Below are 1,153,433 nucleotides of genomic sequence, written 5' to 3'. Positions count from 1 at the left end.
CCTGGGAATGGGTCAGCAAAGAGGCAGAGAGAGGCTAGGAATGTTACACCCTGCCCCTCCAAATGAAAGGACACATTAGGAATAGGGAAGAAATGTCATTCCTCAATAATGCTGTAAGCCAGACAGGCATTAGGTTTAGGGGTGGGGTAGGTTGCAAATTCATATCCCCATTACCCAATATAACCTTTAAACAGGTATTAGAAAAATGTTTTATGTAAATTACTACCGTCTCACAATTCATAAGGATTAGATGTCTCACAACGTAACAGTCAACTCCCAGAGACATATAACACAGGGCATTTATGTTTGATCAGAACTTTATAACTATTTTAGCAACCACCCTTATAGTCAGAAGGGAAAGAAGGAGACGCAGGTCCAATTTCAGAGAAAAGGATAGTATTAGTGTGATCTATTGTGATTTAAAAGTTCTTAGGAAAGTCTACTAAAATTACTTTCTTTTTCCTCTATGATCCACATGAATTGTGAGAAAGTTTACCTAAACTACACCCAAATCAAGCTGAGAATTATTCATGTTGGCAATCTGGGTAGGCAACTATTCCCATGTCTAGTGATGTTGCTTTAAAATCACATTTTCCCATCCTGTTAGCTCTCTAAAAACCGCTCCTCTCACACTGGGTAAATTTCTCTATTTTTAAATCATTTAGACTTAAATTAGTCACACACAACCCTTCTCACCTGTAAAAATAGTGACAAAACTGAACTATAGACTTTACCCAGAATAAGATTATATGGAATCTCTAGCCAAGAGCATTCTCAGTATTATGAAAGGTGCTATTAAAAAAAAAATGGAAACAAATTTTGTTTTTGACTGTCATTCCAGTATTTCAGATTTGTTTTTGGTTGTCAAAGATGTTGAAAGGAATTACTAAGTTCTTATTGTTTGAGATCCTTTAATGGATTTAATAAGAAATAGAATCATGATCTGATAAAGAATTTTTTTAAATCCCCAACAATATGCACACTTGTAACAATGATAAATGCAATTTTGGAAACCTCTATTGAGTTATGGCAACTCAATAGTTTATGCTTTTTGCAAAGCAAATTCATATTTATCTACTTCTCTTTGCTGTCAGTGACTATGGAGGGAGGAAGAATAGACGAGGTGAAGGTTGACAAGGACTGGTATGTTAGGGTAGTTCTTTTATAAACTTTTATGGGGTCATTCCAATCTCAAAGTTACTTGGGTTCATAATGATTTAATAGGCTTGGTCTTCTCTTGTACTCCATGAAAGAATCCTGTTTTTTTAACTTTATTTACTTATTTTGAGACAGACAGAAACAGTGTGAGTGGGGGAGGGGTAGAGAGAATGGGAGAGAGAGAGAGAGGCCCAATCAGGTTTCGCATCATGAGCACAGAGTACCTTAGGGGCTTGAACTCACAAAACTGAGATCATGACCTGAGCTGAAACTGAGAGTCGGACGCTTAACCAACTGAGCCACCCAAGCACCCCTAAAATGTGTGCTTTCTTCTAATACTCCAACTGAGCCTAGACAAGATTCAGTGCATGTGATAGTCTCACCTCTTCCCCCTCAATATAACTCAAAGGTAGAAAGAAAGCCATAATATTGCTGATGACAGCAAGGCATCTTGCCCCACCTCCTTGACTATAATCCCACAAATAATCCTAGAACATCAAAGATGTAATGGCAGTGATTACATGGACCCCTCATCTGAAAGCAGTGAAAACTGGGGATCTCAGATGGGAGTTGTCCTGCCTGGAGTCACATCTGGTGAAAGGAAGAGGCAGAGCTAGAAACAAGAGTTCCTCACCCAAGTCCCATGGCCCTCCATTTATTAAACCTGCGGCAAGAACAGAGGTCTAAATACCATTAGTAGAATAAGAAAAAAAACAGTTAAGTTGTCCTAAAATCCTACTACAAGAAGAGCTTTTCCAGAAAGAGTCCTTTACCAAGGATTTAAGACTTACCTTTGGATGGTGTTTATTAGGTATCTGAAAGTGTCTATTATATGATTCCATTTTTCCAGCCTCACGAAGACAGATCTATACTTAAGTCTTTTAGAGCAAAATTTTGCCTCTGCTACAAAGCTATCAATGATCAAATGTGGGAAACGGGGGCCAAGGGATAGGAATAGTAGGTGAAAGGGCTGCATTCCAACTACTTGTTATTCGTGTTTTTGGTACATTTTGAAGAAATTCCAGTTCATTTTATTGATAGGATTTATGGGATGACTTAGTTTCATCAGAAAGTAACATTTTCTTCACGAATGTGTATTAATCCAAATAAGGTAACTCTGTCTTCATTTACAACCATCTGTTGAAAATGAATTTTTATGAGTTGTCTTCTCAGGACAGAGAGAAAACAGATGTACATTTAACCCCAAACCCCAGGATTGCTCAGCCTATTCTAAAGCTTGATAAGATGTCTAGGATGCCATATATACACATTAAAAATAAATCTGTTTACCTTGTGCTTTTATAGTTTAATATTTCATGCAGAACCCAAGTCTATAAATAAAACTGTTTAACTTTCAAACCCAATACAGCCCAAGTCACCCTGCTTTCTGCAAACTCACATCATCACTGAGCCTTTATTTTTAACACTTTAAAAGAATTAAAATTGATTCAGGCTTACTAAAAGTGTCAGATTATTGTCCTGAGCAGACAATGAACACAAGGGTCCACAGAAGATGAATAAAACTGGCAGAAGTGGAGATTCACAGACCTTCCTACGGGACAACTTAGATCATAATGCAGGCGTGGTACAACTTGCATTCTGAAGTGTACACCACCTCAGTTGCAGAAGGAGACATTAAGTTGTTTCCTACTCATCAACACTGGACTTTCTACAAGGGCGGATAGAAAAGTCTTGTTTCCCGAATGTTAACAGAATCAAGAGAACTATCCTTCTGAAATGGTCTGTTCTGTTTTCCAAAACAGTGTGTACGTATTCCTTTAGAACAGTACCAGATTTGAGGGTGATTTGCTTCCACTGTGCCCAGCAAATGCTTGGAGCCCATGAAATGCTTGTCAATGGTGAGGAGGATTATGACCAAATGTCATCTTAAAAGTTCCTCCCAAAACACTGAGCAGAGAGTCAGAGGACCTGCTTTCAAGGATTCATTTAACTGTTGTATTATCCATGTGGACATCTCCTTCCTGAGTTTGTTTTCTCACCTTTAGAATTGATTCTCCCCATTTGTGATGTATACAAATTATCAAAATCCCATGAAATGTAGGGGAAAGAGACAGAAAAGAGATCTATTAAGAAGCAGTCCTACAGCAAGTTCATCTAGAAATCTCTATTATCTCTTGGACATGAAAACCCCAAGGCTATAGTCATGTTATTTTATCCTTATCAGAGCCTAACCTACACTTGCTTCAATTGAGGCTCCAGATGCATCTTTAATATCTCTGTATATGAATTTATAATTGATCCCATATATACCAGTTTATTCAATGAAATGTCTTTATATGGGCACACGGCTACAAATCATATTCACAGCCCAGAGCAGCCAGAGATGCGATAGAGGGAAAGCACTACAGACAGCACTGGTTTCTGAGTTCAAAGATGTTGGATTTTAGGGCTGCTTTTTACCTTTGGGAATTAATCTCTGAGGCTCACATTCCTCATCCTTTAAGTATATCTTCAAGTGATGTCAGAATGACTAAAATTAGCAACTCAGGAAAAAACAGATGTTGGTGAGGATGTGGAGAAAAGGGAACACTTTTGCACTTCTGGTGGGAATGCAAACTGGTGCAGCCACCCTGGAAAACAGTATGGAGTTTTCTCAAAAAAAAAATAAATAAATAAATAAAAATAGAACTACCCTATGATCCAGCAATTGCACTACTAGGTATTTATCCAAAGGATACAAACATGCTGATTCAAAGAGGCACATGCATCCCAATGCTTATAGCAGCACTATCAACAATAGCCAAATTATGGAAAGAGCCCAAATGTCCATTGACTGTAGAATGGTTAAAGAAGATGTGATATACAAACACACAAATGGAATATTACTCAACGATCAAAAAGAATGAAATTTTGCCATTTGCAACAACATGGATAGAACTAGAATGTATTATGCTAAGCAAAATAAGTCAGTCAGAGAAAGACAAATATCATATGATTTCACTCATATATGGAATTTAAGAAACACAATAGATGAACATAGGGGAATGGAAGGCAACATAAGATAAAAACAGAGAAGGAGGCAAACCATAAGAGACTCTGAAATACAGAGAACAAATAGAGGGTTGGGGGAGGGGTGGGGGGATGGGCTAAATTGGTGATGGGCATTAAGGAGGGCACTTGTTGGAATGAGCATTGGGTATTATATGTAAGTGACGAATCACTAAAGCGTACTCGTGAAATAATTATTACACTATATGTTAACTAATTTGGATTTAAATAAAAATAAATGAATAGAATAGAATAGGATAAAGTATCTTCAAGGGGATGGGATCATCCCTGTCCACTCCCAGAATTGGGCTAAGGTCATTAACATGAGGTAGTATGTGTGAACATGTATTACAATACTGTAATAAAAAGAGATTAGCAAAACTAAAAGGCAAGCAAAAGAATGGGAGACGATATTTGCAAATGACATATCAGATAAAGGGTTAGTATCCAAAATCTATAAAGAACTTATCAAACTCAACACCCAAAAACCAAATAATCCAGTGAAGAAATGGGCAAAACATATGAATAGACACTTCTCCAAAGAAGACATCCAGATGGCCAACTGACACATGAAAAAATGCTCAACATCACTCATCATCAGGGAAATGCAAATCAAAACCACAATGAGATATCACCTCACACCTGTCAGAATGGCTAACATTAACAACTCAGGCAACAACAAATGTTGGCTAGGATGTGGAGAAAAAGGATCTCTTTTGCATTGTTGGTGGCAATGCAAGCTGGTGCAGCCACTCTGGAAAACAGTATGGAGGTTCCTCAAAAAGCTAAAAATAGAACTACCCTATGACCCAGCAATTGCACTACTAGGCATTTATCCACGGGATACAGATGTGCTCTTTCGAAGGAACGTATGCACCCCCATGTTTATAGCAGCACTATCAACAATAGCCAAAGTATGGGAAGAACCCAAATGTCCATTGATGGATGAATGGATAAAGAAGAGGTGATAGATGGGGCGCCTGGGTGGCTCAGTCGGTTAAGTGGCCGACCACAGCTCAGGTCATGATCTCGCGGTCCGTGAGTTCAAGCCCCGCGTCGGGCTCTGTGCTGACAGCTCAGAGCCTGGAGCCTGTTTCAGATTCTGTGTCTCCCTCTCTCTGACCCTCCCCTGTTCATGCTCTGTCTCTCTCTGTCTCAAAAATAAATAAACGTTAAAAAAAATTTAAAAAAAAAAGAAGAGTTGATAGATATATATACAATGGAGTATTACTTGGCAATCAAAAAGAATGAAATCTTGCCATTTGCAACTACGTGGATGGAACTGGAGGGTATTATGCTAAGTGAAATTAGTCAGTCAGAGAAAGACAAAAATCATATGACTTCACTCATATGAGGACTTTAAGAGACAAAACAGATGAACATAAGGGAAGGGAAACAAAAATAATACAAAAACAGGGAGGGGGACAAAACAGAAGAGACTCATAAATATGGAGAACAAACTGAAGGTTACTGGAGGGGTTGTGGGAGGGGGGATGGGCTAAATGGGTAAGGGACCCTAAGGAATCTACTCCTGACATCACTGTTGCACTATATGCTAACTAATTTGGATGTAAATTTTAAAAAAATAACAAATAAAATTTTTTGAAAAGTGATTGAAAGAAAAATGGAACAAATACCTTCATTATCTTCTAAAGTTTTTAAATGTTTTATTTTGCTTTGTTAAATGGGCATAGTTTAAGTGATTGTAATCTTTGAGATGAGAAGACACATGAAAGTTAGAAAAGTAATTGTCATGGGGCACCTCAGTGGCTCAGTTAGTTAAATATCTGACTTTGGCTTAGGTCATGATCTCCCGGAAGTTCATGGATTAGAGCCCCATGTTGGGCTCTGTGCTGACAGCTCAGAGCCTAAAGCCTGCTTCAGATTCTGTGTCTCTCTCTCTCTCTGCCCCTTCCCTGCTCATGCTCTCTCAATCTCAATCTCTCTCTCTCTCAAAATATAAATAAACATTAAGAAAACTTAAAAAAAAAGAAAAGTAATTGTCATAAAAAAACACAAATTGGCCACCATGTTCACAGCACTACACTCCCTCCCCAACTGCAATGCACAAAGCATGTAATTCAGGGTTTGTTACAAAGTAACCACCACATGAAAAACTACTTGTTCCTTATGGATTTATTGTATTCTATTTACTACAAAAGTACCAAAACCTACTTATGAGCCACCTGTGAGACAGTATGCTTCCTTTTAGTAATGGTATGTGTTGTAGAGAGTGTTTAACCTATTAACAGTTACCACTTACTTATCTATATTTGGATTGCTCACTTTGTGGATTTTCCCTGGCAAACTTTAAATCCCAAAATGGCTTTCCTTTGTCATTCCCCTACAATGTGGGGAGCTAGTTCTCTCCACCCACACACATTCTTGGGTGTGTATTTTAGAAATGAAAACCTATTTATTATCCTAAGCAAAATTAAGTTATGATGGTAAATTGGCTGCCAAAACATGGTCAGGACATCTTCCAAAGGCAAATATAAAATGATTTGAGGTCATCCGTTTTTACTCTTCTGTTCCTCTTTGGGGAAATAGTCTACTTTACTCTTGGTTCAGATGTCTTTTCCTTTAGTTTACTGTCTGTTGTGCTCCTTGAAATCAGCATTGTTTGGTCAAATTGTGCAATGATGACCTTGAATTTGAAGTGAATTAATAAGAGTCACCACACAAACAGGTTTTAAAAATAGAATCTCAGTCTTTCTCCCAGATAGGCTAATCACTGGGAATATACATTTTAAGGAACACATTTTGACACATTTGGAAAACTACCTACCTCATGCAGATCGGGACAGACCCACACTGGAGTCCCTATATCCCCTCACTCACCTGGGTCATTGTCTCAGCCCTCTGAGAGCTTTTAGTGTCTGCATCTTGACAGTAAAAACTTTTGTCTTAGGGCATCTCAAGCAATTCAGCTGCACTTTATTTTGGACCTTATTTTAGTCTTGGATATAAATATTGCAAGGCCACCGAGTTGTCCAGATTAAGATACACAGACACACAAAGAGGACTTCTAAATGTGACCTACTTAAAGTTAGCAGGGTCTTTATTTTTGAAACCTATTTACCTACTTCAGCTTCTCTTTTCAAAAACTGTGTTGCCTAGAAAACTCAGCTGGGGCAATTTACTTCTCTAAGTATTCAATCAGATTTTCATACCAATTAGGATAATTATCAGCACAATTTAAACAGATTTCTTAATTATAGCTACAAATATCTCTCTCAGAGAAAACAAGTCCCAGAGCTTTTAACAAAAAGAGTTTCCTATAAGTAGGAGGTGAGCACTAATTTCCATGCCTCAATCGGTGGAAACAAATATTCCTTCTAGCATTCATTTGCAGGTCATCAAGAAATCATTTATCCTCACTCATAATACTGTATACTCAGGCCTACATCTCTTGGTGTCTGATATTTGGGTACACATCACACTGACACTGGCTAGAAAACAACACCTAACCACCTCATTCATTAATAAGTAAGTGTTAAGGTGTCTTAGATTCCCTTTCGTGCTTAGCCTGGAGGGTCTCATTTTTATTCCTTGTTAAGGAAACACTTGCCTAAGATGCAAACAAGTCTTATGTTCACTGTGCTGGCACTTAGCTTCTCTCCGCTTCTGCAGAGAGAGTCATGGCATAAAGCACACTACTCAATCATGTCAGACACAGATTCATATTGAGAGAGAGTGTGCTGGACCAAATGCTTCAAGGAGGAGTTTAGACAGGTTAAGTTCAGTGAAAGGCCAGAATCCCCTTGAGCACAGGCCAAATGATCCATGTTCTAAAGATATGCCAACTACACAGGGAGAAAATGATGCATAATTCATCACCATTTTTTTTTAAGCCAAAATATATGTTGCCATGAACTTTCCCCTTTCATTTAGAAATCTAAGTATATGTCAAGGGAAATGTAACCACACAGCTCAACTCTGTGAAATGTAGTCTTTGGGGAAGTTATTTGAATAATAGTATTCACTTTAATTAGCACTTCTGAATATCCATGGGGGCCCCTGAACACATCAAACAGGTGTTCATAACACAGAAAAGACACTGCCCTATGAACAAATGTCAGGTCAACAGAGACTTGTCAGTTCTATATATGCCAAGATTAGTAACTGAAATTAATACATCAAGAAAACATTAAAAAAAATTTTAATTGTAGGATAGTAAGAGCTAGAAGGAATGTTAGGTATCAGCACACATCATTCCTACTTTGTAGAGGAGAAGTATGGCCCCAAATGGTAAAATGATCAGAAAATACATCTGAAAAAGTGGTAAGAGTACCCAAGCATTCTAACTTCTATATGAGTTTCATCCCTTCATACTGCTCCTAACCAAAAAGAAGCTCCTATGAGAAAATTATATCATTCTCTTTCTTTCAAAGCCTTACATATTTCTATCTATACATAGTTAAATATGGAAACGTATCAGACTTTGACTAAAGTCAAACATGGCTGGGTTGGATTACAGGTAGTTTTAGGTAGTTACTATTGGATCATCACTAGCTCAAATTACGTAGACACTGTAGATACCGTATAAATCTAAGTCTCAAACTCCAATATGTAAAGAGTCTAAGCACGTACTACAAACGACTGAAGCAAGACCAGAGGAGACCATGGTGAACCAGGGCACGCGCACGTTTCCATCATTTGTTGTCATGAGGGTGTATGAACACAGGGCTGCCAGATTGTTCTAATTTTCACCAGAATCACAGGTATAAAATTTTGATGAAATCTCACTTTTCAATAGTAACAACTAATTCAAAATGTTAAAAACATCGTGAGAGCCAAATAAAATACATATGCAGCTTAGACTATTGGGAGCTGCTAGTTTGTAGTGTTTAAGTGGAGCAGGTCTGGGCAAAGACAACATGAGGAATGAGGCCAGATCAGAAACATTTAAATTTTTAAAGGGAAAAACTGTTACTTGCATTTAACAGAAGAGTCATGTTAATTCAAATTCACAGTTCAAAATGTAAAAGCCTAAATTAATACAAAATTAGTACTGCTTCAACTCACATTGATGCACTAATAGTAAAGTTGTACAAGGCATTGTGCTAAAGGTTGTAGAGGATATAAAAAGAAGTACATTATCCTTGCTCTTCAGAAGCTTATTCTTTAGTACAGAGGATAGGAAATTCACAGAAATTGTGAGAATAGAGAGAAAAATGTGAGGTCATTAGAGAGTGAGCATAAGGTCTGAAGGAAGGGAGAACTTATATTTGGATTGGAAATCCAAAATGTTTTCTCAAAGAGTAAGTGAACCGGCAGGCAGTGGAGACCAGGTTGTTCAGTCCATCAGCAGATGGCAAATACCTATTGAGCACCTTTCAGACACAGTCTGGGTATATGGGCGACAGCAATGAACAAGGCACTACACATCTGCCCTCAAGGAACTTATATTTTAGTGTGGAGTGATAAATAATAAAGAACACAAACCAAGAAAAGATTATTCAAATACCACTGATAAGTATTGAGAAGAAAATCATCAAGGATCCGTAGTAGACCTCTTCATCTATTTACGAGGGTAACTTCATTCACTCTGCACATCCAAACGGGAACTCAGGGTCCCTGAAAAGCCAAACCTACATCTGATAACAATTTGTACTCTCTCCTCAAAATTCCCTGTCATCTCTAAGAAATATCTACCTCCTCAAACTATCCGTTACGGTCTTTCCATCACACATACAATAATGAGAGAGAGTACTGGGGCCTATATAGGGTAGACAGGCAAAGTGTCTACCATAAGTAGTTCTGAAGAGTGTTCTGTGTGGGAGGAACAGCAGGAACTAAGCCCAAGAAGATGAAGAGCTTAACTTACCTCAAGAACACAGAGACGACCAGTTTAGCTACAACAGTGAACAAAATGTAGTATAGGAAGTTTCGGGTCCGTGAGGTACTCAATGGCAAGTATTGCAGTCTTTTAAGCCATGTGAGGAGTTTCATTTCTTCTGGGTGCAGAGCAAAGTCCCTCAAGGAGTTTAAAGAGGAAAATAACATGATGTAATTTAGGCCTTTAAAAGGTCGGTCTAGGGGCCTCTGGGTGGCTCAGTCGGTTAAGCGTCTGACTTCAGCTCAGGTCAGGATCTCTCAGTTTGTGAGTTTGAGCCCCGCTTTGGGCTCTGTGCTCACAGAGCCTGGAGCCTGCTTCGGATTCTGTGTCTCCCTCTCTCTCTGCCCCTCCCCCACTTGTACTCTGTCTCTGTCTCTCTCTCTCTCTCCTTCTCTCTCAACATTAAAAAAAAAAAAGTCAGTCTAACTGGTCTTTCAAAAGTGACAATGAGGAACGAGGAACAAATATGGAGGCCAGGCACCAGCTAGAAAGCTACTTAGCACTTTCCACCCTGAACTGTGTTTCGGTAAGCATGCCGTCCCTCCTGCCAACAGGCTATGCCTCTTACCTGTCGATATAATAGGTGTTAGCCAGCAACACACCTCATCACATGACTAAGTTAGTTCTAGGATCCCTCTGATAGACATTGCCATGACAGTATTGGCAAAAATACATTTTCGTATTTTAATGTTTCTTTTTGAGAGAGGGAGAGACAAAGCTCAACCATTGAAAGGGCAGAGAGAGAGGAAGGCATAGAATCCGAAGCAGTGTCCAGGCTCTAGCTGTCAGCACAGAGCCCAACGTAGGGCTTGAACTCACGGACCATGAGATCATGACCTGAGCCAAAGTCAGACGCTCAGCTGATGGAGCTACCCAAGTGCCACTACGTGTTCATATTGATTAGCATCTGTTGGCATGCCTGTGAAGGGTTTATGGTATACCATGTGACATGGCATGACAACTGATAAACACAAAGTTAGACTTAAGTTAACTTGAAGACTTAACTAGAAGATAAATTAGCCAATTTGGGCAACAGTTCTAAGAACAAACCAGATTGAGAGGGTATTATATGCCATCCCAACACTTACTATGAACTTTAAGTATTAAATACTATTAATATTTAAAAACACTAATTTAAATAATATGCCTAAAATGCATAACAAATCACAGCCTACCACAGGCAAATTTTCATTATGTTCTTTTTCTAATGGTGATAATATTTTCCTCCAAGGAAATGTCAACATTTAATTTTTAAACTGAAAATTGGAGAACTCCAACATAGCAAATGTCCCTTTCCCAATGGATAACAATTATTCAATAACTGAACTTAAGATATAACCACTAAAATAGTTAAAGATACTTCTGATTTAAAAAAAATAAGACACAATAAAAATTAAAGTCAATCTGAAGTCAAGAAGGAATGAATGATTTTTTTCTGAAGTTAGATGTAATCTATATCCAACTGTATATCTGAAGACATAGAACTGATCCAAGATGAAATGGTTATCTAAGTAGACCAATAACTATTGAGGACATTGATAGAATATTCAGAAGTCTACTTTTAAACTGAACAGAACACCTTTACAGTTTAAACTTCTAAGTAGTAGATAATCTCTATCATATATAAACTCTTCCTGAAGAAAAATTATACAGCTTACATTATAAATCAGGTATAATCTTGATAAGATAACTAGAAGAAAACAGAAGAAAAAATGGGAAATGAACTGTATAAAAAAATGTTATAAAATTGGAATCAAAAGTAATTTTTAAAATAAAAATGCATCATTACCACAGGGAATTTATCATGAGAATGACAGGATATTTTCACATTAGGATATTTATCAACATACTTTACTACAGTAATGGATGAAAGGAGAAAAAAGCATATGGTTTATTTCAACAGATGCTAAACAAGAAAAAAGCATTTGAAGAATTTAACCCCTGTTATATAATTAGGAAACTAGGAAAAGAATGGCATTTCCTAAACTTAATAAAGATTATCTGCTAAAGCCATATAATAAACATCTTACAAATGGTGGTACTTTAGATATATTCCCATTAAAGTCAGGAAAAGACTGGCCTCACAGCTGAAACACTGTGCTAAAGGGCCTAGCCAAAACCAGAAGCAAGACAAGGGGGAAGGGATATAAGGATTGAAAAGAATAGGTTCTGTTTCAAACAGAAAACCCGAAGGGCCAAGAAAGTAGTTTGGTTTTTTATTTTTTTCTCCCCTCCTATAAATAAACTTTAGGGACCTGGACAGATAATAGACTTGACAAGTAATAGGGATTCACAACCTACTTTCTCTTGTGGATTTGCCATCTTCAACATGCAGTTTGCACTTCCTGGCCCAAGATGAATGCTCCAGCACCAGCCATCATGTCTGCATTTCATACAAGGAAAGGAGTGGTGGGAGATTATACACGTCCCTTCAAATACACGTCCCTTCAAATACACCACCATAATGAAAACTTAATCATAAGGCCACACCTAACTATAGGAACACCAGGGGAATTTAGACTTTATCCTGTATAACCTATGCCCAGGTAAATGCAGTCTTCAAGAGGAAAAAGGATATTGGAGGGAAAAAACTGTTCTCTGTCACAGAAAGACTTTAAATATTGTCATTATTTGGGTTCATTCTCCAAAGAAACCCAAAAAGAAAAAAAAATATGAAAACCCAGGTAGTTTAGTAACATTTCTCAAAACAGGATCAACATTCAAAATTAATCTTTTTTTTTTTAATGCCAGTAAAAGCTGCTTTGGAAAAAGAAAAAGAAAAAAGAACTAATTCACAGTAGCAGTTTTAGTATATGAAAAATCCTAACCAAAAATGTATGAGACCATTTTGGATAAAATGATGAAACTCTTTTTAAGTCATAACATAAGCGTAATAAAAGGCCTTCTCCCAAAACTGACCTAAAATTGAATGCAACTCCAAAAAAAATTATGATAACATTTTCATGGAACTTAAGCTAGTTCTGAACTTCATATGTTAAGTAAAACAAAATAGCTAAAACAAATTTTAATGAAGAAAAGAAGGTTCTTGCCTATAGTAATTAAAATGGTATGGTGTTGATACCGCAATTGTCAAATAAATCAATGGAATAGAAGAGAAAGCCCAGAAACTGACCCATAAATAAAGAACAGGGTACATAATGTATGTATGAATCAGTGAGAAAAATACAGAGTTTATAATAAATTATGTTAACAAAAGTGACTCTCCTGGGGTGGCCCAGTCAGCTAAGCATCTGACTTCAGCTCAGGTCATGATCTCACAATTCACGAGTTTGAGCCCCACATAGGGCTCCGTGCTGACAGCTCAGAGCCTGGAGCCTGCTTTGGTTCTGTGTCTCCCTCGCTCTCTGCCCCTCCCCTGCTCATGCTCTGTTTCTGTCTCTCTCTCTCAAAAATTAACAAACATCAAAAAAAAATTTTTTTTTAAAACGTGACTATCCTAAAGAAAATCTGATTTACTATTATACAACATAAACAAAAATTAGGCCCTGATACGTTAACTATCTGAATGTAAGACAGAAGCCTCTAAAATATTGGAAAATATATTTATAATATAATTAATTATAAATAAGACCCATCAAAACACTGAGTTTTAAGTAAACCTTTTTTATTTTAGTTATAAAGTTAAAATAGAGATGGAAGTTTTTTGCCATGTATTATGCAAAGCAAGAATATCCTAAATACATGAAGAACTTCAACTAATCAATGAGAAAAAGACAAATCATGATGATAAAAATGTGCAGAATAGAAAAAACATTTCCAAAACAGTAACTCAAAATACAGATATGAAAATATGCTAATTCTCTCTTGTTATCAGGGAAATACAGATTAAAATAACAGTGATATTTTTCTATCATGCTTGCAAAATGTTTTAATCTAATAAACCATTGGCAAGAATTTAGGGGAAATGATATGCACACTTTGCAAAAAAGAATGAGAATTGTTATAGCTACCTTGGGATGTAATCAGCAGTATCTAAGAGAAATGCAAATATACCCCTATCCTATACCTCAGTGACAATGGTCCTGAAGGTGTGGTGTCCAGAAACTCTCACAGAAGTGCACACACAAAAAATTTTTGAGCTATACTTATAATCAAAAAAGACTACAAAGCCCATGTCCAAAAGTGATGCATAAATACACAAGATAGAATGTTACACAGCCAGTAAGAAAAATGAACCAAATCTAGTATATATCTATATAGATTAGTAAAAACCAAAAATACAGAAAGTATGATGCTATCAATGGATATATATGGATATATAAGCATTTATGTGTGCATATATATGTTTATGTAAATGTATAGATATTATGGACATATCTATGGAAAAGTGTAAAATGGAACAGTATTAAGTTCCTGATAATGATTACCTCTGAGACTGGAAAGAGAGAAGGAGATTGAGGGTAGGGTTAAGGTAAACTTTATCTCCAACTTGATGGAGATATGTATATGTATGTATATGTGTATACACACATACATACACATGCAGAAAATAGGACAAGATATTTATAGTTGTAAGTGAAAATATATTTTTGTGAGCCTTCTTCATTTTTTTATTATCTTAAAAGATAATGACAAATGGCAAGTAGGTCAATTTTGAAGAATTATGTGAAACGTAATCAGTTGTTAAATTTCACAAATCCTCTTCATTGCTGAACCCAAACTCTTTGAGACTAAAAAAAACAGAATGCACTACATTACATTTGAGATAATAGAAGGTGAAGGGAATAGTTTCTCAAACATGCCCCCCCCCAAAAAAAATCCCTTCTCCAGCAATAAAACCATGACAGATGATAAACAACCTGTGAGCACTCTAACATTCCCTGGGCATGGTCAGCCTTGAAGGTTCCTTTCTACTTCTGCCGAGCCCATAAAAAGAGTAATCTCAGATCCAATGTTTGCAAACACAGTGTGTTTTCCAATGGGCAAGTCCACTGACATTCTTTTCACTGACAAGACAATAGCCTAGTAGAAACTAGGGAGACTTGAGAATGTGTGAGCATGCAATTAAATAATGCTGCTCTCTGCCCACTAAAATAATTCAACAAAATTCACACAAACGAGAAATAAAGCAATTATGTCTCTGGAGTGATTTTTCCAAGGTAATCCACGTATCACCATGATTAGAAAGAACATTTTCAGAAAAACACTAGTCTTAAAAGATGCACCATGGGGGGGAAATTGTTGCAGTCAAGTTAGGGAAGTACCAATTCTACATCTGCTTCTTGGATATTTACAATAAATGTTTTAGCATTTGAAGGTTCTAGGAAGTGTTACTACTGAGGAAACCATACTTTGTTCAACCCATGAATCTTCACATTTACTTACACAGTTACTTGTTTTTGGAGGCACCAAGTGACTAGCACTGCCATGCGTAACAACTATATTGTAGACCACAGTGTGGATGATGCTGATTTATCTGGATGCATAGAATTTAGAATATATTCAATAAGTAATACCTGTTAAACAACGCTGCCACCCATAGTGCCTAGCACTTGGCAGTCCGTCAGGGTTGGGCAGACAGATAAAGGACAGGGTCAGAATGATACAAATCAATTTCTCTGCTCCTCACAGTGCCTTCGCGGCAAGAGCACAAGCTTATCTCAAATTCTTCCTAATGTGATTCTCAGGACATGTCTCCTCTGTGCTTCATGAACCAGTCCCTTTAGCTGCTGCCTAGTAACTGAATTTTCCTTCTTCCTCTTCAGCTCCTGCTCACTGCAGCATTGCTTCCTGTAACTGCTGAAACCCAAACCCATTATTATACTGCCACCGCTAAACTGGGAATGGCCTCTGTTGGTGACACCCAGGACTGCCATATTGACTGCTGAGGGCACCATGGGCCCCAAGGGTATGGTCACCAGGCACTGCCAATCTGAAGCCTCTGCCCATCACTGGCATCCGACACTCCACTGGACACTTGCAAAACTACAGTCAAGCTTTCTCTCCTCACCCTATGCGTGAGTGCTTGGGCAGGGCCTGAGGACAATCTGCAGGACAAGGGGCTGGCATCAGAACTGGTATTGCACGTCCTGTTCCTCTTCCTTGGAATGCATCTCCAGTCTTTGAAGCATATCCTAAACCTAAGACAGGACAAAGCTTACCCATATTGTTCATTAGCTCCTTTTGGAAGGAAAGCTGTGAAACGATCCTACAATCCTAAGTGAAAATGTTCTTACAACTTTGGGTTCTTTCATTATTATAAAAACTTAATTTCCCCCCTGCTTCTATGACAACAGATGACCACAGAAGTAATAGAAAAACTTGGCATTTTCTGGGTGTGAAGGTGTGAATGCTTTCAAGGGTCTTATTTGAACTAGGTAAATTGGTTGAGATTCAGATCAATCCCACACAAACCTGATCCGCGCAGCTCTGCCTCCTCCACACCCATACCTCTCAGCTCTCAAAGGTCTCCCCAGTCTGGCCTCACTCTACAGCCCCAGCCTCACAGCTTTCTGCTACACAGCAGCTGTGCATTTAAACAATGAACAATACTTATTGATCAGCCACTCTATGGTAGCCAGGCACTAGACTGAGTCCTGCAGTAAAAACAACACCGTTGCTGTTCTCTAAAGAGCTTTTACAAATAGTTCTCTTCTGCCAAGTGAATTTCCTTGGAGTTTCATAAGCACAGCATATTCAACTGTCCTTCTGTGCATTTGTTCGTTCTTCTCCCTGGGCATGCAATGGCCTTCATCATTTTAAACACGGTTTATATATGATGTAGCTAGGGTTGCCAAATAAAATGCAGAACACCTAGATAAAAGTATCAGATAAATGATGAAAAATGTATGTCCAGATTATTGCATTTTGTTTGCAATGTTACATGATACATATTTATACTAAAAGAATAGGTATATACGAGGGAGTTAATGTCAAAAAGATATGTTATCTTTCACTCTAGATATTTGTTATATAAGGGAATCACACAAATTAATGGAAAAAGGTATTTGGAGAAATAAAATAACCTGGATTCATGTGTGTTTCTTCATAGGAGTTCTATTTTTTGTAAACAAGTCACATCACTTTGTTATGTTTCAGTTTTCTTTTCCCTTTTTTAAAGTTTATTGATTTTTGAGAGGGAGGGAAAGAGAGACAGAGAGAGAGAGAGAGAGAGAGAATCCCAAGCAGGCTCCACACTGTCAGCACAGAGCCCAACATGGGGCTGGATCTTGCAGTGTCAGTGCAATGCCCAATGGTGAAATCATGACCTGAGCTTAAATCAAGAGTTAGATACTTAACCAATTGAGCCACCCATGTGCCCCTCAGTTTCCTTATCTTAAGAAGCCATACAAGGTGTCCTGGAGCCAGCACCTTTTTTCTACTCCATGTTCAGTAGCAAAGAGCCTTGACAGCTTAAATTAAGTCATGGTTACAGTATTTACCCCACGGAAATAGGCAGATGCTAAAAATCAGGGTTTTATTTTTCTCCAAAAACCCATTGTTATTCTCATGGGTAATCAAAATGCTTCTTTATATGTCTTAATAAGTTGTTGACAGAAATAATATGTACACATATGTACACATATATAGACATTTGTGTTATATACTTTACATAAGTTATATGTATATATATATTTATAAAGAGAATAATTCCTTGTTTCTTCCAGAACAATTTTCCCCAAGTACAACTGTTTAAAAGTCCCCAAATTGACACAAAAGGCTTCTCTACACAGCAGTAAGTAGAAATTCATTTTCACAGACAGCTGACAGAATGTTGTAATTACATCTGCTATTGTTCCTGGTTTGATAAGAAGGGAATGCTTTCCTAGTTGTCATTCATTGTAGCTCCTGTGGACAAAAGCCAGAGCAATTCATGGCATATGCTCATTAGCTAGGAAATCCATATGCCAGCTTCTGCCATATTTTGTATAGCCTGGAGAATTTGTTTTTGGGTTTTTTTTCTGTTGTTGTTGTTTTGGTTTTGTTTTTTAGATAAAGCTCCCCTTCTTTTCAGGTTCATCAAACTTTGATTTCAAGCATCCCTAGGCTGTAAGGACATAACTTTAAGAACCCACCTGATCCTTTTAGAGAATTTATTAACAATTTTCTACTTATTGTTTACATTATGAAATGAGAAAGTACGTGTACTTCTTCTAGAGCTTGTACTAAATGACAGTCAGAGAAGAATTACAACCTGGAAACTCTCTTCCCTCAGTCTCTCATTTCATACAAAAGTAGCCATTAGGTGACAAAATCGAGTTTTCTCAACTTCTAGTCATAATTACCAAGATGTCTTCTATACTACTTTCTACTCTCCTCAGAAATAGCATGACACTCAACTACAACTGAAGTCACTTCCACAATTTGACTCTGGACTGGCTGCATACTATGTGGGAAAGTATTGAGTGTTTGATTTTTTCAAAATTGTGTCCCCTGCATAATATACTATAAAAATGGTAAGAGGAAAAAGAAAAATAATGGATATTATGCCTACTCTACAAGAACTTATAATTTAGACAATGTATAAAATAAGCAAAGACCACCACTACTCTACATGAAGATATTCAGCTATTAACATTTCTCTTTTAAACATAATTATCTTGATTATTATAACATTTTAATCAAACTTTCTAAAATGTATTCTGTATTGTTCTGTTTTTATAAACAGTGTACAATACCAAATCAACATTTTTCTTAACTCAGGTTTATCAATATTATACATTTGATAATGTCACTAGAACACATTTGAGCTATATGTAGCTCAAGCTGCTACACGGCCCAAAGTATAAGACTTGAGAATTTTTACCTCTTTTGGTCATATTTCAATCTATTCTTTTATTGTCAAAATGTCACAGAACACTAAAGCAAATAAACAAGACAAAAAAAAAAAAAAGACCAGGAATCCACGACCAGCTTGGTGAATGATCAGCAATGGAATTTCAAATTCATCATTTGAGAACTAACAGAAACTCATTTTTATAAATGAAAGAGTTAAAAAAAAGATGCTTTCCAAGTTTTCTTCCATCTCTAAGAGCCTATCTCAAAGACTACTGGGAAAAATATAAATGCTTGTAAATTGCTACAAAAATTCTGGAAAAATCTTTATCAAGTAGAAGAATCATACATACTCTATGATTCTGGAAATCTACTCCAGCTAATTTCACCTTGAGAAATGCAGGAATGGTTGAAACATCCAAATATTAATCAACAAGATAATGGATAAATTATTGCATATATAGTCTGTAGAATACAGCAATGAAAAGGAATCAATTATAGCCATACACAATGATGTGGATGAATATCAAAACTAAGAAGTTTAAAAGAGAAACCTGGCTGGCTCAGTTGATAGAACATTCAACTCTTGATCTCAGGGTCATGAGTTCAGTCCCCGTTGGGCATGGAGTCTACTTTAAAAAGTAGGCTTTGTTTTTAAGTCAGAAAAAATACATACACTACATGGTTTCATTTTTATAAAGTTTTCAAAATTCAAAACTAATATAGGAATGTGTATTTAGGTCATTAAAGTATAAAGATAAGGCAGGAAAAGTTACTATAAACACATGATAGTAATTTTAGAGGAGGGTTTGCAATTAATAGCACAGGTATTTGCATTATTGAAATTCATTAAGCTGCAAGCCAAGCAGCTATTGAACTAAGTTGGCCTTTGAGTATAAAGACCACATATTGTTATGAATAAGAAAGAGTTCAGGGTACACTGTTTCTAAGAGCCCTCCATGAAGAAGTTTTAGAAAACAAACTTCAGAAAAGTCAAAATGTGCAAACATTGACATAAAGACTAGTGGTAAGCATTAAACATATTTAAATAACTAAGAACTAAAATTAAATGATGGTTTTAAAGGAGACTGTATGTTAAGTAGTGGCTATATAGTCTGGCAATATATATAGAGAGTGTAACTAACAAAATTTAGGAAAGAACGGGGGAATTTTACAGAAAGTAGAATAAACTCATTGATTATCTGACAGAAATTAGCTTGGAATAAAATTTGTGTACAACTAGTTGTTCAAACCTTTATATACAACCAAAAATACAAAAGAAAGGGAGAGAGATCTACCACTACCAAAGAAAAAATATATACCATGTCATGGAATATTTTATTCATGTGTGTGTAAAATATGGAATTTAAACAGATCTCAGATAACCTAAAATTGAAAAACAACACTTTGCTTTATATAAGAAACATATCTAAAATTTTAAATGGGAGAGACTCAGAAAGGTTAAAAATAAAAGGATGAATAATGTATACCAGAAAAAAGCAAATAAATGCAGCGGTCACAATGTTCATATTTGAACAGTAAGAAATCAGAACAAAAAATATTAAAAGGAGAAAGATAGTAATTATTAAAATTTCTTTTCCCAGTAACACACACTATAGAATATTCAAAGAGAATAGAGAAAAACATTTCAAATATATTTAACATACCTCCTAAAGGAACTACAGAAACAATAAGGAAAGCCCAAAGTTAACAGAAGGAAGGAAATAAAAAAGATCAGAATGGAAATAAATGAAATAGATACTTAAAAAATAGAAAAGATAAATGAGACTCAGAGCTAATTCTTTGAAAAGATAAACTGATAAAACATTAGCCAGACTCATCAAGAAAAAAAGTACCTAAATAAAATCAGAAATGAAAGAGAAGTTACCACTGACACCATAGTAAAAAAAAAAAAAAAAAAAATCTTAAGAGATTACTATTGAAATTATATGCCAATATTGAGGAGGGCACTTGTTGTGATGAGCACTGGGTATTGCGTGGAAGCAAATTTGACAATAAATTATATTAAAATTAATTAATTTAAAAATAAAGAAATTATATGTCAATAAATTGAACAACCTAGAAGAAATTGATAAATGTCTAGGAATGTATCATCTTCTAAGACTGAATCAGGAATAGAAAATGTGAACAGATTCCTAGCCTAAAATCCATCAATAATCAAAAAATCCCAACAAATAAAAGTCTAGGACCAGATGGTTTTACAGGTGAATTTTACCAAACATTTAAAGAGTAGTAATACCTATCTTGATCAAACTATTTCAAGGAGGAGGAGAAGGAAGAGGAGGAGAATTTTTCCAAATTAATTTTATGTAGCTAGGATTACCCTATTACCAAAACTAGACAAAGACACTACAAAAAAAAAAAAAAAAAGAAAAGAAAATTACCAATATCCCTGATGTACATAGATGCAAAAATCCTCAAAGTATTAGCAAACTAAATCCAACAACACATTAAAAGGGCCATTCACCACAATCAAGATTTATTCCAGGGATACAAGAATGGTTCAATATATGCAACTCAACGTGATATGCATTAACAAAATAAGAGGTAAAAATCACATGATCATCTCAATAGATGCAAGAGAAGCATTTGACAATATCTATTCATGATAAAAACTATCAACAAAGTGGGTATGGACTAAGGAACAGACCTCAACATAATAAAGGCCATACATAACAAACCCACAGCTAACATCATACTCCATAGGAAAAAGCTTTCAGTGTTTTTTAAAAAAGATCAGGAACAAGATAAGGACATCCACTCTCACTTTTATTCAACATAGAACTTGAAGTCCTAGACATAGCAATCAAGAAATAAAAGGCATCCAAATTGGTAAGACGTGGGGCACCTGTGGCTCAGCTGGTTAAGCGTCCAACTTTAGCTCAGGTCATGATCTTGCAGTTAATGGGTTTGGGCTCCCCATTGGGCTCTGTGCTGACAGCTCAGAGCCTGGAGTCTCCTTCGGATTAGGTCTCCCTCTCTGCCCCTCCCCCACTTGCACTCTGTCAATCTCTCTTTCAAAAATAAACATTTTTTTAAAAAATTGGTAAGAAGTAAAACAGTCACTATATGCAGATGACCTGATACTATACATAGAAAACCCTAAAAACTCCACAAAAAACTATTAGAATTAATAAATGAATTCAGTAAAGTTGCAGGATACAATATACAGAAAACTGTTGCATTTCAATACAGTACTAACAAAAGAGCAGAAAAGGAAATTAAGAATATAATCCCATTTATATTTGCATCAAAAAGAATATCTAGGAATAAGTTTAACAAAAGAAGTGAAAGATCTATAAACTGAAAACTGTAAGACACTGATGAAAGAAACTGAAGATGACACAAGTCAATGGAAAGATACGCCATGCTCAGGGATTGGAAGAATATTGTTAAAATGTCAATATTGCCCAAAGCAATATACAAATTCAATAAAATCCCTATCAAAACATTAGTAGTATTTCAAAGACCTAGATCTCAAATATCCTCAAAATTGTATGGAACCACAAAAAAAAAAAAAAAATTAAATAAATAAATAAATAAATAAATAACAGCCAAACAAAAAAAACCCCAAAAAACCCACACAAATAGCCAAAGCCATCTTGAGAAAGAACAAAGCTGGAGGTATTGCAAGCCCAGCTTTCAAACTATATTACAAAGCTGTAGTAATCAATATAGTATGGTAATGGCACCCAAACAGACATGGACCAATGGAACAGAATAGAAAGTCCAGAAATAAGCTCATGCTTATTTGGTTAATTAATCTAAGACAAAGAAGGAAAAATATACAATGGGGAAAAGACCATCTCTTCAATAAATGTTGTTGGGAGACTAGACAGCTACAGGCAGAAGAATGAAATTGGACCACTTTCATACACCATACACAAATTCAAAATGGATTAAAGACCTAAATGTAAGATCTGAAACTATAAAACTCCTAAACAACAAAACCCAAACCATAGACAGTAATCTCTTAGACATTAAACTTAGCAAAATTTTTTCTGGATAGGTCTCTCTAGGCCAGAAAAAAAAAAATTGGGACTGCATGAAACTAAAAAAGCTTCTGCACAGTGAAGGAAACAATCAGCAAAATGAAAAAGCAACCTACTGAATGGGAGATATTTGCAAATGATCTGTCCAATAAGGGGGTAATATCCAAAATATATAAAAGAACCAACCCACACAAGTCAACACCAAAAACAAACACCACCACAAAACCCAAATAATCCAATTTAAAAATGGGCAGAGAAGCTGAATAGATATTTTTCCAAAGAGGCATACTAACGACAACAGACACATGTAAAGATGCTCAACATCACTCATTATCAGAGAAATGTGAAATCAAAATCACAATAAAATATCACCTCACATTAGTCAGAATGGCTAGTATCAAACAGACAATAACAAGTATTGGCATCATGTGGAGAAAAGGAGCACTGGTGCACTGTTGGTGGGAATGTAAATTGGTGTAGCCACAGTAGAAAACAGTGTGGAGGTTCCTCAACAAAAAACAAAGAGTAGAACTACCATATGATCCAGCAATTCTACTTCTGGATAGTTATCTGGAGAAAATGAAAACATTAATTTAAAAAGATCTATGCAACCCATGTTCATTTCAGCATTATTTACAAGAGCCAAAGCATGTAAACCACCTATATATGTCCACCGATAAATGAAGACAATGAGATCTCTCTCTCTCTCTCTCTCTCTCTCTCTGTCTCTCTCTCTCTCTCTCTCTCTCTCACACACACACACACACACACACACACAGAAATATTACTCAACCATAAAAAAAGATGAAACCTTGCTATTTGTTATGCACAGATTCACAGAGGGGGTAATGGGCTAAGTGACATAAATTAGACAAAGAAAGACAAATACCATAGATTTCACTTATGTGTGAATCTAAAAAACAAAACCCAAAGACAAAAAGAAACTGACTCCTAGAAAACAAACTAGTAGTTGCCAGAGGGACTAGGGTGAGGGAAAATAGATCAAGAAGTACAAACTTCCAGTTACAAAGTCATGGTAATGAAAAATATAGGGAATATAATCAATAATACAGTAATAATAAAGGAAAACAACTTAACATACCTCTCAATCTAAGACCGAGTAGACAAAAAAATGTGTAGGAATACAGAAAACCTAAACAACAAGACCACATAGATGTGTATCAAACTGCAAACCCCAATAATAGAGAACACATCTTCAAGGGCGAACATAACATTTATGAAAATTTCCATTTAATACCCAAATTTGGAAACTGTCAATTAATGCTCAAATTAGAAATACAGCATTCGCAGAGCGCCTGGGTGGCTCACTCAGTTGGGCGTCCAACTTCAGCTCAAGTCAGGATCTCACAGTCCGCAAGTTCAAGCCCCATATTGGGCTCTGTGCTGACAGCTGGGAGCCTGGTGCCTGCTTTGGATTCTGTGTCTCCCTCTCTCTCTGCCCCTCCCCTGCTCATGTTCGGTCTCTCGCTGTCTCAAAAATAAATTAAAAACAAAAAGAAATACAGCATTCGATGACCAAAATGTTAATGAAAACAAAGGAGCTTTCTCTCTGAAAATTAAAAGCATTCTATAATGAGCTATTAAACAACTCAAATGAAAAGAGAAGTATAACACCAAATTACAGAATTTTATGTTAATAACAATGAATATACAACATCTGAAACCATAAGATTGGGCTAAAGCAATTCTAAGAAGAAAATTTATAACATAAATACATATCCATAAAACTGAAAATATCTAATTTAAAAAGCTACCAAGAACAAATGAATTATCACCCCCTACCCCTCCAAAAAAAGCAGTAAGATAAAAACTGAAATCTCAGGGAAATAAGAAATGAATATAAAAGCTAGTTCTTTATGGGTAGTCTGGTGGCTCAGTTCCTTAAGTCTTCTGCTCAGGTCATGGTCTCAGGGCTCCTAGGGCTTTGTGCTAAGGGTGCAGAGCCTGCTTGGGATTGTCTCTCTCCCTCTGCACGCCCCCCTCTTGTGCATGTTCTCTCTCTCAAAAGAAATAAATAAACTTTTTTTTTAAAAAAAGGCTAATTCTTTAAAAAACAAAAACAAAACAACAACAACGAAAAAAACCCAAAGGAAACCTAATTCAAAAAAAGGGGAGGGAGGAAAAAGAAAATCAAAATAAACAATGACAATGGGAAATGACCAGATGGAACACTACTATGCAAACACCTTTGCACATAACTTTGTAAACCTAGGTTAAACTGATATTTTCCAGAAAATGCAGTTTACCATACATATTAACAAGGTCTTTTATTTTCTGCATTCTGATGCTTCAACAGCTGGGCCTTGCTGTCCCTGGAGGGACTGTCCTTCCCAGAGTCAGCCAATTCTTAGATGAGGCAAACAACTTGCCCCAGAGCACAGTAGGCCTTTTAAATGCAAACCTTCCAATCCAGAAGCCACACCCTCAACCACCACCTCGGTAAAGCTCTCACCCTCAGGACCACAACCAACTGCTTTAGTCACCCCAAGGTCAGGTACCAGACACAAGGGACAGCCCCTCTCCCCCAGACACTGTGAAATGATTCTATTTTGCAATCCTAAACCTGCTAACCCTGTGTTGCCTCTTTCTGTCCCTGTAAACCAGGATAAAGGCTCTCACCAGAGCTTCCCCTCTCCCTCTCCCTCCCCACCATTCCTGGGGCTTCCCTTCATAGCAGCAGGGCACAGCATGCTGTATCCTCTTAGTCTGGGAGTGTAACCAACTTTTCCAATGGTGGTCATCTCCTCATCTATTGGCCTTGCCATATCTAAATAATAATAATAAAACCTGTATTTTAAAACACTATATTGGCCCCAGGAGAGAAACAAAGTCAGAAAGGTCTAATCTCCATACAGGAAATAGAGGTAATGATTGCAGAGCACCTCCTTCACACTTCACCAAAACAAAACCCAGGAGATTCAGATGGCTTCACTGGAGATTTCTACCAAAACTTTAAAGATCAGATAATACCAATTAGATGATTCTAGAACATAGTAAAAGAAAGAAACTTCCAAGTGCTATAAAGTGAATCTAACATGGATTCAAAACCATGAAGATTGCACCAAAAAAGAAAATTATAGATCAGTCTCACCTTGGCTATCAATGCAAAAATACTAAACATATGTTATTTTTATGTGATATTATAATCTTGACTAACATATCTAAATGAGTTGATTCTAAGATAGTAGGGGATCTATTAATGAAATCTATTATATTAATTGAGCTAAGGAGAAAAGATCATAGACAACTCCATAGGTTCAGAAAAATCATTTAACAAACTAACACCTGTTCATTATACTAATACTTAAAAAAATACAAATTGATGGGCGCTTCCTTAACATAAGGCAACATTTTATTTAAAGAAGAAACACAAGAGGCTTTCCTACTGAAATTAGAAACAAGTAAAAAAAATCTTCTCTTCATAATTATTTAATACTTGTTGGAGATATAAATTAATACAAGGAAACAGAAGAAAGCTATTAGAGGTATAAGAACCAAGAAAGAAGTAACACCTATTTACAGATGATATGATCATACATCTGGCAAAACCCCAAAATTACTGGAAAATTACTGCAAACATAAGAAAATTTAGAAAATAACATGTTTTGAAAACCAACAGACAAAAATCAATAACATTATTTACACACTTTAAACTTAAAAGAGTTTATTTTCAAAAGTGAGAGAGAGGAGAAAGAACATACCTAGGCACAAACTTAGCAAGAACGGTCTGAATCTATGAAAAATACTATAAAACATTTCCAAAAAACATAAAACTAGACTTGAACAAATGATACACATATAACATCCTTGGAAAAGAAGACCCAAAGTCATAAAGATGAAAGTTCTCCTTAATTTCTAAATAAAACATAAATCCAATAAAAATACCATTTTTCCCCTGGAGCTAGATAGCTATTTTTAAAGTACATTAGAAGAAATAAAAACAGGGGCGCCTGGGTGGCTCAGTCGATTAAGCATCCAAATCTTGATTTTGGCTCAAGTTATGACCTTGTGGTTTGTGAGTTTGAGCCCCACCTTGGGGCTGTCAGCACAGAGCCTGCTTGGGATTCTTTCACTCCCTCTTTCTCTGTCCCTCCCCACTGGTGCGCTCTCTCTCTCTCTAAATAAAATAAACTTAAAAAAAAAAAGAAATAAAAGCAAGCAAGTTGGAATAACTTAAAAAGAACAATGAAAGGAGACCTTCACAACCAGCTATTAGAACATATCATAAAGCCTCAAGACTTTCATTGGTGTGCTCTATGTTTGAACAGACATACAAACCAGTGAAGTAGAACACAAAATCCAGACATAAATTTAATTGCTTATGGCATTTTAGAGGATAAGAAGTGGCCGAGAAATCAGTAGTTTAAAGTATATTGTGATAATTAGAGCTTTAAGTACAAAATTTGATCCATTTCTCAACTATACAACAGCATGAATCCCATCAGAGATCTGAAATGTAAAAAGTTGTATCATAAAAGTATTCAAGAAGAATATTCAAAAAGAATTCAAGAAGAAGCACATATGAAGAGCTTTATTACCTAAAGTAGGGAAATTTTCCCTAAATGGGCCTAAAATCCAGTAATGTAATTAAAAGACTGATAAACTTCGTGATAATGTTCTTATGGCACAAAATATTCAGCAACCTAAACCAGGTAAGAAGACAAATGACATACTGGGAAAATACATTTGCAAATTATATTACAAAAGTTTAGCCTCCTAAATGTAGAGGGGAAAAAAACCTAAAGGGAAAAAAAATGTCTGGAGATATGGAAAGAATTCACCCAAGGAGGAATTCACATGGTTCTTACTCATTTGAAAACATGATAAATTTCTCTCATAGTAAGAACATAGTAATATAAGAGTAAAGAAGATACAATTTTAGCAAAAAAATTTTTTAAAAATCCAAAACTGGGCACATACACTGTCGGTGAGGCTATGGGGAAACAGGCATTTTCACATATTGTTAATAGGAATGCAAAATATATCAATCCCTCTGAAGAGGAATTTGACACTATTAATCAAAAATATATTTAACCTTTGACCCAGCACCCCTTTTCCAGGAATCTATCCCCAAGATGCCCTGACAAAAATACAAAAGGACTTTTTATAAGGTTGCCTATGGCAGCACAGTTTGTAATAGCAAATAAAGTGGAAACCTCCATCAATAACAGACTGATTGCATACCCTGTGGAATAGTCATACAGTGGAATGCTATGCAGCTATGAAAAGAAGGAATCCCTCCTCATATCCACGCAGGGACTCCCAGTCTACACTAGACTATAAAAAAGCAAGGTAGAGACAAGTATTTAAGTTATTCTATTTATCTAAGTAAAAGGTCAAAAATACATACACACACTAAAAATAGAAGGATTAAAAAGTAGAAAGATAAACCACAAACATGTTTGCAGTTACTTATAAGGGAAGGAGAAAAATGGTGAAAGACACAGGAATCTAGAAGCTAGATTTTCCTGAATAGATCTTATTTTTATACAGTTGACTTTGGAACCATGTAAATATTATATGTAAAACTAAGTCAGCTTTATACAAAAGACAATTCTTCAAAAATGTGAAATAAACAAACCTTAATTTTTGAGTTAATAGTATAACTACACAGAAAGCAATTATTTGGTTGTACAGTCCTAGAGATATTTGCTTTCAGAACTGTTTTTTTTAAGAAACCCTTAAATTGTTTCTTATAATCATAGCATATGTGGCAGTGTTGATATTATTCTGTTTTTGTGAACTGTAAAGAAAATAAGTGTGCAAGTGTTTTACAGAATGATGTTTTTTACACAAGAAAAGAGACACAGATTTAAAAAAATACATGTCCTAACTTGACTATCTGAAGAAGCCTACACACAATGACCAGCCCTGTAGTTATTAACACCACACCACCCAGACCATAATATCTTAATATTTTATACCAAAACAAACAAACCAGAGCTTTTTGAAGACAAGTCTGATTTCATGTCTTGGCAAGAAAATATTGATGACTAAAATGACTTAGGAACTAACTTGATGAAGCTCCCATTGGCCAAAGAGGAAAATTTGAGCATAGGTAAGAATAGTATGTATAGCACACTGAAACAAGTGTTTAAACTTGAAAGTTGATAATGATTCTCAGAAAAAGATCTTGTTAGTCACCTTCAAAAGATGTTAGAAAGGGGATTCTTGCTATTTTGAATTATTTTGAAAAATAATTATTTTGAAAATTTTTGAAAAATTGTAGTAGGTTGAAAGATTGCATTCTTTACTTCAGAGTAGATAAGTGTATTTTGGAGTAGCCTATAGTTAATGCAGTGCTATTCCTTTTTACAGAAGTATCCCAGCAAATAAAGAAGAAATGGTTAAGTAGAATACCACCAGTTTATAATCCCTAACGAGTAAGTGGATTTAGTCAATGTGTACCAACGGCTGCTAACATCATAAAAGAAGCAAAAATTTCAATAAAGTATTTAATACTATTTACAACAATTCTAGATAAAATATTTGAACCTGAATCTGATTAAGTTTCTAGATGCAATCACCAATTTGCAATAACAAGGTAAAGGATGCACTATGGGATAAAATTAGCAAAGTTCATACTATGAGACTCCAAAGTCATAGGACTCAGTTTTTTTTTTTTTTAAATTAAATTGGAGGGATGGAGGGAGAGAAGGAAGCAATTTACGGATTAAAAGATTTAAACAACATGCTAGCCAGTTACACTGCACTAATCCTATTTAGATCCTATAGCAAACTAACCTTAAATTATACACAACTGGGGAAACTCAATCATTAACTAGATAATATTAAAGAACTGTTAAATTTTTGGACTATAATGCAATTACTTTGTTTTTAAAACAAGTCTTCATCTTTGTAAGAGACATAATGAAATAGTCACAGAAACTGGTAGGAGGTCTATAATTTTCTTAATCTAGAAAGGGTGGGGTTTAGATGAAACAAAATTGACCACAAGTTGATAAGAGTGAAGTTTAATGGCAGATTATGAGTGATCATTTTATTATTCTTTCTACATTTGAGTGTTTTATATTTTGCATATTAACAAGCTAAAGAAGAAAAATCTACACAGCTTTCACTGGTTTTATTTTGAAGATTTATTCGTTTTCTCTGCTATACCATTAACTTCCAGCTGGTTTGTAGAATATTAAAAATAATTAACATTATTTTTATTCTTTGTTAATTTCATTGTACTGAAACTGAAAATATACATATTAAACATCTATTTTTCCTCAGAACAATGTGTTAAATGCAATGGAAACCACAAAACAGGAAGAGCCACTAATCCTTTCCTTGAGAATGTTGAAATTTATTAGGAAGAAAATATGTATAAACATCTTAGGAAACTGATCCATGACCTTATTAAATAAGACCTCATTTTGCACAGCACATTAAATTGCAAATGTGTGACCTGATTATGATTTATATCATTAGGAGTACTGTGAATTAAGTGAGAATGTGTACAAAGCACTCAGGTTCATGCAACGCATATAATACATGCTCAATAAATGGTGGCTATAAAACCACCAATCCTTAGTCCTCGGATCTCATTACTAAAATGTTCTACCATATTAAAATGAAATTTTAGGGGTGCCTGGGTGGCTCAGCCAGTTAAGTGCCTGACCCTTGATTTCAGCTCAGGTCATGATCTTACAGTCATAGGTTTGAGCCCCACATCAGGCTCTGCACTGACAGTGCAAAGCCTGCTTGGGATTCTCTCTCTCCCTCTCTCTCTGCCCCTCCCCCACTCATTCTCTCTCCCTCTCTCTCTCTCTCTCTCTGTCTCTCTCTCAAAATACATAAACATTTAAAAAAATGAAAATGTAGGAAATGGAAAGATGAACAATAGAAGAAGATAGAGAAAACAGTCATCCTTTTTAAACAGTAGAGTCCCTGGAAGTGAATTCTAAACTGGGGATTTATGTGAAGGGTATGGACTGCAGGAGAAGGCATCTTTGACCAGGCATATTGCAAAAACCAAGGTACAGAGACCATCTGTAGCAAGCCATATATAATATAGTTATAAGCTGAAGTGAAGAAGAGGTAAAACTGGAGACAGGTGGCCTGGGGTGGGGTGGGGGAGTGGGGTGGGGATAAAAGGGAAGGAGGACATGCCTTGCAGGTCACATTCAGGATATGAAGATTAATATTTTAGGGAGAAGGGTTCCTTCCCTACTTCTCAGTTATTCTTCAATGTGAATCACAGGCCTACATTTGAACCTTGGTTTCTTTTAACTCATTTCTTCTTTTTGGAAGAAGACTGGCTTGTTTGGTCCAGAAGTTTAAGAATGGAAAATGCCCTATACAGCGCCCCCCATCATGTCCCCCCCTCTTGGTAAGCTACCTGTAGAGTCACATACAATTGTGTTCCTCGCAGAGGGTTCTGTTGTGGTCCTACACTTCTTAGGAGAAGAGAGGGCCCATTTGGCATTCACACAAAGCACGCCTCTAAAATTAGCCTTTAGCAGTGAGGACAATGAGGTTTGGCCTTCATCTACCTTCCCTTTGTCTTATTTAACATTTTGTTCAGGACTTGGGTTAAGAGGAGGATGCTAATTATTGAACCAACTCAAAGACTTCATTAATAATATAAGCAATAGAAATATACTAACGGTCCTTCAATAGAGGAGATAAAAAAGCTTTAAGTAAATTATCTCAGCCATTTTGTGTGGAAGGAGCAGAGATAAGAGCTAATTAATTTAGTTATAGGAAACAAGGATTGGAACTACACGTTTCTAAGACAGAGGCTGGCAAATTTTCTGTAAAAGGCCAGATACAAATTCTGTAGACCTTCTGGACTACATCTGGGTTTTGTTGTATTTTAATTTTAACCCTTTAAAAGTATAAAAGCTATTCTTAGCTTCTAGGCTTACAGAAAAAAAAGGCTGTAGACTATATAAAAAAACTGACGGTGAGCCACATTTGGCCTGTGAGCCCTGGTTTAACTTCATTTAGGGAATAATTCCTTGGAATAAGGGATTATGTCCTTGCAAAATTTATTAACTGAATTCCAATAAATAAAGATAGCCAAGTTCTCTCAGTCAATGAAATTGACTAGTTAAAACCACTCTGGGGCTCTGGCCCCTGCTTAGTAATAGAATCAGGCTTTCAGATGTTGCTTGTAAGGCCCCTATACATAATAAACACACCACAACACACACACACACACACACACACACACACACACACACACACACACACACCTTCATACAACCACATTGGTTATTGATTTTGGAGGCTGCATGCATGGATTGCTCTACTAGGAAGGCTTCACTATTCTCATTGACTAACACTAACCATCACCTCATGTGGTTATTATGTTACCCGGGAATCTAAGTGGATCTGGTGGTTCAAATTAAAGAGACAATAAATGCCATATTAGAAATGGGGACACAGAAAAGCATAAACTTTATAGGACTAATTATTTTCTCCTTCCAACAATGTCCTTAGTACAGATAAAACTATTTCATTTCACATCAATCTGAATATGACACATTCAATTCCTTCTATTTGCATTCACATAAATTTTAGAAGTAGTCTCTGTTCCTGCACAACTATGGTTATTGCATCAGTAAGAAGCTTGAGATATTAACGTGTCCCAGAGGGAGGAATTTTTTTAACTGTAGTCCTTCTAAGAGACTTGCATTCTAGAAAACTGGATGTTTAACTGCAGTTATTTATGATTTATGAGTGTTAAAATACCTATGGGCTAAATACAAAAAAATAATATCAGTGTTTTTATTCTTAGTCTCATAACTCATATTTGAAGAAATTGAATTTCACAACCCTTTAAGATTTACCCTTGAGCTAAGACCAAGATTAGAGCCATTTCAGACTGAAGACAGCAAGGTATTGAGAAGGTAGAGAGGAATGAACAAAGGAGGTTTCTAACGTAAAGCTTGTGTAATCATAATAGAAATGCAGGTGTGTAGTTTCCTTAGGCGATGCAAAGCTCATTGCTGAGGAAAGCCCCTTAGAACTTCTAGTGACGCCATATGTATTATAGGGCACAAGGTACACCTTTTGTTTTTTTTAATTAATAGACCATTTTCTAGCAATTTTAAGTTTGTAGAAAAATTACAGAGAATTCTCATATACCTCCTCTCCTACCCTAAAACAGTTTCCTCTATTATCAACATCTTGCAAGAATGTGGGACGTTTGTTACAACTGATGAACCTTAATCATTATTAACCAAAATCCACAGTTTACATTAGCACTCACTCTGTGTTGCATAGTTATGGGCTTTGAAAAATGCATATTGTCCACCATTACCATGTAATACAGAATAGTTTCGCTGCCCTAAAAATGCCTTGTGTTACACCTTCACCTCTCCTCCACGTCCTCCCCATGGATCCCTGACAACCACCAACCTTTTTATGGTCTCTCGAGTTTTGCATTTTCCAGAATGCTGTATAGTTGGAATCATAGAAAGTAGCCTTTTCAGACAGGTTTCTTTCACGTAGCAATATGCATTTAAGTTTCCTCCATGTCTCTTTGCGATTGATAGCTCATTTCTTTCTATCATCAGCCTGTTTTTAAGACAGAAAAAATAATTCTCAAAAAATTTAAGATCTCACCAAAAGGCATTTGTTGAAGAATGTTAAATAATTCTGAGTGAGGGGTGGCTGGATGGCTCAGTCAGTTGAGCATCCAACGCCTGATTTTGACTCAAGTCATGATCCTGGGGCTGTGGGAAAGAAATATTCTTTCTCTCTCTGCCTCTGCCCCTCTCCCTCTCTCATGCTTTCCAAAAAAATTCTTAAATTATATATGTATATAATTCTGAGTGACTAGGTGAGCTTACCAGTAGGATAAACATTTTTCTGCCAAAAGTTGTTTTCACAGGTTCTTCATATAAGACATTGCTACAAAATTTTGTTAGACAGAATTTCCAAATACAATGGCATCCAAAAAATTAAAAAATGGCAAGAAAATATTTAATATACATTGTCTCTCACTCCAGGTAAACATCAAAGTCAGGTGCCACCAGAATAGAGGGACATAAAGGCGATAAACGTACAAGCCTATCTTCAGAATGGTATCCATTTGCAAATAGGTACAAATAGACTCAGGAAATGGGGAAATAATCCATTAATCCATTTTTCAATTAAGTCTGTGCCATTGTAGGACACCCATCTTATACAAGAGCTCCACTTTGAATAGCTTGTATCTCAGCAAATAATGATGGAACTAGCACAGGACACTAGTCCCTGTTCTGAACCTTCCTCGTTCTGATTTCAGCAAATCACTTTTCTTCTGTAAGCTTCCAGACCTTCATTTGTAGCATGGAGAAAATTGTGCTGCCCTCCTGACTGTAAGCTATTGTGAGGATCAAAGGAGACTGAGATGAATACAGGAGATAAAGATGATGCATGGAGAAACACTGCCAAGCCTCTGAAAGGTTTACTCTGTTGCCATGGTAATAATAATGTTAATGATGTTTTTATTTGATCACCTTCCCATCCCAACTCCTTTACCACCCCCTCTTCCATCCACTGACATTCATCCCAGATAAGATGTTGTCTGGGAGGACATCATAAAAGAACCTGCTTAAGTAGGAAAACAAAAGACCCTGTAAAACAATAAGTAAGTGTCATGAGAAAAGACAAAGAGTTATGCCTCAAAAAAGGAAGTGTCAAAACCTTTCTACAAGGAAAAGTGTTGTGATTGCAATGTATAAACTAGGGGTGAATCACTAGGCTTCCAAAGTAGCAGGCCAGTCTGAAAGGCAGAACACAGCTGGTGGCTAAAAAGCAAAGAGGAGGCACAACCTAAAGGTCTCAGGACACTCTTTCACTGCAGCAAGAGAAAGGGGGCATCCTGGCAGAACACAAAAGTGTGATTAAACCTGATTTCTTCCCGTTGCTCCAGTTGCACAATTGCACTGCCCTGAATGGCTGAACAGAGACAACTATTTAAAAGCACAACTCTCCTTAAGTGAAACTGACTCACCTAATCCAAGATGGTCACAGACAAACCAACACCTTACATTCAAGAGAAAGCCCAATAGGCACCAACCCACCCGAACGAAGTAGTGCACCTAATCGTGGTATATGCTGGCACCAAAATCTATAACTCGACTTTCAAATGCATATGTATCGAAACCAAACACTGAATGTAAACATGGGCAGTCTACAAGTGGCTGCAAAAACAAAGGTAAGAGTTCTAGTCAAAATGGTAGGAGTTCACACCTGAATAAACCATCTGCATTCCAAACATGGAAATGATAGAGTATTAAAGAGGCAACAATTCATATATATAAAACCTAGATAAACATCTCTTTCTAGTGGAAATTGAACAAACACACAAAGCAGTGAAGAGAATGGAGGCCTTGAACCTACTGAGTGCTGGCAGGCGGTTAGGGCTAGAAGCTCAGCCCCCATCATTTGAGAGTTAAAAGCACCCCCTGTGAAAAGGGGAGCGGCAGCCTGGCTGGTTGTTTGAAGTGAGGCGTCAGAGGTGCCCTAGAAACCCAGTCCTCAGAAAGGTAGCTAAATGAAACTAGTATCAACTACCACCTGTGTCTACAGTTTCAAACAAGCTGTGGGACAAGGAAGGCAGAGGGCACAGACAGAATCTAAAGATCAAGAAATGAATCAAGCCACCCACTGGTTCTGTGACTAGATCTGAAACCTCTTATCACAGGACAAGAGCCTCAAAGAAACAATACAAATCTGATTCCAGGCTGCGGACCCAGGGGAAAAGGAAAAGTGAGAAGGGGTAAACAAAACTGCCCAAAGTAAAAATATATATGACATTAAAACAAAGGAACACAAACTCACTACACAATTTACAAAATAGTCTGAAAAAGGCTTTAAATTAAGTATCCTTGGAATGTTGAAAAAGATAAAGAAAAAAAACCCTCCCATTTAGAAAATAGAAATTGTAATAAAATAGGGGCAAACACAGCAAACACAGAAGAAAAAAATGTATTTTTGAAAAGAGAAATATGGCCAGTGGAAAATATTAACAGAGATGATAAAATGAAGGAGGGCCAGTGATAGATGAAACACATCTAGAGAGCTGCAAGACAGGAGGGAGTAATTTACCAGAATGCAGCATCAAAGTGCACTCAAGAGATATCAAGCAAGGCTCCGAATGGACATTTCAGGAAAAGAGAAAGGAAACTCATGGTGGAGGAGCATTATCCGAAGAGATAGTAAAGGAGAAATTACCCGAATCAAAGAGAATTCCATGCAAAACTGCATTTCAAGAACCTAACAGGAGAAAAGTAAAATGGCATCTACGCACACCACCATGGAATCACAGAATACCAAGGAAAAAGATAAAAGCTTACAAAAACATAGTTTACCTAAAAGGAAAGCACACATAACAAACTATTATAAATTATATAAAATAGTGAAACTACCCTCCAACCCTAGAACCCCAAAGATTAGCCTTACACTAATGGCAATGGGGAGCTGGATCTAAGACTATCCCATTAATTCAGAAATAGGTGAAGGGGACTACATGACGTAGTCAGAGATTGGTTGTGCCCCCTGCAGCCCAGCGGAAAGGACATACATACACATCCTCTCATCAGGAAAGCATTCTCAAGTTAGACCCCAGGAGGCTCACAGGTTAATTTCAAATAAACATGAACTCACACTTAGAGTTTATCAAACCCACAAGAATACAAATCACGTGGTAAAGTGTCAGCAAAAACAAGAAACAATCCCCAAATACTTTAAGTATTTATATTATCAGAACAAAAATTATAAAACATATATGAGGTATTTACAAGATAAAAGATGTCTTCACAAAAATAAGTTATCAGTGTTGTCAAAAGTGACCAGGAAGATGTGAAAAAGAACCCGGCAAAATTTTTAAGAAATTAATTTTACTTTATTTTTTAAACCAAAAACATAATGAATGATGTCAACAGCAGAATTCATGAACTAGATGATAACTTTGAAGAAATTACCCATATGTGGCTTGGAGATAAAAGTAGATGGGAAATACAGAAGAAAAGTTAAGAAATAAGCAGGATAGGATAAGAAGTTTTAATTCAAGTTCAGAAGGACATTCAATACCTTTACTCATATAGGACCAGAGATCTGTATTATCTGATTCACTTGTGAACCTTTGAGCCATTTTCTACTGAGCCCTTCAATAAACAGCTTAAATTTCTTGACTGTGAAGTTTTGATTTCCCACCCATGTCCTCTGTCTCTCTTTTAAAGTAATTATCCAGAGCCACTAATTACATTATTTGTTTCACATTCTCTACTCTTCTGTTATCTCTTAGAGAGTTGGTCCAAGAATATGTCATAAATTCATCTTGTGGGGAAATATTACAGCTGAAGAGTTCTCTCATTATATAAGTTCCACTAGGTAGAAAGGAAAAATAAGGGGGAAGAGAGTTAAGTGGGGGAGGATGATCACTCATAACAAAGGACAGGGAACAATGTCTTAAACAGATGAAATAAAAACATCGGCCTCTTTTTTTTTTCTTTTTTCAAATTCTTATTTGAATTCTAGTTAGTTAACATACAGTACAATATTGGTTTCAGAAGTAGAATTCAGGGATTCATCACTTACATACAATACCCAGTGCTCATCACAGCAAGTGCCCTCCTTAAAGCCCATCACCTGTTTTCCCCTCCCTCCCCCACCATCAACACTCAGTTTGTTCTCTGTATTTAAGAGTCTCTTATGGTTTCTCTCCCTTTCTGTTTGAAACTATTTTTTCCCTTTCCTTCCCCCATGGTCCTTCTGTTAAGTCAGTCAGAGAATGACAGATATTGTATGTATTCACTCATATGTGGATTGTGAGAAATTTATTTCACTTAGCATAATCCCCTCCAGTTCCATCCACATTGTTGCAAATGGCAAGATTTCATTCTTTTTCATTGTCGAGTAATATTCCATTGTGTATATATACATATATATATATATATGTGTACATATACACATATATATATGTGTATGTACACATATCACATCTTTATCCATTCATCAATTGATGGACATTTGGACTCTTTCCATAATTTGGCTATTGTTGATAACATGATAGTACTGCTATAAACACTGGGGTACATGTGCCCCTATGCATCAGCACTCCTGTATCTTTTGGATAAATTCCTAGTAGTGCTATTGGTGGGTCATAGGGCAATTCTATTTTTAATATTTTGAGGACCTTCCAAATTGTTTTCCAGAGTGGCTGTGCCAGTTTGAATTCCCACCAACAGTGCAAGAGGGTTCCCCTTTCTCCACATACTTGCCAACATCCGTTGTTTCCTGAGTTATTAATTTTAGCCACTCTGACCAATTTAAGGTGATATCTCAATGTGGTTTTGATTTGTATTTCCCTGATGATGAGCAATGTTGAGCATCTTTTCAGGTGTCTATTAGCTATCTGGATGTCTTCTTTGGAAAAGTGTCTGTTCATGTCTTCTGCCCATTTCTTCTCTGGATTATTTGTTTCTTGGGTGTTGAGTTTGGTAAGTTCTTTATAGATTTTAGATACTAACCCTTTATCTGATATGTCATTTGCAAACATCTTCTCCCATTCTGTTGGTTGCCTTTTAGTTTTGTTAATTGTTTCCTTTGCTGTGCAGAAGCTTTTTATTTTGATGAGGTCCCAAGAATTCATTTTTGCTTTTATATCCCTTGTCTTTGGAGATGAGTCAAGTAAGAAGTTGCTGTGGCTGAGGTCAAAGATGCTGTTGCCTGTCTTTGCTTCTAAGATTTTGATGGTTTTCTGTCTCAAATTTAGGTTTTTCATTCATTTTGCATTTATTTTTGTGTATGGTGTAAGAAAGTGGTCCAGTTTCATTCTTCTGCATGTTGCCGTCCAGTTCTCCCAGCACCATTTGCTAAAGAGACTGTCTTTTTTCCATTGGATACTCTTTCCTGCTTTGTCAAAGATTAGTTGGCTATACATTTGTGGGTCCAATTCTGGGTTCTCTATTCTTTATATTTATTTATTTATTGATTGATTGATTGATTGATTGATTTTATGTTTATTTTATTTATTTATTTATTTATTTATTTATTTGAGAGGGAGAGACAGAGTGGGACCAGGGGAGGGACAGAGAGAGAAGGAGAAACAGATTCTGAAACAGTCTCTAGGCTCTGAGCTGTCAGTACAGAGCCCAGTGCAGGGCTGGAACTCACAAACCATGAGGTAATGACCTGAACCGAAGTTGGATGCTTAACCGACTAAGCTACCCAGGTGCTCTATCTGGGTTCTCTACTCTATTCCATTGGTGTATGTGTCTGTTTTTGTGCCATTACCACTGTCTTAATGATTACAGCTTTATAGTACAGGCTAAAGTCTGGGATTGTGATGACTCTAGCTTTGGTTTTCCTTTTTACATTACTTTGGCTATTTGGGCGTCTTTTGATGTTCCATATAAATTGTAGGCTTGTTCGTTCTATCTCTGAGAAGAATGCTGGTGCTATTTTGATTGGATTTGTACTGAATGTGTAGATTGCTTTGGCTAGAATCGACATTTTAACAATAATTGTTCTTCCAATTCATGAGCATGGAATATTTATCCATTTATTTGTGTCTACTTCAATTTCGTTCATAAGTTTTCTATAGTTTTCAGTGTACAGATCTTTTACCTCTTTAGTTAAGTTTATTCCTAGGTATTTTATGGTTCTTGGTGCAATTGTAAATAGGATCAATTCCTTGATACCTCTTTCTGTTGCTTCATTATTGGTGTATAGAAATGCAACCAATTTCTCTACATTGATTTTATATTCTGTGACTTTGCTGTATTCTTGAATCAGTTGTTGCAATTTTTTAGTGGAGTCTTTTGGGTTTTCCATGTAGAGTATCATGTCCTCTGCAAAAAGTGAAAGTTTGACAATTAATCACAAACATAAGCAAACTTATTGATAATAATACAGTAATTGTAGGTGACTTTAATATTCCACTTACAATAATGGACAGATCGTCTAGGCAGCAAATCAATAAAGAAAAAATGTCCTTGAATGATACACTGGAACAGATGGACTTGACAGATATATTCTGATGTTTTTCATCCAAAAACATCAGAATATACATTTTTCTTGAGTCCACATGGAACATTCTCCAAAATAGATCACATACTGGGTCACAAAACAGCCCTCAACAAATATAAAAGGATTCAGATCATACCATGCACAACATGTGATTTCAGATCACAATGCTATGAAATTTGAAATCAACGACAAGAAAAAATTTAGAAAGCTTCCAAATGCATGCTACTACAGAATTAATGGGTCAACCAGGAAATTAAAGAAGAAATTTAAAAATATATGGAATCAAATGAAAATGAAAACATGGCAGTCCAAACCCTTTGGGATGCAGCAAAGACAGTCCTAAGAGGAAAATACATTGTAATGCAAGCCTATCTCAAGAAGCAAGAAAAATTCCAAATACAGAACCTAACTTCCACATAAAGGAACTAGAAACAGGTAGCAAAGAAACCCCAAAGCAGCAGCAGAAGAGAAATAATAAAGATAAGAGAAGAAATAAACAATATAGAATCCCCCCCCCCAAAGAAAGTAGAAAAGATCAATGAATCTAAGAGCTGGCCTTTAGAAAGAATAAACAAAACTGATAAACCCTTAGTCAGACTTCTCAAAAAGAAAAGACAGAGAACCCAAATAGATAAAATCATGAATGAAAGAGGAGAGATCACAACCAACACCACAGAAATACAAACAATTATTAGAGAATAGTATAAAAAATTATATGCCAACAAACTGGACAATCTGGAAGATATGGACAAATTCCTAGACACCCACACACTACCAAACTCAAATGGGGAGAAATAGAAAGTTTGAACAGATCCATAACTAGCAAAGAAACTGAATCGGTTATCAAAAATCTCCCAACAAATAAGAGTCCTGGGTGAGATGGCTTCCCAGGGCAATAATACCAGACACTTAAAGCAGAGTTAATACCTATTATTCTCAAGCTGTCCCAAAAAATAGAAATGGAAGGAAAGCTTCCGGACTCACTCTATGAAGCCAGCATTGTCTTGATTGCAAAACTAGACAAAGACCCCCACTAAAAAGGAGAATTACAGGCCAATGTCCCTGATGAATGTGGATGCAAAAATTCTCAACAAGATACTAGCAAATCTAATTCAACAGAATATTAAAAGAATTATTCACCATGATCAAGTGGGATTCATTCTTGTGCTGCAGGACTGGTTCAATATTCGCAAATCAATGTGATACATCACATTAATAGAAGAAAGGAGGGGCATCTGGGTGGCTCAGTCAGTTGAACATCTGACTTTGGCTCAGGTTATAATATCAAGGTTCGTGAGTTCGAGCCCTGCATCAGGCTCTGTGCTGACAGCTTAGAGCCTGAAGCCTGCTTTGGATTCTGTGTCTTCCTCTTTCTCTACCCCTCTCCCACTCTCTTTCTCTCTCTCACACACACTCTCTCTCTCTCTCTCAAAAATAAAAACAAACATTAACTTTAAAAAAAAAATAGAAGAAAGGATAAGAACCATATGATCCTGTCAATAGATGCAGAAAAAGCATTTGACAAAATATAGCATCCTTTCTTAATAAAAGCCCTCAAGAAAGCCAGGATAGAAGGAACATACCTTAACATCATAAAAGCCATATATGAAAGGCCCACAGCTAATATCATCCCCAATGCGGAAAAACTGAGAGATTTTCCCCCGAAGATGAGGAACACAACGGGGATATCTACTCTGACCACTGTTGTTCAACATAGTGTTGGAAGTCCTAGCCTCAGCAATCAGACAACAAAATGAAATAAAAGGCATCCAAATTGGCAAAGAAGAAGTCAAACTTTGACTTCCATAGGCCTCTTATAAGTAACTTACTAAAAGATCCAGAAAGGAAAAAAAAGAAAGAAATCAGAGGAGAAGACTACAGAATATGGGTTTTTAATAGATGGGGTGGGGGGAAAGGGGGCGGTAAAAACTCTTACAATATAAAAATATAACAGCTAAGTGTAATTGACTCTGCAGAAAATAAAATTAGAGACCTGTTAGTCTAAATTGAAAACCTCTCTGACAAGTGCAAGAAAAGATTTTTAAAAACACCCAGACCATAGAAATACAATATAACAACTACAGGAAGGGGCATTAAAGATGGGAACAGAGGAACATCCAAAGAAAGCTTTCTTGTTTGTAAAACAAGAAAAAAGAAAAAAAAGAAAAGAAATCAAGTAAAAGTAAAAGTAAAAGAAATCAAGAAAAGTAAAAGGACTCACCACTTTTCAGGCAAAATCAATCTGGGTCTCACTGGACTAAATTAAGGTGTCGGCAGGCTGTGTTCCTTTCTGGAGCTCCCGGGGAGAATCTGTTTCCTTGGCTCTTTCAGCTTCTAGAGACCACCTGCATTCCTTGGCTTTTGCTCCTTGCCATCCTTCCTCCATCTTCAAAGCCATGGGGACAAATTAAATTCTCCCTTCTCAGCACATCTCTGACTCTTCTACCTCTGCCTTCCTTTAATATCCCTATTGTAAGGTCACATAATTAGCAACCTTCTGTCTGCAACATTAATTGTACTTGGCCATACAAGGGTGCATACTCCCAGGTTCCAGGGATTAGAAAGAGGACATCTTGGGGATGGGGGAATTATTTTGCCTAACTAATGAGCCTCCTAAAAGAGTTTGCTTAATTGTGTTTCAGAACCTGTAAGCATGCCATACCTGATCTAATTTAGCTGATGCTCTCCTAAACACCTGAGCCATTCTCTACTTAATCCTTAAACATCCAGCATAAAATTCTCCACAATGAAACCTTTCTGCTACCTCCACAGTCCTATCTCCCCTTAAACTCATGATTTAGACCAAATATTCACAGAATTTTTTGAACAATAATTCTTTAATTTACTATGTTACTCTCATAATTCTGTTTCCTGTGTATTTTTACCCCACCAAAAACTTTCGTCTGTATGGGAAAAAATATTGTTTACAAAGCACTTATAATAATATAAGTAAATTATTATCAAATGATCTAAGGTTTAAGAAAACAGAAAGCAAAACTGAAAATGCAGTTCATCTAATCATTGAAAGAAATGTAGAGAAAAAGATGGGAATATTGAAATGACCACATAGTAATGTAATTAAGAGGTTTATCTCCTTTTGTAAAGCTTGTTTTCTCCTGTGTTCTGCACTGTGGCAAACATGGCCTTTATCTTTTCTGCCCACCCCTGAGTTCACCTGCAGCTGCAGAGGACAATTCCCAGACTGAAGGCAGATCCCAACCTCAAGACCTGTGTCTCTCAAATTCTCTTCCCATGAGTCTTTCTCCATCTTCTTTGGAGCTCGTTTAATCTACACACAAACTGCCTGGAAAGGCCAAGGAATCAGTGATAGGCAACACACAAGAAATGAGGGATAATAGCTGGTGATAAATACGTCAGCTTCCCTGTCCCATAGCATATGTAAGGTACAATTTACACAATTACCAAGAGGGTCCCCACTGGGATTAGTCACAGTCACCCACAATGGCAACCCATCCATCCATGTATGCTTCATTGGTTTTTCTCTTTTCCCCATTTCCCTTTCCCCATTTCATTACTTTTGCTTCCTTGGATCACCTTCTTTCTTCTTCTTCTTCTTTTTTTTAATGTTTGTTTATTTTTGAGAGAAAGAGACAGAGCACAAGACGGGGAGACTCAGAGAGAGGGAGACACAGAATCCAAAGCAGGCTCCAGGCTCTGAGCTGTTAGCACAGAGCCCCACGCAGAGCTTGAACTCACAAATGGTGAGATTGTGACCCAAGCTGAAGTTGGACGCTTAACCAATTGAGCCACCCAGGTGCCCCCCCTTTCTTTAAGTTTATTTATTTATGTTTGGGAGAGAGAGAAAAAGCATGAGTAGGGGAGGGGAAGAGAAAGGGAGAGAGAGAATCCCAACTAGTTTCCTTGCTGTCAGGACAGAGCCTGTTGCGGGGCTCAATCACAAAACCACAAAATCATGACCTGAGCTGAAAACAAGAGTTGAATGCTTAATCAACTGAGCCACCCAGCTACCCCAGGGGTCACTTTCTAGATAAGCCACATCCTGTAGGAAAACTGCTCAGCTATACAATACCTGGTACCTGGCAATATCACAGGTATCTACATAGTCACAGGCTTAAACCACAACTTAACCAGAGTCTTGGTAAAACACTTCATATTCTATCTGAAACATGAGAAGAGATCTGTCATCTGACTCGCCTCCCCATTGACCATCATAGAATGACTTCTCACCACCTCCTAGATTCTGATGTGAAGGACCTTCTACCTTGGCATCATCAGACTAGAAATGGAGAATATGAAATCACTAGCGCAGTAGTCTAGACTTCATCTAAACTGCTGCAATCTTCTGGGTCCTTTTCTTTCCATGTGTGTGACAAGGGTCAAGGATGGCTGACCCCTCAGGCTTGTGCTTCATTTTGCTGTAAGTAATCAATTGTATAACCTAAAAGTGGTTCAGTTTATCTTTACCATCTGAATTGTCATACCTTGCCTTTGCCCTCTTTTCTATGTGTGAGCTGGACATCCACATCCAAGTCTCAGGGTCTGCATGTGGGGGAACTGAAACTAAGATAGACATATATCACTTTTATAACTGGTCACTATAGGATTTTTTTTAAAAATCTAGATATAAACATATCATACTATATGAATTTGAATTTGAATTTATAAATAATGTATAAATGTAAAAGCAAATAAGACAAAAAAAACCCAAAATGTAAATAATAATTATATATCTAGGAACAGGGATATTTATTATGGCTTTTATTTTCATCTCTACTTTTTACAGTTTCTAAACTCTACATTAATTCTTTTATAATGTTTTAAAAACATGTTTTTAAAAAATGGAAAGAATATCTGAAATATACATGGCAAGTGCTTTTATTCTTTACATATAAATGTTATAAATGTCAACGTGTAAAATGTAGACATCCTAAAATAAAAGTGAACAAAGGACATGAACAAGCTAATCACAAAAGAAATATAGATGTTAATGAACAAGTGCAAGGCAGTTCAACCTTAAAGCATCGTTAATCAAATAGACAAAAATTATAATGAGAAGCCATTGTTTGCTATTAAGTGGGAAAATTAAATGGTAATATTCAATGTTAGCAGGGGTGCAATGGAATAGACATTCGTATATACCATGTTAGAAGTATAAACTGATCCAAATTCCTGGAGACATTTTACAAAGCTTTACAAATGTTCAATTTCTTAACATGGGTGATACCCTGCAAAAGAATTTTCCTCTGGGAAAAGCAGAGATATTCACAGAAAGTTCTGCACAAAAGAGTTATTTCTAACTGATGGGATTTTTATGCATGATTTTCATTTTCATACTTTTCTGTAGTTTTCAAATATTTCCACTAAACATGGAGAGACACTAATAAGCAGAAAAATGAAGTAAAAAAGACTTTTTATTTTAAAATATAAAGCATAAACCAACAATTGTATTTCACAAAAGGACCACACCCTTTTGCTTTTTCTATTTCCACCCCATTAAAGCGTACAAGGATGATACAAGTGAACTAATTTGCCACAGCAGGCCACGTGCAGAGAGAAAATAGACTTCCCTGTCATCTCTGCCTTGACATAGAATCAACATGGTTTTTCTCTAAAATCTAAAATCTAAAAGATAGAATGACTTGGCAGCATAAGTGAACTGAAGGCAATTTTCTATCTCTCTGGATCTTAATACTCAGTTACGTTTCGGATGTCACCTACAGGTATTTTCTGCATTAACAACCCCTTATTTACCACAGCTAAAACACATAATGGATATAGCCAATTACTCCGAGAAATAGATTAGCACATGCTTCATTCTTCATACAATGAATGTTAACATGGAAGCTATGATGAGGAGAAAAATAATGATGTTTTCTTCTCAGAACATGATAGCTTTGACTTGAAGAGCTGGAACATTTTAATGTCAACTCCCTTCACTTGACAGATCAGGCCTTTCTTGTTCTTATGAACACATACTGAGATATTCTGAATTAATGTTAAGATACTCACTTCCTGGAACGTGAAGGGATTTTCTCGTATTTGCCAATAAGAAAAAATAATCTAACCACGTCTTAATCAAGTCAGCAATTTCTTATACTCATAAATTTTGTCAAATCTAAGATGCCATAACTTAAGATACATCATTATCTTAGGAACTATAGAAATACACTACAAACTATGAGAAAGTACACACCTCAATTATAAGATGCATACCAATTTCAGAGATGCTCAATGAGGGGGAGTATGCAATTTAGACGTTTCAGCCTTAGACTGGGGGCAATTCTTGTTCATTTGATTCATCTTCTGCATTCTGATGTATGAAAGGAACTGACAAGATTAGAAACATATTCAAACTTAACCACTCAAAGACTAGCAGTAGAAAGTGAGATCCAATCTCCATACCATGGTACATTGCCTATGAGCAGTGATGTGTTACAGCCAGCCTCAAACCAGGATAAACAAGCAGGTTGTCAAGTTGTCAAGACTCGTGTGGTTTGGTTGTTACAGCAACTAGTAAAAATTAAATTATATTCCCTTGAATTAAATATATTCTATTAAAAACAAGGGTAATAAATACTCAAAAAGCATCACCTCCTAATTATTTTACTACATCTTGCTATTATGTATGCTCTCAAGATTATGTCTAATGTGTCTGGAGAGTTGAAATCCTACCTACTGGTGATCTACAGCACATCTCTTTCCAGTTGTGCATTCAGTGGTGTCACAGTGATAGCTTGAGATCAGCCAAAGGTGGGAGTATTCATACCATGGAAATCAGCAAATGTTACCAATTGGCTCCTTTTCCCTCCCTAGAAAGCCCATTATTAAACATTCGCCAGCACACCACTGTGTACAATAACAGAAAAGTCAGGTTCTAAGATTGGTAGTCTAGCTACATGTTATACATATTACACATAAATTTACATTATACATATTACACATAGAATAGGAGGGAGGGATACTACAAAGAAAAAGCAAAATTTTAACACTGACCTCAAAACAAATTGAGAAGGTTTTATACACACATACACACACACACACATATCTTTATACACATATGTATATATCTTTATATACATATATATAAAATATATGTATGTAAGTACATGTGTATATATACACATATATAGTGTATATATGTGTGTGTGTATATATATATATACACACACATACACACACACACACACGAAAGATTTATTTTATTTGAATTATTCAGTGGGGGGAGAAAAGGTTACTTGAATTTTCAGCATTCAACTGTCTGAATGACCTTCTTACCTTGACTGCTTAATAAAATGAAGAATGCTACACATTGCAATTTTTTACCATATGGAACCTCTAATTTGAGTGGGAATACAATTTATCCATAGTTTCCCACTAAATGAGAGACAATATTACTATCATTTTTCAATGACAACAACCTGGCATGGATTTGACTACATAATGTTGCCCTCGGAATGACCCTCCTCATCTACAGACCAGTGACATCCAAATAGGTCAAATAAAATTTGTATGCTGAACATGGATTACTGAAGCAACAATCTTTTACAATTTTCTATCATTTCGTGAAGAGTTATATTAAATGATTTCTGTATAAAATAGTAAAAAGAAAACAAAACAACAAAAAAACATGATCTCATAAGATGTCAAAGACTGCAGTTCACTGTCCTTTGCCTCCTATCTGAGGACTCGGGTAACCTGAGGAGGTTTATTTATGAGAATTCATGTAAATTCCATTAGGCTCTTCTTAATACCCACTGGTACTTTAGAGATAATATATTTTATTTTATTTGCATTTACATAATACAATTTGATAGTCTCATATTGTATAATTTCATTTCACTCAGTTCATTTTTTAAGGGAAACGAATTTCTTGCAGCTTTTCTACAAAAGAGACCCTATTGAACTATACCCAAATAACTCACAGAGAACTGGTTGCCATGGCTATTCAGAAAAAAATAAGACACCATTGCTAATAGAAATGTTGAAGAGCCTGATTTCCAACCTGGATTTATAACACTAGGTTTTTGATCATATGAATTAATGAAGCCAATGCAGCACCCACTTGTATTCAAGGAACTGAAGACAAATCCTCCCTTTCATAGTTTTTCTTAAATAATGTGTAAACACTTAGAACTAAACTATTAAAAAATTAGAGTTATCCCTATCACCTGTGTTGACTCTGTTTTTGCTTCCTAATGCAACGTTACTTTCTCCTCTTTAATGTAACTCAAGTTTTCACTAGGGATTACTTCTGACCCCAGAGTCATTAAACACAGTTTGTCAGTGTGAACAAAGAGAAATAAAAGTGTGACAGAGTATGGCCTCTTCAGGAAATGTCACCAATCCCTTCATTACTGGGACAAAGGTTCCCAGCAAGGTTGGAGGAGAGAATGACAAGAGATAAACCTAGAAAGCTACACTGGGAAAGACTGTGAAGGGTCATGTGTATGTGGTGATAAGAAGTCTGGCATTCTCTTGTAATGCAGCCAAGTGTCACCAAATGTAATTTTTTAAATAGAGTACAATTTTTAAAAACACTTTATAAGCTTCGACTTGGCGACTGAGCGAAATGTGTTAGAAAAGTTGCTTGAATAAAAAATACCAACATCTTAAGACACTGCATAGACACTCCTGTTTCCCATTTTAAAAATCCAGTCATACTACTGATGATACAAGAGCTTTGTAGCTTTACTGAGGCTTAAAGACTTACAGGTTTCTATTTCACTACCTCCCCACTTTATGCTCCTCTAGAAGCTTCTCCCTACCCACACACACAGCTGCAGGATGAAATGCTGATGCTCCCATTCTCCATCTTAAGTATTCATTTCTTGGTAAGCAACCCAGTCAAGCCAGTCTGCCCTTTCTAGTCCCTGGAATTCTGGAGAGGAACATTTTCTCCATCTTATAACACATATACCTGGATTCTCCTCTCTGGGTATAATTAGTAAAAGCCAGTTTTGAACCTTTTCTTTAGTTTCTGGCAAATTTTGTAGACTTAAAATAGTATACATTGTTTTTAAATACATACCTCTCTTGCATATATACACATACACACACACACACACACACACACACACACACTATAATATATATATAAATATATAAAATAATTTAATAAAAGTATTTGTCTTCACCTAGCAGTTGGGGGGAGGGCATGCAGGGGGATCCCATTTTAGAGAAATTTTTCAGATTTATTTTTTGAAGAGTTTTCTAAAGAACTATATCTGAGATAATAAGGAAATACTGTTTCAAGGGAAAAGAAATAGTGTTTTTATAAGAATAGATCAGACTTCCTTCTGACTCTTCATTGGGACTATATATTGGAGTTAGAGAGAAAGGGAATTAATGCATAACAATCAAAATCTTATTGGACTAGGTGACCTTTTTAAATTTTCATTTATTTTTGAGACAGAGAGAGCACACAAGCATGAGTGGGGAAGGGGCACAGAGAGAGAATCCCAAGCAGGTTCCACACTGTCAGCACACATCCCAACATGGGGCTTGAACCCACGAACTGTGAGATCATGACCTGACTCAAAATCAAGAGTTGGATGCTTAACCGATTGAGCCACCCAGGTGCCCCAAGAGTAGGTAAACTTTAGAGGGAATGGTTTTCAATCTTGTTTACATCCCCATCATATCAAAGCAATACCCAATCCTATCATCAGCAGTAAAAATAGCTCATTATAGCAGTACTTACTGGGGCGGGGGCGGGGGGCGGGGAAGGGTGATCTACCTCTGCTTGGGGTGGTTCATATCCCAGCCTAGGGGCAGGAGGGGAAATTAATGGATGTGTGCATTTTTACAAAGCTTCCACGTGAAGCTGACATCTTTCAACCAGCACCTGCCATCTCTCCCATCTCCACCCCTACCAGAAATAGTCTCCCCATCCCTTGCTTTGAGTTAGTGTCTGCTTTAAGCCTGGTCCACAAGAAGGGGATCTGAGACCTGAGGCTCCTACCAGGATTAAATTGAGTTTTGGTTGGAGTAGTCAGATCTGTATTCATATTCTCACTGTGCTCCTCTGACATGAACTAAACTCTGTTTCTTGATTTAAAGCAAACTCCTAGACAAAAGCTGAATTCAGTTACAGAAGCTTTTTCAGGCCAACACAGTGATTTTTTTTTTTAATGTGTTTGGTTGTCTTTAGATAGAGCATAGATTTTCTAGTTCTCTGTAATCATCTCTACTCTCTCACATACCAGGTTTTATTCATTTGTTTGTTTTCTATGTGGTACCTAAGAGGGATTTTAAAAAAAATTTTAAATGTTTTTTTTAATGTTTATTTTGAGGTGGGGGGTGGGGAGGGACAGAGAGAAGGAGACAGAATTTGAAGTGGTTCCAGGCTTCCAGCTCTCAGCACAGAGGCTGATGTGGGGCCTGAACCCACAAACCATGAGATCATGACCTGAGCCAAAGCTGGATGCTTAACCAACTGAGCTACCCAGGGCCCCCCTAGAGTGATTTTAGTTGTGACTTCCTGGTTAGGACAAGATATTTTATAAAGATGTAACACATGGGTTGCCTGAGTGGCTCAGTTGGTTGAGCGGCCGACTTTGGCTCAGGTCATGATCTCATGTTCATGAGTTTGAGCCCCACATTGGGCTCTGTGCTGACAGTTCAGATCCTGGAGCCTGCTTCAGATTCTGTGTCTCCCTCTGTCTCTGCCCCTTCCCTGTTCACACTCTCTCTCTCTCTCTCTCTCAAAAATAAATAAACATTAAAAAAATTATAAAGATGTAACGCACTTTACTTAAATAACAAAGGTTTCCTAACCAAAAGTATGTCATAAGGAATATAGGGACAGAATTGAGTTTTCTCAGGAAAGTATAATTATTCTATTTCATTGTCTTTTCATCAAAGATCTTGCTCCTTCCAGGTCTATCGTGAGACTTAAGAGTCGTAGAGTAAGTTTGAGTCATCTGAGTCTTGTAAAAAACAAAAGGCCTTTGTCCTGTATCTCAAGAGCTGCCTGAAGGTTTCAAATGAAACCTTGCCATCTGTCTATGTCTCTGACACTTTCTTGCCATTACAAATTAGGTCACACTGTTCCCATTGGTGTGTTAACATGACAATCTTCCTTGACTCGTAAAGGCTATAGTTTTGGTTGCCCCCAAATTATATGTTAAATCCTATGCTCAATATGATGGTATTTAGAGGTGGGGTCTTTGGGCGATGATTAAGTCATTAGGGTGGAGTCCTCATGAATGACATTAGTGTTCTTATAAAAGAAACTTCAGAGAGCTCCCTTTCTCCTGACATGTGAGGAGGACACAGAAGAAAGATGGCCAGGCAACAGGTTCTCACCTGACACTAAATCTGTTTGTACCTTGATCTTGGACTTCACAGCCTCCAGAACTGTTAGAAATAAATTTCTGTTGTTTATATGCCACCCCATCTACAGTATTTTTGTTTTAGCAGCCTAAAGGAACTAAGACAAAAATCAAGAATTTTCTTACCACTTGTCTTATTGTCCTTTATCAATATTTCTAGGTCCTTAAGAAACTTGTTTTGGGCTTACTATGATTTTTTTTTAATTATAGACCAACAAGATAAAATGATTTAATGTTATAGAATGCAACAATCTAATATAGTTGACAGAATTTGACTCAGTTTCTGCCAAGGGATTATTATCATTAAGAGTGACATTCAAGAATGTCATAAAGATAAGAAAAGAATGCAAATATGTTAAGGGAAAAGACTGATTAACATGAGATAGAACTCTATAGTACAGGTGAATCTATTCAAGGCCCTTACTTGAACACCGCCAAAATGTTCCATCACTAATCTTACCTTCAACAGGCATAAGAAAAAAATATATCCCTCTGATTTGAAATAATTTTAAAACATTGCCCACTCTTTCCTGGAGAAACGCTCATCACTCTGTGACAGCTTTGAGTTGGAAAAGTTGATGTTCCAAGGAGGTTATTGACAACCACATGTTTTCCCTGCAATTCAGGAAGCTACCATTAGGTGGGTAGTATTACACCAATTTTGCTAAATAGTCCAAAAAGTTTATGACCAGTTTATGGAAATCAAGATAATAGCATTTTTTTGCCCTCACTTTTGATTTTCAAATGTACTTCTTTATTAGGCATAAGCACTGAATATTATAGTGGTTGCAAATTTTTCTTTCATATACCTAGGTATGCATAAAATTTGACTCTATAACTTTAATTAATCTCATTTGGCCCCAATCTCAGTCAGTCTGGAAGTCTCCGCTCTCCTTTGTTTATGTCCTGTGGGTGGGGAGGAGTTAGAAATCATCTACTGGCATACACTAAAGAAAGGTTAAAACGTATAGTTTGAAAAACAACTACATCAATTTAGTAGATCACACCAAATGCATTTAAATGAAAGAATAGACTAGAATGAAAAGAAAACATAAGCCAGCATCATAAATATTGTTTTATGAACATTTTATGTATCCTGGAAAACAATGTAAAATGTCTTATTGTAGACAAAAATTGGCCATGGGCCAAAACTGTCAAAGAAAAACTATAATGGGGCATAATGGGGCACGTGGGTAGGTCAGTCTGTTAAGTGTCCAACTTCGGTTCAGGTCATAATCTCATGAGTTCGTGAGTTCAAGCCCCCACATCAGGCTCTCTGTTCTGTCAGCTCAGAATTCACTTCAGATCCTCTGCCCCCTCTCTCTCTGCAGTTCCTCCATGCTCGCTCTCTCTCTCTCTCTCTCTCTCAATAAATAACTAAATAAATAATAATAAACAACATTAAAAAAATTCTGCATAAGACATTGAACTACTGTGTCTCCAGACATGAGGTCCAAACACTGCCTACATCTTCCATAAACTATCATCCATAAACTATCATCTCTGCAGTGCCAGATTTTTCTCACTTTCAGGCCTCATACTGGGATGCACAGAAACATGTGGCCACTCTCCCATCCTACTTGAGAACAGCAGAGGGCTTTCTGAGGCTCTGTGAAGTCCTCTCTGCCTAGACATGCCAACATAGATATTTCTATTCTACATGCCTTGACTTCTCAGGAATTCAGGAGTGCTTTCCTTAATAACTTGCTGTCTCCCTGGGCTTCAGTCCTGAAGTTAAGGTTTCTGTTGCCACTTATCCTGAATACCCAAACTTACCCAAGGGTTTTAATTTCTGCCCCCTCCCTTCTAACCCCAGGGAGGGGGGTACAGACCCACTTATCAGGCAGACACACTTAGATCTCATATTCTGCCTTCAGATTCTCAGACTCTTTTTGTCTCCCAGTCCTTGAGATTTTTATCTAGTCTGGGAGAAGAAAAACTGTCTTTGGTGGTATTTTTTCATAGCTCTTGTTCATAGTGTAATTGCATGGCCCAAAGTGCCTCAATACTCTGGCTTTTTAAGCCAATACAAATGCCCAGATTCTTCAAACTCAAAAACATTTTTCTTTCAAAACTACTGTTTCTCCCCCACATTTATAAGCCTATTTTTAAAACTAAAAGCTAAAAATTGACAGGTTTTTCTTTTCTTCTTCTGTAACAACCTTTCCCCAAGGCAACGGATACCTGAGTCATATGTTTTAGCTTCACTAGGAAACAGGTTGTGGGTAAAGAGGAATTGCCGGACATGAATTACATTTCTAGTATTTCAACACTATTTCTAATGATCAAATTTATTTTTGTTTTTTTTTTTAATTTTTTTTTCAACGTTTATTTATTTTTGGGACAGAGAGAGATAGAGCATGAACGGGGGAGGGGCAGAGAGAGAGGGAGACACAGAATCGGAAACAGTCAAATTTATTTTTGGGACAGAGAGAGACAGAGCATGAACGGGGGAGGGTCAGAGAGAGGGAGACACAGAATCTGAAGGAGGCTCCAGGCTCTGAACTGTCAGCACAGAGCCTGACAAGGGGCTCGAATTCACAGACTGTGAGATCATGATCTGAGCTGAAGTCGGATGCTTAACCAACTGAGCCACCCAGGTGCCCCACTAATGATCAAATTTAAAAGGATAATAGTTAAGGAAAAATTCAAAGATGTGTGTGTATGTGTATGGTACCCTCACACTGGTGTTGCAGTTACAAAATATGGTTTAATCAAATTCTATTTTTATCCAAAGATTGAATGGAAAAATTCTTTTAAACTTTCCTTGAAAAATTACATAATAATTTTTCCCCAAACCTCTGATTACATCTATCCCCGTTGATTAGTAAAGCATTAAAATTTTCTGCAGTGACTTGGGCTTTCATTCAATGTTAAACTATGCAAATTTGCTATGATGCAAAGTAAGATGATACTGAATTGTTGCCTCCTGTATAACATTTAGAAAAAGAATTGTTTAAACCTCCCCAATTTGTAAAAGCTTACCAAAAATCTTATAGTTTGAGAGGTGGCAAACCAACTTGACTGTTAACTAAGTGGGTACTGTTGCCAAATAGATAACCCTTTCATGTAAACTATGAATACCTACCCAGTCTTTCTTCTGTAGCACCTTTGTTTACTTGCATCAGAATATACAAGAAATTTTTTTGAAATTATTTTCTTTTTTTTCTTTTTTTATATTAGAGGGAGAGATAGAGTGTGTGAGCAGGAAAGAGGGGCAGAGGGACAGAGAGAGAGAGAGAGAGAGAGTCTTAAGCATGCTGATGCGGGGCTGGATCCCATGACCCTGGGATCATGACCTGAGCTGAATTCGACACTCAACTGACTGAGCTACCCAGGTGCCCCATGCCATTTTCATTCACTATTATCATACTGACTTTTTTCCTAATATGTAAGATATGGTGTATATTATTATTCAAGTGGTGGGGCTGGTGTTAGTGCAGGAATATATCAAAATCAATAATTTTGGAAAGAAGATGTGGTAGAAGACCATGAAGAATACCAATCAATTTCCAAGACACCTTTTACTGATAAAAGAAATTGTAGATTAATTCAGGCTTATGGAAAATTTAGTCTTGAATTATATGAGTTTTGAATTATAGGTGGCCTTCAGAGAAACATCCTTTGCATAAAATGCAAATGCCTAGCACTTGAGCTACTTATAACCGTGGCAATAAGTACTTCAAAGTTGTGAATTATTCTGATGACTGTTATTTTCCTCAAACTAGTATCAGAGTGATTCAAATCACCACATCTTTGGATCCATCCTTTTCAAATTCGTTCCTGCCAACATGAATTATCAGAAGTTGGGAAAGTGATTGCAGCTATTTAATGTGCCTATATATTGTTTCTGAGATGCCTGTGACTGTTTTTTTGTATGTGTGCCATTTAGAAGGATGATGCATAACAGCTTTGTAAAGTTGCTTTTCCCACTTGAAAATGTGTTAAGCACCTATCAGTCACTGTTCTGTTTTCTTGATATATACTTACAGAGTTCTATCACAACTTTACAAGTCAGACATTTATGTCAGTCAAGTTCCAACCAAGAAAACAGAAACTTTTCAAAGAAATTAAAACAAAGATAACTTCAATACAAGGATGAGGATGGGGAGAGGGATCAGAAAGGCAGCTAGTAGTTAGAAACAGCAGAAATTGTGACTGGCTGAGAGATAGAGGGGGAGAGGGAGAGGAATGGATTACTGAAATCTAGAGTTTTAGCTATTCTGGCAGAAGTTGGACTGATGATTGGGCTGTCCAGGCATCATGGAGTCAGAGAAGAAACAAATGGTGTCAGAAATGACAGCAAGGTAGAAAAGAGGGGGAGAGCCCAATCTGCCAGTCCTTCCATTTGGTATAACCCAGGACAGAAATCCAGGGAAAGCATCCTGCAGAAGTTAGCTCCCCCACCAAAGAGAGAGAGCCAAGCTGGTGAAGGAAGGGTCAGGAAGGAATCTTAGAGCAAACACCAGCACAGCATTACCTCCCCCTTCTCTTTATATGGGGAAACCATGCCACTTCTAGTCAATAGCTTAGCTATGTGTGTGTGAAACAAACTTTGCATTCAGTTCCTTCTATGACAATAATTACATATAACCCCAGAAGACAGTTTTCTGGAAGAGTGTGGAGCCACAAATCTCACCTATACCAGAATACAATCTTAAAAATAAACATAAATAGGACTTCAAATCTTTTTTATGTATATAAGACACACACACACACACACACACACACACACACACACAATTTATTCTAAAAGACTCAGACCTAAAATGTTCTAAAATGTAGTTTAAGATACCTAGTGCGGCAATGTAATAAATTCAGCATAATTGCTTCATTTTGAATATAACCATCTACCACTTGGTATTAAACTCCAGCAGGGACAATGAGCATAATAAATCTTAATTACATTAACCTTTTTAATCAGTTATATATAGGTGACTCCAGTCTCAAAATTTCTGGATTGATTTTTATATGGCTTATAAATATAATTCTTAAAATGCATAAGGTAATATAAATTCAGATCCTGCTTTTAAATTATCGATATTCTAATTATACATATATTTTCTGAGTTTTCCTGTGCCATTAACATGACTAAACCTGTTGGAATTCGAGGGGCATGTAAGTGACTTTTCTTGGTTAATTGACAATCTCAGCCACTGTACAAATCAATTTCACTAATCTTCAGCAAACTATAAATTAAGAAGGGAGGCTACAGCCAGCTTATTGATTCCTTGCCAACAATTTTCTCTAATATGCTGCTTCTATTCCATAAATTAAAATGTTTCCACTGTGTCCTCAAAAACTCATACTTAATTATTGACAAACTTCCCCATGACATCAACTTCTTTTCTAAATGTTGCCTTGTCTCCTAAGAGAAAACTAGCTCTCACTAGAGAACTCCACTACCCCTGTTGATCTTTCAAAGGAAAGCATTCATTCTCCATCGTGACATCCATTTTGGGATGTGATTCAGGGTCCTTCTTGCTCCTCACTGCTGCTCATATACAACTTCCACAGTCTCTTTTGCAAGCCTATCCTCCTTTAAGGTTCACTCATGTCGTTGGCTGTATTATACTACATTTCCACTTTACCAACGGTGACTACCAAGCTCATAGCTAGTACACACCTAGCTCACTGCCATCACCTTAACTTCTTCTACCAATCTGGCTATCTTCAATATCCATGGGGAGAACATTTTCTGAAATCCTAGTACCCTGGATCCTCCTCTCCAATGACCTTCTCCTTCACTCCACGTCAGCCATCTACTCCCATGACCACCCAGAAATCCATCATCGTTTGGAACTGCTCTATTCTTGACATCATAAACTTAGACTTTCTGTTCTCTAACTAAAATATCTTACTTTTCTGTATTGTTCATTCATTTGGCCCCAATATACTAGTGCTCTCAATTCATTAAGATCTGTAGTTCTCAACTTTTTGTTTGGATCTTTCTTTTCTCTCTCTCTGTCTCTCTCTCCTCTCTCTCTCTCTCTATATATGTGTGTGTGTATATATGTGTGTGTGTGTGTGTGTGTGTGTGTGTATATATATATATAGAGAGAGAGAGAGAGAGAGAGAGAGAGATCCCAACATTTCAATGACCCCTTTTTCTCCCTTACCTCACTATTTTTCTATAATTCTAGCCCAGGAGAACACCAACCCTAGGTGAACCCTAATGTCTTGCCTTCTCTGCACATGTACTTGGGCAATGGAGATATGCTATATAAAAATCACAAAACTGGTAGATTTGTAGCACTATAAATTTAAGACCACCAACTTCATCTGGAAGTTCAGCATTTTCCCAAAATACCATTATGTATCCTTAATCAAGTCTCTGCCCTGTTTAACATTATCACTATTTTAAACATCCACTGTCCTCAGACAGGTTGCTTTGTTGTTCCCCACTTCCTCTGTTGTTCCCCACTTCCTCTCAATGGATGACCTTTCCTTCAACTTCATGAAAATAAGAAAAGCAAAATAGAGTGCAGCTCCTTCAGTGCCCAGCCTGTGGCTCCCTATTTATCTTTTCTTCTTCCCTTCCTCCTCCCTCCTCTTGTTAGTGTATGTTCTAGGCCAGTGGTTCTCAAAGTTTAGTTCCCAAATAAGCAGCATCAGGGAACTAGATAGAAATGCAAATTCTCAGGCTCCACTTCAGGCCTGCTGAATCACAAATTCTCAGAAGAGACACAATTATTTCATGGTTTCACAGGCCCTCCAGGTGATTCGGAGGCTTGCTCAAGTTTGATAACAACTACCTTATACTAGTTCTTCTCTCTGTGCTCAGGATCCCACCCAATATCACATTCTTGAGTTTGGAGAAATAGCACCAACCCTTCCCTCCACTGCCACCACCTCATCCAACACCTGGCTATTTCAGTGAACTCTTAACTCACCTCTATACTTCAGTCTTTTTTCCCAGCAACCAATTCTTCATCCTGCAACCAGTGTGATCCTTTGGGGGCATAAATTTGCTGGTGTCATTCTATTTCTTAAAAACTGTCAAATTTTTCACTTCATCATAGCATACTATCTAATCTTTCAGGCTGTCTTATAGGTCTTTCAAGTTCTGGGGTCTGTCTCCCCAGCTTCATCTTATATCATCCATCTTCTTGAATTTTAATACTCTAGGCATCCTGAAATTCTTTTTGTGCCTTTCATTCCATATCTTTCCTGGCCTTTTGTCCTTCATGGATGTTGATTTCCCATCTTGGGACATTCTTCCTGCACACTGTTTCTTTTGGCTAGATATAGTTGTTCTTCATGTCCCAAGTCAGATCGTACTTCATTGAGGAGTCCTAGCCTGGCCTTCAAACTAGAATGAAGTCCTATATGCTTTCTTAACTCCATGTTCACCTCCAATCATGATTTTTGCTATTTTCTAATGCCTGTTATCTATGCTAGACTAAAACCTATTTGAGGCCAGAAACTACGTTCACCTAATTCACACTAGGTTTTGAACCCAGAAAAATACCTATGTCTGGCATAAGGCAGGTGCTCAATAAATAGCTTTTGAATGAATAAATAAACAAATTCCAAAATGTATGTTGTGTTTCAGGTCTTCATTTTCTCTTCCCTTTAAAATATCCTTCACTGCTAAATGCCCTTTCTTTTTTTTCCTCCCTAATTCCTTCCATTATGCTTTTAAAGTCCTAGATCTATGGTCATCATTCTGTGTGCCAAGGTACCCCAGAATGCCTTTGCAAACTTACAGGGTGTCATGATATATTTTCAACAGAAGCACAGCAACATCTATCAGACACTGTGCAAAGTACTAGCCAGAGGGAGTTTGGAGCTTCAACATTAGATAACCACATTTCTTCAAAAAAAAGTCATATCTTTGTAAAGCTGGGTTTTCGGCAGTGCCTGTGATAAAAAGGAAGTATCACATGGAAATATGTACAGAAACTATGGTAGAGGTGTCCAATTTAATTCAAACTTTGAGAAGATGTGCAGCACCCAATAGACATTAAGTTATTAGGACATAAATACTCTTTAAGTTGTTTGGACCTAATTATTTAATTAACAAACCTGTTAGGTATTTCCTTGGGCCCAGAAGTATATGAAAAACTTATCAGGACACTAAAGGAGCTGGGAAGGTTTGGGAGCCTCTGTCCTTGTCAACTGTTAATTTTCCTTTATGTGGTTTCCCCTTGCCGTCCCGTTCTATTTTTGTTTATATTCCAATCCCAGTTGTTACGTATTATGATTTCTTTCAGTTTGTTCTTTTTAGTAATCATGATATACCTGTTTGCTGTCATTGGTTTTGATTCTTTTTTCATGATTTCTATCATAATTTCTTTCTCTTCTCCTCTGTAATGATTTCTAAATCCTCCTATTATTATCTGTTTATTGCACTAAAATATTACATTGTAAAGAAAAGAAAATTGGCTTTGCGAAGCTCTGTGTGCATACACATAAATATCTGCTTCATATGCTTGGTGTGTGTGTGTGTGTGTGTGTGTGTGTGTGTGTGTGTGTGTAAAGCCCATTATGTACCTCAACCTTTTCCTAAAAGGGAGATGTCACAATGATTTGACCTCACACGACTATGGGGCTGGCTGAAGAGTCTCTGTAAGGCTGTTATCTTTGCATCTGATGCTGGAGTTTGAAGTTCCCAGGCAGACCATCAGGAAGGGAAGATGGATGTATAGTAGGGGAGAGCAAGGTAACACTGGAACTCACAAGCATACAAGGAGTCTAAACCTATGTCAGTTCTCTTGCCTCCGACATTAATGGTATGCGTGTCCTGCAAATCTGGGCCCCTTCATCATGGAATTACATACACATGCATACACCTGAAGAAAGGTCAGGGGACAGTGAATGGTTACAGGCCCAGTGACCTCCTCATAGCAGCAGGGGGAGGCAACAGATCAGCAACAGCCTATGTGTGCTACAAAATGGCTGCTGCTTCACTGTTGCCCTGAAAGTCTCACACAGGTGCCTCTCTTGGGGCTTATCCTAACTGGGTACATCCAGGAAAGGTGGTTCTGGGAGATGGAGTTCAGCCTAGCAAAGTAGGTACCAAAGCCACCAAAGGCATAATACTTCATACCTTTACCAAAGTAGCTTATAGTATAGTTACAGGCAAAATATGTGTTCATTAAAAGATAATCAGAAATCCAATATATGATAAATATTAAATGAATGGTTTCAGAGGAAGTTGAGAGAAGTGTAGGCCTTGGTTAAAAGGATTGGCATCTACTTTCAAGTAGATGGTGAAGAAGTAGTGTTCCAGTGAGGGAAAATGGCAAAGCCCCAGGGGCAGGAATAACCAGGGATTCCAAGACAACTGCAGATCAATCTAACCAGAGCAAAGGATTTGCAAAGCAAGGAGTGGGTGAATGAGTCTGGAAAGGAAGATTGGGACTGTGGTCTGGCTCCAGATGCCAAACCTATTTCTGGCTTTGTTTTGCAGACACATGAGAAATTCTTATGATTTATCCAAGTCACTGTGGTTCGTTCTGATTTTTTTGCCAGGTTTCCTCTATTTTTCTCCACTCTACTCTCTGAAGTGATCCTTTCCCCTTGTACTAACATCATGTGTTGGATGTAATGAAACATTATATTGTATAGAAAAAGAAATTTGGTTCAAACTTGGTATAAGGCAAATGGGGTATGTGATATAAATAGGACTTTAAGATTGTGACCTTGCTGACAGTGTGCAAGGTCAAGGGGAAACTAAAGACATAAACTTGTCTCCCAGAAACGCCTCACAAACTAAAACTGGAGGGCAGACTACAATTTAGAGCCTTTGGCTATTACTCAATCTTCTTCCCATACTTTGTAGGATTCCAGTCTGTCCAATATCCCGATAAACCTTTGTTACCCTTTCTATCCAGAAGATGGCTAAATAACTTCCATCCTCATTTTAAGGCCCAATGATGAGAAAGGCTGACCCCAGTAAGATTCGTGCTGGGTTTGATGGTAATGGCATAATGGCATCCAAATAAGTTTTCCTTAGCTCTGTGAACTCTCCTGAGAAGCTTCTGGTACTAGGACAGCCAGCTCCTTCTGTAGGCCATGGCATCCTCACAGCATCCTTCCTGGGATGAAGCATCTCCAGGAACCCATGTCTACTAATTGTTCCTGCAGGCTGCAATCAACAACTAACAGTCTTTCATTGGACAGAAACCCACTCTATCCCCACAGTCTTGTGCTCCAGTGGCTCCAGAAAGAGAGCTGCAGCAGGGCCCCCTGCTAAGCTTATTTTAGTGGAAAGCGCCCTGGGCCTGGGCTGAGATCCAGCAGGGCCGGATCGCAATTCCTGTACTACAGCTCATTAGCTGTACAACCAAGATATAGCCTCTGTGGACTTTGTAAAGTGAGTTGGTTAAATTAGATACTCTCTAGGTTTTCTTACAGGTTTAATTTTTTTTTCAAGATATGCCAATTAAAATTAAATCCAAATTTTACTTATCAACAGGCAAAAGTGAAAAGAATGTTACTGTTCACTGTTGGCATTGTCTCTTACACTGCAGATGAGAAATCAAATTAGTAAGAAAAAAGAAGGTAAACATTGCCATTATATAGAAAAGCTATTTAAAATACACATTTTCTCAGGAATTCCCAGCCCTAGAATAACTGATTTCAGGGACATATCCTGCATACATGCAATGACATAGCTATGTTGATATATATCACAACATCACTTATAATGATAGAAACTTAGAAATAATAAAATATGCACTAAGTCACTGGTTAAAGAAATTACAGTAAATCCATGAAATGATATAGCATAAAGCAATTTAAAATAAAAACATTAGAGGAAAACACTGAATAAAAATGGAAAAGTTATCTATATTTATAAAATGGAGTGATTTACTTAATATTTCATTAAGTCATCCAGTATGATCTCAATTTATATATGTAAATGTAAATATACAACAATACTTTCTCAGAGCAGAGATGCCTATGACTGCTAAATAAAACCACACCATCTTCAACTGCCAGTTGACAACATGTGAGCTGCTATTCTTCAGAAATCCATTCTTCTGCCAGGGTCCCCAATCAGGAATGTCTAGGACTTTCAAAGGAATCTTACTTCCTCCAACACCCACTGCTGGTCCACAATGCTAAAAGTGGGTCTATGCCTCAATATAACTGACTTGTAATTCTTCTCTCCTCTTCCAATACCATTAGCTTCAAGTGGAAAATCTATAGAAATTTGAAAGAGTAATCTTTTCAAAACCCAAACCTGATCATCCCCTCTCTTTTCCTTCTTAATATTATGGTTTGCCATTACTCTAAGGGTAAATTTAAAATGTCTTAAGAAGCCTACAAAATCCTATAGTCTTGCCCAGTATGTCTTCTATGTGCCTCCCCAGCCTCAACATATCACTCCCTGTCTTTCCATTTCAGCCACTTTGGGTCTTCTCTCAGTCTCTCATATTTCTTCATGCACTTACTTATTTAATTCCCTTCTTACAAAGTTCTTGTCCTGCTGTTTCATTTAGTTAATTCTTTCCCATGCTTTTGTCTTCAGTTTGTCATTTTCTCAGAGAAAATAGCTACCAGACTTGGCAAATTATCCATACCACACATTTGCACAGCATCATGAAGCTTTCTGTTATGCACTTGATCACAGTTGCACATTTACATTTTAATCATATGAGTTGATTAATAAAGAGACGCTGTGTCTGTTTTCTCCTTCTTCTCCTCCCTCTTCTCCTTCCCATCACCCACCCCCCCTCCATATTCTTCTTCTTCCCCTTCTTGATCATCATTCACACCTATCCCCTTGGCTTTCCTTGATTTTTTGGTGTAGCTTGCTCTCGTTTGAGCCAGATGCACAACAAATAATACAAAGCTTTGTAAGAGCCTGGAAATTATAGGGTTGATGACACAGGAGCTGTGTCTCACTGAAGATGAAATACGGTTACTTCAATAAGCAAATCAAAGCACACCTACTTAAAGATCTAAACACACCACCACTGCAAGCAAGGAGGAGCTCTGCAGAGGACTGACCAGTGGAAAAGAGCAAACAAAACTCAACAGAAGAGTGCACACAGCAAACACCAGAAACACTGCCTGAAGTGCCAGGCCCTGGACAGTGTATAACCCCTTTTTAATATAGCAGTACTCTCAGATGCAGGAAACATAACAAGTTTTTAAAACACACAAAAGACAGAAACTTAGCCAAAATGACAAGATGGAGGAATTCTCCCCAAAAGGAAGGTCAAGAAGAAATCACAGCCACGGATGTGCTCAAAACAGATATAAGCTATATATCCGAACAAGAATAGAGAATAACAGTCATAAGACTACTAGCTGGTCTTGAAAAGAGCATAGAAGACACAAGAGAAGCCCTTGCTGCAGAGATAAAAGACCTAAGAACTAGTCAGGGTGAAATTTAAAAATACTATAACTGAGATGTGAAACAGGATACAGTAACAGTGAGGACTAAAGAAGCAGAGGAGAGAATAGGTGATATAGAAGATAAAATTATGGAAAATAATGAAGCTGAAAAAAAGAGAGTAAGGAAATTATCAGATCACGAGGGGACACTTAGAGGGCTAAGTGATTCCATGAAACAAAACAATATCCATATCATAGGAGTCCCAGAAGAAGAAGAGTGGGGAAAGGGGGCAGAAGGTTTATTTGAACAAATTATAGCTGAGAACTTCTCTAATCTGGGGAAGAAAACAGGCATTCAATTCCAAGAGGCAGAGAATTCCTTCAAAATCAACAAAAACAGGTAAACACAATATATCATAGTGAAACTTGCAAAATACAGAGATAAAGAGGGAATTCTGAAAGCAGTTAGGGACAAAAGTTTCTTGACCTACAAAGGTAGACACATAAGGTTAGTAGCAGACTGTTCACTGAAACTCGCAGGCCAGAAGGGAGTGGCAAAAAAATATTCAAAGTGCTGAATGGGAAAAATATGCAGCCAAGAATGCTTTATCCAGAAAGGCTATCATTCAAAATAGAAGGAGAGAGAGTTTTCCAGACAAATCAAAACTAAAGGAGTTCGTGACCACTGAACAAGCCCTGCAAGACTCTGAATGTAAATGGACTAAATGCTCCAATCAAAAGATATAGGGTATCAGAATGGATTAAAAAAAAAGAGGTCCATCCATATGCTGCCTATAAGAGACTCATTTTAGACCTAATGACGCCTGCAGCTTGAAAGTGAGGGGATGGAGAACCATCGATCATGCTGATGGACACCAAAAGAAAGCCAGAGTAGCCATACTTATAACAGACAAACTACATTTTAAAACAAAGACCATAACAAGAGATGAAGAAGGCTTTTATATCATAATTAAGGGGATCTATCAAGAAGATCTAACAATTATAAATATTTATGCATCCAACTTGGAGGCACACAAATACATAAATCAATTAATAACAAACATAAAGAAACTCATTGATAATAATACCATAATAGTAAAATACTTTAATACCCTGCCTACAACAATGGATGGATCATCTAAGCAGAAACTCAACAAGGAAACAATAGCTTTGAATGGCACACTGGACCAGATGGACTTAACAGATATCTTCAGAATATATCATCTTAAAGCAGCAGAATACATATTCTTCACAAGTGCACATGGAACATTCCCCAGAATAGATCACATACTGCATCACAAATCAGCCCTCAACAGGTACAAAAAGATTGAGATCATACCATGCATATTTTCAGATTACAATGCTATGAAACTTGAAATAAACCACAAGAAAAATTTGTAAAGTCCTCAAAAACATGGAGGTTAAAAAACATCCTACTAAGGAATGAATGGAAATTAAAAAATAATTTTTTTAAAAATATATGGAAGCAAATGAAAATGAAAACATGACAGTCAAAACCCTTTGGGATGCAGCAAAGGCAGTCCTAAGAGGAAAGTACATTGCAATTCAGGCCTATTTCAAGAAGCAAGAAAGTTCCCAAATAAACATTTCATTCACACCTAGCACAGTGCTTGGTACATGTTTTTTAAATTACTAACTACAGTCTATTTCAGGCTTCCTTCTAGTAGAGGTGGAGGGTCAGACTGGCTCCCACAATTGAGAACATCCACCCATCTCCACACTCTGAGCCCAGGATCCCAACTTTCCTTTCATCCCTTAAAAAACAAAATCAGGCCAGCTTGGTAAAGATGTCCAGTTGTTTTGGGAAAAACTCTTTCTTTTATACACAAATTGTGGCTTGAATTCCAAGTTTCATTGTACTCCATTACAATATTTCACAGCCCCTTCTCAAAGCACAGAGGATTAAGGCCTAAATATTATTCTAAATTAAATAGCACTAATCCAGACCCAACTCATTGCATAATCTTCCCTCCGGGGTTCGTAAAGACTCCGGATCTCCTACAATAAGATTCCCTGAGAAAAAAACAATATTTTTAGCCATAGGGCAGCAATGCAAATGTAGGAAAAACAAATTATCTAATTCTAGAGCACCCTAATTCTGCTAATGATAATCTGAATTAATATTACTAAATAGATTATTTAACATCTCAGATTCAAGCATCAGCATTTGGACCACTTCCTTAACCTTACTTGAGAAATTAATATCTACATGTAAAAGATAGACCAAATTCATAAAAAGGGAGTTTTCCATGGATACAAAACACAATTTTTATCATCGATGAGAGAAACTGCTTATAACCCTCCAAAATGACACTTTTCCGACCTCCCTAATTCAAGCTTCATTCACCCAAGACATCTGTCTACACACACAAAGACAGGCACAGGTACATATTCAAAGAGGATTGTTCCAGGGCTGGCTTTTCCTCAGGATGAGTGGTTCCTTGGCTCTATCTTGATCATGGTCCAAGACACTAAACAGAGTGATGGTGAGGTGGGGCTAGGAGTGATCCTTGACTGGGATTCCCCAGTTCGAAGAGGTCAGTCTAGGGTAATCTCTTTTCAGTTTTGCCACACAACTGAGTGAGTTGCCCAAACCCTAGAAGAAAGGAAAGGACTGAAGCAACTGTTTCTCTGGAACATTCTAACAGACTGACTGAATAACAGAATGTTTCCAATTCGCTTGGATATCGCCAATCCATTAGAACAAAAACCACCTTAGTAAAAGTTTAGTGCCAGAAATTAGTGTATTTGTACATATTTAAAGATTTTTAGGCAAAAGAAAAACAGAGGGGAATCAGGTAGCCCAAGGAGCTGAAGTATGGGTATGAATTTTAACTTTGACAGTTAGGCAATGGTTAGCAAAATGTTGAAAGAGTGAGTGTTGTTTTTTTTTTTTTTTTAAAGAAAAATCTTGAATAAAAAAATCTTTAGATCTGTGCAAGAAGTTTGTAGTTTAATAAAAACTTAGCATTATATTTAAAATGTTGAGGGGTGCCTGGGTGGCTCAGTTGGTTAAGCATCCGACTTTGGCTCAGGTAATGATCTCACAGTTGGTGGGTTCGAGCCCCACGTCAGGCTCTGTGCTGACAGCTCAGAGCCTGAAGCCTACTTCAGATTCTGTGTCTCCCTCTCTCTGCTCCTCTCCTGCTCATGCTCTCTCTCACTCTCTCTTTCTATCTCAAAAATGGATAAATATTAAAAAAAAATAAAATAAAATGTTGATAATACCATGTACTGCATTTAAGGATTTAGTGAAAAAGTAGACACAATTATAAGACTACATAGACAGTCCAGTGTTGGAGAGTAGGTCTCCTCTTCCCAAGTCCAAAACCTGCATTTTTCCACTATAAGATGATTAAGGTGCTTAACATCTTTCTAGAAAAGCATGTACTTACAAGATGTGCTATGACAGCATGGCCCTTACATGGCAGTCTATCTAGAAATGTAGCAAATACTCCTCTACACATACACTTCAATATATTACTTACTTCTACAGTGATTTGAGGGTTTGTATAAACTTTAAACCTCTACCTTCAGAACATAACTACTTTTTTATATGCAGAATTGTTTCCAATTTTAATGGAAATCATCTTAATTTCCCCCAAGAATATGTGTTTCTTTCTAAACAGTGAGAATAACAAAATTCAAACAGTAAATTGCCTAATGCAAATATAACTAAGAGAGACATTGCATAGGAAATGAATTTTTGCTAACAAAAACTAATAGAGATTCACTAAGAAAATAAGCCTGAAGAAAATTAATTCTTACATGAACTTTAAAACACAGACAACTGAATGCCTCTTAGTGAAAATGTCCATCAGTACTAAAAAATACACTGCCAGTTTTAGCATTAATCTATGAAATATATCCCTATAGAAACACAGAATTCAACTCGTCTTTTGTAAACTATATATAAACATACCCTCCTCCATTAAAAACATAGGCAGCTGCTTGAAACAAACTATCTTCTTCCAAAACTTTGGCAGAAATAAAATTCTATAGTAGCATAGTTTTTAAAAACATCTTAGAAATTTCACACAGTAGCAATCATTTAGTACTGAGACATATGGGTGTCAAATGTATATATAGCTTCTACTATCCCCACACCCACAGAATGTTTTCCTTTGCCATGTGGCATAAACAGTCAAAAATATTCCTGGTATCCTCTGGTTGTCAGGTGGTCAAAGTAGCGACTAGTAGTTTATAGTAGTGATTCCATATATGTCCACTTGGAAATAATTTTGAGCACTACACTTTGCTAAGAGCATTGGGGAATAGGCTATAAACAAAACCGAGCCAAGGTCATCCTTTTAATAAATTTAAAACTCTAATAAAGAAAAGATGTGGAACTATAGTTCTGTAGTTCTATAGTATCAGAAACAAAGGAAAAATAGGGAAGGACAAATTCATTCCATGGCAAGTGGGAAGGAAAGAGTAGGTCAGGGCAAATGCCTAAAGAAGTGACCTTTTAAGTCAGATTTGGTGGGATAGGTAGACTTTATACAGAGAAAAAGGGGAGCTTTAGCAGAGGAGAATGGCTAAAAGAGAATTGCCATCCTTCTAGGCTGATTTTAGGAGTTTGGCATTTTTAGATTCCACATATAAGTGACATACAATATTTGTCCTTCTCTGTCTGACTTATCTCACTTAGCATAATGCCCTCAAAGTCCATATCCATGCTGTCATGAACAGCAGGATTTCCTTCTTTCTTAAGACTGAATAACATTCCACTGAATGTATATATCACATACCAGGGGCTGGGGAATGAGAGAATTGAGGAGATGTTGTTTAAGGGAACAAACTTGCAACTGATGGATGAATAACTCCTGGAGAGCTAATGTACAGCATTACAGACAACAACGCTGTATTATAAACTTCAAGTTGCTACAACACTAGATCTTAATTGTTTCCACCACAAAAAAGAAATAATAATTATGTGAGGTGATAGAAGCATTAGCTAACACTATAGTGATAATCATATTGGAATACATAAATATATCAAATCAAGATGTTTTATACCTTAAATTTATACATTATATGCCAATTATATTTCAATAAAAATAGATAATAAGCAAGCAAGTAAATAAATAAGATTTCCCCGAGGAGAATAAAAAAGAGAACTGCTCTTTAAAACCTCAAATTGGAGTCTCAACCCTTGCTTTATTTGAGGTAGGATTTCTAGTTTCACATCAAGAATTGGTTGTCATCTGAAACATAATTCTACCTACATTCTAAGTTCACTCTTGGCAACACCATTGTTCACAATGTGTCATAAAATATAAACAGAATATTTATCTTCTGTGCATCTGTAATGAAGAAAGTACAACTAGAGGAAGTAGAAGAGAGGAAAGAAAATCAATGATGAAAACCACGTCAGAAGCGCTTACTGGTAAATGTCAGATTTCATACGTCTTGATATCATAGCTCATGTTGTCAAACAGAAAATAATTACTTTTCACAAAACTACCTGAAAAAAATGGAAGCTGCATCATCAACCTTCACAAATTCAGACTAACCATGCTTAAGACTGGTCTAAACCAGATAAAAATCAGGAGAATAAGTTTATACTATAATCAAAATTGAAAGAAATTCAAAACATAAAATTGTTAGATGATAAATTCAGTTTGTTTCTACCAAAGCTCATTGGGAAAATAAATCCCAAATAAAAGAATGATATTGTGGGAATGATATGGTCAGTGCTTAAAGGATGTTTAGAATTAGGTTAGACCTCTGGAAGACCATCTTCTTAAAAACAGGAATTTGGCCCCTCACAGTCTCATTAACACTGTCCTTTAACGTTTTGCCTTAATATTAAGATTTTTGCTTTTATCAAGGATCATTAAAAAATATAGATGTAGATGGCCAACTAATCTTTGACAAAGAAGAAAAGAACATCTAATGGAATAAAGACAGTCTCTTCAGCAAATGGTGCTGGGAAAACTGGACAGTGACATGCAAAACATGAACCTGGACCACTTTCTTACACCATACACAAAAATAAACTCAAAATGGTTGAAAGGCCTAAACAAAAGACAGGAAGTCATCAAAATCCTCGAGGAGAAAGCAGGCAAAAACCTCTTTGACCTCAGCCACAGCAACTTCTTGCTCAACACATCTCCGGAGGCAAGGGAAATAAAAGCAAAAATGAACTATTGGGACCTCACCAAAATAAAAAGCTTCTACACAGAAAAGGAAACAATCAGCAAACCTAAAAGGCAACCGACAGAATGGGAGAAGATATTTGCACATGAAATATCAGATAAAGGGTTAGTATCCAAAATCTACAAAGAACTTATCAAACACAACACCCAAAAAACAAATAGTCCAGTGAAGAAACGCGCAAAAGACATGAAGAGACACTTCTCCAAAGAAGACATCCAGATGGCCAACCGACACATAAAAAATGCTCAACATCACTCATCATCAGGGAAATACAAATCAAAACTGCAATGAGATATCACCTCACACCTGTCAGAATGGCTGACATTAACAACTCAGGTAAAAACAGATGTTTGTGAGGATGCAGAGAAAGGGGATCTCTTTTGCACTACTGGTGGGAATGCACACTGGTGCAGCCACTCTGGAAAACAGTATGGAGGCTCCTCAAAACATTAAAAATAGAACTACCCTACAACCCAGCAATTGCACTACTAGGTATTTATCCAAGGGATACAGGTGTGCTGTTTTGAAGGGACACATGCACCCAATGTTTATAGCAGCACTATCAACAATAGCCAAAGTATGGAAAGAGCCCAAATGTCCATGACGGATGAATGGATAAAGATGTGGTGTGTGTGTGCGCGCGCGCACACACACACAATGGAGTATTACTTGGCAATCAAAAAGAATGAAATCTTGCCATTTGATACAATGTGGATGGAACTAGAGTGTATTCTGCTAAATGAAATAAGTCAGTCAGAGAAAGACAAATATCATATGACTTCACTTATATGAGGAATTTAAGATACAAAACAGATGAACATAAGGGAAGGGAAGCAAAAAATAATATAAAAGCAGGGAGGGGGACAAAACATAAGAGACTCTTAAATATAGAGAACAAACAGAGGGTTGCTGGAGGGGTTCTGGGAGGGGAGATGGGCTAAATGGGTAAGGGGCATTAAGGAATCTACTGAAATCATTGTTGCGCTATATGCTAACTTGGATGTAAGTTTAAAAATAAATTAATTAAATATATATAGAGAGAAAGAGATGTAGAATTTGCCTTCAAATTCAGTGGAAAAATATTACTGAGGTCATTCATTACCCATTATATTACTCAATATCAGCTGTTTTCTTTTTTATTTCTCGGTATTACACGGTGTTGCCCAATTTACTGCACACAGAAGGCACAAAATATATATGCTCTGAAATATTTGAAAACAATATATACTCTTGTATAGAATAACTATACATGTTGCAATCTTGTTCATACCACTAATCTGCTTACTTGAGTGTAAGAAAGTTAAATGTCAACAAAACCCCATATGGATTATAAAAGTTTCTAAATTTGTATTTCTCTAGATACTGCTGTATTGCATGTGCATCAACAAATTAGTAGGCAGATGCTCTCCTTTGAGCTATCAAAGTTATAAATTAAAAGAATTGGTATATTCTTTTCATGAGCAGTTGCTATAAAATATAAATTAAATTACACATAAACAAAGAAAAATAGAATAAATTAAAACTATCGAAAAAAAGATAAAACCAAAATGGGTTCTGTGGCAACATATAAAGGTTTCACATAATTGTACTCTGAAACATACATTTAGTTAAGTCTAATAAATACTTCAAAGTAAAAGATGATTCTGATTTATATCCACCAGTGGCTTTTGGAGCATCTAATTAGTATTATCCATTCACTGCACATCTTGTATTCCTGTAGAAGAGTTGAATGTCCAATATTCACCCTCACTTTGGAATCAGCTATCCTAAAGGGCAGCTTAGACCTCAGGCAGTAATCCCTTTAAGCAGGGAGTTAACACTGGTAACTACTGAAATCAGAAATTTTCTGCATTTCTTAACAGATAGATGTTACTAGAGCTAATAAGAACTGGCACTGACTAAATATTCACTGAGCTCCAAGGCATACGCCAAGAGATTTGCATGCATTATACTATTGAATTCTCACAGTAGTCTTCATAAGGTCCGTACTCATTATTTCCATTTTAAGTGAGGCTCTGGATCACAGAGTTTAAGTGACCTACCTAAGGCGCAAAACTAGGAATTGGCAAAATAGTTTCCAAACCCAGAATTTTTGGCTCCCAAATCCCCAGTCTTAGCGCTACACCAAATCAGTATTAGCAGAAATTATTTCCCCATTTTTTTCAAAAAAGCAGGGCAAGGAGAGGATAGGTAAAGAAAACAAGTTTACCTGAAATCTTCTAAAGAACAGCCAAATAAAATAAGAACTAAAATATATTTAATCATTTTATCTTAAAATTTAACTCATGTTTGAGGATTTAGATAAAAATAATTTGGATGAGTTAGAAAATGTTAATTATGGGAAAGTATTTTTTAATTTAATTAAAATTTAGTCTTCACAGTTCATTCCTGTGGCAATTCCTGTTGCCTAGTTACCAGGAGGCAGAGATAACTAACCACACAAGAATTATCACAACTATACTAAAAATAATGAACATTTCTTATCTCCCTGTTGTACTGTTAAATACTGAATTATAAAATAGACAAAATAAAGTTATATTATATGCCTAACAATAGCCACTTAATGTATAAACTAATGATTTTTTCATTCTTCGTTGAGTCTTCTAATCTCCTAGGTATATAACTGACAAATACATCTTTAGTTTCAATGACAAAAATTCCTTATAGCATCAGACCAGTGAGTCATCCAAATTGCTCTGTTATTGACAGTACTTTTTGATAAGCCCTACGGAGATGAGAAATGAATAACATACAGTCAAGATAAGGAATATATAAAGCTAACATCTTTGTTAGCAGTTGTTTTGCTGTCTGAAGACTCTCACACCTTTTTCTAGTAACAAAACCCCTTTTACCTGGGAGAACTCAGTCCTTACAGTTCAAGCAGAGTTGAACTTAACATATTCCAAACCACAGAGGTGGACACAGGACCCCTAATTAAACAAAGCTCTCCGTCTCCTTGGACACAGCAATTGGGCATATTATCCAAGAAGTCTAATCATATTTTTCAGTGAAGATACTATATTTACAGTAAAAGAGTGCTTTGGGGTCTGTCCTCTGGATTGTGATCTGTAAGGACACAGGCTTGTGGTTACTGGCAGCTCACATTTCCAACCATTCAGGGAAATCCTGTCTGAAAATAAAATCAATAAACAGAAGAAGAAAAGCTGAGTGACAGAACAGCGTCATTTGGAGCCAACTCTTCCTTTGCCCTTTACAGTTACATGAACCAACATACTTCCTTTTTGCATAAGCGAATTTGATCTGAATTTCAACTGCAAGTTAAAAAACCTGACAGATAAAATTGTCTAAACCATGAGTTCCTTAATTCTCTCTTGACTATCCTGGGACTTGAAGATGATAACCACCAGCTGTATAAAATCATCTTTCATTTTTGTTTGTCTTTAAAACATATCGAGTGTTGAATAGTGGTAACAAATTGGAAATGTGTCAGCTAAACAGACTATGTCTATACACTAGGTCTACTGTAGTCACCAATAGTTGGGGAGAATGCTTATGAAAAAAAATCTTTCAAATAATACTTTACTTCAGTATCATGAGACCTTAAATTCTATCATCAGAGGTTTATTTCCTTTGTTAAGCCCTGCCATTTTCCTACAGTTCTCTTCTGAGGAATAAATGACATTGAGGCACTTACATCTTGATGTAAATTACTCGTACCATCTTTCTCCATGACAGAAGAAGAGTAGGTGCCAAAAGTTTTAGAAAGAAAGTAAAAGGTAAAAGGATCAAGAGAATAAGAAAAGTCATAAATCAAGAGAAATATTTACAAAAGATATCTCTGATCAAGAACTATTATCCAAAATACACAAAGAACTTTTAAAACTTAATTTTAGAAACCTGATTAAAATATGGGCAAAAGATCTGAACAGACATCTTACCAAAGAAGATATATAAATATCAAATAAGCATATGAAAAGATGTTCAATGACACATGATTGGGGAATTGCAAAATAAATGAGAAACCACTACACATCTATTAGAATGGCCCAAATCCAAAATACCAGCAATGCCAAATGCTGGCAACAATATGATAACAGGCACTCTCATTCACTGCTAGTGGGTATTCAAAATGGTACAGCCACTTTGAAAGACAGCTTCTTACAAAATTAAACACACTCTTCCCATACAATCCAGCAATTGCACTCCTTGATATCCAAATGAGCTGGAAACTTATGCCCACAGCAAAACCTGCACATGAATGTTTATAGCAGCCCTATTCATAATTGCCAAAATTTGGGAGCAGCCAAGATGTCTTTTAACAGGTGAATAAACTGTCATACATCCATACAATGGAATATTATTCATTGCTAAAAATAAATGAGCTTTCAATCCACAAAAAGACATAAAGGAACCATGAGTGCACTCTGCTAAGTGAACGAAACCAATCTGAAGAGGCTGGATACTGTATAATTCCAGTTATATGACATACTAGAAAAGGCAAAATTATGAGGACAGTATAAAGATCAATGGTTGACAAGGGTGTCAGGGGAGGAAGAGACAAATAGGTGGTACATAAAGGACATTTAGGGCAGTGAGACTATCCTATAATGTATTATAATGGTGGATACATGTCATCATACATTTGTCAAACAAAACTCATCGATGTACAGCACAAACAGTGAACCCTAACGTTAACTGTGGACTTTGATAACGATGTGTTCCTATTGGTCCATCAGTTACAACAAATGACAGCACTGGTGCATTGATGTGAGATGTTGATGGTGGGGGAAGCTTGTGCATGTGTAGAGAGAAGATATGTGGAAATTCACTGTATTTTCTGCTCAGTTTTGTTTGAAGCTAAAACTGCTTTTAAAAATAAAGTCTATTGGGGCGCCTGGGTGGCGCAGTCGGATAAGCGTCTGACTTCAGCCAGGTCACGATCTCACGGTCCGTGAGTTCGAGCCCCGTGTCAGGCTCTGGGCTGATGGCTCAGAGCCTGGAGCCTGTTTCCGATTCTGTGTCTCCCTCTCTCTCTGCCCCTCCCCCCGTTCATGCTCTGTCTCTCTCTGTCCCAAAAATAAATAAACGTTGGAAAAAAAATTTAAAAAAAATAAAGTCTATTAACTTTTCTAGAAAAAGTAAAAGCAATGAAACAGATGATGACCAAGAGTTGCAACAAATGGCACACATCACAGTTTCCCCATCCCTACTACTCTTCCATGGAAAGAACCCTGGATTTGGGGCCTTCTATTCACATAACAAATATTTATTGAAAACCTACAATGTGTTTAGTACTCTGCTAGGTGCTTTGGAAATAGAACAGAAATAATCATTTCCCATATGCAGCTTACAATCTAGTAGAGAGAGGAGTAAGAGAATAAACAAATAATATATAATTACAGATTATGGTAAGTGCTATAACGGAAACATATAGGGATCCAAGAGAAAATGATTCTGGGGACAATTTTATCAGTAAAGGGAAGAAGAAAAATAGGCCAGTAGATGTAGAGAGATGTAAGATCCAAGAAGCATGTTTGTAACATCAGAGCACTAGATAATATTTGAATATTGGTGAGACTGGTCCAATAGAGAAAAAGAAATCAAAATGCAGGAGAGAGAAGTAATAAATTATGAAACAAGGACTTCAAGATGGCATGAAGAGATGGAATTCAGAATATATGTAGAAGATTTGCTCTTTGATAGGACAGAATTCCTCCATTTTAGCAAGAAAAGAGGAATATATAGAGAAGAGTATTTGCATGCATACTAATGGGAAGGCATAGGTCTTCCCATCATGTAAACAGAAATCTTTGGAGTGTGTGTGGTGGATGGCAAAGGCAGAAAGAGCTGAAATAATTTTTTATGAAATCTAATCAAAACAGGAACCACATTCTTGGCCGGCAAAGGAAAGAGTTTTTACTGTGGTGGTCTTGTTAATGTTAATCAGGTCCCGAGGACAGTCATGACAGTTTATGGTTTGCATGCTAAGAGGAGAAATGTCTCTGTTCATATTAATTAGATGCATTTTCTCTGAATTACTTAAAAGCTTGCCATGGTAAGGTACACTTGTTTCTTAAGTAAACAATGAGAAAGTCAGCCACTGTAGTTAGTGGGAAGACTAACCTGGAACTGGAGTACCCACACCGATCTGCACTCAAGGGACACCCTCCATCACCTGAGTCAGACTAGGAAGTTCATTAGCATCCAACCAAAACCTGAAACATTCTTGTCTTAGAGGGCAAGGTGGATGTCAAAGGGAGGTGCCATGGCCTCCTCTCAGGATCGGAAGTGAAGGTTTCCAGAGCAGAGTGTGTTGACCTGAATGCGATGTGAGAGAGAGGGCTCTAGAGAATAGAAAAATAAGGGGTAATGGGAATTTAGGAGAGAGAGAGACCTGGAGAGAGAGAACATCTACTTGAAACATTTCCTCTTAGAAGGTCTCAGTGTGGAAAGCCCTTCACTAAGTTGGGAGAAAATGATTTGTTTCTCCAATATGATGTGGCTGTTCTGAGATCTTCCTAGTGCATATTTTTCCTGGAGGAACAGGAGAGAGAGGAAGTATTTAGAGGAGTGACTAGCACTGGATCACCCTAGTGGATTATTCTCACTCTGACATGAGTTACCTAGACTGGAGGGAAAGAGTGACAGGTGCTGAGGTCCGAAAATGAGGATGGCTGAGAGAATACTTGTCACAAGTGGGTCACAGAAATACGAAGCAAGATCTTCAGTGAGAGTTTTAAAGAAAGAAGATATGAATAGTTTTTTGTGACAAGTGGGAGAATGATGCTTCAGTACAACACGGGTTGCTGGGAAGAGTTAAGAGCCCATTTAAGACAGAACATTTTGTGACTGAGCCTTGCCTCTATCATTTAGTAGCTGTGTGATGCTTTTAAAATATACTTAACCCCTCTGAACCTGAATTCCCTTGCTGGTAAAATGGGAATAGTAACACCTATAATATAAAGCTGTAGAGAAGATTAAATGAGATTAGGTATATAAAGCTCTTTATACATATTAGAGTCTTAAAAAACTATTTGCTTCTTCTCTGCTTCCATAGCTTTCAGGATTCATAAGCTCTGCTAAGCTGTAGGGTCTTTTATTTTTAGGTCAATACTCACTTAAGGGTGTCTTCCTGGATAAAGTGTTAACAGTAAGCAGGATACAAAATTAAAACACAAAAATAAGTAGTGTTTCTATATATCAACCACAAGTTATCTAAAAAAGAAATAAAGAATATGATCCCTTTAAAAGAGCTTCAAAAACAATAAATACTTAAGAATAAATTTAACTAAAGAGATAAAAGACCTCAACACTGAAAACTATAAAAGACTGATGAAAGAAATTTAAAAAGACACAAATAAATACAAATCCCATGTCTATGAATTGGAAGAATTGATATTGTTCAAATATCCATACTACCCAAAGCCATCTATATATTCAATGCAATCCCTTTCAAGAATCCAGCGACAGTTTTTACATAAGTATAAAAAAAATCCTAAAATAAATATGGAACCATAAATGATCCCAAAACAACTCTAAGAAGAAAGAAAGCAGGAGGTATCACATTTCCTGATTTCTAGCTCTATTAGAAAGCTATAGTCATCAAAACAGTATGGCACTGGCACAAGAACAAATAGACAATGGAACAGAATCAAGAGTCCAGAAACAAACCCAAGAACATATACTCAACTAATATTTGACAAGACAGTCACAATGCTCAATGGAGAAAAGACAGTCTTATCAATAAATGGTGCTGGGAAAATTGGATATTTCCATGTAAAAGAATGAAACTAGACACCTATGTCACACCACTCACAAAAATTAACTTAAAATGGATTAAAGACTTAAATGTAAGACATGAAACCATAAAATTTCTAAAAGAAAATATAGGAAAAAAGCCCCTTGACATGCATCTTGGTCACAACATTTTGGATATAACACCCAAAACACAACAACAAAATAGAAAATAAACAAGTAGGAGTCCATCAAACTAAAAAGCTTCTGCCCAGTGAAGAAATGGGCAAAAGACATGAAGAGACACTTCTCCAAAGAAGACATCCAAATGGCCAACCAACATATGGAAAAATGCTCAACATCACTCATCATCAGGGAAATACAAGTCAAAACCACAATGAGATACCACCTTGCACCTCTCAGAATGGCTAACATTAACAACTCAGGCAACAACAGATGTTGGTGAGGATGCAGAGAAAGAGGATCTCTTGTACTACTGGTGGGAATGCACACTGGTGCAGCCACTCTGGAAAACAGTATGGAGGCTCCTCAAAACATTAAAAATAGAACTACCCTACAACCCAGCAATTGCACTACTAGGTATTTATCCAAGGAATACAGGTGTACTGTTTCGAAGGGGCACATGCACCTCCAAGTTTATAGCAGCACTATCAACAATAGCCAAAGTATGGAAAGAGCCCAAATGTCCATCGATGGATGAATTGATAAAGAAGATGTGGTGTATATATATATATATATACAATGAAGTATTACTCGGCAACCAAAAAGAATGAAGTCTTGCCATTTGCAACTACGTGGATGGAACCAGAGGGTATTATGCTAAGCGAAATTAGAGAAAGACAAATATCATATGAGTTCACTCATATGAGGACTTTAAGATATAAAACAAATGAACATAAGGGAAGGGAAGCAAAAATAATTTAAAAAAACAGGGAGGGGGACAAAACATAAGAGACTCTTAAATATAGAGAACAAACAGAGGGTTGCTGGAGGGGTTCTGGGAGGGGAGATGGGCTAAATGGGTAAGGGGCATTAAGGAATCTACTCCTGAAATCACTGTTGCACTATATGCTAACTAACTTACATGTAAATTTAAAAAATAAATTAAATAAAAATTTAAAAAAAATTTTTTTAAACTAAAGAGAAGAAAAAAAAGAAGTGGAGTGTACTTGTTGTGATGAGCACCAAGTGTTGTATGGAAGTGCTGAGTTAGTAGATTATACACTTGAAACTAATATTACACTATAGGCCAACTGGAATTAAAATAAAAACTTTTTTAAAAAGTGAAAAAAAAATTGGAAAAAAATTAAAAACTTAAAAAATGAAAAGCTTCTGCACAGCAAAGCAAATGATCAACAAAATAAAAACTTACTAGATGGGATAAAATATTTGTAAATCTGTTAAGATGTTAATATCCAAAATACATGAAAAACTCCTACAACTTAATAGGAAAAACACCCCAATAATCTAATTAAAAATGTGCAAAGGAACTGAACATTTTTCCAAAGAAGATATACAAATGGACCACAGACACATGGAAATATGCTCAAGATCAGTAATCATCAGGGAAATGCACATCAAAACCACAATGAGATATCACCTCACACCTATTAGAATGGCTAATATTCAAAAAAGAGAGAGAGCGAGCTAACAAATGTTGGCATGGATGTGGAAAAAAGAAAGCACTTGTGCACTGTTTGGTAGGATTACAAATTGGTACAGCCATTATGGAAAACAGTATGAAGGTTCATCAAAATATTTAAAATAGATCCACCATATGATCTAGTGATTCTACCTCTGGAGATATATCAAAAGAAAACAAAATCACTATGTCCAAGAGATATCTGTATCCTGATGTTCATAATAGCATTGTTTACAATAGCCAAGAAATACAAACAACCTAAGTGTTCATCAGCAGATGAATGCATAAAGAAAATGAAGTATGTATATATAGTGGAATAGTACTGAGCCATAAAAAAGGTAAATCCTGCCATGTGTGACAATGTGAATGAACCTTGAGGGCATTATGCCAAGTGAAATAAGTCAGAGAAAGACAACGACTGCATGATGTCACGTATATGAGGAATCTAAAAAAAAAAAAAAAAAAAGATTAAAAAAAAACTCAGAAAAAGAGATCAGATTTGTGGTTATCAGAGAGAGGGTATAAGGGATAAGAAGCTAGAGGAAGGTGGTCAAAAGATGCAAAATTTGAGCTATAAGATAAGTAAATACTAGAAAGGTAATATACACCATGATGACTACAGTCAACACTGCTGTATGGTATGTTTGAAATGTGGTAAGAGAGTAAATCCTAAAAGTTCTCATAACAAGGAATAAAACATTTTTTTCTTTCTGTATTTGTATGATACAATGGGTATTAAATAAACTTATTAACTAATGGGTATTAACTAAACTTATTGTGGTAATCATTTCACTATATAAGTCAAGTTATTATGCTGTACACCTTAAACATACAGTGCTGTATATCAATTATATCTTGATAAATTAAAAGAAAACAAAAGAACTAGAAAAAAAGTGTTAACAATAGAAATAATAATTCCTAAATCCTTTAAGGCATTTTGAGCATTGAAAATTGTTCAGGGTATGACAGGGATGTCCACTCTCAACACTGTTGTTTAACATAGTGTTGAAAGTTCTAGCATCAGCAAACAAACAAAAGGAAACCAAAGGCATCAAAATTGGCAATGATGAAGTCAAGCTTTCACTTTTTGCAGATGACATGATATTATACATAGAAAACCCAATGGACTCCATGAAAAGTCTGCTAGAACTGATACATGGATTCAGCAAAGTCCCAGGATACAAAATTAAAACAGAAATCAGCTGCATTCTTATACACTAATAATGAAGCAACAGAAAGACAAATAAAGAATCTGATCCCATTCACAATTACACCAAGAAGCATAAAAAACCTAGGAATAAACCTAACCAAAGATGTAAAAGGTCCGTATGCTGAAAACTATAGAAAGCTTATGAAGGAAATTGAAGAAGATATAAGGAAATGGAAAGACATTCCGTGCTCATGGACTGGAAGAATAAATATTGTTAAAATGTCAATACTACCCAAAGCTATCTACACATTCAATGCAATCCCAATCAAAATTACACCAGCATTCTTCTCGAAGCTAGAACAAGCAATCCTAAAATCTGTATAGAACCACAAAAGACCCCGAATAGCCAAAATAATATTGAAGAAGACCAAAGCAGGAGGCATCACAATTCCAGACTTTAGCCTCTACTATAAAGCTGTAATCATCAAGACAGCATGGTATTGGCACAAAAACAGACACACAGACCAATGGAATAGAATAGAGACTCCAGAATTAGACCCACAAAAGTATGGCCAACTAATCTTTGACAAAGCAGGGAAGAATATCCAATGGAAAAAAAGAAGTCTCTTTAACAAATGCTGCTGGGAGAACTAGACAGCAACATGCAGAAGAATGAAACTAGACCACTTTCTTATACCACTCACAAAAATAAACTCAAAATGGATAAAGGACCTGAATGTGAGACAGGAAACCATCAAAACCCTAGAGGAGAAAGCAGGAAAAAAACCTCTCTGACCTCAGCCACAGCAATTTCTTACTTGACACATCTCCAAAGGCAAGGGACTTAAAAGCAAAAATGAACTATGGGGCCTCATGAAGATAAAAAGCTTCTGCACGGCAAAGGAAACTATCAACAAAACTAAAAGGCAACCAACGGAATGGGAAAAGATATTTGCAAATGACATATCAGACAAAGGGCTAGCATCCAAAATCTATAAAGAACTCACCAAACTCCACACCCGAAAAACAAATAATCCAGTGAAGAAATGGGCAAAAAACATGAATAGACACTTCTCTAAAGAAGACATCTGGATGGCCAACAGGCACATGAAAAGATGCTCAATGTCACTCCTCATCAGGGAAATACAAATCAAAACCACACTGAAATACCACCTCATGCCAGTCAGAGTGGCTAAAATGAACAAATCAGGAGACTATAGATGCTGGAGAGGATGTGGAGAAACGGGAACCCTCTTGCACTGTTGGTGGGAATGCAAATTGGTGCAGCCACTTTGGAAAACAGTGTGGAGGTTCCTCAAAAAATTAAAAAGAGATCTACCCTATGACCCAGCAATAGCACTGCTAGGAATTTACTCAAGGGATACAGGAGTGATGATGCGTAGGGGCACTTGTACCCCAATGTTTATAGCAGCACTCTCAACAATAGCCAAATTATGGAAAGAGCCTAAATGTCCAAGAACTGATGAATGGATAAAGAAACTGTGGTTTATATACACAATGGAATACTACTTGGCAATGAGAAAGAATGAAATATGGCCTTTTGTAGCAATGTGGATGGAACTGGAGAATGTTATGCTAAGTGAAATAAGTCATACAGAGAAAGACAGACACCATATGTTTTCACTCTTATGTGGAACCTGAGAAGCTTAACAGAAGACCATGGGGGAGGAGAAGGAAAAAAAGAAAAGTTAGAGGGGAGGGAGCCAAAGCTTTAGACACTCTTAAAAATGAGAGTGGGGCGCCTGGGTGGCTCAGTCGGTTAAGCGGCCAACTTCGGCTGGGGTCATGATCTCGCAGTCCGTGAGGTCGAGCCCTGAATTGGGCTCTGTGCTGACAGCTCAGAGCCTGGAGCCTGTTTCGGATTCTGTGTCTCCCTCTCTCTGACCCTCCCCCATTCATGCTCTGTCTCTCTCTGTCTCAAAAATAAATAAACGTTAAAAAAAAACCTGAGAATAAACTGAGGGTTGATGGGGGGTGGGAAGGAGGGGAAAGTGGGGATGGGCATTGAGGAGGGCACCTGTTGGGATGAGCACTGGGTGTTGTATAGAAACCAATTTGACAATAAATTTCATTAAAACAAATAGTAAATAAGTAAATAAAAGTTTATATAAATAAAAAAAGAAAATTGTTCAGGGTATATATTGCTGAGTCAGATTATGTTTTTATTCAAATCAGTCTTAGGACCTATAAAAATATAAAGTATCAAACCAATTTCATTGAGATTTATTTCTATCTAGAAGACAGTGCTTCCAGAATGAAAAGAAAATGTCCTTTATTAATAACATAAGGATTTTAATACGTCATCGGTAGACTAACTATGAGAATCCAATTTGATGAAACTTTCATTTAAAACAGAATAAAGAAATTTGGGTGTTTTGCTTTCCGGAGGGGGGGGGTGGGTTGTATTTTCTTGTGTTCTGGGTTATTTGAAATTCTACCATGGTGCCCCAGATTCTCATACTTTAATGAACATCAGAATCACCTCAGGTGAAGTTTAATATTCAAGTTCTTAGCCCTTAACCCCAGAGCATCTGATTCTTTAGGTCTGAGTGAAACGAAATAATATGCATTTTTCACCAACATTCCAGATAACATTAATGTAGGTAATCCTTAACACTCATTTTGAGGAACACTTGTAGCCTAAACAAAATGCACATTCACTTTAGCAAAATTACCTGTTTTTATCATGTGGATAATCTAAAGAAACTCATATTTATTTTCATGTATAGACCATGACTGTTTCACTTCTGAAAAGAAAAATCTTCCCTTAATTTGAATTTTTGTTCACTTTGAGTGTCACACCTTATGAATACATGTATCTTACAGAGCTTGGAATATTAGTTTGACATAGTTTTCATGACAAACGTCCATATGATTTATATATTTGTTTCATTAGAGGCTTTGACAGCTGTTTAAATGATCACTTGATAGTACAATAGCTTTTTCATTTTCCTTTGTCTATGAAAATGTTTACTTTGAAACCCCAGGAATTACCAAACCTCTCCTATTTTTAGGATCTTCATGTGAAAAAAGAAGGATTTCCTTGGGAATTTTCCCAAGGATATTTACTAACTGTATCTTGTCTATTCCTTTCCATAATTCCTATAAAAAGTCATATTTCTTTACACACAGTAACAGAGAACACTACAAACACAAACTTGCAAGATTATGTAGCATTCAAGCCAGATAAAACTTGGAAAACAACTATATGTCTTTCAGAGAATTGCCTTTCAGCAGCATTGAAAATATATAGTTCAGATACCAAATAGCAGATAAATGCAATGCTTTCCAAGATGGAACATAAGGTCTCAGTCTATTTTAAGAGGAAGAAGAGATTGGAAAATATCCCAGAAATGTCATTGTGGGAGCAGGTTGAACAACCCACTAGTATAAAAAGAATTTAAAAAAAAAAGCAATCACATCACACATTTATTAAATTTAGGGAAGACAGTAGAATAAAAAGGGTTAGATTTCCTTAGGGAAAATATTCAAGTGAAACTTAGTTCTGGACTATAATTGAATATTACAGTTTTGTAGATGTTACTCAGAATCATAGGAACAGAAGGGACCACAGATACTCATCTGGTCATTTTCCTCCTTTAGTAGAGACCTACCACTAAATCACCTAAGATTACTAAATAATCTATCTCAGTTTTAATGCTTGCAGAAGAATAAATCTTATAAGTCCCACATTCATCTGATCAATAACCAATGCATGGGTTGAATCTATTTCATTCCTTCTTTTATTTAATCCAAAAATTACTGATTAAGGCCCTTCTATGTTTTGGTTTGCAACCTGGCCCTCATCCATGGCAGACAAGGTAAGACTGAAAAAAGAGGCAAGCCACTCCAGACTGGTAGGTAGAAGGTTGAATAAGTAAGGGAACTTATTCATGAGGCTTATCTTGGGTGGCTGCAAGACAGGTAGATCTTGGCACCTGCTTGCTAGATTCTTAAAAGTTTATATAGAGGTCTATGGGGTTTAGTCACATATACCACCCAGATCATCTGAACAACACATTGCTCTCTCAAGGCTGTGTCCTTGAAAATGGTTCCCATCATGGGAACAGTGGATAGAGTGTACATTCTAAGCATGAGAGAGGGTAGCAGAAGGCTCTGATTGTCCAAGTCCAGCTCGCTGGTCAACCAGCAGTCACATCTTGTCAATTACCTCCTCTAACACTGTGTACAAGATGCATTATGGCCAAAACCTCCAAATAAAAACTAGGAAACTTAGTCAATCACTAAGGCATCTTAGATACATACATCAAATGGCAGATTTATTTCAGTGAGGTAGACCCTATACAAAACTATGAACTTTAACTGTTTGCTTCCATTATTTTTCCTGTTTCAATATCTGCCATCTCTACCCCCAAATCACAGTATAAAGATTGATGGGAACTTAAAATGTCCAGCTCAAGAATCCTTAAATACTTGCTTCATCTGCAGTCTCTGAACATTTAATTTGTTGATTGTTTTATTTTGTTTTTTTGGCGGGGGTTGTTTTGTTTTTGTTTTTAGTTATGCCTTTATTTTTTATTAAGTTGTAGAAACTATTATTAAAGGTGTTAACTATTTGCATGCCATGTGTTTTATGTTTTTGTTTTATTTAAATTCAAGTTAGTTAACATACGATGTAGTATTTTCAGGGGTAGAATCCAGTGATTCATCACTTCCATAGAACACCCAGTGCTCATCCCAACAAGTGTCCCCCTTAATGCCCATCACCCATTTAGCCCATACCGTCACCCATCTCCCCTCCAGCAACCCTGTTTGTTCTCTGTATTTAAGAGTCTCTTATGGCTTGCCTCCCTCTCTGCTTTTATTCTTATTTTTCCTTCCCTTCCCCAATGTTCATCAGTTTTGTTTCTTAAATTCCACATACGAGTGAAATCATATATTTGTCTTTCTCTGACTGACTTATTTCATTTTGCAGAATACACTCTAGTTCTATCCACATTGTAACAAATGGCAAGATTTCATTCTTTTTGACTGCTATGTAATATTCCATTGTACATACAAACCACATAATTTGTTGGTATTTGATAAGCCAATGATATTCACAAATCCATAACCTGTAGGTTCTATTGGTATGAATTTATATTCAATCAGAAATAACACATATACTGTTATAAGAGAGGAAAACATTCAAGTTACTGTTGTCCTCTCCAACACCTTATTCAAATGGGACAGAATAATAGGCCAAAGATGGAGTATAAAGTGAATACTGACTATCTCTACTTACCAGAAGATCCAGAGGCAATTTTTTTCAAGAGGTAAAGTTTTGCTAGAAAGGAGGGAGGAAGTATTGACTACTCTACCATCGTTGAGCTAAACATTTATAAGGGGAATATGTGTCCCCTCTAAACTAATGTATTCCAATATTACAAGTTCATGCATGATTGATGGGCATTTGGAGCCTCTCCTCTGCTTATCAGCAGAATCCAGTCTCATAAATTCCTTCAACCCTGTCTTCTCTAATCTGATTCTGGAATAAAAGGATTAGGTTCTCCAAATATATAATATGCTTATTCTATGCTCTCATTCTATTACATGCTTTCAAATGATTTGTCTTTGTCATGTTTCCCAGGGCCAGAATGATCCATTGTATATATTTTTCATCCAGAATCTTGTCTGAAGTATTCAAAGTAAAAAGTAGTTCGATTTGATCTTTAATTAATGATAATGTTGTTAAGAAAATTGACTCACTTCACCAGACCAGGGTTTTTGTTTCTGTTTCTGTTTTTATTTGCTCCTATGCATTCCTACGGACTCTCTTTTTTCCACCTGTCTCTTAATTCAAGCTACCACCGCAGGAAATTCTTCCTGGGGTCTGACTAAGTTCACACAGGACCTCCATCCCACCCTACATGCCTGTTTTCTCCAGTTCCAAGCTTTACTGTGGATATATTTTAAAACTTTTTGAAAGAAATAAAACAGACCTAAGTAAATGGGCAGATATGTCATATCCAATAGCAACAAAGGTTCTCATGGACCTTGACAAGCAGACACTAAAAGTTAAATGGAAAAACACAAGGCCAAGAATAGCCAAAATATTTTTGAAGATCAAGATGAATGCCTAGTCCTACATTATAAAACTAGAAAAATTAAAACAGTGTGGTATTCATGTAGAGAAAGACAAATAGACCAATGGACAGAAAAGAGAACTCAGAAACTGGGTCCTCTGTACTTTGAAGTACATGGGATATGACAGAGGAAGCATTTCAAGACACTAGGTAAATGGCAGAATACTCAGTAAATGACACTGGAGAAATATGCTCTCCATATGAATAAAAATAAAATTAGATCCTTACTTACACCACATGAAAAAAATTTTCTAAGTGGACTAAAGAACTAAATGTCAAAAATAAACTTCAAACTTTTTGAAATAAGCATAGGTGATCTTTTTAATGAATTCATTGTTTGGGATAATTTCCTAAACAAGACACATAAGCACTAATTGTGAAAAAAGATGGATACAGTTCACTAATTTAAAATTAAGTACTTCTGCCAAATAAAAGACTTGTCTTTTCAATGATAATGCAAGCTAGTCTGGGCAAGGATATACATAAAAATATATAAAAATTATACAGTATGCAAAGTATAGATTATAAAATTGATATTAAAATATATTATTATTGTAGTATATAAATATATAACAAAGGATTACTATTGAGAATCCAGAGAGAACTCCTATAGATCGATTTAAATGACACAATTGCAATAAAATATTAAAATGGCAAAGGATATAAATAATTTACAGACTGAGATATACACATGGTTATTAACAAGTATATGAATGCTCCCTGTCTACCTACCTAACTACCAATTAGGGAAATAAAAATGTAAAGAAATTGACCTTTCATGTCAATCAAATTTGCTAAACTTGGAGTTCAAGTTATAATAATTGTAAGAAAACAGGAATTCTTACTACAGTACCTGTGAAAGTACAAATCTGTGAAATTTGTCAACATCTAGGCAATTAAATGTGCTTAGCCTACCATCAAGCAATTCCTCCTCCCAAGAATACATAATAAACTATAGAATTCTAGGGGAATTCCTCGGGAAACTGTCTTACATATACACAAGAAAACATGCAAGAATGTTTATTGTAACAAAAGATTGAAAACAATTTCAAATCAGATAAATTGTGGAATTATATATAATACTATGTAACAGTAAAAATGAATGAGTTACAGCTCTTTAATTGCATTGTTTAGATATCTCAAAAAACTAATGGTGAATTAAAGAAGCAAGTTAGAGAGTATTAAATATATTACAACACTGCCTAGGTAAAGTTTAAAAACTTTAAACATTAAATGGCATAAACTGCATGCAAACTTAGGATGAATTTGGCCAACAGACAAGCTGGAAAACTAGTTTTCCAATTACTGATTTATTTAGGGTAAATGTAATTTCTAGTTCATGAAGAGTAAGAGGGTGTTGGATTTATTACTGATTTATTGCTGATTTTTATTTTATTTCTGTTTCATAGAGAGTACATAAAGTTTAAAAAAAGAAACACTTCAGAAGATTTCATATCAAATCCTTACAGATTAAACAAATGAATCATTAAAAAGCACATTATTTTTAAAGATGACTAAATTTAGGGGTGCCTGGGTGGCTCAGTTGGTTAAGTGACTGATCTTGGTTTCAGCTCAGGTCACGTTCTCAGTTTTGTGAGTTTATGCCGCATGTCAGGCTCTTCACTGATGGTGTGGAGCTTGCTTGGGATTCTCTCCCTCTCTCTCTACCCCCCACCTACTCACACTGTCTCTGTCTCTCTCAAAATAAATAAATACAACTTAAAAAATAAAGATGACTGAAGTTTAGTGAACCCCAAATTTGATATTGATTATCACCTAACTTATCCTTAATAACTTTGAAAATGTTCCAGATATTTATAACATCCCAAACTGAAGTAAGGTTGCTGACTCATCTAATCATTTCTATATTTCACATAACTCCAAGTCAACTATATGAATAAAAATGATTTGCAATTTTAACATGGTGATAACACAACTTTTTTAATGTTTATTTATTTTTGAGATACAGAGATCACGCCTGAGTTGGGGAGAGGCAGAGAAAGCGGGGTACAGAGGATCTGAAGTAGGGACTGCATTGACAGCAGAGAGCCCCAGACAGGGCTCAACTCACGAACCATGAGATCATGACCTGAGCTAAAGTTGGACACTTAAACAACTGAACCACCCAGGCACACTTATGATAGCATAACTTTGATAAAAACAAATATCCTTAATAAGTTTTATTATTTATCTTATGCATAAACATACTAACATTTACATTGGACTGAGAAAAATTCTCTTTACTTCTAAATCCATGAGTAAATCCAAAGGCAAGAGCTAATTGATGAGAAAATGGCATTCCACAACTTTTTTTTAAACAGTCTGGGATGTAAGTTTCACTAATTTGTAACTTCCTTGGAAGCACAGAAGTCTATATTAAATCTTGTCACATTTTAATCTACATTTAATTATCATAGATCAGTCTTCAAATGCCTACTGATGAGAAAGAAAATCACATGGCATACAATAACCAAGGAGCACAGAAAAATTTGCAAGGCATCTCTTCCTTTGCTTCTGTGGTAAAACTAATCAATATTCTCTTGCAGTCTTCCAAAATTGATAAACTCTAAATACAATAAAACCAACCTTTCAGTATAGATCACTATAGGAGAACTTTCAACAGTTGCTGACACTACAGGTTGCATGAAAGCTTTTGCTTTCTTTGGGTTATCACATTCCAGCAGCAAGGCTCTTGGGATGTTTATATTGCTATGTGGGAGTTTCCTGAGAATACTGCCTCCCCTAACCAACAGAATGATGGCTCAGCTCCTCCTTACAAACCATGAGAATACCAGATACATCTATCATCTGGCCTACCACTCCTTCCAAGGAAAACCTGCTGATGAAATATGCCAATGCTTCTGTTTGTGCCGGAAACACTGTACTCCGTATCACATAACCCACCACCTCCATTGCCCTTGCATTGCACCTGATTGGGAAATGGATGGTATCTGACTCAAGGTGAGGCCGTCTTTTAGCTGTTCAGTGGCCCGTAAGGTAGCTCATTGTGAAAAGCTTACCGGAATTCATTAAAATCTCACTCTGGGAACTGGAAACATTGTAAAAATCTGTGTCAGTGTAGGACCTAAAAATACAAGAATGCTCACATAGAAGCCATGAGGCCAAAGAGAGACCATGAGGCCAGATTAAGGAAGGAAGAAAGAAATGGGGGTGGGTGGAGGATGCTAAGGAAAACCATAGTAAAGGCAGCAGGTTTTAGTTGAAAGACCACTCACTAGCGACAGGGAGAAGCTGGGTGTTACTGGCGGAGGGGCACCGCCCACCTTGCTGAGAAAGCCTTACCTGACCAAAATTGTCCATCTTGCACTTAGTCTCCATTTTTGTTACAGATATCCTTAAAATAACACCCTCTTACTTGAACTAGATGGGTGATTTAGGATTGGAAATAATCGCTGTTTTTACTACATTTTAGAGAATGACAAACAGTGCAAAGTTGATGGAACCACATTACAATCTCAGTCTCTAGGCTCTCTTATTCTGCTTACAGGATTTCTTTTGTACCTTTATGATTAATTTTGATATTTACTACTACTTTTGGATAAACAACTCAAACCAAATGGGGAATACAGAAGTAACCAAGAAATTTGAGAAGTGAGTATAGTATTTATGATATTCTTATCCACTCATACATGACTTGGACTTTTATGCTGGCAGACCATTACAAGGAGAAGCAGATAATGGAGAATAAGATACAACCCCTTAATTCTGTTGATTATCAGACAATTGAGCTATGTCAATTATACAAAAGAGAAAGAGAACTCAGGTCCCATTTTTGAACTCAAATATTTTCCATTTCTCACATCTGAACTGTTCCTGAGTTTTACATAACAATGCCAAATAGGAAAAAAACCTCAGAAATATTTTGGAGTGTAGCTTCACTTACAAAAAGAATAATAATAAAAGGAAAAGGCAATTGAACAAAATATTTCCCACAAGTGATCCCACATTCCCCAAGGAAGTTATTTATAGTTGGTTCCAGAGTCACATATTTGATTTTTATGGCTTAAAAAAACTGCCATCAGAGTTTTCACAAAGAACTTCTGTTTTTCATGCTGCAGATATCAGAGAGTCAATGACCTTGAATGTGAGGGGGGGAAAAAAGATTCTCTTTTTCTGAGATACACATAATTATTTCTAAGTCTGTAGTGCCTCACATGTTTTAAACTTTTAAAGCATTCTTCTTATGATTTTGCAGTCTTTATGGCCATCCACAAAACTATTAATTGGTTCTAGATTACGAATGCAATTTTTCACAGAACTATGTTTCTTTCCCTCTTTTCCTTTTCTTTTTTTTAATTTTTAAATGTTTATTTATTTTTGAGAGACAGGGAGAAACAGAGCACAAGCAGGGGAGGGGCAGGGAGAGAGGAAGACACAGAATCAAAGCAGGTTCCAGGCTCTGTCAGCACAGAGCCCATTGTGGGGCTCAAACTCACGAACCACGAGATCATGACCTGAGCTGAGGTTGGATGCTTAACCGACTGAGCCACCCAGGGGCCTGCTTTCCCTCTTTTACAAATACAAAACTTGAAGAATTCTTCATAAATTTCTATTAACTCACAACATTCTTCTAAGCAATGATTACAACTAATAAATCATTTGTAATTGTAAAAACATAGTAAATTAAACTAAAATAGCAACAGGATAAAGTCATTTTAAAATAAGCTTGTTCAACTGTTACTCAAACTTGTGTATACTTTATATTCTTGACATTTAGCTTTTCCTTATTAAGTATAAATCCAGATCAAAACTATACTTAAAAGTGTCACTTTTTCTGCCAAAGTATAAAAAAGAAATGGATAGCAGTATTAAAATTTTTTTATATCACTACCAATTGCGAATACTTTTATCCCAAGAATTAACATTTAGTATTCAATTTTCATGTTAGCCTCATTGACTCACAATGACGCAGCTATCCAACCATATCAAAAATTAAAGTCTTTAAGTAATCATGCTTGAGAAAAAAAGGTAGCTAGCAAATTAGATCAACAATCTGTATTAACCTTAGTTAAGTGGCATAACTCATAAAGACATTGTCTTTGAAACGTAGATAGCAAATTAGATCAACAATCTGTATTAACCTTAAGTGGCATAACTCATAAAGACACTGTCTTTGTTGTCTAACTGCAGAACCCAACATGTTATACACCCAAAAGTCCTAACAAGTTGCTCCAAAGCATTCACAATGTTCCAAAAAATTACTTTATAAACTCCAATAGAAATTTATTATTTTAAAACATGCTGCTAAGTATTGGTATTAAAGTAAAACTTAAACGTGATAAAACAAATAAACACCAAAGTTATTGGAGAAAATTTTAGATATACACCCATCAAATTCTGGAAAAAGGCAAGGATATCCACTATTACTGCTATTTGTTATTCAGTATAGTACAGGACATCTTGGTAAATAATTAGTTTATTAAAATAAAATGTACAGGGGCGCTTGGGTGGCTCAGTCGGTTAAGCGGCCGACTTCGGCTCAGGTCATGATCTCACGGTCCGTGAGTTTGAGCCTCGCGCGTCGGGCTCTGTGCTGACGGCTCGGAGCCTGGAGCCTGTTTCGGATTCTGTGTCTCCCTTTCTCTGACCCTCCCCTGTTCATGCTCTTTCTCTCTCTGTCTCAAAAATAAATAAACCTTAAAAAAAATTTAAAAAAATAAAATAAAATAAAATGTATATAAGAATTTAAAAGAAAAATGAATTTGACTTAGCAGTTAACAACTATCTAAATAAAATCAACAAGCTATTAAACTGCTAAAATTAGTAAGTAAAGTAAATTTACTGCATTTGAAATGCAACTTCATTTTTCCCCTTTGCTCATTTGCTTTGTTTCTTAAATTCCACATAGGAGTGAAATTGCATGGTATTTGTCTTTCACTGACTGACGTATTTCACTTAACATGATACTCTCTAGTTCCATCCATGATGACAAACCATTTTAAAGATGTCAATTTTCTCCCAACTTAATGTATATATTCAGTAAAATTCCTATTAAAATCCCAGAAATAATAATTTTGGAATATGACATAGTGAATTATAAATATACATAGAAAAATAAATATCTGTGAATAGCTGTGAAATTTTTTTAAAAGAACACATCTAGAGATCCCTTTCCAGATCTTAAGACATACTTTAAAACCATGAAACCAGTATCAGTACAGGAAACAGATGAGGAAACCAATGAAATTCAATAGCAAGCCTAGAAATACCCAGCATAAATGCAAGGTTAGTATATGAATGTAATGGGATCACAAATCAGTGGGAAATGGACTAATAATTTAGTAGATAGTACTGAGAGCACTGGCTTATTACACAGAGAAAAATATATTTGGATACCTTCCTATACCATATATGTAGATGAACTCCAAATTGATAAAGAACCTAAAATTAAAGTAAATATAAAAAGCCATGTAGAAGCATAAGGCCTCTACTACACAAATCATGAGAAAAAAATTAATGGATATATATTCTACACAAAAGTTAAAGACTTCATTTGAAAAAGACACCAAAGTTGGCAGAATGGTTCCAGACTAGAAGAAAGTAGTTGAAATATTTAAGTCTGACAAAGGATTAATTGCAATAGAATACAATAAAGTATTATAAATTATTTTATTTTATAAACAAAAATTATTAAACACAAAAGAAAAATGGTCTAAGAACATGAAAAGGAAATTCATTAATGGGGAAGCCCAAATGATTAATAAGAATATGAAGAGATGTTCAACCTCCCTAAGGATCAGAGAGAAAGCAAATGAAAACTAATATGAAATACTGTTACACAGTGATCAGAATGGTAAAAATTGGAACATGAATAATAGCAAGGGCTAGCAAGGATATAAGAAAATTGTAACATCCATTGTTAGTGGAAATGTAAACTGGAACAGACATTCTGGAAAACATAAAATTATGTACCATGACCAATCTTGAATACAAACTACAGAGAAACTCAGACAAAATGTTCATCACTGCGTGACTTTTCGTAGCAAGTATTCGGAGACATACTAGACATGCATCACTGGAGAAAGTATAAGTACAAAAACTCCCATACAGAGTAGCATTAACTAGATGCTTATTTTAAAAAAAGAGGAGGTGCATGCGCCCCAGTGTTTACAGCAGCATTATTAACAATAGCCAATTTATGGAAAGAGCCCGATGTCCATTGATTGATGAATGCATAAGGAAGATGTGGTACACACATACACACACACACACACACACACACACACACACACAGAGGAATATTACTCAGCCGTCAAAAGAAATGAAATCTTGCCATTTGCAAGACAGATGGAGCTAGAGTGTATTATGTTAATTAAGTAAAGGAAGTCAGTCAGAGAAAGATAAACACCAAATAATTTCACTCAAAGGTAGGATTTAAGAAACAAAACAGACAAACATAGGGGAAAGGAAAAAAAGAAAGGGAAACAAATCATATGAGACTCAACCATAGAGAACAAACTGAGGGTTGATGGAGGTGAGGTGGGTGGGGGATGGGCTAAGTGGGTGATGAGTATTGAGGAGGGCACTTGCTGTGTTGAGCACTGGGTGTTATATGTAAGTGATGAATCAGTAAATTCTACTCCCAAAACCATTATTACTCTACATGTTAACTAACTAGAATGTAAGTAAAAGTTGGAAAAAAAAATAAAATTAAATTAAAAAATTAAAAGGAGAAGAGAAAGTAATGTTCGTGCCAATAGCACGGGTCTCCTTTAGCTACACAAATGTGCTTTGTTATAACAATATAAAAGCAAAGCAGAATACTCTTCAGTAATCAAAAGAGAAACTGGAGATTTAAAAAAAAATCTCCTCAGCATCTCGATCATTTTGGATCTTTAGCACTTCGTACAGCGTACATAGCATGTATGTCACAAATATTAATATGAATGAATGATGCTACTGGCTCCTATTAATGTTCACTGTAATAGGGTTTCTTCTCTCCTGTTTTCCAGTTTTGCTAGGCAGAATAATGATTCTATAATGTAGTTTCCTTTACTAAGTTGTTGGCATTCCACATTTTCAATTCATATTTCTCCTTTAGCCAAAGTTCATATAAAGACACTTTTCTTGTGTTGTGCAAAAGTAATCATCTTTGTCAAGTCTTCCAATGAGCTAACATTCCATGATAAATTTAATTCACTGTACTATTTTAATCACTAAATTGTACTTTACGTTCATATCTTGTGAGTGTCAATAGATCACTGGTTTAATAGAGTGTAATAAATGGGTTCTTAATTGATTATTGTTCTCATTAATCACTGCACTTCCACAAAGAAGATCTGTGAAATACACAGACATAATGTGATGCCCCAGAGCACAGAGTAAAGAATGGATGTGAAGCTTAGGAATATAATTTTGAAAACTCAGGAAAAATAAACCCTAGAGTATCACGTATTAGAATCATATTGAGAGTGGAATTTTTTTGACCCAGTCTGCAACCACAAAGTATAATTTGGCTTTAAGAAATATCTATAATAAAGAATAGTTCCTCAAGGTGTAATTTCCTGATGAAAACGGGTTTTTGCCCCCACACAGCAATATGTTTCAAGATATCCCAGGTGTTTTCACTGATAGCCATTGATATTTCAAACTGTGGCTATGCACTGCACTGGTATTTCTGCAAGAGATAGTGATGGTTATTTGGTATAATGCAGACTTAAAGCACTCCATAATATAAAGGAATAGTTTTCGAAAACAGCTTTAAGTTCCGCTATCACTACTAAATAACCAATGACAAAGAGATATTTACCTACCCTTTTAAAATGTATTTTATTTAAAACATCCTTGCAGGGGAGGAAAAAGTCCTTTTATTCCAAGCAGTTGACAAGAACACTGGAAACATTGAGAAAATTGTACTCATTTCTTCTGAATAGTAAATCAATTGCTTCATCTTATCTTTTTCTGTCTTTGTAACACTCACAATGCTATAATGGGCAACCATTTTTAAAAGATCTTCATTAATCTGCTATATAACTGGGGAAACCAAAGGTTAGGAAGTTATAATTTAACAAGATTCAAAAGGGTAGAACAAGGCAAAAATAGGACTTAAATCCTGATGTTTTGACTCTAATTAAATGCTCTTGACATTACAGCCTAGCATTTTCTTTACTATGGGTACAAAGTACCCTATAATGTTATCCTCCTCTCTCAAAACTATATCTTTCTCTTTATTCTAAAAGCCTGAAGCCTTTAAAGTGTGTTTGTATTTGGAAAGAGCTCAAGGCTGAGGGTATGGGAAATCATTACAATTCCTTTTTTTGAGCACTTTCTTCAAAGACCTTTAGAAAATGCATGCTATAATACTTTGTTCTTATTTCATATAAATTGTTTAATAATGGCATATCATAAAGGTCCACATGTCATACAACGTGGCAGGTGAACAATGCACTCATACTATGTTGGTGGTCAAGTCCCAGTTTGTCCCCTGTGAGTGCTTTGTTGCTCTGGGACTAGGCACTTCGATTCCTAAAAAGCTGTCAAGAGGATCTAGCTACCAGTGAGTCAGGCTTCACTTATCTAGAATACCTCAATGATAACAAATGAAGTCATTTACGTCTCAGATCTTTGCCCTGTCAAATAAAATCCCCAATGAAGTAACACTACTCATAAAGCAATGGCAGAATAGAGTCATGTGTCTCTCCTTTTTCTGTTCCTTATTCCCCATCACTCTGGCCCCCCATCTCTAGTTACAGAAGTAGGAAATAAAGGCAAAAATAAAGTGAATATCCTTTAAAGTGTCATTACAAATATGAAATAAAATCTAGTTAAAAAATAGGCTCTTAAAATGAATCCAATACATTGCTCATTAGTCTTCTGGCTAAATGACTTTTAATGACTTGATCCGGAAGTTCCTGCTCTCAAAGCACATTAGTGCACCCCACCTTGGAGGCATGCATATATATATCGCAGGCTTGGACAGTCGGTATCCCATTCAGCTACATCCAAGATATATACCAGATACAAATCTTCACTCTGTGAACATTTTTAGAGCTGTGGGAAGATTTTTAGAGCTATCCCTCTTCCCTTTGTATATTAAGCTATAAGAACCATGTAAGCCTGGGGCGCCTGGGTGGCGCAGTCGGTTAAGCGTCCGACTTCAGCCAGGTCACGATCTCGCGGTCCGTGAGTTCGAGCCTCGCGTCCGGCTCTGGGCTGATGGCTCAGAGCCTGGAGCCTGTTTCCGATTCTGTGTCTCCCTCTCTCTCTGCCCCTCCCCCGTTCATGCTCTGTCTCTCTCTGTCCCAAAAATAAATAAACGTTGAAAAAAAAATTAAAAAAAAAAAAAAAAGAACCATGTAAGCCTAGAATTGTCAGTGGCCACCTTGCCATGTTGTAGAATGAGACTCAGATGCAGAAGAAATCAGAGACAAGGTATGGACAGAAATGAAATCCTGACCATATAGTTGAAAACACATAAGAAGCTATTCTTGAAGACTGATGCCTCTCGACTTTTCAGCAATGTGAGGCAATACATTCTCTTTTTGAGATTAAGCTCTATTGAGTCAAGTTTCTACCACTTGCAACCAAGAGTAGACTAAAGGATTATGACAAACACCGAGAAAATTTTAAAGTGGTCTACAAATGTAAGGAATTTCTATTGTTGCCAAATAAAGGCAAGAAGTTTCTCCCAAATACTCAGTTTGATCTGATTCAAGTGACTCTGTCATTCTTTAATATAATTTCCAACTCAATTCTCACTATCTTTATACTGGATAAGCCAGTATGACTATTATATGAGGTTGAAATAAAATTTAAATAAAATCAACATAGAATTACCCAAACTTAACTGCAAAGGCCATGGAAGAAATTTAAAAGTGTCATGAATGCAGTGTACTTGTGACATGGAGAAACACTATTCTGACTGCCAAATAGAAATGCATTCAATTCATTATAAAAATTATTCAGTTATTGTGATTAATAAGTACTGCTGTATATGTCCATGAATAGAGTTGAATTTCAGGGACTTCATTCATCAGCATACAAATTCAAGGATGACTAGTCTTCAATAACAACAAATACTTTTACCTCAAAGAATAAGTAGTGTTACCCAATAGCTCTTCTTCCAAAAATGATTGCATTCATATCCTCCACAAAACTATTCTTTCACCTCTAACTCATCAAGCAGGAACCATGCCATCATCCCAAATCGTATTAAAAGATTATTTCATAGGAAAGCTCAAGATCATGAATTTCAGTCCTTTGAATAATCTTTTTATATGCCAACTCTACCTTAAAAACTTTTATTTGTAAGAAAATTATTTTCAGGTTATGTTCATTTCATTTAGTATGAATGACAGTATTTATTTCAGTTCTTCATTGTGTATTCAGATCTCTATTAGACGGGGAAATATTCTCTTTTTGCTCAGATCAATTTCTCTGGTCCTACCATTAAGAGGCTTATTTACACGAGAGAAAGCAATTTCTAAACATCATAAATGTTGAATCTGATTTTCCTCCCTCCCCCACCATTAGCAGAGATACCAGGCTGGCAAAGCTGCAGAGACAGAGATGCTGCTGGCCACAGATCCCCATGAAGAGAAAGAGTGCAGTTCTAGAAAAAAAATCTCAGCAGAGTTCCCCGTGCTGAACACAAACATACACAGAGTGTGATGTGTGGAGTCATCTGGCTAAAACTCTTCTAATGTGTGATGAGAATACAAAATACGGTCTCCCTCCAAAACATACTAGCATCCCAGATCTGAAAACCTGGCTAGAAAACCAGCTCCTCAAAACCCGTTACTTAATCCTTTAGAATTTCAACAAAGAAACTCAGGCTAAATATGGACTAGAGGGGGAAAAAAAGAGGCAAGAAGACCAGGGAAATTTGTATCAAAGGAAAGTAATGTTTTTCCCAAACCCCAAACCACCAATTAATTGCCCTTCTGGGGGTAAGACTCAGACTCAAAGAGTGAGTTTGTAGGAGGTCTTAGGAATTGCAACTATGGCTCAGTTTTAACTAAGTTTCCTTCCTAGAATGTACTTACTTACCTGTGTGTATTCAAATCCTACCCATTTTACCTAGCCCAGCTCCGATCCTACTTCCTCCAGTGAGATTCCTCTCATTTCCCCAGCTCCATGTCAACTGTTCTTTTCTGAAATATAACAGTTCTTAACCTGTTACCTCTCTCCCCAGATTCCTCTTTTACTCAACTCTGTGTTATTGATGTTTGTGTTCATGTCCTATATTCCCTGATAAATTATGAACTCCTTTAAAGAAGGTTCCCTGGCTGGGGCACCTGGGTGGCTCAGTAAGCTAGGTGTCTGACTCTTGGTTTCAGCTCAGGTCCTGATCTCATGGTTTCATGGGTTTGAACGCCACCTGAGGCTCTGTGCTGGCAGCATGAGCCTGCTTGGGATTCTTTGTCTCTCTCTCTCTCTCTCTCTCTCTCTCTCTCTCTCTCTCTCTCTCTACCCCTCCCCCATTCACCCTGTATCTGTCTCAAAAATAAACTTAAAAAAAAAAAAGAAGGTTCCCTGCCTAATTCAAGTTTTTATCTTAGCCAAGTACCTTGCATAATTTAAGGCACTGAATAAATACTTGTTGAATTGATGCTATAGAGGAATGCATGGAGGAAATGTTTAAGACCAAACAAAGATTAGCAAACTTTTGCTAAAAGAGCCACACAGTAAATATCTTAGATTCTGTATGCCCAGAGACAACATTGAGAATATTATATAGGTACTTATATAACCATTTAGTGTATAACCATTGTAAAAAGTAAAAACCATCTTAGGTTTCAGGCTGTAGAAAAAGAAGCAGCAGAAGAGATTTGGCCCACAGGGAATAATTTACCAGCCCCTGATTTATACCATTAAAAATTTAAGTATCCTCATTAAGAAGGCTTATTTTTGGGGCGCCTGGGTGGCTCAGTCGGTTGGGCATCCGACTTCAGCTCAGGTCACGATCTCGCGGTCCGTGAGTTCGAGCCCCGCGTTGGGCTCTGGGCTGATGGCTCAGAGCCTGGAGCCTGCTTCCGATTCTGTGTCTCCCTCTCTCTCTGCCCCTCCCCCATTCATGCTCTGTCTCTCTCTGTCTCAAAAGTAAATAAACGTTAAAAAAAAATTAAAAAAAAAAGAAGGCCTATTTTCAATAGATCACTTTTAACTACTTTTTTTTTTAAACCCTTGAAATGGTGTGTGACATAACTGGGACATATAATGAATAAGTATTTTTGGCTACCAAGAACCAAACCCCGTTGCTCTACTCTTGTGTTTTTTAGACCCATTTAAAACATCTTCAGCCTTCAGCTCCAAGCTTCTCTCTACACTTGCCTTATTTGACGTTGTATCACAGTCTTTTAAAAGGTTCCATTTATCAGACACTTAAAGACAAAAACTGTGTCATGTGAGTATCTCCAAAAGTAGAGGGAAAATTTTGTTCACAGGTGGAGAGGGTGGCAAAGGAAGTAGATTCAGGAAACAGCAAGTAATCAAGTTATTACCAGCACATGGGAAGTGGTGTAGTTTTCAATAAGGCTAATCAGCATGGAGGGCCAGGATGTGTACTTGGATGTGTTCGCTGTCGGAGACATCTGTACTTACAGTATAATTACAAAGGGACAATCATAGACTTCCACCTCGGGCCTTGATGGAGTAACTGGTAGCAGACTTGTTCTCCGGCAATAACTACAAATCTTGTCAAATATATGAAGTAACTATTTTCAGGGTTTGGACAGTAAGCAAGGGAGGGATATGCTTCCTAGAGGAAGTGGTACAAACAAGGTGGGCCCCATGATCACTCCACTTTCTGGCTGGGAAATTAAGGCCTGTAGTACAGAGAGGAAAAACCCAGGAGAGGACAGGAGTATAGCTATATTAAGGAAAGGGAGATCAGGGTTCAGGGAAGCTAAGGTAGCTGAAATGTGTGTGACAGAAACTAGAGGGGCTATAAAAAGAACTTCAGAATATAACACTGTATGTTAACTACACTGGAATTTATTTTTATAAATAAATAAAAAATAAAATTTAAAAATAATAAAAACTTTTTAAATAAAAATAAATAAATAAATAATAAAAAGAACTCCAAAAATCTGCATGGGAGTTCCCTTGAATCTTTTGCTAAATACCAAGGGGCACATGCATAGGGTAAAAACTCCATTAAGCTAGACAAACAACAACTAAGTTGCTGTAAACTGAACAATTCCCAGAGCTTCTATAGGGCTGGGAGATGTTTAATTTTTTTTAATGTTTATTTATTTTTTGAGAGAGAGAGAGAGAGAGAGAATCCCAAGCAGACTCCATACTGTCAGCACAGAGCCCAATGCTGGGCTGAAACCCAAGAACCATGAGATAATGACCTGAGTCAAAATCAAGAGTCAGACACTTAACTGGCTGAGCCACCCAGGAGTCCCTGGGAGATGGTTAAAATATAAATAGCCGGAGTGGAGAGACCTTGATGAACAGAGTAGAGAGCTCAGAGACTGACCCAATAATACCAGAGCTAAACTAACCTGGAGTAAAAGCTACTCCAGATATGCACTATTGAAACTTAAAAATAAGCTTCTGGGAATGCAAGCTGGTGCAGCCACTCTGGAAAACAGTATGGAGGTTCCTCAAAAAACTAAAAATAGAACTACCCTATGACCCAGCAATTGCACTAGTAGGCATTTATCCAAGGGATACAGGTGTGCTGTTTTGAAGGGACACATGTACCCCCATGTTTATAGCAGCACTATCAACAATAGCTGAAGTATGGAAAGAGCCCAAATGTCCATCGATGGATAATGGATAAAGAAGATGTAGATGTGGATAAAGATAATGCATTTAGCTGATACGCTCCTTATGTTTCTTTTAGTTTTTATAATTTATTTGTTGAGGATACCAGGTCATTTGTCTTGCAATGGAGCATTACTCGGCAATTAGAGTGAAATCTTGCCATTTGGAACTACGTGGATGGAACTGGAGGGTATTATGTTAAGTGAAATTAGTCTGACAAAGACAAAAATCATATGACTTCACTCATATGAGGACTTTAAGGACAAAACAGATGAACATAAGGGAAGGGAAGCAAAAATAACATAAAAACATGGAGGGGACAAAACAGAAGAGACTGTTAAATATGAGTCAGAATAAACTGAGGGTTATGGGAGGGGTTGTGGGAGGAGGGATGGGCTAAATGGGTAAGGGGCACTAAGGAATCTACTCCTGAAATCATTGTTGCACTATATGATAACTAATTTGGAAGTAAATTTTAAAAAATAAAAAAATAAAACAAGTTAATAAAAAAAATAAAAGAAAAAAAGTGAACTACAACAGAAGACATTGATTTTTTAAAAGATGCCGGTTTGAATGCTCAATATGTTGAGCTATGTGTGTGTTCTTGATAGTATGATATTCTTAGATATTCACAGAGCCTCTTGTACATATGTAGGATCATTCTTCAACTAATTATGAGAGGGGAAAGATGTTTGATATTTGTTGTGTTTTAGCCAGAAAGTTATATCACTTAATCAGTTCTATTAAACTGTACATGATGCCTTAAGAAGGTACAGTCTTCAAAATGCGTTGGTATAGGGGAAATGATGGCAACTGATAATAAAACACCATTGTCAAACTCACTCCTTCCAGTGTTCAGTTTCATCTGGGCTATATTTAGAAGCTCTAATTTGGAAAGGATAGTTTCCATGACAAATGTGTTATATGAGTATATTCGTTGAATTTAAAAATTTCGTTGAGTTGTAGCAACACACACAAGGGCTTGAAATAAGAATTTTTACACATTAATTCAGAGCAACTTAAAGTAGCTTTCAGTGCATGGTTCAAAATACATAATCCTGGACACACAGTTTTATTTGAGCATATAGTTCTTTCTTTCAAATGCTACACCTTTGGAATATTATGGCTTTTTTAATTAAAAAAATGTTTTTTAATGTTATTCATTTTTGAGAGAGATAGAGAGAGACAGAGTGCAAGTGGGGGAAGGGCAGAGAGCAAGGGAGACACAGAATCTGAAGCAGGTTCCAGGCTCTGGGCTGTCAGCTCGAACCCATTAACTGTGAGATCATGGCCTGAGCCAAAGTTGGATGCTTAACCGCCTCAGCCACTCAGGCACCCCTGGAATATTATGTTTTATCAAAAAAAAATAATAATAATAAGCTTCAACATCATCAAGCTGATCTTCATGTTACTTAACTGCCTGCCATAAAACAAGAGTCATAAATTTATAAAAAAGAAAACAAATCCAGATCCTCAGTCATATAGTATTTATATTATCTAGCGTCTAATAAAAATTACTAGATATTTGAAGAAGCAGAAAAACATGTCCCATACCAAAGAGAAAAATACAATCGATAGTGAGGGATGAACCATACACAGCAGAGCAAAATAAGAGCAAGGTTCTGAGGGCAAACATGATCAAGACTAGTACAAATTGCCAGATGAACTTGGTGGTAAAGAAGCTAAGATCAACTGTGCTTCTCTCTTCCACAAGTGCCAAAAAAGCAGTAAGCCTTCACGAGCCTCCTGGCATGACACCTGATACAGATACAGAAGGGGTAAGACGGCTACCAGTGGTAGGTAGACAGCCTAAGGAAGGCTCACTGAGCGTTCCCTACAGCTCCAAGATCCAAGAGGGCAGTCAGATGATTTCCTGTGACCGAAGGCTGGAACAGGGATTTGAATATAGATAGGAGAGCAGGCACTGAAGAAGCTTAAGGACCAAAAAATACACCAGAATGAGTGTACCTATGAGGATGCTCTGAGGCCAGTGATACCATGAACCAGGTTCACCATCTGTCCCCATACATGTCTTGGTATCTCACTATCCCCGGAAACAGAAATCTGAGGAAGATAAGAAACCGATTTGAGAGAATAATAAATTGACCAAGATTTAGTTTTTAAGTTGTAATTAAGGGAAGTTATAGGAGAAAAAAAGACATTTATTGCCAATCTGTGTTTCACTGTAGTATTGTTGTTTTGTTGTATTTACTACAATAGAGATAATGGTATCACCTACTTAAAAAAAACTTGTACCTCACTTAGCCTTGGACTCTTCTTACTCTCAATTTTCATATTTTACTTCATCCCTCTCACTGATGCATTTCAGCTTTTGGGTCCCCTTCCAGCCCCCTCCATACAAGTGCCTGTGCTCGGCATCTTTCTTCCTGATTGAAATATGCCTCTCTTCTTTTCCCTGGGGATCCTGCTCTCTGCTTCTAAATATTTTAATTCTGCCAAATAAATCTATAGAAAGGGGTGTGTGGCTGCCAGTACATTAATATTCTATCTCTCAAAGGTAAGCTATTTTCATTAGAATAAATGTCTACTTGGCAAAATGTTCTAGAAGAAGAGTAGAAACTTCATTTCTGTTGAGAACCACTGACCCACATGAGTCAGCCCGCCAGAGTATAACATAGAGAAAAGCAAAGCCTTGGAACAGGTTCAGATACATGATAGCATTAAGTAACTACATTTTAAAGAACATGAATGACAGCTGACAGTTGCAACATTTTAGAAAAATATAATCTAACACAATTTTAAGAGGGACAAGAATGCTATTAATAATTTCTCTGGGACAAGAGTCCTAAATCATGACTGTTCTAGCCAAACCTGGGTGTATGATCAACTACATATAAAACAATCTACTACTGAAATCAATAAAGATAAAATACAAAGTTGTCCAAAATACACTGACTATTCCTTTATGGCATAAGATGCCTAGTGAATGAAGGGTAATCCAAAAGTGAAAAAAATAAGTTAGAAGTGATGGAGGACAAAGAAGAGAAAGCAAAGGGAGGAAAAGAACTAAGAGGAATCTAAACTGTGCAAAGACATAGAAGTAAAAGGGGGAGACTGGCTGATGGAGAAGAGAATTTTAAAGAGACATCTTCTGATTATATCCCCTTCATCATCCTCCCACTTTTCAGCTCTCTGAAAATGAGCCCTGGTACAAAATGATATTTTCTACAGATGTATGCATTGCTGATTTCCCACCTTGAGTTTAGTATCTTAAAGATCATCACAGCCTCAGTTCCTTGGAATTCATGCATGACCCAATTCTTTTTCTTCACTTAACTATATTTTTAAAATGTCATATTATATATTTTTCACACATACCCATCCACCTAAATCATCGCCTCAATTTGATTATTTGGAAAAAATCTCACACATCATATCATTTCTTATGTAATTACTTGAGTTTGAATCTCTAACATATAATCTCTGAAGTATAAATCATCTGAAGCATAAAGATAATCTCTCTTTAATAATATAACAACAACATTATGCCACATAAAAATGGCAACATTTAAGAATACCTTCATGTTATCAAATATACAAATTATAGTAAAAAAATTCCCCATACAATGTTTTTGGGCTTATCTTACTATTCTTGGTGTTTGTCTATTTATCTCTATAGTTGCTTTATTCAAATAAGTTCCTGATAATGCATTTAGCTGATATACTCCTTACATTTCTTTTAGTATTTATAATTTATTTGTTGAGGAAACCCGGTTATTTGACTTGCAAATTTTCCCACTTTCTGAGTTGCACTGGTTGTACCCTCATATAATAATCTAGCCTATTTCCCTGGTTAGATTCATATTCCTTTTTTATTTAAATTTTATTTACTTAATAAATTAAAAGATAATGAGAAGGCATCTTTTATGTACATTCACATAAGGACCAATACATTCCCACCCCAACATTCTCTTTGCCATTTCTCCAGCTTCTTCATAGAAATAAGTTTTTTTTTGTTTTTTTTTTTTTGGTATATTTTGTTTTTTAACATAAGTAACAGACACATGCACACACACATACATAAACACACATGTTCATATTTTCTCCATCTTAGGTAAAAGGCATTTTGCTAAATGATGTTCAAATTGTTACCTTTCTTTATTTAACTGTTCCTATGAGGTTCATCCCACATGGATAATTCATTGGTTTTTACAGCTTTCCAGCATTTTACCATGTGGACATACCACAGAATATAGGCTTGTTTCCAGTCTTAAAAATGCTACAATGAGGGGTGCCTGGGTGGCTCAGTCAGTTGAACATCTGATTTCAGTTCAGGTTATGACCGCATGGTTCCTGAGTTCAAGCCCCACGTGGGGCTCACTGCTGTCAGCTTTGGATACTCTATACCCCTCTCTCTCTCTCTGTCCTTCCTCCACTCATGTGCGCTCTCTCTCTTCTCAAAAAATCAATAAACATTTAAAAAACATTTTTTAATGCTACAATGAATAGAATTGGGATTGCTTTTTGCTACCATTGTTAATTTGTCTCTAATGGCCTCCCTAACTCAATAGCCAACTAAACTTTTCTCAGATAACCAAAACAAAATACTTGACATATCTGACATTCCTTCTATGCCTCTCAGCCCTTTGAATACCCTCATCTTGTTTAATACAGCAACATGACTACCATAAACACGCCCTCCTCTAATAGGACTATTATTCTAGAACTTAATCCTAAAAGGAACTGTAGAGATTATCTAGTTCAATTCCTTTATTTTCTAGATGAAAAAACTACAAAGAGATTACATAATTACCACCAGGTCACATAGTATCAGTGGGTCACCCAAGACTAGGAGATTTATCAAGTTAAGGAAGCTCAAGCTTCTACCTCATTTGCATGGACCACTTCCAAGGCCCAAGGACAACTCCTAGCAATGTTTATATTATTACATACTCTTGCAAACTTTTTAGAAATAAATAGCTGAAATCAGTTAAGACCACTTTAATTTCCACTCTAATTTCTCTGTATCATGGATGTGTAGGTACCATTGGAGTAGCAATGAGTATTTTGGGGATCTGGCTAAGAGAATATTGGGTAAGGAATGTACCACTTCTAATGTGGATGGATATGAAGCTGCCTTCTTTTTTTTTTAATGTTTATTTATTTTTGAGAGAGAGAGAGCGCACGCGCACGAGCAGGGAAGGGGCAGAGAGAGACAGAAACACAGAATTCAAAGCAGGACCCAGGCTCTGAGATGTCAGCACAGAGCCCATTGAGGGGTTTCAAAGTCACGAGCTCTGAGATCATGACCTGAGTTGAAGTCAGATGCTTAACCGACTGAGCCAACCAGGTGTGCCTGAAGCTGTCTTCTCTTGTCATAATTAGGTTTATTAGTTAAATAAATGAGTTAAATTTAATTTAAATTATAAATTAAAAGAATATGAAATAAAAGTGATACAAATGAGTGATTAAATCAATAGAAATTACTTGGTAATAAAGAAGGGAATTATAACAACATTTTTTCCAGTTTTTTTTTTGTTTTTGTTTTTTTTTAATTTAGAGACATAGAGAACATGAGCTGGAGAGAAGGTCACAGGGAGAGAGAGAATCTTAAGCAGATTCCACACTGAGCACAGAGCCTGAGGCAAGGCTCAATCCCACGACCCTGGAATCATGACCTGAGCTGAAATCAAGATTCAATCAACTGAGCCATCCAGGTGCCCCCAAATTTTTTCACATTCTACCAAAATTTTCAATAGGTAGGGGTGAAAGGGCATTCCAAATAGAGATAATAGGATGACAACAAAAATGGAAACAAAAATTGTAGATTGTATCAAAGAACAGTAATTCTTTGCTGTATGGCTAGGCTACGAGCTGTGCACTGAAAAGACTTTTTAGAGAAAGAATAGAAGAATAGTCAGCACTAGATGGAACATCAGCATTTGAACTTTGTCATTTCTGGGGCGCCTGGGTGGCTCAGTGGGTTGAGCATCCGACTTCGGCTCAGGTCATGATCTCGCGGTCCGTGAGTTCGAGCCCCGCGTCGGGCTCTGTGCTGACCGCTCAGAGCCTGGAGCCTGTTTCAGATTCTGTGTCTCCCTCTCTCTCTGACCCTCCCCAGTTCATGCTCTGTCTCTCTGTCTCAAAAATAAATAAACGTTAAAAAAAAAAAAAAAGAACTTTGTCATTTCTGTGAGCAGAAAACTACATGGCGTGATAGTGCCTAAGACATATGATTGAGGATGCAGCATGGAAGATGGAATTTGGAAGAAAGAGATTCATGGCAGCAAGAAAAGATAGAAGACCTTTAGAATGGTCCAGACCAGGGCTGATGGAATTTAACCTGTAGTTGTGGATGAAAGCAGAAATAAAAGTGTACATTTGTGATGCACTGTGAGATAGAAACCAATAGAACTTGAACATGAATTGGATATTGGAAATGTGGAAGAGTAAAATGCCAAGAGTTTCCATCTGGAAACAGATTGTCAGGGTAGAGAATAAAAAGTTCAGGCATTCCCTGTGACCCTTTTCTCCTTTACAGTAATATAACAGCAAATTGCATGATTCTTCCCCTATCTTTTCAAAATTCTACTATTCGTTACCTGTCTTCTCTCAAGAAAACATAATATTTGAAGGAAAATGAAGGGCTTCCTAAAACGGATTACATCAGAAAGCTACTGAATAGAACATAATCTCATTTGTTGATTTTCATAGAAATTTTGTGCTCCATCTCATCCTAAACCTCTTGAGCTGCAACTTCAGTCTTTTTTCGATCCTTACGCCCTTGTTTTGCAAAGCATTTATTAAATCACTTGATTGCAAGAACTGATTACAGTGGCACACAGTTGCATGCACATCTAAAAACTTCCAGAGCCCCCAGTCATACTCGATTTCCCTGAAGTAGGAGACCAAATACTATTTTAAAACAGCCAAGATAACTCATGGGACAAGGTCATAGGACAAGAGGGATGGCAATATTCAGATGATAATAGCAATGATTTAGATAATGTGCAAATCATACCTGATTCAATCAATTAATTAATCAGTATACTACTAGGCCAGACCTCATAAGGAATACAAGAGAAGTTTGAAAAATACTTGCTACCTTCCCGGAACTTTCTGTTTGCTTTGGAATGAGAAGAGACAGAATCTTACTGTTTCAGGTAAGCATGTGATTAAATACCACAGTAAGTTGTTCACATTAATCAAATGCAGTTACACATTTTAAAAAGAAATCATGCTCACTGGCTGGAATAAAAGAAAGCTTTATGTAGAAGAAACGACTTCATTCATCCGTAAAAGATTGGTCATTTTAGGATCATCAGAGAAGACAGAGAAGAGAACAAGAGAACAGTGGTGTGGAGGAAAGCTAACTTACAGCATTGGCATGAGCCTCCTTCATATGTGAAACCGAAAAGATTTGGGTGAAAGAGGGTAAATGTTAAAGAAAAGAAGAACAAGAGATTAACGAGGATGGGAGAACCTTACAGTGGAAAGCTTGTTAGCCACAATTCTATAGGCAAAGGAAGCTACTAAAATGCATGACGAGAGAGTAAGATAATCAAATTGGAACGTTTAGAAAGATGATTGACATTGATAGATGTGTCATGATCACGTGGATACTAGATACTAGAGAGATGAGAGACAGGAAGACCAATTAGGATGCTACTAAGAGGTAGGATCAACAAAATTATCATGTTAAATATGAAACGCAAATGAGAAGAAAGCAAAATCAAGTCCTCCAAAAGAGATTCTATAACTTTATGAGCTGTTAGGATTGTTATGAATGTCAGAAAGTAGATGAGAAAAAAAACTGTTTTTTAAGGCCAAAGCTTTCTATGCAGCTAAATGTTAAAGAAAAATAGGTTATTTTCATCACCCTTAAAGTACAGTTTGTATCTATTTGGTTTGACCATACCTTCTTGGTTAATCAGTCCAAAAAAGAGATACTAAGCGCCAAGATGAAAAGAAAAGTTTCAGGGGGAAAAGAAGGAAAAAAGGTTTCCAGGTTTTTTTGGAGGCAGAAAGTGATTGCCTTTAAGTTAATAAAATGGGACTATGAGGAGAGAAATCATGATAAATTGAAAGCTTCTCTAAAAGAGAATAGAAAGAAAATACTTTCTGAGCACCTGCTTTAGATACTTCATCTCATTTAATCCTTCCTACAACCCAAGAGAGTGGTTTTCCAGACTTATATCAAATATAGGGGAGAGAAGGTTAGAAACTAAACCCAGAAACTGCTGTGGCCTTCCTGCTATGGAATACTACCTAATCAGCCTAAATCCTCCTTGAAATGCTCCCAGAAAAGTGTTAGTTTCCCTTCCTGCTAGCAGCCCGCTACTTGTGAACTCTGACCAACATGAGACTTTATGGTGTTAATAGGAATTTGGGGAGTGGGGCAGAGCCCTGTGTTCAGGTTCTTAGAGAGGTGCTAAGTCAAACCTTTAATAGGTTAATAGGCAGAAACTGTCCAAAACAGTGATATTATATACAACATGTTCCCAAATTTTGTATACCAGAACTTTTCTCTCCTGGGTGCATCTTGTGGGATTAGTATTCCTAATTAGGCTGGACTATATGATCTGATATTTCTGAAAAAAAAAAAAAAACAAAAACAAAAAAAAACCTTAAAGGATGGAAAGAGAAAGACTATTGGTACACATTCACTTCATACATCCCACTGAATCTTACTACAGAAGAATTCAAATGGCATACATAGGAATCACTGTGAGAGGGGACTTTCAAGCTTGCACAGCCTCAGATTTGGGTGCAGGAAGCCCATTTGGGTTTCTAATAAGCAAACCCTTCCCATGACACCATGACAGAGACTTCGCCAAACACAGCCTCTGGTTCAACATACCACTTCTTGTTTCATATGACTTTATCTTTGACAAAATGTGAAAGGAAGTGGTCAGCATTTGGAAATACGCAAATGAAAACACAACAGTGGGTCAAAGAGGACAAGGGCACATAAAATTATAAAGGATCTTCCTTCAATTAGTTGAACTTCAAACTTTCATGATAAATACGGAACCAAATGGTTTCCTAAAAGAGTGGTATTTAATTATTTTACTTTCACTTTTCTCTTTACATATTTTAATTATAAAATCAACATATGATCTTTTTAAAAGAAATCTATATACAGGTATTATATCATTGTATCCACAGAGCTAGAAAAAAAAATGTCAAAAGCTTTGAAGAGTAAGAAAAGGAGTGCGGATAAAAAAGGGAGTATTTTATTTCATTATCCTTCACATTTCTGTACTGAAAAAATATTTTATACCAGGTATGTATTGAGGTTTTTATCTTTAAAGAAAAAGTTACTGAATGTCTTTATTCAAAAGTATACAATCCTCATCTCATCATGAAGTTATGAATATTCCCTTTTTTCTAACAGAAATGCGATTATTCTTTTCCGAAACTTGATTTTTTTTCACTTAAAACATACCAATTGTTTTTCTATGCCTACGTGCATGAGTACACTCCACTATTCTTATTAGCTGTAAAATGGCAGAATGTAACTATACAATAACTTATTTGACTATTATGTTGTGAACCTATGAGCTGTTTTCAGTGTTACAAACAAGCACTTCAGTGAACATCACGGTTCATGTATCAGGCACTCTTGTGTGTATCTGTGACATAAATTCCTGAACGTACAGTTGCTAAGTGAAGGCGCACATAATGGTTTATTAGATAAGCTAAACTCAACGAAGAATGAGCAAAAAAACTTCATTCAGTCCAACATTTGTCTTCTGTCCCTGCCCTGCAAGCAAACTGCTTAATTTCCCAGTCATTTTTACTTTCAGATATTAGAAATCTACGCTAGCCTAAAACCAAAACTTCATGCTCACATCCAATTTAAATCTCCCTTCTCCCAGCTCAGATCGGACCGTGTTTCACTCTTCTCCAATGGGGAAGGAAACCAGGACTGTTCTTTCAGTATTTCTCCCCTCCTGCTCGAAGCATCTGTGGAAGTTTTCCTTACCTGGCTTGAGTTTTCCTTACTTTCCTGACTCATTTGGTTTCCCAAATAACTAACTTGTGACTTATCAATTACAGTTTGTTTTCTGTTTTCTAAGGGGAGGGAGGAGAACCTGTCTCAGTCTCTTTCCCTATAGCTCTTGCCATTTGGGTGAGACTAAAGTTTAAGAAGCAGTTGGGGTACACACTTTTTGTAATTTTCTCATAGATCATGCAAAATTATCACCTATTATTAGTTTCACTTTGATATATTCTGAGATATATCAAAGAACACTAACTTCTTTCTCCTCACCCAAATTTTGAACTTTTGTCATTCTGATGGTGGAAAAATGTGTATCTAACTTTTGCTGCTTTGCATTTCTTTTTTTTCCCCCACGAAATTTTTTTAACATTTAGGCAGTTTTGAGAGAGAGAGAGAGAGAGAGAGAAAGAGAGGATGAGTGGGGGAGGGGCAGAGAGAGGGAGACCCATAATCCAAGGCAGGCTCCAGGCTCTGAGCTGTCAGCACAGAGCCTGATGCGGAGCTCAAACTCACTGACTGGAGGATCATGACCTGAACCAAAGTCAGATGCTTAACCAACTGAGCCACCCAGGTGCCCCTACTTTGCATTTCTGTATCAGACCACACACTTTTCATTTATTTACTGACTAATATGTGTTTCCTGGCACCTGTCAGCACAAAGTCTTCTCCAGTTTCTACTGAGTTTTCTTATTCTTGTTGGTTTTTATATCTTATATATATTAAGGAAATTAGTCCTTATGCATCTTCAATACATATTCGAAGTAGACATAGACAAGATATAGGTAGATAAAAAGAGAGAATATAGAAATGTATTTTGCTGGTGTTTAGTGTGGCCTTTTACTTTGTTTATGGTATTGTTGGTTTTGTACATATGTTTTTAATATTAAAATAATCAAACTTATCAATCTTTCATTCTGGGAACTGGATCATTGTTTAATACTGTGTATTCATTTTCTATTGCTTTTGAACCAGTTTTGGTCATTTTCATTTTTTCTAGAAAGTCACTAATTTCTTTCTGATTTCTCCTTAATGTTTGTTCTATGACATCATATAATAATTTACTTTTCTCTTTGCTTATTATTTTCCTGTTTGTATTTTGATGTTTAGATTTGAGCATTTATTGCTCCCTCTTTCTTTTGCTTGTTTAGGCTGACTCATTTGGTTTCCCAAATAACTAACTTGTGACTTATCAATTACAGTTTGTTTTCTGTTTTCTAATTTATTAATTTATACATACTATAAGGTTCAATCACTTTTTTGGTTTTCTCAGGTATATTTTATCTTTTCCTAACTTCTTGGGTTAGGAAATATTGACTTTTAATATATTTATTTTTGTTTTATACTGTGTTTAAAAGTTACTGTTAAACAGTTACTGTAACTGTTCCTCCCAGTATCACATTAGCCTATATGGAAATATAATTTAATTTCTAGATAGTCTAAAATTTTAAATTTCCTTTTTCTATAAGAGTTATTTAAGAATGAAGTCAAGGATTGCCACATTACCCAAGTAAAACTGCTACTTAATTGTATTCTATTTTGGTGTCACTCTCTATAACTTGGGCTCAATGTGAATGGTGCCCCCAGAATTGCATGACACAATGGCCCTGAAATGTTTGTTTTTATCTTAGGTTCTTAATTATGAAAGTCTCTGCTGTTAATTCCTAGTTCAGTTGCATTGTGGTCAGAGAATGTAGTCTGCAGTGTTTCTAATTTTGAATATATTAAGAATTCTTTAGGCTTTTAATGGCAAATTTTTATAAAAGGCTATCTTATAGAATTAGCATATAAACTATTAGAATATCCATATTAATCACATCATTCTGAATTTAGAGTTACTTATTTTTCATCTAGTTAATCTGTCATAGGCTAAAGGATAGGACTTAAAAATCTTTTACTAATATTTAATTGTCAACCACTATTTCTATACAGTATGTTATTTGGTGTACAAAGTTTTTTGATGGCTATATATTTATTGTGGATTTTACCCACCAGCATTGAACAGAAAACTGCCATGCCCCCCAAACATTGTCTAATCTCCTCCCCCTAGTTGTCTAGAATCTATATAATTTAGGTTGAACTGAGTCACCATCCAATTCCATGAATGATGCCTAATTAATCTAAACAGAACTGAGAAAATTTTAAATGTTTATTAATTCATTTTTTTTAAATAGCAACACAATAAAACTATTATATGTTACTACAATTATCATCTTTTTATGGAAAATAACTATATTTACCAAACTAAAACAAATTTACTGGAGAGGAGAGAAATTGTTTTTCATTTTTGTAAATCTCTTAACATCTTAATAAAAGTTAGTTAAAATCTAATATCTGCTTTGCATTCAATTTATGTTGATTGAATTATAAGCAGAAAATCCAGACATACATAGATATGTAGTTGGAAAAGAGAAGAATATTTTAAATGCTTTTTCAGATAATTATGGATATTCTCTTCTGATTCTTCACTATATCAACAACTGGTAAGTATCTTAAATATTAATTGCAATACAGAACCTAAAACCATATACAGAAACGTTTTGTATTCTTTAAGCATTTTGTTATATTAAAATTTATTGGTCCATTTTGTAATGTGATTGGATCTAAGTTATGTGAATCTTCTAAACGCTGACATATTTCATTATATAATGTCAAAAAATCACATTTGGTAGTATCATCATCAACATAATCAGAAAAGTCTTTTAACATCAGGGTGCTATTGAGCTCATGGTGGCAGACACAAGTTTTCCAAAATTCAGATTTTTGCCTCAAAGCTTGAATTTTATCTTTGGAAAAAAAAAAACAAAAAACTATCAGTGGTTCCCTTGAAGTGACAGATTCAGTTCATTTGTTTTAAATAATAAAATGTCTGTCAAATATTCAAGTCTGAATAGCAATAGTTTGTCTGCCACTGCTTCTTTGAAATAAAATGGTGTTACATGGGAAAATAGCAGCTAATTCAATTGCAACTCAAATAATCTCAAAATGCTTTCCTTGAGACAACCAGAAACACTCATTGTACTTCAAAATATTAAATGAGTGCTTCATGCTTACTTTTAATTTCATCACACAAAATATTAAAAAGACGTGCATTTACCTTTTGGGATGAGCACTGGGTGTTGTATGGAAACCAATTTGACAATAAACTTCATATATTGGGGAAAAAAAAAAAGAAGTACATATTCTACTCAATCTAGTAGCAGTTTACCAGAATAAAATATGAGAAAGATGGCAGAAGAACATAAATAAATAAATAAATAAATAAATAAATAAATAAATAAATAAATATAAAATAAAAAGACGTGCATTTGAAGGCCAAGGTTTAATAAAATTAACAGTTTTTACAGCTTTGTCAATGACATTAATAAGTTAAACTGGCATTTTGGCTACAAGTGACTGTCAGGGAAAACTACAAAGATCACCATGCAGTTCGGCACTCTTGTCTTGAATCATGCTGAGGCACCAACACTTTTATCTATCAGCTTTTGAATCACCCTGGCAAATGTCAGTACAGTGAAAAGGGTAAAGCATCTTCTGGTTTTATTATAAAAATAGTTTTAACCTTGCAGTTCTCTTGAAAGAGCCTTTGGAACCCCTGGAGATCTATGGTTTACACTTTGAGAACTCTGATCTAAAAAATTAACCAGTAGGTGACCCTGCCTGCATTTCCACTGTAATTGGTTTAGAGTGGTTGCGATTTTGCAGGGGAGAGGGTGGAATAAGGAGGAGAGGAAAGACTGGATGAGGAATCACATTTCCACAGTTATGATGGACAGCCTTCTTACGACTATGAGGCAAACTTGAGAACAAGCCACAAAAGCAGGGTACACACCAGGGACCTTCACAGAAAAACAAGACTACAGACCCTATGGCATTCACTATTCCACTGAATTTTTGGTTACATGTGTTAAAAACTAGACAACAGACCCAAATAGTCACTTATGCCAAGCTCCATCATGAAACCAAGATTTTAACTTAATTCTAGTTTCAGCTCTCCCAGAAATGGAATCTTAAACCAGTCAATCAGGAATCACCTCATCTGCACTAGTTAGGTAATCAGCCATAGAGACCCCAGCCATCTTCCAAAGGAAAGTAACCTTGAAATAACCAATCCACTTTTTTTTTTTTACCTAGTATAACTTCCTTGTCCTATGTCCAGCTTAGAAAAGTCTTTCGTTTTGTACAGCTCCTCAGAGCTTCTTTGTATCTCTAGATTAGATTCTGCTTGATTCATGAATTGTTGAATAAAACTAGTAAGATCTTTAAAATTTACTGTTAAGTTTTTTTTTTTTTTACATCAAAGCCAAATAGTCCCTTCATTTTCAAGCTAGTTTGACTTCATCTCTGTTCCATGGACTAAAGATATGACAGTGAATGATACAGACAAAAATCCCTGTTCTCATGGAAACTAATCTGAGACTCTCTTGTTAAAGGTACTTTATCTCATTTACCTTAATTTTTTTAAACAAATATGCTTTGTTCTTATTCTTGATATTTTACTTATATTTTCTGATTTCAATACTTTATTTCTATCTTTTACAAAGTTGCTTCTGGCCTCCTTTGTCCTTTTAAAGAAAAGTTTAAATGATATACTTAAACCATATTTCTTGAAATATCCACTTTAGAATATATTTTCTGACTCCTTGCTAAAAAAGTACAGTTACATTTTCTTCTACCTCACACTTTTTTCTCCCATCTCCCATTATTTTGCTTTTGAGATTATTTTTACATTATCTACATTTGTAACACTTATCTGTTGCCCTATCATCACAATGTCCATAATTGTTGAGCCTTAATATAAATTCTAATACAAGCATATTAATATTCACTGCAGTCTCATAACACTCGTGTACCTACTTCTGAAACCTTTATTATGACCCCCTGATTTTCATCAGGTAATTTTTTTCCTCAAGGCTGAATTTTGCTCTATTTTTTATACATTTGACAACATCTGTCTTTAATATTTTATCTTTAATAGATTTTTAAAAATCATTGAGTCACATTTTTCCTCTTAGATATCACATGTTGCCATATGATACTCTATCATTGAAAGTCACTGCATCTGATGTAGTCTAAGTGGGTTAACATTTTTCTTTTGCCCTAAGCATAATTTCTAGATCCTGAAATTCATTATCTTCTCTAGGATATAGCTTGATATTGGTCCTACTCTACCATCTTTTCCATAGCATACCCTGTACCCTTCAACCTGCAGGTTCTTTTATCTCAAGACAGATTTCTTCTGTCCTGTCTTTGAGTGCCATTTACCTGATTCATCTACCCTGTTCTCTTCAATAGCACTGACTAGAAGCTAGTGGGTAACAATAGGAATGTTTCCTTTTGTCTGGAATTAAGACCAAGACCCCAAGCTGAGAATGAAAGATGCTGTACATCCACATTCTAAGTTCTAATAACCAATAGCAGGTGGTACATCTCCCTGCAGAGCTTTTCGAGAGAACTTTTAGCAGGACCAGCTCTCCGAGCATCACCTAGTCAATTTAAAAGCCAGACTAGAGAGAGAAGACATTACTATTAGGAGAGTCTAGTGTTCAGAAAAAAACACTATCTCTACTTCTGTTCCTCCTCATGGTCAGGAAAGAGGGACACTTTGCTTACCAGAAGCTTTTAAATCTCCCGAGTGGGATGGAGCTGCATTTCCAGGACATCTAGGAGGGTACATATTTCTAATAAGATATTGATTGCAATCCAAGTTCCTGAGTTACATAGGTATAGCATACTATATAGATATGGCACATATATAAAACAGCTTGATTCTATTCCTTTATTTTTTTTTCCAGTTTTTAAAAATTATACTCTATGGTATTTGTTGTTATTGTCTACCCAGTATCTAAACTTCCTTCCTAACTTAGGGGAGAACTCCATGTGTGATTTGGCAGGAAGCAAGTTCCCATCCACTCACTATGGCATCTAAGGGGAAGCAGATGGGTCAGCTCCCCACTCCTGCAGCCAGGGCACAAGCAGGTGGCCCAAGCTAGCCATCTGGCTCTCTGCCCAGGACTTTGAATCTGGAGCAAGCGAGGCAAAGAAAAGGGAATGGCTAGAATAATTTGTGGTGGCATTGTCCGTCAGCATGGAGTCCAATACGAATCTCAAGCAGGACTGCCTTTTTTATTATTAAAAAGAAACAAACAAACAAACTAGAGTCAATTTCTATTAATTGCAGTCAAGACCCTGACTGCTCCACATAATTAGGATGGCTAACGCGCTTTTAATATACAGTTATCAGGTTAACTAAACAGTATATATTATATTAAGATCAAAATACAATTAACAAAAAGCTGTAAACCATTCCGCATACCTTGCTTTTTTTTCTCATACACTCCTCTTTTCTTGGCATCTCCCCAAAAGAAGAAACATTTTTGTTCTTATAACTGCTGCCAGGTAAACTGGGGAGATCCCAGTCCTGGGGCCTGACCCACCCTGTCCCAAAGGTACCACCAAAGGTTCTCGACCTCAGCACGAAAAAGAATTCAAGGACAGACACACACAACATAGCCCACAAGCAACATAAGCAGGAAATTTTGTTACAGTGAAAATACACTCTAACGATGGGGAGTGGGAGGCTGGGAGAGTGCAAGAGCACCTGTGATGAGTCCTCAGGGTTCAGGTTTCTATCTTTTATTGACAATTGTTAACTAAGGGGTAGAATAGTCATTACTTGGGGCAGGGATTTCTTGGAAGCAGGGTTTCCAGCCTTTTCTTCTTTATGTGGTCAGAGGTTTCCTGTCATGGCACCCACCATCTTGGGCTTGTCTGGTTTGAGCCAACTTCTTGTGGTGTGCTGCCAGGACAGGTTTCTGACTTCTGCAGTAGCTGGCCATGACCTCCTCTATGCTGGCCTCCAGGCATGCTCTTAGAACCTAACTAACTGCCTTCTCTAACTTAACTAATGGATGCATGGTAGAAACCAAAATAGCATAAGTCCTTCTTCTGAACAATTTAAATTGGGTAATGTATAAATGAGATTATGTGTTCCCAAATTAGATTTTCCTAGATTTGTTTTATTAATAACTTTCGACTTAGCACCTGAGTGGAGTTGGTTCCAGAATTCAAATAGAGAAGACAGGTGAAATGATTATATGGATATACCCTTCATACTGCTACGACCCATTCCGTCAAATCTCTTCACATACCATTTTTCCTCCAAACATAAGTCAGTGAAATCTATTGCCATTGTATCTTTTTTGAAGGGAAAAAGTCTTTGCCAGCTCCTCATGTTCTTACTCTCAAAAGTTCTGCCGCATTATTATGGGGATATTAAATGCCAAGCTCTTGTTTGAAAATACAGGTGACTTTCAATAAAGCAACTGAACTGCCGAGCAATTGATTCTCTGCCTTCAATGAGATTTAGGCACTTTTGCTTCATTAAAAGTCTGTTATTAAGCCATCTCCCTTTCTGAAGTATTTCTTGGTGCTATTTTCTTTTAATGATTCCCATTCTCATTTTATAAAACCTACTTGAATCCTGTTACCTTGACAACAAGATAACATAGTTCAGGCAGACTAAAGACAGCAGAGTTGAATCCAGTCTTTTTCAAATTTTTTCATCATTTAAGGGATCATATATGGAGGATTTGTGGTATAGTGATAAAACAATATTTGCCTACAGCTTTAAGAAGACTTAAAACTATTGCTTCATTGACATTTTTCAGAAACATCAAAGTATTTTTTTAACAATATGTAGAGGGTTAATGTGTGTCAGATAGTGTTATAAATCTATAAAATCTAAATCTAAATGTCCTTAGCCTTCTGAGTTATGTACTCTTATTATCCTCACTTTACAGATGAGGAAACTAAGGCATAGAACATTTAACTTGCTCAAGGTCACAGGGCTAGTAAAGGTCAAAGGCTGTTACAACTCCCATTTCAACTCCTAGTAGCTTGGGTCCTCTGTTACTGAGTTACATGGTGTTTGCATATGAATGAAGATTATTTAACGTTGAACTTGAAATTTGAATCAAATTTAATGTTTGGTGGCAAAAAGTAAAAAATACTGCTTCCACATCACAAAGAGAATTGTCACACCTTAGGCAAGGCAAACACCCTCACCTGTGTTATTCACTCCCAACTGGTTTGGTCTTCATGCTTCACTCAATGTTAAAGAAAGCAAAACAGGAGAAGGAAAATAGCTAACATTTCTTGAAAGAAATATGTTCTTGCGGCCCTTTATACACGTGGTCTCATGTAGTACCTATAACAGGATAGGCGTTTTGTAATCTCTGTTTGATGATTAGGAACCAAGACCCAGAGAAGTTAAGCAACCTAAAACCATTCACAAAGCAAATACAACCTTGGTTCTTTCTGCCTTACGTGGCCACAGTTTCTACCAAATTGGGTACTACTGAAAACGGTAAAGCCCAAACCGAAGTGGGGACTCTCACCTGGCCCATATAATTAGCTCCCTCTGAATAAAAATATCATTTCCTTTACTCTTTGGTTCAGACGTTGTATTAATTAAGTCTTTAGTCTGTTGCCATCATTGGAGGAAAAAAGTTTTCCTCAACTCTTTCAGGATCCCAGACTGGGTCTGAAAATTAAACTGACAAAGACCAAAAGGAGGAAAAATATACAAAGTTATTTAATACAAGTTTCACCTGACACAGAAGTCTTCGTAAGGAAACAAAGACTGTGGGAATAGTTAAATCTGAGTATCTTCATGGTTGGTTTAATAAAGAGTCATGAAGAAATATGATAGATCAAGGAGTGTGAGGTAAGTGTAGTTAATTGGGGGAAACTGAGCAAGGCTTGTTTGTTAGGATGCTTCTCTGTATCCTCTTGTCTTTAGAGATAAGGATGCTCCTTGCTTCCAGTATAGGGAGGGTACCTCTCACGGGAGAGTTTTATAACCAATTGTGACCTTCCTGCTTCTGCTGTTTTTTCAAACTCCTTCAGCTTAAAATATTCAATATGTCAGAGTGCCCTATTTTGAGGTAGCACGTTCTGAAGTCCATCACCATCTCACTACGGACCAGGCAATATACTCACACTCTGGAATCTATTTGATTCCAAAGGTTGTATTGGGGTTTTTTGTTTGTTTGTTTCTAAAATATCTTTAATGTTAATAGTATTTGCATTATTTCAACACTATTAGAATCTACAAAGGTGAATTCGAGGTTTAAGAAAATAAAACCCATTATGGTCCTTAAAACACATTTTAAACTTATTTCCAAAACAGCTCTACCAAACTACATTGCCACCACAAATTTATTAATGTAATATATTGCATCTTTATTGCATCTTTGCAAAACTGAGCATTTTACAATTTTAAAAATGTTTCACTAATACAGCAAAATAAAAGCATCATAGAATCATTTTCTATTCATTAATGTCCATTCTAAGCAACTTCAACCTAGAAAGGAGATACCTCCATTTTAGACAAATACATAAAATAATAAAGTATTTCCTTAATAAGATAGTAGTTTCTAGCAGAAATTTCTCACAAATCCCTACTAAAATATCTATAATACAGAGACAAAAATGAAAACTCACAACTGATCTCAGATTTTCTGGGAGCACAGTTAGTGGCCATGCGTACATTCCTAACCCTCCATTATTATTTCATTCCCAGCTTTGACTTTTATTTGTCAAAGGGACCTTGAGAAAGTTACCAGCCTCCTTCTGCCTTAGTGGTCCCATCCATACAGTGGGAAAGAAAGTGAACCTATTTCAGAGCTTGTTTTGAGACCTGAATAAGTTTGTATACACAGCGCTCTTAAAAGGATGCCTGGCAAAGAGTAAATTCTCAATACATCTTTAGCTAGCATCAGCTTCAATTATTGTAGTTTATCCAGTGTTTCTGACAGTGCATGATAAGTATCACTGCAGATATACAAGATTAGAGTTGATACTCAGATTATTGTAGGAGGTACTCAGAGGTATCATTAAATGGCATGAATCATATGTAATGAGAAAATGGTGCTCTCCTTTTCCAATTCTCACTTAATCTTTTCGATTAAAACAAGATTAAAGTTTCATTTTTGATGCCAAGCATGTCTTTATCATCTCTCTAACAACTTAAAACCTCCTTTACTACTTAAGATAGCAGTTTTCAGACTGGCAGGGAATAATATGCAGATAGGATTTAATAAATAACAAGTTCATGTTAAGCATATTTGCCTTCATAAATATCTTCCATTTATATTGCTTTGCTAATGTTTTTGTTTAAGTAACAAAGCTTTTTTATAAACTAACTAAAAAAGAATGAATACTTTTAAAGAAAATATTAAGCAGATAACAGATGATAAGCAGATGTGACAAAAAAAGCAGATGTACCAATATGTACATGAAAGATTTAGTTTGGAAAAGACTATAATCCTAATACTGTAAACCAGAAGTCAGTGAACTCGTTCTGTAAACAGCCAAGTAGTTAGTATTTTAGGCTTTGCAGAACATACACTCTCTGTCACAAACAACTCAACTCTGCAATAGATAACATGTAAATAATTGAACACAGCTGTGCTCCAATAGAACTTCTACCTATAAAAATGGCTGGCAGCTGGGTTTGGCCTATAAGCCATAGTTTGCTGAACTCTGCTCTAAGCTAAGAGACATAGTAGTATCCTGAAAGAAGTATTTGATTATAGTCAAAATATTATTTACAAGATTTTACTACTGAAACAGAAAAATAATAAAATAGTTCATTTGAGGTTAGGAGAATTTTAAAATAGTGGTTCCCTATTAATTTCTTAAAAGACTATGGCAGAGAGAACTCGAATAGCCAAAGTAATGTTGAAAAAGAAAATCAAAGCTGGAGGCATCACAATTCCAGACTTCGAGTTATATTACAAAGCAGTAGTCATCAAAACAGTATGGTACTGGCACAAAAATAGACCTATAGATCAATAGAACATAACAGAAAATCCAGAAAAAACACACAATTGTATGGTCAATTAATCTTTGACAAACCAGGAAAGATGATCCAGTGGGTAAAACACTGTCTCTTCAACAAATGGTTTTGGGAAAACTGGACACCAATATGCAAAAGAATAAAACTGGAACACTTTCTTATACCATACACAAAAATAAATTCAAAATGGATTAAATTCCTAAATGTGAGACAAGAAACCATCAAGATCCTAGAAGAGCACAGGCAGTAATTTCTTTGACATTGGCTATAGCAACTTTTTTCTAGATAGGTCCCTGAGGCAAAAAACAAAAGCAAAAATAAACTATTGGGACTACATCAAAATAAAAAGCTTCTGCACAGTGAAGGAAATAATCAACAAAACAAAAAGGCAATCTATGGAATGGAAGAAGATACTTGCAAATGACATATTCAATAAAGGGTTAGTGTCCAAAATATATAATAAACTTACACAATTCAATACCCCCAAAACAAAGAATCCAATTAAAAATGGGCAGAAGACCTGAACAGACATTTCTTCAAAGAAAACATACACATGGCCAACAGACACATGAAAAGATGCTCATCACTCAGCATTAAGGAAATACAAATCAAAACCACAATGAGATATCACCTGACACCTGTCAGAATGGCCAAAAATCAACAACACAAGAAACAATAGGTGTGGGCAAGAATGTGCAGAAAAGGGAACTCTCTTGCACTGCTGATGGGAATACAAACTGGTATAGCCACTCTGGAAAACAGTATGGAGTTTCCGCAAGTAGTTAAAAATAAAACTACCCTATAACTTAGCAATCGTACTACTGGGTTTTTACCCAAAGAATACAAAAACACTAATCCAAAGGGATACATGCAACCCTCTATTTATAGCAGTATTATTTATAATAGACAAGATATGGAAGGAGCCCAAGTGTCTATTGATTGATGAGTGTATATAAAAGATATGGTGTGTATAAAAGATATGTGTGTATTCACACACACACACACACACACATATATATGGAATGGATTATTATATAAGAATGAAATCTTGCCATTTGCAACATAGATGGAGTTAGAGAGTATGATGCTAAGTGAAATAGTCAGACAGAGAAAGACAAATACCATATGATTTCACTTATATGTGGAATTTAAGAAACAAAACAAAAAAGCAAAGGGGAGAGAGACAGAGAGAGACAAACCAAGAAACATACGCTTAAGTATAAGAGAACAAACTGATGGTTACCACAGGGGATGGGTGAAATAGGTGAAGGTGATTAAAGAGTGCACTTGTCATGATGAGCACTGGGTGATTAGAATAAAAATGTACATAAATGAATATATATAGAAAATATATTTTTTTTAAACTGAGGCAGAGATTTTAGATTAAAAAACAGCTTCACAAACTTTAAGAGGAAGGAGGATGGATAAACAGGACCCAAGCATCTGTTTCTAATTCATATTTTAAAAATATATTTATAATAAACATGTGAGATGATAGATGTGATGATTAACTAGATGGGGGGAATCTTTTCACAGTTTATATGAAATCATCATAATGTACATGTTTATAATGTTATTTATCAATTATACCTCAATATAGCTGGAAAAAAACCCACAGTGTAATTTTTAGTTTCTTAAAAGTGCATACTAAAGTCACCCAGCTAAATTATCTCTCTTGTAATATTACTGTGTATGTATATGCGTATTTTTAAAGACCCAGCAATAGCTTTGCCTTTAATGATAAAAGATAACCTGAAAATGGTTTCATAGATGTTTAACTTTGTGCAACTTCACCTTCACTATAAATGACATAATTACATTTATTTATAAGATTTTAAAATGAAAATGTTTAATTACAAAAATAAAGAATGCATGTGTAGCATTCACCAGGCATCAGGCACTATTCTAGCAGTTTACCTGTCTTAACTCACTCCCCCTAAAAATTCTCCGACACTGGTAGTACCATATCTCCACTTACAGCTAAGGAAAGGGAGGCACATACAATACCTCCTAAGAGGCAAAGCTGGGATTGGAGTGTAACAGGTAGGCTGAGAGCCCATGTCCTTACTCTGCTGCTACTGCTGCCACTTGGCTCAGGACACAGTGGTTGCTTATGTTTTCCTGAAATCTCTAGCTCAGTGGAAAATCTGCTCAGGATGGCAGGGATTTTCCTCTGCTGCAAATGAGAGAAGCTCAAGGTCTCGATCAAGGAGGAATACTCCTTGAGCCGGAATCAGAGCAACTGAGAACGATTGCAGGTCACAGCTCATGAAAACTTGGTGGGCCTGAAGTAACTAGCTTCACAGTAAAGTTCTAACATCCCTATCCTCAGACAGCTCTGCCCAAGGAGAATCTGGCAAGCTGTTGTATAGCTTGTACAAAGGCAGAAGCCCGGTGGAGGTTTCATGCTAAGTGTTTGTTAGGCTGGAAGGACATCTTATTCCAATTAAATTAAATGTTGATTTTAAAATTTAGAATAATACTTTCCTTCCAAGCTCAGACACTTTTTTTTTTTAATCTGGCTACAAATCGGTCTTACTGTTATATTATCAACATCAGTGATAGTTGACCTTCATGAATTTTGATGTTTTTATGCTTATGTTTTTTAGACACACTTTAAGAACGTGTGAAAGTTATTTTGGATGCCTCCATACATGTCCCATGTGGATGTAAGCATGGAGGACAACAATACCTGATAGTGATTATGGAAGTCAGAAATGACAGAATCATAGCCTAAAACAATCAGCATGAAGAAAGGCATGCCTTACACACTTCCTTGACTCCCACTATGGCAAGTATGACATGAGGTGACAACAGTGTAACTACAGAAACAGCTTCCAAGAGTATTATTACAAATTATTCTGAAAATCTAAAATATATTTTCATTTAAAATTAAAACTTCAGGGGTGCCTGGGTGGCTCAGTCGGTTGAGCGTCCGATTTCAGCTCAGGTCATGATCTCGCAATCTGTGAGTTCGAGCCCCGCGTCAGGCTCTGTGCTGACGGCTCAGAGCCTGGAGCCTTCTTCGGATTCTGTGTGTGTCTGTCTCTCTGACCCTCTCCCATTCATGCTCTGTCTCTCTCTGTCTCAAAATAAACATTAAAAAATTTTTTTCTTAATTAAAAAAAATAAAAAATAAAAAAAATAAAATTAAAACTTCAGGGCGCCTGGGTGGCTCAGTCAGTTAAGCATCCAACTTCGGCTCAGGTCATGACCTCACGGCTCATGAGTTGGAGCCCCACGTCAGGCTCTGTGCTGCCAGCTCTGAACCTGGAACCTGCTTCAGATTCTGTGTCTCCATCTTTCTCTGCCCTTCCCCACTCGCGCTTTGTCTCTCTCTGTCCCTCAAAAATAAACAGTAAAAATATTTAAAACAATTTAAAATTAAAACTTCAATGGTTTTTGCCATTTGAAATGAACAAAGTGATATCAAGTAACCAATCTGGGCCCAATGAAGCTTTCTTGTTTTGTATGTTTCATTTGATTTTAGCAATCATGTGAATAGTGAAGAAAACTGAGGAAATTCGGGGCTATTAACCCACCACCCACTGATTGCTGTCTAATTGTGCCTAAAGCAGCTGCCAGAGTGGCATCTGGACACATTCTGCAAGCACCGAGAGGGGCTTCGACTGTCCTGGTCCTCCACACCCTTCCCTCTCTGCTTTCTGACTCCCCTTTTAAACGATTCCTCTTCTTTCCACAAACAGTGTTCTTCTTTTCAAAGTTTATTTATTTATTTGGAGAGACAGAAAGAATGCAAGCAGGTGGGGCAGAGAGAGGGAGAGAGAGAGAGGATCCCAAGCAGCCTCTGCACTGTCAGCACAGAGCCCAATGCGGGGCTGGAACTCACAAAGCATGAGATCATGACCTGAGCTGAAACCAAGAGTCGAATGTTTAAATGACTGAGCCAACCGAGCACCCATAGTGTTCTTTTTTTTTTTTTTCTCTCTTTCCACACCCTCAGAACCCTTATATTTCCATAGGGCTGAATACAGTTCTCTTTCGTGGGACATTTACAAGACAGCAAGAAGAAGAAAAATTAGGAATTTCTATCCCATTGCCAAATCCCTCTCCTTTTTCTCACCTATTCACAAAGTTAACCCTGTTGCCAGAGCTTCTCTGTTATCCTCTTAATGAATGGAGCTTTAGAAAACAAGGAAAACTTATCTAATGAGTATGAAAGATAAACAGTCTTTAAAACTGACATTTTTTATAACTACATTTTCCCAGAAACTATTTAAGAAAGCTTCCAGATATATTCAAATTAACATTATTAAATTAAAAGAAATAGGTGGCATTTTAGGACTGAGGATAATAATAAGCAGGAAAAAAAGATTAAAATGAAGTGACTTCACACGTAAACAGATCTTCTGAGGCTGCATTTTTTACAGATGGGTTACAAATTCAGATTTGTGAAGTCAATTAAAAAAGAGAACACAATTTGCTACATTATTTGTGGTAAATACAAGAAGAAATTACAACAGCTTCTCAGGAAAAGCCCAAGTATTTCTAGAGACCATGGATAGAAAGCAATGTCCCCAGCATTGTTACAGGAAACACAGTAAAAGGTGCCGTAATATACATCCAATCCTATTCCCCAAATCAAAAGTCATAACAAGCTATTCAACAAAGAAGTTCAAAAGTACATGTTGAGCAAAATAAGGGGATTCAAGTGGAGAAACACACCAAAAAAAGGTAGAAATTACATAGGAGCTACTGTTTAGAAACACTGTAATTATCTTTGTAAATGCTTCTTATAATGAACTCTTCTTATACTGGCAGAAATTAGCTTTACCTAGACTCAGAGGACCTTTGTGTTATCCCTGCCCTGACAAGAAAAGATAGATCCTAAATGCAGGATCCTTGACCATCTACTCTCCAAAGTGTATCTTCTGCACACAAAACACTTTGGAGAGATGATGTTTCACTATTCACTGTGGGTTCAGCCTCAGATCCCTATATGCTTTCCTATCCAGTGCATCAGGCTAACCACCTACGAGCCCTCCCATTTAAAAATGTGAAAAACAAAAGGATACTTGCTTTCTAAATTGATTTCTTCTAATGTATCAATATGTTATCACTTAGCAGATATGAAAGTAGAGTGTCACCATTGTAATAAATCTGTTTTATTCATTATACCTTTAAAGTAGCCTTTATAAATATCTGACACATCACAGCACTAAAAATTAATCACCACTATGAACAAGCACTGAGCCAATTAAACACAGAATCACAATTTGCTTTGATAAAGAAAAAATCCCAACTAAGAAGAGGATCCTAGCACTGGAGCCATAATGAGGTAACTCAGGTTGAGGACAAAGGCTCATTAAACCTCCTGGAATTCTGCTATTTGTAATGACAGTGACAACAATTCCCTTCCAGTATGACATATTAACCAAGTGCTTACCACAAAAAGTTTGTACACTAATAAAATTATATTTGGATATTTAAATACTACTTGAAGATCAATAATGTGCTCACTCTTTCTTTCTGTCTCTCTGTCTCTCTGTCTCTCTCTCTCTCACACACACACACACACACACACACACACACACACACACACACACACAGAAATGTGTGTGATAGAGAGTGTGAGAGTATTCTCCAAGTCAAGATTGCTCTAGCAAAGCTTACAACAAAGCCAGTTTCTAGACAAAGTGTGACTTTGATACATACCAAAGAAGTTGGGTCCAAAATTAGTGAAACAATGTCATAACATATGTAAGTCAAATCATTATGCTCTACACTTTAAACTTATACAGGGCTCTATGTCAATTATACCTCAATAAAACTGGGGCAGGGGGAATAGTGAAAGGAATAAATACAAAACGGCAGGTAAAAAATCAGTATGCAACAAGATAAGCTGAATATATGGAGTGTCCTAGTTCAGGCATGAAAATAAGCGCATTAAATGCATTTCATCAACTTTACCTCAAATTCATTCTACCATTCAATCTATAGCATAAGATCAGGCCAGAATTCATAAGGAGTAAGTGAAAAAAAATTCTTTTGTAATTCCGTATATAACTCCAATCCCTGGTATTTTCTTTTAGGATACAAAAGTATCTGGAAAAGAGACAGATTCTCTCTGCTGCTTTTAGTGTCATGCAAGTTTGACTGAAATTAGATGATTCCTTTTTTCACTTTCTTTAGAGTTTTGTTAATTAGTGCTGAGCATTAACAGACCATACAGATAAGCTGACAAATGACCAAAAACATGTTAATAGAGAATTGTTCAAAATTCCCTTGCCACCAGTCAGAAATAATTGGTACCTTCCTTCAAGCTTTCCTAGGAGAATGACAAATCAAGAGGAAATGCCTTTATTTCAAAGGATTTTTATCAGTTCTGGATCATAAAGCATGGCAATTTCTTTCCCCTTTTTTATTATAAAGGAAATATAACAACAGCATTTTTAAAGGAATACTGATCAAAGTTAAGGAGTTTAACATCTGTCAAAGTACAAATCCCTCAGCATCTAGAGAATCTGAGGACACAAAGCTGTTGTGTCTTGTCCTGGATCCTTCACAGAAATTACATTATTTAAGTAAACGACACTTTTTGGTAGGAAGATGCAGATGTACTCCACATTGATAAATGAAACAGAATAATCTACTGTCACTCAGAAGTAAGTGTATAGTTTCCTTAAGTACTGGAATGGAGACAAAGAGAAAAGATAGACTTATTTTAAAAGCAATTAAAATGAAGAAATAACCTACCTCTGGTTGTTGTCCAAGATAAAGACATAATAAGCTTGCACGAAACTCAGACAAGACTACCCAAAACAGAGGGCTGGGTTGGCAAAATCTGGCGATTCTGTGTGTTAACAACAGGAGAAACAAAACTTTTAGGATGGGCAACAACTAAAACTTTACTTCTCCCAAGTGGTTTTAAACTATTCTTCTATGCACAACATAATATTACCAGACGTGTTTGCCATTACCTTATTATGTATAATATAAAGTGAAATTTTTACTATACTTTGTGCTGTACAGATTTAATCTTGTGAGGTCTGAGTCTAAGGCATCTGTGATCCACCTTTAAGTGAGATTCTCCATATGCTCTATTAAAATGCATATGCTGCTTGGAGAATTAAATTATCTCCTGATGCAGATATGGATATTTGAAAATAAGGCTCCATTCCCACTTTATATGTGTGATTTTTTAAATGAAAATTCACTGTATTTTGTAGCTTACTGGAAGTTGAAATGTTTGAAATGGTTCCATTTGAACTTCCAATGGGGTACAAAATATGGTTACTTTTAATGTTAAAAATCACAAAATTAGTAGAAAAAGTAAAAATGGGGGCTTATTTCTGAACATACCTATCTAATTCAAGAGATAGTTGGGTCTATTTGAGCATAATTGTGTCTCTTTTATGGACAGGAAATTACTGGAAACTGAAAGTTAGCTACTGTTGCTTAGGGTGTCTCTACTGAATAGCAGGGTATTTGTTTCAAAAGCATCCAAAATCTTCTTATAGAAATAAGCATATCAGTTTCCTACACAGCTAAAGTGAACATATCTGATCTTTGTTTTAAATTTCACCAAATTATTTCTGATTTCTGAAAAAGCTTATGCCTTGAAGTCTGTTTATTGCTTTTAGAAACTACATTTTCCACCAAAGAGTGAAAGAATTTGTTTCCTTTTGGTTTCCACAAATAAGGGATAAAACTCCATCTAAGCAGCTTACACATGCAATTTTTTATCGCAATGTCTGATCTTGTCTGCATTTAATGAGATTTCATCAGTTGTAGGTTTTCTTAATTCATCTTCACATATACACAGATTATTTGTGAACATTGGTTAGAATCCATGCAAATTTGCAACTAGACAATCAATAAGGAGTCTACCAAGCTTTGGGCCAGTTGGAATATATACAAAAGAGCAGGTAAAAGGAATATATACAAAGAGGTAAAAGGAATATATACAGTTGGCAGGGGGGGAGAGTGGCTGTAACTCTTACTTTAAAAGAACTTGGTTAAAAAGTATCCAAGTTTATAAAATAAGTAGTCTGGAGAATGATTATTCAATTATTCAGGCTCACTGAAAGATTTTTCCAGTTTCTCTCAGTAGCAAATTCCCTAAGGACTTTGATATCAGTGATTCAACCAGCATTTGTTGATTCCCTAGTATGCACCCACTGTTTTAATGAGCAAGAGGGGTCAAGGTGAGAAAAATCCCAACATCTGCCCTCCAGAAGCTCAAGTTTGACAGTCGAGACAAGTCCACATAATAATAATGTTACAACATTTTGTATATTTAGACTCTTATCTTGTCCAAAAATGAATTTAGGTAACTAAGTTACAATAATTGTGTGATTAAGTTCAACATTGAGACTACAAACAAAGGTGCCCAGGTGGCTCAGTCAGTTAAGTATCTGACTCTTGATTTGGGCTCAGGTCATGATCTCACATTTCATGAGTTTGAGCCCTGCATCAGACTCTGTGATGACAGAAAGGAGCCAGCTTGGGATTCTCTCTCTCCCTCTCTCTCTGCTCCTCCCCACTTGCTCTCACTCACTCTCTCAAAATAAATAAATAAACTTAAAAATATTTTTAAAAAGTATAAAACACAGAAAGGAAATTACAAATATGATTCGATTTCTAGTCAAATATAGAAGGGCTTTGATGAGGAATGAAAGAGTGGTGTCCCTACTATGTTGTCCACCTGAAACTAATGTAACATTGTGTGCCAACTATATTTCAATAAAGATATAAATATTTTAAAAAATTAATAATAATAAAGTACAAAAAAGAAATGAGTGGGATTCCCATAAAGAACCAATAGATTGGAATCTGGCAGAATTCCAAATCACAACTTATGTATCTAAATCCTATAAGTGAGTTAATATCTATCAATAATTGGCAGATAAGTAGGCTGTACTATTTTGCCATTTCTATTCTCATTCTAAAGAGTTCTTTTAGATGGCCATACATGGCCAAAATGCCTGTTTAAAACAGCATATCAAAACCCTGTTTTGGGGGAGAGCTCAGAAAAAAAAATGATAAATTTGCTTGTGTCTTCTTCTCTGTTTCCTCATCTAATTGTTGGAAATTTAAATTCTTTGGGTAATATTAGATTTCTAAATTAATAGCAAAAGAAAGCATTAGACCTGCAAAGATTTATTGATATGGTTATAATTTGAAAACATTAGTTCCACGATTCAATCTATCTGTAAGACTGGGGTGGGGTGGGGGGGTAGGTATGCTTCTTATTTCATTTATAGTTTCTAGAAAGTAGCTACAAGCTATCTGTTACATAATAAGAACTTACAGTGGACATGATGAGCTTTTGGATGACTAGAATCAAAATCTTCACGGAAGCACCCCTGCTGTTCTTGTCTCCTAATAGCTCTTGGAGTGAGCATGTAATTTAGTTCTGGCCACAGTAATGGATCAGGAATGGCCATGTGATCCAAGTCAGGCCAATCAAGGTCACTGGAAAGACTTTGGAGCTGCAAGGAAAGAGGTGCTAGCTGTACAAATAATATATGTCTAGAGTTGCTAGTTGCCATCTTCACCTCTACATTGAAGACCCCACTTAGAATTAAGCTGATCCAGAGGAAAGCAGAGTCAAGAGATAGAGTGACTCAGATTCCTGATGGCATCAGTTATACTTCTATATAGAGCATGTGTAAAGCTAGATTCTCCTCTTGAATTCATTAACTCAATAAATTTCTCCCTGTCTCTCATTCTCCCCTGCCCCCCATATATGTACATGTATATACAAATATACAGGAGTTCTGGTGGCTGCAATTAATGAGTCCTGATTACTGCAGGGCTTAACAACTGTGAGTTTCTGTCCCCTCTCTTCCTTCCCTTATTTCTTTATGTATTACTTGAGAGACTGCCAAAATGCATAGACTATAGAATATATAACTATAGACTATTAGACTATGTAACAAACTATTTTGTATGAGGTGGACAGAACATTTTTTGAAAGGAATAAATATCGTTGCATGTTAGATATTTTTACATTACTAATTTTTGGTCTGATCTGTCATTTACGGATGGAAAAAAATCACTGTGCATCTGTAGTTTCTCTCCAAATAAAAGATAAAATAAGTATCACAAATTTGGAAAATTCATTGTAGTACAAGAGCACAGATACACGCTTTCATGTTTCACAAGTCTAATTCTGGAAACTCACAGAAAACTTTAGAAAGCACAGACTACATTGTGTTATGTCAGCATTAATAAAAGCTCTACTCTTTGCTCAAAGACATAAATCTAAGATGTAGCCATTCTTTGTGGCTTGAAAAGTAAATATGCCGTATCTCACCCTATGCTTCAGGAATGCAGAAGAAAATCTTAATGATTTTTCCTTGCTAAACTTCATAGTGCATTAGCCAGACCATATACAAAATAAGAGAAGCCAGAGAGAAAAAAAAATGGTTCTGGTTGTCACAGAATATTCTAAGAAAAAAATATAAAACCATTTGTGCTTCCTATTGAAGTTTCTTGGGTTGAAAGGCAGTGGGTGAAAATTAGGGAGCAGGCTAAGTTGTTGAGAAATAAGATCTTCAGGTTGTCAACACCTTCTAGGAAGAGAAATCAAAGGGAGCTTGCTTCCTTTCTGGCCCAGCTAGGATTTGAAGAGTATTATTTAGCAGAAAGCAAATTACTCTCTTTTTCAAAACCCACTCCTTTCTGTGAGGTTCTCCTTGTAACAAAGTTGGGTGCTTTTCCAAGAACATGCAACATACATTTGTATATACTCAAATCATTTCGTTTGGTCTCATTCCCATTCCTGGTGCAGTCACCATTTCTTGTATACTCACCTACGTGAAAGGAAGAGATGCTTTCGCAGCCCTAGTATTTGGCATAAGCAATCTAAGCTTTCAATGATGGAATCGGTATTCCCATAAGAAGCAAGATATGTTTGCAAACACTGTTATATAAGTAAACAGATACATGAGCAATACCACCTCCTTTTTTTCAGCTAATTTTTGACCTCTCTTTCAGGGCATTTGCTCAATATGTTTTCTCCTTTTTTTGTTTTGTTTTGTTTTGTTTTGTTTAATTGCTACATTAACCACCAGCAGCAGAAAAGACCATGTGCAACCAATCTGCTGCCCAAGTTAAGGCTCTGTTCAATATTTCAGGGTTTCCATAAACGATGTGCCACTTGTTTTGGCTCTGCCTATAATCTTGTTCTCAATTTCTGTCTGCCCTGGGCATCTTACTCCTGCCACATAGCTATATGAGCCTAACTACACCACATGCAGCGCCAGATGCTAGAAATGCCATGATACCCAAGCATGTGACATCAGGATGATCTGCTCTTTCCCTTATAATTAAATGAGAAAACTGCGGGTATATTGTCTCCCGCTTGGCCCCATCACAAGTGCAGCCAACAGATGCCACTGCACGTGATTTATCTAAGTACAAAGGAAAGATGTAAACATGCCTCTTAAAAAATTATTTTTCCTCTAGGGCTGAAGCCCCATGAGTTTGGTTACCTTGTGAAGAAAAGCAGGTGTTAAGGTTAAAGACAGCACACGGCAATACCCAAAGTAACCAGCAGCACTCTGGGGCCTCTGTCCAAAACCATATCACACGCTTGTCTCATGCTTTAACATACCTGTCATTTCCTATTGCGAGCTGCCCGGGCACTGGGTAGGCAGAATGCCAAGATTAAACCCACTGGCAACTATTCACTGCCATCAACATGTGCTCTGAAAATCTCTCAGACCCTCCAACTTGCCAGCAGCGGCCAATGTTTCCTTTGATAGCTGCTACCTCCCAGTAAACTGCATTCAGAACAGACAGTCCATCTGAGGGCACTTGCTTTCATCTCGGCTCTCCAATACCACTAACAAGCTTCCCTCTAGTAACCATATAATGATCGCACATTGAAAGGCAGCTTATAAAAAAAAAAAAAAAAAAGCAAGTAGTGCAAACAAGGGTTTGCAGTATAAATTATAAACGTGAGGACACTGTGGATAAATTACCAGTGATGCTGGGTACAAAGTGTAACAGTTTGGCTTAAGAAGATTAAGTACAGCAAGAAATCATGAATTTTTACAACTTTACCCCAAATTCAGTCTGTGGTTAGGCCTCTGCCTTGATTCTATTGATTTATCTTTAATATTAGGGTCTAACACTTTCCAAAATTATCTTTCTCCTACAATTGTTGTAAATACCAAATGATTATCACTTAATGCTGCATTATTCTTCAAACATTTCAGTGTTAATGGCTCAGCATTAGATCCTGAAAAATAATCAGGAGAAATTGTGCAGCTACTAATAATTTTCCCAGAGGTATACATTCCTCACAAAAGAAGGTTTCAAATTTTGGGGTGTGAATTCACATTTTCAGGCAATCCATGTGGCATTTAATATCTCAAGTAATAATATAATGGCATCACAATTAGCCAGATCTATCTCCCCTCACAAATGTGTATCTACTTCTCTAAAAATTTCCTATCATCTGCTCTGGATTCTGTGGGGTTTTCAGCTTTCTATCTTCTACTAAACAATCTCAAAGGAAGAAATTAAAAGAAAGAATGAATCAGAACTATCCTGTACTCCTTGCGATGCACGGCATTTTCACTTCAGCCCCTAGCCTTGCCTTACCCTCAGCTGTTAGCACTTACATTGATGACCACCTGGCACGTGGACCTCACTTGCCTGTATTTCTCCTTAGCTTCAGTGGCCTCCTGCCCAAAGCCAGCCGCAAACATTTCACATCAACCTCTTCATAAAGCTCTAGTCCCACTAAACTATAAGGTGCATGAGAGCAGAAGCTAATGCTCGCTCATCTTTGCAGCTCCCACAGCATCTGGCAAAAATGACTAGCATATACTACACCACTGAAGCTTGAAAATCTTTCTGATCTGAATGCAGTACATCTGAAATCCTTACCTCAGCCCTCTCTCTCCTCTCGCTGATCACAATCCTCCCATCTGTTTTCTCTCCGTCTCCAATCACATCTGCACCTCATTCTTACAAAAACATTTAATAACCAAGTCTTTTGCACTTCTTCCAACCCATCATGCTCTTTCCACTGGCAGTATAATCCGTACTTAGTCCTGGACTGCTGTTGAGTCACTCCCCTGCCAGCACCATCACCAACATCAAAAGCCTCGCCCTATGATCTACTGGCAAGCTTAACACCAAATTAGTTTCCCACATATGTACGCCCTTCCAGTCTATTCCTAGGCTGATTTGGGATGTCTAGAGAAAAGGGAAGAAATGGTCCAGTACAGTCACATATTGGGGAACCCTAAAAAGACTTATTTGCTATCTCTCATCAACTCTTAGCTTACTCCTAGTGATTTACCAGTACTTTCCTCTCATTAAAGCCCCCAACTGTTCACACTTTAAGCACGTCAGATTTGCTAATGTTCTATTTCAAAAGGCTGATGTCATATGCAAGTTAAATAAAATGGACGCTACATCAAGGAAATACATTCCATGCAGTTAAAATGGGAAAGAAGATTTGAATTTCTCAATGCTTTTTAATGTGATAGCCCAGTGAAATCTATTTTTGGTGGGGGGGGGGGGGGTTCAGTCATGTGGCCAATACTTTACCGAAAAAAAAAAAGTGCTGACATATACTGTCATCTATCAAAGTATAAGACCACCATTCAAACTTTGAAACAAAAATCAAAGCTGCAAAGCTTGACTTATCGCTCACCTAGGTAGGGGAGAGCTATGCTGATTAGGCACAGTCTCACTGAATTAAGCAAACTGCTGATGTTAGGGGATTTTTAGAAAGGGGGGGGTGGAGAGCAGGGGACTGTGTTAGCTACAGAGGCAATAATAGTGTCAAAGGTGATAAAGAAGCATGCTTACATTGGCTACAGAAACAGGAATTAGTTGATGCCAGCTTCAGATCCACAGTCACTGGAGTGAGTCCACTGCCTATTGGCTGACTTTCAAAGGATGAGGCTGTTACTGATTGGCTGGTTTTCAGAGGCGGGTTCACAGAAGCAAATTGTCATTGATCATTAGGTTTAAAAGCAGTTCTGGTGCATACCGCTTGTTGTGTGAGCTTTATCCTGGGGGTGTGAAGAGTTTTTTAAATTCTCATACTTAAAAAATATACTAGCTATAGTAAATTTTGGTATTGGCAGTATTTTTAAATTCTATCTAGCATAATATACAATTCCCTTAACTAAAACAGAAGACCTAAGTTGGCACAGGGGCTTCACCTGATTTGCCAAAGTCTACAATCCGTTGGTAGTGACAGCCTAGAGTGGCATATTGAGAGGATCCGGAAATTCCATCCAAGCCCAGCAAGTTAGAGTACCATCATTTATGAGCCATGTTTGTTATGGAGAGAAGAAATGAATGGCAGCATCATGCCATATCTTTTCTGATTCTGCCCTAGATCCAAAAGCCACATTTGACTAGGCGGGACTCCATGAATGGTTATAGCTGAGATTAATTTTAACAAAAATAAATTGAACTGGCTGAATTGTAAGCAGTTGGCATTTTTTAAAAATGACAATGACCTGGGCAAAATAAAGGGTATGTGTGCTAAAGCAATGAGGACGATATCAAAATTCAGTGAAATCTTGTAAATTGAAACAGAGTGCAAGAACACACATTTGTATTCAAAGAGGTATGAAAGAACAAACATTTATATCTAAAAGGAAGAAAATTTTAATTGGAATACATGTCATTTTGGGGGTGCCTGAGTGGCCTAGTCAGTTAAGCGTCAGATTTTGGCTCAGGTTATGATCTTGAAGTTCATGGGTTCGAGCCCCACGTTGGGCTCTGTGCTAACAGCTCAGAGCCTGGAGCCTGCTTCAGATTCTGTCTCCCTCTCTCTCTGCCCCTCCCCCAATCACGCAGGAGCAAGCATGCTCGCTCACTCTCTCTCTCAAAAATAAATAAACATTTAAAATTTTTTTGAAAAAAAGGAATATATGTCATTTTTAAATAACTTTATCTAAAGAAAAATTCTAAATTTAACTATAAAATTTAGTAAAAAAGAATAAAATACTCCCTAAGATTATTATGGTTTTTAATTTCATATCCAAACTAAAATATTTTATTTAAAAAATTTTTGAGGTAAGATATCTTTTGTCAGTCTGACAAAGAGGTCTTACTCCAATAAAAAATATCAATCCCAGGGGCACCTGGGTGGCTCAGTCGGTTAAACGTCCAACTTCGTCTCAGGTCATGATCTTACAGTTCACAGGTTCAAGCCCTGCGTCAGGCTCTGTGCTGACAACTCGGAGCCTGGAACCTGCTTCAGATTCTGCATCTCCCTCTCTCTCTGTTCCTCCCCTGCTCATGCTCTGTCTCTGTCTCTCTCAAAAATAAATAAAGATTAAAAATTTTTTTTAAAAATCACTCCCAAAAAACTATTGTTGCCTACAGGAGTCATCACTTTTCTCTCAGGATTTCGTATGTGTGTTTTCCACTATTTTGAAAGCAAGTCTCATGATCTCAGCCTATAAGAATTTCTGAATTGAGTGAAACACAAATTTGAATTGGACACTTGGTTAGAGTATAAGAATATGTCACTTTGGGGGCTCCTGGGTGGCCAAGTGGGTTAAGTGTCCAACTCTTGATTTCAGCTCAGGTCATGATCTCACAGTGGTGAGACTGAGCCCCAGGTCAGGCTCAATGCTGGGCATGGAGCCTGTTTGGAAATTCTCTCTCTCCTTCTCCCTTCGCCCCTCCCTCCCTCTCTTTCTCTCTCTCTGAAGTAATAGTTATAATAATAAAGTATATGTCACTTTTTCGTAAGGGAGTCTAGAAAACCTTCCAATATCCATATCCCAGCTTATTTTTGCCATCCTTAGCCCATCACTACATAAACAATAATTCCAGAAAGTAATTTCTATAGCTTTGATTTTTATTTTTTATGGTCCCCAAAAGGAAAATGATTACTGCTTATAATGAAAATAGACAATGGGGGTTCGAAGGGACTAATGAGATTCATGAATTTAGAGAACTATTTAGGTCTCCAGAAATATTCCTCATGATTGTCAAAGGGCTGCTCAATTTTACTTTCCCCTCAAGTGTCCAGGGCTTAAAACTGAACACATCTGGTGTTTCCTTTTTGACAAAATATCTTTTTAATCATCAAGATATGAGGAAGAGCTGAGCTCTTGATTATTTTCTTTATACTCCAAATAGTTATGGACAGTAGTAAGCACTTATATCTATAAAGTTTTCTACTAGACAAAATGAAGGAAGAATAATGGACTATATGAAGACTGCATAAAAATTACAGATGAGCAATAACAAAAAATGGGATTTAATATCAATACATACTGCATATTGCAAATGCAAAAGTTAAAAGAAAAAGGCAATGCCATTCATTAATGGTATGACTAAGCAAATTTCTTAGGTTCTCTGAACTTTATTCTCCATATTTCTAAAATGGTGACCTCTCTCTCATTGTGTTTTTTATTATTAAATGTGATAATTAGTTAGAGTGCTTATTCAGTACTTGACACATGACAAGTATTAATAAATAATGAGTAAAGGCATAGTGACACTGGGTGTGGAAACCAGGGATGGCTTTCTCAAGATGGTGAAATCTGAGCCAGCTCCCAAAGTAAAATTCAGAGAAAAACCAAATCTATTACAGGTAGAGGGATGAGCAGAGAAATGGAAATGGAAATTATCAAGAAAAGTATTTAACTGCATTCATCTTAGAAATTATGTGCTATTCTACATAAAACCATATTAACTTTCTTTTTAATAGCATAGAGACTGAATTCAAAGAGATCTTGAAAAGACACTCAAACTATTACTTTGGCTTCACACAGTCAGGATCATTTTTAGGCTACTTACTTGTTTACTTGAGATGACAAAAAAAGAAAAATCAAAGCAATTTTCAAAAACTAAAACCCTATATTTGCTGGCCAAGCCTACTTTTCACTTTAAGGCTAAAATAACACTTTCTAGAAGTAGCTGCCACTGGACATACTCTACAAGTGCACCAGTCCTTTCCTAGATCTCCTTCCTTTCCCTAATCTGTCAGTCATCATGAATGTTTCTGACAGTCTGCTTCAACCAGGGCATCTGCTGAGGTGGAAGGTGTTTCTCCTGAGTGTCCAATTTATGGATAGACGACAATATTCCACATGAAAAGTTCAATCAAGCAAATGCCCAAAGAAAGATCACCTGCCACAAATAACTTCTATTTGTCCATCTTGGTAGATGGAGATACTAAGTGTTTATTAAAGTGCATACATTGTAAGAAGGGACAGTGTTGCTTGTGAAAAAGAAATTGTCTTAAACAATAAACTTTAAAAAAAATAACCCTCAATAAAGTGGATTATGAAGACCCCCATAGACTTAGTAGGTTTTTAAAAAAAGTTTTGTTTTCAGGAGAATTAATATACCAAAGATAGATGTGGACATTTTATTTAAAACCATACTGGTTTTCATAAACCAACACTCCCACCAAAAGTAACTTGAAAAGCTGTATAAAACAGTTTTAAAATATTTTTGTAGGCATTCAAGAACTTTGGGGGCATGCAGGAACTGAGAGACCAAGATCTCAGAAAGAACAGAAATTCTTCAAAGTGAGCCCAGTATTCTGCATGCAACTTTTCCCCTTGGTGCATTTGCTAAGTCTTGAGCAAGAGAAGAGACGGTGATGGCACAGCCTAAAAATGTTTGCAGAATGCAAATCCTAAAAGACAAAGAATCCAGTTAGCTTTCTCATAAAGTTAAGAAGGGGAAAAAAATGTATTTTGGGCCTGTTAATGCATCCAGAGGGGCCCAGAGAGGCATTGGGATCACTGACAGAAGGGAGGCACAGAGAAATAAGCCCAAACTCACATATATGTTCTCTTCATAGCCTTTGACAACTCTTAAACTGCTGATTATGAGAAGTATGACTAAATTCAAAGACACAGAGATTTTGGAAAGTAAAAATGAAAAAAATGATAAAATATGCAAAAAAAATTTTTTAAAGATTTTATCTTTAAGTAATCTCTACACCTAACATGGGGCTCAAACTCACAACCCAGAGATCAAGGGTCACATACTTTACCAACTAAGCCAGGCAGGCACCCCTGCAAAAACTAATTTTTTAAAAAGCTACTGTGTTAGGTTGCCTGGGTGGCTCAGTCAGTTAAGTGTCTGACTCTTGATTTTGGCTCAGGTCATGATTTCACAGTTCGTGAGATCAAGTCCTACACTGGGCTCTGCACTGACAGCATGGAGTCTGCTTGGAATTCTCTCTCTCTCCCTCTCTCTCTACCCCTCTCCTGCTCACACTCTCAAATTAAATAAATAAACCTTAAAAAATGGTCAAAATAATTAATGAATAAAGAAAAAGCTTCTGGGGTCACACTAATAACCATAAAAACATACTTTAAGGAAAGAAACAGTACAAAAGGTAAAAAAAAGATTCTCATAATGGTAAAAGAAAAATTATAACAATTTTAAACTTGTATCTCCCTAATAGTATATAGGTTTAAGTATATACAATGCAAAATTTAAAGAACCAAAGAGAGAAATGGATATATTCTCCATCATAATGGGAAATTTTAAGACATCTCTCTGAGAAGGTGATAGACTAAGCAATAATAAATCTAAACAATGCAGTTAACTGGCTTTACCCTATTTTCATTAATTCTTAAAGCAAGACAGATGAATAATTTTTTTCAAGTGCAAAAAAAATGTATCAAAATTGACCCATTATAAAGCAAGTCTCAACTAATTTCAAAGGACTGAAATCATTCAAGAAAATTAATGTAAAAACCAGAAAAGGAAAAATTATTAGAAAATCACCAATTATTTGGAAACTAAGCAACTTATGGGTCAAAAAAGTAATCATAATAGATATTAGAAAATGTTTTTAAATTAATGATTATTAAAATGCCATATACTTAATCTTGTGAAATTCAGCTAAAACTATAATTATAAGGGAAATTTTAGTCTTTAAGGCAAGAAACAGTACAAAGGGTAAAAAAAGATTCTCATAATGATGAAAGAAAAAAGCAGACTAAAAACCAATGATGTAAATATCTATTTTATGAAACTAAAAATAATAGCAAATTAAATCCAAATAGAAGTAATACAGTACAGAAAATCAACAAAGCTAAAATTTGATTCTTAAAAAAAAAACTAATAACATTAAAAACTCTTATCAAGAAAGATCAAGAAAAAAGAGGGAAGGTACACATGACCAATATAAGTGATAAAAATAGAACATCACTACAGACACTATGGACATGAAAAAGAAAATTACAAGGTATTATAAATGTTTGTCAATAAATTTGAAAATGCATATAAAATATACTCCTAGATAAATACAACTTACAAAAATTAACACAAAACTTTGAAAATTAGAATATTACCATACTAGAAAAGAAATAAAATATCTAATAAAAAACTAGCCACCACAAAACATTCTCCAGATTCAGATGGTTTCACCAGTGAACTCCTCTACAGATTTAAGAAAAATGTGGTACAAATCTTATATGAATTCACCCAGAGAATAGAAAAAGAGGAAATACTTCTTAACTCATTTTATAAAGCCAGCATAATACTTATATCAAAACCTGACAAATACAATTCAAGAAGGAAATTTATAGATAATGAACATAAACATAAATATATGAAACAAAATAAGTAAATCAAATCCAGTAGTACATAGAAAGAAATAACAAATTGGGGTTTATTCAATTAATACAAAGTTGGTTTAATAACCCAAATTTATTCAGTATATTTACCACCTTCACAAAGTAAAGAGAAAAAACATATAATCATAGAAATATATATAAGAAACATTGTTTGATAAAATTTACATCCAGAAAACTCTTGTCAGCTTCCTTAATCCAATAAAGAATAAGAAACCTAATGAGAAACTCATGCTGAAATTTTTCAAATTTCCCCACCCCGACTCTGGAGATCATGAATAAAATGAGAACACTCTGCATCAATGCTTCTAATCAACATTATAAATCTTGCAATTAAAAATTAGAAGATATTATATATATATATCACATTCATGTATACACACATACACATATTTATAATTTTAATATAATATATATGTTGTAAATACTGAAAAAGAAAGAAAAATTATCATTATTCACAGATAATAAGACTTTATCAATAGAAAATCTAAAAGGATGTTCAGACATTTATTAGAATTAATAGAATTTACCAAGGAATCAGTATAAGATAAATATGCAAATATAAATCCATCTCTATATACTAACAACAGGTATCAAAAAATATTTTAAAGATGTCGTTTCTCAAACCATCTAATACCTAGGTATAAATCCAATAATAGAGGGGCACATGTGTGGCTCAGTAGGTTGAGCGTCCGGCTTTGGCTCAGGTATGATCTCACCGGTTGTGAGTTCAAGCCCCATGTCGGGCTCTGTGTTGACAGCTCAGAGCCTGGAACTTGCTTCGGATTCTGTGTCCCCCTCTCTCTCCACCCCACCCCTGCTTGTGCTCTGTCTCTCTCTGTCTTTCAAAAATGAATAAACATTTAAAAAAATTTAATCCAATAATAGATACTCAGAACTTAAGCATAGAAACATGAAGAGATAATTTAAAAGCTCTATATAAGAGAAATAGCATGTTATCACACTTGAAGACTCAATATTGTTAAAATGTTGGTTTTCTCAATATTGATATATATGTGAAATGCAACCTCAGTCAAAATCGCAGAAGGCTTTAAGGAGGAGGTAGGAACAGGCTGATTCTGAAGTGTTTTATGGAAATTCAAAGAGCCAAGTTCATTCAAAAGACTGAATATGGAATAAAATAGAACTGGAGAACTTACCCCACTGTTATCAGGATTCAAGTTACAAAGCTCTAGTAATTAAGATACTATACTTGGAACATAGATAGACCAATAGAACAGAAGAGTCCAGAAACACATCTATTCTTTATGATGAAGGAGATACTGTGGTGAAGGAAGAAGAAACATTTTTTCAGTAAATGATACTCTGTTAATTAGATACTACATAAAAATTAAATACAGCCATTGATACAAATATAAATTTTAAATAGACTATAGATCTAAATGTGAAACATCAGGCAATAAAACTTCTAGAAGATGAATAAGGAAAATACCTGTATGTCGTATGGTAAGCAAAAATTTCTTAAATATGACAGAAAAGTCACTAAACATAAAGCAAAAGATTAGACTACATTAAAATAGTGAAGTTCTGTGCATCCAAAGATACTGTTATAAGAATAGAAATTTACAATTATATATCTATCAAACTATTCATATGAAGAATTTTAAAAGAACTACAAATCAATAAAAAAGCAACCTACTAGGATAGTTGACATTGCATAAAGAGATTCTGCAAATGGCCAATAAATATATAAAAGTTGTTTGATTAGTCTTCAAGAAAATGTAAATTAAAACCATAATGATATTTTACTGTACATCACCAAAATGGCTAACAGAATGAAACTGGACCACTTTCTTACACCATACACAAAAATAAATTCAAAATGGATAAAAGGCTTAATAAATGTAAGAAAGGAAATCATCAAAATCCTAGAGGAGAACACAGGCAGCACTCTCTTTGACTTAGCTGCAGCAACTTCTTCCTAGATATGTCTCCAGAGGCAAGGGAAACAAAAGCAAAAATGAACTATTGGACTTCATCAAGATAAAAAGCTTCTGTACAATGAAGGAGGCAATCAACAAAACTAAAAGGCAACCAATGGAATGGGACAAGATATTTGCAAATGACATATCTAATAAAGGGTTAGTGTCCAAAATCTATAAAGAAGTTATCAAACTAAACACCCAAAAAACAAATAATCCAGTGAAGAAATGGGCAGAAGGAATAAACAAACATTTTTCCAAAAAAGACATCCAGATGGCTAATAGACACATGAAAAGATGCTCAACATTATTCATCATCAGGGAAATACTTATCAAGAAAGATCACACCACACTTATCAAGAAAGATCACCACAATGATGTACAACCTCACACCTGTCAGAATGGCTAAAATTAACAACTCAGGAAACAACATATGTTGGTGAGGATGCAGAGAAAGGGGAACCTTTTACACTGCTGGTGGGAATGGAAACTGGTGCAGCCACTCGGAGAACAGTATGGGGTTTCCTCCAAAATTAAAAATAGCACTATCCTACGACCCAGCAATTGTACTACTAGGTATTTATCCAAAGGATACAAAAATGCTGATTTGAAGGGCACATACACCCCAATGTTTATAGCAGCACTACTGACAATAGCCAAATTATGGAAAGAGCCCAGATGTCCATCAACTGATGAACGGTTAAAGAAGATGTGAGATACACACACACACACACACACACACACACACACACACACACACACACACACTGGAATATCACTCGGAGATCAAAAAGAATGAAATCTTGCTGTTTGCAACAACATGGATGGAACTAGAGTGTATTATGCTAAGAGAAATAAGTCAGTCAGAGAAAGACAATTATCATATGATTTCACTCATATATGGAATTTAAGCACAACAGATGAATATAGGGAAAGGGAAGGAAACATAAGATAAAAACAGAGGACGAGGCAAACCATAAAAGACTCTTAAATACGGAGAACAAACTGAGGGTTGCTGGAGGGGTGCTGGGTGGGAATTTGGGCTAAATGGATGATGGTCATTAAGGAGAGCACTTGTTGGGATGAGCATTGGGTGTTATATAAGTCATAAATCACTAAATTCTACTCCTGAAGTCATTGTTACACTATATGTTAGCTAACTTGGATTTAAATAAATTAATTAAAAATAAAAATAAATGATTAAGAATACCAAGTGTTGATAAGGCTGAGAAGCAATCAGAACTCTCATACACTAACAGAGATGGAATAAATTGTACAACCATTTTGGACAACCATTCAGTGGTAGCTGCAACAAATGTACACGTGCATTTCCTATGGCTTAGCAATTCCATCTCTAGATAGATATGTGTGTGATTAATATATTCAACAAAAGATAGACAAGATGCCTTACATGAACCCATGTGAATAGAAGCACTATTTGTTATATAAGTCAAAAATTGGAAACCACCCATGTGTTCATGATAAATAAACAAGATAAACTAACTGTATTATATTCATACAATTGAATATTAAACAGCAATGAAAATGAATAAATTATTGCCACAACAACAGCATGGGAGAATTTTACAAACATAACTTTGAGTGAAAGGAGCCAGAGAGCACATATTGTATGATTTCTTTCATATAAAGTTTAAAACTGATAGCCTTTATAGATGATGGTAGACATCAAGACATTACTTACCTTTGGGAAGAGGGACAATGACTGGGTAATTTACCTTGAATAAAGACAGGTCTGAAGTGCTGGCAATTGTCTATTTTTTGATCTGGGCAGTAGTTATACAAGTGGATTCACCTCATGAAAATTTATCAAGCTTCGGATTTATGCATTTTCCATGTGTCTTATACTTCAATAAACAGTTTTTTAAAAAAAAATGAGAGTGACTACATGAAGTTGAACACTGAAGAAAGATTGACTCTTTTTAGCAATGGACATTAAGAACAGGCCTACACAATGAGAGAGAATGAAATCTTGCCATTTTGCAGCAACGTGGGTGGAACTGGAGGGGATTATGCTAAGTGAAATAAGTCAGTCAGAGAAAAACAGATATCATATGTTTTCACTCATATGTGGAATTTGAGAAACCTAACAGAAGACCATGGGGAAAGGGGAAAAAAATAGTTTCAAATAGAGAGGGAGGCAAACCATAAGCGACTCTTAAATACAGAGAACAAACTGAGGGTTGATGCGGGGAGTGCGGGGCGAGGGAAAAATGAGTGATGGGCATTGAGGAGGGCACTTGTTGGGATGAGCACTGGGTGTTGTATGTAAGTGATGAATCATGGGAATTTACTTCGGAAGCTAAGAGCACTGTATACACTGCATGTTAGCTAACTTGACAATAAATTATGTTAAAAAAAAAAAAAAGAACAGGCCTACAATGTAATTGAGCACTCACAGAGAACAGCTATTTCAGGCACAGAAAAGGCATTCTGTTATAGTCAAGGGGACTAGAACACCTTTCTAAAGATTAATGGAAATATACCAGAATATTGCATTTAGATTAGAATATAATAATACTTCAAAATGGAGTGCAAAGAAAAATTTTTTCAAGTTCAGAGGAAATAAGTTTTTGATACAGAAAATAAAAGCATCAAAGTCATTTTTTTCTATTGAGGGAAAATTATGCCAAGGGCAGAAATAAAACAATTTCATTACAGATAAGAAAAACATGGCTTTATAACCATGATCCTTCCTCCTCTTTTCCCTGCTTTCTCTGCATCCTATACCCTGTCTCCCAACAACAATATCAGCAACATTATTCATCACTGCTGTGTTGCCTCAATTTCCCCCAAATAGCTACTGTTTGAGAAGAGAGAAAACAAAAGTTTTAAATGAACACAAGATTTCTTGGTCACCACTGCTCAAAATGGTCCTTCTTATCTAGACTATGGTTATCAACCAAGTTCTTCAGAAACTGGTTAGAGAAAAAAATACATGCACAAAAGTATACATTCTTTTCCACTAAAATTAACTTATCTCCACATCTTAAAAGCAAATGAAAGTGGTTTGCAAGTCTAAGCATGCAATGCTCCAGGATAAAAAAAAACAAGTGTTGGTCTCTGAGAGGTCAATTGTTGCAGGAAAACAAGGACAAAAGCTCTCCATGCATGTCAGAGTCTATATTCAGGCTTAATGTTGAGTATATGTGCTGTGGCAAGATTATTCCTATTTGTGAACAGAGGCTAAAATGAAAAGCTGTTAGCCTTGGATCATGAGAAAGAACAAAGGCTTTCAGGAATGGATGTACAATAACTCCAAAGCCAATATAAGATATCATTTTGAACTGGTAACTCCAAGAATCTGAAAGGAAGCAACTGCCAAATCACCAACTACAAGGATTGTGTCAGAGGAGACAAGTAAAACTCTCACTTAACATGTGCTTGAAAGTAAAAAAAAAAAAAAAAAAATTCTTACTACTCCTTGTCTTACTGCCTATCATTAAAAGAGACAATTTGAAGTTGACCACAAAAAGAAAGATCAGACATAATACAAATAGAAAGGCTATGTTTGGTCGAAGTATGAACAGTGAGATTAGGAACTCAGGTTGCAGAGAGAGACAGACCTGGGTTTAAAATCCAAGTTCACCATTTAATAGCTGTGTGAGTTTGAACAAGTTACTTATTCTCTCTAGATCTTGATTTCCTCATCTGTAACAAATGGAGACAATGATAGTACCACCTTCCTGTGAGGATGAAATTAAATGATGCATGTAAATCATTTAGCAAGCCCAAGTTCTCAGAAGGTGTTCAATAAATGTTAGCTTCTATTATTTTCATTATCCAGTATTTGCTGGGTATCTCTTGGGTAGCTTTCTTTCAGAACACTAGAATTCACTGACTGGCTCAGGGCAAGGAAGCTCTATCACAGAAATGAATTCAAACAAACTGAGAAGCCTTTAGAATTGTTCTGAGAATGACCACCATTCAATTCTCATAATTGTTTTTGTAATTGATGTCAATTGTAATCAACAGTATCTTACAGAGCTTGCAGTTTATCAACTCCTTGTATCTCTGCCCATTTATGGCCCAGAGGAAATGTTTGTCATCATACTGCACTGGATATGGCTTTTCTTTTAAGAAGACATTGATTCACAGATACAACTTTAAAAAGTAAGGCATCTGATTATTTGGTCCATGCAACCTTATTTCTATTTTGACTCTCTTTCCACTCTGGGATTCCTTGTTAATTAAATTAAAAAGTTAAACTGTAAAAGACAAAAATCCCATTCCACATTTCACCTAAAGATTCCTAAAATAAACTCTTCATATTTAACAAATGTAAATGGTTAGTGAGATGTGTACTCTTTCTTTACTCGCCACCTGATCAGTGAGCCCAGGGTGCATGCCCGGAAACTATGCCAGAGAGAACAGTAGAACCATTTTTCAATATCAAATCTTTGTTTCCAAATTACGCAAAACCTAGACTTTGATTTTCCTCATTTACTTCAAATTATATATTTCAGGCCATTCACCCAACGGCACATTATACGGGAGTAAAACCAAATAAACAAAGCAATAAACAGCAATATGGGTAAATCCTAACAATAAGTTAAACAGTAAATTCCAAAGATTACATACCACATATTACCCATTTCTGTAAAGCTAAAACAACCATAATTACAATTTATCATTTTTTAGGGTTAGGGACACATATAAACATAATAAAACTACATAAGTAGGAGAGAAGGGAAGTGACAAACAATGGACCAAAGCCATGGATTACCATTTGTGGGAAGAAACTGGAAGATGGGATAGAGACACATGGCTAGATTAGATTTTACACCATTAGATAAAGGTTATTATCAAGGACCTAGCTTTGTTCTTAATTACTGCATTATTAAAAATAACTGTTATCAATCTGTGTATCAGCCAAGATGCATTCAGGAAAACAGAAACCACACCAATTATTTTAACAGACAATTTAGTATCAGAAAGCAGTTAAATAAGTATCTGAGGAATTAAAAAGCCAAAGACACAATGAAAGGAGCATAGCTATAGTAACTGCATCAATCAGCTACTATCCTTAGGACTGGAAGAATAAAAGAAAAAGATCAGGATTATAAGAATCAAGAAACTCAGAGGAGGGGCCTTGTGGAGTCTGAGGAGGGGGCCCTACCAGACTTGGGCTAGCCTCTCTGTGGAGGTACAATAAAATTGGTTTTGAAAATGCTAGAAGCTAAAAACTGGAATCAACTGATTTTGTCAGGGTGAGAAACCATTGTTGAAGCAATACTGACAGGAACAACAAGCAAAACAGAAAAGTCCCTTTACCATCCTCCTACTCTCTGTTTTCTCTCTGCAGTCACCTATTGGTGGAACATAACAGGGAGCCAGCTGGTCAAGGAAGAATATGATTAGCAAAATCCTAGCCCCAGAAAAATGGTAGACAATGGTATGTTTGGCACTGAGAAACAAAAGCTTACTAACTGGCATGGACAGGTAGGCTAGGTTATACTGTTCCGATGAGTCAAATTCTCTAAGACAATGAAAGTATATGTCCTGTCCATTCTCCATATCCAGTGCAGATCAGTAGGGAGAATCCATTCATCAGAGCACTCAAAGACCTGGGTTAGAAAGTTTCCACAATCACCACAGGAGTGGGAAAGTTGTATGGATCATACACTTGCTTTTAATGCTTCTGCTCAGAAATATTTCATATCATATCTGGTCATGTATTGTTAGTCAAAGCAAGTCCATAACCATGCCAAAATTCAGAGGGTATGGGGAAGTACAGTCTATGCCCAAAAGGCCAAGAAATGAATAAAAATGGCCCATTCATGGACAAATAATGAGCATGGGTCATAAACCAAGAATTACAATTAATCCAATTCCAGGAACCTGAAGTAAACACTCATACACACACACACACACACACACACACACACACACATGCATGCGTGCACATGCTTCATAAATATACTCCAACTTCAGGGTGCCTGGGTGGCTCAGTCAGTTAAGCGTTCAACTTCAGCTCAGGTCATGATCTCACAGTTTGTAGGTTCGAGTCCTGCATCTGGGCTCTGTGCTGACAGCTCAAAGCCGGGAGCCTGCTTCAGATTCTGCGTCTTCCTCTCTCTCTGCCCCTCCCCCACTCATGCTCTGTCTCTGTCTCAAAAATAAATAAACATTTAAAAATTTTTTAATAAAACAAACATACATCAACTTTAAATTAAAACCTTGTCATGTTACAATAAGTAACATGTGTCACAAGTTACAATAAGTTTCATGTGTCTGTTGACCATCTGGATGTTGTCTTTGGAAAAGTGTAGGAGACAAAATTCTTTTAAAAAGTTTATTTATTTTAAGAGAGAGAGGGAGGAAGAGAGTGGGAGCAGAGGAGGGACAGAGAGAGAGAGGGAATCCCACGCAGGCTCCATGCTGTGAGTGCAGAGCCTGATGCAGGACTTGAACTGACGAACCATGAGACCATGACCTGAACAGAAATCAAGAGTTGGATGCTTAATCAACTGAGTCATGTGCCCTTACAGGTCAAAAATTTAGAGATAATGTTGCAGGTATGCAATCTGTGATTAAACTATCTTGGAGACTAGGTATATCTCACTGTGGCTCCTATGGCTTAAGTCAGCCTGTATCCTAAGTTTAGCCTGTATCCTTGAGGCAGTCAGGTACACAGAATGGAAGACAGCACATACCTGTCAATTTCACACTTCTAAAAATAAGTCTCTTGGAAGAAACAGAAAAATGTGGAAAGGCTTTCATTTTCCAGTTTTGAGAACTACTGTCCCACCCTCTTCTACTTTTTAGCCAGAATATAGACAATAAGACAATCCAGATGAGCCAAGGTATAGCTCAGGCAAGTGTGTTTGTGAGCACAGGATCTGCTAATGAGCAGTCAGACAGCTATGGTGTGGTAAAAAAATCTTAAAAATGGCCTTCTCCCAAACTCACAGTGTTGACCCCCTAAATCCTATCCTGAGCTTATATGTAGACTTGAAATAGAGGGGAATTTATGCAAGAAGGGAGGGGTTCTAATGACCAGAGACCCCAGTACTTCCTGGCATCCCCCAGTCTTGTCCCTAATAAGACAAGATCGTTTTAGTTCTCAGGTTCTTCTCAGAATACCTATTTTACAGGCATTAGTCCATGGCATCATTTCTTTTCAGCTGATCATCTTCCTAACACAGCACCAGCAGGTATAGCTTAGGTGCCATGTTTTGCCGGACTTTTCAGGTGGCAGAAACCCAGTTCAAACTGCTTAGGCAGGAAAAGTCCATTTTGACTCAAACCTGAAAATGTGTCTGGCATGACTAGGTTCAAAGAGTCAATAATGTAGTCAGGAATCTGGCTCTGCTCCTCTTTGATCTGCTATCTTCTTCTTGGCTTCATTCTCAGGCAGGCTCTTCCAGTATTGTGGCAAAGGTGAGCACCAGCAGCTCCAGTTCCACTCTGCCAGGTTAGGAGTCCCAGAAGAAGAGAGCATACCTCTTTCCCAAGAGCTCCAACAAAAGTCAGGGCAATGTGGCTCTCATGACCAAATCCTGAGCCATATAAGGAACCAGGGTCATGGTCAGCTTTGCCCATACCACTTGGGCTATGAGTGATGAATGGTAAGTGTACAAAGAACAATCATGAAATGGATATACAAGCAAAAACAAAAACAAAAAACAAACAAAATCAATATATGCCCAGTACCAGGACAGATGATTTAGGGATGCAGCTGAACTAAAAGTGCTCAGGCAATGTCCAAACAGTCCCCAAGGCCCATTCAATAACACAAAAATGCAGCAAAAAAAAAAAAAAAAATTAAGATGTAGTAAAAGGTAAATAAAACAGTAGACTGCTTTATTTTTAATAGCATGGAAAGAAAAAAGGGATAGAGGGAGGAAAGAAGAGATGGAGAAAGGGAGGGAGGAAAAGAGGGAGAGAGGGACCAAACTAGATTCAAAGCTTAAAAAAAAAAGTAGACTCTATGCTCCATGGCTGAAATTTTCAGAAGCCCTGAACCTGCCCCAGGATTACTATGAATTCCTGGGATGTTTGTGTTCTCAAGGTGAAGTCATGAGATGACTGTGCTTCCTTTTGCATTCTGTACAATCCTTGTTACACCTTGACTTCTACCCCCAGCATCTTTCTTTGCACCAACAAAGGCAAACAGTTTAAGGCAGCCTTCCCAGATCTCATGGCCTGTGGGTATTGGCTGTGACACTCCAACTGTTCAGGGCCAAGGAATCTGTCCTTTGGATTTCCCAAATCTGCAGCATTGACCCAGGAATCTCTGGTGTCTCAGTGCACACTCCTGCCCCCATAAAAGCAGTGATGGGGGCATCTCCGTTCCCTCTAGAACATAGCCCTCCATCTCCCACCTATAGCCCCTCTCTCCACAGGGTTTAAACTCAAGTCCCTAAACTAGCAGGAGAACCAAAGCTGAGGCAAGTGTCACACTGTCCTCCCCGCCTACCCCTAGTCCTTCAGGAAAAATTTCTCCTTCCTTCATCAAGCAAAATTCTTGCAGCAAGTTTGTTCAAACAGGTCCACCTTCCATTCTCTTACCAGGTGAATAAACTTTCCCAGACACTATTGAATACCAGCTTGGTCCCAAGCCAGAATTTCTGATAAGCACTGACAAATATCAGACTGTCTCCCTAGCTGTATATGAAAAGTTTCTTTTGGAGTTGTATTTTGACATAGGATCTTCCTAGATTTATTCCCTTATGTCATTATGAAACACTTAACAGCTCTGACTTCTTTCTCAAGTATCTCATCCATTAACTAACTATATGAGGAATCCTTAATTTACCACCAGAAATGCCAGATTGCATTTTGCCCAAATAAGGTCTTTTCTTATCATTGTTTTGCCTTCCTTTTTTATCATTTATAATCTTCAGTATGTTTTGCTTCCATCGGGGTCCACAGTCCCAGCCCAGATTATCATTTGTTTTGCTCTATCTCTGCATCTCCCTCTCCTTGCCCAACTTTTGAAGTCGTTACACTTAGAACATAGCACCAAAGTGGACGTCACCAATTCCTTCAGTGCAGCTGCATCAGCAAATACCTTTGAATGTTTTGGTCCAAAAGCTCATCAAGCAAATAAAATTAAGGTTCAGACTCATAGTACAAGGGGATCTTAGAACAGCCTACTTAACCTACCTAGAATGGATCAAGTCATCCTAGAATGGACCAAGGAAGGTATAGGGCTGTAGCTCACCCGTGAGTCATATGGGCTGAGTAGAAAGGCTGGCAGCACAGCACTAAATAAGGAGCAATGATAAAAGGAACTTCAAAGCAGTCCAGGTTTCCAGACACTGTGCAGAACACAGAAGCACAACTTTTGTTCCACGCATATTAAAGTAAACAAACAATAAAAACTAGAGAAGCTGTTACCTATAAAACCTAAAAGGCACATTGTCCTTTTGAAGAAAATGACAGACAAGGAGGAGAAATTAGAGAACTACTTACTTTCTTTCTCCTCCGATGTCCTGAAGTAAGCTAGAAACAGCTTCCTAGAGCTCTCATTCTCTACTTTACAATGTTCTAATGAAATGTCATGCTACCAAGTTACTTAATGTCCCAGCTCCAGTGCCTCATCAGCATTCACCAGGGAGACTTTGGCAAGCAAAAATCGAGCAGCAAATCTTTGGAGACTGAGAAAAACCATATTTATTGTGATTAGAAATAGAGATTCTATAAAAAGAAAAATTAAAGACCAAGAACTTTAATCAGAACTAAATCAGATGTTTGATAGGGCTAATCATAGAACCCAGATTTTAGCTCTGTAGAGATTAACCGGGACTTCAGAATGACCTATGGTTCAGAGTCTTCCCAGAGAGCACCAGAAAGATCTGTATGTAGATAGAAATCTATGATGGAGTCATGAAAAGTTCAGATTCCACTCCCTGTGGAAGACATGGGAGAAAGCAACCAGAGATGGTCTCCTCACCTGGTTTCTTGAGTAAATTTCTTGCCTGCTTTGTTCTTCATTGTCCCTGCACATCTTCCCCTTGTTAAACAACAAAAAAATTTTTTTAAATAAAAGAATGAAACCTACACTTTGTGGGTGCCTTGAATATGTATTTAACAAATAGCTATTGGTTGGAAAAAAGAAAAAAGGGAAGGAGAGATGGAGGAAAGGAGAAAAGGAGGGAAGGAGCAAAAGAAAGAGAAAAGGAAAAAGGGAGGGGAGAAGAAAAAGTAATAAACTCAATATTCTTCATGTTTCATGTAAAAAACATTACCACTTTTACTTTCTAAAGGAAAAAAAACATGACTAGTAATATATTTTATCCTGACTTATTAATTTATGGCCATTTAAAATGTATAAAGATAAATATTAGATCATTTTTCTTAACACTTAACACAACACATTTATTAAGAAGGACAAAATTAAACAAGAACAGAACTGTTCTAGGAAGTTTCGATGTATAGTCTTAGAGCCCAAGGAAGCAGAAATGTCTAAGTATTCCATGAGAGAATGGCTGTGAAGTGATTTTGCAGAGCCTTTTCCTAAAGATTATGAGAATTTTTGTTCATAATTTATGCTCAGCTTTCTAGTCTAACCTAAAACAGGCACCATAAAGTGCTCACAAAAACTTGATCACCTCTACATCCTACACTCTTCTTTCTTTCAAAGGTTACCTTGCTTTAAGGAGCAAAGTAAAGTGCTTTCTCAAGTATTTATTAGAGGTAATCCAACTATGTTTCAAAGTTAGAGGAAAATATTATTTCCTGAGTTTCTGAAAAGCAAAGCCATGGGCAAGAAATGTAAGTTTCAGACTTTGGAAATACAAGTAGCAAAGGCAAACATTCTGATCAGTTCATTTTCTGAATTTGGCTTTAAAAGTTCAGACTTGAGGTTTGTCAGCCCTTTGCATTCCTCTTATCACAAGTAGATAATATTTATTCTAAAGGAGGCCCAAGTCACTTAAAGTTTTATTGGTTAGGTTTAACATTGTGAAAAATGTAGAAATAAACTTCAGGGAAAGCTGTGAATTACAAGACATATGTATAAATTCATTCACAACTCCACATCAATTATTCTATGGCAGCAATGGAAACTTAAGAGGAGTTGAAATCAGGGATTACACAGGCCTTAAAAAAATGAACAATAAGAAAAACAAAAACAGCTCCAGTTGGGCATGGAAGGAACTTAGAGGTTGCCATTTCATCCTAACAATAAGTAAAAGCTGAACACACTGAAAAGTCAACAAGTCTTCTTAGATCCATCAGAGAAGTGATTGACAAGGCAAACCACTGCCCTGAAAATTGGAAAGACTAATGGAGAATCACAACCTACTGCAGCAGAAACCACCATGGGAGTCAGAGCCAGGAAACCCTGAACTATAATTGATGGATTGCTGGAGGTTCAGCGTGGATCGGTCAGAGTTAAAAACTCCAGGGGGGATCAGCAAGGGGGTTCCCACACGTTTGTGAGTTTTACCTCCAGGAGCTCTACCAGAGCCTCACAGTGAATACCAGAGAAAAATTCCCTCATGCTTCTAGCAAGGAGGAGGGAATGGGAATCAATTTGAAAAACACAGAATATTCTGTTTTTCTTAGCAAGGTCTGCCCTCAGGATAAACAGTTTTACCAGAAAAATCGAAAAACATTTTACAATTTTAACCTGCTGAGGATTTATCGGAGCCTAACCTACCTGGGAGAAGGGAAATATCCACTTCAGCAGGGCTCTAGCCTCCTGAGGGAAGGATGATACCCAATTCTAGCCCCTTCCAGCCACCCTGTCCCAATTAAGGGTTTGGGGAGGGACTGAAAAGCACAGGTAAAGTTCACAGTCCACTGGCAAAGCTCACCAGAAGACTGAGACCTAATCATAGGACTATAGAACACTTCCCCTCCCCCACAGCTCACCACTACATTATTAAAGATTTATGCAACACAGTTCATTTTACCAAGTACACGTCCACCTTTCAACAAAAAAATTATAAGGCATAACAAAAGGCAACACACAGTTTGATGAGACTGAACAAGCACCAGAATTAGAATCAGATATAGCAGGAATGTTGAAATTATCACACTAGTAATTTTTTTTAACTATGATTAATATGCTAAGGATTTTAGTGGGGAAAGTAGATAACATAAAGAAGAGATGCATAATGTAAGTAGAAAGATAAGAATTCTAAAAAGGAATTGAAAATGCTAAATATCAAATACACTCTGACAGAAATGAAGATGCCTTTGATGAGCTCAACAGTGGACTAAACATGCTGAGACAGAGTCTCTGACCTTGAGAATATGACAAGAGAAACTTCCCTACCGAAAAGCAAAGAGAAAAGGGACTTAAAAAGCAAGGAACAGAATATCAAAGAGGTGTTAAGATAACAATAAAAAGTGTAACACACACATTAGGGACATACCTGAAAGAGAAAAAACAGAGAAAGAAACAGAAGGAATATTTAAAGCAATAATGATTGATCATTTCCCTAAATTAATATCAGGCACAAAAACACATATCCAGGTATCTTAGAGAACATCAAGCAGAATAAATCCAAAAAAAATTGCACATAGGCATATCATATTCAAAGCTCTGAAAATCAAAGGTTAATGAAAATATTCAAAGAAAAGAAAAGGAAAAATATCTTACCTATAGAGGAGCAAAATAAAAATTACATGCAACTTCTCTTCAGAAATCAAACAAGCAAGAAGGTAAAGTGAAATATTTAAAGTATTGAGAGAACAAAACCTTCAACCTAGAATTCTGTAACCCAGGAAATTAACCTTCAAAAGTGAAAATGAGGAGTGCCTGGGTGGCTCATTTGGTTGAGTGACCGACTTTGGCTCAAGTCATGATCTCCCAGTCCGTGGGTTTGAGCCCCATGTCCTGCTCTGTGTCCAACAGCTCAGAGATTGGAGGCTGCTTCAGATTCTGTGTCTGTCTCTCTCTACCCCTCTCTCACTCACAGTCTGTCTCCCTCTCTCTTTCTCAAAAATAAACATCAAAAAAAAAGTGAAAAAGACATAAAGATTTTCTGAGACAAACAAAAATTGAGAGAATTTGTTGCCAGTAGACTACCTTACAAGAAATGTTAAAAGAAGTTCTTCAGAGAGAAGGAAAATGCCAGAAAATTTGGAACTACATAAAGAAAGGAAAAATATGAGAAAATGAATAAGCAAAAGTAAAATAAAACTTATATTTGTCTTAGTCTTAAAGGATCTAACAGATAACAGTGTGATCAAAATAATAATAGTAAAAGATGTATTAGATTATATACAGATAGATACATATATATTAGATTATATATATACATAATATAGATACGTATATATTATGTACGTATAATCTATGATCACGTATAAGTGAAATGAATGACAACAATGATATAAGAGATGGGAGGGAAGAATTTGACAGATTTTTTCATTATAAGGTACTGGCAACTACCCATGAAACACTATAGTGTTATTTGAAAGTGGACTTGGATTAGTTGTAAATGCATATCGCAAACCCTAGGACAACACCTAAAATAAAGTAAAAAGAGAAGTACAACTGATGTTCTAAGAAAGAAGAGAAAGTGGAATCATATAAAACGATCAATAAAAATCACAAAAAAACAGAAAAAGAGTGGAAGACAAAACTAAGAACAAAGAACAAGGACCAGACACAGAAAACAGTAACATGTGGTAGATACTAATCCAGCTATAACAACAATCATTTTAAATATCAATGGCCTAAATACACCAATTGAAAGAAATTATTGCAGTGGATCAAAACACAAGACCCAGCTATATGCTATCTACAAGAAACCCACTTTAAATATAAAGGCACATATAGATTAAAAGTAAAGGGATAGAAAAATATATACTATGGTAATGCTAATCAAAAGAAAGCAGGAAGGGGTGCCTCGGTAGCTCAGTCAGTTAAGCATCTGACTCAGCTCAAGTCATGATCTCAAGGCTCATGAGTTCAAGCCCCATGTCAGGCTCTGTGCTGACAGCTCAGAGCCTGGAGCCTCCTTCAGATTTTGTATCTCTATCTCTCTCTGCCCCTCCCCAGCTCATGCTCTGTCTCTGTCTCTCTCTCTCTCTCTCTCTCTCTCTTTCTCTCAAAAATAAGTAAACATTAAAAAAAATTTTTTTATTTAAAAAAAGGGGGGGAATAGCTATATTAATGTCAGAGCTGACTTCAGAGCAAGAAAAATTATCTGGAAAATACACTATTGTTATGTAATAATAAAGAAGTCACTTTTCCAAGAAGACATAGCAATCTTTAATTTGTATGTGCCTAACAACAGAGCATCCAAATACGTGAAACAAAAGCTGATAGAACTGCAAGGAGAAATAGATGGATCCTATTATAGTTAGACACTTTAACACCCACCTATCAGAAATGGACAAAACGAACAGGCAGAAAATCAGTAAAGACACACTTGAATTCAAAAGCATCATCGATCACTGGATATAATGGACATCTATACACTACTTCATCCGACAGCCCAATACACCTTCTTCTCAAGCTCACATGGAACATTCACTAACATGTATCACATTCTGAGCCATAAAACACAGCTTTATTAATTTAAAATAACAATATTTATACAATGTCTGCTCTCAAACCACAATAGAATTAAACTAGAAATTAATAACAGAAAGATAACTAGGAAATCATAGAAAATATGGAGAATAAACACTATACCTCTAAATGACACCTGAGTCAAAGAAGAAATCTCAAGGGAATTTTAAAAATATGTTTAACCAAATGAAAATAAAAATACAACTTGTCAAAATTTGTGGAATTCAGCAAAAGCAGTGGATCATAAGCCTAAAAAATTACAAAACTAGAAGATAACTAAGGATAAAATCTAGATGATCTTGGGTGTGGCAATATTTTAGAGTCAACAAAAAAGGCATGATCCAAGAAAGAAACAGTTAATAAGCTGGACTTCATTAAAATGAAAAACTTCCGCCCTATAAAAGGCACCATCAAGAGAATGAGAAGACAAGCCACAAACAATGAAAATATTTGCAAAAGCTACATCCGATAAAGAGCTATTATCCAAAATATACACAGAACTCTTAAAACTCAGCAATAAGAAAACAAGCAACTCAATTGAAAAATGGGTTAAAGACCTGAACAGACCTCTCATCAAAGGAGATATACAGATAACAAGGAAGGAAATGAAAAGATGTTCAAAATCATATATCATCAAGGGAAAGCAAATTAAAACAACAGTAAGATATCACAACAATAAGATACCTATTAGAATGGCGCAAATATAAAACAATGACAACACCAAATGCTGGTTAGGATGTAAAGCAACATTGTTGATGGGAGTGCAAAATGGTCCATCCACTTTGGAGGACAGTCTGACAGTTTCTTACTAAACTACACATACTCTTAACATATGATCTAGCAACTACACTCCTTGATAATTACTCAAAGGAGTTGAAAACTTATATCCACAAAAATTCGCACACAGATGTTTCATAATTGCCAAAACTTGGAAGCAAGCAAGGTGTCCTCTGTTAGGTAAATGGATAAATAAACTGTGGTACACTTAGACAATGGAATATTATTCAGTGCTAAAAAGAAATGAGCTATCAAACCACGAAGAGACATGGAGGAAACTTAAATACATTATTAAGTGAAATAAACCAATCAGAAAAGGCAACATACTATATGATTCCAACTGGATGACACTCTGGAAAAAGCAAACTTTAAAGACAGTAGTGACAAGGAGCTATGGATAAATTTATAGGCCACAGAAAATTTTTAGGGCAGTAAAACTATCCTGTGAAATAGCACAATGGTGCACTTGAACACTGTCCAAGTTACTAGGAGAATAAAATAAATGAAACCCAGATCCTACCTAGTGGGGTGGGCATATAATTACATAATTATACTATACTGTGAGAAGTGTTATAATAAAGATATGTACAAGTATTTGTAACAGAACCTAAGGAGATATATAGTAGAGTTTCAACATTTAACTTATCTGCTGAACTATGGAAACTACCATCTGTAATGATGAGGTATTATTACATCAAATGAATACGTTAATTTTCATAAAATTTATAACTTAATAGTAATACAAAAAGGAAAAAAAACCTAAAGATAAATTAGTGCTATAGAATTCTTCACCTAGCCACTGTTCCACTGCTAGAGATTAGAAAGTTATCTTGAAAACAAATGTTTTTAATATCCAGACATCTGCATTTAGGCTGTCCTGGTATTTTTCCTTTATTCTAACTCAATAGTTCTCAATCTCTAGGAACTATAGGAATTAGTATGTTAGGGTTATAGACACACAAAATTTTATATATATACTATAATTTGTAGGCTAGCTACAAAATTTTTAAAAATTATTTTGACCACATAAATTTGCTGGCTTCATATGATGTTCTCTTAGCACTCTATTTCGTTTTAGGTATTCTCCCAGAGGATGTGTCAGTAGAGCAGAATCCAACAAGATAAAGCAAATTGTTTTAATTTAAATTTAAAATAAGCTCATTCTATAGCAAACCCAGAAATGGACTCACAAACGTATGGCCAACTAATCTTTGATAAAGCAGGAAAGAATATCCAATGGAATAAATACAGTCTCTTCAGCAAATGGTGCTGGGAAAACTGGACAGTGACATGCAGAAAAATGAACCTGGACCACTTTCTTACACCATACACAAAATAAACTCAAAATGGATGAAAGACCTCACTGCAAGACAGGAAGCCATCAAAATCCTCAAGGAGAAAGCAGGCAAAAACCTCTTTGATCTTGCCCACAGCAACTTCTTACTCAACACATCTCTGGAGGCAAGGGAAACAAAAGCAAAAATGAACTACTGGGACCTCATCAAAATAAAAAGCTTCTGCACAGTGAAGGAAACAATCAGCAAAACTAAAAGGCAACCGACAGAATGGGAGAAGATATTTGCAAATGACCTATCAGATAAAGGGTTAGTATCCAAAATCTATAAAGAACTTACCAAACTCAACACCCAAAAAATAAATAATCCAGTGAAGAAATGAGCAAAAGACATGAAGAGACACTTCTCCAAAGAAGACATCCAGATGGCTAACTGACACATGAAAAAATCTCAACATCATTCATCATCAGGGAAATACAAATCAAAACCACAATGAGATACCAACTCACACTTGTCAGAAGGGCTAACATTAACAACTCAGGCAACAACAGATGTTGGCGAGGATGCAGAGAGAGAGGATCTCTATTTCACTGCTAGGGGGAATGCAAACTGGTGCAGCCACTCTGGAAAACAGTATGGAGGTTCCTCAAAAAATGAAAAATAGAACTACCCGATGACCCAGCAATTGCACTACTAGGCATTTATCCAAGGGATACAGGTGTGCTGTTTCGAAGGGGCACATGCACGCCAATGTTTAGAGCAGCACTATCGACAATAGCCAAAGTATGGAAAGAGCCCAATGTCCATTGATGGATGAATGGATAAAGAAGATGTGGTATATATACACAATGAAGTATTACTTGGCAATCAAAAAGAATGAAATCTTGCCATTTGAAACTACATGGATGGAACTGGAAGGTATCATGCTAAGTGAAATTAGTCAATCAGAGAAAGACAAAAATCATATGCCTTCACTCATATGAGGACTTTAAGAGACAAAACAGATGAACATAAGGGAAGGGAAGCAAAAATAATATAAAAACAGGGAGGGGGACAAAACAGAAGAGACTCATAAATATGGAGAACAGAGGGTTACTGGAGGGGTTGTGGGAGGGGGAATGGGCTAAATGGTTAAGGGCCATTAAGGAATCGACCCCTGAAATCATTGCTGCACTATATGCAACTAACTTGGATGTAAATTTTAAAAATTAAATTAAATTTAAAAAAATAATAAAAATAAAATAAAATCATAAAATCATAAAAAATAAGCTCATTCTGGTTACAATCAAAAAGATAAGAAATAACAAGTATGGTTGAAGATGTGTAGAAAAGGAAACCCTCATACACTGTTGATAGGAATGTAAGTTGGTGCAGTCACTGTGGAAAACAGTGTTGAGGTTCCTCAATTAATTAAAAATAGAGCTACCATATGATACAGTAATCCCACTACTGAGTATTTACCAAAAGAAAGCAAAAAGTCTAATTCAAAAAGATATATGTACCCTTGTGTTTATAGCAGCACTATTTACAATAGCTAAGATATACTCTGGTTTCTCTTCAGATAGCATAATCTTTCACCTTTTACGATAGCCAAGACATGGAAGAAACTCAAGTGCTCATCAAAGATGATGGATAAAATAGATGTGGTACAGATATACAATGGAATATTACTCAGCCATAAAAAAGAATGAGATTTGCCATTTGTGACAACAGAGATGATCTAGAGGGTATTATGATAAGTGAAATAAATCAGAGAAAGGCAAATGCCATATGATTTCACTTATATATGTAATCTAAAAAACAATTCAAACAAACAAACAAACAAATAAACCAGAAAACAAGACTCTTAAATACAGAGAACAAACTGGCAGATGCCAGAGTGGAGATGAGAAGCCTTGAAATAGATAAAGGGCATTAAAAGGCACAAACTTTCAGTTATAAAATAAATAAGGGGCACCTGGGTGGCTCAGTTGGCTAAATGTCTGACTCAATTTCAGCTCAGGTCATGATCTCATGGTTCATGAGTTCAAGCCCTGCATCAAGCTATGTGCTGACAGCATGGAGCCTCCTTGGGATTCTCGGTCTCCCTCTCTTTCTGCCCCTCCCCTGCTCATTCTCTTTCTCTCTCTCTCTCTCTCTCTCTCTCTCTCTCTCTCTCTCTCTGTCTCTCTCTGTCTCTCTCTCCCTCTCTCTCTCTCAAAACTACATAAACTCTCCCCCTCAAAACTATATAAATAAATATTTAAAAAATAAAATAAGTCATGGAGATGAAAAAGTCCAGAATAAGGAATATAATCAATAACATTGTAAAAGGTTGTATGGTGACAGATGGTGACTATGCTTATGGTGGTCAGCACTGAATAATATGTAGAATTGTTAGATCAATATGCTGTATGCCTGAAACTAATGTAACATTGTATGTTAATTATAATTCCATAAAATAAGCTCATTCTTAGATCTTTTAAAAGAGGTGATTTCATGCTTAGACTGGGATTCAAGTACGCTATCCCATATAATTTGACTGAAAAGTGTATATAATGTGACATGTTACTCCCAGGAATTCTCATCACTGAGTGTGCCATTGATTAAAATATTTACACATAAAATTGAAACTAGTAAATAAGTAATTTAAAGGATTTTTGCATGAACACAAATAACACAAATATTAACTTACTGTTGACAGAAATGGAAAAGTAGAAAATTACATACAAGCTACCATTTCCCAAACACTATAATCTTGAATACAAAACTGGTGAATTTCACCTATGTTGTGGCAACCCTTTCCCCTAAATCTCTGTACAGCCAGACTTAGTCATAACCACGCCTTCTTAAAATGGCATTTGGCTGACACTACTCACTTTGCATATTATGAAATTCCTCACAGACATGGTTGGTTTCATGGATATTTAGATGACAACATGTTGAAGGTAGGATATCAGTATATAGCCATGTTTCTGCTTGTTCTTAAGGACAGAGAAGGAAAGAATGAACACAAAGATGGTTTATTTACTTCCAAGTCATACAAAACATATTAGAATTTTCCAAAATGTGTTTTTAGAATACCAGGCTCAAGAGATATTCCATGAAGAGTTCCATGGACAAATGACTTTGGCAAATGACATACAGCATATTCCCTTCCTAGAAATTTACAAGGTGCATTAAAATATTAGAAAACTCTTAGAAGTCTAATAGTAGGGTAATATGGTTCATTCTGTTTAGCCAGCATTCCCAGACTTACTTGATTATGGAACTGAAGCATGGCAGAATATGTTACCCCAAAATATGTCATTTGTATATAAGAATTATTTTGAGCTAAAGGCACCCAAAGAACAGTAGAAAATGCTGCACCAGAGAAAACTATAGGGGCTATTGTTGAAAGTGTTTCTCCCATTTTAAGCAGAAATTCTTACTTTATAAAATGGATAGATGATGGGGCTGTTATTCAATTGTCATCAATATTCACCATAGCATTATCTTATTAAACTTCCCTTATACATTTAAAATGAACTAACTTTAGGGGCGCCTGGGTGGCTCAGTCAGTTGACCGTCCGACTTCAGCTCAGGTCACCATCTTGCGGTCCGTGAGTTCGACCCCTGCATCAGGCTCTGGGATGGCCTGGAGCCTGCTTCTGATTCTGTGTCTCCCTCTCTCTCTGCCCCTCCCCCGTTCATGCTCTGTCTCTCTCTGTCTCAAAAATAAATAAATGTTAAAAAAAATTTTTTTTAAATGAACTAACTTTTAATTTTCTTTTATTAGTTAACTTATAAGCAAGTCTTTCAGAAAAATAGTAATTGAAGTGGTGTTCTTAAAACCACTGAATGTCAAAATAGTTCTTCCCACCCAAACACGATATGATTATAAAAAGTAAAGACCCAGAATTCAGTAACACAGTAACTAATGAGGTCTTCTATTAAACATATTTATTAAAATAATTTGCACAAAGTAGGGACTTAATAAATTCTACTTGAATTGAATTGAATTGAACTGAACTGAATTGAAACACAGTATGCTTAATGGGGGGGAAGCCTAAAAAAAATGAGCTACAGTCTTCTGCCAACAATGTGTTTCTACAGATCAATCAGTTCACAAGTAGAGGAATTCTGCCAGTTAGAATGCAAAACTTGTTTTGGTTGATGTGTTGTTGTTGTTGTTGTTGTTGTTGTTGTTGCTGTTGTTGTTTTTCCAGGTAAAAACAGTGGAGGAAGAGGATTCCTCTTTAGCAGGAAAGGAGAACAGTCTCATCTGGTAGCTGTAAAGATAGGAGCCTTTTTATTCTATATTATTTCAAATGAGTGTCTTCTCTCTTCTCCAAAGAGGTGCACCCCAGCCTTGAAATGCTCTTCTTTCTTTCCTCTGAGCTCCAGTTCCAGTTGCACTGTCTCCATGTTGGCCAGCCAGCATTTTCATTCTATTTTGCTTGAGAATTTGTAATATCCCCTGAGGCAGCTCCCAGCTGTTTAGTCTTCAGACACCATTCCTGTTTTTGTTTAAGTTCTGGTTCCAAAGCTGCATAGGTTTTAAGTGGTCTGCCCCAATTCTAATTCCCCATAAGCCTTGTTATTTTTAGAACCCAATTTTTCAGAATTGGAGGCTTTTTGAGGAACATAAATTTCATGTTCTATTAAAAACTCCTGCAGTTATAAATAAATTACTCTCTTAAAAGAATGAATGAGTAGTATGTTTTGATGATCTAGGCCGTTAGGTTATTTCTCAACCCCAAAGGGTGCTGGGGGAGGGGAGGAGTTGGGATTTAATCAATTAGCTCTGTTATGGTTTGGATAACTTCGATATCCTCCCAAACCTTCCATTTGCTCTCATCTAGCCTTTTTTTCTGTTTCTAGAAAACATCATGTCAAACTCAGGGCTTTTGTAGATATTATTTCAATTCATTCAAGTCTCCACTCAAATGTCACCTTCTCAGAGAAATCTTTCCTGACCACCTTACCTAAAGCTGTACATCCCTGAACTTCTGTTCTAGCCTATTTCTCTTTTTCATTGTCTTTGTAACAACTTAATATTTCCCAACTTTTGTGGTTTGTGAGACCATGAAAGCTTGGACCATATCTGCCTTTTTGACTAGAGATAAAGCCAAAGACAAAGGCGCTCACAGCTGGAGGGATATACACAGTGAAAAGACACCCCCATCTCTACTCCACCATCCACCTACCTATGCTTCTAGTCCTACCTATACTGCTTTCCCTAATCACTTCTCATCACAGCCCTAGCCATTATTGAAAATTTAGGAGGAGCAATGAGTCTCCTAGCTTGGTCTCAGGTCATACCCTATCCTTGCCAATTCATTGATAAATCCTCAGTTTCTAGAAGACACTGGCTTCTGGGAGGCACTACAAAAATATTTCTTGATTGTATGGCATAATTAAAAGAAAAAATACTAATTGACAAATTAAGAGATTTTTCTCTGGCCATTTAAAATGATCTTTAATTAGCTGAATTTTGTCAATTTGTTTTTTTCTCCCCTGTGCTTCTCTGCTATCTGATTGTCTCTCAATGCATTTAGATGGATAGACTTACCATACTTTCAGGTTATTTTTGTTTTCTGTGTCTTCTTATGGATCACTCTTCAGCTCTTTTCCCTGTTAGCTTTAATGTTTTTTAAAGAGCTGTATCATCTAAAGACAATGTTATAAAAACAAGCAGAGTTGAATGAATGGATGCCTTAGTGACTCAAACAATCTGAGTACGGTATGTTCTAGTAGAAAACCTTGCTTCAGAATAGATAATACACAACAGATTGGAGGATCTTAATGTCCATATTCAAAAAAAGTGTCAAGTCCATAAAGCCTTATGCTTTTTATCGCCATAAAATAAGCAAAAGTAAACAGTCTGTAGGACTATTCTTTTAAATATACATAAAATGTATTATTTTTTCCCCTTCTCCTAACCCAAGCTCCAATTTCAAAGAATGATTTCCCAAGGAAGAGAATTACCTCTATTCTTGATGTGTAAAATCAAAACTATGCTGTAGTGGGAATTTACATTTAGATAGATTTTCCATAATAATAAATTTACTAATTAAGACATAAAAATTTAAGCCAAACAAATAGGCATTTTGGTCTATAAGGAACCATATGATATGAATATATATTTTGATTTTTGATTAATTATTATTTAGGTTAGTGCCATACAGCTACAATTGCAGTGATAATTACGGGCACTAGTTATGGTTGGTATCTTTCTTCATTCACCTGACATCACTGAATAATTTGAGTCATGATTATAATGTTCAAATTTAACACCAATGAATTTTTCTGTGTAATTCATATACAAAAGCTCAGGCACATGGCACTTTGTTCTAACATAACAGGATCTTTAGGCCTCACCAGCTCCCACAGCTGTGTTACTGTCACATTCTAATGGGGCTACAAAGCCATTACTCTGTACACTGCCTTGCAACTAGAAAGAGCCCCTGTTTCTCTGAATAGTAATTTCAAATGTAAACAATACCTGTAAAACAAACTATTGGAAAACTCCAAGTCTAATGCAGCTGCAAATAAAAAAGGACCAGAAAATTGAATGTTCCCACTGCAATAACAAATGAATTCACTGTAGATGAAGCAGTTTCTATTAACTGGTGCCATGGGGGCTAGGTGGCTTAACTGTCAAGAAATTTCCCATGGGGTTGCTACTCACAAATCAGTCCAACACTAATGAATCTCATCCTATTTACCTCACTTCTAAAACCATTATATAAATTGGTTCAATTGCATGGAGGATAAACACAGTTAGCAGGCTAGAGGATAAAAAAGGACAGGGAGAGAGAGCTTAGCATTAACACACACTGGAAATCCCACATGAAGAAATTTTCACCAGATCCACTACCTAAATATAAGCTAATAAATAGTAGTAGGAGTAGCAGTAGTAGTTAGTATTATTATTTGATGATGATGATAAGTAACATTTATTAAACTGCTAAGATGTATCAGGATTTGTTCTACCAAGTGCCAAATGCTATGCATGTCAACTCCCTACTTCTATAAACTCCCCTGGAGAGATAAAGGTAGGACTTAGGGAAGTTAAGTAACTAGTCAGGGATCATATAACCAGTAAAAAGCAAACCCTAAATTCCTTGCTACAACTCCAGAGTCTGTCCTCCTGTCATACTACTGCATAGAACAGATAAACATAAAAATATAATAGGAATGAAAAGTTTTAGTTTCCTTCTGGTGATGTCAGGACATGTGATTTCCTCTCTTCAGTGAATTAAATATGAACAAGTACAATAAAGAGATCTCAGACTAATATCACCTTCCATTGTATGTTATTCCTGCTTTCAGAAACATGAGATTAAGATGATTTCCAAAGTCCTTTCCAGTTCTCCAGTTCTGACTTTCTTCCTGAGTATGTTTTGCTATGACCAAGTCCAATTTCTTCAACGAGATACAGATCATCAGGTACAGAGAGCCATTGTCCTGCTCCATGCAGGCTTCATCATCTGTTGAAACAATGGACTGCTGTTGTGAAAATTGGGTCTCCCTAACTAATATTTTCTAAAATTCCATGAATATTTTAATCTTCCTGTGCTTTCTAAAGTGGAGCCTTATCTCCTTATGTATTTCCAAAGTCCACAGGTCTAATCGTAAGGAAAGTGAAATCCGACCATTGATAGATCCCATGAAAGGACATCTAGGAAGGCCTAGAGAAAGACTACAAAAGACCATAGGGCCCAAGAGAGTAAACCAAGAGACAGAGAGGTGGTCAAGGTCATAGGCCTGTGACTACTGATTCATGGATGTAACAAATTCAAAGAGTTGTTTACAGAATACTTTCAAAGCCTCTGTGGCTCTGTAAATCAAATTTATCTTTAATAACTACTTTAAATCCAATAAACATTCAATTATTACAGTTGTTACCTCCTAACTGAAAATCAATTGCTTAGCTTAGTGAGGCTTTATCGTTTTGGTCTGACCTACCTGGAAACATGCAGGGCCAGCAAAGTCATGGTCAAGGAGGTAAGCCCTGACAATCTCTTCTTTTTGTCTCCTTTGTAGACAAAAAAGGCTAAAAAGAAATCGCTAATGCTGGGAAACAAGCCATTTTTTTAATTGAAGTATAATGTATTGGAAAGTGTATACATCTAATATAGACAGCTCAATGAATCTTTACATATTTATAACCCCCTTTTAACCACTACTCATATAATCGCACTGGAGTCTGGGAATCCCTAGCATCACAGATGGTTCACTTGTACCCTCTCCAGGGTACTACCTCCACTATTCACTTTCATGGATCCATTTTACCTGTCTGAACTTTTTAAAAAATGGAACCATGAAGATACAGTACGTATTCTTTTCTATCTGGCTTACTTTGCTCAGCATTGTTTTTAAAATGCATCCATGTTTTGCTTGGATCAATAATTCATTCTTTTTTATTGTTATGCAAGTAATCTATTCTATAGAAGGATATTTAAGTTGTTTCTGGTTTGGGGCTTTTCTGACTAATGGCCATATGAACATCCTCATACAAGTAATTTCTGTTGGGTAATGCCCAGGACTAAAATTGCTAGACCATAGCGTAGGTATACATTTGCCTTTAGTAGACACTGCCAAGCAGTTTCCCAAGGTAATTGTATCAATTTGACCCCTACAGCAGCGTATGAGAGTTCCAACTATTTCACATACTGACTGGTATATTGATTTTAAAACTAGCTGACAGCAAAGACTTTTTCAAACTTGCCCATGACCTCCAAATTTCTAGTCATTCCACAAATCCAATTACTATCTTAATTTCCCAGAATTAAAGCAACCAGAAATGTTTGCTCAGACAGTTAATATGAACATCATAAGGGGTGCCTGGGTGACTCACTCGGTTAAGCATCTGATTTCGGCTCGGGTCATGACCTCACGGTTCGTGGGTTCAAGCCCTGTGTCAGGCTCTGTGCTGACAGCTCAGAGCCTGAAGCCTGCTTCAGATTCTGTGTCTCCCTCTCTCTGCGCCTCCCCTATTTATGCTCTGTCTCTCAACAATAAATAAATGTTTAAAAAAAAAACATGAACACCATGAATTAAAAAGAACTCTATGGATCAAATACAAAGATTTTCTGATAACAGCAAATATCCAATGGAGAAAACATTTTCCAACATTTCTGTTGGATATGTATGCAAGAGTTTTAACCTTGCTTCATGAACAAAAGTCTGTATTTTGAGCAGGGTGGCTAACAACAGCTTTAACAGGAATTAAGCAATTAGATGATTCAATTTTTATCCTGTACAAACAAATTTGCCTTTAGCCAACACAATGGGGAATGAAAGGTCCTCCTCCACAAAGTGCAATCCCTACTTTATCCCATCCGTCTTCATTAGCTGGCACAAGAGCTAATATAAGAGAGTTCCACTTTCAGCAATTTATTCTTGAACCAATTTGATTATGAAGTTTATGCACAAAAGGCCCATTTGTCAAAAATATAGAATGTACATGGTTGGGAGATAGGTTTTGAGGAAGTGAAAGATAAATAAAACAGTCACAGAAATTAACACAGAAATATCCATGCCTTTGCACATTAGAGTAAACAGACAATGTGTTTCTCTAAAATCCTTACAAAATAGTTTTCTTTCTTTTGGCATATGTCATATGCAAAACAATTATGTATATCAATCCTACTCAGTTTCAACTACTTTTTATTCTTTGTTAAAAGTTTGTTCATGACCCTACTTCCTCAAAGTCTGACTCAGGCGTACATGCAGACATTCTTCCCTATGCAGCACTTTTTGTCATAAAGAAGATGTCCAAGACCATTCTCCTAAATGATCAAGCAAGACAGTACCTCAGATGTTTGATGTCTCTTCTTCCTCCACTGCCGTTTTTGAAGGAACTGTTTGCTTCTGTAAGTAAACACAACCTAAGAGTTTACTCTTCCATCTTTTCTCCTACATAAGCCCACATCCATGAACTTCGTAAAAGCACCTACTATAAAAACGCAGTCACAGAAATTCCCTTTCTTTAGTCCAAAGCACTTTTATCTTCTAAAAGAGGATGTACCAAAATGCCATGATGGGCTTATCTTGGCTCCTCATGCTATAATCCCTAATTTTTCATTTTTTAATTCCAGGATATTCTTAGGGAACTCTGCTCTAATTTGTCTTCACTTACTTCTCCTTAGTTAACTTTCCTCTAGTTACTACATCTCTAGTATCTTCTCCACACTTTCTGCTTTCTACCAACTCCTTATGCTCATTTAAATATGCTAATAAACCCCATTTTTCAAAACAAAACAAATGATCTACTCTCATCCTTTTCTTCAGTCCCTATTCTATCTCATCCTTCCATAATCAAATTTCTTGAAAGGATTGCCAGGATTCTATTTGCTCACATCCTAATCAACCCTCAATCTGCTCAGATCTTCCTTCTGTCTCCACCAATCTCTAGAAATTTCCACTTTATTGTATACCATTAACATTCTTTTTGTTAAATCTAATTCACAATTTTGGGACATTCCATTACTTTACTGTGGAACCTTCCTGAAGTACTTGGTCTGCCTAGATTCATGTCACCACTGTCTCCTGCTTTTCCTTCTGGTTACACATACCCTTCTCCTCTACACTTCCTGTTCCTCTATGTGCCCCTTAGAAGTTGGTGTTCCCAGGGTTCTTCTATACTCATGCCACTCCCCAGACAGTGTCATCCACTCATGTGGATTAAATTAGTAACCAGGGGAGCCTGGGTGGCTCAGTCAGATAAACATCTGACTTCGGCTCAGGTCATGATCTGTCATGATCTCATGGCTTGTAGGTTAGGGCCCTGCGTTGGGCTCTGTGCTGACAGCTCAGAGCCTGAAGCCTGCTTGGGATTCTGTGCCTCCCTCCGTCTCTCTCTGTCTCTTCCTTGCTCACATTCGATCTCTCTCTGTCTCTTAAAAATAAATAAACATTTAAAAAAATTTTAATTAGTAAACAGAGTACACCACTTTCCATAGATTAGTGGGGTCAAATGCAACATGAACTGTGGAATAATAGGAATATGAGGAAATAGAATCCTGCCATTGTTTTAAGAAATAGTTTTATGTAGGTAACTTTCAAATCCCTCTACTGAATTCTAGACCCATAAATGCAAATTCTACACCTCCATGCAAATTTATCTTTTCCACCCTCTTCAACATCTGCTTCCAAATTTCAGTGAATGGCACCATTATCCACTGGGTAAGGAAACCATATTTGGATAACATCATTGTCTCCTCCTCCTCCCTCATCATTCCCAGTTACTCAAACTGTCTGATTCTAAAATAACAAGTAATTCTTTATTGAGTGCTTCCTATATACCAAGCACTGTGCAAGGAGCTTTTACATGCATTATCTAATTTAATCCTTTAAAGTAAGAATTACTATTACCCCATTTTTAAGGATGAGGAAACTAAAGCTTAGAGATGTTAGGTAAGTTGCCAAGGTGTTCAGCTAGAAAATATGAAGTTAGAATCCAGAGAGCCAGAGCCAGACTTGTTCAGAGCTAGTCTATTGTACAGCTTCCTAAACATTTTTCAAGTCTGCACAGCCATCTCCCTATGTTAAGCCATCATCACCAGTCATTCATTCATATTCTCTCTATTTTATTTTATCTCTCTCTCCACTTTGCCTGGATTCCTAAAACAGACTTTTAATGTATCTCCTTAAATTCATTCTACCTCTATCTTCCACGCCAAAGGAAAACTCTCAACACATAAATCTGATCAAGTTGTTCCCTGTTTTAAAATATTTCAATGGCTTATTGTTGTCTTTCAGGGAAAAGTTCAAACTCTTTACCACAATTTACAAAAGCTTCTGTAATTAGACCTCTTCAGTGTGTCTCTTGTCTTTCTCCTTACCCTACACACCAGCACTAACAAACTTGTTTCATGTGCCAGGTGCATTCTAACTATAAGACCACTACTTACTATTTTCTCTGTATAAAATAATATGCCACACCCCATCCATTGCCTGTGGCTAGATCCCACAGGTTCTTCAGATTGTCACTTCCTCCATCCCCAACAGACAGGTCAGACTCTCCAGCTGTGTGTCCTCACTGCCCTATGTACTTCCTCTATCACTCTTTATTTTAATTGTTTATAATACTGCTTTCTCTATTTCATTTTAAACTCTTGAGGACAATAGTTTTCCATTTTCTATCACATTTCAGTACCCAGCACAGTACCCGACACAGGGTATCTAACCAATAAATATGTATTATATGGATTAAAATTCACTAATTAATGTTTAAGACAATTACAATTGTTCCTACATTTTCCCTCCAGAAGCAAGTTATCTTCCCCCAGAGCAATTTGTTTGCCTCCATTTGCAACCCCTAATACTTAATTTGCCAAATATTCTTGTCCCATGCAAGACACTGCAAGAGGTACAAGATGAATGAATTAGAGCTGCTACTGACAGTGAGCCGTAGACAGGCAATGAGACAAAGTCCCAATTAGCTGAAGAAAAGGAGAATATATGATTAATTCCCCCAGCATTATGGGAAGATGTAATTTGAAATAAAGCTTTGAAATGGTTAGACTTTCAGTACATGGAGATGGAGGTAAGGGTCCCAACAGTAGACAGACTCTTAGGAAGAGAACAAAGCTGGAAAATGAATACTATGAAAGCTTCAATGGCAAGAGGTGTGAGGAATACGGATAGTCTAGTTTGTCTACAGCTTAAGGAATGACATTAGGAGTAGATAAACCAAGAAGATATTTTGGAATCATTCATCCTTGGAGTCACTGAGGGCCTTGATACCAAGGGAAGAACTGTATACATATTCAGTAATCAGAGTGGAGCCAACAATTAGTTTGAGCAAAAGAGTGACATGGTTGGAGCTGAATTTCAAGACTTTTCCCCCCGCGTGGTATGTAGAATGATTAAGGCACAAAGACACTTGAGGTGGGGAAATTCCCATACTTCATCAAATCAAGTTCAAAAAAACAATAGCACAAAGCACGATTGTTTGATTTTGCATTGAAAAAGAAAAATAAATATCCAAGATTGAGAGTCAATTAGGATACTGAAGGAAGGCAATGTGGTCTCTGCCCTTGAGGAGCTTCAATTGTACTAGCAGAACCAGGAAGAGTAATAAATATTTTTTAAAAAGTATGATGGGGAAATACAGAATGAAAAAAACAAGAGTCCAAAACTTGGCACAGGTCTAGGAAGGAAAAAAGTCTTCCCCATAAAACTGAACTACAATGCAATTTTTATATAAATTGGTGGTCTGAATCACATTATCAGTGTGATCCAAAAAATGTCAGACAGAGAATTTAAGAGAAAGGACAGAAGAGACATTATAGAACTGGAATTTATACAACTGGCAAACAATTTGATGTGGTGGAGTATAAAGGAGAGGGAGAGGTCAAAGACATGAAGGGTTTGATCCACAAGGACAGGGATTATAGTATACCTGCGGCAGACATAGAAGTCAGGATTAGGTGTTGTTGGGGAAGGGACATGAGTGTGGTTTTGTACAGGCTGCATTTTAACTTTCTGTTCTGCATTTTTCCAGATGATTATTTGTAACAAGAAAACCAAAATGCAGACTAGGAGTTTAAGATTACGTTTTTTTAAAAAAAGCAAATCCTGTATGTTGTTTGTTGTTGGATACAAATACAAAGGAAAAGCTGTGTAAGAACACATGCCCCACCCCCTACGCCCAAGAGAAATAGCACATGTTACAAGACTAAATGTTGGGGATGAGAGATACTTTCGTGTTTTACTCTCTAGATATTTATATTATTTGAATTTTTATAATGAACATGAGGTTAAGTATTATGTAATTTTTCAAGTTTGGCTTAAAGCATTTGGCACTAGAAACATAGGTTGAGATATCATTGGTAAGAAGATGCTAGCAAAAGATGCAGGAGAAGATTTAGTCGGATAAAGACACAAATATAAAAAGATAAAGTAAGTCATCTAAAGATTAAGCCTGGAAACACACTCTCAGAGAATGGATAGGAGACAAGACCAAGGAAAAAGGAAAATATCAGTCCAAAAGGTAAATGGAAAACCCATAATATGCAACATCACATAAAATTTAAAAAGAAGCTGGGGGTAGGAAACAGACACAAATTACTACATGTCAGACATTGTGTTAGGACATAACAGAGTGCCATTTATTGAAGATTCATTATACATCAGAAACATGCTAGTAATTTTATAGTAATAATTTAATTTTGTCACCCTAAGAAGCCAAAAGGTATACATAAAAGTCCTCATTTGAAGATAGGGAAACTTATACTCAGAAAACTTAAGATTTAAGATTTTATAGGTAGTTTGGGGCACTTGGCTCGCTCAGTCGGTGGAGCATGTGACTCTTGATCTAGAGGTTGTTAGTTCAAGCCCCATGTTGGGTAGAGATTACTTAAAAATAAAACACAAGATTTTATAACTAGTTTAGTTGGAGAACCCAAGTTCAAACCAGTTCCAAATTCAGAGACCTTGCTCAGAGTTCTGGCCATTTGCTTTTCTTGGAAAGAAGGAACAAAGTGTCAAATGCTACACTGATGTAGTGAAGATGATAACTAACAAAAGGGAATTAGATTGAGTATTTAAAAAAGTATCTACCAATTTTTTGAGAGCAGCACTTCCGTGAGTGAAGGGAGTGAAAGCCAAAAGCAAGAAATTAAAATGTAAATAAAGCCTTGGCAGTTTAAGAGTAATTTTCTAACATGGCATTAAAGAGAGGATTATTTATGACTGAAGAAGCAAGAGAAGGAACACAATTAATGTAGTGATATCCTGGAAGAGACGGGGCCATGACCACAGAGGGAAGTCCTAAACTTGGAAGATATTAGATCCTGAAAGAAAGGAATAAAAAAGAGAGAGAGAGAGAATCTCCGTGGAATGAATTGAAAGAGTTTCTACTGAGTGGTTTCCAACAAGAGTGGCTGGAATAGGATTTGAGGCTTGGAGAATGTAAAGAAGATTTTGAACAATCACTGTGAGAAATACTACAGAAAGCCACAACATGTGATCAAAGTTGGTGGGTAGCTGAAAGGGTCTGATTAAGAAAATAGCATGGACTGTATAAATCCACCTACCCAGATTTTTAACTTTATGTGGCAATATACAATATTCTAATATTCTAGAGGGTAGTCTATAGGAGTTAAAAATTCATCACTCCAGGGACACCTTGGTAGCTCAGTCGGTTAAGCAGGCTGACTCTTGACTTTGGCTCAGGTCATGATCTCCCAGTTCATGGGTTTGAGCCCTGCATCGCTCTGCACTGACAGTACAGAATCTGCCTGGGATTCTCCTTCTCTCCCTTTCTCTCTTCCCCTCAAAATAACTAAATAAACTTAAAAATAAATTCATCATTACACAATGGGTGGTGAAGCCAGAAATCATGTAGGGACCTGGAATTTATCAGGCCTTATCTAGCAGGCTCTATAACCTGCTCCCTCTATAGCCTTGGGAATTTTACTTCATCTCTAAGCCTCAAAATTTTAATCTGTAGAATCAAGATAATAATATAGTGCCTGTTCCCATAATTTATTGAGAAATAAATGTTTGCATAACACAGTATTTCCTCAATACATAACCAATACTAAGTAATGGGAGAATTTAGAGAAGTCTATCAAAGGACTGAAAGTAAAGATGAGGACAAGGTGCAAGTCAAGGATGAGGGATGGAACAGAAGCAGAAAATGACAAGAGGTTGTGGTCAGAGAAGGAAATTTCAGAATTTGGGCACTTGCAGGCAAAGCAGTTTTGACTGATGAGGTGCAAGGCCAAACCAGGCAATTAAATAATTTTCAAAAATGGAAGCCACTGGAACTGAAGCATCTGAGAATTTGGGGAGGAAATATAAAGATAGTCCCAAGGGAAGTCCCAAGCCTCAGGATGGGTAATGAGGAAAACAGAGAGGGAGATAGGTGACCCAGGAAATCATTAGTGGCAGGAGAACATCTATATGTTGTTTATAGGTGACTGAGACAAGAAATGAAAGAAAAATGGTATAAAGGAACTTCAAAATAAGAAATTACTAATAGAGGGTAAAGAAGATATAAAACTCTCTGAGAATAGAATGTAAGAATATCATTATCAAGAATTTTGAAGGTTCTGAGATTTAACCCTACTTGCAAGTAGCAGATTAGTTTGCTATAGCTTCATGGGTGTTAGTAGAAGACACAGGCCATATATAGCCAGAGTTCTAGCATTTTCTGTGTCATTTTGGGAAACCAGTTCGCTCATGGAGTTAGGAAAAGGGCAATACCTGTATACTCAGTGGGTTGAACATAGGGAGAGGAACCCCGAGCTTTGGGAAGCTGAAACTTGGAGTAAATATGGCCACACTTATTCTGAAGGGAGACACAGTATCTTCCACAGCTGTTTTCTGTACAAATATCCTTGAAAAGATAGTCTAGAACAAAGGCAGCCAGTGCCTCTACTCACAAGACATGCAGAAATGCAAGAGACCCACAAAGAGTTGTTGCCTAACAAGTATCTTCTTCTATTAGAAAAAGGTGGAGGGGTGCCTGGGTGGCTCAGTTGGTTAAGTGGCAGACTTCGGCTCAGGTCATGATCTCGCGGTCCATGAGTTCGAGCCCCACATCGGGCTCTGTGCTGATAGCTCGGAGCCTGGAGCCTGCTTCCAATTCTGTGTCTCCCTCACTCTCTGCCCTTCCCCATTCGTGCTCTGTCTCTCTCTGCCTTTCAAAAATGAATAAATGTTAAACAAACAAAAATAATTTAAAAAAAGAAAAAGGTGGAAAGGAAATATTATCAGAGAAAAAACAGGTTCAATTACTGTAAGGAGATAAAAATAGAGTCACTGTATTTACATAAGTTTAACCTAATTTCAATGACAATTCCTTCTCCGAGGGACTGTTTTCCTCCAGGCTAGCATCTTAGAATTTGGGGCTTATCCAGGTTTTTAGAGACTGTGCCCTCCTTGGCTTCCCCACTCATCCTCACCTAGAAGACTCAGCATGTCTCAGGTTCCCTGCTTATTCACTGCTGATCATCAAAAAGCATGCTGGTTCTAACTGTAAAAAAGTTATTTGCTATTTACAGAACCGAGGCATTGTTATATGACTTCCTCCTGTATCTGTTCATTATTATATTAAATCACCCCAAGGTCTTAGCCTCTTACAAAAAGCACATTTCTTGAGAACTTCCAAAACTGACATGAAAATTCTGTTTCTCTGAGAGTCAAGATAAAGGACTAGAACTGAGATGCGTATGTTTCTTGATGCCATGAAGGACAAGGGCAGTGGAAATTCAGAAACAAAAAGTGTTACTATAAATTTGAAAAATCACATATTAAAAGCAACCTATCAGCATCTTCTTTGATCATATAAAACAGCAGAAATGATTCCACAGCCAGTGAACTTACTTATAAATAATTTTAGCCATGTGATACCAGAGCTGTGAAAAACACATCATTTTCAAATGCATAATACCAGAAAATTTCCTGAAAAAGTGAAGGTTTAGTCACAAATCCATCTTTAATCTGCTTTGTGAAAAACATCTTGGTTTTTGTGATCATCCGCTCTAAGCACTGAATGGGTCCAATGTCTAAAAGAGTGACAGTGTTTTACTTTTCATCTGGAATACACTATCATCCCCTATTATCTTTCTTACCCTCCTAGAAAGAGGCTAGGACTGAAAATTAAACTTTACTCCCCCCTTCAGAAAGAGCAGTTTCCTTTTCATACAGGAAATAATAATAATTTATTATTACCACCCTGTCAAAGAAATAGCAGAGCCTGGCAATATTTAAAGCAGTAAAAACAGATTTTTATTCAGGACTATTCCAAAAGGAAGAAAGAGATCTCCCTAAAGAACTGGGCTCAATTCCCAATACAATAGGGAAAAAGTGGGAATGTAAAGCCAAGGAGAAGAGTGAAAGGGATACCTAACAGGATGTTTGCTGTCGGCAGTCCAGGGCAACAGGGCATCACCTGGAGATGGTGAGGGATGAGGAATTTGATCAGATATCAAGAATGATCAGATATGAAGGGTGGGGTAATCTAGCTAAACCGACTGAGCAGAATTCTTGATAAAACTAGACTCTACAAGCACGGAGACTGAAGCCCAAGAATAAGGTTTAGTCAAGCAGAGGGCTCAGAAGAGCCCTACTCAAAGTTGCTCAGGAAGAGAATCTTTGCCAAATGCATTCTTCTGAGCATGTCACATCCATTCACTCATTTAGCCCTCACAACAATCCCTTGATGCATATTCTGTTATATCCCCATTTTAAAGATTTGGAAAATGAGGCACAGAGAGGTTAAATAATTTGTCCAAAGTCCATGGCTAGTAGGGGGTAAAGCCAAGATTTGAATCCAGACAGTCTAGTTCTAGACTTCATGTGCCTTGCAAGGACAGTACTACTGATAGTGACATTTACTGAGCAATGTTCCAGTCACAGGGCTAATTGTTTTACATGAAGCATGAAAATAACCCTCTGTATTTGGCTTCATTATTTTTCTTACATTCCAGATGAGAAAACTGAGGTTTTAAGAGGCCAAGATAGATCATATAGCTAGTAAGTGGCACTGGTCATATGACTAGTATTAGCAAAAATGGGACTTAAGCACAAGGTTTTTTTTACTCCAAAGCCCATTTTCCTAACTTCCTTTCCCTGATCATTTCTTTTAATCAATAAATATTTATAAAGCTTCTACTGGGTGCTGTGCAAGGCACTAGAGCTACAATAACAGAAAAGATCAAACTGCCCCACTTTCACAGAGCATAGTCTATGGCAAAGACATTCAACCTATGGCAATTTCAACCTAGTAGCAGATGCTAAAGAGGACTAGGTACAGGGTGCTGTGAGAGCAGACAGGAGGCACCTAACCCTGGTTCAGGGGACTATGGAAGGCTCCTCAGAAGTCACAGAAGGCTCTGTAGAGGAACCAACATCCAAGCCCAGGTCTACATCCCCAGAAAAACCCATGGCATGAGCAGGAGTTAGCCAGGAGGCCAAAAGGTGACAGAAATGTGTTTGAGCTGAAAAAAAGTGTGTGCAAAGGCTCCTAGGGCAGAGCTAGTGGTTCAGTACAGGCAGAGCACAGGGCAGGGAGGAACACATGGTGATGTGCTGGAGAGGTAAGTGAGGACAGGTTCATGAAGGGTCCTGTCGGCCAAATGAAGAAATTCACACTTAATTCTAAGAGCAGCAGGGACCTCAGCCGCAGCAATTTCTTACTTGACACATCTCCAAAGGTAAGGGAATTAAAAGCAGAAATGAACTATTGGGACTTCATGAAGATAAAAAGCTTCTGCATTGCAAAGGAAACAATCAACAAAACTAAAAGGCAACCGACGGAATGGGAAAAGATATTTGCAACTGACATATCGGATAAAGAGCTAGTATTCAAAACCTATAAAGAACTCACCAAACTCCACACCCAAAGAAAACATATAATCCAGTGAAGAAATGGGCAGAAGGCATGAATAGACACTTTTCTAAAGAGGACATCCAGATGGCCAACAGGCACATGAAAAGATGCTCAATGTCAGTCCTCATCAGGGAAATACAAATCAAAACCACATTGTGATACCACCTCATGCCAGAGTGTCTAAAATGAACAAATCAGCAGTAGCACTGCTAGGAATTTATCCAAGGGATACAGGAGTGCTGATGCATAGGGGCACTTGTACCTCAATGTTTATAGCAGCACTTTCAACAATAGCCAAATTATGGAAAGAGCCTAAATGTCCATCATGTCCATCAACTGATGAACGGATAAAGATGTGGTTTATATATACAATGGAATACTAGTTGGCAATGAGAAAGAATGAAATCTGGCCATTTGTAGCCAGATCCTGGGAAACTTAACAGAGAACTATGGGGGAGGGGAAGGGGGGAAAATTACAGAGAGGGAGGGATGCAAACCATAAGAGACTTAAATACTGAGAACAAACTGAGGGTTGACGGGGGGGGGGGGGCAGATGGGAAAGTGGGTGATGGGCATTGAGGAGGACATCTGTTGGGATGAGCACTGGGTGTTGTATGGAAACCAATTTGATAATAAATTATATATATACATATATATGTATATATATATATATGTATATATATAAAACAGCAGCAGGGAACCACTGAAGATTTCACTGAAGCAGGAAGATAATGAGGTTCCATTTGTATACCAGGAATCCACTCAGGATGCATCATGAGGACTAGTCACTGGAAGAGAAACCAGGTTTTTGGAAGAAAGCCAACTGTGAGATGGTTGCAGGAATACAGGTGAGCATCAAGCAGGCAAGTGGCAGTTTTGGAGACTGAGAAGTAGTGGATTTGAAAGTGATCCCTGAAGTAATGTGAAATTTCCAGGACTCTGTCATTGGTATGCCTGTCAGAGGAGAAATAAGATGACACACAGATTTCTAGCTTGGAAATCTACTATTCCACAGAAGGAAATATAAGAGAAACAGTAGGCTTAAGAAGTAAAATAATTATTTCTGTTTGAGAAGTGCTGAGCTGTATGTGTTCTACACACAAATGGACACCCAGGTGGATAAGTTGCTTAAGTGGTTGGCAAGACTGGTTCTCCAGCAGTTCTGGAAATAAAGATGTGGGAACCATCTTCATGCAAATAGTATTACAGCACTAGGGTTAAGAGGTCACCCAGAGAGTGGGTAGAGTGAGAAGAAAAGTGAGTCTGGAAAAGACCAGTCTTTAAAAGTCAGAAAGAAAGTTTCAAAAGAGACTGAGAAAGACTGGCCTCAGAGGTGGGAGAAAAGCCAGTTGTGATGCCCTGAGATTTCAGGAAGGAAAGAGTGACCACCGTGTCAATGCTGCTGACAAGAAAGTAAAAGGACTGAGGCTATGTCCAGTGACCTTACCAACAAGAATTGATTTTTTCAGAGCAAACAATGCTGCTACAAGACAGCTGCTCCTCCTGTCTCTTGTAAAACAGGGGAGATGGGTTGGAGGAGGGCCTCTGGGAGCAACAAGAGGAGAAAGAAAGAGCTTCCTGATTCAAAAAGAGTTTGGAGGTCAAAGGTTGGGGTGAGGGCACAGGCATTGCCTTGAAGCAAAGTATGTGGTGTGGGGACTGATCAGGGAGACTGTCTAGGTTTGAGTCACCTATAGGTGGCGCGACCTTGGGCACGCCACCCAACTTGTCTGTACCTCAGTTTGCTCATCAGTGAAGTAGGTCATTGTGAGGTTTAAATGAGCTAATTGATGTAACGTGTTTACACAATGCCTGACATACAATAAGCATTTTGTGTTAGCTCCTCTTAACACTCTTTGAGGATTGTATCCACCTTCGGAATTCTGATTAAATCTTTGAGAAAAGGGGTCTCCAATACCAACTGAGATTTAATTCTCTTCAATCTGACAAAAAAAGAGTGTTTAGAGATAGACTTATTTTGATCTAAATGGAAGAAGAAGGAGGGGTGTGGGGAGGACTGGCTTTATCACTACAGCAGAAGCAGCAGAGTCTTTGAAAATAGATCAGGGGTTGCAAACTACTGTCCACAGCCTGTTTGCAATAGAACAGCCACGCCCATTCCATTACATAGACTCTACTGCTGCCTTCATGCTGCCGCTGCAGTGTTGAATAGTTGCAGCAAAGACTGTACTGTCTCCAAAGCCTAAAGTATTTACTGTCTGACCCTTCACCAAAAAAGTTGCTAACCTTGGATATAATCAATATTTTCAAAATATTATGAAAGCACCTAAAGAAAAATATCAAAGTCCTTGGGACTTTAACTGATTGTGGATTTGACATGAATTAGTTGTATGATGTGGCTGCCCCAAATTTTGTGCAAATGAACCACAGTTGGGCTGTTAGAAATACAGAATCCAGAATGATGGCGGAGATCGCTCATCAAGCTAGAAACATGTTGAGTTTGGAGCAGTGCTATTACAATCTACAGTGGAATTGTCTAAAAGAACTTGCTGTGATGATGGAAATGTTCTAAATCTGCACTGCTCAATACAGTAACCATTAGCCATATATGAATATTGTTTGACTGAAGAAATGAATTTTAATTGTATTTAACTTTAATTATTTTAAATATAACTAGCCATATGTGGGTAGTGGCTACCAGACTGGATAGTGGAGATGTAAAGTATTCAGCATGATGGAAGTAGTTGTATAATAAAAAGAAAAATATCTTATTCAGTGAATGTTTTTAGATTTATCTTGGGGATACAAAAGTAACATTCACTTAAAACCTAGTAGGTAGAGGGGGTGCCTGGGTGGCTCAGTCGGTTCAGAGTCCTACTTTGGCTCAGGTCATGATCTCGCCGTTCCCCATTTTGAGTCCCGCGTAGGGCTCTGTGCTGACAGCTCAGAGCCTGGAGCCTGCTTTGGATTCTGTGTCTCCCTCTCTGTCTCTGCCCCCCCTCCCCTGCTTGCACCCTGTGTGTGTGTCTCTCTCAAAAATAAATAAACATTTTTTTAAAATTATTTTTAAAAAAAGACCTAGCAGGTAGACAGATGCCTACAAAACTAAAATACAAGGATATAAATGCCATGATGATAGACAAAAATAGAGTGCTTACCACATGCCAGGCTTCGGGCAAAGCTCTCAACACTATTTTATTTAACCCTTCAAGAACTCAGTAGAATAAATATCATTCTAAATTTCATATTAAAACAAACCAAAATAAAACACTGAGCCCTGTTTTTGGAGGGTCAGACTTCTAGAGTAGGGAAGGCCAAGGACAGCTAGGAAGGATAAGTGCTATTTGAGCTGAATCTTGAAGGAGAAGGAGTTCTCCATAAAGATAAGAGGGAGAGACCATTCCAGGTAGGAGGGCACAACATGAGGAAAGGCTGTGGGTAGAGTTGTGGGTAGAGCATGAAATCAAGACCTTCAGTGGATTGTTAGTTGCTTCCTTCTACATGCTACCTACTGCTATGCTGTATATACACACATTATCCTGAGTACTGTGGAAGGTAAGATAAAATAAATGGTCGAGGCACTATCCCTGATCTTCACATACAATCTAACAGAGAAGACTAACACATATATAACCAGTCTGGTTGAAGTAACAGAGTTACAAATTACCCTGAGCAACAGGGATTGAACCTCTCAGTCATTAGGGAATGTGATAAAACCTCTAAATAGGCGAGATTCAGGTTTGTCTCAAGTATACAACATTAATAAGCATAGTAGAAAAACCAACCAGAATAGTCAGTGGAATGCTAACAGAAGGAATTTGTGAGGAATCTAGAGATGTTTAGCCTGAAAAGTTAAGGTCAGGAGTGTTTGTCTTCTGTCTTTTCACATATAAAAGAATATTGCAGAGCAAAGAAATTATTCTTGCTTTGGGTGAGCATAGACAGCAGAATTCAGAATGATGGAGGAAAACTCCAGAAGGTAGATTTTGGTTCTGCATAATGAAATTTTTGCTAACAGATGACAAGATTCTGTCCTTGATCAAACTTCGGTCAGGCTCCTCTAAAGCTCTTTCCTGACTAGACCCAACCTTGGCCCATTTAGCCAATTTTACCAAAAATACTGCTGGGTCAATTTAGTGAAAATTCCCCATGCATGATAGCTAATCAAATTCCTGGTCCAACACCCTCAACATCTCATCACCCTAGCCTGCCTTCAGCAAGAATTCTATCAAGTCAGTTTAGCCAGAATCCCCCTATCCTTGATGTTTCCTCTTAGTAAGTTTATATCCACTGACCCCTATCCTGCTCCTTGGCTATCGTACCCATTTGTCCTGGTCATGTTAGAAATAGAGCACCATTGTATACTGCAGTCTCTCTTTCCTATTGCAATAGTTCCTAAATAAAATTGCCCTTCACCGCTTTAACTTTTGTCTGGCTCTGGTTTTGACACAGAGCAGTCTGTAAATGGCATACATTGCCTCAGGAATACATCCATCTATAGAATAGTTCAAGGAGAGGCTGGGAAATGGAGATAATCATACAGGTTGAAGCTGATCTCCTGACCCTGATATTCTGGGATTCTATATACAGTTAATATCAACATTCTATTAGTTTTTTCTTGTAGCTCAACTGCAATCACTTTTCTGATAAGTTCTTAAAACTAAATTAGAGCTTGTGTATATTTATTTGCAATAACTTAGATGTGCAATTAATTGTTCAGGAAGAAATTCATTTTATTTTCCAAGTTTATTATCCTGGTGAATCTCATTTTGATACTAAAGAGAGCTTCCTTAACTTGAGTGATACTGTCTTTGATTATATACTGCAGGAAGCAGCACCCTTCAAATCCAAGTTCTTTAAACAAAATGTCTAATACGGTACACACTGTGAAATAATAAATTAGCATTTCTTCCTAAGTATTGTATAGTTCAGATTTTTCACTAGTCTATAATGCTAGCCTCCTCTCACATTCCCACACCCCCTATGCTGACTTATTTGCCTGTCTCTAAGATCCGTTTGGCACCCTTCCTCTGCTCTACATCATAGGAGGCTGATCTGTGCAACTGAACTTCCCAGACTCCCTCGAAAACTGTTTGTTAGGTTTGGCCATCAGGAGACACTGCTTGAATACCAGAAAACTAAAGATTGGAAGGTGGAAGGAGGAAAGAAAACTGGCTCACTCTCTCTTCCCAACCCCTCTTTGATTTGGATGGCATTTACAGCAGCAGCTGATCTCTTCTGAGGTCCTAGCTCCTGCCAGTCTGCCCTTCCCATGGTTACTGCTCCTACCAACTGCCAGGCCCCTGGGGAGTCCTATACCTGTACCTTCCCCTTTTGCCACATGCCCCAAGTCCTGTTTTTGCTAATCTCTAGATTTCCTCTCTGTCCCCTTCACTGTGTGTGTGTGTGTGTGTGTATCTGTAAAATATGTAGAACATCATGTCCCCTTTATTTTTTAATTTTTTAATTTTTAATGTATTTATTTATTTTTGCTTTTCTGATACTCTGGCAACTATTTCACTTATATTGAATTCTGTTAAATTTACCTTTGTGGTTCTATTTTCTTCATTGGACCTGCTATGACCCCATTCTCTAATTTAACAAAGGTTTTCTATAATTCTAAAGTGTGGGTTTAAAAAGTAAGTTGAAATCATCAGAAGAAGCTGTATTAATTTAAAAAAAACTGTTTCTTCACTTGGTCTAAGTCTTAAGTGATGGCTCTTCCTCACCATCTAGTTTAAAGTCCCTCTCCTCAATACAAAAGTAGCCATTGCGTCGTCTTGTACTTGAACACTGATTATACCTTCAAGTGTCAGAGATTTCATTTTGGATTCTTATTAGACTTTAAATCCAATTGAATTAATATAAATCCTTCAATAACAAAATCTATTTGGAAAATCACTCACAGGAATACCTTTATCTCTTTTATTTTATTTTCTACTCTTATTTTTTTCTTCCTGTCTATTGCCTTTTTCTCTTTTCCCCCATGGAAATAAAAGACATGATCAGAGCAATATTTAACCAGCCCACCAACATGACCTCTATCTTCCTTTGTGTCATAAGAGGGAGATGTTGCCATGGCAACTCTGGAGGAGACATTCTTGACTTCCTAGATTGCAATCTCCAAAAAGAACTGTCTTTCAGATCTTATCCATCCTCGGGTGGGAGGCCTGGTATTGTTTTATATAGAATTTCTTTCTTTAATGTGAGACCCATATTTGAAGGGCAATGATTAGGGATTGTCCCCAGACCAGAGGCACTTATCAGATGAGCACTATTCACCTGCAAACCATTTTGTGCTCAACTGCTTCTCATTCTGCTAATACCAGGACCATTTTGAAAATCATCGATTACTAATCCTTTAATATGTAAAGTGCTGAGAGTGGCCACTCCAAAGCCTTCCTCCTGAAATAAATGTTATTATCTTACCATTTCCTTATCTCTTGACCATTGGTCCTTTCTGCTTTCTATTTTCCACTTTATATTTTAATACTAGCCTCCTGTACCCATCAACTCACTTTCTGACCTGAAGTATATAGTCCATCAGCTCCTGTGTCAAGCACGACTGTATGCAGTAGAGAGGACTGGATATCGCTGAAGTCAAAGGTCACCAACTTTGGGAGTGGAGAAATCAAGAAGAGGGGACAGTCCATGTCACGGCAGACAAATTATAGCAACTTCTGTTTTGGACATACCTGACCCTTCCTTTCAGATTGCTACTATTTCAGGAGCCAGAAAGAAATAAGGAGGGAAGGACAGAAACTTCCTTAATGCAACACTGTCTTGCGGTTGGCCTCCCTGGCAAGTTGTAAATCCTACATATAGTATGCAATGGCCTCATATCCCATCCCCTGTTCGGTTCCTGCCCTCTTGTCTCTTTCTTCCTTTTGCTTTAAATGGGGCACTGAGAGCTGATAGCATTATGTACAGCACCATTCTGAGTCCTTTGCATTCATTTTCTCCTCTCACCTTCATCAAAACCAACCATATTACTGATGAGGGCAAGTAACTTGCCCAACGTCTTTCAAGTAAAAAGTTGTAGAAGGAGGATTTGAACCCCAGACAGTCTGATCCAAAGATTCTTTCATATATAACACATTGAATCCCCAAAGGAGACAATCTGAAACACAGTATGAAGAGTCTGTTTATGCATCTAATTTCAAACTGGCCTATGAGCATTGTGAGTAGAAGGGATAACTCATATTCATTTCTGTAGCTCCCATGCCTGGCACATCTTATATACTCAGTAAGCATTTGTTGAAAGATAAATGAATTTATTGATTAATACCCACCTCTCTCCTTTATCCTGAATGCAAATTACTGCCAAAACCTTTAACATGGACTTTTTACCTCTATTCTTGATCACCCCTAACTGAGCTTCCACATTAAATATGAGTACTTTGACACTATTGCTTTAAAATTGCTAAATAGCCCCCATCAGAAGGATGAAGTGCCAATTTCTCTTCCTTTGTCTATCCTCAAGTTTTATCTTTTCCTCCTCTATCACATGCCAGACAAACTACCCTTCACCCATTTGCTGAATTCTTATGGGAGTCTGACTTGTTGGCAGCTTCCCTATAATTCGAATGTTGCAACTCTATCTCCTACCCAAAGTGATGGTATAAGGAAGTGAGGCTTTGATGAAATATTTAGGACTGGAGGAGGTCATGATAATTAGGACTGGAGCCCTTGTAAGTGGGATTAGTACCCTTGTAAGAGTCACAGGAGAGCTTTTTTCCTCTGCTCTCCATCACAGACAGGTTAGCAGTCTGCAACCCAGAACAGAACCTTCACTGGAACTTAACCATGCTGACACCTAAATCTCAGACTCCAGGCTCCAGAACTGTGAGAAATAAATGTACATGGTTTATAAGCCATCCAGTCTGTGATACTTTATTATAGCAGCCAAACTGATTTAGATAACTTCCTCTAAGAATTAGCTCAAGCAACACCTCCTTGGGATTAACCAATTTCCTGAAGATCCATGATTTCTGCACCTTACACAGATAGCCACTATAGAAATTGTATTTTGTTTTCACTATCTACTTCCTCACTGTTTGTGAATTTGCTAAAGGCTAACCATGCCTTTTCATCTCCATATCTCCAGGACTTAGTATAGTGTCTGCTACTGTGAGCCTAAAGAAATCAATATTTGTCCAAAATAAGGAGGAAAGAAGGGGAGGGGAGGGATAACCCTTAATTTGGTTGAGAAGAGGAACCTATGGGAACAGTCATGCAGTGAAGGCATTTTGGTCTTTGAGGCAAGGTGGGCAAGAAAGTTGTGAGGCCTGGAACACAGTCTGACATAACCAACCCAAGGACTATGTGATAATAACAATGGTTAGGAAGGTAGAAAATCAGGGAAAACAAGAGTCAGCAAGATACATTTCTAATATCTAACTTTATCTCTAACTGTCCCTGTCTGGAAGATTCATCACCAAATCCAATAGTGTGGCAATGCATCTTAAATCATTAAATTTATTGTGTGTTTCTCTTCAAGTCAAAATATTTTGAGATACAAGATCATGCCTGTTTCAAAGAGTGTGATATTATCTTGTCAATTGGTTTTTCCTACTGCCACTAATCAAAAAACTCATGTACATATTTCTTAGGACATAAAGCATAGAATATATTAGATTTAAAGAAAATCGGAATATTTTAATTTTTTTAAATTTATTTTTGAGACAGAATGCTAGTGGGGGGGGGGGGGCAGACAGAGGATCTGAAGCAGGTTCTGCACAGACAGTAGAGAGCCCAATGCAGACCTTGAACTCACAAACTGTGAGATCATGCACAACCGGAGTGGAAGTTGGATGCTGAACCAACTAAGCCACTCAGACACCCCAAGAAAATCAGAAATTAAAATACTTAAGGGAACAGGAATTGTATTTTACCAATTGTAAAAGCCCTGACTCATGTTATTGTCTCTCATTTGTTTAACGTTAAGATAAAATATAGATTACATTAGCAAAAATCTGGTTATATTTAGTAAATAAAAGAAAACAAACTTGTAATGGTGTAGTAAAAGCAGCTTATCAGGTGAAATCCAGGCTCTGAGATATTTTTTAAGACTGACATTTTTTGAGATCAATAATAAAGGCTAGAAGCAAGGAGAAAAAAGTCCCTAACATACAAGGGAAGACAGATCAGGTTTGCAGCAGACCCATGCACAGAGACTTGGCAGGCCAGAAAGGAGTGGCAGGATGTATTCAGTGTGCTGAGTCAGAAAAATATGCAGCCAAGAATTCTTTATCGGGCAAGGCTGTCATTCAAAACAGAAGGAGAGAGAAAAAAGTTTCCCAGACAAACAACAATTAAAGGAGTTTGTGACCACTAAACCAGCCTGCAAGAAATTTTAAGGGGGACTTTCTGAGGGGAGAAAACATGAATATATATATATATATATATATATATATATATGTGTGTGTGTGTGTGTGTGTGTGTGTGTATATATGTGTATATATATATATATGTATGTATATGTATATATATATGAATACATATATGGATATATATATATATGGATCTATATACATATGAATACACACACACACACACACACACACACACACATATACCGGTGTGTGTATATATATATATATATATATATATATATATATACCAAAAGCAACAAAAGATTAGAAAGGACCAGAGAACACCACCAGAAACTCCACTCTACAAGCATCATAATGGCAATAAATTCATATCTTTCAGTACTCACTCTAAATGTCAATGGACTCAATGCTCCAATCAAAAGACATAGGTAACAGAATGGATAAGAAAATAAGATCCATCTATATGCTGTTTACAAGAGACCCACTTTAGACCTAAAGACACCTTCAGATTGAAAGTAAGGGGATGGAGAACCATCTATCATGCTAATGGTCAACAAAAGAAAGCCGGAATAGCCGTACTTATATCAGACAATCTAGACTTTAAAATAAAGACTGTATCAAGAGATGCAGAAGGGCATTATATCATAATGAAGGGGTCTATAGACCAAGAAGACCTAACAATGGTAAACATTTATGTGCCAAATGTGGAACCACCCAAATATATAAATCAATTAATCACAAACATAAAGAAACTCATTGATAGTAATACCATAATAGTGGGAGACTTAAACACCCCACTCACAACAATGGACAGATCATCTGATCAGAAAATCAACAAGGAAACAATGCCTGTGAAGTTCACACTGGACCAGATGGACTTAACAGATATATTCAGAACATTCCATCCTAAAGCAGCAGAATATACATTCTTCTCCAGTGCACATGGAACATTCTCCACAATAGACCATATACTGGGACACAAATCAGCCTTAAGTAAGTACAAAAAGATCGAGATCATACCGTGCATATTTTCAGACCGCAACACCATGAAACTCGAAATCAACCACAAGAAAAAATTTGGAAAGGTAACAAATACTTGGAGACTGAAGAACATCCTACTAAAGAATGAATGGGCTAACCAAGAAGTTAAAGAGGAAATTAAAAAGTATATGGAAGCCAATGAAAATGATAACACCACAACCCAAAACCTCTGGGATGCAGCAAAGTCAGTCATAAGAGGAAAGTATATAGCAATCCAGGCCTTCCTAAAGAAGGAAGAAAGATCTCAGATACACAACCTAACCTTACGCCTTAAGGATCTGGAAAAAGAACAGAAAATAAAACCCAAAACCAGCAGAAGACAAGAAAAAATAAAGAGTAGAGCAGAAATTAATGCTATCAAAACCAAAAAAAACAAACAAACAAACAAACAAACTGTAGAACAGATCAATGAAACCAGAAGCTGGTTCTTTGAAAGAATTAACAAAATTGGTAAACCACTAGCCAGTTTGATCAAAAAGAAAAAGGAAAGGACCCAAGTAAATAAAATCAAGAATGAAAGAGAAGAGATCACAACCAACACAACAGAAATACAAATAATAATAAGAGAATATTATGAGCAATTATATGCCAATAAAATGGGTAATCTGGAAGAAATGGACAAATTCTTAGAAACATATACACTACCAAAATGGAAACAGAAAAAAATAGAAAATTTGAACAGACCCATAACCAGTGAGGAAATCGAATTAGTAATCAAAAATCTACCAAAACACAAGAGTCCAGGGCCAGATGGCTTTCCAGGAGAATTCTACCAAACATTTAAGGAAGAGTTAACACCTATGCTCTTGAAACTGTTCCAAAAAATAGAAGTGGAAAGAAAATTTCCAAACTCTTTATATGAAGCCAGCATTACCTTGATTCCAAAACCAGACAGACACCACACTAAAAAGGAGAACTATCAACAAATTTCCCTGATGAATATGGATGCAAAAAACCTTAACAAGATATTAGCCAACCGGATCCAACAATACATTAAAAAAATTCACCACAACCAAGTGGGATTTATACTGGGGATGCAGGGCTGATTCAATATCTGCAAAACAATTAACATGATTCATCACATCAATGAAAGAAAGGACAAGAACCATATGATCCTCTCATTAGATGCAGAGAAAGCATTTGACAAAATACAGCATCCTTTCTTGATAAAAACCCTCAAGAAAGTAGGGATAGAAGGAGCATAACTCGAGATCATAAAAGCCATATATGAACAACCCAACACTAATATCATCCTCAATGGGGAAAAACTGAGAGGTTTCCCCTTAAAGTCAGGAACAAGACAGGGATGTCCACTCTTGCCAGTTATTCAACATAGTATTGGAAGCCTTAGCCTCAGAAATCAGACAACACAAAGAAATAAAAGGCATCCAAATCAGCCAGGAGGAGGTCAAACTTTCACTCTTCGCAGATGACATGATACTGTATATGGAAAACCCAAAAGATTCCACCAAAAACTGCTAGAATTGATTCATGAATTCAGCAAAGTGGCAGGATATAAAATCAATGCACAGAAATCGGTTGCATTCCTATATACCAACAATGCAGCAACAGAAAGACAAATCAAGGAATCAATCCCATTTACAGTTGCACCAAAAACCATAAAATACCTAGGAATAAATCTAACCAAAGAGGTGAAAAATCTATACACTGAAAACTATAGAAAGCTTATGAAAGAAATTGAAGAAGACACAAAAAAATGGAAAAAGATTCCATGCTCCTGGATAGGAAGAACAAATATTGTTAAAATGTCGATACTACCCAAAGCAATCTACATATTCATTGCAATCCCTATCAAAATAACACCAGCATTCTTCACAGAGCTAGAACAAATAATCCTAAAATTTGTATGGAACCAGAAAAGACCCTGAATAGCCAAAGTAATCTTGAAAAAGAAAACCAAAGCAGGAGGCATCACAGACCAGACTTCAAGCCATACTACAAAGCTGTCATCAAGACAGTATGGTACTGGCACAAGACCAGACATTCAGATCAATGGAACAGAATACAGAACCCAGAAATGGACCCACAAACATATGGCCAAATAATCTTTGACAAAGCAGGAAAGAATATCCAATGGAATAAAGACAGTCTCTTCAGCAAGTGGTGCTGGGAAAACAGGACAGCAACATGCAGAAGAATGGACCTGGACCACCTTCTTACACCATACACAAAAATAAACTCAAAATGGAAGAAAAACTTCAATGTAAGACAGGAGCCATCAAAATCCTCAAGGAGAAAGCAGACAAAAATCTCTTTGATCTTGCCCACAGCAACTTCTTACTCAACACGTCTTCAGAGGCAAGGGAAACAAAAGCAAAAATGAACTACTGGGACCTCATCAAAATAAAAAGCTTCTGCACAGCGAAGGAAACAATCAGAAAAACTAAAAGGCAGCCAACAGAATAGGAGAAGATATTTGCAAATGACATATCAGATAAAGGGTTAGTATCCAAAATCTATAAAGAATTTACCAAACTCAACACCCCAAAAACAAATAATCCAGTGAAAAAATGGACTAAAGACATGAATAGACACTTCTCCAAAGAAGACATCCAGATGGCCAACAGACACATGAAAAAATGCTCAACATCACTCATCATCAAATACAAATCAAAACCACAATGAGATACCACCTTACTACCTGTCAGAATGACTAACATTAACAACTCAGGCAACAATAGATGTTGGCGAGGATGCAGAGAAAGACGATCTTTTTTGCATTGTTGGTGGGAATGCAAGCTGGTGCAGCCACTCTGGAAAACAGTATGGAGGTTCCTCAAAAAACTAAAAATAGAACTACCCTATGACCCAGCAATTGCACTACTAGGCATTTATCCAAGGGATACAGGTGTGCTGTTTTGAAGGGACACATGTACCCCCATGTTTATAGCAGCACTATCAACAATAGCCAAAGTATGGAAAGAGCCCAAATGTCCATCAATGGATGAATGGATAAAGAAGATGTGGTATATTTATACAATGGAGTATTAGTTGGCAATCAAAAAGAATGAAATCTTGCCATTTGCAACTACATGGATGGAACTAGAGGGTATTATGCTAAGTGAAATTAGTCAGAGAAAGACAAAAATCATATGAGGACTTTGAGAGACAAAACAGATGAATATAAGGGAAGGGAAACAAAAATCATATAAAATCAGGAAGGGGGACAAAACAGAAGAGACTCATAAATATGGAGAACAAACTGAGGGTTGCTGGAAGGGTTGTGGGAGGAGGGATGGGTTACATGGGTAAGGGGCACTAAGGAATCTACTCCTGAAATCATTGTTGCACTATATGCTAACTAATTTGGATGTAAATTTTAAAAAATAAAAAATAAAATTAAAAAAATAATAAAAGCTAGAAAATGTCATAAATATGCATTCCTCAACTCAAAAGAAAGTATAAAGAATATTCAATATCATGAAGAGTTTATTACTACAAATTGGATAATAAATGTCCTTTGGTCTTTATCAATATTATAATTTTGACATTTTTATATGGATAATATTTACATTGGAGGTGTTAACACCAGGCTTTCCTTCCTCTTGGTGTTCTGGTTTTTTGCTTATTTGTTTGTTTGGGGTATTAATTAGAGCAGTTAGTATAGTATAGTTAGTATAGCAGAAGTTACAGTTGTTGGTTAAATGATGATTATAATCATGTATTAAGAGTCCACCACTCTTTCCAAAGTAGACTTTGGAAAGTCTACTATTTTCCAAAAACTGCCTCTGATCTTCATAACAGTTCTTACAGGGAATTATTGTTACTGCCTCTTTATTATAGATGAAAAAATCAAGGATTCAAATAGACTAAGTAATTTGCCCACGGTTTCAGAGCAATGTGGAGGTATTTTGAAGTAAATAGCAGACATCATAACAAGTAACATAACCAAATATCTAAAAGGAAACCAGGTTTTCCCTAAACTATTGTGCCATTCTGGTGTCTTGCGGGTTGTAACACCCAACACTAGCCAGCAAGCTGGCATGATTGACCAAGCCTGTCTATACCTAATTATTTCTTGAAAAAGAGGAAAATCCTACTTCTAGACCTTGATAAGCTGAGATAAGCAAGGATGACACAAGTCTCTTCCTCTGAACAAGTTCAGATTGTCATTTTGATGGAGTTTTTCTTATTAAAACTTTGTGAAAAATTAAACTTGCACTCTTTGAGAGAATCCCTTAAAATAATAACTTTCATATGAGAAAACATAAACCACTGAAAAATCATTAAATTAAATACATTTCACAATTCTTAGAGAAACACATATTTTTAGGTTATTCAAAATATACGGTTAGTGTGACCACCTTCACCATCAGAAATATGAATATCTAGAGAAAAGACAAGAAGTATAGCACGTCTTTTTTGATCCTGAATGCAACAATGATATAGAAAAAGGAGTGCCAAGTGGATACCCTACATTTTCCATCAAATGCCTAATTTCTTATCTTTGAAAAAGCAAACCTCCACAGTTGAAGACAGGGGTTATTCATCAGGCAGAGCGCACAGAATGGGTTTCATTTGGCCAAATGTCTATGAAGCATAATGTTAAATCATGAGCTTGGGCACCAAGGAGTAAGGCTTGGTTCTCCTCCACACTTCGCTCTCTTTTTACCTGCTCATCAAGCATATAATGGGAACCAATTTGCTGATGAAATTCTACAGGGAGAATGGTACAGACCTTGCTGGTCCTTACTTCCACAAGGCTCAAGAAGACAGTACGCACAATATAAAAAGGTCCTTAAAAATATATACATGAAAAGGTCCTTGAAGATCTGTTTGCCAATTCATTTAATTGACATTTATTGAGCACCTTCTATTTGGCAAAGTCGGGACTAATAGGTAGGAGCTCAAGCAGGTGGAAGACTAATTTTAGCTACCCTCAAGGATTTCACAGTCAATTGGGGAAGATAAACACAAAATGGCATTAAACCAAATGAATAAGCACATTAGATAAACATGCACAGAGGATGTGTTAGTGAAGATGAGGCAAAATAGTGATGGAAAAATGATACTTCCTATCCTAGGTTGAAGAATATGGTCCAAGGAACATGGATCTGAGTTCCCACAACCTGTGAAAAATCTGCATTTGTCACTTTTTATCTCTCATACCCAGCACCAAAGCCCTAAGGCAACCTCTCTAGGACTGCCAAAGTATTAACCCATCACATGTCTCTAATGCATCAAAACCTCCATGACCTTAGGGAAAATAACATCAATTAATTAGAACAAATCTTCTTAGACGAATTCTAAGGACTAAATTAGTAATATGGTAGTGGTTAGAAAGTATTAAAACAGAAACATTTTAAAACTCAATGGGAATACAATCATAATTTAGGAAATACTGGTTACCACACAGGCTGATAATTTAAAACAAAATATATATTGAATATCTATAATTCATTCTTTCGCAAACTGTGATACACATCTCTCTTGATGTACCCCAGATGGTGTGTGAAATTATTTCAGATGTCAAATGGAAAACACTCTTATTTTAATAGTTATATGTATGTGTATTTGTTTCTGCAGTTACTTATATGTAATTATGTTGGAAGTATAAGTAACATATCATGATACTAGCCTACATACATATGAACACATTTTAATGATACCAACTTTGTATTTTTTAAGGACATAAAACTGAGAGACTGAGGGAGTGAGGGAACAAAAAAAACAACAACACTGAGAGACTGACTATACAAATGGAAACCATATAGAAAAATAAAACTCTAACCCACAGTCTATAGCAACCAGCCCAGGAAGCCAAACCATTATCTATGGTAACTAGTCCAAGGACCCAACATACTGTCTACAAGTTGATTGTTATCTCTGTCAATCAGTCCAGAAAGCCAAACAATAACCCTGTAAACAATGGGCTCAAAGTGGTCAGAACTGTATTATTAACTGAGAGCTTCCCTAGTGTTTGCCCCCATTTCCAACTTAGGACCAACCAAAGAAAGTTAAATATGCATCCCTAGTCAACCACATAGGATGCCCTGCTTCCATTAGCCCACCAACAGATTCCCTGTGCAACTAGCCTCCAGGCAAGGTCTACCTGAAGCTTTCCATTTCTTCCACTTTCCCACTGTACTTCCTGCCTTTGGGTCTCTGCCAAACACAAGTGTTGGTGGCTGACTCCCTTGCTGTAGTGAGCTCAGAGTAGTCTGCTTGTTCTCATTTGGGTGGTCTTCATTTATTTCCACAAAACAAAAGTCTCCTTCTAAAATAAATGTACTTAAATGTGAAAAAGGCATTAAATAAAATCTAATTAAATAATAGTACAGATGAATGAATATTACAAAAATTATCATAGTGGTATACAAATGAAGTAAGTTTAAAAACTGCATTCTGTGCAAAGCTTATGTTACGTGTTAAGCTAAGCACAACACCCTAGCATTGTTATGGCAAGAATATTGGGCATGCTCCCACCTCAGCCCTTTGCACCGTTTGTTTCCTGTGCTTGGCATGATTTCTCACGCAGCCACAAGATATGCCCCTCTCCTCTTTGGGTCACTGTTCAAATGTCTTCCTTGTGAGTGCTTCTCTTGACTATTTTGCTTTTATTAGCAAAACCCTCTATCCTATCTTTCCCTCCTACACACCCACTCCCACAGTCCTCACCATCTTTCGTGTTTTATTTTAACCACAGCACCTATCATCATCCAATATGCTATGTATTGTATTTCTTTGTTACAGTTTATACTCCGTACTAAAAAGTAATTCCCTAAGGGCAAGGATTTTTCTCCCCTTCTTTTTCTTTTCCCCTCAATGCTGAATCCTCAATACATAAAACAGTGCTTGTCACTAAGAATGTCTTCAATTAATATTTATTAATTGAATGAAAGGAGGAAGGAACATCATCAGCTTTGGAATCAGCAGAACTCAAGCTCAGTTTCAACTGGGTCACTAACCAGCTGGTAGACATAGAGATGTGCCACCCAGCTTCCCTTCCAGGGGTCACCTGTCAGCTCCTTTAGGGTTTGGATAAGCTGCAGAGAATCATCTTACTCAAGGACATACCCTGAAGATAGCCAACACCCTGATTGACTTTAAAGATTCAGCAATTTCAGGGGCCCTTGGGTGGCTCAGTTGGGTAAATGACCGACTTCAGTTCAGGTCATGATCTCATGGTTCATAGGTTCAAACCCTGTGTCAGACTCTGTGCTTACCACTCAGAGCCTGGAGCCTGCTTTGGATTCTGTGTCTCTTTCTTTTTCTGCCCCACCTCACTCTCACTTTGTCTCTCTCTGTCTTAAAAATAAATAAAACATTTAAAAAATAATTTTTTAATAAAACTTAAAAAGAAAAAAAAAGGTTCAGCAATTTCAGCCCAACAGGCGATACTGATGCGTGGGATGTGCTCCAGGGCGCCCCCTGGTGTCGGCCATAGCTTAGTCAAGCCTGTATCACACATCAACTTCTACCTCTGCCCAATCTTGCTTCTTTCCAACTTGCCTCCCTTCCAAGGGCCTTAATCCTAAATAAATACCTTGCACACCAAATTCCATCCCAGCATCTGCTTCCTGAGAACCAACCTGCAACATTAGCTAGGTATGCAGGAGTTTAACCAGTGACATCAACTAAGATTCCAACTTTCCTCAGCTTCCTTCTTCTCTAAATCCCTCAAGGAGGCTCTGAATAGTGTGACACGTTGTCAGCAGCCAACCCAGAAGTAGCTTGTCCCTCTCAAGGCATCTACGTACTTCTGCAGATCTATGTGAGCAGGACCTAGGAATCATTCAGTGTAGCACAGACTCCAGAGATAAAGTCTGAGCAGACCCCAAGGATCCTGCCATGCAGGGCTCTAATCAAAACTTTCCTTCTACACAGTGAAATAAAGGGTCTTTGCCTTGCTGGTATTTATCTTCCTTCCCAGCTGCTACACTCAAGATGAAAATATTTGTTTTTACTCACAATGTCTGTCTTCAGGTTACAATACCCACAGGTTAGCTCATGATTTTGCAGCTAATAGCTCAGATCCTGACTTAGGACTCTCTAAATAAACAATAGAGTACTGATAACAATAATTACAGCAACTAATCCTTGGCTCTCTAGTGGATCCCATCCATTAATAATGCCATAAGCACCAGGCTATTACACTGTAGTTGCATGTTTCCTATACATTGTTAGCTATATTGGCCTGGGAAGCAAATTACTGATTAACAATTGGATGAGTGCAATATATATACTCAGTACAGATTTCTGCCAGGTTCAATCCAATGACCAGGAGAAAGAGACTCAAAACCCTATGAATCCCCTAATATACAAAAATATCACTAAAAACATAATTTTCTCTGTTAAAGGAGATGATTAGATTTTTAAATATTTCAGTGGCTGTTAAGCTAAATAGAAAAAGGAAAGTTCAGAGAGCATTTTTTAATTAAAATCAAATTATATGGGTGATGACTTTACAGATAAATTGATTATGTGGCATATTACAGCTGTTATTTTTTTCACTGAGTTGAGAAAGAATCTAAATGAATCATAACAGTCCAAAAAAATAAATCTCACAATGGAAATAAAAAGGAAAGGAAAGGAAAGAAAAGGAAAGGAAAGGAAATCAAAGGAAAGGAAAGAAAGGAAAAGAAAAGAAAAGAAAAGAACAGAAAAGAACAGAAAAGAAAAAGAGGCAAAATTACTTGTGAAAAAACCACTGTGCCTTATCAGTCCTCTTCTCTTTTGTGCTCTGTATATATTTGGAGAGCCTCATAAGGTTAACCACAGTGTTAAATATTCTATGAGTAAGTAACAGGAAACAGTTATTCCACAATTTATAGGGGCAGACAGCCTCAATGCCCAACTCAGGGACACCCCAATAGCAATTAACTCATTGACATGAATGGGAAGAATGCCCTTGACATTGTCATCACTTCTTCATTTGAAAGCCACTATCATCCATTCATCCCTAAGTCAGAGAACCTCCTCAGGTACAATCCAGATGGCAGCAGCTGCCTGCCCAATGCAGTCCTCGAGTGACACATAGTCACACAGCATCAGCAGGGTAATTGTTTCCATGAGGATGATGTGACTTGAAGGAAGTGGCTCAAAAGAAGTATTACCCCAATCCATGAAGGATTCGTCATGGCATCCTGAGACAAGTGGCTTTTCCATCTTGGAAGCTGTGAGACAGGCCAACTGGCATAAAACAACAAAGGGACAAAGGCATAAGGAGTCCACAGTGAAACCAAAACAAATACATCTGAAGAGCCACTTACCACCGAGAGGCATGGAAGACCAAGGTGTGTAATCAAAATGTAATTTTGGAAAAAGCACAGACTCTTTGTCAAGGAAGTCATAATAACCTTCTAAATGCTTAGGTAAGGCAGAGACAGATTGTAAAGAAGAGAGACTGAGCTTAATGGGATAGAAGAAATACTAGATTTTCTATCCAGCTCCCTTTTCCCACTTGGGAGCAACAATATTCATTTTGTAAAAGGAGAATTATAGTGTTTTTGCAATTTAATGCATTTAATTTCAGATCCTCAGAATCTGTGATTTTCAATAGGATAGGATAGGATAGAAAATATCAGAATGCATCACACTTAGGTATCATTTTGGAACACTGTTTCAGTTATAAGTATGCAGGGATGTATGCTATCTGCAAGTACATAAAGTGTGTGTCTGTGTATTGGGGAATGATATAAAATGTATTTATTACCCTGGGTCTTGGGGGAAAAAAATGAAAGCCACTATTCTAACATATAAGGGCCTGGGTTTCATTTTCACAGCCTTCATATACAGCCCATCAAAAAGCTGACTGAAAGCCCATTGTAGACTGCACATCTTACAAGGCACAGTGCAAGAAAAGCCTGTGACCTAGTCATTAAAAGACATGATTCCCGATACTTTAGGCATTTTCACTAGAAGAAGGAGGGGGTTCTCCTGAAGGAGGGAAGGCAATGGTTGAGAGGAAGGAGAAGGGGGGAAAAGGAGGAAGAGAAGGGAGAACAATTTCTATGGGCAACAAACACTCCCCATGACACACCTGATACTTCAGATACAATCAGTTAGTTGGATATCTAACATCCATTTTAACACCCAGTGGCCTTGTACAAACACTTGCTTCTATTTAAAATGCTTAATAGCACATTTGAAACTGAGGGAATGTCAGGACTTCTAAAATTCATCTGAATTTTGGCCATGTATCTATATGAAGGAGAAAAAAAACTCTACATATGTACTTTGAGCAAAGCAGAGGTCTTTAACCCCTTAAGAATTGAGGTAAATGAACTGGATGGGGGAAAAATTATATCTTTATTGGCACAAATATTTGATTGGTTATTTAGCATGTACTTCCATTATGAATGTAGTCAACAAACCAAGCAAACGAAAAATATCAGTGACTTTGTCGACAATAGAAATCATGGATATTTTCATAGTATATTATAGTTATTGCAGATATCCAAAAACATTGTTTATATTTATTGCTACTACAAAACTAGGGTAGTTATTAAATTTTCTGCTATATTTTGTTATTTAATGTGTTACTAAAGAAGAATAAAAACTGCAATCTTTAAAATTGGTAACTGTATTTCAATGTAATTTGTTTCCTTTAGAACCATAGGTATTTTATTTCGTATATTTTATGGCATTATTCTATAGGCTTCTCCCGACTACCAAAAGGGTCCATGGCATAAAAATGGTTATATGACTAAAGAGGCTAAAGAGCAATGCAGAAAGAAACGTAATTATAATCCAGAACAATCAGTCACAGAGGCTGAATTGGAGGAAGTTATTGGAGCTATTTACACTATCAACACTTGAACTACCTAGAAGTTCTTAAGAACACCTCCCAATTCTCTTCACTGCTAAGGCTAATGGAAGACCATGAAGAAGAAACCAACATTTAGAGTAATCTTGGCTACCACAGACAGAGCTCCTGGAACTCAGGCCCTAGGAACAGGGACAAATTAGTTCTGGGGAACAAGCTTGCATCCTGGTTGGCACCCATGACCACTAATTGACCTCTGCAGAGCAAAGCCTCCAATGACAGTAGCTATGACCAACCTGTAAACTGCCCCCTGGATATCTAGCAAACTACAGTCTGTATGGCAGATCTGGGGTCTGCCAAGAATTCAGACTTTGGAGATACCCTCAGCCATGTAACCAGCACTGTGCTTCACATATTATCATTTAATCCTCTAAGGTTATCCTATAAAGAAGATTCTATAATTGTAACTTCCATTTTATATCTTGAAGAAACTGAGGATTAGAGGTTACTTAGTTGCCCAGAATCATAAAGCTATCCAGAGGAAGAGTCAGACACCAATCCCTGCCACCTAGTCCAGACCTTTTTTTTTAATTGAAGTATAGTTGATACACAATATTACATTAGTTTCAAGTGTACAACATAGTGATTTGACAACTCTATACATTATGCTATAAGTAGCATCACAAGTATAGCTACCATCCATTACCATACAACCCTATTATAATACCACTGGCGACATTCCCTATGCTGTAACTTTCATCCCCATGACTTATTCATTCCATAACTGAAAGCCTGTACCTTCCAAGCCCCTTCATCCATTTTTTCCATCCCCCCCCAAACTCCTCCTCTTTGGCAACCACCAGTTTGTTCTCTGTATTTATGGGTCCATGTCTGCTTTTGTTTGTTTGTTTGTTTCTTCATTTGTTTTGTTATTCAGATTCCACTTAGAAGTGAAATCGTATGGCATTTGTCTTTCTTTGACTTATTTCACTTAGCTTTATATCCTCTGGATCCATTCATGTTGTCACAAGTAGCAAAATCTCACTCTTTTTATGGTTGAGTAATATTCCATTGTGTATATATACCACACCTTTATACATTCATCTATCAGTGGACACATAGGTTGCTTCCATACCTTGACTACTGTAAATAATGCTGCAATAAACACAGAAGTGCATATCTATTTTTGAATTCATGTTTTCATTTTCTTTGGGTAAATACACAGTAGTGAAATTACTGAGTCATATGGTATTTCTAATTTTAATACGTTGAGGAGCCTCCATACTGTTTTCCATAGTGGCTACACCAATTTGAATTCCTACCAACAGCGCATGAGGGTTCCTTTTTCCCCACATCCTTGTCAACACTTGTTCTTTCTTGCCATTTTCAGTGGTGTGAGGTGATACCTCCTTGTGGTTTTGACATGCATTTTTCTGAGGCTTATGAGTTATACAAGTCCTTCACATATTTTTGGAATTAACCCCTTGTCAGATATATCACTTGCAAATATATTCTCCCATTCAGTAGGTTGTCTTTTTCTTTTGCTGGTTTCCTACATTGTGCAAAAGTTCTTTATTTTGGTGTACTCTCAACACTTTATTTTTGCCTTTGTTTCCCTTGCCTGAGGAGACAGATCTAAAAAACTGTTACTAAGGCTGATCAGATCCTGCACTTTCCAACAGTCTGCTAAAGCATCCACTCCCCAACTTCAGCAGAGAAGGGATTCAGAGAAGTAAGACTGTCTCTCTATTTAATATAGCTGTAGACACTACAAACTATAGTCACACTGGAAATTCAGGGTATTAGTTGGCTTGGGCTCCAATGAAATGCCATGGAAACTTTTCCTCAAAGGAGACAGAGATCTTAGAGAGAGAGAATCAAGGGGAAAGACCATCTACCCAAGAATATTCTCTCCAGTGTGTATTGGGGGTGGGGGTGGAGACATAGAAATATAGGAACAGGCTCTAATGAGTGCAAAGAGAGGCCCCAGCACTTTTCCCTCTAATTGTTTCAGTGGTCTTTCCTGGGTCTCAGATAGTTTCCTCATATATAGACGCTGAGCAGTACCCTGTGGACCTCTGCATGACTATTTTCTGGTACCTCTTCTTGGGAACTCTCACTGCCTTTATCTCTCTGGATTTTCAGCCCCATTTCATCACCTTGGAGTGCCTTCCAGGCTCCATCTGGATTCACCCTCTCTGCCACAGCCTAGAAACTCTCAACACAGCAAGCTGGGACAATCATAGGGCTCACCTTATTTGTTTTTCATCTCTCACAAACTACTTTTTTTCATTGCCTAATGACCAATACCTTAAAAATCATTGTTTCATATATCTTGTCTAACTTATTTCAGGTCAGAGGATTGATCTTATTTCAAATTATTTCGTCAAAATATCCTATTGGATACCACTGAAAATTGTTTTCTATGATTTTATTATAATCTTTACTAAAGATGAATTTTTTTAAAACTGAGGTTAAAAATACTTTATTTCCTTATCCCAACATTAAAACTCCATTATCTAGGATGACCTAAGAGAATGTCCAACATGGTAGGAATTAAGAAACTGTAGCAGCAGGCTGATGGGGAATATACACAGCAGGTAATTTTTGCATCCTTGGATCAATCATAACATAGGTTAAAGTAGGATGGAAAAGGAAGGGAGAGAGGGAGGGAGGGAGAAAGGAAGGAAGGAAGGAAGGAAGGAAGGAAGGAAGGAAGGGGGAAGGAAGGAGGGAGGAGGGAAGGAAGGAAGAGGGAGAGAGGAAGGAAGAAGGAAGGAAGGAAGGAAGGAAGGAAGGAAGGAAGGAAGGAAGGAAGGAAGGAAGAAGGAGGGAAGGAAGAAGGAGGGAAGGAAGGAAGAGGGAGGGAGGAAGGAAGAAGGAAGGAAGGAAGGAAGGAAGGAAGGAAGGAAGGAAGGGGGGAGGGAAACTGATTCCAGAAGGAATACACAGTCCCTAACCACTAGCATGTGTGCTGAGTCATGCGGCCCCTCTTTCCCTTTCAAGTCACTGAGGTCCCATCAGTAGACTGATATAATTACTTATTTACCAGGGATGCTGAGAAGATACTCTGGGTCAATTAATCCAGTGGTCTCAAAACGTATTATATTCTTACCACTTTATGAAAATTACCCAGAAACCACACTAATGATGTACTGTTGAGTTCAGAAAATGAGAATGTCAACAAAAAACATAAAAATGAAAGATACTGCTATACAAAATGTATCGCCTGCACTTATTCTGCCAGGCAAAGTTGAGTTCCTCTCATTTAGGACAGACTGCTTTGTGGCATACCAGCCACAGTATATATTTTATGTGTAGCAATAAAGTCTTATTAGTATGAAATCTCATTACAGCTAATGATGCTCAAATCTCTCTTTCGAAGTAGGTGAGGTTGTCTTGCTTTGGCAGGAGTTGGCAGGTCGATGACTGATAAAGTGAGAAGAATTTAAAAAGATAAACCATGTCATCAGGCCCTGCCTGGTTCCCAGTCTCAGCAGCCCACTCTCCTCACCACTGCGGCCACTTGGCCTCAGATCTGATCTCACTACAACCTCAAGGTCAAAGGTTCTCACAAAGTGTGGCTCCACTCAGGAGGCTCAGCAGCATCGAGGAATTTGTTAGAAATGCAAATTCTCAAGCCCAGGCCCCAGACCTGGGGAATCAGAATATTCTGGCAATGGGCTCAGCAATCTGCATTTTGCAACGCCTCCAGGGGGTCCTGATGCACACCAAGGTTTGAGTGCCACTGCCCTGCCACGTCATCTTGCACTTGGTTACAGTTATAGAAAACCAGCTCTCTTGTCCCTTGGTTTGTTTGCTTGTTTATTGTCTGTCTCAGTCTGTTCAGGCTGCTATAACACAGTACCACAGACTGAGTACTTCATAAACAACAGAAATTTATTTCTCATAGTTCTGGAGGCTGAAAGTCCAAGATCGGAGTGCCAGCATGGTCAGAGTCTGGTGAGAGCTCTCTTCTGGGTTGCAGGATGCTGACTTCTCAGTGTGTCCTCACATGGTAGAAGGGGTAAGAGAGCACTCTTAAACCTCTTTTATAAGCACTTTATTACTCATTGCATTAATGAGAGTGCCCCTCATGACCTATTTGCCTCCCAAAGTCCCTACTTTGTCACCTTGGGGGTTAGGTTTCAACACATGAATTGGGGGGGGGGGGGGTACACTCAAGCCATAGACTAATCTTTCTTCCACCCTGGCTATATACTAGAAATACCTGTGGTGCCATTTAACGCCCTGTACCCAGAATGAGACCAAATAAATACAAACTGGGGGAAGGAGACAGGCATTTGTATATTTACAACTTTCCCAGGCAGATCCTGGGAGCAGCTATGCTGTAGAACCATGTCTGGACAAGGCCTGACCTCCAGCAGGATGTAGTTAAGTGGTTCTGCCCGGCACTCTCATGGGCTTTTGACATCCCAGTTCTGATAGGTGGACTCCTGCCTCCTTCCTCCATGCAGGCCCCAGTTTTGTTCACCTGTTGTGGTAAATGGGCTTCTACTAATATGTCTGTCTTGCTCATCCGACCAGAGCTGTAGTCCCATGGGAAGAGGTGTACTGTGTGAGACAGTGTGCGGACTTTGGGGCCAAATACAGTTGGTCAAACACACTGAATCCTGGCTCTTTCACTTACCACCTGTGTCACATTTGCAAAAATACTGAGAGTAAAATCACCTGAAATTCAACACCTTGAGATAATCATGAAATATTTTATCACCTGCCTTAATATCAATGACCAACATTTCTTTATGCATGTGTATACAAAGGTACACATACACACATATGAAATTCTACATAAATGAAATTCTGTAACACATGTTGTTTTTATTAGTGTGGGAATCTTCCCTAGTCCCTTTTTTTTCTCCTCCATCTTTTACATTCTACTTCTTCATTCTTCCTCCACCAGGAAATGATTTTTCACAACCTAGTGTGATCTTAATTCCTTGTCCATGTTCACATAAGCGTATGCAATTTAATATATTTATTATATATTATATATATAAGTATAAATATATAAGTATCTATGGTAAATATACATTATATATATGTATGTGTGTGTGTATATATATATATCTATATATATATATATCTATATATATATATATATCTTCCATTTCCTACTTAAAAATACATAATGCAACTCCCTTCAAGCAACTAGTACAAATAACTAACATATTATTTTTATTGTTTACATACTATTCTATCCTATGAATTGGGTATCTATATTCATGTGTATGTTCCATATGTATATTCACATACATATTTATAAGCATAGTCATATGTATATTCATATGACTACACTAACTTACTTCCAGAAAAATGTTGCAATAAACACTCAGAAGGGCAGGTTGTACACACATATATCCTTACACACTGGAGCTCTATCTTACACACTGGAGTAGGATTAGCGAGTAAAATTATATGTGTATTTTTACTAATTATAGATACTACCAGATTGTTTTCCAAAAAGGGTGTAACAACCCACATTCCCAGGAGAAATACATGAGAGTGCTCTTCCTCACATTCTTGCCAGCAGTGGGTCTTTTTAATTTTTACCAATTCAATCAATGGTTGGCAAATGAGAACTCATTGGTTAATTTGCATTTCCCTGATTATCACTAAGATTTAAAAACTCTTAAATCAGGTCCCAGTCAGTTAAGCATCCAACTCTTGATTTTGGCTCAAGTCATGATTTCACAGTTCATGGGATCTCGCTGCTGCTGTATATTTACAGAGCCTGCTTGAGATTCTCTGTCTGCCTTTCTATCTGCCCCACCCTACTCACGTGCACACTTTCTCTTTATCAAGAAAAATAAATAAAACATTTTAAAAATAAAAATAAATTCATAAGAAAACCTCTTTCATATGCTTATTAGTCATTTTGGATTTGCTCTTCTGTGAACTACTTATTCACAACTTTTAAAAATTCTTCCATTGGAGTGTTTGTCATTTGTTATAAGAGTTCTTTAGCAATTATAGATATTTATCTTTTGTCCATCTTATAGAAGGCATATTTTCACAGTGCCCCATTTGCCTTTTAATTTCATATATGAAATTTTTGTGCTACAACTTTATAATGTAATCATATGTCTACTTTTCTTTTTTTTTAATTTATTTATTTTTAAGAGAGAGAGGGAGACAGAGCATGAGCAGGGGAGGTGCAGAGAGAGGGACACACCAAATCCAAAGCAAGTTCCAAGCTCTGAGCTGTCAGCGCAGAGCCCAACGCAGGGCTCAAACCCACGAACCCTGAGATGATGACCTGAGCTGAAGTCAGAAGCTTAACCAGCTGAGCCACCCAGGCGCCCATGTCTACCTTTTTAAACTGCATTTTGACTTCGATTTCATGGTTAAAATATCTCCCTAAAATGGATTTTACTAATTTTCATATAAGGTTCTTATTTTTTTTTTTAAATCAGTAGGGGTGACAGGTGGCTCAGTCAGTCAAGCAATCGACTCTTGATTTCAACTCCAGTCATGATCCCAGGGTCATGGGACGGAGGCCCATGTCGAGTTCCATGATGAGCGTGGAGTCTGCTTAAGATTCTCTCTCTCTCTCTCTCTCTCTCTGCCCTTCTATCCTCCTTGTTATCTCTCTCTCTCTAAAATAAAAAATTGTAAACAATCAGTATTTAATGCAGCTGGTATTTATTTTTATGTATTATATAAAGTAAGAGATGTTAAGCAAATCTGTTAGTACATCCTCCTCCCCTCCATATCTTTAGAAACTTTCCATGTGCCCTGGCAGATTTCTAGCTGGCAGAATCTAAAACCCTACACTTAGAAGCTTTTTATAAGACATACAAAATGCCATTAGAGGGGCGCCTGGGTGGCTCAGTCAGTTGGGCATCCGACTTTGGCTCAAGTCATGATCTCACACTCCGTGAGTTTGAGCCCTGCGTCAGGGTCTGTGCTGACAACTCAGAGCCTGGAGCTTGCTTCAGATTTTGTGTCTCCCTCTCTCTGCCTTTCCCCTGCTCATGCTCTGTCTGTCTCTCTCTCCCCTCAAAAATAAATAAACATTAAAATAAAAAGAACATTGGATTGTTTTCCTTTAGGTTTTTTCCTGCCATTAGTGAAATATAATTGACATAACATTGTATAAGTTTAAGATGTACACATGATGATTTGATACACATATACATTGAGAAATGATTACTATAGTAAGCTTAGTTAACACATCCATCACATCACATAGTTGCAATTTTTTGTGTATGTGGTGTATACAATTTTCACTCGTTAATTATACCTCAATAAAGCTGAGAGGACAAAAGCAGTAGAAGGGGGACAAGCAACATGGAGAAGCAAAGAAAAGAGTGACATGGACTTCATCAGAAAATATGCAAGAAATAAGATAATGTAATGACAAATTTAAAGTGATGAAAAAACAAAAATGAACAAAACCCTGTCAACATGCATTCTATATACAATGAGAATATCCTTCAAAAATAAAGGAAAACATTTCATTTTCATGCAAATAAAAGCAGAAGAGGGGCTCCTGGGTGGTTCAGTCGGTTAAGCATCCGACTTCGGCTCAGGTCATTATCTCAGGTTATGCTTTGTGGGTTCAAGCCCCACGTCAGGCTCTGTACTAACAGCTCAGAGCCTGGAGCCTGCTTCAGATTCTGTGTCTTCCTCTCTCTCTCTGCCCCTCCCCTGCTCATGCTCTCTCTCTGTCTCTCAAAGAATAAATAAACATTAAAAAAAATTTTTTTTAAAGCAGAAGAAAATATCAAGTCAGCATCTGTACTACAAAAAGGGTTTGGGTAGTAGGGGAATAATACCATGTGGAAACATGATATACAAAAAGCAATAAAGAGTGCTGAAAATGATAAATATGTGATCAAAAATAAAATTTATATTTCTCATTTTAATTGAGATACAATTGATATATAACATTATATAAACTTAAACTATACAATATATTGATCTGATACATTATCATATTGCAATATATTTTTCTCAGTTTTTAGTTTATAAAAGATTACTGATTTTAGTAGAAATAATTATAACAAATACTATAACAATACTAAAAAAAATTACTGTGTAGTTTATAATACATGTAGAAGAGAAATGTAACAAAACAATAACACAAAAGAGTGGAAGAGGGGAAGTTAAATTATACCTTTGTGAGATTCTTACATAATACGTGACATGGTATATTATTGAAGGTAAAGTGTGATAAGTTCAAAATATCACAAATCTTAGGTACATACTATTACTATAAGTAACTACCAAAAAAACAAAGTAGAACAAAGAGGTACAGCTAATAAGCCAATAGTGCAGATAAAATGGAATGTTAAAAAATATTCAATTAATCCAAAAGAAGTTAGGAAAAGAAGATACAAGAAACAAAATGTAGAATGGGTAAATATAGAATGGTAATAAGATCAAAGACTTATATCCAACCACATTGATATATATAATAAATGTAAATGGGTAAATATTCCATTAAAAGGCAGAGATTGCCCAGCAGGTTTTTAAAAAGCAATATTCAAATTTACATTATCCATAATAAGCTCATTTTAAATATAAAGATACATGTTAAAAGTAAAAGGATCATAAACAATATACTATTTTACCCTAATCATGAGAAAATTAGAGTGATTCCATTAGCATCAGCAAATTGGGCTTTAAGACACAAAATTAAAGATAAAGAAGGTTGCTCCATAATGATTAAAGAGGTAATTTATCAAGAAGGCACAATGACTCTAAATGTGCCTGCACATAATTATAGACCTTCAAAATACATAGAGCAAAACTGACAGAAATGACAGGAGGAATAGATAAATCTATAATTATAGTTGAAAATCTCAACACTCCTGTCTCATAGTTGATAAAACAAGTATAAAGAAAGTTAGCAATACAAAAAATTTGAACAAGACTATTAAGCAATTTGGTTTAATTGACAGCTGAAGAACACTACTCCCAACAATTGCAGAGCAGACATTCTTTTAAAATACCCATGATAGGGACATCTGACTGGTTCAGTTGGAAGAGCGTGTGACTCTTAATCTTGGAGTCATGAGTTCAAGACCCACATTGGGTGTAGAGATTACTAAAAAAAATAAATAAACTTAAAAAAATAATAAAATAAAGTACACATGACAGATCACCAAAATGGCCATAGGTCATGAAAGAAACCTCAATAAACTTGGAAGGTAGTAAAGGTATATTTTCCAATTATAGAATTAAATTAAAAAAAAATTACATAAAGCACTCAACAAATTAAGAATAGAAGGAAACTCCCTTAACACAATGGCATTTATGAAAAAAACTATAGCTAACATTATACTTACTGATGAAAGACTAAAATATTTCCCCTCTAAGATCAGGAAAAGACAGGGCTCCCAATTTGCCAATTCTATTCAACATCATACTGGAAGTATTAATTGAGTGATTTTTTCCTCCAAAAAGAAATAAAAGGCATCCAGTTTGGAAATTAATAAGTAAAGTTATCTCTATGGACACATGATATAATTTCATATATAAAACATCTTAAAGAATTCACAAAAAAACTATGAGAGCTAATAAACAAATTCATCATAGTTGCAGGATACAGATCAACATGCAAATATCAGTTGTATTTCTATACAATAAACAATCCAAAAAGGAAATTAAGAAAATTCCATTTATAGTAGTATCAAAAATATCAATGCTTTAGAATAAATTTCATCAAGAAGTTATAAGACTTGTACACTAGAAACTACATACTGAAAGAAATTAAAGGAAATTTAAATAAATGGAAAGACATCCATGTTCATGGGTTGGAAGACTTAATATTATTAAGATGATAATACCTAAAGCTATCTGCAGATCCAAAGCAATTCTTATTGAAATCCCAATGGTCTTTTGGGGGCAAAAATGAAAAGCAAATCCTGCCTATCTCTACAGTAATAAAAACATAGTAATGCTTGCATAACAACAGTCATATACACCAATGACATAGAATTCAGACTCCAGAAATAAACCCATATACCTGTGGCCAATTGATTTTCAACTGAGGTTCTAAGACCATACAATGGGGAAAAAACATCTTTTCAACAAGAACATATAGTAAATCTTAATAACTACAGATTTGACAACAGAATATTTCATATGACACCAAAAGCACAAGCAACAAAAGAAAATAAAAACCAGATAAGTTGAACTTAAACAAAATTAAAAGCTTTTGTGCATCCAAAGACATTATCAATAAAGTGAGAAAAAAAACAATCCATAGAATTGGAGAAAATATTTACGAATCATATATCTCATAAGGGTTTAGTATCAAAAATATATAAAAGACTCTTACAACTCAACAACAGACAACCGCAATTTTAAAATGAGCAAAAGACTTAAATAAACATTTTTTTTCCCCAGGAAGATACTAAATGGCCAACAGATACACGAAAAGATGTCTGATATCATTAGTCATTAGGGAAATACAAACCAAAACCATAATGAGATATCAATTCACATCTACTTAGATGGCTATAATCAAAAAATAGAAGATAGGTGTTGACAAGCATGGAAAAAAAAAATGGAACCCTGTACATTGCTGGTTAAAATGTAAATGGTGCAGCCATTGTGGAAAACAGCTTTGTAGTCCTCAAAAAGTTAAACATAGAATTACCATATGGCCTAGGAGTGGTCCTAGATATATGCCCCAAAGAACTGAAAACAGGTATTCAAATAAAAAAACTTGTACACACTGTTTATAGCAGCATTGTTCACAATAGCTAAAAGTTGGAAGCAACCAAATGTCCTTCAACTGATGAATGAATAAACAAAATGTGGTATATTCATAAGTGGAATATTATTCAGCCATAGAAAGAAAAAAAGTACTAATACATGCTACAGCATGGCTGAATTATGAAAATACGCTAAGTGAAAAAAGCCAGACTTAAAGGTTTCATATTATATGATTCAATTTTCATATAAAATATTCAAAACAGGCAAATCCATAGAGATATAAAGACATTAGTGATTGTAGGTGCCAGGAAGAGGAGGGAATGGGGAGTGATTACTTAAAGGGTACACAGTTACTTTATGAGTGATGAAAATGTTTTGGAACTAGAGAGAAGTGATGGCTGTACAACATTCTCAATGTACTAAGTGAATTTTACACTTAAAAATGATTTTCTTCTAAACAACCAATGGATCAAAGAAGAAATTAAAGGGGAAATAAAACAGTTCTTGAGACAAATGAAAATGGAAACCCAACATACTAGAACTTATGGGATGCAGCAAAAGCAGTTCTAAGAGGGAAGGTCTTAGCAAAAAATGCCTACATTAAGAAGCAAGAAAGATCCGAAGTAAATAACCCAACTCTATGCCTTATGGATGTAGAAAAAGAAGAATAAACTGACCCCAAAGTTAGCAGAAGAAAGCAAATAATAAAGATTACAGCAAAAATAAATGAAATAGGGAACAGAAAAGCAACAGAAAATATTAACCAAATGAAAACCTGGTTCTTTGAAAAGACCAACAGAATTCACAAACCTTTAGCTAGACTAACCAAGGAAGAGAGAGAAAGGATCCAAATCAACAAAACTATAAATGAAAAAGAGGACATTATAACTGATACTATAGAAATTCAAAGGATTATAAGAGGGTACTATGAACAGCTATATGTTAACAAACTGGACAAACTAGGAAAAATGAAAAAAATTCCTAGACACATACAATTTACCAAAACTGAATCAGAAAGAAACAAAATCTACACAGATCAATTACTAGAAAGGAGATTGAATCTGTAATCAAAAACCTCTCAATGTAGAAAAGCCCAGGATTTCATGGCTTCACTGATGAATTTTACCAAACATTTAAAGAAGAACTAGTGACAATCCTTCTCAAACTCTTCTGAAAAATTTAAGAAGAGGGAACACTCCTAAACTCATGTTAAAGGCCAACATTATCCAGGTAGAAAAACTAGAAAAGAATACTACTAGAAAACTATCAGCAAATATTTCTGATAAATATAGATGCAAAAAATTCTCAAATATTAGTAGACTAAATTCAGCAGCACATTAAAAGGATCATACACCATTATCAAGTGGGATTTATCCTTGGAATGCAAGAATGGTTCAACACATGCGAATCAATCAATGTGATACATCACATTAATAGGAAAAAAAAGAATCAGATGATCATCTCAATAAACAAAGAAAAGGCATTTGACAAAATTCAACATCATTTGTAATTAAAATCCCTTAACAAATTAAGGCATAGAAGAAACTTCCAACATAAGAAAAGCCATATATTACAAGCCCACAACTAACATCATACCCAGTGGTAAAAGGTTGAAAGTTTTTCCTCTCAGGTCAGGAATAAGACAATGGTGCCAACTCATCACTCTTACTTAACATAGTACTAATAGTCCTACCTAGAGCAATCAGGCAAGAAAAAGAAATAAAAGATATCAGAATCAAAAAGAAAGAAATAAAACTGTCTCTGTTTGCCAATGACATAATTTTACATATAGAAAATCCTAAAGACCCAACCAAAAAACTCACGAATGAATTCAATAAAATTGAATTAACTTAAAAAAATCAGTAGCATTTCTAAATACAGTGAGTTTTCTGAAAATGAAATAAATCAACCACATTTAAAATAGCAACAAAAACAATAAAATACTTTGGAATAAATTTAACTAAGGAGGTGAAAGATCTCTACTCTGAAAACTACAAGAAACTGATGAAAGAAAGTGAAAAAGACAAAAATAAATGGAAAGATAGCCAGTGTTCGTGTACTGAAAGAATTAACACTGATAAAATGTCAACACTACCAAAAGACATCTATAGATTCAATGCAATCTCTACCAAAATTCCAATTGCATTTTTTACAAAGGAAGAAATAAACTCCTAAAATTTATATAGAACCATAAAAGAACCCAAATAGCCAAAGAAATTCTGAGAAAGAAGAACAAAGCAGGAAGCATCGTATTTCCTGATTTCAAGTTTTACTATAAAGCTATAGTCATCAAAACAGTATAGTACTGACATAAAAATAAATAGGTCAATGAAACAGAATCAAGAGACCAGAAATAAAACCAGGCATATACAGTCCACTAATATTTGAATAAAGTCAAGAATACTCAATGGAGAAAAGACAGTCTTTTTAATAAATGGTGATGGGATAATCAGATATTCACAAGTAAAAGAATAAAACTGGAGTCATAACTTACACTACTCAAAACAAACAAACAAACAAAAAACAGAAATAGGGGCTCCTGGGAGGCTCAGTTGGTTAAGCAGCCAACTTCAGCTCAGATCATGATCTCATGGTTCACGGGTTCAACCCTGCATCAGGCCCTGTGCTGACAGCTCTGTCTCTCAAAGGTGAATAAATGTCACACACACACACACACACACACACACACACACACAAATTTAAAAAAAAACTAACAAGAAATAAGTTGAAAATTTAAATGTAATACCTGAAACCCTGAAATTTCTAGAAGAAAGTATAAAACTAAAGCTCTATGGCAATGATTTTTTGGATATAGTAATAAAGCGCAAGTAACAAAATAAAAAATAAAGTAAGACTACATCAAACTAAAAAGCTTCTGCACAGCAAAAGAAACCATCAACAAAGTGAAAAACAACCAACAGAATAGGAAAAAATATTTGCAACCATACATTGGATATGAAATTAATACCTAAAATATATAAAGAATTCCTACAACTCAATTGCAAAAAGCCAAATAAACCAATTAAAAATGAGCAAAGGACATGAATAGACATTTCTGCAAAGAAGATATACAAAAGGCCAACAGGTACATTAAAAGACTAAATATTACTAGTCATTAGGGAAATGCAAATTAAAACCAAATTGAGACATCACCTCATTCCTCCTAGAATGGCCATCACCAAAAAGACAAACAACAACAACAACAACAACAACAACAACAACAATTCTGATGTGGATGTGGAGAAAAGGGAACCTTTGTGCATTGTTGGTGGGGTTGTGAACTGGTGCAGCTGCTATGGAAAGCAGTATGGAGAATCCTGAAAAACTTAAAAATAGAACTACCATATGATCCAGCAATTCTACACTGAGAATATATCCAAAGGAAATAAAAACACTAAACTCAAAAAGACATCTGTTATCCCCATTTCATAGCAGCATTATTTACAATAGCCTAGACATAGAAACAACCTAAATGTACATCAATGGATGAGTAAATAAAGAAATTGTGGCACATATATTCAACAGAATATTATTCAACCTTAAAAAGGAGGAAATCATATTATTTTTTACAACATGGATAGACCTTGAAATCATTATGGTAAGTGATATACGTCAGACAGAGAAAAACAAATACTTTATGATCTCACTTATGTGTTCGGGGTGGGGGGAGGAACTCTCAGATAAAGAGGTCAGACTTAAAAAAAAAAAAGAGGTCAGACTTGTGTTATCAGAGGCAGAGGGTGGGGAAAAAGGAATTTGGAGGAAGGTAGCAAAATATGCCAACTTCCAGTTATAAGGTAAATAATTAGCAGGGATAGAATGTACAGCATGGTAACCATAGCGAACATCGCTGCACAGGAAAGTTGTTAGGAGAGTAAATCCTATCAGTTCTCATCACAATGAGAATGTTTTCCCCTTTCTTCTTTTTTTCTTTCTTTTCTTTGTATTCTGTCAATATGAGAAGATGGATGTTAGCTGAACCTATTGTGGTCATCATTTCACAGTATGTGGAAATAGAACCATCATTCTGTATGCCTTAAACCTATACAGTGATGCATGCCAATTATTTCTCAATAAAACTGCAAAGAAAAATTATAATCCAGCGAAAAACTGGTTTCTTCTGCTTAGTTTAGACGAAGCATCTTTAAACATCAAGTAACATGATTCTAGGCATTAATTAAACCCTGTGTAAATGAATTTTTTCTATAAATCATTAAGGATATATTTCTTAAATTTGCCTATTTTTAAGTCTTTATTACACTATAATTTATCAACTGCTACAAAAAGGGAAAATATTTGAAATATCATTAGGTCCATATGAAGAATTTTATTGTAGAATTTATTTTTCTATAACCAATAAGTACTATTTTTTCCATTTATTCAGTTTTTGGCTTTGATGTTTTATAGTGTGCTTATAAAGATCAGGTCTCAGACCCTAAAAATAGTTAATTTTATATTATATGAATTTTTCCTAAATAATAAAACTAATCAATAGTAAAAAAATATATAAAATTCTCAATTATTTGGATATTCAACAAAATATCTGTAATTTGAGTCAAAGAAGATCTCAATGGGAAATACTACATTTTAACTGAATGATAATAAAAACAGAGCATATCAGAACTTATGAGATGCATTTATATAAGTGCAAAGGATAATATTTATACACTTAAATACTTATATTAAAAAAAGAATAGGGGTGCCTCACCGGCTCAGTCAGTAGGGAATGTGACTCTTGATCTCAGGGTCGTAAGTTCAAGCCCCACACTGGGTGTGAAGCCTACTTAAAAAAAAAAAATCTAAATTTCTAGCTTAATAAGCAAAAATAAGAGGAATATATAAATATCTAGAGTAAGAATTTTTTTAAAAATTATAAAGATAAAAATGCAAATCCATAAAATAAAAAGAGACCTTCACTGAGATCATAAGCTGGTTCTTTGAAAAACAGAATAAATTTTATAAAGCTCTTGGGGCGCCTGGGTGGCGCAGTCAGTTAAGCGTCCGACTTCAGCCAGGTCACGATCTCGCGGTCCGTGAGTTCGAGCCCCGCATCAGGCTCTGGGCTGATGGCTCAGAGCCTGGAGCCTGTTTCCCATTCTGTGTCTCCCTCTCTCTCTGCCCCTCCCCCGTTCATGCTCTGTCTCTCTCTGTCCCAAAAATAAATAAACGTTGAAAAAAAATAATAAAATAAAATTTTATAAAGCTCTAACTAGTCTAATCATGAAAAAAAAAAAGAAGACACAAATTATCCATTAGAATGAAAGAAGGGACAATAATAGAGATCCTCCTCCTAATATTATAAAACTACTAAGAGGTTATCATGAACACCTTCGTGCTAGTAAATTTAACTATTTTGATGATATGGACTTTTTGAAAAGATATTAGCAGATTGTATTTTATAAAATTGGTACAACAATTCTTACTCCATATGCTCTTTCAGAACCTACCTCTCCCCCATCAAGAGATGGAGTCTACAACTCATACCCGTGAGCTTCAGCAGGGCTTTACAAGGGCTTCTACTAACAGAATACAACAGAGATGGCATTAGATAACTTCAGAAGCTAGGTCATAAAAGTGAATACAGGTTCAGCCTAACACCATCCAAATCCAAAAGTTGTGTTCTTCAAAATAACATTAATAGGGGCACCTGGGTGGCTCAGTCGGTTAAGCATCTGACTTCAGCTCAGGTCATGATCACATAGTTCACGAGTTTCAGCCCCACGTAGAGCTCTGTGCTGACAGTTCAGAGCCTGGAGCCTGCTTCACATTCTGTGTCTCCCTCTCTCTCTGCCCCGCCCCCACTCATTCTCTCTCTCACTCTCTCAAAAATAAATATTTAATTTTTTTAAAAAAAACACAAATAGCACTAATAAAATAAAAAGACAAGATGCAAACTGAGAAAAAATATTTGCAATACATATAGCTGACAAAGGATTTGTATCCAGAATATTTAGAGAACTCTTGTAACTCATTAAGAAGACAACTCAAAAAATGGGCAAAAGATTAGAATAGACGCTACATAAAATAAGATATACAAATGACCACCAATAAGCATACAAAGCCATGCTTAGAAAAGGATAGTGTATTATTCCATTTGTATGAAATTCTAGTACAGGCAAAACTAATCCATAATTTCAGAAAGCAGTCAAGTAGTTGACTAGGGGCAAGAGTTGCAAAGGCAACTGACTGCAGAGTGGCATGAGTAAACTTTTTCAGAGGATGAATATTTTCTTTATTTTGAATGCAAATAATTGTGCACTTGAAAGTGGTGCTCCACACTGTTCTATTGTTCTGATAAATTTCTTAATATTTGTTGAATATTTACATCATTGAAGTAGTTTAAAAGATAAATTTAGGGATTTGGTGTTTATTATAATGTCAACATATAGCATTTCCTACATATAAATCAAGTTTCAGAATATCTAAGGTCACTTTTAGTGCAAAATCTATATTTTCCCATAAAATAAAATAAAAAAATTCTCTACAAAGAAATCAAACACTTTAACTTTGTTCTCATATATCCCTGATTTTTCCTTCCTGATTCTTCATGACCTAAATAAGGAGCTGAAGAGAAAGAATAACTTTCTACACTGAGCCACGGAACATGTTTGGTGTCTCCCCCTGACATTGCAGTACTTCAGCTCCCAGAATAATTGAAGGAATGAGACCCAGGGTGGTTTTTCATTAGGTTCATGCATCACAAACTACAAATGCTGCTTAAAATCTACTCTTTTTCCTCTTCTCCTACTTTCTTAGAATTTTCCTAGTGGTGCTGATTATGAAACAGTCAGGCCTTACATCAAACTCAGAAGTTAGAGGGAAAGGTGCAATGACTTAAGAACAGCAGTTTCCGAATAGGTGATTATTTAAGTTATTAAATGGAAGGACGCCAAAAAAAAAATGGATATCATTAAACATGTTTCTGAGTATTGAAAAATCACTGTATTACTTTATTGTCATAATAATAATAATAGCCAACTATGATAACAGTATTTATTATGAGGAAGGTATTATTCTAAGTAATTTCCATATACTAACTCACGTTAATTCCCACAATAACCATGGAAGGCATTTCGTATCCCTATATACAGACAAGCAAACTGAGGCAAGAGAAATTAAGTAGTTTGCCCAAGGTTGTATAGCTAATAAACGGCATAGTTGGAATTTAAACCCAAATAGTGTGGTCCAGAGTCTGAGCCTTTATTCTGTCACCTCTCAATGTTTATTGTACCAGCATCTGACTGCTATTAAAAGCAAGGGTCTAGACTCTCACTTGTGTGATTCTGCAATAAGAGTTCTAGATTACTTTCCTGGCTCATTTCATATATTTAGTATGTATGAACAAATACATCTTAATCTAGATCTATACACACACATTTGGAAAATATATATATGCACATAAATACATATGTATACATCATATAAGTGACCTGAAAATATAGGAAGAAAGCAAAATAAAAGGTTATTGATGATAGACAATAACCACACAGTTTACTCAAGAGTTCATGCTACACATCCTAAAAGATCTCTTCCTTCTCTCGTCTTTTATTGCACTTTCTTTCTACCATAATCATGATACATCCCATATACTATACTCAGTACCATTGTTATTTGTGTATTTTTCTCAATGCCTTAACTCCAGTATAAACTGAGGCCATGTCTAAGACATGTAACCTAGTTCATTGACTTTCATATAACAGCTGCTAATAAATGTTTGTTGATTTGTTTCCTCTGATATTCATAGGCCTGGTGCAGCAGAAGTCTATCTAAAAACAAAACTCACTGCCAACAGAAGTCAGTACAGGAAGGCAAGTAGATGAGTTCGAGTCTGAGGATGCTGTCCTCACTCTAGTTATGATCATACAGTCGTAGAAAGAGCAGAAATAGACCATAATTTGCTCCTGCCTCTGCCATAAACTGTGTGATCTTGGTAGAGTTACGTATCCTCTCTTAATGAGAATCTCAGTATTCTCATTTAGGAAATGTACTTTGACAATTTTAAATAAAATAAGGAGTATATAAGTCTTAGCATGGTACCAAGCATAAAATAAGGACATGATAAATTTATCCCTCTCACATCTCATCTCTTTATCTCTCCAGGTTAGGCCTCACAAATTAAATGTAGGTAAACATAAAATAATATGAGTATAAAAGACAGTATGAATGCCACGTAGGAATAAAGATCAAATGTTGCCACATCTTCCCATAATGGATGTGAAATAGAAATCTGGAGTTTTATGTGGAATTTTTCCACAGTTACATGTTGATAGGGATGTCAAAATTATTGAACCACTGTATTGCCAATATTGTGAGGTCAAACAAAACTTGTCTACTGTCCTTTCACATCCAAAGGCCGTAGGCTTGCTGCCCTTACTCATCTAAAAAGGCAAACAACACTGCCATCTGCAACACAACCTGAATTTAAGTAGGCATAGACAAATATATCTCTGTATCTATGTGCACACCACACATTTTGTGATGTACACATGGCTTTGGGGACATATTGTCAGAAACCATCTGCCTTACTTTATTTCTTTTCAAACTGATTATTTCCCAACATGATGACATGAATTTAGCTAATCCCAGCAGGGGAAATTATTATATTAAGTCTCTCCTCTATTTAGTCAGACAACAATTCTTGAACACAAGGTCAGAGTCATTCTGCCTTAACCATTCTCCTGTGTTTTTAACAACTGCCTTTGTGCCCAGATGCTCTGAGTCACAGCCTTCTTCAATACACATGTGCTTTTGCCATTTCCTCTGGATCCTTTCTTAAGAGTGGAAGTCACAAGATAAGTGACAATTTTTTAAAGGCTAATTAAGAGCCTTTCTGCATACGTCCTACTTAATTAGCTTCTGTCAACCTTGATTATACTCAAATTTTAAAAATTGCACTTTACTTATATTTATTCTGCTTGTATGAATCATGTGAAATAACAGAAGGCAGCTATTGTTCTGTGCTTTCCCTGTGAATGACTACTATATTGTAATAAAGGAATTATCAAAATAATATAAATGCTAACCCAGAGACTCTTTAATGTGAATATATTTCATACTGATGAACTCCTATAATTGCTGCGAATGTTTAAGGACAGAAAGGTAATTTTTCCTTGGCATAATAGCTCCTGGCAACTGCTTTAGAATTGCTTAATATGAAGGTGACCAGTGGGGAGGGCCATTTCTCTGCTCTGTACTAATGCTCTTCAAATTCTGGTAGGTTACCACTTTTCTGTAGAGCTTGTAAACTACTCAGATTCCCTGTCCCCACCTGAACTTGTATGACCCTTATCTTGTGTGTCCCTTCTCCTCTCTGATCTTCAGTATTCTCTTGTCTAAAATGGGAATTGCATCTACATTGTATTTAAGAGTTTAAAATATAATAATGAGCAAAAGTCTTAGCACAGTGCCAAATTCAGAGTACCAACACAGTCCTGATTCAGTGAGCACCCTCCCCCTGGTAATCCTGCTGCAGGTGGTCTGGAACTAAGCGTATTTTGAAAAAGTCTTCCCTTGTCTCTAGACTATGATTCTCAGCCCTGGTAATTCACAGAATTACCTGTGCCACTTTTCAAACTATTAGTCCTTGAATTTCACTCCCAGAAATTCTAACACTACATGTCTAGCAAGGAGCCCAAACATTCTGAAATTTTGAAAAAAGTGATTCTAACAGTAGCCAGAGGAGATTATCATTCATAGCAGTGGTCTCCAAATATCTTTATCCATGTACACTGGGGAAAAAATTCAGCATGTATCTATAGATAGATGATAGATAGATAGATAGATAGATAGATATTATTGAAATGTAAGCCAGTTTTACTATACTATGTATTATATGCTTAGAAAATATGCAAAGATTGGGGCACCTGGGTGGCTCAGTCGGTTAAGCATCCGACTTCCACTCAGGTCATGACCTCACAGTTCATGGGTTCAAGCCCTGCATCAGGCTCTGTGCTGACAGCTCAGAGTCTGGAGCTTGCTTCAGATTCTGTGTCTCCCTGTCTCTCTGTCCATCCGCTGCTCACATTCTGTCTCTGTCTCTCTCTCAAAAATGGGTCAACCTTAAAAAAAAAATTTGAAAATATTCAAAGACAGACAATTTTTAAATAAAATAAAACAAAAAATTTTAATTATGTTTTATTTATTAATGGCATCAAAGCTCTTTTGCCAGCACTTAAAAAGTTATTTCTAGTGAAATTCCAGAAACTTAGTTCTTAAATGTTTGCTGACATCATGCCACTAGCTACAATTTCACAGCATAATATACACTGTTTACATCTCAGAATAGCTCAAAGCACAATGCAAGTCAATATGTAACCGTGTATCTGAAAGCATACATCATTAGTGATGGTGGATATAAATTCCTATTTCAAAGAGTCTTCTTGATAATCCCAATCTTTTTTGCTGACTGCTTGCTAGATCTGATTAGACTGCCAATGTTTTACCTTGCAATGTGGCTGATGGAGAGCTTGTATAAGGAGTCAGAGTATTAACACATTCATTTTCTTCTTGTTTGCCTGTGTTTGTATTATTAGCATGGTTCTCATCAGCAGAGTTTTTTTGGCAGGAATCTTTTTTTTAAGTTTACTTATTTATGTTGATTGGTGGGGAGGGGCTGGGAGAGAGGGAGAGAGAGTCCCAAGCAGGCTCTGCGCTGTCAGCCCAGAGGCCCATGCAGGGCTCCATCTCATGAACTGTGAGATCATGACCTGAGCTGAAATCAAGAGTCAGGCATTTAACCAACTGAGCCAGCCAGGTGGCCCTCTACAAGAATCTTCTGAGGCCTTTGCAGTGTTTACTAGGGGGGGTCTTCTTAAGGCTCTACTAAATATTCATATTCTTGGACTATCACAGGTCACACTTGGCCTCAGATTCATTCAAAAGGACGTAGGATAGGAGTTACAGCTTGCCAGAGAACAGAGTTAAGCAGAGCTAAGCATTCTTCTTCTGTCAGAGTCCTTGAGCAGTTCTTGCTGCACTCCAAAGGGTGGCCTCTGACCTCCCTATGTGACAGCTCAGATTCAGGACTAGGAAATCCTCCACATTGGGTTGTTTCAGAATCTGTCCTGATAGCCAGCGTCTCTCGCAGCAACTCCGTAACCATAGATCTGGGGTTCCCACAGGGACATACTGTGGATCCAAGATCACCACTTAGCCAAAGGCTATAGTGCCTCCATTAGGAATATATAGCTCCCCCAGTCTAGTTGCAGCCTTTCACTCAGTCATTTTTGCCAATAAGCAATGTTGCCAAGCAACCTGCGTGACATATCTTTATAAAAACTCTAAGGGAAGTACTGGAAAGTTAATAAAAGGGCAAGTTCTTCTTCAGAAGGAGAAAGGGTTTCCTAACCCTGTATTTACACCATTGTGGATGTCCAACTTCGTGGTAGTTAGTTAAGTAAAAACTGAGGATGTAATTTTTACATTCACTTAACTGAGCACACAGCACACATCATACCACATTTTTCTAAAAGCCAGCAAACATGTGAGGGTGTCTCTGTTACCTCTGCCTTGGGGAAGCTTACATCCAAATATCTCATGTACTTATACACAACTAGGAAACATTTGATGCATGGACAGGACTGAGGAAGAAGTGCTATCATATTCTCGTATTTTCTCATTTTTAATAGATCTTTTAGAGAAGTGTTAGGTTCATACCTTGAGAGGAAGCTATAGAGATTTCCCATGTACTCTCTGCCCCATGTATGGATAGCCTCCTTCATTATCAACATCCCTCACCACAGTGGTACCTTGTTATAATTGATGAACCGACACTGACACATCAAAATCACCCAAAGTTCATAGTTTACATTAGGGTTCACTCTTGGTATTGTACATGCTATGAGTTTGGACAAATGTATAACGACATGCATCCACCATTATAATAAAATATAAGGGCCATGAAGAACACTCGGGATGCTTTGTTGTGGGAGGCTTTGGCACACGTTACAGGACATGAAGCTTCTTTAGCTCTAACTCACCAAAACCAGTAGCATTCTCCCTCTATGGAACAATCAAAAAAACATGGTGGATACATTTTCTCATCATTTTGGATTAAAAAATAGATGAAAGCTAGATAAATGATAGATACATACATACATACATACATACACAGCTACATAGATACATAGATAGAAACACTAATATTTTGTTTCTGAACTCCAATGAGCTGCTTCTTCACACTTATTGAGGAGCATCTCTCCTCTTTGGAGACACTGTTCTTCACCCTACATCATCTGAGCTCTGCTTACTCCACCAGCCTCATCCAGTCATATTTCTCCTTATTCTCTGTGCACTGTCCTCAGTGCACTCTTCTTTTAGCTCTTCTAGCCAGTGCTTGTCAAACTGTAACATACATATGAATCACCTGGAGATTTTGTTTTGCAGATTCTGATGGAGACTGAGGGAAGGACCAACAAGTTCCTGGTGGTGCTGATACCACAGCACAAAGACCTCATTTTGAGTAGAAAGTCTCTGGGTCCACATCAGAATCACCTGGGGAGCTTGTGAACCAGCTGACACCTGGGTTCTGCCTCCAGCAAGGCCATCCTATTTCTCCTCTGAAAACTGCCTCATATACTCTACCTTCTTCTCTAAGGTACTTCACACAACAACTCCCACCAGACTGCTTCAAATCACAGCTGAAATGTCACTGCTTGCATAAGACCCCTGTCTTAGGCTGTTTGGGATGCTTTAACAAAAATACCAGTGACTACACTAGATGGCTTAAAAACATCAGAAATTTATTTCTCATACTTCTAAATGCTGGGAAGTCTAAGATTCAGGTGCCAGCAGATTTGGTATCTGGTGAGAGCTCACTTCACAATAACTTCACATAGTGGAGCGGGCAAGGGAGCTCTCTGGGGTCTCTTTCATAGAGCATTAACCCCATTCATGAGGGTCAAGCTCAAAGGCCCCGCCTCCAAATACTATCACATTGGGCATCATTAAGCTTCAACATATAAATGTGGGTGACAAATTTGGTCTATAGCAGCCCCCTGTCAGTCTCTTTTACCACCCTAATCTGTACCTCATAATGCTCCCAGCATTACAATTAAATAATGAAATGCATGTATCTGTTTACTTTCTGTCAAAATTCCTTTAAGCAGGGATCATGCCTGCCTGCTTCATTCATTGTTATATCCCCAGTGCCTAGCATTGTGCCCCACACATGCTAAGACCTGTCTTAATATTTATTAAGTAAATGAATCAATCTTTTAAAATACATATCTTCGTGTAATACCAAGCAAACTAAAGAAATATTAACCCTACACTTCTAAACTCTATGAAAAATATATATTCTTATTATTTAATCTCAAAAATGACACTCTTAACAATACTACCACGTTAGTCAAAACTCATATATTAAGCATCTATTTTGTCAGTCAATAGATGAGGGGGGAACCTGGCTGGCTCAGTGAGTAGAGCATACAACTCTTGATCTCAGTGTTGTAAGTTCAAGCCCCATGTTGGGGAGATTACTTAAAAATAAAATCTTAAAAAAATGTATAATAGTAAAGAAGACAGATAAAACCCCAGACCTAACAAAGCTGTAAGGTATACAGATATATTCAAGGATTTGGGGTTCCGACAAATCTGAAGAGACTAAGGTCAAGCATCTCTCTCTTCTCCATAGTGGGAATGAGGCTGAAAATGACAGGTGCTGCACACCGATCTAAGACAATTTGTATACATAATTACATGCATTAAATTAAATAATTTCAAGTGGATTAAATGAGGTGTTATGAAGCATATATTGAGGGTCCTGAAGCTAATCCAGGGAAAGTGGGAAGCTTCCCTGGGGAAATACATTTAGATTGAGACCTAAACAATAGTTTAGACAGGCAAAGTGTGAGAAGTATGGAGATTTCCAAGAGAAGGAACAGTATGTTCAAATGGCAGGATCCTAAGGAAAAAGACCTGAGTGAACAGAGTCCAACAAGGCTGGAGCAGATGTGTGAGGTGAGGCTGGAGAAAGAAGCAGGAAACAGGTCATGCAGGAACTTGTAGAAAATTTTCAACTTTATTCTGAGTTCAGTGCTAAGTACCCAAGGAGTTTTAAGCAGAGAAATAATGTGTTTTGGTGGCAGCACTGGAAGATGTTCCTGGCTCCAGCAACTCCAGATAAGCCTCGGCTTCTCCTAATGATTATTATTTCATTCTTATTTATTTATTCTTCTGCAGTTTTCTGAACCATAAAATATCTCTGTCCTTTGTAAATTACTTGGTGATTCATCCTGAGCCTTATAAAGCTTAGCTGAAGGCATTCTGATGCTTATAGTCTACATATTTTCCCAGAATCTAATCAAAAAGCCATAATTCAATCTTTGATTGTTCTCAATAGGGCATACTACCTTAAAATATTATTTTACCCATTTTGGTAGCAATATTTTAATCAGGTATTAAAGTTGCAGGAATTAAAACTATACATAAAATTATACTTCTATTTTAAAAGGTATAAAAAAGGTATCTTAGTGTCTGGAAAGCAATACAAATGACTACTAAGTTTGAGGAGAGAAAATGTACTTATTAATATTTACAATAGAAATTTTATAATATTTGAATTGTTTTAGGTGATCAATGCTGCATACACCCTCCTCTCCATAAACAGAGCATGTAGTTTGATTTAATCTAGAGTTAGATGTAACAAAATGAAGAAAGTCAGTTTCTTAGCAGCACGATTTTTTCCAAGGAAGATTTTTTTTAGATTGAGATAATATTTATTTAATGATTTGAATGCATAGAGATGGGGATAGTAAATGTGAGACCCTCTGCCCAAGAAGTATTCTTGTAGACAATAAGTAATTCCTCCCTTGCTACATCTGTTTTGCATGAAACCAGTGGTTTTAAATTCTATTAAGCTCCACTGGCCCCTTCTTATGATAAATATTGGATAAGTTCTCCAGAAATTAAATTATTGGATATTTCCTATCTATGAACATTTGCAATTTGATAAAATGCCTTAAAAGTACTATAAGTAGGGTTGCTAGGTAGAGGGGCAATACTTAGGACACACTTATACTAAAAAATCATTATTTATACGAAATTTAAATTTAACTGGTCTTCCCATATTTTTATTTGCTAAACCTGACAACCATAATTATAGAAGGAACAATAACATAAGAGTTATTTGAATATATAACTGCTCAGCCTTGACTACACTAGGACACATAATGAGGTAGTCAGATGCTTGCACCTATCATGGAATTACTGCAATTGGAATAGCTACAAATGCACTGATATTGGTAGGTCACTGGCCATTCAAATAACTGTATTACAGCCATTAATGGTGTGATTTTATGAAATGACAAACACCCTCTAAGACAAAACAAGCCACCAACTTCTTTTGATTTCCACAGTGGTTGCATTCCTGAAAAATCTGGCATATATTAAAACCACGCAGGGGTGCCTGGGTGGCTCAGTTGGTTAGGCGACCGACTTCAGCTCAGGTCACGATCTCACAATTCGTGAGTTCGAGCCCCGCGTTGGGCTCTGTGCTGCAGCTCAGAGCCTGGAGCCTGCTTCGGATTCTGTGTCTCCCCCTTTCTCTCTGCCCCCTCCCCTGCTCACACTCTGTGTCTCGCTGTCTCTCAATAATAAATAAACGTTAAAAAAATTATAAAAAAACAAACAAACCATGCCAAACACACATGCACACACACTGTAGGTGAGCTCTAGGTTCAGATAATGACAGGATTTCTCACTTATGTGAATATCCAGCAGGACATTCAAGGGTCATGGAAGACATGGTACAATTTGTTGTGTTGGACTTTGCTACACATTGAAGAACATGTAGCTTCTTTGGCTCCAGCTCATCACAGCCAGTAGTGTTCTCCCTCCATAGTAACAGTGGAAAAACACTCCCACAGATATCCCCTAATGGATAATAGCAGTCTCATTGAAATTAGTAATTAAAACCATACGTAAAGGAAGAGTGAGGGGAGACTTCTTCTAGGGCAAATGAAGGAAGAATTAGAGGAAAGAACATAGATGAATAATTTAAATTTGATCAACTTTCTTCTCTTCATACATCATAAAACTGCTGGTTGGCCTACAAAACCATTGGCAAAATACCCATTTCTTTGCTTCTGAGAGCTTGGAGTCGGGAGGAAAAAAATAGGCTCTGAACCTATGTTCCCTCTCCCTCTTCTAGGACCCATCACCCATAGTGGGGGAGGAAGGTTAAGGAGGCAGAGGTCATGGGAGACTACTTGTCAGTATTAGGAAGGGGTTTCCCACTTTGCTCTTGTTCTGCTGGGTAGTGCTGAAGACCTTAGCTTATGTGGTAGTTGCTGCATAAAGACTACATGTGTTTTTTTCTTGAAATAGTGTAAAACTTCACTCTGGCCCCCTCCATAATGGGTAAATCCCTTCTCTACCCACCCAGAGCTCCTACCCCTCCTGTAATTTCTGGGTCATTCATTGAAGTCCTCTTTCCACACCCTCCAAGGACTAAGGACTGGATGTCTGGGTTAGTGCCTCCCCTCTGCTTCTTAGACGTACTATAGCACAATTACTTCTGGAACCATATGTTACTCCATTGGTCTCCCTTTGTCAGAAATCTCCAGGCCTCACTGGGCACTAGTCTCTAGGTTCTTACATATCTCAAATCTCTGAGGACTGATGTCAAGAATTTCCAGTTTTCCACAGTGAAGAAGAGGCTGAAAATGGCAAGTTTTTCATACTGGTCTAAACCAATTTGAATCTTCCTGGAAGATATCTATAGTTCTGCAGTTAGAGATAGGTAAGAACTGTGTAGGTCCTTCCCCTCAACCTTGCTACCACATGGTATGCTACAATAAATTTGCTACCCGTACTGGCAAGCATGTAAAGGGCAACAAAATAGTCCTACAATATGTACTGGAGGTTTAATAAAATCCTCAGTTTCTGTCCAACCATGCATGAAAGTTCTCTTGAAGCAGGTACAATGGTATTCATTTAGCCTTCTGGTCAGAGTCAGGTAACAAAATCTTCCAATAGGAAACTGAAAACAGTCTCCCAATTTCTTTGCAATCCTACACCAAGGGGGTTGTTCCAAATAGTGTAGGCTCTTGAATTCCCTGGGCACTTATATTCTCTTTATACAAGGGGGAAATGGCTGTACAATATTACTGGTCTATTCACACATCTTGAGCATCACTGATTTCACTAATGAAAATTTTCTAATATTCATTTGCTAATTAACAAAGATAACTGAAGTCAGTGTGCCTTAAGAGATTGGATCTCTGATTCATCCATCATTCAAATGCTAACTACTTTCAAAGTGTGCATGTCCAATTAAGAGAACTTCAAATATTAACTAACCACCCATAGGATTAGTAGATTAAAACTAATTAATATGCATATATTATACTCTCTGTAATGATACAATAAGCAGACATCCTGGTTGACCTGGGGAGTCTTATTTTACATCTGTTGTCCAGAGATTATAAATAATGTCCCCTTTCACTTTCAAAAGTGTCCCAGTTTGGGCAAAAATTTCATAATCACTATATAATACAAGGGAATTCCTAGTTCCACAGGACACTCTTCAAGAACTTTCTCTCCATAACAACTCTGAAAACATTCAAGTTGTGCTTGCAGGGTCTACAGCTCATTAAGCATTCTGTGGATAACGAAATGCCAGACTTCCTGCTTGGAGGATACCCCTGGCAAACATGGGTGACTCTTGAGGAGATCCCATCCCTTGGCTTTGAAGAGGAGAGATCATTGCCCCCACAAGAAGGAAGGGAAAATAGGGGCTCAGTCATTTAAGCGTCTGACTTTTGATTTCGGTTCAGGTCATGATCTCATGGTTGTGAGATCGAGCCCCATGTTGGGCTCTGTGCTGACAGTGTGGAGCCTGCTTGGGATTCTCTCTCTCCCTCTCTCTCTGTCCCTTCCCTGTTCTCTCTCAAAATAAATGAACTTAAAAAAAAAAAGGAAGGGAAAATAAACCACTCTTATTGAATGTCCTAAAAGGACATGCCCTGCCCCATCTCTCCCATCCTCTTTTTTACGTTGGGTTGGGAGATGTGGGGAAGGTAGATGGATAGTGGTGCTATTGATTCTACACTGTCCCCTGGTTGTGAGCCTGGCAGGCAGGAGACTGGCCCTAACTGTTGGCAGCTCATTGTAGAATATGCTGTATTTCCTATCTTTGGTCATCGACCCTAGACATCCTAGTTTTTAGCCAGCAGCTCCACAGCTCCTGCTCTTTCTCTAAATTCTGGGCTCAGTCACACCTTTTTGATACCCTCCAAAAATGCTGGAAAACAAAACTTGGATGCAGAAGAATCTAAGAAAGAGAGAAAAACCCCACTCAGCATCCTGTTACACTTGCACAGACACGTAGCCCAAAATTAACGTGAAGACATTCCAATTTGGTAGACTCATGCTCATTCCATTGCCAGGTTTCTGATAGCTGTGCACATAGAGGGAGACACCCTGGGACAACTGAGATGTCATGTCTCTCAAAACCGCTGTTCAGAAAGTGGATTTGAATCCACTCTTGGTCTCACCAGTCGACTGAGTCCCCCTCCCCAACCCCACCCCTGCCCAGCTGTCTCCCTTTGAATATCTTTACTGTGGGAGAGTGGTGGCAGGGGGATGGGGGAACAGATTCACATAGGTGGCTGCAGTTTGGGCTTTAATCCCATAGTTGAAGGTAACTGAGCACCTCACATAGGGAGTCACTGACCTAATAATTTTCCTCACACAGCCTGCATTTTTTGTAGTTAGCCATCTTCAGTATTGTACTTCTTCATTTGTTTTGTTGTTTTGACCACTTCAGACCTGATTTTCACCCTGGGCACCCAATTCCTTTACAGCTGCCCCAAGAGTGAAACACTTGATGCCATCATTTTAGTGACAAAAGGGACCATTATATGTTCAATTCCTTCACGTGAGAACCACTGTGATAGAAAGACAAAAGAATCAGGAGCTAATATTAGAGAACTTATGTTCAAATCTATTGATTAACTGTGTGATCATGGACAATGCACTAATCTGTCTCAGTTTCTCTTTTTAACAATGGACAAAATTGTTTAAAGAATTGTTAAGAGATAAAAACACATCACAAAATTATGAAAATAAATATAATTATAAAATTATAATAATAAAACATAAATGTATTGGGGGGATATTTAAATATCAACACAAACAATTATAGCTGGTCCTCACCCTCACCCAAACCATAGGTCCAAACCCTATGGTTTAATTTAATGATTTTTCAACTTTACAGTGGTGTGAAAATGGCATGTCTTTGATAGATAGAAAATGTACTTTAAATTTTGATCTCTTCCCAACCAGCACTAATATGCAGTATAGTACTGTCTCCTGGTGCTGGGCAGCAGAGTGAGCCATGGCTCCCAGTCAGCCATGTGATCACGAGGGTGAATAATTGATACACTTACAACCATTCTGCACCCAGTTAGCCATTCTGCTTTTCACTTCTAGTACTATACTAGTATTTAATAACTTACATGAGATATTCAATGCTTAATTATAAAATAGGCTTTGTGCTGAATGATTTTGCCAAACTGTAGGCTAAGGTAAGGATTCAAAGCACATTTAAGGTAAGTCAGTCTAAGCTATGATTCAGTTTGTTAAGTGTATTCAATGAATTTTCTTATGATATTTATGATAGCTTATGATATTTTCAACTTATGATGGGCTTATTGGGACATAACCCCATCGTAAGTTGAGGAAGATCTGTATGTAAGTTGTCCAACGCTACTTAGGACAAAAATCCAAGTCTTTTAACTCAGTAATAATAACTGACATTGTTTGATTACTGACTGTTTTAGGTATTGTGCTAAGCCCTTGATATGCACATTTATTCTCATTTATTATTAATATTGTTATTAATGTATAAGACCAATTTAAAATGGTTAGTACACTTGTCAATGCCACATATATAGTAAGCAGCAAAAACATAGTCAAATCAAAGTTTGTGTAACTAGAGAAGCTGAGCTCTTGTAGCCAAGTTAGCAGATCTTAAATTTACGTATCAGGAATCAAATTAAAAATACTAAATTACATGATTCATCTTTAAAGTTTGAGAGACCATTGTTAGGGGCAATCAGTCTCAGTTAATGTACAAAAACACCTGGCACAGTGCCTGGAACAAAATAGCTCTTTCTTACTTCTTTCCTGTTAGTGTGGCTTACCAGGAGAATTGCTCTGGTGCCCCAGCACCTGCAGCATCTGGGGTGAGAGTAAGAATGAGCACCTGCAGTCAGGTGGGGACCTGGAAAATGGTGAAAATGCAATGACGTAAAAGTGGTAGAAACACAGAGAATGCAGTGACTTATCTTACGGAGGGAGTGGGTAGTTCACAAATATACAAGCAACCCAAAACTCCATTAGAACAAAACTAACCTTCCCAATGGTCATGCTTGTGTAAATATAATAGCCCAGACCAATCCAGAAACTTACTACTTTTTTCTCTTAAGGCTGCCCTGGATTTTAATGTTAACTTAATTGCCTTTGTATCAACAGAGTCAGGGGTTCCAAGAAAACTATCATTCTCCATACTTGCCTCATAGTATCCCACGTTGGCCTTCATAATTTCATAATTTATATACAGTCAACTTTAAATTAAAAACATTTCTAGGTTTCTTGCTTCACAGTAAGGAGTGTGAGAAAAGGAATAAATCCTTTTTCCAATACCAGTGAAGAATGCAAGTAAAAGGACCTGTGGTCTTAAAATGGATTAAATTAGTTGAAATAGCTTACCCTGGAAATGACTCATTTTTCCATTCCAACTAATATCATGAAAGACTGCTGGGATACCGTCCCCAAACACTTCTTCGTCTAAGTCGGTACCACTGTTTTCCTCCTTGTGAGCTTCAATTAGGCACACTCCTTCCTGAAATGATGGAATAAATGGCTTACTGGTTAAAAATCTTTCTTTACATCATTGACACTTAGAGAGGTACATATTTCTTCTGGAGAAGCAAATCATCAATCTCGGAAAAAGCATCCTGGTTAACGCAACCCTCCTCAAGTGCACAAGGGACTGTGTGTCTTCAAGGCACCTAGCCAGCTGTCAGAGACCAAGATGCCTGTGGCTTCCCCAGCTTTCCTACCACCTAGACAAAGTTTTGTTAAAGTGACTTTGAGCAGTTGACTAAAGAAGGAAAGAGTCATAGTAGAACTTGAGAGGGTTATGAATACTCTATCACTTAAAAGGTCATCAGACACCAGATTTTAAGTGGGAGTTCTTCCAAACACGTAATCATGAAAACTTTATACCATATATACAGGGCATAGGAAAGATGGAAAGAGTCTTAACCCATTCTCAAGGTTAGCATCATCCTCTAGGTTCATGACAGCCATGAACATATGTATAAAAGACCAAAAGATTTGTTAACAAATCTGGCATAGTATTTTACTAAAAAGAATGATACACTCTGATTAAGTAAAGTGTTTCCAAACAATGGAAGGCCGATTCACCAATATCAAATCTGTTAGTGTAAGATTTCACTACACTAAATTCACTATATGAACAGAATAAATTAATATATACATATCAGTATATGCTAAACAAAAGATTTTCTTTTTAAAAATTTAATAAAGGGGCACCTGGGTGGCTCAGTTGGTTAAGTGTCTGACTCGATCTCATGATCTCATGGTTTGTGAGATCGAGTCCCATATCAGGCCCTGCAGTGATATTGTGTACCCTGCTTGGGATTCTCTCTCTCTCTACCCTTCCCCCACTTGTGCGTTCTCTCTCTCTCAAAATAAATAAACACTTAAAAAATAATAATAATAAAAATAAAAATTTAATAGAGAAATTATGAGCAATTATAAGCATCTTATTTAAGATGGAAACATTAGAAATAATCTTACTAAAATTAAGAATAAGCATGGAAACCTGACCTCCCCAGCACTCCTCAATATTATGCTTCAGGTCCTCACCAATACAGCAAAATAAGAAAAAGGATCAAGAAGCATAAATATAAGAAAGTGAGCCAATTCTAGGCCTACCTGTGTTCAAAACTGAGAGGCCACTGGTGGGAGACTGGGCCAGGGCAGGGTGGGGCTGGGAGGGAGGAGAGGACAAGGTATTTCTCCCACTTCCTCTTGACCTCCTACAGCTTCTCTGGCAGCAGCTATGTCTCCTGCATGACTGACTCCTGCTCCCACCAGACAGGTGCACCATGCTTCCAGTGTCTTTGGGGTTACCCTGGTCCCCAAGGTCTACTAACACTGCCTCTTCCCTTTATCTCTTCAGTCTAGTGGTTGTGGCTTCCTGCTGTTATTGACCCCTGGGTTATCTCTGTGTTCCTGGTATGGTTTTTCATGGGCCCCCTTCACCTCTGTAACCACTTGCCTGTTTTAAAATCTTTTTGTAGTAAATATTCTTATTCTTCCGGTAAGACTGGCTATATGGAAAACTGTTGGTTTTTGTAAATTCCACAATTTTTTCTTAGAACACCCAAATGAATCAAATGAAAAATTATTAAAACCAATGTGAAAATTTAGTAAGCCAAGCAATACAAATTCAACAACAAAAATAAAGTTTATATATCAGAAATATTAGATCAGAAATTGTAATTGAAACGTTCATTCTAATAGCAACTAACTCATAAATACCTGGGAATAATACTAAAAAGAAATATGTAAGGAGGAAACATTTGCAAAGCATATATCTGACAAGAGATTAATATCTAAAATGAAGAACTCACAAAACTCAATAGCAAAAAAAAAAAATCTGATTAAAAAATGGGCAGAGGAACTGAATAGAAATTTTTCTAAAGAAAACATGCAGATGGCCAAGAGATACATGAAAATGTACTTAAAGTCACTAATTAAGGAAATGCAAAGTAAACCACAAGAAGATATCACCTCACATCTGTTAGAATGGCCATCAGCAAAAGAACAAGAGATAACAAGCACTGGCAAAGACATGGAAAGAAAACCATTGTCCACTGTTAATGAGAATGTAAATTGGGGCAGTCCCTATGATAAACAGTATGGGGGTTATTTAAACAATTAGAAATAGAACTACCACATTATCCAACAGTCCCACCTCTGGGTAAGTATCCAAAGGAAATGAAAACAGGACATTGAAAGGATATCTGCAGCCCCATGTTCATTGCAGTAGTATTTACAATACTGTCCCTCAACTGTCCCTCAACTGATGAATGGATAAAGAAAATGTGGTATACATATATAATAGAATATTATTCAGCCATGAGAAAAAAGTAAATCCCACCATTTGTGACAACACGATGGGCATGATGCTAAGTAAAATAAGCCAGAGACAAACACTGCACAGTATCGCTTACGTGTGGCATCTTTAAAAAAAAAAAAAAAAAAGTCAAACTCAAAGGAACAGAGTAGATAAATGATTGCCGGGGACTTGGGGGATGTGGAAATAGTGAGAATTTGGTAAAAGGATACAAACTCTCAGCTATAAGATGAATAAGTTCTGAGGATCTAATGTAAAACATGGTGACTATAACTGTGACACTACTGTATAATTAAAATTTGCTAAAAGACTAGAACTTAAATGTTTCCACCAAAAAGAATAAATAAACAAATATGCGAGGTGATGGGTATGTAAATGAACTAATGAGGAAAACTCTTTCACAATGTATACATATATCAAATTACCACCATGCACACTTTAAATATCTTTCAATTTCATCTGATAATTATACCTCAGTAAAGCTGAGGGGTGCCTGGGTGGCTCAGTCGGGTAAGCACCGACTTTGGCTCAGGTCATGATCTCATGGTTTGTAAGTTTGAGCCTTGCATCGGACTCTGTGCTGACAGCTCAGAGCCTAGACCTGCTTCAGATTCTGTCTCCCTCCCTGCTTGCCCCTTCTCACCTCATGCTGTCTCTCTCTCTCTCAAAAATAAACATTAAAAAAATTAAAAAATTAATAAGAAGACAAAAAAATTTAAAAAGTGAAGCTGAATTAGTCTTAAAAATGAAATATGTAAAAGTGACATAAAGCAAACTATAAAACTGCACTGCAGGACAGAAAAGTAAACCTAAATAAATAAAAGACAGATCATGTGCCTGAATGTGAAAAATTCAACAGTATAAAGAAGTGAATTCTTCTCCAATTCATCAATATAATTGGGGCAATCCCAATAGAATAGTTTGTAGGACTTCAAAATCAAATTCCAAAGTTGTCGATTCATACAAGTGTAGCCAAAAAGATTTTGAAACAGAAGAATGAAGACAGGGATTGGTCCTAACGGCTATAAAGGCATGCAATGAAGCCATAGTTATTAAAACAGTGTAGCAATGCCAACAGAATACTATAATTACAAAAAAAAAAAAAAAAAACCTGTCTAGAAAATCATGTGTGTATAACTATAGCAGAATTTGCAAATCAAAAACTGAAATGGGTGGGGAGGGCTGACTGGGTGGCTCAGTTGGTTAAGCTTCCAAATTTGGCGCAGGTCATGATCTCGCAGTTGGTGATTTGGAGCCCCACATCGGGCTCTATGCTCACAGCTCAGAGCCTGGAGCCTGCCTTAGATTCTTTCTTTCTCTCTCTGCCCCTCCCCCACTCGCACTCTGTCTCTCTCTCTCAAAAATAAATAAACATTAAACCAAACAAACAGAACTGGAAGATGGCAGCATAGGAGAATACTAGGCTCACCTCATCCCACTGATACCTTAGATTCCACCCACATCTGCCTAAATAACCCAGAAAACCACCAGAAGACTAGCAGAACAGACTCTCCGGAGCCAAGCATAGACAAGAGGCCCACGGAAGAGGGCAGGAAGGGCAGAGAGGTGGTGCATGCCACACGGACTGGCGGGAGGGAGCCAGGGCTGTGGAAGGCAGCCCACCCGGCAAGGCAGAGCCCCCGAGTCTGGCTTGCAAAAGCGGAGGGGCCAGACTGCATGAGTTCTGACAGCCAGCGGGACTTAACATCTGGAATATTATAAGTCAACAGCTCTGCTCAAAGAGCGGAAGGGTGAGAGGACCCCGGGAGGGACAGTTGTTGAGCCCTGTAAGACAGAGCTCAGCTCAGCAGGGGAACAAAGGCACTGGCAAGCCCATCTCCCTCTCCCACCCTCCAGCTGAAATCCCAAAGGGAACCAGTTCCCATCACCAAATTTACTTGCACCACGCAAACACCCAACACTGTGCTTCTGTGGATCCATCCCTCTGACGGGTCGGCCTCCCTCCCGGTGCTGCAGCCCCCCCCCCCCCCACCGAAGCGGACCACCGAAGACAAAGAGAGCTGAGTCTGCCCCTCACAGCCCTGTGCACCTGGTGGATCCACCCCGGCTAATATGCCAGATCCCATAGAAGCAGCACCCCAAGCCTGACAGTGTGCAAGTAGCCCATACAGGGGCCACACCACTCCACAGTGAGTCCTGCCCCTGGGAGAGGGGAAGATAAGGTATACACCAGTCTGACTGTGGCCCCAGCGGTGGGCTAAGGCAGACATCAGGCCTGACTGTGGACCCGCCCACCAACGCAGGTTACTCTAGACAGCACAGAGGAAGAGCCCTGCAGTTCCCTGCCACTCCAGGGACTATCCAAAATGATGAAATGGAAGAATTCTCCTCAAAAGAAACTCCAGGAAGTAGTGACAGCTAATGAACTGATCAAAAATGATTTAAGCAATATAACGGAACAAGAATTTAGAATAATAGTCATAAAATTAATCACTGGGCTTGAAAAAAGCATAGAGGACAGCAGGGAATCTATTGCTACAGAGATCAAGGGACTAAGAAATAGGCATGAGGAGCTAAAGAATGAGGTGCAAAATAAAATAGAGGCAGCCATAGCACTGACTGAAGAGGCAGAGGAGAGAAAAGGTGAATTAGAAGATAAAATTATGGAAAAAGGGGAAGCTGAGAAAAAGAGAGAAAAAAAAAAAATCCAGGAGTATGAGGGGAGAATTAGAGAACTAAGTGTTGCAATTAAACACAACAATATCCAAATCATAGGAATTCCAGAAGAGGAAGAATGAGAGAAAGGGGCTGAAGGGGTACTTGAACAAATCATAGCTGAGAACTTCCCTGATCTGGGGAAGGAAAAAGGCATTGAAATCTAAGAGGCACAAGTGCAAGTAGCCCAGACAGGGGCCACTTGAATTGATCTTCTGCACAACACTTCATAGTGAAACTGGCAAAATACAAGGATAAAGAGAAAATTCTGAAAGCAGCTAGGGATAAACAGGCTCTAACTTACAAAGGGAGACCCATAAGACTGGGGGCAGACCTATCTACTGAAACTTGATAGGCCAGAAAGGAATGGCAGGAAATCTTCAATGTGATGAACAGAAAAAATATGCAGCCAAGAATCCTTTATCCAGCACGTCTGTCATTCAGAATAGAAGGAGAGATAAAGGTCTTCCCAAACAAACAAAAACTGAAGGAATTCGTCACCACTAAACCAGCCCTACAAGAGATCCTAAGGGGGATTCTGTGAGTGAAATGTTGCAAGGACCACAAAGTACCAGAGGCATCACTACAAGCATGAAACCTACAGACATCACAGTGACTCTAAACCCATATCTTTCTATAATAACACTGAATGTAAATGGACTAAATGCGCCAACCAAAAGACATAGGGTATCAGAACGGATAAAAAAACAAGACCCATCTATTTGCTGTCTACAAGAAACTCATTTTAGACCTTCAGATTGAAAGTGAGGAGATGGAGATCTATCATGCTACTGGAACTCAAAAGAAAGCTGGAGTAGCCATACTTATATCAGACAAACTAGACTTTAAATTAAAGGCTGTAACAAGAGATGAAGAAGGGCATTATGCAATAATTACAGGGTCTATCCATTAGGAAGAGCTAACACTTATGAATGTCTATGTGCCGAATACAGGAGCCCCCAAATATATAAAACAATTAATCACAAACATAAGCAACCTTATTGATAAGAATGTGCTAATTGCAGGGGACTTTAATACTCCACTTACAACAATGGATAGATCATCTAGACACAGGATCAATAAAGAAACAAGGGCCCTGAATGATACATTGGATCAGATGGACTTGACAGATATATTTAGAACTCTGCATCCCAAAGCAACAGAATATACTTTCTTCTTGAGTGCACATGGAACATTCTCCAAGATAGATCACACCCTGGGTCACAAAACAGCCCTTCATAAGTATACAAGAATTGAGATCATACCATGCACACTTTCAGGCCACAATGCTATGAAACATGAAATCAACCACAGGAAAAAGTCTGAAAAACCTCCAAAAGCATGGAGGTTAAAGAACACCCTACTAAAGAATGAATGGGTTAACCAGGCAATTAGAGAAGAAATTAAAAAATATATGGAAACAAATGAAGATGAAAATACAACACTACAAATGCTTTGGGATGAAGCAAAGGCAGTCCTGAGAGGAAAATACATTGCAATCCAGGCCTATCTCAAGAAACAAGAAAAATCCCAAATACAAAATCTAACAGCACACCTAAAGGAAATAGAAGCAGAACAGCAAAGACAGCCTAAATCCAGCAGAAGAAGAGAAATAATAAAGATCAGAGCAGAAATAAACAATATAGAATCTAAAAAATTGTAGAGCAGATCAATGAAACCAAGAGTTGGTTTTTTGAAAAAATAAAATTGATAAACCTCTAGACAGGCTTCTCAAAAAGAAAAGGAAGATGACCTAAATAGATAAATTCATGAATGAAAATGGAATTATTACAACCAATCCCTCAGAAGTACAAGCAATTATCAGCAAACTGGACAACCTGGAAGAAATGGACAAATTCCTAAACACCCACATGCTTCCAAAACTCAATTAGGAGGAAATAGAAAGCTTGAACAGACCCATAATCAGAGAAGAAATTGAATCAGTTATCAAAAATATTCCCAACAGATAAGAGTCCAGGACCAGATGGCTTCCCAGGGGAATTCTACCAGACGTTTAAAGCAGAAATAATACCTATCCTTCTCAAGCTGTTCCAAAAAATAGAAAGGGAAGGAAAACTTCTACACTCATTCTATGAAGCCAGCATTATTTTGATTCCTAAACCAGAGACCCAGCAAAAAAAAAGAGAACTATAGGACAATATCCCTGATGAATATGGATGCAAAAATTCTCAATAAAATACTAGCAAATAGAATTCAACAGCATATAAAAAGAATTACACACTATGATCAAGTGGGATTCATTCCTGGGCTGCAGGGCTGGTTCAACATTAGCAAATCAATCAATGTGATGCATCACATTAATCAAAGAAAAGATAAGAACCATATGATCCTGTCAATCAATGCAGAAAAAGCATTTGATAAAATTCAGCATCCTTTCTTAATAAAAACCCTCAAGAAAGTCAGGATAGAAGGAACATACTTAAACATCATAAAAGCCATTTATGGAAAGTCCACAGCTAATATCATCCTCAATGGGGAAAAACTGAGAGCTTTCTCCCTGAGATCAGGAACATGACAGGGATGTCCACTCTCAACGCTGTGTTGGAAGTTCTAGCATCAGCAGTCAGACAAAAAAAGGAAACCAAAGCCATCAAAATTGGCAAAGATGAAGTCAAGCTTTCACTTTTTGCAGATGACATGATATTGTACATGGAACACCTGACAGACTCTACCAAAAGTCTACTAGAACTGATACATGAATTCAGCAACGTTGCAGGATACAAAATCAATGTTCAAAAATCAGTTGCATTCTTATACACTAATAATGAACCAACAGAAAGACAAATAAAGAAACTGATCCCATTCACAATTGCACCAAGAAGCATAAAATACCTAGGAATAAACCTAACCAAAGATGTAAAAGATCTGTATATACTATAGCTTTCTATACACTATAGAAAGCTTACAACGGAAACTGAAGAAGATATAAAGAAATGGAAAAACATTCCGTGCTCATGGATTGGAAGAATAAATATTGTTAAAAGTCAATACTACCCAAAGCTATCTACACATCTAATACAATCCCAATCAAAATTGCACCAGCATTCTTCTCGAAGCTAGAACAAGCAATCCTAAAATTTGTATGGAACCACAAAAGACCCCGAATAGCCAAAGTAATTTTGAAGAAGAAGACCAAAGCAGGAGGCATCACAATCCGAGACTTTAGCCTCTGCTACAAAGCTGTCATCATCAAGACAGCATGGTATTGACACAAAAACAGACACACAGACCAATGGAATAGAATAGAGATTCCAGAATTGGGTTCACAAAAGTATGGCCCACTAATCTTTGACAAAGCAGGAAAGAATATCCAATGGAAAAAAGTCTCTTTAACAAATGGTGATGGGAGAACTGGACAGCAACATGCAGAAGAATGAAACTAGACCACTTTCTTACACCACTCACAAAAATAAACTCCAAATGGATGAAGGACCTGAATGTGAGACAGGAAACCATCAAAACCCTAGAGGAGAAAGCAGGCAAAAACCTCTCTGACCTCAGCTGCAGCAATTTCTTACTTGACACATCTCCAAAGGCAAGGGACTTAAAAGCAAAAATGAACTATGGGGCCTCATGAAGATAAAAAGCTTCTGCACAGCAAAGGAAACAATCAACAAAACTAAAAGGCAACCAATGGAATGGGAAAGAAATATTTGCAAATAACATATCAGACAAAGGGCTAGCATCCAAAATCTATAAATAACTCACCAAACTCCACACCCAAAAAACAAATAATCCAGTGAAGAAATGGGCAGAAAACATGAATAGACACTTCTCTAAAGAAGACATCCAGATGGCCAAGAGGCACATGAGAAGATGCTCAACGTCGCTCCTCATCAGGGAAATACAAATCAAAACCACACTCAGATATCACCTCACGCCAGTCAGAGTGGCTAAAATCAGGAGACTATAGATGCTGGAGAGGATGTGGAGAAACGGGAACCCTCTTGCACTGTTGGTGGGAATGCAAACTGGTGCAGCCTCTCTGGAAAATAGTGTGGAGGTTCCTCAAAAATTAAAAATAGATCTACCCTATGACCCAGCAATAGCACTGCTAGGAATTTTCCCAAGAGATGCAGGAGTGCTGATGCATAGGGGCACTTGTACCCCAATGTTTATAGCAGCACTCTCAACAATAGCCAAATTATGGAAAGAGCCTAAATGTCCATCAACTGATGAATGGATAAAGAAATCGTGGGGGCGCCTGAGTGGCTCAGTCGGTTAAGCGGCCAACTTTGGCTCAGGTCATGATCTCGCGGTCCGTGAGTTCGAGCCCTGCGTTGGGCTCTGTGCTGACAGCTCAGAGCCTGGAGCCTGTTTCAGATTCTGTGTCTCCTTCTCTCTGACCCTCCCCCATTCATGCTCTGTCTCTCTCTGTCTCAAAAATAAAAAAGAAAAAAAGAAATTGTGGTTTATATACACAATGGAATACTATGTGGCAATGAGAAAGAATGAGATATGACCTTTTGTAGCAATGTGGATGGAACTGGATAGTGTTATGCTAAGTGAAATAAGTCATACAGAGAAAGACAGATACCATATGTTTTCACTGTTATGTGGATCCTGAGAAACTTAATAGAAGACCATGGGGGAGGGGAAGGAGGAAAAAAAATGTTAGAGAGGGAGGAAGCCAAACCATAAGAGACTCTTAAAAACTGAGAACAAACTGAGGGTTGATGGAGGGGTGGGAGGGTGGGGAGGGTGGGTAATGGGTATTGAGGAGGGCACCTGTTGGGATGAGCACTGGGTGTTGTATGGAAACCAATTTGACAATAAATTTCATATTAAAAAAACAGGCAAACGAACAAAAGGAAACAAACAAAAAAACTGGAATTAGAACAATTGACTACTCCTTTAGGAAAAGATAAAATTAGATCATTGCCTCAGATCCTATGTAAAAATTCCACTTATAATCACAAAAATGGACACTCAGATCAATGGAACAGAATAGAGAACCCAGAAATGGACCCACAAACATATGGCCAACTAATCTTTGACAAAGCAGGAAAGAATATCCAATGGAATAAAGACAGTCTCTTCAGCAAGTGGTGCTGGGAAAACTGGACAGCAATATGCAGAAAAATGAACCTGGACCACTTTCTTATACCACACACAAAAATAAACTCAAAATGGATGAAAGACCTAAATGTATGACAGGAAGCCATCAAAATCCTCAAGGAGAAAGCAGGCAAAAACCTCTTTGATCTTGGCTGCAGCAACTTCTTATTCAACACATTTCCAGAGGCAAGGGAAGCAAAAGCAAAAATGAACTATGGGGGCCACACCAAAATAAAAATCTTCTGCACAGCAAAGAAAATAATCAGCAAAACTAAAAGGCAACTGACAGAATGGGAGAAGATATTTGCAAATGACATATCAGATAAAGGGTTAGTATCCAAAATCTATAAAGAACTTATCAAACTCAACACACAAAAAACAAATAATCCAGTGAAGAAATTGGCAAAACAAATGAATAGACACTTCTCCAAAGAAGACATCCAAATGGCTAACCAACACATGAAAAAATCTCAACATCGCTCATCATCAGGGAAATACAAATCAAAACCAAATGAGACACCAACTCACACTAGTCAGAAGGGCTAACATTAACAACTCAGGCAACAACAGATGTTGGCGAGGATGCGGAGAGAGAGGATCTCTATTTCACTGTTAGTGGGAATGCAAACTGGTGCAGCCACTCTGGAAAACAGTATGGAGGTTCCTCAAAAAATGAAAAATAGAACTACCCGATGACCCAGCAATTGCACTACTAATTATTTATCCATGGGATACAGGTGTACTGTTTCGAAGGGGCACATGCACCCCAATGTTTAGAGCAGCACTATCAACAATAGCCAAAGTATGGAAAGAGCCCAAATGTCCATTGATGGATGAATGGATAAAGAAGATGTGGTATATATATACAATGGAGTATTACATGGCAATCAAAAAGAATGAAATCTTGCCATTTGAAACTACGTGGATGGAACTGGAAGGTATTATGCTAAGTGAAATTAGTCAGTCAGAGAAAGACAAAAATCATATGCCTTCACTCATATGAGGACTTTAAGAGACAAAACAGATGAACATAAGGGAAGGGAAACAAAAATAATATAAAAACAGGGAGGGGGACAAAACAGAGGAGACTCATAAATATGGAGAACAAACAGAGGGTTACTGGAGGGATTGTGGGAGGGGCTAAATGGGTGAGGGGCACTTAAAAATACAAAATAAAATTAAAAATAGAAAAAAAAATTTTAAAAACAACAACAAAAAAAACACACACAGAGGATTAATTTTATTTGGATGGGTAAGATTCCTAATTGACATACAAAATCCAGAAGCCACAAAAGAAAAGACTGACCAAACTGAATTTGTAAAATTTTAAATTCTATATTAGTAAAAGATACCATATATAATATTAAAGAGGAGAAAGAGACAGAAAATACTCTCAACATATACAACAAATGATTGCCTTTACAATATTTAAAGTGCTCCTACAGTCAATAAGAAAAATATCAGGGCATCTGGGTGGCTCAATGGTTAAGCATCTGACTTCAGCTCAGGTCATGATCTTAGGGTTCACATGTTGGAGCCCTACATCAGGGCTCTCTGCTGTCAGCACAGAATTTACTTTGGATCTTCTGTCTCCCTTTCTCTCTGCCCCTTCCTTCAGCGTGCTCTCACTGTGTCTCCAAAATAAACATTAAAAAAATATATCAACAATCCAACAGAAAAATTGGCAAAATATATGAACAATCAGTTCACAAAAATAATGTACAAATATTCAATAAACATAAAAAATATTTTGTTTCATTAGTGATCAGGGAAATACATACCAAAGCAGCCATAGAAATTGTATTTATTTTCTTTAGATTAATAAACATTTAAAACATTGATAACAGGAATTGTGGAGAGGATACAAAGAAATATGCATTATTATATACTATTCATAGAGGTAAAAATTGGTGAAGCACTTTTGAAAGGTAATTATTAACATCTACAAAACTTTGTAAATGAACACACCCTTAGACCCAACAATTTCACTTCTAAGTTTCTAATCTAAATAAATCTTCTCATGTGCACTAAAAAAATGTTCACTACAGCACTGTTTGTAAAAACAATTTTTTGTGAGAAATAAACTAAATGTTCATAGGGAGTGATGAAAACTTTATGTCACAGTCATAAAATGGACTATATCTACATGTATCAACATGAGTAAATGTCTGACACATATACTTAAGTGAAAATAAAGTAAAAAATAGACAATATGTTGCATGAAGAATGACTTCTTTCTTTTAAGATATAGATGTGTATATACACATATGCATACATACATATACATGTGTGTAAAGGTAGAGAAGGAAGATGGGAAGTATAAACAATGAATTGTTACCAGTGAGCCCCCTGAAGTGGGGTAGAATCTGGCAGGACTGAGAGCAAGGGGAAAAGAGAGGGGCTTTGACATTACATCCTAAATGTTTCTTTATTGTTTGACACTTTCACAATGAGGAAAATTAATAAAATGTAAGACATACTAGTTAAAATCACATAAGTGATTTTTAGTTCTTACAGAATCTCTTTCTCCTGCTGCATCAGAACTGAGGTATAATAGTGAAAGACTTTGGACTTGGAGCCAGTCGTAGGTGGGAGCTGTGTAAGAGCAGAGACAACCCTGGCCTTGGTCACACAGTAGATGCTCAATCAACACCTGGATTAGGGGCTCCTGGGTGGCTCAGTCCATTAAGCTTCTGACACTTGATTTCAGCTCAGGTCATGATCTCACAGTTCCTGGGATCAAGGCCTGCATCAGGCTCTGAGCTGACAGTGTGGAACCTGCTTGGGATTCTCTCTCTCCCTCTTGCTGCCCCTCCCCACCTCCTTCTCTCTCTCAAAATAAATAAGTTGTTTCTTTTTTTAAACAGCTGGGTTAGGATTCCACCTGCATCAGGGGAGCCACAGCTGTCAAGTGCTTGTTACGTGCCAGACAGTATTCTAAGTGCTTTACACAACTCAGTGTCACACCCATGCCGCCATTGAAGAAAACAAGGTCCAGAAGCGATGTCAACAAGTAGTAGTAGCAAAGAGCCAAGTAGGCAGGTCTGGTTCCAGAGTCTAGGCTCAACAAATACTATATACTGCCTGTCTCCTGAGGAGCTTACACTCACACATGCTTTATTGATACCATGCCTAGATTTCATCCTAACTCTAGACTGGGCAGGAGTCACAAGACAGGCAACTTTACAATTTCTTGGGTAATCTGCTCCTTCTGAGAAGTGATGTATTGCTAGGCCCTGAAAGAGATCAAGGCTAAGCGCAGTGGATAGGAGCAAATGGCTTCAGTTGGCTTAGGACTTTAAGCAGAGGAGAGTTCTACATGCTGGGTGGACTTCTACAATAATTCTTCTGGGTTTACAGAAAAGCCTTCACTTCCCTGTAGGGACAAAGCAGCACCCAGGCCCAGAGATTACAGAAAAAAAACAGTTATTTTTACCTACTTCAAATGCACTACCTTATTACCAATTAAATTAATTGCACTTGAAGGAAAACTAATGATAGCTAACATTTTGGAAAGTTTACTGTGTGGACAGTATTATTTTAAAAGCTTATAACTATAATCAAATTATATCCTATGAAATGGTTATTATCATTATCCTACTTTTACACTGAAAAAATTGAATACCAAAAAATTAATACCAATACCAACTTAAATCCATAATTAAAACAATGTATTCATATCTATCAAATCTACTAATTCCACCCCAACCCCAGGCTCCCAAATATCACCCAGTAGGTACCCGCATACTAGTCCTCAGGGCATTTTCCAGTATTGTCCTCAGAGAAACCTCTTTGACCTTTGCTGGCAGTATGGCTTCAAGCAGGTCACACAGTCCTTCTAGGCTTCCATTCCCTTTCTGTGAATAGGTATAAATAATCCTGATAGGTTGGTGTTAGGGTTAAATGAGACATATTTGGACACTGCTCTAGCTCATTTGCCTTGGGACCAATGCATAAAATGAATTTATTAGTTTGTTCATTCAAGATAACCAACAATAGCCCTCTTCAGTAGTAACAACTTTCTCACTCCTTATCCTGGGTTAGAGTTTAATTGACAGCCTGTGACTTCCCAATACCTAGTTCAGTGCCTGGAATGTAGTAGGGGCCTTATAGTCATAATGTACTAGAATAATAATAGCTATATTATTGTCTATCATGTACCTGCCATTGTAATAGGCACTATATATTTACAAACTCTCTCTCTCACACACACACACACACACACACACATGAAATCCTTCTTGTCACCCTATAGAAGGGTATTAGTGATAGCCCTTATATTGTTCACTAGGTCTTATAGCTCTCCAACGTAGGATCTCCGTTCCTGACCCCCTTGTGATTAGATGGTAGTGACTGTTTCTGGCCAATGAATTATGAGCAGAACTGTTTCCAAGCCACAGCACTGCTGCCAACAACCCTCCAAAGCTCTTTTTCCCTCTCCCATAGTGATGGAAAATGTTCCTGATATTGGCTCCTCTGTCATTTGGAGGACAAGAGATATGGTGTAGAGAATCCAGTCAGCGAGAATAGACATGAGCAAACAACAAACTTTTGTTCTTTCAGGCTACTGCGATTTGGGGGGAGGGGGGTGTATCTTAATATAATACATACTGACAGTGTTATTATTCCAAATATACACAGATGAGGAAACTGAGGTTTAAAAAAATATCAAACAAAAACATTAAAGAAGTTTTTCCAGGTCACATAATTAGTTAATAATAGAATCCTAATTGGAACTCACCTATATTTCTGACTCCCAAGCCCTTGGCCTCAACCCTTACTTTACACAGGTTGTCAATGACTGCTGAATGAATATCTGATTGAATAAATGAATAACAGTGAGACTGATTTCATAAACTTGACTACACATATTATTTTAGTATTACATTCTGGATATACTTCTGCATGTCTGATTTCAATTTGGAAAAGTCAGGTACACTATTGATGGCATAGGCAAAGTGCCCTCTCTACCTAGGGCTGATTCTTCTTGTTCTTCTTCTTTTTTTTTTTTAATGTTTATTTATTCTGAGAGAGAGAGAGAGAGAGAGAGAGAGCAGAAAATAGACAAAGAGAGAGGGAGAGAATACCCTCAGGTTTCATGCTGTCAGCACAGAGCCCCACATGGGGCTTGATCTCATGAACCATGAGATCATGACCCAAGTGGAAATCAAGAGTCAGAAGCTTAACCAATTGAGCCACCCATGCGCCCCCATAGGGCTGATTCTAAACACAGCTATTTTCAAGAATGGAGACTATCCCTTCCCTATCCCACTTAACCTAGGGAAGGAAGGAGATGGAAGGAGAAAAGAAGAAAACACAGAAGCTGTACCCAACATCTTGCCTTCTGACCTCACTCAAGTGTACCCAGAGCAGGCCTTGACTTTAATATCTAGCAGCCAGGTGTGGTCGTTGCTGCTCCGGTGATAATGACACAATTCTTCTCATGGGCATACTCTATATGGCACAGTAAGTGCCTAGCTGTGGGGCAATCCAGTGCTCTTCACTGGGCCACGAGTAGGGGAGAGACAGAAAGGAGGAGAAAGAATCCCAAGCAGGTTCCATGCTGTCAGCACAGAGCTCATTTCAGGGCTCAATCTCACAAACCATGCGATCATGACCTGAGCAGAAACCAAAAGCCAGTTGCTGAGCCAACTGAGCCACGCAGGCACCCCTCAGGTTATCTTTTAATACGAGCAAACCACCAGAAGCTAAGAGAGGCATGGATCAGATTCTCCTTCATAACCATTGGGAAAAACCAAACCTGCCAACACCTTATCTCATACTTCAACTTCCAAAACTGTGAGGCAATAAATTTTTGCTATTTTAAGTCACCAGGTTGGGGTACTTTGTAATGGCAGCCTGCATTACAAGAAAGCAATACAGATATTACATAAAATTTTATATGGTTGTTAGTTTCTTATCATGACTAAGAAAGAAAAGGGACAGAATTTTATAGTCCTAACACTGAAAAGATAAAACATTTATTAGAGTCTATCATCTTGAAAATACCATGTACACTTCAAGGACAGCTCTGTACACATCAATTGCAAACATTCTTTAATTTACTCAAATTGCCTGCCTTTACCACAAGGAAAACACAGCTGGCACCCTTAGAAACTGTGATAGAGCAAAAGTAATTGGGTAAAGAGTTCTAAGTAATGGATTCTATTTTTTTCACACTCTTTTTAAAATAGAAATTGCATCTTAGTTAAGAATTCTATACTTACTAAGCACGTCTTTAAATTAGACACAAAATTCTAAGGAAAAAGGAAAAGGAAAGGTGTTATTTTTACCTTCAAGACTGGAGATGTGGGAAATAAAGAGAAATAATTTGTGTACAAATTGCCTTACTTTTATGTCTTTTTGTGTTCAATGTGTGTGTGTGTGTGAGAGAGAGAGAGAGAGAGAGAGAGTTGCATAGGAGTAAAGTATAAGCATGCTCAAGTTTGAGAAGAAAAAAAATCTATCATATTTTAATTTATCAGGTTTATCTGTTTTCCTAGAAACTTCACTTTTGCAGCATATGAGTGAAACAACACACACACACACACACACACACACACACAGAGTATCCAGTTTAAGTTAGAAAACCCAAATGAAAGACCCTTACATGTGTCTAGAAAACAGATGATAATACAGAAAATTGGAGGAAAGTGGCTTCTGTCCTGCTGCTGCAGGCAGGAATGTGTCTGGCCCTTTATTCCACCTATCAATGTTTTATCACACTGCATGCTAGAGACTGCTTTCTGGTATTTCATTACTGTAAGTGCTGAAATTACATTTAATGTAACATTTTGCCACTTCCCAGGAGAAGACCAAGATTGAAGGTCCCTGGTTCTTAAATATAGTTTTAAGTCATGGGGGTTTTTTTTGTTTTTTTGTTTTTGTTTTTGTTTTTGTTTTTACTTTTGAATGATCACAGACCCCTTGGAGAGACTGATAAAAATTATGGACCCACTCGTGAGAAAATTACACAAGTGCAAATATGCCCAATTTGAGAAACAAATTCAGGGATTTCCTTAAGTTAAAGCATGGATCCCAGGCTAAAAACTCTTGTTTACAATGTTAAACCCCCACCCCTGACACAAATTTCTAATTTCAGATCATCCTTCAATACCAGTGTAAGTACTACCTCTTCCAAGAAGCCCTCCCTTACTTAATACTCCAGTGCATGCTGATTACTTATTTCTCTGAACTTCTACTTCCTTGTTAATGTTCACCAATTTAGCCTTTTATTGATTCCTATTTTCTTGTTCTTTAATTTCCTCTTGCCAATTGGATGGAAAAGTTGGAGAAAAGTGTGTCATTTATATATTATAGCATTTTGCGGAGACCTCAGCATAAACTAGGTGCTTAACAAATGCATCCTGCACGAAGACTTATTTGCTTGACTAATACACACCACATTTTTTCCCATCATTCAGGAAAGAAAACTCTAATTTTGTGATATCATAAGAAATACATATTTGGTCTTGTACCTCCTGGTCAGAGCTCACAAAATCCTTGTCATTTCCTAAGTGATGAACTAAAGGAGAATCTTTTGTTATAATATTAGGTCTTTGTTCCATTCTTGATATAGCTCCAGGTGATAAAGGTGAAAGGAGAGTCTTTTGTTATTCATAACAAGCCCCCTCTCAACCACATCTGAGTTTTTGTTTAATGAAGTAACTTTGGAAAGCCCTAAGAATGGGGGGGGGGGGGCGGGGGGACTGGTTGCCAGGGGAGCCATCCAGGTGTTAGAGGGTTGGAATTTTCAGCCCTTCCCCTGATCGTTGGGAAGGGGAGAGGGCCAGAGACTGAATCAACCACACCTATGTGATGGACCCTCCATAGAAACCCTAAGCAAAGGGATTCAGAGAACTTCCAAGTTGTTGAATACATCAAGATGCTAGGAGCGTCCTGTGCTCACAGAGAGCGTGGACACTCCACACCCCTTCCCCCTCTGCATCCCTTCTACTTGATTGTTCTCAAGTTGTATCTTTTATAAGTGGTAAATAAACTGCTTTCCTGAGTTCTGTGAGCCACTCTAGCAAATTATCGAATCTGAGGAAGGAGCTGTGGCAACCTTCAATTTATAGCAAGTCACCAGGAGCACAGGTGACAACCTGGACTTATGATTGGTGTCTGATGTAGAAGGAAGCAGTTTCATGGAACTGAGTCCTTCACCTGTGGGATCTGCATTACCTCCAGGCAGTTACTGTCAGAACTGAGTTAAAGTGAGGAGATACCCAATTGATGTCCACAGAGAATTGGAGAATTGGTTGGTGTGGGTAAAACCCCCACAGATATTTGGTGTCAGAAGTATGAGAGTAGATAAAACAAAGGAGGTTTGTGGTCTCACAGTTAGCAGCTATGAGATTACCAGGAGTCTCAGTCACATATTTCACAGAATAGCATCAGCCCGATAAAAAAGGAAAAACAGTCACAGTGTAGAATCGTTAGGATGCTGTTACAGAGATTACCCTTGGGTAAACCCTACCTCCCTGCATCCTCCACAGAGCAGATAATCAGACTGAAAATGATTGATTAGTGAGAAACTAATTAGAGCAGAAATTTCTTTAACACACTCACTAAGCAGAGAATATGTTTAATTAGTGTGGGAAGATACAGCATGCCACTGAGATAGATGTTCTGGTCACTCATTTCAACTAATTGGATGTAGAAAGATGCTTGTTTCCTAAGGAATGTTAAAGGACAAGCTTGGTGTTTTCTTTTGTTGTTGTTGTTAGGTGTTTTTTTGTTTTGTTTTGTTTTTTGGGTTTTTTGATAAGTAAAATTGTAATTTTCATACAGATATAAAAATAAACACATATTAAAGCTTTTCTTTAACCCATGAATGGAGGAATGGGTAAGATGCTATAATCACTTCAAAGGAGAATTCAAAAAACAGACACATTTCTAGACAAGGAATGTGAAATAAGTGTGCAAACAGATGCAAACCTAGTTTAAATCCTCAGAGAGGGAAGGAAATTCAATGGAACCTCTATAGAAGAAAGGTTGTATGTCTATAGACAAAAATTATTTCACATTGCTATTAGTTATCTCCAAGTTTCAGAGCTGTGAAATAGCTCCCATAGAATCTGTAGCAGGTAACCCGGAAGGATGTGCTCCAGACAATGTAGAGTAGGGAACTATATAGTTCCCTATATTGCTTATTTCTTATAGCTATAGTAAGGAAGCACAATTTCCCCCTACTATCTCAATATTTGAAGACCTGCTTAAAGATTTAGAAAGTATATACAAAGCATGTCGATTCATTGCTTTTAAAACACTTCAGCACTGTTTGAACAACAGAATTGCCAACAGTTAAAATTCTCAACAATTAGGAGAATCATCCAACCTAAGGCAATAATAACCTGTATCACTGGTGGCAGTCATGTGGTCTTCACATCGGAGAGCCACATAGAGGTGAGAGCTCAGTGATCTCTCCCCTTTCATAATTATCTCTTGATAATAACTCTCGAATATTTATTTTGAAGTGTTTTATTGTACCCATCTTAAATATTGAAAATTATATCACTTGATGAGTTATCTTTATAAATATTTTCTTAATTTAATTTTATGATCTATTTTATAGTGTTCAGTATATTAAACAAGGATGCCACTAGACTGAAGTGGCTCTAATGTTCCGGTGGCCTATGTAAGCAAACCAAAACTTAAGCCCACAAATGCCTCAAGGTTACAAAAGTCCAAACCTAAGGACAACCAGTCACAAATAGCCAACCAGGCTTTGAGCTATAGCCAATCAAATCATTTCCTTTCTTTGTTTCTGTACCTTTTCTGTATAGGTCTTTTCCCTGTCTCCTGTCAGGGGAGCACTCCGAACCATTTCCTTTCTGACACTGCCCAATTTAAATAAACTTGTGCCCAAATAAACTCTTAATAATTTTAATATGCTTTAATATGCTTCAGTTTATCTTTTAACAAGCATTATACTTTTTCTGCATTTTATATTTTACTTACATTCGTTTCAAACTGAGTTCACACAAAACATAAGTATCTAAATTATAAACTTTATCTTCTTTGCTTCGTTACCTCTCTAAATATTTTGAATTTAATGTGAAATCCTCCCAAAGGTAAGTATATCTGCTTGCTTATTTTAAACAACTTTCCCATGTCACTTTTTACTCAATTTTTATTCCTTTGTTCTTAGGCCTGTGTTAATATTGTTTTGTTACTGTGTAATCACATTTTTAAAATATATTTATTTTATTACCCACACAGGTGCTTATCATTTTTTTCTAAAATGATAGAAATGATTGACTATTGGTCAATTGCAATTTCTTGAATTTAACTCTGCTCACAAACTATTTTAGATTAAAGGCCTTCATTGGGACACACTGAATGGTGATGAAATTTAGGCACTGTAATTTTATACTTCCTTATGATATCATCTATCTCCAATCAGATCTTCTGTTTAATTGATTGACTCTGGGTACTAGCTAAGTTTAAAGATAGAGAAATTTGCACTTGGAGAAAAAGAGGAAAATCTTGTTTAATAGCAGAATTGCTCCTCTTTCCTCCCCCACCCTCACCCACACACCTTTTTGAGTATAAATACTTTGCTTCCTGGGGTACTGACTAAAACTTCAAGGACAAACTTGAGTAACCACAGATAGTCCCTAACCTGAATTGATTTCTTAGGGGCAAAAGCCCGGTTAGCCAATATGCTTTGTCTCGCAAAGTGAGGTGTGGACAGAGCTGAAGGACTCCAGAAAACAGGTTTTGGGGGCCATGGAGAGATTAGGGTGTGGACCTGAAAATACTGTCAGCCAGAAAGAGCCTTTGGGAACAGATCAGATGTAATATAGAGATCTTACTAAGTATTACTGTGGTATGTACATAACCCAGACTCTCTGGAACAATCCCCATTAAATATTCAGTAAAAATTGACATCGTTCTGTGGAGCAGGCCTATTTTTTGCAATGTGACATCTTGCTAAAAAGAACAATTAGATAGGCATGGATAATAGCTGCCCATGAGTCTTACCAGGGTTTTATACCAGGAATAAGCTACACTGGCAGGAGACACACAGGAGGAGTGCTACTCTGCAGACTTTTCTGAAATACTGCCAAGCCTGATAGTGCACATTGATGAGCACATCATGCCTTTTCGGGGCTTCTGATCAAGTCCTTTGTCATAACCATCTTAATTACTTAAGGAGATTTACAAGAGATTAATCTTACTATCCAATAACTCTACACTCTGTTGAACAATCACAGTGCTGCTTCATCTCAAAAAGTACTTTATAAATATTAATCCTCATATCATTCCCATAAATTGCACTTTTTTAAAATATAATTTGTTAAGTTCATAAATTCCACTTTTTAAATGAAAGAGAAAAGACAGCTCCTCCTCATTAATTATCATATCAGGAAATTGATTGGACATTTTCTGAAAAGCTTGATGATGTAAGGGAGGAAAAATAATTTTCCCTCTACCCTTCTGAGGTCTTATCAAGACCCCTGTAAAAAAAAAGACAGATTAGGGTCCTGGGTGGCTCAGTCAGTTAAGTGTCCAACTTCAGCTCAGGTCATGATCTCACAGTTCGTGAGTTCAAGGCCCACATTGGGCTCTCTGCTGTCAGTACAGAGCCCACTTCAGATCCTCTGTTCCCCTCTCCCTGTCCCTCCCCCCACTTTTAAAAATAAATAAAAACATTTAAAAAAAGATTAACAAGAGAAAAACAAGTTTATTAACATGTATACTCATGTAAACACAGGAGACACCCGGAGAGAAAGAAGTTACTCCTGTTGAAATAACTGTAGGCCCAAAATGGAGGGGCTCCTGACCAAGGTGGCAGGTCCTCAAACCAAAATTTAGGAAACTTCTGTGTCCCTGTAAATGCTCTTCTTGACCAGATACAGCATATTCAGACAGCCAAGTCCCCAAATGCCAAGCCAGCTATGCACCATCTTACCCCAAACAAGGTTTACTACATGGCTCCAGCTGATCAGATATTTTCTGTTTGCTCTTCCTTGTTATTTTTTATCTGATAAAGGTTTTCTGCCTTCCACCCAATCCTACACTTTCTGAAAGGATGCCGTCGGCTTCATGAAGTGTTAAATAAGTTTCTTTGTATCTAAATTGTCTTCCTTCATCATTTGTCTAACACAAATTAAACCTTATTTGCTTCTCTTGTACAATTTTTAGTGGAGTTCACATAATAAACTGATATTCTGTGCATGTTTATTTTACTATGCTTAAAAAAAATATTTAAAGTATCAGTATTGAATGTATAGGCCCTATCGATTTCATCTGAAGGTACCCACTCCTGGAAGATAATTTCTTTATTGCAGATAAATATATAATAAAAGTCCATGAGATGACTACAGGAAATGAGTTTCATAGGGCATACATCATTTGTTTTTAAAAGTAGAAACAGGAAAAGAAATTGCATTTTAAAAACCATGATTGGGTCTGAGCAGTTGATGCATAGTAACCAAATTCCTGAGAAGCCAGAAGAGATTACAAAAGTCTATTTGTCAGAAAAGCCAGCAGTCATATTCACAAGACCTAAATTCACTAAGCAAAACACATGGTTTTCATGATCAGAAACCAATTTATTGATGGAGAGTCCAGAATTAAAGACAAGAGAACTGAATGACGAAAAGGGGCATTTTAAGCAACGTACAACAATCTGTTTAATGAACTGCTTTGCAGGCACAAGGAATACTTCTTTTTCCAGAAATAGGACTCCTCATCAGATCTCTCTTCTCCCAGAACTGTAGCAGACACATGAGAATGTGACTCTCAGGGTAGTGGAAATGAATTCACTGTGATCAGTAAAAGCTATGTTTGAATCCTGACTTGGCTACTTCCTAGCTTTGTGGACAAATAGCCACTCTGTCACCTCTGTTTTTTTTATGCATCAGATGGAGAAGGTATAGAGGCCACTTTATAGGCATGAATGAGACAATAAATGTACTGCTTAGCAAGTACAAGATATATCTATCAGTTGCTATCAACTTACTGCACTACCATTATGACATATCCTTTGTCATATTAAATCAATTGTTTCATAGCCTTTATACTATTATTTATACTTTGCTCTTCTTGGTAGATTTCTGAAGACTACCTAGTTCCTTGGTAAGCATTCAACAGCATTAAGTGGAATATTTAAAGTTCATCTCAATCAGGTAACTTCAAAGAGATGAATAATCTTGTCCATGTTACTTCTTTTTTTATTATTATGAGCATCATTCTCTTTAAAATTTTAATCATATGCATTACCATGTCACTTTTTCAGAATGATCCTTCCTGATCACTCTTTCTGTTATTCTCAAATATTTTGGATCCAGGAAAGGAAAGCCATAATTTTCTTGTTGCCACTCACCTCTAGGACTTGACATACTGTCAGGCACATAGTAGATATTCAATGTATTTTTTCACATGAAAATATGTATGTCTCTTCCCTGATTATACTAATAGCCATCCTCTAAGTCACATGTTGAATTTTTTATCTCAAAATCATGTTTTCCTATTTCTAGGAAGTCTAATTTGTGTTTTACTTGAAACCTTAAGGGTTCTAATTATTGTTTTGTTCAAGTTGTTCTCGAGATTATCTAGCATCTCTATGTCATTACAGGCCTATTCTGATTGTTCCATTCGTTTATCCCTTTCTATTATTAGGCCTGCTTAGATGTGCTGTATTTTCTTCATTTGCTCATTGGGACTCTGGTGTGATTGATACCTTAAGTGAGGCTGGCAGTGTGGCAACAGAAGTCACCAGTCTTCTTTCAAATCATCAGGATGAAATTCCTCTGCTTTCTGTTCTCCACTCTTCCAGCTCAAGGTGAAAAAGAACCAGCCCACCATTGTTTCTCCTGTTCCCTGGACCATCACCAGTTGACTCTCCCCTTGAAAGTCAAGGGTCCTTCAGGCAGCTCTCTACAGGATCTCAGCATGGAGTGTGCCATGTTAGTCTTAGAGCTCTCACTGGACTCAGAGAAGATAAAGCCCTGTAACAATTTCTAGGTGGCATATTCTGGACCCCCACGTGTGCTGTTCCAGTAGCAGTTGGGCTCTGGAGAATTTGGTAAGACAGAGTTAGAGACCAATTTCAGTTTCACAGAAAGACATTTTATGGTCTCTCAACCAAATTCTTTTTTTTTTTTCTAATGCTTATTTATTTTGAAAGAGAAAGAGAGAGACTGCGAGCATGAGTAGAGGAGAGGCAGAGACAAAGAGACAGAGACAGAGACAGAGAGAATCACAAGCAGGCTCCATGCTGCCAGCACAGAGCCTGATGCGGGGCTTGATTTCATGAACCATGAGATCATGACCTGAGCTGAAATCAAAAGTCTGACGGTTAACTGACTGAGCCACCCAGGCACCCCTCTTAACCATATTCTGAATATTAATCATATTTTTCAGTTTAATGTGATGCAAACTTGTTAAAACGTAATTATTCTCACTTATTTGTTTATCTAGAAGACAAGGGAAAGGAAATTGTGTAAACTGGAATAAGAGTACAAGAGGGAATCCTTGAAAATTGTCTTTTTATTTTCTCTCACTAGAAATAATGAATAATAATAAATGATTGGTCCAGAACAACTAGCTATTGGTACTCTGCAGGGCAGGGGCTTGTCTTCGTAGTCTATGTTCGTATTCAGCATATATATGTGCTCAAAAAACATTTCTTGAATAAATTAAATAAATGTATGAATGAATGAATGATAGTGCAATGGAGAATTAAGAAGACTGATCACATTTATTCATCAACTGATGGGTGGTTTTCAAAATTTGTTTTTAGCCAGGGGTGTCTGGATGGCTCAGTGGGTAGAGCATGTGACTATCTTGGGGTTGTGAGTTCAACCCCACATTGGGCCTAGAGCTTACTTAAAAAAATTGTTGGTTTTTAGCCAGAAAGCTTTTGTTCCAACAACACCTAATGGGGAATGTCACTAAGCAAGAGAGATGAACTATTCTGGCTGAAATGAGCATAGAGTAGCCAATATCATACTAGTTTGGGTGTCTCAGACAACTAAGAGGGCTCCCCATAAACTCTTATTCTAGGGGTCACAACACTGCAGTAGACAAACAAGGTTCTTGAATGATTGTCAGACTTATTTCAACTACATTTGCTTTCAATATCAATCACACCAGCTGAACCACTGGGTTCAATGAACTGCATTAATTATTGAGATGAATTAAGCAAATGAATGGGTCATTACTTTTATGAGCAGCCTAAGCTAGTCATTAAGATCAAATGATAAAAAGTCAAAGGACCTTGTGTAAAACTGGGCAACAATTTCAAAAGAAATTTAATCACTTATTATATGATTAATGCATAATTTTTAAAAAGAAATTTAATCAATCATTAGAACTTAACTAGCCAGAATCCTTGATAAACTCAATTTTTTCCTACATTCATTCATTAGGAAAGATGTAGATGGTAAGATATATGCCAAAATTAGTCAAAAGTGTTTACATGATATATTGATCTGTCCAATACAATTCCTAGTACTACAAAGGATACAAAGATGTATAAAACATGGTCCTTAGAATTAGGTTGCTTACAATTTAGCTGGGAAGACAAAACTCACATGTATGAAATCATCTGGAAGCAATAGTGTTAAATTCTATGTAATTAATTTTTGAACTGGCTAATTTAATTATTTTAGGGCTATTCATTATAATCTTAACACCATTAAAGAAATACATTTTCAGTGCAAGTTCTTAGAATATATTCTAGAGTCAGCTAAGACTGAGTTCAATGTCTTCTGGTTTTATAGTAATATAACTGTACCATGAAATGTAAATTTTAGGGTAATAACTTTAAGATATTATTGAATCCACGAATATCAAAGTTCATAGCAATCAAGAGTTTTAGGCAAAAGTGATAGAGTAAAGGCAAATCATAGGCACCATCTCTGGAGGCTTTTACAATTAACTGTTACCAAATCTTCAAGGAAAGAACAACTCCTGTAAACAAACTCATGGAATAAAAAAAGAAAGAAGTGTTCCCTGATTAATTATATGAGACTAGAATGATAGTAATACCAAAACCATTCATAGGTAACAGAGGAAACATTTTAGGAGAACTTTACTTATGAAATGAGGTAAAAATATACCAGGTTAAATATTATTTAACCAATCATGCAATATCATGACAAACAGAGATTATCCCAGGAATGTAAGATAGCTCATCCTTACAAATCCTATCAATGGCTTCTAGGTAAATATGCTAGATTAAACAAATGCATTTACTTTTGTTGTCTCCCAAATTCCCACTAAAATGACAGTAAAGAAGTTTTTGAATTTGTTTGCTTAGTTGTTGGTTTTTTGTTTTGTTTTGTTTTGTTTCGTTGTTAATGTATTTACCCAGACAAGAACAGAAGGGGATATGCAGCAACAAAATGATGGAAATAGGGAAGCAGATGGACCAGAAGTAATTAACTTAGCATACTGGAGAAAGGTGAGTTTAAGCAAACAGGAGAAAGCTCAGAGGCAACAAGATTGATATAATAGAACCATCAAAAGCTTCAGAACTGGGAACACTAGGAACCTGTGCAGGTAGGGTAAAAGTGGAAGTAAAAACCAAAAAGTTATTTAAGACTCTATCTAAGAAATCTCTCCCATCACACAATCAGATTACCTCCCACCCACCACCCTCCATAAACTTGGCAGGAGACTGAAATCTTATTGTCTGGAGAGAGCTTAAAGAGGTTTCTAGACTCAGGGACACCAGGCAGAGTTGGGGCAGGGTTTTAGTGAAGAAAAGGGATGATTAACTGAAGGTTTATATATTCAATGTTGAGATTTGTAGCCATTTTCTCTCATTTGAACCTACAATGCTAGCAAACAAGCCTATATCCTTCAGGCAGGAGATGGGAGAATTATCTTCAGAATTTGACTAGCCCAAGAGGAAAGACCTAAAAATACTGATTTTGGAGGTTCCTTAATGAAATGACCCAGCCAGATCACTATACAGTGAACCTATATTTGACAAACCACACACACACTCATAACTTCTAGGCAGTTTTTTAAAAAACAATGTATAATTCAGTAGTTTTTACTATATTCACAACTTGTGCCACCATCACTATTTGCAGAATATTTTCCTCACCCCCAAAGGAAATCTTGTACCCATTAGCGTCTCTTCCCATTGCTCTCTCTCCTGCAATGCTGGCAACCACTAATCTGCTTTCTGTCATCATGGATTTGCCTGTTCTGATCATTGTATATAAATGGAATCATACAAATTAAAAAATATATATAGATATGATCTTTTGTATCTGGCTTATTTAACTTAGCATACTGTTTTCAAAGTCCATACATATTATAGCACATGTCAGTACTTCTTTTGTTTCTATGGCTGAATAATATTCCATTTTATGGGTAAAGCACATTTGCTCACCCACTCATCAGGTGTGGTTTTGGCTATTATGAAGAATGCTATTCCACTTTTTGCCTATTATAAACTTTTGTGTACAAACTGTATATGGGCATATGTTTTCAAATCTCTCGGGTATATAACCAAGGTAGCTTTTTACTACCTTACTCCTCAATATGAAGAGAAAGCCAAGGATTACCTAGCAGCTGGAGAGCTTCCATAAAAAAGAAAGAAGACAACAAGCAAAGGAAAAAAGCAACTTAGAAGAAATAGAGACTACGTATGCTGAAGAAAAGGAAAAAAAAAAAGGTTATAAAGAACTTAAGAGGAAAGAGAAAATAACATCACATACATATAATAAAAATAGAATGCTAATTTAAAAAGGGAACATTCAAATAATTTTTAAACTTGAAAATTAAAAATATGATAGATGAAATTTTTTTAAACTTAACTGTACTTTTGGGGAAAAAAAAAGGAGAAAACCTTCCAAAAAATAGAGCCAAAAGACAAAGAGATGGTAAACAGAAAATATAAGATAACTAGAGGACTACAGCAGGAGAATCAATGTCCAAATAATAAGGATTCTAGAAAGGAAGACCAGAGAAAGCAGAAGGAAGAAAATAACAATGAACTTATTCAGGAAGACTTTTCATAACTGAAGGATGTGAGTGTCCAGACTGAAAGTCTCCATTCAGCACGCAGCAAAGTAGAAAAGAAAAAAAAAAAGTTTAATATGAAACACACAGTATCAAGAAATTTCAGAGCACGGCTACAAGAGGAAACTCAAATGTTTCTAGAATGGAGAGTGAGGCACAGATAAAATACAAAGGCTCAGGAGTTTTCCATATCAACACTAGAATCCACAAAATAATGGAACAAAACCTTCGAAGTTCTGAGAAGAAAAAGATTTTCAACCTTTGGTCAGGTATCAGTTGGTGTAAGGAGGATGTAGACATTTTTAGACCTGTATGTTCTAAAATATCAGTTACTTCCCAAGCATCCTTCCTCAGGAAGTTACTGGAAAATGTGCTCTACCAAAGTGAGGAATAAAACAAGAAAAGGGAACGTGCGGCAAAATAAATAAGATATCCAACTTAAAGGGAAAAGCAGAGTAAATCCCTACAATGATTATGATGAGAGAGTCCAAGGTGACAACTGTATCCCAGGCAGAGATTGGAACAAGTCCAAAGGTTCAGGAGACATTCTTTTGACAAACAGAATGTCTGTGTATCAGAATATATTGAGAAGAGATTAAGGTTGAATTAGTGAGAAATACATAGAAACTAACAAAACAAAACAAGGTAATTATGCACTCTAGAGAATAAATAGCTGTTTCTCTGGTGGAACTCTGACTGATACAGATTTTGGTATCTGAAGTACTTATAGAGGAACAAAACTTAAGGATGAGTTTTCTGATTTGGTTCAGGGTTTTCTTGAACTGAGTCTAAAATCAGAGTAGATTTTAATACGAAGGTTATTCGTAATAAAGAGGGTATTTGTAGTCTATAGTGTGATGTGCCAATATCAATGCAAAATATCACCATTGGCTACTCCCAATGAAATATTTATGTAAGTTGAAGTTTTCAGCAACCATGTATTTGATACCTTAGAACATTTAGTCAAACTGAAGAGTATAATAATATTTGCTGGTTGTTCCCAGTTGCATTGGAGAAAGTGGGCAGGAAAAGGATAAGCTTAGGGCTTCAAACTCCTGACTCAACCTCTGCATAAATGACCTGAAAGTCGCTACCTTTGATCCGAAAGAAAACCTCATCTCCAATAGCTGCAAGGCTGAGATTTCTGAAAAACAAACCAGAGTTTTATCCTGCCAGTGGATGAATTAGAATGCAAATTGAATGTTCAACCTTGCCCAGAGTCTTCTGTGAAAGTGAATGCATTGATTGCAAAGGAATAGGATCCTGATAATTGGAATGGAGACATGTGGGAAGATCCCCATGAAGTTGGGGACATAGAACCCTTAAATTCTGCTAGTAGAAGCAACCCTTCCACCCTGTCTGTGGAGGTTAACCTTGTTTTGCCTGAAGAACCTATGATAGCCTCTTCTGAGATAGCTGTCTTACAAGACACTGTTGATTCTCCTCAGGATCTACCACTGTCACTCTCTTTGCTTCTACACCTAAAAGTAGGCTCAAATCCCCCAAAGCCCTAAAGGATAAGATTTAAGTGTAACACAAGAATAGTTTCTCTATACAACAAAAGAAGTACATGACATTTCTAATTTATAAAGACAGAAATCTGGAGAGTGGATATTAGGGTGTGGAAAAACGTTGGAGAGAATATAAAGTTGGATCATACCAAATTGACTGCTATGGGCCCCTTAAGCAGAGTTTCTGGACTCAATGATTTAGCTTGAGGGGTTAGATAGGACTCTGTTTGTTTGGTTGACTGAAACGTGGACCAAAATGTGTGCTACACTATGCTACACTAAATAAAGTTAAAATGCCAGAATTGCCTTGGTATACTATAGAGGAAGGAATGAAAGGCTTAGGGACATTGGGATGTTAGGTGGATTTGTCAAATAAGACCTGCTTTCCCACACTGGCAGAGTCCAGAAGAAAAAAATTTTAATAACCCATTGAATAGGGTGACCCATTCTGTGCCTACCAGTCATTCTCTTTCCTCAGCCAGTACTGTCATTGCCCAATGGGCTCATGAATAAAGTAGCCATTTTGGCAGGAATGGAATGGAGGTTATGCACAGACTCAAGCCACATGGACTGCCATTCACCAAGCCTTGACCTGGCTACAGCCACTGCTGAGTCCCCAATCTGCCAGCAGCAGAAACCAACACCAAGTCTTTAATACGGCACCATTCCCTAGAGTGATCAGCCAGTTAACTAGTGGAAAGTTGACATGTCCATCAGTAAATAGGCAGCATTTTGTTCTTACTGGAACAGACACTTACTCTGGATACAAATTTACATTCCCTGCATACTATCGTTTTCCAAAACTACTGTCCATGCACTTTCAGAATGCCTTTATCCATCATCCACACAGCACTGTTTCTAATCAATATATTCACTTCACAGCAAATAAAGTGTAGCAGTGGGCACATACTCATGGAATTTATTGGTCTTGCCATCATCCTGAAGCAGCTGGCTTCATAAGAGGGTGAAAAGAACTTTTGAAGACTCAGTTACAGTGCCATCTAGGTGGCAATACCATGCAGGACAGGAGCAAAGGTTCCCTAGAAGGCTACACATGCTTTGATTAGCATTCAATATAAGGTGCTGTTTCTCCCCTATCTAAATGTCATGGGTCCAGGAATCAAAGGGTGGAAATGGGAGAGCACTACTCACTATTACTCTAGTAATCCACTGGCAAAATGTTTGTTTCTTGCTCCTGTGACCTCATGTTCTTCTGGTTTTAAGGTCTTAATCTCAATGGTAAGGATGCTTCTGTCCAATAATGATTTTGTTGAACTATAAGTTAAGACTGCCACCCAGCCACTTTAGCTCCCCATACTTCTGAATCAACAGGAAAAGAGGGTTGCTACCATATTGGCTGGAGTGATTGATCCTGATTACCAAAGGGATATTAGGCTGCTACCACAAAGTGGAGGTAAAATTAGGCGTAAAATGCAAGAGATTCCTTAGGGTGTCTCTTAGTACAACTGTGTGTGGTGTTTAATGTCAATGGAAAACTACAACAATGTAACTCAGGCAGGACTTCTAATGGACGGCCCATCATCTTCAAGAATAAACATTTGGGTCATCCAACTAGGCAAAAAACCCACAATTATCTGAGTGCTTACTGAGGACAAAGGGATATGGAATGGATAGTGCAAGAAGGTAATTATAAATATCATACAACCACTCCTGGAAGGATTGTAATAGTTAGGAGTATTTCTTACATATATATATATAGGAAACAAGAACATATTATTTTATCCCTTTCTTATTCTTTTATCATTTAACATAATATTTGTTAATATTTGTTAACTTTATATTGTAATATTTAAGTTACAGAATATCAAGGAGAACAGTGAAGTTCATTGTAAGACTGCATCCTCATTTAGGGAAAAGGTTAGTGCATTTTAACTTGTATGCAGGATTGTTCAGTCACGTTAGAGAGAAGTATGACTTTGTTATTGTCTTTATTTGGAGATTAAGTATCATTTACGGGGATGTGTACAGGTGCCAAATTGACAAAGGGTGGACCATGATGTCAAATTAATGTGTCAACTTGCCTAGGCTATAGAACCCAGTTATTCAATCAAACACTAACCTAGGTATTGCTGTAAGGATATTTTGTAGATATGACTGACATCTAGTAAATGTCCTTTACTTTAAGTAAAGGAGATTATCCTTGACATTCTGGGTGGGCCTAATCCAATCAGTTGAAAGGCTTGAAGAGCCAGACTGAGTTTTCCCTTACGAAGAAGAAATTCTGTTAACAGACTGTAGTGTCATTTCCTTCTCAAGAGTTTCCAGCCCTCTCTAAAGATTTGAACTTGTCCAGTCAGCCTTCACAATGGCATAAACCAATTACTTGTCATAAATCTCTATGTGTGTGTGCATATACTTCATATAGATACAGATATAGATATAGATATATAGATATAGATATGCATATATATATATAAAGTACACATCTGTATATGTTATATGACAAATTATAATAATATATATAAAAAGACTGCAAAGAATAGGCTTATATATGAGATATATATATCTTCCACTGGTTCTATTTCTCTGTCGGAATCGTGATAAGGTGTCTGTTAAAAAGATGTTTGCTGTCTTTGAGTTCAATTTGCAACAAGTGACCTGAGAGAAATGCTTGTTCTTTGATTGCTACAAATTTGTTTCATATGTTTGTATTGTAAAGAAAATAACAATTTTTTTTTACAGGGCAGGTCATTGTTTCAAAACAAAGCAGGCTACCAGGAAAGGATAAGGGCTATTAAATTATACTTTTTCCAGTTTCTTTTATTACTGGGAAGCCAGGAAAACACCTCTGATTTATTGGCAAAATCCTTTTAAAACATCTTAAAATTATGCCCCAATTCCCTGAAGAAATAGACTTCTTCTTTCTTATGGATACCTTCTTAATTTCAAAAACACCAGAAAACTCCATGTCTATAGTCACTTAAAATGGTACTATTTTTTTTTTAAAGTTGCATAAAAGTATGAAAGACTCCTTCTGCTTGCTTCAATCACTCACTACTAACCACTGTTTTCTATGAATTCTTTTAAAACTTTAATACGCTGGGGTGCCTCGGTGGCTCACTCAGTTGGGTGTCCGACTTTGGCTCAGGTCATGATCTTGCAGTCCGTGAGTTCGAGCCCAGCATCAGGCTCTGGGCTGACAGCTCAGAGCCTAGAGTCTGCTTTGGATTCTGTGTCTCCCTCTCTCTCTGCCCCTCCCCACCTCGTGCTCTGTCTAGATGTCTCTCTCTTAAAAATAAACATTTAAAAAAAATAAGAAAAATAAAATTTTAATATGCTTACACACACACACTTTTAAATAAAATCCTTAAATAAATAAACTACAAACACCTAACATCATTATCATGAATAACTTTGAACATATGTCAGTATGTATCTGATTCTTTCAAAGTTAATCACATCCATTGTAAGAATACTACACAAATTAGTTAACTACTTCCACTTTAATAGACTCAACCTCTTCTATTCATCTTTATATCACTGATCCCAACCCCAGTACCCACCACATAGCAAGCCCACAATAAATACCTGTTTTACTAAATTCAGAGCAACAGACATGTTTCCTGAAAGCAGTGATTTTGTGCTGGGTAGGATAAAAACTGAACAAACAAGTTGCATCTAAAACTGCCCAATGTTGTTGGAAAACTACTTCAACTCAACTCTTCTACCATGAGTATGGCCCCAACTTCACAAAAGCATTATAGAAATCAACTAACTCTGTCTCAAAGGATTAAAAAAAAAAATTCTTTTTTTCATTATTATTGAAACATAACTTCCCCTTGAACCCAAAACAGTAGTAAATAATAATTTAGCATGGTAAGAAAACAAGAATTGAGTTATGAATACTTTGCATGGCAAATTCTGGAATGACAGTGAGGAAAATTTGTTTGAACTTACTTTTATGTGTTGCCTTTTTTGCATAAAACTAATGTCCTTTATTTCTACCTCAAAAAGCAAGTTAAGAACAGTTAGATGTTTCTTTGAAAAGAAAGTGTTTCTACTAATTTAGCCTGTTTCTTCGTTTCCCTGGGCTAAGATCCTTTGAAGCAGTGCTTCTAACCTCCTCTGCCCATTGGACCACCTGAAGGGTCTTAAAACATATTTATGTCTGGCTCCACACCCAGAGATTCTGATTTACTTGAGCCAGGGCATGCTCTGAGCATTGGGCACTTTTGAAGGTCCGTAGATGGCTCCATGTACAGCCAAGGTTAAGAAGCACTGCTTTCCAAAAGGAGAGTCCGCAGTGGTGCTACCACCCTTGCATGACTGCCTACTGTATCACTGCGGTGGATGGAGGTTCAGAGTGAGAGGACACACAGAGAGAGCATGAGGGAGCGGAAAACTAAATCTGCATCACACGCTGGGGAGCAGGTTGAAGCAAGCAGGGACACTCAAGACACTGCTTCCTAGCAAACCTGGCCTCTGGCTCTCAAATCCATGAAACTGACTGAAACTGAGGAAAATCCTCTCCCTCCCCCCTCATTCCTCCCTCCCTCTCCCTCTCTCTCTTTAATGAAAATGAGGAATTACTTTTGTCTTAGTTTGAGCTGCTATATAACAAGATACCATAGACTGGGTGGCTTAAAGAACAAAATTTCTCACAATTCTGGAGTCTAGGAAGTGTGAGATCAAGGTGACAGCAGATTCAGTGTCTAGTGAGGGCCCTCTTCCTTGTTTGCCGAGAGCCACCTTCTCATTCTATCCTCACATGACTGAGGGGGTCTGGTTTCTTTCTTATAAAAAAGAAAGACTGGGGAGCCTGGGTGGCTCAGTCGATTAAGCATCTGACTTCAGCTCAGGTCATGATCTCGCTGTCCATGAGTTCAAGCCCCAAGCTCTGTCTCTCTCTCTCTCCTTCAAAAATAAATAAACATTAAATTTTTTAAATTAATTTTTATTTTTGAGAGACAGAGCATGAGTGGGGGCGGGGCAGAGAGAGAGAGAGAGAGAGAGAGAGAGAGGGAGACACAGAATCCGAAGCAGGTTCTGGGCTCTGAGCCACCAGCACAGAGCCCAAAGTGGGGCTCAAACCCACAAACCATGAGATCATGACCTGAGCCAAAGTTGGAAGCTCAACCAACTGAGCCACCCAGAAGCCTCAACGTTAAAATTTTTTTTTAATTAAAATAAAAATGACACACCAATCTCATCATGAAGGCCCCACCCTCAAGACCTTACCCAAACCTAACTACCTTCCAAAGAGCCTACCTCCTAATACCATCATTACATTGAGGGTTAGAGCTTCAACACAGGAATTTGGGGGAAAGGAAGACACGAACATGCAGTCCATACCAGTCATAATCTACGAATTAGAGATATGGGTATTGTGACAATTCTAGAGGTATGCCATTCAGATCTTCCTTCAAGATAGAACTTGTAAGAGTTGTCGTTACCTGATTCCCACCAGTTAACTTTGGGATCTAAAACACTGGTCATGCTGAGACTACACTCTTCCGGGACTGCCTACAGCTGATGACGCAGTAGGGTGCTGAAGCCAGCCCGCAGCAGGACTCTTCTAATGGGTAACCTTTGTTCTGGGACTCTCTGGGATTTTGTCAGAGCTGCACTAAAGTCTAAGGATTACTAACTAAACCTCCTTCCTCTCCCCTCTTCCTCTCAGACAGTATCATTTTCTCTGCTTACTCCTAGGAGCTCCCTCACCCCTTTACCTTTCACAGGCATTTACCCTAATAAATTTCTTGCACTCGTAATTCTTTCTTGACATTGATTCTCAGAGGACCCAAACTGATATGAAACAGGACCTCAAAGATCATGTAGGCTTATATCAATTACTTCTTAGCTCAGAAATCTGATATTCAAATGATTTGCTGAATGCCACATAGCTCCAGAACAAGCGATGGGTTTCACAATCCACTAATGCTTTTCCTACCAAAATAGGAAAGATTCACGATAAAGGTGACTTCATCAGAAAATTAAAAATTAAAAATAATAAAAGCAGAACTGCAACAATTTATACTGGATAAGAACACTGATCCTCGTCAATCCTTGTTTTCTGTGTCATTAATTTTAGCCATTCTGACAGGTGTGAAGTGGTATCTGATCGTGGTTTTTTATTTGTATATTTCCCTGATGATGAGTGATGTTGAGTAGATACTTTAATCTTAATAAATTGCTGGTGTCTTGTACTACTAAAGGTAAAGATATCTAGATTATGTTGATTTAAATGTTAAAATCTTAAATACAGATGGGCACTTGAGTCAGAGTGTTTCTGATTTTTAGAGAGATTTTTATCAGAGATTCTGTCATGTCACCTGTATACCTCCTTGAGACTATTATATCAGACCTATAAAATATAAGAATTTTTTCCTGATCTTGTCTTTGATAAAGTGAGGATTATACACTAATTCTGTTTTGCAGTTAACTTTCACTTAAAGCTGTATCATGGACATCTTCATTTTTAATGCCTACATATCTCATTTTTAATGACTGCCTAGTATTCCTTTGTATAAATGAACAAAATATATTTAATCAATCTTCTGTTGTGATCATTTAGGTTGTTTCCTGCTATTCACTATTAAAACAATTCTTCAATTAATATCCCTAAAAATGTGTATAATTAGAGTGACAGGATTTGATTCCATGTAGCATGCAAGAATTTTTGTTACTGTCCCCTGTCAATGATACAAGCAACCCTGACTGCTAGACAGGGAACCTACCCCTTCTCTTATTTATGTTTAGAAGGCAATACTTAGCATATCCTAGAGAATTTCACATTTAGTCTCTTATTTAATCCTCACAAAAACTATACATAGCTAACTACTCTTCTTATTTTTTAAAGTCTTATATTTTCTAATTATGAAATTATATACATTTATTGAAACTTTACAAAAGGTAGAAATCCATAAACATGAACACCTATAATTTCACTGCTCAGAGAAAATTTGACAGTATTTCAATTAATCTCCTTCATATCTTCTTTTTGTGCAGTTATTTTACATAGTTGAAACTCAGTTTTATACAACTGTGTCCTGCTTTTTAAAATTATAACAATACTTCCTGTTGCTCCTCTTAATATCCATCTTTTAATACTGTGCAATATTCCACTGTTTCTGTACTATATGTTATTGATCTTTTAGTTTGCTTCCATTATTTCCTACAACTTATTTGCTATGAAGGATATCTTTGATGTACAGAGATTTCTCTATTTTATATTACTTATTTAGGGGGAAACCCTAGAAGTGAAACTGGGGGATCAAAGCTTTTAATATATTGCCAAACTGAAGGTTTTATTAGTCACTCATTGAATTGTTCCAACCAAGCCTTCAGATATTCAACCAGGAAGGAGCATGTCTTAAACTACAGTTTTAGCACTCCTATACCCCTCTAGCTTCATGGTGTTAACATCAGCCATTTACTACATATTTTTTCTTCTTTTTATCAGAAAAATATGCCTTAATATAGGAATATATGAATAAACATAGTACATTATAATATGAGCTTTGCTATAACAGCTTTGCTATAACAATTTAAATTTTATTTATTTGAGAGAGAGCCCACATGCATGCATGCACATGCAAGCAGGGAAGGGGCAGAGAGGACAGAGAGAATCCCAAGAAGGCTCTGCACTGTTAGTACAGCCCCAACACAGAGCTCGATCTCATGAGCCATGAGATCATGACCTGCACCGAAATCAAGTGTTGGAGCTTAATTGACTGAGCCACCCAGGTACCCACCCCCTTTAAAGTTTATTTATTTTGAGAGAGAGAGAGAGAGAGAGAGAGAGGGAATGAACGGGAGAGAAACAAATACAGGGAGAGAGAATCCCAAGCAGGCTCCGCACTCTTGGTTCAGAGCCCAACGTAGCCCTTGATCCCATAACTGGGAGATCATGACCTAAGAAGAAAGCAAGAGTCAGACACTTAACCGACTGAGCCACCTAGGCACCCCACTAGTGGCTTATTAAATCATAAAGAAATAGAATTTAAATGGATGTGTGCAAATTCCCAATATATAAAAAATCATAAAGGATCCTTAGAACTCAGATGTGATAGTTTTTGAGGGAAAAAATTCCTTTGTGTATTGCAAACTTCTAGAGTTTCTACCTATAGATAGTATGGGCTAAAAATCTAGATAGCTTTGGTAAAGATTTATAAGACCATGAATGAGTACTGCAGTTTTCAAAGTAGAATGCCTCAGAGATATATACAATTAATCTTGTGGGTAAAAATTCTGGAGAGTAACCAAGAGTTGTTTTGTGGTACCACTGTGAAAGAGCAGTGAATGAGATGGAAATTGCTGACATGTATCCTGGCAGCCTTTTCTTTCCAACAAAATTTAATAATACTGTTGCCTTGACACCTCTTCCAGCACCATACTCCCAGTTTCTCCCTCTGTTCCCAGAAATCAACATTTGTTTTACACTTGCTTACACAGAATTAACTGCTGAGATTGGGCCCATCTTAGACTCCCTGAAATCATATTTTCTTTGTCTTTAGAGAAGACTGCAAGGCCAACCACTTAGTGGCTTTGGGTCGGCCTCAGAATCGATCTGGATAATCAGTTTGGTATAACATGTCAGGGAAGATATGAATTCCTAAGAACCGTTCAAAATTAAAAACAAAAATCCTCACACACACACCCCCACACACATAAAACTTTTGTAGGTGTTGGCTTTACTACTGAAAAGCTTAGCCTTTTTTTTTTTTAAACTACCATTTTAAATTCTGTCAGCACAATTTATGTATCAAAAAGATAGGACTTTATATATCTGTATTTTAGCTAGATACTGAGAAAGTAATTACTACTTCTAGGCAAGTTATAATCATTTATAATTCTTAGTGCTGTACAAATCTGCCTAAGGTGAAAGTCAGTATGCTGAATCTGAAAGTGTAATGAGAGTATAATTTTCCATTTTACATCAAATACAACTAATGCTTACACTGTTGGGGGCTGCAAGTTCATAGTGATATAAAATATAGAGTGCACGACATTTATTTTATCAGTTTGAGCACCTTCAGAGTGAGCAAATTTCCATTTGTGTTCAGGTTTGGAGAAACAATTAAAATGAGAATCATACTTTTAAGTGTCATATAGGCATCCAATAAGAAATATTTCATAAAACTGATATAATAGTTTTAAATCGAAGGACCTACTAGAGTGAATCTCAGAAAAATTCTTAAAAACCTTTCTTGAAGTGCTTGGGTGGATCAGGCAGTTGAGCATTCGACTCTTGATTTCAGCTCAGGTCATGATCCTATGGTCTGGGACCAAACCCCACATTGGGCTCTATGCTGATGATGCTTGGGAGTCTCTCTCTCTACCTCTCTCTCTGCCCCTCCCCCGCTAGAGCTCATGCTCTCTCTCAAAGTTAAAAAAACAAAAACAAATTTTTATACTTCACCTCATGGCAAGTAGAAGTCTACAGACACAAAAAAGAATCATGGACGTATATTTTATAAATAAAAACCATTAGTAGTTCCTATTTGTTCCCCAATAAGAACTAAATTTCTACTTTGTAGAAGAGTCTCAGAAATAAAATCAGTAGAAAAACAAACAAACAAAAAACACCTTAGTTTTTCCTAGAAAAAAATCTTAGATAAGAAATTTAAATAATTTTAGTAGTTTATTGCTATGCAAAACAGGCAGATACTCCCCCAATCTAACAATTAAAATCTTAAACAATTAGAAATTTCTTGGTATTTATGGGGCGCCTGGGTGGCGCAGTCGGTTGGGCGTCCGACTTCAGCAAGGTCACGATCTCGCGGTCCGTGAGTTCGAGCCCCGCGTCGGGCTCTGGGCTTGATGGCTTAGAGCCTGGAGCCTGGAGCCTGTTTCCGATTCTGTGTCTCCCTCTCTCTCTGCCCCTCCCCTGTTCATGCTCTGTCTCTCTCTGTCCCAAAAATAAATAGAAAAAAAAAAAAAAGAAATTTCTTGGTATTTAAAACATAAATCTTAAGGATATAGGTAATGCAAAAAATGTAACAAACCACCCTCCATGGTATATGAACAGTGAAACCAAAAGATAAGTTTGTAAAGTATATTATAGCAGGGCACCTGGGTGTCTCAATCAGTTAAGCTTCCAACTCTTGATTTTGGCTCAAGTCATCTCACAGTTGTGGGATCAAGCCCCACATCAGGCTCTGTACTGACAGAGTGGAACCTGCTTCACTCTCTCCCACTCTGTCTCTCCCCAACTCATGTGCATGCGCAGTCTCAAAAAAAAACTTTAGAAAATAGAAATAGAAAAATAAAATACTTGTGAGTACCCCCCCGCCCCCCCCCCCCCAACACTCTTTTAAGCTTAAAAATTTCAAACTGAGGACTTCTTATACTCAATTTGGGTCCAATTTTTCAGCATGGATTTGAAACATTTCTGACTTTTTCTTGAGTAGCAGAGGTCAGAACTTTAACTCAAAGTATGTATTTCAATTTGTTTGTAACACTTTTCCTAGCGGTCCCTTACATACACATTTGCACTTTTTCCCCATAATGTTGTCAAGTTGTCCACTATCAACTGTCATTGTTCTGCCCTTTTGTATGTCTTCCTGGGATATTCTTACAGTTTCTTCTAAATTTCAGTATATATGAGAGTTTAGTGTCATTTTGAATTTGGAAGTTTTGTTGAACACAACTTCTTCAGATTGTAAGTAAAAATTACCATCCTAAGCTCTGATGTTTGACAAACCATCTTCCATTGTTGGATACTTCTTTACTCAGAGCAATGACTTATAGTTTTGTATAACTTAGGTCTTTATCCCAGTAATTCTATACGTAAGACCACTTTACTATGGAGGCTGGTTCTGATATATTAATTTATGAAAATCTAAATAAATTACATTTAGATTGTCCTTTATTTGTACCACTTATCTGCTAAATCCAATGGCACTGCAAATGGTCAGATCTAAAAGAAATCCAAGAATAGGTTTTATTTTAAAAGTCACAATTATACATTCCTTTTACCTTTATATTTCTGAAAAATTTCAGTATTTTACAAAACGGTATTTGTACAAGTGTAGGAAACACATGTTTATAGGAAGTTTTCTTAGTGTCTATATAAGATACACAAGATCTGAGGTTACTTCTTCCAAAATTATTTTTCATTTTTCCTTACACAAATTTGTAATTCGATGCAGATTAAATGTTCAACAAATGTCACAATTACTGAGCACCTGTTGTAAGCTTCAGCCTAAGTATTGTGTACATTAAAAAACAGTCTAAAAGAGTCTTTAGGAAGATGAGTCATTACAAAATAGAAAGGCTGGATAGTATATGATAGTTTTTAAAATTAGTAGTAAAAGCAATGAGTCCAGGTGGCAGAAATCATGGTAGGACAAAGTTTTTCAAAGAAGTTTTGTGGACATGTAGTGGTGAAAAGTTGATATGCAATGAATTCTTAGTTGTTTTTTTTTTTTAAGTTTGCTTAATTATTTTGAGAGAGAGAGAGTGTGCGTGTGAGCAGGGGAGGGACAGAGAGAGGAGAGAGAGAATCCCAAGCAGGCTCCATGCTGTCAGCACAGAGGCCTACGTGGGGCTCCAACTCACAAACCGCGAGATCATGACCTGAGCCAAAATCAAGAGTCCAACGCTTAACCAACTGAGCCACCCAGGCATCGTGAATTCTTAGTTCTTGATCTTAAACATCAGAATCTAATTTTAGCTAGATAAGAAAGTAATTTTATTCTAAGATTAGGGAGTATCTTACAGAATTGAGAGAAAGGCCAAAAGCTAGGATCATAAAACGACAGAAATCAAGGAAAGCGTGGTAGCAGAGATTATAGCTAAGAGAAGCTTCAAAACAGCCTAGTTAGAATTCTATTAGTGGCCCAATCACGGCTGAACACCCTAGAAACCACTGCCAATGCCAAAGAATGGTACAACAGCGAATACATTCTAAGCTTTCTGTTACTGTGTCATTCATTCACAACTCAAAACTCTGCCAGGAGCATACAAGTGGTGGCACCAAGGTTTGGGAGAAGTGGTGGCACTAAGCAATCAGTTTGGGAGAAAGAAAATATCTAATCTCTTAGCCTTCTCTAATGTAATGCAGTCTTCCCTCCCACAAACACCTAACAAGGAATTCCGAACACCTAATCCCATACACAATTTCCCATGATTATACTTCTTCAAAACATCATCCCACTTAACAAAATAGTCATCTCTCATTCAACTAAGAATGCACTCTTCCTCACAGAAAGACAATCAAGTCTCAGGTTACTATATTCAGTTCCATATCCAGGACCTCAGGAACGTCCATTCCTCCCCAGTTCTATATTAATCCCATCACAATATTCTGCAATCTATGCACATTAGATCAGCCAATGTCAAAAATCCTATATATAACAATGGAAGAAACAAAAAAGTAAAGCTAAATTTGGTTTAAAAACACACATGCCATAGAAAGGAATATAGGTAGAGGCTATATAGCTCTGTCTTTGAAACTGGTCATGAGACCCTAGATAGTATTCATGACTTAGTTTATCCAATCCCATTCCATGTTCCCTTGACTTTCAGCCAGAATTCTTAATGGGTGTAGGTTTTTTATCCAGTGGGGTGACTAAAACCTTATTCCTGAGGAATTTAAGCCCCTGTGTTAAGACTATTTAAAATATTCTAACTTGATTTCCCCTTGGTGGATTATCAACCACTACACTCAGTACCTTACCACCCATTTTGACAGTACGCAGGGCTTTAAGGTACTTGAAATGGCCAAATGTGGTCTGGTTTCAGTTTACAATTCAACAACAGCGTTGTTGTATATAACCTTTGTGGAAGCATTTTTTTTTTTAAGTGAACTGAATTGTTTGACCAGAAGTAGTAGTATGTGAGAAACGTTAATAATATACAAGGTCACTGTAGTTAATGACTAGTGTCTGTGACAGACCTTGCCAGCCAGAGGTCCAAATGGGTACTGGCACAGAGACAAGTCCTCTCAGGCTAGTAACTCTCTCATCTTGAGAAACAGCATATTCTATCTGGTCTTTTGGAGAATGAACACCTGATCTTGGAACTCCAGGTAACCTTGATCCTGGCTGTCCATTCTAAACAGGATATTATCTAGACATAATAAATATAAATCAGGGATTCTCAACCTTGGCACTATTGATATTTGGGCCCAAATTACTTTCTATTGTGGGGAGGTGCCCTGAGTATTATAGATGTTTAGCTGCATCTCTGGTTTATCAACTAGTCGCCAGTAGCACTCCACAATTGTGACAATCAAAAATGTCTCTAAATATTTCATTAAATTGTTGTATTTTACCCCTGAGAAGCAAAATTGCCTTCAGATGAGAATCACTGACCTAAGTGAATCCTTTGAGTTCTATCATCCAGAAAAGTGTCCTGAGCCAGTCCTAAAGGCATAAGTAAGTTGTGATCACATTCCCAGTATGCTCTTCTGCCATGCTGCCTCTTTTCATTCAATTCACAACTATCACCTCACAAGAACTCCGTATAGATAACTTGATGTTGGAAAAAAATTCAAGCTTGACTTATAGGTGGTTCTGTGTATTATGTTACTACCAGCCACAAAGGAGGTGGTGGGGAGCATTAAATCCCCTGTTCATCGTTGGCAGCAAAGGAGAGGATAGTCAGTCCTCCTAGGGACTTGAGCAGTTCATTTTGTCTCCTTGGCCTGAAGGGATATGGTATGAAATAAGATTATGAATATTCATGGAAAGTGAACTTGGGGTTTGGCTGGATTCTTGGGTGCTTGGAAAAGGATTGGTGCCAACTTAAGAAAGGTTGGAAGGGGTATATAGGTGGATTTCTTAAAATGGACCCAGAATGTGAGCAAGTTTCTGAGCTATGTTAACGCTCACAGCAAAGCCCTCACTGTGAGAGAGGCCCTGAATAATTAGGTAACAAGATAACCTTTTCTGTAAATGTTAATTTCTTGTCAAGCCAGTGCTAAATGGGAGTATTAACAAAGTGCCAAGATAGCAAGGATGGTGTACAAACAGAGCTGCACTTTCAGAGGCTTTTCTGGCAACTGCCTCCTCCCCTCCCTCACCTTCTCTACTTTCCCCACTTCGCTTTTGCCTAGAGCACTTCTACTGGTAACATATCTTGGGAGTCAGCCAGCTCCCTGGTAACCAACTCATTTCATTAGAAGAGGTAATGTTTTAGTTTTGTCCTCATTGATACACAATATGGGTTTTTTGCTTTTTTTGCCCTTGACATTTCTGGCAGCACCACCATTTATGGATTTACTAAATAATTGTACATTATCATGAATTCCCACACATTGTTCTGGCCAAGGAACTTATTACACAGGAGACGTAAGATAAAGTGCTTGAAGACTTAGTTATGAAGCCAGCTAAAAGACAACACTCCCAATGCAGTGTGTGTTTATATTCAACAACTGATTTTTAATGCTACTTCTCCCATTCCTGTATTAGAAGGAATAACTCCTGTTAGAAGAACTAAGAAGCTTCTATTTCACCCAATTATCCTCTAATAAAACATCTGCTTTTTGTTCCTCTGACTCCATACTCTACTGTTTTTATAGATTTTAGTACTTAGGAGTTAGTTGAAAGAAATTAGTTGAAAGTAACTGGAAGTTCACACAGCCACATGGTAATTTTGGATTCTTTATGTCACCAGGTAATCTTGCAAAAAAAAAAAAAAAAAAAAAAAAAGAGGGTTGCCATGTTAGTTGGGGTTTTAACCTTATGATACAGTTGCTTCACAAATAAGAGCAGGGAAGAGTATGGAAGGAAAACTGAAGATTCTCTGAGGGGTATTCTTACGTTGCCAAATATAGTGATAAAAGAAACAAGAGCTTAGACCTGTCTAAATTTGGTCAGTCTCTCAGGGAAGAAACATAGTTGGTCAAGGCAGTAGCCAAAACAAAAATAAAAGAATAGATGCAGAAGAAGTAAAGTCTAAGGCAGTTAAATAAGACAATAACTTCCACCTGTATTTCCTTGCTGTTATATGTAACATGTATTTGAACAAATTTCCCATCTCTTTCTGTTGTCTGTGTTAGTACTAAAATGACTGTTTAATTAGCATGATTTGCATAACATCAATGAGAATGTAGCAAAACTTGAAAAATGAACATAATCCAAAGGCCTTGGCCATGAATACAGTAAACAATAGCTGCACTGTTGGGTATGAGTATTTTTGGAAATTGAAGTATAAAAGGAATGGAATGTGTGTGGAAACTGAATAGCCAAGAGTGAACTGTAGTGAACATTTGTCTTTTTTGATGATTACACATTCAGCCATCCCAGAAGAGTTCCAGATGTTACCTTCAATTACAGAAGCCAAAAGAATAGGCACATGACCCAATCTTGGCCAACTGGGCACTCTCTCCAAGGAGACTCTGAACCCTGAGCTAATCTTGCAAGGAATAAGAAAAATGACAGGAAGGATTCATTATATCATCCTGACCAGGCTGCTCCCACTCTCAAGCAGACTCTTTGCTTCCTCTTCCTGTACTTTCCACCACTAGTATGTCCTGGTTCCTGCCCACCAGTTCTGAGAGCCACTGGATATCCTTCCAATAAACTCCCTTTTTCTCAAGGTAGTCAGATGGTTTCTGCTGTTAGCAATATAAGGTCCTGATACAATCAGGAACATGAACAGAAATGGGAAAATGAATACAGAAAACCTCTTAAAATGTTTTTACTAGAAACCTATCTTTCAAAGAACCTACTTTTGATACTGGATATTTTTACGGGCTGCAGGTTTGTCCCCTCCCTAAATTCATTTGTTGAAACTCTAATCCTCCAAAAAACAGCATTTCTAAATTACCTATGGGAGGTAATTAGGTCATTAGGGTGGAGGCCCCATGATGAAATTAGTGTAAGAGGAAGAGAGCTAGCCCTCTCTCTACCATGTGAGGATACAATGAGAAGACATCCTCTATAAACCAGGAAGAGGGTTTTTCATTGAAATCCAACCTTGCTGGCACGCTTGTTGTGATCACAGAGGCCAAGAGAGATGAAAAACTAGGACTGTCCCAGCTTTGGTTATGTACCTATCCTTAGCCAATCACTCTGCTATGGAAGAAGGATGATTTATATTTGGACCTTATGATGGACTGGAGACAGGAACTTCCCAAGAAAAAGAAGTGCTAGGCCAGCAGAAATAGCGCTCCAAAAGAAATATCTTATAGACATATATCTATATGTATTTATATTATATATAAATGTAGTATCTTAAAGATACCTACATATAGAAGATGTACTGTAATATTTTTCCTAGTCATATGACACAAAGATCTGGAAGGACTATCCAAATTTGAGGGAGAGGGCTTTGAAGGGTGGAGAAAAGAAAAACTAATTTTGTTACAACTTAGGAAGAACTGGGAGGGTATGAGGAGAAAGGCAGGGAGTGAAAAGAAATTCATTTCAACAACCACTTTAGAAGAAATACTTTAAGCCATGGGATTTGTATATGTATGTAAGTGTACACACACACACACACACACACACACCCCTCCCCCCATATTAATGTAAACACTTCAGATAAATTGAGGCACAATTTGTTATTTCCAATGAAACGTTTTTGAGTAGTAAAAAAGTGTTAAGACTTTTAGAAATATCAAATCATTTACTCAGTAACAACACTTAGCAGATAACAGGAACATACTGCACATATTCATTTCCCATTTAGCCTGAATAAAGTAGTTTTGCTACACAATGCTTTCCTAAGATAAGTTGTTCCATGGCCAGAGAAAATAGCATTTTAAATGGTCTATCTTTCTAAAAATTGAAGCGACTTTCTAAACAGGTATTTAGAAAGGAAGTGGGAACAATTAAGCTTAATTGCTATGAAAACAAAAACTGATACCACAATTATAGAACATTTAAATAGGAAAATTATGAAACTATATATAAAAAACTTATACATATATACATTGTATCAAAATACCTTCTTTCTATTTTGGTAACTAGAATTTTGAGATTAAAAACAAAGTAGTTCAAGCATTTCTAAATATAAAAATTTCAGATTTATATTTATTAAAAACAAAATAATATCAGTTCTGTTGGAGTAACCATATATACACCAAGACAAATATCGCAACTGGAAACAGAAATAGTGAACAATTCAAATTTCTTAATATTTTAATGGCTTAAGTAACTTACTTTTTTTTCAGTCCTTTTTTGCTAAAATAGGTTTATTTAATTTTAAACTCAGATCAGTGCAGTTTGTCTTTTTTGGTGGGTTTTGTTTTTTTTTTTGTTTGTTTTGCTTTTTTTAAAAGACAAAATACTCATTTAAAATTGTAGGTATTAGGTTTGCACCAACTAAAAAATAACATTTACATTTGTCTAATGTAACAATTTTAAAAACATACAAATTCAGTATGTAGTAGAAAATATGTAAAAAAAAAAAAACCCAAAAACCGCGTAAGGAACTATACCCCATTAAAAAATATAAATGCACCCTTCTACTGATTATATGACTACTGAAAACTAAATATTCTGATTTAAAAGTAGCTTCTATAAAATGTCAAAGTAGTAGGCATTGTTTGCTTTCCTCATTTAATGAATAAATAAGAAGTATTTCCATTTCCGTTAAACAGTACTACTAGTACTTCTTAGCAAAAATGTAGTATTATAGATAGCAAGGTAAGCATTGCCCTGTATTCAAGTTTTTATGTTTGATCTCCATTAAAATGTTTTCTATAATATATAAGGACAACACATACAAAAGTAAAAAGATGAGGTAAACATCTTACACTTTTAAGAAATTACTTGAAACTTAATACTCAGATATTCTCAATGCCTAAGCTCTAGAATGATGGTTATGAAGGTCCTCCTTTAAAAAACAATAAAAGATGGTCCTCCATAATGTCGATGATATGATACATATCTGAACCACATAACGAACAGCAGGTTTCTTGGTCTTCTGAGTAGGCAAATGATGTTCTTCCCTGTGATTACAAAGCAATCATGACTAGGTTTTGCCAAAAATATTGCTTCGGTGTAGGTTTACATGAGGCACCATGCTACAGTAAAAGCAGCTACAATGCCATTCAAAATTGCCATGCTATAGCCCATGTGGAAAGAGTGTCCAGTCAGTTTCCTAGGGGGGAAAAAAACGAAAAAAGGAAAATGTAATTTGGAATAACAGAAACACCATCAGTTTTCACTGAAAATGCTTACAATGTAAAAATGTTTCCCTAATATTTTATACATTAATACATGTTAAAAAATAATATTAGACATTTGTAGGATTAATAAATAGAGTGACCTTAAGTTCTCTGCCAAAACTGTCCTATTTATCAAATACAGTTTTTCAGTGTCATTACTTACAGCAAAATGTTTTTAATCCCTTATACTTCTTTACTGTGCCTCATAGTCACTGAGTGTATCATAACCTAATTCTAGGTTTAAATCTCATTACATTATAAACATGCTCTTTCATTAATTAGCACTGTTTCCTTGTTCTCTTGTTTAGAACTAAAAATACATATTATTTCAGGTATCTGTCCTGTTTGTTCCATCTTTGGATTATGTGAAGAAACTCTACTCTTTATAAGCACTAAAAACAGTACTTTCCATATGTGAGTCACAAATCATATTATGTCTTTTATAGACATTTCAGTTCTCAATAGGTTTCTTAATTGAAGTGGCCTTCAATGAGTTCCTAAGTATCAGGAAAGGCACGTCTCATGTTTTACAACTACTCAGTGCCAGCTTGCTTATGTGCACAGATTTCCCCTGACATTTGATTCCTCTATTTTACAGTAATTTTACATTTTCTTTAAGATTTCTTCCATTAACTATTGCAATAATACTCTTTGCTTATCCTCATAAAGATGAGACATGATAAAAAGAATAGAAGCTAATGTCCAATTAGTGTCAGAGGCAGAAGATCTTTTCCTCAGTGGAGCAATCCAAATCGAGGACATATAGGGAGGTGCACTAGCAGGAATAAGAGCCCAAAATCATTAGTAGTAGGAGCTCTGGACTGAGGGTCACCATGTCTATTTCCTCACCTCCTTTCCTAAGAACAGGTCAAAGACAGAGAGGTACTTGGATCTGAAGTAACATTTGAAGGATTCTAGTCTTACAAGATCTGTGGTAGGGAGCAAAGAAGATACGCTCTTCAAAGAACATCACCTTTGCATTCATCTAAGACTACTGAAGGCCCTGATACTTCCTGATAGCTGTTGTTATTATCATTACACTTTCCAGTCAACTTACTCACCTTGGAACTAGTTTAAGATACTTCTCATGGACATTAAGGGTTAATCTACTCAGCTGCACCAACCTACTACATGGTAAAATGAAATAGATATTCTAGATGCTTTACTTCTAAAAAATATTCCTTCAAATACATAGTGATTAGTGAACAGAAAGCTAATCATAAAATTAAACTATCAGCATTGTCATTCATTATTTAAAGAATATTAATGACCCATGAACATTTAAATTCATACTAACAAAATGAAGTTAATTATGGAACAGAATTTCAGGAGTTAATTGTTCTCTTTCACTAGTTTTTGACCCTGCACTCCCATAAAAATAGGAAAACCTCTGAAGTAGTTTACCAAACTTTAGGAAATTATAAAAACTTACAATGTTGGTATAAATGAATTTTACTGAGCTATACATGCTTGAATGTTCAGTGACCTTTACAGAACAGGCAAAGCAAGGAATTTTAATGGCAATGAAGAAATGCTCCAGAGCAGATTCTCAGTCTTTCTACCATCTCAAACGCACCATATCCCTCCCCACTAGAAACATAGTAGCAATTGTCACGCATGTACTGCTAGGCAATAGACTTAAAATCTTTGAGTAATCACTTGCTTTAAAACTCCTTTTCAAAATACTCACCATGATTTTCTTCTCTCCGGAAAGAAAGACAACCCCTGCCCGCAGGTTTCCTCTCCTATGACTTACTTGTGAAGTCCTGTAAAAAACTGACGGTATCTTGGTTGCCCTTTGTCAACATCCTTCATCTCTTGTAAAGGGCAAGTTTTGAATTGAAAAATTGGGCCTAAGTATGGTGCCTATTTTATTCAATCTCTATATATGCATGTTACTTTTAAAATTAAAGTATACACACACACAGTGAAGTGCAAATGCCTGACATGCATACAGATCAATGAATCTTTATCATGTTACACCTTCATGTACCAACCACCCAGATCAAATACAAAACGTTTCCAGTACCACAGAAAGCTTCTTTGTTCCTCTTCCTTCCCCCAAATCCTGAGATAACCGCTATAACCATTTGTTACCACGATGCCTGGTTTCACCTGTTCATCTTACATGCCCTCAAATAGTATGTCTTCTTCTGTGTCTGGATTCTTTCCCTCAATATTGTGTCTGTGAGATTCATCCATGTTGTTTTATGTAGCATTAGCATGTGTTCTTTTGTACTGCAGTTTAGTACCCCGCTGTATAAAAATAACAAAATGTATCCGTTCTACTACAGAACATTTGGATTGTTTCCAATATGAGGCTTCTATACATATGGATACTATGAACATGATGCTACACATCTCTGGTGGGTGTGAGACATCTGCACTCATTTCTCATGGGTGTATATCCTAGGAATGGAATTGCTAGGTTATAAGGGAGATGTAAATTTGGCTTTAGTAAAAACATCAAACATTTTCTCAAAGTAGATGACTACTCTACACTTCTACCAGCAATATCTGAGAGTTTCAGTAGCTCCATGCTGCCACCAACATTTAGCATCATCAGTGTTTTACACTTTAGTGGGTCTACAGATTATGTTGTTGAGGTTTGAATATTTATTTTTCTGATGACAAACATACTTACTGCTCATTCAAATATCCTCTTTTTTGAAGTTCCTGTTTATCTTTTTGCCCATTTTTCTATTGGTTTATAGAGTCCTTTGTCAACAATATGTGTCATAAATATCTTCTCCTGTTTATGGCTTGTCCTTTCACTCTTTAATAAGATCTACTGATGAACAAGTTCTTAATTTAAATACAGTCCTTTTTTTTTTTTTTTAAATGACTAGTATTTTTTGTGGCCTTTTCGATAAATCTTTGACTACGGTTATGAAAATAATCCATTTTTTAGGGAAGTTGTATTGTTCTCCTTTGACATTTTGGTCTATAATTCAACTCAAATTAATTTTTTATGTGGTATAAGGTAGTGGCGAATGCTCATGTTATACCTTTTGGAAGTCCAATTGTTTCAGCACAATTTATTGAAAAGACCATCTTTTCCCCCCTCATTAAATTCCCATGGTACCTTTGTCCTAAGTCACATAAGCATCTATGTGTGGGTGTTTTTAAGCTTTCTATTCTATTCTTTGGGTCTGTTTGTTTATCCCTGATGAAATCAACAACTTTCCTATATAGCAGGATTAGTGAACTAAAAAAAAAATATGCTATACACCTAAAACTAATATAACACTGTATGTTAAACTAACTGGAATTAAAATAAAAGCTTACAAAGCCAAAAAAATATTTAATGCTAAAATATCCTTATATTGAAGACTACAAAAACTCAGAAGCACAACTAACAATAATGTGTAAGACTCATATGAAGATAAAAATAAAACTTTACTTAAGAAGATCTAAATAAATAAAAGATATCCCGTGTTCATGGAATTGAAAACAACATTTTGAAAATGGCAATACTCCCTAAATTGATCTTTAAGGTCAATGCAATTCCTCAATTTTCCTTTCCAACTGCCTTTTTCTGCAGATACGGAACAAGTTGATCCCAAAATTTGTATGGCAATAAGAGACTCCAAATTGTCAAAACAATACTGAAAAAGAACAATGCTGGAGAACTCACACTTCCCAATTTCAAAACTTGTTACAGTAATCAAATGGCATGATACTGGCATAAGGATAAACATATAGACAAATGGAATAGAATTAACAGTCCAGAAATAAACCATAGATCTAAAGACAGTTAAATTTCAACAAGGGTATCAAGACCACTTAAGAGGGAAAGAATAGTCTTTTCAGCAAATGGTGCTGGGACAAATGGATGCAAAAGAATGAATTTGATCCTTTAACTCATACATTATACAAAAATTACCTCAAAATGGACCAGATCTACATGAAATAATTAAAACTCTTAAGAGGAAGGAAAGGTATAAATTTTTTCAACCTTGAATTATGCAATGATTACTTAGATAAGAAACTCAAGAAAAAATAAACTGAACTTCATCATATTAAAACCTTCTCTGCTTCAAAGGACACTATCAAGAAAGTGAAAAGACAATCCAAGGAAAAGAAGAAAATATTTGCAAATCATGTTTTGTTTTTTGAGAGAAAGAGAGCAAGCAAGCAGGGGAGGGGCTGAAGGGAGGGAGAGGGAAAGGGAGAGGGAATCTCAGGCAGGTTCCATTCCCAGCGTGGAGCCCAATGTGAGGCTCAATCTCATGACCATGAGATCGTGACCTGAGCCAAAATCAAGAGTCGGATGCTTAACCAACTAATCCACCCAGGTGCCCCTTGCAAATCATATGCCTACTAAGGATCTACTATCTAAGATGTAAATAAATTCTTAGGACTCAAAAAAAAGGGCAAATACTCCAATTTTAAAAAGGGCAAAGCATTTGAATAGACAGTTCTGCAAAGAAGATATACATTGGCCAACATGCACATGAAAGGATGCTAGACATCATTACTCACTATAGAAATGCAAATCAAAACCACAATGAGTGAATACTTCATACCCACAAAGATGGTTATAACACAAAAAAAGAAAAGAAAGAAAACAACAAGTATTGGTGAGGATGGAGAAGTCAGAAATTTGACTCATTGCTGGTACAAACATAAAATGATATAGCTACTATACAAGAGTTTGACAGTTCTTCAAAGAGTTGAGTTACTACATGATCCAGCAATTCCATTCCAGGTGTATACTCAAGAACTGAAAACATGTTTTTACACAAAAACCTGCACCTGAAAGTTCACAGAAGCATTATTCATAAGAGCTAAAAAGTAGAAGCTAAGCAAATGTCCATCAACTGATAAACAAAATGTGGCATATTCATACAATGGAATATAATACAGCCATAAAAAGGAAAGTACTGATACATGCTATAGCATGGATGAACTTTAAAACCAGTATGCTAAGTAAAAGAAGTCAGACATTAAAGACCACATTCTAGGACTTGTATGATTCTATTCACATGAAATGCCCAGATAGACAAATCTACAAACAAAAACTAGCCTAGGAGTTTCCAGGGTCTGGAGGAGGGGATAATAGAAGAGTAACTGATCATAAGTATGGGGTTTTCATTTTGGAGTGACGGAAATATTCTGGAATTGGAGAGTGATAATGATTGTATAAGATAGAGAATACACTAAACATCACTGAGTTACACACTTTAAAATGGTGAGTTTTATGTTATGTGAATCACACTGCAATTAAAACTAAAACTTTATGGGGCGCTTGGGTGGCTCAGTTGGTTAAGCATCCGACTTCTGCTCAGGTCATGATCTCACAGTTCGTGAGTTCAAGCCCCATGTCAGTCTCTGTGCTGACAGCTCAGAGCCTGGAGCATGCTTTGGATTCTGTGTCTCCCTCTCTTTCTCTACAGCACCCCCCCCCCCTCCTTGCTCATGCTCTCTCTCTGTCTTTCAAAAATAAATAAACATTAAAAAAATTTTAAAAAAATAAAACTTTATTCAAAGACATTAAAAGAGTATCTGAGTGAAGAGAAATATCTACCATAATCTAGGAATACTCAATACTGTAAAGATATCAATTACTTTGAAAAGAAACCATGAATTCAATGCAATCTCAGTAGTAGCTCAACGAAATTACTTTGGTGGGAAACTGACACTTTGATACTAAGCTCACCTGACACAGTAAAGGTGCAAAAGAAGCAAAGAAAAATTCCGAGAAATCAGAAAAGTTGTAACATAAAAACAAAGTAGTTTAAAAAAAGAAGGAAACAGAATCAGAAATAAAAAGACACCGGAAAAGACTTCAGCATCCCAAACCAGATCTGTTTGTAAGAGTAAGTATACAGGGGCTGGGGGAAGAGGTGACTAAATATATGCATGGAGATTTTACATTTTACCAATAGGCATTTTTAAGAACTTAGATGGAACAAAACTGACAATTATTTCAAGTTCCTTCTTGCTTATTCCTAATCATGGATTTTCATTTACCAGTGTAGAGAAATCAAGACTCAGTTTATTATCACTTTAAAAGAGCTGTCATTATATTTACATTTACATGGAATAAAAAGAATTGGTTATTTTAGGCAGTTTCCTTTCAGTTCTTTGGTTTTATTGTGTAATTCCCACAAGTTTTCTGAATATTAAGAAAAAAATAATAAGACTAATGTCATGTTTTTCGATTAAAAGGGGGAAATGCCTGCAATTCCAGTGTTTATAGGTTCTCGATAGGCTCACTCTCAGTGTGAGGCTCAAGCAGTACTTGAAGTCTATGACAAATTCTTAATTTTAATTTGCCTGGATATGTAAGACAAGGCACTTACTGGTCTTGGGCAGAATAAAAATAAAAACCCTACTGGTCCAAAGCATCTATTATGTGCTGTTTCATTCAGTTTTATCATGAAGTCTACTAAGGATCCCAAAATGTTTTTTACTGTTCTAAGTCATTCATGACCTTTTATTTTCATAATCTGAAGCAATCACATACTGGTAGGCAAATAGTAATAAAACATAGGGGTGGGGGCGGAGGCCTTGAGAAGGTTGGGTAGAGTATATACAATTTTTGCTCATTAGTTCTTCTATGATTTCATGAAGAGAAAGGTAAGGAAAAGAAAAAGATCACATTTCAAAAGAATGATAAGCCTGATGAAGGGTAGCACTTTCCGGGGGCACCTAGCTGACCCAGTAGCTGGAATAGGTGACTCTTGATCTCAGGGATGTGAGTTCGAGCCCCACACTGGGTGTAGAGATTACTTAAAAATTAAAAAAAATTTTTAGGAAGGGGTAGCCCTTTCCTCTATTGTGTATTTTAGAACAATAAGGCATAATAACTATGGTTTTAAAATCCTATATAATAAAGTATATTATGGGAAACTTGATCAGATATAAAATAAAAAAGTTTCTATCCAGAATAAGTAAAACGTCAGCATTAATTAATATTAATACTGTCAAACCCATAAAAGTGGGTGTCAAGCTGATTTGATTTTGTCATGCCATATGGATTTCTAATTTGGATGATACTACTGAATAGGTGGAAAACACACATACACCCACACTACACACACAGAAAACAAATCCTATCGTCTCACAGTATGATATAATGGAAATGTCTAACTCTGAAAACCTTCCATTTTATTTCAGTATTCACAAGGTCTCTGTAATAGGCTGAAAGAACTTTTGAAAACGACAGGACTGCTTTTTAGAGATCTGCTACAATTATTATTTCAATTATGAATGTGAAAATGAATTCAAGGTGAAATTCCTTCCAAGCTACTCATATTCTCTCCATATACCTAAACATACTATACCAGATTAATTTTCCTAAAATACCCTCTTGTTCAAAATGCTTTTGTGTCAACTGTATATAAAATATTTGGGTAGAGCAAACAATACAGTTAACAAGGTCAAGTTTTCTTAACAATGTAAATTTTGACCCAAGCTTTTAGTGTGGCAATGGACCAACAGACAAAAGAGGTACCACTGTAAAGGACAAAGGACAGAACCAGGAGAAGTGAACTCACACTTAAGATTTCCTATTTATCAGGTGAAGGGCTGGACCAGATTAACTTAAGGTCCCTTCCAGTTCTAAATTTCTGTAACTATTAAAAGTAGCAGGGACAAGGTAAAAATACTTGGAAGAGATTACATAGGTTTTTTTTCTACCTATTAAAATAGGTTAGTGATCAACATTACCTGTACTTCAACTAAAACAATGATGTAGGGAGTAGAACTACATAAATATTTTAATTCCAAAGAGTCAATCAAGGAGACCCAAAATATAATGAAAATTAACAGATGACATCTCTAACATAAGAATTCAAAATAATTTTAAAATTTAAAAATAAGTAGAAAATAGAACTTATTGACAAAACCAGAATGTTTCTTATAGGAAATGTTAGAATTACTACATGTGCTAAAAGGCAACCAACAGAATGAGAGAAGATATTTGCAAACAACATATCCATAAAGGGTTAGTATCCAAAATCTATAAAGAACTTATCAAACTCAACATCCCAAAAACAAATAATCCAGTGAAGAAATGGGAAAAACATATGAATAAACACTTCTCCAAAGAAGACATCCAGATGGCCAACTGAAACATGAAAAAATACCCAACCTCACTCATCGTCAGAGAAATACAAATCATAACCACACTGAAATACCACCTCACACCTTTGAGAATGACTAATATTAACAACTCAGGCAACAACAGATGTTGGCGAGAATGCGGAGAAAGAGGATCTCTTTTGCATTCTTGGTGGGAATGCAAGCTGGTGCAGCCACTCTGGAAAACAGTATGGAGGTTCCTCAAAAAACTAAAAATAGAACTACCCTACGACCCATCAATTGCACTACTAGGTATTTATCCAAGGGATTCAGGTGTGCTGTTTCGAAGGGGCACATGCACCCCAATGTTTATAGCAGCACTATCAACAATAGCCAAAGCATGGAAAGAGCCCAAATGTCTATCAACGGATGAATGGATAAAGAAGATGTGGTACACACACACACACACACACACACACACACACACACACACAAAATGGAATATTACTCGACAACCAAAAAAGAATGAAATCTTCCATTTGCAACTACGTGGATGGAACTAGAGGGTATTATGCTAAGTGAAATTAGTCAGAGAAAGACCAAAATCATATGACTTCATTCATATGAGGACACAGAACAGATGAACACAAGGGAAGGGAAGAAAAAATAATATAAAAATAGGGAGGGAGACAAAATATAAGAGACTCTTAAATATGGAGAACAAATAGAGGGTCACTGGAGGGGTTGTGGGAGTGGGGATGGGCTAAATGGGTAAAGGGCATTAAAGAATCTACTCCTGAAATCACTGTTGCACTATATGCTAACTAACTTGGATGTAAATTAAAAAAAAAAAAAAAAAGAGTTACTAAATGTGTATTATGTTGGGATAAAGTTCTACTGCAACAAATTTCTAAAATCAAAATGGAAATGAGAAATATTATTCAGTAATAATAAAAGATATTAGAAAAATATGGTTATAAAGGTAAGTTCATTATAATGGAACTATTTCCATATCCTAAAAGATTAACTATAAAAAAGATACTATTTGGTTCTGGTTCTAAAGAATTCCTCTCCAATAATAAAGAATCCTGCAACAACGTACTTACTTGGTTCCTATTAGTGTTTAAGCATTGGAGCTCTGTACTTAGATGCATTTGAATGCCAGCTGGGTCATTTAAAAGGGGTATGAAGGTAGAAAAATTGACCTAACACTCAATTCTCCAAAATGGAAACAAAAATAGAATCTTTCCTTATACAGCTAAGAATCAGTAGTCTGGCACATAGCAAATAATCAATAAATGTTAGCCACTATAGAGTAGAGAAAAGAAAGCTAGCTGCAGATGAGATTTTAAAAAATTCTTTACATTCCATTTCATTCTCTCTTCTTTTAAGCAAAATACCTACAACTAGACCCATCCCAAAGCCAAAACAAAGAAACAAAAAGTAAGATTATACAAACAGACCCAGGAGGTAGATAAGAAAGAAACTGAAGAATTATGGGCTTGTATATGTATATGTGCATTTCTGCTTGGTATTATCCTCTTCCTACAAATTCATAATCACTTTCCTTTATAATTCACTAGAGAACTTAGACTTCCAATATTTATATCCAGATTTTGTAGTCTGGAAATGTACTTTCTAGCAGTATATTTATATTGGCATTTAATAGTAACTTATAAAATGAATAAAGTATAGAAGAATTATATTTTAATTATTTACATTTTATAGGAATGGAATACATATAAAACTTAAGATTCAAATGAACTCAATGATTCTAGCAATTAAAGGAAACCACAAATTCAGGTACTGAATAAGCCATTGCCAAAATTTCAAATAAATTGCCTTTGTTCATTTAAGAGACCAACAGATTCAAAGTAGGTCTATTTTATTTTTTAATTTTTATTTATTTATTTATTTTTGAGAGAGCGAGCGAGCCAGCTGGATAGGGGTAGAGAAAGAGGGAGACACAGAATCTGAAGCAGGCTCCAGGCTGCAAGCTGTCAGCACAGAGCTTGACCCGGGGCTCAAACTCACGAACCGTGAGATCGTTGGACACTTGACCAACTGAGCCACCCAGGTGCTCCAAGCAGGTCTTTTTTCTTGTTTTATGTTGTTGATTGTTTTTACTCCAGTGTTGGTTGACTCTGAACTAAATCTCTATACTACACACCAGACTACTCTCTCTTGAAGTCTTCACGCCTATATCATATCACATCCTATATCATAAATTCCAATATTTATTTTCCCTCATATATATTTCCACATTTAAGAAACACTTCTACGGGGGCGCCTGGGTGACTCAGTCGGTTAAGTATTCAACTTCAGCTCTGGTCATGAACTCACAGTTAGTGAGTTCAAACCCTGCCTCAGGCTCTGTGCTGACAGCTCAAAACTTGGAGCCTGCTTCAGATTCTGTGTCTCCCTCTCTCTCTGTTCCTCCCCCACTTGCACTCTTTCTCTCTCTCAAAAATAAAGATCAAAAAAAATTTTTTTAAAGACACACTTTTATGACACAACTCCTCCCATATGAAACAGTAACTTCATTGCTGACTGATTTTGATCTAAGCAGAAAGCTCTCTGTGCTTGCCAGAATACGAAGTTATATCAAGGGCCTACAATAAGAACCAACTGAGGGCATGTGAGCGGCTCAGTCGGATAAGTGCCCAACACCTAATTTTGGCTCAGGTCATGATCTCTTGATTTGTGAGTTCAAGCTTCAGTGTCGGGTTCCATACTGACAGTGGAGAGATCGCTTGGGATTCTCCTTCTCTCTCAAAATAAATAAATAAACTGAGAAAAAAAAAAAAAAGAACCAACTGGCTATTTGTTTCTGTGTCTGGCTCAGTTGGAGACAGGATGAGCTAGTTGGTACTAATCTATTCCCCTTTCACATATCTGAGCCTTTTATTTTTCATTCTATTCCTAGAAAAGAAATCTCCAATTCCCGAAGAATTTTAAGCTATGTGAGCTTTGGTTGGAATAACTGTCAGTTCTTTATCTGGAATCAAAAGTTCTTAGCCAAACCCAAAATCTGAAAGAAACTAAGCAACCAACATTTCAATTACTTGCAAAGCATTTCCTTTTATGTTTCTTTCAGAAACACAAAATGATACAACTTCTTTTGTACTCTTTGTCCTAAGAATTACTTATTAGAAATTGCTGGAGAATAAAACTGTGTGTATTCCAACTAACTTTACCAATGGTATTTAGGACATAAGTGTTAGAATTTCAAAAAGACCGCTTCCTTCCCTTAGCAAATGCTCTCATTAAGGAAAACACAACATACATTCACCCCTTACTTTATACTCTAAAGTTCTTTATTTTATAATTTTCTCAATTCTCTATTCTTTTACTTCAACAAAAATTACATAATGAATTATGTGTATCAGGTGTTACATATGGGAGATAGAGAAACTAGCAAGAATCAGTACTTCCCTCAGTATTGCCCTCAAACGCCAGAGCCTAATGACACAGTGTCCTCAGTGTTAAAAGTTTTACAGACATTACTGAACAGAAAGGAACCATCAGCTTGTAGCAGGGGAGAGATTTTCAAGAAGGGTTAATGCCTGATCTAAAACTGAGTATGAGGAAATTAAGAGTTCTTTTTTAAAAAAAAGGTTTATTTATTTTGAGAGAGAGAAAGAGTGCATGCATGAGCTGGGAGGAGAGGCAGAGGAGAGAGAAAATCAAGCAAGCTCTGAGCTGTCAGTGTAGAGCCCAATGCACAGGGCTCGATCCCACAAACTATGAGATCATGACCTGAGCTGAAATCAAGAATCGGATGCATAACCCACTGAGCCACCCAGGCACCCAAGGAGGTTAAGAAGTCTAAAGAAATAGCAACATATATCGAAACAAGAGACAATGGACAGTGCAGGAGATGGTTAATGGTTTGGTATGGTTAGGCTGAAGGACCTGGAAAGTCAACTCTCTTTCAAGTGGAATTTAACCATGGCTCTACTACTTTATAAAACTACTTTAACCTACCTGAAAATCTAATTCTTCATCTTGAAAATGAGAATAACAGTTCCTCTCCTTAGTGTTTCTGTGAAGACTGAGATACTATTAATAATACTTGTTGCAGTGCCTAGCATGTATTGAGCACACACACAATAAATGCCAGCCTTTATTTTGTGCCCTTGACTGGTGGGAGTTACTAAGAGAAGGAAGAGCTGAAGGCAATGCCAGGTTTCTCACTTGAGTTACTGGCTAGATAAAATATTCACCATGATATGGAACCCAAGAAAAGAAACAGGATGGTGGGCAGTGGAAAATAATGAAGGCAATTTTAGATATACTGTAGTGAAAACACCTGCAGGACACTGAGGTAAAAATTCCCAGCAAGCAATAGGAAATACAAATAAAAACCAAAGGGGAGGTTTCCCAGGAAAAGAGGCTCAAGATGGGCCAGATAGACTAGGAAGTCTTCAGCCAATTAGTAGTAGCTGAAAAAAAAGTGATTCCACAAGTGAGTAGCAGTGATCAGAAAGCTGGAAAGAAAAATAGGAGGTAGTGGTGTCACAGAAATTAACAAAGAAAAGCATTCTGAAGAGCAATCATAAGCCATTTCAAATAATGCATTGAAAAATGAACATTAAAGTTTATAATCAGGAGGACTGCAGTCAATTCAAGGAGAAAAAAATTTAGGATAGGGGTGCCTACAAGACACCTGTGGTAGCAACTGCAGTCACTGCGGATATAGGGCTTACCTCTTCTCTAGTTTCCCAAGACGCCTAGATGTGGAGAAGAAAACTGGACATGAGGATTTTTTTTTTCTCTAACATAGGAGAAACCTGAATGTTTTAGAAATACTCTAAGAAGATTAGATACAAGAGAAAGGCTGAAGTATATGAAAAATGGACATGCAGGGGTGGACAGGGCATGAGATCTAGAGCAAAGGAAGTAAAATTAAGTTTGGGCAGGAGGAAGAACACTCCATTTGCTGAGAATGGGTGGGATAATAGTAATGTATGTAAATTAAGTTTGTAATCATGAGAGGGGAATGAAAGAAGCAGGAAGCTCACTCATAATGAACTTTTGGTGACTTGACATGGAATCACTGAAGAGTGTGATGTGATACAGATTTGGAATAACCACGGCAGGGGTGGGGGGTAGAAAATGGATGTATGGATGGATGGATAGATAGTGCTAGCTGAGACTCTAGTTCAGACTATGAGGGCTGTTAACTCTAGTTACTCAGATCTTAGTTTGGATGACTCAACTATGCCTCATTATCCTCTTCATATGGAACACCACAGGCCTTGGCCTATTTTAGAATGAATTTGAGGTCTTCTGCTATTTTAACATTTCACTAGCTTTGCTCCGGGCTCTCTCTCCTACTTGAGCTTTCTTTTGACCTCTAGAACTTTGCAATTTTATAGAACAGGCACTTCAAACTTTTTCCTTTACACATGACCTGGTAAAAGGAAGCTAGTTTTTCCTACAGTTCATAACAACTGAAAATACAAAATCTTATTTATTTACTTTGGGGTTCCTATTTTAAAGTTTGAATTAAAATTATTTTCCTTCCCACTAAATTATGTCTCCTACTCCATTCTTAACCCCGAAACACATTTCCCAGCCTTGGCAAGGAAGTCACTTTGGATTCACGATATAAAAGGAGAAGTGAAATAAACACAATGGGCTTTACAGTCATTTTATTTTTTTTTAATAATTTTAAATAACCTCATGGTAAACTTTCCTGCTTATTCAAATAGGTAGCCTTTAGTTGAACTTTCATTGCTACTTTAGTGTCATTATTCATTCATTAAAACTCAGATATACAGTAAGAGTTAATAAGTTTATCAATTAGGTATGAAGTAGTTGTGTTCCAAAACTGAGATCTAATTTTTAGAAATGGGTGTCATATCCTTAAGGCTATTAAACTAAGCAATTAGAATGGAACTATGTGAATAGACAAGCCTACCCCACCTAATATATATATTTTTTATGCCCAAATTAAAAATCTTTTGTAAGCACTACCTAATTTCAGACCATATGATCCACAAAGCTAAAAATGGTCCCTGACAGAAAAAGTGCGCTGACTTGTCTTAAAAGTCTAGTCCATATTCAAAGTGTAGTTCACAGACCAGCAATATATAAGCAATGCCTGTGAATTTCTTAGAAACTCAGAATTTCAGATCCCACCCCAGACATAATGAATCAAAATCTCGATTTTCAGCGAGATCTTCTGGTGATTCTAAAAGCTTCAAAGTAAATACTGATGGTCTCTATTTGGAAATCTATAAATTAGCAAGGAGATTTCTAACCAGACCATCACTTCAGAAGTCTATCCCGATTACTTTCTATACCAAAAGTTCAAATTTATTGTAATTTTAAAGAAATAAGTTGAACGAATAATTATAAAACTTGTTTATGGTATCATGTTCTAAATAGATTTTATGACTTCTTTAAATTATTATATGACAGGGAACTCAAGAAATCAAGCAAAAGACTACATGGGAAGAAAAATTTCTCTTATTTCTCTCTTCCTATTATATATTTACCTTGCTAGCATAGTGGCTACACACTGGGTGTATACGTGTGTACACAATACATACATTCAAAATAACCTATTAGTATAAAAAGATGGCAAAATATTTTTGGAATGAAGCATCAAAGAATAAAATTAAAACTTTTTTAAAAAATATAATTTATTGTCAAATTGGTTTCCATAACAACACCCAAGTGCTCATCCCAACAAATTAAAACTATCTTATTAGTTAGTTTACCAGATTTTAAAGAATAGTTATATCTGGGTAGAGTGATATATTTCAAATGCATACACAAATATAAACCATATACACACATATTCACATTCGTATATAGTCACAAAATTTTACTAATACAGAAATAATTATAAAAATAACATGTGCTAGGGGCGCCTGGGTGGCTCAGTCGGTTAAGTGTCCGACTTCAGCTCAGGTCATGATCTCTCACTCCATGAGTTTGAGCCCCGCATCGAGCTCTGTGCTGCCAGTTCAGAGTCTGGAGCCTGCTTCAGATTCTGTGTCTCCCTCTCTCTCTGCCCCTCCCCCACTCACGCTGTCTCTATCAAAAAATGAATAAACGTGGGGCGCCTGGGTGGCTCAGTTGGTTAAGCGTCCGACGTCAGCTCAGGTCACGATCTCGCGGTCCGTGAGTTCGAGCCCCATGTCGGGCTCTGGGCTGATGGCTCAGAGCCTGGAGACTGCTTCTGATTCTGTGCCTCCCTCTCTCTCTGCCCCTCCCCCATTCACGCTCTGTCTCTCTCTGTCTCAAAAATAAATAAACTTAAAAAAGCAAAACAAAAAAACAAAAAGCTGCTGAGGATTCAACTCAGTTTAAAAAAAAAAATGAATAAACGTTAAAAAAATTAAACAAAAACAATAACATGTGCTGTATGATTATGGTTTTGTAAAAAAAGAAAATATTTGCATGTGTATAGATTTTTTTTTTTTAAATATGGAGGTAAACTAGCCTGTTAACACTAGTTATATTTCAGGGTTATTTAAAATCAGACTCTGAAAGCCTTTTACCTTCAAAATTATATAATTCTGTGTTTTATGATGAGGTTTTAAGAATTCTATAATCACAATAAAAAATCAGTAAGGAGAAATTTTAAGATACAATCACTGTCCCAATAATTTTCTAAATTACTGAAAAATACAAAATGCTTTTAAAATATAAAGTCATTAGGGAGACCTGGGTGGCTCAGTCTGTTAAGCATCCAACTCTCAATTTCAGCTCAGGTCATGATATCATGGTTCACGATATTGAGCCCCACATCAGGCTCTGCTCTGATGCTGAGCCTGCTTGGGATTCTCTCTCTCCCTCAAAATAAATAAATAAACATTAAAAAAAATAATAAAATAAAATATAAAGTCATTAGAAACATAACTGTGTATGTACTTCAAGATTTCATGATAATTCTAAGGTAACAATTATCTGGATAAACACTTAAAAGATGTTAAAAAATGAGGAAATACTTAATGTTGAACTGTAACGTATCATTCTTAAAAATACACAGGAGCTGATGGTGCACATTTTGAGCATTTGCTCCATTGCCCCATTACCCTTGTAATTAATCTAATGTTTTGCATTATAAATATCAGTTAATAAAATATCTACCATCTTAAAGGAAAAATTTGCTCATTTATCAATCTACACATTAGTAAACTATGTTATAAGAGAATTTAGAATTTCAACTTTAAGGGTTTCCTCATTTTTTTTTAATTTTTAAATATTTTTTTTCATGTTTATTTATTTTTGAGAGACAGAGAGAGAACGTGGGGAAGGGGCAGAGAGAGGGAGATACAGAATCCAAAGCAGTCTCCAGGCTCTGAGCTGTCAGGACAGAGCCCGATGCAGGGCTTGAACACATAAACCATGAGATCACGACCTAAGCCAAAGTCAGATGCTTAACAGACTGAGCCACCCAGGTGCCCCTAGGGTTTCTTCATTTTTAAAAAGACTTTATTCTCCTTAGCATTTTAGTTTCCTAGCCATACTGCCAACTTCTATGGTCCTACTTCCACTTCTATAGCATAAGGATGGTGTGCATGAGGTCTTTAATCCCTTCCGGATCTCCATTCTGCAGTAAGTATGCCTCCATATATACAGTAAAGTCTTTTATCTAGAATTTTACCAACTGGAAATTTTAGTTGAGTCCCAATCCTATGCTTTGCCAGTGCAATAATAACTAATGTAATGACCTATGAGCACTGAAAGATCCTAAAGATGAGAAAAGTTCTTTAAAATGAAATTTCATATATATACATTTTAAAATCTCTAATTGTACTACAATTCCTTGAAAATCAGTCTAAGGGAAATACAAGTATTATCTGGTTGGATGAAGTACATATTAAGCGACAGTTTATTTTACTTATATACACATATAGCAGTCTACTTGGCTGCAAATTGAATGTCAGACATTTTAACTTTATTTACCAGTGTGTTGAGGTAGAAAAATGCCCTCAAACATCCATCTGTGCTAAGCACTATCTTGATTAAACAAAGTCCATATTCCATAAAAAGCTGGGAAAATAGTGCAAAAGATAAAGAATAACGGGATTCCCAAGCTTTTAGACTTCATGAGTCAGTTTCAAAAATTTTTTTTGAAAAAAGGAAGTAAATGACACCATGTTTTGCCAATTTATTTTGCCAAGAACTGTGTCTGAAAACCATTACCATCTAGGGCCACCTGGGTGGCTCAGTTGGTTGAGAGTCCGACTTTGGCTCAGGTCATGATCTCACAGTTTGTGAGTTTGAGCCCCACATCAGGCTTTCTGCTGTCAGAAAAGAGCCCAGTTCAGATCTTCTGTCCCCCTCACTCTCTGCCCTTCTCCCGCTCTGTACACGTGCTCTCTCTCTCAAAAATAAACATAAGGAAAAAAAAGAAAACCATTACCATCTAATATCAGCATTATTTCATGAAAGAAAGAGTACCTATATCAAAAGAATAAAAAGGGAAGAAAAGAATGGAAGGCATAAAATCTCAAAATAAATAAAAATTACCAAAAACAATATAATTGGCAGCCAGTAGCAGGCCAAGTCCACATTCAGCTTGAAGGATCTCAATTAAGAAAAGAAATATTCTGGCACCATGACTGCTTTTTCACCTAATGTATTTGTTGCTTTAATCAGTAAACTTACATTCATTGCCTATGAGGACAGATATGATTGTATTTATCTCATTTTAGAGAGGAGGAAATTAAGGCTTAGAGACACTGACTGACTTGCTCAAAAGTTCTTCTGCCAGTAAGCCCTTTCATATACCAGGCTGCCTCTTATAATTTACAAAGACTGTTGACACATAAAAAGTTCCAAGAACAAAACTGGCAAGTATTAGGTAATTCTCATCAGTGATGTTCTATGCATATGGATACTTGCCTTTTCAGTAGCCCATACATAAAACATTGTAAATTACCATAAGCAAAACCCATAGCAAACATGTACAAAGCAAATACTCATTGCTATATTACAAGGAAACCAAGAATAGTTAATATGATTTCTTATGGACTTTGTTACGTCTATTTAAGTATCCATTCAAAACAGTAATGGAATATATTTTATAAGACACGCATGACTTTAACTCTTCACCTCAAGAAGCCACAGTGCAGGACCATCAATATATTCATTAATAGTGATCATAGGGATGACTCCAAACAGTGCCTAGATAATGAAACTTAATAATATTCAAATATCAAGGCCAAGTTCTTGATCTATCTCTTTTGTCACTAGCTTTTCTCTCCTATTGCAATTAGCCATCTGACATGTTTCATTAGTCCAAGGCAATAAAGAATCTGACTCAACAAAGAAGCAAGCTCTCCAAAATCTGTATGAAAGAAGAGTAGAGTCAACTTACTGTACTCAATTAAGTGTGGTTGGAAAAGGAACTTCTAATTTAAATACTAAATCACCCACTTTTCTTTACCTCTAAGACTTCTACTACTGCCCAAGACTCATAATCTCATTTCTATTATGATTTTTACTGTTCTATTTGTCCATATCTTAACCCCCAAGAATTAAAGCCCCCAAGGACAAGAAGAACAAGAAGTTAGAGAAAACTCTTTAATAACAGAAAAATAAATCTAGTTTTGAATAGAGAAAGAATATTATAATACAGCAATGTCAATCCTGGAGGAATATTTTACTCATTGTCTGCTTCACATCTACAACAACACATACTCATATACAAACATAATGAAAATTTAAGTATTTCAGCATCTAGTTATATCCAGGACACCATACATAGAAAATAAGTAACAGATCATGTGTTCTTTTGGTAAAACAATGACCAAAAACAGTTTATCAGAAAGCAATTCAAACAAAAACCAACAGTTCCTTTTTTTTTTTCTTACTTCTAATTTACTTTGCAGATTCCAAGTAGCACTGTAAGTTAATATACTTTAAAAAAAAAAGAAGACTTTGTAGAAATAAATTAATTAAAACATTTTTTTAATGTTTATTTTTGAGAGAGAGAAGAAGACATAGAGTGTGAGCAGAGGAGGGGCGGGAAGAGAGGGAGACACAGAATCCAAAGCAGGCTCCAGGCTCTCAGCTGTCAGCAGAGTCTGATGCGGGGCTCGAACCCACCAACCATGAGATCATGACCTGAGCCGAAGTCAGATGCTTAACAGACTGAGCCACTCAGGTGCCCCAAATAAGTTAATTTTTAATTAAATTAAAAGCATGTGATTTTTCAAACTATCTTGATATTTACCAAATATCATTTGTGATGGGAAAATGATGTAACAAGGTGGATAACTTACAGTCATCTTGACAAAAACGACTAACAGTTCCGGAAGGTAACATATAGTCCCTGGTTTGTATATTAACTATGAAATAATGCCAAATTCCAAAGATGATATTTAAAGCAGCTTTAGTGAAAAGACACAACTCTTTTTGCTGGCACATTCTTAGAAATCATTACATAATACCAATAATTCAAAGTGTCCCTACTTTTTGACCATGAACCCCACATCAAATAAGCCATAATTACAACCAATTCATTCTATCCTCACAAAGACTCATCTTCACTTACAAGATTCAAGATGATATAGATTTATGAAGAACTGATACTTTCTCCAAAATCTACAATATTGTGAATGCATAAAATGTTATTTACACAATATTTCTCAACAAGAAGAAAAATTATTTAAAAGCAGGTTCTCAACAAGAGATTCAATAATCCAGACTTTGGACTCAGCTAGCCAATTCACCAGAAATCTTCATACTACCTTTGACCATCATGAGATTAGAAATTTCCAGTAATATTTGATTTCTATAACACAGTTAGCCCATCCTTAATAACTTTACACATACGTATTGATTTTTTTTCTCCTTGAAAATAAGTCTCTGTGGGTATTTCTACCACAAAATAATAATCCTATCCCTACAAAGTTTAACTTGTTGGCTTGTAAGTTACAGTCACATGCTGTTAAATTTTAATTTTTATCTGTGCATTTTTTCATGCCAACAATAAGAGTTTTGTTAATTAACATTATTGACTGCAATGAAATAACACTTTTAACTTAAGAATGTTGGCCCATTCCATGCTGACAGTGCAGGGCTTGCTTGGGATTCTCTCTCTTCCTCTTTCTCTGCCCCTCCCCTGCTTACACAACAGGTGCTCACTCTCAAAATAAATAAATACACGTTGAAAAAAAAAAAAAAGAATGTTGGCCTTTCAGTGGTACCTGGGTGGTTCAGATGGTTAAACATCTGATTCTTGGTTTTGGCTCAGGTCATGATCTTGCAGTTCATGGGTTCAAGCCACACACTGGGCTTCATGCTGATAGTGCATAGCTGGCTTGGAATTCTCTCTCCCTCTCTCTCTCTGCCCCTCCCCCACTAGCACTCAGGCTCTCTTAAAATAAATAAAGTTAAAAAAAAAAAGAATGTTGGCCCTTGACCCCTGACTCTTAACTAAATTACTGTAGGACAAATTTAATGACTTTTTTCACTATTTTTCATATTACTGTTATTAAATATTTTATTTCATAATTACAAAACCAATGAGCTTTCTACACTGTGTTGTTTGTTAAATCCATCACTTACATTATCATTTTTCCTCTAAATTTATTTCTAGACTATATAGTAACATTTCTATCCTAGGTGGGACATTTTAATAATTAAATGTTGTATTTTTTTTTTTAATGTTTATTTATTTTTGAGAGAGACAGACACACACACACACACACACACACACACACACACACACACACGGGGCGTGACCTGGAAAGGGGCAGAGAGAAAGGGAGACATAGAATCTGATGCAGGCTCCATGCTCTGAGCTGTCATCCCAGAGCCCAATGTGAGGCTCAAACTCTCATGAACCACGAGATTATGACTTGAGCCAAAGTCTGATGCTCAACTGAGCTACCCAGGTGCCCCAACAATTAATTAAATGGTTTTTATATTTAGCATGCTGAATAACTATAAACCAATGATGCAGCTACATCATTGCACCACTAGATGGGGCACAGGTAATGTGAAATGTGCAGAGTAGTCTAAAGTGGAGAACACTGGTCACTCAAGAAAAAACAATGGAGAACAAAGACAGTGAGCAGTTAAGAACAGGTTTTGATTGGATTTGGCTGTATCACATGGGCAAAACTGCCACAAAGCAAAAGCTCCAATGAGTGCTTCAACTGCCAATAAGATGAAGCTGTTTCAATTAGTGAACTACCTCCTTTTGATTCATTTCATAATTCAAAGTAGGTGGGCTTAGCTAGTATGGCAAAGAACACTAAACATAGAGTCAGGCGTTAGCTATGTTACATGCAAATTATTTGACTTTGTGCAACTTGCTTAAATTCCCCAGGCCTCAATTTCTTCATCTGTTAAAAAATGAAGTGCCTGAACTAATGATAATACCTAAGGGTGGCTTAGCAGGGACTTGGTTCCCTCATAATCTTTATTATTTCCCTAGCAATCCTAGAACATTCATTCACTGTTAGGAAAATTGCAGCTTTAAGGCACATCTATCCATATCTAACTTCCTTTCCAACCAGGAGAACTCAAATAAATGCAGTATCTTTGCATGGGTAGGTCACATACCTAGATGCATTAACGCCTACAAACTGTAATTAAATTGGATAATCACATATGAAATACTGTTTACATACACACTGTCATATTGCCTGGTTGGAAACCACTGAGCAAACTGAATGAATGAATGATGAAAACTAATGTGAAGTGAACTGGAGATGTCGATTAAGTAGCATAGAACAGTAAAAATTAATTATAAAGTAGCAAGAAGTGGGGAAAGCCTATATAGATACTTCAAAGAATCTAAACTTACTGCCTCAGGGGGCGCCTGGGTGGCGCAGTCGGTTAAGCGTCCGACTTCAGCCAGGTCACGATCTCGCGGTCCGGGAGTTTGAACCCCGCGTCGGGCTCTGGGCTGATGGCTCAGAGCCTGGAGCCTGTTTCCGATTCTGTGTCTCCCTCTCTCTCTGCCCCTCCCCCATTCATGCTCTGTCTCTCTCTGTCCCAAAAATAAATAAACGTTGAAAAACAGAAAAAACAAAAAAAAATTAAAAAAAAAATAAAAAAATAAACTTACTGCCTCATTATTTAACATAGTAACATATTTTCAGAAGAAAATAATTTAAAAGTATAATTGATCCAAATACACAAAGAAAATGATTGTTTTCTAATAAACAACTCTGTGTGTAACATTGCAGTATACCTTTTAACTCAGCAAAGTTTGCAAAGTCAGTATAACAATCTTTCTTCAAAATATGCCTTCAAAATAAATTTTTTTTTAACATTTATTCATTTTTGAGAGACAGAGAGAGCGAGCATGAGTGGGGGAGAGGCAGAGGGAGAGCGAGACACAGCATCCAAAGCAGGCTCCAGGCTCTGAGCTGTCAGCACAGAGCCTGACGCGGGGCTTGAACCCACGAACCGTGAGATCATGACCTGAGCTGAAGTTGGGTGCTCAACGGACTGAGCCACCCAGGCACCCCTCAAAATATGCCTTTTGAGTGACGCCTGGGTGGCTCAGTCAGTTAAGCATCCAATTCTTGATTTTGGCTTAGGTCATGATCTCACAGTTCATGGGATTGAGCCTCGCATCAGGCTCTGCACTCACGGCTCGGAGCCTGCTTGGGATTCTCTCTCCCCCTCTCTCTCTGAAAATAAACTTAAAAAAATAAATAAAGGCATTATTTTAAAATATGCCTTTTGAAGTCTATTAAATACCTGTCTAAAAATATCCCTTGCAAAATTCTTTATCTTTTATTTCCTAAAGTCTTGTGCTTATGTAAAAGTGAAAATTTCTAAATTATATGTGCTATGGACTATGTTTGTATCCCCATCCACATTCTCTTCTCCATTTATGTTACAAACTTTAGCCCCCAATGTGATGGAATTAGGAGGCGGGGCCTCTGGGGGGCCTTTGTCTTTGAATTTTCAACTAAGGACTTGTACTTTCATATAATCAGGAAAAATATTTATATTAACATCATTGCTTAAGTTATAAAGGAATACAGAGCCTGTTACAAAGATATTTGTACAAAAGTGTGATATTGCAAATTAATGAAATACATTAATCTGATTTCTAAGAAAATAGAGTCTGAAGATTTAAACTTTCTCAAAGGAGAAAAGTTGTTTCCCTGTACAAGTTCTCACTCTACTGGTGACACAGAGAATAAACTTATTCTGACATTTCTGAAGCACAGTAATTGCGTTATTTTCCACAAGCACTAGAGGGCAGGGTTTTCACTATAAAACCCCGTTTCACCAATTATCATTGAATTATATGCGTTTTTTGGTATGTGGTTTCTGTTAATATGCAATCCCCTATCACTAAATTTATTATATGCCTTATCTGTATCAACACATGATAATATTAAATTACATTTTCAGTCATGGTCTTGATATATTTAATAGCTGATTTAGCATATATAAAATTACCTAACATACATGAGGAAAGGAATTTAAATATATACATATGTACATACAATGTATATTTCAAAACTGTGGTTTTTAGGACTGTGTTAACAAACATACCATCTAAGTCTCTAATCTGGCACTATCTCATATTAAAATTGAATGACTAATAACACTGAAAACTGAGGTCCATTGTTACTGGTTCTAGTTTAATAAAAAAAGCAAAGATACTTTTTAAGAAACTAAATGCTCTGAGCATTCCAGGTATTTCAGAGAACATTGAAATGCTTTTCTGTAACTCCAAAAGCTTCTATCATCTATGAGGCCTGTGAATTCTTGTATGGGTAAAAGAGAATCTGTGAGGGAAAATAGTTATTTCAGGAAGAGAAAACACTAAGAGTAAAGTCATGACATCTCAAAAGTACAGTTTATTCAGGGAATGCCAGGGTAATCTGATATATGGCTATAGAAAAGGGTGCACTGGAGAAATAGCTGAAGATAAAGTTGGAAAAGTAAGGAAGGATCATTTGAGGACAGACTGTTATGCTGTACTTGGGAGTTGGACATCATTTTGAAAGCAATGGGAAAGTCACTGAAGACTTTTAAGCAAGGGAAGAGCTGCAACAGAGATCTGTTTTTACAGAGGTAACAAAATACAGGACGAATATGAAGAGTGAAAGCTTGGAGTAGAGGAGACCAAGGAGTGAAGTGCACAGGCTAAGGCCTTAAAAAGGGCAAAAACACTGAGGGTGCAAAGACAAAGTATTCCAGTAACATTCCAAAAAACAGGAATGGCTAGACTTGGCAAAGGATAAATACAGTGAATACGGGTTTCAAGCCTTGATAACTGGATGGAGAGTGATGTCTTTAAGACAAGCTAGAGTGTAAGTAATTTTAAGTGCAAGGTGTTTTCTGATATCCAGGCTACAAGATCTACTAAATAGCTACAAATGTAAGGCTGAAAATCCAGAGGGAAGTGTGATATAAAGAAATAAAAGGCAAAAATAAGATGTTTTTTTGGTGGCTTATAAAAGGAGTCTCATTATATTATTGACATTAGATGCATACCTCTTATTACCAAGTAATTAATGTCATCAAGCATCAAGAATATGAATTTGAATTGAACACAGTATCACACAGGAAAATAAACTTTGCAAATGAATGGTAGTCACGTAAACTATGGGATGGCATTGCACTATTAGGAACAGCTTATTCAATTTAATTATTACTCATTATCCACTTTGAACACACACATACAAAATGTATTGCCAAGTATGATTTATGTTTCATGTACAGATAGGGATTTATTAAGACATTTAAGATACACAAACAAATTTCATCTGAAGTAAAGCCACAAGTTTTAAAGACAGATTTATAAGACAGAAAAATATGAGCTTACTAATAAAGAAAGCTGGTAATAACAATTACTAATAAATATCATTAGTAAGGGCAGGAAGCTTAGTCAGTTAAGCATCTGACTTCAGCTCAGGTCATGATCTTATGGTGTGTGAGTCTGAGCCCCATGCTGGGCTGTGTGCTCTCAGCACAGAGCTTGGATCCTCTGTCCCCTTCTCTCTCTGTCCCTCCCCCACTCACGTTCTCTCAGTCTCTCTCTCTAAAATAAGCATTTAATAAATAAATATCATTAGTATAAAACTTCCTATTTACAGAGTCTCTCAAATACATTTTATTTGATCTCTACAAACTGTCCATAAAGTAAACTGGTGCTGGTAGTTATAATAGCAACAATAACAACCATAATACTATGATAACACATGAATTTTAAACCAGAGTTTATTTTCTACTCTTCACCTTTTCCCCAACCCCTCAGTTTGTAGAATACACTAGACGTCTTAGAAACTCATATTTGGAAATTTATAGTATTTAATACCCGAGCTTTCTTGACATAAATCAACTAGATTAAAACTAGGTTAGAACTGAATTTTGTGAAAGTCTTTGAACTATAGAAAACACAGACCAAAGAAATCTAATATTGTTCCACTATAAATGCACTTAATCTGATCTAGACATTTAAATTGGGTGCCATAAATGCTTGGTAATTATTACAGAAAACTGAAATCTGGGGAAAAGTCCAATCCAACTTAAGTTGATATAAATCTGACCATTTATAGATGCATCTAGTAAAACTCTCACTATGCTGATATAAATTTAGCTTTCATAAACTGTTTAAATGAAATTCTAGCCCGAGAGGACAAACATCCATCAAAATTTCTTACTTCATAGATCAACTCTTGAATTTCATTTTTTAAAAAACCACTGCATTATCTAGGTAAGGAGTTTAAAAGAGTCTCCATTTATCTAAAGGCTGAGCCAATCTGGAAACTTTAAAGTCATTTATATTTTATAGAGACTGGGAACTCAACATGTTATCTTACAAATAAGCAGCCTCTTGCTTCTATATATTTTAGCATTTCAACAGGGTTGGAATGGGTTAAAAAAGAAACAGGAATACTTACTTGAACCTGGCAGGTGAAAGAGGAGTAGGAGGAAACATTCCTGGTTCAAAAGAGTCAAAATAAGTCACTGTCCAAGAAAAGCTACAACAGGAGAATCCGGCAGATAGAGAGATTATAAGTAGAGTCCAGAATCCTTAATGGGAAAAGAGGAAGAAAACTTTAATTATTAACAGCAAAGCAATTTAAATTAAACCAGTATCTTCATGTTCAGAAGATCATGTGTATTTCTGAACTTCTGAATTGCGTGTAGGTGATACAAGAGATTTGAGCTTAGTACAAGCTAAACCATGTAAAGTGTAAAATACTAAAGCACAATTAGAAGTCATATCATTCAATATTTAAATTATAATTGAATAAAATATAAAATTAAAAATGTAAATAATTTAATAGTTTGGTATTTCAATTACCATTTAATATGTGGAAAAGAGTACAAATTCAACTTAATATATCTCCAGTTTTGCAAAATTGGACTATAGAAATAGTTAAAATACTTCACTGTTAAAATGTCTTGACATTTTTCATTTAACTCTATGAATCACAGCTTGCTATCTTTTATTACCTACAATAAGTGTTTCTTTTCTTTCCATACTATGCATTTTTGACGTAAGAATTTTACAGTGTATACTCTTTATACCTTTCCTACAAACATTATTAACCTAAGCTGATTCAATTTTCTCAGTATATGGACAAAAGTTAACTCACAATTTACAAATGAGTTGGGATCCTAAATTTTATTTTCAGAGGGGAAGACTGGAAGATTTTCTCAAAGAATTCTTAAGTCAAAAGCATGGTATTATCTTCAACTCAAGGAAGGGGGAAAAGGTTGAGAAATGGAAGAATGGGGGGAATGAACAAAGCAACAGTAGAGGGAATAAATTAATTTGAAGGTTTTTAGACACATACTCAAACTGCCTCCTTAAGAGAGTTTATTAAGCTACCACTACTGATTGTGTGTGCCGGGCTGTACCTACTGAGGTAGTATAGGGAGGGAGGAAAGGCTGTGAAGACTATGGTTGAGAATGATATATGAACTACCAATTTCCTGGCTGCACAAAATGCACAACTAAGATGCCTTCTGGCAAGAAGTGGTTAAGAAATACGTGCGCTGGACTGTTTATAAACCATACGAAGTCCGGTAACAGTCCGATAAAACTGCTAAAAGACAAACTCAGAGAAATGAAGTATTAAATACTGTGGCAAAGTATTTTTGAAAGATTAACCTTAATCTTTTCTCACTAGTTCCCTTTCCTTTACCCCCCTTTTAAGGAGATAAGGAACTGTGTGTTCACTGCCACAGAAAGATGTGACAAAGAGAAACAGCCTCAGTGTCTCTTTGGTTTTTATGTTGCAAAATGATTCAGGGAACTAGGAGGATAAATATAAGCAAGAGGGTAGACAAACACAAAATGTCTGGAATAGACAGCAAAGATGAGTTGATCGGGTATAGACAAAACCTTTGTGTAGAACAGGGAGAGAGAGAGGGCTTTATGCACAGGTGAGGAAGACTCTCCTGGTTTGAAGAAAGTGGTGTGTGTGCGTGTACGGACAGGAGATAGTACTGCTGGCACTTCCTGGCAGAGCCAGGAGAGGAGGCCACACACCACCACAGAGGGATTGTAGCTATATACAGCAGCTTGGCAGATGGATCCAGAGCCAAGCCTGCAGATGTCTCTCTCCTAAGTGGGGCACAGAAACAGCAGATGGTCATGTGGCTACAAAAGTGCTACATCTGAGGAGCACCTGGGTGGCTCAGTTGGTTAACTGTCCGACTTCGGCTCAGGTCATGAACTGGAGGTTTCCAAGTTAGAGCCCGGTGTTGGGCTCTGTGCTGACAGAACACAGCCTGGAGCCTGCTTCAGATTCTGTGTCTCCCTCTCTCTCTGTTCCTCCTCCGCTCACACTCACTCTCTCTCTCAAAAATAAATAAAAAAATTAAAAAAAAAAAAAAAGTGCTACATCTGAAAGGCCATCCTGACCAGAAAGTAAGATGCTTCTGCAGTAACTCATTTGAGCAAATGCTTTGAGGACTAGATTGCATCCCACCCCAACGTCCTGGCACAGTGTCAGACTTTAGAACCTTAACTGAACCTAGGACTGGGTAGACAGAACCTTAGCAAAGACTGAGGTATAATCTTCCTGCCAACCCAGTGAGATAGAAGACCAAAATAAAAATTATAAGATTACTTATAGCTGTACACACAGCTACAACTTAAGGATGGTTATTCTGCCAAATAGCTACTACTTGTTATTATTTAGATGAATACTGCTAAGGGGGATAAAACAACTGACAGGTTTACACTAAGTTTAACATCTTACAATACATAAAGTCTGCAGAACAAAGACAGTAATTATGAAAATTCAACTATCTGGGGACTGTTGTAGAATAATGGAAACTTCTAAATATCTAAAAAATGTGAGAAGGACACAAAATAACAGGTAAAAAAGTAATAAAATGTGAGGCTCTCTAAAGCCCATCAAGCCTTTTCACTCAAGTGAAATAGAACACTCGTCAAAATTAATATAAGAATATTCTTCAGTTTTCAAAACTGACCACTATTCTACAACCTAAGTGCTTACCTCACCTTGCGTAGTTTTACTTTATACTCACTTTGAACGAATCAAGAGTTACATCACTGACAAAAGCCAATTCATAATGATATGCCTAAAAAAGTACATTGCAATATTATGGTCTACAAGTGCTTATACTTCAGAAAATGACTCAATTTGTTTATGAACAAGCAGAAAATCCACACAAGTTGGTAACTACACAACTAAATCTGCACCAAGTCCCTTCCTCCAGAACCCCTCATGCTAAAAACTTGACAACTGATGTTACGTAAACCCATTTTACCAAAAGTTAACATAATTTTTAAAAAGTACAAAAGCATATAAAAACTAAGTTAGAGTCTTCCTACCTCAATTCACCAATTCCACTCCTAAAAGCAATCAGCTAGGTTGTGCATCTTTTCTAAGTTATAGTTTTCTACGTAATGTAAATATATATATATGGAGCTAGTTATGTACAATATACAATACATGTAGATTCCATTTTCCACAAATAGGATTCTCACCAGAAAAGCTGTCCTGCACTTTGCTTTTCTCACATAACAATGTTGGAGACCTTTCATATCAGTACACATAGCTACAGTTCTATTACATATTTTTATTATTCCACTATTAAAAACTATGTTGCAAGTAATATCCTTAAACTATACAGTTATACAAGGATATCTCTAACAAATTTCCAAAGAACTGGTGTATCAAAGGATACAGGCCTTTAAATAAATACATACATCCTTTGTTCTTATCTATAGTTCAATTTTCATCAGTTGATGGAAATTCATCTTTCCACCAATTGAAACGTCTGGGCTTCAATGTTTTTACCTAAAGCAAAGATGGGGGTAGGTGGAAAATTCCTATCCCCATCTTTTTGCTGGAGTTTTATATTCACTTATCTCATGGTATATTTTGTTTTGGCTCACTTTTTAAAATAAATGATTTTGGCGTCAAAGTGCAGTTACTACTCTAAAAATATGCTGGCAGTTCTGTATTTCTATAAAAGCTGCCAACAAAGAAAGATTATTGTATGTTTTAAATATTTTATTTAGCACTTTCAGGCTTACAGGGATGAGGTGACTTTCAGAAGCTTTATGAAATCAGATATGTGAAGGCAATAGTTTGCACATTATAATGTAAACAGAAACAACTAGAAAAACAAACAAACAAAACACCTCCCGTGATCCGATATTGGGAAAAATTTATTAAAACACTGTTATGCAAATACATTATTCATAAAAACTTATTTGTGCCATAAGCAAACAATGAATGAGTAAACGTCACAGCATGCTGATAATGTCCAAGTCCTATTTCAGAGCTTCCGACAATTTGAAAATTTTAGATAAAATTGTATACTATGAAATACTACGGTGCAGTAACAAAAAAGAATGAGGTAGAACTATATATAAAGATACAGATTAATCTCCAAGACATTTTAATAAAGCTGCATGATTGCAATTATGTTCTTTCTATGACAATGACAAAATCACATTTTGAATGATCCCATACATATAAATGAATAGAAAAAGATCTGAAAAAATTTACAAGTACATTAGTGGGAATCTTTGCTTTAATTGTTGGAATTTCTTTCCAAGTGAGACTATATTATTTCTATAACTTATGAAATTAAAAATTAAAATTAGTATTTAGGTAATTTTAAAAATTGTAAAAACTATAGCCGGTTACTAAAACCTTAGATGTACTCATGCCTAAAATTAATCAACTATTTTTAAATGTTAAGCAAAGTTTTGCAACTTTATCAGATTCTATAGTTTTCTAACTTAGGAGGGCGAAAACATTTTAAATAATTTAGTATTTTCTCTAAAATTCAACACAGTCTACCGATAGCTCAAGTCTTCAAATCCCTTAACCAACGTGTGTCTCTGCATGTTAAGACAGAAAGCTAGATAGCCTTTGATCTTCAAACTTATTATTTCCAAATACAGGAGCAGATGAAAGCATTCTTTCCTCCCCTTCCAGTGCCACCTGATAAAGGTCTCTACCCAACTGCCTGTTCACCTGCAGCTCAGCATGTAGCAATTTCACTCCCATTCCTGCTGAAAAAGGCAAGGAAAGTAGAAGGAAACATTCTGAAGGATGAAGTGACAAAAACTTGAAAAATAAGTAATATCTGTAGTTTCTAACCATGTTAAATCATCCAACTCACATGGGAAACTTTTAGAAAACTTCTTTATCATGGACAATTTCAAACATACACAAAAGTAGAGGGAAAAGTACAATGCAACCCCACGGATTGACCACTCATCTTTATATAACTAACTCGTCATATCTTGTTAAGCCTATATTACTCTTGGAGGCATATAATCTTTAGTATAATAGGCAAAATAGTTATTACTATCATCTAAGGTCCAAAATACCCTTTCCCTTATCTTTTTTTTCTTTCTTTCCTTATTTTAAGTCATTTGATGAACAATTTACAGATGACTAAAAAGACCATGAAAAATCTTTGTTAGAAATTTTAATAAAATATAAATACAACAAATCCAAAGTTTCATTCTGAATTTCCTTGGTTTTAAAAATATACACCCTAGAAATGGCCATATACTCTTAAGTGCAAGTAACTGATTACTAATTTCATGCATGAATCTGGAATATAATTATCTTATAAATACTGATTCCAGACTTCAGATACACCTTTAAGTGGTTTCAGCTTATCATTAGTTTTGCTTTTTCTTTTTGCACGTGCATCACCAAAACACAAAACACATGGCAAAGAGAGGCCACCCATCTACTTTGCTCCATAATTTGCAAAACATTTCCATTTTTAGAATTATAAACAATTTGAATCATCAACCCAGTGAATTTTTAAAATTTCTTTCCAATCACCTTTTTATACATAGCTGCCTTCAGCATTTGTCCATTTACAAACACTATGAAATAAGGGCAGACAAATATCACAAAATACGAAAAATAAAATACATCACTTAGCAAAGAGGACAGTTTGTATTTTTGCCTGAAGCCCTTTCTGTTGAATGACTAACTGAATGAGAATACTATATTTTTTTGAAAAGGGTCAGAATAGTATCTTGAGTTTTACTTGCTGTAAGGTCTGTTACAACTACTAAACTCTGCTATTGTAACATGAAAACAGCCACAGACAATATATAAAGGAAAGGACAAAACTAGGCTATAACAAAATTAATTTACAAAAAACAGGTAGGTTAGATTGGTCTGCAGGCCACTGTTTGTTCTAGAGGATTCCATCATAATTTATTTTTAGCAAAGTTAAAAAGTAACTGGTAAGTACTATTAAGATTATTCCTAATATAATGAAAGAGCAAAATTGAGATATAGAAAAGATCACAAAAATTTCATAATGTACCTTAGATTAATAAAAGGATCCAAAAGACCAATATGGTAACTTCAAGGTTAAATAACCTTTATTCTATCAAAAAATTTAACTCAATTTTCCCTTTAGTCTCTGAAGATGCCCCAAGAAAGAATTAAAGTCACAAAATATCAATCTTTACAAATAGAACTGCTCATGAAACTGGAAAAATGGGGCCGTGATGTTATATTAAACATTAAAGTATGCAGCCAATTAAGTGACTTTAACTTTGAGTAGATAAGGATCTTGTAAATTTAAAAAATCTGCAGATTTTGAAATCTTTTAAGTTCAAAAAAAGAAAATCTGCAGGGTTTTGTTGTTAAGTCTGGTTTGGGAAACATTAAACCAGTGGCTCTCGTGAACCAGCAGCATAAATATCACCTAGAAACTTATTAAAAATGCAACTTCGGGGTGCCTGGGTGGCTCAGTTAAGTGTCTGACTTTGGCTCAGAGCATGATCCCACAGTTTTTGAGTTCATGCCCCCACATCAAGCTCTGTGCTGGAGCCTGCTTGGGATTCTGTCTCTGTCCCTTCTCCATTCTCTCTTTCAAAATAAATAAAAATGAACTTAAAAAAAATGCAAATTCGTGAGCTCCATTCCCACACCTACCAAATCAGAAACTCTAGAACAGGTAAAGCCCAATAAATGCGTTTTAACAAGTCTTTCAGCTGATTCTGATGCCAGCTAAAGTTTGACTTCATTAGCCTAAGAAACATCCCCCCAGATCAATTTCTTGAGATTTAGAAGTCCCAGTGTCTCCTTGTCATTACTGCTTCTAGGTATTAGGGAGACCTGTAAAGATTTTTATGACTAATAAGTTAGCTGCACAATGATAATTCCCCCTAATAATTCATACTGTTCCTGCCTTGCTATTGTGCCTACACTATCTCATAACATAAAAATTCTAATATACACTGTCGTGAATTTTGGTTGAGAAGATATTTATATTGATGAATGCAGGACAGTCGGTAATACTAGGTGAAATAACACATCTAAAAAATTAAAGTTTTGGCATGCTGTAAAAGTTCAATAGTATTTTTATTAATGCTCAATGTGTTATTTCCTAAACTTAAATTTGTGCTTTCCTTAAACACAGTTTTTCTTATTGAGAGTTACAGTCATTCATTACTGTATAGAGAAAGAAAGAAAGAAAGAAAGAAAGAAAGAAAGAAAGAAAGAAAGAAAGAAAGAAAGAAAATAGAACCTATAATTCCAAAACCCGGGTAAATTATCTAAAATTTTGGTTGTATCCTTCTAGTCATTTTGGGCTTTCATTTTTCTCTCTTTTGTTACCTTAGTGATCATTCTTTAGTTAATATAAGTAAGCAACACACACAATTTTACAAAAACTGCCACAGAAGAGGATAACATTATTTGTGAATTTGCCCCACACAGTTGTAGATAGCAATATATCATATCCTTAATACACAGTGGCCTCAAATTACAAGGTTCATACATTCACTAAAAAAAAGTTCAAGTTCACAGTTTCAATCATTTTTCACTGTAAGGAAGAAACTGAGTGAGTTGTTTTCAATTTGTGCCTTTCTAAGAGAATGGGTCACCCAACACACCATTTCCCTTAGAAATTGTTACCATTTTCTAATGTTCTGTATCATGAAATTATGATGGCAGAGTCTCACTTCATCACTCTGCAGAATGAATGATACTCTTCAAATGAATTGGCTTCATCCTTGATTGAATTTATTATGTCTGTCATCTCCGGAAATGTTCAGAAGCTAGAAACATCTCAATCATAAAACAGAACTAAATGAGCGGCTCAAAAACAAGAATAGCCCTTGATACTCAATATGCTAGGAATTTGGTCTTAGCCACAAGAGGGACTTAATGTTAACTATTAAACAGATGTCAAAGAATGACAGGCACAAAAGATCAGAAGCTTTTCAAACTGAAGGAACTCAATGAAGTTGATTATAATTCCTGTACAGAGCTACTTACAGCATGTATATTAAAGGTACTAGTCCTAAAAAAAAAAAAAAAAAAAAAAAAGTACTAGTCTGGGGCTTCCAGGTGGCTCAGTTAAGCATCTGAATCTTGATTTCAGCTCAGGTCATGATCTCACATTTTGTGAGTTCAAGCCCCATGCTGGGCTCCGCACTGCTTCTTCTCATCTCTCTCTCTCCCAAAATAAACAAATGTAAAAAAAAAAAAAAAAAGATTAAGCATTTTCTGGTAAAGGCAAATCCTTCTGTTTTACTTATGTACTTACTTCAGATTTGCCTCAAATAAAAGGTCCTTTTATAACACCCTACAGTAAGACTATGAAAAAAAATGCAAAAATTGGAAATAGAACTAAGTGTGTGAAGAGTGATAAAACTTGGAAAATGTGAGCTACAAAAGCCAATGTACAAAAATGAAACAACTCGTATGTTGTATATTAGTGCAATCAATTTGGCCTGAGAATAACCTTCAGGAGGAAGGACTAGAATGTGATTTAACTAAGTAAACTTAAGTTTTATTAATCTCCCTGAAAAACAGGCTTATAGTAGGAGATGGTGTAAAGGACAATTATACAAAAGGAAAGCCCTTCGAATGCCACCTAGGGAAGATCAGGGAGATGAGTTCTAAAACCAGGTGATATTGGCAATCATACCTCCCTGGCTGGAATACCTCACAAATAAAGACAAACAATGATACCCTCCCTAATCCTACTAGCTGTTAGGATAAATTAACCCCCCAAATGCCCAGACATCATGCTCATCATGAACCTTTTTATATTTAAATTATAAACAGGGTTTCCCATGAAGATTTCTTTCAGACAAAGATGGCAAGAGAATGGCAGTGTCTTAGATTCATTCAAAGTCAGGTTTCTTAAGAGGCGTGTGTGCATATGTATTATTTATTACTGTCACTAGACAACTTGCAAGGACTTTTAACCCTTTTAACTGCTCTTAAGTACACTTTTAGAGGCACCTGGCTGGTTCAGCTGGTAAAGCATGCGACTCTTGATCTTGGGGTGGTAAGTCTGGGCCCATATTGAGTACAGAGATTACTTAAAAATACAATCTTTAAAAAAAAAACAAAAACAAAAAAACCACAATTTAAAAAAGTGAGATTCTCGCCCTGCAAAAGTATTTCTCTAATGGTTGGTACAGCAAAATCACCTGTTAAAAACGAAGCTTCTCAGCCTCCACCTGGAGCTGAAACAAAATCTAGAGGCACTTTTTAAAACAAAGTCTAGGTGATCATTACACATACTAACAGGAGAACTGCTGCTAAATCTGCTCTTAATGAGCAGGTCTAGGCCAATCTATGCCAATCTCAGACTAGGCCTAAACTGAAATAAAAAAAAATTTGCAGGAGCGCCTGGTGGCTCAGTGGGTTAAACGTCTGACTTCCACTCAGGTAATGATCTCACGTTTCCTGAGTTCAAGCCCCGCTTTAGGCTCTGTGCTGACACAGCCTGGAGCCTGCTTCAGATTCTGTCTCCTTCTCTCTCTGCCCCTCCTCCACTCGTGCCCGTCTCTCTCTCGCTCGCTCTCTCTCTCTCAAAAATAAACAAACATTAAAAAAAAGGAAAAAGATACAGCAGTTTCTCCCCTCATTCCTGAGATTGTTCCTGAATCTCCAAAGTGTATTCATGGCATTAGCAAAGACTTAATGATCTTCATATATGCTGTCACAATTATTATAGATCTATCAAGCACATCTAAAAGCAATACCAGACTAACTGGAAGTGGAAAAGTAGGGCAATGACAAAGCCCTATTATATCCTTTTGATACTGAACAAGCCGTTCCTTCAGATGACAAGTGCCACCTATGCTTTTCATAAATGTGAATGAAATCTTGTCAACTTAAAAATTTTTTTTCATTTATTTTGAGAGACGGAGCACAAGTGGGGGGAGGGGCAGAGAGAAAGACACAGAATCCGAAGCAGGCTCCAGGCTCTGAGCACTCAGCACAGTGCCCAAAGCGGGGCTCAAACTCATGAACTGTAAGATCATGCCCTGAACTGAAGTCGGACGCTTAACTGACTGAGTCACCCAGTTAACCCATGAAATCTTGTCAATTGTTAAACTGAGAATTTAAACAACTGAGATTCTATGTATTGAGTTGATAGATCAATAAATGCTACAAAAATCCTTATAATCTTGGCTGTTTTTAGACATGAAACAGTGTAACAACATACATTGATAAAGTGAATCATCAGAAAGTACATTTTCTCATGCAAGAAGTTGAAAAGACCATAGACAAGTTTTCATGGGACATCTAGCAACTAATTTGTTTCTATAATTTGAAGATAAAGGTTTCCCCTTCTGCAAAATCAGGCAGACTCTATTTTGTATCCTTGTGAGGGCATTAGTCTTGAAGACACATTAAATAGTTTAGCTAAAATTGGGAGGGAGGTAACATGCAGGATAAGATCTCAACCACTTTTTTGGTCCAATTCAGAGTGATCAAATAAATTACAGCAAACAGGAGAAAAATACACTAAAAAGTTAAAGTTCTGAACATTTCAAAATCGTTTTGGCATAAAGAAATAAATACAAGATAAATAACCCTCAAAACTTTCATTAGTAATCTGTATCCTATAGCATTCTACTGACATTACACAGAAACTCAAGTCTCTTCGTCATCACTAACTTGTACACATATGCCCAATGCTTTCTACGTTTTTTTAAAAAACAAGTTGCTTATAATGGAGATTTGAATTTAACTTTCTCCTGAGGTCTGCTTACGGTGTCATTTTTGCTTAGTTTATAAGTTTGTTTTTAATTCCTGGGAAGAGGTATATAGGGAGACTCTTCCAGAAGGGAATTAGAAAATGTTAGTCTCTGGATCTTCATCACATAGTTATGTTCAAATTGTATTCCTAGTGTGGGTAGTGTATACACACACCAAACATACATAAAAAGAAAATCTAACAAAATCTGCCACACACAAACGCAAATAAAAAATTAACACTGAACCACACAAGGGAATACATCAAGCATTTTATCTAAAATTTTGTATAAACACGATCTGAAAAAATAAAAATGAAGTCAAAAGCAAATTAAGTGACAGTTAAGTCTATACCTAGTAGCCCAGTGTCTACGTCTTCAGTCTTCAAATTTTCAGCATGTAACTCTGTAAAATACAAAAAAAGGGGCTTGCATAAAAAAGATGATTTTATTATTTGAACAATAGCTCAAAGGCTGGAAAGATATTGTGGAGTTGTGGCAAATGCTCTGGAGTCATAATCAACTGGGCCTAAGTTCTGATTTCATTTACTAGCTACTTTACCTTCAGTCAGCAAATAAGATATTTGAGTCAACTTTAGTGTTACTGTGAAAATATATGTATTTTTTTAAAGTTTACATATTTAAGTAATCTCTACACCCAATGTGGGCTTGAACTCACAACCTCGAGGTCATGCTCTTCCAAATGAGCCAGCCAGATGCCCCTGAAAATATTCTATGTAATACAAATTACATGCATTATCAGGTTCCTTTCTTCCAGTCTCAAAAATAAGCACAACTCAATGTCTTCCACAATGGACTCAACTTACCAAGTTTTGCGACTTTATATAACATAAAGGGAAGCTCTCACAGCATAAGAGAAATAACGTACAGAACTCTGCGAGTTACAGTAAAAAAAAGAGAGGAGTGAAAGAGGAATGAAACACTGGCAGCCACATATTTAATGTTGACAGTTTACACCCAATACCATTGTACAGAGGTTCGTGTTAACTTGCCCATCTGTCTTGTGTATGAAAATCAAGCATAAGTTGTTAGATGCCACCTGCAGCCCAATAAGGGCTTGGAAGCAATGACGAAAAATTACAACTGGAGTTAAGCCGATATAGTTCTGTTGAGTGAAGTAAAACTAATACTTGAGTGACACCGTGTTGGGTGCTTCTCGGAACTAAAGTTCTCAGAGAACTAAAGTGTTTTTGTTTTAACTAACTTTTCTGTGTCAATACCTTGGCCAAAGTCACACACAGTGAGAACTGAGATTTAAACTTTGGTCTGATTCTTTCCACTGTAATATAAAATATTCCAGCCATATAATACAACTGTATAAATTTTGAAAAATCTTTCATGGCACATCTTTCTATTACGATCAGCCCTGTATTTAAACTTCAGACAAAGGAAAATAAAACTTAATAACCAGAAAAATAATAAATTATCTAGCTCCTATAAGAACTTTACACTCGATTGAAGACCTAACACAAAATCAAGAGAGCTAATTATCTACAAAGGTAGAACGTTAGGCTGTGGGATGGAAATCCTGGTCTTTCAGGAATTCGGTGAGTGTACAAAAGAATCAGTGTTTAGCACACCTTGAACCATTTGTCGATTAAACCAAGTCTTTGAACATATTTAGCCTATTTTAGTCTCACACTTCTTACCGTCTTTTAAGGATTACCGTCCTACATACTGCTTAATTTTGCCAACATTTCACCCCAAGTGTTCACTGACTCCACTGTTTATTCCAGAGTACCCATTTAATCAAGGCCCCTCCTTATAACGGGTCTCCTAAGCTTGGACCAAGGTCCTCCACCCTTAAGAAAAAAACAGAGGAAGAGCAAAGAAAGGTGCCAATGAGGACTCTGGATGAAAGCCGGTACCCGACCGCTAGCCTCTGATGGGGAGGAGAGAGATGGAAGGCAAGAGCCACAGACAGGCTCAACTTCACTCTGGAGAGACTTTCAAGGCCGAGCTTCAGTACCTTTTACGATCAAGTAGGCGATGGCGAGGAGGAAGGCGAGGAGGATGGCGAACAGCAGCGAACAGAGAATTGAGAGGATCTGGACAGGCCACCGCCGGGCCTGGGCTCGTCCGCCCGCAACCGTTGAGAAAATGCCATTGCGCTTATCGGGCAGAACCGGCGACCCGTCCCTGTCCCGCTGGAGTAGCGAGCCCTTTCTAGGCTCCGACGACGCCCCGGCTGAAAACTCCGCCCGCAGGTCGCGGGCCACTTGGTCGCATCCGTCCTCCTCGTCCCCTTCACCTTCACCCCAACTGTCCCCCTGAGTGAAGGCGGTAAAAGCCGGCCGAGCAAACGGAACAGGGGTGCCGAGGCGTCGGCGCAGAGGAGCGGAGCGCCGCCCGCTCTCCACAAACGACATGGCGGGAAAGACGAGGGGACCAGCGGACGTCGAGAGACTACCACCCGCCCCGCCCCGCGCTCGCAGCAGCCAATCAGCGGCCAGGCCCCCCCACAGCCTCCACCACCTGGCACTGACGCGCAGGGGTGTCCGGGAGTGCGCAACGGGACGGAGAAGGTGCTGTGGAGCCTAAGGAAAGGGTGGGTGCCCCCGGGCCAGAGCACGATCCCCGGCTAGTAGGAAGGAAGGGAAGCGGGGAAGCGCACAGGGAGAGGCGACCCGAGGCTGAGGGCAGCCAAGTCTCCTCTCCCTGCAGTGCTTCGTCCCGGCCAGAGACCTCCGCCACCGTCGCGTCACCTCTAGGCAACCGCGCGCCCCGGCAGCCCCCAAAGCTGCATCTTCTCGACGCTCGGTCCTAGCGCCCTCCCATACCTTCCTGATTCACATTTCCGAACCGATTTGCTTTCTCCCTTCTTCCGCCGTAAGCACCTACTCTTCTCTGGCTTCCCTCTTTAACGACAGCTCACCGCCCAAACGCTCTCCCCTCGTCCAGACTGCCCTTCCCTCTTTTTCTTTGGCATTGTTCTCCCCGCCCCTATCACAACTTCCCTCCACGCTGCTCGACACGCCTCCCTCCCGCCCCCTCCACCCCGGAGTGGGCTCAGCTGCTGGTGCGTACGGAGTTTTAACCCTCTTCTAAGAAGCCCCCCCTCCTCTACTCTTCCCGCCCCCTCCCCTCCGCCTCGAGCACCGCGCGCGCCCCCGCGCGCGTCCGGCCCCGGCCACCGCTAACGCTAGAAGCTGCTTACCCCACCCCCACCCCACCCCACCCCACCGCGGGCAGCCTCAGGTTTGTGGGGCGTACGTAACTCGGGCGGAGTGGGTGAAGGTGGCAGGCCCCCACTGCCCCACCCCCTACGGGGTGAGGCGGTCTAAGCTCGGGAAGCCGGGACAAGGTTGTCTTCTCTTCCCCGGGGAAAGTTGGTGGAGTTTTCCCGGAGGAGGCGCAGAAACTTCCTCCGTCCCCCTCCCCCCCCTCCATGCAGGCGACGCCAAGTGAGGCTGAGGCTGGGGGCGAATCGCCGAAGAGCTGCGTGTCGACAGCGCACTCTGATTGGACAGCGGGGAAGCCTGTCAGCTTATTGGCCCCGCTGATCCCGCCCCGTAGCGCAGGGCAGCCTTTAACCTTTGGCCCCAGCGGGCGCCAGCCACTCAGATCGCTTCTTGTTGGTATGTGTAGCGGCAGTGGCCGCCGGCGGAGCAGTCTGAGCCCGACGATGAGGCCGGGGACGGGAGCTGAGCGTGGAGGCCTCATGGTGAGTGAAATGGAGAACCATCCTCCTTCGCGGGGTCCCGGGGACGGGGAGCGGAGATTGTCCGGCTCAAGCCTCTGCTCCAGCTCTTGGGTCTCTGCTGACGGCTTCCTGAGGAGACGGCCCTCGGTAAGGGATCGGTGGAGCAGGGGTAAAGCGGCACAATGAAAAACGGAGTCAGAGAGGCAGGAAGCTTTTTTTCCAGAAGGAGAAGAAGATAAGAGCGGACGGAGGAAGAGCTCGAGATGGTGGGATATGTAACGAGGAAGAGAATTGGAGAGCGGGGATGCACAAAGGGAAGGATGTGGGTCCCTGGAAGTTCCCATTGGGCTTGGCCTAGACAGATGTGCGGTGGAGGTGCTGGGCCTTGGGCGCGGTGAGCCTCTTGGAGAGGTAGGCCGGCTGTAGCAGGAAGGGGGAGGCGGAGACTTGATGTTGTAGATTTTAAAAGCGGCTGGTAAAATCTGCTTTCACCAATAGTAGTGGTGTCTGCAGGGGGTACAGCTGCGAAAATTGGCAGGGGATAACTACCTGTTTTTAAGACCCGGAACAATGGGCACACAGGTAAAGAAATAGTTGTCTTTTAAAAGCGAATTAAAATGGATGTATTGGTTGGTTGTCTTTAGGGTCTGAATGACTGACCTTGGTCTTTGGAAAAAAAATTTTTTTTGGCAGAAGTAATTCTACTTGTGTTAAAGATTCTGTTAGGAAATAATATGTTTATATGTTAGGAGTTAAGTGCCCGTGGGTACACGTAATGTGTTCTTTTTTGGTAAGACCAGCTCTTACCTTAGTTAATTTGGTAGATTCTCATTTCAGAATTTAAGATCAACTTAAAAATAAATTTAAGGATAATTAGTGTTCTGACATAAGTTAGCTATCTTCTGTCTGTGTGAACTAGAACAAAGTTGTGGTTTTTCACCCGTAACAGTTTTTAAATTGGCTTTCACATGCGTGTTCCCTGAGTTTAGCAAGCCAGCTAGTAAGCAGTGTGCTTTTAAAAAAAAAAAAAAAAAAAAAGGAAAGAAAGAAAGAAAAGAGAAAACCTATGCTTTAGCTGTCCGGTATTTATTTTAATTCTTTCCATTTTGTTCTGTAATTTGTTTAGTTTCAAGTTCTTTATAAGTACTGGTATGTATAGTGCATTTTGTTTGTTTAAGAAAGTGTAAGTTAACCCAGTAATTGAATTACACATTGGCCTAATATGCCGCTGCACATAACCAATTTGTTGAAATCAGATTTTTGAGAAGCATTTATTGTTACTTGCTAATTTTTAAATTGTCCCTATTTTTCAGATGGGGCACCCTGGCATGCATTATGCCCCAATGGGAATGCACCCTATGGGTCAGAGAGCCAATATGCCTCCTGTACCTCATGGAATGATGCCGCAAATGATGCCCCCTATGGGAGGGCCGCCAATGGGACAAGTAAGAATGTTTTTGTTTTATTTTGTATTTATTTGTTTATTTTTGCCTGTGGTATCATTGTGTCAAGATTTCAAAATCCGGGTGAATACTTGCAGCTGTTTAAGGATTAGCTTATGCCAAAATAATGTCAAATAAGTCAAATGTTGAGTGGTGACACTAATCAAATTTTGAACGTAAGGAGAAGCCTTCTGTATAAAAGATTTATTTTCTACCAATAACAGAATTCAGTTCTTTTATTAAGTAGTTGTATATGTAGTCTTATTAATTTAATAACTTTCTTTTTCCTATTATGTCAATTGAAGTTAATGCTTGAGTAGTGAATATTATAGGTCAACATAATTTATGTCCGTGGACCATGTAAATGCATAGAGTCTAAAAAAACAGAATTGTTTAGGTCTTGGCTTAGAATAAAGTTGATTCCTGAAATAGCATTCTCTTCTGTGTGTGTGTGTGTGCGTGCGCGCGCCCGTGTTGGGAATAGAATAGGAATGTTCTACTCTAATTTAATTCTTCATTAGGACAGTGCCAAATAGGTGGTTCATTTTCCACTTACACTGTTTTGTTTTGTTTTGTTTTAAATGCTTATTGCTTCTGCACTCCTGCTTTTGAGCTGTCCCTTTCATTTCCAGTATAAATTGTAAATGGCTATTTTGTGGGAATGATTTGGATCAAAAGGTTTTAATGCTGACTCAGTGAATTCAGTAGAACTGAGTTCCTAGAGAAGCATCCAAGAAAGGTAACAGGTTCAGTTACCATGAATAATTTTATGCCCCCTGTCAGGTTCTGTGATACATATATTCTGTGTTGGTTGAGTTCTTTCCATTTTAGTATCTATAAATCATCAAAAATTTAGGTTGATAAAATATTTTGGAAAGCCAATTAGGTATGGTCTTTCTGCTAATTAATACTGTTTATGCTGATAATCACTTGAGCCTTGATATTTTAATTTATTGTTGAAATTGTAGTGGAGAAAGGAGTTTGCTCTGTGTCTTTCTCTTTTTAACTTAACCTTAGGAGTAGAAGGGCTTAATGTCAAGTGGCTTTCTTCTTTATTTGGAATATAGCCCTTAAGTTTGTATAAAAATTTTTACTCAAAGACACCAGGCCCCCAAAATTCTGCTGGGAGGATTTTTGTTTGTTTGTTTTTTTAATAAAAGAACCATTTATTCTGTGATTCTAGAATAACACAAGATTTAAAACTCCCTTAGGTGATGGAGAAACAATTCTGATTCCTCTTCTGTTTCTCTCCATCTGTAAGCAGCAAGGAGCTCTTCTGGTTTTCTTAGTAGAGCTGCTCTAACTAGATAATGAGCTTTAAAAAATATTTATTCTTTAAATGCTCTGGTTCTTATTTAAAATTAGTTTCTTTCCACAGAAAGATAAAATAAAACAATTTGCTACTGCCAGATGCTTCTCTCTTTTCTGGGGCCTTCTGTTTCCATTGGGCCAATCAAGGTAAGTTTTGCAAGGGATTGATCTGCTTACCCTTGCTGTAATGGTGCTATTGCACTACCAGACCAAGACACCAGCTAGTCATTTCTAGTAAAATGCAGATTTTATTTATTTTTTTAAGTACTTTTGTGTATCTCATTGACATAAGCTGGTCACAGTTTGCTTTATGGCCCTTTCTCTTTAGCTGTATCAGTGACCATCTTCCTAGTAAGGTTACTTGCTATCTGGTACACGTCTGTTCAAATCCTTTGAATTTTACCTTGTGGTTTTCTTTTTCCCTAGACCAGTGTATGCTATGTATCTGTAAGTGTACCTGACTATTTAGAAGTTTAAAAGTCTGTCTCCCTCTTGGCTCTTGTTAGGATCATGAATGAATGGATGACTTAAGAGTCCAGCTCTGAGGGTCCCAAAAGAAACTCCATTGTTTTTCCTTAAAATTAGATTGTTTCTTTTTTTCTTCTTAATATCTAACTTATATGGGACCCAAATTAGTAAAACTAATTCTTATTTGAGCTTTGGTAACAGACTAGGAGGGCATGGATAATTTAAATTCTCAAGTAATCTAGAAATCTAATTTAAAGCCCTGTAAGCAACTACCTTAAAGATAAAAGTTGCTAATTAGCAAAATTGATCTTTTTTCTGCATATCATCTCTTCTGTCTTCCCACTTAGAGATATTAATGGTCAGAAGATAATGAGAAACAGTAGGGTGCCTATGTAGTTCAGTGTGGTGACACAAAGTTGGTAGGGTTCTGCCATTCAATTTTAAAGAGTCAATTTACAGATTTAGACTTTGGGACTGAAGGTTATGGAACCTTCATGTATATTGCCTAGTTCACATTAAGCCCTCATTCTGGGACCAGCTGAAGATGAAAATTGGTGCCAGTCTTACTTGCTAAATGATTCTGGTCTTTGGAATGTTAGTGAACATGACGTGAAATTTTAAAACTTGTTTGTAAAATAGTATGCTGACTGGACAGAATACCCACGTATGGAGCCAGAAGTCGTAATTTTTTTGATGCATCAAGTTACAGGTTAAAGGAGTATTATGGTTTTCTTAAAGAGTTTTTTTATTTGTTTTTATTCAGGAGATAACCTACAGTGCCCCTTTTAGAATTTAGGCTGAATCTATTAGTGCTAAAAAGTGCATTTCTTTCAAGTTTATATCAGTTATCTGTTGTATAGGTTAAATTTGCCTCTTACTGTATGTTAACTTCATGTGGGAAAGTTGTTCTTCTGCTTTTACAGGATTATAGAATCTTAACAGCTGGAAGGGACCTTGAAAGTTGTGTAACCTTTAAATAATATGGAAATTAAATAATGGTTTATCACTGGTTAAAAAAACCATTATAAATAATTTCCCTGCTTGCTGGCAGTACTCAAAAATTTGCAGTAGAGATTTGCCTTAAGATGTGATTATATGTGAGGCCATCTTCTACTTATATAGTAAGTAATGTTTTGCTTTTAAAATGTTTTCACATCTAATTTTTGTTGTTCTTTGTACACAAAGGACATGCAAGTCCTTCCTTTATCACAGGTGATTTTGCCTTCACTGAAAGTCCTTCTAGCTGGCTCTTTTTTTCTTTTTTAAATTTTTTATCTTTCTTTTAATGAGAAAAGTAGAGTAAAAGACTAAACTTTTTCAGCTCTAACAACCTATGGTTCAATTCAGATCATTTGATAAGAAGAGTAGGTGATATGTATGAGATATTATGGGTTGATGTAGAAGTAACAATACTTTTATTAGTGCCTCCCTAATTCTAATTATTCATTACTTTTTGGGCTCTATTCAATAAATTGATAAATGAATTATTGCTTTTTACAAATGGGTTTGATTTTCTTGTCCTTAAATTGAGTAAGACAAGCTTTAACAGATCTTGAGTCTATTCCTGCTGCCATCTGGACCCAAGCAGTTACACTCTCATGCCCAAGATGCTTTTAACTTTTAGGGTTTTTTTGTTTTTGTTGTTGCTTTTTTGTTTTGTTTTCTGTTTGTTTTTGCTTTAAGCTGCCCCCTCAAATTCTTTTACATTTCAGCATGTTGTCTCCTTACCCAAGAACCTCCAGTGTTTTTCTGTACCTGTATAATGTCTAAATTTCACAATTTAACTTCCAAGACTCTCCCATAGTACAGTTCAGTGCATGATTCTGAGCTGCATGTCTTCACACTCCCTAATTTGAAACCAGGCTGGTCTTTTTATATCTTGGGTGATTGAATCAGTTCATGACTGAGCTCATGGTGTTCATGCCCTCCTGCCCACAGCTCACTACCACCATGAACTTTTCTTACCTAAGTTCTACCATTTCAAGTTCTGCTTTCTCTCAAAGATCCTCAGCAATAACTTTGTCCAGCATACACCTCCCCTTCAAACTATTAAAATAAAATCCTATGAAATCTGCCCACAACTCTTACTATTTTGGTTATTTGGGGATTTAGTTTTGATTTGTTTTGTTTAATGGTTTAATTGCTCTGTCTTTCCAGCAAGTAATAGACTGTAAGCTCTTAGAGGGCAGGACCTGTGTTTTCTACTTTTTAAGAAGTCCACAGGTGCTGAGCACAGTTCTTGGCACAGCATGGGTGCTCAGTAAAATACTTGTTGAATGAATGAAACAAAAACATACTCTTTCCTACATTATAGGCCTTGAAGATAGTAGTTGTTACATGTGACTATTTTCATTGGTTACTTGTGACTTTACATTGTTACCACTTCTTAGTGTATGCCTCTCTACAGTTGCTTTTTCATTTGATAAAAATGGAAGATAAAAGGAAGTAAATTTTTGTTTGGTGAATAAAGCAAAAATATTTATTTCCTTTTATTTTAAATTATAAGCAAATATATTTCTATCAGTATAATTTATTGATCGTTTTTTTAAGACGTTAATTTTTCCATACCCTAAGGGAAAATGATTTGGAATATAGGCCTTCCAGAGAAATCCAAAGTGTTGGGTGTCTTAGGTTTTTCTGGCTGATTTGACCAATTGATTTGTTCCTATTGGTTTTGAATTACCTTTACTTTTGGGTATTTAGAGAATCCATGCCATTGAATTGAATGTTAGTAAGTGACCTTTTTTTTTTTTTTTAAGTTATTTGCTCATGATTGTTGAATCTCAGTAACTTTCTATATGCATTTACGTTATCCAGGCAAGTAATTTTTTTAAAAAATAGATTGAGCTAGAACTAATGTGTTTGTATAACTTCTTGGCTGTGTGTATGTGGTTAGATTTTGATGAATTTACTAACGATACTATTTTCTTTAGATAGTATTTCAGTTAAATATGAACTTGCCTATTCAAAACCCTTAGCTAGAGTAGTGTTTGTAAATATGGAGAATATTTGGAGAGCTCTAAGAAGACTATAAGTGTGGAAAAATGAACTGTACCCCTCTTCTGCCTTTGACATTCAAGGGCAGAGTATTCTAAAGATGTTGAGAAGTCTAGCAGAAGCCTTCTGAAACCATTTTTCTCAGTGTTTCTTGGTTTTATTTTACCAACTTCTGCTCCCCCACCTCCCCAGCCTTCTTTACCTCCCTGTTATGTGTTTATTTTGCTTTGTCTAGCACATTGCATGGAATTAATGTTGCATGGAATTAGCATTTTGTGAGAAATGCTATTATTGGGGCTGTTTATTCATTTAGTCTGGTCTTTAGGAGGAAAAGGCAACATCCAAATTAGTATTAACAGACATGAATGAAGCATTGGAGTGCAACGAATGTATTCATTGAGTAACAGGATTAAAAAGGAAAGAGAACAAATCTCAACAGGTTAACAGGTTGACTTTTAATTGGGTTTGTTAGAAAGGTCTGTGATATGACTTAGAATCATGAAATTGTATATCAATAGCTAGGTAAAGATTTGGTAGCTGTGTGTATATGTCCTATAACTCTGTACTAGGATGTTTGGTTTTTATGTAGAGAAATAATAGAGCTAAGTTGAAGGTTTATGAAAGTAAGAATGAGTAGATGACTGTCTCATATGGAAGTTGTTAGTCTTTCATTCTTTCTTTCTTTTACCATACCTTCATATTACTTTTAGTCAATAAGCATTTAAGTCTTCTGGCTGTGATGTTAAAATGAATCTATATATCCTGTACTGAATACTTACAGCATTCCTCACATGCTTGATTTTCTCATCTTCTAACTGATGGCTGTCGTGTTACTCCAGACATTTGGAAGTTTTGTGGAGATGAATCTTTTATATTTGTTTTCTTTCTCTGGTCAAGTAATCATACATTTCTTTTGCTTATTAAAGAAAAATAAATTGTGGTTAGTGGTTACTAAAGATAATGATGTTTTGCATGATGGGTTTGAAAGAAAACCTGCTTCTAATTGCTTCTTTTTTACTTGGTGTACAGTACACCGAAAGTGGAAACCTGAATCTTCTCCAAATCTGGGTGATGCTGCTATGTCTGTTAAAAGAGTAAACCTGCCAGCAAGTGAGGACTGTTTTGAGTTGACAGATAGTTTGCTTTATCTTCAGCTTTGATCCCCCCCCCCCCCCGCTTAAAACTCATTTATCTTAGACTTAAAAAAAATGTTCTCATTACAATACAAACATAATTTTTTACTTGTTAGGTCCTCATCTTCTGTTGAGGTTAAGATTTTTTTAAATTATCTTTTGATTCATGAATGAATATTAAGTTTCTGTTCAGAAACATAGACTTGGTATAGTTTCTTTGGCCATGTGATACAAGAAAATAGTTAATTCTCTGAAAGGTGATTTTTTTTTTCCAGTAATTTTGAGGTCATTATGTATTTGTTAGCATATATTTGTTAAATACAATGGAAAATTTCTCTCTCCTATACAGAAATAAGAATTGGTCATAAAGTTGACTAATACAGGTTGAGTTTCTGCTGTGTCTGTGTACCTGTCCTCTGCACCAATAATATGTACACAAATGAGATGTGCTCTGTGTTGTAAAGATGCCCACAATTGAGAGAAAACTAAAAAATAAAGTTTCATATAAACAATCTGTAATAATTTAACTAGTTACAAAACTGAATCTAGTTTAAAGGACTCTAGGTTAAATCTACTTTAAAGGACTAATTTAACTAGTTACAAAACTGAATCTAGTTTAAAGGGGTAGGAGATAGTAACAGTTGTATGTCCCTCTATACTTGAATACCAGATGGTTTATGTTTGAAAGAAGGCTTGGGTGACTTTTTAAAGGAAGTTTTAAAATATAATTCTGTATGATTTGAGACATCACAGTTTGTTTGTATCCCTAGTCTGTGTTTAGAGCTTTTTAAAAATTAAAATTAGTTTATTTTCATTCAACTCTGTTTTTAAGTTTTTGTGTCATATATCCATACCCAGTAGTTTTCTTTATATTTTCTTTGCCCTCATTTAAGTGTGGAGTTTAGTAAGAGATAGTGGGCTAAGTATCAGTTAACAATGTAAACTATTTACTTGCCCTTTTGCACATAATTTTCTTTTAAGGTTTTAGGAAATACGGTGGTGATGCCTAATCTGTATTAGGATTGTAATTCTAGCACCATCTTTGTATATAACTTTGAGAGATTTGATCCTTTTGACTCTGAAAAGTGAGTTGGCTACAGGATGAATGTCTGATTTATAGATGGCAGTAGTAAGGCTCTGTGAATGAAGTGATTTGTCCAGTGACATTGCAGAGCCAGCACTAAATTTGATGCTCAAAATGGATTGCCTTATTACACATGTTGATTCCTAGCAAAGATGATGATTTTACATTATTTACTAGGTATCTTTAAAGAACCGAGGTGCCGATCTAATAGTTAGGGAATAGATGAGAGACTGGGCAATATAAGAGAAACTTTGATGATCTTACTTGAAGGAGAGCAGTTGTAATAAAACAGCTGTATTTATAGAGCACTGTTCTGTGCACCTTCCATGCATTGTTCCATTTGATCCCTATAGCAGTCTTAATAGATGAGTGCTATTTTCCCCCAGGTTATAAGGAGAAAATTGAGGCCCAGATAGGTTATGTAAATTAGCCCAAGATCACACAGCTGGTAAATGGCCATACTGGTATAGGAATTCTGGTAGTCTCACTCTAGACTATACTTCATAGCTATTCTAGACTGCTTCCTTGTATAGCAGTAGGAGATTATGTCATTAAGCTAACCTCCTTAGATTCTGAAGGAATAGTGTATACTTCAGCAATTCTAAACTATCCAGGTTGATAGAATTTAGCAACCTAAATCCTGGCAATTAAATTATTAGACTTTTAATGGTTTCATACTGATGGTGCTGCCAAGTGACTGGCCTAAGTTGACACAAATCATCTCAAAAAAATTCAGATGGGTTGAAACATACATATCTATATTATGTGTATCCTAAAATTAATGAAACGTCATGAATGGTAAGGTTCTATTCCAGTTTGTGCAAATGTAGTCTATTTTTTGTTTATCTAAATGTAATCTCAGAAAATGACAAATGTCTTGAATTTATATATAATTGTAGATGAAGAGGACTTAAGTTAAAAAAATTTCCCAAAATGCAGCTACTTATTATTTTGGGTTGTTAAGGGTATACTTTTTAAACAGAAGTATTTCTATTTATTTCTAATCAAATGAATATCTGCTTATATTCAGAGATGTAGTTTTTACAGTTTTTCACTGATTAATTTTTTGCATTCATTCATAAGGTAAGTTAGTGGTATAAAGGATCATGGTTTTTAAGTATAAGACTTAATACCCTCTGTGTACTTATTTGTGGAATTTGACTTTAACACCACATTTAAGAGGAACCAAATAAAAAGGCAATCTAATTTTTTATGGGGTGCTTGAGTGGCTCAGTCGGTTAGACGCCCGACTTCAGCTCAGGTCATGATCTCACGGCTTGTGAGTTTGAGATCCGCGTCGAGCTCTGTGCTGACAGCTCAGAGCCGGGAGCCTGCTTCGGATTCTATGTCTCCCTCTCTCTCTGCTCCTGCCCCGCTTGCACTCTGTCTCTCTCTCTCTCAAAAATGAATAAACATTAAAGTATACTTTTTAAAAAGAGCAATCTAACTTTTTAGATAATCAATTTACAACTTCAGGTTTGCAGAAAGAATGGTTTTGAATAATCAACAAGATTTAAAAAGTTAATTTTTAGACAAAAATTGCTTAGGTTGTGTGATTTCTTTCCAGCAGGAAAAACTTCAGGAAATAATAATGAAGAAAAGAACTTTTGAAGTGCCCACGTGAAGATCTTCACTTTGTTTTGATACCATAAAACAACTGGGCTAATTTAGTTTACATTTTGAGCAACTAATGTGTTGTAGCGTCGATGGAATTGCCTTTATTACTTTACCTTTAATTTTAAAAATATCTGGTAAAGAATGAAACAGCCTTGATTTTATCTAACATTAGGAACTTCCCAAATTGGGATGCTAAGAATGAGCAGATTGTGCAGTGCTCCCCAGTTTCTACTTGGTTTTTTTTTTTTCACACTGGTATTTCTTCTGAGGACATTGTGATAAATGATTAAACTTGTTATTAAAAGAATAGAAATACGCATAGAAAAATTTTTATGTAGTATATATACACAAATGGTTGGCCATTTATGAATAAAGTATGCCAAGTAGAATATCTGAATTAATTATGGTTTTAAGAAGTGTCAAGGTGTCCATAAAATTCAGATATTTAATATTTTAGACAATTTAACTTATGGCTCACATGTATGTGTTCTACCATTCCATTTTCTTCTGTTTCCTAATAACTAAAATTTTGTAATTATAATAATATATTCTCAAAAGTAGCTTAAATTGAAATTTGTGAAGCTCTACATGACTGTGATTTTCTAGTGTACTTTTCATTAAGCTTATATGAACTACTGCTTTGTAGCTTCAAGAGTGATCTGGCTGATGGAATTCATAGTGGCATCCTTGTAGCAACTGTGTTAAGAATTTTTCCTTCAACTATTTTGAGTCAACATCCTATTTTCATTGAACTTAAGATGCTATTAGTGGTAAGATACTCCATTATATGATGTGCCCTTAGAAAAAAAACCTAATGAGAAGTCTAAAATACTCTTCAGATAAAGCTGGGAGACCAAGGGGCTGTTTAGTCCCTTCATGTGAAGCAAGAAGTAAACCTGCAGAGGGACAACAAAGTAACTTCTGAATGCCTCAACTTTGGTTATTGGGCCGAGGGAGGGAAAAGTCACTTCTGAGGGTTTGAACCAGAAGTCTCATAAGCTTGCAACCTGGATCAGTTTGTATAAAACAAAATATTGATAACTTAGATATTTTAAATGGTATCATGTTGATGGTGCTGCCAATGACTGGCCTAAGTTAACACAAATCCTCTGGAAGAATCCAGATGAGTTGAAACATATATCCCCATATTATGTGTATCCTAAAATTAATGTTTAAAAAAGGAAATCGTAACATTTCCACAAAGTAGATTCTTTAGGCTTCGGGGAACAGGCTTTTTGTGATGCTCAGGTGTCTGGAAGAGTTTTTATTTTGTCTAATACTTAAAATAGCTTTTCATAAGAATGTAGTATATTTCGTATTTATGTTTTTGTTCTTTAGCTTCATATTTAAAATATCACAGTTTTTGTCTAAAATTACATTAATAATCTATTTACTTTCAGATGCTCAGTTGTACGTAATTTAAGAATCTTTCCAGTGTTTGTCCAGTTGAACAAGCCTAACTAGTTGCTGCCCCTCAGAATTAACAGAGATGTTGAGGGAGAATTTAGCTTTTTATTTAAGACTAAATCTCTTAATCCAATTCCATGAGTTTTAGTCTAAACGCAAATTTTCTAGCTGTTTTAAGATTTGAAGTGTGGGAAGAAAAACAATTGAGAACTCTGTCAGACTGTTCAATGGTTTTCAAATATTGTTTGCTTTAAGTGTCACTGGCCTGTTCTAGTCAACTTTTGTTATATGTAAGGATTTTTGTCCCTTGGTTTTTAAATGGGATTTGATCACTGTCTTCTGAAGTCAAGAGTATTTCAAATTGAAATTAGATTCATTTGTACTGCTACCATGTGGAAGTGTTCTGTTACATGATGGAGATTTTACCCCACTTAATGTCTTTAGTTGTTATGAGAAAATACTTCTTTCCCAAGTTTTCAAAGTTCAGCTTTTCAATTTAGCTTAGAATTCTAATTTTTCGATATGTTGACAGCTTTGGATTTTATATATAGACCATTTTAAGTACCAGGCTGTTTCTCTCTGTTGCCCAGTATGCTTCCTCTCATAATCAGTTATTTAGTACTTTAAGAATGCAAAACTACATTGCTATTAGCCTAAAGTAAAATTAGGTGTGAGTATATATTGTTGAGGGTAGGGCAAGGAGGGAACAAGCCTAGTTCTCATTTGATTGCTCTGTTTTTTTCTCTTAATATATAATTATTTCTCTAATTCTTTTAGCCTGGGTAGTGGAAGCTTGTACTTTTGTTTTCAAATTCTGAACCTTTTTTTTTTTTTTCCAACTGTTAATTTCACCATATATTCCAAGTACTGGTCACATGTTTTCTGTCAGGTTCTTGTTTCATGATGTTTAAGCAATTTATCGGGTATTTTAAGGAATAGAAAACCTTTTTGTTTGTTTTTTAATCCATTAATACAGTGATACTTCATTTTAATGGTACTTTAGCCTCGTTTTGCTCTGAGTTGATTTTCTCAAATAATAAAATTCAGTATACAAGTGTTCTTATTACCTTTAGTAGACTTTATATGTTCCTGTTGATCAATATACTTGTTTGTATTTCCTATTTCTCCCAATTTTCATTTAATTTGAAACTAAATACCTACTTACTGTGTTCCAGTACCTATGATTATTATATACGATTTTTATCCCCCTCCATGTTTTTCTTAGATTTTTTCCTATTACAATCAAAGTTATAATGTGGGATTATACTAATATGGATGACTGTTGGGTCAAAATCCCTTGGAAATTTATGTTAATCCACATGTTTTTCTAATTCATTTTTGGTAGTAAAGATTCATTCATAGTTTTGGATGGCAGACATTGGTAGGCTAGATTAACCTCCAAAACTAGTATTTTCTTTCTTCAGATATTCATTTATGTGCTTTATTAAGTTTTTCTTTTCAAGAGAAGGCATAGGTGATTTATGTCTGAAGTTTGGGGTTTTTTACATATTTTTTAGTCATTGAATTTTAAGTACCTTTGATCTAGAATTTTTTAAAGAGCCAGATTACTGTAAAATTTATTTACTACAGATATTAAAAGTCAAAGGTGAGAAATAGAAAAAATTATTGTCTCCAAAGAAGGGAGAAAAACATGAGTGAGGAGTTAAAATTAAAAGGACATTAATATTCTCAAATTTACATTGGAAATAAAAGTGCAAACTTTTAAGTTTATTTGTTAAAATAATTTTAACTATACATATAAATTATTGCAAATATTAAAATAGCTCATTGATAAAATACTTCATTCATTCAACAAGCACTTACTAAGCATACTATTCATGTAATAATAGTGTTAATTGGGTTTAAATCTTGAGGTGTACATATTAACTTTGATAACCAGATAGATTCTTAAAGTCCTGTTAAATGCTTTGGTTTTATATAGTAACCTTTTTTTACTTTTATTCTAGATGCCTGGAATGATGTCTTCAGTAATGCCTGGAATGATGATGTCTCATATGTCTCAAGCTTCCATGCAGCCTGCCTTACCGGTAATCCAGTAAAAGTGATTATTTTCTGTGATGTTTTGACTGCTTTACCACTTTTATATATGATGTAACATGCTATATATAATTTTTTATAGGCTGTCATGTTAGCTTTTTAAGTATGTCTTGAGTACTGTAACACAAAATGGGAATTACAGTGGGCTTTTATTTTTTTAGGTTCTTCAGTGATATACATTCACATTTTTTCCTGTACCTGTGTGTAATCTTTAGTTTTTAATCTATGTTAAACAAGAGTAGAATAACTAAGAAGTATAACCTATCCAGTAGAAGCATTTTATTGGTTTGGTTGCATTTTGGGGGGCCGAGGGGGGGACAGGAGAGAGAGAGCGCACATGCATGCAAGCAGTTGTGCCCAAAAAGGGCAGGGGCAGACAAGGAGAGAGAACATCTTAAGCAGGCTCCCTGCCCAGACCAGAGCCCAACATGGGGCTTGATCTGACAACTATGAGATCATGAACTAAGCCAAAAATCAAGAGTCAGATACTTAGTCCACTGAGCCACCCTGCCCCTGGTCTGGTAGCATTTTAATCTTAAAGAGTAGACATTTGCTTTATGGAGTGTTAATTAAAAATTGATGTAGTGGGATTTAGTACTCGATCCTAGATTTAGAAATCAGAAGGTTTTATTCGAAATTTATCTTACATGAGACTTCAGTGATGGCACATTACTTAGAAAATGCTTGACAGCCTTTTCACCCTTACTGAATTGTATAGCAATATGTATATCATTATATTCATATGAGCATAACTTATTTATTACCTGGTAGCCTAGTGGTTGTAATGAGTAGATGTGGCATACTCCACTGGGGTGGTAAATTTGCAAAGGTCTTATCCAAAACCCTTGGGCCAAATATATTCTTAAGTTGTTTAATATTGTAAAATTGTACTTTGTGTACTCTATATATCATATAAAGGTTTCCCTCAGGGTGTTTGGACAGTGCCTTATAATTTCGAACACAATATTTCTGTAGCAGTATCTTAGGGATATTCTGTTTGGAGTGGGATAAATAAAGACAAAGAGCTCGTGTCATTCAGGGCAGATTTTGCCACTGTAATGAGTGTTGATTTGAAACTTGAAAAAACTTGGTTTTTAGAGCTTTTTCTGTTTCAGAATTGTGGGTAAAGGGTTGTGGAACTATATGTAACTGATGATCACATAAATAAAACACTTAGATTGAAGTGCTTCAGTAGCCCCAAGTTATTGGTGCTTTTACAGTTTATAGCAAGCTCAGGGAACTAATACCACTGAAACTTAGAAACTTTGAATCAGTGGCTTGAGAATTATACATAAAGGGGACTGATTGTGCTTTATGAGGAACATATATAAAATATAGTTTAAACAGGTGAATATTACTAATTTCATTTTTTTTCTTACAGCCAGGAGTAAATAATATGGATGTAGCAGCTGGTATGTATGCCATTTATGGTTTAAATATTAAACTTCATTTGAACAGTAGCTATCGTTTTATTATAATAAGTAATAAAAGCAGTGTCTCTTGGGGCTTTATGATTAACTCCTGATTATTTTTTCTTTTTTTTTTTAAGCCGTGGGAAACGGGTGGCATTCATAATTTAATCCATAAAAAATTACTAGATCTGGAGTCCTGGGACCAGATTTGGTCTACAGTTACTCTTTACCCAAATGTTTTTAAGTTTTATAATTAGTTGACAACATTTAAAGTCTGTGGGCCCTATGTAAGAATTAAATGTATCTTTTTACACAAAGATTTGAATTTATCTTGAAAAATGGGATTATCTGAATATTCATTGTTGACAGTGGTCCTTATGAACACAGTAGGTAATGAGAGAATATTTGAATGAGAAATTCTGGTTGAGCCCATACTTGTACTCCGCAAACATTGTGGAATGAGGTAGTAACTCCTTCCTTTAGGTATGAAGGCCAACTCTCATTGGCCTTCTGGACTACTTCGTCCTTGTAGCCATTGGAGTTTGTAAACCTTGTGGTAAACCAGCCAGTTATCAATAACTTTTTGTTTCACCTAGTGTACTTTCCATATATAATAGTAGTGCCTCAATTATCCATGAATAAATAATGTTCCAGGTAAATTGGTTTTACAGATGCTGAGCCTTATTCCATGATTATGCCAAAACATTTCTTGTTTTAAACATGGTTTGAAACATTTAAAATGCACTATGTTGTGCTTTTCTGCAGGTTTATATGGGGCATAATTGGTCTTTTTAAGATACTTCACAAATTTATTTAAGCTGAAATGATGTTCTGAAATACATAGTATAGTATTTTGCCTATTTAGATATCTAGAGCTGATTACTGTTACTATTAGCCTAAATAGTCCTGGAAAATCACCTTAAAAAAATTTTTTTTTAACTGAAGTATAAGTGATATACAATATTCTATTAGTTTTAGTTGTAGAACATTTTGATTCGATATTTTAATACGTTACAAAATGATCCCCATAGTAAGTCTAGTTACAATTTGTCACCATCCAGAGTTATTATAATATTATTGACTATACTTCCTGTGCTGTTCATTCCATTGCCTTATTTTACAACTGGAAGTTTGTATCTCTTAATCCTGTTTGCCTATTTTGCCCTCCCCTCTTTGGTAACCAACAATTTGTTTCCTGTGTCTGTAAGTCAGAAACAGACTCATAAAATTTCTTCTTAATTACTTTTTAAATGCCTTAGCTCTACCAGTGATATCCATAGTAGCTTCCTTTGATTGTTCTCAGTATATATATGTGTGTGTGTGTTTACTTTGTTTTATTCTCTTTTTACATATACTTTCTTTTTTTACACGTAGTTTTAAATTACTAGTTTCTAAAGTTAAAGCTTATTCATTTGAACTTGGTGACTAATGGGGATTTCCCCTTATGTCTAAAGGGGTTTTGATAATAATATAGGATAGTACCATCTAATAGACCTTTCTGCAGTGATGGAAATGTTCTGTAATATGTACTGTTGAATACAGTAGTCAATAGCCACATGTGATTACTGAGTCCATGAAATTGGCTAGTGCAAAAGAACTGAATTTTTTTATTTTATTTAATGTTTATTAAAAATTTTAACCTAAGCAGACGTGTGGTAGCTACTGGATACTGTATTGTACACCACAAGTATGGAATTTATATAGTGGAAGTTGCCAGAAATCTAAAGCATAGAATCTGAAGTCTGACGTATTATATTTCAGTACTGTAGTAGAGAAAGGAATTAGTCAAGATAAACACCTATAACAGCAAGACGAGAAACAAAAGGCAGAGGTTGTGAATACTTCTCAAACTGGATCCAAGTGAGTTTTCATTTTGCAGGTTCAAAGTGCCACTTTATTCTGAAAATGCTTTAGGCTGTAGTATTTGTTTTGTGGAAAAGAGAGCATGCACATAGGTCACATGGAACAGCCTTATATTTAGTGTGCTAGGATAAGGCAGAAGAAATAGTATGAACAAATACTTTAAAACTGTTCACTCAACAAGAGTATGATTTATCACATTGTAAATATTCTTTTTTTTTTTTTTTTTAAGGTACAGCGTCTGGTGCAGTAAGTACCTCTGGAATATATTTATTTCATTATACTTCTTTAGCCTACATTGATCCTTATTTCTGTTTTAAAGTTTATCTACTAAAGTTGAATCTTTTTTTCTTTCTTTTCTATGGCAAAGGTTGAAAAATTGTTTGAGGGGCACCTGGATAGCTCAGTTAAGTGTTTGACCCTTGATCTCAGCTCAGGTCTTAATCCTAAGGGTGTGAGTTCAGACCCCATGTTGGGCATGAAGCCTACTTAAAAAAAAAAAATTGAATGATTTACCTTAAAATCTAATTTTGATGGGACTTAATGAGAAAAAAAGGAATCAGCTACGTACCAGATTTTACAAAGATTTTAATTTCCCTGGTACGATTAGAAGGGAAACAGAACTAGTAGGAACACAGTAATTAACCAATAATTTTCACATAAGGTTTATATTAGAACGTGCTTTCGTATACAAACATTTGTGTGCCCTTGTTTATTACTATAAGTCTTACATAAACTTTTCCTAATACACAGAATTTTAAAATACTTTTTTGCTTGTACCTTCCCTAATTGTGTCAGAAAGACCAATACGATATTCAGAATTGCTTGACTTTTCCCTCCCTTAGGGAAGGAGAGAATGATACCTCTATGCTGCATTTCTTTTTCTCCATACTTGATTTTAAGATAGTAGTTACAGTTATTTTTGTTAATATTTCGGTATGTGGTGTTCTGTTACATATTTTTATGATGTTTGGGAAAATAAGCTTGAAAGCCTTACTTAAAGATTCCTATTTTATCCTTCTTGATAAAAGCCATAGCTTTTGGCCTCAAGGTTTTCTTTGATTTTTGTGTTTTTTAATTCCTTAAAGATCAATGGAAAGAAGACTTCATATGTATGATCTCATTTAATCAAAATAGTCCTGAGAGGTAGCTGTTATCCTCATATTATGGTTGAGGAAATACAGAAAGCTGTGACTTGATTATAAATGTGTTAATATTTTAAATATGGGGGGAAGACTTTTAATTGTGAACTGTATTTAAATGTTTTAAAGTTTCTTGTATCTTCTGTTTTTTAAAGTTGAATGGTTTTTAAATGTCCATGTCGTATTCTTCCATTGTAAGTGCCTTTTTGTATTTTTGACTAGTGATTGCTGCATGTTTTTCCTATTGATTTAAATAATGCAGGCTCACTTGAGGGATTAAGAAGCAAACATAAGTTAGAAGAAAGTAAATTTCACCCTAAATGTTTCCACCTTGAGGGGACCACCACCATTAATGTTTTGGTTGTGTCCATTGTCTGTGAAACCCCTTTTTCCCTCAGTTGGAAGAATCTTTTCTATCATATATTAAATTTGTACATACTCTGACATCTGTTTCTGAGTTTTCTTCTGCATTGGCTGTATGTATTTGTTTTTCATCCAATTTCTCATGTTTTCCAGTTAAAATAACTTTAATATTTAGTAAGGCAAGTCTTCATGGTTTCTCTTTTCATTATTTCCTTAAATGGTTTTGGATGTTAGTACATGAATTCTTGTATCCCCCTCCAAAAATAATCTGTAAGTATATGCATACCCACACACACTCAAAAGACAAAATTGTGTTTTTATCTGGGATTATATTTAATTCATTTCAGTTTTGGGAGAATTGACATTTTCTACTTTTCTATTAAATTTTCCCATCTAAAAATACTGTATATTTGAAAACTTCTTTTTGCTTTAATTCTTATTAGATTTCAGGTACACAAATTTGAGTTACTTGAATTCTTCAGATGATAGTCAGTGTCATTGATCCTGAGAGGATTCCTCACATTTTTTCACTTTATTCTTCATCTTCACTCCCATCTACCCTCCTGAATAGGTGATCACTTGGATACATGTGCTCAGAAATGCATGTATTGGGAAAAGTTCAGGAAATTTTTTGTGTAGATTTTTTGGGTGTTTTTTCTTGTTCTTACTTCTTTATATTCTTTATCTTTATTTTTTTACAACATAATAATTTGATATTTGTATCCATTTTGAAATGATCACAATACATCTAGTTAACATCTGTCTTTATACCTGGTTACAGATCTTTTGTTCTTGTGATGAGGACTTTTAAGATGTACTCTCTTAATCTTCAAATATACAACACAGTATTAATAGTAATTACCATGTTGTGCATTACATCTCCATAACCTACTTATTTTAAAATAAGTGGAGATTTGTACCTGTTTACCCCCTCCACCGATTTTGAACCTCCACACGTAATCTGTTTTCTGTATCTGAGTTTGGGTTTTTTAGATTCTGCATGTAAGATCTTAAGGTATTTGTTTTTCTCCCTCTGACTTCTCTTACTTAGCATAATGCCTTCAAGGCCCGTCTGTGTTGTTGCAAATGGCAAGATTTCATCCTTTTTATAGCTGAATAGTATTTTTGTGCGTGTACCACATCTTTATCCATTCATCCATCTAGGGACATTTAGGTTATTTCCATATCTTGGCTGTTGTAAATAATAATGCTGCAATGAACCAAGGGGTACATAAATCTTTTCAAGTTAATGATTTTGTGTTCTTTGAATAAATGCCCAGAAGTGGAACAGCTGAATAGTATGGTGGTTCTACTTTTAATTTTTTGAAGAGCCTTCATACTGTTTTCTGTAGGGGCTACAGCATTTACATTCCCACCAGTGGTGCATGAGGATTTCCTTTTCCCCACAACATGGCTAACATTTATTATCTCTTTTTGAGAATAAGCATTCTAACAACTGTAAGGTGATACCACATTGTAGTTTTGATTTGCATTTCCCTGATAGTGATGTTGAGCATCTTTTCATAAGTCTTTTGGTCATCTGTATATCTGCTCTGGAAAAATGTCTATTCAGATCCTCTGCCTGTTTTTTAATCAGATTTTTAGGGTTTTTTTGTTTTGGTTTTTTTGCTGTTAAGTTGTATGAGGTCTTTATAGGTTTTGGATGTTAGCCCTTTATCATATGCATGTTTTGCAAATATTTTTCTCTCATTCAGTAGGTTGCTTTTTCATTTTGTTGATTTCCTTTGTTGTGCCAGAGGTTTTTAGTTTGATGTAGTCCACTTGTATATTTTGCTTTTGTTATGTTTGCTGTGGAATCAGATCAAGGAGCGTTGCCGCCTTTTTTCTAGGAGTTTTAGGGCTTCAGGTCTTACATTCGAGCCTAAATCCATTTTGGGTTGAATTTTATGCATGATGGAAAATACTAATCTAACTAGTTAGTTTTATTTTGCATGCAGCTGTCCTTTTCTTGTATATTTTTGCCTCCTTTGTCGTAAATCAACCATACATAAGTTTATTTCTGAGATCTTGATTCTGTTATACTATCTAGATATCTGTGTTTATGCCAGTACTATATACTATTTTGATTACAATACCTTGGTAATACAGTTTGAGAGCAGGGAGCATGATGCCTCCAGCTTTGTTCTTCGGATTACTTTTTAGCTATTCAGTCTTTTTGTGGTTCCATCCAAATTTTAGGACAGTGTGTTCTATTTTTTTTTAAAGTGTCATTGGTATTTTGATAGGGATTACATTGATTCTATAGATTGCTTTATGTAGTATGGACATTTGAACAATATCAGTTTTCAATCCATGAGCATATGGAACATCTTTTCCATTTATTTAGTCTTCAGTTATTTTCATCAGTATCCAGTTTTCAGCGTACAGGTCTTTCACCTCCTTGCTTACATTTTTTCCTAGACATTCTACTATTTTTGGTGCATTCATAAATGGAATTTTTTTTTCTTAATTTTTCTTAACTTTGTTCGTGTTTAGAAATGCAACAGATTTTTGTACCCTGCAATGTTACTGAATTTCTTTCTAACAGGTTTTTTGGTGAAGTCTTTAGGTTTTTTATATATAATTTTTTTTCTATAAATGACATTATACTATCTAAATTTTTTAATCAGTTTGTCAGGTTGTCCAAAAAGATAATTTTGGTATTTTGATTGGCGTTGCATTGAATTTATAGATTGTGGGGCGTATTTACAATATTAAGTCATATCAGTGAACATGGTAGTCAGTTTTTTTGTCTGTTTTGTAATACGGCTTTAAGTTTTTCCTATTGAAGGCTTGTCTATCCCTCATTCTGTTAATTTATAGATGTTTTATAAGATTTGGTGCTATTTTGAATCTTTCTCCTATACTTTATCCAGGAGGTTTGCTGAACTCCTGTTGCTTTTTGGGTTTTCTGTGTGTGTTACACTATCTTCCTCAAATAACGAGTTTTTCTAATCATCATATCTAATATTTCAACTTTTATTGTGTCAGCCAGAACCTCTAGTACTATGGTGAGTAGTAGCAGTGATAAACTGTCATCTTTATCTTGTTTTCTCTCTCAAAGCAAATATGTATTGAATTTCTCTGTTTAATATGTTTACTGCAGCTTTTTGATGTATGACCCTTATTAAGTTGATGCTTTCTTTTCCTGGTTTGCTGAGAGAGAGGTCATTATGAACTGGATTTTAAAACTCATAGTTGAGATGGTCATGGTATTTCTTCTGTAGTCTGTTAAAGTGCAAGTGTACAGATGTATTTTCTGATATCTCATCTTAGCATTACTAAAGTGAATCCTAGTTATTCATTAAGGGTGTTAAGAATATATATACGTGAACCTGTGTATTTATTCCTTCTGAATTCAATTCGCTAATATCTTACTTAGGTTGTTTCTATCTGGGTAGTAACCCTTTTCTTTCTGATCCTTAGAACAACTTATATAAACGATGCGTAACTTATTTCTTAACAGCTTCATAGAACACAACTAAAAACTAACTGGGCCTAATATTTTTTGAGGATAGAGATTTTGGATTACCATTTCAATTTCTCTGGTGGTGGTTGAGCTATTTCACTTTTAATTTTCTTCTAATTTATGTTTTTACAGATACCTACTTTGTTGAGATTTAATTATTTAGCATAGAGTTAGAAATCCTATCATTGCTTTTACTTTGTATTTTGGAGGGGACAACCATTCAGCTTATTCTGAGGTCATCTTTATTTCCTTCTTGGTTACTTTGTTGCCTTTTTTCTAGTTTCTTGAGTACTTAACTCATGGTTGTTACACATTCTTATTTTTTATAGTGCTATAGCTGTGTTGCTTAAGATTTGACATAGTTTTCATTTCACTCAGCTCCCAGTATCTTTTCTTTTTCCTTCATTTGACTTCTTTGTTAAAAGGGTATTAAGTGGTATGTTTTTCTTGGTTTCTAGGTTTAGGATTGTTTTAAATAGACTGTTTTGTAGAGCGATTATAGGTTCTTAGCAAAATTGAACACAAAGTAGAGAGTTTAATACCCCCCCCTTACTTGCATACAGATGCATATCAGCATCTCCCACCAGAGTGTTAAATTTGTTACAATTAATGATCCTACATTGACACATCTTTATTACCCACAGTCCAATTTACATTAGAGTTTAGTCTCAGTGTTCTGCATTCTATGAGTTGTATCTGTCACGACAGTGCATACAGAGTAGTTTCACTACCTTAAAAATTTCCACCCCTTACCCCTGGCAACGACTGATCTCTTTATTGCCTATATAGTTTTACTTTTTCTGAGTATCCTATGGTTAGAATCATACAGTATATACCCTCTTCACTGGCTTCATTCACTTAAATGCATTTAATATGCTTTTTTTTTTCATGGCTTAATACCTTTTTTCTTTTGGGGACTGAATAATACAATAGTAATAATAATAATAGTGAATGATATTTCATTGTTTGGACTTGCTTGCCACAAGTTTATTCATTCACCTACTGAAAGACATCTTAGTTTCGCTTCCATGTTTTGGCAACCATTAAAACTATTACAAACATTAATTAGTAGGCCTTTGTGTGGACATAAGTTTTCAGCCATTTGGATAAATAACCAAGGAGCATACTTGCTTGATCATATGGTAAAAATGTATTTGGTTTTTGGGGCACCTGGGTGGCTCTGTCAGCTGAGTGTTCGACTTCGACTCAGGTCGTGATCTCATGGTTTGTGAGTTAGAGCCCCACATCACAGAGCCCACTTTGGATCTTCTGTCCCCCTCTCTTGTGTGCACTTGCTCACTATCTTTCTCAAAAATAAACATTAAAAAAAAATTTTTAATGTATTTAGTTTTTTAGGAAACTCCCAAACTCTCTTCCAAAGTGGCTATGCTGTTTTGAAGTCTCACCAGTAATAAATGGGAGTTAATTTTAATTTGTAATAATGTACAGTGTTAAGAATCTTGTCATAGGCTTCTTTATCCCCTGAATGTCTTTTTTGGTGAGGTATCTGTTCAGATCTTTGACCATTTCTTGATTGGGTTGTTTGTATTCTTAATGCTAAGTTTTAAGGGGTCTCTGTGTATTCTGGGGTGCCTGGGTGGCTCAGTCAGTGAAGTGTCTGACTCTTGGTTTTGGCTCAGGTCATGATCTCACAGATTTGTGAATTCAAGCCCTACATCAGGCTCTGGGCAGGCAGCATGGAGCCTGCTTGGGATCTCTCCCTCCCTGCACCTCCCCCATTCGTGCTCTCTCTGTCTCTCTCAAAATAAACTTTAAAAAACAAAAAGCGGGGGTTGGGGGAGAGGGTTGTATATTCTGGTTAACAGGTGTTTTTTTTGTTTTTTGTTTTTTTTTAATTTTTATCACCTGTGCCCTTTGCAGATGTTTTCTCCCAGGTTTTGGCTTGTCTTTTCATTCTCTTTACTGTGACTTTGGCAGAACAGAAATTTTTAATGAAGTCTCCGACAGTTACTTCTTTTCTTTCATGGATCATGTCTTTGGGTGACATTTTTTTTCCTTTTTTTTTAATGAAGTATACTTTTTTGCATATAATCTTTAGAAAGCAGTCTATGAGCTGTTGTTTGCATTGTACTAAACCTTCATTTGTGTTCGTTTTAAGATTAGATTTTTGGAATATTTTGTGTGCTTTTAATTTAAGGTCAATTTGTGATTCTTTTGTCTTGGCGTATCTTTCATCTGTTTGATCTACCTAAGGGGGGGGAGTGTCTTAAAATCTTTAACTTGAAAAGATCTCTTATTTTTCTCCCTGTATTTTTTTATTGTTGCTGTGATTTCAAGACTAAATTGGTAAATGCATGCTAAGTTTGGTGTGTTGCTTTTTACCCATACAGAAGTCCCTCTGGTTTCATTTTGGTTTTTGCTTTAAATTCTGTTTAGGTGGGATAAACTGCTATCATAGCTATTTTTATTTATTTTACCTTCTAAAAATTTGTTATATTGTGAATAGGATATTTTTGTGTTTTTATTTCAAGCTAGTTATTATTAGTTCAAAGATTTTTATATATTTACCTTATAGCCAAGTGGAATATTGGAATACTTTTTTATTTTCCTAGAAAATTAGAATACTTTTTTTTTCATTTTAACTAGATTTTATTTGAATCTTTAGCAGTAAAGATAAGAGAATATATCTCTTTCCCAAATATTTATACCAATTATTTATTTCATTTTATTGCCATAATGTATTTGTTGAAACACAGTGATTGCAGACTCGCATTTTGTTCATGATTTTAATGGAAGTGGCTTTACAGTAATTTTTATTGGTTTTTGATAAGTTGGCCTTTATCATTCAGGTGTTTTTGTTAAGTGTGTTTGTTTTTTTTAATACTTCTGAATGGTCATAATTTTCAAGATGTGATTTGACCAAGTCTGTTGGTGTGCTCATGTGGTGTTTTCTTTTTTCAATTTGTTAACAGAAATAATTTCTTCTTTATAGATTTCCCAATATCAAACCACCTGGCACTTCTACAATAAATTCTACTTTGTCCGAATATATACAATGCAGGATTCTTTTGGCTAATGGGTTAATGTTATTTTTAAATTTTTACATTTAAAAATAACATTCATAAGTAACATTACCTGCTTTTCTTTTTTGATACCTTTCTCTTGAGTTTTGTTATTAGTAAGGAACTTTTCATCTTTTCTGATTATCTGAAGTATATTGTATGTCTCTTTTTTTTAAAGTTTATGATGTGGTGTTTTATGAAATTGTCTAGTTGGGTTCTTTTATGGTAATTGGAATATTCATGTATGATGTGTTTTCTTCTAGGGTAAATTGTAGTCGTTTGTGAGGAAATAATTTCCTTTAGATTTGGGGAATTGATTGTAAATCATCTGTTTGTGGTTATGTTGTTCCTTAATTCTGATCTTATATTTTGGGTTTTTCTCCTTTTCCTTATTTAGAGTAGTTGAGAGGACTTTCCTGTCTATTTAATGTTAGATTTAGTCACTTGCTTTTGGTTTTGTTCAGTTGGGCTTAATAGTTTACAGCAGTATCTATGTATGTATAAATGCATATCTCATGTGCATATAATTATTTATATGTTTATTGAATTTATTCAGAACCTAATTGTTGACTAGCTTTTTGGAATCTTTTAGCTCTCTTGATAATTATGTATGTGCATTTTTTCCCTTTACCCAGTCTTCCTTTTAAATATTTTCTGTGTATGTTTTGCTGATATATCACAACGTCTTACTCTGTTTCACACTGTATCTTCGACATTTTCTAAACAGATCTCCATAAGTCCACGGTATGATGGACCCTAATTGAACTCTTTTCCTATGAGTGTGGATACTGAATAATCTCAAATTTTTTGACATTACAAGTAATCCTGTAGAGGACATTCTTGTACATCTTTGCAAGTATATAAATGGGATTTTGTGAATAAAATATCAGCATTAAGAGATTGCTTGCATTTTGAATTTTGATGAGAACTAGCAAATTGCCATTCAGAAAAACAATACTAATTCCATTCCCAACACTAGCATGACAGTGCACTTTTCTTCACACCCTTTAACATTGTATACTAAGTCTGTGATTTATCTGATGAACAGAAAGTTTTCACGTAATGTATGCTTCCTTGATTTACTAATGAAGTTGAATATCTACTTATCTGCATTGAGTTTTGTTAATGGCGATGTTTATTTTTCCATTAGATCATCTTAATGATTGTAGTAGATATTTGTATATTAAGAATGATAGTTTTTTAATTTCTTCTTCATATTTATCCTTCTAGTTTATCATTTGTAAAAATGTCAACTTTTGGTTGATTCCCCAGACCTGCCATTTGTCTTGACAGTTTTTTAATAATACAGTAACTGTCAGTAATAAAATAATTTTGGGAAGGCTGTCATCTGTGACAAAAGTGCAGAATAAAGCTCCAATGCAAGGATTATCTTAGTATCTCTTAAAAGCCCTCAAAGCAGCTAACCTTAAGGTTAAAATAATGTCCTGGTTTGGGGCCATTCAGAATACTACACATCTACATGTTTATTAGGTTTTCTCCAATTATGCAAAGGCAGTCTAAATATTTGATAGGCATCATTGGTGTATTGGTCTGGAGAGGTCTTTCTTTTAAAAAAAAATGGTGATTTTTAGGAAAATGTTTTTTGAATAGACTGTACTCAGTACTTAACAACTATTTGCAGAAGTCATGTTTTATCCTATGAAGAAAGTTGTTATCTATATACCCATTGATATTTTATGCCATTCTTCATCTTATATTCAACATTCAGGATACATTTGTTTTTAAATTTTTCTTTTAAAATATTAGTCCTAGTTTTGGCCAGAGGCGAGATACAGTTTTACTTCAAGTTGCAGATTAGATGCATTTAAGGAAAAGGAGCAAAAGCTTATCAGATAAATCATTTTCCTTACTCCAGAATTGACTTCTATAAGTGGATTTGGTATATTAGTTAAGGCATTGGTATAGATTGTTTCTGTTGATGCAAAGTGTTAGAGACTTGTTTCATAGGACCTCAGTATGTGGGCCCAGTGTTCTAATGAACTCACTAGCTAGCTGTGTTACCTTGAGCATATTCTTGTATTTTATTGTGTTCTGTTTTCTCTTCTATAAAGTGGAAATAATAAATTGTATCTACCTTGGCAAGGTTATTAAAAGAATTAACTGAAAATTGATACAGCGCTTCTTACTCATTAGGAGATCAGGAATTTATCTGTCCTTATTGACAGACTGTTCTGAATATAATATCCCTGACAAAACATTTCAGCGTGAGTAGATGTGGTCTTTAGAAGCAAATATGACTGAATTGTTCTAGTTTTATTATTTACTAACTGAATCACTATGAACAAGTTATATTAACCCTCCTAAGTCTTGGTTTTCTTCTTTGAAAAATGAGGATAGTGTTCATATTGCTTGTAGTGTAGCTGTAAGACTTGAATAAAGCAGTAGCTAATGAATACTAAATTGTTTACTGTTTGTTTTAGTGGTTTGTATATCTCCTGTTTTTCCCTATTATTTGGCACCCTTTTTCATTCCATTTTTTCATAAATTTGTTTCTGGTGAACTTCTTTTCCTTGATGCTCTTTAGCAGATGTGACTTGGGAAGCTTAAATATAATTTTGGAACTTAGGTCAATTTCCCTTTAGTGCAGTCTTGTTTGCTCCAGAGAGATTGTATTTGTCATACTCTGCATGAAGTGCTAGAACAAGTTAAAGAATTTAATATACCTTTTGAACTATCTTAACTATCCTACACCGTACAGAAAGCCATTTTGCAGTCATGTCAGATGACTTAACGAATTTATATAGAAAAGGCCAAACATTTCGTTACCAAACAGCTCAAATTTTATCAGTTTTTTTCTTTGGATTCTAATGACTGTTTATAATCCCTTCACATTAACTCTAGTTCCTCAGAAGCTCCAGAAAATAATCATCTTCCCTCATCTACTTGTGTTCTAAATGACACTAATTTCTCTCCTTGAGTCATCTTTTCTTGTTCTCCATTCCCACATTTTGCAAATGTTTCTTAAATCACTTAGCATATTTGCTTTGACCATTGAACATGTCTGTAATTAAGATGCGTCCTATAATCTACATAGTGTCCTATGATCTCCATTCTCCAGGCAGCAATTATGGCTTTGTTGTGCATGACTGAACAACAAAAGTGCCAACATCAGAAGAATAAGTGTCAGTGGTTTGAAAGAAAATTCTAGAAATAATGGCACAGCACTCTTATCAGCTAGGAATAAAATGATTATGGTGAGAGAGCAGAAAAAGCAATGAAATAATGTATGTTGAGCCACATTCCCAAAGCCGAAATCAAAAGTAGGTGTATTCTATTTCTCAATACAGTTGATAAGGAAAAAAGAAAGGTAGGTCAGCTTTAAATAAGTTCAGAAGATCATTAAGAACTAGTACTGGTGACTTAGTTTTTTGTTTTTGTTTTAATAAATGCTCCATTACCAATATTTTTTTATAGCATAGAGGGTGATACAGTGTGAAATTTAATGGACATCAGCAGCTCTTGTACAAAAAAATGGTTTCAATGTGAAGTTTGAGGAATAGCTTAACTATTTTATTTGCCTATTTTTCTTTTCAAAAAATGGAATTGTTATAAAATCAGTGTCTGAATAAGAATACATCTTTCAAAAGGTTAACAAAATCTCAGGGTTAAAAAGCATGGAATAGTTTGAAGATGATTTTACTTCTTTCTTAGAGGTATGTACAGTAATGTTTTGTCTTAGATTCGAAGAAATGTGATATAGGACATCTCTAATCTTCTTTCAATCATACTTCAGTTCATTACTATCTAAATGATCTGGTACCTGGAACTGGACTTAGTACCTTTGATCTCATCCAGTAATTCCTTAATGATTCCTTGTAAAATTACTTTTAAACCCTCTTTATTATGATATGATTGACATATCAAACTATGTATTTAACGTGTACAACTAGATGATTTGAGGAATACATACACCTGAGAAACTATCACCACCAAGACCGCAGACACCAGTCACCTCTCAAAGTTTCTTCCTGCCCCTTTTGTGATTATTTTAAATGCATACTTATGGGAACCCTGTAAAACTCTTAACCAGCCTTAATTTGAGGCATCATGTCTATTGATGGCTGAGGTTTTACTAGCAACTTTTAATATGCTCTTAGTAGTTCTTTTGGACCCAAGAATGAAGTTCTATTCTGTATCAAACTAGTATCACATAAAATTTTCTCACCTCTATTGTGTTGAGGCATTTGGATTCACATTTTATCCCTGTTAAATTTCACCTTGATTGTTAAATTCTGATTGTCATCTAAAACCTATCCTTTCTAATTTTGACAGCTGTCTTTATGGCATGTCAGTTTAGAACTTTGTCCAGCTTGATGCAAATAAAGTTATTGAGCTCATGATCAATCCACCTATATACTACATTAGCATCTACTTCATATATTTTATCTACAAGGCATAGGTTGTATTGCTGAAAGATTTATGTGCTATATACGTTACAACAGTTACAAAGTTACTGTTTCTAGGTGAAACAGTCATATCCTTATACTTCTGAGAGACTGGGTAGAATCTAGAGATTCTAAAACCTCAATAGAGCCATACTATTTTTGAAGTACTTTAAAATGGTCTATTTTGCAGTTAACTCCCCACTTGCAATGATGTGTTATTCTAAGTGATTTAAACTGTCAAAAATATGTCCATTTTGTACTTTTAATTTCTTTGTATATTATCAATGAAACTAATGAAAACTAATATTCACTGTCATAGCACTGTTAAAAAATTTGAATCTTTTTGTAATTTTTTTCTTTAGAAATCAATGTGGACCGAACATAAATCACCTGATGGAAGGACTTACTACTACAATACTGAAACAAAACAGTCTACTTGGGAGAAACCGGATGATCTCAAAACACCTGCTGAGGTACAAGTTTGAGGCTTGGAGATTAGGGATTGTTAAATAGATTAGGTCCTTTTTTTACTGATTTTGGCCCCTGCTCAGGAATGCTTATTGGTTGGGTGGCATCCGATTGGGAAAGATTGATTTAAAGAATAAATTGGAAGAGCAATAAGACTCTCTCTCTGCTTGCCCTTTACTCTTTAAATTCACATTTTAAATTGTTTTCCTCTTTATAGCAAACTTAGGTGATCGCAGATGTCTTGCAATGAATTTTTTAAAATTTCCAGTGAAGTTGGGGGTAATGGAGATGGAATTACAAATAGAAGTGCTTCCTTCTCTTAGAGCTGAAAATTATCTGTCTCTGTGGAGAAAGCCCCTGAAAAGCATGTAAATTTCATTTTATGTTGAAAGTTTTGTTCAGAATGTATAGGTGTGGAAGGTACATTGAAGGAATAAACTAAGTAAGCATTATAGCATGTGGTTTAATTAGGAACTAATTAAGAGTCCTAAGTAAGAATTGACTTGGCATTTCAAGCCATACTTAAGAGATTTTTCCTAGTTGGCAGCATATATTTTTTTCTCCCTCTAAATTGAGGAATTTGAGCAGATAAAAATATTTTCCAGGCCACCACACTAATATGCAGTGTGTAGCAACACTTGGGATGGAAGGTTGGCAGATACTATAATTATTTTTTTAATCCCAATACTAATGTAGACAATTATTTCATCATTAAATATTACTAAGACACTGTCTAAAGTTAAGTTTTTAATAGCATTCTCATGCCGCCCTAACCAGTTGTCTATATTAGATTTTAAGTATATCATACTTTGTTTCCTTACATAAGAGTTCATATAGGTTTAATAAATTATTAGCCATAAAACTGACATGTAAGCAGGCTAAACCAGATTTTGCTTTTTTGCTAGCATTTATGTTTTTCCTACTTTAATTTGTATTTGAGAAGTCTCTGAAATATGTATGATAATTTTTACCTATGGTGGGGTATAAATGGCAAGAGCAAATACGATCTGAAATTTATATAGACCTGGTTTTGAATCTTGCCTCTGCCCCTTAATTAGGTGTATTATCTTAAGTGAGTTTCCTTAAGTAACAGCATAAATCTGAAATAATATGAATGTTGCAGTATTATTGTAAAGATAAACATTTCAAATAACATCACCTGGTAAGTATTCTACATTTGGTAGCTTATCATCTCACAAGCGTTTGATTTGTACAGATTGATAATATTTAGTGAAACAGTGATGTGAATGATGAGTAATGCTAAATATATTACTGTTAACTGAAGATTTTTATTTTCCTTCAGCAACTTTTATCTAAATGTCCCTGGAAGGAATACAAATCTGACTCTGGAAAGCCTTACTATTATAATTCTCAAACAAAAGAATCCCGCTGGGCCAAACCTAAAGAACTTGAGGATCTTGAAGGTAACACAGGAAAATATAACTTTTAATGTTAATTTTTTACATATTGTCATTCACAGTGAAGCAATCCTTCATAAATAGTATTGTTCAAACACAGGTCTTATTTTTAAAAATTAAATGATTAGAACGTTTTAAATGGTATAACAGTTTTATGGGCTCTTATTTTCTTGTTGCTCTAGATATCAGTTCTATAGATTTTAAATAGATTTTTATTTGATTTGATTCCACTGAAACTAGGATACCAGAATACCATTGTTGCTGGAAGTCTTATTACAAAATCAAACCTGCATGGTGAGCTGCTTTGATAATTCATTTTCTGTCATTATTTAACATTTTTAGAGTATGTTACTAATGTTCACTAACCGTGATTGGAAAAATCTGCAGTGAGAAATCTCTAATTCAAAGAATTCATTTAAGGGTTATATTATAAATGAGCTTGGAGCTTTTAAAATACTTTTATTTTTAAAGCCATTAATATACTATTGGAAAATTGAATAAGGACATCATGTACAGTATTTCTAAATACAGCTGTGAGTGTTGGTACATACGATAGGTGGCTTAACTCATGTAGCAGATAGCAAAGAACCTTGAGTCTTAATCAGTTTAAATCTTTTTAATGTATTGTCAGACTATACATTTAATGCTGATTTTATTTTGGCACATTTTAAAATAGCCTTTATATGGGGCACCTGGGTGGCTCAGTCAGTTGGGCGTCTGACTTCGGCTCAGGTCATGATCTCGCAGTTTGTGGGTTGGAGTCTCGCATCGGGCTCTGTTCTGGCAGCTCAGAGCCTGGAGCCTGCTTCGGATTCTGTGTCTCCCTCTCTCTGCCCCTCCCCTGCTCATGCTCTGTTTCTCTGCCTCTCAAAAATAAACAGTAAAAAAAAAAAAAAAAATTTAAAATAGCCTTTATGTGTGTTAATGGGAGAATTAAACAAAATGCCATGCTTTACTTGCAAAGGGAGAGTTTTTCATTATCCTCAGCTATTCAGAATACCCCTGAAAGTCTGGAAATACTACCTAATATAAAACCTAGTTCTTCAAATAGCAGAGATTAGAGTAAGAATTGAAAATTTAATTCTTTTACTCTCACTTCTAATAGAATCTGGTGTCATAAACTATCAACTTAGAAGCAATAGATTTTAGAAATGGGGCTAATAATTAGTCTACAATGTAGAATACAGTGTAGAATAAAGATGTCTACAGAATGACATCTAAAAGTAAAGACAATAAAATTTTTTTAAAGGCACTGTGGTCTTAAGTCTATTTACATTTTTCCTGTGTCACATAATTGGTTTAGATCATCATTGTATCCAAAAAACATTAATATTAGCGGTGATGACTCCTTTAGTATGTTTTGTCAGCCATCCTAAACGTATTTTCAGAAATCATTTTCATTAAAGGGAAATAAATTTTTAAAATACCTTAATTAAGTTCAGCTTTGTTATCATTTATGTGGAGGGCCTCATTTTCTACTGAAGCTGAATATTTTTGTTACCCATAAAGAAAAAATTAATTGGAATAAAAGCTAAAATATTGAATGCAAATCTTTAAAGCCCAATTTAAACTTATACACTAGCATTGGCTAATAATAATAATAATAATACTGTAGATAGGTAGAATCCCATTTTGTTCATGTAAGAAATACCAAGCTCATTTTTGATATAACCCTACTACAAATAGTTGGTGTGCATAACTATTTATCTACCTGTCAGTGCTAGTATATATGTGCTGGAATTTCATAACATGAATTTGGTCTCGTTTTGAATATAGTATCTTTGAAAAAAAAAAAAACATAGTTTTATCTCTGAGAAAAATACTGTTTTATTCCAGAATTATACAGATATTTTCAGGGAGTTTTTACAGTAGCCAGTAGCCTTTGGGAAAGTAGCAGTGTGCAGAGAAACTTTCCTAAAAACTGCTGTCGTTTAAATTTGTCTTCATTCTTTAATTGCTACCCTGGAACTTTGGAGCAAGCATTTGCTCTGAAAAAGTTGATGTATTTGTGGATGGTAAATTAAATCTTATTGTATGAAACTTCTCCTTATCTCCCTTTAAAGTTTGTTTTCAGTGACTGTATTTAAAAACCATGTCATGTAACTTTCTTTTTTCTCTTTAATAGCAATGATCAAAGCTGAAGAAACCAGGTAAGCAATTTTTGGATATCAGTACAATTTACAAATTTGGTATCTCCTATAACATTCTTATTTTAATTCTTTGCTTTATACAATAAATAGTATTTAATATGTTAGGTCTGGTGGTTGGATGTCTTTGGAGGATTTGGGGGAAGGGGAAGGATACTTAATGAAGACACACAAATGACACTTTCCTTAGACAGTGATTGTTTGAATTTGGACTGCATTCTTTATGAATTAAGGAGACTGTGTTATAGAAAAGTCCAGGATTTGGTTTGATTTATCAATTTGGTAATGGATAAAGTATTATATGTCTCTTCCTTTTTTTAGTATGTAAAATGGATAAAATTTAAAGTTCTTATAGAAATTTATGATATAGGCCAAATTTTATGTTGTAATGCAGTCTGATAGTAGGGTGTTTTATAAATGAAAACAGTTACTGGACTTCTGGAAATTCAGTGTTCATGAGTCCCTGTCATAAATTATCCCGAATGTTTGCTCAGAGTAATCCAGTTTCATTCTTTGGTTTCAGTCTTTTTAGATAGCTTAATAGTTTGGCATACAGCCTTTTTTCCCTTTTATGGTTTCTCTTATTCATTTGATTTTATGATAAAAATTAGTGTTGTTTGGCTTTCTGATGTATGACTTAATGAGATGACCAATTTTGTTTTTGTTTTTTTTAACATATAGTAAGCAAGAAGAGTGCACCACAACATCAACAGCCCCAGTTCCTACAACCGAAATTCCGACCACAATGAGCACCATGGCTGCCGCAGAAGCTGCAGCCGCTGTTGTTGCAGCCGCAGCGGCAGCTGCTGCCGCTGCTGCTGCAGCCAATGCCAGTGCTTCCACCTCTGCTTCTAATACTGTGGGTGGAACTGTTCCAGTTGTTCCTGAGCCTGAGGTTACTTCGATTGTTGCTACTGTTGTAGATAACGAAAATACAGTAACAATTTCAACAGAAGAACAAGCACAACTTACTAGTACTCCTGCTGTTCAGGATCAGAGTATGGAAGTATCCAGTAATACTGGAGAAGAAACAGCTAAGCAGGAAGCAGTAGCTGAGTAAGTTTAGTGACTTCTTTTTTGCAAATCAGTACCAGACTTCATTAGTACTAGAAATTGCCAGTTTACTTGGTGGCCATTAAGTGTTGAGAAGGTTGTTGAGCATCAAAATATGAGCTTTTAGATAATGAATCCTTTTCATGGCTGAATTTTGTGGGGTCATGCTCTTAATCTGTTGGAAAACTAATCCTCATAAGTTTTAGGAAGCAGAATTTATAGATATAGGGTGCGACACAAATTTAAAGGGAGTTCTTAATTACCAGGCACCTTAGTAATCACAATATATCAATAATGGTGCAGTAATCTTTAATTTTAGATCAGAATTAATGCCAAAAGTCCATATTAATAAAATAAAATTTTAAAGACAGGATTAGTATTATTGATTTTCTCTCTTTATTTTTTTAATGTTCATTTTTGAGAGACAGAGTGAGAGCAGGGGAGGGGCATAGAGAGAGGGAGATACAGAATTTGAAGCAGGCTCCAGGCTCTGGGCTGTCAGTACACAGCCCGAGATGGTGCTCGAACCCACGAACTGTGAGATCATGACCTGAGCCGAAATTGGACACTTAACCAGTTGAGCCACCCAGGCGCCCCTGATTTTCCATATTGACTATCAGTCAAATATGGATTAGCACAGCCCTGCAAGGAAGTGCTATGGTTTGGTGTACAAACAGAAGCAAAAATTAAGCAAAAATAAAGATTCAGTAGGATATTAGAAAACTGTTTTTGTAATTAAATCGGTACAACTTTTTAATAAGGCAAAACAGCTGCATCTGTCAATTTATAGTTTACATGTACTTGTGTTCGCTATAATCTGGTAAAATTTCATATGGCTGTGCTTTATACAGATACAAAAAGTACTATGCTTCTTGACTTTAATGATGTCCTCATAAGATAATGTTAACCATGATGTCAAGTTCCAAACATGATCATCCATCTTAATATTTAAATACATTGATTTCATCTCCCAACTGTACATATCATGAATATTTACAAGAACATTTCCCAAAGTGAAAATAACTTTATAATTTTTTCTGATGTTTAGAAGTTGAAAAAGGACTCTGTAAGGTATATTTAAGGCATAAAAGAGTAATTAACATTTTATTTATATTCTTTTCCCTTTTTTTTTTCATCTTTGTCTGTTAAATTTTATTTTTTTAATACTCTCTACAGCCAACATGGGGCTCCAATTCACAACCCCGAGATCAAGAGTTGCATGCTCTTCCGACTGAGCCAGCCAGGTGCCCCTCCTGCCCATTTTCTGTGCATTTAAAAATGTGGGCATTATCTATTTTATTCACCTATCTAATGTCTTCTACATTGTAAAGACATATACTCCATCATGTTGGATGATGGCATATTATATTTACATAAATATAATTTTCAGTGTTCTGATAGATATTTAGGTTTTGGGGTATTATTTTTTGTTTTAATATTTTATTAATATTTGAGAGAGCAAGCACAAGTGGGGGATGAGCAGTGGGAGATAAACTCTTAAGCAGGTTACACACTCAGCACAGAGCCTGATGTGGGGCTCGATCCCAGAACAATGAGATCCAAATCTGATCCAAAATCAAGACGAAATCCAAAACCTGATCCAAAATCAAGAGTCGGACGCCCAGCCAACTGAGCCACCCAGGTGCCCCGGGATTGATATTTTTTATATCTCTTATACTTTATTTTTCCATAATTTATTTTTTCATAATTTTAGGGACTGTTATTTCCTGCTTATTTTCTTTCTAGTATTTTCTTATAGTTCCTAAGTCAGTATAATCTAATTACTGCAGTATAGACCATTTAATGTTTGAGCTCTTTATACTGTTTCTGACAGTTTTAAATGAACTTTCCAAAGTAAGGTTACTTGACTGAGAGAGTGTGAATATATTTTTTGTTGTTGTTAGTATTTGTTCTAGTATCTTCCCGTATGCATTCTACTTAGTTGTTTTTGTTTTTTCTGCATTTTTTCCCTTTATATGGAAGAACACGTTAGAATTATATGGCTTTTGCATTTCATAAAGATCCCCATACTAGTACAATTGGTAATTCTTGGGCACGTTAATTCTTTTTGTTTGAGGTCATTGTTTGGCATATTTTTTCATAACTTATCCAAGAGTAAATACTTCTGGTTTTGTGGATCATAAAGTCTGTCACAGTGATGCAGTTCTGCTGTGGTAGCACACAATAAGCCATAAACACTATACAAGCTCGTGAGTAAAGCTATATATTTACAGAAACAGGAAGTGGTCTAGATTTGGCACATAAGGCGTAGTTTGCCCTCTGATTTTATTGATCCTCGACATGTTTTTTTATATTTGTACACAGCCAAATATTTAGTTATTAAGACACTGATATGAAGGCACTGGATAAGTTTTTTTTTGTTTTTGTGTGTGTGTTTTTTTAATGTTCATTAATTTTTGAGTGTGTGAGCAGGGGAGAGGCAGAGAGAGGGGGGAGAAAGGATCCAGAGCAGGCTCGGCACTGACATCAGAGAGCCTGACACAGGGCCCAAACTCACGAACCATGACATCATGACCTGAGCTGAAGTTGGACGCTTAACCAAATTTATTGTTCTAATATATTATTTCTAAAATTGTAAACTTTAATCTCAATACAGACGCTTAAATAATTACAACATTGTTTTTCTTAGTGAAGCAAATGTATATTTAAATTATAAGTACCATGTTTAAATTTCGCTCTAGTTTTACTCCCAAAAAAGAAGAGGAGGAAAGCCAACCAGCAAAAAAGACCTATACTTGGAATACAAAGGAGGAGGCAAAGCAAGCATTTAAAGAATTATTAAAAGAAAAGGTATTAAACATTTTTATGTGACATATAATTATTGTCTAATAATTTAATCTTTTTTGAAGAATATTTTTGTGGAACTGATCTTCACCAAAAAAAACTATCATGTACAGTGTAATACACAGCACATTCCACCTCCATATTTGATATAATGTTTTTTATTTACAAAAATTGCTTACCTTTTAATCAATAGTCTTAAAAATTATTCATGCTCTGTTTAAATATCAGTTTTAAGTTTTCTTTTTAGTCTGTATAATACCAAGGTTTGTCTTGGTTCAATATGAAGTTATTAGACCTCTTTTAAACTTGTGCAAAGGGAAGTGCTTGATGTTTGCAGTGAGTATTGTGTTTTATTTCCTGTTGTATGACTTTTATTATATTCGTGCAAAGTTCTAATTTTGTCATTAAATGGTTTTCAGCGAGTACCATCTAATGCTTCATGGGAACAAGCTATGAAAATGATCATTAATGATCCACGATACAGGTAACACTTGAAGTTTCTTATTTACTTTTCCAACCCTAGCAAATTCAAAATTGTGTAAAATAGTATAACTTTTCACTTTCATAGTCTTCTGTGATTTTGGATATCAAGAACAATTGTTCTATGTCAGATATGAACCAAAAAAAGCCAAAAAAACTTGTCATACATTTTTGAGCACCCTGCCACAGAGAAAACTAGAATCTTTTTAAAGTAGAAATTATTTTCTATAATCATTTCTTAATTTTTAATATCTTACTGAAATTTTCTTAATTTATGAATGAATTTATTTTCCCAAAGCATTGACATTTGATCATCCTGCCTTCATTTACTCTTATATGGTATTTTTCTATTCAGTGCTTTAGCAAAGTTGAGTGAAAAAAAGCAGGCCTTTAATGCTTACAAAGTCCAGACAGAGAAAGAAGAAAAAGAAGAAGCAAGATCGAAATACAAAGAAGCTAAGGAATCCTTTCAGCGTTTTCTTGAAAATCATGAGAAAATGACTTCCACAACCAGATACAAGTAAGATTTTTAGAAATGCATAATGTATGTTTACTGCATTGTTACTGTGTCAGATGTTCTGCCAAATGCCATAACTAATCCCAAGCAGATGCTCATTAAATAAAGCTAAATGACTGAATGTGGCAATTTCATAAGATACAAGATAAATCAGTAATTAAATGTAGAATTTAACTTCATACTGAGTTATTAATTAGGCACTAAAAAGGGGAGGTAGACTGAATATAATAATTAAAGCTTCACTTCTTTCTACTTATTATAAAAATTGAGATTTAACATATTTGCAGTAAGTTGTTCAGTTCATTTTCCATATATGCTTCCTTATTTTCCTCTGTCTTCAAGAAAGTTGTTAGTGAGGAACTCTTCATTTTTTTAAATAGTCCTCTATCTCATGTATTAACTAAACTTCTGGCAACTCTTTGATGTCTATAATTTAGTTCCATGGACAGTTAGTGTCCATGTAGCCACCCTAAGCTACCCATGTAGCTACCCTAAGAAATACAGTTTTGACTACAAAACATGGCTCAGTTAGAATTATCCACTTCATTTCTAGGGAGGAATGGAGGCCTCTTTTGTTTTTTTTTTTTTTGTTAATTATCCAGAAGCTTTCCTGTGTATAATATACTCATGAAGTTAGAGTGTAAAAGAATGCTCATCGGGTGGTTTTAAACTTACCATAAAATTGGCCTCAAATTAATTTTTATTGAGCAATATAGAGTAACATCTATTTTTTTTTTTTTTTTTACTAGAAAAGCAGAGCAAATGTTTGGAGAGATGGAAGTCTGGAATGCAATATCAGAACGTGATCGTCTTGAAATCTATGAAGATGTTTTATTCTTTCTTTCAAAAAAAGAAAAGGTATTATTCACTCCTTGCTATGCATATTTCTAGATAAAACAAGTTGTTTCTTCATTCTGATTAGGAGTTACTTTATAACCTATCCATTTTTTTGTTCAATTTATGTGGTGTTGCAGATCTCTTTATTAGAAGTTAGGTTTAAAAATGGAGAGCTCCTGGGATGCCTGGGTGCTCATTTGGTTGGGCATCCGACTCTTGATTTTGGTTCAGGTCATGATCTCACAGTTCATGGGATTAAGTCTTGAGTCAGGCCTGTGCTGACTGCTCGGCTCAGTTAGAGCTCTCTGCCCCTACCCCACTCATGCACACGCTCATGCTCTTTCAAAAATAAATAAGCTTAAAAAAAAAAAAAATAGTTCCTATAATAGTAGTTACTGATGTGGACATAGTAGGTAGAGGTTTATCCAACTATTACTTGAACTATTATGAATTGGCTGTCTTATGCCCACTTTGAAAGATACCTTTTTTTTAAAATTCATTAAGTTTTTAAAATACTCAGTAATTTTGTTTATAATCTATATGTTTCTTTTATAGGAACAGCAGTGATATATAATTGTTACCGCTAAAATGTGCTTATAGGATAGTGTTTTAAAGCACTTCGTATCTATTTTATTATGCATTGTTGTATATTATTCACTCTTAAGAAATTTATAGAAATGTAATTATTAACAAGAATTTGAACATAACTGAAGGTAAAGACTGTAATATTTACCTACTGTGTGTCTTGTCCAGAGTAACTTTAGTTTTAGACTTTGTCTATAATGCATAGTTATAGGAAGAGAGATTTATAGAGTTGTTGGGGAGATACAGTTTCCAGATTCCAGCTTCTTAGAAGAGAGGCAAAAAAAACCCCAAAAAACAAATAGAAGGCAAGCAATTACCAAGCTAAGCATTTTGACAAGGGCACTTGAAAGGTAGTGTTGATATTTAAAATAAATGGGTAACATGAAATTGGGACATCAGATTGTAATAAATAAGCCCTCAATGATTGTACTTCAGATACCATACTTTGTTTGAACCTCAAAATATGTATTCATACTTTTGATTTAGGAGCAAGCAAAGCAGTTACGAAAGAGAAATTGGGAAGCCTTAAAAAACATACTTGACAACATGGCTAATGTAACATACTCTACTACGTGGTCTGAAGCACAGCAGTATCTGATGGATAATCCAACCTTTGCAGAAGATGAGGAATTGCAGAGTAAGAATAATGATGGGAGAAAGTTTTTTAAAAGTCCCAACAGCAAAGAATTCTCACTTTTATTAGAGATCACTAACTGAACAGATGTTTATCCATTCCTGATATAGTGTTTGTTGGTTTCCAAATAGAGTCTAGTTGAGTTTCATTATTTAGGAAGAAAATATTAGCTTTATTAGATAATCCTTGAAATATATATGTCCTAGATCAAACCTGAAATTATTTTTTACCTTTTCTATGTGACTTAGTAAGAACCAGATTAATTACTGCAATTTCACTCACACTGTCTCCTTGAGGTAATGGCTTTAGAGATTTGCAAACAGCAAAAAATGTGTTAGCAATATCCTATACTAAGCTTCCCCACATTCTATCTTTTTGTGACTACATAGTTGCTTTTTAAATTACACCTTTCTGGATTACCCTTCGAATAACCTGCTTCAGTAGGTTTGAGGTAAGGCCTAAAAGCTCTTTGGGTAATTCTAATGTTGCTGACAAATTTTACAGTAACCATTTTATTTTCCTTAATTATGTCATGTGCATGGTCTTCATTTCACCCTCAACTTCAAGGTATCTTTTAGTGAGGGTGTTTAGGAATTTTTTCTAAACATTTCCTATTTAGATGACAAGTCATATTCAAGTTTTAAGTACAGTGTTTTGGAAAGGCGAATTTGGGATTTGTAAGAAGTTAATGTAAATTGTGTATCTTACTGATATTGGACATTGTAATTTCTTTTTAACTCAAAAAACTCTAGACATGGATAAAGAAGATGCATTAATTTGCTTTGAAGAACACATCCGAGCTTTAGAAAAGGAAGAAGAAGAAGAAAAACAAAAGAGTTTGCTGAGGGAAAGGAGACGACAGCGTAAAAATAGAGAATCTTTTCAGGTAATTCACAAAATTCTCTTTTCTAGCTTAATTTCATAATATGGTTAGTGAGCTTGAACAATGATAGAAACAAATTTGAGACCTCCTGATCCCAGATCATTAACTTAGGCTTTTGACTTAGGCTTTGTTGAGGATTGGTACACATTTATCTCAGGTGCTACAATTAGTTTTGAATCCACCTAAGGAAAGCAGCCATTTTAGGCCAGGAGAACATAAAAGCCTGTAGCAGATTTGTTGTTTAAGGTGAGCACTGATAAACTGATTAAGATTTCACTTGGGAAAGAGGAGTAGCATGAGAGAAGACTGAAAACAAAATAGGTGTGATGACTCATTAGTGTTAGTTGATTTTTAGTGTCTAGAGAACAGTAGGGAAGGAATGCAGTGGGGCATACAGTTTGAGGATGGGCCATAATTCTGTGCATAGAAACTGAAATTGTATAGCCTTTATATAGACTAGTGGCTCATTTTCACCTCCAAATACCACTTTTATCCTCTCATTAATAGGGAATAAGATGGAGTAATGAGTTTTTGCGTTCCATATTTCACCAGATTACCTATTTCAATAATTATCTTTAAAAAATTTTTTTTAATCTTTATTTTTGAGAGAGAGACACAAACGGAGGAGGGGTGGGGCAGAGAGAGAGGGAGATGCAGAATCCAAAGCAGGCTCCTGGCTCTGAGCCAACAGCACCAGAGCCTGATGCAGGGCTCAAACTCAAACTTGTGAACCTCAAGATCATGACCTGAGCTGAAGTTGGACGCTTAACCGATTGAGCCACTGAGGCGCTCCTCAGTAATTGTCTTAATAGCAGTTAGCATTAATTGATTGCTTACTGATATGCCTTTTAAATTGATAATCACTTAAATTTCTTAAAATTTTTTGTAGTGTTTACTTATTTTTGAGAGAGCATGAGCCGGGGAGGGGCAGAGAGAGAGGGAGACATAGAATCCGAAGCAGGCTCCAGGCTCTGAGCTGCGTGTCTTGAACCCATGAACCATGGATCATGACCTGAGCTGAAGGCAGATGCTCAACTGACTGAACCACCCAGAAACCCCAGTCACTTAAATTTTTATAACAGTCTTATAAGAGTAGGTACTGTCCATTTATATAGTTAAGGAAATGAATTCATAGAGGTGAAGGAACTTACCCAAATTCGACAACTGAACAATGGAGCCAGAATTTGAATCTTTGCAGTCTTAACTATAGGATCTCTTCTATTAAATGCTGTATTAAGATAATGCTAAGTTACAGTGGCTTAAATAAGTGTATTTCTTCTTTAATAATAGTGTGGTGTAGCATAGGGTACATTGCTGTTCCCTAAGGCAGTAGTTCTAACAACTTAGTGTGCGTCTGAATCACCCAAAGGCCTTTTTTTTTTTCTTTTTTTTTTTTAAGTAATCTCTGTGCTCAGTGTGGGGCTCCATGTCAAAACCACAAGATTAAGAATCACATGCTCTACTGAGACAGCCAGGCACCCCACCTAGAGGGCTTTTAAATAAACTCTTACTGTCATGCCAAAGCTTATCAGCCATCTTAAATGCCATGGCCAATAGCATTATTTTAGTCCTCATTCCATAAAAACTTAACATTTATTCCTCTTAGTGGGTTCCTTTATTGTAGTGGTTTCCTATAGGACTCTTAAAACCACAGATTTGTTGAGTCTCACCCCTGGAATTTGAGTCAGTAGGCCTTGGGTGGATTCTGAGGGTTTACAGTTCTAACAGGTTTCCACGTGATAGCCCCATGCTTTGAGAATTGCTCTAGCCCATTAGCCTTATTTGCATGATTAGGACTATATTGTCCAGTTTATCACATTTCAGCTTGGAAGAAGTTGCAAGGGCAATTGTTTTTTGGGTTTTGTGTGTGTTTTTTGTTTGTTGTAGTTGTTTTTTTAAAGCCGATGATGTAGAAGTTCTACTCTTCTTCATATTCAGCTTCTAAGAATTTAGTCACATGGCTGCAACTAGATACAAATAATACTGGGAAAACCTGCATTTTCAGTGAGCAGCCTTGTGCCTGGGAAGAAGGGAAGAACATATTTTTAAGTCTTTTAATATTCTTCTGCAACCATTGAACTTTTAATGCCTCTTATGAAGGGTTTGCAGTAGTTTAAAAAAAATCTGTATGATAAAATAATAATACAATAAAAATAAGGAAATCTGGGTCATAGAAAATAGAATGTACTATGTCAGTACTAGGACTGGAGAATATAAAAGGGAAATCCTGATGTAAAGTCCAGGTGGGTCTTTTAGTCAAGCCTAAAATATGGCTATGGTTTCTGATTACTGTTTCTATAAGTGGTGTCAGCATGTTACATTGGTTTTGCATCCATTCCTGTTTGATGAAAAATGTAATTGATGAGGTGTCTGGTTTTCCTCAGGGCATTGGTGGCCAGTAAAAATTTGTATGACTCATATATGATTTTTGTATTATTTTTTAATTTCAGTAATCTTTAATATATCCAAAATATTAGCATGGAATCAGTATTTTTAAAAATTGATATTTTTTGGTAATCTTCAAAATCGTTGTCAGTTATATACTGATGGCATATCTCTATTGAGAGTAGCCATATCTCAAGTATTTAGAAGCTACATTTGACCTGGGTCTACTGTATTGAACAGTGTAGGTGTAGGAATTTCAGGAGCAGAATTTTGGGCCATAGTTGTTTTTTTATTTGTTTTGTAGGGGGGTGGGGCATAGTTCTTTGGAGACATTTGTTTATAAACTCCATATGGATTTGGGGAATCAGGAAATGTGGAAATTGCTGAGTACAAAATTTTCAATATGTTGCCCTGAAAATAAAAAAAAAAAAATAAACAATAATGAACAAATTGGAATAAGCATATATTTAATTTTGAGATATAAAATTGACATGGAAGAGAAGAAATAGGTTTTGAAATCAAATATGGGATATGGGGTTGAATTTTGGTTCTTCAGACTACTGTATGTATCACTTTAGTAATACACATCCTTTTAGAGGCAGGCCCACATTTGTTAATTAAAAAAACAAAACACCTAGGATACACTGGGCACTGTGTCTAAAAACAAAAAGTGTATTTTACAGGCAACATGCATACACATTCTTTAGCCACATCATTAGATACAAATAATAATGTTTCAAGTCAACTTTTATATATATATTTTAAACTGAAATGTCCATCTTAAAGGACAATAAACTGAACCTTGGAAAAATAATGTAGCCTTTCAAAGACCCTTTTCTTTGAAGTGCGAAAGAGTTTTTTGCCTAAAAGCAGATTTTACTTCCATGAGAGAGCAAGTATTCTTTGTACCTAAACATATTTGGGATACATTGGTACAAGAGTTTCAAATATTGTTTTTAAAGTGCTTTCGGGGCACCTGGATGGCTCAATCAGTTAAGTGTCTACTTCTGCTCAAGTGATGATCTCAAGTCTATGAGTTCGAGCCCCACGTCGGGCTCTGCTGACAGCTCAGAGCCTGAAGCCTTCACATTCTGGGTCTTCCTCTCTCTCTGCCCTACCCTCGCTCGTTCTCTCTCTCTCTCTCTCTCTCAAAAATAAATAAACATTAAAAAAAATTTTTTTTAATAAAAAAAATCTTTTCATGTTACATTAATATTTCTAAGGTCCTTGAAGATGATTTTTCAGTATAATGGGTTTTTGTTGTTGGGTTTTCCCTCCCCAGATATTTTTAGATGAACTGCACGAACATGGACAACTGCATTCTATGTCATCTTGGATGGAATTGTATCCAACAATTAGTTCCGACATCAGATTCACTAATATGCTTGGTCAGCCGGGTGAGATTGTTTTCTTTCCCTATTTATGGTTATGACAGTAGTTGGAATGGGCCAGAGAAGCAAGTGGTTGTGTTGGGGAATGGAGGGGTGCTTTATTTTGTTTTATAAACAAAAAAGTAATTGCAGCTCTTTGGTTAGAGCTAGCTTTTGACTTCTTTAGTTTTTTCATTAGGATCAACTGCACTTGACCTTTTCAAGTTTTATGTTGAGGATCTTAAAGCACGTTATCATGATGAGAAGAAGATCATAAAAGACATCTTAAAGGTAAACAGTACACTTACTATTTATTGTCAATATGCAGTATATTTTAAAAATTGATACTGTGTTCCTTTGATTTATATGTATTATTAGTGTTAACAAGATTTCTCTTTCTTAGGATAAAGGATTTGTAGTTGAAGTGAATACTACTTTTGAAGACTTCGTGGCCATAATCAGTTCAACTAAAAGATCAACCACATTAGATGCCGGAAATATTAAGTTGGCTTTCAATAGTGTAAGTTTTCAACTTTTCTACGAAAAACAACTAGCTTTACTTGTGTTCTAAACCATTACTTCAGTACAGTTTTTAATACATTCAGCCAGAAGTACTTAAGCTGTAGGCTACTGAAATAAGGGAGCATGAGTAGGATTTCACTGACTAGTAGTCTTTCAGAGTAAAGTAAAAGAAAATAGATAAAGATGAAGTTTCCTTTACTCAAATTAATTGGTATTATAAATTGGCCCATAACTTATATATAATGGGAGAATGCTTAAATTAATAATGAATTATTTCAGCTGTACTATTGTAACTGATTAAATATGATTTTCTAAAAGTTACTAGAAAAAGCAGAAGCCCGTGAACGTGAACGAGAAAAAGAGGAGGCTCGGAAGATGAAACGAAAAGAATCTGCGTTTAAGAGTATGTTGAAACAAGCTACTCCTCCAATAGAATTGGATGCTGTCTGGGAAGATGTATGTATAATTGTAAAATTTTTCTCATGATTCATTTCCTTTACAATTGAAGATAAAAATATTTTTAATTCCCTTCTCATTTTATAGCCACAAAAAAGTTATTTATAGAATATAAATTAAATATATTCAGAATGTTTTCAAAGTATAAAGTCAGCTCAGACCCTGCGTTTAGGAATATTTATTAAAAATGGCTTGGACTTCAGAAGAAAAGAAATCTAATAGATTTTGAGGGGATGAGGCTGTCACAGTTACCACTTGATGTTGTGATTCTTTTTAGTCTTGTTGGTATACTTTTCTTGTTATTTATGTATTCATTTTATATGAATTTTTCAGATCCGGGAGAGATTTGTAAAAGAGCCAGCATTTGAGGATATAACTCTAGAGTCTGAAAGAAAACGAATATTTAAAGATTTTATGCATGTGCTTGAGGTAATTTTAGTATTCTCATAATTGAATCAATTATTACAAAATACATAAAATTATAAACAAAAAGATTAAAGTATGTTTCTTAAATTATACTGCCTCTACATAAATGTCTATATAAATGTTAGGTAATGCTAAGATGGTTAAGGATTGATTTTTCCATAGAAACTGCCTTTAAGCCAAAGGAGCTAAGCTTTCATGTCATTATAAAGATTTGTTTTAGAGACAGTTTATATTTGTTTCATATTTTCTGTGTGGCAACAATTTAGCAGCCTACTAGAATGAGCGGTAAACCTAAAGAAAACTTAAACAGCTTTTTAAGCACACATTTTAATATTACACTATGTTAGATGTGTTGAATGTTCAGGGAAGTCTGGAAAATTATGGAATAAGTAGTAAGTTACTCCATTAGCTGAATAAGAGTATTTTGATGAAGATTTCAGGTAGGTATGTATATATAGTAAATATGCTAAATTGGCCAGTAATGCTGAATAATCATATTCGGTGCCTATGTGGGTCCAGGCATTGTTCTAATGGTTTTGCAAATACTACATACATGAACTTAGTCCTCACAACAACCCTTTGAAGTTATAGATGAGCAAACTGAGGTAAAGAGAAGTAATTTGCAGGGAACGGATTCTAGCCCAGACTCTTTGACTCTAGGGTCAGTGCTTTTAACAGCCCTATCCTGGCAGTTATGTAAAGTGATCCTTTATAACATGCTGAAAGCTGGAATTTATTTAACATTAGAGTGTTGAATGGTGTGGTCATTGGGCACTGCAGGTCACTTAATTGTTCACTGTTTCTTTGGATTTCTTGTTCTTGATGAATTTCAATGTTGACAGCAGTGCACCCTTCTTATTTCTCACCTGCCTTTCGATCTAGGCCTAGAGGCCTCTAGATCTTTTCTGTTCAAAGTGTGTTTCAGAGCAGCAGTATCTGCATTACCTGGGAGCTTGTAAGAAATTCAGAATGTCAGAATTTCTGGCATCGGAGTCATTCAAACAAGATTCTCAAGTGCTACAATAGAATTGATTGTGAGAAGTTCTACTGTAGCTAGTGTCTTAGCATTGTCCCCCAGTTCCTAATCATGAACAGGATTCTTTGGTGATGTATGCTGGGTAGTAAAGTGGTGAGGTCTCAAATGGAGCTGAAGATGATTGCATAGGGAGGAGCCAGTCACTTTGGAATAAGTTTTGGGACCCCAGTGACCTGAGCCTTTGAGTTGGAAAAGGAGGAAGAATTAGCATTCAGTGACCAAAGTAAAAGGAGCTTCCCTTTTGAGCTAAATCTTTTATTTTACTTACTTGTAAACTGAAGCATAATTATTTTCAAAGCCATAGGTAAGTTTGGAGGCAAGGAGCTTTTACTGCAGCATTAATAAGTGAGTTAAAATCCACAAAGACAAGATTTCCTTTTCTGATTTCATGTGGTGTTTGAGTTAGATTGCCTTTGGAGGGTCTTGAGTTTGACTAGAAGGGAATGCTCTTTGGGTGCAGAGAAAAAGGAATAGATTTTGCTTTATTCTGAGACTAACCTCATTCATGTTAGGTCAAGGATGGCTCTGAGGTAGTTCTTTTTCATGGTGCCAAACCTAGCTTGCTGAACAAAGCCAGATTCATCAGAAAAACTATCTAAATGCTGTTTTATTTCATCCTTGTTGAAAGCAGGTGGACTGCTCTGCAGATTATTTTATTTTTAATATTTTTTTAATGTTTATTATTGAGAGAGAGACAGAGCATAAGCATGGGAGGGGCAGAGAGAGGGGGAGACACAGAATCTGAAGCAGGCTCCAGGCTCTGAGCTGTCAGCACAGAGCCCGACGCAGGGCTTGAACTCATGAACTGTGAGATCATGACCTGAGCCAAAGTCGGTCGGTCGTTTAACCAACTGAGCCACCCAGGCGCCCCAAGGACACTTTCTTTATTAATACTTTGCCGTGTTTAGATGGTGAAACGAGTGGGCACAGGAAGGATGATTGAGATCAAACAGAACATTGCTAATTCTTCACAGTTGCAAGGAAGTATGTCCTAAATTTGTTCAAAACAAATGAGGTTTTTACTCTAATAATTACTTGTATAGCATTTCAAAATTCTTTATGATCTGCTGTCTAAAGTAAATGTAAACTTTTGAAATTCTTCCTACGCTTGTAGCATGAATGTCAACATCATCATTCAAAGAACAAGAAACATTCTAAAAAATCTAAAAAACATCACAGGAAACGTTCCCGCTCTAGATCGGTAAGGAAGTTAATATTATGGCACCCTAAGTGTATTGAACTTTTTGTTAGCAACATTATGAATGAAATTATGTGTATTAATTATGTAGGGGTCAGATTCAGATGATGATGACAGCCACTCAAAGAAAAAAAGACAGCGATCAGAGTCTCGGTCTGCTTCAGAACATTCTTCTAGTGCTGAATCTGGTAAGTGTATCTTTTAACTTGATTAGAATCATTGGCACTGGGATGTATGTCCTCATATTCTGACATTTTTTTTTCTTTTCATGTTGCTTAGAGAGAAGTTATAAGAAGTCAAAAAAACATAAGAAGAAAAGCAAGAAGAGGAGACATAAATCTGTAAGCAAGTTTTTAATTTTTTATACTACACCTAGGCATTAGCCCTTAACTTGTTCAGTGGCGACAGAACTCTTCTGTCTGGTCCTGTGCAGTCCAGCACAGTTCAGGTGGACACCTGACTCAGGAATTTTATAGTTTGTCTTCACCTTAATCTTTATCTTAGAAATCTTCTAGCAATCTTTAAACACACATACACACACAACAGTGTTAAGATTCCCACTCTGGCTTTTTAAAGTAATCTTAGAGAAAGTCCCAAGTGTGTATGTATGTGATGCAGCTATGGTGAGAATCACAGATTTAAATGTTTGGCTGCTTCCTCTGCTCCTCATTCTTAATTTTACATATGCATCAAGATATACCTAAGGAGCTATTTTTCTTCATGCTGCTCACTTAAATTTGCACATATCTAATTAAGGACCACTTATTTAGGTGGTGACGGTATACTTTAAATACTACTTGTCAGTTGCAGTTTTGAGGAGAGAATTTTATATTACAGTCATCCTAATAGATGATTAAACTAATCACAGCATCTTGTGTACATATCTGAACATTTTACTGGATTGGTAAAAAATGTCATGTTTGTCTGCATTTATATAATAATAGATAAAATCCCATTTTGTGTGCCTTCTGTTCTGATTTAGTAAAGCTCTTTCATGATGTTACTTTATTAGAATGTCATCCTTCCCAAAGAAAAGGCCCTCCAAATTTCACCATAGTAAGAACACATGCCCTATAATACATGGATGTTCTTATATGTTACCTATATGGGGGATATTTTAAAAATGATTGGTATCTTCATCAAAATGTTAACTTTATTTTTCATTTACACAGGACTCTCCAGAGTCTGATGCTGAGCGAGACAAGGATAAAAAAGAAAAAGACCGAGAAAGTGAAAAAGACAGAACTAGACAAAGATCAGAATCAAAACACAAATCACCTAAGAAAAAGACTGGAAAGGATTCTGTAAGCATTCAGAATTATTTCATACTTGTGTTTTCAAAATATAAAAATGGATATTCCTCAGAAAATCTTCTATGATTATTATTTTAACACACTAAGAAAGGATACGGTCTTCTTTGTAATTCTAAGAAGTACCACTGTACGTTTTCTGTCAGATTTTTTAAGGAATATATGAGACTCAGTTCTGGGGTTCTCCCTCCAGGTGTGCACAGTTGTTTCTGTCAAATCCAGTTTCAAAAGGTAGTATTCCAGTAACTTTTAGGATTAATCATTGTGAGGGAAGAGGTGAGGGCAAAGGCTAACTTAACATTTTAATATCAAATTACATAAATAGTTGCTCAGTTTCCCATATATATGTGTGTGCGTATACATATATGACAGCACAATAACATAAGCCTTCTTAGCCTTGCCATTCTTTCCACAAATACTATGGACTTAGCAGGAATAATGTCTCTGAATCCACCTGTGGAGAATTTAAACTGTGTAGATAAATACCCTGCTCCTCCCTCTGGATATTCTGATTCAGTTGATAACAGAAGTTCTTTTTAAAAGCTGCCCTGGTGGGGCATCTGGATGGCTCAGTCAGTTAAGCGTCTAACTTTGGCTCAGGTCATGATCTTATGGCTCGTGGGTTTGAGTCACATTGGGCTCTCTGCTGTCTGCACAAAGCCCATTTTAGATCCTTTGTCCCCCCTCGCTCTGCCCTTCCCTCACTTGCATGCTGTCTCAAAAATAAACATTAAAAAATTTTAAAAAGCTGCCCTGGTGAGTCTAATGCACATCCTTGGTGAAGTTTCTTCTTTGTAGTAAGGTCAATGAAATCTCTGAAGGGAAGGAGAATAGGTAAATTATCCACTTTCTAAAGGTTTTCACAAATACTAATTTTTAGTCTTTTTAACCTAGTATTGTCCTGTTCATAAATCTTAAATGTTTATCTGAGGATAGTATCCTGAAAGCATAATACTTTTCTGTAATATAAAACACCTTATAAGGCGACCTAGAATCTGCAAAATTAGCAAGGAATATAGTGCCTTAGGTAATGAACCCCCCCCCCCCCCATTAAATGGAAACAAGATGTTTCATATTCAGTGGTGTAACAGGAAGGAAAAGTAACCAGTGTTAAAAGTTTGTTCTGTCTCCCCTAATAAACCAAGGAGTAGTGAGCAGCTCATTGGTAGACTTTTGGGAAAAGAGGTCAGTCCTTAAACTGGTGTGATGGGTTTGTTGCTATGGAAAAGAATCCGTATAAATTTTGGATTTTTGTTTTAAAAGGTTTAATACTACTTAATATTTTGAGCACTGGCATTAAATGTAATTGTATACAATGTCTTTCAGGGGAATTGGGATACTTCTGGCAGTGAGCTGAGTGAAGGGGAATTGGAAAAGCGCAGAAGGACCCTTCTGGAGCAACTGGATGATGATCAATAAATTATACCAAATATATGTTTACAGTATGATTTAAAGTCTAATTCAGACCAGGGATTCTATTTTAAAGTTCAATTGAAATAACACTGGGTTTTAATTATATCACAGGAAAAAAAAAAGTGCATTTAAGTATTGTTATTGTGGACTTTATAAAAGCAAAGGAAATTGAAAATAACTTTTGATTCTGTATCAAGAATCATATTTTCATACGGTCATAACTGTCTTTCTGAGACCCTTTCATAGGGCACTGCAGGATGGATTAAAGGTGGCAATTTACTGATAACTGCAGATGTCTCTACTTTGTTCTGAAGTCTAAGTCATGAGGCGATTTGATTTACTTTATAGAAGTTGGATTTTGAAGATATAATGAAAAATTTTTTGATATTTAGTAGTACAAAAAAAGCACCAGCAACTGACAAAACTGCTTTTTTGTGCACTACCCAACTGGTTAAAGCTGATACGATCTTTTATGGTGAACTCAGAAATAGGTGTTCATAATGGAAACCTGGTAGACCCTTAACTATAGTGGTGCTAATGAGCACCTACTATAATAAAGCCACCATTATTTTTTATGAAACATCGGAGTACATTTTAAAAAGGCTGTCGTGAGGGCATTATTTTGAGGTGATGTTTAAAAAGATAACATCAAATCAAATTGTAAATTAGTTTAAATATATTTGCCTTAAGGACCTACTAAAGAATGTGCCACCAAACTTTAAGTGATAGTTGCAATATCCTTGTCTGAAACAAAAATCAATGTTGACTTAAACATTTTCTTTAACAGTTGTCTTTTTTTTTTTTTAAATCCAATCTTTTCTCTTGCTTTTTTTCATTGAGGAAGTCTTTTATCTTCCCTACTCACTGAGAAGTATTGACTTCGTGGTACACATTCTAAAGCATTTCTGATTTGAATATTTTTGTACATTTTTATCAATTATTAAACCTTCTCTTCTAGCGTGTACTAGTATTTATTTCTACTTAAACTACTCAGCTCTAAGAAAATTGTATTATCATTTCAAGATACTAAATCCTTGAAATTTTGCTTCATCTTACCCATATAGCTAGGTTACTTTACCTTTTTAATATTTAAGAATATTATAAATCCGTACATTTGAAGCCCCTATAATTTGTTTTTGATCTACAGATTTCCTATAGAAAACTTTAGAGAGGCAGTGGTTTGAAGCTAGAATACTCTTTACATGCTAACTTTTGCAAGTTGGTAATGTAATTTATACTATTTTCCTTCAGTGCAGGAGATTTTTTTAATAAGTAAATATTAGCACATAGTCTTTGGCATTATGTATTTTTTTATTTTGGACACTTGGAGCAATCCTATTTCAATTGGCATTTAGAAGAACAAAAAGTTCATCTTATTTTTCCTTCACCATTCTAATGAAATGACCAGGACTACTCTCCCATCCCTGCCCACTGTTTCAAGCCTCAAGAAAAAGGGGGTGGGAAAGTTGTTTCTACTCTGCCAAGTCATTTTTCTGCTGTGAAAACTGACAGGACTGTGGAAAATGAGAACATCCTTAGAATATGTGAAGTAATGAAGTTGCTTTCTTGAGGGTTGGTCTCTTATTGTATATTAGAACCAAAACATATAACAACCTTGGCAATAGGGAGTTGCCTAGATTTAATTTTCAAACGTCTCATAATGATAGTTAATATCACTAATCATGTCAAACACTTGACATGGAAGTCAGTGGTAAAATCTTTAAAGTGCATATCATATTGGCAGAAGTACTAGTGGTGTTTCACAAGAGAATTTAGAATCTGTAAAATTTTAATTCCATGAATGATGGTTTTTTTTAAGTTTTAATTTTTCTATTTAAATAAAAACCTATTGATATGTTTTAGCATGTCCTCAAAATAGATTTCTGTATTTCTTAGAGGTACTGTCTTACCACCTCACGTTCCTTTAATACAAATTCAAGTTTCTCTGTAGTTCATCCATGAAAATTATTTGACCTAAAAACAAAACTACTGAAATTGCAATTCAAAATAGAATATCCTTATTATAAGAGATATAACTGAAGTGACTATAATCCTTGCTTACTTTAACAAACCCATCAAATGGAATTTAGTTACCAAAAAGATACTGTATAACCCTGAAGGCACAGGTGATGGAAACTTTTGTTATAGCAAGAGTTCTTTGTGAATATTTTTAATTTACTAGATTAGGTTTCTAAATTTTCAGTCTGCTACAACCTGAAATGTCTTAGAATATTGGTTCTGTTAAACAGATTTGTTCAAACTCCTTATGGAACGTGTGTTCAAACAGGGAAGTATGTTTATTTGCAGATGAGGGGAATTTATACTTTTCAGTTAAGCATCAGACTCTTAGGTAAATGAGGGTTTTTCTTCCCTCTGTAACATCAATATTAATGAATTATTGGATTACATTTACTAATATATTTAATAACATAATAGTCTAAGAATCTCAAATATTTGATGTTTTCTTTTTCTTGCAGTCTAGTAATTCCTATATGGGAAAATTGAATTTGTATGAAGTGAATTTAGTCAGTATGATGAATTCTTTACACTTTCCCAAATTTATTTAAATAATGCTTTTAAATAAAAGCAATGGTCCTTTTTTTTAACACAGCAAGAGTATTTCATTAATACCCATATGAGCTTCAGCATATAGATCAGTCATGTTTTTCAACAATAAAAACTTCACTTTTTATGGCTCCCAGTAAATTCGAAAATGATCAAAATGTCACAGCTTGACTTTTGCTAATTGGGCCTCAATTCATACAACTATAAAATAAAAATGGCCTAGAGTAAGGCCTAAATTCATTGGTGGAGTAAAGAAAATGTAAAAGCTGAAATGTCTCTACGTTTATCTGGAAACACGGTCCATAATTATCATTTTTCAAAGGGCCTTTGTCCTGTGTTACCAAGCATTTGTCTAGATGATCCTGGTTTTCTCCCAGTGTTAATGGTCAACTCAGTGCTGACTAGGCAGCCACTTTTCTCTGCATCCAGAAAGGGGTAGCCTTATAAAGATTTTTCTTTTTTTATAGTTTAGATGCTATTTGAGAGAGAGAACGGTTTCTAATCAAATAGTGCCCAGGGAGGAGTGACGAATGCTTTATAGAATATTTAAGAGTATTATGTAATTTAAATGTAAAGTACAAAACTAAGGAACCAAATAAACATTTCTAAAAGCAACATAAGGCAAAGCACATTAATTCCTTGTATCTTAAATCAGGCTGCTGCTTTTCCCCTTGGGGATGTATCTCAGTACCAGGTACAATTTTAATTCTTTCATATTTTCTAGGAAAAACTGTACTCTACGTAAAGGAAAAGCAAAATGTCATGAGTAGTTTTTCACAGAACTGTGTTCTAAATAGGCTTAATAGCATATTTCAGTCTAATGATTCTTACCTTTATTAAATCTTACCTTGGTCTTAAGTTTTTCAGTTGTTTGGACTTAAATGATAGGTTCCTTGGAGACAGGGATTTGTGTTTCATTAACTGCTATATCCTGTGGATTAAGACAGTGCCTGGCAAACAGTAGGCATACATTGAATGGATGTAAAATTTTAGTTGACAGACTTACCCAATATCCATGGTACCCAGCCTCTGCATTATAGGAGATGCTTGAAAAAGCATCATGCAATAATCTATACTAAACCACAACTAAAGCCACATACATAATCGAAATGCACTGAGGACAAGTTCTAGTGATTGTACCTTGTCACTTTTACTACAGAAATTTCCAAAAGCTTGTTAGAACATGTTACTTCCATGTGGTTTTGAGTAGGAAAGGAAATCCTTTGTGATTTAAAACATAGTTTTCATATTCATAAGTTATAGTAGTTCAAAAGTAGTAATTTAGCTAGATCAGAATTAGTCTTTAAAGGCCATGCTGGAAACAAAAAAATTCCTAAATTCTAAACTGAGAACTAATTATTTCAGGCTGTTTCCAACAAAGCGTGAGGTATGGGAAGTGAAAAAATGGGGCTCCAATTACACACACCATTCTCCATTTTATTTAGCTTGTCTCCTTGGCCTAAGTTCCTTAAGTTTAAGTAGATTTTCTCTGCTTTTCAGACTTGCTACATAAAAACTGCTTTTGTGACTCCATAGGATCTATGCTTCAAGGCCATCTTGTTATTGTTAATGACTGGTAATTGCCCCAGGTATAATGGCCTATTGCTGTTTGCAATTTAGGAGAACTAACAACTCCCCACCCCAGTTTTCATTGATAGTCTGAAACAGAGTGGCTGCCTAATCAGAATCCAAAAGCCATTTCTTAATGCCCTTTTATGCTGTTCCTTGGGGTATCGAAAATGTGCTATTTATAAATACTCTTTTATTTTGACCCTGCCTAAAACTTTGGTAGGTTTGGTCTCTTGCCTACCTCTCTACAACTAAACTGAAGATTTGTTCTGAAAGGTGAGTAATAATAGGGTGAACAGGTTTCTATTTTCTGTGTTTGTAATTACCAGATTTTCTCTTCTGTTTATATATTGTTCTGATGTAAAGAACCTTAATAGTTATATAAAATTAGACTTTTGTAAATAAATATAATTTATTAGAAAAAATGACATCTTTTTACTAAGTAAATTGGATTTGTGTCAACTTTTCATTTAAGCACCCCTCATATGCAGCAGTTTTGTGCTGTGAGAGGCTAGATGCCCACATTGTTTCCTCAGTGTCATACTTGATTTTCTCTATAAAAATTAGACCAAAGAAAGTCTGTCAACAACTTGATGCACTTTTTCAAGTTTCAGATTTTTTCTTGAAAATAGAGCAGGTATTAGTTTTAAGAGAAAAATTAATCCTTTCATATACCGGCCCAATCGTTTTTGCAGACACTTCTGATAAAATTTTTTTAAATATCTTAGGGCTAAGAGCAGTTTTATCACATTAATTGGTATGTGAATTGTGAAGCTATTATAAAAGCATATCTTCCAATGTAAAAGATAATTTCACAAAATCCAGTATGTTGAACCACAGTGATGTATCAAGTCCCGTTCTGGGCTGAGCATTGTTGAGTCAGCAGGGCCCTTTGGACATTCATTGCAGTGAATTTTAGTGGATTAGAATTTAGACTTTTAGAGGACTGGGAGTGGGGAATCAGGAGACTTAATTCTGAGTCCTGGGCAAGCATCTTTAAATGTGGTTAGGGGCACCTGGGTGGCTCAGTCTGTTGAGCGACCGACTTCGGCTCAGGTCGTGATCTCACAGCTCATGAGTTCGAGCCCTGAGTCTGTGCTGAGAGCCTGGAGCCTGCTGGGATTCTGTGTTGCCCTCTCTCTCTCTGCCCCTCCCCCACTTGTGCTCCCTCTCAAAGATGAATAAACATTAAAACTTAAATGTTACTAATGGTATAAAATGGCCTACACCTAACCATATCTACCTCATTTGAACTTACTGCTGTGGTTTGGGTTTGAAAATGTTCTAAATTTGTATAATATTAAATATCTTATTTCTGGGGCACCTGGGTGGCTCAGTGGGTTAAGTATCCAACTCTTGATCTCAGCTCAGGTCCTGATCTCAGGGTCATGAATACAAGCCTCACACTGGGCTCTATGCTGGGCGTGAAGCCTACTTTACAAAAAAGATCTTGGGGTACATGGGTGGCTCAGTCGGTTGAGCATCCAACTTCAGCTCAGGTCATAATCTCAGAGTTTGTGGGTTCGCACCCCGCGTTGGGCTGTACGCTGACAGCTCAGGGCCTGGAGCCTGCTTCAGATTCTGTCTCCCTCTCTGTCCCTCCCTGGCTCACTCCCTCAAACATTAAAAAAAAATTTTTTTTAATGAAAAAATCTTATTTCTAATACCATGAAGGCACAAACTAGAGAATTTTACTAAGTGAAATTTAACTTTTTCTTCTCTATAAAAATAAAGCTTCAACTACATTGTATAACTGTGGTGCCGTGAGAAGACCACTGAATTGATAACAAAAACCTAATACAACAACTAAATAACTCATGCCCCTGTAAGAAAATTGTTTTAAAGCCACTCGGACAGTTTTCTAAAATATCAAATTTCAGGGGCGCCTGGCTTGCTCAGTCAGTTGAGCATCCTACTTCAGCTCAGGTCATGATCTCGCAGTTTGTGAGTTCGGCCCGTGTCAGGCTGTGTGCTCAGAGCCAGGAACCTGCTTCAGATTCTCTTTCTCTCTGCCCCTCTCCCACTCACACTCACTCTCAAACATTAAAAAATATATATCAAATTTCCTTGCTTCCCTAAAAAGTTATACTGAATGTTGCACGTAAGTTTTTGTGAGGACTTGGAATTATCACTACAAATAACAGTATGTTTGGGCAATGGAGGCCAAAAGGCTTGTACATACCTGGCCAACCATTTGATGTGGTTGTCAGTTGCAAGGTTACCTGGTTACCTCTGTAGTCCACACATAACCTGTCTGTATACACACAACATCCTCATTGAACAAATCTGGGGGAGGCAATATCTTCACCAAACAAAAGTGCTTCTCTGGAAGCAACAGAATCATTAATGGTTGGGAGATGTATCCCTCACTATGAAAATGTGGTTCCTATGTTCCATATAGCAAGTGATCAAGAGTTTGTATCTTGAGTTTGAGCCATGGAACTAGTAACCCCCCCTGCCAAAGTATGCCCCTGAAAGATCACAACATATTACAGGATAGTAGTGTAAATAGTTTATTTGCTCATATGCCATGAAAAGACCAGAAAAGTAACATGAACTGCTTTTTTATAAAACATTTCTAATATTGCTAAGAAGCAGGCCCATTAATAAACAAAAGAACATGCCAACATTATTGTCTATCTGTAGATTAATAAATAGGTAATTATCTTAATATATGCTCATTAGCACTGAGCTTTGGAAAACAGCTGCTTGTGATAAAGGGCCGACTACTTGTGTTGTAGCTCATGGTCAAATTGCTTTTTTCACCAAAATGAATGTTGAGTCAACAGACAAAATCTCAGCATGTTCTTTTTAAAGTACACATTTATGAAAATGTGCTAGCAGGTGGCAGTTTTAAAAGTAATTTTTTGTAAATAGGTATGCTAAAGTGAAATGTGGTAACTGATCCCTAAACTGTCCTTGTAGTTAAATATATATATTAAAAAAAAAAAAACCTATAAGTTAAAATAACATTCAGATTGTATAGCACAGGCTGATGCATTTTTAAACAATATTTACAATATTACCCAGAGGCTTAGGTGGGAATTAAAGTGTAAAAACCATAAAAAACTGCACCAATTTTATAGCAAAATATCTGTACATTTAAAAAGAGATCATATAACTACACATTATCCAAGGAAAATGGGACCTTCACCAAGGAGCTCACATAAGCACAACATAAAATAAGATTCAGTGGTTAAATACTATACAATAAACTTTACAATTAATATATTGATGTAATGTACCAAGGTAAGCCAGAAGCAGAATGTATATTATGGAAAGTACAAATTAGCTTTAGTCCAGTTTCTGACTTTGGAATGGATCAAGTGCCCTGCCAGAGAGGAAGGAAAAATAACAGTGGCTTAGTTGGCCATTGATTTAGTCCCATTACCTATCATGTAAGCTTAATCCCAATGTGAATATTTCAAGCAATTTAATTGCAATTTCCCATAAATTAATGTGGGAAATACAAGAATTTAGCTTTGATATGTAACGCAAAATATATCCAATTTATAAAAGGAAGAAGAAGGGGGAAAAAAACTTGCGATTGTCAGAATAAGGCTGGGTTAACTAACACTACTAGCTAGCAGAAGTAATGTTGAATGCTTGTTGATAAAGCTAGTGAGCTTCTCCCTGGCTAGCAAGGCACCAATTTCTATTCTCAGGATTGGCCCATAATAGTCCTCAGAAATCCTAATACTGATTACTGAGATGTTAATTTTAGTGCTAATTAATAAATACATTTGCATTATTTTTTTTTAAAAGCTGCCTCTAGCTGAAGAACACAGTACTGCAAATAAATCTTACACAAATCTGTATGCCACTATATCCTTGCATTCATACCGGTGAACTTTTCTCACAGGGCATCATAACCCTAGCACAGAAGTAGAATGTGTAACGAGATAAGAGTTGAGGGACTTATCCTGTGCCACTGCAATACATCCTGTTTGTACTTCGCTGGGGCTTGCTTATGGACAGCAGTCTGTCATGTGACCTTTTCCTTCTTCCATGTTGCAAGCCCTTTAAAATACAAAGTTGATGGGTATGGCTAAAACACAAAATTCCTTAAGACATCTCAGCAAAGGAAACCCAGAGCAGATTACATCCACGTTATTTACAACTTATCAGGAAACCAGGGTGTGCCATCATGGGACAATCACAATGGCAGATAATGAATGTAATACGAAATTTACATTTTGGTTAAAAAATTGGATAATATACTGGTGTAAAAAGATACCTAATCAAATCAAACCCTATTGCTTTGATTAATCTGAGCAGGTACTTCCACTTTTAGGCACTTGTTAACAAAGGTTGAAAGGAGAGCCCGTCATTTTTAAATTCCTATGTGTTTGCTAAATCTGAGCCCTTAGAATATTTTATCAATGTTCAAGGTTGCAGTTAAAGGGTAGCGCATAAAGTTCATGTGGAGAGTTTCATTCACGCACTCTCTACTCATACAGGCAGGTCTCAGGTTCACATGGTTATTTCGGCACCATTAACAGAACGCAAGTTCTGATCATCAAAGCGCCGCCTGACACTTCTCCTCACCGCATCGGCTCGTCTGTATGGTTGGTTTCTAAGATCTGTAAAGAGAAGATTACCAATAAGAGAACTGCAACCTTTCGTATCATGTGTCTAAGCAAGACAAAAGTCAGCTGGCAGCCAATCAAAGCAGCTTGTGTGGAAGAGTCAGCTAACAGGCCCTTCAAAATGCATTGAGTATTTGAGCCAAGGACATGTACTTTGCCCTCAATATTTAAACAAAGCAGGATGTAATACTGGTGTGATTCTGGAACTTTTAGAAAAATACAGAAGAGAGGCAACTGCTCCTGTCACTGGCCAGAGAGTCTAGCTGGAGTCTTATTTTGAAGTGTTTCTTCAATTGGAAAAAGCTGTGGCTTAGTTTTCTTTGTTTTTGTTTTTTTCTGGAAACTGAGTGTCAACAATAATTAAAATGAATCTTAAACTGCAAAACTAATAAGCCCTGTCCTATCTTACCTGAAATTTTAATCCAGGAAGGACACTATGCTTATTTTGCAGAGGTTCCATAATTTTTATTCAATATTAGCTGAAGTCCATTTTTTATTTCGTGAATTAGACACATAATGCCCAATTAACCACTAAAGAAGATAATCACTAAATCAAAATAATTCTCTATTTCTGTATGTTCTGTCCTGCCATAGGTAGTTCCTGTTTTTCATTGGAGGGAAGAAGTTGAACAGGCCCTCCTCAATTTTCCAGTTTGTTTAAAATGTTTAAAGAGAATGTTTAAAATGCCTAACATTAAAACAACAACAACAACAACAAAGCTTTGTTGAATAAGTGAACCAATCACTGCATATTGGCTCAAGAAGCCATTGTTCTAATGGGATAAAGTGGCATGAACAAGGGATTTTATCCTATGTAAGTATTCTTTAATATGAAAACATGCTTTGCCTAGCACGCAGGTAAGCTGCTTTTGATAGGGCAGGGCAGGCTTTGTACTTTTTCCCACTGTTTCATTTAATTAGTATATATTTCCCTTTCATTAACTTAATATTATTGACTTCTGTTAGGAAACATTCTATATCTTGAAGAGGAAACATAAACAACAGAATTAAAGCAGATCAAATCTTTGTTTATCCCTTTACCTACTAAGTAGCTTGAAAATGGAGCCAGTGGGCCATATCTGGCCTACAGAATGTTTGGCCTCCAACTTGTATTTTTAAATACAGTTTCCTGATCTTTAAATAATTAATATAAAAAACAAGATTTCTGATTTCCCTTGGAAAACTGGAGGGCCTGGCAACACTGAGCCCAAATTTTCACATGGCAAAAACAGACTGGAGCTGAGTCAGTGCTGAGACCTAAGCTCCTGACTCCTTGGAATTTGGTACCCTGCCCTTCTAAATTCAAGGGAAGAATAGTTTTGTATGCCTTAATCCACTCAAGCTTCTGCTTCTTGGCCCAGAGTGGTAAGGGAAGTTCAGAATTCCACTTCTGGCTAAGTGACTTGTAGCTCTGTGATGCCTGAGTCTTCTGAACAACTGGCTCTAAAGATCATCATCTTCAAAGGCCATAAAGATCATGTTCCCCGGCCAGGAAGTGCTCTCAACTTCCTCAGATCAAAAGAGGTTAACTGCTTAACTCGAAGGCCAAGAAAAGGGTCGGAGAAGGACAGCCTAGCACCCAAAGCAGGTACAATCATCAGCAAATACCCTTGCCCAAGCCATCACACTTAACAACATGGAAGCAGGCCAGAAAGAGTCCAACAGAGAGGCTCTGCCTCACATCACTGAAATGCGAGGTTACAAAGACTTCTCCCTGGTCAGACTCTCACCAGTATCACCCTCAGCCATAGACTGAAACCACTGATCTGCATACAGAGAGAGGAGGAAGCTAAGTAAAAAGTGATGCTTGCCAGCTCTGTGTATCCTCCACCACCGGTGTGCTAGAAGAAATCCTTACCCTCGAGTGAACATTTGGAAATTTAGTGATATTATTCTTCTTTAAGGCTAAACAGAAAAAAAAACAAAAACACAAAATGATGGTTAAGTAAAAATGGGATGAAAATGGAAAGCAATTCAACTTAGTGCTTAACATACCCGGCATGTTAGCCAACAGAGGAAGAGAGTGGGAGGCCATTAATACAAGAGGTGTTAGATAAAACAAGGGAGAAAGGAGAGGATCTTCCCACCCATCCCCTCTGACCACCCAAATCCAAGCTGCTTTGAAATATGGCTCCAGAATGATAGTCCAGCAGCAAAGCTGACAGGAACATTAGCTGAGTAGATGACAGTGTCTAGCCTTGTTAATAAGCACTGGTGGGTAAGTACACTGCAGGGTGGGCAACCACACACCACATCCTTTGAGATCCTCAGTGACAGAGGCACATACATAACAAGCGCAATTCACAGACAAGCTAATGCCACAATGAAAACAGGTACCCCGTTCCATGTCAATCTCAGCACAGGAAGCTAATGGTCATTTCCAATTAGAATATGTGCTTCTCTTATCCATTTTCTAATCAACTGGGCCCTGCAGAGAAGTTTGTCTCTTATCTAGCCATCAGGAACCGAGGGCAGGCTGTTACTTCTTGAAAATCTGGGGTTTTGTTTTGTTTTGATTCTAAGAACAGTGGCATTCTCCAAGAATAGGTTTTTGCTATTAGTGTTTCTAGTTGCCACCATCCTGACCAAAGATGCAGGTCCAGATATGATCTCATCACAAGAGAAATGCCCTGGATTTGACACGGAACCGAGAGACAGTGAAGAAGCACAAATGAGGAAAGACTATGGAGAGCTCCTAAAGCCTTTGTTTTCACTTTCTGCCTCACAGCCTTGTTCCAACGTGATATCTGAATGTGGGCATGACACTCAGGAGAAGACGTGGAATATACAGCTATGGATTGCCTATATCAACTTATACAGATTTCTAGGTCCAAAGGGCTACTTGCTTATACCATGAGCTCCACCATGCTGTGGGTGATGGCTACAGATGGTATAAGAGAGTTAAGAAAGACCCAATTTACAACTGTGTGTAGTTCACACTTTTTTCTGCAAATCATTTTTCAACTTTAGAGCACTCTGCATTCCTGAGCACTTGCACACAGCTCATTTCATCAAAGCATGTTAAGTGAGTACAGAAAAGAGGCTGGTTTAATATCTGTACATTCATGACAAAATACCAAGTGCTCAATAAATGTTAGGTATGGTAGTTACTGTTATTAATGACTATCATTTTGTGTTCAAAGACACTAGCCCAAAAGACTTGTAACAGCCTACTTGGTCCGAATACTAATTCTCAAAGTACTGCTCTTTATATATATATAAATATAGTGTTTTTCTAAAAATTTCTGCAAGCAATTCTATTAATCCAAATCCCTCAGACTCAGACCACCATAGCCGTGTGGATTCCTAGACATACTGAAAGTGGCAGTGAGTAAGCAGTAATGACTGAAATGCAAAACCATGCAGTGTGAAGGCAACATAAAATATAACATGGTGGAGACAGCAATTCCATGCTAGCATATTGGGTGGCCCTAACAGACAGACAGAGGGGCATAAGAGGTCAAAAAATCTGTAGCAACCTTTTAAGAGCATCAGGTGAGAAAGAATAATAGTTTAGTAATGGTATTCCTCAGTGAGAACAGGTTCGCAGAAAAATCGAGAGCCACGCTTGGCGGTGCGAGCAGTAAAGGGCACAGTCTTCAGCACTGCATTGAAAATGATAGCCAAATAAGACAAACAGCAGAGAGTAAGAGCCAAGATCTATCATATTAGTACATGGTTAGTGCTTTGTTAATCATACCTGGGGAAGGCGAGGGGGGGAAGGGGGGAGGGAGGTGGCCAGGGAAGGAGGGAAAGGCAATATATACCCAAGTGAGTTCATAAAGTCTAAAAGAGTTAGTCAGTCTGGGGCTTGGTGGGTGGAAAGTATTTTAATGAGAATAAAACCTGCTCTGTAAGCCGATACTCATTCACCTCCAATGGTGGCTGAACGATTAGGTCAGGCAAACAGAAACTGGACATTTCACTCAGTTTACAAGCCAGGTGTCACTGACATGGAGAACAGACTGATGGAAAAGGAACTCTAAGTTCTTAATATGCGAGGCTCGATGCTCGTCTCCCTGCAGTTAATCTTATTACGGCACAGAGGCTAGCAGGTGCTTACCCAAAAAGATCTGTTCCTGGTCTTGCTCAGAGCAGAGCTTCTCCCTCAGTGTGGGGGAAACAACAGGGGGGCTAAACAATGGGGACTTTCCCTAGGGGCCATCTGCAAGTCACTGCAGAGTGAACAATGAGACACTGGCAGACATGCGTGTCCAGATTACGTGTGCGCCATACCGAGGCACTTCACTGGCCACTTACCTATCCACTGACGACTGAGACGGCTTTACTCTTGGCCAGACACTCTTTATTGACTTCCTGTTAGTGATTTATTTACCTATTTTATTTCCTTGGGTTTGAGCTTGTGGGAAAAAAAATTGTGATTTTGGTGGTTTGGGATCGATCCCTATTTACGATGCTGACTGAGCTATTAACAAAAAATGAGAAGTCAAAAATCTGAAAGTTACATTTCTTAAAAATTAGGACAATGGAGGAAATGTGACTAATGACTGCACATTTGATATTAAAAAGTTGTTAGTTTTGGAGGTGTGTGATAATGGTACTATGGCTGTATTTGTTTGCTTTATTAAATAGTCCTTATCTTTTGAAGACGCCAACAGAAATATAACCAGATGAAACTGTATGTCTTAGATTTGCTTCAAAATAATCCTACAGGTTGGTAAATGGGGAGCAGGCAGAAGCAGACAAGTAACAAGACTGGCCATGAGTTGAAAATTATTAATAGGTGATGAGCATATGGGAACTCATCATACTATTCTCTACAGTTTTGCATGGCATATTTTCTAAATTTCCTACAGCAAAAAAAAAGTTTGAAGTCTCTTGGAAGCTAATAAACAGTATTCATATGCAACAGACAAGAAAGGAAAGTCACTAGTAGCCACAGTCATAAGGTAGTGGCTCAAATTACTTTCCCCATCTGTAAGAGAATGCAGTATCTCTACAGAACGGATTCAAGCAGCAAGCATTAGGCTACAACTTAATCAGACAAGGACCAGGCTGGGTTAGGCACTACTCACTGAAAACCGTGGGCTAGCAGCCTGCTGGCCCATTAGAATGAAAGCACCGGCTCCTTATTTCCTACTGTCCTCAGTTACGTTGAAGGAGTAAAAAAGCTCGTAAAGAGCATGCTGGAACAATGTGCATTGACTCCGGTTAGTACACAACCCTGCATGGGCTTTATCCATAGTATTTATTTTAACCAGGCACTTGGGTAGGAGTGGCCACATAGAAAATGGAGCAGGCTAACAAATCAAAGACAATGGAAAACCATCAGAAGGCGGGGCCTGGTGAAATCTGCAACATTCCAATGATAATGAGAAACAGATTTTTCAGAGAGTGCTGGGTCTCCTTGACAGGCAGTATACAGCCACTATAAATATGCTTCTAACACTAGCATGGAGTTCCCCTTTATTCTCGACCTGAATAAAGTCACCTGAAGAACTTGTAAACCCTGGATAAAAGCAGCAGCACAATGGGTGAGTAGCTCACTAGGGGTAAGATCAGTGGGGTCTCTATGGGCCACAACGAGAAAATATCTTTTACCTGTGATAATGTCTTCAATGGCGCCATCTTTCCCTTCATATACATGTCTGTTATCTTTAACTTGTCGCCTTCTTAATTCTGCAATTAATTCTTGCTGCTGCCTCTTTGATTTGTGGGAAGGAGACTGAGCAGAAAAAAAAATGGCAGAGATTAGTGGGACCAGCACCACTGGTCCAAATGTGCGTGATCATTGAATAAGCAGCCTCAGACAAAAACACAAATGGCACCATTCCAACATTCTGCCCACAGAAAATCTCAGAAAGCTTCTGGGGCGAAAACAAACTTTCTCTGAAGCACACACAAAACTCCAGCTGGCAGCAGTGGGAAGGCTGGATCCTGCAGCCACAAGAGACAGCTGGTATTAACCATGGACTTCTTAAACTTTGGTGCAGAGGACCATGATGAAGAACACTCTGATTTGCCAGCCTTTGTGGTCTTTACCTAGGCTGCTTCCCTCCAGGGAATGCTCCTCCCCATGACTTGTAGCGAAGCCCTCCAGCTCTCATGGTCAGCACCAACGGCAACCCCATGAAGCCTTCCCTGGACACTAAGCAGTTACTCATCAGGTTATCTGGTGTGACCTCACTGTATATCCACCTGAGATTTAAGTGCCTGATCTCCGTAAACTTGGAAATGCTACACAAACATGCTCTTCACCTCATTCCACTGTATGCTGAACAAAGTAGTGAGTAACAAATCCATGTGCCACGTCTGCAAGCCCTAGAAGGAAGCTGTAAGGCTCCTGTGCAAATCCGGCTTTTTGCCCCTCTTTCCTGCTGGCTTCGAGGAACCACGAGGGCCTCCCCTCCCAGGAGGACAGTCTCAGGGGTCAGGCACTTCTCACCTTTGGGTCCTGCTGCTCCATCAGGGCTTCTTGCTCCAGGAGTTTTTCCATGAGTGCTTGTTCCTGCTTTTTCCTCAGCTCATTTTCCTCTTCGGCTTGCTGGGTCAAATCAAAAGAACCCAAAGACTACATCAGTGGGAATGATGGCAATCAAGATTCTTTTAAAGTCACTCTTAGACAATCTTGATGAGCCAGGAATCAGAGTGAACAGAAAGCTTACAAGATCTACCACTTAAGTCTATGCAGGGCTCTGATCCGGGCTTTCACTGTTGGTCTATAGGACATCTCCTAGCAATTCCAATTCTGGTCCAGAAATCCCTTCCTGATGACCCCCTTCTCCACTCACAATGCTCCTCCGTCTCAGTCCCACAGATGTGGGACTTGTGGCAGCTCTGCTCCGTGATTGTCACATAAGTTTATTTTGCTTCCAGAATCTGTCCACCTACCTACAGTTTCTCTGAAAGCAGGAGTTCAGATTCCTCTCCTTGTGCCCGCGGTTAGGGGGAAATCGCCATTCATTCGCCTCTTATTTCCTTCAAGGGTCTCACCTGAGTGACACTCTCAGGTCTCTCCCCACAGCTCACTCCTCCCCAAGAGCAGCAGAGTGACTAGTCTGATAAATTTGGGACATGGAATCAAACAGGCTCAGCTCAGCCCTCTTGGGCATTCTCTCTTTTGAAGCCAGCCTCCCTTAAATGTGGTCCCAGCACATCACAAGAATCACTTTGAGTGATCTCTGCAGCACACTAGCATCACCAGCCCAGTGAACCCAGGGTACCACAGTCAGCAGCAGCTGGTGACCGGTGACATTCTCATCTCTCACAGCTCCCAGTGATTTTTTGCCGTGTTTGGGTTCATCCCCACTTTTCCTTTTGCCAACAGCTTGTGATTATCACGGCTACACAAAGCCATGCTGAGAGAAGATGGCTAAATAACGTAACCTTCCGAATTTCAGTAAAAGGCCAAGGGATAGTTCTGGAGCTAGAGAAGTGACCCACTATATCCAACAGGATGTTTCTCAAAAATGATGACCCTGCCACCTTCTTCCTCCTCCTCCGATCACACTCTTCCTTCTTCCACCAAGGTTATAGGGTAGACAACCCTGGAGTGTAATGTCTGCAATATCTCCTAAGTATAAATACGTCCCTTAACGCCCCCCCACCCCACCTCCCGGTCCTTCTTTCTCAGGAACAAATTCTTCCAACACATACCTCTTTGGGTCACATGATTTTTCAAAACCATAGCCCTGGATTGGGTCAAATATCCTATTTAAAGGAAGGGCCATGGGGCGCCTGGGTGGCGCAGTTGGTTGAGCGTCCGACTTCAGCCAGGTCACGATCTCGCGGTCCGTGAGTTCGAGCCCCGCGTCAGGCTCTGGGCTGATGGCTCAGAGCCTGGAGCCTGTTTCCGATTCTGTGTCTCCCTCTTTCTCTGCCCCTCCCCCATTCATGCTCTGTCTCTCTCTGTCCCAAAAATAAATAAACGTTGAAAAAAAAATAAAGGAAGGGCCACTGAGTGCCTGGGTAGCTCAGTCAGTTAAGCATCCGATTCTTGATTTTGGCTCAGGTCATGATTTCACAGTTTGTGAGTTTGAGCCCTGCATCAGGCTCTGCGCTGATAGTGTGGAGCCTGCTTGGGATTCTCTCTCTCTCTCCCCCCCTCGCTCTCTGCCCCTAACCCATACCCCCTCATGCTCTCTCTCTCAAAAGAAACAAACTTTAAAAAAATAAATAAATAAAGGAAGGGTTATTATTGGTCCAGATGGGGAAACAGACAGTAACTATCCTTCCTGGTGCCATCTTTCAGTCCACACTAGAGAAAGGTCTGGATGACCTAAAGGCCTGGGCAGGACACACCCAAGCAGGCTGTCTCTGACCTCAGCTACAGAGCCCTTGCCGGAGGCCTGAGTCCGCTCCCTTGACTTGTCCCACAACTGCACGGGAGGCCTGGAGTTTCTAAGTCCTTCACTCTGCACACAGGAGTGAACGGTCAGGAAGGAAGTGATGGTCCTGGAGTGTCTCACTTGCCCCAAAGGGCAGCCAAGAGCTTTTGCCTTCAGGCTGAGCCCCAGTCCTGGCTGGGTGGAGAAAGGAAGCCTCACAGGTGAGGACCTCCACAGAACTGGAGACCGAGGCCTCACGCTGACCTCCCAGGTCAGCTGCCTAAAGGACAGGGAAGGCCTCTGCACAGCCGCAGAGACTCCGGCACAGCTCTGGGGGGACACCCATTTGAGAAATAATGCCAAGGAAGACTTTAAAGGACCCCATGCTCCTATTTACCTTATAGGCTTTCACAAACCGGACAAAGACGGGAAAGAAGACAGAGGGTGGCGTCGTCTTGGGGTTTTCTCCAAAATACTTCACCACATCATCAAAAGCATCCTGTAAAGAAACAAACTTCTCTTGAGTTTCGTAAAGTCGAGCATCTGAACTTGACTCTGTGGGGGAAGAGCAGCAGCAAAGCAGCAGGGAGGATCCAGCCGCCACTACAGCTCGTCTGTCCCTCTCATTTCCCCATGACTCTCTAGGGACTCCTGTTTCCTCCGAAAGCCCAGGCAAAGGTGACCAGAAGAAGGTGATAGTGCCACACAGGAATTCATCTCTGGGACCCCCTGCAGCACTTGTGCACACCTTCATACAAACAAGAAGCTACCCCTTTTGAGAGCTTCCTAAGGCCAATGGTTTAGAAGGGATCTTAGAAGTCACTCAGACTCCAATCCCACCTCGCGGCTTCAACGCTCCTTATGGTGTTCCCACCTTAGGGACGCTCCAGTCTCCACTTAAACTGTTTCCCGGCACAAGACAGCCTCGTTTGGGAGCCATTGCACCACGTCTGCTTTCTGAGTTCCCACAAAGCTCCGCCTTCCCTCCTATGATGGCATGCACAGTCCGTTTTGGCTGTTTTTCAAATGTATACACTTAACCCCCAGTGTAGTATAAGATTTCAAGGTCAAGGCCTACAGAAACCCAACACCCTGGGCAGGAACAGGGTTTTGCTAAGCACAGGAATGACACATGTTGACTAAAATGAATACAGGACTCACACAGAGGGAGCCTCGGAATGGCAGGGGAGGGCAAGGGGAGAGGGATGGGCCTCTAGAGAAGAGGTGAAGACTACAAATTAGAAGAGGACAATGAGCAGAACAGGGCACTTCCAGGTCCAATAGTCATCGGTTCCATAAGAAAATCTACCCTCGGTAGACAGAGGGCAATCTTCCCCCAAAGCCAGGACTGGCACCCAGGTGGGCTTAAGGGACCCAGTCACTTCCTCATGAGTGTCCAGGGAACAAGTACTTACCTGTGCAATCTTGGCATCATCCTGCAGCTTCTTCAGCTTCCCCTCATTGTTGAGGATGAACTCCTTCAGCAGCGTGTTGTGGTCGTGCATGGTGTACTCCCTCTTGGTTAAGTCCATGCCTCTCTGGAGCTCTTTGACGTCCAGCAAAACATTCTCGAGGGAGACTGAAGCAGAGATAGCAGTGTCCCCATGAATGTCAAAACCACAGTGTGTGTGGCTGGTAAGCCCAGTTTTCAGTGGATTCCTAGGGTTACTCAAGGGCCGTAGCTCTGATTTCCAGCTTTCAGAGCAGAGATCTTACAATATGAATAATTTACTAGCGCTCACTTCTGGGCACTGCATTAATTTCTATATATGCACTAATTCATTTGCACTATTAGCCCAATTTGCCAGCAACAAAAAAGGCAGCATAAATAGGTTATGTGGCCCTAGATTGTGCAGCTAGGAGGTGGCAGAGGTGGGGCTCAGATAACCATGGACCCCAAATCCTGGGATTATACCCAACTATTCCATTTCTCTTATAGGTGATGATAAGCTGTTGGTTGGTCTGTAGACTCAGAGGTTCCGTAACTGTGCCAGGCCCAAGATTTGGACCTCTTTTACATTTCTGTGGCTCTCCAGCAGGGGGTAGCATTTAAATGCTGAACTTCAGTTGTGACTGATCCCTAGAAACCAAGCAACCTTGGACAGCTTCTTCTGGTCCATCAACCCTACTCTGTTCCTGAAGGGTTCATGTTAATGTAATGAACCTTTCTTCCATCTGCAGTGTGGCCACGCTCCCAGAGCAGGTACCTTCCTGCAGCCTCCTGCAGAAGACCAGGCCCCACCTCTGGCTCCCTACTGCCCGATTCCGCTCTGCACATGGATGAATTACAGAACAGGCCAGTTAGGTTTTTCCCTTGCTAGACTCACACGGTCTTATTCAACTTTGACTCCTCAATGCTTAGGACAGGGCCACGTCCACAGCAGGGACTCAAAGGTCCACTGGATAAGCAAAGGAGCAAAGGTATAAAGAATCTCTGTCAGCTCACCTGGCCACCAGAGAGAGGACACAGAAAACAAGCCAGCCAGAGATCCTCAATCTCTCCACTTTCTGACTTTTTTTCAAATGACACTTTTGGGGAATCTCACTTGAGCCAAACAAATCGGCCAAAACAAAAATTTTTATAAAACGTTTTTCTTAGTTACAAATGTGATGCTAAACAATCCCTAATTTAGGTGGAGAAACCTGAAAAAAGGAAAATCACTCCACCAGAAGTCCCAGTAACTGCGTCAGTGAGCCCTGTGCCCTCAGTGGGTCTGCTATGGCCCACACTGCACAGCCCTTCACAAAGGACCATTCCCACCTCCCTCTCAGTCTCCACTAGAGCGTCCTCGGTACCTACCCCAGCTAACAGTACATCATCTCATTCATTCGTTCGCTCATTTACTTACTCCCCCCATCAATGTGCTAGCGGCTAAGGGAATTATAAAGATACATAAAAATAAAGATACTACCCATAAGTCCACAGGTTGAAACAGACATGTAAATTGTCATAGTAAAATCTGACCCATCGTGTATGAAATAGTATGGAATGCTCTATTATAAGAACACAAAAGGAGCAGCCATTTTACTTTGAGGAAGTCAAAAAAAATCTTGCCCTTAAAGATTCAATTCACCAAGTCTGAAGCAGACCTCAGGAATATGAATTTATAAAAAACTCCTTGGCTGCTCAGGGTTCAAGATCCTAAAATGAGAATCAGAGTATGTAACCAACACTGAGGTTAATCTGCATCTTGTTCCTTTTTCTAGCGTAACAGCCTTTGGAGAAGACATTGCACATTAGACAGTACACTATATAAGACACAGGTTCTAGTCCTGTCTGGCTCATGTTCTACCCCGGTGACCTTGGGCAAGACAGTTGTTAACCTCTAAAAATGTCAGTTTTCTCATGTATACATGGGGATACCATTACATACCTATCATAGCCTGGCTGGCTCAGAATCACTGATGATTTAAATAAGAAAAATGCATAAACTGCCGTAGCAAAAATAACAGCCAAAAGTACTGATAATTTAGCTCCCACTCAGGCTAACGGCACAATGCTTGAGCTACCACACCTGAGCAACTGGGACAGCACAAAATCAAACTGGCAGAGGCAGGGGGTGATTTCTTGATTTTCATTCTCATATTTCAAGTGACGGCAAGAGACTAAGAAGGTCAACAAATGGAAGACAGAAGCTGCCCAGGGTCTAGAGACCGGACTCTTTAGACAGGACACAGAAGGGTCTCCCTTATGTCCCTGTTCATTATGGCTCCCAGGAGCGGGAAACACCCTGGCCCAGGTACCCCAGCAAAGAGCTTCGGATGTTTTCATCACCTTGCCTTTCCAGAGGAGTTCCGAACAGTGGTTTAGCAGGGAATGGTTCCCCCATGATCCATGATTAAAGGCATTCGATACCCAAGAGTAACATGAATAGCTGAAATCAAGTACCTGCAGCAGCTTTCTCCACATAATGAAGCTCATTATAAAACAGGGACACTTGGTGATATTTTTCTTTTACAACATTTGAAATATAGTGCAACAGTGTTTGCTTTCGGTCGGTTGACTTTGTATCTAAGAGCTGAAAACAAAAGGAACAGGGGTTAGGGTAGAAGAGGATGAGAAACTTGTCCATCAGGTGAAGTCCTCCCACTCAGAGTAATGGAGGACGGTACCCCAAAGTGGACCACAGGAGGGCCAAACCTGGACGTGTTCTCCCCTAAACCAACTGACTTGTAAGTGACCGCAGGACTTCTCCGCCAGGGGGTATGCTCAACGCCAGCAGGACTCCAACACCAAAAACTGTTCACACATCTCTACCCACACAAAACTGTCCCACCCCACATCTGCCATACGACTTTCCCTGACTTAAAAGTGGGAAGCCCCCATTCCGAGTGCTTTCCAAAGAGAAGGAGCAGAGAAGTGAGTGTGGTGCTGGTGGTACACGGGTACTCCCTACGTGGCAGGACTCCCACAGTGCAGTCTACCCATTTTCAGTTCAGCTCTCTCATTCCCCAGCCTCCGTGACCCAAAACAGCTGGGCTGGCCACACATGACCGTCTTGGGGCCAGGAGTGGGACCAACTAGACACTCGCTACCAAACAGCCATGTCTCCCCAGGGCTCAGGACTCTGCCTGAGCAGAGCTCAACCTTCTCATGTGGAAGCCACATTAGCCCCAGCCGTGGGGGAGGTTATCACTGCCCACATAAGTTAGATAACTCTGAAAAACAGCATACTCTTTTCCATCCAGAGGGGAATTTTTTTTTAATGTTTATTTATTTTTGAGAAAGAGAGAGAAAGAGAGACAAAGCATGAGTGAGGGAGGGGCAAAGAGACACAATCTGAAGCAGGGCTCCAAGCGCCGAGCTGTCAACCCGACGCAGGGCTCGAACCCATGAACCACGAGATCATGACCTGAATGGAAGTTGGATGCTCAACTGACTGAGACACCCAGAAGCACCCCCTCCCCCGCTTCTTTTTTTATTTAGAAAACACAGAAAAGTAAAAGGAAGCACTTTGAAACAAAAACCCTAATTCTATCCAACCTCTCTGTTGATATCTTTACCTACTTCCATTCAGTTTTTTTCCTGCATTTTTTGCGTGGGTGAAATCAAACTGTACATGAAATTTATACCCTCCTTTCTTTTCTAGACACATTTTTTTAAAACAATTTTTAATGTTTACTTTATGTTTATTTTCATTTTTGAGAGAGAGAGAGAGAGAGAGAGAGAGAGAGAGCGCGCGCGTGCGCACAAACGGGGGAAGGGCAGAAAGAGAGAGAGACACACACAGAATGTGAAGCAGGCTCCAGGCTCTGAGCTGTCAGCACAGAGACTGACATGGGGCGTGAACTCACAGACCATGAGATCATGACCTGAGTGAAAGTTGGATGTTTAAGCAACTAAGCCACCCGGGCACCCCTATTGATTTTTGAGAGAGAGAGAGACAGACAGACAGAGAGATAGAGAGAACACAAGTTGGGGAGGGGCAGAGAGAGAGGAAGACCCAGAATCTGAAGCAGGCTCCAGACTCTGAGCTGTCAGCACGAAGCCGGACACAGGGCTCGAACTCACAAGCCTCGAGATCAAGACCTGGGCTGAAGTCAGACACTTAACCGAGTCACCCAGGCGCCCCACAAAATTATTTCTTTGAAAATTCTTCACAAACATTCTAAGAGTTAAAGAAGAGTTCATCATATTAACTACTGTTATATTTAATAATTTTCCAAAATGATGGATCTTTACATTGTTGCTATTTGCAATTATAAACTAAATATAGCATCCATAATTCAGATTCTTGAGGAAAGAGTCCCAGAAATGGAAACACTGGGTCATAGGGCTTGAGTATTTTTAAAGTTCTAAGCGCCTGCTACCCAGTGACGTGCCAGAAAATGTGTACCCATTCATCCTCCACTTATAGCAATCTTCATCAAAACATCCTACCCCACTTCCAAGAGCAGACTCCACTCTGGGACTTAATCTCTGCCGGTTGTTTTGTCCCTTATATAGCTCTTATAGTTCTTTCAGTCCACTCACCAGATCTAAACTCTGAAGTTTAAATCCATAAACTGCTCCTCGCTTACTGCTATTCATATAGTTTCCAAGGGCCAAGATAATCTGCAAAAGAAAAAAAAAAAAGAGAGAGAGAGAGAGAGAGAGAGAGAAAAGAGAAGCCCATCAGAACAGCATCCCAGGTATTCCCAGGCCAACGAATGTGGCTGGAGTCAGCTCTTCCCTACATGTATACAAGGAAAACTTTACTTGCCTCCAGAATTTTCTTGAGTTTTTGGGATGATTTTATAGAGACAGATGCTGCTATAATTGAGTGCAGTTGCTAGATTCCATTCAAAGGAAGGAAGGGGGTGAAAAAAAGAGACATGTTAAAAATAAGAAACTCTAATTGGAAACTAAAAATTTAACACAGAAGAAAACAGACCTGCATTTAGACCTTAAATATGCTGAGATTCTATTTTTCTTCAACATAACAAATTTAACTTGTCCTGCTAGGTCTTAGGTAACCATATCATTACATGCAAGCTCTAAGTATATGAAATAAGAAGAAATGTCAGAACTTATCACAAATCTGTAACCAATGGGACTCAGAGCACAGAATCCACAGCATCTTCTAGTAGAACTCAATTCCCTGCCCACCTCCTCACATCATGTAAGACAATATGTTTTTAAATGAATGGAGCTGTCCAAGAATGAAAACAAAACACCAAAGGAATATAATCAACCTCCAGAAGTTCTCAGAACATGTGTTGAACAGACATGCTACTATAGTCGGTAATTAACAAGTTTATTTAGAAACAGAACTGGGAAAGAACTATTTATGATATTTATGTTTATAATATTAATAAGTCTCTACCAGATTAACACAAAGGGACAAGAGATGGTTGGCTCTTATTTCTGCATCACCACAGTGTACTATAACAAATCTCCAAGGAAAAAGACTCCTGTGGTAAATTTACAATGCTTCCAATTAAAGCTATGTACTGAGGTGGAAACCCAGAGGACATCCATAGACAGAGAAAATGGCATTCTATGGAGGAGAATAGCAATACGGAATATGGAAATCCACTATTTTCACATTGCTTGGCATAAACAATGTAAAAAAAAATTGCCAAAATAAAAGTACAATCTAGAAAGTTCTGGGAAGGAGTCTTTAGAGCCCATGATGCTATGTGCAAATTCTGGAAGAGACTTAAAAGAAAAAAATGATTCTATATCTCTCTGGACGCTCTCCCCTGCCAGAGTTGGTCCACTCACAGGAGTCAGCATCTGAATGCTTTCCGCAAAGTTCCCAATGAAGGCCATGATGGTCATCTTCTGCATGAGTCTCTCAATTTTACTGAACTGCATCATGAACCGGTCTTCATCTGACAAGTTCTCCAGGGGCTTCCTTTCCCGCTCATAGAGCCGGAACACTTTCACCTCATTCTCAGTTGGCAAGAACCTCATCAAACATTCTACAAAGTCTACAGGCAATGTCTTCAAGTCAAATCTGAAGACAGATGTGGACATGTCAGTGTTAGAGTGAACACCTCCTACCCTTTCAACCACACCACCATTTAGTCCTATCCATAAACCACCAATGCAATGAGTTGACGATGCCTATAGCTGAACTGTGAAGATGCCAATCGGTGCTGGTTCCTGACTGCCCAACAAATAGCTGCTTTCTGAGAACCCACACCTTATCACAATAGCCATGCTCAGTTTTTAGCCTACTACTATAGCTTTAAGTCTCTAGAAATCAACAGTAAATGACAGCAGGAAGAGCAAGAAGGCAGGCTAAAACATCTGATGGTTAAGTGGTTCAAGGACACGTAAGTGGTTTTTAAGGCATATGAAGTATTGCTAATTAGGGAAATTAATATTACACAATTACAATATATCAGGTAAACTCTAATATATTTCAATTAAACCAACAGTCTGGGGTATTTTTTTCTTCTTTAGAAAAAAATGTATCCAAATGCCTGTACAAAATGGATGCTGTGGCTTAAATGCATATATCCCTTGAAGGTAAACCAGATCTTTTTAGATATATGCTCAATTTGAACAAACCAAGTATTTGCTACAACCTCTAATTTCTTCCCTGGACAATCTTTGTCTGGCAAAATAATATAATTACATCTAACTATCATGACAAATAAGGTATATGCAGGTTAAAAACCAGAATGCATATGACGTTTCAACATCAAAAATCAGAACAGAGTATAAGATACACTAGATTACTGGATTACAATCCAGACTGAGGACATGAAATTGGAACAAATGATTTCTGAGGGTCATATACTCCTCCATGAATCTCTCACCGAAATTTATGAAATACAAATTTACGGGGCGCCTGGGTGGCTCAGTCGGTTAAGAGGCCGACTTCGGCTCAGGTCATGATCTCACAGTCCGTGAGTTCGAGCCTCGCATCGGGCTCTGTGCTGACTGCTCAGAGCCTGGAGCCTGTTTCAGATTCTGTGTCTCCCTCTCTCTCTGACCCTCCCCTGTTCATGCTCTGTCTCTCTCTGTCTCAAAAATAAACATTAAAAAAAAAAAAGAAATACAAATTTACAATGAACTCATTCCTAACACATCTAAAACATTTGTTCTTTATCATAGTTGAACATCCTCATGACCACAAGAAGGGCCAAAAGATTCCTCTAATAGAAAGCAAATAAAACGAATGCCTTCTCTGCAGTTCAAGGATAAAAAAAAGAACTGAACTTTGTTTAAAATTTCCTGAAAGTTGCTAAAAGAAACAGGAATCACATTCCTATTGTTATGAATTAAAAGATGCATCTGTATCCCATTTGCATTTGGCACTGAAATGTATCATTCCACAAATGCCATCAAATGTGTATTCAACACATCTAGAGAGAATTCAGATGCTCCAGAGAAGAGTGACAGTCTCTCCCTTTCCTTAGCTCGGGTAATTCTCCATCCTTTGTATGTAAGCATTGCTCTAGGCATATAGGATACCAGACCAAGTAGATGAGTGATGCCACAATCCACTTGTCATTCTTCTCAAATAAATTTCACTCTAAGACAGCACTCCCAAGGGGTATTTCTGGCCCACCCCTTTGGTGGCAGCATTTCATTCAACTCTGATGTCACACGTACGTAACAAAGGGAATCTCTGGTATGTGGATATCAAGAACTGCCCCACCTTTTATCTTTGATCTTGCCCCGCTACTGAAATATTTGTTACCTACCAATTCATCACTTGCTTATTTTCAGTTTTATCCTACAAATTTATCAGAATCTAACTTTCCAGAATGCCCTGAACTTACACATGGATAGCTTTACATATCTCGTCAGCAGTCTTTCCAGCTTTCCTCAAAGTTATGGCTAGATTTTTGGCCCTATTTGCTTCCAGTAACGTCACTTTGTTTGATCCCTTCTGTGTTATCTTCTGTTTGCTTGAAGAAAGATCAATGGCAGGACCTTGAGCTTTTGTCTTAAATATTTCCTCAAATTCATCCACATTTAAATCCTGGAGTAAAAAGGGATGAAACAGGCAAATTGGATTATACTTAAAAATTAACTCAGGTAACCATTTTGACAGTTTCTTAAGCATCAAAGAACTTACTTTTTCTACTCAGTATTTGCCTTTGATCAAGGCTTGGTCTATCTTCCTGTTTGTGCTATGGCATGACTTAGGCCACACAGACAGCCATGAAGGTCTAAAGAAGAGAGCTGATTCCATCTGGCCAATTCAGCTGCCTTTCACTAATTACCTTGCAGAGCTGGCCACCACAGACTAAAGGATCCATCAAACAGCCAGTGAGTGTAATTATTGAGTTCTTATTCACTTGTAGTTCAATAAAGGGTTTTTATGCCCTTTTATAAATTAAGGGCAGGGTTTGTGTCAGATACATATTTTGTGGCGTCTACTGAAGATCATCAAAACCACTCCATAGTAACATAACTTTTAAACACAGTTTTGAAACAATCTTGCAAAATACTGTCCTATTCTCTAATATTAGAGAATTTTCTTTTCTTCTTTCCATCAAGGCACTTAAAATACTAGCATTTTATTGCTGAAACTTCCAGGTTAGCAGAGCACCCATTTGAACTTTGCCACACAGAGAGCCAGCCCCTGGTTTCTAACCAACAAGAAAAATACCTCCAGAATCCGCTCATCATCAATTTCATTGAAGACTGTGCCATTGATCTGATTTGGCTTCAGGGCAACCCAGTTAAAAACTGGCATTCTGAATTTCGTCTTGATTGGCTTCTTAATTTTCACAGCTACAGAAGTCAGAGAGGATCAAATTAAGATTCCACCCAAACCCCATGACTCTCAAGAACAATCAGAGTAGTCCTTGCAGATGCCACTTAAACACTGCAGGAACACTGGCAAGAGGTGCCCGAGTGTTTTTAAACACAGAAAACATCACACATGGCTTTGGCAAGAGTAATCTGAGGTTTATCATTTGGTTGACTGATGCAACACTGTAGGAAAGTTTTCTAAGAGCCAGGGTTTTGGTTTTTTTTTTTTGTTTTTAATGCAGGCAAATGGATTGCTGCATTACAATCACAATGTTAGGACAATGTGTAGGACAAAGTACCGGGGAGCAAAAATTATTAATGATGTTAGTAGACAGCAGAGAGGACAAATACTCAGTGACACTGGTGAATGTGAGTCAAATTTTGAAATCTTAAATTCTCAGTTCTAGAACATACATTTCCAAACCAATCTTAAAAGATGATCAGGGACTGCAGGGAGTGGCTGTCTATACCACCAGGAATGTGACATCAAGAAGACTGACTTTCTGTAACATCAAGCAGCAACACATTCTTGTGAACAATTTTGACAATGGGGATTATATTCAGGCTGAGTTATTCCAACCACACCAAGGGCCATGAACAGCCCCAAACAGAAAATATTTAAGATGATAGAAGGGATGCTTAGAAATTAGGATTAGTACTGCTTTTTGAGACTGGCCACAGTCCCTTCCCCCTTTTTTAAGGAGCAAGTGCTCCCCAGGAGTCAGCGAGATGCAGCTAGAAGGTATCAATGAACCCATTAAAAAACACAGAAAACCTCTTAACAGAGAGGAAGGGATCTATCTTCTAGGAGTCAGGTAAGGAACTGCCGACGCCTCTCACTGTGGGGAAATGAGCTAAAAAAAGGAAACCCATTAAAAACTCCATCAATTAAGGACACATCATAAAGCAGTCTTCCAGACCCATCTAGCTAGACGCAGGTACCCTCTTAAGTCTATCCCGGGACGCCCGCCACACTCTTTGGGAGCTTCACTATCTGCCATCATCAGCACAGGAGAGAACTGCAGTGCACAGCAAAAGAAACCCAACGTACGCTGGGCTTTTACCTGGCTGCCTGCCATTCCTCCAGAGTTACGAAAGCCATATAAACAGCAGGAATGTCATCTGATCAATCCACAGAAAAGCATGCAGGAATACAGCAACACTGCCTTTGTATACCAGGCCTTTCTACCACCACGTGACACCTTAGTCCCCACCCCCAGAAGTGTTGGATTGCTCGCTGCCCTTCATTTAGGTCTACACTGCCCAGGAAAACCCATGTCCTCCACAGGACAAAGAAAGAGACCTTCCTCTAATCTGGCCTTTGAACAACATGGAGGGAGAAAAAGCAAGAGTAGAGGAAAAGCTGTACAGGGATCTTTCCACAGTCTGAGCTGGCGGGTTGGTGCCATTTGACTCCACCATCCATCCACGGATACCACAGGCCTCAGGACACTGGCTAAAAGTCATTCCATCTGCAGCCACGCTACTTCTAACTCCTCAGCAAGATTAAAAATAAGCCTGAGATCAGAACACGGGCAAAAATAGGTCATCTTCAGAAAGGTGATCCTAACTCCCAATGGGGAATGGGGGGGTGGGTTGGAGAAGGAGAGGCCTACAGGTGACCATGACAGACACAGTGCTCGCAGGGTTCAGGCTGAAGGCAGTGGCTCCACGTGGTGGTAGGTGTTCCATGGAGAGAGCTGGAGATCAGTGGGAAAGATCTGGAAACACAGCACCTAGCAGCCTGTCCTTGTCCTGTGGAGCAACTACCCTTTCTCCCCCAGATTAAATCTAAAATCCTCCTAGAATTGATGCCTTGGATCCAACTATGACAATTAAACTAAAAGGGAAAAACAAAACAGAACAAAACAACAACAACAACAACAAAAAAAAAACCCACTCCTTTTCTCTTAGGGGGAAAGGAATATGGCATATAAAATCCAGGCTGTCTGCTCGCCGAGCCACGATCTATTCTACTAAAATGCACGAGCAAACCTGGAACAACAGTCAGCCAACAGCGAGACTTCCCACAGACACAGGGTCAAAATGCAATGGTTCAATGTAAGATGGAGTGAAAACATGTCAAGGCACAGTGTGACCAACAGGAACACATGGCAAACACTCAAAACACTCAGTGAGGAGCAACCTACAGAAAAGCTTGATTGGCCCATCTTTTGTGGAAGCAGAGAGAACAAAGAAAATATAAAAAAAAAAAAAATTAGATATGGTTAGAGTCAAGCCACTCAGCAATTCACGCACTTTTAGCAGAGAATTTCATGCTTCTTGGACACATTTCACAAGGCAGCACAGAGCCAAAAATTCATTTCCATTCGGACCTGCCTTGAAGACTCCCTTATTATTTTGTTTTAAAAAGTAATCCTTTTTAGAAAAGGGGAAAAAATGATTTCATTATAGTGGTCCCAAACAGCCATACTGAATTGTGCTAGGTCTTGCAGAAGAAATGAGAAATGTTTTAATGAAAAATAATCAGCCAAGTATAAATTCTCATCGTGAACTTCCAAAGCACATTCTCCCAAAGAGACAGCACAGCAGTCTGTTACAGATGACCGAAGCAGGAAATGGGAGCCAGACTGCTCCATCAAAGATTTGAGGAAGAAGCCTTACCCTTCAAATATACATTCCACACTATGTTCTCTCTCTAAAATGCCAAGAAAACTAGATAAAATTAGAGGACCTCGTTCAGGTCCCGTCTTAGCCACCAAGCACACACCTGCTCATTGCCTTGTTGAAGAGATAGGCCATCCTGTTGCCCATGGATCCCAGGGCCTAGCAATGTCACAGGCTTCTGGGCTCCAGGAGCCCTTGGTATATCATCCCAGCTCTGTCTCTTGGCCTTACTGGGACATCCTGACTCTGTCTGGCCTCTTGATTCCAGGGAGAAAGTTACCCAACACACTGGCAACACACCTCACAAAATGTGCTCCATAATGATCTCATAATCCTTAAATCTTATAAAACAGAACATCTTGTAGTCCATCAATGGACACTTACGGCACTTAGAGAAGTTTCGTAAATCCCACACACGGTCCTCTAAAAATGGTGTAAGACACATAAGGGACAACTTCCAACTGCAGAACCCTGAAGGTAGCAGTGGTCATCAGCTGAACAGAGAGTTCCACACTCTAAAGATGAGGCAATTGAGAGAGCCTGCAAATTTTTAAAGTTAAGTAGCGAGAAGAACCCAGGCAAAAAAATTAACCAGAGAGGACAAGCGTTCTACCGGAGGGAGCCCTGGACCTGTGCATTGTAGCCTCATGGCCCTTTCGCTTCGCTAAAGCAGTTGTGAGTTCTAGAGAAGAGCTCGAGCGAATGGGAGTGGAGGCTCTGCCACACGGAGTTTTTGCCAAGGACAAAGGAAGTAGTAGCAAAGGAGACACCCCATAGCAGCCGTGTCTCCGGGCGCTACAAGGAAAGCCTCATCAGTGAGCCAGGTGCAGATGCCAGTTCCAGGTTTTCACACTCAGTCACTGAGAGCAGCCTGTTGATGGAATGGATTCCTGGGGCTTCTCAAGAGGTTTTGATTTGCTTACATTCCAAAACCCAACAGTTCCATGAAGATACACCTTCAACTTTTGTACTTCAGAAGCAATAGAAGTTCTAGAAGAAAGCACTAAATGGGGGAGACCTTGAAAGGTAGAACTAAATCACTGGCTTACTGTGAACATTACTTTCAACAAGCATCTTATTTCTTTCTCTGACAATTTTGTGGAGGTTGGGGTGGAAGTAAACACCACAGCTTCGACGTGAATTAAGGAGGTTGCTCTGGGTCACTCAGATGAATGTGCCCTAATGGCTAGCCAGTACAGCTGCTGCTGGGACACTCTTGAGGGATGGAGTGGGCAGCCTGGAAATCTCTTACAGCTAAGATGGTCATGTAGACATTGGACAAAATGCTCTGGGAACTACCACTCGTGTAAGAGTGGTAGTTCTGCATCAGAAATAAGAGACCTCACCAAGAGACAGACGTGGAGGACGAAGCAGAATTATCTGCTGTCACGCAGACACGACATGGCAAAGCTCAGAGCAATTCAAAATGCCAGGGAAATGCTCCATGACTGAGAAAATCGCTGTGGTATTTTAGAAAATAGTAAAAAGTCACTTCCAACAGACAGAAATCAGAACTTCTATTTCAAGGCATTAGAACGACTCTCTTCTTCTCGCCCCCCACACACCCTATTTCTGGTGAGGGGTGCCGCATTCTACCCTGGCTAGCAGGAGGGCAGCATGTGCTATGCGGAAGCATTTCAAGGCACACATACTGCTTTTGGCAACATCTTCCCTTGAAGCTTCAGCTCCACTATAGTGAATTCTATCTTCAAATGCACAGGAGAAATGCCTGGAAACCTACATCAGGCAATCACACAGAAAGGCATTTTCTTCTTTTGTAAACAACATTGCAAACACCTTCCAAAAACAGAGCTCTGACCACTACAGATGTCCACAGGTGTTTGATGAACCCATGAAAATGCACTTATCCCTAAGAAGGTAACTAGTTTTCCTTCCCTTTCCTAGTGGGGAGAGTGGAAGGTGGGAAGACTGGAAAATAAGAACTCCCTGCTAGAGAGAGCGTAACAACAGCTACTCAAAGAAAAATGCCTCCGGTCAAGAACTTCCCCTTTACTGGCTACATTAGCAGGAATGATATTAAGAGGAGATACATGGGACTGCACGAGACTTGGACTTCCAAAGAACGGCTTTAAGGCCTCCAGGGATAACACAAATGAGTATTTCTTGCACAAGTACCTGGGACTCCATTCCAAGCTCTTACCTGCTAGTCCTGAGTTGAAAACCACTGTGGGTGAGGACGTCCCAGGCAGCGGGGGTGCAGAGGGAGGAGGTGGGGGAGGTAAAGGAGGAGCTGGCACAGTCTCAGCTGCAGGACCTGGGAGAGGAGGGGGAGGAGGAGGGGGGGGAGGCGGTGGGGGAGGAGGAGGGGGTGGAGGCGGTGGTGGCATAGGTGGCGTTACTGGGCCATTTTGCACTAGCAAAAAAAAGAAGACATAAATTGCCTTTGAAAATAGGAGAACGGTTTCACCTGTTGGATGTCACATGCACATAAAAGACTCCAAAATCAAAATCATGAAAAGGACACAGGATTTTTTTTCAGTGACTCGAAACTCTACTCAGTGAGGAATAAAGACTATACTGCAGCATATGTAAAATGAAGTTTTATAACCTAAATCTCAAAATGTAAAAAGTTTTTAAAATCAGTGAGTAAAAGAAAATGCCAAGAAAAGCAAAGTGCACAAATGGACAGCGGATAAAAGAAGAAACACAAATATCCCAAATACTACCCTCAATTCTCCTACCAGGCTCCTCACCTGCTTCAGGTATGTCTGACGATGGAGGTAGTGGTGGGGGAGGAGGGGGCAGGGGGCCCGAGGAGGCAACCCCCATTGCTGGTCCCACAAAGTTACCCACTGCCACCTCTGACCCTGTGGACAATGTGCCAGAAGCCACAACTGGCAGAATGGCAATGTCCCCATCCCCTTTCTTCTGAATTTTAATGGTCCCTTGTTTCTCCAGTTCATGAATCTTTTTTTCCAGGGTAGACTGTCTTTGAATGGCTTCTTCTTTTTCTTTGACCATTTTCCTTAATGTGTGAACCTGGGTATTTGCATCTTTGTAGATTTCCTGCAAAAGAGTTCGCAGTCACCAGTCTATCTTCATGCAACATCCATACCTCTTACCATCAGATTGGCAAATTGAGGATCAAAAAAATAACCAAACAAGGGGCATCTGGGTGGCTCAGTTGGTTGAGCACCCAACTTTGGCTCAGGTCATGATCTCACAGTTCGAGAGTTCGAGCCCCACACTGGGCTCTGCGCCTACAGCTCGGAGCTCAGAGCCTGAAGCCTGCTTCTGGTTCTGTGTCTCCCTCTCTCTCTGCCCCTCCCCTGCTCACACTCTATCTTTTCCTCAAAATTAAACAAACATTAAAAAAGTTTTTTTAAGAAAATAACCAAAAAAATTAAAAAGAAGGATACTGATATACACATAAGAATTCTATAGAACTCAGCCTCCTATAAAAGTCCTATACATTCTCAATTGTTCACTGGTAATGCATGCAATATACTCTAGCAATTGTTATCACCAATATAGTTCTTTCCATTAATAAGTACAGCTAACTCAATTTTCCCTGCAGGTGGAGACAAGCAAGGCAGAGATGACCCAAAAATAATTTTATAGCTGACTTTGGAATATCCCGAGGATATTCTGGTGGGGCAGAATGTTTTCCTTTTTACTTGTTTTAAAATTCATTTGTAACTCCTAGACACATATCGGCTAACAGTAGACAAAAGTCCCTAAGTCAGATTTGGATAGAAGTCAGATTGGGATTAAAAATCTGCAAAGCATAGAAGAATCTACTCATGAATGCCCAGGGGCTGACTGTTCTTGAATGTGTTTCTCTGGCCTTCACAATGCCCTCCTACAAGCTTAGGACAGCAATCACTGTAACCTTTTCCTTTTGGTTTGCAGTTAACAGAACAGGCCAATGCTTCTCTTTACTAATTACTTTTTTCTGTCTAGGTTTTTAGCAGAAAACAAAAAAGTTACGATTTTCAACTTAAAGGCTGTCCTCGTTCCTTTCATAAGGGGCTCACGCAGGTTCCAGGGAAAGGATTTTCTGGAACTTACTTGCTGGGTCTTGCACATGTGATCTCTCACCACAAACCTCCAGCAGGCAGGGAAACATTCTTCACACCCTGTCTATTATTAATAATCTGAGAGTCTGACTTGAATTGAGTCCATATGCTACAACTCTGTCTCGATGGCGTGCCAAAAAATAAATTTCCTAGAGTTAACTGTAGGACATGTCAAAATATCAAGCAACACACACAGACATGATAAGCATCGCGTAAAATGTGCCATTTCATCAACGATGGCGTAGAGGCAAGCCATTTGCCTGAAAGCCCTCCAGGCATTTTGGTGACTTTATGTTCTGCACAATTCCTAACACACGGATGGCACTCCATAAAAACCTGACATGTAAGGTAAAACAATGCTAAGGCCAAATAAAATAGCTGGGATCATCTGATAATAAAATGGATTGGTTTTGCTTTGCCTTTTCTCTTTTTTTTTTTAATTCTTTTGGTGAATGACATTAGATCTTGCCTGTGTTGTGATTTCACCGTTTCCATGGCAACCACCAAATCTGGTTCCAAGTAGAAGCAAAGCAAAAAAATACAAAGAAGTCCAAGTCCTAGTAAAAATAAATAAGTGGCATGAATTAAATCCGTGCTGTGTTTTTATTTCCAAGCAAATGGGTGATCCACTGAATCAAGTCAGACTTGTCCAGATGGGAAAATATTGTTGCTCTCGAAAACTGTGATAAGGAAGTACTGAACCCCCAACATTTGATTGCAAACACATGTGTATCCATCCCTAACTATGTGTACTTTTCATCTGAGTATCGCCTCTGAAATGATTCCAATAAATACGTTGCATCAATGCATTCCTCTGACATGAATGTAGTCCACATTCTACTAAAGCTGGGGCACCTTCCCTGCAATGCCCATCTGGGGCAGCTGCCGTCAGCACACTCACTCGAACAACATCTAGCTCCTTGTTCCTCTGCATCAGCTGCTTTTCTAGTTCCACGATCTTGGACATGGCTTCATTCTCTGTGTCTTGCAGCTTTTCAGACAACTATAAAGGTATAAAAGAGAAGCTGTGTCACAACACACGACCATTTTCATCAGGTCCTCGGTTCTCAGAAAGTAGAGCTCTATTGGGGCCCAGAGTCCTGCATGTGTTCTACAAGCTGTTTTTCTGGAAACATTAATATTTATAATACAATTCTGAATACCTATTTGTTTCTAATAGGAATTAATAATTTATACATGATCCTTAGTAAAACCCATATGTCAATTCCTTAGTGTTTCAACATACACAGTGTACCTCCCTCAATTTCCTCAGGGGCTGGCAGAAGGGGCTCACCAACGTGAGCCTGCAAGGGTGGGAAACAGGAGGTGAGGCAAGAGGGGAAGTTCACCTTTCCTTCACTAAGAAAAGGCCATTAGGCACAAGCTTTTGAAATTTATCAGTCCAGAAAACTTGGTTCTGTTATTACAGAACACCAGCTTAAAAAATAGTACTGCTTGTTTTGACCCAAACTAACCCAAGTAATAAAAGTTATTTGGAGGGACAGTTCAAATAAACAGGCAGCCTACTTCAAAAGTGGGTTATGTGAGGCTCAGTCGGTTAAGTGTCCGACTTCGGCTCAGGTCATGATCTCATGGTTTGTGGCTTCGAGCCCCCACCCTGTCAGGCTCTGTGCTGACGAAGCAGCCTGGAGCCTGCTTCGGATTCTGTGTCTCCCTCTCTCTCTGCCCCTCCCCTGCTCATGCTCTGTCTCTGTCTCAAAAATAAATAAAACATTAAAAAAAAAAAGTGGGTTATGTGAGTATGGTTATGGACAGCTGGCTGAGGCTTCAAGAGGAAGACAGTGTGAGCCACGTGTTAATTAATTACTTTTCCCACAAGCCTCTGAAAGTGAGCTACTTCTGATTTCCCACATCTCACTGAAAACAATCACAAGTAAAGAACACCAGAGAGGCAAGGTGAGGAGGAAGGGTGGAGGTTAAAATGCTGATCAGTTTCAGAATAGGATACGAATCTTTCAGGGCAAGGCCGATAAATGCCCTTCCTAAGCAGGTTCCAAGCAGGTCACTACCACACTTAACAAGCGGGGGGGGGGGGGGAGCGGCGGGAATGGCTGGCTCACCAACTTGGATTAACCACAGCCATGAAGATGCCCATTTTCAGAGTGAGGGACAAAGGTGAAGGACGCCACACACATACAATACTCTCAACTAAGAAAGTGTAGAGGGAAATAATCGGACCATTCAAATGGGAAAATAATATTGCTCTAAAAAGAGACAATTCAATTACAGCCAAGGACACTGTCAAGCAGAATTTAACAAACAAATCTGGTTCTCACAATGCTTAGGTCTTTAAGAAGCACCATTTTTCTGTTCATTCTCACAATATTCAAATATTTGCTTAATGGATGAATAAATGGACAACCTCTGAAGGCCTTTAGACTTATATTCAACTTAGTCTGTGGTGAAATAAATCCCTCAAATCAAAATAAGTCCCTGCCCTGAGACAGAGTTAATGTAACACTGATAGGACACTCCCAAAGACGAATAGATTTAAGGGAATGCTCACTAATTTCCTTGAAAATGCCTGTAGCTGAAATGAATTTTTACTGCACGTGATTAACCATAAGGCAGGACTAGAAGACTGGCCATCAAGAAGAAACAAGACCATCCTGTCCACGGGCCTGTATGGACACATTCAGCAGAACCTGACTTATATTCAGAAGACCAGGAGTGAAATAGAACTTACTGATACGTCACACCAAACTTCCAGGGGCACCTGGGTGGCTCAGTCAGTTAAGCGTCTGACTTCACCTCAGGTCATGATCTCACGTTTCATGAGTTCAAGCCCCACGTCGGGCTCTGTACTGTCAGTGCGGAGCCTGCTTTGGATCCTCTGTCTCCCCTTTGTCTCTGCTCCTTTCTACTTGTTTTTTTTCCTCTCTCTTTCTAAACAAACAAACAAACTTTAAAGAAAAAATAAATCCAAACTTCCAAAGAGACTGAAATGTGTAGCAATGGCAGTTCCATCGAGGGACTGGGTTGGGTGGGAGGTGAGGAAGACACTGATAATGGTCCATTCGATCTAGGGCTTATTTTAGCACAAAGCGCCAGAACCCATCCTCCATGGGCCCGTGTGAACGCATGTGGTAGAAGATGACTTGTATTCAGAGAATAGGAGTAGAAAGGTCTTCACATCAGCCCAAATTCACATATTCAAGTTTCATTTCCCCTCTACATGGCGCCAATCACCTCACCCTCTGGGGTAAGTAAGACGGCCAGGAAATCTGGGCTCAGCAGAAACTGAGCAGGTGAGCTAAGGCAAGGCAATGGATTCCCTTTAGTTTTAAGTAACAAACATGCCTTCTTTGAAAGAACCCCGGGTGGCTTTTGACAGCTCTCGATCTCAAGCTGCAGTTCATCCCTATACTCCAAATCCTTTCATTTTCTGCGGTAACAGCCAACACTCATTCTGCTTGGCACCCAGTTACACAAAGACAGTTTTTCCTTTCCCAAGATGTAGTTACATGAGAAATGTTCTCCTCCAGCTCTTCCACCCTCTCCAAGGCTGCATTCTTGGTTTCAGCATCTTCCAGCAGAGCTCCCACGTCAAATACGTTGTCCAGGTAAGCCTGAATCTGCACCTGCAGCTTATCACTCTCAGTGTGCTTCAGTTTCTAAAAATCAAAACACAAGAGAAGGTGGTGTCAGCACAGGTGTGGACACAGAGCATAATGATACAACAGCCTATGTGGTTTTTGTTTGTTCCAAACAGTCCAATCTGTGCCAAGAGAGGGTTTGATGTAGCATCCTCCTCACGACAATTACAGAGTGTTCTTCTAAGAAGGTATAATCACATTACTTTCCGATGAACACCCTCTTCCAAATATATACAAGTTTCCTTCCTAATCCTTCCCAAAGATATAGCCCCCATGTAGGCATATTCCAAACTAATACATCTTGACACAGGTGAAATCGGACTACAGAAAAATTAAGAGCAGCTGCAGAAGGAGCAACAGTCCCATGTAACAAATTTGAGAGGCATCTGTGTGCAAGAGGTGGTTACAGCAGCAGCAATTTGCCTGGGCAGAGATGGTAATTCCAATGAGGATTAGGTTGGATGGGAGGTGGAGAAGACATGGGTAGAGAGTGAAGTAGCCAGGGGGCTTATTTCAGCATAAGTTGCTAGAATCTGCCTTCCATCATAACTTCCTTAAGATACTGCCCCAGCATAAGGAGTTCTGGGCTTCCCAAAGCACAGATCAGGAAGCCACTCAATGCATTACAGACCCAGGCATCCAAAGGAAGTCAACCAGCTTTAAGGTGAAATTAGAGGTCAAGGTAACCTATGAATCTTCCTTACAAGTAACACAAGTCCTGACTTCCCCTGGGGGAACAGATGAGTGGCTAGGATCATACTGGCATACAGATGACACCAATAAATATTTACTGATCAATGGCCACTAACAAGGCTGGGTTTCTGTAAACGAATGAAGTATTTATTACGTGCTTATAATATTAATCTTCTAACCACCTCTATGAGGGTCCAGAACCAACACACCACAAAAATTAAAGAAATACAGAGTTTGGGGAAAATCTCCAACTTTTCAGAGGACTTAGGCTCAACATAAATTCTAAGAGGGATTTGCTCCTAGGTCTAATCTGGAATTCTTCAACTTCGTGTGCCCTAAAGAGAGTCTGTCCCATCTTAGTTTAAGAGTACAAACTGAAAAAGACAACTCAATAAGGACGAAGCCTAGAAAGGGAAATGAGGAAGCAGCTCAGAAGGCTTTTTCACAAAGTACACAATGAGTAACAGGCACTGCCTAATGTGTTACGATTCGCCATCGCAGCCTTGACCTGAAGGAGCTCAGCACGACCATCACAAAATGGAACCCAGAATGCCATTAGCAACCTATACACCCCATTTTTGCTCAAATACTGCCACTCCCAGGGTATGTAGGGAAAGAGGATAGAGAAACCTTGACCTCAGAGCAGGAAAAACCTCTCAATACCATATTCTGTCAAAGATATTAGTGATTACTTAGATAAGAAAACAATTCAAACCACTCTTTGATGAAAATCCATCAGACTCTCCCTGAGTACAGTCCTTAGACAACGTTAGGCCAGTATACCCTAGGGCAGCCTGGCTGGTCTGATAAGCCAGCTGATGAGCTCAGAGAGTAACCAATGCTATGATTCTGCCTCACAGTAAACTGTAATTCCCTGGCTTCAGTCCTGACGAAGATGGGCAGCTGAAATCCAGAGATGTCCAAGGGAAGTGCTTATATCTCTTCTTCAGGGCTAGAAACAGATTTGAAATTGAGCTCAACAATTCTTGCCCTCTCACTAGTAGCCTTTCAAATTCAAGGGGACCACTGGTGTACAGAAGGGAAAACAGAACTGCTCAAGAGTGAAAGGACATGAGGGCATCCTGTGCACACACAGCTATTCAAGTCCATTTATGATTTTCACATAAACTTGCTGTTTCTTAGGTGAAGGAAGAACTATAGGGAACTGGCTGAGCACTTCCACAGGGGAGGCAGAGAAAGAGAAACTTTAGATCTCTTCACGAACCGAGAACTTCAAAGTGGAACTTCTAAAGCCACAAATGCATTAAACAGAATTTAACAGCTACAGGAGGAAGTCTCTAGTGTCCATTTCCTCATGACTTTTTTATACTCTAAGCATTTATTCATCACTCTTTAACAGTCTTGGTTTGACCTCCCCTGCCCAGATAGGGTCGCCAGAGTAACCAAGAACGTGGATTGCCCAATAGCCCAGATGAAGGGTGCAATGAGACTTGGTCCAGACAGAGTTCAAGAGCAGAGGTGAGCTACAGTGAGAAGCTACAAGAGGTTGTCTGACTCCAACACTAAAAGGCTGCTGGCAGAAGACAGACTGAGCTCCCAGGAGGTCTTCAAGAATCCAGTTTCCCTGGAAAATTGCATCACTCAGGTTCCCTTTAACTAGTGCTACGATACTTGACTGTACAGAGCTTGAAGTGTTCTTTAGTCACGGCGGAAGTGTATCTTGAAGGTAGGCAATAAATCAAGTCTTACATTGGAGCCAAAGGTCACAGTTATACTTACATCCAAGTATTCATCCAGGCCTAACTTGGTAAATTCATACTGGAGGTGAACTCTGAAATTCATGTCTTCTACTGAATGGACTACAATATTAATAAACTGCATAGAGGCCACCTGCAATGAAATTGCCAGTGGGTCAGATGGCTGAAAACTTGTTTTCTCAGTTTAAACATAGGCATATGCTTTCAATTACACAAATCTAAACTCACTCACCGACCTCCTCTTCCTTCGTTTCATTGGGTCTTTAAAAATATTTTGTAATTTTTCAAATTCAAAAGTCGTAGAGATACCACAGTAAAATACCCCTCGTCATCCACTAGGGTGACCATGATCAAAATGGAAAACCATACCGAGAGCTGCAAGGAGGTGGAAAAAGTGGAACCCTCATCCACTGCTGCCAGAGATGTAGACCAAGTGCAGCCACTTTGAAAAGTTTGACCATTCCACAAAATATTAATGACAGAGTTACCACAGGATCCAGCAACTCTGTCCTGGGTATATACCCACGAGAAATGAAAATACATGTCCCTCCAGAAACTTATACACAAATGTTCATAATGGCATTATTCACTATTATTTATATTAGTATAACTAATATATATTCTATATATCGTATTATTTTATATTATTCATTATTTCCCAGAAAGTGGTGGTGGTGGGGGTAGAGAACGCAATGTCCATCAAGTGATGGGTTAAAAAATATAACGTATCAACACAACGGAATATTAGGTGACAATAAAAAGGCAATGAAGTACTGATGCATCTTACAATGTGGATGAACTTGAAAACATTATGCTAAATGAAACCAGTCTGTCATAAAAGACCATATAAGTTATGATTCCATCCATATGAAGTATCCAGAACAGGCAAGTCTGTGGAGATAGAAAGTAGATTAGCAGCTGCCTAGGTCTGGGGATAGGAAATGGGCAGTAACTACTGACGGGGTCTTTCTGGGATGACAATGTGTTCTAAATTAGACTGCAGTGACGGCCACACAACCCTGCAAGTATGCAAAAGATGTGTTGAATTGTCCACTTTCAATGGGTAGGTTAGATGTTATGTTAACCACCTGTCAGTAAAACTTTTTAAGAAGTCTTATGGGTGGGTATATAGAACAAACTGTGTAAGTTATTACAGGCATGTTATAGAAAATGTGAAAATTACTATAAAAAAGAACATTTTAAAAAATCACCTATAATCGTACCACAGGATAATCACTTCTAAAATTTCACTATGGGCCTGACCATACCAACAAGATCGTAATAGGATCTTTGACCCATCTTTCTGTTTCAAACAATCAACCGGCTTCCATTCCATAAAACCCCTCGATTTACTAGCTCCCCACAACTGCATCAATGGCCCTGAGACCTGCCACAGAGAAGATCAGTCCTTGGTTTGGTAAAGAACAAAACAAAGTTGAACAGATCTATTCTTTTTTCCTTTTTTTTTTACGGTTTTATTTTTAAGAAATATCTGTCCCCAAAGTAGGGCTCAAACTTACAACCCCAAGATCAACAGTCACATGCTCTACCAACTGAGCCAACCAGGAGTCCCTATCTTGCTTTTAATGCTGACAGTTTAGGGCCACCTGGGTGGCTCAATCAGTTAAGCATCTGACTCTAGATTTTGGCTCAGGTCATGCTCTCATGGTTCATGAGCCTGAGTCCCACATCGGGCCCCAAGTTGACAACATGAAGCCTATTTGGGCTATTCTCTCTGTGTCTCTCTCTCTCTCTCTCTGGCCCTTCCCTGCTCTCTCCCTCTCTCACAGTAAATATATAAAACTTTAAAAAAAAAATAGTGACAGTTTATTTATGGTGAAAATACCTAACTAATACTTCCCCTCAATGGGTAAATGCAGTCTGTACAAGGAGGCAAAATGATAAAAAAAAAAAAAAAAAAATAGTGACAGTTTATTTATGGTAAAAATATCTTACTAATCCTTTCCCTCTATGGGTAAACACAGCCTGCACAAAAAGGTAAAGTGAGTGAGGGATCCAGATTCACATTTACTCTGAAAACTGCCTTCTTCCTCTCTCCTCCAAACCCAGTTTCTTTTATCTTTTTTCAAATTGTTTCTATCGAGTTAGACTCTTCTTTGAGTATATGTTATACACTGGCTATCTTTGGAAGATATGTCAACTCTCTTGGTTCAAGGAGATTCTTTTGCAATTTAACTGAAAAAATGACTTCAAGTTCTATGGTTAAATGAGCTAAAGAAAGATTGTCAGGGTTTTTTTCCTTCTTCCTTCTGCTGCATTAGAAAAATTTATATTGTATTTTATGAGGAATATGTTGTTAAGGAGGTTGTGCAACTTAACTGCATTCCCAAGGACAGTTTAAGAAAAGCCTCATTTTCTGGAGGAAAATATGGTTGGATTTTTCCATTTCTCTTCTGAATAGTTGTTGAGTTTTATGATATGCCTGAGAAGCAACTATTTTGCTAGGTGACAGATGAATTGATCATTGTACCTGTATATTAGCAGTTTCTAAATTAGGTTCCTTGATGCATATACATATAAGTAAATGGCAAGAAATATATTCTCATTTCTAAGAAGTGCAGGCATTTTAAAGGGCTTAATTATACATAATTTCAGCACAAACTCAAATGGCAGAGGGATCCGCAAGGTATGATAATGAGTGAAATATACCACGTGTAATACAGTAAGAAATGGTGTGGACCACGGCAAACTAGAAGGAGGATCTTTAGACTTAAAAATGGGCGGGGTGGGGGGGAGCAGCGCTTGGGCAGCTCAGTGGGTTAAGCATCCGACTTCGGCTCAGGTCATGATCTCAGGGACGGTGAGTTCAAGCCCTGCATCGGGCTCTGTGCTGACAGCTCAGAACCTGGAGCCTGCTTTTGATTCTATGTCTCCCTCTCTTTCTGCCCCTCCCCTGCTCCACCTCCCTCTCTCTCTCCCCCCAAAATAAGGAAACACTGAATGAAGAAAGAAAGCAAGCAAGTAAGAAAGCAAGAAAGGCAGACAGACTACTTCGCTCCAGCACTTGATACTCTGCAAAAACGGGGCCTCGTGTTGGCAGAAATTTTTAACTGAAAAGATTAGAAATCTACATTTGTATGCACAACTTTCAAATTTTTAATGGAAGGACATCACTGTCAGACTAAACTCACAAGCCTATAGGCTGGCTCAGCCTGGGAGCCTCCAGTTTGCAACCTCAGCTTTCAGGAACAAATAAGTTGCCCGTATAAAGGCAGAGGAAAGAAACTGCTACAGTGAGCCAGGGCACGACTTCTTCACATATTTATCACTAGTGCAAACATGGGCCTTAAACACTCCCCAAAATCCTAACAGCAAAATTAAAAAGCCAATGCATAGGGTGCCTGGGTGGCTCGGTCAGTCATGATCTCACTGTTTGTGGGTTCGAGCCTGCATCAGGCTCTGTGCTGACTACTCAGAGCCCGGAGCCTGCTTCGGATTCTCTGCCTCCCCTCTCTCACTGCCCCTTCCCTGTTTGAACTTTGCGTCTCTCTCTCTGAAAAATAAATTAAAAAAAAATTTTTTTTTTAAATTAAAAAGCCAATGTAACAGCACTCCTTGTGTCACATTTTTTGCCTTTTTAAACAGCAAATAACATGCTTTATGGAACAGCAAGACTTCTCTATAAACAATTTCATCATTCTCACTACTTTCAGAAGGGCCTGAGGGCTACGATGCATATAAAATGTAAAGACCCAGAAAAAAAATTCACATAACAGGGTTAGAAATCTCCAAAATTATGTTTCATGTTTTACAGCCACTAAAGCAATTCAAATGAAAAGTGTGCCTGGCACCCTAAGCATAAGTTTCAGAAGACTCACAATGTTAAAGACTGGCTGGTATACCTGCTCCGAGCTAGAAGTGACCTGAGGTACAAAGCCCAGGTGAGACCTCCCCAGAGCAGGAGCTGTGTATGTCAACTGGATTACGTCAAAGAAAGCCTGCAGATCTGGATCCACCCACGGGAAGTCTGTCTCAGAAACCGTCTATCTTCAGTCCAAGATTAAGGTTTAAGTGTATGAATTCGGAAGTTCTCAAACTCCTACTGCTGTCCAAACCTGAAGAGGATAGTCCTACCGCTGAACCACACGTCCTTACATGTGAACTATCCCACTAAGGAGAACTGCAGTCTAACTCTGCCCTCACCGAGTTACCAGGGCAGGAATCACCCCTGCAGAGTAAGTTGGGGGAAATGTACAGTCAATTCTGCAAACCAAAGCACTCTAGTCTTTGAGAATATAGTCTGGAGAAAGCCACTGGCTGAGGTATACAAAAAGCAAAATGGGCAAGATTCTTGTTTTCTGGGGTTTTTTGTTTGTTTGTTTTCCCCCCATGTTCATTTTGAGAGAGAGAGACGGGGTGGGGAGGGGGGAGGAAGGGGGAGGGGGAGAGAGGGGGAGAGAGAGAGAGAGTGTGTGTGTGTGTGTGTGTGTAAGACAGAGACGGGAGAGGGTCAGAGAGAGAGAGAGAGAGAGAGAGAGAGAGAGAGAGAGAATATCCCAAGCAGGCTCCATGCTGTCAGCGCAGAGCCTGACACGGGACTCAATCCCATGAACCATGAGATCATGACCTGAGCAGAAATCAAGAGTTGGATGCTTAACTGACTGAGCCACCCAAGCATCCCAGATTCTTGACTTCTATCTTCAGGATCCTGATGCAGCTTTACTGACAGCTAAAGCTGGCAACCGCAGGTATATGTCCCAGCAGTTAACATCCTTTTCCCAAATGCATGCTTTCATCCTTTATTTGCTATAAATAATTAGTACTTTGGGTCTTTAGTGCAGTATGTGCACGAGGAATAAAACTGGAAATAAACACTGTAAGGGAAAAATACAGATTGTGAGGAACACTCTAGATCGAATCTATAGCAGACTACACTCAATTTTCTGTCCTTTGTAACATTTATATGCGCATACACACACATATGTATCATATATAAACATAAATGGGTTTAGGAAAAAAGTGCAGAAACTGAGCTTGCCTTATTGATTGTAATGTGGTCCTGGAATAACTCACCATAAAATCTATGTTATTGTCTTCATTCCTGAAATGTTCCATCAACTTCTCAAAGCGCTGTTTTTCTCCGCAAACCTGAAATACACATTTTCATCACGCATATGAAATTCCAAACATAAGCATTCTAAAATTAGAGGCAGGAATTTTAGCATTAATAATTATTTCCAGAATATCTTTTTATTGCCTCTCTCACACACTGTTTCCTTCTCTTCTAAGCTGGTTAACTCACAAACAGCAACATGAGCCAGGCCCTAAAGCTAAGCCTCAGTTTCTCTTAAATGTTCCCCGATATATTGAAATCTATGTCAAACGTGTTTTCCTTTCATTGGTTATTTTTGCAGTCCAACAATTTTTTAGCCTGCATGCAGAATCCCAAAATGTTATGGTTTAAAAGAGGAAAACTGTAACAACGCCCCCCGCCCACCCACCCCCCCATTTTCCTTTTTACAAAAGCATTTTTAAAACAGGTACGCTAAAAGATTTGGACAATTCAGTATTTAAGTTCCTTGAAAAGCAGATTGACAATGTTCCTATTACATCTAAATCAAGTGATTTTAACATAAACTACAACACAGAAGTAGACACCACAGCAGTAAAGTATCTAGTACTACAGTAGACACTTGGGAAGTTCTACTAACCCATTTAAGGCAAGTACAGAAATTTGCAGGAACTTATAAATTAGCAGCCCAGAGGCCTGAAACATTCAGCTCAAATTAATGTTTTCACCGAACAGGTAAAAGGGCAAGATAAATTACTATGAACTCAAGTGCTCCAAAGGATCTGGGTCTACATTGAGTCAAAAATACAGAGTCAAGGAAAGATTCGTAACAAGTAAGAACTTTCTGGAGACTTATTCCCAAAATTAAAGGATAAACTTCAATTCTGCCAGTGGCCTTAGCAACCTTTATTTGGAGCCCACTGGCTTATTCTTTCTGCCTTCAGAAAGTATGTACCTGAACACCCTTGAGCTACATGTAGTATTAGTAAGACAGTCCCTAGTCTTAACATTTTGAATTTAATCCGGGTTTCACATGCTTAGCTCAGTTTTTTGGTTCTATTTGTGATATTAGAAATATATGTAGGATGATCCTGAAAAATTCCCCCAAAATGGTGTTTCATAATGTTATAATGCAGCCACTTAATTCCATCATGTTAAATCCCACATAAGTATTTATTTCAGTGAAGAGGAAGATTCAAGAAGACAGCAGTTTTGTCTGTTTGGTTCACTACACTACCTTCAGCATCTAAAACAATGCTTACCATGTTGGAAGCTCTCAATAATATTTGTTGAATTACACTGAAAAAAGGACAAGTGACTAATTATGTTAAGATACACTTAATGAAAGGATGATCACGTTGATGAAAAAAGAACCATCAGCCCATAGTAGACAGGTGCTACGGGTAAATCTTTAGTGGTAATTCATGTCCAAACCATGTGATGGGAACATTAAGCCTTCAGCCTCTGAGGGCCTTCTAAGTCTCAAGGCAACTTAATTTTCTCAATAGATGCACACCACACTTTACCGTATTCAGACAACAACTCTCCACGTATTTATACCTGCCTTAACAAAAAATAATTACAGAAGAAACAGTGCATGAACCCAGTCCGGAGGAAGACAACAAGGCTCCAGAGGGAGCACTGGAAGTCAAGCCTTTAAAAGCACGAATCCAATCCCACCGACAGAGCCTGATTCCATAGGACCGGGGGGTGCTGGGTGACACGCACGTGCACAATTTTAAAAACACTACAGATCATTTTGATGCAACTCCACAAAGGCAGAGACATTTAAAGGGATACTTTGTTCTGCCACTCATCTCAGCCAGCCCCTCTGGAGAATATGAGGCAAATTCCTGGAAGCAAAAGGTTTGTTAAGAGGCGGGGGATTGAGGCATTACAAGCACAGCTCCCTAGACTATGACATCAGCCACATCTTGTGCCCAAAGGGACAAAACTCCCTAGCCTGCAAAAAGGACCCAGTGGGTGAAAACTGCCAAGGCTGGATATGGAAAGGATCAGAATTACAACCTGAATTTTCTTTAAGACAAACCCCAACATAAGAACTTGTTTCCCAGGGGAATGGTTTACTTCAATCTGTTTTGGGGAGGTTGGTAGTGGCAGGAGAAAGGAAGAGAAGTTGTCTTGAATCTGCGAACAGCTACCAGCTACCAGAAGCTGTGACTAATGGTCTGTTGAGCAGCTAGCACTCAATAAACTAGAAGAAGCAACAGCTAACAATGAACAGTGATGATGAATACAATTCCTTCCACGCAAAACCATTCAAATCAAAGAACGTCAGGAATCTGGAAAGTAGCTGGTGCCCTCTATTTATGAATGAGACTGATACCTAGACAGATCATACATCTATAATTTGATGAAAAGTCAATGCAGAAGCTAGAACCAGGTCCCCAAGTGCCAGCCTGACTGATGTTCTTTCTCCAACACAGCCTAGAATGTGCAGATAAACATATATTACTTAATCCTGGAATGCTTTAAACTATCTTCGTATCTGAGACAACAACAGATGAAAAATGTTCTTGTTAGAAAACCACAATCATGACACTGGGCATATACTTGATGTGCCTGCACCACAGTCTTCCATGGAACTTCTAAAAATGGTGGATTCCTGGATCTAAATCAAGACCTACTGAATGAAAATCTCCACAATGGAACTAGGAATCTGTGCTTCTAACAACTATTCGTGGCTATTGAACCAGTAGCTTATATAATATAGACCAGCAAATTAAAGCCTGACTACCAATTGTAAACCAGGTAACTAGATCATTAATTCTCCAACTCATTCAATCTCTGACTTAACAATAAGGAGATACAGTTACCATAACTGGGTATCATGGGAATGAAGCAGGAATTTACCCACTGCCCCTGCATAGGTACAATGAATAATAAGGTAACTCCCAAATCAGAGACTGTGTGCAAGGCATTAGAAAAAAGGGATTTTATATGGCTGAGGAAAGCACATATGGGCAGCAAGAAAATGATTCACAGCCTGTTAACAAAATTTTTTTTAAAAAAGGCATCAAAACTAGGACAAGCAATATTAGATTAATTTCGTGCTGGGTAAAGATCCCAAAAACCATGTAGTACCCTGGTAGACAGGACTGAAACAGACATTAAGAGCTTTGAATAGGGGCGCCTGGGTGGCTCAGTCGGTAGAGCGTCCGACTTCGGCTCAGGTCATGATCTCATGGTTTGTGGGTTTGAGCCCCGTGTTGGGCTCTGTGCTGACAGCTCAGAGCCTGGAGCCTGCTTTGGATTCTGTGTCTCCCTCTCTCTCTGTCCCTCCCCTGCTCATGCTCTGTCTCTGTCTCAAAAATAAATAAATAAAAAAATTAAAAAAAAAAAGAGCTTTGAATATAAGCATTTCTTTTGAGAGCATCCTGTCAACAGATAAATCCATGCTAAGAACATATGTGTTAGGAAACAGAAATACCTTTGTCAAAAACAACAGACTTAATATCTTCCAATTTATAGCTGTTGTAAGCTTGGTGAAAAGAATCCCAATGCACAAAAATGACATATGGCCAGCAGAGATGCCAGCTTCAGGGAACTTTGGAAGAATGATCTGATGGACCACTCTCCTCACTCACTGGGAGACCCAGAAGGGCCTCTCCTGTCAGCTTCACCAAGCCCCTCTCTGGAGAGGTTTAGGCAGACAGTTCTGCTGCCAATCTCGACTAATGAATTCAGGGTGGTATTTTCTGACACTGTTCCATGGGAACAGCAGGGATTCCAGAGGCCCCCTTTATTTCTACTGAAGGAAAGGAAGCATGCAAACCAGATTCACATTTGTTCCTACAATACTTCAGCAATCATTAAACAAGTGTATACCGTAATCCCACAGGAAATGGGAAGATATGTTTGGGGGAGGTTGGTAAAGCTGTGTTCGGCATCAAAGGAAAGCCGTCCCAGCTCATACCACTCACATCTGGACCACCCCCACACACTTGGTTCAAATGGGACAACCATGGCTGAATGTGTCTCTTCTTTCCTTTGACACTGGTTTTAGAAAACGGAGAGGATAAAAGAAACAAGATGCCAATTCTCAGTTGCATTCAGAATCCACACATCGATTGGCCTTCATGGGGATGCACGCAAGGACTTCACCAAAGTGTACATAAGAGCCAGGAATGTATCCGCACATATGTATTACTGAACGTTATATATTGCTGCAGAGATCTGCCATGTGCCAACAAACGCCAGACAACGTATGATCTGAGAACTTTCAAGTAAAAAAAACTGTACTGTAGCAACTGAAATCTGTCATTTCTTGACTTTCATATAATCAAAGGTATTTCTCATTCCCCCGCTAGCTTTAACACCAACTTACTGTATCGGTGATAAGAAGCCACTGAAGTAGGTGGGGGAATGAGCAAATTGAAGAAATTGCAGCCACAGATAGGCCCCGAAGAGGAGACTGCAGAGAATACTCCATCGGGAATTAGGCTTCCACTACTAGCAGCCAGGGCTACCAAAAATTAAGTCCGACAGCAGGAAGATAAAAGTATATGCCCTGGAAACACATTACTCTGCTGTAAACTGAACAGGCACCTTCATTTATAAATCAGTCTCATGTGAATCAATACCCTGGCCCTGATTAACACCACAGAAAGCAAAAACCCTCAGGCTCAGGTCGTGGACCACAGACTTCAGTTTACTAAACATCCACCCATCCCTGAGGTCCTGCCTAACATCCACTCCTCTTTGCACCTTGAAGCTCTAACACTGATGGGGTCAGGGAATATGAGGGCAGATATAGGACTAAGCAGGGGACCCTAAAACCTGGGTCATAAGTCACAGCTCTGCCACCACTCTGCTGTGAGCTTGGACAACTTGGTGAACCTCTCTAGACTTCCATTTTCACATTCATTAATTCAAGAGCCTTAGGTTATATTTCTTGTTTTCAAGGCTGCTTTTAGAAAGCCTTAAGGGTGACAGAGGAATACTTGGGGGGCTCCCAAAGGGGGAGCTTGGCAGGCAAAGGAAAAACACAAGTAAGAAAAGTTCTTGGGACTGCCGTCCTGGTTTATCCAGCTCTGCTTTATTGCACTGAGTTGCCTGATAAGATTTCATTGAAAAAAGTTTCATTGAAGGTTTTCATTGCTAATAAAAGTTTGAAGAAAAAAAAAACACCCAAAAACCTCACTTGCTATCTTGAAGCTCTAAAATTCTAATCTAGGCATGGCCATATAACATGATATTCCCAAACTGACCAGCCTGGAAGCTCCACACAAACCAAATTTAGAGGGAGGCACTCAGCTACACAGGTCCTGTGTACCATACATAAGGGCCAGGGCACTATCTCACAGCATCTCGCTCACTGGTTCGTGTAGAGCAGATAAATCCTGCCCTGCCCAGATAAAATGGGCCACACCCAGGACAAACAACATACATTTTCACTTCAAGGAGAACTGAAGCAAAAGCACAACTCGTGCCAAAAAACGACTCAACTCTGCTCTCCATCTGTGAAAGACATTTCTGAACACTGTCCCAAACCGTTTGGATAAATCTGGGGCTCTGGATGCAAAAGAGGCAGTGCTTTAAAGCGTCTCTAAGGGTGAACAGGGGTTAGGGGAGGATTTCCCTTAAGGCTAATAGCGAAGAAAAGATGGTTTTACAAAAGCCTGTAATAAAGAGTATTCTCGCCAGCCAGATGCTGAAATGAACAACAGACTGCCGGCCTTCAGCCACCTCTCCGTCCCCCTTCAAGGTCAATGACTGTCTTTGGCTTCCCCAGCAACAGCTCCCAGGGCACCACACAAAGTCTGCAGCCAGACTGAGGCCTGACTCTTATGAGGTGGTTATAAAACATGCTTCTGGGTTAGTTACATAAAAATTAAAGGCCCCTTGCTTAAGCGTTTCCTTCTTGCCCTGCTTGCCTGGTGCCTGCTTCAATACTTTCTTTTTCTCCCTCACAATAGGCCCCTGTGATCCACACGGCTCCCCGCAGGAAGGCACCTCTTAGGAGGCACGGTCTATTATGACTGATTACGCTACCCTTCCCAGGGCCTGCCCAGAAACAAAAGTTCCGTTTTCTTCTCAGGGCCGCATGAAGTCAACAGTCGTTTCATAGTTTGCCCTAGGTGAAGAGCATCTTTTACCTTCCACTGAGAGTGCCCCCCCTCTGAGGATTACTTGACCCCATGACGGCCTGACAGAAGACCACTCTGCTGGGGTGTTCTGTGCTTGCAGGGGTCTACAACCTCTCTCCCCTCAGGTACCTGGACGTTTCACACACTGACACCACTCAGCTGCTGGGTCAGAAGCACACCACTTGGACCTACTGCTGGCTCTCATGTCTCCCGGGACTTAAAGGCAGAAATATTCATCAGATTGAAACATTCTGCAACTAAAACACCTTATTCCACTCCGCAGAAAACTATGGAAAGCTGCACAATGGAATGCACTCTACAGTCTATTCAACCCTCCTCCCCCATAAATTAATACAACATTTCTGTCAATGTTGAACCGGTAAATATCTGATTAGGAGCCAGAGGTTTCATCCACGTAATGCTAATCACCCTTGTGGAAACTTCAGCCACTTTTCCAGATGTTTCAAACATCCAGATGTTTTGGCATGAGCCACACAAAACATCCAGATGACCCTCTACTTTTCATATATGTGTTTTGCTGTACCCAAAGAGTCCTGACACAGATGGAAGGGCTAGTAAAGTCCCCAAAGAATAACTCGTTGAAACACCACATCTTAAATGAGAAATGCCTTTTTACCGCTTCCCTGAACAAAAATGACCTTCACTACATTCTAGAGAGTAAGGCTGCACAATACAGTTCTTCATAAATGACATCTTCCAGAAATATTCCTAATGTCTGACTTCACTCTTTCTGGCTTCAATATAAGACATATCTCTTGGTCATCAGTAAGAACATATGGAGATTCTTTCAAGGCTTCTATTCCTACAGGAAGACCAGAATACACTGCAGCTCAAGACAGACTGGTATTTAACTAGCTACCTGAGGACTAAATGACAAGCAAAGGCCTTCGGTCTTCTCTGGGATGACTGATCCGTCAGACTCCTCTAAAGTAGGAGAAGGCCTAACACTATCCTTTTTTTTTTTTTCCATTCATTTCTCCTCACAGATTCCTCCTTTGAGCATACCCAATTTGGCCCAGCAAGGCAAGGGAGAGGACACAATGACACTTTCTAGCGGTCATCGAATGTTCACTGAATTGTACCAACAGCACAGGAGAGGAGTTGTTTAAATCCTGTGGCATTGTCACCACATATCTCGGGGCCTGCTTGGGAGGCAGATGTCAACCCATGCTCTCTTCACTCCGAATCACAAGTCGAACTAAATCTAACAAAGATGTGCAATGACTTCAGAGCCCTTAAAGACAAGGACTCTTTGTTTGCTAGATCAAAGACCTCGGTGCACAAACAGGCAAATGCCTGAGGTTTGTCCACTGCTCCCTCCTCTCATTCCACATCTCCTCCAGTTTCTTCTGTGCTCTGCCCTAATCCTGGATGTCTATCAGGAGGACCCTACTCTCATCTAAATGGAATCACTTCCACCTGGCCCAACAAGAGAGCAGACAGTGTACTTGGGAAACAGTTCTTAAAGTAATGGTTCTGGGTCCAAGGGTTTCTGAAGCCCTTTCACAGAGTCTGTGAGGTCAGAACTATTATTACAATGACACTAAGGTGTTAGTGCCTTTTTCACAGAGTAGGCAGAAGTGGTGCAGAAGCAATTGGTGGGTGAATAAAACCACTGCTGCCTGGGCACAACTCAAGGCATTGGCACTAAGTATTACAGTAATCACTGCATTCATCAGTGTCCATTTAAAACAAAGAGCCAGGGTCACTTAAGAATACCCTTGATAAAAGGACATATCTGATAAAGGGTTAGTATTCAAAACACCTAAAGCACTGATACAATTCAACACTCAAAAAAACAAAAAACTGAATTAAAGATGGGCAGAAGACAGGAACAGATATTCCTCCAAAGAAGACTTACAGATGACCAACAGACACAGGAAAAGATGATCATCATTTACCATCAGGGAAATACAAATCAAAACCGCAATGATACACCACCTCACCCCTGTCAGAATGGCTAAAATCAACAATACAAGAAACAACAAGTGTTGGCGAGGATGTGGAGAAAAAGGAACCCTCTCACACTGCGGGTGGCAATACAAACTGGTGCAGCCACTGTGGAAAACAGTATGGCGGTTCCTCAAAAAGTTAAAAATGGAATGAACACATGATCCAGTAATCGCACTACTTGGTATTTACCCAAAGAATACAAAAACATTAATTCAAAGGGATACATGCACCCCGGTGTTCATCGCAGCATCATTTACAATTGCCAAATTGTGGAAGCAGCCCAAGTGTCTATCAATAGATGAATGGATAAAGAAGATGTGGGGCGTGTGTGTGTATGTGTAATGGAGTATTATTCAGCCATAACAAGAACGAAATCTTGTCATTTGCAACAACGTGGATGGAGCTAAAAACTATAATGCTAAGCAAAATAAGTCAGAGAAATGTTTTCACTCATAATGTGGAATTTAAGAACAAAACAAACAAAGGAAAAAACCAGAGAAACCAAGAAACAGATTCTTAACTACAGAGAATAAACAAATGGCTACCAGAGGGGGGGGTGGGGGTGGGGGGAGGGGTGAAATAGGTGAAGGGGATTAAGAGTACATTTATCATAGAGAGCACTGAATAATGTATAGAACTGCTGAATCAATATATTGTACACCTGAAACTATTCTAATGCTGCATGTTAACTATCCTGGAATTAAAATTAAAAGCTTAAATAAAAAATACCCTTGATGATGCAATAAAAAATATTAATTTTATTCCATCTTGACCAGTGAATACATACCTCTTTAGTATTCTATAGGACAAAATGGGAAGCCTGCCTAAAGCACTTCTGCTATTTACTAAAATACGGGTGTCTTGAGTAAAAGGGCTTCTGTGATTATTCTAGTTGCAAGACGATCTAGCCATCTTTTCATTATTTAAAAGAATAACTAACATACTACAGTTATTCAGACTTAAAAATGTGGCAGGAAATTTTCTTGAAAATGGATGAAGGAAATGGACAATATTTCTTCCCAGTGACAAAACTTGAGCTTTCAAGCAAAACTGAGAATTGTGGAGAACTTCTATTCCTCGTAAGTTTGGCAACTTTTCCGATATTTACAGATTTTTCTGATGAATTTGGTGGTGATAATAATGTGATTTTTTTTAAATATTGCATGATGAAATCTGTCAGTATTTAGAAGATGTGAATAATTCAGTGAATTGGTATTTCCCAACTAACTACTGCATATTGTTACAAAACTACAATCATTCAAGGTACAAGACAAGCAAATAAATTTTAAAGTTAACAAGAGTACAAGAATTTCATTAATACAGTTTCAGATTCTACTTTAAGAAGCTACTACCTGTCCAGTGTTTGTATAGTATAGTTTCAAAACATAAATATCCACTGTTAACTATAAATTCTATTAAAATACTTCCTTTTCAATCTGTACATTTGTGTGAGGCTGAATTTTCTTCAACTACTTCCACCAAAACACCACAACTGAATGCAGGGGCAGACGGGGCATGAATATTAAGCTAGACTTTAGAAGAGGTATAAAAATACAGGGGCGCCTGGGTGGCTCAGTCAGTTGAGCATCCGACTTCAGCTCAGGTCATGATCTCACAATCTGTGGGTTTGAGCCCTGGATTGGGCTCTGGGCTGACAGTTCAGATCCTGGAGCTGCTCTGGATACTGTGTATCCCTCTGTCTCTACCCCTTCCCCTGCTCGCTCACTCTCTCTCTCAAAAATAAACATTTAAAAAAAATTTTTTAAAAAGATGTATAAAAATTTAAAGTAATGGCACTATTATGGACTGGACTGTGCTAAACTGTGTCTCCACAAAAGTCATGTATCAAAGTCCTACCCTCAATTCAACTGTATTTGGAAATAGGGCTTTTAGCAGGTAAGGTTAAATGAGGTCATAAGGGTGAGTCCCTAGTCCAATGACATTGATGGCCTTAGGAGAAAAGAAAGAGACCTGTGTACACACGTACACACACACACACACCTAGGGAAGACCATATGAGGATACAGCAAGAAAGCAGCCATCTGTAAGCCAGACAAGGACCCCCCAGAATCCAACCATGTTGGCATGAGGACTTTCAATCTCCCTAACTGTGAGGAAATGCATTTCTGTTGTTTAAGTCATTCAGTGTATGATATTTTGTTATGGGAGCCCAAGATGACTAAAACAGCCACTACTGACATGGATTTAAAAAAAATTTTTTTTAATGTAGACACAGAGACAGAGCAGAAGTTGGGGAGGGGCAGAGAGCAAGGGAGACACAGAATCCGAAGCAGGCTCCAGGCAACGAGCTGTCAGCACGCAGTCCAACGCAGGGCTCGAAATCACAAACTGCAAGATCATGACCTGAGCCAGTCAGACATTTAACTGATTGAGCCATCCAGGTGCCCCTGTCATTGATATTTTTTTTTTAATTTTGAAAAACAGATTTTTTTTAATAACATTAACATGTAATAAGTCTATTATGTTATTTTTTCTTGTTTTTATTTATTTATTTGGAGAGACAGAGATAGATAGAGAGGGAGAGAGAGAGAGCATGAGCAGGGAAAGGGCAAAGGGAGGGAGAGACAGAGAATCCCAAACAGGTACCACTCTGTCAGTACAGAGCCCCATGTGGGGCTCAAACTCACAAACTGAGATCATGATCTGAGCAAAAATCAAGAGTCAGATGCTTAATCAACTGAGCCACCCAGGTGCCCCTCTATCATGTCCTTTTTAATGAATAAGTATCAAAATTTTTCTTTCCTTTCTAATGGGGTAAATACCAATAAATAACCTGCATAAAGAAAAAATTGGGGGATCCTTCATAATTTTTAAGAATGTTGGGATGCCTAGCTGGTTCAGTTAGAAGAGCATGTGATCCTTGATCCCAGAATTGTGAGTTCAAGCCCCACATTGAACTGAATATAGAGATTGCTCAAACTTTAAAAAAGAACTTTGGAGGGGGTGGGCGCCTGGGTGGCTCAGTTGGTTAAGTGTCCGACTTCGGCTCAGGTCATGATCTCACAGTTCATGGGTTCGAGCCCCACGTTAGGCTCTGTGCTGACTGCTCAGAGCCTGGAGCCTGCTTTGGATTCTGTGTCTCCCTCTCTCCGCCCTTCCCTGCTTGCTTTCTCTCTCAAAAATTAAAAAAAACATAAAAAAATTTTTTAATGTAAAAAGGGGTCACAGAGGCCAAAAGTTTAAGTACTAAATTATACTACTAGAGAATAGCTTCTTTATTTCTACAAAGATGATGAATTCTCAAAACCCAAAACCTGCAGAAGCAAATGAATGGGTTTCTAATAGTAAAATGTCTTACAAGATTGTCGGGGAGTCCATCACACCATACAAAGGACTAGGACATCTGCCATCTCTCCACAAAGATGAAGTCACATCTTTCAGACAGGGCAGATTTCCCTAGACAGCAAGAAACGTTCCACCAGTTTACAAGGTAGAAAAAGATCAAAAAAAGAAGAAGTCTTTAGTTCTTATGTTACACAAGGACAAGTACAATCCCTGGCATTAGACAGGTTAGAGAGCAGTGGATCCCGACCATTCTCCGTTGTCTCTGGGATGTGCCTACCTCTGTAGCATGGAGGCTCATTACGAAGCTAGATATTCTTCTCCCAAAGCCAAGTGAGCGCTGAATTCTGAGCAAGAATCTGAGAGAGATGAAAGCGTTCTCTCCCACATGGTCTGTAGGGCATGCATTCCCCAAAGTTCTGGGACAATCAAACTCAGTGAACCCAAGTAAACAGATTTGCCCTAGAACGCATGATACACTAAAATATCAAACAACAAAGGACAAATACGCAAGCAACAAAAAGATGATTATCTTTTAACAATGCACTAAACGTGCCCTTGGTAACTACTGCACAGAAAACACTACTTCCTAGTTTTACACCTAATTCCTGGAAAATACTTCAAAATGGCAAATTCGGTGCTGTTCTTAGCGGTATACCAGTAAACCCGGGATACCACACGTGTTGCTGGTACACTTGTGGGGAAGGAGCCCTCATTTTCCACGGCCAAAACCATACTGCTGGAACAAAACAGGGCTATAGCTCATGTTACTGTAATTGGCCATTTCCACTCTCCAGTGACGCAGAGCTGGGGGGAAAATTCCGTCAGAGAGCTCAACTTCATGATGAAGGGTGACTGACAGTGATTGTTGGACCACAGTCAGGAACCACGGAGCCATTTTCTTCTGCGTTGTGTTTGAGACAATTGTTGTGAATGAAAACTAAGCAGGACTATACATCCTTGGCAGATTGATACAAAGAATGAAAGAACTAGGCAGGAGCCACATGCGCCACTAAGGTGGAGGAATGGCTGCAGGACTACAGTGAGCAGAACAGAGTCTGGGTGTGAGGGAGGAGCCAGTAAATGAAAAGTCTGAATCATGGCTCAAAAGCTCAGTCTTCCAAACACTGCCCAAGAAAGCGATGCTTTCACAGACAGGCCCTTATGAGCGGCAGGTACCATGTACCTCTAGTACATCCAGTTCACTTTCTGGATAGGGAAGCAGCAAGTTTCTCTGACACACTGCAGATTTTTTTTAATGACACTTGGGTGTAGAAACCGATGCAGCCCTTTCCGGCCATTTCCAAGGGACTAACAATCCAATATAGTCTAAAATAACAGTGCTCTATTTTTATTTTAAGCTTGTTTCAGTCCTACCAACCGCCCTTAGACCTGTTACATCTGTTCTTGCTTGTAAATTTTTGTACCAAACATTTCATTATCTGGGTACTTTGTTTTCGTATCTGTAATACAAGAAGCACTTAACCTTTCTCAGATGGAACCGTTTGAACATATATGCATAATACATACTACACACATAGGCATGTGCAAACCAGATTTTATATAGAAATATGAAACTGTAGAATTAGAAGGGACATAGAGACCATCTGAAGCAGGAACTTGCACCACAAGATACCAGACCCACCAGGTATATTCTAACTCTCCTGACTGTCTTTTGTGCCCTGTGCCGGTCTCTTCTGAGCATCCTTCCAGTCCATTCTAGCCTGGCCTCCTTACTCCTCTAGGTTGAGGCCCCAGGGAATTCATCTCCTTAGTTACAATCCTTGTCTCTATTTAGATTACACACACACACACACACACACACACACACACACACACACACACACAAAATCCCCAATATCTCTGTTTAAACCTGTTCTCTCACTCCTCATCTTTAGTTCATAACCAAGAATCTGACATTGGACATTTTACCATCACTAAGAGAATGAATTTAATAAAAAACAAAGCCTATTTTCTTCTCCGAAAAAAAAAAAAATCCCAGATATCTGTTTATTGTGGCTGTGCTACTTTGTTCTTAATTAAATGTATATAATTTGAATAGATGTTTATTCTCCTCTTATGTCTGTCCCCAAATTCAATGGATTATCCCGTCCTGATTTTGTGGCTTCACATCCATTGTCATGGCCACAAACTTGATCCAGGGCCCAGTCCCTTAATACCTGAACTACTTACCTTCCAAACTCCAGCCTCTCCCCTCTCACACACTTCATACAGAGCATCAGTACTCTAAGATTTATCAGAATTACCTAAAATGCCCTTCTCAGATTTCCACAGAATCAAGGAGAACAGATATAAAGACACTATAAACAGTAAAGTGCTTTATAACTATTAGTTGCTTCTCTTTCCCTTTTTCTATTCCTTCCTACTTTATCTTCCAGTCGAGATTCTATCACAGGTTTCAAATCTCTCTCTGCTCTTCCCTCCTCAGAAGCTGAATCACGCCTGCGTCCTGCCACGCTTTATTCTGTATCATGGACCCTGGTCAGACGTGGTTCCTTGCCATGCAGCACAGTTATCCTGACCTACGCCACTCCAGGACAGACCGAAGCTGTTTTCCCCTTCTGTTCCCAGAATTCCCTCCACCCACCAAACACATCTCTTCCTTCCTTTATAATGCTGCTCAAGACCAATCCTCTCTTTTCGGGCCCCATACAGATAGCCCAGTTAGTTGTGAATTTTACTAATAACTAAAAACCCTCCAATAAGCTGCTCAATCTATAACTGTTCCAGTTAGGTTTGTTTTGTAGTAGAAAATTGAGGGTGTTGTATAAACATGTGTATGGTAGATGACAACATGTTATGTAAGATTGACTGTGCCTTGTAGGTCAATGGATCTGATAAAAACCCCAAAGTTGCCATTTACTAAAGTATATCAGTAGGTCTATTTACTCTAAACCTCTTGTTCTTTATTCCTACTTCATAGGGTGAACCCTATTAAAGTAATATATCGTAGCCTGTTGGTATTCAGCAAACAATAAATGGGAGTCTTCCTATTTCTATATGTGTATATGCCTTTTTTGTACACCTGACAATCTTTTGGCTAATGTTTACAACATGGAATAAAATGGAATTGATTCACGAACTCTGCTTGTGTTTTCTTTCTGAAGATGACTGTTGATTAGTTTAAAAGAAACCAACCAAATAAAACCCTTATGTATTAACTATGGAGCGCAAATAAATTTAAAAAGGTGCTCAAGTTTTACAAGTATTTAAATTTCAAATGAAATCTGAGCTTGACTCACACAGGAAGTCAAGCTCAATAAGCATACTCATGGCAGTAACTTACAACTAGTTTAAATTATAATAGGGGAAAAAAACTGTATGCACAATTCAGAACTTTAAGAATTTTAGAAAATTAAAGAAACACTACTAGAAGGAAAAATCTACCGTACACAATAGGGACACTTAGCCACATGAGGCAGGTTACTTCCCAAATACTACAAGCAACAGGACACACACACACACACACAGAAAATCAAGGCTACTCCAAACCCCTTCATTTGTTTCCCTTTAGGACCTGTTACTTTACATAAATACATCTTTATGCTGTTACTCATAATACACACATGCATATATACATACATAAGACATATATATATATATGATTTATCCTTTTCCTGGTTGGCATATCTAGCATAGCACTTTCATAATTATTTTAACAGTTCTATGTAAACCTAGCAGCCTAGTTAATAAGAAGGTTAATATAGCCCTGGGTCGAAGGCTTAGCCACTGCTTAGCACTGAACTTAAGGACCGCTAAAAATAACCTATAATCCAGATTTGACATTTTAAAACAATTCTATGTTCACTTAATATAAACGTGCTTTTAAAAGCACCTAGGACAAATAGAGAGTATGCAAGCACACTTAAATACCAAGATAAAGACAAAAAACTCCTTTTTATACAAGTCAGGGTGGAGTGAGGGAGAAAAAGAATAGGGAGGTGTTCTTTCACACAGGAAAAAGCAACCAAGGGGTCCCTAAAATAGATTCAAACATTATTCTGCAGAAGTAAATACCAGAATGGCAACCAAATCCTGACCGGGAACTAAAAGCTCCCCATTCTAATGGTTTGAGGAGTTGCGGATGATGCTGTCAGAGCTGTAAGACTTCTCATTCCAACTCTCTCATCAACTCGCAGCAGAGTACTTCTTATCATCCATACCTGCCTTACAACCATAACAACCTTGAAATGTCAAAGAAACACTTCTCAAGTGAAAGTGCTGTGTTTAGGGACCTGTGCCAGCCCCTGGTGCAGATTCTATGAGGTCTTAAAGTAACACGCAGCTCTCACTGGCTTTTTCCTGAGGTCTTTCATTGTTATCTTCCGAGAATATCCAAGGGGACATATAGGTCTACAATTTTACAGCCGGCAAAGGGCCCAGATTTTGGAAACAGCATTTTTACATGAATAAAGACAAAAAGGAGGCAATATCGTGTTTTTGTTTTGTTTTGTTTTTTAAGGTGGCTGCAATGAATGAAATAGAACATGAGGCTCCCTATTGGGTACATTGCACTGAGCTTGTGGAGAGAAGGGAGGGTCTAATTAAAAAAGTTGAAAAGCAAAGCATTTCTACAAATGCTCCCAGATACCACGATAATCTCTCTGTCCCCAGGTGCCACTACCTTCTTGTACTTTTGTTCTTTTGTTCCTGGCCCACACCAAAGGAAAGTCTTGTAGATATTAGGAGTAAATGAATACAACAGAGATCCAAGGAATGAGAAATAGGAATGGCAAAATCTCTAAAACCAATTTCAAACCCTAACCACACCCTGCTCTGTCAAAGTGACCTCATGCTAAGCCCACTGCCAATGGACTCGTGCAGCAAAGAATAACTCTTTTTTTTTTTTTTTTTTTTTTTTTTTACTGAAAGAGTAGATCTAAACAGCAAATGTTTGGAGAACACATTTCCTACCACTGTTTCTTGCTTCCTTAGGCTACAGGGCAATATGAAGGCTCTGGAATAAGCAATGGAGTCTTTCCTGATCTGCTCTTAACTTCATATCCCACCTTTTGTCTTCCCCACACCCTGCTCCTTTTAAGAATGGAAAGTACAGCAAACTACAGCAACTATAGTCTTTGAAGCTTTGTTAGGATGCTACCTTCTCTGTATAAAAAGACAACTTTACCTGGCATGGTAGGCTGAATAATGTCCTCCACAAAGATGTCCATGTCCTAATCCCTGGTACTTGTAAATATTTACCTTACATATACAAGGGACTCTGCAGGTATGATTAAGATAAGGATCTTGAGATGGAGAGATTATCCTGGATTATCTGAGTGGACCCAATATAATCACAATGGTCACTAAAGGAAGGAGGCCAGAGGATCAGAGTCAGAAAAGGCCACAAGGCAAGGAACACATGCAGCTTCTAGAAACGCAAAGGGTAAGGAAATGGATTACCCAAAAGAACCTCACTCTATAGACTCGCTTTACACATCTGACCAACAGAACTGTAGGATAATATGCATTGTTATAAGCCAGTATGTTTGTGGCAATTTATTACAGCAGTGATAAGAAACTAATATACCTAGTTCACTCTTATCCTAAATTCAGCTCAGGGACCCTTTCCAATAGGAAGCCTCCTCTGGGAATTCCCACCTCATCTGCCGTCCTTCCTTCACCTCCTCTTGGTTAGCTGTTATTCCTCTTACAAAGCATCTGACATTTACCTTCATAAAGTCTAGTAGTTTAACTGTCAAAAATATTTATTCTGTTTTGTTAACTGGACTGGGATGCTTCCCCTCAACGCCTTAAGTGTAGGGCCCATGTCTTACTCATTTTCTTATTGCCAGTGTTTATCAATGTATCTGACATAAAGGGGCACTCAAATATTCATGAAAAAATTTTCCAGTAAGTTAGCATGACTCATCCCTTAATGATCAACAGGAGACCAGCCTTCACTTCCTTAGGAGATGATAAAGACATAGATGATAAAGAAATAACTAGTTCATTACCAGGGACTCAGAAATCCTCTGTAAATGGCTCCTTTCTCCTCTAGAAAGGTTCTCAAAATATGATTTGCCCATAGTAAACTCGCTTGAAAGAAGCAATAACCACCCTTTCTAACTCCAGTGAAAAAGTTTATAAAGCTTTCGGTCTTGAGGAGAAACCGAGTATTGGGTTGAGAGGAGGAGAAAGAGAAAACACAAGAACAACTATAGATACATTGGTAATTCTTAAGAAGTTACTGAGGTGAACTGTATTTTCCAAAGATGACCACAGCAGGCTCTCCCACCCCACATGTTCTCCCGCACTGTGACCCTCACAATCCACCATCAAGAGGTAAAATCATTGATTCCCCTTTGCATTTGCGTTGGCCTTAGTGACTCACTTATCGTCAACAGAATGCAGTGGAAATGACACTGATGGCTCTGACACTAGCTCAGAAGACATATTGCAACTTCTTTCTCTTTGAATACCTGATCTCTAGATGTTCCTTCCTGGACAGTTCCTCTTGGAAGCCAGCTCTCATGCTCTAAGAACCTCCAGCCACATGGAGTTCTACATGGAGAACTCATGACAGGCTCTACTGAGTTCAGTCTTTGAGTCATCAGAGCCCAGAAGCTAGATACTTGATGAAGAAGCCTCCAAATGAATTCCTACCCCTAATCATTGGGATCTTCCCTGATGAGGCCCTGGGCATGATAGAGCTGGGACAATCATCCCTGCCCGGCTTCCTGATCCACAGAATCCATGAACATAATAAGACTATGTTTGGGGTAATTTATTATACACAAGCAATAACTGTAACAGTTAATAAGTAGTTCAAAAGAATAATTGCTGTGACTCTGCTTCCTGATCCCTGGAAGATGGACCGGCCAGAGAAGACTTTCAGTGAATCAGATTAGTGTAATTCTTGTCTCATACAGTGAAATACATGCATGCTTTAGAAATGTAGCTCCCCGTTTGAGATCTGAGAAAATACATTGCTTATAGTTCACTGAGAGGCAGAACAAAGTACCCTTCCCTCCGAGTTGAAAATTTTTACCAGTGAAGGAATTATCCGGATGGTCTTGTGCTGAATTTATAATCCTATACCCTCAAATGTTCAAGAGGTTAGATTAGACGGGATTAAACTCAGAAGGATGCTGGAAGCACACCAAAATGTCTGCTCTCCTTCCTGCCCAATTTGGCCCATTGTAAATAAAACTTGACAGGCTTTCTTAAATCAACTTAATAATGTGTAGCATGAGTGCTTTCCAGTGCCCGGTAGCTAAACCACATCAGCTTTCTTAAGAAGCCTTCTAGAAAAAGGCCAAAAAAATAATGGCTACTGCCAAGAGTGTTGTGCACTGGAGCACTGGTGGCCTTGAGTGACTCACTTCACAAGGCTCCACCTCTCTATACTAGAAGGGCAGAAGTGGGAAGGAGTTAGGCCTTTAATAACCCAACTCAGGCCTCAGGCTTATTTGTTAAAGCCAGATGCTGTCATTTTGGAAGCAGATGAGAACACAGTTATAATCATTCTGGAATCCTGATGAATTCCAGGTGCACCTCCCAGCAGCCTGGGGGAGCTGGTAGCTCAAAGCCCTCCAAGAGTTTTATTACTAGTATCATAGCAGGCTATTCCTTTACAGAATCTGTGAGCCTTAGCATCTTTCCCTCTAATTTCAAATGGGAGCATTTTTGCCAGACTTTTGGAGACACTTTCTTAAAAGCAGTTTGTCAAACTTATCAAAGAATAGAATGCAAAAAAGTAGGAAGACTAAGAAAAGTTGGAAAGAGTAAGGTCTAGGTAGAAGACTTCAAGGTTCCTAAGGGAAACTGGATCAAATAGTGCTTATAACTCTAAAGTTGGGGCTAGTTCATGTCCTGCCCATAAGCATACTTTTATGGCCTAGTGGATCACTAGCTATGGTCCATGGTATTTGGGAGAGAAGAAAAAGCATGATGAGAAACTCAAGAAGTGTTTATGGTGGCTAGGCTTCAAGGGCACACAGCCTGAGTCTAGCCACATTTTAGAAACGCTTGCCCATTTTCCAGGGCTGTTTCTCTAGGCTCCATGTCAACCCTGTGCCTTTCTCAACATCCTTCCAATCAACCCTTTCTTCTGTACATTAGAGTCAGTTTCTGGTTCGTGCAAACAAGACTCTGCACTAATGCAAACACCAACAGAACGACCTTTGCTTCAAAACGTTTTATTTTTTCTCCCTGTCGGGTAGGCCAACTGTTCAAAAACATACATTGCAATGCAACTAAGAAAGTATCGATTCAGACAAGATGGTAATACATCCCTCCACATGGCTAAATTAGCCAGTAAGTGAAAAAGAGATGACTCCTTGTTCTCACCCTGGTCTTCAACTCAGGACCATAAATTTTCATGAGGAGATGTTTCAACACCAAAACCAGATGTATTAATTCCTTTTATTTAGGGGAAATTTTTTTAAGAGAAAAGAATTCAAGGAGTACATGGTTGACTGAATGGTTTAGTCTTTACGTACACCTTACACTCATTTTCAGGGATGTCATAAACCAGGCTTGGAATAAGAATTCAATTATCATCAAATACATTGAGGTGATATACGTGCTTACTCACGGGACCTCCACTCCCATGAAAAGCAAGGCCTTGGGTTAATATTCTTCCTGCCATCAGCAATCATTAAATTGGAAGCACCTCCTCTTTTCCTAAAGTACGTACTTCAGACATGTGGCGAAATTCTTGGCAAAAACACAGAAAAACAAACTTGCTGAGATTGTGAATTTAAATTGAAATGTGAGAAATTTAAGGAATCACACATAAAAGTCGATCAAAAGCTAAAAGATACCTTCCTTTAATTTACATTTGAATTAATTTGTGGTGGTCAAATAAGACAGAATGGATTTGTTGGCTCAAGAAGTAGAGAGGGAAAACATCCTGCTACATTCTTAAGACACATGGTCTTTAAATTTCCCTTTAGAATCTGGTACCATATTGCAGCAGTATGCTTGGCTGTGCCTTAACAATGATCAAAGCCCAAAGGGACTGGCTTCTCTATTGCACATTACTTTATCTGCAAAACAAGATACTGATGTCTGATGTGGAACCCCACGACTACTTTCCATCAGTCCTCCTGGTGAAAACAGGGAAAATCCCTTCATTTTTCTTTAGGAAGTGAATGGAATCCCAACTTACTAAAAGGGATAAAAAAGCTTTAAAAACAATCTTCTTGAAGGTAAAGACTTTTTGTTGGCCCTACTCCCTAGTATCCTACCTAGTACCTGCTATGGTACTCTCTCTCTGCCATGATCAGCTCAATACAGATTACTCTCACCCAAACCCTATCTGCACAAGCATCTGAAATCCTAAGTACAACTTTTCCTGATCAGGAACAGCTGCCTCCCACATCTCCCTAAACCCAGAAGATTCCACTGACATTTTTGCCAAAATGATTAAAGAATACACTATTAACTGTGATGTATGAGAAAATAAATTCCCTCACATAAAATAGGAGAAAAGAGAAAAGGAAGAAATTTAAAAGACTCTGGGCTGACAATGGCATTACATTGAAAACAAACAAAAAAGGATCAATACAAATATGCTTTTCACCCTAAGACTGAACAGATAAATGGGTTGATGCTCTTTTGACATGGACACCTCCTTAAGGTGAATGCATGCCAAGAGGACACAGAGAACATGGCTCTTGTCCCTTTTCTTCCCTCATGGCATTGTTTCTCTAACATGCAAATGCCTGTCCAAGAAGAATCAATCTTAAACACCATCACTTATATAAGTAATTACAGAAATGAGGCAGATTCTGGTCAAAGCTTTTAAAATTCTAAGTCAAAACAGGGGTGTCTGGGTGGCTCAGTCGGTTAAGCGTCCAACTTTGGCTCAGGTCATGATCTCGCGGTCCATGAGTTTGAGCCCCGCGTCAGGCTCTGTGCTGACAGCTCAGAGCCTGGAGCCTGTTACAGATTCTGTGTCTCCCTCTCTTTCTGACCCTCCCCTGTTCATGCTCTGTCTCTCTCTGTCTCAAAAATAAATAAACGTTAAAAAAAAATTATAAAATAATAAAATAAAATAATAAATAAAATAAAATTAAATAAAATAAAATAAAATAAAATAAAATAAAATAAAATAAAATAGTTCAGAATCAGGAGCACCAAATCATGGTCCTGGCTCTGCCACTCATCTAGCTATGTGACCACGGATAAACAAAATGTATTTGGAATTTCAGTTTAGTCTTCTAGAACATGAATACTTGTCTCATATATTCTCACAGAACCACGTGATTACATGTGTGCACCTAGGCATAGCACCTGCCATAGAGTAGGTCTTCAATAAATATTAGCAGGGTTTTATTCCAGAGGTTCCCAGGAAAAGATGAGCAAGAGTCTATAAGTCCCTCTTAAATCTGATTCTAATCCAGGAGCATCTGGAATCAAATGGGACTGCCAGGTTAAGCCACAATTTGGCTGACAGTCTTACTGAAGCCTGAGCTCCAAGTGCCTTTACTTATTTTTGTAATATCCCACCTCAAAGTAGCCTCAGATGTTAGGCACATACAAGGGGAGCCAACAGGCACTCTTTGGGGCTATGTAACCCTGCACTCTTACCACCCAGTGATTATTTCAGTCATGATGTCTTGATACCGTGGGCCACAATCCTTGGTATCATATTATCTGTGTGCAACTGTTTCTTCTGTAGCCCTTTTAGTTTCCATTTTCAACCATGCAAGTCCTAGGGTTTACCATTTGCCTAGCAAAGGATCACCTGGTTAAGATTACAAACTGCTAAAATCAGTGTGTGTATTTATTTGAGAGGTTTCTGGTGGCATTCAGCATGGCAATGATAATGTATGTGATTTGGGGAAAATAGCTACAATTGAAGAGTTCATAAAATGTACACGGTGGGTGCTCAAGTATCAACCATAATGAAAACCACAGAGGTTTAACAAAACATGTTTGCAAACTGTTTGCAAACTGGCAATTCCATGTTCTCCAAATGGAAATAGATCCTGCAAATAGTTTTTAACTTTTCTTGGAAATGAGACATCAAAGAAAATTTAATGCATCTCTTTAAGATATTTACACTAAGTTCACTACTTCTCCCTCAGTGACGTTTTAGAAAATTAACTAGTCTACCCCGTAGGCCCCAAAATAAATAAAAAGGTAAACCATGGTGATCACCACTTATTGTGGTGATCAATTCACAACATATACAAATATTGTACACCTGAAACTAATATATGCAATTATATCTCATAATAAAACATACACACAGAACATGTAAATCATTCTGTTCAAAGATGTCCAAATATGTTTGTGTGAGCGAACTCCAAAGTATCCTACCTCCTTAAAGTTGTCAAATGCTGATAAAATGATTTCATGCCCGCCTCTGACAAGACAAACAGCTGCCAACAGTTCTAGGACAAGGGCTTTTGTTCTGTCGAAACAAGAAGAAACAAGCAAAAAAATAAAAAATAAAAAAATCAGTGAAGTAACATGATGAATCAACTCTCCTTTCCTTCCAAAATGGCTATGATAATAAAATAATTTGTTCATGTATGTTTCTTAAACTTTTACTAAGGTATATTTATATTAAAGTACATTTTTAAACTTTTACTAACTTCTATGTATGTGATTTATCTGAGGTACCAAAGTTGGAAGGAATGTTTCCCACTCCCAACATTCGAATTAAAATGACTCAATAATGAAAATTAATTCTGGGAAGATTAGTCTTTCACTTCTATCAGTGGGTGACTCAGTATGATATGTTTGAAAAAGTTTTATTGATAAGCTAAAGACAATTGGGAACTTGAGAATATTCAGAAAAACAACCCATTGGTTAAATACCTTCTCTGGTTTTAGAGTCAGAGAAGTAACATTTGCCCCCCAAATTCAAAATGTACTGAAATTAATGTCCTATTATTTCAAATCTGCTAATTGACAGATGGCGCCATAAAGATCCCCTGTGACAATGCAAGTTTTTGTCACCACTTCTTTATATGTAGGAGATCTGAAAGGAGCTGGATTACAGCGGTGCTAATACAAGAACATTTTCTCTGACTAAAGAAAAAAAATAAAATGCTATCTGAAGTATTTTTAGAAAGAAACCCTTGGCAATACAGTCTAAGTTGTCAAATACAACATCAAGAAGAGCATTGTTTTTTTCATTAGATCACTTCTGTATTTTTTTTTTTTTTCCTGGAAAAAAGCTATTGCCAACCACTAAATAAAGACCGGCCTGATACCCACAATGTCAATTACTTTAAGAAAAATGAATAACAGCTTCCCTGTAATAGTTGGCAGGGACAAAGAAGCAAGAAAACCCAGATTTCCTAATAAACTTAGGAAGCAATTGTAAATTTGCAAAAACTATTAATTAGGGGAAGTATGAAATAATAGTCAACATTTAAATAGGACTTTACAGTTTGCAATTCATTCCATGTCAGAAAGGATCTCATTTGAAATCAGAATTTTTGGTGGCATTTACCAGTGTTTCAATATATGGTCCATGCAGAGGTATCTGGTGAAGGGAGTAAGACTTGTGAAATGTGGAATCCCTCACCAAAATGGAAAACACATTATAGTAACTAAAATAAACTGATGAAAACAGGCTTCTAGGGATAATATGGGATGTGAATAATATGGCACTGGCTTTTAGAGGCAAGGGAGTAGAAGAAGCAATCCACGTGCATAGTTATTTTTGTTTTGTGTTTCTTTTTTTGTCTGGTAATAAAAACTACATATGTAAAGGCTGCCAAGTAAAGTGTAGACAAGGAAGAGTGATTGCAGTTAGCTTTCAGCAGTAAGTGGTGTAGCTAAGTCTGTATGGAGGCTCTCCTGGCCCTAGTTCTAACAACCAGGCAAACTCATGCTCTCTACCAGATCTGGCGAAATTTGCAAGGATGCTAAAAACCAGGCCTAGAAAGAAGTGAAAGCTTGAAGAGAACAGTGAAGGGGTAATGTCTCCAGGTGCTCAACTCCACCACATGTACAACTGTAACTTCGCTGAGAAGAAAATTCTACACAGCCAAGGAGTGTACTGGCAATCTTAATCCAAAGAGGTACATTTGAAAGTTTCCAAACTCTAACCTGGCTAGATGTTGACCAGCCCTCTGCTTCCGTTAGGTAGATTTATACTTGAACAATTACAAAGTAAGCTTACCTTGGATTCTTGTTGTTCAAGCTCAGTGCGATCTCATTGACAGCATGTGGATGAGACATGACCATGTTGAAACCATACTGAAATTAAGGTGAAATAGAGCATTAGAGAGAGTCAGCTTAGGGGGAACTGTCCATAGTGATTTTAAAAAAATAAGGAGAACTTGAAAATTCTACCTAAGGTAATTTATAGCATCACAAATGCATTTATGTTTCTAGCACAACAGCGCCTGAATGTATTTCTCTATGAAAAATTTTAGGAATCATGCTATTATCAAGAGACCATATTCTCATTCTTTATGACTGAACTATGTGTTTCCCTTTATTAAAATGCTGAAAAGGCTCCAGTCCAGTGATTCTCAATCTGGCTGCTCATCAAGATCATGTGGAAGAGGAAGAGTAAAAAACAAAACAAAACAAAACAAAACAAAACAAAACAAAGCAAAAAAACATAACACTGATTTTCCAGGATACACCTCAGGTCAATATACTTTGGCAGGCAAGAATTTTACCACTGAACCACCAATGCAATATACTTTGAATCTCAAGGATCTGAACATTTTTTAAGCTGACTTCTCTATGCAGTCAGGATTGACAACCACTGCTTCTCATCCCTTCTCTGGGCAATGGCTATCAGGACCAAAGCCTAGGAAGACCTGTCTTATCCTGAGGCATGTTAATTAAAGGAAGTAACAAGTTCAACAACAGGCTCCAGAATCACTCTTGGTTCTGCTGATTTGAGGAATCATTCCTTCTCCTCCAAGCTCCCTCTCAGTTCGTGACTTTATTTCTCATTACCCAGAGAAAATATAAGGCATCAGAAAAAAAAAAATCTTCTAAAAGCTCCCAACCCAATATCCATCCACCCACAGATCCACCACTTGCCCCCTCACCTGTTCCTGAAGAGGAAGCCTCCTGGGCTCCAATCCAAGGCCACTCCCTCCAGGTAAGTCTTTGATACCCTTCCCAAGAAGAGCCTAGGCTCCAGCAATTCTCCCAGCCCTCGTCATTATTTCTCCCTGATTCCTTAGCATAAAAACTCACCTTAAACGGTAACAACAACAGCAAAATCCCTCTTGACCCTACAACCTGTGTCTACCTGCTGCCTTGTTTCTCTGCTAACATGACGGCATAACTCCAAGCACTCATGGTCTCCTCCTACTGACGTCTCTTGCAATCACTTTAAGTTTTTATGTATTTATTTTGAGAGAGAGAGAGAGAGAGAGTGGGAGGGGCAGAGAGAGAGGGAGGGAGAGAGAATCCCGAGCAAGCTCCGCACTGTCAGCGTGGAGCTCGATGTGGGGTTGGAACCCACAAATCACAAGATCATAACCTAAACCTAAGTCGGACACTTACCAACTGAGGCACCCAGGCACCCTGCAATCACTTTAATCAGGCATATCATCCCCACCTCTCCAATGAAACTGTTCATCCCAGAAATGCCAATGACCCACACTTTGCCAAGCCCATGGCCAATTCTCAGGGCTCATCTTGACACAGTAGCAGCATTAGTCACAGCTGAGCACTCTTTTCTCCTTCAGACTTCCTCTACTTGGCTCCTACCTCCCTGTCTACTCCTCAGTCTCTCTAGTTTTTCCTCATGTCTCTGACATTTAAACAGAATGCCTCAGGGTTCATATTTTGGATCTCTTTGCTTCTCTGTCTACCCCCGTTGATCTCATGCACTCCCCTGGCTTTAAACACCATCAATTAAATCCCAAATTTTTAACTCCAGCTCAGATTTCTGCCTTGAATTCCAGATTGACATATCCAACCACTTACTTAAGATCTCTATGTGGATGACTACAGACATTTTTATTATTATTATTGTTTATTTACTTTTGAGAGATAGCGAGACAGAGCATGAGTTGGGGAGGAACAGAGAGAGAGGGAGACACAGAATCTGAAGTGGGATCCAGGCTCTGAGCTGTCAACACAGAGCCTGACAAGAGGCTTGAACTCAAGAACCACAAGATCATGACCTGAGCCAAAGTTGGACACTTAACCGACTGAGCCACCCAAGTGCCCCGACTACAGACATCTTAAAGGTAACATCCCTGAAACTTCGTTCTTAATCTAGTCTCCCAAATCCTGTAGCCTCCCCCATCTTAGTAAGGGCCCAAGACAAACACTTCAAGGCCACCCTCCACTCCTTACCACATATCCAAGTTGCCTTTACCATGAAAAGAAAACCAGAATCCGGCCACCTGTCATCATCTTTGCTGCTATAATCCTGGCCCATACCACCATCAACACTCACCTAAAACTAATGCAGCAACCTTCTAAATGGTCTACCTCCTTTCGTCTTTGGCCCCCAAGGTCAATCCTAAACACAGAAGCTAGAATGCCATGCTAAAATCAAGTATCAGATCATGTCACATTTTCCCTTAGAACTGTTCAATAGCTTTCCACTCACAGTAAAGACTGTATCCTTTCACTGGCTTATAAAGCCCTCCACAGTCAGGACCCCATGTTAACTTCAGATTTCATCTACCTCTATTCTCCTTCTTACTTACTCTGATGCAGCCAATCTGGCCTCCTTCTTGGGCTTCGATATTCAGATGCAGCCAACCTGGCCTCCTTCTTGGGCTTCGAGCACATCAGGCTTATTCCTGCCCCATGGCCTTTGCAGTCATCCTTTTTGCTACCTAGAATCTTCTTTCCCTAAAATCTCTCACCTTGTTTCCTTCTTCAAACTGTTACTGTGAAAAATTGCTACTTCTCCAGGACACTTTCCCAGTCGGCCTCATTAAAACTGAACACACACTTTCATCACTTTCCATTCTTATTTCCTGACTAGTTTTTTCACAGTATTAGTAACATTGCTCTGGAGCCCGTCTCCCTGGATTTAAATCTGATTCTACCACTTGCTGGCTAATTAAGTAAAACTTAATTTCTCTGTGTCTCAGTTTCCTTATCAGCAAAATGGGGATAGTAGTATTACTACTGTCATAGGACTGTTATAAGCTTTAGATTAAGTACCAGGCTTAAAAGCACTGGTCCTCTTAGGAAACACTCTAAGTGTGAGCTTTTGTTTCATCTCATCATCATTACTATTATTTCCAACACTGCGTGTTTTACCATTTATCACCTGTCACCCCTTTCATTAGAAAGTAAGTTCCCTGGGGCATTTATTCCCTCTGCCCAGAAGAGGGTCTCTCTGGCAATGCTCAAAAAATATTGACTGACAGAAAAAATAAAATGCACGTTCTCCCTCCTCAATTCAGCACCCTTATGTTGGGCTTGAATTCTGATACCTTCGACCTACATGTTTACCTTCCACTTCTGCTTAGACCCACCTTTAGCATCCCTACCCATGGATATCAAATCCTATTTTTATATTTGAATTACGTTTCTCTGATTCTTACTCCTGGTTCCACTTACCTAACTTAAACCCTATCGGGCGCCAACTTCTACTTTGTTAAAGTTAATCCAATTCACACGTTAAGCTGTCTCTCTCCCTGTTATGTTGGGGATAACTTGCATCACCATCACCTGGAGGAAGATCTGCCCTTTCAACAAGAATCCTCCAGGCACTTCTTCTAAAGATTAAGAACCACTAAGCCCAACAGACAGTAACTGCAACTTCTCACCTTTTTACCATATAACCCTTTGAGGACCACTGACCAATGTTAAGAGTCTATTCACTCCTAATGTTTTTTTTTTAATTTTTTATGTTTATTTATTTATTTGGAGAGAAAGAGACAGAGAGAGAGTACATGCACACACAAGCAGAGGAAGGGAAGAGGGAGAGGGAGAGAGAACCCCAAGCAGGCTCTGCACTGTCAGCGCAGAGCCTTATGTGGGGCTCAAACCCACAAACCATGATTTCGTGACCTGAGCCAAAATCAAGAGTTGGATGCTCAACTGACTGAGCCACCCAAGCATCCCTCACTCCTAACATTCTAAAGTTGGTCCATTATTGCCCACAATCAGCGGCTTATTCTGTCATAAGTGGTCACAAACATTCACCAACTCATCTAAACAAGTTTATGACCGTAGGAGTACATACCCTCCAAGTACATCATAAAGGATAAATGCTAACTAAAATATAAAGGCAGTGAGTTAAATCTTGAGCATTAAAATGAACCAGACCTTTTTTTAAGTTGAATTGCATTAAATCCTGACATTTATTTCAAAGAGAAATACAAAGAAACCAGAGAGGACAAGATCTGAATCTGACAGATTTTTCAGATTTTTTAAAGAATCAGAACACAAACATACCTGGTAATTCATGATGGCACGTAAACACATGATACAGACATGCACGTCGTCTTTCTTACTCACTAATCTTGAATTTTTCAGGGTTCTTCTGCTTGGCAAAGTATTATATCTACAAATAAAAAGGGAAACTTCCATGAAACTACAGGTTACCTTCTTAGCACAGACACAGCCACTTAAAAAATGGAAAGCGTTCTCTACCTTTATCTGCACCTAAGTGAGGATTACAGGCTGAAACCACCACCACAAATCCATCACCACAAAGCTATTTCCGGGGACTGCAAAGCCTACACTTTTCTGTGTACTGGTCACCATCGCATCAAGCCAGATACCATGGACAATGAAACTCAACTTCACTCACAGCATATAGCACATCAGATTGCACAGGAGATCCACCAACAACCCCAGGCTCCTAATCAGGAAGCCAAGCTAGATTCGCAGAGGTGATCTCAAACAGCATGCATGCAGACTGCATTTGCAAACAAGCGAAGGGGTGAAGCCTTAGCTTATACCACCTAGACTGCCAGTCATCTGCCCCCAGTTTAACTGCACCTTCCCATTACTGCTCTCAGGAGTCCCTGTTACAGGAGTTTAAGGCTAGGCAAGGTCACACATTACCAGCTTTGATATCAGCTTGTGATGTTAGACTTTAACTGTACCCAAGACCTTAACAGTATACAAATGCCTCGACAGCCTGATCCCTCACCCAAAGCCCAGTATGGAAGCTGAAGCTTACATGGAAATGTGTTGGCATGTCACACGGTGAAGAGGTTTCAATGTTAAAACTCATTCTAGAGATCCTACATTGCTAAGCCTCAGTTCCCCTGTCTAGAGATTCAGCAGAGGCTGCAGGTAGTAAAGAAGTGGCAAGGTAAACACAGTGCTAGCAGACAAGTTAACAACGCCAAGAGCGTCAATGTGAGCTTTTAGTCAGTGCCCCCAAATACAGCTTTCTCTGCAACTCCAAGACCAACATAAAAGCCAATTTCAAAAATTGTCAACTACTCTCCCATAGAGTCAATGACAGAAATGATCTATAAAACATCAGCCCGAGGCCTTCCTTCTTCCTGAACTAATTAAAACATTTAAAGGAAGTTATGATTAACGTTAACTGCTTTCAAAAGTCCCACAGGTGCAGGCTATGAGTTGAACACTGAACCGGCAGGTCTGTCTGAAGCTATCCAGCTGAGCAGCCCTTTTAAGTCACTTTCTATTCAAAAACTATCAAACAGAGGATGATTTTTTTTTCACATAAGCCTACTAATGAGCCAAATAAATTGGTGAAAAGCACTTCAATACGTCAACTTGCCTCCGTATACCTGAATGGATAAAATAGGTTGCTGATGGAAGTCTTAAGAAGAATGCTTTACTCAAGGGCTTTCCTGCTTTATTCACACTTAGAAATAAAAATGCAGCATGGAAGTTGGCCTAACAATTCACTTCTGAATGCAAAAACAAAGCTAAGGAAACAAATTCAGACTCGCGTGATAGTAAGGACACTTTCAACCTCTAAAATACACTTGCAAAATGTGTCCCTTCACCATAGCCCCAGCCTGAGCATGTCTGCTAACACACTTTATGGAGGTCTCACAGACATTGGTGTCTCTTTAAATAACAGCCATGCAGCCAACCTGACCCAAATGTCTGTGGTCTTCCTGGTCTCTTTCAGAAATTCTTTCCCCTCCTCTTTCTGAATTTATTTTAACCTGTTTTGCATTTCTTTATTGGTGTCACCTGTCAAGTATATCATAGCTGATGAGAGAGACGGTTGGCATTTTTAATTGAATTCAGTGGCTACCAGAGCACAATGAAGTTATCTGTGATTAAGTTGGAAAAAGAAAAAAGGTGACTTTCAAGGGAATCAAACATCCTTTACTAAATTATATTTACGTGCAGCAACGACTACAGGAGATTCACTGGCCAAAGCAAGGGACTCTTTAAGGATGATGGACAGGTCAGTGTGTGTTTCTGTATCACTTCCATATACATTTTAATGGTTCTGCCAAGTAGACCAAACATACACCTATAATGGTGTTTCCTAAGAGATGTAAAGCAACATAGCAAGTTCCTTCCTTTTACTTATTGATCCAGTTCTTCAGCTTCAGGATTGTAATAGAACTCTAACGATTGAATATGTCTTTGTCATTACTTGTATTGGTAGAAACTAGCAAAAACAGATTAATTATAATATTCTAATTACAAAGTTAACACAAAAGGCTTCTATTCATTGTAGTAGGTAGGTAATCTCAAATACACATTCTGGATCAATATTTAAAACGTATTTAATGTAAACAGTACATAAATACTTATCAATACTTAAGGAGCTTAAAAACATGTCAATAAGTAAAAACGTGTATCTGATTTGTTGATATTCTGTGTTTAAAAAATAGAGATTAGCTCTTTTCTAAAATATATGGCACTTGATCTACAATTTATTTTTCTCCCGTTTTGGGTTTATAGAAAACTAAAGAATTAAAGGCAACATTTGAACCTGTTGTGTTTAAAATCACTGCATCACTGTGTTTTTTAAAAATCACCAGTACAACCACTAACCAAAACAATCAGCACTGAAAGCTGAGAGAGATCCGTGCTATCATTTATTCCAATCTTCCCTGATACAGCTAAGAAAACTCAAGCCCAAAGAAACTACAACCACACAGCAAGTAAAAATCAAGAGACGAGACTTTAAGTGTCCTCACAGAGATGCAGGGCAGTGTCATTTTACAAGTTACAACTCATGGACAATCTGTCGGGTTATCATATGAAAAAGCTACTGCCTACAGCCATCTGTGCTGGCAAGTTCTTTGTCAAACGTTCATATCAGTCATCCTGACAGCACTGGGTCCATACAGGCATCATCTACCCCACTCCCAGTAATTATTTCTCCAGGCAGGACTAAGGTTCAGTTTGCTAAGAACAGCAGCATCTAGGCATCTTTTTCAGAACACACGGGTCCACGCACTTGGTAAGCAGTTTTCTTTTTAAATCTTTATCCTCTATCACATATCAGAAAAGTGAAGATTTGTTTTAATAGGAAATCTTGCTCTATTTATTTTGGAATTGTTATTCTGAAAGAATTTTCTCCCATTAAGTAAATGCACCCCGATAAACGTCACAACTCTTTACCTCTGTAAATACAAAATATTTGTAAGTAATTTAGGATCACATTGAATCTCTAAGGCTTGGTGTTAGGGGCTGTGCCATGGGTTCGCATGTACGTTAACCTACTCTCCAACATGCACTTTTTGTGGTATTTGACTACCTATTTAGGTAGATATTTGGCTCATTTGCCTTAAATATCAACTGAGTTACTTTTTTTCTTTTTGGACAGTCTGAAATTCAGCTCCAATGTACAATATTGATAGAATACCCAAAAAAAACTGTCCCTGTGTAGCTGGTTTTAACAGATCTGTTTAACCGGTTGATGCTAAAATACCAAAAGAGTTAAAAATAACAATTTCTTGGATCCACTTAACCACAACAAGGACACCGGGACAAGGTAAGCAATCTGAAAGTACTGGCCTTGGGGTACTGGGGTGGTTCAGTCAGTTAAGCATCTGACTCTTGATTTCAGCTCAGGTCATGATCTCATGGTTTGTGGGTTTGAGCCCCATGTTGGGCTCTGCGCTGACAGTGCAGAGCCTGCTTGAGATTCTGTCCCTCTCTCTCTGCCCTTCCCCCACTTAGTCTCTCTCTCTCTCTCTTTCAAAACACTTTTTAAAAATTTATGAAAGTACTGGGGTGTCTGGATGGCTCAGTTGGCTGAGTGTCTGACTTTGGCTCAGGTCATGATCTCACGGTTTGTGGGTTCAGGCCCACATCGGACTCTGTGCTGACAACTTAGAGCCTGGAGCCTGTTTCCAGTTCTGTGTCTTCCTCTGCCTCTCCCCCGCTCACACTCTGTCTGTCTGTGTCTCTCTCGCTCAAAAATAAACTTTAAAAAAAATTTTTTTTCATTTATAAATGTACTGGGGTGCCTGCATGGCTCAGTCAGTTGAGTGTCCAACTTTGGTTCGGGTCATGATCTCATGGTTCATGGGTTCAGGCCCTGCATCCGGCTCTGTGCTAACAACTCAGAGCCTAGAGCCTGCTCCTGATTTTATGTCTCCTTCTGCCCCTCCCCCGCTCACACTCTGGTGCGCGCTCTCTCTCTCCCTCTCTCTCTCTCTCTCTCAAACATAAACATTAAAAAATTTGTTTTTAAAATTTATAAAAGTACTGGCCTCGATGAAGTAGTACATTTGTTGTGATGAGCACTGGGTATTGTATAGAAATGGTGAATCACGATACTGTACACCTGAAACTAACATTACACTGTATGTTAACTGAAATTTAAACAAAAACTTACAAATAAAATAAGAGTACTGGCCTCTGATGTTCTCCACCAGCCACAGGAAACCAAACCAAATCTCTTGTTTGAGCTCCAAAGCTGGTTTTATTAAGCATCTCCTGTTTATGCTAAACTCTACTAAGTGTTAAGGGAAAATGAAAGACAATGAAAGATGCTGCTTTTGCCTTTGAGGGCTCATCACTTAGTTTAGGATGCAACAGATGAGTATATTGTCAGCCCCTGTATGAAGTGCTCCACCCCCAGCCCACCATTCTGTCACATGCACACCACAATGCATAAAATAGACTCAGCAGTACACACACCTGCGCAGCCCAAGATGGTAGAGTGACGACAGTCCCATCATAAAGGAGAACATTTTTTTCTGCAAAGTATCATACTTAAAATCCCCACAGAGTCAACCTTTTCTCAATCAAGCCCAATTTGACTGAGTTAATACAGACCTATTCCTGGTAACAGTCTTTAGGCAGATCAGAGGTTTTTTTCAACAGGGCTCTAATTCAAGAAGTAAATCTAAAAGGAATGGACAAATTGTAGGGAAAGCCTCATAAAGGTGACATGACAGTGAACCCAACTGAACAAGAACTATTAACAGTGCAGATGTAAAACATACCCACCTTGTGATCCTTGGATTCATTATTTTTGTTCGTATTTTAAGGCTGCATGTTACTTTCCATATAAAGAAGGGGGGAGGGGGAAGCTGCACAAAAGCAAGTACTATGGATGGTCTAGGTTTAGATCCCCATAAACACAGAGGGCTAACTAAGGATGTGATCATAATGCCTCTTCCACTTCAATCACCCCACAGAATGTTTCCCAAAAGGTCTCTTAGGTGGAGAGCTGGTCCTGCTCTACCCTCAAAAAGCAAAGTGTAACATTTCTGTGAAAAGCCCAAATTCCGCCACAACACATGTAACAAAACAAGTATCATCAGGGGTGCCTGGGTGGCTCAGTTGGTTAAGCATCCGACTTCAGCTCACGTCATGACCTCATGGTCCATGGGTTTGAGCCATGTGCTGACAGCTTGGAGCCTGGAGCCTGCTTTGGATTCTATGTCTCCCTCTCTCTCTGCCCCTTCCCCACTCATCCTCTGTCTCTCTTTCTCTCTCAAAAATAAACATAAAAAAATTTTTTAATAAAAAAAAAAAAGTATCATCAGAAAAACTGGGCTTTGAAAAAAATCTTGTTCCCTGGTGCCAAATGTCCACCTGGATGCCAATAAGGCTGAATACAATGATTAACAGTTTCCACAGAAAAAACGATGAAGGGAACTGATTAGTGCCATGCAAAACTCCACCAAATGTATGAGTTACACCGATTCCCTTAGGCTGAGTTGGAAAATCCCAGCAATAATCAGTTACCAATTAAAAACTCAGGCAGCTTGAAACTAGTCACCACAACCAAACGCTGTATGCACAGGTGCTGGTGCATAATCACGTTGACACACGTCAATAAGATTCCATATACCACAGTTGAAAGAACAGCAGATAAGGGAGCCTGCATCCGGTTCATGCCGAGGGCCTTCGGGCTAAGCCATGTTCACCTTACACAAGCACTGATCACATCTTAGTTTAGCTCTTTGAAAAAACTTTCCACAAAGATCTGAGCTTTACAAGGATTAAATGGATGAGTCAGCAGGAGATGTAGGTGCTTCTGTGGTAATCTAACAGACTTGGTACATGTACCATTATAGAATTCTACACAGTGAAACCAATTACTACAATATTTCCTTCCTCAAGTTATTACGAAACTTCATATAAAACAGACTCAACAGAGCCAACTGAAGACTATCCCTCTGGTTCACTGTGGTTATATTTAAAAGGCCCCAGTGAGAGGCAGCACTAGTTTTCTCCTGGTTTCCTCCTATGAGCCTTACTCCTGTCTCTAATGATCCCAAATTCTGTCAAGAACGAATGGTATAAGTTCCCTTAACAGAGGCTTAAAATCGGCATCTTCCCTAGTTCTCAAATCTCACAGTAAATACATCAGAGCTTAATCTAGGACAAGGAGGAAGAGGCTTGGAAGGAAGTTCATTTCCATTCTTCCCCCCTGCTGGCTGCCAGGCTGATGGTTTTCCCTGTGATTATGGAGCTCCTGGTTTTCAAGGCTACTGTGGAACTGGGGAGGGGGCCGGGGGGCTTGGTCAGGGTAAGTGAAATGCCACAAAGCCAGCTGCTCCTACCAAGATTGAGTCATTTTTCCTAAATACATGCTCCCCAGATTGCTGCAGGACTAGCTAATTCCTGGAATTCTGGGGGAAAAAAATGGTTTCTGGCATATTTAGCCAGTTTCCTCATTGTTTTTATGGATGACTGCATTGAAAGAGTCCTGACTCCCTCATTTTCACTGACATCCATATCAGACATTTAGAGATCATTTTCTGCCCAATGAAGTCATTCTGACTATGTGTCACTATTCCTTCAAGTTAATGGGAGCAGGTCTAATGAGGTCCTAAAACAATCAGGTCTCTCTGGTGACTCTGGACAGCTTCCCGGAGACGTAAGAGTTAGAGAGAACTCCTTCAGATTCCAGAGGAAAAAACAAGGGAATAAACTATTTAATGGAGGGACTGTGAACCAATGCCTGCACCACTGGAGCGCAGTACCTAAATGTAGGCTGTCCTGAGAACCTTTCTTCCCCACTTCAGGCAAGCAGTGCTCTGGGGCTCTGGATGCCTGGATACAAAAGATGATTTCCCAGAGGCAGAAAACAGCTCCCCGTCCAATTTTTGGAGTTCCTACCATTTATAGAACAAAGAAAATGGGAGATGAATATTTAGACATTTTTTTTCGAGGTCTCAAGAATTTTAAGGAAATCCTGTCTTCTGAGAAGTCATTTTGACCAAAACCTTGTAGCAAACTAACACCACCAAATTTCTCAGACCCTTTTCATCAGCTTTGAGAACTGTCTGCTATTCTGTCAAGCACTGAACTCAAACCTAAATGTTACCCTAGCATTTGAAGAAGACACACTGTCTTGGAAAAACTGCCAATTGGAATTCACAAAATTCTGTGAATATGGACAGAAACAGATTACAAAACCGACTTAAGACCAAAACCCAAGAGAACTGACTCTAACCATTTATATTAATTATATGCACCAGTAGTTATATATATGTATACAAAATAAGAAGGTACAAGTCAAAGCTAGTATGAGTAATAAGCATTAAAAAACCAAGCAATTTCTAGATATGTTTTAAGAAACCTATACAAAACATTTCCTGTTTAATACTACGGTGACAACTGCCATCTGAACCACCTACTTCATGCGCAGCAATGAATGTGCTGAGAGGCAGGTGGTAAGCATGTCAACCTGCAGAGAAGTGACAGCAGGTCCCATGGGGAAAGAGGGTATTTGGTTCATTCTATTTATTTTTAAGAAACAGATTTTTTTTTTAAGTTTGTATTTGAGAGACAGTGTGCATGCACAAGTAGGGTAGGGGCGAAAAGACAGAATCCCAAGCAGGCTCCACATGGTCAACACAGAGCCCCCTGTGAGGCTCAAATTCGTGAACCATGAGATCATGACCTGAGCCAAAACCAAGAGTTGGACACTTAACCTACTGAACCACCCAGGCACGCCTCCGTGGGGCACATGACTCTTGATCTCAAGGTCTTGAGGTCAAGCCCCACCAACTGAACCATGCAGGTACCCCAAGAAAGTACTTACTTCAAAAGCCCTTCAGAATGACTGATGAGTGAGCTCCAATCCATTGACTGATACTGTTAAGAATGACCAGGCAAGTAAAACCTGAATTTTTGACTCCAAAAAAAGAATGGCAAGGCCAGCAAAGAAAACCTAGGAAAGTAAGGATCTTGGAATCTGCGTGGCTGCAAGTTAGACACACAGGAATTTTTCTTGCCAGACACATGTTAGTAGCCTGAATTACATGTTAATGCTTCTTAGACTTCTGGTTGGAGTCATGTTTTGCCACCCTTAAACGACTAGTCATTGTAAGAGTTTAAAAAGGAAGCTATATTAAGTGTGAACTAGTGTCTCATGTTTAAGAATCTAACAAACAAGTTGGACTACATCAAACTAAAAAGCTTCTGCACAGAAAGGAAACAGAGTTAAAAGGTAACCTACAAAATGGAAGAAAATAGTTACAAACCATTAATGCCTAAAACATACAAAGAACTCCACTACTCAATAGCAAAAAACAAAAACAAAAACAAAAACAAAACCCCAAAAACCAATAACCCAATTAAAGAATGGGCAAAGGACTTGAACAGACATTTCTCCAAAGAAGACATACACATGACTGACAGTTATCTAAAAAGATGCTCAACATCACCAGTCATCAGGAAAATACAAATCAAAACTACAATGAGATCTCAGTTAACCTCTGTCAGGATAGCTACTATCAAAAAACAAACAAACAAAAAAACAAGAGATAACATGTGCTGGCAGTGATGTGGAGAAATTAAAGTCTTTATGCACTGTTTGTGGGAATATAAGTTATACAGACACCAAGAAGAACAGTATGGAGTTCTCAAAAAGTTAAAAATAGAACTACCATAAGATCCAGCAACCTCACTTCTGGGTATTTATCCAAGAGAATGGAAATCAAAATCTGCAAGAGATATCTGCACACCTGTATTCATTGCAGCATTATTTATAATAGCCAAGATGTAAAAACAATCTTAATGTCCCTCAACAGATGAATACATGAAGAAAAGAAATAGGAATTATGTGACATGATAGAGGTGTCAGCAAATGCTACTGTGGCAATCATATTGCAATATACAAATTTTTCAAATAGTGTTGTACATTTGAAACTTACACATAAAATTTTATCTCAATAAAAAAATATTTCTCTCTCTCTCTCTCTCACACACACACACACACACACACACACACACACACACACATTAAGCCGTGACACACAAAGGATGAGGAACTGTTCCAAGTTAAAGGAAACTACAAAGACACAAGTACTAAGCACAATAAATGATCCTCACATTGGATCCTGGACAGGGTTTGGGGGAAAAAAAATGTTACGAAAGACAGTAGGGTAATAGCTGAAACTAACAGATTGGACTAAGAAACAGTGTCCATATTAAAACATTCTTACTTTGAGAATTGTACCATGGTTATGTAAGAGAATCCTTGTCTTAGGAAATCTACACTAAAATATTTAGGTGTAAAAGGGCACAATTCTGTAACATGCTTTCAAATGGTTAAAGGTGTGTATGTTTACAAAACAAGTGTGCAAGGAATAAATGGACAAATGTTAATTCTTGAATCCGTATAAAGAGCATAAGACAGATCACTGTACTATTATTACTTTTTTAAACTATATCAAAATAAAAAGTAAAAAAGAAATGTAAGATGTAAGCACATACAATGGAATATTATTTAGTCTTTAAAAAAAAAAAAAGGGAAATCCTGCAATGGGCAACAATATGGATGAACCTTGAGGATATCCTGCTAAGTGAAATAAGCCAGTCCCATTAGGAAAGACGCCATATGAGCCTATTTAAATGAGGTATCTAAGACAGTCATGCTCTTAGAAGCAGAGAACAGAATGGTGGCTGCCCGGGGTTGGGTGGAGGGGTGTACTGGGAATTGTTAATCAATGACAATGAAGTTTCAGTTACACAAGATAAGTTCTAGAGAGCTACTATACATTGTGCCCATAGTTAACAATACTGCATTGTACACTTAAAAATGTTAAGGGGCTAAGGTCTCATGTTAAGTGTTCTTAACAAAATAAAAAAAAATAATAAAAGTGGTATGTTAAAAAAAAAAAGAGGTGATAAGCTTAAGAATGAAGGACACACAGCATGTCTGATAATTCTGGAAGTACAGGGGAAAGAACACTACTTCTGAACAAAAGCTGGATGTGATCAATGCTAGATATGTTCAGAGATCTATCTGCAAAGCACCAAGTACTCAGTCAAGACAAGCTACTGCTCACCCAGTGATACCTTGAAGTAAGTCGGATCAGAATTTACTGTTTTAACATATACTTACTTCTAGACATGGAGACATATTCTTGTATGTGGGTTGGTGTACATGTCTGTCTCTCCCTGTGACCTTGTATTATCCACAGACAATATATTACTGTGGAACCTTGAATGAGTGTTTCCTGAACTGACCTAAACCAGACTTTCCCAGAGTCTGGCAAAAAAATGTTTTTCGAAAGTCTGTAGACCTTTCTTGCCAACATGTGTGAAGTCTGTAATATCGAAGTCCTAATGGCAACAGGAAAAAGAAAAGTATATTCTCTCACAAAAAGTATTTTCACACAGTCTAACTATTCAGATACCAAACTAATATCTACCTATAAATAAAGAACAGTAATTAGAACTTCCTTGGAAGCTATGGTAAGGTTTCAACCCAATAGGGCTGCAATGCCAACCGGGTATGTCACACGATTTGACCTAATTTTACTAGTCTTTTATGGTTCCAAGGTCTGGGCTTAATATAACTTTACCAAGATTTGGGGTTTTAGGTTTCCTCACTTACTCTTCAGACATGACATCACTTGGGCATATTTCTTCTATCAATTAACCTCATAAAATATATGATGCTGAAAAAAGTGAAACAAGCACTTTCTGACGGTCTCCACAGCCAAAAGAAACAGAGTGCAAACAGTTGAATCCAGATAGTTCAGAGTGGAGGTGAAGAGAGAAGAGGAAACAGAGGGGAGGGCAGAGGGAGTCAGAAATACCCAAATCTCCTAATGGACCTTTTTAATTAGTTTTTGAAATTTTCTGTTTGCCTAGATTTCCTACAGGACCAGCTGACAAGACAGAACCTATGAATCAAAAGATCTCCATACATGCTTTCCGAACAGAATAAGTGGGCAAACAGCCTGCCAACCCACTATATGAATGGAGAGCCTTATTTGTCTGAATCTTCTAAGCTTTCATTACATTCTCTCTGACAAAGGTATTTGCCATTGAGTTACTAATTAATTCATATATATCCCTACATGAAAAGTGTTCAAGGAAACCATCTATCTCCTGTGACCTTTAAATAGAAATATTTCTATGTTTGTTCCAAATCACCCCTGCTTTTCATAAACCTTCAATAGATCATTGCCAATGAGCTAAAATGATAATTCCATACCCTGGCCTTCAAAATATTACATAAACTGCTTCTAAACTGCTTCCAGCCAGACTCATCTATTCATTGTTTCCTAAACAAACCATGTGGTCTTACCACTGAACCACTGCCCATACCACTCTCCCTCCTTCTCCCCTTTCAGAGTCCCTCCTCCAAGTCTTACTCACTGCTCTTTCACATCCAGACCACATCATGAATCTTTCCTAGGTTTTACTGTTCACTCTGGCCTCCATACACTGGTGTTGTATACTCATATGACACTTAACATAGGTCAGTGTGCAGGAGCACACACATACACATGTTTTCTCAATCAAATCATAAAGACATCTGACACAGAAGTCAGAAGACTGATTATAAACCCTGGCTCTGTCACTTACTAGGTATGGATAACTTCTCTGAGTCCCAGCTTCCTCATCTGTAAAATCAGGCTAATAGTCCTTGAATACCCGCCCCCCAAAATTCATGAAGATTTAATGATGTAAGCATGAAAATGTCCTTTAGTAACCATGAATCTTATACAAATAGTTTATGTATCTTTCTGTATTCTCAGCACTTTGGCAAAGCACCATTCACCTGTTAAGTATGTGGTTAAGTCTTGCTGATGAAGGTCCTGGACCACAGCTGTAGGAAGTTCCTGCGTCATCTTCAAATTTTCCCCTCAACCCTATATGGTTAACATGGACTGTCCACTCACTATGGAGCCAAGTTCTTTACTATCATAACATGTGAGGGAGGTCCCAGACCCTATCATATGTAACAGAGTACCTGTGAGACAGATCCCCAACAATGCATTGGTCAGATGGCTTCCAGATCATAATCTCTTTCAATTGGTCTTCCATTGGAGAAAAGACCCAATGAAGAGGTGGAACAAGTGAGATAAATGTTTCTCATAGTGGAAAACACTTGACAAATCTGCTTGTATGGTGCACCACAAGCTATAGAGCTATCATCAATTTCACTAGCAGGGCCATTAATATCAGCTCCTAGCTGAAAAGCTGAAATGTACATTCTTAATCCAAGTATGTTTTTCTTTATTTACAACTTCAAATAAACAAAGCAATACAAAAACCTGAAACACAGTAACCCAACACCTTCAGTTGTTTCTCTTACAAATTGTGTTGAAAAGTAAAATTGGAAGTCTGTAGTTGCAGATTATTTTTATAAAGTCTGAAAATTTAGAAAGTATTTTATAGATAGTTATATAGATACTGCATTCTGGAACCTTAGATCTTCAGAACAAAAGTCTATCAGGTTAAGGAGTATCTTGAACATTTCTCTTCCCTCAGAAATAACATTCGAGTATTGCCTTTAATGAACATCTCATTTTTTTTCTCCTCCTCCTTTACTCTTTCTTTTTTGCCTTTTTTATCTTACCCTTTTACTTTTATTCTTTACTTTCCTCTCTTTCTCTCCTTCTAAATTCAGTGTTAATGAAAATTTCAAACAGTATCCACTATCTGATGAACAGAGAGAACTCAGGCTTTGAGAACATTTTTTTTAACCTATTTTTATTTGTAATTTTCCCCCCTTTAAGTTGGACTCTATGGAAATAGATTAGATTTTCCAGTATCTTTCCATATGGAAAGTTTTAATAAATGCAGTCAAGGAGAAGAACTACTTTTAGAACAAAATACAGATTACAACTCTCAATAATGAAGACCATAAAATACTATAAAAAAATCTGAGTTGATTTTGTGTAACTTGAGGGCAGAAGAGGAAAGAGAAAAGACAATAACTATCATTTTAGAAATTACATCCCTAATTTATATAAACTAGAAAATGAACAGAACACTGTTCTTCTTGTTCTGAATCAAGGTAAAAACTGCTTTAGCTTGTAATTATACAATTAAGAGATCTTTTTTTTTAATCTAATACTATAATGGTTTAAGAGGTTACATGATTTTCTTCCCCCAACAATTAAAATTGAAGGTAAAGCTCTACTATTGAAATAAAAGAACTTGTAAGAGCTTCAAAGCTTCTTCCAGAACACCTCTTACTTTTCACGCAAACTGATACAGAGTTGGTGTTCCCATATATTTAAATAACATCAGGAATACTGCTGTGGACACAAGTATTTACTGCAACAAAGACGAATCAACTACATGGGCCATTGGTCCATGCGTGGAAATAGGTCTGCAGGAACTAGGTAACTCCTTGGACAATAAGGTCTTAGCTCAGTGCCTCATCAACAAAAAGTGTTCAAATAACCACATATGAGATCTCTTCCAGATTCCAACTTTGCTGTTTCTACTAATGATTCTATTTCTCTTCTAATCATACACAAAATTTTCTCTTTACCACTTTGACCACCAAGTCAATTCTGGAACATCTTCATACTTGGCCTTTGCTCTATGTTCTAAGTTCTCAGGTACCTCCTTTAGAGGTCCAAGCATCAGCCATCTGTTCCTCCAATCAACACCCAGTGCATTCACCAGACCCTACGCGCTCAAAAAGTTCAACTACCTCATGTGTTTTCCCATTCTGCTGCCTACCAGATAAAACCCAAACTCCAAAATTCAAGGTTCTTTGTTAGGTGGCGTCTGATTCATAGGTATATACTACATGTATTTTACATCAGTTCCAAAACATCGTACAAACAAAAATCTGAAAAAAGCTTACTCATAATCTCGCCTTTGGTGAAAAACAGTCACTATTTTCATTTGATAAACTCTTTTTCAATGCCTTCCCATCTGCACGTAGGCGAAAATGAAATCATATAAATGCAGAACTTTTTGTCTGACTCTTGTCCTTTATTTAGAAGTTACTTTTTCATGTTTCTATGTAACTTGTTTGTAATAGCTAAGCTATACTGATCATTTATGTTGACAGCATATTGATGAGGGTCTCCAGTAGCTCCTCTGGCATCTTTGCATGAAGTAGAAAAAGGCACATTTTCTGAGAAGGATCAGCAAAAGCCCTTCCTGCAGGGTACAACTGACATAAAGACAGGTGGACACCCTGATATAACAGAGACTATTTACTGAGGGAGAAAAAAATCATCCTGTGAATAAATAGGCAGGATAACATGGTTTAAAAGTTGGAGTCAGGCCAGCTCACTTCACATCCCGCCTCCTATACTCACTGTTTGATCTCAGGAAAGTTGCTTAACCACTAGAGACCTCAGCTTCTTTGCAGGGATAAGAGTCATCACTATCCCATAAAGCCATGGTGAACAGTAAATCACTGAAGGGCCTTAGAACAGTGCCTGGCACACGGTAGACACTCAATATGTTTTCCCCCCAATAAAAATCCTATCAATGTCATCTATTACCTTTGTGCCTATTGTTAAATATTTTTAAAAATTACTGACATGGAAAACACTGCCAGGAATGGGGTAACTGTGCTAAAGTGTTTATCAACAACGATCTAAATTTGAACTCTTCGGCTCTTCATGTAAATCCACTAAGGATAATAGATGGTAAATACTCAGTTGATGACTACTCAGGAAATGTCATTCCTTTTGATAATAATCTCAGGAAAAAATGTGAAATTTGTTCTGGGGGATCTTAGGAAGAAATACTTATGGAAGTTAACATCTTAGAGGAAATGTGGATCTTGGTTCCCTTACCACAATGGGAAGGGTCAGTCGGGGTTACCTACAAGGCAGTTGCTAACAAACCCTTTCCAGCTTTGTTTGTCTATGACCCAATGTCTCCATTAAATAGCCCTCTACCTCCATCACAAAGGACACGTTCTTCCCTCTTTCCCAAACATGCCGGATCTCAGATATACACTTTTGCTCATCTCATGCCTCTTCACTTTACTTCTACCTGAAGCACTCTCCTCACCCTGAAGATCAACTCTGGCCATCACCCAAAGTCCCAGTTAAAATCTGGCCCCTTCTTCCAAGCTCTTAGACTTCTACCCATTTCTTTTAAAACTCAAACAGAGGGGCGCCTGGGTGGCTCAGTCAGTTAAGTGTCTAACTTTGGCTCAAGCCATGATCTCACAGTTTGTGAGTTTGAGCCCCGCGTCAGGCTCTGGGCTGACAGCTCAGAGCCTGGAGCCTGCTTCGGATTCTGTTTCTCCCTCTCTCTCTCTGCCCTTTCCCTGCTCATGCTGTCTCTCTCAAAAATAAACATTAAAAATCCAAACAGCTATTTACTATGTCACTGCTTATTTAGTCTAATGACACTAAGTAACTGTTCTTAAAAATTAAAAATGACTTTCTCTTACATCTGAATTAATACAACCTTTGTCTTCAAAAATCAAACATGTACTCATGTGCATATATAGCATCATTTAATTTAGCCAGACCTATGGCCACATTAACAGAAATCTTAACTGAAGGAAAACTAGGCCCTAAGCTTACAATCCCAGGTTTCCACCACATCAATATCAGTGTTTTTACCACTGGCCAAGTTGACAAATTGATAAGATAAAACCTAACAGTTAATATAACTCAAGGTGAATGTCATATCCTAAAATTTTTAATCTTCCATTTTAAATAGTTAAAAACTGAATACAAAGAGGAGAGTGTCCATCAACATTAAAATTTTGTGTAAAAACAGTGTTTTTCCTTTTTTCTTTCATCAAGCCCCATTTATAAAATGTTGTCAATTTTGTGAAATCCCCTTTCTTCTTCCAAGTTGAACCCCTTTTGCCAAGTGATATAGGGTCAGATTTCTATTCAATCAATGTTCTTATCTGGAGATTAAGATGAGGGAACTAAAATCTGCATTTGGATACAGAAGACACTCTTATCAAACAAAGCTACCAGAATAAGCTACAGTACATGAACTCATATCCTTCTACTCTTTTCAAAAAACCTGTAACATTAACACAATATACCTTAAAGGGTCAGATTCTTAAATTGAGGAATCATAATATGCTAACAGAGTGCACCAAAGTTTAAAAAGCAGTGGACTTTGTTCCAGCACAGGGTGATGGTAGTAAGCCATGAGGTTATCATATTATAACCTGGGGATGGGTCGCAATACCCTGCCACCATGCGCTACGAGCTCTCATGGGTGTCGTGTCCACCCGTGACTTACGAGATTTTCCGGTTTGAAGCCTCATCATCAGTGTGTAAACTGAAGCTGCTCCAGAGGCAACAGGGAGAGGAGCAGCTCTGGTGGCATTTGAACTGAAGATACTCAGGCAGAGAAACCAATCTGGTGGTGGTGTAAGACATGAATGGAACCGGAGGGAGAGGAGACAGGAGGATGAGAAAGGACAAAGCAGAGGATGAGAAGACAATCAGAAATGAGATGGAAGAATGAAAAAGAAGGGCAACGAAAAGAAAGCCAAAAAGTGAAGGAAGTGTGGGGAGCAGAGAAGAAAGGGGAGAGAAGGAGGAGGAGGAAAAGAAAAAAAATGTAAACAATCTTTGGGTATATGAAAAGCAACATGTACCATATGCCCGTACTTCTGATTGCTGTTTTGTTTTGTTTTTTAAGTCACAGATGCTATCAAATGACCAAATACAGAATTAGAATCCAGGCACAAATCCATGAACCACAAGAGTATCATTGATATACATTGTTCAAAAACAAAAGTCTAAAATAAAAATAAACGTTAAAAAAAAAAAAAGTCTAAGCTTCAGGTCAATAAGCAGCATAAAAGTTACTGCCACCTTGATTTTCGGGAGTTACTAGAACCCGCGAAGGAAGAGTCAAAGGAAATCCAAATGTTCCGTTCCTCAGTTTGAAACTGTTCAAACACAAGACAGAAGAATGTGATATTGGTTTCTTAATTGGTCGTCTTCTAGCACATCTGCCAACCATCCATGTCATACACTTGCTGACTTTCCCAGAACAGCATTTCCATCATGTCTATCTATACTTTTGGTCCATTTTTTTCCAATTTAAAATGAATTCTAACAGGATCTACCTTGAGCCAACTGTCAAACAATGCCTTCCAGGGTCCAGGACTACCATTCTCCTTATACCTAAAATATTCCCATATTTTCCTGATTCTTCCACTCTTCTAGAAACAATGTATTCTCAATGAACAGTCTTTAATAATTCAAAATTAGGCATAATGAATTATTAATCAGAAAAATGAATCCTGTGAAGGTGGTACCTAGCCAATATATGATACATTCCAAGTAGGAAATGATAAAAAAGTGAATTAAAATGTACTTTTGTCAATTAAATTCCTTACATATAATTATATCTACACTAATGGTAAGAATTTCCATTCCAGTACGAAGGTCATTAGGGAATTCCTCAGGCATGACTGGCCTTTCTTCAACTTCCAAATCAGCCTTGTCCACATGTAAAGTTGACGTAGACTAGCAAGTTATATAGCTCTTGGCCTATTGCAAATACCACGAGACGAACTGAAACACTGCTCTTCATTATTATTGAACCATTCAAAACCCATTATTATTTTTGGCATCTTCAAACGTGGAAAATCTGAATGGCTGATTGGAAGCATCTCATTCAAACGTCAAATCCTTCTGCAAAACTGAACTTTATTATTGAGATATTAACTTTCTATGACCAAAACCTAAGTCAAAGGGACAAAAGGTAAATAAAAGGCTACCAGCTACAAAAAGTCTGAAAGCCACATTTTCACTGATTTACAACTTGACACATGGGACCCCACCACCAATGACCCAATATCCATGGGGATCTTAAACATGGACAGGAACAACATCCACTTGCCAGATCAAGTCTGAAATAAGTGACATAAATTTTTCAAGCTGCAAAGAATAAGCAACATTTGGGAATGAGGCATTTATTAATAAAAATTTTTTATTAAACTTCTGCAAAACAGCAACCTTTAAGAACTTGCACTAGATGTCATCTCCATCTTGACAGACAGGGTTCTGATTTATCCATCCGTGTACCTTAACTCTAACTACAGTGCCTGGCAAATTATAGAAGCTCAAAAATATTTTTCAGTGAATGAATGTGGAAATGAGTGAATAATCAATCGCAGTGACATTCCAGCTGTTAGCAGTAGAGATGATCAGCACCCATCCTTCCTTAGTATGGTGGTATTTCAACCATGAAAGACTAGAGAACAAATTCTTAGGAGGAAACAGAAGATTGACAACTGAGCACACCTAACCAAAGAAGCACTGCTTAAAGGCATTTCATTAATAAAAAGGATCACTACAGCATTGTGCACCTAGGACTAAGAACACATCCCAGAGAGCACACACCTGAGCTACCAATGGAAGAAGGGAGGGGAGAAGAGTATGAAGAGCCAACAAGGAATTCTTGAGAACCCCAAATCTCAAGAGGTGCTGCCTCTACCCAGAACACACAGCCTAAATCACAAAGTCAGCATCTCCCTGGTTTCGAAAACTTAAGCTGCCGATGGAGTCTACTGCATTCCATCATTTGGCAGAACTTTCTGTGCTGAGTGCAGGTGTGGTGTTCCCAGAAATCTATTTAAAGCTACAGAATATTGTCCCACTGATGCTCCCATAAACTCCTGAAGAAACTTTCCTTTGCATCAATAGAAATCCAAGGGTTGCATGAGAAGTTACAGCAATCTGTAGCCCAGGACCATCACCAGAAGCCAGGAACTCTGCTGTCCCCACATATCCTATCACAATGCCTCCCTCCTGATTAAAGGAACTCACCGCAGTGCAGAATGCCTTCCTGAGCGGGATACACTGTTGCCCACCGGGGAGGGCAGGTTGCTTCCTCTGTGTAGATCCTCGATGGACCTACTCCAGGGCTTTGATTTGTCCACCGAGCTCTCCACAGTGCTTTCCACGCTTTCAAAATCAAAACTAAAACAAAAGAGAAATGCCACTGAAGCCTTAAGAGTTCACAGTCACACAAATGCAGGGATGTGCATAACATGCTCCTTCCTAGTATATACATTTGCACCTTACAATGGGTAGTCTTTGCAAACAAAGAAAACTGAAAAAGAAACATAAAAGAATTTTCACGGACTCAGTGTTCACTTGCAGAATACAAAATGACAAATACTGGGCAAGGCAAAAAAAATAGTTGAACAACAGCGCAGAAATAAATAGTAATGTGTTATCTGTATTTTACTACAAGGCTTACTAATTTACCAACTGCTAACACTGCTATGGGGGAAGGGGAAGGAAAGATCTTACAGCTGTCTTCATTTTGCTTTAACAAGTCAATATGTAGGCTTAGACTAATTTATTCCTACCCATCAATTTTCACTGAGCATTTTCTCCTAGTGTGTTGGCAAGTGTACTTTTCCAACCATATGTGATACATTACTCGCAAAGTTATGGATTTGCTTTGATTTTGGAATCTCTTCCCAATGTGGTGCTCTTTAAAGTAGGACTGTTGTTTCTCTCTGACATTTTTTGAGGTTATTACTCATGTTAACCATGTTAGAATAAATGGAGAGTTAAGTTGCTCATTTTTGCATAATTTTAGGAACAAAATTTTTAAACAGCCAGGCCTTTGTGTTGTATGCATTTTCTCCTCCCAAAGTTAGTAGCTCTCCTTTGTCGACAAAATACTTCATCAAGTGTTTCTACCCATAGTTCCACACGGCAACACCTGATCAGAGAATAAACAGAAGGCAGCTATACTTAATATCACATGGAAGATTCGAGAGGCTATTGCAGAAGAGACAGTAACAATACATATCGGAAAAAACCAGTAGGACTTTTTGTCAAAAAGTTTGACTTTTTATAAAAGTACGATGGCCAAAATAAAGTTATTCTGTTAGAATTCCGTCAGAATTGTCATCTGCAAACTCGGATGAGCCACTGATGTATCATTAGTGAATGGATCTGGCCATTTTGTCATGCTTTTGGATGCAGGAAGCAGAGCTGAACAGAAAAGAGGTGGGATTGAGTAATCAAATCCTTAAGAACTAAAAATAGAAGTCTACAACGGATACTGGAGAAGGTAAGCTGAGGGGGGCACCCCAAGATCACCCGTGTCACTGTTACTCTCGCCAAGTCACTCTGCAACCCCCAAGTCACTGGTCAGCTGTTCCATAGCTTCCCACTCCTCTCAGCTCACCCTTCCCACCCCCCTTACAGAGCAGAATTAGGAAACACACACCTTAGTTAAGCATCCTATTTAGGGATGGAACATGAACCTGTTGGTTCACGTTACCTGGGCTAGGAAACTGTCACAAGCCAAGGAACAGTAAGGAACTTTTCAGCCCATTAGTTTCAAGAAAGAACGTAAGTTATGTATTTATATAAAACTTATCTAAACAAGGCAAAAGCAAACCAAACCTAGCAAGCAGAGAATGTAAAGGCAACGCCAAAAAAATGAGATTAGGAAACCACAGCTCTGAGTTCTGATCTTTTGCTGGGTTTGATCTTATGCTACAACTAGGATCCCCTCGTGGTAGCACCTCCTTTTTCTGCTGGTCCTAAGTGAGGGTACATTTGGGAAAACTGGTTCACAGGCTCTATCGTTATATAGGTAAAGGGTTAATCACAGCAAACATTTCATACATAGCGTGCCATCCTTTTCAATTGAAATTTCCACTGAAATTTCTTAGCTTTTCCTCGATTCCATAACCATTCCTTCAGATTTTAAACAATGCAGCAGGGTAGTATTATCGTGTTTGTCACAGAATATAAAGTGAAAAAGAGGTTAGCAGTTTTTGACATGATGGACATAGACAAGAAACCCCCTTTGGAAGAATAGGCTATAAAAAGTGGGGTTATACCTCAGAGGACAATTTCTTAAAAAACTAAGAACTTGTCCATCGGTGTCTCTTACTCTACTTCACATCATACACCAGAATTATCAAACCTGAAACTGATTAAGCTAGTCTCCGTTAATACTGTCATTTCTGCATCCGTTAGGTAGGAGTAATTACAGCTTTCTCCTCACGCATGCTCAAGGAAGTGCTGAGGGTTCTAAGATAACAGCTGGTTCAGTCTTAGGACTTCTTTGGAATGATGCGATATAAAAAAACAAGTTACTGCTTTTAAAGGCAGCATGGAGAGAGGGGAAAACACTATCACCCAAGTCAAAATGTCTTCCAAACAAATTGTAAATATAATTATTAAGTATTACTTCCTCAATCTGTGTGTGTGAGAGAGTCTATCGGTGGATACTGCAATCTTTTTGCTTTTTTTTGACTAAAGGAGGGAATGTGGAGAAGAAAACGTCTCATCCAAATGTACATTTCTCATTCCTGTTGTAAATCCTTCCAGAAGCCTCGCAAATGGGAAAATTTTATGAATTAACAAAAAACAAGGTTAAATACGTTGATTTTTTTTTTCCTGCTCTGCCCCAATTTTCTCCTCCCTCACCTTAGGAAGGTGAAGTCAAAACAACACAAATATACCCATCAAGTAAAAAAGCAAAGCCTCTGTTTACTCCTCCCCTCAGTCCCACTAGATTTGGTATCCCCATCTGCAATTATTTTCTCTGCATTTGCTAGCACGTACAAATGTATATATTTTTGTTTTGTTTTCTAATAAAAAGAAAGTCACTCTTCTGTGTCATGTGTTATTCACTCAACAGTATATCACATACCTCTTTCAGTATCTGCTAGGGTATTCTACCATATGGACGTAATGTAACTTGAGCACTGAAGAAAGTTACCTCTTTTAAAAATAAGGACTCCTCCAAGGTTGATTTTTATTCCCCCGTTTTACTTCTGCCTTGAAAGCATTTCTAATAACAATTACGTGATTTGCTTTTAGCTACTTGAGTAGAAACAAACCTCCTTAAACCTTACCACATCTGCTGCTGGATTTCTCCCCCTCAATGCGGTATGTAATTTTACCACTCTCTTGCATCTTCTGTGACCACATGAAATTCAAAAGCCAAAAGCCAAGTTTTACTTACGTGACCGCGTACTGCGCAAATGATAGATATTCCACTAGAACATCAAGACCCCTGTTTTCTTCATTCAGAAACTCTCTGACCCATCTGTTAAAAATAAAAACAATTATCACAGAGGTTCATCACATGCTCTGCCATGAGAAAGCCCAGTGAACACAGTTACTGTTCCACCAGAAACTTTCACTTCAAGGAAATAACGGAGGCAGACCTAGACTCCATCACACGAAGTAGGTACTTTTCAATATGGTAACCACATATAAAACCACATATAAAAACCACAGCATTTCAACGTGCAAGAAAAGGGGGCAAAAGGTATACATGTGCCTCCCTTGCATTTTACTGCTTAGGAGACTTGAGGTGACCTGTAGGAAGTGTTCTAAAAAAGGAACCTGCTAAGTGTATTTTTTCTACCACAACTGACCCACAGCCTGCTTGTTAAAGGAGCCAAGACTACACAGGGAATGCGGCAAGCTAGGAACGTGACGACATAAGCAGTGAAGTTCAGGCATGATTCCAAATCCACATTCAAGTCCTTCTTGGCACGCTAGGCCACAGAAAACACTGAACTAGCCAATGAGAAACCAGTATTTAGGGGCTTCTGGAAATTCAATAGGGTTAATTATTTGCTTAATTTTTTCCATGAATGTTAAAACCTCTTAAAAACTTGCAGGCGCCGCATACCATCATCAAAGCCAAGACATGACAGATCATGTTTTTCTTTAATTCATTTTAAATAGTATCACCTTGCATTTAAATGGTGGGTTCGAATGCAGTTCAGTGAGAATTTTTACTGATTTTTATTTGCACTTCACCATAACTCCTAGAGATGAAGCAGAGTGGTCAAACAGAACCTTCAGGCACTGAGGATAAACACTTGCTACCACGGATTTCCTCCAGGGCATTCATCTTCAAAGAATGCATGATACCTGATTAATAAACCTTCAATAGGTACTGACAAGTAAGTAAAAAAGTCTGCTACTATCACAGAAATGGGACTTGAGGTACATCACCCACATGCGTTCCAAAACTGGTTTCCTTCCTCCAAAAACACCAAGCAAAAAACAGGCCCACCAGCTCTGGACACGATTGCTACTCTAGAAGCTAGTTTCGCAAGCTGTTATAACAACAGGACGACAATCGTACGTGTATTGTTAAGGATGAAAAATCCCTTAAAATCTTCGTCTTGACTGAAGAAAAAAAAAAATCTGATGGACTCAGGATGCCTGTTTTTAAATTCTGTTTGGGGCCTTTTTTCCTTTATCCTCAAGCTCATTCTTTGTTGTATTCCTCTCATCTCCATGATGCAAACTCAGGTCTGCAGGTAGCCCCCGGAGGCAGCAAGGTAGGAAAAGCAGGCAGCTTATCTCGTATTTTCCCCCAAGTGTCTCAGGCAGGCTATCACAAAATGTATGCACCTCACACAGCCACATATAAGCAAATAATATCAAAAAGATACCTAGAGAGGAAAGTAAAGGAACACCACCCGTTGGGTCTCTTAAGAGCTGACAAGGGGCGCTTGCGTGGCTCAGTCGGTTAAGCGTCCGACTTCAGCTCAGGTCACGATCTCGCGGTCCGTGAGTTCGAGCCCCGCATCGGGCTCTGGGCTGATGGCTCAGAGCCTGGAGCCTGCTTCCGATTCTGTGTCTCCCTCTCTCTCTGCCCCGCCCCCGTTCATGCTCTGTCTCTGTCTCAAAAATAAATAAACGTTTAAAAAAAAAAAAGAGCTGACAAAAACTAAAAGAGCTGGCCACCCATCAGGCTTCAAAACCACCACATACAGCGTCTCCTGGCTTCTGCCTCTGGATACTTTGTTGATTTATTTTAATTATTCTCCCTTTACAGCTAGATCTCAGGAGGCACGGTACATTTTTAAGTGCAAATAATTAGAAGCCTAGAAATAGTAAATAAATTTTCTTTTTATAAATGGTAGGACACTAAAGCAAGGCTGGCAGTCACTATGGAAATCCGATGACTAGCTGCTCTGGAAACTCAAGCCTCTTAGCTTCTCCGAGGCCTCTCCAGTGGCCTGGCCTGTGAGCTCTGGCTGGGTGATTGAAACTGGCCCTCAATGGCAGGCATGCAGCAGGAATCCTGGGGGCTGGGCACGGAGGTCTTCATTTTAGAATGAAGAGTCACCATACACTCCAGATGATACAGAGCAATCTCAATTCTACACTTTCTATCTCAGTGGCTCATAAAAACACTCCAGTGTAGGAGATGAGAACAACTATTGTAGTTCCTTCTGGTTGATTTTCTAGACATAGCCTCTAAAGAGCAGAGATGGTCCAGGACACCCTGTGGACCTATCACTGCCTTAACCACCAGCACTTCCAACTCAGGGATTTTAGCCACAAACTAAATGGGAGGCAAATCACTCACAGATAAGAAAATGTTTAAATAAAATAGAGGGAGGGAGGGAGGGAGGGAGGAGGGAGGGAGCCACGCACGTCAGGAGCCACAATTCTCTTGACTCAAAGTACTAATATGAACACATTTTCATGCAGGGATAAAGACTATTTAGCTAGCTTCTTTTTCTTGAATCCAATGCTATTATGGATGCCTCCAGCCCCAGTTGCTGATTTTGAGTATAAGTGCCTTAAAAACAATTTTCACAGTGAAAGGCAGGAACAAACTGCACATTTCCTAACAAGTTGGCTAGAGTGTAACAATTCCTGCCTCTGAGAGGTTTAATTTCATGAGGTTAATCTCTTTTTCTAAACCCTGAGATCTTCCCTGGGTCTTTGATCTGGCCCAGACACCCCTAGGTGATTTAGGGAAGAGTAAGATAAAAATCTATCACAGTGGGGGGACCCGGGTGGCACAGTTGGTTAAGCATCTGACTTGATCTTGGCTCAGGTCATGATCCCACAGTTCATGAGTTCAAGCCCTGCATCAGGTTCTGCGATGATGATGTGGAACCTGCTTGGGATTCTGTCTCTCCTTCTCTCTGCCCCTCCCCCTGCTTGTACGTATACACACACACACACACACACACACACACACACACACACACACACACGTTCTCTCTCAAAATAAATAAACTTAATAATTAAAAAAAACCTTTTTAAATCCACCATGGTTGACCTCCTTATCCTCTTTGCCAAACGATCCAAGGTTAGCCAAGTCATTTCAGCAAAAAGGCTATGCATTTACGGGAAAAAAAAACAAAACAGTCTTCACTTTTCCCCCTCTCTTATCAATTCCTAGCCCCTCTACACTTGGGATATACTGTGGAGGAGAGAACAGAGGTGAGAGTGAACTTCTGAGGAGAGGAAACAGTATACAAACAAAATGGGTAAAGATGAAAACTGGGCAAATTTCAAAGCAGTATCTTTAACTTAAAGGCATAAAAAAAATGGAAGCCCTACTGTGCAGATTCACATACATGATCCTGCAATGACATATCATAAATTTAGGGTTCCTCTAAAAAATTATTTCCATTTTTCACTTCTGTGCATATTATATAGTTTTTTTGTTTTGTTTTACATGTTGCCAACATGCACACCGTTTCAAATTGGATGATTATAGGTTCTGGAAACAAGAATTATTTCTGACTCTGATAGCATACATCACTGAGTACCCCCACAGATTCAGTGTAATTACCGTATGTTGTAAATTTGAATTAGGCAAATTCTAAATCAGCTGCTCAGGAGCTGGAAGAGACCATGATAAGGAAAAAGAGCTCTGAAAAAAACTCTTACTCAAGGAAGGAATCTATGTGCAGATGTCAACAGTTACTGTTTTATCATAGACAGGTTCAAGTTGTTTCAGAGTTGCTCGTTTCTCTCTGCTTCCACTCTCCTCACCCTACCCCTGAACCCCGCCAACTTTAGAAACTCATTGTTCTGATCTAGAAAGTGAAGTCTCAAGGGACCTTTTTGGCTCCAAATTTCTAAGATTAAACAAAGCAGACCCAAGATCACAAGATAAGGGACAGTGGTGAATTCCCTTTGCCAGTCTCCTTTTGAAGGTGCTCCTAATACATGGCGGAAACTGCAGTTGAGGAAAAATCATGCAAAAAACTCACAAGCAGCAAGAGAAAGAAGGTAAGCATCACTCAGATAAACCATCAGCTGCCAAATCTATTCTTCAAGACAGTGTCACAAACGGTTCTTAGTGCAGCCCACACATCACTAGGGGTCCCTGAGACCCTCTGAGGGGTTTGGGAAGTTAAAACTGTTTTCACAAAAATATTAAGATAGTAATTGCTTTCCACAGTGCTGACACCCACACTGATGGTACAAAATAAATGGTGGAGAAAACTGCGACTGGCAGAAAATACACCTATTTGGTGTTCTTCACCCAGAGCACTTGGGAGAGAAAAAAAGTCAGCTTCACTTTAAACTGTCCTTAAGGAAGCAATAAAAAAAAATACTGATTTTAGTAAAGCTTGTGCCACGAGTTTGTATCTTTTTAATTTTCTATCTAACAAAATGGAAAGCCCACATAAACCTCTCTCCCCTACTTTCCCCAAGTGCCACGGCTGACTCCAGGAAAAGCACTTGTGCAGTTTTTTGAGACACCAACTGAACAAGTTGCTGTTGGGTTTTTTTTTGTTGTTCTTTATTTTTTATTTATGTATTTTTTTTACATGAAACATAAAATGACTAACAAATACAGTTACTCTGTCTTGGGTATTTGGCAGACATTTTCTCAAAAGTGAATGAAGTGAGCGTATCATTTCAAGGAAAACAACTGAGAGGATTTGTTGTCCATTATAAAATATGAGGTTTCAAACAAAAAACTAAAAATTCTGGAACACTTGTATTCCCCACCACGAACTTGACAACTGCCCAATCCTTAAAGTATATTCAGATTACACTGATAATTATTAATGAATGTGAATGTTTTCATATTGTAGAATAAAATGTCTCAATCTTTGAGAGATCAGAAAAACTCAGTGAAACCATATTTTCCAAATAACCAATTCATGATGTTACCCTAATTATGCCTGGGTGGAACGACCCATTCAATTTTCAAGATAGAACAGTGGGGTCACCTGGGTGGCTGAGTCGGTTGACGGTCTGACTTTGGCTCTGGTCATGATCTCACAGTTCCTGAGTTCAAGACCCACATCAGACTCACTGCTGTCGGTGCAAAGCCCACTTCAGATCCTTCTCCCTCTCTCTCCACCCCTCCCCAGCTCGTGCTATCTCTTTCAGAGTAAACATTAAAAAAAAAAAAAAAAAAAAAACCCACAGTGAATTTTAGTTTAACCAAGTACAAAAGCCCATTGATATTCTTTCAGATTCTACAAAGAAATTACCACTCATTGAAGGATGGTGTACTATGAAAGAAGAATATCCACAATTATCTGCAGGTTATTTAAAACTCCTTTTTTCAAGTGCATATGTGTGTGAAAGGCCGGTTTTTCTTCATGTACATCTTCACATACATATACAACATATTACCACAAATCAAATGCAGACAAAGAAGTCAGAATCCAGCTGCCTTCTATTAATCAGACATTAAAGAAATTTATAAAAATGTAAATCAATGCCATTCCTGTTACTATTTTTTTCTTGTTGCTTTGGAAAATAGATATTTCTCACAAAATATCTTGTTTGTGCTATGTTTATTATTTTGTATTTACAACTTTGTATCTATTAAATATTTACTTTAAAATAAAAATTAAATTTTATTAAATAAGCAAAGTGAAAATTCATCAGTTAAATTTCCAATATGGTAAACATTAAGAGATAAAACCCACACAAACAAAAGCGTATTAAGGTTCAAAATAATTTAAGAGCAAAGGAATCCTGAAATCAAAAAAATTTAAAAACTGCTGGTTCAGATAATGGACTTTATGTTTGGACATATCAAGGTTCAAATCTCAGTGCTTCTCAATTGTGTGGACTGAAGCAAGACAATTAGTAACTGACTCTAACTTTCCTCATCTATAAACAGGGGCTCAGAGGTAAAGGGCAATAATAAAAAGATTTTTGTAAGAAATAACACAATGATGGGGTGCCTGGGTGGCTCAGTCGGTTAAGCATCCAACTTCGGCTTAGGTCATGATCTCACAGTTCGTGGGTTCCAGCCCCGCATCGGGCTCTGGGCTGACAACTCAGAGCCTGAAGCCTGCCTCAGATTCTGTGTCTCCTTCTCTCTCTGCCCCTCCCCCGCTTGTGCTCTGCCACTCTCTCTCAAAAATAAACATACACACAAAAAAAAAAAAAAAAGAAAGAAAAGAAAAGAAATAACACAATGGACATATTTAATAAATGACAAGATCATAATCTTTAGGATTTCTAAGAATCAACACTTAAAAATGAATTAATCATAGCACAGTTTGATATATACACACACCCCAAATCAACTGTACACCTGTTAAAAGCCTTAGTTATTCTTCTCTCTCTTTTCACTGGCCTGGCCCAGCCAGACCCTGTTTACCAAGATTCTGGGAATTGCAGGAGAAAAGACCTTCACTGAGCAGTTTGGGGCTCCTTCCCCTTTCCACAAATCTTCTCCCTGCCAACTGACACATTCCTCCCACGACTGCATGCCCATTCTTGCAGCTCCAATGAGATAAAGTGAAATGAGCATCTTTCAGAACATCTATGTTCTTGCACTCAGGATGAAAAGCAATTTTCTCTCTTAATGGAGAGTTTCGTTACAATAAAGTACCTCCAAAGAGACAGAACCTATACCTCAGTGCCAGGAATAAAGCCCATAAACCTACCCAGCTCACCACCACGACCACCACCTGAATCTTATCGCCCTGACATCCAAAATACCACCACAGATATCTCTGCCTACTCACACTGCATAGCCAAAGTGTTCTCACAGTACTTGGCTCCTTTCAAGGGTATTTCAAGTTATTTCAAGGGCTTGGATAAGTCATAATCCAATTTTTCTCTATTATTATAGTTCCTAAGAGTAAGTGAATAAGATTACTTCTAGTCCAATTCTTACTTCAATTTGGCTCAAAGAAAATTAATTTTCTTTCTCAGAAGATTGCTTCCATTTATACAGTTTTAGGCTTATATCACAACTCAGAACAAACCCTTTGCTGGACAAAGCTGTACCTTGGAATGTTATCTCAGCAAAGTCTCAGAGTTTAGGCTTAAAATACAAGCATGTGCCAAGAATAACCTTTACAAGACAAGTAGATTTTAAATGTAATTCTTCCTTTTAATTTCTGGGAATCACAATTTCCTAGGTGTCAGGATCATTTTAGACAGAGAAAGTAACAATCTCTGCATGGAATTCCTTAGAGGTAAAATAATATTATTGAATTATTATTAAACATTATTTTCAATAAGCCTAACAATAATAGCTATCATATTTTGAGTAACTATTATGTATTAGAGCCTATATTAGGTCTTTCATAAGTTATCTCATTTAACCTTACAACATTCATATTGGTAAATAATATCCTCATTTTATAGATAAGAAGTTAACTTAAGTCACAGAGTAAGTACAAAGAGCTTATGCAACTTATCTAAATAACTTATTTAATAACTAATCAAGAGCACACAAAAATCTGAACCAAGATCTCTTTTTCCATAAGACAATGGACACCCAATTATTCTTCTATTATGGTACCTCAATAAAGGGCAATAAAATCTATGAATACCTTATATAGCACATTGCGTTCCAAGAATTCCTCACTGTAATAATTGGTGATTTTCACATTACTGAGTAATTCTTCAAAAGACTTTCCAATCAAATGAGGTCAAGCCAGTTAGTTTCCATAATGAAGAGTCCAGTTCAAGTTTGGATTTTCAGGACAGTCAAGATAGGTCAAAGCCCTGGTGCGTGGCTTCATTCCATATAAGGAGAAGCCAAAAAATGGTTGTATGCAACCAGAAAATGAGCCGCCATGAATTTTTATGCTGCTCGAGCCAAAGCTTTCACAAAGTCTCACACAATAGGTGGTAGACAAAGGGAAACTTCAGATGCTAAAGATGAAAGAAATGTAAGAATCTTTCAACATGCCTATAGTATCCTAAACAGCAAACTACTCGGATTGCTTGCAGATTTGCACTGGCTCCAGCCCAACCCAGGCTCTTCTCTTCAGCCAACTTTGTATCAGAAAGGATTGTCTTGCTTTGATATTTGATGGTCAATTTCACATTATTTCAGCAATGCTCTTTGACAATTTGTAGAAACCCTGGCTGCAGCTCATTCTACCATTGTCAGTCAAGAAGAAGTGCCAACAGTCCAGGGTTGGACCTTACCAAATGGAATCTAGTTCCTGATCTGTAAATATTGGAAAGTATTTGAGTTTCCTAAGCTTGGATGCCCAACTGTATTAAATCACCACCACTTTCACCCCCAAAAGACAAGCCTCATTGCTTTGATCCCAGGGCCCTGATTACCTTACTTCCTTTCGGGGAAAGAGCTGTCAGATTAGACTATGTAAGAAAAAGAACACGGCATTTTGAACCACAGCACCTGGCTGTACAGCCATAGACTTTATAGGAGTTACTCACCTTCTCTGGTCTTGAATGTTTTTCATCTGTAAATGAAGAACTAGGTAATCCTTAACTTCTCTTCCAGTTCTAATACCATGATTCTATGACCCACTGCTTGACAGTCCATTTTCTTGGACAAAGTGATTATCAACTTTAGAAATCAGTTCATTTTCCAAATACTTCATTCTCAAGGTGACAAATGTGCAGTTATCCTTTAGGAAATGAACATTCTCACCCAAGCTTCATCACTGATAAATCAACCTTGCATTATCTGCAATTTAAAAAAGCTTATTCTGGGGCGCCTGGGTGGCTCAGTCAGTTAAGTATCTGACTTCGGCTCAGGTCATGATCTCGCAGTACGTGAGTTTGAGCCCTGTGCCCGGCTCTGTGCTGACAGCTCAGAGCCTGGCTCCTGCTTTGGATTCTGAGTTTCCCTCTCTCTCTGCCCCTCCCCCTCTCACGCTGTATCTCAAAAATAAATAAAAACATAAAAAAATTTTTTTTTAAAAGCTTATTCTGAAATAACTGTGGAAATGAACCATTTGAATGGCTTATACCAAAGCACAGCCTGAAGTAGAAGTAAACTATGATTGCTGGAGTGTATTTGTTTTACATAATAATCTGCAAAATTGTAATGTAACATACATGCAAAACTTCATTTCCAATAGACTTGCAAAGAATGTCGCAGGAAAAAATTCTGAAAGATCTAAAGTCTATAATCTTCTCTCTGTTAAATTCAAAGAATCAAAACACAGAGGGGCTAAATAACTGGCTGGGTGTTAAACAGGTATGTCCGAAGAACTAAAGCTGCAAAAGAGCATATCTGATATCATTCTGCCTTGGAGATGAATCCTCTTATTCTAAGGTACTGTACAATTATGCCATTCTAGGAGTAAGGGAGAATGCAATACAGTTGTACTCGCTAAAGGCAAGTCACATGCAAAACTCCCAGAAATGCTTAGCGTTGAGATTCTCCCAACTTTATTTTCTGGAGTGGATTTACACTCCTGGTCCTGAAGTCTAGGGATGCAGGACAGAGACACTCAGAACACCTAAGTGCAATGAGGGGCGTCAGGTGACATCATTCCAGTTTCTTGTCCCTTCTGGAGCTGAAGAAAGCACAATGAAGCAGCTTCAACTAACCAGGTGCAAGACTTCCCTGAGAGATCCTCCAGGATCCCAGGATACATTACTTGTTTGCGAGTTCCTGATTTGTCAGGAATTGTTACACACACAAGAGACCAAGCACTATCACTGCATCCAAGCAAAGAATTTTAGGACTGTTATTAATATCCGAATCAAAGACCGTCTGTCCTGCTTCTACTGATAGCAGCTCAAGTACTAACAAAGGCTCCGCCCATCTAAACCTCAGTCTCTTAATCTGTAATGATCAACAAGGAAGCTGAATTCTTTGGATATGATTCAGCCTTTTGGTAAAGTGTCCAAAAGCCTTAAAGCTAAAATGTAAATGGGCTCACTTACCCAATATGGTTGGTTCTTAAAGAAATTTCCAGTTCTCTTAGCACTTGTGTGGATTCTTGAACACGCCGCCTGAATTTCTGTAATTCAAGAACACATAATCTCACAAAAAAGATTTCATCAACTGCTATAACTGCCGCTTGTTTAACACAATATGAAAACATCTCTGCTCTTAAAGTGGGCTTCTCTTGCATTTCCTTTTGCAAAGCACACAAATTATTCTCATCATGAAAATTAGCTTGTGCAAAAGGACTGAAAAATTACTTACATCATATACTAGGTGTTTTTGAGTAAGTACATTATTTTTCCCTACCCTACAATATTCACCAAAATACCTAAGTGTTGGGGTTCCCTTACCCACCCACCCCCAGTTTCAATGATTTCCTAAGACTCCCTCCTAGAACTCAGCATACAGTTGTCCTTATGGCTAAGATTTATTGCACACTAAGCAAAAGGAAAGGTGCACGGGGTCAAGTCCAGAAGAAAATAGATACAAGCTTCCAACAGTCTTCTCCCAGAGGAGTCACAAATGATAGTATTTGTGAAATGCCGTCCACCAGAAAAGCTGTCCGCCAGCGTTTTTATTGAGAGCTGGTCACTTAGGCATTCTCTGCCTAGCACATACCACAAGTCCAGACTCCCAGGAAGAAAAAAGAAGGCAGTCAGCATAAGCTGTATTGTTGGCATGAACAGTTTAGGCACAGCGAATCCTTCTTATCAGGGAAAGTTATGAACTCCCCTGAAATGCAAGTTCCCAAGTGCCAACTAAGAGCCACCCTTGCAAGGTGGTCTTTCTAAGGCAGCCATCTCAGGACTGTTAGGTTATTTTCTATAGAGCGTAACATTTCCCAAAAGTCAGCATTCAGAGTTACCTCTACCTATGAGCCCTCATTTGGAAGGTCCCTCCTACTTTTGGAATGTCCTTCCTCATTCCCTGGCCAATAAAAACCCTACCAATCCTTCTAGAACCCCCTCAGGTCTTTCTTTCTTCAATGAATCACCCTCTGCTAGTAAATATATGCTTCTTTATCCTCTTAACTCTAAATAATCCCGTGTATCACTGAGTTGCAATGCACATCCGTTGTCAGGAACACGATTTCCTACTGAAACATTTATTTAGAGTAACCAAAGTCTTAGGCCACTCTGGAAGTAGGACATTTGACACACCATGCCTTTTAAGAAGAGTTCTATGCTCTCTGTGCTACAAATCCAAACCACCTGCATGTTACACAGTTTTCAAGAAAAGGCTGTGAGAATTCTAGCTCAGGATATTAGGGACCCTTCTCCTCTGTTACCACAACTGTGGTGGAAATAGGCTCATCCAGTTCCAAAGACGAAGGCATCCAAGGACAGGAAGGAATGGAGGAAGGCTGGAAAGGGAGGATGTGCGGTGGACAGATCCAAGCCCTGCCATGCCACAGGAAGGACCTGGTATCCCGGTGAAGACTGGAAGCCTGCTCAGCAAGGGTGGACTTCTGTTACCTTCTCCTTTCCCCCACCTGCTTCTCACCAGGGCCCCAAGGAAGCCAACAATCTGACGGTTTCCTCTGACTGCCATTCTTAAAGAACTCCAAAGACCTTCTTGGTTTTTAGAATCTGGGTATATTGAGATAGATGAAATTAAAACATCCCCAAAACAACGAAAAAAGAGCCACTCCCCACTTTTGTCAAGAAAGGCCTAAGAAATGACAGAAGAGTTATGTATCAGTTGGAGGGACATCCAAACCCGGTGTCTCCTGAAGAGCTTTCCAGCAAGGAGGACCGCTGATGAGGCACAGTCTACAGCCACACAGCTGAGGAACCCATTCCCAGGCCTGCTGGCTGCTCTGGAGAGGCCATTCCCATGTCAGAGTCACAAGTCTCAGACCATCTGCATATGTGGCCTTTTAGAAAGCAACTCAGCGTTCCCAGCTTTGCTTTGTGCACAGTTCTGACTCATTCCCCGTGGCCTTTGCTGGTCCTCAGGGAAAGCTCATCATCAGCCACAATGGCACCCTGTGTAGCACCGAGGACACAATAGGGTATAAAGAGGATCCACCGAAAGGGCTAAGAGGCATACATCAAAATAGAGCAACTCCATCAAAACACCAGGAGATACCAGGAACGACAACAGTAGCAGATAACATTTCTCAGGCATTTACTATGGCAGGCACTACAGTTTTACAACTGCATGGTAACAGAGAAAACCAAACTGACTTTGTCCCTGTATTATATTCTCTCGAGGGCTGTGTAACTGTCAGCGGAACTCAGGACCATGGAGAAACCTTGACATCCACCTCTCTAACACATAGGAAATGACTGTTAGCACTCTGCGCCACGACAATGTATTGAGAATGCTTCAAAACACCACACACAAAAACCATGTGCTTGTGGGGAGCAGCAACAAGGAGCCAGGTACCATCAGTGAGTAGTGTGGAACATTCCCCCTGTCCCTCTCCATTATAGGCAGGCCCAGGGATGAGCGCACAGAGGAGCCCTGGAAATCCACGCAATACGTCTCATTTCACAACTGCACAGCCTGCAGAGAACCACACACCTTTCTTCATGGTCTTTTCCCATGCGACGTATGAATGCACCTCCCCAAATCACACACCAGCACCACCTGGTATTCAATGAGGAGGCTATTTTGCAGAGTCCTGGTCACAGAGATATAGAATTTAGGCTCTTCCTCCCCTGCCCTCCAGGATTTCACTTAAAACTATTTAGCAGAAAATCTAAACAGAATATGCTTAAGAAATGTTCTTACAAGACAGCAAATTAAGTATCTTCTATTCAATGTGAACAAAAGATAAATGAGTTAAAGTATTTAAGCTCTCCAGACACAGGTTAGGGAAGACAACTCAGTCTAGACTGTTTGGCTAAAATTGAAAATCCCGATTTGAAATCTTCCCTTTTCCTCACTGTAGTACAGCTGAGAATCTCAAACCTGTTCTAACTGCAAGCCGTGCCTTATTCCAAGCAAAATTTCCTCTTTCCAGGCTTTAAGCATGAGAATTAAGTTGAGTGGAAAAGATCATTTCCTACTGCCAGCTCCTGACAGAAAGTGCAAGGGTGGTTGATTCAACATCCATTTTATCTTTTTCTCAGCAGAATGACTGATCTTGAAAGGCAAGGCACAGACCAAAGCAGGCCACTCAGGTGAACACATGGTCCGGCATCTGGTCAGGAGTGAAGGTCAGCCCACACAGATATCCTCATCTTTGTCCTTTATGAAGTTATTTGCAATGGAGCAAAACACTCTCTAAACAGCTTATTTGTTTTACATTCTTCGCTTAGCTCAGGAATAATGGTTCCAGAAGAGAACTGGGCCTTTTCCAGGAGAAAGCCACCTTTTCTCTCCAAACATCTCCTTCTTACAGAACTTGAGGATGGACTCAGAGAAGCGTTCTCGAGGAGTGTTCTTATCCTCTCCTTTTTCCTAAGAATCTGAGAAATGTTGAGGTAATTGGGAATGGAACTTGCTGTAAATGAGAGGAGCACTCAGTCTACGCATAAACACCAACATTTCTGCCTCACTTAGCAACATGAGGGTTCCTAATCCTAGGGTCTGAGCCACCGCCTGAAGGTTTATAAATTAGGGAATTTATTTTTTTTTAATTTAACATTTAATTTTTGAGAGACAGAGATAGAGTGTAAGTGGGGGAGAGGCAGAGAGGGAGACACAGAATCCAAAGCAGGCTCCAGGCTCCAAACTGTCAGCACAGAGCTCGAGGCGGGGCTCGAACTCACGAACCATGAAGTCATGACCTGAGCCAAAGTCAGACGCTTAACTGACTGAGCCACCCAGGCATCCCGAAGTTGGGGAATTTCTGAAATTATTTCTAAAACAGAATCTTAGGGCACCTCAGTGGCTCAGTCAGTTGAGAGTCTGACTCTTGATTTCGGTTCAAGTCATGATCCCAGGGTCGTGACATCGAGCCCTGTGTTGGGCTCTGCACTAGGCATGGAGCCTGCTTGAGACTCTCTCCCTCCCTCTCTCTCTGCCCCTCCGCCACTAGCATGGGCACACACACTTTCTAAAAAAAAATAATAATAAAATTAAAAATAATAAAACACAATCTTGCTGCCCCTATAAAAAGAAACAGCCAAAAAATTCTCCTGGTTTTTTTTTGGGTTGTGTTGGGGAAGAGGGGTGGTGCCTTCATCTAACCCTCTGTAATCTGATGAAACTGAAGGCTGCTATATCCTTGGAAAAGGAGACAAGAAAGAGGGGACAGACTCATTCAGGGGGACTGACAGAGGCTCTTTTAAGAAAAGAACCATGCGTGAGCCATATTTGTGGGGTGGGGATATTATGATACTTTGACAGGTACATTCTTAGAAGAGGAGTCTGCACCACAGTCAAGTCACATATGGCATCTAGCTGACAGTCAAGGTCTACAGTCCATCACCCCTAGATTGTATTTCTTCTGCTTGTCTCATATTAACCACAGGACAAAAGGTCAGGAAACTTCCAAAAGGAAGTAAAAGCTGTTCTCATTTGCTCGATTTTCTTGGATGGGGGTGGTGGAGATGTTTAGAGTGGAAGCAGAAGATAAAAAGATTTGAAAAGAATTACAAGAGCCCTAGAAACAGTGGGCAACTAGGAAAAGTGTGCCTTTCTTCTCTCATGAGTCACACACTGAAACAGAGGGAATTCAGCTCAAGTTATTGTTGCTGCAGCCTTGAAAGCAGGAGTTGTGGAAGGTCAACCAAAAAACCAGTGCTATCTGGTGAAGAGTGCCTGTACCCATCTTGAGTGAGGACAGCTCTGCCCTGAGACATCCCAGGACCGATCCCAGCCCGCGGGGCTGTGCCAGGCTACATGCTTTACCACAAGGCATCAGTTTAAACCAATTGTGTGGCTGCACAAAGCACAGCTTGTTTGTAAAAGGAGAGAGTCAGCTGAGAACGGAATCAGCTATTCTCTCTCTACCTTCTTGGGGCCAGGGGCAGGGTTAGGCCCGGGGGAAGCTGCTAATAGCATCAACACAGGATATGAGCACACAGCTGGGATGACAAAGCCACAGTGATTTTTCAACGCCTCTGGAAATGCACCAAAGCATGAAAGACAAGTATTCCCTTTGCTAAGCCTGCTTTTTGAGGGGCCTTAACACCTCTGGACTCGCAGCCCTGTGTGATTGGAAATGGCAGTGACTCAATAACCATCCGAGGTACATGACTCCCATCTCAGGAAAGCACTTTTTAACACCTCCTTACATGAGAAGGATGGCTTTCTTCTTTGTTTCCTCATGGTGGCTGTCTTGCTGGAGGCTCAAGCAGAGGCTATAATGCAGAGGAAGGAAAGTCCCCTCCAGTGCAGGAGGTGCCCGCTCACCAATGAGGAAGGGACAGCAAAGAGTGCAAACAAATCCATCCTACCTTCCTGGTTACAGCTGGATCCAGATAGCCTTTGAGCTTTTGAATGTATGTATGGGGAGGATTCTTCACCTGGAATCGTTCCTGCAGGAAGCACAAAAGTAAAAAGCATGAGGGCTACGAAGGTGTGACCACCCACCCCACTCAGATTAATACTGCTGATCCACGGCTGACATGCATTCACAGTTACTAGTGTGACCCTGCAGATGATCTTGATGTACTGATGGTTTTGAATCTTTAGAGTAAATGTTATTATCCTCCCTTTGCAAAGAAGAAAACCGAAGCTTAGAGAAACTCAGTCGACACAACTAGTCAGTGTTAGCAGTGGATTTGAGCCCACGTCTGCCCTATTGTGGAGTCAGTACACTATGTCTTCAGTGCTCCGCTGCTCTCATTCTAGAATGATGCTTCACGCAACGTGTATTCACGTCCTCTTTGGGCAGGTCTTCCGTCTACTGCATATTTTTTGGACTATCTTCAATGTTGGCAAATAGTTCTTTTGAACGTTACTTTTCAAACATACCAAAAACTTGACTCAAACTGGATGAAACTACTTTGTTTCAAAGATGAGGAATGGGTCAATTGCTAAGAGACTCAATGAGTGTATCTTTGTATGAGTACATAGGCATGTATATAATCATTAATGGGTTCCCGAAGCAGTTCCAAATTAGAAAACCTGGAAATATTTGTAGCAAAAGCACGGTCACTAAAATAAGCATATAATATATATAATATATATTCCAAGGTAGTATTTGAATGCAGATCGGGGATGGGTCCTGAGAATCTGCATTACTAACAAATGGTATACAGATGCTATGGATGGAAGCACACTTTGAGAAACTCATGCCCATGTGTTATCAGGTACTACAGACCGTAAATGTCCAAAGCAGAATAAGCAGCAGTAAAAAACTGGGTAAAACCCAAATGCCCACAAACTATAAAATGGATGAATGCTTGTATTATGTTCATATAATCGTACATTATATTCCAATGAAAATGAACAAACTGTACCATATTCTCCTATATGGATGGATCTTATAAACCTGATGTTGAGCCAAAAAGAATGTGACTTCACTTCTATGGATTTACACAACAGGCAAAATTAAATTTTAATAGGGACATATACATAGGTGATTTTATTTATTGATACATACCTATACATCTAGGGGATGGAGGAAGAGATGATTAGCATAAAAATGACAGGGGATCAAAGTGGGGGAAGGGAAATTCCAAGTGACCGAAGAGGCCACAAGGTTCTCTCTCTTGACCCAAGTAGTAGTCATACAGGTGCTGACTTTATCCTACTTATTGTGTTGTTCTTAGGTTTCACAACTTTCTCTGGACGTATGCTACCCTTCCCACACAAAAAAGTTTAAATGAATCAGCACTAAAAGGAAAAACTAAGATTTATCATGAAATCAAAACAATTCTTATCAGGGCCTCCTCCAACGACAACCTGAAAAGATGCTTTTCTAGTAATTCTTTTTAACCTGATTATTGCTTATGCCACAATGGAGTTTTAGTATTTCACAACACTGACAACTGGCCACCATGTTCAAGCACGTGTATTTCCAAGACAGGGAACCACAACATCCTTCCTGGTCCACTCAAGTCTTCTTCCTTATAGATATAGAAAAGCTTTTCTAAACATCATCTCATTATTATCAAAAAGATCATCTCATTAGTGAAAACATACATTTTATTGTTATTTAAAATGCTTTAAAATAGATGGAAGGGACTTGTAGTGAGACAACTGTCCATATTTCCCCTTTATTTAAAAATGATCAGGGGCACACCTTAGTGGCTCAGTCAATTAAGCATCCAACTCTTGATTTTGGCTCAGGTCATCATTTCATGGTTCATGAGATCAAGCCCCACTTCAGGCTCCTGGGATTCTCTTTCTCAACATAAATAAACATTTAAGAAGATGATCAGGAGACGTTTTAGAGTAGATGAACTGATTCTCAACATAGCTGTTAACAAAAAAGATCAGCATGTTTGTAATTATTCCCCCTCCCCCATTTTCCAATCTGCGAGCAACTTCTAAATAACAATTCACAGGTATTTGACATCTCTAGTGTCAATAGTCTATGTATAAAGTCCTTTTTCTTTTTCTGTTTTTTTTTTGTTTGTTTGTTTGTTTTTAAATCACCATCACTTCACTAAGGGGCCAGATAGGATCCAACTGCCACAGGGCTTTAACAATAGCCCAGCTGAAGACTAAAATAATCACAAAAAAACTCCAAAAAATGAACTGATAAACCATCTAGAAGCCAGTTACTACATCCAACCTTATGTATGACAATAGATAATGCCAGAGATATATCAGGATATCAGAAAAACTTACTTTTTAATAATACAATCCAATTATCCAAATTTAAAATTCCTATGGCCAGTAACAACTCAAACTGTGTTCCGTTGTGCTATAGCAAATACCTCCTACCTCTAAATATAAGGTCCCGAACACAGGAAACTCAACATTAAGTTTACTCTGACCAATGTGGTATTTACCTGAGGACCGACATTTAAATCTATGGACAGTTGCTGAGAGATGTCTAATGACTGTTCTTGTACATAATATCTTCACAACAGAGGAGCTGTATTTTTTCCTTTAAAACAACAAGATCTGGTTGACTAGCACATGTAACATATTGTCATCCACTCAATTAGTGAATCCCATTTTTGACAATCGATAAATGCACCTTTCTCCATTTTCTGCTCAAGACTGTCGTGATCCAGAGGGGCTTTATCAAATATGCATTTATTGATCCTATAAGTATTTCCTTTTAATTATTCCCCTGAAATTATAGAAGTCTGTAATTAATACATACTTTTTCCAATGCGCTTACAAAAATTTGCTGTTGTTACACAGTTTTCATTTGTTTGAATAATTTACTAATCTATTTCCAAAACAAAACAAAAAAACCACAACAGAACATAAAGAAGCCTGACGCTTCACAACATAGGAGGTCTACATTGTATCTACTACTCAGAAAATTCAAGCCTCCATCCAGGGATTTAAATAAAACTGGTATGGAGAAAGAATACAAAGAAAGCCCCAGTCATTTTCCTAAAACCTGGAGTTGTCTGTCTAATCTCAAAAGGGGCTACTATTTGATTTACACATCCAGCATCTGGCTCACCAAACCTCCTCCCCCCGCCCCCGCCTGCCCCGTGTCTTCAATATGGCCGTTTGCACAATAAAAACATTTGGGTAACTACTCTGGAGAATATCAGCACCTCGCCAAAACACATTTACTTTGAAGGACATTGGAAGGATTACTGGCATTGTATTTATTTAAATTAACAGTTTTTTCCCCTATATATTAGAATTTGGGGTTTTGCACTGAAAGCCAAAAACGCCTTGGCTGGCAGTTTTCCATCATCCTCACCTCCAGGTCTGCTTATCCCATGAGCGATTTTCAATAACTAGTTACGTCCTTGCCCAACATCACACTGACACGAGTAGCTTAATGACTTGAGTCCCATTATACAGAAATATTCTTCTTGGGGATAAAAGTATTCTTTAATCATGGTGATTTGTCAATATGAACTGATGTCATTTGGAAGAGCTTTTAAAATACTAATTTCGGGGGTGCCTGGGTGGCTCAATCAGTTGAGCATCTCACTCTTGACTTCAGCCCAAGTCATGATCTGAGGGTCATGGGATCAAGCCCCGCAGTGGGCTCTGCACGGAGCATGGAGCCTGTTTAAGAGTCTCTTCTCTCTTTCTCCCAGTGCCCCTCTCCCCTACTCATGCTCTCTAAAACAAAAAATATATATAATTAAAAAAATCCAAATTTCCTTCAAAATGTCCACTTATATAACATGACCACCATCTTGACCTCCTGCCATTTATCTCTTTGTGTGATCAAACTTTCTTCATGAAACGTTTCTGGATGGGAAATAACAATTGCTCTGGGGCTTTTTAACCATTCCCCAGAAGCATTCAAAGCAAAGAGTGCACAGTTACCTCTTAACATTCAGGACACCAGGCCACAAAATGCACTGGGAGGGAACAAACCTTAGGACCAGAGAATCTTTTTCCCCCAAGGAAAGGCAGACTGCCATGTGCAGTGCCTCATTTGGATGTGTCTGGAGTCTTGCAAGCTTGACACCCTACGTTCTACTCCAAATGGACTTTGAGCGCTTGTTTGGAGGCTGTAGCAAGGGAATGCAGCTACTTATACACTTCTGACTGAAGAAAGGCACTCCTCTATCAAGGATGGTGCTCTTCTTAGACCAAGAGCACAACTTAGGGAGGGACACACAAGGAGTGGTGAAGGATTAATGGGATGACAGATGTCACAGCCAGGTCACCTTCACATCCAAGAATCACAGAATCCTCATTAAGCTGCCATGTCAATTGCAAGTATTTTAATAAATTAGAGACCTAGGAGTTAAATTTCTCCAGTAATGATCTCAAAATTTCTTCTCCCTGCTAAAAACGACTTTATTAATGCAAACCCAAGAAGACAATTACCTTTCCATCTGGGGCAGTGCTTTTTGTTTCTAAAAGATTGTTGACTTATCTTTCAGTAACACTTTACAGTTTATCATATTCTTTAAACCTCTTATCACACTCAAGCCTCCCTATGTGGTAAGTAGATATTAACTCCATTTCATAGATGGGGGAAGTGAAGTTCAGAGATAAATTATCTGCCTTAAATCAGACACACACACACACACACACACACATCAGATCAAAGATTCAAACTCAAGCTTTCTGACTCTCTGATCCTTGTTCTACTATACCATAGTAAATGTGCTCATCTAGCTTTTGATAGAATAAAAGCTTTTAAAAGGGTAGAAACATGTTCTATTTGAGTTCCAGTACAAAGAAGAATACTTGGCACATAGACTTAATAATGTTCAAAAAATTAAACTTATTCTAAAAATCGTATACAAGTCACGTCTCTCATAAATTAGGGGTAAGTTTTTAAAGTTTAAAAGCATGTAAACAGATTGTCAACACTCTGTACAGGGCACATACCCAGTGGGTTCTGTGCTAGATATAAATTAGCTCAAACTAATGTCACAGCTAAAGGACATTTGTGGATAAACCTCTATGGTATCTCTCCTGGTGTATCTCCTAATGACTTCCATAATTACACATTTCTCACTAATTCAATCTACTAATGCTTATGCTAGCTAGCCTCCTGCCTCCCCTCACTGGCCACCAGGAAGGTTACCTTGCCTATGCAGAGGCCTGCTCTGCAGAAAAGGAAAAGGCAAAGCATTTATTGGATTCCACTTAATAACTAAGGTTCAAGACTAAGGCAACCCAAACCAGAAAACCAGGCCATTCTCAAAGGAACTCAGTGAAGGGGCTGGGCAGGGATATACATACTGGGTTAATTAAGGAAGTCACAGTCAACGGAACTCATCAGCTAGGCTACAACATGGCCTTTTCTCATTAGACACAGACAGGCAGCCTTAGGTTCTAACCAGCTGAACTGTTTCTTTGGAACCTTCCTCCATGCCCTCCTTTCTTCATCTAAACCTAATAAAGTTTGTCATTGAAAGCCTTTCTACATAAGAGTCTGGAATTGGGCACTCCACTCATCTAGCAAAACATTTCTGGTCCTTTGCATCCTCTCTATCCATGTGTATAATTACATGAGAAATTACTTAATTGAGGTTAATTTGGTGTCAGCTGGACTTACAACAAGCATGTCAGAAGCATTTCCACTCCATAAATTGGATAAGCAGCTCCAAAATCAAACAGAATTTCATTCAAGTTTACCTTACACCTTAATATTCTGAAGTTAAAGGAAAGACATTATAGCAAGACATCTGAAACTCGAGGCAATCTCTGGGAAATGAATGGCTCGTGGGGGGACACACTTACTGCCGAGTTTGTCCCCACGTCTGAGACCGTCACAGGGTCATTGGCTCTATTTCGGTAGTCTATTAGCAGAGCTACATAAACTGCTTAAACACTCTTAGGGATGAATCAGAGGTCACCATCATTATGCCGTTATTAATGTTTTATTATTCTGCTCCTACAGTAATTTTTAGATAGTGAAAATTTAAAGGACTTTGCTTTTATGCACATAAGCTCACTACGCTTGAATGATTTTTCTTCCTAGAAGCTGAAAATAGTTGGGCTCCCTTTCCCAAGGCTGAGTCAGCAAACTGTGGTCTCTAAATGAGCCATAATTACAATCACTATCATTGCCATTAGTGTGTACTAATTTGCAGCATTTAGCTTGGTGCTAAGTGCTCTTCAGAGCTCTGTTGACAGGAATAATCCAAGTCCTCAAGGGGTTTACCCTCTAAAAGGGATAATGCTAACATGAGTTCACAGGGAGAAAAAAAGACAATAAAATACCATATTCATATTGTATATAGGGGCATCTGGATAGCTTGGGCAGTTAAGTGTCCGAATTCGGCTCAGGTTATGATCTCATGGTTTGTGAGTTCAAGTCCCGCGCCGGGCTCTGTGCTGACAGCTCAGAGCCTGGAGTCTGCTTCGAATTTTGTGTCTCCCTCTCTCTCTGCCTATTCCCCTGCTCACACTGTCTCTCTCGGTCTCTCAAGAATAAACAAACATTTAAAAAAAATTTTTTTAATATTGTTTATAGACAGAGATGAGTTACAAAGTACAGCAGAGGCCAAGAAATAGCACACGTGTGTATGTGTGTGTGATGGTGTGGGTGTGGGGGGTTGCAGAGGGGTGCCAAGATCTGAATCAAGGCTCCTAAGCAGGAAGGACTAAGGTAACTCATAACACCTCAGCTCTCACAGGGCCAACCATTTATACGACTAAAAACAACGTCTACACAAAGAGATCTAGCATCCCCCCAAGAAATCAAGAGTACCAGAGTCCCCAAGGAAATGCATATTCCATTTTCCCCCAAAAAGACAGAAACAAATTCTGGAACTTCAGACAGGCTATCAGACTCTCGCACCTACAGAAAGTACGGGTATGAAGAAAGAGGAGAATTTAGAGAAAATAAGGAAAAACTATTAAGACTCTAGCTACTCACAATTATAGACGATTAAGAAGGCAAGTTGAGACTCTAATTTTGTGTAACCACTACCAGAGGCAATGAGTGTCAGCTGCGCTCCTACTTAGAAGGGTCCCTGTGGTTATCACTGGAAGAAAAGTTTTTGCTAAGGAAGCCCCTGCCTCTGAACACCTTAAATCTTGCTATCACAAGCAGGTCTCTCTTTCCTGACACTAACATGAAAAATACCAAGTTTAAAAAATTTTTGATCCTTTTATTATTTCATTCATCCAAAACACATTATGCAAGACACTGTGTAAAAAGCACAAAATGAGGGGCCCCTGGGTGGCTTAGTTGGTTAAGCGTCCCTCCTCAGCTCAGGTCATGATCTCATGGTTCACGAGTTCGAGCCCCGCGTCGGGCTCTGTGCTGACAGCTCAGATCCTGTGTCTCCTTCTCTGTCCCTCCCCTGCTCATCCTCTGTCTCTGTCTCTCTCGGTTTCTCTCAAAAATAAATAAACATTTAAAAAAATTTTTTAAAGCACAAAATGAAACAAATTCCATTCCAAAGCATTAAATCTGATCTGTGAGACACAACAGACATTGCTGTAATACAATCCTGAATACGGTAAGAGCCATATGTGATCCTCTGGAAGTTCAAAGAAAGGTATGGCTTCTTCCAACGGAGAAGATCAAAGGAACTTCGCTGGAAAAAGTGGTTTTTGAATTGAGTTTTAAAGGGCAGGCAGCATATAGATACCCTGGGTCAGTGTGAAAGGCAGGAGACAGAGGAGTTTTCCAGATGGGGGTACAAGGAAACAAAAGTAGAGAAGCATGGGAAATGTGCTGGTAACATCATGGGTTTAGCTGGGTTCCAGTAATACAATTTATGAAAGATAATGGCACAAGAACCTAAATGTAACTTGGAACAGAAAATGGTGGATGTCAAATAATCATCTCATACGAGACAACAAGAGACCTATGAGAGACATAGGAGAGACAACAGGAAGTTAATAAGGGGTTTTAAATAGTGTAGCAACATACAGTTAATACTGTACAACTCTTCTTTCTCCATCTGCCAACTTTAAAAGCTGGCCATTTCTGCACTAAACTAAACTTGAAAAATAAGCATGTCAGATTCATTCCACAGCCATAGTTTCTTGGAGAGCCCCGAAGCATTCTTCAGCTCTGAATATGAAATCATTTTCCTGGTTGGAGAGGAGAGGACAACTTTCCAAGTGTTCCATTACAACCCTCAGACTGAAAATAACTTTTAATGAGACTTTTCCAAATAATTTCCTTTATTTAGACTAGCAAAAGTTTCTTCTAGTTCAACAGGTCTTTCCTAAACAAAACATCCTACAATTCATTCCTTAATAGATAATATTAATTCAACTTATTTAATCCTTTTCATAGTTCATCATTTTTCCCCCACTTTAAAAATTGTTTTAATTAAATTTGATAGTCAGGTCATACTTCTAATAAAGTTTATTATCTCATGTTGTCCTAAGCAAAGATTGAACCCTGACTGCACTGGACATGTAGCGGTGTTAAGTAGTTGTAAGTTGAGGATGTAAGAACTGGACAGAGTGATGGAAGGTTAGATTTATACTGGAAAACCTTAGAAATAATCTTCACATCTTCATTCTCTCCCCTCATGGGCCAAAGCTTTCCCTTCTTTTAGACTGGCATTTCTTAAAATATTTACTACCAAAAACTAGCATTTAAAACAATCGAGGATGCTTGTTAAATTGCAAACATTCTCCTGACACAATCCACCAGATACTCAAAAATCCACAGTCTTAAATTCCCCAAGTGGCTCCTCTGTACAGTAAAGCTTATTAATTGCTTTAGATTGTAGTTCCTCCTTTGGATACTCAAATCCCTCTCTTTACTCGGTCTACAAACAGAATGTGCATATTCCTGTTAGGCAAAGACTTTGGAATGTTTTCAGTTATGTTTAAAGACACAGACTTACATTATAAGACTATAGTTACAACCTATGATTTCATGAAACTTTTACAAAATCCCTGGAGAGTACTCTTCCTCTAAAAACTGCAGGGGAGTATAAACAAGCCTCATTGTTTCTTCATCTGAAAAATGAGAAGAATAAAACCTTTCTCTTCCACATACTACATATTCCAGAAACCTTACTTAAGGATGCTTTCTCAAACAGTATTCAATATTGAAGCACTTTTAAAAGTGTCCAGGGCTAACCATTTATCATACAAATAAAACATGGGGAGGAAAAGAAAAGTAACAAACTTTTGGTCCTGAAGCAGGGGGGAGGGGGAAAGCAACAGCAGCCTTTAATTTCTTGCAGAAATGATTAAAGATTTAGATAAAAGTACTAATATTTCTCAATCACTCAAGAATTTGAAAGAATGGCAAATTATTTTTAATTTTTTTAAGTTTGCTAAGTTTTTATTTAATTTCCACTTAGTTAACATACAGTGTAACGCTAGTTTGGGGAGAATTCAGTGATAGAACTTGCATAGAACACCCAGTGCTCATCACAACTGCCCTCCTTAATCCTTGTCACCTATTCCTCCCATCTCCCACCCACCTCTCCTCCAGTTTGTTCTCTATAGTTAAGAGTCTGTTTCTTGGTTTGCCTACCTTCTTTCCCCACCTTTGCTCATCTGTTTTGTTTCTTGAATTCCACGAGTGAAACCACATGGTATTTGTCTTTCTCTGACTTCTTTTGCTCAGCATAACACTCTCTAGCTCTATCCAGGTTATTGCAAATGGCAGGATTTCATTCTTTTTTATGGCTGAATAATATTCCATTTGTGTGTGTGTGTGTGTGTGTGTGTGTGTGTGTGTGTACACATCTCACTTCTTTATCCAAGAATGGCAAACTCTTATGTTAAGGATTTCTGCCTACAGGTTATACTAACTGGATTCTCTGAAGTTTCATTTGCCCCAATTTAAAGTGTACAGCCACATTGTTACACAGTTACATGGTTCTGAGAATCTCAAGAGGTGTGTGCTGCACTGAGTGAATTGTAATATTTGTAAAGGGTATCATTTATAAAAGGGAACCCTCAGAGTAGATGGCGTGGAAAGACCAGGAGAAGGAAGCTGCCTTCCGCTGAAGTCAACAAGCGTCTGACCCATGCAAGGAAAGCATCCTTATGAACAGAACATTAAGGACAGAAAATTGGAAGCCAAGTCATTAGGTCTTAATCATGCCCTTACCACCTGCCTCCATTTACTTTAGGACTAGACTTAAGAACCAAGCTCAGAATAGTAAACTTCAACATTTACCCAAGGCTGCTGTTTACAGTACAGAAGCCGTGAAGATAGTTTTCAAGTACAGGACATCATTTTGAAAATGCAATGACGTACCATAAACCACCTTTCTCTGCATGGGTATCAATGAAGCAGTAAGAGGTTGTTCAAAAATAGTATTTCTCTAAGAAAAAGACTGTTGTAAATTATTTTCTTTAATTTATCACTTACAAGAGCACTAAAAATCATGATATACTTAGGGATAAATATAACAAAATACATGCAAGACCTGACTTCAAACCATTTCTGTGAGATACTGAAGACTTAAATAAATAGCAATGCCATGTTCATCATTCAGAAGAATCAATACTGTTATGATGTCAGTTCTCTTGAAATTCATCTACAGAGTCAATGCAACCTCAGTCAAAATCCTGGAGGGTTTTTCTTAGAAATGTACAAGCTAATAGTCAACTTTATATAAAAATGCAAAGGAATTAGAATAGCCAAAATAATTCTACAGAAGAGCCAAGTTGGAGAATTCACACTACCTGATTTTAAAGACAGTAATCGAAACTGCCATATTGACAAAGGATAGAAACAAAGATCCGTGGAACAGAACAGAGAGCACAGAAAGAGGAACCACAAACATATGGTCAATTGGTCTTACAAAGATACCACGGTAGTTGATGAAAAAAGAACAGTCTTTTCCACAAATGGTACTTAAACAGCTGGATATACATGGGGGGGGGGGGGCACAAAAAGTGAATCTCCAGCCTTACCTCATCCTATGTACCAAAATTAACTCAAAATCGATCACAGACCCAAACATAAAAACAAAACCTTAAAATTTCTAGAAGAAAACATAGAAGAGATCACCTTTGTGACCTGAGTTTGGGCAAAGATTCCTTAGACAAGCCACAAAATACTTGAACCGCTTAAATAAAAGATAACTAAATTCGGCTTCATCAGAAAACCTTTTAGTCCTTGAAAAACACTTTAGGACTATGAAAATTGGCAAGACATAAACTAGGAGAATATACTTCGAAGATATATGTCCGATAAAGATTTGTATCCAGAACATATATTTTTTTTAAACCTACAGTTCAATAATAAAACAATCCAATATTTAAAAATATGCAAAAGATCTGAACAGATCCTTCAGCAAAGGCACACAAATAACAAACAAGCATGTAAAAAAATGCTCAACATCATCAGGGAAATGCAAATTAAAACCAAAGTGAGGTATCACTAAAACCAAAGTGACGTGTTACTATATATATATACACCCATAAAAATGAGTGGAATTAATAAGACTGACAACATCCAAGGGATGGTAAAGGATTTGGAACTGGAACTCTATTACAGCATTGGATGGAATGTAAAATGGTACAGCCACTTTGGAAAACACAACTGGTGAACTTTACTATATGTAAATTATACCTCAGTAAAGATGATCTCTCAGTAAAGATGATCAAAAAACAGTATTTCAAAGTAATTGCTTTAGATTCATTTATTTACTTCATTACCGAGCACAGCTTTCCTTTTAAAAAGTTTTCCTTGGTATTTTGTTTTTTTTACTTGCTCCAACTAGAAAGAAAACCACAAGCAAACATGCCATCAACTTCATCAGTTAACACTTTTGCAAGAAATAAAGCACTCTGAGGGGGTCCTATAAACCTCTTAGTTTTTCAAAACATTTACATCATAAATCACTCAAAGAATTTAAAATTCTAGAATTTGTGTCACAGTTTTTTTCACCTAGGTCTCAATTACCTCCACACCTCCAACTATTACTGTATTTTCACTGTCATTTCATGAAATTTAATCCACCATCTCCATCCAACCCTCCCCACCCTCCCCACACCCCCCACATATCCCAGTTTCCTAGATACAGGATTTACCTTCTAAGATAAAAAACAAAAAACAAAACAAAACAAAACAAACAATGTGTGCTAACAACCTGAAAACTGAATCTTAAAAGTCAAGTTTCCCTTAGATATTTTATGGTTTGTCCTTAGATCTTCCATAACTTCAAATTTAACACTACAAACCCAGCCTCATGTCTCTATAATCAGCCTCAGGTCTTTCTTGGCATCCTCAGATCACAAGATTAAAGCCAACAATAGTTTCAACCTGTGATCATATGGTCAAAATGAATCTTTTTTTTTTTTTTTCAAGTCATTAGGTCAAGTTCTCAGACAATGCTTGAACAGCCTGGGCTGAGTGGAAGCTAGAAGCAGTTCCTCTGAAACCGGTCACTGTTGAGGACACTTGCTGAATGTGATAGATATAGAACATAGTCCTCAATTTACTACAAGTGTTCAGTCCACTGGGTTTTAGATGGGACTTGGAAAGTTATACCTGAAAATATAAGCCAAGTAGTTGTGTCAAGGCTCTTGTGAAGATAACTAGTGGTGGCCTTAAGGGTAACCAGCATCTCCCTAATGATGGTATTTCTAGAACCCGAAGATGCTACTGCAAGGCATCGTCTGGTCCACCAAGTGGACGTACAATATACGCAGTCTCCACCCCCTTAATACAGCTCTCCATTCCTTACAAAACCTGAACCATATTTCTTTAACATTTATTTATTTTTGAGAGACAGAGACAGAGCACAAGCAGGGGAGGGGCAGAGACAGAGGGAGACACAGAATCTGAAGCAGGCTCCAGACTCGGTCAGCACAGAGCCCGATGCAGGACTCGAGCCCATGAACTGTGAGATCATGACCTGAGCCAAAGTTGGACACCCAACCGACCGAGCCACCCAGGTACCCCAACCTGAGCCTTATTTCTAATTTACTTTCTTCCTATCTCCCTGCACCCAAGTCTAATTAGAAATCAAAACCAATTTATATTTCTGTATTTCAGTGAAATCATCAATATGCTGTTTTACTACTCTAACAGAGATAAACACCCACAGACACCTCAATTCCCCCATGACTTCAAAAAATAACTTCTTTTAAAACATGTAAGGGGCACCTGGGTGTCTCAGTCGGTTAAGCACCCAACTCTTGATTTTGGCTTGGGTCATGATCTTAGTTCATGAGTTCTAGCCCCACATCAGGCTCTGTGTTGATGGTGTGGAGCCTGCTTGGGATTCTCCGTCTCCCTCTCTCTCTCTGACCCTCTCCCACTATCAAAAATAAACAAATATTGAAAAATAAATAAAACACTTAGTTAAAAGTTCATCAAGATCTGCATGAATGACACACAGGAGTAGGAGAGAGCATATGGGCTGAAAGTTCTGTTACATATCTAGTCATTCCAGAATTTACTTTTAAGATGATATCTTACCTTTTTCAATCCCCTCCCCCCCCTTTTTTTTTAAAGATTTAGCACTTAATTTTCTGAAGCACTATGGTTATAGCATCTAGCACATCCTTCTTCTCAGTACATACTCAATGAATCTTTTAATTAACAAATGGATTGATAAAAAGAGCCACAATCACACTGTGATCAAGGTCATCCACTGGCACTGAAAAAAAAACAAAACAAAACAAAACAAAAAAAAAACAACTTTTCCAAACCATTATGGTACTTTTTAGTATACAGAAATTTTGGTTTTTTTCTTTCTTTCTTTTTTTTTTTTAAGGGTCAGCTCAACTACTTGCTAGGTCACACTTTTCTTTTCTTGTGAAAGTTGAACACACACATATTTCCATAGCAGACATTATGAGTTACCGTTCAGGTGTTAGAACAATGCAGTGTTTACGTTATCTAGTAGAAATTCTTGGCTAATGCACCTTAAATAATAAGTCACTTAAATTATTTTCTAAAAGATGGTGTCAAAGGTCAACCTCAGCCTACCCATATGCGTTATTTAATTGCCTGTATGACTCTTCAGTTCCTAGAATGGCATTTCCAAGTTTACAAAAGATGTTGACACAACAAAGTTCACTTCAAACAACATAAGGAGTTGTCTAAGACAACTCGGGCACCTACGTCATTTTAAGGGGTGTTGGGAGGAGGATTCACAATTCCTTTTTATTACCAGGCAGGAAGGAAGGTAATACGATGTTCATTCTGGCAGAAGATAACCTAAAAGCTTGAAATCAGACGGAACACCCTGGGTTTCTTATTTTGGCTGTTGATGTTGAACAGCACTTCTAACCAAGCATTTATAACAAGCTGCCAAAAAGGATTAGTTTCAAAAGGAGTAACTCACCCCTTCTACCTTCTATTTTCTGCCCCCCTTCTTAATCCCATGAAATAAGCCAGCATCTTTTTTCCCCACTACAAAAAGCCTAGGATAAAGAGAACCTCTGGTAGCAGAAAAGATGTAAACTCCCTTCTAGGTTCAGATGCAATTTTCCACAACTCTGGAGACGCTACATGTGAGGCCGCTCAACAGAGAACTGGCATCTGCTCCCCTGACTGCTTCACCAGTGGTTTAGAATCAGACACCCAGAGTCGATCTCAATGGAGGAGAAACTTTGCTTTCAGGAAGTAAACCGAAAGAAACTTGCTTTCTGCTTCTTCTTTTTTTAATTTGGGGGTGGGGGGAGGGAGAGGAAGAGGAAGAGGAAGAGGAAGAGGGAGGGAGAGAAGGAGAGAGGGAAAGAGGGAAACTTAGTTAAGCAAGCTCCATGCTCAGTGCAGAGCCTGCCACAGGGCTGGAACCCGACAGGAGCTCGATCCCACGACCCTGGAATCACGACCTGAGCCAAAATCAAGAGTCAGGCACTCAACTGGCTGAGTTGCTCAGGCGTCCTAAAACTTGCATTCTTTTTAACAGTGGCTAACTCAGTACCTTTCTTCAGATTTGGAGACTTCACAATAAGGAACACAGTCCCTTTAAAATCTCAAGCAGAAGACTGCCCGAAGATAAAATTTGTTGGTTTGTTCATTTGTTTGTTTTAAATCTGACAAAAAGACATGTCCCATAGCCAGTTCATGTCCGGCACACTGCTGGAACTCAGAACCAATTTATTTTGATACCAGAAACCATTTGACACAAATGATTTTCCAGACTGAAAGTATTACATGAGGCACCTGTTTTGGGAAAACTCAGATCCATACTCTCGCGGTTTTCTCTCTTCATTCCCTTCTCTTTATCATTAAATACGTATTCAGTGAATAAGTTACTGAATACATCAATAAAAGCAAGTTTTAATACTAAACATAGCCTAAGACAAGTGAAACTATCAGACTATCAAAATTGATAACCACGGCAGAGACCTGCTTTTACTAAGCATTTTTCTCTTGGTGTGCATATATTTAGCCAGCCTACAGTCCTCATTCTCCTTTGCAGGTCTGGCCAATGAAGTAAAACTGCACATGACTCAGGCTACTTCCAAGCCTGGTTTGGGAAACCTCCCAGGTATGCACCTGCTTGTTTGTTCTTCCTTTGATTGGAGACAACCTCAAGGCAAAGCTGAAGCTCTATGTTGAAAACACCTTCACCTGGGTCCGTGATTAACTGTGTAGAATGTAACCCCTGAAGGTCAACAGCACCAACTTGGATTGTTATATGAAAGACAAGATTATGCAAATCATCACACATCGTGGTATATGTAGCTGTTTGAATTGTGGCCTGCAGAAAGATAGGTCTAGGCCCTAAGCCCAAACAAGTGAATGCAACTGTATTTGGAAAAAGGGTCTTTGCAGATGTAATAAAGTTAAGGCCCTTGAAATGTGAGCATCCTAGCCTACCCAGGTGGGCCTTCAATCCAATAATAAATGTCCCTCTAAGACACAGAAGAGAAGTAAATAAGGGGAGAAAAGAAGGAAGGCCATGTAAAGATGGAGGCAGAGACTGGAGACATTCAGCCACATGCCAAGGAATGCCTAAGAGCCACTGGAAGCTGGGAGAGGCAAGGAAGGATTCTCCCCTAGAGCTTTGGTGGGAACATGATCCAGCTGACATCTTGAGTTTGGACTTCTGTCCTCTCTAGAACTGCAACAGAATACTTTTCTGCTTCTTTAAGCCACAAAGTTTGTAGTGATGTGTTATGGCAGCCACAGAAAACTAACACAGCATCTTTTTGTCACTTTAACTGGAAGTTAATAACAGAGAAGGTATCTCTATCAAGTCACTTAAATCAGAGTACTTCCTGCATCTTTGATAGGATACATTGTAGGGACACAAAACTGCAAAAAAAAAAAAAAAAAAAAAAAAAAAGTATCCACTCAGTAATTTTAGTAACTAATATTTTGGTTAGTAATGATATTGGTATGTTATTTTAAAACATTTTTTACATTACAGAAAAGACAAATTTATGTTATGATTCCAACAATGCAATATAAAAGTGATAATTATAAAATCAAAGAAATTAAGTAAATTAATATTTCAAATTGACTTGGAAATATCAATATGAACTCATAATTATTACATATATTTTGAAGGTCTAGGCTCTCATGTTTTTCCCTCTAATACCACCCCACACTAAAAAAAATAGGGCTCCTTAGGGAAACATCTTATTCTAGGTCCAGGACAAGGAAGGTACAAGTTAAGCCTAAGAGATGGGTTTTGTACTTGTAAAGTACAAAGCTTGTAAAACAAGCTCTCAAGACTTAACAGAGTCACATCAAAAGGGTACAGGAACCAGCATGAAAGTGTCCTCATACATCAAAGTACTGATAACATGAGCTTCAAAATAATATTGTATTGGCTGAAGTACATGGACTATGAAAATCCAAGTTCACAAGGATACTCTTAACAGAAAGCCAGAGGGAACTCATTTGCCACCTTTTGAGGTATCTTTTAAACTAAATCTTTACTTTGAAAAGTGGCAAAGGGAAGGAAAGAATTCTAGGCATAATTATATTCCAGGGTAAACCAAAACCCAGCTGAAGGCTCTAGTTGCCGGCTTACCACAGGAGGGAAATGAAATTATAAAATCATCTTTGTGCAATTCCTCCAGAAAGTGATGCAGCATAAGGTATCAGTTGGTTTTACACCCACCTGGCACAAGGCTGGTAGGTATCCAGACACATATACCGTGTGAAAGCAACATACCACAGATTCCTTTAGGCTCAAGGGAAAAAAGAAAATTATAGGACAGACCAGTACTATCTAATGATGAGACATCATTTGTCTCCTATGATGTTCTAGAAAAAGATGTTCAGCATCAACCTATCATGCCTTTACATCTAACTTCTGGTTAACAGAAAATTCAAGAGTTCAGGCATCTCTAAGAAACAGTTGGGTAAGTGCGGGAAACAAAACACTCTACAAGACAGCTTGCCTCGTTTCTTCACTATAGGGCATCACGTTCTAGATTCAAGGAGATTTCAAGAATAGCCAGATGGAACGTGTGATCGATGCAGAACTAGATCCTCATTTGAACAAACCATATGAAGAGAACATTACAGAAAATTGGGAAATATGAACTGGGCAATACAGAGTCTTAAGGAATTATTCATTTTATTTGTGACGTTATTGGCTATAAGAGAAAATTCTCATTTTTATAAGATGCACACTGTATTTTCTAACAAGATAAAACTACAAAACAAAATACCAAACAAAAAATCCACTACTGCAGAGCCAAAACAAAGATCACATCGAGGAGGAAGGCCACATATCAAAATGACAACAGACAACTAAGGGCTTGAAAGAGAATTTTAAAAGGATTGCACAGATTGCAAAAACCTAGTCATGATTTAAAATTAGATAGCATTTCAACATTCCAGTTAGGGAAATATGGTAAAAATTCAAACAATTTTAACGTCAAACAATATTAAATATAGTAAAAACATCAGCTAGGCAGATGACTGAATTAGGAGCAGCGGGTGGAGAAATGGCTGTCTGCTAAACCCAACAGCTGGTAAAGCCACAATGAAGTTAGTGTGGCTAAATGTAGTATCAAAGCCTGGAACTTGGGGATAGGGGCTGAGGGCAGATGAAGTCTGGAGTCTGGGAGCAAGGAGCAGGGACAGTAGAGCAAGAAGGCTACTGCTACATCATTATCTTTCCCTTCCTTTCTCCACTGTCTATACACCATCCACAGGCTTGCTCAAAGGACTACCATGGCAGCCATCAACACTCAAATGGGCTATAACCTGTTCCTACCAATGTTACTATTCATTTATCACCCCTCACTCCAAGGACAAGCCCTTATCACCTAGAATCTGATGGTCCACAGTAATTAACTTATCCATATTTAGTAATATTTGCTTACCTGGCAGACAAGAGCTCTAGCTAGCTTACAACAACATGAACGTTAAAAAAAAAAAAAAAATCAGCAATATATTGCTCTCTACTTTTTTAGTAAATCATATTCTAGCAGCAAATTTGCTTAACTACCAATACAAGTTATCCAATGAGTAACTTTCTTGTCTTCTGAAAGAAACAGTATTAGGAAATACAAATGGAAGGTTTAAAAACAATTGTATTCTTCATGACTAAATATATTCAAATGACATGGGTCAGCTGTGCTGAAAAAAGACAAAAAAGCAACTCTTGCTGTAGTGGATATCTCAGTGCCACTGGCCTGACTCCGCTCTGCTCCGGCTGAGTGGCAGCAGGGCTTTCCCCCTTTCCTGATCAGGCTGCCTGCCAAGCCCTGAGGGCTGAAATCCAACCTCCCTGAAGTGCTTAACACAGGAAGCTGACTCTAAGTGGGTATAATTTCCTGCCACCTCTTCACTCTCACCTTTGTTTTTGTTGGTTTTAACCTCCTTCTCTCATATCATCCCATACAAGTGAAGGAAGGGGGAGACCCCCATCTCTCACTAAGGCTACCACGCAAAACAAGCGCCAGCCATTAGGGGGCAAGGTCGAGCCATGCCAAACCACCCCCATAACTCACACATCATGCCACTGACACCGGCAAAGCCACAGGGCAAGTTTCTAACCAAGCCCAGGTGTGGCACCGCTAACATTTCAGGACTGCATTACACATTCATGGAATCTACACCCATCAGCATTAGTCATCTGCAACGTCCTGAATTCTTGACTAACCACTTCCACTTAATCACTAAGCAGAGGCACATTTAGGAACTAAGCCCCACTCCTCCAAGAAAATCCCCTGACAAGTCACAGGAGCTACTTACCTAAGTGCAAGTTTCACTTCCATGAACCGTGTCTGGGTCCCTAGTGTAAAAGGGACTAATTCAAAGGACTCATAGCTGGAGTTTGGAAATCGGTGTTCTCATGTCACTAATGAGCCCAGGGGGGCCTTGGGGTTGGCCTTGTCCTTAATGCTCTTAAACCTCAGTTTCATCACTGATTCGAGAACAGGTGGGAAAAGCAAAGGTCTTTTCACTTTACTTCATATGCTCCAATACAGATACTTTTGTTTGGACAAGTGTATGCTAACTTTTCCAGTAGGAAAAAAAAAAAAAATGGCCCTTCTACCAACTCTTCCAGACACAATGACCTGAAAGTCTTGGGTTCATCTGAGATCCTAAAGTTCCTGAAATGCAGCCTTTACTCTAAGCTTTGGAAAGTAGCCAGGACCCCAAGTCCCAAACAGTACAGTCAGGGTCTGCATTGAGGGAGCATTGAAAACTGAGGCAGGAGCGAGAGCAAAGGGATTCCTCTCCTCGTAGGTGTAGAGCCCACTGAAAGAGCTCCCTCACTGCTACGCAGCTTCTGGGTTTTCATCTGCAGTTGTCAGAGCAACCTAACATTTCCGGCTTTTTATTCTCACATGGTCACCTCAAGCTATCAAAAACGTGCCCCAGTGTCCCCAAATTGAAGCCCTCATGGGAACCCTGCCCACTTACTCCAACAGAGAAATACGTTCTCTGGAATGCGCTTCACACTACCCAAAATCCAGCAAGGAAGTCTCTCTTCCTTCGGCTTCCATAGCCCCACCGGGACCAGAGTTAGACAGTTCTCTTAAGCTACTTTAACCGCTGAGACCCGCTAGAAGTTCAGGTCAACTTTATATTTATGGAGTCACCTAGGAAAGGACTATGGGACACCACCAGAACACTGTTACCACACACAGCTTTTGGGATTTAAAAATGTTTATTTTGAAAAATGTTTACTTTGGTGGCACCTGGGTGGCTCAGTCAGTTAAGCCAACTTCAGCTCAGGTCATGATGTCACAGTTCCTGAGTTCGAGCCCTGAGTCAGGCTCTGCATGCTGACAGCATACAGCCTGCTTTGAATCCTGTCTCCCTGTCTCTCTGCCCCTCCCCTGCTTGTGTACATGCATGAACATTCTCTCTCTCTCTCAAAAATAAACGAATACACATTTTTTTAAATGTTTATTTTGCTCCTAGAATTAGGCAAAGAACTGGACTTCCAGCTGACCATGGGTAGGTGGAGACAGAGTGTCCTTGCAGAAATGCCCATACAGACTCCTTCAGATCTACAGCAGGCACCCTTCCCACTTCTAAGGAGCTCTGAGAATTGGGCAGTGATGTTTAGTTTCATTTATCACAAGCAGATTACACCAACAGGGAGAGGAAGGTGCAAAGGGTAAAAAGAAACAGCAAACCATTACTTCTAGGCCACCTCTCCCACCAACCTTCTCTCTTCCGCCTCCTCTTTCTTCTCCACTGTCTCTCAAACATATCATTTAGCTATTCTTTCTTTCACTCAGCATACTTTCAGTAAGCAGTGATTATGCTTCAGGCACTAAGCGCGGTACTAGAGATACACAAATAAATGATGCAAGGCCCATGCCCTTGAGTAACTCATTCTTGGTTGGGGGCGGGGTGGGGGGGCATATTTCAACACAGAAAACAAAGTGACAGACTAACACAACTAGGAAAGTATAAAAAGGTTGATGAATTATATCCAATTTGATGGTCTTTCCTAGGCCAAATCATGATAAAGTATTTTATCTGGACCCTTCCTATTTGCTTCTTCAGAGAAAAACATTATATTCAATGCACCAATTTGTTCAATGTCCACAGCATGTAGAAACTTTGCAATCAACAGCAATATAACTTTTGCTCACCAGTAATCCCATATTTTACATTCATCTTATTCAAAAAGATAACTTATGAAAGTTTAGGCCTCCTTAAAAGGTTGTTTTTAAGGGAAGAAATCAATGTGGAGGGATAATGTGGCCAGAAAACATTAGATGAAGCCATGCATGAGGCTGGTGAACAAAAAGCTTAACACTAAGGTAAGTGTACTTGGTAAGGGCAGGACACAAATTTGGCTCTGAGCAATCCAGCAGCAAAGGAAAGAAAAAAAAAAAAAAAAAAAGGAGAAACATGACCAGTTCCATGACTCATATGGTCCACATGACAATTTTTCGTGGAACTGAAACGTGAAATAACTTCTCCATTAGCCCTCCAATATTCTTGGTCACATACTTCTTTTGGAATAAAATGTCTGTAATACTCCCATTTCACTTTGTGCACCCTGCACACTTTGCCTATAACAGGTATCTTACGATAATAATGTATCTGTACTATTTGCTCACAAAGAAATAAAATTTGTATTTGGATTCCATATAGTGTTTGGGGACAAAGTATATGTGCCAGATATCAATGACAACACACCTCAGCCATTGTTTTAAGACTTCACAAATAAGACACAAGGTATGCTGTGGTATTTTCCTGGACTGAAAATCTATAGCTATGGCTTTTGCTGATAGCACCAAACAACATGCATGCAAACCATCAAGCATATTTAGGTAATATAGGATGATAGATTTGATACAGTAAATTTCCTTGAATCTTTTGAAGACAAGTTGATTACAAAAAATAATAATGGTACCAACATTTAATATCTGGGCCCCTCAGAAGCAGCAGAAGCAGCAACACCATTCATGAAGCACCTACAGTGTGGCAAATGTTAGCCCATATATGTACATATTTTACATATATTGCCTCCAATCTTCAAAATAATTTCAAAATATTAGTTGTGGGACTCAATGTGGGGCTTGAACTCAGGACCCTGAAATTAAGAGTCTCATGCTCTTATTGACTGAGACAGCCAGGTGTCCCCCCTTTTTTTCCCCAATTTTTTTAAATTTATTTTTACTTTTGAGAGAGAGAGAGGAAGAGCAAGCATGCACATAGGAGAGGGACAGAGGAAGAGAATCCCAAGCAGGCTCCACACTCAGCACAGAGCCCAATTCAGGGCTCGATCTCACAACCTGAGCTGAAATCAAGAATCAGATGCCTAACTGAATGAGCTGCCTCCTTTAAAATGTTAGCATTAACTACATTTTACAACTGAGGAAAAAATGAAGATTATGTAAACAAATACTTTACTTTTTAATTTTATGTTGTAAATTTTCAAATATACACACAAGTTGAGAGTTTAATAGACCCCAACATATCCCAATACCATGAGTGAACAATCATCAAGAATTTCCCACATTTCCTTATTTTAATCCTTTTTTGTTTTCCTTTGCTGAAGTATTTCATATCCATATTCCAGTCATATTCCATTCCTACATCAGGACACATTTCTATAAAAATAAAGATAGATTCTTTATACAACCACAATGCCAAAATCAAACCTAACCAAGTCAACAATTTCTTAGAATCATCTGCTAATTTCTTTGGAGAAACTCTCCAATTTTCTTTAAAAAAGTCTTTTTATAGTTAGTTTGTTCTTATCAAGACCCAAAAAGATCCACACACACATTGTTATTTCTCTTAAATTCTCCTCCCCTCTTTTTAGCCTATCTTTGATTGTTGCAAAAGCAAATATATTTTTATTTGAGATATAACTCATACACCATAAAATGCACACTCTTAAAGAGGTGTACAATTTTACTCTATTTGCAAGGCAATGCAACTATCACAATATAATTCCCGCCACCAAGTAACTTGGTGTCATTTCCATCACACCCAAACAAAACAAAAACAGAAAACACAGAAACAATTGCACACCCATGAATAGCCACTCCCTTCTCCCTTCCAGTTCATGGCAATCAGTAGTCTATTTTCTCTATGGATTTTTCTATTCAGGACATTTCATACAAATGGAATTTTTTTTTTTACATTTTATTTTTAAGTAATCTCTACACCCAACATGGGACTTGAACTCATAACCCTGAGATCAAGAGTTGCATGCTCTACTGACCAAGCCAGCCTGGCACCCCACCATATAAATGGAATTTTAAAAGCAAATACATTTTGAGAGGCCACGAGGTTAGGTGCCATAGATAGATATAGGTTAGGTACCAAATATAAATATCTGACATGGTCCATGTAGATAACAAGACAAACATTCCACCAATAAACATCGATATCTGACATTTACCATATGAATGCTTTAAGCTCATAGTTTTTACCTTTCTCCTCACAAATATAAACAGGAGAAATGATGTTTAGGTGTGTGACACACCAATGAGTTACCCATATGTGACTAAAAGCTTTCTGCTGCTACAATTTTCTAAATTACTGATGGTTAATCTAACATAGCAGTTCACCATAGTGATAATGTGGGCAGGCAAGGCTTGGTACCTAAGTTACAACCACCTGCCTTCCTTCCTCTCTCTCTCTCTCTCTCTCTCTCCCCCCCCCCACCGCCACCCCCCTCTCTCAGGAAAGCCTATCAAACTGCAAGCCAGAGAAACAGATACAACCTGTAGTTTTTATTTATTGCTCAGTAGCTCATTCATATCCTTGAGCACTTTGTGAGGAAGGGAGCAAAGAGCAGTGGGTAAGCATACAACTCCCTGAATCTGCAGGTTTTCCAGAATCAGACCACCTAGGCCATTTTACCATTAAACAGCTAGGTCACCTTCAGCAATGATTTTTTTTTTCCTCTGTTTTCCCCATCTGTCAAATAGGGATATGAATGCATACGACTCCTTTGAAAATTAAATACAAAGCTCTTATGAAGAAAATCTACTGGGGCGCCTGAGTGGCTAAGTTGGTTATACATCCAACTTCAGCTCATGTCATCATCTCAAGGTTTGTGAGCTGGAGCCCCGCTTTGGGTGAGCACAAACCCCACTTCCAGCTCTACCCTAACAGAGTGGAGCCTGCATGGGATTCTCCCTCCCTCCCTCCCTCTCTCTCAAAAATAATAAAAATAAATAAGGAAAGGAAAAAGGAAAAAGAAAAAGAGGAAGAAAAAGGAAAAGAAAGGCACCTAGCTTTACCTTTGGTCATAAGAAATATGAAGGCAACGAGTCACAAAACAGAAATCCATGCATATCATAGAAACAGTCTATCGTATTTAGAGAGGAAATTGATTTTTCTTCTTTTATTGTTTCTTGATAAAAGCATCACTGTGTCTTACCTGATCACAAATCAGCTCCCACTTTTTCTCATTATCGTACTGCCGCAGTAACCTGGCTTTGTCAGGGGGTAGGTTCATAGCATTCTGTAAAAAGAAAAGGAAAGAGATAGGTCACATTCCACAGCAGGCTGCTAATGGGTGGCTAACTCACAGGCAGACCAAAGAATACAATAGTGGGTCTTTCAAGACTTCTATACAATTCCTAGCATCTAATTAAACCAAAACACCTACAGAAGTCATTTAAACATCGAATAAGTTTAATGGACTAGAGAATCCCTGAAGTCCTACGCTAGATCTGAGGTGGTCTGCTTTCAACTATCAGACTTGCATTTCACCAAAAATAATACATTATGTCTTCATTTAATAGTATGCTCCCACTCTACTCAGTCATTGAGAACATATGACCCCAATTTCCTTTTAAAGCGCCGCAGCCCCACCCGACACACAACAGAAAACACCAAAAAAAAAAAAAAGCAAAAACAAAAAAACCAACTCAATGACCAGAACCATTGACAGACAACACCAATGTTTACTTTCATAGATTATTTTAAGTAAAAGAGCACGTGAAGGAAGGAAGGAAGGAAGGAAGGAAGGAAGGAAGGAAGGAAGGAAGGAAGGAAAGAAAGAAAGAAAGAAAGAAAGAAAGAAAGAAAGAAAGAAAGAAAGAAAGAACTGAAAACAGTTCAAGTGGCTTTTGTTACCTCTGGGAGATGAATGTACTCCTTCAGGACGTGTGTTAACATTAGCAACCATGATTCTCGGGTTAGCTATATTGGTTATGAAGCTGGGTTTGCAGTGAGACACTGACCACGAGCTCAAGGAGATGTCTAGACATCGGAACTCATACAGACCTCCTTCTGTCAATACAGCACACCTCTTGCAGTGTTGGTCATGGATTTGCGCCCACATTCACATGTTTTTAGTCCAATATCCCAAATGACCAATTACAAACTTTTTCAAGATACTTGGCTTGGGTCTGAGGTGAGATCTTTGGCCACAGAACAGGGCAGAGTGAGAGAGCTCCAGAAGGAATTCATATCCGCTCCTTTGGCCTCCCTAAAGTTTCCATGCTCTAAATTGAGCTAAGTAGTCAATTAATGTTTTACGTCTTAACTGTCTATGTATCCCCTCATAACAATGCTCTAAATCATACGTATCCCTAAATTAACAATGCAGATCCTTGCCTGGGTCAGTATTTGAGTAGACACATCCAAAGGTCTTCAACTTTTAATGCTAGAGCCCCTAGCTCTCTGAAAAATATGGCCTATAGAGAAGCAATTCAACGTGCCACAGTTACTGTCTCATATCATTCAGTGGAATACATTTAATAGAGGCAAGGATGGGTGAGTTACTCTGACTTAATAATAGAGAATTAACTTTTATAATTTTGAAGATATAAGTCAAGCATTTTCCTTTAAGCTCAATTTGGCATCCAGAGTGGGATGCCTAAGGAAACGGTAGATGTAGACCACCTACTGAGTCCAATCCAACAGAATACTACTATTTTCAATTGCCCCCAAAGCTGATAACATATACAGAAGAGTTTTGGACTTCAAAGTTTGCAATGGTATTGCCAAGGCTTCTCCACAGAAATATCTAAAATGGGGAAATGTTTTCCTATCACCTATCTCCATAGAATATCTCCTTGAACTAGAAAGAAAAATAACTACTTGTATTTATGCGTAATTACAGCTTTACTAGGTTAAAGAACCACCCTTGGGACAAGACAAAGAAGAATTCCATGTCTACCTTTCTGAGGGGAACCAATGTTATTGACCATTAAATAACCAGTCCATCATTGCTTATTTGTACCCTAGAGATGGATTATTTCCTCCTAAACTGATTTTGACCCCCACATTAATACTCTTGGGTGTAATTATGCATTAAATAAGAACAGTAAGATTATGAGGTAAGTTAAATGAGTTTTTCTGAGTCCTTATTAATCTCTTGAGATATAAAGGGGATAAGAAAAAGAAGGCCTGAACTCCTCCAAGGTGTCAGGCACTGTATGAAGCACTTCACATAAGCTCATACAAATCTTTGCAACAAGCTCATGAGATATAAATTTCCCCAATTTATGTATGGGAAAGTAGACCTCAGAGAACTTGGTTAACTTGCTCCTAGTTGTACAGCTTTACATGAGCACCACAAAACCTAAATTGAGTCTGTCAGGCTCCCAAAAATAAACACTAAAAATGCACCTTTTCTTTTCAGCAAGGCAACACGGTAATAACTGACTTTCTGTTAGTACTCTACCAGACACTCAAGTAGAATCAATTTGCAAACACTGCTACGGGAGTTAGATGGAGTCCCTGTTATTGCCTTTCTATCTAAATCAACTTTTGTTTTAATGGAACAGTCTTTCATTCAACAAATGTTTCTGAAGCATCAGCCTTATGCAAGCTCTGTACTGCATGGTGCACTGGGGAACCAAACAGATATGGTCCCCACCAAGCATCATAGCATGGTGGGGGAGATACAAATGAAATGAACTCATCTTCTTAAACTCTGTTAAGTCTTGACAGAGATTATCATAAGGCACTTTAGAATGGTCCATCTGAAAAGACCCCTCAGGAAAAAGTAACAATTAATTTAACAAAAAATGAGAAGGACTGAGCCAGGTCAAGAGTGGACAACAGCATACTGGGGAGAGGAAATGGGGAAAAGACACTAAGTCAGGAAGCAGCTTGGCACATCAAAAAGCCAAAAGACAGTCATTGTGAGTGGAGACAGAGTAAGAGAGGGAATGAGGGGAAGATAAAGCTGGAGAGCCAAGTTAAGGGTGTATCATGCCCAGCCACATAGGCCAGGATAAATACCTTTTATTTTATCGACAGTACAACAGCAAACCATTGAAGACTCATAAGCATAAGACGATATAAGCAAGTTACGTTTCACAGTGACGATCCTATGTGTATGTGGAGAACTGATTAGAAACAGCCAAAGTGGAAGCAGAGGCCAACAGTTCAAAGGTATGATTGTGGCTTGGACAAGGCCAATGACTCAAATGAAGGAAGGTGGATAGATGTCAAAAATATTAACTGCAATTGTTTGATTAGATATAAAGGCTAAGGGAAGATGTCACAAATTAATATTATGCTTCTACCCTGAGTCACCAGATGAATGGTCTGTCCATTTAATGAAAGGAACATACCATAAAAGGCAGCACAGGTCTAGAGGAAGTGGTGAAGAAGAAGACTTCTAAGTGACCCCTTTTAGGTCTGAGATAGCTCTGACACATCCTGAAGAACAGTCAGGCAACAAGTAAACACATGATTCTGAAGGTCGAGAAAAAGGTCTACATCTTTCTGAATGAGAAGAGTCATGATAAGTGTTTTTGAGCTTGCTGACTAGTTATTATCTGGAAAAGATGCTCAGCGTCAACACATCAAAACCAGTACTGCACTTGGTAATCATTCGCCATGCATCTGAAATAACCTCTCCCATGGGTCAGTCCTCAGAACTGCTGAGGCATACAGTGCACATCTTAATAATTCTACAGGGACCAAGTAGCAGCAGCTCTATTCAAAAGCAGACACTCCACGGAGGCCTGGCTAGAGTCCAAGGATGTTGTGATTAGCTGGTAATAACTGCCCTTAAAACTTTTTTAGAACGATCTCATTACTTTTGCCTTGCACAAGGCAGGACTCTATACTTCAAGCTAAATGTTTGGACAACTCTACCTCATCCATACTTGTGTTATCTGTGACATACTCTCTTCTCCTTCCTTTCATCCATCTAACCATCCAGTATTTACTGGGCTTTGACCATGGGCCAGAATATTTGCACTCTAGGAATAGAAGAGATTTTAATCATGAAGTTGCTGCACTCAAGTACACGCCAAGCATCCACTGAAGACATATGATATTTGAGTTGAAAAGTTTAGTGGCTGTTAATTATTTCTCAATCATACAAGTTCCTAGCTAAAATAAATTAGAGCATCCAAGAACATTTTTCTGTACGGACATGTCGCTTTCCTTCCTTTCAACCATGCAAACGTTTAAGAATCAGCTCAAATACCATGTATCATCAGAACCTTCCCCCAACAATTCCAAGACGACATACCTGGTCCAACAGCCTGGTACACATGTCTCCATTACAGCAATTCGCACACTATAATAATCTGTTTGCCCACCTCAATTCCCCACTGGACTAAGTGCTTCAAGGACAATTTCTCCCATTAATCCCCAGTGTCTAGCACAAAATATAGCAAATAGTAAGCACTAGGCAGGTTGCTAAATAAATGAAATGCAACCTAACTCAGTAATACCGTTCAGTCTGAAAATATCTTCACTGACAGAGGATTTATGCTTCAGCTATTAAAGTCTATACACTAAAGAGTGCTTCTGTTCATTATAAAACCTCAGTGATAATGTCTATTACTCATTAGTAATTATCCTACAAACAAGAATCCATGGGGAAAAAAATCTTCAAGGTCAACTCTGGTGACAATTCCCTAAAAAGAAAAATCATGTTGTAGGCATTCTGCCACACATAATAAATCATGGGACCGGAACTTCATTTTGTTTTGTTTTTATTGCCAGTAAATTCAGATCAACATCTACTGTAACAATTTATCTACCGCAAGTTGTAGTTACATTTATCATCTATATTCTGGTTTTCTGCTTAACTCTGCTATTTTATATTATTTTTAAGTGGGCTTTACATCTTAAAACCTTTTGAGAAATCAAAGGAAAATAACGATGGAGACATTAATTATGGTTAAAAAGAGTCTATGACAGTCTATACATCTGAAGTCATACTTACAGACAGAATGAAGGTACCCAAATTATTCTGAACCTAATAAACCCATGTCCTAGGAATATAACTTTCTGACATCAGCTCTTATCTTAGGTTCATGGGAACACTGAAAAACTTGCACAACATCCTTCTTTTTCCCTGATATCCTTGAGGCTCATGTTGAGAAACCCACAGTGATATGCAGACACACAGTAGTGAAAGTGAGCCCTATCAAATACATCTTATGTAACCATAATACACCTTTGTTCTCATAATCTCTAAATTAAAACTTCCAAGTATTAAGTCACCAGATTCAAAAACAGAAGCTCTTTTATTCCATAGCCACCTGCATAGAGAAAAACAAAGGAACATGGACTTCACAAGCCGTGTCTCCTATGGAAGCAAGGAAAAGCATGTCACAGGAGAAACAGCTCAGGCGTTCTTAAGCAATAAAAGGTACAGAAGTTTCAGGGGAACTGAAAAGAAGAAACAATTATTTTTTTTTTAATTTTCAGTAAAAACATACATACACCTAATATAAAATTTGCCCTTCCAACCACATTCCAACCACAGTTCAGAGGTATGAACTATATTTAGTGCTGATCTCTAGAACTCTTTCATCTTACAAAAACTGAAGCTCTATATGCAAATAACTCCTCATTTCCCCCTCCCCAGAACCATTACCTTTTCCTACAAAAAAAACAGGCAGGAATTGGGATGGATTGCCATAAATGACTGGGCAGCACAGGCTGGACTGGGATCGAAGGAGACAGTATGGGGCAGGGATTTATTAGTTGGGCTCTGGAGTTGTACTGGCTCGATTATAACTGTGACTCTACCACTTATTATTGGTGATCATAGGCCACACAATTTGAATCAAAAGCAAATGAAAATGAAAGTCACGAATTGAAGAAGCCAGTAAATGTCATTTAAAATAAAAGGTCAGAATCAAAGTTGAGGGTTAAAAACAACAAGATGTACCATTTACTGATGGTCTCTCAGGCACTCTGGCTCTCTGCATGCATTAGCCAATTTAATCTGCTTTATAATCCTGACAAGTAGGTATTATCTTCTCCACTTAACACAGAAGAAAACTGAAGGACAATGAGATTAAGTAACTCTTCCCTGCAGGAGATAAGTGACAAAGCCAGGACTCAGAAGAGTATGTCTGTATGATCACCCCATTCCCATGACACTTAAGTGTTTCTATATCATGACCTGTCTCAACGAAACAATCCAAGAATTCTACTTGAATATCCAGAGACTTGATCATAAACATATAAAGTTAAGATGAAAATGCACATTATTTAAGCTATTAATATTTTCGAGCATATACTAGGATTTTTTTAAGTTTATTTATTTTGAGAGAGAGAGTGCAAGTCAGGGAGGGGCAGAGAGAGGGGAGAGATAAGAGAATCCCAAGCAGGCTCCACACTGTCAGTGCAGAGCCTGATGTGGGGCTTGAACGCACAAACTGTGAGATCATGACCTCAAGTCAGACACTTAACTGACTGAGCCACCCAGACATTCCAAAATATTGGTATTTTAACATGTCTTCAATATCTTTAAAAAATATGAGCTAGAATCCCCCAAAAGGGTTAGTTGGTCAAATCTACAGGTAGCCAGGTACTCTAGCAACTCAGGAAACACTTAATAAGCCCCAATAAAAACCAAACAAAGGTCGAGATACAAATATGAGGTAAACTCGGGCTTCAGAGAAGCACAAGGCAAGATGAGTACACTAATACAAAACAGAACTGGTTACATAATATAATCAAACCTTTTTTATTTGATTTGATACTTTTTGTCGTTTTGTTAAAGGAAAATGACTGGGCTTAGATGTGTGAGGAGGGCAGTAAAGAAGGGCATTTTATGGCATAATATGGTTTTTAATATTTGGCCTCTGGAGATGGGCCACCTGGGTCTTCATCTTAACTGCACTACTCATTAATACTGTAATCTTGGGTACATTAGTTAAACTGAACCTCAATTCCCTGAAAATTAGTGGTGATCACCACAAGAAGCCATGGTGACAACGGTAATAATGAACTACCTGCCTCATAGAGTCTGAGAAAAATTAAGTTGGATAACACATATAGCACAAAGTGTACATGGAAGACACTAAATAGGTTAGATCATATTATTCTCACTACTTTAGGTGAAGGGAGAGAGTGAACAGACATACGAATGTAGGAAAAGGCAGAGGACTGTGCACTATACAGAATAAACCAGAGGGTAAGGAGGGGATAGTGTGAGTTAGAAAGGCCAGGTCCTCGACATGAGAGCATAGAATTTCAACTTTACTTGACAGGCAGTGAGAATCCATCAGCCCAAGAAATATCTAGGAAAAGCAAGCCTTTGGGGTCCTCAAGATAAAGGGTTTCTCTGTGCATCACTAAGTAATGTACCAATTCTCCCATGAGTTCACATTAAAACTGCAACATCTTAGGGCAGCAGAGGGAGGCTGCAAATTCAATACATGGCCGGCACCTCTATTCAGCCAACCTCCAAACCATTTCCTTCCAGTTCCAAGCAACTACCTGACACCGTAAATTTCAGTATCCTCCTAGCCTAGAGGATGTTGCTAAAATACATTCAGCATCTTTCCTGGCACAGGACTCAGGCAGTCAGCCCAACAGTCTCCACAAGGAATCATCAGTCAGACATCTTTCACTGCCACTTTATTTGTATTTAATCACTGAGGGTATTAATATCATTTGCTGCAGCCAGAAAAGCCTACAACAGGAGAAATCAGCCTGCTCCCTCATCTAGTTTCATCTTCAAAATAAAATATGACTAGAAAGCAGTCCTTTCTGGGGAACTGGAACAATGAGACCTACCTCTAACCTCCCATTCATGATTTCAGTTACACCTGTTTTCTTGGAAGGCTTTCTTCTAAGGACTGAACTAAATACAAATAACTCTTCCACAGCATTTTTATAATAAGTATGGGGCTAGAAGGGAAGCTTGTAATATTTTAGTCCTATTCTGTCTCTTATAGGTAACCACACACTCTCAAAAAACTAAAGGCAAGGTCCACATTCATGAAAGTGGTTATTATCAGTATTAGAACCTGGAATCCAGGCCAATAGGACTATTACTGTTTTTTAATTTTAGAGAGAGTGAGAGTGTGTGTGTACATGTGGGAGAGGGGCAGAGGGAGAGAGAGAATCTCAAGCAGGCTCCATACTCATCGCAGAGCCCAACTGGGGGCTCGATCCCATGACTACGCAATCATGACCTGAGCTAAAATCAAGACTCGGATGCTTGACCTACTGAGCCACCTCCCAGGTGCTCTGTGACTGCTTCTCTTTTTCCATTATCATGAAAGGAGGCCCACTTACATCTACTGTGTGTGTGTGTGTGTGTGTGTGTGTGTGTACACATACGTGTATATTCTAGAAAAGTAAATCACATAATGCAGGTCAAGTATTTAGCAAAAAATCCTGTACATGCTAAGTACTCAATATATATTAGATAGTGTTACTCTTATTATCATCAGCAGTTTAAGGAATATGACTACAATGCTTGAATAACTATTCTGCTTTAGTAAGCCTCTGTCATATCCCAACTACACAGGTGTTCTTCTATCATAATAAGTACCAGCACTTGCTATTGTCTCCATCGTTCCTCCTTGACTCAGGGCTTTGTATTCATAGAACAACTCATTTTATTTGCAAAATTACGAATCTCTAGAAAATTATGTTTTTACCAGTAAACACTAACACAAAAAACTTCCCAAATCCTCATGTAAATTGTCTACTGCTTTAAATTAGTCACACTTTCACTGCCCTTTGCAAATGGGAATAAACAAGTATTGCTATACACACACACACACGTATATATATTTATAGTGTTTCTATTTAACTGCAAGGCCATTATCATCAACATGGGTAGAGCTAGGTGGGAAAGCCCATCTTACCTACAGAATAGAAAGGCAGAACTATAGTAGTCTAAGCCAAGTTTTCCTATAGGCCACCTCTCTACTACTACTTTGCAGCTTAAGTGATTCAATACCCAACAGATACCAACAAAATCACACATCCCTCCTCTCTGGCCTTCATGCCAACTCCTGAAATACAGATTCTAGTCATATTCAAATTTGAAGGGAATAATGGAAAGCAATACTCAACTTCTTTCACACATCATATCTGTCATTAGAAGCCTGAGGCCTGATAGGTCCCAGACATATTTTCGAATTCAAACAGTTCTTTACCAATTGTCCGCCAACTACTGTGCCAAGAGCTATGTCTACCTGCACAAACTTGCATACTGGGATGGGGGAGTCACACAAGAGGCCACACTTAAGATGCTAAAAAATTACTTCATGGGCAACCACTTGACAACATAAGGGCAAATGTGTTCAAGTGCTGGGATTTCTGGCACAGACCAAAGTGGATCAAAATCCAGAGAAAGGGTGCATATTCCACTGATCAGTTGTTAACTTTCTATGACATCTGATTCTTCAGAGTAAAAACATTTTGAGAATTACAGACACCAAGCTCTAATTATAACACATTAGATAGCCAGATTCCACTACAATCAAGCCCTAAGAATGTGATCTCTATCACCTGCTGACATGAAACAAGCTTATTTTTTCATCCTGTCCAATTCCTCTGATGCCCTGGCCTCATTCTCTCCCAACACTTTCCCAGCAACATGCCTTAATTTCCCTTCATAGATCATTAGGGTCACTGTTAGTCTCCTTCTCCCCTTCCCAATTACTCTGGAAAAGACTACTGAACCTGGTTCCATATTCATGGTTAGCCCAACTTACTGGCTCAAATTCTTCAATCTTAGGATGAGTATCATCAAAGGAAGAAAATAATTCAAGTTTACGTTCCACTAACATCACACCTTCTGAGACAGCATGTGAAAAATTATGCTGTTGACTTAAAAATGAAGATTTCTACCACAACCAGGACCAAAAACTACAGCCTGAAATCTATAGCTCCTCATTTGTACACAGCTGTGACTTCTAGGACAGACTTGCTGTCATAGGCAGAATAATGGCTCCCAAAGATGTCCTCAAGCTAATCCCAAGAACCTATGAATGTTTCCTTACACATAAAGAGGATACCTTAGACGTGACTAAGTTAAGAATGTTGAGATGGGGCGGGGCGGGGGGGTGAGGGCACCTGGGTGGCTCAGTTAGTGAAGCGTCTCAGTTAAGCTCAGGTCACAATCTCACAGGTTGTGAGTTCAGGTCCTGCATCGGGCTCTGTGCTGACAGCTCAGAGCCTAGAGCTAGCTTCTGATTCTGTGTCTTCCTCTCTCTCCCTCTGCCCCTCCACTGCTCATGCTCTGTCTCTCTCTCTCTCAAAAATAAATGAACATTTTTAAAAAATTGTTTTTTTAAGTGTTGAGATGGGCGGGGCAACGCCTGGATGGCTCAGTTTGTTCAGCGACCGACTCTTGACTTTAGCTCAGGTCATGATCTCACAATTTGTGATCTTAATCCCTACATCAGGCTCCGTGGTGCCAGTGCAGCGCCTGCTTGGGATTCTTGCTCTCTGCCCTTCCCCCACTTGCATGCACAACACACTCTCTCAAAAATCAGATAAATTTAAAAAAAAAAAAAAAAAAAAAGGATGTTGAGATTGGGAGATTATCCTATACCACCTAAACCAACCAATGTAATCACAAGTCTTTACAGTAGAAAAAGAATTTTTAAAATGGAAAATATTTGTTGATGATGTAAAGAAATTTGAATCTTTGTACATCACTGTTGGAAATGTAAAATAGTGCAGCCACCATGAAAACATTGTGGTAATTCTCAAAAAATTTAAACAGAATTAACGGCTGATCCCACAATTTCACTCCTAGTTATATACTCAAAAGAATAAAAAACAGACTAACCAGATACCTGTACACCAGGATTTATGACAGCGTAATTTACAAAAACTGAAATTAGAGACAATACAAATGTCCATCAAAATGTGAATGGATAAACAATATTTGTTATATACATGCAACAATATTATTCAGCCATAAAAACAAATGAAGTTCTGATACACACTAAACATGATTGAACCTTGAAAACATGCTTGGGTGAAAGAGGCCAGTGACTTAAGGGCAAATATTATCTGACTCTACCCATATGAAATATCTAGAAAAGGCTAAACCATAAAGACAAAAAATAGATTAGAAGTTACATGGCTGGGGAAAATGCAGAATGGGGAATATTGCCTAATAGGCACAGATATATGAGGTGATAAAGAATTTTGGAAAAAGGTAGTGGTTATCATATGACATTGTGAATTTTCTTATTGCTACTGGAATTATACATTTAAAAATGGTTAAAATGAGGGGCATGTGCGTGGCTCGGTCGGTTAAACATCCGACTCTTGGTTTTGGCTCAGGTGATGATCTCATGGTTCGTGGGATCAATCCCCATGTCAGGCCTCGTGCTGATAGTGCAGAGCCTGCTTGGGATTCTCTCCCTCTCCCTCTCTCTCTGCTCCTTGCCTGCTCTCTCTGTCCCTCTAAGTAAATGAATAAATATTTTTAAAAATGATTAAAATGATAAGCTTCATGTTATGGATATTTTAGCACAATAAGAAAAAATAGTTTAAAGAAAAAAAAAACAGATGAATAAGGCAAGAGAGAGTCAGAGGGAAGAAATCAGAGTGACACAATGTGAGAAGAATTTCACCAGCCAAGGCTGGCTTTGAAGATGGAAGAAAGAGGCCACAAACCAAGGAGAGCAGGCAGCCTCTAGAAGCTGATAGAGGCAAAGAAATGGATTCTCCCCTAGACCTTCTAGAAGTGGAACCCTGCTGAAGGACTAGGTTTTCACTAACACCCTTGTCAGACTTCTAACCTTCACAACCATAATATAAACTGAGTTGTTTTAAGTGACTAAATTCATAGTAATTTGTTACAGAAACAACAGAAAACTAATACTTTGGCTGACAATGCTTTCGCTCCCCCAATGTATGGCTTCCCTCTTTCCACAACAAATTCCAAAATTTTCATATCTGCTTCCCACTGCCAATGGTCAGGAAGGGCATGATTTCCATTTCATATGCTGTGTTTCAAATTGATAAAAGCCAGAACTTAATTATAGTAGGAAATAGAAAACCTTGGGGAACGAGGCAATATCCTAAGATTAAATTACTGAAAAATCTAAAAATAAACCTACTAGTTCATATGAAGACACGGTATGAAATAAAACTCTACACTACCCATACTAACACACTGACAATGGCAAACCCTAGCTTTCACTGCACATACGCTTATCGATCTTGATGGACTTTGTTCCAGGAGACCCACAGCATCTACAGACAGGCCCAGTCAAGCCAGGCAGGAAGATAGAGTCCTTGGATGGCAGCCTTCTGACACACAACATGTCCTCATGGTTCTGCTCCTGGTTTTCTCTCCAATTAGTCTACTACTTAGCCTTTTGTCTACACAGTTGTGGGGAAAAACATCAAGTCAATTTCTGTCTCTATGTATATAACATCCTGGTATAAAAAAGCACCAAATGAGGTACCTCTTACTATCAGTTTTAAAAACCTGTAAAAAACAAAACAAAACAACAAAAACAAGCCTATTAAGTTGAAAAAGAACATAAAACCTTGAAGACTTTAATACATAATTAAAATAATGTGTGCAAAAATACCCTTTATTTTATTGTTTTGCATTATTATTTGAATGCCCTTATTGCTAAAATATTTTTCTGATTTTAAATTAAGAAAAAAATGCTATTTTGAGCCTCTGGTATTTTTGTGGTAACAAACAACCTCAAGTTAGTTCACACATGGGGTTTAATGTGACACTTTTATATTTAATTTTTTTAAAGCACTTAACTGCTTAAGATGTTACAAAAACTGAAAAATTCCCAAAATAACTGACATTGAGAATAAAATTATTCAACAACCAAAAAAAAGAATTATTGAACAACCTCAAACTCTTGAGGGACCACTGGTCTTATTCTCTTTTACTGATTTATCTTTCTGTCCTTACCACACTGCAGAGTCCCCAGAGGGAAGTCCTCTTTATAGCCCCTCGTAAGGGGCCCAACATTCAGGTGGTGCACAATAATTATGTGCTGAATCAGCTCAACCACACAAGCTATATTTTGATAAAGATATACCCCCCACTATGTCTTTTGTATTCTTTTTTATTAGTTTGCTGTTTTTCCTTTTTTTTATTTAAATTTTAGTTAACATACAGTGCGATCCTGGTTTCAGGAATAGAATTCAGTGATTCATCATGTATATACATCAACCAATGCTCATCAAAATAAGCACCCTCCTTAGTATCCATCACTCATCTAGCCCATCTCTCACCCACCTCCCTCCGTGGTTTGTTCTCTATCATTAAGGGTCTCTTGTGGTTTGTTACCATCTCTTCTCCTGTCCCCTCCCCACTTTCCCTTTCTTTCTCCGATTGATTTATTTCACTTAGCATAATAAAGTCTAGTTTCATCCATGTCATTGCAAATGGCAAGATTTCATTCTTTTTGATGGCTGAGTAATATTACCTTTTACACACACACACACACACACACACACACACACACACACACAGACACACACCCCACATCTTCTTTATCCATTCATCAGTCAATGGACATTTGGGCTCTCTCCATAGTTTGGCTATTGTTGGTAATGCTGCCATAAACATTGGGGTGCAAGTACCCCTGCGAATCCGTATTTTTATTTCCTTTGGGTAAATACCTAATAGTGCAATTGCTGGATCTGTATTCTTTTAAACAAATCATTAGGGTCACAAGAGCCCTAATATAGCCAACATATATTTTCAGGTAGTTATTAAATATTATTAACAATGCCTATTTCAATCATCTAAAATTTAAAAAAAGCATTTAGGGGTGCCTGGGTGGCTCAGTCAGTTAGGCATCTGACTTTGGCTCAGGTCATGATCTCATGGTCCGTGGGTTCGAGCCCCGCATCAGGCTCTGTGCTGACAGCTCACAGCCTAGAGCCTGCTTCAGATTCTGTGTCTTCCCTCTCTCTTTGCCCCTCCCCTGCTCATGCTCTGTTTTGCACTGTCTCTCAAAAATAAATAAATGTTAAAAAAATTTTAATAAATAATTAGGTACATTTAAAAGGTTCAGAATGACATTCCCTCATCCTCCAGCTCATACCATATTTGCCCCTCCTATTATCCCCCTCCATCTTTCTCCACCAAAATCTACAACTCCATCTAGAGCCTGGGTCTTCCACATATGATGCTTAGAGTTGCCTTTGTTATAAATCATCTCCCAAAGCACTTGTGTTAGGGACCAAATGATCATGTGTGTTGCCCCACCATTTTACATGTGTAGGCTGTTTCGCTCACGTGAGGGAAAGCTCCCTGACATACTGTGATCTCTTCCACAATATTTACAACATGTACAGACAGGTAAGACACTTAATACACATTCCTGGTTTAAGTAAATACCAATACAATACCAGCAAAATGAAACCTTCTGGTGTTTGATATGTGGTAACTAAGATTTTTTTTTTTTTACATGCAATACAAAACAATGACATTAAATAACATGATTTACTAAACAACTGAACTAAATCGTGTAGTAGAAACACGAACCCTCGGACACCTTGGTAAGAGATATCCCTTTTTCAGGGCAGAGGTTTTTGATCTTTGTTGTTTCTCTCTAGGAGAATATTAAGGTTCATATTCCACATCATGTGAATTATTCCTGGTTTTACAGTCTCACACGACAGCGATGTGTTCTAGGTATAAGGTGTCCCCTAAGCATACGATCTGGTCTCAGTCTAAAATGAGGATGAATGGTCTGCAAATATACCAAGCAAAGCAAAAACAACAAAGCACCTTGAAGGGAAAGCAAACACCTCCGTTTACAAACAACAAATTTCTGGGAAGCAGGCCCCAGGGTGTGTACTACATTCAATCTTAAGTGTTAGACATAGCTGTATACAGGAAAAAGGAGCAACAAAGCAGGCAAACAAGAGCAAGATGGACAAATGGCTGGGAGAAGGGGATATGGAATCTAACTATATGGATTCCCTGTGCTTCCCAGCTGACTAAACCACAACAGTAGGCCTGGGGGACATGACCCTGGGCTACTGAACTCAGTACACCCACTCAGTATGTTCTGGATGTAAACACTTTTCTGTTTCCTACAAAGCACTGTTATGCTTCTCCAAGAGAGCTCTAAGTGTTGGGGAAAACGCCAAAACACAAAAAGTGTCCATTTAATCTCTGTATCCTTAAACAACTCCACTCTCCTCACTCAAGAAATACACCAAACCCAACTCACATGAATCCATTTATCCTACTGCATATGAAACCTCAAGTTCAAGTCCTAAGGACCTGAGGGATTATGCAATACAATTTATCCAGTAACCTCCATCCAAAGAGTTTGCCAGCTTCAAGTGTGCCCCTGATTTGGAACCGTCTTGTTCTAGAGAGTAATTCAACTCCACATATAAATGAACCACTGTTGGATATTAAAGTTTTCTCCTTAAACTACCTAGTACTTACTATCTAGTACTTACTCTACTTCTTTTTTTTTTTAATTTTTTTTTTAACGTTTATTTATTTTTGAGACAGAGAGAGACAGAGCATGAACGGGGGAGGGTCAGAGAGAGGGAGACACAGAATCCAAAACAGGCTCCAGGCTCCGAGCTATCAGCACAGAGCCGGACGCGGGGCTCGAACTCACGGACGGCGAGATCATGACCTGAGCCGAAGTCGGCCGCTCAACCGACTGGGCCACCCAGGTGCCCCAGTATTTACTCTACTTCTTAAATGAATCTTTAAAACCTGATCCTGAAATCCAGTCCCCCACACTTCCCTATCTTGGGGGTCTTGGCTTAGAACTGCGGCAATGTTCCATGTGTGGCAGCTGGTCTGCTGACAAACAGGCCCATTCATTCCCCCCTTCTCTCTTCTATACATATATTTATAAATGGTAAGCACAATATATTCTCTGTTATTACACATGATTGGGCAATGGAGACACTGTTTAATAAAGAGGTGCCACACATACCATGCATGATTTTCAAATGAATGGGATTTATCAAAATACATTAACACAAAAGCTATATTATCATAACAATCTTTTTTACATGACTCTCAAAGAACGCCAGGATTTTACAAGGTCTTCTGGTCATCCCTATAAACTACAATGATAAGCTCTGTGGTTGGAATCACCGAGGCCTGGGCTCAAATTCCAGTTACTAGCCGTTCATTTTGGCAAGTAACTAAATTTCTCTGAGTCTCATTACCTTCACCTGAAAATGAGGACAAAAGGAACCTCCTTGAAAGGTAAAGTAGGGTCACCGTGAAACACGTACCTCTTTTACGGGAGACACAAAGATGGTGGTGTGGGGTCTCCAGCAAAGTCAGTGGCTGGGGACCAAAATTCTAGTCTTCAGAGTAGAAACAACAACTTGAGTTTATATCACAGAACTACAACTACTTGCTGTATGTAGGTTCACTAGCAAGTCACTTAACTTTTTGAACTTCATGTTCCTCACCTAAAAGGAGGCCACAAGCTACTCCAGGAGGATTTCCAGACGAGCCTGATAAAAGAGGCTTTATACAGTAAGGCCACTAAAAATAAGGGAGTGAACACTGCAATGTCCTGCATTGAGCTCGTGACATAATAAGGCTTCAATAAACTTTAGCTACTGAGTACCAGAATCCAATACAACCACCTCAAGAAGGGGAAGGGGTGAAAGGAGCATCTCAACTTCTACAACATAGTTCCTTTGAGACTCTCAAACACATACTTACCTAAGATTTTCTGTCCTATAAATACAACGCATATTTAGCAATAGGCCAAAGGATGAACTTAACAAACATCTACGTTTGTGGTTCCCAAACAGAGTGCCAAGGCATCCCAACACACTACAGTGAACTCACAGGTAAAGTGTAGAATTACTTTACATTTCTGAAGGAAACAACAGAAACTCTAAGTCTACTGATACCACCCAAACCCCTACCCTGAAGGACTTCACTGTTTTTACACTAAGTCACATTACATTCCTTTCCAGGAAAGCTTACTTTTGCAAAGGTGATTTTTCAGCAGTTGCTACGGTAGAGTAAGAGGAGAAAATGAAAATCAAACAGGAAATGAGGCTGGGGGTATTCCATCTGAATGCAAAGTCTGAGAACGTATGCAGTGCCCAACAGGTGCACACATATTTACATATAATTGTGATTTCTTTTAAAGAATACAATGGAAGTACTGTTCTTTCAATTTACATGTAGTGTTTTTCTCAAATAGCCACCAAGTTATTAGGATGTAAATACTTAAGTTGTTTGCGCATGAAAATTTAACTAGAGCAGTTAGATATTCCTTTTGGCCTCAGGCCACCGTGTAAAACTACTGAGATTCTAAGGGCACTACCAAGGGAGAAAAGTATGGAAACCTCTCAGCTAGATTATATGTGCACCTTGCCCACCCATCACCCCTGATCCTACTGGTTTCTGGACGTGTTCTAAAACAAAAGGACCTTTACAAATCATTTTAACCTTTCATCTTCAGCCATATATGAGTAATTAAAGAATTAGAGGAGGCTGTTTGAGAAAAACAGGTGTATTTTTCAAGTAGACAAATGAAATTTTATCCTTAAAAAAAAAGAAACAAGGAAAGATTTCCCTGGAGGTTCCATGTATAAACCAAGTGTCACATAATGGCTAGCATCCTAGCCACCTTGATGAATAAACTTCAGTCTAAATAAATCTTTTGCCTTGTAATTTCTAAAGAAAGCTTTCAGGCTAACTACAGAGTTTCAAAACCATTGGACAGACCTTGGTGATTTAGGATAGAGTTATTATTCTAAATGCCTGATGTCCTGGCATCATTATGAAAAGCATCTTCTTTCATTCTCAAAAGTACTCCAATTAGGATAATTATACAGCCACCCTCACTTAAAGGGCAACTACATGCCGAACAAATTAAGGTTTGAATGTCTATTTGGAGCTAAGCAAGAAATAAAAATTTTAATACTTGATTTCTGTTTTTGAAAACCTTAATAGCAGGAACTCAAAGACCAGGCTGGGACCAGTTAATGCCAAATATTCTCTTAATCCTGCAGGCCTGTGACTCTGTAATCAATGATGCAGTGAATCAGCAGGTCTAGCAGCCAAAACGACTGATGAGTTAGCTCTGTACCTTGCATACTACATGCATGTTTTGTTAATAATTATAATAGTAAGCTAATAACTAGGCTTCTCTTAGAAGAAAACATCACAAAAAATATCAATTCATGAACTCTAAATTCTCATTTGTTCAAAAGTTTCTCATATGTCATATTTCATTTAAAAATAGCTACAATTGGATCTTTTCACTAATTCTACCATTTTTTTCTTATAGTCTTCCAACTTGCCTTAAGGCAAATCCTTAAAAAAAAAAAAAAAAAACCTTCTATACCAACACTATATTTTCTTCCCAAGAAGCTCATACAAAACAAAAACGAAAACCCCCTACTTATATACCAGCACTGTATTTTTTTCCCCAAGAATCTCAGTGACTGGATAGTTTTCACACTGTCTCCTGTTCATTAAAAATCAAAATTGCAAAGTTTTCTCCCCCCCCCCCCCGCCAAAAAACCTCCCATGCGTTAAGGTTTAAAAAAAAAAAAAAAAAACTTTTGGCTTAGTAAAACACAGACTGCTAAAGAATGAGCATATTCATCACTGACTTCCCACAACATCCAAGACAGAAATAATACAAATAATTTCAGCTAAATAAAGGGAAATACCACGTGATATGTTCACTCAATTTCCAAACAACTGTGCTTCAAATACAATAGCGTTTCCAGACAAATTAATTCAGTGGTTTCGCCCTTGCTTTCAGACACTTGAGTACTTCCTACACGTAGGACTGAAGATGAAGGTGAAAGAGAATGACAGCAACATTTCTCCAAGAGTCGCTGGAGAATTAATATCCAGTATGCCTATTCCTAGGCTCCAGCCCCGTGGTACTGTCTCAGGGACTGTGGGATTCCAGCCCAGGAATCCATATCTCTCAAAATCTCTGGAGGAATCCTTATATACATAATGCTTGAGATCAACCGATAAAAAGGTGCCTTAGCGCATAAGAGAGAGGCTTACAATTCAGTAAATAGCCCATTGACTTGTTTCTCATGATTCTGAGCACGAGTGTGTACTTGGGGAAAAAAAAAACATAAAATGAGAAACATATGGGGAGACAGACTGGACAGATTTTTAATAAGTCATTCTGCAGAGGGTAGGAGGAGCCAGTGGGGAGCGAACTACAAATCACACATGCACAAATCATTCCTCACAGTGAAAAGTGTGCCAGCGGGTCACCTGTCAGAAGCAAGGGTAAACACTCCGTGGCAAGGAAACATCTTGGCTCCTATTTTAATGATTTTTCCTTCTGCGCTACACCACCTTCCCCAAATAGGTCTGATCCTTAGTAAAGAACTCCCATCAGTTCATTCCTATCTGCAGTTCCCTCCTTTTGCAACCTACAATCTATGGCCCCAGTAAGTAATGTCCTTGGCAACCCACTGATGTCTCTTGCCCCACTCACCAGCTCTCTTTTCCGGGCAGCCATTTGACAAACCCCAAGCCTAGACAAACTCTGGGTCATCAGCTCCGCCCATCCCGGGGTCAGCAGGTGAGCACAGAGTATACCAGCAGGCTCATTTCCTCTCTTTGGTTGACCAATCTCCAATGTCCCTTGACACCGCTCAGACAACCTTCTCCATTTCTCAAGTCAACTCATGCTGCTCACAGGTTACATCAACCCTTTTCCAATCTCTTCAAACCTCCAATGTCCATCCTGTCTCTTCACCCTTGCTTCAATGGAGCCCCTTTACCTCACAAAGGAAATGAACACCCTTCAACCAGACTCTCTCCACTTCCTGCTACGAAACTGACGAGCCTACCACACACATCTGTGCCTCCTTTTCCACTCTCCTCAGGGTAAAATAAAGGAAGTTGTCTCCTCCTGTCTTTGGAGACCATCATCTCCTTTATCTCTACTCATAGGGCCATTATGAAAAATAACTGTTATAATCTGTGAATCACAAAGCATAGTGTGTGGCCCATTAAAAAATATTCAATAAATAATAACTGTTTTCACTACTAAGGTTTCCAGTAGAGCTGTGTCCAAGTGGGCGCTCCAAGGATAAAACAATCCATCCCATTTTGGAGTACAGAATGAGAATCAGATAAGCATATGCGACAAACAAAATTCTCACTACTGCCACATTCCCCCAAACCTGGGAAACAATTCAAATATTCACCTTCATAGGAAAACATTACCTCATAGTCTAGTATGGGGCAAAAAGGGGTAAAAAGTTAAGGCACCAATATTTTCTTGCCTTTGCTGATTTTACAGTTCCTCGGGTCTACTGTTCCTAATTTTTTTTTTTTTTAACATTTATTCATTTTTGAGAGACAGAGCATGAGTGAGGGAGGGGCAGAGAGAGAGGGAGACACAGAATCCAAAGCAGGCTCCAGGCTCTGAGCTGTCAGCACAGAGCCCAACGCAGGGCTCAAACTCACAGATGGCAGGATCATGACCTGAGCTGAAGTTGGACGCTTAACCAACAGAGCCACCCAGGCACCCCTCCTCAGGTCTACTTTTAAATGGTGGGGTGCAATAGGGAAAACTATTACTAGACGTATGTTTCTTTCCATACTTGTTACCACACACTCGGTTACCAGTTTCTCTTTCAGGAAACTACGTTACATTACAAAATTTAAATGAACTAGAAAAACATTTGGATGACATTCAAAGTGTATGCCATACTTTGTTGTCATTATCTAAATTCCAGGGTGCATAGGACTCCATCAGAGAAACAGTACAGGATGCACATTCACGAGACCCATACAGAAGTCATCCTTCCGGATGAAGGAGTCTTGCCAATTAGTTTCTCAAAAAGGAGAAGGGTGGAGGGCACTACACAAATTTCTGCGGAGTGAAAATGAATATCTGACTTGTTAAATCCAGGAACACCATCAGGCCCTTTGCCCATTTCTGCGTAAATAAGTCCTTAAACCTTCTCACTCAAAACCCTGGACAGTCTAAGGAATCTCACTTCTCAGGCACCAGGCAAGCTGGCTGTTTGGGTTGCGGCCTCTGTGCTGGCTGCTCATTCAAGGTAATTCTTAAATGAATGGAGCCCTCATTACATTTCCATCGACCCACCTGGAGCACTCGATATCGGCTCACAAGAAATCATGCTTTTAACTTTTAAGACATGTCTTTTAGAAATACTGGGGATCTAGTTTCTCACTTATCTTTTAGGAAGGTCACCCTTCAAGTTCAACTGAATATGGCAAAAGCCACCTTCCTCCTCACCACCCTGCTCCCTAACAGGTTATTTCATAACAGCAAATACATTCTTACACCAATAATAGAGTAAGGACAAAAATCTCCTAGTAAAAAGGTAACCCCTAAGCTAAATCCATGTAACGTTAGGAAAGCGTATTATCGCATCATGCACCTCTGTTTAGAAAGTACTGACCTACATGGTTTGATTCGAGGGGCACCAAGCGCCTAAGGAGTCATGTATACTGTCCACAAAATTCTTAAAACTGTGAGATGTCACCAAAGACACGGAAGATTTTATGTAACCATCCAAACTGCCATCTTCTGAAAAACTGGCAGTCCTTGCAACATCGGCCTGCCTCACCACTGTAGGCTAAATCTGAGTAGTGTCTGCCCGCTGACCAACGCATCCAAATTTGATCTCTGTTTTGCAGCCCTTGCTAAGGCCCTGGGTATGGTGGAAGGCAGGGGATCTAGTTGAAGTAGTTAACAGGTGTTTATCTGTTAGTCAAACAAGTCTGGGGTAGTTTCTGAGGGAAGGTTTTGGGGAGACAGTGGAGAGCATTTAATAAATCAGGTGCTGGGGGCCTAAGCAGAAATAAGGAGGGTAACAGAAGAATAATACATTTACCCCCCAGTCAAGGGCCAGTCTTGTTTTTCATTTTGATAAAAGTCATATTGTGGAATGAAAATCAGACAGATTTCTCAATCTAAGTTTATTTGAGAGGACAATTTACTTCTCACTCTCATTTCCTGGTGGGACAGAAATATCCCATGATCTTTATCATGGTTTGTCCATTTCCCTCTGGGTGTTGCCCATAACATGTTATCTTCAGAGATTCCCCCACCCAAGTTGTCCTGCTCCCACTAAGTCAGCACTGTCTGAATCATGGCTCTGCTTTTATTAACACCAGGTTAGCTCCAATAAAGTAAACCCAGCATTGCTTCAGAGGTCAACATTCTGTCTCCCGACTGTGCAAAAGAGAAAGCAGACAGACTTCCTCCAGGCTGGACAGAACATGAGAGAGAAAATTCAGATGAGTTATTTAGTGAATCCAGAGTCAGATTTGGGGCAACACAGCACAATTTAATCCTCCAGAAACCATTACCAGGGGAACCAAAAGTGCCAGATAATCAAAATAACAAAAACAAGAACTTATAACTCAGAATGAAGGTAGCTAATATACACACACAAGTATGTTTTTGTGGATCACACATTTTCTAGGCTTGTGCCCACAGAAGACAGTTTTGTTAGAATCACAAGCCTGGAAGGCTGATGGCTATGTCTGTCAACCATCTGTTGGTTATAAACCTATTCGCACCCAAATTTTCTCATAGATTAGAACCCAGTCAGGCTTAAAAGACATACACACTGAGAAAGCCCATACCAGATCCCTCTCCATTCTAGTGATTTTAGATTTTTTTTTTTTTAAAGTTTATTTATTTTGAGAGAGAGTGAATGAGCTCACGAGCAGGAGAGGGGCAGAAAGAGGAGAGAGAATCCCAAGCAGGCTGTGCACTGTCAGTGTGGAGCCCGACTCAGGGCTCAAACTCACAAACTATGAGATCATGACCTGAGCCGAAACCAAGATCCGACACTTAACCGACTGAGCCTCTCAGGCACCCCTAGTGATTTCTTTTAGATTTGAGAAAGCCTTGGTTATTAATTAAGTCACAGTTCTGGAAAGTTCTAGAGCTGTGTTACATAAAGTCCTAGACATTAGGAAACCCAACAACCTAAACCCTCCACTAACCTTTAAAACAACAAGGTAAAGGTTGGCAGAGGGAGGGTGAACTATCAGGATTCCAGACTATCATTAGGGAAATACATCAATATAAATTTTGATTGATTTATTCATTTCATTTTTCTGGAGCTTCAACAGCTTTTTAGCCGTGAATTCCAACGAGCTGAAGAGATATCCTGATATTGATCCTCTAGGATCCGCATCTCCTCACTAACACTGTTCCAAAAGGCAGAGTCTCACTCCCCAATCGGCCTTAAGAGGAAATGCAGCTTGCCAAACTCCCAGGTGTGAAAAGCTGTTGATGGACTCGGTTTTCCTATTTAAAGAATGCCATTGGTTCTTCCCACCCTGCTCAGGTTGTAAGTAACTAAGGGGCCATTTTCCTTAATGCTTACTGTCTCTCAGAAAGCCATATATTCATCATTTAGGCCTTTTATGTTTGTGAAGATGTCAAACCCATTCACTAATTAGGTTAAATAAGAACAAATTCTCATTCAGAAGTAGAGACCATTTTCCATGCTTCCAATGATACACATGAATGGTAAGGTGTCTAATCAGGTAGATTTGTCTGTCTTCAATTCTTTTTTCTTTGATGATTCCAAGAACTCAGTATCCCAGTGATTTTAAAGAAAAAGAAGTGGAGGGGCAGGGAAGGAAACAATACTGCTGTAAGAAAGCAGTAACATGTTTCCCCAGAATGAAGCAAAACATAAGTCCCATAAGAAAAAATAAGTCCCATAAAAACCACGCCATCAGTAAAATTTGACAAAAAAATGAAATGCAAATCTAGAAGACTAATGTAATAATGTTATATGTTGTGACAACATAAAAATATAACTTAGAAAAGGTAAGAAGGGAAAGTGAAAGACAAACAAATAAAACTCATTGGTTGTTGTATAGGAAATATGTGAGAGTTAAAGAATATCCTGGAAAACCAGATAATATAAGGATAAATAAGCCAGTGACTGAGGGCATTTTTTAAAAAGATTAAGTACAAAGCTAACTGCTAGAACAGAAATTCAAACTTTCCTATCAAAAAATATTCTTTAAGGGGTGCCTGGGTGGCTCAGTCAGTTAAGCATCTGACTTTGGTCCAGGTTCAAGACCCGCACTGGGCTCCGGAATGACAGTGCAGAGCCTACCTAGGATTCTCTCTCTCCCCCTCTCTCTGTGCCCCTCCCTCACTCACTCTACCTCTCTCACTCAAAATCAACTTTAAAAATATTTCTTTAAAAAAATTTTTTTAATGCTTATTTACTTTTGAGAGAGACAGAGACAGAATGCGAGTGGGTCAGGGGCAGAGAGAGAGGAAGACACAAATCTAAAGCAGGCTCCAGGCTCTGAGCTGTCAGCACACAGCCAGATGTGGGGCTTGAACTCATGAGCTATGAGATCATGACCTGAGCTGAAGTCGGCCGCTCAACTGAGTGAGCCACCCAGGCACCCCTCTTTTAATTTTTTTAATGTTTGTTTTTGAGAAAGAGTGAGAGACACAGTGTGAGAGGAGGAGGGGTAGAGACAGAGAGAGGGAGAGGGAGGGAGAGGGAGAGAGAGAGAGAGGGAGGGAGAGAGAGAGAGGGAGGGAGAGAGAGAGAGGGAGGAGAGAGAGAGAGGAGAGAGAGGGAGAGAGAGAGAGAGAGAGAGAGGGAGAGAGAGAGAGAGAGAGAGAGAGAGGGAGAGAGAGAGAGAGACAGACAGACAGACAGACAGACAGACGGACGGACACAGAATCCAAATCAGCTCCAGGCTCTAAGCTGTCAGCACAGAGCCTAAGGCGAGGCCTGAATTCACAGACCGTGACATCATGACGGGAACGGAAGCTGGACGCTCAACCTACTGAGCCACCCAGATGCCCCTAAAAAAATAGATTTTAAATAAAAGAATGAAGACTACATATTCCAAAGGGAAGCACAGCAAATTCAACAGTTCTTTTTTTCATAATGTCTCATTCTAACGTGTAAAATGAAAAACAGTACCTGTAGTATGCTACCTGATAAAACAGAATTGTAAGATAGCCCCCGAGATTCCTGCTCTGGTGCACATGCCCTATATAATCTCCTCCTCAGGAACATGGCAGGAGTTATGAATATGATAGAATTTCACTCCTGTGATTAAGTTACATTATATAGCAAAGGTGAAGGGAGATCATTCTGGCTGAGTCTGATCTACTCAAGTAAGCCCTTTAAAGAGAGTCTAGAGTCAGAGGAAAAAAGAGCAATTCAAAGCAGCAGAGACACTCTCCTATTAGTCTTGAAAAGGCAAGCTGCACACTGTAGAGAGCTCCACATGGCACGAAATGATAGGCACCTTCTAGGAGATGAGGGCTTCAGCTCCCCAAATTGCAGGGAACAAAATTCTGCCAACAACCAGTCAACTTGGAAGAGGACCCCAAATCTCAGATGAGATCGCAGCCCTAGACAACACCCTGATTTCAGCTTACTGAGACCCAGAAGACCCAGCTAAGCTAGTCCCTACATCTCTACCCACGGAAACTGAGATACTAAGATACTAAATTATGTTGTTTTAGTTCAGGTGCTAAGTTTGTGGTAATTTTTGTGCAGCAACAGAAAATACACCACCTTTCATATAATAAAGAGTTAAGAAAATACATGTTCTTATGGACTTGTGCAAAAAAATAAACACAGGAAGGACAAACTAAGAACTAATGGGAATATTCACTGACAAGAGAGAGTGGGAATAAAGTGGAAACAATGGAAGAATGAAAAGGATGTAAGAGGGTTGAGGGGGAAAGGACACCTTGTGAGTATACTTTTCATATAATCACAACTTTTAGAACTATGGCAATATTTCACATAGCCGAAAAATAAAGAAATAAAATCAACCAGGATGTGGCAGGTATCAATCTAATTGTATTACAAATAAGTGACAAAAGCCCACCAAATTGGGTAGAGAAGAACTGAAAAGCACTACTGCAACTATATATTCTACTGCTAAAGCTAAAAGAATTGGACACAAATATTCTAGTTAGTAAAGACGTTTCTCACAGGGTTATGTGTTAGCATTCTGAAACTACCTTATGTGTAGTTTAGGATTGCATAAATGAGTAAATATATTGTGGCTAATGAGCCAGGTTTCCTACTTTCAGAGAAAGGAGTTACAAACAAGGGGAAAGCCAGAATAAATCCTGTGGCTTTCCATATAGAAATACATATGTGCACGCATGTATACAAATATGCATTTCCATCTCTGCTCACATGGCCTTGACGTCTCGGTAGCAATAAGCACACCTAGTGCCCAGACTTTGGTTTCTATATACCTTTCTCCAGTACAAGGGATCAGAGCTTCTTGAAGAAATGGTTGATTCTCATTCTGGAACAAGAAAATTCAAGATGAGCCTGGAACATCTATCTTATGGTGTCAAAAGGTAAGAAATTGCTCTAAAAACTAATAGAACATGTCAAAAGGCCCCAAGAGCTAAACTCCTTTAAGGGATTCTCAATGGCCAAATCTGGAACAATTTGAGCCACACAAAAAATGATAGTAACATATTATAACTCATAGAGAAAAATATCCATTTAGCCCAAATAGAAATAATTTAATAAATAATAAAGGAAGAAGGCACAGCTCTTCCTTACAGAATTCCAACTAATAAATGAAGGGAGGATGATGGGAAGAGAGAAATCACTACATGGCAAATGACATGGCAATAATTATTTCAGGCAGGGAATCAAAGGATGCTAAAATTAATGAGCCAAAGTAGTATAAGAAGCAAGATACTTGCAGAGTGGCAAAGGATCTTCCCACAAGATATTTATTAGTTTCAAAAGGAAAAATGGGAGCTTTACAGCAAGGAAACCTGGAAGACACCACCTTAACTGATTAAGTTAGCAAAGTAGAAAGACATGTGGATGTCATGTACATCTTGAGATAATACGCTCATAGGCGCACATCATCACTGCTGTGGTATTCTTGCCAAAAATGCATCACCTGAACCCAATCCACACACACCCAAATTGAGCAATATTCTACAAAACAACTGGCCAATCCTCTCCAACATGATCTACATTATCAAAAACAAAGACAGACTAAGGAACTGTCCCAGATTAGAAGAAACTGAGGGGCCATGACAGCTAAATGCAAAGTGGGAACCTGAACTAGATCCTGGAACAGGAACAGTGCATTAGTGGGACAAGTATTAATAGCATCGTATCACTGTTACTATCCTTTTTTTGATCACTGCACTATGGTTATGTAAAATGTTAACACATGGGAAAGCTGAATAAAGGTTACAGGGGTATTCTTAGTACTAGTTTCCAACTTGTAAGTCTGAAATTCTTTCAAAACGAAAAGTTAAAAAAAATTTTTTTTCTTAACCTGAAGTCATCTACAAAAAAACAAGCTGATGGAAGACACACACAGTGGGTTTGGCATATCTTTAAGCCACAAGCTTGACTCCAGGGTAAATATGAGGAATTATTATTACCCACTGAAAGGTGAAAACAGCTAGCATTAGAGTCTAAGAAATGCTAACATTGCTTCAGAATAGCTATCCTTGTCACTCTCTAGTTTAAAACACTAAATAAGGCATCCCAGTCCATTGCCATGCACTACATGCTGCCTGCAGTTAGCTTATGTGTATGTACCTGCACGTGCATGTGTCCTGTGACCTCGACTGGAAATTAAAGGCCTTTAGGGCACCAACATCTTCTCTACATGCCATTCCCACATCTGGTAATGTGATCTACACAGAACACAAACACAGTAACACTAAAAGATGTTTATGTGCCTACAGCATCGAAGAAATCATCTGAGACTACGGGGGAACTCAAAGGATTCTTTAACCCTGAATGGCTCTCTTGTTGCCTCTTGGTATTGTTTTAAATCAAAGCTGTTCCTAAAAGAACTCTGAACTTCCCTTTACGTGTCCAGGCTTTGTAAGGTACAGAGTAATAGGAGCATAGCCAAATAGGGTGTTCCAAGACAGAATTTCCAGGTGTTAGATGTATTCCTGAAACCAACCTTCCTCCTCCTCTTCATTCAGTTGAGGAAAGGCACAAAAGCTGACCTTGCAGGAGGGCTCCCGTGTGCTGACTCAACAGTTCCATTTGCTTCCATGTGGACTCTATTTGCTTTCCACACACAGTCTTTAGCACATATTAAGCACACACTAAGTTTCTGCCCAATGAATAAAATCCACATGGTCGTGATGTTGTGCTTTCACAGCCAAGAGTCCCAAAGCATACCAGGTCATTTTCTAATGCCTGATATCCTAGGGCTTTCTTTGACAATAGCCAAGGGGCATTGGAATGAGCTGTCACACACAACTTTCCATTTTGAGTCAAATATAAAAAGCCATCTGAAATCATCATGTGACAATTTGGGCAAAAAACTACCCACCGTCACGACTGTAACAACCTTCAAACAATTGTTAATTACAACCAAAATGACAATTCCTAGATCAAATACATACGCATGCTCTTTGGAAGGAGAAAGACTAGCGGCAACTTAATAAATTCTATTTTAGCTCTATGTGATTTTTAAAGCCAAAGTTAAACACTACTGCAACATGAAAAAAAAAACAAGTACACATCAGCTCTGAAAACACTGCAGATGGCGATGATGACGATGGTAGTAGCTGCCCCACGAATTTTGCTCCCACCTCACTTTGGGCAGTTTATAATCCTTGTTTTACAATCGAGCTCCTTCTGAATGTGATTGCTCTTTGTCAGCTTCGTCTCTAGTTATTTGGGGTCAGATCCTAGGGTTAAACAAGAAGGACAAGAACATAGAGGTCAAACGCCTTTTATAATTTGGGGCGAGCCAAACAATTCACCCCACAAAAGGAAAAGCTCAGAGCTTCCTGAAGATGGTCCCTTCCTCGTGCCTCACACTTGGCTGACCCTTGTTTATCATCCAGTGTTGCAGAGGCCTCAGTCTGACTTCCAGGGCTGCATACATTCCTGGGGCAGATGGGTAAAAGGATCCACTAGGAAATGCTGTTGGCTTTCTTTTCTTATAAATCATCAATGCGTATTTTCTTTTGTTTTTAATCAAGTGTGTGTCCTTATCAAGCAAATAACATATATAAGCCAAATGGTTTGGTACTATCTGAATTGAATTTTTCTGGGAAAGAAGACAAAGACAGACAGAAGAAAACTGCAGGACCCTAGAGGCTGTCTACTCTACAAGCCCAAATTAAAAGTGACAGACACCACTCATTTCATCAACACCTTCGTTTCTTTCTATCCACAGTACCGTGTTCTTACAGAAAGTTAGGACAGCTGAGTTTTAAGACTCTGGTATCTTCCCTTAGGAATCTCGAGGCATTTTGCAAAGGGGAAGAAGATACTGAATTGGAAGCCCATCAACCACCAAATTTAAAATGACGACAAGCTTGGTGAGAAAATGGTTTGAACGCTCAACTCGTTTCCCCTCCTCAAGAACATTTTCCATATTTGCTCAAGAGTCTCTCATTTCTTTAAACGCCCATTGCTCTTGCAGGCTAAACCATACCATCTAGGACTTCTCCCAACACAGCTCACACTCATCATTAACTGCTTCATAACGTCCCTCCTGTTGAACTCAGGACTAGAGAGGAGACATTCTGTAAAGCTAGGAAAGACACATCTCCTATTTCCACCCACGATTATGGCTGGTGTAATGGGCAGTTTTAGATATATGATCTTTGTCGCCAATGTCTGCAGGAAAACTGTGGGAGAGGTAATGAAATCATCTTGCACAACAAAGTGAGGTGGAAGAAAAACAGAACAATTACTAATACATCAGCTATTTTCTTTTTATCAGCAACCCATAAGAACTGTTTCTTGGTGAAAACAAATTTCAGTTAGGAAGTTCCAATAGAAAGAAAGGAAAGGAACAATATCTGATTTGCCTAGGTCCTGAGAAAAATTTGTCAAATTTGTCAAAAGGAACCAAAAAATATATATACTAAGAGGATCTTTTAAAATGCTAGCTTCCTCTCTGGATCAAAGCTAATTAATTCAACACAAATATGGAAAATGATGAACGATAAGGAAAAACAAGTTCTCCTGATTCCACAAGGCACTTGAGCGTCCCACTTACAAAGCATTAGATACAAATGGAAGAAAAAATTAGCAATTTCAAAGCACTTGAACTAAAATCATCCTCTAGTTGATAAAAGCAAAAACTGTAACAACAGAATGGATCTATTATTGAGATGACAAATCTATTACTGGGATGACAAAACCAAAAACACTGAACTAATTTCCGCACTAAAAAGCATTACTGAAATACTTCTGATACTATGCTATTTTAGAAAGTGATCTTACAAAAATCTATCTTAAAATGAAGTTCTTGTTTTTACAGGCTGACCGTGAACCTTGACTTAATCTATCCCAGTTGCTTTTGACGGTAGAAATTACTCCAACAAGAAATTACATAAAGCAAGGAAAATGTTCAAGGCAGGGGCTGGGAGACAGAACGAAGAGATGTCATTATACAATGACCATGAATTTAATAGACAGGAACATACCTGAACTAGGATTTACCAAATGTCCACAAAACCCCTTCAGGAACAATGTTCAAAAAAATTTTTAATCAATTTATTTCTTTCCAAAGTCTATCGGTGATTAGGTAGAAATATATACCTTAGACCAGTATCATTTCATTGTATCACAGAGTTCGTTTTTAAGACCACCTTTAATAGTCATTATGAAGATAAATTAAAAATACATCTTACAAAGTTAAAGGAAAGGAGTTAAACAGGCAAAATTTGGGGGGTTAGTAGGTGGGATTTAAGAGGCTGAATTTTCTTGTAGCCAATTTAGCTTAACTCCAGTCAGTGATCAAAAGGACAAGCGCTCCCAGCCAACAATCACACCCACTGTCCTTCCACAAAACTGAATCAGGATAGAAAACAACAGCATCCTGGCAGGCCAGCAAGCCACTCAGCTGATGCAAAATGTTTTTCCGGCCCAGGCAGCAACCCCAGCACTGAGACTCACCCCGCCCCACCCGGCCCCTTGAATAACAGCAGAAAATTCTCTCCCCAGCTAGTCTCCAACCTATACTTGAACAGAAACGGGAGATCGTAAATCCAGGGAACTTCCTCCTGAAATGAGGATGGTTTTCTTTGCCAGATGTTCACTTTTATAGGCTTTTTTCACATAACAATAAGGGGTGGGGGGTGGGGAGGACATGAAAACACATTCTCTGTACTACTGATTTTCAAACAGCACCAGCAAGAGCAAGCAGGAGGCAAGCACAAACAGCACCAAGCCTCCCTGGGCTCCCCTACAAACAGCACAATGGAGTAACACAGCGGGCTCGGGAAACAGCAGCATTGAGGCAAATGGTAAGCAAGATGAAATGAAAACAAAAAATTTAACTCATTTAAGAGTATTTTTTTTCCATTTTTTGACACAGCCAAATACTACTTGGCCAGCTACATAACATATTTGCCTTTCCATCTCCACCCATCTATAATTTCTTTTTTAAGTCAGATGTTCTGTTCACACGCTAGTCCATAAACAACTTGCTTGGAGCCTGATGGCTTTCCTTTTTGTTATTTATTTTCACCTCCATCGACCGTCTCCTGAAACTATAATTATACCCGTGTGTTAGGTGAGGCCAAATGAGATTCTCACATTTAGGCTGTAGCTCATCACCATGGCATGAAGTCAACAAGTCTTTTAAGTTTATCAAACACACACAGACGTACAACTTGGACCACAAAAGCTAAAGAAGCATCTGTAGCCTTCGCATGCAACACAGCTGTTCAACTCTTGCCTCACACACAACAGGGAACAAGTTAGCTCAAAGGCCAAGGACTTCCAGGAAAGTTGATGTTCGGGTACCTCCACTGGGGCAACGAACTCAAGTCCTCACAGAACCTGCCCAAGCATGGGGGTGTAAGTTTTTGATTTTCAAAGAAAAAAATATGAATACTATACCTGCATTTTATTCTCCCTCACCTTCTCAAACCCAACCTCCACCATTATGTCACCCTTCATTTTACACTCATTCCCCACTGAGGGATTATGTGTACCTCTAGGGCACCTATTTCTCTCTCCCCACTTCCCTCTTCTGCAAGTTCCCTCATCACTTCTGCCATGACAAAAATCAGACTTTAAAACATCTTCAGTGCAATTTTTAAATCTCCCCAGAAACAGACAAAACTAGGGATCTCATTACCTGTTCTCCTAAATTAGGGAGAACTAAAAGGGCCCGTTACACATTTTCTTTGCTAATTTGTAAGCAGCCACACGATGCTCATTAGAACACGTTCTATTCTTGGTGGTTTGTCATGAAACATACAGGGCATGTTTTTTGTATTCCCTAGTGGCAACACTTTCAGTTAATAGTACTAAAACTCTCACTCTATTCTGACTGACAGATTGTTTTTGTCACAGGCACGCAAACTTTTCTGACAATGGAATCTTTGCCAGGCTGTCTTCATGGCACCATCTCCTATGCTCAAGATGCAAACTACCCATTTTTTAAAAACTTGAAGTTTTTCAAAGTTCAAAGTGCTCACTCTAATCGATGAAGTAACATCAACACGCAGGGGTGAGAAGCTGAGATCCCACTTCGAATTTCTATCTCTCCAAATGAAATACTGTGAACCATGGAAGCTCACGTCCTTCCCCAAGCCCTTTGCTCTGCCCTTCCAAGCATTATGTCCTATGCTTGTAAGCACAGTAAGCACAGGGAACGCGTAGCTATGCCGTTTGCTATGGGGTCAGCTGCTCTGTCCATCTTGGCCCTTCTTTCCTACGGTTCATTTTCCTTAAACGTCACAGCCCCTATTGGTATAGGTAGCGGATGAGGGCTACCCTCCCCCAGTTAAGGCATTTCTACATCTGGCTCATCTCTGAAAGATAAAGCATCAAACACACTCTTCTCAAGTAGAGTTCAGAGGGCATGAAGAGAAGGGGGGTGAAGGAGGGACAGAACTGCCAAATAAGAAAGGCCTTACTCCAGGTGTAATATTACCTCCCTTTGGGGTGCTGCCTTTCCCTTTCTTTTTCCCTTTCCATCTGCCCTGACAGCCAGAAATTTTTTCCAGTGTTGTTTTGCCTTCCCCCGCAATTTCCGTTGTTCCTTTCTATGGGGCAAACCCCTGCTATTCCTTCTCCCCACTGCCAAAGCTCCTTCTGGGTAGAGAGCTCTTCTCATGGTTTTAGCCCAGTCACAACTATCAACCAACCACCCCAGGTACCGGGTGGGGAGGAGGGTGCCACCTGACTCTGTCATTCCACAGACATCCTTTACAGTCTCCAACCCAGTGCATGGCCATACATACTCCCTGTCCAGTGGACTCTGAACTCAGACACTGTCTGGGGTTCCAACAAGGAGCTACTTCTCACGTCTCCAATGGCCTCATCTTCTCTTTATGGGAAGCTATATCATAAGAGCATTTTTCTGACCCCAGTTGCTATCTATTTTCCAGAAACTCCTCAGTATTTCTTACCCTCTAAGGATTCCTTTCTGATTTCCTATGGGTCTATTCCTTTTCTGTCATTCCATGGGAAGGAAAAGAGATAAACCCACGTTAAGTGTATGCACTGTAAATAGGTTTGCCCTATACGTAGTTCCACAATAGCCACTCTCCCTCATCTCTTTCTCCAAAGGACACAAAAACCATGGGCTAGGAGTGTGCAGGATGTCTCAAGCCAACCTAACTTAACCTACAGGCATTAATATGTGGCTACTGGTTTTAGAGACAAACTACATAAATTACAAAGAAGTACTGTGATTCAGGATATATAGGCATGATATGTGTCTATGTGTGTACATGGATCCAACGTACATCTACAGTAAGTAAAATCATTTATGGCTATCTCAGGATCATTTTATGACCAGCATACAAGAAAAAATAGCACGTTTGTGAGTGTTGCTGGTGTGACCAAGGCTTCAGCGCCAATAAAACTAGGCTTAAGCAGCTAAAAAGTGTATTTGCTGACTTGTTAGTTCTAAGAGTTCCACCAACAGCCTGACCTCTCTCTTGCCCTCAATTGTCAAGTAATAAGATGACACTTGCTCTTATCACCCACAGGCAAGCTCTTCAAAAAGACCTGATAGAGGCAGATAGCTTCATCTTCAAAGAGTCAAATTTACTTTAACATCTATAAATCACAAACCCCAACAAGCCCCAGCATAGGGTCCGTTCATCTCACAGTACTCAAATGAAATGCTTTTGCAGATACAAAGAAAAGAATTATAAAAGAAATGATTCATCTCAAAGTATTTTTAGTATATTTCAAACACACAAGTATGGAGAATATAATGCATCCCCCCCCCCCCGACCCACCTCTTACCAAAACTTAACCTTTGCTATATTTTCTGCAGATAGGGGTAGGAGGGGTGGGAGTGGTATGTTTTCAAGTTTATTTTTTGATAGTCATTGCATGGCTACAACCAAGGTGAGAAACCACTGGAAAGTGGTTCCATTTTTATTAAAGCCAAAATTGGAATATAAGCTATTATTTTTGCCTTATTTCCTAATTTAGCTCTCATTGTTATCATTTACAGATGAGGATGTAAACTTGATCTTTACTTGGAGACACCCAACTCTTAACATCACATTTGAAAATCAAGATTTGAATTTGGATGAAATTAAAGGAGTCCTTTCACCTAAGCTCTCTACCTACATTCAGGCAAGTTCTCTGTGCCCTTAAATATCTATAATGTATGATTTATGAAAATTACAGTATTTTAACATTTAGAATAAAATCTCTTTTAAGTACTGAGTGCAAAAGAAAAAAGCTGGAAAGCTTAACAATATTTCAAACGCTAATTTCAAACAAGGAAATCATAACTGCTATTGCCACAAAGTCCGTCAGGGACAAGTTTCCCTTACTTTGAGAAGGTTAAGATTTATGCAAAGGCTGTCAGAAGGTGGTAGGTACATTTATGCTGTGACATCATGACTGACATTGAAGCTGCCTAATGTATATCAAGAGCACAGAGCAGATGTTCAATAAATATTTGTTAGATGCACATATTGTCAAGATTATGCAAAACAGTTAACTCAACAGCCTATTAAAGCAAATACAACTTGATTTTAATTCACACTGAAGAAAAATCAGTATCATAAGCCATTTACAGACAACTCATTCCACTTATTATATTTTGCTAGAATATCTGTAAGCCCTGAAATAAGAGGATTATATCACTAACTAGGCCTACTGATACTGGCGTGGGGAGGTTCCTTTTTCATTCTCAATCTCAGAAAGATGGAAGAAAACCAAGTAACAGAAAAGATACAACTTACATGGGAACCTGGGAGGCTCAGTCGGTTAAACGTCTGACTCTGGATTTTGGCTCAGGTCATGATCTCACGGCTCGGGTTTGTGAGTTCGAGCCCTGCATCGGGCTCTGTCTGAGCAGCCAAGTGCAGAGCCTGCTTGGAGTCTTCTCTCTCCCTTTCTCTCTGCCCCTCCCTTGCTCACTCGCTCTCTCTCAAAATAAACGGGAAAAAAAAAAAAAAAAAAAAAAAAACCCTTACAGAACTCAGCAGCCATTCCCTGAGCTTCTTAAATCCCTATAGAATGTAAAGCCTGAATAACAAAATTCATAACTCCTAAGGATGTTTCAAAGCACTTTTACAATGGACTAATGCAAAGAAATATCAACTTATTTTCACAGTCCTGACATCTGAATTCCAAAAGCCAAAGAAAGTTATTAAGGATTGAGAAAAGGTTACATGTTTAACCTTCAATTTGAGAAAATTCAATTAACCAGAAACTGCCCTTCCTCAGAGTAATCCTAGTTAACCGAGGTTTTATTGTACAGGGCAGTTCATAATCACCCCAAAAGTTTATTTCTGAGTTATAATGCTTAGAACCTAGTCCCCATTTCTCTATTAACCTGCCCCAACTATGTAAAGAGCTCTGGAAAGAATCTAATAATTGCTAAGACTATAAAAAGCTCTTCCTTAATAGAGCTGTCCATTAATAGAGGGTAACAGAGGGTAACCAGAAGCTTGAGTCTTGTGATTAAACACAAGCATCCAGTGTGACAGAGGAACATCCTGCAAATTCGAGTAATTTTATAGCAATTTCTTTTGCTGATTCAAGGAGAGTAAATACTAAAGAGCTGAAAGGTGACACAGGCAGATCCTGACACAAATGCATTCAGGACAGCAATCCACTTAAGCTGGGCTCCTGGTAACCATGGGGACCAGCATGATCTGTTGCTGCCTATTTATCACAGGCCTCAAGATAGCCGTGTTTGGCCCTTTCCATGAAATCAAGCAACTTCCCAAAGATGAGACGTTTGCCAATTATACGATAAAATCCTATCTCTAAATATGTTTTCAAAAATTGCATGCTCCCCCCATGTCCCTGGCACAGACCAGGATGGAGTGTGACAAATAAATAGATATTTTTTAAAGTTTTCCTTTGGCAATGAATCCACTAAGCTTGCTCTCGAATTATTCCTTCCCCATAGGATAGGGGCGGGAGGGATGGGGAGTCTCTCTTCTGCTATAATTGCTAGGAAAAAGGGACCCCGCCCCCAACCAGAGAACAATATCCTTATTCAGAGAGTCACTGTATTTCCCCTTCATGAGGTACTCTTACCACATTTATGTTAAACATGCTTAGTTTTTAATTTATAACATTATTGTATAAAGGAACTATTTTCAGTTTTCAAACAACCATCACATAAATTTGCAAAAACACACGCACTATCATTTTCAAGTTGAAAACTGCCCATTATCAGACTATTTTAAGTTCTAGAATCAGTTTATTTAAAAAATAAAAACTAGGGCACTGGGGCACAAAAGCACCTGGCCCCAGGTGGCCCAACCAGACCAGGTTCAGCCATTTGCTGCTTGACAAAATCTGAAGGCAGAGAGACGGGTCATAGTAAAACTAGAAAAGAATTTATTTCAGTGATGCCATTCCAGGAAGGCTGTGGACTGACTTCTCAAAGATGGTCTCCAAAGTACTGCAATCTAGGTTTATATAAAGAAAATGTGGGACAAAGGTCAGTAGGTACACACAGGTGGGCAGTAAAGGTCAGGTGGATCCTTTTCTTGGGGTCAATCAGTGAGGTCTTGCTAGCTCAGGGCTGCTGTTATTGTTTGAGAGGGTAGTTTTCAATGCTTTGCCCCAGTGTCTTCTGCCTGAATTAAAAAGATAAGCTAGAAAGAACTTAATCAGCAAATACAGAGTAAAGTCAAAATGAAGGTACTTAAAATCCTCTTTGAAAACAACAAGTAACAAATGTGAAATACCACCTGTGTTACCATGTGAGCCATCTTAAAAATGACCACATCTCATACCTAGAAGCTGTTACAAAACCACATCCAGCTTTTTCTCAAGACATGAAGCACTAATGCATCAGAGACTCCCCACTCCCCTAGAGCATCTTGTTTTCCTTCAGAAAATCTCTTCTGCATCACTGCTTACAGCCCAAATCCTAAACCATTGAGCGCTCTCTCTTTCCAATTAGGCTTGCTCATTGAGAAAATGGCAACACAGACTTTCAAAATTAAGTAAACAAGAAAAAAGGTGCTGGGTGCCAAGACCCTGGACTGAGGCAAATATTTAAAGTCATTTTGTAAATGTTAGGTATCTGATGGAAAAACTGAGAAACTCTGGAGCTGCACACCAATGGCACTGTTATAATTCAGCATGTGAAGGGGAAAGAGGCCAAAATAAACCACATGTGAAGTGATCGGAGCCATTGCCATTAGAAATTGCTTACTTGGGAGCTTCTGGCAACAATTTGGTTCAAGACAACTGACCAATCTAGAGGGTTCATTATCTGGCCCCATCTCTGCAGATACACTAAGCACCAGTGACTACCACCTGCAGCCTGTACAAATACCATTTAAGAGTCTTGCTCATACAAACTGCATCTTCCTTACAGAAAAACAGGAGCCACGATGGTGGGTCGTTTTTTCCCCTCTCCATGGAAACCGTCTGTGCATGCATTTCTCAAGAGACATCAAATGCTAGCTATTAGCTACAAATAAATAGCTTCAAGAGATGAACAATTCATATAGTAGTCTAGAAACACATGTACAGTTACAGTGCTCGAGTCTTGGCAAGCACTCTGCTACTAAAGGAGAGCTGGAGAGCATGGTCACAGTAATGAGCTATTAAACGCAAATAACGTCAATGCTGAATCCTTCCCTGGGGCTCAGCATCAGGGAGGGAGGGCACAACTGAGACAGAAGAGGACAGAGGCATGCCATGCCATTTGCTGTTCCGCTCCCGATGACAATTCTGAAGAGCCTGTCCCTGGGAAGAGTTCTGAGCTTCCATCACTGGCTTTAGGAAGTCAGCCATGCATGTCATGTGCCAAATTCACGGACAGAATCCAATTGGAGTTAGTTGAACTGGACTGAAAACCTCTTGAACTCACAAGCACAAACTGGTAGAGCTCTGTCACTTTTTTAAAAAAAACATGTCTATAGTTCTGGTTATGAAAATAGTTGATTCTAATTTTAACCAACACCTACTACTGTTTCAGCACATTCCTCTGGTTAAAGGAAACGATGACTTTCCAGTCAGTGACTACAGTGACACAGACATGAACTTGGAGAAGGAAGCTTCCAGTTTTCAGCCACTCCAAGATGTTTTAGGTTTTGGGGCTTTTTGTGGGTTTTGTTTTGTTGAGTCAATTGTATCATGAACATTGTCCAATTTTTATGGAGTTCCTATGGCTATAGGATTATACTATACGATTCATATTAACAGCCTCATGTACTCAATATAGCTGACATACAAAACTGTGCATGCCTGAGATGGGGGTGGGGACTGCTTGTTTTTAAAGTAGAACAAAAGAGACTCTTGTCCTAAAATCAGCTTTAGGGAGGCTCTTAGAGGGAGATGAGCTTCCGACTTATGAAACAGAAGACCACAGGAAAGAACTCACAAGAGGGGCCTAGAGAAGAATACTTGATTCTTTTTCTCTAATTCACCAATGACCTCAGTTTACCTGATGCTATATTATATGGTAACAGAGGACTAACTGGGGCAGGACCAGGAAAAGCAGTAGGAACTATGCTAGTTTTAACAGTGGTGGGTTGTAGCATCACTAAACTGTTAGAGAATGCCAGAAACTGCTTGAAACACCTCATATAACCATCAATACCACCTTATAAGATAGTAACCATGATCATTCCCATTTTGCAGGTGAAGAAAATAAGGCTTCAAGGAAGTGCAGGGGGGAGGGGGAGGTGCCTAAATCACTCAGCTATGAAGTGGAAAAGCCAGAATTCACATCCAAAAAGCCCAAGTCCAGAATCTGTACTCTTAATCACATCCCCTCACACATCAAAGTTAGCCTTAACAAAAGGATCATAAACTCTCCCACAAGCTGGTGAGAGTCCTCATGGAAGGTTCTCAGCATCACCATCGCACTAATTCTCACTAGTATGTGTCCTGCTGATTTGTGTAACAAATACACAGCTTCAGCTATGAAGGGAAAGAAATTCATATACATGCAGTTAGGCTACAGCCAAACGATCAGTATCAATTGGAGGAAAAAGAAAATCCTATCTTCTTCTGAAAAGATTTATAAGGTAGAAGAAAATATGGTTTTAGTTCTGTGGATTTAATAATTTTTCTAAAACAGGCACACATGCTAAGGCTTTGTGTTTCTTCTTTTTAAAGCTTAGTATTCACTTATGCATTTGAAACTTTTATAGCAACCTGTCATTGACTATTTACATAGGCATCTGGCAGAGAAAGGTAAGATACTGCCTCCTGAGTCCTTAACAAGGCTCTACTGTGCTGGTGTAACCAGTGTAACTGAGGTCACCTAAGCAAATCCACAAGGCTCCTCCCCACAGTGAAGGAAAGCTCACCACAAGTGAAATCAGTTTCAGTAAGATCGACTGAGGCAGTGTGATTTAAGAGACAACTTTGAGAATTACCCAAACGGCCAAATGGAGTCATAAAGAAAGGCAGTGATCCCCTGGCTAGCATTAAGGAATTTTTATGCAGCTAATTTTCCTCCTTTAGCCTACCAAGAATGCTCCAAAGCAGACTGAAAACAGGAAATAAAGCTGCTTCAATATGATGCTAATTTCCTAGAAAGATCTGACATTATCAGGTTGATGTGAACAATGAAGATGACCTAACTGGACAACAGTACATGTAAAACAAATTTCTAACCTGAATTTCTTAGTTTACATAATTCAATGTGCAGGAAAGCTGTATTTCTATCAGTGGCTGTCACCTCTGACTGCAAGTCAGAATCACCTGGGAAGATTTAAAAAAATACCAGTTCCTGTGCCCTATCACAGACTAATTAAATCAAAATCTCTGGGGAAGGAAACGGGCCACTTTTTTTTTTTTTAAGTACTTTCTTTTTTTTTTTAATGTTTATTTTTGAGACAGAGTGAGACAGAGCATGAGCAGGGGAGGGACAGAGAGAGAGGGAGACACAGAATCAGAGGCAGGCTCCAGCTCTGAGCTGTCAGCACAGAGCCCAATGCGGGGCTCGAAATGGGTGATTATGAATGGAGGGGCGTTAAAATTTGGCCAATTAAATGTATTTTAGGAAGACATACCACAAACTGGCTATTTTCAATTAAATTATCTACTGGAGGGGGGCACCTAGTGGTTGACAGTTAAGCGTCTGTCTGACTTCGCTTCATGTCATGATCTCACAGTTTGTGGGTTTGAGCCCTGTGGCTCTGTGCTGACAACTCAGAGCCTAGGCCTGCTTTGGATTCTGGTCTCCCTCTCTCTCTGCTACCCCCACCTCACTCATGCTCTGTCTCTCAAAAATAAATAATGTTAAAAATTTTTTTTTTCATTTCCTACTTGGGGATCTTAATTTCTTCAGTAAACTGGGTAGGCCACAGATAAATGCAGACAAAACTAGAGATATTTTATCTCAAATTCTTCTGAGGACGTTTTAAAAATATACATCAATTTTTTGTACAGGTAGTGTTTACTTTTCTTTAGAGAGCGATAGAAAAGTACAGGCAATAAATGTATCTACACAGCCACACAGGCAAATCAGCTATGCACAAACATATATATAGGCTTAAAACCTACAAATATGGGAGGTATTCATATATATGCATATATATGTATATATGTACATATATATGCATAGTTCAATGCAAATGTATTGAGAGGCTTTGAAACTGTGCCTAACACAAGAGCCAAAATTTTGTTCCTACTATACTCAAAAATGAGTCATCTAAGAGGAAAACACCAGACTTCTATTCATAGACCCTTTGGAGGTCTCACTGGAAAAATGAACAGTGCACTCAAGTCTGGCAATATTTTTACTGCATACATCTGGTTTCAGTATATGGTGTATTCTTGAAAATGCCTACAGTCAAGAATCCTAGGTTACTGCATAAACCATTCAGCCCTTAGTAGTCATCATCCCCAAAGTTACTTTTGATATGGAATTTACCAAACTAGATTTTCTTCAGTGAAACTTCTAACTCCGCTAATTGAGACATAAGTAACAAGACTAGTATTAGACTTGTGAATTATAGTAGCCAAATTAGATCTGATAGGCCAACAAGTAGCTGTAGTCTGATACATCCTAAAGATTTGAGTCTGTCTGGTCAGAGTCTGGATCAGGTCAGCCATACCCCTGATGCACTATGGGGTCTAGGCTGCTGAGTGGGGGCCTTTTTTCCTCATGACAATCTTAGGAACACAACAGCCCCATTACATTTAAGGCACTCCATTTAAGGCAACTGCTTGCTTCACTTTTATTTATATTCTTTTGGCCAAATAGGTTACAAGGCCAAGCCCAGTATCAGTGGAGTAGGAAATACACTCTCATGCAACATCAGTCACCTAGCAGAGGAGGGGATTAAGACATGAAAAGAATCTACAACAACCATGATCCATTAATCTGCCAGTTCTAAAACAAAAACCCAACATGCTAGCTTTTTCTTCTTTCCAAATAATTAGTTTTTGGCACCATAAAGGTAATTTAAATTTTGAAAACATTGAAGTTAGGGGATTAACACAAACGTAACATCATCTAGACTCTAAAAATGCTGTATTTTAAAACATTAGGTGGAAATGAAGAGGATGGGCTCTAGAACTATAAGAGGAGGTGAAATGTGGTTCCAGGGATGGAGCAGCTGATGCTGAAGCACAGGTAAAGAGTTTAAATAAAACTGGTCTGGGACGCCCGGGTGGTTCAGTCAGTTAAGTGTCTGACTCTCCATCTCAACTCAGGTCATGATCTCACAGATTCATGAGTTTGAATCCCCGCACTGGGCTCTGTGCTGATGGCATGGAGCCTGCTTGGGATTCTGTTTCTCCTTCTCTTTGCCCCTCCCTCACTTGTACATGTGCGTGCTCTCTCTCAAAATAAACTTTTTAGAAATAAAACAGGTCCATGAAAACAGTGGAAAGTGCAGATTTTATATAACATGCAACTATTAATATACTTTCTATTACTTTCTCTATATTCCAAGAAGTTTGTATATTCAAAACTTTGGTCTTGGATCTTCCTCTTGAGAAAATAGGATACGGTCTTATTTTGGGGTTGCCTTATATTCAGGCTTATACAATATGTATTCAATATATTGTTCTGAAATTCACCAGGCTGTCAAATTTTAATCTCTTCTTTCTACTTAACTTGGCCAATATAAACTTTTTACTAAAGCTCATCTTTGTCTCCATCATACTTTTTTCAGCAAATATAAGGCAATAAACTGTACTGAAATTCAGCTCTCATGCTCCATCACTCATGCTAGGATGGATATTTGCTCTAACTGCTCAACATTAAACATAAAGGATTTTCAATGAAGAGAACTCCTGCGGTACAAAACACAAAACCACTTCACCACTACGATATGTGAATGGTGTTTTATAATTTTGTTATTCAGTCTATCTTACCTCCTTGTGTTGATAACTGAGAGCTATTTCAATCAGTTTCAGACAATATAACCCCAAGTCCCAAAGTTCCCCTGCAGGCCCCAAAGGAGCCCAGAAAAATAGAACTGTTTTGCTTTTAGCTGTTTTATATACTGTGGCTCTGTGTACGTTTTAATTTAGGAAACCAAGGTTCTGCTCTTTTAATTTTTTTTTTTTAACCACCAATTGTGAATTATCAATAGTGTTTAGAATAGGTTAAGCAAGAGCTCAAGTCTTGCCGAGGTTTGGTTTAGCAGACACGCTGTCTCAATAAAAATCACATGTGGCGTAAAACAACATTGGAACATTATATTTAGAACCTTCTATGTTTACATGTATATAGTTTGTGTGTATATATACACCATGCATCACTTCATTTAACCAAAGACACCTTAACTGGAACCATGTCAGACCATAATTATAAAGAATCCAAAGCCATTTTTATATTGTTATTGTCCAACCTATACTCAAATGTCCATCTTCTACTTTCCTGTTTTTTTAAATTTGTCAGTGTCAAATTATGTAAGAATCTCACCTATTTGGGTTGGCTACAACCTGAGAGGCTCCAAATAGGTCAAAACCTAAATAATAAATCTTCAACAGATGATCTGCTCAGGACTCCAGTCATGTTTAATGCTTTTCCTGAGATACTGACTTGTCATGATCTCTGATCTATAGCAAGCAAGACTGAAAGGAGTCAAAGAACGAAAACACAAGTCTGGGTCAGGGGGTAGCACAGCACCAGAACCTAAACACCATGGTTTGGTTTTTTCCTGTAAGATTTTTCAAGGGTCATCTAATCCCAGCCCCCTCCATTTTACAGATGGCTAAGAGATTTTCTCAGTTGGTATGGGTAACCCTGTAGCTCTTACCCATCCCTGAATTTACTAAGGAAAATTTTAGTTCCAAAAGTGAAGGCTAATGATAAGTAGCCTCTTCTCTAATAAGCGTTTGTGAAGTCAAGAAGCTAGTTACATGCATCTGGGTGGCTCAGTCAGTTGAGTATCCAACTCTTGATTTTGGTTCAGGTCATGACCCCAGTGTTGTGGGATCAAGCCCCACATCAGGCTCCACATTGAGCATGGAGCCTGCTTGAGACTGATTCATTCATTCATTCATTCATTCATTCATTCATTCTCTCTCTCTCTCTCTCTCTCCCTCCCTCTCCCTGCTTGCGCACTCTCAAATTAAAAAAATTTTTTTTTTTTTAAAGAAGCAGCTAGCTATCTGACATGGCTAAATGAACTAATATTCCTGTTAACCAACAAAACTATTTTCCTGACTGTGTACCAAATTCATACGATTAATACGACAAGCTTTTAAACAGGGAGTTTTTTAAGCTATCTGACCTGTCTTTTCAGAAAAGCATTTCCATATTTTTTGTTTCTAACCAAAGGCATTTTATGTTTTGAGAACTAAATGGTGTTTATAATCCTGTGTTGAAGACTGAGAAGGTAAACAGGATGTTACACAGTCTAACTTCCTAGATAGGAAATTCTGCCTCCAAATCAGTCAGACAACGGACTCACCTCTCCAACCAGAACTCTTCCAGTGAGATTCTATTTTGTAGAGGTGAGGACTACATGGTCAGCATAATTCTTAGTTTTTTAAAACCCCAAAAACATTTATCAGACAGGGTGTTCAGCCTACACTGGTGAGTTCTTGTAGAATCTTGCTATTTAGTAACTGCATGACTGTGTGCAAATCAAACTCCATCTCTCTACAAAAGATTGGTGATACTTTTTTTCTCTATAGGAGAATAAAATGAAAACACACACAAATGGCTAATAAAAATATATCATCAAATAGTAAATACAGCTGGTCTTTTAAGTACAGCCATTCCTAGAATGGTGCAAGCTTGGGGCCTTTCAACCAGCTGCTGCCTAAGACTCTGAAAGGGGGCCACATGGTTGACATCACTCACAGGCTCCTTAAAATACCATTTAATGCAGAAATTTCTAAATGAATTGTCACTGTGTTTACAAAAGAGAAGGTAGAGTGCATCATGGGACTACCACCCCGCCCCTCCCCCCCCCCGAAACAATGGCAAATGCCCTATCCTTACTAGAAATGTACAATCACCCAAAGTGCTAAATCCAGAATTAAGTCTTATTTTTGGTGCAAAGATCTCAGTCTAAGAGGTGGGACAGCTATTCTCATCCTCTCGAAATTCACATCTAAAAACTTCAGAAAGCAATAAAACTCACAGCCTTCAAAGTCATTCAGAGACAAACATCCCAGAATTAACTGCTACAAAGCAATCTATTACCTGTATTTGATAGGTACAAAGATAAATCAGATACAGATCCTATCTCAAAAATTTTCCAGTATTCTATCAACTGAATAGCAGTTACCAGTTTTCAAAATGATTTCACATATTTCACTCATTTTCACACAATTATTCAAAGTGAGCTGGGCACATGCAGTTTGCTTGTTTTATAGATAAGCAAATAGGTTTCAAGAGATTAAATGACTTGTTCACAGTCACTTAGAACTTAAGATAGTAAGCTGTAGGGGTGAAGCTCCAAGTTGTTACTTCACCCTCTATGTTATAAAGCCTCTAAAAAAGACAAAAATCCCTGTAATCAATTTAGTAACCTCAAAAAGACAAAGACACCCTTTCACAAATGGCTATGTGATACTGTATTCCTCTACTTCCCAGCCATCAGATCAAGAACTACCAAGAAAAAGCTCCATGGTTCCACAGGTGCATTCAGAGCCATCTAATGATCATTAATCATTGTCAACAAAGGTCAGTCTAAACATGTATATGAAATCAGTTCTGATTTAATTAAGTACATTAACTATGTAATTAATGACCCTTAGTTACAAAAAATTACTTGAGCTCATTTTCCATTTAATTAAAATTCTTTACATTTAGAGATAGAACTTCTCTTGGGTCAATAAACAAAAAATCATCATGAATCACAAAAGCCAATAGCTTTTCCTGAAGTGACAGCACAGTGGCACGGGGACAAGACCACTGGATAACACCATGGCTGGGAAAGCAAGATAGGACAAGAGCAAAGACAATTCCTTGGTTTGGTTTTAAGTAAATTTGGCCTATGATTAAACACAAACTCCTGAGGAGCAGAAAAGTTCCAAGTGCAATAAAATACACAAATATTTCATGGTCCAAGAAATTCAGTATGTGCCTTTCTTACACTGAGACTTTCCTAACAGAAGAGTATTGTCAATATTTTCTATGGAGACCTTTCAATACAGGGTCTGCATATGCAATATGAAATCATGAGTGAAAGCAACGTTCAGATGGTCGAAAAAATGCAATCTTTGGCTTTGATTTTTTGGATACTATAAGCAAAAAGAACTTTGACTCCTATCCTCCCCATAGTTTTCTCAATTCTCTGATTCACCATGTATTATAAGTGGATAGGACCATCGTGGTACATTAACACTGAGCAGACCACAAACTATAATTTGGAGACACCTCAATCCCATTTGCTACTCCCTCAATGCAAGGATCATGACTCAGGACACACACATACAAATGTACATGTACAAAAAAATCACATGCAAAGCTTTACTTTAGGCAACACACAAATTCTTTTTATTACTATACTTCTTTCCTACATAGTCACAAGATCAGAAATGACAACATAGATTCCAAGACCCAATGCTTGACCCACAGCTTGGCGGGGGTGGGGGGGGGACATTTCATTGTGTATCATTATAATACATCGTGAACCTGCACCTGGAAAGAACCCGTATTTGAGGCTTTGCCATGTGCCATTATAGTTCCCAAAGGAAAAACCTGTGATATTCACAACTTCCTTAAACTTCTATTTTTAAAACACCATGTACACTATTCTTTTTAATCCTCACATGAGCTCTTAAAGTAGATAATATAACTTGTGTCACCTTACAGATGCAAAACAAAGGCTCAGAAAGGTTAAGTAACTTGCTAAGGTTACACAGTTTATCAGTAGCAGAGCCATAATGAACAGGCAAACTGTGTAATTGCAAAGGGGATTCTAGACTTGGCACAATGATGACACAGCACAGATCCACAATCCCTTATGTGAATCTCTTGGAGCCAAATACAGTTCAGAATTCACAACTGTTTCTTCAGAATTTAGAAAGGTAATCAACATAGTGCCAAGTCTTGTTTGACATTTGTAGTGGTGCCTGGGGGCGGCATCCCATAGTCTAAACAGCAGCAAAGCATAAAAGCTCACATTAAGTGGGATAAATCAAGATTGTACAGTAGCTTTCACTTTCACTGGGGTCAGATTGACTGCCAGGTAAGCTTGTGCCCAGCTCTGCCAACCAAATGAGTTATTTTAAAAGAAAAATTCTTACCCAAAAAGCAAATAATCCAGTGAAGAAATGGGCAAAAGACATGAATAGACACTTTTCCAAAGGAGACATCCAGAGGGCTGACACATGAAAAAGTGGTCAATATCACTCATCATCAGGGAAACACAAATCAAAACCACAATGAGATACCACCTCACACCAATCAGGATGGCTAAAATTAACAACGCAGGAAACAAAAGATGTTGGCGAGGATGTGGAGAAAAGAGGAACCCTTTTGCACTGCTGGTGGGAATGCAGACTGGTGCAGCTACTCTGGAAAACAATATGGGGGTTCCTCAAAAAATTAATAATAGAACTACCCTATGACCCAGCAATTGCACTACTAGGTATTTATCCAAGGGATACAGGTATGTTGTTTCGAAGGGGCACATGCACCCCAATGTTTACAGCAGCGCTATCAACAATAGCCAAAGTATGGAAACAGGCCAAATGTCCATCAACAGATGACTGGATAAAGAAGATGTGGTATGTATGTATGTATGTATGTATGTATGTATGTATGTATACACACACATACGCACAAACATACAATGGAGTATTATTCAGCAATCAAAAAGAATGAAGGGGCGCCTGGGTGGCTCAGTCAGTTAAGCATCTGACTTCAGCTCAGGTCATGATCTTACGGTTCAGGAGTTTGAGCCCCACGTCAGGCTCTGTGCTGATAGCTCAGAGTCTGGAGGCTGCTTCAGATTCTGTGTCTCCCTCTCTCTCTGCCCCTCCCACACTCACACTCTCTAAGATAAATAAACGTTGAAAAAAAATTTTTTTTAATTTTTTTTTTCAACGTTTATTTATTTTTGGGATAGAGAGAGACAGAGCATGAACGGGGGAGGGTCAGAGAGAGGGAGACACAGAATCGGAAACAGGCTCCAGGCTCTGAGCCATCAGCCCAGAGCCCGACGCGGGGCTCGAACTCACGGACCGTGAGATCGTGACCTGGCTGAAGTCGGACGCTTAACCGACTGCGCCACCCAGTCGCCCCGAAAAAAAATTTTTAAAAAAAGAATGAAATCTTGCCATTTGCAACAACGTGGATGGAACTAGAGTATATTATGCTAAGAGAAATTAGTCAGAGAAACACAAATACCATATGACTTCATTCATATGCGGAATTTAAGATACAAAACAGATGAACATAAGAGAAGGAAATCAAAAATAATATAAAACCAGGGAGGAAGACAAAACATAAAAGACTCTTAAATATAGAGAACAAACTGAGGGTTGCTGGAGGGGGTTGTGGGTGGGGGGGATGGGCTAAAGGGAGGACACTTGTTGGGAAAAGCTGCACTATATGCTAATTTGGATGTAAATTTTAATTAACTGGTAAGAAAAATTCTTTTTTGAAGCTTTTTAATCAGAATTACAAATGCAGAGTTTTGGACCTGTACAGAAAAGTACAAATTGAGACATGGGTGTCCGAAGTGGTTTCACATACACCAACTGGACATTTAGAAGGTGTTGATCTTTTATCACCAGTAATTAGAAAGTACTTCCCTGAAGGTGCCTGAAGACATTTCAAAATGCCACTGGGAAGTTTCTATTTCAATAAAGGAAGATTATGATGTGTCTGAGTCATAAAGCCTCAGCTACTATAATGTTAAAAACGCCAATTAATCAAAGCAATGAAATCACTCCGCTTGACCATAGTATGGTAAGAACATTACCTTATACCATCACATTGTATTTGAAAGGAAGCGTATCATTTCTTCTTGTGGGTAGTGCACAAGCCAATCTTTAGAGCAGATCTGATCACCTATTCTCAGTGCTTTGAAATCCCCTGGGAGACTTTAAGAAACACACCTGGGTCCCTCTCCCGAGATTGTGATTCAGTCAGTACGGGCTCAGTACAGGGTACAGCCTGCTGTTGAGAGCTTTCAAAGGCTCCCCAGAGGCTTCTACTGTGCAGCCACATTTGAGAACGATGGGGTTAAAATACCCACCAAGGTGGGCTCCCTGTTTCAAACATCCTGGCAACATTGCGAGCAAAGAGCACTACTCCCCAAAATATCATCATCCTTCAGAACTATTAACAGGCCTCCAAGTGATCCAGCATGAGAAAAGGTTCCTATTTATAAATTTCAGGGAGTGCAAGAAGGCAGGGTTAAAAGTTTCTAAATCTAACCACAAGGAAACAAATGTTGGCTCCAGCTCCGAGTGGGGCTGCTGCAGAACCATACAGAGGCGCCGACCCCCCACCCCCACAAGGATTGTACTGAGAGCTCATTCTTTTGCTTATTTTTGGTCCCTTGCTTTTTTAAGGCACCCTGCAGTCAAGTGCTAGGTACAGGAAACTAAAGAGCTTTCTGCTAAATAATTTGGCTTTCTTTGTCAAGAAGAATAAATATATCTTACTTGCTCAATGTAAACAGTCTCTCACTCCTCAGAGGATCAAAATAAGGGGCTGAACGGCCTCACTTTGTTTTGTAAAAAACGTAACTTGTAACTACATTCGCCAAAAGACAGAATATGGTCCCAAATTGCCAAGGGAGTTAAACTGATATTCCCTGGCTGTTCAGATGGTCAGTCCAAAGGGCAAAGATGCAAGGCCAAATCAACTCAGATAAAACTAAGAAACCAACAGCCTACAGGACTTTTCTGCTATGGCACAGCTTTGAAAATTAAATCTTCCAAGCAACTGAAAATTACATTCCTTGCCTCTTTAGACATGAAAGGGAGGTCTCTTATGTGAAGCCAAACATTCTCTAACACTTCCACAGAACAGTTTGGTCATACCATGAGAAATCAAGATCAAGGCCAGTTAACTGTTAGTGGGAAGCCAATCCTTCGTTTTGTAAAAAAAAAAAAAAAAAAAAAAAAAAAACAGTTAAATTAACAGCCTTCATTAAAAGAACACACAGCTCTCAAGCTCCGGTTATGCTCCCATTCTCAAATGAGAATTGTCCTCTCTCCTTTAGATACAGTTTTCTCTAACTCGATGTCAAATTAGCTAACTGAATTCTTGGGTCTCCCATCCATGTAATAACTAGAACATAGGATTCATTCCTTACTGGAAATGTTTCTGACCATTATAATCATTGATTCCATAGTGCAATGCAGATCCTGTGTACAGTCTGGAATTCAACCTGCAAAGGAAATCTAAAAATATGAGAAGACTACATTCTAAACCTCTGTTGGCAGGACTATGTTTTAATTATGGCCATTAAGGGGAAACAGATTGAGTGGGCAATTTTTCTCTTATAGAATATTATCTACAGTTTCTCGCCTAGAAGAAGAAATCTTCTATCCCCATTATGGATAATATTTTCATTTTTACCAACTTCTCTTTAAGACCTACGTACATTGTGTTTGTTGTCAACCATGGGTGACACTTCATAAATAGCAAGCTTTCAAATACTTTCATCCAAATTTTCAAGTGACATTCTAAGAAAATGGCCAATAATATTTACTGAGCAACTGCTGCATAACATGCCAAGCTCTAAGGGAGATACAGACCATCTTAGGCTAAGGAACATCCTCAACTCACACCATGACGGGATAGGCAGAAATGAAACTAGAACCCAGACCTCTCCACTTTCTAAATATATGCCCTTAACATGGCACCATTCTGCCTCCAATATCACCTGCCTCTTCAACATTCATCCTCTACAAGAGGGAAGAAGCAAAAGACTATCTGTAAAGGTAAGAGCTATTCAAATCTGTTTGAGACTTTTAAATAATACAGACAACAAAACAGGAGGTGAGGGCAGAAAAGAGAAAGGAAAGAGACCAATAAGACATCCAATTTCAAAGAGCTTTAATGGGGATAAACTCTCATTGGTAAAACCAGTGTCTCAGTTTAATGTACTGTTTCAAAGCCGAGGCAGGTAGCTAATCCGAAATTCAGCACGAAGCCAAATGTAGTTGCAGTCACTGAGTTTCTTTCCAGTGCTGTATATAATGCTCCTTTGTGAAATGCTCACGTTTTACAATGGAGGAAACAAAGAACCAAGACATTAACGGTACTAAAAAAAAAAAAAATGAGGCTGACTAGGAAAAAAAGCAGAAAAAAACATCAGAACATGAATTTTGACTTTTAACTGCATGATCAACTAAGCACAGACTTGTAAATGGATGCCCTCCCCCGACCCAACGCCAAGAAGGGTGCAAGGACTCATGAGGTTTAGCGCTGCCACCCATCTGATGAGCCACTGGGAACCGCAGTCCCAAGAGCCTGGGAAACTCAGCAAGGGTGGAGAATACAGGAGAAATGAGAGGAGGAAGGAGGGTCGAGCCCAGCAGTACACCAACAGGGGCATGGAGAAAAAGAACCGTTAAACAGGAGGCCAGAACAGAGGAGTCGGAGGCAGATGGCCAGCGGGAGGGTGGTGGTACAACATCTCTGTGTCCCTACGCAGGGTGCGCTGCTTCCCAGGGCAACACGGACCCTTCACTGTGATTCGAGGGACACTGCCTGCCTCCTGGGTGTCACGCAGGATCCCGAGGAGGCCAAAAGCGGCTTGTATGTGCAGGGATTCTCCGATCATGAGAGAAACGGTGAGCAGCAGGGGAGAAGACAGAAGCTGGGAGGAGGCCGCTCACGAGGGCTTCATACACTTCACTGCCAAATCCCAGCGAAGGGAAGGAAAAACAAGTCAAGGGCCACAGTGTAATTCAGCTCACAGCAGAAACAGGAAACTCCTCTTGACCAAGAGAATAATGGACTCATGCTAATTTTCTCTACCTTCATTTTATCACATGATATGTAAAGTGGTAATTTATTCAAAAGGTCATAAAACATTATGTATGTTATGCCTAGCATATTATGCATCATTATTACTTCAGTTATATCCTGAAAATAAGATACCAATTCCAACAAAAGCAATGAGCTTCCTCCATTAGCCCTCCCCACTGAATCTGTTCTTCTAGGCAGCTCTATCAACAAATCACCCATTCACTAATTATCTTTTGAGCACCTGCTTTAGCAAAATATTATCCTATAGGGGGGCATTCACATCTAGGCTCGAGAAGAGCATCGTCAAATAGAACTACAATGTGAGCCACATATGGGATTAATTTTTCTAGTAGCTGCATTAAAAATTAAAATGAAGTGAAAATGATTTCAATGATACTATTTCAGGTTTGTTGGTTTAAGTAAGGTATATCATCACGTAGACAGTATGTTATTAATGAGATAATATCCAAAAAAGAATGCAAAATTAGTTTTTAATATCCTGAGAGTATTTTAAACATAAAACACATCCCAATTCAGATGCTAAATTTCCATCCAATATACTTGATTCATGTTTAGATTTCACAAAACATACAGTTGAAAAAGTACATTCTCATACAAGGTGTTCCAAACATACGGAACACTTAGTTTTCCATTAACTGAAGTGAGTAACCATCTTTAATTTTAAATTAATTAAAATGAGATAAAATGAAAATGTTTGCCACCAGTTATACCAACCACAGTTCAACACATCATAGTCACATGAGGTAAGTGGCTCCCGTATCGGACAATACGGATTCTGGATTCCTGCACACTCCCTCTTGAGGAAACCAGGCAGGAATCTCATTATGTATGAGGGAAAGTTGTTTCTAATTATAGGCCTCAAGGGAGGTAATGAAGTCAGAATTGTTCAGAATCTCTCAAATAAAGATATCACTGTTAAATCAAAACCATGACTAGTCTATGCTTTCTCATTCAGGGGTTAAGTGAGTTCCTCAAATGGTAACTTGGTATAGCAATTTAGATCTGAGTGAGAACATGGGCTCTGGGGCCCAACTGATTGGGTTGAAAATCCAGACCACTAGCCACAGGACCTTGGACAAGTAGCTTACCCTCTCTGTGTCTTGGGTTCCACATTGGGAAAATGGGATGATGATGACGACAATGACGACGACAGCCATACCTACACCAAATGAGGTTATTTTGAGATCAAATGTGCACAAATGCAGACAGCTGAGCACAGTGCCTCGTCCACATTAAGAACTTGGTAAGACAATGCTACTGGCTTGCACAACCTCTCACCAGACCTGCTCTAAGTCAAGCACCACATGGCAAGAACCCATCATGTGCACAAGCACATGCCAGGCACACACTGGAAAAACCCCGCAGCTAGCTCACTATGCAGATGCCAAGCAGAATCAATCCTATACTGTTAGCATCCTCCACAAACAATATACAGACTGCTCTTTTAACAGTGTATATATGCTATCCAACAGGGTTCGTGAGATCCAAAATAGATGCAGCGTAACTACACAGGCGTGAGCTGTTGGAAAAGATCTGTCAGCCTTCCATCTGCAGAAAATTGGGGGGTGGGTGAGTAGGGAAGAGGCAGGAGCACAAGAGAGGTACCACTCACCAAACAGGACAAAGTGAATTCCAAGTATAAGCACATATGGTATTTATTAAGTTGGAGGAGTCTGGTTACTTCTATTTTGAGATTTTTGTGTTTTATTTCAGCTTGCCAAAAGGAAGGACAATCCATCAAGAATTACTGATGAACAGGTTCAGCACATACAGAAATGTGTTGGCACTTCCAGGAAAAAGGAGTGGGGTGGTAGGGCACACAGGGAACCAGCAAAGGCCCAGGACTCCAGTTCTCGTTGGGGATAAAAGAGCCAAATTAACCATCAAGGAAGGAGAACAGAGATTCTGCCTGGGCACTGGGCTTACTCAGGGGTTAAGGTAAGGCGGTGTCAGTCCAGGCAAGAAATAAAAGCAGGCAAGTCCAAGAACACTGTGGCTTCCCTCACGGCCAGAGCAGCTCTGCCTCCCTCAGCCCCTGAGGCTACAAGTAAGGCTTCCCAGGCTGGAAGAGGAGGGAAGAAGACAGACGGAATAATCCTCCACACCATCAAAATTTTGAGGGACCCAACCCCTGCAGCCTGATCCTCAGGAAGAAAAGCCACGGGCTCAACAGCACAACCAAACTCCATAGAAAGATCTGACGATTACTGCTGGCCTCTGGTTTATAACAAACACTTCAGGAGAACGCAGATGTTGTCTTTCTTTGGATCAGGTTGAGAAAGCAAGACTTGCTCTATAAAGTACAAAGGAGGAAATGTGTAAGAATTATAATGCTTTAGAGGTAATTAGTTCAGGAATACCACAGCTAGAGGGCTGTCCACACCACCACCTTCTCTTCCCCGCCCCTCAATACTAAAACCCCAGGGGCCTTATGAGAGCGAAGGACAACCGGAGGCCACATGTTAACAGAATGGCCTTGTGCCATTTTTCTTTCATGAGGTGACTTCGGCTCAACACTTCTTGAAACCAAATTACTGGCCAGACTCCCATTTTGATGACTCAAATATAAAGTGGCCCAGATTTAGACGTGCCATTAATTAGAAATTCTGAAGGGGTGACTGGAGATACATAGGCTATAAAGGGCGAAGGGAGAACGAAAATTCCACACATTTCTTTGAAATCATCTCAGTTTAAGAAAACCGTAGAGAGAAAATAAACTCAAGACATGAGGTTTTACAGGTAATGAAAATGCTGTCTTCAAAGTGAAGGTGGTCTGTGGAACTACAGGGAGTCCCCTGGAGGCTGGTCCAGGCCCGGCCCACCAGGACTACCTTCTCCCACAGGGCAGGCAAGAAGACGGGAAGCAGAGGCCAGGTGGAGGTGCCAAATGACAGGATTCAGGCAGAGCTCACAACCTGGAAGGTGCTATGTGGTTGACTAGGCTTGTGTATTGCTCTTTTGCTTCTTCCAACATTATTTTCTTCGTTTGCCCATTAGGAAACGAAGGCTTGCAGAGACCAGGGTCCTCAGACTAGTTAGGTTAGAAGCAGGATGGGACCCCAAATCCTTGTCCCATGCTTTTTCCACAACACATCAAGTTGTTTCTTGAAAATAAACCCGGGGCACCTGGGTGGCTCAGTCGGTTGGGTGTCCGACTTCAGCTCAGGTCATGATCTCACAGTCCATGAGTTCAAGGCCCACGTCAGCCTCTGTGCTGACAGCTCAGAGCCTGGAGCCTGCTTTGGTTCTGTGTCTCCCTCTCTCTCTGCCCCTCCCCTGCTCATGCTCTCTCTCTCAAAAATAAATAAAAACGTTTAAAACAATTAAAAAAAAAGAAACCCTAATTCCCCATTTAGCAACCTTTACCAGCAATCATTCTGATTTCTATCACAAACTCTCATCTCCACCATAAACGGACACCTTTTCAAAGATATTGTATCATGCCTGTACATTGCCAATGCAGAAAGGAAATTCTAAAGAACCCAATTCCTTTGCTCCAGGTACACAACACCACTGATGTCTAGGGGCCAAGGGCACTAAGATTAGTGTGCTGACATCATTTTCCCACTGAGGCCTCTTTAAAGAAAATTATTTCTCATCAACAGTGCTGAGTCTTTGTTCCCTACTCATGCAAACTGTTCGGTTTGGGTAGCAGGGAGGATAGATCCATTGTCATCATCTGGAATAATTAGTGGGGTTTGAGTAACATATGTCTTTTTTAAAAAAATAGGAGCTAAAGCAATGCAAAGAGAGCACTGCACTGAGACTAATATCCAAAACCTCATTCAGGGCAGTAAAGAAGCCATGTCTCTCTTTCCCTCCATGATTCCTGCCCATCCTGGGCCTTTATCCCCCTTTAACCATTTTGCCCGTGTAGCCCACCAATCTGGAACATCCCAGGAATGTATTTCCAAGTCTGGGTAATACAGCTCTCCTACCCTGGGGCTCCATTGTACTGCCTCCCACACACAAAATAGTACTTAAGGTTCTCCTCTACACCTGTGGTAATTCACCAACACACCAGGCTGTTTCACACCTCAGTACCTTTGCACATGGTATTCTTGTCTCCAAAAACACTCTATCCCAGTAGTCTGAGGAAAAACCATTTCAAAAGTCTGCTCAACTCCACCTCTCTGCCATGTCTCCCTGATTCCCTTGGCAAGTTCATCACTCACTCTGGGCTGTGAGCCCTCACTTTCTTATTCATGCTTCTATCGCAGTACTGATCACACCATTACAAGCCACGGATGAGTTCTCCACTAAGCTGTAAATCAAAAGAGAAGCATTTTCAAATCTTCGGAAATCTTGTGTCTAGCAGAGAGGAGCTAGATGCATGTCTAACAGATAAGGTCCCCACCCCCAACCTCAATTCTGTAAGCTTCCTGAGGCCAGACATAAGAGAAACTTTTTGTATTCCCCGCAGAACTGAGCACAAATATCAAAGTCATCAACAGCAACCGCATGAGCTCAGTAACTTATTTCTCTAAGAAACAGGACAGGCATTCCCAGCGAGGCTCTGAGGGAAATGCTTTCAATTCATCCAACTAGAGGATTTCGTGCGTGAGACCCCTCCTCATGGACTGATCCTGTTTCCACTCCACTTGTGCTAACTCAACTTACACTCAATCAAGCCTACACGAAGATCCAAGGTTAGCCTCTAGGGGCAAAGACAGTAAAATGCCAATTATAAAAGCTCATCAACAAATGCCAGAAGAAACCTTCTAGGTGTATCCTGCTCCCTGTTCTCCCAAACAATTTCAGTGGAGTAGATGAAGTTCAGTTCATCAAGATGCATTTCCCAAGGAGCTACAGAAACTTTGAGAATTGTCACAGCTGGTGAATGGGAAACAAACAAAAAAAGTCCTCATCAAGCTTGTAGGAAAGTGATAAAACTAAAAGAACATGTTTTACACTAGCCAAACGAGATAAGGATAACAACAGGGTCCATTCTATTTGTTGCCAAACAGAAAAGCAAAAGAACGGGGGAAAGACATATATGAACTTTAAGCATGAAATAAGGCAAATATCTATTCTAGGTTTCAAATACTTTTCTCCGAGGAACCTGGGTGACTCAGTTAGTTAAGTGTCCAACTTTGTCTCAGGTCATGATCTCACCATCCATGAGTTCGAGCCCCACATCAGGCTGTCTGCTGTCAGCACAGAGCCCACTTTGGATACTCTCTCTCCTCTCTCTGCCCCATCCCTGCTTGTGCGCTCTCTCTTGCTCTCTCGCTCGCTCTCTCTCAAAAATATATAAACATTGAAATAATAAAAAATAAAAATACTTTTCTCCAAGGGGGAGGAGCCAGGAAGAAGAGAAAACAACATTCCATTAGTTATTAACTATTTCAATTCGAATTAAATTCTGGCTGAATAGTACGAGTTTCTCCAGAATCCGTATTAGAAAAGGCTGCCTTTGCATAGAGCAAGCTAACTGCTCTTAAAGTTTAAACCATGTAAATAGCAATATCTCCTAAAGATGCTTTTATTCACATTTTATGTGAGACTGAGGAAACCGCCACCAACTATTTTAAGTCTGATTGGGAGAACTTCAAAGTCACTAATCAATCCTGCCCCCTCTTGCTACCACAGAACAAGGTCAACATCCTACTGAGGGCAAATTGTACTCAGGCCGTAAGGGGTAGTAGGACTTAGTTCTCTGGAGTAGGTATTACAAAGGCTTTGGAACAAAACCAGGTTGGTTCTAATGTCAGCTCTGCCTCTCCTAAGATGTGTGACTTTGGGCAAGTCACTGAACCCTCAACTTCTCTATCAGTCAGAGGGGAAATAAGCCCAATCTCTGGAGGAGGCCGGTGTTTAAGGGTTGAGCTAATTCAAGTCTGGCATACAAATAGTGCTCTTTATTATTTAAACACAGTCAAGGAAAACAAAAACAAAAATAAAAACAAACATTTTACTTCCATAAGTATTCCAAGTACCATCTGAAGAAGGATAAACGATCTTTTCTCTAGGGCAGTTGACATTTTTTTCACAGCAATCCTTTAAAAGTTATGGTACAGGTGGATTTGAGAACTCCTGTTCTAACAACTAGAAATCTGATGTACTTACTAAAGGGCTAACCAGGCCGGCTCAAGGTCACCAAGCTCATGTGCTGCACCCGGAAAAGAGCAGAGATCTCCCAACACCCCAGCACAGTGCTCTTTAGAGGATCATGAATCTGTTGAACTACAAATATCCAATTGTTAATGAGATTTTTTTTCCTAAATATCAAAAGAAACATTCTTTATAAAATCTAAGCACAAGGACTCTATTATGAAGAGAGAAAACAAGCCACGAATTAGAGGAGGCTAGATACTCTATACTGCTCTGCGCATGTGGTGACAGAAACACAAGATCCAGGTTCAAAACATGACTCCAGGACACCCCATGGATGTGACCTTCAGCCAACTAACCTTTAAGTCTCTGTCATTTTATCAGCCAAATGGGAATCAGTCTTGTTCCATCCAATACACAGGCCTTTGTATGATCAAATAAGGGTATATGTCAGACAGTCTTAGGAACGTAGAAAATACCAGGCATTCATTTGGTTTCTTCTTTATTTGCGTTTCTTCCTAGCAAACTTATGTATGATATGAATAGGGAGGAATTACATTTGTGGAGAATGTATAATACTAGCACAGATCTGTCTCCAAATTTGCTGTACATAACAATCACTTGGGGAGCTTTAAAAACTCTTATGGACTAGGTCACCCACACCAATTAAATCAGCATATTTGGATGTGGCAGAGAAGTACAGGTCTTTTGTAAAGATCTCCCTGTAATTCCAACATGCAGCAATATTTGGGAACCACTGGTGCATGTTATTTCCCCACTCGGTAATGTCTTACCCTCTGCTCACCGCCTACACTAATTCACACTGTAGCTACTCCATTAGATTCTTCTTCGGCACTAATACCCTGGCCACTAGCCCCATGTGACTATCTGAATTTGAATTAAATGTCACATGTAGTTCCTACATTGAACTTGCTAGTTGAACTTGCTGTCTTTCAAGTGTTCAAAAGCATGGGCTAGCGGTTACCTTACCAAGCTGGGCCAGTGTACAATATTTTCATCCAAGAAAGTTATATTGGACAGAACTGCTCTAGTCCATACTTCTCTTCATTATCCTATACAAATGGATAGGAATGCATTTTGTATTTACATACCATCTTCAATTATTTAAGTACTGAAGGTACAAAATGTCATCTCAACATCTCAATCTGTACAGTCCAATACAGCCACATGTGGCTGTTGGCAGTTGAAATGCGGTTAGAGTGACTGAGGAACTAAATTCTTACTATTATTAATTTTCAATTCAAATTTAAAAACAGATGTTCAGTTCAGTTACTGGACAACATTTAGGTATGTTTAGGACAAATTCAACATGTGAATCTACTTTTTCAACTCTACATTTTATAACCTAAGATCTAGTATTTACAATGAAAAAAAATTTTTTTTAATTAAGTAAACTCTACCCCCAACATGGGGCTCAAACTCACTACCCTGAGATCAAGAGTCACATGGCTCTACCGTCTGAGCCAGCCAGGGAACCGTCCAATGAAAATTTAGCAACCGAACTGAGATGTGCTTTAATAAACCACGCACCAGGGGTGGCTGGGTGGCTCAGTCGGTTGGGCGCCGGACTTCGGCTCAGGTCATGATCTCATGGTTTGTGAGTTCGAGCTCCACGTCGGGCTCTGTGCTGACAGTTTGGAGCCTGGAGCCTGCTTCGGATTCTGTGTCTCCCCCTCTCTCTGCCCCTCCCCTGCTCATGCTCTCTCTCTCAATAATGAATAAATGTTAAAAAAAAAAAAAAAATTAAAAATAAATACACCACACACCAGATTTTGAAGACTGATTTTTAAAAGAATGTAAAGCATCTCATTAGTAAGTTTTATATTGATTGCATGTTGAAATATTTTTGATATTTCAGTCTAAGTGTTTTTATGTTAATAAAAAATAAAAGCCTAAAAATCTAGGATTTAAAATATATGATTAAAAAGAACTTCACCTGTCCTTTTTGTCTTTTAATGTGGCGACTGGGAAATTTAAATAAGATATGTGGTTCTCATGATATTTCTATTGTACAGGTCTGTTCTAGATTACCAATTCTCTGAAGGCAAAGTGTGTATGTATGCACATAATTACTCTGTTCTTATTCTCTACAGAGAGAGGCATTTTGGGCAGGAAAGATACTCAACAAATACTGACTCAATGTAATTCAATACCAGGGCCAAAATACTTTGATTGCTCCTAAGTTTGGTTACACTGGAACAAACTTTAACTGAGTTTTGTAACAAACTGTAGATTTCCACACAGAAGAAATAATGTATGTAGAGACAAATAGTAACTTCCTCCAACTTTTTAATTTATTTTACCTGGTAGGACATTGTATATATAATGGCTGCTGAAGAAAGAAAGAAAAGAAAGAAAGAAAGACCAAGCATTCACAACCAAATAATTAAATTACCAATATTTTAGGGGTGCCTGGGTGGCTCAGTCGGTTAAGCGTCAGACGTCAGTTCAGGTCATGATCTCTCAGTTGGTGAGTTCGGGCCCACATCAGGCCCTGTGCTGACAGCTCAGATCCTGGAGCCTGCTTCAGATTCTGTGTCTCCCTCTCCCTCTCTGCCCCTCCCCCACTCGTGCTCTGTCTCTCAAAAATAAATAAATGTTAAAAAATATTTTAATTACCAATATTTTAATTTAGCTTTACATGCACAGAGCATGGTATTTCGGTCCCACTTAATTCAATCAGAATCTAAGATTGCCATAGAACTTTACCAATCAACTGAAAATGAAATGACCCAGTATGCAAATAAGCTCACTAAAAAAAAAGAACTTTCACAATTTACTGAATTTACAGAATTATTTTTATTTAACAGGCACACACAGAACTGGCTTAAATTGATCAAAGCCTGGTTATTAAAGTGCCTAGCACACTTCATCTTATAATAGCTCTTCTCCTTTCAACAACAGCAAAAAAGCAATATTTTTAAAAACAATATGTTTTGTTTGGTGACTAGGAAACCAAAAGGAAATTTTGGTGCTTTCCAATTCAATTGTATCACCTCTGCGACAGCTTCTAGCTCACAGAAACATGTGTTAATTTGAGTACCCTCCTCTTCTGGCCCAGATTAATTTCCTTTAATGTTTTACAATAGATAGAACCTATTACAGGAACTGTAAAATAGCTAATTATTTAAGGTTCTTCTTTTAACAAAAATCAATGTCTTCTCTTTCTGCCATAAGGTGGACAGAAAAATTAATGAAAAGTAGAAAATTGAAACAAAAGACTATTTTGCTTAATGAGCCTTGTAATAGTTTCATTGAATGTAATAAGATCCCCCCCCAAATGTGAAAAGGCAAAATCAACTTCATATAATAAATAAATACAATAAATCATTTGGACCCAAGCCCTCTAAGGGGTCTAGGAAATAATGTAAAATAACAAAGACTCCATTCCAATTTTAACAAAAGCAGAAATCAAAATCATGGCGTAGTCATGAAAGACCTCATTCCAAAAATGCTTGATTCAGTGGGAATTCAGATTTTTTGGGTAGTCTTTGCATTCCAATCGTCAAGAAGAACTTGTTATGAGAATGCACTAAAAGTACAGAATTCCCTCTGCATGTTCCCAAGAATTAGCCATCTTCCCTCTTTCAGATCTTTTCCACAACAGAATTTCTGCTTTTGATATTTCACATCAGGCCCCTGAAACAAAGCAAAGTTCAATAAAAAAGTAAACCTGAAGGCATGGCAATTTTGCCATCCTAAACAGGTCATCCCCGAATCTCAACTGCACTATTTGTCTTATCCACTTCTGCTGGAGTGCACAGACTAGCTATTCTTCTGCATTTCAACTTTTCCAACTCAACACTAGCTCCAAAAAGATGGTCCACAGTTTGGTGCCCTTAACTCTATCTAATTCACACTTCCCACAAGACACTCTCTTTCTAGATTTAATACTCATCTGCAGAAAACAGGCATTCGTTTCTCAAAAACATAATAATCTCCCCCTACAAGGACAGCATGATGTCTATCACTATGTCCAGATAAATCATTCATTTCCCACTCCAGGAGTTTCCAGCACATGTTGCCTGTAGGCTGCCTGTTTCAGCATCGCCCACAGAGTCTGTTAAAAAGCCAAACTCCTGGGCCCCATCCCAGACCATTCAATCAATCTCTCTGAGGGTGAATCCAGGACTCTGCTTTTTAACCACCTTAGGATGGCTAGTCTAGAGGGAAAGATCAAATGCATTCATAAAGAAGTTAAATAATAGCACTAGCTAATTATGATCAACTGCAGATGTGGAGTAAAGATGGCCAAAGTCTCAGATTTTATAGAAAGGATGGGCAGAAATAAGGGAAGAGAGTGTTTCGGTCCGGCAGACACAACTACTCAGGAAAAGACATGGAGTCAGGAACATGCAGAACTGAACAGGGGACAGAGGGCAATGGCAAGTCAACACACCCAACCAGAACACATAGTTCTCGCTCAAGACCAGGATGAGAAGCAATGACGAAGGACCCTCCTTTGCATGCCTTGCCAAGGAGTATTTCTGAGTCAAGGAATGACATGTCAAAAAGAGCTGCCTGGCAATTATGGCAGTGGTGTAAACATTTGCAAGAAAATCTGGAGGCCCATTTTGCTGGGTTAGAGAACCAAAGACACGGTGGTAAGAACCCAGTCCTTTTCTGGCAGACAAAAATGTCCGCACCCTAATCCCCAGAACACGGAAACATACTACCATCCATGGCAAAGGGGATTTCACAGAGACGGTGAGAGTTAAGGACCCTGAGATAGGGAAATTACCCTGAGGTTATCCGGGTGGGCTCAACCTTTCAAGGCCATGGCCAGAAAACCAGAGAGATGACAGCATGAGAAGGTCTTGGCCTGACACTACTTGGCTTCAAAATGGAGCAACGGAGCCATGAGGCAAGGAATATGGACAAGAAAAGGCAAGGAAACCAGTTCCTCCCCAGAGCCTCCAGAAGGATCGCAGGCCTGCCAACACCGCAATTTTAGTCCAGTGAGTGAACTCGTCAGGCTTCTGACCTACACAACTTGAAGATAATAAATCTGTATTGTTTTAAACCGCTAAGTTTGTGGCAATTTGTTACTGCAGCAATAGAAAACTGATACATCTTCTGTTCCTTTTTCCTTACCAAGGCCTTCTGCACTATACACTGCTCCCAGACCTATGTCCACCCACGACAAGTAGTACACAGACACCCCCCCCCCAACTCTGTGTCACTCGCTTCAGAGATTTAAAGTCACAAGGGTGAAAAGGGGGCAGTTAGGCACTAGCAGAATTAGTGTGCCTTCATCCTACATCAGTCATCTTTATATACCTCTCCCCCAAGGTCATTCATCTCCAGAAACAATGCAAAGTCTTCTTGAGGCCGACCCAGGTCACTACGATCATGGTAAGGTTTAAAAGCATCTGTTTATGTTTGTCACCCCATTCTCGAATAATCACCATGAAGCTATATTCAGCTTTATTTTACTAGATCTGAGCACAGTGTCTAACCTATAGTAAGTGCTCAATAAAGGGACAGACAAGTCTTACTCTCAAAGATTCTTTCTTACCCTTATCCAACTTTGATCCAACGCTTTCCCATCACTTGCCTATTTTAGATATTTACTTGATATTTCAGTATTTTTTACTAGTCCCAAATGAATAGCCAACTCCATTCTTCTGGCCCTGAAGGCTGTCCATGATCATAACCCAATCGCCACAGCAAGCATCCATTATCACTCAAAAATATCCCAGTAATGAAACTACCATCAACTAGCAAATGCCTTCAAAACAGACCACTTCTTCCTAATTTCTTTGTAACAAGAATAAACTAATGGGCCTACGATAAATGGTCTTGGCTGAAATCAACATACCACTGTGTCTACAACCTAGTTTACAGACAATGCACCATTCTGTACTCTTTGCTTCTGATTCACAGCACAGGTGAGCAAAGAGATCGAGGCACCCATTTCCTTTATTGTACCTCTTCAAACTTTGCATCCCAAATCTATGGTTCTAGTAAATGAGGCTAACAAAGTCTTCCTCCTACTATTTACAGGACGGTTGCAAAGAAAATCTGATTAAAATAGGAGTGTGTCAAAGAAACACAAATAAAGGAGAACAAAACTGGTCCCTCTTCTCACAACTTTCCCTTCATAACATGGATTTAAGGTTCCACCTTTACATTTAAATGTATTAATATGTAGAATTTTCCAGGCATCATCAATGAAGAAAAGCATGACATGATATATAAGCTTCCATGACCCCCAGCTCAAAGATGTCCCAGCCTCCAACCTCCTTAAGAGCACTAGCCTCGCTTTCAAATCTGAGCTTCCCTCTCTCCTTCACACTTGCTGGGACTTTCCTCCAGTAGACTTATTTGTTTTGTTAGCACCATCTTTTCCTTAAAAGGACTTCATCTGATTTGATTCAATTTCCTTATTTGTTTGCTTTCCCTCCCGGAGGCCCTCCCCCTTTTCAATGGCCACCCCCCACTCGCATCCCTTTGAAGTGCACTTTCCCCATCTGTTTCATTTTTCTCTCTTCTGTCTGCCTTCTGGCGCATGGTTTCCCCTCGCCCTCCTTCCCTGACCTCCCTTCTGGCCATCGATACAAAAGGGGTGTGCCTTCCATTGCAGGGATCCTCCTCTGAAGAGACAACCTTTGAGGTGGGCTTTGAATATCACCAGGCCTTCCCTTGAGCAACAGCTTCCACCCCAGGCCCTGGTAGGTCTAGGGGACTCCCCAAAAAAGCCTGAAGACCCTCTATCAGCTCTCTACTCCAAAGGAAGGTATCAGGACAGGGTTTTCCCTGCCCTGAGGCTGCATCAGATGTAGAGTTCCTCCAGGGACACTGCTTTTTATGTCACGGGAGAAAAAGCTACAAGTGGTGAGTGCTTTGTGGGAGTGAAGGGGAGGGGGACTCATCACCACCCCTTCCCCCTTCTTTGTGGTCCTTTTTCTGATTAATTCAATGGTATTAACAGCTACCCTAGGTCCCTCCTTCATGCATGTTGATTAAAGTTCCAATCATTCAGTGGCCCTTGAAGACAGGGAGCCTGAGCTTAATGAGCAGCTCCTGGGATCCCCTTAATGCCACATTCTTTCACAGCAAGCCAGCACTGAGCAAATATGGACGGACGGCAGCAGGAATAACACAGTTTGTAACCAGCCATAGGCTCAGAGAACGCCTTAAGTCAAAAGCACGGATTTGCTGTGCCTTTTGCACTCTATTTGTCACCTGTGATCCCACAGGATTTTAACAGTTCCTTTCAAGTGAAATATTACACCCGCCCAAAGAGAGATATTTTCAGCTAGATGTGTGAGGATTTTCACCTACGTGTCTCCAAGAACTAGTGATAAGTCTTACAGTCTTAAATTTAATACAAGACAAAAACAGGATTAAGAAAATACTGAAAATTAGCTGTCTTTATCAGTCTATTGCATATCTTTTCCCAACTGCAGAGACAAACTCAATCCGAATACGAACTTGTTCATGTCCTGCCATCCAGTATCTCAGCTATTGGAGCTTTCTAAAGGATTCCTCACTTGCGTAGTCCTCCGTTTTCATGTTTTTGAAACCATGTTCTTGGCTACATGGGAGCACATTTTGGGCATGCATACTTTACAATCAGGCTCTAACGCCTTGTCCTTTTGTTACAAAGAATCTCCCCTTTCACTTTCAGCTTGTTATGGCTGTACACGCAAAGAGACACTTGCAAGGGACAGAGGGCAGGCAGTCTAAACTAATCGATAACCCGAACGGATAATTTAGAGATAATTTAGATCATTACCTTCCGCACTCCCAACCCACCCCAAATAACCTTTACTGAAAGGTGCTAAGCCAGAAGTAAGACTAGAAGTTGCATTTTAAAATCCTTTTGTTTGTTTCTTTCTCTAACAAAGAGGCTAATAAGCAGTAAAACAGCCAGAAGGCAGGGTAGCAGGGGAGGAAAAAGAACAAAAACAAGCATCCTGGCAATCCACAAACTGGACTGTCCCTTCCTCTGAGGACAAGGGCCCTCCCCACCAAGTGTTAATAATGTCCAATAATTCACATGTCAGGCACGATGCAGAAAGCTCCCTTTAAATACACATCTATGTGGGTTATGTCTTAGCAGAATTCTGCTCCTAGCTGAGGTGTCTGTTCACAATCGCACAGGGTCAGCCAGGCCCCAGAATCCACTCCTGACCTTTCATTCCGCCGTATTTTCTTTCTAATCCTGCACCACACTGAGGCTAAACTCTGGTTTACACTTGGACAGAGAAGCTGAGAACCTAGCCCTGCGGCTTCCAGAAGTGAGATTAGCCACTAACTGCACGTCACCTGGCATAGCACCCCTCCAGCCTGGCCCTGGACAAAGTGTGCAAAGGAAGCCCTGGGCCCAAAGCAGGCCGGCCATCCTCTCCAGCTCAAAGAGTTCTCAGTTACTTCCCCCACATATTTAAACTGCCCCCTCACCTCCAAAAGAGAGACAGAGAGAGAGAGAGAACATATTCTGAAGCAGCCATGTGGGAACGATCTGAGCAGTCACATTTGTACCATTACAAAAGCATTTTTTAAAAGACCTTTTTTTTTCCTGCACAAATTCCTATCAACCCACATTTATTTGTCTTTGTAAAGAAGTTTTTGCTCCATCAACCCACTACGTAGTGGCTTGTGCCCACAAAAAATAAGGTGGCAGCCCTGCCTAGCCCCCCCAGTGATGATTCCAGGGAGCAAAACTTTGTGTGTGAGAAAAGACACAGACAAGCTTTTGTTGTTTTGAAATGCTACCCAAGGCAGGAGGCGGGGGCCTCAGGCATAGAGGCCACCTTCTGTCCAGCATTTCTGCTGTTGCTTTTGAGACTTTAAATGAGCCACACTCCTGAAAACCTCATCGCAGCGATTCAGAGATTTTTCTTCAGAATCCATCCACAAGCCCCCAGCCGTCTCTCAGGATGGTGAGAGGACAGAAGATTCTAACACCTCCAGTGACCAAAACGGCAAAAAACAACTTACACACTTAGGAGTAAACAGTTTAGAGGACAGGGGAACCATACAGTTGGGGCAGAGGGACCGCAGGTATTGTGTTGACATCAGCAATTACATGCACGTACAAGTGAATGGTCCCAGAGACTTCAAAACAAGGTCAAGAACCTACTGACCAGAGCCTTTTGGGCTGGGGGCACTGGTCTGATGCGTCTCTTTTCTCTGCTTCGTGGTCCATTTCCCCTGCTCCTATTGTACCCACTCTCCAAGGGCCCCAGCCAGCCTGGGCTTAACAGTAACGTAAGGGCCTACTGAGCACCAAATTCAAAGTGTCTGATGGCTGTGCTTCTTCCAATCAAGTCTTTAAAAGCCTCCTCATTATGTTCATGCACCGAGTTTGCTCTACAAGACTAGTGTCCAAGAGTGTGGGTTCTCTGGAGAAAGTCACTGAGGTCAGAATCCTGGCTCTGCCACTTACTAACTGTATAACCTTGAGCAAGACAGTTAACCTCTGTGCCTCAGTCTCCTCACCCCTAAAATGGTGCTAAATAACAGCATCTTTATCAATCAGGTACAGATTAAATAAATGAATACACCTAAAAACCTTAGTCACAAAAGCACTCAATAAACACAAACCCATGAACTGGAGAACTGAGAGATTTGAACATAAACACATGTATCCTGGAACAATATAAAAACTTCTTTAAAAAAAAAAATGGGCACCTGGGTGGCTCAGTCATTTAAGCATCCAACTTTTGATTTCGACTCAGGTCATGATCTTATGGTTCATGGGATCAAGTCTCACATCGGGCTCTGTGCTGCCAGCAAAGAGCCTACTTGGGTGGGTGGGTGGGTGTGTCTGCCCCTCCCTTGCTCATGCTGTCTCTCTCTCAAAATTTTTTTAAAAAACTTTAAAAAAATGCAATATTAAAAAAGAAAAAAAAACATGCTAAAAAGTCAAAATTAGCATCTCCAGCAGAACATGGAGGAAGACAAAAGCACTTTAGCAGTTATCTGATCCCATGGTTTTCAAACTTTTCTTTTTGTAATCCTGAAACATTTTGTTCAACAGAATCTTACCCAAGTTAAAAGGCAAAACAAAAGTGTAGCTATTCCAGCTGAGGCTGGGGGTAGGGGGGATACTACCTGGAGGTCCAATGACCCTGCCACATCTGAGAAACACCTTTGAAAACCATCACCCCAGGCAACGAACACACAGAGCAGGGACCCAATCTCATGATCTTGTTCTGGGTATGTTTTTGTCTTTTGAGAGGACAACAGCCAATGACTTGAATGGATGGAGTGCAGACCTAAGAGTCTGGGTAGGAGACTCTGTGAGAGCTCAGGCAGGAGACAGTGAAACGGCGGATGGGAATGAGACAGGAGTTGGGCAACACAGGAGATAGGAGGCTGACTTAGAAGGTGGGAGAGGGGAGGTGGGAGAGAAGAGCTAAAGAGGACTCTGCTTTCTGACCTCTAACTGTAGAGATTTTTATATGTGTGTGATACAGTGTGTTATAAATAATGAAGACTAACCATTTTTTAACAAACTGTAGAAGAATTTTGAGTAATCAATCTAGTTAAAGGCATAAAAGATATTTTGTTTTCATCCTTATATATAATGCAGAAAGGTATTAATCGAGTTTCCAGCTGTAATGACAACACATGAAAAGCGTGTAGTACCTTAAGGGGCTGTTACATCAATTCTCACTGTAGATACTATTACAGAAGTAAAAATTAAAGCTGATCATGCCTCCACTTCATTATATTACTCAAAAGTAAGCTTGTGTTTTGTTAATTCTTTCCTTTTAGCTCTTCTTGTGTCTTAACACAAAGCAGAGAAAAATATCTGATGTAACTACAAGTTCTGATTGATACAGGTTTTTTTGTGTTGGGTTCTGAAATGTGTATCATTATCTATAGTATATTTATGTCATTGTTTTGACAGCGCAAATATTAAAATTGGTTTTAATTCCCTGGGCATGCAGTGATTGAAACTGCTCTTGGGCTCTTTTCATGAATTAAATTATTTCTCTGTGGGTACCTGAGAAAGACCTAGAGCTACAGAGGCTCTAAATTTGGAGGAAAGGGGAAATAAGCAGCACTTGGGACGTCTGGAATGGGATGGGGCTCACCCTTGAAATCTGTTTGAATAAGCTGAAGTTTATATCTGGGGTGGAACGTATGAAGATGGTCGCACTCTGGGAAAATGTAGAACTTGTGACCACATTAATGTTTTAGCAAATAGTTTTGACACCATATTAGGGTAGCTTCTTCTAAAAGCAAATTTCATTTTAAAGCCTCTGGATTTTTTAATGACTGCCTTTAGTTTTAAAAGCCACAACGCTTACATATATCCATTTGCACTACATTACTAAGCAATGAAAACAAGACCTAAGTAAGACCATTTATGCTGTACAACCCCGAAGTCCATCCCTCTCAAATGGAATGGATCTAAAATGAATGGTTTTCCCTCCTGTCTAGAAGCTAACAGCAGGTAATTTTAAATGTCTGAAAGAGGCATTTACCTTGAAAAGAGTTGATTGGTCTTTCCTTATAAGGGTGAAAGCCCCAAAGTCCTGCCTTAAAATGACAAGTTATTTGGGAGGGGAGAAATCAAGAAAAAACTGAGAAATATTACACTATTAGTTAATTTTGCAGAAATCCATCGCATGGTAGGAAAATCCTAGAAAAGGATCTTTTATCCCAAGACCTATGAGTGGAGTCAAACACAGTCTGTTGTCTGCATATGAACACAAATTAACCTTGAAGGTCACACTTCTAAGGGGCCTCATGCAATAAAAATCCAAGAGGAAAATTCAAGAGAGGGAAACCAGAGAGTGGAAACAGGCAGAAAGACAGACGAAACAAAAATGGAAAGAAATAAGTGTTCTCAAAATAGACATGTACTACTCCTTTCTAGCAAGTAAGAGGCACAAAGGTATTTACAAAAAGAGAAACACTCAATACCCCCCTCCCCCCACCCCCTTGGCTGGTGCTTGATGAGTTCAGTGTTGACCTTGACTACTCAGCACCACCTTACCCAATTACAGGCTTCAACATTACCTTTGTCAGGCACAAGTCTTTCAGTTTTGTTTTGTTTCCACAAAGCTGAAGTGCAAGGCTTAAAAGCACCAAATAATTCTGTATTCTAAGGACTCTTCAAGGGACAAGAGCATGAGAGATATAGAAGATTCAGGCACATGCATTTATTTCATCAGTTATAGGAGGCAAACACAGACTTACCAAAGCAGCATTCCCCAAGGATTTTCTTTTTTTTCAAAAATTTTTTTCTTAGCCCTAAAGTGGTCACTGACCCACTTTTAAATTCATTACTACAAAAGGTGCAGGGCTTCAAGAGAATCACAGAACCTAATGCACAGGTGTTCAACAAATGCTTTGATGAATGCATCCTGGCTCAGAGAGCATTCTCAGGAAGTTATAAAAGGTTTCCATTTATACCATACTAAAATTATGAAAGGAAGGAAGGAAAAGAAAAAAGAGAGAGAGGAAGGAAGGAAGGAAGGAAGGAAGGAAGGAAGGAAGGAAGGAAGGAAGGAAGGAAGGAGATAAATAAATATGGGGGGTGGGGGAGAGAAAAAAAAAAACCTCTAAAAATGACACTCCATGTTTGGCCTGTTCTTCCAAGGTCAGTCAAGGAAAAAGTTTTATGAGCAAGCCCCTCAGCGTTATTGGTTTCACTGAGGAGCAGCCCAGGCTTGTCCTGACAACAGTTCATGTCCCCAGAGGACTCTTTTATGTCACTCTTGTACAAATATTACTAAAACTCCATTCAAGAGTCAAAGGTACCATGTCCTTTAAAACACACACACACACACACTCGCTCTCTCTGTCTCTCTCACTCACATGTAAAGCCCAAACAGGTAGAAACACTTGCCGGCTAATGCTCTGCACACAGTCTTAGAAACAGCTCTATTAAAGGAGCTTAAAACAAATCCTATTATCCAAAAATTTAAAAATAAAAGCAATAAATAAACACCAAGGGCTGCAGAAAGAATCAAGTACAGAACAGGCTTTTTGTCATTCCTTTTTCTCAAGTGCCAAATGCTAGGTGCAAAAATCTATGCTGCCAAATATTTATTTTAAGCAACTCCCTCACAGGTGCAGCCAGGTATGTTTCAGTGAATTCAATGGATGTAGGAAAAAACATGTCTGGAAACACATCTACAACCATTAGTACAACCAACAGGCTTGGGGGCAATGTATCATCACACTGATGAAGATACCCCCTTTGCAAAATTTATTCCCTATAAAATTACAGGTAAGTAATAAAACTAAATGAAGACTGGGGGCCTTGTTAACACTGCACAAGTATCCTTTTTTAATGTTTGTTTATTTTTGAGAGAGAGAGAGAGAGAACAAGAGCAAGCGGGGAAGGGGCAGAGAGAGAGGGAAACACAGAATCTGAAGCAGGCTCCAAGCTCTGAGCTGTCTGCACAGAGCCTGACATGGAACTTGAACTGTTGAGATCTGAGCTGAAGTCAGACACTGAATTGACTGAGCCACCCAGGTGCCCCTATTAAGAACAGCCTTTAGGGGCGCCTGGGTGGCTCAGTTGGTTAAGCGTCCGACTTCGGCTCAGGTCATGATCTCTCAGCCCGTGGGTTCGAGCCCCGCATCGGGCTCTGTGCTGACAGCTCAGAGCCTGGAGCCTGTTTCAGATTCTGTGTCTCCCTCTTTCTCTGACCCTCCCCAGTTCATGCGCTCTCTCTCTGTCTCAAAAATAAATAAATGTTAAAAAAAAAAAAATTTTTTTTTTAAAAGAACAGCCAAGTCTAAAAAAAATCTTAACATTCTGTATCAGAGTAAACATCATCACTATACTGGAAAACTCTCAACATAGCCATCCACCAGGGCTTAGCTGCCTACAGAATCGTACAATGTGATTCATCATGACCTTTTCCTTCTCCAGAACTCCCCCCTTTTTCTTTTTGTCATTTTTTTAATGTTTATTTTTAGGAATGGGGGGCAGAGAGAGAGGAAGACAGGGGATCTGAAGCGGGCTCTGTACTGTCAGCCAAAGTCAGACGCTTAACCGACTGTGCCACCCAGGTGCCGTAGACCCTCTTCTTTTTTAAACTTCGCCTTCTCCAAATCACAGAAAACTACAAAGTGAGCATGAGCTGTGTTGGGGATGTATGTTTGTAAGAGGAGAGATCTGTAACAGTATGTAGGAACATTAGCAAGGGAGTGTGTGCCCCTACTTAAATACCACAACACACATGAAGTACCACACTCATCTGCAGACTGTTCACTAAGGACGGCTGGTAATCCGTTACATTTAAACAACTGCAATTCTCTTCCATTTACTTCAGATCATCCTTTGAATGAAAATCTTTGTTCATCTGAATTCCCCAGAGCAAAACCACCAAACTACTTTGCATTTTCAACTCTTCACCTGGTACTTCAGAGAGATGCTCCATTTCGATTCTCTAAAAGGATCCATGTTTAACTTATGTAAAATCCAAAGAATCAAAAAAGCAGAAAGAGTAGTATACCACACCTCCAGGTACCTACCAGAATCATCAATGTTTTACAATCCAAGTACTTTAAAGAGAACCTCAAAGAGCATTTCATCTGTAAATACCTCGACATGCATTCTGACAACGACCTTGTTACAAGCAATCACCCACAAGATAATGCTTTATTATTCAAGAAACTTTTTATTAGATAGCCTGGGTATTAAAAACGGACTATCCTTTGCTTAAAATAAAAACCTCCTGGGGCACCTGGGTGGCTCAGTCAGTTAAACGTCCGACTCCGGCTCAGGTCATGATCTCACAGTCCGTGAGTTCGAGCCCCGCGTCGGGCTCTGTGCTGACAGCTCAGAGCCTGGAACCTGCTTCAGATTCTGTCTCCCTCTCTCTGACCCTCCCCTGTTCATGCTCTGTCTCTCCCTGTCTCAAAAATAAATAAAAAACGTTAAAAAAAAAATTTTTTTTTAATAAAAAGCTCCTGGTTAAAAACAGGATCCTAGGCACAGTCCATCTGAGCCCTGTCCAGAGAACCAGTCAGAATGGATGCAGAGATCATTCAACATAATGCCAAGTATGAACTTGGCAAAGATAAAATTATTCAGACTCTACATACACCACACACATGGTCTTATTTCTTGTAAGGTTAGAGAACAAATTAATAAAGCTGGAATGAAAACCAAAGTCTTTTGGAGGCTGGAATTTCCCCCAGAAGGCCACTGTTTCAGCTACTGTAGCTGCTCAGAAAATATCATGAGTCAGCTTGAAAGATCAGCTGTGATGACTTGGAAAAAGGATCTAGTGTGGGTTTTGGGGGAGGGGAGGGGTACTAGGCTACTTGGCAACTAGCCAACCAGGGCCCTCAAGATGGGCTGATGGTATGTCTATCAATGTTAATCAGCATGAAAATTAGATCCTAGAAACAGGCCTACAGTGCAGTTCTCAAAGCGTGTCTTCTGCAGACCAGCAGCATCACCTGGGAACCTGTCAGAAACTGCAGACTTTCAAGTCCTAACCCTGACCTCCTGAATCATCAACTGTGGGAACAGGGCCCAGCAATCTACGCTTCAACAAGCCCTCCAGAGGATTCTGCTGTACACCAAAATTTCAGAACCGCCTGTTTAGCACGGTAGCCACGAACCCCATGTGGCTACTTAAAGTAATTGAAATTAAATAGAATTAACAATTCAGTTCATTGCTGGTAGCAAGTAGTTACCCTATGGGTCAGTGCAGACTACAGACCAAATCTCCACCATCACAGAAGGTTCCCCTGGGCAGCAGTGGTCTAGAGCATTTAAACTGAGCTTTAATTTACAATGCATGGACTCTCTAGTACTGAGGGGCCTAAAAGTGGGATTCTGACTCTGGCCTCCAGGTGTGTGGTACGTGATTTGGTTCCATAGTGGGAAATCAGAGAATTGGAGAAAAGGGTAAAGGGTATGGTGACTGCTGTCCCATGTGGCCACACAGGCCAGGTCCAGGTCCATGGAAAACAGACGGGGCTACAGGCAGCTGCTAAAGCTACTGTCCTCACCAGGGACTTTGTGCAACACAGACTGTAGGAAGTAAAACTGGTTTCTCTAAATAGGTAAGACTCTGAGGCAGTAGGAACAAAAGTATCAGTATAAACCAGTTCTTCAATAGTTGGGTAGACGGGGATTCCATGAGACTCCAGAGCGGCTTCTCCATCCTCCCAGAAGCAGAGGGCAGATACCTGCCTCCGGTGGCTTTGGCCGAGGAGGAGAACAGGACAGGACTGTTTGTGAACCATCACAGTGCCAGCAGGGACAAACGAGAGACGTCAAGAGGACGGAGATCCTGCCTACTGGCTAGGCAGGCACAAGGAGTTGGCCAACAGTTGACTAGTAACACTAATATGACCTCATGTGTGGGACACCTGGGTAGCTCTGTTGGTTAAGTGTCCAACCCTTGATTATGGCTCAGGTCGTGATCTCACAATTTGTGGGACAGAGTGCTGTCAGTGTGGAGTCTGCTTGAGATTCTCTCCCTCTCTGCCTGCCCCTCCCCCACTTGTGCTCCCCCCCAAAATAAATAATTACACATTTAAAAAAAAAAAAAATATATATATATATATATATATGACCTCATGTGTATCCTCCGTGTGCCCTCCCACAGGGCAGTGGAGTAGAGGACACCAGCTTACCCATATGCTTGCTGCATATTCAACGGACTCTATCATATTTTAATACCATCTCTGTACTGACCTCAAGGAGATGGCTGTAAACACTGTGTAATATTGCACATAGCTGCACTGAACCCGAAGTTCAACTAGGCAAGCTAGGAAAGGATCTTAAGATTCCTTTCTCTCCTTCAGTGCTCCAAGCTCACCACCTCCCATCAGGATGAATGGGGAGCTGAGAATTCACTTGCTCAAGAGTCTTTTCTGTAACAGGTTATCCCTCCGAGGAATATTTTTGATGGTTCTTAAGCAGAGCAGTCCAAAGATATAAATCTTTAGTGCTGTGTGGCACTTAAGTGAGGAAAACCTAGATGAGGGCACCCCCAAATCACAGCATCACTTGGTCTAAAGTTGGCCTCCATGGTATATGTGGGACAGACAGGCAAACCACCCACGTGGGGCTGGAGGGGCGGGGGTGTGTGCTGTGGTCTTCTTACCATCCCATATTCTCACAGACATTCCTCTCTCAAAATTTTCCCACCCTTCTAAACCTTCGACTTTTCCTTCGAATCTATTAAACATGCTCAAGTATCTTCCATCACAACAAAACAAACCTTCTCCCAAACTTCATGCCACCTGCCTCCCTCTGCTCCACCAACTGTGCCCTCTTCTTCCGTCACCACCCGACTTTCTAGAATGTAGATTTAAACAGTCTGTCCTGCTCCTCCTAAATCTACTGCTGTCTGGCTTCAAGCTCTTCCGAGTCACTGAAAATTCGACATCATGATTGAAGTGTCAGTGTACAGAGCCCGCTCCCTAACAGGCTTAGTCACCACTCAATACATGCATGGTGGACTTCATGTAGTTAAATGAAATGGAACCAGCTCAGTGCTTAGTTTCCTTGCTGAATCAGCAGCCTTTGGCACTGTCTCTTCTCCTCTCCTCCCTCCTAAAGTACACACTTCTCTTGACCTCCAGGCCAGAAAGAGTGCACACCCCTGGCACTTTATCACCTGCCACCATTCCTCCTCTACTTTTGTTAATTACTTGCAACCCTTAGGGCTCTGCCCCAGGCTCTCCTTACTCCCCTTCCTAGCTAATCTCACCGATTATCAGGGGTCAACTTGCTGATTCCCAAAGTAGTATCAGCAGCTTCACTCACCTCTGAGCTTAACGCCTGTGTCCCAACAACTGAATTCCACTCATCACAAGCACACCAATCTCATCATCATTAAAGATGTGTTAACATGACTTAAAAAACTACCAAGCAATGTAAAAGATACAGCTGAAAACAAATCTCAGAAAGCAGTACCCGGGGCTCCTGGGTGGCTCAATCGGTTAAGTGTCTGACTTTGGCTCAGGTCATGATCTCATGGTTCATAAGTTCAGGCCCTGCATCAGGCTCTGTGCTGACAGCTAGGAGCCTGGAGCCTGCTTCAGATTCTGTGTCTCCTCCTCTCTGCCCCTCCCCTGCTTGCTCTCTCTCTCAGAAAAATAAACGTTAAAAAAAAAAATTTTTTTTTAAAGAAGAAATGCCAATTCTCAGGCTCCACCCAGACCTACTTACTGTGAAATGGTGGGGGTGGATCCCAGCAATCTCGGTTTTAAGAAGCCCTCCAAGTAATTGTTACATACAAAAAAGTTTGAGAGCCAAGGCTTTAAAATATAACCTGTAGTGGGGCGCCTGGGTGGTTCAGTCTGTTAAGCGTCCGACTTCAGCTCAGGTCATGATCTCACGGTCTGTGAGTTCAAGCCCCACATTCAGCTCTAGCTCTGTACTGGCAGTGTGGAGCCTGCTTTGGATTCTGTATCTCGCTCTCTCTCTGCCCCTCCCTTGCTTGAACTCTGTCTCTCACACAACAAACATTTAAAAAAAACATAATAAAATGTAATTCTGCAGAGGTTTGTCATTGTTCCTACAATAAAGGCCGAATTCTTCCATATAACTTACTGTAGAAACAGTGACCCCAAAATGAGAGTTAGAGTAGGATGAAACAGACATATGACCAGATAATGAGTCAGCCTTTTGGTGGGGGGATGGGAAATGTATTATTGGCAAATGGAACAGCATGTGAGGACTAAAAAGAGAAATACAGCACACTGAGATATATTCTCAATATTATAATATTCAGAATGTTCAAGAGGTGGAGCTGAAAAGGTAAGGTGTCCAAGAACATGATGGCAAATGATACTTTTTTCCCCTTCCTTTCTCATGTGTCACAAGTAGATCTGTTCTTCATCCTGTCCCACTTTCACCAACCAAAAAATCTTCCACAACACAGATTTCACATACAGAACTTCCTGGCCACCATTTTGTTTTTATTTTTTAAAAAAGATTTTAAAAAAAGCTGAATGGATAAAGAAGATGTGGTGTATATATAGAGAGAATGGGGTATTACTCAGCGATCAAAAAGAATGAAATCTTGCCATTGGCAACAACATGGAGGGAACTAGAGCATATTATGCTAAGCAAAATTAGATAAAGACAAATATCATATGACTTCATATGTGGAATTTAGGATACACAAGGAAAGGGACGCAAAAATAATATAAAAACAGGGAGGGGGACAAAACAAACAGATTCTTAAATACAGAGAACAAACAGGGTTGTTGGAGGGGTTGTGGGTGGGGGGATGGGTTAAATGGGCAAGGGGTATTAAAGAAGACACTTGCTGGGATGAACACTGGGTATTGTATGTAGGGGATGAATCACCAGATTCTACTCTTGAAATCATTATTGCACTATATGCTAACTAACTTGGATGTAAATTTAAAAATATATAGATACATACACATATATATGTATATATACACATATATATACACACATATATACATATATATACACACACACGTATGTGTATATTAGAGTATACATAGAATAAACACACACACATATATATGTATATATAGTGTCCATTAAAAAAAAGTTTAATAGTAAGAACTTACACTATCAATGTCTGCTTCTACAAATTACACACACACTTCAAATTGGCCTTTAAGGTCCTCGCCAATTACTCATTTCCTATCACGGTTCTACATCTACTTTAACCCTACTGCCCAAAGTCCTTCACCTTTTACTAAAATTGGTGTAAGTATATTCCTAGTCAGGCACATTTATCACTCTATAGATCCTCAGTACATAAATGCATTATGGTTACTTATTTGTGTAAGTATCAATCAGGGCTACATTATACAACTCAAGCATACTTAAAAAGACATATGCATCCGTTCAATAGAACTACCTCAAGGACAAAACTGTTTCTCTTCTCAATTCCTCGTTTTCAATATAAGTAGTGTAACAGGAGATTTCTAAATGGAGCAAGCAAGCCTGTCTAGGAGAGTCTCTTTCTAAATCAGGGTCGGGAGGCCATAAGGGAGAAAGAATTTATGTATGTGCTCATTGGAGAAATCATGAACTTTTTTTTTTTTTTTTTTGCAAAGTAGGCTTCATGCCCAGCTCAGACCCCAACATGATGAGGCTTAATTAAACTCATGACCCTGAGATCAAGAGTCAGATTCCTAACCCAGCCGAACCCAGCTGAGCCACCCAGCCACCCTGAAACCATGAACTTTAATTAAAAAAAAAACAAAAAACAAAAAAACAACTCTCAGCCAACTGAAAGTCCAAGCCTTCAGCCTAAACTTAACTTCCTCCTCACAGTAACCCCAAATCATCTGCATTCTTCACTTGGAAAGGAGCCTGTGTGATTTAACAAATTTCAACCCTCATTTGCATAGTAACTCAACCAGTTTAGTTAATCTAGTTTCAATCCCTGTTACACACAAAAGACCTAAATGAGAACTACCCCCTAGTCTTTTGCCTACATAACTCTGCCCTCCAATTTGTCTTCCTCAGTGCACAGTGTAGGTTTCTTCCTGAATCTGTGTCTTCTGGACTGCAATTCTAATTGCCCAAGTAAATGTCTTTGAGCTGTCATTTTTGGTAAATTCTTCCTTGGTCAAGAGTAGGTTCAATAAAATGACAACTAAGGTCAATTCCAACTTAAAAGATTTATTACCTATAGTCACATTTAGTGCTATGCATATATTACACAGTCCATCAATGCTGTTGACTAAGACCCCAATAATCACACTTCCAAAAAGTCTTCAAGAGGAAGAATCTTGCCTTCCCTGTATCTCTCTCTTTAAAAAAGGCAAGGTATGTCAGTTTTTCTTTGATTCCCACCATTCTGTGGAGGTTTACATTTCAACCACATCTTACAGTAAGATTTAGCCATATTTCAGATTTAAGTAAACAAGAATTTACTAACCCTTCCATGATAGCATCCTTATCATTCCCATACAAGTAGTCTCCCATTTTGGGTGGGAGAAGTCTATAGAAAACACTTCAAAGGCAAAGAAGGAAAACTTGTCTCTGTCTTCTACAAGCACAATCACCCATGAAGACTTAAAGCTTGAACAAGCATTCTCCACTTGGCTCTAACGGTAACAACTTATTCTTTTTTGTTTGTTTTTTAACCACAAAGTTAATCACTGTTGTGAACCACTATACATATCAAGGAGGATTTCTGAAACCAACTAATGTCACAGGATTGAACTGTGTGAAGGCAGTTTCAAAGGTCATGTTCCAAGAAAACACTGTTTTTTGTTTTTTGTTTTTTTCTAAAGAAAGAGGAAGAATTCCTGACCCCAAACACAGTCAAAGTCATGTTGTTTCCCTTGTCCTTATCAGTACTGTTTGTCAAGAAGCAGGACATGTTAGTATTTCCAACCATAATAACAATTGTTAAGATTTTGGTTTTTTGCAAGCATAAAGTAACAGCACACCCATTTCTCAAACATTTCTCTTTTCCAAGTCTACCCACAAGCAAGCAACCTCACAGTAGAGGTAGGTGCTTAAATGACAAATTAATATGCAATAAATCCCCAACTCTTCCATCTGGGAAGGCAGGCTGATGGAAGGGTGTTTCAAGCCCACTTCTCAGTTTGTGGTTCTTTCTTGATGTTCTCAGTAGAGAGGGCCACTTGGTAGTATTTCAAGTTTATTATCTGCTTTCTGCTGATGGTTAAGATGATTTTTCTGTCCAATTCTACAAAGGGTGTGATTTTAACAAGTTATTTATGGAAAATCCACTCTAAACACCTGCTGTATCATATGCCTGTAACTTCCGGGGAGTTTAGGAAAAGGGGTCAATGCTGCATAAGAATTATAATCAGAGCAAACCAAGGAAAACTAAGTCAAACATGACCCAAAAGAAAAAAGGTCTAAACTATATTCTTTCCCTGGCTGGGTCAGTTACGGTAACCTCCTTAGGAGTCAGAGTACCCTGAGATCTTTAACCCCAAAGACACTGAAGAAAGGAATGAGTCCTTATTATGTATTGCAACAGGCACATTATGTAAATACTTAATATTCAGGGGCGGGGCACCTGGGTGGCTCAGTCAGTTGAGCGGCCAATTTCAGCTCAGGTCATGATCTCACAATTCACGAGTTCAAGCCCTGCATAGGGCTTTGTGCTGACAGCCTCCAGCCTGCTTCAGATTCTGTCTCCCTCTCTCTCTGCCCCTCCCCCACTCACACTCTGTCCTCTCAAAAAGAATAAACGTTAAAAAAAATTACAAAAAAAATACTCAGGAGCAATCGGCAAAATAGGGAAAACTATTCCCAATTTACAAATGAAGGTTCAGAGAGACCCAATAACTTACAGAGTCACTTTCATGCATTATATTTTTTAATGTTTATTCATTTTTGAGACAGAGCCTGAGTGGGGGAGGGGCAGAGGGGGGATTAAGGATCCAAATTGGAAGCTCAATTGACTGAGCCACCCAGGTGCCCAGCTCTTTCATGCATTATTCAACCAAACACCCTTTAAAAAAAAGGGGGGGGGGTTAAAAGCTGTTTTCTTCTTTACTACACACAATATGTAAAGTAAAATGAAACTTGGCTCGACAAAAAAAAAAAAAAAAAAAATCAGACCACAGGTATACCCAATAAGACTTGTCTTCTCTGAAAAGCAAATAAATAAATCTTAAACCTGGGCCATGTGGGTGGTTCAGTCATTAAGCATCTGAGTCTTGATCTCTGCTCATGATCTCATAGTGAGTGAGTGAGATCCAGCCCCTTTTCCAGCTCTGAGCTGACAGCACTGGAGTGCCTGCTTGGGATTCTCTGTCTCTCTCTCTCTCAAAATAAACAAACATTTAAAAAAGAAAATCTTAAACGTAACACAACATTCAACCCTTGGTTTGAGTTACTGTCAATGTTTACTTTCTAAGGAGTAGCTGGTTTAATTTTCAATCATCAAACCAGCAGTTTTTAAACAGGCACATAGCACCCCTAGCAGAGTTTCTCTCTGGTTACATTTCATCTTTGTCAATATCCATTTGTTACATAATTATTTCTTTTTTTCTGCACCAAGAATATGTTTTCCCTAAAAGCCAAACCTCCTAAGGAGATAGAAACAGTAAACCTAGCACACTGGAATTAGCTATGGCAACACACACACACACACACACACACACACACACAATTTATTAAACTGAATTCCATCCACTTTATGGACCAGCCAAGAACTTGAATGCTTGTATTCTACTTTCCTTCTGTACTGAGGAGACTATAAACTGATAATGCTTTCAATCCGGAATGAAACCATCGTTGCCGATTTCCTAAACCGAAATACTAAAAACAGAAGTGTGGGCAACTGACGATTATGGCATTTCTATAAAGGAAATAAAATTTCTGCTTATGAAAAAGTATCAAGTAACAGCAGGTTCCCCATATAGCCACTACAACTTTGTAGATTCCAAACAGCATTAGCCCCCAGAGGCTAGGACTGCAGAAACTGAGCCTGATTGTTTACCCAAAGAATGTGTTGCTAAACCAGAGAGCCCTGTCTATCCCATGCCCACAGCAATTATGCCTTCCCCTACCACTAAAATAGGAGCCACAGACAAGTGGCTCTCAGGACAACTGAGACAAGCTGACAATTTTTCACTAACCTACACAGTGTATGTCTCCAAAACAAAAACAAAACAAAACCATCCCACACACACATTTCTAGCTTCTCCAAAAATCTGAAGACCTGACAAGACTGGTCCTGCGCTTCTGTGAAGCTTCAATATCTACTTTCTCCCGCTTCCTCCAGGAACTTGATCTCCCCATTTGCCACTCATAATTCAAAACTGCATCATGCACTGAAGTGATCTGCATGGCCCTGGGCGCATATCTGGGTTGGTGACCCTTTTATACTTCTAGATAACAAGAGGAAGCTAGTAAATTGCTTTTGGTTTCTGAATGCCTGTTCCCAGAAGGATGAGTCAACAATGCATGACACCATTTCCTACTTACTCTGTTTAAACCCAGGGTTGAACAGGCCTTCTTATTTTCCCCAATGTCTGTGTTGTTCTCATTTGAACACATTTCCCACTTTCTATGCAAATTTTCCCTTTTCTAATGGATCAAACGCTAGCATTTGAGTACCCTGCCTTCTCATTTGGGCATTAAGAGACGACAGGCTTTAAGGGCAAAATTCACTACAAATAGCTTCCAAAATGTTCATCTAAGTCTCCTTTGTGCATCACAGCCAAATTTAAGGCAAGCATCTCTCTGGTTTCAAGTATACATTTTATAAAGGGCTGTTTTTTTTTTCTTCCTCCACACATTCTAATGTCTCTCACAACAGGCATGAGTGATAAAACACTGAGTAAATGGACCCAAATTGGCCTCTTTTAGTACATAAATCCAAGAAACAGTCAAAGGGCAATGATATTCAAAGACCAAACCATATAATTCGTGTAGGTGTGACAAGGAATAGCCAAGAAGGGACTGCTGTGTCACTTTGCTTTCTGTTGTTTGAATCTGAGATTTTTACTAAGGGATTATGGTATCCCAGCTGTTCTCACTGTCACTTTGGTTACAAACACAGTCAGCTTCAGACAAACGGATACCCGGTAAAAAGGCATAATCAAGGTTTTCAAAAAAAACAAAAACAAAAAACACAGCATTAAATCAATCCAGCAATCTGCTGCAAGTTGGGAATGGTTTCATGAAGCATCACTTTTGCTGGGCTATAGCATCTTTTCCATTGCAAAGTGTGCTGTCATTATTCCATTGCTTTGCAGCCACAGTATTTCCTCTCAGTATGCTCTCATTCTCTCTCTCAAATCATCTGTACAATATGCCTATGCTGACAGGCATGGCAGGTGGTAAAATATACCCCAAGAAGTTTACAACGTGACTTCATGCTGGATGCATGTTGACAAACCTAATGCCTAGCCCCGAGATATCCAAACAGTATCCAATCTAGATTCTTGAATATATAAATGTTGTGGGCAAAGGGGACTAACTGTCCACCAAGATTCCTCCTTCCCCTGCATATTGTCAACCTGTCACTTACCACGTGGTTTTGCACCCAAGGGCCTTTGCATCTACGTGGAATACTGGGACTGTTTCTTACCAACGGAAGTGATGCACATCACTTCTGGGTAAAGATGGCAAGGAAGTAGAGTATCTCCACCCTCTTTTCCCCATCTGCTACATTCAGAGGATTCCTAAGCCACAGGAATAGTAAGACACAGAAGGAAATTTAGCAACCCTCCCACCTACCAAGAACATTGTGTGAAGCCGTTAGATGAGTAAGATTCAAACAGGCCAATGAGGGGCGCCTGGGTGGCTCACTGGGTTAAGTGTCTGACTTCAGCTCAGTTCATGATCTCATGTCCTGGAGTTCAAGCCCCGCATCAGGCTCTGTGCTGACAGCATACAGCCTGCTTTGGATCCTGTCTCCCTCTCTCTCTACTCCTCCCCACACTCAAAAACAAAAACAAAAACAAAACCTAGGCCAGTGAAATTCTGAGATTTGGTATAGCAGATAAGCATTTAGTTCTTAACTTTTACACTAGATTTATACTAGAGCAAGGAAATCCAATGGGGCAAGTTCATCAAGCCTGGGACTGCAGTACTGCATGACATTGAGAGAAAGAAACAAGACTTCTGGTGGTAAGGACAACTTTTTCTTTTTTTAATGTTTTTTTATTTTTGAGAGAGAGAGAGAGAGAAAGAGAGAAAGTAAGAAAATGGGGGAGGGTCAGAGAGAGAGAGAGAGACAGAATGCAAATGCAGACCTTGAACCCACAAACCATGAGATCATGACCTAAGCTGAAATCAGATGCTTAGCCAACTGAGCCATCCAGGTGCCCCGGGACAACGGTTTTATGAACATATCCTGTAGAGCTTAACACTCTGTGTTAAGACTGAAGAAGAAAAAAAAAAAAAAAAGGTGGAGGGAACAATCTTGGGGCTCTGAACAACATGCATGCAGGCTGGTCAAGGAGGCACATGATGATGGTGGCCTCTGTACCCTCCAGAGACAGAATAGCCAGGGTCCTTCTAAGTCCAATAAGGTACCAAATAACAACATGCTAGGATATCACAACCACTTGCAGAGGACATAATTACCAATTTAGTTTGTTAAGTTACTTTTCATTTCTTCCCCTCCCTGATGTTTCCATTAGCTGCATCTCTCACTCCCTAAATGAATGAAACAAAAATACTGGGAAAAAATACCGGAACAAATACTGAAATCCCTTCGCCTCATTTGCCATTTTTGTGGATACATAATGTACCATCCCTTGTTAAGGTTTTGTTTTTTTTTTTAACCATTTCTATTCAGTCTTCTTGAGGTTCTATCCAATAGCAGCTTACCTTCCACTAACTGGTATAGGACACTATCCTTTCAAAAGGATACTGTTCAAAAACAGTACTCAGGTATTACTACGTATGACAAATCCTAAGCCCAAAGGATGGAACAGAAAAAGATGCCCAAGTGTAACCAATATGGGATATCTAAATATAATCAATGACCTTGGCTGGATGCAGAATTTCAACCAAATTCCAACAGATTTTTATAGAACTCATCCCATTTATCCTTAAATGGTATGTGAGGAGAGTGCAATGAATGGTGTGTGTATACAGGTACCTGAGAAATCTAGGCCACAGGATTCCGGTGCTCCACAGAGACATTAAATATAAGAACACATTCTAGACTTTGTCTCTAATCTTCTCTCTATACTCATGACTCTCACAAACGCTCCAAACCTCTTTAGCCATAAACCATGTAATCTAGATACTGCATGGTAGAGCCCATTCAGCCTTACTGAGAGTGCGTTTGTGGACTCTGGACGTGAAAAACAAACATGTGGGGGCACTGTGCTGGGGCACCGTCCCAGGGATTAGTATCACATTAATGCTAATCCTGCAGCTGGTCTAGCCAAAGACTTCCCACCCTCTTCCAGGCCCTGGAACTCTGAATAGGCAGCTTATGTTTTCTCAAAGTGGCATGAATACTTAAAAGAGCAAAGCCTACCTACCTAATTATGGCCAAAACCACACCAATCAGCTACCTAAAGCCAACTTCCAGGCCAGTGGGGCAAGCAAGAGGTAGGCAGGTTAATAAACCCACTTTTACGTCCTGCAGGGGCTCTTTGGTTTCGTGGGACGATCTTGCCTTCACCAAGGTGCCACCTAATCACTGCACACAAATTAAAATCAAAGGCCAGCTGGGATCCAGATTATGTTGAAGTTTAGGAAGCACTAGAGTTCCTGTGTACTGGGGAAGATGCAGGAGATCAAATGTCTAATTCTTATAATATACCCAGTTCTATTCAAGGGGATTAAAATCTCAAATTCAGATTTAGCTCCGACTAGAAACACAAACCCCACACATGCAGTTTTCAAAGAGCCACCAGATCACATATAATCCTAATGCCTTCATCCACCCACAGCCCCTGGCATTTGTAAATTTTAAACGAGGCTGATCTAATGTGGAAATTCACTGTGCATGCTTTCCTGCTATACAACATAGTCTGCACACAATTTACATATCTGACCCTTTCCCTTCCCTGCTGCTCTAGGTCACAGTGTCCTGGTGTTAATGGCTACTATGCTAATCACTAGCCAACCTCCAACAGTTCGAAGAGCACGTCTAAAAAATTCAATGGAATAATTATAGTTAAATTTCCTACGACTCAGTTTTGCCATAGCCAGCCAACTTTTCCCTCATAAATGTCCTTCTGTTTCTACTCAAAATGGGCTTTCTCCTTACATGACATTAATAGTACCAGTTTCCTCTATCATGTTAGTAATAATTCATTGTCTAGCCTTACATTTGAGATTTTTCTAAACTAGAAGAAAGTAGGGCAGGACACAAATTTTCTCCAGACTACATCAGACTAATTTTCCCCCATTGCTCTCCACACAGATTTTTCTTTAGAAGGGCAGGGCCAATTTGGATGTAAATTAAAAAAATAAAATAGAAGGAAAGAAAGAAGGAAAGAAGGAAGGAAGGAAGGAAGGAAGGAAGGAAGGAAGGAAGGAAGGAAAGAAAGAAAGAAAGAAAGAAAGAAAGAAAGAAAGAAAGAAAGAAAGAAAGAAAGAAAGAAAGAAAAGAAAGGAAAAGAGAAAAGAAAAGAAAAGAAAAGAAAAGAGAAAAGAAAAGAAAAGAAAAGAAAAGAAAAGAAAAGAAAAGAAAAGAAAAGAAAAGAAAAGAAAAGAAAAGGAGAGAAGAAGGGCAGGGCCAATAATGGAGAGGACTAGAAGAATACAGTAAGGAGGGAAGCAAAATGCTGACCCTGCTCTCTCTACCACTCTCTGATGTAAACAGTCATAGCCGACCTAATGTGGTGACGTTTTACCCAAGGTCCCTTAGGCCATTATGCTCAACAACCCCACGTACCTTTTTTCCAACTTCTTTCAACTTGCAAGCGAACAGCATGCCCAGAAACATTCAACTTCACTGTCAAACCAACCTTGATATCCTTATTACAGGACAGTAAGAGTCAACTCACTACACAAGATTTCCCATTCTCAAGCTAACCCTGCAGCCTGGCAGTGGGAAGGCAAGGGAGGTGGGGTTTATTTTCTCTCCTCCATAATGACCGACCAACGTTAGGTCTTTTGGCCTATGGACATGTTAACCCTGTATGAGTTCGCCCATAAAATGAGTCGTCACAAACAAGGGCATGCCACTTCTTCAAGACAACTTGCGTTCTCTGTTTATGATACTAACAGCTGAAAAGCTCCTAAGGCAATGAATTATACAATAGATAAAAAGCTAATAAAACTATTCACATGATCCTCTTTCTGATTCTCCGCTTGGCAACACACTACTTCCCTTTCCTTCATTAGTTCCAGAGCCTTCTGCCCTTGAATACAGAGATTTAAGAATAACATCTTATGACAGGAAATTAAGTGACTTACCATTTATCAAGCACCTGTTAGGTCCACGATCAGTGATGGGCTGTGTATGTACAGGACCTCATCAAATACTAACAGTTCAAGGAGGTATGATCTGATAGCATACAGCCAGAGTAGAACTCAAACCCAGGACTGCCGGATTCCAAAGATAACACCTCCTCAGCCGTATAGCCTGACAACACGATTCAAAGGCTAAAAAATTCCTTCAAAGCCAACCTTCAGTGCAAGTATAGTACAGGATTCAAACTATCATGGAACATTCTCCAGGTCTGTCTCACTCACCTTTCAATGTGTTATAGTCCCAAGAAAGGCTACTCTATTTAAACCTCAAAAGGAACATCCAAAAACAAATTTACTTAAGACGACTAACAAGAGAGCTTTGTGGAATGGCCTGGAAGTGCACCCTCAGAAGAGATTTGCCTTTCTCCAGGCTAAAGGTCACACAAGGTACAAATTTAGAGCTTTGAACAGCCATCTGCTGATGCATCTGGAAAACAAAGGGAGGAGACAGGAAAAGGACAGGAGGTAGCCAAGTCCCTTCAGATGTCTCACTGGGCTATGTGTGTATTTCCCGGTGCATCCTTAGAACAAGACTATAAATTAAGATGGGTGTGTCAGACCTTAAGAAAACTGGCATGATTTTCTCATGATGCTTCCGCTCCACTTTGAATTATTGCAAAATCAGAAAATGACTGAATCATGATGTCAAGCTTTAACACGCTCAATCAACACAAGCCATACCAGAATGCAAGTAAAGTGGAGGTGAAGATTCAAATCATCTGAGACTCTTTAAAAAATGCAACCACCGGTCCCGATTCAGGAGTCAACACACACACACACACACACACACACACACAGTCAGCATACAAGGATACCATTTTCCTTTTACACAGATAGCCAAACACTGATAACAATAACATAAACCATATTTCATAAAGTTTCATGCAAAGAGAGAATCTTTTCTCAAAAAAAGAATACTTTTCAGACTAAAAATGTTCAGATTTAATCTTAAAACAGGCACATGGCACATTAATTCCTACTATTTAGCCAAGGTGCTATAAGTTTTACATAATGCTAACACAAATTATGGTACCTGAAGCTAAATACGGTGTCACTTGGTGTTTAAGTGACTAAGTCAAAATTGCATTGGTTTCAAAAAAAACAAACAAACAAACAAAAAAAACCATGTTTCCTGTGGCAGCTAGAATGTTTCATCCCATACTATGATCCCTAAAGAAATGACTCCTTCTCCATTTGCTGAAAAACAGAGCCTCTTGGATTAACTGCACACATGGAGTAAGCTGGTAGACAAAACACATTTTAAACTTTCAGTTACTGAGACATTGATAAGTAATCCTAGATTAACTCAATTCCTCTTAGGTCTGGGTTTCAATGTTTTCACATCATTATCTCAACTGAATCTTACAATGAGCCTATAAGGGCAGGTTATTTCCTCCATTTTGGGAGGAAGTAACAGAGAACTAATATTCAAGGAAGATCATTTAAAGCAGTGCTTCCTAAAGGTCTTATTTTTTTCTTCATATGATAAAGAAAATAACGATTGACCTTAAAAGAACCATTATTTTCAAGACCTCTGCAGAAAGCAACAAAACACCAGCTGAGCATTTAGCCCAAAAGTCACTCTGCCCTTTTTGCAAAGCAAAACACAAGCATTCAAAACAGAGGAAAAGCAGTCTAAGAAATGCACTTTTCAGGTCCACTTTTAACCATGAATAAGGCGGGGAAAAAATTAGGGTCTTGTAATCTCAGGATCTGCTGGAATATATCCTGAATAAATTCTGAAACAAAACTTTAAAGAAAGATAAGGGATTAACAGATACAAAAGTAAGTGAATTAACTTTAACTTTCCATGCAGTGTTCCTGTCTTCAACCAGCTCCATAGACCTAGTAGGCTCTAAGTCATCTAGAAGGCCATTAGAAAATGGTATTTCACTTTCATCCCAACTAAATGACTTTAGTAAAACACATTCAGTACAGTGTTCATTTAGACCTACCAGAACATTAACAGAGATGTAAAAGGCCCAGCACACACCGAGTCCGTTTGCCAAGACACAAAGAAGCGCCTGGCCCCAAGTTCTAAAGCAGACTGACAGGAAAACACATTTCCTAAACTCAGATTATAATCTCTCAACTTCCACATGGAAAATGAATACCGTTTCACTCTGTGAGGGGATAATTGTTTGATAAAATAAAAATCCCGAAGTGACTGCTCACAGTCCACACCTGCTCACTTTTTTTTTTTTAATTCATGACCAACAGGTAGATGCAGTATATGCAAGCAATTATTGACCTGAATGAAAAAGATGGAGGGCTACCCAGCTGGTTCAGTTAGTAGAGCTTGCGACTCTTGATCTTGGGATCATGCGTTCAAGCACCAAGTTGGGTGAAGAGACTACTTTAAAAAAAAAAAAAGAAAGAAAAAAAAGATGGTGACTCTTTAGTCCAACATCTTCTTTTTACAGAGAAGAAAACTACAGCATAGAAATTTTAACCTGTTTAACGTAACACTCATGGCTCTCGGGAGCAAGGTCAGGTCTTGGATTCCTAACGTTCTGTATCAATTTAGACACAAATTTGAGAAGATCAAGTTCTTAAAAAAACTTAGAAGTTAAAAGTGAAAGAATTCCACCAAAATGGAAAGCAACTTGAAGATGGGAACTACAAAGAGCATTCGACGAGAAGGAAGTGAGAGAAGTGGGTCATTTAAGGGATGTGTTCACAAACACTAACCACACTAATTTGACAGCAGTGCTTTATTACGAGTCAGCAATAGCTGGCAAATTGAAATGTTAGGCTTTTAGTCTTTTCTCCCTTCAAATTTCAAGAAAATTTCTATCTCTGAAACTGTGTAGAAAGAAAAATAAATCGCTACAGGCAGGACATTTACTGCCAATTCATGCTCCAGTTCTGAGAGGAGGCCCTGAACCAGACTCTAGTAATAAGGAAGCAGAGGTTTACACACAATTTAAGGCAAGGGCATCAGCCCAAGAGGGAACAGCCCTACATGGGCACATCTGGATGGATACTGCACAAAGCCTCAGGCTTTAAGCATTTTCATGCAACAATGTTAGGCAAAGCTCTAGACAGACCAGAAAAAGGACATCAGACATTGCACTAAGGTGTATATGACACACAGTAAAAACTAGGAACTCTTGCTATCCCACAACCTAAGCTATTTCTATCCAAAGTCACCGATTATTTGAGACCAATAAGCACATTACAGAGTTATAAAACACAATTTATTTAAAACACAAGGTTTTCTATCAACTCTTACTTCAAATTACTAGAACATTCTCATCTTCACAATGCACTGTACAGTAGGCCCCTAAAAAAGAAAAAGGGTATCATTTCAGAAATGTTCTGAAAGGAGAGTCTGAAGAGTTGGCATCCACTGTATATTTAATGCATCTGGAGTGAAAGGAAAAGGCTCTTGAATTCCAGACATAGATTACTTAGAAGATACAACAAGAAATCAAACAGAAAATGTATTACAAAGGAGCAGCAGCAACAAGGCCTATTTCTGTGGCATTTTAAGCTTTAAATTAAACCATAACAGATTATTACAGTTGCCCCTTTGTTTCCATGATAAATTTATACACAAAGTAATTGTAAATTGTGATTGGCTTACTTTTTGTCCCTCACTTATATAAACCCTGAACTTCTATAACATCAGGAACCAGGCCTGCAATTTACTATGGTCTTCGAGCACCAAACACAAAACCTAGCACATAGGAGTCACTTAAAAACATTTTTGGAATAAACATTTTACCAAACAACAGGCAAACATTTTTCAAATTTGGTAAAATGCAAAGTTGGTGAGAACGGGGGAAACAAGTAAACAAGTACTTGCACACACTGATAGGAATGTAAATCAGTACCTCTTAAAGAATAATTTGACAACATGACAGTACAGTAATACTCTTACTAGATGGCTGAGTCGGTTAAGTGTCCAACTTCGGCTCAGGTCATGATCTCATGGTTCGTGAGTTTGAGCCCCACGTCGGGCTCTGTGCTGACAGCTCAGAGCCTGGAGCTTGCTTCAGATTCTCTGTCTCCCTCTCTCTCTGCCCCTTCCCTGCTCATGCTCTGTCTCAAAAATAAACATCTTTTAAAAATTTTTAAATGAATAAAAACAAAGGCAAAGTTTCCATTTTACACTATTAACTGAAAAAGACAAGAGACAGGACAGTACATTAAGTACAATTCTACTTCATTTTGCTTTGAAGGCAATGTATGTATACTCTATAAAGAGCAAGCATATCATATGGCCAGGGGGGTATACACCACCCAACACCACAGGGAGTTATCCATAGTGTAACCTACATACAATCCACTTATTTGGTCCCAGGGGCCCTGCTCTAAAATCTAAAACTCTGATTTATAAAAAAAACTTCGGAGATTACCTGGTTACACTGGGGAATGGAATTTGCATTTCGAAAACACATCAAGAGGGTAAAAGTCTTATTTTTCATCCTCTACCTTTTGACACGTTTTCACTGCACACATTACTTTGAAAGTTTTAATCTCCTTTTAAGAGAGATATGTTGCTAGAAGGAAGAAAAGAAAAGATATAGAAGGTGAAACAACAAATGTTTTTAAACTAACTTTTCTCTGCTTGTCTTTATTCTTCTGCATAATTTCTTTTAGAAGTTCGTGGTTAGAGCACTGGTTTTCATTTTATGCTTGTTTGGGGCCTAATCAGAATCATTTCCTGTTCCCAATCATTCCAACATCAGACTAGGAGAAACAAACCAGATTGGCATGATCCTCTCCTATGGGGTAGAAAAAGGTCCACTGAAGGTTTGGGAATACAAAACACCAGGTCTGCTATTACATGAGCCACCTGCCGGGAGGGGGGGAGGGGGGCAGTGAAGAGCTGGGGACCAGCACACAGAGAGCAGGCCCTGTATGCTGTAAGCGCTTGACTATTTGTTTCCTCAGATGGTTCAGTTGTGCTTAAAAATTTACTGTTCATACAAATACCTTCTAGGTTTCTTGGAGTTATCTAAATGTGAACAGGTGATAAACTCAACCTTTAAGTTTATTTCCTTATGGTAACTCAAATTAACAATAGCAATAGGCTATACACAGCCTTTCTGAAACTGTCAAGCAGCGAGCATAGGTAAAATATATCATTGCTCTGTAAGCCTCTTCGTGTCTTCTAAGAAAGACACATCTCAACCTCAGCTGCCTATCAAAGTCATCTGGGGAGCTTTAAAAAAAAAAAAAAATCCAGTCTCTTCGTCCCACACCTCAGACCAATGAAATCAGAACTAGAGTGTCTTCACTGATGATCAAAGAACACATTTCACATTAAGGCCGAGTATGTGTTCATCCTGTTATTTGATGAAATGAGGGTTGAATTTCCAAGGATTACACAAACAATTCTTGAGCACCAGAGGGTACAGTAACACTGCCTTTGGAGCTAAAGGTGAACAAAATAAGTGATACAAGATACTGAAGGGGCTACTGTCTGTGTGTCTTTCCACTGGCTGCTTGTCTGTGCCACTAGCAGCACTAAAAAAGGTCTTCTCAATACACAAATACCCTGCTAGACTGTTATTCCTAACACCTACAGCTATTCTGGTAGGGTTTCAGCCACAGATAGCTATGAAAATAAGTACCCCATGACTCACACAGCTCAAGGTCCACTGTGGCCTAAAACACCCTGAACTTCTTTTCCTTATTCCCTTCCTATCTCCCATCTCCATTTACTCAGATGCCGTAACTCTAATAATTTTCCATGGTGGCAATGAGGGATTTAAAAAAAAACAAAAAACAAACAAACAAACAAACAAAAAACCCACCTTCATCATCCCAGACATGACAGGCCCCTATCATACATCTTCCATAATGTATAACCAAACGTTAATTGAGGGTATGTCCAACCAATCAACTCAGAATCCTCCAAAAAACATCGCTAAAATGTCTTGCAAACCGCTCTGCATATTCTGTCAAAGATCACACAATTTGTTTCTTGGAATGTTCAGCCTAAGGGGGGATTCCTATCTCTTCCCAACATTACAGACACCACCTAACTAGAACTCCATTCAGGTGTAACTAGGGGACATGTTTCACAATAAAATACTTGGTATAAATGGGACTTAAACTCTAACTGGTTCTGGCATATTAAGATAAAGCACTTTTGTTATTTTACTTCAATTATTAAAAAGGAATAGAAGTCGTACAAATATAAGAAGCATTCCTGATCATTTTTTAGTTCTGGTTTTTGTCTGGCAATTAAGCCAAGGAATTTAAGAGCTGTTAAGAAAAATATGTAATAAGTAAAAATTCTACCTGTCATTTATAGAGATTTTACCAACACTTTCAACACATGCAGCGGGAATCCTTAAGTCCGATTTAGCATTAATCAACAGCACAGAACAGAGGGAAACCGTGCAGTTACTTAATCCCAAGTAGTTCTGTCTCCGATCCATTGTTGAGGTAGTATATGGCATCATCATCTAGGAAGTAAGATCTCACAGGCCGGTGTCCTTGGTTTTATTATAAAACTCCATATTGGATTTTGAAGAAGTGGCAGAAAATTAAGTAGGACAATGGACTGCTCAATTCATCTAACTCCTTACTGGGTGTTATAAAACTGACTCAACTATTCTAGGCTTCCATGCGTACATATGTAAAATGAGCACATTGCACTTGATTTGCTTAAAGTTCCTTACAGCTTGAAAACCTCTTCTAATTTACAGGGGGTTGGGGGAGGGGGGGGTGTTGGGAACACACCTGAAAGGTCAAAAGTGAATAAACATTAGAGACTCAGCACCAATCTCACCAACACGTCTTTGATCAATGTTCCTTGTAGGTGTCTGGCCGATGCCTGTTGTACCAGACCCTGCAGGAGGCAGAAAGGCATGGCCAGATTCCTTAACTCTACAAATTTGGAAAGATATTTTACAAATGTAAATATTTACACACACATATGTGAAGCAGTTAGGTTATTGAGCAAGGCAGTGTGAGATCATGTGACAGAATGAGCTGGGTACACAGAAAGGTAGGTCCACGAAAATCAAGAGGTAGAAAATGCAGTGAATAGTCTTTTGTAGGAATGTGGCAGGAGGAAATAATTATGGGACTACCAAATAACAAAAACTATCATCAGTGCTTTAGGTTCATCTAATTTAAACCACATGTCAATCCATGAGGTACCTAATACCACTGCACAAGTCAGAACGTTAGGGGTCTTTACACTAATTGGCATGACCATGTGTCACACAAAGCTAAGGAAACATCCAAAGAAAGCGGGAGTTGAATTTAAGCTTACATTGGCCTTTTGCACTACTGGAAACTGCACCTATGTAGGGGCAAATGCCAAGAAAGTCTCTTAACCTGGACACCTGATCCATTCTATTTGCCAAAGAATGTCCCTTAAAAAATGAAGGACAAAAACAAATATTTCACTCGTGGGCAAACGCAAAAGGTCAAAGCCTGGAGTCTCAGTCCTGAGTCCCCAAAAGAGCTACCCATCACCCAATCCACATCATCTGGTGAAAAGAGGTCTTTCAAACTCCTGAATCCTCCCTTTTCTGGTTCCCAAAGTTCAGCTCTGCTGTTTCACAGGTCAAGCCAAGACTTAACATCTAACACTTGAAGATTATAGCAAACATTGGATCAAATGTGGTTCTAATAGAATGTGGTTCTAATAGAGAGCCACAAGGCATGCAGCGGGCCAGTCATCCCCATCTCCTTCCCACCCCAACCCCTCACCCCGTCCACACAGAGAAGACTAAGAAAGGTTAACAATCCAGACTCCAAAACTACACTGACCCTGAACTAATACCATGGATGGCAACCTACCACTCTCTGAGCAAAGGCTGCAAAATCCAGACGAAAGGGCTGTTTACCAGGTCAGGTCATCAGTTACTTAATCTCTACAAGTAGAGACTAAGCTTGACACCTCATCCAGGACTCCAACAGAAAGAAGCTGATTAATGCAAGACAGAGAAGCTACATTATACTCATTAGATCAGGAGAAATGGTTTTGTTACATTTCATATATTCTTAGCATCTCCCACTCAAAAGAGGTACCCAAATACTGTTGCTGTTGTTCTACTTATAAAACTCATCAATATATGGGCACCTGGGTGGCTCAGTCAGTTAAGCATCCAGCTTCAGTTCAGGTCATGATATCATGGTTCAAGGGTTCGAGCCCCCTATCGAGCTCTGTGCTGACAGCTCAGAGTGGGGAGCCTGCTGTATGAATGAGACCATGCCCCTCCCATACTAGATATGTGTTCACATTTATATTTAGTAAATATTGATTAGTGGATTTTGTGGGAGGAAAATCTGACTATTGATGATTAATCTGTAATATTCATGGGATTCAGTAATTGATGTATTGGCTCATTTCAAATATACTGGCTTCATGGTTTTTTTCAGACCTTTTATTCTGCCAGGTTATGGCCCATATCTTGCTTCTGGCAAATTATCATCCAGTTGAAGTTATCCGAACTTACTGAAGATCACAGGAGGGTGCCCAAGAGGGAATCCGACAGTCTGTGGAATGCAGGGCAATCTGTCAGAACTGTTTGGATGTATTAAAAATTAGAAAATTGCTGGCTTTGAAACGTCACTGCTTTTTTCTTTCTTGCATGAACTTGTGTGGATTTGTTTTGGACTACAGATGTTAAAAGCAAAACTCAGACATAGGATCTATACTGACTGAGGCCCAGTGAGAACTTATGCCTTTAATAATTTATTTTGATCAGTGTTCAAAAATTTTTTAATGTTTATTTATTTATTTTTGAGAGAGAGAGAGAGAGCAATTACTGAATCCCATGAATATTACAGATTAATCATCAATAGTCAGATTTTCCTCCCACAAAATCCACTAATCAATATTTACTAAATATAAATGTGAACACATATCTAGTATGGGAGGGGCATGGTCTCATTCATACTACTTCAATATTTCTACCACCTTCCTGTGCACTAAGGACAGAAAGAAATGCTAAGCAAAAACTAGAGTGACAGCTTTCCCCTTCAAAGCTAAGATGGAATTACTACCATGGTTCGCATTTTCCAGATTCCCCATTTCCCAAGAAATTTTTGGTGGGCAGCTGAACTCAAGCACTGTACCATCCTTATGCGTTTGCCTCTCCAGAATTCTAGTGCCCTGAAAGAACAAGAGACCATCTCTTTAAACAGAGACAAGGTCCCAGGCTTCAAAGCAAACAAGTTTAATGGGAAGACCCCCAAAGCCATGATACAACCAGGTACACAATAAGAATGGGGCCAGTCTAAGGACAGGACACAGGGCAATGGACTGTGCCCAGTTCCTGTCACAGATCATTCCAGGTCAGGCTTCTCAGATCCTTGCCAAGGACCTTTTGACCAGAACACAGCCCCATCTTCCCCACCAAAACACATACCCCTCTCAGGTAAGGGACCTCTAGCCCGACAGTCTACCTCTTTGGCACCCAATCTATAAACCAAAATAAGTCCACGAAAGCATGTTTCTCTTCCTAGAACACCAAGGCAAAAGCCAGAGTGAACATAGCAATGAATCCTGGATGACAAGAAGTGCCGTGCAGACTACCAGGATGGACTTGTCAGAACTTATTTAACATGTAACTAAGGCATCCAAGAGCAGGGCTTCACTCAAGATCCGGAATCTTTCCTGCACACTACTAGCTTACTCCTTCTGACTCACTTCACACATCTGGCTAACTACTGCTTCCCCCACTCTTTCCCATTTCATGGGTGCTTTAGAACACTGAGAGTGACGTGTTCTGATTCCTGAGTCTACCATGACTGGCACTGCACCACTAGTCAGGATGTATCACTTCTCTATATATCTCTTCATATAATAAGAGTACCTACCTCAAAGGCTGTTATGAGGAATCAATGAATTAAGTGAGTTAATCTTCACAAAGCACTCAGAACAGTGCCTGGCATGAATACTGTATTAAATGTTTGATAAAATTCAAACAAAATGTTTTCTTCCTCTTCACCATCAGCTAAAAAGCCTGTTATCAAATCAGAGGATAATGCCATAAAGAAGAACTTAAAAGACTGGATAACTAGAGCAAAATTTCTCTTGGGGGCAACAGGAATGTTCTAAAATTAGACTGTGGTGATGCTGGCACAACTCTGTAAATCTACTACAGAAGCATTAACACACATCAAAATGAGGGAGTTGTGGCAAAAGTAATACCTCAGTAAAGCATTAAAAAAAATTGAGACAACCACCGATCAACCTAACTCAATCAACTATTTAGTCAAAATAATGAAAATCAACATTCTAAGCTAGGTTGGGATGAGAATCCAAGATGCAAACCCCTCTTCCTGGCGCCTCTTTGCAAGGCATCGTAAACACATGTGATTTCCTCACACCCGGTATCCATGACTTAAACAACTGGTAAAACATGGGAACAAGAGAATCCCTAGGAAGATTTCAGCTTCCGGGAACAATGTTTCATACACGCACAAAACAATTTAAGCACTTGTGACTAAGAAAACATGCCTCAACAAGAAAGTACTTTTCCTGAATTTCTTAAGCCTATTCCGCTAAATATGGGAGGCAGCACAGGACTTAACCAACTCAGGAATTGTGAGGTTTGCAAAGCAAATTTCACTTCAAACCCAACCAGTGGCCCAGAACAGTTTCATAGGACTTGTCCAAGCCAGTTTCTTCATCAGGAAAACCACCTACCTTGTAGGTGTTACTCAGGAATGGAAACAGGAAGTGTCAAGCACCTAGTACTTTGGCGCGTGATAGCTGCTCAAACATAGTAGCGCTGTATTTAGCAATTACGTTGCAATTATATTTAAACAGAACACATATCAATGAAGATATCACAGTGCAAAATAACAAGGCAACTGAGCAATTTTATTTATCTACAGTGACATTATTCCTACAACATCAATCCCTGGTACTCTCTCTGTACTGCACTTTACTCAGTACAAAAGGAAATGAGCTCCACAGAAGCTGAGATTCACAACAGGAAAGCATGCTTGAGAATTGAGTCCTCTTACATTTCTATAAGTTCCTAGCTGAATTCAGGGTCCCTTGATAAGCACTTGGAGGAAATCCTATGTGGAAGAGTTGAGGGAGTCTGAACATATCAACTATTTACTCTTGGCCATGTTTGTAGATTTTACAAACTAAGTGGCCACTCCAACACGCGTCCTCTTTGCAGGGCCAGTGCGCGGACACCTACATTTCAGAATTGTTCCTAAGCTTCCCAGACACATTAGTATTGACCTGCAACCTTAACATTGTCACAGAAAAAGAAAGAGAACTAATTTTTCCTCTAGTTGAAGTACCTCACGTTACTGGCTTTGGGATTAGGCAAACCGCCAGAAGGTCCACATTAGGCCAATCATTTATTTTTCCAACTCTGAAGTCATTAATTCAATTCTGAGGTCTTCAGAGCCAAAGACTTTAAATGGGGGCTTTACATCCACTGATTAGAGAACGCTAAGTAATACCAAAGGAGGAAATGAGTTAAGGACAGAGCAGGACAGAGGAGTTACTCTTCCCTATCAGTTTTACTATTTGACCTACTAGTAACAATGCTTACAGTATTCTACCATTCCAAAATGTTCCCACACGTGTGATGCATCCGACAGTTGCCTACAAACCTTCCAGAATGACTAATCATCCAACAGTAGACATCTCAGGCAAACAACAGGCAAACCCACATCCGGAACCCAGGTCTGCTATCACTAATCTTGTGTTCGTCGTTCCTCTACAACTGAGATGCAGAGTGGAACCTGGTCAAATTCCTTTCACCACGGTGTTTCTAAGTATCTTTACGGAGGGATTGTCTTCAAGGAAGCCACCCCTGTAACCCCTCCATGAAGCTGGATTCCACAGATGTGGATAAAGTCCCTCGGGTCCATTCAACTCACTCCTCTCTTTGTTCTCATCTGCAAATCTCTACCCAGTCAGCTGGAATGACCATGCAGCTCAGAGTAGACTGTGTCTGGCTAGCAATTTTTGGACTCAGAGATGGTTAATCAGCTCCTTCCTGAAGCATGGATGAGCTCACCATTGATGCCTAATGACCCAGGCTTATGTGTGGTCCTGGTCACTTCTGCCTCATAGGACACATCTCCATTCTCTGGGAGGGACCTGATTAATGGTTGTTTTTTTGTTCTTTTTGGTGTTCCCTCCCCTACTCCAGACAATACTCACAAATAGATGCTTCTTTCCAAAACTACAAGTTAAAAAGTAGTCCCTAGGAAAGAGGTATGGGTGTTTTCCTACTACCATTTTAAAGTAATATTCAGCTTTAGTCTTAACAATCATGTTTACAAATGAAGCTCCACAGTAAGCATGTTTCAACTCCGTTCTACCAAGTTCTATTTTGCTTACAAGCATTCTCAGCATCTTCTGAAAGTTTCTATAATTTTTGGTGACCAAATTACTCTTTGCACAAAGCACTCATTTTTGCAGGATTATTCCCTTTTAAATACTCTGGCGTTTATAACCATACCCTGTCATCTCTCCTAATGGAGTATTTTAAGATTCTTTTTCAAAGGCTTTGTTAATCACTGCCTTAGCCTTTAGGTAAAATTGGGCTTCTAACAAACTGGCCTGCAGGGGACATGTTTTTCAATTATCCTCAAGCTTTCCCTACATCTTCAAAGTTTTCCCAAACTACTTAGTAGCCTCTCAGCCTTGGAGAAAGGATGATAAATTGGATGATTCTGCTCTGTCTCTGTTGCCTGGCAGGGTCTTGGTCTAATCCATTTAGTCTAACCAGAAACTTGCCTCTCACAACCAGACTCTTGCCCATACTCTGGAACATCCAACACACATGTTCATTGTGAAGTGCTTCAGAGGCCCAAAAGGGGCCCTGAAAGCCCTACAGTTTCCTGCTGGGATATTCTCAGGGGCATCTACACACTGTTTTACTCCGTCCTTTTCTTGTCTGTAGCAAAGGCCTCATATGCCTTCTTGGATCAAAATCTAATTCTTCAGAGAAACTTCAACTTCAACATGGATCCCAGAAAGACACGATTAAAAACGTCATTCTAAAGGCAAAAGAGAACATGATAAAATATTAACTGAGCAAGGATACAAGACAAGTATGCTCTGTTTAAACACTTTTTTAAATCTATGCACACATGCAAATCAAAATCACAATCCGATCATTTCACACTTATTAGGATAGCTATTATTTAAAACACACACGCGTGCGCGTGCACACACACACACACACACAGAAAATAACAAGTGTTGGCAAGGACATGAAGAAATCATAACCCCAGTGCACTGCTGATGAGAATATAAAATGGTGCAGCCACTGTGCAAAGTTAATCACAGAATTACCACGTGATCCAACAATTCCATTTCTAGGTACATTTCCAGAAGAGTTGAAAGCAGAAACGAAGACAACGTGCACACCAATGTTTACAACAGCATTATTCACAACACTAAAAGGTAATAGCATCCCAAATGTCTATCAATAGATGAGCAAAATGTGGCCTCTACATACAATGAAATATCATTCAGCCTTAAAAAAAATTTAATTCTGATATAAACTACCACATGGATGAACCTTAAAGATATGATGCTGAGTAAAGCCAGACACAAAAGGACATATTCCACTTATATGAGGTGCCCAGAATAGGCAAATTTTCAGTTTTCTCAGGGAGACTGAGAAGTAGCATAGAGGTTACCAGGGGCTGGAGGGAAGTGGGTTGGGAAGGTGTTTCTTAATGCGGAGAGAGTTTCAAATTGAGCCATAAAGTCCTAGAGATACAGTGGTGATGACTGAACAATGTGAATGTACTAAATACCACTGAAGTGTATACCTAAAAATGCTTAACATGGCAAAATCCTTATTTTACCACAATTAAAAGAATAAATGTGGCAAAAAAATTTCTATGCACATCAATTAAGAGAAAAGGAAATTACCATGTGAAAGGTGATAGAATAATGAGTGACTTTTCTGGGTTCCAACTGTGCCAAGAGCTGCTATAATTTTTAAAACCGGTGGATTAACTCATACCCTCACTGGTGCACAGAGAAGCACATGGAGCAGGTCAAACTAACAGTTCAGGGTCAGTGAGAGTTTAGCACTAACTCAGTGAGGCACATGGAAGGGCAGGTTATAGGTTGGAGCCACAAACGACGATGGTAACAGAGCAAAGGAGAAGACACCTCATGTGCTGACCTGTTTTCCTTCTTCTCTTTTTTGTCTTAAAAGCCAGCCCCTCAATTCTAAGCCCCAAGGTCCTATCTTGAATATATGTGCACAGATCACAGGAATACCTGTGTGTCTGCACATCCAACACCCCCAAAGCCCTAGACTATCACCCCAAACCCTCTGGGCCCCACCGTCAGCACACAGTACCGACCAACAGCAAGGCTGCTCCCCTGCCCCAAGAGCCTAACCAGTCAGCAGATTCAGCTGACAGAAAGCCAAGGGATTTTCTGTGTGTGTCCATGCCACTCAAAGAACTCCCAAAATCTTCTGGTTAAGCCATAACCTTGACATTTTTTATCTGGAGACTACAAACCCAAGTTCAATACAAACCTCAAGAAGTCACCTCTCAATCACAGGCCCCCAAGGGGCAGAAAAGGGACCTGTATCATCTGGATTCCAGATAAACACATATATTTTCTATTTAACTTGGGGAACCTAGCACATGTCAGATTTGTCCATGCTGCCTTATGTTTGCTCAGGCAACTCTATACTCCCTAGTGAGACCAGGGAAACATGGAAACTAGCAACGTGGAAATCAACACAGAATTGGAATTCACTGCAGATACCCACAGAGGACAACTCGTACCTGAATCTCATTATTTCAAGTCCTTTCAAAAGCAGACTCTCAATCGAGGAGATAATGGGACTATTTTTCTAGATCGTGAAACATTCACACATGTCAATAACCACACACTGCTCTAATTAATTACCTGAGATACAATGGATCCCAGAATTTTTTTTTTTAATTCTGTTGGCTTACTTGACCCATTTTTTTCGTGCTTTGGCTGTAATGCTTGAGAAATTAAAACATATCCCAATAGAGTATAATTAAATGTTAAATATAGCAACTAAAATCTAATCTCATTGAATGTCTCCTCCCAATCACAGAAGTGTCACAGTGTTGGTTTGGCTAGAGGACAGCACGGACAGCTCTGGATTCAGGCACTTCCAACTGCGCTACGTTTGTAAAGGCTGCAGCTGAGAGGGGGGAAGAAGTGGTCTTTCGCTTCATCTGTCTGAAACCCGTGCGATTTCAAAGAAGCTGGGCCAAACACGTAGCCAACTCCCTACAGTGAGGGCTAAACAATGATGCAGTTTCTTACACAAATTACAAGATGGGTTCACATTCCTCATAAAAGTTGTACACAAAAATACTAGCCACTAGGGGCGCCTGGGTGGCTCAGTCGGTTAAGCGTCCGACTTCAGCTCAGGTCACGATCTCGCGGTCCGTGAGTTCGAGCCTCGCGTCGGGCTCTGGGCTGACAGCTCAGAGCCTGGAGCCTGCTTCGGATTCTGTGTCTCCCTCTCTCTCTGCCCCTCCCCCATTCATGCTCTGTTTCTCTCTGTCTCAAAAATAAATAAACGTTAAAAAAAAAAATTAAAATACTGGCCACTAGTTACTGTTGCTCTGAAAAAAGAAGTGAACATCACTCCTCCAAGTCAATTCCAGAAATGTGGTAAGTACCCCAAACACCCTCTTCCGAGAGATGCCCTTCTCTCCCACACCACCCCTCTCCAGCCCTCCTAGGATCCTGATAAGAGAAAAGCTCTGGGGGCGTCTGGGTGGCTCAGTCCATTAAGCGTCCAACTTCAGCTCAAGTCATGATCTCACCGTTCACGAGTTTGAGCCCCACGTCGGGCACTGTGTGGAGGGCTCAGAGCCTGGAGCCTACTTCTGATTCTGTCTGTCTCTCTCTCTATGCCCCTCCCCTACCTGTGCTTGGTCTCTCTCTCTCTCTCTCAAAAATAAACATTAAAAAAAAAGTTTCCTACTAAACAGTCTGAGCAGTATGTCTATACAACAATCCCTCACTTACTAGTCTCTCAAGTCTTCCTCCATCCATGCTTAGCAGATGCTCCAATAAACAGGGTTTTTCCAATACCCAGGGAAGCCAACACTGCTCATCCATTTCCTGCACTCCAAATTTCAGACCAGCTGGCAGCCCCATGAAGGAGCATCTGAATTCAGGGCTTGCACTTGTCTGGATATTGTTGCCCCTGGTGACCACATTCACTTTGGCAGAAGAAGCCGTGGTAAATATTTCTCTGGAGAGTCAATTCACATCAACCGGGTGCCTTTGTCTAAGGAAACAACTTATTGCTAATTTATCTTGAGAAAACTCCTCTCTGAAAGTTTACAGTGCTTAAAGGCAGCAGAATAACTCTCCCTTCTGACTTCTATTATATATCATGGAGCCCCAAATTGGCTCAAATTGGAACAAACTTAATGTCCTTGGAGAAGCTACCAAGTATAGCATAATTATGCTGAGTGAGAGAGAGGGGCGCCTGGGTGGCTCAGTCGGTTGAGTGTCTGGCTTCAGCTCAGGTCATGATCTCACCATTCATGAGTTCGAGCCCTGCATCAGGCTCTGTACTAACAGCTCAGAGCCTGAAGCCTGCTTCAGATTTTGTGTCTCCCTCTCTCTCTCTGCCCTTCTCCCACTCTTACTCTCTCTCAAAAATAAACATTAAAAAAGAAAAAAAGGGAGAAAGAGATTCTCTTAAAACTCAGTATTGGTTAATGGTTTCAATGTTCCACCACCCACTTCAAAAATAAACGTGAGCAAGCTCTATTGGAAGTGTGCCTATATCCTAAGTTGTCCAAATGGAAAACACCTAGTGGGAGAAAATGCACAAAACGCATTTACAGAGTGACTCACAGTGTTTAAAACTGCTTTTAGGAACCAATATAGAACTTTAGACTTATAAGAAGCCTAGGAAATAAGCTGAGTATTATCCCTACTGCACAGGTAAGAAAGAATACAGCTTATTCACAGGTACTCAAAAACTAGGAAAGCTGGATGGGGAACTTAGATTTTGACAAATCCAACTGTTTCTGCAGAGAGTATACGGTCTCCAAGCAAAGAACCTGCATGATTCAAAAAAGCCTTCTGTCATTGATAAGTGGATACTCATATATATTATATATAGTCATCTCTGGGATTATTAAAGAAAACCAATTACATAACAGACCTGACATAAAGCTGCACCAGAAGACAAGGCTTACACCTCTACTAAGGGTTTTCTTCATTACAGCTTAAAATGACCTAAATATTAGTGGCCTACACAACAGAAGACTCTGTGGGGAGATACTGTGTATTGGGATTTTATCATATTCATACGCTTCGGGCACACAAATCTCAACAAGTCCCAGAGAAACTTAAGGATCTTTCTATACATTATTTTCATGCACTTTCCTCCTATTTCCCTGGAATGGAAGCAAATAGATACTCAAGGGTTCTGTCACTTCATAAAAAAAATGTTAATAGCATTACAGGTGGCCACCAGTGAGTGACTACAGCTGAAAGTTAATGTGTGCATGGAACAGAATGACCAGAGATAAGAAAGCCAATGACCACCTTGATACAACTGAAACAGCTAGAAGAGACTGGTAGCAACTGGTAGAGCTCTAACATTAGAGCTTACTAAAATGGGCTAAAGCCCTCCAGCATGCACCCTGACTCTAAGGTGGGCCCTAGTATCTGGTTTAAGTGAGCCTGGTTATTCAGATTTCCCCTGATGGACTGCTGTGCACTGGATGTCATGGCACAAGGGATAGTAACATCCTTGTTGTTGAAGAGCTGAGAGTCTTCATGGGGACACTAGAAAGCTTCCATATTTATTCCAGAGAGCCAACAAGTCAGCAGTGGGGACATCCACTTGGAGCATCTCCAAGGGCAGGTGACACTGGACGAGAGCTTTAATGAGAGTTACTATAAGCAATTTCAGTAAATAACAGTTCCTGTGGGAGGGATTCAAGCAGGAAGTATGGACATAATTATTCTACTGCCAGTTAGGTTCGTTAAAAACCATGAACTTGTCCCAATACAAGCAGTATGAAAACAAAGACAGAAAAGTCTGTATTAGACTGCAGTCAAAGATACATCCTGTACTCCTGGAGATAACCACGGGAAAAAAAAAAAGGAAAAGAATTAGTAAGTCAATAACCAGGAAAGATGGAACCACAATTTTTTGCTTAATCCAAAAAAAGTCAAGGAGAGAAAAGAACATAAAACAGGTTACATAGAAAACAAATTGTAAGATGGTAGATAAAACCTCAAATATCAGTAACCTCACGAAAGGTAAGTGAATAAACTACTTCAATTAGAATAACAGATAAAAACAAAGGAGAGAAGGAGAGACGCAAGTACATTACAAAAAATACGAAAAGAGGCTAAAAGTTGTCACTTGGGTCTGTCTTGGTGCCCACGAGGAGGAGCCTGCCAATTCAAGCACAATCCTGTGTGCATCAGTATCTCTATCTTTCACAACTCATTTGTCTGCCTCCATGCACTGTTTAAGAAAGCAAATCACTTTATTGGAAAGGCCATAGAAAACTCTGCTGTCTTGCTGACTCTTTACTGAGAGAGCCCTTGTTCCTCCCAGCTAGGAATAATTCATTTAGTGCATCCTTGCACATGCATATTAATTCCTTCATTGTATCTAAATTATCACATTGTGTTATTGGAACCTGCCTAACAACTTTTCTGGGGGGACACTACCAATCATGGAAAGGGGTCCTTTTTCCCTGCCCACATTCCTTGTCCCGCCCTCACCCCTCCCCCAAGTCCCAGCCTCCAAGTACCAGGCTCCGTTAGTACAGTAATAAAACCACTACTGTTTGGTTAGCAGTAATGAGTTCTAAAAGTATCAATGGAGTGTTTCATGGAGAAGGGCTATTGTTAGGTGCAGCAAACGTTCCCGTTCCCGGCATCAATCAACTACAGTAGATTGTAGCAGCCTTGTTTGAAGCATGTCAAGAATGCAATGAAAAATAGCACAATCCGTGCTCCTCAAGGACAACATGATGTGGCTCAGACAATCCAACAAAATGACCAGTGACTAAATACACTCATTTCTACAGAGGCTGGCTCCATTGTATCCCTGTCTTTAAATGTTGGTGTAATTGTCGTCCTAGTGTTGAGAGGTAGTTTTTGTTGCTGCCACTCACCCTCCAATATATCAGTCACTTTGACTTTCCAACAGTCTCTCCTACAAAGATATCCTTTATTCCTTTATATCTGTTAATTCTTCAAGGAAAGGAAGGAAGGAGGAAAAAGAAAGGAAGAGAGAGAATCAAATGAACTTTGACTGCTTACTGAGCTCAAGGACAGAAAGTTGGGAGGGTACAAGCGGTAGCTGATTAACCCTCCTGGGTCTCCATTTCCTCATCAGGTTTGCTGGGTTGAACCACCTGAGATTCCTGTTATTCAACTATTTTTGACCTGTAACAATGGCAGGTTCATATGGTTCAAACAAATGGCAATAGAAATGTTTGATCATTTGCTTGAGACAGGTTATGAAAATAAACGCCCATTTCAGTTTACCTCTATTTACCTTAACATTACCATATTAAGAGATAAATTTCTTCACTTGTAAAAAATGATTTTTTCTTTAACACAGCTATTAGTTAGACAAGTATTCTCGTAACTTTCTGCCTCGGTCAATCCAAGTTTCTCCATTTTTCCCTACCAAAAGGTCTCTCCAGTTTTTTGTTAGGGAGAAGGGTTGCTGTGTTATACAGAAAACTTTTCACCTATCGATGAAGAAATACCAAGATGAAGACTATTCCCCCTCCATTCTCTGAAAATGGAAACAACTTCAATACATTACCAAGACCAGTTAACATCGGTCTTGCCTTCTGCACAGAGGGCACAAGGAGGAAGAAAAGGAGAATAGAAACACATCAATACTTGAATTAGCATGGACAAACTACAGAAATGAGAAAGAGGTGGCACAGGAAATGAATGTGGAAGAAGGAAGCAGGACAGAAGGAAATGGACAGGCTTAATATTCCATGGGAGTCTTTAATTGTTTTGATATTCATCAATACTGAACTGTCAGAAATGCCTGTTATAAAATTGCTGCTTGATAGATCAAAAATCTTTGAATCCCTAACCATCTGGTTGTAGAATATGTATCATTCTTTCTGCCTTTCCCCTGCCCCAAATGAATTTTATTGTCTTTAGAAAGACATATGTCTCTTATTAATAGAAGCTCTAAAAATAGGTTAATCCAGGAAAAAGTTAAAATCAATTCAACAGAAGACTAGCATAAATATTGTTTGTAATTTTTTAAAAAAACTATTATGTAACAAGTATGGAGGAAAGAAAGGGTAGGATATAAGACTGAAGACAGAATCAGAAAATACTCTCCTGTAAACGGCACCCAAATGAGATTCTTATATAAACTGCAAATTGTCTATCTTCCTTTTCCCCGCCTACCCTTGGGGAAAAGCCTATCTTTTGGTGTTCTTTCTGTGCCTTGTTTACCTTATGAAAACAATACACAAGGTCAGCCTTCACAGGGCTCCAAATGCCATTTGCCATGAGCTCAAAGACAGCACAGAAGATCAAGAACCAGCCTCATCTGTACAGGTTATACAAAGAAGAACAAATTTAATAAGTGATAACACAGTACAGGAAATGGCAGTTTAGTTAGCATTCCGGCTGATGAAGAATAGGAAATCATAAGAGCTTAACCCCCAAAAGGACTGTGACCTAGCATTTGACTTCCAAATAACGCTTGGGGTGCTTTTATGATCTCAGCTAGGGAGTGGAGGCCACCACAACGGGGTCACCTCCCCTGATCACACAAGCTACACACTAGGGCTAACACACACCCCTGCTCACTTAAAATGTTCATCGGGGAATTAGCTAGAAGTTCAATTAAAAGCTCGAATCCAAAACGTACAAAGGTTATTTTATGACATCAAATAAAAGGGTACCACCATGTGCTCAGCTACCCAAGAGTTACTGACGTAACCTGCACCATTCAGAGTGCTAGGAATTTGCTGAGATTTCATTGGAGTAAAATGGAGGTGAAGCTGGGGGCAGGGAAAGCACCAAGCCCTAGCTGGTAAAGTGAACACATGATCAGGCCCCAGTACCTGAGCTCAACTATAATCCTGCTGGCTTACCCATGTAGCCCAAAGTGGGTTAACTGTGAAGAGAGTCTGGTCAATTAAATCAATGGATATTATGAGCAAATGTGGGCAATGGGTAGATTCTTAAAGTGATGTCAACATTCTTTTTCCCCTGATGGTGTGTAAAACCCTCACCACGTTACTGACACACATACCCAAACACACAAGCAATTATGTCTGATTGGTTCAGACTTTCATTGGGGAACATCATTTCACCTTCCCTTCGCAGAATTTCTCTCTTTTTCACAACTCTTATCAAAAACTTACTGCCTGTACCTAATTCTCTCAGGACTGCATATTTGGCTGGCTGTCTCTTAGGAAAGGAAATGCAAACTAACTGATGGCTTCCTGTGTTTCTCCTAATTAAAAATACTTGCTGGGGGCGAGCAGGGTGGGAAAGGAAAATATTTCCTTACAAGAGTGTTTCCTTAAGCATTCCAGAGACTACCTGGGAGGCAGGTGGCTTGCTCTTCTTTAAATGGAGGTAATTAACAGTTACCAGCACACTCAGTGGTTTTTGTAGCAAGCAGGTGGAAGAAATAATTTAGGGCAAAAGGCAGAAGCACGCCTCTAAGCAGGTGGCCAGCCGTGTAAGGCCACGTTACTCACAACATTAATATTCTCTTCTAAAGGGAGACTTTTTAATCAAGTAAATCCTTCATTGGGGAAGACTGATTTCTTCACCCAGTAAAATAAGAAAATAAGCTTGTATGAAGAAAATAAAAACATTTAAAGATTCATGGTGAATCCAAACAGCCATGCACAGACAGACATGGTGGGGAGGGATGGTGGTCAAACAGGCTTGGGCCCCTTGACAGACTCACTAACGAAGTCACAATACCAAACTCCAGATTTCATCAGCATTGTTCCCAAGTCAGGGAGAAATCTGATCAGCTACATGTTGCTCAGTCAGGCCTGAGAATGCCGGAGCCCTTCCCACAATGCCTTTCAGAATGCTGCATCCACCCAGTGTCAACTCTGACCAAAGGCTCATCTGGAGAAGTTAGAATAAATGCAATCCTTCCAGAGGAGGGTCTTCTCAACCACAATCACTTCACAGCAGGAAAGAGACACCAGTAATATCACTGGCTAAATCAGAGGACAACGTGATGGTGTGATGCACAAATCTGGGCTCCGCTGCAATGGGGACTGGTCTGCTGCTACAGTCAACATCTTCATGTGACAGGAGTTTGGCACAAAAGCAGCATGTTCACAACCTGTGTTCCATGTTGACAACAAGCACTTGGAGTGACAGCTGTTTTCTGAAAGCCAGAAGATGAAATTAACACTGATAAAAGGCTGTTCTCTAGGAAGAGGAGTCCAGAAACATGCCCAAGACAGAACTTTGTTGTTTACTCTTTATACCCCAACACGAGCACTATGATCTTGCCTTTCCTTCAGAACTGTAATGTTAAAAATCATCTTTTTCCTGGGGCACCTGGGTGGCTCAGTTGGTTAAGCATCTGACTTCAGCTCAGGTCATGATGTCGCAGTTTGTGAGTTTGAGCCCCATGTTGGGCTCTGCACTGACAGCTCAGAGCCTGGAGCCTGCTTCGGATTCTGTCTCCTTCTCTCTCTGTGCCCCTCTCCCGCCTGTGTGGTCTTTCAAAAATAAATCAATGTAAAAAAAAATTTTTTTAATCATCTTTGTCCTTATTTTGCCTCAAGTTCACACACTTGTTACTAAACATTGTGGCTTCTGTCTCTGAAATATTCTTCTAGTTTAATTCTTCTTCATGTTGATAACCTTGACTTCATGGGGGGGGGGGTCAGTGTTACATCACAATTTCAAATCTCAGCTCCAACTGGCTGCATAATTGTGAGCCAATGATTTACACCTCTAAACTACCATCTGAAAATGGTCAGTGCGAGGATTAAAGGGGAAAAGCACACAAGTGCTCAGCATGTGCTAAGTGCTTGATAAAGCATCAGTATCAGCAGCTGCTGATAAACCGGGTCTTCATCACTGCTGAACTGACCACTCCACCATGCCTTCTGGCACCCACAGTCACCGTTAGCAGCCCTGTAGACGCCCACTTCATTTAATACTCAACTATATCCAAGATCAAATAGGAAGCTTACATTACTGACAATAAAACCTTCCACCACCCGACCCTTTCCCATGACTGCATCACACTCCTTCACTTTCTCCACAGTTGGCAAAACTCACTCCTTGCTCTTTGCCTCTTCTTTAAGCTTCTAAAACTCTCAGACCGTAATTTAGTCTATGGCAAGGGCCACAACTTTACCTTCTCTATCTCCTCACTCAAGAAACACATTGCTATATACAAAGAATTAGTGAGTAAGGGATACTGTATCACCTTGATACAACGTTGGTTTTGCCAGCTGCCATTTTCCTAATCTTCCACAGAGCGTGAATTTTAAAAAAATTTTTTTATGTTTGTTTATTTTTGAGAGACCGAGAGACAGAGTGTGAGCGGGGGGAGAGGGCAGAGAAAGAGGGAGACACAATCCAAAGCAGGCTCCAGGCTCTGAGCTGTCAGCACAGAACCCAAAGCAATGCTTGAACTCATGGACTGTGAGATCATGACCTGAGCCAAAGACACTTAACCAACTGAGCCACCCAGGTGCCCCTGGTGAGGGAATGTTTGTAAGCCATGCACAAGGCAGTTAGATTTGGGCAGAAAACAGTTAATCATCTGGAATGATCATATTTTGATTTCTTTGGACCACCTAAGTATCTTGTTATATAAACAAAGAGGTGGCTCAGTCGGTTAAGCGTCCAACTCCGGCTCAGGTCATGATCTCACGGTTCATGAGTTCAAGCCCCGTGTCTGGCTGTGCTGACAGTTCAGAGCTTGGAACCTGCTTCAGATTCTGGATTCTGGGTCTCCTTCTCTCTTTGCCCCTCCCCCACTCATGCTCTGTCTCTCTCTCTCTCTCTCTCTCTCTCTCTCTCTCTCTCTCTCTCTCTCTCAAAAATAAATGGATATTTAAAAAAATAAAATAAATGAAGAGATAAGAAGGGACAGGATGCATAGTGTCCAACAACAGCTCTGGACTCACAACTCAAAGCCACAGAAAACTTTATGAAGCCAACTGCAAACACTTCTTTTCTCTGAACTAATAAATTTCCCAATTTTTTTCAGTATCTGCTAAAGATTGGCTTTAGAAATCAATGCACACACATACACACACACAAAAGAAATCAACGCACAGCGAGCATTTCACTCAAGTCTGATGGTCAGAACCAACTACTTCAAGAAAAAAAAAACCACAAAAATCACAATTGTTGCATTTTATTTCTGATTGAGAGAGTCTACAGCCTGGGAAAAACAAATAGGAGAAGAATGCTAAGCCAGCAGTTTACCAGCAAATGTGAAGCTCTAGATACTGTCATTTCAACTCTCACTTCCCAGAGACTTGACATTCAGAGATGCTTTACGAACCAAGTGGCAAAGCTTACTCGCTCAACCAAAAAACCAAAACAAAACACAACAAAAAGTAACACAACAAAAACACGGAAGCGAACATTAGGCTCTGATGAACACAAGGTAGAGTCACTGTTTACAGTGTGTTTTTGTTTTTTTAGGGGTGACGGGTGGCTTAGTCCGTTAAGTGTCCAACTCTTGATTTCAGCTCAGGTCATGATCTCAGTCACAGGATCAAACCCCATGTCAGCTCCGTGCTGAGCATGGAGCCCTCTTAAGATTGTCTCTCACTCTCCTTCTGCCCCTCTTCCCTGCTTGTGCACCCAAAGATGCATAAATAAAAATAAAATAAAGCCTTTTTTTAAAAGTTCTTTTAAGACAGAAACAAGTGGTATGTATCATAACCGACCACAACTATTCAACATGTGTTCATTATTCTACAAGCAGCAGCTAATTCAAGGCTCTTTGTTAATTTTCCAGTATGTCCCTTATTCCAAGTTAGGAGTTACACTAATCCACTCACCCAACCGCTATTCCTTGGCACTTTCCCATCCTCATGGGTCACTCAGAGAGATTGAACAGTAAAATTCCAACTCAAGTTACTGAATCGGTCATCCTTTATTTTTTTTAATGTTTTATTTATTTTTGAGAGAGAGAGAGATAGAGTATGAATGGAGAAGGGGCAGAGAGAGAGGGAGACAGAATCTGAAGCAGGCCCCAGGCTCTGAGCTGTCAGCACAGAGCCCAACATGGGGCTCGAACTCATGAGATCATGACCTGAGCCGAAGTCGGAGGCTTAACCGACTGAGCCACCCAGGCACCCCGCAACTCTCATCCTTGACAGATCTCTCAGTCTCTCAAAATACTGAATGTGTTTGTAGAGCCACAACAACTATAGTCACCTAGAGTTTCTCTCACAGACTGAGTACCTGTGCTGTTCCAGCTACGGCACTGATGACTGGTCTTATTTCTTATCACCATGATAAATTTTGTCTACCTATAAAATCCATTTTTCCCAGGAAATTGAAGAAAAGGAGATCGAGATTTATTCCTTAGATGAAACTGATGAATGAGCTGACGCCAACCCATGAGAAGGGTACTGTTAGTGGCTTATGAGCACAAGGAAGAGGTAGTCAGTGACAGCAGCAGCAGGAGCCAACAGACCAGTGTGGCAGACCAAACTTCCAATCCCAAAGTGCTGAAAAACAAGGGCAGAAGCAGGTTTCTTTCCATTTAATGCAATGGCCACTTCCGGCTACTGGACCACAATTGAGCAGAAGTAAAGCTCTGGGAACTTTTCCACAGAGCTAAGAAAAGTGAACAGAGCAAAGGGGCTTGAAGAAAAGAGAGAGGTCACCACACAAGTTCCATCCCGCTCCCTGAAGGGGGGCCCTGCCAGGAGTCAGCCTGCCAAGCTGGAGCCAGCACTCCACAGGGCATCAGGCTGCAGGAGTTCTTCCCAAATGACTTGGGAAAGAAAAGGAAAGAGGCAACGAAAAAAAGGTATGTGATAGCATTTAACCCTCTTATTCCATCAATGACATGTCCATCCTATTACTGAGAGCTCTGAGCAGGCATTTAGGGGAAATGTTCTGTCCTTAGGAGGTTTAAAAAAAAAAAAAGATAAAGTCAAAGCAATCTTTCAGGTTTTTATTAAACATCAACCTAAGTATCATGGCGACCACTCACTACCTATTTCCAGCTAAGCACTACGCAACAAGTTCAATGTCCCAACAGCCCAGTGCAGCAAATACCAGTTTCCCTACTCTCTCAGGCGACGAAATTGGTTCTTGGAGAAGTTACTTTTTTGCCCAAGGTTACAGATTGACAGAGCCAGTATACGTCTGAGTAACTCAGCAGCCTTGGCCTTTCATTTTCCTTTCAGTTCATTACATTTACTACCTTTAAATCATTAATAAAAATGTTTCTGTCAGAGTTCTATGCCAGGCACTAGAAACTGTGAACTCCTAATCAGTAAGAAAAAAAGGCAAATGACACATGGAATACTGACAATCCGGCAGGCAGCACACAGCACCTGGAAGGTACTAGCACAAACGCTAAGTCAGAAAGACATGGGTTAGAGATCTCACCTACACTAGCTACAGGATTTGGGGTAAGTACATACGTTCCCTAGGACTCAAATTTCTCATCTGTAAAATGGAGGTAATAATGGCAAAAGCTGTGATTCACTCTCCAACACCGTTCAGACCGTTTCTAGTACGATGATCAAAGTCCACATCTAGAAGACCATAGTGTGGGCTCAGAAGGAACTGCCACCACTGTCTTTATGGCACCAGCCAAATATGAGTAAGCACAGCATTTAAGACACCAGAAGGGTGAGATTACATGATGGGTCCATAACTCCCACACTAATTGCCTCCTGTTCTCCCAGGGTTCTTCTGCCAGTTCTAACCCCAACTCTGCCCTACATGACTACACCTCTCCTCTCTCAGAATGCTAGTCAACACGACAGGTAACTTTGAGAACTGAGGTAGCCCCCTCTTTGACAAGAAAAACAACATCTATGGGGCAGCTGGGTGGTTCAGTCAGTTGAGCATCCAACTCCCAGTTTTGGCTCAGGTCACGATCTCACAGTTCGTGGGATCTAGCCCCGCATCAAGCTCTGTGCTGACAGCTTGGAGCCTGCTTGGGATTCTCTCTCTCTGCCCCTCCCCCTCTCGTGCACCCTTTCTCTCAAAACAAACATAAGAAAAACAACACCTGTGTAAATAATATAAAACTCATGTTCTAGCACACTGCAATTAAAGAAAAACGATTTACCCACTTTGCAGATGTTTTGTTTCACTGTGGGGAAAAAAGATATACAACCTATGTTCATAGAAACACGAGATCACGTTTCAGACCTTGAAACAACAACAACAAAAATCATCAAATCCAGCACCTTTCTGAGTCCAGTCCCAAGAGAGAAGACTTGCTCAAAGGCTGTCTGGAAGCTAAAGTGTGACAGAATGTCCTAACCCTCAGGACAATTCTCATCTCTCTCCATCCCCTCAGCTTCTGAGGGACAACTGAATATATGATGTCATGTATCCTTAACCGTTTTACTAGATTATATGAGGTTGTAAACACCCAGTGACATCAAGATCATTCTACATAGTCAGAACCTCTAATGAGGCAAATGAGATACTCAAAATCCCACCACGAACCACAAAGTCATGGCCCAGAACCAAGAAACAGGAGACTCAGGTAGTATTCAGTCCTGATGATCACCGACCAGTTTCCTGACCTCAAATCACTTTACTTCACCTGGGCCTGTTTCTAGAAGAGGAAGAAAAGGGAGTTGGACCAGATGGTCTCCCAAGTCCTTCCCACATCCAGAGTTCTTGAATTCTCCATCGCCTGGTGCACACAGTACACACATAGAAAAACCTAACACTTTCACGTTTTTTAAAAAAGTCACACCAAACAAATCACAAGACATCATTTAAGAAGAACTGTGTCAAAGCAATGCTTGTTTTGGGGGTTTTCCACAGAGGTAAGCTTTGTGTTTTCCAAAGGCAAACAGTTCCCTTTCTCTAGAACACAGACAGGATGTTGGGAACATGAGTCATTCTGTTAACATTCTAGGTATTGGTCAGCAAGAGGACAGGAACCAGATTGGCTTCCTACAGAGGACAGAAGAAAAACCAGAAAGGGAGAAGCCTTGAATATCAGAAGAATCTTTGCTTCCCAAGCACTTCCTAATCCAGCCTTCTAGCCTCATTTTGGCAACAACAACAAAAGTGGAAGAACTCACTTCTAGAACCTGAGTGTCCACACATGCAACTAGATGCTGTGGACAAGGCAGCCTTCCAATGCCAGCAAGACCACCAGCCATTTCCTCATTTGTCCCCAAGCAGACATTTTTCTCCTCAACATGCCAGAATGCAAATGAGTCCTGCATGCACCATGCCCTTCAGAAGCAGGAAAAGTGAACAAAGACCAGTGAGAACCCCTGACAGATGCAAAAAAAAAAAATGAAAGAGAAAGAAGATGAGTAACAGCCTCAAGCCCATCCCAGGGAGGGCTCACTGCTCACCTGACCTTCCAAAACTCACCCCTTCGAGAAACATCAATGCCAATGCTCTCCATCTCACATCATAGTGCAATATATGTTACAAAATGTCACATTTCACTGCCTTTTCCTCTTTATACAAAAAAAATCGTAATATGTATATGTGATATAGATTTATTTATAAACAGATAAAAAGTACAGATCTGGGGCATTTGGGTAGCTCAGTTGGTAAACTTCTGATTCTTGATTTTGGCTCAGGTCATGATCTCACAGCTCGTCTGCACAGACAGCGTGGAGCCTGCCTTGGATTCTCTCTCTCTCTTTCTCTCTCTCTCTCTCTCTCTCTCTCTCTCCCTGCTCCTCCCACCTTCACATGCTCTCTCTCAAAATAAATAAAATAAACATTAAAAGTTACAAATCTCTTCCTGTGCTTCCTCTAGGACTGCAGCTGACCACATGCCAAATCCCCACTGGATTTTAACAATGTAAATAAGGTTTTCCATTCCCCCTTTGCTGTGTTTAATGCCACCACCACATTCACCATTTAGAGTCTACGAAATCTTTCAGATGAATTATCCAAAAGATAAAGCTTTTGAATCCCTTCCCAAATCAGAATTCTGCATGGTTCCCAGCATGCATTTACTCATTCATCCATCCATTACTGGCAACCTAACGACACAAGTACTTGATTACGATAAAGGAGATCATTTTAAGGGTTGAGGTAATAGGAAGAAAGAAGAGACGACAGTAACCAGAAAGCTTATTTATGTTCCCTCATTGTTTTTCATATTTACACTCGGTTTGGTGTCTACTTTCTCCATAAGTTGCTTCTCTGTAGATGTCAGTACTTGTGAGCCAATGCTATCCTGTATGTGGGGAGGGGGACACAAGAAAATTACCTTAACCCAAAATGTTTCTGTAGGAAAGCAAAAACTTGTTAACCGATATACATTAAATTGGTCAGACAACTGACAATGCAATATAGGAGTTGCATTCACGGAATGAGCTCTGGTTCATTCAAAAGGCACATATTGGAGCCGTGGGAAGGCCCAAGATAGAATCCTAAAGATGTGTTTCAAAGTCAAAAAATAGGCAGAGCCTCATAACATGCTGAAGTTCCACGTCCCTTTTACGGGTTTTAATTGAAGTATAGTTGTCATACAAGATTCTAAGTTCCAGGCATACTATAGTGATACAACTATTATACGCATTGTGAGATGCTTACCACCACACGTGTAGTTACCACGTACCACTGTAAAAGTTATTACAATAGTACTATGTTCCCCATGCTGTGCGTTTCATCCTCATCAATTATTGATTTTATACCTGGAAGTTTATACTTAAACCCTGTCACCTATTTTGTCCATCCCCCATCCCCTTCCCCTCTGGCCACCACCAGCTTGTTCTCTGTGTTTAGGAGTCTGGTTTTTGTTGTTGTTAACTTTGTTCCTTAGATTCCACATGTGGGTGAAATCATATGGTGTTTGCCTTTTTCCGTCTGACTTACTTCACTTAGCAGAACACCCTGCAGTTCCCTCCATGTCACAAGTGGCAAGATCTCATTTTTTACGGTTGAGTAATTTTCCACTTTGTAGACCTATCGCATCTTTTTTACCCACTTATTGATGGACATTTAGGTTGCTCCCCTATCTTGGCTATTGTAAGTAAAGCTGCAATAAACATAGGGATGCATGTGTTTTTTCAAATTAATGGTTTTGTTTTCCTCAGGTAAATACCCAAAAGGGTAATTGCTGGGTCATATGGTATTTCTATTTTTAATTTTTTTGAGGAACCTCCACACTGTTTTCCATAGTGGCTGTATGAATTTACATTCTCACCAATGGTGCATGCAGGTTCCCTTTTCTCCACATCCTCACCAATACTCATTATTTCTTGTTTTTTTCACACTAGCCATTCTGACAGGTGTGAGGTGGTATCTCATTGTGGTTTTGATCTGCATTTCCCTGATGATTAGTGACGTTGAGCATCTTTTTTATGTGTCTAATAGACCATCTGTTGGTCTTCTTTGGAAAAAATGTCCATTCAAGACCTCTGTCCATTTTTTAATTGGATTTGGGGGTTTTACGTATTGAGCAGTAGGAGTTATTTTTATATTTTGGGGCTATTAACCCCTATCTGATATATTGCAAACATCTTCTCCCATTCAGTTGGCTGCCTTTAAATTTGTTGGTTTCTCTTTGCTGTAAAGCAGAGCTTTTTAGTTTGACTGAAAACATTTCAGTTCATCTGATTTTTACAATTCTATTTGCTAAAGACTTGTGGTACATTTGTTTTAGAGAAAACAATCACAAAATGAGGGAAACCATTCGGCTGAGATGAGACCAAAACATAACCTGTCACTACTACATGCTGTGCAGAAAGCATTACAGAGAAAAAGTCAAAGAGAAACCTGTAATGTCAGAAAATAAGGAAGAGCTTCCATAAAACAAATAAATAAAACAATGAAGACAATATGCTGAAAGGACACAGGAGCCAAATAAAGAGCTTTCAGTGGCCAAAACCGGAACAACTTGAATAGAATAGTGTTGGATTATAACCCAAAGAAAAAAATAAATATCTGAGTCCATATTGACATAAAGAATACCTTAAATAAAGGAGGGGTGGTGGGGAGAGACCAATCTTCCTCATAGAAGAAGTCCAAATGACCTATACCGATACTCCATCTGAAGGCAGTGGAGCCTAACTCTCCACTCCTGGGCTATGGGCTGGGAAGTGACTCCCTTCCTATGAGTGCAGTATGCAAAGAAGCAATGGGAGGGAGTGAGGGAGTGAGGAAGTGAGGGAGTGAGGGAGTGAGTGTGTGTGTGTGTGTGTGTGTGTGTGTGTGTGAGAGAGAGAGAGAGAGAGAGAGAGAGAGAGAGAGAGAGAGAGAGAGAGATCACAGTGGAGAAGGCTGGAAAACACTACCTCAGCCAGGTGAGCAAAGTCAATATCAACAGTGACAACTCATGCTAACAGTACTTAATAGGACATGATAAGGTCTTCTTCCCACAAACCCATAACCCTAGTCTAATCAGAGAAAAACAGCAGACAAATCCCAACTGAGGGCCATTCTACAAAAAAGATGGCCAGCACCCCTCAAAACTCCCAACATCCTCAAAAACAAAGAAATTTTGAGAAACTGTCACAACCAAAAGGACCCTAAAAAGACATGATAACTAAATGTATAATATGATAGCCTGGATGAGGTTAAAAAAAAAAAAAAAAAAAAAAACTAAGGAAATCTGAATAAAGTATGCATTTCAGTTAATAATAATGCATCGGTATTGGCTCACTGACTGTGACAAACATCCCATACTAAGGTAGGATAATAGTGGAAACTGGGTACAACGATATGGGCACTCTGTACTACTGTCTCAGTTTCTCTAAGAATTAAAATTGTTCTACAATAAGAAGAAAACAAAAAAGAGGAGGGAATGAGAGGGCAGGGTGTAAAAGGGAACAGATGGATGGATCTGGCCAGATTCACTTCAGCGGCAACTGCCTATCTTCCCTCACCACTTCCTACCCCTCACTACTATTTTTGGGGACTAGTAACCACCACCCAAGGTCTTGAAGGCAAAAAACTCTGTTGGGGGCTGCATTTGCTTCTGTTAATAGCTGGACCACACTCAGGGGATAGTCCCAATCTTATTCAGTGATCAGAAGTGAAATGGACACTTTCTGTACTTTTCAAAGACAGAACAGATCCCCAGACCTGCTCCCCAAAAACCTGCTTAGGTTTCTTAGCCCCGCCCTCTGAGTAAGAGCACATGCATTCACATCTCTTTGCTTTTGTTTCACCACTATTTATAAATGAGAACCAACTCTTGGCATTTGCGGGCTTCTAGAGGGATTAAACACAAAACTGAAACTACTTAGAAATAGTTCTTTTTCTGTGTGCTTCTCTTTCCTGACAATGTCTCCAGCTCCATGAATAGCTCAGGAAACCGAACGGGTAACAGCAACCACTTTTTCAGCAAGCACCTGTCAGAAATCAATTTGAGGTTCAAAGGCATGAGGGGAGCACTTGGAGAACTCCAAGGAAGGGGAGGAACATCCTGATTCCATACCCTGCTCCCATCTGCTGACCTAACAAGCACACCGAAATCCATAGGCCACCTGAAAATAAAAGTTTCAAGTGAAAGCGTAGATGCTGCAGACATAGTCACGAGCTTGGTCTTTGATATCTCGCACAGATTTAAACTAATGCTTTTTGCCTCCCAGCACTTCTCTTTCCTCTTTCAAGATCAAAAGGGAAGAAGCCCTCCAGCATAACAGACAGCCAGGATTTCCATTCAGTTCATCTACTAAATGAAAAGGTATTGTGCTGGTTACAGAGAAACCACTGGAACTGTATACACTTCTCATGTCAATTTATTTGGTGGAGGGAGGAGGGAAATGTTCAATGTGAATTTTAAGGGAACTTTATCAGGACACACATATCTATGTTTTTTTTTGCTGGGACACATTTAAATGCATGGTTTTTTCCTAAAAACACTGAAGAACTACACAGGGACTTCTGTGAAATAATAATCCTTTGAAAAGTGATAAATTCCCCAAACTTCCAAAGCTAAAGTCCCCCATTCCATTCCTCTCTGATGTCTGGAAGCGCAGTCATGTCACGGGCCCAGACATACTGAAGAGCTGAAAGCAAAGAGTCCTACAAGTCTGTGCCTCCTGTGTAAGGAACCAGCTTCCCAGTGCAACTTCCAATGCTTTCCCCTCTAACTTTCTAGGGAACCGAGTCACAAAACACTTGCATCCAAATAAAGGTTCAAGCCTTTTGTTGTCATTGCCCCATAATTCCGCTCTGGCTGTGGTCTGGGAGGGACAGACATGAAAAAAAATTAGAGACAATGACAAAATCATCACTTCTAAAGCAGTGATTCTCAAATACAGGAGACTCTGTTCCCAGGGCACACAGGGCTAGGTCTGCAGACATTTTTGATTGTCATAAGTGGGAGGAGGAAGGAATACCCACTGGCACCTAGTGTGTAGAGGCCAGAGACACCGCCAACATCCTCCAGTTCACAGGACAGCCCCCACAGTACAAATTATCTGGCCCAAAATGCCAAGACAGTGTTGAGGTTAAGAAACCTTGTTCTAAAGCCCTAAAACAAAATGAAACAAAACAAAAACAAAACAAACTAAAAGACCTTGAAAACTGCCTTTCAAAAAATCCATGTAGGAAAATGTAAGTTACAGATTCCTCCTCAATCCTCCTTGCAGCTTCTCCCTTCCGTCCCCTGAAGTTTAAGCCTTGCTCTCAAGGTCTTGTCTTCTGCCCTCTTCCCTTGCATCTCTACATGACCCTTGTTTTCTGATCCACTCTCCATCCATGGCCATGTCCAGCCTCTGCACAAGAGGTCTAATTTTACAATTGATGAGTCTGAGGTCAATCATAGCAAATCAACTCATTGAGAGAAAAGTCATCATCAGGACCTTGGAGCCAACTCCTCATTACCTGCCCTGCTTCAGTAAATGTTACACCACTTTCCCCAAACCCAGGTTTGAACCTGGAAAGAGCCACTTTTCACTCTATCCCTCCCCACCGATCCACACATACACAGTTGCTTAGCACCACATATCCAGGACCTAGCACTCAGTCTACCACATAGAATTCATGCAAGTATCTATTAAATGAAGCAACAATTAAAAACAGTCATTTTTTTTTACTCCTTCCTCATCTCCCACTGTCCAATCAAATCAATTGCAAAGAATTATGAATTCCACTTCCAGATGTAAAGGCACCCAACTTAAAGGTCCTTTCAAAAAAAAGTCAAAGCATCCCCATACAAACGTCAAATCCATCTTCCTCGAGCATAATCCCCATTTTGACACTATGTCCCCCTTCCCACCCCCCAAAAACCATTCAACAACCTATTAGATTCTTCCACTCTGAACTGGACACTGGTATTTGGGATTCGAGGTTTCCAAGTTACCTTTCGAACCTCTGGTCTCCTACTGGTGGTCAGTACTTCAAAGATAACATTTAATAGGTTGCACCCACCCGTGTCCAGAATCACCAGCACCTATTAAAAAGACACATATAAGGGGCACCTGGGTGGCTCAGTCAGTTGAGCATCTGACTTTGGCTCAGATCATAATCTCAAGGTTTTTGAGTTTGAGCCCTGCATCAAGCTTGCCACTGCCAGCACGGAGCTCGCTTTGTATCCTCTGTCTCCCTCTTGCTCTATGCCCCTCTCCTGCTTGCGTTTTCTCAAAAATAAGCATTTAAAAATAAAAAAGAGTAAAAAGACAGTGGAGACTACTGTTGGCTCAGAGAATTCTCTAGGCTCCCCTTACAATTACTACTTCAAACATTCTCACTCATGTCCTCAACGCTCAAGTGTTCTGCCACTTTCTACTTCTCTGCCCTTCACTTCCACAACTTTTCTTTGGTATAGTCACCTGGCTTCAGATTGGACTTCTGTCAATGTTCAGCCCCCACCACTGCCACAACACAGACTTAGGCAAGGGAAGCCTTGCCCCCAAGCCCCAGGGGCTGTTTCTGGGATTGGTTATCACACATTCAGTATTCCTCAGTCAGCTAGTCTGCTGCTCCCGGGCACTTCCCAAGGTTTTCTACTTCTGTGACCATCACTTTCTTCCCTCCTTGGCCCCATCTCTACTTCTCCACAATACACCCACACCTTCTGTACCCACCTGAAATGATAGTTTCTCCCTAAAGCCCTTCCTCATTTTCCCACCCACGCCAAAGAAAAAATGGTCTTCTCTTTTCAATCATTGGTCATTTTCACTTTGAGACCGAATTGACACACATTAGTTTCAGGTGTACAACATAATGATTCGATATTTATATATTTTGTGAAATGATCATCACAATAAATCTTGTTAAATCCATTATTACACATAGCTATAAAATATTTTTCTTGTGATATGAACTTGTAAGACCTACTTTCTTAACTTTCAAATGTACATACGATATTACCTGAAGTCACCAATGCTGTACATTACATCCCCATGACTTATTTATAACTGGAAGCTTGTACATCTTAATCCCTTTCACCCATTCTTGCCCATGCCCCCACCCCTGCAACCACCGGTTTGTTCTCTGTATTTACTAGTTTTGTTTCATTTTTTTTTTAATTCCCCTTTAAGAGATCATACACTATTTGTCTTTCTCTGACTTGTTCCACTTAGCATGCCCTCAAGGTCTATCCATATGGTTGCAAATGCCATGATATCCTTTTTATGGCTGAGTAATATTCCATTATGTGTGTGTACATACACACACCATATCTTCTTTATCCATTCATCCAATGATGGACGCTTAGGTGGTTTCCATATCCTGGCTATTGCAATGAATGTATTGCAGTGAACATGAGGGTGCATGTATTTTTTTCGAGTTAGCATTTCACCTTCTTTAGATAAATACACACAAGATGGTGGTTCCATCTTTAAATTTCTGAGGAATCTCCATACTGTTTTCTGTAATGGCTGCACCAATTTGCGTTCCACAAACAGTGTAAGAGGGTTCCCGTTTCTCCACATCCTCGCCAACACGGTTGTTAACTGTCTTTTTGATACCAGCTATTCTAAAAGCTGTAAGGTGGTATCTCGTTGTGGCTTAGGTCACATTTCCCTGATGATCAGTGATGTTGAACATCTTTTCATGTACCAACTGACCAGCTATACAGATCTTCTTTGAAAAAAATCTATTTTTTCTATTCAGATCATCTATTCAGATCATCTGCTCAATTTTAACTGAATTGTTTGGGGGTTTTGCTACTGAGTTCTTTATTTATTTTGGATATTAAGCCCTTGTCAGATATCTGATTTGCAAATATTTTCTCCCCTTTGGTAGGTTATCTTTTCATTTTGCAGATGATTCACTTTTTTAGAGTAAGTGCCGTACCGTGCCTCATATTATATTCATTAGTTTATCTTTTTGCCTCAGCTGAACTCACCACTTACTTGCTGTTTGCCTCAAGTAAGTTAATTCTCCATGCTCTTTCTTCATCCAGAAACCGGGGATAATAATGATGCATACCTCAGTCATGCAGAGTAGATTAAACTTGAGAAAATGCGTCCATGGCTTAAAACAGTGCCTGTGCACCCAAATGCTACCTGCTACCTATCATTTATGTTTTATCCCTCTCTTAAGGCTCAAAGTCTTACATTTTAATTGCTCAAAAACCACCACCTGAATGTTAATTCAGCCATCCAAGAGGACAATTATTAAGGCCTAGCAAGAAAGAAATTAGCGTTTTTTGAGGGTCCACCATGTGCAACCCACAATATATACAGTACTTTCTTTACCCCCCATGTAACTTGTAGTTTCCTCATCTCTCTGAATTAGGTATTATTCCTGATTTACAGATAAGGATCAGAGAAATTAAGCATTTTGCCCGAAGTCAGAGAACTAATCTGACTACAAATGTTACGTTCCTTCCCCTCAGCCCACTGCCTCCATGAAGTACAGTTCTCCCCATTCGTGTAGCCCTGGGATACAACAAGGAATAAACACCAGGCTCCCCCTGGCAAGTTCATGGCTAGAGAACAAACAGGCTGAGATTTTCTATCAGCTCTCAGGGAAGGACCACAAGGAATCAGAAATTTACAGATGTTGTATTTTCTCCAAAGACCTTACACTGATAAATGGAAGCAGTAATAGAAGGAGGCAAAGGAGAAACAGGGAGAGGAAGGAAGGACAAGGAAACTATAAGCTGCAAGACATGGCCAGGAAATCACCAGAGGTTCACAGCCTGGAAGTGCTCCACCACTTTCCCCAGCACGCCTCAGTTTATTTATTTTCTTATGTCATACTGGAAAATTAAACTTCTCCCTTTTGATGTTTACTCTGGAAAGTTCACATACAATTCAAGCAGGTAATTCTGACATGCAAAAAAACTCAATTTATTCTAAGTGACACAGACAGTGAAAGAGGAAGGAGCTGAATTATCCAGACTATTTCCCTAAATCTCCCCCTGCATTCTGCCCATCTGGTTTCCTTGCAAATTATCCAGGTGAACCATCTGTGCTTGTGACTTTAAACAAAATTCTTCAAACCCAGTTACTAAATTCTTCCATTTATAATTTAACTATTTTTAAAAAATATATTCTCAATTTTCCTTCCTGCATATCCCAGGTGAAGCAGGATTAGGTCAACTCTAACATCCTTAAGTAAAGCAACGTTAAATCCAAAACATACATAACCTTAATATATCATCTTCCATTGGCCAATTTTACAACAATGCTAATTGCAATTTTAAAAGATGACGACGTCTTCTGGATGAGCCACAGAAAGAATAATATATTTAGTCTACAAATTCATGGAATACGGAATGACAAGCCAAGTGCACTTCATCTCCACGGTCTTATGATTCCTTAAGCGAGACAGGCATTTAGAGAACTTCAGAAATAGTGATGGGGGTAGTGTGCAGATGGGGGAACACAGTTTCTTAAAATGATGCAATCTAGGTAATGCTCTGACAACTGTTGCTCTAAATGGTAAGTGGGAAGGTCACATGAGAATAAAGAAAAAATAATACAAAAAGTAATTTCCCAGCTATTTTTTTAAGATTTTATTTTTTAAGTAATCTCTACACCCAACATGGGGTTCAAATTTATAATCTTGAGATCAGGAATCTAACTTACAACCCTGAGATCACGAGTCACATGCTCTATGGACTCAGCCAGCCAGGCACCCCTTCCCAGCTATTTTAAATCTTGCTTGGCTATACTTGAAAAGAGGCTTAGAAAATGTGGATGACAGGGGCACGTGGGTGGCTCAGTCGATTGAGCATTCAATTCTTGGATTTTGGCTCAGGTCATGATCCCAGGGTCATGGGATGGAGCCCTGCATGGGGCTCCACACTGAGTGTGGACCCTGCTTAAGATTCTTGCTCTCTCTCCCTCTGTCCCTTTTCACCCCCCATCCAAAATTAAAAAAAAAAAAAAAGTGTGGGAGAAAAAAAAAAAAGAAAAAAAGAAAATGTTGATGACACTCGAACTTTCAAGCTTGCCCTAAGTAAAAACATACTTGTTAGTTTGGGTAGGGGGGATAAGACAATGTGTGAATTCTGAAATAAAGAAATTTGCCCACAGCAGGAGCCACTAAGCCAGGACCCTTGGTGACAAGTCATCTGCAGCAATGAGCAGGACACGGAGAAATGAATTACCAGAGCCACAGAGGGCTGAGCAACAGCTTTGGATTTCACTCTAGATTTGGCAAGCAGCGAAACAATGAAACAGTCAATGACAATACTGTCCACTGTATAAAATCAAGAAATTATGAATCCCTTCTCTAAATTTAGTAGCTAGACTCATTCCTGTTTGACTTTTCAAGCCAGTTCAGCCCTAATAGCAAGTATATAGCATATGACTTCTAAAGCAGAAAAAGGAAAACTAATTCCCTCCCGTGAAAATCAGAACTATATCCAGCCAAGTTCTTCTAGTTTTCCAATGTGGAAATACTTAGCAGTGGCTGTTCAAATGCTTAGTCTAGATCTAAGACACCGAATGAAATGAGAAAGGGAGAGAAATGCAGGCGCAGTTCATTTCTGCAGCAATGCCCTGATTAAACAACAAGGCTTACATTTACAGAACCACATTAAAGGCTTCAAAATCCCATTTACTCTCTGTAGTGACAAATATGCTTCAACAACAACTTTCTGACTGTCGAAAGACAGCAGCTCATGAGAATTACTAAAAACACAAGCGTCCACATGACTGTTCTGCTTTTACATTGAGAAAAAACAAGGCGTTTTTGTTTTGTTTTGTTACTTCTCGAATTCATTTTTCCTATTCATCTCACAGTTGAGTATTTGGTTGAAGCACAGATGAAAAAGGAGGACAAAGCCTGGGCAAATTATCCAAATAAGAACATGCTGTCTTCTGTTAAAGGCTTATAAAAATAAATTTGGCTTATAAACAGGAATTCAAGGAGATTTCCACACTGCCCTCTCATTTTATCTGAACCTGTTGATTTTTCACTCATTCCTACTTTTCTCCAAATTCATACAGAGTGGGGGATGTTGAACAAAAATTCCAACTATTTCATTGTAGTCCGGGTAAACACAAAAACAGGTTTCAAATTTCAAATCCAAAGATCATATCGAATGTAACTTTTAATTTTAAGAGACCAGTCCAGATGGTACATGAGGACCACTGCAGACACAAAATTGGAACTAGTTTCCTAAGCGAAGCTAACAGCCCATCTGGGGAATAATCAAGCCATGAATCTCATTTAAACCCAAGGCACCTTGGAACATAACTCTTCCTCTTTGGATTAAGACATTTCATCCAACCTCTTGCCTAGAACATCTTGGCGAGTTGTACTTTCCCTAATCTGTATCCCAAGAACTACTCATCTCTAACTCTCGTGTGGGGTTGGCCACCTCGAGTGACACAGCACCATGGCAACCTGCTTGAACATACAGACATTCCTGAGTCTGAAAGAACCCTCTAACTGCAAATACAGTCTCATCGGAGGAGGGCTTCTGCAGCACGGTCTTTCCTCCGTGAACCAAAGAATTAGAAAGAAATCTTCAAGATTTTGTAAAAAGTATAGCTTTGTGAGAACACAAAGTGAAATTCATCAATGACACTCTAACAACATTCTGGTTCAGCAGGACTAACTTGTTACTATCAGAAAATAAAAAATTGTATCTATTCTTCATAGTCAACTAAACTGAGAACAGGCAAGTTTTAATTCTCAAGAGTAAACACACCATTCCCGCGTATTTAGCTTTGTAAATCTCAGTAAAATGGGTTTACACTCATCCTCGATTTGTATTTCAAGTCACTCCAGCACACCTATAACCACTACATAAAAGGTAATTCCTGCCAAACCTTACAGGGTAAACCTGTGATAGATAGCTAGACGGACAGATGGACACATGGATAGATGGACAGACGGATGGATGGATGATAGATTTAAAATACATTATTTCCCAAAGGCAAAAAAACAACATTTGTAATATAAACTATTAATCGAACTGCATATTTCTTAGTGTAGATCAGGTTGTCATGCTTCATTAATAATATTAACAATATTAATATTATTTGTGTACATAAAACAAGCCTTTTTTAGAGAACTACTTCCATATGTATCTACTATGCCTACAAAGGTTCCAACGGACTGTCCTATAAAGCTGAAATGGAAACAGACAAGCCAAGAAGCGGTGCCATACTTCTTGCACAGAAGTGAAAAGTGGGGGCATTATCACGGTGCAAGGCTGAGATCGAAAGCCTCCAAAGCAGCACTGGGAACCCAATACTAATAAGGAGTATTCAAAAATGATCCACTCGTGGTTTGCTACTTGGAAAAAAATAAATTTAGACCTCCAGATCCAACTATACACCAAAATAAATTCCAGATGAGTAAAAGTTAATTCTCTAAAAAAGTAAGTTTCCAAAACTAAAGTCAAGTTGTAGATTTTTGGATTCAATCTTGAGCAAGGACATCCTAAATTTTAAAATGACAAAAATGATCAAAATTTAAATTTTTTGATTATGTAGGAAGGTTAAACTTCCGCAAGTCTAAAATGTTGCTCTAAAAAGGGAAGTGGGAAAGACAGTCAACAATTAAATCAGTTATCTGTTACAGGGGTTGGCACACTGTGACCCAGAAGCCAAATCCAGCCTTCTCCCCATTTTTGCACAATCCGCGAGCTAAGTGGTTGAAAAAAATCAAGAGGAAGATTTCAGGACATGTAAAAACTATATGAAATCCCCATTTCAGTGGCCACATTGGAGAACAGCCACACTTACTCACTTGCCTATTGTCTGGGGCTGCTTTTACCCTACGATGGCAGGGCTGAGTAGTTGGGACAGAAACTGCATGGCCCACAAAGCCTAAAATAATAACTGCTTGGCCCTTCCCAAAAAAATGTAGCTGACCTCTAACCTCTTATACAAAGAGCTTATGCATAAGAAAAACAATGAAGCCCAATAAAGAAGTAGGCAAAGGGGATTTTTTAAATTAGAAAAAAGATACAATAATAACGTAGAAAATGTTCACTTTTGTGCCAGGTTAAAGGAATCTCTGTGACGTGTCAAATTAAGAAAGATTTTTGAGGGTGCCTGCGTGGCTCAGTCGCTTGAGCATCCAACTCTTGATTTCAGCTCAGGTCACGATCTCATGGTTTATGGGATCGAGCCTGGTGTCAGACTCTGCACTGACAGCACAGAGCCTGCTTGGAATATTCTGTGTGTGTGTGTGTGTGTGTGTGTGTGTGTGTGTGTGTTCCTACCCCACTCACATTCTCTCTCTCAAAATAAATAAACTTTAAAAAAAAGATTTTTGAAAAAGTCAACACAATGCGGTCATGGATACAATGAGTAACACTTTGGTGGTGACACTCTAAAAAGGTCCCACACTTGAGAAAGCCATCTGGCAAAAAGAAAAGTCTACAAAATGTTCCTAACTTGCTTCTCAGGACAGAACCTGGAATATGGGCAAATTCGAATCCAAAGGTATTATTACAGTATCATTAATACAATGAAAAACCATTAGCAGCTTAATAAGTGTCACTCAACTCTTTTTTCAAACTTTAATGTAGGTGCAATCAAGATATATCTTATAATCCGGTACATTTAATGCACTATGTTTCTTCATATTAAAATGGTGACACACTGGGGCACTTGGCTGGCTCAGTCGGTTGAGCATCAGCTTCGGCTCAGATCATGGTCTCATGGTTCGTGGGTTCAAGGGCACTGTGCTGACAGCCTGGAGCCTACTTCGGATTCTGTCTCCCTCTCTGGCCCTTCCCCACTCATGTGCACTCTCCCTCTCTCTCTGAAATAAACATTGAAAAAAATTTTAATTAATAGTGTCTCCTATGGGAGCAACTACTACATAGTCCCACACAAGAGACTTGATTAAAGGGCTTACTTACAAAGATGCAGGGATGGTGAAGGGAACCAACAAGGGCTATCTACCTGGGCAGAGAGCAACCTGAAGACAAAAGGGAGAAAAGAGTGCCACCAGAACCCTGGAAGAGTGCCCACCAAGCAGAATGATTCCTTGAAGGGACATAGTCAAATGGCAGCAGGGGTCAGGACGTCTGGTACCTTACTTCTCCTACCCTCAGCTGTCAAGTCCCCCACTGGCCAATCTAATCAAAAGCATAGAGGACACAGCACCACTGCTCACCCAAGAGGAGGGCACAGAACACATCCAGGGAGGGGAAAAGGAATAACCATCTTATTCTATCACCCAATGGGGAATATGACAAGTGATTTCCCACTGTTGACAATTGGTGGGAAGGAGTAAATCTCAAAAGTTTAAGGGATCTCACCCTCCATCACCCAATAAACCAGAACCTAAGTGGCTTTTGTCACCTCAAAAAGAATTCTGATGATGGGAAATGAGAAAACAGGGATTTGAAAAGTCCAACATTTGGGTTTTCCCTAACAAGTTATAAAAGAAAACTGTTTCCACAATGTTTACACACAACTAATATGTTCTACAAATAACTGCTGTTTTAGTTAAATAGAGGATCTCATTTCAACCATATTAAAGAGTAAGTTATTTCGAATAGCAGAGGTAAGTGGCAAATTAAATCAAGGAGCTGATGAAGACAAAGATGTAAATAAACTCGTGTTTTCCAGACTCCGTGGGGCTAAAAAGAATCAATTTCTAGTTCCCACTTTTCTGTACCTTTTATGTTTTAATGTTTGTTTTGAGAGAGAGAGCATGCATGAGAGTGGGGGAGGGGCACGACAAAGGGTGAGAGACAATCCCGAGCAGGCTCTGCATTGTCAGCACTGAGCCCCAACGCGGGGCTCGAACTCATGAACCATGAGATCGTAACGTGAACTGAAATCTAGAGTCACGCACTTAACCGACTGAGCCACCCAGGTGCCCCTCGTGTAGATCTTTTAAATTCGCTATTTCTCATCAGAGACCCTCAGAGATCTGGCACTACAGACCTGATAACTGCCCTTGCTTCAAGTCACTATATCGAAGACTCGTGGTGCCAACTGAGAGAGCCCACTGGCCACCCCTAGCACTCAGTCTTACTCCTACCACCATGCCTTCTCACACCCTCTCCTTTCCTTTCTCCACCCCAGTCACGCCTCCCAACCTGGTACACGAGAAACGTGTGGTGAACTGTGCTCCTCCCAACTTGTCCCTCTATACATTTCAAGCACACTCATTGCCTTCACAAGTATTTTGTACATTTGGGGTTTTTTTTTAGTAATTGTTTTCTGAAAAATTAAGTCTCTTTACCTGTGGTCATTGTGAACACTCTATCAAAATCTCCCAGAAGATCATTACCAGTTACCAGGGTGTTTATTTGGCATTCTCTAAGTCATACTTTGAGGGTTCAAAGTGAAGTCGCCCAAAAGGCATGAGTGGCTGAATCTAACTTAGATGCTGACTTCACCTCTATCGACAAGTCCTCAAGACATAATGCTGTAAATTAGACTGGGAGTTTGGTAATCTGTGCTTTATTTAAGCTGCAGGAAGAGATAATAATCTGAAGAAATACAATTCAAGAGTGTGGTTGCCACTGTGTATTTATTTATGCCTCAGTTTAGCCAAGAAAGGACGGTAACAATACTTTCAAACAGAGTATGAAAGTTACCAATATCCTATCTGCCTTTGTCTCCAATATTTTCACATATTTCATATATTTTCATACCTTAGCTGAACAACTACCTTAATCATTATAATTTGCCATTACAAATGAGGAAATCATTCTAAGAGGCATCTAAGAATTCAGAGTTAAAGACCTAAGTACCTCCCTCATGACCCGTGAACCTTCATTCACACCACCTGTCAGCTCTGTCTCAGCTGGGAAACAGTATCTAGACTCCAACCAAAGAAGCCATGGACATTAACACTTTCACTTGACTCGTGACTTATTGCCTCCTATTGCTGGCCACCTTAACTTTGATTTTTTTTTATGTTTAGTTTTGAGAGAGAGAGAGGGAGAGAGAGAGGGAGAGAGACAGCATGAGCAGGGGAGGGGCAGAGAGCAGAGGACAAAGGATCCCAAGCAGGCTCTGCACTGACAGCAGAGAGCCCGATGCAGGGCTCGTAGCAACAAACCGTGAGATCATGACCTGAGCCGAAGTCGGACACTCAACGAACTGAGCCACCCAGGCACCCCTGAACTTTGATATTCTTAACAATCCTTGTTTTTAGTGAAGACTGAGGTGATTGTTTTCATTTAAAACATAGTCATGAGCTCTGTAAATGAGAACTAGATAGTCCCCGACAGCCAGAAATGTGACTACCTCAGTAATTTTCAGTATCTACCTCACTGGTTCTAATAGCACTTCACTTCATGAATCTCTTTGAAAATGACAACAACTTCCTTTGTGCTCAAGACTTGTGAACAAACTATCAATCAGAAGGTCCTCTGATGCCATTAGAAAAATCAGGAATTAAAAAAAAAAAACAGTGGTGACATTAGGCACTTGAATTATTCAGTTATTATAGATAGTCTCCTAATTCAGGCAGAATAAGGGTGAGGATAACACTTCTGTGCTCACATATCTTGAGATATGTAAGTTGATCCTAGCCCACAGGCATTTTCCTCCTCTGTGCGAGCTCATCTCCATTACAGCTTTTCAGTGCTAAACATTACAAGGAGGTGCAAAATAAATGCCACTAGAATCTATGAATTTTGGTCATTTAAGAAAAGATGATAAAACAGAGTTTTCCCAAGTCTTAAAATATTAGCCTAATTACCAGAACAAAGAAGCTTCTCTAAGAGGAAAAAAAAATTGTTCAAAGAAAATGCACAAAGTCACAGGCATCCAAGACAAGTATGAGGAAGGATAACTTGATGGTAAACACCCAGAATAACTTTGAAAGCAAGTTCAAGAATGTCTTAGTTTAAAAACTAAGAGACCGGGATGCCTGGGTGGCTCAGTAGGTTAAGGGTCCAACTTCAGCTCAGGTTATAATCTCACAGTTCGTAGGTTCAAGCCCCACATTGGGCTCTGTGCTGACAGCTCAGAGCCTGGAGCCTGCTTCAGATTCTATGTTTCCCTCTCTCTCTGCCCCTCCCCAGCTTATGCTCGCTCTCTCACTCAAAAATAAAGACACAAACATTGAAACACACACACACACACACACACACACACACAATCTATTACCCTTGAAGGTCTACAATCAGGTGTGATATAAGAAGCTCTAAGATCCTCAAGTAGCTCTTGGACTTACAGACAGTAATATTTACAAAGCTCATCATGGAAATCATGGATCTCTAGGCTTACCAGGATCACAGTACCAGTACCTAGCTCAAAAGGCAGATGAGGAACATACATAAAGAAAAGCACTTCTTGGGGTGCCTGGGTGGCACAGTCGGTTAAGCGTCCGACTTCAGCCAGGTCACGATCTCGCGGTCCGTGAGTTGGAGCCCCGCGTCAGGCTCTGGGCTGATGGCTCAGAGCCTGGAGCCTGTTTCCGATTCTGTGTCTCCCTCTCTCTCTGCCCCTCCCCCGTTCATGCTCTGTCTCTCTCTGTCCCAAAAAATAAATAAAAAACGTTGAAAAAAAAAAAAAGAAAAGCACTTCTTTTAAGATTAAACACTAAGGAATCTCTTAATTACGATACTAGTATTTATTTAGTTTTAAAATGGTTTCAAAAGCATTGGTTGATGGCTGGAATCAGTCCATGCCCCCCTAGAGAATAGGAAGTTTACACCTGCTAGCAGGCAGGGCTCTCCACACAGACCAGAAGAACAGGAGAGCCCAGGGGAACATGGCCATCAGAGAAGCCACTGGGTTCTCAACAGGCCCAGCACGGAGCAACACGGTGTCCACATGATTGTTCCTACCCATCCCAAGGGAAAGTGGAATGGCCAGCATGGAATTTTCCAATGTGCTCCTCACATTATATTCTGTGCACCGTGTTCCAGAGAAGCATATTTAACATGGTGCATTCTGCCCTGTTACTCAGACCTCCACTTGATAGGCTCAATTAAAACGCTTTAAAAAACAACCAAGCATGGAATTCAAACTTACACATTAAAAACTGAACCTCTACTACTGAATGCAATATAAACAGGACACCCGGCTTCCCCTGGGTAAGTCACAATCTTCCTCCATTAGGCTTGTCTTTACTTCATACATTTTCAGAATAAGAGAATTTCCCATTTTGTGCCTGAGTAACAGTTCTTAGTTACAAGGTATTAGGGCTAAACTAATCACAACTCAGTCATCAACAATTTGGCACCCAATTAAATTTTAACATTTATCAAAGGTCTAAAGATGCAAGGCTCTGGGCTGGTGCCCATCATTAAGCAAAGCATCTGTCTGGGGTAGAAACTTAGGCTAGCCACTCATCCAACAGAGATAATACAAATCATTTTCAACCACAGTGGGGTCTGTTCCACTAAAACTTCACTGAGAGCCTGGAAACCGCACAGACTTCACAGAGAGCAGACTGGGCTTTAGTATGTAACCCAGACCTTGTAAGGCATCTATAGTGTGTGGTCTCCTACAAAGCTCATTCCTATTTCCCAAAGAAGGGCTTAAGCCCAAGACAAGCCACACTTTTTCTTGAAATATCTGGGAACCAGTCCTTCTTCATGACCTTTTCTTGTCAACCAATCCTCTTTCAAGCTTCTTGGACACTCAGTGGAGAAGGAGGAGGAGGAATGAGGAAGAAGAGCAGCAAACCTGGTCCAGGAGAGTCATCTAGTCTCCTGAAGCAAAGCTTATCTCAATCTATTGTTGAAAGGAATTAAATCCACTCTGAAACCATAAACTTTTCATTCTGTATTACTACTGAATGGACTTCATTAGACCATGGAGAATAATGAACAGAGAAATGGGGTGTGGGGAGATGTTGAAAGTCAGTGATTTATGAGAACTTACTTCTGAGTTTATCCAGGTTAATGGAAAACACCTCTGTGTAAGAAGTCCCCAAGCCTCAAAGCAGTAATATTAGATCAGATAGACAATAAACTGCTGTGGAAAAGGAGGGTCACCAAAGTCCTACGGAGAAGGATAAGCAGGTATGTTTAAGGTCAATAGCATGAAAGTCAAAATAAGATACTTAGCAAAGGAGATAATTAAAAAGTGATAAACTAAAGCCTGAAATGTGTTGAATAACTTAATGAATAAATGGCCAAACCATTTACCTCATTTACTGACCCTACCAAGTTAAGAGGTACTTTACTTTTAATACTTATTCATTTTAAGAGAGAAGCAGCAGCAGGGGAGCAGCAGAGGGGGACAGAGGATCTAAAGCGAGCTCTATGCTGAGAGCAGAGAGCCCAATGTGGGGCTCAAATTCACAAGCCATAAGATCACAATCTGAGCTGAAGTTGGATGCTTAACTGACTGAACCACCCACATGCTCCAAGTTAAGAGGTATTTTAAAATCATGTAACTTATCAGGGCACCTGGGTGGCTCAGTCGGTTAAGCATTTGATTCTTAATTTCAGTTCAGGTCATGATCTTGTGGTCATGGGATCAAGCCCCCTGTTGGGATCCAAGCTGAGCTAAGCATGGAGCCTGTTTGGGACTGTCTCTGCCCCTCTCCCATTCGCACAGACAAAATAAACAAACCTTAAAAAATTAAATAAAATAAAATCACAGAACTTATCAACCAGTAAAGTGTAACCTAAGGGAGAAAAGACAGGAGGAGCAAACAGCAGAGATCCCTGAACAAGGAAGTAACATAGCAAAAGGAAAGAACACAGAAGTGACCAAAGGGAGGCTCTAGTGAGACAACATTCGAGGTGCTCAAAAGAGCTTTATATTCAATGAAATCCATCTGACACTCCCACTTACAGATCAAGGACAAAAGCATGCACCCAGGATCGGAGTGGGGAGTAGAACTCCATAAATTACTCCTATCTCATTGAGACCACTGGTGAAGGAATTCCAAGATAACCATCCATGACGGTGCCTCCCATAAATCTCATCAAGGTGTGCAGGTGGAAAGATAAGCTCATCTCATTTTCCTTGCCTCCCTAAAATTGTCCTGCCTTCTGCTGTCACCAACTATGGAACCATTCCTGATACTCCTATTCCTAACTTCTTCTCTGCTACATTAACAAGCAAGCACATTCCCTCCCAAGAGATGTCTGGGGACCTTATGACCTCTACCTCTGAGATGCTGAAGCACAGACTGCTGTCTGCAACACTGAGCACATGCCAGTTAGACTTAAGGAAGAAGACAGCAAGTCCAGGAGGGTGAAAGATAAACTGAGTCATGATGGACAGCCTTGTACTACAGTTGGGCAGCCAACCTGCTGAAGCAGAAAGTCAACATTATTTAAAAAAAAAAAAAAAAAAAGTCTACAGTCTAAGAACATAATTTAGGCCTTCAGAGCAACCATCTTGATAGTTCTCATAAGTCATTTAGGAAAAGGCTTCCTGGACAGACCACAAAGCACGTGACCAAGATCCCAATTAACATTAAAAAGCAAGGAATCCTGACAGATTGCTATGGTAAACTTTTGCAGACATCAAAGCAGCTGAATGCTTTGTTTGCCCCTCAGACAGACAACAATATATTTTGGGCTTCCCCTGCCTTTCCCAGACAAGGTTCCCCACCTTGGGTCTTCTTACTACAAACTCACCAGGACAGTGAACATTATAAGACCATCTGGCCTGACAACATATTACACATTCACAGAGTATGGTTCCAATCACAGCACAGTTTAAACAACTACCCTGATCTCAGCAAGGTGCTCTTAAAATGGAAGAATTTTATATTTTGCCTTTCAAATTGTTTTTATTGGAAGCATATTTGTGAGAACACAGACAAGTGAAAGGCCTCAGCCTGAGCTTCAAAGCCACAAAGGCTTCGAAAACCCCACCGAGCTCATTTCCCACCCCCAGCCTCCCTCCCTCCCTTCTGCCTTCTATGGATGCAATTCTATTTCATCTTCCCTCTCTGGAAGAGCAGGTACCTCCCGACTGACATCACCAGCAGATCACTTCATTCCCAGGGCAGACTTGGCTTCCTGCACATGTGTGTGCCTTTGGCACCAAAAACAGATGCTTCATTGTTTAGGGTCACCATTAACTCTTGCAGCAAACAGGCAGGATCAGAACACAGGAGCAACCCGGCCCTCTGGGGGGAGGGGTGTCTCCCTGGAGCCTCCAGATTAAATTCTCATTGCCAGGATCACCAGTGAATTAGAGTACGGCCTTTGGAGTTTCCTGCTAAAAAAGGATTCTTCCTCAGGGCGTCTGGGTGGCTCAGTAAGTTAAGTGTCCACCTCTTGATTTCTACTCAGGTCGTGATCTAGCAGTTCATGAGTTTGAGCCCCACATGCACTGGTAGCACAGAGCCTGCTTGGGATTTCTCTCCCTCTCTCTCTACCACCCCTCCCCAGCTTGCTCTCTTTCTCTCAAAAATAAATAAATGTTTTTAAAAAATCATAATAATGAAAGAATTTTGCCTCTAACACGTTTCTATTATCCACATTAAAATGGATTACTTTATTAGATGTGCTGATTAGAGTTTCAGAACTAGGAATTAAAGGAGTGTCCTTAAACAAGAAACCTAAGGTGCAGCTATTTTTTTCTTTCTTTGGTGGGGGCAGCAGGGAGTTTAAGAGATTTTAGAACACTGTCTTGGCCCCAGACCAGGGAAGGCCAACCTTTTCTGAAGGCATAATGCCCCCAATCCACCCACCCGCCCACCAGAAGTTCTTGCTTTCCAAAATCCAGATACAACTTCCTAAGAACCGAGATGTCCCAGGTTGAAAGAGAACCCGACGGACCCAGTAAGATGGCCTTCCCTGAGCCAAGGAGAGAAGAGTCCATCTTTCAGTGTGATGCTTGAAAGAGGCTCTCCCACTCAGAGCTTCTGTTTCTGCCCTAGGGAACCAGGCACTGGTCAAGAGAACCCTGCTCCCACTCAGTAATGTCAGTCTTCTACCAGATCATACCTCTCCACAAGCTGACCTCTACCCATCCTCATTCCATGGCCTGGTCCTCATATGGTCAACAATACGGATGCCTGTACCCCAGTGCCAGAGCCCTACTTCAACAGCCCCCACTTCTACTGGACTCCACAGAAACCAGTAACCTAAACTATAGGGTGAGGACAATGCATCGGTTACATGTAAGTTTCACCACTTAAAGAGTAAAGGAGCTCTGGAATCCTTGGTTCCAAACTGGGTACCCTTACTTATTCATCTGTCACAAGACTTGAAGCCAATGACTTCACTCCTCAGAATCTCAGTTTCCTCATCTGTAAAAGAGGGATAAAACTCCTCCTTTGCAGAGTTGCTATGAACATTAAGTAAGCACCAAATCAGCACTCGGTAAGTGATAATCAATAGTCCCATGACTTTATCATGTCAAAAGGCAATTGTGAATGCATACCGGTCAAGAGTGAGATTTTACCAGACACAATTCTGACTATACAACTCTAGAAATGTAAAGGCTAAGATCTGTACAACACGCGGTTGCTACCCTGGTGCAGGACAGACACGCACACATGCATGCACGCACACACGCGCACACACACACACCAATTTTTACAAATTCCTGGTTTATGATGTCAAAATTCTCTAAACAAAACAGATGCTAGAGATCAAGCTGCATGACGATTTCTGCTTTTTTCTTCACCGTAAGTAATCAAGACCTTCCAAGATGAAGAGAATTTCCTAATTTTATTTTCTAGAAGTTTGGGAGCAGCTACAAATTCTTCCACAAGCTTCTTGGATTTCTAAGGATAGTGTTTATGGTAATGTCACAAGGAAAGAAAACCAAATCCACTACAACCATTTTGGAAATATAACTAATAGTAACATGATATTATCATAATTATACAATTATTCATAGCAGCTTGTTCTTATGGAGTACTTACTACACTCAGAGTTTATGTAAGTAAGCTTGCAACATTCCGCATGAAGAGCAAATGATTATCAACTGCAAGAAACTAATTCCAAAAGAGAAAATGAAATATCCTAAGAGGAAGTTACAAAACCCAAGTTTAGAGCCTACCACAGTACTGCCACCCAAACCACCAAACAAGTATTGGCTCTCAAGAGTCTACACCTCCTAAAAAGCTTCCTCTAGATTTCCAGTGCCCACCTGCTTTGCCCCTTTCCAGAGTTCCTAAGCAAAGGAAACTTAACACCAGCATCTCTCCTCCCAGAAATTAAGACTATTACTTCTCTCTGCTCTTAGTCCTCCCCTCAACACATTTCTACTTTTAAGAGCTTAATAACACAGAGTTGAAGCCTACAGGAACTCTCCAGCCAGCCTCTGCTGGCATCAGGCTCTCTGCAGAGGGGGATGGACTCCCTTCTAGCCTCTGTTTAAGTTTGGCTTTTCACCCTAGGACCCAGAAAACACAGGTGAAGGTCAAAAAATGCTGCTCATGCTTTACTAACACAAGCTTCCTGGAATGTCTTTTGGAGAATCCAGAATGATTCACTTCAGGACATCCAGAAGAAGTAAAGGCACAGGCACACACACTTTCCTTAAAGGTAACCTCCCCTTGCATCCTAATTAAGCCTACCACAAAAATAAACCTAACTGGCTGGCACAAAAAAACCTCCATACAAAAATGCAGCACTCTTAAGGATGAGTCAACTCTTTGGGAACCACTCATGGGTATGCGTTTCCATCAAATAAGTCATTTCCATAAGCACATTTACTTTAAGTGCTTCAAAAAAAAAAAAAAAAAATAGAACTAAATAGTCCAAACTGGTATGGAAAGATGTTTTGTTACTTGCTATGCCAAATAATCAGGAGTTACATGGTTTCTTAACGTGGCCCATTTGAAACATCACTGCATTGCAATTTCTTTTTCAAAAATGCCACAGCAACTGTGTTGAGTACAGCCTATCAGGAAGTTCACAGAAACAGTTCTCGCTTTCCCAAAATCATGAGATGCATTTTAAAAAATGAAACAACTGTCATTTCGAGAACCAGAATAAAGGCTGTAACTCGTGTGACCCCACGCAGGGTGGAAACCCCAAGGGCAAGAATATGAAATCATTTCCATTCTGCTCTTTTTGCTGAAGAGAACTTCAAATAAGATCTCTGCTGTGAACAAAGACCTCCTCTCGTTGTTGCCCCAGGAGCGAGCGTGCTTGGAGATCTGGCTTCCCTTCCCGCAAACAGGCAGAAGGCAAAGGATGCATATGAGCTCAGGGATCATGACACTCCTCTCCTTGGGGCAGCCCTGGACACTAATCTAAACTTTATGAAATACACCATGTCTGAGATTTATGAAATATACCACAGCAGAGAGTTTCCGTGTCTCTTGCTCTCAGGTCATTTCTGCTTCTCCAGCTACCAGACTGTTGTGAAACTATCATCGTCTATAATATCAATCCCACATGCTTAAATAAATTCCACAACAATTCCAAAAACAAATCAGGTGTTATCAAACCATGACAATAAATATGCAGCAACCAATATCCTTTGGTGAGGCTTCCTGAGATTAGCACCTAAGGCTCCTTTTACCTCCTTTTCCATTTGAAACAAAAAGAAGGAATCTCAAGTACTTATTAAGCACCTACTGAGAGCCTCCCCTAAAGATTGTATACATTCTCCCACTCGGTCAGGCCAAGTTTCCATTTTGCTTATAAAAACTAAGGCTCAGTCTTAGTGATTAGCCATAAACAAACTGCACAGTTAGCAACTGACAATGCCAATAGTATCTCCCTGTTGCTACCCTTCATGCTCTGCAAACTGGGGTGGTATCACAGATACCGTAAAGTCGCCACAGTGTAAGAGACACTGTGTAAAACAAATTACACAGTCATCTGCAAACCAACTGTACTGGGTATAAGGGGAAGGAAAAAAAAAAAACATTTTCCCCACTGATCCAAAATACAGTCTTATAGGGGCGCCTGGTTGGCTCAGCCGGTTAAGTGTCTGAACCTTGGTTTTCGGCTCAGGTCATGATCTCATGGTTCATGAGTTTGAGGCCCACATCAGGCTCTATGCTGACAATGCAGATCCTACTTGGGATTCTTTCTCTCTCCGCCCCTCCCCTGCTCATGCTCTCTCTTCACAAGTAAAAACTAAAAAAAAACAAAAACAAAAACAAAACAAAACGGTCTTTAACACAAGTGAGATAGAAGCTCAGCCCAGAAGGATGGCTATAACCTCCAGAGTAATCTATTAGGGCACAGCCACAGGAAAGCAAGAGGGTAGGCATTCCAGGTGAAAGGAAAAAAAAGTGAGTAAAAGTACAGAGTGGGGAGAGCCCAGGGTGTGAAGCTCCTTCAACCTCATTCCCGCTTCTCCACACCAGGGTCGTAAAACATTCTAAGGTTCCAAGTACCTCATGAATTTCTGAGAAGTTACTAGATACGGGTAGAAGTTACTATGTACAAGTAGTAGAGCATGGATAAGATATTGCTGTCTTCGTGAAGATCACAGAGAAGTCATTTGAAGGTGTTTTCACATTTTACAGAAGACTTCGGCTGCTACAATCACCACACAAGCACAAAACTTTCCCAGCAGCGCACTCACCGAGGTGGACAATGGCTCCTTTGGCTGAAACACAGAGATCCGATTCTGCACGTACAAATGGTTCATTCATTCAATGCATACTTACTGAAAGCCTTCTAGGTGCCAGGCACCGTGCTAAATGCTGGGGATACAAAGATGAACTGGCCTTATTCTTGGCTGCTCAAAGCCCAGGAGAAGGCAGCCCCTATAATTAAAAGGCAATGAATGGCATAAAAATAGCAAATAGGGAGTGACTAGTGTCATTAACTAGGTTCCTGTTCTAAGGGTAGGAGCAGAAACATTTCCTTGATTCACCCTTTTGTCCACATGTAGGCCTACCTCCAATATGACTGCATCTATTTCTAGTTTACATACTTGTAGACGTTTTCATAAAGCTACCGTCTTCACAGACTTCATTACTTTTTTCTAGGACTATGACATCTTCGAGAAATTATCAACTATATCAGTTAAGAGGTCTTTCAAACAACTGCCTTTATACCAGTTCTGTGTCGTTCCCCACATCCGTGTGCCCTGTTATCTATTGAAGAGAGTCAACTCAAAACTGTCAAGACAGAATGCACAGTATCTCCATCCTTCCCAGTATTTAAGACTGCTCTTTCAAGTTTTTGCTTTTTTGTTTTGTTTTGTTTTAGCATCCCCTTTACCATAGCTAGGGATTCGGCACGGCACCCACATGGTCCTGGGAATAGATTATTTCTTTTTTTTTTTTTTAATTTTTTTAATCATGTTTATTTATTTTGAGAGAGACAGACAGAGCGTGAGTGGGGGAGGGGCAGAGAGAGGGAGACACAGAATCCAAAGCAGGCTCCAGGGTCTGAGCTGTTAGCACAGAGCCAGACACGGGGCCCAAACCCACAAGCGTCAGATCATGATCTGAGTTGAGTCAGACGTTCAACCTACTGAGCCACCCAGGCGCCCCTAGATTATTTCTTAAACCTGAAACAAAGCATTCCCTTCTAGTACTACTGCATCTTTAGGAGGTAATTAAAATAGTTGGGTTTTAAAAGGAAAATGAAGTAAAAATGATGTTAACATCCTTAAAAACACTAGATACAAATTTAAAAATTTAAAGGATGAGGAGCTTAACAAACAATGGAGTATCAACCCTATTCCGATATGACCCTTCACTTAATCAAGCACTGATCTATACATCAAGATGGCCCAGATATCTAACCCTGAGACCAGTAAGACAAAGTAAGACCATTTGGAAATGTATTTCCCTCACTACAAACCATCCTAGTTTTAAAGGAAGTCACTGCAAACAGGCTACCCGACAGTCCTATCTATCAGAGTTCACCAACAACGTGGAAGCACTAACGATAAACCAATAAACCAACAAAGTGCTGTAACTATGTTCCTAGCGTCCACATCCCAGCACCTGTCCCAAAGCAGGACAGTGGCTTCTGATTTAAATGGCTCATCCCTAGCACATGGACACACTGCACAGACCTTTAACAGTCTCTAAACAAATCTCCCTTCTTCATCAGCAGGGCTCAATGTCACTCTGCTGATAAAGTTTGCATTTTTCCTCCAAGAATGCAGGACAGGTAGCTGGGTTTCACCTCCAGTCTTCTGCCTGGGTGGGTCTCATGGCTGTTCCATTCCAGCCTTCCCGAGACATCTCAACACCTGGAATAGGTTCTCCCATCTCATCGGCTCCAAGGCACAACTCTTCTCACTCTTGAAAATCTCTCCAGAAAACTCAATGAAAAATCTCATGAATAGCCCACACTTCCGCTTATCCCATCAAAAAGAGATAATACTCAGAGAACCCAGAATTGGACCCACAAGTGTATGGCCAACTAATCTTTGACAAAGCAGGAAAGAGTATTCAATGGAAAAAAGACAGTCTCTTTAACAAATGGTGCTGGGAGAACTAGACAGCAATGAAGAATGAAACTAGACCACTTTCTTTTACCATACACAAAAATAAGCTCAAAATGGATGAAGGTCCCGAATGTGAGACAGGAAACCATCAAAACCCTAAAGGAGAAAGCAGGAAAAAACCTCTTTGACCTCAGCCGCAGCAATTTCTTACTTGACACATTTCCAAAGGCAAGGGAATTCAAAGCAAAACTGAACAACTGGGACTTCATCAAGACAGAAAGCTTTTGCACTGCAAAGGAAACAATCAACAAAACTAAAAGGCAACCAAGGGAATGGGAGAAGATATTTGCAAATGACGTATCAGATAAAGGGCTAGTATACAAAACTATAAAAAAACTCACCAAACTCCACACCCGAAAAACAAATAATCCAGTGAAGAAATGGGAAGACATGAATAGACACTTTTCCAAAGAAGACATCCAGATGGCCAAAAGACACACGAAAAGATGCTCAATGTCACTCCTCATCAGGGAAATACAAATCAAAGCCACACTGAGATTCCACCTCACGCCGGTCAGAGTGTGGCTAAAATGAACAAATCAGGAGACTATAGATGCTGGCAAGGATATAGAGAAACAGGAACGCTCTTGCACTGTTGGTGGGAACGCCAACTGGTGCAGTCGCTCTGGAGAACAGTATGGAGGTTCCTCAAAAAATTAAAAATAGAACTACCCTATGACCCAGCAAAAGCACTGCTAGGAATCTACCCAAGGGATACAGGAGTGCTGATGCATGGGGGTACTTGTACCCCAATGTTTACAGCAGCGCTTTCAACAATAGCCAAATTATGGGAAGAGCCTAAATGTCCATCAACTGATGAATGGATAAAGAAGATGTGGTTTACATATACAATGGAATACTACTTGGCAAGGAGAAAGAATGAAATCTGGCCATTTCCAGCAACGTGGATGGGACTGGAGAGTATTACGCTAAGTGAAATAAGTCAGTCAGAGAAAAACAGATACCATATGTTTTCACTCATATGTGGATCTTGAGAAACCTAATAGAAGACCATGGGGGAGGGGAAAGGGGGAAAAAAGTTACAGAGAGAGAGAAAGGCAAACCATATGAGACTCTTAAATACTGAGAACTGAGGGTTGATAGGGGGTGGGGAAGAGAGGAAAGTGGGTGGTGGGCATTGAGGAGGGCACTTGTTGGGACGAGCACTGGGTGTCATATGGAAACCAATCTGACAATTATATTAAAAAAATAAAATAAGATAAAATAAAAAGGGATAATACTTGATGTTGGTATAACAATGAGCAGTCTACACAGCACCTCACACTTAAGATTTTGATAAATACACTGACAGAGCAGGAAGGCACATGGGCCATGTATTACCATCCTCACTCACACATGAGGAACTAGGAGCCCCTCCAAAGCCAAAACCACACTGTGGTTATTCCACATTCTCAGCAACTCCCAAAGACAATGTTTAATTAATAAGAAAGCAAGAAAGGGGTGTGGAGTGGTGGAATAAACATTGGATCTTCTCACTACCAATACAATGCCGAGAAGAAAATAAAAAGAAAAACAGAGACAACATAAAACATAAAATCAAATACATATTACAAATATCCAGTTACTTACATCCAAATGCGATAAGCATGACATATCTATAAGTCCATGTTAGGATATGGACATATAGTCATTCCAGCACTAAAAAAAGTACTAGAATTCTGAAAACGATGTATAAATCTTGTTAGTTTAGATGTTTCTATAAATAGAAAAGGATATTCATGTGTTAAGTACTACTTGAAGCAAACTCAATTCAAACACATTCTTTCTAAATGATCCTACTTGAGAACATGCTTGCATATAAACTTTCACCCAAGCACACAAATCAATCCCTCTGATTTGATGAAGGTCTGGAGATCTGGGGAGATTGTTTACAGGGTAAATGTACGCTAAATTTATCTCGTATCTTTTAAGTTTGAAACTTTAAGGAGACTTGAGAAACAAGTACCTGAACAGAGACACTACTATGGGTCAGTACTGCAGGTACCAACCATTTTGGTAATCCAGAGTGAGAGAATAAGTTTTAGCCTCACATAGATTCATACAAATGAATCTAAGAATGAGCTTCTATTGAAGTTCCTACTTCTGTAGCTTCTACAGAAGAGAAACCGTACTGGGCAATAAAACTTCCTAAGATGAAAGCAATGTTCTATGTCTATACTGACAAATATGGAGGTTATTACCATCTGTAGATCTTGAGTACTTGAAATGTGGCTAGTGCAGTTAAGAAACTGAATTTGTTGCTTTCTTTGCATTTAATTAATTTATATCCAAATAGCCACATATGGTGCTGGTGGCTACGACATTGGAGAAAACAACTATAGAAGGTAAAAGAAATGCATAATATTCAACAAGAACCCTTTAAAAGAGGACAGAGTCACACCTAGAATTCTAAAAATAAGACCAGGTGCATATCTAATTTTTTTTTTTTTTTTTTGAGGGAGAGAGGCAGAGGGAGACAGAATCATAAATAGGGTCCACACTCAGCACAGAGCCCAATCCCAAGACCCTGGGATCATGACCTGAGCCAAAATCAAGAGTTGTTATGCTCAACCAACTGAGCCACCCAGGCTCCCCAAAGAATTTTAATACTATCACAGAACTTCAAGTTCCAGGAAAGGGAAGTGAAGTCACATCTAAGGTCAAATAAATACTAACAGTTACAAGTTACACTGGACCTCCACACCAATCTCTCTCCAAGATGATAGTTTGCCTACAAGCTCAGCAATGAACCACATGAAAAAGGGAATTAATATTTACAAATAATCTATTATGTGTCAGCCACTGTGACAAGTTCTTTACACTGAGCTCCTATTTCATCCTCCCTACAATTCTGACAAATAACCATCCCTCTTCCTATCAAGTAACTTCAGAGAGATTGGCAAAAACCAGATTCCAACTCAGATCTCTGCAACTCCAGACAGCAGATTTTCACAGGACCATACTGTGTCCTTCTCAAGGTCTCAGTCCTCTGAGCCTCAGACTTTCAATAACGTGGCTGATCACATGCTCCCCAAAGTTTCAAAAACCTGGTACTCTCCACCTAGAATGCTGGAGATTTACGTTTGTCCTAACCAAGCAAAGGACAATACTCCATTCCCAAGACAGCAATGCAAGTTCCCTTTCTCTAGCTTCCTCAAAGATCTTACTATATTAAACCCTACAGCAGGGCTACCTCTGAGAGGAGAGAAAAGGAAGAGCAAACAACAGCCAACGTGCACTCATTAATCCTCACTAGTTTCTGCAGATACTTTCAGTAGTTAACATCGCTCTTCCCCTACAGATGAGACAGACCCATCTCCCAAAAGGCCATACTGCACAGCTGTGCCTGTGTGTCCACTCAGACATTCCTAGCTCAAAACACCTTCCTCACATCCCACCAGTCCGTGGGACAGCCTTGTAGAATTCCCCAGGACAGATCCTCCTGACTTCAGGGGAATCCTCCTCTCCTCTGATGGTACCAGAGACACATACAGACTTCAAATGATCCTGGCACTGGAAGGCTCAGCTAGAAACAAAACAAGAATAAGTCCCAAGAAAACCTATGTCCACACAAAAACTTGTGAATCAATGTTCACAGTGGCATCATTCACGATAACCAAAAAGCAGAAACAACAATTCAAATATCCATCAGCTGATCAATATATAAAGAGAATGGAGTATATCCATATAATGGAATATTATTCGGCCATTAAAAGGGGATGAAGTACGAATACATGTTACAACACAGATGAACCTTGACAAGCTTGTGCTACGTGGAAGAAGCCAAGTCCCAGAAGGCCACATACCATCTGATATGAAATACTCATAAGAAGTAAATCTATAAAGAAAGTAGAAGTGTGGTTCTTAGGAGGAAGTAGAGAGTGACAGATAATGGGGAAGGGGTTTCTTTATGGAGTGATAAAAATAGTCTACAATTAAACACTGGCAATGGTTACACAACTCAGAATATACTCAAAACCACTGAATTAAATTTTTAAAGAGGCAAATTTTACAGTATAAAGATTAAATCTCAATAAAGTTATTTAAAATTAAAAAAAAAAAAAAAGAAACCAACCTCTTAAGATAACCGTAACAAAGTAATGGCAGGAGCCCAGAGGGGTAGAACCCAACCCAGTTGTAGTTAAACCGTTAATTACAACGAGAAAGCCAAACGGTGATGTTTTCCAGAAGTCTTCCCTAAATTCAGATTGAAACTTCACAAATTGTTTCTCATTGAAACCTTAAAAAAACACAAAGGTCAAAGAAAAGCCAAGAGGATCTCCAACTTGCAGATAACGAAACTAAGAGTTTAAAGATTTATTCAGAGATAGAAAACAAAGTCCTACATATACCTTTAACTTTAGATGACCCACACAGAGGTCAGAAAGACCTTCTAATAAACTCTTATCCGCATTAAACTTGACATTCCCGCCTACTATTTTTTTCCTCCCCAAATATGAATGGATTAGACTAGATCATAATCCGTCACTGAATACTTACCACGTGCCAACGCCTGTTCTAAGCATACACATGATCTTATAACACTTACTAACCCCCATCTTCAGGCATGAGACTTAGGGTTATATGGGGTTCTGCTCCAGGGCATGTGCCTATCCCTTCAGGGTCTGAAAGAGCCACTACTGGTAGCAAAGCTGGCCAGCAGTGAATGGTGGACCTGACTTGAATTGTCTGGCCTCCAACATCTGGTCAGTGCTCTGGATACTACTTCTCATTCACTGCAAACTGATACAATCTCAAAGCTCTTCCTCCCTGAAAAGGTTCTTTAACAAAAATAGGTAGTACTATTCTTGGGTGCTAGAAAGCAGTAAAACTCAGCTCTCCAATGACTTAACTCACTACAGAAACAATAAAAATAACTGAGCTGTTCGTATGAAAAACATGTATATATTGAAAACTTGACTAACATCTCATATCCACCAATGGAAAACTATAGTTCCAAGTTAATAGCAACAGTGAAGAGAGGCGATCATGTCAAGCCCTAAAGGCAAGAGCAGCCGGGAGCAGGACAGAAAGCAGGTGCCAATTCACCCCCTGCTTTTTGATTTCAACAGGCTAACCAAAACTGGAAAAGAGCAAGGGGGCCTCTGATAGAGTCTATAAATGTGGGCTTGGTGAGGAGAGGGGTGTACAGAGCAGAGTGTGGAATGGAATCTGGAGACAAAGGGAAAAGATGGGCCTAAATCCCTATTCAAATAGAAGGAAAGTAGGTTTAACCAAATGGCAGTGAGGGGGTGCCCAGAGAAAATCAACTGCAAAGCATGTTCTCACCGGTCTCCAATTGCTCTGCCTCAAGTTATTCAGCCTTAATTCAACCTACGTAATAAATGCAAAGCCATTAAAATTAAGACTTTTCAGTTGCCTACCTGACCTTCATTGCAGTTATCTACCTCTTTTTCAAACACCTCAACTGAAATTACCCATTGGTAGAACTCACATCTTCTAAACTAATATTGACAACTGAAACAAGATCATCACTCAGTTTTCTGGCATTGTCAAAGTACTATCTGATGAAGAAAGTCTAAGTGCTAAAGACCATAGTACGTGATTTTTGTTGCAAATGCATGGTTGAATATATTACAGAGCCCTGATGACTGAAACTGTCACCCATATGCCAACCATGACAGTTTCTCTCCCTTTTAGCACTTGAAAAAAACAATACCCCAGCCTCAAAGTTGTTAATCCCCCACTCCAATCTTCAGAATTTAGGGTAAAAGATTTCCCCCTTGCAGCCTATCTCTTTTAATGATAAATCTGTTACTAAATCTCTTCATTCATTCATGTACTATTAATTTAATGACTATTACATACATAACGGAGATGTTTTCTATGCTGAACATCACTCTGAAAGGGAAAAGTACCTAGAAGCAAATCCTCTATATGCCCAGAATTTTGCCGATCAACCATAGTTTCAACCAATCACAACACCTAGGAAATTCTATTTTGTATACCAAGAACATCTCCTAGCCTACTTCTCCAATGCAGACAAACCTTCACCCAATCCTGTGCCCTGGTTTTCAGCGAAAAAGCACTACAGAGATAAATCATGCTTCATAAATTAGGTTGAACTTGCATTTCCCAGATTTCTAAGAGTTAAAAAATAATCCTCTCTAACTAGGGATTTCCTTTAAAATCCCACTGAGCTGAAGTGCTTCAGAAACAACAAACTCAATTCTACTCTTCTATCTACATTCTGGAACAAAGTCAAGCTCTCCCAAACTGTTTCATAGAGAAAATCTTCCACTAATTATACCTGTCATGAGGGACCAGACTTTTCCCATCACCACTAAATGCCCAAAGAACTTCTTTTAAGAGACTGATTCTCAAACCCTCAAGCTGAAGAATTAGACTGGACTGGTCTCATAACATTTAATGTCATCTATTAGAAGAACAGCCAAGTTTTAACAGAACTTTAGGGGCAGAAGAGCAATAAAGATCACTTGGTTTACACCTTTCATTTAATGTATCAGAAAACTGGTGCAGAGAGAGGGGAAATGGTTTGTTCCATGTCACACAACCAGTTAGTGTGAAGGCTGGAACCAGAACCCGATCCCTGACCTGGATCCTGGGCTGTTTGATTTCACCATGTTCTCTTATATGCCCAACACAGCCACAAAAAAGTAGGAACGGTGCCCACGTCGTCTGTGTCCCAGCCACCTCTCCTTAAAGTCAGAATAGCCCTATCCTCAAATGAGCATTTCCCTCTTCGTCAAATTTTATCGGCCAACAACAACAAAAGGAGCTAGATAGTCTTCAATAAAAATAAAGAAAGCAGCCCCATCTCAGATGACTGGAATATGGGCTGTAACAACTAATTACTATCCATTGAGAGGAACAGCTCTTGTCTTCAACTGCTATTATTAAATGGTCACTATTCAGGAGGCCCAGAGGAAACGACAAAGAAGTTCTGAGAAGTGCAAGGTCAGCCATAAAGATCTTGCCAAGGTTAAAACACAATGAGGGAGGTCAAGGTCTTCATCAAGGCAAGTAAGTACAGAATGTAAACTCTGTACGAACATGTAGAAGGCATCCCAAAAATAAACATGGGTCATCTGTCAGATGAACTGTAATGACAGATTACCGAAAGTAATGAACTTTCTCCCATAGGATCCTATGCCAAACTTAAAATCTAAAAATAAACCAAAACCTCCAACTATCAAGACAATAAGTATGAATTCACAAGGGATGCTGTGCAGAGTTTATTTAAGCTATCTTAGGGCAGGCAACTGACCAAGTCTCCAAGAGAATCTCTCATATAATGAAGAGATTATGAACAATAAATCTGCCTCAAATACTAGATTAGACTCTCCATTGGTGGACCTCTAATTATAATTCATCTCCCTACAAAGTTATCTCAGAGCTCAAAAATTTTAACAGTAATACATATGGCTAGTAATAGAGGCCAATTAGTATATTCATTTTTATTAATTTAAATATTTTCATTAGCCCTAAGAAAATCCTTACCCTAAGGTGTATGAGTTCTCCTAACCAAACTGAGAACTCTGGTCTCCCATATATTCCACTCCATGTATGAGCTTAAGGAAGCTGTAAATTTGTGTTATCTGATCATTAGAAAGAGAAAAGCATCTAAGGAAAAAAAACAATCTAAGATTTTTTTAAAAAAACTCCAAGAGAGCCCCAAAGAGCCTTATTCATGCCTTGTGTAGTTACCACTCATAACGAACAGGCCTGCCTTGTGTTACCAATAGGACATCACAGAAGTGATAGTATAGGACTTCTGAGACTAGGGAGTAAAAGACATTGCGTTTCCCATCTTCCTGCCTCTCAGACTGCTTGCTTGCTTTGGGGAAATCCAACTTCCTTGTTGTGGGGACAAGCAAGCAGTCCATGAAAACACCTTCACTGAGACACAGTGAGGCTTCTTGGCAACTGCCAACAGCAACTCACCAACCATGTCAAATGAGAGGCTTTGAAGTGAATCCCCAAGCCCCAATCATGCCTTCCTATGTTGGCACCCCCTTCACAGGCCTGCAACCTCACAAGATATCCTGAGGCACAACCACTCAAATTCCTGGGAACTGGAGATAGAAATCTCTGAAACTGAGATAATGTTTACTATTATTTCAAGCCTCTAGTTTGTGAAGTCATTTGTCACACAGCAAGAGATGATGAATATACTTTTTTCTGATTAACTCAACCCTCCAGAACTAAGAGTATAGCACCGTTTGTTCTTAATTGTGTCCCTTCCGGTGGGTCAAGCCAATCTCTTCACAGGACCAACACGTGCTGGAAGTTACTTCTGAAAATCCACCTCAACCAACTCAATCCATATAGTCCATCCTAATGCTAACAAAAGTTCACATTATTTGAAGAGATATGAAGCAAAAACTAGGTGTACACAAATAATCTGCAGTCATCTGAACTTTCCCTTGTTAAACCAACTCAAATCCCAGAACATCTAATGCCTCTCCTTCTTCCCCTCAGGCTTCATCGCTCTACCCGCTCCCCCCACCTCATAAAATTGAGCAAACAAGGAACCAACAAAACCATAAAATCAAAAAGACCCAAGGAGATGCACATAAACAGCCAAACAATGGTTCATCATTTGTCATAAATGTCTTTTCACGAAATACTTATTGATTCTTACAGAATCCCTAGAAAATAAGCTGCTTCCCCCGTCTTCAAAAAACAGGGCAATGGCTGTTTTCCAAGGAACACAGAAGCAGTAAGAACAGCCATGAGGTCCCACATCCTTGCATTCTTTCACACTAACTCAGACGCCATGTGTCTGCCGAGGGGAAAAGAGAAATGCTTTCATGTTAACTAGGTACATGTCCAGTCACGGAAGGCTAAATTGCAGGTCTCAGTGGCTTAGGCAATCGGCGTGCAGTGTTTGCACAAATGAACCTCTACCTCCTTCAACAGAGAGCCTTCCCAGACCTACAAATTTTGAGGATTACCAGGGATGCAAACAAATTCAGTAAAATGAAGTATCAAAGGCAGGACCTCAAGCAAATAGTCATTACTGAACAATGAAAGCCATACTTAAGATGAGTAGACTGTAACTTAACTGCAGAGCAAGCACTCGTCCAAGTCTTCTTTGCCAAACAGCCTCACGGCTTTTGTAAGCACTAATTTGGACTTTAGTAAGATGAAGAAAACTGGTCACGTTCATTAAATTATAATCCAACGAGGGAATGCTGAACCCGAAACCCTATGTAAATGTGAGGGAAAGTGATGAATGAATTAACCACTACTATCTCCTCCCTTTGTGACAAGATGCTCAAGTAAATCCCAAATGTGACAGCTTTCCCCCAGCTCTTATAATGTTTTAAAATTATACAAATACCCTTTGGGGGGTGGAGGAGGCAGGAGGCATGATTTAAAGCATCACTTTAAAAGATATTGCCTAGACTGCCATCCCTTTCTCAACTGGATGCTTTATTGCAGAAAGTTAAGGAGCATCTCATGCAGAGCTATAAACTACATTAAATTCAGAGATGCCCAGACTGAGAATATGCAAAAGGAAAACTTTGATATTATCCCTGATGCCTTACAAATTTTTGACCACAGCAGATGTATTTTATGACCTTTTTTCCTTCACCAAAACTCAAATTTTACATAAACAAGAAGTGGATAAAGCTCTGATATTAAAAAAAAAAAAAAAATCAGGAGAAAAATGTTAATTCTTCAAGGAATTCTCTTCAAATCCAAAAACCAAAAGATGTATAAAACCTCCACCAACATCAAACTCCTCCTTTCCCATCTGACCAACTGATAGTTCTTCTGCTTTGAATTATTCCCTTCCCTCCCTTCTTGTCTCCTGTTACTCTTTCCTCTCTCTCTTTTTTTTTTCCAATAAGCCTAAAATGCCACCCAAGAGAGACTCCAAGACCACTGGTCAACCTGTTCCACCCTTCAGAAACAGGAGAAGACAGTACTTTTTCGGTCTCAAGTTCCCTCAAGGAAGAATTAGCTGCTGTTTTCATGTTTAAAAAATAACTTCTCAAAATGAAACTGAAAATAAGGCCAAAAGCCTCTAGACCTTAAAAGTAGGAACATAAAACACATGGATCAGGAATTATTTTTGCTTCCTTAGCAGCAACCAGACACTGCTAAGAGTATTTTGCCCATTTCAGAAATATTTTGTAAAAGTCATCTAGGAGGGGCACCTGGGTGGCTAGGTCAGTTAAGCATCTGACTCTTGATTTCAGCTCAGATCTTGATCTCAGGGTTGTGAGTTCAAGCCCTGTACCAGGCTCCACGCTTGGTGTAAAGCCTGCTTTAAAAAAAAAAAAAAAAATCATCTAGGAAACAGGGATGCCTGGGTAATTCAGTTGGTTGAGTGTCCAACCTCTGATTTTTGGCTCAGGTCATGATCCCAGGGTCATGAGATCAAGCCCTGTATCGGGCTCCAGGCTGGGTGTGAAGCCTGCTTAAGATTCTCTCTCTCTTTCTCTGCCCCTCCCTCCCTCTCTCTCTAAAAAGCAAAAGTGTAGAAGATAATCTTCTCTATGAGGAGATATTATACAAATTTCAGTTATTAACCTTAAAAAGAGAAGGCTAAGAAGGCACCCAAATCATCCTTAATTCCACAAAAATTTATATATGAAAGATGATCACCAGATGTTCCCCCATTACCTTTAAGTAGAAAACAAATGGGAAAAGGCTTAAACTTCAGCAAAAGGGCTCTGAGACACCCCCCCCCCCAGGTTCCTGTACAGCAGGTAAACTAGTAAGTCTCAAACGTTACATTAAAATGCACATGAATCACTTGTAGGATCCTGGTAAAATATAAATTCAGTCAGTAAATTAGGAACAGGAATTGATAATCTGCATTTGTAACGAGTTTGCAGGTGCCTCTGATGTTCCTAATCCTGGCACCACACTTTGAGGGCAAGGAGCTAGATCAGAGTGGCAGGACTCTTCATTCTGTCAATTCAGCTGAGCATTTCTCCAAAGGACTGCTGGAGCTACACCCATTGGTATTGATCAAGAAGCTAGCCTAAAGGGAGTAGATCATATAAACCTTCCTCATCAATGAGACTTAAGATGGAAATTACAAAGGACACCGAAAAGTAATTGTGAAATACCAGAATACAAAATCTCTTTGAACCAAATGCATAGGTTCCTGGAGCCCTGAGGTGTGGTTTCAACCTGGTAGAGAGGAAGCAAGACAGATGACCTCATACACCTGGAAGACAGACTCTGATTTCACAATCCCCTTCCAACCTGTTTTACAAATTATCTTGAGGAATCCAAGATACTCTCCAAGCGGCAATGCCTCAGATACAGAAATTATTGCTTAAGAACTCTGTCAACTGAAATATGGAACATTTGAGTGCAAAGGCATTCGATGTGTACAAACAGGACCTGCTTAGATGTGATAATCCCCTTTTCTTCCATCCTTATTCTGAATAGTCTCCAGCAATTAGCTACATTTTCATCAAAGAATATAAAAGCATACTACCTAAAGTCAAGACTGACAATATTCAGTAAGAGGGCAGCCTCCTATACCAAACAAATAAAATAAAACCACCCCAGAGCATTTAAACCAGGGTACACTACATGTAAAGCCACAGTTCTACTAGAATTATTTGTGTGTATAGACCTGTATCTAGTCCAGTACACTTTATTAACCTCACCCCTGCATCAGGCAGTCTCTAGCACAGCGTATGTATTCAATAAACACGTAACAGAGGCAAGTGCACAGTTCTTGTGCTTATGAGGAAATTTCAATACATCTAAAAATCTCAATATATCCTCATCCTCTAAGATACTCTATGCAATTGGCCCAGTCTGTTGGCTGTACCAATAACATGTCAAATTCCCATGGGAGTTATTCCTTTCTTCACCCTTCTACTGGATCAAGGCTTCTGAATGTGGGATCCACAGACCTCTGATAGTCTATGAATGAGTTTTTGGACCACGTGTTGATTTTTACATGAAGATAGATCTGTGGACCTCTCTTGATATAAAGACCCAAAAATTTCATAAAAATCTCAAAGGAGTCCCTTTAGGACTGCTAGGTAAGAACCAGCAGGAATTCAAGTCCTGCCCTTTTCTTCCAAGGCACCACCTTCCTGGTCTCCCCTTCCTTCTTTCTTTCAAGGCCTTGTCTATCTCCACAGTCCTTCATTGCCTGATTATGAGAGCAGACTTGACTGGGCTTTCTAACTCTGACTGTATCCGCTGTAAGTCACCCTAAGATTGTTCCTAGATTACATTCTTAAAACATAACTTTCATCACTTCTCTTGTCACCTCTAAAGACATCTTCTGTTCTAGGCATATCGACCACATGCAGTCCCTGCAAACACACCACTACCTCTGGGCCTTTCCCTAGAACACCTTCCCCCCAAACTGCTCCCCTTCTCACCCCAACTCCAAGCCATCCCACTCATGTCCCACTCTCCAATTCAGGAGTCAACTCTTCTTCAGTTTCTTTTCTAATTCGTTGTCAATCTCTGCCCTCAAAGAACATATACGACCTCTGGACTGTCATTTACACATACAGTAAATGCTATAGTAAGAATACATAAATACACTGCCTTTTCATCTCTGTAACTTCACTATAGTACCCAGCACATTATCAATCCCCAATAAATCTTCACTGAATGAACCAGCAAGTCACATGTTATGTGCTGGGCACATAGCAGGTGTGCAATACCATATGTGTACTGAAAAGCCTTCAAAAATACTTGTACTTCATTTGTTATCTCAATTCTCTGAATCCTCACAGCTTAAATCAAGATGTTATTTACAGTTTACAGGGAGGATGTTCCAGATGAGAAAAAAAGGTCTCAATTTTCAAGAACCCACTATTAACAAATTTCACTCACCAAGGAGACAATTCTGACCTCTCAGTAACAACACAGAAAATAGTCCAGCTAAAAACTTTCTTGAAGCTGATTTTAGATACTAAACAGAAACATGATTGAAACTTATTTATGTAAGATCAAAGTCTCAAACTAATTCCAAGATCCGACTTAGTCCCTCCTAGTTGCACAATTCACCATTTCGCCAGGAAAAGTACCCCAAACATATCTAAACAGATTTATTGGAAATACTAGTCATGAGGCTGCTTCAGAAATTCTGCCAAATTTTCTATTGCTACATTAGATTGTCTCAAGATACGGTTTTATGGTTCACTCATGTTTTGGTTTAAAAGCCTCACTCTCGGGGCGCCTGCGTGGCGCAGTCGGTTAAGCGTCCGACTTCAGCTCAGGTCACGATCTCGCAGTCCGTGAGTTCGAGCCCCGCGTCGGGCTCTGGGCTGATGGCTCAGAGCCTGGAGCCTGCTTCCGATTCTGTGTCTCCCCCTCTCTCCCTCTCTCTCTGCCCCTCCCCCGTTCATGCTCTGTTAAAACAAATTTAAAAAATTAAAAGCCTCACTCTCTCTGGCTGATACTATGACAAAATGCAATGGCAGAACAAGAGAGGCATAAGACAAAACCACCAGCATTTTCTTTCATTCACCCCTTAGGTAATTCACTGTTAAAGAACTCCATGCACGTTTTGCAGGCCCTTGTAAAGAAAAACAAACAATATCTGTTGACTGAATTTTAACCTTAACGTTTATGGATCTGGTAGAAATTCCTGAAAGATGTGAAAATTTCACTGAAAATGACCAAACACAGTCTGAATTTCTAAGGGACCCAATGCCTACCCCCACTTCTGCTGTCCCTGGCTGAACTCACTTTTCCATAATTAATACAGGTAAGAGGAAGAAGTGCCCTCACAGAGACCAAGTGTCTGGGGCTCCTCAGCCAACTACCTCATGGGCAACTCCTCAATCTCACCAAGAAAACCCAAAGCTATGAACTGCAATGTAAGCATCAAGAACAAAGTATTAACCCCTCACTATCTGGTTCTGCAATGGCAAATTAATTAATGCACAGTTTTATCTATGAGATATCAAATACAAAACTCAAGCCACCAGTGAAGCTATTAAAATACTGACTTTTCAGAAGCAGCCAAAGTGAGTGTCACAAAAGCAATTCAAAAACCCTAACAAACAAGGGAGACAGATGAGAAAGTGCTGACATTAGGAGGTATCTTACTAACACAAGTCCTCAAAAGAAATTCCAAATGGGAAAGAAGAGTCTTGTAATTCAGTCATCTTCCTATATTGAGATTCAAATGCAGATTCTCAGGAAATGAAGTAACAACACAGGAGGAGTTTAATATGATCAGTTTTCACTCAGCTACAAGTCAAACATCTAGAAACAAAAGGTTTTTAGAATTTTGTTTTGTTTTTGGTAACAGCTTTATTGAAACGTAATTCACCCATTTCAAGGATACAATCCAATAGTTTTTGGTGTATTCCAGGATTTGTGTAATCATCACCACAATCAAATCAGAACATTTGTATCATGTCAGCAAGAAAACCTGTACCTTTTAGCATCCCCCACCCCAACCCCCCCAGGGCCTCTCTGTCCCCCCACACTAAGCAGCCACAAATCAACATCCCGTCCCTATGGATTTGCCTATTACAAGCACCTCATATAAATGGAATCATGTTATGTGATCTTTTGTGACTAACTTCTTGGGCTTAGATAATGTTTTCTAAGTTCATCCAGGTTGTCCCTGTACCTCATTCCTGTTTGTGGCCAAATAATATTCCATTTTATGGACAGACCAATTTTATCTGCTCATCAGGTGAGGAGCCTGACTTTTAAAGGAAACAACATTGAAGTCAATAACTTACCTAGTGGGACTTTGTCAGTGAAGGGGTTTCCTGAAATCAGAACCGGCTCAGTGACAGACACCATTCATCATCACCCAGGAATATCAAGGACGATAGCTACATCTATTCTAAAGCACCACAGGCTGCTCAGTGCCTTCACCACCACCAGAGTCAACTACCAAACACGGTATTCATTAGAAGAAGAGACGCTCATCCCTTTCACTCTGAGTTTCCCCATCTGTAAAATATCCCAAGTGATTACACTCAGAATGAAATCCCCTCAGGAGTTAGCTCACTTTACCCCTGTAACCAAGAAGCAAAATGAAGCCCAGGAAAGAAAGTGATTTAAAGGTTACAGTAACAATTAGAAGGTAAAAGTCAAACCTAATTCTCCTAATGCCCATTTTATTTTCACCACTCCGAACTGCCTCTTTAAACTGTACTCAACGTGATCCTACGGAAATGATTTAGAATGTGTGCCAAGACTCCGAGACAGGGATGTTCATCTTGGTGAAACTGAAGAGGCAGCCAGAGACAGACCATCCTGAGACTCAAACCACAAGGAACTAGTTCAATTAACTGTGAAATACCCATCAGTTTAACAGTTTGCAAGCACTCAAGAAATTCTAGTTAAAGAAAAGATGTTGCTGACGTGAACACGAGAGAAAATAAAATCAAACGGGCAGAATACGTAACAAAATAGTTAACAGGGCTGCTCTCAAGGCTATGGAATTAGAAACATTGATATTTTGTTTCTAAAATGCATTTTCTGATCTTCTACAATGAGCATATACTACTCACATTAGTAGAAAAAATTACTTTTAAATATGTTTAGCATTCACACTGAGTGTAAATTGGTGTCTTCTATTTGGTAACTTTAAAGTCATAAGACTTTGAAATTCAGCATAATGCCTCTTTCCATATTATTACGTATAGAAGAATGTTCCTGTATCAAAGCTCTTTCAGGATTTATCCCACATCAATGCTCTGGGATGGAAGAGAAGTATTTATTCCCAATTGCAGATGATAAAGTTACAATACAGGAGATCTCAGGACTGTGGATGGCAAGGCTGGGATTAAAGCCCCTGGGCTTAAGCATTCCAGCCCTCCTGGTTCAAGTGTAAATCAGAAAAATAAACCCAGGAAAAGGAGTAATTTTTTGAGAACTGTGCTGCTTTGTGACGTCTACAGGTGTAAAATTTAGGCACACAGAAACAAAATATCAAACCACCTCCCACTGTAATAATATTTTACTACTGAAGTCAAGAGGAGCAGATGTGGATAGAAATACAGGCATAAACAATGAGGACAATTACTTACAAAGTCATCAGAAAGTTTTAAAAAGTATACTTGAAACAAAGCAAAAAGCCCCAGAAGTCACCCACAAACAATTCAGAACAGACACTGCACAAGGTTGCCCTGTGATTTTGGTTTCTTATTTCAGTGGAAGTTACTTCATTGAGTAAAAATTAAGTTGAAGATATCAAGCAAAATTTCAAACGAAAATTTATTAAGTTGTGTTATTATGATCTAGATTCCCACATGTGCAAAACATCATACATCAGAAGACCTACATCAGAAGTTATCAAAGAATAAAAAAAAAAAATGTGTTTTACTTTGGAAGTGCAATATTTCCCAGATAAATGTTTTTCTAGAAAAAAAATGAGACTATGGATCTAAATATAGTAACATACCTGCTGCAACAGGCTCTCTTAATATCCTCTTGAGCCTTGATTCTCCAGTGTTTATTATGCAGTCAAAACTTTTATAAAACAAATGTTTCCAATCTCTGCATAACCACAAGGAATAGACATTGCAATTCATCAAAGACCTAAATCTCATGATCAAATCTCAAGAGTAAACAACTTCTTTGGTTTGGGCTTCATGAGCTAAGGAGTTTAAATGATATCCAACCAGGTGGCTTCAATACTATACTACAAATAATTTCTGGAATTTAAATCATATAAGTGCATCTTCTCCATCTAAAAGTCAACCATATTTTAGAAGAATAAAATGGTGTAGGAAATGGGGTGCCATTCACCTAGCAAAGATAAATATTGTTTTAGGAAAGAGCATCTTTTATTTGGATTTATAGACCCTGTATATACTGGGCCATGAATGTAACCTGTGTTTTAGCACAGGCTGCAATCAGAGTTTGAAAGACATGGATTCAGAGAATAATCTTAGTTCTGAGTGGCCGTGAATATTTGCTCTCAGAAGATAATGTATAGCTCACGTGTTAATAAGAAAAAAGTGACCAATTCCAAGAAACGAGGCAGCAACTGTTCTGAGACACCTCACTGTGAACATCTCCAACATCTCGTTCACCTTCCTGGGGACAAGTAAGCTATCTCCAAAGCTATCTCCAATGGCACTATCGGTGGCTCTCTGAATCCCTGAGACCCTCTGCAATGCGATGCTTCACTCGCAGTTTCTCCTTTCTGAGGAGAAATTACCACGGAGTGGCAGCCTGCAGCTTACCAGGGAGGGATGTCACCCTCCTAAATGATAGTTACTTCAGGCTCCTTCCACCCCCCACCCCTGCCAATCCCACCCTCCATCTTTACCAAGGGAGTCAATGCAGAGTAGTGGAAAGTGTCGACTATGGAGTCGACTACCTAGTTCAAACCCTTCTCAACACCAAGTAACTTATTACAGCATTACAACGTGGCTCTCAGAACTATACACAGAGTGCTCACACACTGCTTGGTCCATAGAAAAGCCCTCAAAAAGTGGTAAAGTTTCTCAACGCCGTCTCGCAGAAGTAGCAAAACCCTCATCTGAGCAAATAAAACAAGGACAGAAAGAATACACAAATTTTCCCCTTCTTCCAAAACTACTCAATGGCCTTGTAAATTGTGATGAAAATAGCTAGACATTAAGAATCCCTTTCACCAGTATAAAAGATGGATTTGATAATCAGTACTGAAGCCAGACTTGGCAGAGGACAAGATGGTCCTCTGGTGTGCCCCACCTCACCTCTACACCTGGTTCAAAATGCACATACAGGGGTGCCTGGCTGGCTCAGCTGTTAATCCGATTCTGGATTTCAGCTTAGGTCATGATCTCACGGTTTTGTGAGTTAGAGCCCCACACAGGCTCAGTGCAGACAGCATGGAGCCCGCTTGAGATTCTCCCTCTTTCTCTGCCCCTCCCCAACTCACACTTTCTCAAAATAAATAAACTTTAAAAAAAAATAAAATAAAACACATACACAACCCCATACCTACTTCCTGCTACATGATTCCCCAACTTTCCTTAAGTATTTTTTATCTGTAAAGACCGATCACCTCTTAGGCCATGGCTACATGTAGGAAATTAAATGGTAAACTGAGGCACATACTGCACAACGGTTATGAATGGAAGCTCAGGTACCAGGGAGCCTAAGTCCAAATCCTGTCACTTGTTATTTGTGTGTCTTTGGACAAAGATGATCAATTTCTTTGCACCTCAGTTCCCTCTTTAGTAAGACTAATAACATCCATCTACTCTCTTAGGTTATTACTAAGATGATATACATGAAGACATGTCTAGTCCAATACAAAGGGAAGTCCATAAATATTAGCTGCTATTATTAACCATTCCCCAAAAAATCTCAATCTATACTCATCTCAAAGATAAAGGTTAAAATGGATGACAGCCAGTTTTTTAATTTATGTTTCTAAATCTTATAACCAAAAAATAGATTATAAACTCCTGGATGACAGCTCACCGCTATTATTCAATCTCTAACACCGGGTAGGTATTAAAACATATTTGTTAGTTCACTGATACACAGGCACGATCTGAGTAGCCTAAGGGATGAACTCACTAGCATCAACGCCACTAGGGGAAATTAACCACCACAGGGAGCACTACAATGATAGTCACTCTGCTTTGAAGGTGGGCGTACCCAGGTCTCAGCAACATTACTTTTAAGTATATAACCTTTAGAAACCAACACCTATGCATCGGTTGACATTAGACAAGGACTGTAACAATTTAAAAACTGCAGAAAATACTTAAATGTCCATCAATAAGGTGAAACTTGATTCTCCTACTTCACAGTGGTCCTATTCTGGAAACATTTAGCAAATACTGAAGCATTGCTCCTGTGAGAAATACAGGGTTAGGTTTCCACAAACCTCTGGTCACATCATTACATACAACTGTCATGCGTGTTTCAGTTTGAAGACACTTTACTTAATACCTACTGTTGATTCATGAACACTGAACTCCCAGCCAACAGCTAACTCACGCCTGAACAAAGCTTATCTATCACATGTATTTTCTCCCCAAGGCACATTTCAGTCTTCTTGGGCTCAGGAACATAGAGAGCACTTCAGCACTTTGCTTGGATCACTCTTTTTACATAGCAAAATCACCAACAAAAAGCACCAAAATGTGAAAAACATGACACTAAATCAAACGCAAAAAGGACAACTGCTTGTAGTGAGAGGTGAAACAAGGAAGCAGAGGACCACCTCGTTTGGCCTCATCTGGTAAGTTGTCTATCAGGTGACTGCAATTTTTCACCACCCTTGACCCATGAATGACCACAAAAGCACAAGTACTGATTTGGGGGTTACAGATAAATTTCATTGAATAAGCAAACCTGCAAATCAAGGATCCACAAATAATGAGGACCCAATGTAAATAATTTACAGTACATTCACTCAACAAATAAGACTTACAAGTTAAAGGACCCAAAGTTACATGCATCAACAGAAGTACTTCTCAAACCCAATGCGTAAAGATTCAAAAGTACATGTGCATGGAGATACCATTTCTATAAACTCAAACTGTAAATTATTTGTGCCAGATGTGCACAGGAATGCCAATTCGGCACAGTTTTCCTTAGAAGAGGGAAAGAAGGAAATGAGGACAGAGAAGCTTGAACTGTCATCTGCAACTTTTTCTTTTCTTTACGTATGTGGGTATTTTACCCAAATATTCTGCAACGTTGGGACTATTTTCTCAAGACCTTGTCCATCAAAGCTATTTCTCAGCATCGAAGGACATGTGCTGCAAGCCCCATGCGCACTTTACAGCAGTCAGTTGCATGAAAGGAGATTTCCGGATGAAATTACAGCATCCACTTGGAGCAGTGATGCAAATCATTTAACAGCATGACAGACTACCACTATTACAACAGTCTGTTTGCACGGAAGGAAAGGCTGCCTGCAAGAGAGAGGGATGAAAAGGACAGAGACAAAGGGTCAAATTTTTATTTCTAGATACACCCTGGGTATCCGCTGCTCCTTTGAAGTGATAGGATTTTCTTCCCAGAAGGAATACATGCAGCACAGGGTAGAATGATCCCAGAGCAAGCTTAGTCCCCAGGACATCAAGGGAAAAACCTTAAGCCCTAAATGGATTATTCCTAGGATAGGAGAGAAGGTTGGAGAAGGGAAACTCTGGAGTGGAAACTAACATAAAAATAGATCCTGGATGCCTGGGCAGCTCAGTCAGTTGAGCATCCTACTCTTGATTTCACCTAGGGTTGTGATCCCAGGGTTGTGGGATGGAGCCCTGTGTCAGGCTCCAGGCGGAGTGTGGAGCCTGCTTAAGATCCTCTGCCCCTTGCCCGTCTGCCCCACAAACTCTCTAAAAGAAATTTAAAAGGGGGCGGGGGGGGGGGGAACACCTGTGTGGCTCAGTTGGTCAAGCATCCAACTCTTGATTTCAGCTCAGGTCATGACCTCACAGTTCATGAGATAGAGTCCTGTGTCGGGCTCCGCACCCCTCACATGCGCATACACTGTCTCACTCTCAAATAAACATTAAAAGAATAAAAGAAATTTACAAAATATTAAAATAGTTCCTACAGTTGAAGGCTGGATAAGTCCCATTAGGGCCTTAATTTCACCAGAATAAAGCAGTGGCTTTCCTGGGGCAATGTAAAGGACATCATCTAACTCCTGGTTGTCTTTCTGCTCAAGACAAAACTAAATATTTGTGATGCTGTTATGTTTCACTTGGAATTCTCCTCTTTGTTCACTTTTGGCAGTTATGATTGTGAACATCAGGGTAAGGTCTACCACCTCGCCAAAAATACCAACATCGTGATTGATGTGTGATTCAAAAAAGCTGTCAAAATGGATACTCTGAAAGGAATGAGTCACATGGAAGGGCTGGGCATGCTAATATTTTTGTACCACGTTATAATCCTTTTCATCTGGACCTTCTCAGAGTTGGCTTATTACTTCCTTTCATTCAATTCTAAGCTAAGGGCTATAGTAAACGGCACACGAAACCTGACAGATTGGGTTCATACCTTCATTACTAAAATCCAAAAATTAAAGCTCCATGATGTGGAAATGGGGCACCAACAGAAACACTCATGCAGCTTCAGCCAATGAGATTTAAAGACCCTGAAGGCTCTGAGAACAGAGAGAATTTTATTTTGTACTAGTCTGACAGTTCTATCAAATATTCTTTTATCTAAGTTTTAAAAGTAGAATCCCACTTTAAAATTTAGGGCAAAAGTGACATTTATCACCTGGGAGAAAAAGGAACAATTTTCCTCACTGGAAAATGAGAAAAAAAAAAAGAGTGTGTAAAAGGTATCTTTAGAAAAGTTCAGGCCCTCATTTCTAGATGGTAGTAGTGTACTGATCTGAGGTGAGATGAGCCTATTTCCTAAGCTTAGCTCTACCTGATTCAGTAAGATTAACTCTGTAGGATGTAACCCAAATAAACTGAGGACCCTTCTAGAAAAAATAAAACAAGGGGTAATTGGGGGAATGCAAACCATCGTGACTATTACTTTGCTTCTAGATCAAATCAGATGGCATTGTATTCTTGATCTGAAACAAGGACAAAGCTTTTATTAAACAATGCTCGTAATCTCAATCAGTTCAAACAGAAGGCCATCTATACACAAGTCACACAAATCTTTTTTGCCATTATTGGAATTCAGAATGAAGTCCAAAGGACTCTATCCATCCCAGAATGGAGCTGGAGCCAAACAAAATCTCAACAGCAGTTCCTTCAGGGCCCAGATGGTCATGACCTTGAATGTATTTTCTCATGTGAACTAGCTGTTTAAGGGTCACAGTTGTACACTGCATGGTGGTTGTCCACTCCAATTGTGAAAATGTTGACGCTTCCATTAGGCTCTGAAATGGAACAGTCCAACACCCTGTGCAAAAATTAACAAAGGGAAACGTCACTACTCCGGAGTTCTTGGAAAAGGAGAGAAGGAGAGTTCTCAGGAGGTACCATTCCACACAGATTACAGGAAGACTGTCAATTACAGACCTCAACAGAACTGTCAACAGGAAGGAATCAACTACAGAACCTATTAGGAAAAGATGTGCATTGCATCTCCTACAAGAAATCCACAATCTCGACAACTCAGCCCATGAGAAATTGTCATTACCTTAAACACTGCCTTTCTCCAATGGGACTTTCATTCAAAACAGCCCCACCCAATTTCCTCCTCCTTCTCCATAAAATAAAATGTTCCTCTCCTTGTTGCTTGTTGGACTTGCCTCTAGTTTTGCTGTAGCTGGCATGTCCCAAATTTTAATTTTCGGCTACTTCCCAAATCAACCCATTTTTTGCTAGTAAAATGACTGCCTTATTTTTAAGCTTAACAAGTGAAACATCAGACTTTTTTTCTAGACAGCACAAAATGGAAGTCAGGGATCAAGATAAAATATCCAAGTAGAGGCTGCATACAATGGATCAGGAAACATTCATAAAAAAATAAAATAAAAGTTCAGTAAGTACAATCTTAGGAGGAGAGTAATAAAGCACAAGCTACCATCAGTTCAACTCTGGGTCCTCTTTGAATTTGACGTCAATGATGGTTTAACTAAAGCTCCATCGGAGTCCACAGCCTAACCCCTAACGTCAGCACTTTAACGAAGTGAAATAATGACAGGTCCCAAATAACCAGAACCACCACTTTTTGTGAAGTGCTCACCTGAACGCCACAACTTGACTGTACTAAGCAACATCATTTAATATTTGCAGCAAGCCAAAGAGGTAGTGCTTGAGCTCATGCGACAGGCACGGCTACCCGGACTTAGGACACTCCACTAACGCGCAGCAACATCCTGATTCCAACTCAGGTCTAATTCCAAACACTGTATTCATAAACAAGCATTTTTTTTAAAGTTAAACTTTTTTCAACAGTTCAGTTAAATGCCCATTCTGGGTCCTAGTGATCCAATGCCATCGCTTCCCATGATTAGCTTTGTAGATATGACTGCAAGCTTTCTAGCAAAGTGAGTGTAGCATAAATGAAGCTGCTGACTCCATTTCCGACGCATGCAAGGCAGGGGAATAAGCCTCACAGTCCATTACTCTTTGGGGCAGAATCGTCTACCACCTGAAAATCTGTCCCTGGGAATTAGGACTTTTTACTAGATCCTTCCAAATGATTTGCACAAACACACCTGAATCTTTAAGCATTCAGTCACAGAGAATTCATTTTGTTTAGCCTTTATGAATTACACCTTTCAGCCAAACTAACTTGTCCAGATTCATCAGCTTACCTAAAATGTTTTAAGACTTTGCTTTTAATATACCCATCCATAGCGCATTATGTATGTAGCACATATATGCATGATAAATGCCTTTAAAAGTCCTATTTTCATTTTCACATCTATCTCCTCCACCAGGCAGTCAACTCCTCAAAGGTAAAGATGATGCTTTTTTCACTTTTGTGTCCCAGCAACTTAAGAGTGTATGGCTTTGAGCAAATTATTTTGTAAATAAGTGAATGGGATTACATGAAATTTGTATATTAAAAACAAGCAACCCCCAACATAAAGCCCACTAATTAACACAAGATAATGGTTGTTCCCAGCACAAGGAAGCCCAAGTCTGTGGGTTATCACCGAGGGCTGATCAAAAGGCTTACTACACAGGCTTCAAGCTGTAACAACACAGCCATTTTACTAGGGACATTAAGGAAAAAAAAATACAAAGGTTCAGAGACAGTTGTCTGAAAGAGAGCCTTCAGAAAGGCTTCAGAGGACAACTGTTACTAGAAAAAAGCCAATTTGATTGCAAGCTTACTTGGCCTTTACTATTTCAACAGTGGACAGTGGCTTATTCATCCAGTTCTTATTCTATCTTTAACTTTTTTGAAGGGTATATATATAGTTACTGTTGGCTCTGGGTAGGTACCAACAAAATTAATCCAGGCTACAAAGATGAACTTACCTTCACAGGGCTTTCAATTTACTTTGAACCGTTACATTGCTGTTTATCATATTTATATATTTGCAATTGGGAATCAAAACAGTATGTTAAAGGAGCGCCTGGGTGCCTGACTCAGGCGTCCGACTCTTGATCTCAGCTCAGGTCATGATCTCAGAGTCCTGAGATGGAGCCCCGCATCAGGTTCTGTGCTGACACTGCGGAGCCTGCTTAGGATTCTCTCTCACCCTCTCTCTCTCTGGCCCTCCCCAACATGTGCGGGCACACTCTCTCTCTCAAAATAAATAAACTAAAAAAAAAAAAAAAACAGTATGTTAGTAACAGCTTTAGAGTCAATGTAGTTTATTTTCAGCTTCAATGTCTTTTACGAATGTGTGTCCTCAGGCAAGTCCCTTAACTCCTCCGAGTTTCTCATATGAAACAGGGGTGACACCAACCTTCCAGGGATCCTGAGTTACCTTCATGCTTACTGCCATAAATAAAGAAATGTACATTAAGTGCCGTAAATTGTTTTTATTGCTATCCATGCATCAAAACAACCTTTAACCTGAGAACTGCCTTAAAATTCTCTTAAACAAATTCCCCAAAAAAAGAAACAAACAAATTCACTAGTATGAACTTAAAGGATCCCTGTGATAGGAATGGAGTAAATCCACAGGCAAGAAGATGTTAGCATTCTCCACCCATTGTCCAGTCATGGTCAGAGGTTTGAGAAAGACAGAATGGCCTGAATGCCCAGACATCTGCATGTACACTTTTGCAGCTTCTCCAACTTTAACATGTATAACAATTACATCCTAGGCTTGTATCTCCCAGCACTGTGCATGCTGTACCTTCACAGCAACTCAGGAGATTTTAGGGATAATTTTAGCTACATACAACTTTTATTTTTAACTTCAGAATCAAACCTCTTAGATGCCCTTAAAATTAAAAATAAATCAGATATCAAAAAAGTAGTAAAAAAAAAAAAAAAGAATCTGAGCAATAAGCTAGTAGCAAGATACAGCAAAAATGCAATTTTTCTGTATACCTTGCCTGACCCAGGTCAACCTTTGGTTTCAAGCAGATAAAATGGGCCATTCCAAGTACCAGCCTTCAGAGGGTCTTTACTTACAAGGGCACTGTTCACACTAATCAAATATTCCATTCTTAAATGGTATGTCCCATGGGTCTAGAACAATGATAGTAATGCAATGATCATTTGTTAGAAGTCAGGTGGGGGAAAAAAAAGTCATTTGAATTTAACAAGCAGCAGAGTTGTGACTGCACAAAGCCATTTACAAGAAACAGCTCTGTTAGGACAAAGGAAATAGACTCCTGGGCTTCCACCTTGAGGCTTCCCCATAGGTAAGGTCTAAAGCCGAGTAGACATCCACATGCTACACCCTTCGTTTGCTCCAGGGTCCGCGGAACCCCATACTGAGCCATAAAGGGAACAAAAGGAGCCCTGGCTGCTACTCCTGCTGGGGGGCTCCTACCTGATCTTCACACGCAGGCTGCCTACTCCCCACCCTCAGATCTTACAGACAAGGCACCACCTCACATTATCCTATTTTATACTCCGTATAGCAATTTGCAGCAACGGGACAGCTACGGTTACATATGTGTGTACGCTTTTCATGTCTAGCTTCCAACCCACCCACTGTCCTCCCCTACCACTAGATCATCAACTCCTTGAGGGCAGATGGCCAGACAACCTCATGCACCTTTGCATCCTACAACACTACATGGCACATAGTAAGTGCTCAATAAATGTTCTTGGACTCCGATTAAAGTACAATCCCTTCTTAAGCAGTGACAAATGGGCGCAATTGCATAATGTAGAATAAAAAACGTAGCCTCACGGTGGGCGCAACCAAGCTGGCATCTCTCTACTTCCTATTCCAAGGAAACTTTTGCTAAATATTCAAAATACAGAAACAGCACTTTCCCTCTGAACCCTTAGAGCTTAGTGTATCCACAACCATATGGACGCAGGACTCACAAATTACATCAAGAGTATGAATTAATGCATTTAATCCAGAAGGTATACGAAAAATGAAGAACAAAAACACAAATTTAATGACATCTCACAGCTAATTCAGAAAATACAGGGTGGTACAGGAGAAAGCAGCAGGTTCTTTCATGAGACAGGCCTGGATTCCAATCCTGCCTCCATCACTTGGTACATCACTCTGAGCCCCACTGCCTCATTAGTAAAAGGAAGATAGTATCTCCCTCCAAAGGTTGCTGAGAGCATCAGAGATAATGGTTATGAGGCACAAGACAGAACATGAGTAAGCACATGAGTGGCTTATCTTACAATGGAATATAAGAACCCCACTGGAGTTCTGGTGCTAAGGACCTAGATGGGATCACAAACCTCCCTACCTTCTTGTAGAACTTCAAGCCACACACCCTCATGCCACATTTGCCTCAATTACTGAGAACTCTTAGAATCATGGGGCGCCTGGGTAGCTCAGTCGGTTAAGCATCCAACTTCGGGTCAGGTCATGATCTCATGGTTCATGAGTTCGAGCCCCACATCGAGCTCTGTGCTGACAGCTCAGAGCCTGGAGCCTGCTTCAGATTCTGTCTGTCTCCCTCTCTCTGCCCCTCTCTCACTTGCGTGCTCACACTCTCTCAAAAATGAATAAACTTAAAAAATAAAAGAACTCATAGAATCACAAAAGATAATTTGAAAGCATTTCACAAACAGCAAAGCACCAAATTGCCCAAATAGGGAATACTGCTCACTTAAACGTGCCTGACTCCAAATAAAGCATCATAAGGAACATTTTGCTTTTAGAAAGCCTTAGACTACTGGGCTACTACTACTCCCTCGATGATGTACCGATCTGGCTTGGTGACAGTGAAAAAAAATAGATTTTGTTGGCCATTTCACTGTCCTCCTCCTCTTTTAATTCACCAGTTTTCCACAAGGAGTCATGTGAAGCATGATGTCAACTTACTATGAATGCTTAGTATTCCTGGGCACCTACTACAAAGGAGTGATATGGAGAATACCAGGATGAGTAAGAATCTGTTACAAAGTGTCACTTCAACACAACTGGCAAGTTATGTGCAATTAACAGTCAGCCCAGTGTGGTCAGCTACTCAGTTCCTGTCCTGTTTCAGCCCATATCATATCCTTCTCTAGCCAAGTCAGTAAATGCCTGCTGAGACTCTTCCCTGGGCCAAGCGCTGTGCTGAATAAGGAAAAGTGCCAGGGCCTGTAAGATATGATCCTGGTCTTCTAGGAGCCCATAATGTGAATTGGCAAATAAACCAGACATAAATGATGGCTAAGAGTATAATGAATGGCTACGAAGCTACACATAAAAGCATCCCTTTATTTTACAATCACACCTCATACAAGGTGGTATTTAATCAAGGGCCCGATGAGTAAGAGAAATAATTCATACTATTCATACAATAAAAAGATCAAAAAGAGAAGAACTGTTTTTCCCACCTCCTCCAAGCTGATGCTGGCCTACAAGGACACTGGGAAGAGGAGTGATTTCAGAAGAGCCTTGAAGGCTGGATAGAATCCTAGAAAGAGAGAAGCCAAGAAGCACCTGCCATGCAGGAGAGTCACTGCGAGAAAAGGCATAATGGAGGGAAAGTTCTGTGTGCAGGGAGTGTTCAAGCAAGGAGACAGAAGAGGAGAGGGGTCTGGCCAGACTGTGGACGATTTCGAGGACAGCTCTGGGAGGGATACAGAAGTTACAGAGGTGAGTGTGGAAGGGAAACCCTAACAACAAACATGGCCGAAGAGCCTCTCAAATCAGACCAATGTCTAGAATAACACGATAGGGCTTTGACAGGAAAACTGGGCCACAAGATTAAATCTGCACTCTGAAACCTTTCAATATTTCAAAGGAACCAAGGAAGATGGCAAAAGCTAAAGGCCAGAATTTAGGCTTACAATGAATAAACAAAATTTGTATCTATGGGTGCAGAATTCCAAGTAGTGAAACCCCAGTGCAAATGCTCCCCATTCACGCTTTGCTCTAGGAACACAAATCAAAATGTCCTCCTCTCAGTATTATGAAAAAGAGAGATGCTACACACACAAAAGAAATACCATTAGGGTTATCAATGAGGAGATAACCACAAACAACAGGAAGATGCTACAATGTCAATATTTCCTAACGGTCAGGCCTACTTGGGCTGAGGAAATCTCTCAAAGGAAGTAGTGGAAACCTCATGGTTAGAGTCACTTACAAGAAGACCGCAAGGCACAATCCTGTGGTCTACTCTCTTTGACGTACGTCTGACCACGCAGAAAGTTAAGTTCAGGTGAGTGACAGTGGCTGGGCAGCAGGGAGCCAAGCTGAACCACGTTTGAAGAAAAAAACCAGAAAACAGATTCTGATTCCTGATCCAGTTACAACAGTGCGTTCACTTTGTGAAAATCCATCAACCTGCATACTTAATGATATGGGCCCATTTCTGTTTGTATCTTCTTCTTCAATAAAAAGATCTTCTAAAGGCTGATTTGGAGATATCCTCCTCCATAACAACCAAAAAAAGTTTTCAAGGGGTGCGTGGGTGGCTCAGTCAGTTACATGCCTAACTCTTGATTCTGGCTCAGGTCATGATCTCACAACTTATGGGATCGAGCCACATATCATCAGGCTCTGTGCTGACAGTGTTGAGCCTGCTTGGGATGCTCTCCCCTCCCCCCGCCCCATTCCACCCCCTGGCACTCACACATGCCAAGCACTCTCTCAAAAAAAAAAAAAAAAAAAAAAAAAAAAAATTTAACAAAAGAAAACCTATTTTTAAAAAATACTAATGTTAAAGAAGTACTCCATTAAATAAGGATCTGGTAAATTCACAATCTAGAAATTTCTAAAGCAAACAAATGCTTTCCACAAGGCCGACAACTCTGACACTCAAAACTGCTTTTGAGAAAGGACACTGGAGAGAATGAACCTGGCAAGCTTAATGGTTCCACAAACCCAGAAGGCCACATAGTTCTAAACAGTCCCTACTGGTTCACATCTGGAGGGCCCCATTCGTTGGCAGTGGAATAAGGACTGTGTGATAAGGCCCGAGGACTCACCAATTCCAAGTTTATAGCTTCCCGGTCCCAAGACATTTGGACTGACTTGGCCTTCTAAGTTCACCAGGCAGAAGTCCTTGGGGATAACAAATCCCAATTATTCAAGATAGCCCACTGTCACTAAAAAGAGACAGCTTCCTCGGAAGAACCACAAGACTGACCATACTGGGGACTAAAAGGGCCAGAAGTGAAACTAACCTACAAAACCCATTGACCGGATTCTTAGCCTTTGCAAGTAGGCTCCCCAGCTTTCACAGAGATGAGGTGGGGCAGTGCTGACCTCACTGGGCAATGTTGCCATGGAACAAATCTAATTGTGTCCTACCAACATCTCCTATTAGTTATCCTAATGCTTTCTTCTACACACACACACACACACACTCCCTAAAAGTAAATAAATGAGCTTATTTTCCATCTTTCTGCCATTGTAAGTCATCTTCTTTACCTTCCCCACCAAAATAAAAATAACTCCATTATCATTCTTTAATATTCCCATCTAAATCCAAACCTTCTCTTGCCCTGTTCCCAATTACTGCAAAGTTTTATCTGATTATAAACTACCTACATTTCCTTGAATGATTTATTTATATTTCTAGATGAAAATGAGACAATAATTGCTTCTATCCTCTCAATTCAAAAAACCACATACGCTGTCCTCAAATCCCAAACCACAAATGCTAAAGATTATGAATAAGAGGAATGTCTATTTGCTTATGTTATAACTACTGAAGAAATAACTAGAGTCTTGCATGGAGAACAATCAGCTCATTCTTGACCTACCATCCTATTTATCTTTCTATTCTCAAAGCTAATTGCTTATATAAGCATGCCAATTTGCCCTGATTATAGGATTCTTAATAAATGAATGTTGTTTACATTTCACAAGTGTATTTGAATTTCTCTCCGGGAAGCCAAGCTCATCAAGTCTTTGTAAGTGGTAAAACCAGAGATCAAAGCAAAAGGCCTACATTGAACCAACAAACAATTAAGCTTGAGAATAGAGGCCTAAGCAAAAATACAATTGATTTATTGATTTTCCTACTCCAGAAGTATACCTCAGGGCCACTGTTCACTCTTGAGCTATAATATATAGAACTTTCTCCGTCAATTTTCATCATGATTATTTGATGATCATTTCTTAAATAGTTAAATGAGTCTAAAATTCAACAGACGGATCCATTTCTTATTTCTCATCTTGATGCTTTCAGTTGAATCAAAGGTCTTTAAGATTTTGGGGGGAAAATTTTATTTTTTTTTAACCTCTTCTCCACTTAGCCTAATTTCCCCATAATTTTTGGTACTTCTTAAACAATTCCTTTCCTACTACACCCAATTTATCAACCCAGGCATCTATGGTTTTTTGAGGCTCCCAGGTGATGCCAATATACAGCCAAGTTTGAGGACTACCATTTCGGCTTGTCAATCCCTTCATTATCCTGCCTTAAAGCGTTCAGCGAAACTCCCAAGGGAAAAAAAGAACAACACAGAAAAGAAGTCAGGTTCCAGAGCAAATGCTTAATTCAAGGCAGGACCTTTAGGTAACAGGCATACCTTAGTGCCCAACATGAGCCACAGGGCCAAAAATGTAAACAATCGGACACCTTTCCCAAAGCCAACAAGTTCTTAGTATAAACCAGGCACGGGCACCATTTACCCCACAGAAATCAGTCGAGAGAGATTACTTGCGGCTATAGCAGGATCTAAACACCTCAAAGCTTTCAGCTTTTGTAGCAACGGACAGAGGGGCTTACAAACAGCAACTCCTCAAAGAACAAAGTAGACTATGTATGAATTCCAAGTCACTAAAGCCCATTACAGGCTGCACAAGAACACCAAAAATGTGATCTGAGGAACACCTTTGGTGTGTCCTAAAAACTAGAAAAAGTTTGTTATGAGGTGACTATCTGTAAACTCTGCCACTGGTCATGGGTTTTTGTTTTGTGTGTGGTGGGCACGAAGATGTGACTCAGTTTGTTTTTTTTATTAAGACTGTGAGCAGAAAGTACACTTCTCCTGTTTACAACAAATACCACTAAACCTCAAGTAGGAATTCCCAGCCATCCTGGCCCACATTTGTGGGCCTCTGCTGCATCACAGCTCTCCGGCCTACCAGCTCTTCCCTAGACACTGCTTCCAAATTATATCCAATGGAAACTGCATACTCTTTGGTGTTTGGTTGAAAGCTCCGGGAAAACAGGACAGGGTGACTGGGAAAGGGGGAGACCACCTGCAGTCTGTGCAGGCACTATCTTAAAGGAAAGAAAAGACAGGAGTTATCTCTGCCAGCAGTATTCAAGTAGATGAGAGCGAACAAGGTGCATGAAGCCTCTCTATACAAACCATGACCCCAAAGCCTGGGGACATAGTTCTTGTGGTGGGGAAAGGGAAGAAACATCCCCCATTCTAGAAGGGACGAGACGGTTTGCAACTCACTCCCCCACTCTTAAGCAATTCAGTCTGTTCTTTTCTAAGGTGTCAGTGCTTTGTTCCTAAGAGGCTTCCAACTGCCAGCACCCTCTTGCCAAGTGGAAAGGATCATCTGGAATCAGCACTGCTTCTATCAGCCATCTTCATGCCACATGTTACCCGTGAGCATAAAGAAGCCCACTTCACCTTGCCCTTTTGCCCCAAGTCCTAAGTATGAAAAAAAGGAGCACACTTCTAAGACCAAGCCCTTCAAGCAACAGTTTTTGTAAAGTAAAATGAATTTCCAGAACAAACATGAGCCCACACTTTTTTCTTAAGCCCAGGAGGACTCTACACGGCGGGGGGGGGGGGGGGGGGGGGGGAATCCTTCCCACTCTCAGGTGCTAGGATTCTAGGTCTAGAAACTGCCAACAGCAGGCTCACCTCAAAGAGGGCACCACTGAAGCCAATAGCCACTAGCCAGGTCTTGGGTTTGCAAAGAACTTCCAGTCACCAGCATTTTTCATACAGCTTCTGTGTGAGCAACTCTAACGGAGAGCTCACTGTTCATTTCCTTGACAACTCTGAATGTTAATATACTTTTCCTTAAGCTTAGGGGACTTTCAGTCAATGACCCTGGCAATTCTACTCTCTAGACCACACAGAATACAGCTAAAACACAGTCCTGCACAAAGCTCTTCAAAATGCAAAGTCAGCTGATGCAGCACAGGACGGTAGATTCTGGAAATTTTACACTTTCAAGTGCTATCATCTAAAAAAATCTCCTATCTTAATAGTTGTGTCAAATTTTATTCCAACTTACAGAGGAAGAAAATCAAGGACCAGAGGAAAGATTTTAACTTGCTCAACCTGGTGCAGCAGATTAATTCTAGAAACTAGGTCTCCTGCCTCCCAGGCCAATGCTATTTGCTAAATGAGAGGCCACCAGCAAAAGTAATTCTTATCGCCTAAGGACTTAAGGGCATGCATACCTTTTCTTCCCAAAGGTCATCAGTTTGTGTTGCTGCCAGTCTCTTACTGGAGCCAAACATTTGTATTCAGATAATAACCTCTGATTGATTTCTGTACTGGATATCCAAATATACTGGCATTATGGGAGGTGGAATGCACCCCAATAAGAAGCATATATTCCCAACTTTGGTGAAATAAAGCGGCTCAGTGATAGTACCTAGGATGAGCTAGAATGGCTCAAAGTTACAACGCTCCACCCTGCCCCCAGCCCAACTTCTCTAACTCCTTTCCGTAATAGGAGAAAGGATGTGAGAAAAATCAGCAAGCATCTGACGATGACCTAACTACACTCTCACCCATCCATCTGCTCAGCAGACTGCATGGCAAGAGCTCTCCTTGGAAGTGGTTAAAAGAGAACAACACCTTGCAAAGGGAAATAAACTTAAACGTTAAAACTTGACTTTCCTTGTCCTTTCACAAGTAATTACATTCACAGTATATGCATGGCACTGACAGATTGTCTCTCCTCTGATTTGGAAATCCTAAATTCCCAACCAAGGTAGTTCAAGTCTGCCTTGATAGAAAAAACCAAAGAGCACACTTTCAGACCAAATCAGTATTTAATTCCATGCCTGAAAAATGGAACGGCATAGTGAGGATGCCAAAATGTTTGACATTGAAAATAAAACATCAAGCGCACCTCACAGCGGTCACTTCTAAGACATTTTTGTCTATTTTATACAGCTTGAAACTTGCATTTATCAGATTTAGGGATTTTTTTTTCTTAAACAGCTTTACTGCTAGCTCCAGGCATTTTCCCCCTTTCCAGTTCAAAGGCCTCAGGAAGTATAATATAATATGGGGTGGGGGAGGGGGGGCAGAGAGCCCAATCTGGATTAAAAATCCTAGATCAGTTATTCCATATCTGTAGGACTGTGGGCAACTTAGGTAATTTTATTTCCAGAATGATTGTGAGAATTAAATGAATAATGTAAGCGGGGGGGGGGGGGGACTCATAATAGGTACTCAGAAAACGTTCCTACTTCTTCCTAAAGCAGAATGACTATGTTCAACCTCAGGGCAAGAAGGAAAAAAAACTGGAAAGAAATCGACTCAAATTATTCACACACCCAAGTGGTTCTCAGTATCAGACATAATACTGCCCTAAACCATCACTTTCTAATCCGTCTTTTTGAATCTGTTTACACAGCAGCCTGATTCTGATATCACACAGAGATACAGCAGCTAGGATAGAGGGCTTAAAATTATCCTCTCCTCTGACATTCAAAGAACGAATCCTTGCGACAGCTCCTTGACAAAGGCATTAGGGAACTTCTATTTTATTTGTAAACAATGACTTCAAGCCAAAAATTAGTGAATGATACAGAATGTCTAATGTAGAAAAAGGTGTTCTTGGACAGAGACCATCAATTCTTCACCCCACCCCAAAATAAACTTCATAGCATCATCTTTGAAAATAAAGGGCAGAGGAGGGTGTATGTGTATGTACGTATATTTCCAACATTTAGGCAATGTTTAATACGATGAAGAGCCACATGGATATTTAATTATAAATGTGTAGGACCCAAAAAATACATACACACCAATGTTACCTGTAAAATATGTGACATACACACCCTAAAGGAATAAAAGTAGGTGACCGAGTTTATGAAATACTTCTATCGAACAGTTTAACAAAAACATCACACACGTATGCACAAAGGCACATCACTTTACTGCCCTATCTGTAAGGTAGGTACAAAGATGCAAACCATTACATGTATACAAGGAGTAATGTTTTCCCAGAAATACATTTTATAACTACTCTGACAGTGCTGAAGACAAACTCAAGAAGGAGAGAGACTCTCCTTAGGAAGATTAAGCTCCTAAGATTTGGATCCAATTTTTACTAGTCTTTAATTACAGGAAGTTCAGGAATTCAAATCTATTTCAAAACTTTTCCTATAAAAATTACTATTTTTTTAAAGTTAACCCCTCCACTGATCTTACTTCCACAATCTCTAACTCTTTTCTTTCCTCTTTCCATTCATATCTGTTAGTTTTTTTAGAGTCATACAATGTAACTTAGACTGATGAAGGGGTAAGGAAACAGTCTGAGCAGGTTTGGTCTCAAGATTTTCCAGAAATAGATGGACTTGTCATTTTCATTTTTATTTACTCCTTCCCAATGCTTTAAGTATTCTAGAGCTTGAGAGTGTAATTGTTTTCCATGTCTGAAATGTCTCATTAATTATTGACGTAAGCCATACTTACTTACAATGAGGTGCTTGTATGCTTTCCTGTACAGTACTACTATCCAGTTTTCCTCCCAAATCACATATATGATGTTTATCATAAGGAAATAAGTCTAGTATCAATAATGCCAATATGATTCCCTGTGTCACAGGGTAAAGAATTTTCTCCACATGTGTACTTCAAAATATGCCACCTAAAATTTATCCTTCTACCTTGATCTCTAGAATTAAATGGTTTGAGTTGACTACTTAAGCAATTCACAAAGAAAACCAAAGTTGAGAGCATCACATGTATAACTTCAGGGGAAAAAAAATTATCTTAAGAGAAATCACCTTAACTCTGGACTTCCATTAGCGCATAAAGAGGACACCTTTTAATTCCTCTTGTAGGTTTCCAAATAGCAGCTAGAGCTGACTAGGGGGAGATGCAATAAACACATTAACGTCCAAGTGCATCACTAACAAGGCAGTCCCCAAGCTGAGACTTCTCCAAAAGCCTTGTCTTTATTCCGAAAAGGTCAGCCTGATATTTTTTGGTTTCATTTTTTGTTGTGAGGTGCTTAAATATCATCAACAATTAAGAACCACATCCAGCAATTGTGTGTGACACACAGTAGAGTAAAAGTAACCACAACAACCAACCATTGCCCCAAGGAGTTTGTGATGCAGAATCATAAATGTGACATACTAAGTCTGTGACTGCTAGACTTAAGAGTAACACAAATCCACCATGCTAATGATGAAACATTTTTCTAAAGATTAATTCATATCATGTGTTATTAATCAACAGCATAACTGAAATCTCAGGCAAAACACGCTATCCCAATTGAGCAGAACTTAATTGCATTATTGTGATCTGGTTTTCCTGTGTCACTGGCCCTTCCATTTCCAGTATACACGTACATACACGCAGCACCACAGGATGAAAAGACAGAAAGCCCAGAGCCAGGAGGTAAGAACCATCTGTCTGGAAGGAAGAGGATTTTGAATAAAAACGTTTGTCTCTGGAAAGACAGGTCAAGTATGCACCCAGGCTGCCTTGAGAAGTAATTAAGCCTATGCTGTTTCATTTCAGTGTGTCCCATCTTGCACAACGACGGGAGCAGCTGTGGGAGATCACAGAAGATGCAAAGCAAGACAGGCGGCCTCATCTATCTCCCGACTGCCACACCAGACTTTCCGGGTGGCGTGAAAAAAGCTTTTGCCCTCTGTTGTCTCGAAGAGCACAAAGCTAACCTAGCCTCCAGAACGTTATACCCCCTGTCAAACCTGCCCTTTTAAAAGGCCTGAAGAAAGGCAAATTTAAATGTCCCAGTGTTCAGACTCAGAACCCTTCCCAAAGTTAGGAGGTTACACACCAAACACCCGCAGGCACACGCAAATTTGAATGCCTTGAGCACAAGGTTCTCTTGCTGCCTAGCCTCGTAGAGTTTAGAGGTAACTAGCTAAGAAAAGGTAAATGTACAAGTGTAAGGAATAGGAACGCGTCGGATCTTGCCGGTTTCCCTTCCAACATCCCTTTAAGGAGGCTGGGTCACTAAAAATCGGAAGTCTGGGGACCAGCTGTAGTACAGACTCCGGCTGGGTCGAGGGGGAGGCCGCCACACCCTCCGGAGCTCACAGCACTGACAAGCTGTGGTTGGGAGGGGCTCAGAAACTTAGTCCCAGCAGAAGGGAGAAAGAAGGGAGTCTTCAGTGTCTTGGATTTAAAAAGCTAAAAGCAGACTTCAAGAGGGAGCCGGGGATTTTGCTGTGTGTGCCGGGGATGGGGGGGGCGGGGGGAGGGAAGGGGTCGATCCTGATGTCAGAACAGCTCGAAACACGTCCCCGCAAAACTGCACATTCTTGTGGTCTAAGGTTTAAGACCAAAAGGAACGAGCTGAGGCAAAGCTGCTCTCCCGCCCGAGTTTCAGATCCCGCCCCTCCCAGCTTAGGGACCGGGGCGCCGCACTGCCGCGGGTTTCCTTATCTTTCCCTTTCGGGCCAGCTCCCCTCGGCCAAGCCGCTACGTCCGCCTCCAAGTTCGCCTTCGCGCGCCACCCGCTGCCGGCCACATGCACCCATCTGCCCGGGACCCCGCACGCCGGACGGTCCGCAGGGACTCGGGGGTGCGGGGATTTGGGGTTTTGTTTTTTTGTTGTTGTTGTTTTTAACAAAAAGCCTTAGAGGCACGCCGCCCCCTTCTCCCCGGCCCGCGCCACCTTCCCTTCACGCCCACGCCGCACCTCCCCGGCACACGCGCTGCGTGGTGCTTCTCCCGCCAGACAATGGGCTCTGGGCTGGCCAGGCAGCTGGCCCAGAGCCCCCGGCCCCATCCCGGGACCCCGAGAGGGCTGAGCGCGGGGGATGGAGGGGAGCGGAGAAGAGTAAGGCTGGGGAGGCCACAATGGGGAAGGTGGGCGCCTCCCCCTTGGGACAGGAGGCTCGCTCCCGGCGCCGGGAGAAGAAGAGGGGGCGGGGGTCAGCTGCGCCTCCCCGCCCGGAGCCCCGCCGCGCACTCACCAGCACGATGGCAAATCGCTCTTCCAGTTCACCTGGCTCGGGCATCGGCAGCTTCAAAGGCACGTTGTGCGCCCTGAAATCGGTCTGCTGCGAATCCATGCTCCCCGCGTTGCCCATGTTAGCTGCACGCCGGGGCCGGGGGCTGCTCCGGGCCCCTCGCGTTCGCTTCGGAAATCAGAACAGCTCCCGGCGGCCGGCTCCCGCCCCGTGGCGCGACCCGCCCGGCTCCCTGCTCTCGGCTGCGCCCCGGCGAGTGTGCAGCGCGCACCGCTCCCTAGCAGCGCTCCGAGCCGAGCCACCCCCCGGCCTCCCTCATGCTCTCCACCGCCCCAGCGCCGCCCCGGCCTCTTTGCCTCGGGAGGGGTCGTCAGGGCGCCGGGCGCCTATCTGCATGTTGCTCCTCTGGCACGCCGCCCCCTGCCTGCGATCGCGGCCAGCTGGCGCGTGCGTCCTCGGACTCGGTCTTGCGCCGGGCCGCGGCCGCCGCTGACACTTGCAGCCCCCGGCCGGCGAAAACAACGCTCTCTCGCGAAGAACCTGGAGCAGACAAATGCGGCTCCGCGCTCCCGACACAATGCCCCCCTCGCCCGGCCCCCGCCCCCGGCCCGGCCCCGCCCACTCGCCCCGCGGACTGCCGGGACGCGTAGTTTCTGCCCAAAGTGTCCGCACAGCAAACCCCGCCCGCTCCGGAGAGGGCCGGAGAGGCAGTGTGCAAGCTTCTGGCTGCAGCTTACGTCCCTTTAGACCCCTCCTCACTCCCACGGTAGAAATAACCACCTCGTCTACGTGGGTTCTGAGACGTAGAAGGCACACCTGACAAGTGAATGCATGATCCAATCAACCGGTGATTGAACGCGAGCATTCTGATTTAAATTTCAGAAGCTTGTTACTGTTCAAAAGGCTCTAGCTTAACAGGTGGCCTGAAAGGTATTGGCAACGTCCTGCTTCATGAATTGGGGAGTGGGTCCGTGAGTGCTTATTTGATTGTTCTTTCTTCCTTATGTAAATCATTTTTGTGTGATTGAAATGTTTTCTAAACAAATACATACTTGTATGGGTTTTCTTTATAAATATCCATTATAGTTATATGTATATATGGTCAGACGCTAGAAGTTGGAAGAGAAGGATTCCGTTCGATTCAAAACACTGGTCAATAGCTATTATGTATGGGTTACTGGGTTCCTTCGTGGGAGAAAAAGAGGATTGCTCCTGCTCCGGAATACTTCATAATGTAGTGCAGGAGAAATTTTACACAAATAACCATATCTCATGTGAGATAGAAAGGAGGACAGAGTATTTGGGGAGGCTTGGGAGGTGGCGTTTGGCTGTAGCTACCTTATTCCTTCATAGCAGCCTTGTTCCAGGTGTTTTACAAAGAAGATTGGACCCAGCCTTATCTCTGGGATGCTTTCCAGATTATCACTATCCGACATTAAAGCAGTGGAAATAGAACCAACCTTATAAACACGACTTTAACCAGGTGCCCATGTTGTAGATTTCAAGGGCATCCACCTGGTTGACTTGTGGCTGAACAACTGTAATTCGTTCTTTCTGCGCTTGGAGCCGTGTTTCTTAATCCTGGTTTATCAGAGTCACTTGGGGAGCTTGTTGTGGAAACGCCACACACCTTGGACCCTGCCTATTCAGAATTTCCCAGAGCTGAGAGCTGGAGCACGGACAGGTGTATTTTTAACAAGCTCCCCAGGTCATTCTGATATGCAACCAAGGTTGTTACCCTGTTGTTAAAAAGCAACTGCTTCTGGAGAAGGTAACACACCAAGACTAAACATCAAGGACCCCATTTTTCATTTAGCTTTATAAAGCCCAAGATACCTTGAGCATAGTAGATGTTCAATGACTATTTGTTGAATTGACAAATGGGTTTCACCAAAAGCTTATGGAGCAAATATTCACATAAATACTTCGTGTGTGGGTATCATCTATTAAATAAATGACTTCTGGTCTTTTTAAAAAGAAGGAAGAGAGGATAAATAAATTCAAATTAAAAGTCTGAATAGATGCAACCTGTATTTCAAAACTATATTGTATCAAAGTTAACGGTAAGCATGTTACCCATCAAAGAAAGAAAAACAGGAATATAGATACATACACATACCCCAACTAGTGAAAATGAGTGAGAAAGAAAAGCAGTTAGTTCAAACCAAGTGAGACATTTCTGATCCACAAATGTATTTGTTTTCTTTCCAATCTCTAGACGTATACTTTGGATCTGATTGACACAAAATCAGCCCACCCAGAGGGTTGACCGTCTGCATGGAGAAGCTAGAGTTCTTTTCTGCACTTGAGAAATCCTTTTTTATTACATTTATGACTCCCTCTGGCCATATTTCTGCCAGTAACCAGGACCTTTTTCTCCCCTTAAGTCTTATCACATCTAGTCTCTCTCATAATGTCACACTTTGAGAGGAGCCAAAGGACAAAGTGTGCAAATCCATGAACCAAAAGAACTCAGCCACTTCAAGGTTTGCAATCTTTAATATTTGTTATTATTTGTGAGTGTTATTAAATATAAAAATAAACAAAACACTCCATTATACAATTTCTGTAAGAATTTCTATCAATATTTGGAGGAGGGGGCAGAGGAGGAGGAAGAAGACATTTCTTTGACTGTAACACTCTTAAACTCTCCCCACAAAATTTAAATTGGTTGACCATTTTTATTTATTTTTTTAAATGTTTATTTATTTTTGAGAGAGAGAGTCTAGGTACAAGTTGGGGAGGAACAGAGAGAGAGAAAAGGAGACACAGAATCCGAAGCAGGCTCCAGGCTCCAAGCTGTCAGCAAAAAGCCGGACGTGGGGCTCGAACTCATGAACCATGAGGTCACGACCTAGGCTGAAGTTGGACGCTTAACCGACTGAGCCACCCAGGCAGCCCAGGGTGATCATTTTTAAATATGTATTTCGTTTTCTGATTATTAAGACATGCGACTTGTTATAGCTGTTGCAAAATATTGGCAAAAAATTAACTGTTAAAACTATCCATTCACCTTCCATGGAAAATGAAATGTTAGAACTTTATATTCTATGTACTAGGCATTTGCAAGTTATGCCAAGGATGGCTTGATCAGGAATTCCCCCATAATGGTGTAATTGCTTTCAAAGAAGCTCTTCCATCATTCAAAACAAATACTCCTCCTACAAGGTCAGCTGAGTTTCATTGGTATCTCCTCAAGTTTTAAATGTAAAGAAGTGCCCTATAGCTAAGTTCACTTAACTTCTTAAAAAGGCACTGGTGTAAGAAGATTCTCCTTGTGTGTATAATTATAAGAAATGAGACAAGCACCCTACGATGAACAAAGCCATCAATAGCCCTGAATCAAAACTGTGAAATAGTGATAGCTGGGATTTTAGAGTGATTGCTTTATGTCAATTTACATCCACAAGAGTCCTGAAAGATTTATCTATCTATATTTATTTTTTTAAATATTTCTTGAGCGCTTACTATGAACCTGACACTCCCATTGATTTTAAACAAAGTGTAAACATGGTTTATTCAGTTTCCAAACCCAAGTAATGATGGCTTCAATAATATATTCTCATTAAACTTGAAATCCTGAAAAAGGTGGATGCTAGTGTTAGTGCAGCAACTTAGGAAGGCTAGGACCAGTATTTCTGTGATGGCTTGGTCTTTCCTACATACTTACAAAATCGCTGCTAGAATGCCATGAATCAAGGATGTGCTCGGGACAACTAGTGGGGAAGAGGTGATTTCAGGTCTGTTCAGAGGTCTGTTCCTTTTATCAGGAGATCAGAAGTCCGTTATTCCTCATGTTCCAGAACTGAATGAGACAGTCATCCCTTGCTACAGGAAGACCTGGGAGACTGAGATAAAACTTGGGGAGGGTCACATTTCCTCAACTGGATAGAATCAAGGTTCAGATAAAAGGTAAAGGGAATAGATATGAGTAAGAAATGGGGAGACAGCAACATCTTATAACTCCTACCCCCACATTTCACATCTTTGAATATGACTTTATATTTGCATAGGACTTCATATTCTACAAAATACTTTTACTTGCTTGATCTTATTTCATCCTGTCAATACAACAACAAGGAATTTAAAGCTCAACAAGGTGATTTTTCCCTAGTTTATACAAGTGAAAGAGTTACAAGTTATGTATTTTGATTCCCAAACCAGTATCCTTTCTTCAAAAAAAAAAAAAAAATAGTTCTCTTGGGGCAGCTGGGTGGCTCAGTCAGGTAATTGTCTGACTCTTGATTTTGACTCAGGCCAATGACCTCACAGTTCATGAGATGGAGCCCCACATCTTGGGATTCTCTCTCTCCCTCTCTGCCCCTCCTCCTCTCTCAAAATAAATAAATAAACTTTTAAAAAGTAGTTCTCTAAAATTATCATTTAGAGTTAGAAGCATAATGAGATTTCTGTTTCTGATCAAGATAGAGTAATAGGGACCAGACTGAATTTGAAAGTAATAAAATACAGGACAAAATATATTAAACAATGTCCCTCAAGAGTTATGTGAGATAGAGTATTTGGGGAAGCTTTAGAGATGATCTTTGACTGTAGCTATCTTATTCCTCCATAACAGCCTTGTTCCCAGTGTTTTACAAAGAAGACTGAATTCAACTCTATCTTCTGGGAGGCAATGAAAAAAATGAAGTGAACCCTACAATCACCCCAGCTCACTTCCTGGAGAGTTTCTAGATCACGGTGCACAGAAGAGAAACCCAGACTGGGCCTACCAGAGTCCCTGACTTGAGAAGGCAGAGGTGAAAGTCCAGAGAACCTAAAAAGGCTAGTGTTCTCAGGACAGAGTACTGGGGGGAAAAAAGCTGCAAGAACTCCAGATGTCTGAACAGAAAGGAACTTCCTCAACTTGATAAAAGGCATGTACAAAAAACCTACTACTAATATTATAATTAATGGTGAGAGACTAAATGCTTTCCCCTAAAATCAGGAAAAAGGGAAGAATATATGTTCTCACCATTTTATTTATTTATGTTTATTTATTTTTGAGAGAGAGAGAGAGGGAGAGGGAATAAACATGGGAGGGGCAGAGACAGAGGATTCAAAGCAGGCTCCACACGGACATCAGAGAACCCGATGCGGGGCTCAAACTCATGAACCATAAGATCATGACCTGAACCAAAGTCAGATGCTTAAAGAACTGAGCCACCCAGGTATCCCTGTTCTTAGCATTTTAATTCAACATTGTGTGGGAGGTTCTAACCAGTGTAATAAGAGAGAAAACAAACAAAAAGCCATCCAGTTTTGAAAAAACGAAGTAAATTGCCTTTGTTCACAATGACATGATCTTCTATGTAGAAATTCTTAAGGAATCTATAAATTAGTAACTGGAACTAATACGTGAGTTTAGCAAGGTTTCAGGACACAAGATTGATATATGAAATTAAAATATGGGGACGGGCAAAATGGGTTCAGATTTCCAGTTACGGAATGAATAACTCATGGGGATGAAAGGTATAGAGAATATAGTCAGTGGTATTTTAATAGCATTGTAGGGTGGAAAAAATGTTATATGCTATAACTAAACAGCATGAAACTTTCAAAAATTTAAATTATAAAATACCATTTATGATAACATCAAAAATATAAAAACATAACACATAAAATTTCTCCTTTTGCCAGGCATAAATATGGCAAAAGATATGCAAGACCTGTACACTGAAAACTACAGTATACTGTGTTCATTGGTCAGAAGACTCAACATTTTTAAGATGCCAATTCCCCCCAAATGGATCTATAGATTTCACATATCACAAAACAAAATCCCAGCAGACTTTTTTGTAAAAATAGACAAGCCAATTCTAAAAATCATGTGGAAATGCAAAGGACCTAGAAGAGCCAAAACAACTTTGAAAAAGAACAAAATGGAGGATTAACTCTACCTGATTTCAAGACTTATTGTAAAGGTACAGTAATCAAGAGAGTATGGTACTGATTACTGATATCAAGTTAGGCCGATAGATTGATGGAATAGAATGGACAGTACACACACACACACACACACACACACACACACACACAAACTCACACATACGTTGACAATGGATTTTGACAAAAGTGTATTGACAATTCTGGGGAGAAATCGTAGTCTTTTCAACAAGTGGTTGAAATGGTGGTTGTGGAGAAACTAAATATCTACATTTGAAAAATGAACTTCAGTATCTACCCCACACCATCTGAAAAACAACTCAAAATAGACAAGAGACCCAAGTGCAAAACATAAAATTAAAAAGCTCCTAGAAGAAAATGTAGAAGAAAATAGAAAAATCTAAAAGATTTTTTAGAAAAAAACAGCAAGAAAAAATTTGATAAATTAGACTTCATCAAATTTTGCAACATCTGTTCTTTGAAAGACGATTAACAGAATCAAGACCTACCACAGACTAAGAGAAAAATGTGAGTAAATTGTGTATTCAATAAAGGACCTGTACCCAGAACACATAAAGAATTCTTATAACTCTATAAAAAGAAAACAATGGACAAAAATTTTAACAAACACTTCACACATGGAAATACATCCATAGCTTCAAGCACATAAAAAGCTGTTCAACATCATGCCTTATCAGGAGAATGCAAATTAAACCCACAATGAGATACCACTACACATCAATTAAAATGGCAAAAATTAAAAAGACTGACCATACCAAATGTTGGCAATGATGTGGGACAGCTAGAACTCTCATATGTCGCTAATGGGATTGTAAACTGCCACTTTGGACAAGACTTTGGAGTTTTTTTTTTTTTAATTTAAACCTTACACCTACCATGTGATCTAGCCATTCTGCTCATAGATATTTACCCAAGAAATATGAAAGCATATGTCCATACAAAGGCTTTTACATAATGTTCATAGCAGATAGTGTCCATCAACAGATGAAACTGGTATATCCACAGAATGGTACTAATCAGCAATAAAAAAAAAGTATGAACTACTGGGGCACCCAGGGGCCTCGGTCAGTTAGGCGTCTGACTTGGGCTCAGGTCATGATCTCATGAGTTCGAGCCCCGCATCAGGCTCTGTGCTGACAGCTCAGAGCCTGGAGACTGCTTTGGATTCTGTGTCTCCCTCTTTCTCTGCCTCTCTCCAACTTGCGCTCTCTCTCTCTCTCCCTCTCTCTCTCTGTCAAAAATAAACAAGCAACATGGCTGACTCTCAAAATAATTATGCTGAGTGAAATAAGCCAGGCAAAAAACTGGACATATTGTATGACTTTATTTATATAAAATTCTAGAAGATGCAAATTAGTGTATATGGACAGAAAGCACACTAATGTTTGTTTGGGAGAAAGAGACAGGGAGAATTCCAAAGGACCAGACAATGCTTTTGGAGGTATGGATATATTCATTAACTTGATTACAGTGCTGATTTCATGAGTATAGACATATGTTAAATCTATCAAAGTATAAACTATAAATATGTATAGTCCATTGTTGGTTAGCCATAGCTCAGTAAAGCTGTTACAAAAAATAAAAGTCAAGTCAATAATTTTCTCTCTCCTCATTCTTCAAGGAACTTAGGAACTTTAACAAATCTCTCCCCTCCTGCCTCCCATGTTAATATTGTCTATTATTTTAACTCCTCTTTATTTATTCACATTAGCCTTTAGTAGTAGTAATATTACCAGTATAGCCAATCCTTAGGTTGACCAACATGCTTAGAAATTCATTTGCTTTTTTCATTCCCCTTTTTTCTTCTGGATTTAGATTTCATTTTCCTAAAGAACAATCTTTAGTGTGTCTTTCAGTAAGAGTTTGTGAATGACAAAATTATCTAACCACGTCTTTTTTGCCCGCACTCTTGAATAGTTTATTTGGTTGTAGAATGTCAGGCTGAAAGTTCTTTTCCCTCTCCATCTAAAGACATCTTTCCATTATCTCCCAGCCCTCATCGTTGGTGATGAGAAATCTACTGTCCCTGTAATTGTGATTTCTGTTTAAACACAGATATTGTGTCATTTTCTTTCTGGTTTCCTTACTCATGGAGATTTAAACGTCACTGATGATATTTTGGTAGAAGCTCTAGTTGAAGAACTTTCTAGTAGAAGTTCCAGTTCTTTGCCAGGTCTGCCTGTTTCCTTTTATTTATTATTTTTTAGTCTTTTTTATAATGTTTTTGAGTATAGTTGACACACGATGGTACATTAGTTTCAGGTGTACAACTTAGTGATTCAGCAAGTTCTATGTTACACTATGCTGGCCGCAAGGGTAACTACCATCTGTCACCATACAGCACTATTACAATATCATTGACTTTACTCCCTGGTTGTTCTTTTTTAATACTGCTCTATTCCATCACTCTAAAAGATTTGGGGAAGAGAGAAAAAATAGATATATATTCTGTTCACCATTTTGATAGAAACCTATCATCTGCTACTTTTGTGTTGGTTTGTTTTAATAGGCATTAGGAATTTTAACTATATCTTCATTAAATAATGCCACCTTTATAATTTAAAAAATTTTAGTAGGTTCTATCATTTCCAACATTGTTCCAGGAATCATTAACTATTTGTAGGCTTTTATTTTATTTATTTTTTAACATTCATTATTTTTTTTATTTTGAGGGAGAGAAAGAGAGAGAGAGAGAGAGACCGAGTGGTAGAGGGGCAGAGAGCGAGCGAGAGAGAGAGTCCCAAGCCAGCTCCCTGTTGTCAGTAGAGCCCAATGTGGGGCTCGAACCCATGAACTGTGAGTTATGACCTGAGCCAGAATCAAGATTTGGACACTTAACCAACTGAGCCACCCAGGCATCCCCACTATTTGTAGGCTTTCAAATCCCAGCTCTTATTTGACTCTATCTCTGCAATTCCACCTCCTTTAGGCCCCACAGTATACACCATGTCACATAAACATATCTTCAAATTTGGTAAAAATCCATCTGGGTCTTTTTATTTTTCTAAGATTTTATTTTTAAGTACTCTCTATTCCCAACATGAAGCTTTAACTCACAACTCCGAGATCAAGAGTCACCCATGCTCTACTGACTGAGCCAGCCAGGCACTCCCATCTGGGTCGTTTTTGAATGATATGGAAATAGTAACACAGAAACTTAATTTCACTTATATAAGTTTAATATGCACTTGTTTATATACATATATATATACACACATATATATACATAAAGAACATACTGAAACTTTTTTCAAAACAATGAAAATAAAAAGAATAAAAAAAGCTAATATACTAAAAAGGTATATCTCTATAGAAATCAAAATACATGAAGAAAGGAAGAAAGAAAGAAAGAAAGAAAGAAAGAAAGAAAGAAAGAAAACGGAGAAAGAGAAAAGAAGGAAGGAAGAAGGTAAGAAAAGAAGGGAGAGAAAGGCAAGCAGGCAAACAGGCATCACAAAACATGGATAGCCTGGTGTGAAAAGTCAAGTTCAGACTATTTTTTGCCATCCTCTCCCCTCTGTCACCTACTCTCTCCCTTCTTCCTGCATTCCTATACTGGATTACCTCCTCCAAAATCCTCCTTAACAACCTACTTTAAAAATGATTGGATGGCCAGGTCTTAGCCTGTGATACCAACAACAATGGCAACAATGAAGGAATGTGCTGCTGGCCTGTAGTGTCTGCTTTTATTTCAGGGAGTCCTCCAGCTTCCCAACTTAATATTAACTGTCATCAAGGAGGCCAGTGTTCCTAAGCCCGGCTGCGTGGGAAGCCCAGGGAGCCCCATCCACACCGGCCTGCTCTGCAGATAAACACAGAACTCACAGCGTCCATGGCTATCCATCTGGCACCTTTCAACAGCTTCCAAGCCTGAGAAAACAAACCCTTTAAAAAAGGTTTTTTTAAAACAAGAAAGCCCAAAGGGGGCATTTTTGTTTCCGGCTGCAACCATTTCAACCAGAATAAACGGCACAGGGAGAATAAGACAGAGAATGAGTTGGATAGAGTAAAATCTAGTTCCACAGATGTATACTACACATAGAGCACATCTAGATTTACAATTTTATTTACTTTTCTCATTTGCCCTTTGGGAGAGTTACTTTTTAGGAAAGAACCATAGATTTCTTTCTGATCACAAGAAAAAAGGAGGCTTATCATCCTGTAAGAGGCAATCAGACTTTCAGAAATTTGTCTTTTCCTCCCTCTCCGGCTCAGCCCAAATATATAAAAAAATTGCTCTTTTTTGACCTTAAGAGAAGAAATTTTCACAAACCCATTATTATTCTGCCTGGTGAAATTTGAATTCCTGGACTTCCAATTTAAATACTAAAGGCCAGTATCACGGTAAGAGCAAGTGCTAAGTGGATTTGACACCAGCTTCTCTTGCTTACTGGGTGATCGTGGGAAAATTCATTAATCTCTTCAAGCCTCAATTTCTGCATTTATTAATTTTTTTAACGTTTATTTATTATTGAGAGACAGAGAGAGACAGAGCATGAGCATGGGAAGGGCAGAGGGAGGAGGAGACACGGAATCTGAAGCAGGCTCCAGGCTCTGAGCTACAGAGCCCAAAGCGGGGCTGTAACTCACATACCTCGAGATCAAGGCCTGAGCCGAAGTCAGACGCTTAACCAACTGAGCCACCCAGGTGCCCCTCTGCATTTATAAAATGAAAGTAAATACTTACACCACCCATTAACTGTTAAGATTAAGGGAAATAACTTATGTAAACCAACTATCAAAATCATGCCTGATGTACTGTGAGAGTCTCAATAAGACATATTTTCCTCCTTATGCTCTTTTCTTCAAGATGGTCGTGAATTTAATCTTGGGGTTATTCATAAAGCAATAACAACTTCTGAGTACCCGAATGGGTAGAGGGAAAATACGTAAACACATAGTACTCGTTTTAGGTAACAGGAAAATATATTTATATAAAATAGAACATGCTTTGGTTTACAGCCCACGAGTGCTTTCTTTTCTTCCAATGATAAAGCTCTATCCTGGTGACCCAGTACAATAGTAATTGAAAATTTTAATGCCACTGGCAAAGGAATCCAAACTATTTCCCAAACCTGTCTGATAAGATCCACCTGGGATGCTTATTGAACTTGCAGATTCCCACGTGCCTTCCCTAGAAACTCTAATTCAGTAGGTCTAGGGTGGGCCTGGGAATCTGTATGTTTAACAAAAACCCCAGATGGTTCCTATTTTAGGCAAGTTTAGGAAACACTGATTAATTACTCAGGACTTGGGAAATGACTCATCTGCAATTAAGCAATAATGCCTCTGCTTAAGGAACAATGCCAAGTTATTTTAAAGCCATTGAATAATTATATACACTGCTCTAAAAATTGAATTAGCTATTATTTCAATCAGAGGGATTGTTCCATTTAGAATACATTTACACAAATTTTTAAAGTTTTTTTGAATGTCACTACTTTTTCATATTTGTATTTGTTGTGCTTTTTACGTTTTGGGAGAGGACAAAGCATCATTGTATAAATTGTCCGTGACTTATCCAGAAGAGGATTTGTCAGGTGTCCAAATTTTGAGGAGGAATTTTGGGTATGCTGTTTTCTTCTTGCCCTCAAACTCACATTTATATGCAAAAATAGACTGAATAGATGCCAAAGACTGCATTATGCATGGAAGAACTAAAATTGTCCAGAGCTACTGAATGCTACTTATACCATTTTGCATTTTGATTTTATCAAATTATTTTACTAGCAAATGTTTGTTGTACTATATCATTCTAATCACAATCATTTTCCGTACACAATTAAGATCAAAGGGAAATTCACTCGTGGAAGGAAAGGGAGAGGGCTGGGTGGCTAATTAGTAGAGCTAAAAGATCTCCCTCAAAGGATCAAGCCCTTTGCCTGCTCTGTAATCACTGGTGACAAACACCTGCAGAGTTTACCCTCCCTCAAGAGAACTGAACTCCGCTAACCTTATCCAACTCTATTAGAAAAGTGCTTACAATTGGGGCCAGACAGACTTGTCTCAGGTCCAGTTCTCATTGCCTGGTTTCTTTGTTTTGTCAGTTTTAGGGAATGGAAGGTGTTAAAATTACTTAAAAAACCATTCAAAATACTGAATTGAAATCTATGAGAAAGAAGCAAGTCACCAAAACATTGTATTTTTTTCTCTTAAGTTTCTGTTGCACTGGCAAATGATTAAAAATGGAAGTTCAAAACATTAAAAATGCAGTGAGGTTGTGGGGAATGCATAGCCCAGATTGATGCAGTGGACATGTGTTTTTTGGCTGTCCAACACCCCTTTTTAGAAAACCACCCTCTTTAACAAACTGCTCTTCCCTCTACTTCATGCTATTATTAATAAAGGAGCTGCCATACTTCTTTTTTTTTATTTTTTTTAAAACATTTGTTTGTTTTTCAGAGAGACAGAGTGAGAGCCGGGGAGGGTCAGAGAGAGAGGGAGAGAAAGAGGGAGACACAGAATCCGAAGCAGGCTCCGGGCTCTGAGCTATCAGCACAGAGCCTGATGCAGGGCTCGAACTCACAAACCCTGAGATCATAACCAAAGTCAGATGCTTAATGGACTGAGCCACCCAGATCCCTGGAGCTGCCATACTTCTGTGGGTATCTTGGCCACAGTTGACCTGTTGAAAGGTGGGATTTCTCCCTCCTTTGTGATTTTTGAATTTGGGGCTAAAAATATCAGATTACATTTTCTCAGGTGGCTGAAGCCATAGGCTATAAAGTTGAAATGTGGTTGATGACAGTGGTGACTGATAAGCAGAGAGAAAAGAAGCAGATGTAAAAGTGGAGAGGTGGAGATGGGGAGAAAGATCAGTCTGGAAATCCTACTTAACAACAACGTAGTTGGTAAATTGAACAGTTTTCAAAACTCTCTAAGAATCAGTTTCTTTGTACAATCAAGGTAATTGTAGTAGAATTTATTTCAAGTGGTTTTTGTGAGGAATATTGTGATAATTTTTTTAAACCTTTATTTTTAATGTTTATTTATTTTCGAGAGAGAGACAGAGGGTGAGAGTGGGAGGGGCAGAGGGAGAGGAAGACACAGAATCCAAAGCAGTTTCCAGGCTCTGAGATGTCAGCACAGAGCCTGATGCGGGACTCAAATTCACAAACTGTGAGATCATGACCTGAGCTGAAGTCCGACGCTTAACGGACTGAGCCACCCAGGTGCCCCAAATTGTGATAAATTATACAAATCACTGAATGCTGGACTCAACACATGGACAGAACTCAATAAATGTCAATCAGTAAGCACCCCTAGACCTGAGGTCCTGTAGAGTAAGCTACAGGAGTGGGACCGGCATTCAAAAGACAAGATGTGACAAAGCTTTGGCACTGTTTATTAGAAAAATATCCTGGGGCGCTGGGTGGCTCAGTCAGTTAAGCATCCTACTCCTGATTTTGGCTCAGGTCGTGATCTCGTGGTTAGTGAGTTTGAGCCCCGTATCAGGCTTTCCACTGGCAGAGCAGAACCTGCTTGGGATTGTTTCTCTCCCTCTCTCTCTGCCCCTCCCCCACTCATATCCTCTCTCCTTCCCTCCCTCTGTCTCTCTCTCTCTCCCCCCTTCAAACCAAATAAACTTAAAAAAAAAAAAGAAAAGAAAAATATCCCCAAATTAAGTTGACACTTGACTACAATTTTAACCTGAGGAAAACCTCAAGCATGGTGAAAAGTGGAAACCCAAAGCAGGGTTAATAACAAATAAACAGTTTGTCCTGAGTGCTAACTGTAGGCCAGGCTTTCTGGGAAGCTAAGTGGTAGGCCAGGCAGGAAGCTAAGTGGTTTACATCCTTAATACTTACTGCCACTAGATGAATTTGGTATATTCCTATTTTGCGGATGAGGAAACTGATGAATGATGTTGAAATCTACCTTCAAAGAAGACTATTCACCGAGATCCCAGTTGGCCCGTTGGATTTAAGAGAAGTGGCTGTTCCTCAGTTTTCTCTGCCACCTCTATCCATCAGCATGTCTTAGTTACTGGTTGGTTGCTAAGTTGGTGAAATGGACATTACCACACTGAAGGAGTTTAAACTCAAGCCAGAGGATATTTCCCTTTCCCAGGCTGCTTTCCTTCTTGCTCTCCCAAAGTGAGCAGGTTCCATGGTTCCATTTCAATCCTTCACTTTCTTCTCTGTACCACTCCTCTGTTCCTGTTGGCAAGCCTCACCCCAGAACTGCTTTCTTTCCCAGTGGGAGGCCTGTAGGGACCTTTTGGGTTTTAGTAGTTTTTTAAAATGTTTGTTTATTTATTTTGAGAGAGAGAGAGAGAGCGCACGCATGAGTGGAGGAGGGACACACAGAGAGGGAAAAAGCAACCCAAGCAGGCTCCATGCCATCAGCTCAGAGCCTGACATGGGACCCAATCCCATGAAATGTAAGATCATGACCTCAGCTGAAATCAAGAGTCAGTTGCTCAACCAGTGGAGCCACCCAGGCGCCCCTGTAAGGACTTTTTCAATAGGACTAACTATCACCCAAATCAGAGTCTATTTTTAGTCTTTTAAAAAAAAATCTGTAATTCTTGACTGCCCTTGGTTCTTCTGGTTTTCTGCTTAGTCTCAATTATTGCTTTGCCCTAATTTGTAGGATTATTATATGTTCTAATTGAGACTGTTTATTTGTCTCGCTCTAAGCTACTCATGATCGCAGCTTCCCAGAAAATATCAGGTACATCTGATCCCTAAACCAGCTTGTTCTGATTTTCTGCCTCTGTCTTGACACCTTTCATTCTAATCTGCCATCTTGTGTTCTTGACCTCCTGAAATATATATTTCTTATTTTTTCCAACTAGCTTATATATTCTACCTGTAGAACAATGTGCTTCACATTGTGATTCTCAGTCCATCTGCCCTTGAATCATCTGGAGTGCTTTATGAAAGTAAACATTTTTGGCTCCATCCCGAAATTCTATTTGAATTTCTAAAATAAGTCCAAGAAGTATACTTTTTTTCATATTTTATTTTTAAGTGATCTCTACACCCAATGTGGGCCTCGAACCCACAACCCTGAAATCAAGAGTTGCATGTTCCACTGACTGAGTCAGCCAGGTGCCCCTAGAATGCATTTTTAATAAGCTACCAGGTGATTCTTATGCATACAGAGCTTGGGACCATTGTACTGTAAGAACAAATACTATAATCATAAGGTGTTTTTGTTTTTTGTTTTTTGTTTTATATTACAAGTACTTCCAGTTCTGTCCTTAGCACCTGGAAGATTATCACTAATTGCTTCTTGGGTCAAAGAATGAATAAATCTAATGTTAGAAGGAAATCCAGTCATGGGAAATCTTCCCTACTCTAAGGAAATATTTGCAATTATCACTAAATGTGACCATAATACCAACTTCAATTAGTATAATCCTCATTCCTTCATGGGTTAAACTGCTTAAATCTCCTTTGGATTTTGCTTCTTCCTAAAATAATGTAATTTAATTTACATTGGTTGCGATGAAATATCATATCAAACTGGTTCAAAACTCTCAAGGTGTTCTTTAATTCGGTTTAGACCTCCTCCTAGGTAAAAGCTATAAGAGTTTTCTCCAATTATGACTGTAAGGAAATACCAAAACGGTTTTATAAGCCAGGTAAATATTGTTATAGGGACTACTAAATAGGTTTTAGTGTTTTAACATATGATTAATTCAACAAATATTGACTGTACTTAGATGTTCAGATTGTTTTCACAGGCAGTGCGTACAAGGAAGCCAATGATTTCTTATTGTTTTCTGGGAATATTAATTTTGACTTCTTGATTCAGTTAAGTTTGAAAGCTCTTTATGCTCCCTAGTTGCAAGTCATTCAATGCTGGATGACTCCAGGTAGACACTTTGGATTGCTGACTCTAGGAGACCTTTAGTTCCTATCAGCATAACTCATTAACACTCAAGTTTCCCTCCTGTCTGTTTTCCTAACAGATGTCACCTTGATCTTTTCGCTAAACTTACTTTGACATTGAACATGTGAAGAGAGAAATGGAGCAAATGTGATATAACTGTGAACTCCAAATATGTCATTGTTTTTCATCTTTGCAGTGACTGTGAGGCATACTGTTTTCTTCCCATATTACAGAAAAGATAGGCTAATATAAGGCTAATAGTGTTTGTATAATTGGACCAAATTATATAGCTAAGAAATGGCAGATCCAGGACTTAATTTACCATTTCTTTGGTCCCTAGGCTCATCTACTTTCTACTCTACCATGTTGCTTCTTCACTTTATTCTGCAACCTCTCAAACACCTTTCTGCCCTCCCCAAGACATGTGCCTTATTCTTGGCCATGTGTTAGTCTTCCTATTCTGAATTGGTCTCACCCAGGAGTTCCCTAGCAATCAGATGCTCTATTGTTTTCCTGTTACTCAGCCACTTTCCTCCCTACCCTGTCAGCTTCTTCATGGCCAGTCTTGCACAAATATAGAGTACCACTTTCAGAAACAAAGCAATAAGGTAGTCTTCTTTGATGACTTCCATTTGTCTTGTTATAGATATGACATGAGTTTCAGTTGAAAGTAGGTTTGGCTGCACATAACATAAAACCCAACCATAGCCGCTAAACAAAAAGTTTATTTTTCTCATATAACAAGAAGTTTAGAAGTCAGTGTTCACACAAGATTCCATAATGACTTCACAGCTAATGTCTCTGCAATTCTACTGACTTTTTTTAAAGTTTATTTATTTATTTTGAGAGAGACAGAGACAGAGACAGCACAAGTGGGGGAGAGGCAGAAAAAAGAGGGAGACAGAGAATCCCAAGCAGGCTCTGCACCGTTGCGCTTGAAACCACAAAACTGTGAGATCATGACCTGAGCTGAAGTCAAGAGTTGGATGCTTAACCGACTGAGCCACCTTTGATCCCCTTACTTTTTCCTTCCATTTGATAACAAGACAGCTGCTATATCTCCAGCTATTGCATCCACATTCAAAACCAAACGAAAGAGGAAAGGGCAGTGGCAGTGGTATTTTCACACATCCTCCTACACAAGCCCAGCAGACTTCCCCTAGGGCCATGTTGAACAGAATGGGTCACAAGGCCCACCATCAACCAGCTGTTAAAAAGGAAGAAAATAAATTAGGGCAAACAGCACATCAATAGGCTAAAGAATAAAAATCACATTATCATATCAATGGAGAAAGCATTATCAAAAGTGAACACTCACCCAGGGTACCTGGGTGGCTCAGTTGGTTAAGTGTCTGTCTTTGGCTCGTTTCATGATCTCAGGGTTTGTGAGTTCAAGCCGCGCATCAGGCTCTGTGCTGGGAGCCTGGAGCCTTCTTTGGGTTCTGTCTCCCTCTCTTTCTGCCCTTCCCCTGTTGCACTCTGTCTCTCCCTCTCTCAAAAATAAATAAACACTAAATAATTGTTTTTACATTGAACATTCATTCATGATAAAAATTCAGCAAACTAGGAGCAGAGGGAAACTTCCTCAACTAGGTAAAGATCATCATATATAAAAGCTCTAAAGTTAACATTATACCTAATAATGAGAAACAAGAAGCTTTCCTGCTAAGATCAGGAACAAGGCAAGATTGTCCTCTTTCACCACTCCTTTTCAACATCATACTAAAAGTCATAGCTAATGCAGTAAGACAAGAGGAGGAAATGAAAGGCATACATGTTGGGAAGAAAGAAATAAAACTGTCTTTATTTGTAGATGACATGACTATGTAGAAAATGTGAAAGAACCAACAACAACAAAAAAACCCCTCCAGGAACTAATATAAGATTATAATAAGGTTTCAGGATACTAGGTTAATGATGTGGAAAACAAAGGCAAAATAAATATAGGAGAAAAAAAAAAACTTCCTTACAACTTACAGCCCATTGTCAAGTACTTGAGACAGGCAGAGTGGCCTTCCTCCAGTAACACAACTGCCTCAATATTAACATTAGCTTGACAATAGCCCAAACTCCAGGATCCTGTAAGTCTTCTTTAACATATGAACATCCCCCTTTGGAAACTTCCTTTATCTCTACCCATCTCAAGATATATATTAGCAATCATCTTCCAAACATATGGCCCACTGATACACATCTGATGGGTCTCATCACTAAGGTTTAACTAGACAGTAGTAAATGACCCCTCAAGGTCCTGGAAACCTTGCTACCAAATTCCTTAAAGACTTATGCTTCCTCTAGCCCCCTCCCAACTTACAGTACATAATCAGCCACTCCTCACAACCCCAGTGCAGCTCTTTCTGCCCATGGGTCCCGTCCCTGTCCTTTAATAAAACCCACCTTTTTTGCACTGAGGATATTTCAAGAATTCTTGCTTGACTGTTTGCTCCCAGACCCCAGCATTTTACATCAGTTAATATACAAAAGTCAGTTGCTTTCCTATATACAAGCAATAAATAAGTGGAACATAAAATTTAAATATAGATGTTTACATTAGCATCCCCAATAAAATATTTTGATATAAATAATTAAGTATTTAAGTATACATCTAGTAAAATATGTATAAGTTTTATGTATTAAAAAATACTACATGGGGTGGGGCGCCTGGGTGGCTCAGACGGTTGAGCGGCCGACTTCTGCCCAGGTCATGATCTCACGGTCCGTGAGTTTGAGCCCCGTGTCGGGCTCTGTGCTGACAGCTCAGAGCCTGGAACCTGTTTCGGATTCTGTGTCTCCCTCTCTCTGACCCTCCCCCGTTCATGCTTTGTCTCTCTCTGTCTCAAAAATAAACGCTAAAAAAATAAAAAAAAAAATACTACATGGGGTGCCTCGGTGGCTCTGTCAGTAAAGTGTCTGACTTCAGCTTAGGTCATGATCTCATGGTTCATGAGTTCAAGTCCCACATCAGGCTCCATGCTGACAGCTGGGAGCCTGGAGCCTGGAGCCTGCTTTGGATTTTGTGCCTCCCTCTTTAGCTCCCCCTCCCCTGCTCACACTCTGTTTCTGTCTCTCAATAATAAATAAATATTTTTAAAAATTTAAAAAATATTACAAAACTTTGATGAGAAAATGAATGAAAAGATATTCCACGTTCATGGATAGGAAGACTCAATATTGTCAAGATATTAATTCTTCCCAACTTGATTTATAGATACAGTACAATCCCAATCAAAATCCCAGAAAGGTATCTTGTAAACATTAACAAACTGGTTCTAAAGTTTATATGGAGAGGCAAAAGAATGAGAGTAGCCACCACACATTGAAGAATAAAGTTTGAGAACTGACACTACCCAACTTCAAGATTTGCTATAAAGCTGCAATGGTCATGACAATGTGATATGGGTGAAAGAATAAATCAGTAGAAATAAACAACTTGTTGAAATAGAATTGAGAGCACAGAAATACAGCCACATAAATATAGTCAACTGATATTTGACAATAAGCAAAGGCAATACAACAGAGCAAAAATAATCTTTTCAAAAAATGATGCTATAACAATTGGACATCTACATGCAAAATATAAATCTAGACAGACTTTACACCCTTCATAGAAATTAACTCAACATGAACTATAGACTTAAATATAAAATGCAAAAGTAGAGGGGCACCTGGCTGGCTCAGTCTGAAGAGCACATGACTCTTGATCTCAGGGTCATGAGTTTGAGCCCAAGTTGGGTGAAGAGATTACTTAAAAAAGTAAAACTTAAAACAAATGCAAAAGTATAAAACTCCTAGAAGATGACATAGGAGAAAATCTAGATTACCTTGGATATGGCAATAACTTTTTAGATACAATAGCAAAGAAATTAATTGATGAAAGAAATATTTGATATTTAACTTCATTAAAATTAAAAACTTCTGCTCTGAAAAAGATACTGTCAAGAGATTGACAGGACAATCTACAGACTGGGGGAAAACACTTGCAAAAGACACATCTGGTAAGGGACAGCTGTCCAAAATACACTAACACTTAAAACTCAGCAATAAGAAAATGAACTGCCCAATTAGAAAAATGGGCAATATACTCTAAGAGATACATCACCAAAGAAGATATACAGATGGCAAGTAAGCATATGAAAAGATGTTCAACATCATATGTCCTTAGGGAATTGCAAATTAAAACACTGAGACACTACTATAGACATATTAAAATGTTTAAATCCAAAAGACTGACCACACTAAATGCTGGTAGAATGTGGAACAACATGAACTCCCATTCATTGCTGGTGGGAATACAAAATGGTACAGCTGCTTTGGAAGACAGTTACTCATAAAACTGAGCATACCCTGCCCATACCATCCAGCAATAGTGCTCATTGTTATTTACCCAAATGAATTGAAAATTTATATCCACATGAAAACCTCATGAATGTTTATAGCAGCTTTATTCATAGTTGCCAAAACTTAGAAGCAACCAGGATGCCCTTTAGTACATGAACGGATGGACAAACTGTGGTATATCCAGATAATGGAGCGTTATTCAGCATTTAAAAGAAATGACCTAAAAAAACCCTAAAAATTAAAGCAATGCCTTGTTGAGCCATGAAAAGATATGGAGGAAACTTAAATGCATATTACTAAGTGAAACAAGCCAATCTGAAAAGGCCACAAACTACATGATTCTAACTATATGACATTCTGAAAAAGGCAAACCTATGGAGACAGTAAAAGAATAGTTGCTTGCTAGGGATGGGGAGGAGGCAGAAAGATGGGTATGCAGAGCATAGAGGATTTTAGAGCAATAAAATTACTCTGTATGATATTAAATGGTGGATATATGTCCTTCTGCATTTGTCAAAAACCATAGGATGCACTGCACCAAGCATGAGCCCTAATGTAAACTATAGACTGTGCGTGATAATGATGTATCAATGTTAGTTCATTGAATGTAAAAGATGTATCACTGTGGTGTGGGATGTCAATAGTTGGGGTGGTGGGAAGTATGTGGGGACAGAGGGTATATGGCAAGTCTCTGCACCTTCTGCTCAATTGTGCTGTAAACCCAAAACTGTCCTAAAAAATAAAGTCTGCCCCCTCCAAAAGGCAGAGAAAGGAGAAAATAGGATTGCCAAGAATGACTTAGATCAGTCATTATTATTTTTGCCCGGGACTGCGAACACTGATGCCCTGAACTAAAGTTTTATTAGCAAGGCAGAAGTGGGGAAATTTCCTCCTTGATGGTACTTCCTAATTAATTTTTTTTCTGGATATAAATATGCTTCCTTGCAATGTTATTGTAATACCTTTTGTTTTTACTAGATGTATGTTATATCACTAACAGTGTCTACCGTACAGGTGCTTCCCGTTATTTCCAATCTTGGTACTGAAAGAACAGCCAAGGGACTCTAGCCTGGCCTCCCTGCCATCTGCTCTGACCCAGCCTCTCTTCTTCATCCTCTTGTGAGTCTAGGGTTCTTGCTTACAAAATGGACAGCCAGGGTTCCAGGTGCAGCCTGTGGTCATGGGACTGCAGCCACAGGCCAGAGTTGCAGTTTGAAGGATTCTGTTGAAGCCTTTATCCTTATTGGCACCCAGGGCATAAAACCTTTTTTATCTTTGAATGAAATTTTATGAGGAAATGTAAACAAATGAATTAGATACCGTTAGAGCTGCTTGCCTGAATCCAGGAAAAGGAGGTGAAACAACTCCCCTAAACTCTTCTGGAACAATTAAAAGCCTTGGGTGGCAATTGCTAGGACACCCCCTGCATGGAGTACCCTAAAACCCCTTGTCCATGCCTCACCTTGGGTCTAGCCACCTCGCAAGGACACCCCCTGCGTGGAGCATCCCAGGGCATCCTGGCTGGAATCCAGTTCAGCTTCATGGGAGAAGATGCTTGCAAATGATATACTGATAAGGGCATTAGTATCCAAAATATATAAATAACTTATACAACTTAACATGAAAAAAAATCCAATTACAAAATGGCCAGAGAACCTGAATAGATATTTTTCCAAAGAAGAAATACAGATGGCTAAAAGACACATGAAAAGATGCTCAACATCACTAATCATCAGGGAAATGCAAATCAAAACCACAATGAGGTATTAACTTACACCTAGTCAGAATGGCTAGAATCGAAAAACAAGAAAGAACAAGTGTTGACAGGATGTAGAGAAAAAGGAACTCTTATGCACTATTTGTGGGAATGTAAAGTAGTGCAGCCACTGTGGAAAACAGTATGACATTTCCTCAAAAAGTTAAAAATAGGGGCGCCTGGGTGGCTCAGTCAGTTGGGCGGCCGACTTCGGCTCAGGTCATGATCTCGCGGTCCGTGAGTTCGAGCCCCGCGTCGGGCTCTGTGCTGACAGCTCAGAGCCTGGAGCCTGTTTCAGATTCTGTGTCTCCCTCTCTCTGACCCTCCCCTGTTCATGCTCTGTCTCTCCCTGTCTCAAAAATAAATAAAGCGTAAAAAAATAAAAAATAAATTAAAAAATTAAAAAATAAATAAATTAAAAAAATGACAAGGTCTGAAATAAACGTGGCAAAAAGGATCTGATAGAGCTCTCTTGACTTGTAAAAAAAAAAAAAAAGTTAAAAATAGAATCATCATATGATCCAGTAATTCCACTACTGCTTATTTACCCAAAGAGAATGAAAACACAAATTCAAAAAGATATACGCAGCCCAATGTTTATTGCAACATTACTTACAATAGCTAAGATATATGAAAACAATCTAAGTGTCCATTGATAGATGAATAAAGAAGATGTAATGTATATATCAAATGAAATATTATTCAGTTGTAAGATAGAACGAGATCTTGGCATCCGCGACAATACAGATGGGCCCAGATGGTATTATGTTAAGTGAAACAAGTCAGACAGAGAAATGACAAATACCATGTAATTTCATCTATATGTGGAATTAAAAAACAACAACAAAAAACAAATGGACAAACAAAAAGTAGAAACACGGACTTCAAGCTGTATTACAAAGCTATAATCATCAAGACAGTATGGTATTGGCAAAAAAGCAGACACTCAAATCAATGTAACAAAATAGAGAACCCAGAAATGGACCCACAAACGTATGGCCAACTAATCTTTGACAAAGCAGGAAAGAATACCCAATGGAATAAAGACAGTCTCTTCAGCAAGTAGTGCTGGGAAAACCGTACAGCAACATGCAGAAGAATGAACCTGGACCACTTTCTTATACCATACACAAAAATAAACTCAAAATGGATGAAAGACCTCAATGTAAGACAGGAAGCCATCAAAATCCTCAAGGAGAAAGCAAAAACCTTTTGATCTTGCCTGCAGCGATTTCATACTCAACACATCTCTGGAGGCAAGGGAAACAAAAGCAAAAATGAACTATTGGGACCTCGTCAAAATAAAAAGCTTCTGCACAGTGAAGGAAACAATCAGCAAAACTAAAAGGCAACCAACAGAATGGGACAAGATATTTACAAACAACCTATCAGATAAAGGGTTAGTATCCAAAATCTATAAAGAACTTCTCAAACTTAACACCCAAAAAAACAAATAATCCAGTGAAGAAATGGGCAAAAGACATGAATAGACACTTTTCCAAAGGAGACATCCAGATGGCTGACACATGAAAAAATGCTCAACATCACTCATCATCAGGGAAATACAAATCAAAACCACAATGAGATACGACCTCACACCTGTCGGAATGGCTAACATTAACAACTCAGGCAACAACAGATGTTGGTGAGGATGCAGGGAAAGAGGATCTCTTTTTGCATTGTTGGTGGGAATGCAAACTGGTGCAGCCACTCTGGAAAACAGTATGGAAGTTCCTCAAAAAGCTAAAAATAGAACTACCCTAGGACCCAGCAATTGCACTACTAGGTATTTACCCAAGGGATACAGGTGTACAGTTTCAAAGGGACACATGCACCCCAATGTTTATAGCAGCACTATCAACAATAGCCAAAGTATGGAAAGAGCCCAAATGTCCATCGATGGATGAATGGATAAAGAAGATGTGGTATATATATATATACACACACACAATGGAGTATTACTTGACAACCAAAAAGAATGAAATCTTGTTATTTGCAACTACGTGGATGGAACTAGAGGGTACTATGCTAAGCGAAATTAGTCAGAGAAAGACAAATATCATATGGCTTCACTCATATGAGGACTTTAAGACACAGACAGATGAACATAAGGGAAGGGAAGCAAAAATAATATAAAAACAGGGAGGGGGACAAAACATAAGAGACTTAAATATGGGGAACAAACTGAGGGTTACTAGAGGGGTTGGGCAAGGGGGGATGGGCTAAATGGGTAAGGGGCACTAAGGAATCTACTCCTGGAATCACTCACTGTTGCACTATATGCTAACTAACTTGGATGTAAATTAAACAAATAAGATAAAATAAAATAAATTTTAAAAAAGAAAAAAAAAGTAGAAACAGACCCATAAATACAGAGAACAAACTGATTATTGCCAGAGAGGAGGGGGTTAGAGGAATGAGCAAAATGGGTGAAGGGGAGTAGAAGATACAGGTTCCCAATTACGGAATGAATAACTCACAGGTATAAAGGTACAGCACGGGGAATATAGGCAGTGGTATTGTGTTGTATGGTGACAGATGTAGCTACACTGTGGTGAGTGTAGCCTAATGTATAGATTTACTGAATCACTATATTGTACACCTGAGACTAATGTAACATTATGTGTCAACTATACTGCAATTTTTTAAAAGTGTAAAAAAAATCTGAAGCAAACAATACCAAATATTAAGTTATTAAACCTGAGTGACAAATTAAAAAAAAAAAGTGAGCTAACTGAAAATTTTGTGTTCTGTTGTTTCGTCAAAATGAGCACAAAGTTAGAAATCAGCATCAAAATCTCTAAGATCAAATGCTAGCATCTTGGTACTTACAGTGCTCTAACACTTATTTCCAGATAAAAACTTGAAAGTCTTACTCATCTCTTTGTCACAACTAAAATCTTTTCCTAACTCCATCCCTTTCTTGTTTCCTGTTTCCGGGACCCATTTAATAGAATTACCAATTTACTTGAACTGAGTATGTCAAAGAGTAACTGAAATAAATAATTAAAATACAATAAAAGCATTTTTATGCTATAAAAATAAAACTCAGGGGCCGTGGGTGGTTGAGTCGGTTGAGCATCCGACTTTGGCTAAGGTCATGATCTCCCAGCTCACGAGTTCGAGCCCTGCGTCGGGCTCCGTGCTGACAGCTCGGAGCCTGGATCCTGCTTCGGATCTATGTCTCCTTCTCTCTCTTCCCCTTCCCCGCTCATGCTCTGTCTCTCTCTGTCTCAAAAATAAATAAACATTTAAAAATTAAAAAAAATAATAAAATAAAACCCCGGCTGGCACCAAAGCTGACTTTTAGTAAATGCTGCTTCCATGGCCTAAGAAAGTTTCAAAGAATGTTGTCTCGGCCCTCTGATAGTTAAAGAATGACCAACAATGTTGTTGGCATAGACTTACATATGGTGAGTATATTAAAATGTTCACGTGTATGAATTATACTCAGTTGAAGTCAGAACTTAAGCCAATGTCCTTTAAAAGGAGAGAACTGCAACACATTAATTAATTAGAGTTTATGCTTATTACGACAAAGCCCCGTTCTTGTCTAAACCAAAGTCTTTTAAGTTTATTACAGCAATCAGAGTAATGTGTTGGAATTTCACATGTGTACATGTGCATGAATAATGCAAGTCTTAACATTCCTTGGCAAAGTCCTGTTCTTAGACAGTTTTTCACAGAATGGTTGTTTTCACAAAAGCACGGCATTTTCTCTTCAACAAAGAATCCCAAAAAGAATTCTAATCAATGGCAGACCTAGTATCCCCTTTGTTTGACATTAGCCCGAGTTCAGGCTTTAACCTCTACGTTTTCATTGTGTTTAAACCAATATGCAAACTGATATTGTCTGCCTCCTATCGATGGCAGATAATGGACCATTGTAAACTTAAACTAGAGTATTAGGCTCTCTTTCTATGTCCCACTTCTGTTTCCCCCTTTCCGAGTTTCATTTCCTCATGTCTTTAAAAAGATCCAAATAGAGGGGGACTTGGGTGGCTCAGTTGGTTAAGCATCCAACTTTGGCTTAGGTCATGATCTCATGGTTAGTGGGTTCAAGCCCCTCTTTGGGCTCTGTGCTGACAGCTCAGAGCCTGGAGCTTGTTTCAGATTCTGTGTCTCCCTCTCTCTCTGTCTCTCTGTCTCTCAAAACTAAATAAACGTTAAAAAAATTTTAAGAAAAAAGAAGAAATGTCCTCCATGGTGGTATTTCCTATTTAAGGTTTTTTTGGATATAAGTATGCTTTTGCACAATGTTATTATAATGCTTAATGTATTTATTGTTTGTAGTAAACGTGCATTTCTTATTTAAAAAGAGTGAAATTGCGGAGCACCTGGGTGGCTTAGTTGGTTAAGTGTCCGATTCTTGGTTTGGATCTCATGGTTCATGAGTTCAAGCCCTGCTTCAGGCTCTGGGCTGACAGCATGGAGCTTGCTTGGGATTCTCTCTCTCTCTCTCTCTCTCTCTCTCTCTCTCTCTCCGCCCCTCCTCTCCTCACGTGCATGTGTACACTCTCTCAAAAATAAATAAACATTTTTAAAAAATGAGTGAAATTGCAGGTGTACTGCTGTCAGAGAAGTCCTTTGCAATGTGTGAATTAATTTTTTCTTTTGTCCCACAGGCGCTGATTGAGTGCTTATTATGTCCCAGGCACTTTGGGAGCTGAGTCTTTACCCTCAGAAATTCACAAAGCAGTAGAAGAAATAGACTCATAAATTAAATACAATGACATGTACTTGCCATGGTAGAGATCTGTATCACGCAATATGTAAACCCTGATGAGGGACAAGTACACCCTGACAGGACATGCTATTTGAACTGAAGTTTGAAGGTTGCTTAACAAAGCCCTCCTCCTGGCTATGATCTAGGATCAAAAGTCCAGTTTCTAGGTGATAGGAAGAACACAGCTGAATTCCAGTGCGAGTGGAAAACTGAGACACCAACTCTATTAGAGCAGCAAGAACTCAGAACGTGGCAAAGGTGATTAACTCTGTATAACACTATTCAATCATCCAAAAAAAAAAAATCGTATCCTCTATTACTCATTCGACAAATGTTTATTGAGTTCCGACTATGTTTGCAGTATGTTCTATGTATTAGAAATACAGCATTGCATAAAAGAGGTATAATTCCTCACTCTGGTGGAATTTATGTGAGAAGGAAAATATTATTAAAGATTTGGGAAATATCATGTGGAAAAAAGCTGGTGTAGAATACTATGTATGGTATACTTGACTTTATTATATATGAAAAGATTAAAGGGTTATTTTATGTTAGCGTTTGCTGCATAACAGACTATAGAACTTCTTGGTTTAGAGAAGAGCCATTTATTTAGCTTGGGATTCAGGGAATTTGCCCTCTGGACTGGGCTTACTGGTGGTTCTTCTGCTGGTCTTGGTTGGGTTCACTAAAGTGTCTGTGTTCACCTGCCACACCCCTAGGCAGCTCTGCTTATAGGGATTTGCTGAGTGTTGGCTGATGTGACAGGGGTAACTAGGCATGTATCTCTTGTCACTCAGAAGGTTAGCGTTGGCTGATTTATAGGATGGCAGTACATTGCAAGGGCAGCAAGAGAGGGTAAGCACAGTTATAAGCATTTTCTAAGTCTCTGCTTGTGATACATTAGCTATTGTCCCATTGGCCAATCCCTGAGTCAGTGGTGAGAAAGGAATACCCAAGGCTGCGCCTACAGGGAGGTGGGGATACATTTGGGGTCCTTGCTGCAACAATTTGCTACAGATAAACACCAAAAATTTGAGGGTGGTTGCCTGGGTAATGCGATTACAGTTTATGGTTTCTTCTCTATTTTTCCTTTAATTTTTCAAAATTTTGGTACTCAAGAGAAGGAATTCAGGGGCTTATTGTAAGAAGCTTGAGAATGTTAGGGCACTTGCAACGTGGAGCACAGTGAACGTGCCCCGTGATTAGTACCGGGCACCACGTTTTGGTGCCTAGAAGCACATCCTGCCACACTAAGCCTGGCCTAACTGGGGAAGAGAGGCTTCTGCAAATTGTTTCTTGGCTCAGAAACAAAGTACATTGTAATATAGTCTGCGTATATGAGAAATTAGAAGATTCAGAATCAGATTGGGGTGCAGGAGCAAGCACAGGCAGGAGGAATAATGACGAAGGAAGCCCCCTTATGCTAATTTGAACCTCCTGTTGGAGAGGGATGAATTAGGCACAGAAAGAAGAGAATTTGAAGTCTCTTCAATGATTTCAGAATTAGTGATCAGAATATTATATGCTGGTGGAAACTAAAATATTTTATTCAAACTCTTCATTACATCAGAGTCCCAGAGAAGTGGCAGGATTTGACAGACTCCCTGACATCTTGTGGCAGAGGCAGAACCAGAGCCCAAGTCTCCTGAGAGCAAGTCTGGTGGTTTCTCCTTGCTGCACTGCTGCTGTGAAGACAACTGGTCCATTTGTGAACCGTGGGATGGTAACTGACTATCTCTCTTCCCCTGCCTCCCTCCCCTGCCTACCTATCTGTCTCTCTGTCTCTATCACACAAACACACACACACACACACACCCCACAGACTTTGAGTATGAAGATGATCCAAGCGTTACCATTAATGATGGCTACCATTTCTCGTGTTGTCCTCTTAAGCCTATACCTGGAGGTTGTGATCTAAAATACACTAACCAAGCAATTTTTAAAAGACTTACAGTTAATGAGCACTTGAAAAATACAGGTTGATTTGCCAAGTCAACACTGGTCTTAGGCCTGGGATTTTGCCAGGGGCAAATTATCTGCTACATCAATGGAATTTTCCTGGCTTTGCTTGACTTGAGCCTATTAGTATGCCCAAGGCTGTTACTTGAAAGGAGCATTGAGAATAAAAGTTATGTTTGCTGCAGTGGATGTTTTATTATTTATCAAGTCCAGTGACGTTCCTTTTTACGACAGTCAGAACCAGATATTTTGTCATTAAAGGAATATACATAATTACTTTACAAAAGTGAACCTGGCTTATAGCATCTATGTAAATATATTTAGGCTAAGGATGTGAGATGGAAGGAAACAAGAAAAAGGGGGAGAGATAGAAAAGCTACTGCTCATTGTACCAGGGGTTATAGGATTCCAAGAAGGTGTTATGATTTGTGCCTCATGAGAACAGCTACACACAGAAATCAGAGAGAGCTCTCTGCAAAGTGTTAGGATTTATCCATTTCTACCACTCACAGACGGAAGGGAAGAATGAATTAATTATTTTTATTTTTTATTTTTATTTGTTCATTTAATTATTTCTGTGTGTCAAGCCAAAAATGATTTGGGCATAATGATTTGGTTTATTAACTGGGTAACTTGGATTATAACATGATTTCCTCACTCTGTATTATCTTAGATAGGGATCTGATGGTCTGCCTAATCCCATCCTTTACCTTCCCTTTCCACTGAGAGCTCACTCAGCTCTTATTTCTGCCACCACGGGTTTAGACTAACAGGAAGCATATCATCTATGTGGTGACAAGACATTCAGAAATGCCTTCTTGACTGTTGCTAACTTTAAGTCCAAACACCCTAAAACGTGAGGCCGCCTGACTATTCTCCACACCTCCTGGATTGCTCTGAGATATCTTTGTCGCCGATACTGTTTGCATTGTCCCATGCAAGTCACACTATGTGCGTGATTTACCTAAATTTCTGATAGCTAACATAACTTTAACAAATGAGCATCTTTTCCAAATGTAAGACATTTGACTGAAATAGGGTTGACTCTCAACTCAACACTGTGTGGGGTTTAGATATCTCTAACCAACCCTCCATTTTGTTATACAGGGCAGGCTTGAAGACAGATGAGGTCACCGTCGGGCCCCTGAGCCACATGGAAAGCTCTAGCCAAGGGGTAGAACCACAATCGGCAGTCTCCTGCTTTTCTATTCTGCTCTCCCCTGACTGCAAACAGTGCCATATAGTGAAAAGAATATCGGTTTTGGAGACACTAGAATCCAAATCCCACTGTAACACTTCCTTTGGTATTGTGCTTGTCCAGAGCTGTTCTGGCACAAATGGACAGATATTTCAGGGGAGAAATAACCTACTCTAGAGACATTCCTTAATCTATTCTATACATAAGTAATTAAAAAATAATTTGAATGATTTATTAACAAACAGTTACTGAGTATTTATTCTGAGCCAGGTTCCTGGGATTACAGACATAAATAAATTAAGTCTTTCTCCTCAAGAAGCCCAAAGCCTATCACGGAAAACACATCTATATAAACATATTATAACATCTTATTCAAAGTACAACAGTAAAATTGAGTAGGGGGTACAGTAGCAGCACAGAGGGGTACTGGTTAACTTTCTCTTGGGGCAGAGATGCTCAGGGAAGACCTCTAAATGTCCCATTCAGTAGTGCAGGCCTAGAAGATCCTTTAAGGATCCATGAGAATTACCTAAGGTACAAGGAATTAGGAAGTATTTGGGCTGAAAAGTATCTTTAGAAACCACACTATCTTTCTGTGTTTAGCCAAGATTGTATATATACACCATTCTCACAAACAGGGAAGCCTACATCATTTGTGGAACCCTTTGCTCAAAAAGAGGAAAAAAAGTAGTGTTAAAGGTACTGAAATATAAAGGTTCTTCCTTTCTTTGTGATCTCTCTTTTGACTTGTGATGATTTTTATTTGCTATTTAATGTTATTCTAAGTAAAAAAAGTTTTCTTCATTATTAGCATGAATTTTAGTATTTATATTTTTAGGTTTTTTTTTGAAGATTATTCATTTGGAGAGACAGAGAGACAAAATGAGGGAGGGGCAGAGAGAGAAGGAGAGAGAGAATCCCAAGCAGACTCTATACTGTCTGCGCACAGCTCAACACGGGGCATGAGCCCTCAAACCATGAGCTCATGACCTGAGCCGAAGTCTGACGCATAACCGACTGAGACACCCAGGGACCCAAAGGTGATGGTATTATAACATGAAAACCAAGGAACCTTATCACATCCTTTCTCCCTCATAGGACTTCCCTGTTAGCCAGCCACTGACACTCGAAATGACAACATAGAAGGAAAGGGGAAGATAAGGTAACCCATAGATCCTTTTCCTTTCAGCTTTTCCTTACTCACCAGTAAGGCAAAGTAGTGTGTTGGTAGAATGTCCCAATATCATGAAGTGAAATAGAAACAGTTGTGCAGTTTTGTGCAGCTTTTCTAGAATTCTGGTAAGAACGAAATGCGTATGCTTGTAGGAGCCATGAAATAAGAACTGTGTAATTTCAGTGATTCTGTGTAGGAGTTCATGCTCTTATGGTTAACACTGGCATTGGAAAATATAAACAGTAGGGGTGCCTGGGTGGCCCAGTCAGTTAAGCGTTCAACTCTTGATTTTGGCGCAGGTCATAATCTCATGGTTTGTGGGAGCAAGCCCCGTGTTGGGCTCTGCATTGACAGCTGAGCCTACTTGGGATTCTCTCTCTCTCCCTCTTTCTGCCCTTTCCAACCCCACCTCCCCCCTGCCTCAAAATAAAAAAATCAACATTTTTTAGAAATAAATAAATAATGGGGTGCCTGGGTGGCTCCATCGGTTAAGCGTCCCACTTCAGCTTAGGTCATGATCTCACCATTTGTGAGTTCTTGTGAGTTCAAGCCCCACATGGAGCTCTGTGCCAACAGCTCAGAGCCTGCAGCGGCTTCGGATTCTGTGTCTCCCTCTCTCTCTGCCCCTCCTTCACTCACTCTCTGTCATTGTCTCTCTCTCAAAAATAAATAAACATTTTTTTAAAAAAGCAGCACTGGGGCGCCTGGGTGGCTCAGTCGGTTGAGCGTCCGACTTCAGCTCAGGTCATGATCTCGCGGTCCATGAGTTCAAGCCCCGTGTCGGGCTCTGTGCTGACAGCTCGGACCCCGGAGCCTGTTTTAGTTTCTGTGTCTCCCTCTCTCTCTGACCCTCCCCTGTTCATGCTCTGTCTCTCTCTGTCTCAAAAATAAAAAATAAATAAACATTAAAAAAATATTTAAAAAATAAAAAAGAAGCACTAAATACATACATACATACATACATTGCTTATGTAACCTCAGAGGAATATTATACAGTAAAGAGTGAGTCATTAAGATTGCATATTTAGAGGTCAAAACACATATCTTCTCTATATAACAAAGGGTTATTCATGTAACTGCAGTAGGAGAGTGTTTGTTACTAAGTTTTCTGTGCCTATAACATGAAATGCTTTACCATTCACTTTTTGGTTTTTGGTTTTGTTTTTTGGTTTCTTTTATTATTTATTGATTTTGATTTTTTAAAATGTTTATTTAGTTTTGAGAAACAGAGACAGAATGTGAGTGGAGGAGGGGCAGAGAGAGAGGGAGACACAGAATCGGAGACAGGCTCCAGGCTCTGAACTATCAGCACAAAGCCCTACGCGGGGCATGAACTCACAGACCACGAGATCATGACCTGAGCTGAAGTCAGACACTTAACCCACTGAGCCACCCAGGCACCCCTTGGTTTCTTTTAAAATAGACTTTATCTGTGAGAGTAGATTTAGGTTCACAGCAAAAATGAGCAGAAAGTACAGAGTTCCCATAAGCCTCCTGCCCTTGCAACCTTATTTTTTATTAATTACTTTTCACAGCATCTTAGAAAATAGATCAGCGTCTTAATTTCTACTATACTTTGGGGGAAACTAAGGTACAGAATTTTACTGCTTTAGATGAAAAGTGTCTTACAGACTGAGCTGGCATTTCCTAAGCTTCAGCCGCTTGAGGTCCACCTCATAGATTTGGTCATATTCACATGTCATGCCTAGTTCATCAGTGGAGTGTATTTCTTTAAACTGACTCACCTGTATTACTTAAATGCATGAATTTTATTTATTTGTTTATTCTTGTTAAGATTTTTTTTGAGGGGGGGGCGCAAGTGAGTGAGGGACAGAGAAAGAGAGAATCCCAGGAGGAGCAGAGAGAGAGAGGGAAAGAGAAAGAGAAGAGGGGCTCACCTGAAGTGGGGGTCCTGTTCACCCCAAGTGGGCTCGAGCTTACACAAAGTGAGGCTTGTGCTCACCTGAAGCAGGGCACCAGCTCATGAATCATGAGATGGTGACTTGAGCCGAAGTCAAACACTTAACAACTGAGCCACCCAGGCACCCGAGATTTTATTTTTAAGTAACCTCTACACCCAGCATGGGGCTCAGATTCACAACCCCAAGATCAAGAGTTGCGTGCTCTACCAACTGAGACAGCCAGGCACCTCTTAAGTGCATTCATTTTAAATAGAAACTTCCTCTATTCCATAATTAGCAAGGCAGTTGTAAAAACTGATGCAGAACTATTACGACTGCGGATACGTTTGTACGTGTGTGCCACCTCAAATCAGTTCGCAAAACAATGCCTGTCACATTTTGGGAATAATGATTTGGTTCCGTATTCTCAGCAGCTTTTCTGCTACAATACTAGTGATAGATAAGGTTCACAACAACGCACTTTCCCATGGTTATACGTAGCTGTTTTAAAAGCTTTGACATAGATCAGTCAGAACATGGGGTAGGATCAATCTCTACATTCCCTTCCTGTCATTTTGCCTCATTTCTCCCACTGATTGTGACACCTCATTTATAGGTAGAGCAACCAAAGCTAGCTCAGGGATCTGCCCACTTTATGTAGCCTGAAGGAAGGACAGGCCCCCCTCCCTGCCAGTATGTGTTGTGGTTTAGAACAGCACCTTTCCACTATGCAATTGAGAGAATCTAACAATAGGTTCATGGACGTTAAAGGAAGCAGGAGATTAAAACGTAAAGTTGGAGTGTCCTCTTGTAAATGAACACCAACATTCAAAAACTGAGCAGTGCCTTCTCAAATGTTTACCCCTAGGGACAGCAAGAACGTAGACCAGTGTTTCCCAAAGTCTGGGACATATGCATGCATACGACAATTTGGGGGAGTACACAAATACAATTTTACAAATCATAGGCCTCCATAGTGGGGAAGTCACTCCCTTTTAAATTCTATTTTAATCTTTCTGATGATGTCAAGAGAAAAATCTCCATTTTCTTAAAAACTTTTCTCACATTTGCTAACCTATTTTTTTAAACAATGAGAGAACAGGCATCACACTCCAGGCACTTATCAGGTATTTATCAAGCTAGTACTTGATTAATGAATTGCTTGCCATGATATACATGTGTTTTAGTCTGATCAGGCTCTACAACAAAATACCCAAACAGGGGGCGCTTCAACAACAGACATTTATTTCTCACAGTTCTGGAGGCCGGGAAGTCCAAGATCAAAGTCCTGGCAGATCCAGGTTTTGGGGAAGGCCATCTTCCTAGTCTGCAGATGGGTACCTTCTAGACTTATCCTCACATGGGAAGGAGGGAGGGAGAGAAAGGAGAGAGAAATGAAAGAGAGACTATGTGCACACAAGCTTGAGCACTCAAGTGAGCAAGAAAGCGTGAGCTCTGGCCTGTTCCTCTTCCTATAAGAACACCAGTCCCATAATAGGGGCTCCACTTTCATGACCTCATCTAAATCCAGTTACTTCCCAAAGTTCTCACTTCCAAGGGTCATCACACTGATGGTTAGAGCTTCAAAAAATGAATTTTGGAGGGACACACATTCAATCCATAACAATATGTTTTATGGTTGCTTTCTAGTTATAACAGGTAATTCAAAAAGCTCTATTTATGGTAGGCATATACAATTCACCACTTAAATAAACTTATTTAAATAAAAAAGTGACATGATTGAAAGAAACTGTGAAACAAGCAGTCTTTCTGGTGGCATGCAAATATGTCAAAAATGTGAAAATTGCATGGGAATGATTGAGGTTTGAGAAACACTGGCAAAAGTAAACAGAACTGATATTGGTTTCTGCTATGTGTGAAGTACTCTCCCAAGTATTAGGCATTTGTGATGAAGACTGGAAATTTTGACAATTCAAACCCAAACTAGCCATAGGTGCTTTTTCCTTCTGGAAATTTTTTCACTGGGGGAAGTATCATAATTCACATCAGTGGGGAAATAAATCTCCGTGTTGCTCATTTCCAAGAGGAGACTGGGGAAAGAGGGAAGAAAATGAAAAGAAGGGAATTTCAATCCTCCTGGTGAGGTTTCTGTGCTTCTAGAGACAGGGACAGGAAGCAAATTCACTGTTGCTGGGCAGAGCATGTTAGTGTTTCTGGGAGTGGAGAAGGAGCCAACTACTGGAAGAAAGGTTAATTGCGTTCCCATTAGTGGGAGGAGCCTGATGACAGGAACCCCACCCCCACCCCCGCCCAAATGGACAGAGGAGGAAACAGATGTGGCTGCATCTTTTCATTACTCCCAACTTTAGTAATGTTTACTACATACCAAAACTTGACTTTTGTGCTGTTGTTTATCAAGGTGGAAGGTAACTGTGGGAGGGAAGGAGAGGTTAAAGGATGACTGAAGAGTTCCTGTCATGTCCTATTTATGTATTTGTTTGTCAACAAATGTATTCATCACCTATAATGGGGAAAGTGCAAGTGCCAGGTATTGGGGGCCATAGAAGGCAAAGAGAGAGTTCTAACATCACAGAACTTATAGCCAAACAGTGGAATGACTGTAATAAAGAAAATACTGAGGGGTGCCTGGGCCCCCAGCACTTGATTTTGGCTCAGGTTCATGGGGTTGAGCCCCGCATCAGGCTCTGTGCTGGCAGTGCGAGGCCTGCTTGGGATTCTCTGTCCTCTCTCTCTGCCCCTCCCTTGCTTATGTGTGTGTGTGTGTGGGGGGGGGAGGGAGGTGTGGGGGGTGTGGCTGTGTGGGTGCACGTACACACACTCTCTCTCTCTCAAAATTAACAAATATTAAAAAAAAAAAACTACTGACATAAATGAGTGCCATGAAAAAAAAATAAAGGAAAGAGCTGTGTGCTGTGAGAGAGTAAAAGATTTAATCAGGTGCTGCCTGCTTGCCACTTCAAATCCATCTGGCCTCATGTCCTATTCCAGGGACTGCTATGGTAATTAGTTCCAAGCAGGCTTCAATGAGTTCCATGCAAGTACAATGGTGACTGCAACTCTACCAGGCCTGTGCTACTGGTGTCCAGGCTCCTGACCCGGAGCTTCTCAGTTTTCATGGTGTAGCATGACTTTGAGAATCCACTGAAGATTCATGCATGTGCAACCAAGACTGTGGGAAGATTAATGCCATGTGGGGAGCCACTGCCATCAACGCTTCCCTCTTTCTGAAGTCTGATGGCAGGAACTTTCGAGACACATTTCAAAGAATTCTCAGAAGGTCCTGTGAGACTGAGTACACAGTCATTCATTCATAGCAGTGTTCAACTCAGTAATGCATCCTTGTATTGTCTCTCCCTCATTCCACCATTCACTCCCCTACCCCAGCGGTGTGGGGCGAGAGCCAGTTGTCAAATCTCAGGAATTTTGCCATTTGGTGGTAAACACAGGCATTATTTAAAATTAACTCATACAAATTTAAAATTAAATTATGTTTAAAAACAAATAAATATTCAAGGTTCCTAATTATTCTATTCCATCTTATTATTATCTGTGCTCTTGAGGTTATTGACATCTATTATTGTATCTGTTTGGTAAAAATACTATACAACAGTGTGTAATGTTGCATATGTTCCCACCTGCATATTCAGTGACATTATGTTAGTAGCTTGATATTAGCTATAGCTGAAGTATCTGTATCACAGAAATAGGCAAACGCTACAAATTAGAATTTGATTTTTTTTTGATTGTCTAGACTTTAGGAAATGATGCAGAAAATGCTAATAATGTAGGTTGAACTTAGAAGTGTGTTGTGTCTCCTGCAATTACATTGTGAATAGCACATAACACTGTGTCCTAAACTATCACTTGATTCAGCAAGTCATTCACATAATTTATGAATGAATGAAATTAAACACACCTTCCCAGTTTCCCTTTTATTTTACTTGTTAGCGTAAATAAATCAACAGTCATATTGAAAGTGCACTTTCTTGTCAATTACAAACATAGGTTGGTTATGGATATAAAACTTCTGCAAAAATCAATGAAAGCATTCTGTGGGTCAATAAGCTGTACGGAATTTACTGTAAAGAGAACTGTACATTTTATCATAAATTGGGAATTTTGTACTATACAGTAGCCCCCCCTTATCTGCAGGGATATGCCAGAAACTGCAGATACTACCAAACCCTATATTTACTATATATATATTTTTTTTTTCATATATATATATACCTATGATAAAGTTTAATGTATAAATTAGTCACAGTAAGAGATCAAACAACAATAATAAAACAGAACAATTATAACAATATATTGCAAGAAAAAGTAAGTGAATGTGGTCTCTCAAAATATCTTACTGCACTGTACTCACCCTTCTTCTTGTGACATGAGTTGATAAAATGCCTACACAATGAGATGAAGCAAAGTGAATGATGTAGGTACTGTGATGTAGCGTTAGACTACTGTTGACCTGACCATACGTCAGAAGGAGGATCATCTACTTCTGACCATGGTTGATTGCAGGCAACTGAAACTGGGGAAAGTGAAACCGCGGATAAGGAGGAATTACTGTGCATCATTTATGTCCATAAAAATTTGTAGTACTTTTGCACATGTATGTATATACATATATGTTTTTTCTGGAGAGCTGGTTGTTAAACATTCATCAGCATCCCATTGGTCCTTATTCATATAAAAGTCTTTATCTTAGACTGTGCTTTGGGTGGAAGGGAAACCAAGGATAAGAATGTGAACTTGGAGCTAGATCAACTTGCCAATTAGAGGGCAATGAGCAACTTGTTGCTGGTAGTGTGCTGATAAACCATAGCATCACAATTACTGAGACTACTACTTTTGGTGATTTGGAGGAAATTCAAATGGAACATGAACCACTGGGTTATTTGGTAGGTGTAACACGAGCAATATGTAGTATGGTAAGTAAAAGGATTGTAGAACTTGCGGGTCTTGGTTCTATCCACGTGCTACAGCTTTAGTTATGGCTGAGAGGCCCAAAGGTGTAGGAGATCCCAGTGATCAGCAGTCCCATCTGTTTTTGAGATTGCACTATCTTAAAAATAGAGTGTTATTTAGAGACTTTTAAACCTCATGTAGCATTGAGCTACTGGCCAAACCTCTTTCAGCCAATGCTTCACAGAAGTCAATGGCTAAGTGGCCAAATGCATTTCATAAGATTCCCAGAAAGTCCTGTGTGACCAAGCAACTAGTCGCCCATAGCTGCGGTCAATTTGGTAATGCACTCCCTCTTTTACTCTCCTGTTGTCACTCCTACTATACAAATAGTCTTTGTCTCTAGCTCTGCTCTGGTGGAAATTTGAGTTAAATGTGACATGGGTCTTACTCAGATTGGGAACTAGGGACAAGTCAACAAAAACATGAAAGGTCAGGTGAGGGAGGCTGAGGGAGTAAAGGAGCATCCACCTGAAGCAAATAGTTTGTTTGAAAGTTCTGCCGTGGAAAGTAGCTCGATCTATTCCAGATCTATTCTTGATCTATTTCCAGAATATGGAAAGAAGGCCAGTGAGAAAGCAACTGGCAAGAATGCGAGAGATGAAGCTGGAGAGTGGGTAGGACCTTGTATTTCTTTCTCACCAGAAGTTTCTTTGTCACTAGGAAAATATTGTTACCTCAATCCAGTAAGCTGCCTCATCTTTTCTTCCTTATTCTTATTTGCAATGTCTGCAAATTCAGGGTTGTGATAAGAGCAAAACAGTGCAGGGGCGCCTGGTGGCGCAGTTGGTTAAGTGTCCGACTTCGGCCAGGTCACGATCTTGTGGTCTGTGAGTTCGAGCCCCGCGTCAGGCTCTGGGCTGATGGCTTGGAGCCTGGAGCCTGTTTCCGATTCTGTGTCTCCCTCTCTCTCTGCCCCTCCCCCATTCATGCTCTGTCTCTCTCTGTCCCAAAAATAAATAAACGTTGAAAAAAAAAATTAAAAAAAAAAGAGCAAAACAGTGCAATTGAAGAAATTCTAGCTCATATTTTGGTTCTGCCATTGACTTTATGTGTTACTTGGATAAATTACAAAATCTCTGCCTTGAAGAGTATGAAGACAATAAATATCTATATATATATAATGGTCTATATAAAATACATGATGTTATTATGATCATCACAAGCTATGAAGCATGGGAGGTCATGGACATAGTCCATGTTTTACAGACAAATGAAGTAAAACCTGGAAGCAGTTTCAAGGGCAAAACAAACAAAGAAACAAACAACAAACAACAAAAAAAAAACCCATGATAGTTCCACAAAACCCCACCATGGCTCACAGCAAAATCACAAAATTAACAATGGAATTTGGACACAGCCATTCATGATTAAGCATCTTCTCAGAGTTGAAGCCACCCAGCCAAAGCCTCAGTAAGGGAAAGCCTTTGAGATTTTCATATCAATAAAGCCAGAACATGTAACAGAACAAGAATTTTCCCATAAGGAATTCAATTATCTGACTGTTGCCAATAATACCAGAGGTGGGATAAAGAAAAAAAGAAAGAACCAGCATTTATAATGCTCTTTTTAAAGCAGTTTCTACCTACACAGTAAATGTTAAGCAACTGATAGCTATGGCCTTCAGCACATATATCATAGAGGTATCACTTCATTTTTTAAAAGCCTGATTTTATGGCTCATATGTCAATATTAGAAATTCATGTGGCCTGAAATATGATGCCAACAATTACTACCAGGAAGAAGGACTGTTTTAGAAGATAATTCATATGCAATGGGTTATGTAATAAAATAGGTTCAGTTCTGTTCCAAGTCTTTGATCCCTTCCCTGGTAAGCACATATTATTAAAAAGACTTTTTGAATTTGCTGCATTTAGATCGACCTTTACTTCTAAGTGAGTGATCTCTACAATGAAGAGTTTTATTTGTCATGATTAGCACTGGTCAGTGTCTATCACATGCCTCAAAACCATAGTAAAAGCTTGGAAAGAGAATATGGAGATTTACATGAAGGTTCTCAAAGCATTATGCATTTATAATTTTCCTCCTGGGTTAGACAAATATCATTATCCTCCTATAGTCCTATAACCCACCAAATACCACAAGATTTTGTTTCTGTTTTCTCTTTGTTTTCAGCAGTTTGATTCTACTCCATCTTAGTATGGATGTCCTGGAATTTATCCTGTTTGGAATTCACCAAGATTCCTGAATCTGTAGGCTTATATCTTTTGCTAAATTTGGAAAGTTTCCAACCCTTATTTTTCAGCCTGTCCTTATGTGTATGTCCCAGACTTTGGGAAACACTGGCCTACATCCTTGCTGTTCATAGGGTTAAACATTTGAGAAGGCACTGCTCAGTTTTTGAATGTTGGTGCTCATTTGCAAGAGAACACCCCAACTGTATGCTTTAATCTCCTGCATCCTTTAATGTCCATGAAACTATTGTTTGATTATCTCAGTTGCATGGTGGGAAGGTCCTGTGGAAACCACAACAAGTACTGGGATAGTACTCTTCTCCCTCTGAGATACCAATAACATGAATGTTAGATTTCTTGTTATAATCTTGTAGGTGCCTAAAGCTCTCTTTATTTCAGTCTATTTTCTCTCTGCTGTGCAGTTTGGGTGACTTCTATTGTTCTATCTTCATCCTGTGCCCCCTCTCTTTTGCTGTTCAGCTCACCCACTGACATTTTGATTCGGTTTGTTGTATTTTTTTAGTTCTAAATTTTTCATGTGATTCTTCTTTATATTTCTATTTCTTTGCTGATCTCTTCTAATTCTTTAGAAAGATGCTACATTTTCATTTTGTTTCAAGTGTATTTATAATTGCTTGTTGAAGCATTTTTATGATGGATACACTAAAATCTTTGTCAGATAATTCTAACATCTCGATTTCATTTCAATGTTGGCATCTACTGAGGTTTTTTTCCGTTGAGTTTGAGATCTTCCTAGTTCTTGATATGAGTAGTGATTTCCAATTGAAATATGAATATTTAGGATATTATGAGACTCTGGATAAAATATTCTGTTTTAGCTGACTTCCTCTGACACTAATCCAGTAGGAGAAGGCAAGAGGGTAATGCTTCATTATTGGAAGATGAAGGTAGAAATCCAGGTTCCACACTCAATTTTATTACTGCTACGTGGGGTAGTAGTTCCAGCTCTCCACTGTGGTCTCTACTGACACCACAGGAGGTGCCCTATTAGCACCTGGGCTATGAGGAAAGTCCTAACTTTGCCCTCGACTTTTTTGGATATCACCTAGTGAAAAGGGAGAGGGGTATCTTGTCACTTCTGTGTGGAGGTACAAGTCCAGATTCCTTAAGGAGTCTCTACTGATATTGCAGAGGAAGAAGGACCTCATTACCATCCAGCAGAGATGAAAGTCCCAGTTCCATACTTGGCCTCCTGACACCATCCCAGCAATGGCATTTGGGTACCTCACTACAGCCTGGCAAGGTTTTCCACATGGTCATGGATAGGGTCATAGTTTTTCTGTGGTGTTTGGTTGCAATAGAGCAGTTATTATGTAATTTTTTTTTTTTTGTCTTGTTAGGATACCCCTCTCCTGTTCTTTGGCTAGCATGATCAGGCCTTTCTTGAGGCATTTTTGTTTTTGTTTTTGTTTTTGTTTTGACCATACTTAGTGGCTTTTCTGGTTTATAAGCTTCTTGCAACAGGTATATGAAGGAAAAAACAAACAAACAAACAAACAAATAACCCAGGGAATTCACTGCCACACCAGGTCCAAGATTCCTAACCAGTCTGTTTTCTCGTTACCTTTCAGAATTTTATTCTGTTTATTTTATACATAATGTGCAGGGGTTATAGCTGCACTTAGTGGAAGGAATAGGAAAAAGTATGTTGACTCCATCTCTTTGGACTAGATAGGCTTTTTAAGCAACTGTCAAACTGTTTTCCAAAGTGGTAGGTAAGAGTTTGTAACAGTGGTGTATGAGAGTTTCCAGTCACTCCAAAACCTCACAACACTTGGTATGATCAGCTTTTTCATTTTTGCCATTCTAAAAGGTATGCAGTGGTATGTCATTGTGGCTTTAATTTATGTTACCCTAGTAAAAAATTATGTTGAGCATTTTTTTTATCATCCACATATTTATCATCCATATATTTTGTCTGATGAAGTTTTCTTCACACCTTTTAGTCACTTAAAAAATTGAGTTTTCAACAATAGCCAAATTATGTAAAGAACCTAAATGTCCATCAACTGATGAATGGATAAAGAAATTGTGGTTTATATACACAATGGAGTACTACAGGGCAATGAGAAAGAACGAAATATGGCCCTTTGTAGCAACGTGGATGGAACTGGAGAGTGTGATGCTAAGTGAAATAAGCCATACAGAGAAAGACAGATACCGTATGTTTTCACTCTTATGTGGATCCTGAGAAACTTAACAGAAACCCATGGAGGAGGGGAAGGAAAAAAAAAAAAAGAGGTTAGAGTGGGAGACAGCCAAAGCATAAGAGACTGTTAAAAACTGAGAACAAACTGAGGGTTGATGGGGGGTGGGAGGGAGGAGAGGGTGGATGATGGGTATTGAGGAGGGCACCTTTTGGGATGAGCACTGGGTGTTGTATGGAAACCAGTTTGACAATAAATTTCATATATTGAAAAAAAATTGAGTTTTCTTACTATTGAACTTTGAGATACTCATATACATTCTGGATTTTAGTCTTTTCAGATTTCTGATTTGTGAATATTTTCTAGCGTCTGTGGCTTATCTTTTAATTTTCTCACCAGTGTCTTTCAAAGGGCAGAAATTCTTAATTCTGATGAAATCTCATTCATCACGTTTTCCTTTTAGCGTTGTGTCTAGGAAATCTTTGCCTAACTCAAGATCGCAAAGATTTCTTCCGTGTGTTTGTCTAGAAATTTCAGTTTCAGGTTTTATGTTTAGGCCTATGATCTATTTTGAATTAATTTTTATATGTGGCGTGAAGTATGGACTAGATTGTTTACACATGGATTTCGAGTTATCCCTGAAACATTTGTGGAAAAGACATGTTTCTCCTTTAAACTGTTTTTGCATCTTTGTCAAAAGTCAATTAACTATATATGTCAGTCTATTTCTATACTCTATATACTCTATTCCATTGATCTATTCAAATATCTTTATGTCAATACCATGTCTTGATTACTGTTGTTTTATAATACATCTTGCGATTGGGCATTGTAAGTCCTCTGATTTTGTTGCTGTTTTATAAAGGTTTTGTGGGGGGAGGTGCTATTCTTGGTCTTTTGTGTTTCTTTTTGAATTTTAGAATCAAGCTGTCAATTTCTTCAAGAAAATTCTGGTATTTTGATTGAGATTGCCTCAAATGTATAGATTAAACGGGGGATAATTGATATATTTTTTTTAATTTTTTAAATGTTTATTTATTTTTGAGACAGAGAGAGACAGAGCATGAACAGGGGAGGATCAGAGAGAGAGGGAGACACAGAATCTGAAACAGGCTCCAGGCTCTGAGCGGTCAGCACAGAGCCCGATGCGAGGCTCGAACTCACGGACTGTGAGATCATGACCTGAGCCGAAGTCGGCCGCTTAACCGACTGAGCCACCCAGGCGCCCCGATAATTGATATTTTTAAAGTATTGACTATTTGATCTCTGAGCAGAGTATATCTTTCCACTTATTCTCTTCATTAATTTCTCTCAGCAATGTTCTATAATTTGCATATCTTTGTCAAATTTATCTTTCTGTATTTTATGTTTTGATGGTATTGTGATATTTTTATCACTTGGTTCTTGGTTTTTATTGCTAGTATATAGAAATATAATTGAATTTTATTTATTGATCTCACATCCTGCAATCTTGCTTAAGTCATTTATTAGTTCTAAAAGGTTTTTTTGTTGGTTTTGTCAGATTTTCAACATAGAGTTTCATGACATCTGTGAATAAAGAATTTTACTTCTTCATTCCAATTTGGATACCTTTTATTTCTTTTACTTTCCTCATTGACCATTGGGGACCTCCAGTGCAATGGCGAATAGAAGCAGTGAGATCAGATATCTTTGTCTTCTTCTTGATCTTAGTGGGGAAGCACTTAGTCTTTTTTCCCCAAGCTTTATTGAAGAATAATTGAAAAATATAGGAAGGGTACAATGTGATGATTTCATAAGCATATGCATTATAAAGTGATTACCAAGATCAGCATTTGGTCTAGATGTTAGCTATAGGTTTTCCATAGATGCCTTTTATCAGGTTAAAGAAGTTCCTTTCTTTTTCTAGTTTGCCAGGAGATTTTATCATTACAATGTGCTGAATTTTGTCAAATGCTTATTTTGCATATAGTGAGATGATCACATGTTTTTCTTTTTAGTTTGTTACTGTGGTGAATTACTTTGATTGCATTTTAAATGTTAAATAAACATTGCATTCATAAAAACAGATAACATCATTATATATTTATGATATCTCTGAAAAGTGTAAAAAAGTGTTTATCACGTTTTATCAGAAATGCCCAAAATGTTCTCTTTAGGACATTAGCTCTGTGGCATGTTAATGGATATTATGCAAAAAGAGTAGATCACATTAGTTTGGCAAATGGTTGGCTAAACAGGTTTCTTTATCACAGGAGTTCTCAGGGTTTTTTATATCTTAGTGTGATTTGCAAATCCATAAAAGAAGAGATATGTTACACATGACTTTCCACATACTTAATTGACCCAGGACTTATCTTTTCTTAAATCATGTCTCAAGACCAAAGTTCCATAAAACACACTCTAAAAAATGCAACTTTACATTAGATGGAAGTATGTCTCCAGTTTCCCTCTTGGACCATGAGCTTGTCAATGGAAGCCATTATATTGAACTCTTATGTTTGTAACATCTAGTACCTGCCTGGCATTCTTTCACTTATTCATTCATTTTTTTCCACAAATATTATTTGAACTCTGTATATTGGACTCCATGCTCGGGGAAAAAGAGGTGAATGATAGGGTTTCTGTCCTCAAAAAGCTCTAATTAAAAAAAAAGCCCTCAGCAAATGTTGGATGAAGCAATATACAAATGAGAGAACTTAGTGGTTTAATTTTCAAACATAATCATCAGTCATAGAGCAATTTTTGGTGAAAATAAAGAGATGACACCTAAAAGATACTTTATTTCAAAAGTCCCAACTGTCTATCAGTTACTAGATCTCTTTTTCCTTCCACAGTCTATAGCAGGGATATTGAATTATCCAAAATACCAGAGGAATTAATGGGCAGTACAATTTTTATACATTACATATATAAGTGAAAATTAAGTGAAATGTTGTTTGGGATGTACCCATTTGTTCTGTACTCCACAATCCTGCCACTAAGGAAAGTTGTCCAACTCTCTCTCCAACAAGAGTTACAACCTCTGCTTTTTCATTTTGACTTTTTGTAACTCTTGGGAATGTTTGAGGAAGGTTTTCCCCCACACCGATGTTGGATATGTACCCCTTTTATGTGTCCTCAAAGCATCTTGTTTTTAGTCTATTGTAGTATCTCGCAATTTTGTAGAGTTGCGTATGTTTCTGTATTCCTTAATGGATATTGGGCTTTCTGAGGACAAGTCATGTGATCATCTTTGTGTTCTCAGAACTTAGCTTCAAATAATGTCTGGCACATAGCAGGTCCTCAATGAATATTTGTTAAATGAATCAACCCCTTGAATCTGTGTCCATGTCTACATTTCTAGCCTCGTCTCTTGCCATTCTTCTCCTTGTACTTTTCATTGCAACAACAAAATGTTGATTCAGTACTGAGCTTTGCCCATACTTCTCCCTTTGCCTTAATTAAATACTCTTCTCCTTCCATCTTTATCCCTTGCCCCTTTGCCTGGCTTACTCATACTGAGCCTTCAAGATTCAGTTCAGGATTGACCAGAAAGCCCTTGGTGAAGTATTCTCCTCCTGTGTTCTTCTACCTTTTCCACATTGAATGTATGTTATCTGCTTATTTGATTCTATCTAGTTTGTGGGCTTCCTCCAAACAAGAACCATTTTACTAGTACTGGGTCCAGTACTGAGGAAGTGGCCAATAATTGCTTGTGGAGTCAAATCAATGAACTACACAGAAGTTCTTATTATTCCCCCAGGTTCCTGAGAAACTTCAGCATGATACTAAACATGAAAGCCAGCATCTTCTGCACAGAATATACTCCACATTAAGCTGTGTTGTTGGTAGGATGGTTGAGCACCCTTGAGAGAGCTAACTACTAACACCCTGGGCTGTGCTGTCCAATATGGTAGTCACTAGTCACATGTGGCTATTTAAAATTTAAATTAAATATAGTTAAATTTAAATAAAATAAAAATTTAGTTCCTTAGTCACCTTAGCCACATTTTAAGTGCTTAGTAGTAGCTACAGGCTATTGTCTGCCAGCTCAAAATGAACATCTGCCATCAGTACAGAATGTTTTAGGACAGCACTGGTCTAGCTCATAAGATCCAAAGAAAACAAAAACCACAGTCTTGTTTAGGAAACAATTCAAAGTTGTTTTTGTAGACCAAATACTCAACACAGCTTTTCAGAGGGTATTTTAGAAGGTCAGTTTCTGGCTTAATGAATAGCCCAGGTGCTGAAGTTAAAGAAAATAATACAAAGTCTAAGGATTATATTTACAAAACAGTGAACCAAGATGACTGTAGGACAAATTTAAATTGTCCCTGAGGCCTGAACATATGGTTACTTAAGGATATTCTGCCAACCAAGTGTCATTAATGGTACCCATTGACATCTTTGTTTCTGATGTCTAAAATCTGAAACCCCATAAATCCACTTAAAAAGAGTTTTACAAATCTTGTGGGTTCCTTAAAGTGCCTGACACATAGAAGATATTTAATACATATTGGTTGAATAAAGGACTTTTTGGGGAGAACAATCCTGACTCATATATCCAGATGTCTTTTGGTATTAACTCAAGAGTGTTTGACATGTGATAACTCTTGGGTTGTTTTTGGAAATACTTTCCTGCTCAACTAGTTTGTAGGGCCAGAGCACTATTGAATTTGGCAATGCTAAAACTGAAAGCGAAGTCAAACTTGCAGTCTACCTAGAAGCAGTGAGGGGAAGTCTTGGCCACATGCTGTCCCTGTCATGATAACAATCAAAAACAAATGTCCTTATGAATACTTTTATATGAAAGGCATCAGGTTAAGAATTGGGAATATAAGAAATTATAACATGTGCTCTGCTCTTAGAAAATCTGAAGCTTGAAATAGAACATTGGGAAATAAGAAGATTTAATAGTTTAACGTTTTCTCACAATGAATACACCCTTATCCTGCTGCACAGACTGTTTGGGTATCTGTGTTTGACCACTCTGTCTCCCTTGCTCCAATGTCCAATCAGTTTTGCAAGTTCTATGAAGTGTCTTTCTATGTCAACACCTGCACTCAACATCTCCTTTCCATGCATACTGCCTCCAACTTTGTTCAAGTCCTAAGGTTTAAGTCCATTTGAGATAAACTCCTAACTGATGGCCTGGCTTCTACTTCCTGTGCTCCTACATTTTTCTCCTACTACCATTCGTGTGATTGTACAAAGGTGTAAACTGCTCAAAATTTTTCAATGGCTCTCTATTTTCTATTGAACAGAATGCATATTCCTGAACCAGATTGTCAAGGCCTCACTCAATGGAATTGTAACCTATTTTTCAGACTTTGTTTTCCCCCATTATTCCTCTTGTGATACTCCAGCCAACTTGGAATATTTGTGGTTCCCTGGACATGTACTATATCTTCATGCTTGCTATCTCTCCCAGTGGAAATACTCTTGCCCTGTCGTATCTCGCCCTTGTCCTTCCCAGGCAAACTAAATTCAGCTTCCATGATTTTGTCTATCCTGATACAGTCTCTCTTGCTCCACAGCATTTCACTTGGTAATCTTTTTATGGCACTTCTCATGTTTTCTCTTGTGCTCATCTTTTTTTTCTCCCTGAAGAGCTAATTCTTTTCCCTTTTTGGTAAAGATTCTTATAGATATATAACATACATACAGAAAAGTACACAAGTTGTAAGTGAATGGCTTGATGATTCTTTTACTAGTTAACACATCTGTGTTACAGCCATGCAGATCAATATCACAGCAACCTAGAAGCTTCCTTTAATTCCCTTCTTTGTCACTGCTTGCAAAGGTAACTAATCACCACAGATTAGGTTTAACTGCTTTTATAGTTTATGGAATGGAATCATACAGTTTGGATTCTTTTATGTATGTCTTCCTTAACGCAATATTGCATTTTTGAAATTCATCCATGTTTTTAAGTGTAGCAACAATTTTTTAAATTTTCATTGCTGTATATTACATTTTATGTTATGAATACATCACAATTTGTCTTTAAAAGGGGTATTTGGGTGGTTTCTAGTTTGTTAATATTATAAATAATGCTGCTATGAGTAGTTTCTAGTTTGGTGATATTATAAATAATGTTGTTATAAGCATTCTTGTACATATGTTTTGGTGCATATATTTAATACATATTTTTGATAGTGTGTCTGTGGAGTAGAACTGATATGTAATAGGGTAAGTGTTCATTCAGGTGTAGTGGATACTGCTAAACAGTTTTCCAAAAGGGGTGTGCTGACTTATACCCTGACCAGCAGTGGAAAAGAGCTCCAGTAGCTTCATATCCTCAAGAATTAAATATTCAGTTAAATATTTTATTAACCATTTTGTTGGATACAAAGTGGTATCACATTGTGATTTTAATTTAAATTTCCTTGATGACTAATGATGTGAAGCACTTTTATTGGATATATCCTCTTTTGTGAAGTACTCAGTCAAGTCTTTATTTTCCTCAATGATTTGTAGGAATTCTATATATTCTGGGTGTAAACATTGTCAGATATATATTCTACAAAAAACATATCCCCAGTTTGTGGCTTGCCTTTTTAAATACTTATGTCATCTTTTGACAGACGTTTTTAATTTTAATGAAGTCCAACTGTGTATATATTTTATATCACTAATTAGACTGGAAATTGTTGAAAACAGAGTCTGTGTCTTGTTCTCCATTATATCTCTTGAAGTTATGACTACAGTCTTATTTATGGTAAGAATTTGACATTTATTGAATTGAACTGCAAAAAAATGTGATGTATATGGTAAGTTATTTAAAAGGGAAGAATAAATATGGAATAACCCAGCCAAACGAAGCAATAGGTAGGAATTAGGAATAAGATGAACCATGACAGAGGAACGGCACTTCAGGCAAGAAAAATAGCTCTGTTATAATTACAATGGTGAACAAAGGGGAGGAATTCATTGGCCCTTTTTTCCTCTGAGGCACTATTTATTAAGCTCCTTCTGTGTGCCAATATGTTATATAAATTATTTCATTGATCCCAGTAGCAATCCTACAAGTAGGGACTATCTTCCTCATTTTGAAGATGAAGAAACTAAGGTTAAGAGAGACTAAATAATTGCCCTTCTCAATGATCTTGGGGTAACTGCAGAGTTATTGGCTGAAGCTAGTAATCTACTCTCTTGCATGCATGCACGCTTCTGCCCCCACCAATTAAATTATAATTCTTAATAAGTCATTGTGTTTATTCCCAAACCTGTTTATGACTGTTGTACTTATTGCAATTAGTTAATTTAATTAAAGAGATAAAAAATACATGTAAACTGTAAAAAATTTAATGTAAAAAATGCATGTAATCAAGTTGAATGCTTTTGAAAAATTTCAGGAAAGGCAAATCATTGAAAAGTAATTGTTATGTGGGGGACTTCCTGGGAAGTTGGCAGAGTAGGAGGATCTAAAGCTCCCCTTGTCCAATGGACACACCTAGATAACACCCACAACAGTGTAAATAACCCAGAAAAGGACCTGAAGACTGGCAGAACAGTCTGTCCACAACTAAATGTAGACAGCAGGCCACATCAAAAGGATCGGAAGGGCAGAGACATGGTCAGGAACCAAACTGTCAGGAACTGCAAGACTGTCGGTGAGAGTGAGGGACACTGAAAGCACAAGGAAGGGAAAGGAGCAGACCCTACACCAGGCACACCAGACACAGGAGACCCACACTTAGAAGACAAATTCCCATAACATTTGGCTTTGAAAACCAGAGGGGCTTAACTTCATAAGCTCTTATAATCAGTAGGGCTCAACACTGGGAGATCTAAAAAAATTTTTTTTAACGTTTATTTATTTTGAGACAGAGAGAGACAGAGCATGAACGGGGGAGGGGCAGAGAGAGAGGGAGACACAGAATCGGAAGCAGGCTCCAGGCTCCAAGCCATCAGCCCAGAGCCCGACGCGGGGCTCAAACTCACGGACAGTGAGATCATGACCTGAGCTGAAGTTGGAGGCTTAACCGACTGAGCTACCCAGGCGCCCCAACACTGGGAGATCTAGAGGGCAATAGGAAACTGAGTCCCCACCCTTAAAGAGACTGTATAACAAATAACCCCGCTGAAGTATAGCACAGAAGCGGCAGTTTTAAAAATGCCCAGGGTATATGGGAAGGAAATCTATTTACTAATTTCAGAACATGTACTGGAGGGGCAAAGATCTGTAGACTTCTCCAATAACAAAAGACCTGGTGGGCACAATTTCCCTCCCCAGCCTAGATACACAGACACAAGAACCAGTGCAGCGCCAACATTCTCTACCTAGCTTGCTAATGACACACCCAACTCCCATGTTCTCTTGCAGACCCACTCCCTCCAACACATCTTTGACAGGAGTCCACCAAAGTGCCACCACAAGTGTGGCAGTATGGAAGCAGCTCCGACAGGGGGCAGCACTACTCCAAAGTGATTCTGCCCTGGGAAGATGGGAAAATAACCACATATGCAAGTTCAACTGCAGCCCCTGCAGTGTTGGGGGGGCAGACGTCTGATCTGACCGCAGGGTCTGCCCACTAAAACCTCTCAAGGAAAAATATGAGGGGCAAGATGCAGTTCCATGCTACTGTATCTCTGCCAAACACGTGGTCCAACCGAGCTTGAGCCCAGGGAGACTCCAGACTGGTCCATTAACAACACAGGGATACAAACCTTCCTACAACAGGCAAACAGAGGCATTGCAGATGACTGGACTGAAAGCAAACATGGCTCAACCACAACAGTAGGGTGCATGCAACACACATAGGAGATACCCCTGAAGCACCAGGTTCTGGTGAACAGTGGGCATTGCACTGCAGGGCACTACAGGACCTCTTTTTCATAAGGCCACTACTTTCAGGAGCAGGACATATAGCTGACTTTGCTAACACATAGAAACAGACAGAGAGAATGAAACAAAATGAGGAGACAGAGGAATATGACTCAAATGAAAGAACAGGGCAAAAATCACAGCAAGAGAGCTAAACCAAATGGAGATAAGTAGGATGCCTCGTAGAGAATTGAAAGAAATGGTCATAAAGATACTCACTGGACTTGAGGAAAGACTGGAGGACCTCAGTGATATCCTTACTGAAGAGATAGAGAACATAAAAAAGAACCAATCAGAGGTGAAGAACTCAATAACTGAAATTTAAAATATACTGGATGGATGGGGCATCTGAGTGGCTCAGTCGGTTGAGCATCAGACTCTTGGTTTCTGCTCAGGTCATGATCTCATGGTTTCATGAGTTGGAGCCCTGTGTTGGGCTCTATGCTCACAGTGTGGAGCCTGCTTAGGATTCTCTCTCTCCCTCTTTCTTTACCCCTCCCCCCACTCATACTGTCTCTCTCAAAATAAATAAACTTTAAAAAATATATAGTGGATGGAATAAATAGTAGACTAGAGGAAGCAGAAGAATGGATCAGTGATCTGGAGGACAGAGTAATGGAAAGTAATCAAGCAAAATAGGAGAAAGGAAAAAAGAAAAATAGATTCAGGGAACTTAATGATACCATCAAGGATAATAGCATTCATATTATAGGGATCCCAGAGGGAGAGAAAAGGCAGTGAAGAAGGCAGAAAATTTATTTGAAGGATTAATACCTCAAAATTCCCCAAATTTCAGGAAGGAATCAGAAACCCTGATCCAGGAGGCACAGAGAATCCCCAACAAAATCAACCAAAGGAAGTCCACACCAAGGCACATGGTAATTTAAATGGCAAAAAAATAGTGATAAATAGAGAATTTTAAGAACAACAAGAAAAAAGAAAACAGTTACACACAAGGGAAATCCCATAAAGCTATCAGCTAATTTTTCAGCAGAAACTTTGCAGGCCACAAGGGAATGGCATAATATATTCAAAGTGCTGAAAGGAAAAGACCTGCAACTAAGAATACTTTATCCAGCAAGGCTATCATATAGAATAGAAGGAGAGATAAAGAATTTCCCAGACAAACAAAAGTTGAAAGAATTCATTACTACTAAACCAGCCTCACAAGAAATGTTAAAGGGAGATCTGAGTGGAAAGGAAAAACCATAAGCAGGAGTAAGAAAAATAAGCACAAGAGCAGTAATTAAGTATGTCTATAAAAATCAGTCAAGAGATTCACAAAGTGAAAGGATGTAAAATATGACACCGTACACCTAAAATGTGGGTAGGGGGAGGGTCAGGAGTAAAGAATGGGCTCAGACTTAAGTGACCATCAATTTCATACAGACTGCTATATGTATAAGATGTTATATATAAACCTAATGGTAGCCTCAAATCAAAACCTGGTAATAAATATGCAGGAAATAAAGAGAAAGGAATCCAAGTACATCACTAAAGAAATCTAGCAAACTATGAGAGAAGACAGCAAGAGAGAAATTAACAAAATGGCAATAAGTACATACCTATCAATTATTACTTTAATGCAAATAGACTAAATGCTCCATTTGAAAACCATAGGGTGACAGAATGGATAAAAAACAAGACTCATCTATATGCTGCCTACAAGAGACTTGTTTCAGACCTAAAGACACATGCAAATTGAAAGTGAAGGGATGAAAAAGAGTGTATTATGCAAATGGAAGTGAAAAGAAAGCTGGGATAGCAATACTTATATTGGACAAAAGACACTTTAAAATAAAGACTGTAATAAGAGACAAAAAGGCAATATATAATCATAAAGGGAACAATCCAACAAGAAGATAAAGCAATTATAAATATTTATGCATCTAAATGGGAGTCCCCACATACATAAAGCAGCTAATAACAAACATAAAGAAAGTAATTGATAGTAATACAATAATAGTAGAGGACTTTAACACCCCACCTACATCAGTGGATAGATCATCCAAACAGAAAATCAACACAGAAACAGTGGCTTTGAATGACACACTGGACCAGATGGATGCAATAGATGTATCTTGAACATCCTATCCTAAAACGGCAGAATATGTATTCTTTTCAATGCATGAGAAAAATTCTCCAGAATAGATCACCTATTAGGCCACAAAACAAGTCTCAATACATTCAAAAAGATCTAAGTCATACCATACATCTTTTCTAACCACAATGCTATAAAACTAGAAATCAACCACAAGAAATAATCTGGAAAGAACACAAATACATAAAGGTTATATAACATGTTACTAAATAATGAATGGGTCAACCAAGAAATCAAAGAGGAAATAAAAAAATACATGGAGACAAATGAAAATGAAAACACAACAGTCCAAAATCTTTGGGATGAGACAGAAGCTGTTCTAATAGGGAAGTTTATAGCAATACAGCTCTACCTCAAGCAAGAAAAAAATCTCAAATAAACAACCTAACCTTACACCTAAAGTAGCTAGAAAAAGAACAAACAAAACTCAAAACCAGCAGACGGAAGGAAATAATAAAGATTAGAGCATGAATAAACAAAATGGAAACTAAAAAAACCAATAGAACAGATAAATAAATCCAGGAGCTGGTTCTTAGAAAAGATCAACAAAATTAATAAACCTCTAGCCAGAGTCATCAAGAGAAAGAAAGAGAGAGAGAGAGAGAGAGAGAGAGAGAGAGAGAGAGAGGAAAGGACCCAAATAAACAAAATCAGAAATGAAAGAGGAGAAATAACAACTGACACCACAGAAATACAAAGGATTATAAAACAGTATCATGAAAAATTACATGCCAACAAATTGGACAACCTAGAAGAAATGGATACATTCCCCCAAAACTGAATCAGGACAAAATACATAACTTGAATAATCATTGCTGATTACCAGCAATGAAAGTGAACCAGTAATCAAAAAACTCCCAACAAACAGAAGTCTAGGACCAGATGACTTCACAGGTGAATTGTACCAAACATTTAAAGAAGAGTTAATACCTATTGTTTTCAAACAATTCCAAAAAATAGAAGAGGAAGGAAAGCTTCCAAATTCATTCTATGAGCACAGCATTACCCTGATACCAAAACCACATAAAGACACCACAAAAAAAGGGGTCAGGGGAACCACAGGCCAATATCTCTAGTGAACATAGATGTAAAAATCCACAACAAAATATTAGTAAATTGTATTTAATGATACATTAAAAAAATCATTCACCATGATCAAGTAGGACTTATTATTGGGATGCAAGGGTGGCTCAATATTAACAAATCAATCAATGTGATATATCCTATCAATAAGAGAAAGCATAAAAAGCATATGATCATTTCAATAGATGCAGAAAAAGCACTTGACAATGTACATTATTCATGATAAAAAAACCCCAGTAAAGTTGTTTTAAAGGAAACATACTTCAACATAATAAATACCATATATTAAAAACCCACAGTATGGCAACCAACGGAATGGGAAAAGATATTTGCAAATGACATATCGGACAAAGGGCTAGTATCCAAAATCTATAAAGAGCTCACCAAACTCCACACCCGAAAAACAAATAACCCAGTGAAGAAATGGGCAGAAAACATGAATAGACACTTCTCTAAAGAAGACATCCGGATGGCCAACAGGCACATGAAAAGATGCTCAACGTCGCTCCTTATCAGGGAAATACAAATCAAAACCACACTCAGATATCACCTCACGCCAGTCAGAGTGGCCAAAATGAACAAATCAGGAGACTATAGATGCTGGCGAGGATGTGGAGAAACGGGAACCCTCTTGCACTGTTGGTGGGAATGCAAATTGGTGCAGCCGCTCTGGAAAGCAGTGTGGAGGTTCCTCAGAAAATTAAAAATAGACCTACCCTATGACCCAGCAATAGCACTGCTAGGAATTTATCCAAGGGATACAGGAGTACTGATGCATAGGGGCACTTGTACCCCAATGTTTATAGCAGCACTCTCAACAATAGCCAAATTATGGAAAGATCCTAAATGTCCATCAACGGATGAATGGATAAAGAAATTGTGGTTTATATACACAATGGAGTACTACAGGGCAATGAGAAAGAACGAAATATGGCCCTTTGTAGCAACGTGGATGGAACTGGAGAGTGTCATGCTAAGTGAAATAAGCCATACAGAGAAAGACAGATACCATATGTTTTCACTCTTATGTGGATCCTGAGAAACTTAACAGAAACCCATGGAGGAGGGGAAGGAAAAAAAAAAAAAAGAGGTTAGAGTGGGAGACAGCCAAAGCATAAGAGACTCTTAAAAACTGAGAACAAACTGAGGGTTGATGGGGGGTGGGAGGGAGAGGAGGGTGGATGATGGGTATTGAGGAGGGCACTTTTGGGATGAGCACTGGGTGTTGTATGGAAACCAATTTGACAATAAATTTCATATATTGAAAAAAAAAGGAAGTTCTATTACTAAAAATAACTAACTAACGAACTAAATAAATAAATAAATAAAACCCCACAGTAAACATTATACTCAATGGGGAAAATATGAGAGGTTTCCCCCTAAGATCAGAAACAAAATTCCTGATAAGAGATGTCCACTCTCTCCACTTTTATTCAGCATAGTTCTGGAAGTCCTTGCCACAGCAATTGGACAAAAATAAAAGGCATTCATATTGGGAAGGAAAAGTAAAACTTTCACTATTTGCATATGACAGATACATAGAAAACCTTAGAGACTCCACCAAAAATCTACTAGAACTGATAAATGAATTCAGTAAGGTTGCAGGATGCAAAATCAGTATACTGAAGTCCAATGCATTTCTATACATTATTAACAAAATACCCAAAAGAGAAATTAAGAAAACAATACCATTTAAATTGCACCAAAAATAATAACGTATCTAGGAATAAACTTAACCAAGGTGAAAGACCTGTACTCTGAAACCTATAAAAGATTAAAAGAATTGAAGAAAGAATTGAAGATGATATACACAAATGGAAAGATATTTCATGCTCATGGACTGAGAGAACAAATATTGTTAAAATACTTACGCTACTCAAAGCAATCTACAAATTTAATGTAAACCCTATCAAAATACCAACAGCATTTTTCACTGAACTAGAGAAAATAGTAAAATTTGTAAGGAACCCCAAAAAACCTCAAAAGCAATCTTGAAAAAGAAGAACATAACTGGAGGTATCACAATCCCAGATTTCATATATACTACAAAACTGTAGTATTCAAAACAGTATGGTACTGACACAAAAATAGACACATCAATCAACAGAACAGAATAGAGAGACCAGAAAGAAACCCATGTTTAAATTGTTAATTAATCTATGACAAAGGAGGCAAGAAAATGCAATGGGGAAAAGACAGTCTCTTCAACAAATGGTGTTGGGAAAACTGGTCAGCTACATGCAAAAGAATAAAACTGGACCACTTTCTTACACGATACACAAAAATAAGTTCAAAATGGATTAAGGACCTAAATGTGACACCTGAAACCATACAAATCCTAGAAAAAAAATATCAGTAATCTCTCTGACATCTGTTGCCCAACACTTTTCCAGTTATGTCTCCTCAGGATACAAAAGCAAAAATAAACTATTTAGACTATATCAGAATAAAAGCCTTCTGCACAGCATACAAACTATCAACAAAACTAAAAGACAACTTACTGAATAGGAGAAGACATTTTCAAGTGATATATCTGATAAGAGGGTTTGTATGCAAAATATATAAAAAACTTATTCAACTTAACACCAAAACCCACAAATAATCCAATTGAAAATGGGCAGAAATGCACAGACATTTCTCCAAAGAAGACATACAAATGGCCAACAGATGCATGAAAAGATGCTCAATATCACTAATCATCAGGGAAATGCAAATAAAAACCACAATGAGGTATCACTTCACACCTGTCAGAATGGCTAAAATCAAAACACAAGAAACAACAAATTGTGTGGATGCTGAGAACAAGGAACCCTTGTGCACTGTTGGTTGGAATGCAAACTGGTGCATCCACTGTGGAAAACAGATGGAGGTTCCTTGAAAAAACTAGAACTACCCTATGATCCAGTAATTGCACTGGATTCTATTTACCAAAGAATACAAAAAACACTAGTTCAAAAAGATATATGTATCCCTATATTAATTGCAACATTATTTATAATAGCCAAATTGTAGAAGCAGCCCAAGTGTCCATCCATCAATAGATGAATGGATAAAGAAGATGTGGTATATATGTACAATGGAATGTTATTCAGCCTTAAAAAAGAATGAAATTTGCCAAATTTGCAACAAAAATGGACAGATCAAGGGGTATAATGCTAAGTGAAATAAGTCAATCAGAGAAAAACAAATACCATATGATTTCATTCATATGTGAAATCTAAGAAAAAAACAAACAAAGGGTAAAAAAGAGAACAGAAAAACAGACTCTTAACTACAAGAGAACAAACCTATGTTACCAGAGGGGAGTGGGTGGGGCAATGACTGGAGGAGGTGAAGATTAAAAGTACACTTATCGGGGAGTGCCTGGGTAGCTCAGTTGGTTAAGTGCTTCAGCTCAGGTCATGGTCTCCTGGTGTGTGAGTTCCAGCCCCCCCCATCCAGCTCTGTGCCAACAGCTGTGATCCTGGAGGCTGCTTCAGATTCTGTGCCTCCCTCTCTCTCTGCTCTTCCCCCGCTTGTGCTCTGTCTCTCAAAAATAAATAAACATTAAAAAAAAAAGGTACACTTATCAGCACCTGGGTGGCTCAGTTGGTTAAGTGACCGACTCTTGATTTCAGCTCAGGTTGTGATCTCATGGTTATATGATCAGTCCTGCATTGGTTTCCACCCTGAGCATGGAGCCTGCTTAGGATTCTTTCTCTCCCTCTTTCTCAGCCCCTCCCCCACTGGTGCTCTCTCTCCAAATAAATAAATAAACTTTAAAAAAGAATACATTTATCATGATGAGCACTGAGAAATAGAATTGTTGCATCACTATATTGTACACCTGAAATTAATGTAACACTATACGTTAATTGTACTGAAATTTTAAAAAATTAAAAAGAAAGAAAAGGAAAAAAAGGAAAGCAATTGCTATGTGAATTGGATGAGTGTAAAAGATTGGGGAACAATCTTAAAAATCTGGAAGGATTCTGCATCTAAGATGCTTCCCAAGTATGCCGACGTTCTTGCTGCTCTTTAAAGAAAATAAATGTGGAAACGACAAACTTTTAATTATGGGTGTTGTTTATGAAAGGTAAACAAACAAAACAAAAACATCCAAAACTCCATGCAGCAGACCTATACTAAAAGAAAAGCTATTGGTAAGCATCAAAAGACTGGCAGATGAATATGAGTTTCTATGTTTTAATTAAACAAAATGTTTAAGAGATATATGCAACATTTTTTTTGGTGATTCTCCACTTCAGTCAACTCTCTTTGATGAGCTGATTCACAACGAGGCCTAAAGCCCCTGTTCACTTAAATCAACAGCAATACAATTAGAGCTCCTTGCTCAGCAAGTGACTGGCACATAGTAAGAGCTCAAAACGTTAGCAAGTATTATTATCATCTGCATTTGATGAGGTTAGGACTAGTAACTGCTGGGACATGACTTTGACAAAATAAGTGTTAAATGATGATTATTAACTGCTCCAAATTAATTCAAACCAGATGCAGATCTCAGATTCTTCCCAAAATATAATAATGCTAATTGGGTCATTGGCTTTTCCCTCATCCAGTATTAAATTTTAGGAAAATTTTTATTGGACAGAAGAAGGTTTCGCTTTTTTTTTTTTCTTTAAGAAATCTCATAAAATGTAGTGTGGACTAGTTTATCAGACTGTGGCAGAGTTAATAGGGAAGGGAAAAACCTACTGAGATGAGTGACTTCAGTCAGAAGTTATAGCCCAGGCATGTTTTTTAAGAATGCTGTTATAAGGACAATGTGTCTCATTACTGCCTCTCTCTACAGTACACTTTTAGTTATTAATATCACTTTCCTTCCATCTTTACCCAGACAAATATAACATTTCAACTTTAAAGAGGCTAGAGAGGCAGTGACTGAATAGAAAAAGAACGAATGATTTAAAGAAATGAATTAAGCTTGGGTACCCACAAGCTACCACTTATTCCCTCACTTTCTGTGGAGGCAGGGATTCTGGAGACTTTGTCATATACGAACACTACCCGATTCCATTGAGTCCACCTCGAAGGGCTACAGCAGAGACAAGCAGCAAAAGGAAAGGTGTATGTGAGGGGTATGTCCTTGGATCACCCGTCCCCACTCATTTCTCTCCCTTATTTTATACAACTGTTCTCTCTATATTCTCTCACAGAGCTGCAGCTAGAGTTTACCCTTTAGTATATGACAACATTATCAATGTATTCTCTCCCTGGGGCATATAATGCAATAGTCTAGCCTTTGTATGTGTGTCTGGCATTGAAGAAAGTGGTAAGAACTTTGTATACATGTGAAATTGCTGGACCCTTGAGACTATGTTGCTTTTTAAAGCAGAAAGCTATCCTAGCCGGTGTTTACCAGAAGATTAGATCTCTAGATCAAACACTTAAATTTTGCAGACATTCACACACAAACTTCTCAACAGATACATACATAGCAATATTAGGGATGAGGGTCAGCTAGTAATCCTTCCTGCCACATGTAGGCTCTGATTGCTTTCTTCTCTTTGCACTATCTCATAGTCTAACACCTGACTCCACGCCATATCCCCAACTTTGAGTGCGTGAATTTGAGGGTCTCTGACCCAGCCAGGCTGTGGGTTTTTTGAAGACAGGACAATGTTGTGCATTGGTTTGTATTCTCCATTGCACCTAGCACAAAACTTAACAAGAGATTGATAGATGTTAAGAGGAGGACATATCAGATGCACAGAGAGGACTATCATACACTGAATCCAAACAGCATCAAAGCTCTTTTTGGCTCAGGTTGCCAGCTCTGTCATCTTCCAGGATTTTGACTGGCCCATTGTAGAGTTCTCTCTGCTCATCAGAAGTTGTCTGTATGTTTGTTAATTCAAATTACCATGATGTGAAGTGAGGGGAATTCTATAAATTTCTATCGCAGCCAGGGTCAACTCCTATATCCTTCTTCAAAATCCAATTCACTTCATCAAGTTTTATTATCACCTAGGCCAGCTGCTAGTGTTACCAACTGGAAGACCCAGGTCTGATGTGAAGAGTTAAATAGCTCAAATATGCCTCACAGGCCTCTTTAACTGAAGGTCCATGAACTGGGTGACAGTGAGAAAGCTGGTATTAGAGAGCTTAACAAAGTGTCTAGGGTCTCAAAAACTTAATGCCCCATAATATACTAACGCTCATTGTAACCAGAATGAGAGGATTGACACTGCCTTTTAAGTTGGAGAAGCTCAAGCAAAACTGTTCAGCCTCTCCCTGATTCCTGAAAATTATAGCTAGTATTTATTGAACATTTAAATGTATGTGCGGGTGCTTGACATGTGTATCTCACCGAAACTTTCTAAACTTTATGTGCTAAGTATTACTTTTAGTCTCATTGCCAAAGAGGAAATAGATATGAAGATCAATTAAGAACATACCCAGGATTGGGGCATCTGGTGGCTCAGTTGGCTAAGCTTTTGACTTCAGCTCAGGTCATGATCTCGTGGTCTGTGGATTCGAGCCCCACATCAGGCTCTGTGCTAACTGAACCTGAAGCCTGCTTCAGATTCTGTGTCTCCCTCTCTCTCTGTCCCTCCCCTTCTTGTACTCTGTCTCTCTCTTTCTCAAAAATAAATAAACATTAAAAAAATTTTTTAATATTAAAAAAAAAGAACATACCCAGGATCACATGGTTGGTTAGTAATAGAGCAACTGTAATGGAGCAAACTCAGGCAGTCTGACTCTATGGCCGGTTGTCCAGATAATTAGCTTTTTTGCCTCCTTGATGGCAACCTCCAGTGAACATAAAGTACTCTCTCATTTTTCTCTCTCCTGTCACCCTCACTATCAATATTCTCTGTAAGGGGCAATTTCAAATGGCTCTAGGCCTTCTACTTTTAGCTGAACTTCTGAGCCTCTCAGAATTTCTTGCCATATCTGAGGGTGGGATGGGAGCTTTTCAAGGACCTTGGCCCATTTACAGGGCGCTGTTCCTGTGCTTGGTTACCATCATTAAGGATATAAAGGGGGCCTCTGACAATGGGCTCTTGCCTTCAAGTGATATACAGCCTTGCAAACACAGGTTTCTTTAAATAACCAGAGGACAGGCCAATATATAATCACATGACAACATGATACAGTTGTCTAGGAGAATGGGACAGTGAATGCAAATAGGGAAATATAAAAAGATTGCCAGGCAGTATTAAGAACCCATTCAAGGTTAGTGTTCATGTATTCAAATGAGACTTGTTGGCCTGGTGACATTTTCTAGTCCTGCTCAGCTATGTGAGCGCAGTTGTACCACAGGCAGAGAGTGCCGGACCTGGACTGGGGTTTTGCTAAGTAAGCATCATAAGTACAGTTGAAATATATTCAAGAGAGTGATTATAGTGGTTGATCATGAAGGTCACTTGCACCAGGTAGAAAGGGAAGACATGTGGGATGTGGGACAGTGTAAAGGTGCCAATGAATTGTAGATTCCAGCCAGTATGCGGACTGTTGGAATTAGGATATGAGAAGAGGCTACATGAGAGCTGTGGAAAATCAGAAAAGGTACTATTCATACGGGCCAGAATAGTTGGAAGAGTTTTCCTTGAAGGTGATAGGACTTAGTTGGAGAATAAAGAACAGATAAGAACTTAGGTTGATTAGTCAAAGGATAGAAAATAGAACATTGAGGAATATATGAGCAAGGACATGAAGCCTGCACTGAAGATCATAAATTTAGAAAATAGTAAGGAAACTAGTCCTGCTAGGGTATAAAGATCAGATAGGGGAGTGGTAAGGCATAAAGTTTGATCACAAAACTGAGGTCCCGGGAGTAGAAGGACTATTTCCATCTCCCAAATACTCCAAAACAAATGTGTATACTTTATATATTCCTTTGTTTGCTGGTGATTATGAATAAAGTCTCTGAAATTTAAGTAGAAAATATTGCCCCTGTCTCAAAACCTCATCACATTTTATCAGTAACTTTCCCCTTTGTTTCCAACACATTTTGTTGGCCACATACGGTGAATTTATGTGTTTGCCTTCTGGTGTTCTGTGTTGAATACTTAATTTAGTGCAGCTACAGTTGACTAAAACAGAGATTCAAGATACACTTCAAAGCTTCTAAAAACTTAACTAAAAATGTCCAACTGAATAGATTTAAATGTGACCTAAAGATGTCATTGCCATTCCTAATTAAAAACAACCAAACACAAAATATTAAACTTTATATAATCAAGCCAATTCTCCATTTTCCACATCATTTATTTATTCATTCAACATTGGAACACCACCAATAAGCCAAGAATCTGGTAGATAATGGGAGTGCAGAAGGAAAAGAAACAGCCTTTCCCAGGCCAGATGTGTAAGACAAACAAGTGAAAAGTTACTACTGAGAATGTAAGTGCCATAATGGAAGTGAACACAGGATGCAATAGGAAAGGCTTCTCACCTGGAAGCAGATGAAAAGCCAGGGAAGATGTCAGAAAGGCGTTGGCATTTCAGCTAAGTTTTGAAATTCTAGCAGCAGTCATTTCACCAGCGACAAAGTGGCCGAAGGAGTTCCTAGGGGGAGGAAGCAGCAAATGGAAAGGCTCAAATGAGAGGAAGGCTGTCTTCCTTCCTCTTCAGAGAAGGAAGACAGCTCCCAAGTAATTTAGTATCTTGGAGTAACATGCAGTGGATAGTGGGGGAGCTGAGGCAGGAGGAACAAGTGGGACCAGACAAAAAGGACTGTATGTGTTCTACAATGGATGCAATTTGGAGTCACTGATAAAAGTTATGCAAAGGAGTGACGGTACAGAATACAGACTAGAAAGCTCATTCCAGACTGTGGCAAGGAAAGCAGCTAAGAGACTTTTGCAGTAAGTGGGGGGAGAAATGACAGAGCCTTGAACAAATGGAGCTATAGACGAGCAAACCAACACCACAACTCTTTAGGAAGTGGACTCTGTTAGGTGTGGTGACTGATTATGTAGGAACTAATGGAGCAAAGGAACCAAGAGATGTTTTCCATCTTCCAAAGATCTCACTGGGGTGCAAAATCAATTCATTCCTTAGATCACTCTAGAAGTGTGAAAGTTCAGTAAAAAGTTGAGTCGTGAAGCTTCTCTTTTATCCAGGGGTTTCCTTGGGTTCGGGCTTTGGATTTGTAGTCTCCAGGAGAAAATTTGGACCCACTGTCTTTAAAAAAAAAAAAAATCTAAATTTACCCACTAAAGTTATTCTTTTTGTGATAATTAATAATAAATTGCTAGTGACCTTACACAGCCATATATGAAGCTTTATTTGTTTTCTCTTTAGCAAACCTCTAAAATACCATGTGGCTAGAACTTTCTCCACCTATATTCCTTCTCAGTACGATCTTCCTTACCTGATTAGCATGAGCCAGAGTAGTAGCTTTGCTATCTGAAAACTTCAGAAGGATGAGGAAATAAGAAAAAACAGCTCTCCAACATGTGTTTCATATGATGAGATCACATTTGTCCTCAAAGCAAGAAATATTCTTTGCAATTTTAATGGTTTGATTTTTTAAATCTATACGTGCCCAGACTCTAAATGACAATAGCCATTCATTTTAACTACTTCAAGTGAAATAGAGTCATTGTCTGAAGAAAAGATTATAGGATTACAGCTGTTAAGTCTTTTCCACTGGGAACTGAATGGCAGTTGAGTAGTCACTGTGGGGTTCAGCCACAGGGCTGGGTCACACCGCCACCACCACCTCAAGCCAGGGCGGGGCTGACACACAGGGTGGGGTGGAGGCAGAAATTGCAGGAGACAAAGGAAAAGAGAAATCTGTCATCTTAAAGAAAAAAATAAAGAAAACTAAAATTCCTCCTTTTAGGTTTGAAGAGACAACGTCAGATGTACAGCTGTACGAAAAGCTGCTTCACGTCACATTTCTCTTGTCACAGTTGCCATTTGGGTCATGCTGACTCAGCTTCTCTTTGTCTGCTTTTCTTTGCTAACCCCAAGGCAAGATGCTGCAGTGCATAATGGGGGTGGGGGTGGGTGACCTCCCTCTCAATGCCAGGCGGATGACTACAGAAACATAGAAAACCAACTCCCTGTCGTTGGACTCCAGCACCCATTTTGTTCATTTGTGGCTTCTGATTTCTTTTTGGAACTTCTTTCTTGAGATGCCCAGATGTGGCCTTCAAAGTCTCTTTCTCACGGGAGTTTGCTTTTTGAAAAGTTATGTAAGCCATATGTACAAGAGTCTAATAACAGTATTTGTTTCTGGCCGTTGTTCATCTAGAGGATGAATAGAAACACAGTAGAGAAGAGGATGAAGAGTTCACCTAACTGGATCTCTTGAGGAATTGAAGCTGCTTTAACATGTATGCTCATAATTCCTTGCCTGATATTTGGGCAGATTGATTTGAAAGTTTTAGTATTGTTGTCACCATTTTCACACATGGAAAGGAAACAGACTGGTTAAGTATAAGATTGGCATATAATTTTAAAATATATTAGGGTCCACAGAGATTTTTTTTTAAATCACTATTAACACTTTGATTTTCCCATGGAGTTTCCATGTTTTCATTTTTGTCTCATCCCACTATATTAGGCTAAGAATTATGGTACTTAAGCCCTCCTGAGCTGCTGGGAGAATATAAAAGTCATCTAAGGCCCAGCTGTATCAGTTAGAACTTTTTTGGTTGTGAGTGACAGAAACCCATGTCAAATAGGCTTAAGTGGAAGAATTTATTGGCTCATATAACTGACTAGCCCAGCAGTATTCTAGCTTCCAGTATTGCTGGATCCACATGCCTAACAATGATAAGCAAAATTTTTCTCTCTTTCCAAGTCATAGGTCTGCTTTTCTTTTAGGCTGGCTTTCTTTATGGATAAGCAAGATGATTATCAGCAGCCCCAGGCTTGGCAACGCCAGTAGAAAGAGATTCTATTTCTATATAATCCTTTTAGCTCTCATCGGCCGGACTTATGTCATGTGCCCATCCTTGAACCAACCACAGTGGTCAAATGCTTGCAATATGGTTAAGCCCACTCTCACTGGAGCCTCACTCAGATCACAAAGACAATTTGAGAAGCATAGTTTTCCAAAGAAAAAGTGGGTTACTAATATCAAAATGGGAATGGGTACCATAATAGGCATTGTTGGCAACCTGTCCAAAATTCACTTTCCCCTCCTTTTCTGCTAACTAAGCCCTGATTATGTTTACTCCTCTACAGGTGACTATGGACTCAGTTAAGGTGTAAAGGGTTGAGAAGGCTGGCCAGGCACAAAGTGTCAGAGTCCAAGCAGGATGAGGAAGGCATCCAGTTCATAGGACCACACTGACAGCATGTTACAGCCTAAGTGTAGTGAAGCAGGCATCCATGCAAGAAAAGGGGTGGTGATGGCTTCTAGGAGATGGGTTACATATAGGAGAATTGATCAAAGGAGTAATACATTAAAAATAATTGTGGCTAGGTTTCTCACTGTTGGAAAAGAATTATAGGTATAGAAAAGGAGAAAACTAGTCAACCTCTTAGTTTTGGATTGGAATTGGAGGTATTGTCATGAGTTTATGGATTTTAGCTTATATAGATATATACAGAAATAAATATAGATGTAAATACAGGTGTGTGTGCATGTATATGTATATGTATATGTATATGTATATGTATATGTATATGTATATACACATGTATTACCTACTTCTGTTCATGAAGAGGGCCAAGGAACAGAAATACTTCATGGCAATGAGCAAACCTAACATACTGATGTTGTCTTCTAAATACCATCGCTAAAAGGAACCAAGGTTCCTTATCAATGGTTGATTCCAGGTCTGGACAAGAAAACTATACAATGATCCTGGGATACCTTGCAGTGACAAAAAGTAAGGAAGTGCTCAAAAAAGGATGAATATATCTTGAAAGGATACAGGAAACAATGTTAAGGGGTTCCAAATGGCCAATCAGGAGCAATTTGAGCAACAAAATAAATAATCTTAGCAGTGGATTATAACTCTTTGAATAAAAATAGGAATTCAACTCCATACTAATATAATTAAACAAATGAGGAAGAAGAGAAAGTCCTCCCTCACAATAGAATTCCCACTAATAAATATGGAAGAAATGGTGAAAATAGGAAATTGCCATTTGGCAAACATCACAGTAATAATTATTTCAGGCAAGAATCATCAACAGATGCTAAAATTAGAGTAAAAAAGTATAATAAACTATCTACAGAACAATCTTCCTTGACTTGTGATAGGGTTACATCCCAATAAACCTGTTATAAGTCTAAAGTATCATAAGCTAACAATGCACTTATACACCTAACCTACCATGCATCATAGCTTAGCCTAACCTACCTTAAACGTTCTCAGGCACTTACAGTAGCCTAAGGATGGGCAAAATCATCTAACACAAATCCTATTTTATAATAAGATATTGAATATCTCATGTAATTTATTGAACACTGTACTCAAAGTAAAACAAACAAACAAACCAGGATGGTGGTACGGGTACAGAATGGTTTAAGAACATCAGTTGTTTACCCCCATGACATATGGCTGACTGGTAGCTGTGGCTCACTGCCTCTGCCCAGCATCCTGAGAGTATTGAACACAAATGACTATCCTAGGAAAAGATCAAAAGTCAAACTTTGAAGTAAAGCTTTTGCTGAATGCATATTGTTTTGACACCTTTAAAAAGTAAGAAAATTGTAAGTCAAACCATCATTAAGTTGGGGACCATCTGTAGTCTCAAAGTATCTCCCCACAAATTATTTAGTAACCTTACAGTGGGGAAGTCCGATAGACACCACTGAATCAAGTGATTAAAGTCAATATTACCAAGGTGGGAGGTGGAGAGTAAGTGAAACGGGTGAAGGTGGTTAAGAGATACAAACTTCTAGTTGTAAGGTAAATAAGACCTGGAGATGTAATATATAGCATGGTGACTAAGTTAATAATACCATATTGTATATCTGAAAGTTGCTAAGAAAGTAGATCTTAATACAGGAGTACTGATGCATAGGGGCACTTGTACCCCAATGTTTATAGCAGTACTCTCAACAATAGCCAAATTGTGGAAAGAGCCTAAATGTCCATCAACTGATGAACGGATAAAGAAATTGTGGTTTATATACACAATGGAGTACTACGTGGTAATGAGAAAGAATGAAATATGGCCTTTCCTAGCAACATGGATGGAACTGGAGAGTGTTATGCTAAGTGAAATAAGCCATACAGAGAAAGACAGATACCATATGTTTTCACTCTTATGTGGATCCTGAGAAACTTAACAGAAACCCATGGGGGAGGGGAAGGGAAAAAAAAAAAGAGGTTAGAGTGGGAGACAGCCAAAGCATAAGAGACTCTTAAAAACTGAGAACAAACTGAGGGTTGATGGAGGGTGGGAGGGAGGGGAGGGTGGGTGATGGGTATTGAGGAGGGCACCTTTTGGGATGAGCACTGGGTGTTGTATGGAAACCAATTTGACAATAAATTTCATATATTGAAAAAAAAAACAAAAAAAAAAAAGAAAAGAAAGTAGATCTTAAAAGTTCTCATCCCAAGAAAAGTATTGTAACTATGTGCGGATATAGATGTTAACTAGATTTATTGTGGTGATCATTTCACAATATATACATTTGTTGTATCATTATGTTATACACCTGAAACTAATATAATGTTGTGTGTCAATTACAACTCAATTTTTAAAAGTTAAAATCACCAGTAGTGAGGCAAATTGATACTATGTGTCTTTGATATGATGAATGAAGAAGGACATCATGTCACTTCTTTAGTACTTTGGCTCAAAATATATAACCTAAGTCTAATCATGGGGAGGTATCACACAAACCGAAATTAAGAGATATTTGTAAAATAACTGGGCAGGACACTTGAGAAATGTCAAGATCTAAAAGGTTAAAAAATATGGAACCATTCCAGATCAAGGAGACTCCAGACTGGACCTTGGACCAGAAACGTATAAGTAGTGGCATAGTTAGTGAAATTTGTTTAAGATCTACAGATTATCTTGGTTATATTAAGTAAAATCTATTATTAAAATTAATTTTACCAGGGCACCTGGGTGGCTCAGTCGGTTAAGCATGCGACTTGGGCTCAGGCCATAATCTCACCATTTGTGGGTTCGAGCCCCATGTCAGGCTCTGTGCTGACAGCTCAGAACCTGGAGCCTGCTTCAGGTCAGATTCAGACCCCTCCCCCACTCACACTCTGTCTCTCTCTCAAAAATAAACATTAAAAATTTTTTTTGATTAATTTTACTTATTTTTTTTTACATGATTACTAGAAAATTTTAACTTACGCATGTGACTCCCATTACATTTCTATTGACCAGCACTGATCTAGGTCTTTAATATTTTCTTGGTTCTCTGGGTCATTCATTCTGAATAGACTCTTACTTAACCTACTGACTGCATTAGCCTTTAATCAGCACTTGGGAATACAATCAGGGGACTTTTACTTGGGGCTTGACAGGCAGTCTTCAGCAGGATCAGCAAGGTACAATGCCTCAGAGAAATGAATCTTATTTAGTGGCCTTTGGAGCTATATATCCTCTTTGTTGTGGCTTTTTTTGTTGCACTCATCTAGAAAAAAGATGACGTATCAGTGGGACTTCTATCCCACAAGTGAAGTTAGATAATCAGGGCTCTTGCTCGTTTGTCTGATCTGTTCATCTCACCCAGTACTATCATAGTGGAGCAAGGAGTCTTAGCCAACTATTAAAACATTGCTACATATGATTTTTATCTTTCATTTTGTTAATGTGATGAATCATGTTGATTGATTTGTGGATGTTGAACCATCCCTGCATCCCTGAAATAAATCCCACTTGACTGTGTTGTATGATCCTTTTAATGTATTGTTGGATTCAGTTTGCCAATATTTTGTTGAGGATTTTGACCTCTATGTTCTTCAAAGATATTAGCTGTAATTTTCTTTTTCTGTGGTGTTCTTGTTTGATTTTGGTGTCAGGGTAACTCTGGCCTGATAAAATGCGTTTGGAAGCTTTCCTCCGCCTCGATTTTTTGGAAAAGAGTTTGAGAAGAACAGGTACTAAATATTTTTTGAATGTTTGGTAAAATTCACCAGTGAAACTGCCTGCTTCTGTACTTTGGTTTGTTGGGAGGAGTTTAGTTTACTTTCGTTTGTTTGGGTTTTGTTTTGGTTTGGTTTTTTTTTTTTTTTTAAGATTTTATTTTTAAGTAATATCTACACTCAATGTGGGACTCCAGCTCAAAACCCTGAGATTAAAAGTCGCATGCTGCACCCACTGAGCCAGCCAGGTGTCCCTATTGGGAAGTTTTTTGTTACTTTTTCAATCTCCTTACTAGTCATCAGTCTATATAAATTTTCTATTTCATCATAATTCAGTCTTAGATTATATCTACCTAGAGATTTATCCATTTCTCCTAGCTTTACCAGTTTGTTGACATAGACTTTTTCATAGTAGTCTCATAGATCCTTTCTATTCCTGTGGTATCAGTTGTAACTTTTTTTCTTACATTTTTGAACTTATTTATTTGAGTCCTCTCTCTTTTTTTCTTGGTTAGTATTCTAGGTGATTTTGTTTATTTATTCAAAGAAACAGCTCTTAGTTTCATTGATCTTTTCTAGTGTTTTTTGGTCTCTATTTCACTTATTTTTACCCTGATCTTTATTATTTCCTTTCTTCTACTAATTTTGGGCTTGTTCTTTTACTGGTTCCTTTAGGTACAAAGTTAGATGGTTTATTTGAGATTTTTCTTGATTTTTGAGGTAGACCTGTATTGCTATGAACTTCTCTCTCAAACCCACTTGTGCTATATTCCATAGATTATGCTATGTCATATTCCCACTTTCATCTGTCTCTAAGCATTTTTAAAATTTCTCCTTTTAGGGACCCCTGTGTGGCTCAGTCGGTTAAACATCCCACTTGGCTCAGGTCATGATTTTGTGGTTTGTGAGTTCAAGTCCCACGTTGGGCTCTGTGCTGACAGCTCGGAGCCTGAAGCCTGCTTTGGATTCTGTGTCTCCCTCACTCTCTCTGCCCCTTCCCTGTTTGTGCTCTGTCTCTCTCTCTCTCAAAAATAAATAAACGTTAAAAAAATTTTAATTTCTCCTTTGATTTCTTCGATGACTCATTAGCTGTTCAGCAGCATGTTGTTTAATCTCTATGTTTTTGTGTTTTTCCTGTTTTCTTCTTGTAATTAATTTCTAGTTTCACACCATTGTGGTTGGGAAAGATGCTTGATGAGATTTCAATTTTTTTAATTCATTGAGACTTGCTTTGTGGCCCAATGTGTGATCTATTCTGGAGAATGTTCCATGTGCACTTGAGAAGAATGTACATTCTGCTGGTTTGGGATGGAATGTTCTGCATATTTCTATTAAGTCTATCTGCTCTAATGTGTTAAGGCTGATGTTTCCTTATTGATTTTTTTGTCTAGAAGATATACCCATTGATGAAAATGGAGTATTAAAGTATCCTACCATTATTGTATCACTTTCAATTTCTCCCTTTAGATCTGTTAATATTTGCTTTATATATCTTGATGCTCCTATGTTGGGTGCATACACATTTATAAATTTATATCTTCTTGCCGGATTGATCCTTTAACATCATAGAATGCCCTTCTCTGTCTTTTATTGCTGTCTTTGTTTTAAAGTCGTTTTCATCTGATATGAGTATAGCTATACCAGATACATTTTCATTTCCTTTGCATGGGATATCTTTTTCTATCTCTTCACTTTTAGTCTGTATGTATCCCTACTTCTTTATTTTTTATTTTTTTTAATGTTTATTTTTGAGGGAGAGAAACGAGTGTGAGCAGGAGAGGGGCAGAGAGGGAGGAAGACACAGAATCTGAAGCAGGTTCCAGGCTCTGAGCTGTCAGCAGAAAGCCCAATGAGGGGCATGAACTCATGAACCATGAGATCATGACCTGAGTCGAAGTCAGATGTTTAACCGACTGAGCCACCCAGGTGTCCCTGTGTGTGTCCTTACTTCTGAAGTGAGCCTCTGTACACAGAATATAGATGGATCTTATATTTTTATCCATTTAGCCATTCTGTGTCTTTTGATTTGTAAATTTAGTCCATTTACATTTAAAGTAATTATTGATAAGTATATACTTACTGCCATTTTGTTTATTGTTTTCTGGCTGTTTTTGCAGTTCCTCTCTGTTTCTTTCTTTCTCTTTTCCTCTCTTTATTTGTGGTTGTATGGCTTTCTCTAGTTTTATGGTTAGATTATTTTTTCATTTTCTTTTGTGTACTTAAGTTTTTTCCTTGCGGTTACCATGGGGTCACATAAACACCCTATGTAAATAGCAGTCTGTTTTAAGTTGATAGCAACTTAATTTAAAGCATATTCCAAATATTTACCTTTATATCCTCCTTCATCCCCATATTTTATATATAAATGGTGATGGATGGTAAGTAGACTTGTGGTGGTAATCACTTTATAGGGTATACAGGTGTGAATTATAAAGCCATACACTTGCAACTTATATAATAATAACTTATTTTTAAAATGTTGTTGGGGCGCCTGGGTGGCTCAGTCGGTTGAGGATCCAACTTCAGCTCAGGTCACGATCTCACGGTTCGTGAGTTCGAGCCCCGCGTCAGGCTCTGGGCTGATGGCTCAGGCCTGGAGCCTGCTTCTGATTCTGTGTCTCCCTCTCTCTCTGCCCCTCCCCCATTCATGCTCTGTCTCTCTCTGTCTCAAAAATAAATAAACATTAAAAAAATAAATAAATAAAAAAATAAAAAAATAAAATGTTGTTATAGCAGAGCATGAGTTGGAGCATGAGTTCCACCATGATAGTAGGATCAAGGGAATGGTTCATGCTGTTTTCCTGGAAGGGAAAACCTTCCTGGAAGGGAAAGCCTTGCTGGTATACCTCAAAAAATGTGCCAGCACTCACTGGGTTAAAAGTCTTTTTTGTGCTTTTTATAAATATACTCTCCTTATATTTCTGAGAGCCAAATTGTTGCGATCTTCAGAAGAAATAAAAGCTTTCTAGACTTTATCATTTTGGCAGGTGAAGCACATCTTCTACAATCAACAATTTTTTAGTATGTTAGTCTTGCCACACAACTTTAGAAGCATGTCTTTCTTCTTTTAAAATTAATTTTTTAGAGTTCTAATGTCAGTTTACTGAACAAAGATGCTGGCAATGTCTATGATATGCTATAAAATTCTTATATGAAGTCGTAGTTTTGGAGGCAAAAAACACTGGTCTAGCTGCCAACACTTCCAGGAAATCCCTTTATGCTACATTTATGTAACCTTTGTCTCCAAAAACTAAAGGAGCAATTAAAATAATTATATTCCTTGTATTGTTAATTATGTCATACTTCACATACAAAGAGGTCAATTAATAGATATCTACTACAGGGGCACCTGGGTAACTCAGTTGGTTAAGCATCTGACTCTTGATTTCAGCTCAGGGCATGATCTTGTAGTTTGTGAGATTGAGCCCTGCATCAAACTCTGCACTGACAGCATGGAGCCTGCTTGGGATTATCTCCCTCTCTCTCTGCCCCTCCCCTGCTCATGCTCTCTCTCTCTCTCTGTCTCTGTCTCTCTCTCAAAATAAATAAACTTAAAAAAATAGCTATCTACTAAAATGACTTTTGTAAAATATGGTACAAAGAAGAAAACATATTTCAGAAGAATCCCAAAGCCATATCATTCATCACAGATCTTAGTTTGCCTGAGCCTTTTTGTGTTCACAGCAACAGTGATTCCAGGGCATTAGAAATCATAAACCAAGGTGCAACTCTTTCTTGAGTTTCTCGATTGCTATAGGAAAGAGGGAATCTGCCTAGGAAAGGTGCTGATTAATCCACCCAAGCATAAAGAATGACCAATCATATAAATTACAAAGGAAAATGAGAGTCAAGGTTTAGAAAAAAATTGACAATTCTTTCGATGTTTATATCGTTAGCCCTAGAGATTCTATTTTCATCATTAAAAAGTGTTCATGAATGTTCATTGAGTTTATGGTCTTATTCAAATTTGCTTCAACACCTTATGGGCCTTTGAATCATGTTTGTCTATTGCAAGTGTTTCATGGCTTTGATTAAACACACATACACACACACACACACACACACACACACACACACACACACCAATCACAAACCAGAGAGTTCATGAAGATTGATCTGAGGTACATCTTCAAAGTGTTTTCTCTGTACCTTAGCATTATGATTGAATTGAATGACCCTGTATTCAGTTTTGATCAGGTATTTGATGAAAGGCTTTGGACTGCATTTAAGTGTTGTGGTGTAGCCTATATATTATCCTAGTTCTTATACCTAGATCTCTTCTAGATAAAAGGAAAAAAAAAACATTGGTGGTACTCATTCAGAAATTTTCAGAAATCAAATTATCCAGATTTTGAAGCTAATCGTGACCAGCTAATAGCATAGTCTTGGAATTCATGAGGTATTTACTTTTCTACTTCAACCTAAATCCATGCCATGCATTCCTCTTGGCCAAAAACCTGAACACACATTCTACAGGGAGATGTCTCCCTTCTTTGTGCTCCCATTTAAACCTATCTATCTCATAATTTTACTGCTGCCATAAAAGCAAATTTGCTTGTGATATTTTTCCCATTGCAGCTGTCCAGAGCCTCTTTCTGTTTCTTGAAATCTGGGGAGTCCTGCTCCTGCCCTTTCTGTTTTTGTTTCTTTGGCAACATGGGTACAGAACACACTAGAACCATGACCACCAGACCTCCCTAGGATCCTGGAGTTGCTGGCTGGGTTCTGTAGTAATGGAAGCTCCGCGTAGATCAAAATCACAGGGTCAGGGCTTCACAGGTCAAGTTCGTAGTTCATAAAGCTACTGTCTAAACACAATCCCATTTCGGCCTAGCGGATATGGGATAGGTTGGTTCCTTTTTTTGTATGTTTCTCTAAAACTAGGATCTATATAATCTGATAAAATCTAGAGAGAAAATTTTGCCTAGTGGGATTTCTTTTAAATTGTGTTTGCCGGGAGGTGTGCCAGACTGAAGTCCTTTCTTCCACCGTGGATTCAGGGCAGGCAGCAGCAAGCTGAACTTTCCCACCCTTTTCATTCATACAGTTCTAAGGAGAGGACCCACTTTTGTTCCTGGTGCTCATTCAGCCCTCAGCCTCTCTGCTGAGCCTACCAATTAGTGTTAATAATTGTGGCCAGAGCTTAAGGTCTGGACCTGGGAACACAGCTGAGAGGGTGGATTCATTTCAGGAGCTAGACTACTAAGCAGGCATCTGATAGAACACGAAGGAGGCAAATGCACAAGGCTAAATAATAGCCCAGGGGAGTTAGAGCTTCTAGTTTGAAAACCTCTGTCAAAGGCTTTTCATGTTACATCAAATAATTCAATTTCCCTCAAATTTTATTTGCTGCGTTTAAAATAGCATAATAAGACCAGACATTTGTTTATGAAATTTCAACAACTGACTTGTTTTCCCCCAAATACTAAAAAATACTCAGGGTGCCTGGGTGGTGCAGTCAGTTAAGCATCTAACTCTTGATCTCGGCTCAGGTCACGATCTCACAATTCGTGAATTTGAGTCCCACACCGGGCTCTATGCTATCCATGCAGATTGGGATTTCTGTCTCTCCTTCTCTCTCCCGTTCCCTGCTTGTGCTCCCTCTCTTTCTCTCTCTAAAAATAAATAAGTAAACTTTAAAAAATACTCAAAGACATTTAAAATTCTATCCTGAATTCAAGTAAAAACTCTTGAGAAGCTCATAATCCATTTATTCTCCCCATATCACTAAAATGTGTTTAGCAAAGAATAGCTATAGATAAATTATCTTTTAAAGATGACCAGTTAAAGGCCCAGTAAGATGAAGTAATTTGCTTTAGGTTAGGTGAGCAGTAGGATCACTAGGAATAGAGCACCCAGGCTTGAGGGAGCAAAGTACACAAGCTTTAGCTCCAGCCTTCTCTGGGTTGAAGGCTCAGCTGGCTGACTTTCAGCCACCTACTTAACTTCTCTATACCTCAATTTCCCTCTCCAAAACAGAGTTAATAGGAGTTTCTCACTTATCAGTTAGCTATGAGGACTAGATATCCTAATATATGCCAAGTACCTAGAACAATACCTAATATGTGCTGTGTAAGAGTTTATTAAACATAAAATGCAGTGGGATGGTAAAGACCTTCTCTTTTGCTCCTTACCTACTTACAAGATCTTAAAAAATGTTCTTTGAAACTCATTTGCACAACATTCCTGGATGTTGGGTAACTACTAGAGACCCAGGGTAGGGTCCAGCTGCTTGTCAGATTCACTGTGGTAGAGTTGTGACTTGTAAAGCCCATTGCACAGTTCCCCATATCCACCACCAGAAGTTATCGCTCATCATAATTATAGTAGAACTTTCTCGTTTTTGTTTCATTTTTTTTTAATTTTAGAAAGAGAGAGCAAGTGGGGGAGAGGGGCAGAGGGAGAGGGAGGGAGGGGGAGGGAGAGAGAGAGAGAAAGAAAGAGAGACAGAGAGAGAGAGACAGAGAGAGAGAGACAGAGAGAGAATCTTAAGCAGGATCCATACGCTCAGCGCAGAGCCTGACGCAGGGCTCAATCCTGTGACCCTGGGATCATGACCTGAGCCAAAATCAAGAGGCGGAAGTTCAACTGATGAACCACCCAGGTGCCCCTCATTTCATCTTTTGATCTGTGTTTTTGCTTGTAGAGATGGATTTATACTTTAGAGATTTTAATTCAAAAGGAAAATAAGCTCTTTATTCAGTACATATATTATGTAGATGTGACAATTATAGAGCTATAAAGAAGCATACATAAAAAGAGCTATAAAGAAGCATGAGATTGTTAGCAATCTCTTTGGCCACAGATTTAAACATGCATACATGTTTAATGCACAAATCACATGTGAGAGGTAACTCACAGGGGTCCAAACCTCCAGTTTCAAAACTCATAACAGAAACCAATGGAATATTTATGTTAGGAAGTCATAGACATCGCGTTCATATATGCTTATTCTACCACAAACAAGCAATTTACACACTCATTCACCCACACACACATATTCATATATCTATATATAAAACATAACACTCCTGCTTCATTTGTACTAAACGACGACAAACAGGCCTTCAGATGAAACATCACGGGAAAAAATTGTGGAATTATTAGGTCATACTTGAGTATAATCAGGCTTGCATCATAAATCTAAATTCCAAGTTGTTTTTATCCTTATCTTTCTACCTCATTTGCACAGATGTGGTTTTGTTAGGTAATTACAATGGTATTTTTGAACCAATATAAAAAGGTTCAGAGGTGGATGGGGATACTTATATATGTATCTATTTCAGGAACTCTCACATGGCCACCAACAGCCCTCCTTGCAGTGACAGGTATGTATGTTGGAAATTTCAGAGTGCTATGTGCCTCTTCTCCAACATCCCAAGGGAGAGGGAGAATGCACAATAAGGAAAAACACATATTTCCTAGTACACAATAAGGAAAAACATATATTCCCTTGTTCTCATGTTTCGCATGAACAGATGAGTAGAAGAGGAATATTTCAGCTTCTCCCCACTTCCTCACTAACTTATGACAGAAATGGTTGTTCTCATTGGTGAGTTTTGAAGAAGGACACGTTGGCTGGGCTGGGCCCTTCCGGGTTTTCCTTGAGGAGCCAACCTGGCCATGTGACTCCCGCATTCTGGTCTATCTTCATGACATGATAACCCTAGTAGGCAGTTTAGTGTGTGTGTGTGTGGTTTTTTTTTTTTTTTTTTTTTGCAGGAGGAAATTCAACCTCTGGGTAAGGTGGGGTATGAGATTGTTAGCAATCTCTCTGGCCACAGATCTAAAACTAGAGTGGCAAATCAGTAATAAAGCTGACATTTTAATTCTCATCTGTTTATCTCTGTGCTTTTACTTACATAGTTTGAACTCAGCAATTTCAGTTTGGACCCTTCAAATGCCCAACATTGCAGAATGATGAATTAGTATCATGAAAGTTGCACATTTGCTGCCTTCTCCCCCCAATACTTCTGTCACATAGCATGTCTGGTCAGAAGTTTCTTGGGTTAAGCAGTGAAGGGAATTTAGTGCAAATATTGGAATCCCAGGAAACAGAAGACCATGGCATATTCATGGCAAGGAATAGACAGTTTGGGGTGTGTCTCTGAGTGATGCCTTTAGCCTGGAGGAACTTGACCAAAATACAGTGATGGAAAAATCCATAAGATTTTGAGGGAAATAAACTACTCTTTTGGGAGCCTAATAAAAAATCCATAACAGTGATCCCCCTGGAAAGACTCTTCCAAGTAAATCAGAGGTCTATCACATCTTATGGAGAAGCAGCAAGGATCACATCACTCCAAAAGCGAGTTCAAAGCTCAACAATAATGACAAGATCATACTGTGAGATAAAGACAGCAGAAGCAGTTGCTAATTAAAGTAACCAGATGGCAGAAAGCAACATTAGTAGTTGAAGGAGGAAAATTTGAACATCTTCTGGGAACCAGTCAAAGGATGGGAGAAAACTTGGAAATCTACTTCAATTAGCATTAGAAGTCTTAGCTATCTCCTTGTTTGTCTTTTTCCTTCAATGAGGGTAGCCTGGGGGAAAGATGGTCTCCCAGTGAACCATGCCTCCCAGTACTCATGCCTGTGTGTACCCCTTGCCTTGACTTCTATTGGTTATCACAGAATCAATAGAGTGCAGTGGGATTGATGCTGCATGGCTTTCAAGGGGGCTAGGTCAGAAGAAGCCTTGCAGCTTCTACCTTGATCTCTTGGAATGCTCTCATTAGGGAAAGACAGCTACCATATGAAACCTTTGACTACCCTGAGACTTTCATGCTGTAATGAAGACCAAGCTAGCCACTTGGAAGCTCCATGTAGAGAGATATGCCCAGGCACTACCCAGCTATTCAAGCCACCTTAGCCCAGGCACCAGATATGAGAAAAATAAGGCTCTTGGACATCCAGTTGAGTTCTCAGATAACTCTAGCCCCAGCCAACATCTAACTTCAGCTGCATGAGAGACTGCAAATCAGAATCACCCAGCTGAGCCCAATAAATATACAGAATTAAGGGAGATAAAAATAAATTATTTTAAAATCATCAATTGTTTCGTTAGTTATCTATAGCAGCAGATAATTGAAACAGTCTTCACAAAATGGGATATGAGATTGTTTGTAGTAATATCTGAACTGCTATAGCCAGGGAAGATTCCAGATGAGATTGCAGTAAAGTTGGCATCTATATTTTACCCAAAGGGGGTATCCACTTTCAGTCTGGATTCCAACCATGAAGTTGCTCTTCCCTTGAAAAGGAGCAAAAGCAAACAAACCAAAAAACCAACATTCCTGTCTGTTGGTCAGAAGGCAAAGGGTCCTCATTATTGACTAGCAAACAGAGTAATTCCTGGGAAAGTATGTGACCTTTGGAAGGTACATACAGGGAATCTTCAAGAATTTAAACCTTTCTAAAAAAAAAAGAGAGAGAGAAATACAAATGTTTAAATCTAATTCATAAAATGAATTTGGCACAACTGCAGATTGAAACTCATTTTTAAAAAACTCTGCAAAGTATAGTAAGGCTCTCACATTAAGAATACCCTAGCACAAACCACACTGGGATAGAAAGCAAACAAAATAAAGACAAAGGGCATAACATTATGTTCAAAGGTTTGAGGTTTGGAACCACAGATCTGGGTTTGAATCTTGTCACTACCACTTACCAGTAGTGTGATCCTGGTCTAGTAAGTTAACCTCCCTGAGTTTATATTGGGTAATCTTAGTACCTAATATAAAACCATAAATAAGTATTAAATGAGATGATGAATAAAAAAGGCTTCTAACCATATAGGTCCTTAATATGAAGTAGCAATTGTATTATTCTCAAATGATTTGAATCAATTTTTGTATTTTTGCTTGAATAACATATGAGCCTATTCATCTAATTAAGGGTTTTTACCAATTTATTTTTTTTAATTTTTTTTAATGTTTACTTATTTTGAGGGAGAGAGAGACAGAGCGCAAGTGGGGGAGGGACAGAGAGAGAGGGATACAGAGAATCTGAAGCAGGCTCCAGGCTCTGAGCTGTCAGCACAGAGCCCAACACCGGGCTCAAACCCACGAACCACAAGATCATGACCTGAGCTGAAGTCAGACACTTAACTGACTTAGCCACCCAGGCGCCCCCCAATTTCTTATTGAGGGAAAAACTAGAAGTTTGCATCTCACCATATAATATTTGTAGACTGATGTATGAACTTATTAGTAGCTAATGCTCCTGAAATCGAAAACCCCTGAAGTTTCCATGACTTAATGTAACAGTTTACTTCTTGCTCACCCAGTACTCAAAATGGATACTTCTTGTTGGTGAGACTCTTCTTCAAGTGATGAGTTGGGGACCCAGGTTTGTTCCACTTTGTTATTCTGCCATCTTCAACATGTGACTTCAACATGCACTTCGATTGAACCAGGTAGGGAAAGGCTATAGAGGGAGTCTTCTAGAAACCAGGCTTGGAAGTGACCTATGTCACTTCTGCTCTCATTTTATTGATGAGGAATTAAACATATGGCCAACCCTAACTACAAAGGACTTACCCAGAAAATTTGGTAATCAGAAAGCAATGTCTACCGCATAAGGCATAGAAACAAAATGACAAGCAAATGATATAAACCCAAAAAAAACTATAATATATTCTATGGCAAAATGTATATACTTTTTTGCCCTGGTGGGTGTTCAACCACTCTCTTCTAATTCCAATAATTTTATTTTCAATGTAAAGAATATTCCAGGTAAAGATATAGATTTGAAGTCCTTAGCTGACTATAATTATCAATATTCTGGTGTCCAGAGACAAAAAAAAAAAAAAAAGTGACACTTTAAACAGATTGTTGCTTTAATGTGCTTTATTTCTGTTCAGGTGTCCTATATATTGTACAAATACCCAAGGTAAGGGCCACCTAAATTTTCATGGAAAATATCCAAACTATATTTTTCTACACATTTTATCCATTAGTATGTTTCCTCAGCTACTAATTTGTTGAAATTGAGATTCCACATATATTTGAGTAGAGCATTCATTCATTCATTACTTCCATACCTCCAGAGATGTAGAAGATGTAAGACAGAGAATAGAGGACACATTGATCTTAACCTGGTCAGAGAGCTGGAAGTTAGACAGCCTAGAGTATTTGGAGAACAATTTTAGGAAAATACAAGGTAGGATAGCCCGGTGTAAACATGATGGCCATATTTTCTAGGCCAAAATATCAGAATATGTGGACTGATAATTTCTTATTGGTTTATGAATTTGCTCATATGAAACTTCACAAAGTTGTATTGAATTTGATGTTTCTGACTGACTGACTACATGACACAGTGACTTCCAGCTTAAAACTTGGGTCCTTTTGTCTAAAAACACTTAGGCAAACTTGAGATTCTTCTACTCTGTTTCTGTCTCCTTAAGGGTGGTCTGAAACTTCAAGATATATATAGCTAAATAAATAAGTAAATAAAGCCTCAAGATACATAGCACATAGATCATGTCCTGGCATAGAGGAGAGGGTGTGCTGGTCTTTGTGGGCCTCCTTTGAGTTGTTCATTTCACTTTTCTACCCATTGTCCTCAGTGACTGAAGGGTTCCAATGATCTTTTTCTCTTTGCTTCTGGGTGCAGCAAGGTCACTTTGCATTTTCCACCCAACACTGAGTATCTCCAAGTCAGCTGGTTCAGGCCCCCAGGCCCATCCACTTAGATAGCGACTTGGCCATTCATGCAGCACAGAGGACTTTGCAAACCCCCAGGCTATATCCTAGGAAGCCATGTAATGGTTCTTCTGCTCTGAGATTCAACTATCGCCCAATTTATTTGGAGTTTCTCTCTATCAGCAAACCACCCAACTCTATACTTTAGGACTTGGCCTAGGACACTGGGCTCTTTCTCAAAGACAATCCATGGCAACCTTAGTCATAGTCACTCAACTTTTTTCCCACCCCTAGCAAGGGAAAAAAATGTACTTCCTATTCTATTTTCGAAGAGATTATCTTTACTATTATGGTGCCTTCTTTACCACTTGGTTTTTCATGTAGGCTGTTCTCTCAAACTTGGCTCTTAATATTAAAAATAAAGATTTTAGAATTAAAAATAATTTATAAAAAAACCCTTTCTTCTGTGTCTCTGACGCTGTTTCACTCCGCTCCAAGTGCTTTCGCTCTCAGACTCTTGCCTCTTATGTATTTTTAAAGTCTTTTTAAAAGCTTAAAGCCAGGAATTTCATTAATTGCTCTCTGTGTCACTTCAATCTGGAGAAGAGTACATATGGAGTGTTCTTGGCGTTACTTGAATGATGCAGAAAGGGTGGGGGCAAATGACATTTTTTTCAAATACATGATTTAATTGCGAAGTATTTTTCTGTTGCAGAATTATAAAATATTAATTCATTTTGATAGGCTACTTATATTGAAAAGAATAAAATAACACGAAATTGGAACTGTCCTGGAAAATCCCAATTGTACGGCTGCCATAAATTGCATTGTACATATGTAAATACTGAGGGCATTCACTGTTTGGGAAAGACTACTGAGGGTCAGAGAAAACTATGTGGTTAACCACCCAGTTACTGGCAGCATGTGGCTGTGCCAATGGACAGATGGGCTTTTGTGCTCTCTTTAAATTCCATAAAGCAGTGTGTTTGCATGTGTTAAGTATCATCCCACTGATAATGAATCAATGGCTCTCAAATCTCATGCTCAGAAGAATCATCCATAGAGTTTGCTTAAAAATACATTTTGTGAAAATAGTGCAGTCTCCTGAACTCTTTCTAGAGATTGATTAAGCCAGAGGTTGGACCCACTAAGCAGTTTTAAAAACACCCAAATAATACCAATTCAGGGGGTCCTCAGACCACACACACACCTTGAGAAACATCGTCTCAGCTCAGGGAAGGGAAATACCCATTTACTCAGCTGCCTTGTTGCATAATCAGTAATCCCCTCATTCAGCATCATCAATCATCACCCGCACATGGATGGCAATGATTCTATGTCTTGCCAGGTTTCACTTAGAGAGCCTACCTGCTGGGGCAGGTGGGTGCCACCCACAATCTCCCAAGCAGAATCAGCATCTCAACACCACCTGTGATTCAAAGAGTTGCTGGGCATGTTGGCCATCTGGACACAAACACACACAGCAGGTAGTGATAGGATTGCCAACTAAATTGCCTATATAGCAGCATGCTTTTTTTCAGCACTTGGCCAGCTTCTGTGTCTTGACAGTGAGTTATCATTTTTAGAGATCCGATTTTTTTCTCTATAGGAAGATACTCTCTCTTAATTCTGTCTTTAAAAATTAACTGTTATATTTGAAATGTTCTTGTTGCTACCAAGAAGCCCTGAAAATTATACTAGATTCATTTGAATACAAGGTATGATAGGAAGATTATATTTGCCTTCATGACAAAAGCAGAACAGTGAAGCCATGGGTGATTTATTACTGTTTATATTTATATATTTATATATATATTTATATATTTATATATTTTATATATTATATTTATTATATTTATTACTGTTAATATTTGTTACTATTATTGTTGCTGTATTGCTGCTAGCACTTCTTAAAGGGTCAAAATTCACTAGAACCATCTCATTTCTGAACATGTATAAAAACATGAAATACATATTTTTCTTCCCGTTTACAATATCAATAATTCTCAAGATATTCAGAGGATTTTTTCTTTTTTCAGAAAAAGTTTTTAATGTTTATTTACTTTTGAGAGAGACAGAGACAGAATGTGAGTAGGTTAGGGGCAGAGAGAGGGGGAGACACAGATCTGAAGCAGGATCCAAGCGTCAGCACAGAGACCGATGCGGGGCTCGAACTTACGAGCTGTGAGATAATGACTTGAGCCAAAGTCAGACACTCAACTGACTGAGCCATCCAGGCACCCCTATTTGGAGGATTTTTTACTCCATTCTAAAGGTGCTGCATTTACAAAAATATCTAGGTGGAGCAGATAGTGCATGTTCAAAGGTATCTGCTGACTCAGATTGGTTGTTAATAATTGGAACCAGGAGAGCTTGTAGGTAAAATATTGGACTGAAACACAAAAGATAATCTTAACAGAACTTTGTGAAAATAGATAGTGCTTATTTTAAAGTGCCAAACTGGGAGGGAAGTTATTTACTATCACGAATTACAAGTGGTGAGATAAAACAAAACAGGAAAATGCAGGGAGTCTAACTGATTTTGTAGCAGTGAGACTTATTTAATAGTGAGGTATGTTCTGTGAAGAAAAAAGAAATCCATACCAATGAAGCATTGAAAACCAGCCTAGACAATGCACTAGAAAATGTACGGTGAAATTCTTCCCAAAGGAGAAATGAATGAACTAAGCTTAATACACCTTCGGGGTTCCATCACATTCACCCCATTGCATCATTCTAGGACCTAATGTTCCAAGATAAATCATTCCTTCTCATACATATGACAACACAGGAAACTATTAAATCCAAAAACCTTCAGAAATTAATTTTAAAATTTCTATCATGCATAGAGAAGGTGATAGAAAACATTCAAGTAATTCAGGCTCAGTAGGGAGCCCACAGTGTATCACTGGTCTTTGCCACTGCTGGACTCCACCTCACTTCCCTCTGCCTTCTTCTCCAGCTTTCAACAGCTTGGTACATAACTTATTTCAGCCTTGTCTCAGTCCTTAGGCTAATTCAAATACCCTGCCCTCTCACTCCTTCTCTCACCCCCAATCTGATGACCCTTAATATTTAGTCCATCATTAGGTGAGGGCTATAGAGACTCAGTGACTACTTGTACCCATGGGTTCCTTGTCTAGAATCCTGGGTCCCTGCTCACTGTTGTTGCCATAAGTAAACAACCATGATCATGCAGGCCTTATGGCCAAGTCCCAAATAATGACAACTACTTTGCTGACACTTCCTTCTGTCATCACCCATGGCTCTGGGGCCTTATACTTATGAGCTAAGGTGCTTAGCCCCTCCTCTAGGATTTCCCAAGGCCCCTCTTAAAAGAGGATGTGCTGTGGGGCACCTGGTTAGTTAAGTGTCTGACTTGTGACTTCAGCTCAGGTCAGGATCTCACAATTGATGAGATCAAGCCCCAGCTCTGGCTCTGTGCTATCAGCTTGAAATTCTCCCTCTCCCTCTCTCTCTGGGCCTCCCCCTCCCCCGCTCATGCACATGCGTACTCTAAATAAATAAATAAATAAATAAATAAACAAACAAACAAACAAACAAACATTTAAAAAGATGATGTGCTGTTTCTTTGCAAGAACACAACCTTACTACAAGTCTGAGACTCTATTAGGGCACATTTACAAACATCTAGGTTCAAGTTTGTTCAAATGAGTAAGATCTTAGTGGTCCTTGGTTTCAAATATATTTGTCTAATTCTTTCAACCCAAGCCTCTTTAGATTTAGCCCCCCTTCTGTTTTACTACCCAACAAATCTGTCTTTTCTTCCTAGTTTCATTTGGTGAATAAATATTGAAGAAATAGTGGCTCTATCAAGTTCTTAAGGACTCATCAAGACCTCATGTATACTTGCCGAAGGGCTTTTACACCATTAGATTCGACCTTATCCCTAACCTTTACAAGACTCTTCTCTGTTCTAATTCTTTCTCATCCCTTTTCTGGGATTCTCCTCTTAATTAATTCTCCTCTCTGTTATCTCTTCATTTGGAGGCCCAGAACCCACCTGTCTTTCACTGGCGCCCAATCTCTCCTTACTGTATAGAGTATGGCTGCCAAAATAGCATATGTAAGCATAGAAACTTCCAAACATGGAATAGGAGATGTACAGTGTGTTACATGCAAACTGGAGAGTTAGATGGGAATAAGCCATTCCCATAATTTAAGAAATTAATTTTGGCCTTAAAAGTCTACTATGGACATGAACTTACTATAATTGGATTTGTCTTAAATGTAGGTGCTCATGAAGAAAAAATGCAAGTGGCCATTTACTATAGTGGTGAAATTAAACAGAATGCTAGCATACAAGACTGTTGGGGATGAGGGAAAATGAATGCTTTCATTTATGATTAATGGAAATGGAAAGCAGTATGCATTTTGAGGAAAGTAATTTGGCAATATCCATTGAAATCTAAAAGGCACATACCTTTAACCCAACAATCTCACTTTAACAAAAATTTATTGAGGGCCTCATGTATGTTATAAACTAAGAAATTAATATTGAACAAAACAGACAGCTCCTGACCCTCATGGAATGAGTATTTATGAAACAGACAGAAAAATTAATCAAATCACCAAAGAGATTAATGTTACTAAACTACACTGTGACGTATGTTTTGAAGGAAAAGTGCATTATATATGTACATGGGGAACCTGATCATGTCTGCAGGGTCAGGAAAGGCCTCCCCCAGGAAGTGAGATCAAAGAATGAGTAGGACTACACTGGGAAAAAGGAGGGACCATAGAAGTTAACGAGTTAAAAGGACGGGAAATATTCCAGATAGAGAGGACAACACATACAAGCATGTCTTCGATCTGTTCATTTGTCACCACATCCACCCCTACCACCCTAGTCCAACAGCTAAGCTCATTCTCATATGAGGGGTTTTGTATTCTCTGTCCCCTTTGCCTGAAATGTTCTTCCTCATGATCTCTGCATGTTGGCTACTTTTTCATTCAAATCCCAACTGCAAGAGAGGGCTCTTCAGGGAATCTTCCCTGCTTACCCAAAAAGGAGGAGCCAGTTAGTCGTTCTCTTGTACAGCATGAGAGCATAAAGTAACAATGAACAATGATCACTGGTCTAATGTTTGTCTTGTTTGTTTTTGGAATTGACTTTTTGTATATCTTTTATTGTTCTACCCCTCTAGAATATAAGCTTGCTTAGAAGAAGAAAACCTTCCTGTCTTTTTCACTGATAAAACCCCAGAGTCTTGAAGTAAACAAATAAAGATGTTCTGCAGACAGAGGGAGCATAGAAGAACATTGGAGGAATTGTAAGAAGGCTGGTATGGCTGAAAGGCAAAAGTGAGGAGGGAAGGTCAATCTGATGAAAACGTGATTAGAACTGGGCAAGAATAGGCAGCTGAACTCAATTAGGAAGATTTTACAATGATAAGAGATGATAGTAGCATGAATTAGTTGGGTAGCAGTAGAGATAGGGAGAAGCCGATGGACTGAAGAAATCTTTAGGACATAAAATTATGTTTGGTGATAAATTGCATATGGGTAATTATTTCTACTGTGCAACCATTTGGATGGTAGTACCCTTTACTCAGATAGAAGATACTGCAGGAGATGCCTGGGTGGGGGCTCAGTCAGTTAAGTCTCCAACTTCAGCTCAGGTCATGATCTCGTGGTTCGTGGGTTTGAGCCCCGTGTCGGGGTCTGTGCTGACAGCCCAGAAGCTGGAGCCTGCTTCAGATTTTGTGTCTCCCTCCCTCTCTGCCCCTCCCCCACTCACACTCTGTCTCTCTTAAAAAATAAATAAGCATTAAAAAAAAAAAGAAAATACTGGGGTAGGCTGGGTTTGATAGAATTATGAATTCAGTTTTAGATAAAATGAGTTTGTGGCAGTAGAATTTATGCATCTTGGGTCATGAAGGAAGGAACAGATTAGAAAAATAAATCAAAAGTAATCTAAAAAGTAACAAATGTGTTGCAATCTACATGGTTCTGGAATACAGAGAGGTCTAAAATGAAGCTCTAAATATAGATGCCATTCTTGTATACATAGTAAGTGAAGCCCTGGTCATTGATGAGGTGTCTAAAGATGGAATATAATATGCAAAGAGAAGAGTATCTAGGTTGAACTTGAGGAGGTTGCATTGAGGAAAATGTAGTAGCAAACTGGATAGAGAAGGAACTACAAAAGAAGTAGAAGGAAAAGCAGAGGACCTTCCAAGGAACAGAGAAAATGGTCAAGAACATGCAGAAAAAAAAAAAGCACCATTGGCTCTAACAGCATCCCAGTTAAGGTGACCTGAGCAAGAACTGGAACTGGTCTATGGGGGAATCTGTCTTACATAAATGCTGCTCAAGTACGTAAAGCTACATGATATTCCCTAAAATGGTGATTTTAGTAGCATGAAAGAAAAACATCTACCTGAAAATAATTTAAATATCAATAGGGAATAGCTACACAGATTATGATATACACTGGTATGCAATCCACTCATTGAAAGTGAAAAAAAAAATCCATGTATGATGATATGGAAAGATGTCCAGATTTACAAATACGGGGAAGAAGCCCATTATAGATCAGTATGGCTAGCCTGATCCATTTTGTAAAGCCTGTGTAGATAGATCAATATAGTTGTATGAAAGAGGAAGATCGAAAAGAATTTGTAGTACCACATTGTTAATGGTGAGCTCTCTTTGGGCGTGTTGCTAAATGGTGGAAGCAGGAGGATAGGGCTGAGGGTGAAACAAATAGTGGGGTTACAGGGGCTTTCACTTTTTGTGTATCTCAAGTTAAAAACAAAAAAGAAACAACTGGTCAGGTACTAAACCTTCCTTTCGCTTTGTGTAAAAAGATATTTTATAAAACCTAACCCAATATAAAAGCTGAATCTATAAAATAACTGCCTTCCGGAGTATGTCAGGCAAATTGATAATATCACAACAGGCCAAGGTTTAATGGTCACATTCACTCTTTTGAAGCGCAGAACAATTATCCTATGATCTTAAGTCAAATTCTAGACATACCCAACATGGTAGCCTTCCTCAATGAATACTTCATCTAATTTGAGTTCCCATACTTAGTATAGACTTATCAAAGATCTATGCTCAGTGAGCACTTTCTTGGATTATTAGCTTTGTTTACTTCTTAAATTAATGCATAGATTCTATTTTAAACCAGGCAATGATGAAAAATAGTCCAGAATTCATGGACTCATTTTCCATCACTTTGGCAGATGTATGGCACGTATATGTGTGTATTTTGGGGGATGGATACACACACAAATGTACATTACAAATGTATTTACATTGCATATTTATAAAACTAATGTATACTTCTCTCTTTGGAAGACTTCAGTATGCAAATATTATAAGCAAACAGCCTGTTATTTTAAAATCTTTGCATCTCTATCTACATAGTTTTACATGGAACTATAAATTGATTAGTTTATACATTTTTCCCAAACAAAATAATTCTCAATATTTATTCATATAAAAATGGGATCATTTCATCCATTTTAATATTTTTAGTCACTAAAATTCACACTATTTTCCAAATATGTTATCATATACAAATTACAAAATTTAAGCAGATATGATAAGATATTTTAAGAGGCTCCTTTTCATATTTAAGTACCTTAAGTTTAATTTTAATAAAAAGGAATAAGTCCATAATAGCATACTGTCTTTTATTGTTTTAATTAATTAAAAAATCTTAATGAATGTATTACAGAACTTTCTTAAAGTGCTACAAAGGGATTTTAAATATATTTCTAAAATCTTTTCCATAAGATTTTTAAGAGGTTGCATTTAGCTTTTATAAATGGATCAAGTTGATAGAATGTATAAATCAGCCTGGATCAAATCTGCTAAATTTACATACTTTATAATTTAAGAGTAATTTATTAACTTGAGTCACTCACCAGAGTTAAGTTAAAGTATCTAAGACCTGAAAAAACAAGAAGCAAGAAAGGACTTTAGGGCTGAGTTAAAAAAAAAATTTTTTTTTTAGTGTATAAATAAATTTAGTGAATTTATAATTTTAGTGAATTAATTAGTGTATAATTCACTATGATCCCATCCTTTTTTATCATATGATATTTATACCTTGGGCATAAATATAATTTATAATTAAAATGCATGAAGCACCACAGAAGCACATACAAAGAGTAACCGGATTTTTTTAAAAAAAGACACAAAAACTAGTGTTGATTTCTGATAATACATAACACCTAAGAATCATCTTGAATGTATAAACTATTTTGTTAGGTGTCCTTACACTTACAGTTAGCCTTTGCAAACCAAACTGTAATCAAGCACAAAATCTCAAACATACGTTTTTGTGAAGTTTTAAAATGTTTAGGGACTCAACACTAAACTATTTTTTTGTTTGTTTGTATTTTTTTAAAGAGAGAGTGTGAGCAGAAGAGAGGGGCAGAAGGAGAGAGAAAGAGAGAATCTTAAGCAAGCTCCACATCCAGTGCAAAGCCCAACTTGGTGCTCGATCTCATGACCCTGGAATCATGACCTGAGCCAAAATCAAGAGTCGGACGTTTAAAAGACAGAGCCACCCAGGCGTCCCAAGCCTAATTTGAAACATAGACATTACATTTTTCTGTGAGTTGCTGAGCCGAAGTACTAAAAAAAAAATTTGTCCATTTTCCTGCCTTTAAGACAATGTCTATCTTATCATCCCAAAGGCCTTCGATGCTATTTTATTTTTAAATATCTCAGTTTATGATGATTTTACAACCTCCCTTGTAAACTATTCCAGTATTTAAATGTCCTTTTTCGTGGGATTCCCTTCTCTAGGGTAAACTAGGAGGAAACAGTAAAAGAAAACTAAAAGGACTTTAAAATATTCATTTCTCTTTTTTTTTAAACAAATGGTCTTTTAGGGAATTTTACTGTCCTGAGTCAATTAAGAGAGAGTCGGCTTGAGCAGGAAGACTGTACAGGAAAGTGCCTGGGAAGCAGTGCTTTCCCCTGTGAATGCACATGGGATCTCTGTTGGTCAGGAGCCAGGCATTCATCCCAAAGAGCTCTGTGGGACAGAATCCTGGGGAAAGGTAGCTCCAAATGCGCAGCGTGTCTTCCCTAGGTAGGTTCCGGCATCTGCCCACCCAAAGGCTTGCCCTGCATTTGGTTTCCCCTATCTTCAGTAGCATCCCAGAGATCTCCTTACCACACAAAGCAAATAAGGGGAAACACTCTGAAAGTGTGAAGCCATATAGAATTTGAATGGCTTTCTTGTTTATCACCAACCCCAGGGATCCCCCTGACCTTCCATCTTTCTTCTCTGTGCACCTCCTTCCACTACCACCTGATGTATATTTAAAAAAAATTTTTTTAAGTTTATTTATTTTTGAGAGAGAGAGAGAGAGAGAGAATGAGCAGAGGAGGGACAGAGACAGAATCTGCAGCAGGCTCCACACTCAGCTGTCAGCACAGAGCCCGACTCAGGGCTCAAACTCGGTGAACCGAGAGATCATGACCTGAGCTGAAGTCAGCCGCTTAACCAACTGAGCCACCCAGGTGCCCCCACCTGATGTACATTTATAAACCTTTGGAGCTGGGAATAATTTCTAGAGGACCCTGTTTTATACCAATCAGATAAACTCCAGAAATGCAATTATTATTCATTATCATATTAATACATCAGCACTCATATTTGCATTTTAGAAGGAAATTTCTTGAGATAAAATCTTATCATAAAAAGCACCTTGGCAAGCCAGAGGGGAAGATAACTTTTTGTTCAGAAATGTGGGTCTCATTAATATTTTACTCATGGCAATGAGAAACTAAGGAAAGAAAGCATTATCTTTGTAAAAAGCATTAACCGATCCATGGAAAATGCTAGTATGTTGTTTTGTGCTCAGAGTCGGTTGGTAAACTTAATGAGCACTTTATTTCCAACTTCTGGTTTACTATTTAATTCCTGTTACCTTTATTTTTATGTTAAAGAAAGCAAAGCAGTTATTTTGTTCTCAGTACTAATGAAATTATTGCTGAATATCTGACGAAGAAAACAGATGGTCCTCTAAAGATTCATCAGACCATTCTGTCTGCAGCCAGGCCTTGTTTCCTGGATCCTACAAGTTTTATTGTTTGATGTAATCAATGACATACATCTTGGACATAGTAGAAATGCCAGATTGATCCTCTTACGTTCATGTTACTTGTTCATTATCACTCAGGATAGTCAGATGACAGATTTCTGAGCTGCAGATCAGTAGACTATGTAGGTTCCAGCCCTAGATTTACTATTAAAAAACTCAGGGCAAACCACTTGATATTTCTTAATGAAGATTCTAATTCAATAAGTCCATGGTGGGGCGTGGGATTCTGCATTTTTAACCAACTCATTTGGTGATAAAGCTGGTTCTCAGACCACACTGAGAGCAGCAAGGCCTTAAGGTATTTCACTTGTGTGTAGATAATAGCACTGTAACTGTGTGAGTAAAATAACAGGTGAGAAAATGCAAGAGAAAAAGGAAAGAACTGTGTAAATGGAAGTTTTATTACTTAAGACATTAGCACCTTGTTTTTGAGACAAACTCAATAGGAAAATCTAATTTTGCAAAATAGTTTAATAATTAAGAAATAATTTACTTTTCTTGATGATCCTTTGCTTTATAAGAGATATTAGGATATTTCTTCAATTATTGAGGTCCTCTAATGTGTTTAAGATGATTCAACATGAAGGAAAAAGTCTGGAAAACCTCCAAAAGCATGGAGGTTAAAGAACACCCTACTAACAAATGAGTGGGTCAACCAGGCAATTAGAGAAGAAATTAAAAAATATATGGAAACAAATGAAAATGAAAATACAACAATCCAAACGCTTTGGGACGCAGTGAAGGCAGTCCTGAGAGGAAAATACATTGCAATCCAGGCCTATCTCAAGAAACAAGAAAAATCCCAAATACAAAATCTAACAGCACACCTAAAGGAAATAGAAGCAGAACAGCAAAGGCAGCCTAAACCCAGCAGAAGAAGAGAAATAATAAAGATCAGAGCAGAAATAAACAATATAGAATCTAAAAAAACTGTAGAGCAGATCAACGAAACCAAGAGTTGGTATTTTGAAAAAATAAACAAAATTGACAAACCTCTAGCCAGGCTTCTCAAAAAGAAAAGGGAGATGACCCAAATAGATAAAATCATGAATGAAAATGGAATTATTACAACCAATCCCTCAGAGATACAAACAATTATCAGGGGATACTATGAAAAATTATATGCCAACAAATTGGACAACCTGGAAGAAATGGACAAATTCCTGAACACCCACACGCTTCCAAAACTCAATCAGGAGGAAATAGAAAGCTTGAACAGACTCATAACCAGCGAAGAAATTGAATCGGTTATCAAAAATCTCCCAACAAATAAGAGTCCAGGACCAGATGGCTTCCCAGGGGAGTTCTACCAGACGTTTAAAGCAGAGATAATACCTATCCGTCTCAAGCTATTCCAGAAATAGAAAGGGAAGGAAAACTTCCAGACTCATTCTATGAAGCCAGTATTACTTTGATTCCTCAACCAGACAGAGACCCAGTAAAAAAAGAGAACTACAGGCCAATATCCCTGATGAATATGGATGCAAAAATTCTCAATAAGATACTAGCAAATCGAATTCAACGGCATATAAAAAGATGATTCAACATGAAAAAGTTACATTTAAAGCATGGCTTCCCCAGGGCGCCTGGGTGGCTCAGTCGGTTAAGCGTCCGACGTCGGCTCAGGTCCTGATCTCACGGTTCCGGGTTCGAGCCCCACCTGCTTCCGATTGTGTCTCCTTCTCTCTCTGCCCCTTCCCAACTTGCACTCTGTCTGTCTCTCTCAAAAATAAATAAACATAACCAAAAAAAAAAAAAATTAAAACATGGCTTCCCATAAGCACAAGTATTGCATAAAACTGTTTGTTACTAATTTACTATAAACCCGAATGGACGGATGACAGCAGTAGTACTTTGTGTATATAAAGACAGCACACACTTATTACTGGATTGAAAGAATTATCACTTGACAGAGCAGTGAATGTACCACACTAGAAAGAATGAAGTCTATTATTTTAGAAAAATAGTAAGATTTTGACTCATAAAGACACTATCTGTCAGTTTGCAAAAATTTCTTTGTATCATTTTTAAGCCTGTACCTAATTCAAGCCAGAACTTATTGGGAAAAATTTTTTTTAAAATAGTTCTAAATTGGTGAATCATGTGAAACCTAAATCTTTAAGTCGATGAAGAGAATAAAAGAGCACTAAATGTGTGTGTATGTATGGGTGCGGGGTGTGTGCGTGTATCTGTGTGCACGCGCGTGCACACGTGTGTGTGTGAATGTTAAGGGTTGGTTTTTGTCATCACTAGCTCTTACAAATTTACACTGAGCCAATGAATCTAAAAATGGAAACAGTACATGGATCCTTAAGACTGGTAAGCAGGGAAATTGGAAGAAAACCACAGATGTCTTAAATATTGAGGACCAGGAATTGGCACAAAGTATTTATTAAGCTGAATCTAAAAATTATAACATCAGTTCAAGTGATTTTGAAACTTGGCCTATGAACAGAAAAACACAAATTAAATAACCAATTCTTATCCAGTTATTATATAATGAAGAAAAGAAATGGTTTCCACCGGTTGTAATTTAAAGAATAAAAATAACACAGATATCTTTGCTGCCCTAACTGAGCTGAATAGCAAATAGCCTGGCACTTTTGCCCTGCTCCCCTTCCTCGTAAGTAATTGATCAGTTGGAAACATTTTAAAGTCAAACATGGTCTTTTCTTTTTCTGATACTAATGGCTCCTTGTTTATATGACTGTACGTGGCATTGATTATAAAGACATTTGTTGGCTTCTAGTTTTATACTTATACATTTATAGGAACACAGCAAGGATTAGAAGATATTTTATAGATTTTCTCAATTTATTGAGCAATAAAACTAGGAACAAAGAAATGAAAAAGTCAGAGATTAGATGACAATGTAACAGCTTTGATTGAATCCAGCTCAGGAAGACAGTTAACTGCTTCCAAAAGTATTTGTAAGAGTCCTGGCCATAAACTGTGCATTTGAGCCATAATTGTTGATCTTAAAAGTTGTTTGAGGTACACACATGTTCAAAACAGCACTATTGGCAATAGCCAAAAGGTGGGAACAACCCAAATGTCCATCAATAAATGAATGGGTAAACAAATTGTGGTATATACATACAATAAAACACTATTCAGCCAGAAAAAGGAGTGAAATAATTATACATGCTACAACATGGGTAAACCTCAAAAGCATTATGCTAAGTGAGCCAGACAAAAAAGATCACATACTGCATGATTCCATTTATATTAAATATACAGAATAAATAAATCCATAGATACAGGAAGCAGATTGGTGGTTACCAGGGGTAGGGAGAGGGAACTGTGGGGACTGATGGCTTAGCAGGTATGGGGTTTCCATCCTTCCAAATGTTTTGGACCTAGGATAGGGGTAGTGGCTGCACAACATTGTGAACATTCTGAATTGTGCGCTTTAAAATGGTTAGTTTTATGTTATGTAAAATTCGCTTCAATAAAATAGTTTGGGAATGAACAAACATAAATGTAATTAATTAAGACTCAGTGCCTAGTCAGCATAGTGCCTGGACCATAGTAGATGTCCAACAAACACTTGTTGAGTGGTAAATGAATAATAAGATTAGAGTTCTCTTTGCTACATGGTCTCTTTTCAGAAAGACATCTTTCAGATTTTTTTATTTTTTTCCTCTTCTAGAAACAGTGGAACCAAGAAACAGTGTTCAAATCATAGAATTTAGAAGGGGAAGAAATGTTAGATGACCAACAGTCTAATGTCATTATTTTCCAAGACCTATGAATGTGACTGAACTTCTTAGATGACACAGACAGTCTCATTAGCTGACTGGAATTTGAGACTCCAGATTTCCAAATCTCTTTGCTACCCCTCACTGCATCAGTCGTGACCTAGGATCCCTGAGAAAGGTGGAGTCCGGTGGAGGAGGAGAAGAGTTGGCCAGACAACAGCTGTAATGAAGTTAGTGTACCCTTGTGTATCAGGACTCAGACCATATTTGGGTGTGGAGGGAACACAGCTGTACTAAGAAGAAGAAAAACAAAGTGGGTGGTAAATAAATTATCAAAAGGTATAAAATGCAAATATCCACTGGTGGATGCAATTCTATTCCCAGGAAGCAAATATCTAGAATTGTAACTCTTTTTCATAAGGGAGGTGAATTTTTCTTGAGAAGAGACAGATGAAGGTAGGTCTCATTTAAGGCCAAAGAAAATAAATGCATGTATACCTCATACAGTTTTACCAAAATATTTGAGATTTAATAGAATTTTGGGATAAAGTTCTATTTCAGAGGAAACGTGGCTATCAACAGTGCTTATGTTCCTATTTTGTAGTAACGCAATTTGCTCAAAGATGAGTTCTTTTTTTGTTCCTTATCTTTAAAGATATTACTTTAGAATTTCCATTTTAAAAAATCCATCATAAGGAGACTTTTCCTATAAGACAGTTCAGTGGCAAGAGATCAAAGTTATTGTTAAAAGAAATACTAGAAAGTTCTTTCTTATACTAATGTTTAAAAAAAGTAAACCAGGCTTCTTTTAAATTGTCTACGTTAAAATGTGTGTGTGTGTGTGTGTGTGTGTGTGTGTGTGTGTGTGTGTGTGTGTTAAAATCCAGTGCTGATGGAAATGTGCCAAGGACTGTAATACTAAAATCTGGCCTACAGCCAAGTGCCTTTGGTTTTCGAGAAGGCAAGCACGAGCCAGAGAATGTTCTCAGTACTGGTGGGAGGTTATTTGAAGTTGAGGGGGTTAGCCTATTTGATGCCCAAGAGTGGAAAGAAACAATGGTTCTCTGATAATTAGGATAGTAATCCCAGCAGGGGAGCCCATCATCTTTGTTTCTCTGAGACAGAAGTGTCTCTGGGCTATGGCTTAATCTTACCAGGCTCTAACTTTGAGGAATCATGATATCTTTGTTAGTATGCCTCGAGCTCACCCTGCTTTGCTTACATAGCAAACTCCTTCTTCCATAAACAGATATAAAAGAAGGTGAAATTCTATGACTTGATTCTTGTTCAAGGCATCTTGTAAACCATAGTAGCAATAACACTGCAAAGTCACTATGATGAATGTACATTTCTCGTCAGTATATTTAATGTTTAATTCTCTTTTCTGTCCTTCGATTCCTTTCCCTTTTGATATTTTTCTCTTTTTATGCAATGTCAATTGATTCTGTTTTCTATTTCCCCAAGCCTTCCTTTCCTCTCTATTCTCATTATTAGAACACTTTTTAAGGCCTGTTTCTTTAATGGTACATACAATATTTCTTATCCTGGCACTTTCTAATCTTAAACATTAAAATCAAAGCTCAAGTCCCATATTCACGATATTTTTTATGCCATAAGCACTCACAGGGCACAAATATGACTTTTTCCTAGGCCTAAAGTACCTACTTCTTTCTTTAGTTATATCATTTATCGTCCTGTTTCTGTGACATTATTGATCTCACTCTCTAGTACCCTATCTTCACTGAGAAAAATTCACTTTTTACTATTAAAGACTCTTTTGACAATGACTCTGAAACTCACATTTTAGTGATTTACATATACTCCTAATTTAGTGGTGTCAATGATCTATTTTTAGCATTTAACTCATCTCCAATTTCTGCAAGTTCAGCTCTTACATAGAACCAGGCCCCTTCACAGCTCAGGCAGCAGTCACTGAGGTCCTTGGGCACTACAGAACAAACACAGGGATGTCTGTTAGCAGCTGCTCATGTCTAGACTTTGCTCCTTCCAAAGCTTCTTTGGTGCTTCAGCTGGGCCTAAAGTCTCTGGTGGGATCAGCTAAGTTTTCTATTGCAGATGCTTTTCCGACTCACAATAAACAACAAGGTATTGGGTGGAAAGATGCCATGACAGCAAAAATGAACGTTAGTGGGGAATACTGCAAAAACAGCCTCTTACCGTCAACAAGTACAGTAAAAAATGGACAACAAGATGGCAAACACCACAGATTCATTGATTTAGACAGGTTGCTGGGTTCTGCACATGCTTTGCATTTAGGTCTAGCTTTCTGCTGAGGCCTTTAATATGCCCAGGGAAACACTTGTTTTATTTTGTTTTGTTTAGCTGAAAACTTTAGATATCAGTATTCCATGAAGGATGACAAATATACTTTGGATTTGCAGAAACTCTTTTCTACAGGGATCAAATTGCTCTAATAGACAAGGACTCTATAGACAAGGATAAGTTACTATGAGGAAAATGGAAAAGCCCAAAGAAGTAAATTGAGTTGACAAAACAAGTCAGTAGCTAAGATGGAACTGAAAGTTTGGTCTTCACTTATTTCAGAAAGATGACAATTATTTGATGAATGTAGGAACTGTAGACAACTAATAAAATGTCCTCCCCACTCCCTTCTCCCCTGATCATCCTGACCAGTCACTGGGGCCTTAAACTATGCACATAAAATTAATTAGCTAGACAGAGATTCAGAATAAATACATACAACCACATCACAGCTTAATCTCTGCAAAATAGGGGGGAAAACCCAACATATTTAATAAGTATTTTACTATTAATATAGTTATCAAAAAGATTTCATAAAAGCATAATTACATTAAAATATATAAAGTTTATAAGGCATATAAGAGCCTACTTATATTTTTTAAATGAATATATCATAGTGGTTGTCGTAATCATTTTATTCAGAGTATCACACAGCTTGTGGAAATCAAGAAAATGTTATGTGTTTTCAATACTTATTTAGCTTTTAAGTTGAATAGTCTCCCTATTACAGTGCCAGCTAAAGTATAATGAAAATAGCTTATATGGAATTATCTAAGACACTAATAGTGAAAAAGAACTGAAACTTAAGATAATAATAACATTTACAGAGAAGGAGACATTTATGTCATTATGTAAATGTATAACATAAGATAATCTTTCCTTAATTAACATAAATTGCAGACTGAGCAAATTACTAATTCAGTGTAAATGAGCTGGCTGCATAACTGGTTACTTGACATTCAGTTATTTTGCACATGTTTAATTCCATTTTATTTTTGGTTAAGAATAAAATGCGTGAAATTTAAAAATGTTAAACAAATCCTTTAGGAAACAATTGTCTTCTTAGAAATTATAAGGAAAAGATAAAATAGCCATAAATGAAAGATAGAAGCTTAAGGAAGTGGCAATTATTCACATTTTGATTACCTAAAATGAGGCCATGTCTTCTGAAGGATATATTTCATTAAAATTTCTCTGGTTTAGTCAAATTTCCAATTAGTAAAATGAACTCAATCTCAATATTTAACCTTGACTCATATTTAGCTGGAAAAGTATTTACTGTTTTATCAGACTTTTAGTGGCTACCATAATATTACAACATGAATTTGTGGTTTATCAAAATCTGACATTTATCACTACTTTTACCCTCTTTCCCCAAATTGTGTAAACCTTAGAACACCAACGATATTTTCTCTGTTCTAACAAATAGGCTATTGTTATGTATTTTCTCTGTATCTTAAAGACCAAAAGTTATTATTATTACTATTTATGTTGTAAATACACATTTTGATTTATCCAAATGTTTACACCTCATTGTTTTCACTCCTATCTACGTTTCCAATTGGGATCTTTTTTTTTCAACCTAAAAAATACCCTGTATTATTCCTGTTAGTGCAGATATGCACGTGACTAATTTTCAGTTTTTGTTTGTCTGAAAATGTCTTTATATCCCCTTGATTATTGAAGACTACTTTCATTACATATGGATTTCTAGTTTGGTGCTTATTATTTTTAGTGCCTTACAGTTATCATTGTCTTCTGGCTTCCAAGTCTTTTATGTTCTATATCTTTAAAAATTCTCAATCTTGTCTTTTACCTGCTTGAAGATAATAAACATTTATTTTAAGGTCTATTCCTGATAATGCTAATGGACTCTGAGTGCCTTTTTCTATTGCCTATAGTTCCTGCTGGTTCTCAATTATATTATCATGTCTCTTTGGGTACCTGGTTACTTTTAATTGCGTGCTAGACATTATACTGGAAAAACTTACAGAAATAATTTGACGCTTAGGATAATATTACAATACTGCATAGTGATTTTATTTTCCTTCTGCCAAGCTCTGGGAAACTACCAATCTGGAATAAACTTTTTCAAAAAAATGTTTATTTATTTATTTTGAGAGAATGCATGGGAGAGGCAGAGAGAGAGGGAGAGAAAGAGAATCCTAAGCAGGCTTCACGCTGTCAGTGCAGAGTCCAACATGGGGCTTGATGTCACGAAACGTGAGATCATGACCTGAGCCAAAATCAAGAGTCAGACGTGAAACCAAGTGAGCCGCCCAGGAACCCCCTAATCTGAAATAAACTTAATCAAATTCTGGAGATTAACATGATATAAAACCTAATCCCAGTGATGACTAGTTCCCCAAGGTTCAGCCCTTTAAGATTCCAGCCAGAACATGGGGAGAGGTTTAACATGACCACTCTTCCCTTTCAGATCTTGGACTCCAAGTTTTATCATACTAGCTCCATTAGGCTATTAAATGAACCAATCAGAATCTTGGTTTCTCTTCTTTAACTGGCAAATGTTTCCAGAAGAAAAGTCACTGTAAATGATAAGTACACATTTTTGGATTTTCAGTTTCTCTCAAATATTGCTGTGAAAGTCCATTTGACTTTTTACATCTTTAAGCAAAAAGGCATTTTTCTTTATTTTTGTTTGATATAGTTTTAGCATTTCCCCAATAGTTAGAATTGTCCTCAGCAGGAGAATTAGTTCAAATTACCTAGTTTTGGAGTGCCTGGGTGGCTCATCAGATAAGAGTTCAACTTTGGCTCAGGTCATAATCTCAAGGTCCGTGAGTCTGAGCCCCGCATCGGGCTCTGTGCTGATAGCTCAGAGCCTAGAGCTGGCTTCAGATTCTGTGTCTCCCTCTCTCTTTTCCCCTCCCCTACTCATGCTCTGTCTCTCTCTCTCTCTCTCTCTCAAAATTAAACATTAAAAAATTTTTTAAATTACTTAGTTTCTAATTACTTGAAGTAGAAGTTTATCTGGTAGTTGGATATTTTAGACACAGTTAGCTAAATATAAATACATAAGTTTTGGAGATGGCCAACCATCACCTCATGCTCAGTCTAACATATTTTCCTAGAGATTGCCAATTACTCAGGAATGGAAGCTGATTTAGGACTTTAACACCATTGTCACATTGGAATGGACACATTGGAATGCTTTGGAATGGACACATTGGAAGTTGAATGTCTATTCTCATGAGACTGTGAAATTGGGTATTCTGCAATAACTATCTATGTTTGACATTCTTTACATTAAAATTGACGCTAGATATGCATAGACTTTGCCTACATGTTTGCCTCATAAAATTAAAGTCTAATTAGATTGTTGATTTGCACAACACTGAAACCACTGGTTTCTCTGAAACCAGTGGTTCACTATATGACATGAAGAGAAAACTGAAAAATAAAATTCTTGGAGGATGATAAACAGCTGATTATCTAAGAAAAAGAATGAATAATGTCCTTTATTTGTAGAAGGACAGATTTTATTTGAAGGTAAAGAAAAAATTACATACAATAGATGTTAGGTATTAGTATTTGTTATTAAATTTATTCAGTTTTCATCTCTGTAAATCCTTAAATACAAGAGATTCACATCCATATAAATGGTTTTAGGAGTCTCATATGAAGGTTTAAAGAAAATTTTAAAGTTTTAAAAATTGTCTCCTGAAGAATTTACTTTAAAAAATAAGAGAAAGCAGTTCTAAGAAGGAAATTTATATCAATACAGGCTTACTTCAAGAAATAAGAAAAAGCTCAACTAAATACTCTAAGCTTATACCTAAAAGAACTAGGAAAAGAACAACAACAAAAAAAAAGCCCAACATTAGCAGAAGAAAGGAAATAATAAAAATCAGAGCAGAAAGAAATGAAATAGAGACTTAAAAAACAATAGAAAAGATTCAACAAAACCAAGAGCTGGTTCTTTGAAAAGATAAACAAAATTGATAAACCTTTAGCCAGATTCATCAAGTAAAATAAGACAGGACACAAATAAATAAAATCAGACATGAAAGAGGAGAAATAACCAGTACCACAGAAATACAAAAAATTATAAGAGAATGCTACAAAAATTATATGCCAACAAATCCTAAAAGAAATGGGTGCATTTCTAGAATCAGAACAATCTTCCAAAACTGAATCAGGAAGAATAGAAAATCTGAACAGACTCATTACTAGTAACGAAATTGAATTGTAGTTTAAAAACTATAATCAAATTGTAATTTTTGAATGTTTATTTATTTTTGAGAGAGAGACCATGAATGAGGGAGGGGCAGAGAGAGAAAGGGATCTGAAGTGGGCTCTGCACTGACAGCAAAGAGCCTGATGCAGGGCTGGAACTCATGAACTGTGAGATCATGACATGAGCCAAAGTTGGACGCTCAACTGAGTGAGCCACCCAGGCACCCCAAAGTGTAATTTAAAAAAAAAAAACTCCAAACAAACAAAAGTCCAGGACTGAATGGATTCACAAGTAAATTATATCAAACATTTAAAGAAGAGTTAATACCTATTGACCTCAAACTATTCCAAATATTAGAAAATGAAGAAAAACATCTAAATTCATTATACAAGGCTGGCATTACCCTGATTCCAAAACTGGACAAAGATGCTATAAAAAAGAAAACTGCAGGTCAATATCCCTGATGAACATAGTATGAACATAGTTGTAAAAATCCCCAATAAAATATTAGCAAACCACATTTATTACAATGATGCAAAGATGTTTCAATATTCACTAATCAGTCAATGTGATACACCAAATTTAACAAAATGAAGGATGGGGCACCTGGATGTCTCAGTTGATTGAATGTCTGACTCTTGATTTTGGCTCAGGTCATGATCTCAGGGTCGTGGAATCAAGCTCCACATTGGGCTCCATGCTCAGCATGGATATCCCCCCCCCCCCCCGCTCCTCTCCCCTGCATGTGTGCTCTAATATAAAATTTTTTTACTTAATTGATGTTTATGGATTTTTTCACCCAAGAGCTGTAAATACACTCTTTTCAAGTACATTCGGTACATTCACCAAGATAAACTATATGCTGGGCCATCACACAAGTCTCAATAAATTTAAAAAGAACTGAAATTATACAGAGTATGTTCTCTGACCAAAACAAAATTAAATTAGAAATCACAACAAAAAGATATCTGCAATATTGTCAAATATTTGTAAATTAGAGAACACACATCTTAATAACCCATGGATCAAAGAAGAAATTAGAGAGGAAACTTGCAAATGTTTCAAAGAAAATGAAAATATAACATATCAAAATTTATACAGCTAAAACAGTGTTTAGACTCCTTTAAAGTACTTATATTTTTTTAAAAAGTTGGGTTTTGGGGCATCTGGGTGGCTCAGTCGGTTAAGCGGCCGACTTCAGCTCAGGTCATGATCTCGCAGTCCGTGAGGGCTGTGAGTTCGAGCCCCGCGTCGGGCTCTGTGCTGACAGCTCAGAGCCTGGGCCTGTTTCAGATTCTGTGTCTCCCTCTCTCTGACCCTCCCCTGTTCATGCTCTGTCTATCTCTGTCTCAAAAATAAATAAATGTTAAAAAAAAAATTTTTTTTTAATTAAAAAAAAAGTTGGGTTTTTTAATGTTTATTTATTTATTTTTATATAATTTATTGTCAAATTGGTTTCCATACAACACCCAGTGCTCACCCCAACAGATGCCCTCCTTAATGCCCATCACCCACTTTCCCCTCTCCCCCACCCTCCATCAACCCTCAGTTTGTTCTCAGTATTTAAGAATCTCTTATGGTTTGCCTCCTTCCCTCTCTGTAACTTTTTTTTCTAAATAAAATTTTTAAAAAATGGAGGATAAAAATCATATGATCATCTCAATAGATGCGGAAAAAGCATTTGACAAAATTCAACATCTATTCATGATAAAAACTCTCCAAAAAATGAGTTAGAAGAAACAGACTTCAACATAATAAAGGCCATATATGACAAACCCATAGCTAACATGAATGGTGAAAAACTAAGAACTTTTCCTCTACGGTTAGGAACAAGACAAGGATGTCCACTCTCACCACTTTTATCCAACATAGTACTGGAAATTCTAGGCATAGCAATCAGACAAGAAAAAGAAATAATAGACATTCAAATTGGGAGGGAAGAAGTAATATTCTCACTATTTGCAGATGACATAATATTACGCATAGAAAATCCTAGGGGCATCTGGGTAGATCAGTCAGTTAAGCATCTGACTTCAGCTCAGGTCATGATCTTGTGGTTCATGTGTTTGAGCCCCATGTTGGGCTCTGTGCTGACAGCTCAGGGCCTGGAGCCTGTTTCAGATTCTGTGTCTCCCTCTCTCTCTCTGCCCCTCTCCCACTTGTGCTCTCCTTCTCTCTCTTAAAAATAAATAAAACATTTAAAAACATTTTTTTAAAGAAAACCCTAATGACTCCACCAAAAACTATTAGAATGAATGCAAAGTTGTAAGATACAAAATTAATTACACAGAAATCTGTTGCATTTCCATATAAGAATAATGAAATAGCATAATATTTAAAAAATTCCATTTACAATTGCACCAAATAAAGAATAAAATACCTAGGAATAAACTTGACCAAGGAGGTGAAAGACCTGTACTCTAGAAACTATAAAAGATGAAAAGAATTAGAGAAATAAATTGAAGATGACACAAATGGAAAGATGTTCCATGTATATGGATGGAAAGAATTATTGTTAAAACATCCATACTACCCAAAGCAATCTACAGATTCACTGTAATCCCTATTAAAATACCAACATCATTTCTCACAGAACTAGAACAAATAATACTAAAATTTGTATGGAATCACAAAAGACCTCAAATAGTAAAGCAATCTCGAAAATGAAGAACAAAGCTGGAGGTATTACAATCTCAGATTTCATATATACTACAAGGCTGCAGTAATCAAAACAGTATGGTACTGACATAAAAATAGACACATAGATCAATAGAACAGAATTGAGAGCCCAGAAATAAACCTATTTGGTCAACTAATGTATGACAAAGGAGGCAAGAACATACACTGGGGAAAAGACAGTCTCTTCAACAAATGGTGTTGGAAAAACTGGACAACTGCATGCAAAACAATGAAACTGGACCACTTTCTCGTACCATACACACAAAAATAAACCCCAAATGGATTAAAGACCTAAACGTGAGACCCGAAGCCACAAAACTCCTAGAAGAAAACAGGCAATAATTTATTTAACATCAATTTTAGCAACATTTTTCTAGATATGTCTCCTCAGGCAAAGGAAACAAATGCAAAAGTAAACTATTGGACTTCATCAAAATTAAAATCTTTTGCACAGCGAAGGAAGCCATCAACAAAATGAAAAGGCAACCTAATGAATGGGAGAAGATATTTGCAAATGATATAACAGTAAGTAGTTAATATCCAAAATATGTAAAGAAATTATACAACTTAACACAAAAAAACAAACAATTCAATTAAAAAATGGCCAGAGTGGGGCGCCTGGGTGGCTCAGTCGGTTGGGCGTCTGACTTCGGCTCGGGTCATGATCTCACGGTCCGTGAGTTCGAGCCCCGCATCGGGCTCTGGGCTGACAGCTCAGAGCCTGGAGCCTGTTTCAGATTCTGTGTCTCCCTCTCTCTCTGACCCTCTCCTGCTCATGCTCTGTCTCTCTCTGTCTCAAAAATAAATAAATGTTAAAAAAATTAAAAATGGCCAGAGAACCTGAACAGATATTTTTCTAAAACAGATATGTTTTCCAAGAAGGCATACAGATGGCCAACAGACACATTAAAAGATGCTCAACATCACTAATCATCAGGGAAATTCAAATCAAAACCACAATGAGCTATTACCTTACACCTGTAAGAATGGCTGAAGTCAAAAACAAGAAAGAACAAGTGTTGCCAAGAATTTGGAGAAAAAAAGAACCCTCATGCATGGTTGGTGGAAATGTAAAATTAGTATAGCCACTGTGAAAAACAGTATGAAATTTCCTCAAAAAATTAAAAATAGAAATATCATATGATCCAGTAATGCCACTACTAGATATTTACCAAAGAAAATGAAAACACTAATTTGAAAGGATATATGCACCCCTATGTTTACTGCAACATTATTTACAGTAGCCAAGATATGGAAGTAACTCAAGTGTCCTTTCATAGATGAATGGATAAAGAAGGTGTGATACCCCCCCCACACACACACACACTGGAATATTACTCAGTCATAAAACGAAAGGTTGAGATCTTACCATTTGTGACAACATGGATAGACCTAGACGGTATCATGCTAAGTGAAAGAAGTCAAATGGAAAAAGACAAATACCCTATGATTTCACTTATACGTGGGATCTAAAAGAACAAAACAGGGGTGCCTGGGTGTCTCAGTTGGTTGCGCATCCAACCCTTGATTTCAGCTGAGGTCATGGTCCTAGAATCATGGGATTGAGCACCTCATCGGGCTCCATGCTGAACATTCTCTGTCTCCCTCTGACCCTCTCTCCCTCTCTCTCTAAAACAAATATAAATTTAAAAATTTAACAATAAAAGAACAAAACAAATAAGCATGCAAACAAACAAAAAGAATAAATAGGCCGATAAATACAGAGAACACACCAGTGGTTGTCAGATGAAATGGGGGTGGATGGTTGAGTAAAATGGGTAAAAGAGAATGGGAAACATGGGCTTCCGGTTTGGGAAAGAATAAATCATGAATATAATAGATACAGCATAGGGAATATAGTCAATGATATTGTAATTGTGTTGTATGGTAACAAATGGTAACTATACTTGTGGTGAACATAGATAACATATAGACTTGTCCAATCAATTTGTTGTACACCTGAAACTATAATGTTACTAATGTAACATTATACATCAACTACACTTGAATTAAAAAAGCCACAAAATATTTTTTTCAAAATAGTCAAGATAATACATGACAAAGAGATGATAGAATTGATGTATCACTTTTATATTTTATATCCCCCATGAACTAACATATCTAAGCACTGAACATCAATTGTTGGTTTTAGCCCAAAAAGATAATCAACCAGACATTGGATGTCTTCTGGTTGAAGTATACAATGCCACCCATGAAGTAGCCTAGCGAAATAAAATTGAATCTGATTAAGCCTCCAGATCAAACTACTAGATTATAAGAAATATAAATGACACTGTCCAAGTCAGCAATTTCAGAGGGAATTTCTTTCTCTGAAAAAGTTATATTTAATCCAAGGAATGGATTGGGCACCTGCTTGGGTCCTACCCCTACTACTTGCACCAACTTCTTGAAACAAGGGATTAGAGTATTATAATTGATGACTGACCATCATGTGTGCATTTTAGAGCCAGTGATAGTGGTGTTAAAATGTTTGGCAGCTATACCATAACTTGGTAGAAAGTGGAGGGGCAGAATCAAGGAAGAAAGCAGGAGATGTCTACCACAAACAAAATGGTAGAGAAACAAATATTTTTATGTATACTACTTTATAATATGATGAAAGTCAATAAAGGGAGAATTATTCAATGATTTATCTGGCACAGTTGCTTAGCAGTTTGAAAAATAATTATTATCTCTCACCAAGCACCAAAATGAATTATGGGGATTGGAACTATTGGTGGAAATAATCAAACCATAATAATCTGAAAGGAAATATGTTGGAATATTTTTCTGAACTCACAATAGGAAATTCAAAGAATATGACACAAAATATTACAGATGTTCTTTTCTTTATCTTTTCCTCCTATGTGATTTAAAAGCAATATTGTATGTGTGTGTGTGTATATATACACACACACACATACAATATTGCTTTTAAATATTTATATGCCTATAATGTCTAGAAATGTTATGTATTTGTCAACATCCCTTATAAAGAAAATTTTCTTCTTAATAAAATACCAAAAACCTTAATTCAACATTCAACAGCACATAGAAAGGATTATATATATATAATTATTATATATATATATACTACTATTATATATATATATTATACTACTATATATTATATGTTATATAATGGCCCAACATTTGAAAAATTAATGTAATAATGTATACACCCCAATATTTTTTGCAGCGCTTTCAACAATAGCCAAATTATGGAAAGAGCCCAAATGTCCATCAACTAATGAATGGATAAAGAAGATGTGGTTTATATATACAATGGGATACTACTTGGCAATGAGAAAGAATGAAATCCTGCCATTTGCAGCAATGTGGATGGAACTGGAGCGTATTATGCTAAGTGAAATAAGTCAGTCAGAGAAAGACAGTTATCATATGTTTTCACTCATATGTGGAACTTGAGAAACTTAACAGCAGACCATGGGGGAAGGGAAAGGGAAAAATTAGTTTCAAACAGAGAGGGAAACAAACCATAAGAGACTCTTAAATACAGAGAACAAACTGCAGGTTGATGGGGAGCTAGGGCAGGGGGAAATGGGTGATGGGCATTGAGAAGTGCACTTGTTGGGATGAGCACTGGGTATTCAGTGCTCAATCATGGGATGAATCATGGGATGAATCAATTAGTGATGAATCACGGGAATCTACCCCAAAAACTAAGAGCACACTATATACACTGTATGTTAGCTAACTTGACTATAAATGTTATATAAGCCCCTGCTCTTGGTTTAAAATTGAAAAAAAAAAAGAAAGAACATTAATGTAATATACTATATGAATAAGGTAAAGGGGGGAAACCTATATGATTATCTCAATAAACACAGAAAAAAATTTTGACAAAATCCAACACTGTTTTATGATAAAGGATATATGTTGGGATATTTTTCTGAACTCACAATATTCCCAAAAAACTAGGAATAGAAGGAAACTTCCTTAACCTTACAAAGGGCATCTGTAAAAAACCTGCGGCTAATATATTTTTAACAGTGAAAGACTACATGCTTTCCCTATGTGATGAAGAATAAGGCAAGGATCTTCACTCTTGCCATTTTTATTCCACATTGTAATAGATATTCTAGTCAGGAAAGATCAGAAAAGAAGTAAAACCAGCTCTATTCATAGATGACAAGATATTGTACATAGAAACTCCTAAAAAATCCACTAAAAAACATCTGATAAATGAGTTCAGCAAGTTTGTGGGATATGTGATCAGTATTGTATTTCTATGCACTTGCAATAAACAAGTGAAATCAAGTTCAAATATCTGAAAATGAAATCAAGAAAACAATTCAGCTTACAATAGCAACAAAAAAATAAAATTCTTAGGAATGAGTTTAACAAAAGAAATGAAAAAAATATTTTGAAAACTACAAAACTTTGTTGAAAGAAATTAAAGATTTAAACAATGGAAAGACAACTCATGTTCATGGATCAGGAAACTTAATATTGTTAAAATGACAATAATCTCCAAATTGAGTTATAGGTTTGATGCAATTACTCTTGGAATCCAAGATAACTTATTTATAGGAATTGATAAGTTGATCCTAAAATTCATATGAAAGGGGAGCCTGGGTGGCTAAGTCGGTTAAGCATCAGACTTCAGCTCATGTCATAATCTCACGGTTCATGGGTTTGAGCCCCACATTGGGTTCTGTGCTGACAGATCAGAGCCTGGACCCTGCTTCAGATTCTGTCTCCCTCTCTCTCTGCCCCTCCCTTGCTCATGCTCTGTCTCTCTCTCAAAAATAAACATTAGAAGTTTTTTATATAAAAAAATTCATCTGGAAACATAAGGGACCATAATAGCTAAAACAATCTTTAAAAATAATAACCATGCCCATTGACAGATGAATGGATAAAGAAGATGTGGTATATATACACAATGGAGTATTACTCAGCAACCAAAAAGAATGAAATCTTGCCATTTGCAACAACATGGATGGAACTAGAGGGTATTATTCTAAGCAATATTAGAGAAAGACAAATATCATATGACTTCACTCATGTGGAATTTAAGATCCAAAACAGAAAAACATAAGGGAAGGGAAGCAAAAAGAATATAAAAACAGGGAGGGGACAAAACATAAAAGACTCTTAAATAAAGAGAACAAACTGAGGGTCGCTGGAGGGGTTTTGGGTGGGAGATGGCCTAAACGGGCAAGGGACATTTAGGAAGACACTGATTGGGATGAGCACTGGGTGTTATATGTAGGCGATGAATCACTGGATTCTACTGAAATCGTTATTGCACTATATGCTAACAAGTAAATTTTAAAATTAATTAATTAATTAATTAAAAAGTAATAATAACCAAGTGGGAGGAATCACTTCCCAATTTTGAAATTTATTACAAAGCAACAGTAATCAAGACAGTGTGGTGCTAGCATAGGGACAAACATAAAGATCAATGGAACAGAACTGAGAATCCAGAAATAAACTCTCACATTCACAGTTAATTCATTTCCTGCAAGGATGCAAAACAATTCAATAGGGAAAGAATAGTCTTTCAGCAAATCGTGCTAGGACAACTGGATCACCACATACAAAAGAATGATTTTGGACCCCTACCTCACACCATATAAATAAATAAAGTCAAATGGATCAAAGACTAAGATCTAAAACAATATTAGAAGAAGATATAGGAGTAAATCTTCAGGACATTGGATTCAGCAATATTGTCTTAGATATGACACCAGAAGCATGAGCAACAAGAAAATAAATTGGACTTCATCAATATTAAAAACACTTGTGTGTCAAACAACACTATCAAGAAAATTAATAAACAACTCACAAAATGGGCAAAAATGTTAGCAATTCAAATATTGAACAAGGACTGGTTTTTAGAATTGTAGAGTACTCCCAGCACTCAATAATAAACAGATAAATAATCCAATTAAAAAATGGGCAAAGGGGCACCTGGGTAGCTCAGTTGGTTAAGCAGCCAATGCTTAATTTCAGCCAGGTCATGATCTTATGGTTAGTGAGATTAAGCCCTATGTTGGGCTTTGCACTGAGGGCATGGAGCCTGCTTAGGATCTCTCTCTCTCTCTCTCTCTCTCTCTCTCTCTCTCTGTCCCTTCCCTGCTTGCCCTCTCTCTCTCTCTCTCAAAATAAATAAACATTTCTGAAAAATGGGCAAAGAATCTGAAAAGACGTCTTCAAAAAAGACATGCAAATGGCCAATAAGCACACAAAAAGATGCTCAATATTATTAGTCACCAAGAAGATGCAAATCAAAACCATAATAAGATACCACTTTACACCCACTGAGAATGGCTAGTATCGAAAAGAAATGATGAAGAACACTGGTAAGGGTATGGAGAAATTACAACACTTGCATGTTGCTGGTGAGAACGTAAAGTGCTGTAGTTCCTTGGCAAGCAGTTTGGCATTTCATCAAAAGTTAAACACCCAGCAATTCCACTTCTACATATATACCCAAGAGAAATTAAAACATATGTTACCACAAAAACTTGGGCATGAATGTTCATAGCAGCATATTCATAATGGCAAAGAGGTAAAAACAGCCCGAATGTCCACCAACTAATGAATGGATAAACAAAAGGTGGTATATTTATACAATGGAATGCAATGAAATATTATTTGGCCATATAAAGGAATATTGATACAAATTATATATGAACCTTGAAAACATTATGCTAAGTTAAAGAAACCAGTCACAAAAGACCAAATACTACATGATTTCATTTATATGAAATCTCCAGGATAATCAAATCTATAGGAACAGAAGGTAGATTAACAGTTGCTTAAGGGTGGGAAAATTGAGAAGTGAGAGTGAAGGTGTTTCTAGGGCTATGAAAATGTTCTAAAATTGATTGTGATAATAGTCGCCTATATAAGTGACATAGTAAAAACCATCAAAATACACATTTTATTTTTTTAAGTTTATTTTTTGATTGAGAGAGAATTCACATGTGCAAAACTGGGGGAGGAGCAAAGAGAGAGAGAGAGAGAGAGAGACAGGATCCCAAGCAGGCTCTGCATTGTCAGCATGGAGCTTGACACAGGGACTCAAACTCACAAACCTCGAGATCATGACCTGAGTTAAAGTGGGACACTTAACCCACTGGGCCACCCAGGCACCCCTCAAATTGTACATTTTAATTAGGTGCATTATAAGTGAGTATATCTTAATAAAACTGTTACCAAAAAAATTAGATATCAAAAGATGGGCCTTTTGAGGAGTGCCTGGGTGGCTGAATTGAGTGACTGACTCTTGATTTCGGCTCAGGTCATGATTTCGTGGTTCATAGGATCAAGCCCTCTTCTGGCTCTGTGCTGACATCGTGGAGCCTGCTTGGGATTCTCTCTCTCCCCCACTCTCTCTATGTCCCTCCCCCCGCCTTTCTCTCTCTTTCTCTCTCTCTTTCTCTCAAAATAAAACCTAAAAAACATGGGCCTTTTCATACTGACATACCATGGTCAGATTAGAAAGTGATAATGGTAAAGGTCACACATCTTGAAAGTTGATCTAAATAACACAAAATCTGGAAAAAATAAGGTGAAGAGAATCTGTACTTACTGGAGATTGCAGGTAAGGAAAAAGAATACATGCAATTTCAGTAAAAAAGAGCTTGAACTTTTATATTGCCTATATACTTAGCAATAGAAAATGTGCTGGTAGTTTTTGCTGCTTATTTACAGTTGGTATAGCTAGCTGAATAGATCATAAAAATCTTTAACCCAGAAAAAAATATTCCCAGAGGTTTAAAAACGTATGTCGTTCTAATAACTAGGGCCAGAACCAGCTTGCTGTAAGTAGGAACACTGAGACATCCTCCTGGTAATGCATTCAATTTTGTTCCAACATAGCTATAATGGTAGCATCAAATACTGAAACTTACGTTTCGAATATTATGACTTGCTATAAAGTCAAATCATAAGCCTTGTGTTGTGTGTTTTGAATATAATATAAAAATGGACTTGAATACACCAATGGTTCATTGGTATATATTATGAAATAAATATGGGACTCCAGGAGTACTTTTTATAAGATCCTGGTCTGGTTTTTCACGTTCTAGCTCTTTGGTGTAGGTTTGATATTTTAAAATAATATTAAAATGGGAATCAATTCACCTATCACTTGGGGAATAGAAGTATACATGAAGAAAGTAACTTGTTTTAGGAGCCAGAATGGAAGACCAGGGACTTGAAGTCTGTAATCAGAATTCCTTGATCTATGTGGAATAATCTCTTTGGAGGGACCTGAATCAAGGCTCTTCTTCACGGTCTTAGTGCAACATCATGTGTCCATGTCACTGCAGTCATTATCTAATGTCCAAAATTGTTTATTCCTTCCTACTGAGGTCTTTAGATCAGGAAGAAGTTTCTTCATTGAAGAGAATTCATATAATCTTAGGCTAACGAAGACTGGGAATTATTTTCATTGAGAACACTGGTGTGCCACATGATCATAAAATATGATTAAAAATTTTGTAAAACAGCAGTGTCGGGACATGCCTATATCCTGGCAACCCACCTCCATTTCCTCAGATAAAGTTACCACTTACATGTCTTTTAACTTATTTCATCTACAATATTTTCATAGAGATTATTAGCAGAGACAAAGCAGCAGTTGAAAGTAGGCTTTGAGAGGAGGGCTAAGCACATCATGAGGTTTGTGCTTTTAAGAGTTTCCACTTGCTTCCTGATTCTCTTTTCTTCCTTTTGCTGCATATGCCTCCTTTACCTTGCATCCATTTTAGGCTTTATGCTGTCTGTTTTGCAGGAGAAACTCTTATAAATAAATTCACATTAAGATCTTGGTGGCCTGAAGTTGTCCCTCCAGAAATCTTTTTTTTTTTTTAAAGCAGTCCTGGGGCACCTGGGTGGCTCAGTCGGTTGAGCGTCGGACTTCAGCTCAGGTCAAGATCTCATGGTTCGTGGGTTCAGGCCCCACTTTGGGATAGGTGCTGACAGCTCAGAGCCCGGAGCTTGCTTCAGATTCTGTGTCTCCCTCTCTCTCTGACTGGCTCATGCTCTGTCTCTTTCTCTCTCTCCTTCTCAAAAATAACATTAAAAAAAGCAGTCCTCTCCCAAGGAAAAAAAAAATATGACTCGAGACCTATGTGGGGAACATATTTCAGGTAAAATCTTGGCACATAAATTCTGCAAAGTCAATTACTTTGTCACTCAGCATGATAAAAGAATCACAATTAAACAATAAGTCTAACTATATAATGTTTATTTTGAAATAGCTGTTAAGGGGTTAAATAAGAAAATACCATCAGCCTAGAAATAAATACAGCACAGAGATATGGTTAAAAGTAGAAAGAGGGGCACCTGAATGGCTCAGTCGGTTAGGTGTCTGACTCTTGATTTCGGCTCAGGTGATGATCTCATGGTCATGAGTTCGAGCCCCAAGTCAGGCTCCACACTGCGTGTGGAACTAGCTTAAGATTCTCTCTCCCTCTCTCTCTGCCCCTCCAACCTCCCTCAAAAAAAAAAGGAGGGGGGAGTAGAAAGAAAACTGTCATCAAAGTGCATTGGCAACACTTTTCCCACTTAGCAATCAAGACAAGGGTAAAAACAGGGAAAGTAGCATCATCAATACGTAAAGTGAGTTTCCTCACACTTATTTATTAAGAAGAGAATTGAAGACAATGTTGAATTTCTCATGAAAATTAAAGCAGTCGAATCACAAGGAATGGATCTGCAGAGAAAATAAATGAAGTTAGTGATCTGTGTTTTCCAATCTGGTGTGTGAAGTGGTTCCATACTCTGGTTTTATTTTGAAGGTCCACGATTACCAAAAGATTTGGAACATCTTTTCACGTACTTATGAGCCATGTCTGCTTCATCTTGGCAAAATTTCTGGTTATTTCTGTTGTTATCTTTCTACTGAAGCATTTGTATTTTTCTTACTGAGTCACAGGAATTATTTAAACATTTTGGATGAATCCTTTATTGGTTATATGTGTTGCAATTATCTTCTGTCAGCTTATGGTATGTATTTTCACTCTCTTAATGTTGTCTTTTGATGAACAGAAGTTCTAAACTTGAATGTAGTTGGTTCATTGCTTTTTATATTTTTCTGTTTTAAGAAACCTTTCCCTACCATAATTCAATAAAGATATTATCCAATATTGTCTTCTAAAGTTTAATTGTATTGCATTTCTATGAGGTATGTAATCCATCTTTTTTTTGTATGTATGGTATAAGGTACAGGGTGCAATTTCATTACTCCTTCCCATGGTTTATAGAAATGCATTTATCAACATAATAATATTGATGTACCTAGCAACTTGCTAAGTTTCTGAAATTAATTCTAATGATTAATCCATAGATTAAATTTGGTTGTTATGTGGACAATCATCTTCTCACCTGCAAAAAAAATGTTTCTTCCTTTTCATCTCTATTCTTTTTCTTTCTGTTTGCCTAGAATATTCAATACACTATTGAATAGAAATAGTTACTGTGGCTATCCTTGCCATTTTCCTAATGCCAGAGTAAACTTCCATTGTTTCATGAATAAAACTTGGTATATGATTTTATGCATACTTTTTGTCAAATTTAGAAAGTTGTCTGTTATTCCTAGTTTCCTAAGAGTTTTATCATGAAGATAAATGATGTTTTATAAAATGCATTCTCTGCATTTATGAAGATAATCATATGAACTTCCTCCTTTCAATTGTTAAAATGGTCATTTAAACTGTGTATTTCTGGAGTTAAACCCGATTTTGTGGAACACGTTATCCTTCTTTAGCTGGATTTGATTTGCTAATTCTTTGTTTAGGGGTTTTGTACTTCATGCATGATACTAACTTGTACATTTTCTTTCTCACACTGTCCTTTTAAGTTTTTCTTTTCTTGCACTTAATTTGCTCTTTTTCTAGTTTCTTAGTGAAAACTTAGGCCATTGATTTCAGAGTTCTTTTCAAATACAAATATTCAGTGGCTCCTGGGTGGCTCAGTTGGTTAAGCATCCAACTATTGGTTTTGGCTCTGTTCGTGATCTCTCAGTTCATGAGCTCGAGCCCCACGCTGGGCTCCATGCTGAGAGAGTGGAGCCTGCTTGGAATTCTCTCTCTCTCCTGATCTCTCTGCCCCTCCCTCACTCATTTTTTCTCTTTCTCTCTCTCTCTCCCCCCCCAAAAATAAATAAAGAAGCTTTAAAAAAACCCCACAAATATGGGGCACCTGGGTGGCTCAGTCAGTTCAGCATCTGACTTCAGCTCAGGTCATGATCTTGCGGTTTGTGAGTTTCAGCCCCACATGGGGCTCTGTGCTGACAGCTCAGAGCCTGGAGCCTGCTTCGGATTCTGTGTCTTCCTCTCTCACTCCCCTCCCCCACTTGTGCTCTGTCTCTCTCTATCAAAAATAAATAAAAGTAAAAAAAAAATTTTAAATAAAACCCCAAAATGCAACATTCAACACCGTCAATTAGGTCAGGATAGTCAGCAGTGTTGTTCATAATCGGGAGGTCTTTACTGATTTTTTTTCTAGCACTTTCATCAATTTCTGTGTAAAATCCCCAACCATAATTGTGTTAAACTCTTCAACTATATTTACGGAATTGTCAATTTTGTCAACTTTTATTTATGAATTACACATTATGCTAGACTGCTTGTTATATCCCCAGGTCCCTGTGGTTCTATTCTTTTTATTTTTTTGATCTTCCCCTCTCTTCAGACTGAATAATTTCCACTGATGTATCTTCAAGTTCTCTGACTCTTTCCTCTGTCATCTCCATTCTGCTCTGAAGTCAACCCAGTGACATGTTTATTCCACGTATTGAATTTTTCACTCTAGAATTTCCATCTTATTTGTGTTTATAGCTTCTATTTCTCTGCAGTGATTTCCTCCTACCCTTTCAGTCCAATCATATTGTGCTTTACCTGACTGAGCATAGTTATAATCGCTGCTTCAAGGCCTTTGGCATTTCCAACATGTGGGGATCTGGGATTTGCTGTCATTGATTACTTTTTTTTCTCTTATATGCCCTTAATACCCTGAATGTCAAGAGAATCTGGGTGATATCTTAGGTATTGTAAATGCTATGCTGTGGATTCTGGACTCTGGTTTCTTTCATAGTTCTCCAAAGAGGATTGAGATTCTGTTTTAGCAGGATACAAATTGGTTAAACTTATACCACAAGCTCTTTCTTGCCTGTAACCAGTGGAAGCTCAAATCCCAGTTCAGATATTTTATTTTAGGAGCACTGCGATAGTCCGCCCTACGGATGTGTTGTTCAGAGGTCAGCCTTGGGCAGAGTTTACACACAGGAATTTTGGGTTCCACTTCTTAGGCTCTCTCTTTTCTGGGGTTTCCGTCTCAGTCTCTGGAAGCCCTTGTTATGTCAGGCTCTGTCCCTTGGCTGCTCAGGACAGAGGATGGCTGATTTACTTATCAGAGTTTTAGCTGCTCACATCTTGCTTCATCTACAGTCTACCTCTGGGGTCAAGCTGTAAAACAGAACAGGATTCACCTCACACTGGTCATGTCTTTCAAATTTTAATTTCCCCCCAGTTTTGCTGTCTTTTGTTCACTCTGCAGAGCTCTGAGGTAGTTTTTCTCTTTTGTTATCTGGTTGGAATTTCAGTCTGTTAGGAGCTTACTCCTCTGTGCTAGGAGAGAAACCTTTCCATATCTTAAGTTATAAAGTCATATTTAAAGACAAGATGTTTGGGGCGCCTGGGTGGCGCAGTCGGTTAAGCGTCCGACTTCAGCCAGGTCAGGATCTCGCGGTCCGTGAGTTAGAGCCCCGCATCGGGCTCTGGGCTGATGGCTCAGAGCCTGGAGCCTGTTTCCGATCCTGTGTCTCCCTCTCTCTCTGCCCCTCCCCCGTTCATGCTCTGTCTCTCTCTGTCCCAAAGATAAATAAAAAACGTTGAAAAAAAATTAAAAAAAAAAAGACAAGATGTTTGCTAAATAGACACTTAAAATTTGATGACAACTGGCAGAAGTAAAATCTGCCCCCCTGGGGTGCCTGCCTGGCTCAGTCAGTGGGGCAAGCAACTCACAATTGCAGAGTTGTGAGTTTGAGCCCCATGTTGGGCATGGAGACTACTTAAAATGTAAAAAAAGAAAGAAAGAAAAGAAAAAGGCCCTGGAATGTTACTACATAATCGTGATAAGAGGGTAAAAGTGCTTTTTTTCCCCACTGTTGTGGCAATGCCATGGCTGGCCAACCTACTCACGGTCTTTTTAGGGTTGTTCCTAGAGGCAAGAAAGACTGTGAATAAGCTGGGGATGATTCTGTCATAAGCTTTTCAGATGTCCCTCACAGCATGGCTTATCATAAATCACTGACTTTCAGTATGGAGAACGAACCCCTCTGAGACATTGCAGAACCTCTGGCTTTTTCACGGTCATCATGGTCACTGACAGCTTTATACTGTTGTAGCAACAATTTCCCAGGGCAGACATCACTTTAATAGTGCTTTCTAGGTGGCAGAGGTCATTTACCTCAGAGACACTTCAAAAGCATTCATTGCTGTATTTTTGTTTTGAAGGATGGAAGGGCGAATTGCCTGAAGGCTATACAAATCACTGTGGTTAATGTGTGGTGGGATAGCCAAGGCCCCTAGGAGTACTAATAGCATGTTAGAAGGCATCTAATGATAGACTGTATAGGATGTTGGACATACATTTAAATACCAAGCTTGTCAGAAACATTACTTTTTCACTGTTCCTGTGTTCAGCAACAAAGTAATCTCAATAAAACTTGGCAAGTCTGAAAATGTTCCAAGATCCTGAAATTGTCCTGTACTTCTTATAATGATAGTTATGGGTAAGAGATAATGTTCATGACTGTGAGAGAAGGTTGTGCCCCTTAGATCCCAAATCCTGTGTGTGTGTGTGTGTGTGTGTGTGTGTGTGCGTGCGTGTTTAAAAAAGTGGCTTCAGGTCATATTTAAGTATTTTAAAGCAGTGTTTTTCAAAGTGTGGCCCAAAGACATCCTGCATTAAAATCTGTGGTGCTGATTTTTTTTTCTAATTTTTTAAATGTTTTGTGTGTGTGTGTGTGTGTGTGTGTGTGGTGTTGCTAAAGATGTAAATTTCTAACCTTACCTCAGCCCTAGACAATCAAAATCACAAGAGGGAGGGTGGGAGAGATGAGGCCCCACAAATTGCATTTTTGTCAAGCTCCCCCAGGAGAGTTTCAGGCAGATGCAAGAGAAGAACTATAGTAGATCCTCAGAAGGATATTCTTCCGCATAAAGATGACAGTAAAGTGATTTAATAAATTCCACAGGTTTTTCTTTTTATTTGATACATTTAGTATATATCTCCTAAATACAAAACACCATGCTAGGTACTGCTGGGATATAAAGATGAGTAAAGCATGAAAGTTCTTCAAGGTGATTCTTTTCTGCTAAAGACTGGAGTGCCCAGAATAGTTTGATTAGAAAAAAAAAGCACCGAAGCTTCTAATTGGAGTTACAATTTGGATTGAATGTGTCTCAGATTTTAATTTTAATGCATTTCTCAATGTATCTGAGTGTTAAAAAAAAAAAAGTCACTCCATCACAGAGACAGCTGTAAAGTCTGAGACCCACCAAAAGAGTTCCAAAAGGAATTTTTAAATGAATTTCCTCAGTGTCTCAGTCAGGTCCCTAGAAGCAGAGCCTGAGACAGGGATTCATGTGTAATTGGTTTATTGAGAAAGCACTTTCCCCAGACACTGTAAGAGAGGGAAGGTAGCAAGAGAGGGCAGGGGAAGGAGCCAGACAAGGGTGTAGTTTCAGGAGAGGTGTAGCCTTAGCCTGGCCAGACCCTTCTGGGAGCACTTAAGCATGAAGCAAGAGTCAAGCACCTGCCCCAGAGGCTTTCCTGCACAGCTGCACAGTGACTGGCCAGGAGCCAGCAGCAGCAGCCTCCCAGCTCTCCTAACTATCCCCTACCAGCCAAGTGGCATCCTCCTCTTAGGGGTGCAGCTGTGAGTCAGTAGCACCCAACATTCATGGTAGCTGGGCATGGGTACACTACCCGGTAAGGGGATCAGAGAGGACACCAAAGGCATCTGCCACACTCAGTGCTTGAGGTGATTCTTCCTTTATGCTGCACTGACTCTACTCTTGAGACTCTGCAGTTAGACTGCTTGGATGCAGACCTCAGCTTCATCCCTTAGTTGCTGCCTTCCATGAGGATCTTTGTGCCTTAGTATTCTCATCTTTAAAATAGAATTTATAGGGGTGCTGGGTGGTTTAGTCAGTTAAGCGTCCAACTTCGGCTCAGGTCATGATCTCACAGTTTGTGGGTTCAAGCCCCACATCGGGCTCTAGCTGACAGCTCAGAGCCTGAAGCCTGCTTCAGATTCTGTGTCTCCCTCTCTCTCTCTGCCTCTCCCCTGCTTTTACTCTCTCTCTCTCTCTCTCTCTCTCCCTCTCTCCCTCCCTCAAAAATATATAAATAAATATTTAAAAAATAAAATAGAATTTATAAAGCTAACTACTAGACTGTTGAGAAGATAATGAGATAATCCAAAGTGTTTTACACAGTGCCTAGTACATACAGGAAGCACTCAACAAATTTTAGCAAATACTAGTTCTTATTTTCATTCCCTTACTACAGTCCTCATTAAGAAACTTTTTTATATTTAGGGGCACCTGGGTGGCTCAGTCAGTTGAGCATCTGACTTCGGCTCAGGTCATGATCTCACAGTTCATGGGTTGGAGTTCTGCGTCGGGCTCTGTTTTGACAGCTCAGAGCCCAGAGCCTGCTTCAGATCCTGTATCTCCCTCTTTCTCTGCCCCTCCACCCTTTGCAATCTCTCTCTCTGAAATAAATAAACATAAAAAATAAATAAACATTTAAAAATTTTAAATTTTTTTATATTTAAAAAAATTTTTAATGCTTATTTTATATTTGAGAGAGAGAGACAGAGAGAGAGACAGTGCACGAGCAGGGGTGGGGCAGAGAGAGATGGAGACAGAATCTGAAGCAGGCTCCAGGCTCTGAGCTGTCAGCACAGAGCCTGACATGGGACTCAGAAACTGTGAGATCATGACCTTAGTCATGACCTGAGCCAAAGTCAGATGCTTAACTGGCTGAGCCACCCAGGCGCCCCTGGTCCTCATTAAGACCTTGATTATCACGTGTCTAGGATTTTCCATCAGCTTTCTGCCTGGTTTCTCTGACTCAGACACCACCTCCCTTTCCACTAAAACACAACCAAATAGACACATACGCCTTTTCCAAACTGCCCTACATACATAAGCACATACATGGAAGTTCTCCTCCTAAAGAGTTCCTTTCATCATATTCTCTATTTGAAACTCCCTTACCTCCACAAAAAAATCCCAATTTTAGCCTGCAATTCAGGTTGCTTTGTAGCTTGGTTATTCATTGCCTTTCCAGTTTTATTTGTTGCTATTTGTTTACACCAGCAGTTCTCAAAATTTTGGTCTCATGACCCCTTTACATTTTTAAATGTAGCTGATACCTACTGAAAGTTACCATATTTGAAATTAAAACTGAGAAATGTTGAAAAGATTTATTGACTTGTTTAAAAATAATAATAAGCAGGAGCACCTGGGTGGCTCATTCAGTTAAGCATCTAACTTTTGATTTCAGATCAGGTCATGATCTCATAGTTCAGGACTTCAAGCCCCACATCCAGCTGTGCACTGACATCATGGAGCCTGCTTGGGATTCTCCCTCTCCCTCTTTCTCTGCCCCTCCCCACTTGCTCACTCTGAAAATAAGCTTAAAAAATAAACTTAAAAAATTATTTAAAAAATAACAATATGCACATTACATCCTATTATAAATATCTTTTTATCAAAACCAAATGTATTTTCCAAATTAAATAAATTTAGTGAAAAGAATAGCACTTTTATTTTTGCAAGTTTCTTGACTAGTTGTCTTAATAGAAGACAGCTGATTCTGATATGTTTTGCATTCAATGTTGTTTTAGTTCAAATATATGAAGAAAATATGGCCTTATGCAGATACACAGTTAGAAAGAGGAAAAGTATTTTAAAAGCTTTATAGATAACCATAGATATTCTCTTCTGATACCAATATTCAACAAGTGGTAAACTTTCTCAAAGATTAGCTACAACGAGTAATCTGAGACCAAATCGATGGTCTTTGTACTCTGCTACATTACAATCCATTGCACTCTGAGAGGATCTTTTACTAGGTGCATGATTTTGATCTCTCAGACTCCCTAAAGGGTCTCAGGCTCCCCAGGGTTACTTAGACTGCACTCCAAGAACCAAGTTCTATATAAACCCTCTGCATTCTGTATCTCTTGTTTTTAAAGTGTAGCCAGTCGTGTTTTCATGGCTGTGTCTCACCTACACAGCCAGAGGCTGGCTTGTCCACTAACCCCCAGTGTGGTACATCTCAGACCGGTTACTAAAGGTCAGGGTCCTGCTCTGGCTCCTTTCAAGAGCAGTACTGGAAAAAGCAATAGGGAGAGTCACTTTGCAGTTAAGGCACAGCCATGTAGATGAACTGCAGGGCTGGGTGAGAGGTCATCAGAAATCCTTGTCTGTGCCTGTTAAACTGGTCACTCTTTGTGTAAGAAAAGCCAATCTGGAATTGCAGAATGTTGTGTTAATTCTGCTCTTTGCTATAGTTGAATAAAATAAAAACACTGTGTGGGTGGGAAAAATCATAATAAAATAAAATGGGGACACCAGGGTGGCTCAGTCAGTTAAGCATCCGACTCTTAACTTCAGCTCAGGTCATCATCTCATAGTTCATGAATTCTAGCCTGGCATTGGGCTGTGTGCTGACAGTGCAGAGCCTGCTTGGGATTCTCTCTCTCTCTCTCTCTCTCTCTCTCTCTCTCTCTCTCTCCCTCTCTCTGCTCCTCCCGTGCCTCTCTCTCTCTCCCTCCCCAAATAAATAAATAACATTCAAAATAAGTTAAAATAAAATAAAATGTACCCAGGATTTTGTTTTTATTCAGTAAAGCCAACTGATCAGCAGACGACTGCCACTGAAAAGATGGTGGGTTACTTACAGTTCCCAGGGAGAGGAGGCACAACATGCTACCCAGGGCCACAGGAAGCACCGTGGTCAGTCTGGAGGCACAACAAGCCAGGGGAAAGCGTGGCCAAAAGACTTGATTGCAGTTTTCATGGGACAGAACAGATGAGGCAGGGTGAGCAGCTGAACAGGTTTAGGATCAGATAGTTTGAATAACTTCTGTGGGCTCGGGGCTACAGGTGTGGTCTCTCTGGTTGTCTGCTACCTGGCCCTTGGGTGGTTTTGGGCAGGAAAATTGTGTCCTGAAGTGCAGGAGCCTGATAAAAGGAGGCAGATGGTGGGTAGGGGCATGGGATTGGTTGGTTTACATATCAAAAGTGTGCTTGTCCTCTGAAGGCCAGTGGTTTGCTATCCGTAGGAATTAGCTACCTACCCCTTAGAGGGGAAGTCTGTCCTCAGGACAACAAGGCACCAGGATGTCAAAGCATCAAGAAACAAAAAATAAGTATACCTGAAACTAATATAACATCATGGATCAACTATACGTCAATTAAAAATTAAAAATTAAAATTAGAAACATGATTAATACGTCTTTCAGTTTGGTTTACTTACTTTCTCATAGTATACCAGATATATTCTGGCCCCATCCCTTTTCTCAATCCTCTTAACCCCTAAATTTGTTGTACCTATTTATAGTCTTCTCATCCACCAAGACCGAGCTCAAAGCTCCCCTCTACTTTGAAGATTTCCCTGACAAATAATTTGGTGTTTCATCAATTGTGCATTCCTCTGCAACACCACTTGAATTATTGCCCTATGTTGTTATTTAACTTTCTTTGGGTATAAGCTAAATTTCTCCAATTAGATTGTTAATTTCTTGAGATCGGCAACCTCATTTTATCCTGTTCAGATCTTCCAGACTATCTACCTTTACTCTGTGTGTGTAAACCTGCAGCCACTACCCAGGAATGAGCCTCTAGCATCATCGCTCTGTCTTGGCTCATACTGTCTTGCCACTGTCTCCTCATTTCCTCTGCTCCTAACCTTTTGCCAGATCTCCTCTCCATGGTTCTTCCCTTTGAGCTGGATGGATGCCTCCTACTGGTCCTTTGCCTTTACTTCTCAGGGAGTCTGAACTTGTTTCTCAGAGCGCATTTACTTCTTGTCGTTCTGGCCCTTGTCCATCTTCTGGGATCTTCCCTCAACTTTTTCATGAGTTGCAAGAAGCGTGAAACAGACATAAGGCTTGGATTATCATAGACTTTACATAGATGTGTGTGGAACTATAGCTTTATAACCTTTTAAGTCACACTGTTTTCAGTAATTTGAGATTTTATACACAATTTGTGTCATCAAAAACAATCAACACTTTAACGAGCCTCTTCTGTGTTCCCCTATCCTATGTCTTAAGAACTGTAAGATAATTTATGAAAAATAGGTAAATACTTTGTTTTCACTGTCTTGTCTGACATATAAATCTTTGCCTAAAGGAGTTGGAAAGCCATCTCAACCTTCTCTGATTTGGTTAAATGAGTCCTATTTGAAAGATTTTTCTGAAACAAAACCTCATTAATGTCATTTAACTAAAAACAATATTATGGTGGGGTATTTAGAACTATATTTTTCTTTCTTAGCTCTGACTCAATATCAGAGTTTGTACTAGTTGGATTAGATGAAGTCAATAAACAACAACAAAATTTTTTTCTTTCTTTTTTTTTAAGTGAACCCTTCATGCACCATAGGGCTTGAACTCACAACCCTGAAATCAAGAGTTGCATGCTCTACCAATTGAACCAGCCAGACACTCCTAAACAAAAAAAAAAATGTTTTAAAGGTATTTGTGAACTAGCTAAAGAAAGAGATGTGCTTCTAATATGCCTTTGTTTAAACCTTCAGATCCCTTTATGAAGACAAAGATCATGAACATTTTATTTTCTTTTTTAAATTTTTTTATGTTTATTTATTTTTGAGAGAGAGGGACAGAATGTGAGCAGGGGAGGGGCAGAGAGAGAGGGAGACACAGAATCCGAAGCAGGCTCCAGGCTCTGAGCTGTCAGCACAGAGCCCGATGTGGGGCTCGAACCCACTAACGGTGAGATCATGACCTGAGGCAAAGTTGGACACTTAACCGACTGAGCCACCCAGGTGCCCCAATTAAATTTTCTTTTTTTAAATAGGCTTCACACCCAAGCACACCCAAGCATGGAGCTTGAACTCATCCTGGAGATTAAGACCTGAGCTGAAATCAAGAGTTGGACACTTAACTGACTGAACTACCCAGGTGCCCCAAACGTTTTATTTTCTTTCTTTCTTTCTTTTTTTAAATGTTTATTTATTTTTGAGAGAGAGAGAGAGAGAGAGAGAGAGACAGAGACAGAGTGCAAGTGGGGGAGGGGCAGAGAGAGAGAGGGAGGCACAGAATCTGAAGCAGGCTCCAGGCTCTGAGCTGTCAGCACAGAGCCTGATGTGGGACTTGAACCCACAGACTGGGAGATCATGGCCTCAGCCAAAGTCAGACGCTTAACCAACAGAGCTACCCAGGCACTCCACATTTTATTTTCTAATGAGGGCAAGAAACATGTGTTGGGTATTCAAGTGGTAAAGTCATTCATTTGTTACACTTAGGTTTTCATTTTGCCGTTTCTCTGATAACTGATTTGCCTGGATTCTGCTAGTGTGCGAATTAATGTGGAACACAAAGGCGACGTCATTTTAAGTGGAATATGGAAGATGTTAATCTTAGTGGCAAAAGGTTAAATAGTAATTTGGTAGTAGATTAAGACTCCCATACAGGGTATTTAGAAGAATATGGCATTTAATATCATGATCTTTGTTTTCAGCATCTAAGATTTGATTCTTAGACACAGAGATGTTTTGTGGAAGAATATTGTTCTCTATTTTCTCATTATGGATGACCTCATGATGGATTATGCAACTCATTATGGATATATCATCTACAAATTGATCTTTTTTTAAAGTTTATTTATTTATTTTGAGAGAGAGAGAGAGAGAGAGACAGAACACACAAGTGGGCGGGAGGGGGCAGAGAGAGTAGAAAGAGAGAATCCCAAGCAGGCTCTGAACTGTCAGCATGGAGCCTGATGCAGGGCTTGAACTCACAAACTGCAAGATTATGACTTGAGCAGAAACCAAGAGTTGGACGCTTAACCGAATGAGCACCCAATCATCCCTACAAATTGATCTTAACCTTCTTTGGAATCACTTAACTTTGAGGACTTTCCCAGCCTGAATTTTAAAATGTGTCTTAAATTTATCGTCCTTTGTACAACTTTCATTTTAATTAAGTTATGCTCATTGTCTTAAATGTATCTCCTACAAACTACAAAGAAATCTTCCCCACTTTTAATACACTAATATTTCATTAAGAGATATATTATCAATTTACCAATTCCTGTCATAGTTTTATATGCTGTTTTTAAATGATTATAATACTATTTACTAAACTTTTATAATCAGATGAAAAATAATGCATGACTGTGTGTTTTGAAAAATAGGGTTATGCATGTATGAGATACAGTTTTTAAACTCTGATCATATTCCTTCTTAACATCTATGTTTCTTAAGTTATAGCTTTAATAATTGGGCTGGTTTTCAGATAATAAGATCCAATATAGCTTATCAGTCTGATGATGTCTTTCTGGGTTTTTTTGTTTTGTTTTGTTTTGTTTTTGATGATGTCTTTCTGGATTTATTTTGAGAGTTTCTCCATTCTTCTTGAGGTACAATATACTGCAACCATAAAACTATTTTCACAGCTTTTAGAGTATGGTTTTATAGAAAAGTAAGTAAATGTTTTCTGCATTATTTATAAATGTCTTTTCTAATCAGCAAAACTAAAAGGCAACTGACAGAATGGGAGAAGATATTTACAAATGACATATCAGATAAAGGGTTAGTATCCAAAATCTATAAAGAACTTATCAAACTCAATGCCAAAAAAACAAATAATCCAGTGAAGAAATGGGCAAAAGACATGAAGAAACACTTCTCCAAAGAAGACATCTAGATGGCCAACTGACACATGAAAAAATGCTCAACATCACTCATCATCAGGCAAATACAAATCAAAACCACAATGAGATACCACCTTAAACCTATCAGAATGGCTAACACGAACAACTCGGGCAACAACAGATGTTGGCGAGGATGCAGAGAAAGAGGATCTCTTTTGCATTGTTGGTTGGGAATGCAAGCTGGTGCAGCCACTCTGGAAAACAATATGGAGGTTCTTCAAAAAACTAAAAATAGAACTACCCTACGACCCAGCAATTGCACTACTAGGCATTTATCCACGGGATACAGGTGTGCTGTTTCGAAGGGACACATGCACCTCCAAGTTTATAGCAGCACTATCAACAATAGCCAAAGTATGGAAAGAGCCCAAATGTCCATCGATGGATGAATGGATAAAGAAGATGTGGTATATATATATATATATATATATATATATATATATATCGGTATATATGTGGTATATATATATATATATATATATATATATATATATATGGTATATGTGGTGTATGTATGTGTATATATATATATATATATATATATATATATATATATCGGAAGCTCAACCCACTGAGCCACCCAGGCGCCCCTATTAAACTTATTGAATAAGGCAATTTAACATAGTATAATAATAAATAGAGATGGTAAAATGTTTCCTCCACAAGAAAACCTTCCAGTTCTTGCCTTGATCTTTTCTTACAGTGATTGCCCTGATATCTCTAGGAGAGAGACCTACAGTAAGCTTGTTTGGGCCCACCTTTATTATATTGACACTATGATACTTATAACTTCTTCCCTTACACTTTGTTAATTAGTTGGGCCCATAATCTTTACAGATTTTCTATTTCTAGTCTAATTATTTCCGCTCCTGAAGTCATTAATATTCTCCATTGTTTAAAATTTGCTAGTTCAGGGCTCCTGAGTGGCTCAGTCAGTTAAGCGTCCAACTCTTGACTTTGGCTTAGGTCATGATCACACAGTGCATGAGATCGAGCAAGGAAACTGCTTGGGATTCTCTCTCTTTGCCCTTCCCACCGTATGCTGTCTCTCTCAAAATAAATAAATTAATTAAAAAAAATTGTGCTAGTTCATTCTCATCTTCATACATTTGCCCTGAATTTCCCTCCCAGATGGTGTGGGGCCTTGGTGACCCAAGACTGGGTTAATGTGTGACAGTCACAGAATTTTATGTCTAAGAAGATCTGAAACACAGACCTGACAGCAAATCTGGGACAAGCCTGGCAGAGAGTTGAACTGGTATGAATGTTGAATGTGTTTGCCAAAATGGTAATTAGAAGGGGAACAGCAGAGTAGAGGGAATGTGACACAGGCTGGGAATCAGATGTACTGAGTGGAATAAGCCAGTTCATAACAGAAAGCAGGAGGGAGATGCCTAGCAAGACTTTTTTTTTTTTCTTTCTATGTAAGGCTTGAAGATGGATGGGAGCTTCTAATAGGGTACTTGAGGCCATGCCCATGGATGGAATCAAAGCAACTCAGGACATGGAGAATGCTCAGGTGCATTTGTTCAACCAACAGTTGTTTACATGTCCACTCAGTGCAGGTGATCCAAAACTGTAAGTCACGTTTTTGGTACATTAGAGAGGTATTATTTGATATTATGTATACCTTTTTTTTGGTGCAAAGAAAACTTAAAGCTTTTTTAGGACATCTTGTCTCTACACTTAACTTGAGACCCATAAAATGTCTTATTAAAAATGTGAATATACTTGTAGAAAATACGGTGAATTCTTGCAACAAATGCAGTTTCTTGTTCCTTATGTAAATCTTTGGAATGTTTCTTCAACTGACAATTGCCCTTGATGAAAAAGAATAGATAAACTTCAACTAAAGTGAGAACATGACAAGATATTTGGGGAAAATCCACTTAAGATGAATGTATGCTGGGTTAGAAGGAGTGTATTAATTATGCCCCAAAAGAGGATCTTAGCATTTTGAAGTTGGTTTCCTAAAGCTATTAGTTCACATTTAGTGTTTTAGAAATTACTGGAAGCAAAAATAGGAATATAATTCTACCTGTTATAAAACCATGTTATGTCTCTACTTAGAATGTTTCACTTCAAATAAGGCTACAGTGATCATGGAAAGGATCAAAAAAAAGGAACCCAAACTGGACAGAGATAAAGACAGACTTAAAAAAAAATAATTCTTATGTATTTTAGAGAAAGAAAGACTTAAAAAATAGGATCTTAGGAAGATATAACTGGGTACAAATATTGAATAAATTCTGAATACTAAAATTAGGCTGTATCTTTTAAAGTAAAAAGTGGTAAATTTTAGGATAATTGTCTATTCCATAGACTCTGTAAATATGGCTATCTATTGCCTTAAAGTGACTTTTTTTTTTTAATGTTTATTTATTTTTGGGACAGAGAGAGACAGAGCATGAACGGGGGAGGGGCAGAGAGAGAGGGAGACACAGCATCGGAAACAGGCTCCAGGCTCTGAGCCATCAGCCCAGAGCCTGACGTGGGGCTCAAACTCACAGACCGCGAGATCGTGACCTGGCTGAAGTCGGATGCTTAACCGACTGCGCCACCCAGGCGCCCCTAAAGTGACATTTTAAATCTCAATTGTGTGTTGATATTTTACCTGTCTTTAGTGCCTGCCCAGGTGTTTGTTCTTCTGACTGTACCTCTACAGAGATTCATGGAGTTCAATCATCATAGCCTAATAAACATCATTAAATGACGAATACAAAATGAAATCAAGTATAAATAAATAATTTCTTTACATTAAAACTAAAAAAAAGACAGTTCATTACATTCGCATGATGAAGATTAAGTGAATATTATTTTTAAAAATAGCAAAATAGTTTGACATTCACCGGCAAAATGGATTAGTCAGTAAATACTTATTAAACTCTATGTAAAATATATAAAAATTTGATGTGTTATAATGAGGTATTATCCATATGACCTTAAGGTAAATAGAAAGGGCTGTGTATGTATGTATGTATTTATTTATTATTGCTATTTTTTAAAGTAATCTCTACGCCCATGGGGCTTAAACTCACAACCCTGAGATCAAGAGTCTCATGCTCCACTGACTGAGCTAGCCAGGCTCACCGAAAGGGCAATGTTTTTCATTTTGGCCAATTTAGGTCCCTGAAACTTGTTTCAAAGTTTGCATCTGTGTATTGTAGTTAAGGCCATCCTGGTTGATTCCAGGAGTGAGGCAATGTCGCCACCTACTGTGCAGACCATGGTAATGATGATGATAAAGGGAAAAATGAATAATTTTCCAGTTTTAAATAAATTATGAGGTAAATATTAAGCTAATTTTGAGTGTGATTACATTATACCACTCCTCAAATTGTATCATCAGTGTACTGGATTACTGAGAACCAAACAATTGATCCTAGTTTTGTCAAGCTAGGCCTTTGTAGCCGTGTGCTTTTAAGGTAAACCTCCTCTCTATTTTTTTTTTTTTTTTTTTTTTTACTTTGAGTGTAATTGACATACAATGTTACATTAGTTTCAGGTATTCAACTTAGTGATTTGACAGGTTTATACATTACGCTATGTTCGTGTAGCTACCATCTGACCTGTTACATCACTATTATAATACCATTGACTCCGTCCCTCTTATTCTCATGACTTCTCCTACCATTATTTTACTACTATCAACTCTCTCTTTATGTCTGTTAATATTTGCTTTATGTATTTAGGCGTTCCAGTGTCAGGTGCATAGATATTTGCAATTGTTATATTCTCTTGTTGGATTGACCCCCTTATCATTATGTAAGGACTTTGTCTCTTGTTAGTTTTTGTTTTAAAGTCTGTTTTGTCTGATACACGTATTGCTATCCCAGCTTTTTTTTTTCTTCCATTTGCCTGGTGAGTGTCTTCCATCCTTTTACTTTCAGTCTGTCTGCACCCTTAGGTCTGAGGGGAGTCTCTGCAGGCAGCATATAGATAGGTCTTGCTTTTTTATCCATTCCCCACCCTATGTCTTTTGATTGGAGTATTTAGGCATACTGATAGGTATGTATTTATTGCCATTTTAAATTTATTTTCTAGTTACTTGTGTAGTTCCTTGTTCGATTCTTCTTGCTCTCTTTGTGACTGATGAGTTTCTATAGTGTTACATTTGGCTTTCTTTCACTTTATTTTTTGTATATCTACCAAAAGTTTGGGTTTGTGGTTACTGTGAAGTTGATATATAACATCTGAAGTAAATAGCAGTCTATATAGATACGACGGTCATTTAAGTTCAAACACGTGCCAAACACAAACACACAGAAAAAAGGGGGGGGGACCTTCTTTTTCTTTACCCTCTTCCCTTCCAACTCCCTTCTCTACATTTTACATATATGTTGTCATATTTTACATCTTTTTATTCATAACTTTCTCATGTTTAATTAGAACTATTTCTTTTCCATTTAAAGAATTTCCTTTAACATTTCTTGGAAGGCTGGTGTAGTGGTGATAAACTCCTTTAACTTTTGCTTGTCTAGGAACCTCTTTACCTCACTTTCCAATCTGAATAAACTTTCCTGGTAAAGTATTCTTGGTTGCAGGTTTTTTTCCTTTCAGCACTTTGAATATACCATGCCATTACATTCTGGCCTGCCAAGTTTCTGCCAAAAACTCAGCTGACAGCCTTTTAAGTTTTTCCTTGTAGATAACTTTTATTTCTCTCTTGCTGTCTTTAAGATTTTTCTCTTAATTTTTAAACTTTGACATTTTAATTATTATGTGCTGTGATGTGGAACTCCTTGGCTTCATCTTATTCTCTGTGCTTCTTGGACTTGGATGTCTATTTCCTTCCCTAGCTTAGGGAAGTTTTCAGTTATTATTTCTTCAAACATGCTTTCTACACCTTTCTCTCTTTCTTCTTCTTCTGGGACCCCTATAAGTGTGAATCTGTGTTTCCTTGATGTTGTTTAAGAGATCTCTTAATCTAAGTTTATTTTTTAATTAATTAATTTTGAGAGAGAGAAAAAAATGAGAAGGGGAGGAACAGAGAGAGAGAGAGAGAGAGAGAGAGAGAGAGAGAGGGAGAGAATCCCAAGCATGCTCCCTGCTGTCAGCATGTAGCCTGATGCAGGGCTCGAATCCATGAACTGTGAGATCATGACCTGAGCCGAGATCAAGAGTCGAATGCTTTAACCAACTGAGACACCCAGGTGCCCCAATCTATCCTTATTTTTTAAAAAAATTTTAAATTATTTTATATTTAAAATTATTTTATTTAACACTATTCAACTTGTGTGCTTTCCACTGCCCTATCTTCTAGATCATTGATATGTTCTTGTGTATCCTGTAATCTACTGTTGATTCCCTCTAGTGTGCTTTTTATTTCAGTTATTGTATTATTCAGCTCTGATTAGTTCTTGTTATTTTTTTAAACTCAAAAAATTTTTTTAATGTTTATTTATTTTTGAGAGAGAGAGAGAGACAGAGCATGAGGAGAGGGGCAGAGAGAGAGGGAGATACAGAATCTGAAGCAAGCTCCAGCCTCTGAGCTGTCAGCACAAAGCCTGACTCGGGGCTGGAACTCTGAGATCATGACTGAGCAGAAGTCCTACGCTCAACCAACTGAGCCACCCAGACACCCCAACTGAGGTTTTTTTCTTGTTCTTTCTTTTGTAGCATATTCTTCTGTGTCCCCATTTTGCTTGACTTTCTCTATTTATTTCTAAGGATTAGGCAGAATCGCTACTTGTCCAAAATTGAAGGAAAGATCTTGTGTATGGTGTCCCTATGTGTGCCTGGTGAGTTTTGCTAGCTGGCTGGAGCTGTGGCTGTGTATGCTAGTTACCTCTTTTGAACTGTGACTTTTTACAGAAAGAAGAAAATGAAGAAGAGAGAAAGAAGAAAGAAAAGTACGAAAATACGAAAAAAAAGAGAAAGAAAACAAAATTAAAAAGAACAAAAATTAAAACAAGACAAATTAGAATTATAAAAGTAAAATATAGGGGCGCCTGGGTGGCTCAGTCAGTTGAGCGTCCGACTTCAGCTCAGGTCATGATCTCACAGTCTGTGACTTCAAGCCCTGCGTCGGGCTCTGTGCTGACAGCTCAGAGCCTGCAGCCTGCTTCGGATTCTGTGTCTCCCTCTCTCTCTGACCTTCCCCCGTTCATGCTCTGTCTCTCTCTGTCTCAAAAATAAATATTTAAAAAAATTAAAAAAAAATAATAAAAGTAAAACATATTTAAAACTTTTTTTAATTAAAAAAAACATTAAAAAACACAGTTTATTTTCTGTGCTCCAGCACCACAGAGGCTGGTGTGGGCTTATGGAGCCTGGGTGCTGAAGTTTCAAGGTCACTGTGAGCCAGACCCTGTCCCAGTCTGAGCTTTTAAGGTGAAGTGGGAGAGAGTATCCCTGCAGCTCCTCAGCCCTTTAAAACTGAGATTTCTATTTCTATATCCCAGTGCTTACCAGGGCTGGTGTGGGCTTGTGGACCCTGGGCTTGCTGAGGTTACAAGCTCCTTGTGATAACCAGACCTGGCAGTTATGGCATTCGGCCTGCCTGTCAGGGCATCAGACCCGCCCATTATGGTGTCCAGACCCTGCTCTGGTCTGGGCTTTTAAGGTGGGGTGGGAACATAAACTCTGTCATTCTTTAGTCCCTCTGACCTGGAGAGCTTTCCTGTAGTTCCTTCATTCTTGGTGAAGCTCTACTGTTGTCTTCTATATCCTAGTTGCCCTTTTAAACCACTGCTTTTTTTTCTGTGCACAAGCAGAGGGATCTGTTCCCATCCCCCAATACTATCCCTCCCCACTGCTGTTCACAGTTTAGAGGGTTGGAAGTTTCCTTTGTTACCTTGTTTGCATTTCTCTTGCTGTTCTCTTGTCATTCTATCATTGGTTGTTTAGTAACTATTCAGTCAGCCCTCAGTTCTTCCTCAGCAGGAATTATTCTATTAATTGGTTCTATTAATTTGGTATGTTCCATGGAGAAGGTGAGTTCAAGGTCTTCCTATGTTGCCATCTTGGACTGTAAGTCCTCAGGATCTTTCTTTAAAACACATACACACATATGCACACACACAATTTTCTGAATTTGTGTCTTTTTCTCTTCTCCAACCCTTTCATCAGGACCTTTTAAAGTTAGTATTGTTTCCATTTATCCTTTACTTTTCCATAAGCTGATTTCCAAAGTGGTCTTTTTCTTTTCTTTCTAGACTTCCCATACAGTTTCTCTTTTTATTTTGCTAAAGATCCAATCTATCCAATTTGTGAGAGTTTTTTTTGTTTTTGTTTTTGTGTTTTTAGTTTTTTTTGAGAGAGAGAGAGAGAGAGAGAGAGAGAGAGAGAGAGAGAGAATGAGTGGGGTTGAAGCAGAGAGAGAGAGAGAGGGAGAGAGAATTCCACGCAGTCTCAGGACGGTGGAGGCCGTGTAGCATTGCCGTTACTCTGAGGAGAACAGTCGGTAGAGGGGTGCAAAAATGCAGAGCAATAAAACCTTTAACTTGGAGAAACAAAACCATACTCCAAGGAAGCATGATCAGCATCATCACCAGCAGCACCACCAACAGCAACAGCAACAGCCACCACTGCCACCAATACCTGCAAATGGACAGCATGCCAGCAGCCAAAATGAAGGCTTGACTATTGACCTGAAGAATTTTGGGAAACCAGGAGAGAACACCTTCACCCAACGTCGCCGGCTCTTTGTGGGCAATCTTCCTGCTGACATCACTGAGGAGGAGATGAGGAAACTACTTGAGAAATACGGGAAGGCAGGTGAAATCTTCATTTATAAGGATAAGGGCTTTGGCTTTATCCACTCGGAAATGCGAACCCTAGCGGAGACTGCCAAAGTAGAGCTGGACAACATGCCAATTCGTGGAAAGCAGCTGTGTGTGCACTTTGCCCACCATAGTGCATCATTCACGTCCGGAACCTTCCTCGGTATGTTTCCAACGAACTGCTGGAGGAAGCTTTTTCTGTGTTTGGCCAAATGGAAAGGGCTGTAGTCTTCGTGGATGATTGAGGAAGGCCCTCAGGAAAAGGCATTGTTGAATTCTCAGGGAAGCCAGCTGCTCGGAAAGCTCTGGACAGGTGCAGTGAAGGCTCCTTCTTGTTAACCACATTTCCTCAGCCTGTGGCTGTGGAGCCCATGGACCATTTGGATGATGAAGAGGGATTCCAGAGAAGCTGGTTATAAAGAACCAGCAATTTCATAAGGAGCGAGAACAGGCACCCAGATTTGCACAGCCTGGCTCCTTTGAGTTATGAGGATGCCATACGCTGGAAGGCACTCATTGAGAGGAGAAGCAGCAGCAGGACCAAGTGGATCGCAATATCAAGAAAGCTCGTGAGAAGCTGGAGATGGAGATGGAGGCTGCTCTCCATGAACACCAAGTTATGTTAATGAGACAGGATTTGATGAGGCGTCCAGAAGAACTCCGGAGGACGGAAGAGCTGCACAACCAAGAAGTGCAAAAACGAAAGCAACTGGAGCTCAGGCAGGAGGAGGAGCGCAGGCGCCATGAAGAAGAGATGCGGCGGCAACGGGAAGAAATGATGCAGCGACAGCAGGAAGGATTCAAGGGAACATTCCCTGACGCAGAGAACAGGAGATACGGATGGGCCAGATGGCTATGGGAGGTGCTTTGGGCATAAACAACAGAGGCGCCATGCCCCCTGCTCCAGTGCCAGCTGGTACCCCAGCTCCTCCAGGACCTGCCACTATGATGCCAGATGGAACCTTGGGATTGACCCCACCAACAACTGAACGCTTTGGCCAAGCTACTACCATGGAAGGAATTGGGGCCATTGATGGAACCCCTCCTGCGTTCAACCGTGCAGCTCCCGGAGCTGAATTTGCTCCAAACAAACGTTGCCGATACTAATAAAAATTTCAGTGTCTCGCTTCCCAAAAACCCTTAAAAGAAGGACCCTTTCTGGACTAGCCAGAATTCTGCCCTGGAAGAGTGTTAGGGGTTTCTCCCAATAGTTAGGTCTTCCTTGCCTGTACTACTCTAAGGGAGTATGCTGGAGGCCGAGGGCAAGGGCGGATGATAAAATTTAACAAATCAGTTCTGTGTGGTATATCGTCTAGCTAATTGATTCTGTGTAGTGCATTTCTGAAGTCTCCTGTGATTGTTGAGGGCCTGGGGTGGGGGTGGGGGAACCATGACAAAGTGGAGCCAGTTAGACCCCCTGTTAATCTTGCTCACTCCATTCTTTCTCCATCCTGTTCTATTTGCTTTCTCATTCTTACACCCTCCAAACCCAGAGACACTGCCGCCTACACCACAAAAACAAACATCCCCAATGACCTTAGCCCCATTGCTCCACTTGCAGGTGGGAATTCAGGCAAATGTCCACAGACGTCACAGACAACATACATACGGTTCTGTTATATCCCATATATTACCCCTTCGTGTCCTAAGGAAGACATTTTATCTTAGAGATTTTCATTTTAGTGTATCTTTAAAAAAAATCTTGTGTTAAGTTGCCTCCATCTTTTTTCTTGGGTAAGGGTAACTCAGGAATGGCCCTTTCTGTCTATGATGTTGCTGTTCACAGCTTTTCTTGATAGGCCTAGTACAATCTTGGGAACAGGGTTGCTGTATGCTGAAGGTTGGACAGTAGCTCTTAGTCTTGCCTATCTTAGGTAGTTACGCTGTGCATTTTTTTATTGGTGTGCCACGCTTGATTTGTTCCTGATATCTTTGGAGCTTTTCTGAGAAATGGAGCAGTAATGCAGCATCAACTTATTAAAATATATTTTAAGCCTTTAAAAAAAAGAAAAAAAAAAGAATTCCAAGCAGGCTCCATGCTGTCAGTGCAGAGCCCCACATAGGGCTTGATCCCACGAACTCTGAAATCATGACTTGAGCCAAGTTTAAGAGTGGGATGCTCAATTGACTGAGCCACCCAGATGCCCCCAATTTGTGAGAGTTTAGTTTGAGATATATCTTTTCAATTACAATCAGAACTATTCCCAACACCATATTTGTTGGGCTAACTACCCTCAACTAGGCAACTAAAATATTTTAAATGTGTACATACCATTGTTCACTTGAACCAACAGTTAGTATTTCTCTGTCTTTTGCCTATGTATTCTCTTCCATTAATCGGTCATTTGCATAAATCACTCCTTCTATCTGAATATAACTCATTTGAGGGCAGTTATTATATAATTTTCATGCTTCCTCAGCATCAACCCTTATCCCACCACTAGTATTTTGCAAATAGTAGGCACCCAATATTTACTATATGAAAAGTGAGAAATATAATACACTTGAAAAATGCTTTTATTCATTGTGATGGAGTGGGGAAAATAAAGTAATACAAAGATAGAAAAGAAAAAAGTAATAAGAATTTTATTGAATATTGGGTACTTCTTTTTTCTTTTCAGCCAACTTCAGGAGAACAATAGTGAGGACTGGAAGGTGAGAGGAAGGAATTAGAGAAATAAAGGACAAGTAATCAATCAAACATAGGCCTATTCAGTGTGTCTTCGGTTGGCCTGCTATAACACAATAGCATAGACTGGGTGGTTTATAAACAACAGAGATTTATTTCTCACAGTTCTGGAGGCTGGAAGTCTGAGATTGGCGTGCCAGCATGGTCAGGTTCTGGTGAGGATCCTCTCTGGGTTACAGAGTGCAAAGTTCTTGTTACATCCTCACATGGTGAAAAGAGAGGGAGCTAGCTCCCTGGCCTCTTCTTATAAGGGTATTCATCTCATTCACAAGGACTCCACTCTCATGACCTAATTATCTCCCAAAGGTCCCACCTCCAAGTATCATTCTCCTAAGGGTTATATTTCAAAGTATGAATTGGGGGTGGGGCACAAACCTTCAATCTATAATTCAGTATTTACAGTATTCTAAGAAATGGGTTAATTTCTTGGGAGGGGCATAGAATTTAAAAACCACACAGATCCTGAGATGCCTGGGTGGCTCAGTCAGTTGAGCATATGACTTGTTTTCAGCTTGGGTTGTGACCCTAGGGTCATGGGATCAAACCCTGCATTGGGCTCCATGCTGAGTATAGTGCCTGCTTGGGATTCTCTCTTTCTCTCCCTCTGCTCCTCTCCCCTGCTCACTCTCTCTTTAAAATAAAATAAAATAAAATAAAATAAAATAAAATAAAATAAAATAAAATAAAACAAAACAAAATAAAATAAAATTTAAAAAGCCCACACAGATCCTTATATTGTTCTCTTGGGGAGTTACAACTATCACATGCTATAGGTTAAAGGAACATTGATTGCCAAGTAGTGCAATGGTGTTCATGTGTTCAATAAAAGTTTCAGAGACGTGGAAGACATGTGAATTGGGAGCAACTGAGCAATGCGGGTATTGAATCAGCTTTTACATTCCCAGATGTGAAACAAAAACAGGTAAAAGATGAAGATACGGGAAAGAAGAAAGCATGCGTTTTTGGAAATGAAATATCACAAAGCACAAGTGATACAGACAAAAAAAAAAACACTTCTATTTCTCCTTCAAATGATGTTAATGATATTGTCTAGTGCTGTTCTAATATGCCAGCCTCTGGCAAATGTAGCTATTTAAGTTTAAATTAATTTAAATGAAATAAAATTAAAGATTCAGTTCTTTAACTGCACTAGCCACATTTCAAGAGATCAATAGCTACAGGCAGCTAATGGTTACTGTATTGAAAAGTGCAAATATAAGACACATCCACCATTGTCATCCACCATTGTTCTTTTTTAAGTGCTAGAGTAAGTGCTCCGACTTTGGCTCAGATCATGATCTTTCAGTTTGTGAGTTTAAGCCCTGCGTCAGGGTCTGTGCTGACAGCTCAGAGCCTGGAGCCTGCTTCCGGCTCTGTGTCTCCCTCTCTCCCCCTCCCCCACTCATGCGCGGTCTTTCTCCTTCAAAAATAAAATAAACATTTAAAAATTTTTAATAAAATAAAAAAATAAAAATATGGCACAAAAACAGACACATAGACCAATGGAATAGAATAGAAACCCCAGAATTAGACCCACAAAAGTATGGCCAACTAATCTTTGACAAAGCAGGAAAGAATATCCAATGGAAAAAAGACAGTCTCTTTAACAAATGGTGCTGGGAGAACTGGACAGCAACATGCAGAAGGATGAAACTAGACCACTTTCTTACACCATTCACAAAAATAAACTCAAAATGGATAAAGGACCTGAATATGAGACAGGAAACCATCAAAACCCTAGAGGAGAAAACAGGAAAAAAACCTCTCTGACCTCAGCCGCAGCAATTTCTTGCTCGACACATCTCCAAAGGCAAGGGAATTAAAAGCAAAAATGAACTATTGGGACCTCATGAAGATAAAAAGCTTCTGCATTGCAAAGGAAACAATCAACAAAACTAAAAGGCAACCAACGGAATGGGAAAAGATATTTGCAAATGTCATATCAGACAAAGGGTTAGTATCCAAAATCTATAAAGAGCTCACCAAACTCCATGCCCAAAAAACAAATAATCCAGTGAAGAAATGGGCAGAAAACATGAATAGACACTTCTGTAAAGAAGACATCCAGATGGCCAACAGGCACATGAAAAGATGCTCAATGTCACTCCTCATCAGGGAAATACAAATCAAAACCACACTCAGATATCACCTCACGCCAGTCAGAGTGGCCAAAATGAACAAATCAGGAGACTATAGTTGCTGGTGAGGATGTGGACAAACAGGAACCCTCTTGCACTGTTGGTGGGAATGCAAACTGGTGCAGCCGCTCTGGAAAACGGTGTGGAGGTTCCTCAAAAAATTAAAAATAGACCTACCCTATGACCCAGCAATAGGACTGCTAGGAATTTACCCAAGGGATACAGGAGTGCTGATGCATAGGGGCACTTGTACCCCAATGTTTATAGCAGTACTTTCAACAATAGCCAAATTATGGAAAGAGCCTAAATGTCCATCAACTGATGAATGGATAAAGAAACTGGTTTACATACACAATAGAGTACTACGTGGCAATGAGAAAGAATGAAATATGGCCTTTTGTAGCAATGTGGATGGAACTGGAGAGTGTTATGCTAAGTGAAATAAGTCATACAGAGAAAGACAGATACCATATGTTTTCACTCTTATGTGGATCCTGAGAAACTTATCAGAAGACCATGGGGAGGGGAAGGAAAAAACAAAAAAAAAAAGGTGAGAGAGGGAGGGAGCCAAAACATAAGTAACTCTTAAAAACTGAGAACAAACTGAGAATTGATGGGTGGGTGGGAGGGAGGGGAAGGTGGGTGATGGGTATTGAGGAGGGCACCTGTTGGGATGAGCACAGGGTGTTGTATGGAAACCAATTTGACAATAAATTTCATATTAAAAATAATAATAAATAAATAAATAAATAATAAATAAATAAATAAATAAAAACAGATGCACTAAGCCATGGAAAATAAATTACTGGGTAAGGAAAAATGAGTTCTTTACCAGACAGTGGCATCCTAGATTGAACTTTCTGTGGCAGGAAAAATTCAGTAAGCTCTTGACTAAGGGAACAAAATGATAAAAATGATGTTTCAGGATAATTAAGTTGGTTTTATGTAGAGGTCTTTAGAAGAGAAAAGACCTTTCTGAGAGACATGCAGCCTTATGGGCTTGTGACTTGGTTAACAAAGCATAAAGTTGATCTCAGCCTCTTTGTATTCCCTACATTTGGCACCCTTTTTCAACAGGAAGAATTGTAAGACATGGAGGAAACAATGGCCTGGGATATAATGGAAGCAATGGCAAGGAGAATGGGGGAAGGGAACAGCAAAAAAGTTTTGAAAAAATAAGTGAAAAATATAGAAAGAATAGTGGAGTTAGCGCTTACTCCAGGGTTTCCAGTACATTCGTCCAAAATACTGTGGTGCCTGTGCTAGGAGAGAGGGAGAAAAAGATTTCTAGTATAGCATCTATGGAGCTTAGAAGCTGTTAATCCACTGTGTGGATTGAAAAAACAAGACCCATCTATATGTTGCCTACAAGAGACTCATTTCAGACCTAAAGACACCTGCAGATTGAAATTAAGAGGATAGAGAAAGATTTATCATGTAAATGGATGTCAAAAGAGAGCTAGGTTAGCAAAACTCACGTCGGAAATATAGACTTTATTTATTTTTTGTTTCAAGTTTTTATTTAAATTCTAGTTAGTTAACATATAGTGTAATATTAGTTTCAGGAGTAAAATTTAGTGATTCGTCACTCACATCTAACACCCAGTGCTCATCACAACAAGTGCCCTCCTTAATATCCATCGCCCATCTAGCCCATCTCTTACCCGCCCCCCACCTCCAGCAACCCTCAGTTTGTTCTCTATCATTAAGAGTCTCCAGACAAAATATAAAACAAAGACTGTAACACGACATAAAAAAGGACACCATATAATAATAAAGAGGACAATCCAAAAACAAGAAATAAAAACTGTAAATATTTATGCACTCAACCTGGAAGCACCCAAATACATAAAGCAGCTAATAACAAACATAAAGGAACTAATCAATAGTAATGCAATAACAGCAGGGGACTTTAACACCCCATTTACATCATAGGGACGTCATCCAAACAGAAAATCAACAAGGAAACAGTGGCTTTGAATGACACACAGGACCAGATGGACTTAAAAGATGTATTTAGAACATTCTATCCTAAAACAGTGCAATACACATTCTTTTCAAGTGCACACGGAACATTCTCTAGAGTAGATGGCCTATTAGGCCACAAAACAAGTCTTAAACAAATTCAAAAGATCTAAGTCCTACCATTCATCATTTCTAACCACAACAATATAAAATTAGAAATCAACCACAAGAAAAAAAAACTGGAAAGAGCACAAATACATGGAGGTCGAATAACATGCTACTAAACAATGAAGAGGTCAACCAATAAATAAAAAATTACATTGAAACAAATGAAAATGAAAATACAACAGTCCAAAATCTTTGGGATGCAGCAAAAGTGGTTTTAAGAGGAAAGTTTATGGAAATACAGGCCTACATTAAGAAGCATGAAAAGTCTCTGGGGCACCTGGGTGGCTCAGTCGGTCAAATGCCCAGTTCAGCTCAGGTCATGATCTCACAGCTCCTGAGTTTGAGCCCCATGTCAGGCTCTGTGCTGACAGCTCAGAGCCGGGAGCCTGCTTCAGATTCTGTGTCTCCCTCTCTCTCTGCCCCTAACCCACTCGCATTCTGTCTCTGTCTCTCTCAAAAATAAATAAACATTAAAAAAAAACATGAAAAGTCTCAAATAAACAACCTAACCCACATGTAAAGGAGCTAGAAAAAGAAAAATAAACAAAACCCAAAACCAGCGGAAGGAAGGAAATAATAAAGATTAGAGCAGATATAAATGAAATAGAAACTAAGAAAGCAATAGAACAGATAAATAAAACCAGGAACTGGTTCTCTGAAAAGATCAACAAAACTGATAAACCTCTAGCCAGACTAATTGAGGGGGAGAGAGAAAGAAGAGAGGACTCAAATAAACAAGATCAGAAATGAAAGGGGAGAAATAACAACTGATACCACAGAAATACAAAGGATTATAGGAGAATATCATGAAAAATTAAATGCCAACATACTGGAGAACCTAGAAGAAATGGATACATTCCCAGAAACATATAACCTCCCAAAAGTGAATCAAGAAGGGGACGCCTGGGTGGCTCAGTCGGTTAAGCACCCGACTTTGGCTGAGGTCATGATCTCGTGGTTCGTGGGTTGCAGCTAAAGACACCTGCAGCTCTGTCAGCTCTGCTGACAGCTCTGAGCTCTGAGCCTGGAGCCTGCTTTGGATGCTGTGACTCCCTCTCTCTCTTTGCCCCTCCTCCACTCATGCTCTGTCCCTTTCTGTCTCTCAAAAATGAATAAACGTTATAAAAAAAGTGAATGAGGAAGAAATAGAAAATTTGAACAGACTGATTGCCAGCAATGAAATTGAATCAGCAATCAAACAACTTCCAACAAACAAAAGTCCAGGACCATATGGCTTAACAGGTGAATTATACCTAACATTTAAAGAAGAGTTAATACCTACGGTTTTCAAACTATTCCAAAAAATACAAGAGGAAGGAAATCTTCCAAATTCATTCTATAAGGCCAGCATTACCCTGATATCAAAACCAGATAAAGACACCACAAATAAGGAGAACTATAGGCCGATACTCTGATGAACATAGATGCAAAAATCCTCAAAAAAACACTAGCAAACCTAACCCAACAATACATTAAAAATCATTCACCATGATCAAATGGGATTTATTCAAGGATGTAAAGTTGGTTCAATAATCACAAATCAATCAATGTGATACATCTAATCAATAAGAGAAAGGATAAAAAGCATATGATCATTTCAATAGATGCAGAAAAACACTTAACAAGGTACAACATCTATTCATGATTAAAAAAAATAAAACCCTCAACAAGGGGCACCTGGCTGGCTCAGATGGTAGAGCATATGACCCTTGATCTTAGTGTCATGATTTTAACCCCCACATTGGGCAGTAGGGCTTACTAAAAACAAAACAAAACAAAACAACAAAAAAACCCACCTCAACCAAGTAGGTGTAGAGGCCATAATAAAGGCCATATATGAAAAACTCACACTGAATATCATATTCAATGAGGAAAAACTGAGAGCTTGCCCCGATGGTCAGGAACAAGACAGGATGTTCACTCTTACCATGTTTACTCACTCTTATTCACCACAGTACTGGAAGTCCTAGGCACAGCAAACAAACAAACAAAAAAGACATTCAAATTGTTAAGAAAGAAGTAAAACTTCCACTCTTCACAGATAACATGATACTATATATGGAAAACCCTAAAGACTCCATGAAAACACTACTAGAACTGATAAATCAATTCAGTAAAGTTGTAGGACACAGTATCTCTGTTGAGGAATATATTTCATTTCTATACACTGATAATGAAACCACAGAAAGTAAAATTAATTTAAAAAATCCCATTTACAATTGTAACAAAAATAGTAAAACACATGGGAAAAAACTTAACCAAAGAGATGAAAGATCTGTACTCTGAAAACTATAAAACAACAATGAAAGAAATTGAAGGTGACACGAAGAAATGGTAAGACATTCCATGCTCATAGATTGGAAGAACAAATATTATTAAAATGTCTATACTAACCAAAACAATCTACACATTTAATACAATCCCCATCAAAATACCAATAGCATTTTTCACAGAACTAGATCAAGCTAGAATGTATTATGCTAAGCAAAATAAGTCAATCAGAGAAAGACAAATACCATATGATTTCACTCATATATGGAATTTAAGAAACAAAACAGATGAACATATGGGAAGGTGGGGAAAAAAAGAGAAGAAAGGGAAACAACACAATCTTTATCTTAATGATAAAGAACAAACTATGAGTTAATGGAGGGAAGTGGGTGGGAAATGGGCTAGATGGGTGATGGGTACTAAGTAGGGCACTTGTGATGAGCCCTGGGTAGTGTATGTAACTGATGAATCACTGAATTCTATTCCCAAAACCAATATTACACTGTATGTTAACTAACTAAAATTTAAATTTAAAAAAAAGGGGAAAAAAGAAAAATAAATAAAAATTAAAATCAAATATTACTCTAAAAAAAAGGAAAATTGATAGTTGTAGGGGGCAGGCAGAGTAGGTGAAAGGAATCAAGAGGTATAAAATTTCAGTTATAAAATAAGTAAGTCATGGATATATACATATATATATATGGCATGATGACTATAATCAATAATATTGTATTGTAAATTTAAAAACTGCAAAAAAAGTAAATCTCAAAATATTTCTCATCACAAGAAAAAATATGTAACTTTGTATGCTGACAGATGTTAACTAGATTTATTGTGGTGATTATTTTGCAATGTACACAAATTCGAATAATTATGTTGTATACCTGAAACCAATATAATGTATGTCAATTACACTTAAATAAATGCTTTAAAAAAGTCTCTCAGGAACCAACCCAAAGACAACAGGGGAGACAAAAACAAGCACATCAGAAGAAAGTTAGTCTCTGACACCTACAGTTACAGCAAACAATAAACACAGCCTAACCCTTAACCAGATAAATAGGCATCAGAACTAAACTCAGGGGCACCTGAGTGGCTCAGTGGGTTAAGTGTCTGACTCTTGATTTTGGTTCAGGTCATGATCTCACAGTTCCCGAGATTGAGCCCTGCATCGGGCTCCACATAATGGTGTGGAGACTGCTTGGTATTCTCTCTTTCTTCTCTTTCTCTGCCCCTCCCACCCCCCCAAGATAAATTTTTTTTTTTAAAGAACTAAACCCAGATATGGCAGAGATATTAGAATTATCATACCAGGATTTAAATTAACTATATTAATATGTAAAGGTGCTAATGGAGCAGGCTGCAGGCTCTGAGTTGTCATGCAAGAGCAGATGGGTAAATCAGATGGTAACTACACTTAACAGTGGTGAGCATTTTGTAATGGATATATAGTTGACCCTTGAACAACATGAGTTGAACTGCATGGGTCCACTTACATGCAGATTTTTTTTACAGTACAGAAGTGTAAAGATATTTTCTTTTCTTTATGATTTTATTAATAGTATTTTCTTTTATCTGTTTTTATTGTAAGAATACAACACATAATGTATATATAAAATACCAAATATGTGTTAATCAACTGTTTATGTTATTGGTAAGGCCTTGGTCAACAGAATGCAATTAGTAGTTAAGTTTTTAGGGAGTCAAAAGTTATATGTGGACTTTTGACTCTGCAGCGTGTCAGCACCCCTAAGCCCCATGTTATTCAAAGGTCAAATGTAATTGTCAAATCACTGTGTTGTACACCTAAAACTAATGTAATATTATATGTCAACTATAATTAAAGAAAAGAACAGATGGGTAATATTAGCAAAGAAACAGAAACCCGAAGAAAGAATCAAAAGGAAATACTAAATATCAAAAATACTGTACAGAAAATAATGTTTTTAATGGGGTCATCAATAGCCTGGACATGGCTGAAGAATCTGTGAGTTTAAGAAATGTCTAACATCCCTGCCATGTCTGAGTCTGGTTCTAATGCTTGCTCTTTCTACTGTTTTGCGTTGGTTTTGTCTTTCAGTACACCTTGTAATTATTGGCTGAAAGCCAGACATGATATGCTAAGTAAAAGAAACTGAAGAAAATAGGTCTGTAGCAGGAGGGTTTTATATTTGTCTGCTTAGGGGTTAGGTTGTGCTCCACAAAAGACTTACTAAATCAGAAACTATGAGGTAGGGTCCAGTAATTTGTGTTTTTAACAACCCCCACCAGCTGGTTCTGATGGATGCCAAATTTGAGAACTACCTCTGTACCATCACAATTACTAAGACCATGGTAAATTGGGGTTAAGCATAGGTGAAGGGCATGCACTGGTTTTATAATAGCTCTAACTAGCAGTTGAGAAAGATGAAGACAATTATAAGTACTGTGGAGTTGGTTGATTATTATTAATTGCTATTAATGTGCTGCAGGAAATGACAAGCTCAGGTTAGCCAGCTATCTTCTCAAAGCATATCATAAAGGCTAGAAATCATCTATGGCAGCCTTTAAAGAGACTTTCAGAACCTGGGTTCCTTTGAGAAATGGTTGCATCTAAGACTGAGGCAGAGAAAATACAAGATGAGCCTGAAGCATTGTAGTACCAGAAAGTAAAGAAATTCTCAAAAAAAAATGGGGGAGACTTAGAAGTCATTTAGAAGAGCCCCCAGTGGGGCGCCTGGGTGGCTCAGTCGGTTAAGCGTCCGACTTCAGCTCAGGTCACGATCTCGTGGACCGTGAATTCGAGCCCCGCATCGGGCTCTGGGCTGATGGCTCAGAGCCTGGAGCCTGCCTTCGGTTCTGTGTCTCCCTCTCTCTCTGCCCCTCCCCCGTTCATGCTCTGTCTCTCTCTGTCTCAAAAATAAATAAACGTTAAAAAAAAACATTAAAAAAAAAAAAAAAGAAGAGCCCCCAGTGACCAAAGCTAGAACAATGTGAGCAAAACCAAACAAGACAGCAACAATAATAACAAAACATATTATTGGATTTCAACTCAAACTATAAAATACATGAGTTCATCCTGGACATAATTAAACAATTTAATAAATACATATATAGGAGAAAAGAGACAAATTTTTCTTACAGGAGAATTCTAATAATATATTTAGATATTCACCTTTATAGAAAGTAAAGCTTAATTCCCTCTCTTCAAGGATGGGCTAGACTCAGTAACCTGCTTCCTTTAAATTTAAAAAATGTTTTTTAAGTTTTATTTATTTTTGAGAGAGAGAGAGAGAGAGAGAGAGGAAGGGAGACACAGAATCGGAAGCAGGCTCCAGGCTCTGAGCTGTCAGCACAGAGCCCTAGGCAAGGTTTGGATGTGGGGCTTCAACTCATGAACTGCAAGATTATGACATGAGCCGAAGTCGAATGCTTAACCGACTGAGCCACCCAGTACCCCATCAGTAACCTGCTTCCTAAGAATAGAGTATGGAAAGAGAAAACTATTAACTATAAAGCAGAAGAACTTGGCAGCTGGTACATTTACCAAGTGCTGAACAGTTACCATCACCAGAAATCATGTGGACATCATGTACCCCCTACAATAATGTGATGACGATACCTCACCTCAGAGGTATTCTTTCCAAAACCCTGTAATGCCTATTTAAGCACAAAAAAGACATGAGACAAACTTCAATTCGGGGACACTCTGCAGGATATCTGATCAGCACTCCTCAATGCTATCAAGGTCATGAAAAACAAGACTAATAAACTGCCACAAACCAGAGACAACTAGGGAGGCATGGCCACTAAATGATATGTGGTACCTTGGTATGCAGAAAAGAGATAATATTGCAGTCTTGAGATTGCTATCCTTATAAAAGGCCTGCTTGCAAGGTTGGTCCTTGACTAGTGTCTGGGAGCTTAGATTTTTGGGAGAACTCCCACAATTCCCTTATAAGAATGACTCATGGCACCTAAACTATAGAAACAACACGGTTTTTGCAGAACACCTGCTTTCCTTCTGAGAGTCTAGAAATTTGGGTGCATGTTAGCTAGAGGGTGCCTGTGTGACTAGCCCTAATAAAAATCCTAGGCATTGAATCTGCAATGAGCTTCACCCCATGTACCATTTCTCTTTGCTGATTTTGTTTTTTAATCCTTTCACTGTAATAAATCATCGTCATGAGGATGACTACATGTTGACTCTTGAGTCCTGGCAAGTCTTTGAAATTGGGATGGTCTTGGGGAACCCTGACATACCTGGGGAAAAAAAGAGGACATTAATGTAAACATTGGTAAAGTACAAATAAAGTTTGGAGTTTAGTTAATGGCAATGAGCCAATGTTGGTTTCTTAGTTTTGACAAACGTATCATGGAACCATAAGATCTTAACAACAGGAGAAACAGGATGAGGGGTAAATGAGAACTCTCTATACTATCTTTGTAACTTTTTTGTAAATTTAAAATTATTCCAAAATAAAAAAAATTATTTTAAAAAATAACACAAACAAAATGCTTTGGAAATTCATGGAAAAGAATATACCATTCATCAGAGAAAGAGGGAGAGATTATCCAACTGAAACACGAAGAAAAAAATGAGGAGGGGGGATGAGAGTGCTTTATTTACTATAGCCAGAGGGACAGATGATAGTTTAAAAAAAAAAAAATTAAACTCAGGACCTGACTCTGAGAGTTACAGAATTTGGAAGAAGGTTGAATTCAGAAACTCACCGCATATCTCCTAAATTAAAGTCAGGGCTCCGAAGGGAGAAGACTGAGACCCTGACACCCTAAGACCTAGGATGGAGATACCTGGGTGGATACTCTTGAGAATTTTTAGTGGATAGATTTACCTCAGTCCTCTGGACTAGAGACACTCACCCTTGCTACAGAATAGTGACCTCATTTTGAAGACCACACAGAAGTCTCACCTTATGAAGATGCCTTCCAAGATGTTAGATTCCCTTCTTGAGATTTGCCACAACCATCTCCAGTGTTTCTAGACCAGTAACTAGGGTCAGCTCTCATTATGGTCTTACTGGGGAAGCACTGTCCCTGTTTTGAAAGAAAAAGGATTCTTCACCAAACATTTACTGGCAGAACTGGAAGAACACACATGGCTGGGGATGGATCTTGGTATATGCTCAGGGAAAGTGGTCTGAGGTCAGGATATTATATATTTGTTGAGCGTAAACCCAAAATAACCAAGAAAACTAAAGAACTGAATTGAACTGAAATTGATAAGATCATTTTCTGTTATCAGGGAGCCCCTGTTAGGGGCCTCAAAAGAGGTTGCATTATAGAAAAATGAAAAAGTTGCATTTCTTTACACGCCAGAATTTGTGAGCAGTCACTAACATATCTTTTAATTCCTCAATAACTTCATTAGGTGAAGTAGCAACAGACAATCTTTGTATCCTCTGGTTTCTAACAGAGTCTGGCTCTTAGTGACCATTAGGAAATTTGTTAATTGGAGGAACTCACGAAGAGACTGAGGACACCCAGAGAAAGATAAATCCCTATAGATTCTTGGGTATGCTTGCTCTTAAAGATGCAGAGGACTGTCTTTAAAATGTTAATGCTTTCCACTGCTAATCCTCAGCCCTGTGCTCCTTCCTGTCTCAACACGAGCTCCTCTACAGTACCTCTTCTAATGGCTTTCAAGTGCTGCCATAGCCTCCGAAACTGTTCTGCCAGGGTCTGCTTCTTCAAATACATCATGCATGCTGATGTCAGATTACTATCCAGGAACTCTTTTTCGCATGTTACTCTGCTGCTCAAAATCATTAAATGAGTATTTAGTGTCTTATATGCTAAAATTAAAATCTTAGCTTCTTTAAGGCTCTTACCAATCTATTTCCTCTTTACCTAGTTTTCCCTTCCAACCCTAAGTCTTAATCCTAGACAAATCCATCTACAGTCTCCAAACATATCTTTAATATCCTAAGTTCAGTTTTTGAAAACCAGCACAAATGTTTATTTGTGCACCTATCTTTATAGTATATGCAACCACTGTTCTGAAGTATTCCATGTGCAAGCGTTCACTCTTCTATACATCTTCTTTATACTAAAGGTTGTAAAATGGTTTTGTTTGACCCATTGTTAAAATGTGAAAGTAATTCTAAACATTTTAAAATCATTTAAGTTCTAGTGGGGCCCACACTGCAACAAATGGCTAAAGTTCACTAGAAGCTGCCATCTTTAGATATGTACTGTTCAGTTGGATAGTCACAATTACATTCGAAAAGTACTTTTTGAGCACCCATTACTTGCCAGACACTGTACTGGATGCTGGGGATAATGCAATCAACAAAACTGGTAACGGAGTTTGTATTCTAAAGAGGAGAGACAGAAAACATAGTAATTACGTAAATAATTAGAAAGTGATAAATGCTACAGAGAAAGAAAGCAGGGGTACGAGGGATAGGGAGCGTGTGGTTGGGAAGCATGCTTGCACTTTTACATTCATCTAAGTATCTGGCTGGCTCCTATGGATATTTGAGTTTGTGACCCCTCTATTAGGATCGTAATATACGGTCTTGTGTAAGCTATACACTGGCCCTACAAAACTGTCTGCAACTTGAAAACAGGGAGTGTGTGCCTCATTCGTCTTTGGATTCCCAGAGTCAAAGAGTGTGATCACGTGTTCAGAGAACACGATGGAAAGCGAAAAGTTAGGGAGTCCCCCACAGAGCCATAGGTCCACCACCGATTTCCAGGAGGGTTATTCCAGCAGGGATTAGGCGCGGAGGCTCCATCCATTTCCAGGGCAACGGGACTGTGACGCGAACGCAGCCACTGGTCCGCCCTCGAGGGACTAGGCTGCAGTTTAGGAACGAATTAAATTAGCGAGAACTAGAGACTCCAAAGGCGGAAAATCCGGCAACACCGCGGCCCTCCGGGTGTCGCCGCACGCACAGCGGCTTCCGGGCCTCTAGGGTTGCCCAGTTCTAGGCGCGACAACTTCCGGCCCCGAAGGTCCCCTGCTCCGTGGCTTGCCGGGGTCCTAGCGATGGAGAGGTGGCCGCGGCGGCCGCCTGACCCCCCACGAACGTCTGGGACAGGGCTGCTGCCTCTTCCTGAGAGGCGGAGGCGACAGGTGCGCTGAAAGAATCCCCGCGCCGACGGGACCTCGTTCCGGGAGGGGAGTTAGGCCGGAGCGAGGGGGTGGAGTGCGAATCGGCAGCTGGCCTGTCAGGCGGGGGCTGGACAGTGGCGGTGGCGGAAGTGCGAGGACGCGGTCGGAGCGGAGCCGTCTAGGAAGCGGCAGCCGCGGGTCACCCAGCTCGGAGCAGCCGCCGAGCCTCGGCCAGACCACAGCGTTTAGGGCTTGGGCACCGGCAAGATGTCTCTGTTCACTGCAAACCCCTTCGAGCAAGACGTGGGTAAGTGCTCGGCCCGCGCACAGGACGCTGTTTGTCGTGCTAGAAAGTGGGCGGTGGCGACTCCGAGGACTGGAAAGCCAAGCAAAGGGAGAGAAGGGGGCGGCGCCGCTGCCTAGTCGCGGGGACGTTTCAGTGGGGCTACCTTGGCGCGTCGCTGGCAGCCTGGAGAGTACCGCTTACCTGAGATTGGACACCCTGAAAAAGAGGTTATTTCCCTTTGCCAATCGCAGGAATAGGGAAGAGCCTGTGGCTCGCAGGGGACTGGACTAATTAAGCAATTGCGGAGTTTATGATACAAACTTCCTGCTCCCTCTATAGTTGGTTCATTACCGTTCCCCTCACCCCTCACCCCCGGCTTTGAGATGGTGCAGCGGTGGACAGACCCAGCTGTCTGAGGCAGCGCAACACTAGGGACCTCGACTTGCCTCCGTTCAATAGGAGAAACCCATTTCACTTCACTTCACTCATATACAAACGCATCCAAGCTCTGATAGCATAGCTTCGGGATTTATTTACAATGCTTGGGAGTGTTACTCTCTATCCATGGACGGCGCAAGTGCTACGAGATGCTGTGTCTTAGGGTATGAAAAGGAAAACACTAGAATGTCAAAACAGATCAGAACAACTACTGCTTTATTTGTTGGAGTTGTAAGAGTGCTGCTGCTGTCTTTAGTGATTGTGGAATGAGAAAAACAGTAAAATAAACTGGCCACGTACACATTTCTGTAGCAGGAGTTAACAGAACCCTAGGTAGAGTTTTAGGACTTAGTGGAATGGAAAAACCCATGGCTGAAAATTGCCAGTCACATAGAATACAGCACATCAAAGCGGTGAGCCACCTTTTCAGTTACATTTTTCTAATGATGAGTAGACTTAATAGAAAGTGCCCTATTTTGGTGTGTTATGTGATTCCAAAAACATGTTCAAAAGTCAAATACAATGTATGTTAGAACCTTCTTCTATTCCTAGAGACCTAAAAAATTTATGATTATCTTTTGACCCTTATATAGTCTTCAAATATGTATTTCCATAATTTCTTTCAGCTTTTTTCTTGGTGGATTAACACAGGTGACTGGCATAAATCTAGGAAGCATCAGGTCGAGGCTCACAGGCTCTGCTTTTAGGAACACCTAAGGACGTCTTCTGTTGTTCCAGTGAGCTCTCTCCTTTTTATTGCTGATTTGAAGACTTTCGTTTTGTCTTAGTGAAATCAAACAAGTCAAAATAGAATAAGACAAATTATTTTCTGACTTGAAAATCTGTAGAACTCTTTCTTCAAGGGAAATCTTTCCCGGAAGCATGTTGTTTTCTGTTTGCAAACTGGTAGAAGTGGGCGGAGTTGCTCTGCCTGTTTTGCCTTCCTAACCCTTCCCCGCAGTGACTCTTGATGTCCCTGAATGTCTTAGTGGATCACAGTTTAATGCCCCTGTAGTAAAAGAGGCACTGCTGTTCAAACAAAAACCACTGCTGTGTAGAGATCATTTCATGGGCAGTGCCACCAACCAGAGCTTCAAGTCCTTGTTAGTTTAAGTATGATTGAAGTCACTGTCCAAAAGTCAGTTTGATAGTAAAAGCAAGTTGGATCAAGGCCCACCGGTAACTTCTGTTAGACAAATGAATGGAATTAGAAGAAAAAGTGGAATGAAATAGGAAGGAGTTTAAATGGCCCTTAACTCTGTATCACAGAAGAAAGGTTATATATCACATTTTTCAGAACTTAAATCTCTTTTAAATTTGAAATAGTTAAGTAATATAAGAAAGTTATTATTTAATTTAAAATGTCTACAGGAATATGTTCCTTTGCAGTGTCATTGCCTTTTCACTTACCCTTTGTGATTCAGTCAGATTTTTTTGTCATTCTTTTGTTCATATTTATTTTCTTTGTCATTCTTTTGTTCACTTTTCATTCAACACACAGGCATTGAGTGATTACTGTGTTTCAGATTTGTGTTAAGTTCTGGGGACACAAAAATCCCTGCCCTCGAGGAACTCTCAGTCTAATGGAGGATACGTACACATATAAAAAGATAATTGTCATATAGTGTGATAAATACAGTGGTAGAAATACACAAGATGCTTTACATTCCTTTTTTCTTTAAAAGTCAACTTCCCTGAAGAGACAGCAAGGACTTTTCAGGCACATGCTTTCTCTGTAGAGGTGTTGACATTATTCTCTCTCTCCCCCACTCCTTTCCTGACAGCAATTCTGCCTGCAGAATTGTATATGGTCATTTTATAATTAAGGGTTTTTAGAGATGAAACTACATTCCTTTTGTAGGTGCAGTTTCACTGGAGGTTGAGAATTCTTTCTGACATTATTCATGTGGGGAAGAAATTCTTTCCTCAGACCTTGAGAAAAAGCTGTAGCGGGTCAGAATGTCTACGAAGGCATTCATAAGTTGTTGATGGTAAATGACTTGTCAGATGGAAGCAGGCCAAAGCCTAGGAAGTAAGGATCTTTGGCAGGTTCCTATTTTTTTCTTGGAGTCAGATCCTATAAACCCTGAAGGGTATGTTAGCTGTCGTAGCATTAGAGATCTTTAAATATTTTATTGGATTTCTTCAGATCTGCATTTATTTTTTGGTCCATAAAATTCCTTTGAAGCTGGGCTGAAGAAAAAAATATATCCATACACATGCCACCATCCTCGGTCACCCCCAAGGTGTGTAAGCGTTCTTGAGGTGAAGCCTGGTTGGGGCAGCCATTGTGAGGGAATTCCAAGGAGAGAGTGAAACATGAGGGACAGAACCACAGTAGGAAGATTGAGTGGTTAGTGTTAAAAAGGAAGATGTCATTTCCTTATATTTTGTACCAATTTTCTCAGTTTCCCTACATTGCTTCCCAAGTCAGGACGTCTGTTCTACTCTCCACGTCTGGTTCTTGCTCGGACATCCTTTTTCTTGATACTCAAGCCAGACAACCTTTTTCTTTTTTTCTTTTTTTTTTTGTTTTTTGGCCATTCTTTGCCTTTGTACCATTTACTATTCAGTGATAGCTTTTTTCTTTTCTTTTCTTTTTTTTATCTTTACTTTTGAGAGAGAGAGAGAAAGAGAGAGAGGGAGGGAGGGAGGGAGGGGCAGAGAGAGAGGGAGACACAGAATCCGAAGCAGGCTCCAGGCTCTGAGCTGTCAGCACAGAGCCTACCGCAGGGCTCAAATTCACGAACCATGAGATCATGACCTGAGCCGAAGTCGGAGACTTAACCGACTGAGCCACCCAGGCACCCCACCTTTTTCTTTTTTCAACAACCTTGGTATTGCCTCCCTTACAGATACACTAACTTGTGTCTCACAAAGCTGAGCTCAAATTCTACCTCTGTAAAATGCTTCTGACACAGTGCATTGAAGGGCGAACTTTCATCTTAAAAGTAGACTTTTTTAAGTGACATTTGAATGCACATATTGCTGTTTCTTTCATTTGTGTTAGACGAGCTTGACCATGAGGTAACTTGGGCTTTTGGTCATGGAATCTTCTCCAGTGAAGTTTTATAAGAAATACTTATAGGGGCATCTGGCTGGCTCAGTGGGTGGAGCATGCAACTCTTTATCTGGGGGTCCTGAGTTCAAGCCCCAGGTTGGGCATAGAGCTTACTTTAAAAAAAAACAAAAAAAAAACCAAAGAGGGTCGCCTGGGTGGGTCAGTCTGTTAAGCTTCCGACTTCACCTGATCTCACAGTGTGTGATTTCGAGCCAAGCGTTGGGCTCTGTGCTGATAGCTCAGAGCCTGTAGCCTGCTTCAGATTTTGTGTCTCCCTCTCTCTGACCCTCCCCTGGCTCACGCTCTGTCTCTCTCTCTCTCAAAAATAAACAAACATTAAAAAATTAAAAAAAAAATGTTTACATAAAAAATGGATAGTATTCCTATAATACAATTTACTTAATATGTTTAAATTTATGACATTTACATACTTATTAACATACTTGCTTGAACACAATGAGGTTGCTGTGATCTTTGCAAAAACTTACAATTAAAAATTTTTTTGCTTATGGATGAGAATGGTAGCTTTAACAGCCAATTTCATTCTGCATTTTGCTTACAGTGTTAAGCTTTCAGATAGTTATAAATTTTAATTAATGTATTTTAACATAAAGTATAGGTTATGACATAAAGTCCTTTTCCTATCAGCCAACTCTGTCCAGCCTAATATTTTATACACTTTTTTTTTTAAGAAAAATTCCTGATAGAGTTTAATTTCTCTGGTGTATTTAGTAGCTACCTGATCCAATTCTTTTTCCTTCCTTCTCAGAGTTAAACACTCCAAAAAGATATAATATACATACAAATATACTGTATGTATTTTATTTGTTTGTAAACTTTATAAAAAGTGTCATTCTTTGTTATTTGCATTTTGTGAATGCACCTCAGCATTTTTGTCGATTATTTCTGTTGATATTTATTGCTCTACTTCCATTAATTTTAATAGTTGTGTAATATTCCACTGTACAAATGTACCACATTATTTGTTCATTCTCCTATTAATGGACATGAAGTTTTTTCCATTTTTCCTATAGACAACAGTGCAGTAAAGGCTCTTACTCATGTTTTCTTGTTTACATGAGTGAGAGATTGTCTAGGGATTGTGTCTTGAAGGGGAATGCCTTAATTAAAGTTTAGATAGTGAAAACTTGCAAAATATTAGTGTAGAACTGCCTTTCCAAGTGCTTGTGGGAGATTTTACTCCCACCTGCAGTGGTAGTGAAGTTCGTTCTTGTTCCACATCATTACAAACACTGGGTATTGCCATATTTTTTTAAAATTTATTCCCATTTGATGGGTGTGAAATAGGGTAGGCAGTGTTTTCATTTCATTTCAACTTCATTGTTAGTAAAGTTGAGCATCTTTTCATCTATTTCGTGGTTATTCTGTTTTCTATACATTATCTGCTTGTTATTTATTTTTCTGTTGGGTTATTTTTTCTTACTGAGTTTAGAGTTCCTTGTACATTCTCTCCTAATCTTTTGTTGGTTATGTCAGTTGCAGGTGTATATCTCAATTTGTTGTTTTATTTTCTGATGTCTTTTATTAAGAAAATCTAAGTTTAATTTTTAAAATTTTTTTTAATGTTTATTTATTATTGAGAGACAGAGAGAGACAGAGCATGAGAGGGGCAGAGAGAGAGGGAGACACAGAATCTGAAGCAGGCTCCAGGCTCTGAGCTGTCAGCACAGAGCCTGACGTGGGGCTTGAACTCACAAACTATGAGATGATGACCTGAGCTGAAGTCGGATGCTTAACCAACTGAGCCACCCAGGTGCCCTGAAAATCTAAGTTTTAATTTAGTGGTACTGTCTGATTTCATTTTTCTTGTTTTTTAAATTTATTGTTGGGGCGCCTGGGTGGCTCAGTTGGTTAAGCGGCTGACTTCGGCTCAGGTCACGATCTCGCGATCTGTGAGCTTGAGCCCCGCGTTGGGCTCTGTGCTGACCGCTCAGAGCCTGGAGCCTCTTTCAGATTCTGTGTCTCCCTCTCTCTCTGACCCTCCCCTGTTCATGCTCTGTCTCTCTGTCTCAAAAATAAATAAACGTTAAAAAAAAATTAAAAAAAATAAATTTATGGTTAATTTATTTTAATGTTTATTTATTTTTGAGAGAGAGAGACAGAAAGAGTGCAAATGAGGGAGGGGCAGAGACAGAGGGAGACACAGAATCTGAAACAGGTTCTAGGCTCTGAGCTGTCAGCACAGAGCCCCAAGTGGGACTTGAACCCATGGAACCGTGAGATCATGACCTGAGCTGAAGTTTGACACTTAGCCACCCAGGTGCCCTCATTTTTCTTATTTGAAGAAACCCTTCTCAGGGCACCTGGCTGGCTCCGTGGGTTAAGCGTGGAACGTCAGCTCCGGTCATGATCTCACGGTTCGTGGGTTCGAGCCCTGCATTGGGCTCTGTGCTGACAGCGCGGAGCCTGCTTCAGATCCTCTGTCTCCCTTTCTCTGCTTCTCCCCTGCTTGCTTTCTCTCTTTCTCTCCTTCTCTCTCAAAAATAAATAATAAACTTTAAAAAAAAAAAAGAAAGCCTTCTGTACCCTTAGGTTATAAGGATCTTCTCATATTTTTTCTGAAAGTTTAGAGTTTTGATTTTCATAGTTAGGTCTTTAATCCACCTGGACTTGATCTTTGCATAGGATCTGAGGAGGAATTTGGATAATCAGTCTATAGTAGGCAACAATCAGTTGTCTAATCACTACTTATTGCATTGTTTGTCCTTTCCCCATGACTTTGGAAACACTCTCTCCTTACAGTACATTTCCTTTTATGAAGTCTGTGTCTCTGCTTCCTGTCCTTCTACACTATTCTCTATCTATTCTGCACCAATACCATATTGAAATGCCAGTGGCCTTGGGCAAGTTCCTCTGTCTTAGCTGTTTTTGGCCTTTGTTCTTTCATTTGGGTTTATGATCAGAGTGGTGAAATCCTAAAAGGAAATTTCTTTTATGCTCTTAGAATTTAAGAGAAAAGGCATTATAATTTTTGTTTCATGTGAATTGATGATGTTGGTAATTAAAAATAGATGTTTTTATTCCTTACAATAATATTTAGTTCTAAGCTTACTTAGATTATAGTTTGAAAGTAAGGCAAGAGGGCAAGAGAATAATTTTTCTACAAGTGAATGAATATACAACATAATACCATAGAAGTGTTCTTAGGTGGATGTGTCTTGATGCCACTTTTTTTTTTTGTTTAAATGAAAGAAACGTAAAGGTGTTTTGAGTGATAAAAGAGTAGACCTTATATATAGTGTGTAGTATAGAATATCAAAGTCTGGTTACTCGACAACTGATAATTCTGAGCATCTGTCCCCTAAATATCAAAATAAAACTTAAGGATATGTATTTTTTTTCAAATTTATTTTTTTCCTTCCTTGGTTGCCTTTATCCCCAGATCTAGCCTTTTCCCTCCTGACTCCTTTTGGTTTTTCACTTTGTCTTTTACAAAGTTTTTAAAAATGTTTTTACCTATGGTCTTCTTTCCTATTTCAGATATCTGTCAATCAGCAATATTTGTCAATCCCCATTGCTGAGAATAGTTCTAGAAACCTGAGACATTTTGATGTTGCTCCTCTTTTTCTCGTATCCTTTCCTTTTTAGGGCTGAGTTTCACATTGGCTTATTGGCACCTTCAGTTTTCTTTTGGAGTAATAAATTTTGCTCCCATCTTTTAGACCACCCTTAACGTTATTTTTTTTAATGGGCGTATATCTGCTGGTGTCTGAAGGATAAGCACCTCTCCTACAACACCCTTTAAACCACTTCTATTTCTTTACCATTGAGGCTTGCTTGTATCAGCCATCACTGTTCCGTTCAAGGAGGATTTTCTTTAGTTTCCTCTGGTTAAGGAATGTTGAAAACTGAAGATCCCATGAAGTACTTACAGTTCTGACTGACTTTCAGTGCATCCTCAGAAGTTGTATTTAATAGGTCTTTTATAAAAGTATGAAGAGAAATGAAAAATTGACAATTTGTATTATGTGCAATATCCCTATTTAATAGAATTTTTAAATGATAGTAATGATATAGGATGAAAAAAACTTGTTTGCTAGTGAAATTTTTATTGTATCTAAAAACTCTCAGACTCTGGTCAGTAAATATTCTTTTATGAAGCATTTATTAATTTTCACATGCAACATGATAATTGTAGTGGCTCAGAATTTAGTTCATTTGAACTAAAAGGGATTTTTTATTGTAATCTGACCAGCTTCTTTTGCTTTCATATGTCATGGGATGAATTATCTTAACATTCTTTTCTAAAAACTCTGCTTAAATCTAGCATAGACATGTTTTGGTTTTCCTAGTAGTGCTATGCCCTTGAGGGTGGAAGGGGAAGAACTTTTTTTTTTTTTTTAACATTATTGCCTAATGAGGCTCTGTTGCTTTACTTGATAGTGAATAAATATTTATTTGTATTTAGTTTAGGGATTGAACCTAAGAAGGTCAGTGTGACACAGATCAGACATTGTCCTCTGAAAATCAGTGTTTTGTTTTTTTTTTAATGTTTGTTTGTTTAGTTTTGAGAGAACACAAGCTGGGGAAGGGTAGAGAGGGGAGACAGAGGATCCAAAGCAGGCTCTGTGCTAACAGCAGTGAGCCCGATGTGGGGCTTGAACTCAGGAACCGCGAGAGCATGATCTGAGCCAAAGTCGGACACTCAACTGACTGAGCCACCCAGGTGCCCCACATAACATAGTCAGTATTCTGAAGCATGCCATTTATTTATTTTTAGCTCATATGACTTCAATTTCATGTCAGAAATTTGTAACTGGTGGTATACTTTAAGAATTTTAGCCATTCTAGTGTTACCTCACTATTGTATTAATATGCATTTATCTGATGACTATTGATGTTGGACACCTTTGAACATATTTATTTGAGGGGCACCTGGCTGGCTCAGTTGATGAAGCATACGATTGCTGATCTTGGAGTTGTGAGTTCAAGCCCCATGGTGAATGTAGAGCTTACTTAAAAAAATGAATGAATGAATAGCCTCTTTTTTGAAGTATCTGTTTAAGTGTTTCATCTACTTATCTTTTCACAACTCCTCTTTTAAGCATGGCAGCCATATTAATTTCCATTTTACAAATAAGAACATGATTCAGATTTGTGTCTGAGCTGAGGTGACCTACCTAGAGACCTTAGGCTAGTAAGGTAGTTTCAGAGCTGGGTGTATAGAAGACAGGTCTTAAGTGTTTAATGGGTGATATGTGTACTTCACAGGTGCATACAGAGTATGCATGATGATTTCCTTAGTTTGCAGAGGTCATATGATCCCCTGTCCAGTCTAACTGCTTTTGATTCTCCTCTGCTTATGACTTTTTGGCTACTTCGAAGACTCATTTTTCCTTTTTTCCAGCTTGTACATGAGGTTTCCTGATAGGTCAATTACAATTATGCTTACTACCTTTCTGTTTTCTTCCTTTTTCCCTAATGTAAGTGTGTTTGTGGAAATGAGCATGCCCATTTTGTGGAGTTGGGAGGTGGTATGGGTCTCATCTGACAGGTTAGAGATGGGACCTTGGAAGTAATAGCCAGTCAGAAAGTGAACTTGCAGGAATATAAAGGTTGGTCTTAGACCTTTTGCCTTTAAAAAAAAATTTTTTTTTTTAATGTTTCATTTGGTTTTGAGAGAGAGACAGAGTGTGAGTGGGGAAAGGGCAGAGAGACAGGGAGACAAAGGATCCAAAGCAGGGTCCCGACTCAGCTGTCAGCCCAGAGCCCGATGCTGGGCTCGAACCCATGAACTATGAAATCATGACCTGAGCCTAAGTCACATGCTTAACCAACTGAGCCACACAGGCGCCCAGACCTTTTGCCTTTTTTAACAGATGGTTTGTAATATTAGAAGGCAGTAAAAGGTGATTTTGATGTGGTTTTCCCCCTCCCTAACTTCCTTATGTGCCTAACTCACCTAACTCTTCCTAGTCCCCCCCAAAAATGTTAGTGGTAACACGTGAAATCAAAAGAGTGGCAGTCACTCTTCTAAGTATTCTACCAGAGCAAGAAGCTATAAATATATTGCATTTTTAGATGATGTGGCTGTAGATTAGATGATACTGGATGATCCTTTCCTTATAAATAAGACTTGAATTTGTGTTTGTCCTATTCAGTATGTTTAAAATATTCGTATATAGGGAAACCAAAAATTAACTTGTTGGGAAGAGCTACGTTAGCAGTTTTGAACAAAAATTGCACTCAAGAGGCAGTTTGTTTAATATTTACACTAGAGAGGATACTCTGAGCTAGACTTCCCAAATTGAAATCCCTGTTTTACTACTTACTAGTTGTGTGATCTTGTGTTACTTTTCTGTGTATGTTTCCTCATCTACAATATGGGGAATCCTTACTTTGTTGGATTGAAGTGTAACTGGTTTAGTATATGTAAAATGTTTTGAAGCTGTTACTTCTTAATTAAATTACCAGGGCGCCTAGGTGGCTCAGTGGGTTAAGCGCCCAACTTCAGCTCAGGTCATGATCTCATGAGGCTGTGGGCTCGAGCCCTACGTCAGGTTCTATGCTGACAGCTTACAGCATGGAGCCTGCTTCTGATTCTCTCTCTCTCTCTCTCTCTCTCTCTCTCCCCCACCTCCCCTGCTTGTTCTCTGTCTCTCTCTCTCAAAAATTATAAACATTAAAAAAAATTATTACCTATCATTCAGCACTCAGAGTGGTAAGTAGGTTTTCATTTTAGAAGATAATGAACAGTGTATATTTTTAAATGTTTATGTATTTTGAGAGAGAGCGAGTGAGCATGTTCACTCACATGCAAGTGGGGGAAGGGCAGAGAGAGGGATGGAGAGGGAGAGAGAATCCCCAGCAGGCTTCATGCTGTCAGAACAGAGCCTAATGTGGAGCCTGATGTCAGGCTGTATCTCAGGAACCATGAGATCATGACCTGAGCTGATACCACGAGTGGGATGCTTAACTGATGGAGTCACTCCCCATGAACAGTGTATTTTAAGGTAAAGTTTATATTACTGCTTTCCCCAGAGTAAACTGAAGATTTACAGCAATGAAATATACCCAAACAAATCAAGACATTAAATGAGGAGTAAATGAGAAAATGTATGTTAAACCCAAGTATTGTAGAATGCTAAGTATGGGTGTTATTGAAGTCAGAGAAAGAGGTGAAATATTTATAAACGTCAGGTTGAGGCTTTGGACATTTAAAAATTTTTAGTGTAAATTTACACAAAAATTGTATGGTCTGGAAACTTAATAACAAGTATATATTGTTATTTTAATCATTAAACATGTATGATTTATTTTATTTTTTAAAGTTTATTTACTTATTTTGAGAGAGAGAGAGTGCGAGCAGAGAAGGGGCAGAGAGAGAGAGACGGGGGGAGAGAGAATCCCAAGTAGCCTCTCAGCACAGAGCCTGACTCAGGGCTCAACCTCACAAACCATGAGATCATGACCTGAGCTGAGATGGAGTCGGATGCTTAACTGAGCCACCCAGGTGCCCCATGATTTATTTACAAACTAGAAAGAATTGGCTCTACTATATTTTCAGTAATTATTTAGTTCATAATGAATTGGTCCAAAGAAAGAACATGTTTATATCTTTAGTAAAAGCTGTCAGCTGTGGTTTCCTGTTACAAACCAAAAATGAATTCTATTCATTTACTTTCCATTTTCCAGTTTATTTTTGCTATTGAAAAAAAGTTTTTTCCAGTTTTCTCCTATTCTCCTACTACAATTTTAAGGTATAAAAATAATTAGTCTTTTTCTTACTAATACATAAAAAACAAATTTTGTCTACCTTCTAAGCATTGCTTTAGTTATGTCCCAAGATACTGATATGTCATATCCTATTTATAACAAGTTTTTGTATTGCTTTGTTACAGTCTTAATTATTTATATGCCTCATTGTTAATTTCCATCTGGTTGGGTATTACATTTGGTCTAATAAAAAAGCATTGTATTTAGAGAATATATTATGTATATTGTCCTAGATTATTTCTAGGTTTTGATAGTTCATGCACATTTGAGGAAAGATTTAAACTTGGCTTTCTTTAATGTACAGGTAGGCCTCACTTTACATAGTTCCAATATGCATGAATCTAGTTATCATGTTTTAGCTAAGTAACATCAAACACCAACAATAAGCCTTGTAATACTCTGAGCATAGAACCTAGCCAAGGCTGTATAGATTTTAACTGTATGACTATGAACTAATAATGGGTGTTTTAAACTACTAATTTGCAGTAATTGGTTACATAGCAAGTTTTAAAAAATCAATATATGGAGACTGTTCAGTTAAAAAAATTTTTTTTATTCTTCAAATTTGATAACTGCTATTGATTTTTCTTCACATTCACTGTTTCTGTGGTCTCCATTCTGCTTTTAAGCCCACCTGGTGAATTTTTTGGTTGATATTGTACCGTTTAGTTCCACAAATTCAATTTTATAGTTTCCTTTTCCCTGCTGAGCACTCACCAGCCTTTGGTTTAAGTTCTTGGTAACACCTGCTTTAAAGTACTTTTTTTCTTTTGCTATTTCTGATATTTCAGTTATGTTATTATCTCTTTTTATTGATTACTTTTATCTTGATTATGGGATACTTTCTCGTATACTGGTAATTTTTTATATTATGCTGTTCACTATGATTATTCTTTGCAAGGAGGCTAGGTTATGTTGTCTTCCTCTAAAGAGTCTTGAGTTTTTTCTGTCAGGTAATTATGTTATTAGAGGATCGTTTTGGTTTTCTTTGTGTGACAGGTCTGTTTTGATATTGAATTAAATTATAGGGGGCCTTTATTCTCTTTTGGTGTTTCAGTTGAATGCCTGAAATGTTCTCTGTACTCTAGTTGGGTGGAGTATTAGTCTGCTTGGGCTGCCATAACAAATTACCTTGGACTAGGTGAATTGAACAACAAATTTATTTTCTCACAGTTCTGGAAACTGGGAAGTCCAAGAGCAAGGTCCCAGCAGGGTTGGTGTCTGGTGAGGTGTCTCTACCCTTGGGTTGCAGATGGCTACCTTTTCATTGTGTGCTTGCATGACCTCTTCTTGGTGCATGTATGGAGAGAGAGAGAGAGAGTGAGCTCTGTGTTCTCTTCTTATTAGGATACTAATCCTATTGGATCAAGATCCCATCCTTATGACCTCATTTAACCTTTAGAGGTTTATTCTCCAAATACAGCAACACTGTGGGTTAGGGCTTCAATATCTGAATTTTGTGGGAACACAAACAAGAACTGCAAAGACTCCCTGCACTGCACAGCCTTTCAGCCCCATAGTCGGTGATCTCTGCTAGACTTCTTAGAGACTCAAGTAGCCTAGCCCTTGACCGAGGACCCATGGTAAGTCCCTGTGCTCAGAATTTGGTCTGTTGCTCTACTTGGGCTAGTTCTCCTTGTGTTGGGACAGGAAAGTATTCCCAGGCAAAAACTAGGGACATTATGGGGCTTACTTCACATTTCCCTTCCCTCAAAGATTTCAGACCTGCACTGCCTGTTATTCATTTCCTGAACACAATTGCATTATATATTGTGGCCTGTTTTGTTCTTGTTTTTGGTAGAATAGCAAATCTGATAGCGGACACTCTGCCATGGTTGGAGGCAGACCAGTCGTGAGTTTTTATTTGCAAACATAGTAGGAGAAACCTTATAAATCTCTTCTGAGCATTTTTCTTTTATATAGTTAAATTTTAAAAATTACTGGTAGAGCCTATTTCATTAAAAGTTTTCTGGGTAGACTTGAATTCTTTTTAAATTTTTATGCTAAACACAATGCACTGTGTAGAGGGGGCTCCTTTTTGTTCTTTATAGGTATTGATGGACGGAATATGATATTGTTAGAATCTTTCTGAAATATTTCAGGATATTTGAGGCTTTCTATATACAATAATCAAAACCTGGTGATGAAACATTATGACTTACACCCACCAAACCCTGGAAATTTAGAATTTAGGCCGCAGGAGGGCTTTTTAAACTCTCTCCCACTCTATGCATTTGACACAGGATAATGTGAAGTATGCCCCCAACACTGGGCAAAGTGACAGTGCTATAAAAGAATGGTTCCTTAATTATAATATTTAAAATTTTTTCCAGTTTAAAATGCTCCTAAGTACATAATTTGACTGTTACTTAGTTCACTTGAAAAATGAAATCCTTTTTGGCAGACCATTATAAAGTCTTCAGATTTTATACTTTTTTAAAAGAGTGAGCCCTGTATTTGTAGACCATAAACTATGCTGGATAGAGTATCCAAATCAGGATTTTTGCATTTTCTATAAAAATAAAATAAAAAACACTGTTTAGATATACTTAAAATTGTTGGAATGGTTTTTGGTAGATATTAAATAGATTTCACATTTAATTGTGTATCACAGGACTGAAATTGAAAAAATAATCATTAAAAGTCGAGTAATCAATAATGGGTAGGTTATTAGATGGTCTCAAATCAGATTCAACTCTTTGTATGCATATGTGTACTGACGAAATTTGGTAAATGATGATGCTTGGCTTCTCATATCAAAGAGGAAATGATAGATTCTTAGATGTTAGAACTACTGACAAATAACTAGTAAAAATATTTTTCTATCCTTCTTTCCATGTACCAAATGAAATTCCAGAGAGACTAAAGATTTACCTATTAATGAGAAATAATACATATATAAAAGAGAATATAGCTTAATGTCGAATCATCAGGTAGTTCTAAACACTGTATCAAATGATAGTATGAAAAGGACTGTTAGATCTGTACAGCAAAAACAAAACCCTGTCATAAGCAAAGAGAAGGATGAGCATGAGACTGGCAAGTCATGTATAATAAATGTGATTTGCTTTTCAGACTCCATTGAAGTCACCTGTATATCACAGCACAGGAAGCCCTTTGCCTCCTTCTTGAGACAGTCCCTTCCCTACTTACCTTGGCTTTTGGTTAAGACTCCCAAAAAGGTATTGTCATTCCTCTTTAGTAAACAAGCAGAGAACTGGAACCTCATAAGCCCACTAGTGCTATTGCCTTTTATTGCCACATGGTGTTGCTAGTGAAGTTTGATCCTGTATAGCCCCTTTGGATGTTTGCTCAGCAAACTAGCTGGCCAGAAGCTCTTGCTAGTCCAAAACTTTGTGCACACTTTAGAAAGACCACATTGGGCATCACTGTATGCACAGTAATAGGATATGGAGGAGCAACCAGCATCATTTAATTTATTTATCAAACCAGAATTTACTGACTATCTACTGTGTGCTTCAGACTGTTCCATGCACTAGAAATAATAGTGAACAAAACAAAAATTCCTGCCATCATGGAGCTTACCTTCATTATTGGGATTGAGGAGAGGAAGAGAGGTCGGGTGGAGACATGAAAGACAAAGTATGCTGAAGGGCCTCTGTGTGAAATCCTGACCACTTTTAATTATCTTACATTTCTTCTATGTGGGGCATCAGTATGAGTGATATCAGTGAGTATAAGAGAGGCTGAGTACGTGGTGGATTTAAAATCACGGTGTATTGGGACTCCTCGGGGGGTTCAGTCGGTTGAGCTTCCAACTCTTGATTTTGGCTCAGGTCATGATCTCATGTTTTGTGAGATCAAGCCCCACATTGGGCTCCACACTTGGGTTTCTTTCTCTTCCTCTCTCTCTTCCCCTCCCCACTCATGAGCCCATGTGCACATGCTCTCTCTTTCAAAATAAATACATAAACTTAAAAAAATAGTAAAAAACAATGCACTTAAGGCAGAGAAAGCATTTAAAAAAAATCAATGTGTTGATTGTATAGGTATTTTGTGGCCACTCTGTATATATGGTACATCACACTGTTATTTAAAAATATTGTTATAGGTGTATAATTATGAACATAGGTGTTTATATAAGTAGAAATGCAAGTTAGCAAATAATACATTTAATATGATCACAAGTATTAGTGAGGAATACTTTTTCTCTACCTCTGAGGTTTCCATGCTGAGAAGGGAATTCCGTTAGTGTTCACCCTGAGTCTGCTCTGGCTCCCTTAGTCATTTCAACCTTGATGTAATGACTTATCTGACTGGTAAATTTGAGACTAGTTGGCCCAGTGGATGCACTTCATTGATGTGTCAGAGCTAGCGAGTCTTTCCACAGCCATCGAGTGATTTCTCATCTCCTCCATGGAATAAGTTGTGCAGAGGCTTATCCTGCAGGGAGCAGTCTGTGCCTGTTTAGTGCTAAGACATGCTCTCCTCTGAGGTTCACAATTAGCAAGCCCATTTGTCTAATAAACCTACAGCATCTGTTAGTAATAGCAATGATATTTTATTCTTTGTTTCTCAACTTGTTCATAACTTTGGCAGGGAAGGAGGTATCAGCTTTTGGGTGCTCTTTTTGGAGGCACCTCATACGTACAATTCTATTTTATTTAGTTTTACATATATTTTTATTTTTCCATATTCATGTAGAAAAATGTCTGGAAAGATAAGCATCATGGTTTCAAAAGAGGTTGGTAGAAGTTTTTTTTTCTTGTCTGTACTTTTGAATTCACCGAATTCATTAGATGTGGGAAAGAAAAGAAAAGTAAGAAAACATTTAAAAATTTAAAAAATGTATGCAATAAAATAGAATGAAATGAAGAAAGTAAACCACAAAAAATGTTTTAAAAAGTTAAAATAGTAAAAAAAAAAATAAAAATTTAAAAAACCCCAGAAAATAAAAATAAATTTTTCTCTTTCTGTATCCAAGAATAAGAAAAGAACAAAGACAAGAAATGAATAGATGGACCCGTGAACAGAATGAAATCCGAATGAAATTACATCTAGTTTCCCCTGGAAGTCAACTGTGAAGCACTAAGCAGGTGGAGAGACTTGTGGTGGTCCTCTAGGGCCTGAGCTTGGTTGGCGCAGTTGGACGGGGCTTGGCGTAACAGCTGTTCTCCACTAGATGGTGCTGCTTAGCTTACTGAGGTGGATTGTTGTGGTGCACGTGCAGGTGTGTGTGCATGCTTGGGAGAGGTGAAAATGGCATCACCCAGCTTCCCAGTCTCTGGTACCAGAATAATTGCGCTCAGCAATTGTGACCGGCAATCAAGCACCCCTCCTTTGTCTTCAGCTTCCATTCACTCCCCACATCTATGCTGTCGGCTTCCAAGCTGTCAGCCTGGCAGCAGCACCTCCCTCCTGAATTATATCTCATATGGGGCTGTTTCCAAACCCCTCACTTCTGAGAGCCCTGTGGTTTGGACTGACTCCAGCACTCTGGGGAGGGTCTTGCCGAGCAGTGGTTGGGTCCTGGCTCGCCCCTGGGAATGTTTGTGCGGTCACTGTTGCAGAGGTTCCGAGATTGTGGCTGGGTGCCTGCTTGCCCCAGAAAAAGTTTGTGTGATTGCCCGGCAGCAGAGGTTCAGAGATTATGGCAAAACAACACACAGCCGGCACCAGGTTTCACCACACCCTTGCGTCTTTGTTCCAATATGAGCACATGTGGCTGTTCTCCAGGTAGGGTCCACTGGGACCTTTCCCTGTGAGGAGGCCATATGGCCTCTACCAAATGCCCTCCTAGCAGAGGAACCGCTTCTTGTGTGGCCCACGGACCCCTCAGATCTCACTGCCTGCTCTTGGGAATTTGCCCTTCCCACCAGGGCACTGCTAGATACTGAGCTACAGAATTTCTGACTCTGCTGTCCCCTGTTATAGAGTCCTAATGGAATTGAAGCCTCTTTCTCCCTTTCTTGTTCAGTCCATGTGGGTGTTTCCACTCTTTCTCTTTCTCTCCACCTACTTCTGGGGAGAGTGCTTCTCACGCACTCTCCCCTCCTTTCTCTGTCCCCTCTCCGCAAAAACAGCTCCCTACCCCCTGTGGCTTTTCTCTCCTCCATTTCACCTCTCTGAGCTCTGTATCTGCCGAGTTCTATGGCTCAAGTTATGCAGATTGTTGTGTTCATTCTCAGATCAATTTTCTAGGTGTGCAAAATGGTTTGGTGCTGATCTAGCTGCATTTCAGGGATGAGAGAAGCCGGGAACTTCCATGCTGCTCTGCCATCTTGGCCCCCTGAATTTATTATGACATAAAAAAATTGTTAAGGGGCGTCTGGGTGGCTGAGTCAGTTGAGCGCCCAACTCTTGATTTCAGCTCAGATCACGAGCCGCAGGGCGGGGGATTGAGCACTGCGTTGGGCTCCGTGCTGAGTGGAGCCTCCTTAAGATTCTCTCTCTCTCTCTCTCTCTCTCTCTCTCTCTCTCTCTCTCTCTCTCTCTCCCCCTCTCCTTCCTCTTCCCTGACTTGTGCTTGTACTCTCTCTCTAAAAAAGAAAAGAAAAGAGAAAAGAAAAAAGAAGTGGTTAAATATTTTAAACCTCTAAAATATACAGCCTGGTCTGACTTCCCATGTAGAAGAATTAGTCATCTTTGTACAAGGACAAAAGCTGGACGCGAATAGTTTCCATGTCATAGCCTAGTGTTTGAGTCTAGAACTTATACTAGGTAAAAATCTATTACATTTCTTAAATCTCTGGCTTGTCATTTTATTACACTTGTCACAATAATTGCTTTCCATCCATTATAATAGTGTGAAGCAGTTTGCATGGTTTTTAAAAGTGAGTTCTGGCATTTAACTGAGGTTAACTAGATTCTGTATTTTTCTCTCCTACTTGTAAAGTATAGCTGTTTGCTAAGCCTGTTTATTTTTTGGCTTTTATTATTCCTTTTAAAAAAGGAACAGCTCTAGAATTCTACCATCCTTCCTGCTTATCACCGTGATAAGTCCATATGAATATAATACTCAGGTTTGACCATATTTGAAATTATGTGTTTATTAAAAGAGATTAGATTTTAAAATATTGCTCAAGTCATAATTTTTATATCCTTATCCCTCTATATTAGCAGAAAAGAAGTATCTCCTGATTTTGAAATGTTGTAAAAGTCAATCAAGTAAAAATGCAACATAATTCAGTGATGATACTCTCATCATGCTTTTTAACAGTTCACTTTTTAATTGTTATTTTGATTATGAAATACTTCAGACCACAAAAACATGCTGAGAATAAAATAATCTCTAGATGTTTCATGTACAACTTAATAAATAAAATTTTATAAATACAAGTAAGCCCCCGTGTACCCAGTTTTGATCCCTCATCCTAGTTTGCTAGGATGAGGGATAGTTTGGTATTTATCATTCTTATGTGTATGCTAAAATATTTTTACTACCTATGTATGTATCACTAAAGACTATAGTGTATTTTTTAATGTTTTACAACCTTATATGAAACATTCATATATTGCTAGTGAGAATGTAAAATGGAACAACTGCTTTGGAAAACTTTTGCCAGTTCCTAAAAAAGTTAAATACAGAATTTTTTTACCATATAACGCAGCACTTTTCTTAGGTACATACCAAAGAGAGAGGTATAAACCACACAAAACTTGCACAGAGATGTTCATAGTAGCATTGCACTACTCATAGCCAAAAAGTTAAAAAAAAATAAAACCAAACAATGACCAAATATTCAACTGGTGAATGGATAAATACAATGAGGTAGATCTACAAATGGAATATTATTCAGTCATAAAAATAACTGAAGTACTGATGCATACTTCAGCATAGATGAACTTGAAAACGTTGTACTAAATGAAAGAAGCTAGTCACAAAAGACCATGTATGATTTTATTTATATGAGAAATACAGATTAGGCAAATTTATAGAGATATGAAGTAGACTAGTGGTTATCTAGGGTGGGGATTATGTGGGGAGATTGGGCTGTGACTGCCAATGGGTATGGACTTCTTTTTAGGGTGGTGAAATGTTCTAGAATTAGATAATAGTGATAGTCGCACAACTCTGAATACACTAAAAAAATCAAATGGTACACGTTAAATTGGGTGAGTTGTATTGTGATGTGAACTGTATCTCAGTAAAGCTGTTTAGAAAGTTTATGTGAATGTCATATATTCTGCCATTAGCTTTTTAAACTCAGTATAAACCAAATCATTATATTTTGGGATTTATACATTTTTTGAACATTTAGTTATATATAACTCAATTTTCATATTCTGTTGTATGAATTTACTGTTATTTTATTAATCATTTTCCTCTTTTGCCCTTTAAAAACAATGATTTTGTTGGGTACCCAGGTAGCTCAATTGGTTAAGTTTCTAACTTTGGCTCAGGTCATGATCTCATGAACCATGAGATGAGCCCCATGTCGGGGGCTCCATGTTGTGAGCGCTGAACCTGCTTGGAATTCTCTCCCTCTCTCTCTGCCCTTCCTCTGTGCCCTCTGTCTTTCTTTCTCTCTCAAAAATAAGCTTTAGGGGCGCCTGGGTGGCTCAGTCGGTTAAGCGGCCGACTTCGGCTCAGGTCATGATCTCGCGGTCCGTGAGTTTGAGCCCCGCGTCGGGCTCTGTGCTGACCGCTCAGAGCCTGGAGCCTTGTTTCAGATTCTGTGTCTCCCTCTCTCTGACCCTCCCCTGTTCATGCTCTGTCTCTCCCTGTCTCAAAAATAAATAAAACGTTAAAAAAAATTTTTTTTTAAAAAATAAAAAAATAAGCTTTAAAAAAATCCTATCAAATTCTAATTTGAAAGAAAGCCTTAAAAATATGTATCATCATATAAGAAAATGTGGATTACTATTCACTATTTGCAAAAGCATTGGTTTTTAAAAAAATTTTTTTTCAATGTTTATTTTTGAGCGAAAGAGAGGGTGGGTAAGGGGCAGAGAGGGAGGAAGACACAGAATCCAAAGCAGGCTCCAGGCTCTGAGCTGTCAGCACAGAGCCTGACGCGGTGCTCCAACTCACAAACCATGAGATGATGACCTGAGCTGAAGTTGAACGCTTAACTGGACACTTAACCAACTGAGCCACCCAGGAGCCCCAAAGCGTTGTTGTTGTTGTTGTTGTTGTTGTTTTTAATGTTTGTTTATTTTTGAGAAAGCGTTAGAGAGAGGGGGACAGAGAATCCAAAGCGGGCTCTGTGCTGACAGCACATCTTGTGAACCGTGAGATCATGACCTGAGCCAAAATCAAGAATCAGACGTTTAACTGACTGAGCCATCCAGGCGCCTCTAGAATTTTATAGAATTATTGCTGATTTGTAACTTATTTAGTATTATTTCACTGTTTAGAAGAAATTTTATTGGTGTACCTTAGAACATTTAATTCATATAGCTATACAATTTAAAGTTGAAAATACTTTATCTTCTGAAATTTTTCTGTAGTTCTTTTATATTTGGCAAAAGAAAAGGTTTTAACTACTGTGCCTTTTTTGGTATTTTATTGTTAATTGAGACATGTCCTAATTTTTGTGTGTGCTGATATTTTATAGAAAAAGCCACAAATGAGTACAACACTACAGAAGATTGGAGTCTTATTATGGACATATGTGACAAAGTTGGGAGCACTCCTAATGGGTAAGATGCCCAGTCATGCATGGTGAATGTCTAGGAGCTTAATTACCTGTCTCTTTTGCCTGATACAACTTTGAGAGGAAAATGGGATTTTACTGTTTACTTTTGGGGGACAAAAGTAAAGAGATCCTGGTGGCCAGATTTATGGGACTAACCTTATCATGAAAGAACAAATGGAAAAGAGTTCAACTGAAAACCTGAGACATATTAACATATGTAATTAGGGCTTTTACGCAATAGGAACACGTGTTAACAATGAAAGTTGTTTAGGGAATTCCCCTGTGACTTAGACATGTATGGGAGCCTTTTAATAAAGTAGATAAATATAATAATATAGTAGGTAATATACTGAAAAAGCTCTTTGATAATGAATAGATGAAAATAGTAATATGATGAAAAAGTGAATATAAAAAAGAGTGCTTTTGGGAGAGAATGCAATAAGTAAGCTGAACTGATCTATACTTTAGAAGTTTAGCAGACTGATGAAAGTATTTGTTTTAACATTACAACTTTTCAAAGTACCTCCGTACATGTTTATACTGAAAACTTTGAAGACTATGTCTTGGTAATTTTTTTTATGATAAGAATTTGTTGTCTGAACACTAAACCTGTCTTGAAGAAAAAAGGTAATTTATATGACATAGTTTTTTTGTGTTGATCTTTTGGAAATGATTTGGCTCTTGATTGGGGAATATACAACATTTACAGCAAGCTCCTTTTTTTTTTTTTTTTTTTTTGAGTTCTGCAGTTCTATGAACGAAAGATTGTATAGAATCATTTTGCAGATTTAATCCTTTAATGAAATGAAGTTTGCAGGATGTTATTTATTTACTCATTTACTTAACGTTATTTTGAGAGAGAGAAAGAGAGAGAGCCTGTGCGCATGTGTATGCAAGCAAGCAGGGGAGGGCAGTGCTAAATCACTGGAAGGCATTGGTAAATATTAAGGCACAGGAAAGTGGACAGTGGAAAATATTTTTGGGGGGGGGACAAAGTTTTTATTTAAATTCCAGTTATTTAATACACAGTGTAATACTAGTTTATGGTGTACAATTTAGGAAATATTTTTTTAATGTTTGAGAGAGAGAGAGCACATGCACACATGGGGGAGGGGCAGAGAAAAAGGAGTGAGAATCCCAAACATGCTCCAGGGAGCTGTTAGCATGGAGTCTGACATGGGGCTTGATCTCACAAACCATGAGATTATGACCTGGGCTGAAATCCAAAGAGTCAGAAGTTTAACTGACTGAGCTACCCAGGTGCCCTTGCAGGATTTTATTTTTAAATTTAAAGTTATTTGGTAGGCCTTATATTTTTAATGTTTAAGTTGAAATTCTGAATAAATCCTTAACCTTCTTCATTTTTTTCTTAGAGCAAAAGATTGCCTAAAAGCCATAATGAAAAGGGTAAATCATAAGGTTCCTCATGTTGCTCTGCAGGCGTTAACTGTAAGTAAAAGTCATGTTATTTATTATTTGACCCAAATTTTAAATGTGTATTTATTTCAGTAAGTTAAATAAGATGATATCTCAACATTTGTATATTGATTTTTATTTTAATTAATAGCTTCTTGGGGCTTGTGTGGCAAACTGTGGAAAGATATTTCATTTAGAAGTATGTTCCCGTGATTTTGCAACAGAAGTACGTGCTGTGATAAAAAATAAGGTAAATTTTAAAAAGAGAAGAATTTAAGTCATTAAAAAGTGCATATACTGTATGTCATTTTAACTCTATATAGCGTTAATAAAATTATTATAAATGAAATAATTTTTAGATAAGTTTGAGATGAAATAAACTTCCTTTTGTAAAACTTGATGTTTTCATTTGAAGCACCAAAACCTGTTTTTCTTCCCAAAACATATATACCAGTGATAATAGCTCTTCTTTATTGAGAGTTAGTAAGCAGTCACTGCTCTAAGAATTTTACATATACTATCTTGTTTAATGCTCTTAATAACTTTTAGAAGTTAGATTCTCTTGTCATTCCTTTTTTATCAATACAGAAACTGAGCCTTAGAGAGAAGTTGAGTAACTTGTCCTAGGTCATGTGACTAGTAAGTAGCACAGCTGAGGTTCAGATCTAGGTTTCCGTACCTTCAAAGTCCAAACCACCACTATCCTGTCCAGATTCACATTAGAGATAACAAGCAAAGGGGGTCTTTACTTTAGAGCAGGGCCGGGACGGGGGGCGGGGGGTGTTTTCACGATAGGGTTGTTATTGATATCCTTGGGATAGAAACTCTGAAGCACCGTTCTCTTGCTATTAGTAAAATTCCAGAATTTTAGTTTGGCTGATATAAAAAGCTTAGTCTAATGTTGAGCATATTAAGAAAACAAGAAATAACCTCTGAATATAAAAAATCTGTTGTCATTGTAGTAAGAGTTAGAAATTGGTGTTTAAAAGGGTAATTTTACAAGAAATAACTCTATCTAAAAGCAAAAATAGGCATTTACCAAGTACTCATGTAGGCTGAGGATTGCTGGACTTTCGTTGATGTTTAATTTTGGTGGTAATTCTCTTTGTTAAATGTTTCAAGTTCTTTAACCATTACTTAACCATAGTTTTATTTCTTTCTTTGCATTGCCCTTAAAAGGCTCATCCTAAAGTGTGTGAAAAACTGAAATCTTTAATGGTGGAGTGGTCAGAAGAATTTCAGAAGGATCCTCAGTTTAGTCTAATATCTGCAACTATTAAATCTATGAAAGAAGAAGGAATTACTTTTCCTCCAGCAGGTTCTCAGGTAAGAGATTCACTTACACCCATGGTTGATCTTATACTATTTTGAAGGTACGTATCATATAAAGGCTGGGCAAAGTCTGTCTTAATCATCATTTCCCACCTCCACTCTCCAGGTGCCTATCTGAAATAGCGCCTTATATTAGTAGATGTTCTAATTGTTGAGTGAATTTCTTTTTTTGTTTTAAGTTTATTATTTTGAGAGAGAGGGAAGGAGAGAATCCCAAGCAGGCTTATCACTGTCAGTACAGAGCTCAGTGTGGGGTCAGACTCATAAACCGTGAGATCATGACCTGATCCGAAACCATGACCCGACTGCTTAACAGACTGAGCCATCTAGGCGCCCCTCTTGAGTGAATGTCTTATACTTATCAGAACTTTGAAAAGTGAATCAGCCATAAATAATCTGTTTAATGCTACTCTAAGTCTAGAGTCATGCAAAAGGCATATATGTATGAGGGAGCCCTTATGTTTAAGAAATTTATAGTAAAGTTGGATTGTTATAGACAGGTGAAAAATAACTAAATTATAAGTGACACATATGGATGAGGGATGGGTAGGATGGGTAACAAAGACAGGATGCCAGGAGAGAAAGGTAACTACAGACTGGGATGGTAAAGAGGTAGAATTTTTAGACTGGAATGCATTTCAGTATGTAGACAGGAGAGGAGATCCTACTGGGGGAAGAATGATACAAACAAGTTTATGGAATTGAGAAAGCTCAACACCAATTTTTTGAAGAGTGAATATGCCTGCAGGGAATGGTTTACAAATAGATAAGGGGAACTATAAGACTAAAAATTTATTTGAGGAGATGGGAAGATAGCTTTAGTAGGACAGGGGTGAAGGTCAGGATAATAAGCCACAGAGTGGGCTAAGTGTGGGAGAAAAACACTATCTTAAGTTTTGCTTCAGTGCCTCTTTCCTTCCAGTTAATATTGGGATATGGACTAGGGAAAGAAACTAAGAGAAGTACTGTATATTTTATTTTTCTTTGGACTGTAGACTACACAGTCAAAAAGAATCTTTATAGCTGAGCAGAACTAAGGGTTCAAGGGAGAATTTGGGGACAAAAACCTTATAAGTAATAAAAGCAAGCATTTTTCTGCTTTGTCCTTTCTGCATGTCATTAAAAACCTGTGTGTGTGTTTTTTTAAATATGAAACTTATTGTCAAATTGGTTTCCATACAACACCCAGTGCTCATCCCAACAGGTGCCCTCCTCAATGCCCATCACCCACTTTCCCCTCCCTCCCACCCCCATCAACCCTCAGTTTGTTCTCAGTCTTTTTTTTTTTAATTAATTTATTTTTTTTTTTAACGTTTATTTATTTTTGAGACAGAGAGACAGAGCATGAACGGGGGAGGGTCAGAGAGAGGGAGACACAGAATCTGAAACAGGCTCCAGGCTCTGAGCTGTGAGCACAGAGCCCGACGCGGGGCTTGAACTCACGGACTGCGAGATCATGACCTGAGCCGAAGTCGGCCACTTAACCGACTAAGCCACCCAGGCGCCCCTGTTCTCAGTCTTTAGGAGAGTCTCTTATGGTAAAAACCTGTGTTTAATGAACTGGTTGATGGTTCAGGATCCTGGACATCTCTGTCTTCCATGGCTTTAACGTTGTTTTTAATTTATTTTTTATTTTTGAAAATTGTTTTTGTGAGACAGGCAGCCTGAGCAGGGAAAAGGCAGAGAGAGAGAGAGAGAGAGAGACACAGAGTCCGAAGCAGGCTCCAGGCTCTGAGCTGTCAGCACAGAGCCCGGTGTGGGGCTCAAACTCATGAACCGTGAGATGATGACCTGAGCTGAAGTCAGAAGCTCAACTGAGTGAGCCACATAGGCACCCCTGTCTTCCATGCCTTTAAATTTAAGCATGAGCCTCCTAATTCTGATGTGCCTGAGGTGCCACCATGATTCAAGTACAATGATACTAAAAGAGCTTAATAAGTATTCCTAGAACCGCACCTATTGTCTCCATCCACCCTCTTCTTTTCAGTAATTATTATGGCTTCTTGCTGCCTCTCCTAGACTTCAGTGTCCCTCACTGAATAAAATACCTTGGACAGTTGAGGTTAGGAAAGTCCAATTGGGAAAGATTTGTGTTTCAGTATTTTCTGTATGCCATGATCTGTGTCATATACTAAGATTTATGCATAATGTAAGCCAGTTTGTGCCTTGTGAGTTTATTATGTTTTCTCGAAAACCATGGTATTTTATTTTAGTATTTGAAAACTGCTACTTTAAATTTTTACAAAGAACTTCACTTTTAGAAGAAACTCTTGTCAGCTTTTTAAAAATTAACATGTGCGAGTAATTATAGAGCTTGTGTTTTCTTTGAAACAGTAGTTGTGTTCATTTTACTCATACATTTACAGACTGTCTCAGCTGCTGCCAAGAATGGTACATCATCGAACAAAAACAAAGAAGATGAAGACATAGCTAAAGGTAAATGCTCAAGCGTGTATAATTTAATATTGCTTAAAACATCCTTGCCAGAACAATTTATTTAAATAAAAATTATAATCAAACTGGGTATGCTTTTACTATTTTGCCTCATATCTAGTAGGGTCTGAAAAGTAAGGAAAACAATTAACATGATACAAGAATGATTTAATTCATAATCATTGTCAATAATACGTATTTAGTGTCTTACCTTTGGAGAGATTTCATTTCACCTTTTCTTTAATGCCAAAGTTATGAGTCAAGCACAGAAATATGTTCACGGCTTGTCCTATATGGAAAGCTACCCATATTATAATGTCACAATCTGTTTGCTATAAAAATAATAGCTGCTGTATATGACAGACTGTGATAATAAGGAATGAGCAAAAACTTTATTTTAAAAAATGTCATGATTCTCTGCCCTGTCCTCCCACACTCCAAAAAAGTTAACTGTTTAGCATTAATTGGACAAATAAAATACTCAACTTGATTTATTTTATTAAGTATTCATTAAAAGTATTTCTTTTTTGCTTTAAAAAAATCAGAATTAATTTTGGCTATCTTGTTTTTTGCATTTTAATTTTTCAAATTAGCTATTGAATTATCATTACAAGAGCAGAAGCAGCAGCACACAGAAACAAAATCCTTATATCCATCTGCAGAAATTCAGTTAAATAATAAAGTTGCAAGGAAAGTGAGAGCTTTATACGATTTTGAAGCCGTTGAGGACAATGAACTTACTTTTAAACATGGTGAAATTATTATTGTTTTGGATGACAGGTAAGTTTTCTATCTTTATTTCTGGAATATTTGAAGTTATTAAGTATAATATTCTTAATTTAGAATATGGATATTAAGGTCTTTGACTTAGTATATTTAAATCATAATAGAGCCTTTTCATACTTTAATTTTTTTCTAACATAAAATTTAATCAGGGATGCATGGATGGCTCAGTTGTTTAAGTGTCTGACTCTTGAGCTCAGCTCAGGTCATGATCTCATGCTTCGTGACATCAAGCCCTGTATTGGGCTCTGTGCTGACAGCGTGGAGCCTGCTTGGGATTCTCTCTCCCTCTCTGTCTGCTCCTGCCCTGCTTATGCTCTTTCTCTCTCTCTCAAAATAAATAAATTAAAAAATAAAAATAAAAGTTAGTTAGACTAGGTAATGTGAGTTTGTTATTGTTTTGTTAAATTTGGTAGTATTCTCTATATCTTGGATAAAAGATGTATTAAATAATGTTACTTATCACAATTGTGAAGCATAAATATTTGGTCCTCTGAATCCATTTGCACTGGGAGTTGTGTATATCAAAAAAACTGGTAAAAAAATTTAGGAAGAAATACAGCTATATTATCTTTGGTAAAAGCAACCAAAAGCTATGCTCAGGTCTTCTCTAATTCTAAATCTGCTACTGTACCCTCCCTCACAATTACTCTATCACTTAAAGTTGCAGTAAAGAATATATCTGTTGTACACCTAAGCTAATATAGTATTGTATGTCAACTACACTTCAACTTCTAAAAAAGGGTAGATCATGGGGCACCTGGGTGGCTCAGTTGGTTAAGCATCTGACTTCGGCTCAGGTCATGATCTCACGGTTTGTAGGTTCAAGCCCCGCGTCAGGCTCTGTGCTGATAGTTCAGAGCCTGGAGCCTGCTTCATATTCTGTATCTCCTTCTTTCTCTGTTCCTCCTCTCTCTCTCTCTCTTTCTCTCTCTCTCTCTCTCTCTCTCAAAAATAAACTTAAAATAAATAAATGTATGTAGGTAGGTAGGTAGGTCTGTCTCTATTGGGCCTAATTCTGTTTTTTACTTTGCCTTTAAAAGAAGTTGATGAGGGGTGCCTGGGTGGCTGAGTTGGTTGAGCGTCTGACTTTGGCTCAGGTCATGATCTCACGGTTCAGGAGTTTGAGCCCCACGTTGGGCTCTGTGCTGTCAGCTCGGAGCCTGGAGCCTGCTTCGGGTTCTTTGTCTCCTTCTCTCTCTGCCCCTCCGCTGCTTGTGCTCTGTCTCTCTGTCTTAAAAATAAATAAACATAAAAAAAAATGTTGATGAAATTTAGTAAAAGGGTGGACATAATAGCTTATTACTGTGAACAGAGATTGCAGATGCATTTGGTATCCATTACAAATAACTTAGTAAGGATATTTAGTCTGGTGCATTTTTAAATGAGTATATACATAAAATAGTGTTACTTTGCTGCAGTAAATAGTTATTGAAAAAGTATTATGTAATAGGGTGAGGATGTGGGGTGCCTGGGTAGCTCAGTTGGCTGAGTGTCTGACTTCGGCTCAGATCATGATCTCACAGTTTGTGGGTTCGAGCCCCGCGTCAGGCTCTGTGCTGACATCTCAGACCTGGAGCCTGCTTCAGATTCTGTGTCTCCCTCTCTCTCTGCCCTTCCCCTGCTCATGCTGTGTCTCTCCCTCTCTCTCAAAAATAAACATAAAAAAATAGGGCGAGGATGCGGAAAAAGAGGATCTCTTTTGCATTGTTGGTGGCAATGCAAGCTGGTGCAGCCACTCTGGAAAACAGTATGGAGGTTCCTCAAAAAACTAAAAATAGAACTACCCTATGACCCAGAAATTGCACTCCTAGGCATTTATCCACGGGATACAGGTGTGCTGTTTCAAAGGGACACACGCACTCCCATGTTTATAGCAGCACTACCAACAATAGCCAAAGTATAGAAAGAACCCAAATGTCCGTCGATGGATGAATGAATAAAGAAGTGGTGTATACATATACAATGGAGTATTACTTGGCAATCAAAAAGAAGGAAATCTTGCCATTTGCAACTACGTGGATGGAACTGGAGGGTATTATGCTAAGTGAAATTAGTCAGAGAAAGACAAAAGTCATATGACTTCACTCATATGAGGACTTTAAGAGACAAAACAGATGAACATAAGGAAAGGGAAACAAAAATAATATAAAAACAGGGAGGGGGGACAAAACAGAAGAGATAAATATGGAGAACAAACTGAGGGTTACTAGAGGGGTTGTGGGAGGGGGGATGGGCTAAATGGGTAAGGGGCACTAAGGAATCTACTCCTGGAATCACTGTTGCACTATATGCTAACTAATTTGGATGTAAATTTTAAAAAATAAAAAATTAAATTAAAAAAAAATTTTTTTTTAAAAGTTGATGAAATTTAGTAAGGGTGGACATAATAGCTTAATACTGTGAACAGAGACTGCAGATGCATTTGGTATCCATTACAAATAACTTAGTAAGGATGCTTAGTCTGGTGCATTTTTAAATGAGTATATACACAAAATAGTGTTACTTTGCTGCAGTAAATAGTTATTGAAAAAGTATTATGTACTAGGCTCTGTTTATATAAAAAATGAATGAGGATGCGGTTCTGTCTTATAAAATCTAAAGTAAGGGAGTTGAAATTTCTATACAGGTATTAGTATGGAATGCAGACTGTGAATGCCATAAAAGAGGCAATGTTGGGGTCCAGAAGAGACCAGATTTGTACTGGATGCAAGCATCTGGGAAAGAAGGCTTAAGCTGAGAGTTCATTTCAGGTGAACTTTGGTTTTGATGGGATAGGAAAAATTTTTCAAGAAATTGAGAGTAGGAAAAGGAAGGTCTCTTAGGTGATCAAGAAAATAATCTTTTTTTTTAAGAATTTTTTTTTTTTTTTAAGTCATTGAGAATGGAACACATGACTCCTGAATGAGAGTAAATGAATATTGGTGCTCCTGGGTGGCTCAGTCGGTTGACCATCAGACTTTGGCTCAGGTCATGATTTCGCGGTTCGTGGGTTCGAGCCCTGCATCAGGCTCTGTGCTGACAGCTCAGAACTTGGAGCCTGCTTCAGGTTCTGTGTCTCCCTGTCTCTCCGCCCCTCCCCTGCTCATGCTCTGTCTCTTTTTCTCTCAAAAATAAATAAACGGGCATGTAGGTGGCTCAGTCGGTTAAGCGTCCAACTTTGTCTCAAGTCATGACCTCACAGTTTGTGAGTTTGAGCCCTGCGTCGGGATCTGTGCTGACAGCTCGGAGCCTGGAGCCTGTTTTGGATTCTGTGTCTCCCTTTCTCTCTGCTCCTTCCCTGCTCATTCTCTGTCTCCCTCTCTAAAGAAATATGTAAATAAACATTTAAAAAAAAGAAGACGACGACTAAGTAGTGTGGGCTCTGAACACTGACAGTCTGAAATGTCAGGCTTCTTAGTGTAATTTTAGTTAGAATATTTACAAAGGAACTTAAGTTTATACTTTAAATACTGTTATGCAACTAGAAAATTAAAGACATTTATAAAATAAATGGAAAGAAAACTATAAAATGAGTAGTTTTTGCTCTAAGATTCAAATTTTGAGTATTTGATCTAGTGAGAAAATATTCGAAAATAAATTGCTACTTACAGGGTACTGATTAATGGCACAGATACTTTATCACTTAGGCTTCTACTACCCTGTGCTATAATAACTCAATTCTCTGACTTTTTCTTTTGTAATTGTCATGAATCCATCATGCATACTGTATCCCTTGACATCATTTGGTGTTCACGTGGCATTATACTCCTATTATAGTCTACAGGCTTGCCATGAGTAAAGGGTTATGTTGCTGTGCTGCATGTGTCTTTTCACACATGTTTAATTAGGCACAAATACATTTAACAACTTAGACTCATATAAAACTATTTTCAGTGGAGACTTAACACTATAAAAAAGAACTTTTTTCTTAGTAACTTCTAAGAGACTCAACATGAATATGGTGGAATATGTAGGTTGATTACAGTCATTTGATTGGCTACCCCAATCTTAAAATTGCCATAGACCTCCTCATTAACACCTGTAGGTTACATGTTATCATTCTGGATGATGGATTATCTTTGCAAAGGTTTTTAAGCTCAAATGCAAACTTGGGTATTAAAGTTAAATGGCAAAAAATATAAAAAATTAAAAAAAGTTAAATGGCAGTCTTCAGTTGAAAGAAGTTCATCTAAATGATTCAGAATATGCCCATCTTCATTCTTTTCATATTGCTGTGGAAATGAAAGCACAAAATTAAAATTTTCACATACAGAACTTGAAGTTGCTTGAAGCTACATCATTCTTGGATTTCAGCTTAAGAAACACTGAACTAATAGAAAAGGCACACATTTCTTATTAACAGAGTATACTAAAAAAGCTTTTCACTTTCTACATTTTTAGCTTTATCTCACCACTCCTTGCTGACTCTTTACGTATTATTTCAAATAATCAAGTAGAATTCTTGCATTTCCAAAAATACCATATTGTGATTAGATCCTGTGCAGCATTGCACATTTGATTCTTTATTCCTGGAAACTCCTGTCGAAAGAGGCAGACACATTTAGAAAAGAAAAGGAAGTTTACTTGCAAGGAAGATTTGCAAAGGGAGTCCAGGCTTTAGAAGGATTGGTCCCCTAAATTAAAAAATACGTATATTAAGGAAATGATCCCCACAAGATCACTAAGATTTCCAGATTCACTACTTGTATGTTTGTGTTTTTTTCACATGATTATCATATCCATAAATAGAGCATCAGTTATTTTCAGCCATTGTCATTACAAAAGACAGTAAATAAGTTGTCTTAGTTGGGAAGTCAATAGCTTAAAGGAGAGGCTCAGGTTTTCATTTTTTGAGACCTAAAATGAGCCAGGATAACTTTGTTTTTTGTTAGTGTGCAGTTTTCTGTTTCTTTGTATTTTTATTTTCTTGCTTATTCATAATGGTTATAGAGAATGTCATTTTTATTAACATAACCCTAATTTCATTTTCTTCCTGGCACTGCCTGCTTAATCTTCAAAACCCATGTAGATTTTATATCTTCTTAGAAGCCTTTAAATCTTCTCTGCTGTTAGTTTCCGGTAGTTAGAAATAGTTTCTCTTTGCTGCTATACATCCCTGAACATAGCGGCATTTTTCATACTATACTGCAGTCACTGCTCTACATGTCTGTCCTGCTACATGAGTTGATTTTGAGAGGAAGGGAGAAGGAGAAAACAAATCCTACAAGGTAAAGCAAGGTAACATGTTCTTAACTGGTATGAGAGGGTTGAAAAATACTGCACTAGATTTTCGTTCTTGAGGGCAGAAACCCTATCTCCATTAGCTTTGTAACTTCATTGCTTAGTCTAATGTCACTTGTCCTCTCTTTGGTAGTCTTTTCTAAGTGTTAGCTGAATGATCAGTTCATTGACAGTGAAGTTTCTGTGTTTATCATTTTTCACTCAGCTGTGATTTATTTTTACTTAATATAAAAAGCTAAATATAAATGCTGTGTTTAATGATCAGTTTGTGTAAAATTACTGTGCTGAATTACCTTAATTTAGAAATTTAAAAATTGAATAGTATTTTGTATCATTAACATTCCAAAGAATCAACTCATTGTCAGTGGAGAGAATGTAGAGCTGGGTTAGGGCTAGGAAGGAGTCATCATGCTTTGACATGGCATTTGGTTGTTTTGTCTGCTTTTATGTTTCATCAAGCCTGGGGAAGGCTACACATAAAATTGTTGATAAGTTCAAATCTGTGTGTCCATTTCATAGGTTTGAAGTTTCTGGTTTTATATAAAAATTGCTCTGAGTTCAGCTGTCCTTTTTAAAATGGAAGGTTTAATTTAAAAAAGCATGTAAGAGAGAATTTCTCATTCTAAATAGACATCAGCAGACATGATATATTACAATTGTCAATACATCAATTATTTTCTGGTTTTAAACATTTGGATGATACATAGCTTGCATCTTCGTGGTCCTTTTTTTTTTTAAGTTTATTTATTTATTTTGAGAGAGAGAGAGAGCACAAGCAGGGGAGGGGCAGAAAGGGGGAAACAGAGAATCTCAAGCAGGCTCCTGTCAGTGTGGAGCCCGACGTAGGGCTCGAACCCATGGACCGCGAGATCATAACCTGAGCCAAGATCAAGAGTTGGATGCCCAACTGTTTGAGCCACCCAGGAGTTCACTTTGTGGTACTTTTTAAGTCAAATTATGTTTCAGAATCGTAGAAGTTAATTCATCCTGAAATTTCATTTTTAAGAATGTCTGCTCAATAAGTCAAATTTTTGGAAAGGAGTGGACAAAATTATCCTTTCTGGATTCTATGATTGTCCATATAGAAAATCCAAGAGAATCGATGGACAAACCATTAAAATTGGTAAGAGTTCATGGTTGTCGGATACAAGCTCAACATACAGAAATCAGTGGGTGCTTTAATCACAGCTTTTAGAAAATAGAAAAAAATTGCCATTCTCAGTAGTAATAAAAAATATAGATGATCTAGGGATAAATAAACCTAATAAAGATATATAAGGACTTTATGGAGAAAGTTATAAAATTCTTTGAAAGATATAAAGAAATATATACATATAATATGTTTATATAAATATAATGTTTTTATTTTATTTTTTATTTTTGAGAGAGAGCGCATGAGTGGAGGAAGGGCGGAGAGAGTGAAGGAAACAGAATCTGAAGCAGGCTCCAGGCTCTGAGACTGACACGGGGCGGGGCTCAAACTCCAGCCTGTGAGATTATGACCTGAGCCGAAGTCGGACGCTTAACCGACTGAGCCACTCTGGCACCCGTTTATATAAATATAAATGGAGAGAGATACCATGTTCATGGTGAATAAAACTTTAATGTTCTAAAGATGTCATTTTTCCCATATTAATGCATAAATTCAGTGCATTTCTAATTACTATTTTTTTAACTTAAAAAAATTTTTTTTTAATATTTATTTATTTTTGAGAGACAGAGCATGAACAGCAAAGGGGCGGAGAAAGAGAGGGAGACACAGAATCCAAAGCAGGCTCCAACCTCTGAGCTGTCAGCACAGAGCCCGACATGGGGCTCAAACCCATGAACTGAGCCGAAGTTGGATGCTCAACCACCTGGGCCACTCAGTTGCCCCTTAAGTTTTTTAATGTTTATTTTATTTTTGAGAGAGAGACAGACAGAATGTTAATGGGGGAGGGGCAGAGAGAGGGAGACACAGAATCTGAAGCAGGCTCCAGGCTGAGAGCTGTCAGCACAGAGCCCAACATGGGGCTCAAACTCACAAACCATGAGATATGACCTGAGCTGAAGTTGGTGCTTAACTGGCTAAGCCACCCAGGCACCCCAGTGCATTTTTAATTAAAATCCCAACAGGACTTTTTTTTTTCCCCCAGAGAACTTGAAAACATTTTAATTTTAACATTAATACGGAAATATGAAAGTATGCAAGACAGAGTACTTTCCCTGCCAAGTATCAAGGCATATTAACAAGCTGTAGTAAATAAATATATAGACTGTTCAACAGAATGGAATCCAGATCCATCTGCTCACGAACAGATAGCAGCCTGCTTAAGATAGAATATTATAAATCAGTAGAAAAAATGATGTACTATTCAATAAATTTTTGCTGGGATTAATAGCTCTTTATACAGTACAAATAAAACTTTGATTCAGCTTCACATAGTACATACAGTTTCATTCCAAATGATTAAAGATTTACACACAGGGGAGAGATAAAAAAGAAAACCTAAAACTATTAAATATATAGGAAAACAGATTTAGAAGCTCAAGGATAGTGAAAGATTTCTTTTAAGAAAACTATAAACCGTAAGAGATTGCTAAATTTGATTACATGAAACAAAATACACCATGCGATAAAAGAAACCATAAATGTATGTTAAAAGACAAGTAACAGTTTGAGAGAAGGCATTTACATAATTCAGACAAACAGTTGCTATCCAGAATATATAAAGAACCCCTATAGATCCATAAAAACAAATAAATGGCCCAGTGGGAAAAGGAAAATGGACAGAAAACATGAATGAGCAGTTTACAGAAGAGGCAGTCTGAATGGCCAGTAACACATGCACATGCTCAGGAAGTGCAAATGAGCACAGCCATGAGATAGGGTTTCTCTCCTGTCTGATAGCAAGTGTTGCTTGGACAGTTAACACAGGTGAGGGAAAAAGACATTCTCACATGTTGCTCAGGGAAGGAGGATGGTGCATGGCTACAACCACTTTTGAGAATATTTGGCAATATTTGGTAAAATGGAAAATGTTTATATCCTTTGGCCCAGCAAGTCCATGTGTGTGAATAAGCCTAAAGAATTGTTGCTTGTGTGCACTAGAATCTAGAATGATCATCACTCCAATCTTTATAATGGTGAAAGGCTGGAAATATTTAAGTGTCCATCATTATGGAGATCAGTAAATCAAATATACTGTGTTTGTATAATGAGTCTTTAAAAGGGATAAATAAGATATGAAAATAATAAAGTGAATTGTAGAAATCTATAATGGTTAATATATCTATAGACTTTGCTATAAGTATCTGTAAACAAATAAAATATACACTTGCAGGAAGGCCACATACCAGCTTTATGGTAGTGGTTTGGCAGGTTAGATGTGGGATTGGGACTTGGGGTTGTTGATAAAGAGGATTCAGTGTTACCTATAATTTTTATTATTTTTTTAAAGCCCAGATTCCGATATGATCACTTGCTAATGGTTCTAAATTTTAATATAGGAATACGGATGTTTGCTTTATTTGTGCTTTTTTGTATCTTTTATTAAGTATAAGAACTGTTTAAATATAGTTGGATATGAGGTATTTTCAAAATAAGCTGAATATAATTTTTATTTTAATTCTTCTTGCCATTAATGTACTAAAATGTAGAGGAACAAATGACATTTTTGTACTGTATTTTCAGTGATGCCAATTGGTGGAAAGGAGAAAATCACAGAGGAACAGGACTCTTCCCATCTAATTTTGTAACAACTAATTTAAACATAGAGTCTGAGGCAGGTAAGTTAAATTTTAAGGGTGAAGAGTAAATCTATTAAAGTTTTTTACACTTGAAATTTATGGTTTAGTTTGTTTGTTTTAAGTAATTTCTACACCAAACGTGGGACTTGAACTGACAACCCTGAGATCAAGAGTCAGATGGTCTACCAACTAAGCCAGGCAGGTGCTCTGGTTCAATTTTGAATACAAAGTAGATTGGTATTTAACTCTTGTTTTAAATTATTTATAGACACTACAGTTTAGCTTACTTCTTAACAAGTTAAGGGGTTAATTTATCCCAGGTCATTTCCAAGAATTATTTTATTTTAAACCCTTTGAGAATTAATGTACATAGTTACATAGAAGGCATAAAACAATCTGTGATGACCATGTAAATATTTAAATCAGCATAATTATGGTTTAAGAGACAGTGTGTGTCAGTTCAGTGTAGAGTATGGATTTTATTCATCACTGAACCATAGTACTGAAGGGAGTAGGTGGCATGGTGGGGGGCTGGTTGACAAGTGCCAAGTGTGATTACAAGGGTTAGGAGTACTCCTAAATTTTAGACTTTTCCTCACCTTGATTTGATCACGGAACTTGGGACCTTGAAGCAATAATACAGCAGTATAATTAAGACTGTAGGTTCCTGCTTCAGATCTTCTGTCAACCATGCAGAGAAAGCTTCCGTTTGTTACACAGGCAGGAAGGTGGGGGGGAACTGAATGAAAAGAACAGCTGACAGAGACAAAGACAGTGCACGAGCTGGGTAGGGGCAGAGAGAGAGACACACACACACACAATCCAAAGCAGGCTCCAGGCTCTGAGCTGTGAGTACAGAGCCTGACGCAGGGCTCGAACTCACAAACCATGAGATTATGACCTGAGCTGAAGTTGGACTCTCAACCAACTGAGCCACCCAGGCTCCTCTTGAGTACTCATTTATTAGGTATTGTGCAAAGTCCTTGGCTTGCACTATTTCATTTAATCCTCACAAGTCTGTGAGATAGGTACTTTTGTTACCCCATTTTACAGATAAAGAAACCGAGGCTGAGGGTTTATGAGGTTAGTAGGTGCTAGAGCCATGATTCTAAAGTCTGCTGGTCTGCTCTTAGATGTACTTAAACTGACTTGTGGGACATGTCAGTGCTAGTCTGTATTATCGGTTTTAGGGAAAAAACTTAAATTGTGAAAGCTCTGTGCATTGTGTGTAATATCATCTTTGTATGGAGTGATGGCATTCAGTTAAAGTTGAAACATGTAAAGACTCATTTAAAGACTGAGCACTTTGCCTGTATTTGTACTTTTTATTCTTGTAAACTAAGTAGTTATGAAAATTGGAGGCACTGTTTTTAATAACTTGGTGAGACCATGCTCAGGGGATCCTACATAGAAATTTCCCGTTGGCATAGGCTGGAGAGATTGACCTGTGGTTTTAAAAGTAAAAAATACTCTGGCTTTTCAGTACATCCTCATGTTATATTGAGCTCTGCTCCTTAGGACCTGTTTGAAAGTTAGCCACATATTTGAAGTAAGCAGCTGTCAGGACTCAAAAATCCTTTGGTGATAGAGATTTTTCTTTTTTCTTGGGGGGGGGGTGGTATTTATACATTTTCTTGGAAACCTTATATACTCTTCAGAGAGAACACAGTGTCTTCAATGTGGCCTACAGAGCACAGAGATTTTTGGATTAGGGGCGAGGTAGGTTTTTATTGTAATTTTATTATCAAAATTTATTAAAATACAGTACATTATAGCAGCACTCTAGTGAACATTTAAATAGTTTTCTGGATATGTATGTTTATGAATTATCTTTTAACCTTCTCTTTATGAAAGGCGTTTTTTTTTTTTTTTTTTTTTTTTTCCTATTGCTTTAAAACTATTATCAAAGTGGGGCGCCTGGGTGGCTCAGTCAGTTGGGCGTCCGACTTCGGCTCATGTCATGATCTTGCAGTTCACAAGTTGGAGCCTGGTGTCGGGCTCTGTGCTGACAGCTCAGAGCCTGGAGCCTGCTTTCGATTCTGTGTCTCCATCCCTCTGTCCTGCCCCGCCCCCCTCACACTCTGTCTCTCTGTCTCTCTCAAAAATAAATAAACATTAAAAAAAATTTTTTTAACCTATTATCAAAGTTAGGTTTAAATTGGATATTTTTTTCTTATTGTGAAGATGAAATCGAGTGTTTTTTTGTTCATATGGGAAATACATTTTTATAGCAAGGAAAGTGTACTGAAGGAGCTCATCATATATTTGACTCTAACCCTAGTGTTAAAAACACTCAGTTTTTCAGAAAATGCCTATAATGACTGTTCCCGTTAATATTGCTCACTTGTTCCACTAGAAGGTAAGTTCCATTGGGGCAGAGATTCTGGTGTTTTATTCACTCTGTATATCCAATGCCTAGAACAGTACCTGACACATAGTAGTAAGGGCTAATAAATGTCTGTGGCATGAGTGGATGAACACATGAAATAATGTATGTTACCTATGAAATGTGATGACTGAAGAGTTCCTTTTTTTTTTTTTCTTACGGATAATCACAGGCTACTTATATATTAGTAACTAAAATACCAAAGTAAATGCTGAGGAACTTAAAGTTTACTTTGTTTCCATAGCAGCTGTGGACAAATTGAATGTAATTGATGAGGAGGAGGAGGAAATTAAGAAATCAGAGCCTGAGCCTGTTTATATAGATGAGGTAGAGTTCTTCTTTTGTTTAATAGTTAAACTATCAATACTTTGAAATCTATTACCCTTGAGAATACTTGGAAAGAGTAATTTTTATGTTCATTGAAATGAAAGCTTTTGCGTTTTTAAAGTGCCCATTTACTTTTTTAGGATAAGATGGATAGAGCCCTGCAGGTACTCCAGAGTATAGATCCAACAGATTCAAAACCAGACTCCCAAGACCTCTTGGATTTAGAAGGTACTTAATGAGTGTTAGGGATTACTTCATTGTCATTTAATATTTTAGTTGTTTATAATGTCCTAAATATCTTCTGCTTTGTGTTTGCTTCTATAAATTAGAACTCTCTCTCTGGTGGAAAACAGACCAGTATAGTAAAATAGTAAATATATGATTTGGAAGATGTTGTTACAAACCTGCCTATCCTGTTCAAGAAGGAAGTCTTTGTTTTTCTGTAAACCCACCAGGGATACTGGATGAAGAGATTTGCAATCTGAAAAAGGACAGAATTAAGAATAAGAACATATTAAATTAATTAAATTAAAATTTTAGCAATTCTTATTTCTCTTTTAATTCTCTTGTATCATGATTTTAAAGGGCAAAATTATATATGGTCTGTGTTAATTTTGTAATGTAGTCATTTGATGCATGCTGTGTCCTTTTAATCCCCAGAAATTTGAAACAATTAAAACAAATGTTTTTATGCCTTTTTTTAATCCTTTAATCAGAAAAATCTCTGATAAATGGATAAATCTTCTTAAATCTTTTTGTAGAATAAAGTCTAATTATAAATACAGGATACTACTCTATTCATTGTATCAGTGTTTACATTTGGAAATGCACAAAATGTTTGATTTTGAAATGGCTTAAATACATGAAAAAGTTCATATTTAATCTGTACATAATTATATATTTTATACATTGTGACTCAAGTTAATATACGTAGCTAATAATAGTTTTCCAGATTTTAAGATAACTCCAGATTTAATAGTCTGTAATGTTAGCACTTACTTGGTGGGACATGGTGGGATTTCTCTTTTGATTATGACTTTGCCTTTAGTTGTATGATATTAATATTGGTGATGAACAGTATTAAAATCAGGTCTTTCATAGTCGTTTCTCTAGCATAAATTTCATTTTCTTTGTATTATGCATGGTGTTGTATATTGGTGTGGTCCATTGTCAAAAGCTTTTGAAATTGACTTAAACTGGTTTAAGTTTCAAGATTCAAAAGTATTTTTGTATTTACAGATATCTGCCAACAGATGGGTCCAATGATAGATGAAAAACTTGAAGAGATTGATCGGTGAGATTCTTTGTTAAGGGACTAACAAGTATAATTTTCTTGTTTTTTGGCAAAATTTTAGACTGAGTTTTGTGGAACTGTTCAATCTGTTGAAATTGTTTCTCAGTTTCCAAAACTCTTACAAGTGAATAGTAAGGTGGTACTTTTTATTTTGGTAGCAGTTTTCTTCCATGGCCATATAGTATACATAGAATTGTGGGTTCTTGCTCTTATGGTGCCAACTTTCATTTTCTTACTTGGACTGGAATTGAGGGATAATGAGGAATGAGGAATAAAAACTGAATAGAGCACAGATTGAGAACTGGGATCTTGGGCAAGCATTGTCTTACTCCGTGATGAGAAGTAGTATTTGTAAATCTTTCAAGTGAAATTTCCCTTGGGTTTGTGAAGCTAACTCCAGTCCACATACCTCTCCTCATTTTTCTCCCTTGTATTTCTGTTATCCTTTTAATCTCCTTATTCCATGTAGTCTTACTCTTCCTTAGAAACAGCAACAGCACTGAAGGACAGACTATCAGCATTTGGAACTTTTCATTGATTTTTGCCTCCTTTGGTTCCTCAGAGATTTCTATTTGAAGTCTCAGGGAGAACCTATGGTGAATGGAAGACAAGGACAAGGCTTTAGTGTTCCATTGTCATCCCTTTCTGGAATCTGTTTATTGAACTACAGTATAAAACTGCACAAAAAGAACAGGAACTACTTCTTATCTGCGTTTACCAGAGAAGGGTAGTAGCAGCAAGATTTTTTCTAGTCACTGAAGATTATAATCTGTTTCCATGAGACATTTTTTATAAATTCCTTATATCTTCTACAGAAATGAAAAATAAATACCCATCAAAAATTAATGAAATGATGGTGGTAGTTTCATCATATTTTTATTTTGGAAAAAGCATTAAATGTCTACTTAACACATCTCCTATTTTTATTTCAGTGCAAGGGTATTAATGGTCAGTGAATAATAAAACTGGAGAGGATTAAAAAGAAAAATGTCAGGGGTGCCCAGGTGGCTCAGGGTTAAGTGTCTGCATCTTGATTTTGGCTCTGATTATGATCTCATGGTTCATGGATTTGAGTCACATGGGGCTCTGTGCTGGCGGAGCTGAGTGTGCTTGGAATTCTCTTTCCCTGCCCCTCTCCCACTTGCATGTGCTGTCTCTCAAAAATAAATAAACTTACAAAAGAAGAAAGAAAAAAGAAAAACACCAGTATTACCTTAGGTGTGGCTAGGAGTACAATTATCATAAACCTTTCTGGACCTTAAAAATAGTCCATAATCTTTAACCCAGTAAATTCAGGCCCATACTAAGTATACAGGGACATATGCAAAGATTTAACTCTTATTCTTCACAGTATTATTGAAATTAGGTTTGTAGCAACCAAGTTGGCAGTAACTAAAATGTCTTTAAGTGTGAGATTGATTTAAAAATAATTACATCCATACATTCTACAATAAAAAGCATTATCATTGATAAATATCTATTGATTATAGAAAGATATACTATGTAATGAAAAAGCAGAGGATATGACAGTATACATAATCTTTTTTTTTTATCGATAAAAGGAATATTTTCAAAGGAAAAGGTCTAGCACAGTTAAAAATCAGAGCGACCATTTCTGATAGGAGTTAATTTTTTGAGTCATAGCTCACCTGTTAACCAGTTCTCTCTTCAGTTTCAGTTTCTGAGTAGGCCAGCTGGCATTTTCCTTTCCCATGGTCACTGACTACAGATGCAGCTCTTGTTCTGGAAAACGCTTGCTGGTCTTCAACAAATTTTGACTCTTTATCTTTGTCAGGCATTCAAAGATGGATAAAATACTGTTTTTTCCCTTGACTGGATCACCATCAATTTGTTTTCCCTAATAAAAACAACTTTACTGCCAGAAAAAGAAATTTTACATTTCTTTTCTATCTGTAATTGTTTGGAATGAGATTTTATAGACTTTATCACACTAAGAAATTATGTCAGGCAAACATGCAAATTGACTCCAAAAAAGTTTAGATAGATTTATTGAAGAGATCCATAGTCTGAACTTAACAATATCCCAGACTATTTTAACCTTATTTCCTACTGCCCTCCAAAAATCATTGTCTACCACCGTGATCAAATTGCCCTTTTCATTCTTCCATTGTGTAACCTCACTCCTTTTGCCTGACTTGATTTGCACTGTCCCACTGATCTTAGTCTTCCTTTTTACTTGGGCCTATCCATCCTTCCTCAGGTGCCTATTTAAGTCCCAGCTTCTCATAAAGCCTTTTCAGTTTACCACAACCCAAGTTAGTCTCCTCCTCCTCCTCTAAACTCTTCTGTTTCCTATAATTTTATATAATTTTGCAGTCATATGCCATCTTATATTGTTTGCTATTTTCCATGTGCTTAGCCTTGTCTAATAGATTGCAGTCTCTTTGAAGGAGAGATCCACACCTTCTGCTCCATTTTCTTTGTGATAGTATAGTGTTTGGACACAGTTCAGTAAAAATTTAATTGCTTTGGGGTTATGTCTTGAATCTTTAAAGGTGATTTCTGTGTTCTCCTTGGTGTTTCATCAGTATACTGGATTATGTGGACCAAATACCCATGGTTAATTCTTAGTCACATATTTGTTAGCATGGACACTAATTTCTCATCCTTTCTGTATGGTTTACAAATGATATCTCTGAAAACAGTTTGACTTGCTGTATATAGTTACACATGGAAGACGGGAAACTGCATCTTTTTGTTTATTTCAGACATAACAGATTATAAGAGAGGAAAGATGATAAGTCTTAACATGACTCAATCCAGGTCATTTATTTGGTAGCCCTGTGTCTGGTCATCTGCCTCTGCTTCTTGTCTTTTTAGCCTCCTTGTATATATATATAAAAAGAGCTATATTTAATAAATAGGCTTGTGGGTGCCACATGACGTGGCCATTTAATTCATATGAACTTGTCAGTTGCAATGGGAGTTCTTTATTACTCTCCAGGGTAACAGACAAAGTTGTACCAAGTCAGAAGGATTTGAACTAGAGTTCCTTGGGCAAATTTGAGAATGCTCTTACTTGGATTTGTTATTTACACAATAAGGTATCTGGTTTCACTCCCCTTCTCAAAAGAAACCAACAAACGAGTGGTAGAGACTAGTTTATATATATACATTGTTTTCATTTGCATTTTCAAAGATAATTATTAGGATTTTTTCATTGGATCCATTAGTGAATATAAGCAAATGAAAATGTGTAATTTTGTTTGTGAGTGTGTTTTGATTTCAGTCATATCGTGCTTCAGAGCAGGCTCTGGACCTTGCCTGAGTACTTTCTTTTACTTAGATTTTTAATTAAAGCTTGGGCTTTTCCAAAATTGAGAAATTATTATTCTTTGTACCTGAGATTTCAAGAGAAACCTATAACATGTGAAACAGAATTGTCCTGGCACCAAAATTATGAATTGATTGCATTTTTATGAAGTGTGGAAGGGACTTTCCCTAATATTATGATGTCATATTAGCCTAGTTATTATGAGAATTCAGTAATTCCTCCTCCCATTTTTCATGATGAATATTTCATTGTATGTAAAGAACCTTTTAAAATATGAATAGAAAATGTGCTAAATTTAAAAAGTAGTTTATGTTCCTAAATACATGCTGAAAAGCATTGAAGAAAATTAAAGTGCTTTTTCTATATCAGGAAGCATTCAGAATTGTCTGAATTGAATGTAAAAGTCTTGGAAGCCCTGGAACTATATAACAGGTTGGTGAATGAAGCACCAGTATATCCAGTCTATTCAAAGCTCCATCCTCCAGCACATTACCCACCTTCATCAGCTGGGGTTCCAATGCAGGTGAGAGTATTTTTGAGCACATTTTTCAAAATGAGGAAAACAGTTTTAAGTTCAAAAAAATGTCTTAAAGCATAATATCAAAATGTCTGTGGTCCATGAATAAAATCATAAAACTCATCTTTTATAGTAAAAATAAAAAAAATATGGGCTAAACAATTAGCGTTTGCCAGGAGAAATTAGATATTGATATTTTACAAATAATTTTAGTTCATTTTTAATGTGAACAACGAGATCGTTAAATATATGATGGGAGTTCTGGTTCTTCATTTGCTTTTGTAAATATAAAGCACAAATCCTTTATTTAAAAGTTTAAGTCCTTTGATTTAAGACAATGCTTGACCCATCACAAGTCCTCTCTATGAGATACTCATGCAGTTCCTGTTGCTCAACAAGCAAGATTTACCATTTCTTTTAAAATTTCTCTCAAGATTGGGGCGCCTGGGTGGCTCAGTCGGTTAAGCGGCCGACTTCGGCTCAGGTCATGATCTCAGTGGGCTTTACTCACGGTCCGTGAGTTCGAGCCCCGTGTCAGGCTCTGTGCTGACTGCTCAGAGCCTGGAGCCTGTTTTGGATTCTGTGTCTCCCTGTCTCTCTGACCCTCCCCCGTTCATGCTCTGTCTCTCTCTGTCTCAAAAATAAATAAACGTTAAAAAAAAAAAAATTTCTCTCAAGGTTTATTTGACTTACATGATTAGTGGAAGGCTTATTAGTTAATGAACTTCTTTTATCCTGAGATCATGTTCTCTGTTTTTCCTTTGATGAATGACTTATATTGTCAAAAATTCATGTGTGGCAAGGATATGATGCAGGCCTATAGGTGCAGGGTCCGTAAGCCATTCATGAACAGCTTCTTTTTCCAGGACTTTACACCTTGTCTGTGCTTCCTGCTGAAGTGAATACTTATATTTATAATCATTATCAAGCATTGTGAAGCCTTTTTCAAATTTTACTCAGTTAGCAATTGAATTCAGAATGAATTTGGATGAACAAAATTCATGTTAATTTATGGGAACTGATATGTAAAGGAGTGTGTGAAGGAGACACCAAGGAGAAAAGATAGAATGTGGGTGCATAATCTAGATGACTTGACATGACATAATTAAGTAAAAAAGAATGGTTACTATGGTAACTGTCACATCAGACAAGATGCATTTATCAAATATGCCATGTCCCAAACTTTGGAAAACGGTGAAAGGATCGTTATATGTGAGGGTAGAAAGGATTTCTGGGTGCAAAAGACAGCTGGAGTTTATTCAGTAGTGCTTCTGTTTTCAACGAGTTAATTTGCTGCTCCTGTGAAAGTGGAACAAAAAAGAAGTGTCTCCACCATTGTATGATGGAACGGTGTTTTATTTGCTTCTTTGTGTGTCTATAAAGGGTTATTTGTCATTCTTGTATCAGGTTTCTGTGTTTAGTTGCATACTACTTACAATCTGTGTTTTGCTAATAAGCACAACTCAGGGTTTTAAAAAGTTAAGCTTTCTGTCTCTCTGATTTTTCACATAACTTCTTTATATACTATTTATGTATAATAGCATTTAAACTATTCACAGTTCCTATTCTAATTAGAAGAAAATTCCATAGTAAAAAAGTTGGAGTAACACACCATTAGTTGAATCTGTAAAGGCTACTCAGGAACCCTACACTGCAGCAGAGGTCAGTTCCCAGCTTATTGTCAGTGGATTGTTACATGTTGACAAAGGAAGCGGTATGATTGCAACTACATTAAAGTTGATTTGGCACTTCTAGCATGCTGTTTTCATGTCAGTGGGCTTTACAAATAGCTTTGTTTATTACGTGCAGTTCAAACTGCCTCCAGAAATCCCCATAACTGTGTAAGTGAACTAAAAACTTATATGTAGATAAAAAAGAAAACAAAAAACAAATAGCTTTGTTTAAAATTGGAGTGATGATAATCACTGTCTAATATTTATTTATTAAGTATGTGCATTGTTTTGAATGCTATATTTGGTAGGCAGGTCCTTAAAGGAGATACTACCCTGAAAGTTAGGTAGGGCACATGAAATATCCAAAGAGACTTAGACCATTTTGCTATTTCCTGAGGGAGGATACATCTTCTCCTTTACCTAAAAATCATCTTTGCTTTTGTCCTATTTGTTGTAAAGGCAGAAAATAAAGGAGATGTTATAGAGAGCATCTGCGCCCTGCCCTGATACCATTTATTCTTATCCTCTCAAGTTTCATTCTTAGGAAGAGTTGAATAAGTCATCCTGGGATGAGGGTGAAGTTCACCATTTGGATGGTGACTTGAAGTGATGATGGGCTGCCCTTCGAGGAGTGTATAGTTTCCTGTGGCTCTGCAGCAAGGCAGGTCACTGAGCAATAGGCAACCCGGATGGACTCCAGCCTGCTGCTGAAAAATATGCCACCTCCTTTCCTTTCAACCTCCCGCAGAATAAAAGAACAACCAAATAAATCACAAATTTCCACAGATTTGGCACTGTAATTTCGAAGCTGTCTACTTTTTGTACTAGGGTAGATAGATTGGTAGAACCAGATTGCTCCCTGAAGAACGGTAACATTTTATTTCATTTAAGTTTTTTAAAGTTTTAAATATGTTAGGCAGATGTTTGGGAAATCAGTGAGTCAACTTTTTCTCTTTGGTTAATAGACATACCCAGTTCAATCGCATGGTGGAAACTATATGGGTCAAAGCCTTCACCAAGTCACTGTGGCCCAAAGCTACAGCCTAGGACCAGATCAGATTGGTGCACTGAGATCTCTGCCTCCAAATGTAAATTCCTCAGTGACAACACAGCCTGCACAGACTCCATATTTAAGGTAAGTTTTGGGGAGCTGTGTTATTTTGTAATTACATACATTAAGGTTTCACACACTTTCATAATGAGAATAAATTGACCTCTTTATAATAATAATAATTGAGATGAAGTTACAGAACTTCCCATTCATAAACCCATGAAGTCAGAATGGTGCTGCTCTTAGCTTTGATACCTCTACTAAAATGGTACTCCAAACATGGCCTAAAGTCTGGTTCCCTGGGACAAAATAAAGATAACTGTCCCTTACAGGGACCAATCCCATGATACACTCAGCACTATGCTGTAATCAGCCTCGTAAAGTAGTCCCAGGCATATTGATTTGCATGCATTCCTGAATATCAGAAAACTTTGACTCCCAAGTGTGTGTAAGCTGTGGAATTTGTGGTCTGATTTTTTTATACTAACACTTCTGTTTTGAAAATCATATTTAAATTATTGCCTTCTATTAACTTTGCTTAGCAATACAAAATGTTCATTCAATACAGTCATGGGTAGATGATCTCTAAGGTCTCTTCCCACCCAAATTCCATAAGTATAAACTTTAGATATTAACTGAAAATTAAGTAAACCTGTTCACATTGGTATTTAGTTCAATTAAAATGTAAAATTTTGTTATTCTGTGTGAGACTAGAAATTATGGAGAAAAAAACTGGAGCGGTATAGACATTAATCTTCCTATACTGTAAGCAGTGTATTTGAGTAATTTGAAATTACATATTACAAAGCTTTTTTTTAAAAAAAAAATGTATGCCATGGTAATTACAAGAACAAGCAGAGTCCTGCAGTTTGGTGTGATTTCTCAACTTGTTCTTTTGTTTGTTTTGGTGTCGTGTTAATAAGTAAACTATAGGTCAAGACTACCTTGAGGGTAGATTCAGGGTCCTGTGTGGATTACACTGTTTGCCTTACCCTTATTATTTTTATGTAGAGGTTCAGATTATGTTAGCAGGGCAGCTCTGAAAGTGTCCTATCAAAGGAAAGTGTAAAGAGTCTGTGAGGAAAAGAGGTGGTCTCCTCCATGCTGGATTGAGAGACAGCGTAAGGGAGAATATGGCTGAAGGTATACTTGAGCGGAGTTCGGTTCTCGTTATAGCTGACCAAGGATACCACTGTGAGAAACACAGTCTGCATCTCCTCAAAAGATTTTTTATATGTTTGCAGTGATAGATTTTGGAGAAAACAAAATTAAATAGGCCATATAATCTTATATTTTGTTTCATTTTTGAGTACTTTCTCCTTACCAAATTTAAAAATTACATTCACAGTGTTGGCTAGTTGGAATAATGAAGTCATAATCGGAACAGCAGAGTTACATAAACTTACAAAGATGGAAAAAGGAATTTTTATTGTCTCATGATTGATCTCTGACCATGACCTTGATAATGCAAAGTAAATCTGGTTTTCTTTTCAAAATTTTGTTTGTAGCACTGGACAAGACACTGTTTCCAACCCTACTTACATGAACCAGAACTCTAACCTTCAATCAGCTGCTGGTACAGCTGCTTACACACAGCAGATGGGGATGTCTGTGGATATGTCATCGTACCGGAACGCTACTTCCAATTTGCCGCAACTGGCAGGCTTTCCGGTGGCGGCTCCCGCTCATTCAGTTGCACAGCAGCAAACAAATTACCATCAGCAGCCTCTTCTTTAGAACAAAGCAAGCATTTTCTCCAAAGCCTTCATATGTGTATTACTTGACCCCAGTGATTCAAATCTGAAAATATTTAAAAAATAGTTTTTCTCAACTCAAAAGAACCATGAATAAGTAAAGCACAAAAACTTACCTTACTCTGCTAGGCCATGAAAGGATTTTTTCAGCCCAATTTGTTTGAAGTCAACTTTTGATGAGAGGCAGCTTCAGGTAGCTTCCAGTTAATCCTGTCTTCCTTTCAGATCTCTCTACACAAATCTGGACACCCAATCAGTAGCCTTATGACACTAAACAGTAGGAGATAAAATTTTACTTTAAAGAAACCGTTAATCCTTAAAATGTCATGATAATTGGGAGTGCACTCAAACCTTTGAATATTTTTTTTGTCTGCGTGTTTTTTCAGTATTCCCCACAAACCATTATTTTAAAAGGCGAACTTCCTTCTGGGTGAGCATTTAGCTTGCCAACAAATTTCCCTTGGCTCCTTAAATTGCGGTTGTGTTTGCAGTCCTGTCAGTTTTGCTCTCTGGTTATGTTGAGTAATAATTAGCATATAATTGTCGACAGAAGCAAGAGCAGTTTGGAAGGAGCAAAGATGTTTTCTGTAGTTAACAGTGAAGACCATATAAATGCAGACATATGATAAAGCATTTAGCTAGTCCCCAGTCCTGCCAGCAGTGAGCTAAGGAATGCCCCACTCCCTGCAGATAAACATTTCTTTTCTAACAAGGCTCCCTTGTACTTAGAATTGCCACTAATGACCTTTTAAAGTGACGTTGGCCATCCTCTAATAAGTGTGGTGTGTGCAGAGATGCTGCATTTTCTTTTTACGGATTACATGTGAATTTGAGCCATGAGACATTCCTAGTAATTTGATGTGATATATCCCAAGCATGAATAATAAGTGTTCTTATTGCTGTGTTGTTTCTTTAAAGAGGCAATTCAAGTACCATTGCTATGCCAGGCTGTTGAAAAATTTGGCCATTCCTTTCAGAGATAATTCTGAGCCTGTGGGATAATAGCAGGCAACAGATTGATAGGGAAGCTATCAAGACAGTTTTTCTGAAGCCTACATTTTATAAATTAGTTTATAGTGCTAATAGATTCCACATACTGTAGGAGTTAGATAGTAAACCAGTAGGGAATGTTTTCTCCTAAAAATTCATACACTACTGCATCATCTACCACTTTTTAGACAATGGAATAGAAGATGGTGAATACATATGCTTACAGGTACTTGGTACTTAGACTGGGAAAACAAAGGACAGAAGTGGTTACTTGCCTGGAAGCCAGATTTCTAAATTGTTTTTTTAAAGAAAGCCCTTAATCTTTCTGCCAAGGATCCATTTGAAGACAGTGTGCTGGAAATTTTTATCATTTATCTATTTACAGAAATTTAATGATAAGTATGTTCTTTTTTCAAAGAAACTGTCCGAAAATAAAAGTCTACATACTACTTGGTCTACATTTAAAGGAAAAAACAAGCAGTATTTGAAAGCCTAATTTCTGTAATTGTCTCATTTCAGATAGAAGTAGCTGAAAAAGTTTTAACCTTGAGTATGTCACGTTCTTTTTTTCATCCAGTATTTTTCTTCCATGTGAATTCGTTTATACACTCATAAAAAAACTTCTAAAATGGCACCTTATTTTTTTTGGAAACGAAACTTCTGTTCTTTAAAGAAAAAACAAAAAAAGCATTTACGAAGCTGCTCTTGATAATAGTTCATGTTTGCATATATATCGAAAATCTTAATGTTTTTTCCACCCAAACAGTATTTAATAAAGTTATTTTAATGTTTCTGTAAATATTTCATGTATAATTGTGTTCTGAATTGTAAAAGCTTAATTCCGCTTAAGTCTTTGAACTAGGGGAAATATGGCACACCCACTAAATTGGGATCAGCCAATTAAGTTCACCAAATGTAGTTTTGGAATAACATAACAGGTGACATGTATATATGCTGTATATTGGCATTTATCTGTGAAATTTTATACATCCAGAAGTTTCTTCTCCCTCTTAAATTAAAAACAATTTTATTTTGGCCATACTGTAATGAATTCTGTGTTGCAGGTTGTTGATAGTATAAAAATGTTACTAAATCTGTGTACTAAGATGATATTTTTGGTGTTAATAGGAAATAACAGGGTTATTTTTCTTTCTTTTCCATGATCTTATGGGTTATATTTATTTTAAGATCTCTTTATAATTAAATGTTTTCTGCCAAAGGAATTGTCTAATACCAGATTTCTACATTGGGTTCATACTTGCTGTTTTATAAAAAAATAAAAACAACTTCTGCATTTTCATATGAAATCTTGGTACATTAGAAAAAATTTCTGAAAATTTATAATAAAATCACTTTTCATCAATGTAGAATTTCCCTTGGGTGTTAAAATATATGGAGTGGTGGGATATATAAAATAGTTTGGAAAATGTATGGTCTACCAACATTGTCTTGTAATTTGGTAATTTACAAAATTACCTGAATATTAAATAATTACAATATTTATCAATTAGGATTTTAAATTATTTGCAGATACATTGTCATCTGATTCTATTTCAAGTAGTTGATAAGTTGACCACATAACAAATTTCACTACATTTTGAAGATGATTATAAAGTTTCACTTTCCAAAATTTTTAAAAATTTATTTTGAATATTAAAACTATTATGGCTTAGATCTTTTAAAAAGTTTTCATTGTAAAAATCGTAAGTGTCTGGTCTCTTCTAGGAGAGGATTTATTGAACTGTTATGAGAAAGCTCAAGTTATTTTTGTAAGTAATAAATTATAAATAATAGAGCACCAACCTATCATGCTTTGTTTCTGTGAAAAGACATGTTTCTTATTTACTTACATCAGTTTTAGTCAGTAAATGAAGGGAGGATTCATTTCTAGGGATTTAATTTTTTTGTTGTTAGTACAATTTAGTTTCTTTTGGAGATTAAAGTTGGGTTTGTTTTTTTTTTTACATTTTCCCCAGAAGAATTTTTCTAATTTTACCAAACTAAGTTTGAATTAGAGTTCTCTAAAAACCTTACTGTGTCAAAAAAAAGAAATTACGTAGCTTACATAGTGTAGTGGGAGGAATCGTGTCCCCCCAAAATTCATGTTTGCCTAGAATGTCAGAATGTGACCTTATTTGGAAAAAGAGGTTGCAGATGTTGGAAGTTAAGGACCTTGAGGTGAGATCATTCTGGATTTAAGGCAGCCTTATAAGAAGAGACACCCAGACGCACAAGGTAGACGAGGCATGTAAAGATGGAGCAGAGACTGGAGTGATGCTACCTCGGGTCAGTGATGGCCTGGGGCCGCCACGAGCTGGAGGAAGCATGGAAGGATTCTCCTCCAGAGCCTTCAGAGAGAACACAGCCCTGCTGACTTCCTGATTTCAGATTTCTAGCTTCAACCTGAGAGAGAAGACATTTATGTTGTTTAAAACCACTAAATTTGTTATGGCAGCCCTAGGAATCTAATAAACATAGATAAAGGTATACAGCAAAATCTGAGTACCAACCATTTCAAACTTCCATAAGAGTGGGTAAGATTGTCGCAGGAGTTCAGAGACAAATGTCTGCAGTCCAGTAGTAGCACTTTTATTATCTTTTCTATATTCTAATGAAATTGCATGGATAAATGAAACTGATCTCTGTCAACCTCATAATCCCATTTTACTGGTATTTTTTTGTTTGTTTGTTTTACATCACATCTCAATAATTCCTTATGTCAGAGATGGTAACAAGATTATAATTTATGACTATCCACTCTTCTGTCCATCTTGAGTAGTGAGTATTGAATGAAAAGGAGAATTGTTCAAAGGCAAGCAGACAAACAGAAGACACAAAACTGGTGGATGGGTATTTCCCACAAAGGCTACTAAAGAATGGAATTTGGTCTTCTTATTGTACACCATTTCATATCCTAATGAGGAAAATAAAGGCTTTCCAATACTTTTACAGCAAGTCAGTGACCTCTACTGATCACCTTTTTGTCTAGGGAGCCATCTCCCTTTTTTAAAATACTGAGGTGAACTCACATAAAATAGCCCTTTAAAGTAAACAATTCAGTATCATTTAGTACATTTACAATGTTGTGCAACCACTACCTCTAGTTCCAGAATGAGACCTTTTGTGTCTGCTTTCACGTACCATATGTCTTTTGAGGTTCATCTCCACATGTACCACAGTATATAAGGTTCATATATCAGTTCATCCATACCTCTGTTGATGGATACTTGGGTTGTTTTCATCTTTTGGTTATTGTGAATAGTACTGCTATGAATATGTGTGTATATGTATTTGAGTACTATTTTCAGTTCTTTTGGATATATACCTAGGAGTGGAATTGGTGGGTCATGTGGTAATTCTATGTTTAATTTCTTGAGGAATTGTCAAAATTCCAAAGCTGAGCCATTCATTTAATATTCCCACCAGCAATGCAAGAGAGTTCCAATTTCTCTATGTCCTCACCAGCACTTATTTTTAATTTTAAAAAATCATAGCCATCTTAGTAGATGTGAAGTGGTACCTCTTTGTGATTTTTATTTCCATTTCCTTAATGACTAATGATGTTGAGCATCATTCATGCTTTTTGTCCACTGTATATCCGCTTTGGAGACATGTCTATGTAAATCCTTTGCTTATTTTTTAACTGGGTTGTCTCTTTGTTGTATTGTAAGAGTTCTTAATATATACTGGATACTAAACCTGTACTAGATACATTATTTCAAATACTTTCTACCATTCTGTAGGTTGTCATTTTACTTTCTTGATGATGTTCTTTGATTTACAAAGTTTTTAATTTTGATGACGTCCAGTTTATGTATTTTTTTCTTTTGTTGCTCCTGCAAAGAGTCCATTTCAAATCCAAGTCATGAAGATTTTCTCCTGTTCTAAGATCTTTATGGTTTTAGCTCTTGTAATTAGGTCATTGATTCAGTTTTAGTTAATTTTTATACACGATGTGAGGTAGGGAATCCAACTTCATTCTCTTGCGTATAGATATCCAGTTGTCCCAACACCATTTGTTGAAGACTTATTTTACCAGCTGCTTTTGGACACTGCTATAATTGTAATGCATCAACTCCATAGCTATATAGTTTATAGTCCTGAAAGGTAACAGCTTTGTTCTCATCACTTCTGTCACATACCTAAAGAGGAGTCAGTGCTATCTAGTTAGGAGATAGCTTGCCATGGTGAACAGATATGATAACGGTGTCAGTGTATGTAGAGGTGATTTTCAGTTGTCATAGATTTTTTTTTTCCCTCCAAGTAACCAAACAAGAGTGTGAAAAGGGCATTTTTTTTTTTAATTTTAATTTTAATTTTTGAGAGAGACAGAGCATGAGCGGGGGAGGAGCAGAGAGAGAGAAAGGGACACACAGAATCTGAAACAGGCTCCAGGCTCTGACCTGTCAACACAGAGCCCCACCCAGGTCTCACCCCCACAAGCTGTGATATCATGACCTGAGCCCAAGTCAGATGTGTCACTGACTGAACCACCCAGGTGCCCCAAAAGCGTATTGTCTAAATAGAAAAATGGGACTTAGGGGGTGCGTGGGTGGCTCAGGCCGTTAAGCAGCCGACTCTTGTTTTCCGCTTGGGTCATGATCCCAGGGTCATGGGATTGAGCCTCATGTCAATGTGGATGTGGAGCCTCATGTAGATGTGGAGCCTGCTTGGGATCCTCTCTCCCTCTCTCTCTGCCCCTCCCCTGCTCATGCTTTTTTTCTCTCAAAATAAAAAACATTAAAAAAAAAATGGGACTTAGAACCCCAGCCAAAAATAATCTTCACCATATTTCTTTCCTGGGAAGCCTTCCCGTCGGGATTTCCACCTACATGTTATTGGTCAGAACTGTCCCAAAAGGCTATCATTAGGAGCCAGTGCGTCTGGGAAGGTGAGTATTTTGCTTTCTAGCCTCTATAAAGAGAGAGGGAGGCAGGGGACAAGATGACTGAGAATGAATATAGAGTGGGCCATGCTAATCTGCCACAGAGATAGACATGTCCACATGTGTTTACAACCTGGTGTTACTATTTTTGTGCCTGGTAAATAAATTCAAAGTTAAGTTGGTCTATTATTCCATGGTCAAATAAGCTCTTAAGATTCTCTAATATGAGTATACCATAGTTTTTTGTCAATAAGGCTAGATTTAATATATTTGCATCCAACTTAATGATTAAAACTGGGACTTTTTTTTCTAGCCTTATGAGATATAGAAAAGATCCTGAAAATGGAGATGGGGATAAAAGCTCCAAACTACTCTTGTCTGTTCTATTTTGAAAAATGAAAAAATTAAAGATGTATTAGCATTCATTAATGCGTTTGATAACAATTATTATATGCTGGGGATGCTAAGACCTGAATTTCCAATCCAGAGTTGTATTTGTGGCGTTGCCATGCACTAACTAGTTGTATAGTGTCAGACATTGCACTTTGGCTTGATTGAAAACCATACTTGGGTGCCTGGATGGCTCAGTCGGTTAAGCATCTAACTCTTGATTTAGGTTCAGGTCATGATCTCCTGGTTCATGAATTCGAACCTCCACATGGGGCTCAGCGCTGACAGTGCAGGGCCTGCTTGGGATCCCCTCTCTCTCCCTCTCTCTCTGCCCCTTCCCCACTTGTGTGCTCTCTCTCACAAAAATAAATAAACTTAAAAAAAAAAACATTTTCATACACATTGTCACTGAATTCTCTTAACACTTGTTAGGTAGAGAGGTAGGAAAAGAGGGTAAGGTCACACAGCTAGTAAGTGGCAAAGCTGGGATTATAAATCTGGGTCTATCCGATGCTCAAGCATGTGCTTTCCTCCACTGTACTGGTGTGAAATAATCTGTTTATTGTCGTTGTCAGGTAATACCATGTAATGACTTCCTTTCACATACATCACTGAGATTGATGAGGCCCCTAAGGGCTCACATGGTTACAAAATGCCCTCAGATGTGACAACGCTCCTGTGAGGAACAGCATAATAGTGGCTGGATCAAGTTAGTGTGTGCACTGTACTACAATTAGTTCTGTCATACAGGTGGGTTGATCAGACCAGAGCTTGATGTAAACAGACTGGCTCTTGGTGAGAATCTGTGAGGAAGGAGGAGGGGTCAAACATCTGGGAAAGCAGGAGGCTAATGAAGCATGTAGAGTTCTTTGTTTTCTGAACAGAAAAGCGCAAAATTCAAGGGATTTCTAAGGAAAACAACAGGTGACAACTATTTGAGGCTGATTTGAACTAGGAGAGTAGTTCTGAGTTGAAGCCTAAAAATACAGGCAGCCTCCCCCCCTCCCCCACATAGCCCGATTTGTATAGATTTGTATAGATTTGTTCAAGGTCTCTTCCAATTTTAAGTCCCTGTAAGTCTGTGTTCTTCCCTGGGACAGAAAAGTAGAAAAATCAGAATTTGAATATTATTTGGCATTTAACTTACATCATCCAGCACCTTCATGTGAACTTCTAAAAGAATTCTTCCTTTAAACGTTATCCTGGAGTGGTATGTGTCCATTTGGTGATTTGGGTTTTGGTTTGGTTTTTGATTTGGTGTTTAGTCTTCTTTTGGCTGTGACATTTTCTCAGACTTTACTTGTTTTTGATGACTTCGACAGTGTTGAGGAGTACCAGTCAAATATTTTGTAGACTGCCCCTCAATTGGGATTCGTATGGTATTTTCCTCATGATGACAGTAGAGTTATAGGTTTGGGAGAGGCAGGCCACAAAGGTAAAGTACCCTTCTCTTCATGTTATATCAAGGGTACATATTAGCCTGACATCACGGTTGATGTTCATCTTAATCATGTGACTGAGGGAGTGTTTGTCAAGTTTCTCCAATTCCTCTTTCCATGCTATGTTGGAAGGAAGTCACTAATGCACAGCCCACACTTGAGAAGGGGGAGTCATGTTTTCCCTCCTTACGGGTGGAGTATCTACATAAGTTATTTGGAATTCTTCCACATGGGAGCTTTGTCTCTTCTCTTCCATTGTTTGTTTGCTTATTTATTTATTTATTCAATCATTTGTTTTTATCACTGTGGACTCATGGATACTATTTTATACTTTGGGATGCATTCCAATCCTACTTTATTGCTCAAATTGTTCCAACTTTGGTCATTGGGAGCTCTTTCAGTTTGTTCCTGTGTCCCTTTAACATACCCCCAGTCATTGTGCTTTTTGTTCTGTTTTGCTTTGAAAGCATTCTTTACTTTCTGGCACTACAAGACACTCGGGGTTCATCTTGTATATTTCCTGCCCCAGTCTTAGGATCAGCCATTTCTTCAAGGTGCCCTGGTTGCTTTTGGTAAAGATGGTATTACAAACCGAGACCTGGGTACTACATGTGTTTGTTGCTACTGATAATGTTATTTCTCGGCCCTTGGCTGAAAGCAAGAAAATATGTGTGTAGATTAACCTGTGTGTATATATTTGTGTATATATATATATATATACACAAATTTATAAATATCCATATAGTTATCTGTATAAGCTACACCTGGGTTCATACTGATGTTTCTAACTTGAATCCATTACCACATGGATCATCCTAGCCTCTTCTCCTTATTTATCTGTAACTGTCCACTCCAACAATAGAAAACATGGCTCCCATCATGTGCCATCGATTTACTTAATTGTTCAATTCCAGTATATATGCATAGTGATTTCGGAATTGGTAACCCATACCTCAGGAAGCAACTTTATCAGCAGCAGTAGAGTGCTTATGCACAGTTCCTTTGGCCTTTAGTCTCACAGACTCCACTCATCTCCAAAGATACTTAGACCACCACCCATCCCAATCCTTGCTCCCCCACCAGCCTTCTTCGGTGAGGTTGTTTCATATATTGTCATACAGTTATATTCTTTTGTTACATTCTGCATTCCATTCTGGAACTTCTCAACTTCCTAAATGAATTTTTAAAAATTTGCACATATTAAGGCTCACTTTGTGCTGTAAAGTTCTACAGGTTTTGATTGATGCAGTGTCATGGATCCACCATTATAGTATCATACAGAATAATTTCACCACCCTAAGAAAATCCCTGCTATGTTTCACATATTCAACCCTCTGCCTCCCAAACCTCTGACCTGTTTACTGTTTTTACAGCTTTGACTCTTCTAGAATCTCAAAAAAAAAAATGTTATAAAATATGAAGCTTCAGACTGACTGGCTTCTTTGACTCAGCACTATGCATTTAAGGTTTATCCATGTCTTTCTATGGCTTGCTTGTTCATTCCTTTTTATCCCTGAGTAGTATTCCATGGTATGATTATACCATTCACCTATTGAAGGACATCTTGGTTGCTTACAGTTTTGGGCAATTAAAAATAAAACACTATAACATTATAAACATTTGTGGGCTGGGCTTCGTGTGGTATTTCAAATCAATCATGTAAGTACCTAGGATCATGATTGTTGGACTGTATGGAAAGTCTATGTTTAGCTTATGAAGAACCTGACAAAATTTAAGAAACTGATAAACTGTCTGCAAAGTGGTTGTGCCAGTTAGCATACCCATCACCAATGAATAAGAATTCCTGCTGCTCCTAATACTAACAACTAGCATTGTCCGTTGTTGTTTTTTTTTAATTTAGCCATTCTGATAGGAGTGTAATGGTATTGTATTGTTTTCATTTGTATTTCCCTAATGATAAATGATGTTGAGCATCTTTTCACATGCTTATTTGCTATCTATAGGTTTTCTTTGGTAAGGTATCCGTTCAAATCTTTTCTCCATTTTTAACTGGGTTGTTGTCTTATTGCTGAGGTTTTTTTTTTTTTAATTTTTTTAAATGTTTATTCATTTTTGAGAGAGAGACAGAGCATGAGCGAGGGAGGCGCAGAGAGAGGGAGACATAGAATCTGAAGCAGGCTCCAGGCTCTGAGCTGTCAGCACAGAGCCAGACATGGGGCTCAAACCCACAAACTGCGAGCTCATGACCTGAGCTGATGTGGGATGCTTAACTGACTGAGCCAGCCAGGTGCCCCTTATTGCTGAGTTTTGAGAGTTATTTTTATATTTTTGTCTACAAGTTTTTGAAAAATGTTTTAATGTTTTTATTTATTTTTGAGAGAGAGAGAGATAATGCACAAGCAGGGGAGAGACAGAGAGACACAGAATCTGAAGCAGGCTCCAGGCTCTGAGCTGTCAGCAGGGCTCGAACTCATGAACCGCAAGATCATGACCTGAGCCACCCAGGAGCCCCAACAAGTTCTTTTTCTTTTTTAAGATTTTATTTTTTTAAGTAATTCTCCACCCAATGTGGGGCTTGAACTCATGAACCCAAGATCAAGCTCCACATGCTCCTCTGACTGGGCCAGCCAGATGCCCCTTTGTTTGCAAGTTCTTTACCAGATTTGTCTTACAGATATTTTTCCCCAGCCTATCACTTGTCTTTTCATTCTCCTAACAAGGTCTTTAACAGAGCAAAAAATTTTTAATTTTAATAAATCCCAACATACCAATATTTACTTTCTTGGATCATACTTGCATCTAATTTTTTTTTTTTTTTACATTTATTTATTTTTGAGAGACAGAGAGAGACAAAGCATGAGTGGGGTAGGGGCAGAGAGAGAAGGAGACACAGAATCCGAACTAGGATCCAGGTTCTGTGCTGACAGCTCAGAGCCTGACATGGGCCTTGAATCCACAAACCGTCAGATCATGACCTAAGCCAAAGTCAGACACTCAATGGACTGAGCCACACAGGCACCCCTGATCATGCATCTAAAACCTCATCTCCAAATCCAAGATCCTATAGGTTTTCTCTGAGAAGTTTTATAGTTCTATACTTTACACATAGATGTATAATCCATTTTGAGTTGTTTATTTTTATTTATTTTAACTTTTATTTTTTTTCAATTTCACCATTTTTAACTCCTCTCAGTGCGGAGCCCAACTCGAGGCTCAATTCCACGACCCTGTGATCATGACCTAAGTCAAAATCAAGAGTCGGATGCTCAACCAACTGAGCCACATAGGTGCCCTGAGTTAATTTTATATAAGGTCTGAAGACTTTCAAAACCAACAGCTTTCCCCCTCACACCTGGTATAATTTAATTTTTCTGGAAAACTTCAAACTTGCTTTGTAGTTTTAAATAATATCCAAGCATTATAAGTACATAGGATAAAAACACTTCTTATTAAGTTTTTATTCTTGGTGAAATGTTCATATCGTACGGAAGTATATCATTTAAAACGTGCCCTCTCCCCACACATATATACACATACAAACATGCACAGACATTATTTTGCACAAATGTGATCGTTGTTCTAAAACTTTTTTTTCACTTAGATGTCTAAGTCTGCACATACACTCTCACCTCTCTTTCATAACTATAGTTTTATCTACTTGCTTATTTTAAAAAGTAAGTGGTAGAGCTGGGAAATCAACTCTGTTCCTTTTATTTATTTTTTAATTTTTAAAAATTCCAGAAAAGGGTGCCTGGGTGGCTTGGTCAATCAAGCGTTGACTCTTGATTTTGGCTCAGGTCATGATCTCATGGTCATGAGATCCAGTCCCTCGTCGGGCTTTGCACTGAGGGTGAAGACTGCTTAAGATTCTCTCCCTCCTCCTTTGCTCCTCTCCAGCTTGTGTATAGGTTCTTTACATTTTGGATACTAACTTTATCAGATAATGTCATTTGTAAACATCTTCTCCCATTCAGTAGATTGTCTTTTAGTTTTGTTGTTTCCTTTCCTGTGCAGAAGCTTTTTTATTTTGACCATAGTCCCACTAGTTCATTTTTGTTTTCGTTTCCCTTGCCTCAGGAGACCTATCTAGAAAAATGTTCTTATAGCCAATGTCAGAGAAATTACCGCCTGTGCTCTCCTCTAGGTCTCACAGTTAGTTCCTTATAAAAATAACAGCTTTACTGACAGAATTCACATACCATACAATTCATCCACTTAAAGTGGTTTTTAGCATACTCACAGATACGTGCAACCATCAATATAATCAATTTAGAACATTTTCTTCACCTCCAAAAGAAGCCCTTTACCTTTAATTATCACTTCGATACCTCCCAGCCTCCCTAGCCCCAAGCAACCATTCATATATTTTTAGTTTCTAAAGATTTCCCTATTCTGGACATTGCACATAAGTGGTATTTTACAATATGTAACTTTTTGTGATTGATTTCTTTCACTTAGCATAATATTTTCAAGGCTCATCCATGTTGTAGCATGTATCAATACTTCATTCTTTTTATTGTAGAACAATATTCCACTGTATAGATATACCACATTCTTATTTTTTTATTAAAAAAATTTTTTTAACATTTATTTATTTTTGAGACAGAGCATGAACGGGGGAGGGGCAGAGAGAGAGGGAGACACAGAATCGGAAGCAGGCTCCAGGCTCTGAGCCATCAGCCCAGAGCCCGACGCGGGGCTCGAACTCACAGACCGTGAGATCGTGACCTGAGCTGAAGTCGGACGCTCAACCGACTGAGCCACCCAGGCGCCCGAATATACCACATTTTTTAAAATCCATTCATCAGTTGGTAGACATTCGGGTTGCTTCTGGTTTTGGCTATTAAGAATAATGCTGGTATGTACGTTCTTGTATAAGTTAAAAAAATTTTTTTTAATGTTTATTTTTGAGAGAGAGAAAGAGACAGAGTGCAAGCAGGGGAGGGGTAGAGAGGGAGACACAGAATCCAAAGCAGGCTCCAGGGTCTGAGCTGTCAGCACAGAGCCCAACACAGGGCTCGAACTCACAAACCGTAAGATCATGACCTGAGCCAAAGTTGGATGCTTGACTGACTGAGCCACCCAGGTGCCCTCTTGTATAAGTTTTGCATGGACATATTCTTTGATTTATCTTAGCTATATGCCTGGGAGTGGACTTGCTGTGGTAACTCTGTGTTTAACTTTTTGAGGAACTGTCAAAATGTTTTCCCCAGGAACTGTACCATTTTACAATCCCATCAGCCGTGTATTGCAGTTCCAATTTCTATCTTTGCCAACACTTGTTATTATCTGACTGTTTGATTATAGCTGTCCTAGTGCATGTGAAGTGGTATCTCATGGTTCTGATTTGTTTGCATTCTCCTGATGACTCATGATGCCCAACATCTCTTTATGTCCTTATCAGTCATTTGGCTATCTTTTTTTGGAGAAATGTTTATTCAGATTCTTTGCCTGTTTAAAAAATTATTTTTTGGGGGGGCGCCTGGGTGGCTCAGTCGGTTGGGTGTCCAACTTCGGCTCAGGTCGTGATCTCGTGGTTCGCAAGTTGAGCCCCGCATCAGGCTCTGTGCTGACAGCTCAGAGCCTGGACCCTGCTTTGGATTCTGTGTCTCCCTCTCTCTCTGCCCCTCTCCCACTCACACTCTGTGTCTCTCTCTCTCAAAAATAAACATTAAAAATTTTTTTAAAATTATTTTTATTACTGCATTGTAAGATTTCCTTATATATATTATAGATAGGAGTCCCTTACCCGGTATATGCTTTGCAAACATTTTCTCCCATTCTTTGGGTTGCCTTCACTTCCTTCTTTTTAAAAATTTTTTACCTTCACTTTCTTGATAGTGCCCTTTGAAGTACAAAAGGTTTTCATTTTGGTGAAGTCCAATTTATTTATTTTTTCTTTTGCTGCTTGTACTTTGGTGTCATATCTAAGTATCCATTGCCAAATCTGAGTCATGAAGGCTTACCCTTATCGTACATTTTTTTCCAACAGTTTTACATTTTTAACTATTTCATTTAGCCCTTTGGTCAATTTTGAGTTAATTTTTGTATGTGGTAAGAAGTAAGTGTCCACCTTCATTCTTTCAGCTCTGGTGCTGGAGGCAGGGACAAAGGTGCACCTCTCTTTGAGTGACAGCACCCCTTTAGGAGCTGAGCCCTTGGCAGAGAGGGGCAGCGGTCCCAGGCCCCCAGGCTCGCCTCTGCCCAAGCAGTCAGGGCCCCAGTATCCTCGGTGGCAGGGTGCCAAGGGTAGACCTCCATCCTACAAGTGGGGGCTGGGCTAACAAAGGAAGCCCCTCCTCCCTGCTGTATTTGATTAGAGTTCAACCTCAGCAACAAGGAGCTGGGGGCAGGATGAGAAATAATGTCCTGTCCATCCAAAGTAGATAACCCTCCCACTGGAGTTGACGGGAGAGGAAGCCCTGTGTTCGAGGCTGCACCATTGTGGAACGGAGTCTCTCCCTTGCCGAGATGGGACAGAAGCAGGGAAAGAGGGAGCGGGTCTTGGTTCAAATACCGCAGACTCTCAGTTTCCTTACGGAGTTTTAGTAAATTTTCTTGAATAAATGTTTCTTTATTTGTTGTGTACCCTTAGGGCCATTCCAGAGATTTAAATAAAAAAACAAAAACAAAAACAATTTTCACCAGTTTCGCTGTGGGGTGGGGGTGGGTACAGAGTGCACCTCACTGTCAGGCTGCTGTAGATTCTTTTTTGAAAACTCCAAGTCAGCGACTGTGGGCAATGAAAAACCAGAAAACTCAAACCACAGAATAACTCATTCTATATATATTGATTAGATATCAGCTATTAAAATGGCTCAGAGCTAAAAATGGAAGGAGTTCTGCATTGGCAGACGTACTACTATCCATAAGCTTTAGGAAGTGTCTACTATATGTAAGGTATAAAAATATAAGATAAAAAGCTAAAAATCTGTTTTGGAAATTAGGAGATTTTCATGAAAAAGAGAACTAATAAACCAAAGCAGCTATACTAAATTCCCGGGGAAAAATACTCCAGTTTTTCATAGGCATGAGAAACTATCCAGGACTGGAGTGAGTGGCCAAGGAGGATTTCTGTGGGGGAAGAGTTGGCTGGGGCACGTTTGGAGGTGAAGGTAGGCTTCAGCTGGATGGGTGGGCTCGGGGTAGGGCACATTCCAAAGCAGAAGTGCTAAAATGGGATTGCATTTAGTATGTTTGAGAAATAATGAGTGGACCTGCCTAGTTGCTGGAAGGTCTATATGAAGAGATTAAGTGAGAAATGAAGTGATGACCAAAAAGCAGGGGAGAGGAGAGGGCTTTGGTCTTTGGGACTATGGAGTCTGAACCCTATTTTGTAGGCTGCTGAGAGCAATGAGTGCTTTTTAGAGGAGGGACTTGGGCAAAGAGATTTTAGGAAAATGACTTTGTGTGTAGCGTGTAGTTGGAATGAAGTGTGTGTGTGTGTGTGTGTGTGTGTGTGTGTGTGTGTGTGTGTGTGTAAGTGCGCACGCGCAGAGTCCGGAAGCAAGAAGACAGACTAGTTTTAGACTGTTACAAAGAAATGAAGGTCTGGATTAAGTGAAGAAGGCGGGAATGGAAAGGAAGTGTTTGGTGGGTGGTAACATAATCAGGACCTCAATATGCGGCCAATTGTTTCCACCAAAAATAATACTAGAATACAAGGTGACATGGGCTGATTTAGCAGTTTGAGTTACTATATATATTTTGATGGGTTTCTCATGCAGTATCTATAGTTAAATGAGGTCTCTTTATTTTTGACTTCTCACATATTTTTCTTCCCTCTTCTTATTACTTCAAATTCCTCTTCTCCACAGTTTGCTTTTGCTTTGATTTCAAATTAACCTCTTATATGTATTTGCAGGAGGAAACCAAGGGGTGCAACAATGGCACGGATCGTGGATGGTTTCAAGGATGAGTTTCTTCCCTTGAAAACAGCTATCCGCGTAGAAATGGGAGGCACGTGGCCAACTCTGGCTTTTTAGCAGGTCTAACATGACCTTCAAAACTCCTTAGGACACGCCAGTCTCCTGCGAGGCTGCATCTCCCATTAGGCTGGCAGGTTCTCCTGCGGCCGCCTGGATGTGTTGGCTCCGGGTTGTGAAAATAGAGTTGACCAAACAGTACAAAAACAGACAAAAAACAAACCAGAAACCCCCATGCCTTACCATGGCGGGCTGATGAGTGAAGTCGTGCAAGGAAGGTTCTGCTCGTGCCCTTTTAAAATTCCAGTGCAACACACACACACACACACACACACACACACACACACCCCCGCGCGCGCCCGGTCGGCTCTTCCCACTCCCTGCCACACTGCACCAGCGTCCCTCCCCAAGTCCTGATTCATGAACCGTGCCACCTTTGTCTCATTTGAAACTGTGCAGACTATTTTAATCCTTCCACCCCCACCCCAGATTCCCCCCCTCTCCATCCTCTGGAAAGCTCTGATGTAAGGCGCTCGCTAGGTGGGGGAGCGCTTCTCCCGGTCGGCTCGGGTAGGCGAGATCCCCAGAAGCCCCCTCCGCGGGACCTCTGCCTGCCGGGCCGTGACCCGGGTACCCCGTTGCGGGCGCGGGAGAAGCGCCTTGGTCCCTTTAAGGTGTCTTGCTCTCCGAGGTGCGGGCAGGGAGCCCGGGAGCCGGGGCGGGTCTCGCTGCCGCCCTCCTCTCCTCCCGCTCCCCGGCCTCCGGGGGCCTGCCCGCCCTCCCTCCGCCCGCCGCGCGCCGGCCCGCCATGCGGCTGTGAACCATGTCCTCCTCCTACGCCAAGAACGGGCCGGCCGACGGGCCGCACTCCCCCACCGCTCAGGTACCGCCCCCTCCTCCTCCCCCCTCTCGCCCCGGCGGCCCGAGCGCGCCCCGCCTTCGTGCGGGCAGCGCGGGGCCCCCAGTCCTGAGAGTCGGCCGCCGCGCGCTCCCACCCCTCCTCCTCGTCCCTCTCCTCCAGCTCCTCCTCTGCCTCCTCCTCCTCCTCACCTCGTCCGTCTCAGCGCTCCCGCTCTGGAGCCCGCAGCCTTCCCCAGCCGATGCCGGGGACCCGGACCCCGCGCCCCGAGAGTCTTTGTTAATGGATGTGGTGGGTGCTCGCGGGCTGCTCTCCTCCGGCATCGTTGCAGCCGTCGAGGCTCGTGGTGGGGGGGGTGGGGGTGGAGGCTGTATCTGGGGACCGCCGAGGAAACTGGGATACGGGCTCTGGGAGACCCTGGGGAGCTGGTCCGGAGGCGGACGCTGGCCCGGGGTGGTCGTCCGGCTCCGCGCTGCGGTCCTCACCGGCTTCTCTCTGGCCCCGTGTGTCGAGTCCAGGTGGCCCGAGGCACCACGACCCGGAGGAGCAGGTTGAAAAGATCCGATGGCAGCACCACTTCGACCAGCTTCATCCTCAGACAGGTAGGAGGCGGGCGCGGGGAGACCGCGCGGGCGGCAGGTTGGGGAGAAGGCCCGGTGCGGGACGCGGGGGTCCGGGATCCGAGCGCTGCCACCCAGAGTGCGAGCGGCGGGTAGAGTCTCCTTGCGCCCCTTTCCGGCAGGGGCCGGGCGCTCCCGCCGCGTCCTGCTTCCGCATCCTCCTGCGCGCAAAGTCTTCCCGGCCGGGCGGCTCCGCATCGCCCTCGAAGTTTGTGCGTTCGAATGCGAGTTGCTGGGGACCCGGTGTAGGGCAGGGATGTTGAATTTAAGACTGAAAGTATTTCTAGTTGCACTTTCCGTGTGTGGTAACGTTTTCAAGTCGCGTACTTGACTTTGAGTAACCAGAGCCCCAGGGGCCCCGCACGGTTTAATTTGGCTGACAGGTCGGGGTCTCTGCTGTTTGTCGTATTTCGAATACTCTTCTTAATGTGGGTCTTGGGAGATTTCTGCCAGCTCTGGTCAAATGAAAGACGCTTTGAGCAGAAAGTTTGGTGTCACTTGGGACCTCTGCTTTGGTTCGCTTAGCTAGGGAAAAAAGACTGCCCAGACCTGGTTCTATTGAAATAAGCAAAGGTCGGCACTCAGTTCGAGGGTCTGGGTGGTACTACACTTCGTGTTTGTTTTCTTCGTAGTTGTTTCCGTCTGTGTAGTTCTAGTGAGCGTTCTGTGTGCTAAAACATCGCCGATTACACTGAATGCTTAGGTCTCTTTCACCTTGACACAGGAGATTGGTCCTTAATTTTCTACTGCCCATGTGCTGTAAATGAAACCATCTCTACATAGCTGCTGGGTGCTAGCGAGATCTTGCAAAAGTGAGTCACCTTGATCTCTCTTTGGAGCGGAAAAACTCTGGAGGTGTGTGCTTTCAGGGTGGCTTAGGAATACTTTGGTTGTGGCCCCAAGACGCTTTTATCCCAGGCTCTGCTGTGGGCTGCTGGAGTGACCTTGGGAAGTTCTTTTCCCTCTAGGTCACTGAGAGCATTGTGTAATATGTTTTTAACCAATGATGGCAGCTGGGGTGTGTTTCCTTAGTGATTATCATCAATTTAAACATTATCTAGGACAAATGGGCTTTAGATTCAGAATTGGACACAGACTTATCCTAAAGGGTTTAGAAAGCATATTTAGATAATATTTATTATGCAGTACTCATTTTCTGCAAACAGATTGTTACCACTACTGTTTTTAATTCAGGGAGCACCAAGTATTTACATTCTTCAAGTAAATATATTTTGGATCCTGAATTCGTTCTAAAAGTGCATTCTATTCCCTTTGCAGTGCGTAGATCATTTGTGCATTTGATAAAGCGAAGACATTCTTCATCTTCAAAAAATTTTTCACTTATGTGACTGAGATCTTGTTGATGTTTATTTTGTAGGTGCCTATTTTTGGTGGTGTTTTATTGTTGCAAATTCTTAGAAATACTAATTATACAGCAGTGTATTCTGTGAGCTGTTTGACTAAAACTTTTGAGTTCATCTTAACTGTCACTTCACTAATGCTTTAGACTTCCAACCACAAACAAAACAATCAATATTTTTTCTAATATCCTTATTCTTTCCTCAGTTTACTCCAATAAATGAGACAATGCATGGATAAGTTCTTGATAAGTGTGTTGCTATGTATTGTCTTAAAAATGTAAAAAGTATTGCATGCTAATAATTTTGGGAGTAATTTAAACCGGTGCAATGTATAGGACAAATATGTTTCATTAATCTTTCTGAAACTGGGATTTGTTGATTTAATAAAATGGTCTAATTTAAATATAGAAGTTAGTTGTAATTGCATGATATATACAGTCTTTTTCTGTATAAAAATAATACATAATTTTTGTGAACACTTACAGTTGAGTAAGTATCCTACACACGATCTTGATTAAAAATGGCATAATGGACCCTTCTGTAATGGCTACAATAAAAATAACAGAGGGATTTTATTTCTTTGACAAGCGATGGAAAGTTACTGCAAATGGAAGTTAACTGTGTTTTTTGAAATAAAATTGAAGAGTTTTCACCTGAGTGCCAACGAAGTATTTTTTAAAAAAGCACAATAGCTGTTTATGTTATTAGAGCCTTCTTATTTGTAGAATGACTAATGATTTATTGTTTTTGAATTCTTGGTACACTGAAGTGATGGGATTTCTTGGTGATATCTCACAGTCTGTGTGATGCCTTCGCACATGAAGAAGACAGTGGGGATGCCAGTAAAATAGTGCTGCTCATTTTTGTATCCTGTTATTTACAAAATTAGAGAGGGAAAGTGTTCACTAAAAAAAAAAAAAAAATGATGTGTCAAATCGGATGGGTCATATGGGGCTGATGGTGAAGCACAGAGGACAGTTGGCAAATAAAACAGTTTATTTTATTGTCACCTAGTAAAATTGTTTAATCTTTATTTTTTCTTTTTATTATTATTTTTTTAAACACTTTTTAATGTTTATTTATTTTTGAGAGAGAGATACAGAGCGGGAAGCAGGGGAGGGGCAGAGAGAGAGAGACACAGAATCCAAAGCAGGCTCCAGGTTCCAAGCTGTGCACAGAGCCCAATGTGGGGCTCGAAGTCACGAACCGCAAGATAGTGACCTGAACGAAGTCAGACGCTTAACTGACTGAGCCACCCAGGTGCCACTTATTATTATTGTTAAAGTCTTCTTCAAACTGGTAAAAAGTTGTAGTGTTTGTGTGTGTACATGCACGCATACACATGCACACATGTGAGTCGGGCTGAAAACAAGCAAACTGAGAAAGTGAGCCTGCCTCCACTCTGAGGACTGCTCACAAAGTCTCTCTCGAATCTGTGACCTTGTTTCGTGGGCTACTAGATTGCTGGTCTCCACAATCTAGGAGGGATGGAGATTTTGGAATGAATCCAGGAAACAACTGAATGGTTTCTTTGAGGAAAGGTGAGAAGATTAAGTATTTTGCCACGATAAGACTAAAGAGAGCTCGGGGTAACCCAGTAATGGTCTTCAAAGTGTACACAAAGGCATTCTTTGGAAATGTGATGGACTGTTCTCCTTTTTCATTGAGCAAGGAACTCAAGAACTGCATGACTTCATTAAGACTGTTGCTATCATTGAAATGGCTTTCCAAATGAGGCCATAGATTTTTTTCCTAGGAGATCACTTGTGACAGGCCATTTGTGAGTGGATTCTTTATTCATGTTTTAAAATTTTAGGAAGCACTTATTTAAAAAAATAAGCTGTCAGCACAGAGCCCAATGTGGGGCTGAAACTCACGAACCTGAGCCAAAGTCAGACACTAACCTGATTGAGCCACCCAGGCTCCTCTAGAAAGCACTTATTAAACATCTGCTCGGTGCCCAGCACTGTGCTAGATGCTATGGAAGAGGAATGAAAAGACGGAGTCCCCGTACCCAAAGGATTTTATAATCTACTTATGGAGACAGAGATATATACACACAACATAGTGAACTGTAGCAAGGAATTAGGGTGTGGGCAAAACGGCCATATGCACTGAATATTGTAATACTCTGGGTGTCACTGCACATAGAGTTGCTGTGATGGAGTACTCCAGGTTACTCTCACTGAGGTTATCCCAGTTTTCTCCCCGCTGGGGTTCAAAGAGAAAATCTGATGAGAGTGTGATTATTCTGTTGACCTCTCCTTGTTAAGGCTGCCCTTATCAGTACTGCAAGTCTTATAAGGCCTGGCCCCTACTAGTTTGCAGCCTTATCTTAAACCATTATCTTTTAGCTTTGGACACAGGTCTCTCACACACCACCTTCCCTTCTGCCATTGGCCCTTTGTACATGCTGAGCCCTCTGTGTGGAGGGCTCTTGTTCTCCGTTCTGCCAAGTTGATTTTTAATCTTTGTTGAGACCTAGGTTTAGTCTTCACCTCTTTTTTACTACTTTTTATATTTACTTATGTATTTATGTATGTACATATTTATTTATTGATTTATTTTGAGAGAGAGAGAGAGAGAGAGAGAGAGAGTGCAAGTGGGGGAGAGGGGCAGAGGCAGAGAGAGAATCTTAAACAGGCTCCATGCTCAATGCAGCGTTGGACATGGAGCCCAATGCCATGATCCTTGGGTCATGACCTGAGCCGCAATTAAGAGTTGGACGATCAACCAACTGAGCCAGCCAGGCACCCTCTAGTCTTCATTTCTTTTTCTAATCTCTTTGATGATGTCAGTTCCTTAACCATGTACCTCATTCCAGAGTGCATTTTGCCAGGTCTCAGTAATTAGATTTCTCTGTTAATGTCTGTCCCCTCATCCAGATAATAAGTACCACTGGAGCAGGGACATACCTGCATTTGGTGCACTCGATTGTCTTTGTACCCTAAGCATTTAGCGTAGTAGATGTTCAATAAGTATTTATTTGGATGAATGAAGGAGCGGATGGATGAGGACTAGCTTCATATATTTTAGGCATGGCGTTGTGTTCTAACATTAAACTCTTTGTTTGATGGGGAGAAATTGCCTCCTAACAAAACTTCCCCAAATTTAGTGGCTTAAAGCAACAACATTTTTTTTTTTTTTTTTAATTTCAGTGTGCTGTCCAGTTAGTTCTGTGTGGTGTTATCTGGGCACTGGCATGGCTGAAAGGTCTAAAATAGCCTCACACGTGTGGTTGGCAGTTGGTGCTGGCTGCTGGCTGAGAGCTCGACTAGAGGTTTTGGCAGGGGGCTCAGTCTTCCTCCACCTGGGCTCTCAGCATGATTGCTTGAACTTCCTTACAACATGGTGGCTGGGTTCCAAGAAGGGGCATCCCAAGAAGCAAAGGAGGAAGCTGCAGATTTTGTAAAACCTGCTGTTGAAAGCTACATGACATTCCTTCTGTTACAATCTTTAAATCAAAACAAAGGGCTAGCTCAGTTTCAAAGGAAGAAGAAATAGACTCTTGCCATGGGGTACAACAAGGTCACCTTACAAAAGAGCATGTAGAATGGAAGATATTCTCACAGCCATCTTTGGAATCATCTACTCTAGATCAAAGAACCTTGGCTTTTTTTAGGTATGCTAAACAAACGATCATGATAATAATTCAGTAAGCCCACACTGTATTTAGAGATTTAAAACATATTTAGTTACTAAGTTGATACTATAATAAAACAAGCTGACAAAAACTTCTTTGGGTTATAATTTGGAGACACATTTCTCCAATAAAATGCAGATTCATCAACAGAAGGTATATGCTTTGTGCATAGCTCTAAGAATAATCATATGCCTAGAGACATGCATATATGCAAAATTTATCCATAAACTTAGAATCACAAAATTTTAGAACAGGAAGACATTGCAGAGGGAAAGTACTTCAGTTCCTCATTTTCAGATAAATAAAACAGAGACTGAAGGACAGAAAGGCTGTACCGACGTCACATCAGTAGTTGTAGAACAGAGACGGGGACCTTACTCAGATCCTCCAGTTTTCCACCACAACACACTTCATCCCTGAATAATCAGGATAGACATATAAACACAAAGATGTGGACACATGAAAAGACATATGGAGCTTATTCCTCTTAGATCCTAGAAATATTCTTACCTTATATGGTTACCGTGAGGAACAAAGCAACCACTGGAGAATCTCAAGACTGTAGTTTTTTCCCCAATTTTATCATGAGCTGGAATTTTTGTTTGCATGGTTCATGGTGGTTGGTTTGTTTGATTAGTAGTCATTGTATTAGCCAGTGCTAACTAGGAAATAAAACTACTTGCGATTTTGCAACTGAGGAACTTGAATGTAGAGACATGGTTAAATAGGCAGTGGGAGAGGTTGGAAACTAACCCTGGAGGATAGCAACAGCAGGAAGCCACTGTTACCTCCAGGCTAGCAGGACAAGTAGAGGAAACTGTTACTGGAACACAGGGGCCAGAATCACCTGGTAGATACTGTAGCCACTGGGGTACTGTTTTAAGGGAGCAAGAGACAGAGGACATCACCTCACACTTGTTAGGATGGCTACAATCAGAAACACAAGAAGCAACAATGTAGGTGAGGATGTAGAGAAAAGGGAAGTTTTATGCCCTGTTGGTGGGAATGTAAATTAGTGCAGGCACTGTGGAAAACAGTATGGAGATTCCTCCAAAAATTAAAAATAGAATAAATACCATATGACCTAGCAATCCCACTTCTGGGTATTTATCTAAAGAAAATGAAAACACGAACTTGAAAAGATATATGCATCCCCACATACATTGCAGCCAGTGTTTATAATAGCCAAGGCATGGAAACAACCTAAGTGTTGATTGATGGATGAATGCATAAAGAAATTGTGGTATGTATATATACGATGGAATATTACTCAGCCATAAGAAAGAATGAAATCTTGCTATTTGTGATAATATGGATGGACCTTAAAGGCATTATGCGAAGTGAAAGAAGTCAAATAAGACAAATACTGTATGATCTCACTTGTATGTAGAATCTAAAAACCCTCCCCAAACCAAAAACCTAAAACAAAAACTGAGCTTATAAGACTGATAGTTGCCAGAGGCAGGGATGGGGGTATAGGTGAAATGGGTGAAGGGGTCAAAAGGTACAAACTTTCAGTTATGAAATAAATAAGTAATGGATGTAATGTACAGCATGGTACATATAATAATATCGTATTGCATATTTGCAAGTTGCTTAGAGAGTAGATCTTGAAAGTTCTCATTACAAGAAAAAAATGTTAACTATGTATGATGATGGATGTTAACTAGAATTGTGATCATTTCACAAAATATAGAATATTGTTATGTTGCATACCTAAAACTAATATAATGTTATTTGCCAATCATACCTCAATTAAAAGAGAGAGAGACACACACACACACCTACAGAGGAGATGTAGCTTCTGCTAAAGAAGCCACTTGAGGGGAGAGAATGAGGAGTGACCCTCTGCCTCCCCCTTCTCCTGGAGTACTTGCCCTTGGCTGAGCCCAGCGGGAAGCCCGCTGACCTGGGAGCCTCGAAGCAGCCTGCAGACCTTGGCCCTCCTGAGAGAGAAAGCAGCACAGGGGAAGGGGAGAATGACCCTGAGGGAAACTGGCCAGGACCGGCACAACCATTGGTATATTTTAGCTGCATGGAAGACAATGATGAATCCATCTCAATAGCAAAATTGGAAGTTTCCTTTCGCTCTGGGAGTAGAACTTCCTGGCTAAATGGGATAGTACAGTTGAGATGAACCTGAGGGAAAAGTTCACACCTATTTCCTGTGCGAATTTCATCTGAAATGCATCTTCCCAAATTGAGACCTGGTAGACTAAGAAAGAGCTCTGCCTCTCGGGCAAACTGTCCTTTCTTTGTTCTTGCTCTTGGGCTTGAAGGAATGGAATGGGATTTACGAAGCTCCTTACTGAGAAATCCAATTACTGGGCAACTAACCTATTAACCAGTCACTTGTACATTTCTCTAAGTCCCTGTTCTTGGCTCACAGAGTTCCCTAAATTTCACTTTTGTAGAATAAAGAACTATTTATCCTTCACTTTAGGATGGTAAGATTTTATTGAACCTTAGATAAATTTTGATTGAAATTTTAATCTTTCTAGAAAGTTGTAGGATGCTGTGCAGACACTTAAGTTGAAAATAACCTCGGTTTTACCGTGACTCCCCCCCTCCCTTACTTACTCCACCGGTACCACAGGCAGTGTCGTCTGTAGGTGCTAAGGAGCAGAGACTCCTGTTTCATCGAGGGCCAAAGCAAGGGTGGACTAAAGAGAATGTGGTTTAGTCAAACCGTGTGGGTGGCTGGTTGTAGAAATCAGTCCCCCTACTTCTGGGGAGTCTACCAACCCAGTGGTGTTCTGGATGCAGCCACCCTAGTTCTGACCCACCTTTTCTGGCTGATGTTGTAGCATTATCCAGTCTCCTCACCTACGTCCTAGTTTGGCCATTTCTTGGTCTCATTTCTGCAGTGCAGACTACTAACCAGGGCGAGCAGGCTTGCATTTCACTCAGATTCCCTGAAGACCCTAGGAAGTATCAGAAGGCGTGTGCTCAGAGGGGCGGGCGTGCAGGCCCCATTCTTCTTTCAGTGTTTGCCTCTGCATGCTGTTTTTACGGCAACGTCTTGGAGCAGAGTATTTCCTAGAACAGTGCCATGTTCTCCGTCGCTCACACCTTTGCTGGAGCTTCCTTCCCAGCAGGAGTGTGTGCGCCGAGTGAATTACAGGCCTCGGAAACACAGATCCTCTGAGTTTGTCTTTCCTCACGGTGTGCCTGACAGAGATGCAGAGCACCTGGACGCTTTTCACTCCCTTTGCATCCAGGGTGTTGCACCAACATTTCCTCTGTGGGACCGTGCAGAGCACTTCCTTAACCAACCGTCCCAATTACACACTCTCTTTATAATACCTCTCCAGGTTAGAATACAGCCAATGGAGAAATCTCAAGAAGAGCTAGGTTGTTATGCACAAAGAACCCCTATAAAAACACGTTCTGATCTGAGCAGCTGGTATTGCCCTGCTTCACAGAGTTACCTGCTTGTGTACTTTGTGAACCAAGAAAACGTTGAGGTAAAATACGACACTCTGCCTTCTCGAAGAGTAAGTTGTGAACCTGACTACAGAGCAACCCATCAGGAATTGTATGTGGATTTAACCATGTAAACGGGGCAGGAAGTGGGGATAGGACTAGAGACGTAAGCTGAGATTAAGGAAAAGGCGAAATTATTTCATTTTAAGGGAATAGTTTTATGGCTTTCAGGTAACAATAATGACAAGCTGTGTGCTATGGCAACCTGCTTTCAGAAATAGATAAGGCTTGGACACCTGGGGGGCTTAGTCGGTTAAGCATTTGACTCTTGATTTCAGCTCAGGTCATTATCTCACGGTTCGTTAGATCGAGCCCCCCATCAGGCTCTGCAGGGACAGTGCGGATTCTGTCTCTCCATCTCTCTCTTCCCCTCCCCCACCAAGTAAATAAGCAAACATTAAAAAAAAAAAAGAAACATAGAAGGCTGATACTTTATCAACACCTGGCTTGAATATAGAACTGGCTTTGAAATTCCTTGAACATCGTTGTCGTATGAACTAGAGTAAATGTGCCCATCTGCAAACTTTCTTATTTTCTTGAACGTGTCCTTTCTTATTACCACATACACAGAACAGAGGCGATTACTTGACTCTGAAGGGGGCGTTCAGCATTTGTACTTTATGCACTGAAAGCATTAATTAGATCGGGGCTGTACAGCTTATGTGACAACTACTGAATGTGTCTGATCCTATCACTGTAATCATTTGGATGACCAACGGGGCCCGTGTTATTTCTCATTTTATGTTCTTTGCTGGTGCGGGCATCTTTCTCGAGGGCTGCAGTCTAATAGCTGGACCATCAGCCTTCGTTTGGAGAGGAAAGATTTTGTAAACATGAACTTGGAAAGAATCTACATTTTTCTGGGTTGTCAAAATCACTAGAAATGGTGAATTTGTGTAGTGTTCGCTGTGTCCAAATAGTATAATAGTATTTTTAAACTCCTTAGGAAAAATTTGTTTGCAGTGTCTTTTTTAGTACTGGAAAGACCAGCAGTAATGGAAATTCATAGTAGCTTACGTAGGTGAATGTGTCATACCCTCTACTTTCCTCTCGAATGGCCCCGTGCTGATGTCGACAACTCAGATGCTGGTAATGTTTCCAAATCAAACAGGTGGGTAAAACCATCACCGTTGTTAGAACACTCTGAAGGCATGACTTTCTTACCTGGCCTCTTAGTGTGTATGTGTGGAACAGAGAGGGGGAAGTCATTCTTATAGGAATTCAGAGGCTGTCTTTTGTTATCAACATAATCTAATTTTAGAACATGGTCATCACCCCCAAAAGAAATCTTGTACCAATTATCAGTCATTTTCCATGCTCCTCCCCACCCCTAGGCAACTATTGATCCGTTAGTCTCTATGTCGATAGATTTACCTCTACTGGACATTTCTATAACTGGAATCATATAAGAAAATGTGATCTTTTGTGATTGGCTTCAGTGTTTTTTGTTTTTTTTTCATTAACATATTCTCTACACCAGCCTGAGGTTTTCTAGTTGTAACCCCTGGTCTAAATGTGCAGATGTTGGCTCACTTGTGTTAAGGGACTTGCCTTTCCTTAAGCTTATGCTCCAGAGAGCTTTTCAAGTCATGGTGTTGAATGGGGATAATCATAATTATATTTATTGTGGAGCTACAGTCTCAGGTCACAGAGCTGAATTTTGTCGGGGGCAAAACTATTTGACCTGTGTGGAAATCAAGTCCCTGACCCTGGCCTCCTTGTCATCAGGATTGAACAAAACTGAGTTACGGTCATCTATAGAAGGGGATTTATATAATAGGATGAGATCACTGGGATTAAAAAGGTGAGTAATGTAAGTAGTTATTGCCATCATTTTCAATAATTTTTCATAATAGAAATGTCTTGAATACTTACAATCCAAAATACTTTCAAAATTTTATCTAGATGTTTGTAATAACTCCACTCTGGTAATTATAATGTTTATTCCTTGGGAGATACAATTAAGGAGAAAGCAGAGTGCTCAAGTCCCAAGCTAAGTACAATATTTATGGGACTTATTGGGTACATAAAACTGTACTCTTTATGTGGCAGGTGCTGCTCAATTATATTTGAGCACTTCCCTGGGGGACAAAAGTCAATTATCAACACAGTCGTGTGGGAGAGAAATAGGTCAGCTGCAAATATTCTCTGCTAATTTCAGAAAGCTTGAGGGGTGACTTAGTTTGGGGGATTTTTTTTTTGTTCTTTTGGTCTCTGTGCTATAGGGAGACCTTCTGGTAGGGAAGGCTCAGTTTTTCATTTGGTATTGGTTGTCATATTCATTTACTTCATTAAAAAAATTTTTTTTAATGTTTATTCTTGAAAGAGACAGAGAGGAAAAAAAACCAAAACATGAGCTGGGGAGGCAGAGAGAGAGGGAGACACAGAATCTGAAGCAGGCTCCAGGCTCCAAGCTGCCAGCACAGAGCCCGACGCGGGGCTCAAACCCTCAAGCTGTGAGACCATAACCTGAACTGAAGTTGGATGTGTAACCGACTGAGCCACCCAGGCCCCCCCATGCACTTACTTTAATATAATATAAATATTGCTTTTGATCCTGTAAAATGAAAATTAAACCAAATAATATCTTTTTTACTTTATTTATTTATTTTTTTAAACCAAATAATATCTTTTTAAAAATGAGGTCAAAAACACATTCTAAGAGTAATTGTACCTTGTAGGGGCGTTCTTATTACTATTGCTATTTTTACACTAACCGAATAAAATGCAAATTTCGTATTCCAAGTATTTTGTTTACTGTTTCTACATAAGAAGAGTAAAAAGTACTGGTTGTAAAAAAAAAAAGGAAGGACATTGGGTGTTAAAAAATTAGGTTTATTTTTTTTTTATTGTGGTAAAATATACATAACAGGAAATTTTACCATTTTAGCCAATCTTAAATGTATAGTTCAGTGGCATTAAGTGCATTTACCAGTGTTATTTTTTTTTTAGTGGATGTGCGGGTTGTTTAAAAAGTGTAAGCAGGCAAACCTAAATATATCCAACTTATAAATACGCTAAAAACATCCACCTGGAGAGGCCTCCCACCACGTCTGTGGCCTTGTTAAAAGCACAGGCAGCAGCAGAAAACAGACTTCTAAGTGCTTCACGAAGCTGTGGCTCCTGGTTGAGAAAACCCAAGAAGCAGCCATCCAGAAGCGGAAGTGCCCTGGAACCCCATGGGCCCGGGTGGGCTTGGGAAACTAGGGCTGTGACAGGGGGCCTGTGCTGGTGGTGGTGTTGCCCTGGAATACCTGTTTTTACATGCCCGAATGCTTTTCTTCTTCCTCCACTCACTGACGTCCAAGCACCTTCAAGATGATTTGGGTTAACGAGCAGCCTATTTGAAATATATGCTTGTTCCCAGGAGCCAGGCGGCTCTAGTCATTCACACAGTACTGTAGTTTGACTTCCTGTTTACCATCCTTAAAAGACCCGCCACAACAAAGCAGACACGGTCCCCAAGAAAGACCCCAGTCTCCCTGAGTCTGTTTGTCCTTTCTCACAGTCGCCTCTCCTTCCCTTCCCATCCAAACTTGTCCCCTCTGCCCCTGCTATAAGCACACGCACCCGGACATGGACTCAGCCCCTGCTCTCTCGCCTCCACCCACTCAGCTATGCCATTCCTTCTCCTTGAGGAAGTTCTCATCATTTCCACCTGGTGATGATTTTGGCATCAGTCAAACCCCTCTAGAACCTTCTCCCCCATAAAACTCTGTAGTATGGCTCCAGATCTCCTTCTGTGGCGTTCGCTGGCATTGTTTTGACTCTTCTCCTTGTGTAACCTGGGTGTCCCCATACCCCACCAGCCTGCGGGTCTCCGTGGACACTGTCACTTACGAATCTTGTGGGAAAGAGGAAGGAGGAGCAGGAGAAGTTGTAGGATATCGCCATTAATAATCCGCATTTCACTTGTTCACCTTTCCTACCTATAGGTAGACACGGGACCTTAACACCTGCCTCCTACTATCTTGTCCATTTTTTCTGGGGGTCGAGGGGGTGCTCACAACTCTGTCCCTCGTTGATGTCTGCTGCCACAGCCTTTGAGGAAGGCTTCTTGTGCTGCAGTTGCTCTGCCTTAGTCTTTGAGAACACTGCTTTCTGCCAACTAAGATGCTGCTTCTCAGGCAAAACCTAGAAGGTAACAAATAGCACCATGCCCTTCAGCCTCCCCGGACAAGCTGTGTTCCAGACGTCCTCAACTGTGGATCACACTCTGTCCCCTGGGCACTCCCTGTGCCCTGCATGTCAAAGATTCCCTTGTAAAGCCAGCTTCTGTACTTTTGGCCTGCATCTCTCTGTAGGGTCACACTGGGGAACAGGCACTATTCTGCCTCTGCCCCGGGAATGTACACAGGACTTGCTCCTGTAAGCCAACTCCCATGCATGTTGATCTGTACAAATTGATGTGGATACAAGCTTTGAATCCCTTAAAATTTTTTTCGTAACATTTATTTATTTTTTGAGAGACAGAGTGTGAGTGGGGGAGGGACAGAGAGAGAGGGAGTCACAGAATCTCAAGCAGGCTTCAGGTTCTGAGCTGCCAGCACAGAGCCCGATGTGGGGTTTGAACTCATGAACTGTGAGATCATGACCTGAGCCAAAGTTGGACGCTTAACAGACTGAGCCACCCAGGCTCCCCTCCCCTCCTTTTTAATGTTTATTTATTTTTGAAGGAGAGAGAGACAGACAGACAGACAGACAGAATCTGAAGCAGGCTCCAGGCTCTGCGCTGTCAGCACAGAGCCTGATGTGGGGCTTGAACTCACAAACCATGAGATCGTGACCTGAGCCAAAGTCAGATGCCCAACCGACTGAGCTGCCCAGGCACCCCTGAATCTCTTTTTAGCCTCTGCTACAACATACTCATAATTAATTTATGTAGTTTTCTTTATTTTTGTTTTATGAATTTGTATTGGGGAGGTGAGTAGAAGAAGGAAGAGGAAAGGGAAGATGGTATTGGAGGCTGACTACTTTGAGAGTTAGTGCATGCCTGGGTGGGGTATCAGAATGGAGACCTTTGGATAGAAGGAGGCTCTGGGTGCCTGAGGAGAAGGACAGTGACCGGAGAGAGGGAAGTGAATGAGGATCCAACTTGGTCCATTTTAAGCTTTGTTCTGGAACTCTGTCTGTTAGGAATTTTTCAGTTGCAAATAAACAGGAACTCAGCACAAACTGGCTAAGGCAAAACAGAGACTTATTGGCTCATGCAAGTAAAAAGTCCAGGGATAGGTCTGACCGGCTTCATGCATGGTTTGTTCTAGAAGTTCACGACTTCATCAGGGCTTCTGCTCCTTCCCTGTGCAGTTCCTTCAACACTGCATACTCTTCTGCGCTCCCTTCTGTGTTCTGCCTTGGACCTCGGGTTAACCCCTGTCACGGTGGTGGCAATAGCCACGGTGGTTCAGGATCTCCCATTAACCCACCGCCCTGTTCGGAGGAGCAGGTAGCCTTTCGTATTATAGCTCCAGCAGAAGAAGCTGCTGTCAGGAGACTGCCCGACGTCAGTAGTTGGCCACTCCTAGAGATGAGATTGGGGTCGCCCCATCATGGCTGAGAGTGGGGAACACCAGTTCCCTAAGGCAGTTTTGGGAGCTCGTGGTAGATGGAGAGGAAAATGGGTGCTGAGAAAACAGTTAGTCAGATGTTTACTCGAGGAAGGACTTTCATGTGAACCCTGGCAAATAATCAGAATTTCTTCCTTCTCCTGCTCCTCCTTTTTCTTCTTACGTCATGTTTTAACCATGTCATGGATTAAATTGGAATGTTTTACAATTGTAGAATACATATAACATGAGACTTGGCATCTTCACCGCTTTTCAGTGTACAGTCCAGTGACTTTAGGTGTGTCTGAATTGTTGTGCTACTTTACCACCAGCTATCCTAAGTATAGCTTTGTGGGCTAATCTGGGAGTCTTTCTGTTGTAACATCCTCCTCCCTCCCTCCCTCCCTCCCTCCCTTCCTTCCTTCCGTCCTTTTCTTCCTCCCTCCCTTCCTTCCTCCCTCCATTCTTTCCATCCTCCTCCCCTTCCTTCCTTCCTTCCTTCCTTCCTTCCTTCCTTCCTTCCTTCCTTCCTTCCTTTTCTTCCTCCCTTCCTCCCTCCCTTCCTTCCCTCCTTCCTTCCTTTTCTTCCTCCCTTCCTCCCTCCCTTCCTTCCCTCCTTCCTTCCTTTTCTTCCTCCCTCCCTCCCTCCCTCCCTTCCTCCCTCCATTCTTTCCATCCTCCTTCCCTTCCTCCCTCCCTCCCTCCCTTCCTCCCTCCATTCTTTCCATCCTCCTTCCCTTCCTCCCTCCCTCCCTTCCTTCCTCCCTCCATTCTTTCCATCCTCCTTCCCTCCCTCCCTTCCTTCCTTCCTTCCTTCCTTCTTTCCTTCCTTCCTTCCTTCCTTCCTTCCTTCCTTCCTTCCTTTCTTTTCTTCCTCCCTTCCTCCCTCCCTTCCTTCCCTCCTTCCTTCCTTTTCTTCCTCCCTCCCTCCCTCCCTTCCTTCCTCCCTCCATTCTTTCCATCCTCCTTCCCTTCCTCCCTCCCTCCCTCCCTCCCTCCCTTCCTTCCTCCCTCCATTCTTTCCATCCTCCTTCCCTCCCTTCCTTCCTTCCTTCCTTCCTTCCTTCCTTCCTTCCTTCCTTCCTTCCTTCCTTCCTTCCTTCCTTCCTTCCTTCCTTCCTTCCTTCCTCCCTTCCTCCCTTCCTTCCTTTTCTTCCTCCCTCCCTCCCTCCCTTCCTTCCTCCCTCCATTCTTTCCATCCTCCTTCCCTTCCTCCCTCCCTCCCTCCCTCCCTCCCTTCCTTCCTCCCTCCATTCTTTCCATCCTCCTTCCCTCCCTCCCTTCCTTCCTTCCTTCCTTCCTTCCTTCCTTCCTTTCCTTCCTTCCTTCCTTCCTTCCTTCCTTCCTTCCTCCCTTCCTCCCTTCCTTCCTTTTCTTCCTCCCTCCCTCCCTCCTTTCCTTCCTCCCTCCATTCTTTCCATCCTCCTTCCCTTCCTCCCTCCCTCCCTTCCTTCCTTCCTCCCTCCCTCCCTCCCTTGAAGCAGGGCTCAAGCTCACCTGATGTGGGGCATGAGCTCACAAACCCTGAGTCAGATGCTTAACTACACGAGGTACCCAGGAACCCCGTAACATTGATTCTTAATGAAAAAATGTGTACACATTTCAGGGGTGCCTGGGTGGCTCAGTCAGTTAGGTGGCCGACTTTGTCTCAGGTTATGATCTCATGGTTCGTGGGTTTGAGTCCCACATTGGGGTCTGTACTGACAGCTCAGAGCCTGGAGTCTGCTTCAGATTCTGTGTCTCCCTCTCCCTGTGCCCCTCCCTTGCTCATGCTCTGTCTCTCTCAAAAATAAATAAACATTAAAAAAAAAATATGTACCAAGATTCAAATAACCGACTAAACAATGAATTTCTGGGACACCATACATTAATAGAGGAATGACTACTGAAGTAATATTTCTCAGGACCTCTGTTTTTCTGTCTGCAAAATGGGGGTTTAAGTGGACAGGGCTAGTGACTTCTGAGGTTCCTTCAAGTACTAGTAATTATAGGACTTTATGTCTGTGTCTGCAAATGTGTGTAGTCAACTCCTGTCTTGGGAGAAGACACTGTATTCTGTTGTTTCTGGGACAATGCTGTGTCACTTAGCTACTGAGATGAGCTCATAAAACGTGGGGTCGTTCAATATAAAGTATTATTGAAAGCATTCGATGAGGCTGTCCTTTTTAGATTGTAACAAAGAGAGGCTGCGGAGATGCTTACAAGAAGAAAGGTAATTTGGGATAGAGCTGGAATTTCTAGATCTTTCAAGCATATGCATACGGCATGAAAGGATATGTGCAGAATAGAGTGGCTTGTCAAGAATGAAGTATTTGTGTAATGTGGTAAGATGGTTCTCAGATGTGCATCCTGGAGGCTATTAAGAGGAAGTCGGAGTAGTGAGGCTCACACTGCTATGATTATCACAGCCATCAGGAAGAGCAAGTAGCTAATGGGGCTTTCAAACTATAATAAAGAATGACAAAAATTTCCATATTGAAACTTTGCTGAAGGTGAGTGGAACCGCAAGATTGATTTATATCATTTGAGAACACTGCATTAGGGGCTTTCGATATTGGCTTTCCTGCTTCTCCCTAGTTTCTCAGGGGCATGATATTTAGCATTCGTCACTCAGCATGGCTTCCCATTTTCCAATAAATAAGGCAGGAATTTCTAAGTGACATTAACTATTTAATAAGTACACTTTGGTGGATATTTTTATAACAGACCTCATATGTTCAAGTTGCCTGGGTAAGCTGGTGCATTTGACTGTTTCCTTTCTCATCCCTCTTCCACTCAGTGGCACATGCTCCTTATTTATTATTTAAAGATATATTTATATCCTGCCTTGTTCTAGAAATGACTTTAGTTAGCTTGTATGACCTCACCAGTGAATTAAATGAACTAAGGAGAAAATAAGGGTAAGAATGTGTGAATACGCAACTCTCGTCAGTTGCTAGTTGGGAACCTCAAGTTTGACTCTGAACTTTCTAGGACCTACCTAAAGAGGAAAGCAAGATGACTTACAGGATGTATAATGTCCATGGGTAAAAGTAAAGTTGTTTAGGAAAAGCACGCTGAGAGTAGATATTCTCCCATGTTTTCATAATGTCGACACTGTGTAAGTCAGTAAGTTAAACCCTGAAGTGACACTTTATCATAATTCTGGAGTTGTTGCTTATAATACCCTTCAGTGGATAATGTTCCTCATCATGCTGGAGTGCACCTCGATAAAAGCAATTATGTGGGTGCCATTGATCTATGGTTCACGAGTGTCTGTGCTTCTCAACCTTGGCTGCCTATTAGTATCACCAGGTAAAAATATAAAAATCTGTGGGCCCAAGCTGCATTCCAGCTTAATTAAATCATGATTTCTGAGGATGGGACTCAGGCATCAGTGTTTTTTAAAATTCCTTAGGTGATGAATGCTGCTCTCTGATCTCATGTAATCCAAGGGGAAGATTTTAGAGCAGCTGTTTTCAACCAGGATGTATTAGCTTAAGTTAGGTGATATTGCAGTAATAAAAACTTCCTTGAAACGGCAACTACAGTAATAAAAGCTTGGTGTGCACACATACTCTGTATATCTCCTGGGTTAGCTAGAGGTGTCCTTGGTGTTGTTCTCACTCCAATAGGGCAGCCATTCTCTGGAACATTTCTGTTTGCTGCAGAAGAGGGAATGAGAGACATGGTGGATCACACATTTGCTGTTGAAGCTCTGCTTGGACCTATACTAAGATACTGTAGCACTGAAACAAAAAGATACAATGTATATTTCTTGGTCACTTAACAGTCTGGAGGTAGATAGGCAGGTCAGAGTGGTAGGTGGCTCTATTCTGAGATCAGTGGTCCAAGGACCCAGGCTGGTGGACAGGCTCTGTCATTCTCAACATTTAGATTCCATCTTTGGGCCCAACGTGACTGGTACAGTCATCGCTATTTCCTAGGCAGCTCAAAGGCAAAAGAAGAGAATAAGCGGTTTCATTTTGAAGGGAATGACCTAGAAGTTGAACATATTTTTGTGCTCAAAACCTATTGGCCTGAACTTTGTCGTGAGGCTACATCTGCCTTCAAAGGAGGCTGAGAAATGTGGTCTCTAGCTGAGTAGCCACGTGAAGCTAGAAATTGTGACAGCTCTATTTCTGGTGAGAAAGAGAGACTCGATATTGGGGCCAGTTAGGCAGACAGTGCCCTATCACAGTTGTGATTTGCAAAGTTTGGCTTTAAAATAAAAATTTCTTCAGGGGCGCCTAGGTGGCTCAGTCGGTTAAGCGTCTGACTTTGGCTCAGGTCATGATCTCGCGGTCTGTGGGTTCGAGCCCTGCATTGGGCTCTGTGCTGACAGCTCAGAGCCTGCAGCCTGTTTCGGATTCTGTGTCTCCTCCTCTCTCTGCCCGCTCCCCCCCCCCGCCCCCACCCCATGCTCATGCTCTGTCTCTCTCTGTCTCTCAATAATAAATAAATGTTAAAAAAACCTTTTTTTTAAAGTAAAAATTTCTTCAAATGACATTGCAGATGTCACCGTTGGTAATCAACAGACTTGAAGATGCTTTGATGGGGAGGGACTGTATCTGGACCACCCTCTCGGTTTCCTCCTCATGCTCTCTGCAGCAGTTCTAGAGGCATCTTGAAGGACCCATGAACATCAGTGATGTAGATGAACTGATGGTTCACATATGCTATAGACCATCTTCCCAAAATATTGTTCTTCATGGAAGCAAATTGGGATGGCATTGAAGTGATGGGTCTGAAGAATCCTTGCGGGCAGCTCTGTCTCCAAAAGGCATCTCAAATCCATCTACTTCTCTCCATCTGTCTTCTTTCGCCAGCCTAGCTCCTCCTGTGAGCCTTCTCTCTCTTCTGGCCTACGGAAAGAGCCTCCCTGCTTCCATTCATCACCGGATCCGTTCTTTACAGAACTGGCGGAGTTGTCTTTCTAAAAGGGAAATCAGATCATGCCATTCTCCGGTTTAAAACCCTCCAAATGGCTTTAAATTGTGTTAAAGTGTAATGTAAATTCCGTATTGTCTACAAGACTTTATCATGACAGGACGCCTGCCAGGCTGTCTTACTTCATCTGCCGCTCTCCTGCTTACTACCCTGCCCCCCTACCGTCTCCCCAGCCCAGGCCTTCTTGGTGTTCTTTGAATAAACCAAGGTTAATCCTGTCTTTGGGCCTTTGCACCTCTGTCCTCTTGTCCTGGAAGCTCTTTCCCCAGCTCTGCACGTGGTTGCTTCCTTCTCATTCTTCCCATCTCAGCCCAGACATTGCCTTCTTACACTTGTCTGGCTGCCCATCTAAGGCAGACCCCCACCTCCTGCGCTTATGTGCTCTCACATAACCTGAATTATGTATTCTTCCTTTTATTTATTCATTCCCATCAATCCTTACTGGATCATAAGCATGAAAAAGGCAGGGAACTGGTAGGTATCTGGCATCTGGCACATTGTATGTGTTTAATAAATGTTGGTTGGTAAATGAATAGGATGGCAGTGGTTTCAAGATTCAGCACCTGCATAAGAACCTGGGTAGAGCCCTAGTCTGTGTTGCCAGTTAAGTGAGAGATTGTGCTAAGGATAGACTTGGTGTGTTCTTTTAAGAGCGGAGGTATCTAAGAAGAACGTGTTTCTGAAAAAAAGGTTTAGAGGTGATCCGTGGACTGAGGGTCCTCTCAGAAAACGTCTCATAAAGTTTTCTCAAAAACACACAAACGGCTCTTTGTGGACCCATAGTTTTGAGCCCAGAGACATCGCTGCTATGTTTTTGGCTTGGAAAAAAAATTAAAGCCGTTGTTGCCCCATGGCCCCCTGGCCCCTACCGTGGCATGTCTAGCTCCTAACACTTCCCCTTTCTAATCCCCTTTCCCAAAAGACCTTATGATGACATGTATGCCCTAAGCCCTGGGTCGCATGTTTGATGCCGGGGATGTTATTTGCAATCGGGTGACTTGCAGCTGAGCATCAACTTTATTCTCTTACTTGTTTCAATTGGATGCCCCATCCTGGATTTGCTTAAGGACAGTTTCTGCCTCAACAGAACACATCTAAGAATGTGTTCTTCCTCTCGGTCAGCACCGTCTGACTAGCACTTGGCCTCAGATCTTCATCTCCTTGTGGCTGATGCCTTGGTCTGGGGCCAGGGACCGGATGCCTGAGTCCTGCAGACCAGATCCTTTCATCCTAGACTTCCACAGCAGGCAGCAGCGTGTGTTGTGCTCTGGAGCTTGAGCTGGAGTCGGGAAAGGCTGAGACGGGAAAGGCTGCGTGTGCGGCTGAGGTGTGTACGGGTCAGTGGTGTAAATCGACCAGTGGTACTTTGACCAGACCTGAGGGCGGGCCGTGAATCAGGCCAGAGGTCTGACCTGGGGAAATCGGCAGGCTCTGCCGGAGGGAGTAAGTAATCACGGGGGGGGGGGGGGGGGGGGGGAGGGGTCCTCTGCATCCGCTAGCGCTCCACCTGGATTACTCTCCCCTCCACTGCTTTTTCTGGTGAACTCCTACTCCTTTTCTTCACGATTGCATAAATGTCACATCCTCTCTACAGTCTTCTCCAACACCCCCGGGCAGAATTAGTTTCTTCCTCCCTTAGTACATTTGGAGAACTTCGCACATTGTTTTGAGATGGTATGTTTACAGGTCTCTCCCACCACCAGTAATCCCTCTCAAGGACTCGGCTCTGTCTTCATTTTCTTCAGAGAGGCAGCACTGCAGAGCTGTGAATGGAATCGGCTGTGCAATCAGGTGGACTGGAATGTGAGCTCCATCACCTTCTATGTGTACGACCTTGGGCAAGGAATACCCTGAGGCTTATTTTCCTCACCCATAAAATGGGGCTAGCAACATCTGCCTCACAGGGTGTTATGAGAATTTTGAGAACTGAGATAATGTACGCATATCTCATATACAAATTATTTTGTTTAAAACAACCTAGTGTAGCTATTCTGCTTTAGAAGCAGGGTAGAGGCCACGATTTGTATCAGTGCTACTGCCTTCCTTTTCCAGAGATTGGTGGGGAAGGCTGAAATTTCAAAGCCTCTGCCGGTTCCTCTGTGCTTTTAAAGAGAGCATCTTAGTGGCGCCTGGGTGGCTCAATCTGTTAAGCATCCAACTTCGACTCAGGTCATGATCTCGTGGTTTGTGAGTTTGAGCCCCGTGTCGGGCTCTGGGCTGACAGCTCACAGCCTGGAGCCTGCTTTGGATTCTGTGTCTCCCTCTCTCTGCCCCTCCCCCGCTCACGCTCTGTCTCTCTCTCTCCCTGTCAAAAACAAATAAACATTAAAACAATTTTAGGAGAGCATCTTAGAAGGATGATAGTTGTGTTGATGACATGGCTGCTGGTGGTGATGGTGGTTGTGGTGGTGGCAGAGGTGGTGGTATTTGTGGCAATGATGGTGGTGTTGGTGAAGTTGGGGGTGAGGTGGTGGCAGGGATGTTGGTAAAGGTGGTGGCGATGGTGAGGATGGGTGTGTGGGGGTAGTTGTTGTGGAGCTGACAGTGGTAAGTGTTGGTAGCTCTGAAGGCTTTGGGAACAAGCTAGTTTCTGGCACCTACTCTGGGTTGCTCACCTCTGCTGCTCAGCCTGCTACTGGGATTCATGGTCCCCAGCTCCTGGAGTGATGACTACACAGCTTTGTTTCTGTTGTCTTGCCATTCTGCCTCTGCTCGCCCACTTTATTCTAACTTGGTCCACATAGGCTTCCTTGGGGTTCCTTACCTAGCTCAGCTCTTGACTCTATCTCTGTACATTGGCTTTGGGGGTAGATTCCTGGATCTATCGTAGAATCCCATCCCATCCGCCTCCATGCGGTCTTGTCTTTTGGTCCTAGATCCCTGATCTTCACCCTGGAGCCAGGGACGTGTCCCTAGTAGATTAGTCCTTTGAGTTGCTTGTCAGATGAGAGATTTTAATCCTAGGACATTACATTTCTTGTTGAAGGGGTTTCCCAAGTTTTGGGAGCCCCCTCTTGAAGAAGACAGCTGGTAATGGAGAATGGACTCTGTTTTAAACAATGAAAGCAGACTGACAGATATGCCCACAATTACGTCTTTTATTCTCTTTTCAAAATGTATCTTTAATTCTTTTCAGAGTTTTTCTGATCCTGCACTCTGTTCCAATCTCTTTAATGTTATTTAACCTGTTTGGTTTTTTTTTTATTTGTATATTTAATAACGCATTTGTTTACATTTCTGTATCAGCTTGTTCAAAATTCATAATAATTCCATTCTTCTGCCAACTTAACGCCAGACTTGGTGATGGCACTAGAATCTGGGGGCGGTGGCTAAATTCTCATGGAAGCATAGTAAAAACACGATTGCCAGCTTACTACACTAGGCAAACAGCATTGAGCTAAGGCAGACACTTCAATGGAGAGGACACTTTGAAGTGGGTTGGATTTGGTGCAGGAGTTGGGCGTGAAGGGTGGGACGCATGGATTTTTGGATCTTCGATAACAAGAAGGAAGATGGCTTTGTTAAGGAAATTATTATGCTGACGTTGTAACATTTGTGTTTCCTGATGGCTGACTGTCCTCAGTTCTCCTGGCCTTACTCTTTCTCTGCCAAGTGTACAAAGTAGGTGTGTAGATTTCTTCCAAAGACCGGGAGCATTTTTGTGATACATTGCTCTGTGCGAGCATTTCCCTGTTATTTTGTAAAATCCCTTAAATGGGCACAAAATTCTGGTCTTGTAGAAAGAGCCCAACATTGACAGTAAAAGCCAAAGTTCAAGGTCTGGCTTAGCCATTCTTAGATCTAGAATATGTCATTTATGTTCTTTAAGTTGTAGTTACCTCTTCTATAAAATGGAAGTGATAACTGCTGTGCCTCATCGCGAGGTTTTTGTAAGCTTTGACTGAGACATTATCTGTGAAAAAGGTTTAAACATTCAAAGGTTTCTATTGCTGTTTTTATATTTGACTTGTGCTACGTATCTTAAGGCATGAATGTTCTTTAACTAGGAGTTTTGCTGTTTAGGAAAACGAATTCACTTATCATGGATATTTATGAAAATAATTACACTTTCAAATTGTCTTGCATACAAACATTCCTCCCAAATTTAGTATTCATTAAGCCCCTCTAGCCACGTTCCTTTCTCAAGTTGTTTTGGAGCTGTGAAGTAACATGCAGCTCAGTGACAGACATTCTCCAGATTTCTCCCACCACTCCGTGCTCTCTTGGTCTGGAATATTGCTCCACTCTTGTCTGGTGTGTTCCTGTTCCTCTCTGAAGCCCCAGCTCAGAAGCCCCCCTCTTTGGAATCTCTATTCAATTGCTCCTGGCAGGAGGAGTCATTTCTTTCTTTCTTTCTTTTTCTTTTTTTTTTTTTTTTTAAGTAGTCTTCATGCCCAGCTCATAGCCCAATGCAGGGCTTGAACTCACAACCCTGAAATCAGGACCTGGGCTGAGATCAAGAGTCAGACACTTAACTGACTAAGCCACCCAGGCACCCCAGAAGGAGTCATTTCTGTCCTCTTACAGTGTCTTGTTCTTATCACTAAACTGCCCCTGTCAGACTGTCATCTAATTGTAAATTACACCTGTGTATGAGCTGCAGGAGGGCAAGGATTTTTGTTGCGTTTGATCCCTGTGTGACTCCCAGTGCCTAGGAATGTGCTTGGTACACAGCGGGTGCTCAGTGAACTTTTACTGAATGAATGAATGAATGAATGAATGGGTGAATGAATGAAGATAAGCCACCTCCCTCAGTTTCTTAAGGCCAAGAACTGATTTATGATGTCTCTTGTGCCTTTGTCTTAGTCAGGGTTTTGTGCCTACTAGGTTTACAAGTTGTTGAATACATAGATTCCTGGGGTAGGCCCACATATATCTAAAAATAAAAGAGAAAGGCTAAATATTATAAGATCCTAAAGATATTACTATTGAAACTTCACACCATAATTGTTTAAAGTGCCTTATATTTATTTTATAAACACCTGTGGCAAATATCTGGCGAGGTTTAAAAATCAAATGAACCAAACCGTAGGCTTTCCTGGACCACTTTTTAATATAAATGTTACATTTTTTCCCCTAAAAAATGGTATAAACATTAGCGTCTTTGGTATCCTAATGTATAGATATTAATAGTTTCCTGTTAATAAGAATTATTGCACATTCATGGTTAGTATCAAAATAATGATAGCCCAAATTTTCGCAAATGGCCATTTGCCAGACTTTCTGTAACTCCCTCCCCCCTGCTGTGTTTGAGGAAGTCTTTCTCATAGTAAGTCTTTTAAAATTCTACTTACAAAATTTTATATCCTCTTCAGCAGATGGGCTGACCGGCTTACAGTCTCCATGGTAACAAGGTTTCTGTGTTTTTTCCCCCCTTTTAAAATAGCCTAAAGTCACAGAAGGGAACTTAGATATTAATAGCATAAGAAATTTCAGTGTGAACAACAGTTATTAAATATGCAGCTTTTGATTACTTGTTTCTTGATCCAGAATCATTTATGATGTATAGCAACTATGATTAAGCAGGTTTGAATATAATTTTAATACTCATGCAGGTTAGAATATGGCATTTGGTTTGCTGAAATGATTAACTGTTGGACAACCTGTTTCAATTAGCCTCTACTTTCTAACTTCCTTTCTGCTAGCCAAATCAGATTGCATACTATCCTGTCCCTGAGGAGTCAACAGCATAGTAATAATGCATTAGTTTTAACATCTACTTGGAAGTCAAAACCAAAGCTCTTTTGTTGCTGTGCAGTTTCTGTGGACAATCATTTTTGTCTTCAGCATATGTGTGTTTGTGCTAAATATAGGAAAAGCATGAATGATTTCTGGGGCATAGCCCGTGATGGCTTGATTGGGTTCTGGTATCTTTGGCTGATGCACATGAAGCAGTACAACCCCAAACCCAGCTAGTGCATAAATGATTCTCTAAGACTAGTATACTAGCGAATCACAAAAATATATTTTTTAAAGAGGGCTGTATTCGGCTTGCTGAAGTTCTGGCTTTTTCCCAGGAAGTGCCCTATTTCTGATAGAGCATGGTTGGGCCTTGCACAGAAAAGTTAATTCTTATTTTTGGGACTACTTATAAGTGTTTATATTTTGAGAAGTTGTGACATAGTCTTGCTTGTTTAGCTATAAATATTGGCATAGATTGCTATTCTATTAAGATCTAAAATAAAGGATTAAGTTTTCTCTAAAACAGGGGTGCCTGGGTGGCTTAGTCAGTTAAGTGTCCAGCTCTTGACTTCAGCTCAGGTCCTATCTCACGGTTTGAGGGTTCGAGCTCCGTGTTGGACTCTGTGCTGACAGTGTGGAGGCTGCTTTGGTTTCTCTGTCTCTCCCTCTCTCTCTGCCCCTCCTTTGCTCGTGTGCTCTTTCTCTCTCTCAAAATAAATAAATAACCATTAAAAAACTGGGGCGCCTGGGTGGCTCAGCTGAGTGTCCAACTTCGTGCTCAGGTCATGATCTCACGGTCCATGGGTTCGAGCCCTACGTTGGGCTCTGTGCTGACAGCTCAAAGCCTGGAGTCTGCTTCTCCCTCTGTGTCTCTCTCTCTGCCCCCCCCCCCCATGCTCTTTCTTTCTCTCTGTCAAAAATAAACATTAAAAAATTTTTTTTTTAATTTTAAAAAACTTTTTTCCTCTAAAACAGCAGAAATGTATCAAGCATATCTACAGTGCCTGGCCCTGTGGTGGGCTCTTCTAATTATGTTATTGAAACTAAAATCCTATTATGAGAAAGTCTGAGAGTTTGATTTAAGTTCTAAATAAAACTTTTTCCTCCCTATTTTTCATTGTCGTGTCTCTATATTCACTTTCTTTGCTGTCAGCTGATCAGGCTGAGCTGTAAAAGACCCAGTGTGGAGGGTATGTGTGAAAGTAGCATTGGATTCTACTGAAAAAGAAAAGGGTGTTGCTTATATGCTTGTGATAGAGGTTTAGTAGGAGGTTGGTTCGGGTTGCGTATGTGCTGATGAGGCTCTGGTCGTGTATGGGAACAATTTCCTAGGAGGCTGAGGTCTTAATCCTTATTAAAGCACTTTCTCTCTCATACTCCCCTTAAGTAATTGGGCTTTGTTTTGTCCAAAATTTCCTCCAAAAGCTTTTTTTTTTTAAGAGTATATACTTTTTTTTTTAAGTTTATTTATTTATTTTGAGAGGCTGAAAGGAGCAGAGGGAGGGGATGAGTGGGAAGGGGGCAGAGAAAGAGGAAGAGAGAGAATCCCAAGCAGGCTCCATGCTGTCAGTGCAGAGCCTGATGTGGGTTTTGAACTCATGAACCACGAGATCATGACCTGAGCCAAAACCAAGAGTCAGACGCTTAACTGACTGAGCCACCCAGGTGCTGTGCTCTGAAAGCTTTTGTGCAGGTGGTTGATTTGGAATGTGATTCCAGGGAGCGGGAGTGGGAGAGGAAGAGTGAAAGCCATTATCAGAATGTTTTAACAGGTTGACTGGCGCTAGGAGCAGCTAGTGATTGATGACACAATGTCTCTGTACGGAGCCTTGTGAAATGCATGTCAGAACTGTCTATTGTGGACAACAAAAGGGGGAAGCATTTCTCCTTAGCCTTCTGCCCCTCCTTGATCAAGGGTGGCCCTCCCAGGAGTTGGCTGTCTCTTACTACCAGGTTGCACATGTGTGAGTGCCGAGTGTCCTGCACCCCAATGTCAGAGAAGCCCAGGGCCAGGGAGCCAAGGTCCGTAGAGGGAGTGAGGCCAGGCATGGTCAGATGACACTGGTGTGAAGCTGCTTGCAAGCCTGTGTAGAACTGATTGCTGCAGTGGAGATGGGAGGAAGGGGTGGGACCTAGGGGATGTGAAGCGGTTCCTAAAGGGTACAAGTGTGCATCCCGGAGACAATGGTTCATTCCTTATTGCCTTAGGGAAGGGAGGATTCTTTTCTGTGTCTTCCCAGGAAATATAGGTGGTGGGTTCTTCAAGTGTCTAGAAATAAGTTCATCTTTACAGTCTCACCTGCCTGATCCTCCTGATCTGTTCCTCATTTTGGCTTCAGTACCTTACTAACAACAGTAAGCCGTCGTCCTGTCCAAGCTTCGTGGAGCTATTCCAGTTAGGATATTGATGTCCTGGTGTCCTTGCCAGGCCTTTGAAACCAGAGTCATAGGAGAGGGCCCCATGTCAATCAGTTATTCTTTATCCAGCCTTATATTTTGCAGTCCTTCTAAAACCTTTAGGATCCACTCCAAATTATCTTCTTTTGGTTCCTGCTGATATATATTGCTTTGGTGAATAAGCAGTTTATTTCTATAACAGGAACTATGTTTCCCTGCTTGGGCTGTGACAAGATTTGACTCTTAAGTTATTGGTTCAGAGACAATGAGATGATGTGGTGGCAGATCCCAAAGAGGACAAGAATTACCTTGTTGGGCATCTCCTTACGTGAGGACTTTGCAGGGTCTCTAGGAAAGGGGAGGTGGCTCTCCTCTAGCAGGAAGGAGTGAGCTGCTGTTAACGGTCTGGAGGATTCAGGGCTTTAAGATTCTTAGGCTCATCTGCCCAGATGTCCAGATTTCAGATTATAGAGTCACCTGCTTTCCTATCAGGGCTCTGATTTGGACAGGAGATGTACTTAGATTGCATTCAGTCTGCTTTGCAGGCCTCCAGCTTTCCAGTTAGTTCCTGAGCCTGATTTTGAGCACTGTCTGCCTTGTGGCTGCAGGAGATTAAGATCAACCGAATTGCTGCTACAGAAGCATTTCATGGTGTGCTTTGTGTTAGTGGTTGGCTGACCACTAACTGGCTTCCAAAGCAGTTAACAAAAGCTAACCAACTCTGTAATTCTTATAATGGACCGCATATCATTCAAGTACCACAATTACTACCACTTAGTTCAGTGCTTCATATTCTATCTGTGCCTCATCCCAATCCACCACAGGTAGGAGTATTAGTAAGTATGATGCTCCTGCATCCCCTACTGTCAGGGGATTATCATCACCCTGCTTACCACCAGCAGTTGGGGAGTGATCCAGCTTCCTAATCCAGAAGGTCTGTTTTCCAGGTCCACTTCCTTATCAACTCTTGTAGCTTAGGTGCCCATGAAAGCAGAGCCTGAGGTGAATGCTTGCATGCAGGTTTTATTTGGGATGTGGTCCCAGTTGGGATGGAGAAAGGGAAAAAGGGAGGCAGGGAGGTCAAAACAAGCATACATTGTCAAACTGACCACTGTTGAGGGCAATGGGTGCTTGATTCCTGGCACTTTGAGGAGCCTTATAAAATGCATCTCAGAATGAAATGAAGAAGCATGTATCCATTGGCTTCTGCCCCTGTTGGTCAAGAGTGGCCCAAGGTGATGACTTCCCTGCAAATGCATGGGGTTGGGTTGCAAATGCATGAATATGGAGTGGATAACTATGTGCCCCTAAATCTTGGTTGATATTAGAAAGCTCTGAAGTAGGAACCTGAGGGTGTGTGGAGGCCTCTCCACAGAGGCTAGGTGCTGTCAGATTATACCTGCTTGAATCTGCCTGAATCTTGCATGGACCTGGTCACCTCAGCAGGCACTGGAGTAAGATGTGGGGCTGAGACATTGAGAAGTGATTAGTGAGGGATGTGATTGATCCATTGACTAAATGGATACATTTATGGTCATCAACAGTATCCATTTTATCTTTAGTTTCTTTTTTCTGCTATGAATATGAATATATAAATAACTTTTGTGATAACAAATAATGTTATTTAAAATATTACTTCTTCTTAAAAAAATAAATACTGTAGTTTTAACCCCAGGACTGCCTGGGGGAGAGCACGAATGAAGAGAGTAGAGAAAAAATTATGTCATTAAATTGCTGCGTGCTGTTAGTTCCCACGTGGAGTGTGGGAAGTTAAACATTATAGTGAAAAGCCTGAAACTGCAGTGTGTGAAGACCTGGTCAGAATAGCTCATTACTAAGAACTCCTCTTTCTAACACTCTTCCCTTCCCTCTGACTTTAAAGGACTACTCTGACTTAGGAGGATTCTCTGTGTGGTTTTAGCAGACCTAACCAAACCTTCAAAATAGATGTTACCAGCCAAGGAACTCGCCAGAAGTGCAACTCCATGGAAAATGTATATAACCCCTCTTAAAATTGGCACCAGCCTGTGGATAAGAGACGGAAGACAGACCTGCAAGTCAGGATAGTTTAATGCACCAGCAAGAGTGTATATGAAATGTCTGCTCCGTGCCAGGCACCTGGCACAGAAAGAAAAATAAGAATCAGTCCTTGCCCTTGAGAGTAGTTCCTCTCATTGTTCCTGATTTCATAGGAGCACTGCTGTGTAGCAGCTGACTGGGGACTGGAGAGTCAAACTCTTTGGTTTAATGTGGAGTTTGTTGGTGAATTCCCTGTATACTTACGTAGACAGCATTTCTTGGATTTCATGACCGTGTATATAGATAGAATTTCTTCCATTTTATGGTTTTCTTTGCTTGAGTGTATTTCCATTGTTGGTATAACTGTCAGAGCCAATTATTATGAAAAAGCCTGTTTTCTTTTTTATGTGTGTCTATTATTTGAGGAATATATGTTTGTACTGCTTTAAAGTTTATTATGAACATTATGACACATATGTGAAAGAATCTTTAAAAGAATAAAAAAATAGAAATATAAATTCAAAGTTTTTCTTCCTGCACCTCGGTGGATGTTTTTTCATGCCACCTGGAATGCTTAAAGTCCGCTTTGGGGACTCTTGACTCAGATGTCCCTGGATGCATTTATACCAGGAGTAAACCCTGAGAGCTGTTTGGATTCGTTGGACATAACCAGACTAAAACCAACCCCGTGCATAGTTACATATTGAATATTGTCTTCTTAACATTTCAGAACTTCTGCTAATTTCCAGTACCCTCCCATTCAGAAGACCATTATCATATTATCTGTTGAGAACTGCAATGAATCTAGAACCAACGGGCAGCCTAAGTTTGTAGATAGGCTTTGTTTGGTTCATCATTCAGAGAAAAAAAATTGGAAGGATTTTGTACAAGAATCTGAATTTTCAACTTTCCTTTAAAAAAATGCGAGCACTGGCAAAACTAGTTCTTTATTCTTCTGGGGAGATGACTGTCTGGAGATACACCTTTAGGTAGGTGTTTGTTCTCTTGGTCCTCACGAGCTCCCTTCTCCCCACTTCCCATTTTCTAACACCTAGCATGCTTCACTCAGTTATGCTGTGTGTCTTTTGTGGAATTTGTTTCTTTTTCTTTTTATTAAAGTTTATTTATTTATTTTTGAGAGGGGGGGGTGGGGAGAGAGAGAATTAATGGGGGAGGAGGAGAGAGAGAGGGAGAGAATCCCAAGCAGGCTCCACAGTGTCAGCACGGAGCCCGAGAGGCATGGGTTGATCTCACAAACCAGGAGAGCATGACTTGAGCCTTAAACAAGAGTCCGATGCTCAACCTACTGAACCACCGCCCCTAAGTTGTTTCTTTTGATCTAAATTTTGCAAATGGTTAATGTTAACAGAAGTTTCTTGAAATTATATAATGAGCAGAAAACCTATTCAAGCCTCTCATTCTGCAAGGAGAGTTGTTTGCCTGGTATATGCACTCAGAGCCCCAGTATCTGATTTTGTGCCCCAGTTGGAGCTGGATTGCTAAAGTGTGGTTTATTATAGTCTAGTGATTACAACACAGCCTCTGGAATGAGATTGCCTGGGTTCAGATTTTGGCTCTACTGTTTCCTGTGGCCTCAGGCACATTGCTAAACCACTCCCTGCCTCAGTTTCTTCATCTGTAAAATGGAGATAATAAGAAATGGACACGTGTAAAATAACTGGCTAATAACATTGTTTAGTATATAGTAAGTATTGGTTGGCTGTTATATTTTCTTTCATGAAATTTACCAATTCCTTTAATGATCATGAGGAGGTTTGTAACTGTTTGGCAATGTCTAAACTGGTTGAGAATAACTGAACCACATGTGTAATGATCTATACACAGTTTGCTAAATAGTTAACTAATCATAAATATATGTGCAATAAATTCCCAATAAATAGCATTTTGGTGTGTCTGATATTAAATCCGTTCCTTAGTGTGGAGCAGTTACAGCATTGTTTCTGTTCCGGTCCATCTGGAACGCTTCTCAACTCATCTGCTGATCCTCTCCTGCGAAGCTGGCTGGCCCACACCCTAATGCTGATCTAAGTCCAAAGGGGCACTTCCTTGTCCCAAAGCGGATATGCCAGTTTCAGAGAGGTGCCAGCCTTTCTGTCTAAAATTGCTCACAGTTCACACCTCCCGTCCTGCCTTCTGCTCTGTTTCCTTCCTAATTTGTCATTGCACAGGTCTGAGCAAAGCCAGACTTTAAGGAAGTTCTGTCTCCTCCCCTGTGTCCTCTGCCAAATGCCTGCAGTCTGTCTTGCTATGCTGCTTCAAGTTCAGTGCTCCCTGAAGAGCCTCCTTCAATGTTCAGTGATGAGGAGATGATTGATTCTATAGCATTTTCAGTATGGCTCAGCCACAGGGGTCTTCTGGTTTTTTTTTTTTTTTCTCATGTGTATTTATTTTTGAGAAAGAGAGAGAGAGAGCAAGCGGGGGAGGGACAGAGAGAGAGGGAGACACAGAATCTGAAGCAGGCTCCAGGCTCTGAGCTGTCAGCACAGAGCCGGATGCGGGCTTGAACCCACGAACCGCGAGATCGTGACCTGAGCCAAAGTCGGATGTTTAACCGACGTAGCCACCCAGGTGTCCCTTGGGGTCTTCTGTTTAAATTTTATGTCCATTCTTGGGGCACCTGGGTGGCTCATTCTGTTAAGCTTCTAACTCTTGATTGCGGCTCAGGTCATGATCTTTGGGTTTGTGAGTTTGAGCCCCGTGTTGGGCTCTGTGCTGACAGTGTGGAGCCTGCTTGGGATTCTGTCTCTCCTCTCTCTCTCTGCCCCTCCCCACCCATGCTGTCTCTCTCTCTCTCTCAAAATAAATAAATAAACATTAAAAAAAATAAATGTTATGCCTATTCTGGATGTGTACCACCTTTGCTTGCTTTAGGAATGTGTGTATCTGTCAGAAATGCTGTTTTTCTGAGTATTTCTTTGCTGTGATTTAAAGCAAACTCCCCTCTACAAGTGACATATACACAAAGCGACTGCATCAAAACTAAAATAAAATGACTTGAAAGTGGCCAGTGAAGCATTTGGTCAGTGCTGATTGTGACTCCGCAGTGTTGTCAAGACCTCTGGCTGGGTGGTGGGGACTTTGTGTGCCCTTCCCTGCATCCTGGCTGTCTGGGTAGTTTTTCTTAAACTCTTTGTTTTCTTCTTTCCACTTGTCTGGATGCATTTGGAGTTCCATATAGTGGTCTGTGCTTATTTGTAGGATCAATGAAAAGAATAGTTAACTAAAACTGTCAGAAGTTTTCCCAAATAAAACAACATGGAAAATGAATTTAGTCTTTGGTATTTGCTGAGAAAGAATTACAGTACTCAGGATGTCAGAATATTTGCAAAACATTCTTGGTCATTACTTCTGTGATCGTCATTTGAAATGACCAGCTGCATCTGGAACCATTCATAACGTTTCTCTTTCCTGCTTTGGGAAGCAGAAACCCTAACCTCCACATCTGGCTCTTTTTATTTTCTTGGTGTATGACTTGAACAAATCACTTAATACCTTTAAAATGTACTTAATAAGCTCTTTCTACTGCACAAAGTTTTGGGGGGCTCAAATGAGTCCAATTATTTAAAGTTGCTTTTAAAATTCAAGTGTGATAGATTATGTTAGGTACTTTTACATTTCACAATATTAATTTAGCAAATTTTCGACTATGAGTCCATGTTTGCTAAGATACTACTAATTGAGTCTTTTCTCTGTTTTTAAACAGTTTTAAACATTTTGATTAAAAATAAATATATGTAGGGTGCCTCAGTGGCTCAGTCAGCTGAGTGTCCCAGTCTTGATTTTGGCTCAGGTCATGATCCCAGGGTTGTGGGATTGAGCCCTGCGTTGGGCCCCATGCTGAGCGTGGAGCCTGCTTAAGGTTCTCTCTCTCCCTCTGCCCCTCCCCCACTTGTGCATGCTCCCTCTCAAAATAAAAAAAAATAAAAAGAAAGACATGCTCATTACAAAACATTTGAGAAATATAAAAAAGTATAAAGATTACCAATAATGTGATAAATGCTGGTATTAACATTTTGGGGTATATCCTTCCATGTTTTTCTCTACATGTGTATATGTAAATATAGGCAAATGCATTTTTTACCAACATTTACATACTGCTTTGTTACTTACTCTTATATATATATATATATATATATATATATATTTATTTATTTATTTATTTTTAATTAATTAATTTTATTTTTGAGAGAGACAGAGACCGTGTGAGTGAAGGAGGGGCAGAGAGAGAGAAAGAGAGAGAGAATCCCAAGCAGCCTCTGAGCCATCAGCACAGAGCCCAATGAGGGTTGAGATCATGATCTGAGCCGAAATCAAGAGTTGGATGCTTAATCGACTGAGCCACCAAGGCGCCCCAAGTTACTTACTCTTTTTAAACAAGACTATATTGTAGACATCTTTCTGAGTTAGTAAATCAGATCTAGTTCATCGCTTTTAATCCACTGTGTGGATGTGCTATGATTTATTTAACTTGCCCCTGCTGCTGCGTATTTGGTTTTCCAATTTTTCACTTTTAAATATAATGCTGACGTTTTACTCTCTTCTGCTGAATTTCTACACTTGAAATTCCTGAGCAATTATTTTCTAAGCTGAAAATCTAACATACTCCCCTATGAGTTATAGAATATCTGGTAATGTAAAACATATGCTTAAATTTTTTTTTAAGTTTATTTATCTATTTTGAGAGAGGGGAGCAAGGAGGGGCAGGGAGAGAATCCCAAGCAGGCTCTGCACTATCCGTGCAGAGCCCAATTTGGGGTTCAAACTCGTGAACCACGAGACCATGACCTGAGCCGAAATCAAGAGTTGGATGCTTAACCGACTGAGCCACCCAGGCACACCAGAATATATGCTTTTTAAGAGAGCATTTAATTAATACATTTGAGCTTCACAGCATGCTGTAGCGTTAGATTTATCAGAGCAATAGTTTTTCTTGAACCAGTTTAAAGAGTTATAGTTATTGGAAATATCTGAGGATCTTATTAGAGTGTAAGTTTACTTGTAGCCAAGCACAGTGGTTCTCTTGATTTAATAATGCATTAATAATTAATTGCAAATGTAGATCTTTTAGTGTAATGTTGTGTCATGAATACACATTCAGCAAACATTTACTGAGTCCTGACTGTTTAATCAACTTTGTACTGTGCACGGGGGATATAAAGGTGAATGAAACTCAGTCACTTTTCTTGAAAAACTGAGTCTGGGTCGGGGAGAAAGACATGCAAACTAGTAATTATAAGACATAAACTGTATTATATTTATTATATGATAATGTATTATGATAAACTGTATTATATTTATTATATTATACTATGCCCTTAGAAAAATACAACGTCCTTTCTTCACTGCATGCCCCAGGCAAAGATTAAGGAGAAGAATGGTGCTTTTTCAGCGTGCCTCGTTAGGACCTGTCAGGGTCAGATAGTTTCAAAATCAATTTCTTTCTCTTTCTCTGCCCCTCTCTATGTATGTGTGTATGTGTGTGTATTTTAAATATATATGGTACTTGTTTTGCATGAGGTAGAAGATGTCTTGGAGGAAGAGGGAGAGAGGCTGAATAACACAGTGGAGTGGCTAAAGAATTCTTACAAACTAAATGTCTAATATTCAGCTTTATGTTTTTAGGATTTCTGTGATATAAAGCCTCTCTCTCTCTCTAAACCATGACTCAAGTCTTCTGTACACACAGAAGTCCCAAGTGAATGGGGCTGTTTATTTGTTAGGTTTTTGTGTTAGTTACCTATTGCATAAACAGTATTTATTATCTCCTATTTTCTGTGGGTTGGGAATCTGGGCGTGGCTTAGCTGGGACCTTGGCTTACCTGCATCTCAGGCTGCAGTGAGGGGTCAGCCAGTGTAGGGTGTCTTCTGAAGACTTCGTGGGCAAGGATCTGCTTCTGAGCTCACACACATGAATGGTGACAGGTTCACTTCCTTAAGGTCCTTTTCTGGATGTCGACTGGAGGCTAACCCCTATTCCTTGCCACATGGGCCTCTCCAGTCCGTGAAAGGGGGTCTGTTAGCAAGACCAAATTACAGTCTTTTGTCATCTGATCACAAAGTGGCATCCCTCAGTGTTGCTCTGTTCTACTGATTTGAAGCCAGTTACTCATGGAGAGTGAATTGTACAAGACAGGAATACAGGGGGCAGGGATCATTAGTTTTCAGTGGAAATCAGCATAAGGAGTTGAGGTCCATATTTGTCAAAGCAAGAAATAGTTACAAGACACAGAGCCAAGAGTAAGAACGCAGTGGAGATAGGAAATTAAAAGTGACTGTACCTTCAGGGGTGGAAGACCACTCTCCCCTCATCCTCTTGGAAGTTTATAAATCTTGGATGGGTATTGAATTTTCCACACAATGTGGAATTGTGGCGCAAGCCAGGGGTGACTAGAACCTCAAGAGCAGGGCAATTCCAGCTGCCATCTGGGTTATAATAGCAACGAGAACTATGAAGACAGTGCTGAGGATATCACAAAGGGCAGCATCTATTAATTGCCTAGTGAAGGTAGGAAGACTTCACCAGGGATGCAACACTGTCTGAGTCTTCACTCGTGAGTAGGAGTCTGCTCTGTGGAGAAGAAGGAAAGTACATCTGAGAGCAAACGAAGTTTTTAGGGCTCCAATGGTTTTGGTAAACAGAGAAATTTGATAAGGTGTGAGTGTGGGAAACTTGGGAGATGACTGTAGCAGATGAGCTGGAGGAGCATTTGGGAACCTGAAATTTCTGGCTTCTGAAAAATCTTGCACATATCAATGAGCCAACAGATACAATCAGATTTTCAAATTAGGCTCCTCTCTGGCTGTGGTCTGGTGGGTCATGAAAGGGGGTGGCAGTGAGAGTGAGTAACTATGTAAGGATATGAGACTCCAGTTGCTTCTCACTTGCCCTGTGCTTTGACTTCTCTGTCACACTTTGCCCAGTTTCTATTTCCTCCCTCTTTCCTAGTCGGGAATTTCAGAGGTTAGAGTTTCTCTGAGGAAAATTATGTCTTTGTAACAACTTCTTAATTGTCTTCTTATCTCAGAATGTTAGTGGCAGGGGGTGGGGGCGTGGGGATTACCTTCCTTCCTATCCTTCACAGCTATTTTAAGTAGTAATTAATGATTCTGAAAGCCTCTAGAAGCCTAAAAGCCCTACACAGAAGTATGAGTATTCAATAATAATCATAGTCCTAATCAGAGAGCAGCAGGACTCAGTGGGGTATGAAAACCCATTCATGTCTCACATTACGTATGGGCTGTATGGTCTGCTGTCTCTGCATATATGAGGGACTTGGGCCAAGGAGAGGCCCTGCTGCTATAATGGAAAAAAAAAAAAATCAATGCTTGAGACTGAGCAACACAAGCTGAAAAAAGCTTGTTTTACAAGGAGTTGATGTAAGATGTGACACCAAAGCACAAGTAACCAAAATAAAAACAGTTCAGACTTCATCAAAATTAAGAACTTTTGGGGCACCTGGGTGGCTCCATCAGTTGGGCGTCTGACTGAAATAAAGATTTCAGCTCAGGTTATGACCTCACAGTTTGTGGGTTTGAGCCCCGGGTTGGGCTCAGCACTGACAGTGGGGAGGCTGCTTGGCATTCTCTCCCTCTCCCTATCTATGTGTCTCTCCTCTGCTCTTGGCGGGCATGTGTGCATATGGGCTTTCTCTCTCTCTCTCTCGAAGTAAACTTTAAAAAAATTAAGAATTTTTGTGCTTCAAAGGACATTATCAAGAAAGTGAGAAGACAACACACAGAATGGGAACAAATATTTGTAAATCATCTACCTGATAAGGAACTTGTGTCTGGAATACATAAAGAACACTTAAAACTCAATAATAAAAAGATAACCCACTTAAAAATAGGCAAAGGATCTGAATATATATTTCTCCAAAAAAGGTATACCAGTGGTCAATAATCATATGAATCAATATCACTAATCATTAGGGAAATAGAAATCAAAACTGTAATGAGATTACTGCTTTACAGCCACTAGGATGGCTATAAAAAAGACATAATTTTTGGCAAGAATGTAGAAAATCATGCAATGTAGAAAATTCTGGTAGGAATGTAAAATGGCCCACCATCTCAGAAAAAAAAAGTTAAATCTAGAGTTATATTATAACCTAGCAATTCCATTCCTAGGCATTTACCTAAGATAAATGAAGGCATATGTCCACACAAAAATTTATGCAGGAATGCCTTATCATAATAGCCAAAATGTGGAAACAATCCAAATGTCCATCTGAAAAGAAGCAGAGAGAGGCTCGGTGAATGGATGAGTAAAATATGGCATGCCCATATAATGCCATATAATTTGGCACTACAGAGGAATTAAGTACTGCTACTTGCTACAATATGGATGAACCTTGAGAACATTATGGTAAGTGAAAGAAGCCAGGAAGACTTCCCTCTCTCCCCACATATTGTATGATTCCATTTATATGAAAAGTCCAGAAGAGGCAAATCTATGGAGATGGAAAGATTAGTGGTAGCTCAGGGATAGGAGGGATTGACTGCTAAAGGGAATGGGGTTTCTTTTTGGGGTGATGGAAATACTCTCCAATGTGGTGATAGTTACACAACTCTGTGGATACGCTAAACCCATTGTATTGTACACTTTAAATGGGTGATTTGAATGGTTTGCGAATTAAATCTCAATAACGCTGTTACCAAAGAAAGAAAGAAAGGAAGGAAGTGATAGTAGAAAGCCAGAGGGAGAGCTGGGCTCCTAAGTAGGGACAGGCGTGGTCAAGGGAAGGGATTTTATTAGGTACATTTCTTCAGCAATCACCTGTTTTTACATCATGTAACTTTGTATGCTTTTTTAGAAAAAGTGGATGCGCCTGCATTTTTCTTTCCTCGCTCTACCAGACCTGGCCCCATTTGCTTGTTAAAAAAGCAGCGAGCCTTGGTGGAACGTTAACGGTCTGAACGATATTCACGTCCCATCTGGCTGTTCCTCTCCAGGAAGTCTCTTTTTATTTGATTGTGGCTGATTAGAGGTTTTGTTCATGTTCCGTTTGTGCTGATTTGCTCATTTAGAGTGAATCTAGTTTGTGACTTGCCCTCCTCCCACTGTCCAGCATTGCAGAAAGCTGTCCTTCAGATTCACAGGCGGTGTTCTCTTCACAAATAGCAAACGATGGTATTTATGATCGGCCTGTGGGGGATAAGATTAGGGGGAAGGTGAAGGTTGCAACCGGGTGTGGGAGAGCCCTGAATCTTTCTTTCCTGGTGTCTGAATGACAGGCAGCAGGCTCAGAACAGTGAATCGCTTTGGAAAGTCATTTTCCTGGCTTGGCCGTGATGAACTGTATTTCACCAAGGATCTGTGGCCCTCATCCAACTTGTCACGTCCTGGAGTGGGACCAGCTTGGTCAAGATATGTCCACGTAGTACAAGCAGGCTCTTTACTTGGGTTCTGCGGGCCGAAGTAAGACATTTGGGTACTGCCTCTCTACACTGTGGCCTGGTCGTTTCAGACATGGTTGCCTTGCAATCAAGTCGACACATTTGGCCTTCACTAGGAGTTCCTCACTTGAGGTTAATGATGGTCATTTGTAAGCATAGTCATAACTCCGGTCGTATAAAAGGAAATACAATAAAGCAGGAACTTAGCATGTGGAAGCTTCATCCTTCAGGATGCAGTTTGACTTTCTTTCTGTAGATCTGAATCTTTTAAGGAGATGGAATCTAGGACTGTGGCGGGTAACCTACTTCCTTCTTATGATGAAGAAGGTCAGGGAGAGAGAGAGGGAGGAAGAGGGAAAGAGGGAGGGAAGGGAAGGAAAGGAAGGAGGAAGGGAAAGAGAGAGAGCAAGCAAGAGAGCCACAGAGAAAGAACTGTCATAAAAAGTGAACAGAAGCGAAGGGATCTGAGTACAAAACAGGGAGAAAGATGGAGAAATAGGCTTGTAAAATAAGAGGGAAAGGAAATGCAGTGGGGGAGGGAGGTATCAGGGTATGAACAGCACCAGTTAGGATGGGTAAGCATGTAGAGAGTGATGAAAAATATAAAAAACTTTTTATTAATTCTTCCTTCTTTATGTCCTTAAAATGGCATTTGATCATTGCTGGCCTTCAGCCTCCCTGACTTTTCTTAAAAACCTAGCTCATGCCCTCTCTTGTGCATCCTATGCAGTCACCTGAGACTATTCTATTGCTTTCTTGGTTGCTCTGCCTCTGTCTTCCCCCTACCACATTCCTGTACCCTTGCCCACGCACTGGGCCCCTAAAATCATGGTCTAGGTCTAAAAGATTTGGCCCTTTCATTTTACAGCTGAGGAAGAAGAAGTAGAAGTTAAATGACTTATCTGGTCAGATAGTGAGTAGGGTGCAAAGCTGAACTAGAAATGCAGGGCTGCTATCCCATGGATACCTAGGAGATCCAGGTACGCCCACGTCTCTGGGTGCAGGGCTGTCTTCCTGCTGCTTCCTGGAGAGATCTCCTTGGCTAAGGGAAGCGTGGGAGGGAAGGCTGGTCAACGAAATGCTAGCTTTATCAGCCTCCTTTGTAGTTGGGAGACAGGGGTTATTTCTTGGTACTTCTTATTCTCTCCTTTCCTTCATTTAGCCTGGGGTTTCAAGTGAAGGTCAGTTGGTTTCCACTTGGACAAATTCTCACCCTTTCTAATTTGGGTCCAGCTAAGCTGCTTGCTGATGGACCCTTCTGGACCTAACACATGGTCTCTGGAGTGGTGGAGGGTGATGGGGGAGGAGCATTCCGATGGAGGTTTCTGATGGTGGGGGGCAGCAGGATGGAGTCTCATTTTATCCCAGTGGTTCTCAGCTAGTGTGATTTTGCCCCCATGAGGGATTTTAGCAATACCTGGAGGTGGTTTTGGTTGTCACATCTAGAGGGTGCTACCGGCATCTAGTGGGTAGAGGTCAGTGATGCCACTGAGCGTCCTACAATGCACATCTGGCGCCCCCCACAACAGAATTACTTATCCGGCCCACAATGTTAAAGAGTGCTGAGGTTGAGAAACTCCACTTGACCTAAACTCTTCTTAGCAGAAGCTCAACACCTGTGGCCCAGGATAGGCAGAAACACTTTTTCCTAACTGGGTGGAAGCACCTGGGGACAGTTTATTCCAGATACCCGGGGGCTCAGGCAAGCTGCCTGAGATGTTAAGCTGACTAGCATTTCTGGGTTAATTAATTTAATTAAAAAAGTTAAGGTTTGATGAAAAGCAGGCAGAATTCTCATCTCCTTTTGAGATGCCTACAGTATTTTAACTGCTCCCATCAGAGACCTCTGCCCAGGGTGACATCTTAAAAAGGCAGAAACAAGGGCTTATTTAGATGTAGGGCTCTGATGGTCAAAGCATGGCCCTGAATAGGTTTAACTGACAGTCAAGAAAGGAAGTGAGGCAAAACTGAAGTGTGAGAGACAGATTTTTTTAAAAGGGCAAAATAGACAGTTCTGTTTGCTGCAGTCAAGTTGCAACCAGCTATAACTGTAGGGAAGAAATTAGAGAGGGAAGATAGTCATCTTAGTGATTGTTCTATAGAATTGTTCTAGGCCAGTTATAACTGAACCTCTTTTTACCTCATTGAGTCACAGACTGCATTTGTGTTCCTAACATTCCTTCTTTCTCCAGGAAGGAGTTGTCATTTCTGCCTATGGTCACACCTGAGAAAATGGGTGCTCCGTGTCCTGGGATGTTCTCGTCCCTGCTAAATGGATGGGCAGGCCAAAGGAAAAAATACATTTACTGTTATGTAATCAGTTTCCAGGTTTAAAGTTGCCATTTCCTTCTTGATAACTCATTTCTTTCTTCCATTTTATTAGAAAAACTAACTTTGGGTGCCTGGGTAGCTCAGTTAAGGGACTAACTTGGTTTCAACTCAGGTCATGATCTTTTTTTTTTTTTTTTTTTTTTTAACGTGTATTTATTTTTGAGACAGAGAGAGACAGAGCATGAACGGGGGAGGGTCAGAGAGAGGGAGACACAGAATCTGAAACAGACTCCAGGCTCTGAGCTGTCAGCACAGAGCCCGACGCGGGGCTCGAACCCACGTACCGTGAGATCATGACCTGAGCCGAAGTCGGCCGCTTAACCGACTGAGCCACCCAGGCGCCCCTCAGGTCATGATCTTTTGGCTGAGGTTCATGAGTTTGAGCCCTGTGTCGGGCTCTGCGCTGACAGTGCAGAACCTACTTGGGATTCTCTCTCCCTCTGTCTCTCTCTCTCTGCCCCTTCCCCACTCATGCTCTCTCTGTCTCTCAAAGTAAATAAATAAACTAAAAAAAGAGCTAACTCAAGTTGATCCTAATTACATATGATTTGATTTATTTTTTTTCCCTATCATAATAGAAGTGTCATTAAAGAAAATTTGTCATCCTATCATTGATTCGCAGTTACTCTGAAGAACAAGATGGGTTGATTTCTAATCTGCCTACATTCTAGTTGGGTTTATCTGTACTTTTTACCCCTTCTATTCCAATCTCCATTCCAAAACAGAAAAAAAAAAAAAATCTTTCCAAATTTCATTACCTGTGTTTTTTTTCCTTTTTAGTGAATCTGCAAATATTCAGTGAATCCCTGCTAGCTGCAAGCCACTGTGTTTACACTGTGGATCTTTAGTTATTAAGGCACCATCCTGACTCTTTTGGAACCAGGAGGGAGAATTCCCAGGACAGGGGGTTCTAGGATGTGCTCCGGTGGCGGGTGTGAAGGAGAGGGAAAGAGGTTACCTGTAAATCAGTGAGCAATACATTGGATCCTCTTTCCCAATCCTTATCTTTTTTTAATTGTAGTGAAATTTATGATTTTAACTGTTTTTAAGTGTACAAGAAAGTGGCAGTAAGTACACTCACGTTGTGTGCGACCACGACCGCTATCCATCTCCAGAACTCTTTCATCATCCCAAACGGAAACTCTGTGCCCATTAAATAGAGACTCCCCCTGACCTCCTCCCTTCACCCTTGCTAACCACTGTTTACTCTCTGTCTCTGTGAATTTGACTATTCTAGGTTCCTCATCCGAGTGTAATTATACAGTATTTGCCCTTTTGTGTCTGGTTAATTTCACTTAGCATGTTTTCAAGGTTCCTCCTTATTGTAACATGTATTCTAATTTCATTTCTTTTTAAGGCTGAGCAATTTTCTGTCGTATGTGTATACCACATTTTGTTTATCCATTCATCTGCAGATGGACATTTGGGTTTCCACCTTTTGGCTGTTGAGAATAATGCTGCTATGAACATGGGTATATTCCCAGTCCTTTTCTTTTAAAGCATATTAAATGAAACCTCATCTGCTCTGTTAAATCACTGAAAAGAAGTTGGCAAATAATACCTCTCCAATATCCATATATATCCATGTGTTTATCTAGTTATGTGTTCTGGGAATAGTTACACGATGGAAAATGATTTTTCTGGCCTGAAGTCCTGAGCTGGAATAATACCATTTCATATACTTGCTTCATATGCTCCCTTCTATCCACCCTATCCCTCTCTGCCTCTCTCCACTACCATCCCTTCCCCATCTCTTCTTTCTCTTAATTCAGTTCGACTGAGCAAACTTGTATTATTGAGAACTTTTTAGATGCAAGGTCATGTTCTGGGGATTTTGAAGAATAGAACTGCTCTTGGGTTGTTCCTAGTCTTTTGTTGGAGACAAGACCCATGATACCCACTGTGCGAGCCAGGCCCTGAGCCTGCTGTGGTGTCCAGGCTTTCCAAGGGCTGGGAGAGATGAGGGTAAATGTGTTCCAGCCAAAGAAAGTGACCTGAGTGAGGATGTGGGATGGGAAGTGTTGGGAATGTCTTATTTGAAGTTGATTTAATTTGTATGTGGCCTTTAAATGTCTTCTGTTGTTATGATGTTCTTGATAAGTCCTCTACCTGGGAGCAATAGTGATTTCTAAACTCTAGTAGATTTTATAAAGGAAGATTATCTTCAATAATTTTGCTTTACAAGGAGTGCAGTTTTGTTTGATGTAATCTTAACAGATATTCTCCATGGTTCAAAGAGAGGAGCACATTTTGCTTTTAGCATATTTTACATCAGTAATTTATTTTGATCTTTTCCATATAATTCTTTTTTTTTTTAATTAAATAAGTCTGATTGAGGGGTGCCTGGGTGGTTCAGTCAGTTAAGCATCTGGCTCTTGATTTTGGCTCAGGTCATGACCTCACAGTTTGTGACATTGAGCCCCGCTTGGGGCTCCACACTCATGGCCTGGAGCCTGCTTGGCATTCTCTCTCTGTCTCCCTCTGTCTCTGCCCTCCCCCCCAAATAAATAAATAAATGAACTTAAAAAAAACAAGTCTGATTGAAAGAAATGTTTGCAAAGCCTGGAAAAGGAAAAGCCTTCTCAATTTAGTTTAATATTTGAAGAATGAAATTTCTGCTGATTTACTTACTTAATAAAAGAAACAGGTGAATTCTAGGGGCACCTGGGTGGCTCAGTCGGTTAAGCATCCGACTTCAGCGCAGGTCATGATCTCACGGTCCTTGAGTTCGAGCCCCATGTCGGGCTCTGTACTGACAGCTCAGAGCCTGGAGCCTGTTTCAGATTCTGTGTCTCCCTCTCTTTCTGACCCTTTCCCGTTCATGCTCTGTCTCTTTCTGTCTCAAAAATAAATAAACATTTAAATTAAAAAAAAAAAAGAATCGGGTGAATTCTAGATATTTTTCCACAAATATGTAAAAAACCCAGTGTGTGTATGTATTTTTATGAATATAAGTGTATTCTATATGAATGTATGTACCTACCATGCATATATATTCACACACACACTTTTAATTCCAAGTGTGAAGGTGTAAAAAAATTAACCACACTTTTCAGCCAGAAGGGACAACCTAAGATGCGAAATACTATTTTTCTTCCCCTTAATCATCTTCTGGTGATTATCTGCTATTAGCAGATGGCCAGCAATATGGGCAATAAATAATGTAGTAAATTTAGCTGGTATTTCTGGTCAATGATTCTGCCAGTCTAGCTCCTTGGACCTCAGCCTGACTTTGAAGAGTAAGTCTCTGGTCTGTAGGACTCCCTCAGGAACTCAGAGGTGCAGGCCTTTTTCTAAGCAAAGGAGTTGGAGCGATACAGTCCCGTTCCCTGGAAAACCACAGGCAAATGAACAGGGCCTGGATAGCAGCAGACGGAGGAAAGGAAGCAAAATAAGACAGCCTTCCTAGGGTTGGAAGGCAGTAGGAACAGATGCTGGTGGAGACCTTGCTGGTGACCACAGATGCAGTAGTAGGGGGACCCCAAAAGCATCTTAGCCTCACCACCCTCGTAGCAAGTAGTTTGGGAACTTCTGGGGGCTTGTCCCTTACAGAGTCATTGACCTGGCCTTGGCTGCTGGGGAAAAGCTTGTGTTGCTTCTGAAGCAGGAGCTGGTCTATTCCAGCCCTTGCATTGGGGTGAGGTTTGGCTACGGGAGCGGTGCACTGAACAGATTATGTAGTTTACTCATTCATTCATGCATTCAGCTAATATTTATTGAGCACCTGTTATGTGCCAGGCATTATTCCAAGTGCTGGCAATGATGGAGTGAGCAAGACAAGGGCTTCGTTATGTTCTCCTAGATTTTTAAAATTTAATACACATATATATTATAAAATGATTACCACGGTGAGATTAGTCAACATGCTCATCACCTCAGAGAATTATATATATTCTTACAAATGTTTGTGTAAGAATACTTAAGATTTACTCTTTTAGCAACTTCCAAGATATACACAGTATTGTTAATTATAGTCACCATGCTGAATATTAGATCCCCAGAACACATTCATCTTTCTGATGGAATTAATAGGAGAATTAATGCTGACATTTGGCCTTCTGATTTACAGGTGAATATTCCTTCTAGTAACGCTGCGCAAAAACCTATCTCTTTTAATCACTTGCAACATTTGTCCCTTTTTGATGGTGTTGGAGGAGCAAAGACAAGTCATACCTAGAGCTATTTCTTGGTTCAGTCTTTTTCAGAAAATCAAGATTACTGGTTTCAGAAATTTCAGAAATTTCAAGATTACTGGGAAGTGTTTCCAGTGATTTGATCTCTCAGCCTCTTGGTCATGGCCAGAATTGCCCAGACTCTTCTTTCTTCCTGCAGAGTCTCTGTGGCCATCTCCTATGTAAACCCTGACTTCCATGATTTTAGTAAAGTCTCTCATAACCAGCAATAGCATCCCTCCCGCCCCGCTCCGGCCAATTGCCTACTTTTATGTTTCTCCCATTGTCACATTAATGCTGTTTTTTTTGTTTTTTTGTTTTTTTTACTGGATTTAATCACTCATGGCAAATGTAAATAGAAATTTATAGTCTGCATTACAGATCGCCCTTTACCTTCTTCCAGAAATGTTTCCTTTGAGTACTTAGTTTATGCAGCTAAAATACGATGATGCCTCATAAATTCATGGTTTATTAACAGATTCTTTTTTTATTATTTTATTTTATAAACGGATTCTTGAGCCTGAGAACATAGACCTATCTGTGCACAGAGGATTCTGCAGTGAAAACTTCCAAAAAGGAAAACAAAATACTGTGGGACTAGCTAATGTCTTTCTTAGCGTTTCAGAATCGTATTGAATGCTGAGAGTTTGTTGAGAAACCAGAGGGCTTTCTCTGAGGTTGAAGTCCATGTTGTGCTGCCTTCATGGACTTCACAGATTTTGCTCTGGCTAGTCAGGGCTTCCCCCTCAAGGCTGAGATTGGTGGCTGCAGTCACTGCTTCACTGCCTTGGGTATTAAGGACTTTGCCGGGATGACCACCAGGGGGATTTGATCATAATGGAGTTTTGTTTATGTGGACATTTTCTCACTAGAAAATTGTCCTGCAAATACCAATTTGCTTCACAGAAAATATCAACTAGAGGTTAGATGGTTATTACCATCATTTGGCAATGGCAACGTGCACATTTGGGTGTGAAAAAAGGGCCGGATTCTTAGGTAAGGTATAAACATTTTCTAATCATCAAAAATTCATTCTGAATTTGATTAGCTGGAGGAAATATCAGTGAAATAGGAGACCTTGGATCGACATGGCATCATATACTTTGGTTCAGTTCTTATCTGAGCCAGACTTGATTATAGGGATTTATAAATTTGAAGGTTCTAGATGCTACTGAATTCTTTTTAAAATGTAGGAGTTCAATACCATGAAATAGGAAATCATGAACTTTCTAATACAGCAGATGTATAAAATTCTACTTTTTAACTAGTATATGGGTTAGACCTCTTGGTATTTTGGGGACTTAAAAAAAATCTTCCAGCTAATTTATTCAGAATAACCCATAAATGAGACATAACAATTTAGCTGCAGTGAAAACAGGGGACGGGGAGAGACATAATTTATTAGCCAGTATAATTTTTGTTGAAATAGCATGTGGAATTAGAATTCATTCATTAATAAAGTATATCCATTTCCCTAATACAATTAAGGGGCTTTAATCTTTGTCAATGATTTATGCCCAAAGTGTGCACAAGACTAAATATCTTCATTTTATTGTCTATTCTTTACTTTAAATTCTTTTCAAAAATTGATGTTATTTTATATGTGTTCAGGTTTAGTACTCACTTCATGTGTACAGTTATGTTTCTGAGGACTCATTTCATTTTCTCAGAGCTGTCCTCTGCTTGTCCAGTGTCATAAAGGAATTTCTGTATTTCTGTGAGCAACCCGGGCCCCACGCTGCTCCCTTGTTCTGCACGCCTGCCAATGGCAGAATTATCAACCAGATGTTTTCATTAAGAGACAGAAGCATAAAGCAAGGCTATTCTCTGTAAAGAACAAACAATAACTTTGGAAAGGTAAGACAGAACCTATGTAAAAACAGCTAAGACTATTCTAGGGCTCCATATGCTGTTTGGCAAGTGGATAGAGTAGAAAAAGTGGAGACTTTCTGTAAAATGTTGGCCAAGGAAAGATTTGGGTTCAACATTGGAGGATAATGAGATTTTTAAGTAGGAAGATAAATCAGAAAGCTATGTTTCTTGATTTTTTTTTAATGCAAAGAAATGTTAGCTTATAGAGCTACATCTTTAAAAAATGCTGTTTAATTTAAACTCCTGTATAAATTAAACAAGGGACGTCAGTCCTGGATTAGTTTATCATCTTCCCTCTGTACCTGTCCAGAGTGCTTGACAAGGGACTGGCAAGGAGTCATCTCTGGGGAACTGTCATCATGTTCTCTTGAGGTGGGGACATTGAGGCCTGGCAAGAGAATGGAAGTCTCTTTGCTGCACCGAAAGGGACCTGGGCAGAGGAGCACAGAGGCCTGGGCTCCTGTCCCTGTCCACCATGAGCATGTGATATGACCTCAGCCACAGTACCTCTCAGGACCTCTGTGCCCGTCTTGGGGCACCCCCTTCCACCCTTCTCCTCATGTCACCTTCTGTGCGTCTTTGAAAACAACTGAGCTTGCGGCCTGTCCTGCCTTTGATTGCCTGGTCTTTTGTGGAGAGAGATTCAAGGAGAAAGGGAAGCCTCAGCCTCTGCTGTTCATTTGCTGAAGGAGACGCTGGGCTAAGGCGAGGCTGAGGCAAGGACAGCCCTCCCTCTCCCTTGTCTCCAGCGGCTCCCTCACCCTTATCCAGTTAAGTCAGATTCAGGTCCAGAGGTGGAAGTCCCAAGTGCTCTTCATCTCTGCGGAGCACGCTGGTTATCTGCAATCAGGCAGCATGCCAACTCCTAGCCTGCCAGTAGCCAAACCCCCGTTGTCCTTAGTAGAAGCTGAATGGGGAATATGCAACCTGAATTTGGCACATGAGGGCAAAGGCAGACAGCAGAACTTGGAAAAGGGCTGGGGAGGACTGTTCCACTCTTCCCAGCATGCTTACACTCTGGTGTGAGAATTAGCAAACCTCAGAATTCCAAGCTTCCCAACCTCTTGGCCTTACATGGCTGTTTCTTCTGTGTTCCCATCACAGGTGAGCATCCTCAGTGCTTCAAAGAACTTAGGAGCTTTGCCATCAGCAGGATTTATGAAAGCAACCAGCGCTCCCACCTTCCACCCCCAAACACAGCATGGTAGATCGCAGTAGGTTCCTGACATGCATTTCTTTGGGGGGGGTACCCCCCTTGATCCTCCCCAGTTTTTCCTGCCAGCGTGAGCAATGAACAGATTCCCTGGGCCCCGCATTTTGTTACAGCCTCTTTGGGGGGCGTCACCTTTCACATCCAGCTGCTGAAACCCAGCTCCATCTTCCCTGCAGGACAGGGTGCCGCCAGCTCCCTGCTGTAGCGTTTGGCAGGCATCTCCGAGGACGGTGGGGGCCGGGGCACACGGCAGTTCTGCAGGCCTCCGGATGTCTTGGCTGCGGGATGGCCTCCCTGGCTGACTTTCAACCAATTGAGAGAAGAAAAATTTCTCTGGCACAGCATCTCCTCCCTTCAGGTCTTGAAGGGAAGCTATGGCTGCCCTAAAACGTTTCTTTCTCTTCCTCCCATCTCTAGGAAAGAAAGAGTGTCATCCTAAATGCTGTGCCCTTACCTAGGAGGGATTAGATGCTTTTGGTCAAAGCAAGAAGAATGAGAAAAATGTAGCTTCATGAGGTGTGAGAAGGTCACACGGAGTTGTTCATGGAATACTTCAAAATGTGTTAGCCGGTATTTATTTTTTTGCCTTGAAATACCTAAATCAAGAAATCAGAGATGTAAGCATTTGCAGAACTAGGATTTGTATGGATTCAAGAACAGCACAATTCCTTGTAATGTCTGCAGATGTATTTCTTCAGCAGAGATGGAGGTTTGGGCCCAAGCAGGATTAATTTTTCTTGGAATGATACATTTTGTAAATCAGTGGGATACAGAATGCCATACAAGCACTTTCTCTGGTTCATCCTCAAAAGAGAGAGCTTTGTTACATGATTAGATATACGGTTTATACAATGTCTATCTTAGAGTGCTCTTCAAAGGGGGGGTGACATGGGTATTATCAATATTTATGTCCAAACCAAAATTCTCAGACATGACTCATTGAGGAGGTAACAGAACAGAAGCTCAGGGAAGAAGACCTTAAGTAAGCATTTGGGGACTTACTCTTTGTACCCTAAGAATATACTGTCAGGGTCAGCAGGTGTGCAGGATGGTGTAAGAGCGCCATCTTGTGGCTAAGGCCATAATAAATTTTTTGAGATGGAACACTCAAAAAAACCCAGGTTTTTTGCCTTTTTGAAGCTACGGTTCCTGATTGCTGCTTTTTGTATCATCTAAAGCAGTTCTTTCCATACTCAGTTTTTGTCAAATGCAATTTTTTGAAGGGATTTCTTGTTGGGGCACAGGATACTTTTTTATGTTATAATTGAAGGCATAGCCAAGACTTTGTTTCACATTATGCCTTTCAACCATGGTCCATCCATAGGCCGTTGGGTCCACAGTAAGCTGAAAACTCTAAATATACTCTGAGTGGTCTAAAGTATTTTGAGAATATCATTTCCCATGCTCTGGAAACTATGCTTCTAGAAATTGACAGTCTCATTGAAATCTATCCTTCATCACATTAAAAAAATACTAAAAAATTATTTTAAAAAGTACTTACTTATTTTTAAATTTTTAAAAATGTTTATTCTTGAGAGAGAGAGAGAGAGAGAGAGACAGAGTGTAAGTGTAAGTGGGGGAGGGGCAGAGAGAGAGAGAGAGAGAGAGAGAATGAGAGAGGGAGGATCTGAAGCAGGCTCCAGGCTCTGAGCTGTCAGCACAGAGCCCGATGTGGGGTTCGAACTCATGAACCCGTGAGATCATGACCTGACCCAAAGTTGGATGTTTAACCAACTGAGCCACCCAGGTGCCCCCAAAATATTTATTTATTTTCAGAGATAGAGAGAATGCAAGTAGGGGAGGGGCAGAGAGAGCGGGAGATAGAGAATCCCAAGCAGGTTCCATGCTGTCAGCGCAGAGCCTGACGGGCTGGATCTCACAAACTGTGAGATCATGACCTGAGCCAAAATCTAGAGTTGGACGCCTAGCTGACTAAGCCACCCAGGTGACTAAGCCACCCAGGTGCCCCTATCCTTCATCACATTTAACACCTTTATTTTCATTGATACGATGGTGTCTAAAGTTTTTTTCTGGAGAATTTTATTTATTCTTGAGTTTTAAAGTCAGAAATTCTTGAGGGAACAAGCTTGAGGGAAACTTTTACTTATTTTTCTTTTTAAAAATTGAGGTATAACTAACATATAATAACATTATAGTAGTTTCAGGTCTACAACATAATTTGATATTTGTATATATTGCAAAGATCAACACAATAAGTCTAGTTAACACCTGTCATCATACATACTTACATGGTTTTCTTTTCTCATGATGAGAACTTTTAAGATTCACTCTCTTAGCAACTTTCAAATATTCAGTACTGTATTAATAACGATATTCACTATGCTGTACATTACACCCCATTGCTTATTTATTTTATAACTGGAAGTTTGTACTTTTTGACCCCCTTCCCCAATTTCCCCATCATCCACCCCCTGCCTCTGGCAACTACTAATCTATTCTCTGCATCCATGAGCTTGGTTTTTTAAAACTTTATTTTTATTTTTTAATAGATTCCACATATAAGTGAGATCATATGGTAATTGTCTCTGTCTGACTTATTTCACTTAGCATAATGCCCTCAAGATCCATCCATGTTGTTTGTTGTTGCAAATGGCAAGATTTCATTCATTTTTATGGCTGAATAATATTCCATTATATTTATATATATACATATATATATACATGTAAACATTGCATTATATATTAGAATATATGCCCATATATGTCTGTATATATGTCCACACACACACACACACTAATATATATGTATGACATATATATGATATACATATATATATAGTATATATATTGATAAACATGTATGACAATATTTCTTTATTCATTCATCCATTGGTGGATGCTTAGGTTGTTTCTCTATTTTGACTATTATGAATGATCCTGCAACGAACCTGAGGGTGTATATATCTTTTCCAGTTAGTGTTTTCCTTTTCTTCAGATAAATATCCAGAAGTAGACTTGCTGAATGATATGGTAGTTGTGATTTTAATTTTCTTAGGAACCTCCTCATACCGGAAATTTTTCTTGATTAAGCTTAGGCAAAGTAATTTTGTGATTTACCTAACAAGGGCAGTCTTTTTTTTTTTTTTTTTTTTTTTTTTAAATAAGGACGGTCTTAGCCCATAGTGAGTTCATTCCAATATTCTAGTATTTTTGAAAGTCATCTTAATTAAATTTTGGAACAAGGAAGGGTGTAAATATACAAAATAAAAGAGTCCATTTAAGAACATTCTTGCTTCCCATGAGGCATTTGGATATTGCTTGTAGTATGGTGGAGACAATGTTGGGCAATTATCTCTCACTGGAAATCAGACTTCTCTCCTTCCTACCCAGAGGTCTGGCATTTTGGAGGGCATTGGATTATAAAGTAGACCAGTCAATTTATGATTAGGTCAGGACATTGGAAATTTGTTCATTTAACAAGAGGGGCTACTTGTCAAGAACTGAGACAACTTTGCCAGTATATTCCCAGGACCTCCAGCCACCCAAGTGGTTCCTTTGGTCAGCGCCTCTGTCTCAGCCCTGCCGTTGATCTTTAGGACAGAACGTCCAAACCAGTTACTCCCATTTCAGCAGCACCACACAGTGCTTAGTAAACAATAAGAAGACCTGGGAAACTCTTTCCCCCATATCCTTTTTCTCTTACCCTGGAGGTTAGCTGTTTTTGGAAGGGTGTTATGAGGGCTCCATTGGAGAAAGCAGCAAACTGTATATATGACGCCATCCCCTGGTCTTTCAAAGCAGACTGCTGACGACACCTAGAGAGAAAAAAAAAAAGTCACATCATTCTCCTTCATATGCAAAGCAGGAAGTAAAAATTGGCATTTATGTGTCGCTTTTCATGACCAGAGACCTTTTTGTAGGGAAGCTCCCTGCAGTGTCCCCATTTTGTTGGTAATGGGGCTTAAAATAAAGAAGAAGGAAGGCCAGAGGAGGTGGTGAGGTCAGCTTGCTCCTCGTGCATGATTAGTGTTTTCCTTGCTCTTAACCCCCCTGCAGGGTGGCCTTTGCCCTTCATTGGCATCACCCTTCGTTGGAGCCCCATGTGACTGCCCTAACAGAAGCTTCAGGAGCATTCCTGTCCATTGGGTGTTTCCATCTGAACCCCACTCTCCATTTCTACTTTCCCTGTGGAGCTCTGCTGTCCAGCATGGATGTATTAAGACCTACTTTTTGCACGACCTAACTTCTGTTGGGATTTTAATTTGAAATGAAACTTAAATGCACTGACCCTGTGCATTCTGATAATTTAACAGCCCTGTTGGGAGACAGGTAATGATGAGAATGTCATTCTGGGTCCATCTTGCTCCTAAGCCTGACAGGTTTTATTTGGAAGAGCTGCTTCTTAGTGAGAGAGAAACACTCATTCTTTTCCTGCCTAAGGAGCTGCTGAAATTTATTTTTTCTTCCAGGTGTTAGGAAACAGGAATTAAAAATAGTGTTTGACCCAGACACACTGTGCAATAAAAAGTTCTTGCTTCTGTCATGTTGCTGATTACCTGCACCTTGCGAATAAGGAAGAGAAAGTTCTGTTACCTAAAAACAGAAGGAGTGAATAATTCTATTTAGGGAAATTAGAGTTCTTACAAAAGAGCGAAAGCTTATACTTTTTATTTTTCTCCTTGTTTCATGTGACTTTTGTCTTGAAGCCCTCCTCCCCACTTCCTCCCACCCCCACTAGCTAAGTGTTGTGTCAGATCATTTAGAACTTTCTAAATAGGGGAGGAAAAAAAATTCTTCCAAGTTTGGCTCCTCTGTCCTTTGAGATTATACCGTCTGTGGAGGAGAATTTATAAAAAGATGGGAGGTTTGGGTTCCTGTTACTTTTGGAAATGGTATTTACCCAGATCACACTGAATCTGCCTCTCGCCCTAAATGGCAGATGCTGATAGGGAGCAATGTTCACGTGCTGGAAAGGCAGCTGGGGACCGCACAGTGACCTCAGGGGACCTCAGGAGACCTCAACCCAGAGGGAGACCGCCGCTGTTCCTCTAGGATACTGGGCCTAGCCCCCCGGCACCCTCCCTGCTGCTTTCAGCAACTCTAAAGTTGGGGTGGCAGTCCATCCACAGCACCAGGGGTGGACTTGCCCAGGAGTTTAATTGCACCGGCAAACAGACAAACACTTGTCAACATAGTTCTTCATCCTCGTTTCCCTTCCATTCTCCACGGTCGGTATTTGACCAGCCATGTGGCCCCCTTCTGGCCCTCAGACATGCCCAGCTCATCCCCTGCCTGGCATGGTGCCCTCCAGCTCTTTGCCTGGCTCCCTCCTCCTCACGTGGGCCTGAAGCAAAGAAAGGGGCTCTTTCGGCACCAACCTCATCAATAAGTTTTCTGTTTTCCGTCTTCATAGTATTTTCACTTCCAGAAATGCTCTCAGATGCCTGGTAAAAGCACAGACTGTGGTGTCAGATCCCTCGGGTGTATCTCAGTGCTGCCACTGGATGTCTCCTGTTTTCCCTTCCGCATCTAGCTGCTGCTCTCCTCTACCTGGTTCTGGGCCCATCTCTGGGTTTCTCACCTCCAGCTTTCCTCTCTGTTTGAGGTTGGGCCAGCTAGTCAGGAAGGCTGCGGGGCGGGGTGGGGGGGTGGGAGGGTGGGGGGGTGGGGGGGTGGGGGGAGCTGAGGCCAGTGCAGAGTCTGGCTTTCTCCCGGGCTTGGCACCTGCATCCCTCTAGGAAAGGCCACACCTCTGGCCAAGAGACACTGTCCTGGTTCCTGCACCTGCTCCCTCACCTCAGCCGTTTGCACTAGAAGAGCACACAGGGCTAGGCCTGTTCCCGTCTGTGCCCTGGGGTTCTACACTACCTTGTTGGTTTCCTTGAATGCTTCCCCTACCTATGTGAAGAGAATCTTTATTAAACTCTCTTGAAATCACTCAGTTTCAGAATGCCATTTATTTCCTGAAGAGGGATAGAACTTACTGGCTATGTGAACATGATGTAGTTAATTAACCTGTCTGACTCATCTGACATCTATAAAGTGCACATAATAATAGAACCTCCTTCACTGAGTTGTTGCAAGATTACATGAGTTAATACATGCAAATGCTTAGTAGGATGCCCTCACACATGGCAAATACTACAACCATTTGCTATTTTAATTGTTGTTATTATAATTGTTATCTTATGTTTGTTGACCTGTGTATTCCCTCCTTTGTCTCTGCTGGGATGTATGTGGGCAGAGGCTATATCTTCTTGCTACCTTGCTAGGTTCTAGAACAAAGCCTGCTCCACAGAGATATTCACTTGTGCTTGTGCTGTGTTTGTGTGCTTTCTCTCTCTCTCTCATTCTCTCTATGTATACAGGTATTTTTAAACTGGCTGTCAGATAATGAGAAAACTGTATTCCATAATAAAGTTTAAGTCAACATTTATGGCCTGTGTCAAGTTTTATTATTGTAAAAATTAAAAATCAGTGAGGCACCTGGGTGGCTCAGTCGGTTAAGTGTCCGACTCTTGATTTTGGCTCCGATCGTGATCTCACAGGTTTGTGGGTTCGAGCCCAGCGTCGGGCTCCGTTCTGACAGTTCAGAGTCTGCTTGGGATTCCATCTCTCCCCATCTCTTTCTGACCCTCCCCTGCTTTCTCTCTTGCTCGCTCTCTCTAAATAAATATTTTTTAAAAATTAAAAATCAGTTATTGATTATAAGTGAATTTTAATTGAATCCATAATATTTAGAAAAGGGAAAGTAATTGAAAAACTCTTTTTAAAAAATTTTTTTAATGTTTATTTATTTTTTAGAGAGAGACAGACCGAGTGCGAGCAAGGGAGGGGAAGAGAGAGAGGGAGACACAGGACTTGAAGCAGGCTCCAGGCTCTGAACTGTCAGCACAGAGCCCGACGTGGGTCTTGAACTCACGGACTGTGAGATCATGACCTGAGCTGAAGTTGGATGCTTAACAGACTGAGCCACCCAGGCACCCTGAAAAACTCTTTAAATAAGCACTAGTTTTATCAACTTTATGAATTTTTAATTTGCTAATTTTTAATTTAGTAAAAAATGTTTCCCAATTTACTTGTTTTCCAAGGTCTTAATCAAACTTTTTATTTAGGCAGACTCTGCCTGCCAACTTGGAAAAAATAAATAAAGCTAAAAACATGTTTTTAGGGGAAAAGTTTCTTTTTGGGGTTTAACATAAACCTATCAGTGAGGAAATAAAACAAGGTTACTTAACACTAGGAGCATAGTTTCTTGGGGAGGTGGGTGGATATAAGAATGAATGTTCTTTTGCTAATGAATATTCTTTTTTTTGAACCTGAAATTAAGCAGTTTAAAAGTACAACTTTCAGCCTAATAAATGCATCATGCAGTGTAGACTTCCATGCCTTTCTTCCTTTAAAATTAGCTGGGTTACAAATTCTTAGAGGAGGGACTCCTGGCTGGCTCAGTCAGAACAGCATGTGGCGCTTGATCTTGGGGTTGTGGATTCGAGCCCCATGCTGGGTGAAGAGATTACTTTAAAAATTTTTTTAAATGTTTATTTATTTATTTTTTTGGGGAGAGAGACAGTGTAAGCAGTAGAGGGGCCAAGAGCGAGGGAGACACAGAATCTGAAGCTGGCTCCAGGCTGTGAGCTGTCAGCACAGAGCCCCATTGTGAGGCTTGAACTCGCAGACTGTGAGAAGGAGATTACTTTAAATAAATAAATAATAAATAAATAAACAAACACAAATTCAGAGAATGGTCTGTGTCATTTGAGTGTGTCTGGCATCGCTGAATGGCAGTGGCATTTGGACTGTTTAGTAAGTGCATTGAATCAATCCTTAAAATTTTGGGCGTGTGTGTGTCAAAAGCCCTCTTGGTATTGAGCAGGAGAATTAAGGCTTTCTGCAGCGGCAGTTTCGGTCTAGAGCATTTATTGAGCTGTAGACTGTACATGAGGCGGGAGGAAGGAGGGTTAAGAGGACCGGACATGAAAGAAATAGCCACACAGTCCTTCCTTCAAGCAGTTTACTGTCTTGCCAGATATGTGCAAAGGGAAAAGGCTTGAGGCCATTTAGAGATGAAATGAATGTATGGAAAGTAAGTCTGTGTAGACAAGGGGACTGTAAACAAAGAGTGCCTTATATTAATTTCTCTGGGGAGCTTATGTTATGAAACATCATGTAGCCTGTGTTAGCAACCTGGTAGTTACTTCTACAGTAGTCAGTATTGTCTCACGAGGGTGCGGAAACTCTGGGACTGATCTAGTGACGACAAATGGGCAAATATCTAGACGAGGTCGAAGCTAATTTTGTCCACACAGTGGTTTCTTCAGCAGGAATCCGGTGTGACAGAAGGACAGTCTGGCCTTTAAAGCTCGCTGTAATGGCATTTAGAGAACTGGGTAGTGCACCAGCTCTAGAATCAGACTTCTGTGTTCTAGTCTTGGTGCTGTTAACTGGCAGGTGTCTTGGCCGATTCTGTGTCCCCTGTTTTCTCATCTGTAGAGGGGGATGATATTGGCCCTCTCTCACAGTGTTGAGAGGATCCAGTGAACCAGAGAGTTCAGTGCTGTTCTTATTTGACCTGCTTACTAATCTTGCAGCAGAAATACCAAAAACTTTTGAAGGTGGAAAGATCTTGACATCTTTGACAAGACCAACTGCATTAAGTGAAAAAAAACTTCGATTTTTAAAATTCCCTAGTATGAAAAGTTAAGTTTTATTAAAGCATTTCAGTAGTGTATGATTAAACCATGATTTTTACTTGCTGTCCTTAAGCCTTTGTAATTCATTACAGCATTCTTTTTTTTTTAATGTTTATTTATTTATTTTCAAGAAAGAGCACAAGTGGGGGAGGGGCAGTGAGAGAGGGAGACACAGAATCCGAAGCAGGCTCCAGGCGCTGAGCTGTTCGTGGGGCACGAACCCACGAACTGTGAGATATGCCCTGAGCCGAAGTCGTGTGCTTAACCTACTGAGCCACCCAGGCGCCCTTCATTACAGCATTCTTAATATCACAACCCAATGAGTTAGATGTGCTATCTTCGTTCACTGATGGATTAAATTAGTTGCAAGTTTAGCAAGTCAGTTGTTGATTTCTATGGGCTGAAAAATATGTTTGGGCTCATGCTTTAAGGGAAAGAAGGTTAAACTGAGTATCAGGAGATCTGACTTCTACCCCTTGCTGGCCGTGCAGTCTGGGCTGGTCTTTTCCCTCCCTCAGCTCATTTCTTAAATGTGGAACAAAGATACTGGACTAGTGGAAAGAGGATCCCTTCCAGCTCTCACAGTGTTTGGATCTATATTTCGAAGCCATCTGCTGGGCAGTTTTAACAGAATGACTGAAAAATCGGACTTGGTCGTGGGCCTCCTGTTCCATTTTTCTTGTCCCTTCTTTGCCTCATTTTCTGTACCTTGAGGGATGCAGATGCTTGAATCATCGAGGCTGTGCTGCACTCCACTCTTTCCAGAATGTGAAATGAAGGAGCTGGACCTCCCCTAATTGAGTCTTAGATAAACCATGGCTCAGGGTGCAAAGCTTTAAGCCCCTGGCTCTGCAAGACTATCCTCATGGGGTTTACCTTTTAGACAGCTGGATGCTGATAGAAAGAGCAGATGTTTAGTAATAGATGGACATAGTCATTTTTAAAAAATGGATGGTTATTGAGCATTCTTTTCTTTCCCTATGATCTTGTGAACTGCACGTCACATGTAACATAGGGCTGCAGTTTAAAATCATGATTCACCCTCAGACTTTTATCCTGTCCTTATTTCATTATCATGATACTTTAGACTCATTATTTGCTTGGATTTAATAGTTTATGAATTGTCCTTTGCTGGGTTACCAAACATCTTGGAGACTTGGGCGGTCCAGGACCGGGAAGGGATGTTAGTTGCTTGAATTGAGACAGTTCCAAGGCCAATCAGGATGGTTGATCTTCCTTTCTTTAGGTCCTTTCTTTCTTTCTGGTGGGGGGGCGGGGGAGGGTGCGGTTCTTAATACATCGTTTTTTTTTTTTTTAACTTTTTTTTTTAACATTTATTTATTTTTGAGACAGAGAGAGAGCATGAATGGGGGGGGGGTCAGAGAAAGAGGGAGACACAGAATCCGAAACAGGCTCCAGGCTCTGAGCTGTCAGCACAGAGCCCGACGCGGGGCTCGAACCCACGGACCGTGAGATCATGACCTGAGCCGAAGTCGGACACTCAACCGACTGAGCCACCCAGGCGCCCCAATACATCGTTATTTCATCATCTTTAAAAATGTATTTTTTAAGTTTATTTATTTTGGAGAGAGAGGGCAGGGAGGGAGGGAGATTATGAGTAGGGGAGGGACATAGAGCAAGAGGGAGAGAGACAATCCCAAGCAGGCTCTGCACTCAGCACAGAGCTGGACATGGGGCTCAATCCCATGAACTGTGAGATCATGACCTGAGTCAAAACCAACATGCTTAACTGACTGAGTCACCCAGGCACCCCCAATCTATTTTGTTTTATTTTTTTATTTTATTTTTATTTCTTTTATTTCTTTTTTTTTTAATTTTCTTTTTATTTTTTAAAATTTATATCCAAATTAGGTAGCATATAGTGCAACAGTGACTCCAGGAGTAAATTCCTTAGTGCCCCTTACCCATTTAGCCCATCCCCCCCACAACCCCTCCCGTAACCCTCAGTTTGTTCTCCATATTTATGAGTCTCTTCTGTTTTGTCCCCCTCCCTGTTTTTATATTATTTTTGTTTCCCTTTCCTTATGTTCATCTGTTTTGTTTCTTAAAGTCCTCATATGAGTGAAGTCATATGATTTTTGTCTTTCTCTGACTAATTTCACGTAGCATAATACCCTCCAGTTCCATCCACGTAGTTGCAAATGGCAAAATTTCATTCTTTTTGATTGCCGAGTAATACTCCATTGTGTGTGTGTGTGTGTGTGTGTGTGTGTGTATACACACACCACATTTTCTTTATCCATTCATCCATCGATGGACATTTGGGCTCTTTCTATACTTTGTCTATTGTTGATAGTGCAGCCTTATTTTGTTTTAAATAAAATCTGTGCCCAACATGATACTTGAACTCAAGACCCTGAGATCTAGAGTTACATGTTCTATAGACTGAGCCAGCCAAGCACCCCTATTTCTTCTCTTTAAATAGCTTGTTGCCCCATGCCTTTCTGCCCAAGGACCCTTTCCCAGGGACTGCTACACCCTTGTGTTTCCTCATCATTCCCTTGTTGGACCAGACCTGAGGCCGCACAGTGCATGAGCCATCTTCTCTGGGCTTCGTTCAACATCAGTCTCAATCACACAAGTTAGCTCTGAAAGAAAATGAGGCATCTTGAACTTGAACTTGAGTTTCAAGGGTCTCTTCCCTTTTCTGTGATTTCCTTTTTACCATTATGATATGTGCCTTTGCTTCCATGTGACCAACACAGTCCATCTTCTCGGCCTTAATCTGTTTCTCCTGGATGGAATGTCCTCTCCCAAAGACTTGGATTTTTCTCCTCAGAGCTGTTCAGTGCCACACTCTGAACAGCCAGCTTCGCTGGCTTCCTATCCCTAGCACTTGGTGCGTTTTTATGTATTTATTCTTTTCTTGGTGATACTCACTTGTGTGAGTTCCCTGTTGCTTATTAGATTTTAAGCACTAAATGCAGGGATCTACTTTCTTTTCCTGTGACTCTCCCAAAGCTCCCTGCAAGCTGTTTGCCACGTGGTTACACATGAAATACTTTTGACCAACAGATTGCTCATTTGGTCTCAGTCTTGGTCGAATGCTAAGGAGAACAAATTAAAATAATACTGTGCCTTCACAAAAAGACAATTATAAATGTGGGGTGCCTGGGTGGCTCAGTCAGTTAAGTATCTGACTTTGGATCAGGTCATGATCTCATGGTTTGTGAGTTTGAGCCTTGCGTTGGTCTGTGTGCTGACAGCTCAGAGCCTGGAGCCTGCTTTGGATTCTGTATTTCCCTCTCCTCTTTCTCTGCCCCTCCCCTGCTTGCACTCTGTCTCTCTCTCAAAAATAAATAAAAACATTTAAAAAAATTTAAAAATACAAATATAAATGATATGGGTTATATATATTGCATCATGGTGATGAAATGATCGCATCGTTATCTGGAAATTATATGGGTTAAATATTCAGAGGGGCAGTGAAAGTGCCCCTGGGTGGCCTCAATTTTGTAATGCATGTTTTCCCAGCTGTGTTCTTTGATCATCTGAAGGTTACAATAACAGTTGGTATACCAGTAACCATTTGGTTCAGCAGCCACCATGGGAATCCTTGAAATTCCCAGGCTTAAATTATTTCTTTACATTTAAAGGGACTTAGAGGCTGCGCCCTCATTCTCTCACTTCAGTTAGGGTTTGGCTCACATGACCTATTCCTTGTGGTGGTACTGGCAGGCGGAGAGGGTTCTGCTGGCAAGACTGATGATGCCACACTGATGATGTGTGAAGAGGGTGCAAAGAAATGCATTACTCACAAATGGCAAAGTTCTGGGATGAGCAGGGCAGGCTCCCAGGCAGGTCTGAAAATGGCTTAAGCCAGCAGGGAAGGGCAATTGGTTTTGGCTTAGGCAGTGGTTGGGGGTTTGGGCTCAACCCTTCCTCTGTGGCATCCTTCTCTGTGCCTTCCCATCTGTGGCTCCCAAATCACTAAGTGGACTCTCCTTTCCCACCTCAAGTTCATCTGCATGGATATTGTTGTCACAGTGACATGCGTTCCCCTAAAGATCTAGAGAAGTGATTAATCTTGGGGATTAGCAGTTAGTCTCAGTGTCTCCTAGTGGTTAAGAGTCTATACTTTGGGATGAGATATATTTTGGCTTATCTTTGGCCTGCTTAATAATCGTATAGCTTTGACAGTTATATGACTCAGCAACTCATTGTGATCGATTTTTCATATGTAACATAGAGACCATAATTGAATTTAGTTCTTAAACTGGGTTTGAGGCTTAAATGAGTTAATCCATGGAAGCTCATTATGGTGCCTGGCGTATGGAAAATTCTCAGTGAATATTAATGAATGTCATAATTATTATCTAACCATTCATCCATTCAACTCCTAGTTATTGAGAGATTACTTACTATAAAACAGGCACCATTCTAGGTGCTGGGGATCAGCAGGGAGGAGCAAAATGGACCCAAAGCCCTGCCCATGGAGTATTCCATGGAGTATAAATTCCAGTAGGAAAGACTGAAAGTGAAAAGGTGTTAGGAAAAACGCATCCTATGTTAGAGCGTGGTAAATGCAATGAAGAAAAATAAACTACGGTCAGAAAAGCGTTGCAATGGTAAGTAGGGCTGGTAGGAAAAGACTTCAATAAGAAGATGACATTTAAGTAAAGACCCACAGTAGATGAGAGAAGGAGGCAAGTGGTTAAATGGGAAAAGAGTCTTCTAAACAGAGGTTGTAGCAAGTGCCAAGTGTGCCTGGTGTGTTTGAGGAGCAAAAAGGGTGAGTAGCTTCTGTGATCTAAGAGGTCACAAGGAGCCAACTCTTTAAATTTTTTTTTAACGTTTATTTATATTGAGAGACAGAGAGAGACAGAGTATGAGTGAGGGCAGAGGGGCAGAGAGGGGGAGACACAGAATCTGGAGCAGGCTCCAGGCTCTGAGCTATCAGCACAGAGCCTGACACGGAGCTCGAACTCACAAACCACGAGATCACGACCTGAGCCGAAGTCGGACACTTAACCAACTGAGCCACCCAGGTGCCCCACAGGGTGCCAACTCTAGTTGGACCTGACTTTTGCTCCACGTGAGAAGGGAAGCTATTGGGAAGTTGTGAGCAGAGAAGTTACATGTTCTCTCTTACATTTTTTTAAAAGTTTATTTAGTTTATTTTTGAGAGAGAGAGCACGCACATGTGAGCGAGCCAGGGAGAGGCAGAGAGAGAAGGAGAGAGAATCCCGAGCAGGCTCTGTGCTGCTAGCACCGAGCTCCACAGAGGGCTCGATTCCATGACTGTGAGATCATGACCTGAAATCAAGAGTCAGGTGCTCAACTGACTGAGCCACACAGGTGCCCCTCTTTTGTGGTTTTAACAGGCTTTCGCAGGCTGCTGATTAAAGAGTAGATTTAAGGGAGGAAAAGCGGGTAGAAGCAGAGACACCATTTAGGAGGCTGTAGCACTAATTCAGGCAGAAGATGATGATGGTATGGACTGGGGAGGTAGAGGTGGTGAGAAGTCATGATCTGGCTTTATTTTGAAAGTAGAGTCAGTAGAATTTGCTGATGGATTGAATATGGGGAGTAGAAAAAAGCAAGTAGTCTTTCTTTTGATGACTTTGAAGACTTTTGGCCTGAGCAAGTGGAAAGATGGGGTTGCACTTTGTTTGAAGATCAGGAGAGGAGCAGGTTTGGTGAGGGAAGGGAGTAGATCAGGAACTTTGTTTTGGACATTTTAAGTGTGGGATGCCTGTTCAAAATTCAAGTTGGTTATGTGAGTCTGGAGTTCAGGGGGAAGGTTAGGGGTAGATACATACAGTCTGGAGGCATCAGATGTGGCACCCACCTTGGGTACCAGTTGGCCCACCTTGATGTCTGCCACTAGGCAGGTCACTGTGAGCTCAAACTCACCTCAAGTGCCTATCTTTTCACTTTCTGTTGCTTGGCCTTCTCTGCAGCTCACTGCAGCCCAGAAGTGCAAGGAAGTTAATGCCTCCAGGGAAACCATCAGTGGGAAGTGAAGCAAGTAGGTAAATGCTTCAGCATCCTGGGGAGGGTGGGTTCTGTACACTTTTCAGGAGGCCCAGCAGAATGTAGCCCACAATAGTGACTCTGAAAATGCAAATTTACATTGGCTTTTCCTGATCCTTTGTCTTACTCTGCCCACTCCCTGACCCTGATTAATGGGATCATGTTCCAGATAAACTCCCTGCACCCAAGTCCTTGGATCAGGCTCTGCTTTCAGATGAACCCAAACTAAGACACCAGTTTGTAAAAAGCATTTAAAGCCATAAGACTGGATGATGAGAGCTTCCAGAGGGTGACTGTAGACAGAAAGAGAAGAGTTCTGGGAACTGAGCCTTGGGATGTTCCAGCATTTAGAGCAGTGATCCTCAGTCCTGGAGGAACATCAGAATCACCTTGGGCAATCTAATAGTCTACCTGTGTCTGAGGCCCACCCCTGATTAGTTAAATCAGGATCACAAGGCGTGGGCTCTGGCATCTTAAAGTTTCCTGGGTGATTCTACTACACACCTAGGGTTGAGAGCCACTGGTTTAGAGGTTAGAGAGATGAGGATCCAGCAAAGGAGACTAAGGAGTGTCAGGAAAGTAGAGAAGATGCCTGAAAGCCAAAGGAAGAACGGGTTCCAAGGAAGAAGGAATGGTAATTGTGTCGTGCTGGCAAGGAGTCAAGTTAGATGAGCCTGAGATTCACCCATGGATTTGGTCACATGGAGGCCATTGGTGACTTCAGTAAGACCAGTAGAGTGGTGGGCAGGAAAGCCTTACTGGAATGGGTTCAAGAGGGAATGGGAATTTGCTATGGGAGCTCTAGGAAACAAACTATAACTCCCATATTTTGTGTGAAAGTTCATGGCAAATTAAAGCAGCCCAATAAAAATAAAGCCACTAATGATGCAGGAATGCCATGAATAAAGTTTTGAGCCACTTAAGCTAAGAATCATGATAAGCAAGAGAGGGAACGATGGACTGAAGGACGGATGGATGGAGGGAGGGAGGAAGGGGGAAAAAGAGAGAGGGAGAACGGGAAGATAAGAAATAGGCTTTTGTTAATGTCCACAACTCTTTCAAGGACTGTGGCAGTAAAAGGGAGCGGAGAAATGGGGAGCTAATTGGAGGAAGAAATGAGCCAAGAGAGGGTTTTTATGTTAGCATGTTGATATGTCGATACTGGTGGGGATAATCCAGTGGAAAGGGAAAATTAATGGTGCAGGAGAGAAGAGGGAGAATTTATGGTACTCAGTCTTTGAGTCAGACCCAGTGCATGACTGGGAGGGCTGGTTTTGTCAGGAGCTTGGGCGGTGTGCTCACAACAGGAAAAAAGGTAGAGCACTTGGCCCCATTGCAGTGGAAGTTAGCTTCTGATAGCTCCCAGGAATCTCTGCTGGGCACTGTTGTAGAGGCACATGGCAGCCTGCTTCATCAGCACCTGCAGCGAGTGCCCTTTGCAAATTGTAGCCTCACATCCTCCTCTCTTTCCTAAGCAAGAGATAGATGGAACAACACTGCCGGCTCTAAACACATGCGCATACACTTTTCTGCAATGCTCTAGGGACAACTTGAATCGCATTAAAACTGTAAACAAAAAGTGTATGTAAGAAAAAAATGCACTGTTTCATGCTATATAACAAGTGTGACTAGTGAGACGACGCTGACCATTTTCTGAAATCTTGTTAAAAACCACACGGGGGCACAATTCCTTTAAAGCTGCAGTGTATCTGATTTTGTTGACTGAAACAGTGGCTTCTTTGCAGTTCAGTTTCCTGAAGTTTATTTTCCTATTAAATAAGATGCTCTTGTGTCGCAATAATGAAATACTTTCTGCACCTCACAGAACATTTGAAATGTTCTAGAGACCCAGATTTCTAATTTAATCTCGCCCTTGAGCAATCATTCTTTGACTTTTACAGCCACTTCCCTTGCCCTGAAGGTTCAATGCATATTTCTCTCATTTCTGCTTTTTTATATGTTTACAATGTAGGCTGAGGGCTGGCAACTAGACAGTTTGTGCTAATATCTGGAATAAGGTAGATTGAAGTAGACAGTTTGGGAGAATTTGGAGAAAACGTCCTTTCCTTTCTTGGTTCCCACCGCACCGTTCTAGCCTCTCAGCTCTGAAGCTTGCACGGTTACACTTTCTGTTGTATGAAAGAGAAAAATTTTTTGAACCACTTCCTGTTTTCAGTCAAGCCATCATACCTAACTTATATAAATGAAAGTCAAGATTTTGGATATGGGGTAAGATCAAGAGAACAGTAAAATCCAGAACTTGCTTACTGGTCTGGCAGTACAGAAGCTAATGGTCGCAAATAGTTTAGCCAAAATGACAAACTGGTTGAAAGTTAATGCCAGGTTTTAGGTTTCTGGTTTTGAGATTTCTAAATGAGTGCTGCCCAGCACATTGTTATAGTAACAGGTCACTAAGTGTGCAGCACCCTTCAGTTGTGTAATGATATGCTTGTGGGGAAAGATACAGTGGTGCCTGTCATAGTTGGTATGCTAAATTACCCAGCAGTGACTGAGGCAGTATATCTCACCTCTTTATTTCACAGTTCAAAGCTAAAATAGCATATAATATTTTAATGCCAAGTTAAGACTGTCCAATAAGAAAATTGTAATGTCCCTTATGTAAAGACTTTATGGAAGCTGCTGAAATATAAAGAAAAATAGAATAGACAAGCAACAAAGTAGAAGTCACCGAGGCACCTGGGTAGCTCAGTCAGTTAAGCATCCAACTTCAGCTCAGGTCGTGATCTCACAGTTTGTGAGTTTGAGCCCCATGTTAGGCTCTGTGCTGACAGCTCAGAGCCTGGAGCCTGCTTCTGATTCTGAGTCTCTCTCTCTGTCCCTCTGCTCACGCTCTGTCTCTCTCTCTCAAAAATAAATAAACATTAAAAAAATAAAAAAATAAAGTAGAAGTAGCCATCATAAGCTATGTAATTATAAATCCAGTGTCTAAAAATATTCATTTTTAGCCATTTTGTGTTTTTCTCAATTTCCTTGAACTGGTAAATGGTTGGTTCTTAAACTAGACATGTTAGGGTAATCCTGACATTTTATGTACCCCTATCATGATCTATTCATTGTGCTTCCTCATCAGTTGTCACCATGGCAAAGAGGTGTATGTGTCTCTAGGGCATTTGTACTTACCTGTGCTTTTAGAACTTCTCTCTTTGGCTTTGTGATAACAGAAATGCTTTTAATTCGTTGAGTTGGGGTCATCTGGGTGGCTCAGTTGGTTGAACATCTGACTCTGGGTTTCAGCTCAGGTCATGATCTCATGGTTTGTGAATTCAAGCCCCGCATCGGACTCTGATGATATTGCAGAGCCTGCTTGGGATCCTCTCCTTCTCTTTCTGCTCTCCCCCCGCTCATGCTCATGCTTTCTCTCTCTCTCTCTCTCTCAAAAATAAATAAATAAACTTAAAAAAATTAATTCGTTGAGCTGTACACTTAGGTTGATTTTCAAAACAGATAGCCAACTACTTTGGTCCTTAAAAGTTAATGCCAGGAATTAATGTTAAATGCCAGTACTATTCTCATCCCATGCCCAGAGTAGCCGTTATCCAGAGTCCATTGTCTTTTCATTTTCTGTCCAAACTTATTTCAGTTTTGTTTTTCTTGGACCTCCTCAACTTTTCCAGGTGCAAATACTGGCAAGAAATAGAAACTCAGACAACCTCAGAACAGCCCTAAATTCCTTTGCCCTCATCACCTGGGTCCTAATGATTACAGTTAGGAGGACTGTGCATGATTCAGTAGATGAGTAGTGGAAACAGCACTGCAGGTGATGCAATGTTGTGGATCCCAGTAGAGCATTCAGCTCTCTATAATTCTTTGGCTTCATGTTATTCCATTAAAGGGGAATCATACCCAATGTTGAATTCTGTGACTCTGTAGAGGTTGCATATTATTAAAATAAAGTCTATGCTTTCATATCGCACATCAAACATTTTTATATTGATATCAATTATATTTTTATGTACTTTTTCAATAATATTTTAATTGCTGAATCATTGCAATGGGCGTCTAATTCTTTGAATTGTTCTTTTTTCCCCCCAAATTTTAATTTAAATTCTAGTTAGTTAACATACAGTGCAATATTGGTTTCAGGAGTAGAATTCAGTGATGCATCACTCATACGACACCCAGTGCTCATCACAAATGCCCTCCTTAGTACCCATCACTCATCTAGCCCACCCCCCACCCACCTCCCTCTGTCAACCCTCAGTTTGTTCTCTATCTTTAATAGTCTCTCATGGTTTATTTCCCTCTTCCCATCTCCAATATGCTCATCTGTTTTGTTTCTTAAATTCCACATTCGAGTGAAATAATATATTTGTCTTTCTCTGCCTGACTTATTTCACTCAGCATAATATACTCTAGCTCCATCCACATTGTTGCATAGGGCAAGATTTAATTCTTTTTGATGGCTGAGCAATATTCCATTATATATATATATATATATATATATATATATATATATATATATGTATATTCATCAGTCGATGGACAGCAAATCAAGCATGTTAACAGCATAGAGATCTGTGACATGCTGGAATCTCTTTGGAGAGGAATATTGCACTTCTCATCCAACTTATTAAAACCAGAAACTTTTAGAAAAACTGTAGCAATAGGTGTAATTCTTGATTACTGTTCATGTTTTTGTATTGTACTTGGACTGAATTAATTGCTTTTTGCAAAGCACTCAAGCACTTTGCTTTTGTATGGTCTAACCCACTGATTGTGCTCTTTGTAAAATAGTTACTGCTGTCCCATTTCTTCTACTGCTTCTCCATAATGGCTGTGGCTGTGCGGTTCATCTCTGCCATTCACTCAGAGTGTACTGAGTGGGGAAAACTAACCGAACTGGGTTCATTAGTAGGAGTTAAAATAAGTGAGGTGGTTTGAGTGGTGTATATTGGGATGCAGAGGTGGTTGGAAGGGAGAGAAATGTACGTCCAAGGTCGATTGCGAAAGAGCAGTGCCAAGGGGCCGCTTGTCTCCCTTGAGTTTTCCGTGGTGGGCTTGCACACACTCATCACAGTCGTGAGGGACCTTGTCTGTAATTGTGATTTATTATGGAACATTGCCTGCTGGATCAAATGACATGTTTGAAGATAAGGAGCTTATATTTCTTGAATGTACACACCTTTAACTTTAAATCCATATTGTACTAGAGAAAAATCTTTTCTGTAAGAAGACAAAAAGCCAGTGCTTGGTAAGGTAAAAGAATAAGCTGTATCCTTTCTTTCTCTCTTTCTTTCTTTCTTTCTTTCTTTCTTTCTTTCTTTCTTTCTTCCTTTAAGTTTATTTATTTTGAGATGGGGGTGGGGATAGAGGGGCAAAGTAGAGAGAGGGAGAGAGAGAGAATACCAAGTAGGCTCCACACTGTCAGTGCAGAGCCGGATGTGGGGCCACAAACTGTGAGATCATGACCTGAGCTGAAATCAAAAGTTGGACGCTTACCTGACTGACGGAGTAACCCAGGCATCTCAGTATCCTTTCTTTAAAAGGTGAGAATTGAATAAAAAAAAAAATTAAAAGATGAGAATTGAAGAAAGGAAGAGTAAAAAAGGAAATCAGGTTACTTTTAGCTTTATAGTTTTCTCACTTTCAAGATTCAGTGTAAAGTTCTATGTGCGTTGTCTCTAATTCTGTAAAGTCTTTAAAAAGAATGATATTTTTACACTTGGTAAACATCACTGATTCATAAACAAATGGATGAGAAGGGAAAATAGGCACTGTTTTAATATTTAGAAAGGGTGTCAAATATTCTAAGGGTTGACAACATACTCAAAAGAAAAACACTTTTATATTAAGAGACTGTTTTTTTGTTTTTAACCTTGCTTTAACTGATAGCCTACTGACATTTCTAGGTGAATCAGATATTAAGGGAGGATGGGTTGAAACAATTAATACCCTGTGTTTATTAAAGCAAACTTTGGCTGTCTGAAGGGTAATATTTCTCTTTATTTGAAGCTTTGCCCTTTAAGTACCAATCTAAATTTTATTTATTTGAAATCATTCTAAAATGGATTCTTCCACTTGCTTAAAGGAAGGTAGAGAACATAATATGAAAAAAGTATTATTTTTATGTCTCGGAGATATTTGATGCATTTTGAGGGCAAGCCACAGATGCAGATGAAATCTATGCATTTATATAGAACACATGTTATGTGCCCCAGTTTGGACGTTTTACTCCCTCCAGTATTGTTTTAGACAAGGAAATGTCCTATGCTTTCTTTTCCCAAATCATTTTACTTTCCCCAAAGTGTCTTTGGGAGGCCAAAGACAAAATGGTCTGTTGATATCATCACTCAAGTAATCACACTCATCGGTCACTTAGAAATGTTCTTCCAAACAAGACCATTTTCCTCTTTGAAACGGTTCTTGTTCAACAAGAAGCAATATGTGATATCAAAACATTGTCACTATGTGTGAGAGACATCATGGTGGCTAAGACTTGTGTCCCTGGATGTTGCTGAGATATTTCATTGGCCAGAGTTCATCTTTTTATCTTGATTCTTTTTCATGTCATGTCCAAATGTTTTATCTTTTCAGCTTAACTGATAGTCTTAATTTGCCATCTTACACTTATGTGATGTTTGGGATCCCATTTGTATAATGGCCTCTTTAATACCTATTTTATTATTGCTGTTTGGTTAGGCCTATTGTACAAGCTTCAATTGTCTCCAGTATAATGTATGTATCATGGCTTAACCTTTTTCTTTACTATTATACATAAAGGGAAGCACTCTGTTTTCTCCTTGCTTTTGGAATCAGGAGGAATATCTATCAGAGGCAGCCAGAACACTTATATCATTGGAGGGTTATAGTCACAAGGACAGTTTCTGGGGTCAGTCCTAGTCTCTATTCTTATTAACCTTTCGAAGCAATAGGAATATAGCTTGCTCTCTCTGTTTCTGAATCCTGACCAGTTCTTACCTGGGAACCTCAAAGAGAAGACACCCTAGGAGGGTGAGAAGAATGCTACCACCATCTTAATTTTGCCAAAATCCAAATGAACCAGAAATACCTGTTAAACTATCATGGCCCTGGCATCTCATATGGACACTGTTGGGTATGTCTCAGTCTGAAAAGGCTTTCCTTTTCCTAAAAGGGTAGGACTCATAATAAATAGGACCAGGACTTTTAAGCTCTAGAGACTTTGACTTGAGGATGGACATGGATCAGTACCATAGGCTACAGGATTAAGGATCTTGAGTTGGAGACAAATAGAAGCACAGTGATTTTCCCTGAAGTTTCTAGACCTTCATCAATTGCTTGGACTTTCTTTATTGTCTCAGTTCCAATCCCAGCTGCTTTTTGGTCTAAATATTCCTCTTGGGTTTTTGGCCGACCACATGTCCTGCTGACTTGGACCACATTTCCATGGCAGGGGCCTCCTGCCTGTTTCACAGCAGCTGTGTGAGTTGTTTGACATTTAGAGAATTGTAAAAGTAAAGAGGGAGAAAACTGACTTTATTGAGGAGTACCTCCATTCTCAGTCCTTTGCATAAGTACATATATACATGTGCATGCACATACATGTATATATTTTGTGGTCATCTAACTATATTTAGTCCACTTGTAACTTTGACCCTTTTAAACTATTATGACCAGTATTATTTTGCTGGGGAGATACCATCTTCTGTATTATCAGAAAAGCTTTTCATTCACTTACCTGTATAGTCATTCTTCCTTCCAATCACTTACCTATTTATCCATCCATCCATCCATCCATCCACCCATCACTCCATCCATCCATCCTTCCATCGCTCCATCTATCCTTCCATCAACCCACCTACCAGTTCACTTATCCATCCCTCTGTCCCTCCCTACCTCCATGTACTGAGGAACTATATTGTGCCATTGCTGCTAAAAATAGGGAACTCAAAATCATAATTTTCCTTCATTTTATTATCTCTCTTGTCTGTCTGTCTTACACACATGTACATCTAACTTTTTGAATCAGTTCTAATTAGTCATCAAGAGTAGAAGTGGAATAGGAAAGATCCTTGTATATAAAATCATATTCCTAAGGCACAGAGGTAACCAGAAATGATCTGAAATAACCTCTGTCATGCAGTTTTATTAAGGTAAAAGGAGTCTGGTTCAAAATTACTATCTGGGTGAAAAGCCTGTGCTCTAGTAAAAAAATACTCCCAAGTGCCAGCACTAACACAATACGAGTCTTTGTTCAACATAAAAGTCTGGTCATTGAGCCATTGTCAATGCAACATACATTTTACAAGAAGCATAGTACAAAACACATTAGGGTATGTGTATCCCCCCAGCCCCCCAGGTCCTAATCAACAGCCAACATTTTTCCTCTTGACTTCACCCACCTCCACCAATAAATTGCTTAGCATTTCTCTAGCCCAAGAGAGAGAATGGTCACATACCAGTTTTTTAAGTACCCCAGTTTTTAGTTTCAATTGTTTTAAGTGGCAAGTTTCCTCAAATGCTTGATATCCTTTGAAAATAGTATGCAGAATATAATAAAACTTTAACCGCCCCCCCCCCCGCTTTTATGTTTTTGGATGACTTGATATCGAGAATATTATTTTTTTACCATGTCCTGAGAATCAATCCTTCCTCTAGATGTGTGGAGGGCTAATGGTCTCAACACTGATGCTCCCAGGCCTTGGTGCTTCTTTGAATGTATTTTTAATTTTTTTTCCTGCCTGTTCCTTTATTTATTTCTACCTGCCTTCATTCGTTACTGTCAGTGTTTCTGCCTTATTTTCCCTTTATTTTTGCTTTTAATCTTCTGTGATCTTGAAAACCAGGTAACCGTGCTTAGAATTTTGTGTAAATTAGAATGAGTAGACTGATCAAAGGCTCAAAGAGAATTCTAAAGAATAAAGTATAAGAGATTTATTATTTCAAGACTTTTATTTTCAGCTTTTTTTATCCACAGAGGATTTTTTTAAAGGCTATCTTCTTTTTTTTCTAATAAGGAAGTCTTAATTAATTAGTTAATTAATTAATTTTAAAATGTTTATTTATTTATTTTTGAGAGAGAGAGTGAGAGAGAGAGCAAAGCCAGGGAAGGGCAGAGAGATGGAGGGAGACACAGAATCCAAAGTAGGCTCCAGGCTCTAAGCTGTCAGTGCAGAGCTCAACGCGGGGCTCCAACCCACAAACTGTGAGATCATGACGTGAGCTGAAGTCGGACACTTAACCGACTGAGCCACCCAGGTGCCCCTAAAGGCTATTTTTTCTCAGCTTTCCTCTGGGTAGGTGAAGTTGCCTCATCTATCCACAAGTGTTCATGAGCTGAATTTGGGGGGGACAGTGTTTCTCAGTGTGGCCTGCAGAGTACCTCCATCAGAATCATTTAGAGGTGCTGTTAACATGCAGGTGTGTCCCACCCCCTGACATGTTGAATCAGAGTTTCTGGGTGGAGGGCCCAAGCATACACGTTTTCATTAAGTAGCCCAGCTATTTGTACGTCCTAGAGTGTAGGGCTATCGTAACAAGTGCTCTGCCTGTGTTCTTAACCTGAGCTGAGCTTGTCTCACATTTGTAGTTGCAAATTTCCGAGAAGCTCAGAGAAGCAGAAAAGCCTGTGGTTAAAAGTGCAGACTCTGGAGCCATTATCCCTGGGCTCAAATCCCAGTTCTACCTCTAACTACTATGTAATATTGGGCAACCTGTGTAAATGGATTGTGCTTCCCGTTCCCTATCTATAAAATGGAGATGACAATGCTACTTACCTTATAAGGTTGTTGCATTAATATAAAAACAGGATTAAAAACAGAAAGCACACAATAAATGTTAGCTATTATTGCTACATATTTTTGTATAGTGGTTATGTCATAGCTTTTGTGGTTTTTCTGAAGCATATGATTGCTGCTATACCTAAAGATACTCTCCCCAGCCACCCCTGTGCCTGAGCACACGTACATAGACATGCTGATACCATGCATGACATGTTATGACCTGGCTTCAAGTGACACAACTGTATGTCATGGTCATGTTGAGTTACTCCTACCTCTTTGCAAGAAAAATAGATATAAGTTTGGAAGAGTGTCATTGTCATGAGCCTTAATTTTTATAGATGTTTTAGCCTCAAATTGTGAGACTCATCTAAGGAATCACAGCAGAGTTGTGGCTTTGTTTTAAGTTGAGACCGTGAGTGAGGGTTCTTCTATGTGCATCAAATTATGCAGCAATTATGATGGAGTCCCATCCAGAATTCTACTGGTTTCCATGGCAACCTGAATTCAAAATAGGATCTTAGAAGCCTCTTCAGAGTGGAAAAAAGCAAGTTTCATTCCTTCTGTAAGTTATGGAATATATCGTCTGTGCAAAACATTTTCTAAATGGAACTTTTGTCTTTTTCCTTATTCTTGCCATTAATTTTAATGTTGTTGTAGTACTACATTCCTAAATTCTTCCTGTATCTTTGAATGAGAATCTCAAGGCTCCCTAAAGTGCTCATTTTGCTATGAATAGCTAATGTTTTTCTCTGTTGCTCATAACAGATGCACTATGTATTTTTCGACTTTTCTGACTAATACTACAGTAATTAGTAAGAGGAAAGAGCCACTGTTACAGAGTTCCCAGGTTAGCAAGTCAACCTATTTTTAGTGGCAACTTAAAGAAAAAGCTTTTGAGTAAATGCCTAAGTTTTGTAAAAGACGTATTTTAGCACGTATCTGTCTGAAACAATTCTAAAATTGGAGCTTGTGATCACGAAGACCGACTCTTCTGCAGGCGTTGACTAACTGATTTGGCAATTGCACATATAGCAGTGAGGATTGGCTGTTTCTGCTGTGCTAACAAACATGCTGAAAAGCCTCAGTGGCTTACAACAACAAAAGTTTATTTCTCATTTGTGCTTCCTGACCATCACAGGTTTGCTATAGTTCTCTCTCCCTGCCACTCACTGCCATCTTCACTCTGGGACCTGGGTTGACAGAACTGCTCCTGTCTGGGACTTTGTCAGTTCTATGGTAGAGAGAGAAGAAAGCATGGTAACACTTAAAGCTTCTATCAAGAAGTGACATGCTTTTCTGCTCACAACTCATTATCTACAGCAAATGTCATGTCTGGGCCTCAATCCACAGGTTAGGGACAAAAAACATCCCCGTGTCCGACAGTGCATATGGTGATAAAATTCATCACAACAGGGACATCAGAGCTTGGGATAGTAGATTTTTTTAGGGGTGTTGATGGTTGGGAATAAAGGTATAATCACAGATTTTGAGAGTGTGTTAAAATGATCCATGAGGAATTTGTGATTTACTGAAATCCTTGCAGCCATTTAGTGGCCAAATGGGCACTAACACCAGGTCTCTTAGTGCCAAGTCTAGCCTTCTTTTCTCTCTCAAATTAGGAGACTTGTTTGTATGGTTTTGACAAATGAGCTCTTTATATAAGATAGCAGTGTATTCAGCCTTGGGTTAAAGCACTTTCTCTTCCATTTGTTTTCGTCTTTTGGATTAATGTTACTTTGGATAATTAAATTAAATTAAACATTTTAATTTTTGATAGTGGAACCCAGTGACTGCATAAACGTTTTTGTAATTGGTTCTCTGAGGCACAGGACCTTCAAGAAATGAAAATAGCCAACAAGACATTTTCCCAGCAGTAGTTTTTCTATATTGTTTTAGAATTATGATTCTTAATTTTTTTAATATTTGTTTATTTTTGAAAGAGAGAGAGAGCAGGGGAGGGGCAGAGAGAGAGGAAGACACAGAAGCCAAAGCAGGCTCCAGGCTCTGAGCTGTCAGCACAGAGCCCGATGCGGGGCTAGAACTCATGAACCATGAAATCGTGACCTGAGCTGAAGTCGGATGCTTAACCGACTGAGCTACCCAGGTGCCCCATGGAATTATGACTCTTTAGGTTGCACCCAAATCATCAGAAAGAAGAAGGATCTAGAAAGAGACCTGTACTGGACCAAGAAGGACTTTTTTTGAACCATAGTGTGTTGCTTGTTGGGATATATATTCTATACTTCATTAACATTGAACAACCAAGGGGTGCTTAGGAATTGTGGCAGTGGGGGTGGCAGTGCATCACTAATTCCAGGTGAATATATGGCTGAACCATTTCCTTCATGTGATACTGCCCCAGAAGAAAACTTAAGTGGTCCAGATTGACCTGCCGGCTTCTTTGGGTATATCAACTGAGACTGATGATTTACGTTCACTATCTACATGAGTTGATGATGTTTGCCACATCATGTTGTCTCACAGGATAGTGTAGTGTTTTCCCAACTAGTTAGAAAAGGCCTGATTTGCTAAGCCAGTGAATTTCCCTACAGAACAGATGGGGAGACAAGTGGAAGAGAAGTATTGGTCCAGGAGACCTGAAACAGTCTATAATGTGGAGTGAAGTCAGGAAATCTGTGAAAGGTCTGCTGTGAAGATTCCATCCTTCTGAAGGAAACAACCAGCCTGTCCTGTAACGCATAATAGGAGGGTGAGCCTCCTTGCTGCAGAGTTCTCTTTGTGATCACAACCTGACATTCTTGCTGATTTCATAGTAATGGTTGCATGAAGAGACTCAAAGAGGATGTCTTCAGTATGCGGGGGCAAGGGTCTTGTGCCTAGGGCATGCTTTTCTGAGGGGCCTGGTGCTTGATTTGGCCTCCTCTTTGGGGACTCCCTGCTATGTGAACCTCCAGGCATTCCATCATGGTGGCTCACTAGGTCCTGTGCCGATGGACCCCCTCAGGCCTGAGGACACATTTCACATGCTCATTTTTTGCAGCTTGATATATTTTCTCACTGGTATTTCTGTCTACCTTCTGCTTGATGACATTTAATATTCATAATGATGTGTTTGAAGTGCTCACAAAGACTTCAATATTTTTGGTGTGAATGAGACATGTTTTATGAAAATGTGTGATCCTTTTATGGCGCATGTATATTCTATGTAAGTGGACTTGTGGTAAAATTCTGTATTAGGATAACTGAGTTCTGAGTTTCAGAGTTAGAAAGGATCTTAAAGTCTATCTGGAATTGTAACATTTATTTATTTTTGAGAGAGAGAAAGAGAGAAGGGGCAGAGAGATAGGGAGACACAGAATCCGAAGCAGGCTCCAGGCTCTGAGCTGTCAGCACAGAGCCTAGCGCAGGGCTTGAACCCATGAACCGTGAGGTGAGATCGTGACCTGAGCTGAAGTCTGGCACTCAACCGACTGAGCCACCTAGGTGCCCCTCTATCTGGAATTCTAGATCACTGTTCATTTATATCATTTGTGGCCTCTCACCTGTTGGGATGCAGACCTCACTACCCCAGGAGACAGTGACTCTTGTGGAATAATTCTTCTGTGGTCTTCATCATATTGAAGCTACATCTCTCTCCTTCTAGTTCTGGCCTTCTTTAGCCCTAGTTCTGCTTTCTTTGATCACCCAGAATGTCTATCCCTTTTCCTCCATGGGAGTCCTTCAAATGTGTCTCCCTGCCTCGGGGCCAAGTTTCTTCTCTCACCATTTCTCATGGAAAATGTTTTAATTTCCTCTCTCTCTGGTTGCTGTCCTTGGGCTGTGTTCCCTTGGATCCCTAGCCTTCCTTTTATAGTGCAAGGTCTGGAATAAATGTGAGACTCCAGCCATGGCTGGGCCAGTTGCCCGGGCAGAGTGGTCCTGATGGAAGTGGCACAACCTTGGCTGTCAGACGCACTTGGGCTCAGAATCCAGCTCTGCCACAGGCTGGCTGTGTGACCCGTGTGCTGTTTTCTGATCTTTGAGCCTCGAGTTTGTTCATCTTGTAAAATGAGGACAATAATTCCTTCATCCAAGGGGAATTGGGAGCAATAAATGGATGACATGTTTGAAGGATCAAACATCAGTTTATGGCATATGATCTGTTCTTAGTAAATGTTTTTTTTCTCATTGTTTTGGTATTAAATATTTGTTAATTCAGACAATACTATATCAGGTTTTTGGTGGCCGTGTCTTCATTCTTGTGCCACACCGAATTTGCAGTGATTGTGAGTCCCAAATTCTTTGTCATGTGCTGTTGTCACACCCATCTCTCCTCTCTGGTTGAAAATGTGTAACAAGGGGGGCTCCTGTCAGTGTCAGTCAGTCAGTGGAGTGTATGACTCTTGATCTCAGGGTCATGAGTTCAAGCCCCATGTTGGGTACAGAGATTACTTAAGTAAATAAATTTGTTTTGAGAGAGAGAGGGTGCAAGTGAGTGAAGGCAGGGTAGGGGAGAGAGAAAGAGAGAGAGAGAGAGAGAGAGAGAAGTGGGGCTCACCCAAAGTGAGGCTTGTGTTCATCCAGAGTGGGGCTTGAGCTCACCCAAAGTGGGACTCGAACTCACAAACCGTGAGATCATGACCTGAGCTGAAGTCAGATGCTTAACCCACTGAGCTACCCAGGCACCCATAAATAAATAAAAATTTTTAAAAGTGTGTAACAAGTATCTCATGGAGATAACAACACCTGCCTCATAGAATTGGTCTTTAGAGTAAATGAAATGAGATCATACATGTAAAGCATGTGGCACAGTATTTTTTATTTTCTTTTATTTTTTTAAGTAAGCTCTATGCCCAGTGTGGGGCTTGAACTCACGACCCCGAGGTCAAGAGTTGCATGCTCCTTCAACTGAACCAGCCAGGCGCCCCTTTGTGGCACATAATTTAAATACGGTACAGTGAAGAAGCTAGCTGTGATCTTTATTATTGCTAGTTATACTAATTGTTTTACTGCAAATTGATTTTAATGGTGTTTACTTCCCTAAGGTCAATATTTTGATATAAACAAAATGTGACAGATTCAATGAAGAAGCTTTTTGAGGAGCTAAGAGAGAGAAATCGTTTCGGTTAGGGAGAATGAGCTTATGTAAAGGGTTAGTGCAGCACCTGAACTTCATAGCCTGTCAGTAAAACTTAGCCCCCTGTGGCACTTGACTTTCGTTACGGACTTGATATCAGTGCTTTCTTCTAAGAATTGACATAACTTAGATTTTAATCTCAAGAAAGTACATTTCAACCCACAAAAGGCAGATGAGACAGTGGCTTGGATATTTCTTAGTGTGTGCTGTGTCCCATCCCGGGCCCAGCAGAGAAAGGCTGGACTGATGTCAGATTCAAAGACAAGCAGCTGCTGGCCATCTTTCCTCAGTGCTGCAAAGATGTCAATTTGATTACACATTTTGGTTTTGGTATCAACCAATCCCATGACAGGAAATTAATGACACAAATGTTACTTCCCCCACTGCCGTAGCTGTCATTTTGACACCCTGCTTATTCTGTGCCTCCCTCTTTTAAATAAACTTTTTATTGTAGTGTAGTTTTAGATTTACAGAAAAATTGTGAAGGTAGAATTCACATACACCCCACATCCCATATCCTCTGTTACTACCATCTTGCATTAAAAGGACACATTTGTCACAATGAACGAACCAGGATTTGTACCATATTATGAACAAAAGTCTGTACTTTATTCAGATTTCTTGCTTTTTGCCCAATGCCCTTTTTCTGTCCCAGGATCCTACCCAGGATTCCACATGCCATTTAATCATGTCTCCTTAGGTTCCTCTTGGTTTTGAGTTTTCTCTGCCCTGTCAACCTGCTTTGAACTACTTTTCAAGAGATGGCTCTTTTACATTTTTGATAAATGCCTGCCTGATGGTGGGTCTTAACAGGGCTGTTAATTTTTCTCATTAACCCTTCAACAAACATTTATAAAGCACCTACGAGATGAGGTAATGGAACCTCTGGACAGAATGAAGGTAAATTGCCTTCCCTCATCATCCTGCGGCTCAACTCTTCAAGTGCTTGCAGAGCCCCTGGAGAGCTTGTTAAAATGCAGATTCTGGTTTAGTAGTTCCAGGGCATGGCCTGAGAGTCTGAATCTTTTTTTAACATTTATTTAGTTTTGAGAGACAGAGCGAGACAGAGTGCGAGTGGGGGAGGGGCAGAGAGAGAGGTTGGAGGGGACACAGAATCTGGAGCAGGCTCCATGCTCTGAGCTGTCAGCACAGAGCCCAATGCGGGGCTCGAACTCGCAGACTGCGAGATCATGACCAGAGTCGAAGTCGGATGCTTCACTGACTGTGCCAGGTGCCCCTAAGAATCTGAATTTTTACAGGCTCCCAGGTGTGCCCATGCACAGGGGACCACACTATGAGGATCAGGACCCCATACTTGTGTGTAGATAAATTGTTCAAGACAGTCTCTGCCACCAAGAACCTTGTGATCCTGTTAGGGGGGAAAAGAAGACTGAACAAAGGAGGGAGTAAAAAGCAAATGGTGAAATGGAGGCAATAGATGGTAAAGATGGCCATTGTAAAAAAATAAATGAACCCAAAACAGCAGAAAATAAATGGTGAGGATGTAGAGAAATTGGAAGTTTTGTGCATCGCTTGCAGGAATGTAAAATGGTGCAGTTGCTGGGGAAAATGGTGTAGAAGTTCCTCAAAAATTGAAATATAGAATCACCATATGATTCAGCAATTCCGCTTCTGGGTATGTGCCCAAAAGAACTTGAACAGGGGACTTGTACAGGTAGGTGTTTGTACATCCATGTTCAGAGCAGCGTTAGTCACAACAGCCAGAAGGTGGGAGCAGCCCAAGTGTCTATCAACAGTCGAGTGGATACACAAAATGAGCTATGCACATACACTGTAATATTATTGAGCCTTACACAGGAAGGAAATTCTGATGCAGGCCGCAACATGGATAACCCTTGAAGACATTACGCTCAGTGAAATAAGTCAGTCGTAAGAGGACAAGTACTGCAAGATTCCACTTGCGTGAGCTACCCTTAGGAGTCAAGTTCAGAGACGGAAGGTAGAATGCTGGTTGCCAGGGCCTGGGAAGGAGGAGGGAATAGCGAGTTAGTGTTTCACGGGCAGAGTTTCAGTTTTAGGAGATGAAGTTCCTGAAATAGACAGTGGTGATGGTTGCACACCAGTGTGGGTGTAATTAACGCCACTGAACTGTATACTTAAAAACGGTCACAAGAAAATGGTCACAAGAAAAAAAGCTTATAACAGTGTGATGGTGCCTGTTAACTAGACTTCTTGTAGTGACCATTTTGCAATATATGCAACTATCAAATCATTATGTTGTACAACTGAAACTAGTATGTGTCAGTTATATCTTAACTCTAGAAATGGTTAAAATGGTAAATTTTTATGTCATGTATATTTTGCCGTCATTTAAAAAATGATTTAAAAAGCACATGCACGAGAAGAATAATAGGTGGTCGAGTTGTCAGGTGAGAAAAATAAAATGAGGACAGTCAGGCCTCATTTGTGGACCACACGTGATGTGCCAGGTGCAAAGTGCTTTTTAACTTCTTTAGCCTACAACAACCACCCCAGGAAGCTTATTAGCCCTGCTGATAGATGTCCGAACCAAGAAAAGGAAGAGATTACTGAGGGCTGTATGTAACAAATAGAGAAGTCTCCAAGAAGTTGGTGGAATTTGGAGGAGAGACAGGATTTTGGTGGAAAGAAGTTGGGGGGCATTCTAGATGGGAGTATCAAACTGAAGTGTTTTCAGAGCCCGTGGCCAACATAAATGGAAGTGGCTTAGTGCAAGGTGACAGGGAATGGTGTAGACTATGGCAGACTGAATAGACCACATCCCACCTAAGACATTCAGATTTCATACGTAATCCCAGAGCAGTGAGGGCCACTGTTGGGCTTTCAGACAAGTGTTAGGTAATACTGAACTTCTCAATGTGAGGGCCTCACATCCCTGAAGGTATGCAGGGTGATGTCAAGGACATGCAAGACCACATGACACACGAGTCTCATCTTTTTGGCTGAGTCAAAAGTACTAGAAGATTGTGGGTAAAAATTAATGCAGTTGTGTTAAGTATTTAAAGATATTTTTATGTTGTGACAAAGACAAATGGAATACATTAGAATACTAATGTAGCTAACCAGTTATTATGTTCCAAGTTTTTAAGATACATTCTGTCGATGAAAATAATGTGAAGCTAATACTAACTGAACACTCACTATGTGCCAGGTGCCATTCAGAGCAATTTGCATGTATTATCTCTTTGGATCCTTGTCACAGACCACGTGATCACTAATTGCTATTACTCCTATTTACAGATGAGGAGATGGAAGTCTGAAGAGGTGACTCTAGCAGGAATCTAGGTCACAGTGGTTGCCACAGTTGTACTTGAAATGAACTATGAGTTTCCTCAAAGTTATGCATAAATTCTTTATTCATGGCACTATAGTCCAAGAGTAATTTAACTAGTGGCCACTAGATGTCACTACCGGGTGCTTTTAAAGAAACGGACCTGGAACCCCGTGACTCCCCGGGACTTGAAGAAAACAGGAAAAAAACAAAAACAAAAAAAACCATAGCCACTGGTATTTACGGTATTCCTGTTGGAAAATGCCAACCTGACCTGGTTGCCATAGCACCTCTGTTTCCTTCCCTCCCACCCTCAGTCCATCCCAGCTAGCTGGGTGCTTTGGACCCCAACCCTGGTGGGTTGTATAATTTCAGGAAAACAGAAGAGACTCTCACTTCATACCTCAGTTCCCTCCCTCATTGACTGGCAGCTCCACTGAGGATGGGCTGGAGGGTTTTGGTTGTTGGTGTGTGTGTGTAAGAGAGAGACAGAGGCAGAGACTAAATTGTGTTTTTTCCAGCTTTGAATACCTTGGTACTAGGGCTTTCAGTTTCGACCTTCACCATGGTGTTTGCACACAGTACAAGTGTGACAAACACCTGTCTTTGAAGTACACAGTAGGGCAGGAGAGGGGCTTGTACATGAAGCACCAGCAAATGAGAGAACGATCTGGAAAGGGAATAGGGAGGGTCTGGGGCCTCTCTGGGGCTCTGGGTGGCAGAGGTGATGAGGAGAATGTGCCAGGGTCTCATTCAGAGGGAAAGAAACAGAAGGAGCAAGGGACACTGTGCCCTCCTTACAGCTCCCCAGCCAGCACCGATTCAGGGTACAACTATAGAACCCACACATTTTTCTTCCAGTGCCTACAAAGATGTGTCAAGAATGAGCAAATCAAATATATAAGATTTATTTTTAAAGTTTTTCTTCCTTGATCTCAGCATTCTACAACTAATTTTGAAATCTTTCTTCTCTATTGCAAACTTCTGGAGAGTTCTGTATTTATACCTTAATGCAGTCAATAGATGATGAATTACATTTTTATTCCAGTTCACTTGAGGCAGGAAAATGAAGAGAAAGTTTTCTAAAACAGGGTGTTTATACAAAAGTAGAGTAGAGAAGGGGGGAAAACTCCTAGGAGAAAAATGTAAAGTTTGTACTGAAATGTGTCTTCTTTCTTTTGGAGAGGAGGTCAGAATATAATAGTCACATCAGGAGCTGTTTTGAAAAGTGGGGCTGCATAAGTTATGAGAACAGCTGCAGAGATCTTTTAAAAAAAATCTGGCTAATAAAGCAAACAATACAGCTGATTGTCTTTAAATTATAGGAAGAGAATGTCATTATCATGCAGAATTTTATATTTTACATGGGTCCTGAGGTTGAAGTTCATTTGCACAGAAGTGGAAAGTCTGCTTTGCATTATGGTCATTGATAGGATGTGTTTAAAAATTTTGGAACATAAGGGCGCCTGCCTGGCTCGGTTGGTGGAGTATGTGATTCTTGATCTCGGGGTTGTAAGTTCAGGCCCCACGTTGGGTGTAGAGATTACTTAAAAATAACTTTAAAAAAAATTTGGAACATAACAATTGGTGCTTTCAAGAAACTTTCCACCTTTATTCATTCATTCATTCGTTCATTCATTTACATTTTGGAGAGAGAGCAAGAGTGCACATGCAACCTGAGGAGGGCAGAGAGAGAATCTTTTTTTTTTATATTAAACATAATTTATTGTCACATTGGTTTCTATATAACACCCAGTGCTCATCCCAACAGGTGCTCTCCTCAATGCCCATCACCCACTTTCCCATCTCCCCCACCCCCCATCAACCCTCAGTTTGTTCTCAGTATTTAAGTCTCTTATGGTTTGCCTCCCTCCCTCTCTTTGATTTTTCCCCCTTTCCCCTCCCCCATGGTTCTCTGTTAAGTTTCTCAGGATCCACATATGAGTGAAAACATATGGTAACTGTCTTTCTCTGCCTGACTTATTTCACTTAGCATAATACCCTCCAGTTCCATCCACATTGCTACAAATGGCCAGATTTCATTCTTTCTCATTGCCAAGTAGTATTCCATTGTATATATGAACCACATCTTCTTTATCCATTCGTCAGTTGATGGACATTTAGGCTCTTTCCACAATTTGGCTATTGTTGAAAGTGCTGCTATAAACATTGGGGTACAAGTGCCCCTACGCATCAGCACTCCTGTATCCCTTAGGTAAATTCCTAGCAGTGCTATTGCTGGGTCATAGGGTAGAGGGAGGGAGAATCTTCAGCAGGCTCCATGTTCAGTGCAGAGCCCCATATGGGGCTCGACTGCACGATCCTGAGATCGTGACCAGAGCAGAAACCAAGAGTTGGATGCTTAACTGACTGAGCCACCCAGGTGCCCCAATCTATCCTTATTTTAAAAAAAAAATTCTTTTTGCTATTCAGCTTGTGTGCTTTCCATTGCCCAACAGAAGCATTCTTATTAAAATAAATAGATCCCCTTAATAGGCTTTTGCTCTGGGAAAGTATTTGTAAAATCTTCCACTGCAGATATTTAGACCATAGTCACTGTCTAACCTCAGTGTATTTGTTGTGTATATGTACAGAGAAAATGTTAAACAGATACATCTTAGATTTCTGTTAGCTCCACATTATTTTGTGTTAAAAAGATCATCTTCCTAAAAAATCATACTGCTATGCTTTGTTTTTAAGCGAGGGGAAGAGGGAGGCAAACTTTTCAGTGAAATAGCTTCACTTTAAAAATATTGCTGCATTGTGGCGCCTGGATGGCTCAGTTGGTTGTGCATCTGACTTTGGCTTAGGTCATGATCTCAGGGTTCATGAGTTTGAGCCCCACGTAGGGCTCTCTGCTGTTAGGGCAGAGCCCGCTTCGGATCCTCTGTTTCCCTCTCTCTGCCCCTCCCCAGCCTGCGCTCGCTCTCTCTCTCTCTCTCTCTCATATAAATAAACATTTTTTAAAAGTATTGGTGTATTGCAAGTTATCCCCTTTAAGACTCTAGAACAGTTTGTTTAACAAGATTCTTGGGACTTGCAGAGAGTGAAGGCACAGGCACATCCATGATCACGTCTAAAGCATGGAAGGGAAGGCGGGGGCAGCCCTTTGGCAGTGGCACAGGATGCATGCTGGCTTCAGTGTGCCTGGGCCACTCCTTGGAGGGCTGGTCATCGTCAGCATCTTTAGATCTCTGCCTGGAAGGACACAGAAGCCAGCTTTCTAAAACACCTCTCACAAATCTCCTTGCTATCTTTTGTATTGTCATCCCACCTGATTTGAAAAGCTCCCACTGACCCTTCACATTGACTCACATTCTCTTCAACAGCCCATCAGAACCACGCTTCCCACATGCCTTCCTTGAAATCCCAACCTGATGTAAAATTTTCCTCCACAAATGTTTATACCGGTAGGACTCATTTTATAACTGAGCAGGTACTGCCTTGCCTGATGATGGTTTTGTTCAGGAATATAGGGGTTTCATCTCCTCGACTTGAGTGTAAACTTCAGGTAGGCAGGAACTGGCTGCTGCTCCCCATTCTTCCACCTTCTTTAGGCACCCAGCCCTGGGCCAGGTCCAGTGTGCTGAGAGGTGGTGATTAAGCACATGTACTCTGGGCCTGATTTCCTGGATTTGCATGCTGACTGCTACTTCCTGACTGTAACCTTTGGGAACCCAGAGGCAACCTACCTTCTGTAAGATGGAAATCTTAACACTATCTACCTCATAGGGTTATTGAGAAGATTCAGTGAGGGATGGTGTGAAAAGTGCATAGAACAGTACCATATAAACATGATAGAGGCCTCAGTTATTGTTATTTTTCAGCAAACATCTGCAGGTGGAAGACCGGAGGCCCATGAAGAGACCGCTGGGGCAGTGAGAATGGAGGGATGGGCTCCAGGCCTCCTGCACCTTTCTCCTTACTCTCTGCATGGGCCACAGGTGTCAGGCCTGCCTCAGCTCAGGCTCCTTCACCATTTGCTTCTAGGAGGGGAGAGTAGATGCAGAGTGCTGTCACTGAGAGAGAATTCCAAGGTTCGAGTGGAAAGGATTTGGTGCCTGCACAGTGGAAGTAGGGGAAATACGTGGGGAGTTAAGGATGCCTTCCAGGTTTCCAGCTTGGGTATCTAGGTGGACAGTGATGCTGCTGACTGAGAAAGGGATCCGAGAGTAGAACAGATCAGAGCGGCAGGTAAGGAGTTCAGTTATGGACATGCTGAGCTGGCAGTGTCCAGGATGCATCCAGATGGAGACACCCACTGGTAACGACAACAACAGATAGCGTGTGTCAGAAGAATATGATGTTCCACGCCACTCTTCAAGCCCTTCACTGGTTCTAATCCACTTGGTCTCACAACCACCCGATGAGAGAGATACTATTGTTATTCCCATTTACGCACCACTTTACGCAGACTCTCTATCTGTAGTCTCAGAGGAAGGCAAGTCTGGGCATGTAGATGTGGTGAAGCCACCGCAGTGATGGTACTGTTTGAAGGGAGACTGTAGAGTGAGGTGGGTGTGCACTAAAAGAAACCCATTTGCTGGCATAAGGGAACATCATCATGGAGGATACAGGATCAACGTAAGGTATGAGTGGGAGGAAAGGTCAAGTGAGAGCATAATACTTGGTGTGGACTCAATGTTTGTGTCCCTCCCCAGAATCCAGATGTTGAAGCCCTAATGCCCCATGGGAAGGTATTTGGAGATAGGACCTTTGGGAGGTGGGGCCCTCGTGATGGAATTAGTGCCCTTATGAGAAGAGACAGGTGAGAGAAGCCATGTGAGGACACAGCAAGAAGGCAGCTGTGTTCAAGCCAGGAAGGGGGCTTTCAGAAGAACCCAACCCCGCTGGCACCCTTGTCATAGACTTCCAGTCTCAGAACTGTGAGAAATAAATATTTGTTGTTTAGGCCAGCCCGTCTGGTATTTTGTGACAGCCTGAGCTAACTAATACATTCTTATTAAAATCTCCAAGAAAAGGTTACAGGATTGATGACAGTGATTTGATACAATATTTAGGTTGCCCATTTCAATCAAGGTTTGCGTGAATTTCTTTCAAATTCTGTAAATTAACGCTCTTGTGAGGTAAGTAGGTAGTAAGTGTTATTATTGAGGGTACATAGGAAGAAATGAATATGGCAATAGAATCCTGGCTAGACACTCCTCACCAGGCATTTTATTTAATAAAGCATCCACTGAAAGAGGGTTTGGATTGCAAAGTACTAGTTATGTCCTGGAGCTGGGTTAGTAATTTTCAATTAACTTTTAGGGTGGCATAGCCTGGTGCCTAAACAAAATGAAGTGGCTGCTAATGATTTATTTTGCACTCTACTTGCTGCCTTAATTATACCAAGAAGTTTAACTCTGTGGTTCTCAGCTCTGACTTGGAATCAGAATCACTGGAGAGCTTTAAGAAAACTGCACACTTGGGCCCCCCTCCTGTGAATGAATATTGGTTCAGTAAATCAGGGTGGGGGTAGAGGAGCAGACTAGGGCTTTTTTGGCGGGGGAGGGGTACTAATGCATTTCTCAGATAGGTGTGCTTTTGTTAAGATGATGCAATGACATAAGTATTGATTTCCTCTTTATCCGACAATCTCATTGAAATTATTTCCCCAAAAAAGATACAAGAAAAAAAAAAAAAGCTGTAATAGAGCTGACAGATAGGAAAGGGTGTAATCAACGGTTCAGAAATGCTGAGGCTTTTCTGGAAGATACCAGCAGATGGGATCGGATTCAAAAGGGTTACGGAGTAGAAAACTTAAAATGATCTGGAGTGACTTGCTTGAGGTGAGCGCCACTCTGGGCGGGAGCTGGGAAGAAACGCCACCGCGCCATCTAGTGGCGGTCAGTAGTAGGCCTCGGAGTGATTGATTGTCAAGGTAATTAATGAAGGCACCCTGTTGCCACCTGCTTTCTCATGCAGAGCAGCTGGTGGCAGCGTTTGTCTCGGTGCTAGAGCTGCAAGAACAGTTCTCCAAGTAAAATTCAGACTATGTCTTAGGGTGGGAGTCCCCAGCATTGGCACTGAGGTGACAGAGAGAAGCACCACACAGGTAACCGTACTTTGAGCGGGAGTAATAAGGCTCACCTGCTCGTCCTACTTTGGTGGAGGGGTTGGTCACTTGCTTTACTGCCCCACTCACACACCCAATGGGGATGCTGGCAGATGGCCTGTCTGCCCGCTTGTGTGCAGGTTCTCACAGAGTCGGCTAGACAGCGCTGGAATTCAGGAGAGGCCAGCTGTACAAATAGATCTTCTGCGGTATGTGCTGAACAAACCACATCCGGACCCAGATTTGGCATGAGCAGCCAGTTATTAGCCAGATCCATCGCTGATTCTCCTGGACGGATTACTCTGTGACTCTGTTTGCTAGTTTGTAGAGAGGAGATGATAGGGCGAGAGCTAGGATAGAGCTAGGATAGCAGGCACTGTTGATTTCTGCATGGTCCTCAGTTACTTTCACATCTATGATCTGAGGCATTGGTACTTTTGTTCCCGCTTTACAAATAGGTGACCGAGGATCAGAGGAATTAAGGGACTTACTGACATTCACACAGATAATACGTGGCAGAGTTAGGATACAAAAGTAAGCCTGGGGAATCAGGTTATATTCTCTTTCCCCTTATCACATAGTTTCCAACTTATTTGATTTCAACTATTTGGTAACCATTCATTTCTAGAAGACAGAACAAACTGAGGGAGCTGTAGGTAGCATTATGTGCCAACATAATTAGTAGACTCTAGAAGCTGTGAAATATTGAGACATATCCTCAAATGATGGCTCCTATGTGAGTGACATGACAGTAGGGAAAAGGACGGTTCCATATGTCAAAAAGGGGCTTCTGTAGGGATTTGATTGTAGCTGAATAGAGTGTGTATTAGTTTCCTGAAGCTGCTGTAACAAATTACCACAAACTTGGTGTGGCATAAACCAACGGACATTTATTTTCACACAGTTCTGGAAGGCGCAAGTCTGAAGTGAAGATGTCGGTAGGGTCACCTTTCTCTGAAGGCTCTAGAGGAGATTCCCTTCCTTCCTGTCCTAGCTTCTGGTGGTTGTTGGCATTCCTTGACCTCCAGTCCTGTGACTGCTTCACTCCAATCTCTGCATCCATTTTCACATCTCCTCGTCCTCTGTGTCTGTGTCTTCTCCTCTTCTGTCTCTTGTAACCTTTCATTGGATTTAGGGTGCACCTGCATAATCAAGGTGCATAATCAAGGATGATCTCATCTCAACATCCTTAGCCTAATTGCATCTTCAAAGACCCTTTCTCCAAATGAGGTCACATGTAGAGGGTCCAGGGATTTGGATATGGACAGATCTTTTTTTAAAAAAAATTTTTTTTAACATTTATTTATTATTGAGAGACAGAGACAGAACATGAGCATGGGAGGGGCACAGAGAGGGGGAGACACAGAATCCGAAGCAGCCTTCAGGCTCTGAGCTGTCAGCATGGAGCCTGATGCGGGGCTTGAAGCCACAAACCATGAGATCATGACCTGACTGAAGTCAGACGCTCAACCGACTGAGCCACCCAGGTACCCCTGGATATGGACAGATCTTATGGGAGGCACCATTCAACCCACTACAGAGTGTAAATATCTTATTTATCTATTTTTTTTCCACAGTGAAATAAAAATCCCTTGGCTCTCATGCCCTATGATGTAAATTTGTACAACCATCAGAACACCTCAGCTGTAGAGATTAGATCCTTGTTGTTTTTTCTTAAACACCAACTGGTAACAGCTGCCAGTTTGAAGACCAGAGCTTGTCTTGAGCTGTGTCTGTTTGTCATGACATTTCCTATAACTCTGTTTCTCCCTCCTTTTCTTTAGCCTCCTAGGCAAGATATTTGGTTTTCAGTCTTGGAAACTACCGTTCAGAAGAGAGGCAATCATGCAAAAGAAAATAGGAAAACTGTTCTGTAGTTTCTGTATTCTTTAGTAGTGGAATGGAATGGCAGCTTTACTCAGCTCCAGATTGGAAGAAAGGTAAAAGCATTGGGAAGGGAGTGGATATCAGACTTTTAATTTTTGAGACACTCGCATTTTCTGTTTGCAGAAGGAAAAAACTGAAAGCCAGGAGGATTATATAAGGTCACTTGGCAAGTCGTAGGCTGACCCAGCATTAACACTTGGAGCTTCTGAGTTCTCTGCTCCAATCCCCTGAATCACAGAGCATCTCCAGCGGTTCTTACTCCATTCATTTTTTGTTGTCTGGGCGGTATATGAGGGTCTCGACATTCACAGTCAAAGAACACACAGGGGAAGCTGGGCCTCGAATTTGTTTTGTTTGAGCCTCATTCAATAAGTGGGTGAAAAAACAAATGTCGCGGTTGTATTGCTCAGACTCTGTCTGAGCAGGCTAGAGGTGCGGTGTCTGCAAGCAAATGGATTTTTTTTCGCCATACCCATACCTGCCATTGGCAATGCCTTCTTTGAATCCAGGTGAGTTGTCTGAAGGATAATCATGGCTGGAGTCGTTGTTTATATGGTCGTTTGAGAAAAACAACAGCAGAATGGAAAACATTCTTTCTTCTTAATAAGGACTTGCACCAAGCATTCATCTACAAGCATATTTTCCCTTTGCAGACTTTGAACTGCTTTGAACTTGTTTGCAAGGTCAGCCCTGCAACAACTTGGTCGAATCAAAGCTATTTGAGGAGCTGTAGGAAATGTTCAAGTAAACTGGGCCAAGGAAAACGTTGCTTCTTCTTAGGAGTAGTTGATGGTTCTAGCAGGTGCTGGTGGATGGTGTTATAACATAGGGTCTGCGTACCAGGCCTCACTGCCAGGCCTCACAGACTTGTAAATGGTAGACTGTAATGAAGCATCTCCACTGTGGTATTATGCTTTGAGTTATTTTGCCTGCAAATTAAGCACTTTTTTTTTAAACTCATTCTAATTCAGTCTAATGGGCTAAACACCTTTTATGCTAAACACAAGCTGCAGAAAAAGTTCACACATGATGTTTTTTTCCTTTGACCTTAAAACTGCAATGGCCTTGTGGTTTATTGTCACTGCCTGGGGAAGTTTTCAAGGTATATTTTTACTGTGTCATCTAAAGGACAAGAACACTCCTGGTATGTATCTAAGGGGATAGTCATATTCATAGTTAACATTGACATTTCTGCTTGCCAACCTTTTGGAGGTAATAATTGGGCCAGTAATATTTTGGAGTATGTCTTGCTGAGTATAAACTTCTGAACAGCTTAAAAACTAAGGTTTCTGCAAATTTATCTAATTCCTGGCTTGATCAGCATACGGGCCTCAAGTCTAAGTTGCTTTCTGTTTTCACTTGGGCACAGAAGCCATTGTAAGAATTTGCAAGGCTTATAGGAATCCGTGGGCTAGAAGGAATCTGGCCTTTGCATGTATGTGTCTCCTAGATGTAGGCTGGGCAGACAATAATGTTTGCATTCGGAGCCCAGGAGGCATCCTAGTAAAATTTAAACCTCAGTATGAGGATATTAGACACATTCGACTGATATTCTCCAAATGTGTTTCTTTGCATTTATCCATTTCAACTTTAAAAGTAGTCCCCGACCTATGCCCCTTTGTTTGGAGCAGTAGCCACCAGAATTAGCTTATTTTTCTGCTCACTTCCCTCCTGCAGTTTGTTTGCCTCACCTGGGCTGCACATTTCTCCCTGCTATGTTGTTTCATCCTTGTTTCACCTCTGTTGCCTTATCCTCCTGGTCTCACTCAACTGTCATTGGCTCCCATGAATATCTCTCTCCTGGGCCCCAGGCTCCTAGTTCCTGTCCCTGAAAGTAGGTCTAGGCTTCCTGGGTCAAACAAAAATGGTATCTACAAATTACTTTGTCTCAAAGAGTGTTTCTAGATATAGTTAGTGATCAAAAATGTGTTTCCTAACAAGAGGGAAGCTTGTGGGTAAAGCCTTGATAGTTAAAAAAGATGTTAAGGAAACATGGTTCAACATCTCTGACCCTGACCTTATCTGAGATGTTTTCTTGTCCTTTCTTCCTACACTTCCCCAAAAAGGTACCAGAGTTGAGAACCTTGTGAGATCCACTCAATTTCAGCCCTGTCAGTGGGTGTGAGGAAAACAATAATTACTGAATTTAGAAGCCTATGAAGGTATCATTCTGACAGTACTGAAAACTGAAGTTTTCTGTTTGCATCGCTTGCAAAACCATTTGCAATTTAGGAAGTGGAATCTTTCCAAAGCTTCTTTAGTGACATGGCTTGACCTTGATTTTAGCAGAGTAAAAGTCACTCAGAGGATGGGAAATGTTCAGCTTGCATCGACTGAGTGCTCATAGCAGCAACTTTTTCTAGGGGTGACAAAATGGGTCCCAGGTGGAATAAAGGAAGACATGGGGCTGAGAGTTGTATCTTTGATTGATGCAGTGGCTAGAGTCTGGTTGCACCTTTTCTGGAAACTTAAATTTGCTCCCCAAGGACCCGGTTTGCATTCACACCTGTCAGGAACTATCATAATGACACGTGAAATAGCTACGATGTTTACAGAAAAAGCTAGAACTTTGTGTTGATAAGTAAAAGCCCTCCAGAGTAGGTATCCACTTAATGATCCCTGCCAGTGGTTACTGTATTTCTTTTCTCTCCACAGTTATGTACTTAACAACCTCCCAAAGCCACACTTGCCCTTAGATTTCATTCTTAATTACTTGAAAGATAAACTAATAGTGCAGGGAGGAAATGCACATCATTATTAATTAAAATTCCCAGGAAATGGGACAAAATGAAGAGAAAAGTACTTTTTAAAAATAGCAAGTGCAGCTTGCCACATTGCATAAAGAATCTTATACCCACATATACTTATAGCTGGCACTTTGGGGGCCCCAGGCCACATCACCTCTCTCCACCTCAAATTAAGCTGCAGCTGTGGTGGACAGTTCTGGTGCACAAAGTCTGCTTGCTGTCTCTCTTTTTTTGCCTCAGGGCTTCCTCCTGAAGCCTCTGGAGTTTACTCAGTCCTTGCTGAAGCTTTTCCTCAGATGCAGAGGAGTTAACGCTCTGTCAGCTATGGCTCAGAAGATTTGATGATTAAATGCCCTTCAAACTACTCCTATACCTTCAGAGGAGCAATTTGACGGGCATTTTACCCTGTTGCTCAGAAGTCCTCAGTAGGATTAAGCCCTAATTACTTGAAATGGTGAATCAGGAATGTATTCTTCGTTGGCTTTTCTTCCTTCTTGACCCAGTCTCCTGTCTTCCTCATTCCTGCTTCCTGAGAGCAGCTCCTAAAATCCTTTATCTTAGGTTCTGCTTTGGAGGAAGCCAAATTAAGATGACTGCCACCACAGAATGATGAAGAGATCATTAGAAGCATCTCCTTCAACATCTCTGTTTAAATCTCTGCTGATAAAGATAATATTTCCTGACTTGTTAGAATTTGGAAGCCAGAAAAATGAAAAGATGAAGAAAAGGATTATGTGTGGGTTTTTTGTTTTGTTTTGTTTTGTTTTGTTTTTACAGTCAAATAAGATTTTGGTCATATAATACCTTTATGGTCAAAATAAGATTTTCAGAAGCTCTACATTCAGATGGTTATGACTTTAGAAAGTTAGAGGCACATTCTTCACACCCCCTTTTCAATTATTGCCATGTCATTTGGCACATTAACAGAGTTTGGCACATAATGGCTACTTCCAATTCAGAACCACATACGTAGAATTATAATAGGAGATAAGGAAAAGTCACCTGGTCAACCCCTCTGCCTTCAGACAGGCCAAGAGTTAAACTCAGTTGTCTTGTTAGGGACTAATATGAAGACATACTTCACAATGAGCTTACCAACGGCGAAGACCAACTTCTGGGAAGACTGGTTCCCTTCCAGTCCAGGAAGGGACTGGCTAGGCTCCAGCCAATCTGGAATTTTGGCTTTATTTGTTATTGGTTATAATTAGAGCTAACTTGCATCTCCAAAATGGAATTCCTGTGCTCAGAGTCCTAAAGCTTAATCTGGAGCTAAACTCTGAGTTAGGAGGTGATGAGCAGCTCACCTCCATTGTGTAGAGCAGTATACAAGCATTCTTTCTGAAGAGATTTAGTAAATGCTATTTGGGAACATGTTAGAGATAATCTGGATTTCATCATAAGCAGGCTTCTCTCAGATATTTTCTGGTATAACCAAATGTCTAAAGATAAATGGGACTTAGACATGCAGTTTTTGAAAGAACCTTAGTATAATTTGTATTCCATATGTAATTCATTGCAAATGTATTCCCACTGGATTATGTCCTTTTGTATAGCTACACCATTCACCAACTCCCATTTGCAAAACAGCATTCCAAAACGACTTTTTAAACAACTATTAGCAAGATTGTAAGTGGACTTACTTGTCATTTTATCAAACTAATTTTTGAAAATTCTCCTCACATCTTTTGTTATGTGTCTCTGCACACAGTACTCTTTCCGATGCAGTTGACTGGCTAGTTCCTTGTTCTCTTGCTCGGTTGAAATAGTACCTTCATCAGGAGGAATGTCATGACACTGGTGTGTTAAGTCTAATCAGAGAGTAAAAGGGATTAGAATATGTTTCATTGAAACCCCTTGACCAATGATGAGGTTAATCTGAGAGTTTGTAGAACTCTTTCATGTATTAAAAAAATTGGGGAATACATTTTGTGGAATAGGCACTGCAGTGGTTTTTAAGGAATCGATAGTACAGCAATGTCTAGTCCCTGTTCCTCCCGGAATCCCTGTTCTCACCTAAGTGTGGGCAGCACACTGTGGTACATGCTGGGATATGGGGGCGCTGGAGCCTGAGATATCTTGCAGCAGGGACCTTATAATCTCTGACCAGGAGGATTTGTGCTTTGGGCAAGGCTTCCAAGTGAGGAGGTGCTTAGGCTGACTTTCGAATGACTAATAGAGAAAGTAAGGTAAAGAGAATGAGGTAGGAAACCATTTTTTGAGGAAAATGGTTCAGTATTTTCAGAAACACAGGATAGCAAGTCCAAGTACTTCAGGAACTACTGTATGGTGTGGCTGGAGTATGTGGTGTGAGGATGTCATGCAGGAGATGAGGCCAGTCACATCAGGAAGTGGTGTGTACTTTATCCATGAAAGAATTTGAATTTTATGTTAAAGAAAAGGAGGTCATAAGGTAAGTTTTGCAGAATATTTTGGTATTAAAGTGGAAAGATGTGGGACTTGAGAGGTGGGCACAGCTGGAGACAGGAAGGCCGGTAAGGAGACTATCACAACAATGCAGGGAAAAAATTAGGAGAGGCTAAACTCCTAGGGATTGAGAGAAGAGGAGTTCAAAAGGTGTTGGGAATAATAACAGAATGTGGGATTCAGTGGAGGGAGGGAAGGGAAGAGTCATGGATTATCTTTAAATCTCTAAATCAGACAACTGGGTAGAAGTGCCATTCTGTTTTAGGGTACAAGGACTTGGAACTTCAGACCTGAATTTGAACTGAACATACTTATGTCTGAATTATCAGAAGATGGGAGGTGGTTAAAGCTAAGGGAGAGCTTGAGGTAGAATTCTGGAAAGTTGGAGAGGTGGGCAGAGAGCTTCCAACAAAGGGGAGGTCTAAAGTGTCAGAGGTCATGAAAGATGAAATTCTGTAGATACACTGACAAAATGGTCATTGGCCACGTTGGTGAGAACAGTTTGAGTGAGAAATGGGTGGATTGTGAAGACTAAATAGAATAAATGAAGATAAAGAGTGTAGATATACTCTCTGAATGTTGACTATGAAGGAAAAATGGAAATAGGTTGTAGTGTTGAGAGGCAAGGCGAGGGAAGGGCGGTTGTTCTTGAAAGTGAATGGTACTTAACAACACTTATGTGTTAAGGGTAACAGCCAGGTGAGAGGTATGGGTTGAAGTTATTGTCAAGAGAGTATGGAACCAGGTTCATAATGAGGCCTGAGAGATCGGGGTTCAGAGCACAGACGAAGAACTCAACCTTAGAAGGAATGGAATGGAAAGAGGTCCAATTTGTGGGATGGAACAGGAAACCCAGGGATTGTTGACATGTTCTCCTTCTGGAGAATTGGGGCGTGAGATAATCTCTTAATGGTAAAGGAAGAGGGATGAGGTAGAACTTTCAGAGTGATGAAAGTTTGTGTGGACTGAGGAGAAACTGATAGATACAGAAAGAGTGCTGGGCAGTTGTTATATCTGAGTGTGTCCCCCACCGATTCATATTTTGAAACTCCAATTCCCAGTGTGATAATATTTTGAGGTGAGGCCGCTGGAAAGTAATTGGGTTTCGACAAAGAGAGTGGAGCCTCTGTGATAAGGTAAGTGCCCTCATAAGGAGAGGAAGAAACACTAGAACTTGCTCTCTCAGCCATGTGAGAGTATGACAAGAAGGTGGCCATATGCCAAAAAGGAAGAGGGGCTCTCACCAGACACCAAATCTGCTGGCACCCTGATCTTGGACTTCCCACCCTCTAGAACAATGAGAAATAAATGTTTGTTGGTCAAGCCCCCCAGTATATCGTATTTTGTTACAGCAGCCTGGGTTGACTAAAACAGTAGTATGGAGAGACCAGTGGAGGTCATGAGGCTGCACCTGCATAATTTTGATTAAAAAAAAAATCAGACTGTTAACCCACTCTGGTGTAGGGTGGAGAAAGTTTTTAGATTCCGCCAGTATGTGAGTGCAGTGAGCGTAGGAAAGGCTGATGTATTAGGTGAGGTATTTAGGGTCTAGAAAGCTCCGCAGGGCCACAGAGCAAGTGAATGTGAGTAACTGAGAGACACCTGTAGGGGAGTTAATAGAAGAGACGCTGTCCTTGGGTAGGAAGCCTGGTTTTTCTATCCATTTGCTGTTGTTGTCCACTTTGACTTTTTTTTAGAAAGAAATAGACAGTAACACTAATTTATAGCCAATCACTTACAACAATTTCCCAATAAGATTTTACTTCACTTTGATTTCTAGATTATTTAAGCAGTGTATTCTCATCTCAAACTTACAATCTTTTAAAAAATTGTATTTGATTTGGTAATAAGTTATTTGGTAATAAGGGAATATAAAAATTATTTCATGGGATCAGATTTTCAAAAGGAGGGGTACAATCTCTAATGAATATATATAAAGATATTTTTCAGGCAAATTTATGCAGGTGTATAAATCCTCAAGAGTGAACACCAGAAAATGATACATAATGATTGAGATAGTGTCATTGGAAATGGAAATATACAAAAGGGAAGACATTTAAATTGGTGGATTTCATGGAAACTGTGATTCACTTTCCTGTGCATAGATTCTAAGTTATCTGAGTTAACAGCATTTGTAATGACGCTAAATTTAGAAAAATAAAAAAAAAAAATGAAGAGGAGGGAAAGTGCTGGTGTGGTGATTTACAGTGACACACAGCTAAATGCCTAGGTGTGAACGTGTGACCTTGTGATTACGCTTTTGTATATGTGTCCTGATTTGCTAATTCCAGTCACTAAGTTTGGTGCACTTGTTAATGCTTTTTTTTTTTCTCTCTCTCTCTCTTTTACTTAGTTCAAAACATCAACAAAGTCCCTTTATTTTGAATGCATTATCATAGTTCATTATACTCAGTGGCCTCCAAGCTTTTCTGTCCTGAGGCTTTTTTGAGACTGATGTCCATGGCAGGTACAATCCAAAGGCAGGCAAAGAGCCCCTGGAGAGAGATGAACAGAATGAAGCAGAGTGTTCACTTTGCTTCTCTGAACTCAACCAAGCCAAGAGACTGAAGCACCCCCCTGAGCTGCAGTAGTAAACCATAAAGAATATCCGTTGCCATATAAAGATTTCATTTTTGAAGTTCATATAGCCTATCCATCGTTATCAATCAATTTGTACCAAGAGCCCAAGGTGGTTAGCATGGTAATGCTGATACTTTGGGGAATTTATTTGCAGAACAGATAAAAGAATTCATTGGGATTCATATTTTACCTAATTTTGAAAATCCGCACCTTACTTTTTTTTTGTTGGAAAATTCGAATCAGTTTTCCACTTACAGATTTGTCAAGGATATGGGTTTAGTCATTACATTCTGACCCAAGAGTGTAAGTACTGGGTCTTAGCACTTCAGTTGGTGCTCTCCTTCCATATCTTTCTTCCAGAATGGTCTCTCTGTGGTGGTACGGGATGGTCACTTTTAGCACCTACCATGGAAAGAAACAATCTCTGAAATAGCTCTTACAGAACTTGTGCCAATGATTTATTACGGTTCAATTTGGGATCCGCAATAAGGGATTACGCTAAAGGTGGCCCTCAGGTCCAGGCAATGCTAGGAGAGTCTGATTGGGCCCAGGCTGTTCTTATGCTAGTATATTCCAGCCAAATAGGATTTACTAGAGTTGACTTAGAAAACACTTTTCTCTCTGATGTAGATCTTTTTTCCCCTCATATTTTGCCCCCTGATAGTGTTAGCTAACCTAGCTCTGAGAGTGACACGAGGGCACTTTCTAAGCCAGGTTGTGTCAGGTTATGACTATGCTAAGCCCTGTGACACCAGTATTAATAGTCATAGCTTCTTCCACTATGACGCTTACTAGTGTTCAAGGGAAGTAATTTATTGTTTAGAGATGGGAGTGGGGTTGGGGTGGGTCTAAGGGTTAGCTGAGATTTCGTATTTTGGTAAACATCCCCATAAATCAGTAAGTAATATGAACACTTATCCCTGGCCCATAGAATACAGGCAGAAGCTCCCTTTGAGTTGGAAGAAGTGCCATTTTGGAAAAACACACCAGATGTTTATCCTATCTACTGTGGAAATACTTCTGCCAAATGCCAAGTGCTGGTACATCAGTATTTAGATTACTTTCTTTTCATGTGAAACAAGATCATTCTTAGAAATGAGAGTTGATATATAGGCAATGTTATGTGACCCAGTAAAAGTAGATCTCACAGAGTAAATAAGTTGCTTTATGGTTGTATGATCAGCAGCGTAGAATAAAATGATGGTATAGGGCACATACTCTTCATCACTTGCCTGAAGAATTGCATGCACTTTCTTATTTACTTGACAAGTGTGATATTTTATTTAACTGTTGCGGTCTTAGCTCGGTGGTCTTCTCATTCAGTTGCCTGCTAAAATGGCAGAGAGGATTTTAGAAAATATAGATGATAGAACCTCTCCTATTCTAGAACCTCTATTTCTAGAGTGTAAATAGATTTTTTAAAAGCTCCACAGGTAATTTTGATCTTCTGCCATTGTTGAGAGCCATTGTCTTTAATGCCATTTTCATAAGACTTTCCCAGAAGAAGCTGGAGACAAGAACATCATAGTCTTTGTTATTTAGATGTGGAAATTCGTCACTCAGAGAAAGTAGATTTGCCGTCCTTATGAAAAAAATGCAGCGTTGCAAAAATATGTTTATTAACAAATATATATGTTCATTAGCAAAAACTGCAAATTAAAGCAGCAGTGAGATGCCACTTTTTGCACATCAAATAAACAGATTTAAAAAATTAGACCATTAGGTTCCCCCACCCCCCACCCTTGCCCCATGGCTAGCGATAGGGCTTAGAACCAGCATTTCACATTGAACTAATAGGTATGTAAATTGGTAGAAATCTTTCTGCACAGTATTTGGCATTGTTATTAGGAGACTTAAAATGTTCATACACTCTGACCCAAGAATATCTGGGACTCAGCCCAGGAAAATAATCTGAATTGCAGACAAATATAATTCTAACATTATTTATAAGAGCCAAACAATGAGAACTGGATATTATATTCATATGATGCAATATTATGTAATTGTAATAAATTATAAGGAGTTTTTAGTAATGTGGGAGAAAATACTTGTTATTGTTAAGAGAATACAAAAGTTTACATGGAACATGTTTTAAATGTGAAACAAAATTGTTGACAGAGATGGGAGTGCATACAGAGAAAGAAACCAAAGTAGTAACCATAATCATTTCAGCAGTAAGACTATAGATTTTTATTCTTGTCATTGTACTTTCCTGAATTTTGCAAGTTTTGCACAGTATCATTTTTTTAAATTTTAATATTTTAAGTTTTTTTTTTTTTTTAGAGGTGGGGGAGCAGAGAGAGAATCCCAAGCAGGTGCCACACTCAGTGTGGAGCCCGATGTGGGACTCGATCTTATGACCATGAGATCATCATCTGAGCCAAAATTAAGAGTCGGACGCTTAACCAACTGAGCCACCCAGGGTGCCCCTACAATATCACTTTTTAAAAGAACATATTTACTCAGAAAAAAAAATCTACTCCTTGGAAATGTTTGAAAAACAAATTTTCTGGAAGAATTGGCAGTGGAAGATCTCATAATAAAGTGGAGAGTTGATCTGTGAAGGTAGGATTTGTGGAAAATTTCAGTCAACTAGAAAAATGCTTAAGTTGGTTTCAGGCATAAGAAGCAGCAGGAAGCTGGATTGTAAGCACATGTTTTCGGGAAAGTGTAGTGAGTGGATGAAATAAGGATCAAGTAAGGATAAGAAAGACATAATGATGGTAAACAAGAAGATGGAGGGCAAATATAATGAAAAATATATTTATTCTCTTCGTTTATAGTTTCAGAGTTGTGTGATGGTAGGCAGTTTCCCCATGATTTCCAACCCTTCAGATCATTCCGGTTGCTTTATATTCATCACGTATAAGGTTCAACATGAAGTAAACACAACCAACAAGAGCTGAATGTGGAAGGAAATGCATGACCTCTACTTGCCATGAACTTAGCTGGGTCATCCTTTCTCCTACCGGACCTTTATTCTTCTCCCGCAACTTTTAGTAGTTGATTTGCTTGTTGGAAGATAAGATAATGATTTCCAAAATTGTGGTTGGTTAATGTCTTACTCTTGTACTAAATAACGTTTTGTTTTGTTTTTTAAAGTAAGCCTATATTAGTCAAGGCCCACAGGCCATCTGCCTGACATTGTCTTTTAGTTCAAGACTTTGGTGGAAAGCTTTAAAGGTAACTTGTAGGAAAAAGCTTATAATTTCTCATTAAGTTAGGTAAATCTGAACATTTACTACTAATACTCCTTTTCCTAATGCCTGCTGATAGTACTCTGAGAGCAATGTGTTTAATGAATTTCCCCCCTGTTTTCCGGAATGGACTGTTAGTGTCTTCATATTGTGTTATCATATCCAAATTATGTTAACAGAGTCCTTCCATGTTTATGGGATCCATAGGTTTGAATGGATGGTTAGAGGAGCCCAAGAAACCAAGGGAACATTATGATTTGACACTATTTCCAGACTGACTAGTTACCTGTTTACCATATTGTAGTGTTTTATATTTATTTAGAGCTAATTGGATGTTACAGAGTAACTTAGAGGGACTGTTAGAAATAATTTGTTTTAAACTACTGTTATTGAAAAATTATGATACTACTGCCTTTCCCAGTTTAGAAGAACATAGATTTCTAAAGTATGCCAGACCAGAAGGTCATGTAGTATTTATAGCTTTCCCTTCGATATATGCTTCAGAAATGCAGTGAGTTTTGTGTGCTGTAAGGTATATGGCGCCTAAATATTTATTTGGATATTGTCATTTTTTAAGTTTATTTATTTATTTTTTTTAGTAATCTCTACAACCAACATGGGGCTCAAATTCAGGACTCTCAGATCGAGTCCCATGTTCTTTCAACTGAGCCAGCCAGGTGCCCCCAGATATTGCTATTTTTTTTAAGTTTATTTATTTATTTTGAGAGAGAGAGAGAGAGAGCAGGGGAGAGGCAGAGAAAGAGGGAGAGAGGGAATCCCAAGCAAGTTCCTCACTGTCAGTGCAGAGCCCCACAAGGGGCTGGAACTCAGCAACCATGAGACCATGCCCTCAGACAAAGTTAAGAGTCAGGCATCTAACCAACTGAGCTGCCTAGGTGCCCCTGGATATTGCTATTTTTAATTTTCAATCTATATTTGTTAACTTTTGAGAGATCACTTTCTGACATAAGGAAAAATGCATTCATTGCCAAACAACTTTCCAAAGCCCAGTAGTGTGTGTGTGTGTGTGTGTGTGTGTGTGTGTGTGTGTGTGTGTTTCTAAAGTCTTTATGCTTATTTAATTTGTTTATGCTTTTGAATTTGAGATATGCCTATAGATATAAGGAATTATTAATCATTTTTTTCATTCTCCTCTGTTTTCTGTCAGTACAAATATACATTATTTTTTGTTATTTGTCCCCAAATTTCTACTATTTTCTGTGGAGATGATTGTTATTTTTTTGAATATTTGATGCAAGAATCACTTCTGAGAATTGGAATTTAGATCAAGTAACTCAGCTTGTTTCCGTTTGTGCCTCTTGGGAAAAGGCTTTGGACTTAGTGCTTCAACTAATTTTCCATCCAGTACTGCAAAGGAAATGACCAAACAGATTGGGAACTAAGAGAAATTATACTGACAATTCAAATCTTCATGAGGAAATCCTTATAGACCTTGCTAAAGGTGGTGAATAATTTTCTTTTTGTAGTGGTCTACTTCAATTCAAAAACTCAATAGAGTTGAAAATTAAAAAAAAAAATCATTTGGGCTTTGAAAAAGCAGTATGCAATTGGCAATTTGTGTTTTTACTTTACCAACATTTTGTCTTTGTCCCTAATCCTTGGTTTCAGAAAACAAACAAGCTTATTGTGGTTAAAAATTTACATTACAATGGTCTGGCTTTAAGGGGATGGAGCGGGTGGGGTGGGGATTTGCTATAACTGACCACCATTTTAGTTTTGTCAGCATTTTGTGAAAGAAAAATTAGAAGAAATGACACAACCTGGTGAGGTGCCTTTGGGACCATGAGACCATGGTCCCCTCAGGCTATGTGGTATTGTGGAAGTCATCTATATCATACTTGCTTACTTGGCTTTTTCCAGTGTAGTCACTGAACTTCTATTTTCTAGTTATTTTGATAGGCATTGGGTCAGATGGTCTAACTCCTATTAACATAAAGATGAAAAAGACATAGTTCCTGCCCTTTAAGGATACATGGTCTGGCACTTTTTTCCAAGGGGAAATAGGTATTTCTTCAAAACTATGTTCTGAGGCAGCAAAGCTTTAGGAAACATCTCAGGACCCTAACACTACTATTCGTCCATCATGTACCAATATCCCCTTTGCTCATAGATTCCACCTAAGAAAAGACTCTGCAACTGACCCAAGTCCAGCTCATACCTGAGTTTCTGACACCCCTTTCCATTTTTGTGGCTTTTTTTTTCTAAATCTACAGCAGTCTTTAAATTGACCTCACAGATTCCTGGCTCATTTCCTTTTCTTTTGACTCCGTTAAGAATCAAACATCTACAGCATAGTCTGCATGGGTTTTGATGACGGCAGTGTCATTAGAGCTTGAAATGTGGATTTTCTTTTCATGTGTGTCATTTAGTTCCTGCAACTAGTATTTATGGAGGATCTTCTATGGAATGAAGCATTTGGGTACAAAACTGAGTAAGACATGGTTCTTGTTCTTTAGTTGCTCATCTTGCAGTGGAAGGAGCAGGTTTATTGGACAAAGTACATTGTCATGTGTTAAGCCTATTAATAGAAGTAGAGAAGGGCAGAGTGCTAAAGGAATATAGAGGAAGCAGTATTTAATGTATGAGGGAGTTGGGGAAGGTCTTTGTGACATTTACACTGGACTCTCAAGAAGGAATGACTTCACCAAATACAAAAAGCTGAGGGTGGAGTGTGCATAGTGGACGAGACTTCCCAGACAGAGTGAACATTGTGAGCAAGGGTCTGAAGATATGAATGATCATGGAGTCTTTTGCCCCCCTCCCCCAAATTATCAGCACATTGTAAATTGAGATAATTGTTTTCTTTGAAATAAAGATGTTGTTAAAGCAACACCAGTACATCATACCTAGATTATTTAATTTGTAAGAATCTAAATCTGAACAGGACTGCTCTCCCAGTCAGGGCATGAAGACAATTTGGTGTGGACCCTCTAGGGATGCTCATGTTCTAGGTTTTCTTATCTTCAAAAAATATCCATATTTCATTTTGTAAGCCTGTGTGTGTGTGTGTGTGTGTGTGTGTGTGTGTGTGTGTTACTCACTACACTGTTTTGGTAGCCAAAGTGCAGAAGTAGCCAAGGAGTTCAGGGCCATTCATGAATTATTCGCGTATTTATTGAAAACTATGCACAAGGCTCTGTGCTAGACAGTGAGGATATAATGGTGAATAAGGAGCTACAGGTTTTCTCTTTCCATAGAACTCACATTCTGGAGAAAGGTATTAATTCATCAGTTTCACTAATGCATATTTATGGAGGGTAAGGTGGGAGAAGGGATAGGGTTCCAGGCAAAGGACTCAGAATAGACAAAGCAGAGTGGTTGTGGGGTGTGTGTGATGTGTCCAAAAAGAGCAGACTGGCTGTACAGAAGAGAGTAAAGGACACAGGGGGCAAAATGAGGGGTGACAGAAGAGAAACATCAAGCCATGCTAGACCACATTAAAGATTTGGGTCTTTATCTTAAGAGCAACAGGAAGCCTTGAAAAATTTCAGACAGGATCTGACACAATCTCATTTTTGTTTGGAGGAGATATTAGGTACCCAATACACATTTGTGGATGTTTATTTGATGGCCAAATGGATCTGTACATAAACTGTGTTGTCAAATCAGAGAGAAAAACTCCCTCTGGGAGGGAAAAACATGAATTTCTACCTAAAAGTGGTAACAGTAGAGAAAATGCAATATAACAAGTTTCACCTTAAAAAACCCCTAAACTAAGGTTTACCCCTGATAGCAAATTAGGAAGCTTGGGAAAGTGGTTTGCCCAAAGCCACGTAGTAAGTTGGTGACTGATTCATTTCTGCCTTGTCGCATCGGTGAGACTGAGCTCTTCCTTCCCCCTTTCCTGCTTCTCTCCCCTGCTGAAGCTTTGCAGATAAAGGAATCAGATTACTCTCCAGGATTGCAACCATCTCCTTGGTTCAGTCTCTGTCTTCGAGATCTCCAGTATCACTACCGTACCATCCCTCTGTCAGCTTCCAGGAGGATGCAGTCCTGTCCTGCTGATACTCGAGTCCCCAGCCTCTAAAGTAGTGCAGAGCAGGTGGCAGTGTAGAAGCTGTAACTGTTAAATTAGCATGAATAATATTAGCTAAATGATGTATAGGTGACAGAGAGGAGGCCAGCTGGACTAGTCTCCTCAGTTCATTTTGGAGAAGAATGGAAGGTAGAGTTACGTAGCATTAATGAAAATTGTGGCTATGTGGAATGTTTTTGTCAAGAGATTGGCAATTTTTTTTAACAGAAATTTTAGGAAGTGAGAGATTTCTGAGTAATATGTCAATCACAGGGAGGGATCTGTCATTTTCTGTCAAGTTGAATAGGCCATGGGAATTTTCTCCCTTACCCACACTTGCTCTTTTATGAATTATGAAGTATTATTTTTTTCCTGGAGCCATCAAGAATGGCAGGGAGGAAGGGAGCTACTCCATATATTCATCCTTACTTTGAGTGTCTCTAGGGTTTTCCGTCTCTGCCTTTTTATCCCTGTCTCTCTCTGTGTCGGTCTTTCTCACACTCCTCTCGCCTCCTTGGTCAGAACCAATAGTGGCATGTGTTACAGGATTTCCACGGGGGACCTTTTCTTGGCAGTGGTTTGTGACAGGTTGGGGCAGTCCAGGAGTGACTGGCGGGGGTGACAGAAGTCAGTCCGCTGGGAAGGCCAGTGCGGGAGTGCTGGGCATCCGGGAGCGTGGGTATCTCGTGTGCTGGGACACACAGGAGAATGTGGCGCTCAGTGTGGTGGCTGCAGGGTCGGGGTGCTTTCAAGCTGAGAAGGCCTGGGCGTGCATGCCAGCTTCAGCATAAGGAGCAGCCAGCCTGGCCAGAGAAAGCAGGTAGGCAACCGGGAGGAGGCTGGCATGAAGTTAAGTAGGGCAGCGGGAGGCAGGATGCTGATTTCAGCTCTGCTGGCTGAGACGAGGGACCCAGGTGGGGATGGAGAGGACCAGGCCAGCATCAGAGGCAGGTAGTAGGAATCCCATCCCAGAGGCAAATCCCATCCCACGGCTTTAGGCCAGAATTTAAAGAAGCAGCTCATACTTGTGGAGCACTGAGTTTGTACCAGGCACCGTTCTGAGCACTTTCCTGTATTAAGGCTTTTGATCTGCACGATAATCTTAGGATAATCTTCGTTTTATAAATGAGGAAATTGAGGCACAAAAAGACCAAGTGGCTTGCTGAGTGTTATCCAGCTGGGAAGTGGCACAGTGGGGATGTGTTAGGAGTCCCTGCTCTTAACCACTCTGTTCCATAGTATTCCTCTTACACTGTGCCTGGGAGTACCATTCGCACAAACTGCAGTATGTGGGGGGCCTTGGAGCTGGGCGAGGTAGGTGGCCCTGATTCCATACTACTTCCTTTGGGAAAAAAAAAAGACCAATTCTTCCTTTCTGCCTTTTAATGTACCAGGCACTTTCCATGCACCCTTCATATATTAACTCATTTGATCCAGAACTATTCTTATCTCCATGTTACAGATGAGGCCCAGAGAGAGTCCAGGATGTGCCTCTCTAGGTAGTAAAGTCTAAACTCAAACTCAGAAAACTACTAAAAGGGGAATTGATGGTAGTGTTTTGTATTTTTGTTTCCATTTCTTTGTCTGCTCTGCAGGTACCACCTGTCTGAATCACATCAGGGAGGAAACAGGGGTTACAATATTAATGCTTACAGTGCCGCACAGATTTCTAGAGGTGAATGAGTGGATTAATAGTTGCAGAACAGAAGAGGGAGAAAATCATCTAGCACACTGTGTTCACTTAGTAAACCTTAAACAAAAACAAAGAGCAAAACAACCCCAAGGCTGAATTGGCAAGGAAAAGCCTTGGGTTTGTGCTTTAGCCCATAGAGCCAATAAGCATCCAAACACTGTTCCTTTGTCTCTCCCTGACCTCTCAGAGTCCTGCTATAGAACATATAACTATGCTGGCTTAGAAAAGTGAAATTCTGGAGAAATCTGGATGGGAAATCAGATAGCAGAATTCCCTTTTGCTTCCAAATCAGTACCAGCTGTCTTGATCATGGCTTTCTAGAGCTCAGAGCTAATCAGCTAGCTTTTCACTTTTCTCTCCCTCCCGCCCCACCTCCCAAGACAAGTGCAAAGGAGAAATGCTTGACCTTTGACTGCACTGCCAACTCCATGGGTTTGCTGACCACAAAGCCCAGCCCGGGTAAGGGAAAGGAACTCCATATCCGTAGGTTTGAAACCAACAAAAACCAAACTCTTCCCTTGAGATACCGAAGAGAGCTTTCCTGATTTGTCGAGAGCCATAACACTTCCTCCACTGAATTGAGCTCAGATGAGACATTTGTCAAGTTGCAAGAACTACCTCCATACCAAGAATCACATGGACTTTACAAAATAGAATCAGGTAGGCAATGCCATTTCATGAGGTCTTGTGACTTTGAACTGTGGATCGTAATGAGAGGTGGCTTGAATGGAATTGGGTGAAACACACATTCCGCAGAGCAGCCTCAAAATGGAAGGCAGCCTTTCTGGGAGGCGGCTATGCAGTTTTGGAGGCTACTCAACATGAGAGGTAGTTGTGTTCATGGAAACACCAACACAAGCTGAGCCACAAGGTTTTCAGACTTGTTCTCACTTTAGCCTGACGTTGGAGAAGGAGACTGGTTGTGGGTGGTGTCTCTTTTATCCTCTCAGCCAGTCACTGAACTAGAGAACTCTTCAAGTTAAAAAAACCCTGAGGGTGCCAGGCCCTTAGCTAGTTTTCACCTCATTCTGCAGCGAGAATTGAAATGTGGCCCTTGGAACTTAGACTTGCTGCAATCCCAAGGCCCTTTTATCAAAAACTAGGGACTTGAGATGATCTGAAACAGACCCAGGAAGCTCCCAGGGGTCTCTCAATACTTCTCCGCCAGCTCTCAGTTCTGAGAATATAGGCACAGAGATTGTCACTTGCAAATTCTCTTGGAGTTCATTTTCCTAGAAACTCTTCAGAGTTCCTTTGGGGAAGTCCAGAATGAATCTCTCACTAGAGTTCTTCTGGAACTCTGGGATTAGCCTGAGTATTGGATTGAAGTCTATAGGTGATTTGCGGGTGTGGTGCTTAGTCTGTGTAGATCGAAATCCTAGGGGCAGATTCCCCAGTCTGTTCGTTGATTTTTCTCTTGTCAGCTGCGGGTGACCAAATGACTTGGGATGGGACCACTTTTAGGATGAAAGTAAGAAAAGATAGGGGTTTTCCCCACCAAAGTGACCTGCTTCTATTTTTGCCAAATTCCTCCTGGGAACATGCCCACTGCTTCTCATCCCTTATCTTGAAAACCCCATCAAGAAGGGATTGGGGAGGGGAGCCTGGCTCATTCAGTGATGTGGCTTTTGATCTCAGGGTAGTAAGTTTGAGCCCCATGTTGGGTATAGAGATGACTTAAAAATAAAATCTTAAAAAAAAAAAAGAAGGGAGTGGGGAAGGAACACTCAAGTATAAAAAAATGTGGCTTTCAATACAGCATTTTAACCATTCTGGTATTAAAATGAGGGCTGGATTAGGTGACCTCTGAGGTCCTCCCACCTCTAACAGTTTTTGGTTCTGAGTCCAGCATTCTTGTAATGTCCTGGGAAGCAGACCAAGCCAGCCTGCCCCTGCTTCACATTGTTCTTAGTCCTGGAGAGGCTGAGTTGCAGGAGTAATTACGGGATGCTCTGCTCTATCCACTGCCTCCCTCCTGGTGTCCCACTTGCTTATTGCATACATTTGTGTATCACAGAATGAGCCCCTCCTCCTTAAAAACCTCCTTTGGACTCTCACATTAGCTGTCAGGAGCACTCCAAGGCCAGGAAATGCAGGAGAGGTGCCCAGTTTTCCCAGTAGGGAGCAGTTTCTCTCACCTGGGTGAGTTATGGAAGTGGACTGCCTCTCGTTTCACCTGTAATTTAGTTGCCTATTTAAAGATACTCCAGAAATACCTATACTCCCAGCTGAAGTGGTAAAGTAAGGAAATGATCTAGAAAATCCAAGGAGAGAAAAGACCCTCTTGCCTCAATTTTCTGCAGATTCTGGTTGAAATACCATATGGCTGTAGTTAATTATAATAACAGAGTTTGATACAAGAATTTGAGCTTCCAAATCCTTTGACACAGTCCTCTTGCTTTATGGAGGGGAGAGCTGAGGTTCAGCCCGGCAGGAACTTGCTCCAGGACCCACAGTTGTCAACAGGTAGAGCTAGCCCTGGGTTTTTTCCCTCTGAAATCTTGCCAGTTGCCCCCATCCTCTTCTGCCATTTCTCCCTCTGCGATGGCACAGATGACATCCTGTATGAAGGTTCTGAAGGACATTTGGGGTTCTGAAGGACAGATGAATCCCTTTGCCATCTTTTATATTTGAAAGTGACTAAGTATTGGTGCTGTTTCCTAGGCATGCAACTATGATTGAAAGATATCAGTAGGTCAGTGCAGACCCAGAAGAACAGTGCTCTGCTCAACAGCTGTAACTCTTGGGTTGCCTTTTGTGATTCAGGTTTGTTCCTTTAAGAGTTACGCTTTTCAGAGATACTGGCTAGAAGCACAGGTCTTATTTCCTAGGTCCAGGGCCAGCCAGTTACTCCTGTGCTGAGCTCCCGTGAACTGCAGCCAATGCCTTCCGGCTGACAAAGCAGGGTTGTCATTGATAAGTGTTTATGTTGCACTTTAGATTTCAAAGTTCTTTCTCTGAGTTATTTCTTACCTCAATTTGGCAGGTGAAGAAACTAAAGCCCGTAGAAGTGGTGACTGGTCCAGAGTCATCCAACCAATTAATGCTGAAGCTGATATTGGACTCAGAGCCTCTGAGTTTCTGGGTCACTGCTTACCCCAGTGAGTCATGCAGTTTCTCTAGATTATGTTCTTTGCCCATCACTAACTTCTTTTTTTTCCAAATTTAGCTGACTTCTCTTAGTGTGAGCTATAGAGCTCTCCTGTTTGAAGGCTGCAGAACCTTTTTGGTTGACCAGAAAGCATCTGGGTAAGCTCCAGTGTGGGCCCTGTCCTAGATCAAGCTGAATTGTGGTGTGGTGGGAGCACAGGGAGAGAGTAAGCATTTTCTGTTTGGGCTTTGGGAGATGATCGTAGGATTCCGTCTTAGGAATTTTAAAGGTCTAAGTATTGGAAAGGGGGTGAGAGATTGAAGTTGAAATACTAGTTGTCACTTATAGGAGGTTAAAAATGTCAAGTTAAAAAGACATTGAACATTTTGCATCTAACTACAAGCCTTTGAGAGTCTTTGGGCTTCTTTTTCAAACTTCAACAGTTGGGTCACGGAGGTATTTTCTTACCAGTGGGGCAGAGAGACTTCAGCGAGAACATTGAAAACTTTTACAGCAGAAATTCCCACAAGAAATCTTACCATCTGTTTATTTAACATTTTCCTTTACCTTGGTGTTTTTTTTTTTTTTAATTTTAAATGACTTATTGCCTGTTTGACTTAAATTGCATCTGTTAAGCAGAGATGTTGGATGGAGATTAGTATCTGTTTGCCTGTCTTTATACAATATTCTCTGAAAATAAAATTTCTCCTTTGCTCCCCCACCCCCCACCCACCCATCGTGAATTTAATTAAGAAGGTGAGGAGTTGTGTTTGAAGTATTCAAGAGTCTGCCTTTCCAAGCATGCCAAGCAGCCTTTCAGATATCGATAAGTGTATATTGCAGAACTACACAGTACGGGCGAAACAGGAAGCAGCTCTTGGCTGGGTAGGATGCTCTGAGGCGCCCTCCACTCTCCAAGGGAACGCTCTTCAGCTGACTGAAGCAGGGAAGCTGAGCCAATCACAGGCCGCTTTCCTAGCTCAGTCACCAGTCTGTGGTTGAGGAAGGGTTTTGCTTTTTTATGCTCTGTATTGGGAAGGCAGATAAAATGCCAGGGCTGGACTGCCTCTGGGGATAACCTCACCCTGTGTGATGTGAATGAATAGCATCTTGCCTAGTAAATCCACAGGAATTGATAAGGCAGACGCAGTTCTTCCAACAGGCCTTTTCTATCTCTTAGCTGTAGCTGGGGCTTCTGTAGCAATTTTATTTTTGCCTTGAAAGAAGTGCTCTGGATTCTCAGACCTCCATGTATGACAATTTGTATCTGCATGGAATTGAAGACTCGGAGGCTGTAAGTATTTTCATAGATAGCTGATTCCCTCTCCCCTCCTCTTCCTCCTCTCACTAACCACCCCCCCCAACCCCATTTCTTAGGCAACGCAGGGAACATGGAGCTGAAAGCCAACATCATTCGGGTGCTTGCTAGCTGCTGTGTAAATGCTCTCTGTGTAGTTTAGAGTGAACAGAGATTATTTTTTATTATATAATTTCTTGTCATGCAAAAAAGAAATTAGGTGCTTGCAAAGGCATCTGAGAGTGTAGGCTGTTCGGATTTATACATTACTCAGTCCACGTTTGATCTCACGAGGGGTAACTGCTCCTTGTAGCCTGGCTTAAACTATGCAGAAAGTGCCTATGTTTTCCAATAGAAGGGTTCACAGAAAAGGCTCATTCATTATATAATACACATTGTTTATTGAGCTAGCATGAATGGAAGTTGTTCAGCTGTAGCTGTGTTATGTGCTTTCTGGCCAAACAAGTGGTGCAGATCTGCTTCTTTGTTAAGGAAATCAGATACAAAGGTTGTGGTCCTAGAACACCCCAGTGCAGAGGCAGAGGGTAGAGTCACTGTACTCTGCCCTGGAAGACTGAAGTAGGCTCACGTGTGTTTTGGCTGAGAAAACTGGACTCCTTTCCCTCCGTAGGTCAGGCTCATGTAATCTATTAACATCAGGATGAAAATGGTTTTCTGAAATCCCTAAAATCATACCACCAGAATGTTAGCTTTCAAATATAGGGTAAAGCTGATTGCCGAATCTTTTACTATGGCTAGTGGCAGTTCTTGATTTTTCATCAATCATCTAGAAACCGTGCAAGGTAAAATGATTTGGGGTGGCTAATGGGACCCGCTGTGGGGAGTCTGAATTTTATAATAGGAGTGCAATGCCATACATGTTGCTACATTTGAAACAGGAAATGTGTTATATAAGATTCCCTGGCTAACCCACCAAATAAACAGACCATAACAACAATAACAACAAAAAAGCCCCATGGTACACATCAATGCAGACATATGTATCAAATGATGTACTCTATTAAAGATAGAAATTCTCTGTTCTGATAAGGCATTCCATTTTTCCTTCCTGTCTGTGTGTTAGCTTTGACTCTAACTCTGTTTCTGCAAAGTCTCTCTGAGTGTTGCCCAGCGTGCTTGTAAATTATCACACTGCCAGTTTATTGCAAGGGACTGTAGTTTGAAACATTGGTGGCTGAAATAGAGAAAGTCCACACGTGCAAGTGGGGTGGAAGAATGGAAAATGCACCCATAGGAGTTCAGTAAACCATCTGGGGTTCTTCAGGAAGCCTGATTATTTCTCACACCCCTTCTCTCCACACTCAGTTATGAAACATGTGATGCCTTATTGGATTGTAATTTTTATTCGCGACCATCGATTTTACCTCGGGCACTGTGTTGCACTTAGGTAGATCGGAGTTATTTCGGAATAACAGGTTATTTTTGAAACTGGCTGGAATGAACAGAGTCGGCTAGGAACTAATGTATCCAGCACCTTGTTCTCTAGAACTGTATAAATTTCCGATGCACTGGTTCAGAGGGGAGCCATTAGAAGTATGAAAGCATTTTTTTTTTTCTTTTGGTCAAGCCTCACAGGACAGCTGAGTTTTTCTGGAGGGGAGGGGGAGAGAGTGAAGAGTGCAGTGATTTGACTCTGGCGGTAGTTGATGGCGGGTAGTGCTAGGTACTGCAGTGCTGTGCTCCTGGTGACTCAGTGGTGGCCAGCAGCCTGAGATCCTCGGGGATCTGCGGAGGCGAGGAAGGTGGGAAACCCAAGGAACGAAGAAAGACATCTGGCCAATCCTCACCTGAAAGTATGGGAAGCTTTCGGTTGGGTGGGACTGAAAGCGTGTCACTTAAATTAGAGGGGAAGACAGAGGTGTTTGGAGGGGTGAACTGACTCAGAATGCTCATTTGAGTTTATTTGTTTTTATAAGGAAGAATAATGTGATGTGTTACCCAAGATGGTGTGAACAAAGCTTCAAGCCAATGGAGAAGACTAGGCCTAAATAGCTGACCCGGTGAAGTGAGAAATAAAGCCACACCTGGAGTGCCACATCCTCAGCAGTCTTTCTCAGTGCCAATGCATTTATGGCTGTAAGTGTGGGGGGTTGCCCAGATTGAAGCAAAGCTCTTGGATCAGGTCTGGTGGATAGGTGTGGACAGGCTTTTCTCCAATGACCAGCTGCAGTCCAAGAATATACAGGCACTAAAAGCTGAGTACGGCACTTTCTTTGGGGGGCTGGGTTGCCATCCACATATTTCCGACCACTCTGCGCTGTTGAAAATGCCTTTGCGGGGTGTGTGGGGGTTTAACATGTGATAAGTGATTGTATTCAGCGTGTTCACACAGTAAGTCTGTAATGAGATCATCTTGCCTAGGGACTGATGATATTTTATTCTGAGTAAGAATAAAGCATTATTATACACTGTTAGCACCTCACATCCCCGCAGTGTGAGAGAGACTTTGGTACTGTTATGCAAGGTTTTTCTTAAGATTCTGATCCAGAGATAGATATTAGACTTCTAATACCCTAGCTTTTCAGTTGTAATCTCCGTATTTCATGCTTTATATGTATAAAGAGAGAGGAACAAGAGCCTTGTGGGAACACACTTGAGTCTGGGCATTTTAGATTCTTGAGTTCTGTGGAGCCTTTTTGGACAAGTCCGTTAGCTTCTGCCCTGGTTTCCAGGAGAGTAGTTAATTGTCTGCATCATTCAGAATACAAGGAAGTGCAAAAGATGATTCAGTGCCCCACAGCAAGGGCTCTGCGCAGGAATGGGAGATTTCACGTAGAACATCACCTTACTCCTTCTGTTGCCTTGCCATGGATAAAGGAATGTGTGCTCCTGAATGAGTCCATATCCAGACCAGGCCAGTTACAATAGATCATGCACACAGACTTGTACTATGTTGTCTTCTGTGTCAGGATTGCCTTATTCCACTTTCACTACCTGTACTTGGTCTTAATACAAGTCCAGGTGCCAAGATACTTTTCACTCATTGAGCCTCCAGTATACTCTATGTACTTTTTATCGATCAAAATAGATTTTGATAGACCTGCTCATTGGTATACATGTTTCATAAATGGATTCACTGTATATTTTGGCTTTTGTGAGATCATTATGAGTAGATTTATTTTTTTTATTCAGCAGGGGTTTATTATACACACAATAGCAGGGATGTTCTTATGGGGATAAATGGAAGAAGCAAATAAGTAGAAAAAGTTACCTAAAAATCCACCCCAAGATAATGACTGTTATCATACTGCCTTGTATCTTTTCAAACTGTCAATGCACATATCCGTGAATATGCCATTCTAAACCTGCTACTGTGTGTGTATTGCATCCTATGCTGTGAAATGATGTTCTCATTTGATAAAAGATTCAGCACACTAGGACTAGACTGGCCCGTGCAAGAGATGCTTTGCAAAATTTAAAACTCCTGCACAGACCTTCTGTGACTTTGAGCAATTTAAATGAAGTATAGATTCTTAGAGTATTTTGTAAAGTGAAGCCAGGGCTATTTGCACATAGAATTAATAGTTGATTTCTCCAACACAATTGCTTCCATTTCCAAATGCTTAAATTCTAAAGTACTGAGAGGGAGAGACATGATCTTTTTCAGTGAAAAAGATGATCAGATCATAATTCAGGGCATTTACTAGAGAGGAAAATATATTCTCTGTAAGTCACAGAAAGGAGCATAATATATTTACTGGTACTGTTAGGAATGTTACAGACGTAAAAGTTAAAGTGAAGGTGAATTTTACAAACTATAATGTGTACGTAATATCTGTATGTACATATAAAAGCACATATTTAAATTAAATGTACCTATACATTATTATAACTATATGTTAATGATTTAAACTACTCACTTTCTATAAGCTGCACAACTCTGCACGTTTGCCTAAATGTCTGTGTTCCTGCAGGTGTATGCACGCTGTATGCCCTGTACATTCATATATAGATATGCTCCGTGCTTTGCTAATTAATGGTTAACGCTAAGTGAGAGATTTCTGCCACACAGCTTTTGGAGATGAAAAATTAACTTTTTTTGACATAAAGAAAGATACCCAAGAGGGTTGAAAGGCACACATCCACAAGAGAATAAAGAATTGCTGTTTTCAAAGATATAATATAGTTCTTTTAAATATGAAGATATGTCCTTGTGCTTGCTAGGAAGGAGGATCAACTTCAGACAGATGGCTTTGTGTGTTTAGGGACTTTTGGAAGAAGACTCTAGAGATACTAAGGATTAGATGCCTTTTGGAAACGAGAAGGCTGGAGGTCTTTATGGTTTGGCAGATCAGAGGAACTTCTGGGGTTAGAAAGTCTTTCTGGCCTATTTCTAGAGAATGAGACCTGTTCCGTTAAAGAAGCCAAGGTCTGTTGGCTTCACTGGCCAGAGAGGAAAGACAAATGCTGCTCATGGTTTGTGTAAGAAATTTGAGAAAATCAACCTGTTTTACTCAGCTGAGTGATTCTGGTATTTGTTCAGAATCTAAGTGAATGATGAACAGAAAGTTCTCTTTCATCAATCAGTTCTTAGCAATGATGGTTTTCTAAAATATATGTTGAAATGATTTCTAGATGTAGTTGTCATTGAGCTATAGAAATTCCTTAAATCTGATTAGAACCCATGAATTTGCCTCTCCAGGGTCATCAGTCTCATCACCTTCTCTGCCATTTCCACTTTCAAGTGACAGAATGATGTGTTAGGATTGATCCCCATATTTTCTCTGGGACTTCGCTGTCTTCTCTCCTGTGGGTGTTCTTCTTCCTATTAGATTATGAGTCCATCAGGATTTAGAATATAGCCCTGTGACTCCCTCCACATGTGCTTAGTGAACACTATATTTTTTTATGGTACAAGGTATTCTGTAGGAAGGTCGACAATTACTAGGAAAACACGTACTTTTAGGGTGAAGGTGAGCAAGCATCCTTGCTTTACCCTTTCCTTTTCTATCAGAGTTCAGTGTAGACCTTATTTCTATGTGGGTGGTTCTCTCATCATTCTGCTCACCATCTCCCTTTAATATCCCTTACCTGGGTAAACTGAGCCACCGGAAGAGGACAAGAAGACATAACTGGACTGTTACTGTTTTTTTGTTACCTCTCTTCCCTCCTCCACCAGTCCTTTGCAATGATCATCATGTCATGAGCTCAGATATCCATGAGGCTAAGTTAAAAATTATGCCAAGAAAGCTCTGTAGATACTCTGTAGCTGATCTAAATCAGGCTGATTTACTTGCCTTTGACGTGTTTGCATTGGGCCACGCTGACTTGAAAAACAGTAACAACTCTAAACCGCTGGACTGGTAAGGACGCTGGCATGTGACCTTACTTGAGACCAGGCACCAGTAGGCCACTGCTTGGTGTGTAAACTCAAGGGATTTTACAGTTCATATAACATAATGGCAAGCAGGTTGGGAGTTGTAGGTTTTTATGGCTTGGACTTTGAACTTTTTAAGATTCTGGAGTGTGAATCTAAGCTAAAACCGTGCAGCCACTCTTGCAGTTCTCACAGGTAGACCAAAAGGAAGGCGGCTCAGATAGCTCACGTGATAGTTTGCAAGATCTAAATAGAAAAGTGTTTGGGCTCACTCTGCATTCATGTATTCTTTTATAATATAAATATATAGTCTTAGTAATAAGTATTTTTCTCTCGTCTTAAACGGTGCCATAGTATCAGTACTTCCTGCGTCCTATTTTTGTTTCTTTTGCATCTGTTCAGGAGGGATGCCAGGCTGGCCCAGTTGGTGGAGCATGTGACTCTTGATCTCAAGGTTGTGGGTTTGGGCCCCACATTGGGTATAGATATTATTTTAGGAAAAAAAAAGCCTTAAAAAAAGAGAAATAGCGAAACGTCTTAAAACAGGATGTTTTGAATTTGCTTTCAGCCTTTTTGTTCAGGGGAATTGATGTAAGAGATACATCCTAACACAAATATCGGCAGCTGTCAATTATTCAGGAGCTTGATTGTATAATTTGTGAATAATTTAATTTTAATTTTGCCTTTTGAATCCTATTACTCCTTAATCTTTCTTCTCTTTTTAGCTTGAGCATCATATAACATAAAAGATTCTGACCTTCAGTGTTTTTCTTTATTAGCAGATTTGTTGAAAAGTTTGGTGAGTAAAAGGGTTGTATTTAAAATTTTTTCTCAATCTTTTAAAAAATTACTCTTTGTACTTTGTATCATGAACTAATAATGTATTGTAATAATGCTGGGATTAAAAGCGGAGACTGTGCAGGATTGCCAGGGATTACGTCTCAGCTCCCCTCTTCCTAATTTGTGGCCTTGGGTACATTTCTTAAACTTTCTGTGCCTCGGTTTCCACATTATTAAAGTGTTAATAATAATAAACCTACATCTTGGGTGTTTTTGAAGATTAAATAAGGTAATATGTGTAGCCCTTAAAACATGTGTTTTCTGCTATTATTATTCTTCACATCATGAATATACTTAAGCTTTTGGCATGCTCCTTTCTCTGCAGGTTTTGATATTTCCATCAAATCCTTTGGTTTATTTTCAGAGCATTTGCATGGTTTTTGACAGTGCTTTCCAAAAATATTACAGTGGTTGTCAAGTGAAAGAATGTACTAATCTCTTCAGGCCTTCTGATTAGTTTGTTGTATTTTGTTTCAGAAAGGGGGGCAGTAGAGTCTAATTGAGGGAGCACAAGGAAGTGGAATTCTTGGTCTTTGCCACTGATTAGTAGTGACCTTGGGCAAGTCATTTGATCCCTCCAATTCTCAATTTTGCCTCCTATAAAATGAAAACTCTTTATTAGATGATTTCTAAGGTTTCTTCACATCGAGAATTCTGTTCTGTTTGCTGATAAGCAATTTCTTCAGTTTGGATACAAATGCCACCATATGCCATTTACTTTTTGAAAGGCTCAACTACCGTGGTGTTTTGTATATACTGCGTAAGGTCTCCATATTTGGTCCCAGAGTCTGAACATTTGGCCTTTTCAGACTCTTTGAAGTAGGAAGTTGTGTCTGGTGCACACCTTTGAGAGGACTAGATTTTTGAAGAGGAAAGATGTTTTATTTAAGATTTTTAATTCTAAAGCCAGAATGGTGTTTTGCATATTGCTCATCTGCTTGCCAATACCCACAGTGCATGCCCAGCCCACAGGGATTTGAGCTGAAGACACTTGAGTCTCATCTCTAAGAAAAAAAAATCAAAGACGAATGCTTTCTGAGAATTGAGCGTCTCCTAACTCTTATTGATAATTGAGGAGAGGTATTTCTGCTTTAAATGATCTCTATCTTTCCTTCTTGGCTAAATTGTCTGAGCTATGCACTAGGAGACTGTTGCCCCTAACCCCCCCCCAAAAAAAAAAGTTTAAATAATGATTTTATGATTGTAACATTGCCTAATCATCAAGAATGTTTATTTTTGGGTGTTTTCTTACTTTACAAAATTTTCTTCAGTTCATCATTATTATCCTTTGGGTTGTACTAAAAGCGATAATCAATTAGAAAACCACAGGAATATAATAAATTCTAGGAGACATTCATTATTTTTTTAAGTCATTCATTTCTTTTAAAAGCAGTAACTATGCCTAATCTGTTTAATTTTTCTCTGTGATAAAATGAAAGGCAAAGGGATAAAGGGGACAATCTTTACTTCAGCCCAATCTCTTAAATAGTCCCTTAAATATTGTTTGAATAAAGTAAGAGTTGGAAGCAAATATTTATCCTGAAGGTAGAAAAATATGGTGAATATCATGCTAAAATACCTGGTCAACAAATTAGTTCTCCAGTTCATTTCCAAAGAGTCATTGTTGATAGCTTAATATCATTTAATTTGAGTTGAAGTCCCAGAGATTAATGTCTTGGACTTATTTGATTCAATGGCTCTATTGATCCAAGGGACAGAATTAAGAATTAATTTATCAGATATCCAAATCATATTACATTTGATCATATTGTTAGTGCTTAGAATATAGAAATGGAATTAGAGTAAAGTTGATAAGGTAGGGAAGCACAGAACATGTGTTAGTTATCATGTTGCACTTTTTGAAGTGCTAGGATACAGCCCCGTAGAATAAAGTAGAGTAAGGAATAAAACCAAACAGATCAAAAAGGGCTAGGTTAGATATTTGATTAAAAAAAAAATTTAATGTTTATTTTTGGGAGAGAGAGAGAGAGACAGAGTGCAAGGAAGGGGGTGGGAGGGGCAGAGAGAGAGAGGGAGATACAGAATCCGAAGCAGGTTCCAGGCTCTGAGCTGTCAGCACAGAGCCTGATGCGGGACTCAAACTCAAAGACTACGACATGAGCCGAGGTGGGACGCTTAACCAACTGAGCCGCCCAGTCACCCCTAGATATTTGATTTTAAAAAGAAAAGACCATTCGATGGTCATGTTTAATTATTAGTTAACTGAAAACCAACAAGTTGGTATGTGAAACATGATGTGTCTTCCTAAAGTGCTAATGTTATTATTTTTTTTAATATGGTAACAATTTCTGAAGTTATATGTTGTATTTTATTGATACTAAGGCACACATTCTCCACCTTCCACCCCCAACATTTTGATACATCTAAAATAGAGCTACATCTTAAAACTATTGTTCTATTGGTGGTTTTTTTCTCTTAGTGATATGTAATCTAATGTTGATTTTTTAAATCATTGGTATCTTAAGTGAAATGAGCTTTTGGGGCGGAAATATGTAAATAATACAAAACTGCATAGTATGAAAAACTGGTTTTCCTTAACAACCTCCAGACCTGTTTATGTCTCTACAGGCAGCCATTTTTAACAACTCAGTGGGTATCCATTCAGACTCTTTTCTATGCATTGACAAACATGGGTACTTAGAAAAACATACTTATAAATGCACATATCACATTTGTAATTTTAAAAAGTATGAATACGATCATAGTAAATATTTTCCTGTGACTTTTTTTCTTCACCAAAAAGTGTACCATGGATTTTCTCCATATGAATTTATTCTTTCTTATAAGCTGATGTACAGTATGGATTTACTGTAACAAGTTTAGCCCACTGATAGATTTAGAATATTTCCTGTTTTTCAATCCTGTAGATAAAGTCTTACATATGAATCTTTGTGTACACATGGAGCATTTCTCCAGAATAGCTTTCTGGAAGTGGAATTGCTGAGTTAAATGATTTATATATGTGTAAAATTAAAATTTAGCAAAATTAAAGATTTATATATGTGTACTGGTGTGTATTGTAAAATATTTTTATATTGAAATAAACATTCTTTTTCGATTAAGACTAAAGCGAATTTGCTCAAAATGAAATAGAAGATTCCAAAGAAGTTTCTTGGTTGTGGGAAGCAGCATTAGGCTATGGCCTCCAGGTTTCATAAGAAGAATTTTTTTAGCCTCTGTTTATTATAATTTGGTTTTAAAAACCCACAAAAACTTATGAAGTTCATCTCTCTTTACTTTATAAATGAAAAAAACTGAGGCCCAAAGAAGTTAGGCAACTTGTACAGAATGACCCAGACAATTTACTGTGGAGCTGGACCTAGAGCTGTCCTCAGATCTTTAACTAGAGCAGTGGTCTTTTCATGATGCCAAATGCAAGGGTTAATAATATAAAAAAACTGTAATAACCCGCTGAAGGGTGGTACAGTCATTATTTGTATGGTGCTTGCTTGACAGCTTACAAAGCAGTTGGGAGTTGGGAGAATCTCCAAAACAGAGAACAGATTGCTCTCTGACCCCAATGGAGAGACCTTTGGAATCCAGATTAGAGTCCCGGTTTCTTTCAAGCTTTCTTGTTTGATACTGCTTTCTGGTATGGTTGAAAGTCTCCAGTTTGATGGATTGAAATAACAGCACATGCAGAAAACCTAAACGTACATAAAAGCTCAGTGCTAGAGAATGTCAGAAAGAGGTTTTGTGTTTTAGGGAAATGTTAGAATTCTCACTATTTGTATGCAGGTCTTGGTGACAGTTGCACGTGGATGCTACATTTGGCCTTAGGCAAGAGTACCAAAGTTCCATTTTTATTTTGTTTTTCTTGTTGTCAATTCTCTCCATGGACTTTCAATTCAGGGAAACATTTGCATGAGTTATTAGTGATGCATTTTTTTTAGTAGTGATATTTTTAAAAAGTAAAAAGGGATGTCAATATATTTAAAAGGCCAAAGGAACTATAAGTTATGAATGGGATTCCTTCAGAATCAATCAGAATCCCTACAAAAAATAGCATCCTCAAATTAGGATAATTTGAGAGGTTTAATAAATAGAAGAGGTGTTGTTAGGGTATAAGGAAACCACAAGGGATACCACAGTACTCCCAGGGCTGGTAATTGCAGAACTGTTACCTCCCTTAGGTGCGACACAATTAGGAAAGGGCATGGTTACAGGAACCCAGGAGAGCTGAGTTCTGCCAAGAAGGCTATCATGATATGGATACAGTCTTCCTTGGGGAGAGATATAGGCAGCCTACTGCCATCCCACATGGTGGGGGGAGCCAGGGAATCTCTTTCTCTTCCCTCACTCTAATCGATGCTAAGGTTCTGACTGGCCAAACACAACCAGAAGCCAAAGAGCAGAGCTTATGGGTCAGCAACACAGTGCAAAAGCAGAGGGGGGTGGGGTGGAAGGTGATCTGGAGAGGTAAATGGATGTTGATTTCATCCACATCACTGATGGGCCCTGTCTGACTATATTGGTCTCAGTAGATGACATCATGCAGTTTGAAGGCATTCCTAAACCACAATTCTGAAGATGTTAGTGAAGCTCTGAAAGAGATGCTGTTGGTGGTTTTCCATTGGAGATATGTGTTGGCTTTGATGTGCCAATAGTTCCACTACAATGGTGACCTGAGTTTTTCGTTCCTGTACTCTGTTTTAAAATTATTATCAAGATTTGGAGTACTTCAACAAGGTCTAGAAATGGGATAAAATAAAAGGTTTAAATGTTAGTGTTGGGGAGAAGGTTTGAGAAGCCAAGTTATGTGGGCTTCCATGATTGCCTTCAAATACAGAAAGGTCTTCTGCTGATAATGAGCAGACAGAGAAAAGCATGTAGCAGACCAACTTGTGGCCCCACTGTGCTCCACCATCATGATCAGATGAGAATAATTCTTAGAATGTGTCCTAATGTCATTACATTGTGATTCCCACCACATAAAACAGTGGGAGGATTGGTGGGAGTAAGGATTAGTGTTGTGAGATTTTGCACTTTTGACAACAGCCTCCTTGTTAAAGGATATATGGACTAAGTGGGAGGCAGGAAAGTCAAGAGGAGCATTTCCTTTACAGTGTTGGAAGCAGAACTTGTTTTTGAAGGTAGATGAAATCCTTGGAAAATATTAGGATGGAGGTTAGGCCTTTCCCTTTTTAATAAAGGTAAGCAGACCATGGGTGTCTCTATTAAGAAGTCAGTGTTGACTGGTTGCTGGTTATACAGTGTGCAAAATTTGTGAGAATCCATTGAATTGTACACATACAATATATGCACGTTTCTGTGTGTGCGTTATACTTCAATTAGAAATTTTAGGGGTCTCTTCTGGGAAAATAAGTCTAACTAGTGGGAATCTAGGAGCTGGATATAATAAAGGCTCTTGTTTCTAATTGTTAGGACTTGGGAAATGTAGAAGGGAGTAGATTCACATTCTGACTATGTGCTGGAGTTCTGGGTTCAGAAAGAGCAATAAGTCTTGACCAGTGGGCCAATTGGCCAAGGATGGGACACATGATTCATTGCTGAGAGATAGGAAGACCATATCCTTCTAGTGTCTGGAGCAGAAGCCTCTCTCATTGGTAGCTGCTCATCTTGGCCTTTTGTGTCATGCCCTCCCTGGGACAGGTCATTACAGTAGTGCTCACACACCCATGTGTGGCAGATATCTCACTTCTCTGAACACCATGATTTTTAAGGTAAGGGGGACTCTGGGAAGTAGCTTTTCTCCCTGCCTTTAGCATGGTCTGCAGGGTCAGAGCCAAGCTGTTCTCAGCGGTGAGACCTGGTCCTTATGCTTCTAGAACCATGCCAGTGCCTCAGCAGAGAGTCCATTCTGGTGACAGGGAATAAAATGAAGATTGCAGCGAGTTGTGGATGAAGTTTATTGAAATAAGGTCCTAAGGTTCAGATGTTCACTCCTGGAAGGGTGTGCACTTGGTACATGGGTGTCCACACTCAATAGAGAAGTAGTGCGTAAGTCTTTAAATATATGTAAGGAGCTACATTAAAGCCAAGCTAGGGTACATATTATATGAACACTGCTGGAATGTTTTCATTTTCAGAATGTACATACTTCTAAAATAACATGTTGTTTTTAGAGATTGGTTTCTTATATTATTTTTGTAGCTCTAATACTTAAATTATTATTACCACAGAGTGCAGTCTTGCAAGAAGGGTGAGGTGGGTCTTATAATTGAAGTACACTATTGCCATTTGTTGTTATAGATGCTTTCATTAGCTGTGGTATTTTGAATGGTGTTGTGTGTGTGAGAGAGAGAGAGAGAGAAAGAGAAGGAGAGGGAGAGGGAGAGGGAGAAATGCCTTGGATCAAAGCTACAATATAAAGAACTCTACAAGATATAACTATCAAGATTTTATTAGGACTGAATAGTATGTTGATAAATATGTATTGTTTTGCCCTGGTTTTGAAATATACACTGATAGAAAGGTAGCTAAAAAAAGCTGTTCATGCTATATTCCAAACTTAGTATAAATTATCCAAAGAATTTTAAGAGAAGGAAAAATAGAAAAGAATATAAATAAGGTAGAAAAAGGACAAGGAAATGCATAACCTAGATTCTGTGAAAGTTTTGATTCATATCCCTTTTAACTAAAATATGTTGTGGCAGTAAGATGTGCAACTAGTTGTTAGATTTTTCATTTGAGTGTTGCATTTACATAGAGAAGCTGGCTTTCAAATGCCAGCCAGCAGCCAACTCAAATACTAAAGATTTGTCTAACTCAGTGACTAGTTTAGTAAGAAGATATCTTGAGGACGTTGAGGGGGAGGGCACACATCAGATACCTTGTTCTGGAAACTCAGCCAGAATCCTCTCAGTTGTGATCTATCTGATTCTTAGAGTATTTGAGTTTTCGGTTCTTAATTTAGGGCTTGCAGAGATGCTGTGAACATAAAACTTCACTTCTGCATAGTTAACAGAAGATGGATAGTTTCAAAGCTAAAGAATGCCTTCCTGGAGAAGACTTGAGGATATTCAGTAGGCTCTGGCTATAATCTATTACCATTTCTGAGAAGCATAAAAAAATGCCCATTACCCCATAAGCGTTTATGTTACGTGACTTCCGAGATCCCCTAGCCAAGGGCATTGATAGACTCTGGAAGCATTTCTTTATTTACGGATTGGACCTACTTCTGGGTGCTGAGTCTCCAAGGCATTTTTAGACCTTTCTGCTATACTGGAGACAGATGAGACACTAAAAGGCACTCTCCCTCATTGTACCTACTTTTCAGTTTCAAGGAGCCCTCTTTTTTTGTGGATTACACATTGTGTTAGTGTTTTGCAGAACACTTTGGGGGAAATTATTTGCGGTAGGTAATTTGGAGCTGGTGGAAGATTTTTAAATGGGAAAGGTGTAATCAGATATGCATTGGTCAGAGTGGAAGATGGATTTGAGGAGGGAGAATTCAGGCAGGGAGTCCAATTAGAAAGCTGTCGAAATAGTACAGGTGTGAGGTGGCGTAGGCCTCAACTAGGGCAGTAGCAGTGGGAATAGAGAGGAGGAGGTGAACTGAGAAATATTTAAGTCATAAATGCAGCAGGTTTAATGACTAATTAGCTTAGGAAGGGAAAGGAGTCTGGAATGAACCCCCCAACTTCTGGCTTGGGTGACTGACTGGTTGGATGATGGTGCCACTGAGATTGGCAAACTAGGCCATTTCTTCTGATGACTTTTTTTTTTTTTAAGTTTATTTATTTTGACAGAGAGAAAGCATGAGCAGGGGAAGGGCAGAGAGAGAAGGAGAAAGAGAATCTCAAGCCCATGAACCGTGAGACCATGACCTGACCTCAAATCAAGAGTCAGAGGCTTACCTGACTGAGCCACCCAGGTGCCCCTCTTCTGATGCCTTTTGAACTGACCCAAGGGAGCTCAGGTTAGAAGCAGGGTCCAGGTTCTAAAGTTTTCAATCCTTCAGCTGTTGGTCTCGATTCCTGGCTAAGAAAATTACTGGTTTCATTCCAAGGTCATGAAATAGGTTTGTTCTAGACAGCCAGGACCCACAGTGACCAGGAACTGGCTGTAGAATAATTATGTTCTGGCTGTATGCATTCTGGCCCCTGTGCCCATCTTTATATATCCTAATATATGCATATCTGGAAACCATAGAGGAAATGTGCTCTCCATCTTGAGGAACTTCTTATTCTTAGCAAAGAATGTTCAAATTGATTTAAAAATTTTTTTAATGTTTATTTTTGAGGAGAAAGACATGTGAGCAAGGGAGGGGCAGAGAGAGAGGGAGACACAGAATCTGAAGCAGGCTCCAGGCTCTAAGCTGTCAGTACAGAGCCCGATGTGGGGCTTGAACTCACGAACCTTGAGATCATGATCTGAGCCAAAGTCAGACACTTAACCAACTGAGCCATCCAGGCGCCCCTTCAAATTGATTTTTAATCATCTTTTTCCACAGTAAATGAGTATTATTCTAAGTAACAACTAGATTATTAAAAAAGGGGGGGCATTTGGGATATTGCTCAGATAGTAACCAGGAAAAAAAAACTATTTAAAAACAATCTTTAAAAAAAAATAATGTTGTCTTGTATATGTTTATTTTTCTATTAAGGAGTGGAAGATCATAATATTTTCCCAGAGTATCTCTATCTCTTTATTTTTACAAAAAAAAATTTAATGTTTATTTTTGAGAGAGAGAGAGAGAGAGAGACAGGGTGTGGGGGGGGAGGAGCAGAGAGAAGGGGGAACCAGAATCCAAAGCAGACTCCAGGCTCAAAGCTGTCAGCACAGGGCCCGTCAAGGGGCTTGACCCACAAACCATGAGATCATGACCTGAGCCGAAGTCGGACGCTTAACTGACTGAGCCACCCAGGTGCCCCTATCTCTTAATTTTAGTAGATGAGTCTCTGACCATTAATGTGATGTGCCCATCGATGTATGTGGGAAAAAAAATGATCCCCTAGTCAAATAAGTTTGGTAATAACCACATTCTATGTCCTTTTCTCAAAGTTTCACAGCATACAATAGGCCACTAAAGTCTCTTAGCATTCTGTAATAAATAAACAAAATATATTTTGTTTAACCCAAAGATATTTCAAACTTCTTTGTCCTCAGAACCCATTTTTCCTCCTAAGGAATGCCTATTAACTACTTGAAGAATTAGCATGCTGCAGAATTCACTGGAGGAAATGCTGGTGTAGTTACTTACATTGGACTTATTTGCTGGAAACATTCTCAATGTCTTAAATTGTGTGGATTTTATGGGCTGGAATGGAGTTTACATTAGAAAAGCATATATGTTTCTGGACCCTTCTTCTCAGAGACTTTGATTCAATTAGTTTGGGATGGGGCTTAGGACTTGCATTGTTGACATACCCTCGAGAGATGATTTTCATGTAGACACTTCAGCACTTTGGTGACAGCACACGGTACTTAGTTTCCCTTTTCTTTCAGGTCCCAATTTATTTGTCCCATTTCCCTTTGGAGTAGCAAGCACTTTGAAATAGGAATGTCTTTCTTACTCATCTCCCTGCCCTTACATAGCCTTGCAAACCTCACATGCATGCCACAAGACAGGCACTCAATGAACGGTTGCTGGGAGGAATTGAAATTCAATAACCTTAATTCCTCGAGAAATCAAGAGGAACCCAGGGAGTGATCAGAAATGATTGAATGTGATATATTTGTCAGGGATTCCCAAGGGATGGATGGAGATATATATTATACACACACACACACACACACACACACACACATATATGTATACACATATGTGTATATATATATATATATACACACACACATACCAGCCACGCTATTATTTTATTCTTGAAAAATCAAAGTAAATTTTAAAATGGAGGCTAACAGATTTAGGAAATTAAAATACCTTTATTTTTTAATGTTTATTTATTTTTGAGAGAAAGAGTGAGAGAGAGAGAGCAAGCTTGAGTGGGGAAGGTGCAGAGAGAGTAGGGGACAGAGGATGCAAAGCAGGGTCTGTGCTGACAGCCCCATGTGGGGCTTAAACTCACGAACCATGAGGTCATGACCTGAGCCGAAGTCGGATGCTCAAGCAACTGAGCCACCCAGGTGCCCCTAAAAGGCCTTTATTTTTAGAAGAGCCAGAGTGTGATAAGGGAAACTCAGTCTTCTCTTCTGATATTTCCAATGGGGTTATGCTGATTGTAAACAAATTGGTGACACGAAGCCTCCCTCCCACCCTACACTCCTTACACCCTTTTCCCTAGAGTTCACTTCTCTTAACAGTTTGCTTTTAAATAACAGCTTTATTGTGATATAATTTATATACCATACAATTCACCCATTCAAAGTATGCAGTTCAGTGGTTTTAGTATATTCATAGAATTGTGCAACAATCACCACAGTCAATTTTAGAACATTTTAATCACACCAAAAAGAAATTGCATACGTGTTGGTAGTCACTCTCCATTTCCTGCCAATTTTCCCAGGCCTGGGCTGTTTCTGTGGATTGGCCTGTTCTGGATATTTTGTCCATGTGGGATTAGTCACACAACATGTGGCCTTTGGTGACTGGCTTCTTTGGCTTAACGTAATGTTTTCAGGTTTATCGTGTTGTAGCATGTATCAGCATTCCGTTTCTTTTTATTGCCATGTAATATTCCATTGTATGGATATAACACATTTTATTTATCTATTTGTTGATGGAAATTTGGGTTGTTTTCACTTTTGGACTGTTATGAATAATGTTGCCATGAACATTTGTAGCAAGTTTGTGTGTGTATGTGGAACTTAACAGTTTCTTGACCAGTCACTTTAAAATGTAAGCCATTTTTAATAATTTGAGACATACTAGAGATATATACTAAAACCTTGGATTGTGAGTAACTTGTTCTGCAAGTGTTTCACAAGACGAGCAAACATTTCTAATAAATTTTAACTTGATAAACTAGTGATGTCTTGCAATACAATTAGTACATGATGGCAAATGTCGCATGATCACAACTGAGCCAGTGGTTCTCTCTTTCTTTCTCTCTCTCTCTCTTGCTGCGGGATTATGGGTGATCGTCTTTCATGCTCTGCTGCTCGGTCTCAGGCTGAGGTGTTTGGCAGAAGTCAGTGATTTTTCAGAACGTTGGAAGGTGCCCACGACTGGCACTAGTGTATTTTTTGTCACTTCAAAGCACCTATGGACAGTCCTTTGCTTTTCTATGCAAGAGTAAGCTTAGGAATGTTTTGCTTCATTCTAGGTCATTGGATAGGTTCCTTGTTAAAGTTGCTTGAGAAGAAAAAGATTCCACTGAGCCAATAGATAGCAGTGATTCCGTTAGTGATAGTGAATGTTGTTCTACACCATAACCCTCCTCTCTCTTGTCTCTCTCACACCAGCCACAAAGGTTTTCAAAGTTAAGTGCAGGTTAATTTATTTTTCTTTATAGTTTGTATTTTCTTTATTATTTTGTAGTATATTACAGTATTGTAATCATTTTTATATGAATATTTTTGGGTTGTGGAATGAATCATCTGAGTTTCCATTATTTCTTATGGAAAAATTAGCTTTGACCTACAAGTGCTTTGGATTGCAAGCATGTTTCCAAAACAAATTATGCTCGCAAATCAAGGTTTTACTGTATTGATGATTCAAAGTATCATAGAATCCCACTCCACTGACCTATATGGCCATATCTCAGCTATTCCCATGTAACCCTGCTCTAGTCAGTGTGATTCTCTCAGACTTGCTCACATAGACAGTGCTCAGTCTCAAGTGCAAGAATTGTAGACACCATCCCCTCCTTTGGGAGAGCTCTTCTCTGCCCACCCCCCTTTACAGCTTTCATACTGTACAGGGTCCAACTCTTATTCCACTTGTGTGAGACTGTTCCCAGCATTTCCAAATCTTCTGAACTCACATAGCAGCGTCTACCCTGTTCACCTGGGCATTAACCACCTGTTGCCTCATTTGACTAGTTCACTATTTCATACGTCTGTGTCTTATCTCTACAAATACAGGGTGCTGGAGGGCAAGGACCAAGTCCTTTCATTCTTTTGTGCCTCCCTTACTTCAACCCCAACTACACCAAGGGTAAGAGTAAAATTAATATTGAATCAGTGAATGAATGCTATAGCTCAAAGCCTCCATGACATTGATGTTCTCAGTGCATAGGAAAATGGGACTGGTTTGCACCAACCAGTGAGGAAATGACGAGAGTCATCAATTAAACCAGGTGCAGCTCTGAAATTGTGAGGGGCTCATTTAAAGAGCTGCTGACTTGTCACAGAAAATGCTGAAAGGCATTCTGTATAGAAATAATCCTGTCTGAACATCATATATTCTCTTCATTTCTTCTTACTTGTTCTCATTTGCAAGGACATGTTCAGGGACGTTGTCTTGAAAATAAGATCCTTGCAACTTCCTCTCTTTTATTTCCAAGCTCAGATCATCATTTAGCAACTCTGTCATTATCAGAGCCATTATGTCTGTGATGGTCATATCCGAAATTTCTATGACTCTGCAAATGAGGTCAGTTGAATGAGCACTACATAAATGGACCTTATGTTAATCTGTAAACCCAAATGAAAACAAAAGGTTACAGGAAACGAGACAGAAAGGTATAAAAATTGGAAACAGAACAAAGATATTTTAGTTTTTCCTGTACTTGGCAATGAAAATTTCAATCATTTTCCTATAAAACCTACTCTTCAGTTATTTCTCTATAGATGAGAGTATAAACAAATCATCTCAGTTCTTTCTTTACAAGTTAATTATGAAAAGGTCCATGGAAGTCATTCTGCCTAAATAAAATTAAATAATAAATAAAATTACTCTATTAACTCATAGCCTTAATTTTTGTGTGATGTTGAAAAGAACTCTAGGGTAGCAGCAGTTGGTCATTGCTACCCAAGTACGTACTACTTCAGGGCCATCCTGATTTGCTTTTTCACTGTAATAGGTAGAACAGGTAGATCCCTTCAGCAGGAATGTGTGATTGGATCCTGAGGCCCCTTCATGTAAAGACAAGGGGTCGTCTGGGTGACTTCCTTAAGTTCTTACTTGTGCAAAACTAAGGCATCAGCTTTGTAAATTTATCCTAGACCTATCTGTTCATGGCTTTTGTGCAGGACCAGTAAGTAAATCAAAGTGTTACCAAAGAATTGTTTACAGATGCACTTTCTTTCTGAACATTTAAACAAACATGTAGTACCTGTGGCATGTCTAACATCGTAGGGGGTGGTGGCTCTTGTAAGAATAATGGAAATAGAAGATGTGCCCCATGTGAAAATGCTTAGTTAAGGTAAGAGGACCAGATTCATCTATGTGAAACAACGAGGAGGGGCCATAAAATAATGGGATGGGCTTTATTCTTGCAAAAAGAATTAGATCCATCACAGTGCTTGCCATTTACAAACTGTTGGGATTTGGAGAAATTGTTTACCTCCCTGAGTTTGTCTCCTTATCAGTACAATGAGGATGATAATGTTCTTACATGGTTATTGTGGTGATAAAATCAATTTAGAGAACATATGTAAAGAGCTAAATGAAGTGCCTGACACATAGTAGTTTAATAAAGTATAGGTATTATTGTTATTATTATTAATAGATTAATAGGAAGACAACCCCCTAAGGTTTAGGGGGGTTGGCATAGAGTCTAAACCCAGGCACAAAAGGAATTGGGAATCGTAGAAAGCCTTTGGAGGCATGAGACTCTTCTGTATAACTTCGTAAAGTGCTGATATTTAAGCCAGACCACTAATCATAATAGTTACCACGTGTTGTGGGCCACAATTGTTCTAAGTGCTCTACATGGATTCCTTCCATTAATTTTCACAACAACCTGATGATGTAGATACTTTTACCACTCATTTTCTAGTGATTTTAAGTGATTTGTCCAAGGTCACAGTAAACAGTAGAGCCAGGACTTATATCCAAGTATCTGACTCAGAGCCTCTTCCTGAAAAAGGGAAGTTAAGGGTTGGGGGGGTGGGGCATGCAGATCAAATGAACAAACAGAACAACAGGAGAAGAATAAGCAAAGTACCGACAGACCAATAAGGAGGGAGACCTGTTAGTGATTGGGCATGGCTTTCGGACCCAAGCCTCTGGACTGATCTGGAGGCAGAGGGGAGGTGGAGCCTCTGGAGGGAGAGCTTCCTTTGCATCTGGAAGAGTCCTGGGAACATGGTGGTCTCCCACTACTGCATCTCTTCCCTGTTTGAGTTCTTAGTGATGAGGACCGAGCCCCTTAATGTACACTTACTGTGTCAGGGCAGAATCTTTAATCTCAGCTCTGTTATCTCTTAATTTTCTTAAGCCTAGGGCAGAAATTGCATTCTAGTACTCCATGTAATATGCGGTTTCTTCTCTAAATATACCCTGTCCTTTCTTCTCCACGAGCCATTCACTCACACTCATCCATATATCTGTTCAGCCAGGTCTGAACACTTGAAGACCATGCTAGCAAAACGCTGAGCAGAGCCAGAAGCCGTTTTCTTCCTTCTCACACAATTCCCTGAAATTTACCCTCGATTCCTAGGAATATAAATGTTTCAAATGTTTTTGAGAGCAATGCCAGAATGTGAATCAACTACATCACTAAATGTGCTGTTAGCGCAGCTCACACCTCCCCCCACTCCAGAGCAACCCTTCTCCAATGAAGACATCAGGGCATTGATTTGCATTCTGGTGCACACTCCAGTCTCCTTTGGGGGCAGCCTTTAAGTCCTGGGCTAGCTGCTTCGGAGGTCCTTTTTTTCACAACCAAATTATTAGTCCGTTTCAAATATACCTCATGCATATTTACACTTCCTTTGGGCTTCCTTTTTAAATGTTTGGGAAACAGGATCCATTTTGCTACCCTCCCTGGAGATCACCTGTTGACATAAGTGGGGTGTGGTAAGGGGTCAGGAGAAAGAGGAGGCTCCCAGGGAAGGAGGACCTTCAAAGATCTTTTCCAGCCTGTACTTGCTTGCCTTTGTCTGTGTTCTACTTAGAGCTGTCCAAGAGTGGTCTGTGTTTTATAGAAACAGTGACCTCCAGAATCCTATTTCTAGCTGCCTCTTCCAAATAATGGTTACTCTTCACTTAAGGCTTACTGCGAACCATGGGTTATTTCAGGGCTGATACATATGGTTATTTGTAAAGCACACAGTGGGGCATAGATGATGTCTATTCTGATTGAATTGCTTATTTCAGCACTTATTCTGATTAGTTGGTATTGATATTATACTAGTTATCACACAATTTTAATATCACCCTGCACTTTCTGAGTATGCTGCATGACATATATCATTTAGTTCTTGCAAGAGTGGGTGAGATAAGTATCATTACCCCTATTTTGCAGACAGGGAAACTGAGGCTCAGAGAGAGTAAATAACTTCTGGTGGTCACACAGTTAGTCCATGGCAGTATCCACGCACATACTCAGAGCCTTTGGGCCTTCCTAGTATGCAATGCTACTTTCCAAGCTCTAGAAAGTGCTGTTTCAATTCTAGGTGAGCCTAAGTAATATCATGCTGCTTTGTTTACTAGATGAGGTCTCTGAGAATATGCCTTCTTCTAGAAGACTGGAGGAGGGAGATTTAATCAGCTTCCTTGTGCACAGCACTCCAGTTTTTCATCATTACTCTTTTCTAGTAGGAAGAAACAGGGGCACAGCCACAGCAGAAGCCAAACTACAGTCTGCAAGCATCTCTCAAGCTACTTTCCCTGAAGCCTGCTGCATGTGTTTCTGTGATGCAGAAGCTTTCCTCCTATGCATGGACTTCATCTTGTTGCCCTGATTTAGGATATATCTCATTCTCTTAAACTATCGGATGCCACCACTTAAAGGAGCAAACTGGAACGTGTGCTTGTTGACCTCTCTAATTCTGCCAGCTCCTCTAAACTCTCAGCATCTTTAAGGGAAATTGAAAAATGTCGTCACCTGTGTGTGTGCCAACCCTGGAGGGCTTGCTCTGGCCAACTCAAGCCTGTAACACTTCAGTCATAAGGAGGTTGATTATAGGGGAAGAGAGCTGGAGAAAGAGGAGAGTGAAATTAGGGCATTAGGTTTAAAAACAATCTTTTAAAATGGAGGTGAAATTCACATATCATGAAATTAACCATTTTAAGGTGAACAATTCAGTGGCATGTAGTACATTCATAATGTCATTTAACCACCATGTCTGTCCAGTTGCAAAGCATTTTCATAACTCCACAGTTAACACCTGCTACCCATCAAGCAGTCACTCCCCACTCCTCTCTCTTCTTACCCTGGGCATCCAGTCTTTCTGTTTCTGTGAACTTAACTTATTTGGATATTTCAGACACGTGGAACCATACAATATATGACCTTCGATATCTGGCTTCTTTCACTTTAGCATAATGTTTTTAAGATTCATCCATATTGTAGCATGTACCAATACTTCCTTTTTATGTCTGAATAATATTCCATTACATGGATATACCACATTCATTTCTTGGTGGACATTGGGCTGTTTCTACCTTTTGCTGCTAGGAAATTTTTATATTAAGTGTTTGTTTGAGTACCTATTTTAAATTCTTTGCAGTATATACCCAGGAGTGGAATTTATGGGTCATATGGTGATTCTATGTTTAGCTTTTAAGGAACTGACAAACTGTCTTCCACAGGGGCTAAAGCAGGGGTCGTTAGTTTTGATAGAGAACTTTAGGGCAGATGTCATGAAGACAGGAAAGAACATATGACTGTCTCTACTGAAAGTTATGCATCTTGAAACAAGACTAAAAATTACAGTAGGATGTCTTCTAGAGACCAATATTGAGCAATAAAAAAACATAGCTGGATACCCATGGGAACAGAGAATTTCTTTTGTCTCCACAGTCCATCTCCTACTGGGATTATTGAGATGACCTTATCACTGGTTGCTCTCCCTCTGCTGTTGTCTGTTTCCAGTCCTTCCCTTGGAATGGTCTGCTCTCAGAATTAGCTGTTTAAAGTGCAACCCTCACTTGTTACTTACCTAGTTAAAATCCTTAAATGGTTCACCATGGCCTTCAGAATACATTGCAGATTTCCTTCCTTGGCACATCAGGACCTTTACGCACTGGCCCTGGCTGGGGTCTTTAGCTTCAGTTTCTCCCTTCCTCCCACAGGCATCACACTTGAGCCACATTGCCTACTTGTAGGTCCCCAAATGGGTCATGTTCTTACATACCTCAATGCCTGTGCACATGTTCTCTCCTTCGCCCACAGGACTAACTGTCACATCTCAAAGGCTTTGCTCAAACACCCTTATCCTGCCAGAGTCCCTCATGACTCCCCAGTCTGAACTTTTGGTACTCTCCACTGTATTTTAATGGCTTCTTTATGACTTTTACTAGACTCCAGGAGGACAGGGACAGGACTGTTAGTTCATCATGTGTCTCAAACACCTGCAGCGGTTCTTGGCACAAAGGAGCTCTCAAAATAGATGTCTGAACGAAACTAGGGAAGGCAGGGTGTAGCTAGGTCATCGATGCCTAGTTTCAAAAAAAAATGCAGCCATTTATTCTATAAATTTCAGACTTATTGCATCAGAACATGTGCTTGCATATTGGAAGGGGAGAGGGAGAAAGGCTGGAGGCATGAAGGGCTTGAGGTCTTGGAGTGAATGCCTCTCTAATCCCACCCCATTCCACACCCATTCAGCACTGTGGCCAGGGGCAGAGGAACTAGTATTTTCCAAGTCCCTGAGGGTGTAAGACACTTGGCAGGTATAGCTGCTCCATTAGTCCCATCGTTTTTAGTCTGTTTTTGCGACCTCTGCGTCACAGCACATAAAGGGACATTTGAGATCAAAGTAAGAGTGGCTGCCTTCTGCCCAGCCTAAGTGTCTGCTCTTTGCTTACATAGCACACATTACATAATTCGTACTTTGCAGGCAGCTGCTAGGTGATGCCACTACCTTCTGGCTCTGCAGCTAAATAGGAAAGAAAGGTTCACTTAGGGAGTGTGGCATGGGGCTAGAAGACTTTTTAAATTCAGGTCTCTACAGAGAAAATGACAGTAGGTTCATTCCTAGTTTCTCACAAGGGATTTTTAAGCAGCCAATCCAAACGTGATAAATGCACTAATGACCCAACATCCATACCCACATTGTTTTATGCATGCCCCAGACTGAAGGCCCAAGAAAGCCTCCTCGTGAATCATTGGTCTGAGCTCCTTGAGCTCCTTGAGCTCCTTGAGCTTCCATTGGTGGAATATTGCAATGTCTACCTTCCTCTGGCAGCCGCAGCTAAGAAAAGACTTCTTAATATACTACTTCTGTGCTCTTTCATTAGCCTTTCCTTCCCTTTTTAAGTCTACTGCTGTTTGTTTCTGTAAACCAGAGACTAGTCAGCCAACAAATAGCCCTTCTCATAACATGATTAAAATCTGATCTCCTATGACTCTCTGTTGGGGCAGGTGTCTGCGGAAAGTGCAGGGCGGGCTCACAGAAGGCAAGCAGAGCAGGCAGTACTCATTCCAAGTTAGAAACCTCTGTGGCCAGAGCCAGAAGACCTCACAGCTTTATGCAAATCAAAGGATCTTCTCCTTAAGAGAGCCCTGCCGTAAATGCTTCCAGAAGCACCTTTGAAAAATGCATAGACACATTTCAGGCCACTTGGAAACCATTTCTAAAGTTGTTTAGTTCACATGTGACCCAGAACCCCTGCAGCAATGATTCTGAAGGTATGGTCCACAGATCACAGTAGAATCACCTGGGAAGCTGGTTAGGAATGCAACTTGTGGAACCCCCTTTAGGATCCACTAGAGGCAGCAAGGAGCACCACCTTTAAAAAGCACGAGAACCACAGCCTTGCAGGTTTACATAGCAGCACACATTGAAAGGCAAGCTCCAGACATCTATTTGCACACCTGCAGAGCTCCTTCCCTGTTGACTCACCTGGGTAACCCTGCCATCCAGGAATGACAGGACCAGCTGCATAGCACCTGCTGCCGGCTGTAGAGAGCTCTCCTGGAGATCTGATTTAATCCATTCTTTTCAGCCGCATTGCTTTTTCTGCTGACCGCTCTTTTCTTCACACTGGCCACACACAGAATGTTTTTCATCCGGTGTCTCTCTTCGGGGGATTGGACTGAAATCAGATCTCAGGCTGTGAGCACATGTCACATCAGGATTTGTGGCACGGAGCATCGGGATTTACTCAGATTTTGTTTTCTAAAGGACTCAGAATAGCACAATCCTTCCGAGTCCTAATCTCACTTCTCTAAGGATCTAGGTAGGGAAGGGATCCTTACAACTCTGATGAAGTACCCCCCAGCTAAGGACGGTTTCCGAGAAAATTGAGAGGGAGAAACAGCATCTTTCTGGGACTGTTGTTTGCTTCTTTCTTTCATCCCTGTTTGGCGTGCCAGCCCCCTTTCTGCCTCCTCCTGCCAGCTGCCTGATGCCCTGCTAGAGCACTTGGCTGTTAACCACACAGCCTGAAGCTCCGATCTTTTTCTGACTGCTGAAGTTTTTCAGAACTTCTCTGTCACGTGGCTGCTGTTCTCAGCATTTTGCTAGCTAAGTTGAAGATCTGATTGTAAAATGTTAAGGAATGCTAATGGTTTAAACCAGCTCCGCCTTCTCTGATAATATTTGCATCTCAGTAGCAACCTCAGTGAAGTGAACACGTAAGAATTTGAGGCCTCTTAGGTTGAGCCTACCCAAGTTTGCTTGAGATTGATGTGCGCATCCTGGGCACATCCTGGGCATGTCCCAGGCAAACCCGGAAGGTTGATCTCTGAAGCCTCACTGGGGAGCTGTTTTATAATAATAACAACAACAACATTAGCAATAATACTAGCTAGTATTTGTATGGTGCTTTGTGCCACGTGCTATTCTAACTTCTTCACCTGTATTAGCTCATTTACTCCTTTCAACAGCCCTATAGATGTATTCTGTCATTATCCTTATTCTGTAGATGGGGAAACTGAGATACGGACACACATGCCCAAGTTCATGCAGGAGAGACACTTTCCAGAATTCCTTAAGTGGCCAGTCACGTGTCTGCCTGTTTTACCTCTGAGTAAGGCCACCCTGTGGGAGGTAGTCCTCGGATAGAATTGCCTTCAAAACCTGAGTATTTTCCCTTACCCCTTTTGTGGCTTTCCTTTTGGTGAGCATTTAGTTTGGTGGGACAGTTGAGAAATTGTTTTAACACACAAATTCATCAAGCACCTGCAGAAAATTACTTGGTGCTTGCAGTCTGGGTTTCTCTGTTAGTAGAACCTCCAATAAATATTGAATTTAATCTCAGCAAATGATTGGGACACTGGGTGAAGATATGAAATGATGTGCAGGTTATTGACCCTGGAGCAGAAGCAAGATTGAAAATAGGTCTGTGACTGTGTGTTAGTCTGCTTGGCCTATCATGACAAAATACACTCAAACAACAGAAATTTATTTTCTTATAGTTCTAGAGACTGGGTACAAGCAGGGCTGGTTTTTGGTTAGACCTCTCATAGACCTTCACACTGTGTCTTCACACATTTTCTCTGTTGGTGGGGGAGGGGCATTCCTGATGTGTCTTCCTTTTCTTCTAAGGACACTGGTCTTACTGGATTAGGGCTCCACCCTTGTGGCTTCAGTTGACCTTATTTACCTCATTATTAAAGTCTTTATGTCCAAATATATCAGGGCTTAGGGCTTCAACATGCGACTTTGAGGGGACACAACTCAGTCCATAACAATTTACAAGGCAGAACTTGCTACTTTGGGGTTTAGTTCTGTCACTGGTTTGCCTCATGAGTAAAAGATAATTCTAAAACTTCCTAAATTAATAATTCTGTACAGTCATGAGATAAAATGGTTCTCTTCAATGGAGAATGTGATATAGTCTAACTTGGCAAGCTCACCTTGCTTATGCTTTGGGTCCCCAAATCCATAACTCAGACCAGGTTGTACTTTGTCTAACTGGCACTTAAGAACCATATAACATATAAAATGGTTATAGTGGAGGAATATTCTACGGTAAGCAGAGCTATTATAGACTGACAAATTGGGTGACTTGTCCACCATAAACTGCTTCTTCCACTGTTGGTGGTCTTGACACATCCAACCTTGGACCACTAGGACAGCTGTGTTTGGCACAGCTGCTCTGCCCTGGGTATCGTTTTCATGACATGTGTTGTCCGTGGTCTCCTCTGCTCTTCTGGTCCCTCCTCTGTGACCTTTGCTGTCTTCTCTTCCGCCTTGGACACTTACTCTTGCACTTATTCTTTCCTGAGATTTATTTTAGACTCGATCTTTTCCTCTTATTTTATTCCTCGAGAAGCTCATCTGTTTCATGGCTTCAACCATCATTTTTATCCTAATAAGCCTCCAATCTTTAGCTCTATCTGTGATTTATTGTCCAGTCTCCAGTTGCCTACCAGATATGTCTACTAGAGTATCTTATCACTTCAGGTCCGGTACCCCGAAAAAGCTTAGCTTTTACTCCATGTCTCATAAATAGCTAGTGACTAAATCCTGACAGCTTTTCTTGTATTATGTAGTGTGCCATTTCCTTCTTAGTCTTGTTAATATTGACCCAATCTAGACCCTCGTGGCTTATAGCTGGACCACTGCCACAGCCCTATTTCTGACTTCCTGGATTCCAGTGTTTCTCCTTCTTTCCCTTCCAGGTGCTCCCTCCTGTCTTCAGATACAGCTTTTATCATGTCTGTCTTCTGCTCAATACAGACATGATCCTCCTCTGATCCTCCAGATCAGACCTGAGAAACTCCGACTAACTTTTCACCTCTACTGCATTCTTTATCTCTGAATCGTGGAAGCTCAGTACTGAAAGGGACCTTAAAAGTCTAATCCTGTTTCTATCTGATGATCAGTGCCCCACACAAATTATCACTCAGGAGCAATTTTAACAGCCTTAGTGACAGGCAACGTATGGAAGCATGTTTCTTTTTCACACACTTTATTTGCCAGAAAAGTCTTTTTCAAATAAAATCAGAGGCTCTGTAATAATTGTCCATTGGCCTTAGTTCTGCCTTTTTTTCACCTGTTGGCCTTAAGTATTTGTACATAGTTACCATACATTGTCTTCTCCAAATGATACATATTCAGTTTCTTTAAATGACCCTCAAAAATCCTTTACCCTCCTGGTTCTTTTCTGGAGGCTCTCCTGGTTGATGCAGTTCCTCCTAACATGAGCCACTTAGAACTGAACCCCATGTTAGTTTTTTTGGGGGGTGTGGAGCTGACATGGTTAACATTAATTTAATAGTCAGCTAAAACCACAAGCTCTTTTAATTATTTGTACTGTTTTGGGGCGCCTGGGTGGCGCAGTCGGTTAAGCGTCCGACTTCAGCCAGGTCACGATCTTGCGGTCCGTGAGTTCGAGCCCCGCGTCAGGCTCTGGGCTGATGGCTCAGAGCCTGGAGCCTGTTTCTGATTCTGTGTCTCCCTCTCTCTCTGCCCCTCCCCCATTCATGCTCTCTCTCTGTCCCAAAAATAAATAAAAAACGTTGAAAAAAAATTTTAAATAATTAAAAAAAAATTATTTGTACTGTTTTAAGTCAGGCCTCTTATAACTGTACTTGGATAGTCCCCCTCCCCCAGAAGTAAATACATTTATCTATGTTAAATTTCAACTTGTCCAATATGGCCATCATTTCAGCCAGAAGGGTTCTTTATGGATTTTCCATCTGTCATCCGATGTGTGAATGTTCTCTCCCTGTGTCATGGTCAACCATAAATTTGATCATCAGTGCCATTTATATCTTCAGCCAAGCTTCTGATAATGACATCTTGGGCAGGACATGTTTCAGAACCAACAGCACAGAAATGGAATCCATCCTCCTGCCTAATATTTGATACACTGATAGGTACCCTGTGTTCAGACACTTGCACATTCATCTAACTATAACGCGGTCTGTGTTTCTCCATTTTGTGAGTTACTTTGTTCAGCGGCTTGATGATTTCCAAATAGTATTTCTTGTAGCCGTATCACAAAAGAAGAGCATAGATATCAGGGTGGATTCCTTGCTATCCAGCATCTATGTCATGCTCAGGGTGACTTTTGGGCCTTTTTTCATTCTTTCTCCCTGAAAGCTTTTTTCATATTTTACTTAAATTCATTATAGTCTCTTTCGTGGCCAGAATAGTTCTACCTCCTCTAAGAAGCCAGCACTCATCTCCTTCCCATTAATTCTAGGCATTCGTTTTTTTTCTATAACACAATTTAACCCCTAACCTGAAGGTGCTTTGCACTGTACATTTCTTGGTATTGAAATGAAACATACACTTGGGAAATATGTGTTGGATAAGTAAAGGTTATTTCTGTTGTCTTTATCAGACCTTAACCGTAAACTTCTTGAGGGGAGGTGCTAGTTTTATGATTTTTTTCTCCCTTTTTTTTTCATTGAGGGGAAATTCACATAACATGAAATTAAATTAGCCATTTTAAAATGAACAACTCAGTGCTTCTTTGGGGTCGTCAAAATGGACTAGGAAGGCAGTTGAAGAAAAGTCTCTCTTTCCCAATTACTCCTGGTCTGATTTGATTCATTTTACATATTTCTGTGGCTGTACTAAATGGAAATCTACTTTCTCAGTGTTCCTTGCTCATTCGGAAGAATTCTTTGTCTCATAAATAATAGCATGGGAGAGTCTAATACTTGCAGAATAAGGCTTCCTTCAGTCCACAACTTAGAGTTTCCAAAAATAAGACACTGGCTATGTTTATAAATCCATTTCAGAGGATCTGGGTAATTAGTCATTAGTCACAGCACACTTACGGAGGAAACCAATAGATTATTACGTGAGGTTATTGTTAGCAAATGCCCGTTTGAGCATTTTTGTATGCCCAGTTCTGTGCCAAAAGAAGGGTGCTATGGCTATGGAGAACAATAATGAAATAAAACCTTCACACATCCCTCTTTCATTAGAATCACACTACCTTACAAACACAAGCATTTGGCAAAAGGCATTTTTATCTCCACTTTAAACTGTTAAAGCACATAGCCCTCCCTTGTTTTCTTTAATCTTTATAGTTGGCAAAAATATTTCTGCCTCAAGGCTGCGTCAGGTGGTAGTAGTATTATGCCCATTTTACAGATGAATAAATTGAGGCTCAGATAGGATAAATATCTTATCTGAAGCCCAGTGGTTAGTAAATGCTGAACCTGAGACTTAAATTCCAGCTGGTAGCTCTCAAGTCTTTAGATGCCCCAGAAACACTCCCAGCACTCAGATTTGCCCCAAGTCCTAAAGCATCAGTAGTCAGAAATCTGGCCTCCTACTCCAGAATCCTGTTTTGGGGAAAGCAGTTAGCTGAGACTTTCCATTCACTCGACACTTATCCCTCTCCTGCCTTTACACCTGCATCCATGCCTTTTCTCTCTTCTGGTACCACTTACACATTTTCTACCTACATTCTACTCCAATTCTGAGACTTCTTTTTCAGGAGATTCTTGAGATTCTAGAATCTGTGTCATGCTGTATGGTTTGAGATCAGCACCTCGCACCTCACATCTCTTGTATGTAGCGTAAAGACTCAGAACACTATTTTTTATTAATGTCACATTAACTAGAAGGAGACATTAACTAGAAGGGAGACATTCCTCACAGGGAAAAAAGAAACTAGATTCCGTTGCTTATTAATTTGCTTTTTGCTTGTGCGTATGTATACATGTTAATGACTGCCAGTAATATAGAGAAACTAGGAATCATTATTTGGGTGAATTTTATTAGGCTGGAACAACTTTTTTTTTTCTGGATCAAATTTAAAATTAACAAGAGTCGAGGTGCCTGGCTGGCTCCGTTGGAAGAGTGTGTGACTCTTGACCTCAGGGTCATAAATTTAAGCCCCACATGGGGCGCAGAGATTACTTAAACAAATAAAACTTGGAGGGAGAAAAACTAACAAGAGTATAATTTAGGAGTAGGACAGATTATCTGATATAAGATTTGATATAATTCTCAGCCCTTCTTATCTAAGAGGTGAGGCTTTTTACTTTAAGAAATGAGTTGAAATTAATGAAATGAGCTTCCCCCCCTTATTTGTTTCTTAATTTCTTACATTTGTATAGTATTTATTATTGTTATTATGATGATGATTATTATTATTATTATTGCTTTTCTGAAGAATTTCTATGTCATAACAGGGTGAGTTTCACCATTGTCTTAGCCCATCAATTTTTTTCTGGGTAGTGAAGGGTGCTTTTAAGTATCCTGGGTCACTGAGAAGGGGGATACTCACACAAAGAAGTTTGGAAGGGTCTCAGCAAATTGCTACATCATGGCTACTTGGGTGAGCTAATTCCCAGGTGAGGTGCCCACAGCTGTGAATGGAAGTCCCTCACTTGCCAGGGAGAAGAGTTCCACCTAAGGGACCCAAGGTGATCACATAAATGGTAATGAATAATGCCTTGCTGGAGACTTTAGACTTTGTCATTCATTCAAAGAAAGTCCTGGGCCATTTCCATTTATTTCCAGTGACCCCTCAGACCTGACCCCTTTTTCTGAGGCCCCGCTACAAAACCTCAAGGTCAGGCCTGGGCTACCTCCCTTTCCCCCAACCCTCAAAATCCAGGTTACCATCATCTGGTTGCTTCTGACCTACTCCTTGAATATCTTCCCTTTAATTTTCAAGGGTACTTTTGTTCTCTCAACAAAACCCACTGCTTTGAAATAAGTGTTTTGGCTTTCAAAGCTCCTTTCCCATGTAAATATTTTTTTAAATCTATTTTTGAGGTTGGAAGTAAGGATAGACTTTTTTTATTTTCTCACTGAATTGTTGCTCTTTGGATGCTAGTTTTAATTCCCCTTGAGGCGTTACGGATACACTGACTGAGGGGGAAAGGGCTCCAGCAAGGAAGGGCAAAAAATAAAAGCAAAAGATTAAGATCTTATAATGATATATACTAGACTTTTTAGATTTTCTTAAGAGTAACGTTGGGAAGTGTATAGGGAAAGTATTATGTCTATTTCATAGATGAAGAAATGATATGTGAGGAGATCTGATAAAAGTCTCAAAGTATGGCAGAGCTGAGGAAGAATCTGTTTCCTAGCTCCCAATATAGCTTTTCTCTCACCAGAAAGCATTGCTGGTTCTAATCTTTGACTTCTTCCATCGTATTTACCACAGTATTGGACACTGAGGCTGTTGTTTGCAATTAGGTTACTGTCCTTTTCTCCAGATTCTCCTAATGCAAGAGAATTCCAAATTATTCTTATTTTTGTGTGTGGCAGAGGAATGGTGGTAGTTCAACCCTACTCATACTTTAAATGTCTTTCTTAAAAAAAATTTTTTTTTAATCTCACTGACATTCTGACACCCAGGTAAAATTCTGAAACAATGGGAGAAGTCTTATTTCTAGAAATCCAATGTAAGGTGAAAGTAAAAATAGATGAATTTCTAAGCACCAGTGATATCCTTTGCCCATCCATGCTGAAGGGGGAAGGTTCCATTCCTTGGTAGTACTGTCTCTTACTCAGACATGACACCACTTGGAAAGATACAAAAGGAAACTTTGACTAGGGAGGGTTTTATGTAGCCAGTCAGAGGCTAGTTAAATTGGGTCCAGGAATTCAAAATGCTCTATCTTGTAGTCTTTGCCCAAAGAAGATGCAAATATATAGCTATAAAAGAAGAAACAAATAGTTAAGAATGGTTTGAATAGCCTACCCATACTTTTCAGATAGGCAGGTGCATTTTGTATAGCTATGTCTACTGGACAAACTTGACAGGGTTGTTTAGGTCACTATAGTAGAGAGTTAGGATATTCCAAGAGAGGACCTCAGACAAGACCTTTGCTCTCCTTATTAACTCATATTTGCAGAGAATGTGCTAGAATTTCTTCATATCAAAGGCAGTGCATTTATTATTCACCATTTCTGGTACATAATAGATTCAGGGGACATGACAGCTGTCTTCAGATATTTGAATGACTGTCATGCGTGTCTGGCTTGTTCTGTAGGAGCTCAGGGTATTGGATTAGCATTCATGGTTAGAAATCTCAGGGAGGCAGATTTTTATAATACATAAGAGTAAAATTTCAGAACTTTCTGAAAATTGAATGGGTGAGCTCCCCAGCCCTGCAGGTGTTCAAGCAGAGACTAAAAGACCACTTAGTGTTTATTACTTAGATGGAATTTTATTTTTTTAAACATTTATTTATTTAAATTCAAGTTATTTAACATACAGTATAGTGGAATTCGATTCTTAAATTGGCAAATGAACTAGATGTTCTCTAAGGTGTCTGTCCTCTAACTTTGAAATGAAGTGATTCTGTGTGTCAGCTGAAAGTTAGACTTGGCATTTGATCATTACATCAGTGGCCAATTAGCAGTCATCAAATATGGCACCAGAATATAAAATTCCATGGTTCATTGCAAATTCTCCAAGTTACCAGATATCCATCGTCTACAGAAAAGGGTACCATGAGCGACCCCAGGCATAGCATTCCCCAGACCATAGATGCCAAGATGATGCATTGGTTTCTTAGAAGACCTTTAAGTTTTTTCTCTGATTTCTGAGTTGGTATCATTCCATAATATCCTATTGATCTCCTCCATAGTATGCAAAAACACATAGTAAATAGAAATTAGCTGAGAAAGGTTTCCTTCCTTTTGGAAGAACCTCACATCTCAGATCCCTGTATTTACCCTCCTCTTTCACCTCCGGGTCCGTAACTGACTCTTGGGTTGCTGGGAAATGAGTTGATAGTTGAAAAAGGCTTACTTAATGTAGCTAGCTAGCCCCCTCCCAGAGGTCTTTGGATTTTTATGTGGAGTTCTGGATGATCAAGATAAAATGAAACAAAACTCTAACACTTAAAAGAATAACTCACTAAGAGTGGAAATTAATCCTGGGACTGGCAGAAAGAGATTTGGTGGGAGGAAGGACTGGAAGGGAGTAGAGCCTTCCTGTCATGTAAGTCGATATCTAACCTAACCACTTACAAGGCCTGCTCTGATAGGAATTCACTGAAATGTGTTGATTTTAGTGATTTCCAAATAGGAAACTCTTTGAGTGTAGAATGGAATTCATTCATTGTTGTAATTGAGTTAAAAGGTAATTTGTATCTTTTCCATGACTACCACATGTTCCCTTTGACAAGGCCACTTCCGATCCCTACAAAAAGAACCTTATTCAATGAGACATATAAAGATACCAAATGCACTCTCATGAAGTGACCTCCATAAATCAGCTGAAGCATCTTCAGTGATTTATGCCTTGAGAGCCCAGAGAACATTTATAATCTCGAAACACAGCAGGGCTTTTAGAGGTTTTTAGTGGCAGTTCTTCTGGTTCATTTTAGACCACAGCATATTAGTCTGCAGGAGGAGATTGAATTTACACCTGATGATGTAATAGGCATCTTGTTTCCCTAATGAGAGGTGGGCCAGGCCCTAGGGACTTCCTAACCAGTGTTAGACTTGCTCCCAGGAAGGCTGCTTTTCATCCCTGAAAGAGGCAGTTGACACACAAATGACCACAGAACCAAATGCCCCAGGACATCCCAGGCACAGAACACATTAATTCACAGAGCTGAAATGAAAAGCATGATTCATTTTTAATAGTTATTTTCACAACAGGACCCAGAGCCTTTTACTATTCTTCATGGAATGGGAACCACTTAAACAAAATTATTTGCACAGAATTTCTTTGGAGGTCAGACTACGATTTCATGTTTCTTTGGCTGGGGTCTTTGGCCAAGATTCCCTGAAGAAGTGAGCAGAAACAGAATGCACTATGATCCCTGAATGCCCATTAGAGCCCTGAACATGACTTTTCATTGTAAATAAGCCACAGTCCTCTGTGTAATAAACAGAGTTGGCTGCTTCCCAGAATTCTTCAGTCAAGGATTACTAACTGTGGGCTGTCTGAACTTCCATTCCTTGGAAAATTAACGTGGGCTTCCTGGCACTCTGCAAAAGCTGTTTATGTTTCTGTTTCAAATAGCACAGAAAAATTCATGAATTGTACTTTACTCCACAACTTTCATTTAATTTGTTATGGACCAGATTGCTCAATTGACCAAGATTTGTGAATCTTAAGGTAAAGTTGACATAGTTTTGATATTGTTTACTGTGTTTTGTTTTTCAGAGTTGACTTAAGAATTTATGCATTAGCATCTGTAAACTGGATCCATAATAGTTGGAGAATTTGAAAAATGGGTAGATTCACTTATACAAAAACTTATAACAAAAGGGTAACCATAGTCTTTCAGAAGGCAATCCATATCTCCTTTTTCTAGGCATTTCATTTTCTTTTAAAGGAAACCTTTTTGAAAGTTGATATTTTAAATGAATAAAAGAACATATCCTACCATGAGGAATATCTAGCTGCCTGGTAAATACTATTTCACCAAATCTTGTAACAATTTTCAGGTCCATCATGACATTGCAAATTTTGATGATTTGTAATGAAGTGTTATGAATATGAAATAATTTGAATTTTCTTTAGTGAGTTCAGCATCTGCATTCAAGTTCTATATCCACATATGGATTCCTCTATAGTGGTGTGCCCAATTATGTAACAGTTGTTTCCAAAAGTTTATTAAGATGAACCAGCTTGTTTCACTAATTTCAAATAACCCAGTCTTATTTAAGCCATTCTTATGTTAAAATAGGAAAGTCTACACAAGCCAAGAATTAGAGCAAAAAATTTCACATGTTCAGGGATGTTGCTTTAGACTATATGATAATTTCCATGGATTCTGTCCCATACTAAGTGCTTTGATACATGTCTCACTTTTACTATGGAAATCCTTTGTGCTGTGTATATTGTAGTTGTCTCATTACAAATGAAGAAACTGAGGCTTAGAAAATTAGCTACCCACACAAAAGCACAGGTGGTAAGTAGCCGAGCCAAAGATGTAAATCAAGGTCTCTGATTCTAAAACCTCTCATTTAATCTCTTCAGTATAAGAACTTTCCTTCCATCTGCACAAGAAAGCCTTGTGTCACACTGCATAGTAACATGCAAATGAAGACCATGTCTTGAAGTTCTAATGGTTCTGAGAGTTCTAATTTAGTTAATCAGCCAGTCAACACATATCTATTTTTCACCTACCCATGATGGTCCAGGTAAGTTCTGGGGAGGTACAGAGATCGCTATTGACTACACAAGGGAAAGCATCACTGCTATCTTTATGTTGACAACATGGAGCAAATATGTGTATATTTATATAAATATGTGTCTATTCGTGGGGGATATGTGTGTTTAGTGATAGTATGTATTAATCAGCACTCAACAAGAAATACTATGGAATTCCTATGTTTCTTGTGGTATCACAAAAAGAGTAAATATGGATTTTGACTGAGCTTTGGATCTACCACTCTAAGTTACTTACGTCTTTGAACCTTTGTAGAGTGAGAATAATACCTACCTTGTGTTAAATGAGACAATGCCTGTTAAGCACCTAGTATAGTATCTGGTACACAGTTAACTAAAAAATAAAGCACTCTGCTGTACTTTGCTTACTTCACCCTTTCAAAAATCCGTGTATCCAATGGAATATATATCTGCACATAGACATAGACTTTCCGGAATTCTTTCTGGCCTCCAAATCTAACCATGTGGCCACATATACTTCCTTGGCCATTGTCACATTCCCCAAATTTACAAAGATGATATGACATAGGAAGAGAGCAGACCATTACTGGTTCCACATAGGAAACATTGTTTTTCCTTATGTCCCTGTGAACACACTGGTTGGGGACAATTACTTCAAGCCCATTCCACGAAATAGCTGCTCTTTCCCTGAAGAGCAGAAAACTTTTTTTCTCTGTGTCTTATAAAATTCCTAGAATTTAGCTGTTCCTCCTCAGTTACCTCATAACTGAGAGTTCTACCTTAGTTAATCAGCCAGTCAACACATATCTATTTTTCACCTACCCATGATGGTCCAGGTAAGTTCTGGGGAGGTACAGAGATCGCTATTGACTACACAAGGGAAAGCATCACTGCTATCTTTATTTGGCGTAGGTATGGAAGAATCTATACCCCTCACAGTATAGTTCTCCTCAGGATGAAAGACCCAGCTTCACATTGTAGCCACGAAACTGTGGGTTTCATATTCCAAGTCGGTTCCTACTTTTTCAAGTCTGACAGTTTCATATATGTATAATATAGTGCCTACTTTTTCAAGTCTGAAGTTTCATATATTTGGCTGCTACCTATTAGGAACATGTATCTTAGGCAGTCTTCCCCATCAATTAAAAGAATCCTCAGAATAGTTATTTTAATGGTGATCCTATAACTGAAACAAAATCTCAACATATATAGAATGGGTTATCAAGTGTAACACTTAATTGAAAAGCCCAGGTGTTGTAAGCCATCCTTGCCTCACCACAGTACCATGCACTGTGGGAAGCCTGAGTGGGAGCTGTGCAGTTTAGCAGCTCAAAGAGTGAACTTGAAGCTGTCAGACCCAGGTTTGAGTCCAAGCTTCTGACTGTATGCTCTGGAGTACATTGCTTAGGGGAACTGCAGCTCCAAAAAACTGTCTGTAAAAAGAGGAATGATAACAATAAAACTGATCACCTCTCAAGGGTTGTGATGGGGTTTATATAAAACAATGCATGGAAAGCACAGTGTTTAATATTTAGTAAGTAATCAAAGTGCTAGCTATCATTGTAAAACAAGACATGGTCAAGGTGTTTTCCTGTCTCATTGGGGACAGCATGTGTCTACAGAGCAATCAGAGGATGTAATTCCATGGATGGCATGCTAAATTGTGTTGAATGTATACCAAGACTAGCATTGAGATACTGAGATTTATGAACCACTTGTTGGATACTGTATTCATTTCTCGGGGCTGCCATAACAAAGTACCACAGACTGGGTGACTTGGAACAACAGAAATTTATTGTATTTGTAGTTCTGAGAGCTAGAAGTCTGAAATCTGTGGCTCTTCCATGCTTACATTTGTGAGGTTTGCAATAGCTAGGTCCAATGGCAACAGGAAAAGAAAAATAAAGGTATATATATATATATATATATATATATATATATATATATACTCTTACAAAATGATCTAATTTTATTTTATTTTTTAAAAAATATTTTAAGTTTATTTTTGAGAGACAGTGAGAGTGAGCGGGGGAGGGGCAGAGAGAGGGAGAGAGAGAATCCCAAGCAGGCTCTGCACTGTCGGCACGGAGCCTGAGGTGGAGTTCGATGTCACAAACCATGAAATCATGACCTGAGCTGAAACTAAGGGTCAGAGGCTTAACCGACTAAGCCACCCAGGGGCCCCAAAGTTATCTAATTTTAATTTGATTGCCTCTACAAAGATCATATTGCCAAAAAAGGTCACATTCTGATCCACTGGACCTTAATGTATCTTTTTGGGAGGACACAATTCAACTCACATCAGATACATATTCTCTAGGGTTGTCTATAACCTCCTGCACCAGAGGTCACTCACTGATGGCATTTGTCAACTACTGTGCATTGGCTATTTCGGAATTTGGGGTCATGTCTCACTTGTAGCTTTATGTGTGGTAGAAATCTGCCACTCCTACAGATTCTTTCAGGATGCGTACTTGTTCAGTGGTCTATTTTACTTCCCTTCTCCTTGGGGTGCCTGGGTAGCACAGTCAATTGGGCATCCGACTCTTGATTTTGGCTCAGGTCATGATCTCACAGTTCATGGGATCAAGCCCCATGTTGGGCTCTGTGCTGATAGCATAGAGCCTGTTTGGGATTCTCTCTCTCCTTCTGTCTGTCCCTCCCCTGCTCGTGCGCTCTCTCTCTCTCTCTCAAAATAAACATTAAAAAAATGTTTTTCTCCTTTATTTTGTAATTTAAAAAATCATAAAAGTAATGTGTACTCGTTGTTATAACAACCCAGTGATACATAAAAGCAGAAGTTAGCCATCTCTTCCAGCTTTTTTCCATTTTCACCATCTCCAAAAGTAAGTCAATACTAGTAACTTAGTGTCTATCTTTTCATTTATTTCTTTATGTTCAATCATTACAGTATCTCTTGTCATTTTATTGGCTTTTTACTTTTACAGAAAATAAGGTTGTGTCATATTTATCATTTTGCTTGCATCCAGGTCATAGATCAAAAGCTGTGTCTCTTTTTAATAGTTGCATAATATATGGGTATATTGCGCTTTTTTCCTACTCATTTTTAAAACTTACCGGTGGAAATTTAGATTGCCACTTTCCCATTTGAATTGTAGGCAATGTTGAGAAGGGGTAGAAATCATTTCTTTGTCTTCTTACTGTGCAACTTGAAGAATTATTATTTTTAAAGAAAGAACCCACAAAATTTCAGTTCTTATCAATATAGGAATAGCTGGCAGGGTTTCATGGAGTGGTGAAACCCTTTGCCACTGTGTTGCCCTGTGCCTCCAGGAAGGTGACAGAGGGAGAACCTGGGACCAATGGGAAGTGTGAAATGTGATTTGGAAGCATCTTTGAACTTTGTAATTTAATGATGCCTGAGTTTCATAACTTGGTGCTGCCGTGTTCTTTTTGTGAGCCTTAAAGTAAGCCTTCATGTGTCACATACTGCATATGTTATTGCCAGCTAGACTGGGCAAGCAGGCTCTTCAGGAAAAATAATTAGAACACACTAAACATGACCTGGATTTTATAAGTAAGCTGAAACTGATGTCACCTGCCATGTTAGAGCCATTTCAGGCCTTAGTTTGTCCATAGAAATATCAGTAACAGGCTTCCAGACATTGTGTTTTACTCACTAGTTAGCATGATTCATAATCTGGTTCCATTGTCAGAGCAAGCACAGTGCAGATTGTGCAGCAGTTTCTGGTTAGTGGCCAGCTCATGTACTGCAGTGACCCAGGATAACCTGCGAGTTCAACTGCAGGAAGTGAGTTTATAGGTTTATGTATTTTAACTGAAGAGGAGCAGAGCATGGTTAAAACGGAGGGGGACGGAGCATGGTGTATTTGGATGTGGTACTGGCTTGTTTTCGTCACCTTTTTTTGTTGTTGTTGTTACTATTTATTCTTTTTGGTAGAGAGAGAGAGCACTAGCAGGGGAGGGGCAGAGAGAGAGGGAGGGAGGCAGGATCTGAGGCAGGCTTCTGTGCTGACAGCAGAGAGCTTGATGCAGGGCTCACACTCAGAAGCTGTGAGATCACGACCTGAGCTGAAGTCAGATGCTCAACCGACTGAGTCACTTAGGCGCCCCTCATCTTCTTTTGAAAAACTTACGATAAAACAAACTTCAAATGGTACAGAAGTAAGACAAGTAAAAACCTGGGATCCCAGAATTTTAATCCCCAGAGGTAGCTAACATTTTCTTGTGTCATACAGATATTTTCAAGATGAATTGTTAAATGAAAAAAGGCAAACGACGGAACAATACATATAGTATTTTGCTATATATATCACATAGTAAACTGTAATGTGAATATTACCTGTATCTATAGTGTATGTTAAGACACTCACATATATATGTGTTCATATTACATGTGCATATATGTATACATAAATGTATATGTTCTAGAACTTTCCCTTTCACCATGTCAGTACATTTAGACCCACTCATTCTTCTCACTTGCTGCTTAACAGTCCTTGGTTGGGCTGTGCTGTAATGTTTCACCAGTTCCATCCTGATGAGCATTTATGTACTTTTGAGTGTTTTCATATTACATCCAATATTACAAGTTAAACAACTATCTTTGTGCAGTCATGTGTATTCCATTTTACATTGACAGATCTATTAATTATTTTTTTGACTTCTGAAATTTGGGTCATGCTTCAATACTCCTCAGATGAAGAAAATTTTAAAGCTGTATATACTTTATCCTTACACTGGTTTAACTTAAATTTTTTACTATTTAAGTCTTTGTATGACATTTTAGGGGAATGTAATAGTAAGAGTCCAATCTAACTACTTTCCCAAAGCCAACCAGCTATCCTAATATCTTTTTTTTAAAGAGTTTATTTTTAAGTAATCTCTGCACCCAACATAGGGCTCCAATCCACAACCCCAAGATCAAGAATTTCATGCTCTACTGACTGAGGCAACCAGGTACCCCTTAACATCTTTTATTAATATGACATGTTTGCCTGCCCCACCCCAATTTTGAAGGACTTCATTTACTATTTACAAAACATCCATATACATTTAGGACTTTCTCTGAACTCTGTATTTACAGTCATTTTGTCTTTTTCTGTGCTATCAAACTTTTTAAATTCTATAGCTTTATGATACATTTAAATAATTAGTAGGGTTAGTTTTCCCATTTGATATTTTCTTTCCCTGACAGTTTTTCTGGCATTTCTCACAAGTTTATTTCTCCATTTGAGTTTGAGTATGAGTTTGTCAAAATTCTTTCCAAAAAGTTCCATTTGTATTTTGATTACAGTTACATTAAATTTAATGTGGGAAAAAGTACATCTTCACAATTTTGACTCCTATCACCCCAGAGCAGTGCATGTCCTTCCATGCAATTCCTGAATGATCATTGCTGAAAATTTATGCTTTTCTTCAAATAGGGCCTGGGCATCTGTATTTTCCCCTAAGTATTATACCTATTTTGTTTTTATCCTAGATGGGAGGTTTTTCCCTCTCTGTTGTCTGTTGGGTTATTATTTGTGTAAAGGAGAACTATTGGGTTTTATGTGTTAATATAGTAACCAACAATTTACTCAACTTTCATTTTGTTCATACTAGTTTTTTAGTTGACCCTCTTGAGGTTTTCAGGTGTACAATCGTATTACCTGCAAATAATGGTAATTGTTGCCTATTCCTTTCAACCGTGGAGATTTATTTTCTATCGTGGCAAAAAATTACTTGTATGCTATTACAGAACAGAGACACCATAGTACCTTTTGTTTCCTAATTCACATAGGTTAATATTTTCAAACTGTAGATGACAAATCATTTGTGGATCATTAAATCCATTTAATATATTATGACTTGCACTTTTGAAACCAGAAATAAAATAGAATAAAAATGGAAAACTATCCGAGAGCACTACCCACACTGAGAATTCAGAATCTGTGGGTTCAGTTGTGGGTGTGTATGTGCATGTGTGTTTGCTGGATCACACTGAAATTAATGTCTTAACTGCAGATTGTGGTGAAAAAATGTTTGACATACACTCATGTAAGTGATTTTATTTCTGGAAATTACGCATGCTTTTCCTTTTCCTCTGGCAGTTAGAGGATACTCTCTCCCTTTGTCTCCCCACAAGTAACTGAGTGGAATTTTGCAAGCACAATGGTGGCTTAATAGCCTTTTGATGGAATGACAGTGGGTAGAGGAAGCTCTGGGTTGGCAGGTGGTACCTTCAGCAGAATATTCAGGAGACAGGCTATAGCTAGCTTGCTTTAAAAAACAACAACAACAAACCAAAAGGCAAAGCCATTATCTGTTGAGTTTAGACAGAGTAGTGGGTCCATCTGTACTACCATTTTTGGTTAGTTCTGAATTATAGGCATACCTTGTTTAATTTTGCTTTGCTTTATTGTGCTTTGCAGATATTGTTATCATTTACAAGATCGAAGGTTTGTGGCAACCCTGCATTGAATAAGTCTATCAGTGCCATTTTTCCAATGTATCACTCTGTGTCTCTGTGCCATATTTTGGTGATCCTCACAGTACTTCAAGCTTTTTCATTATTGTTATATTTGTCATGGTGATCTGTGATCAGTTTTCTTTGATGTTACCATTGTAGTTGTGCTGGGGTGCCACGAATCATGCCCACAGATGGGGAGGTCAATAAATGGTGTGTGTGTTCTGACGGTTCCACCAACCTGCTGTTCTCCCAGCTCTCTCCCTCTCGTGGGGCCTCCCTATTCCCTGAAACACACAGTAGTGAAATTAGGCCAATTCATAATCCTATAATGGCCTCCAAGTGTTCCAGAGTAAGGAAGAGTCAGTTGTCCCTTGATTTAAATCAAAAGCTAGAAATGATTAAGCTTAGTGAGGAAGGCATGTCACAAGCCAAGATAGGCCAAAAGCTAGGACTCTTGTGTCAGTTAGCCAAGATTTTACTCCAAAGGAAAAGTTCTTGGAGGAAATTAAAAGTGCTATTCTAGGGCGCCTGGGTGGCTCAATTGGTTAAGTGTACAGCTCTTGATTTCAGCTCAGGTCATGATCTTGCGGTTCGTGGGATTGGGCCTCACATCAGGCTCCTCACTAACACCGTGGAGCCTGCTTGGGATTCTCTCTATCCCTCTCTCTCAGCCCCTCCCCTGCTCATGCTCTTTCTCATGTGCACACTCTCTCAAAGTAAATAAATAAACTTAAAAAAGTTTAAAAAGTGCTACTCCAGTGGACCTCAAATGATAAGAAAGCAAAAACAGCCTTATTGGTGATATGGAGAAAGTTTTAATCATCTGGATAGAAGCTAAAACCAGCTAAATTTCCTTAACTGAAAGCCTGATCCAGAGCAGGCCCTAACTCTCTTCAATTCTGTGAAGGCAGAGCGAGGTGAGAAAGCTGCAGAAAAAAGTTTGAAGCTAGAAGACATTGGTTCATAAGGTTTAAGGAAAGAAGCCATCCCCATAACCTAAAAGTGCAGCGTGAAGCAGCAGGTGGTGATGTAGAAGCTGTAGCAAGTATCCAGAAGATTCAGCTACGATAATCCATGAAGGTGGCTACAGTAAACAAAGGTTTTTAGCATAGATGAAGCAGCCTTCTGTTGGAAGAAGATGTCATCTAGGACTTTTACAGCTAGAGAAGAGGAGTCAGTTCCTGGCTTCAAAGCTTCAAAGGACAGTCTGACTCTTGTTATGGGCTAATGCAGCTGGTGACTTTAAGTTGAAGCCAGTGCTCACGTACCAATCTGAAAATCTTAGAGTCCTTAAGAATTATGCTTACTGTACTCTGCTTATGCCCTGTAAGTGGGACAACAAAGCCTGGATGACAGCACATCTGCTTACAATATGGTTTATTTTATTTTTTTTTTTACAATGTGGTTTAAAGAATATTTTAAGCCCCTTGTTGAGACCACTGCTCAGTAAAAAAGATTCATTTCAAAATACTACTGCTGATGATGTTCTTGGTCATCCAAGAGCTCTTGATGGAGATGCCTGAGATTAATATTTTCATGGTCACTAATACAAAATCCATTCTGCAGCTCATGAATCAAGGAGTAATTTTGACTTTCAAGTCTTATTATTTAAGAAATACATTTTTCATGAAGCTATAACTACTATAGATCATGATTTCTCTGATGGATCTGGGCAAAGTAAATTGAAAGCCTTCTGGAAAGGATTCACCATTGTAGAGGTCATTAAGAACATTGATAGTGTGGGGAAATAGGTTCTACTTACATAAATGGGTTAGAAAAAAAGCTTAGGGCGGAAAGCCGTCACCACGGGGAAGAAGCACCCGGGGTTAATTAGTGAGGTATTGTAATGGGATCACGAGAAACTTATATCACCTGCAGGAAATTACTTTCCATCTGGCACCAATGTACCTTGATCACAAACTCCACTTGCCCCCCAGACCCTTTGCTTCTTATACACACAAATTAATGACTCCTGTCTGATTGTTTTCTTTATATTCACCACGTGTGTAAGATCTTGAGTTCTCAATAAATATGGAGATGAAACCCCTGTTTGGGTCTCTTATCTCCTCCCAGATATTAGCCTCTCTTGTATTCAATTCTGTGTCTGCTGTCTTGTTGGATAAGAGAGAACTCCAGACTCATAGTCTGCAATAGATGGTTCATGATATCAACATGAATGGGTGTTTGGAAGAAGTTGATTCCAGCTCTCATGGATGACTTTGACTTCAGTGGAGGAAATAACTGCAGAGGTGGTGGAAACAGCAAGAAAACTAGAATTAGAAGTGAAGCCTGAAGATATGACTGAATTGTTGTAATCTCATATAAAACTTTAGCAGGTGAAGAGTTATTTCTTATGGATGAGAAAAGAAGTCGTTGAGATGGAAATTACTGGTGAAGGTGCTGTGAAGACTGTTGAAATGATAAAAGATTTAGAATATTCTATAAACTTAGCTGATAAAGCAGCAGTAGGGTTTGAGAGGACTGACTCTAGTTTTGAAAAGAAGTTCTGTGGTGGGTAAACTGCTATCAAACAGCATCACATGCTACAGAGAAATCATTTGTGACAGGAAGAGTCAGTTGATGTGGCAGACTTCATTGTTTTATTTTAAGAAATGCCACAGCCACCCCAGCCTTCAGCCACCACCACCCTGATGAGTCAGCAGCCATCAACGTCAAGGCAAAGACCTTCTACGAGCAAAAAGGTTACAACACTCAGAAAGCTCAGATGATGGTTAGCATTTTTTAGCAATAAGGTATTTTTAAATTAAGGTGTATACATTGTAATTTTTAGACATAATTCTATTGCACATAATAGACTAAAGTATAGTGTAAAATAACTTTTACATGCACTAGGAAATCAAAAAATTCATTTGACTTGCCTTATTGTGATACTCTATTGTGGTGGTCTGGAAACAAGCCCTGTGATATCTCCAAGGTATATCAGTATTGCCAAATAAAGTGCAGGGATTGCAAATCCACACTTGATTTTTCAACTACCTGGCTGACCACTTATGCAACTCAGTTTCTCAAGGAGGCAGAAATAGATGAGATATAATCAGGGTGTAATCCCTTAAGTGTCATCATACCTATGCATTTGTGGACTGCCTCCCAAGCATAATAGGATGTCCTAAGAGACATGGGAATAAGCAAGGCTTGGTTTTGGTTCTGTTACGTTATAGTTATTCAGATACTTACACTTAGATATGTACAGTTTAGAACACAAAATAGAAAGTGATGCAAAAGTGGGCATCAAGGAAGTCTAATGCTCCCATTTGTAAGTTGAAAGTCATTCAGTAGTAAAAAGGTATTTTAAAAAATCAGGTAATAAGTGGCACCAATTTGCTTGTATACCCTCTCATCCAGGTAGCCCTGGATGACACCTGTGATGTACTCAGGTTTTAAAGCAGCTCCAGGGACCAGTTTTGAGCAAGTTGTGTCCTGAACAGCAGGAGCTGGTAGATCTTGACTCCATGCTCAACCATTCACCTGACCAAGTCTTCTTTTTCTGTTACCTCTTACTCAACTTTGATTTCTGACTTAAGATTTGTGCTTACCTGGGGCACCTGGCTGGCTCAGTTGGAAGAATGTGTAACCTTTGATCTTGAGGTCATGGGTTCAAGTCCCCTGTTGGATGTAGAGATGACTTAAATAAATAAATAAACTTAAAAAAAAAAAAAGACTTGTGCTTACTCACAGCCTGCTCTGTGCCTCTCCAGTAGACAGTATTTCAGCTTCTGTTCCCTAGGTCACTTGTCTGATAATTTTCCTTTCCCTCATGTTTGCCTCCCAGAAAAGCAGGAGACAGGAAGAAGACAGGAAAGGTAGAAAGAGAAAATGAGTCTGATTGGTCACATTCACTTCTTCTGTATCAGAGCTCTTTATTTTCTAGCTGTTGGCCACTCTCCACATTCTTGGCATTCTCTCGCTTTGTCTTCACTTGCACAACCCTGGTACATCCAACTCTCCACCTACTCAGCACCTGCATCGCTGCAGCTAGATGAAACTGGAGTAAAGCACGCAATTGTGATGACTCACATGCAATTTGTCATCATTACCCTCAAGCGGGTCCCCAGTACTAGTCACCAGTCACCCTGCATTTTACTAGTCCATTCACTCTCCTACTCTTCTGGACGACCATTTCATTTATACCTTCTGCTCTTTCCTCAAACCTCAAGCACCTCCTTCCCTCCCCCACTCTCAGTTGATGACTTCTGTTCTCATTGTAATGCAATGATAGGAGCAATCAGAGGAGAACTCCCATAGGAGTTTGTCATCACCTCTTCCTACGTACCTGCTATTCACCCATGTTCTCTGCCTTGTCTTCTGTAACTGCACAAATGCTCCATGGTTGCGTCTTAAGCCAACCCCTCCACTTGTGCATTAGGTCCATCTCTTCTTGCCTACTCAGGAGCATTGCTCTAGCAATTCCCCCTATTCCTACATCATCTCTTTGTCCCTCTCTATTGAATCATTCTCATCCTCAGAGCAGATATCTTTGTATGTCTCCATGTTAGAACATGCTCTTGATGCTTCCTCCTCCTCGCATTATCATTTCTCCCTTCCATTTTCGGCAGGCATTCTTCACTTTTTGGTTATGAATATGTTTAATGCCCTGCTAAGGACCATGGACTCCTCAGAATAATGTTTTTAAATGCTTAAAATAAAACATAGGATTGCAAAAGAAACAAATTATATTGGAATATAGTTATCAAAATAACTTTCAGCTATTGTGAAGTGGTAACATATTATTAATGAATTAGATAATACATCTCAAATACAGGCAAGCTAAAGTTAAAATTTGTTTTTTAAAGACATCTTGCTACAGAGATTCTCTTCAATCATAGCTCTTGCACCTTGTACCTCTGTTACAAAATTCTATCTTACCAGAGTTAAAAATTCTCATTTGATCTGTCAAATGTTATTACTTTTAAACAATGCAAATCATTCATCTCCTTCCATGAATTGGCCAACAAGCAATTATGGATAGAAAAGGAAAACTGAAAAGCAACAAAGTTGCCTGGGTCACCACTGTGAGAAAATGTCCCTTCACTACTCAGGTGGCTGAACTTCTGGGCACATTTGGTAAAAGTTGGCCAGCCATGTTGGTATGAACACTTACAGCAGAAGATCATAGTCTCATGAGATCTAGCGATGGTTTAATAATTACTGTACATTTGAAATAGTGATGATCATGATGTTTTGAGATATCTGTAACAACTGTAATGTGATATGAAAATATCCATGAATTCTAGATGTAGGGACAAAGAAACAGACACTGCTGATTTTACATTAATAATTGAAGAAAATGAGAATAGTGGAAATAAAGACGCAATCCCTTCCCCCATCTAAATTCATGAATTTTCTGAATACTATCCATAGATTCTTTGGTCACCTTAATCTAAGAGACCCTGCTTTAGATAGCAAAAATCCCTTTGAGAGTTGTTGTAGTCTCTGCTTTCTTCTTCTCTTTCCCTTTTCTCTGCTGAGTCCACTCCAGTCAGGCTTTTGTCCCCAAATTGACTGAAACTGTTTTTATCAAGGTCACCAGTGACTTCCATATTGTTATAGCCAATGATCTTCCTTGCCCTATCCGCAGTATTTGAGACAACTAATCATTCTTTCTTCTTGATATGCTTGTCTTCACTTGACTTCAAAGATATATCTATATATCTATATCTATATCTATATCTATATCTATATCTATATCTATCTATATATATATAGATATATATATACTCCCTTGGTTTTCTTCCTACCTTTCTAGCCACTAGTACTCAGATCTCTTTACTGGTTCATCATCTGCGTGCTCAATCTTGGAGCGACCCAGGACTGAATCCTTAGATATCTTTTATTTCTATCTTTATGCATTCTCTTGTTCATCTCATCCAGCTGTGAGCTTTAAATACTCATTTTAGGGGCGCCTGGGTGGCTCAGTCGGTTAAGTGTCCCACTTCGGCTCAGGTCATGATCTCACGTTCTGTGAGTTCGAGCCCCGCGTCGGGCTCTGTGCTGGCCGCTCAGAGCCTGGAGCCTGCTTCAGATTCTGTGTCTCCCTCTCTCTCTGACTCTCCCCTGTTCATGCTCTGTCTCTCTCTGTCTCAAAAATAATAAACATTAAAAAAAAATAAAAAAAATACTCATTTTATTCTAATGTTCCCATCCAATAATGATAACTCCACCCCTGATCTGTCCACTGAAGTCCACACTCGTATATCCAGCTGCCTACTCAATATTTCCACCTGGTTGCCCAGGAGGCAAACAATTCATTGTGTCCAAATCTGGGTTCCAGTGTTCTCACCAAACCTGCTTTTCTTGCAGTCGTTCTTATCTTGGCCATCGGTAGCTCAGTTCTTCTGGTTGTTTTGGTCAAACACTCTGAAATCAGGTTGAGCTCTTCTTCCTCTCACAAAGCAGTCTATCAGGAACTCTTGTCACTTCTAACTTCAAAGTATGTCCTGGGTGTTGCCATTTTCCACTGCCTCACTCTTGCTACCCTGACACAATCTTCCGAGGCCTTTCCCTGGAATACTTGGTACCTTCACCCTCCCCCCATTCCTTTTTTCTGTCCTTAAAGTTTGAAGTTCACAAATCCTACAAGCATCCCATTCACTCTGCGCCTTTGAATTCAGAAGAAATATGCATAGTTCCCTAACTGTATTCAAAACTCATCTAAGTTTCAGGTATTCATAATGTACACAGTTCCAAAATGATGGATATTTTCCCATGAGTGACTTATGGAATTCATTCAGCAGCAACATCATGAACCTGATGGAATTTTAAATGTAGCTCTACAGGTTTGGTATGAAGGTTGATATGAAGTTGGTACCTCAACTTCAGGAGCTCATTTTTTTTAATGTGTATTTATTTATTTGTTTAGAGAGAGAGAGAGAGAGAGAAAGCACCTGTGAACATGAGTGGGGGAGGGGCAGAAAGAGGGAAAGAGAGAATCCAAGTAGGCTTTGTGTTGTCAGCACAGAGCCTGACACAGGTCTCCATACCACAAACTGTGAGATCATGACCTGAGCTGAAACCAAGAGTTGGATGCTCAACTGACTGAGCCACCCAGGCACCCCCAGGAGCTCACTTTTAAAGGATGCTCAGAAATTGCTTCAGATGTTCAAATAAAATCATGACCTAGATCCCCAAATTATTATGTTATTTTTGTCATGTGACTACTAAATACATAGAATGTTTTAGCTAAAAGCCACATCCTTGTACTGTTCATTCTCTGATATTTAATCAGAAAATAATAGAAATGCCTCAAGTAGCTTAGAGTGCAGGTAAACTTTCTTAGCAATTAACTTAGTCATTTGTTCAATCAATACTGTTGAATGGCTTTTATGTGCCAGGCACTCCACTGGGTGCTGGGGATACAAAGATGAATAAAATCCAGTGAACATCCTTAGAGAGATCACAGACAAGTGGAAGAGGCAGAGGAGTAAACAGGTACAATGCAATGTGATATGCACCATAATAGTAGTGGTAGGATTACAGACGACAATAGTACAATGCAAAGAAGGAATGATCAGCTTTGTGTAAATTAGTCAGGAAGTTTCAATCTTGAGGCATTGTCTGAGATTCCTTAAAAAGTGATACAATCAGCTGTGTTCTAGGGCTTGGAATTCTAAGGGGTGAAAAATGGATGTCATAAGTATTGTAAACACCCTAGGTTGGAAAAATGCCTGTCTGAAATGTTTGACAAAGTGGGATCTATTCTGAAACCTCCTAAAGTAGCTATATTCCAGAACTTCTCTTATTGATTCAGAGATCGTTAAAGCTTCTTAGGATTTCTACCTTATATGTAATTTACCTCCATGTTACAACTTTTCTCTGTGGGAAATGTGTGTATGTTTGCACTTTAGGAGATTTTAGAATAGATTTTACACACACATACACACATACATACACACATATATATAATATAGTTTTAAGTGTAAGTGTGTGTATATGAAACAAATATAAATATATCAGAGATTTATATCTAAAAACCAGCACTCCTGAGTGGAGATGAAGTGGAAACTCATAGAAAACTATTAGAAATTTTGGAATTAGACTGCCTGAGTTCAGTGTTATATTATCACTTGCTCCCATCTCGCTTTACGAATACTGGGGTGTATTGAGGCAGGAAGTAATCTCCCCATCCTCTTCATATTACGTATAAGAAAACTGAGGCCAATTTGGGGATGAGGAACTTTCCTAGAGTTACTCCACTGATCTGAGGAGCACTGGGAATAGAATCCAAGTTTCCTGTCTCAGTCCTGTGCTGTTGCTTCTGCTTTATTAATGCGATTACATTGTCCGACCCGTTTCTGTAGGCCAATCTGAGATTATTTAGCCAAATATAAATATTTTGCACTTGAAAAATGGTGTATCAGCTAGAGGCCATCCGTTGGCCTCTAGTGAGGCTCCCTCTCACGTAGTGGCTCCTACAGAAAGGCCACATGAACGGCTCTAGCAGTCCGCAAGCCTGGGGCCACATGGGATCATAGTCTTGATGCCAGCACCGGGGCAGAGCACAGGAGAAGTTCAGAGTCTGGTCAGCAATGCACCAAAAATCAAGCTAACTCGTGAGAGATCTAGTGCCTGTGTAGAAGAGCAAGATGAGATGTCAGACTCTTTAAGGATGGGAAGGAATTGGGAGGGCAAAGTAGAGGGAAGTTCTTATAGCACAGTAGCCATAATGAATCCTCTGGAACTGTGGGAATTGGAGCCAGGCTCAGAATGGAAGCAGCCTCTAGCAGGGGTGGCTGGGGGCCACCTATGACCTGCAGTATATTTGGTTGAGAATAATTATTATTTTAAAAAATTACTTGCAATACTTTCAGGCAGGTCACATGCTCTCCATCTCACCATGGTCCTGGCTGTTGTCTCACAGACATTCAGACAGGTACTTAAGAAGCCCAGGTTGCTGTTTCTTTAGGGGCCCCGTCATTGCAGAGTGGGTTAGGGAGCAAGCACCATTCCTTTACACAGTCTGACAATCCTCATAGGTTCACAAATAGAAATGTGGATAAATTCCAATGTGCAGTTATTTCACAGTAAGCAAAATCTACACATCTTGGGTATTGACTAGACCTGGTCCTTAAGAATCAACTCAAATCTTTATGAAACTGTCTTGTGAAGTTCAAAAGGTTTCAAAATGATGATAGGAAAATAGCCCGTGTGATTTACAGCTGCCTTGTAAAAAATTTTTTTTGTGAAAGTTCTGATTGTCAGAAAACTCCAGACTGTATATGCCAAAGATCCAACACTTGAAATGTCATGAGTCTTAAAAACCCTTGCCTCACACAGGGCAGATTTTATATAAACTCCTTGTGGATCCCGAAGATGTCCACATACTTATCCCCAGAAGCTGTGAATATGTTAGGGTACATGGCAAAGGAGAATTAAGGTAGTTTATCAGCTAACTTTGAGATGAAGAGATTATCCTGGATTATCCCAGTAGACTCACTGCAATCACTAGGGTCCTTATAAATGGAAGAGAGGGGCAGAAGAGAAAGAATCAGAGAGTTGGCAGCACCCGAAGGGCTCAACCACACATTACTTGCTTAGAATATGGGCAGCCTTTAGAAGCTAGAAAAGGCAAGGAATCGTATTCCCCCCTCACCCTCTGCAATGAATTCTCCCTTATGGTCTCCAGCAGGAATGTACCCCTGCCAATACCTTCATTTGAGGCCAGTAAGACACATTTTTGTAATTCTGACCTCTAGAACTGTAAAATAATAAATTTGTGTTGGCTTAAGCACGGAGTTTGTGGTCATTCGTTACAGCAAGAATATGAAATGAATACACTCCTGGATGAAGAATGTGTAAATGAGACATGACAAGATCCATGTGGCTCACCCACTCTCATTTATGCTGTTTTAAACCAAGATTCACCATATGATAGTTAGATTGGCATTTGCAACAAACATCATCCTTTGATGGTGAAACTGTGACTTGTTTCCAAAGAGCAATGTTTGTGAAGCTCTTTCAAACTTCCTAAACCAATCAAATGAGTTTAAGTGACAAAGGCTAAGGATTCTAAGGCCAGTTGTCAAAATCTTGAAGACTGATCATAACTAGCTACTTAGCATTGTTTCGCTTGTCAGTTGTATCATTATCATGAAATACAATTTCATGTTTAGATGGAAATTCTTCTTTGGTAAATAAAGAACCAAATTATAAATTACATTGGACTGGTATAGGTCTGAGGGTACTATAAAGACTCTGGACTGATAAAGTAAAAAAAAAAAAAAAAAAAGAAATATAACATGAAATCTTTCCACAACTATTCTATTAATTAATATTCACAAAAGAAAGACACATTCTGACACCTAATAATGCCTAAATTGGTGTGACGCTTAATGAATTGCTGTAATAGGATTACCAAACATATAGGAGGAGCTAATTACAAGGCATTCAATTTGGAAATCACAAGCATTGCAAAATGGCTTTGAAGCTGGATTTTTGAGTGTTCATCTTGGCAGGAAGAAAAATGAGTCAGGAATTCAGTCCTGTTTTATCTGAACTTTTCAAGGTATATTCTGGTTTTCCATGAGGGAAGAGTTCAGTCTGGGTAGGTTTTTTTCAAAGTTAAGATGTGTTATTATGGTGGGTCTGGTCTTGATGTTTCCTTTAGACATTGCTAGATCCTAGTTCTTCAAAATGTTCATGGAGGACTAATGTACAAATTAGGGGGGCACCAAATGGGAAAGAGGAAGAAGGGAAGGGGTCAGCGGTGAGGCAAGTGAGGAGCCTAAGGTACAAAATTTAAGGAAGCGCTTACTCTCTGAAATGTGCACATGCCAACCTATACTTGCATGATCCTGGGGGTGGTGCCTCCTCAAGGCAGAGGTGCCCAGGGCACAACTGTAAGGAGGCACTCACTCTCAGGATCATGCATATGCTGAGTTGGCACTGGCACCATTTTGACAGTGAATGCCTTCTTACACTTTGCAACCAAGGCACCTCATTTGCCTCAATAGTCTCTCTTCAAAGGTGAGGGCATGGCCGATGATGGCTGTAATGATAGATGTAAGCCTGTCTGTATTTGCAAATCAGGTTTGTCCTGAGATTCCTCATGCATTCCAGACCACCCCCATTGGCAGACCCTCAGTTGCTAAGCAGAATTCACAGAAGGCTTACCTTAGTATGGCCCCAGATCAACCCACAGTTGAGCATGATCTCTCCTTTGAACCATACTTCCTGAGGCTACCCTGGTCAAGATTCTAGGCTCACCCCTCAAGAGAACTTGACTCTACAGTCGGCTCCAATCTAAAGCACACCTTCCATGTGTTACAGAACTTTAGAGAACAGGATTCACTCAACTCTCTTATATGCCTTTTGATTTTAGGAAACTCTTCAGTCAATAATAATTTGAATCTATTTTGTGCAAAAAGAAAAATTTTAAATGTCATAAATCTATACAAAGTTGGGATGGTAAACTATAGATGTAGTTAACATGGTATTTGCATCTCTGGACATGCTGCCATTGCCAATTCTGTGTCGTATGCAAGGAGTCACTTGCAGGAATGCTAATGCTACACAGTGCAGATATAACATGGGTTTTATTTAGAGAATAAATAATTAGCAGACACAGTAGAATGCATGCAGTCCTTTGAACTTTCCTCCCATAGCTTAATCCAGGTGTGAATATCTGCACGCACTGTAGCCACAACTCTGGTAGATAACGCTCTCTGTATTTATAGGGCCTGCGGCCAGGGCACATTGATGTGATTGTATAACAGTGGAAGCTCCCTGGTCAGGGAAGTGACCTTATTAGAAGAGGAAAGCCTCTGGAGCCCAGTGGTTGGTATCAGCTTATTTTCTGTTGAGCTGAGCCAGCTTTCTGCACAACTAGCCAAATGGACAGAAAGGAAATGAGTCTCTGGAGTCATCCATATTTGTCTCTTGGTATAGTTTGCCATTCTCTTTGCCTGATTGTGAACAATTTGAGAGGAAAGACAGTCTACAGATCTTTGCAACTCCTATAGTACCCTGCCTGTAGGTGAGTGCTTAACACATACCTGTTGATAGAATGAATGAACTAACAGACTTTAGTCAATGCTGAATAAATGTTGTGTTAAAAAAAATAAACGCACGCTTTTGTGGCAAATGGAAAACATGCTGTGCCTCCACGATGGCAAACCACATATTTTGGAAGGGGACAAACCAGTACATATTGTTGAGGGTAGCTGTTGTATGTTCTTACTGTGAAAATTGGTAGCATCCTTCCCCCCCAGCCCTTTCCACTTTTGTTTCAAAATGTTTGTTTCTACCACATTGAGAGGAGGAGTCAAGACAAAAGATCTCTTTTTGTCAGTGTATTGAGGTTTCCAGCTAGCTTTCTCTTTAATGCCTTTCTAGTTGTCACAGACAAAGCATATGGAAGGGAGAAGTTCGGGGGTAAACAATGGCGCTCATTTTGGAAAGACTCGTTTGGTATTCATAATAACAATGACAATCGTTTTCATTATCCTCATTATAGCTAATATATTTTTGAACACTTACTCTGTGTTCTGCAAGGCACTGAGCTCTCTATGGCACATAGTCCTAAGCTCTATGTGGCAGTTCCTCTTTATTCAACCCATTACCAGCACATTACTAGACCCAAATTCACCTCAGAGTCCTTCCAGGCGATTGTTTTATTGTTACATTCCTTCTACTCCAGCAGCAGGTGTCATATATAGGGACTCCACTGAGATCCAGTCACACGGGATCTGCTGGGTCTTCCCAAAGCCTTCCAAGCTGGCAGTTGTCTTTTCATCTGTGCTGGTTTGATTTCTTTCCCAGGAGATACCTACATGCTCTTCTGGATATGCAAGGTGTGTGTGATCACAACTCCAGCTTTATAAATATTGGCGAACTTTGTTACTAGTTGCCTTACATCCTACTTATCTTCTTATTGAGATGTTTATTGAAAGGTCAGGCTATAGTTGGTTGGCTGGTAAATAGTTTCCCTGTTAATCAGAAAAACACAAACATGTTTCTAAATATGTCCACTTAATTTTGAAAAAATAAACTGATAATTAAGGGCAAAGCTGATGATTCTAAGCCAGAGTTTCTTTAAAAAAAAATGTGTATGGTTTGATAGACTTGGACATAAACATATACCCATGAAACAGTCACCACAATCAAGGTAGTAGACATATCTATCACTTCCAAAAGCTTCCCAGTGTCCCTTTGTGACTTTATAGCCAGTATTCCTATTAGCTATAGGCACTACATAATATAGCAGACCTCTGTAACTTACTCATCTCACTGAATATAAATGGAGACTTTATATGTACTGAACCATGCCCATTTCCCCCTCTCCACCCCACCCCTGCAACCTCCATTCTTGTCTATGAGTTTAACTATTTTAGGTATCTCATATAAGTGGAATCAGGCAGTGTTTGCCCTTCTGTAACTGGTTTATTTCACTTATTTCATCTCCATGTTTATCCATGTTGTTAAAATTGCAGGATTTCCTTCTTTTATAAGGATCAATAATGTTCCACTGCATGTATACACCACATTTTCTTTATCCAATCATCTTTTGATGGACACTTGGATCGTTTCCATCTTGACTATTAGGATTAGTGCTGCAGTGAGTGTGGGAATGCTGGTGTGTCTTTGAGATCCTAATTTCAGTTATTTTGTATATACTCAGAAGTGGGATTGCTGGATGATACAGTAGTTCTGTTTTTACTTTTTTGAGAAATACCCATACTGTTTTCCATGGTGTAAGCCAGTTTCTGAACCTCTGCACTATTGACATCTTGGACCAGATAATTCTTTGTTGTGGGAGCTTATTCCTTGCATCCTAACATGTTTGCAGCATCCCTGGCCTCTACCTACTAGATGTCAGTAGCAACCCCTTCCCCCCCAAGTGTGACAATCACAGTGATCTCTGGACATCACTAAATGTCCACTGGGGGGTGCAAAACTAACCCCCCTCATTGGGAACCACTGTTCTAAGCCCATAGTTTAAGAAGCTTGACCTTGCACCAGAATGGAAATCTGCTGTTTCCTTGAGGTTCTGCAGGCAAGTTGTATGCAGGTCAATATTTTTTTTTCTTTGTTAAATATGAGCAATCATTAAGTATTGCATGTTTCTGAGATAAATATAAATATGCACAACTCATTACCTTCAACAATTTATAATCCAGATAAGATGGAAGATGTTTTTAGTTGACTATTTTAAAACTAGTGATAAATTCTCATGTTTTATTCCATAATATGTCTTTTTCAATGGAAAGCTTTTAAGATAGGCATGGTGGCACCTGAGTGGCTCCGTCGGTTAAGCGTCTGACTCTTGATTTCAGCTCAGGTCATGATCTCACAGTTTGTGAGATCCAGCCCCGCATCAAGCACTGAGCTGACAGTGCAGAGACTGCTTGGGATTCTCTGTCTCCCTGTCTCTCCACCCCTCCCCCATACGTGCGCACATGTGTCCACGCACACACACTTTCTCTCTCAAAATAAAGAAATAAACTTAAAAGTAAAATAAAATAAAACAGGCGTGAGTAATGCTATGCTTTAATCACTTTTTATTCTTCTAAGTGTTCATATAAATATAGAGTAAACTGGTTCAATTTACATCTTTCTTGATCTCTCTTGTATTTCTAATTGTTGGGGGATCTTGGGAAGATGGCGGCGTAGGAGGACACTGCGCGTCCTGCTGATCAGTTTCCACCTACACCTGCCTAAATAACCCAGAAAACCACCAGAGGATTAGCAGAACGGAGTCTCCAGCGCCAAGCGCAGACAAGAGGCCAACGGAAGAGGGTAGGAAGGGCGGAGAGGTGGTGCGCGCTCCACGGACTGGCGGGAGGGAGCCAGGGCGGAGGGGCGGCCCGCCGGCCAAGCAGAGCCCCCCCGAGTCTGGCTGGCAAAAGCGGAGGGGCCGGACGGAGTGTGTTCCGACAGCAAGCGGGACTTGACATCTGGAAGGTTATAAGCTAACAGCTCTGCTCGGAGAATGGGAGGGCTGGAGGACAACAGGAGGGAGAGTTGTTGAGCCCCGACGACAGAGCTCAGCTTGGCCGGGAACTAAGGCGCTCGCCAGCGCCATCTCCCTCGCCCATCCCCCAGCCAAAATCCCAAAGGGAACCAGTTCCTGCCAGGGAACTTGCTTGCACCGCACAAACACCCAATGCTGTGCTTCTGCGGATCCATCCCTCCGATGGGTCTGAATCCCTCCCGGTGCCGCAGGCCCCTCCCAAAGCGGATCTCCAAAGGCAAAGCAAGCTGAGCCTGCCCCTCCCATCCCCCCCCCCCCGCCCCGCCCCGCCCCGCGCACCTTGCCAGTCCACCCCAGCAAATACGCCAGATCCCCAGCACCACAAGAGTGGTAGTGTGCAAGTAGCCCAGACGGGCCTCGCCACCCCACAGTGAATTCCGCCCCTAGGAGAGGGGAAGAGAAGGCACACCCCAGTCTGACTGTGGCCCCAGCGGTGGGCTGGGGGCAGACATCAGGTCTGACTGCGGCCCCGCCCACCAATGCAAGTTATTCAAGACAGCACAGAGGAAGTGCCCTGCAGTTCCACACCACTCCAGGGACTATCCAAAATGACGAAACGGAAGAATTCCCCTCAGAAAAACGTCCAGGAAATAACAACAGCTAACGAACTGATCAATATAACAGAAAGTGAATTTAGAATAATAGTCATAAAATTAATCGCTGGGCTTGAAAACAGTATAAAGGACAGCAGAGAATCTCTTGCTACAGAGATCAAGGGACTAAGGAACAGCCAAGAGGAGCTAAAAAATGCTATCAATGAACTGCAAAATAAAATGGAGACAACTATGGCTCGGATTGAAGAGGCAGAGGAGAGAATAGGTGAACTAGAAGATAAAATTATGAAAAAGAAGAAGCTGAGAAAAAGATAAAAAAATCCAGGAGTATGAGGGGAAAATCAGAGAACTAAGTGATGCACTAAAGAGAAATCATATACGCATAATTGGTATTCCAGAGGAGGAAGAGAGAGGGAAAGGTGCTGAAGGTGTACTTGAAGAAATAATAGCTGAGAACTTCCCGGATCTGGGGAAGGAAAAAGGCATTGAAATCCAAGAGGCACAGAGAACTCCCTTCAGACGTAACTTGAATCGATCTTCTGCACGACATATCATAGTGAAACTGGCAAAATACAAGGATAAAGAGAAAATTCTGAAAGCAGCTAGAGATAAACGTGCTCTAACATATAAAGGGAGACCAGTAAGACTCGTGACTGATCTCTCTACTGAAACTTGGCAGGCCAGAAAGGAATGGCAGGAGATCTTCAATGTGATGAACAGAAAAAATATGCAGCCGAGAATCCTTTATCCAGCAAGTCTGTCATTTAGAATAGAAGGAGAGATAAAGGTCTTCCCAAACAAACAAAAACTGAACGAATTCGTCACCACTAAACCAGCCCTACAAGAGATCCTAAGGGGGATCCTGTGAGACAAAGTACCAGAGACATCGCTACAAGCATGAAACCTACGGACATCACAATGACTCTAAACCCTTATCTTTCTATAATAACACTGAATGTAAATGGACTAAATGCGCCAACCAAAAGACATAGGGTATCAGAATGGATAAAAAAACAAGACCCATCTATTTGCTGTCTACAAGAGACTCATTTTAGACCTGAAGACACCTTCAGATTGAGTGAGGGGATGGAGAACTATTTATCATGTTACTGGAAGCCAAAAGAAAGCTGGAGTAGCCATACTTATATCAGACAAACTAGACTTTAAATTAAAGGCTGTAACAAGAGATGAAGAAGGGCATTATATAATAATCACAGGGTCTATCCATCAGGAAGAGCTAACAATTATAAATGTCTATGTGCCGAATACAGGAGCCCCCAAATATATAAAACAATTACTCACAAACATAAGCAACCTTATTGATAAGAATGTGGTAATTGCAGGGGACTTTAACACTCCACTTACAGAAATGGATAGATCATCTAGACATACAGTCAATAAAGAAACAAGGGCCCTGAATGATACCTTGGATCAGATGGACTTGACAGATATATTTAGAACTCTGCATCCCAAAGCAACAGAATATACTTTTTTTCTCGCGTGCACATGGAACATTCTCCAAGATAGATCACATACTGTGTCACAAAACAGCCCTTCATAAGTATACAAGAATTGAAATCATACCACGCATACTTTCAGACCACAATGCTATGAAGCTTAAAATCAACCACAGGAAAAAGTCTGGAAAACCTCCAAAAGCATGGAGGTTAAAGAACACCCTACTAAAGAATGAATGGGTCAACCAGGCAATTAGAGAAGAAATTAAAAAATATATGGAAACAAATGAAAATGAAAATACAACAATCCAAACGCTTTGGGATGCAGCGAAGGCAGTCCTGAGAGGAAAATACATTGCAATCCAGGCCTATCTCAAGAAACAAGAAAAATCCCAAATACAAAATCTAACAGCACACTTAAAGGAAATAGAAAGAACAGCAAAGACAGCCTAAATCCAGCAGAAGAAGAGAAATAATAAAGATCAGAGCAGAAATAAACAATATAGAATCTAAAAAAACTGTAGAGCAGATCAACGAAACCAAGAGTTGGTTTTTTGAAAAAATAAACAAAATTGATAAACCTCTAGCCAGGCTTCTCAAAAAGAAAAGGGAGATGACCCAAATAGATAAAATCATGAATGAAAATGGAATGATTACAACCAATCCCTCAGAGATACAAACAATTATCAGGGAATATTATGAAAAATTATATGCCAACAAATTGGACAACCTGGAAGAAATGGACAAATTCCTAAACACCCACAGTCTTCCAATACTCAATCAGGAGGAAATAGAAAGCTTGAACAGACCCATAACCAGCGAAGAAATTGAATCAGTCATCAAAAATCTCCCAACAAATAAGAGTCCAGGACCAGATGGCTTCCCAGGGGAGTTCTACCAGACATTTAAAGCCGAGATAATACCTATCCTTCTCAAGCTATTCCAAAAAATAGAAAGGGAAGGAAAACTTCCAGACTCATTCTATGAAGCCAGTATTACTTTGATTCCTCAACCAGACAGAGACCCAGTAAAAAAAGAGAACTACAGGCCAATATCCCTGATGAATATGGATGCAAAAATTCTCAATAAGATACTAGCAAATCGAATTCAACAGCATATAAAAAGAATTATTCACTATGATCAAGTGGGATTCATTCCTGAGATGCAGGGCTGGTTCAACATTCACAAATCAATCAACGTGATACATCACATTAATAAAAGAAAAGATAAGAACCATATGATCCTGTCAATCGATGCAGAAAAGGCCTTTGACAAAATTCAGCAACGTTTCTTAATAAAAACCCTCGAGAAAGTCGGGATAGAAGGAACATACTTAAAGATCATAAAAGCCATTTATGAAAAGCCCACAGCTAACATCATCCTCAATGGGGAAAAACTGAGAGCTTTTTCCCGGAGATCAGGAACACGACAGGGATGTCCACTCTAATTGTTTTTCTCTATAACAAATAGAGAAGGGTTATATCAAGAAATCATGTAGAAGGGGGCTTTCTGTGCTATGAAAAGGAGATAAGAGAAGGTAATCACAGTAAGAGACCTGAAAACCTTTGGAAAAAAAAAAAAGACCGAGGAATAATTAAGAATAAAAACTGAAAGTTTTGTTTCTTCCTAAATATATCCAGCTATTATTTTCTTAAACATAATACCTGTTGCCTTAAAAAAAATCTTATACTTAACAAAATGCTGTATGTTGCCACTTTTGATTTTTACTTACTTAAAGAAAATGGGGAAATATTTAAAACCCCATCTTATTTAAGTAAACTCTCAGAAGTATGAGGGAACTTGAGAAAATAGGGCATGAGATTTTATAACCTGGGTCAGAACACTAGTCCTGCACCTCAAAACTCTTACTGTCTTGGTCCAAAAATGTTTATGTCTGACTTAAATCTCTGAGGCTGCAAAGAGGCATGGATTCTTCCACCCTGCTCTTACTGCAAAATTGCTTTTCTTCAGCCCTTGAGTTTGAGCCATTCCGATTCTTAAAGCATTTGGTTTAAAATCTTCCCTTGGCTTTCTGTCTCCAGATTAGTTGATCCTTTTTTTTTTTTTTTTTTTTTGGCCATGATCTGCCATGATCTGCAACCCTCCACATGCTCCCCTCAGGATCTTCACTTTCCTTTGCAGTGCAGACCCCTCAAACCAGACAGAGCTGAGGATGCCAGGTAAGGTATCGTGACTGGCCTTAAGCTGCTATTCTGACTAGAATAGAATCCTCTCTTCTTTATCATCAAGCAAAAAGTTTAGGTTCTCTTTGCCTTAAAAATAGTCCCTGCGTGATGTCTGCTTTCAAACTTTCCAAACTGTTCAAGTTCACCACCTCTACCTAAATATACTGCTCTCTATCTTATAAGGCCTGGGAACACGGAAATTAGCTGCAAATGAGCTCCTTATTTTCTGCTGTTAATGCCCTATGGACCTTGAAAGGCCCCTTTGCTGAAATGGGGCTCTCCCTGGTGCCTTTGTCCTCTTTCCTACTGTGCTCTTCCTCTCCGGCCTCCCTGCTAGCGTTTTGGTTTTGACAGCAACAAAGGCCCATCCCATCCGTGCATTCTCCCAGGGTGGCTTTTTTCTAACCCACTGCACCAAGCTAAGCTTCCAGACAAAAGCCTCTTGAAGGGTATTTGAGAACTTTTGATCCACGTGTGATCCCTTTGAAAAACCAACTCAGGATGCTCTTTATTACCAGCTACCTTCTTTGCTATCGTCTCTACTCTACCTCAGTTTCTTTTATTTAGAAACTGTGTGCTGACCTGATTGAAATATTCTTAGCCCACAGGAGTGAACAGCTGTGCCCCGCAGTTGAAGCAGGACAGCACCTGCAGTGCTCTTCCTGGCTGAGACCAGAGACGGAGGCCGCTGGCCAGTCTGGCACACATGAGGCGGAGGAAACGGGAAGAAGGGCTGTGATGTTTAATCAATCTCTGAAGCAGTTTTTCCTAGTCAAAATCAAGTCGATATATGATTTAGAAAAGCATATGCTACCTGCAGTATGGTATCCTGAACTGGAACAGAAAGAAAGACATGAGTGGAAAACCGGCAAAAGTTGATGATAGCTGGCTTTTTGTTAGTGGTAGTGTATCAGTGTTAGTTTCTTAGTTTGGACGAACGGCCGCGGTTATAGAAGACGTTAATGTTAGGGGACACTGGGGGAAGGCTATGTGGGAACTCTGCGTACTGTCTTTGCAACTTTTCTGTAAATCTAAAATTGTTCGAAAATAAAAATCTTATTTTAGAGGGCCACAGCTCAGCCCTAGACCTGCCTCATACCCACACAGACGCTTTCATACACACAGGATGGAGGTTGGGGAAACTGAGGCAGGAGACTGGCCATACCGTACTCAGACTCATAACAGTTTCCCTTGGCCCCTCGACATTCCCGTCTTGTCAAGGCCACTTTTATTTTTTGAGTCTTCCTATGAATTAAAAAAAAAGAAATGGAAAATTGGTGTTAAAAAGTTAATTTTAAAAGCATATTTTTCTCTAGAATAATTGGGGTTGCTTGCCTCTATTTATTTACTGGGCAATATATTAAGGACCAGATTCATGAAAAGAAAAATGTTAACGTAAAATACAGCTTCACCATGCAGGAAAGAATTGTTACTGCTACAACTCATCCATATCCCTAATGAAAATATCTGATCATTTATTAGTGCTCTTTCTTATGCTATTGTTCCCACCTTCTGTTCTGTGCTGATATATAAATTACTTACTCGTTCACTCGCTCCCTCATTCAATGAACATTTATAAAACCAGGTATGGAGCTTAACCCTGAGGAAAAGAAAAGGAGCAGAATAAAGCGTGGTTTCTGCCTGTAAAGCATGTATAAGCCAGTGGGGAATAAACCTGCAGAGAGATAATTATTCAATGATATGGGTGCATCTTACTTTCACCTTTTTTCCCATCAATTACAGTGGCTCACTGGAAGTGGGTCACATATTTCCTGAAAATATGGCAAACCCTGAAGTAGCTTGTCCTGCCCTGAAAGGAGTTGTTGGCTCTGTAGTTGGAATGATTATTCTTAGCCTCTTCCCCTTTGCCCTATTAACTGGAAACAGTGGTTTATGTCTAGTGTTTATATGGGTAATAATGCTCAATAATGATTGCACGTAAACAATAATATGTAAGACAATAATTTTTATTCCTGACAAGGAGTGAAAAATCAATCTTTTGCTTTTATTCATAGGGCAGCCAATGTCTTTGGTTATTTCTTATTTTAAAAATTCATGTGACAAAGTATGAGAAGCTATTTAAAGACGCAGATAGATGCTTCTTTTTAAATGTTTTTGTATTGTCAATCACTCATTTGAAATGAGGATTTCTGAGAACAGAAGTGCATCTGAGTAGTTCTCTTCTGATACAGCGTCCCTAAAATTTTTGAGGAAAAAGCCAATTTTTATATTCTGGATTTGTTGCAATTCCTGGAGACTTTTGAGTAGGTAGATGATAGCATGATGGGTGTGTGTGTGCGTGCGTGCGTGTGTACAGACTGGATGAGGTAGCTGCTTGTGCAGAGCTAGAAAGAAACCAAGGTAGAGTTTGGGCTAAACACTTTTTTTTTCCTTTTGTTTTTTTAATTTTAGAAAGAGGGAGAGGGAGAGTGAGTGGGGGTGGCGGACAGGGGCAGAGAGAGAGAGAAAGAGAGAGAGAGAGAGAGAGAGAGAGAATCTCAAGCAGGCTCCAGGCTCAGCACAGAGCCCCACATGGGGCTCCATCCCATGACCCTGGGATCCTGACCTGAGCCGAAATCAGGAGTCAGATGCTCAACCGACTGAGCCAACCAGGTCCCCCAACACTTTATTTTCTTAAAGGAGATCTGGCTGTATCAGGGTTTATGCCCATTGAGTTGAATATGAACTTGATATAAGAAGTTGAGTAATCCTTCCGTCTGTGAAGAGTTTCATTAGGAAATTACTTCAGACAGTAAGGAACACATTCTTGTTTCTAGTCAGGGAATACTTCTGGATGTCTAGCCCTCTTTGCACTGGACTGTCTGGCTGCTTTCTTTATCTTTTTCTTGCTGAGGCTAGCTATATCAGTGATATTCCCTGGCATGTGAAGAATTACTATCTGTTGGCTAAAGACCCTGCCTTGATAGAAGGCAACTGATCCTTGAAGAGAGAAACTGAACCTGACCCCTACTCTGTATTGCAAGGTACAATATGCATATTTGTGGCTATTCTATCATACTGTTATCATCTTTATGTCTGTGAATTAAAGACAGCAAAGTCATCACCCAAGACCCCCAGAACACTTGGCTTTGACAAATTGTCTACTTCTTAATTGTTCTTCTCTGCTGCAGAGTTGCGTTTTTAGCTTGAAAGATGAGTGCACATATGGAAGATGTGTGTTAGGTGGAAGCAAAGTCCATTTGCATTATCTGTCACGTATGAGAAATTGTACATTGATAATACAATACGTTAGCAATGAGGTGTCGATGGGTGACACCTGGTGAGAAGTCCAGTTTGGGGGAGGAAAATGACTAGGCATGGTGGTTGAGATTTTTTCTCCTTTGGAGAATGGGTTGAATGTTTTAGGTTCATCTGCAGGCCTATATCACATATTATATATATATACACACACATATATATGTGTATATATTATACATATATGTTATATATATGTATACATATATACGGGTATATATATGTGTATAATATATATAATTTGTTTTTAAAATTTTGTTAATGTTTATTTATTTTGAGAGAGAGAGAGAGAGAGAGAGAGACAGAGTGCTAGTGGGGGAGGGGCAGAGACAGAGGCACAGAATCTGAAGCTGACTCCATGCTCTAAGCTGTCAGCACAGAGCCCGATGTGGGGCTCAAACTCGCCAACTATGAGATCATGACTTGAGCCGAAGTTGGACGCCCAACCCACTGAGCCACCCAGGTGCCCCTATATATATTACATTTAATAGCACAGCATCCTAGCACGTGCTTGAACCGTGCTGAGAGGCTGGCAGCTAAAATGAGTTGGATCATGACCCGCTTCATTGCATGATTGCAGGCTGTGAGCGGAAATGATAGTATTCTAGTTCTTCTTTTTGGAAAAGACTGTGTTATACTTCAGAACGTTTCATCACCAGATACTGCATAGAGTTCAAGTGCACTTCCTCTCTTCCTACCCAACTAATAAACTGGAAGCTGAAACTGTATTTCCCTCCATTTCAGTTGTTAGGATGTTGCTTATTCTTACTGTCTTTTTGTTGAATGTCTCGGAGCTCACTGATTTGAGGGTATATCTGCATTTTTTTTTAACTGGTTTGTGGAAGAAAACAGGAGACTGAATGGCATCATATTTATTATGATAGTAACCAATGGGGCAACTAGAGTTAGCATACTTGTAGCTTTTGTAAAATACTCAGTTGTTTGTCAGTAACAGTTTATTACTCCATTTTGATGGGCTGAGGAGTAACAGTGGCTTCATTTCAGCAGATAAATACTGCGAATTTGAATCTTTAGTAACATTGACGACAGCTGGAAGAATTCCCAGCTACACATGTAACTGGAAGTGCTTAACTACTCAATTAATCATGAATGGATGGATTCAGTAAAACACAAAATACAATCTGCTTTTGCAGGAGTGGCTTTGAAAAATTGGAGGCAAGCATTTTTCTCTGTGGAATGCAACTCTGAGTGGAGAGCAAAGTGCCACACGTTCTTTTTTAAAGAGCAATGCAAAAAACTGTTTCACCCTTTCTCCCTCCCTTCTTCTCTCCTTCCCTCCTTTCCTACCTACCTGCAAATATTTATTATATATCTGCCAAGTCCACGTGGCAGGCACAAAGATGAAAACAATGGAGTACTTGCCCTGAGTAGTTATAATCAGGTAAAACAGCTACACTTACAATTATAACACAGCGGCCCAATGAAATGGAGTCTGCCGCAGGGACAGGAGAAAAGGGGTTCTCAAACAATAGTCAACACACTGCACAAGGGCAAGTTGGTATCAGAGCATCCCCCCCCTACCCCCTTATTCAACAGGTATTTTGTAGCACATTCTACCATGTGCTACATACTGGGAAGGAAGCATCTTTGGAAAAGCGTGAGAAGTATATTATGACCAGAGCATGCTGGAGGAGAAAGATGAACGATGAGCCTGAGTGTGGGCAGGGACAATTTAAAATATCATTTTTAACAACGTTGCCCCTGGTTTTGTTTCTTTTTGCGAAATAAATGAACAGACATTTTTAAATTCTGTTTTAGCTCGATGTGGATGAAATAAAGAGTAATGGGACAAAGATTTTGAGTTGATTTGCTACATGTTTATGCCTGATCTTTCTAAATACACAAACATACGGTTGATGACTGTAGCTAATAATACTGTATTGCATATTTGAGAGTTGCTAAGAGAGTAGATCTTAAAAGTTCTCATCACAAGGAGAGAATTGTAACTATGTGGTGGTGGGTGTTAACTGGACTTATTGTAGTGATCATTTCGCAATACGTACAAATATTGAGTCATTATGTTGTACATCTGAAGCCAATATAATGTTATATGTCGATTATACCTCAATTTAAAAAAAGAAAGAAACATACTGAATGAATCACAAATTCAGCATTCATGGGCAGAAGTAGGCCAGCCTGTGGCACAGTGAATTGCTAATTTCTCACTCGGAAACTTCCAAATGGCTAATAGGAACCTGGGCAAAACCTGGGCAAGAGAGGGATTAAAAAAAAAAATCCGGTCTAAAAAGAGACACAATTAACAATTATTTTAACTAGATAGCAGCAACCAAGGGCTTAAAAGAATTATCTTTATAGAAAACAAACGAAAGTTTCACTCATCACAAAAACGGTAGAATATAACTTGGTGAAAACCATGGTAGTTTTTTTTTTAATTCTATTCTCATCTCATTCTACAGTTTTTGAGGTGAATTCAAAGAAATATAAAGCCAAACAAAAGTTAGTAAGAAAAGATCAGGGTCATGGAAATAATAAATTAAAGAAGATCTGTGTCAAGAGGAAAGTTAGAACTTAACTCTGAGCTTCCCGGTGGCTGAAGCAAAAACCAAAATAAGATCAATGGAGACAATATCTCAGGACAGGACTTAACTTTTATTATCTAGAACATGAGATTCTAGTATTTGCGGAGAACCATTTTTCATTTAGTCATCTGAGGTGTAAGTTGGTTAACTCAGCCTTGTATGTTTTCCGGGAGCGTTTTCACTGAAGGACTTCCCAGGGTGTTCATGGGGCCTTTTTGCCGCAGAGTTTTTATGCAAGCTTAAATAGGCATTCCATCAACAGATGAGTGACCATGTTATCCACTGAGGGTACTGCCAGCATCAGCTGCATCCAGTTTATTCTCATGAGAACGGGTCTATGACAGCGCACTTAGCGATTTATTTTCTGGTCAAGTTTAGGTGTTCTGCCCATGTGAGCTTCATTTTTCCTTCATATTCAGCATCTTTACAGCATTTCATGCCCGATGGTAATAGGTTTTGTTGGGGTTCCAATTTTGTAGTGGAGTAATAGAATTTGCAAAACAAATAGGGTATCCGGAATTCATTCAGTAAAGCGTTAAATGAGAAAGACTCGTTTCTCAAATTCTTATTCTTGAAATTAAGATAAGCTTCAGCCTGCACCCAGTGAGGCATTTTGCTTGTTCATCATTGTCAGTTTTTATGCTCTCTTTGGTTATAAATAACTCCGGGAACAAGTACAAAACTATATATTTCAATAGCGATGTCCAAAACTCAATCCACATTCCTTTTTTAATTCTTTGTGATCTTTTGTAGTAGGAAGGATTATTTAGTAATTGTACAGTGTTGGAGGTAGGATTGCCTTGAACCTGTACAGCTTAAGTTGAGAACCTTTTCACAAGATATGAGTTAATAATGAGGATTTATTGGGCTTGTTAGATAAAGGACTCAGTATATTTTCAAACTTTCCCACCTCTACTCCATTTTTTCTCTCTTATCAGCTATGATTTTTGTTTCTCCTTGTCTCTGCTGAACAGAGAAGATAGACAAATGCTGACGGTTTGTTGATGGATTTAATACAGTTAAAACAAACAAACTGTGAACAAGACTGATCTTCAAGCTGAAAATGATTAAATTAAAAGATGTTTTTCACCTCCTTTGTCTCTGTAGCCTGCCTCTAAACCAGTGCCTGGCACATGCTAAATGGTCAGTAAATTGTATATATCCCCTGTATCCTGCCAACCCTTTTAATTAATTTATTTATTTAATCTTTGTTCTTGTGTAAATTTTTGTTGTTATTACAACATGAAGTGATGTGCACACCCACGCCAAAACCACATTTCTCCTGATCATATTTCTTCTTCTTTCATTATTCATGAAATGTTCTTTTGCTGTTTTTATTACTATCTGTAGCATTTTATACATTTAATAAATGTTTTAGAGAAGGTACAGTAAGAAAGAGCGTGGAATTTGGAGCCAGATGAGTCAGAATTTGCTTGTCTCCTGTTTCAAGTTTTAGCTGTGTAACTCTAGAAAAGTGTATGAATATAGCCAAGTATATATATGTATGAATATATATTTGTAGAAAGAGATTTCTCTGCCTGGTGGAAGGCACATTTGAGGGCTAACATCAGAACCACAGCCAGGAGTCTGTAGACACCTCCAGACTCCCAACCCCCAGTTTTCTCTTCCTGGAAGGGTCTCTGAGAAGTACCTCCTAATTTTCAGACTTCCAGAGCTAGCTGCAAAGAACTCAACAGCAGGAAGATCAGATTCCTCTCAGAGAAACAAAGACTTCAAGTGCACTCACTCAGTGTTTGTTGACTAAGCCTCAGATGGGCATCCTAAGGAGATAGGCCATTGAACCAGATGGTCCCATGGAGCCAGACCATCTCCTCCACCCATAAAACCCATGCAATGTGAGCACCAGCTCTCACAAAACCAGCTCTTGCTTCAGAAAGAAGCCATTCTAGGGAAGAAGCCCATGGGGAGAAAGAGGCCTACAAAAGGCGTTAAGCCTCCTCAGGGGCCCTAGCCTCCACATGGTGCCAGGATATCTCCTAGGACTAGGTTTGCATATAGAGCTGAGCCACCATGAAGAGCCGGCACCACATGGAAACAGAAGCCAGGAAAACCCATCCTTATGACCTCATTTAATCGTAACTACTTCCATAAAGTCTTTAAGGCTAAATACAGTCACTGTGGGGGTTCGAGCTTTAATATGTGAATTTTGCAGGGACACAAACATACAATCCATAATAGCACATTAAAGTGTCTCTCGAACACAAACTTTCTTCACTTATAAGACAGTTTACAAAAACAAACATCCCAAAGGCACTGGGTACCCAATAAGATGATTTTGACAAGTTGTTGGAATAGAGTAGGTAATAACATGGTACCTATTATTTTTAATACTTTATCTTTCGTACATTTATTGTAAAAATTCTGTATGCGATGTTTACCGTGTAACTTGGTGATTTTTTTTTTTAAATGAAGTCTAGGTGACATACAACATTACCTTAGTTTCAGGTGTATACCATAGTGATGCCACAACTCTCCGTGTTATGCTCTGCGCACCACAAGTTTAGCTACCATGCGTCTAAACCATTTTTAGAATATGTCCTTTGGAATGTGTTACACCACCATGATCCCGTCGGTCACCCAGTCTCTGTGACTGCACTCTTTCGCGCTTCTCCACCGTCTTCCCAACGCACCCTTTCCCATCCGAAGCTCCCACTCAACCCGGCAGCACGAGCCAGGTACTCAGAACCGCGAGGGCTACAAACACCCCTGCCCCCGCTCCGCTGGTTCGCTGTGATCTGCATTTATTTCACTCCACGATTTTATTTCCAGCTACTTGTCAACAGGAGCCTCTGAACTTCTCATTCCCCAACACACGAGGCAAGGTGCTACTTTCATGCTTGTGTTCACAATGCCTCTGCCTTTTCTTGAGATGCCCGGGAAACATTTGCCTGACCCCAGCCTGTCCTTAAGATGCAGCTCAAACCCTGCCTTCTCCATGAGGCTTCTTTGGCTCGGCCACCTCAGACTGACCTTCTTGCAGCTCCAAAATCAGTAGCCCTGATTGTTTTTTTAAATAATCTAGTTCTAGCATTGGATTGCTCTGTTTCATGAACACATATCCCCTGAACTTGATTACAGACTGTTTAATGGCAAGAAACATGCCTTTTATCCTGCACAACTCTCACCCCAATTCTGACTACACAGTTACCAAAATTCTCCCTTCTTCAAAGATTTCCTTTATTTTCCTGCCCTTTGGCTTTGTTGCCCTCTCCATCTGGACTGCCCTATCCTGAGGTCTTTTGCTGTACAGCCTCTTCCTGGTGGCCCTGCTTACCACTCTCTTACCTTCTCACTATGATCTCCTGTTCCCCCAAAAAGAATTAATCTGCTGTCTCCTACTCACGAATTGGATTTGTATTTTTGTTATAGCACTTCTCATGCTCTCCTTCATAGTGTGGTCATTTGCGTAACTGTTCGCCCTCTCAGATTATGAGCCCCTGTTGTGCAAGGACTACAGCTTATTCATCTTCATGCACTTAGCATGGGTCGTATATATACTGATTTTTAACAAGTGTTTGTCACTCTGAATCCCATATTAGATGGCAGGCAATCAGACATGACTAAGCACTGTTGGGGGCCTGTGAGTATGTTTGATGTATGAAGGGCCATTCACCTGCTCTGTCTTCTTGGGGTATCCAGAGCCTGGTAATAGTTATTAGAGTCACCTGATTCACATATATATTTTTAACAACACTTGAAACGATTCTTTTATTTGGAAAATAATGAAGACCATAAAATGCCCAGTATTAATGACTAAAGCTAGACTGTGAGGTTAGAACCAAGCAGTTAAGCATAATTTCACTACTGTGTGTAGAGTGGACTATACAGCCGCTGCAAGACTGTTGAGTACTGACTTCTGGCCCTTGCCAATGGGTGTTGGTAGCACACTTACTCTGGGGACACAAGGAAAATACCTCTGGTCCCTCTTTTTCCCAGGGCCCATGCACATCCGTGTTCACTGGTCCAGTGCTGTTCTGTTTCTACCGAAACAGTGAAGGCCACCTTCACTGAAATAATCCTTCATCATCTGGAGCCTTTTTATTCAAGGGGCAGAGAACTGTTAGTGTATGTGTCTGCATTTGCTGTAAGTTCTCCATTTAAGGACCAAGTCTCCCTGAACTGAACTTTTGAACTTGTCCCTTCTGTTTCCACTACCCAGCACATAGGTACACACAGCACTGGAAAGATGGAGGTGCCTGTCTCCTCCCCGTCAGCCTGCCTGGTGCTGGCTGCAGGTCCCAGGCTTGTCCTCTTCTGCACCGTGGGTCTCTCTGAGTGTTGTGGCAGCATGGAAGGAGTTTTATATCCCCTGCAGTACCGGGGCTGGGGGGTAAGGAGAAGAGCTTCCAGGATGAGCCCAGTGAGGTAAAAGCTTTCGCACTGAATGGACATCCTGTCTCTTAGGTTTTGATGGGAACCCCTGCTTCTCTTCTCCGGCCTCGCCTTCACCCAGACTTGGGTTCTGCTCTAGAAACATCGTCACCCCTAACAATAGAGACTGTAGGACTGTGGTACTCAAATATTTGTTAATTTATTCCAAATCTAGCCATTTGAATTATGTATGTATATGGTTCTTGAATTTTGTCCTATTAAGATTCAGAATGAGAGTGATAACAAAAGGCCTATTTTAAATAAATTCTCCACAGCTTTAAAATGAGAGTGTTTTCATTTTTTAAGTGTATGTTTCAAGGAGGCAAAAAGGGTGAGGAAATAGGGGGGAAGAAAGCAAAATGTAGTGAAGGTAAAGCAACTGCTGCCTTATATTCTTTAAAAAATTTTTTTTTAACATTTATTCATTTTAGAGAGAGCTTGAGCAGGGGGAGGGCAGAGAGAGATGGAGACAGAATCTGCAGCAGGCTCCAGGCTCTGAGCTGTCAGCACAGAGCCCGACATGGGGCTCGAACTCATGAGACATGAGATCACGACCTGAGCTGATATCGGCCACTTAACTGAGCCACCCAGGCGCCCCTTGCCGTATATTCTTAATTGAAACAACTGAAGGTATATCCTGTGGCCAGAGACTCCATATTCTGTTTTTGGAAGGGAAGAGAGTGTCATATCTCTTGGAGGTAACTCTTTGAACCCATTTAGGATTCTAAAAGTTTCTGATGAATTGGTTCATTTTGTTGAGAGGGCTGTCCCCGAAGCCTGAGGTATGGGTGGGTGAGGAGAGATGTGACTACACTCCGTGACTGGTGAGGGTGGGTTAGCAAAGGACATGACTATGCTCTGTGCTGGTGACTACCCCAGCCCTAGGCATCGTGAAGTGGGTGCAGGAGTCTTAAAGAGCAAGGCCACCACATCAGCCCCGCGAGTGTGCATGTCACTTGGGGCTACCATGCAGCTCAGAGTGGAGAGTGGGTCATGCACATCATTCCTGCTTTCAAAAGACTGTCATCTTAGCCATGCTACTCTCTGACAAACAAAACAAAACACAACAAAACAAACAAACCAAACAAAACAACTGACTATCTTCAGGTTATTCTCAAAGAGGGAATGCCTCCTGAGTAAACAGCTTTGGCAGGCAGAGAAAATATGGAGGAATAAAGCCATCCCGACTTCTAAATTTCATTTTAGCCAATACCTTTAATTGTTTCGATAACAGTTCTTACTAGAGCATTTAATTCCTACTCAGTTGATTAATTTAAGCTTTACATCATTATCCATTTTTTTATTGATGTATAATTAACATGCAGTGTTATATTAGTTTCAGGTGTGCAATATAGCAAGTCTACAATTATTCAGTGCTCATCACAATATATGTACTCTTAATCCCCTTCACCTGTCTCACCCATCTCTCCACCCACCCCCCCCCCCCCTTCTGGCAACCACTACCTTGTTCTCTGTATTTAAGAGTCTGGTTTTTTGTCTCTTTTGTTTGTTTGTTTGTTTTGTTCTTTGCTTTGCTTCTTAAATTCCACATATAAGTGAAATCATATGGTAGTTGTCTTTCTCTGTCTGACTTATTTCACTTAGCATTATACTCTCTAGGTCCATCCATTTTATTTACCTAAAGAAAACAAAAACACTTATTAAAAAGATACATGCACCCCTATGTTTATTGCAGCATTATTTACAGTAGTCAAGCTGTGGAAGCAATCCAAGTGTTCATCAATAGATGAATGGATAAAGAAAATGTGAGATACACATACACACACATACACACACAGAGTGGAATATTACCCAGTAGTAGAAAAGAATGTGATGTTGCCATCAGCCGTCCATTTGTTACAGAGGGGTTAAAAACAGCAAGTTGGGCTCACAGGGCGGGGGAAGAGCTGGGATAAATCTGTCAACTGAAGTGTATTTGCTAACCTCTAAGGAGTGATTCCTCTGCTGAGTGCTTCAACTTGTTGAGTGCATACTCTTCACAGCAGTGCATGAGTTAGGTTAACATGCTGCTTTTCAGAAAGGTTGTTGAGCATAGAACGATTAAATGTCTTGTTCAGAAGCAAATATCTAGTAAGTGCTGCCTGAGGATGCCAACTAGGTCAGTCTAACTTCAAAGCCCGAGCCTGAATTTGGGCTTTTTTCTATTCCAGCTTTCATCTGAATAATCTCTCCCTCTCCTTATGTTTCCTAATGAAAAATAAAGGTGATCAGAATAAATTAAATCAGGGGTGCCTGGGTGGCTCAGTCGGTTAAGTGTCAGACTCTTGATCTTGGCTCAGGTCATGATCTCATGCGTCTTGAGATCGAGCCTGCGTCGGGGTCTGTAGGATGACCATGCAGAGATTGGGATTGACGTGCTTGGAATTCTCTCTCCCTCTCTCTCTGCCCCTCCCCCACTCATGGGCATGTGTTCTTGTGGGCATGCCTGCATGCTCTCTCTCTTTCTCAAAATGAAGAAATAAACTTAAAAAAAAAAGATTAAATTATAGTATCTCTTCCAGGATTATTTTCATCAATAATTCAATCTTTTTTGTTTGTTTTTGTTTTTAATAATTTCATCTCTTAATGTGTTTTTGTTTGTTTGCTCCAAAAAAGTTTCCAACAAAAAGTGAGCAGCTATTGATTTTCTCTCTGATCACCCTGAATATATTAATGAGCGAATGGATAGGCCTGAAGAAACGGGAGAGAAAGGCCACAGGTTTGATGGTCACATCCTTAGTAATAGTTGATTATACATATTCTGATGTCAATGCAAATGAACACTCCATCTCCAAGTACTTAAAGACCTAATTCCTGGCACCGTGAAGACATCCTTAAGAACAGATCTCAGAGGAATCTCAGAGATCATCCAAGAGACGTTCTTGCCAAGAAATGCAAGTCTTGGCTTCACCAGCTAATGGCTGGGTGACTTAGGGCATGCAGCCTGACCTGTCGGTAAGGCCTCAAAAGACCTTTGGAGAGAAATCAAGATAATGTGCTAGAGCGAACATAACATCCTAGTAATTATTAGTTCAATTTAAATACAAAAAGAGAGAAATTGACTCTACTTTTTTTTTTAAGCCTGGAACCTCAGTGATCTGCTCGTCCAGCAGTGCCTACCAGCACCTCTGCTGGGCTTGGTTATTAGCTATTGGCAAAGACTAGAGTCGGTCACACCAAAGTTTACCGCATGCCACCAGCTGTGCAAGCTTGGGCATGTTATTGGTGTCTGTAACCATGTTTACTTCAATGCAGAAAATGAACTCTGTCTCTTAAAGTTTTTATGGTGCCTAAATTAGATAACATCTGTAAAGTGCTGTTTTATTCTGATTAAAGCTTCATTTCCTGGTTCCAAAGGTTGAACTAAGAATAAGTCCTTTTCCTCTACCTCATGTGCTCCAACTCAGAATTATCAGATGGGAGTCAAAAAACAAGCCTTACTTTCATCTCCTCCCACTTCTGAAGCGCTGGGGAGGAAGGGCACTACCCCAGGGGAAGGGTGTGAGCTCTGGCCACTCCACGCTCCAAATGGGGTTGGTCCACACTGATGAGGAGGGCTGGGCACTGTGTAGTCGTTTTCGAGGCTCCAAAGAGCAGAGGGATAGCAAATGTGTAAGGAATACGGCTGCCTAGGGTACAAGTTCTGTGACATTAAGCTACTGGAGGGGTTGACACAGCTCTGACCTAGAGTGGCAGGTGTTCTGCCTGAAGAGAAGGGACCCACAACACCTCTCAAATATCCTCAAATCAGTCACTGTCTAATAATAGCATTTGTACCTAAGTGTAAACAACTCCACGAGATTACATCATCTTGTTTTTAACTTAACACCGACAGGTTTCACAAATTTAGGAGATTGTCTGGCAACCAAAGAGAAAATCTCATACCAATCTAGCCTTCTTTGCTGGGCCTTTTCACAGGAACAGGAAATATTCTTTTCCAAAGAGCACAATTAACAAAAGGCTTCACCTTAACCATAGTACGTATATATGGACATAGTAAGTGCTCAGCAAATGATATCGGTTACTATTGTTTTTGATGTTATAATGATTACTAATATTTAATGTTGCCTATCAAAATTTCCATTTGAGGTTAATGCACTCTTTCATTCAGTAAGTGGTTTTGAGCTCCCATGAGGTACAAGGCTTTGTGCTGGACGCTCCGAGGACAACAAAAGCTGGTAAGACACGGTCTCCGTCTGAAATGAAGTAGATGCTTCCCTGTGGCTTCTGTTATACCTGCGGCTGTCCCTGAGGGAAGCATTTCTGGTTCTTGACAACACACCTCGATTCCTTAGCGGTCAAAACACATTCACTCAATGAGAAATTGAATGAATGAAAATATTTCCAGAGAATTAAAGGTACTTTTTCATCAGTTTCTGAGGCTACAGAAATAATATACAGGAGAGGTTTAAGTCTTTCCATACATTTTTCTTCTCTTCTAAACCAACCTGTATTATCCCTCCCCTTATATGCTAGAAGGAAAGGTCTTTTTTTTTTTTTTTAAGATGTAAGTGATTGCCTGGAGCTACTTTTAGGAGAAACATATTTACTGTCATATCTCAAATATGATTTTCAAAAATAGACCACAATATAAAAGTAGTGTTTGGTGGGTTACTTTGCAAACCACCATGGGGCAACATGAGAAGGAAGCACTTCCAGATGGGCCATAGAAGTCCACATTTACAAGAAACTATTAGTCACCTCATCAGTATCCAGGGCTGCATCTACCAGCAGCATATCCAGGGTTTCCTGAGCAAATACTGTCATTTCCTTTTTAACGCCTCAGCGGGAACTAGATTAGTACTGCTCTAGCTGCTGCCCTTGAATAAAGACCTTGTGCCATGGCTGCCGTCTACAGGTGCCAGGGCTGGGCTTAGTCAGGTGGAGCCGCCAAGGCACTCACCTGTGTCACATGGATTGGTCAGAAGCTCTCGCTAAGTTTTGACCAGGCAGGGGTGGTTGCTGGGGTGGCAGCTCAGTGGCCCATGAAGTTGTTCTGTGGCCTGTACTGTGGTAAAGCTGATTGCTTGAGGCCACCTTCCCAGCAGGTGATCACTTCCGCCTTCCCAAAAGGCGAGTGAGCCCCGTAATCTCACCATCCCCACCTTTAGGATACTATTTCTTATTGGATGCCCAAAAAGACCCTGATCATGACCTTTTCAAGTTATGCTACACTCAGTCTCACAGACGGGATTTGACTTACTACTAATTGTGTTCATTGATACAGCACTTTTTACATACGTGTATAATATTAGGCACTAATTATCAAAGCAGTTTTTGCCCGATACCATCTACAGGAAGTAATCTTTATCTTTTGATATTCCCCCAGTATCTTAAGTAGAACCGTATGAAATTGCAGCTCTTATAGTAGCCCAATATAGAAAGAATCCGCCGCCCTGGTTACCATCATCACCAGTGATTAGTTTGCAAATCTGCTCTCAGCCCACATTTCAACTTCTCCTTTCCCACAGCATCTACATGACTCTGGCTGATGCAGATTTCCTGTCCGTCTCCATCTAGGCCTTTTTGTCACTTCCCTCTTTGTACTTGTGAGGTCAGTTGACATTCTTCTGCTGTTCTCGTACCTCCATTAATGGGTCTTCTCTGCAAGCAAAAGAAATAGCAATCTGAAATTAGTCAATTACAGCAATTGTCAAACTAGTCAACAAAAGAAGGGTGAGGTTGGTTAAGTTTGTTAAATGAATATTACTTCCCTTTAAATAAATTGTGTAAAACACTTACATTAGAACCCATTAATTTGGATTCCACTAATGAGATCATTCAAAGTAGGCATTTTGTTTTTAACTATATATTTATATATAATTACAATTTAATTATAAGACATAGTCTATAAATAGGTAGTGTCAACACAGTTGAAGGAGTTATCATTTAAGAGAAAAAGAAAGCTCTCAAAGGTACCTTCGAATTTCCTACCAGTAACTAAAATGCAGCATCAAAATCCTGTCATTAGAGCAGATGCTCAAAGAAATCCACAAACCAAAACTTTAATAATCTAGAGATACTATGTGGAATTAGCAAACATGTCTTTTGAAAAGTAGCCTGCAATTCACTTTCTATGACCTCGGATTCTCATTTCTTTACCTACATCTGTCATTCCAAATTACTGAATTTTAGTATATGATCAGTGTTAAAATATTGCAGAGTGTTGTTTTGGTTTACTGAAGGCAACTAAAATATTGGACATAAGTTTTTGCATCTGATTTTGTAGAGGAAATTTTTTAAAAAGATTCTACCCACACTCCTGCCCCCTGCACAATGCCCTGTGAGAGTGGCATGGAGGAAGTTTCTTACTCGCTGTCTAAGAGCTTCAGATGCCTCATATGCAAAATAGGGATAATTATAACCTACTTCATAGGATTGATAGGATAATATAAAATCCATAGTTAGTAATTCACATTGATGCCAGCAGGTCAGGTCCAAGGACCCAGAAAGGGGGTCCCACAGGACTAGCCAAGAAGGTCCTTAGCTTTATGCAAGATGGAAGTCAAATGGGAGCCAGCAGGAAGTGAAAGCAGAGTTTACTGAAGATATAGATATAGAAAGAGAGCTATGGACAGAACACCTGGGAGACTCAGGAAGGAAAAGAGCATGAGTTTCATCTTTGCTTGCAGTCTAGGATTTTATCGATGATTGTGATCTGGTACACATGTCACTCTTAGGCATCCAGGAACTGGTCAGAGCAAGGACAGGTCCAGGGGTCCTTCATAAGTTGCTCATTCCCTGAAGTCAGGTGTTTGGAGTCAGTGGTCTTAGAGAACATTTATGATGACCTCACCTGGTCACTCCTTAGATGTTATCTCTTGTGCTGAAAGACTCCAAAGATACCATTATCTCTTTATCCCTTACAAGGAGGACATATGCTGTTTGCATTACCGGGCATGTGTAGAGTGGGGTGGGCATGCAGGCCCTAACAAGAATAGAAGCTGGAAAAGGAACAAAGAAAAAAAAAAGGGCATCCAGTTTCCCTGTTTCAACATAAAGTAAGGGTTGAGTAAGCATTTGTCATATTGCTTTGCTGCACTTGACTGCTCTTTGAAGCCCCAAAACAAAGCTTGGATTTATGGCTGTGGTTGACCTTCAGGTCTTCTGTCCAGTAGAAGTGGGCTGCAGAGCTGCCTCATTCTTTCAACCAACCTCCTAATTACAAGAAATGGCAGAAGGTAACTTAAAGCAAAGTTAAATTGTCATCTCTAAGGTATAGTTTCAAAAGGTCCTTGTTCTGCCAAAGTGCTGGGAATGCACACACTATGCAGTGCTTTGGTTTAAGGCATTGAAAACCACAATTCTTAAAAAAAAAATCATGGGGCACTTGGGTTGCTCAGTCAGTTAAGCATCTGACTCTTGGTATTGGCTCAGGTCATGATCTCACAGTTCAGGAGTTCAAGCCCCGCATCAGTCTCTGTGCTGACAGCACAGAGCCTGCTTAGGATTCTGTCCCTGTCTCTCTGCCTCTCCTTTCCCCATTCTCTATCTCTGTTTCAAAATAAATAAAACTAAACTAAAAAAAAAAAAACCCACTCATGTTTTGGGGGTGGGACTGCTAACAATTATCATCACACCCAGTAAGCATAAACTTTGATCAGCCATCTTAGAACTTAACCAGCCATCTTAGAACTTAAAATCATGGAATAGAGAATAGATAGATTTTGATGGGAGCAAGAGTGTCTTTCTTTCAACAAAACTCAGGCTCTGCAGTGTGCCAGACACTGCCAAGGCCTGCATACTTGGAGATGCATGCCTAAGAGAACTTTTTGCCTAGGGCAGCCTTGTGAGTGGGCTATTCATCCTTCTACCCTGGGAAATCTTGGAAAGTAATCCGGAAAGGGTTTGTTCTTCTGCAGTGTGGAAAAGTGCATCCTCCCAGTCATTGCAAGCTCGTTGGAGAGAAACAAACTCAAATCTGTTGGGAGTGACAGGTTTCTCTGGACATTCCACTGTCATTTAGTCCACTCAGTGCAGCTATTAACATACCAAATTTACACCAAGTTGAACATTCACTTATCTGATCTGGAAGCGAAACTGACATGTGGAATGTCTGCTACTGCACAGCTTGTGAGAAGGAAGGGAGATGATTCATTTTCAGAAGTACCGAGTAAAAGCTGTGCTGTCTAATTAACAATAGGCTTAAAACCTATTGGAAAACGTATGAGCCTCCCATCCCCACCACCTGGCCCTGCCACATTGGAGTCCCAAACCCTGACACATCGCTTTCTGGTTCTTCCCCTCTCTGTTTTGCGGGCTTTGCAATGAGCACGCGCCAGAGAACTGAAGTCTCTGCGTCACCTCAAGGAATGTATATTTGTTCCAATCAGATGACTTTTTGCCTTACATGGGCATAGGCGACATCCGGGTAAGGCTGTAACCTCTGTAGTACTCAGCCAGTGAGGAACCAGGGGAGGGATTTGTATGCTAGGAGATAAATTGCCTGCTGTAACTTACCCCAGTGTGCCTGTCCATCAGACATCTGCTCTTGCAAGAACATTGATTAAAGCCTTGCTTCATTGTGCTCCCAGTCCCTCTTTTGATTGGGTCAGTGGGCTTATTTCTCACACAGCTCAATATGGTAGCCACTGGCTACATGTGGCTATTTAAATTAATTGAAGTAAAATAAAATTTTAAGCATTTAAAAATTAAGTGAAAAATCTAGTTTGTTGGTCTCACTAGTCACATTTCAAGTGTTCCATAACCACCTGTGACCAGTGGCTACCATATTGGACTGCACCCATATAAAGAACATCCATCATTGCAGAAAGTTCTCCTGGACAGCGTGGGTTTAGTACATGCCATTATTATGCTTGTTCACTTTGTTGTGCTATGGTCTCTTATTAATTCTCCAAAATAACCCTGAAGGGTTTCATTCCCACTTTGCAGATGAGGAGAGAATTTCTGAAAGTTAAGCCATTCTCCTCTCACATAGTGGCCACTGCAGAACCTGACCGGTGGTTCAGTGAAGGAACAGCTGAGCTACCAAGTGAGAAGCCCAGGACTGTCTGACCCAAAAGCCCAGAAGTTCCGGCAAGAACAAGATTCTGTTCTGCTATTGGTGCATTTTAATATCAAACATTTGTGAACTTTCCCTCCTCCTTAATCTAGTTTAATGACATAATAGTAAAATACTCACAAAATATAAATAATAAAGAAAATAATAAAATACAAATATCAAAATTACATATAAAGAGAGAGAGTATATTTCAGTTTTAAAAGGGCAAGGGAAGGGGACCCTGGGCAGCTCAGTTGGTTAAGCATCTGAGTCTTGATTTCAGCTTAGGTCGTGATCTCATGGTTAGTGAGATTGAACCCAGCGTCAGTCTCTGTGCTGACAGCATGGAGCCTGCTTGGGATTCTCGCTCTCTCTGTGTCTCTCCCACATGTGTGCATGTGCACATTTACTCAATCTCTCTTGAAATAAATAAACATTAAAAAACAATAATAAAAGGACAAAGTAAGTAAGTGGATGCCCAGATGGCATAGGTCTCTTTGGAGGTGGTAGAGATACTCTAATACAAGATTGTGGTCTAAATTGAGTTCTGTAAGTTTATTAAAAATCATTGAATTGTACATTTAAAATGTGTGAATTTAATGGTATATAAATTATGCCTTAGAAATGCTGTTGTTTTGTTTTGTTTTGTTTTGTTTTAAAGAGCAAGATGTAAACCCTAAAACTCTGGGGCAGCCACAAATTTAATGTTGAAAGCTGTCCAGAATTTTAGTGAGTCAAAGATTAGTTGGTGGAATTTCCTGAATTTCCCTATTGATGGTAAAAGAAGTGATGCTCTGTCTCTAACCAAACACTGGGAAATTCTGCAAGGTGTCTATTATTATCCTCATCTCACAGGGGAGGAAATTGAGAGTCAGAAAGTTAAAATAAAGTTGCCCAAGATCCACAGCCAGTGAGAACTGGCAAGAGTGTTAAATGTAACACTGTCTGGCCCACCAGCACATGGCAGCACTCTCCCCTACATCGTGCCCTTTCTCTGAGAAGAAGTCCTTCCATTGCTTGACTTGAGGTCACTTTCCTTCTTCCAGGACAACGGGAAACCGATTTCCCAATGTTTCTATCAGTGTTTTGTATTTTGTACTCAAAAGGATTCCTGAAAGGCATGAATCTGTTTTCAATATTGAATAAAAGGCGGGCGGAGACGACAAACCTTAGGTTAATGAAAAGATAGTGCGTTTCTCTCTTGATGTTCACTAAGATGCTTTTAAAATGACATATATGCATATACATATATGCCTGTATATACACGTCTACATACAATATGATATTTATGAAGAGATTTGCAGCATTTATTTCCATTTTTATTCCTGATTTTACTTGGTTCATTGGAGACTTCAGGATGTGACTTGCAGTGGTATCTGCTTAGGAATTTTTGAGGCGAGCCCCTGTTGTGCCTCTTGTACAGGCTTGTCTCACTTGATAAGCTGGTTAGCTCGCTCTTCACCTATTTTATGAAATGGAATTCTGGAAAATGAAAAGCTGATGGGGCTGCATTTTCCAGCTTTTGCCAGAGCTAGTAACCTTTACATCTTCACTTATATCCTTTCAGCATCTAGCATTGTTCTGTCCTTGCCAGGTCCCTATGCCTGATCACAAATGTTTAACCATCTCTCTGGCAGTCCCTCCAACCCTCAGTTGTACTAAGCTTCCTGTAGCCCCCTCCCTTCCAGATCCTTCCTCTGGTCTGGCCTGGCACTCTCCTCTTGCCTCTTGGTGGCTCTATTGTTCTGAGTCTTTATAAATAATGCAGATCCTTTTTGTTTTCCTTTCCTTCCTTTCTCCTGGGATATGTCTCTCCTCTCTTTCACCCGGCTGAAACAAGACAAAACAAATAAATAAAAACAAGAAACCAATTCTGTACCAAGCCAGCAGAAGACGTCCATGGTCCAAATTTGGGCTCTTGACGTTGGACCTCTGTTTTCCCTAGGATCCTGAGACACAGCAGCAGTGATTTCCATATTCAAAGAATGTAGCCAGCATTGAAAGAAAAGAAAGAAAGAAAAAGAAAAAGCAGAGTAAATGCTGAAATGATGGAACAACTGTAATTGTGAAAATGGATACCCTAGTGCTTTATCTTTCCTTCAACCAATATTCTTAGAAATAGGGAAGTAAACAGAAGTTTCTGCTTTTACATATTTGGCAATAGTAGAACTTACTAAATAATTGTGAAATTTTCACAGTCTTGTTCACATTTCAAAATAAAGTTCATTTGCAGGAATCCTTGAGTTGCTTCTTGTGTGCTCAGAGGTGACGGAAGGCCAGGATTTGAAAAGTCGTTAAGGTTGTTTTGGGAATTAGCCGTCTCCTTGTGTCAACAGTAGATTGTGTATTCTGGTCGTTCACCCCACCGCTCCAGCAGGCAGCCTGCTTGCTTGTGACCTGTGCTCACTATTAGCCTCCCCAGCATGTTTTCAAATAAGGCAAGTGCCCCCTTCCTGACTTCCTGCATCATAATCATGTTATAGTCCAGACATCTTCATGTAGACAGTCCAGTACCTTAGAAAGATCTACTGCACATATCACACTGCAGCAAAGCATTCCCTAGAACTAACTCAAAACTGTTCTCATATATATTTTAGAAATGCTGTTTTCTTTCTCTCTTACTCTGGATTTTATGCATCTGGACAAAAGTTGTGTTTTAAGAGAATTTGTTTAAAGATTGCAAGGTAGCTCTTTTTTTACCCCCCAGTAATGAGGAATCTAGAGAATAGTCCGTTGCTCTGTATTTATCCATTTCGTAGGTCCAAATTTTTCCCCAGTAGGTTTGCACAGAAGAATTTGGTTATAATTTGGTTAACAAATCCATTTCCTCCATAAAGGGCATTTTCAAAAGTGCATGGATTTGGGCACATGGTAGTTATCAAACTTAAAGTGTAATCATTTTGCAGTATATTTCAAATCAAAAAAATTGTATACCTTAACCTTACACAATGCTGCATGTCAATTATATTTCAACAGAGCTGGGGGAAAGCCATAGTGTTTTCTTGGCAACAAATACAATAAGAAAAACGGATACATTTCAAGATGGGCTATTATGAATATATATTATGAGTGAGTTGAAAGAATGATTAAAATCTGTTAATTTTTAATCAATGTAGAGCTGTCAGGACCAGGAAATAGGAATGAGAATGGCCATTTATTATGTGCTTACCAGATGCCAGATCCTGGAGTAAATATTTTAATATCCAGTGCAGCTCAGTGTATGTAGGGTTTGAAACTGCTGGTTTGAAGGTTGGACTACCCAAGTTTGAATCTCAGCTTCTACACTGCTACAGGGATTCAGAGAGATAAGCCGCTAGCTCTGTGCTACTATGGTAGTGAGGGCTAAGTAAATATTAGCTGTTCATTATGTCTTATTCCATTTAATTCTTTGAAGTAAGCAGTGCCCCATTGTGTGGATGAGGAGACTGAGTCTGGAGTGGCCGAAGTCACTTGCATAAGGTTTTCAAAAGTACGTTGCAGAGGCAGAATTTAGAACCAGTGTCTATCGGGTATTCTGATTAAACCTCTGATCAGGAGTTAACTGTTCTAGGCTACCAGGAAAATCTGTGCTAATGGTAACATTTCTAAGCTTAGAAAAACTTTAAAAAGATCCATTTCAGTGGTCAACCATTCTTAGAGTTCTTTTCTGAGGTGGATAACAAATTCACAGCTATATGGATTAAGCTATGCTTTTCAAAATCTGTGCATGATTTATGAAAAATGCCAAATACACCCGTTCCATCAATACCTCTGCTGTGTAAATGCCGTCATCTATGCAAATATCAACTGGTAATGCCAGCTTAAGGAAACTGTCACAGTGATGTTCCTTTAGCAATCAGAGGCAAACAAAGAGGTGTTTGTTTGTTTGTAACTTTTAACTAGCTGCCGTAGTTCTCAGCTCTTACAGCATGAATACTGAGTGATGCTGGGCACCCCCAGTACCTTGTCACTTCTGTCAGACTGGATTTCAGTGTTGCTCAAATAGCCCTTCTAGGTTGTGTGCTTCAGTTGAGGACATCCTTGCTTTCATCCTCAAGGCTCATGGCTTAGTGGCCATAGTGACCAGGTATGGCTACTATAGGACAATGACTGAAATTTTCACAGTGAAAGAGTTCGATGGTGTGGATGCTGGAACTGGAACTCATGTACTAATGCAGGATTCTGCTTGCCTGTATTGCAACCTTAGATAAATCTATCTTCTGTAGTCCGAGATACAGGTAGAATTTAGCTCTTGTCATAAGCGGAGCCTCTTTTTCCTTTAGATGTATGTATAAGAGAATGGAATGAAACTTCAGGTCTACAAATTAATGTGAGCTTAATATAAACATAGCATAAAGCAAGAAGAATTGGGACCAAATATCACATAATTTTCATCGCAGTTCACTTCCTAGCGCTTAATCTAGTCAAACTCTTTTCCTTCACAACATTCCTACCTTCCGGATCCCTCAGATGCTTCACTATGTTCTGCTGTCTAAATGTATACCTGCAACAGAGGCACAGAGTGTGTGCATCAAACCCCATGCAAGTGAAAAGAACTCACTCCAGGATGCTGTTATGGACATGACAGTTTAAGAAGCTCCACGTCACCTCATTTAAACCACTGTGGGTTCTCCTTTCCAGGGTTCAGCGGATTCCTACACGAGCAGGCCGTCTGACTCCGATGTCTCTTTGGAAGAGGATCGGGAAGCGATTCGGCAAGAGAGAGAGCAACAAGCCGCTATCCAGCTTGAGAGAGCAAAGGTGACTTTCTTGCCCCTCTTGGGTTCCAAAGTGTCATGTTGCTCAGCAGGTATCAGCTGCTCTTCCCCTGCCTCAAATTCCTCTGGAACAGTCATTTTAGGATCATCCTAATGAGGCACCAGATTTCAAGGCTCCCTGATCCATTCATCCCCTAAGAGAGGTTAGTAACTTTCCCAGGGGGCCATTTCCTGAGGTACAGATCCTTCTTCACCCTTTGTGTTAGGTTTGGGGCTGAATTATAGGCTATATTCCAACTTCACGGTTGTGGCTAATATTAAGCATGCCGCTCCCAGTGTTGGCAGAGAGCTTCCTAAGGTACAGGTTCTCTATCTGTTCCTGACTCCTCATTGTCCGTGACCTCAGCCTTCATCACAGGCTACACGTGCACTATTGTTCTGTGGGTTTCCCTGTGGGTCTCTCTACCAGTTGCCTCTTGGTTTCAGTCTCCTGTCTCAAGTTCAGGGTGAAGTTCAGAGCTTTGAACAACTACTAGCATTTCAGCAAAGATGAGCAGTAGAAGGCATTGCCGAACTTCAGATATCACACTAAAGGATGACCCCCCCCACCCCACCTCCAGCCCCAAACCTCTGTACCCACAAGAGGCCACAGGAGCAAATTGCATTTTTGAATCTTAGAATCGGAAGAGTCACTAGAGATCTCCCATTCTGTGTCTCTCAAACTTCTTGTTTTTGTTTTTTAGCGTAGAATTCCTTTTGTCAGATGAGGTTTTATGCATAATAGCAAAATATAAGACGGGGGTCATGGCCAGCTTCTCTTCCTTGCCTTCCATGACAGACTTCTTAAAGCATATTGATCCAATCTTTCTTATTTTTAGAAGAAAAACTCAAATAATATGAATTCCTTCCTTTTTCTGTTTTTATAATAAAATCTTTATGAGAGCATTAAGAGGAGAACGAGGCGACTTCATTTACTGTAACACCCATGCTGTCTGTGCTCGGTTAGCCAAAGGGGGGTTGGAGTGGTGCCCGTGAAAGTGAGACCCTAGCTGGGGTCTCCCCTCAGCTGTTGCCCCCCACTCACGTTCTCAGCACAAACAATGAGCCACTAACAAAGTAGCCCCAGATTGCAGGAACCTCGTGTTCTCATTTGTGTTTAATTTTTGTTTTAGTTTTCTTTCAGAGTGTTTTGTGGCCTCTGTGGTCACCCAGATGGTGGCCACAGTGCCGTCAGCTCAGGCTGTTGGTTTGCTTAGCCTCTGTGAGGCTGCACCAGCCTAAGCACTTTGCCAAGGAGGAATTTAACTCAACAGAGTTTCAGAACCGGCTTTTGTTACCTAGAGAGAAGATGATATTTGTCCTTGCTGTCTACCCCCTGAATGGCCTTTCTTTTTTCCTGGAAGGACAAGGTATTCTACTGAGTGAGATCCCACAGGTTTTCAGAAATAGGAGGCTATTTCAAAACTATTTATTTTACTCCCACCACCACCTTTTAATGTAAGACCTAGCACACGTTTCCTGTATCCCAAGGGACACTGGTTATCATTTTAAAAAACAAACATAAGCTTAGGACCAGAGGAGAAAGCAGAGAGCCTCTTTCCATCTTTCCATCTGTCCCCAATACTTTAGGGTAGGATTCTGTCTTTAGGATGCTGGAAAGTACCACAGAGGGGGGAAATGGTTGGGCTGATCTGGTTGAATCACCGTTAGAGTCATTGCTACAGATTTCTCTATGCTGCCAGGGAACCCATTGGAGACACCTGTTTGAAAAGTGGTTTCCCTTCCGGCCTGGTACTATCAATTGTCTTATTATACTTTTCAATATGAAAAATCCTGCTCTGTCTTCCTCCCCCATCCTCACACCATGGTTCTGCCTGAAGTCCAAGCCTGTAGCATTTGCTGTGAAGACGAACGTGAGCTACTGTGGCGCGTTGGATGAGGATGTGCCTGTTCCAAGCACGGCCATCTCCTTTGATGCCAAGGACTTTCTCCACATTAAAGAGGTAAATGTAGGATTCTCTGCAACTGCCGCAAGGCCAGAGCTCGAATCCACTCTGTGCCAAACTAGAGAGGAGCCCTGAGGAACTGCCAGTGTGTTACCTCATTTAATTTGGTGGGCTTTCCAAATCCATTCATTCTCACTGAGATTTAGAAGACTGACATCATCGCTTGCATTATCACACATTGAAAATATTGGATCACCGTCATCATAGGATGGATTTAAGACAGACCTGTGGTCTCCTGGTCACCTTTTAACCACCTTGTATGACTGCAGAGCCACAGATCTATGGATCCAACTTAGGGAAATGTGAATTTGGTGGCATGGTGCCCTACTCATGAGGCACCATTTACAAGGGATATTTTAATTACAAACATCTGTGCTGTAATCCTGTGGACCTTGACCTTGGAACTGACACTAGACATTATAATCATTAGAGTATTAAAGCTAAGAAGAGGGCAGAGGACTTTGGGGAAACAGAGAGCTTAAAGGATTGAGCAGTACAAGGAGGACTTGAGGCCTTGCAACTTGAAAGGTGGAATAATTACATCAAAAACTTCCGTTTAGTCACCCTAAATTGAAATCCTACTTCATCTCAGACATTGTGCGGGGCACTGAGAGATTGGAGATGAAGGCTCGCTGTCCCCACTGCCCGGGAGCTCCGAATCTGGTGGAAAAGACTAACAGGCACCTAGTTTCTGCCAAGGATGACAAATTCTATTATAGTAAAACTGAATGGGTGTTGTGGGAGCCTGAAGAAGGAGCAGGAGGGACCACCTGGCTGGTGGGGAGGAGGATCACAGGGCCAGAGAGCTCTACAGAAGTGGTAAAGCCTGAGGACATTCAGGCTGGGTGGGATGGGGGTGGCATCTGGCGGAAGGGACAGCCAGGAGCATTGCAGCATGGCTGGAGGGCAGTAAGTAGGGAGTGGTGCAGGGGATGAGCCAGGTGTCAGAGGCAGGGGCCTGATAAGAAAAGACCTCTTTGGCCCTGACAAGAAAACTGGACTTTATCACCAGGCAGTGGGCTGAAGAGGAATTTTAAATAATGGACAGTTACAACCAGCCTTGGATCTTAGCATAATAACTCTGATGGTCCAGGGAGTATTGTAGAGGCTGAACTAAGGTTGCAGCAGAGAGGCTGGAGAGAGGGAGCAGCTTGGAGGGAGAATGACAAGGCAGACAGACAGGATTGGGAGACTTCACATGGGGAAGGGATATCAGAGAAAGCGAAATAGAAAGGAAGGATGGAGAAAGGCTTTACAGCTTGCTAGAAAGGGTAGATGGGCAGTGTCAGCTTTCAAAATAGAGAAGGCAGAGAGGGGAGACGCCTGTTGCAGGGTGGACGTGGTTATGAACTGGCTTTTAGGTACACTGTGTCTGGGGTACTCTGAAACCCCTGTGAAGACACTTACTAGGCCTTTGGGGCACCTGAGTGGCTTAGGTAATGATTTCACGGTTCGTGGGTTCGAGCCCCATGTCAGGCTCTGTGCTGACAGTTTGGAGACTGGCACCTGCTTTGGATTCTGTGTCTCCTTCTCTCTCTGTCCCTCCATCTCAAAAATAAGTAAACATGAATTTTTTTTTAAAAAGACATTTAATAGGACTTTACCCACATAATCTGAAGGCCAGAGGAGAGGAACTGCAATTTGCTCTTCCTAAACGCTTTGAGTTGAAAAGGAGAATGCATTCTTGCCAGAGAAAAGTAACATAGAGTTGAAGGAGTGTTTTTAAATTTGTATTTGTTTTTATTAAAAAAAAATTTTTTTTACTTTTTTAAAAAACTAATTAACTTATTTATTGTTTAGTTTGCAACCAAGTTAGTTAGCATATAGTGCAACAATGATTCCAGGAGTAGATTCCTTAATTCCCCTTACCCATATAGCCCATCCCCCCTTCCACCCCCTCCAATAACCCTCTGTTTGTTCTCCGTATTTAAGAGTTTCTTATGTTTTGTCCCCCTCCCTGTTTTTATATGATTTTTACTTCACTTCCCTTATGTTCATCTGTTTTGTATCTTAAAGTCCTCATATGAATGAAGTCACATTCTATTTGTTTTCCTCTGACTAATTTCACTTAGCATAATATCGTCTAGTTCCATCCATGTAGTTGCAAATGACAAGATCTCATTTCTTTTAATTGTCGAGTAATATTCCATATTGTGTGTGTGTGTGTGTGTGTGTGTGTGTGTGTGTGTGTGTGTGTATACCACATCTTCTTTATACATTCATCCATCAATGGACATTTGGGCTCTTTCCATACTTTGGCTATTGTTGATAACAGTGCTATAAACATTGGGGTGCATGAGCCCCTTTGAAACAGCACACCTGTATCCCTTGGATAATGCCTAGTAGTGCAATTGCTGGGTCGTAGGGTAGTTCTATTTTTAATTTTTTGAGGAACCTCCATACTGTTTTCCAGAGTGGCTGCACCAGTTTACATTCCCACCAGCAGTGCAAAAGAGATCCTCTCTCTCCCATCCTTGCCAACATTTGTTGTTGCCTGAGTTATTAATGTAGCCATTCTGACAGGTGTGAGGTGGTATCTCATTGTGGTTTTGATTTGTATTTCCCTGATGATGAGTGATGTTGAGCATTTTTTCATGTGTTGTTTGGATGTCTTCTTTGGAGAAGTGTCTATTCATGTCTTTTGCCCATTTATTCACTGGATTATTTATTTCTTGGGTGTTGAGTTTGATAAGTTCTTTATAGATTTTGGATACTAACCCTTTATCTGATATGTCATTTGCAAATATCTTCTCCCATTCTGTCGGTTGCCTTTTAGTTTTACTGATTGTTTCCTTTGCTGTGTAGAAGCTTTTTATTTTGATGGTTTGAGGTCCCAGTAGTTCATTTTTGCTTTTGTTTCCCTTGCCTCTAGAGAAGTGTTGAGTAAGAAGTTGCTGTGGCCGAGGTCAAAGAGGTTTTTGCCTGCTTTCTCCTCGAGGATTTTGATGGCTTCCTGTCTTACATTGAGGTCTTTCATCCATTTTGTGTTGATTTTTGTGTATGGTGTAAGAAAGTGGTCCAGGTTCATTTTTCTAAATGTCGCTGTCCAGTTTTCTCAGCACCATTTGCTGAAGCAATTGTCTTTATTCCATTGGATATTCTTTCCTGCTTTGTCAAAGATTAGTTGGCCATATGTTTGTGGGTCTATTTCTGGGTTCTCTATTCTGTCCCATTGATCTGAGTATCTGTTTTTGTGCCTCCCCCCAAATTTTTTTATTGTTTATTCATTTTTGAGAGAAAGAGAGAGTATGTGTGAATGGGGAAGGGGCAGAGAGAGAGGGAGACACAGAATCCGAAGCAGGCTCCAGGCTCTGAGCTGTCAGCACAGAGCCCAACGCAGGGCTCAAACTCATGAACCATAAGATCATGACCTGAGGCAAAGTCGGAAGCTTAACCCACTGAGCCACACAGGCGCCCCTGTTTTTTAGTTTTTTTAAACAGGGAAGATTTCAGCATGTTTCCCATGCTGAGATAATGAACCTAGTGAAATATATTGGATGGAAAAACCATCACTGATTGAATGAGGGGCTGGGATGAGTGGCGGTGGGGAGGTGGTGAGGATGGCATCTGGGAGATGGTCACAAGAACTAGGTCAAGTCAGGAACACAGTCTTGCCTTTCTTGTTCTGCACAGGACTTCCCAGTTGGACTCAGGGGCTTAACATCGGAGGGCATGTAGGCTTGCTGGTCTCCAGTGACACTGCTTAGAGGGAGGTGTTAGAAACTGGGTCTTAGGAAAGAGTGTACAGGGGGAACAGTAAAGTGAAACAGGAGTGTGGTCAACATAAACCTATCACTCCAGGTTGCTGAGATACCTGCACTTATCCCACAGTCTAAAACGTGATGTGCATGCTAAATATGTAACAATTTAGAAAATCATTGTCTTTGAAACTCTGCATTCTAGGGGCACTTGTACCCCAACGTTTATAGCAGCACTGTCAACAATAGTCAAATTATGGAAAGAGCCTAAATGTCCATCAACTAATGAATGGATAAAGAAATTGTGGTTTATATACACAATGGAGTACTACGTGGCAATGAGAAAGAATGAAATGTGGCCCTTTGTAGCAACGTGGATGGAACTAGAGAGTGTGATGCTAAGTGAAATAAGCCATACAGAGAGGGACAGATACCATATGTTTTCACTCTTATGTGGATCCTGAGAAACTTGGTGGAAACCCATGGGGGAGGGGAAGGAAAAAAAAAAAAAGAGATTAGAGTGGGAGAGAGCCAAAGCATAAGAGACTCTTAAAAACTGTGAACAAACTGAGGGTTGATGGGGGGGTGGGAGGGCGGGGAGGGTAGGTGATGGGTATTGAGGAGGGAATCTTTTGGGATGAGCACTGGGTGTTGTATGGAAACCAATTTGACAATAAATTTCATTAAAAAAAAAGAAAGAAACTCTGCATTCTAAGATGGCATTATTGACACCAAGACGTACATAGTTTTAACATTTTAACCACTTGATAGCAAGTAGGTCAAACATCTGGATGTCTACAGATGTCTCTCTTTGCTGTGCCCATGTGAGCTGGCTGAGGCTCTACATTTGTTCCTTTGTTAAGTTACTCGTTCAAGATATAGTTCTTGAACATTTAGTATGTGCCAGGCCCTGGCAGATGTTGTCTGACAGGCTATAAAAAAAGCAGACAGATTTCCTTCCCTCATGGACTTAAATTCTAGTGGGGAGACAGATAATGAACAAATACTTCCAAATTGTGTCTTTGGGGAAAAAATGAAGCAGATGCTAAAAAAAATTAAAATATAGGGATGAGGAGGTTATATATACTTTTAAATACAGAGGTGATCAGAGAAGGCCTTTTAAAGAACATAACTGTTAAGTAGACACCTGAGGGATGAAGAGGAGCCAGCATTAAAACGATTAAAAGGAGGCCTTCTAGGGAAAGGAAACACTATGTGCAAAGGCCCTGTAGTAGGAAAATAGCCTGGCACAATCAGTTAACTAGAAGAAGGCCATATGGCTGGAATGCAATAAACAAGGGACCTAGTAGTAGGAGACAGTTATAGAACTAAGTGGGGCACAGGTCAAGGAGAACCTTAAAGTGATCATGAGACCGGATTTTATTCTAAGTGGAATGAGAAGCCATTGAAGACTTTTTTTTTTAATGTTTACTTATGTTTGAGAGACAGAGAGAAAGGGAGACACAGTGCGGGCAGGGGAGGGGCCGGGTGAGAGGGAGACATAGAATCCAAAGCAGGCTTCAGGCTCTGAGCTGTCAGCACAGGGCCCGATGTGGGGCCCAGACTCACGAACGGTGAGATCATGACCTGAACCGAAGTTGGACGCTTAACCGACTGAGCCACCCAGGCTCCCCACCATTAAAAACTTTAAAAGCAGAAGAATGGGATGAATTTATTATTTTTTTAAAGCTACTCTGATTGTTATAGAGACCACGGATTGGAGTGGGATAAGTATGGAATCAGGGAGCCCATTAGAACCATTCTCAGTGAGAGATAATGGAATTGAGCCAGCATTACAGCAGTGAGATGGAAAGAAGTAGACAGATTTGAGATCTATTGCAGACATTCAATGAAGCGTGCTGGTGATGGGTCAGGTGTAGAAACTAAGATTGAGGGAGAAATCCAGCATGATCAAGGAAATCAAGGTTTATGAATTGATCAATGGGGATGGAGATGATGAGGGTGGGAAGAGGACAGATGAGGAGTGGACATCTCAATGGAGATATCAAGTAGAAGTTAGATATAAGAATCTGGAGCTCCAAGGAAAAGAGTTGGGCCAAAGATGTAAATTTAGATCACTAGTTTGTGTGGGTCAATGATCAAAGTCACTTAAAGGAGATTAGAGGGAGAAGAGAAGGCAGCCGGGCATCAAACCCGAAGGAATTCATTCTGCAGAGGTGGGCTATGTGAAATGACTCAACAAATAAGGAAACTGAAAAGGAGAAGCCTGAGATATAGGATGAAAACCAGGACAGAGCGATATGTAGACATCAAGAGAGGAGTGTGTACAAAAGGAGGAAGAAGTCAGCCGTAGTGAATGGTGTCACACGTTGCCTAAGATGAGGAGTGAGGAACGAACGTTGGATCGGCAACATGGTGGCCAGTGGCATGGAAGTCACTGGGACCATGGTCTGGAAGCCAAATGAAAGGGGATGAAGTGGGAAGGGGGTTAGGAAGTATGTTTAGTAAACATTGACCATGCTTTCAAGGAAGCTGACACAGACCAGGTAGTGGACTGAGGAGGATGTGAAGTCAAAAGAGGTTTTCTTTGAGAGAGAAGTGCTTAGGGCATCTGCACAGGCTGAGATTAACAAACAGAGAGAGGGAAAGGTTGATGGGAAAGGAAAGATAGGCAAGGGAGTAAAGTTTTTGGGGAGGCAAGAAGGGTGGGATCCAGACCCTGAATAGGGGAGAGAGATTTTTGACAGCAGGGTATCCACTTACTTATTGTAACATGCAGGGAAAGGATGGGTGAAGGCACAGACAGTTCAGAGCCTTGGTAACAGGAAGCTGGGGTAGCATTGACTTGATGGCTTCTGCATTCTCAAGGTGTATGTGGTGAGGATATCCATATTTGCCTAGTAGACGGGGACTCTCAGCCTGAAACATGTGCCCCAGCCTCTGAATGGTTAAGTTGATTGTCTCACCGTTTCCACCAAAAATGACCAAACCATGTTCATTAGTCACTAACACCCCTTGCTTCAAAGGAGAAGCAGAATTTTAAAAGGTAAGAGGTTCTCACATATTTTATCCATACCCACTCACACCTGCATTCCAATCTTGCTGTACTTTATTGCTTTCCTCCATGCCATCAATATTCTCCATTTGTCTCGTGGGTTGCTTTTTGATCTACATGTCCCTTGATCAGTGACTTTCTCTTCACACAGGCAGGTGGATGGATGGTATTGAGCTGGTAATCCTATGTGGATTAGAGCCACTTGTTTTCAGAGCTTGCAATAACAGATAAGAAAACATCTTAGAAAGAGAAAGTGTTAATCATGTCAGGGAGATGAAAATGAGAAGGACTGGAGCAACACTAAGGTGACCTCCCCAGAACGCTGGCACAAGCTCCTGGAACATCCACATTTGCACACATTTGTGTAATCAGGTTGTAGCCTCCTCTCTCATCTGTCATCTGGAAAGCCATCTCTCATGCACTGTTTTAAACACTTTTTTCAGTAATGAGAAGCTTAACCTTAAAGAAAAGCTACAGTTCTGCTTATCACATACACCAAATGACGAGTGTGTTAAGCTCCTGAATGTACTTAGCAACTTCCCGCCCGGTAGCTCAAAGAATTTTTCATTTACGTTGAGCCAGATTATCACCAAGCTTTCGCTGTTTCCTAGAACTAGGCTAAAACAGGTTGGGAAGTTGCCATTAACCATTTCAGGAAGCCCTTTAAGGTCACTTGGGTATCATTTAATAAATTAGCGTTCTAGCAGGCTCAGTTAAAGTTCAGGAAATAACTTAAACCCTAGGACACTCTGACTCATAGTCTGCTTTGTCCCCACCACAATAAGATTTGAATTCCAGACCTGTGCACCAAAGATTCTAAAAGGGCTCTCTTGCCTTTTGTTAATTCCAAAATAAACAGGCCTGTTATTTCAGCCCTGTTATCCTGAAATAAAACATGGGAAGATAGAAAAACCACGACTTAGATTGTTCAAGATTTTATATTAGGTCAACTCACATTTCTTCAGTGCAGTCTCATACTACATGCCATGCATGCCTCATGTAGGAGCTGTGTGCATAATAAAGGCCAAATCCCTAAGGCATATCATTTTGCTTTTGAGTGTGAGGCTGTTGCTAAGAATTACTCAAAGCTATGCAGAATTTCATGCTGCAGTGAGTTAATGAAACCATCCATTCCTCCTTCACAGTGTATCAATGTCATATACACATAAATTTCCCTTTTCTCTGAGCTAAGCAAAGTGTACTACATGTAGTTTTTCATTTTGAAAAAAAGCAGATACTTTTTGGATCAAAAAGAGAGAGAATTACCTTGCCCCACGCTGATGAAGACAAGAGTTTTTGGAATCATCTCTGGAGGATGTAAACAATAGGACTGATACCTGCATTCTAAAAATCATCTACCTGAAACCTTCCTTTGAGGCAGGTGGCTTGGATTAAATATACCTTCTGATTTAGGCTCCAGCAAATCTGTATTTCCAAATACAATTTTGCTGACCCACCGAATAGGATCACGTTCACAGGGTCTTACCCCATATTGTCTGAAGCAGTTGTGTGGGTTTGTTTTCTGAATTTATGTGTCATGGAACTTTATTGAAATGGAAATCCTGGTTTTTCTATTGAACTTCAGGCCATCTGGAGATTATTTCAAAAATTCCACATATATACAATATACTTCTTTTGTAAGAGTAACCTTTTTCAGCAGATAGTGAGATGGACCTTAGTTTGTAAACCAGTGTTTGGAAGATTACAGTTCTCCAATGAGAGTAGATTACAGACAATATTGTGGAATCTTTACCTGAAACTTTTCGACAAATAACAGACAGTTGAGTGTATTTCATCTCAGACTTGTCTGTCTTGTTCTCCAGGGTTCCAATTACATTGATGCATAATTATCCCTATACTATCTATTCCTTAAGACTTGGCTAGGGCTTCTTGACAAGGACCAAAGGAATCCAAAGATTAGGACTCAACTTTAGTCCAGGGATTGGAAAACTGTGGCCTGCAGGCTGATTAGAGCCTGCTGTCTTTTTTTGGAAAGAAAAGGTTAACTGAACCATAGCAAATACTTATTTGTTTACGTATTGTCTATAGCCACTAACATGTGACAATAGCAGATTTAAGTAGTTGCACCAGAAACCATGTGGCCTCCAAAGCCTAAAATATTTACTATCTGGGCCTTTAGATACAAAGGTTGTAGACTTTGGCTTTAGTCGATACATGTTCTGATATGTATAACATAGTATAACATAATGTAGTGTGTATATATAATATAGTATAGTATAATGTAAAGAGTATTTTTGGTTCTTCTCACCCCCAGAAATTAATTAATGGAATGTGAAGATAAGTGAATTACTATTGATAGCAGTTTTATTTCTGCATTCCAGAAATACAACAATGATTGGTGGATAGGAAGACTGGTGAAAGAGGGCTGTGAGATTGGCTTCATCCCAAGTCCACTTAGACTGGAGAATATACGGATTCAGCAAGAACAAAAAAGGGGACGTTTTCACGGAGGGTAAGGCTCCTTCCTTCTTAGAAACTTATTTTGGGAGGTGAGTAGAAAAATAAGATGATGTTTTCAAGTTTGCTCATTAGGTTAAATATGTATGCTTTGAGAGTAAAAGGTACTTTTCTGTATATGAGGTGTTTCTGACATTGACACAGAGGGGTTTCAGAGAGTTCATTCTCCCCACTGCATGCTAAAGTCTCACCTCATTGGCATCACCATGAATTCCACAGCGGAGATTTTTCTGTGGCCTAAGCAAACCCTGCTTGGAGATTAAGGTCTCCTCCGTGATGGTCACGGGGCATTCTTTCTCAGTACAGTAAGTGGGAACCTGACCTGACCTGGCATCAGGCTCTTCCTGGTTAACTTTCAGAGACCCTCTCTCAAGCGGGCATGTAATGCAGTGGTACATATGGTACCATCCCAGGGCTAGAGGTTGCCTTCACCCCACAGCATCTACCGTCTCTTGATAATGGAGTGAAGATTCTGTCTAACTTCAGATGAATCAACCTGTAGTACACTAAAGAAATAGCTACAAAAATCTCAGAGTGCAGGTGTTTGTAGGTCCCAAGGATACAAACAAAGCCTGAGAAAAGAGAAATCAGAATCATCCTGAGCCTGCATATATTGAGAACCTACAATGAAGCATGAATTTAATAAGTTATCATTTTTTGAAAGACCTAAAATAGAAGCAGTTCTTTCTCTTGACTCTCACTTCCTTTTTCTGTTGGATCCTTTTCTGCTTCAAAAACTCCTGTGTTCTTAAGGGGCCCTTTGCCTTTGTCTTAATGGGAACTTCTTAATTATGATAAAACATCACAAAAGTACAGTGAGCCCCACTTTTAATTGCCAAATCTTCTTTAGTATATAACATGCCTGTAATATTATTAATTATTAATTCTTCTTATCCCTTCTTCTCTTGACTGTTTTGTCTCGATTGCTGCTCCTTAAATGCATGAGGAACACACGTTCCTGCTTTAGGACCTTTGCACCTGCTAGTTTTTTTTCTTATTGGAACACTTTGCTTCATATTTCCACCAGCTCACTCCTTCATCTGCTTCAGATCTTTGTTAGATATACTCTTTTCAGTGACCCCTTTTCTGCCACCATCTTTAAAATTGTACCCACTTCCCTTCCCTTACTTCCTATCTCTCTCCTTGACTTCGTTTTCCCTATTGCAATTATTACTGTCAGAAATACTATGTATTTACCTGTTCATCTGTTTGATAGTGATATCTCCCACTAAAATCTGTCTCTGTGAGGAAGGGATTTTGTCTTTCCCCCCTACTGTTGTATTCCTAGTTTCTAGAACAGTGGACACTCAATAAATATTTGTTGTATGAAATAATAAATGAATTTTTATCATTTCCAAAATTGTTATTTTATTATTATTATTTTATTATGTTGTTATGTACTTTTGAATAAAAGCTTTTTTTTTTTTTTTTGTGGCAGGCCAGGAGTAAAACCAAGAGCTCACAGACATGATCTTATACAACCCTGTGAGGTGTAACTTTTTCTGTAGATAGGGCAACTAAGGCTCAAAGACATGAAATATGATGTGCCAAGTTACCACGACTAGTAAGGGGAAAAGCCAGGATGAGAAATTAGATAGTTCTGACCTAGGGACCATACTCTCAAGCATAAAAGGGAAGAACATTAGGAAGGTAGGCTCCCAAGGGACTCTGTGGGCTTCTGGGAAGCTTCCAAAGCAGCAAGAGGAGACTGATGGAACAATTGCCCAGTAGGTCACAACCAATGTTTTTTGTGGCCAAATCCTTACCTTTTTTTTTAATTCTGACTCCCATAAAATCACTTTAAAAATTTATTTTTAAAGTTTATTTTGAGAGAGAGCTCACACACGTGAGTAGGGGAGGGGCAGAGAGAGAGGGAGAGAGACAGAATCTCAGTCAGGCTTCGCACTATCGGTGTGGAGCCCAATGAGGGGCTCGAACCCAGAACAGTAAGATCATTACCTGAGTCAAAATCAAGAGTCAGATGCTTAACCAACTGAGCCATCCAGGCACCACCCAATAAAATCACTTTTAAAAGGAAATGTTTTTTTCTAGGTCTTACAGCTGTTTTGAGCTGTGTTTGACATCCGACTGGTATATTGGTGACTGGTATTAAGCATCAGTTCACAAGAGTGTTTCTGTCAGTGATTTTTCTGCCTAATTTCTGTATTGAATAACTAGGAGAGATATTTTTGCATAGTATTTCCAGGTCCAGTTTGTTCCCCACCTTCTCTAAGAAATAGGTCAAAGAAAACATGTGGACAGATTCTTGAAGTTCTTCTCCAAGGCAGGATTTGGTGTGTTTTGAATTATTTAGTAGGATTTAGGCCAAAGAAAGCTTTGTACTCTCAAGTTCTATTTTCAAGGAATCTGGGGAATGAGTCCTAAGTTCCTTTTCTCTATCCTAGGAAATCCAGTGGAAATTCTTCTTCAAGTCTTGGAGAAATGGTATCAGGGACATTTCGAGCAACACCCACATCAACAGGTAAGGTTTTTAGGGGGTTTTTTAATGGAATGGTTTTTTTTCCCTTAGGATTTGAACATACACACAAGTAGTTTTACTAATTTGGAAATAATTTAAGGCTTTGATTTAAAAATTCTTCTACTTAACTCTTCATTGCTCATTTGCTTTCTATAGTAATTTGATTTGATTTAAAGGGTACTTGTGATACTAAAAATTCAAATCATTACAATCTGATTTTGAAAAATCTTGTTTACCCCCCAGAGCCAGTAACTGTCCATTGTGCAGACCAATCTGAAGCAAGTTCATTATTCCACCCAAGAACCCAACAGACTTTAAGATGGTGAAAGCCAATTGAAAAGAAAAAAAAAAAAGTTGTAGACTCTGAAGAAAATGCTCTATTTCAGTCTCCATGGGGAACTTTAAGATGGTACAGCCTGGGCTGTGGAGACTGGAAAGGTTGAAGCAGAAAATGGGCCCAGATGACCTCATTTCTGTTTGGAAAGCAGATAACCAAGCCCTGGAATTAATGGAAATGAAGAGACAGTGGTGGTCCAATCAAGAGTTGTTATATATTTGATAATTATGGAGACATTCAAGCAGGAATTTTCCTTCTACCACATTCCCTGACTCCTATAGTCTAATTTGTTCTGGCCCAGAATTGATGCTGCATTAGGGCATCCAGTATTACCAACTCAGAAGGGCAAGTGTAAGGTCTAGCCTGGCCTACCGTAACTGCAGGAAACGGGATTGGTTCTGGAGTAGTGCTGAGTGCTGGGTCCTTGTTTGGGTGGATCTTTCCTCATATCCTGTGCTCTGAACTGAACTAGGTCTCTGGGTTGTCCCCAGGTGGACCGGACCCACTTTGATGGCCAAACAAAACCAGTTTAAACAAAATCAGTTTAATCAGGTATCAAATGTATTTTGCCTCATCCCCATTTGTTGGACATTTAGGTCATTACAAACCTATTACACTATTACAAACAAGAAAGAACAGGAATAAATGGTTATAAATTTATTTGAAATTAAGAACAGCATAGTAGGAAAAATATGTCACTATCCTGGAAAGTAGGCAAAAACTTAACGAACACACAAAGGACTGCAGAATTTTCTCCTGGTTCATCAAAATTACAAATCCAAAAATAACTCCTGATTAAGGTGATGATCATTTTTACCCAAATCGTCGTTCTTAATTCCTTTTTATCAAATTGTGTTTGTCCAAGTTGTTCTCAGCCACACTGTATGCTGTGTGTAGCAGGAAACAACCTATGGCCCATGGCTGGCCCAGAATTTCTAGTGTTTTCATGCAGTCCACCCTCCACACCCAACATGAAATCAGGATATAAGGTCATTCGTACAGGGAGAAGTTGTCTGTTTTTTCATTTGTCTTCAAAATTGTCTCGTCCAGAATGAAATAAGAGAGTAGTTCTCCACAGAGTGGGTAATAGTGACATGATGAGAATTATAGGGACAAATTGGTACATTCTTCCATCTTTTAAAATCATGTACTATCATTTACAGAGATTACGTATTTTGATATGGCTCTCATTGTTGTCTTTTAGCAAAACAGAAGCAAAAAGTGGTAAGTTGTGTTTCCTTTTTAAATCTTCCTTTAAGGTTTCTATCCGCACGTGCCTGCAATGTTCCATTTCAGTGACCCAAATGGCTATAAAATAAGGGATGAGCCTCCTTGGTGGGGACCTGTGGTAATCATTTTGTGCTCGACCTGAGAATTACGATGCTATGGCTTTTGAGAAGGCATGCTTATCCTCACCTTGTCATGCTGTCCAATCATCTTTTTCAGACGGAGCACATCCCTCCTTATGATGTTGTGCCATCCATGCGTCCGGTGGTGTTAGTGGGGCCGTCACTGAAGGGTTATGAGGTACAAATACCAGTCTGTTATGCTTCAGTTCTTGATCAAGAACCTAGGAGACAGCCTTGGGAGCTTGCTCCTCTAGGGTCTGCTTACAGAGAGGTACCGATGGGGCCAATTCTCCACATGTGAAGGCGGGTGGCACAGCATGGGGCTCATGTGGCCCTTCACTCTTTCTTCCCTCTCTGGCACGCTTCTTATCTTATATGTATCACTTTGTTTAGAAATACATCCCTTAAAACATTTATGATGGAAAGTTGTGGTCAAAGGTTTCCTCTGCATTAAATTCAAAGTGAAGGACTATGTAGTCTCAACCATTCCCGTTACTGTTGGAAATAATCAAGTATGGGAGCACCTGGCTGGCTCAGTGGTAGAGCATGCAACTCTTGATCTCAGGGTGGTGAGTTCAAGCCCCATGCTGTAGAGCTTACGTAAAACTAAATAAATAAATACATAAATGCATAAATAAATAAATGAGTATGAACAGCACAAGAGAACAATGTAGGCAATCTTCCAGCAAACTTAAACCTTCAAAGCACCAACAAACCTCACCTTGCTGGGTGCTCAACATGATGCCACACCCCACCAAATATTTCTCTCATTTATTTCAAAGACACATAGAAGGGAAAAATTGTCCACGAAAGTATTAATGAACTTGTTCAGAGATTAAACAATACCATGTAAGAAGGAAAAGAGTGAAGGCTTTAGAAGTACTATGTTTCGGGTGTTTCCATTTTGATTTCGTGCTAGCATAGATAAAACTAGGTGGGGTGGGACATTAAAATGTGTCTCCTTCCTTCCTCTCCCCCTTCCCTTCGCTTCTCAGTGGGGAATGTCCGAGGAAAAGCAGGCGAGTGATCTGTAGGAATGGAGAATTTCTACCAGCATGCACAGACTAGCAGGTGGCCAAGCCCAGGGCTGGCCACAGGAGTTCTAGCTGGTCCTCACTGGAGGCAAGCACCCATTCGGGCGAGCCAAGGACAGGCAGCACTTGCGAGCAAAGCCAGCCTATTGTGGTCTCTTGGCTGCAGTTCTATCACCTAATAAGGGAAGGGAGTCTGCCTTAGGTCTAGTGAACACTGCTGGCTCGTTCAACACCCTAGAGGACAACCAAGGGGGAAATTTGAGTAAGTGTAAGTGGTTAAGCATGAAAAACGCCTTCCAGGACAACCTGCCCTACCCCTCAGAGACAACAGGCTGTGTGAGGTCTTTGCTCAGACAAAGTGCCCTTCCCTTCCACCTCTCTCACTTTTGACTTCTCTCTCTCTCTGTCTCTCTGCGTGTGTTTGCCTCATTCTTTTTTTCTCACCTCTGCAAAGGTAACAGACATGATGCAGAAAGCCCTCTTTGATTTCCTGAAGCACAGGTTTGATGGGAGGTGAGACATACAGATGTTTTTGTATTTTTATTTTCCTTTAACCGAACGTGTATGATAAATTGATTTGTGGATCTGTGTTTCCAGCGATTGCAGAAGTTCTCTAATTAAAAGTTAACTCAGTATTCAGGGAAGAATACAATGAGAGAATTCTGAAGATATGAAGTTATGAAGTATAGCATTGAATCCCTAAGGGAGAAAGGACCTTGAGAAGGAAAATAACCCATTTGTTTTAATTAAGTGTATGTGTTTGTCTTTATTTACTTGCTTGTTAGTGAATTCATATCAAACTTATTTTTATGAAATATATTAATGAAAATATAGAATATTTTGATAAATGTGGTGGCTTGCTGGTCAAGCTGGTAGTAGCACTTGGGAACTGCGTGCGTATGTTTGTGTGTGTGTGTGTGTGTGTGTGTGTGTGTGTGTATGCATGTATGTGTGTATCATATGAAGGTGTAAAGTGCAGCGTTTTCTCAGAAGAAGAGTGCAAGAAATGTTTTCATCATAAACCTCCCTAAGTGACTACTTTGTAGAGAATAGTACTTGTTTGGATGCTTAGTTCTGGGTTCATTTCATCAGAAATCACCTTGTAGTTTGTTAGTATATTTTGTATGTATCCTCTTATTCATACGGCTCAGTCTTTAGCCATCAAATAATTTTATCAGTTAGGTTTTGTGAAAAACGTCTAGAAAGAGTTCCTGTGTTTCGCAGAGAAATGGAAAAAAGTCCATGTTGACTTGATACGATGTACTAAGCTCCTTTACAATGCAGAACACACTCCTTGTAAAAATAACATGCAAATATCGAAGACATAGAAATGAAGAAAATGTACACAGTGTATACTGAGAAGTATGGTACATGCATCCAGCTTACCAAATAAATTTTTTAAATAGCATCAAATACATTTTGAAAAATATGCTATTTTAAGGGAAAAAAGCAAACCATGCTTTGAGTACAAACTGTATACATTTGTCAAAAGAAAAGCCTTCTGGGTAATCGTACTTAAAATATTCATTAGCTTCTGGGACTATATACAAAGAAACTGAGATTTTAGTTCCAATAATTGAGATTTTAGTTCAAGAAATCAGAATGCTTCAGAGCCATTATGTGAATAGCTGAGTACATTAATACAGTGCCAGGCTGCCTTAATGAATAGAATGATTTAAACACAAGTGGGAGCTTACTGTTGCTCATTTAACAGTCTGAAGCAGGTGTCCCTCAGCGAGGAGGAAGTGATAGAGTGGCGGAGGGGAGGATTGGACGGAAAGCTTCTTCCATCCATCATTTGGAGCCCTCGGCCTGAGGGGGGCTCTCCGGTCAGCTGGTGGGGAGAGGCACATGCCAGCCTGGACATGACGCACATGGATCCTCACTTTTCATTGGTTAAAACTTGGTTGTGTGTCCACACTGAATTACAAAACAGGCTGGGAAATACAGTCTAGCCATGGCTCAGGAGGAAGAGGAAATAGATTTTGCTGAACAAATAACCGTCTCTGCCACATTCATCTAGTGCACCCAAAAGGCTTACTAAGAAAGCATTGGATTTATCCTGCTCCTCTCCCCACCCCCCTTGTTTTTAAACAGAAGATACACAGAGAATGAGGTGGTTTCAAAGAAAACAAATGAAGCACTGAATACTAGAATATTGGGGTTGGAAGGAAATGTAAAAGTTCTTTTATTCTAATCTCTTTGCTTCAGCAACCACAAACAGATGGATAAACTGCTTCTGTTTGAGAATGTTTGGTTATTGAGAATTCACTTCTTGAAAAAGCATTGCAAAGAACAGCTGAACTCCGACTCTGTAATTTAATAGCATTGGTCTTGGTCTTGCCTTCTGATGATTGGGCCTTAATCCTTACCTTCATGCAGCAGTCTGTGGATTGTTGACAGCTAACATTCATGGCTCAGTCTTCTGTGTTCTTTTTCTTTTTTTAATGTTTATTTATTTTTGAGAGACAGAGAGAGATAGAGCATGAGTGGGGGAGGAGGAGAGAGAGAGAGAGAGAGAGAGAGAGAGAGAGAGAGAGAGAGACAGAATCCAAAGCAGGCTCCAGGCTCTGAGCTGTCAGCACAGAGCCCAATGTGGGGCTTGAACCCATGAACTACGAGATCATGACCTGAGCCAAAACTGGATGCTTAACCAACTGAGCCACCCAGGCGCCCCTCAGTCTTCTGTGTTCTTGGTCACACACACACACACACACATACACACACACACTTCCTTGAACTATGCTTGAAGTCACATGGTTTTAACCTCTGTTGTCTTTACCTAAGGAAGTTCTGAGCTGTACCTCATCATGAGACCCGGTAACAGTCCTCAAGCTGAACAATCGTGTCCCATAACACAGCCTGTTTGTGTTAGATTCTTTCCATCACCATGTAACATCCTTACAAATAACAGTATTTTTAACTGTCTGAAAGGTAGGACGGAAAGGAAAAGAAGAAGGGGATTTTTTAAAATTTCACAAAGAGAAAGTGAATGGCTTAATTACTACTTTCAAGAATGAAGCATCTGAGGTTCTTCCTCAATTTTCAGGCCCAGAAAGAGGAAGTGCATTTGATTGTAACAGCAGAGATTTGTTTTGGGTCAGGTAAAGTTGCTGCATCAAGCATTTATACACATTGTTGAAGATGGTTTTAGTAGAAATAGGATTGAAATGTCAACGCCAAGTGTTCCATATGGTCTGATGGCACAGCAGGGGATCTAGAGATAAAAGGAGGATTTCAACAGCAGCCAAAGTAATAGCCAGAGAAAGAGACTCGGTGCTGGAGAGCTCTGATTTATGGCAGAGTTGATAGAAGATAGTAAAGGTGGGAGTAGCAGAGTGGACTTGCTTTCAGATAATAAGAGGACAGTGCTGCAGAAAAACCAGTAATGAATTTATTAGTTGAGGGTATGTAGAGACTTTGATAAGGAAGAAGCCATGTGCTTGTAGCTTCATGCCGACTCTGACACATCTGCTGTGTGGGAAATAGCCTTACATTTTGAGCTATGACAATCTGCTGTATTATGTTTTACCAATTAATAAAGAGAGTGAAAACAACAAATAGTCTTTAACTGAAACCAGCCAAGAGAACAATTACACAGAAGGCTATAGCACAGTGATACAGCATAAACAGTATGTTCTAATGAAAACCCACTCAGTGTTTCACTGGCTATGAATGTAGTAGGTTAGACAAAATAGTCAAGAGAAAGTCTTATTATTTTCCAGAAAGAGCAAAAAATGGATCCATTGGCTAAGAGGCTTTCTTCAGTACTGTTTTCCAGATCCTGGTTAGACAGTAATTCAACAAATTGGATTAAAGTCCAGTAGCTTGATTGTTACAAAATCACATACTTGCCCTTTTTTGATACCTTAGAAATTATTTGGGTCCGTTGAGAGCTGCTTATTAGACAGTTTTATCGCCATGATTGCTACTGTAGGGCCTAACTGTAATACGCGGAAGAAATATGAAAAGCATAGTACCAAATAGTTCCTGAGGAACCCTCGTCCATGTGCATATCCACACGTGGTGACAGTGCCTGTGCACAGATCGTAAATTAGATGAGCCTAACCAGCTGGTACGATGGCATCAGCCTGGTGAACACACAGGGTTCACAACGATGTGGAACTTTTCTCTCTTCATTTTCTTTTTTTTTTTTTTAAATTTTTTTTTTCAACGTTTATTTATTTTTGGGACAGAGAGAGACAGAGCATGAACCGGGGAGGGGCAGAGAGAGAGGGAGACACAGAATCGGAAACAGGCTCCAGGCTCTGAGCCATCAGCCCAGAGCCTGACATGGGGCTCGAACTCACGGACCGCGAGATCGTGACCTGGCTGAAGTCGGACGCTTAACCGACTGCGCCACCCAGGCGCCCCTCTCTCTTCATTTTCTACCACAAACATTCATTGGGGATCATCCTTTGGGATGAGGTTTGTTCAGCTGGTTGAATATACCATTCATAGAACAGCAGGCAGTCCAACCAACTGCCATTTGTTGAACTATGCTAATCGTTTCAAATTCCAATAAAATTGCTGGCTTTAGGCATTTTGATGACTAGATCAGATCAGCTCTATGGCAATTACTGAACACTTTGTAATCAACATGATCGTGGCCAAAAATCCTAAATGAACATCCTGTAATCTATATAGATAAAATCTGAAGTTAAAGGAAGTTATTAGCCAAAGGCCACTCGAAGGAAAAAAGGGTTTGAGGGACACTTAGGTGGCTCAGTGAGTTAAGCGTCTGACTCTTGATTTTGGCTCTGGTCATGAACTCATGGTTCCTGAGTTCGAGCTCTGTGTCAGGACTCTGCACTGGGGTAGAGCCTGCTTGAGATTCTCTCTCTCCCTCTCCCTCTGCCCTTCTGCCTCTCACACTCCCTCGCTCTCTCTTTCCAAAATAAAAATAAAGGGAGGGGGAATACTTTTTTAAAAGGGTTTGAGGAAGAATTTGAAGAAAAGAGGCTGAGAATACAACTTAGGAGACTCAGAGAGGTAATGTTTGTTCATAAACAGCAATGGGAACCCTTGATGCTATCAACAGAGCAGCCAAGTCATGGCAGAATCAAAACACCTTGTAACTGCCATCAACAAATGGAAAAGAACAACACAGCACCTTCTGTTTCAAAGTCAATATCACCCTCTTATTGTCTCCTTCTACCATTCTCTCTCTTCAGGTGGAGACTCATCAGTGGTCAAACACTAGAGATAAGTAATTGAACACTTTAATGCCAAACATGAATACTTAAATTAGCAGGTTTTGATTACAACACATCTGACCTGATTCTCCTCCCCTTAAAGTCTATATAAATTCTATGGACTCTGGTGGTAGGAGAGTTCATGGTAGACTGCTTTTTTTTGAGGACAGAATATAAAGAAACTGTCCCCTTCAAGTCTTCAAATCTGCAGTAATTGTCTTCTATATATTAGGTTAACAAAGCACTTTTGTATATTACCTCGTTTGCCCCTACTGGCAGTCCCAGAAGATAGTTTGGCAAAGCTGCTATCACTATTTTATTTTATTTTATTTTATTATTCTTTTCTAAATATAATTTATTGTCAAGTTAGCTAACATACAGTGTATACAGTGTGCTCTTGGCTTCAGGAGTAGATTCCCATGATTCATCACTTGTATACAACACCCAATGCTCATCACAAGTGCCCTCCTCAATGCCCATCACCCATTTTCCCCTCCCCCTGTTGCCCCCCTTAAACCTTCAGTTTGCCTCCCTCTGTTTAAAACTATTTTTTCCCTTCCCTTCTCCCATGGTTTTCTGTCAAGTTTCTCAGATTCCACATATGAGTGAAAACATATGATATCTGTCTTTCTCTGACTTATTTCACTTAGCATAATACCCTGCAGTTCCATCCACATTATTGCAAATGGCAGGATTTCATTCTTTCTCATTGCCAAGTAGTATTCCATTGTACATGTAAATCACAACTTCTTTATCCATTTATCAGTTGATGGACATTGGGGCTCTTTCCATAATTTGGCTGTTGTTGATAGAGCTGCTATAATCATTGGGGTACATGTGTCCTATGAATCAGCACTCCTGTATCCTTTGAATAAATGCCTAGTAGTACTATGGCTGGGTCATAGGGTAGTTCTATTTTTAATTTTTTGAGGAATCTCCACACAGTTTCCAGAGTGTCTGCACCAGTTTGCATTCCCACCAGCAGTGCAAAAGAGATCCTCTTTCTCCACATCCTCACCAACATCCGTTGTTTCCTGAGTTGTTAATTTTAGCTATTTTGACCAGTATCACCATTTTGTTGATTAGGATTCTGATGCTAATCTGACTTGTCCATGGTCACACAACCAGCAAGAGCAAGATCCAGGAAGAATACTCAGGTCTATGTAGGCCCTCCATCCCAATTCTCTTGACAGTGCACTGTTCTGCTCTTTGGAATACTCTTCTCTATGAATACTAGGAGTTATCTTTTTTTAATTAATGTACTAACAGTGTTGCATATTAGATGTAGCAAGGATAGAGCATAGAAGGACCTTATAGCCATTCTGAACCAATATGGAAATAACAATTATTTTTGAATGGATATGTTATAACTGAAAGTAATATCTTTTCTCAAAAAACTAATACTCATAGGTCATGATAGATTGGGGCAATTATGATGAATTCGAAAACAGAAATAAAGAACAGGTGGGGTTCAGATTTGCTAGAGTTAGAGAACAATTTTTGCTAGTTTTCAGTGACATTTGCTACTAAACCCAGTTTGCTGAGGAGCTGAACTTCTGTTAGCATTAATCGACCAGCCAGTAACTACTAACACTATGTCACAGAAAAGTTTCCTAGGAAACTTCGTAAAAACATACATCAAACAAGATGCGTGGAAATACTGGAGGGAATGAGTACAGCAAGAAAAGAAGTGGAAAGGGCATTTTTTTAAGTTAAAAAAAGTAATAGAAATATATAACTAGTATATAAAAATATATAGTATATAAAATATTTTTTAAGTATATAAAACTAAAAAAAGTATATAAACTAGAAGTATTCAATTCTATTTCTGGAGAGTCTTTTACAAAAAAAAAGTGTGGGTTTGGTTTTTTATTTTGATAATAGTAAGCATCTTTGCAGTAGAAAACAGAAAACTCTGCTTTGTCTTACTGAAGGGTTTCTGGGGCTGTGTCTATCTTGTCCTGAGCTCCTTCATGCATGCATGTGTACTTTTATTAAGAAATAACTTGTATTGGGGTGCCTGGGTGGCTCAGTCAGTTAAGCTTTCCATTTTGGCTCAGGTCATGATCTCATGGTTTGTGGGATCAAACCCCACATCAGGCTCTGTGCTGACAGCTCAGAGCCTGGCGCCTGCTTCAGATTCTGTGTCTCCGCCTCCGTCTGCCCCTCCCATCCTCATGCTCTGTCTCTATCTCAAAAAATATAAAATAAAATAAAATAAACATTAAAAAAAATTTAAAAGAAATAATTTGTATTAATAAGTTTGCTGGTATTTTGGTGACAAATAAAACAAGAAAAAGAACCCTGTATTGTCCATACCTTTTTCTGTTTGGAGAATATATGAAGCAGGTGTGTGTGTGTCTTATTATTTTGTTTGTTTGCTTGCTTTTTTGTAAAACTTGTAAAAACTTATAAAACTCTATATGTGATGGTATGGTGGTAATCCTTTCAAATTTTAAGAACCAAGACTCACTATTTGGCTTGTATAGAACTACAAATTTTGATCTCCCATAAGCAGAATAGACTTTTTGGGCCCTTCAAAAGTCTTTATTTTAGAAAGTTGAATTCTGTTCCTAATTTAACCCATTCGCCTCCAGTCATGTATTTGAATTGCTCTGGAACTTGACTGTATGTTTCTAACCAACAACTCTGTCCTTAAAACAACAAACAAACAAACACACAAAAATAAATGAGCAATCTCTATTCTGTAAATTAAAGAAGCTGTGAACACAGGATGCCTATGAGATTTCATTCTTCAAGTTGCAAAAGCCAACTGAGTAATGCAGACTCAGACATGGGATTCCCTTGACTTTAAGCTGACTAAAGTCCTGACCACTTCTCTGCACATGGCCAAGATCGATTGCATCTGCACTTGATGATTTGGCTTACATCTGGGGATTTGGGGTTGCTGGAGAAGAAAACTGAAGCTCTGTGAGACTTATCATCACTCAGGTGACTAAGGATTGGCCTGGTGCTTGGGGTCCTGTGTTTCAGGTCTTCTTAGTCTCTAACTAATCATGTGGAACTTCCTCTCTGTGTCTCAGTTTTCTTGGTAAAATGAAGCAGTTGTACTTGACCAGTGTTTTCCAATGTCTTTTAGCAGTTGGGCAGCTTTTTACAAGGAAATCATATATAAAGCCCCAATGTAGAAAACAGAAATACAGAGGCGTTTGCCTGACATGGAAGGTAGGGTAGTTGGAGGTCTGCCAATTCAGCCTCCCCTTGGTGTTCTCAGTGGCCCAGAGGTATTTCACAAAACTCTTGGTTTCTGTAGAAGATAATATGAAGATGACTCCAGTAATTTATTAGTGACTAAAAATTCTAAAAACATTACGAATTTAAAACTCACTGACCATCTACAGCATATAAATACAATACAATGACACAAGAAGGTGCTTTGCGTTAAAATGGTATCAGAACATTTAGATAGCCTGTATCGCTTTAAAGAACCATTTGTGACAAGGAATACTTTAAATTTTCCTTAAGGCTTTGGGTCACTGAAGTCAGGTGAAGAGTCTCCTGAGAGTGCTGATAGTATACCAAAACTATGACTCAGTAATTGATATCAACTCTACCTCTTCCCTGCACCAGTCGCCAAAGGAATATAAAAATGAAGGCAAATGGGTGCACTGAGCAAAAAAGGAAGGGGCACTACTCTCTTGTCTCCATTCCAGAACTCTGCCAAAGCTCTGAAAATGAGAATGGGGAAAGGTCCATGGTGGCAGTAACTGGCTTAGAGAGGCATGCTTTGCATTCTACAGGTAGATGATAACCTGAAATTCATCAGTCACGGTTTAAAATAAAGATTTTTAAGGCTGTAAATTCCAGAGATTCTCATTTGATAAATCATATGCATATGGACTCCTCTCTTTGTTCATCTGCAAATTCTCTGCTTTATTCTTCTCTTGTGTAACTGCAGGAAACTTTCTGACTTGCCAAAATCCTGGCGCAATCCTCACATTGCCCTCAACTATAGTGTCTTATGTCTTTCCACTTTATGCATTCAAAGTCCTAAGCAAATATGCTGACGGATCTTGTGCAGGCAGAATAGAAGTCATATTTTCCATATTCTTCGAAATGAAACATTCCTTTGGGCTCGTGGAGAGATGCTTCTTGTATCATGAATTAACTGTTAGGCATCAGGAATACAACATCACTACCAACTGGTTGAGTGTTGATGAAAATGAACAGGGTTTTCCCCTCTGGTTGATATGCCTGGGCAGAACATTTGTAGTTCCTGAAGGTCTTATTCAAGAGCAAATCAACTGTGAAGTGTAGGGAAATTGTATTGATGCTTCCTAGAAAGAGCGTGTTTATTCACATATTTTGATTCCCTCCTGGTGTGGTGTGCGTTATAAAGAGAATTTGACAAGCTAGACAGTAGTGGAGGAAGAGCTTTGTTTTTAACCACAGTTTTGCTTTTTGTTTTGGTTAAATAGCCAGAACCTTCCTCCATTATACCTGACTTATATTTTTAATACTAGCCAAAGCCTATTTAAAATACTTGTGGCGATGTTTATTATACTGTGGTTTGTAATGCAGTATGTAAAGTGGTTACTAAATACTGTGGTTATAAATCACTTGAGAGCCCCATAACATTTCTACTGGCTTGTTCTGTTCTGTGTTCCTATTCATAGGATATCAATAACAAGAGTGACAGCTGACATTTCTCTTGCTAAGAGGTCTGTCCTAAATAATCCCAGCAAGCGAGCAATAATTGAACGTTCGAACACTCGGTCCAGCTTAGGTAAGATGTTCAAATATGGTACTTCTCCAAGCTGTGTTTTTTCAGAGTGGGATGACACATGTTTCACTTGTGAATGTCTTTTCCAGTCTTCTCCCCATTCTGAATGGGGAAGTGCTGATTAACTGAAGAGAATGCTATCATGGAAAAGAAGGGAGCAGACTCCTTCAACAGCCAGAGCCTCCTCTGTCTCAGCTCTAGTCAATTAGTTAATCAGTAGTCTGGTGGGAAGAACCCTCATTGGGCTCCCCTGGTCTGCTACTGCCTAACCACGTGAAAGCACTCATCTCTACTCTGCCCAAGTTTCTCAGTGATGCTAATGATATGCCATACCTGAGTCGCAGCTGACATGAAAAGAAATGAGATGTTCAACTTTCTCAGATCTTTAGAAGAAAGCTAGATAACGGTGTCTTAGTATAGCTTCTGCTGCTAGCTGGTAGTATCTAGAACAGTCACATCTTTAAGTGGAAATAGCAATGAGCATTAATAACATGTAGGGAGTTTAAATGTGTCTTTCCTGGAGCACTAGTTAGAAAGAATTATGAAATTCACCATGATGGAAAATGGAAGAACACCTTATATTGTTAGCTACATAACACCATGTTATGAGCAAGGCTGTGGAAGATGGAATTACCATCCACACAAACAAGTCCACACTGCTGGGCAATCATGACATTCATCTCAAAAGCCTGTTTGTGGTTTCTATGATTGCCAAGAGTGGTGCAGTCCACTTACAACTTTCTAGGAGTCTGCTTTGCATTCACATTCTGAGGGCAGTTTGTTTTGCTACCTCCTCCCTTATGGGCAGAGTGGGAAAGATAAGGGTCTTCTCTGTCACTATATTTTCTTAAACTACTGAGATGATGATAGAAAACAAAAAAATTCCAAGATCGCTTGCATGCCTAAACATCCCATCGAGAATTCATTGAAGGCTATACCTTGGCCCTGCACTAAGAATTGTACAGATTGCAAACAGGCTACAAAGTATCATCTGTATATTCCTAGCATGGGATTGGCACATGGTAATTGTTCAATAAATGTCTGCTGCATGGTTGCTTTATAAAAAGAATGTTAAATGTAGCAAATGAATAGTTGTTTGTTCTTGTGAAGGCAGGAGCTTGGACATCAGTGGTTCTTTCCTTAGTTTTGTATTTAGATCCCTCACATGCTGAGTGAAACACTCTTAAAGAGACAGTAATTTTGACCTTGAGGTGGTAACAATGGAAGAGTTGATGATGATGAATCAGATTAGGTGACTAAAGTTAAATACTGTGAGAGACAAGGATGCCAAATTAGACTGAAGATTTCTTTTTTTTATGAATATAATTTATTGTCACATTGGCTTACATACAACACCCAGTGCTCATCCCAACAAGTGCCCTTCTCTATGCCCATCACCCATTTTCCCCTCGCCGCCACCCTCCCCCATCCACCCTCAGTTTGTTCTCTGTATTTAAGAGTCTCTTGTGGTTTGCCTCCCTCCCTCTCTGTTTGTAACTATTTTTCCCCCTTCCCTTCCCATGTAGTCTTCTATTAAGTTTCTCAAGATGCACATATGAGTGAAAACATATGATATCTGTCCTTTTCTGACTGACTTATTTCACTCAGCATAATACCTTCCAGTTCCATCCACATTGCTGCAAATGGCATGATTTCATTCCTTCCCATTGCCAAGTAGTATTCCATTGTATATATAAACCACATCTTCTTTATGCATTCATCAGTTGATGGACATTTAGGCTCTTTCCATAATTTGGCTATTGTTGAAAGTACTGCTATAAACATTGGGGTACAAGTGCCCCTATGTATCAGCACTCCTATATATATATCCTTTGGGTAAATTCCTAGTAGTGCTATCGCTGGGTCATAGGGTAGTTCTATTTTTAATTTTTTGAGGAACCTCCACACTGTTTTCCAGAGCAGCTGCACCAGTTTGCATTCCCACCAGCAGTGCAAGAAGGTTCCCTTTTCTCCACATCCTCACCAGCATCTGTTGTTTTCTGATTTGCTCATTTCAGCTACTCTGACTGGTGTGAAGTGATATCTCAGTGTGGCTTTGATTTGTGTTTCCCTGATGATGAGTGATGTTGAGCATCTTTTCGTGTGTCTGTTGGCCATCTGGATGTCTTCTTTGGAAAAGTTAGACTGAAGATTTCTTGAACAAGCATCTGTTCTCTGTTCTTCCCTCTTCCACTCTCCTCACTCCACAAAGTGCCTTTGACTTTTAATTACTTCTTCTTCTGATAATTAATGAGAGGCTAAAAAACACTTAGGTGCATAAGTGAGGTTGCCTGACTCTAACCATCTATACCAGCCAAGGGTTTCATGGACATTCTTTGAAGTCATTCTGTGTGATCTAGTCACCTGTTTCAGTCAGTGGAGTGGAGCTAGTGTAAATATTGATGAAGAAACAAGGCAGTGTCAGTTCACTGGTTTTTTCCTTTGCTTTGTAAATTCATACACCTATAGCCATTGGAATTAATTTAATGGAAATCTATTATAATAATCCCTATGTGAGCCACTTATGTCCATTTGCCTGCTTGTTAATGCACATTTGTAGATTTCCTCATCACATGGTTATTGTTATATGCCACAAATTACGCCAGACTTAGTAAGTACAAACATAACTAAAGACAAAGTGTCTTACCTATAAGCCAACAGAAAGAAGGGACAGGTGGTTAAAATACTGTCTGATAATAGATTTATGAACAAAAAGCTAGGGGTATAAAGAAAGAAGCGTAGGGAGTAAGAGGTGAAAGAGAAGAGTTCGAAGAAGTTATATTTGAGCTGGTTCTTCATGGAAGACAAGAATGTCCAAAGGCATCAACATGTAAAAAGCACTGTGTAGGTGATAAACAAATAGTTTGTGCACAGCATACTTAAAAAAAGAGAGTGGGTGGCATGGTTTGAGAGCAACAGGGAAAGAGACTGAAAAAGTATGTTGAGGCTAGTATGTTAGGGCTCTAGTATGCCTTGCTAAAGAAACCTCCTCCAAGGTAGATTCTATGAAATGTGGGTTCTAAAAGATACTAATAGTTGTTACATCCAAACATTTTCCTCAGTCAGATAAATTTGGATATTTGGATTAAACAATTGGCAGATTTCTTTACTGCAAGACTTCGAAGAGCCATTAAGATACAAAGGGTAATGCATGTTTGAAATTCCAAAAGAAATTATTATAGCCTGCAAAAAAAAAAAAATCTCTTTTTCCCCTTAGGATATCTTACGGGATTAGTGTTCCAGGGTATTCACTTTGGGCAATGTTGTTTTGAACCCAAAGGAGCCATTGAAGTAGTTTAAGCATTTGGATATAAGAAAGATCACAGGTGTCAGAGATGCTTGAAAGAAGTGGATCTAGATCAGTCGTGGTCAAGTTATAGAAGTGTTCATTGAGGTCCCTCCAGCATCATAGTCCAAATTTCTCAGAGCCCCATTTGTCTGTAGTAAGATCATGGTGAAACTTCCTTTGGAACCTTCTGAGAATCGCATGGAAAGTCAGGATTGCTGGGCTTGCTCCAAGTTTTTAAGAAAATGAGCTATGTAGATACATATGCCATTCTCTTTCTCAGACAGTTTAGGTATTGAATTCTATATACCTATTATCCACATAGGGACCCACTCTAGTATATAGTGTGGCCGTCTGCAGCCTCCTGGCTTGCTTGCCTGAGCACCTCTCCACTTGTGCTGGAATGCCATTGCCTAAGAGTTTTGTGTTGCCTAAGCTGTGGATGTGCTTGCCCTCCTCACAGGTCAAAAACCACACTTATCTCATTGCTGGTGTAGAGTAAATAAGGCCCAGGCATTTCTGAGTTATTTACACAGTGTGTCTCAAGGGTTCTTTATACCAGAGCAGTCCAGTTTGCCTCACTGCCATTTTGCTACTTGAGAAAATGTTGTATTCAGATTTGAAACTTAAAGCAATGCAGACTTGTTCTACAACAGTCCTGGCCAGGAGTTACCTTAAACCAGTGTCAATTTAATGACAACAACAAATGGAGAACACACCCCAACAGCCTGAGGCTGAAATATACTACAATAAAAATAAAATTTATTTTCTGAACTTCTCTCATAAGAAAGATCTCTTTTTTTAAAAAGTGTTTTTGACATGTGAGAAAAAAGGGATGGGTATGTAATTTATTATTGACAAATGTACTAGGTGACCTCAGAAGAATTTTGCAAATAAGCCTAATTGTCCAGATTCTTTACATAAATACCTTGAGAGCTAGTCACAGTCCAAAGTAACATGACATCTTTCAGACCATTGGAATTGGATGATATGAACAATGATTGCTATGTTGACTCTCTAAATTCATATTTCTAATACAAATCATGCATTAAACATCAGTGATTTGGTGGGAAGTCAGAATTTTATGCTATTATGCAAAGCCCCCCAAATTAGAGTTACATGATAGTCTTGAACATCCATGATCCCACACACCTTGTCCGTATGTTTGGTTATGGAAGGTTTTGGCTTGTGGTGGGTGACGTGAACTTGAATGTATATTGGATAAGCAAAACAAATCACAACATTGTGGTAGAAACTCTTCTAGAGTTATTTTTAGAGCAACATCACCTCTTACTTAGGCCATCTTTGAAGTTATTTAAATTAGGTAACTTGTTTGCTCTGTGTAATTTAAATGAGATTACAACATTGCTGGGTCATGCCTGTAATAAATAGGCCAAAAATAAAAGTAAGTAAAAAGCAAAATAAGATCATCTCTCTGAAAATTAAGTAGTCTAATTCAGACTTTAGACATGACCCAGTAAGTCAGATGATTTATAAAACATATGTGAAAAAGTTTTTTATGTTTTAGAAAGACGTATTATGTTTTTATAGGTAATCTGCTTTGCTTTAAAAATAGCTAGAGTACTTCAGACAAATAAGTAGATTTTTTTATTCGACCAGATTCACACAGAGATTTCAGTCACTTGGCTGTTACAGCCAATTGAATAGATTTGCATTCTCAAGGCATTGCAGCATTTATAATATAATTGGCCTTAGTTGTTTTTCTTTTTAATGCTGAAGATTATGCCTTAGAACAAGTGTACTGGCCCTAATACTTGAATTAAAGCGTAGCAGTTTGTTAACATAAGTGTAGACCCAGAACATTTAACCCTGGATACAAAAATGTGCACATCAGTCAAAACAGATGAATTGTGGGATTTTTTAAAAAACATATTCACAAAATATCAATATATAAATTCTTGCTTAGCTGGAATATTTCAGTATAATTTGCTTTCTATGCAATGTTGCTCTGCATGTATTTCAATTCTTTCCTAATTGTGGTTTTAGCTTTTATAGCTAAAATAAAAGTTCTTTGGAACAAAGCAATAATCAAAAACAACATAGCTATATAAGTAGCTGAATATCAGGGCAAGTGTAAGAAGTGAGTCAAGAGAGCCATCTCAATTTTTTTTCACCAATTTTTTGGTTTTATGAAAAACTCAACCCATCTCTCTCTCTTTAGGAAAGATCTTAAGTTAACAGAAGCATGAAATTCAGAATGTTCTGTTGTGCAATATAGACAAACATCCAAATGGTTTTAAATGGTTTTACATATAAGAACTAATTAATAAAAATAACCATGTCCTGTTGTTTATTATTTCTCCTTTTAGCGGAAGTGCAAAGTGAAATTGAAAGAATCTTTGAGTTGGCAAGATCTTTGCAACTGGTTGTTCTTGACGCAGACACCATCAATCACCCAGCACAACTTATAAAGACTTCTTTAGCGCCAATTATTGTTCATGTTAAAGTTTCATCTCCAAAGGTAATTACCTCATTTCTGCCTTAAGAATTAGAAGCTCATTTCTTTTGAAATAGTCTTTGCTCTGTGCTTTTTTTGTTCATGAGTAAGGACAGTATCTTATTGAGGGCCTTTTTATTTTTTTTAATTTTATTTATTTATTTATTTTAATATATGAAATTTATTGTCAAATTGGTTTCCATACAACACCCAGTGCTCATCCCAAAAATTCCCTCTTCAATACCCATCACCTACCCTCCCCGCCCTCCCACCCCCCATCAACCGTCATTTAGTTCTCAGTTTTTAAGAGTCTCTTATGCTTTGGCTCTCTCTCACTCTAACCTCTTTTTTTTTTCCCTTCCCCTCCCCCATGGGTTTCTGTTAAGTTTCTCAGGATCCACATAAGAGTGAAAACATATGGTATCTGTCTTTGTATGGCTTATTTCACTTAGCATCACACTCTCCGGTTCCATCCACGTTGCTACAAAGGGCCATATTTCATTCTTTCTCATTGCCATGTGGTACTCCATTGTGTATATAAACCACAATTTCTTTATCCATTCATCAGTTGATGGACATTTAGGCTTTTTCCACAATTTGGCTATTGTTGAGAGTGCTGCTATAAACATTGGGGTACAAGTGCCCCTATGCATCAGTACTCCTGTATCCCTTGGGTAAATTCCTAGCAGTGCTACTGCTGGGTCATAGGGTAGATCTATTTTTAATTTTTTGAGGAACCTCCACACTGTTTTCCAGAGTGGCTGTACCAGTTTGCATTCCCACCAACAGTGCAAGAGGGTTCCCGTTTCTCCACATTTGAGGCCCTTTTTAATTCCTGTAGTCTGTACAGCTTCTAGAAATCCTAAGATAGCAAATAAAGAATAGCCATTGTTTTAAAGAAGTTCCCTGTCTGTTGTGGTTCCCCAACTGGGCAATTATGCAAGAGCAAAATAGAAACAAAAGATTAAGAAAGGTGAGGAAAAGTAAAGTATGGCCTTTCAGAGACTTATGTTCTGTCCTAGTAAATGTCTTGAGTAGTATTGATTCTTGTAACACCTATCTTCTCTCCCCAGTTGAGAGAGTATGTAATTCAAGAAAGGAATCTACATTTATCGTGTATAGAGTCAAACATTACTGTATAGAATCTATTATGGAAAAGTAATTGATGTGTGTATATATATGCTTAGATTGGCTTCTTTAAGGAATAAGATACGCTGTGATTAAACACAATGGGATATCTGCCATGTGTCTTTATGCCGCAAAGGTAGATGATACTGTAATAAGTAATGTGAAATAGATATTCTAGAGAGGTACAAGCTTAATAATTAGTTTATTTTCAATGCCTCCAAGAGTGCAGTTTAGTGCTAAAATGCCAATTCAGCCTCCAACCAGTCATCTCTCACAGGTGGAGAATGTCTAGAGAAGCTGTGCCCTTCCCCAACCCCTCAGCTTTCCATCTCTCTGGGCACTGGTTCTGCACAGGATGGATTTGGGGATCCTGACCAAACCTGGGCCTTTGGAGAACCATTAGAATGGACTGAAATTGCCTTGACCACCTGGAGGTCTATTTGGCCCAGAACTGAAGGAGATTCAAGCATCCTTCACTGCAGAATAGATTTCAACCTCCATCACCCCTGCGCCAGTCACCATGGGGTCATTAAGTGTAGGAACAGGGGTACCTATGGATATATGCACTGAGTTATCATAGAGCCTCACTGACTAGTACTGTTTTGGGGGAAGAACCCTGTTTCAGCTTAAAAAAGTAAGGGAGAGGGGAGTATATGGCAAATGCGGTTATAGCATTTATAGAACAGATATTCACTGGTTTATATGTAGCAATATGCCAGTGCAAATGTTTTGCCTAGATTTCTATCATAAAATCATTCTTATTAATGTAAAGTTAAACTGGAACACCTTAATAATTATCAGTGACCAAAAGAACCAAATATATAAATGACTGATATTTATCTGACATTGAGATAGTGAACTAAAATATTACTCAACTGAATATGGATATAAATGACCTGGTACAGATCAGTTCCTCCACTTTTGCAGGGCTCTCTTTGAACTCTCTGGGTAAAATCTAGGGCAGGAACTCAAGATCCCACCAAGGCCTCACATGGAGCGAGAATAGGATGAACCTATCAAATCCACTATAACTGAGAGCCAGTGTAAGTGGGTGATGTCATTACAGAGTTTATATATATATATGGTTTTTCATATTGTATTTCTTTTCTATTAATACTCAGGGCTTAAACAGACTATTTAAAAGATCTTGTCTTTCTTTTTTAGTTTTCTTTTAACTTGTTGGTTTATGTCTTCTATCAGGTTTTACAGCGGTTGATTAAATCTAGAGGAAAGTCCCAAAGTAAACACTTAAATGTTCAACTGGTGGCAGCTGATAAACTTGCACAATGCCCCCCAGTAAGTACCATCGTGTTTAGTCATAATCATTCTTGCCTAGACAGGAGAGAGTGGTGGTTTTGTTGTTGTTGTTGTTGTTGTTGTTGTTGTTGTTTGTTTTCATGTTACCATTGCCATTTTTGTTCTAGAATGATGGTAATGACATGTTGTTGTAAACATTAAGGTATTTTTCAAACAAACTGCTGCTGTCATGTTGGCTACATTCAGGCATCCAGAAACGGGGGGTGTCTGCCATGTAGTAAGAACTAAACCTAGTGTTCAGCGTCTGATGTCCTTGCCTGCTACCTTGATTACCTCGCAAACACTCAGCAAACTACTTAATCCAGTCATGTCGGCACTTTTATGAACAGAGAAGAAAAATAAAGCATACTGATTTGACTTTTCTTTAACTTTTCTGCCAGGAAGTTCCAATAGGCAGAAAAGATAGGACCTTGAAGGTTGAGAATTTATGGGAACAAGAAGAGCCCTGTGGTTATAGCAGATAAAGAAGAAGTCAGGGTTAAGAAAAATGAAAAACCATATTATAGCAACTCTACTCCTAGTGCCATTGCCAGAAAACAGCTGCTGAGTTGGAAGCCAAGAAAATGGCAGAGATTTTGGTGGGTGTTGGGGGACATAACTGCTATCATATGGGTCACCAGTGGCTGATCAGTGTCTCCTCCTGCTCAGCTGATTTACTACTTCTGTGCCTGTGTTTGTCTAAAGGAAATAACTGTCTTTCCTACTGATTTGATTCACTAGATTTTTTCATATACTTGTGTAAGGATCATTTATGCTCTGTGGAAGCATAAAATCTAATTCAGATGTTTAGAGAGGCAATACAGCATAGCTGTAAAAAGTATGGACTGTGGAGCCAAATTGCCTGTGTTCAAGTCCACACTAGTTATGTAATCTTCAGCAAGTATCTACCTCACTGGGTTGGTATAAAGATTCAACGAGTGACTCTTAGCTCTTAGAACAGGGACTGGCACATACTAAGCACCATCTAGGTGTTTCTGTTATAATTATTGGATGTACTTTGCATTGTGCCATGCCTAACCTGTCAGGCTCTGTAAGGATCTGTCCCTGTCCGTTTTACTGTTTTGTCTCAGTCCTTTATTATGGTAGGCCCACGGTAAATATTTTTTTTGACGAGTGAGTGAATGAAAGGCAATAAGAGTATGATGCCTCCTTTTATTGGATAGGCCAGATACTGTGCTAGATGCTTTACATAGATTATCTCTAATCTTCACTGTTATCTAGTAAAGTAGGCAATATTATCCGCATTTGTAGATGAAGCGACTGAAGAGAGAGAGAGGTTAAATGATTTTACTAAGGTCACACAGCAAATTAGGATTAGATTAGATCTATCTGGTGTCAAAGCCAGTTTCCTGCCCTCACAGTCCCACCCACCTATATACACGCCTGGTTACCTGTCCACAGATAATTTGGATAGCTGGAGTGCTATGTTAAGAAGCGTCACTACACATGGCCTATGAATGAAGTCCACTTGCAAAATGGAATGTATGATTAAAGCACTGCATGTATATTGAAGAATGTATTACCCAGCCCTGATTATAATCTTTCCCAGCTAAAGGATGTTAACCTTTATCGAACAGTTACCAAAAGCTAGGAACTATGCTATTGTTTCCAATTTTTAGAATAGTTTTATGTAGAGTTGTATCAATTTGGGTCTTCTGGGAAGCAGACACCTAAATGGAATTAGAACTGAAAATTGTTTGGAGAAAATGCCTGAGAAAGGGGGCAGAACAAGGCGGGAGAGCCTTCTGATCAGACGTTAAGTCTGATCTCATGAAAGGAAAGGAGGAAGGAAGGAGAAATGGATAGAAGGAGCCTCAGACTGAGATGCAGATTTCTTGCATGTTTGTCACATGTTGGCAGAAATGTCCAGGCTCTAGTCCCCATGCTGTGCTCAGACACTGGCTAGGAGCAGCCTGTGGAGAGCATGGCCTTGGCTTGAATGCTGTAGTGGTTCTGGAAGGTGCCAAGGTCCCCTAAGCCCCATCCTGGGGTTTCCGCTGACTGCACTCATCACAGCAAATTTTCCAGGAAATCTGAGAGTACTCTAGTAGATAACACTATCCCTGCTTTCTAGAAGGGAAAGAAGCTAAGTCCCTGACTAAGAAATTTGTTGGAGGTGACAATTAGTAAATGAGCCCCAAGATTCAACCCTAGATCTGTCTGACTCCAACAAAGCTCTGTTTTCCATGCCTCTCTACCTCTGCACAGAGCTGTGTAGTGCAGGTGAATCTTTGGCCCCAACTTTGCTGTGCAAGAAATATCTTCAGGGCAGAACAAAGACCTCAACTGGGCAGGGCTGGGGGCTGGGGGTGGGGTAGGGCAGGGGTTGGTGAGGAAGTTGAGGGAGTTGTGGGGGGGAGTTCCAGTTCAGACAACCATTGGCCATGCCCATGTGGTCCTTAAGGATGGATATTCTACTGCATCAAACCTCATCTGGGACAGAGAATCTTTGGTAAGGCAGGGAATCTTTAGATAAGCGCTTCCTCTCTGGGACATTGGCAGGAGAGTTCCTTTCTCTTCTATGTCTGGGGGAGAGGAGGTGTCTCCCTCTTTTCCCCTACTGTTGCTATTAACGGAACTTCCTCTTTGCTTTTGTTGCATCTAAAAGCATCCCCACCTTCTATTGTTTCCTGAGTCAGTTAGCAAAATCTCTCCAACCAATTTAGGCTTTTGGGAAACAAAACCCAGGAAGGGAAATGGAGAGCTGGCAATTTCCTGCCATAGCACCCCCTCCCCTGCCCCTCAGACAAGGAAGCCCAGACCCTGCCACCTGCATGAGTGGTAGAAAAGAAAAGGGGGAAATACAAAAGGAGAAACACAGATTAATACCTCAAAATTCGTTGATCATATCTACCTTCAGAGAGGTAGAAGGATCTACGCTGTGCAGGCAGCCTAGTTCTGTGAGGTCCCTGAGGTGGCCCCAAGATCTGCAGAAGTTCTGGGAGCAGACCTGTGTTGACTAGAGAGCAGGTAGGCATGTCTAATTTCACTGGACAGAGTGAGCAGACTCATCCACAAGGAGCAAAGCATTTTACAAGTCTACTCAAATGCAAATGCCAGGAAGAATGGGATGCCTTTCTAAGTACTGAGCTCCTAGTCTCTCACTGCATTCATTTGAAGGCAGGGTGGAGGTGGAGTGGCCTCTAGAAACAGATGTCAAGATGTGGGAGGAATCTCTTTTGGTGAAGGCTGAAGGATATGGTGTCTAAAACCCTTTTCAACTGCAAGACTGATTGTATCTAGATTTTGGAAGTAATCAGTGTAGAGATGTTAGTGAAACCATGAAGGCTATGGAGCCCAAGGAAGAGAAGAGTATTTAAAAAAAGCAGAGGGGCGCCTGGGTGGCTCAGTGGGTTAAGCCACTGAGGGTCAGGTCATGATCTCACAGTTCGTGAGTTTGAGCCCTGGGTCGGGCTCTGTGCTGATGGCTCGGAGCCTGGAGCCTGCTTTGGATTCTGTCTCTCTCTCTCTGCCCCTCTCTGCCCCTCCCCTACTTGTGCTCTGTTTCTCTCTCTCTCTAAAAAATAAATAAACATTTAAAAAATTTTTTTAAAGATTTTAAAAGCAAAAAATATGTCAAGTAAAGTGATATCCTCATTGTTTCAAAATGTCATTAAGATCATTCTTTTTGACAATCAAAAAGAATGAAATCTTGCCATTTGCAATTATGTGGATGGGACTGGAGGGTATTATGCTAAGTGAAATTAGTCAGTTAGAGAAAGACAAAAATCATATGACTTCACTCATGAGGACTTTAAGAGACAAAACAGATGAACATAAGGGAAGGGAAACAAAAATAATATAAAAACAGGGAGGGGGACAAAACAGAAGAGACTCATAAATATGGAGAACAAACTGAGAGTTGCCGGAGAGGTTGTGGGAGGGGGGATGGGCTAAATGGGTAAGGGGCACTAAGGAATCTACTCCTGAAATCATTGTTGCACGATATGCTAATTTGGATGTAAATTTTAAAAAATAAAAAATTGAATTAAAAAAAAGAAGCTAAACAAACAAAATGGCATTAAGATCAGATACTTCTACCGATGGTCCGTGAGCATGTCTGAGGACATAGTATCCACGTCACCATATGGTTAAGTCAGACAAACTCAAATATTTGGTCATCTCAATTCCGTGTGGCTCACTTACAAGAATGACATTTAGCAAATATTATTCAAGCATTAGGCCTGTTACCTTTCTAGGTGCTAGGGATTCAAAGGCACGTGCCTGCCTTCAAGGACTGTATAATCTAATAAGATTACAGTTGGCTACAAAGAGCAGAAAACAGACTCAAATACAGAGAACAAACTGATGATTGCCAGAGAGGAGGCAGGGGAAATAGGTGAAGGGAATTACAGGGTACAGACTTCCAGTTATAAATGAATATAAGCCATGGGGATGAAAAGTACAGCATAGGGAATATAGTCAATAATTTGTAATAACTTTTTATGGTGACAGATGGCAACTACACTTGTGGTGAGCATTCTGTAATGTATACAATTGTCAAATCAGTGTGTCCTGATAGGATATGTCAACTACACTTCACTTTTTAAAAAATAGATTGCAGTTGACTAAGTCAGCTCTTAGCAAACAATTTGGTAGATCATAATATCCTTACAGATATTACTTCAGAAATGTCTTATAGATTAAAAGCGTTTTTTTTAAGTTTTATTTATTTAAGTAATTTCTACACCCAGCGCAGGGTTTGAAGTCATGACACTGAGATCAAGAGCCACATGTTCTTCCACCTGAGCCAGCCAGGCACCCCAAAAGAGTGGTTTAGATCAGGGTTTCTCCAATTCAGCCCCATTGACCGTTTAGGTTGGATAATTCTTTGTTATGGGAACCTGTCCTATGCATTGTGGGATGTTTAGCAGCATCCCTGGCCAGCAACAACTTCCAAATTGTGACCACCAAAAATGTCTCAAGACATTGCCAAATGTCCTTTAGGGAAAAAAAAAATCACTCCTGGTTGAGAACCACTGGTTTAGGCTAATATATATGTAAGTCTCGGTGAGTAATGTTTTAGAAGTCTTAGTAAGTGATTTCTTGAGATACGTTCTAGGTGAATTAAACTTGTTTCTTTTTAGTTTGATCTTTTTATGAGAATGAGTTTATTAATATTTATTCCTCATGACTATTAGAGAAAATACTTGTGTCCTATTAAAACTGAGGCATTTTAGCTTCTGAGAGGGCTGAAAATTGAATAGTTGTGTATATAATGCATCTGTTACCTCTGAAATAGCTGGAACCAAGAACATATAGGCGCATACTTAAGTGCAAATAATACTGTGAGGTCCCTTAGGACTTATCCACATGTCAGGAATCTCACACAGCCTCAGGCACTTGGGAGACAGTCTTGCTCTATTATGTCTCAGCAGCAAAAGTTTTTTTAAGTTTATTTACTTAGAGGGAGATAGCATGGGCAGATGTGCGTGCACATGAGGGAGAGGGTCAGTGTGAGAGAGAGAGAGAATCCCAAGCAGGCTCCACACTGTGAGTGCTCAAACCCACAAACCGTGAGATCATGACCTGAGCCGAAATCCAGGGTGGGGCGCTCAACCGACTGAACCACCCAGGCTCCCCTCTGCAGCAAATTCTTGTTTTATGTAATTGATCGGATAACCTGAAATATTAAACAAGCAGTCTGGATAAGTAAGGTTACTTTGTATTTAATATTTTCTAAACACTGTTTACATTATTAAACATGTTCATTTGATATTGTTTGAATAGCATTTGTAATGCTAAGAAGGAATTTTACACTCTATGTTGGCACATGTGAAAAAAAAATCTTTGGATTATAAAAACTAGTAGTAATTTAAAAATGTGTCTGCATTTGTCCCTACTTTACTTTAAGAACATGATTATAATTGTCACTGAAAGACTGGTGATCACTGTGTCATTTTAGTTCCTCTAGGAGAGTTTACAACTTGCTTAATTGGCCACTACATCTCCAATCTGAAAAGTCAGCAAATTATACTGGCAGAGTCGCACATTGCTAAGAAATTAAAGGCAGCAGTCTTTAGAAAGGGAAGTCTAAAATAGTGCTGAAAAACTTAGCTCTCTGTAGCCAGAAAAATGAATCCTAGGCTCAGGGATTGTTGAAGCAGAAAGGAACCTTGAAAAGCAGCCAGTGTAGTATTTCCTGGAGTGTTTTCTTCCCAATATGATCTCCATGTGATGTCAGCAGGTGCTATGGGGAGAGTTCTGATACCAAAAATGTTTGAAGAAACAACTTATGTAAACAAAGATAAACTGATTTCTCTACTACAGTTGCCTTAATATGCTAATGAGTGTTTTATATCTCCATCAGGATAGTATACAGTGTTTCCCTTAAATTTTGACTGTGGAACCATTTTCCACAGAGCATCCTATGGATCTAGTGTTTCGTGGAACACTTCTAGGGAAAGATTGATCCAGTCCAACCTCCTCATTTTTCAAAAGAGGGAACTGAGACCAAGAGAGGTGAATTGGCTTTCCAAAGAACATAAGACTTGGCCAAAGTCAGCATCAGATAGTGAATGGCAGCAAATTGGTTATTATATATCCTCCTGGAAAGAGAAGCTTGGGTTTCACAGGTGAAGATTCTCTCTCTCTTTTTTTTTTTAAGTTTATTTATTTATTTTGAGAGAGAGAGAGCATGAGTGGAGGAGGAGCAGAGAGAAAGGGAGAAAGAATTTCAAGCAGGGTCTGCACTGTCAGCACAGAGCCCAACATGGGGCTTGAACTCACAAAACCATGAGATCATGACCTGAGCCAAAATCAAGAGTCCAACACTCAGCCACCCGGGCACCCTGGTGAAGCTTCTTTTAAGAGAGGGGTGAGCAAACTTTTTCAGTAAAGGCCCGAAGGCAAATATTTTTGGTTTTGTGGGCCCTATGGTCTTCTTCACAAAACTCCTCAACTCTGCTTTGGTAGCAGGGAAGCAACCATACCCAATGTGTAAGTGAGTGCATGTGTTCCAGTGAAACTTTGTTTATAGAAGCAGGAGGCAGGCCTGTAGCCACCCTACCAAAGTTGCACCAAAGTCGCCACCCTTGTTCTGGGACAATGTTTTGTTTATCCATAACTGTGCAATAAACTTCCCTCAAACTTAGTGACTTCAAACAATGAGTATTTGGTGGTATTCAGCTGGTGGCTGACATGGTTCCTTAGTGGGGATGGCTGGAAGGCTGGGCTTAGCCAGCTCCTTCCTCTTTGTCTCCACATGGTTGCTGGACCTTTCCATGGGCTCTCTCCCACAAGGATATAGGCTTCTTACATGGCAGCTCCCAGGGCTCTGAAAGCCAAACATTCCAATCTCTTAAGCTTAGATATTGGACTTAGATAATGGTACAGCGTCACTTCTACAGCATTCTGCCAGGCAAAGGAGTCACAGAAGCTGCGCAGATTCAAGGAGAGAGGACATAAATTCTCCATCTCAGTGCAGGGAGCGTCAAAAGAATATGTGGCCATGTTTAATCTGCCACAGACAGCTCTACTCTGGAAGAGGGAAGAGGTGCCTCATTGACTGCCCTGGATTCACAGAAGAAAACGTGGGACGCAGACAGAAGAGAGGCCAATGAACCTAGGACCCATTTTTTTTTAATATGACTGGCCTGAATTTGTAGTTGGAATATTCATGTATACACTACATGATTAGATTTCATTTTGCTTTCACTGGGTATCGGTACCCTTGTCCTTTTCAGAGAAATTGAAAATAGTACATTTTAAGAAGGCCAAAGTTCGAACTGGCCCAGTACTGTGGTAATAAGAGCTACATAATACATGGTGAGAAAAGTAGACAGGCAGACAATTGAATATATAAATGAAATGTAATCCTTTAATCCTACTTAGTTACAAGCTGGCTTGTGTTACCATAAGATGACCCTGTGGCTCTCTGAGCTGGGTGATTTTTTTGAGCGTGTAAAATGACACTGATCGCTCTCTCTGCAAGAGAGGAACTCATCTCCTCACGGAGTCTTGCAAACCTCTAACATTACAGTCACCATAGGAATTCTCTTCTGTCACCCTTTATTTGCCACTGCTGAATAGACTCAGATTTATTCTATTAAATACAAGCACTCTGAAGTGAATAATGGTGCCCCGTATCCTTGATCATATTGCTATCATGGTAGTAATTTTCCACTGCCCTCTTCCAGCCACTTTATGTAAATTATTTAGAATCGTGTGGATTCATCCATCTATTTAAAGTACTGTCACCAGCGGTGCTTTCACTATTACAGAGCCTCTGGACATCCACAGCTTAATTCATAATACTGCTTTTGAAAAAGACAGTAATCAATTTGAGATGTTTCCTTCATGAAACAAGGCCACATAGGATCTAGTTCTCTCAATCCAAAGGAGACTTCTGTTGTTGTAGGGATTTTAGCCACCCAACTTAGATATATGGAGTTAGGGATAGTTCACTCCCAACAGTGCTATGATTTAAAGCATTGGATTAATTTGAACGTAACAAAAACACTGGGTGCTTCTACAGACAGTAACACGGGTAGATGTTGCTATATTCTTTGAAGAATAGGAATGGACAGGATGGAGGGGGGTAGTGAGGAAATGTGCGTGGGTTCATTAATGAACATCATTGATTGTTAAGACAGGAACTACAAGGGATCAAAGTCACTGATACTCTTTGCCTTCATGTCCCCCCGCCCCCGAAATTAGTGGCAAATTCTGATTGTCTTTCCTGTGCAGCTTATTAACGCTGGGAACTGTACCTGAGATGAACTGCTAGAGCCCCACAATATCGGTAGGCTTTCCTTTATCCCCATAATACCTCCTAGATTTGTTTAATTTAGTAACAGTTTCCCATCACTAGTTGGTCACTGAGTTAAGTACTCAGGACTTCAAAAGCTTTAATAATATCAAAAATGCACTTGTGATATGAAAGAAACATTGGTTAATTATTTTATAATTAGCATTACATAGTTGCCATTCAGCCATTTTATTTTACTGAATAGTATTTTCCAGTTTTTTTTTTTTTTTTTAATGGTGGCAGATTCAGGATCTCTTTATTCTAGTAGCAAAGAAATAAAAGCGTACCCACCCCTATTATTTTTTTTCCTCCTAGAAATAGGAAAGATTCCCCACATGAGGTTTTATCTATGCACAACAAATAAATGTAAAACAATGCGTATACCGTGGGAGAGTTTGTATTTAATCTCCTCACTAGCTAGTATTCTGTCATGCACCAGCTTTAAAAAAAAAAAAAAAGGTAAAATTAACTTGCAAAATTAATTTCTAAATTTAATAAACTTTTTATTAGAAAATGTTTAGCAACTTGCTAAACTTGCTAGATAAAACTTATTACAAATTATATGTTAGGTTTAATGAGACATTGCCTTCTGTGCTAGAAAGGATGAATTTCATAGTTATAAAGAAAGACTTGTACACTCTGTCTCTGTATCTCCCCTCCTCAAAGAATGTACCAGAAGTAAATGGGACCTGCTCCAGTTCTCACTGTAGGAACTGAGAAGTGCTCTATGTTCTGTAAAAACTAGGAGGACGACTATTCCAGTGCCCCCTGGGTTTTTCCAGATTTGGGCACTGATAGTCCCAAGTACCCAAAAACACTCAGCCCTGGGCACATAAGGATAGTTGGTTGCCCTAATACAGGTGCCTTTCGTAGGAAACTTTGTGATGCTCTGTGGATGGAGAACCAGACAGATTGTTGTTAAGTACTTAAATTTTTTAAAAAGTTATTGCCGATTTTCTTCATGTCCATTCAGTTCAGCATCAGTCTTTTGCTTTCTCTCGTCCCTGTCATCTAGTTCTCTGAACTGCTGGGTGAGCTGGAGGCCTGGGTTTCACTCTTCTTATTTATAAAGCTTTAGTGTTTCATTTTCCTGAATGAGCTTATCCAGAAAAGGGACCTACTGTGCCTGGTTTTCCAATGGTTTTGACTCCTGTGTTCACTATGTATTTACTTTAGCAGCCACATTATTTCTGCCCACTTCAGCTAAAGAAAATATCCCATCACAGTATAGCAGAGGCGTTTGCCGTGGTAGAGCTTTGAAAACAGCTTAGTGGTACCCTATCTCTGGCACTCACCAAGGGTATGGTGTCATTGAGTGTGTCCCTCTTCACTGCCTGTGACTGTCCCATTACTCACACCCTCTTCTGCTGATCAGATAACTCTCTGAGTCCGTATCCCATGCTGGAGGCCTCACGTATTGCACAGTAAGGATCTAATTAGACTTGAACCATTACATTTTTGAAAAATTGGCAAAGCCAGTTTGCATAATTCATGGGGCTGCTTCTCTGAATTTCATGTATAATATTTTTAAAAATTTATGCCCTTATACTCACTTTCTAACACTCTGGTCTAATCAGCTGTGTTATTTCCTCAACAGTTGAAAAGAAAAATTGTCACAGATATACAGGCTGTGAAATTCTTCTTAGTTGAAAATAAGCCGCATATGTCAGTATTCATTCAGAAGCTGAAATTTGCTTTCCTCTGTGCTTTTGAAAGCATGAAAGCAGTTTCAAATCATCTTCCATCATGTAACTGTCTTTTTTAGCAGGTGCAAAAGCATCGTTTCCTAGAAATGATTGAGGCTTGAGCAAACAGCCGTGTGCTGATGGATACAAATTCTGTCCATTGGCAAAGAGGAGTACTTTGTTAAAATTACTTGTAATAAACTGTTTGCTTAATTGTATCTGCAGCATGATGGTATAGCTGTAGCGTGTGGAACAGCCAAGTGGATATAAACCTTATTCAAATAATACTTTTTTGTGGGGGCTGCTTGCCTGGTCTTGCCCTCTCTGGGCTTTGTTGTCCTGTGACAGTCAGGACCCTCAGTCCAGGTATCCTTGGAGGTTCTTTAACTTGAGACTCTATGAAAGGAAAAAAATTGAGTTTTTGAGACCACACCTTGTTGAGAACCCACATTATAGAATGAGACCTATGAGGGTGAATTAGACAGTTAACATAAATGAAATTATGTAAACAGCAGCCTCCAAATCACACACAGTTTAGAAACTGTGAACCGTGTTAGCCTGGACTGGCTGACAGAGTGGGCCTTTGTTCCAGTGCTGCCCAGTTTCAACTTTCTTCTCCCTGTGTCATCTGTCTGAGTCTGTGCAACATTCTCTGGGGTAAGCCTGTTCTCGTCCCACTCAAGTCAGTGCTGCAAAGCTGTCAGAGAATGCAAGTTCATATCAGAGCAGTATGAATAATTCTCAGATTCGACATTTGATGGGTTACTTTAAGGTGGGGAAAGGGCTTTTGATTGCAAAAGGCAGAAATGTCTGTGAGTTACTTTAGTGGAACAGGGGATTTATTATAAGGGTGTATGTTGCCTGACTCTGTAGGAACGAGCTGTTTTTCCATTCTCTCATGGGCCACATGGTCTCTTTCTTCCATTGCTTCTTCTGTTTTATTCTCTTCCCTCTACAGATAGAATTCTTTGATTTACTCATAATTTTCCCTCCCTTATTAAAGTCCAACTTTCACATGTGTCTCTGGGCCTCCTTCTAAATTCAGAATTGGAAGCTGCAGCTGAGAACATTAACTGTCTCTAGATTGCTCTGAATTAAAGTCCCAGTGTGACTTGGGGTATTAAGGAGTTTATTACATGTCTTTCCCACTAGAAGAGGGGAGCTTCTTAAGCAAAGGGATGATGTCTGTTTTCTTTTCTGTACACTTACAATACCTAGCACAAAATAGGTCCTGAGTACATATTTGATGAATAAATAAAACATACGAAACAACACCTGAAGTCTACTAATAAGGGGAAAGCCTCTGCATGAGTTGAACTGGCTGAGTCTTCTCAAAGAGCAGTCGGTTTGGACTGAAGTCATCTTATTCTTTGCCCAGTTGCGAAACATTTCTCACTGCACCAATAACTTGCAAACTGCTTTGCATATTAGGGTCCAAATATGCAGTAGAGATCAATGTGATGAAAATGCTCCAGCATAAATGTTGGGGAAAAGATTGTTTCCATGGGGACTTCTGCTTAAGGGAAGCCTCACATTGATGCAGGTGAGTCGGCTGACCTACCACCAACTCATAGTCGTCCAGTTTCCGTGAACCTACAATCTAGCTGCAGTATCAGTGCTGGTGGCAGTAACCCTGTATTTGATTCGTTAGTGAAAGGTTCTTATCTTGGCAAAATGAGTTTGTGAAAGCAGGTAGATAGTGGTGGAGATTTTGCGAGAGGGCAGGTGTGAATGCAGCGGTCGAAAGCTGGGGATGTGCTTTCACTAGCTATGGAATGGCTTTTCTCTCTGTGAGGTGCCACGGCTTTCTGACTGTCTCTCCAGGGAATCTGGATCCTGGGTAAATCCTGTCGGTGTTCCCAGCCACACTGCAGGGTCACTGAAGTGCCACTTTGCCCCTCTGGGGTAGAACACATCCTGTTTACAGGCCAGATGTTGAACAAAGTCCTTCCTGACAGAAACATGGATACCAGATACTTCCTGTGTGTCACCCCATCCTTCCCACAATTAAATACTCCTGGTCCTTGTTCTTTTTTAACCATTTCACACAATGATCTTTTGGTAGCAGAAATCACTGTAATGTGCATTTCTATTATTAATCCTAAACCTTCTTTCCATGTTGCTTTATCATGAGACAGATAACATTTTCACAAACATCCTGAAAAGTGCCTTAGGAAATGTTATTCCCTTCAACATAGATATTTTGGGGGGGAGAAATGTTTATTCCCATGATATGGTCATTGCCCAGAATATTTTGAGAACGCCTCTTTCAATGCCATTAATATTCTGAAGTAAGTACAATTGAGTTCTATAGGAATGTATGGATAAATATAAATATGTTTTTGCTGTCTTCTACATATAACACTTTTACACTCACGTCCTCTTTTTTCTTCTAAATAGTGGAAGATCTAAATATTTCATGAGCACTCTCATTTTCGTGACCATGTCCAAATTTGCACTTGGTTAACTGTATAGCTCCTCACTGGACTTTAACTTTAGAAACTGCCAGCATGGCCTCTCCAATGTGATATTTGCTAGTAGATGTTAGGGGTGCTATTATCTGCATTAAGTGGAATTTTAGGTTTCATTGCTTAAAACGTGAAGTATAAGTAAAACGGATTTGTCTTGTCACCCGCAGGAAATGTTTGATGTTATATTGGATGAAAATCAGCTGGAGGATGCGTGTGAACATCTGGGAGAGTACCTTGAAGCATACTGGCGTGCTACCCACACAACCAGTAGCACCCCCATGACCCCTCTGCTCGGAAGGAATTTGGGCTCAACCGCACTGTCACCATACCCCACAGCAATTTCTGGGTTACAGGTATTGCCACTTTCCACTCATGCTTTTACAGTCTTACAACTGAAGATTCTACAGAGAACTTAATGGGGATGAAGAGTGGGATTATCCTTAATCTGAAGAGGAAAACATATGTGGGTGTTACCTTTAAAAAAAAATTCAAAATATTACCTCACTGTGATCTACCCTAGGCAAAGTTCCCCCCAGTGGCCCTTTCCATAGAACTTTGCTCTGAGTTAATGTGTAATGACTTTTGCTTAGACAAACTAATCCCTCCTGTGTCTAAACCCTTCCAGAACACTTACTACTTACTCAGTGCAACTGTCCAATACTTCTCCAGGTCCCTTCTTAAAGATTATACACTGGTGGCAACGTAAGGCACCATGGCAAGCTAAGTAAGTTATTTGGGGACATATGGACCTTTTGACTTCCCTTAACTAATCCTGCCCCATAGGGCCTGTCCCTTAGCTTCCTCAACACAGAATGTGCACACAAGTAGAGTCACTCTGTTTGGAAACAGTGACGGATCCCTGCGTTTTCTTGGGGTGGGGGGAGTGTGGGGGACCATGTTGGTCAGCGGCTATGGTAGGTCTCCTTTAGGAAAGCTGGGGACAAGTTCAAGGACCGGAGGTTTTCTCTTCTGCTATTCTAGTGTTGCACTCAGGGCTAGATGTCAGGAGCCAGAGGCATTATGATACAAAGTGAATTTTGCCTTTTGACATCAATAATTATTTACCATTTATCGAGAGTCTGCTGGAATGGAGCCCAACCCACAGGTGGCTGAGGTACATCTAGTCAATTGAGCCTCTTGTATCATGACTAGTTTTATATTAAAGAGTTATAATGATAATCGTAATTATAGATCATGTAAAGTTAAGCCTGAGAGGAAGGGCACTCTCTGAAATACTGTGTTATAACTGTATTACTCTCCTACAAAATTTCATCTTTATAAGCAAAAAACTGCCCTATAAAGGTGCAGCTTTTGAGGCTGGAAATGAACATGGGAAATGTGCTAGGGTAATACACATATATATGTATGCACCAGGACTGTTTCTTGCCTGGTTTCGCTGCCTGTGTGCTAATCCAAGTGTGGCATATCCACTGACTAGTTTGGGTTGGCTCCAAATTGTATACTATGGGAGAGAAATGGATGCATGAAGCAATATGCTTCTATAATGCAGGTAGAAGCGAAATGCACTTTATTTATGAATATAACACTCTGGACTCATCACCTCTAAGGCATCCACCTAGAGTGGTTCTCCCAATTTCACTTGAGTTAATGTGGTGCCCTTTGTCCTGGAGCCTATTTCTCTTAGTGACCATGAGTATTTAATTGTTAGCCTCCTGGCTGGGGCGAAAGACACAGGCTCTAATTATTGAATGATTTTCCCACTGGGTGAAGGTGAGTGTCCCTTTAGAGGAAATGTATCTCGGTCCTTGGTTTCATCAGGATCCTGTTTCTTAATGGAGGTGACCTACCTAAGTAGAGAGCCACAGCTATGATACGTGTTTTCCCATGATTTAAAGAAAAATGTTGAATAACATTTTCTGAGCCATCAAATAAGTATCTGAAGATATTAATTTCAATAAATGGTATTAGAGGAATTTAGTTGATATCTGAAGATAATTTTTGCAGGACATTTCAGTTGAGGAAGCAAGAATTGCAAATATCAATTAGCCAGCTCCATAATTATTATACACTCCTTTGGAAAGAATACTGCTGTGAGCCTTAATGTTTATGTGTGATGAAGAAACAAACACATTATTTTATGGGAAGCACAAATCATAATTTCATGAAAATATTTTATAGGGCATAAGGGACATTCAGCTAGATAAAGGTGAAGTGTGTGACTTTAGGAGGAGAAAGATTTTACCAGTTAAAGAGAGAAATAAAATAGCAGATGCTATTCTGAACTTTAACTTATTTCCCAAGAGTAAAATAATCCTCAGTTTTGCAGTAGAAGTGGAGTTATTAGGTATTCCTAGATATATTAAGTTCCATTCAGCAATTAACTTTCAATTCTCTATTTTTAATAGGCAGCCTAATCACCTAGCATTATGTAATTAAATTCATAAACTATCAGCATTTTAGTATCTTTGCAACGTTGTGTCCTGAATGGAATAGACCAGATCTTTTGAGCAGACCATTTGTGCATCAAAATGTTTTATTAAGTCTGATAGTTAGCGTTTTATTGTACATATCCTACTGTTGTACGTATATTTAAATGTGCTAGATGAATGAGGCTGACATGATTTAACCATTGAACTATCTGATATTTATAGAGTCAGCGTATGAGGCACAGCAACCACTCCACAGAGAACTCTCCAATTGAAAGACGAAGTCTAATGACCTCTGATGAAAATTATCACAATGAAAGGGCTCGGAAGAGTAGGAACCGCTTGTCTTCCAGTTCCCAGCATAGCCGAGATCATTACCCTCTTGTGGAAGAAGATTACCCTGACTCATACCAGGACACTTACAAACCCCATAGGAACCGAGGATCGCCTGGGGGATATAGCCATGACTCCCGACATAGGCTTTGAATCTGCAGAAGCAAACAAAAAATTCATCTGTTGACAATTTGCCATAGCACTGCTAGGATAAACCAATCATCTTAACTTGGCAAGTACAGCACAGTGTTTCCTGTGCTTGTGGGCTGCTGTCATTTGATGCTAGGTAAGGGGCAAAAAAAAAAAAACCAACAAAAAAACATTATGCCCTTAAGTCGAGATGGTTATTAGATGCCCAGTCATATAGATATTTTTAAGCGCGGCATTTACATAACAGTACCTTTTGTTTTCTTCATTAGATTTAGACACATCGATTTGTAATTTAGGGTACTTATCAAGGCACATATAAAATAATTTCCCATGCTGGAAATTCCAAATGACCAGTTCCAGTTGGAACCAATTTATAAACCAATTCCTGTTGGAATTTGGGTGAATCGACTAGAAAGTCTACTTGAGCATGTTGTAGTCAATTTAAAAATCTGAAAAAAAAAACAAAAAAACCAAAAACCTAATTAATGAGAAAATCAAAATACCAAAAGAAGCCAAAACCAGGTATGGTTTTATTTGCTGGAAGCTAAATTTACATTTAAAGTCGGAATGTATAAACATTTTAATATATGTTAACATTGCCAGAATGGCTTTCAAACTCACCAAAAGTATTGATGATGCCAAAAAAAAAAAGTCTCCAATTAATGCAGAAATTATTCACTCTCCTCAGATTTTAATATTTTTGTTTCTTTCCTGGCACAGCTGTTGTATTCAAAGTGTTTTGCTTTGTGTTTAGTCACTACTGTTAGCTTGTCTGAAGTTGGCAAAAAACAAACAAACAAACAAACAAACAAAAACCCTCAAAATTTCTTTAGCAGTGAGAGAGAATAATATAAAGAAGCCCAATCATAGCTGGTCACAGGAAATGGAAAAAGAGGAGTTGTTTCCCCTTTACTCAATCTGAGCATAACTACATACACAACAACATCCAGGAATCCGAAGTCAGACAGTAAGGATGGGCACAGAGCCTCCTGAGTGCGAAGCTAAACATCTCCAGATGGGAATTCATCTGTCCAACTTACCACAAACATGGGGCCCGTGTTTCCTGCCAGCACAGTTGCATATCTTTCCATTGCTTCATTCAGTCTCTGTCTTTGAATATGTGAATGTTCTAGCCCTTCCCCAAATTCTTTATAATCATGCTAAGGACTTGTTTTACACGGAAACATTCAATTTTGATATTGAGAGCTGTGTTTATACAAAATAATGAAATGAAAAATGTGAAAACAAAAATGAGATGAACTTAAAGGCTTGCAATATAAAGCAAACTCACAGATTCAGAGTATATCTGTTCACTAAAATTATAGCATTTTTACTGACGAGAATTATAAAGAATTTGGAGATTGAGCTGCCTTATTTCTAATGAACACTCCTCTTCACCTGTGAAATCTTCACAGTTTTTTCCAGTGGCTGTAATTACGAAATTGGTGACCTTCTGTCTTATATTATCAAGGAAGCCTTAGATTCACTATGATCCAAGGAATTACTGAAAATTGACCCTTTTATATATTATACAAATATCTTTCAGAAAAGCCTCTTGTTTCTAAAAATCCACAATGCATGCATTTTTCTAAAGCCCCCAAAGGACCAGGCATAAAAATCCCTTTGTATTGGTACATGTCACGAAGACTGTATTTTGAAAACAATGATAATTGATTTCTATTACCTTATTTTCTTCCCAAGCCTTTCAATATTTAGGCTTTCAAAGCATGCACCAGTTAAATAATCTTCCTCGCCATGAAAACAAGTTCCAATTTCTTGATCAGTTATACGTCTCTTGACGCCCATGGTGACCTCCCACATTCTCTCTCCTCCTCCTGTTCACTGTGCATACTCCATTATGAACCTGTTTAGCTGATGATGGGGATGCCTATAATTATGTAAGTTATTTCACATATTTGATACAACTGAAAATATGGGCTCAGTAAATTCTAAAAGTTAACATGTGATATTGGCTTGTGAGTTCTTTTGTCATCTAATGAAGCTTACAGAACTTTCAGTTAAGACATTTCAAAGAGCTGTATTCATTAGGCACTTTAATAAACATATAACCTGCCATTACTGAATACTTTGTTAGAACAAAGAAGAGCATTTTCCAGCAAATGAAAATATATTTATTACATGTACAGCACATATTTGCATGAGAAAGAGAACATTAGCCAAAACATTTTTCTATATGCTTTACTGGTTTCTTGTTTGTGCGCATTCAAGTATTTAATTGCAAAGAGTGCATCAAGGTGATAAATTTAGACTAGACAGCTGTTCAGCTTTTTCTGTAGTAGCATTAGCAATCTGGTCATTTAACTACTTTAAGATATTTACATTTTATGGCAGGTAGCTGCAACAGCATTTACATATATTTCCTAGTCAGCAAGATTACCATATTCTTTCAACTTTTGAAAATCACTTGTTTTTAAAAACCTCTCAAAGCCTTGTTTCTAAGTCTCCCATGTCATATGCTAATAAAGAGAGGTCCGTTCAATATCTGTGCACAGAACCAATCTGTCGTTTACCATCAAGTGTCTGTACCTGTTTTGCTTTGCATTCTTATTCAAAAGCTAACAATCTTGGAAGGGGTATAAAGTATATTTTCTTGATGGATATATTTAAATTTTTACTTTGATTTGGCATATTCTTGTCATTCCTTTTGTAATTAACAAGTTTATCTTCTCCAAATGAAAAAGAAATATGCATTTCCTTTTTTTTAAGTGTTAGAGTTTACTGTGTAAATGATACTTAAATACACATATATACTAAATGAAAGTTTTATTTTTGCCAAGCATATCAAGCACCTTTGAAAAATACATATTCCTCAAATACTTTGTTTTTAACTGACTTCATTTCAAAATAGCAAATGATAAGCAGGAGAAACAAGTCTTACAATGTTTTAAGTCTGTTTTAACTTGTAGTATAAATCACATATTCTGTAACTTCAGTATATATATCAGAATATGTAAATTACATATTCTGTAATTTCAGTCTGCGAACATGTAACATTGTAGACACATGTGACAATGTGGAAATGTAGTTCTGGAAAAAAGGGAATGCAATTTGTCAATCCTGATGTTAATTCTCAAGGCAATGTGACTCCAATATTATAATCAACAATGTTATCTTGTTTACACCAATATTTAAAGCAACACTTGGAAATGTTTATAAATGACTGATTATTCTCTCTTATCTTTATACAGTTCTATTGGAAAGAAAATTGAAATTAACAATTTAGACTGATAGTCTTTCCTAATAAGAGAGTCTTAATTATGTGACAATATGTCATTGCACTTAGTCCTTAATGAAATGAACTTTTTAAATATAAAACAAATTCTAAGAAAATTATTTGTTCCCTTTGAGTAATTTGTTAATTACTTTAATTATTATTGTCGTTGTTTGCAAAACGTATTTTTGGAATGTTAACCTCTTTTCATACCTGCATACTTGAACTTGTCTTTTGTGTGGGGGCCTTAAAATTCATACTAGGAAGCTAGGTCAGTGAAAGGGAGGGAGAGAAAGAAATTATGCCAAAAGGTGGTTTGCAAATTTAAACTCTGAATGAACATATCACAAAATGCTGTTGAGACCCAGGATGTCAGTTAAGAATGTTTCTAGGCAACTTTAATTTGCATGCTAGTGTGTTTTTTCAGTTATACAATTTTATTTTGGTATTTGCTAAAAAATAAAAATGATGTAATGCCACTATAGAAATTGCCCTATATATTAATATTTATACTACCTCTTCTCTAGAGAAGACAGTCTGTCTTTAAGGAGAAAAACAGTTTTCAATAAGTAGTGATCAAATTTATTACTCTTACTGCTAACCCAGCTGCAAAACTAAAAGCATAGATTCTTAAAATATACTTTCCCTTTAAATTTTAAACTGTATCCAAAATACTCTTGTCACCCTTCATTTCTTCCATGTTAGTGAAGTTTTCTTTGAATTGGTTCACATTTTACCAGCACACGAAGTTAATTTAAGAAATCAGTCATCAGAGGGAATAAAATAATCTGCAAGGGAATTGCCTTTGTGTGAAATTTGTTATAATATCTAGCTCTAAGCCTGCAAGGATAGATCCAGAGACTTGATATTTAAGTGCAGCTGGTTTGAAAATTCAAATTTTGATCCTTAATGTCTCCCGTGGACAGCCATTTACTAGGTGAGGGTATGCATTATCTTGGACTCCCATGTCATTGGAGCAAATTCCATATAAATGTTTTAAATAAATGGGAATGTACCCCTCATTTCTTTTATATTTCTGCCTTTGTGTTTCATGACAATGTTGCCTGTTGTTTTCTTTTTAATTATATAAAACTCATCTTTGGATGACTACATGAATGAAAACAGAGCAAATTATGTAATAAAATTTGTTTTATTAGTTCCTCATACCTTTAAATACTGTTAATACTTTGTTACTGAGTTACTTACTCAAATTGTGTCTATAGGACAAAGAGCAGGCCTCCTCTTTTAAATGATAATTATGAGCAAACCAGTCAATAAGATAGTTGTCTGCAGACAATAAGGATAACTTTTTTGTTGTTGACTTAAGCAGTCAAGTTAGTCAAAATAGTAAAACTGGCTCAAATGGGCAGAGAGCTACAGCATTCAAAAATCACTTTTTAAAGATTTATTCTTTTATTAAAATGAACTTTCTCCAATGAAATACATCTTCTTTTGGCAACTATCTTTATCTACTTGTGGATCGTTTAATCCCAAATGCTTCCTGTAATTGAGGGACAAAAAAGACGATTATAAAATATCTCATCAGATAATCTTGAACAAGGGCTGTAACTCCCATTTACCGTGAAAAGCATATAAATAAGAGTGAATAACAAGACTGTTGGAGAGTCAGGGTAACATATAAAAATTTTCCTCTGTTTCTTGTGACGTATGTAAAGCGTTTGCTGAAACATGGTAGAAAATGTTACCAATGAATTTAGAGTGGTCTGGGGTGTATGCTAATGCATCCTCTTTGAAAATTAGGAGTTAAAATGAGAGCTATGTGAGAACCCAAAGTGGCTGGCCTCTAGCTTTTCAATTTTGTAAGTGTTCTTAGTTATGTTTTGAACACTCAAATTTCTCAACAAATGGCTATGTCTATATTTATGTAAGGGCCACTCTTGCCCTACTTGCATGCCATTTTCACACACTTTTAACTGAAGTCAGTGTGAATTCCGTATGCATAAGGGATGTATTAAAGATACAGGATCGTTAATGCTATATTGTTGCATACTATTTTTCATATGCCTTACGATATTTTCTGGGACGTTATTAAAATGAAAGCATTTTATTGCCAAAATAAATCTATGTTGTTACTTCTAATCTGCATTAGCAGTAGAAAAATAAATAATGTAGCAAAACATATATTGTACAGTACAAAATTATAAAAGATATATATTTTGCCAATAATATGAAAATAGATTGAGGAGAAAGAAGCACATTTGTTATAGCACAAACTTAACAAAATCCACTGTTAAATCTGGCAGTCGTATTTTTAAAAAATATATAGATTTAATTCTAAGTTTTATCAGATTTATTTCATCTACCATCTTTTTAACTTGCTGCTTGATACTTTTCCAGCAATTTACTTCATAGCCTTGCAACCTGTGGATGTAATTTCTTTTATTTTATTCCCTTGCATAAAACTTATTAAATGTTATTTTGTGATAAAATTCATATTATATTTACTGTTCTTATTTCTGCTCCTTCAGTAACAACTACAAAAAGTATGGCAAGTGAGCTCATAGGGCTCCTCTGAATTTTGGACATACTTGAAATGTTTTCTATTTTTCACAGCCTAAAGTCAGAACAATAAATACAAATGTCCCAACAACAACAAAAAAGTATTTAGGGATTCTTCAATTTGTTTTGTACTGAATACTATTTTGAAACATGAGTTAAAGCCATTAGTTGTTTTTTTGACTGGGTGGCGGGAGGGAAAAACATACGTTTATTAACACTAAAAATAAACATGGCAAATTGATGTAAAAAGATTTTCCCTACTATTCTGAGGGCTGTTGATATCCCAAGCTATTGCTATATCTCCAGCTACTAAGTGGAAAAAAATATATATTGCCTTTGTTAAATAATGTTTTTTCTTTCTTTAAATTTTAGTTATTTATTTTAAAAATTTACCCCCTTTTATTTTTCTTATATAGGTAAATGTGTAGCATTCTACAAGGCATGCTGGGTAAAATATACTATGCAAATGTGTACAGTGCTGCATGTTTTGTTCTCCCTCTGCTTTTGTGGCTTTAAAGAAAAAAATGTGTTGTTATTTTTGTGAAGAAAAACATTTAACAGAGAAAATGCAGAGTGCATGCATAGAGTATCCTAATTTCTATGGATTTGTTTTATGGAATTTAAATGTGTATAAATCAACTGCATTAATTTTTTCTTTTATATAATAAATGAGAAAACACTGAAATCAGCCTTATACCTCTCCTTTATATTATTCTAGAGATATTTATGTCATTCTGGAGGTATGTTCCTATACCTCTTGCAGGAAAAAAAGAAGCCTAAACATTTACTCTCACAACACAGATTCAACTAAATGATGATTTCCTGAATACTCTGCTAGGATATATGAGTTATTACAAAAGAAGTATTATATTAGGAAACAGCATTTAAATTAAATCCATACATAGAGAATATATTACAATATGTGTGTATAAAACAGGATCAAATACAGTAGAGAAAATTAAACTAGGTAAACTTTATTGTTCCCGACAAATCTCTAAATGATTACTTTAATGTAGTAGTTACCACAAGTTTCCAGAGGTTATCCTGTACCCATAAGCATTTCATGGATGGCACATAGCTTATGACTTGACATTTCATGTGCTCCATGTCAGTCGACCATGCTGTGAATTGATTGGCATTTGACTTTTTTCTCATTGTAGTGCGCAAGAAGTTCAAAAGAAATGTGCACTATGTTGATTATAATTACTGCATTAGAATTACACAGTGATTTATTGCAGCCAAGTTATTTCACAAGCATTATCTCATTTAATCCATCTGACCACCCTGGAAAATAGGAAGGGCATAGATTATTAGACCCAATTACAAATGAGAAAAACAAAGATCATGGTAACTTTTCTCTGCAAAATACTTTTGTCTAAAAATACATACATCAAATGTTTTTACGCTGGTAGTCGTTTGAAGCACACAATGCTGGAATACAGTAAATGTTGACTAAATGAACGATACTTCAGTTATTGGAGAAATATTAAATAGGGCTGTCCTATCTATTAAGGCATTTCAACCAACAATCCGAAATTCCCAAATAGAATAATTGCAGCTCACTGCAACGACTCCATCAAGGCCATATGCCTGAGGCC

The 1,153,433-nt window shown here is 38.9% G+C and overlaps 5 protein-coding genes and 1 pseudogene across 39 annotated transcripts; 4 read left to right on the top strand and 2 right to left on the bottom strand.

Moving 5' to 3' along the window:
* Positions 1 to 231,593: 231,593 nt before the first annotated feature.
* ARL6IP6 (ADP ribosylation factor like GTPase 6 interacting protein 6) lies at positions 231,594 to 318,278 on the bottom strand. Of its 6 annotated transcripts, none has more exons than XR_008295359.1 (5): positions 317,867 to 318,278; positions 316,232 to 316,282; positions 305,291 to 305,423; positions 281,092 to 281,177; positions 278,472 to 279,334 (listed from the first exon to the last, which is right to left on the bottom strand). XR_008295359.1 is itself a non-coding variant. In XM_027055753.2 (5 exons), the coding sequence occupies exons 1-5, from the start codon at positions 318,264 to 318,266 to the stop codon at positions 279,299 to 279,301; spliced, it is 696 nt and encodes a 231-aa protein (XP_026911554.1). In that variant the 5' UTR covers positions 318,267 to 318,278; the 3' UTR covers positions 278,472 to 279,298. The 6 variants fall into 6 exon arrangements, 5 of the variants coding, with proteins under 5 accessions (XP_053071063.1, XP_026911554.1, XP_014928945.2 ...); XM_027055753.2 differs by having other exon boundaries at positions 281,092 to 281,167; XM_053215088.1 differs by lacking the exons at positions 278,472 to 279,334; positions 281,092 to 281,177 and adding an exon at positions 231,594 to 231,728.
* Positions 318,279 to 318,775: 497 nt separating this feature from the next.
* Positions 318,776 to 372,537, top strand: PRPF40A (pre-mRNA processing factor 40 homolog A). 11 transcript variants are annotated; one of them, XM_027055750.2, is made up of 27 exons: positions 318,776 to 318,916; positions 319,292 to 319,687; positions 320,854 to 320,985; positions 332,967 to 333,047; positions 334,439 to 334,469; positions 336,562 to 336,578; positions 349,095 to 349,205; positions 350,504 to 350,624; positions 350,859 to 350,912; positions 352,744 to 352,768; positions 353,447 to 353,821; positions 356,521 to 356,629; positions 357,043 to 357,107; positions 357,459 to 357,623; positions 358,370 to 358,478; positions 359,529 to 359,679; positions 360,429 to 360,562; positions 364,227 to 364,341; positions 364,502 to 364,605; positions 364,718 to 364,834; positions 365,155 to 365,292; positions 365,626 to 365,721; positions 367,869 to 367,955; positions 368,044 to 368,140; positions 368,232 to 368,293; positions 369,125 to 369,256; positions 370,589 to 372,537. In XM_027055750.2, the coding sequence occupies exons 2-27, from the start codon at positions 319,478 to 319,480 to the stop codon at positions 370,679 to 370,681; spliced, it is 2,931 nt and encodes a 976-aa protein (XP_026911551.1). In that variant the 5' UTR covers positions 318,776 to 318,916; positions 319,292 to 319,477; the 3' UTR covers positions 370,682 to 372,537. The 11 variants fall into 11 exon arrangements, with proteins under 11 accessions (XP_026911551.1, XP_053071061.1, XP_026911549.1 ...); XM_053215086.1 differs by having other exon boundaries at positions 318,801 to 318,916; positions 319,486 to 319,561; XM_027055748.2 differs by lacking the exon at positions 318,776 to 318,916 and having other exon boundaries at positions 319,074 to 319,561; positions 364,514 to 364,605.
* A 4,761-nt stretch (positions 372,538 to 377,298) lies between these two features.
* Positions 377,299 to 685,806, bottom strand: FMNL2 (formin like 2). Of its 12 annotated transcripts, none has more exons than XM_053215080.1 (29): positions 685,272 to 685,806; positions 506,031 to 506,114; positions 481,734 to 481,814; positions 476,376 to 476,452; positions 466,477 to 466,560; positions 463,299 to 463,451; positions 460,753 to 460,872; positions 444,340 to 444,448; positions 440,120 to 440,196; positions 438,301 to 438,394; positions 415,621 to 415,695; positions 410,609 to 410,719; positions 408,044 to 408,193; positions 405,460 to 405,561; positions 403,233 to 403,545; positions 402,680 to 402,892; positions 400,041 to 400,061; positions 397,745 to 397,869; positions 396,909 to 397,111; positions 394,894 to 395,128; positions 393,890 to 393,958; positions 393,661 to 393,741; positions 391,576 to 391,705; positions 389,102 to 389,265; positions 388,084 to 388,185; positions 385,805 to 385,903; positions 384,961 to 385,084; positions 382,878 to 383,003; positions 377,299 to 379,392 (listed from the first exon to the last, which is right to left on the bottom strand). In XM_053215080.1, the coding sequence occupies exons 1-28, from the start codon at positions 685,386 to 685,388 to the stop codon at positions 382,912 to 382,914; spliced, it is 3,405 nt and encodes a 1,134-aa protein (XP_053071055.1). In that variant the 5' UTR covers positions 685,389 to 685,806; the 3' UTR covers positions 377,299 to 379,392; positions 382,878 to 382,911. The 12 variants fall into 12 exon arrangements, with proteins under 12 accessions (XP_053071055.1, XP_053071054.1, XP_053071053.1 ...); XM_053215079.1 differs by lacking the exon at positions 382,878 to 383,003 and adding an exon at positions 381,210 to 381,303 and having other exon boundaries at positions 685,272 to 685,805; XM_053215081.1 differs by lacking the exon at positions 377,299 to 379,392 and adding an exon at positions 381,286 to 381,303.
* Positions 685,807 to 818,268: 132,462 nt separating this feature from the next.
* On the top strand, positions 818,269 to 820,013 carry LOC106976063 (non-POU domain-containing octamer-binding protein-like; annotated as a pseudogene).
* A 15,012-nt stretch (positions 820,014 to 835,025) lies between these two features.
* STAM2 (signal transducing adaptor molecule 2) lies at positions 835,026 to 887,189 on the top strand. Of its 4 annotated transcripts, XM_015073463.3 has the most exons (15): positions 835,081 to 835,220; positions 851,381 to 851,492; positions 855,957 to 856,041; positions 857,411 to 857,486; positions 857,605 to 857,703; positions 858,633 to 858,779; positions 861,152 to 861,221; positions 861,812 to 861,998; positions 870,898 to 870,992; positions 873,584 to 873,666; positions 873,807 to 873,894; positions 874,906 to 874,960; positions 878,625 to 878,778; positions 881,411 to 881,580; positions 883,005 to 887,189. In XM_015073463.3, exons 3-15 carry the CDS (start codon positions 856,004 to 856,006, stop codon positions 883,231 to 883,233), a joined length of 1,491 nt encoding a protein of 496 aa, XP_014928949.1. In that variant the 5' UTR covers positions 835,081 to 835,220; positions 851,381 to 851,492; positions 855,957 to 856,003; the 3' UTR covers positions 883,234 to 887,189. The 4 variants fall into 4 exon arrangements, with proteins under 4 accessions (XP_014928948.1, XP_014928947.1, XP_014928949.1 ...); XM_015073462.3 differs by lacking the exon at positions 851,381 to 851,492 and having other exon boundaries at positions 835,026 to 835,220; positions 873,587 to 873,666; XM_015073461.3 differs by lacking the exon at positions 851,381 to 851,492 and having other exon boundaries at positions 835,026 to 835,220.
* A 9,548-nt stretch (positions 887,190 to 896,737) lies between these two features.
* Positions 896,738 to 1,152,529, top strand: CACNB4 (calcium voltage-gated channel auxiliary subunit beta 4). Of its 6 annotated transcripts, none has more exons than XM_027055769.2 (14): positions 896,738 to 899,723; positions 900,218 to 900,301; positions 1,095,707 to 1,095,826; positions 1,097,664 to 1,097,786; positions 1,106,846 to 1,106,976; positions 1,109,387 to 1,109,463; positions 1,111,002 to 1,111,021; positions 1,111,244 to 1,111,324; positions 1,112,635 to 1,112,693; positions 1,122,013 to 1,122,122; positions 1,127,736 to 1,127,887; positions 1,130,192 to 1,130,287; positions 1,143,381 to 1,143,566; positions 1,145,826 to 1,152,529. In XM_027055769.2, exons 1-14 carry the CDS (start codon positions 899,664 to 899,666, stop codon positions 1,146,084 to 1,146,086), a joined length of 1,560 nt encoding a protein of 519 aa, XP_026911570.1. In that variant the 5' UTR covers positions 896,738 to 899,663; the 3' UTR covers positions 1,146,087 to 1,152,529. The 6 variants fall into 6 exon arrangements, with proteins under 6 accessions (XP_026911570.1, XP_026911572.1, XP_014928950.1 ...); XM_027055771.2 differs by lacking the exon at positions 896,738 to 899,723 and adding an exon at positions 899,762 to 899,990; XM_015073465.3 differs by lacking the exons at positions 896,738 to 899,723; positions 900,218 to 900,301 and adding exons at positions 1,007,978 to 1,010,115; positions 1,012,056 to 1,012,215.
* The last annotated feature ends 904 nt before the right edge of the window (positions 1,152,530 to 1,153,433 follow it).

This window comes from Acinonyx jubatus, chromosome C1 (genome assembly GCF_027475565.1).
Source record: "Acinonyx jubatus isolate Ajub_Pintada_27869175 chromosome C1, VMU_Ajub_asm_v1.0, whole genome shotgun sequence".
Taxonomy (NCBI): domain Eukaryota; kingdom Metazoa; phylum Chordata; class Mammalia; order Carnivora; family Felidae; genus Acinonyx; species Acinonyx jubatus.
The sequence above is the reverse complement of the archived record's forward strand: the minus strand, read 5'-3'. Positions and strand labels throughout refer to the sequence as shown.

Coding starts and splice junctions, on each gene's coding strand:
- FMNL2 (XM_053215078.1), bottom strand. CDS start 685,388: ATGGGCAACGCGGGGAGCATGGATTCGCAGCAGACCGATTTCAGGGCG. Junction 408,194..410,608: donor GCCTGGATGAATACTTGGAT/GTAAGTATAACT, acceptor TTTGATTTTTAG/AAACTGAAGCACACTGAGAG. Junction 402,893..403,232: donor GTCAGACATACCTGAAGCAG/GTGAGGAGCCTG, acceptor TTTTTTTGCTAG/TGCAAAATGGCCCAGTAACG.
- ARL6IP6 (XM_027055753.2), bottom strand. CDS start 318,266: ATGTCGTTTGTGGAGAGCGGGCGGCGCTCCGCTCCTCTGCGCCGACGC. Junction 305,424..316,231: donor CGTAGACACTGGGCTACTAG/GTATAGACTTAA, acceptor TTTCCCATTAAG/GATTCTGGACTCTACTTATA. Junction 281,168..305,290: donor CTTTCACCTGCCAGGTTCAA/GTAAGTATTCCT, acceptor AGTTTTTTACAG/GACTTCACAAGTAAGTCATA.
- CACNB4 (XM_027055769.2), top strand. CDS start 899,664: ATGTCCTCCTCCTACGCCAAGAACGGGCCGGCCGACGGGCCGCACTCC. Junction 1,109,464..1,111,001: donor AGCAACACCCACATCAACAG/GTAAGGTTTTTA, acceptor GTTGTCTTTTAG/CAAAACAGAAGCAAAAAGTG. Junction 1,127,888..1,130,191: donor TTAAAGTTTCATCTCCAAAG/GTAATTACCTCA, acceptor GTCTTCTATCAG/GTTTTACAGCGGTTGATTAA.
- PRPF40A (XM_027055743.2), top strand. CDS start 319,286: ATGCAGGCGACGCCAAGTGAGGCTGAGGCTGGGGGCGAATCGCCGAAG. Junction 364,342..364,501: donor TAATATGCTTGGTCAGCCGG/GTGAGATTGTTT, acceptor TGACTTCTTTAG/TTTTTTCATTAGGATCAACT. Junction 368,141..368,231: donor TTCTTCTAGTGCTGAATCTG/GTAAGTGTATCT, acceptor CATGTTGCTTAG/AGAGAAGTTATAAGAAGTCA.
- STAM2 (XM_015073461.3), top strand. CDS start 835,181: ATGTCTCTGTTCACTGCAAACCCCTTCGAGCAAGACGTGG. Junction 835,221..855,956: donor CCCCTTCGAGCAAGACGTGG/GTAAGTGCTCGG, acceptor GATATTTTATAG/AAAAAGCCACAAATGAGTAC. Junction 870,993..873,583: donor AAACATAGAGTCTGAGGCAG/GTAAGTTAAATT, acceptor TTGTTTCCATAG/CAGCTGTGGACAAATTGAAT.